Below are 1,153,433 nucleotides of genomic sequence, written 5' to 3'. Positions count from 1 at the left end.
AAATTAACGCTGATGGAGCATTCCTAACCAATGACAGGTTAACAGTTAACAGTTAACGGCTATGAATTAATCCACAGATTTCTTTGGTGCCACACGAATGTCCTTTATCTGCGCTGGTATCTGAGCTACAATCTCGTGCTGCATGTCATCATGGTCCTTCCTGACTGTCCTCCCATGGTGACAGTTTCTCAGCCTTTGTCTTTTGTGCCTTTTTTAAAAAAAGATTTATTTATTTGTTTGAAAGTCAGAGTTAGAGAGAGGAAAGGCAGAGAGAGAGGTCTTCCATCCAATGGTTCACTCCCCAACTGGCCACAATGGCCAGAGCTACTGAGATCCGAAGTCAGGAGCCAGGAGTTTCCTCTGGGTTCTCCCACATGGGTGCAGGGCCCAAGGCCTGGGCCATCTTCTACTGCTTTCCCAGGCCACAGCAGAGAGCTGGATCGGAAGAGGAGCAGCCGGGACTAGAACTGGCGCCCATATGGGATGCCAGCGCTTCAGGCCAGGGCGTGAACCCACTGTGCCACACAGCACCAGCCCTTTTGAAGAGTACTGGCTGCTTATTTGTAGAATATTTTTAAATTGATTTTAGCTTTCTAAATTTGAGCTCGTGTGCTAGTTTGTCTTTTTCAAACCACGTGCACGTTGTTTGTGATTGAAATAAGCAAGACACATAATTGAATTCCATGTTTTCCTCCCGTGGATGTTGCACGAGTGGCCTTTCCTGATGACTGCTGTCCTCTGTCCGGAGTTTATTTTTGCGGATTAAGCCTCGTCTCCAGCTCTGCTGTGGTCTTGCTTCTTCCTGGCTCCCTCTTTGGTGGAGGTGAAGAACAGTCCTATTTCCAGCTGCCTCCTTGGGATTCAAGTTGACAGTGAAGGAGCAGGTCCGATTTCCTCTGCTCTTGGGAGGAGACCAACCACAGAGGCAGGGCCTGGCTTTGGTTCGGGCAGAAGTGCCTGGGGGTGGTGGGGTGATGGTGGTGGATATTGAGACAAGGGCAAACCTCCTCCAAGAAGCGTCCTGGCAGCCCCCCAAGGCACCCCATCTCCCCTCTGTGACCAGGCACTTAGAGCTGACCTCTCCAGGTCTCTGCCTGTCAAATAGTTGCCTTCGGCCTAGTCTCAGCCCCTCATTCCCTTTCAACAAAGGGAGTGGAGACCGTCGGCATCTCCAAATGCGCTCCCTGCCTTTTGAAGCTTTGAGAGATCCTTGCAGGGGCATAAATCAAAGGAGAGGGTGCTTATTCATTTAGCTCGTCAGAAAAAGCCTACTGTCATCATGTCACATACAGGAGTTTATTCTTTAATAGCTTTATTCGTTTCCCGTTAAGAAAAGAATTGTGCCAGGGCACTCATTCCATACTGTATATCAGCCATTTCATTTTTCACAGTGGGGGAAAAAATGTACCTTTGCACATATGATTAATACTGCAGCTGAATACCAGAGGAGCCGATCATGCACTGGTGTTGGGCCATCCATCAGCCATTTAACATCTGTAGCCTAGCCACAGCAATCCCTGCCAACATCAAGAGCAAAGCACGGTTGTGGACCTGGTGTGAGCAGACCAGGCCTTCTCCCCAGGGATTTGAAAGGGAGGATAATGAAGGTCAGGAAAGCCGCATAGGAAGAGAGGACTTCCAGCTTTTTGTCTTTGACACATTCCTGGTCAGTTCTTGCCAGCAAGAGTTAAAAGCCCTGTCCTTTCCTCCCTAAGAGAGAAGATCAAGGATGACACAAGAGTGGGGCTCATGCATTAGAGAAGAGGGGGCAAGTGAGACCAGAACCCCCGGTTCCAATGCAGCAGCAACAGTGGCACTCTGGCTTCTCACTGGTTTCCTCCCCAGGGTCCCAAGTGTGGGCACACAGAATTCTTACTGCATTTCCCAGTGTAAACTTCCCATCAGTTGCTCTAATAGCACATGTGTCTTGGAGCCAGGTAGGCTGGGTTGGAGTCCTCACTCTGTGGCCTATCAGTTGTCTTTAGATGAGTCCTCTTTCCACTGGATTCCACAGTGGCGATGGAGGTCCTAGCAGACAGTGCCAGTGCCTGAGCACAGTAGGTGCTTCTGGAACATTCTGTTTCTGCTCTTCCCCTCCAAGGACAGCGAGGTGTCTCGGCTGGATTAACCATTCGAGACGAGTTTTCTGGAAGTTTAGCTGAAGGGCAGATGCTTTTAGGAGAACACGACCAGCTTTATAAATTGCCTTCAAAAGCAGCGCCGAATCCTTCAGTCACTTTTAAAGGAACTGTTTACCGCTGCATATGGCAGTCATTATTTGGAATAATAAACCCTCTGAGAATCTGAACATTCATGGGCCAACAGATGGGTCAACCTGCTTCGCAATTTAACAAAGTAATTTATTTCAATCACCAGGACAGGGCATGCGAAGATTGCTAATTCAGTTCACAAGCAAAAGCAGCAAATGCCGCTTCACGGCTGAATCGGGCAGCCATTGTGGCAACGCACACCTGCTCGGTTGGTCTGGGGATGCTCTTCATTTCCATTAGTGTTTCCTTTACTTCGAAGCTACAAGTTACATCGCCGTGGATTCTTTTGCTGAATTCGTGTGCTAATTGCTGTCAGGTTGAGCTAAAGCGTATCTGTGTGCACATTTATACCTTAGCTAAAATTTAGGTCATCCAAGTCAGCTTTGAGAAGGAGAACAGGTGTATCAGAAGTACACCCTTATGATAATTGGGCGAGGTGTTGTTCTTGCTCCTCGAAGCAGTCTCCCTGGGGTTTAGTGGGGAAAGGAAAAACATGAGCATCATTTTTCCTTTGTCTTCAAATCTACATAAATCTCCTGCATCTTGACTTTGTCTCTCTCCATTCACACTCAGGAGTCTAAAGGGAGAGAGGAATAGAATGACCATCAGAGTGCTCCCTGTGGACAAGGTCTTATTGCACGCAAATAGTCTCAGATACTAAAAATGATGGGGGTACCATTCCCCTCAGTGTTCCCCACCTCTCCCCACACCCCCATACTGGTTTGCACAGAGCTTTGCTGTCCCACACAAGATGGTGCCTGGTTTGCATTTGTGAACTCATCTACGTTGGCTGCAGTCACTAATTGCTTTGTTGTGTTCTTTGAAAGGAAGACACGTTTCTTCTATCAGGTCTTTCTCTGCTTGGATTCTGTAGTTCTGACTTTGTTGTAGACATATTTCCTCTTCTGCACTGCCCCTCTCATACCACTTAATTTTGATTTGTCTTCTGTCTGCCTGAGGTCACGTTGCCTACCATGGTTTCAACTAAACAGCACACCATGGTGATCCTCAGCTAGGCGCGGGTGAGAGTAGGAAAGAGTGATTATAATTCAGTGGTGAGATGGTCACAGTTGAGGTAAATAGATGCCGGGTATGAAGGGACCCCTAGCCAGAGCTCTTAGAAGGCATATCTATGTTTTAAAAGACTCTCCATGGATATTAGAACAGTGACTATTTATCCCAGTAGAACTGCCAAATTGTAGTGTGTCTCCAGAGTTTGTATTTGTCAAATTTTCAGCATCCACATGAATTTTAGGATTGTGTACATAAGGCCATTGTCTCAGGCTTTTTGTGCTGCTATAACAAAATCCCGGAGACCAGGGTAACTTATAAAGAATGGAGATTTCTTTCTCAAGGTATGGATGTTGGACATCCAAGATCAAGGTGTCAGCAGGCCTGGCATTTGGTGAAGGTCTGCTCTTTCCTTCCAAGATGGCTCCTTGTTGCTGTGTCCTGTGGAGAGAATAAACCCTTGGTCCTCACGTGGTGAGAGAGCAGAAGGGCAGAACGGGCCTCGGACTCACTCATTTTCCCCAGAGCCCCATGTCTTAGAACCACCACAATGGAGACTAGGTTTCCACACAGACCACAGCACCCAGTTAGAGGCCATGCCAAGAGTCTCAGCTTGAGAAATCTCCTGGTGACAAGGCCTGGGCCAAATGGCGCTCTTCCACCCCACCGGACCCATCAGCTCTGCTTGTCCGGCTCCCGGTCAGCGCCATGTGGATGTGCCACCTACCCCTCCCCTTCTCCCACCCCTCCCAAAGCTCCGTCTCTGAAGCCCAAGTTTTCCCCTCTCCTGGGGAACACAGTTCTTCCTCCAAAGTCCCTCTTTTCATGATCGGCAGCGCCGTACATCACTCACCTTGCATTACTCACAGCAGTGGAGAGCTGTGGGCTCTGGGGCTGCCCTCTGCCCTAAGTGCACCTGCTCTGTCCCCCTCGCTGTTGTTTTCCTCCTTTGGGACCACTACATCCCACCCCCTCCCCAGGAGGCAGCTTGATCCTTCCTACCAAGACCTCTCCCAGCTCTCCGTGGCACTGGAATTAAGTGGCAACTTGCCAGTCCGAGAGCCTTCTGGAATAGCCACACCACCCGGCTTCGTTTCTGTCCTGTATCCGTCCTTCATGTGCTCATAGCAGTAGATGCACAAGGGTCCCGAGTCTTCCTAAACGCATCTTTGCTTCTCCACATCTAAGCACTGACATATGCTCTTCCTCTGCCTGCGGTGCCATCCCAGAGCCCTGGCTGTGGAAGCGCTCCGCTTCCTTTAAAGTCCACTTCAAATGCTTCCGGAAGTCTCCCCCCACCCGCCGCCCCCCTTCCAGCCAGATGTGCGGTACTCTCTCTTTTCAAACACGAGTAGCTCTTTGATTCTTTTGATGTCTTCTGGAATTTGTCTGTTCCTAACTTGCATTCAGTTCAATCCCATTCCACAAATATTTAGCCAGCACCTAATTAGAAGCCAGAGACTATGGAATGTGCTGGGGATAAACAAGGTATAGAGGGTCCTTTTCCTCATTGAATTTATAGTCTGAAGGAGAGTTAATAAACAATCACCATAACATAGTGAAGCAGAATCATATCTGATGGTAGCAAGGAAGAGAGACACTCGTGAGCGGGGGCAGAAGGAGGAGTCCAGCGGGGACAGCAGGAACCACAGACGTCCCTCAGTTATTTCCACTTTAACTTACCCTTTCTGGTGGGCCTGTTCCTGAGGGAAACTGGCTCAGATCACTGCAACCTCTTGACATCCGAGTATTATTCTACACATCAACACTTAAATCGCTGTGGGAAGAGGTTTCAGTAAAGCACACCTGAGTCTTAAACTTGCTTGGAGCTCCCTTTTGGAGAAATAAAAGTCATGGGAAAAAAGTAAAATAGAACGAAATGGAAAAAGGGATTTTTGACACTAAATCTCACACTTTTTTTCCAAGGTGGCTCATTTGCTGTCTCCATCATTAGTTCCATTTCCCAACTTTGACAAATAAGGCTTAGGAGTGAGACACAGAGGAGTGTCCAAAGTCAAATGGCTTCACTGCACCTGTTACCCACTGTGTAAATATCCCAATACCTTCAGCTTCACACAGAACCCACAACAGGAGGTGGATCCAGGTGGAATTTGGGAACATTTTTCACTATTGTAAAGTGCCAGCGAGGATCTGAGAACTGGGTCACTGATGGTCAAACCTTTTGTTTTTCCTTCCTGGGGTGAGCAGCCTGAAGTTTCTGCCCCCTTGCACTTGGACCATGGGACCGAGCTCTCGCCGATGCAACGTGAGGGGCTAACGGTCTCCACGTTCTCTCTCCTTGCTCCCAAGCTCCTGATGGAAGGTGACAGGCACAGATTTGGCAGCTATCAGTGTCCCTGCACCTCCATGAAGAAGTTGCCCCCTTCCCTGGCACACCCATGTGGGACTGTTAGACAAGCCAGACTTCCAGGAGGCTAAGTCACTGAAATCCGGCTTTATTTGTTAGAGCAGCTGGCATAACCCTAACTAATACAATCTACTTTACGCCGTGTTCTTCAAAGTGAGGACAAAGATGCAAAACATGCCCCATGGACTCTCGGTAAAGCCAGACTCGCCCTGCGGCTGTTTGTGGCTCGGTTTCGCTGAGTACCTTCCGTGGGCTTCTGGAAGTTGCTGCCTTCTTGGAGCAGATGTAGGTTGATCCAATATGATGTTTGAAGTTGTTCTGTGTTGAATTAAAAAATCAGTAGTCTGAACGTGGATGCAAATTCTTCATAGCTTTAGCAACCTTCGAAAAATTTCCAGATGTTTCACAAAGCACTAAAATACTGTACATTGTTTTCTTTTTCAATGGGAAATTATTCACCAGGCAATAAAAAGTTGTTTTTTCAGTAAACAGATTATGTTTCAGTCTGCGGTGTGAACACTTAAATGGAACGATGCAATATGCCACTTTTTAAAAGAGGGTTTTAAACATGTCAGTACAAACCTTTCAATCCTCAGTCCCATAAATTCAACTTTTTAAAATGAAATCAACCTGAGCCCTGTGAAAGCTCAGACTCCTATATCAAAACCAGGGAAATTTGCCTGTTTATTGCCACCTATGGAATGTGGCAAAGAAACATTCTTCAACTTTACACCAAGTGAAATTTAATTGCTTTTCACTTCCCGAAATTATTGGGCATTTGTTTGACTGGAGGCGGGGCCAAAGAATTGAAAATAAGTCTGTGTTTAATGCAGTTCACCTTGGAATTTCATCCTGCTCTCAGCTTCTGGCTATACAACAAGTTTTGGCCTGAGAGACCACTTAGAACACTTTAGAGTTCCCATCCACCCAGGTGAAGTGACAAGGCAACTACTTATTTATTTGAAAAGCAGAGAGAGAAAGGGAGAGAGAGAGAGGAGAGAGAGAGAGGGAGAGAGAGAGAGAGAGAAGAGAGAGAGGGAGAGAGAGAGAGGGAGAGAAGAGACAGAGAGGGAGAGAAGAGAGAGAGAGGGAGGGCCGGCGCCGCTGCTCACTAGGCTAATCCTCCGCCTTGCAGCGCCGGCACACCAGGTTCTAGTCCCAGTTGGGGCACCGGATTCTGTCCCGGTTGCTCCTCTTCCAGGCCAGCTCTCTGCTGTGGCCAGGGAGTGCAGTGGAGGATGGCCCAAGTGCTTGGGCCCTGCACCCCATGGGAGACCAGGAGAAGCACCTGGCTCCTGCCATCAGATCAGCGCGGTGCGCCAGCCGCAGCACAACGGCCGCGGCGGACATTGGAGGGTGAACCAACAGCAAAGGAAGACCTTTCTCTCTGTCTCTCTCTCTCACTGTCCACTCTGCCTGTCCAAAAAAAAAAAAAGAGAGAGGAGAGAGAGAGAATCTTCCATTCACTGGTTCATTCCCCAAATGACCACAATGGCTGGTGCTGGGCCCAGTTGAAGCCAGGAGCCTAGAGCTTCATCTGGGTCTCCCACGTGGGTGGCAGGGGCCCAAGCACTTGGGCCATCCTCTGCTGCCCTCCCAGGTGCATCAGCTGGGAGCTGGATAAGAAGCAGAGCAGCCAGGACTTGCAATGGTCCCAATATGGAATGCCTGTGTTGCAGGTGGAAGCTTAACTTGCTGGCCCCAATTTTACATATTTTTGTGTTTGAAAGAAACTAAGTGTAATACCAAGTAAGCAAAAGGAATATGGGCAAAGCCTTCTCTGGGCTGTGGTGATTTCACAGAACAAGACCATCAGTGTCATGCAAATCAAGTCCAATGCCTTACTTTTATTCGTGTTACAACAGGTTGCTTCCATTTGCAAAGGGCTTCTTCTGCATTTAATTATGAATCATATATTAAAGTTTCTTACAGAGTATTTGAATGAAGATTATGGTAATGACATGAGAGACAGAAGAAGGGATAAGACTGAAGACCCTGTGAAAGTCATCCCCAGGAGAGGAGAGGGATGATCTCTGTTCAGGCTGGGGAAGGCAAAAGGAGAAGGGGCGCTCACGGGAAGACAGACTTCAGCATCACATGCTTTCTCTGAGTCTGACCTACTTTTGATGGAACTGCAGGTAAAGCATTATGGGTCACGGTGAGGACTGACATAGTTCCTGAGAGCCACGGGAAACTTCTAGAGAGCTTCTAGAAAAGACTGATGGATTTGTCAGGTGCCACCAGCCCCTCTTGTTGGGGTCTTGGATGAGGTTTGGCAAAGAGCAGGATCATGCCTGAGTGTACTTACAAGAAGTCGTGACAATTGATTTTTAGAAACTGAGCCAGTGCTGTGGCACAGCAGGTTACACCAGTGCCTGTAACGCTGGCATCCCATGAGAGCTGGTTCGGCTCCTCCACTTCCAATCCAGCTCCCTGCTAATGCACCTGGGAAAGTAGCAGAGGATGGCCCAGGTGCTTGGGTCCCTGCCACCCATGCGGGAGATGCTGATGGAATTCTGGGCTTATGGCTTCAGCCTAGCCCAGCCGTGGCCATTGTGGCCATTTGGTGAGCGAACCAGTGGATGGGTGATCTTTTCCTATCTCTGTCTCTTTCTCATTGTCACTCTGCCTTTAAAATAAATAAATAAATCTTTAAAAAAATTTTAAAAAAGAAACTGCTTAGAGGAGCAAGGGGCCGGTTAAAGAAAGCATTTGATCTGCCTAATTCTTGTCCCATCTACCAGCATCTGTGGGTTAGTCTCTGACTTGCGGCTGTTTTGAACCAATTAAGTTTTGCAGTAATCTTACTTCTGAAAAACTGTGTTCTCTAAAAACTGTACCCGTGGGAGGAGCAGAAGCCACTGCTGACATACGAGTCTTTGATACAGAGGTTCAGTAGGCAGACGAGAATTTTCCCCGATTAAAAACAAATGTGTAATGGAAGTTGAACCAGGAAGAATTTCTCCATCTATCTTCATGACTAAAGGGGGAAAAGCGTCATCCACATTGTAGATCATTTGGGTTCGGGGCTGATGATTTGAAACATTTTTATAATAATTCAGTGGCTCTTTTTGAATATCCAGATGTTACTAATGGCTCCCTGCTATGTGATTAGAAATGAATCTGCCAAGGAAAAATGAGGCCTTTTCTCTGGGGGGAAGTTGAGTTCCTTCTGTTATTTTCCCAGGCTTCCTGGGGAAGTCCATCCACAGATGAATACATGATGGGAACCGGTCACCATGGAATCAGCAGCCTTGTTTTCAGAGTTCGACCCTTATTATTTACGCACTCAGCTTGAAATGTGACAAATGCAGTAACTTCCCAGCTATAGTATTCCTTGAAATCCAGCGGTCCCTGAAGTCTTCGGAAGTGAGAAAATGATGTTTTCCTAAGTTTCTGTTGTCATGGGTTGTGCGGGACATAACTTTTCCCCAAATTAAGAAAAGATGTAAATAACACCAGGGGATTCCCTCCTTTCTTCTAAAATTTTCTTGGGAGAAAAAAATTTTAAAAATTTAAAGACCACAAGCCCCTCTTCAAAATGACCAGTAACCAGCGTGGGTAATTTTTGTTTTATGTTCCATGCCTGATATGCCACCTGCTTGACTTTTCTCTTTGGTCTGGGAGAAGGTTGTGTGTTACAGTAGTCTAGGCCTGATATCCCCTTCAAAATACAATGTCCAAGCACTGAGATGCTCCAATTTGTCTTTAAGAAGCCCTTCATAGTCTTCAGGAGAACACATTCAGGGCCATAGCCTGTATGAGTAGAGTCATTGGCAAAAGAGCAGACGCCGATGAAAACATTAGTAACAACAACAGGTGGGTTTGAGAATACATGTTTGCTGTGCATGAGGGCACTTCAGAGGTTCATGGGTATAGAAGTAAATGGTAAATTTACTTTGATGCAAACGTCTTCCAAATCCACGCATGGCTTTTTCAGAGCTGTGCATTTTCTGTGAACTTTGTGAAGACGTCTTGCACTGAGGTAAACATGTTCCAGTCTTTGACTTATTTCTTCCCCAAGCCCTCTTTTGATGTAGGGGCTACTGTTAACCCCACGTAGAGATGAGAACTCAGAGGCTCACTACAGTTCAGTCATCTGTCCAACACTATACAGCTAACGACAAAGCCAACACATAGTCCCAGGAAATCTGTCCCTGGAGCCACCTTTTCTGTGGGAACCCTCTAAATCCAGGGCTCTCCAAGGGTGGCTCATGGTCTGCTTCCTGGAAATCCACAAGACCCAAGTGCAGTCAGCTCTCTACACTCTCAGGTTCTCCGTCCCTGCATCCAACCAATTGTGGTTGGAAAACTTTTTGGGAAAAATTTGTGTCTGCACTGAACACACATAGCTTTATATTTCTGATCATTATTCCTCAAACACTACAGTATAATGACTATTTACGTAGTTTTTACATGGGCTTCGGTATTCTAAGAATCCAGAGATTTCAAGAGCATGGAGGATGTATGTAGGTGCTATATGAACACTACACTATTTTATGTAAGGGACTGAGCATGCACAGAGTTTTCTCTCTCCAAGGGTGTGGGGACTGAGTCCCTGCCGATGCAAGGAATGACCGTATTTTTACATTAGTGCCAACTGGTATTTGCATTTTTCATCATGCTCTTTTCATGGATAGTACAAAAGTGATATAGCTACGACAGCTGGCTCCGTAGCACACATGCCAGGAACTGGCATCAAATGGCACTAGTGGCCTTGTGTATTGCATTCCTGGGGAGAAAGCAAAAAGCCAGTCTCAGTTAACAATGTCCTTGAGGAAGAAGTAAAAGAAACTCCTCATTTTCTGAAACCCTGACCCTTCACTAACATGTTCTTAATGTTCTGTGTGACAAAAACAGGGCAGGTACACAAAGGCCTTGTCCTGTACCCTGAAGGATGAAGGTCATCTTGAGGAGAAGAATTTGTGTGATGGTTTGAGTAGGAAGCTTAGTGTTTCCTGGTGACCTGTTTTTATTTAAAAGAAAAGCAGGTAAGTAGATAACTATGGATATTTAGGCTGAGTAGTTTCATGGATCTTTTTATAAGAATAAACACAGCTTATTGTGTCAAGGAAACCACTGAAAATATTTCTGCCTAATTAAAAACTTTGCACTGTCAAGAAAAAATTGGAATTTTAAAAAACTGATCCACCACCATGAGCTGGGTAAGATTTTTTATGATGAGATCAGAAGTGACACTGACATAGGCAATGCTGTGATGCTGTGAAATAAAATGTGCCAACATTTGGATGATTGTGTGTGTCACACAGTGAACCAGTGTTTGCTCAGTTACCATGCTTGGGGTCACAAAATCATTGCATGGATAAAATACTCAGCCAAAGTACAGGATAGACTATGGGTATTAACGTAACAGTTACTCCATAGCACTCAGATTACCTGCTACAAGTAACCTTTAGAAAGGCTGGGGAGCAGCATTGTGGTGCGGTGAGCTGGCTGCTGCCTGGAATGCTGACATCACCTATCGGAGCACGGAATCGAGTCCTGGCTGTTCTGCTTCTGATCCAGCTCCCTGCTAATGCACCTGGGACAGTAGCAAAAAAAGGTGGCTCAAGCACTTGGGCCCCTGACACCCCACGTGGGAGACCAGAATGTAGTTCTGGACCAGCCCCAGCCATTGACGACCATTTGAGGAGTGAACCAGTGATTGGGAGATTCTCTCTCTCTCTCTCTCTCTCTCTCTCTTTCTTTCCCTTAATCCCCCGCCACTCTGCCTTTTTAAATAAATAATCTTTTTTTTTTTTTTTTTTAAAAAAAAGCTACCACAGTGAGTTTGGGTGTAGTATCCAAGAAGAATATCCACAATTGTCTGAAAAATCTACCAAAATGCTCTTCCCTTTTCTAGGCACATAGCTGTGGTTAGAAAAACTGCCCAGGATACCGGCTATTCCTCGTGTGCTTGAATTAAAACAACATGATAATAGTTGGATGTAGGAGTAGATATGAGAACCTGACTGTGTTGTATTACAGTATATTTATGAGATCTGCTAAAAATACAAAACTATGAGGTTATTTTTACTGCAGTCACATTTTTTAAAAAATTGACTGTGGTAAAATACACTTAACATAAAATTTTCCATCTCAACCATTTTTCAGTATATGGTTCTGTGGCGTTAAATGCATTTACACTGTTGTGCAAAACTCTTCTGCCTGCAAAGCTAAAACTCTGCCACACTCAATATTCTCCCTTCAGCCTCAGCCTCTGGCAACCCCGTTCCACTGTGTGTCCATGAACTCTAGGGGCCGCAGATTAGTGGACTCATGTACTATTTGTCTTTTTGTGACTGACTTAGCGTATTTTCACGTAGTAAACTTTTCTGTTTGTTTTGGGAAACACAGTTGTTTTCATAAACACGTTATTTTTGTTAGCAGGTGGTGTGTTTATTATTTTAATGAATGATAACTCATATTTAAGATTTCTCAGTTGTGAAAAACACGCCTTATCGTCTTTCCCCTGGTGGTTATTCTTAGTTGCACTGAAGATATGAGGCCACTGGGGCTGGTGTTGCAGCGCAGTGGGTTAAGCCACTGCCTGTGACATCAGCATTCCATATCGGAATGCACTTGGAGCCCCAGCTTTTCTGCTTCCAATCCAACTCCCTGCTAATGTGCCTGGGAAGGCAGTGGAAGATGACCCAGCTCCTTGGACCCCTAATACCCATGTGGGACCTCCCACAGGGTGGGAGACCAGGATGGAGTTCCTGGCTCCTGACTCAGCCATTTGGAGAGTGAACCAGAGGATAGAAAATTCTTCTTCCTTCTCTCTCTCTCTCTCCTCCCTCTCTCCCTCTCTCTCTCTCTCTTTCAAATAAAGAAATAAAATAAATCTTAATTATAAAAACGTGAGTTCATTGACATTTTGTGAATTTGATTAGAAATTATTTGTGTTGAAATAAAAATAAACACATCTTAAACACTTGCACTTTCTGTGTTTTATTAGTAATGCATCTGGTTAACAAATACAGACCCTGCTGTAGAAAGGAATCTTGGTGCTGTGCATTTTTTGCTGATTTACGATGATTTGGGTAGTTACTGGTCTGGGGCTAGTGTTTGTTTTCTAAATCAGGCGGGAGCACAGAGGATCTTAGGTTTCCAAGGGAAGGAAGTGTGAGAAATGCACCGGTTGTTGGTCTCAGTGGAGCAAATCTTTCCATCTTCTGCATACCTGACTTTGCCCTCCAGAGCCATGTGGAGCACCCTGGCGCAAATGGTCCACCCGGGTCCTTGCGCTAGCGTGACAGCATGAGCTTAAGCGCCTGTTGCATTGAGACGGATGCACAGTCTTGTCTCCACCTCCACACGTGCAGAGTTTGGGAAGAAGAGCTGTGGATAATGTCTTCCTCCTGCGGACCTGAGCCAGGACTCAGAAGGTTTTAGAAGTGACTTAGACTGATCTACTGAACTCTGAAAGTCACACATGCCCTGATACGAATCAAAGACAAAACTCTTCAACACTCTCCCTTCACAGTGGGAGAAACCGAAGGGGAGAGCTGAGTGATAGTCAGCAGTGAACTGGTGGCAGAGCTGGAACCAGACTCCAGGTCTCCCACTGGTAGTCTAGTTGTCTTTCAGCTACTCGTTGATAAAGAACATTTCTGAGACTTCTTTGAACATGACCTTGGAGTACAGAGTGTCCTATAGCTCTGTCTTTGTCCCTTTGTCTCCATCACACACACACACACACACACACACACACACAGTATTCAAGTCTCAACTCCAGCACTCGGCAGCTGAGTGACTTTCTTTGCCCCCTCTGGGGAGCTAAGGCTCAAGACGATCTTGGGCTGCATGAAGATGGTCACGTCTCTGCTGGCTGTTCCAGATTTCACCCCTGTACCTGGATGCCCACTATGGGGTGTGAAACCCGGTACGAGGGTAACACAGTGGTAGTAGCCCTGAAGTCTTGTTCGCTTAGTTCTGTGTACAGGTGAGAGAAGCCTCCTGAGGTTAGAAATCCCCCCCGTCTGCTTCTGTTTGCCCAGTTCCCAGCCCTGCAGTAATACATTGTCATAACCAAATACACGTCTTCCAGTTTGTCCTTCCTGGTAGCCTTTTAAGCACAGAGTTCAATTTCAGGCTTTGCTGAAGGCTCTTTGGTCCCCTGGTTTGTTATTTCTAAGCTAGGATAAAAAGAGTTTGAAGTATGGATATGTTTTAAAAAAATACACTATTGGTGTAAGCCTTCGCTTTCATTCGGTGTTCTCGGGGGTCAGAGCTTGCTGTGCCCTGTGTCCTTTGGATCTGGTTCTTAACCATGGGGGGAATAAGAAGCCTGGATTAAGGGCTGCTAATAACCCTGTCTTGATCAGTTCAGGCTGCCACACACGATGCCATGGACTGGGCGCCTTAAGCAGCAGAATTTTATTTGCCTTTAAATTGGGAAGCTGCCAAGTCTGAGATCGGGGTGTCAGCACGGTTGGATGCTGGTGAGGGCCCCCTTCCCGGCTTTCAGATGGCTGCCTTCTCACCATGGACTCATATGGCGGGGGGGAGGGGGGGTTGCCCTCATGACGTATTCTAAATCTAATTATCTCCCAAAGGTCCTAGCTCATATTAGGAACTTCAACACAAGAATTTGGAGGAAAAAAAGGAGGAGGTGGCACTGTGGTATAGTAGGTTAAGCGGCACCGGCATCCTATATGGGTGCCGGTTTGAGTCCTGGCTGTTCCACTTCTAATGCAGCTCCCTGCTAATGGTCTGGGACAGCAGTGGAGGATGGCCCAAGTACTTGGGCCCCTACACCCACATGAGAGACCCAGAAGAAGCTCCTGGCTCCTGGCTTTGGCCTGGCCCAGCCCTGGCTGTTGTGGCCATTGGGGGAGTGAACCAACAGATAGAAGACTTCTCTCTCTCTCTGTCTTTCCCCTTCTCTATGCAACTCTGCCTTTCAAATAAAAGGGGAAAAAGTTTGGGGAGAGGAGACAAAAACCTTAGTCAATAGCAGGTTCCTGCCCATCTAAAATCTGTGAGTCCACATCACATGTGAAGTATAGTACTAAGTACTGTGAAATATCAGGGAATTCGAGGTCCAGAAAATCCTAAATTCAGCCTATTCAAGAGTACAGCCTGTTTAGAAGGCACCAGTGATGCTAAGCAATGTAAAAAGGGTCAAGAGAAGGCAGGCTGGGAACATAAGGGCCTACGGAAGTTCAGGAGAAAGAGAGAGAATGAGAGAGAGAGAGAGAGCAAGTGCTTCTAGCTGGGAGAATCAGGAAGGTCTTCCTGAAAGAGGTGGTATTGAGTTGGGTTTTGAAAGGTAGCAAGGTGTCAATACATGATGATGGGGGCTGAGTTGGATGCCAGGTAACCAACACAAAGATGGAAAATGCTTTCTCAGAGAATGGATGAATCAACCCACTTGCCTTGAGTTTGGCTGGGATTAGTGCTGGAAATACTGGCTCTCTCCAGACAGTTGTAAAAGCCAAGCTTAGAATTTTGGAACATGTATGATCCCACCCTTTGGCAAATTGATAAACACAGTGGACTTTGGGTGAAATAAACCCAGCTACAGAGAGAAGACTTGCCTGCGGTGGGGATGAGCAGCAAGACCAGTTTGGAGGCTGGTGACGTGGTCCTGAGTGGCTTCTCCATTTCTGTTAAACATCTGGGAAGTCTATACAAAGAAAGAGTCTTGGATATATTCACCACTGAAAACTCACCACCACCCTTCTGGGTTTGGCTCCTGTTCTGAGTAATCACATTGGTTTCCTCTTGTCGAATGTTATATTCTCTTTAGGTAACAGACAGAGGTGCTGGGTATGGCCTGAGAGGCATTTGGAGCCAAGACAAGCTGTTATATCGTAGGAGCAGGTGACAAGAGGGTAGGACTGGCTTTCCTTTGTCCCTACAAACCTCTTTTCTGAGAGGGACAGGACGGGCACTGGGAAGACAGCAAAGCATGGGTGCAGAACGTGCTCTGCTGTTTCGGGGCTGCCCTCCCCCAGCACGCAGAGATGGTCGGTCCAGTTCTCAGTGCCCTCCACTCCTGCAAGCTTGTCACTTTTGTCACCTGGACTCCTCAAGCCCTCTCCTGCCTGGTGTCTGCAGGGGGCCGCCTGGGCGTGAACTATCAGACGTGTCTGCCTGATTGCATCGAGCTGGTTGTGGTTTGAACGTGTCCTTCAGACTTCGTGTATTGGAAACTGAATCCCCAGTGCAAGTAGGCAGAGAAGTAGGGTCTTTAAGAGGTGATCAGCTTAGGAAGGCTCTGCCCTTGCGTCTGGATGAATGCCACTGTTGCCAGAGTGGGCCAGTTCCTGTGGGAGTGGGCTGCTGCTGAAAGGATCACTTCCGCTCCCCCACCCATCAGGCACTCTTCGCCCTTTTACCTTCCACCCTGGGATAAGGCAGCAAGAAGGGCCCTGCCAGATATGAGCTTGACCTTGAACTTCAGCCTTCAGAATTGGAAAAAGTAAATCTCTGTTCATTGCAGATTGTCTAGCCATAGATATTCTGTTTCAGAAGCACAAGCAGACCAAGACAAAGCAACGTAACCGCAGTGCCTGCGCCCTCCCATCCATGTCTCTGATTTTATTTATGGGTGTGTTTTATGTGGGCTCAAGCATGGTTCGTCCTCACAGATTCTTTGCAAAACTGCTTGAGAACGCTCCTTCCAGGGAACTTGGATGCCCGCCTCCTTCAGACCATCCTGGACGCTGATTGTTGGAGTTTCCAACGCTGCCACACCTAACACGCATCATTTTATGCATGGGGAACGTATTGTAAGGGGCAATATATTTCTAGAAGTGGAGTTCTCAAATTGACTCTCGTGTGCATTTGAACTTTAGATAAATATAGGTTAAGCATCCCTAATCTAAAAATCCAAAATCTTAAATGCTCCAAAACACAACACTTTTTGAGCACTGACGTGATACTGTTAAGTGGGAAATTCCACAGCTGGCTTCATGTCATGGGTTGCAGTAAAAACACAGGTGTGCTAAAATGTTGCATGAAATTATCTTCAGGCTATGTGTATCATAGCCTGAAACACCTATAGACTTGGTATGCATTCTCAAGGTGTCTAATGATGTATAGATCATCCCCCCAAATTCTGCCCCATCCCCCACCCCCAGAATCCGAAGTCCCAAGGACCCGTGGTCCCTAGAATTGTGGTTCAGGGTTGCTCAACCCATACTAAATTGCTTTTTGGTAAAGATTGTAGCTCTTGCCACTCTTAGCTGAAATGCGGAAGTTTGCTTTTACCTTACACTCTTACCAACCCATTCTATTTCGAAACTTCTTTGTCTTTGCCAAAGTGATGAAAAAGTGGTTGTAATTGTGCTTCCTGTTATCCGGAGGGAGGGCGAGCATCCTCGGAGTGCCTGGGACAACCCCTGCTGCCTGGGTCCTGGGTGGAGTGGCCGAGGACAGAGGGGAGCAGTGGTTCACAGAGCAGCGAGCACCCGGGAGACAATCGCTGTGAGGTCCCGAGGACAAGCCTGCGTCGCTTTCCTTTCCATCTCCGTTGGCACACAAGACGCGCTCTAAACGTGTGTCAGGTTGAATTTGTGGCAGTCTGGTGTAAGCGGGGGAGCTTTGCCCATAGCTGCCCTTCAAACTTTGATGTTTCCCTCTCAAGGGCCTGAGTGGGCTTCCCCTAAAAATTCAGTTCAAAGAGTTCAGGTTTCATTTCTTGTTATAAGTTGACTGCTTGAAGGCCCCCATTAATCCATTATTTCCATGACTCTCTTGTTGTCTGTCCTAAATCATGGCCTATTTGTGGGGAAAGTGTCAGGGCACCATTGATCACAGAGGATGGAGGGAAAATACGCCGTGACTTGCTTGGACTCCAAAGGCTTCAAGAAGAGCTTCTCTACAGCTTGCATTTGCCACGGAGTTTTTCACATTGCATCATCCAGCATTGAACGTCAGTGTGTTACAGTTCTTCGCTGCATTAACCTTAACTCTAGGCCATGTACCCAAGGAGTTCTGATTGCTGCATCCCAAGAGCAACATAAGTGTTATAATCTATATTACAGCTAGTCTTGAAAAGTAAATGAAAATTCCACCTAATATATCAAGACCTCTAAAAATTTTTGTTTTGCAATTTGACTTTGCAACCATTAAAATTGTCCATTAACATAGATCTGTGCATCCAATAAAGAGCATACAACAGGATGCTTTTGGAACACTCAAATGTTTTCAGTTTTAGGATAAAAGGGTGAGTGGCAATAAATTGGATATCTGTATCTCTTGCCCCGCTCCCATAGGAATGAAAAAAAAAATCTGCTTTTAGTCAACAAGTTTCATGCTGGATGCCATGTATTAAAAAAAGAGAATGGGTTGGATCTCATTTCCTCTCCTTCCCTCTGTCTTCCTTTTATCCTTTCATCATGCATCCAGTGGCTACCACATACCGCCACTGGGATGCAGCCAAAAGTTCATATGATTGTGCTGCCGCTGTCAGATGTGGTTACTCTCCCAGCTTTTGTACTGGCAACTTATTTTTTTCAGACAAGGTTTTGTTGACAACAAGCACCAAAAAAGGAGCAGATTTCACAGCTTGGGGCTAGTGATAAAACATCATTTTCTTGTGCAGAAATCTCTTATTCACCCAGAGCGACTGAAATTCTAACAGTGAGTGTTCTTCTGCATTTGGTTGAAAGCATTATCTGAGAACATCCCAGTTTAAATGCAAATGTGTACAATAAACAGCATAGACTGATGGGTGCTGGTATGTCTGGGATTGTCAAAATAAGACAAGGAGCCATCATCTGGCAGAAAACTGACTCCTGAGGAAACAGAAATACCAAGTTGGGGGGGGGGGGACGCGGCAGGACAGGGGGTCTTGCAGGGGATTCCAGAGGACACAGGGGACAAGGGCCCTGCCGCCTGGTGGGTGAACGCAGCTTCCCCATTGTCTCTCGAGACTAGAAACCTGGTCATTGTGGCATTGCCTGGTCCCTTCTGTGGGCATCTCCGTCCGTCTCTGTTGCATGGTGGCTGACATTTGTTGAGTGAGCTCCTTGTCATTTGTAGGATCAAGACAAAGATCCCTCCCCTTACCTCCAACCCCCCAGCCTGTGCCTCCTTTCCAAGTTAAACCCTCACCCTGGGGGGTGGGAATACTCCCTGTGGCCCCGCAAACCAGCCTGGTGTTGGTCTCCCTCTCCCTTCCCCCTCTGCCACTTGTGCTGAGGACGGGCTGCCAGACCAACACTGACTCATTTTTCAAGCCCCAGCTCAGAACCACTTCTTCCTGAAAGCCTTCTCTGGCTTTCATATTCACATACTTCTCCCCTGCGTGGAACGGACCACCACAGTCTTGGGCACTCTCTGATTCAGTAAGATTTCTAGCGCAGCATCTCTTGCTTCTTGTAACACTTTCTGACTTCTTAAGCACCTTGATCATAAGCACCTTGAGGACAAGGACCATGCCTTGCGTGTCTCAGCACCCCTTGCTTTTCCTCCAGTATTTGGTAAGTAGTGATGTGTTGTACCTTTTGGCTGAATGACTAGCGAATGACTGAATGTCTTCGAGAGAGGGCCTGGTGATGTGTAGGAAAATTCCTGAATCATACAGGGGTCTTGCTTTTTGGAAAACTCTGTTTCTTGAGCTCTTAATCCCTGGGCCACTGTGATTTAATAATAGCTCCCATTTGCTGACAGCGTCACACACTATCTAACTTAATCTGCAGCACAGCCTAGAGCTATTATTGTCTCTTTATTTTTGGTAAGGCGATCGAGACGTGGCAGGATGAAGTCATTCGTTCAGAATTATATGGCTATGCAAGGCCAAGGCCGTCTGGATGCACAGCACTTGCTCTTCCTTTACTGCTGCATTACGCTGGGTGCTCAGGAGATGCAGAAGAATGACAAGGGTCTCCAAGCTTGACGGCAGAGGACAAGCACAGGCCTTGACTTCTATCTGCTTGTAGGTGCTGGATAAGCTACAGGAAGGCATAAAGGGGGCCCTATAACCAAACGCCTGCTATATTCAGAGTTTACCTAGTTTTATACTCATGAGCTGTGAGTAATTAACCTCTATTGTTCATGTGTCTCACACACCGAGATGAAAACATTCAACCTGAAGCACTGACCCTGGGTTGCTCCATCACCACCTTTTGGTTTTTTGCAGTGGACTATATTCTAGCCAATGGTCCTTGGCCTGGGTGTGCCCAGCTCAGAGGGTGTGTGTGTGTGTGAGAGAGAGAGAGAGAGAGAGAGAGGGAGAGAGAGAGGTAGCTGAAGTTTTGCCTGTGTTTGATTACTAGCCTTGGCACCCTAGAGTTAAACGTGCAGTGGACTGGCAGGGTTGTGGTGGTGGAGGGGAATGTCTGTTCACTTAGGAGTTGTGCAAGGTTGAACAGGAACCCGGTCATGCTGAAGCCTTTCAGACAGATGGTGTGTACAGCGAGCCCACCGGGTCGTTCTTATGGGAAAAGCACTCGTAATGAATAGGAACACAGCCAAGTGAACACAAACACCCAAAGTTTGGCCAATTCAGAGACTGGCTATTTGGGGCAAAGGGTGTGAAACCATATGGCCACTCGGACTGGACCCCCCAGCTGGGCATGTGTGTGTGGCCATCACTGTGGTCTGGAGCCTTGCCCAGCCGGCCGCTCTCTCCTGCTTGCCTTGTGAATGACCCTGGGTGGGAGAGGATCCACACAGACAGGAGCGGATGGCCGTGAGCAGAGGCATTCCGGCCGGGTCACCTGATGCTAACTTGTTCCCAGTCAGGATGACTATCGGAGAGGCTGCTCCAGGAATAAGCAGGCATTTCCGTTAGTTCTGGAGAAGTCTGAGGGGGTCAGCGTAAGAGTCAAAGCAGTTAGGATTAGTCTGCCGAGGTGGAAGAAATCCCCACATAATTATGGCTTAAATACTAAAAACATGTATTTCTCTTTCACATACAAGGATTTGAGATGGTTCAGTCTGGAGCGTTGTTTTACTCTACAGTGCCAGGAGCACGATTCTCTTCTACCTTGCCCAGAATGTAGCTTCTACTTCATGAGCCAAGATGGATGCTCAGGCTCCTGCAATCACATCCTTATTCTAGTAGCAGACAGGAGAAGAAAAGCAAAGAACATGTCCCCTCCCTCCTTCATGTGTAGTCCTTAGGAGTTGCACCCAGCTTTTCCTGGAGTTGCATGCCTAGCTGCAAAGGAGGCTGACAATGAGGGTTCCACTCAGAGCAGCATTGCTAGCCAAAAATTAAAAGCCCCCCTTATTTATTTATTTTTATATACATATTTGTATATATGTTTTATTTATTTTTTATTTATTTGAGAGACAGAGATCTTCTATCTACCTACTAATTCACTTCCCAAATGCTCACAACAGCCAGGGCTGGGCCAAGCAGAAACAGGAGCCAGGACCTCAATCCAGGTCTCCCACATGGGTGGCAGGGGCCCAAGTACTTGGGTTATCATCTGCTGGCTGCCAAGGTGCACATTAACAGGGAGCTGGGGTCAGAAGTGGAGGTGGGACTCAGATCAGGCACTCCGATATGGGACGCAGGCATCCCATGCAGTGTCTCCATCACTGCCCCAAAGGCCTGCCCTCAGAGGTTCCTTTAGGATTGGACAGATCACCAGCAGTCTTTGTCATATTCAGGTAGACAGAAGGAACCTTGGGCAGCTCTGGGCCTGGGATCCCAGGGCCGGCTACTCTAGATCTGCATCTTGGGTCTTACCCTGGATTGGGGGCAGAGGCAGAGTAACACACATCACCTTCCCTCTGCTCTCACACTGACCCATCACACCGACCTGGCCACTTAATGTGGCTGCAGAGTGGGAGAGCAAACTCTTCAGCCTCATTTCTACATTCATTGGAATTCAAAGTAGGGAGCAGGGCTGGTGTTTGGCCCAGAGGGTAAGATGCTGCCTCCTTATAGGAGTGCTGGGTTCGAGTCTTGGCTCTCCTTCTGTTTCCAGCTTCTTGCTAATGTGCATCCTGGGAGACAGCTGATGATGGCTCAAGTAGTTGGGTGCCTGCTACCCATGTGGGAGACCTGGATTGAGTTCTGGGCTTCTGGCTTTGGGGAGTGAACCAGCAGGTGGAAGATTCACTCTCTCTCTGTCTCTGTCTCTCTGTCTCTTTGTTTTCAAATAGAACACACACAAATAAATAGAAGGCAGCTATAAGTTCTGAGAGACCTTCTAGCTTCTCTATTTGAAGCTCAGGGTACACCATGCATTTCCAGAATGATTTGATGTGACCCTAATAAACGTTACCAGTGATTCCTCCCCTAGGGATATGATTCTACTCATGAGTATGTTCTCCTTGGTGCAATGATTTGCCCAAAGCTGTGTAGAAAACTAGCAGAAAGGCAAGATGGAGAATTTTCCAATGTGCAGCTTAAGTCAAGGATTCATAGGCTGAATTACTGATTTTCATTTTTTTAAAAATTTATTTGAGATATAGAACCACAGACAGAGAGAGAGTTCTTCCATCCTCTGGTTCACTCCCCCAAATGACGGCAATGGTAGGAGCTTGGCCAATCCCAAGCCAGGAGCCAGGAGCTCCTTCCGGGTCTCCCCCATGGGTACAGGGCTCAAGGACCTGGGCCATCTTCCACTGCTTTTCCAGGCCATTAGCAGGGTGCTGGGTTGGAAGAGGAGCAGCTGGGACACTAACTGGCGCCCATGTGGATGCTGGTGCTGCAGACAGAGGCTTAACCTACTATGCCACAGCGCCAGCCCCTAAATTACGGATAAAGAGAGAATAAGCAGACTTGATATGACATTCATGATGTGTGTCAAAGGATAGAGGTACCCCCAACGGCTGGGGAGGGCGATAGAGAATGTATGTGCACTGGTAAGGTGAACCCCTGAGGTCAGCACGTGAAAGGCAACCCACAGTGGACCCCACACTTGAGAAACCCCCATGGTGCCAATGCGGCTTCTCTGAGCTGGGTTCCCTGTGTGGCCAAGCACTCTAGCACTCCAGATCACATTCTATCCGATTTCAAATTTTTTTCCGAACAAAATGAGTATTAAAGTCCTACATCCTGGATGCTAGAAGACACCTTGTGTAGATGCATCAAGCCAAGCGTTCAGCTGCCTGTGCGTGGGCCTTTCTGACTTTGCCTTCTGGAATCCTGGCTGGGAAGCAGTGGACGGAGCTGCCACAGAGAGCTGCCTGCCTCCCAGCCCCCTGTGCCCACCTCTGCCTCTTTCAAGTATCACAGGTCAACAGAAGCAGAGTCCCTCTTTGCCTCAATGGCAGAAATAGCACCTGCGTTTGCAATTTGAATGGAGTAGGGGGTGTTTAATTATTCATTTGTTGGTATTTACCCTGGTTTACTATTTTGGAATCAGTTGACATTCAGCTCCCCTCCCACTCCTTACTCCCTCCTTAACCACACGTAATTTCAACTCTGGAATAGTTTCAAATTCATGAAGACCAAACCTCTGCCCAGCCACTTAGTTTTCAATCATACATGTCAACATATATAAACAATGCATGTTGCCCTGTCCCACAGAACGCAGTTAAAACCTGTAAATACAGCGTCTTGCAGCAAATCAACTGTGTGGGTAAATATACTATGGAATGTTTTACATGTGTGCATCTCTAACATCATGTACACACAGCCGTTTCAGTCTTGTGTATTTATAGTTTACACTCTAGGAAAAGTTGATGATATTTTCTCTTTGCAAACTGTATATAATGTATTCATAGAAAAATTAGGCACAATCTAAAAGTGATCCATATTTCCATACATATGAGGAAGTCTTCAAAAAAGAAAAAGGTTAATGGAAATGCATATTACGGAAAAAAGCATGCATTTCAAACTCTTTTGGTCCAAAATATCTTTTAATTCTATTTGCCACACTTTTTAAAAAACATTTATTTTATTTATTTAAAAGAGTTACAGAGAGAGAGGTAGAGACAGAGAGAGAGGTCTTCTATCCGCTGGTTCACTCCCCAGTTGGCTGCAATGGCTGGAGCTGTGCCATTCTGAAGCCAGGAGTTAGGAGCTTCCTCTGGGTCTCCCACATGGGTGCAGGGGCCCAAGCACTTGGACCATCTTCTCCTGCTTTCCCAGGCCATAGCAGAGAGCTGTATCGTAAGTGGAGCAGCCGGGACTAGAACCAGTGCCCATATGGGATGCCGGCACTTCAGGCCAGGGCTTTAACCCACTGTGCCACAGTGCCGGCCCAGCCACAAACTTTTTGAAGTAACTGCATTTGTTTTTCTGTAAAATTAAATTACCTATCCTAGTTGGCACTTACATTCTCCCTCTCCATGAGCAATATTTTTACTTTATTTTATTTGGGGGGGGGGCAGCATTGTGGGATAGCAGGTTAAGCTGCCACCTGTGGTGCCGGCATGCCATAAGGATGACAGTTCGAGTCCTGGCTGCTCCACTTCCAATCTAACTCCTTGATAATGCACCAGGGAAAGCAGCAGAGATGGCCCAAGTTCTTGGGTACCTGTACCCATGTGGGAGATTTGGAAAAACTCCTGGCTTCAGACTGGGCCAGCCCTGGCCATTGTGGCCACTTAGGGAGTAAACTAGCAAATGGAATCTCTCTCTCTCTCTCTCTCTGACTCTGCCTTTCAAATAAATAAATAAATGTTTAAAAATTTTTATTTGTTTAATTTATTTTAAAGGCAAAGAGACAAGCAAGAGAGGCAGACAGAGATCTCCTATCCACTGGTTCACTCACCAGATATCCGCAATGGCTGGGCCTGGGCCAGGCCAAAGGTGAGAATCAGGAACTCCCAACTAGTTGAGCCATCATCTGAAGCTTCCAGGGTGCTCATTAGCAGGAAGCTGGAATCAGGAGTGGAGCTGGGACTTGAACCCAGGCACTGATGGGAGGTGGACATCCCAAGTGGCATTTTAAGTACTTCGCCAAATGCTGACCCCATTAAAGAATAATTTAATATTTTTATACTGTGCCCGCTGAAATCCCTAAATACAATTGTGCTTTGCGAGGCATTAATGTCAAGGCTGACCTCTGAGAGAAGCACAAGCCTCACCCTGCTCTGGGCCAGCTCTGGGAGGCAGCGAGGGGAGCAGCACTTGAAGGAGGTGAGGTCCCTGGATCCAGGGACACCGGAGGCTGCCTCTGCTGGCCAATGTGAGTGCCCGCGGGGTGCCCTGCTGAGAGCTGCCACTCACACCGTCATCGCCATGGTGACTGCAGGGCCTGCAAAGGCCAACTTTCTGTCTGGGAGCTCAGCACATGAGCTCAGCAGCTTCTTGTAGAGGGGAAGATGTTTTACTTCTCACATGCACTCCTTTACAGTCAACACATTTTGTGGGTGCCAGTTTCTATCATGCCACAAAATACCCAGCCCTGAAAAACACACATTTGTGAGCATCTGGGAAGTGGTCACTCGTCTAAGCAAGCAAATACCATGACCACAAACATGCTGGCAGTTGGGACCCCTAAGTGGGGAATGAACGCGTGTGCATGGGGGAAGTGGTACTGCCCATCTTCACCTCTTGTTGCAAACACCCAGAGACACTCAGGGGGGTGATATCCATAGGCCTTGAGGTCCAAGGGCCCAGAGCTCTCCTTCAGCCTTCAATGAAGGCAGAAAGTGTGGCAAGTCCTCATTATCCCAGAGTGTCCCCCAGGATGTCCTCTGGTGTGGGCCATGCCTTGATCTCCTGGTCTCTAAGACCCAGAGACGCTGTGATTTGCTCAGAGTTCCAGAGCTGGTTAGTGAGAGCCCATTCTATCTAGATCAGTGGTCTAGTCCACTGATCTCCCGTTTTGTTTTGTCAAGTAATAATTTAATAAGGGGTAGTTTTAGATTTACAGGAAAAAGTTGAATGAGAAGTACAGGAAGTTTCTTTCTTTCTTTTTTTTTTTTTTTTTTTGACAGGCAGAGTGGACAGTGAGAGAGAGAGAGAGACTGAAAGATCTTCCTTTTCTGTTGGTTCCCCCCCCAGTGGCTGCCGCAGCCGGTGCACTATGCTGATCCGAAGCCAGGAGCCAGGTGCTTCTCCTGGTCTCCCATGCGGGTGCAGGGCTCAAGCACGTGGGCCATCCTCCACTGCATTCCCAGGCCACAGCAGAGAGCTGGACTGGAAGAGGAGCAACTGGGACAGAATCTGGCGCCATGACCAGGACTAGAACCCGGTGTGCCGGCGCCGCAGGAAGTTTTCATATGATCCCTCTTCCACTCCCAATTTCCCCACCTTTTGCCGTCTTGCACTGGTTTGGTGCATTTGTTAACAATTATGAGTCAATATTGATGCACTGTTGCTCAAGTCCATAGTTGACATTCAGGTTCACTCGGGGTTGCACATTTTGTGGGTTTTGACAAACAGATACTGACATGTATCCACCATTGCAGAATTGTCTGGAACGGTTCCCCTGTCCTAAAATCCTCTACCTGTTAATCCTTTCCTTCCCCAACCTCTGACAACTATCGCTCTTTTTACTATGCCCTTAGTTTTGCCTTTTCCAGAATGCTGCATAGCTGGGACCCAACAGTATGTAACCTTTCAAATCAAGTCCTTTCCATGAGCAGTGTGCATTTAAGAGTCTTCTGTGTCTTTGGGTGGCTTGATAGCTCATTTCATCGCGGAATACTATTCCCATCAGATGGCTACACCAGTTTTGGATTCATTTATGTAATGCAGGCATCTTGGTTTTTTCCAGCGTTGGCAGTTATAAACAAAGCTGCTGTAACAGTTATCTTCTTGTACATTCCTTCCACATGGACTGGACGTCAAATGTCAAGAGTTTGCAAGATTTAGTCCTAAAAATGGTTGCATCGGACAACCTTCCCAAAGCTTTCCAGTGAAGTCTGCCCTGTGCAACTTCTGTGCTTCCACGACCTCCGCTATAGAACAGCACTGCCCATCCCAGAGTCCGTCCTTCATTCACGAATCTTCATCTTATTTAGAATGGTTTCTCCTCTTGTCAACCTGAATCGTGCTCCTCTAGACCCAGTCACATCTCTTCCATGTTATAGCCTCCTTGACATGGTGAAAAAAGGAATCCCGTGGATGGGGCCTAGCTCGTCTACCTCACTAGCTCTGTGTCCTTAGGGAAGTTACGTTTTGCAAAGCAGCTTTTCCATCTGTAAAATTGGCTGAATATTGTCAACACACGTTGTCAATGAGTATTATTGTTGTGAGGATCTAGGCAATGTGCTCAGAGTTCCTCCTGACACCTCAGTAAACAACGATGCCTTCCTTTCCCTCGCCCCCCCCCCAATTCCTCCCTCTTTTCCTCAACGTGTGCACAGATGGGTTAGTGTGTGTGCGTGCACGCGTGCACCTTAGTTCATGCATGCATGTGTACATGTGTTTTCCTGCATGTATGCATGCATCTCCAGACAGAGCAGTCTTCCCTAGATTTCCACAATTTCAGGAAATCTAGAAAGGGGAGGGGAGGGAGCAGTGAATGTTTTACCTTTTCAATGACAAAAGTACAATGACAAAGGTTGCTTTTCCTGAAGGGGGCACTCCCTCGGGACAGCAGGCCCAATCATTATAGGGTGTTTCTAATCATCAGGTAATCAAGTCAGGCAAACAGAACTCCAGGGTCTTAATAAGACCTTTGTTGCATGATTTCCCTTTGAATGGCAACCACAAGGTCTTTAGTTTTTAGCCTTTCTTTGGGAAAGGCACCTCAGTGGGAACTGAATCACTGTACTTTTGGATCAGAAGGGGAAAAAAAGATGAAAGAAAACAAACAAATTAAAAACCCAAAACCCAGAATCTTCTTTTTAGGAGACCATGGAAGTGTTTGAATTCAAAGGAAAAGTTGTGCTGCACTGACCTGGATTTTCAGAAATCAAAGGTTGAACTGAGCACTGGAGTGGTGTAGGGTCTGCACCTTGCCCAGACTCTGGTCCCTGGCGTATTATCAGGAGCTATCTAGGGCATCTGTCACATCATGATGCTGGATTTAGAACTTGTCATTGAAGCACACACCAAAAAAGCACAGACGGACAGGCATTTGACATGGCTTTTTATCATCCTGTACTGATTCTTTGTAATCTCACACAAAACAGACAGATGTTTGAAAGTATCAGCTTTGCCAGAAAAACCAGGGACTACTTCATTGGCATTACCACTAGCTTTCCATACTGGACCAGATACCTAAGAACGAACATCAAAGTTCAGTTATTTGCCAACAGCCTACCTATCTACGTCCACCCCCCAGAAAGCCAAAATTCCAAACCAAACCGAAACCAAAGCAAGGCAAGCCCTGCCATCCCACGGAGGAAGTTATTGGAATCACCTCTGTGGGTTACAGCTGCTCCCTCACTCATTTGCTGCAAATCAGCTTGTTTTTATTTGCCTCAAAACTCCCAATAAATACAATTTGTCTTGTAGCTCACAGATCATTTCCCATGACCCTCATGCAGATCTGTCTCCCTTTCCTACTAAAGAATTCAAGCTATGTTTCTTTTCAACAAATCCCTATTCCCCGGCCCATATTATACGTTTCACCGTGTTTTGTCTACTCTTCTTCTGATTCCAGCTGGGTCATGTTAGTTATCACGCCTCTGTGTCTCAGGACAAACATGCGAGAGAGGAACGAGGCAATACAACACTAACCCAAACTTGGTGGGACCCTGCCAGTGTTGTAAACAATCCCCTCCACCCACTCGCTCTTGGCGGAGCGTTTTTCTCCTAATGCATATTTCAGTCTTGATTGACCATCAACCATATGGCAGGATTGTCCTGTGGGCAAGCTCACTATTAACAGCTCGCAGCTGGAGTTACAATAACTACACACGGCTGTGACATTGTACTAATTGACCAAGACACGTCTGAGAACAAGACGCAGAGAGTGGCCATTGCAAATTACTTCAAGCACAAATGGACGGTTTTGTGGGAAACACCGGTTTCAGATTAGAAGGTTCTATGTGTTAAGATCAAATTGGTGGTGGCGGCGGCGGTGGTGGTGGTGGTGGGTCAAAAAGAAGGGGAAAGAGGAGGTAGATGAGTTGTACACAGGTATTCTCTTCTAGATTCCTCTAGGTCTTTATTCAAATGAATGATTTTTAAACAGATTTTTCTTCTTGTGATGGAGAAAGAAGCTGCTGCACTTAAAGTGGAATTAATCCTGCATCTTTAAACACTCAGGCAATTAAATCCCTAAATCCACTGGGTGCCTTCCATCCATATATCCCTGCCTAATCCCGTGTCACAGGCAAGGCTTGGCGAGGTTTGAGAGCAGTGTGTGCCGCCTTAGCTCTGTCACTTAGTGTGAGAACCAAAGAAGCCACGTTGGAAGGGGATCCGGGTTTGTCTGTGCTGCTGAGTGGGGTGACAGGGACAGGGACCCCAGCTAGGGACTGCGCCTGAGTAAACTGGCTGCCCTGGGCCCTTGGGGAAGGCTCTTGCAAAGTTATGAAATATGAACAGGCTGTCTGTGCGTCTCTCAGTAAATTTCTTTCTCAGATGTTTCTAGCCTGTGTGCCTCGATTGAGAAATGACCGAAGAACAGAGCATAAAGCCAGCGAGCTCAGTGACTTATAAATCAGTGGCAGCGAGCTGGGCTGGGACTGTCTAACTGTGGAAAACCCTGCTGCTGTGCCGGCGTGCGAGTCTTCTCAAACACAGGACCTAACCCTTGCCTTTTCCCTCTCGATGGGAGAGGGCTTAATTAAAGTTCACGGAGGAGTGGGGAGTGGAAAAAGAAATATGGTTTGCTAACGAAAATGCGAGAGAACCAGCTCAACGTAGTACATATGCAACATGTCTCGGTTCTGATCTTGGCTCAGGCAAAGAATTACAAGTGGGGTCATGAAAAATAGCTAAGTGCTGTCATTGGTAAATCCTGCCTAGTGGTGCAGTAGTGCTCTGTGCTCCAAAGCAAAGCGAAACAAATGACCCTCACTTCTCCCCATATCGTTATCCTGATTTTAGGGAGGAATACATGGAGGTGCAGAGGAGACAAGGACCTTGCTGAAGGGTCCTGTAGAAGCCAGCACTAGAATCCGCGCTCCCACGCCTGTGCCACTGGGCTCTCTTTAGGAACTCATGGACCCTCAGTTAATGGTCCCTGTGCTAGACAGCAGAGCCATAGGCAGCTCAGATTCTGCTCAGCCACCCTGTGCCTCAACTGGATTCAGCTTCTAGGATGGTGCTTATGATAAGTTTATCAAATCCATACCTGTGTAAGCCTGGGGTTCTATTAGTGCCTTTTTCTTCCCAGGTCTTTCTCTACCAAATGCTGTGCGGTGGCTTTAAATTAGGAGGCACAGCATTTAGGAGGATCCAGTCAGGTTTCCTGTTGCAACTGTAATCTGCCCAGTGGCATCCGTGTCCAGCCACATAGAGGAGGCTCGAGAGAAATAAGAAAACAAGGCCTGTGCACTAGGCCTGAGGCTGTGTTACAGGGAAAGCTGTGATGACAGCCTAGAACCCTGATGTAAAATTGACTCCTCTGTCCCTGGATGCTGGGTTTGCTCAGTTCAGGAGAGGAGAGAGGCAGTGTGGAAAAGGGGGCTGTAGACAAGGAGAGGTCGCCGGAAGGAGGCAGAGTGGAAGTTTGGTGACAAGTGGTGGAAGAAGGTTGGGAGGCCATGGCTGAGTTCATCTATGTTATCCACATGCGTGGCTCTGTTATATGTGTGAACAGGAGTGTCAGGGCCACTCTACAATGCAGCAATGCCTAGGGACAGACTGGGCTAGGGGATGGATCGGTTCTCCCCATGACCCTAAATGAGGTTAGCCAACCAGCCAGGACATGAGCTACTTCCGTATAAAGTTCTAGAAGCAAAGAACTGTGGGAATCAGAGGGAGTTGCACTGATGGGCAGGTTGAGAAAAGCTCTCTGACCTAACGAGAGTTAGGAACTTTAAAAGATGTGGAGGATTTTGGTGAGCGATTGGGCTTTTGAACGCAGGGAGTGTAATAAGATGCAGGTAGAGGAGCTGGCGCTGTGGCTCACTTGGTTAATCCTCCACCTGCGGCGCCAGCATCCCATATAGGCGCTGGTTCTAGTCCCGGCTGCTCCTCTTCCAGGCCAGCTCTCTGCTGTGGCCTGGGAAAGCAGTAGAAGATGGCCCAAGTGCTTGGGTCCCTGCACTCACATGGGAGACCAGGAGGAAGCACCTGGCTCCTGGCTTCAGATTGGCACAGCTCCGGCCATTTCGGCCATCTGGAGAGTGAACCAATGGAAGGAAGACCTTTCTCTCTGTCTCTCCCTCTTACTGTCTGTAACTTCTACTGCTCAGATACATAAATAAAATCTTTAAAAAATATTTTCTTCCAAAATAATAGGATGAAGAATAAGTGACTTTTCTGTTTCTAAGCTTTCCGCTGGGAACATTTCAAGCAGTTTTTGACAGCAGAGAGCGCTCGGCCTGTCGAGCCCTCAGGACCCCTATACCCAGCTTTAGCAGCGGGCTGATGCTCCCTAGGGCCCACCATCCCCACCCGCTGGATTGTTCAGAAGCAAATACCAGACATCACATCATTTCGTGCCTACTTCAGTACATATTTTAATAAGGACTCTTTAAAATGTGTCACTACAATGCCACTATTGCCCCTGAAAAGTAACAAGTCCTTCAGAGGATCACATTTCCAGTCCATTTAAACATTCCCCAGTTGGCCCCTAAATGTTTAGTTCCCAATAAACGGGGCACACCGACACGCTGCGTGTGGCTGGGTCTCTCACGTCTGTGGGCCTTGGGGTCTTCCCCTGCGCCCACTGGCAGCTTGTTCCTTGCAGAAGCTGGGTAACTTGGGCTGTAGAGTGGATCGCGCCCTGGAGTTTTCAACTTCTGATGAAACAGTGCATCCAGGCAGGGCAGTGGATGACGGCGAACCCAGCAAGAACAAGGCCAACAGGAAACTTAGATGTTGAGACTGCTGATGCCGGAGGCCAGCCATCATTCATTCACATAATGAATTCTCAACCACAAAAGCTAACAAGAATCCAATTGAGCCTTCAGCTATAACGACTACTTTACAGAAACTATAGGTTCGGAAGAAATGAAAGGCCTCACAATCGCTTCCACTGCCCCTTCCCGCTTTAATGAAGTCAGCTTATACCTGAGATGTGCATGGTTACCCTGCTATCAGGAGTACTGAGGACTAGGGCTGCTATAACCTTTTGGTTCTTGGGCCTGCTTTTTGTAGATTCAGTCCTTCCCAGCGACCCCTAACTGTTCTATAGCAATGTTGTCATGCTTCTGTGGTCTTCCTCCTCCACTGTGCTCACGAGGTTCTTCAAGATTACTTATTTATTTGAAAGGCAAGCAGACAGAAATCAGCCATCTGCTGGTTCACTCCCCAAATGCCCACAATAGCCAGGGCTGGGCCAGGCTGATGCCAGGAGCAGGAGCTCCTCCAGGACTCCCACAAGGGTACCAGGGACCTGACTACTTGAGCCTTCCCCTGCTGCCTCCCAGGATGCACACCAACAGGAAGCTGATCCGAGGCAGAATATCTGGGACTCAGACCCGGCACCCCGCTAGGCGATGCTGTGGCTTAACCACTATGCCAAACGTCTGTCCCTTTCCATTTTCCTGTATATCTGGAAACCAAATATCAACCTTCTCAGAACTTATAAAATGAGGTTAAAGTGGCTCTATGCAAAAACTAAATAAAACCTCCCTAAAAACACACATACTGGTGACCAGATTAACGATAACCATCGGGTTTTTCAGGTTGTGTTGTTTTGTTTTGTTTTGTTTTGTTTTCCTAAGATGCTGGATAGCAGAGTAATCCAATAAGATGTAACCCAAGGTTGCTAGGTGGATTGCAGTGGATACAATGTTTGATTGCAACACACTACAATGCTCCATAAACCATAGATGTGCATAGGAAAGATGGAAAAATTCCAAGTTGGAAAAACTCCGGGCTGCACACAAATCCGAATGTCTGGCAGGAATGCACCCTGGATTAAGTCATTAAGGCTGAGCGGACGTCGCGGGCTCGCGTTCGGCATTCCCTTCCTTCGAGAACACCGGCCTCTTTCGAATTCCCGGACTGGACACTCTCTTAATTCTATTCCACCTCCTGGGACTTTCTGCTGTCTTTTTCCTGGCTCCTTCTCCTCTTGTTGACTGTTAAATGTTGGAGAACTTCAAGGCTTGATCCACTACCCCGTGCTCCTTCACAAACTGCACCCTCCCCTCTCTGTGATCTCGTCCATACTTATGGTTTTAATTATCATCTATATGCTGATGACTCTTAAATTTATATCTTCAGCCTAGACTCTGCTCTGCGCTCCCAACCATAAATCCAATTGCCTATTCAACATCTTGACTTGGCCATCTCACAACACTGCAAACCCTGAATGTCCAAAAGCTGAACTCATACCTTCTCCCTCACGCCCCGAACTCCCCCAGCGGCCCCTCTCAGTAAACAGCACTGCCATCCAAAGACAAGAAGTCAGACCTTGGCAGCCATGCTCGACCCCGCCCTCAGCCTCTCTGCCATGTGCATGGAATCAGTAAGTGCGGCTGAGCCTCGTTTCCCAGTCCATCACCTGTGTCCCCATCTTCACAGCTGCCACCATAGTGGCATCCTGGGTCACCTCTGGTACCTCTGCCCCTCCCCACATTGGCCCTGCATCCAACCCATTCTGTAGCCAGTGTTCTTTTGAAAAACATACAGATCGGTTTATACGTTTATCATCTCCCCTGTGCCATTAGGAGCAACTAAAATCTTTCCCATGGCTGACACAGCCCTGTGTTATCAGCCCTTACCTCCTTACCACCCTTGTCTCCCAGTCTTCCTCCCCTTCTTCTCTGGGATCCCGTCATCCTGGTCCTGATGAAGTTGGACCACAGGACCTTTGCATACACTGCTTCTGGTGGGATTATTTTCTTTTCTTCTCCTCTTTCACCTAGTTAATTCCTATGTGCCTTTCTGATTTTTTTAAAAAAATTAAATTTTTTATTTTTAAAAGATTTATCTTATTTTTTTTTTCAAAGACAAAATTACAGAGACAGGTAGAGACAGAGGGAAAGAGAGAGAAGTCTTCCATCCACTGGTTCACTCCCCTTATGGCCACAATGGCCAGAGCTGGGCCAATCCAAAGCCAGGAGCTAGGAGCTTCTTTCAGGTCTCCCACGTGGGTGTGGGGGCCCAAGGACTCGGGCCATCTTCTACTGCTTTCCCAGGCACATTATCAGGGAGCTGGATTGGAAGTGGAACAGCCGGGACTCAAACTGGCGTCCATATGGGATGCCAGTGCTGCAGGCCAGGGCTTTACCCCACCGGCGCTGGCACCTGAGTTGACTTCTTTTAGGCAGTCTCCGTGGGCTACTGGTGGTCTCCCTAATGCCACACTCACCGTGCTTTTTCCTTCCGATGGAAACACCTTTCTAACTGAGGAGACCAAGGCCTGGAAGTGGCCAGCAACTTGCCTGGGGCCAGGGTAGGGCCGTGTGAAAGCACACGCTGCACTGTTCTCACAGTAAGATTGGCTGGATCTCTCGTCATGTGCTAGAGCTCCATGTGACGTGTAGGTCTCTGAATGATGGGTGGAAGCTGGAATGAGTTGAGTGGAAAGGAACTCACTAATTAAAAGGAAGCCAAGGAGGACCTTGGGAGAAAGGTTACAGGCGATTGTTTAGTCTAGTACGCTAGAGGAGCAAGCGAAACAAGGGAGATTTAACATTTAACATAATGGATATGGCAATGAAAACATTTTTTGATGGCCACAGGGTACACAAGATTATATCAGGCTTGCTGTATCTCTATAAGAGATGGGAGATTAAAGCTGGAGAGAGATTCAATTGACAAAAGAAAAAGGTAATGGAAGATTTGGACAAAATGTAGTGTTAGCTCCTGGAATGTGTTTGCACCAAAATGGGTCAAAACAGGATGACCCCCATCTAGCTCAGCTGCTGATTCCAGGCCCACCTCCTGAGGTTGTTTGAATGAATGAATGAGTGAATGAGTAAAACGTGAGCCCCGCCATCTGTCAGGCGTGCTCACGCTGCCACCCTGCCTGGCGTGGAAAAAGAGACATTGAGTGACGTGCGTCCCCAAGGGCTCCTCAGCTGATCACACCCGGGTGCCCTTATCTGGCTCCCAGGTGTTTCCATTTATCTCAGATAAACTGTCAGCCAAGAGTCAGCTTTGGGGTGGGAGGTGGGGGACTCAGTGGAGGGGAGGGTAGTACTCCAGATGTTTTCCAAGAAGCCGGGGGAAGGTTACTCCTTAGTACTAATAGATTTCGTCATCCTATCCGCCTGCAGATGCTCCGTTCGGAACCCTTCCAGGTTCCCTCTTTGCTCTTAAAACAAGTTGTGTATTTAGAATACCCAGGGCTCAGCCCTCTCCCAGGGATGTATCTCTTTTGCATATGGATGAAACTTTTGGGGCTTAAGATCTTAAAATTTGCTGGCTGGATTTCTTCCAGCCAAACTAGTCCTGTGGGCTCTCTCTGTATTAGAAACCAGGAGAAATGGTACCAGTCAGAGCTGCCACCTACTGAGTTCCTACCACGCGCTGTAGAAAAATCCAGTCATCATGGCAACGCTGCCCGGGCCAGGTTCAGATCCATTCTACAGATGGGAATTTGTCCAAAGCCTGTCATTTTCCCAAACTCATGAAACTATCAAGGAGCAAAACTGGCTTGAAGCTCAGGACTGTATGGCCTCAAATAATAATTGCAACATTTGGAGAGGTTCGCGTGTGCCAGTCACTTATCACGGCCCATGGAGCAGGCACTGTCAGGTCTGTTTTACAGACGAGGAAGCAAAGGCATGGGTCACACAGCACCCAGCTTCAGAGCTTGCGTTCTAACCACGACCCTGTCCTGATTCCCATCTCCTTCCTGTTGGCTGGATTCACATCTTATTCAAAACCAGTTCAAGCGAGCTTTCAGTACTCAGGGTAGAAATCTCTCTTCCATACATTGCCTTCCCTCTCGGTTCTCTCCCGTCCAAGCAGCTGTGGGCTGCAGCCGTTGTATGCTAAGCCATTGGCTAACACACAGGTGGCAAGGTCGTGGCTGTGGTTCCAGTCTCTCCCGCAGAGTTGAATGTTCCAGAAAGGACGCTGTGTTCTGCCGATGCCTCTCTGGCAAGAGGCTCCAGATCCAGGGAAGGACCAGCCTCATGGCAGACGCGAGGCTGTCTCGCTGCTTTGTTTACGTGCGTGTCCTTCCAGGACAGTCTGCTTTTGCGAACGCCCTGCCAAAAGCTGCAGCTCCCCGTGCTGTCTGTGGGGCCTTTCCAACAGCTGCCCTGCCCGGGGTACGGAGCCGCGTCTCCTAACGCTTTAGGCGGGGATTGAAGTTTCCTGGCAGGGGGAATGATGGACTCGGCAGCCTGTTCTTGCCTCTTGGAGCTGCCCTCCAGGTTTTCCAGACTCCATTCTGTAAATCATTTCATCTGTGCAAACACTGGGCTGTGAGCACGGAAGCGTTCCAAGACGAGGAGGGCTTGAAACCCCATTCATTGGAGGATCCATTCTCCTTTCAACAGATCCCGATGGCTTGAGTTTGCAAATAGACCTTTTCTTTGGTGCATGCCCACAGATGGGTGGTTCTAGGGCCTTCCCAAGGAGGCAGAGTGTGCTTCTACCCCAAGAGGCTTTGGGAAAAGTAACGTGCGTGTGTACTCCTAGCTGGGTTGTCACGGAACACATGGAATGAATGCCCACATCCCTGCAAGGGCTCCAGGGTGGCAGGGGGCGGGGGGAGTGAGGGGAAACTGAAACATTTGGAAAGAGACATGCGCCCTCTTGCTTTCTGCCATCCCAACCAGATGGGACTCCTTCACATTTTCAGACAGGTTACGCTTAGCTGCATTACAGGGTCTGCAGGGTGCTGGGGCAAGGGGTGGTGGGGGAAGGGTGGGGAGCATTTCACGGTGTAGTTTGTGCTTCTAAGGAGAGAACTGGTTGAAGGCAGACGGTGACAGAGAAGGCGCAGAGCACCTCTAACATCTGTGCCCCTGCGCCCATGTGGGAGATCAGGATGGAGCTCCAGGCTCCTGGCTTCCACCCAGCCCCACCCTGGCTGTTGCAGCCACTTGGGGAGTGAACCAGCAGATGGAATCTCTCTCTCTCTCTCTCTTTCTCTCTCTCTCTGTAACTCTGCTTCACAAATAAATAAATAATTAAAAAAAAAAAAACACTGTTGAAGAAACTGAGCAATCCTAGAGATGTGATAAAATCGCTGACCAAGTTTGGTTTTCAACCAAATGAGAAATTTAAAATTAAGGTGAAGGCTAGACCAAAGGTGAACTTTAGAGGGACTGCTGTGCTGTGCAGCCACACTGTCCCCAGTAAACAGGAACCGAGAAGGAGCCGAATCAAGGCAAAGCCTCTTTGTTACAGTTGATTCCATTGCTGCTTTATAACCAGCATTTTTATAAAACAGGAATTTAAAAAATGACTCAGTTCTGTTAAAAATTTGGTATCGTATAACCACAAAAGTGAACTATGATCATTACATGTTGTATACATGTGTTGAAATATCACACTGGACCCCATGGTATGTACAATTATTCTTTGTCAGATTTAAAAAACGAGCTATGAAATACTGTCCTAAGCCAGAAAAAACAAGTTCTCCATCTTGCAAGAGTATTCTAATATATGTATATTTAAAAAATAACTGTTTCTTACTAATTATTTGATTTACGTTGAACATTTTGAGTTTTCCATTATGTGAGGGGTCCAAACTCCTTTGCCAAGAGCAATGAAAATATTGGGTGAAAAAAAAAGCCAACAAAACACCCCTTTGTATAAATGCCACTAATTTCGGCACAACTGGGACATGCATTGGTTTTCTTTGCCTCAGTAGGAGTCAGGCTGATGGAGAGATTGCATCCTGGGTATGTCAGAGCCGACCTTCCCCAAACAACGCAGACAATTCAAAAGCTCTCCTTAAAATAAGCAGCTGATTTTTCCTTCTAGATTTTTCTTTATGGGGCTGAGTTTCTGACAGCACTCCCTCTGCAACTCTGCTTTTCAGGGTCGTCATTTTGTTAAATATTTCATCGTCAGGGGTGATATCATCCATCCCGCCACGTTTGGCCATGGGTGAGGTTAATGAAAATGAAGGCTAGCCCTGCCTGGTCTCCACTTGGGGTCACGTTGTCTCGTTTTGATCATTTCCCCCGAATTAAGATTTCTGCATAAAACCCCTGTGTCTGTGTTTGGCTGGCAGTTTTATGGCTGGCCAAATAGTGCCCTGGCTGGTGTTCTGGTTGGCTGCCTGTTTATACAGGTTGTTAATCAGATCGGGGAGGGGCAGTGGACATGGAGACTGTCTGTGAGCTGGAGCAGTCCTGTTTGCTGTCGTGTGCAAGGGTCTGCACTTTGTTACTACAAATTACATAATGACATGTTACATTTCAAAGTGTATTTTTACTTCAGGGAAAATTAAACCAATAAACAAACAACCCTGGTGGAAAAAAAAAAAAAAAAAGAAGAAGGAAAGAAAAAATTAAGATCCCTGGTTTCCACGTCTTCCTCTTCGGAAAGGTTCTAATTAAATTGTAGCTATAAACAAATCTTTGTTTTATTGAAAAGAGAGCCATCATGCATAAAAGCTATTTTTAAAAATTAGGATGTGAACGTTTGCTGGACAAGGGTCTGGTCCGTGCTATGTATTTTATGACCTGTATGAAATGAAAAGGCAAGCTTGTGTGGCGAAGGTAGATTTGCAATTTTTGATTGCTAATCCCTCTCAAATGTTGCTCGGGCCTTGCCGGAATGAATGCTGTAAACACAGGGATGATCTTTGCTTTCCAGGTACAGATGCAACAGCGAATTCACCGAAGCATGAAGTAGTTGATGCTGGGTTTTTGTTCACGTAGAAAATCGGGCTCTCTCCTGTCTACTCTCTGCATTCTGGCAAACTTTCAAACGGTTACAACAAAAACCAGCCTTCCAGATCAACTCCCAAACTCTTGCAGCACACCTATGAATTCAACAGTAATTCTCTTCTGTAGAGGTTAAGTCCATGTTGCAGATCCAAGGTTGTAATGATACCACTTGCGGGCACTGGGCATGCCCATGTATTGGTCAGGCATGAGTGCAGGTACTTGTCCAAAACTTTTTTTTCAGCACAGTTACCAAAAGAGAACGTGGTCTTGCTCATTCTTCCCTGGCTGCGAGGTGGAGGACTGAGGCTATGGATGTATATTCAACGGCTTTTTAAATGAATTCCTTAATCAGATCAATCCCGCCTAAGGTTTGCTCTTATCAGAACCAGGTGGCCTGGAGTGCACAGCGTTCATTTAGGTGCTTGGCTGCATGAGGAAGAACAGCAGTGCAGGACGTGGTGGCGCGGCAGACCGCCTCGACGGTATTCGGTATTCGGAACCATCCTGTGATGCTGACGTTTCTTAGGCAAAATTACAATGCGACTTAAGATCTTTTATCTGTACAACCCACAAAATGAGATAGACTGGCTAAGCCTTCCTGTTCGTTTATTTTTCAATTCACAATGTTTATAAAATAAGCCTCCCCCCTCCAATCTTGGAAAGAAATAGTGGGGTTTTGCACCTCGCAGTTTCAATCTCAGGATTTAAGCAATGACTGGAGAAAAGAAGGAAGGGTAGCAAAATAAAGGATGGATGCCCAGGGCAGAGTTCTGCAGAATAAAAGGCACTGTGTGAGACCATGCTATTTGCTAGCAATAGCCATGCAAATACATGACACCCCTGTTTTATTTTATGGCAAGGAGCACGTTCCCTATCTCCTCTTGGCTTCTTGGCAGTTCTGTTTGAATAACTAATTTCCATCATTACTCATGATGGTGCTCAGCCCTGACTCAAATTGACCAGCCGCTTTCCAAGTGGTTTTATTTTCAACTCCAGGCATCTGAGTTTAAGAACTGCTGTCTGAGACATTCTGCTGGGGCTTGACCTTGACTTCAGAGGGAGCAGAAAAGACCACCAGACTTTCTGTTGATTGAACTTGCTTTCACTGTTGCCAAATAAAGAACAGTCCAAAGTCAAGAGTCAGATATTCCAGGCTTTTATTCTACAAATGAACACGCCAATAAGAAAGAAGATTTTATCCAAGGAATAGGATATTCTAGGATTTGCCTGATACATGAGGATATTCCCATGGAGAGTAAAGAGGTTCTCATTCTAGTTTTATGCTTAACTGGCATTGGAGGCGATAGCCGGGGAGGGAAAGGCGCATCCTAGCTCGTTGAATGAATGCGGGACCACAGCAGTGGGAAATTGAGCCCCTTCCTCTTGTTGCCTCTGATTAGCGTGCTCAATTCACCGGGGTTGACAGCTCCTCTCCTCTGCCCATTTTGCCGCCCATGTCATGGTTTGTGTCAAAGGCTCTACGAGAAGTCCATCGTCAGTGCTGCAGCTCCTTTGGGCAAATCCAGACTGGGAGAGAGAGAGGCTTAAAGGCAGAAGGAAGGGTAAAAGTTCAAGTCTCGGATGGCAATTCAGATTTGGAAGACAGAGAGAGCAGTGGTGGCCATCTCTCCTCCTTTGAGTTGAATTCTTAAAATATATCTGCATTTCTGTCAGTCATATCTACCTGTCTGTCATCCGTCCATCTACATCCATCCATCATTCACCCTCCCCTCTCTCTTCTTCCCTACCGTCTTCTATCTCTTCCTTTTCAGAAAGTTTGCTGCTACTAATGCACTCATGCAGAAATATGAAATCAGACCTTAACAACTATTATTATGGCTATTATTGTTCTTTAGCGGGGTGGAAATTCTCTTCCTCACTTGGCTTTAACTCTGACGATACTTGTCCGCGTCATGACATCTCAGAACTTCCTTGGAAATACTGCTGTTTCCCGGGGCTCAGGGAAATGAAAGTCGACTTTCACAAAGGCAACAGAAAGATTTCTGTTTATGGACTCGCGAGTTAATTTCTATGGAGGTCCATTTTTATATGCATACAAATCTGTTTAAATGCTGTTTTAAATTTTAAATCTTGCACACACATATATAAAACTCATTTATGTGCTTTTAAATGCTGTTTAAAATTTTATGGCACATATAGAGAAAGAGCTGGGGAGCCGGTGAGCACTGGTGCTTTATAATAACGTGCAACCTGGAAAATACAAGTTTACTTGAGAGTGTAACTGACGAATCAAGTCGCATTGTATAGAACATATCTGCACTCGAGTGCCACATGCAAATGTGCTGTTGAGAACATCTTCCAGATTGAACGAACCAGCTCACCGGTTCCCCATTTTATATTTCGTCTCTTAAAAACGTGAGGCTCGTTTGGAAAATGCTGGTTTAAATGGGTGTTATTAAGTCTTTATCAGTTCTGAGCATTTTTGGCCTATTGCATCCAGAAATTTCTCAATCTGACAGAATAAGAAATGCATTTACATGGCCTAAGCTCTTAAATTGTCCCTTTCAATTAATGCCTCATCGTGGAGCAGTCTGGAAACCATTACTCAGTAACTCTTCATTATAATTGCTTGCAGCTGAGTATCCAGCCCTTGGTAATATAAGAATAAAAGAAAACTCAGTTAGTAACAAGTGCAATTGATTCCATTCAGAATTCCCTTGGTGCTTTGCCATGTTTGGCCTGCATAAGAGGAAACACGAGGGTTCCCCCCCTCCCCTCTTTTGGGGCCAGGAAATGAATTGGCAGACACAGGATGGTTTGTGTGGTGTGCGCCTTCATTTTTCAGCTGGTCCTTGTTAAAAATGAGACGGTGGGGCTCCTGCTTGCTCCCACACCGGCCACATTTTTTTTTTCTTTGGAGGGCTTTTCTGGTCATAGATAAAACTACAAAACTTCAATTTGCTGCAGACTAACAGCATCCAGAAACTGTCCCCTTCCATGGCCAACGCCAATCCTGGGGCTCCGCCAAAGAGTGGGTTTGAGACTTTCATTCCCTCCTACCTTGATCTCGCCGTTACGAGAGCACAGCCCCTGGTGCATTGTGTACAGGTGGGGAGTGTTTATGTGTTTGGAGGCTATCAATCACAGCCCCAGAAATGCAGAGATCTAAATTATGATAGATGAAAGTTTGGTATGCTAAGTCCCCTCACCCACCGCCGCAAAAAAAATCAAGAACTTGGCTCTTAGCAATGGGCGATGGAAATGATCTTATCACGCATTCCCCTCAGAGACCTTGTGGCTCCATACTGACCCCTGCAATCCCATGTCCAGTGTCCGAGTCTCTGAAGGCTCTAAGCACTGAGGACTGGACCGTGGGGACACTCGATGCACTGAGGCCAGGCGACAAGGACACTGCACTGCCTACATTTAAGAGGGTGTAAATAAGATAAGGTAATTATTATTTATGTGACAGGCAGGAAGGGGGATAGGGGGAGAGAATATTCCCATTCTACGGTTCACTCCCCAAATGCCCACAACAGCAAGGGAGCCACAGCGGGGAGCCAGGATCCTGGAGCTCAATCAAGTCTCCCACATGGGAGGAAGGAACCCAACTACCTGAGCCAGGATCCTCCCAGGGTCCAAGTTAGCAGGAAGCTGGAATCAGGAGCCAGGGCTGGGCACTGAACCCAGATGCTCCAGAACGGGACAGAGGGGTCTTAGCCGGAAACTCAGCCGCTAGACCAAAGCCCTGACTCTAAAACACATTTGTAACTATTAAAAGAAATGATGTGCAGCGTAGACAAGTTGAACCCAATAAAACTCTAATTGCTGTTAATTAATTTTCAGTCTTTGCTTTTATAATCAGGGAAAAAACATCTCTTTATTAGCTTAAATGACAATTCATTTTGATTTCTTGGTTGTCAAAAGAAGACTAAAATTTCCCATGATTAAGGAAAATTACCATAAATAAGTCAGCGTATTTCTTATATTTTCTACATTTTTTGAGGGAGTTGGCTTTTTTTTTTTTTTTACATTGGTATGATTACTTTGTGTTTCCTACCCTGACTTAAACTTTAAAAATTTTCAGTTGGGGCTGGCATTGTGGCATAGCAAATTAGGCTGCCACCTGTGATGCGGGCATCCCATATGGGTGCCAGTTCATGCCTGGCTGCTCCACTTCTGATCCAGCTCCCTGCCAATGGCCTGGGAAAGCAGTGGAAGATGGCGCAAGTATTTGTGTTCCTGCTACCCATGTAGGAGACCTGGAAGAAGCTCCTGGTTCCTGGCTTCAGCCTAACCTAGCCATGGCTGTTGAGCCATCCAGGGAATGAACCAGTGGATTGAAGACCTCTCTTTTGCTTTCTGTGTCTTTTTGCAAATAAATAAATGAAAAGATTTTCTGTTGCAGTTATTTCTCATTACATAATTAAAAACCCCATATCAGGCTTTGTAAGATTTGTACTCCCGGATCTCTCAAATGAGAAGAGTGAGAGGAGGAGCAAACATCTTGTTGACTTTGCAAGCTCCAGCCTCTTGGTGCCCAGGCGCTGAGATGGCTCCACTCGCAGCCCCCGCTCCACCGGCTCCCAGGAGCTCTGCTTTCCCAGACCCTCAAACTCCATGGCGATCAAAAGGCAAATACAAACAAGGAGTTTTCCATAAATAAATAAATAAATAAAGAGACTCAGAGGCAGATTTCATAAGGGCTGGGAGAACTGGATTGTTTTTGTGTGTGGCTGATTTCACATTTCTCTATCAAAGAGATTCACAGCAATCAATTATCTTGAAATTGTGATGACTAAAAACCGTTCTGGGGCCAGCACTGTGGCACAGCAGGTTAAAACCCTGGCCTGAAGCGCCAGCATCCCACATGGGCACCGGTTCTAGTCCTGGCTGCTCCTCTTCCGATACAGCTCTCTGCTATGGCCTGGGAAAGCAGTGGAAGATGGCCCAACTCCTTGGGCCCTACACCCATGTGGGAGACCCAGAAGAAGCTCCTGGTGCCTGGTTTCGGATCAGCACAGCTCTGGCCGTTGTGGCCAATTGGGGAGTGAACCAGTGGATGGAAGAACTCTCTCTCTCTCTCTCTCTCTCTGTGTGTGTGTCTCTACCTCTTTCTGTAACTCTCTTTCAAAGAAATAAAATAAATCTTAAAAAAAAGTCCATTTCTCTGTTTCTATTTCCCAGCTTTCCGTAGTTTCATTTTTATTGTTTTGATTTGAACAAGGGCAGTCTATTAAAGCCTGAATAAAAAAAAAACCTTTTTTTTTAATGATAATAAAATCAGTTGATGTGCAATAATCTTGTCCAGCGACGGAATTCAGGGTGATTAATTAGGTTAGCGATTCCCAGCCTCGAATGAGCCGACAGGGGGATGAGGGCAACTTTTATTTCCATTGAAGGTGAACGTACCAGCTTGCATTTCTGTGTGTAAAACACTGAATCCCCGAACACTGGAGACGTCTGACTGGGCTTCAGCCAAAGGGACATACAGCTACAGCTCCTTGTGGTCTACCAGTTGTCTCTGTCGACAGCCTGCCCTGTCCCTCATGGGACCCTGTTGTGGACGGGTCGTGTTCCTCTGGAAGCCAGGCAGGCCTGTCTGCTCTGTTCCCTGGGCCATTTGCAGACTTTTGCTTTGTCTCAGGTTTTCAGCACCTTCCTTCCCTCCCTGAGGTCATATTTAAGTGAGTCTCCCTTTCCCAATCATTCAACAGCTCTTTCTGGAGATCTAATTGAGAGGAATTCTCTACCCCTGCCTAATGTCCCTGATGGGGAATGTTTGTGGCCTGGCCTCCTAAGGACCCAATTCTTGGATTTTAATGGCTTTTTAAGGTCTTCTTATTTCCATGAAAATTATATCTCACAATGTGAATAATTAAAAATGCCAAGAAAAGTCTGTCCTTCGATGAGGAGGTGGAGTAGCTTTGCATGTTTCCGTGTTGCATGAATTTGTTTTGGTCACCTGTATTCCCAGTGGTAAGTTCTCAGTGTGGATAGTTTTATTTTACCACTGCACGTGGAATTCTCTGAGCCGGAAATGTGCAAGGGGGCAAGTGGAACGTCCCAGTAAGAGCTGGTCCTCCATCGTTTGCTCAGGGGTAGGCCTGCAGGAGCTGTAGGCTGCAGGCCCCGTGGCCATCCACCATCAGATGTGTTTGGCTGGGCTGTGAAAGGATTTTTGAAAGCATCAATCAGTTCTCATCATTGCAGAACTGGAATGATTCAAACAGAAATATTTCCCCTCAGCTTTTCTTGAAAATCAGTAGATCTGGCAAGATGGGGCTCCCGTTTGGCCTACAACACTGAGCAGGGACGAGAGAATGGTGGTCCCTTCGTTCTGCCCCGGGCTGCAGCCCAGCGGCCTTACCACCCATGGCTGACCTCCGCTTGCCTTTGAGAGGGACTCTCTGCTGTAATTTAGAGCTCCCTGAAATCCCACAGTTGCCCTGCACTCGTCACCAACGACCCAGCTCTCCCTCTCCTCTGTGGGCACACAGGGGTTGACCATGAATCCAGGCTTCCGTGATCCACATGGTGTCTAATGTCTCTTGGGGGGAAGGGGAGCAACTCTGGGGGGAGCTGGAGGAGGCCCCCTTCACTCCTGGAAGGAAGGAGGGAGCTGCTTTGAATCCCCCATCCCACCCACTGGCTGTGAAATAGTAATCAGGAGGGGAACACGAGATGTGAGGCCAGAGAGCAGGAGAGAGGAAGCAGGGTGAGAGGTGCGGGAAATGTTCCGATGGATCTTGAGCAGTTGAGTTGCACAGGACACTGTGATGTTGTCACGCGAAATCTTTCCCAGGGTTTGGACATGAGGCACCCCAATCATGAAAACCACACAGAAGGCCCACGGGGGCTGTCGGCATCAAGACCAAATATTTCTGTGGTGGCAGAAGGCCATTGGCCCCCGGATCTGCAAGAGGGGAGGTGCGTCTGGTTCTTGGTCTCTTTTGGAATCTGGATCATTCTATGATCAGGGATAAGGAGTGAACCTACAAAGGGTGGCCTCTTTTAGGGGAGTAGAATCCAGCGTGGAAACAGTCCTTTGCTTGACCCACGGCCACTCCTGTGGCTTTTGCCGTGTTGTCTGGGAAGTGGCGCTCGTACATTGCTGTATTCTCCCAGCTTCCGCATCCTTATCTCTATGGGATCCCAAAATCCACACTGGACTTGCAAAACCAGGAACTCTTTCCCAGTGCTAAAGATTTCCAGCCCTTCACATCCATAAAAGCAAACAAAATAAAGTTACACTCAAAATAGGAACAGTAGGGGGAAAACGTTCTCCCAGGGTTTACCATAAAAATCAAATTAATCCCAGGACCTCGGTGAGTATTAATTGCTGGGTTTCTTGCATCGTGGTGCTGACTGTAAAGGAGGCCTGCTCACTGCTCCTTGGACGTTTTATCATCTGTTCTCTCTGCACATCTGGGCATGCGTGTGCCACCTGGGGCCAGCCCTGTGTGGTGCAGACATCTCACAGTTGCTAACAAATGAGGTGACACCTGCAGATCGCTTTGTCCAACTCAGCAAAAGTCGAGCTGCTTAGATGGGGCCCAAGGAAAGAGACAGTACAGGCAGGAGTGACTCGGCTGGTCTGTGGCAAAAGGACAGCCCCAGCCGTGGGTTAAGGAGGTGCTAAAAGTTAGGGACTTCCCGTTACTTCTCTGAGCTTCTCAGAGCGCACTCCTCACTTCCCGTCAAGTCTCTATAAGCCTAATTGTTTCAGAAGCACGCACACATGGTAACAAAGGAACTGTGATTTCTCGGTCATTCATTTTGTGCTATATCTTCTTTTCCTCCCCTCGGGAAGACCCTCTCTGTGGGTGAGCCCAGGCTTTCCCCGACCAAGGAAGTCTGCAAAGCAGAAATAGGAGAATCTGCAGGTGTATGAGGGCACTGCCAAAAGTTCATAGGAAAATGGAATTAAAAGATACCGATTTGGGTGCAGAAAAATTCGAAGTCCATGCATGGCTTTCTCCCTAACACTCATTCCCCACGAACTGTTTGAAGGCTCCTCCTATATCTGTCCCTTCTCCATGTCACACCAGTGACCAAAATGACTGCAGAAGCCATTGAGGCAAAGGCTGCTGGACAAGTTCCAAGACCAGCCTCCCCTGCCCGCCCTTGGGCTGACACTGGCCACTGCGTTTCCCAGCCTCCAATGCAATGAAGTGGCCAAGTGACTGGGCTCAGGCCCCGGACCCCTGAGTGGTGCTGAGTGGCACCGCTTCCGGCCCCACCAAACCTGCGAAACCTCTCACTGATGTCCACCATGCTCACTGCCCCGTCCACAGGTGAGGGTGCACACTATTTCTAGGAGGCCTCTGATAGTCCGGGTCCCCACATCCTCACCCAAAGGGGTCCAGGTCCCCACGTTGTGATACTAAGGGGAAGCTTCCAGTTCGGGACAATCTCTCTGCACCATGGCGTGAGTGAGAAAGAAACTTTCCTTCTGTTGAACCATTGAGATTTCGAGGCTCTCTTCCAAAAAAGCAGTTAATATCACTTTGAAGAATAACAAGCATTAGTCTGGGACTTTCAGAAAGGAAAAGATAAGTGCACGCAGCCCAGTGACAACCTGCAGGAGCCAGAGAAAGTGCTTGTGATGGGGGGAGAAGCGTAAAGAACCACAAATCCTCCTCAATCCCTGATCTCACAAAATACCATCTAGAGCAGAATAATGAATGGTGTGGACCCGTCAGGCCCACCACAAATTCCCCCAATGTGAAATGCCGGTGGTAGCTGGGAGAGACAGACATCTCTCCAGGCAGCTAGGCAACAGCGATACTTGTGGATGCTCCCTTGGGAAATGCCAGAGCTCCAGATTGTAAAATTCTTGGAGCACCTTGCAACTGGAATGTGTAATTAGGTCTGTCCCAGAATTATAACCTTTTACCCATACGAAACTGGAACCCATAGAGAGTTTTTGAATGCTGAGCAGTTTTAATTGTGGAATAAGAGCAGAAAATAAACAGTACAGAGAATAGGGTGCTGCGGGGTCTGGAGTGGGGTGGGGTATTCTTGGAAAAGAGGAAGAAGTGACGCTTTTGCAAAGCCTTGAGACAGGTTCCTCATTTTGAAAGGAGGCGGCCATGGCTGTGAAAGTAGAGACCTGAATTACTCTGACAGCATCACTGTGGAGCATTCCTCAAGTCTTTCCTGCTTTTTGTTAAAGATTTATTTTATTTAGTTGAAAGACAAAGAGAGAGAGCGAGAGAGAGAGAGAGAGAAAGAGAGATCTTCCATCAGCTGGTTTGCTCCTCATATAGCTGCAATAGCCAGGGCTGGGACCGGCCGAAGCTAGGAGCCTGGCCCTCTCTCTGAGTCTCCCATGTGGGTGGCAGGGGCCCAAGCACTTGGACCATCATCTGCTGCTTTTCCAGGTGCATTAGCAGGGAGCTGGATTGTATATGGAATAACTAGGACTCAAATCGGCACTTATGGGATGCCGGCACGGAAGACAATGGCTTAACCCTCTATGCCCAAGGCTAGCCCCAGTTTGCTTTTGGGTGTGTCCCTTTGCAACCCAGAAATGGGACTGAATTTGGAAGATGGTTTGCTAGAGGCCACTGCGCTCCTTTGAGATGGTGTTTATGGACCTAGTCACTATGAGTGGTGGCATTAATTTGGTAGCAGGAATCCCTCACTGCCCCCAGCCTCTGATACAGAAAAGGAAGGGCAGACACAAAGGGAAATAATCCAGTATCTTCAGACCCTGTGTGCTGGTTAAACTTCATGTCAGAGACATGTAAGGAGTGCCTGTATGTTATTTTAGAAAACATTCAAACAGCTAAGCACAAAACTCTATTCTCAACCAAAATGTCTTGGATGTATCCAGGTGAAAGCTGAAAATTGGCTGGCTGGCTTCCTAGGTTCAGCAGTTCTGGATTCTGAGAAAGAGGCTCCTCTGGGCCTGAGCGGGTCACAGGTGAAATAAGCTGTTTTTAGTCACTTGTCCATGTAAATTGACATTAACTGGCTCGTTTGGCTGCCTGGGAGAGAATCTTCGAGAAGTCACTTTCTGAAGGCCGGGTACCAGATGTGAGGTTGATGTCCAACTTTCCTCTTTTCCTTACCTTAATCCATTTACCTCTATTTACCTTGCCAATGGGAAAACACACTGAATGAAATTCATCACAGACACAAAAATGTGGTTTCAGTGATCCATTCTTAGTAGGAATTTAATATTAAAGTCTTACCTGTGAAGAGCCTTTGACAGTATTTGTCTCTGAAACACCACACACACACACACACACACACACACTCCTGTGCACTTGGCTATGTGCTCTGAGTCCTGGTGTGGCCCAGTGAATGGTCAGTGTGCCAGCCCGGGAGTGCTTCGACTCTGTCCCAAGTTGAGTACCCCTTGGATACGTGTTATAGACTCTGCTGTGGCTTCCTTTTCTAGAGTAGGTTTTGGCCCATAATGGCCAACAAAACGTGTGCGTGTGAGAATGTCTGACTCCATTCAAAGAAACAGAATATTGTCCTGCATGTGACAATGTTGAGTGTTCTGGCCGATCCAGGCACGGTTGGTGGAATGGAAACTGAAGGCCAATGTCAGCAAGGAATTAACGACTGGTGGAATTCTTTCGGCATTCTGAGGGGCATTGTGCATTCCCCCACAACCTGGGAAAGCAGAGCAATCCCAGAACGAAGCCCAGCTGGTGGGAACTATGGTCATGGACAATGATTTCCTGGAGACTAGAAAAAGTGGAAGTGTGGCTCCAAGCGTACCAGGAATGCAGCGTGGCCACCCAGGGAGGTGCCCAGGGCGGCAGGTGCTTCCCATCATCAGTCCACGGGATGGGATGGCAGCAAACAGGGGTTCTCAAAGCTGGTCACTGGGCCAGCGGGACTGCTAGGGACTCAGACCTGGGTCAGAACTGTGGGGCGGGGGGCTCCCGGGCTTCTGAGAGGGCTGGTGGCTGGAGGATTGCGGGGCTGACGGTCACAGGAGGAGGGAGGCCTGACTCTGCTGTTCCTGCAGATGACGTCACAGCCTCAGTGTCTCTTACAGTCCATGCCACTCTCGTCTTTACAGACACACGTTTTTCACATCGACTGGCCTGAAGACACACTCATCTATTTCAGGGATAGAGAAAATCTGGCACTGAGTTTCCTAAGAGGCAGACGGTCTGCCTCCAGTGAACAGCATCCTAAGTGAGTTTCAAGGATGATTCTGTCGAAATGCTTTGTTGGATCCCCCACTGGCATGAGTGAGGGGACAGAAAACGGATGCAGAAGGGCGTGAGAAAGCTCTAGCTTATAGAGTGTGGAGCCTGGAGCCGGGGTCAGCTGATGCTGCACGCGGATATTACACTTTGTGGCTGCCATCCAGTGCTGGATTTAATAGATGATCCCTACAGGAATCTAACCAAGGCCACCCCTGCAAAGGTTTCGGGCTGGCTCCTTCTTAGTGGCCACCACTAATTAGAAACTGTTTATAAGTTGATGGGGGAAAGAGAAATGATTTCTATCTCTGGATGCTGTTTTTTATAAAAATATTTTTATTTATTCATTTGAGAGATAGAGATGCAGACGGAGAGAGGGAGAGACAGAGAGAGAGGTCTTCCATCTGCTGGTTTACTCCCCAGAGGGCCGCAACGGCTGGAGCAGAGCCGATCCGAAGCCAGGAGCCAGGGGCTTCTTCTGGGCCTCCCATGTGGGTGCAGGGGCCCAGGGGCTTGAGCCACCTTCTACTGCTTTCCCAGGCCACAGCAGAGAGCTGGACACACACTGGTGCCCATATCGGGTGCGGGTGCCCCAGGCAGAGGCCCAGCCCACTGCACCACAGCACCGGCCCCTCTGGATGCTTTAAGAACAAATTTTTGTTCACCCTCTGGTTAGGATTGACTTCTCCGTTGACTTTTGCATGGGACTGGCCCAAACGAAGGATGTTAGGTAATCAGTGAGAAAAGGCTGTGGATGGAGAATGAAAAAGCACAATAATGGATTGCTGGGGCAAAGAGCTCCTGGAAGTGAGAAATAACTGGGGCTGATCACACCCAAGACGCTCTGGGCAGAGTCCGTCACAGAATGGACCCAAGGGCCTGGCTCATGAAGCCAGCCCCACAACAGTTGACGGAGATTTTGATTTCTCTGTGCTGGCATTTCCTGCCTGTCTAATTTGCCTTTTACTTCTAAGAAACGGCTCCCAGGGTGCTGCTCTTTGTTATAATTAGCTCTGACTCTCAGCTCTTCCTGTCTGAGCTGGCTGAGAGGCCCAGGTCTTGGAACGCAGTGGGGAGACCTGAACGTTGCTGACCACACTCTTTCTCTGACTCCTAACAGATGCTTGGGCCACTGGCTTCCCCAGGTAAGTGCTGACCATCCCAGGGCATCTGGAGCCGTGAGACTGCTCCCCGCCCCCTCACTTCCCAGCAGACACGTGCAAAGCAACACAAAGGCATTAAATTAGACCTCATTACCTAGCCAGTTGGGCCATGCAGCTCTGCCGCACATAATAATGAGGTCTGATTTATTGTGATCATTATTCAGGCATTACAGGTCACTAAATAACATGGTCTGCCCACACATGTCTTCTGAGCTAATAAATATCCCAAGGAAGCATTCTTGAAGGCGTGAGTCTCAGGTTTAGATCGGTAACTCCAGGCTCATTACTGGTGTGAAGGCACTTCACCCATTGCTGGAAGGGGGATATGAGAAGTCTCGTGGCCAACCCTGGGGGAATGTGAGAGCTAGAGGGGAGACCGCTGGCTCTTGGACCTCTGAGACACAGGCCAAGGGGGCACACCGCTGGAGGGGTCAGAGCTGAGGCTGAGCCCAGGCCAGCCAACTGTGATGCCAACACCGTGTGGCCTTGCTCATGCCTTTTGGGAACTGGTCTCTGGGTGCCTCTCTCATTGCCTGGCACCCTGTACCCCAGACATGGCACTTGGGTGCTTTCCTCCCTCTCTCATCTCTGGGCCTTTGCACGTGGGCGTCCTCTCCGAAGAATGCTGTGTCCATTCCCACCTCCGCTTTCCCATGTTTGAGATTCAGCTTGGATGTCACCTCCATCACAAAGTCGTCCATGGTCTATTGAACCAAGTACGAGGTATTATGTGGACTGGTTTCATTGACTTGTCTGTATTCTTCTCTGGACTTTAGACCCCTCAAGGGTCCAAGCTGGATCTCACTGATGGCTGTAGTCATCATACCCATAGTAGCACTTGGACCAAAGCAGGTGTTATTATTCGCACAGTGAGCAGACAAATGCCTATGTGAGAGGGAAGAAGGATACTGAACGCAATTCCCTATGTGGGGTGGTGGTAAGAGGGGGTGACCTTTCAATGCCGGCAGTCTCTGCATGTGCAGAAGAGACCCTTGGCCAGCCTAGCCGTCTGTTTCCTGAGCCTGTCATTATTCATGCACACATCAAGTTGGAGACTTCTCGAAGGAAGGAAATGCAATGTAGTTCATCTTATGTCCTCAGGGTCTAGCCTGGGTCTTGGCATATAGTAAGTGTTCACTAAATATGGGGTTAAACTGTGGACACTGGGAGGTGGGCTTGCCCACTCACCAGAGGCTGGGGCTCAAATGTGAGGGGGAGAATGTGGCTGTGGCCGAGAGACTGGTATTTCTTTCTGGCCTGACCTTGGGTAGAGCTTTGCTAGAAATCTGGGAAGAATGGAGCTCTAGCAGGACTAACAGCTCCCTGTAAGTCTGGCTGCAGCGGGTCGATCTTGTAAATGCTTTTCCTCGCATTATCTCAAACGGTAGAGTATTCAGGTTTCTGCTTTGGATGCGCTACAAGAAAATGACAGCATCAAAGGATTGTCACAAAGCCCTATTTTGGTAACATACATATTTATTTTTTAAAATTGCAATTCTTTTAAAGGCCCATTTGCCTGGAGGAAGACACTAGGGATTGGGAAAACAGGATTAAAAAATAATCCTTTTTTTCTAACTCATAATGTAAAGTGTGTAACTGGTAAATACTAAGCAAATCTGACCATATATCTACATTATTTATGGGAGTAATTTAGGATTATTTGCTTTATAGAAAATTTGTTGGAATGCTTTAAAAATTACTGAAATTAAATGAAATCAGACTCCTTGAATTATCCATGAGAGCAGCCTCACATAATCAATACTTTAGCCATTCTGGGATGACATTATATCTCAAGACTATTTTCTAACTTAATAAGATTAGAAATAATAAACTGATATTATTTCTTTGTGAATTGGGGCCTCTGACCCGGTAATTTAATGCCTTCATTATTGCACGAGGAGAATGCTGAGAGATCCACTGAGACCCTCGTACTCACAACCGCATTCTGTCCAAGCGAGAGCCTGATTCCTCTCACTCTCTTTGGATGGTGCAGACCACGGGATTGAGGAATATTCTTGACTCATTTAAGAAACACTTTGAGCGTGATTTTCAGAACAGCCGCATACATATTTAAAATGGAAAACTTTTATCGATGGAACAACGGGGGCCAGTAGAACATGAGATGGTTTATACCCCGATCGTATTGTTCCGGATATTTTCATGCTGCCAAGAGGCGCAGGCCCATAATGCGGCATGAGAGAGGCTCTGTCTGTCCAGCCTGGGCTCCATGAGACGTAGGGGGCCCATGCTACTTTTTACTACTATCTGGGAGAAAACGAAGGCAAGGGTGTTAATATCTGAAAGTGCCGTGGGGCCTGAGGCCTGAATTCCTATCCCATTTTCTCATGAATTCTGCTCCTGCCCCTCTGAGTTAAGGAGTCTCTTGAGCCCGGCCGTACTTAAGCACTTTCTCATGAACCTTTGCCATCGCCTCTGCAGCTCGTAGGGAAGTTGCTGCCCTTCCTAAAATAATGATGGCTCCCGTCTCTGCTCAGGAGACTTGTCAGAGCCCCTGCGTGAGGCTTCTTCCCAGAGAGCCACCTGCGGTGAGAAACCAACGGATGACTCGGTTCCCAAGGCCCTGAACCAGACTCCAAATTGGCAGATGCAGGATGGGAACGTCCCACACGAAGACTGTCCCGGCTGGAAAGACTGAGCTAAAATGAGCCCGAGCCTGTTCTATTTAGGGAGCAGGAGGCCGTTAGGGATTCAGTCAATGGCCAGGACAATAGGAGATTGAAATTTCTGTAGAGGAATGGAAGCGATTTGCCCATTGGCACCTTTAACTGTGGGTGATTCGCAGAGGCAGCTCTGCCCTTGGGAAGCTCTGTTGAGAGGTAAGTGGCAAAGGTGACTTGGGCCCAGTTACTGGTGGACAAGGCAACAGCAGTAGCCATGAGAGCCCGCCGTGCTCCAGATAGGATTGTGAGAACTTGGCGTTCATTGTTTTACTTACTCCCGAACTAAACCACACGCGTGTGAAACGGGCATCATCATTCCACACTTAAACGCTTGGTGAGATGGGCATTTGCCCAAGGTCATCCTGCCTGCAGGGTGGAGCCGGGGAGGCCGTGTGCTCATAGAAGCTCACTCTGTATCTTACAGCCGTGCCAAAAAGATGCAAGAGTGGGCTGTGAATGTACAGCACAGCCCCAGAATCAGTTGTTTTCTAGGGGGAAATATTTTGGGTTTTTTTTCTTACCTCTTTGTCACATAAAATTGGACCAGTGTTCTAGACTGCGGCACAGTGTTTTTGGAATATTGCAAATTAATATTAAATATTGCTCAAAAGCATAGCCCGCTTCCGGCCTGTACTTCCTCGTGTGGCATTTGTGGACGTCCTTAGAAACACCTGGGGAAAGCCGCCTGGGGAGCACTGAGCGCTACCGTCAGCTTTGAGCTGGGACGTGTCTTCCTGAAGCCCTAAGGAGACCTTTGCCCGTGGGAACTGCAGTGTGTCGAGGAGATGCTTGATTAGCTATTCCAGCGAAACATCTCCTCCAAAGGACAATAAGAGATTCCACCAAAGGACAATACACGCCTCTGAAGTAGTAATGAGTCTCGTGATGCCGCACGGCTCTGAGAACAGCGGAAGATTCCTACTGAGTCATGTTGCCATGGGTGCAGACTTGGAGAGCCAAACGGGCGTGATACCTGTGAGTGGCAGTTCTTGAGTGTTTGCTGTTCGTGCACTGCTGCAGATCCGGCACGTGCTATGGCCGCTCATCCCAGTCTTACAGCAGCTCCACGAAGCAAGCGTTATTGTACAAGGGGGTTTCTGCCCATGTCCTGGCTGGAAGGAGTCACGTGTTACGACTAGTTGCAAGGGAGGCTGGAGCCAAGTGCTTGGTGTTCAGATCCAACTCTGAGCCTCATGCCGTTAGGATGGCTGGGAAGAATGAATTCAGGGGGAATGGTGGATGGGTCTGCCCACCCCTGGAACTAGTGATTGTATCCTTGGAGTGGCCCAGGGAAGGAGTCTCTCTTGTCTACCTCTTCAGTGGGACTTCTAGAGAGTGAATGTAGAGAAACCTCATTTTACAGAAAGTCTGAATTTCGCTGAGGTGCTGCGCACTCTGCGTGGGTGGAATACAGGAAAGGCCGAGTGAGTGAGATGAACAAACTTAAGGATCATCCCAGGGTGGGCCTCGTGGCACAGTAGGTGAAGCCATTGCATGGGCGCTGGAGCCCCGCCTTGGAGTGCCTGATTTGAGGTCCATGCTTCCCATCCAACTTCCTGCTAACGTGCCTGGCAGGTAGCAGCTGATGGCCTAAGCACCTGGGTTCCTGCCGCCCAGGTGGAGATGCAGATGGAGTTCCTGGCTCTTGGCTTTGCTCTGGCCCAGTCTGGGCTGTAGTGGGTAGATCTGGGCAGTAAACCAGTGGCTGGATCTCTCTTTTCATCTCTCCCTTTCTCTCTGTCCCTTAGGCTTTCAAATAAATGAACACTTGTTTTAGAGAGAGAATTGGCTGTTCTGTAAATCTTTCTTTGAGCAGAACCAGTGCTTCTGTCCATGAAACTCTCAGAGCTCTTTGCTTGGTTCTAGAAGAGGCTGAAGTTGCTCTTGCATTCATCTGACAAGTATTTATTGGAAGTCCATGATGCACCAGGCCCTGGGTCTACAAGGACACATAAGACAGACCAGAGCATTGCTGTTAGGCAGTTTATACTTGATTTGGAGGAGACGGAAGTAGACAAGTAAGTGAGCAGGTAATTTTAGAAGTTCATTGATGTCATGAGGAAAGACTATAAATGGAACCACCCAAAATCCAGTTGCTTATAATAATAGCAAGCCCATGGTTGTGCTTGCTCACCAGCTAGGTCATTTGGGGGCCCAGAGCAAAGATGACCTTGAGGCATTTTTGTTAAAAAAATAAGATTAAGAATTTCTAAACAATAACAGGAGAGCATGAAAACAAGCGTGAGACCTGCGTGGCTGCCCAGGTTGCACACCCACGAAGCAGTCTGTGGGTGCTCTCCAGGCCCTGAGTTGGGTTCAGATCTGCTCCACATGTCCCAGCACTTTCCTCGGACCAGGATCTACCAGGACATGGCACCACACAGCAGCTCACGGACGAGTACAGGGTGATGCCAAGCTGAGCAAGAACATATCAAGCTTCTGCTAACATCTCACTGATCAAAGAAGTCACAGAGCCAGGTTCAAGGTCACGGAGTGGAGAACTATGTGCTTTCCAACAAGAAGCCATGAAAGAGTGTGGGTGTGAACATTTCTTAAGGGACAGAATGAGGAACTGAGAGCAGTGAGCCTGGTAGCCCTGGAAAGAGTGTGCTGGGGAGCAGCTGGGTTTAAAAATGGAGGTGGCAGGTTCTGGTTTGCACTGTGGAAACATAATTCAGGCTATTACCCTGAGGCTCTGAAAGGCCAAGAGCTGAGTCATGTGTGTGGGGGGTTCCCATACTCACAGGCCGCGGGGCTGACTCTCTGGCCCCTAGCCCAGATGGCCCCTAGCCCAGCTGTAGGCAAGGCTGCTCTCATGGCAGCATCACCAGGCAGCTCTTTGTAACCAGGGAGACAATGCTTTCTCCATTATCACCTCCATGGGGGAAGAAAGAAAAGCCCAGAATGCCTCACTGGGTACCACTTTCACACTCCTGGAGGAGCTCAATGTGCTGCGAGCCCAGAGACAAGCCAGGAAGTGGGAAATGGACAACACATCCAGTGTAGGACAGAAAGACAGACGTGGCAGGGCCATAAGGGGCCAAGAACCACAGGGCTGAACTAACATCAGAAGCAAAACATTCACAGCACAGCCTCGGAAGGAGCGGGACAGGGTGATGACAAGGAGACTGGCAGTGGCCATATCACAGGAGACCCGGAGGGCGCCTTTCCCAGCGTGGGGTGCACCCCCTGGGAGGGAGCACTTCAACATCGACCTGATCTTTAACCCAAGCCTAAGCCAAACTACAAGTGGACTGAAAAGATGAAATTTTCAGATCACTGTGGCGGTTCTTTCCAGATTTCGACGCCCGTCCAGCTTCCGCGAGGCTTTGGCTGTCTTCAGACACAGCTCAGAGGCAAGCGGGCAAGAGTCAACAGTCCACGAGGTCTCTATTCTCTGGAGGTTCTCCCTGCGGTTGGTAGACTGGGAAGGTCTGGAGGGTCTGAGTAAATAGGCAGCCATCACCGGCTGGCTCACCGTGTCCCCTGGAGCCTCCCAGGGCTGGGGTCAGGGGAAGGTTATACACACACCATGCTAAGCCTGGCTCTCCAGGAAGCCCAAGTTGTTTGTTCAAATGTTTCTTTTTTTTTTTTTTTAATCACTCCCCCAACCAGTATGTCTGAAGCGAGGCTGGAGGTGCTGGGGGAGAAGCTATGGACCAAGGAGTCCAGTGGCCCCAACACCAACCCTGCGCATGAATGGATGCCTCTTCTCTGCTGTTGGCTATGGCGCTGAACTGCTCTGACCGTGCAATAATTCATCGCAGTCACTGCCCCCCTAGACAGGTGGTTAACCTCAGTGGATTCGCTCCTTCTTGGTGCAGTGTTGTGATGGGCATCTCCTTCAGCCCGAGAAAGAAGCCGAGGGGTCAGAGGCAGCACGTCCTTGCCCAGACCACTGGCTGCTGTCCCGAGTCTCTCTTTCACAAGTCTAGATGGTATCCCACGGATCATTTAAAAGAACCTCATGCTGAGATAGAGCAAGGCCTGTGGCATGAGCCATAGGAGGATGGCAATGACCGTAAAACCAGCCAGCTATTGAGTGGGACACTGGCTAGTGTGTGGGGCGCTGGGCCCAGGATTCTGTGAATAATGGCCTTTATGATCCCCAGAGAAGCCCGATGAGGAAGGTACTGTTTTCTTGATATTTCGTTGAGAGGGAAAATGAGGGAAAGAGTGATTTACTCCAAGTCACATGGTGTCGGAGCCACTGACCCCAAGCCCTTGCTCGGAGCACTGCAGTCGGCCCACACAGTGTTTACGATTTGCTGACGGCACACAGCGGCCTCTGCAGGACCCAGTCCTGCCTCCTACCCCGGTATCCTTTCCCCTGCCCTCACTTGGCTCGGCTGCATGCCCCGGAATGGGGAGTTGCCAGCTTGTCTCCTCCCATCCACCTGCGCTTCCACCCTGCTCTGCCCAGCTGTGACCAGCTTCCGTTCTGTGCACACTAATGAGGTCTCCAAGCCCCAGCAGGGGCCTGGGGTGCCAGACGTGAGGGCTGCAATGGTGGGGAGTGGGACACACAGCAGCCCCTGCTTGTTTTGGGAAGGCACCGATTCTGGACCACCCAAACTGCTCCCGGGCCAGAGCTCACTTGGGAGCCCTGACACAGGGTTGGCAACTTTCCTGGCCCTCCCAGTAATTCCCCTGGGCCAGATGCCTAAGTATCATAAGCCCCTCAAAGCGCCGAGACCAGAGCATTGTTGGGGTTTGCTTGGAGTATCCAGGTTCCTGCGTTCAGACAGGAGACAGCTGCCCACCCCTGTTCCCACAGCCCTGGCCTCAATGGGGAGTGCCTGTTTCTTTTCTGCTGGGCAATTTTTCTTTAGTCTCAGCCTAGGTGGGTTTTCACCAGGACTGCCAACCTCCCCAGCAAGAGCTCCCCGTCTGGGGCACCTCCGCTCACTGTCCCTGGTGGTGTTACTGATGGACACGGCTTGGGTGCAGAAGCCAGGCTCGCCATGTATCCTTGGAATCAGAGACTTCTGGCTCTGAATCCCACACACGCAACTTGGGAGCTGTAGGACCCTGGGAAAAGCCACATTCCTCAGCCTGTTGGGGTCTCTGTATGCTGGCTAATACCACCTGACTCCTACGGATTAAGGGTGATGCTATAGGCAAGGTGCCCAGGACAGGACCAGGCATGCGACAACCCCCTGTGGATGTGGTTCCTCCCCACCATGCTCACCCTCCCACCTCTGCCTGAAGATCTGTCCTGGCCCTTATGCGCATCTGCCCCGGAAGCTGCAAGGGAATGCAGGTGGCTTGCTTCCAGCGGCCTCCGTGCTCTGGGGTCTGGGGTAACAATCCAGCTACCTGTGGACTCCCCATATGCACGGAGGCCTCAGTAGCACATGCAAGCCCCTTCCCCAGCCCTAATCACTCCATCCACATTCGGAGAGATGGAGAGACATGTTTGCAGCGTGGGAGGGAAAGGATGACCAGGCGACTTCTCTACACGGAAGGTACTAGCACCCGCTCTGCTGCTGAGTCTTGGAGCCTCTTCCCTTGAGACCCATTTTCAGGCTCGTAATGGATTTCTCCCCAGCGTGGCGCCCACTGAATGCGGAATCCTCTCTCCACACCTCGGGTTCTGTTTACAGGCAACATCCTCCTCCCAGTCTTCATCTAAAACCCAGCCCGTGGAATTACTTCCCAGTGAAGACTTTGTAAGTCTTTTTCAGAGGTTAGTGTTGCAAATAGGTAATGAAAGCGCCTGCTTTGGACCAGCCCTCCACAAGGAGTCTGTCTTCTGCCCCACCCCCACCCCCTCCAGGACTGCAGGACCGCAGTGCCGAAGCCAGGAGTCCACCACACCTTAGGACAGCTGTCTGGCTTCTTGTCCTGCGCTCTTTGGAAAACTCAGCTCCGCGAAAGCACTGACTGCTGCATTTTGTCTTGCTAGCAATTCTTTCCTTACAGGCCATAATCTAGGCCAGTCTTGCCACTACTGACATTTGGGGCTGGATCATTCCTTGGGGGCGGAGGCCATGGTGTGCATGTGCGGAGGTGTAACAGCATCCTATGGAGCCAGTACCCCCTACCCCCAGGACCCCACACAGGGACAATGGAAAATGTCAGACTATGCCTAAGGAAGCTGGCGGACGTGGGGGGGGGGGCAAACTCACTCCTGGTTGAGAACCACTGCTTTGTGCTTTTAATCTATACTCACAAATGTCTTATAGAGTGTTTCAGGCATAGATACGAGCAGAAAGGAGAGAAAGGAAGCGCATGTACGCACCCCGCCTCTTCACTAATGATTCATTCTTTGTCAGTCTTGTTTCATCCACCTCCTTCCACTCCTCCTTATTTCATCTGCCTCCCTTGTCTGCTACGTGCACCACTTGCTATTTTTCTGGAATATTTTCAAGCAAATCTCAGACACCACACGTGTCATTCACTCATAAACACCTAAATATTTATCTGTGAAAGATAAGGACTTTAAAGCCATTATCACAATGCCGTCACATTTAACCAGATTACTAATTTCCCAATATTATCGTGTAGCCAGCCCATGTTCATATTTCTGCAGTTATCTCAAATTATAGCTTTTTTTTTCAATGATTGCTTCACTCAAATCAGGATCAAATAAACCCATGGGATACATGTAAGCTTCTTTTAATCTTTTTATGCCATCCGTGTTATGAGTAATTAGTACATATTTCTAATTACCTAAAGTGAGAGCTGTTGAGCCACACTTTGAGACAAAGCAAGAGAGTCTCTGAAAGCTAGTATGCAATGTCCTTCTGTGAAAGTTGTAATTAAAAGCTATTGTGCTCAGCGGCGTTGATTCAGTTCTGCTGTGGGTCACCCCAGACACGCTTGCTGCGTAAGATGCTACTTATTAGTACATACATGCCTTCATTTTATTTTTAACCATATTTACAATATTCCAACGTTACATCCAACACCCTTAATTTACAGAGCTTAATGCTCTGTATAACTTGGAGAGGAAACACGAGCTTCCTCTGTTATTTTCTCTAATTGGTTTTCCAATCCAAAATCAAGGGGTAATGGAAAGCCACCTCAAATTGCATTGTTTGCTTCTCTAATGAACAAGAAGTTCAGATATTTAAAGCAATCGCTTGGCCAATAGTCCTTTTAATCAAAAGCATACTCGTGTTTAAACACATGTTTCCAGATAATGACTTCTCTTTTTGTGTTTACAAAAATTATTTCTATGGAAAAATCAGAGTACAATTTATTTTCTCTGCAAAAGTATAACCTCAGGGTGATAGGAAAAATTATATATCTATCACATTGCATTGTCGTTTGCTTGTAGAAGCTGCAATTTGTTTTCCTCTCTTGAAATGTTTGCTTTCCCTATGACATGGGGAATATTTGGAGATATATTATGTATGCATTGGCTCTATGCATATATTCTTGCCCTTGGGTAGGAACCAATGTCCATGGAAGAATGTGGCATTTGATTGAAAGCCAGCGAGCCTGGGAGTTTTCCAACGGTTACAGTTCGCAGTTCTGCTTGAAGCAAATGCCTCCAACTGTGGACAATGTGCCTTCCTTGAGAACCTGAGACAAGTTGCTGGTTAATGTCTCCGAAACAGCCTGTTAAGACTGTTACTACAAATTAGAGTCTGGATCATTCCGAAACCCAAATAGACCGCTTTCATCTTCCAGATGGCCGTCTGATTGGGAGCTGGGCGGGATCATGTTTCAGGTTGTGACTTAATGATTCAGGACAATATTTATGGTTATTACTTGACAGAGGGCAGTGGGGAAAATTAAAGCACAGCCCATGCTTCATGTATGACAAAAAACAAATTCTTGGCAGGGCTGGAGATTAGAGATGGCACCTTGGAGCTGCAGGCCACGTCCAGGCGCAGTCCTGAGATGACCACTTGACCAGGTCCAGCTGCGTTGGCAAACTGCACTTCAAACTTCAGTCGATGCATTCAGCACCTTTGAAAACAACCAAGTCATTCTCTGATAGGAAATCTGGGGAAAGGTAGAGCCATGAGTGAGAAAGTTCAGAGGAGACAAATAATGCAATTATGCTCTTTGCTGGGGTGATGACTACGCAGCTGAAATATTATGTTGAGGGACACATTTCTTCCTTTATGGTTACAGATGGTAATATCAACAGGAGAAAAAAATAATTATGTCTGCCACTTGTGGGCATTTTGTTTATGTAGTACGTAATTTCTGCATTGACTTTTCCTTCTAAAACATGCTCTCTATGATATTATATTTATCTCTTGCATTACCCAGAATTTTAGGAATTCTGTAACTGGGTGCTACGGGGAAGAAAAAAGCAAGAAGGAGAAGAGGAGACCTAGAAAGGGATCAATAAAGCTCGGGTCAGTTAATAAAAGTGTAGATTGGCTAGAAGAAAAGCCAGGAGAAAGTTTATCTTGCTCCATTAATCCTCGACTCACTCTGTGAATCGAGAATGCACATGTTGTTCTGGGGGAAAAAATGAGAGAAAACTGAACCATATGCCATTAATACATTTGACCAACTGTGACATTTTTTAAATAAGGTTTTAACTGGTTTTATTACACCAACTGTGTAATTTCAAAACGGCTCCGTCATCTATTATATCTATTATAAACAAGCACTTTGTTTAACCAAGCCAGTAATAACGTTCACAGACAGAGACGCTGGAATTGGAGAAAACCAAATCCTCTGATTGTTTAGATAAGGGGAAGGAGATTGCTTGGCTAGAAATAGAAAAAAAGAAAAAAAAGAACATTATCTTGGACAAAAATTTTAATTCATCACACTGTTCCCAATAGTTTGCTGTTCTCTTTGGGTGTGTGTAGGAGTGGCTTCCAGTGCCTGCAGCCCGTTCCTAAGCGGGTACCATCTTGATTCCAGCACTCGGAATCTGGCCTTTGGCTCCCAGCTTCCAAAGGGCCAGCCGAGCACCGTGGTGTGAACAGCACCCAGCATGCCCTGCCCTGAGCAGAGGTGTCCGTTTTTGTTCTCTTCAGCAAGTGGTACTGGGGATGAGTGAGACCGAGAGCTAAAAGCCCTCCCTCAGCTCCTTGAATGCAAACTGGTGTATCTGTGAGCTGATTCCTTGGAGAACCCTGGTGCCAGGCCTGTGCCCGGCTCAGGGATTTCCAAGGATGCCTGCATTGCCAAATCTTTTGCATGGAGATTCCAGGCTTGAGACCTAGGAAAAGCGTTCCAGAATTGAAAGCCTTATTTACCCTGGATCTCTGCCGAAGGAAGGTGATGCCACAGGGAAGAGTGTCGCATCTGAGCCTCAGGCTGCACAGCGGCACCCGGAGCTGTAAGCCTGAGACTGTTGCCTGTTCCCGGTGGCTCCTCTCTGCGTCTGCCAGGACCCCTGATGTCCCCATCATCTGAACCAACCATGTGTTTGCAACTTCATCACACTCGGGCTTGGGATACTCCATGTTATTGTTCTATATTGTTGGAGTCACAGTATATTAAACAGAAATTTACTTAATTTACCGTCTGGGCCAAGGCTACTACTTTACCGGATGGCACTTACGAAGGGCTCTAAGGCTGGCTTATGGTAGATCCAGGTTCCCTGATACCCAGACTTTTCCTCATCTGGTCTTATAGGCTTATTTAATGTCTGTGTATACAAATGTGCATGTGTGACACCTGCCCTACCTCCCACCCCTCCCACACGCACACACACACACACACACCCACCCCTTGAATTTAAAGTTCCCTTGCAGGTGTATGGCTCCCACGCGGCCCAGCATGTGCAGGAGGTGACTGACGAATATTTGCTGCACCGAGTCAGCTAAGGGAAAGAGCGATTTCTGGACCCGTCAGCCAATCAGCATGTCATCAAGCAGCCTCCCCTTCAATTTCACAGACATATTGATCTGAAAAGCAATAGGGATGAAACTGTCCTGTAGCAGCAGGAGTTTCTTCTGGAGCCAAGGGCTGCAGCCTGCCCTACCCGGCGCTCAGCGGTCCTGGGGCAGTGGGAGTTGTCTGAATCACTGCATGCTGAGAAAGGTTCTACGGAGCACAGAGGACGGGGAGCTATTCACAACAGACCAGCTCTGTCCTCAACCTCAGCCATGTAGCAGCCCCTAGCCTGGCTAGCTTTCAGATGTGCAGGTGAGGCCCAAAGAGAGGCCCCGCACACGATACAGGCACAGTGAGGCCGGTGGGCCAGGGAGGGGGAAGGGAACCAGAGGACGCCTGACAGCGGCTGAAGAAGGCAGAAGGTTTTCAAATACAGATTGGATTCCATCTTCTGCAAAGGTCAGCTTTAATCAAGTTCCCAGTGTAAATATTACCCATATACACCAAGTAATGGAGGTTACACGGCTGCTCGCAAGGTCAGCGACTCCGGGTCAAACTGGCAGATTTCACACGAAATGGACCAGTTGGAATTTACCTGGAGGGCCTCTGGGCCCCACGGGAAACTCGAGCCTGCTCTGAGGCTTCTCGCTGTTGGCTGCGGTGCAGACGGATGGGCCACGGCGCAGGCGGCTCTGCTTTCCAGCTCTGTGGTTGGAGACCAGCTACACCGGGGCCCTGGGTCTCCATAAACTGGCTGCAGTTTCTCTGAGGCTGAAGGCACAGGGGACTACATGTATGTTGCATGCTCAGGCTGGTACATTCTGCTTACTGATGCCACCATGGAGGGAAGCCTGCAGGTCCTGGGAGAAGTCCCCTCTCCTCCTTGCTTCCGGAGGCCTAGGTCTCTGCAGAGCCTCAGGCAACCCTTCCCCAGGGTGCTCCAAGGTCTAGCTTTGGAGATAGGGGTGCTAGATCAAACGAGAGGCAAGTCTGACCTGGAAGTCAAGTGACACGTTCCTGGTGGTCTTGGCATTTTTGAAACCGTTCTTCCCTCCTACTGCCCTTTTGCTCTTGTTCAACCAAGTGGAGTCCTTGGTCCACAGCATCATTTGTCTCTGTCGCCTGTTGTGCCTGCTGACCAATTCCTAGAATTATTGTCCTTGTCACCCTCCTACTATCTGCTGGCTTTACCCACAGCCTGAACTTCTTTGATGCCCAATTCTTGAGTTCTATTAAAAGAAAAAATAAACACACACACACACGGTTCCTTTTTGCATTGTAAAGTATGAAAAATGAAATCACTGCTACAGTTTATTTTGTTCTTCCAATGGGACAATCACTACACTCGTGACTTAAGTGCCTTTCATGTTTAATCTTCGTAGCCATCCTCTGAGGTAGATCCCAATTTATAGATGAGGAACTGAGGCAGAGAGAGGTTAAGTAACTTGTCCAAGGTCACACAGCAGTAGAGTCAGGGCTTGAACTTGATCAGGACACACTGTTACTCTCTTCAACACTCTCGTTAAGCTGCTGTCCTCTATGCATGCCTTGTTCTGAGTTCCTGTTTATTTCTGAAAGTTCTCAGTAAATGCAGTTTGACACCTGCACATCTTATCCCTTTCTTCCAAAAGTGGGCTTTTACCCAGAAATATGGAAAGATCATCTTGTCTTTTACCCCCTGGAGATAACAAAGACACAATGGAGATGCTGTGGGTCAGGTTCACTTCCAGGGTGCTCAGTGGACACTTCACCCAAGGGCTCTGGGAGCTCCCAGACTTCCGGGGGTGTGGCCTCAGTGACCCGGGGGTGTGGCCTCACTCCTCACTGAAGCCTACCTCCAGGGGGCAAGCATGGGCCTCATGCCATAGCATTCCCTGTGGTGCCTCATCCGCTCCAGCACGAAACGGCCTGGGGAGGAGAAAGCTGCTGCCTGTGAAATGCACCTCCTGTCATCTTTCCGGCAGGCCACACCACAAAGCCAGGAGAGATACTACCTGCCTTATCTCTTTCAAGGCAAAAGGTGGGGGGGGATACAGAGGTTGATGTCCAAAAGCACCAGCCTAAAAATGCAATCTGCGTAAATTTGCATTTGCGTGGGAGCACTGTTATAAAATGCGGCCTTTATTAAAGACAGGCTGGTGATACACCTTGGGAAGCCCAGCTTGGGGGTGAATTTCTGATCATCTGGCTCCTGGATCTCTTTAAAATCAAATCCTGGAAATAGTTGCCCTGGCTAAAGCATGCCTGGGCGTGGTAAATGAGAGCTGCAGAGGTCTGTTCAAGACAATGCTATATATGTTGGGTACCTAACAGAGATTAAAGATGTACATTCGGCTGGCGCCGTGGCTCAATAGGCTAATCCTCCGCCTGCGGCGCCGGCACACTGGGTTCTAGTCCCGGTCGGGGCGCCAGATTCTATCCCGGTTGCCCCTCTTCCAGGCCAGCTCTCTGCTGTGGCCCGGGAGTGCAGTGGAGGATGGCCCAAGTACCTGGGCCCTGCACCCCATGGGAGACCAGGAGAAGTACCTGGCTCCTGCCTTCGGATCAGCGCGGTGCGCCGGCTGCGGCGGCCACTGGAGGGTGAACCAACGGCAAAGGAAGACCTTCCTCTCTGTCTCTCTCTCCCACTGTCCACTCTGCCTGTCAAAAAATTAAAAAAAAAGAAAAAGAAAAAAAAAAAGATGTACATTCACAGGTGTGTTTCCAGGGGCTTAGACACAGTGTGTCCTGGTGACGTATTCTGGAAACACCCTTTGAATGGGCATCCTGGCTAAGGACTGACTGCAGCTCAGAGGAAAACAAAAGTAGTAAGAGTGGCCTCAGAGAACTCCCTTTGTAAAAGGGAGCCAACAGTGGTTCCTCCTCTCCCTCTCCCCACCGCTGAGGACAGAAAGTGCCATGAAACACCAGCACGAGGGACTCCGTTTGGAAAGTGGTGAGTTTTCTTTTCAGAACACTGTGTTGTACAGTCGTCGTCTGTCCTGGTGTGAGGTGCAGGAAAAGAGAAAGGGAGGATGGCTCGGGGCTCTTTCAGAATGAAAAATAAAGCGAGTTCTCCCCAGCCTTGCTAAGATGCTTGCAAACAGAGCCACAGTGTGCAGTGGGCACTGGAGCTGTCATGAAAGACTGGAATCCCAGACCCTGGTTTTCCGGTATCAGCTGTGTGTCCTTGCGTAAGTTACTTCATGGCACTACCGTTTTTTTTTTTTTTTTTTTAATTCCTCTGTATCTATAATTGGAGCATTGTCTGTGCTTCCATGATAAGGAGATCAGTATGTTATGGTTTTCCCAGGATGGTCCTGATTTACGCCTGGTGTCCTGGCATCATCATTAACAGTGTGCATTTTCACTCTCGAAGTGTCCTGGTTTGGACTACAAACTGTATGGTCGTCCCCAACGAGAGCAGTTAATATAGCAATTTTCACTTGAGATCAGCTTCCATTGTCATAACCAAAAATGGAGCAAAAATATTCAGCCAAACACAATGAGCTCTCTGGCTTCCAGGAAACAAATAACAGTAATAACAATAGCTCTAGTTTCTTAGTTGGCTGCAGGCCTGCTTTCTTGCCTAGTGTTTTCCAAGCGTTAGCTGATGTCAGTCTCATTCCAACTCCAGAAAGGAGATGCCATGCATTTATTTCTCTTTTACATTGGGGAGGCCTGGGGCTTAAGAGGTTAAGGCCCAGCCAGGATTTGAACCTAGGTTCCTCTCTCTTGGGAACAGGCATTTCGGCTTTCGCCATGCTGACTGTGGTATAATAAGCTGATCCCCACCCCACTGATCACCTTGACTGGGTTTAGCAGCCAATTTTCTTGGCTGAGAAAGCAAAGCCTTTGCAAGTTTCAAGCCATTCCATATGACATTAAGATGTATGCATGAAAACCTTCCAAAATCATGATGACTTCAGCAGGGCAACATGTTTCGCTCCCCAGCAGAGACACTGAGCCCCGCGGGGTCACGGCCAAAGAGTCTTCAGAGCTCTCAGCTTTGTGGTATTTACTAAACAAGGCCTGTCCAGAGATTACTGGGAAATTGCGATGTTGATTAAACCATGATGTTCCTGTTACCAGGCAAGGCAAACGGGTGAGTGATAAAAGCAGTCCGGTGTTCTGAAATCATTTTCAAAGCACACGAGGGTTTGAGCAAAATAAATGATTTGAATGCAAGACATAAACAACCAAACAGGCCTGCCAACGAGGCCCGTAATGAGGCATCTGGGACCCTCGTTCTGCTTCTGACGACTTTCAGGGTGAGCCTTGATGCCTTTCAGATTTTCAAGGAAAAATAAGCTGGTGACAAAAGCACAGCAGCTGTGGGCACAATAAGGAAATTAGCTGCAGCAGATTTGTAATTAAGCATTGGAAATGTATCAGGACCATCCCTGCATGCAGACAAACAAGTACCTTTTGCCTCTTCTCAAACTCCCATTCTTTGAACACCGACACGCGCTCCATCCTCCGGCACGCGTGTCCCAGTCTGAGATATTAGCTCAAGACACTCCTCTGGGGTGGGGGGAGGCACAAGCTCACAAGAAGCACAGAGCCCCATGAAATCAAATACCATTAACCATGGCTTCCTGGTCGCTTTTATGTTCATCGTTTTATTGGTCGGAAGGATAGAAGACAGAGCGCTCTCCGTTCCAAAGATTGTATGTTTATAAAATGATGGAAGGGTGAAGGATCCTGGGGCATTGCCAGGCAATTAGTTTTCATTTCCCAATACAAGATGAGGAATAAAATTTTATGATCGTCATGATCGCCCTGTTGTCACACCCGTGGCATCACAGACCAATAAAGCTTAGTCTCTAAGGATAACTGTTCTACGCTGAAGGTTTTTACTTTTTTTACTTTCGCAAGGAATGAACTTTAGAGTTAAGACCATTGAGTATGTCTTCTAGCTTAGCGATGCCCTTCGCCCCCTCTCGTGCCCACCCACCACTTAGCTTCCCCAGACTGACTCTTGGGGGGGCGTCAGATCCAGAACCTCCTCAAACTGGAAATCAGCGTGTCCCTCAGCGGAGCCGGTTCCCACTTTTTGATGCACACTGGGGAGTGCGCCCTGCCTCCTGCTTCCTGGATCCTGTCCGCTCTCCCGTCCTTCCTGTAAATCGCTCTGAGGCTGCAGGAAGGGAGGAGGAGCGAGTCAGACCCAGGTGTCCTGAGCCATTAAGCACACGGGCTCCTCCGGGGCCAAGCAGACTCTCAGAGCTCTGACAGCAAGGAAATGTGACAAGGAAGTAAATATCCTAGTGCCCCACTTAACCAGAGGTCAGACGTCCCCCCACCTCAGCCTTCTGGAATTCAGCTCGGGAAGCAGAAAGGAAGCAAAACAGGCTGGGAGCAGCGGAAACGCCAGTCACAAAGCAAGGCACCTTAACTAGGTCTAATTGCCTCTTAATTAACACGCACTCCTAGCAAGCCCATTTACTGAGTCTCGCAGCCCAGGATGAATTAATAGCAGAAAATTGGAGGGAGGGAGGCGGAAAGAGAGATTAGGAGTGACCACACGGAAGGCAGCAAGCAATGATGGCAAATGAGCTGACATCAAAGCAAGAGATAAAAACAAGGCCCTAGAACGCGGTACCAGAATGCGCACAATCAGCAGTCGTCAGCCGTCGCTAGTGGGTCAGACTGCACTGCACATCTGGAAGTCCTGAGGGCGTCGCTGGGGTCCCAAAGACCACAGTTCCTGCTCTCCATGCAGAGAGGGCACGTGCAAAGGAGAGCCAGCCTGGAGGGGCGGAGACTCGGCCCAATCAGCGGAGTCTAACTCCCACAGCCCTCTGAGCTGCCATGCTTGGGAACCACCGGTGACCTCTGGGAAATGATGGGGGGGGGGGGCGGACCCTCGTGGGGGGGAGGGGCAGACCCTCAGCCTGGGACTCTGCATTTCCACCAGGCCCCACCCACGGTGACGCTGACTCAGAATCCCCCTGTTCACCATCGCTGCTGACGCATTCACCAGGCTGGGAGAGGGCACATTGCTCTGGGCCCCGATCATTCTGCAGAGTAAAGGCTTGGGGTCCAACATCTGCAAATCCGCTGGCAGCTGGACCTGCTGCCGGCAAGCTCTCATTTTCTGATGGATTCCCAGCAGCTGCAATGTTCATGGGATGACTGCCCGGCTCCTCCTTAGCTGACTGTGTCCAGTCAGTGCCTCTAAGTTGCTTTAACTCCCCACTGATCAGCAACATGGGAGCAGGGCCAGGGTTCTCACTCGCAGTAGATGAGTATTTTCACTTATTCATAATTTATGTAGGTGAATGAAAAAGTTGTTGATGTCATAAGACATACATCAAAATCGAGATTAAATTAGAATTTCTAATATTTTCCTCACCTATGCACTTGTAAGATGACTGGGATACAGTTCAGGACAAACTCTATGATAAAATGTCCATTAGAGAGTGGGCTCTTTTAAGGGCCGAGTTTCCTTACTTTGTGACTGTGCTGTATTCTTAGGGCCCAGCACAATCCCTGGTTCATGTTTGGGGAATGTTTTCAAACAAATGAATGATGGGATTTGAAGGGGCTGAGCTTTGCTATCCGGTAGTCAACAAATAACAGTGCGACTGACTATAGATAATAGGGCTGAGGTTGGACATGTTGTGTGCACGTGAGGAAACCACCTGTTAGAATTTAGGGAGTATAATCAATATTTACGAAGTTCAGAAAACCCTCTCTAGAGCACAGGAATGACTCACGGTTCATGCAGAGGTAAGAGCAGGGGTTGTTCCGTCCCAGGGACATATTCAGTACCGTACGTGCCCATGAAGGGTTGTGTGCGTGTAGTGTAGTGAAGACATTGTCAAGGACATGGTGGTGATTTCCTTTCCCAAGGATATGCTGTCAGTTGAAATTTATTCAACTGACTTCTTTTTATTTTTATTTTTATTTTTATTTTTTGGCCTGGGAAGACCAACCAATATTTTGAGGAAGACCAACCAACATTTTAAAAATGTCCTTTCAACATGGATGTATATTGTTTTTTCTTATTCATGCAAAGTTGTTGGAAATTCTGTTAGTTACACACAAGATAGTTTGTGCCTATGTCACTTGGCGAAGCCCTGTAGGTGCATCCCTTGAGTTTTTTGTTTGCCAAAGTAACCAAGGCTACATTGTAGTCATCTACCCTTGGTCACTGGCCATCTCCTTAGCGAACTGGAAGAGTCACACTTGCAATGGCTGGGACTGTGAGAAAGGAGAGGGTGGATTTGTGTTGGAAGAAATGGGAATGGTGACAGGTACCCACTTCACTCGGTCCACACTTCTCAGACTTGCTGCTCATAGGGGTCGTAGGACCCCTCTACATCCTCAAAAGCTACTGATGACCCCAGAGAACTTATGTTTACCTGGGCTGCACGTCTAACATTAGTCACACTAGATCATGAATTGAGAAAACTTCAAAATATAAGAAGACTCATCCCATTAGTCATCAGAATGATGAAATCTTCCTGCCCCGTGGGCTCTAGAAAATGGTGCTGTAAGTCCCAGGAGAATGAGAGTGAAAAAGGCAAATAATATTTCAGTATTGATAGGAAAAGAGTTTCGACTGCATGAACTCACTGGAAGGCTCTCAGGAACCCCCCCCCCCTACCCCGCACCGCCGGGTCCCCGAAACTACACTTAGTCCACTTGGGAGTCAAAAACCCGATCCACACCCACCCCTGGAAGAAAGTGTCAGCCGAGATGGAACAGTACCATGTGGCTGGCGTGCTTGAAGCATCTCATTCGGATGCTGTCTGCCCTGGTGGCAGCTGGTGGCTCACCAAATCGTGACAAAGCACGTACCGTAGCGTGCCGGGGGTGGAGGACACGGTACTTACACGAATGACCTTTCACCTCTGAAATATTTGGAGCTGGTGACCTCCTTTTCCTGACATGATCCTTGACACAACGGCCAGTGTTGCAGTGAATTCTTTGTTGCAGCCACCTCTGGAAATCATTAGCTTCTGGGCGTGGGTGAAGAGTTCTGAAGCGTCGTTCTCCCCGGCTTAGCCGTCAAGTTTCAGTCGCACGATTCTTTTGAATTGAGAGCTACACGTTTTGGCAGGCGTTGTCTGCTGTGTCAGAAACAGTGTAGAATAGGTACCCATTCTCTTGAACAAGTGTGGAACATTACGTTATTTCTATATGAAATTTGTAAAATACATACATCATTTGAATGAATGAATGAATCATGAAACATAACATCAACTCCATGGTCTTTAAAGGACAGGTTTTCTTCTTGGGGCACAATGGTGTTTTCTCATCTTCTTCTGTTGCAAGAAGAGCGTGGAGTGGAGCTACTCCTCATGGAGATGTGTTGGTCCATTGGAGGTGGGTTGGAGGACCAGGAGCAGAGCTGGTTACAGTGAAAATAAAAATGTGCTGTGCCTTATGCATGGAGAAAAAGTACATTAAAAGCACATTACTGCAGTACAAAACTTTCTCCTTTCTTCCATTTTTCTCTCTCTCAACTCATCATGGTCCGTTTTATTTACTATTGGCTGTGATTTTAAGGAATGAAGCATCAAAGTTTTAATTTATTAGCACGGTGTTCTCTACCCATCTTTATGTTGCCGGTTTTAAATGTAAGCATAAGGGGCTGGTGCTGTGGCATAGCAGATAAAGCCACGGCCTGCAGTGCCGGCATCCTATATGGGTGCTGGTTCGAGTCCCGGCTGCTCCACTTCCAATCCTGCTCTCTGCTATAGCCTGGGAAAGCAGTAGAAGATGACTCAAGTCCTTGGGCTCCTGTACCCACATGGAAGACCTGGAAGAAGCTCCTGGCTCCTGGCTTTGGATCAGTGCAGCTCTGGCCATTGTGGCCATCTGGGGAGTAAACCAGTGAACGGAAGACCTCTCTCTCTCTCTCTCTCTGCCTTTCAAATAAATAATAAGTGCATCTTTTAAAAAATGTAAATATAGGAGCACATGTGAAGAATCCCTGAGAGGACAGAATCTGGTTCCTGTAGCTCATACACGCGTAGGTGGTTGTGTTTTACCAGAACAGTGGGAATGCTGCATAAGAACTCATTTTTTAATTTCAGCTTTCGAGGGGCGCACATTCTACCACACTCTGGGAGCAGAGGGCTCCCACAGCAAGCCTACCCACTGCTCACCTGGAGTCTTGCTGAGCTTCTGCACGTGGACCTTTGCCAGAATCACGGAGCTCACGCGACAGCACCAGCGTGACGTGTGCATGGGTGACCAGGGGCAGCGACATACACGCCTCATGAACCCACTGGACTTCCCCACAAAGCATGTGTTCAAGGCTACAGTTATTAAGGGTTTCAAGGTGGTGCTATCTGAGAATCAACCAAGCATGGAGCCCTTCTGAGCACAGGGCTGCGCAGGACCCTGGCCTGGGCGGGTGCTGCCATGCCGGGAATGGAGGCGCATCCTGCAGACGGAGCCCCTCCCGGGTCCTGGTATGTATGGATCTCTCCCAAAGGCGGGGTTGGCCAGGATCCCTCGTGGGAATGCTGTTCCTTTGGGGCCAGGGACATCAGAGATGGCAGGGGGAGCTCAGGGCCACCTGCTGGGTGCAGGAAGAAGATGACCAAGTTTTTTTTTTCTATTGATTTATCTTTTCTCTCTTTCTCTCAGAGAATGAGAGAGAGAGAAAGAGAGAGAGAGAGAATCATCTGCTCACTCTCTTCCCAAATGCCTGCAAAGCCAGCAGGCTGAGCCTGAGAGATGGGAACTCAATCCATATCTCCCATGTGGGTGGCAGGAACCCAATTAGTTGAGCCATCACTGTTGACTCCCAGAGTCTGCAATCAATACCCAATCTCCCATGTGGGCTCTGGTTTGTGACCTGGCTGCTCCACTTCTGATCCAGCTCCCTGCTAATGTGCCTGAAAAAGCAGCAGAACATTGCCCAAGTCTTTGGGCCTTTACTCCCATGTGGGAGGCATGGAAGAAGCTCCTGGCTCCTGGCTTCGTCTGCCCCAGCCCCGGCCATTGTGGCCATCTGGAGAGTGAACCAGCAGATGGAAAATCTCTTGGCCTGGCTCTTTCTCTGTAACTCTGCCATTCAAATAAAATCTTTTTTTTTCTCTTAAATCTGTGTAGTGTGCATGTGCTTTCAGAATGCCCTCAACACATCAGCTGTACACTCTATGTGTACAATTTATAAATATATAAACTAAGTTGGTGCCTGGACCAAAATGGAGGGCTTGCAAACACTAACCAGGGTTGGGGGAGCACCTCCCTGGAAGACAGGATAAGGAATGGGTCAGGAAGGGGGCTCTCAGGCCTGCAGAGAGAAACACCAGCTTTGTTTCACTTCATGACGGCTTCTGAGGCCAGCCCATGTCCCACTGGGCCATCCCCTCATGGGGGTGATCTGGCTCATGTGAGCTCTGGCCAGATGGAGGGGGCCTGAGTTGCTGGGAGCCCCTTGACCTGAGAGGGAGAGAATTTAAATCCTGTCCCTAGAGGAGGGCCAAGGCTACAGCCAAGGGGGTCCCTGGCTCCCACGAGATTTCTATAAACAGGAGGGAGACTACAAAGGAGAGGCAAATCACGAGGAGTCAACACTAATCGGAATTTGTTGAGTTTTGCACCCTTGAGCTCTTCTTACAGCCCTAAAGGGTCAGTCTTACTTCCCCATTTCACAGTCAGGGACGTGGAGACGCAGAAGGTGAGCTTGCTGAGGGTCACAGAGCCAATGTGCCCGGATGTGTGTGCTCACCTACAGGTTGCAGCAGGTTGGACCCACGCAGACACAGAGCAGAATCACCCCCACGAGGCGGTAAATCCCTGCTGACATCCCCGGTCCACAGACCAGGCACCTGAGGCTCGGAGGCTCCTCCTGGGCCGAGGTGGGAATGCTGGGAGTGCGTGGCAAAGTCTCGAGGCTGTTATGGTCCAGGGGACCACCAGCATGCAATGCAGAGTGGGCTCCACTGCCTAGCAGGCGTGGGGAACTTCCGGCCCGCAAGCCATATAAGGCCCACAAAATCATCTGGAGCTGCCTTGTCAAGCTAACTGCAGAGGAGACTCAAAAAAAAAAAAAATTAAAAACTCAATAAATCTATAGCAGGCTCATTTGTAAGTGGATAGTTTTGTAGGGCCCACGAATGATGTTAGAAATAGCCATATGGCCCTTTGCAGAACAAATGGTGGCAGGAACCTAAGGGGTCAAACAGGAGTGGCTGGATATAGACACGAGTAGACATAGCCACCAGCCTGGAAAATACAGATTCAGTTTACCTTGTCTTTCACAGCAAGCTCAAGGGCATGAAGAATCACTTTGCAATGATCCCTTTGGTATTTACAATATCCCTAAAAGGTAAGCAAGCAGCCCCATCTCATATTTATATTTACGTGGAGCTAAGACGCTGGGACAAGGCCTTCCTGCTTACGATCCAGGGAGACGCTGTCCAAACGAGGGGCGCTGCGCTGGCGCCGACACACGCTGCAAATAAGGCGCTTCGCACTGTCTTCCCACTTCTTCGTTTACCTCATTTGGTGAAACTGCACAAGCTCAGGGCTTGGAACTTCCGTCTTCTTATCACGGACATCGTGTACTGTTCCAGCCCTCAGCCAAGTTGTCCAGGAAGGAAGCGTTTTGTTCCTTTTAGACAGAGGGCCTGGCCGGCCATATGGCACGCTGTTGACAAGCTCTGTAAGTAACGTGATCGTTACCACGTTAAAAAAGATCTATTAGAACTGGGGAGTGCACTGTGTGTTGGAGCTTAATACTATCTCAGGTCAACAAATAGGAAAAGAAAAACTGTGGGATGAGGGTGGGGAGAGGGAGAGGGGACAAGGCAGGGGCGGGGAGGGGGGAGAGAGAGAGGAGAGGGAGAAAGAGAGAGAGAGAGAGAGAGAGAGAGAGAGAGAGAGAGAAGGAAGCAGTATGAGCCTCTTTGCCTATCCATTGTGAGTTTTCCTAAATCCAATTATTACTTAAATCAGTGCATCAAGGCTCAACCTATTCGATACCTATTGGGAACCTCAACTGTTAATTCCTTGCTGCTGTCAACTTATTATTCAAATTGGTATTACCTGAGTAATTGATATTACTCGAAATATGTTTTCCTTCTTCTCTCTCTCTTCTCTTTTAAGGTTGATAACTTGGTTAAATATTTTGACATCTACATAAAACATGAAGACATAAAAAAGATGTCTTCGTAAACACATCCTTTCAGCCGGGGGAAACCAGCTAACTGCAGAGCGAGTTTGCTCTCTCGGGTTTCTCTTTCGTGAGGGTTCTCAGAATCTGTGCTTTGAAGGAGCTTTCTCTTTGGATTTCCACTGCAGCGCACCCTGAGAAGTCCTCAGTGATGTGGGTACAAAGTGTACCCAGTGACACAGAACTAGGACTTGAAAGATGCCCCAAGCTCTTCTATTTAAAAGTGGAGTGGAGATTTTTGCATTTATGGTCAACAAGGCCAGGTTAATGAAGCGTAAGAGGCCAGAGGAATTAGATTGAGAACTGAATGGGTAACAAGTCACACCCCTTCCTTTTTCTTGCTAAAAATGAAAAGGTATGCCTCCAGTCCTGGACGATTAGCAGCCAGGGGGAGAAGAAGGCTCACGGGTTATTTGGAAGGGCATTTGTGCCTACGTGTCGTTAGCATGTACATTCGCACACAGATGGAGCCCACATAGGAGGGATGAGAAGATGCATGATGTTGCAGATAGCAGTTGGACACACGTGTCTGTGCCACTGAGAAACTCTCTTGTTTGCGCCTCATCAGCCTGTTGGGCTGGGACAGAATCAAGGCTTGCTTGGAACTGGACAACCTGGCTCTCCCTGGCCTTGCTCCGTTGTCTTTGTATTTTCTTGGTCTTTCTAGAGCAGTCTCTGAGAGTGGGCTGAAGTGGCGCATGTAACAACAGCTGGCGCTCCCTAGGTTTCCTAGCTGTCCTCGTCTTGGGTCTCTACGTGCGTCTTTGCCTTTGATCTTCACTGTGACTCACGAGGTAGGTGCGGTTCCATGAGCATCTCTGAGAAAACTGTCAGAAAACAGAAACGTTCAGCAGCTTGTAGAAGATGCACAGTTTGTAAAGGTGGAGGTGGGACTTCAGCCCAGGCAGTCTGCTGTCAAGGCTTGAACTCAGAACCAAGTATTATGCCAGTGGGAGTGTAATGGCCTGCAGGGGGCGCAAGAGGAGACTTCTGGGTCAAAAATGATCTGGTTCCTGACTTGGGCGCTGGATTATCTGTATCTTGTAGAAAATTCATGGCACTGAACACTTTACAAATGTACATGCCAGGGAGCCTCAAAAGACTCCTGGCAAATGGAGTTAAAAGTAAGTTTATTTTGGTGCCAATTGTGAAATCCATGCATTCACAAAATGCTTAAAAGGTTCATGGAAAATGTGTGTTGGGGAAAAAAAATAACACTTGGATCTCTAAAGTACTGGGCATCCAACTAAACTTACCTTTTAATTTTATTTTCCATGAATTTTCACAAGTACCACCCTACATGTGTTACACTTGAATTATATCAAAATAGAAAAATGTATGTGAAAAATAACTTAAAATAAAGAGGTAAGGCGTATGTATATAACCAATAGTAATTTTTTAAAAGTTATTTATTTATTTGAAAGGGAGAGTAACAGAAAAGCAGAGGCAGAGAGAGAGAGAGAGAGAGAGAGGTCTTTCATATATTGGTTCACATCCCAAATAGCTGCAATGGCTGGAGCTAAGCTGATCTGAAGCCAGGAGTCTGGAGCTTCTTCCAGGTCTCCCATGTGGGTGCAGGGGCCCAAGGACTTGGGCCATCTTCCACTGCTTTCCCAGGCATATTAAAAGGGAGCTGGATTGGAAGTGGAACAGCCAAGACTTGAACCGTCACCAATTAGGATGCTGGCGCTGTGGGCAGTGGCCTTATCTGCTATGCCACAGTGCTGGCCCCACCAATCGTAATTTGAATATCAGTTGAGAATTCATTAATACTCTTCTTGTAGAAAACATCTGTAACTCATGGAACTTACTTGATTTCTATTCATGTCTCAGTTTACGTGTCTGTAAAATGGGAATAGTGGATTCCTAGTTCACAAAGTCAGAATAGTTGACCTAACTTACCTAAGGCTTTAGAAGCATAATGAAGACAATTTGTTCTTCAATGCTATGGAAGCCTTGATAATTTGGGGTCCCAGCTGGAGCAGGGATGGGAACACTGAGATCCCCACATCGTACCCGTGACCCTTCTTCTAAAATAAAGTGTAGTTATTGAAGAGCCATTTTGTTGGCACAATCAAGGTATGTTCCTTCTCCCGGAAAAGGTGCTTTCTTTGAGAACAAATTATATGACCAGACGGAAGGTGAGCCAAGTGACGCCAATAAATCCACCGGCAGGCATTCCCTGGGTCAGAAGGTGCAGACGTTCGAAGGAGTGCCTTTGCCTGTCTACAGTGTAACCCTGGTGCTGTTTAAGGAAAGCGCTGGGGTGAAAATGAATGTGTCTCTCCTGTCCGCTAGAGTGACAAAGGCTGCAATTCAAGGGAGCAAACCGAGGGAGCTGTTGCATCTGCTCCCTGTGTCTACCCATTGGCGTGGTGCATCGTGACCCTGTGACATCTGAAATCTCTTTTCCTTTGGCGTCTTCCATCTACAGATGCCTGCTGCCCAGGGGCAGCCCTGCACCCTCATGGCGCCCTCTGTGCCTGAGATCCTGCGCTTTTCACAAAGGCCCATTCTCATCGTGCCAACGGTCAGCTCCGCTTGCCGAAATTCTGTCAAAGCAGACAAATTAAACATGTCAGGTGACATGGGGGAAGAGACGGCTTTCTGATTTATTATGGAATTTTTTACGGATAAGAGTTATTTCTCTTGGCCTGATACTTGCTCTTAGAGGCTTGATCACATTTCAAGGCATGGCAGCCATTGACTGAAGTATTCTGGGTTCGCAGATATTTGTGTGCACGGGTCTGTCTCCGGGTGTCCATGTGAATAGGTTGGAAAACTGAAGCGAGATTGCTGATTGCAGGGTAAGAAACGAGGGGAAAGTAGCTGGCGCCCTGGCTCAATAGGCTAATCCTCCGCCTTGCGGTGCCGGCACACCGGGTTCTAGTCCCGGTCGGGGCGACAGATTCTGTCCCGGTTGTTCCTCTTCCAGGCCAGCTCTCTGCTGTGGCCCGGGAGTGCAGTGGAGGATGGCCCAAGTGCTTGGGCCCTGCACCCACATGGGAGACCAGGAGAAGCACCTGGCTCCTGCCATCGGATCAGTGCGGTGCGCCGCCTGCAGCGGCCAGTGGGGTGAACCAACGGCAAAAGGAAGACCTTTCTCTCTGTCTCTCTCTCTCTCTCTCACTGTCCACTCTGCCTGTCAAAAAAAAAAAAAAAAAAAAAAAAAAGGAGGGGAAAGTTAAGTCTCCTTGTAACCCTCGTGTTCAGTGATTTTAAGCTTCTCTGTGGCTATCTCAGTTGACAAATGGACTTATGCTTACATGCAATTAAAAAAAAAAAAAGCCTTATTGGGGGCAAGGTTGAAAACATTGTACTGTTACTTGGAGAAGGATATAGAAAGCTTTCTTTTCTCCTGAGGTTGTCTTTGCAAATAGAATGCAGTCGTGTCATTTTCCTACCTGCACGTATATAAAGACCGAGTGGAATGGCAAGGTCAGACTTGGGGTGCCTGTCCTCCCTCTGGCTTTTCAGATGTCACAACCAGATGCGGTATAATTTAAGCAGCAGAGCTGGGGGACAGGTCTGCAGAGTTGCCTGTCTGTTGGACCTGGAGGAGCTTAGCCCAAGCAAGGTAATTTACGACCCGAGGCGAGCTCAGCTCCCTGCAGGCAGCGCAACCTAAGCTCTCCAAAGAACTCCTGGTTTATTGGAGAGAACGGTAAGGCTGGAGACAGGATGAGCTACGGCTTCGCGGTGGCTTTCCCCGCTCTCCTTTTCCTTGTTGTGATATTTATTATTTGTGGGTAGGGATGAGAGGGTTCACTTTGCCAACTTTTGAACCCTGTCTAGATTCATGGCTCTGAGTTTTGAACCGTCCCTGAACCTCGCTGGGTTCGAGTTCCTGTTCACTTTGCCTTCTACAGCTTCCGGTGTCGAACCGCGAAAGACTCTAAAGGTTTATTTCAAAAGGTGGAAACAATTCCTTGAACGTGAAATAGTATTTTTCTTCGCAGCAACATATTTTAATGAGTCAAGTGTAAATGAATTGAAACCATATGGCCCAAATTGCCCCAGTGGAGTCACCAAGTTCATGGCTGAATTATTATTAGGTTTTATTGGATTCAAAGTGGATAAGACATAATGAGACAAAGGGATGGACCAGCACACATTTGTTCTTTGTGGTTCTACGGCTGTGTTCCCTCTTTAATATGAAGTGGGCTGTGGTTGAGATCTGAAAAGAAGAGGAAAGAGTAGGACACCGTTATAAGCAGGGTTTTGCCAAGTAAGAACCCTGTGTTGGGAAACAGGGCATTTTGGCGAAAGATGCAAATTCTTGGTTTAATGGCTATAACATTAGGAGGTAGAAATAACTTTGAAGTGTGGACTGTATCGCTGTCCCCCATGCCGGAGCCCGGCTCAGCACCTCCACACCTGCAGTGCACCCAGCACTGCTTCCCCAGGCTGCGAGTCCTGTCCTTAGAACCCTGAAAGGTTACTTGGTCTAGTGCTTTCTTTCTTTCCTTTTTTTTTTTATTTGACAGGTAGTTATAGACAGTGAGTGAGTTCACTCCCCAAATGGCCGCCATGGCCGGCACTGCACTGATCCAAAGCCAGGAGCCAGATGCTTCTTCCTGGTCTCCCATGCAGGTGCAGGAGCCCAAGCACTTGGGCCATCCTCCACTGCCCTCCCCGGGCCACAGCAGAGAGCTGGACTGGAAGAGGAGCAACCGGGACTAGAACCCGGCACGCATATGGGATGCTGGCACCTCAGGCGGAGGATTAACCAAGTGAGCCATGGTGCCAGCCCTGGGTCTTGTGCTTTCTACAATCAGTTGCCTTAAACATGTCTTTTGAAAAATGCTTGTTTATTTGAAAAGCAGAGCGAGAGCGAGAGAGCGAGAGAGAGAGGACATGCCCATTAGGTAGTTCATTCCTCAAATGCCCACAATAGCTAGGATTGGACCAGGCTGAAGCTGGTCTCCCACATGGTGGCAGGGACCAATCATTTAGCCATTATCTGCTGCCTCCCAGCAGGCAGAAGACGCTGGATTGGAAGCAGAGCAGCCAGGACTTGAACCAGCACTGTTAAAGGGGCTGTGGGTATCTCAAGCAGCAGCTGAACGTGACACGGCACATGTCCAGACAGCTCTACAAAGGCAGCCTGGGTCCTAAGCAGTCTGCTCTCCCGTGCCCCCTGTGAGAAAGGTGTCCAAGGCTGCTGCTGCCTTGGGCAGCGTCTCTGGGGGCCCAGCAGAATTATGGGAGTAGGGTGCATGGTGTGTGGCAGAGGACAAAGAAACACCTGCCTACCCAAGTGGAGGTCCCCAAAGCTGGTCAAGAAATGTCCACCAGATGCCCATGGGGATGCCATTGGGCATGGTGTGGTTGGGAGAGCGTGGCCGCAGGGCCACAAGCCACACAGAGCCACAGAAGGAATGTTTCCTTTTGCTGTGAACGTTCTCCAAAACTCGCTTGGGAAAGCAACTTGCTATGTTGTGTGGGTCTGCCCCATTTCCCTACCTAAGAAACATGGGCTCAGAATGGCCACCCTGGGGCGAGCATTGTGGCTGAGAGGGTTAAGCTGCTGCTTGTAACACTAGCATTCTATTTTGGGGTGCCAGTTTGAGTCCTGGCTCCTCTGCTTCAGATCCAGTTCCCTGCTAATGTGCCTGGGAAGACAGCAGATGGTGACCCAAGTGCTTGGGCCCTGGCCGCTCACGTGGGAGACACCCATGGAGTTCCTGGCTCTTAGCTTAAGCCTGACCCAGAAGTGGCTGTTGCAGCCAGGTGAGGAGTGAACCAGTAGATGGAAGATCTCTCTCTCTCTCTCTGTCTGCTTCTCTCCCTCCCACTGTTCCTTTCAAACAAACCAATAAATCCTTCTGTTTTTGTTGCCAGCCTCCTGGTGAATGTTGGGTGAATGTGACAGACAGCTTGGGGAACCCCTGGTTTCCAGTGGAGCACACAGGCAAGGCACTGAGCACCGTGAAGTCAGAGCCCGACATTGGAGGGGCAAGCAGGTTTCTTCGCAGGCAGTGAGCAAGCCCTGCACACTCTGCTTCGCACTCATTTGCAGGGAGGAAGACACAGTGGCTGCAGCTCGCTCTGTGATGACAGAACGTGCCAAGAAAATCTGCGAGTCCGGGCCAGCCCTGGGGTCCCGTTGCCAGCTGGGATTATCCAAAGTGGGGTCCTTAGAGACAGCGGGCGCTCTCCTCCACCACAGACTGCGGAAACCTCCCACTCGACTGTTTTAAAAGCTGCAGAGAATTAAACATAGAAGCCTTGCGGAGGGAGGAGAGTCCTCTGGGGGCGCTTTGTTTGCTTTGGTTTCTATCTCCCTCCCTGGAATGCAGTAAAATCCTGGAGCAGTCAACTTGCAAAGAGGGGGCCAGGCCGAGAGAGGAAAGCCCCCCGTGCCAAAGTGAAGGGTGAGGAGCCCCTGCTGGGTTCTGGTTTTATAATCATTTCTGTTTATAGTCGGGAGGCAATAGCCCCCTTCTTGAATTCAGCACACGGAGTCTTTTCTTCGCTGTTCCCCTGCTTATCCAAACATTATTGGGCCCCGTCCTTCAATGGGTTATTATTGAACAGCTAATGTCAAATACAGACCAAGGCTGCTGGTTGAATGGGACGCCTGTGTCTCTCAGGTGCTGAACGCACCATTCACGCCGAGGGCGCGGCGCTGGGGAATGGTGGCCACCAGAGGCAGCAGACTTGGCTGGGTGGGTGGGAGCAGCGTGACCTCTGGGTGGGTGGGGGCAGCGTGACTTCCCTGTGCTTTGAAGAGGGCTGTGGAGCAAGGAAGGGGCTGAAACATTGCTCTGTGGACCACTGGCCCTTGGAGCACTGATTTTAGCCACAGGCCTGAGAAAATGACAGAGGGATGTGTCTTGGGTCCAGGGCCAGCCCTCAACACTTGCTCACTCACTCTTACACACACGACGGCCCTAAGGTCTCACTTAAATGATGGAAAACACCAGAAAAATGACAAGAAAGGAAGGATTCCAAGTGCTATCCTGGAACTCTGTGAAATAATTTTTAAGAAGACTTATTTATGGATCTGAAAGGCAGAATTACAGGAGTGGGGGAGAGAGAAAGAGAGAGAGAGAGATTCTCTCTCTGATGCCAATGTCTACAACGGCCATGGCTGGACCAGGCCGAAGCCAGGAGCCAGGAGCTTCATCTGGGTGTCCCATGCAGGTAGCAGTGGCCCAAGCACTTGGGCCATCTCCCACAGCTTTCCAGGGTGCTTTTATAGGGAGTTGGATAGGAAGAGGAGCAGCCAGGACTGGCACTCATATAGGATGTTAGCATTGCAGGCAGCGGCATAACCCACTGCGCCACAGTGCTGGCCCCTGAACTCACTTTGTCTTAGTGACCCCAGTAGGCTGTCTGAAGTTGGGACTTGAATCCTTTTCTGAGAGACTCCCCTGTGAGGAGGAGGCACAATGAGGGGTGGTGAGCAGCCACAGAGATTCGGAGAAGCTGGTTGAAGAAAGAGGATTCCGGAGCTGTCCCAGCCCTGGCCCCTGCAGCTCACCTCTGTCTGCCTCCCACCTCGGCACAGCCAGGGCCACTGCACAGCAGGAGGCTTTGCACGCTGTCTGCCAGTGCCCAGCGGATGACTTCAAAACATGTGGGAAATAGGATCGAAAGAGAAGTCTATATTGATGCAGGATTTTTTAAAAAATTTGTTTACTTATTTAAGAGAGTGAGAGGAAGGGTCTATTTATTTGGCTCCCCAAATGCCCCAAATGGCCCAAGGGGTCAGGGGAAGGGGAAGCCAGGAGTCGGGAACTCAATCCATGTCTCCCACATGGGTGGCAGGAACCCAGTGGCTTGAAACCATTATTACTGCTTCCCAGGGGCTGCATTAGCAGGAAGCTGGCATCAGGAGCTGGAGCTGGCCATCAAACCCAGGCGTTCAGAGTAGGATGTGGGCCTCTAACTGGGTGTCTTAACCCTTAGGCCAAACGCTGCAAACGTTTTTGAAACATGTACATAATTTTTACGTAATACACATTTCCACGAACTTTGTGAAGACCCCGCATGTGCATGGATTTCAAAAATGTTTGCACCCAAATCCTAATTTTTGAACTAAACTTTTCCACATACATTTTGAAGTTCCACCATACCTTAGTGACTCCCTTGCTACGAAGCAAAACGCCTCTCATTCTGCTGTGAAAGAGGATGTAGGAGGACTATCCCTCCTCTGTGTACCCCACAAGGCGGCTATGGAGAGGAGAAGGTAATGTTTACAATGGGCGCTGTCACACCCAGGTGACAGCCACAGCAATATCAAGTTTACGATTATGGTTCTGCTCGTGTCCCTGCGCGTTCATTGCCCCACTCACATCGCAGGAGTAAATACAGGCTCCCTGGGAAAAGACAACAGTACCGACTACTAATGACAGCGCTCACAGCCCACACAGCACAGTCGTCTCAAGTTAGAGCTTCCCTGGGCATCAGTCACGCTTCATTTCCAAGTACCTGGCTACCTTGAAAGGAATGGTAGGTGCAGGAAGGGGCTGGGCTGGACCGAAGATGCTCTCGTCAGTATTTGAGACAGTGCAAATCTTAGGCAGCTCATGAATGCTGTCCGGTAGCCACTGGCCATCTGTGGCTAGTAAAGCCTTTGAAATGTGGCTAGACTGAATTTCAACGTCTCAGACGTGCACAGCATACAGGGGCTTGGGAAAAAGCCCAGTGGAGAAAAGGACGTGAAATATCTTACTGATGGCTCTTTCATACCGATGTTGAGATGATGTTTTGCATATGTATTTAAATATTTCACTGAGTTTAAGTACAGCTAGTTCTCGTTTAATGCGGCTACTAGGACATTTTAAATTACATGTGTGGTTGTGATATACGTCCACTACACAACGCTGGGATGGTCTTTATTAGTAGACGGTGGGGTGCTGGAATTCTGTGTTCCCTGCCTTATTCATATCATCAGGGAAGTGATTGGCCTGAATTGACTCTTTGGTTGAAGGTGTTGCCAAGGGAAATTATGAATCACTTTGAAACAGATAAAAGGAAAGTTACCGAGTGTCCTGGCCAATGCGTTATTGGAGTTATCGCCACCTTTTGTTGTTTTTCAGCTCTTTTATAGTTCTGCAACTGATAATGAGGAAAATCAGTCTTATCTGTTGGAATGTATAATTGTTGTGTCTGGTGCAATATAATTGATTACTGCCCTGTGGACAGAGTCTTTCAAACTTCTTTATAAATTCATTTCAGTATTCATTTTACCCATGTAGATGTGGTTTACTGAATTCTTCTGTGATGTGATGTTAACACTTTACTTGTCCCTCATGAATTAATGAGTTAAATAAAAATCTTTGATATGAGTTCATTTTAATCATTGTACACGAGTCACAATTTTGTCTTTTTGAAAATTATTTGAGAGAGAGAGAAAGAGAGAGAGAGATCCCATCTGCTTGTTCACTCCCCAGATACCTGTAACAACTGGATATGGGCCAGGCTGAAGCTAAGAACTGAGACTTCAATCCAGGTCTCCTACAAGGTGCAGGGACCCAACCACTCGAGCCGTCACCAGTACCTCCTAGGATGTGTGTTAGTAGGAAGCCGGAATGGAGAGCAAGGGTGGGATCTGAATCCAGGCACTCTGATATTGGATGTGGGCGTCTTAACCACTAGACAAAATGCCCTCCTTGATTTTTGCCTTTAAAAAAATAACACTAGAGAATTGAGGAGTTCTTGGACTTGACGGAAGCTGAGCCGGCCTCTTATCCTTCCTCCCAACCCCAGCTGCTCCTCTGACGGCAGTGACCGGGCTGTTTCTGGCCCAGAGATGAAACGCAGAGTGCATTTTTCTATATTTTATCTGATGGCTGATTGCTGCTTAAACACTACTCAGATAGGAAGCAAGTGAAATTATGGGTGATTTTGAATTTTTCAGCCTGTTAGCGTCCCAACCACCCGGAGGAATATCTGACCCTAAGAGCAAATGCACTGAGCTCCATGATAACGAAAGAGAAACTTAGCACGCGAAGGGACTTCCAAAAATTTGTGGAAAACGGAATTAGAAGATAGATTTATTTTGAGGCCAAAGAAATAGAAATCCATGAAACTCAGGGGTTCTCAAAACGTTTATGGAAAATATATTATGGAAAAAATTATGCGTGGACTTAAATTTTTTGTTCCCAAATAGATTTTGCATTTTAGCTCGTTTTCCATGATTTTTCTGAAGTCCCCTCGTAGGACTTATTTGTAAGGTGTACACTGTGGATGTTCAACGAAATACCCACAATTTAAATATAACACATATTTAAAAGAAAGTGAGTAGTTACAGCTTTTTGGTTTTTTTTTCTTTTCTTTTCTTTTGTTCTGTTCTATAAACACTGAAAAACCTTGACTTTCAAAACAAGATAAGGCAAGATGGGATGAGCACACAGGATTTATTTTACATTTTCATTTATTCCTGCAAATATAATTAATTTCAACAAACATGAGCCAATAAAAACATAGAGTTGGTAATGTCACATACTTTCCTTTTTTGAAGTTTGGAAATAATACACTTAGGATTGCTATATGTTTTGTTTCTTTTCCATATTCTTTTTTAAGAAGTTAGTTCTTTCTTTTTTCTTTTTCTTTCTCTCTTTTTTTAGTAGTGAGATCATTAAATTTTGTGAGTATCGGCCTCCGGCGTGTAGGCTTACAGAACACGAGAAAGCTTCCTGATGGTTCACAAGCAAAGATGTATGATTTTTAATACATCTGTAATTTTGAAAATGAAACACTCACTCTACAAATGCAGAAGAGGGTACTTATAAATTATACATTTTATGGGCTTTTTTTATAGAGAGAGGAGCCATCCGAAGTCTCCATTTCAAATATATTTGTACAATGTTTTCACCCCTATAATCTACCTGTATCTAGTTATTTTCTTTCTTATTTCTTTGGGAAATAACTTGAGGAGACTTTGTAGCATAAGTAAGCACCTTGGCTCCCATATTTTTAGTATTCCAATTTACCTGGTGATATCATCAAGGAAACAAAAATATATTTTCATATAAAATGTCAAAAACATCTATAGCCAAGTCAAACTTCAAAAATTAATTTCAAACAACTGAAATGATAAAAAAGTTGAACTTGCCTATGGATGATTATTTTATATTGAATGCTTTTAAAATTATTAACACAGTGTGTTTGTATAATTATTTCAGAATAACAATATTATCTTTTAAAAAGTTGTTTAAGCAAAAACCTCTGGTAAAAGATCTCTGTATTTTTAATGTATTGTATAAAAGAGTTTTGCTGTCTCTCAGTGAAATGGTGTATAAACAGTGCTTATTAAATCTCCCATCATTATCAAAAAATATATGCTACTGTATTAAAAAAAATAAAATCAAGGTTTCATTTGCGTGGAAAATGTATTTCTTACGGAAGCGCTTCAGTCCTGATCCATTTTCCACAAAAAAGAATGACCGCGTTCCTCACCCTTTCTTTCTTTAAGATTTCTTTGACTGGGGTTTTCCTCTGAGTTGACCTATTTGTTTTTGCTCTCAGAGTTCGCTGCCATGAGGACTGATAATTAAATAAGCAGATAGATAAAAAAATGAAGAACCCTGGAATTCAAAGATTGAGGAGATTTTTTTTTTCTAGAAACTACTTTTACTCTTTATTAACCTGACAGTATTTAACGATGGATAAGGAGGCGATGGTCTGTCCTCTGTGCGCTGGCGACTGAAAAGGTTTGGAAACAGAAAGTCGCTGTGGGTCACCACTGTCAGCCAGCGATGCTGCGCGTGGTGGGAGTGGCTGCGCGGTCCCCCGGGGCTCCGGGTGTGGGTGGGTGCGTGCGTGGGTGCGTTCTGGGCGCTGTGCGGGGCGCTGTACGGGGAAGGGGGCTCTGCAGGGGCTCAGAGTCGTCCTTGGCCTCCCCCAAAAACGTCCCAACTGCCTCGCCAGCAGCACGGGGACTGTCTACAACAGCGAGAGGAAAATGAGTGGTTTTATCTATAAAAGCATTTGGCCCATCAGGGTGGCCAACGCCATTCAAGGGCCACACTCTGCAGAGAGAGCCGTGGCGGCTGGGGTGGACTTGAGAAGGCCCGGGGCTGCAGCGACCGCCGACTCAGGCCCGGGTCTTGGGAACTTCCTGCCATCTTGCACCTGCCTGCTCCGAGTCAGCCCAGCGGACCCCGCCATGCGCCCCGGCTCGGAGTGGAGGTCCTCTGGCCCCTGACCACCATCCTAGGGTCAATCCACTGTTACAGGAAACACGCGTGCTCTCGATAGGTGGTTTTATCCATTTGCAATCTTAGGAGCCCGGTATTCCGAACCATTCCCTGTGCGAGACACTGCTGGATCATCGCAGCCACCCGTGGAGGAGATGGTATTACTGAAGCCAGCGTTTGCGCACACGGTTCGTCCACACCCAACTCCATTTGCTCATCCTCCAGAGCGTTCCCTGGACCCTAAAACAAAGGCATAGCTCTGCAGGCCTGCAGAAGTTGAAGGAAATTGCAAAGCGACCCCTGAGTAGGAACATCCTGCCAGGAGAATGTGTGTGACCTCCCGTGGAGGGGGCTTGGGAGAGGCAGGGGACCGCGCGCGATTTTGAGTTCTTTTCACAGAGATGTCTCTCCTAGCAGGAAGCGTAGAGCAGTCGGCCCAGGAAGAGGGCGTTTTGCATGCATAGCTGGAAAGAGAGCATTGCAGGCCAGGAAGTCATTCAAGCTGCCTCACGTCTCATCTTGCTAGTTCCAGATTTTTCTTTCTCCACATCTCACACGAATGACAACCTCCGGACAAGAGACAGACCTTTTCCAGATGTTTTGGTGAATTTACTGTTTTTGGGTTTTGTTGTTGTTGTTCTTGTAGATAATGACTAACTTCCGTCTCTGACTTTCCAAGTTAAAAAGCATTTAATTTTTACAATAATCCTTTAAAGTTGTTGTTATTATTATTATTATTATCATGCTGATTTTTGCAAATAAGAAAAATGAAGTGCAGACTCTTGTTAGTCAGCAGTGCCATACGCAGTGGAGCAGGAATTTTTAAATACAAATCATCAAATTCCAGGTTGCTCCCTTCCTTTCAGAATAAGAAAGACATCTTATAATAAACCATGTATGCTGTTGGGCATAAAAATTTAGAAAAATGTAACATGCCATTTTGTGTATTCTTAAAAATCTTTGCTTGAACGATCCCAAGTAGCCTATGTTTATGGGTTTATACATTATTCACACCATTTTGAAATATTTAGGAAAGGAGAGAATAGAGCCCTTTGCCATGAACATAAACTAACACCGTCAGGCTAGGGTTTGGTGCCAACCACAGCATCCTGGCCGCTCCCTACGCTGCTGCTGGCATCCAGGGAAGCTGGCGACAAAGAAGAGGCTCAGGCACCGGGCGGGGTGTGTCCGGAACCAGTGCTTCCCCTCCGGGTGTGCCGTGGGCCCTTCCTGTTCTCACCTCTTCCATACCCCATTCAGTAGCCTCAGAAATGGACACGAATGCAGCCCAGGCAGTCCAATGATACAGACGTGGGCACTTCCAGTTCACAAGTGAGTCCAGTTCCTGGAACCTTCCCTGGATGCCATGCGTTGGCTTTTTTTTGGAGGTACATTTTAGCTGAATTCAAAGATAAGAAATCAGAAAAAAAGACTTTTCTACCACTTGTTTTTTTTCCCTCAAGCACCAGGCTCCCTTCCAACATTAGAATGGTTTTTCACTCACAACAGATGGGTCTGTAAGTGCAAAGAGACTTTGTCATTTGTCCAGTGGCACGTGGACTTCTACCAAGGCACGCATAGTCGTGCAGGAACACACGACACAAACGCACCACCTTCCCCTGAGCCTTGATGTTCAAGCCTCCAGCAAGATCAGTGTGTGGAGTTTTATGGAGAGCGGCCGAAACAACAGGCTGGCATTTGGGCAAAGGTAGTCATTATGTGATTTCAATTTTGTGCCATCTGTCCCCAGATGTCTTTTACCACCAGGACAGGATGGCCATTGGCGTTGGAGGACCATCAACATGCCAGGGCTCTGGAGGGCTATGCCTGGAGTTCCAAGGAGCAGGCGTCCCTGTGAGCTCCCTGGCAGGTTCTTGCCACGCAGAGTCTGCTGGCTCCCAGCAAGAGACGGTGTTGAAGATCCCTCATGAAAGCGTGTATAGGCTGCGTGTCTGAGAGCCTGGTCAAGAGGTGTCAGCTGTCCCACGGGCAAGGGACGACACGGGCAACTGAGGAAAAGATGTGATGACATTCTCTCCACAGGAACACCCTAAATTCCTGGGAGACGGAACATGCATCCGCCTCACTGGTGACAGAACCGGTACCCCCCACACCCTTTCTCCAAACAAAATGTCACCTTCCTCTCAAGAACCCACACCATAAAGCAAAGACCAGGGGAAAGGCTTCTTTGGTTTTTTTCCAGGGAGAAGTTTCTTTTCTTTTTACCCGGCGGCTTACTTTTCTGCAATGCTTATTTTCTTTGCTCTCAGGCAGTGTGGATTAATTGTAGCCAGGAGCTTCTTCCAGGTCTCCCACGTGGGTGCAGGGGCCCAGGCATGTGGTCCATCTTACGCTGCCATCCCAGGCACATTAGCAGAGAGCTGGAGCAGAAGTGGAACAGCCGGGACATGAACGGGCCCCCATATGGGATGCCGGTGCTGCAGATGGAGGCTTAACCTACTACGCCACTGCGGCAGCCCCCTGTTTTAACTTTCAATGTGGGTTTTGAAAGTGTACATTTTTAAAGTTGGCAGAGAAACAGAAAACTGAAGCTGGGAAAATGCCTCAGACGGGAATCATGACGTCCACTTCTTTCGTCTCTCAAGGAGGAAACGGAGGCCACGAGAGTTGAGTGACCCTCCCACAGCCACGACCACAGGCAAGGTCAGGGCCAGGCTGGGAAGAGAACCCCTGGATTCACCAACACATCTCATGAGCCACCTGGCCTCGCGTACGCCTGCTCTCTCTCCATCGTGGTTTCTGGTGACGCGGGTTTCTCCCGGCTCCAGGTGGGTGATTTGGGGCGACGCGGCCGGGCATGTTCCAATAGAGCTGCCTCCCTGACAGGTACAGCCCTCACCCCTCGATGACAGCCCGGCCGGGCCTCTCCTATCAGTCGCTGAAGCCTTAGAAGGCATGAAAATAAACACAGCCTGACAACTCTGTTCCCAGTGTTATGACCTGCTCACCTCCCCTGCCACTTCCAACTTGCCTTCTCCCTGAGTAGCCTCCATGTTATTTGAGTCAGCAGGACTCCCAGAAAGCAGGCAGCGTGTACCGAGGCTGCCCGAAGGAATATTTGCACGCCAGGCGCGTGTGGGTCTCGGCTCTTTAAACTCTGGCTCTGACTGGTGTGGAAGGGGCTCCGGCTGCCCCTCTCATCTCTCTCTGTTGTGAAAGTTCCTTCCCACTCTTCCCTTTCTTATTCTTAACCACTTCATGCCCTGGAAACACGGAGTTCTCACTCTGATAAATATTATTTCTGAAAGCTCTCAAGAGTCTACTTTATTCTGGAATGTTCCAATAGACAGTTCTAACAAGAGCACGGGTAACATCTTCAAAAAAAATAAAGTAAACCCAACTTAAAATTTAATATGAGTGACAATAGTAATCCTACCTCAAATTCATTTAAAAATATTCGTTTGCACACAAAAGTTCAGAGCAGAATTTTCTATGACAACTGCAAAGCAGAAGCAATCCAGACAAATGTCTATGTGGACAGTGTGTGTATCTGTGTGATGGAATATGACTGGGCTGTGAAAAAAAGTATTGATACAGGCAGAAATAGGAAACAGGGATGAATCTCAAAAAGTTAATGCTTAAGTGAAAAGAAGTCAGAGAAAAAAGATGACATATTGTATGATTCCATGTTTATGAGCTATCCAGAAATGACGTATCTGTTGAGACAGGAAGTAGGTGAGTGATGACCTAGGGCTGGAGTTGGGGATGACGTGTGACTTCCAGTGGGCATGCGGTTGCCTTTGTGAGTGATGGAATTGTTCTGAAATTAGATAACAGTGATGGCTGCATAACTCAAGGTTTACTAAAAAAATCACTACTTCAAAAGAGCAAATTTTGTACTATGTCACTTATACCTCTATAGAACTGTGCAAATGAGCAACCACACCATAACTACCCAGCTCATATCACAGGGAGGGGAGCATCTTTGGAGGGAGCATTGTCCGTGGTGCCTGGGCCATCAGACTGAGCCTTCCAGTCTCTCTCACTCTGTTCCTCACGGAGGGGGAGCGACCCGCACGTCAGGGCCAGAGCCCTTGACATCATGCAACAATTTATAAAGTAGACTGGCTGCTTTGGCAAGGTGAAGGCTGACAAAGCCTTGGTTCAGGGACAAATGCATTCAATGTGAAAAGCCCATGGCAGTGGCAACAATTTGGATCTGCAATTACGACACTTAAAGTGTTTAGGGCTGACAAGGAGTTAAAGTAAATGTTGACTCAACTGTGAAGCCTTCAAAGGTTGCAGCCTTGCAAGGGGCCTTGCACAACCATGGGATTGTATTTATTTATGCATTATTATTGTTGTTCAAATATTCTTCTTTTTCCTCCCCTGGACTTTTCCAACCAGCAGTGGGACCCTTAGCAGGGGAGACTGAAAACAGATCTGAATAATGCATTTGAGATAATTTCAAAAAAATCACCCTTTAACGAGTACCATATTCCCCCTCCCCAATTTTCCTTACGTAGATTCACCATTTTGCAAATACTGATGTATAAAGAATGCACTGAATGTGGCAAAAGTTGAAGATAGCCCCTGTGGATAAGACCTAATGGACACCATCCTGAAATAATACGTATGGCTCAACCCCCAGACATGTGTCTTCAATTTAAAATAATTCAGCAATCATGTTCAACCAGAACCTGATTACACAAAATGGGACTTCTTAACTCCCAGACTTGGATCAAATTTTGAAGCCACAGGAAAAAAAAAAAGCGGGGGGAGATAATATGTGCCATGTTTATATATTCCAGATACCGTGATTAAATGATCCACACACACATTTCACTTTTGCTTTGAGCTTATCAAGGCACCTAGTACCGTTTCCCACCAGTCAGTCCTGGCCTCGGCTTTACGAGAACTTGCATGAAAGTTCTGGCTGAGAGGCAGAGGGAAGAAAGTGGAGAGCAAGCTGGGCCTCTGCTTGTTATTGTGGTTTCCAGAGTGTCCACGCTACGGCCTCAATGTCTACTCTCTCACAGGCTCAGGAGGAAGGGCATGGAAGAGATACAGCTCTCTCTGGGGTGACTCAGCATGGGGGCCCTGCACCTCGTGTCCACTGCCCTCTGGGGAGATGCCCCTGCCCTCTGGATCTTTAGCTTTGTTGCTGGCACTTGTCTTCCTCTCTATGGCTGCACTGATGTCCTTTCTTGAGGCAGGGAGACCCTCTGCCTGCATTGCGATGTTCTGAGATGCTAAGCGCCCCCCCCCCCCCATCCCTCTCTTGGATAGACTGCCCAGAACTTGAACTGCTTCCATCACTGGGTACTTATTTCTTCAAATCCCTTTGATCAGAAGAAGTAGTGGGTATCAAATGTTTGGTGAACCCTAAGCAACAGTCCCCAGGGGGAAGATTGCCGGATAGAATACAAATGTCCTGTTCTGTCTGGATTCCAGAGAGCCCACAAACATGTCCACATCTCTGTATCCAGAAAATGTTATCAAAGTTTGGTCCTCAAGACTGGATGGTGGAAAAATTAGGCAACAGCAACCTGGGGTACTAGAAATAAAGCTTTTTGTTTATATGCTTTGTTTTTAAGTGAATAGAACTATTTAGAATGGGTGATCTTTTAAAAAAGATTTTTTTTTAATTTATTTGAAAGGCAGCGTTACAGAGAGAGAAGTGTAGAGGTAGAGAGATCTTCCATCCTCTGGTTCACTCTCCAGATGGCCGCAAGGTCCAGGACTGGTCCAGGAGCCAGGAGTTCCTTCCAGGTCTTCCACATGGGTGGCAGGAGCCTGAGCAGTTGGGCCATCTTCTGCTTTCCCAGGCACATTAGCTGGGAGCTAGATCAGAAGTGGAGCAGCCAGGACATGAAGCAGCCCCCATATGGAATGCCAGCGTTGCAGGTGGCAGCTTTCCCCGCTGGTCCCAGGTGATGTTTTCCTATGTGGGTAATGCTTTTGCCTTTCCTTACAGGTCTTGTGGGTCGTGGGTGAGTCAGGGCCATTTCTGGTCCTAGATGAAGGGAGAGTTCCTGCCGGTTTGGATTCAGATCCTTAGGTCTGAGTCTGCTGTGGGAGTGGTTAAGTGGCCAGGAAGCTCCCATGAGGGCAAACTGGGGGAGTGGGCATCCACCAACTGATTTGTCCCAAGAACTCTATTACTAAAAATAAACTAGTCAGTTTGCAAAGGACTGACTCTTCCCTCCCATTCCTTACAGCACATTCATGCTCATCTCTTCAATGAGGTTGACTGGTCACCTGGAAACCAGGAGAAGAGGAAGTAGCTTGAAGCTCAAGGCTCTGAAAATTCCAGGTACACTGACCATTCCCATAACAATCTGTCATTCATGGGAATATCAACTATTACATGTACTGGGGAAAAAATCAGATTCAGATTCGTTGCTGTCAGATACTTCCAGGACAGGAGACCCCGGGGAACCAAAGACAGCGGTGGGAGGGAGCTTGGAACCGGCTGTCAGGTGGTCCAAGTGTGCAGACCTTGCTGTGCCCCAGGGCACGGCAGCTGGCCTTCAGAGCAGCCGTGGGAAGGCTGTGTGAAGCCCCTCTCCTGCGTTCTACTCGCAGCCTTCTCCCAGGCAGTCATTTCCAAGGCTAGGGGAGAGCGGCCTTTGTTCTAATATATATTTAAAGATGGTTTTTACATTAAAGGTAGATGCTGCGAAACAACACGGAGCTCAGGCAGATATCCATGGATCCTGATTCTGGACTTAGAAAAGCAGACTTGGTCTACAGGTACACCTGCGTTCTAATTCTAAGTCCCTTGAAGACTCTATCTCCTAATAGCACCAAACAGTGCTATTGGATCCATCGCAAGGACTCAATAAATGTTTGGTTGAAAACAGGGAAACAATGACCTTTCTTTTGCTTAATAAAAATATTTTTAACTAGTTTCTATTGACACATTATAGATATATCCCAAGGAAGAGTCTCCTCAACAATGATCAGAAATCAGTTTCCCAATGAGATTTTTGTGGGAAGCTCTCTCTCACACACCACACATACGCACACATGCATACTCCATATCAGTTAAAGAATGTCATTTGTGGTGAGGATGACCACAGACAATCCACCCAGTTAGGATGTGCTTCTCGGGCAATGAAACACGCAGATCTTCCTCACGCTAGCATAGAAGCTCAAAGACTTGTCCTGCTCCAAATGTTGGTAACGCATGAAAAGCCTGCTGATTTTCAGTTTTATCTCCTCTTCCGTGTGCAGTCCCTCTCTTGGTGGCAGCAGAGGTGTCATTGGAAATGTAGCTTTTTTTTTTTTTTCATTAAATCTAAGAGGACTTTGCAGGACACAGAGTCGTTTTACACGCCACTAGGAAAGAAACAAAATATCGCCATGGAAATATTCCAAATTCAGAGGCATTAAAAGGCAGAAACACGAGTGTTTTAAGATCTATGAAACACAGCTAATTCTCCCTAATGCTGGGCCCTGGGCTTTGCACACCATATATTTTTTGCTGAATGAGTGAGTGCATAAAGATGACAAGCAAGACTCCCTGGTTCCACGGCGAGAGTCAGACCCTGGGAACAGTGGGCCAGATCTCTTCTTGAGGCTGTGGGTCTCCACTAAGCGAAAGGGCAGGGGCTGCTCTCCATTGCTCCAAAGCAAACCAAACACAAACAAACAAAGCAGTAGTTTCCAGTACAGCATCCTGCCAACACACCCCCCAGAGAAGCCAAGCCTGGGGTACTGTTCAGGGAGGAATCGTGAGTTTCTCTGAGCCAACGGGGACGTTTCTCTAGACAAAGAAGCAATAGTTCTGTGCAAGAGTCACGCTGGAGTGTGTGAGTGTGAGTAGGTTAAGGAAGGTGGAATACAGAACAGAGAGTAAAGCAGTCTTTAACACGAAGCTTCCTGAGTTCAACACATGCATCACTCACCATCAGAACACAGCACACTCTTGCCACTCTGTACCCACAGATCTCAGAATCGCAGCTCGCAAGTCTGTCTCGCCTCTCAGTGATAAATATAGGCAATATTAACGTCATCGTCTAAGCCCCCAAAAATATAGCTGACTCTGTTCCACAGAGCTGGGCAGACCACAGCAGGTAAATCAGCCTGCAGATTGGAACTCCGTGTGCATGTCACCTTCACAGCAACGGCAAGGCCCAGGGGCCCAGAGTGACAGAGCTGGAATATTGATGCCACCTCGCAGCCTGTCCTGCCCGAGCTTGCTTCCTTTCGCCATCAACACTCACGAGGGGACTCTGACACTGAGCTCCTTGCAAAATGGCTTCAGCCTCTGTTTTCAGAGGTGGTGTAAGAGAATCCAGGAGTCCTTCCAGCTAAGAGGAGAATTGTAGTTTTGGAACACTGACATCTTTTGAAATATTCTTTTATATTCTTTGCTCATTTCTATTTACTATTTATTTATTTATTTTATTTGAAACAGGGAGAGTCAGAGAGAAAGAGACAAGGACAGAGCTAGAGACAGAGATCTCCCACCTGCTGGTTCACTCTCCAAATGCCCACAACAGCTTGGGTTGGATGTGTCCAAAGCCAAGAGCTGGAGTCTCAAGTTCTTGGGCCATCATCTGCTGCCTCCTAGGGTGTACACTAGCAGGCAGCTGGAATCAGGAGTGGAGCTGGGACAGGACTTCAGGTACTATGATTTGGGATGCAGGCATCCCAAGTGGTATCTTAATTACTGTGCCAAATGCCTGCCCCTCTTAGTACTTTCCAGTGATGGCTGTGCTAGGAGGGCACTGCCATCAACCCATTGCTCCATCCAATCAGACAAAGAATCTGCACAGCTGAGCCACTGGCAGTGGGGAGGGGAGGCAGTAGCAGGTGGAAGCAGGCAGCTGCAGTTGTTGGTCGCCCAGCTGATGGCTGCAGACGTGGGAACCACGGGAGAAGCCTCTCGGTGGCTTCTCTCAGTGTCTCAGCCTGAGACGCTCAGATGCAGAGCAGGACCTCCAGCAGCACCACGAATGATGGCTACTGCCGAGCCCCGGGGAAGTAGGGCAGCACTGCTGAGTGGAGACGCATGAGATGTATCCGGGTGGGCATGGGTTCATCTCCACGGGTCTCCCCCACAGGTTAAGCTCCAGGCGCGCCTGTGTCCTGAATGCACTCCCTCCCACCACAAGCACTGGGTCCCTCAGAGGGAACAGCCCAGACCCAGGAAGCGGAGCACGAAGATGTCCTGAGCTGTGATTGGCCAGGCGTGCCTGCCTCCCTGGGCCCCCTGCAGCAGGCTGTGCATTTCCTTCCTGGCCTCTCTCCATGCAGCCTTCCTCTTCTGCAGCCCTTGTTCGCCACTCATTTGCAAGAGAAGCATCTGGGCCGGCGGGCGCCGTGGCTCACTAGGCTAATCCTCTGCCTTGCGGCGCCAGCACACCGGGTTCTAGTCCCGGTCGGAGTACCGGATTTTGTCCCGGTTGCCCCTCTTCCAGGCCAGCTCTCTGCTGTGGCCCGGAAGTGCAGTGGAGGATGGCCCAGGTCCTTGGGCCCTGCACCCCATGGGAGACCAGGAGAAGTACCTGGCTCCTGCCATCGGATCAGCGCGGTGCGCCAGCCGCAGCATGCCAGCCGTGGCGGTCATTGGAGGGTGAACCAACGGCAAAGGAAGACCTTTCTCTCTGTCTCTCTCTCTCACTGTCCACTCTGCCTGTCAAAAAAAATAAATAAATAAAATTAAAAATTAAAAAAAAGAGAGAAGCATCTGAAGAAGTCTAGTTGAATACCCATCACCCAGTCGCAGGAGCGATCCTATCAAGGTGTGGATGTTTCCCGTGCTTGGATAAAGTGTTTCGTAGCAAGAGAAAGATAAAGAATGAAGACTGGGATGAGACGTGGGTTACAAAGGAAATGAGGGAAAATGAGCGACAGGAGCAATAAGGTGACAGGAAGAGAACGCAGCAGCATCAACTATACTGCACTGGAGCTCACTGGGGAACCAAGAGGGGCTCCTGCATAAGGCCACGGTCATGCAGATTAAACATCTGCATTTGACCTCCTGTGGTTACTTTTCAGGTGTTCCGCGTAACAGCCAGTGCTGCTAATATGAGGGCTACCCGGGGACTGGTAGCTGGCTCCGGCTTTGTGACCTTCCCTCTTGCTGTGATCCACTAAGGAGGCAGGTTCCCGTCTTGACCACAAGGGTGTCGGTTGCGCCCCCGTCCGTCACCTGGATGCTATATGGTGATGACGAATGGCATCAGAGACTGGGATAGGACACACCCCAACCAGGGAGGGAAGTAGGTTGCTGACTTAACTCATTCCCCTATCGACCCTTGCTTAGGGCCCTTACTTTATTCCTGGAACTCAACAAGGCACAGGGAATTCAAAGAGGAAAGATCAGCTCTGTAAGGAATTTCTCATTTCGGAAAGAGAGTATGTGAGCTGGGCAGTGCCAGGCTGTGTGATCAGGAGCAGGGACCTTAGCACGAGGCAGAGATGGGAGAAGGAACCGCGCTGCTTGGCAGAATGAGGGTAGGGTTCCTTTATTTACTTGGCAGCATTTGTTGTTCACCGATGAAGTCCCGCGGCTGATTCAAGGTGCTGAGAATAAGCCGCGTGGGGCCTTTTGCTGACATCCTAGATGAGGGAGAAAGGTACAAGAAACAGGGCGGTTGATGTGTGTCTTCTTCTTGGCACTTCAGCTTGGAAAAGGGAAAGTTCAAGGATCAGACAGCTTGAGACGGCCTTGCACAGGTGGGAGAGTAAGCAGCTGGGTCGGCTGAAGCCCAACACTCAGGAGTTTCCATGGCAAGATACAGAGCCCAAATCAAAGCAGTATAAGCAAAGGAAACGCACATCTCATGATGTTTAGCAACCAAGAGTGTGGTGGCTTCAGGCACAGCTTGACCCAGGAGTTGAGGCGATCGGGTATCCAAAAGACCCCATGTGTCTCACCTCTGGGATCTTGCTCGTGGGGTCCCCAGCTCACGTGACGGCTGGCAACACCTCTCAGCTCCTTCCCTCTGGGTCCTCTCCTGGATAACACAGGGTTTTGCTTTCTCTCTCAATAATAAAGCAAAAGTTTTTATCCAGCTTATGGCTCTAATGGGATTGCATGCCCAGCTCTTAACAGGATATGGCCTGGGAACAGGATATGGCCAATCCCGAGTTGTGTGCCTTCTCCTGGAGCCAAGAGCATCTCCCCAGAAGAAAATCAGCACCATGCCCAAAGGAGAAGGAAGCAGCCGAAGAGACTCCCCAGTACGCCAAGACCGATTTACCATTCACTGGTGATGAGGCTGTGTGGGCAAGGCTAAAAGGAACAGTGCTGCCCAGGCCTGGTTTGAGGCTGCTAAGTCCAACTGCATGCACACCAGGCTGAAGTGCTATAGGGATTCCCTCTAACAACCAAGGAGAGCGTGCACATGGGATCCAGCCTCCGGCAGTGTGTCAGACTCCCCCCCCGCCAAGCGAATGTACTCTGGTATAGACAAAGGCAATGTGGCTGCGCACGCTTCACTTGATAGAACCTGCAGGCCTGGGTTATAGGAAGCCGGGGACTGCCAAGAGGTCACTATCACTTTAGGGTTAGGGTTAGGGTTAGGGTAAGGGTTAGGGTTAGGGAACACTCCCTGAGCCTGGAACAGGGAAAGACCATTCTCGTGCAATGCAACCAGCCCAGCACAGGCTGTGTGTGGCTCCCACCTCTTGGGAAGGCCCAGGACACAGTCCTGTGTGGGTGAGCAAGGGCTGGGAGACTGCTCACAACGACTGTTGGGAAAGAAGCAGAAGTAAAGTTGAGAAAGTCAGGAGGGTGCAAGATCATTAAAGACTTCGAGTTGCAAAACATGGAGCTTGGGCATTGCCCTGTGAGAGTGGGCACCTCTACGAGGCTGTCGAGCAGAGTGGTTAGCTCAGGGACTCTTGAGCCAGACTACCTGGCATTGGATCCCAGCTCTGTTACCTTGGGTCGTGTGACTTGAGGCAAGTTATTCAACCTCTCTTCGAGGTGAAGATGTATCGCTGAGTCTTACGAATGGGTAGTCTATGAGAGTTAAATGAGGTAGTATATGCAAAGAGCTTAGAATAGTGGCCCCTTGTAGACATGTTGTTTCACTGGCTGGAATGGAAGGGCCAGGTAAGACGCTGTGTCCTGTAACCAGCTGCAGGCAGTGCTGTGGCCTGGGGAAGCCACATCTTGTTTCTGAGCCCCGCTGTCTTTCTCTACACAGTGGGGAGATGAAGTCAGACGCTCTCTAACGTCGCCCTGCTCTGATACTCTTCAGCCATAGTTGCAACGTAGCAAAAGGCTTATGAGTGGACTCTGAAATGGACGTTGGCCCCTTGTCCTGTCTTTTGAAGGAATGGGAACAGAAGCTTTGTAGGCAAAAGAACTCGTCATCCAAACAACTCTCAGGAAATGCCTCCCCCCAATGCTGGGAGCAAATGCCCACTTGTTATTTTCTTTAATGTTTATTTTAAATTTATTTCCATCTACTTGAACAGCAGAATGACAAAGAGAGAGAGAGAGACATGGAGAGAAAGAGGTCATCCATCCACTGGTTCACTCCCCAAATGCATGCGACAGCCAGGGCCAGGCCAGGCTGAAGTGAGGCACCAGACTCCTTCTGGCTCTCCCCTGTGAGTGGCAGGGGCCCCAGCATTTGAGCCATCACCTGTTGCCTCTCAGGATGTGCATTGGCGGAAAACTGGATGAGTGACAGCAGTCAGGACACGAATCAAGCATTTGGAGCAGGGGCATCATGGCAGCTGGTGGCTGAACCTGCTGGGCCACAGCGCCGACCCCCTGCACCATTTTTCCTCAGAAACAGATGAGAGCAAATTTGTCTGATGGCTTTTAAATTTACATAAACCAGGCCCCCTTGCCCCCAACTCTTTTGAGCATCCCAAGCCAAATTAATTCTCACTGTCAGCAAAATGTGCATCTGTTATGCAAAAGTGCATCACCAAACACAGAGAGAAAGAGGTAAATGATGCAGCCCCGGCCAGATGAGATGGGGGTGGTGGCTGCAATTAGCTGGTGGCGCCAGACAACCGTCATCTACGGGGCCGGGGAGTGGGGTGGGGGCACGCGGGTTAGACCAGCACATTTGCAAGTTAGAAATACAGTGTTCGATAATGGGAAGGACAAAGAATTGTGTGTGTGCCCCGGGGTGAGAGGGGGGTGGGGGGGGAGGAGGAAACAAGGCTGGAAGAGAAAGAGACCGAGAGACAAGACAGAGAGAGGATGTACACCCAAAAGAACAGCCAGCTTTGATTTCGAGCAAGGGCAGAAAATGGAACTGTTGCCCTTGAAATCCTTGCCATGGTGCCTTGATCAAGCTGTTGATTGTGTGTAAGCCTAAATTACAAAGCACGGTGAATTATACATGGAGAATTGTCCGGGCGCGTCCCCTAGCAGATGGGAAACCAGTGGCGGCAAATGAAATTAGCAGGCTGCTTGGTCCTAGACTCTTCACGGGGTGCAAACAGCAGGGACCCCGTGAACAAAACAGCCGTTTAAAGATAAACCCAAGCAAAACAAAATGCCCCTTTCTCCGCTGCGGGCTGGAGACGCCAGTTCTGCTCTCCGAGAGACTGCCAACTGGGGTGACTTCTGCTGTGGGAGAGGAGACTGGGCGACTTCTCCTGTCCTCGCCAGCTGGCCACAAGCCCCTCCAGAGAGCTCCCTCCTGGGCACGTTTGGAGCTGGGAAAGGAGCAGAGATTCCGCGGTTCCGGGAATGCAGACGGCTCCTCTCCTCCAGGGGGCGCTGCCGTCCAAAAGAGTAGTTCCCGCTGGAAGGCCAATGAAACCCTGGTTCTTGGAGGTTCCACTTGATGGACAGGCCAGGAGCTTGGGGAGCTCCAAGCAGCCAGCATGGAAAACCCCAGAGGACATGACCCTCATCAAACAGTACGGGAAGGCAGATGGGAGCTCACGAAGCTCACCCTGCTTGGATCAGCAGCCCTGTTGCCAGCCACGGAGCATTCTACCATGTCTTCAGTGTGGGAAGCTGTTTCATAGTTGTATCCCAGGGGGAGTCATAACCCAACAGACACACACTCAACATCATCTTAATCATTATGATAAAAATGAGGCTGATGATAGCAATACCAGTTAGGATCATGAATACAAGCATCGTAAAAGCTCATGCCTACTGTGAGGTCTTCAAAAAATCCATGGAAAATATGCCAGGAAAAAGCTATGCATGGATTTCAAATTTTCTGTAGCACCAAGATAATTTTCATTTCAGTTGCCACGCACTTTGGGAAACTCCCTCGTACATAACCTACTCGGTGGGAAATGCTTCACCTGTATTCTCTAATTCTCAAGTAAGACGTCCCCAGGGTCATTGTGGAAATATTAATTAGCCAAGAGGTCTCCCTGGGAGCTATAGCCCACGGTGGGACTTTGCTATTTTCTAATGGCCTGAGGGCTTGCCCTGGGTCAGTGGCGTGAATCTGCCCACCATGTGCTATCCTGAGCCTTAGGGTCCTCCTACACTGTCACTTTTTCATAGAACTGTGCTTGGCTGCCAGGTGGACCAGCCTGGATGAGAGACCACGTGGAGCAGAGAGAAGCTGTGGGCACCAGCCTAGGCCAGCAGCTCCTGCAGACACTGGAAGGCCCAGATGAGCTCAGATGACCTGGCCCAGATTGGTGGCACCGCCTGACTGATCTGCTGACCTACAATGCTGGCATCCCATATTAGAGGGCCAGTGTGAGTCCCAGCTGGCCGGCTTCTGATCCAGCTCCATACTGATGCACCTGGGAAGGTAGCAGATGGTACAGGTGCTTGGCTTCCTGCCACCCATGTGGGAAACCAGGATGGAACTCCTGTCTCCTGGCTGCAGCCTGGGCCAGAACTGGCTGTTCTGGCCATTTGGGCAGTGAACTAGTGGGTAGAAGATCTCTTTCTCCTCTCTGTGTGTGTGTGTGTGTGTGTGTGTGTGTTTCTCTCTGTGTCCCTCTGCCTTTCAAATAAATAAATAAAAATAGGTGATAGTGATTTTAAGATACCAAATTTTCAAACAGCGGTTAGACATTAATAAACAGCTGGCACAAGGTGGGACTAGCATTCTGAACTAGCTTTCCTCACCCCATAGCCCTCTGCCTTTCCATCTCTGGTGGCCAGAGGCACTCACCTCGGTGCCCCGTCTTGCTCTCCATCAACTCGGATGCCACCTTGCTCTGCAGCAGGTTCTGGCGACAGTCACTGCTGCTTGTCCATGACAGTCGCTTGCGGGCAGAACCCTCTGTGACACGAGCGGGATCCCTCACCCAGCACGCGTCGACAGAGAAAGCCAGCTGTGAGGCTGCGGTCCCTTCACTGGCACTACCCAGGGGTGAGCGTGTGGCCCATTTCTGACTCCAAGACCAGTGGGGGAAACCAGGGCAAGATTTCCTCGTTCTAAGGAGAGTATTACCAGCACACAGGGGTTTTCTTTTCTGAGTCTGTATGCTGCTCACTGTCATGCACCAATCAGGGCTGGAGGCAGAAGCTAATGCTGAGGATGGCGCTGCACGGACATGGGAGAAACGCGGGACCTGGGTGACCACTGGGAGTCACACAAGAGGCCTGGACTTTCCTGCCTTTCCCTTTGGTTGAAGTCGGGTTGGATCTTTGTTCTTTTACATGCAGCCAAAAGCATCCCGAAGGGTGGAGTTCCAGATGTCAGTTAAGAGGACTCCAGGTCTCTGCTGTCCTTTATTTCTACAAAAACGAAAGCATACACAGAAGACACGGGAGGTAGCTCCCGACTTCTCGAGCCCCATATTTATGCCCCCCTCAGCTAGCTGACTCCAGTACTAAGTCACAGCCTTGGGGGGGACACTCAGAGCAGGATGGCTGCAGGATCAGGTGCAGGGGTGCAGGGAGAACTCTTTGGGGAAGTGCAGGCAGCACCCAGAGTCCCAGCACTGTGCTTCCCTGAGGCTCTCTCCCGTCTGCGCGTCCAGACTTTCCCTCCCTACTCTCCTAGTTCCGGGGGGTACAAGGGGAGTGCCTTTATTCAGGTGTGACATTCAGACTATCTTACAACTTTAGGGCCTGGATGCAGACCAAGCAGAACAGGTGGCTACTTGGTGCTGGGGCAGGCACGTGGTGGCCCCCGTTCTGGGATCGTGGAGGAGCTGGGGTATCCGTGAGGGAAGAGGCAATTTTTGAGGGTAATTAGAGGACAGAGGGTAGGAGAAGGACACGGGGGGGGGGGCAGGATGGAGGGGTAGCCAGTGTTCATCACGCAGCTGAAACGTAACATTTAACACACATTTTAGCTCCACGTTCAGACATCCCTGGGCAGACCAGACAGGCCTGTACTCGGTATGGAGCTGCCCGCTCTGCCGGCCTGGGTACCAGACCCCAGGGGCACTGTGACACCTGCGCACTGGCACATCCCCAGCACCCAGCATCCCCACAGCGCAGAGGCTGCCCTGCGCGGTTGGTTGAATGGAACAGAATGGAGAATGTAAACGTTGACACCCACTCACGCTGCTTACTCCTGATTCTGACTGCCCACGGCCATTTACCCCTGAAACAATTGCTTTGGAGTAGAGCTGTGGAGGGTGAAGGTGACCTCTGGCGGTCTGGCCTCCTTTGCTCCGAGACATCTCCTGATTAAACTGTGGCATTGAGAAGTGCAGATGGTGGAGGGCGCAGGGGGCAGCGCGTAAGCCTCCACGTCTTGCAGGCCTTGGAGCACGCTCTGCCTGCAGCTGAGGGCCTCCCCCGGCATTAGTGGCTCCACAGTTCTCATCCGACGGAGCAGAGAGTGCAAAGTCCTGCTCCACACAAAGCTGAGGAATTCAGGTCAGCCTGGGACCGCGACGCTGTGCAGTTCCTGAAGTCGTCACTGAGTTTTGTTTGTTTATTTATTTATTTAAGAATTATTTATTTATTTGAAAAGCATTATTACATAGAGGCAGAGGCAGAGAAAGAGAGAGGTCTTCCATCTGCTGGTTCACTCCCTAGTTGGCTGCAGCAGTCAGAGATGCGCCGATCTGCTCCCATCTGCTGGTTCATTCCCTAAATGCCCACCCTGGCTGAAACTGGGAGCCAGAAACTCAATCGAGGTCTCCCACGTAGGTAGCAAGAACCCAACACTGGAGCCATCATCCACCGCCTCTCAGGGTCTGTATCAGCAGGGAGCTGGAGTCAGGCGCTGGATGCAGCTATCTAACCCAGGCACTCTGATGTGCCACATGAATGTCTTAACTTCCAGACCAAATGCCTGCCCGCATTTCATCTTGGCTTTAGTATTATCTTTTTAAACATGATACTCAGAGATACTCTTTGTGTTAAGACAACCGAGCCCAAGTTTTTTCACCTAAATAATGTCCTGATACATCGTCATATAAAAGCTCTCTCTGAACGGAGACTTTTGCAGTCATTGAACTTGCATTCAAGAAGGAGAAACATCTCCTTGAAACCAATCTGTGAAGGAATGTGGCGTCTACAGGTGCCTCCCTCAACTTCTCTGCAATAATGTGCATTGAGTGCTCATCCATGCAGGCCCCTGATTGTCCCGATCTTAGTCCCAATGTCTACAGCAGCGGGGGCGATCGACAGCAAAGGCATCTTCTTTTATGGAGGAGAAAGCTGAGGGTCAGAGCAGGTCAGTGGCCCGGGCGAGGGAATGCAAACAGGAGAGGCAGCGTCACACTGTACCCCTCTTCTCAGCATCCTTCCCTTGTCCCCTCAGGCTTGACACACTTCTGGTTGTAGTGCGGTCAACTTCACCCCAGCTGTGGTGAACGGCTCCTTGGTTTCAAGCAGTCATGGTGACCTTATCCCCTCTGGATGGTGATTGGTTCAGAGAAACGAGAGCTTAGCCAGTCAGCACCTGGCATTCCTCCGACCAGTCATATCGCGGTGAGCGGACTCTCCTGCGCTGGTTGAACGAGAGCAGTTGTCCCTCTCTTTCCCCTACTGCCTCCTAATGAGGAAGAGGACGGCCTTGGAGGGACTCGGGGAATCAGCCTGAGGGTGCAGCTGAAGCAGCAGCCGAGAGAGAAGCGCCCCGGACTTCATTAACCCAGAGAAACAGTCAACCCAGGAGCCTCCTCTGCTCTGGCTCCGGGGGAGCCACTAAACTCCCTCTACTATGAAACCAGTTTGGTTTTCTGTTTCATGTGATCACAAGCATTCTAAGTAATACTGTGAGATTCAGACTCAGATCCGTGTGATCCCAGTGCAAAGTCCCCACGTCATGCCGTCGGCTTCCTTTGCTGGTGGCTTTCAAATGCATCCTTTGTCAGCCTCATTGCGTCTGGCCACTTCGCAGCCCTTCTGGGGCAGCTCATTCTCTGAGTGGGAGGTTGAGGTCCAGCGATGGCTGGGGGGCCTTTAAATGCACTCTTTCAATTTACTGACTGGAGAAGGTCAGGGTCTAGTCAGTTGGTCTAGCCCAACTGCTGGTTGGGGCACCCACACCCTAGTTTTGCTTCCAATTCCAGCTTCCTGCTAATGTGTATTAAGGGAGGCTCTAGGTGATGGTCTAAGTACTTGGATCTCTGTCACTCATGTAGGAGACCTGAACTGAGTTCTAGGCCCCACCTGGCTTTGGCCCCCAACATGAGGCTGCCGCAGACATTTGGGAAGCGGAGCAGAAAATGAGAGATCTGTCTCTGTGTCTCTTCATCTCTCAAGTAAACCAAATAAATGATCAAATGACAGGAGGTCATCAGAAGAGGCTGACTGTCATTTCCTCCCATATCCCTGGGGATACAGCCCAAGACCCCACGGATGTCTGAAACCGCAGGCAGAATCCAACTTTATACAAGTACGTACTATATTTTCTTCTTTATGACAAAATTTAATTTATAGATTAGAGAAGTCAGAGCTAGCACAATTATAACAGTAGACTGTAATAAAAGCTACATGAATGTGGTTTCTCTCAAAATAGCTCATCGTACTGTAGATCTCAGCAACCTTCGCGTACTATATGCCATGTTTCTGTATGAAGTCAAGAACTTCTGCTTTTCACGTAAAGGAAGCACGCTTCCTCTGGCATAGCTGACTGGCTAGAATCTTTATCCTTGTGTTTGTGGCCATTTTTAAAAATTAATTTATTTGTTCATATTTATTTATTTATTTGAAAGGCAGAGTGACAGAGACAGGGGACACACACTGACATGACACAAAGAGGGAAAGAGTGAGATCTTCCACCTGCTCACTCACTCCTGAATACCCACTACAGCCAGGACTGGGCCAGCAGCTCAAAGCCCGGAGCCAGGAACTCCATCCAGGTGTACCATGTGCAAGGTTTTAACTCAAGCAGTTGGGCCATCATCCATTGTCCCCAGGAGCATTCACAGGAAGCTGGGTTGGAAGCAGAGACTGGACTCAGTCCCAGGCACTCTGACGTGGGATGCAGGGGTCCCAAGCAGCGGCTTACCCCTCTGTGCCACCACGCCTGTGCCCGGGCCATTGTTACGTTAACTAAGGGCGGCCTGAACACAAGCACTGTGCTATTCAGACAGTCGATCCAATCACTGAGAAGTCGACTGCATGACTGACGGGTGGGCAGTGTACACAGTGTGGGTACGCTGGCAGAGGGCTGGTTGCCATCCCAGGTGAGATGAGATGGGATTTCATCACACTACTCAGAAGAACTGTGATCCAAAACTTACGAATTATTTACGTATGGAATTTTCTATTTCATAGTTTTAGACCACAGATGACAGCAGGTAAACGAAGCTGCAGGAAACAAAAGCACGGAAAAGGGTGGGAGGGGGGCTACTGCATGCGGCAACGGGATCCTCTTCCCGAGATGTCTCCCTCCAGGAAAAGTTGTGGAAAAGGGCAGACTTCAGCAGGGACCAGAGGAGTAAACAGACAGCAGCGATGGCTGCTTATCAGGCCTTGATGTATTGAACATGGAAAAATGCTAAACTCCTCCGACTGCAATCTAATTTGCACAAGTGCTTAGAAAGAACACGGAATTTATCAGAGCTTGAAGTGCAAAATATTAAAAAATAAATCACCGCTAGTAAACTCGTAGCGCTATCAAGAGATCCATTTGAAGAGACAGTTAGCAAAGTCAATTTGAGGCACATTCATCAAGCTTTGGAATCTTGGAGGAGGCTCCGTTCACATGGGCTTCCTGCCAGCCAGCCCAGGAGGCCCCTACAATGGAAGGCAGGGAACAGCTGAATCTGATAATTAGGAATCAAGTCATTGGGAATTTTCATAAAAATGTTCAAAGCAATCAAAGAAAACGCCAGCCCAAGTGCCTAAGGTCCAGGGAATAATGTGTAGCCTTGCCTTTGCTTAGGCCCCACCTTCTCTCCTGGCCTCCACCTGCGGGTTGAGTCATGCCCAGGCTTCCAAGCCCAGCATTGAGTCAGTTGCCTAGACCTGGGGTTCAGGTGACAGTGGGTAACCTTCTGTGTTGAATGTCTGTTCCCCCTTCACAAAAATCAGGAGTTAATGGTTAATGGTCCTAAGAGAGTGCAAACTTGACCCATTTTTCTGGTGTGTAGAGGTGGGGCTTTTAGGAAGTGATTGCATTGGACTGGGTGGTTGGGGTGGGGCCCCCACCACTAAGTCCTGTTGGATTAATAAGGGAAGGGACAGAGACCAGAGAGATACAGGCAGACATGCCACTCCCTGTCTGTCACCTCATGAAGCTCTAGACTGTCTTGAAACTCTACCAGCACAGAACACCATCATCAGAGGCCAGGCTTAATGGGGCCACCCGACATTGGACTATGAACTTCCAGAATTGTGTGCCCAAATAAAACTTCTGTCTTTGTAAAGTTAGGCTTCCTCAGGCATTTTGTGAAGAGAGGAATGGCAAGCTGCCTCCTCCAGTTTTCAGATCTCTTTGACTGCCCGTAACTGAGAGACCCAGGCTGATGTCACAGGGCAGCCTCTCCAACCCCTGCTGTCCCAGTTTGATCCTCACACAGAATTGGATATCTCAGATTCTGACTGGTCAGTTTCTCCATCCAGTTCTACAACCTCCAAGAAGTCCGAGATCCTTGGACCCCAGGCCTGCCACCCGACCTGTGTGTGGTGTCACACCAAGCCTGGTCTTTGCAGATCTGTCAGTTGCCCATGGGTCTTAGAGGAAAGTGGTGCCTGGTCAAGACCCGGCCCTTTGCATTCTCCCATCTGCCCCACGCTACATGAGAAGGAATGAGCCTCACTATTTGTGTATTGATCTTTTTTTTTTTTTTAAACAATGAGGCAGTACAGCCTGATGGCTTAGCAAACAGGGCCACTCAAGCTCTCTGTGGCTTCTTGTTCTTCCCTTGTCACAGAGCAGGAACAACCAGTTCATATCTGCCGTTGGCACTTTGAGTAGCATATGCAAAGACTGGTGTTTCTCAATGGGTGGTCCCTGGACCAGTAGCACCTGGGAACTTGTTAGTAATGCAGAGCCCCAGGCCCCAGCCAGGACCTGAAGAATCAGAAATCAGGGCTATTTGGACTTTCACCAGGCTTCCAGGGGACTAGGAGGATGGAGACCAAGTTGGGCAGGGGAGAAGCTGACAAGAGCAGGGAGACCACAAGAGTTCTACCAGAGCCTTAAGTCCCAGGGAAGGGAAGTGGGCATCGGTCTCAGTGACTTACTGCATTCCTTTTTTTTTGGTGGTGGAGGCCATTGAAAGTTAGTTGCTTTAAAATCAGTGATTAGAATAGCCAACCACCCGAAGTTAATCTTTAACAAACTGAAGAGTGAGTGATCCCTTGGAGGCTTTGTCTCAGTCACTGCTATCTTTGCCCTATTATTCAGTGGCACACACCGAGATACTCGGAAGGCAGGCCCACCCAAAGGCATAGACGAGGCTCCCTGAAGCTCAAGCCCCTGGTCCCCCATCTCTGTACCTGCAGGGCCAGCATGGGACTTGATGAGCTAGAACATTTTGAGGAAGAACATTCTGAATCGCTGAACTTTCTGGTTCACTGACATGCCCACTTCGCTCTGGTTCTGATTTGTAAAACACTTTCCTGTTTTTCTTCTAGATTGGGTGAATTTCTATTAATGGAGCCCAAGGGTCACCAGACTGAAAGATGGCGCTTGTCCAAGTGTGATGCATCCAAGCCACATCTGTTCCAAAGGAGACAGTGTCCCAGTTTCCGAAGTCCCATAAAAACAGTCAAAGTGAGAATTTCATTTTGAGAATTTTATCATTGAGAATGAATTTTATTAAAAACCTCTTGCAGAGAAAATTGAATGAAAGGATTATAGCTCATGAAACACGGCAAGTAGATGCTACTATTGGGGCAAATCTAATAATTTTATTTTTACTACTTAAATTGCACACACCTGTGGTTAACATTACCATGAACATAATGGTGAAACAGTTCCATAGCAAGCTCAAAGCTGCTCAGGCAGGGTCTGTCAAGGATAAATATGAAAAATAAGCGAAGAAAATCATAAAATGTTCAAAAAATAAGATCTGAAATAAAATCCACCAGTAGGTATATGTATACTGGGCCGTGCAGCTAGGATGGCAGGTCCACAGACATTGGTTGATTGTCTAATACCATCCTGGCACAATGCCAAGACAGGGCGTCCATCTGAACTGCTCAATGTTAAGTTGGCTGGACTGAATGGCCAGTGGGAGATCCTTGGTGATCTGCCTACAACACATTTGTCTTGAATTTGATACCTCACTTATTTAGGAACATCTCTGGATACCCACCGCCCTGACCTACTTCACGGAGAACAGCAGCGTGTGACCATGCATTGGAGAGACACCAAGATAAAGTTCCAAATTCTGGCTTGAAACCCCAACCAGCTCATCCTTACCAGTAGCCTCTTCCTCTGCAGGGAACACATTCCAAGACCCCCACTGGATGCCTGAAGCCTCATGCTGAACCCTATAAATATTCTGATTTTCCCTATTTGTATGAACTGATGATAAGGTTAATTAACAAATTAGGCACAATAAGAGATTAACAATGATAGCTAGTAATAAAATAGAACAATTATAACAATATACTGTGATAAAAGTTATTTAAAATGTATGTATTGTTTATTTCTGGAATTTTCCATTTAGTATTTTTAGAGCATGGATGGCCACGGGGGACCACTGCAAAACTTGGACATTCCTGGATACTTAGAAAACAGGAAACAAGATCTTATGAGAAGAAAAGAGATAGGAAAAATAAATGAATGGTCATATTAAAACAAAATTTTAAAGCATGAATCCAGGGTGATGTGAATTTAGATCCTGCATTTCCCTCTTTAGCCTTAGGCTTGCTCTCTGTAAATTAGGAGCAATAATACAATCGACTTCATAGACATCTTTTTTTGATTATTCTTAAATAATAATAATAATATAATGCACCCAAAGCATATACTGCCATGCCTGGTGTTGAACTAATCGTCACCCTCACTATTAGTTACTCTCCATGGAGCACAGAGCTTTCCTTGGTTGGCCCAGCGGTGTCTCCGTGGTGTTAGATTCGAGTTAACATCCAAAGTCAGAGCAAGTGACGGCCACGGGCACACGCCTGCTTCCAGTGCTGGGACTACAGTGCGCTTTATGAGCTCGTTTTGAAGGAAACGATGTCTTTCCCACCCAAAAATATATCATCCTTGGAAATATTCCAGTTGATGGCCATGAGGCCAAGAGGCAATAATAGTAAAAATAATACCGGGCTCTGTGAAGAGAGACAAACTGGAAAGGATTCCAAGCCCACGCTGCCAAGTTTTCCCTTATTTGGAAGTAGCCTGTATGAAATTCTCCTCTGCCCGGGCCACTCACAGGCTGCCCATTAGTGTTCTCGTTTTCTGTCTTCTTGTCTACTTAGTCAACTCTTCTTAATATTTCAGAACTTTTCAGGAAATTCAGTTGTACAAAGACAGCAAAGCGGCTTTGAATTGGCAAACGCTTCACATTTCAGAAGTGATCCTAATCCAAAGAAACACACTATTATCTTGGTGATTTCCCATTGTTCCTGGAAGCATTTTGCTACAGAGCCCACTGCCAGCTATTAAGGAGAGGAGACTCATTTTGGGTGCCAGAATTAGCTGAAATTAAGATCCTTTGACATCTTCTTACAGAAAAAAGTCAGTTTCAGTACCAACAATTCAGGATTTAATAGATTGTGACAGGTTATAAAATTCTATGCATTTGAAAGAAAAGCTTTGCTGGTGGAATAATGTGTTTCTAATTTACACATAATAGGCCCGTGAAGCTCTGGCTAGAAGGACATTAAAGTGAAATTCCAGTTCTAGACACCTTCGGTAGAGATCTTAACGATTATGATTAGGGCAGTCATTCCCCCAAGCACCTTCTACAGCTAAAGCCAAAGTGAAGGTGCCCAGAACAAAGAGACCAGAAGAGCAAAAGGCTTCAGGTGAGAGGGGGAAAAGACATCTTTGGGATAGTTGCACAAGCTGGAGTTGGGAGGTTTGTTTTTTTTTTTTTTTTTTTTTTTTTAACAGGCAGAGTGGACAGTGAGAGACAGAAAGGTCTTCCTTTTGCCGTTGGTTCACCCTCCAATGGCCGCCGCGGCCACCGCGCTGCAGCCGCGCATCGCGCTGATCCAATGGCAGGAGCCAGGTGCTTTTCCTGGTCTCCCATGCGGGTGCAGGGCCCAAGGACCCGGGCCATCCTCCACTGCACTCTCTGGCCACAGCAGAGGGCTGGCCTGGAAGAGGGGCAACTGGGACAGAATCCGGCGCCCCGACTGGGACTAGAACCCGGTGTGCCGGCGCCACAAGGCGGAGGATTAGTCTAGTGAGCCGCGGCGCCAGCCGGGAGCTTTTATTAAACTTCATAAACCCGGAGTTTCAGGAATACCCTCCAGGGGTCAGCACAGGGAAGTCTGCCCTGAATGAGAAAGAACCACCAATGATAGGAGCCCGAGGAAAGACAATAGTGAAGAAGACAGCTTCCACTTCGCATCCATGCTCTGTCCCCACAGCCGTCCAATCAAGCCATTTTTCTCCACCCCACCATAACTAACACAATACAAAAACGCTGTTTCAAAAGTCTCAATGCCGCTGTATTATGATAAGTGATGACAGAGTGCGTCACTTGGCCTGACTTTGGGTGGCTGTCCTCATACCCCAGATTGATGGAAAGAGAGGAAAAGTGACAGAGAAGACCGGGCTCCTGACCACAGCCGTGTGCCTCGCCCAGCTGCCCAGGGCACTTTCCCATCCTTGCTCTGAGATCCCTTTCGCAACATGCAAGGTGGAAACCTGACTTCTGACTTCAGACTGCTGGGACTCTCGCCCCGTTACTGCCGCTATGCTGGGTGCTGCAGTTAACGGACGGTGGGTAGTCCAGAAGCACTGGCCATGCGGGTCAGTAGACCCAGCAAACGTCCTATTTGGATTAAAGCTTCTCTGGTTCTCTTCGCCTGTCTCCTTTCAGCCCATCTGCGGAGCGCTCTCTACATGCCAGGCTTTGTGTAGGCGCTGGAAAACGAGGCCCCTGGGTTCCCACGGGTCGCATTGGAGCTCAGGTAGCTTCCTTGCCTGCTGGGGTCTCTTCTACACCAGGGGCCTTTCTTGGCCTTGCCCTTAGCTGACAGTGGTAGCTGTAGGTAGGGTGTGTGCGTGGATGTGTGGTGGATTGATGCCACCCCGTCACCGGGCCAGTCAGGGGGAGGAGGTGATTACACTTTAGGGTCACACGTAACTGCAGGGCACTAGGAAGGCCCCAAATGAAGCAAAGCCTGCTCGTGTCAGCAGCTTTGCTCCCCCTGAGCCAGGTCTAACTGACGCGTGAGGTTTAGTCCCCAAGCACACTTCCTCCCCTGACTTCCTTCCATAATGAAGGGTGTCTTGAAGACCCCAAACACCTGGGCAGCCCGGTCAGCTCAGCCAGAGAGCGCGGAGCCTACAAGCAAGCTGCTGGGCGGCCAATGGCAAGATAATCATCACATTTTTTAGGCTTTCAGTAGAGATGTTCTCTTGGGGTGTACTGGATTCTACTGATCTCCCACTTAACTTTCCTCCATGAACGAATGTGATGGGATTCCTCCTCATCCTGCTATGGTCACTGTGCCTTAACCATTAATAGAATTTCCAGAAGTAACATCAAGGGCCCTGGTGGCCTCATTCATTTGGAATGTCCCATGCTCTTTTGTTGTGTTCCATAGAGCTTCTTGCTACTTAGGATCCGATGCTTTGTCAAAAGAATACTCATCTATAAGTCAAAATCCCAGCAGACACACACTGGTCTTCCTTCCTGAGTTGTGAGACACAAAAGATCTTCCCTTTCTCTCCGTCCTTCGCTTTAGAATTTTCCAAACTCTACACCACAAAGATGCATTACATTTCATAATAAAAGCAGCTATGGAAAATAGGTTTACTTTGGTAGGGATGGGAAGATGATGCTCAAAGGATAGACAGCTTCAGGGAGACAGGATAAATGAGTTCCAGAGTCCTTTTGTGCAGCAAGGCTGTAGCTCTTAATAACGTTATCGTATCCTCAGAAATTGCTAAGAGAGCTTAAATATCCTCCCCTGAAAATGAGCTTGATTGCATCATTTTGCAAGCGAGAGCATATGTCAAAACACCACCCTGGACAGAATAGATCTACACAATTTACATTGTCAATCATAGTTTAATAAAGCTGGGAGAAAATAACTTCACCTTACAATAGCCCTCTGCAATAGAAGAATAATGCAAATCACATGCACAATTTTAAATTAAAAATAAAAGGAGCACAGCGACATTCATTTCAATAATGTTTTATCTAACCGAATGTATCCCAAATATTAGCATTCCAGCATGCAACCAACTCATTTTTTTTTTTTTTTTGGACAGGCAGAGTGGACAGTGAGAGAGAGAGAGAGAGAGAGAGAGAGAAAGGTCTTCCTTTGCCGTTGGTTCACCCTCCAATGGCCGCTGCGGCTGGCGCGCTGTGGCCGGCGCGCCCCGCTGATCCGATGGCAGGAGCCAGGTACTTATCCTGGTCTTCCCTGGGGTGCAGGGCCCAAGCACTTGGGCCATCCTCCATTGCACTCCCTGGCCACAGCAGAGAGCTGGCCTGGAAGAGGGGCAACCGGGACAGAATCCGGCGCCCCGACCGGGACTAGAACCCGGTGTGCCGGCGCCGCAAGGCGGAGGATTAGCCTAGTGAGCCACGGCACCGGCCACTCAATTTTTTAAAAAAATTAAAATGTTAAAGTAAAAATTCTGTATGCACTTTTATTGACAGGAAGGTTCTGGAAGCTGGTGCGTTTTGTCCCCGCCCAGGGGCCGCTGTGCCGCACAGTGCAGCCTTGGAGCGTGGCCAGTGCCCCTAGGGACACCGGGCAGCGGTCTGAGTCGGCTCAGGGGAGGAGGGCGGCTCAGATGGGTGGGGGCCCGGGAACATCTTCACGGAGCGGGTGGCTTTGAAGATGGTTAATAAAACCACGGACGGCCATGAGCCCAGGCACGGGTAACGTTAGCTTGCCCCGCGGCCAGGCGGACTCGGATCGGGACTCGCGCCGCAGCCAAAGCAGAGCCTGGAACCAACCTGGCCGCTAAGGACAGTTCCGGGCTGGACTCCAGCGAAGTCGAGGAAAAGGCGGGAGGGCAGGGGAAGCCGAGCTCAGAAGCGCCTCGAACACGAGGCGAGAACAGGCAGTGGCGAGTCGTGGCCGGCGCCACCGTGGCGCTCGGGAACCCCCTGGGAGGTGGGTGCCGACCCCACGGTCCCTTCCATTCCAGGGGGCTGAGATCTGGCGATGGCAGGACGCTCCCCAAGGCCGGCGCGGGCAGAGCCTGGCTTCCGTCCAAACTCTCCCCCGGGGCGTTAGGGACCCGGGGTCTGGATTTGCACTCAGGGCCCCGCACTCGGGGTCTGGGGCAGTGCAGCAGCCTGCGGGAGGCGGGTCTCGGATCCCCAGCCTCCTCCTCCAGGAGCACCCGGCAGTCTCCAGGTGTCATCGCGTGGGTGGAGGGTCGCTGGGGTGGCCGGCGCTGGGCCTTGGAGGCCTGGGGGCCCCGGGACGTGCCGCCGGGGTGGCGGTGGGGGGCTGACGCCTGAGGCAGGTGAGGGTGCACACAGACGGCAGGCTGAGCCTGGAGCTCCGGGGCGGCGGCTGCGTGGGTGGGACCGCATCGCCCAGTACAGGGGCGCGGAGCCGGAGCCGCCCGGGGGGCCCGCCACGTCCTCGCCATCCGCACTCGGCGGAGCGAAGCAGCCCACAGCCGGACGCCAAGGGCCCGCAGTGGGGCCAACGCCGGGCCTTCTCAGTTCCTCCGGCACTGACTTGACCTAAACCCAGCTGCATCTCTGGTTAGCAACGCTCCCACTTCACTATCTTACAAAAAAGAAGCAAATTGTGTGCAAATCATACACTCTCCTTTTAAATTTTTATTTCTTTTTTATCTGAAAGAGAGACACAGAGAGAAGATGGCGATACCTCCCGTCCAGGGGCTCACTCCCCAAACGCTTGCAACATCTGGGGCAACAGCCAGGAACCAGGTCTTCCGGGCCGGTGGCAGCCACCTGCCTCCCAGGGCCCGCGTTAGCAGGAAGCTGGGATCTGCTACAAAATGGGGCTGCAAACATGGTATTCACGGCATCTCCGCTGAGTGGGATTTCATAGGGACAGGGGACGTGGTGGGTAGGGGTCACTTGAAAGCATGGGAAGGCTGTAGCCTGGGTCCACGGGAAACTGTACCTTCGTAGTTGCGTTTTCAAGATGGTGAGTGCAAGTGCATCTTTCTTAGGAAACAGGCCGAGACGCTGTCTCTTTCCATTTCTTTCCGCCCAGAGCCCGGGAAGGAAAGCCCAGCAGCCTTGATTACAGCTTTCTTTTCCTGCCTGGGAGCCAATGCTGGATTCCGCCACAGGAGGGCGCCCGAAACGCCAGCTGCGTTTCCAGAAAATGGACACTAGGTGGCGCCGCTCTGCTAGTTTTCTTCTGGTCCGTTTTTAATTTCTTTTTTATTCCTTTGTTTGTAGCAGGGTGTAAGGGTTTGCTTTGGTTATGTAAAGTGAGTTTTTATATGCCTGAGCCTGTTATCATGCATTTAAGAAAGTATGTTAAGAAAAGCAGAACTATTAACTCATCTTGAGATATCTTCCTTACACTACATGGATTGATTAGTTACATTTTGTTTTTGCAGTATATTTTATGACAATCATGGATGACTCTAGATTGAGTTTTGTTTTTTGGCCTGTCATTGCCTCATATCCTTCAAAGTTTTGTTGTAAATTTCATTTTAGTTTGATTTTTAAAACAGGAGACATAAGTTTGAATCGTATCAGAGCTGCCTAAACAACTTGAATGCTGATTTAAAAAAAAAATTATGTCAGTAAAGGAGCTGGGAATGAATTCACCTGTTTGCATTTGTGGGAAACGTAGTTTCTTCAGCATTATTAATGATTTAGTTTATTAGTCATGTGCCTGTGAGTTATTCCCCTTTCTGGAGTTTGGATTCCTAATTATAAAAATGAGGCGGTTCTTCTGACTACTATCAAAGATCTCTTTCCAGTCTGCCAGTCTATGAGATTATGAGTTTTATAAATAGCTGTGCTCCCCTCCTGCCCCTCACCATACCTGAACATACGTGCCTAAGCTATTTTTTTTTAACCTTGATATTTCTCAGTAGCGCAGCCTATGCAGTTATGAGCTGCTGCTAGCTTTTCAATTTCTGTTATTTAGCTGGAGTTCTCGTGAGAACGAAGGCTGAGCATGGACAATAAGTTGCAGAATCACATGCATGCAGCAGAAATTTCTGGCTCTGTGTTGGGAAACTGACTCTGACTCTGGCTTCATCCCCGCCTGGCTGGACGTGCGGGTCCATTACTCAGGGAAGAGGCACCTGGGTCCGTGCTGGCTCCATGACGGACATGTGCAGAAGCCAAGAGCAGGTGCTGGCGGCTCACGGTCCCCGGGGCGCACAGTCCTCAGCTATGCAGTCAGTGAAGTGGGATGCGCGTGCCCGGTGCGGTCAGAGCTGTGCCTCTGGCCTAACTTCTGCCCAAATGTTTGTCCAGCGATTGTCATCCTGACAGGTGCTGGAGACTGGATGGGTTAGTGTGGAAATCATCCAGGGTGGGGCTGGGAAAAGAAGATGCTAAAGAGATATTATCAATAAAGGTGTTCAACATCCTTTGCCAACAAGTAACATAAGTTAGACATCAGGACCCAAGGTGTTACACTGAGGCCAGTGCTGTGGCGCAGTGGGTTAAGCCACAGTCTGCAGCATCAGCATCCCATATGAGCACCGGTTCAAGTCCCGACTGCTCTACTTCCGATCCATCTCCCTGTTGCTGATCCAGCTCCCTGCTAATGTGCCTGAAAAAGCAGCGGAAGATGGCCCGAGTGCTTGGTCCCCTGCACCCATGTGGGAGACCCACATGGAGGTTCAGGCTCCTGGCTTCAGCCTGGCCCAGCCCCAGCTGTCGCAGCCATTTAGGGAGTGAGCCTGTAGATAGAAGATCTCTTCCCCTCTGTGTCTCTCCCTCTCTGTAACGTTGTCTTTCGCATAATTAAATCTTTAAGAAGAAAAGGTGTTCTAGTGTCTATGAGATGACAGCCCTTGGTGTAGCTTTCAGTGTACTGGATTCAGACAGACATTCACCGGTTTGGAAGCCTCTAGAAGTCTGCAAGGCAGTGAGTGAGAAAGGGAGTCCCAGCCCTTAGGGTGAGTCTTCCTGAATGCTGCCCATGGCATTGATGAAACACCAAGTGTGAGCTCAGGAAGCTGAACCCTGCCCATGCCAGGGCTGGTGACAAGGGGCTCTTGCCTAACCTCTTGTAAGGACAGAAACAGTAGCGCTTTTTTAAAAATTTATTTTATTTATTTGACAAGTAGAGTTACAGACAGTGGGAGGGAGGGACAGAGAAAAAGGTCTTCCTTCTGTTGGTTCGCCCCCCAAATGACCGCAATGTCCAGCTCTGAGTCGATCTGAAGCCAGGAGCCAGGTGCTTCCTCCTGGTCTCCCATGCGGGTGCAGGGCCCAAGCACTTGGGCCATCCTCCACTGCCTTCCCGGGCCACAGCAGAGAGCTGGACTGGAAGAGGAGCAACTGGGACTAGAACCCAGTGCCTATATGGCATGCCGCCGCCGCAGGCGGAGGATTAACCAAGTGAGCCGTGGCGCCGGCCCCAGTAGCGCGTTTTTATGCATACCATGCCAACTGGCCACCAGGCAGAGTGCTGAAATACTTGTGAAAACCAGGCAGTGCAACAGCGCCACAAAACTGGTCCGAGGTTGGAGTCACATTCGCCTAATACGATGTAGGCTGAGCCTAGTAAAATACGGAGACCTCCATGAACCCCAAGGGAGCCTGATGAGTAGCAAGGAGATGGATGGGAAGTGGGGCAGCCGGGACTTGAACTGGAGCTCACATGGGATGCTAGTGTTGCAGACCGTGGCTTAACCCACTGCACCACAGCACTGGCCCCAGTGGGATTGTTCCCCTGGGGATGGGACAAGCGAAGCCCCAGCTCCCTCAGGTCAGGGTGCGGGCTATGGGAAGACCGGATGTGCCTGGGATAGAAAATAGCAAAGGTGTGAACCTGGAAGCTCAGGCAATGAGATTCAGGAGGGCCTGGGGGGTACCACAGCGGCTCGGCAGGTGCAGAAGTTCCTGAACCGAATCTGCAGCCCAAGACCAGTTCCCGGATTCAAGATGGCGGCAACGGCGGCCTCTGAACAAGCTGTGGGATTCCCTAGTGGGGAGCTGGCCTTCCTTCTTCCAGAGTTTGCTTAAACAGATGATTGCTAAAGGGTGGCCCCTGCATGGGGAGATGGGGAGAATAAATGCATATGCATTAAATTAGGTTGGAGAATGCTAGATTAAACACAGTCAGCCAAACTTCTCTGATACCTGGAGCCCTTAAATTATGGCTCCTTAAAAGGAGGGGGTGGGATTTAGGACTTCCTGAACTTTTTGTGTTCAGAACCTTTTATTTATTTACTATTTTAAGCGATGGACTCTCTAAAGACAAATGTTCTGCGGAACATCTCTTGAAAAGCGGTATCTGAGTGCATCCTCATGGAGTCTGGATTCCAGGCTATTGCAGGCATTTTCGGTGTGTAATTTTCAGGCTCAAAGAATTGCCACAAAAGTGAAGGACTCACTGAACCAGCTGAGGCACGGCCCTATTTTTAGGTGACTTTTCTCCCTCTGGGTTCTGCAAAGTCACCTCTGCACGCCACAAGATCCAGCCTTGCCCATGCAGTGTCGCCGCCTTGGCACCTGGCATCAGCCTGGCCATCAGTGTGAGAATAAGAAGAATAAATACAGTTCCCGGTTTCTAAGTCAAAGACAGCCTGAATGGATATTACACAGTAAAATGCAACGAGATTAGATCAATAACATCTGCAATAAGGCATAATGAAGGTAAAATTATATCTCTGGCTTCCTGAACAGCTGCAAATCTATTTTTAATGATCCTCATTTTTGGCAGTCAGCTAACAACTTCTAAAACGTCCTAGAAATTGGATTGTTAAGCAGATGAGCACTGCAGTGGCCCTGAGTGCCATCAATTTCAGCTGCCTGATCCAACTGCATGGGCAAGACACAGGCATCGAGAACTCGCCCCTCGCTCACCCCACTGGGCACCCCACTAACCAGCCTTGGGTGGCCCCAGCAAATGCTGGAAACACAAGGCAGGAGAACTGGGGAGGGGGCAGGGCGGGGAGGGGGGTGCTCTGTCAGGAGGAGCACAAGCTGTTGAATAAAGGGAGAAAGGAAAGGCCTTGCTTGTGCAATTCTGTTCACAGCGCATAATTGGCATTCGCATCTCCATTGCTCTTTGGCACGGCACGCCACCACCACTGCAGAGAGCAAGAATGACCCCTGGTTCAGCAAACGCGACACTGAAGTTCCAGGAGATGGCTCTGCCCAGGACTCGGGCAAGGTCACATTGCCAGCAGGTGCAAGAGCTGGGACTCAACTCAAGCCTCCTCGTCCCAAACGCAGGGCCGTTCCCATGGCCCCGCAGGTCTCGGCTTGTTGGAAGAGCAGCCATGGGAGGTGCACTGGGAGGAACGTGATATCGGGGAAATATGAACACGAGGATTAACCATGCTTTTCCTCACAGCCTGGCCCCTTGGCGTTTTGCGGTGGCTTTCACTTCAAGCTGTGCCTGGGAAACAAGGCATCGATCCTTTCGGTTGATAGTTTGGTGCTCGATTTATTTCCCTGGGCTGGCAGGAACAGCGGGTGGCAGGTGGCATCCCACGCCCTGCTGTGGTTCCTGCACCCACGGAGGGGTTCTCAGATTTCCAAGTGGAGCTCACAGGCGGGGAGGCTCAGGAGGCCCCAGGCTTAAGAATATTCCGGCAGATTCTGCATGAGCATGGAAATTCACCTTGCAGATCCCCTCATTGCCTGGGTGAGCACGGAGAGAGGAGAGTGAGATCCTTATGGTGTTGTGGGGGGGGGGGGGATCCTGCACAGGAGCGGGGGCTGCAGCTGAGACGGCCCGTGTGGTTGATGGGGCCGAGCCCACCTCCTGGTCTGCTCTCAGCCGTGGGGCTTAGTGTTTGCTCCTGAAATGGGGTGGGGGGGGGCAGGGCAAGGCTTTGGACTGCAGAGAAGAGTCTGGTTCCAGGACAGTGGCCCTGCGACCACGGGGACCTTACAAAGCACAAATGCACACTGACCTGGGGGTTAAGATGCACATGTGCTGCACCCCGGTGCCTGTGTCTGAGGCCTGACAGTGGCTCCCGGCTCCAGCCTCCTGCTCCTGCAGACCCTGAGAGGCAGGCGGGATGGCTCAAGCAGTTGGGTTCCTGCCATCCACTGGGAGACCTGGATTGAGTTCCCAGTCCTGGCTTCAGGCTTGGCCCAGTTCTGGCCATTGTAGCCATTTGGGGAGTGAACCAACAGATGGGAGCTTGCTCTCTCTCTCTCTCTCTCTGGCACATAAATAAAATAAATTAACACACACACACACACACACACTGGCCTTAAAGTGCCAGGCCGGGGGTGGGGGGTTGGGATGAGCATGGCTTTTCATTGCCCCAAGAGCTGCTCCTGTTACTGGTGTGCATGGACAAGGGTTTCCTGCAGGTCTGGAAAATGGGTTTTGTCTTTGAATGCCTGTGCGTCCACACGACTCTCGGCTCCCTGTGTTCAGAAGGAATCTGAGGCGAGGTCCAGGAGCATGGGCAAGAGCCTTGCATTCAGGGAGTGGAGTCTGCCCTGGACGAGACAGAAAAGACAGGCAGGCACAGCCCCTGCCACATCCGATGAGCTGCTTCCTGTTAACGAGGGCTGGCCGAGGCTCCGGAAACCCAGGGAAGGGCGGCCTCGCAGTGAGCGGGATGAACTGCGTGGAGCATACATGGAGCGGCTACACCCCCCAGCTCCGAGGAAGCTGCCTGCTCCTTCCCTTCCCGTGTTGAACAGAGAGGGGAGGGCAAGTTCAAGGGGACAGAGCAGCTGAGATCTGTTCGAGTAGGATGCACACAGGTGGGGGACTTCAGGAAAGGTCACGGAAATGTAATTGAAAATGTTTATGTGGACGGTGCGAGGTTTTTAAATCCATGCCTATAGCAGGTCTTCAAAAAGCTCACAGAAAATGCAGATTGTGAGAAAATTATGCATGGGTTTCGAACGTGCTTTGCACCACCAAAGGTTTAGCTTTTCATTTCATTTTTTCCACATTTTTTCAAATGCTTATTTATTTTTATTTATTTGAAAGTTAGAGTGACAGAGAAAGAGGAGGAAGGGGAGAACAGAGAGAGAGAGAGAGAGAGAGAGAATGTTCCATCCACTGGTTCACTCCCCAAATGCCTGCAACAGAACGGGCAGGGCCAGGCCAAAGCCAGGAGCCTGAAACTCCATCTGCTAGCAACCCAAGAACTTGAGCCATCATCTGCTGCCTCCCAGGGAGCACAGTAGCAGGACACTGGGTCAGCAGCTGATGTGAGACTCTCCCCCAGGTGCTCCGATAAGAGGCACAGGTCCCCAGTGGCAGCTTAACTCATTGCCACAATGTCCACCTCCCCGGGAACCTTTTGAAGTAGTCTAGTACACGACACACACCCACATGTATGTAGAGATGCACATCCCATGAGATATACATCACACCCGAGTGTCTACACACACATCAAAGACCCCACACACCACATTCACCCCAGCTGCATCATATACAGAGGTCAACTCAGAGAACGCGCAGCAGAGCCCTTTCCCTTGCTGGTCTGGGCTGGGCAGGTGCTGCCTTTGCTAACTAGTTAACAGCTGGTGACCAAAGGCAGCAGAGCAAACCCTGAGCTGAGAAGGAGCTGCCCTTAGGCTGGATACCCGAAAACTGACTACCCTGGGACCCAGGGTGGGCGCCCCAGCACTGGAGAAGCACTGTTGCCTTGCGGCTCTGGGCACATGCAAACCGAGGACGTCTCTGGTGTCTGGACACTTTCACTGTGAGTTTCAATTAGTTGTGAGCAGAGCTGCAGGGCAGGAGTGAATTAAGAAGCAATGCTGAACGGTGTTTTACACAAGAAGGTATTGCTTTTCAGAGGCAATTCTATGCGTTTCTATCATTTCCCAATAACCTGCATCTCACTGGCAGCGCATTGCCAGGCTGGTCAACAGTGGGCTTTTGTTCAAAGCCTCGCTGAGTGTCGGCATTGCCTGGCTTACCCTATGTGTTCGCATCACACAATCTGTGTGGATTGTTCTCCCCTGGCCTCGCTCACCTGTGCTGAGGCACCTGGTGGAACTATGTGATGGGCTGCCTGTTTGGGAAAAATGTTCAGCATTCAGGCGGCTAAAGTATTTGGAAATGGGAAATTCATGCTAAATTGGCAGGAATTGATAACATCACGTGATCACCAGTTTTCACGGCACCGTGAGCAGCCATCAATGGCCACCCTGCAGAAGTCGCCACACTGCAGAAGTCAACACACTCCCTCCCGGTGGGAAGAAGAATCTCAAAACTGTTCTCAATGCTAGAACCCGACTGCACCCTACACACACACACGGTGGAAGCTGTTTGCATTGAGGGCATCGGTACCCTCTGAGCAGGGGAGCTTCTGTGTGTTCTTCAGAGAAAGACAAGACCTCTGCCTGCTGCCTTTGCTATCTGCAAGTCGTTGAGACTGGGAACCCTCCTTCTACATAATGAATTGAAAGTGATGAGCTCGGCACTTCGAGTCCTTCCCACTTTTCCTGGGCACTCTCCACGGAGGGCTTCTTAACTTGGGATCCAGGAATCCCCAAGTGGTCCATGAATAGAATTTGAGGGTCTTGATCTCACATACAAAACAAAATCACTAATATCTAACTGAAGTTTGGCGTTGCATTTCCTTCAGTCATGATGTCAGCAGTAGCAGCATTTGTAATCTCATCATTAGCAGAAATCAAAGATTTCAGATCACATTACGGTTGTTCACATCAGATTTGCCATTTTAAACTGCATAATTCACTGGGTTTTAGCATATTAACAAGGCTTTATAGCCATCACTGCTATGTAATATCCCCAATAGGAATCCCAGACCTGTTAGCAGGTACTCTCATTCCCCAAAGCCCTGCTCCTGACAACCACCAATGTGGATTTGGGTATCCTAGACATTCCTTACAAGTGGCACCAGGGGGTACTACAAAAGCTGCATGAGAAAGTGTAATTAAAAGATAACTTGATATCGACACACAACATTTTGAAATCCATGCATAGTTGCATCTGAATGCATCTTTCTCGTGAGCTTTTGTGGTGGTAGCTGGTTTTGTTTGGTTTCCTCTCACTGAAGTTTCACCCTTGTCATAGCACCTGCAAGGACCTTTTTGGTCTTAGTTTCCATGCTTTCAAAATAGAGAGTAGGGCAAAGTATGGCGGAAGATTGGCCCAGCTGTCAGCCCTCGATTGCACCCCCTTTTAGCTCTTTGCACCCTGCTTTTAGGTTGCTTTGCATGAAGCTCTGCTTAGACTCGCTTCCCCACAGAGTGGCCCGTCCAACTCCTGAGCGTCTGCTTTTTCAGTTTTATCTGTTTGTCTCTACTAAAAAAGCTGGAGTTGGAGCTTTTATCTGTTTCAAGCTTTGTGGGTAAATGATCTAAAATGGAATAATCCCCTGCGTCTACCACTGTCTGGACAACACTATGGCAACCAACCAGACGCAAACGGGCAGAGGAGACCCCGGCTTTCGCAGACAATCAGCAGACATCTCCTTCTCCCATCCCCTTGGCATTTCCTAAGCCTCGGAGCAATTCGGCATGTTCTCGGTGCTCACTCCGCCGTTCTCAGTGCTTCACTCTGAAACATGTTCATCTCTCACTTCACAATTTCAGCAGATCCCAAGAGCTGCTTTTCCACAAGCCTGTGAAGTTTCCGGAAGACAAAGGAGGAAGGGGCTCGTGCAGATAAGGGACCAGCAATAAATCCTCAAATGGCTGAAGTTCAAAGCGTTGTTAGAGTTCACTTGAGGATCCCAGACCACTTCGCTCATCCACTTTCACTCTTGCCTTGATTAGATCACAACACACGCACACACACGCACACACACACACTGAGCCCGGAATAACATGAAGGTGTTGTAGGCAGTGCGACAAATATGAATTGAATGCGAGAAGAGAAATTGTCAGTCACATCTGCTGTTGTTTACTTGAGGCTGCCCCCCGGCCCTGCCATGCACCCATAAATATTTTATGCCCCCACTTCTCTCTGACGTCGGCGGGGCCCCACTCTTGCTCAGCGGTTCCTTTGCTACAGAACCACGCTCTCCAGCCGCCCTTGCATTTCTGTCCACGTGCATCCCCTTACAGCCTCATTTTTGAAGCTCCCATTCAAGCCGCCTCATTATACCGGCTGGCTCAGGACGGACTTTGCCTGCAAATGCTGGATTCTTTTCCTTGGGAGATAAACCAAGAAATCTGCAGATTCATACCTAATCTGTCACAGCCCTGCCGCCCGATTCTAAACAAAATCCTTCCGCTGAGAGGAAGACAATACCCCTGTTTCATAAATAATTTTTCCCCACCAACCTTAATCTGCTGTCTATGAATATTAATGAGTCTCATCGATTCATGTCTCCATTTTATGTCCTATATTAGACACCTCCCAGAAAGCCGCTGTCAAGGTTGCAGAGGAACCTATTTCACTCTCACATTAAATTAGCAAAATGAAAAAAGGACACTTCGCTGCCTTGTAGGTTTTAAGAGATGCCCTTTTAGCCCTACGCTCCGATTTTTTTCACATTTTTCCTAAATTACAGGCTGATCCTTGCAGGAAGGAGAAAACGGTCACCTTTTTTTTTTTTTTTTTTTGTCTGCCGCAGACAAGAGTGGACTGGTAATTGCCGACCTGACACCGTGGAAAATTCTCAGAGAACCGCTCGATGTGTTTTTTGTCGCAATTGTCACTCTTGCTTGCATCTTATTTTATTTACTTTTGGTGCCTTCCTCATGGGGTCTAGATCTGACCCCCCGTGAGATTCTGCTTCCTTTGGGAATGACTGCCTTGGAAATGTGGCTCCACTGTGTTCACAGAGTAGATTGAAAAGATGTTCTTGCAGACATTAGAGAAATAAAAAAAGGAAGCAAGGAAGGAGGAAGATGGAGGGAGGGAGAGAGAGAGAGGGAAGTGTAGTTACCTTCTTGGGATTGTACCTAGGAAACACATGAAATCTGTTCTCTTTATTTCAATATAAAGCTGTAAACATGTGGCTAGAGAGACTGTAGAGCCCGCAGGGCTGGTTCCAGGGCTGCCCCTGGCTACAGAGGAACCCTTGTGACAATTCGGAGAACGCTCTTCTGATGACCAATTCAGAAGGCGCCCTGCCCCCATGGGGACACGGGGTGGGGGGGTGCCTGTCTGAGCAATGCAGCTGCAGCCCAGCATCCGGGGTTTCCTTCTGTCATTACTCTTCCTGCATGCCTTTAGCTCGTTCCCTGGACTGCGCGTGTTTCTGGGCCCGGAGGCCTGCCCCCTGCGGTCAGGTCCCTCTCCATGGCAGTTCGCCGTTTCCTTCTGGGCTCTGCATCAGGCCTTCCTGTGACACTCCCTGTGGATCTGCAGGGTTGACCTGCGCGCCCTTCAGCCTCTGTGTCCGGCGACTTCTCCGGGTTTGCTCTCGGTCTCCTTGCTTGGTTGATTTTCTGGAGCGTGCTTTCACCTGGTCAAAGACTTGCTTGCCCATGGCCTTCTGCTTAAATGATGAGCCTGTGGCTGGCTGCCAGAGGAGACTGGTGTTTGGGGCTGCCCAGCAAGCCTGCTCCTGGGGCAGGTGCAACCCCCCCGCCCCACCCCGCTGGCCCTCATGCTTGACATTCCACCTTAAGACGTTCTTTCAGATCAAATAAATGTTGCCCTGATGCAGGGTAACACGCCTGGAAAAAACTAACCACATCGTATCCGTCATTGACACTTCACTGAGAATCAACTGATAAAAATCCTATCCCAGGACAGCTTTGTGAGAGGAGGGAAAGGGTTTGGGGCATGTACGATACTAACACTGGAGGCTGGGCCTGGTTAGGTGGGCACAATGTCGTTTGGACACACTGGCATTTGGGGCATCTCTCAGAGGACAGGGGACAAGGAAGGCAAACTTCTCTTGGCTCTGTTTTTGTCTAGACTAATCCCAAAATCAAGCTTGGCACAGACTGTTCAACAGTACTGGCGCTTCCCAAGGTGACCAAGGGTGAGTATCCTGTTGGTAACTTATCAGGACGTCTGAGAACTCGAGTTTCTGCTCGGGATGCAGGTTGCTACCTCTCTGAAAGACAACATTCTCCCCAGCCCAGGGTCGGAGAGGCAGGCAGGACAGGAGGCACCTGGCGAGGAAACTCATGTGAACATGGCTGGCTGTGTGTGGCAGGATCTACTGGAGACAGATCATAGAGGCCAAAATATTGAATATATGAGGCACGGGGCCAGTGTTGCAGTGAGCTGACTGCAGAGGGGCGCACAAACATCGGAGGGCACATGCCTGGGGGCTGTGTACAAATCAAATGTGGTACGTCCTCCTGGAGTGTCACTCTGACTAGACGATAACAGATTTGAAATGTCAGTTTTAAATGAAAATACACACGGCTATGCAATGGAATGGAATGCAGTAGTCTTGGGAATTTTATCAAGCACCATGGGAAAAGGGTGTCTGATCACAGAAAATACATCTAGGCCTGTCCAGGATACTTCAAAAAGTTCATGGGAAATGGAATTAAAAGGTTATATTGGTGCAAAAAACACTGTAAATGCATGTGTAAAAGGGATCTTCAAACATTTGTGGAAAATGTATATTATAAAAAAAACTGGATTTCAAACTTTTTTTACAAGTTATTTATTTATTTATTTATTTATTTGAAAGAGTTACACAGAGAGAGAGGGAGAGGCTTCACCCACTATGCCACAGCACCGGCCCCCCAAAGTTTTTTTAAGATTTATTTTTATTTACTTGTAAGTCACAGTTAGAGAGAGAGAGAGAGAGAGAGAGAGAGAGAAGGAGAGACAAAGAATTGTTTATCCATGGGGTCACTCCTCAAATGGCCGCAATGGCCAGGGTTGAGCCAAAGCCAAGAGCCAGGAGCTTCTTCTGGATCTCCCGTGGGGGTGCAGGGGTCCAAAACTGGTGGCCGCAATGGGACGCTGGCATCTCAGGCAGGGGCTTTACTTGCTACGCCACAATGCCATCCCTTAAAGGTGTTTTTAAAGATGATTTGTATCTATTTATTTTTGTTACTTATGTAAAAGGCAGTGACATGGAGAGAGAGGGAGGGAGGGAGGGAGAGGGAGAGGGAGAGGGAGAGAGAGAGAGAAAGTAGAGACACAGTGAGAGACCTTCCATTCTCTACTTCACTCCCCAAGCTGCTGCAACAGCTGGGGCTGGGCCAGGTTGAAGCCAGGAGTCTGGAACTCCATCTGGATCTCCCAGGTGGGTGGTGGGAGTCAAGTGTTTGAGCCCTTAGCTGCTTCCTCCCAGGTGTGTATCAGCAGGAAGCTGGATGGGACATGGAGGTGGACTCAATGCCAGGCTGTATCTCTACTTTCTCTATCTCCCTCTCCCTCTCCCTCTCCCTCTCCCTCTCCCTCTCCCTCTCCCTCTCCCTCTCCACTACGAAACGTGAACATCTCAAGTTTCAAGCAGCAACTTAATCTACAGAGCCACATCAATGGCTCCAGGATTTCAATTTTTTTTTGCACCAAAATATACATTCTTAAATTCCACTGTCCTAGAAACTTTTTGAAATGCCCTTGAATGTTTCCAACCGGATCGTGCATCAGAATCACCCACAGAGCTTCCTGTACAGTGCTGACGACGCCCAGCACCTGTTGGAATGAGCTTTCCTATGCTGAAATTTCGCCAAAGCTCTACAGGTGACGTGAAATTACAGCCAGAGCTGAGAACTAAGGAATTCTAGCTCACCTGAGACTCAGAGGGGCAATGTCACCGGTCAATGATCACAAGTTCACGTGTACTTGATGTTTTTAGCACCTGTTCTATCTAGGCTGTGCTTCTCCATAGGAAGCTACATAATTTGTGGTTTCTAGCACAAGATGAAAATGAAGAACCCGTGTACATAAATTACTAAGAATTTAAAGACAGCAGTAGCACAGCCTTCAACCGAGCACAGAGCGCCCTTGAATTGTGGGGTCCAGCACGCAGTCAGCCGTATCCCTCAAAAAGCCTCAACAATAGGAGAGCACCTCAAAAAGTTCACGGAAAAATGAAACAAAAGGAGAGTTCATGTTTCCCATGAACTGTTCAACGGTGCATTCAGGCAAAAGTGTTCAGCAGAGGTTATGCAAGCTTTCTCGCCAGCATTTTTGTTTCTTTATCTAAGTGGAGAATGAAAACTGTCATCTTTAGGTTCTAACCTCTGTTATATGGACTTAAAATTCTGGTGTAGATTTTTCTCCAAGCCACAATCCACCTCTTCCACTCCTGGCATGATTGCTCATACTTCCGAATCTTTAGAACCCTCAGATGGGCTGGCCCCGCGGCTCACTAGGCTAATCCTCCGCCTAGCGGCGCCGGCACACCGGGTTCTAGTCCCGGTTGGGGCACTGGATTCTGTCCCGGTTGCCCCTCTTCCAGGCCAGCTCTCTGCTGTGGCCAGGGAGTGCAGTGGAGGATGGCCCAGGTGCTTGGGCCCTGCACCCCATGGGAGACCAGGAAAAGCACCTGGCTCCTGGCTCCTGCCATCGGATCAGCGCGGTGTGCCGGCTGCAGCGCGCCGGCCACGGCGGCCATTGGAGGGTGAACCAGTGGCAAAGGAAGACCTTTCTCTCTGTCTCTCTCTCTCTCACTGTCCACTCTGCCTGTCAAAACAAAAAACAAACAAACAAAAAAAAAACAAACAAACAAACAAAAAAAACCCTCAGATGAAAGAAGAGCATTCTGTTTTTCTTCTTTTTTTTTTTCAAAAAAGGCCCCTTTTGAAATAAATAAGCATGTCTGTTGCACGGGGTGGGGGTGAGAACTTGGGGCACACACATACGCACACACACGTGTACCCACATGCACGCGCACACATATGTGCACACAGAGACATAGGCCAACACACACATCAGATAAAGCAGAGTCTTAGAAGTTAGCCCAGAGTGCAAACTCATACTCAGGCGGCCTCGCTCTCCAGGGACACAGGAAGAGAAGGAGGCACAGAAGTGCGCCTCCGTGAAGATCTCTGGGACCGGCCTGGGTGGTCCCGGGGAAACACGAGAGGCCGGCACTGCAACCCAGGCACTGGGGTCTCAGCCAGCGCATTTGTGCTGATTCCACACCCGGGCAAGGCATGGAGAGCTGGCGAGCCAAGAGGTGGAGGGGGAACCCAAGGATTACAGTCAGGAAATGACATTCTCATTACGTCGCCCCCGGAGTTAACACACAAGCTTTTCCCTTCTCCTTTTTTGGTGCCGGCTGCTTTGAAATAGTTGGGGCCAAAGGTGGAGCAAAGCTCTAGAGAAAAGAAGGTGATTCATGTGCCTGGGAATTTGCATGTAAAACCCCAGGGACCCCGCAGAGAGGGGCCCAGGAGTGCAGGACTGCGGGAGCTTTGTGGGAACCCTGGGAACCTCGGCCACCCGGTCCTGCCAGTGAAGGCAAACTGCTGAGCGGGAGGCAGAACTGGTGTGGCTGCTTCTGTGAGATCCACTGCTTGCCTGCTCTGGTCTTTCAACCCAGAACTTCATAAAAATGACAAAGGATTTACCCAGATTTGCTAGAGTCACATGATGGAGTAGACCACAGTGCGCTATGCTTGCACAATTGTGGATCAGTCACATGTGTGGGCAGCTGGTTATGCAAAAACCAACCACTGGTCCTACAGGAGGTCTCAGTCCAGTGGTCAGGACTGACAGCCAGGAGTGCTGTTCCTACCTCTGTAGGATCATGGACCGAGAACTGGACCTCCCGTACACTGTACACTTGTTTTCCCCACTGCAAAGGAGCTGCCCTGAAACCTGTTCCACAGCCTTGTCTTGAGGGTTCAATGAGGTGACATGGTTAACGGTCTTAGCACATACTCTGGCATAGAGTAGGCATTCAACAATGGTTATTATTAGCCACGGAGCCTTCTCTCTCTCTGTGTTAACGATAACCTTGACCTAAAGGATGTTTCTGCCCAGGTCCAGGTCCTGTGCCAAACTTTCAACACTTGTGTCCTAATTCGGTGTGGCTGGGGTCTTCTATGCCACACAGTTCCTTCACCCACAAAACCCCGAGCATAGGGGCATCTCTGCACATAGGGCAATATATTAGCAGAAGAGAGCGATTTCTTAGCCCAACTCCCACTGTTTGCAGTGTCGCACTTGAACCTGAGTTATGTCTGAATCTGATGAGCCTCCCGGTCAGTGTGGGCAATGCTGGGAGAAAGCACAGCTCCTTCCATCGCTCCTGCGTGTGGCTTGGGGATTGCATCTCTCTGGGCTACCTTTTATCTGCTGCACCGAGGACTCCCCAGTCTGAACTTCTCAGGGGATCCTTGCCCTTTAAGAGCATTTTGTAGCAAGACAGGACAGAGACTGCTTTCAGCTCAGCTTTTACTTGGAAGAATTATGCCTGATGCTGTGAGGATGACTTGCTTATGCTTTTTGTGTACAGTGATGTGTTGTTGGTGTCAAACAACGGCCAGAGTGCAGGGGAGTGATTAGTTTTACTGCCCCAACTTGGAAGAAGCAAGGGTGGGCAAACTTATGGTCTTCCTCCCACCCCCAACCATCACCCAACTTTCAAAAACTTGTATTTTACTGGCTGGCTGATGAAATTAAAAAAGCTGGAAACCGCTGGTATGGACCACCCTGGCTGTCTAAGAAGGCAAATCACTTCCAGATTAGCAGTTACCTGCACTGCCTGCCCCAGACTGCAAGCCCCTGGGTTTTTGCTCTGTGAATTATGTCACGTGTCATACACAGCCAGGATAGCGAATGAGGGTGTAAGGAGCTGCAGGAGACACTGTAGGCACCCTAAAAACCAACCACGGACCAGTCTGGATGGATGCAAAGTTGTATGAGCTGCCCCATGCCTACAGTGGGTACAAAACTTCTTTGTGTGAATCTGTCCAAGGGCACTGCTGTCCACGTAGATGCAGTGTTTCCAAACAGTGTGCTTATTTTTAAATACGAATTCTTAGTGGAGAGCGTCACCTTCAAGATGGTTTTGTTTGGGTTTGAAAAGACCATTTTGTGGGGAATCTAATATAAAATTATCTTTTTTAAAAAATAGAAATCTGTTTATGTATTTGAAAGGCAGATTTACAGAGAGACAGAGAGAGAGAGAGAGAGATCTTCAATCTGCTGGTTCACTCCTCAGATGGCTGCAACAGCTAGGGTTGGGCCATTGAAAGAAGCCAGGACTCAGGTACTCCAATCCAGGTCTCCCATGTGGGTATAAGAGCCCAAGCCACTGGGGTCATCTTCTGCATACATTAGCAGGGAGTTGATTGGAAGTGGAGCAACTGGGACTGGAATCAGCACTCATCTGGGATGCCAGATTTCTAGGTGGTGGCTTAGCCCACTGTGCTACAACACTGGCCCCCAAATCACCATTTTGTCATTGTAATGAGTAGGTCCCAACTTCACTGCTGTTAATTCATCCTGAATGCCCTGGTGTGTTGGCCTCTCCTCCTGTGTCAGCTCAGGGCACCTCAGCAAGCATTTCTGAAGCTCCTTGGGCAGGCCTGCTGTGGTCTGCATGGCTTCCCTGCAGGGGAGGCAGTGGGAAGGTGGGGGCGGGGGCGGGGGCGATGGGATTGGTGCTGCAGGTGGCACTCAGAATTCAGACTGGGTTTTTATGCCATTGCCCAATCCTGGGTCACTCCACTGCTCTATGCTCTTCCCGCAGGCCAATCTCCCCCTCTCCCCCTTTCTCTGACCAAGTTTTGGGATTAATATCTATTTGTTCAAGGCCTTCTGCTCCTCTACTATTCAGCTCTCATTACATTTCCTCTAGGAACTTGGTGATCCCTAAGATAGAAACAGCCTTTCCTTACCCATCCATTGCACTTTGTACCCTCATCACCCAAGGTACCTGTGATGAATTCCAACAATAGCTCTTTATGTGTCTATGCTCCTGCCACTTCCAGCCACTATGAACTTCATGATGCAAGGATTGCATCATATCCATTTGGTTAACTGGCTAAAACACTGTGCGGTTATAATACATAGTAAGTCTGGCATATGTATGGAGGAAAATGGAATTGCCTATAGTTCTCACTATGTTGTAAATGACTGTCACACCTCTGCAGAATGTACAAGCACAAACTTGGTCTCCACGATAGGACGTTTTGTTCCAGGAGTCAGCCCATGGACAGAGAAGGCAACCAGGAAATCCCACAGGATGAACAGCCCGTGTGGTGTGCGGGGAGGTGAAGGGGCACGGGAACACGTTGATCCACGACAAGGAGCCCCCTGCGTCTCCCACCAATCTCTCTGAGCAACATCACTAGCGGGTTTTGCACAATATTAGCCTCACTTAGCCACCCACCGTTTCCTCTTTAAAAAAAAAAAAATGTGAGGGGAAGAGTTAAGGGCGAGTGGAAAAAAAAATGCCTTTGAATTAAAATCTTAGCTTTTCTTTGAACATCCAGATGATTAAATGAGATCCAGACGAAAGCAGGCAATTTCCAAAAAATAAAGCCGAGCCGGGGGTGTCTGCATTCCCTCAGGTTTCTACTGGTAACCCCGTGGTAAAGTCAAGTCGTGATTGATTCGGAGAGAATTATGGCTATTATAAACGGTAATCAGCGGTGGATGAGGATAATTACATGGGGAAAGGGGGAAAGCTGAACCATGGCTGAGCAGTGTTCTGATGGATGGGGAATCATTTCCTGGCCGTTAATGACTGATTTTTCAGCAGTCAGCATACGAGCTTTAATCCCAGAGGGGAGAAGGGGAAGGGAATGGCCACATTATTAAGGATGCTCCCGACTGCCCTCACCAGTTCTCTCTGGATCTAGTTGGTGCCGGGCCCCGCGTCGGCCCTTGCTGCTGTCCCTGTTACTGCAGGCGCACCCTCCAGGGGTGAGAGTGGGATGGATGTGGCCTTTATCCGAGAGACACCAGAGAGAATTCCAGCTGCAGCAAGGCGGTGTGACACAGCCTCAGGGGTCCCAGCTTCGGAGGTTGTTAGAACTGGCACCGACCGCTCAGCCCAATCCGCACGCTGTACAGATGAGCCCAGGGAGGTACAGCGGTTTGCCCAAGTCTCCCCTGCGCCTGGGCTTTCCCTGCAAGGGGGAATTGGGCCCATGGGGCCAGAGGGAGCCTGGCCTTCTAAAACCTTGGTGTCTGAGCTGAACTCAGTTCATAACGGGCACCAGCCTAGTCTCTCACCCTCAGAGCTCAACACTCTCCGTGCATAAGTTTGTGATGGGTGAGAGAGGTGAGGTCAGAGGCCTGGGTCTGGGCACTGATCTGGTTCTGGTTTGAACACCAGTCATGGGACTTCTCAATGGCAACATGGACGGGGACACACACACACACACACACACACACACATGCATGCACACGGCAGGGGGCACTCACACTCAATTTCCCTTATCATTTGCAGCCATAAAGCAGGATAGCTGATAGGAATAGATTGGAGATCATAAAACTGTAAAACGGGACACCCGGGATTCAGCTGGTGACAGGCATTCCTCTTCAGGGCCCCGGTGACTTTGAAGAGCCTTGGGACACTTCTGTGAAGGGCGAGCCTCCCTCTCGCCTCTGCTGTGGAGGCCCCAGGCCTGTACCAGGGTGCCAGGCATGTGACAAATCCCAGCCACCTGCCCCTCGACCCACACCGCTGGAGGACGAGGGCCACCAGAAAGGAAGGCGGGCTCATCTCCTAAGAGAACCCCACTGCCTCTGAGGCTACATCATGTCGAGACACACCGCCAGCAATGTCCAGCTGCTGTTTCTCCAAGCTTAATTAAATTTGGACTCCTTTGTGGGGGGGGGGATCTCAGTTCTAGGAAAAGTTGCTTTGACCCCAAGGCTGTCGGGACTGCTTGTTTTTATGAAAACAAGTGTGTCATCCAGACGACCACAGCAGCAGTGACACAGGCTTGTGGCAAAGGTACTTTCTGGAGCAAAGTCTCTTCTTGATAATATTCAGTTCAGCAGTGTGGAGGCCTCAGCTTTATGTCTTCTGCCATTTTTGGTTTTCTGGAATTATTTTTCCAGGATCAATTCCCTTCCGGGTATATACTACAAGAGCACGTTGACGCGCTGGTTTTCTGGCTGCTGTTGCTTCTCCTTCTTCAGCTCGGCGCACCTCGCTCTTCTCTTAGGGAACCACGTTTCTCCCATGCCGCGGGATCCTGATAAAGCTACAAATCCCAGAGGAGCGGTTACTCTCCCCACCCAGGGTGCAGCGTGGGGATGCAATCCTGGCAGGCCTGTCCAAGTCTGCTTTCTCCAAGCTAGGGTGGCGGCCTTTGAAATGGTCATGACTTACGTGAGGCTAATCAGTGCCTTTCTTGGAATCTGCTGTGTGGATACTGAGAGGCTGTGTGTGCCTTTTCAATTGAGAGCAACAGCTGTAAGGATGTGGCCTGCCCTATCTCTCCAATTGTAATGAGAGAGAGAGAGAGAGAGAGAGAGAGAGACAGATACGAGGCAATGATGATGATAGATAGATAGATAATAGGTAGATATTAAATAGATAGTAGATAGATAGATAGATAGATAGATGATAGATAGATGATAGACAGATGATACATAGATAGATGATAGATAGATAGACGATAGATAGATAGATGATAGATAGATAGACAGATGATAGATGATAGATAGGTGATAGATAGATAGATGATAGATAGATAGATAGACAGATGATAGATGATAGACAGATGATAGATAGATTACCCAAGCCCCTAGATCCAGCAGAACCTGACCTTTCCTCCCCGCCCTCCTTTGCTGTAAGTTGCATGGAACTGGGTCACTGCCACGTACGACCGACCCAAGGAGCCCTGACTGAGATACTTTCCATTCGACTGCTCTGATATCTCTTATCTTTGAGCCAGATAGCGCAGAACCTGCTTTTGAAATGGAAATATTTACATTGTCATGGAGTGCTGCACCAGTAACAAATGGCTACAACACTCTACAGACCAGGCCCATTGTGCATCTCACTGGAACTGGTCTTTGGATCTTTTGTGAAAAAATAGGAGAATGATTGAATGGACAGATGGGTTAAAAGTCTTCCAAATACCACCAAGCACAAACTGGTGGCCTCTACTGTCCATGGGTAGTTTGAATAAATGATTATCTTTCTTACACACACACATCAACCTGCATCGTTCTGCAAGGATTAAACATTCCGGCAGAGGACTCAGCCATGTTTCCCATCAATTCTTCCCTCCCAAGATCCACCCTGCTGAGCATCAGGTTATGCATATGCAGATTATGCATATGAAAGCTTTCTTTCCTGTGGGCTCAGAAAGGGTGCATGAGGTGCTGGTCCTGATAAGTTACATGTGGGGTGGGTTGGGGGGGTGGGGAGGGGGAGAGGTCAGGATGAATGCCTGAGGCTGTTGAGGCAGTTTAAAAACCCTGCCCCTCAGCAGGACACCAGGGGTGCTGGTGACTGGCAGGACAGGCTAGGGGGACACTCATGTCAGCTGGACACACAAAATCACTTGGCTCCAGCATCAGATGTCCGGCACTGGGCTTGCAGTGCTGTATCAAGAGAAAGCATGGGCCCTGCCCTGCTCCATGCTGCCTGGTGCGGTCTCTCAACGGGGAGGAGGTGAAGGGGAGAGCAGCTGCCCCCGGGAGCACTGCCAGGTGAGACCCCCATCGCCGTGGGGGCACAGCGTCTGCTCCAGCCCAGCCCTTCTCGTTTTGTTTGTTCATGACGGCCTTCCTCGGGAAGAGTCGATGGATGATTGTACAGCAGTGGTTTAACCCCGGAAAATGAAGACAAACCATACCCCAGCCAGTTGGCGTCTCTTTGTCTTGTTGACCTGGTATGTACGGTGCATTTTGGTGGGTTGACCAGTAGGCCCGTTCTCTGTAGTGGTGAGTGTCTGAAGTCGGTCATGGTGTGGTGTGTACCTGCAGTCATAGACACACACGGGTGTGTGCATTGATTCACGTGTACTCACGCATGCGCCTGCTGTGTGTATGTACATGAGCACACACCCCCTTGACTCATCCAGACTGTGACTCGCTAAAGGGTGCTCAGCAGATTTTTGAACAAATGGCTTCGTGACCTTTTCTGTTGATAAGACAGACTATTTATGGCCGGCAAATTAAAAGACGCAGACATCTGTGAAAAGAGAAACAAAAACCACTAAATGGAGAAGATGGTTGTGCTTTATCTGTCTCCTTCTGTTTCATGCACATTTTGTGGGTGTGCTTCCTGCACAGCCCAATCCTGGCACCCACGAGTCTGTGCATTGTTGACTTCACTCAGCCCTAGAGGAGGCCTCTCTGCTGTGTGTGCCAAGCATAGTCTAAGATGACCTTATGGTGTTCTGTACAGGGTCTCCAGTTAGTGTGAGTCTAGGGGTCTGTGTGGCCCTGACCTCAGAACCGGGGTGTGCACTGTGCCTCCACACCCTCTTTCTTAGGTTGTTTACAGGTCTGCCTGAGGGAGTAGGAGATACACATGCATTGCTCACAGTTCCGCAGTCCTCCTTCATCACCTCCTCCCTCATCACCTCTCCCTCATTGCCTCCCCCATCACCTACGCCATCGCCTCTCCCTCATCACCTCTGCTATCACCTCCTATCACATCTCCATGATCACCTCTGCCATAACCCACCCCCCGCCTGCTCCATCACCTCCCCTAGCATCGTGAGAAGTCCCTTGCTGTACCCCAGAGGGGTACTTGCTCAGCACTGACCAAGGGCAGACGCCTCTCCTGGGATGTGGCTGGGCAGCCCTGGTTGGAAACTGGGACAGGCAATGTGCCTTGCAGTAGCACAGCGAGGCCAGTGTCCAAGTGAGGGCTGCGGACCCGGACGCAGACCTCGCCTCCTGCCTCCAGGCAGCTCCGCAGGTGCTAGTGGCCGTGTGTGCAAATGATGCTTCTCTGGCTGGTACGGGCGTATTATCCAGAGAGGCACAGGAATGAGCTGCCTGGGCAGAGTCTCAGCAATTGGCTGAGTGGATAAGAGTCGTAGAGGGCCGTAGCCCTTGGCTTAGCCACCCCGTGCTTTGTAGGCCCTCACCCTGTCCCCACTCCAGCCTTAACTGGACCCATGTCCATTTAGTTGGGCCCAGAAGCACAGAATTCAGCAAAGTGAAGTAAAACACGGGAGTGAGAACAAACATCGCAGAGACCATTGTTAGGGGGAAGATTTAGGCACATAGACAGTTTTACATTTCTTTTAAAGCACCAACAAATTCCTTCTCATAAAAATGACAGGAAACCAATTTGGAATAAAGGAGAGAAACTTACAGAAACACCAAGGATGCTTGGCACCAAATGGATAAGAGAGAAAAGAAAAGAGCTTGGAACGGGAGGTGACAGTGTGGGCAGGAGGCTGTGCAGCCCTCGCCGGCCAGGCCAGAGCCCAGGGCTGGGCCGGGCTCCAGCTGCCCTCCCAGAGGCTGTCGGAGTTGAAGGGGAGGCAGATCCAGGCTGGCTGGGAGCTGGGAAAGATCTGCCCAGTGAGGCATCCACTAGATGCAGCCTCCTGCTGCTGGGCCCAAGCAGGTACCTCCAGCCAGTAGGCGGGGCTTCCTGGAGCTGTGGGGCCAGGTAGGATCAGGTGGGGCTCTGTCCCTCTTTTCACAATGAACAGGACACTCCCCTTCCAACAACTGTGAAGCATCAGTGTTTTGCAGAGACTCGTAGGAAGTATTTTCATGTTTGTTCTCAAATCTTAGCTAAATCCTAAATTTGATAAACTTGCTCTAAGATAAATGTCATCTGTTTTTGATTATAGAAGTAATGCATCTGTATTTTCTATGTTCAGCACTACTGCAACAACTATCCACCCATGGATAGCAAACTATCCACCCATGCAAGTGCCCTGGACGTATGTATTTGGATATTCGTGTGTTCTTCTGTTCCCTCTTCCTTCCTTCCCGCTCCGCTGACTGGGATGGTAAACGCTGACCCCTTGGGTCTGTCCTGGCATCAGGGCATCGTGAAATGTCTCAAGAGCTGAGAGAACGCGGGTTACCTGGTTACCTGGCTAATGACCTATCTGGGTTAATGCTGTTGGGGGAGTCCTGCCACCCCCTTGTCAGAGACGTTCAGAGAAACCTGTATGAAAGATCACTGGGCTTGGCTCCCTACATCTCCCCGTCCTAGTTGATCCTGGAACACTTTATGCCACAGAACACACAGTCATCCTGTGCGGTGACTCCGGATACCCAGTCCTGAAGCTGCTGTCATATTATGGGAAATTTTAATAGCCCCTGCCTTTTCCTGTGGCGCTGGTTTATGTGCTACAAGGAGCAGCTGCTTGGCCTGCCCAAGCCCTTAAGTGATAATGCTAATTTAGGGGCTGGCCTTTGAAATACTGTTGAATGCGATTCCAGTTTGATATAGTGGATAATTTTATTATCGGACCTCCCCTTACTGTTCTGTTAAGAACACGTTGGTGTCTTGTTTCCTAGGGATTATCATCTTCATTATCATCCGTGACATTTATTGAACATTTACTGCTCCCAGGCACTGCGCGGAGTCCTTTGCGTGAATTATTGTATTGCACCTCATACCAGCTGAGCCAGGAAGACAGGATTCTTCTTCCCACTTAAGAGTTGACGAAACTGAGATTCCAAGTGGTTACCTAACATGCTCGGGGGGCAGCCAGCTTCTCAGGGGTTCCACTGGGCTTCAGATCACCGGGATGTCTCTGCCCTTGACCATCATGCACTACTCAGTTCAAGGTTTGTAAACACAGCCAGAGATGTGGTGTGCACATCAGAAGACCTTATGGGCATTTCCCTCCATGCATTTATAGTCCTAATCCTTCTAATTACCCATCTGGGTTCCATCTCTTCCAGAGATTTATTAAATTCCTACTAGATGTTAAGTGCTGAGTTAAGTGTTACCATGAAAATTTAGTGTTAAGACATGTGTCCTACCCTTAGGTAGCTGACAGTCCAATGCAGGAGTAACTAGTAAATCAATAACTAAAACACAGTCTGTGTGCCTTTTAGAACCCAGAGGAGCAGCGTCAACATCAACAGGAGCCAGAGAGCACCTGCCCGAGGGGCTGGGAGATTGAGAAGAGAGCTGAGATTACAGGAGAGGTGCCCAGTCACTCAATCGAGAGTGGCAAAGACTGATCTTCCAGGAAGACAGATGGGCATGGAGGCAGGAGACAGCGGAGGAACTGGGGGACCCATGAGGGCTGGAATGGACAGGCAATGGGCCCTCCCAGGAGGAAGGACGGAGGAGGAGGAGGAGGCTTGGCAACCAGCCCCTGTGTGCCATGCGGAGGGATGCTAGGTGCCTGGAGATTGAGATGATTAGGTCTGCATTTTAGTAAAAACCCTCTCGCAGCAGTGGGAGGCAGCCTGAGGGGGAGAGAGTAGGAGTGGAGAGGAATTAGGAAGAAGGAATCCAGCGGGAAATGATAGAGGTCTGTCCTTGGGCAATGAGAGTGTGGGAGGACAGGAAGGGACCCGTCAGAGAGGGACCTGAGAGTCTCTGAGCGCCCGTTTGATGAATAAGCCCCACATTGCACCCAGATCACTGCACGTACCCTGCCCCTGCATGCTCTTTCTTATTCCCTTCCACTCTTCTTCTTCCCCCACCTTCTCTCCCTCTCTTTAATGTGTATTTTATTTATTTATCCTGCAACTCATCTATTTACTCAATTGATAGTCATTGACTCCACACTGTAAGCACAGTTGTAGGCACTGTGGATCCAGAAAGAAATGAAACAGAGCCTTCCATTCTAATGGGAGTGGTCCCAACCACAAACACACGTGTTAAATATATGTTGGGTGAAAATCCTGTCGGGAGGCTCCTGACTGTAAGTCAGCAGATTCATGTACGCAGGGTGGTGGCTGCTGCTATGGAGGAAAACACACAAAATTGGGCAAAGGAGCCACAGACTCCTGGGTGGATATTGGCCATTTTATGGAAGGTGGTCTGGAAAGAAATTCTGGAAACTGGGGGCATTCAGGAGAGACGAGAAAGGAAAAGGGAATGAGCCAGGAAGATTTCAGGGAAAGAATGGCCCCGGCAGAGACCACAGCAAGACCATGAAGGGGAGGACACTGGGCGCGCTCAGGAGCAGCCCACGGCTGGGAGAGAATGCACAGGGCAGAGCAGAGCAGGAGATGCTGTCCCAAAGGCAGCCGGGGCCAGAGCAGGCTGAGCAGGAGGAAGTCCATGGAAAGAATCAGAGACCCGCCTCAGAGGCTGTTCAAGTGCTCTGCACCGGAGATGATACAGAAGAACTGGATCTGGATCTCGGACCTGAACAGGAGTTGGAGGGACGTGTGTGGCAGAGGTCAAAAGTCACACCAGGTTCTTTGACCTGTTCGACAAGAATGGAGCTTTTACACACTGAAATGAATGGCATCTGTTGATTCGCATATTTGCTTATACTTCTCTCTTGCTTCACTTCTTCTCCACCTTCCATTTATTTTCCCTGAAAGCAGAGAATTCAAGGAAGCAGACGGAAGACTGCTTGCCCACTTTTCACTGCTTTAGCTTCAACCCCCTTCTCTCCTTTGACTTGTCTGAAAAGCACAATGTACAGGAATCAAGCCATGCGTTCTGAATTTCGCTTGTGAAAGGACTTGGGCAGAGGCTGCACTTTATTTGAACTTTATGGCCAGTGGCCAAGGGAAATAAAGTTTAATTAATGCTAATTTTTCTAACTCCTTTCTTTGCCTTTTCAGCAAAATAAAACTACCTTTGGGAGAACTGGCAAAAAAAGTTAAAACAGACACTAAACTACTAAATCTAGCCATTGATATCACAAAAATATTTTTCCTCTGTGTTGAGTTTGGTCAAAAAATGTTAAAATATTTTGCCTTGCTCTTCTCCCTGCTCTTCCTTTTTATTATTATTTTTGAGTTTGAACAAGTCAGTTGATTTTATTTGTCTCTATTTCTTTAGAAGATTCAGATCCTCTGGGAGCTTGTTTGGATTGGCTGTGAACGGAGTGCCTGGCTCGGAAAGAGCTAGCATGGTGGGCCACTTGCTGAGTTCCTCAATTAAGGTTCAATTCCTTGGCCTTTCTGGTCTGCAAGATCATTAGCCCAGTGACTTGGGGACCAGCTGTTAGAAGCAATCAGCGTCCATTCCTACAGGTAAGCATTTCTGTTAACTAAGCTTAGATCCAAGGTGTGTCCTCATTGAGCTCCCGGTGAGTCCATCAGCCACTACAGTTTAAGGGGCTGCTTTTTTGACTTTGGTTTATTTGCTGAACACTCTCCAGGTTATGCTGATGAAAAAAAACAGTGGAAGTGTGGGTTAGAAGGGTAGTGGTTGGTCTCTGGGAGCTACAGCACTTCCATAAAGCCTTTTTTTTATTTTTTTATTTTTTTTATTTTTTATTTTTTTGACAGGCAGAGTGGACAGTGAGAGAGAGAGACAGAGAGAAAGGTCTTCCTTTGCCACTGGTTCACCCTCCAATGGCCGCCGCGGCCGGTGCGCTGCGACCGGCGCACCGCGCTGATCCGATGGCAGGAGCCAGGAGCCAGGTGCTTTTCCTGGTCTCCCATGGGGTGCAGGGCCCAAGCACCTGGGCCATCCTCCACTGCACTCCCTGGCCACAGCAGAGGGCTGGCCTGGAAGAGGGGCAACCGGGACAGAATCCGGCGCCCCGACCGGGACTAGAACCCGGTGTGCCGGCGCCGCTAGGCAGAGGATTAGCCTAGTGAGCCGCGGCGCCGGCCTCCATAAAGCCTTAGATCACAATGACTGCATCATCATTTGAGGAAATCCAGTCTGGTTTCCTCCCACCCCTTATTTCCCATAGACAAAAAGCAAAGCCAACAAAACAAGGTGCAATAAACTTCAATCTTTTTTTATGAAAATTCCATACTGAATGGTGACTTGCCTGTTCTTGTGTGGTTCTATATTTTCCCTAAAGTAATCAACTCTGCTGTGTCAGTTGGGATGGGAGGTAGGACAGCTAGGAACTAGGAATTCTCAGGTGCTAAGTACACCTGTTTGGCATCTCAGACATATTATTCTCGGCACACATTTTGGGGAAGTTTTTGGATGGCCTAAATTAGCATTGTTCATTCATCTAAAGACATGTAGGGCTGTAGCTTGGGCTGTAACAAAACCCATCCAATGTGCTACAAACAGTAGCACTCTACTGAAAGCCATTGTCTGGTCCAATTTCCCTGTGCAGCATAAATGTCACTTGCTGTGGAACCAAAGAAAAGCCAACAGCTCCATGTACCTGTTTACTGCTCTGCAATATTTTATCCCCAACCGTAGTGGCTGTAACATACAATAACTACTGATTGCACACAGTTTCTAGGGGTCAGAAATGTGGAGGCAGCTTAGCTGGGAGGGCTGGGTGTGGAGTTTCTCATGAGACTTCAGTCAAGATGTCAGCTGGGGCTGCAGGATCTGCTTCCCAAATGACTCATTTTCATTCCTGGGAACCTGGCGCTGGCTCTGGGCAGGTGATGTTTGGTCCTCCCCACAGGGCTTTCCACGCAGCTGCCTGAGGGCCTGAGGACATGGCAGGTGGCTTCCTTCCTTGGGGCTGACCCAATAGACCAAGGAGTACGCTGCAATAGCTTTTGATAACTAGCCTTGAATGTCATATATTCTTACGCCCACTGGGCTCTATTGTCACACGATCAATGCTGGATCCATGGTGGGAAGAATCTGCACACAGAGGAAGGCACAGGAGGCGAAGATCATGGGGGCCATCCCGGAGGCTTGCATAGCAATTGAGGTGTGAGTGCGCTACAGTGGCCAGAGCAGATGACCCAGTGCCAGAGCAGTGGACCTGTTCAGCATCGTGTGCCATCACCAAGCTCACTGTTCAGTGGAATTTGCTTCAGGGCCTTGGGGAGAGGCCGTAAGGTCAGGAGAAACTCACTTATTCTCAGATGCAGCTTCTTCACCTTTCCTTCGTCTTGTCATTTTGTCACACTCGATGCCAAAATGTAGAAATGCATTCACAGCACACATCTGAGGGTGCAGTATGTCTTCACTGTTGCTACATGAAAGCATCCCTAGATAGCAATTGATTATTTCTCTCTATTTAGTAGCTGGTTTGCAATTGTGACTTACTGAGAGGAGAAAAAAGGCCCCACAAAGACCCAACCGGCCCCTTCAAAGTCTTTATTTTTTTTAAAGATTTATTTTATTTATTTGAAAGAGAGAGGCAGAGAGAGAGAGAGAGAGAGAGGTCTTCCATCTGCTGATTCACTCCCCAAATGATCACAATGGACAGAACCGGGCCAATCTGAAGCCAGGAGCCAGGAGCTTCTTCTGGGTCTCCCAGGCGGGTGCAGGGGCCCAAGCACTTGGGCCATCTTCCACTGCTTTCCCAGGCCATAGCAGAGAGCTGGATTGGAAGTGGAGCAGCTGGGACTTGAACCAGCACCTACATGGGATGCCAGCACTACAGGCCGGGGCTCTAACACACTGTACCATAGTGCCAGACCCTAAAGTCTTTACTTTTATAAACACAGCCCTTTTCATTTTCTTTCTAAAAGTTTTATTTATATGTTTTCACTTTACTTGAAAAGCAGAGAGATGGAGAGAGAGATACAGGGAGATCTTCTACCACTGTTCACTCCTCATATGCTTGCAACAGCCGGGGCTGGGCCAGGCTGAAGCCAGGGGCATGGAACTCAATCCAGGTCTCCCATGCGGGTGGCAGGGAGCCAAGCACTTGAGCCATCACCTGCTGCCTCCTACGATGCACACGATCAGGGAGCTGGATTGTAAGCGGAGTAGCCAGGACTTGAACCTGGCACTCCAATATGGGATGCTGGCAATCTTAGCTGTTGCACCAAACACCTGACCCCCTTCTCATCTTTCTTAACAAAAATCACACAGTGTATACATGTTTACAGGATCTACCATGGTGGACCTGGGACAGACCTTACCAATCACATGTTCCAGTGTCACCCTGTATTAATGTTTTCTGTCATACATCATTTCCTTTTTGTAGGAAGTGATTTTTTAATGCTTTTGAAATCAGAGTCTGTTTTGAATAGTCAATGAAAATTATGCACTCACTTCGACAAGTAATCCTTGGTATACAGATTCCAGGAACTGTGGGCCACCTGAAGGCCCTCCCAGGGGAGTGTGGGAACTCTGTTGAAAAGTTAGTTTATAAACGCGCCTCTGCAGATCAACGTCTTCTGCAGTTCCAAAATTATGCAGCGGAAATATGGTTGATGTGCCCTGGCCTCTCGCTGGCTAGCATTCTGGTCTGGATTAGGTTTCCTCCTTTGGAAGCTGCCTTATCTCCCAGCTGTTTGAGTTGCAGTTGTTCTTCCTCAAGCTCAGGAAATGTTTTTGGTTTTGTTTTTTTTGTTGTTGTTGTTTTGTTTTGTTTGTTTGTTTGTGTTTTTTTTGAGGCATCTTCGAAGGGTTCCAGCATCAGCTTTATCCTTGTGTGGGGAGATTGTCTTTATTTTTTTTAATTGAAAATATTGCTGGGAGCTGGCGCTGTGGCGCAGTAGGTAAAGCCACGACCTGCAGTGCCAGAGTCCCATATGGGTGCCAGTTCTAGTCCCGGCTGCTCCACTTCCGATCCAGCTCTCTGCTATGACCTGGGAAAACAGTAGAAGATGGCCCAAGTCCTTGGGCCCCTGCACCCACGTGGGAGACCCAGAGGTCTAGCCTGCAATTTAAAACTTGTAAATGCTATTTCTGGAATTTTCCATGTAATATTTTTGGACCATGCTTGATGGCCAGTCATGGAAACGGTGAGATGTATAACTGCAGATAAGAAGGGACTAGTGTGTTGGCTGCTCCAGCAGCGACGTGAGCTACATGATCACATGCTCGATCAGTCATCCCGGCTGCCCCTGTATCAGTGTCCAAGCTCCAGCCGTCAGTCCCGATTTCCACGTAATGCAAGCCCTGTGGGGCAGCAGGTCATAGCTCAAGTCTCTGGGTTCCTGCCATCCATGTGGGAGATCTGGATTGAATTCCCTGCTCCTGGCTTCAACCTGACCCAGCCTAGGTCATCTTGGACATTTGGGGAGTGAACCAGTGGATGAGAGTTCTCTGTCTCTGCTTGCCTCTCAAGAAAAAGTTTATGGAAAATGTATATAATGAAAAAACCATGAATTCCAAAAAATGTTTTCACCAAAATAAAGTTATTCCATTTTCTATGAACTAATTTTTTACAGATTTATTCATTTATTTGAAAAGTAGACTTAGAGAGAGAAAGATCATTCATTTGCTGACTCACTCCCTAGATGGTCACAACAGCTAGGGCTGGGCCAGGCCAAAGCCAGAAGCCTGGAGCTCCATCCAGATCTCTTACATGAGGGGCAGGGGCCCAAGCATTTGGGTCATCTACCACTGTTTTCCCAGGCTCATTAGCAGGGAGCTGGATTGGAAGTGGAGCAGCCAGGATTTGAACTGGTACCTATACAGGATGCCAGCATTGCAGGCGGCAGCTTAACATGATGTGTCACAATACGGTGCCTTCCATGAACGTCCTGAAGGACCCTCATCTATAGGATACAGCACTAGTTACAGGGCTCCAGGGGTGGTTTGGGGTGAGATTGCTTATGGATAAGTTGGATCTACTGTACTTACCCAGCAACAACTCTGGAATCTCAGCGCTGACGCCTAAGGGTGTGTCTTCCTCGTCTCCTGCCCCTCTGTTGCTCAGCGGGGCCGCTGTTCTCAGCGCCCACAGCCAGCAGGCTGAGCACTGGTGACCCTGACGGAAGCAAGGTGCTCTGGTGGAGCTTGCCCCAGCAATTAAGTGTTTGATTTTGCTCAAAATTGACCAAAGCAGGCAGGTGCCACAGCCTACCCAATCACAGGGGCCATCACGTTCGATTCTAAGATGTGTCTGGAAGGCAGACAGTGGCAAATGCTGAGTGAGCCACTAATACCTACGCCAGTGAGCTTTGTTCACACTTTATGGGAGCTACCAGTTTTCCACCCAGGAGAACAGGAAGCCCATCCTCTATCCTGACTTAACCAATTCCATATTTTACATTTGCCCTCTGCAGCCCTCCACCACCAGGTCTAAGTATCCACAGTACTCAGGATCATTTTAGTTTTTGGAAATAAGGAATTTTTCTTTATACTATTGATTGTGATTTGGGCACAGCTGGAGCTAGAAGCTCACATGATATCTCTAGGATCATGTCTTCCTCCGTATCTTTTGGCTCTGCTTTCCCCTATGTTGATTTCATTCTCAAGAGATTACCCTTACTGGGAGTAGCAAAAATAGCTCCCTGTAGCCCCAAGCATACATTCTATCAGTTTAGCAGTCCTCATGGAGGTGTATATTGAGTTTCTAGTAGCATTGACAGAAGTCACTGGTTCCACTCAGGACACGTACGCATCACTGATCACTTGGCCAAGTAGCTTGTTTGGTCTGTTTGGGCTGCTATAGCACAAACCCTGAAAAAAATAGAATTTTTCTATTGATTGTCCCAGAGACTGGGAAGTCCAAGAGCAAGGGACCTGCAGACTCAGCACCAAGGAAACGAAGAGCACTTTTTTTTTAAAGGGAGAGAGAGAGGGCTTCCATCTGCTGGTTCATTTTCTTTTTTTAAAAAAAATTTATTTAGGCCTGCACCGCGGCTCACTAAGCTAATCCTCCGCCTTGCGGCGCTTGCACACCGTGTTCTAGTCCCAGTTGGTCGGGGTGCCGGATTCTGTCCCAGTTGCCCCTCTTCCAGGTCAGCTCTCTGCTGTGGCCAGGGAGTGCAGTGGAGGATGGCCCAAGTGCTTGGGCCCTGCACCCCATGGGAGACCAGGAGAAGCACCTGGCTCCTGCCTTCGGATCAGCGTGGTGTGCCAGCCGCGGTGGCCATTGGAGGGTGAACCAACGGCAAAGGAAGACCTTTCTCTCTCTCTCTCTCACTGTCCACTCTGCCTGTCAAAAAAATTAAAAAAATATATTTATTTATTCATTTGAAAGTCAGAGTTACACTGAGAGAAAAGGAGAGGGAGAAAGAGAGAGGTCTTCCATCCAATGGTTCACTCCCCAAATGGCCGCAACAGTTGGAGCTGCACCGATACGAAGCCATGAGCCAGGAGCTTGCTCTGGGTCTCCCACATAGGTGCAGAGGCCCAAGGACTTGGGCCATCTTCTACTGCTATCCCAGGCCATAGCAGAGAGCTGGATCGGAAGTGGAGCAGCTGGGTCTCGAACCGGCGCCCATATAGGATGCCAGCACTGCAGGCGGCAGCTTTACCCACTACGCCACAGAACTGATGAAGGGCACTTTTGAATTGTGTGTTCATTCTGGAGACAGGAAGCAGGTGAGCTCCGCCAGCACTTGATGAGCTGAGAATAGGAGCAGGTGGTTCTTGAGAGAAGAGGAAATGCATGATTGACAGGGAAAATCCATGGAAAGTCACTGCAATCAGATGCCGTTGTGTCCCCATTTTCTGGGTAAAGAAATTATAACTGTGCAGTGGTGGGACTAATATTCAAGCTCAAGTCTGGCCGCCAATGACATTTAATATTTACTGTGCTCAGTTGCCGGGTAGACATTCCTATTACTAATCTAATAATCTGGGAGCTATGACAAAAATGCTGCATGTACTTTTGAATGTTTGAAGAAAAATAATGAGATGTACAGTATTTCTTAAATCATTTTCTAAATGTTGATGAATAAGATGACTGTAAGATAATATGAACCCTCCACATCATCTAAATCTTTCTACAAATAAAAAAATCTACATGAATATTTTTAAGTTCATAATCTCCTTTAGAAAAATTAAATGGTGGAAATGAGCTCATTGATAAATACAAAATCCTCTTAAAAAAGGACACAGATTTAATATAAAATAATTGCCTCTTTATGACTGATTTATCTTAAGCCTGGCTGCATTTAAATTATATCTTGCCCTACTCAGACCTTATCTGGGGAAATAAATGAGTGTCTCATTCTGGAAGGAGATAGAATGAAGAACGCCCACGAGGAGACAAAGAAGAAATGATCTAAGTTCTTGGAAGACGGATTGAAACCCCTTTCTCTCGGCCTGGTTGGTGAGGAAGACGGACACGTGGCGTAGCAATACGTCCTGAGCCCGTTGGAAGCAGTGCATCCCATTAGAGCGCTATTAGCAGCGCCCCCTCCCAGTCTCAGAGCCCACACCCCTGTCGTGTCCATTCAGTGGCTCCTCCAGGTTGTCCTATGTGACGCCTTCTTCCCCAGAGTCCTAGGAGAGAGACATCGTGGTGGTTGTCCGTTAGAACAGGCTGCAGCCTGATCAGTCCTAAGACTCTGCTCTTTTGCTGCACAGTTTCCTTTGAAGTAAAACACGTGACATTCTAGAGTTTCGACAGTGAGACCCTGGGCCCTCCTTCCCAGGTAGAGGGAAAACAAAGACGGAGACGATTGCCCACACCTTTCAAGACCAAACAGCACCAGTGGAAGCCAAAAACAGTGGGTACGGCTGGAGGAGGAGCGGAACGTCTCAGTTTTTCAACTTCTTTGCATCATTGGTCCAGACTTACTGGATCATTACCAGTGTCTCGCATTCTGTGTACAGTCCTAGACACATTTATGTTTTTAATTATAAGGGCTCCATTGTCTCATAAAACTTTATGTTACAAAATAGGACAGACACTGCCGCATTCTCAAATTTGGGGAGCAGCTGGGTAAAATTTTCTTTCCTCCCCTCTGTAATTAGCTTGAGTGTTTTTCCAAATAGGCAGATCAGCAACGGGTCTCAGCGGGCAATAGATGGCATCACCTGGGGCTGGACAAGCAGCAAACCAACATGGAGTTCATTGGTGACCGGGACCAAAGCTGTTTCTACAGAGTGATGGGAGTGCAACCCTGGATGGAGAGAATGCAAAAGAGAACCGGAAGAGCCTAAATGGAGACGGAGGGTAGAGAGAAAAGCAGACGCTTGAGCAGGAAGAGATCATCGCTGAAGCATTCTCTCTCAGCACGAGAACAGGGTTAAGATCTGGTGCACAGCCGGCACCGCGGCTCACTAGGCTAATCCTCCGCCTAGCGGCACCGGCACACCAGGTTCTAGTCCCGGTCAGGGCGCTGGATTCTGCCCCGGTTGCCCCTCTTCCAGGCCAGCTCTCTGCTGTGGCCAGGGAGTGCAGTGGAGGATGGCCCAGGTGCTTGGGCCCTGCACCCCATGGGAGACCAGGAGAAGCACCTGGCTCCTGCCATTGGATCAGCGCGGTGCGCCTGCCGCAGCGCAGCGGCCATTGGAGGGTGAACCAACGGCAAAGGAAGACCTTTCTCTCTGTCTCTCTCTCTCACTGTCCACTCTGCCTGTCAAAAAAAAAAAAAAAAAAAAGAGATCTAGTGCACAAGAGGAGTGCCCTTGGGCAGTTCACTCACCCTAACCACACAGCACGTGCAGAGAGGAGACTCCAAACATTATCTTCAAATTACTTCAATTTTCTTGGTGAAATAGAAAGTAAAGGATTCAGCTGAGATGAGGATGGAGGGAAAATATATGAAATTGTTACCTAATTGACTGGCAGAATGAGTGGCTCAGGGAAACCACCCGGAGAAGTGACCCCACAGGCTCACTCTGCTGTCACTGAAGCTTCAGGTTCTGGTTGGGTTTGTCACGGGGTGTTGAATTGCTGCTGCTGCACGCGGGAGGGAACTCTGCGGGTGCTGGATTTGATCTCACTGTCCTTCAACTGTTAAATAGGCTGTACAACAGCAATATTTTCTTTTTTGTTTTTAAAGATTTATTTTATTTATTTGAAAGACAGAGTTATACAGAGAGGTAGAGACAGACAGAGAGGTCTTCCATCCGCTGGTTTACTCCCCAGATGACCGCAATGGGCCGGAGTTGTGCAATTTAAAACTTGTAAATGCCATTTCTGGAATACATTTATAATACATAATATAAATATATAATATATAAATATCATATATGAGCATATATGATATTTATATATTATACATTTCTGGAATATTATATTGATGGACTCATGTATAGTATCACTGTACCCTGGGATGTGAATCGTTTTCCCCCCGGGGCATTCACACTGTATACACTCCCCACCTGTTAGTCACCCAGTTGCTGTCTCAACTATCAGACTGACTGTTGTGGTGACTAATCAAGTCACCCCAGTGTTACTTAATAGTGGCCTCAAGTGCAAGAATAACAACGCTGGCAACTCAGAAATACCTAGGAGAGGAGATGCTCGCTTTAAGTGAAAAAGTGAGTTCTTGACTTCATAAGAGAAGAAATCCTGCACTGAGGATGTTAAGATCTATGAATCGGCCAGCGCCGTGGCTCAGTAGGCTAATCTTCTGCTTGCGGCGTGGGTACCCCGGGTTCTAGTCCTGGTTGCGGCACCAGATTCTGTCCCGGTTGTTCCTCTTCCAGTCCAGCTCTCTGCTGTGGCCCGGGAAGGAAGTGGAAGATGGCCCAAGTCCTTGGGCCCTGCACCTGCATGGGAGACTGGGAGGAAGCACCTGGCTCCTGGCTTCGGATTGGTGCAGAGTGCTGGCCGTAGCAGCCATTTGGGAGGTGAACCAATGGAAGGAAGACCTTTCTCTCTGTCTCTCTCTCTCTCTCTCACTATCTAACTCTGCCTGTCAAAAAAACCTTTTTTTGAAAAAAAAAAAAAGACCTATGAATCTTCTATTTTATTAATATTGTTTCTAATATTTTGTGACTAATTTATAAATTAAACATGATAGGTAGGTAATTACAGGAGAAAACAAGCTACATATAGGGTTTGGAACTATCTAAAGCTTCAGACATCCATAGGGCTCTTAAAATGGATCCCCAGTGGAGGTGGGGGCTGTGCAGAATTCCATAAGAAAGACCTTGCAAAGCTCCCATCGGCAGACCTATTGATGACCTATGATAGGTCTGAACAGAGAGGGTTCAGAGAGAAATGGGGCTCGTTAGGATGGTGATCAGGAACAAGACCCCAGTCTGCCCTCATGGAGCTACAATCTGGCAGGAGACAGATGGTAGGTAAACAGGCACACCAGGGACTAGTGATGCTGGTGATAACAGTGAGGAAGGGGCGGGTCAGGGCTCTGGGGGTCACTTCCCTGAGACTATCTCAGTTCCTCTGTTCCTCACTCATAAAACAGATCACTCCCCTTCCTGTTGTCCCCTTCATGAGGTCCAGACATGAAACCTGTGGGAAACAGGGCCTGGCTCCCACAACATGGTGCTGAGAGGGAGTAAACAAATCTTACACAGCTGCTTCGTTAATTAGCTGATTCCTGACCCAACCCCTTAAAAGGGGGAGAGAGACAACATGCAGGGCCGCGCCCCCCTGAGAGAGTCGGAGGAGCGGCACCAGCGGGCTCTCCGCCAACTCTCCACCCCCGAACTTTCCACCAGCCCGGAGACAGTAGTTGTCCCAGATAGTGCAGTTGAGTCTCCTTTTATAGTCCTCTTCCACCAATCCGTGCTGCGCTGCCCACGTGCTGAGCACGCCCGTTCTCCTCCAATCAGGGGTTGGATCAGGAATCAGCTAATTGACGAAACAGCTGTGTAAGACTTGTTTACTCCCTCTCGGCGCCATGTTGTGGGAGCCGGGCCCTGCTTCCCACAAAACCGAACCAGAAGGATGTGCTCCACGCCCGCAGGAAAATCACTAGACATGCTGTGTGGTCCTGGCCCTGATCCAGTGGTACTCACTGGGGGGTGGGGGAGGAGGAATACTAAGAATGATTGAGCAAGAGATAATATTTCATGGGAGATTAAATCTGTTGGGGGAAAATGTGCATATTCTTGAATATAGAAGGTTTAGACACTTACTTTTCCAAACTTTGCTTTCAGATGGAGCCAACACTTGTGACTGTTCTCAAATCTGCCAAAGACTCTTTTGTTTCCTTCCCTTTGCAGGAGAGTCCTGAAAACCAGCTTTTGCACCTAGCCAGGGTCGAGTTTTATTCCTAACTCCCCAGTGCCACCTGGGATATCTGCAGACGTGCCCACCAGACACCTGCCCCTGAATAGGAAACTCCTTCCTATGAGCTCTGCTTGATGAGGCAGAAGCTGTGCGCTGTGGTCTGGGTTTGGTTTGTCCCCCAGAGGTTCCTGTGCTGGGCCGCCTCCCCCAGGTGACGATGTTGGAAGATGGTGGAGTCTTTAAGAGGTGGGTCTCCCTGGGAGATAACTAGGTCACTGCCCTGGGGAGGGATTAATGCTGGTCTTGTGGAGTGAGTTGGTTCTCTTGAGTGTGAGCTGGGATAAAAAAAGCAAGCCTGAGCTGGCGCCGCGGCTCACTAGGCTAATCCTCCACCTTGCGGTGCCGGCACACCGGGTTCTAGTCCCGGTCGGGGCACCGGATTCTGTCCCGGTTGCCCCTCTTCCAGGCCAGCTCTCTGCTGTGGCCAGGGAGTGCAGTGGAGGATGGCCCAGGTGCTTGGGCCTTGCACCCCATGGGAGACCAGGAGAAGTACCTGGCTCCTGCCATCGGATCAGTGCAGTGCGCTGGCTGCAGCACGCTGGCCGCGGTGGCCATTGGAGGGTGAACCAGTGGCAAAGGAAGACCTTTCTCTCTGTCTCTCTCTCTCTCACTGTCCACTCTGCCTGTAAAAAAAAAAAAAAAAAAAAAAAAAAAAAAAAAAAAAAAAAAAGGCAAGCAAGCCTGGCTCCTTCAGCTCACCCTGGCTTCCCACCTCATCATGTGCTCTCTCCCTCTCACACACACCCTTGCCACAATGCCATTTGCCATGCTGTGATGCAGCCCGAGGGCCCTCACCGGAGGCCAAACAGATGGGCCTGCCTGAGCTGGGACTTCCAGCCTCCCAAACTGGGAGCTAACTGAACCTGGTTCCCTTATTTAACAAGCTCGGCCTCAGGTGTTCCGTTAGAGTAACAGGAAACAGACGCCATCCCAGCCCTTCCCTCTCCCCACCAGCGCCGGCCCTCCCATGCTTCCCTCTCCCACTCCCACATGGACCGCAGAAGCTGCTCCCTCCCCCACACGGTGGCTCCTCTGTCCCCTTCTGTTGGGTCTGTCTCAGAAATGTCTAGTTTCTCTTCCAAGACCGACCCCAAAGCTAACTCCTGCCTGCTCCCCCTCGCCTGCAGTTTTGTTCCTTCCCTGACCCCTTCAGAGTCTTCCTTTCGCACATGCACAGCAGGTGCCCTGTAGGGCTCTCACCCCCACAGCTTCCTCATTTCTCCTCTCCTGTCCTTGCCACTTCCCTGGTGAGCGCTCCACATGGCCCTCCTCCTCACCATCTGCTCCTTCTCAGCCTGATCCCACCCTTCCCGCTCCGGCAACTGCCCTGCAGAAAGGCGTCTGACTTTCCGACAGCTGACCAAGGGTGTTTCTCAGTCCTTTTCCGTGATGAGAGCAGCATTGCATGAAGGGGAACCCAGGACTCAAGCAATGCCATGAATCCGAAGAAGGCTGAGGGCATTGGATTAAGAGTGCAGGATTTTTCACGGCCCCGCATCCCCTCCTCTTTCTCTCTTCCTAGCAACACTCAACAGTGGACACTTCTGTGCCCTGTCCATGGTTCTCTGTCTTCAGCGCTGGCCTTTCTTTGACCCCCAGGAACCAGCAGAGCTCTGGTTGTGTTAATAATTTATTGTTTAGTTTCTGAGCAGCCTGAACAACTTGCCTGGCTTCCACATGTTCTCCTTCTCTGTCATCAAAACGCTGGGACTTGATTAAATAGGTCACACCAAGTTTGAGGCTCCTCACCCTGTTAAGTCCTACCACTGCGTGGTACTGGGTTTATCACCTGCTGCCTCCAGGTGGTGGGGGGCTTTCCTGCCACACGTGTGGAAAGGAATGGACCCTGCCTTCCTGGAGCCAGTGCCTAGTATCAGTAAACACACGGGTGAGTGGAAACTCCCATCATGGCTTCCAAGAGAATAGAATGCAAGAGGAGATTACTTCCGTGTCTCACCTGCCAGTGATGGGGCTCCCTCTCTCCCTGCCCGTCCTCCAGCTGGGCATTGTGCGATCTGTTTCCTTTGCTTGGCCATCACAATGACAGTGTCAGAAGATGGACTACACTGTCCCCACTAGCACCTAAATCATTCAACTGACACTTTTTCTTATCAACCACCATTTCATCAACATGGGCATGATTTAAGCCTTAAAATTTAATTTGTGTAAATTGTGTGGATTGAGCTACTTGTGTACAAAGAAACATGGGGTTGGAGGGGTGCAGCTTTGTGGCACAGTGGGTTAAGGTGCCACTTGTGACCCCGGCTCAAGTCCTAGATGCTCTGTTTCCAATCCAGCTTCCAGCTTATGTGCCTGGAAAGGCAGTGGGTGATGGCCCAAGTGCTTGTAATCCTGGCCCCCATGTGGAAGACCAGGATGGAATTCCTGGCTCTGGTCTGCTCAGCCCCTTCAAGTAAATAAATAAATTTTAACAAAAAGAATCCCAGGAAGATTGTAATATCCATTTCAATGTTTTCACTGTGAGTAAGCCATTCAAACTTGATCCCTCTCAAAGTAGTGACAAAATATGTTGCTTTTTCTTTTGATCAAGATTCCACTTCACCCTTTAGTCAGCTGGGGAATTCCTCAAGGTGTCAGCACTGGGAGTAGGTCCCCTTCCAGAGTACATCATTCTTTCAATCTTTAGGTACTAGGGACTATACAGACGCCCACATTTCCCTTTGTGCAATGGCCAGTAGGAAGCTCATGATCAAATTTGCAGCCTGATACCAGTAACAATATGTGTGTGTGTTAGGGCAGGGGGGACTAAGGCCTGCATTTTATACCACACCTTGCCCTTGGTGTTGTTTTATTTTTTCTACCTTTTCCCAATCCTTTTTAGTTGGTCATTTCCTCATTTATTTGATTGTGCTTTTAACCTTTATACTAATTGTAATTATATAAGCCACCACAAATCATACTAAGAATACAATCCAGACTCTTCAGTATGGCAAAAAAGCAACCTCTGTCTCGGGTGGTCAGCTTTCTAAATGTGCCTTCCACCCTCCTTCCTCCCGTTCACACGGCTCCTTCTCCCCACCAAGCACATCTCCACCCCACGGCCTTTGCACATGCTGTTCCTCTTGCTGCAATGCTCTCCCGACACAAGCATTCTTCACTCACTCCTTCCACGCACGCCTCCGCTCCAGTCCCAAATACTTCTCAGGCCCTCAAAGTTAAAAATACTTCACAGTGGGCAGCCTGAGGGAGTGGCTCTCAGCATAGACTCGGGGCCCAGGCTGGGCTCATAGTCCAGCTTCACCACTCACCAGTGTGTGGCCTTGGGCAAATTATTACAGCGCTATGTGTTTAGTTTCTTTACCTGTAAGTGAAAAACATGGCAAATGGTACCTGGCGCAAAGTGAGTAAGAGCCACATACTCCATTCATAATGAAGTTAAGTGCTGCTTTCGTCTGTCCCCTGCTTGGCCTGTTTTGTGCAGGGCTGCGTCACCAGCTGCAAGAGTGGTGCTCCCAGTATGGGAGACTCCCAAGGCTCTGTTGACTAAATCGCCTCTCGGAATAAGGTGGGGGCATTAAAAGAGAAATACAGGCGTTTTTTAAACCGGGAATTAGGGAGAAACAGCACTGGAGTATGACTGGTTAGACCGAGATGTCAGTGCCTGTCTTGCCAACCAGGAGTCAGTTACAATCAGCAAAAGGTCATCTACAGAGCTGGAATGGGACAAATACCCTTTGCTCCAGAGGTGTAGGACATATGCATTCAGGATTTCACACGCCTGACACAGGAGAAAGTGAAGCCGTGCTGATGAAATACTTGTAAGTGCTGGACTCTGGGAATATGGAGACGGAAGGCTTGATTCTTTTTTTTTTTTTTTTTTACAGGCAGAGTTAGACAGTGAGAGAGAGAGACAGAGAGAAAGTCTTCCTTCTGTTGGTTCACCCACTAAATGGCCGCTGTAGCCGGCGCACTGCGCTGATCCGCAGCCAGGAGCCAGGTGCTTCCTCCTGGTCTCCCACGCGGGTGCAGGACCCAAGTACTTGAGCCATCCTCCACTGCCTTCCTGGGCTATAGCAGAGAGCTGGACTGGAAGAGGGGCAACTGGGACAGAATCCAGCACCCCAACCGGGACTAGAACCCGGGGTACTGGCGCCACAGGCAGAGGATTAGCCTAGTGAGCTGCAGCGCTGGCCTGAAGGCTTGATTCTCACTCTGAAGTCCCTGACAAAGTCTCAAGGGGGACAGAAAGCAAACAGTGCCGACAGAGTGGTGAGCCTCTGGTGGGGGTCAGTGCAGATGGGAGACCCGGCTGGGGTAAGCCTGCCACTGACACTGGAGGATGCGGTGGACCTGTCTGAGAGTGACAGGGAGATGATGTGGGCATTTCAGGGGGGATGGCGGCAGGTGCACAAGAGGAAACAGCACATGAAGGTGCAGGACAGGCAGGCAGGACAGGCAGGCGAGGTCCTCCAGGGCGATGCCACACTTCCCTCCTCACACTCCCAGTCCTCTGTAAACCTGGCTACATGTGGGCTGCTGCCAGGCCCGAGATAGCCGTTGCTGCCTTCAGAGTGCTGCTGGCCTGCTGGTGTCAACATTGCCTGCTAAGTCCATCGCTGGAGAGCAGACAGCAGCAGCATCCTCAGAGGGAACATGGCCCATCACCCGAGTCAGCGGATGCAGCCAAGCCCCTTCTGGACCAGGGTTCCCTGAAGTCCCCAGTGCCCGTGGAGAGGGCTGAAGAGACGGCACAGGCAGGAGTGAGGAGCAGGCCCACTCTTTGAGACAACTCGAGCCTGTTCCTTTGCTCCAAATTATTTCTCCTCTGCCTTCTCCCATCATGGCTGATAGATGGCACTGATGACCCAAGTCCTCACCCATCTCTGTGACCAGCTGGCCCTTCACCGTGGCATTGGGGGTACGGTTTGTATCCCCATTTCTGGGCTCTGGCTTGACCATGGGGCTAGCTTTGGCCAATAGGGTGTGCTGGAGGTGCTGGCCTGTAGGTTTGAGTCTCTCCCTCCTGGAAACCTCCCTCTCCTGCCAGGCCAAGCCTGGGCCAGCCCCTTGGAGGACAGAAAACCATGTAGGCAACTGCGGAGTCCTTCTTGCTGGACTGCACTAGAGTAGTGTGTCCCAGGCTGAGCATCTCAGCTCAGGGGGCACCAAGTCACAACCACCAACAGGACTACATCCCCAACCTGAGGCTGGGGAGAGATCCTGGGTGGATAGGGATAAAGGACTCAGAATTCAGAGGGTTTGCTACTCAAAATAGTTAATACACATGGCAATGTTCTCTCTTCTTCCCTTTGTCCCTTCTCCTCTATAAAGGGTTAAGGAATCACAAACTTGGTGAACATATTAGGGAGACGGCTTGAGTTACCATTTGGGGGCCTCTTTTGTCTACTCTTTCATCGTAGGATGTAAGATTTCAGTTTATATGAGTACTAACTGGCCCAAGGAGACACCATTTGTGCTGTGAGATGTGTTTTCCATTCGAATAAGCCATTTTCCCTCTTACCCACAGCATGACTCCTCTGCACTCCCAGGGCTCAAGGTCATTGCTAATTGGCATGGCTGCTCACGTCTTGTCTGGGCAGCGCCTCGCAGGCGAGCTTTGCAAAGTGGAGGACCTAGGGGGACTGGCAGAATTCTGATCACGGCTGTAGATAATTTCACTGGCTCGCCACGGGCCTTGTTTGCTGGTGATAAAATCAAGGATGGGAGCTCAGAAACCCAACTGGCTGCAGAGTTGATGTGTGGCCCGATTGCCTTGATGAGAAATCTGGGAGTTGTAAAGTGAGCTTGCTCTTTAACAGGCGCTCTGTGCCTGTCTGGCTCCTCGTCCAGAGATGGGGCAAAATCTATTAGTGAGAGCCACACCGCTCGCGCCTCATAGCATCAGCCGTCCGGGAGAAGACCTGCCCATTGCTTTTCTGATCCTCTAATTGGAACTGCTGACTGACTGTTAGGCACCTGAATGGCTGAAAATGGGGTTTCTGGGAGCTCGGGCACCAAAGCATTTTAGAGGGCAGCGGTGGTGTCAGTCACGCGATGTGCAGCTCAATTCTGATGGCTGTGGGTGGCTGCCAGGAGCAGCTGGCCTGGAAGATGTCTGCACAAAGACTGCTGAATGGCAGCGACTCCTGACTGCACTCACACTGCTGGCTCCCGCGGACTCCAGGGCTGTGTGTGAGGTCAGTTGGTTAAGAGTCAGGGTTGGTTTTCTGGACTTCACCAGCTCAGGGAAACACAGAAAGTCTTCTGGAAGAGTTCTTTGGCTGTAGATTCAAGGGCAGGACATGGGGCTACCCCTACACTTGACACAAAAAACAGCTCAGACACGATTGGTTGGTTCCAGTTCATCACCCTCATGGGTCTCCAGATGACTGCAGGTGTGTGGGCCATCTTTTTGGCTAACGGTTTGGTAGCTGAAGTCCGCACTCTCAACACTTGCTGTTGAATTTAGCCATGTCCTGGTAAGCCTGAGCCTCCTGCTCCTTGTAAGTGACCCTGCTGCTCAGTCGCCACGAGAGACTCTATTTGCGTGAGTAGAGATGGGGAATAGCTTGAGAGGAAGCCAGGTGACCCCGTGCTGTATTTCAAGAAGGCATTCCATTCAACTCATCAGACTTTGCAATGGGTGCCTACCACGTGCGTGGGAATGCAAGAGGGAGTATGGTGGGGCTCCTGCTCTCATGTTGCTCAAGAGGCACCCAGCTCTTCCCTTTCTCCCTGCACAGAACTCAGCGCCTCTCCTCTTCCTGGCTGTACGGCTTCTCCAACTACCTGCAGGCTTGGGGAGGCAGCTCTTCCTTCCTCCAGAAATGAGGTGGGAGACTCTTCTTAGATATCTATGAAAATGAAACTTCTCAGATGTTGTTGGTTTTGTATCCTATCACATTCCAAAATGGATAAAAATTATGAATTATAGCTTATAAATGCAAAGGCTACAAGGGAAAATAAAGGTGGGAAGAAACATCCAATCTGTGCCATGAAGGCTTAAACTAGATAAGGGGAGGAAAAATTGGCTCAGAGCATCTGTAACTCCTAGTGTAAGCAACAAACCTGGACAGGCACTGGGTCCATATTGTTCACAGGGTAAAAGCAGTAAGTTACCCTAAAGAAATAGCTATTCTTGAGTATGGAGAAATTTCTCTCATTGGCCCTTAGAATGAGAACGGTGTGCAATAGTATAACATACTGTATTCTTTGAGTTTCCAGGCTAGTTAAGGGTTTTTAAGCCTGTTGCCTAGTTCATTTGGTTTTTATGCTTGGTTTTCCCAAAGAGAATGCTAATCTGGGACTGCTACAGTTCCAGCATTCTGCATTTCACATTCAAATAAATACCAGACTAAGGGACAACTCCAAGTCTGCATCAGGAAGGAGAAGCAACAGTTACCCCGCCCTCCCAGAACTGGGTATAAGTGGACGCTTTGGTAACACTGTGAGACGGGGGTCCCTTTCAGTTCATTTTATTTCCCCCTCTAGTTCAAGCACAAAGTCAAGGTTTCTGACTCTGAGGAAAGGTGGTGTAGACTCCCACTCTCCTGTTCTTCTTCCCTACCCCGACTCCCACCAACTAAATGCCCTGGGAAGAATTCAACAATCCTGAGAGGATTCTAAAATATGGGAGAAAACAAATGTGGATCCTAGACTTGAACAAGGAAATCACGATGACTTCTCTGGGTTTCTTTTTTTTTTGACAGGCAGAGTGGACAATGAGAGAGAGAGACAGAGAGAAAGGTCTTCCTTTTTCTGTTGGTTCACCCCCCACTGGCCACCACAGCTGGCCAGTATCCGAAGCCAGGAGCCAGGTGCTTCCTCCTGGTCTCCCATGCAGGTGCAGGGCCCAAGCACTTGGGCCATCCTCCACTGCACTCCCGGGCCACAGCACAGAGCTGGACAGGAAGAGGAGCAACCGGGACAGAATCCAGCGCCCTGACCAGGACTAGAACCCGGTGCCAGCGCCACAGGCGGAAGATTAGCCTTTTGAGCCACAGTGCCAGCCTGGGTTTCTTTTTGTCTCCCATGGACCCCAGACTGGTTTCTAGAGAGGATGGCAAGCTGGAACCACTGGCATGCAGAGCAAAACCAAAAAAAAAAAAAAAAAAGAAGAAGAAGAAAATCATAAGCACTGTAGCCAAGCAATGAGAAAGGGGACTAAGAAAAGACTCGTGTCTATTGACAATACTGGGCCACAGCAGCCTGTAGCAGTGGCAAGATGAGAACCCAGGCAGCCCAACCAGTCCCCACACCACCATGCAACAGCAGCATCAAGTCTATCTACCTGCAGGTGACACAACCTCAGAACCCGAGAAGGCCAATACCTCCACCTCCCCACACTGCCCTCTGCCCTCGCACTGGCGGCTCCCAAAGCTCAGTCCCTTTCTCAGTAGCAGACAACAACCCAGGCCTGGTGTCTCTAAGCCCCTTCTCCAACAGCAGAAGGTTAAGCAGGCCCAGGAGCAGTGGCAGAGGGCCAGCTAGACCACCATCACTCTGGCTCTCCATCCAGCAGCAAAAGTGGCCCAGGCAGGTACTTCCCTCCTTCTGCGGAACTGACAGAAACCAAGTGGGAACTTCACTAAAGTCACAGTTCATTCTTTCACCCATTCACTCGCTCACTCACTTAGCACCTATGTGCTGGACACCACTCCAGGCACCGGGGACACAGCAGTGGGTAAAATAAAGAGCCCGGTTTATAGTTCTACACAATGTAGAAAGCATAATATACTGAACAGCATAATGCCTCCCCTTCTCCCCCACCCACTGCAAAGGACTCTGAAATCTAACAGGGGAAAGAGCAGAGCTAGGATATTTCAAAAAGTTCTTGGAAAAATAAATTAAAGCATAATATGAATTTTCATGACCTTTTTGAAGACCCCCTGTATATCCAGCACAACGTGTGACAGAACTGAGGAAAAGACAATGTTTGGGAAACAGGTCAAATGAGTGGCAGAAGGGACCTGTGTTATGGTGCACTAGGTTAAGCCACCGCTTGCAATGCTGGCACCTGCTATCAGAAAGCCAGTTCAAGTCCTGGCTGCACTGCTTCTGATCCAGCTTCCTGCAAACACGCTTGGGAAGGCAGTGGATAATGGCACCTGCCACCCGTGTGGGAGACCTGGATGGGGTTCCCGGCTTCTGGCTTCTGCCTGGCCCAGCCCTGGCTATTGTGGCATTTGGGGAATGAACCAGTGGACTGAAGATCTCTGTCTCTACTTCCCTCTCTCTGACACTCTGCCTTTCAAATCAATCAATCAATCAATCTTTTTTTAAGAAGGAGTGGCAGAAGAACTTTTGTTAATAGGCTGAGTTGGGATTGGGAGGATGGGAATGGGTGGATGATTATGGTAGAGAAAGGAGGTGGCATTAGGGACAAGGGGGAAGGAAGAACAGCAATGACTGGGGCCCCACCCTTGCAAGTGGACTAATGCAAGCCCAGTCACTTGGGAGAAGTTAGTGAGAAATATCCACGGCAGATGCTTGCAGGGTGCCAGGGGCTTTACATGGATGATTGTATTCAATCATTGCAACATCCAGAGAAAAAATATAGAAGTTGCTAGTTCAAGGAGCCGGCGCTGTGGCACAGCAGGTTAATGCCCTGGCCTGAAGTGCCGGCATCCCATATGGGTGCCGGTTCTAGTCCCGGCTGCTCCTCTTCCAATCCAGCTCTCTGCTGTGGCCTGGGAAAGCAGTAGAAGATGCCCCAAGTCCTTGGGCCCCTGCACCCACTTGGGAGACCCAGAAGAAGCTCCTGGCTCCTGGCTTCGGATCAGCGTAAGTCCAGCTGTTGCGGCCATCTGGGGAGTGAACCAGCAGATGGAAGACCTCTCTCTCTGTCTCTACCTCTCTCTGTAACTCTTCTTTCAAATAAAAAAAAAAGAAGTTACTAGTTCACAAAATGGAAATTTAGGCCCAAGAAGTTAAGCAACTTGGACAAGTTTACACAGCAATAAGCAGTAACCCTGAGATCCGAACCCACTTGGCATTCTTTTTCTGGCAAATTTCCTTTTGACTTCACCTCTATTCTCACAGTCCACGCTCGTGCCATCGGTCAGCTGGCTGTTTGCTGGGTGGCTTCCAAGCTCGGAGATTTCCTCCTCGTTTACTTTGGCTTCAGTAACATATGCACATGGCCATGGCCAGACCACATTAGCACCTTTTCCTTGGATATCCCTCCTTAGAAATAAAACCCAGCACACCCAAGGGCTCAGCAAAAGCTTCTGCTTTCTCTTCTACCCTGGAAGCATTAACTGGAGTGTAGGATGGGTGCAGGTGACGAGAGAGTGAGGAATCCAAGATGGTTCTGACACGATTGAAGTGAATGGGCCGGTAGAGTGGTGGGTTTATTGTGGGATACAGGGCCCCTAGGAAGGGGTGATGGTTTGTGGGTGGGTAAGTTAGATGTGAGAGGGTGGTAAGCTGTCCAAGCAGAAACGGACTGGGAGCAGCACTGAGGAGGCTCTGTGCCACTCAAGGTTTTCTGTCACTTTGCCATGGTTGGATCCTGCCAAGCAAACTGAGTGCTGGTCTAAGTGGATCTCTGAGAATGGAGAGTGATATTAGAAGGGAATTTACAAAAAAAGTGTGGGAGAGGCAGGTTATACAGGTGCATGACTTAATCTAGAAGTGTTTTGCATCTGGTTTCTACAAGCTTCTGGCCGGTACTTTTGTGGTGAGCCTTGTATCACACTGCAGAAATGGCTGCCACGATACACCCCTAAAGGGACCCCTGAGTGTTTTCCTACCCTGCATAGGAAGCAGCCCTACAGTATCTCCAGCAAGGAAGAATCCTGGGGATGCTCTCGGAGGCTCCTCCTCGCTGTGTCCTGGGAGCTCTCCTAGCCCTCGTCCCTCTCCCTGCCTGGACGTGACCATAATCCCTTCCATCCCCCAACATAAAGGAAGACTGTAGCTGAACCCACTCCCATCGGATTTGTCACTTAGCTAGCTAACGTGCTGGGTCAGTCATACTTTCTTCCACTCTAACCTGTTATTGGGTGCTATGAAAATTAATGTTTAGGTAGTAAAATTAATTCCTTAGCAACCAGATGAGTGTACATTATCTGTAACACAACCATACCAAGGTATTTCAGAAAATCTACCAAGTGATGATAAAGTATCTACTCATCACAGGTTAATAAACTGATAGTATTGGACATTAATTTATTTTCATATAAATGCAGTGGTTACCAGTTATCAAGATTTATTTCCCAAATTTAGTCTTGTGTGCTTCAGTTGCAAAGTTGCAACATAAAAGTTTTTATCTTTATAGCTATGACTGGTGTCATATTTATATTCATGCTACTGCACCAACACTTTAACAACGGAGTAGCAAAATAAATTACATAACTTTAAAGACCATCTATGTTTCCTTCCAGGACAAGTATACAGTTATATTACAACCTTGTTTCTGTAATAGATTGACTACAGTAGAAAAGAATCCAGTTGTATTCGGCCACTGTCTCCCTTTTTACTTGTAGTACACAAATATTACTTGTTTCCTTTCTTATTGCTTTAAAAATAACCATGATATTAAATAGTAAGGAATGATGGATGAAAGTATGTGTTTCACATATTGTTCACCCAAGAGTTAACATTTTATTCACATTTATTGAAATAGTTTACATTTTAATATCTCCCTCCCCACATTTGCTGAAGAGTGAGGCCTGACATCCTGTAATATAATTATTGGTAGTGATAATATAATACAACCAGAGGGACTCGGATATGAAAGAGCTTTGTGGTCTGCTGAAAGCCACTTAATCTTCTAAGCATTAATTTCTTCATCTATTAATGGAGATATTATATTCCTCTTGTCTATGTCATAAAGGATGAATGAAATAGTTTGTGTAAATCATTAATATTTAGAGTAACTGCAAAAATAGGAAGTACTTAATAAATGTCGATCAGATTTATAATTCTTATTTTAAAAAATTACAAACCAAGCTCTTTTCCCTATAAGCCACCTAAAAAAATTTTTTTTAGTAAGTTCAGCAGTTAGTTTCAAATTTTTTTCTAACACAGAGGTCAACTAAAGGAAAGACTTAGAGCCCCTGCAAGTTGTGTTCATGAGATACACTTGGAGGCAGGCAGGTCTGGAATAGCAATCTTTGGTCACCACATTCATAGATGAGAAATGGAGGCAAAGTCACTGTGGACTTTGTCCAAGATCACAAAGTGAAAGGCAGAGTTAACACTGGAGTTGAGGTCCCTTGACTCCCAGGTCAGTATCTTTCAGTATCAATTAAGCCCTTGCTGCTCGTTTAATTTGAACCCTGATGTTTTCCTTACTTCTTACATAAACTACTAGGATTTATGTTCATGAACATAGAAAACTCTCTGAAAATGGTAGCTGTATTCTGTATGTTAATATATGCTATGTATTGTCAACACTCAATGGCTGTATTTCTATATTAAACGACATTATATATCTTTTTGAAGTTCCAGGAAAAATTATTCTATTTTCTGATAATGCTAAATACTCTTTGCTGCTGCCAAAGGACAGGGGAAACCACACACAAACAAAACAAAACAGATGGATACAGTCAGCTTCTTCATTTCATCCCGCAGGATCTAGATAAAAGCAGTCGCTAATTTCTAATAAATTAAACGTTTTCTCCTTTTATTTTCACAGAGCTCCTGACCCCCCTCGTTGATCCCGAGTTTCCCTTCCAGTGTTATTTACTGCCATCTGTGCATCGAGGCTACTTGGGAAAACTCGGGGAGCCGTGCTGGGAGTGCCGAGGGACACGTAATCTGCTTGCGTGGAGGGCAGGCTGCGCTCTTGGTGTGCCAGTGGTTCCCCTTCTGTGTCCCCTTCGTTTCTGGAAGCCAGTAGAACTCTAACTTTAGACACTGTTTATGTTAGAGTTCTGTTTCTACGTGGCAGAGTGACAGGGTCCTTTTAGCAAAGGTTGAGGAATAGGAGAGGATTCTGAGTAACAAAGATCTCCCGGCCCTTGAATATACCTGCTACCCATCTGCAGATTCAAAGCTGGGCCCCTGTGGTATGATCAAGTCTCATAGCATACAGCATCATTAAAACCTTCAGAGAAACATATGAAAAGTAGGCAATCTCCTTTTGTCTTTCAATATCCGCATCTAGAAAAGGCCACAAGAGGGTATCTATGCTACCTTTGTTATTGAAATAGGATGATATTGGCAAGGTAGCTGTTGCACAGCAGCGGGCTATTGTCAGTGGCATTGTTAATGCTGATCAGTAATAGAATAAAAATCATTGCATATGGGAAAGCTGCCAATGCAGGGGAAGAAATAGGGGTCCAAGAGACCATCAGATCTATGTTCAGTGAGGAGGGGAGGGGAGAGGCAGAATGCTTTGGGACAAAGTGTCAGTCCAAGACATCGTTCAAGGCAAACACTAGAAAGCTCTTGTGGAGAGAAACATGCACATTCTGTCTGCAAGCCTGGATGACGACATAGAAACATCCCACATTTCCACGTTCTCCCAACAAAGATGGAGCCTTGCATCCCTGGGGGTCCCTTTGCATCCATTCAGTAATACGGTAACTGTTAGGTACCACGTGGCCAGCATAGAGCAGCGTGACCGTGTGCCTCCACTCGGGGCGGCCAGGGTCTCAGCTTCAGTGCACACACCCTCAGTGCAGGCCCACAGAGCACGTCTCCATGAGGCAGTGAGCCCGAACTGTGCAGCAGAGAAGGCAGTTCGGCAGCTCCAGAGGAGAGAAGGAACTTCTCTAAGTCTAGTCCGAGTTGCTCCCCACAGACTCTGACCATAACATTGCTGCAATGGAAAATGTTCTGGTAAGAAAGCAAGCTGTAAGGGCATAGGTCTTGGGGCAAAGTAGGTTGTCTGGCATGTCAGAAATGAAGGTGGAGAAATGAGACAGACTAGCGCAGGAGCAGCTCTAGAAATTAGCACCCTTCTCATGGCCAAGCCTTAAGATCCCCCCTACTGCTGGCCAGGGCAGTCGGTCGTGTGACGTGCTACGTCCCGGAGTAGCCACTAGCAGTGGCTGGTGTCACTCTTTCCTTTTTAGACAGCACACAGGAGGGATGGGAAGCAAGATTCCACTACTGTGCTTTATTCAAGTTCCGTGTTTTTGTGCAGCTCATGAGCAGACAGCTCTGTCATCAGAGATTTCCAGAGCCTTCTTCAGGTTCTTCTGTGTAGCCGCATGTGCTGGTAAGGTAGAATCATCCGTATTTGGTAGAAGGTTGATTGGATGTGGGGGCAGGAGGGTAGCAGAAGTGAGGGTGTAAGAGTCAATGAATCTGCTAGTTTAAGAGACCAAGTAGATGGTGACAGTGTTCATGATCCCTTTTGAAAATTATTATTTATTTATTTGCATTTTACTTGAAAGCAAAACAGAAACAGAGACAAAGACAGATGGAAATCTTGCATCTGATGGTTCACTATTTCAGTGCCCACAACAGCCAGGACTGGACCAGGCCAAAACCAGAAGCTGGGAACTCAATCCAGATCTCCCTTGTGGTGGCAGGTGTGGGGAGCAACTCGGACTAGACTAAGTTACTCGAATTAAGACTTACTCTATGCATCTGCTTTCCCACAATATGGCGCTGAGAAGGGAGTAAACAACTTCTACACAGCTGCCTCTCGCCAACTTGAGTGATGACCTGCAGGAGCTGATCCTGCTCCTGATTGGAGGAGAGCAGCGTACTCGGCGTGTGGGTAGCAGAGTTGGGATTGGTGGAAGATGACTATAAAGGAGGAGAGAGACAACATGCACCAGGAACATCTAAGGGGAACACCTGAGGAACATCTGAGCAGCCCCCAAGAGAGCCGGCCGGCGGTGTGCCGCTCCCCCGCGGAAGTGGGGAAAGTGGCAGGGGGAACCGCCCTTCCACGGAGGTGGAAGGGTCGGTAGCCAACCCGGGAAGAACCAGCAGCAAACCCGGGAAGGGCCGAGCAGACAAAAGAACAGCGCAGGGTCCTGTGTCGTTCCTCCGTGAAGAGGGGGAGCGACATAATGGTGCCATGACTCGGATAGGAAACCTAGGCAGTGTTTAGTGTCATTCCTCCACGAAGAGGGGGAGCGACAGCAGGGACCCAAGCTCTTGATCTGTCGCCCATGGCCTCTCAGTGTACGTGAGCAGGAAGCTGGATTGGAAGCAGAGCAGCCAGGATGCTAACCCAGTGATTACAATATGGGATGCAAAACAGCGATTTCCTCTGTGCCAAACACCCACCCGTTATTTCCCTCTCTTTTTTAAAAATTCATTTATTCATTCTGATTAAGAGGCAGAGCAACAGAGAGAGAGAGCGAGCGAGCTAGCTCTTCCATCTGCTGGTTTACACTCCAAATGTTTTCAACTACCAAGGGTGGCCCAGGCCAAAGCCAGGAGCCAGGAACTCCGTCTAGGTCACTCCTGTGGGTACACCTTAGTCGTGATCTGCTTCCTCCCAGGGTGCGTATTAACAGGAAGCTGGATCACAAGTGGAGGTGGAACCTAATGTTAGGCACTCCAATATAATTTGAGAGAACAGTACAATGAACACCTGTATAACTTTCATCTAGATTCAACAACTGTAAATATCTTTAGCCTTTTCTCCCTTACCTTACTGAGCTGTTTAAAATTATTACATTATGATACTTCAACACTAATGAATGTTCTTAGACAAAGGACTTTTTCCTCCATAACCATAGTATCATTATAGATGGATCTGTTAGTTGTTTCCTTATGATTATATCCAGGATGCCAATCAGGATGACTTGGTTTGGTGACATAATTCTCTCCATTATAAATCATAAGTAAACTGATGACAGCTTGACCTTGTAATCTATTATTCAGTAGTTAAAGCATTTGTTGATTATCTTTGCTTGAATCAATTCTTATATTGCTAGGGGCTTACTTTTGACTTAACTGTTCTATAATGATTGCTCCATTGTGGTCCTTAAAGTCAGATATAATTTTTGCTGTTGTTTGTTGTCTGAAAAACTGGAGACAAGGGATATCATCTAATTCTGTGAAAAACATTTCCCATGAAATAGAGCATATGTTAGGAAAATGGCCAAAAAGGCATTGTGCAGCTATTTTTTAGAAATCATCATGTATTTTATAAAATGGATAACTCTTGCACAAGATTTAACATTGTCCATGATGTTCAGCTTTTGTAGTTTGTAGAAGAAACACTGTAATATGTCATTTAACATCATAAAGGAATCTCATGTCTGTCCACTGATAACTCATTGGCAACACACCACAGCTGTTCTGAGGCAGCTCAGAAAAGAAAAAAAATCCACGAGCCAACCAACCATCTGACTTTAATTAGGGAAGAGAACAGTCCCCAAATGTACGAGAATGAGGTCTTTTGCAGGTCAGAGTACTGTACAGAACTTGAAAAGAGGTAATACAAAGACCTGGATGTGAAGGTTAGTTCCTGCTTTGAAGGACTCTGTAACAGGGAGGCTCAGTCCTCAGTGTTCCTGAGACCAAGTCATTCCTTGCTGTGGCTACAGTAAATACTCATCAGGCTCAAAAACGCAGGCTTCGCAATTACTGGAGGCCCTCCAGAAGGAAGGCAGAGACGCCTCTACCTGAGGTGCAGAGGGCTGTGGGCAGAGTACCTTCTCTAGGTGAGGAAGACCCAGATCTCATTTGGGCCATGATGCAGTTAGGACCTTTATTGAGCATCTAAGTAGAGATACGGGGTTGCCAGATACTATATGTGCTCATGTTCAGGGAGGTGCACGGTTGAGAGTTGTTTGCATACAGATGCTGTTTATAGCTGTGACACTGGAAGAGAATCAGCAAGGAGAGGAGAGAACAGAGAAGAGATTAGGGGATCCGCAGATTCAGGCCTGGGGCACTTCAACGCCAGGAGGTTAAGGGACAAAAGAGGACCTGGCAAAGGAAATGGAGAGGCAGCCGTCCATAGGGTGGAAGGCAAGTAAATTGAGCGGTGTCTTGGGGACAAGTGAAGAAATCGTTTTAATGAGAAGGGGGCAATCAACAGTGACAATGTGAGACCTGGTAGGTCAAGTTTGATGGCAATCAAGAACTGGATTTAGCAACATGAAGGTCATCGGGGGTATGGCAAGCGCCGTTTGGTGGGGGCGATGGAGTTTAAATTCCAACCGGATGAAGTTTAAGTGAGGAGAGGAGAGGAACCGGAAGCGGGGACACTGCGTCCTCTTTGCAGGAGTTCTGTGGTCAGGCAGGGGAGGGGAGCAGAGGAAAGACTTGTGTTGGAAGGAAAAGTAAATTTAGTTTTATGTTCTCATTTTTAAAAAGTATTTATTTTATATATTAGAGATAGAGAGAAATTGCCATCTGTTGACCCACTCCCCAAATACCTACAAGAGCTGGGACTGGGCCAGGCTGAAGCCGGGAGCTGGGAACTTAACCCAGATCTGCCCTGTGGGTGGCAGGGACACAGCCTCTTGAGCCCTCACTCCTGCCTCCTGTGCAGTCACAGGAAGTTAGAATCTAGAGCGGAGCCAGGACTCAATCCCACGTACTCCAGTATGGGACTTGGATATCTGAAGCAGTATCTTAGCCACGAGGCCAAAGGCCTAACCTTGTGTCCTCATTTTTAAGAAGAGAGAGAGAACAGGAGGATGGCTGTGTGCTGGTGGTAATTACTGAGGGGAAATGACTGATATAAGCAAGTAGAGAGGATTGCCGGAGAGAAGCCTTTGAGTAAGCAGGTGGGGTGAGAGCTGATGCACATGTGAAAGTCGGTCTCGGATGGGAGGAACATTGAGCCAGGACAGGCAGTGGGGAGAGGGAGCAGTGTACAGGGCCCAGATCCAGAAAGGCCGGCAGATGTTGTGCAGTTCACGAGCTGATCTTTCGAGTGCTTCCCTCCCGTTTCCCTGGGAAGTGGGAAACATCAGCTAAGAGTGAAGGCAGAAAGGGAGACGTCAGAGACGTGAGGGGCCACAAATGAGTGAAATATGGGGAGTGTTTCCAACAGTTTATGAAAGACTGGAAGTAAAAGGTAAATTTATGTTAGTGCAGAATAGACTTTGAAAGCCACATATACCTTTTTTTATTTTTTAAACTTTTTTGACAGGCAGAGTGGACAGTGAGAGAGAGAGAGAGAGAGAGAGACAGAGACAGAGACAGAGACAGAGAAAGGTCTTCCTTTACCGTTGGTTCACCCTCCAATGGCTGCTGCGGCCGGCACACCGCGCTGATCCGAAGCCAGGAGCCAGGTGCTTCTCCTGGTCTCCCATGCGGGTGCAGGGCCCAAGCACTTGGGCCATCCTCCACTGCACTCCCGGGCCACAGCAGAGAGCTGGCCTGGAAGAGGGGCAACCGGGACAGAATCTGGCACCCCGACCGGGACTAGAACCCGGGGTGCCGGCGCCGCAGGTGGAGGATTAGCCTAGAGAGCCGCGGTGCCGGCCCACATATACTTTTTAATAGCATGCATTTTCTATGAGTTTTTTGAAGATTTTGATAGTTGTGTATGGGAGAAGAAAGTCTCAGTAAGTTCCCTAAATGAAAAATAGTAGAGGCTAGTGCTGTGGCATAGCAGGTGAAGCCACCGCCTGCAGTGCCAGCATCCCTTATGGGCTCCAGTTCGAGTCCTGGCTGCTCCACTTCCAATCCAGCTCTCTGCTATGGCCGGGGAAAGCAATAGAAGATGGTCCAAATCCTTGGGCCCCTGCACCCACATGGGAGACCCAGAAAAAGCTCCTGGCTCCTGGCTTTGGATTGGCACAGCTCAGGCCATTGTGGCCACCTGGGGAGTGAACCAGCGGATGGAAGACACACACACTCTCTCTCTGCATCTGCCTCTCTGTAACTCTGCCTTTCAAATAAATAAATCTTTAAAAAATAGTACAAGCAATAGTCTCTAGTCACTATGTAATAATTTAATCACAGAATTGAAAAGCTCTTGTAGCCTGAATACTAAGAAATCACTTTTAAATAACTTTGGAGTAAAACAGAAAAAAAAAAACTAATAAATACCCTGAAAATAAAGATGAAAAAAAACTACCTGCCAAGTCTCCGCAGCATTGACCAGGTGGGATTAGTTCAGGAATGTAAAGTGGGTTCAGTTGTAGCATAGCAATTAATTATTCACCATGTTGATAGATTCCAGGATGAAAACCACAAGATCAATCTCATATTATTGGGCATTATATGAAACTCATATATTGGGCATTATATTGTTGGGCATTATATGAAACTCAACATCCATTCAAGTTCCACTCTTTTCTTTTCTTTTTAAAATATGTATTTACTTTATTTGAAAGAGTTATGAAGAGAGAAACATAGAGAGACAGACAGGGGTCTTCCATCCACTGGTTCACTCCTCAAATGGCATTATTGGGTCAGGATTGTGGCATAGCAGGGTAAGCTTCTGCCTGCAATGCTGGCATCCATGTGGACTCCAGCTCAAGCCCCAGTTATTCCACTTCTTATTTTTATTTTATTTATTTATTTATTTATTATTTGACAGGCAGAGTGGACAGTGAGAGAGAGAGACAGAGAGAAAGGTCTTCCTTTGCCGTTGGTTCACTCTCCAATGGCCGCTGCGGCTGGCGCACCGTGCTGATCCAAAGCCAGGAGCCAGGTGCTTCTCCTGGTCTCCCATGGGGTGCAGGGCCCAAGCACTTGGGCCATCCTCCACTGCACTCCCTGGCCACAGCAGAGAGCTGGCCTGGAAGAGGGGCAACCGGGACAGAATCCAGCACCCCGACCGGGACTAGAACCCGGTGTGCTGGTGCCGCTAGGCGGAGGATTAGCCTGTTGAGCCGCGGCGCTGGCTGTTATTCCACTTCTGATCCAGCTCCCTGCAAACACTTTTGGGAAAGCAGAATTGGATGGCCCAACTTTGTCCCTGCCCCTGTGGGGAAGACCTGGATGAAGTTCCAGGCTCCTGGCTTCAGCCAGGCCCAGGCCTAGCCCCTACAATCACATCCATTTGGGGAGTAAACCAACCAATGAAGATCTCTCTGTTTCTTCCTCTCTGTAACTCTGCTTTTCAAATACATAAAAATAAATCTTTAAAAAATTATTATTTGTGGCTGACAGAATTACATACTTGAAAAACCTAAATATATCCCTTAAAAACCTGTTACATACAATAACAGATGACTAGGTACAGAGTTAACAAATAAAACTTTTAAAAACTCTATACTAAAAATCAACAGAAAGTTAAAAATTGTCACTTAAAAAAGTCCATTTTTAGGAGTTACAACAAGTACAACAAACTTTAAATGATATTTATGAAGAAAAGTTTAAAATGTTGTGGAGAAAAAATATTTCAACAAAGAATCAACTAAGTTAGACTTAGTATCCTTAGTATGTTAATTTTTGCTAAGTTAAATTATAAATTTAGCAAATCACAATGTAAGTACTAATACTAATTTTGACAAGACAAGTTGACTCCAAACTTCATGTGAGAAAACATAAACAATTTATCTAGAAAAATTCTGAAAAGAGGAAGCATTGTAGTAAAAGCAGTCCTATCAGATACTAAAATATATCATAAAACTACAAAAATTAGAACAGTTGACTTACAGATAAATAGTAAATAGTAAATCATTATAACAAGACAGGAAGCCTGATGCCAAATTCCATGTAGAAATCTTAGAATCTGTCCATAAAAATACATATAATCCTAAGAAATTTAGGGTCTGATGGAGGTGGTATTTTAAATCATTGGGAAATAGATTATACAATAAATGACATTTGAATAACTGGGTAGTATTCTGTAAAAATATTAAGGTGGATCCATTCCTTATTTCTCACACCAGAATACTTTCCAAAAGTAAATCAGAGATTTAAATGCTAAAAAAAGATGAAACCATAAAAACCCAGAGATTGGGCTGGCGCCGCGGCTCACTAGGCTAATCCTCCGCCTAGCGGCGCCAGCACACCGGGTTCTAGTCCCGGTCGGGGTGCCGGATTCTGTCCCGGTTGCCCCTCTTCCAGGCCAGCTCTCTGCTGTGGCCAGGGAGTGCAGTGAAGGATGGCCCAAGTGCTTGGGCCCTGCACCCCATGGGAGACCAGGAGAAGCACCTGGCTCCTGGCTCCTGCCATCGGATCAGCGCGGTGCGCCGGCCGCAGCACGCTGGCCGCGGCGGCCATTGGAGGGTGAACCAACGGCAAAGGAAGACCTTTCTCTCTGTCTCTCTCTCTCACTGTCCACTCTGCCTGTCAAAATAAATAAATAAATAAATAAATAAATATAAAAAAATAAAAAAAAAACAGAGATTTACTTTTATGTGCATAACTGATGACACTGATTGTCTCTGGGTAGGGCCCCCAGGCATTTGTGTATGTGCAGGAGGGAGTTTTGAACCTAATGAATGCTGAGAAATACAAAAAACAGGGGCTGGCGTTGTGGCTCAGTGGGTCAAGCTGCTGCCTGTGATGTCAGCATCCCATCCTGGAGTGCCAGTTGGAGACCCAGCTGCTCCATTTCTGATCCACCTCCCTGCTAATGAGTCTGGGAAAGCAACAGAAAGATGGCCCAAGTGCCTGTGTCCCTGCCACCCGCATGGGAGACCTGGATGGAGTTCCAGGTTCATGGCTTTGGCCTGGCCAAGTCCCTCCTGCAGTGGATGAAAGATCTCTCTGTTTCTGTCTCCATCTCTCTCTCTTTGTCACTCGGCTTTTCAAATAAAGTAAATCGCAAACATAAAGAAACTAAAAAAAAAAAAAGCAAATAAGGTGAAATGAATTTGAATGTCTTTACATTAGTGAGGTTATTGTGCACAGCAGGCATTCAATAAACGTTTTCCCTTGGGCATGTTGCAGAAGAAAAGTCTTTGTCTCTGGCAATCACTGGGGTTGAGGGGCAGCACGGGGATGAGGGGAGGATGGGGGCCAGAGACCCCGTCACACACTTTCTGACATCCCATACATACTTAACACAGCCTCGGCTCCAAGTAGGGGCTCATTCCCTATTTGCTGAACCAAAAATAAATGGAAAACCATTTTTTGTTGCCTAAAGGCAACAAACAGAATTTCAGCTTCCACAGCACAGTCTGAGCACAGCCCCATTGATTCCTGGACACTGGGCAAGCTCAGCTCTGGACAAGTGCTCTCCCCTTCTCTCCACTCGGAGACCTCACAGGCCCTGTCCTGGGCACAGGCCATACCCTGGGCATACTTCTCCCTACGATCTTGCTCTGTGTGCACTAAAGCCCTCCCCTCCCCTGTCAGACACAGGCAGAACAACCTGCTGCACTTGGAAGAGACAGGGGCCGAAGGTGTTTTCAAAGACTTGTGTGTGGGAGGGAATGGGGCCCTGGGGTGCCAGGGCCAGGTTCCATCGCTGCTCCGACACACTTTGGCTGTGCATTTCTCCCCTGTAAACAGGAATCAGGAAAACAAATTGTCCTGTGGATGTCAGCTACTGCTGCTGCGTGTGAAGCAAAATGCATTTTTTCCTCCCTGCCTTTCACCTTATTTCCATTTCTGTTCCTGCAACCTTCATGCCTTTACCTTTTCCACGGAACTTTCCTGTTTCCCACAAATTCAGACTTTTGTCCCATTTTCAAAGCTGGAAGATAGCAGGTCTGAGAAATCAAGAAGGGAGCCCAGGGGACCCTTTACTGCTAGTTTGGGCACTTCTTCTGAGGTTCAGCTGCTTAGGGTTTGGACCTTGTAAAAATTCATTCTTATTTGAAAGGAGGGGAGAGAGAGAGAGAGAGAGAGAGAGATCTTTCCTAAGCTAGTTCACTCCCTGAATGCTTTCAACCACCAGGACGGGGCCAGGCCAAAGCCTTGGTCTCCCATGTGGGTCACAGGGACTACCTGAGCCATCACCTCCCAGGGTGAGCATTAATAGGAAGTTAGAATGGAGGAATTTCTTTGCGGAATGCAACTGTCCTAAGCAATAAATTAACTGCAATGCCAAATGCCCACCCCTAGGCCCCAGCCTTTTCACTGGGAAAGGGATTGGATCAAGTTATTTCTGGCTGCCAGTTTGACCGGAGAGAGGAACTGCCGGCTTGTTATGCACCAAAGGAGAAAGAGCTACATTAGGTGGACGGGACCTGAGGCATCATTTCTGAACTTGAGAGTTGGGGTCCACATACGCCCTGGATGAGTGGGGCCCTTGATTCTGGGGGGGGGCATTGAAAGTCTGCGAGTTTCACCCTTACTAGAAATCCAGTCTGCAGCCATGTGACCCATAAGGATAATTTCAAGTCTTTGGAAAATTATTTTCTATGATTCAACAGTTGATGTGGTAGACATGATATTATACCTAACCCACTAATTTTAATACTCAGATTATAGGAGAGCAATTCATTTTATATTTATGCTTGTTTTTATGGGCCTGATTGAAATAAACTGCTGGCTGGAGTTGCATTAGGAGTTCTCCGAACAGAGTCTCCGCAGAATTGGAGGGAATATGAGCTCACTGCTCCGTGCAGAGCCTCGGAACCTAATGGTTGCATTCGATCTTTCAGAGATACTTTTCCGTGGTTTGTTTTTGGTTCTCTTCCAATTTACATGTTTACCAAAATCCCAAAGAAAGAACAAACCATTAAGATTTTTTCCCCCTAAAATCCATTTAAGTCAAAAATGGAGAAGAGAGGAAAAATTGTAGCTTTCAAACACCATTAGTTTGCTAATGATAGCTTTCATCGGATGACAGTTCTGAGAAGGATAAGATGTTCCAAACATCCAGCGTGAGGGAGGAGGGCCATTTAGCGGCCCCCGCTCTGTCTCCGCAGCTTGCACATGTTTTCAAACATAATTTCATGCCTGCTTTCTGACAGCTCATTAAACAAAGGCCTCTGGGTGCCTATATTGCCCGTCTCCCTGCTGAGAGCCGAACATATTTACGGCCTTTGCAGATTGCCGGCTGCTGGCGCCTTCTCTTGCCCGTGGCCTGCCTGCCAACTGCTTATCAGTCTCCCCCAAAGGTGACATCCTCCTCATTTGTTTAGGTAGGGACAGTCCCCAGTGTGACCCCTGGAGGCAAGCAGCACGGTGATCAGAGCAGCTCCTGCACGGGCTAGATAAAGGCAATCAGGGCCGGGAAGACGGCTCCGGGCTGCGCACTCCCATTCAGGAACACGCTGGCACTTCGTTAGCTCGACAGCTGGCACGGCGCAGACCTGGTGGGACTTCTGCCTCGGAGAAAGCAAACAAGGCTTTGGGAGCGTGGAGGCGCTATCTGGGGCTGTGTAGGAGGACAATCACAGCAGCTCGCTCCTAATTACCTGCCTCTCGACTGCCATGAAACCATCATTATGCATCCAAGCCCATAAAAGCGGCTCTGAATGCAGCACCTTAGACTTAATTCCGATCCCTTCCTCTCGCTTTTGCCAAAAGCGTTTTGCCCGGGTCCTCGGAGGACAGATGAAGACGTCGTGGCTGCAACGAGAGGCCGTGGGCTGTAGCCATCTGCCATGCGGGAGCTGACAAAACTGGTAACAGGTTTCCGCCACCGCACTCTCCTGGGGTGCTGCAGCTTTTTCACTAAACAGGAGCCCAGAGAGGAAAGGGAGGGGAAGAGAGAAACAGGCAGGGAGGGCAGCCGGCTGGGGAAAGCGTCTTCGTTTACTTGGCTCTCAGCTGCGGAAGGCGAATGGTCAGGCCCAGGGGCAGGATTTTGCTACAACCTTGGATGACCTTGGCCCCCTTGCAAAAGCTTGTGTTGTCCCTGGGGTCTGACCTGTGCTGTGACTGGGTTTGCCTTCTGGGCAGTGACAACAGTGGCCACTGCTGTAAATGATCACGGCATTTAATGCAACACCACTCTAAGACAGGAAAGATGAAACCCATTGCACAGAGGATAAGACTGAGGCTCAGAGCCTGCAAAGCTCCACCCAAGACTCCTCTACTTGGCAGTTAGTCAGCAAATCTGGGGGTTTCCAAAGTCCCCCCAACCCCCATCAACCGCCAAGCTTTCAAACCCACCACTGACTGCACTGTTCCCACACTTGAGAATTACCTGTTGCTAAGTCCATTCTCCCCTGGGAAAACCTCAAATCCCAGTGTGCATGACCAGCACACAGAGCGGTGGTGACTGCTGGAGATGCCCAGACATTCTGCCTTAGGAGCGAACTCGGGCCTGGAATTAGCAATCTTTTTCTTTAATATTTTTCGTTTTTCAGAAGTGCCCTGGGTGATTCTGTTGAGTATATCTTCAGATCACGCTTTGAGAAACCTTTTCCTAATCTGGGAGCCACTTGGAGAGAGAGCGAGCAGCTTGAATCTTCTTTGACCTCCAGTGCCCAGCAGGATTGTCCAGCACATAGTAGGTGCTCAATGTGGAGCAGTCCAAGACACCGATCGGTTCCATCTGACCCCGCCGTGCCTGACTTATTTTGAATTCCACCAATAGCTGTCTTCTCTCTAGTCCTCTTGAAAGGAAGCAATGAAAATAAAATGTACATTTCTAATATGCCTTAAGTATGGAGAGATGGCATCTCTCACAGTCACACCGCCTCTTCCTTACGCAAAGACAGCTGAGCTCCTCTGACCTCCAGCGCTTCAGCATGGACACGGCTCTGCCCAACCTTCCTGCTGTATTAAATATGTATCACAGAGTTATCGTTGCTAAGAAAGCATCCTAGTATGCACCTTTGGGCGTTGATGTACTCAAGCATTGTTATCTATTACATATAGACATTATTTTCATGGGCTGGTGTTGTGGTGCAGTGGGTTACACTGCTGCTTGTGACACCTGCATTCCACATCCTACACCCCATATGGGTGCAGGTTCGAGTCCCGGCTGCTCTGCTTCTGATTCAGCTCCCTGCTAATGCACCTGGAAAAGCAGGAAAGATGGCCCAAGTATCTGGGCCCCTGCTAACCATGTAGAGACCTGGAAGGGTTCCTGGATCCTGGATATAGCCGGGCCCAGCCCCAGCAATTGCAGCAGATGGAAGATTCTCTCTCTCTCTCTTTCAAATAAGTAAATAAACCTTTTAAAAATTATTTGCTACATTGCTGATAAGGAATTTGAACTCTAGCTTTTTTTCTAGGTACAGCCTGTGGTTTGTAGATATCACAGTTTCTACAAACTAATTCCTGTACACTCACTGTAGGCATGTTATTTTGGATGGATCCTGACTTGGCAAGTAGACATCATGGTATCCATCTTATGGATAAGGAAAGAGAGGCTCAGAGAAACTAAGTAACTGCATCAGGATGGCTTTGCTAGCAAGCTACACAAGTGACATTTTAACAAGGTCTGTGTGACCCCAAAGTAAAATTTTTGCTTCACCATATTGCCCAAAGAACAAAAATGATTTTAGAAACTGAACAGAGAAAAATATTGGAAGGAAGAAATGATATTGATTAATGATTGCTGTTGAGAGATGAGATTTTCTTTCTGTATACTTTTGTATTTTCTAGATTGTACAGGGTACATTGTGGAAAATGGAATGAAAAAGATTTATTTTGCTGCCTTATATCCTTGAAATCCATGCATACAAGCTATCTTCAAAAACTTCATGGAAAATGTGTATTATAAAGAAACAATGCATGGGACTGGTGTTGGGGTGTAGCAGGTAAGGCTGCTGCCAGTGACACCAGCATCCCCTGTAGGCACCGGTTCCTGTCCTGGCTGCTCCACTTCCAATCCAGCTCCTTGCTAATGTGCCTGGGAAAAGCAGTGGAGGATGGCCCAAGTCCTTGTGCCCCTGTACCCTTGTGGGTGACTCAGAAGAAGCTCCTGGCTCCTGGCTTCAGCCTGGCCCAGTCACAGCCATTGATGCCATCTGGGGAGTGAACCAGTGGATGACAGATCTCCCTCTCTCTGTGTAACCCTGTCTTTCAAATAAACAAATAAATCTTTTTAAAAAAAAAAAAAGAAACAATGCGTGGACTGCAAACACTTCCACACCAAAAATAAGTATATCTTTCGATTTTACTTTCTGAAGTAAATGCACAACGTTTATAACTGCAGAAAACCTTAAATTCACCAGCCATACAAGCAGGAAGCACACTATCTGACTAAACGTAATAACTGTTAATACATCAATAGATGTTTTAGTATTCCTCTGAATTTATGAGTTTTTGATTAAAAAACAACAACAGAGCAAATATTAGGTCACAGTAGGACTTTCTCCTAATTAAAAATATCCTTGCCATAAGGAAGCTAGATTATCACTGGTGGAATAAGTTTTGGTTTGATTCTTAGTTAAAGAAAACCCAGAAGAATGCCTGATGTTGAAGCCTGGGCCCAGAATGGGGAGAAGAGGGTTTGTGCTTTCTCGTCCCACTGCAAGCTCACAGAGGGTTCTCTCCCCCACCATCTCCATTATTTCCAGAATCTGATTCCTACATCCCGTGCACCAGGCAGTAGGCACGGGGATTTCCTGGACACTTATGACCGATTTGAACTTGATTCCCAGCAGCTTATAAGGTAGGCTGGGAATGCCCTATAACCCCCAGTTTACCAGTGAGGACACTGAGGGGCAGAGACTAGGGACTTGCTCAGGGCTCCCAGCTGGTGGGTCAGGGCAGGTGAACTCCAGCCCTGTTACCTGCTGGGGCTTCCCTGGGTCAAAGCTGTCCTAGAGCAAGATTGTGGATCTTTGCGGGTCTTTTAATTCAGATCCCATTTTTCACTCTTGCACTTGCTCAGGGCTGAGACGCATGCACCCACCTGCCCATGAAAGCTCAAGCTTATTCTGGGTCTCATTCCTCACCCCCTCCTTGGGTCCCAGTCACAACCTGGAGAACTTGTACCCCATTCGCTCAGGACATAAGTGAATTTGTCTGTGACTATGCATGATGAGGATTCCTAGGTAATGGTCTAGCTTTTTAAAAGGAGACGTATGAATTTCGTGCTTTTGCCTGGAGTATTGCCCAGGGATGGGGTAGTTGGATAATGTGGGAAGCCAGGGCTACAGGGGGAGAAACGTGAATGGGAAAAAGATATCACAGAAATGCATGGAAGAAAGACAAATGAAAGCATCACTTCAATTGAGACAAGCACTTTGCTAGTGGGTGCTCACGTTTTACAGCTCTTGGAGAGCCATTACCACAGCATGCTGAAAACCTTCAGAAAGATCATAATTTCTTTTGCACAGTAGGGTGACTATAGATACCAATAACGCACTGATATTGAAAAACAAAGAGCGAGGGTGGGCATGTGGCCCAACACTGAGGATGCTGATTGGGACCCCCATGTCCCCAATCTGAGTACTGGGGCTCAGTTCCTGGCTCCAGCTCTGGAGTCCAGCTTCTTGCCAATGCAGACCCTGGGAAGCATCAGGTAATGGCTCAAGTGATTGAGCCCCTGCCATGCATGTGGGAGGCCTGGATTGAGTTTCTGGCTCTGGCCCAGTCCCAGAACACTTGGAGAGTGAACTAGCAGATGGGAGCTCTAGCTGTCTCCCTGTCCTTCAAATAAATTGTGAAAAAAAGAAAATTCTTAAAAATCTAGAAGAGAGGATCTTGCAGGATTTGAGCATTACACAATGTGCACTCATCTATGTATTCACATGTCTCGTGGTAGCTCATAAGTAAATGCAGTTTTTGTGTGTCAGCTAAGAAATTTTTAAAAATTTAAAAGCTCACAATGTTTGGCTTAGTGAATGCATTTCTGAGACTCTATCCTAAAAAAGAATTCTAAATCCAGAAAGAGCTTTGCACATGAAGATATTCATGACAGAGTTACTTGTGATATTTAAAATGACAAAAGGAACATTGATGATATAAATTATGCTTCAATAAATTACAGTCATTACACATGTCTGCTGAATGCTTTGAAATAATGTAAATTTTTTTCTGTAAGATGAACTCCCTAAAAAAATATAACCTAAATAGGCAATGTGAGAATCACATCTAAAATATTGGCAAGATGATTGTGTAGAGTTAATTATATTTAGAGACTGCTACCATAGGTCATATTTTCCTTCTTTCCACTCTTTTTTTTTTTGTTTTCTAAGTTTTCCTAGATGAAAGTGTTATTTTACTAATAGCAAAAAATTAAACTTGTTTGAAAAAATACTATTTCATTACCTGGTGTTGATGTTTACATACTGCAGAGTAGGGTGCAAGTAGCCATCTGCAAGAGTGATTTAAGGCGTGAGTGTACCAGGTAACTGTGCAGGGAAGAGTTGACATGGCAGGTCTGTTCCTCGTGGAAAGGTCTGCTTGCAAGCCTGACCCTTGGCTGACGTCTGGGAATTTAGACTTCAGGAGAGCTCCTACCACCATTAATTGGTAAGACTGGTTCACTGTGTTTAAACTGTTCAAGCAATTTGGTCATGCCAAATACCTGCTTTCCTTCTGAGAATCTGCAGCTGGGGTATGTGTCAGGCTGAGACTGCCAACGTGACCATGCCCTTAAAAACCTCAGGCACCTGGGCACTGTCTCTCCCAAGACTCCCAGGCTGCTGTTTCGCACACGTAGTCACAGCTCATTGCTGGGAGAAGCAGGTGCACCTGTGTGACTCCCCCAGGACAGGGCCCAGGAAGCTTTGCCACTGGTTTCCTCTGGATGTTGCCCACATGCCTTCCCCCTTTGCTGATGGGGCCTGGGTTCCTTTCGCCACAGTAAATCCTTGCCACGACTGTGACCACACACTGAGCACCGTGAGTCTTTCCAGTGAATCATGGAGCCTGGGAACGCCCCACAGAGCAATCCTCTTAAAAATCTCTTATTCCTACCTTCATGCCTAAGAATCTAACTATATATGAGCCATCAGCTAGTGTTTCCTATAATATTATATTCAACACACAGAATCTTACTGTTGCTTTGCTGATGAGAAAATAAAGCTGCTAAGAGCCAGTGAGGTGGTTTTGCAGTTCCTCCTCTAGAACACCCTGCCTCTCTCATGGATGAGGGAAGACCAGGGAGCACAGGGGGAAAGGATGAAAGACAGTAACAATCAAATGAGGAGTAAGCCAAGAACAACTGGGGTGTTGACAGGGGTAAGCTAATGGGGGTTAAATGGGCTTCCCGGCATTGTCCATCAGAAGTGTACAAACAGCAGGTGCCAGAACAGGAGGCCCACCCATTGAGGCCCAAGGCTGCAGATTCGGCTACCAAGTAAGAAAATGCTCAGAAAGGGTGAAACCTAGAATCAAAATTGGATGAACTTGCTCTTCAATCTTCTGACTAGTAGTTATTCAAAGCCATTGAAAATGCATCTTGTTAGCATTTTTCCCTTGGAAATACTTGGGTCCCAACCCAGGTTGACTATAATAAAAATGAATTTTTAGAGGCTGATTTCATGATACATTAAATTGGCGTCCCACTAAATGGGTGTCAGGTAGCCCACACTTTCCGACCTGCTTGCTACAGAAGAGAAGAAGGAGAAATCTCCTGAAAACCTAGGAGATTTGAATCAAGCGTATACATCTTACACATAAAAGATTTTATCCATAAAGCCGGGTAGCTGCCAATGAATTCATAGTCATCACTTAAACCCTGATGGCAGGATGTTATTTCTAAGGGTCTGTGTTGCACTTTACCATAACTCTGTTGGTTCACGGGGTAAGATCATGGATCTTCCGATGAAGACCCATTTGTGCTTTTATTGGAAAGCTGAAGAGGAACGCAACGAAAGTCTAGAGGACACACACCTATTTTCCCCACAGGAACCTAGGCCAGCACTTCTCCGTGGGAAGCACTCAGTGTATTTCTCTAAATGGATGGCTGGGAGAATTCTGGTTGAATGCAGCTTGGGAAGTCAGCGCCCACAACTTATCTAGCAATTCTAAGATTCTAAGAGCACAGAAAACTTGTCATGCACTGCCACCTGGAAATCCTAATGACATGGGAAAACTATAAAGGAAGGGGGGGAGAGAGGGGTAGGGGGTTATGGAAGGAAGGGAGGGAGAGGGAAGGAGGAAACACACACACACAGAGTGCAAAATGACCTTCAGAAATGCAACACGTGGTAGGGGGTGACGTTATCCCCATAGCAACTCATCAAGGTCACTCTAGTGATTTGACAAATTCCTGGAATTTATATCCCTTGTCCCTTATCAGTCTGCTCGGGCTGCCAGAACAAAACGCCACAGACTGTGTTCGTGTTGATTACCAGTCTGCCAGTGTTTTCCCCACTGTCAACCCTGGGCTGCTCTTCCTAAAATAGCGTGTCGTTCCAAAGAGCCCCAGGAGCCACCTGAACTGTCTCCACTCACCTCAGTCCCAGTGCAGGCAGACAAAACACACAGCACTGACATCTTGCTCTTTATTGGGGAAAAATATTGTTGTATTGGTCTTTTAGTTAAAAAAGAAAGAAGCGTTTCACACTTTCTCCCTAGATTCGTCCCTATTAAGTCCAGATCTGATTTTGGCATTTGCTATTTTAGAGGTTCATCTATAACTTGAAAATGTAATCATTATCTTGTTAATCTTAGTGAGTGAGGGTTAAATAATACAGTATTTGAGTTTTTATAGCATGCCTATATTATAGAAATTCAGCATAAGAAATGTCCTGTTGGGGCTGGCACTGTGGTGCAGTAGGCCAAGCCCCTGCCTGCAGTGCCTGCATCCCATATGGGCATATGGTCCCTGTCCCAGCTGCCCCTCTTCCGATCCAGCTCTCTGCTATGGCCTGGGAAAGCAGTTAAAAATGGTCTAAGTGCTTGGGCCCCTGCATCCACGTGTGAGACCCAGAAGAAGCTCCTGGCTCCTGGCTTTGGATTGGCTCAGTTTTTTTGGGAAGAGAACCAGTGGAAGGAAGATTTCTCTCTGTATCTCCCTTTCTCTCTCTGTAACTCTATCTCTTAAATAAATAATAATATTAAATGTCCTTTTTTGGACCTTTCTTTAGTCTTAATTTGCAACCTTGGATCTCTGCCCTCAGTAATTACTGACAGCAGTATTCTAGAGAGGAAATCAAACCCGCCCTCCTACCCCCCGCCACGTCCTCAGTCCCAAGTCCTCCCTGTAAGAAGGCAGCTGGGAAAAGAAAGAATAAAATTAACATTCAGCTTCACAGAATCAAAAATAAGCAGCTGATCACTGCCTTCTCTCTTCTTCCACTTTCCTACTTCTTTCCCTAGTAGGTTCTGCAGCAAAGACTGGATTCACATCAGCCTGGGCTAATGGAGCTGGGTTAGCTCCATCCAATTCTCAAAGTGCATCTGATGAAAACATGATCCCTTCTGTTCCATAGGGGGATATAAAAACATTATAAATCAGCATTTTATTAGTGCATTTATGTACTACAATTCTTTGGTGTTTGCCAGTTGCTTTGTCAGTGGAAACTACCATACGTCAAAAATGAGCTTCTGGAATGCAATTCTGGTTTGTGTCCGTCAAGGAAGAAAGTTCTAGAATAGCCTCACACTTCCGTACTTTCCTCTTGATTCTTGATTCTTAAGACACTCCAACAATTCCTTTCATTGAAGAAAAAGTCATTCCCGAATCCACTGCTTTTAAATAATTACAAAACAATACCAGATGTTGGGGCTGGAATTGTGGCACAGCAGGTTAAATCAAAACCCCAGAAGCCAGCATCTTCAAGTCCCAGCTGCTCCACTTCCAATTTAGCTCCCTGCTTATGTGCTGGGAAAGCAATGGAGGACGACCCAAGCATTTGCGTCCCATGTGGAAGATGAGGATGGAATTCCAGGTTCCTGGCATCAGCCTGGCCCAGCCAGAGAAGACAGTGAGAGAGAGAGAGACAGAGAGAAAGGTCTTCCTTTGCCATTGGTTCACCCTCCAATGACCACGACGGCCAGCACGCTGCGGCCAGCACACTGCACTGATCCGATGGCAGGAGCCAGGTGCTTCTCCTGGTCTCCCATGGGGTGCAGGGCCCAAGCACTTGGGCCATCCTCCACTGCACTCCCGGGCCACAGCAGAGAGCTGGACTGGAAGAGGGGCAACCGGGACAGAATCCGGCGCCCCAACCGGGACTAGAACCCGGTGTGCCGGCACCGCAAGGCAGAGGATTAGCCTAGTGAGCCGTGGCGCTGGCCTAAATAAATCTTAAAAAAAAAAAAAAAAAACACCTAGATGTTTGAATGAATGTTAAGTGAAACCAAGATGTTTGGATGAATGCTAAGTGGTACCTATGCTTGGCTGGAATTACAATTCTTGTGTTGGTTTAGTGGGAAAGGTTTGGGGGAGGTTTATTGTCTTGGATGTGGTTTCCTGAAGACACACTCATGTAGTCTGAGCAGAGACTGGCATCAGGGAGGGGGTTGACTGGGGAAGGAATCTGAGAGCAATCATAAGGAAGTGAGGGAACCAAGTAGTGCAGAGGGAGAGGCTGAGTCCAAGTGTGGTTGCCCCCTGGGAGCCCGGGAGCTGAGCCACCCTGCCCAGGGCCACAGCTGAGACCAGGGCAGGGCCAACTTTCCCCGATGCCAATCAGTTATTAGACTCAGGCTACCTCTGGGGCAGGTGCAAGGCTGTTTCTTTGGGCAGAGGGAGTTCCCAGAAGGGACCACAGCTGTGAATTTTCAGAGCCAGGCCCTCCCTGCAGCTGGGGGAGTGGGTGCTCTGTTGCAAGGTGGGGATCTGAGCAGGTACACCACCTTTGTGTTCTTTGATATCTTCAAAAGACATGTGCACCTGTCAAAGAGGAAACCATCGGGTCATTCCTTCACTCCACATTGTACTGGTTTATGACTGTCAGACCTTACGCACAGATGCGCAGGAAAAATCATGTGATTTATGGTGTCACTGAATTTCGACTCAAAGTCCCCGCCCTGCTAGGATATGCTGGAGGTGTAACTTCGGTTATCCTGGGAGTTGCCTTTCCAACACAGGGCTACCTTTAGGCTCTAGAGTCTTGAGCACGGCTCGGGGACTGGGGACAAAAGTAAGGGATGGTCATTTACAGCATGGCCACTCTGGTTGTCCCTAAGAAGACCACTGACTCCCTTTCACTTCTTCCTTTCAAGGCCATGCTTGGGATACACCAGCTGCTGTGATTCCGGGTCCCCCACTCATTCTTTCTCAAGACCTGTCCCCTCCCCAAACACTGCCAAGGACTGACTCGCTGACCTCTGTCTTCCTACCTTCTTAGGGACTGTCTAACTCAGGAGAAGCCCCTGGCCACCTACTGCAGTTACCAGCTGCTCTGCTTTCTCCTGCAAACCCAGATGCCCTTGAATCTCCAGCCACCAAACAGCAAACACTTCTTTTCTACAGGCAAGGAGGGCTTCATCTTCAAACCTTCCTTGAAGGAAATACTTGCAGTCAGGCTTTCTCCGGAATCAGAAAAGATGAAAAACAAAACTGTTAAGGTCCTACATTAAAACAATCTGAAGATTAATTTTTTGCCAAGTCACTTATGGGACTCTCATTTGCTGCAAATTCTGGCTGCCAGAAAAAAGTACCATATTTTTCAATAGTCATGACCAATTGGGTCTTATATACAAGACAATTTCAAGAACAGTTGTCCAAAATGACTCTTAAGTTGAAAGGTTACCTCTTTGAGGCTGAGTTTGAATATAAACACATTGAAACATTTTCTTTTAAATGTATCCAAATTTTAGGCTATTTCCCTCCAGCCTAGCCTGTGTATTGTAATGATTTCTGTTAGCAAGCATTTTGAACTTAAAAACCCTATTTCTGACACACCAGCGATGTAATCAGCTACAGGCAGCCCCATCTTTGAGTGTGTTGCTTGCCAAAAGATTGTTTGCACATCTGTTTTTATTAGACTATATGTTCTAAATGTCACAAAACAATAGCATAAATTGTGTGTGTGATGTTGGTGCATGTGTGTGTGTGTGCGTGTGTGTATGTGTGTGCAAGGATTTAGAGCTCTACAGGAATGACCCCTTCCTCTGTCTGTCTTTTTCCAGGGCTTAGTATCTACATTATAAAACTAATATATGCTCCATGCAGACAAACATGGAAAACCAAGGGTAAAAAATTTAACCACCCATAATCTCACCACTGCTAACATTTGTTGTAGATCCTAGTATTTTTTTTTCAATGCATGGGAATTCGTATTATTTCTTTTTATTTAAAAAAAAGCCTTATTATTCATTATCTTGTAGGGGTCTTTATTTCACGCGGTCATACACTAGAAATACAAAAGATATTTGAAGTAGAGAGCTTCGTTCTGCTGCCCTGCTTTCTTCTCCCGGGTGGCCGCTCTGAAACACCCACTCACACCCACTGTCCCTCTCCCACAGGAACCTCATGCCCCACAGTGACCTGGCTCATGCTCATCCGTGCTGTGCCCTGCAGAAACCACTCTCGTTTGTTTCTCTGTGCTTCTCTTCTGCTGCAGTCTAAGCTGTGCTTTCATTCAGTAGTTGGCATTGTTATCAGTCATCCATGTAAACCACCGAGAATCTGTTGTAACAGCAATGAACCTGTTCACTGTTAAAACTATGGATAGCGGCAGTAATATCAAGATAGTTTGAAAATAGGGAGATACATTTTATTCAACAAAAAGTGCCTGGCTTCAAGATAAGGCTAAGCCATGACTCGGTTTTCAAGATAATATGTACTTTGGTATATTTGTTAAAAATGGGTTTGCTCACACACACAGACGCACACACACACACACAGTGGCTTAAACACAGACAGTTTATTCTCTCTCATAAGACAAATTCAAAAGGAGAAAGTGCAGGCATGATTTCACCTGCGACCCAGGACTCTTCTAAGTTGTTGTTCTTTCATTATGAAGTTGGGACCTTGAACCGCAGAGTCCAAGATGACTTTCTTAAAGGGAAGCCACCTCCTTTAGAAAATTTTCCCTGAAGTTCCAAACAATATCCGTCTCTCGCTAGCCAGTGCCAGAGCCATACTGAGCAGCAAGAGGGGCTGGGAATTGCAGTCTTTTAGTTGGATACATGCTACCCTATTAAAAACCAAGGTCCTGTTACTATGTAAGAAAAGGAATTGGCTACTGAAAAGTGTGGAGAGCAGAACCCAACCCAACCCAACTTCAGCAAGGAAGTGGCCCATCACATTGCTACACCCCCTGTCAAGGACAAATGCAGGAGATCCTGATAGAGAGTTCTGAGGGATGAAATGTCAGGGCAAGACAAACAACAAGTCCTGAACAAACAGGCTCTCAGAGTAAGCACCGTGTAACTACTTCTGCTAATGGAGTATCTTCTGTTTACTCAAAGTAGGATGATATATAACAGCCGCAGCTGTAATTTCATATACATAGAGCTCAAAACCCACCACAGCTTTGTAGTACCTGTGGGCTAGCTGCAGGCATTCAGGGTATTTGCTCTGCTCAAGCACAAATAAGATCAGCAATTCTATCATGAATGGGCGAATTCCTCTCTCCCTCCCTCGCTCCCTACCTTCTGCTTGTCTACCTCCCTCTTTTCTCTTCTCGCTCCCTCTTTTTCTTTCCTGCTATGAGGAAGCTTTATCTTTGTGCCACAACTGGTATTTTAACAGAAATAACTGTCCTCTAGAATGGGGTGGTATATTCAGGCAGGAACATATCAGCTACAGCTTCAAGGTTAACCACTGTCAATGGCTCCACAAGAGAGTATCTGTCCAGCCCCTGCATGAACGTAGGCAACCTTTTGAACATAGTTCTAGGAGCCATAGATCAATATCCAGAATTCCAGGAATATTGTGTTTTGTACATAAGAATTTTTAGCTGTAATTAGTACTTGTTGAAACTTTGCCATTCTCAGTTATTCCATAGTTCAGACCAAGCTGAGACTGTATGCCAAGAGGAGCTGTAGAAATTTAAATATACATAAATCTGTAAGTCATTTCTGAAATTGTGACTATTTTTTAGCAGACAAATAGTAAGAACAGAACAACTCTCTAGTTGCTCAGCACTTAGAGTTGAAGATGCTGGGAAATGAACCCAGGTTTCCACTGTTGACTGAGCGATCCATACATTTGACTTGACTGATAGGTGAACAGAAGGAGGAAGATGCTCATGTTCTTTTAATTTTTTTCGCTTTCAAATCCAAGCTTGTAGATGCCAAGCCACATCAGCAAAAAGCAATCTTAACAATCTCTGGATGTAAAGAAAGAAAATGTCTCAGAATCCTTTCATTCTTTTAATTCCATTATGTGAAGTATTGACAAAATAAAAACATTCAGTAAATTTCTACCATCTGGCTATAGAAGGTTTTTTTTTTTTTTTTTTAGTGTGATACTGTCTTTGTTTCTACTTCTGAAAAACGTGCCATAAATTGTCTATGATTGAAGGCCAAATGGAAAAAGGTCAATGATCTTTATTATCACATTCTCTGTTTTAACATAGAACAATCCCAGCTTGGTGTATTAGTTAGCTGTTTGTTACTAAATCAAAACACAGGAAACAAGTGACTAATGAAGCAAAGATTCATTTTGGCTCACTGTCTTGGAGATTCTAGTCCAAGACCAGGTGGCATGCCCCTAATGACCTAAGGACGTCGCCCTGAGCCCCACCTGCTAAAAGTTTCACCACCTCCCAGCAGTGGCACCCTGGGAACCAAGTCTAACATCCGGGCCTTTGTGGGACATTCAACGTTCAACTCCTAACACTTGCAAACCTCTCAGCTAATGAATGAAGAAATGGAAGATGGTTTACAGATTTTTTCCTTGGATTTCAGAAAGTTATTGAACTATTTTCTCCTCTGTACTAGAAATTACCCTATCCACTGCAAGTAAATTTATTCTTTTCCACGTTTAGAACAAGCTTCTCAGATGTCTTATAAGCCTTGTGAGTACATAGAAGTCTTTTCCTCAAACCTTCTATCAGTTGTGGTGAATTTGACCCCAGGCCATAGTCTGGTGTCCCTGGCCTGTCAGTAAGTCTTTTTTTTTTTTTTTTTTTTTTTTTTGACAGGCAGAGTGGACAGTGAGAGAGAGAGACAGAGAGAAAGGTCTTCCTTTGCCGTTGGTTCACCCTCCAATGGCCGCTGCGGCCAGCGCACCGCGCTGATCCGAAGGCAGGAGCCGGGTGCTTATCCTGGTCTCCCATGGGGTGCAGGGCCCAAGCACCTGCACCTCCACTGCACTCCCGGGCCATAGCAGAGAGCTGGCCTGGAAGAGGGGCAGCCGGGACAGAATCCTGCGCCCCGACTGGGACTAGAACCCAGTGTGCCGGCGCCGCTAGGCAGAGGATTAGCCTAGTGAGCCACGGCGCTGGCAGTAAGTCCTTTCAATCACTGCTGACTTCTCCTCTTTGTTCTGAACCATGTTGCGGCCTCTATTATTTTTGGTAATTTAGCATTATTATTATTATTATTATTAGGCACCAAACAGGAAGCCCTTGATCATACAAGGGTCTAATTTTTTTTAACACACTTTCTTTTAATGCCATGTGTTTAATTTGCTTTTCCCATTTTTTATGGTTCCTCTTTCCATGCGAGTTGCATCAGGTTTGGGTTTGCAGTCAGTGGTGGGGACGTACTGTGTCACATCCATAGCTGTCCCTCTTCATGGGCACTCAGCCAGTGTCCCTGAATGAACCCTAGCGAGCACAGTACTGTTAGCTCCAGTGTGTTTAGTCAGTCTCTGCTATACTCCTGCCCTGGGAATTGCTCCCTGCATTGCCAGCACAGCCAGATATGGGCTGATGGGACCACCAAAAAAAGGCCCCTTTGCACTGTCTCTTCCAGTCTGTGATGCCAGCCTCGCAACGTAGGGGCAGGCTCGATCCTTGCTGCAAGGATAATGAAGGCAGAGCTGCACCAGCAAGCTGGCGCCACATCTGTCCACGAAGACCCTGGTTATAGAAGGAGAAGGCTTGGCTTGCTCAAGATGTTAACTTGGCACTTTTCATCTTCATTCAAATGCCTTTGGCAGAACAAACACTGAGCCAACCCTGAATAATAAAATGGTAATAAAAATGAGAATCATTATCATCAGAGTCTCTGGATTTGATTCTCGGCAAAGAAAACACAGAGGAAGTGCCTTTGAGGAAGAGCCAACATTCCAAGCTCTACCTCTGCCTCCTACCCCTCCCCATGTCCACTCTTTGATGTTCGTGGGGAAATTCTTTATAGAGGCCAGACTCTCTCCCCGTGTAGCCCCCCAAGCCCTTATAATAAGAGCAAGCCCTTCCACTTATATGGTACTCTTGGTTTGCAAACTGCTTCCACATCTTTGGACTCATGTCTGCAGGCTGCTTGAGAAAAAAGAAGGTTGTGTGTTCATAGGGTGGCCATTCCGCTTGAGGCCCTGCCCTGCCCATCTTGCTAAGGTTGAGGAATTCCACAGTATCCCAACCTCAGGTAAAGTTGGAATTTTCTTGGCAGCCATTGGGTCAGAGACTTGTCTCTCATCCACTTCCTCTGAGAGCTTGACTGGCAAGTAGCAAGAGCAGGGAGGGTCCCAAGGGCTAAAGGGGCGGGCCAGGTGTGCTGTGGTAGGGGCCTCTCTGCCATGGCTTCTGTGTTTTGCATCCCTGCTGGCTCAGTGTTCCAAAGGCAATTGACATCTGCTGACCCAAGGCTACCTGAGCCTTCAAGAGAAGAGGGCTAAAGTCTCTCCTTCCTAGTCTTAAGTTTCAACATCTGTAACCCATAAGCAACACAGAGTAGCAGGATTGGGGCCTCATGATCCCAACAGTGTTCGCTGTTCCCCTGTGATCTGCTCCCTCTTGCAGTTCTGTCTATGAATTCTCTTTTATTGAAAAACTGAATCCTATATGTAGAACAAAATGTAAAGACTACAAAATTATATACAAAGGAAAATGTCCATCTCCTTTCCACCCCTGTCTCCCCCCAGGCCTTTTCTCAGGAGCCACAACTGTTCGTGTTTCTTGTATAGCTTTCCGGGACCACTCCCTACACAAGACAACGGTATATACTTGGATATAAACTAGAATTTCTCCTTCACAGAATGAAACAATCAACCTGCATTGATGTATAAACCAAGAAGGGATAGCACAGAACTATCCAGCATCATTCAGAGGTCACCCATATGTCCAATTCATTAAGGCTAAGGCATTCACATGTTAAAGCTTTTAAAACGATAAATTCCATATACATCACACATTTTTCTTGCTAACAGGAAACCAATGTGAGTAATCGTTCCTTATAAATGTAATTCCTTCCCCTCAAAGGGGCTCTGACTCAGGACCAGTCAAGCTCTAAAGCTTTACAAGTAATTTCTGAGAACATACCAGCTCCTTAGCAAATGACTCTCCTTTTAGTTGTATGATACAAGCGCTATAGACAATAACCCCAGTAGCTGCATGCACCTGTTCTAGATCCTTCTATCCAACCAGGCCCTCTAGGAACTTCCTCATCTCAGAAGCCACAGACTCTGTGGGTTCAGTAGTTTTTACTGGAAAAGACGCACGGATCAGGTGAACACTAGAAAACACAGACCTGAGACTGGTGGGCAAAACTGACTCAGAATTTCCACTAGGCAAGTCACCATCTAAAAATTTCACATATGCAGGGGCTGGCAGTGTGGTATAGTGGGTTAAGCCTACGAGCACTGGTTTGCAGCCTGGCTGCTCCACTTCAAATCCAACTCCCTGTTAATGTGTTTGGGAAAGCAGTAAAAGATGACCCAAGTGCTTGGGCCACTACAACCCACAAGGTAGACCCAGATGGAGTTCCAGGGTTCTGTCTTCTACTTGGCCCAGCCCCAGCCATTGTGGCCATTTGAGGAGTGAGCAGCAGATAAAGTCCCCCCCACCTTCTTTCTCTGTAATTATGACCTTCAAATAAATAAATTTTTTTTAATTTCATCCACACACACCTTTGCACCTTTATGATCCATGCTTTAGAGAGAAAGAAGAAGTCTTGCTGAGACTGAGTAACTCATTCAGGGTCAAAGCTCTTCTCTAAAAGTGTCAGTGCAGATCCTGCTGTGACTCCTTGGCTTGGGGGCTTAGCCCCTGTGCTGTCAAGTGAAGCTTTGTTCCCATGCGACCTGGCCAGCAGCCCCTATCTTTGACCTGCAAGGAAGGCTTTCTCTTCCCCTCCATCAAAGCTGATCCTGTCTGGCTCCAGGATGCAAGTTCCTCAGGCCCCTGACACCTGTCCTCGGGTCTAGAAAGACGGTACTGCATGTGAATTCGTACACTTGGCAGTTTTGTGCCAATTACTATTCCTTGCTATTTGTATGAGGTTAAAAGAGGCTAAGGACAGAGCTAGTTTGTTACCTCTATTACTGTTCCCACCGACCAGCCTGGATGCCACACCTATGTCAGTGAATTGGTGCTGACAGAGAGAGGGGTATGCGGCCATGGGAAGGTGAGCCCTGGGGCATGGTGACAGGCTACTCTTCTGCAGCTGCTGAGTGTTTGAGCACTTGGGAAATAAAGTGAAGAACTTTGGAGCCAGCGCTGTGGTGTAGCGGGTAAAGCTGCCGCCTGCAGTGCCAGCATCCCATTTGGGCGCTGGTTTGAGTTCTGGCTGCTCCACTTCCCATCCAGCTCTCTTCTATGGCCTGGGAAAGCAGTAAAAGATGGCCAAAGTCCTTGGGCTCCTGAACCTGGGAGATCCAGAAGAAGCTCCTGGCTCCTGGCTTTAGATTGGGGCGGTCTGGCTGTTGCAGCCACCTGGGGAGTGAACCAGTGGATGGAAGACCTCTCTCTCTCTCTCTCTCTCTCTCTCTCTCTCTCTCCTGCTGCCTCTATGTAACTCTGCCATTCAAATAAGTAAATAAATCTTAAAGAGAGAGAGAGAGAGAACTCTGTCTTGGTTTAGGGAGTGAAACATCAGGATGAAACATCAGGACGGAAGAGAAATTTTGCAGTACGGGAGTGTGGGCTGGACGTGGGCAGCAGATTGTGAACAAATGCTGCATCTGGCCTCTGCACCATTAGTATTCCCAAAGTGGGCCACGCTGTCAGGAATCTGGACTTTACATCCTTACCCAGGGACTGGCTCCAGCCCCTCAGGGACCATTGCCTTCAGGATGGATAGCTCCCATGGTCACTAGACAAGTTCCAGAATTGCTGGGGCTGCCAGGGTGTGCAATCAAACCCCTACCAATTGTATGGGCCGATGGGCAATTGCTTTCGTTTCTCTTATTCCTCTCACTGTTTGATATTCACCATGCTCTTGCTGGAATGAAAGTGCAACAGGCAATGTCTCTTCCTAAACAACAACAACAACAACAAACCCTTCTATGCAAGCTAAAGACTGTTACTTTCTGAAGCATTCCAAGGATCTCAAATGCAGATCACAAACAGCAATCACCGATTTCTGGGTGAACACCATTATCAAGTCAAATACTTTCATCAGCGGCAGGCATTGTGATACAGCAGGTTAAGCTGCCACTTGGGATACCTGCCTCTCGTATCAGAGTGCCTGGTCCTAGTCCCTGGTACTCTGTACTTCCAGCCCCCTGCCAATGCACCTGGGAAGCAGCAGATGATGGCTTAAGCATTTGGGCCCACACCCACATGGGAGACCTGGATGGTGTTCCAGGCTCCTCGCTTCAGCCTGGCCTAGTCCCAACTATTGCAGGCATTTAGGGAGTGAGCTAGGAGATGAAAGATCTTGATCTCTCCATTGAGTGTGTGTGTGTGTGTGTGTGTGTGTGTGTGTGACTTCACTCCTCAAATAAATACTTTCATCAAATAATAAACCAAGTTTTAGTAAATGCATGTGTCCTACAGAAACACAGGAAAGTCAAAGGATTGAGACAGCCTCATTCATTCTTTTGATCCCTTCCTCACCCGTGTCACTAACCCCTTCCTTTTCATCCTGCCCTCCATGGTCCCAGGAGGAGAAGATGGAGAACCCACTTGGCTGAAAACACAGACGAGTTAAAGTCCCCACTGGAGCAGTGCAGTGAACTTGGCTCCACTTTGGAGAAACACCAATGCCAAATCTATTTATCATCCTTTAAACTCTAGAGGAGCAAGAGCATTTGAGGCTAAGAGAGCAGTGATGACGAATGGAAGTTTGGGGCTGTAATCTGCCCCCAGCCAGCTGCTCATTCTCTCCCTCACATGCTCTTCCCCAAAGCTGGGATTGTTTCTCATAGGCTTCTTGGTTTAGCAGACCCATCATTCTTCTAGCAGGGAGAGGAGGTGGAGGTGGCAGTGGGGGTGAAGGTGTAAATGTTAGGGTGAGGGTACAGATGTAGGAGAGAAAGTGGGTGAGTACATGTACAATCTTTCTTGATGCCATCACAAAGGCCATAAGGACAGTCAGCTCTGGCCCGAGTTTCCTGCATACGCCAGTTGGGCAAGACTGGGACTGCCACAGGCAAACCCTTCTTGGAACCGAAGAATCTTTCTCCAACTCATTCTTCCAACCCTCCCTCTGCATCAACCATTGCAAGGCTAGATTTGAATGTTCCCATTTCCTCTGGCTATGGGCTCTTTGTTGCCCTTTAACTGTGGGTTTCTAATGTTTCGAGAGAAAGGTCAGTTGCATGAGTGGAATGTAGCATGAACGCAAATAATTTCAGCTACACAGTATATTTTCCCACCAGCCGAGAAACTGAAGTTCTTGCGGTTTTCAAAAATGAGATGCCACATACTGGGAGTAAGGAGCAAGTGTCTGGTCTTTCTCCAAAGAAGCTGACTTGTAAAGGCTTGTACGGTCATTACACCAGAGGGGTCTGCTTTCCTACAGCTACAGCGAGGGCTTTTGCTCTTTCAGTTGCATTTTCTGCCACATTCATGCTGTTTTGTTTATGTGTAGGGGTCTTTCGTGAGGCAAAAGGAAAATGGGTTAACGGAAGGGTCTTACATTCTTTTCTTATGTACCTCAAGTCTCTTTGGAACAGATGTCATAGTTTCTACAATAAAAGCGGCACTGCCTTTTGGCTTTCCGGTTCAGTTAAATAGCTTTAATCACTTTCAAAGTGAAATAAAAGGAGCAGAGCCATGAGAAACTTGGATGCACTTCGATTCCTAAAAAGAGAACTTGGGGACATGTTACAAATATGTGTAGAAATCATCTCACAAGCTTTGGCAAAAGGCGTTCCTGATTCCATGTTGCCTGCAGGAGCCCCTAATCACAACAGCCCCTACCTGCTGCAGGTGGTATCTGTGTTGCACATATCCCCTGTGCTTGTTTTAGAAGTCAGCTGCTCAACTCTAGCTCTTTCCCCGAGTCCTGTCCTTACAGGCATGTTGTCACTTGCCAGGCTGTATACAGATTCCAAGTAGTAAGTGGGCTGGAGTCCTGTCAAACAGCGGACAAGACCAGGAGTTGACATGAACTGACAAAGACTGAGTCCACATCCAGTGTCCCTTCCGTCTTTCCCACTTGGGGGATAAGGTTGGTGAGGATGAGGAATAGACCCCAGCAGGATGCAGTGGGGATGGTCATGAATACATGAGGATACCTCAAAAGGGTTTGTGGAAAAAATGGAATAAAAGATGTTTATTTTGTAAAAAAAAAAAAAAAAAAAAAAAAAAAAAAACTTGAAAGCAAAGCACACTTTTTCATAATATACAGTTTCTATGAACTTTTAAAATCCCTTTTTTAAAAAGATTTATTTATTTTACTTGAAAGTCACAGTAACACAGAGAGAGGAGATGCAGAGAGAGAGAGGTCTTTCACCTGCTGGTTTTACTCCCCAGATGGCCGCAAAAGCCGGAGCTGCACTGATCCGAAGCCAGGAGCCAGGAGCCAGGAGCTTCTTCTGGGTCTCCCAAGTGGGTGCAGGGGCCTAAGGACTTGGGCCATCCTTTACTGCTTTCCCAGGACATAGCAGAGAGCTGGATCAGAAGTGGAGCAGCTGGGACTCGAACTGGTGCCCATATGGGATGCCAGCACTGCAGGTGGTGGCTTTACCCACAATGCAACAGCGCCGGCCCCCCAAATCCCTTTTATATACCAGCTAGATCTGCAGGTTAAGGGGAAAGGGTTTAGCACGTCAAGCTTCCCCTTGTTCCCTTGGCTCTGCAGCGTGTGAGAATGGCACGTCACACCACGGGTGGGTTCATCCTCCTTTGGCGACAAGAACTGTGTCCCAGTGAAACACATTTTCAGTTCCCAGAGTGGTTGTGTTGTAGATTTTGCCCATTCCCTCTTTCTCTCTCTCTCTCTTTCTCTCTCTCTCTCTCTCTTCCTTCCTCTCAGCCTCCCTCATTGACCCCTCTGGGATCAATGCCAGGCACCAAGAACCCAATTATTTGAGCCATCACCGCAGCCTCCTAGTTTTCATCTTGCATTTCAAAATCCAGTTCTTACGAAGCACAGCTGCAAAATGGCAAGGAAAACCCACCTCTCACCCTCAGCTCTTTCAACTCAACAATGGAGAACCTGGGAAGAAAGTTCTCCACCCTCTACTTTCACAGTCCTTTCAGAGGCAGAGCATGGAGAGTCAGATGTCACTCATAACAGACCCTTATAAAGAATTAGCTATTTTCCCAAACACCACATTGGAGGCAAAGTGTCCAGCAATTGTCATCTTGCTTCTGCTCTGTTTGCTGCCCCTGACTTATTTACTGAGCCCCAAAACCACATCCACAAAGAAACCTGATCCCAAATGACTTTTCTGATACTGGTGTTAAGACTTTACTTCTACTTGTTTTTCTCTTACGATGAAATGATTGGTTTCAGTTTTGTCTTTATTGGTTTATTTTTAAGCTTCTCCTAAAAGCAGTCCTTATTGTATTAGGTTGATGAGGCTACCCATCATCTCTGTGTGTTCTGAGCAATAATCCAGCTCCCTCACTGAGTGAAACCTCTCCTGCATGGTCCTCAGAGTTTATCTAGTTCCATCTAAGATGATTTTTCTCATAAGAGCATTAAACTTCTACAGGGATGCAATTAGGGCTGTCATTTTAGAGGGCTGGGCAATCACCTTCATCATAAATATTGAATCAGTCCCCTTTGAAGATCTCACCTTTTCAAAATATGGGCTATATCCCACATTGATTTCTAGAACATTCCATTGACTCATGGGCTGAAAACAGACATCGATTTTAGAAGATGGGCCTACATTTCCTCAGTAACAGGGTTTTGCTCTCTTCTTGTGATATAATGTGGCCCTCATATTCCTAATACAAATTTATGAACTTTGCACTGCTGAATTGATGCTGTAAAAACAAAATCATTTCAGACCAAAGGGCATGTATGTGTGAATTTGACAGCCCTGTGCATCATATTGCAAGCAACAATTTTTCTTAATATCAGCCACTAAAATAAAGTTATGTGTGAGTGATGCTGCTATTATATGGAGCCACTGATGGCCAAGCCAAATGCAGTGTGATTTCTCTTCTGGAAATTGTTTGCTATCTCAGCCTCGTATGCATCCAGGCACTAAAAAATCATTTTGACTTCAGCCTCAGGGTGCCCTTCCCCCAATTACATGCTCCAAAATTTCCAAAGAAAATCAAGCAATAATAGGGAGAAGTAATTTCTATTTTGGGTCACTAGATAATACATATGACCCAGGTATGATCTGAATTTTTTCTTCTTTTAATTAAGATTATTGGAAGTTCATTTATTGGTCTTTTAATCCATTATGCTGTTTGCCTAAAAATGCAATTTGCAAAATTCCCACCAGCAGTATTTGCTGCAAAGACCAGGTCATTTTCCCAAGAGCTTGTTTATTTTGAAGGTGATGTTTTGTTTTGTTTTATTCACTTAACAGGAAGAAACTTATGATTTGCGCATTTTTCTTTGGGGTGCTACGTCACCAGATCCAGCTTAAGAAAATAAAACAGAACCCAGAGGAATGAGGAATAATTTACAATAACGCCCACGAAGATGAAAGGGAGAGGGCAAATATAGAACTAACGACTTTGCAAGAGTTCAGCCTGACCTGCTCTAGTTCTTGGACTTCCTGACCAAGCTGAATGTCACTTTAACCCACAGCAAGCCACCCTGGAACCAGCACCTGGCTCAATCTCACCACCAGTTTGGGTCTCAACCATTTTTCCCCACTGTGGTAGCTCAGAGAAGTAGAGGAAGAGCACATTTGGGAGCCTGAACTCAGTTTTCCCTACCTGCCTCTTTACATCCTGCTTCCTCCTTTCTTTTTTTTGCCGAGGACTATTGTTTGGATATGGTTTGAGGGTGTCCCCCACGGATTTGTTGGCTGGAAGCTTGGTCTCCAGTGTGGTGGTATTGAGGCCTGGTGGGAGCTGATTAGGTCCACAGGGGGAAGCACTTTCTGAAAGGACTAACGCTGGTCTGGCAGAGGGGAATAATTATTGCAGGAATGAATTTTTATAAAGCAAATTCAGCCATCTAGGCTGCCTGTCTTGAGGGATCCAAGTACTTGGCCCATCATTTGCTACTTTCCCAGGTGCATTAGCAGGAAGCTGGATTGGAAGTGGAGAGCTAGGACTTAAACCAGTACTATGAAATGGAATGCTGGTATCACAAGGAGCAACTTAACCCACTGCGCTGTAACACTGGCTCCAGGCTTGTTTTCTTAGGGGAGCAGACTACAACTAGGACATGTACTTGTGGATGGAGTAAGAGTTAGGGTGGAGCTCTCAGGGGCTCTAGACTAGAAGAGAGGACTCACAGCATGAAGGGATTTTCCTGGCCATCTTACCCTTAAGAGAACTTAACTGCACACATAGAGCTCTTGACAACTTTCTCTCAGCCTACATTTTTTGAAAGGGAGAGAGAGAGAGCGAGTGAGCAAGAGAGCACTCTCCAAACCGCTAGTTTATTCCCCAAATGCCTGCAATGCTGCAATGGCCGAGCCTAGGCTGGGCCCAAGCTGGGAGCCAGGAACTGAATCCAGGTCTCCCATATGAGAAGTAGGAACCCAATCACTTGAATCATCACCCCTGCCTCCCACAGTCTACATTAGCAGGTAAGAGGAGCCAGAGCTGGGCATAGAACAAAGTACTTGGATTTAGGATGTGGGTATCTTCACTGGCATCTTAACCACTGGGCTAAATGGCTGCCCCATTTTTTTGCCTTATGCTTAAGTAGGAATGGATAACCAAGGTACATAAGCTATGGAGCAAAACCAACAACACATCAGAGGATACCGAAGACACACCATGAAGAGGAGAATATGATCCCAGAAGATATACAGACAAGAAACATCACTATTTAGACCTTAAAGATGTAAGCAAATACTTAACTCCCAGTAACTTGTTGCTGTGGTCACTCTAACACTGACACACGTCCAGATGACAGAAAGAATTGTGTTATCCAAAGATGAGATGGCAAGAAAAAGGAAATGCCAGTTTCATTGTATCTACCTAAAAAAAGAATCCAAATATCACAGAATGATTGTGGTTACTTTCTGTCTTGAAAATAAAGCTAAATAGTCCAAGTACGTTTATTGTATTTATCAAAGTGGATTTTTGTTGAGGCGGGGTACAGTTGTCCCATGAAGCTCCATTAGGCACCTGCTGCTTTTTCAGCATGATCATTAAGCAGGCCATTTTTGAAGAAATATTTGGGGAATCCATTCTCCCCAAGATTCCTTCTTAGTCCTTTCGTCTCCAGATAACTTTCTACTACTGTCCTATTCTCTTCAATAACTAAGAACTTCAAAGGAAAACTTTGCAGATCAGCTTTTGTCAAAAGCTTCCAAAGTTGCAGTTCTCTAGCATTCTTTATAAAATTTTCTGTCCGGGATTGACTCAGAGTTCAGCTTCGTAATCTGTTTGTGTTGCACAGCATGTTTGGACTTAGATAATCCTACAATGCACGGGAGGTTCCCCCATCTCTCCTGCTCCAAGAATTATTATCTAGCCCCAAATTCCCACAGAGCCACAAGAGCCACAGAGTGACAAGCCCTGCCTTAGAAACCAAAATCTATGTGAGGTCAGAGTGCTCACTAAGCAGCCCAGTGTTGATGTACACTGAGTTTCCTCATCTATAAAACACTCTCATCCCCATGCTGGTGGATTCAGAGTGGCTGCCAGGACACCACCGTGAGGAAGACTGTAACCAACCAGTGGCCACGTGAGTGGAAGTGGTCCATGGGAGCAGGACCTGCATGCCGAGTATTTGCCATTTAGGGATGTGACAATCAAAAGTTTCCCATTGTCCCTTAATCTCCTAGTGCCTCAGTTTCTCACCTGTACAATGGGGTCAATAATACAACCTAAGTCAAAGTGTGCGAGTAAGAATCTGACCAATAAAAACATTTGAAACAGTACATTGCACATAGTCAGTGCTAAACAAATGCTAGCTATAGACTCGGGCCTCTGTGATACACATAAACACTGGATCGTGTGTTTATGCCCTGGAACTTGGTATCTCCTACTGCCCTGTCTGCTTTACTGACGGGGTTTTGGGTCTGGCCCAAGTTCCCTTTGCATCGCATGCCTGCCCTCTCTAATACTTCCTTTGGTTTTCCAATTCTCGATGACCTGTAATTGCAACCATTCTCACAGAAAATTAGGTCCCTGGGTCCAAAGGTTGGCACTGTCACCCTGATCAACAGAACCTGTCTCAAGAATCTTAGGGCTCAGAATCTCAGAAAATGTGTCATACAGAAAGAAATACAGATTTGCTCCTTGTCTCTGGTTCCAGACACAAGAGCTTCTAGAACCCTTGGAATTTCTTGAGTGATAAGAGTGATAGGATACTCTTCAGGTATTTATAAAAACCCCTTTCAGAGTGTCTGAGGCTGTGCTAATACAGTGACTTTTGGTGGTCCCTAGGTAGCTTTAGGATGGGGACTGGTTGCCAGAGGAAACCACCGTGTGATTAGAAGTCTGGTGATTTTTTTTTTTTTTCAGACAGAGTTAGACAGTGAGAGAGAGAGAGACAGAGAGAAAGGTCTTCTTTTCCATTGGTTCACCACCTAAATGGCCACCACGGCTGGTGCACTGTGGCTGGCACGCTGTGCCGATCCGAAGCCGGGAGCCAGGTGCTTCCTCTTGGTCTCCCATGTGGGTGCAGGGCCCAAGCACTTGGGCCATTCTCCAGTGCCTTCCTGGGCCACAGCAGAGAGCTGGACTGGAAGAGGAGCAACCGGGACAGAATCCGGCACCCCGACCAGGACTAGAACCCGGGGTGCCGGCACCGCAGGTGGAGGATTAGCCAAGTGAGCCGCGGCGTTGGCCAAGAAGTCTGGTGATTTCATCACCTCTACCTCAGACCTCTAGGGAATGCCTGGAGAGTGAATCAGTCTCCAGTGGGTAGTGATTTAATGCCACACCCAGGTAAGAAGCAGCCTTACATGATGGGGTTCAGGGAGCTTCTGGGCTGGTGACTGCATCCAGACGCTGTGTGCAGGGAGGTCACAGAAGCTCCATGCACCACCCCTACCTTAGCTTATCTCTCTCTCCTACTTGACTATCCTGTGTAAGAAAGTAGTCAGATAAGCTCAGTGCTCTCCCAAATTTTGTGAGTTGTTATCATCTGCAAGGGGTCTGTGGAAACCTCCAGAATTTAAGCTGATTAGTCAGAAGGAGGGTGACAAGTGGGACTTGTGACTGGCATCTCAAGTGCAGGCAAGTCTTGTGGGACTGAGCCTCAGCTCCTGGGATACGATGAACTCTAGGTGTTTAGTGTGAGGATCAAATTGAATGCCAGTTTCCTACTTGATGATGTCCAGACAGTTGGAGAGCCAGCTGGTATAAAGGGAAAACAAGCATTTAATGTGGGAAATAAAAACAAGCCAATGTTAGAACTAGAAAGTACCTTGGAGGAAAGGTAGGCAGGAATAAAGAAGACTAATAAGCATTTCTTCTCAATTGACTTGAGAGTGGAAAGAAGTGCTAACTATAACTCCAAGCTGAATTATATGTGTATACGTTTTTATGGCTTACATTGAAAATTAAGCACTTGATAATGACCTATTTCATTTTTATGAATGTGTAAATTAGGATAATAAAATGTGAAATTATTCACAGACCAGCCTCAATTCAGCTGTCTCCACTCTTCCATTGCTTTGTCCTTTCTAGGGCACTCTCTGCCTGGTGTTTTAGTTCAGTATATTTAAAATGCTTCCTGGGTTAGCTCTCTCCCTGTATTAGCCTTTGTGCTGAATACAATGTTCCCTTTAAACATATCTGAACAGCCTAAGGTTAGATAAAATGACTAAAATGTAGTTCCACAAAGGGATGCCTCAAGGAGCCTCTGGTGGTAGAACTTACAATGTTCCCATTCTGAAGCTTTCTCAGGAATTTAATTATAGTTATCTCAAATATAAAGGACACATTAAAAAATGGCATGGGGGCCGGCACCGTGGCTCAATAGGCTAATCCTCTGCCTTGTGGCACCGGCACACCGGGTTCTAGTCCCGGTTGGGGCACCGGATTCTGTCCCGGTTGCCCCTCTTCCAGGCCAGCTCTCTGCTGTGGCCCGGGAGTGCAGTGGAGGATGGCCCAAGTACTTGGGCCCTGCACCCCATGGGAGACCAGGATAAGCACCTGGCTACTGCTATTGGATCAGCACGGTGCGCTGGCCGCAGCGCGCCGGCCACAGCGGTCATTGGAGGGTGAACCAATGGCAAAGGAAGACCTTTCTCTCTGTCTCTCTCTCTCACTGTTCACTCTGCCTGTCACAAAAAAAAAAAAAAAAAAAAAAATGGCATGGGGGTAGGTGTTGTGGCACAGAGAGTTAAGCCACTGGCTACTCCCAACTTTCCATCTGGCATCCTGATAAGGCACCTGGGAAGGCAGTGGGTGATGGCCCAAGTACTTGAGTTCTTATCACCCATATGGAAGACCTGCGTGGAATTCCAGGTCCATGGTTGTAGGCATTTCAGGAGTGAACCTTCAGACGGAAGGAAGGTCTCTCTGCATCTCTTTGTCACTCTACCTTTCAAATAAATAAATCTTTTAAAACAAACAAACAAAAAAGGTAGCATGGGTCTTGGACCTGACCGGTCTTCTAGACTCATTAAGAATTTTCAGGAGGGGCTAGCGTTGTGGCTCAGCGGGTTAATGCCCTGGCCTGAAGTGCCGGCATCCCATATGGGCACCAGTTCGAGACCCATCTGCTCTACTTCCGATCCAGCTCTCTGCTATAGCCTGGGAAAGCAGTAGAAGATGGCCAAGTCCTTGGGCCCCTGCACCCGTGTGGGAGACCTGGAAGAAGCTCCTGGCTTCGGATCAGCACAGCTACGGCCATTGTAGCCAACTGGGGAGTGAACCAGCAGATGGAAGACCTCTCTCTCTCTCTCTCTCTCTTTCTCTCTCTCTGCCTTTCCTTCTCTCTCTGTGTAACTCTGACTTTCAAGTAAATAAATAAATCTTTTTCTAAAAAAAAAAGAATTTTCAGGAAATACAGAGAAATACAGTTTGTCCCCCCAAATGTCAGATGCAGGAAGCTTGGTCCTCAGTGTGACAGTGTTGAGAGGGGCAGTCTTTAAGAGGTGGGGTTCAGTGTGAGAGGATTAGGTCGCAGGGACACCACCCTCAGAAGAGACCAGTGTAGTTCAGGCAGGACTAGGTTAGCTCCTGTGACGGTGGGTTGTTGTAGAAGTATGAGCCTTGCCCTGCTGGGGTCTCATGCCGCTTCTCTCACCATGTGAGTTCTTCCACACTAGCTGATCATCCCCCTTACACATGTTCCTACCATTCTACAGAATAACCATAAAAACATACAAATATCCTCCATCCAGCAAAGCAAAATTCATGATATCTGGCATCCAGCGAACAACTACCAGCAATGGCAAGCATTTGGTGCGGTGGTTAAGTCACTACCTGGATGCCCGTACTCCATGTCAGAGGACCTGGTCTGAGCCCTAGCTTCTCCTCTTCCAACCCAGCTTCCTGCCACGGGGCACCCTGGGAGGCAGCAGTAATTGAGTCTTTGCCACCTACATGGAACTCCTAGATGGAATTCCTGGCCCCTGGCTTCAGCCTGGCACAGCCCTGCAGGATGCTAGCATTTGGGGAATGAACCAGTGGATAAAAGATCTCTCTCTCTCTCTTTCTCTCTCTGTCTCCCTCTCTCTCCCTCTCTCTCTCCCTCTTACTGTCCTCCTCTCTCTCTCTGCCTTTCAAGTAATGTGATAATAAATAAATTTTTAAAAATTTTAAACTACTAAGCAAAGAGTGGAAAAATATTACCTATAATAAAGGGTAACAAATAAATATAGAGAATAAACACTCTTTAGAAACTAAGAACTAGAGCAAATTTTAGAAACAGCAGCCAAGGGCACTAAAAGTTACAATAATTAATTGCATTTCAGATGTTCTAATGTAGTGACTGAAATGGCTATGCTAATATCAGAAAAAATAGATTATTGGACAAAAAATACTCTTCCAAGGGGGGACATCTTATAATGATAAAAAGTTCAAGTTAGCATGGTAATAAAATAATTGTATACACACCTTAACAACAAAAAATACAAGTTATAGTAAGATAAAAGATAAAATAATTGTAGACATACCTTAACAACAAAGCTGCACATAAAGACAGCAAAAAATGGCAGAATTGAAGGTAGAAATAGACAAACAATAGAGAAATCAATATTCAACTCTTGATAATGAGTATAAAAACTAGACAGAGGCCGGCGCCGTGGCTCACTAGGCTAATCCTCCGCCTTGTGGCGCCGGCACACTGGGTTCTAGTCCCGGTCGGGGCGCCGGATTCTGTCCCGGTTGCCCCTCTTCCAGCCCAGCTCTCTGCTGTGGCCAGGGAGTGCAGTGGAGGATGGCCCAAGTGCTTGGGCCCTGCACCCCATGGGAGACCAGGAGAAGCACCTGGCTCCTGCCATCGGATCAGCGCGGTGCGCCAGCCGCGGTGGCCATTGGAGGGTGAACCAACAGCAAAGGAAGACCTTTCTCTCTGTCTCTCTCTCTCACTGTCCACTCTGCCTGTCAAAAAAAAAAAAAAAACTAGACAGAAAATTAACAATTATGCCAAAACATGATCATTTTTAAGTGCATATGCAACAAATGGACCATAATCTGGATCAAAAAATGCGTATTAGTAAATTTAAAAGTCCAAAGTCACATAAAATTTATTCCCTGACAGTAAAATTACATTAGAAATCAATTACAGAAAGATAACAGTAAAATTCCCAAATATTTGTAAATGAAGTAACACACCTCTAAACAATCCATGAATAATAAATTAAATCAAAAGAGAATTTAGAAACTATTTTTGAATGAAAATAAAAGCACACATGAATTTTTGGAAGCAGCTAAAACACACTTATATGAAAATACGTAACAGTAAATGTCTAAATTAGAAAACAATAAAGGTCTTATGTCAGTTACCTTATTTTCTATTTTGAGATATTAGAAAAAAAGAAGAGCATATTAAGCCCAAAATAAACATAACAGAGAAAAAAGTAATACTGAAGTGGAAATCAGTTAATTGGAAAACAGAAAAACCATAGAGATAGTCAAGCCATCAATAAAGCTCAGGAATCACTAGCCAAACTGAGATGGACACAAAAGGAAAAGACACAAATTATCAATCAAGAAAAAGAAAGATGTCAGTATTACAGATTCCACAGACATTAAAATGATAACAAAGGAATATAATAAACAATATCATACATATATACTTCCCAATTTTTCTAAAATAGAAAATTATTTGAAAGATATAGACTATCAAAGCTCACACAAGAAAAAATAGATAACTTGAATAATCCTGTGTCTATTAAAGAAATTAATTTTGTAGTTGAAAATATTTCGACAAAAAGCTTTCCATTTTCAGATGACTTTGCTGGTAAAAATTCTACCAAACACATAGGAGAGAAATAATGTCAATTAGTACCAACTCTTCCCGCAAATTCAAGATGATGGAATATCTCTCAACTTATTCTATGAGGTCAACACTACACTGATACCAAAATTAGACAATGACGTAAGAAAAAAAATAACCACAGGAAATACAATGTTATTGTGGGAATCAAGTAGATACCGGATCTTCAAATCCCCTCTATTTTATCTTCTAATTATCAACTAAGCCACTCTTTTTCATTCCTGTAACCCTGCCCTGTTTTACGTGATGATTACCCATATCTCCTTGTTGTATTTCCTTTGGTATAACCCACAATCCTCCAAATCTAGTCTTTGTGCTGCATAGAGTGAGGTCTTCCTCATGTATAAATCTTAGCCTGAATGGCCCTCCTTTCCCCCAGGTTAGATCTAAAATTCTTGACAAGGGTATTATAGTCCTTCATAATCCAACCTGGTGATCTCCCTCGGCCCATCTCTCATCTCCCCATTCCTCATGCTTTCCTCCACAAGCTGGCCACTTGGACCTACTTGCTGTTCCCTAACACGGAAGCCTTGGGCTTGCTCTGTGCTTTGGGCTCTGTTCCACCTTGTTGGAATACTTTTTCTGCCCTGTCCACCTCCAATTCATCTTCTGGCTGTCTACAACCTATTATTTTAAGATAGACATCAATTCTTCCATGAAAATTTTCCTGACAATCCGGTAGCCTCTTATTGCTCCAACAATCATTTTGCTACCACTGCTGAAGAATTTATTATAATTAATAACAACCATCATTTTCCTTACTAGATTATATCCTCTTTGAAGGCAAGGACCCTGCATTGCACACAGCGGCTCTTCAAACATCACAACAATCTGTGGAATAGAATAAGTGCTCAACAAGAACTTGTGAAATGTGATTTCCACTCACCAAACACTTACAGCATTCCAGGAACCATGCGAGGAAATTTATGGGCATTATCTTTTTCTTATCATGTCCACCCAAGAAGTACTATTTATATATTCATTTTATAAAGGAAACAACAGAGGCACAGAAATGGTGCAACTCATCTGACATCACAACAGATATTTTGTACAGCCGGATGTCAGACTCAGTCACTGGGTCCCTGTGCTTCTAACCACAAGAGTTTACAAATGTATGAATGATTTCAACAGCTACTTACTTTGCACCTGCTGTATGTCAGGGCATGTTCTAGGTGCTGGGGATACTATATTGAATAAAATAGACCAAAATTCACACCTCCAAGGAACTTGCATTCTAGAAGGTAAGACAATCAACAAACAAATTAATTAATCAGTGATAAATTATCAATGGAACAAAGGCAAGAAAGACAGGTGAAGGAAGACCACCCAGTTTTAAATAGAGTGGTCAGGGGAGGTACCACTGAGCAAGTGACATTTGAGGAAAGACCTGAAGGCAAGAAATAAATAAGCAAAAGTTTTGTTAATGCATAATGCTTTGTAAGTGAAAAGTTTCAGATAAATCATAGTTTTCATGTAAGTATATCGTATCCATGGGGTGCACTTAAACTACAAACAGCTTGTATTTTCACAGGGCAATGCTTACGTCTAGGTCATTACTATTGTGAGTTTACAGGGTCTGCTTTTTCCCTGGAAATTCTGAAGGATGAGATTGCAGGGCACTGGAATATTAGCATGCAGCTTTAGCAGTGTTCTCCTTGGCAGGCGCTTGGCGTCACATCGATGTCTCCCATAAGCAGGAAAGATCATTTTGTAGATCTTGACAGATGGGTCTTGCCCATGAGGGAGGACATTTAGGATGATTCATACCAACTGGCATATCAACAGACTTTGAAAGAGAGCTATTAAAATGGGATTGTGTTAGCTCTGATTTATGCTAAATAAAATAAGCAAAACAAGGAGCCTATTAGAAGGGAGATGTGAGACATTTAACATTTGAAGACTTTGAAAGGCAGAAAAAGAGCACATATTAGTTATTGTGCCAGCCTGTAAAATTCTGCTTTTCAAGGAAGGAAGGAAGGAAGGATGCATAGTACAAGGATTTTTGATGGAATCTGAAATGTTAGCTAAATTTTGGAAGAACTAGGCATTTGTTAAAGTGAGCAGGTTTCTCCTTTGGGCTCCAAACCATACAACCTCATGGTAAACTCTAAGTCAAGAACAGTTATAACAATACCGCCCCTAATAATATATTACCCTACTGCCGTTCTTAAAGCCCTGTCTCCAACAAGTATTCTAGCACATCCAGGAGCCCATTTAATCTCCGTGTTATCTGTCCCCTTTCTCAACACTTATCACGCTTGTAATGAGTTGTATAGTCTCCATCTTTCCCACTAGCCTGGAACCATGTATCCATCTTATTCATCTCTCCCTCCCTCTCTCTCTCTCTCTCTCTCTCTCTCTCTCTCTCTCTAGCACCCAGCACAGTTTGGGCAAATAGTTGGTACGCAATCGATATAAATAGAAGGCTCAGCAAGCTGAACCAGATATAGTCTGTTTTAATTCTGAATGAAACCAGAGCCATAGCAGAGTCAAGAATGACAAAGTTCATTCTTTAAATAATACATTTGTGTGGCACTGTTTTTATAAGGGAACAGTTATAAATGCTATTTTGTAAATGTGAATTCTCAACACTGAGCAGTTTATCTTCTAAGAGCAAAGGAACAAAAAGAGCTAATATGCAGTTGTTGCCCCTCAACTCTTCTTTCTTGGCTAAAGAGCTGGGAAGATACTACAGGATAACAAAATAATTATGACCAACAGTGTGTACAAGATGGTCTTACAGGGATAAGCATCCACTTGTTTTGGTAAGCATGTTAGTCTGCTTTCTATCACTATCCCAAACACCTGAGGCTCGGTAACTCTCTTGTGTAAAGAGTCTTATTCTGGTTCACAATTCTGGTGGTCCAAGGCTGAGGGGCTGCATCTGGTAGAGTCCTAAGGAGGCTCAGGGCATCACATAGCAAGACACAGGGAGCACACACACGTCTACACTGGCCTTTCTCCCTCCTCTTACGGTCACCAGTATTTAGTCAAGCGCCCTTCACTCCTAAGGTCTTGTCTAATCCTCATCACTTCCAAACACAATAGTCACATAAGGTGTCTACCCTCTTAACCCCTGGGAATGAGGATTAAATAGTAATACTCAGGGTGCACCCAAACTGCAGCAGTAAAACACTGATCAGTTACGAATAAGATCATGGACTCAACAATTTCTCATCTCTCCATTTCTGGTATTCTCTGTTTCCATGAAGCTAATCCACATGACACAGGAAACATCCCCACAGAAATGATAACACGCTGACAGCTAACTCGGGATTTTTCAAGCTTAGCACAACTGATATTCTGAATGGATAATTCTTCTTTGGTGTGTGTGGAAGAGGGGGTTGGGAGCTGTCCTGGGCATTGTAGGATGTGTAGTAGCATACCTAGAGTCTACGCCCTAGAGGCGAGCAGCAGTCCCCTGCCACTAATGCCCAGCGTGTGACGACCAAACATCATGCACATTCCTAGGGGGTCCCTGGGAGCAGAACTGATTCCAAATGAGCATCTCTGCGCCAATCTTTCCTGAGTGAGTGAAAACATTCCCCCACTCTACTGCTGATGTCCACAGGAGTGGTCTCATACAATTTTTCAAAATAATTGCTTTGAGATAGGAATAATTAGCACACCAGTTTACAGATGGGGAGAAGCTTAAAAGATTGCAGAAGGTCACACTGCTGATAAGTAGAGAAACTCAGTCTTGTCATCACCAAGGGGCTTGTGGGTAGGAAGGGGGGAAGTGAGATTTGATGAGGAAGAACAAAGTCGGTGTTGGGTATTAACTAAAACGAAGCCTTTATGACTGTGTTCAGCCAAGGCCAGCCAGGGACTGCTAGGAATTGCTTCTAGGACTTCATTAAGGAGGTAATTGTGGGGTAATCAAAGCCAGTCTATCTTCATTTTCTGTTTGTGAGCATGCCAGCTGTCAGCAGGCTATGTGCTTAAGTAAACAAGAAAGATAGGAAAGGGAAGATGAAAGCCAAAATTAAATTATTGCTGTTATTCTTTGTTCTCTAACATTTAGAAAGAGTGAACCCACATAAGGTTAGTCTATTGCCTGTGTGCCAGATTTCAGCCCAGAGTGCCAGCCTTAAAATCAAATGCCTGGGGTTGGCACTGTGGCGCAGTAGGTTAATCCTCTGCCTGGGGAGCCGGTATCCCATATGGGTGCCAGTTCTAGTCCCGGCTGCTCCTCTTCCCATCCAGCTCTCTGCTATGGCCTGGGAAAGCAGTGGAAGATGGCCCAAGTTCTTGGGCCCTTGCACGCACCTGGGAGACTCAGGAAAAACTCCTGGCTCCTGGCTTCGGATCGGTGCAGCTTCGGCCGTTGCGGCCATTTGGGGAGTGAACCAGCGAATGGAAGACCTTTCTCTCTGTCTTTCCCTCTCACTATCTGTAACTCTACCTCTCAAATAAATAAATAAAATATTTTTTAAAAAATCAAATGCCAAATTTCTGGTTCCAGAGTCCCTGGCCGACCTCTGACGCTCCGCATCTGAAAGAGCCAGAACTCAGGCAGGGTAAGGCTGAGTGTGGAGGCTCCGTGTGCAGTAAGAATGCTTTAGAAGCAGTGTTCATCCTGCATAAGGAACAGAGAAGCAATCCCAGAGACATTGGTGGAGACTTCCTGAGGGGCCGGGAAGAAGGGCTGAGACTTCACTGGACTCAGCTGATGGAAGGTCCCTCAACTGTCATGCCAGGCTCTCAGCAGGCTGATTAGACAAAAGCCCTTCCTGTGTGCTACAGCCCTGGCTGGAAAGGCTGTAGCAGAGAAGAGCAGAGAAGCTTCCAGAATTTCCACAGGCCAGTTTCTCGGCTCTAACCAGGAAACACGGCTCCAAATCTGTGGCTTTAGTTGGTATTTGACTCAGGGGAAATTCTTTCACATACACAGCAAGAGACTTATAGAGGAATGTCCACAGCAGCACTACCAGCAGCAGCAAAACTTAGACACAAACCTAGACATCTACCAATAGGGGGAGAGGATGACCATCTGTGGGACATTCACAAGCAGAGAATCAAACTCATGCCACGTTCAGAATGAATGTGGAGAGAGGGAAATATACATCTCCAACCCCTGTAGCCATCTGGTCTCACCTAACAGGAGAAGGATAAGATTACTGTTCAAGTTCACAGTACATAGGCACAGGCTCACTAAAAGACTAAGAGCTAATTATGGGACTACTGAACACCCCCCACAACACAAACACATCATGATCCTAAAGGACTATTTATCACAGTTTCTTTTACTTAGTACATCTTATCTATCACAAAGAGTTATAAGGCATACTAGAAGCAAAAATACAATTTAAAAAGCATAGGAAACATCCAAACCAGATTCAGATATGGCAGGAATATTGGAATTACTGGCACAGAAAGTTTTAAAAAATATCTAAATAATATAGTAAGAGTTCTAATGAAAGAAGAAACAGGCAGTGTAAATAGAAAGAAAGAAATTCAAGAAAGAACAAACAATACTCAGAGATAAAGGCAAAAACACTTTAACAGAAACAAGGACCATTTTGATGAGTTTATCATTGGACTGGATATGGCTGAGTAAAAAAATCTCTGAACTTGAATATATCTCCATAAAAACATGCAAAATTGAAAAGCAAAAAAGAGAAAAAAAAACAGTCCAAGAAAAACGTAACAAAATATCCAAGGACTCTGGAACAATTAGAAATAGTATAACATACTTATAATGGGGACACAAGGAGAGAAAAGGAAAGGAAGGAATATTTGAAGCAATGATTGCTGAGGAATTCCTCTAAATCAATGCCATCCACAAAACCACAGAGTCAGGAAGCTCAGAGAACATTAAGCATGATAATGTAAAAAAATAACACTTAGGTACATAATATTCAAAGAAAATAAAAAATAAAAAAATCTTGAAAGAAGCCAGAAGGAACAAACATCTTTTCTACAGAGGAACAAAGATAAGAATTACATTTGACTTCTCCTCAGAAACTATGAAAGCAAGGAGAGAGTGGAGTGAAATATCTAGCATTGAGAGAAAAAAGCCCAGCAACCTAGAATTCTATACACCAAGAGTTATCCTTATAAGTGATGGATAAATAAAGACTTTCTCAGACGTACAAAAATTGAGGGAACCTGTGACCAATTGACTTAGATCTTGCAAGAAGTGTTACAAGAAGTTCTTCAGCTGAATGAAAATCACACAGGTCAGAACTCAGAGCTACATCAAGCAAGGGAAACTACTGGAGAAGAGCAAGTCAAGATAAAATAAAATTGTTATTTCTTCTTATTCCTGGTTGATATAATAGATGACAGTTTATTCAAAATAATGATAGCAGCAACATATTTAAATATGCATGTATATTATCAACACACATATTTTTATTTATAAATGAAATGTGTTACACCAATGATTCAAGGGGCAGGAAGGAGGTGGTGAAGCAGAATAATGTTACTTGAAAGTGGCCTACAGTGCTGTGGCATAGTGGATGGAGCTGCTGCCTGCAGTGCCGGCATCCCATATGGGTGCCAGTTCATGTCCCAGCTGCTCCATTTCCAATCCAGCTCTCTGCTATGGCCTGGGAAGGCAGTGGAGGATGGCCAAATCCTTGGGCCACTGCACCTGTGTGGGAGACCTGGAGGAAGCTCCTGGCTCCTGACTTTGGATTGGCTCAGCTCTGGCTGTTGCGGCCAACTGGGGAGTGAACCAGCGGATGGAAGATGCCTCTTTCTCTCTCTCTCTGCCTCTCCTTCTCTCTGTGTGTAACTCTGACTTTCAAATAAATAAACAGGTCTTTAAAAAATAAATAAAAAAGGTGTGTTTTAAAAAATGGCCTTGTTTAGTTATAAAGAGCATATTGAAAACTCTAGGGCAACCACTAAAAAGAAAACTCATTCAATGGGGCTGGTGCCGTGGCTCACTAGGTTAATCCTCCGCCCACCATGCCGGCATCCCATATGGGCACCAGGGTCTAGTCCCGGTTGCTCCTCTTCCAATCCAGCTCTCTGCTGTGGCCCGGGAGGGCTGTGGAGGATGCCCCTGCACCCTCATGGGAGACCAGGAGGAAGCACCTGGCTCCTGGCTTCGGATCGGCGTAGCACTGGCCGTAGTGGCCATTTGGGGAGTGAACCAACAGAAGGAAGACTTTTCTCTCTGTCTCTCTCTCACTAACTCTATCTGTCAAAAAAAAAAAAAAATACAAAGAAAAAAAGAAAACTCATTCAAAACAAAAAAGTAATATTGCTATGCTGAGAAAGGAAAGAAAATAGAATCATTTAAAATGCTCAATTAAGACCACAAAAAAACATAAAAAGAGTGAAGACAAATATAGCAACAAAGAGCAAAGTAATAAACACGGTATATATTATTCAAACTAAAATATTAATCACTTTCAATGCCAATGCTTTAAAAGATACTGTCAAAGTGGATCAAAAAGCAAGACCTATTATATATAAAAATAAAACAGTTTAAATATACAGACACATGTAGACGAAAAGTGAAGGAATGGAAGAGAGGCATACAAAACTAACACTACTTAAAAGGAAGCAAGAGTAGCTATGTGAATTTCAGGCAAAGCAAACCACAGTGCAAGAAAAGTTATTAAGATAAAGAGGAACATTACACAATGGTCAAAGGACCGATTTTCCAAAAAGACATTGTAGACTAATGTACCTTAACAACAGAGTGCTGTGTTTGTATCTAACAGAAGAGTTGAAATATGTGAGGCAAAAACTCATGAAAGTGAAAGCAGAAATAGGTTAATCACCATTATTGTTGGGTATTTAAACTTCCTTCTATCAGAAATGGAAAGATCCAGCAGACAGAAATAAGTACGGATGGACTTAGTTGAACCCAACAGTACCATCAATCAGCTAAACACAATTGACATCTAGAGACTGCTTCACCCAACATCAGTAGAATGTAGTTTTCTTCTAAGGCTCATGTGGAATATTCACCAAGGTAGACCACATTCTGGGCCATAAAATTCACCCTCACAAATTTAAAAGGATAGAAACAGTGCAATATCTGTTCTCAGATCACAGTAAAATTAAAGTAGAAATCAGTAACAGAAAGATAATTGGAAAACACCAAAATATTTAAATACTAAACAAAACATGTCTAAATAACATGCATGGCCCAGAAGAAGAATCAGGATAAATTTTCAAATATTTTTCATTAAATGAAAATGAAAATACAATATCAACATTTGTGGGATGCAGCAAAAACAGTTCCAAGAGGGACATTCATGGGACCAAATGCGCCTATTAGGAAAGAATTTAAGCAAATTATCTAAGCCCTCACCATGGGAAACTAGACAAAGAAGAGCAAATTAAATTCAAGGTGAGCAGAAGAAAGGAAGTAGAAATTAGAACAGAAATTAATGAAATTGAAAATAGGAGATCAGTAGAGAAAATAAATTAAAACAAAACCTGGTTCTTAGAAAAAAGCAATGACAATTCTAAGCTCCTATTCAGGTAATCAAGAAAAAATAGAGGCTGCAAATAGCCAAGATAAAACAAGGCCGGTGCTGTGGCTCAATAGGCTAAACCTCCACCTAGTGGCGCTGGCACACCGGGTTCTAGTCCAGGTGGAGGCGCCGGATTCTGTCCCGGTTGCCCCTCTTCCAGGCCAGCTCTCTGTTATGGCCCGGGAGTGCAGTAGAGGTTGGCCCAAGTGCTTGGGCCCTGCACCCCATGGGAGACCAGGAGAAGCACCTGGCTCCCAGCTTCGGATCAGCGTGATGCGCCGGCCGCTGCAGCCATTGGAAAGTGAACCAACAGCAAAAGGAATACCTTTCTCTGTCTCTCTCTCTCTCTCTCACTGTCCACTCTGCCTGTAAAATAAAACAAAATTTTTAATTTTTCTTATCCCTGGTTGATATAATGATGAGAGTTGACTTAAAATAATGATAGCAGCAACATATTTAAATATGTGTGTATATTATCAACATGCATATTTTTATTTATAAATGAAATTTATAAAATTTCAGAAAAGATAGGGGATATCTCACTATAGATCCCACAAACATTCAAAGAATAAGATAAGAATATTATGAACAACTCCATGTGCACATGTTTTTATAATAATTAATAATGAAATGATCAAGTTCTTAAAAGACAATCTTCTAAAACTCACTTAGGGCATAATATGAATAGTCCTATATTTATTAAAGAAATTGAATGAATAATTAACCATCTTCCAAGATAGAAAACACCAGCATAGATGGGTTCACAGAGGAATTCTACCAAACATTTAATGAAGACATAATACTAATTCTTTACCATCTACCATCTCTTCTAGAAGATTGAAGCAGAAGGAATGTTTCCTATCAAACTCATTCTGTGAGGCCAGTAATACCCTAGCACTCAAATCAGATAATCACAATACAAGAAAATAAAACTACAGTCCAACATCTTTCATGAACACAGATGTAAAACACTAGCAAAGAGATTCCAACAACATATAAAAAGAGTTACACACCACCACCCAGTGGGATGTATCCCAGTACGCAAGTCTTGTTCAATATTTGCAAATCACTTAATATATTTAATCACATCAACAGGCTAAAGAGGGAAAAAAAATCCCATGATAATATCAATAGGTGCAGAAAAAGCATTTCACATTTCATGAAAACAAAAACCTCAACAAACTGAGAACACGGTGGATCATCCTCAACCTGATACAGAACATCTATGAAAACCTATGGCTGATATCATACCTGAAAACACAGAAGTCTTCCTACTAAGCCCCAAACAAAGTAAGGATGTCCCCTCTTACAGTGTCCATCAACAGTATACTGGGTGTCCTAGTTAATACAATAAGACAAGAAAAGGAAATAAAAGGTGCAGAGATTGAGAAGGAAGGAAGTAAAACTGCTCACTGACAACATAAACGTCCATGCAGGAAGTCTGAAATGAATGAATGAATCGATTATAACAATAGGTTACAGGATACTTGGTTAATATACAAAAGTATATTACTTCAGAACAAGATATTAGAAACATGATGCTATTACATCAAAAACCCTCCAATGGAGATTGTCAAGATGTTGGTTCTCCCAACTCAATAAAGTCAATGCAATCCCATTCAACATTTAACATCCCAGCAAATTATTTGGCATGAATGTTTTAGATAGATAGATAGATAGATAGACAGACCGATCCAGCAAGTTATAAGGCATGAAAAAACTGAATAACCACATGCAAAGAAAAGTTAATCTAGAAACAGACCTTATACTCTTCACAAAAGTGAACTTAAAATGGACCAAGGATGTGTTTTTAAGATGCAAAATCATACAACTCTTTGTAGGTAACAAGAGACTACCTAGATAACCTTGGGTATTGCAACGACTTTTTAGATAAAAGATGCAGGCACAAATCTGTTGAAATCTTTACTTAGTATATACTAAGTTGATCTTCTGTATATAAAGATAATTAAAAATGAATCTTAATGAAGAGTGGAATGGGAGAGGGAGTAGGAGATGGGATGGTTTGTGGGTGGGAGGGAGGTTATGGGGAGAAAAACCACTATAATCCAAAAGCTGTACTTTTGAAATTTATATTTATTAAATAAAAGTTTTCAAAAAAAAGATGCAGGCACAATCCATGAAAGAAATAATTGAGAAACTGGACTTCATAGACATTAAAACTCTGCTCTGTGAAAGACACTTTCAAGAGAATAGTAATGCTAGCCAAAAACTTCAAGAAAACATTTGTAAAGATATAAATGATGGGGACTGTTATCCAAAATGCATAAGAACTCTTAAAACTCAATGGTAAGAAGATGAACAACCCACTTGAAAAATAGGCAAAACATCTGAGCAGCTACCTCACTAAAGAAAACATCATATATCATCAGGGAAATGCAAATTAAGACATTGTTGAGATCCTACTGCATCGTTACTAGAATGGCCAAAATCCAGAACAGTGACATCAGATGCTGACAAAGATGTGGAGCAACAGGAATTCTCATTCATTACCTTTGGCCCAGCCACTTGCCAGTTTCTTACAAATTTGAACACTTCCTTTCCACAGAACCCAGCAATCACACTCCTTGATATTTACTCAAGCGAGCTGAGAACTTAACATCCCTATAAAAACCTGCACACAGATGTTTATACCAACTTTCTTCATGATTGCCAAAACTTGGAAGCAATCAAAAATGATCTTAATAGGTAAGTGGATAAATAGGCTATAGTCCATCTCAACAATGAATATTAATCAGCCCAAACCCATAAAAATACATGGGGGAAGCTTAAATACACATTAGGGAGTGAAGAGTGCTAATCTGGAAAAGCTACATACTAAGTGGTTCCAGCACTGTGACATCTGAAAAAGACAAAAACCATGGAGACAATGAAAAGATCAGTGGTTGCCGGAGCTGTGGGAGAAGAGGATGAACAGGTTGAGTTTAGAGAATCCTTTGGGCATTGAAACTATTCTGTAGGACACTACCCTGGTGGATTAATGTCATGGTCTGTTAACAATACCCAGGGAATACAGACCACAAAGAGTCAACTATGGACTTTGGATGACAATGATGGGTGAAATGCAGGTTCATCAGCTGTGACAAATGCACCGCTCTGGTGCAGGTTGCTCATAGTGGGAGAGACTGTGTATCTATGTGACTAAGGAAATCTACGAGAAATCTCTGTAGCTTCAACTAAATTGTTCTGTGAACCTAAAACTGCTCTTCAAAATAAAGTCTGTATTTTAAAATGTACATATATAAAGTATGTATATACGCATATACACATGAAAGTGCTGACTATATCAATAAGAAATGTTAAGCTTGAAATGCTAAGCATAAAATATTTTGGGGGGGCTGGCACTGTGGCATAGTAGGTTAAGCCTATGCCTGGAATGTTGGCATCCCATACAGTAGGTACCAGTTCTAGTCCCAGTTGCTCCTCTTCTGATCCAGCTCTCTGCTATGGCCTGGGATAGCAGTAGAAGATGGCCCAAGGGCTTGGGTTCCTGCACCCGCATGGGAGACCCAGAAGAAGCTCCTGGCTCCTGGCTTTGGATCAGCTCAGCTCTGGCCATTGTAGTCATTTAGGGAGTGAACCATTGGATAGACCTTTCTCTCCCTCTTTCTGTCTGTAACTCTACCTCTCAAATAAATAAATAAATAAAATCTTAAAATAAAAAATAAAAAATGTTTTGGAAAAAAGCAACCACTTTTTTTTTATAAAAAGAGCATTACAATACACATTATTATGGAAATATAATATTGACTTTAAAGTTAAATATAATTTTTAGGGAAAAGTTCTATATATTTTTATTCAAGGAATTATTAGACATAGAGAAACAACAGACTGAACAATGTGATACTGTAGTAGTTTGTTTTGTAGAATGATATTCTTGGCAAAAGTTTCCAATTGACAAGAATAAAAGTTATGGGGCCGGTGCTGCGGCACAGTGGGTTAATGCCCTGGCCTGAAGTGCCGGCATCCCATATGGGCGCCGGTTCAAGATCTGGCTGTTCCACTTCCTGTCCAGCTCTCTGCTATGGCCCAGGAAAACAATACAAGATGGGCCAAGTCCTTGGGCCCCTGCACCCACATGGGAGACCTGGAAGAAGCTCCTGGCTCCTGGCTTTGGATCAGCACAGCTCAGGCCGTTGCAGCCATCTGGGGAGTGAACATCAGATGGAAGACCTCTCTCTCTCTCTGCCTCTCATCTCTCTGTGTAACTCTTTCAAATAAATAAATAAATCTTTTAAAAAAAGAATAAAAGTTACTTTGACATGCAAAAAAATAACAACAAGGGAGAGTGTAAAATAAACAAAAGCATTATTTAGCAATATACACAGAAATAAACTGCATAACCTAAAATAAATGGATGCTTCTAGACCTAAACACTCTATAAGTACTGAATGATAAATAAATACCAATTCTGAATAGAGAATAGTGAATATAGAAATTGAATCTGTCATCCAAAATATATTACTACTATCATCAACAACAAAAACTCATAACCTGATGGCTTTACTAGTAAATTCTACCAAATATTTAAGGATGAGCATGGCTCAGTGGGGACAGCACATCTATGCTTTCAATAACCTATAGCTGGAATGTCCTCAGTGTTGAGGTCAGGTCAAATTACAGTCTCATAGATCAAATCCTATCTGTTTTTATATGACTCATGAGCTCAGAACAGATCAAACACTTGCTATCTGGCCCTTTAAGGAAATGTTTGCTAACCCTGTCCAGAGGTTCACCCCCTCAAAGAGTCACCATCAACACTGGCAAGCAGTTGGGTTCTTGGCTGGAGATGTTGGCAGGAACACCCAGAACTGCTTCCCTGTGTGGTCTGGGTTTTCTTACAACAAGGTGGTTGGGCTTCAAGGGTGGCATACGGGGGGGGGGGGGGGGGGCAGGGAGATGCTGTGTCACTTTTTCGGACCAGCCTGAAAAGTCAGGCCATCATCTCTACCATGTTCTAGTCATCGCAAAGTGGCAAAGCAGAATCAAGGCAGGGGAGGTCAACTCCCCATCTTGATAGGAAATGACAAAGTTCTGGAAGCATCAGGAATGGAAAATATTTCCATGGGCATTTCTAGAAGATACAGTCAACTATAAAAGGAAACTTCCTCGAAATGTGCACTGACCATGACCATGAAGACACATCGCAGGCAGGCCTGCACGACCAATAAACACATAAGGAAATTCTCAGCAGCCGAGAGAGGCAAATGAGAGTGATGAGCTCTCAAGAAGATCTCAAGATTAGCAAAATACAAACTAGTGTTGGCTAATAGCATGCATTATCAGGGTTGTGGATAAAACAGCACACCTCATGCCCTAATAGTGAATTGTGTAATTTGCTGGCAAGCACTTTAGATAATTTGGTATACCACCACAATCCAGCATCTTCAGTCTTGGTTTATATAACAGAAATATTTTCACAAGGACCCCAAGAAGGATTCTGTTGTAACATTGTCTGTATTAGGAAAAGATGGAAAAGCTAAATGCCCATTGATGAGGAATGAATGAATAAAATGGAACATATGCAATAATAAAATTCTACAGGGGCAACTCAATATAAACAGAACTTAAAAAGATAGTAAGAGAAACAAGAAGTAGAAAGGTCCAGCACTCTCACTTGTAAATTCACCATAACAGGTGAAGGAGACTCACACAGTGGATGGATTATAGTTAGGAATCAGGGAGAAAAATATTCACTTGAGGTGCTTAGTAAGAAATCATTTCCTTGGACCCCACTCCTAGAAATTCTTATTTAGTGAACTGAGGCAGAACTAGGAATCTGCCTTTTACTTAACTCTTCTTTTTTAATTTTTTATTTTTTTAAAGATTTTATTTATTATTTATTTAAGAGGTAGAGTTACAGACAGTGAGAGAAACAGAGAAATGTCTTCCTTCTGTTTGTTCACCCCCAAAAGGGCTGCTACGGCCAGAACTATGCTGATCCGAAGCCAGGAGCCAAGTGGAGCCAGGTGCATCCTCCTGGTCTCCCATGTGGGTGCAGGAGCCCAAGCACTTGGGCCATCCTCCACTGCACTCCTGGGCCACAGCAGAGAGCTGGACTGAACGACAAGCAGCCGGAACTAGAACCCAGTGCCCATACGGGATGCCGGCGCCTCAGGCGGAGGATTAGCCAAGTGAGCCACGGTGCCGGCCCCATACTTAACTCTTCTAGATGAATCTGTAGATCAGGTGAGTTTTCAAAGCACTCAATACTGTGACAGACTCAAAGCAACAAGGAAGGATTCAGTTCAAATTCCTGGTTTGCAAGCAACAGAAATTGACTGAGATTGACAAAAGCAAAGAGATAGGAGTTGAAAGGATGTCCAGGAATGCAGAGGACTGTCGACAAGTCTGCACTGGGGCCTGCACTGGGGTGCAGTTGGTTAAACCCCTGCTTGAGACTCTGGCATCCCACATCGGAGCACTGTTTCAAGTCCCAGCTGCTCTGCTTCCAATCCAGTTCCCTGCTAATGCACTTGGGAAGACAACAGAAGGCAGCCCAAGTGCTTGGGCCAACCCTGCCACCCATGCAGGAACCAAGCAGAGCTCTTGGACCCTGGCTACAGCCTGGCCCAGCTCTGGCATTTGGGCACGTGGAGAGTGAACCAGCATTCTTGTCCACTCTATCACTCTGCCTTTTTCTTTTTAAAGAAGGATATAGTACCTGCCTCAGAAAAAGCAAGAACCCCTAAAATCCAGATGATTCAGAGAGTAATAGCTGGAACAAACAGAGATCGAGCGTTCCTCATTCTTACTATGACTTTGCCCTTAGAGTGATTTAAATTTCAGGGAGGAAGATTGCAGTTCCCTTAGGAAAAGTCAAGTTATCGCCTGAATTGAAAGACCTATCTCTTGTGTTTAGTGGGGACAATTAATTCCCTAAAAGTGACCCAGGGTATTGGGACAAAAATGAAGCTGAAATATGTAATGGCCAGTTACAAAACACCATCTTCCATTTTGTCCAGACACTGAAGAATCAGAAGGACAAAATGGAAAGATGAGAGAGATTCTGGGGTAGGACTAGATTTGGGCTCACATCCTAGTTATGCCTCATTCATTACCTGTATGAGGTTGGACAGGTTCCTAAACCACTAAGATACATAACCCCCTGCCAGGACGATGCTGTCTCATGCAAAGCACCTGGCACAACTCACTTTCTCCTCGCCACCTGGCCCAGCGTAGCAGCAGATGGCTCAGTGTACTCATACCCAGGGGCTGGACACCATGGAGTCGCGCGGGAAAAGCTTGCATGCAAAAGCACTCGCCATCGGGAATTGTAAGGTGTTTCGGAACAGGAGACTCTTTACGCACCACTTATGGAATTAATGTTCTGAGAGGATTATCTCGGTCCCTGCCTCGGGGCAGATGGCCTGCCTCCACAGCTCACACCTCTGGAACTTTCCAGAACCGTCATCGTCCTCTCTGCATTCACCTGTGTCACCACTCTTCTCTTGGGCCAGCATAGGTGGACACAATGCAAACCTTTTACACACGAAGAGCACATACACAGTGTGATTTAACGCCACAGTTTATGATTTCACCCAGCAGTGTGATCATTTGTAAACACAGCTCCCTTATACCTCGTGTTCCATTCCCCTTGCTGCCTCTCTGCTCTCCTCTTCAGGCCTAAGATGTCCATCAGTGAGGCTTGTGATAACAGACAAATGAACTCCGCTCAGGACAGGGGTTAAGTAGTCAGCGAGGTCCCCACAGCCGGCAATGTTCTCAAGAGCTCTGTGGCTGCTGACTATAAATGCAGGTGGCCTCCGATGGTAACAACATGTCAGCTGGTTAATCCCCACGACATCCAGAATCCAGATCCCCCCAGTGTCATCTCATCCCCTTGCCTCAGCCAGGCATTAGCTAAAGCACCCATGTATTATGCTGTCAGTTGTACAGATGATATCCACCCAGAGATACTCAACTGGTGGTGAACAACAATGGTAGGTGACTTTATAAGACAGTGAGATGTCAAGGATAAGAACATTCTGGAAAGACGTTAGGGATGTCATAGGCATAAGATGAAATCCAAAGAGGCATGGAGAACAAGACATAAAAAGTTGGTCACAAATGTGGGGCTAGGGCAAGGAGAGGCAGGAAGGCTTAGAACAAAGGAATTGTCTTGGGATTTTTGGTGTAAATCTATTTGGACTACATTTGATTTTTTGTAACAATAATTTTAATTTCTGTAAAATTTTGCAAAAGTAATATTTCAAACCCAGTTCACCAAGAAATGACCATATACTCTGGCATAACCTATTCATTTTTGGGATTTGTCCAGGAGATACTTAGGATAAAAATGACAACATGAAGAGATTAAACCAACCTGTAAAATCAATTTCATATTTTTTAGGATCTCAAATCCTTTCCCTCATATCATGAAATTCATTCTACTTGTCCATATAGTCTCCAAAATGGAAATTTAAAAAATTGTATAAATTATAAAATATGCATACCTGTTTACCATAGAATACTAGATAGTCACAAAAACCTATGTTGTGGAAACACTTTTCTTAAGATATAATTTGAGAAAGAATAGGATCAGCATCAGGGAGAGAGACCTGTGAGGAATGCACACTCCGGGACCCCATCCAAGATGCACAAGGGCACTTCAAAAAGTCCACGGAAAATAGAATGAAAGGTAAGTTATTTTGGGCACAAAGTTTATTGTTTTCGTCATACACATATTGCTCAGTTTTTGAAGATCTGTCCTCTTGGCTTAGGGTCTCTAAGCAGAAGAATGAAAAACAGGAAACCAAAGATCTAGCATAATAAAGTGATGGAGTTATTGTGGTAGCTAAATGTTTAATAATATGAGAAAATGTTTCTATGTGTTATGTGTATTGTCATTCTAATTTTATAAAACGGAAAAGTACATAAAAATGCTCAGAATATACTTCTACCACCCAATATCTGATACCACACACAAAATAAGTATGGAGATGCTGTGTGAATCATGACTACGCTGTATTGTTTGGAGAACAATGAGAGTCCAAACACAATGCCTTTTCAACTATTTTCAATCCACTGTAGATTGGGCATGTGGATGCAGAACCCACGGACACAGTGGCTGACTGTATTGTGTATTTCAAAATAGCCAGGAGAGATTTTGAATGTTCTCACAACAAAGAACTAATAAATGTTTGAGGTGATGGTTATGTTAATTACCCTGATTTGAACACTGCACAGTGTATGTGTCTATTAAAACATTCATAATGTGCAGAGTTAGAATGTGGCAATTAAAAATAAAATTATAAAAAAATAAAACTAGACCTGAAAGTAGAATGATATGCATCAAATGTTGGCAGCAGTCACCGCTGGGTAACTGGATTATAAGTGAGTTTGATTTTCTTTCTTTTCCTGTTTTCAAAATTTTCTACAATAGAAATGTATTAATGTTATATGAATATTAATATTATATGAAAGGGTCTTCAAAAAGTTCATGGGTTTCAAACATATTTTTGCACAAAAATAAATGCATCTTCATCCCATTTCTCTATAAACTTCTTGAAGATTTGGAAAGATCTTAATTTTTCTGTAAAATGTCAGTCTTTGCATGGTCTCTCAGGAATCCTGCCACTAAGGCAGTGGCTTGTTGCAAAACAAGAATAAACACAGATTCAGGAAGGTAGCAGCTTGAAGATGGAGCAGGGACAAGAAAAATGATCCTCTTGAGACAAGAGACAGGCAGGGGCGGGCAGGGAGCGAAGACTTCAGTTCCGTGAATTACACGTTAGATTTGTACTTGAAACCACACTTCCCAAAGCCTTCCGTGTGTGGGAAAAGATGAAGCCACAAACTACATATCCATTCCTTGCTGTCTTCTTTCTACTAAAGCTGCTCCATCTCACGGTGTTTTACTGACTGAGAAACACTTTTGCCTCGTGAAGGAGGAACGAATCTTCGTAACAGAGCAATCAATGAAGACTCACCCAGAGCCGGCGCCGTGGCTCAATAGGCTAATCCTCCACCTTGCGGCGCCGGCACACCGGGTTCTAGTCCCGGTTGGGGCGCCGGATTCTGTCCCGGTTGCCCCTCTTCCAGGCCAGCTCTCTGCTATGGCCAGGGAGTGCAGTGGAGGATGGCCCAGGTGCTTGGGCCCTGCACCCCATGGGAGACCAGGAAAAGCACCTGGCTCCTGGCTCCTGCCAGGATCAGCGCGGTGCGCCGGCTGCAGCGGCGGCCATTGGAGGGTGAACCAACGGCAAAAGGAAGACCTTTCTCTCTCTGTCTCTCTCTCTCACTGTCCACTCTGCCTGTCAAAAAAAAAAAAAAAAAAAAAAAAAAAAAAGACGACTCACCCAGTGCCTACTGTGTGCCCAGCTCTGTGTAACAGGCTGCATGAAACCAAAGCCAAGTATGGGTCAGATCACATTTTGATGCGCGTTTTGCAGCCTAGACATTGATAGTGGTTGGAGAAATGTGAGTCCACATGCCTTGAGCAGTTTGCACAGTGGTGCTGAAACTTGTGGGTGAGAATGCTGGAGATGAGAGGTGAATCACAATGTGTTGTGATAACTTCTTGGCAAGTTGAGGTCTACATAGGGAGAATATTACCAGTGGCTGCAGCTCAGAAAAAAAAAAATGCTTTCTCTGAATTGTGTTTCTGAAATATAGAATGTACACATAGAACCGTGATGGAATAAATGACAGTATACAGTGCACCAAAACCATTTTGAAAATCTTGCCTTATTTTAATGTTTTATAGCTGGCTAGCACAGATTCTTCAGTGCAATATTTATAATCAATAAATGTACATTTCACTAGACGTTGTGCTTAGTATAGGGGAATCTTTGTTATATCAGAACGTACTAGAAATTAAATGCTTTGCATTTGTCTGGTCTCCTGCCCAGAAAGTTGAATGAACATAAACACTCACACACCAGAAATATCACCCTTCAGATCTTTTCCATACCCAAGATTAAATAGCTCTATCTGTGACTCTCTCTCCCACAAAATACAAAAATGAGCTTCCAGTGTATGTAACACTCTACAGTTCAGTGCATCTGTGGCAGAAGAAAATCAGTAGGACAAATAAGCATTGGGTACCCCTGTTGAACCATACACAAATAACTGTCTATTATAAAGTAATATTGGAAGACTATTTAGGGAAGTGGAGTTATCATTCTAAAATTGCATTACCTATGCCATTAATTTTTCCAACATTATTTTGAAATAGAAAAGTGAAGAAAGGAAGTTTTTTTCCCCTATTTTGCTGATAGAATGCATAAGCTGTTGAGATCCTGATTGTCCATGGCTTCAGAGAGTATGGAAAAAAAACATGATTGTCTGCAAAGCCACTGGCTGATAGAGTTGGCTTCTAGAAAGCTGCTGTCAATCAGCGGAGGGAAATGTGCTAATTCAGGAGGGTTCAGCTTGAGCTGTTGGTTCACTGGTTTGACATCCATGGTTGTGATGGTCAATACCAGGGCCCTGTGGAACTTCCAACTCGGCTTTTTACTCAAGCTATTGAAACAACGGGTTGATTCAGCTAAACAATGGGTCAATTCATTAAGGCCAAGATTACGAAATCATTTGTCTTGTTTAAATAGAAAAAAAAATTAATTGAAGTTTCAAACAAGGGTGAGGAATGATCTGTTATTGAATGTATTTGAGGCCTGTCTAATCATTTATTTACCAAAATGGATATTTCTTGTTAAATAAGCCCAAATATAACATGCAGGCTCTAATAGGCTCTGTGTGATTCTTGAGTATCAGGCTGATTTCCAAGAATCCTCTGTGTTCTGTTTTCTTCAGTGTCCCACTCCTACAGGCACAGAGGCCTGGGCTCATTTTCCACAGGGGCTTTCTATGGAAAGGAGAAGTCATCAGTGACTCAGTGGGCCACTTCCTGCTACTTAGGTGTGTGTGTGGCAGGGGTGGAGGGTGGGAGTTAGTTCTCAACTTTCTGCGACAGCCAGGACAAGGTCAAGACCAAGCCAAGAGCTCAGGACTCCATCCCTGTCTCCCACATGGGTGGCAGGCAAGGGCCCAAGCACTTCAGTCATCCTCACTCCTTCCAGGATGCATTAGCAGAAAGCTAGATTGGAAGCAGAAGAGCTGGGACTCAAACTGGCACTCCATATGGGATACAAGCATTGCAAGTGGCAGCTTAACCTGCTGTACCACTGGCACCCATGGTTTCGAAGGCCAGATATTATCATCTTGAGCAAGTAACCATAACTTTCTATAGCAAGTAAATAGGGAATAATAACACCTACATGGTAGCTCCTTAGACAAAGCTGGCTTGGTCTCCAAGCCTCAGAGAAGTAAGAATACTTACCCTACTGTCTGCTAGGTCAGGTATTGCAGCAAGAGTTTTAAATATGTCATCTCATTTAATTCCTACAATAATCTCATGAGGGGATCATCTGATCCATCTCCATTGTACAGGTGAGGAAACAGAGGAAGAGACGTTTACTAAGGTCACCCACTGAATGACAGGCAGAAGCAAGGATTCAACCTGGGTCCCGCTGATACTCAAGTCTGCACTGTTCACCCACACGTGGCACCTGCGCCTCCTCACACACACACTAAACAGCAACCCAGCTTTCATCATGCTAGGGCGCCCTGAGAGTGGGCCCAATAATCCTCCCAGCTGCCAAGCACACATTTGTGGGGGACACAGCCCAAAGGAGCCTTTGCCCACCTCACTGCTGTCACATACAGCACAGGTTGTTAGGAGGGCTGAACTTGAGGTTGCTGAGCCATGGCCTCTTGCACTGAATACCAGGAAGCAGGCCAGGAGGCCACCATCCATGGCTAGGGCTATGTTCTTTTCAAAAGAAGCAGTCATTCTAATTGGCTGGGTCAGACCTGTCTAAGAAACCATGGCTCAGTAGGCAGGAATCCTGTCTCCAGGGAGCAGCGAGACAGAGCGGCAAAGCCAGGCGCTCCTCTGCCAAGTCTCTCCTGAGGATGCTTAGCCACTTCCCCCTGCCTGGTGACACCGCATCCAAGTCAGAGAAACCTCAGCCCCAGGCAACCAGGGCTCAGAGGAGCAGCCCACAGCTGATCACCTGTCCCCGGGGGAGCAGTCCAGTGACGGTCACGGTCACATTGTAGAGATTTTGCCAAAAGTCATGCAGTCATGTGGGGAAAGACAAAGCCTCTCTTTGAGCCTTCACCACCTTCCCTATCCCCCTGCTCACTTTTCACACTGCCTCCAGCTACAGAACCTCCAAGACATGTACCCTCCTCGGCTGCAGGCCTGTGCCCCTGTCAGTGATTCCCTCCCCACCTCAAATGAGTCAACCCCTTGACCATTCCCAACTAATCTGATGAAGAGAGTTATTCCACTGAAACCTTTCACTTTTGCAATGATGGCCTGAGTGTACCTGAGACCCATACGTAAAAGACGTCAGTCTCAGCTGTTCCCACATCCTAGAAGAGGCCTCCCTAAGCCCTGATTGAAGGCTCCCAGCACTGCTCATGGGGACAGGAATTGATGTCCTGCCTTGAGCTGACACACCCTTGGGAGCCCTGCGCTCTGAGCCCGTGACAAGTTCCACTGAAGAGTTCCTACAAATTGTTTACCACATGCTTAAGTGGAACCCCTAGACCAACTGGAGTTAACGTTGGATTTTTTTTTCCTTTGCGGGAAATTGCCGACCCTGCATGGTTATTTTTGCTCCATATGGAAACCGTATTTTTGTTTTAAAAATTATAAAGCATATTAGAAGTAAAACTTTCCAGGAAGATATGCCTGGGGTGAGAGGTACAATTTAACTTTAGGTCATGTTCACACAGGCAAGGAGAAATGGAGAGTTGAAGTAGTTATGGAGATGAGTTGGGCAAAATAGTTCTATTTCTACCACGAAAGGAACAGCATTATCTTAGGGTTAGAATTTTTCAGATTTGCTGTTAATTTCCCATTCTGTTTGCCTCTGTAGATGATTTTTCAACTTAAGTGGACTTTGTTTTTCTCAAGGAGGTGGGGGCACTGGGGAGGAATGGAGAAAGCAACTGAATTTCACTCACGCAACTGGGACCTCATCCAGTTCAAGCCCAAGGTACACCGCCTTTCTGTGTTTAAACCATTCCAAAGCTTTGCCTTGGTCTGGTAATTAGATAAACTAAGACAAATGAGCCAATCGGCCCTGTGGTGCTTTAATCACAACGGCTCAGAACAAACACTTCCTCTCCCAATAATAATCACATGCCAGATCCCAAAGACATCCATTTCCATGCTGGCTTTGGGCACGACGGGCGGCCCTGGTGATTGAATTCATCTCCCATTTGCAGCATACATGTGCTCTCTGTCACCAACCATTTCCAAGCAGAAATGTTGCTTTGAGTTTGGCACAGCCTGGGCAGAGTCTGCCTCATTCGGGAATGACAGCTCCTTTCGCAAGCTTTATTATTGGCATTGGCATAATCATTCTTTTGAATGGATCCCTGGAGGTCTTCACCTTCCCTCGCTGCTGTGAGTTTTCTCGGATGGGTTTTACAAACAAACAACAAAAAGTTTCTGAAGTTAAGGAACCCTCAGAGTTGGCAGCACTGTCAGGCTGAGTCAAGAATTGGACAGACAGAAGGCAGAATGGTGGCTGCCAAGGGCAGGGGATGCCGGGAAACGGAAAGGCGTTGTTGATGGGTGCAGAGGTTTGGGGGTGGAGGGATGATGAAACACTCTGGGAATGGGTGGTGGTGATGGTTGTACCACAATAGGAATCTGTGGAGTATCACTGAATTGTGCACTTAGTGGCAAATGTTATGTATATAGTATTACAACATTTTAAAGGAAAAAAAATCAAGTCTCCTAACAGCATTGATCAACACACTTTAAAAATGTATTCATTTATTTGAAAGGCAGAGTCACAGAAAGAGAGGGAGAGATAGAGAGAGAGAAAGGAAGAAGAAGAGGAGGAGGGGACAGAGAGAGAGAGAGAGAAATAGAGAGAGAGAGAGAGATCTTCTATCTGCTAGTTCCTCCTCCAGATGCCTGCTCACAATAACCAGGGCCAGGCCAGGCTGAAGTTAGGAGTTAGGAACCCCATCCAGGTCTCCCACATGGGTATCAGGGACCCAAGTACTTGGGCCATCATCTCCTCCCTTCCCAGGCATATTAGCCGAGAGCTGGCCTAGAAGCAGAGTAGCGGGGACTCAAACTGGCACTCTGATTTCGGATGCCAGTGTTGCAAGCAATGGCTCAACCCTCTGGCCACAACACTGGCTCGTGGCCGACATTTCATGAAACAGTCCCTGTGATTATGGAAATGTTTCTTGAGACGTTTTACGGAGGGACTGACTTTTCTGCCCTATTCAGGATCTATCGCTGCCTTTGTATTTCCACTGTTCAAAGAATCAGAGTGGCAGGACCGTGCTCTGGGGGATGACCACGCAGAGTGGCTCCCCTGTTGGGTCCCCTTCCTAAATAAGATGAGAATGATGCCTGGGGGTTTCATAACCCAGGGGGCCCTGGAACTCTGGAGCATCTAAGCTGTTTCGAAATGGGCGTGGAGAACTGGGAATTCCTCCAGCGTCTGAGGGAAGTCTCAGCCAGACCTTCAGACCTTCTTCAGATCTTACCCCTGTGGCACTGCCTTGCCTAGGATATTTTCTCAGACTCTCTAAGGCTCAGTTGGTTTTTGTTTTTTTGTTTTTTTGTTTTTTTTTTGACAGGCAGAGTGGACAGTGAGGGAGAGAGACAGACAGAAAGGTCTTCCTTTGCCACTGGTTCACCCTCCAATGGCCGCCGCGGCCAGCGCGCTGCGGCCAGCACACCGCGCTGATCCAATGGCAGGAGCCAGGTACTTACCCTGGTCTCCCATGGGGTGCAGGGCCCAAGCACTTGGGCCATCCTCCACTGCACTCCCTGGCCACAGCAGAGAGCTGGCCTGGAAGGGGGGCAACCGGGACAGAATCCGGTGCCCCGACTGGGACTAGAACCCGGTGTGCTGGCACCGCAAGGCGGAGGATTAGCCTAGTGAGCCACGGCGCCGGCCTAGATATTGTTCTACATTTCAATAAAGTTTTAAAAAAGGTCTGCCAAAGCAAAGTATTGCTTCCCAGATAACTTGCAGGATTGTGTTTATTCTGTGAGCCTGTGATATTTTAACAAAGAGATGGAACTGACAACAGAGTAAAGAACTGGTCTTTGCAGAGATTTTCGTAAAACCTTAGAATGTTCTTTAAAACAAATTCCTTATTTAAAAAAAATGCAATTACATTTCTTGCAAGCCCTGAGGAATTCGGCTTAAGTGCGGTACATTGTTCCAAATGGAAAACAAAAGGGAAATGGAGTTGAAATGCTAAACACCCAGCAGACACTGTTAATGCTCACTCACACCTTCTGCTCTGCCATCATCTGCATGGAGGAGGAGGAGGCCCAGCAGCGGTGGCTGACACCCGTACCTGTGCTCCTGCATCAAAATCTCACTTAATGAGACCGACTTGCGTGTAGCAACTGCTGTTTTGAATCATTTCTGCAGACAAGATGAAGTCATTATGGATAGGCAGAGCATCCTTTTCAAATTATTAATCTGAAAAGCTGAAAACAGCCCCCAGCTGATGCGAAGCACAAGCACCCAGAAACACAGGGCGTCTGCTGGGGCTTTGGCTGAACCTTCTGCAAATAACACTTCGGCTTCTCTCTGGAAGATGTCGGGTTCTACGGGAGAAATAAAACTTCACTTGTGCTCTGCAAATGGGTTTGTGTGCCTGAAAGAGATACTTGGAACATGAAACAAAAGGTACTTTAGTATTTCATGTTAATATAGTCAGCTCTCCATTTCATGGGTTTGCATCAGTGAATTTAACCAACTGCAGGTCAAAAACAGCTTGGAGAGGCCGGAGTTGTGGTGCAGTGGGTTAAAGCCCTGACCTTCAGTGCCGGCATCCCACATGAGCGCCAGTTCGAGTTCTGGTTGCTTCACTTCTCATCCAGCTCTCTGCTATGGCCTGGGAAAGCAGTAGAAGATGATCCATGTCCTTGGGACCCTGCACCCACGTGGGAGACTCGGAGGAGGCTCCTGGCTTCAGATCGGCTCAGCTCTGGCCGTTGCAGTCATTTGGGGAGTGAACCAACAGATGGAAGACCTCTTTCTCTCTCTGGCTCTACCTCTCTCTAACTCTTTCAAATAAATGAAATAAATCTTTAAAAAGAATGACATTAGAGACTTTTATTCCTTAAACAATACAGTATGACAACTATTTATATAGTGTTTACATTGCATTATGGTATTATGAGTAATCTAGAGATGATTTACTGGTGCATGTACATAGATTACACTACTCATGAGAGACCTGAGTATCCACAGATGATGAAGCTATCAGTGGGGATCTTGGAACCAGTCTTCTGTGGATGTCAAGGGAACAGGGAAACGATTCAAGCCTTTTACCTACTTGTAAATGATCCCCTCAGTCACTGAGGCAAGATTTAAAAGTCTATCTACTCTTGTCTCCCAGAGATACTGCTTTGATTCTATTAACCTCCCCGGGGTCATTTGCATTCTATCCTATGCAGCAGTAAACACAGAGGGGCCTCACAATGTTCATGGAAAGTGTGCTTTTCTATGAGTCTGCAGGAGGCCCCTCCTATAAGCAATTTACAACTCCCCCTGCCTTGAAATTCAGAATTCCAGCTTGGGTCTGTTTCTCCATATCTGAGTCCACAACACTGTTCCTCCTCCATTCATGCCCTCCATTCACCAAATAAAAGTAGGCGAAAGATAAAGAGACCTGGCAATGAAAAGTTGAGAGGAACTTAGTTAACAGTATGTTAACTGGGACTTTAAATGACAGCGATCCCTTTAATAACTAATTCCATCTTCACCTAGAAGCTAAGTCTGACATTCTTGATGAGAAAAAATGTCATCGTGTTCATGAATGGTTTAGTACCGTACCTGCATCTGAAATCCCTATGTGTTCACAGGAAATAGATGGATTCGCTTGACAGAAACGAGATGACAATTTAGATGGTGTCATTGTCTGACCTCTGGAAGAGATCAAGAATTGATTACCAAACATCATTTGATAGGCACAAAATGCATTGCCTGGAAGAAAGAAAAATCAAATGAAATATCCCAATCATGGCCTGGACTGACCAAGAACGGAGCAGGGAAGAGAGGAGAAAGCTCCAGCTGACCTCACACATGGGTCTGTGTAGTCTTCAATTTTAATTAAACTGTCGAGGAAGATAAGGAATATCAAGAGCTCTTTAAAAATATAGATTGTATTTCACTGCTAATAGGAAGAGCCGCTGCTATAGGAGGCCAGTCCAGCACAGGCGAATGACACTTCCTTTGACATTTTTGTCTAATTCCTATCCCTCCCATGTGATCTTTACTCTTATTAACACCTTTTGACTACCATGTGTCTTGGGTCTTGGCTCTTCTACTTTCATATAAGATTCTCAATCTGGCTTCAGACTTAAAATTCATGTAGGCCAGTGCTCCTTTCTTTGTATCTGGTATCTGGAATTTCATGGAAGAAAGCCTTCCGAGTACCCATCAGGGGAAATCAGCTGTTTGCTGAGCTACTTTAAATGGAAAATTGATCCAAAAGCACCATGGCATACTTTTTTAACCTTTTAAGCCATTTTTAGTGGAAAGGAGAAACAAAAGAAAGAAACAAAATGAATGAGAATGTGTGTATGTGGTGTGTCTGTGTGTATTTCTATGTGTGTGAGTAATGAGGACATACTGGTGGACAGGAAATCAGTTTTCCAAATCCCAGACAAGTGTTCAGCATATACAGGGACCTGGTTCTACTACACCTAAATTGTTTCTAAAAGCTATGCAATAGAAATTCTACATAAAACGTTCTAAAAACTGTTGCATCTGAGTCAGACTTGACTTCGGTCATCCAAGGCCTTACAAGATGAACAAGAAAAGGTTACTATTTTTAAGAAGGAAAAATTGCTTTAAATTTAATTTCTTTGAAGGGTAGAGTGACAGAGAGAGGGAGACACAGAGATAGAGGGAGACCTTCCATCTGCTGGTTCACTCCCCAGATATGGACACAACTGTTGGGGCTGGGCCAGGTCAAAGCCAGGAGCCTGGAACTCCAACAGGGTCTCCGAAGTGGGTGACAAGGGCCCAAGAACTTGAGCCACCTTCCCCAGTTTTCCCAGACACATTCACAGAGAGCTAATCGGAGGTGGAGCAACTGGGTCTTGATCCTGCGCTCTGACACAGGATGCGTGCTGCAAAAAGTGGTTTAACTCACTGCTCCATGAAGCCAGCCCTGTAAATTTTAAATAAAGAAGTGTTTAAGTTAAATGTCAACACCTAGGATAAAATACTTTATTAACCTCAAGAACCTTAGATATCAATGATTCTATGTTCTGGTTACAGCCAGCACATAACTTTGGGCCAGCCTGCTGGGCCTCTGCCTCAGTTTCCCAATCTGCAAATTGCTATTTCCAAGCTACAAGTCCGCATTTTCACTTTCCCAAGCTCTCAAAGCAAGAGTACTGATTGGAAGGTAGGAGACAAAGGCTTGAGTTCCAGCTCTGGTGCTTATTAACCAGCTCTGTAATTTTGGCAGATGATTTGAATGCTGTTTGGGGGAGGGTTTTATCTTCAGGAAAATGGAACTGAACATCCCCACTCCTCGGGGTGCTTGTAGGACTGACGTGAGTTAGGCAGAACAGCATGGTGTTACAAGCAGAACAGACCCAAACCCCTGCTCTGCCCGTTCCCAGCGAGGGGACCAAGACTGAGTTCCTGGCTTCTCCCAGTCTCAGTTTCCTCATTTGTTACAGGGAAACCTGCATCCCACAGCAGAGGGTCAGGGTGGGGAGACTGAATGAGCCAATATGTGTGTAGTGCCCAGAATGGAGCCTAGTGCCATGAAGTTCAAAGGACTGGTTAAATTCAAAACAAAATTCTTTGCATGACAATGTTTTGTAAAAGACTAACCAAATGTAAGGAATTAAGGGAAAAAAGATTATTAATAATCCTGCTCAGAAGCATTCAGAAAGCCACGTAACTCTTAACACATCTCTGAACTCACAATAGAGAGTTTAAAATCCATTTTCCAAGTCATCGATTATTCCTTCTGCTGTCATAATTAATTCCTATTGTTATGCTTAATAATGTGGCCAACATCATCATCTTGGGGGTTATTGTTTTATTCTATTAAGCTATTTCATTACACTCAAACAGGCTGAGGGAATGTGTGTAATTGACTTGTGAAAATTATTCAATTTGCCAAAGAAATCCATCCAACATGTAAGAGAACTGGATCAAAGAAAAGCCACATTCACTCAATCATGAGGCCCTCTCTTTGCCTTCCCACTCCCTTAGGAACTGCATAGACAAAAATGTAAGTGAAGAGGCCAGTGCTATGGTGTAGCAGGTAAAGCAGCTGCCTGCAGCCCAGCATCCCACATGGGTGCTGGTTTGAGACCCGGCTGCTCCACTTCCAATCCAACTCTCTGTGATGGCCTGGGAAAGCAGCAGAAGATGGCCCAAGTGCTTGGGTCCCTGCACCCATAAGGGAGACCCAGAAGAAGCTCCTGGCTCCTAGCTTTGGATTGGCTCAGGACATAGAAGAGCTGCTCAAACCTAGGTTCTTTTCTTCTTTGGGGGATGAAGAGTGGCAGAAGCATGTCCTTGACTTCCTATCTTGACAGGGAGCCAAAGCCACTTTGGATTTAATTTTATGGAGGCAGGACAGCTTTGAATAGGTTTTCCCACTTAATCAGTAGCACCAAAATAATTATTTCCTTTTTTAAGGCCCAAGTAATACGTTGCCCTTTTCTTAGGATTCCAAGTCAAACACAGGAGCATTGTGATCACTGTGGAACCCCAGAGAGCAAGGAGCCAGGAGAATCCTAGAATTGGGGATGCTCCATGGTGGGTTTTCCATTTTTATCCAGATTTTTCCTAGTTCTAGGAGACACTTAAATATTTTCTCAGTGGGACATGGTTCTAGCTGATCCCTCCATCAGGGGTATTTATGGCTTTTCTTTGTATTGTCTTGCTTATGTCTTTTATGTCATCACAAGATAAACAAAAATGTGAATCATGCTTTATTATGAACAAAACTCTTTCTTCTTTTGCGTTATGTACAGTTTTTGTTTTCTCTTCTGGGATACTGAAATACAACAGTGCTGAGTACATGCCCTGGGGTCGTGCTCAGAGCTCCTTCCTGGTGCCCATCCCCCTGGCCACAGCTGCACCCTGCCCTGCTCCAGAGGACCACCCAGAGCCAACTGGGTGGCTGTGCTCAACGAGCCTGAGAGGCCTGTTCCACCCCCTCCTGGGACAGCCTACAGCCAAAGCTGGACCGACACAAGAAAAGAAAACACAACCCCCTTTCCTCAACACTAATGAACGTTCCCACAGCAGGCTTCCCGTGGGATCAGGCTGGGGCACTCAAGCCGAGCCTGCACCTCCGTCTGGCTTGTGTTCTGCCCTGTGCTGCATTCCACAGTCCCTTGCTGGTTTCATCTACAAGCCAGTCCCTCAATAAATCTGTTTCAACAACCAGCTTCTCAGGTCTGCTTCTAAGGAACTTAGACCTCGTATTCGTCAGTTTCTCATTACTACAATAAAATACCTGAGGCAATTACTTTTATAAAGAAAGGAGGTTTATTTCCTCTTATGGTCCACTGGGTTCAGAGGTCAAGATCCAGTGGGACCCACAGGCTCAGCCTCTGCCGATGGTGTTCTTGCTGGCTGAGGGAGCATAGAGGGAGCCTACGAGGTCTCTAATAAAGCCACAGGGTCTCAGTCACGGGCGCTCCATCCTAACAGCCCAATCCAATCACACCCCAGAGGCCTCATCTAGAAACTCTGTGACTGGATTAATCACTACTGAGCACTATTTTTATTTTATTTTTTTGTATTTTATTTTATTTTATTTTTTTGACAGGCAGAGTGGACAGTGAGAGAGAGAGACAGAGAGAAAGGTCTTCCTTTGCCGTTGGTTCACCCTCCAGTGGCCACCGCGGCTGGAGCGCTGCGGCCGGTGCACCGCGCTGATGCTGATCCGATGGCAGGAGCCAGGTACTTATCCTGGTCTCCCATGGGGTGCAGGGCCCAAGCACCTGGGCCATCCTCCACTGCACTCCCTGGCCACAGCAGAGAGCTGGCCTGGAAGAGGGGCAACCGGGACAGAATCCGGTGCCCCGACCGGGACTAGAACCCGGTGTGCCGGCGCCACAAGGTGGAGGATTAGCCTAGTGAGCCGCAGCGCCGGCCCTACTGAGCACTATTAAGATTCTGGGGACTAAACCTTCAATACACAGGACTCAGGGGGACATTCAATATTGAAACCACAGCTGGGTCTTAGCCCATTTGCTGTTTCTACAACAAAAATACGGAGGCCAGGTAATTTCTCAAGAAAAGAAATCTACTTCTTACAGTTCTGGAAGCTGGGACATGTCAGGCTGAGTGACTCTGCAGGACACCACACGGAAGGAAGGAAGAACAAGCGTGCCAGGCTGCTCACCTGGGTAACCAACGCACTCCCTCCATCACCCGTTAATCTGCAGTTCCATGACTGGATTAAGCCACTTGTGAGAGCAGAGCCAGGACGGCCCACCCAGCTTCCAAAGGCACTAACACAGGACTTTAAGGATTACACTTCCAAGGCCTGAATTCTGAGGACAAACCTGAACCACAGCAGCAACCTTGGGCTTTTATGCTCTGAGGGGGGAACAGGTTATAAAGTGAGAGGAACAGGCTCCTGGCCACTGATGAGGTGTGGGTTTAGAGGGCACCTTCCTGTTATTCCTCATCAGAATTTAAGACAATTTGAATTTTTAAAAAACCATTTTAATTGAAAGATCTCCGCGAGTGAGATCCCAGTGGAAAGAACAGGTCTTCAAAGAAGGAGGTACCTTTCTCTGAAGGGAGGAGAGAACTTCCACTTTGACTATGACCTTGTCTAAATATGATCAGAGTCAGTGAACTCAAAAGGCTTCCACAGCCTTGGAAACTCATGACTGGTGCATAGGGAGATTACTGATGCCATAAACAGGAGTGTCAATTTGTAAAGTCAACAACAGGAGTCACTGTGCACTTATTCCTCATGTAGGATCTCTGTCCTTAATGTGCGTTACATTGTGATTTAATGCTATAACTAGTACTCAAACAGTATTTTTCACTTTGTGTCTCTATGTGGGTGCAAACTGTTGAAATATTTACTTAATATATGCTAAACTGATCTTCTGTATATAAAGAGAATTGAAAATGAATCTTGATGTGAAGGGAAGGGGGGAGGGAGAGGGAAAAGGGAGGGTTGCAGGTGGGAAGGAAGTTATGGGGAGGGGGAGCCATTGTAATCCATAAGCTGTACTTTGGAAATTTATATTCATTAAATAAAAGTTAAAAAAATTATTTTCAGACCATTTTATTAAAACTTCTTGCCCATGGCCGGCGCCGTGGCTCAATAGGCTAATCCTCCACCTTGCGGCGCCGGCACACCGGGTTCTAGTCCCGGTCGGGGCGCCGGATTCTGTCCCGGTTGCCCCTCTTCCAGGCCAGCTCTCTGCTATGGCCAGGGAGTGCAGTGGAGGATGGCCCAGGTGCTTGGGCCCTGCACCCCATGGGAGACCAGGAAAAGCACCTGGATCCTGGCTCTTGCCATCGGATCAGCGCGGTGCGCCGGCTGCAGCGGCGGCCATTGGAGGGTGAACCAACGGCAAAGGAAGACCTTTCTCTCTGTCTCTCTCTCTCACTGTCCACTCTGCCTGTCAAAAAAAAAAAAAAAAAAAAAAAAAAAAAAAAAAAAAAACTTCTTGCCCTTTCCTAGCAGGAGGCTCAGCCCCCCCCCAACACACCCCAAAAATAAAATCCAGGGGACAGAGCCTTGGAGAACTAGATCCAAGGAGCTATCATCAGTCTACATACAAAGATTGCCTCTCCTCTCCCCTCCTGCTGTGTGGCTGACCACAATGGAAGATGGGAGGTGTGCACTGGAAGGATCCAGAAGAATGGGAGATTTTCAGGTCCTTTTGGAAAAAAAAAAAAGGAAAATTGGGCATCATATTACTTTTCATGCCAAATCATAACCAGCTAAATGAAAGTGCTTGTGACCAGGCCTTGTGGGACTTGGCTTTGGTTCTTGCTCTCCTACATGCTGACTGTGTGATCTCAGACAAGTCCTTGAACTGTTGGCAGTGAGCTTCCCCATCTGTGAAATGGCTGGGTAGAGGACATTGCTTTTTGGGAATGTGAACACAGCACTGATGACGACGAGTGGGTAGATTCTACCCCACCTCATTAATCTCAGAGTACAGGGGACTTTTCAACTGTGTCATGAGAATCAAATGTGAAAACTGCGTGACATCAGCTACATAAACTGTATAACAGTCGCAGTGCCATTTGTTCTGCAGATTTCCCAAGCCATAGAGAAAAATAACCTACTGTTACCACACACAGTGACCCACACCTCTCCACCCATTACACTTTGTCACACTACATCTATGACAAAAGGGCTCATAGTGGTGGAGCTACAGGGGTCTTAGGACCTCCCCTGGAATCCTCGGCAAGTTATTGTTGTCTTTTCACTCCAAAAACATAGATCCTTCAGGAAACATAATCTAGTGTGTCTGCACTTGGCTGAGCCCACTTCTTTTGCAAGGCAAAAAAATTTTCATTCTGGGTGAGAAAGAGGTGTGAAGACAGATTAATGGTCGCCTTGTCTTAGCCACATGTGCATGTGGTCAAGTGAAAGTTCCAGGCACTGTGGTGTCACTGAAGTCATGCCATGAATCATCCCTCCTGGTACCTCGGAGCATCCACTTCTTCAATGCTGAGCAAGCTGGTCAACAATTCATGTTTTAAAACCTTCACCAGGACTCTCTGGCTTTTGCTTTGTAGTGGAAGGTGGTTTCAAAAATTTATTTTTCTCCTGTAGTGTGGGCCATGCAGAATAGTTTGCGTAAGTTGTTAAGAACTGCTGAGTCTCAGAGAAGATTTTAGCGTCTGTGTGATTACTAGCAAGACAGTCAGCATCAAGGAGAGCAAGGCACCGAAGCCAGGCAGCAGGGAAGTCCTTGGAGCTGAATTCAAATCAAGATTCTCTACGAACCAACAGCCCATCTCTATCTCAGGCCTGCCACCCTATGGACATGAGTGAACTTTCAGAAACAGCACTCCATCCACCTAGTAGTCCTCTTGAAGTGTTTCCTCTGTTTTCTCATAGCAGTCTCACAGTTTCAGGTATTATATTTAGATCTTCAATGATTTTGAGCTGATTTTTGTATAGAGGGAAGAAAGGGTGGAGTGGAGTTTTCATCTCAATCTTCTACATACGGATATCCAGCTTCCCCCTTTCTCCAGTGCCTGTGTTTGGCATCTTTGTCAAACATTAGCTGGCTGTCAATGTGCAGATTAATTTCTGGGATTTCTAAGCTATTCTGATAGTCCTTGTGCCCATTTTTATATCAGTCTTAGGCTGTTCTGGTTACAATAGTGCTGTGGTATGTCTGAAAACCTGGTATTGTGATGCCTCCAGTTTTGTAATTTTTGCTCAGGATTGCTTTGCCTATGTGGAATCTTTTGCACTTTCCAATGAGTTTCAGGATTATTTAGTCTAGTTTTGTGAAAAACATCATTAGGATTTTGATGGGGATTACAGTGAATATGTAAATTGCTTTAGATAACATGAGTATTTCACTGATATTAGTTCTTCTAATCCATGAACATGGAACATCTTTCCACCTTTCTATCTTCTTCAATTTCTTTCTTTCTTTGTAATTTTCACTGTAGAAGTCTTTCACATCTTTACCTAAATTTACTCTGAAGTATTTTAGTTTTTAGTAGCTCTTCTGAATGGGATTGTTCTTATAAATTCTTTCTCTGTGGGTTCATTACCAGTGTATAGATGCTACTGACTTTTGTGTATTGATTTTGTATTCTGTTATTGCTTTGGATTCAGTTCTATCAATTGTAATAGTCCTCTGATGGAGTCTTTGGGCTTTACTCCCTCTCTGTCAATCTGTCTTTCAAATAAATAAATAAAATCAGATACCCCAGTATTAGATGCATATATAATTACAATCATCATGTCTTATAGACTGGTCTCTTTATCATTATATACTGACCTTCTTTATCTCCTTTTACAATTGTTGTCTTAAAGTCTTTTTTTACTCATATAACTAATCCCCCCCCTTTTTTTTTTAGAGATTTATTTTATTTATTTGAAAGACAGAGTTACAGAGAGAGGTAGAGACAGAGAGAGAGGTCATCCATCTGCTGGTTCACTCCCCAAATGGCCGCAATGGCCAGAGCTGCGTCTATCTGAAGCCAGGAGCCAGGAGCTTCCGCTGGGTCTCCCACATGGGTGCAGGGGCCCAAGGACTTGGGCCATCTTCCACTGCTATCCCAGGCCATAGCAGAGAGCTGGATGAGAAGAGGAGCAGCCAGGACTGGAACCGGCACCCATATGGGATGCCAGTGCTTCAGGCCAGGGCTTTAACCTGCTGCGCCACAGCGCCACCCCCAACTCCTTGGCTTTTTTTTTTTTTTTTTAAGATTTATTTATTTATTTGAAAGGCAGAGAGACAGAGAGATACAGAGGGAGGAAAAGAGAGCTCTTCCATCTCCTGGTTCACCCCTTCTGCTGCCTCCCCAGGCACATTAGCAAGGAGCTGGATTGCAAGTGGAGCAGCTAGGACTCAAACTGGCACCTGGATAGGGATGCCAGTATCACAAGTGGCAGCTTAATCTCCTGTGCCAGAACTCCAGACTTCCTTGGTCTGTTTTCTGTTTAGAGGAATATCTTTCTGCATCATTCACTCTCCATCTATGTGTGTATTCATTGATGAACGGCAATTTTTTTTACAGTAATGGTAGTATTTAGCCAGTGTGTATCTCAATTGGGAAATCTGGTCCATTCAATCCAAGGCTATTATTATTATTTTTTCTAATTATTAAGATTAATATTGGTAAGTAGTGACTTAGTCCTATCATTTAAAATAAAGTCTTCTGTTTGATATGAATATCCTTTTTTTTTTCTAGTGGGTTTTATACTGTCCCTTGTTTTCATGATGGTTGTTATACTTTTGTTTCTACATCTAGTACTCCCTTAAGTATCATTGGTAAGGTTAATCTAGTGGTGATAAATTCCCTCAGGTTTTTCTTGCCTTGGAAACTATTTCTTCTCCATTTATGTTTTGTGGGAAAAAATATTCTTGGTTGGCATTTACTTTCTTTCAGAACTTGGAATATACCCTTCCATTCCCTCCTGACCTATAAGGTTTCTATTGAAAAATCTGCTGTTAATCTAATGAGGGTTCCTTTCAAATTGACCTGGTGCTTTTATCTTGCAAGTTGTGGAATTTTCTCTTTGTGTTGTACCTTTGAGAGTTTGACTGTAATCTTTTCTAGTCACACGTAGTTGGGGTTCTCTGGGCCTCCATATTTTTCTCCAGATTGGAGATTTTTCAGCTGTTACATCACTGAATGGGTTTTCTAGACCTCTAGTCCTCTTTTTGCCCTCAAGAATCCCCACAGTGCCAGGCAAAGCCTGGAAAGAAGACTCAGGCAGGCAACCATGTCTGCAGCCTGAGGTGAGAGCTCATGTCATGGAGACACCCACGCGCATGACCCTCAACATGCGGGTCTCCTTAACTTTGCTCCTGAGGCCCTTCTCTTACTTTACTCTAATCCCCACCCTACTGAGAAACCTTGATTTAAATGACCAGAAACCTAATGAGACAGATTCATCCAAAACAAAGTATCAAATGTGATCCATGAGATTACAGAGAGAGGTTAAAATCATGAGGGTAGATGAGGCCATCCAGGCAAAGGCTACTAACAGGAGAAAGTAGTTTAAAAGCTCTGGGAACCCCAGTCTCTTCAGGATGGGCAAAGAACCCTCCAGTAAAAGTTTGCCGAGTACCTCTGGGAGACCAGCAAGGACATGGCTACTGGGGAGTGAGGTTGATGAGGCAGTCAAAGCTTGATCCAGACATTTAAGAAAGTGACACCATATCAGATACAGCCAAATATATCTCAAGATCCATTCTCCTTTTTTCCTAGTCATTTAATTTTATCCTGAGCATGTGATCTCCCAGAATAACAGCTACCTTCCCAGACTTTCATGCAGCTTATATGGCCATGTAACTAGTTTCTGTCCAATTAGATATGAATGGAGGTGGTGTGGCCAACTTCCATGCTATTCTCTTAAAGAAAAGGGGCAAGTCCATCCCTCTCCCTGCTCCTTCCTCCTTCATACCTGCTAAAATCGTGAACCTATTGTTAAGCCCTTTGTAAACATGCATATGAGGATGATGGAACAAAACAACAGAAGAGCCAGGATCCCTGCAGACATCACTGGGGTTGCTACCATACCATCTTGAATGGGCATCTTGTGCATTTGTTCAGCATGGAGCTGAGCCTGGGTCCTGAACCAACACAATGCCAAAGATATGCACAGTTCTTAAGCATGAATTATCCCAAGGCATTTGTAAACCCTGGAATGTCTATGGATGCTATCTCCAAAGACCCAAGCTTCATATTTGCTGGTGGGGTTTGTCCCCCCAAATTCTGAGCTAAGTAGAAAGTAAAATAGCATAACAATCACCAATAAAGAAGGTGTTGGAAAATACATAGACTTCCTAACACTAAATTAAACACAATTACCCGGAATTTAACACAATTATAAAGTATTCCTAGGGACAACAGGTCCCCTACAGATTCTTCTAAGGAGCTGACCAGCAGTACTACACCAGCAAAGCCCCTTCACATGGAAGAAAAATTGGGACTAGGAAAGGGGCAATAAATCCTAGCATCTCAGGTCTCACTGAGATAGCAAAAGATGTGATGTGAGGTCCATCTGTCTTGGAAATAAAACCTCAAATAAAGTGAACAAAGGGCCTTCAACCTCAGGGAAATGAATTTAAAATTGACCAATAATCCTGCATCAATTGCCAACTTTAGGACACAGCTTATTCAGATTTGAAAGCCAATATAAAATATATGTTGATGGCAATTCTACATCAACTCCCTTGTTGCTTTTCCATGGGGTTATCACTTTGCAAATGAGAGTAAGAAGTTCCCAATGGAGTGTCTATCCTCACATTGATTAGAGGGCAGTTTTCTGTCAGGTCACTTCCTTGTAATTGTACAAGGAAGGGCTAAAGTTGACACTGAGGCATTTCATATCTCCCATAAATTTTTGTAGTGTTGAAGAGAGGACATGTAGTGATCTCCATCCATAGGCTAAATCGGTGTAGGAGCAGATCAGTGGTTCTTGCAAGGTATCCTGCCTCCTGAGGCCATTCAGAAATGTCTGTGTTGAGGGGGACAATTTTGGGCTGACACAAATGACTGGGGGTTGTATAGATAACAACTGGGCAGGCATGCTAAATGTCTTACATCCTATGGGGGCACTTCCATACAACAGAATTGTCACATAAAATATTAACTGCACTGGACTTGAATTGGATGAAGCCCTTTGTATGTGGCACAAGGCACAAGGCACAAGGTAAAAACAGGTAAAGCAGAGCCAAAATTTTATTTTCCTTATCTGCTTAGTCTGCTTCTATAATTTTGGCATGTTAGGATTAGGATCATTATTAAGCACTATATCACAACTTTTCTACATTCACTCTAAGTGTACTTATCTATCATTTTTATAAGTGAACAAGTGTTTATTGGACAGCTACTATGAGCCCACTATTCCTGGTCCTAGGGATGGAGTAGCGAGGAAAACATCTCTGACCTATTTATTTTGTTGTTTTGAGTGGAGAGGGGTATAAATAACAATGCCAAAATAAACTTTATAGCTAAATAAAGAAGCCAACAATCAAGAGATTTGTAAGCAAGAGAGAGAAAGAGAGAGAGAGAGAGAGATGGAGGTTTTCACTTTCATTTCATCGATGGGGAATCTGAAGCCCAGAGAGACTCAGAGCTGATTCAAGGTCACAGGAAGTACAAAAGCAGGGTCTGAACCCATGAATACCAGTCAACGGTAGTTTCTCCAGGATTTTGTTGCTGTCTAGTTTGTCTCCAGTTTTATGAGGGATGCTACCAAAGATCCAAGAATGATAATCACTCTACTTTTGGTTCATGAAGTTGGCTTGCTACATGGCAATCCTCATGATGAACCTCACCCATTGGAAAGATAAGTGGACAAGTGGAAAGGTATATCATTATAAGACAGTCTTTTTTTAAAAAATTGTATTGGGGCTGGTGCTGTGGCATAGCAGGTAACACCACCACCTTCAGTGCCAGCATCCCATATGGGTGCCAGTTGAATCTGGCTGCTCCTCTTCTGATACAGCTCTCTGCTATTTGGGCCCCTGCACCCACATGGGAGACCCAAAAGAAAGCTCCTGGCTCCTGGCTTTGGATCAGTGCAGATCTGGCCATTGTGGCCATCTGGGGAGTGAACCAGCAGATGGAACCAGCCTCTCCTCTCTCTGTGATTTTCAAAGAAACAAATATTAAAAAAAAAAAAAATTGGATCATTCCAATTCAACAAATGTTCACTGAGCATCTACTGTGTGCCAGGTCTGATGTGTGCTGTGGAGGAGTCCAAGATGAATGGACTATTCTTCCTCCCCTCAGGAAAGTTACCGTGTGGTGAAAGAGACAGATGGTGCATAACTACTACAGTGCAGGATGGAATATGATAAATGCCATAATGAAATTATAAAGACCTGTGGGAACCGAGAGCAAGAGATGAATATGAGGCCCCTTCATAAAATGCTTCCTAATTTCCCCAAATGGAATTTGAAATGGAACTTGAAGATGGATGGAGACTTAATAAAGAGGGAACGAACTGCTTCAGCCTCTCGTACAAGGTGACAAATCTCCTAGAAGTCAAAGAAAAAAATCTGAGATCCAAAAATGACAAAAAGCAAAGCAAGGTAAGTTTTTGATCAGTAGTCTGCTGCAGTTCTGGTAAACTATTGGGAGGAATGTCTACAGCAGATGAATCTTCTCAGGACCATGGTAATAACCCTGAATCACTACAACTACATTTATTAAACATGTATTGCATACTATGAACTAGACTCTTCATGTACCTGTTTTATCTTATTTAAACATCATAAACCCTTTGAAATTAGTGATACTACTGTCCTCATGTTCCTGGAGAAAGTTGTGTGTAGAGAGGAAGAGAAACATGTCTGATCACAGTGCAAATAAATACCAGGGCTAGGATCGAAACCTATGGCTTGCTGTCATTCTTGCTAACGTTGTGATGCCCTAGTACTGGATCATAAGACGGAGTCTTCTCTTGGAGTTGCACAATTGATTCTAGCCATCCTTTCAAAGGCAAATGAAAGTGAGCATTTCTCCAAAGGGTGTGTTTAACCAGCATGGCACAGTAAGATCATGCACTCGCCATGTGTGTATGGTATCCCATGCTATCATTACCATCTCCAAAGAGATGTGTTTGGCAAGACATCCTCATCACCTAACCTGTGAGCTCCATCATCCTAAGAATATAAAACCACCAGGCACTCTCTGGAACAAAGACTCAGAAGATACTCTGGGGAAGACCTCACTTGTTCAGCTCCTGCTTCCTCTTCAAGATCCAAGTCTACTCTTAACCCTCATGAAGCAGCTCCCTGATCATAGCTCTCTTCACAGCTCCAGCACCACAGCTCCTACTTCCAACACCACTGCTACAGCACACATTCACTTCTGCCTGCTGCAGGAAGAAGCCTATCTCCCCATCACTGCGTGTGCTTGACTACATTTCATCCTGCCAGTAAACAAATGATATGAAAACCAATACTTCTAGCCCCTCCCTCAACCCTCAGAATTTCGCTTTCCCAGAGGAGGAAGATAGACTTATGTGACTGGGAGAAGAGGGGAGTGTTGACTGTCAACCACTATGCATGAATCTGGAGAGAATGCAGAGGAATCACTCTTTGAACCAGCCTACACCCAGCATCCAGGCATGGCGGACTCTCCTTGTATTTCCCTTTGTGTACAGCAATTGGATAGATCAGGTTCAGGCCCTGGTAGTCCAGGACTATTCTCTGTTTACTCTGTTTTTCATGCTGTGACTGCCTGGTAAGGTCAAAGATGCCAGGTCTGAGGGCGATGTTCAGGGAAGAGGAGACCCTACTGCCTTCTCTAATGCAGCTCCATCATTATGAAGTGTATAGTGGGTGTGGACACCCATTTGGTTTTCTGAATGTGGTCTTGATTATTAACTTGAAATGTTTCATCTACTGTGCATTTTCTATTTATTTATTTATTTATTTATTTATTTATCTATTTGAGAGGCTGAGTTACAGACAGAGAGAGCGAGAGACACAGAGAGGTCTTCCATCTGCTAGTTCACTCCCCAAATGGCCGCAACGGCCAGAGTTGGGCCAATTCAAAGCCAGGAGACAAGAGCTTCTTCCAGGTCTCCCACGTGGGTGCAAGGGCTCAAGCACTTGGGCCATCTTCTGGTGCTTTCCCAGCCCTGGAATTACTTGCAGAAAGCTGTATTGGAAGAGGAACAGCTGGGACATGAACCAGCACCCACATGGGATGCTGGTGTTGCAGGTGTAGGCTTAATCTGCTACACCACAGCGCTGGCCCATGTGCAGCTTCAATATGCATTTATGAATGGGTCTGTCTTCCCCCACCTGATAGAAGCTCTTGTAACACAGAGGCAGTATTGAGTATTGTGAAGAGCACTGGATTTGGAGTCAGAAGGCCCAGGCTCTAAGCCTTCATCCCCCCAACCCCCATGAGATGAAAGAGACGGTACTCAAGCACTTATATCCCTCTCATGGGAGAATGGTGAAAATTAAAGGAAATGAAGGACATTAGAGTAGACTGTCAAGTGCCTTGGTGTGAAAGAGCTTACTGATGAGTACTGCCATTGTCACTATTATCCTTATCGTCAAACAGCCTTACTAGCAGAAAAGGGAGATGTTACTTATTAAACACCAACACAGGATCAGATGATTTAAGTACATTCACCATAAATCCCTTGGGGAGTATTAAATCCAGTTCAATGAATCCCAATCTTTGTACACACTGGAATCACCTGGGGCTCTGTAAAACGTACCGATGCTTGACTCTTGCACTTAAATGTCTGTCTTAATTAGTACAAGATGTGACCTGGCACTGGGCTTCAGCATTAAGACTGGCAAAGATCCCCAGGGGATAACAATGGGTGGTAATGTTTGGGTGAATCAGATCTGAGGACTTATTTCTCATTCCTAGACTCCCAGCTGTGCTGTCCAAAGTTTGGGTCCTGGCATCTGTCCTTGGCAGTGGGCAAGTCCATCTGAACAGCTGTGGAACCCTACAGCTGGGAGATCATTCAACACAAGAAGAAATTGGGGCCACAGGAAATAGATATTCTCTAAATAAGGAGTCTAGCCCTCCAGGTGAACCTCAGGGTCACTTTGCATCCACCTTAGGGTCCATCAACTGTGGATTCCATAAAAAGGAAGCCCCAGCAATCAATGCAATTATACCAAGCCCTGGCTTCCTTGTCTGGGAGGAACAAACAAAAGCCGAGGCCAAATCCATGTTTCTCTGATTTCTTAGGCCTTTTTTTTTCCCAAGTTCAACTTAATTTCTTAAAAGTCCTGTAGTTGGGGCCAGAGTTGGTGGTATAGCAGGTTAAGCCTCTGCCTGTGATGCCAGCATCATATACGGGCACCAGTTTGAGTCCTGGTTGCTCCACTTTCAATTCAGCTCCTTGCTAATGTGCCTGAGAAAGCAGTGGAAGATGGCCCAAGTGTTTGGGCCCCTGTACCATGGGGGAGACCTGGAAGAAGTTTTTGGCCCTGGCTTCAGCCTGGCCTGGCCCAGCCCAGGCCAGTGGAGCCATTTGGGGAGTGATCCAGCAGATCAAAGATCTCTCTTTCTCTCTCTCTCTCTCTCTCTCTCTCATTCTGCCTTTCAAATAAATAAACAAGTCCTCCAGTATAACTAATTCAGGGGATTTTTTCCACTTAAGAATACAACAAGTATAGATTCTATTTGTTTTAAAAGATTTCTCAGGCAAACTACATGTTTTTGGTTAACAGAAACTTCTTATAAAATTGTAGAACTTTATTACTTAAAACATGCAGGTCTAAATTCACCTGCTTTTCACTTCATTTTCTCAATAATTTTGCAACAGTAGACTCTGTAAGTGTGACAAGCTGGCTTTCAGGCTCTGTGAACTGGCACGCACAGTTTGGATACAGCCTCACCCGTTTCTCACATTTTATAGGCCATGCTAAGGAAAAACAGACAACTATTACCACAGGGACATTCAGACAATCTAGCTTGCCACAGAGCTACACTGGGTTCCCACTGCAGGTAGGAACTGTTTTCCTAGTTTTACAGACAGGGAAACTGAGGCTGAGACTGATTACACGTTCTACAGTAGTGCTGAGATCATATCCAGGTTTATCTGACTCCACAGCTATGCCTAAACATCATACCACCATTTTTTGAGAACAATTTTAACCTCCAAGGGTTTTTTTCTCATTAAATTAGAGGGCACGCGTGGTGTCAGACCACCCACTTTCCTTTTCCTCAGCCAAATCTTTACATTGAATGGCCTGGAACATGACAATCTGACATTTGTCAGTTGTTTATGAAGGTTCTGTGAATGGAAACAGTTGGCAACTGTTCATTCCCCAAAGATTTCACATCATACCAAATGATGAAATATTGTCTCGGTGGCGCATTGGCACCTCAGTAGAGTTTGCATGTGGTTAAGAACTCCATTAGGTGAGATGATGCACTGGGGACATTCCTTCAGGTCCTGTGGGTCCTGGTGGATCCTCCCTATCACACAGAGCCCTGCAGACGGTGTTATCAGAGACAAGAATGCCACTGTGTCCTCAACAGTCACTCACGGGATGCCCCAGATGACAGGGCAGCCTAGACACACTCAAGGGCAACCCACAAGAGGCCTTCCATTGCATTATAACAATTTACTATTTTCTATCATGGGAAGAAAAGATTTAATAAATTTTCCTAGTGTGAAGGAAAAAGCCTGAGGAAGCAAATGAATGCCAAGAGAAAAAACTGAATGTCCCCGGGTATCCGTCTGCCTTGACCACCAATCTTTACTGCCTACCACTCTTTACCCCATAATCTTGGACATTTTCCTTTGAGGATGAACATGGTCAGATCTGATGTAGTGGGAAAGACATCCTTGACACGAAAACTATTCTCAGAGAGCCAGAGCAAAGCTTCTTTGAGGATCTCTTAACAGGACCTGGAGAAGGAGAGAGACAGTGATTAGGTGAGAGGAGGGAAGATTAGAGACAGGAACCAGAGCTCCCACACGAGGAAAGGAAAATCATGCAGAGTCATTTTTTACAAACCACAGGCCCCTTCCCTGTGAAATGTCACAGTTGTGGTAAATGTCCAGCACCTTCTACCACTCTCCTCCCCCGGGTCACTGCCAACCTGAAATTCTGAAGTTTACTGTTTTATCCCTGCCTCTGGACATCCACTTTCATCCCCAAGGTCTGCTAGCCTCCAGCAATGTCCAGGTGTCTTATAGGTATTGTCTCATCCAATTTAACTTAGTACTCCATCTGTGCCAGTCTGTTTTTCATTACTATAATGAAATGCCTGAGGCAGGACACTTGGAAAGGAACAGAGGCTTATTTGGGCTCATAGTTCCAGAGGTGAAGGCCGAGGGATCATGGGTGATGGCTTTCTTTCTAGCAGAGTCCTGAGGAGGTGCAGAGCACTCCTGTCTGCTTACAAAGCCAGATTTCAGCCACTCTGATGATTTTATCTAATCCTGACCACTTCCCAAAGGCTTACCTCCAAATACCATAGCCAGCGTCAATCCCACCCTCTTAACACCTTACAACGGGGATAACATTTCAAAACAGAAAGCACTGAGTATATCTAAGCCACAGCACCACCACAACCCGTTATACAGATGGAGGGACTGAGGCACCCAGAGAGCCTATACAGTTGATCTGACATCACACAGACCAGGAGTGGCAGCTCTGGTAGTCACATTCACTTCAGAACCTGTGCTATTTCATTATTATCAGTATCAATAGTGATTCTACTTTGCTTATTCAAATGTATCAGACTATTCGATAAAATAAGGGCTGGCTTTTCATAGATGAGACTATCTGCCTCCAGAGATTTCATAAGGAGTAAATAAAATGAAGTCAACTCAAAAAGCACCTTTGGTACCAGACCTGTGGAAGGCTGGTGTCCTGCTCTGTAACGCCCTTTGTCAGCCACAGCCAAGGTTACACTTGCAGAACTGTCTTCTGAGACAGCTTCCTAAGCCTGATGACTGTGCCCACACCCTGTCCTGGACCCAAACCACAGCACCCTATTTTGGGTTACCAGATTAATTCTCAAACTTGCTTGGAATGAAATAAAAAGCACATCTTAAAAACAAGTACCTTAGCTGGCGCCACAGCTCACTTGGCTAATCCTCCACCTGCGGCGCTGGCACTCCAGGTTCTAGCCCCAGCTGGGGCGCCGGTTCTGTCCCGGTTGCTCCTCTTCCAGTCCAGCTCTCTGCTGTGGCCCGGGAGTGCAGTGGAGGATGGCCCAAGTGCTTGGGCCCTGCACCCACATGGGAAACCAGGAGGAAGCACCTGGCTCCTGGCTTCAGACTGGCGCAGCGTGCCGGACATAGCAGCCATTTGGGGGGTGAACCAACGGAAGGAAGACCTTTCTATCTCTCTCTCTCTCACTGCCTAACTCTGCCTGTCAAAAACAAAACAAAACAACAACAAAAAAACAAGCACCTGTCACTGATGAAGGTGTTCAAGGAAAAGCTGCAGACCGAATTCCACACTATTTCCAGCAGAGGCAGAATCACTAGGATTACATTGGTCTTCTAAGTAAACTACCTGCAAAAGACCTGCATTCACTTGCATGGATATTTTATTTTGGAAAGACTTATTTTATTTACTTGAAAGGCAGAGCAATAGACAGAGAGGAGGGAGAGACAAAGAAAGAGATTTTCCATCCGATGATCTGCTCTCACAATGGCCGAAGGCAGGAGCCAGGAATTCCATCTGGATCTCCCACGTGGGTGGCAGGAACCCAAGTACTGGCACCATCATCTGCTGATTTCCCAGGTGCATTAGCGGGGAGCCGCACTGGAAGCAGAGCAGCAGGGACTCAAACTGGCCTCCGATAGGGGATGCCAGCATTGCAAGCAGTGGCTTAACCTGCTGTGCCACAATGATAGCCCCACATGGCTATTTTTATGTTTCTGAATATCAGCCTTACTACACTATACTTGTGCCTTTGGGGGGAAATTCCTAGGGGATTATCATCAGGGCGTTTTATTTCGGAGAACAGTGTGTTACTGTATGTTGAACTCATTGCGTTCCTTCAACTGAGCAGTTTTTTCCACTTGGTCTCTGGGTCTGAGTGCTCATTCACTGACCTCAGGGTTGGACCATTGATTGGCAAGGGATTCTTTCCTGATTTCACATTTGTCTCAAAGATGCAAAACTGACCATAGAGTCTCAATACTATCTTTGTCTATAAATTAGATATTAGCTGCTTTCTAACGCCAAAAACTGGGGGAGCCTTCAGCAACAGAGCCATTTGTTAAATATTACCTCCTCTTAAAGGCAAGAAGCAGGGGGCAGTGCAAATCAACAAGAAAAGCCACCAAGGTATCTTTAAGGTCTCCCTCATTAATACCAGCTTGGATTCCCTTGTACCAAGCAAACCAAATTATTTGTCTTGGAGATTCCTACCCTGAAACAAGAAAAATCATAACAATAATCTGCGCCACTAAAAGCTGAAGATCCAAGGGTTGATTAAGATTAATTTGCTAATTTAAACATTCGTTCAGAGGGGTAGGAAAGGGCATTCCAGTCCTGTCACCTCAGCACACAGCCAGGCGCCATGCGCGAGCGGTTAGATGGGAGTCGTGAGCAGTTCAGGGCAGCGTGGGAGTGGCAGGTCGGGAGTGCAGGCGCCCCCACCACCACCACATTACCCTCCAGAGCAAAGAGGTAAATCGTCACTGAGTCTGAGCCCCAACCCCAGCCGGCCACTTCACTCCCTCTTGGAGGTGACCTGCTGGTCTTCTGGCCAACAGAGCAGAAACAAACATCTGCAGTTCAAAAGAAACACATCAACAACCACACTCCCGGGTCAAAGGTCAGCAGACTTCCAGAAATGGGAGATCCGGGCCGGTGCACGGGTGTCCGGTGTCCAGTTGCCTCTGCGTTTGCACTTCTCTGTCGGAAGCTCAGTGTTTTCTCTCTAGCCTCTGCCATTGTGTTCAGCCCCACTTACACAGAGGATGGGCAAGACAGAGAGTGTTCACCCAGAACAGGAGCGGGCTGCCAGGGCCTCCGAGCAGGTTCCTCCCTGGCCTTCCCTTGGCAAAGCCCAAGGGAAAGATGCAGGGGAGGACACCAGCTGCAGTGCTGGCTTATTCTTGACAAATGGGCCTGTCACTCTTCCTATTGATTAGCGATATTATGACATTTCCCTTCAAAAACACAGATGTGGCATGGCCAGTGACAAGGTTTGCCATTGTTCGTGCGTCTTTCTCCACATCTGCTCAGACGTAGAGCACCCAGGATTGAGCTTTTATGATAGCGTTCAAAAGATTTCATTTGAAGAAGTGGAAGTTCTGACACTCTTAAAAAAGACATGGTCAAGGCCATGGCCATGATCACGGAAGAGAGGGCACGTGGAAAATCTGCCCAGGAGGCTGCAGAAAGCAAAGGGCTGTCCAAAGTGCTTAGAAAGTGGGATCCCTCATCCCATCTTGGCCAAGCCACTCTTCAGATCCACTTGAGTTGAGCCATGAAGGCATCTGACATTACTGTCCCATTGCATGGAAGGCAAGAGGGAACCAGGGAGTTAGTGGTTTGCTGCCTCCCCTTTTCCCAAGGGTCTTTGCTCTTCTCCTCCCAGCCCTGTGGGACTGGTGCCACATTAAGCAGAGACCTTCTCCTAATTCCATTGCTTTCCCACACACAGAGCCTTGAGATGATAACACGTGCCTACCTAATTCACCAAGCTTCTATGCAGCATTTCCCCTCATCCTATTTCCAACATCGAGTCCCATGTCAAGGAAAAGAAAAAACAAAACAGAGTTCTGAACAGCAGTCCATTTAGGTTAAAAAAGGCAAAGTGCATCCTGCAGCCCAACAGATGGTACATTTTGAGGTAAATTACAGGTAATTCATGAACACTTCCAGCAGGGAGATTGCCATTGTGGGACTCTTGTATATCCATTACGTTCTAGTCTCATTTTTGTGGTTAAAGGAACCTCTGAGAGCTTTGAAGCAGAAAAGGCAACGCTCTCTCGGCACCGTTCTGCCCTGCTAAGGAAAGTTATTATCCTGCTAACACAGGGGACTGATCCTGCAGCTTGATTTAGGCAAAGCTGATGGAAAGCAGGCTTCGAGGGGGCACGTGGAGCATGGGTTTTACAACGCGAGAGATCTGGGGGTTGCCAAGCACAACAGTTAAAGAGGAAAACGAAATTTGAGCAAAGTAGAAACAGGCGGACACTAGTGGATGAAAGAGAAAAGAGAAGCAGCTGAAGTCACCTGGGGGATGGGGAGAAGAAACAAAAGGAAGAAAAATACTGCCTGTGAGCCCTGGAGGGTAGGTGATGTAAATGAATAGGAGCTCAATGGGATGTGACCAATTTGTAAGGCATCGGTTTCTCTTGTGTGAGTTGAGAAATCTCAGTCCCAGGCGATCGGATCTCGCTCTGCGCTAGCCCACAACTGGTCTTCATAACTGAGTTGACCACTGTCTTCACACACAGACCCCCTTGCAGCTCTGATTACCTCCCAGGCCCAGTTGCCTTGTAAATTTGCACCTGTGACACTAACATCCTCTCCTTGGGACAAAACCTGCATGGTGGGCCCCCTGCCTTGCCCGGCAAGAAGACAGGGTGTAGGGAGTGAGGAGAAAGGAATGACACAACAGGCACTCTGGGTGCATTTGGCCGCTGCAACCTTTGTGTCTGGACCTCCAGCAAGAATCACGCAACTTCCAACGTCTCCATCACATCAAAGAGCTTCTGGAAAAACTCTCCAAGCTCTGAGGCTGAGCTGCCCCGTGCCTCCCCTTCCCCAGCCCTAAATCAAGCTTTTATCTGCCTTCCCATCAAAACTGATGCTAAGTATCCCTGACACACACATCCTCCAAATAATTTGAACTTGATCTGAGGCTTTCGGCCTTCTTGACTCAGAAAGATTGCCTGTGATTTGCTTGGCAGTCATCCACCTCGGCATAGGTGATTGTGGGCAGTGATGCTGATGTGCGCCAAGAGTGGTTGCCGTGGCAACACAGAGTTCAAAGGAAGGGCCTGGAGTGGCGTCAGATGCTGGGAGGGGCAGGGATTGGGGGCGGGGGGGGATGGGGCACCATGTTGGAGGGCAGCATAGGCAGTCCACTGCTGTAGTTACGTCTGCACTAGCCACTTCTCTGGCACTTAGAGCACCTACTGGCTTAATGGGAAGTGTATACCTTGGAGAATTCGAATGTTGTATCCTAGCTCCAGCTCTGTAGTTAAATGGAAGTGTCATTATCCATGTTGTGCATTCATTGCCTCATCTATAAAATTCAATATCTTTTCTTTTATTTTTTTATTTTTTATTTTTGACAGGCAGAGTGGACAGTGAGAGAGAGAGACAGACAGAAAGGTCTTCCTTTGCCGTTGGTTCACCCTCCAACAGCGGCCACGGCCGGCGTGCTGCGGCCGGCGCATCATGCTGAGCTGATGGCAGGAGCCAGGTACTTATCCTGGTCTCCCATGGGGTGCAGGGCCCAAGCACTTGGGACATCCTCCACTGCACTCCCTGGCCACAGCAGAGAGCTGGCCTGGAAGAGGGGCAACCGGGACAGAATCTGGCGCCCCGACTGGGACTAGAACCTGGTGTGCCGGCGCCGCTAGGTGGAGGATTAGCCTAGTGAGCCGCGGCGCCGGCCTCAATATCTTTTCAATTGCTAAAACGTTAGGATTCCCTGATTCCAGAAAAACTGGGAACTTTCTGTCCCTCAAGGAGAAATGGGTAGACATCTACTGACACTGGGACTCAGGCATTTGTGGAACAAACATGTACTGGAGTCCATAATCAACTCTGGTGCTAAGAAGGTAAAAAACAAAACAAACAAAAACCAGATAGACAAAGCCCTTGAGAGTTCTTAAAGAGAAGCCTTTGAGGCAGGAGGACCCAGGTTATAAAATGAACACACGATGGAGTATGTGTCGATGGCTGTGGAGAGGGCTCCAAGCTGAACACAACGTGCAACTTGGGGACCACAGCTAGTCCTGGTGGGCTGGGGGAGGGGACAAGCAGGATGTGATGCCTGGGAGAGAGGAGAAGGCAGAAGACAGGGAGAATGGCAGGTGAAGCTTAGAGAGAGGGACAAGGTTTAGTTCTGCCAGGGCGAGAAGACCCCGTTCAGAGGTTTTGCTTGACCAAGAGCAGCGAGAGGTCACTGAGGGTTTATACGCAAGGCTGGATGCTCGGATTTGTGATTTTAAAAGAGCAGGCTGGCTGCAAGCTGGAGAATGATGGCAACTTACAGGGGCAGGGGGTGAAAGGCTGTGTTTCGGGGATGAGGACGCCTTCCAGACGATTGTAGATCATTCAGGAACCAAATTTCCTTTTGACACCAGGTTACCTATGGCGATAGTTGGAGGCAATTCAGAACGTGATCCACAATCTTTCCTGCTTTGCTCTGCCTGGGTGGACACGGCTGTAATGACTTTCCTGAACCCCAGTGGGTTGAAACTGCCAAGGGGATTCGTGTGACCGGTGGCGAATTGCTATTGATCCGTTATTCTCCCAGCACCTCCACTGGCCTGCAAACATTTCCTCCTCCGCGTGGTCTGGGGCAGGGGGGAAATGTGTGCGAAACAGTCACTTCAGATTCTAAAACAATTCCTCCAAAAATTCAGGAACACTCACATAGCCATCTGTGTAGTGGTAGCCAATAATATACCTATTTTGAAATGGACCTGCTCTCAGCTTAGTAAATGCCAAAATGATGCCAGTTCCTCATTATTTTCACGCCAATGCTTATTAGGGACTTGGGGTATCATTTTGGGGAGAGGTACTAAGCCTCCAGGAGAGCAGGGTAAGAACTCAAGGGTCAGCAAGAGTGGCTGGGAGACGAAGGCAGCGCGGGGAAGGGGTGGCCCCCAAGACTGTGGTCCCTTTAGCTTTGTTAGTGAATATGTATTGCATTGTTGGCTAACTCTACGCGCCATACTGAGTGCTTTATGCTCTTTATCTGGTTTAATGCTCAGAAGAACCTCGTGAGTAGGCACTACTGTCTTCCCCACTTCACGTGGTACAAGGGAGATTCAGGACGCTTACCTCACCTGCCCACAGACGTCAGCTTTCAGGCCCTCCCTGGTACCCCCTCTGCTCCACCGTCTGGCCCCGGGGAGGGAGGTGACGGGGAGAAGTTCACAGCGGGGGCCCTCACCTGTGAACCATCGCTCTCCTCCCGTCCCATGCACCTTCCTCTCTCGTGTCTGCCCCCTTCTTTCCCCACTCCTAGAGGGGAGGCTGCAGGGAAAGATTTATGAACAAGGAAAAGCTCTCTCACCCCCTTTATAAAGTTTATGGGCCATGTGGACATGTACAAATCAGATATGAACACGAGGGCCAGGGCCAGAGCTCTGTAAATAGTGGTATCACTGAGCAAAATCTCCGCGAGAATTTGCTTCCCGGGAGAGGAGAGACGAGGTTCCTGAGAACGGCGTGTGAAGAATGATGAAAGCTGCTTTGAAGTGAGGCCCAGGGCCTGTGGTGCTTCCAGCAGCTCTCCCCCTGCAGCCCTTGGAATTTGCACTGCAATAAAAGGACACCAAAGGAAAACAGCTGGCCATGCTTGTTAAAGTAGGAGCCACGTGTGACCCTGCAGAGGGCCCAGACTGGTGGGAAGGCAGGTGCGATGCAGGAGAAGAAGGAGAGGGGGTCCTGAGAATGAGGGTACTCAGCCCACCAAAGTGTCTCCAGGCTCACGTCCAGCGCTGGGCGGGTTACAAACTGCTTCTCCTAAATCTCCCCCTTGGATCTGTGTCTATCAGAGCTGCTATAATTGGGAAGGATTTGCATGCCCGTTGTATGGACCAGGAAGCTAGACTGTTGACTTTGGACAACGAGAGAGAGCCAAGCAGGAATCCAAGGGGGTCATCTGGTGGCAAAGATGGAGGCCTCAGGACACGAGGGAAGAGAGAAGCCCAGTTCTGCCTCTGCCCAAGAGTTTCCTCATCTGTGTCCACACTCGAGAAGGTTCTGTGGGAGAGCTGGTTGCTGAGAGCCTGACACCCTGATGGATTCCAGCATCATTACTGGGGTCCAGAGACAGGTAAGTGAGAACCGTATTGCAATAGTGCCTTTAAGCTGGACAGTAGCCAAGATCCTTGACTTCTGGCATCTGTACCAATGCAGCCTCTCTCACTCTGCCAGGGCTGGCAGACGGCACAAGGAATGGCAGTAACATAGACTCTGTTAACTGCGTCCTGGGTTCTCTCTCTTGCCCCCCCCCCCACCCTCAACACCCTAAGTAAAACGAGCTTGCATGTTGTGAGGACAGCCAAGGAGCCTATCGAGAGGCCCCTGGGTAATGAACTGACTCCAGCCGACAGCTGGTGAGAGGCAAAGGCCTCCCAACAACCACGTGGATGAACTTGGAAGTGAGCCCTTCCCCAGTCAGATCTTCAGATGCCTGAAGCCCCACTCGACAAGTTGACTGCAACCTCATGGGAGACTGGCCCACAACAGCCCAGCCACACTGCTCCGAACTTCCTGACCCAGAAACTATAAGACCATAAAGTTCTGTCATTTTAGCTTGCTGCATTTTTAGAGTAATTTGCCACATCCTGATACAAATCTAATACATGGTCTTTGCTACAGCTCTTCTGAAAAGTCAGATAAGAACTGTTCAAATTTCCAATACTTTATGGTTGTTCGTCTAAGAAAGACACTTGGAAAAAAGTCAACGTTGCAAAGAATGTCACAAAAGAAACACCTGTCACACAGATATTATGAAATTAACCATGGGACTAGATGGGATTCCGCTAAGAGGTGGGGATATGCACAGAAAAAGTAGGATCACTGTGACAGCTGACAACCAGAGACCCAAGAAGATCTCAGGAGAGGGAGGACAAAGGGGAGAACACAGGGTGGGGAGAAAGCAAAGGTAACAGGGAAAGTAACATCAGAGTACACTCATCTAGGAAGAACAATGAGGGCTTCGAAAGCACCAAGGCAAAGCAGAAAATCATGTATAATGAGGCTGGTTTGTCGGGGTAACGCCAGGGTGGATGAAGCAGCAGTCACCCACCTAAACTAGTCACTGCAACACAAGATGAAAGCGGGCTTCACACGGTCAGTGAAGAGCTGAGCTGCACGAGGGGGTTGTTACCAGCCACCTTGGCCACATAAGTTCACATTCATTAAAACCAAATATAGCCGGCGCCGCGGCTCACTAGACTAATCCTCCGCCTTGCGGCACTGGCACATCGGGTTCTAGTCCCGGTTGGGGCGCCGGATTCTGTCCCGGTTGCCCCTCTTCCAGGCCAGCTCTCTGCTGTGGCCCGGGAGTGCAGTGGAGGATGGCCCAAGTGCTTGGGCCCTGCACCCCATGGGAGACCAGGAGAAGCACCTGGCTCCTGCCTTCGGATCAGCGCGGTGCACCAGCCGCAGCGCGCCGGCGGCAGCCATTGGAAGATGAACCAATGGCAAAAGGAAGACCTTTCTCTCTGTCTCTCTCTCTCTCTCACTGTCCACTCTGCCTGTAAAAAAAAAATATATATATATATATATGTATAACTTAAAATTTAGTTTCTGAGTTGCACAAGCCACATTTCAAGTGTCCAATAGCCACCTGGAGCTGGCGGTTACTGGATTGGACTGTGCAGATATAGAACATCTCCATCACTACAGATGGTTCTGCTGCTCCGCTCTCCTAGGCTGCAGGTACTAGATAATCCCAAGCACATATTTAAGACAAAACATACATCATCTGCAAGCATCCAAGGGATGAAACCCAGTGCACCTTTGAGACAGCAGGCCCTAAGCCATGCCCAAATATTACATCCTTATTAGCTTAATAGTACTTTTGGTTATGGTATTCTGCTCCCCAAAGCCCTGCCTTCAGGAGGGACAGGAAGGCACTCTGTCCTATGGTTTCAGGGTACAGGCCCTGAAGCCAGGTCATGTGGGCCCAGTGCTGGCTCCACCAATTGGCAGCTGTGTAACTTTAACAAGTCACCTGGCCCCTCTGTGCCTCAGCGCCCTCACCTGGAAAACTGAGCTCTGAGTAGAGGTGTCGTGAGGTTGAAGGGGCTGTGCCGCACGACCCAGGAGGACTATGAACGCGTTGTTATGTGTCAGTCATGAACACTTGTAGTGAGAATGGAGGGAGAAAGGCCAGCATTACCCTGTGGTCGCTGTGCTGTGAACTCAATATGTACCTGAGAAAATTTGCTGCAAGTCTGTTGGTATTGTGCCATATCCACTTCTCACCCCTGGGACCTGGAGAAGAACAATCTGTTTGCAGGGCCCTGCCCAGCTACACCCCACATACCGCATGCTAATAATGCAATGGTGAGGGCACTGCCAACCTGAGTTACCAGGGATAATTTGGGAACAGCCAATCCTCATACTGGAAAACTGGCCAACTCCATTTCCTACCCAGGGTAGTTCCAGCAGCCCGCAAACCTGGAGGCTGCCTCTCTCCAAGTCCCCACATAACTTCGCATCTTTCCCTGCTGCATCGGGCTGCCGGCTGGTTGCAGTTTGCCTCAGGCAGTCTGTGGCAATTTTCCATGTCCCAATCTCCTCCTCCATTACAAAAAAAAAAAAAAAAAAAAAAAAAAAGACAGGAAATATAATGGGCTGAAAGAATTCCGATAGCAGATGCAGACATCAAATTATACAGGTAGTAATCACACAGATTAGGAACCGTAATGAATACAATATTCAAGCTGAACGCAGACAATGGATTCTTCAACATGATACACGCTTCTTGTTAATAAAATGAAATAACCATTTTCTCCTTATTAAAGTTAAAGCAATTTCTGTTCTCCGAAGAGGCACATGTCACCCAGGCCTCTGCACGGAAATGACCTGAAACTCAATACACAAAGGACCAGTCGTGTCAGCTTGCACTGTGCATTGCAGAGTGGTGTGGAAGTTCCACTGAAGACACCGGAATTCCTTTTCAGAAACAAATGTTTCATAGTCACAGCTTGTTGCACACAGAGAGGGGCTGATTTGGGAATCAAGGGGCCTGAGCGCTAGTTCCAGTTTCCACGGGTAGATTTTGTGACCTTGGATCTGCAGAACACAAGGATTGGGCAATGGGTGTGGTCTGGCACAGGGATAAACAGTGAAGGGGTGGATTGCTGTAGAGGTCACACAATCATTAAAACAACTGAAATCAGTCTGCTTTTTACTCTGAACTCTGTTCAGCAGTCAGTGATAAAATGTTCCTCCCCTCCAGTCTGTTACTCTAAGTTCTATGCAATTGATTTTAATAAATAAGTAAAAAGAATCATATGTGTTTCAAATTAGCACATTTTTATTCCTTATCTTTAAGTAAATGCTATATTCTAAGCAGAAGTATATCTTTTTTTTTTAAGATTTATTTATTTATTTATTTGAAACGCAGAGTTACAGAGAGGCAGAGGTTGGAGAGACAGAGAGAAGTCTTTCATCCACTCCCCAGATGGCCACAACGGCCGGAGCTGGGCCAATCCAAAGCCAGGAGCCAGGAGCTTCTTCCGGGTCTCCCACGTGGATTCAGGGGCCCAAGGACTTGGGCCATCCTCTACTGCTTTCCCAGGCCATAGCAGAGAGCTAGATCGGAAGTGGAGCAGCCAGGACTAGAACCGGCGCCCATATGGGATGGCAGTAGGCAGTGGCTTTACCCAGTATGCCACAGCACTGGCCCATGAAAGTAAATTTTTAAAACTCCTAATTCCATGGAGGGGTGGGGAGAAGCCCACATGAACTCAATGACACACTACATGCATTTCTTTCTAGAATCAGTTTGCAATTCTAGAGTTAGCTTGGAATCACTCAATCTCACCTTAAGCTTGGCTTATGTCTCCTGCTCCCTGGAACTGATGACTTTAAAACAGCAAATTCAGAATAAACAAGGATAGCAAGGGATTCTAAAGACAGAACACAGCACCTGTGCTACCTCAGATCTGTCACTGTTGTGACCGCTTGGTGTTTGTATTTAAAATGCATAAGAAGGAAACAGTAGGAGTATGAGGTACAAAGTTTTTCTTTTCCGAGTACAAATTTTTGTTCCTTCATGAAATATTTAACTGGATCTGAGTAATATTTTAAAACTGAAATTTATCCTCTTAAATTTTTAATTGCTTTCAAACTAAAGAAGAATCAACAAAATGACAGTGATCACTATTACATGTTTATTCCTGAAACAATTTTGCTACATACAGGAGGGAGATAAGAAAAGGGATCCACTGTGGGTGTCGAACGTGCCAGGTACACACTGGGCAGGTGAACCGACTGGTGCAGCGTCGGGGCCCTGGACCAGGTGCAGAATGTCCCAGGTGTCCTTTGCCCATCCTGAAATTCAGGGTCCAAGGAGCACAGGAAGTGAACCTCCACCACCATCCTGGAGGTTAAAAGTGTACATCGTGTTTAAGGCTCTAAGAAACCTCCAGAAAACAAAATACAATGTGTTGAACCTCGCTGGACTGCAGAACCCTCTTGCTTTTATTTTAGGAGTAGGGGTTGGTGAAGGACAGTGGAAGGGGTCAGGCTGTCAGGGGGAGATCAGGGAAAGGGGGGTGCTTATTCCTACCCTCTGGGACTGCGGGACACACTGTGGGGTGAGCTGAGGGTTCTCAAACGCAGCTCCTGCTGCTGCTCCTGCTGCTGCTCCACATTAGAGTCCTCTGGGAGCCCCTCATGTTCCCACTGCTCACGCTGCACCCCAAACCTATGACACCATAATCTCGGGGAGTAAACCCAGCATCTGTATTCTTAAGATTCTCAGGCTGGGTGGACGTTTTACCCAGCAGTTAAGACTCGGGCTGAGACATCCATATCAAACACTGGGGTGCCTTGAGTTGAGTCCTGGCTCTGGCTCTGGCCTCCACCTCTTTGCTAACACAGCTGAACCCTACCGCCCATGTAGGAGACACACATTCAGTTCCCACTCCCAGTGTTGGCCTGGCCCAGTCCTGGCTGTTGTGGATATGTGGGGAGTGAAGTGGCAGACAGGAGTTCTCTTTCTCCCTGTCTCTCAACTTAGAGAAACATAAAAACACACCCATCTAAAGGCGGGTTGGTGTTGTGGCACAGTGGGTTAAGCTGTCACTTGTAACATCTGTATCCCACATCAGTCCCAGCTGCTCCAAGTCCAATTCAGCTCCCTGCTAATGTGCCTGAGCAAGCAGTGGAAAATTTCCCAATCACTGGGATCCCTGTCACCCATGTGGGAGACCTGGATGAGGTCCTGGCTCCTGGTCTCAACCTGGCCCAGATCTGACTGTGTCAACCATTCGGGGAATAAACCCGCAGATGGGAGATCTCTCTCTGCCACTCTCACTCTTGCTCTGCCTTTCAAATAAAATTTAAAAATATATCTCTTTTAAAAACTTGAATTACTGGAACTCCCAGGTGATTCTGGCATTGGTTTGAGAACTCCTGGGTTTAATCCCCTTGGGGTCTTCTCTGGGTTCCTAGTGTGCGTCTAAGTGCTCGTGCTTCCCAACACATTCTGTTCCTACACAGGGAGGGGTTGGCTGCAGGAAGCAGGGGTGAGGGGCAACACGACCACCAAGTCTCAGCTGGCGCAGCAGTTCCACAGGGAGGGGCCAGGCCAGGACCCCCACCTCCCTGCCCACTTCATCCACCTGAACTGTCTGGAGCCTGTCGAAAAGGAGGATGCTATTAATAATTCACAACAAATGGGTCCTTCAGTCCCAAGCCCCCCAGAAGTTGAAAAGTGGGATGTGTGTGCATGAAGATGGTGCCCAGATGCCTTCAACTGCAAGGAAAGCCAGCCAGCTGGTTGCCCCGTTCCTGGGCGGGTTGGCCCATTAGCCTCCTGGAATTCTGAGCAGCGGTGCGTTGAGCTTCATTCCTGCACAGGCCCTGCCTCTGGGACACAGTGTGCAAGGGTTTTCATTACCAAGTTCCCATTCATCACCAAGTTCAGAGCTTCTCCACTATCTCACTGAAAAGAGGGAAAAACAGCTCAACTTCAGTGAGGCAAATGTCGCCCTAAGATAAATGCTAACATTTTCTTGAAAGCCGCTGTAATTATTCAAAGGGCGACCTGCCATCTCACCCTCCACCCCCAGGTCTCTCTTTGTGTGCCAAGGATCTACTCCTCCGATCCTTCTTCAGCAAGACTGCTGGGGCCGTGTTCTGTTTCCCACCCTCGTGGGCAGCGCCAGCGGCATCCCCGGGGATCTGGGAGCTTTATCGAAGTCAAGATCAAGGTCAGTGTTCTCACGCGCCCGTGCTGGTCAGTACTGACTTGCACAGACTGTTCCCAAGCCGAGATGCTGGATGACCGGAGGTAGGAATGACAGACTTGAACTCAGAGGCCGTGGCGTGGACCCCGAAGACTCTCCTGTCTTTCAACATCCTAGTTCATGGCAAGTGCCATGTTTCCAGGAGAGGCTGTGGCCATGGGCAGCAGGGGGTGAAAGGGAGACCTCCCTGCTGGCTGGGTGGGCCCCTTGCCCAACTGGGGCAGGCCACTCCTGTCTCCTGCGCCCAGCACTGGGCCACCAGCTACATCCCATGGCAAATACCCTCCCTGCTTGGACGGGCACAACTGTTCCTACTTCCTGCCAGCAAATCACATGCACTTGGCCAGTTAGACTTGGTCACCAGCAGTCTTCATGCTGAATACCATCAGGGGTCTGGCTGCCCACCACCTCAACCTTGTCCAGCCGGATGAGTATTTCCCACTGTGCTTTCTGAGGACTGCTCAGAGCAGTTATCATGACAGGGTTCTTGTGATGGTAAATTCAGGTGAAACGAAATGAAAGCGAACTGCTAGCCCAGGACTTCTCAGAACGAATAGCAGGCACGGCCAATACTCAACACGGGGCTGCCACGGAAGGCTGGGATAAGCGCATTCCCAGACTTATTTGACCATGGAATTCTCTTTACTGCAGAATGATCCTTGGAACATCATGCTTTGCACCCACAGAGAGGCAGCACTGCATCCTTCGACGCCTCTATTTCCTTATCTGTGAAAAGGGAATGAAATAGGACCTTGAAGATCCTCATGTCTGAGAGGGGAATGAGATCAATGCATGTACACTACTCGGAACAGCATGTGGCACCCGTGTTACCAGTGCCTGAATTCAAACCCTGGCTCCTGATTAGCTGTGTGTGGTACTGAACCCTGTCACTCAGGCTCTCAGTCTCAGCTTCCTGACCTGCAAAACGGGGCAACTTCCAACATTTTTGAGGATTCCATGCCATATTGCCTGTAGGTTGCTCAGAAGCTAAGTTGCTTTTGACAAAAAAAAAAAAAAAATTGCTTTTGACAGAAGCTAAATGTTCAAAAACCCCTGGCTAACAAAAGCATTGTGGGGTGTGTGGAAGGGGGGCTGGCCCCTGTTTTCAGTGACTTCTCAAACTCCATAGACTGGAGCCCGTGGACTGTGCTCCGGGACTGTGAGCACCCCCACCCACCAGTTCTGGAATTAACTACCATCCTCCCACGCAGCCATTTACACATCTCACATTTAAGTTGGAAAAATAAAATCATAAAATCACCTTCAAAGACCTGATTTCTCAACCACAAAAGGATGCGTTTTCAGAACAGCAAAGCTGATTTCGTTCAGATTAAAATTACAAAAGATCTCTGCAGATTTACCATATGCCATTACTTTTTTTTTTTTTTTAAGATCTGAGCATTTTGGGTAACTAAGGGAAAGGGATCAGGACTTCCGTGAAAGCAGTAAAGCTGTAGCAGACTTCGATGGAACAGGCACCCACCGACAGCCTGTGTGCTGACTTCACTTCTAACCTCATTCCTCTCACCCAGTAACGAAGATGCCAGGAAGGTCTTGATGAATGGAGCAATGTTAAGAGGCCCATGGACTACCGCTTCTACCCCTATATTTTTGGGTGTTGATCCCTCTTCTTAAGTCTGCTCAAATCTAAACAGAGCAATGCCAAAGCTAATTGGAAAAGGGCAACGCTGGGGTAAGCCATTTGAAAATTTCCATAGCCAGCTATTTTTTGCCAGACTTTCCACTCAGTTCAAATGTAAGCAATGACTTGATCACATGTTCCAGAGTTCTTAAAGCATCATTTGAAAGAATCAAGAAGAAAGAAACCTATACGCAGGCTTAGAAGCAGGCCAAGCACCGTGTGTGCAGGGTACCCCTGCAGCCCTGTTTCCTATTTATTTTGAACAAGGTGCAGTCTGGTAACATTTTTTTCTGTTCTATTTTTAATGGCTATAAAGTTTCTATCACATTCAGTAATTATCTTTCATCTCGAAAGGAGAAAGGAAACTCCATAATAAGAACTACACGAAGCCTTGAGTGTACAGGTGCCAGGAAATATTGTTTTGTTTAGTGGAGACGAGATTGTAAAAACATGGCTCTGGAAACGCCTGTTCTCAAGTTTATGCTCAAGTTTATTTATAGACTGCATGACATCCCCTCCTAAGCTCCTTATTTAATCACTAACAGAAACATTATTTCGAAAGGGAATTAGGGTGGTGAAAATCCGTTCTCAGTTGCTCTATTCTCTGGAGCTGTCCCATTTTTTTTTTTTTCTGACTATTATCAGCTACAGCTACCCAGAGCTGGGAGGGAGGGTAGGGTTGGGGAGGGTTGGGGTAGGGTAGGGGGGAAAAGCTGGGAGATAATTTAAGCCACAACAAACAAAAACGTTTTCAATTTCTCCAGGAGCAAGCTGCACTGTATCCAGTAGGGGACTGGAAGGGATATCAAAGAGAATGTATTGTCTGGTGACCACCCCTAGTTATGAAGTGAAAGCTGAGAGAAAGACTTAGCTGCAGTTACAAGATCTGGCGTCAACTTGTTTGAGAGACAGATTGAGATTTCACTCATGTTCTGCGTTGGGACCACTTTGACAATGAGTCGTTGGTTCATTATTGTGTTTTTAGAGAAGTCTTACTGAGCCATTATGCCAGGTTATTGTGATTAGGATCACAATCTCCATCCCATAGAGGTAAGATAAAAGCAGCCACCACACACACCGTTCACGAAGGAGTCACTACACATTACTGTTTCCACTTGGAAAGAATGCCCATCAACCCCACTAAGATGCCCTTCCCCCAAAGGAAATCTAAAACCACAAAATACTGTCTTTGACCTCTATCAAAGTTTCTATAAATAAGTATTCATCAGAGACTCCTTCACCACATGTGGAGAGCTCCTTAAATAAACAAAGGTAGCCATCAATATGAATTGTTCAAATCTCAATGTTCCAAGCCTACATTCTCCCTGAGAAGTAAAGCCAACGAGGGCTTCTCCCAGACAGAACATGGACATCAGTCGGTTTGACACTAGTCGTTAACAGTGGGAAAGAGTCACAGCTCCGCTGGCTAAGTAAAAGGAATCACCTTTCCTGAAAGAGACGGAGCGGGACGGGGAGGAAGAGGTTGGATGCATTTCGCAAAGATCAACTTCCCTGAATAAAGCAGCCGGGCTGGGCATCTCTTTGTTCCCGATACAGGCGAGATTCCAAGATGGCCCACGGTGGCCAGCCCAGGAGCAGACCAGCCCAGCCAGGCTGCACCACTCTGCACACAGGAACCCTGATGGCAAGTCTCTGAGTCTGACTCTGAGTCAACAGACTCAGAGTCTGGCTGGGTGGCGACACCCCACACAAAATCTCTTTGTTATCCGACTCAGTGAGTGGCTTTCTCAGCTTTCTTTCTCATTACCCGTTTAGAGAGGGATTATCCCAAGTTTTGCCTATTTAGTTGTTTTTGTTTTCTGGCTTAACGTGCAATGTGTTACCTAATAAAGCTCACACCGTATTAAAAGTCTGCGTTGAGTGTGGTGCCGTTGGTGTGACTTTATTGGTGTTATTTTAAGTGTCTGTTCTCCGAATTCCCTTGGAATTTATGCTGCAAACTCCCAGGGATGCGAACGGACCTCCCACGCCTGCCGTCACACAGCGTGTGTGTTTTATTAGGAGGCACCCGCGCCCCGAGACGCTGTGCGGGCGGCTGGTTTGCATCCCGAACACTTGGGTCCTTGCACACACTTGTTTGAAAACGCCTCTTAAAATAGATGGCTTAGCCGGGCGGGCGAAAATTTCAGTGTAATCAGAGAGAATGTTTAGAGCACATTGTTTGGGGAGGAAAATGATGCTTTAATGCCACTTCCAAGTGGATAAATAAACACGGCATTTCGCCCTCCCCAGGGTCACGGGCAAGCTGGATTTAGTGCTGTTAATAAAACAAAGGAGAGACCCAGGTCCTCAGTCAGGAGTGAGACGAAAACATCAAATACTTAACCGTTCAGCCAGTGCACAGGGGCCTTTAACTAACAACAGACATTACAACCACCACTTCACAGGCCTGGGAGAGGGGTGATAAGGCTAACATCGATTGGAAAAGTCTCCTAGTGAGGTCTGCACTGTGCCTGTGAAGAGAAAGCTTTCTCTTCGTCAAGAAAAGTTGTCACCCCCATTTCTTAAAAATACAACTTACAGTACCCTCTGGCTGTGCCAGCTTCCTCCCCTCCGTAACTTATGGGCTGTTTGTTTGGTATCGTTGCCATCTTCCTACACCCTAGTTTTGTTCCATGTGCTCTGTTTGCAAAAAAAGAAAACAACAACAACAACAACAACAACAAAAAGGAAATTCACCCTCAAACCTGACAGGTGTGCAACAATCGCCTCCCAGCAGTTCTGAACAAGAAGCTGAACGTCGTTGGAAACGGGGGTGTAATTTGTCCGAGTTTTTTATTTATTCTCCTTTGTTTTTCTTAATCCAGTATTGGAAAATCATGGGTCCTGATGAAATCGCAGATGAGAAAATAGGGGCCGGTTAGGTTTCCCAAACTTGGATTTCTTCAGAAAGCATCAACAGAACAGGGTGCGGATCACTGGTGGGCTGGTGCCACCGTGTGGGCCTCTGCAGAATGGCAGCAGGAGTTCTATACAGGATCACACATTTTCAGCCATGCATTCACCTTCAGAAAAACCCTGTTGTGTCCACTCAAGGCTCCTAAGAACACTCAGTGGTGCGTCACTCTTTCCCAGGAGCAGGCCTCATCCCGAAAAGGAAAGAGTCATCCCACAGTGGAGGCGAGGCTTCTCCAGACGCCTGGGAAATGCATGAGCACACTGGGACACTGAATGCCAGCATTTTAAGTATGGTCTGTGCACACGTGTGTGTCTGAGGACACTAGAATTGCTTGTCTGTAAACCGAGGGTCATGACAGTGTCCATATCACAGGGCGCCTGGAGAGCAGGATGAGATCACACCTGGGGAGGCTTAGCACCGCCTGGCGTGGGGCAGCCATCCATGACGGGAGAGATCGCTACAGCCGGGCCTATTTCACTTGTTTCCCAACACACAAGTTAATATCCACAAGGCTGGCAAAGCCCTCGAGAAGTGTTTGAGACCCCCAGAAAGAATGAAAAAGGAGGATGAGCCATGGTCCCCTCATCTGGTTCCCCACTTCTATGGTCTGCCTTGGTCTTCCCCACTGCCTCATGTCCATCACCTCTGCCCACCGACCCCCACGGGGTCTGCTGCCGTGTTCAGCCCTATTCACCCCCTTAAATCATCCCCTTGGTCCATGTGTTCCACCTCTCTTAGCTTATTTTTGAAAGGTTTATTGATTTATTCACTCAAAAGGCAGAGTGATAGAAAGGGGTGCTACAGAGAGAGGGAGAGATCTTTCATCTGCAAGTTCACTCCCAAACGACCACTACAGCAGCAGGTGCCTGGCCAGGCTGAAACCAGGAGCCAGGAGCTCCATCCAGGTCTCCCACATGGGTGGCAGGGACTCAGGCACTTGGGCCATCTCCTACTGCTTCCCAGGCATGTTAGCAGGGAGCCGGCTCAGAAGCAGAGCAGCAGGGACAAGAACCAGGCACTGTGGGATAGAATGTGGGCATCCCCGGTGGCAGCTTCACCCGCTGCTTCACAATGCCCACCCCTCTCTGTGCTTATCTCAGCCTCACCCTTGTGGGGGCTTAGGTTCTCCATTTCCTGAGTTCATCTCCTTCTCTCTTTCCTGCCCCCATTCACTCACACCTGGAAAGCGTGACCACTGGCAGCCCATCCTTGATGGTAAAACCCCTGGAGAGCAGGCGCAAGGCGCACCTAGAACGGTGGCAAGACATTTGACTTTACGATGTCAGTTTCCACCACGAAGATGCAGGATACCACACACAGCCATGCCAACAAGACGGTCTGCCAATCAGTTGACCCAACTGATGCCTACATCCCTCACCCAAATTAGTAGAGAACAGCTCACCATTCAGCCACACTAAAAGGAAGCTCTGAGCAGGTATGAGGTTTCATTTGCGGCATAACAGAAGGTGGCAGCCTCTGCTCCTTACCCAGAATCCTTTTGCCCCTCAAGTAGCCCCCAAGCTAAGGGCTTACTCATGTTTCCTTCCTTACCATCCCAGCATTTCCGTGTGCTGGGAGAGAAGCCACCTGGAAGCAGGTGGGGAAACCCCAGTGCTGGGCTGTGGTCTGGAGGGCTCTGAGCTGGAATCCTGGCTCTGTGCTTCCAAGCTCTGTGGCCCAGGCAGGGGTTTTAACTTCTCTGAGTTTTTAATCTTTGCTCTTCTGCATGAGTAGTGATCTGCACGGTGCCTCCTCTCTCTCTCTCTCTCTCTCTCCCTCTCTCTCTCTCTCTCTCTCTCTCTCACACACACACAGACACACACACAGGTGCACTAAGGGCCAACAAGAGAGCAGAGATGCTGTCTTCCTCCATTATTTAAGAATCCTACAGTTTAACCCAGATGTGTAAAGGCGCCTTCATCCCAGCTCTACCAGCAGAGGGCGATCAAAGACAGACTGAATCCTTCCTGACCCCAGGCCTGACTTCTCAGGACTCTGTCCTCACTTTCAGCATGGCTACCCTGTATTGTTCATTAAAGCTATGCTGCAGAGATTAGATCGGCATGCTACGGACGCATCTCTCTCACCTAAACTCTTTATGGAGACCCAGTTGTCCACCCTTGGGCTGGGGCAGCAGGAGGGGTGCAGCACACAGGCGAGAGAGTGACACTGACAGTGTGGGTGACAGGAAAAAAACTTCTGAAATGCGATCAGAGGAGGAAGAAAGAAACCAGGCCGACATCCTAGTCTCATCTCATCTCATCCTGGCGGCTCCTGGGGTAGAAGTGATTGGTTCAGAGGGAGGGGCTCTAATGAAGAAAGAGAGGCTTAGAATTTCACCAGGAAGGCCTGGTGAAATCAGGGGAGGGTGAATGGGAGTCCCCAAAGCTGGCCCTTAGTGGTTTGCAGTTATAAAACACATATCAATGGCCTTAAGGCCGTTTGCAATGAAGCAGAAATATCACAAATGCCACATTTTGTGATTTAGACATCCTAACCACAAAGAGATCCAGCCTCCATTTACACAATACCTCATGTGCAAAAAACCACCATAGTTGGTGTTTGGCTTAGTGCTTGAAGTTGCCTGCTGGGTACCTGCATCCTCATATCAGAGTGGCTGGGTTCCAGTTCTGACTCTGCTTCCAATCCAGCCTCCTGCTAATGCACTCTCTGGGAGGTGATGGCCCAGGTCCTGCAACAGAGGTGGGAGACTGGTATGGAGTTCCTAGCTCCTGGCCTCAACCTGGCCCAGTCCTGTTGCATCCATTTGGGGAGTGAACAGAGCAGATGAAAAATCTCTGTCTCTGGTTCTATCTCTGTCTTTCAAATAAAATGAACTTAAAAAAAAAAAAAACCTTCATATCCATTATGTGATCTCATGTTTAAAATACCCCACAAGTACTTGAGGTCACAACTTCCAGGCCTCTATAATGCGGTTGTCGCATCTCATCATGTTTTGAATCTATTCTAGGTCACTGGATATAATAAATATTTATGGAATGATCAAAACAAAACAGATGAAAGCCCCATGAATATGTATAATTATTGTGTTACAATTAAAAATATTTTTAAAAACAAATAAAACCACAACATCCATTATTTATACTGAATTTTATTATTTGTGTATTAAGCTTAGTACACAAACTTATCAGTGCATTTTGCCAACATTCTAAGTTGCAACAACATCTAGATGGGCTTTAGTTTTAGGGATTCATCAAGATTGGCGAAAGCCAGTGCTGGGTCTTGGGGTTGCTCCCTCATCCCTGTAAAGCCTCAGGAAACTCAGAATTTTTCAGTGGCCTTCACAGCCGGGGAGGCTGAAGATCTGAGTCAGCAGATGTCGGGGTTCCTGAAAACTCATCTACACCGGGCCACCTCTCATGTGTTTAGAGGTGGCAGTGGCTAGATTCCTGGGCACTGTGGCACTCAGCAGAGCGACCAGAACCAACCACTAAGTCAACCACATAGCAACAGAGCTGCACTCAGCACTAGATCGAATGTATAGGGCAGTGGCCCAGAAAAATGGAGCAAGCAAATGATTTCAGCCCAGGTTTTAAAGCAGAATCTAAAACTCACGCCAGAAAGGGAACAAAGTCTTTGCTGGTAAAGTAGATGGCAGTGGGCAAAGCCACAATTAAAGTGTCCATGGAGCATCCTGGAAAATGGAGCTGGGGAGTGAAGACGCGGACATGACTCGTCAGATGGGTGGCAATTCTAACATTACCGGGAGAACCACTGAGTTAGGCATCATGGGTCACCAGGGTTTAATTCATTGTGTAGTCTGCGTTCAGTCCCTACTCTGTGAATCGAACTGGACAAGCGGGCAGTGCTAACAGGGAGGAACATCTTCCCTTGAGATGTCTTCAGCTATTGGCTCTTTTCAACATACACTTCCCAGGGGTTACCCAGCGTGATTCTCGTCTGCCCTCTCTGAGACAGGCCTTCAAATGCTTACACACTCTTATGTCTACAGGAATAAATCCCCTCTAGGTCCTCACTGTGGCCACCTGTCATGCCACCAACCTTCACCCCCCGGTCCTTGTCATTTGGCCAATGCCCTCTTTCAACAGACGCCGGACAGGGCCGGCCCCAGCCACGTGGCGTGAGAGCAGCCTGGCCTCACCCAGGAGCTCTTCAGAACCACTGCCCAGTAGCAACACGGACTTGTCTCTCTGGCTCCCTTGTGATGATATCTGAATTTGTAGCCCATTTCCTGCATGGAACTCCAAACACACCGACCCCGTCTGATCTATTTTCACCACATTTTCATAAGGAAGTGATTGCTGCCACCATTTTTCAGGCGTGCCTGGGGATGGGACAGGGCAAAAATTGGAGAAAATGTGAATCGAAATGTGGAAAATAATTTACCCTGCTGACACCGCTTGCCAATGGCCAAGGAAATAATAACATGCAGTCATCCCAACGTCCTACCCAGCAGGCCTCCTGTTTTCTTTAACAGAGACCACACTGCCTATAGAGATGAAGACTGGCATGGGAGATCAGAGGGAGGGAGCCCGCACGTTTCCTAAACCCGAGTGAAGACTTGGCCTCCCTCTTTGTAGAGGATCTCCCCACCCAGCCAGCACCACTCCAGTGCCTGCCGCCCAGCTGGGTCAGGGAGTGAACACTCCCGCAGAGGGGGGGATCTGGCCACCAGGTGTTTGCTTCACTTGCCAACTCCCTTTCAGCAGAGCCCAGGGTGTGAGCTATGGCCTTCCCAGGCAGAAATGGCTACAGCGCATGCGGTTACTCATTAGCAGAGCAGGAGGCAGCTTGCTTCCAGCAAAGTGCTGGGTTTTGCCCAATAGGTGAGGGGCGATGAGAGGGGGCCCGAAGCTTGGGCCAAAGAGAGAGGCTGAGCACCTGCCAGGGTTAGTTCACTGCAAGGCACTTGGTTCCAGCGTGATCTGCATGGCTTACATTAAGCTTAGGAGGTTGGAAAATGGTTGGGTTAAGAATCCCAGCAACATATACATACTGACATCTATTCTCTCTCTCTCTCTCTCTCTCTCTCTCTCTCTCTCTCTCTCTCTCTCTCACACACACACACACACACACACACACAATAAACCTTTCCTTCAAGGAGAAAATTGCACTTTCACTCTCATTTGAGCTTCTGATTCAGAGAACCAGAGCCACCAAGAAAGGACAAACCTCCGCCTACAGCATGGTGCCCCGGTGACTGTGTCTGTGACTCCTGGCCAGGGGACTGGATGAGCCCTGGGCCTGCTAAGCTGCCTTGCCTGGCTAACAATGGATCAGGATGCAAAGCACTGATTCTCCAGCAAAGGATCCGAGGAAGCGGAGGAGGGCTCTCGGCCATGACTTTCCCCCCCCACACACACCCCACCCCGACACTGCCTCCCACCCACCCCATCATTCTCCACTCTCTCGCAGGACAGCCTGTGTTTTAGCTGAATGTAACGAAAGAAAGTTGGCCCCAAAGGTGTCTCCGGGTGTCTCTGCCCAGAGCTAGAGAGAATTTCTTGGCAGTGCTTCCAAGATACAGCCTACTCCTAACGGCTCTTGGCACGTCACAAACAATTAGGGGCTGCACTCCGGAATCAGCCCATAGGGATGGGGAGGCCGTGCGCCTGCCAGATTCCTGGAGCATGAGCATTGCTTTGCTTGGAACTCAGGTCCTTTCCTTCCACGGCCCAGGCCCCGGGTGAGGCTGCAGGGAGTGCCAGGACTTCTTATTTGGGACAAATCTGACTTGTCAGTGTTTACAGAGGAGCTTCAAGCCGGCAGCCATACTCTGTCTCCGAGGTCACAGGATCGCTTCCAGGGTTAGAGGGACATTCATAATGGTCACAAACAGCCCCCTTTCCACTTTGCTCCAAATGGAAGCTGTGGGGGCCCATTGTCTGATCAGCTCTCCCACCACGGAGGAGAAGAGAGCTGGTAACACCAAGTCTCTAAGGATCAAGTCCCTTGTGGGGTGGCTTCTGCTGGCTTGAGGTGACCAGGATGCTGCAAGGCTTCCTCCAGGCTTGGGTGGGCATCTGCCATCTGTGAGGCACCTGGCAGGGCTCAGCTGGGCATCTCCAAGGGCCTCAGAGACAAGAGCCCCCAGGCCCACCTGGCTCCGTTGGGGCCAGGCCTATCCCAGCCACCTAGGCAAATGTGTGCAGCCCAGGTCTGCTCCACTCCTGTATTTGGCAGGACTGGTTTTGTCCAGAAAAACACTGTTCCTCCTCACACTTCCTCGACGTGGGAAAGCTGGGGCTGTGCTGTTTCTTCCTCTGTCATCCCTGCAGGTGGAAAGGCAGGTGGGCTCCTCCCCCCCCCCAGAGGATCTTGGACATGATAGATGACAGTGATGATTTAGCTGATAGGAAAACGCTTCTGAAATAAGCTGCAAGTCAGTGTACAAAAATGGAGGCAGGTGGGAAAAAAAAGTCTATGTAGCTGCAATCTCTGGTTGGGAAACGTGTTTCTAAAGGGGGTCTCCATGCCAGGGACCCGAATCCCCGAAGCCCAGTTTCAGCTTATTAGTGCTAAATTGGCCACGGCAAATGAGCACTGTGATTGTCGGTGACCTGAGGTTTTATGCGCACACTGGGACTGTTGGCAGAGATTTTCCACACACCCTGCAGAGCAGCTACGAGCAGGCAACTCAATCCCCGACCCCGACATCCAGGGCCCAGGACAGCAATAAAGCCAGCCCATTGTGCAGCTCCGAGCAGCCGTCTCTCAGGGCTGGAAGCTTCCTTTGCTCTTACCATTTGGTTTTATTAAAAAGGAAAGAGCAGAAGAAAAGGACACAGTTAGGAAGTTGCTAGCCGGGTGGGGCTTTCATCTGGAACTCTACACAGTGGGCTTGGTACAGCCCCATCCTGGCCAGGCAGTGCTGAGGGTGGCCTATAAAAATCAGTGACGAGGAGGTAGAGAGAGTGCCAGCTCCGGCCCCGCAGGGGAGCAGGTGGGAATGCCCAGCAGAGTGGGCAACACCCTCTGGCCTACAAGTCCACGGCTATGGTGGGGAGCCAGATCCACATCTGCCTCGTGTTATTATTTTGGATCTGCTCCTCTCACGAGGTCTTTGTGGGGTTCGTGTGCTCCAGGCAGACAGATGACAAATAAAATCTAGATCATAAAATCCTGGTGAGTTCTGTGAAGGAAAGGAGCAGGAGGCTGAGAGGGCGAGCAGGGTGGGAGCCTGCGTGGGGAGGAGTGGAGGGAAGGAGACGTTTCCCTGGGAGGCAGCAGGTGATGGCTCAGCTACTTGAGTTCCTGCCCCTCATGTGGGAGATATGGATGGGGCTCCTGGATCCTGGCGTCAGCCTGGCCCAGCCCTGGCTATTGCTGGCATTTGGGGAGTGAACCAGCAGATGGAAGAACTGTGAGTGTGTCTGTCTCTCCCCGCTCCCCTTCAAATAAAATGAAAATAAATAATTTTAAAAATTAAATTTCCCTTTTTGAAATCCTCTCTCTCTGTACCTCTATAAATAACAGCACCTTGGGGTCGGCACTGTGGCCCAGCGGGTTAAAGCCCCAGCCTGCAGTGCTGGCATCCCATATGGGTGCTGGTTTGAGTCCTGGCTGCTCCACTTCTGATCCAGCTCTCTGCTATGGCCTGGGAAAGCAGTAGAAGATGGCCCAGGTCCTTGGGCCCCTGCACCTGCACTCCCGGGGGGGACCTGGAGGATGCTCCTGGTTCCTAGCTTCAGATTGGCACATATCCAGCCATTGCAGCCACTTGGGGAGTGAACCAGTGGATGGAAAACCTCTCTCTATTTCTCTCTCAGGCTCTACCTCTTTCTGTAACTCTTTCAAATAAATAAAATAAATCTTTAAAATAAATAAATACATAAATAACAGCACCTTAGCTCCTCCTCAGCTCTCTGACCAGCCATGGCCCATGCTCCTCCATTAGCAGATGCACAGGGTTTGCTCTTCCTCTCTCTCGCCTCTCTGCTTCCAGGAACCCAGACACAGTGGCATCCTGAGGCATATGTACCTTTCTATGTCAATGACTTCTGAGTCTGACTTTTCTTTCAAATGCCAGGATTTAATTATTCATTCAGCAAACATTTATAGAACATTGATAATGTGCCAAGTACTCTGTTGGCTGCTGGGAATATAAAAAAAATGAGAAAATCCCCTGCCTTGTCCCTCCCCCTGAAACCTGCCCTGGGGGACCAGATGTCAAGGGCACCTGCAAGAGTAGAAAGTGGAAAAATGAGGGCCAGCACTGTGGTGTAGTGGGTTAAGCTACCACCTGCAGTGCTGGCATCCCGTACGGGTGCCAGTTTAAGTCATAGCTGTTCCACTTCTGATCCGACTCCCTGCTAACGTGCCTGAGAAAGCATTGGAAGATGGCCCAAGTCCTTGGGCATCTGCGCCCATGGGGGAGACCCAGAGGAAGCTCCTGACTTCGGCCTGGCCCAGCCCTTGCTGTTGCAGCCATTTGCAGAGTGAACCAGCAGATGGAAGACTTCTCTCTCTCTCTCTCTCTCTCTCTCTCTCTGTGTGTGTGTGTGTCTCCCCTGCCCCCGTAACTCTGCCTTTCAAATAAATAATAAAATAAATATTTAACAACAACAGAAAAGAAAGTGGGAAAGGGAAGCATCGGTCATCACAGGGCTTCCTTTGAGGTGACCTTTGAGCTGGGTATCAAAGGACAAAGATGTTCACTAGAAGAAGAAGAAGGTATTGAAGGACAAAGAGAAGATGTCCACTGAGAAGAAGGGCCTGCAGGGAGAAACCCCAAGACAAAGAAGCAGCATGCACAGGCAGAATGACCTTACAGGACCAAGGGGAGCCGCACATCCTCCTCACTGGGCCCCACAAGGATGGGCCTGTCAAGGGGTTGGGAGGAAGCTGGGGAAGCCCTCCCTGTCCCACAGGACACCTGTGAGTAAAGAAAGTCTGATGGGTGGAAGTCACAGTCCACAGAAGGCAAGGATGTGGGTTTGAACCTGGGGAAGCACCACAAAGTCCATGATAGTGATGAGGATAGATTAAGCACACATGTGTAAAAACTGAGACACCGAGTCATGAACTGGGTGGACATCCTGCTCTTGGTGATCATTAGCACTTCCCTAGAATGTTCTGGTACCAAGCTGAGACCCTCAGTGTGAAGGGGAGTGAAACAGGAGGAGTCTATTTGCAGGAGTGCTTAACAGGTGCTTCTACAGTTGGAAAACAGCACCTATTGGGAAGTACTGAAACAACTGGGATTGCACACCTTGGGAGAGCTGGAAGAGTGGCTACCTGGCCACAATATATAAATAATATCTCCTCTGGAAAAAAAAGTAGTTGATCTTCTTTATGCTTTATTTTCACCAGGGCAAGAACAGAAGGAAAATGGTATACTTGTAACCAGAAAGATTTTGATTGGATATGAGGGCTTTCCAGACAAGGATATCTCTTAAAATGCTTTTCTGTCTGGCATAATTTACAGGTAGATATGCCTGAAGCATGGTGAAACAGACCAGGGGACCTTTCTCAGAGCTTGATTCCTGGGTGGAATGGGCTAAATTATCTATGAACAAACCAGAATTCACCATTTCACTACTTCTCAGCCTTTTCACTAAGATGGAGTGTGGAACTGACCATTTCAGTCCAGAGTGGACACCTCAGATTCTTTTGCCAGAAATTATTTTTTATTTAAACCTTGTTTTCTCTATCCCTGCTCCCATGTCTTTCCTTAATGCTTGACCAGTTAAAGAACAGACCAAACTGCCAAATGCACCCTGCTTTCTTCCACTTTCCAGTGGGAAAGAAAACTTTTCCTGTTTTCCAGACAAGTTGACTGAATGGTTGATATCATCATTTGCTAGTGTTATGAAAGGCTGCCTTAGTTCCTATGAAAAATTCTAATTGTGCCTTAAATACTAGGTCTTATCACCACAGAGAGAATTGCTGTGTAAACTGTGTTCTGTAAACTTGTCCGATAAAGCTCAAACATCACCATGCCTTTCTGATGGAGGGTTGAGGAGAGCCGAGAGCTGATGAAGACAGAGGACAAGAAGCAAATGATTTGCCCAGGGCTGAAGGTAGAAGCTGAAACACGGAATCTGAGGCTTGAATTTGAGACCTTGTCAGAAGCAGCCCAAATAGTCACACAAGGGGTCTTCACAAAGTCCATGGAAAACGCACACTATGGGACAACCACACATGGGTTTCAAAAATTTTTCACACCAACATAAGAATGTTTTGAAATTCCATTTTCCTGTGAGCTTTCTGAAGCCCCTTGTATATAACTAGGCTGAAGACAATGAAGGATCTTTGGATGTCTCTCATTTCATCTAACCACAACTCCCCACATTCATTCTCTCTCATCTCCCTTGTATCTGCAGGGGGCTGCCCTCCAACAGCTGTGTATTGGAGGACGGTGGACTGCTCACCTCCCTCAACCCAAAAGCAGCCCTGATTGTGATCGTACCACATGCTCAGTGGGTCTCAATTGAGACTCCTGCCTGAGTCAGGGCTGTCGGAGTGCCAAGCACTACAGGAAACCACAGACTCTGGGCACCATCCTGTAGGACCCACTAAATAGACCTGCCACCCTAGCTATCAATCAAACTGCAAAGCTGTCCATCTCTGTCGCTCTTTGTGGGAAAGCTATGGTGCTTCACAAACTTCCTTGTCACCAGCCTGAATAAAGCCACCCATTGGTATCTAACTTATTTTCCAAACCTCCTCCAAGCTCTCCAACTTTGATGCTGAACTGTGTTAACAGAGGCTGGCTTAGAAGGTCCCTGTAGGATTTGTAAGAAATTAATGTTAGCCACCTCTCAACAGAAAGCTAGGCGTTTGCAAAATACACCATATGCTTGTCATTTTGCCAATGAATCAAGATGTTTTTGCAGCCTTCTGAGTCTAAATAATTAATGGTAATGTCTAAAGATTACCCCCAAGGTCCAGGGAGTAAGGATAGGGGTTTTGCAGTGTCCAACGTTACTCAACCTTGGCTCAATCCAATATTTCATGTGATAAATGGTCAGCCTTCATGGCCACCCCCATACACACACCCCACTTATCACCATTGTTCATTCCCTCTTCCTCCTACCTTCCTTTTCTTTCTTCTATAATTAGTCTCAGAATTGCTTCAAATAAGTACTGTTGCCTCTCTTACTCCTCACATAGCCCACTTCTAGCCAGGTTTCTCCAGGTCCCCTAAATGAATAAGAATGTAAATAATAAGAGTAGCTACTAGCTGACCCTTTAACGTCAGTATTGTTCTCATCAAGAGATTAATTTCCTTTTAATAAACTCTCATCAGCCAATTAATCCAGACCAATGAGTCAAGCTAAATACATCAACAGTCCATCTAATTTTGATGATTGTAGAGATCTGGGAATTTTCTAAATTTTTAAAGAGTGCAATTCAGTAATTTCCTCTAACTAGCAGAGCCCTTCTTTTGTTTTATGATCCATGGAAGAAAATGAACCTACATAACTTATTTTTTATATCTTGAGACATATAATTTCTTGATTTTTGACACATGTTTAGTTATGATGCACCTCTGCTCTCATTTTAGCTTGTCAAAATGAAGTGCTGTTTAGCCCTTACCTGAATGGGCCATTATACATTTTTTAAGTTCTTGTATACATGTATGTATATGTATATGTAACAGTCTACTTTCAAATAATGTTAAACTCCTTCATTTACATAAGAATATTGCTATAGTTCCAGTCATTCCTCCCCATTGTGATGCTTCAACTAAATAAGCAGAAAGGTCTCATTCACTGTAGAATATAGGAAGAGTTCTTTGTAATGGAATACTTCCTGTGTATCAGGCACATTACAATACCATGTGCTTTACAATCACCATTTCTAGATGAAGAAACTGAGTTTGAAAATTTTTGCAAGTCCTACAACCAGTGCTACAGTTTGAATGTGTCCTCTGAAAGACTGCATGTTTGAAACTTAGCCTCAAAGTCATGTGTTAATGGTACTTGGAGAGGGGACATTTGAGAGGTACCTAGGACTAGATGAGGTCATGGAGGTGTGGCCCCAGTGGTGGCACTGATGGCTTTGTAAGGAGAGGAAGAGAGATCAGAGCAGCACGCTTGCTCCATGTTAGGATGCAGCAGGAAGGCCCTCACTGGATGCTAGTACCATGCTCTTGAACTCCCCAGTCTCCAGAACCCCTTTTCTTTATGAATTACCCAATGTCAACACATTGTGATACGGCAACAGAAAACAGATAAGGACAACCAATAAGTGGAACAGTTAGAGTTCAAACCAGAATGCTACGTAGTTGTCTTCATCTGTTCAGGCTGCCATAGCAAAGTCCCACAGACTGAGTGGCAGAACAACAAAACATTTCTCACACTTCTGGAGGCAGTGAAGCATTAGATTAAAGCCCTGGCAGATTTGGTGTTGGATGAGGATCTGCTTCCTGATCCTTAGATGCAGACTTCTCCACGGGGCTAAGTCCTTATGTGGTAAAAGTGATGAGGGGCTCTGTGGGGTCTCTTTGATAAGGGCACTGATCCCATTCATGGGTGTTCCACCTCCATGATCTGACCAATTCCCAAAGTCCCTAGCTCCCAATACTATCACATTGGTGGTTAGGGTTAAATTAAGGGATTTTTGGGGGGATACAACATTTTATCTACAGACCAGAGCACCATACTCTTGGATTTACTCCTCACTGAAAGCTGAACCCAAACACAGCCCCTCTAGGAAAGAATGCCACAGAATGTGAGGCAAGGAGACTCCTACAGTTAACGGTAATGGTCTTCATGGAGCCTTCTGACTACAACTCAGCAGAAACTGCCTCCTAAAGGACTGTTAATTTACTTCAAATAAATTAGCAAGATGTTTAATATTTTTGGACAAAGATGTCATCATTAATTCCTATAAAAATGAGAAGTATCTTTAAGTCTTGGTTATTTTATTTATCAAATCATCATTCCTTATATATATTTCGTGATAGTTCATACTTCCATATTTTTCTATTAATTGCATGAATTTTCAGAAATATTAACTGGACATCATGGAAATCATCATGACAAAATAAGAGTTCACAGTCTATATTTTGAAGTAATGAAAAGAAAAATAGATGGCATATAGCAAAAGTCACTCTACCAGAAATTCAACAATGTTTCAGGTGCATTTTAGCATTAGTTCAGTGTTTCTATGGATCTATGAATTTAAGCCACACTCATACTTCATAATGGCTTCTTATATGTAGACTGGTCTTGAACAAAAGATAGAGTCATTCTTTCTTCAAAAGTATTGCCATTCCAGGAGAGGTAAGGCTCCTATATTACTCAGCCTTTCACTGCAATTAAATCTGATACAGGATACTTATAAAAGAAAGGAATGTATTCTGGCTGTTTTGGAGGTCCACAGTCCAAGAGTGGGCTGCCCCATTGGTCTAGCATTTGATGAAGGTGGTAGACAACAGATCATGGGGGAGGAAGGATCACATGACAAGTCAAGAAGGATCACAAGAGAGTGAGTGGTTGGGCCCAATTCAGGCTTATGGAACTAGCCTCTCATGAGAATTACTTTCTGAGAACACACTCCCAATGGCTGATGACCTCCAACTAGGCCTACCTCCTGAATACCACACTGGATCAATCCTCTACCCTCCTAGTACCACCAACCCATAATTTTGGGTTTTAAATGTCTACACGGGTTGGGGATCCAAATCCTGTTAAAACCACAACAGCATGCTACTAGTGGTGGATGCAACAACCACTAAAATGGGCAAAAGACTGGTAATTGGGAGTCTAGGATTCTGAGTTCAGTGTCCTTAACCTTACGGGTGATGTTGATGTGGAATCATATAGCATCTCGGAGCCCATATCTGCTCACCTGGACAGAGAAAGTATTACAGGAGATGACCTCTGGGATCTACTATAATCTAGTATTCAAATATTCTGGTGACAGTAACAAAATAATCACATGATCACTGTCAAAATACATTGGTTCTTTGCTGACAGTATGAGCAGAAAATCATAAAAATGTATAAATACATATATGTCAAAGTTGAGTCAAAATTTCCATTGCTTCACACTCATGGGAAAATAAACATCTCATTGTTGACCTACTTGTTTACTAAGTAGAACTGCTAGACCACCAAAGAATTAGATATACAAAAGCCTTGACAAGGGAAAAATGGGCAATACTTTCAGGGGATTTTCTTTTGTACTTCCATTATATTTTGAAGAAAATACAATGGTATTTCAAAAAGTTAACAGAACACCGAACTAAAAGATAAATATTTCAGCACAAAAATTTTGAAACCTGTGCATATGAGAGGTCTTCAAAAAGTTCATGGAAAATATGTATTATAAAAAAAAACCACATGTGGATTTCTAAAATTTTGCACAAAAATTATCTTTTTAGGCTGTTTTGTACCAATTTTTTTGAAGTAGGACAATGATATGCACATTGAGAATTTGAACATTCTTCAAGACAAGTGACTGCTTCTTGAACAGATAAGTAGCCTTGAAAAGAGGGAAAAAGTTGGCTTAGGTTAAAAGAAACCTGTGATACACCATGTGCAGTGCAGAGAACTGTGGAGCTTGCTTAGGACTCTTTGAAGATAGTCAGACATTATAGCTATTAGTATAGGTATATTTTTATTATATGCTAATTAGAATATCACCCTTTGCACATCAAAAATCGTTCAAGCTAACTAGAGTTACTACTGTTTCATATTTACTTACCAATACTCTTCTTTTCTTTAATATATCTTTGTTTAGTTTCCTCATGAAGTAGAGTCTTGTACAAAGGCGTATGTGTGAATACTTAATCCTAGGAGAGTGAAGGTCCACAGGGCAGTAAGGGCAGAAAGAAGGGGGATTAACACAAGAAAACATCATTACACTGGCCCCTGATAGAAGCAACTGATGACTTGATTCTCCGGGACCATTTGAACAGCCCTATGAAATGTGTATCAGAAACATACATTCCAGAGGAAAACAGGAAGAATTTATTCTTTGGTCCCTGCCTTCCATTGGGCAATTTTGCCACAAGGGGCATTGTTTAGTTTGCACTAAATAATGTGTAGGTCACGTGTGTATACACACTGAGATGGTTCCCAAGAGTCCATGGGGCAGGAGAGACAGATACTGTCAAGCTGCACCTGCATGAAGTCCGCTGAATCCCATGCAGGTGAGTTACAGGCTCCGAAGTGATGCATAAGGAAGTTCGATATGCGCTCATATTGAGAATATACAACCAACTATGGGTCCTTAGCTCTATCAGTGAAGAAAAGTAAGTATTTGAGGCATAAAAAGTGAAATAACTAACAACGTATATTAAAGATCCTTAAATTTGGAGCCGAAGAAAACTTTTGGAAGGATGAATTATGCAATTTTTACATTTCTCAACTTGGTCTTGGGTGTATGGTTTTGTTAATATGTATTGCTATTATAGAAATAGTATAGATGGAGAAAGTAGCTAGGAGAATAAAAATTGGGGAATAAGTCATTATTTTCATTTTCCCCCAAATGAAAGATTAGATATAATCCAGTAATTTCTATAATTATTCCAAAACTCACTTTTGTTTTAAAAATTATATTCCTAGTAATATTTTCTTTCCATTTTTCATAATTTCTAACTCATAACTAGAAGAATGTTACTCTTTAAATGTTATAAAATTATTATTAAAACCTATACATTATGAAGTTGAATGACTGGGGAAAAGCCATAGGATTCAACTGAGTATCACTTATCTGGCACTTTGAATACTTGTTTACAAAGATTTCTTTCCACTGCTAAGACGTCTATAATCTGGTGAGGGACAAACACATATAAAACAGTCCTCAATGCCATGAGATGATTCCCTTCCTTACAATCTCAGTCTCAAACGAGGACAGTGACACTTTAGCCATAAGGAATTGTGAACTCATTCAAAGCAGGTTCTGTGATGCTGGGGTTGGTGAGAAGTGAACATGCTTGTGATACTCCATCAACCCTTTCATAACCAGACCTTCTGGATGCTGGGAACCCAGGCTCTAGATCTGGTTTTCCCCAAAATAGAGTCCACCTCCTACCTGATAAAAGTAGAGGCCTCTGGGCTTCAACTCAGAGCCAGTGAATCAGACCTTCTGCAAAGTGAAGCCAGTAGGAAGAGAGGGAGGAAGGAAGGGAGGGAGGGAGGAGAGAGGGAGGGAGAGAGGGAGGAAGGGAGGGAGGGAGGGAGGAAGGAAGGGAAGGAGGGAGGGAGGAAGAAAAGGATACATCGATTGATTTTAAATTGCCCCACACTATTTTTGTACCTGCAGATAGATTGCAAACCTTTGCTCCAGAGAGGAGTTGATCCGAAGGCCTGTGTAGGGAGGCAGCTGTTTCCCATTATCTAATTCGACTCGTTTGCTGATGTCATTCTCCCCAAATTTCCTTGGAAAGGTAACAACAGAGCATGCTGGCTCCTCTCGGGGGGTGGATTTGCCCAGGGAGCCCGGAGTCTGCACAGTGTCTAAGAACTTTGGGGACCGAGGACAGAACCTCCTGACGCAGGACTAGATTTGTATTTAATTTTGGTTGCTTCCCCCTCTTTGTTCCATGTCAGTGATTTAAGACTTGGAAGAGAAAAAATGTAGCTAGTGACTCCAGACAGAGAAATGTGTTTATTTTTTAAATACTGGTAAAGCAAACAACTCCAAACCCTTGGTCTTGTTTTCCTTTCCACCCCCTGGGAACTTGGATTTAGAATATGAAATTTTCTACAAGCTCAACTGGTTAGGATCCTGCACCAGGAATCCATGGTCTTAAAAGCATAAGGGGAGCCTAACCAAGGTTGCCCATGCCTCACACCCTGGGAACCTCACATATAAGAGACAAAAATGTATCTTCAGCCTCTTGGATGGTAGAGAATTTGCTTGTAAAGAAAACTAGAATGGCACACTCATAAGAGGACACAGCTGTTCAGGGCCAGAAGGAACAGAATATACAGCTAGAATGAGGACTCTCCCCACTCCCCTTATACTCCAGCACCCTTTCAGACCCCCAGTGTATTAGTTGATTGCCAGAGTTGCTCATATATATGATAAATGTTTTTTTTATTATTATTAATCCAGTGGCCTTCAGGGTACGGAATAATCATTGACTTCCTCTATCGAAATTTAAGTTTAAAAAGGTAGCGTATTGGGGCTGGCACGGTGGCGCAGCGGGTTAAAGCCCTGGCCTGAGGCGCCGGCATCCCAGATGGGCTCCGGTTCTAGTCCCAGCTGCTCCTCTCCCCATCCAGCTCTCTGCTATGGTCTGGGAAAGCAGTAGAGGATGGCCCAAGTCCCTGGGCTCCTGCACCCATGTGGAATTCCCAGAGGAAGCTCCTGGATCCTGGCTTGGGATCAGCACAGCTCTGGCCATTGTGGCCATCTGGGGAGTGAACCAGCAGATGGAAGCCCTCTCTTTCTGTTTCTACCTCTCTCTGTAACTCTGTCTTTCAAATAAATAAAATAAATCTTTAATAAAATAAAATAAGGTAGCATGTTATAAGAGAATCCAGACTTAGAAGTCTCTTGGAAGCAAGTTTGGGAAGCAAGCTTAGGGATGTGTGCCGAGACAGCCATGTTTCTATCTGCCCTCATGATTAGTCAAAGAAGCAACGCCAGAGTCCCCTGTTCCCTCCCTGGTCCAGGAGCCACCACCATTACCACGGTCTGGGTTGGCAAGAGCTGGAAGGCTTTCTCAAAACCAGGACTTTTAATGTCTCACTGACAGGGAAAGCTCAGGGATTCTGGACTTGTAATCACTCCTCTACCAACCTGGTATCTTTCTTTATGAACAGCATTGAAAAGGTCAGATAAAAATGCAGAACACGAGAATACTTTTCATCAACCAGCCCAGTAGTTCTTTCTAAAATCTGGGAAAAGATAAAAATCCAGAGAAGTCAGTGAGCAGTTGGAGCCTGTCTTCCAGTGTAGGTATTTGCCAATTCTGGACAGACACGACTGGAAAGCTGAGAAGGCAAGTCATGCTTTTGATAGCTTCAGGAGACTGCAGGGAGAAAACCCAGGGTCTAGGGTCCACCACGAGAAACGGTTTGCACACTCACCATACTCTGAATTAGAACACTCCCCCCACAACACACAAATCATACTATAAGAAACCCCCCAATACACTGAAGCCTATCTTCGAATCATCTCAATACTTGAAATTAAACTAAGATGATTCTAGATTGCCAGGGTCCCCAGATACCTGGCAGAAGCAAGAATAGATTCTATGTAGAGGAAGAGAATACAAACTCAGGCCCCCAATTCTCACTACAAGCAATTTTTAAAGTACCATATTTAGCACATAACTGAAAGTAACTAGGCATTCAGAGAAGTAAAGGCACGTGAATAAAAACCAGCAGGTCCAAGGGATGGTAGAGAACACAGAAATCCACGTATTACAGTTATCAGACTAGGATTTTAAAACCTAGATACTCTTACTATATGTAAAAAAGGACAACGGCTAAGAATGGATATTTTAATAGAGAACTGGAAGCTCTTAAAAAAAAAGACACATTTGGTGGCTAATAATATTGAACATAGTTTCATGAACTTCTTGGTCATTCATGTATTTGCCCATTTTTATTGGGTTACACATTCTTTTCCTAAATTAAGTTGTATACAATCTTTTTGTATTTCACATGTCAGTACTTTTCCAGAAATACATTATAATTTCTTGTATAATGTCACATATCTTTTAATTATTTTCTTAATAACATATTTTAAAGAGTAAACATTTTTGAATTTTGATTAAAGTCCAATTTACTGGTATTTTTATGACATAATTTTGTGTTATATTTAAGAAATTAATGCCTGTCCCATGGTTACAAAGATTTTTTTTCCTGATAAGGCTATTTGAAAAAGAACAAAATGGAAATTTTAGAATTGAAAAATGAAGTAAACAACATTAAGACTTCAGTGAATGGATGTGTTAGTTTCCTACTATATGTAACAAATTACCACAGCCAGAGCCTAAAGCAATACCCATATCAACTCACATTTTTGTTGGTCAGAAGTTTGGACATGGCTGGGTTCCTTGATTACGGCCTTAAAGGTGAAAATCAAGGTCAAGTTCACCTGGTTGAGTTCTTGTCCAAAGGATCCTGGTGGGAAATTTTCTTCCAAGATCAGATTGTGGCCAGAATCCAGCTCTTTGCTATTCTAGGAATGAAGTCTCCATTTCCTGGCTAGCTCTGGGCTACATCTGGTTGCCTGGTCTCTCTGCTGCAGTCTGGATTGCCAGGGCCCCCAAATACATGGCAGAAGCAAGAACACATCCTCTGTAGAAGAAAACACTATCCCAGTACCAGAAAAAGCCCAAAGGCTTCTCTCCCCAGGCCATTGCTCCCAGACTAAGGCTCTAGGTCTGCCATGGCATCAGGCAGAGACCTGCTCCCTGGTGGGGTGGACTCATTTTGTCCTGTATCACTGCCAGTACCATGGAAGACCTGTTGTATATACTGAGTCTGTGCAGAACCCGGGGACTGTGATGCTAAGGTGTGTCCCAGCTCAGTGTCAGCCCAGGTAGCCAAGGACTGCTTCTACCACCCCTTCATCAACCTCAGCCAAACAGTGAGGAACAAGACTATAACCACAGATGACTAGGGCAGGAAACTCCACTCAGGTATTTGGCTTGAAGACCAGTATCAGTCTCACCATGGTGAGATCCAAAGACAAATGGGGACCAGACATTCCTGTCTACAATACAGTACTCACATATAGAAATTCTAGATCTGCCCCAACTTCAGATGAAAACCTGAATCATAGTAGGACAAATGAGTGTATCAGCCAAAATCTATAAGACAGCTCAGGGCCCTCTAGCTGTGAGATTCAAGTGCAATCAAGCTTAGTATCCGTTTGAGTAGCCAAGGGACTGCTTTCACTACCCCTGCCCAATCATTGGCAGAAAGCAAGAAGCAACACTACAGCCACTGCAGAGTAGGCCACCAAAGTGAACACAGAATGACATCTAGGATCTGACAGAGCCATCTCTGGGAAGGTTCTAATGATCTCTGTCCCCAAGCCAGTGTCCCTATCCTAAGAGGAAACCCATGGCTCCAATAAATTGGATTTCTACACCAGCCAGCATCACATCTGCTTTGTTGCAGTGGCCTTGGATTGAAAGCTCACTTTAGCAGCAAACAGTCCATAACAAAATGGGCTTTGGCCCCCTCAGTGATGTACTTGTCTTGGTAAGCCATAGCTTCTAGGTATGATCCAGCCTTGCAGCAAAGGTGGCTGCAGGATTGTTCACTCCATTCTTCCCCCAGGCAGCATTTCACAGAAGGAGTAATTGCTTGTGGAAAAAAGGGTAGATGGGTACCAAGGCATTGCATAGACACTTGGAGCGGACGCTGTGGGGACTCATGTGCTCCTGTTGGATATTAGACCTGTGTTACCACAAACCCAATCATGCCCCTGCCAACACAGCTATCCAAGAAACCCCCCAGGTCTCCCAGCTAGCATCCACAGCAGCAACAACATACTTACGGCTGGCACTGAGACCAATGCACTCTTGCTGGCACTGATGCCTCCAAAGGAACACAACAATGCATCACTAATAGACTCCAAAGAAAAGGAGATTAATGAAGTGCCTGACAAAGAATCCAAAAGAATGACAATAAAGATGCTCAAAGAGACACAAGAGAACACAGGCAGTTTGAATAAACTTACGAAAGCACTGAGTGACAGGAATGAGAAATTCAGCAAAAAAGAGATGTTGAGAAACAACTAAACATAAATCTTGGAAATGAAGAACTCAGTAAGTTAAAAAAATAGTAAAAGAAAAAATACAGTTGAAAGGTTTGACAACAGCAGAAGAATATCTAAACTTGAAGACAGTTCTTTCCAAACATCCCAATCAGATAAAAAAGAAAGGAAAAGAAGAAGAAGAAGACAGCCTCTGAGATCTTTGTGACATCAATAAATGAGCAAATATTCTAATTGTGGGGATTCCTCCGAATGAAGAAAGGAAAACCTACTCAGTGACATAATATCTGAAAACTTCCAAATAGGGAAGAACTATGAACATCCAAGAACCAAAGGCTCATAGAACCCTAAATACACATGACCAGAAAAGGTCCTCACTACAAAACACTATAATCATACTCTCAAAAGTACAGCACAAGGACAGAATTCTAATACTTGCAAGAAAAGACCACCAGGTAATTTTTAAGGGAACTCCCATTACATTAACAGCAGAGTTTTCAGTAGAAAACTTAGACCAGAGGGGAATGGAGTGATATATTCCAAGTTCTGACAGAAAATAATTGCCAACCAAAAGATCTCTGTGAGTGAGATCCCAGTGGAAAGAACAGGTCTTCAAAGAGGGAGGTGCCTTTCTCTGAAGGGAGGAGAGAACCTCCACTTTGACTATGACCGTGTCTAAACAAGATAAGAGTCGGAGAACTCAAGGGGCTTCCATAGCCTTGGAAACTCATAACTGGTGCATAGGGAGATTACTGATGCCATAAACAGGAGTGTCAATTGGTAAAGTCAACAACAGGAGTCACTGTGCACTTACTCCTCATGTAGGATCTCTGTCCTTAACGTGCTGTACACTGAGGCTTAATGCTATAACGAGTACTCAAACAGTATATTTCACTTTGTGTTTCTATGGGGGTGCAAACGATTGAAATCTTTACTTAATGTACACTAAACTGATCTTCTGTAAAAAAAAAAAAAAAAAAGAAAAAGAAATTATCAATTCCCAACTTGACTCTCACTGGGATTAAACATGACAATAGGTCTGATCTGATTTCATCATCATTTAAAAAAAATCATCTATTATTTTTCACTTTATGTTTCTGTGTGGGAGCAAACTGTTGAAATACTTACTTAAGGTATACTAAGCTGATCTTCTGTATATTAAGATAATCGAAAATGAATCTTGATGTGAATGGAAGGGGAGAGGGAGTGGGAAAGGGGAGGGTTGTGGGTGGGAGGGACGGTATGGGGGGGGAAGCCATTGTAACACATGAGTCGTACTTTGGAAATTTATATTCATTAAATAAAAGATAAAAAAAAAAAAAGAAAATAATTGCCAACCAAGAACATTTTACCCAGTGAAGATATCTTTCATACATAAAGGAGAACTGAAGATTTTCCAAGAGGAGCAAAAAACCAAGGGAATTCATTACTACCAAACCAGAAAGACAAAAGATGCTTAGAGTCTACAAACCAAATCTAAACAAAACAAAAAAAGAATACAAGTGATCATGAAAACATGCGAAAAATAGAACCTACTAGAAAAAGAGAAAAGCGGCCGGCACCGCAGCTCAATAAGCTAATCCTCCGCCTTGTGGCGCCGGCACACCAGCCCTCTGCTGTGGCCCGGGAGTGCAGTGAAGGATGGCCCAAATGCTTGGGCCCTGCATCCCATGGGAGACCAGGAGAAGCACCTGGCTCCTGCCATCGGATCAGCGCAGCCATTGGAGGGTGAACCAATGGCAAAAAGAAGACCTTTCTCTCTGTCTCTCTCTCTCACTGTCCACTCTGCCTGTCAAAAAAAAAAAAAAAAAAAAAAGAGAGAGAGAAAAGCACATGCAAAATAATTTTCAAACAAGACAGGACTAAGTCACTAATTATCAATAATAACCTTGAAGGTGAATGGACTACATTCCTCAACTAAAAATACAGACTGAATGAATGGACTATGAAACAAGACCTAATTATATACTGTCTATAAGAAATTCACTCACAAGAAAATACATACACATACTGAAAGTGAAAGGATAGGAAAAGAGTCTGTATAAACAGAAAACAAAAGTGAGCAAGAGTAAATAAACATATCACACAAAATAGACTTTACGAAAGCAAGTGTAAGAAGAAACGAAGGTAGGTCACTATATAACGATCAAGGAATCAGTTAAACACATGATGTAACTATATATATAAATACACACACATATATATATTTATATATGTAACTATATAAAAAACATATATATTTATTATATATTAATTATAATATATTATATATTAATTATAATATATCATTATATAATATATTTATTATATGCATTTATATATTTATGTATTTATATATGTAACAATATATACACATGATATAAATATATGTGTATATATACACATGATATAAATATATGTACTTATATATTTATCTAGACAAAAAGAAATCAACACACACCAGAGTTAAACTATGCTACAGACCAAATGAACATAACTATCATCCATAGAACATTCCACCAAACAGCTACATAACTCACATCCATTTCATCAGCACCTGGGAATATCCTCTAGGGTAGACTACATTCCAAGCCACAAAACAAGATTAATCAAATTCAGAAACACTGAAATCATATCATGTATCTTTCCTGACTATACTAGACATCAATAACAAAAGGAACTCTAGAAATTACACAAACACATGGAGACTGAATAATATGCTTCCAAATGAACAGTCACTTGAAGAAGTCAAAAGGAAATTTAAAAATCCCTTGAAACTAATGAAAATGGAAGCACAATGTATCAAAACTTACAAGATACAGAAAATCACCACTAAGAGGGAAGTTTACGGCACTGAGTGCCTACATCAAAAAAAAGGAAAGATCTCAAATAACAACCTAACAGCACATCTCAAGGACCTAATAAAACAAGAACAAATCAAATCCAAAGTTAGTAAGAGGAAAGAATTCATAAAGATCAGCGAACAAATAAATTAAATAGAAACCAAAACAATACAAAAGATCAATGCAATGAAGAACTGGCTTTTTGAAAAGATAAAACAAATCACCAAATCTTTAGCTAGACTAAGAAAAATGGAGAAAACTCAAAAAAGTAAAATCAGAAATGAAAAAGGAAACTTTTTTAACTGAAAAGTGATCCCTGTTAGGAATTTGTAAAACATTATGCTGAGTGAAATAAGCCAATCCCAAAGGGACAAATACCACTTGTTCTCCCTGATAGGTGACAACTAACTGAGCACCAAAAAGGAAACCTGTTAAAGTGAAATGAACACTATGCAAAACGGTGACTTGATCAGCCCTCACCCTGACTGTTGATGAGCAACTTAATATGTTATCCCTCTTAGTATTTTTTTTGTTTGTTCTACTTAATACTTTTGGTTGAATACTGTAATCAATACAAAATTATTCTTAAGTGCTGAAACTTAACTGAAAAGTGATCACTGTTAAACATAAGAGCGGGAATAAGAGAGGGAAGAGATGTGCAATTAGGGACATGCTCAAGCTGACTTACCTCAAATGGTAGAGTTAGAAACATACCAGGGGGATTCCAATTCAATCCCATCAAGGTGGCATGTACCAATGCCATCTCACTAGTCCCAGTGATCAATTTCTGTTCACAATTGATCATAATGATAGGACTAAGAACCAAAGGGATCACATAAACAAGAATAGTGCCTGCAAATACTAGCTGATAGAATAAAAAAGGGAGAGAACGACCCAACATGGGAAGTGAGATACACAGCAGACCCATAGAATGGCAGATGTCCTAAACAGCACTCTGGCCTCAGAATCAGCCCTTAAGGCATTTGGATCTGGCTGAAAAGCCCATGAGAGTATTTCAGGCATGGAAAGCCAAGACACTCTGGGGAAAAAAAAAAAAAAAACTAAATGAAAGATCTCCACGAGTGAGATCCCAGTGGAAAGAACGGGTCATCAAAGAAGGAGGTACCTTTCTCTGAAGGGAGGAGAGAACTTCCACTTTGACCATGGCCTTGTCTAAATATGATCAATCGGTGAACTCAGGGGACTTCCATAGCCTTGGCAGCTCATGACAAGAGCCTAGGGTGATTACTGATGCCATAAACAAGAGTGTCAATTTGTTAAGTCAACAACAGGAGTCACTGTGCACTTACTCCTCATGTAGGATCTTTGTCCTTAGTGTGCTGTACATTGAGATTTAATGCTATAACTGGTACTCAAACAGTATTTTTTACTTTATGTTTCTGTGTGGGAGCAAACTGTTGAAATATTTACTTAATGTATGCTAAACTGATCTTCTGTATATAAAGAGAATCGAAAATGAATCTTGATGTGAATGGAAGGGGAGAGGGAGTGGGAAAGGGGAGGGTAGCGGGTGGGAGGGACGTTATGGGGGGGAAGCCATTGTAATCCATAAAATGTACTTTGGAAATTTATATTCATTAAATAAAAGTTAAAAAACAAACTGATCCCACAAAACTACAAAGAATCATCAGACTACTATAAATAATTATATGCCAACGACTTGAAAAATCCAGAGGAAATGGATAGATTTCAATTATGTATCACTCACCAAAATGGAACCATGAAGACATAGAAAATGTGAAGAAACCAACAAAGAGTAATGAGACTGAATCAGTGATAAAATGTCCCAACAAAGGAAAGCCAAGGATCATATGGCTTCACCAATGAATTCTACTCAATTTTTTTTTAAAAGATGTATTTATTTATTTGAGAGGGAGAGTTACAGAGAGGCAGGGCAGGGGGGTGGGGTGTCTTCCATCTTCTGGTTCACTCCCCAGATAACTGCAATGGCTGGAGCTGCACCGATCCAAAGCCAAGAGCCAGGAGCTTCCTCCACGTTGCCCACACGGGTGCAGAGGGAAAAGGAATTGGGCCACCCTCCACTGCTTTCCTAGGCCACAGCAGAGAGCTGGATCAGAAGTGGAGCAGCCAGGACTCAAACCAGCGCCCATATGGGATACCGGCAACAACAGGTGGTGGCCTCACCTGCTTTGCCACAGAGCTGGCCACTCTACAACTTCTTTTTTAAAAGGCAGAGTTACAGAGAGAGAGAGAGAGAGAGAGAGAGAGAGAAACAGAGACAGAGAGAGAGCATAGCTTAACCTGCTATGCTACAACACTGGTACCCTACTCAACTTTTAAGGAAGAACAAACACTAATTCTCAAAGTATTCCAAATAACTGAAAGGGAGGGAATCCTACCAAGCTCATTATATGTAGCCAGCATTATCTTGATTCCAAAACCAGATAAGAACACAACAAAAAAAAGAAAACCATAAACAATATCCCTAAGGAACACAGACACAAAAAATTTCAACAAAATCTAGCAAAATGAGTACAAAAACATATCAAAAAGATCACTCATCTAGTGGGATTTATTTCAGGCATGTAGAATGGTTCAACACACACAAATCAATAAGCATAATGCATCACACCATCAGAACGAAAAATAAAAATCATGTGATCATCTCAAGATATGTAGAAAAAGTACTTAATAAAATTTAATATTCATTCATGATATTTTAAAAAACCCTGAACAAATTAGGTATAGAAGGACTGAAACTCAACACAATAAAGACTATATACAAAAAAAAAAAAAAAAAAAAAAAACCCACAGCCAACATCACATCAAATGAGGAAAAGCTAAAGGCATTTCTAATAAGATCTGGAACCAGTCAAGGATATCCACTCTCACAACTCTTATTCAATATACTACTAGAATATTGAATTTAGCCAGAGCCATCAGGTAAGAAAAAGAAATAAAAGGTATTCAAGTAGGAAATCAGGAAGTGAATTATTCCTATTTGGAGATGACATGATTCTCTATACAGAGAAAGTGAAAGACTTCATCAAGGAGACTATTAGAACTGATAAATGAATTTGGAACATAAAATCAACACACAAAATCAGGAGCTTTTTAATATAACAATAATAAGCTCACAAAGAACTTATAAAAAGCAATCTCATTTACAATAGGTACCATAGGTACACACACACCTTGAAATAAATTTACCCACAGATGGAAAGACTCCCATAATAGAAGTTATTGTTGACAAAATTGAAGAAGGTGCACACACACAAAACGAAAAGACCTTCCAGGCTAATGGATCAAAAGAATTGATATTATTTAAATATCCACATTACCCAAAAATGATTTATAGATTCAACACAATCCCCATCAAAATATCAATAACTTTCTTCACAGAACTAGATTAAAAGAGTCTAACGTTCATATGGAAGCACAAATGATTCTGAACAGCTAAAGCAATCTTAACTAAACAACAAAGCTGGAGGCATCACAATATTAGATTTTAGGACATACAACAGAGCTAATATGATCAAATCAACCACAGCACTGGCATAAATGGACAGATAGGCCAATGCAACAGAATAGAGATTCCTAGAAATTAATCCACACATCTACAGCTAACTTATCTTTGACAAAGATGCCAGAAATGCACATTGGAGAAAGGACAGACTCTCCGATAAATGGTGCAGAGAAAACTGTGTATCCATAATGCGCAAGATTGAAACAAGATCCTTCCCACACACACCTTATACAAAAATCAAGACAAAATAGAACAAAAATATAAACACAACACATTAAACCATTAGGAGAAAATTTGTGAGAAACACTTCAAGACATTGGCACAGGCAATATTTCTTTGGATAAAATCCCAAAAACACAGGCAAAAAAAATAAAAATAAAAATAGACAAATGGTGCTATATCAAATTACGAAACTTTTGCAGAGTGAAATTAATAATCAACAGATTAAACAAATAATTGACATAATGGGAGAAAATATTTGCAAACTATGTATCTAGGGATCAATATCCATAACTTTCAAGAAACAAAAACTCAGTGCTGGCTTTGTGACATAATGGATTAAGACACTGCCGGCAATGCCAGCATCCCATACGGGTACGAGTTCCAGCTGACCAATCGATTTTTAGATGGTGTAAAAGGGAGGGAGCTTACTGCTCTAGTCTAGGGGAAAATAGTTGAAAAAAAAAAAAAGTGGAGAGAGTACCATCTCAAGGAAGAGTCAGAGAGAAAACTGCAGAGGACACCCCACATAAATTAGAGGGATACTGTGATCTACACAGAGGGTGTGGATGTGCACAACTCAGGACCCCAGCAGCTGAGTCTCAGCACTAGCTTTGGAGAGTGAGGTAAGACCCGTCTGCAGTAGCCCAAGCTTACTGGTGATAAAGTTGCGGGAACAGCCTGGCATGATCCAAATTGGAGCTCAGTGTACCTGCCAACCTAGAGGGAAAAAAAGAGGGGGGGCATGTTTCTCTCACCCTGACCACCAGTGTCCTGTAACTAGCTGAGAGAGGGCAGGTGCCATTTTGGACATACATAACAGCTGTGCCAGCTTGTGTCTGCATATCCAGCAACCAGCTGAGAGGAGATGCCTGAGTCTGGCTGGGAGAATTGACAGGGGGCTGGGAGCTCGTGACTTTGGGAGCCTTATGTGCTAGGACAGACCATAAAAACATTGTGGCTGCATGGAAGGGCACAGGGTATAGCTGGGTCTCTGAGCAGTCACTCTGTGTGGCTCCACACCCTCCCTGATTGCCTGGTAAGCGTCATTGCCACAAGATCCAGGCTCACACCAAGGACTGCACAGATCCTTTGTGTGGTTCTTGTGGCAGAGCAGATGAATATTTCATCCACTGGGGCTAGCACCTGGGCATTGGTCTCCTTGTAGGAGAGGAGGTAAGTGTGAGACTATGCCAACAGAGCTGATCAAACCTTTCCCTCTAATAAAAAAAAAATAAAATAAAAGAGAGAGAGAGATTTACCATGCCCAACTTGAGTGTTTGCTTGGACACTCCCTTCCCCTGGAGCACTGAATAGAGCTCCTGGGCCACACTCAGCACATGCCTCTGAGTATTCACTGAAAGAGCAGACACTCCACTAAGCCACAGAGCAATAGTGCAAAGATAAAAGCCACCACAGGGAAAACAAAATAAAACAATTATTTCCACAAATTCCTAAAAATAAACACAGAAACTCAAGAAACAAGAATAAGGAAGACAATATGACACCCCCAAAGGAACACAACACTTCAATACTAGAATGAAATACTAGATGAAGAAATTGAAGAGATGCCAGAAACGAAATTTAAAAAAATGATCATAGGATTACTTAGAAGTAATCAGAAGCAGATTGATTCCTGGCTGATCTACTTCTGATCCAACTCCTTTAAAATGTGCCTAGGAAAGCAGTGGAGGATGGCCCAAGTGTTTGGACTCCTGTACCCACGTGCACCCAGATGAAGCTCCTGGCTCCTGGCTCCTGGCTTTGGCCTGACCCAGCTTTTTTCATTGTGCCAACTTGGGGAGTGAACCAACAGATGGACGATTTCTCTCTCTATCTCTGTAACTGTGCCTTTCAATAAATTAAATAAATCTTTACAAAAAGGAAACACAAATCTCAATAACAACAAAATAATCCAGTTAAGAAATGGCCTAAGTATTTGAATAGACATTTCTCAAAAGAAAAAATACAAATGGCAAACAAATATTGAAAAAACATTTAATATTACTATCCACTGGGGAAATGCAAACCAAAACCACATATTAGGTAGGAATTGGCTCTAGTTAGAACGGCTATTTTGAAAAAGACACATACAAATAACATGTTTGTAAGGATGTAGAGAAATGAGAACCATTATACTCTGTTGGTAGGAATACAAATTAGTACAATAATTGTAAAGAACAGTAAGGAGGTTCCTAAAAAAAGATAAAATATATTTACTGTATGATACAGCTAGTCCACTGATGGGTATGTATCCGAAAGAAATGATAAGAGGCATCTACAAAAAAATCTACAGCTAACATCAAAATGGATGCTGAAAGATTAAAAGATTCCCCCCTACAAAAGTGAGTAACAAGTGAAAAATGTCCACTTCATCAGCTATATTCAGTATCATAATGGAGGTCACATCTAATGCCGCAAACAAGAAAACAAAAGATAATGCATCATATTGGAAGGAAACCAGCTGTCGTTATTCACAGGTAGCACAATCAGCTATGTATAAAATTTTGTGGACTCTACATAAAAAGCTATAGGATCTAATACACGAGCTGAATTCAAAATCAATATATAAAATACAAGTGTATTTGTTTTAAAGTTTTAATTATTTATTTGAAAAGCAGAGTAACAGAGAAAGATGTCTTCCATCTGCTTGTTTATTCCTCAAAAACCAGCAACAGCCAGGTGTTGGCCGGGCCAAGGCCAGGCACCAGAAATTTCATGAGTCTCTTACATGGGTTCTGGGAATCCAAGAACTTAGGCCAACATCTGCTGCCTTCCAGGTACAATAGCAGGAAGCTAGACAGGAAGCAGAGATGGCATTCCTTCCTGAGCGCTCTAATATGGATGCTGGCATCCCAAGCAGTGGGGTAAACTCAGTGAGCCACAATGCCTGCCCCAATTGTATGTCTTTATACAAGCAATGAACAAGGAGAAATTGAAACTGAAACATTAAAATGAATGCTATTGGGCCGGCGCCGCGGCTCACTAGGCTAATCCTCCGCCTAGCGGCGCCGGCACACCGGGTTCTAGTCCCGGTCAGGGCGCCGGATTCTGTCCCGGTTGCCCCTCTTCCAGGCCAGCTCTCTGCTGTGGCCAGGGAGTGCAGTGGAGGATGGCCCAGGTGCTTGGGCCCTGCACCCCATGGGAGACCAGGAAAAGCACCTGGCTCCTGGCTCCTGCCATCGGATCAGCGTGGTGCGCCGGCCGCGGCGGCCATTGGAGGGTGAACCAACGGCAAAGGAAGACCTTTCTCTCTCTCTCTCTCTCTCTCTCTCACTGTCCACTCTGCCTGTCAAAAAAAAAAATGAATGCTATTTATAAATTCATCTAAAAATATAAAATATTTAGAGATACATATGACAAAAGACATGCAAACTCCATATACTGAAAACCACAAAATGTTGCTGAAGGCAATTTAAGAAGACCTAAATAAATGGAAGAATATACCTAAAGCATGGATAAGATTCCTCAATATTGATGTGATGTCATTTGGATTCAATTCTATCAAAATTCCAGAAGTATTTTTTGGGGGGTAGAAAACAGATTATAAAACTCATATGGATAGCAAAGGCCAGAAGAGCCAAAATGAAGAAGATGACTTTGGGGAAAAAAGATGGAATAGTTACACAATTTCAATTCAATAATTATTACACAGCAATAGTATTCAAAACACGAAGGAACTAGCTGGTACCAAGATTGATAACTAAATTAATGAAACTGGATACAGAATCTAAAATAACTCCAAATATGGGTAACTGATTTTTGACAGTTGTTAGAATGCCTAAAATTCAAAGTCTAATCAAAGTGCTGGTGTGGATGTAGAAGTGGAGCTCTCATATAGTTCTGGTGGGAATGGAAAAATGTTACAATCACTTTGGAAAACAGTTCTACCGTTTTCATCCAGCCATTCCACTCCTAGGTATTCGCCAAAGGAAAAAAAATAATAGCATGTCGTGATGTAAAAACATGCACAGAAATGTATTATAACACTTTAATTTTCAACAGCCCAAATTTTCACCAACAAGTAAAACAATACATATATTTATCAAAAACAATTTTGTGGTATATTCATGCAAAAATTTCAATTAACAATAAAAGGAATAAACTATTGATGCATGCTACAACATGGCAACATTGGTGAGTCTCAAAACTTTTATACTGGGGCCGGTGCTGTGATGTAGTGGTAAGGCAGCCGCCTGCAGTGCTGGCAACCCATATGGGCGCCAGTTTGAGACCCAGCTGCTCCACTTCCAATCCAGCTCTCTACTATAGCCTGGGAAAGCAATGGAACATGGCCCAAGTCCCTAGGCCCCTGCACCTAAGTGGGAGACCTGGAGGAAGCTCCTGGCTCTTGGCTTCGGATTGGCATGGCTCCAGCCAATGAGGCCAACTGGGGATTGAACCAGTGGATGGAAGACCTCTCCCTCTCTCTCTCTCTCTGTGCCTCTCCTTCTCTCTCTGTGTAACTCTGACTTTTAAGTAAAATAATTAAATCTTAAAAAAAAAACTTTTATACTAAGTGAAGGCAGCCAGACTGAATGAATATGTGTGTATGATTCTATATATACAAATTTCTAGAAAATTAAAAATCATTTATACTGACAGAGAGTAGGTCAGTGGTTGCCTAGGGGATGGAAAAGACAGGAAAAAGGAAAAGGTTCCAAGAGAAACTTTCCATATTATGAATATGATCATTATCTTGATTAAAACAGAGATTTCACAAGTGCATAAATATGTCAAAACTTTCCAAATAGTGTATTTTAACTACACGTTTATTCTATGTCAATTATACCTCAATGAAGGTTTTTTTAAAAAATGGTGTATTAGGTTGAGTTTTTGGACTAGTGGATAAGATACTGCATCCCATATTGGAGTGCCTGGGTTCAAGTCCCAGTTCCACTCCTAATTCCAGCACACCCTAGGAAACAACAGGTTATAACTCCATGACACATAAGTGTCTGCCACCCACACAGGAGACGCAAATTGAGTACTTGGCTCCAGGCTTTGGTTTGATCCAACCCAGACTGTGTGGGCATTTGAAGAATAAACCAATGGATCAAAGATTTGTGTGTATGTGTTTGCGTGTACATATGTATCTCTGTCTCTCTGCCTTTAAAATAAAATAAATTAAAAAATTTAAAGGTGTTGTTATTGATCTCATCTTCTTATGAACCTTATACTAGGAGTCCTCTCTCCTATTGCACTAATACACCACCTGGATTGCCAATGGATTCTCCTTTCATTGTCACTTTGGTAATTTTCTTTGCCCCTCCTATGCATATCCTCCTTTATCTTAGGTTATGAGTCCGCTTCTTTCTTGGTTTGTTCCCTCAATAAGGTGAACCACATCATCTGCTGCTTTCCCAGGAAAAGTGCATGTGAGCTCTTCTGAGAGGAAAAGGTAACTTGTTCAAGACTTATATCCTGTAAACTGACCTCTCAGAAAAGGAAATTACTTCTTTTTTTTTTTTTTTTTTTTTTTTTTTTTGACAGGCAGAGTTAGACACTGAGAGAGAGAGAGACAGAGGGAAAGATCTTCCTTTTTCCATTGGTTCACCCCCCAAGTGGCTGCTACGGCAGGCACATTGCAGCTGGCACGCTGCGCCAATCCGAAGCCAGGAGCCAGGTGCTTCCTCCTGGTCTCCCATGTGGGTGAAGAGCCCAAGGACGTGGGCCATCCTCCACTGTACTCCCAGGCCACAGCAGAGAGGTGGCTTGGAAGAGGAGCAACCGGGACAGAATCCGGCGCCCCGACTGGGACTAGAACCTGGGGTGCCGGCACCGCAGGCAGAGGACTGGCCTATTGAGCCGTGGAGCCAGCCAAGAAATGACTTCTTCTAAAGCTCAAATTGATAATGTAAGTCTGATGCTTCAGGCAATCAATCCTGTTGATCAATGTTTGGATGTTAGTTCTCCAGTCATCCAGAAGAGGAACTGATGCTGTACTAAGCACGGATGTTGTTGATACAAGGTCTGCCACTGCTTGCCACTTCATATAGCTGTAACTCAAGGTTTGGATTGCATCCCCCTGATAACTACAGAAGAGTTGATGCCATCTTCAACCCAAATCAGTGTTGTGGTAGAAGGTGGCTGTAGATAAGTTTTTGCCAAGTACTATCGCCATTGTATCTTGGACTCTAACAATACAGAGAGCTTGTTTGTGGCAAAATCCCCAAAGCTCAGGTATCTAAGTACCTCCTCGAAGACTGCTGTCTTGCTCTGTCAGACTGTGCTCTTCCCCAAAGTACAGTAGCTGATGGGAGAACTTCACATCTACTACCCATGTTGTTACCATGCATTTCCCTGGTGAAAACTGCCCCAGCAGTATAGTATGTATGGTGCCTAAACATTTGCCACTGTTTGCAGGTCACCTTTACTATGAATAAGTGCTTACTCTCCTGACCCATCACTCCACACACTCTAACCACTGTCCCATTAATAGTTTTGCTAGGTATAAAATTCCAGGTTAGAAAAAATGTCCCCTTTATAATAAATAAACTCATTGATCCATTGGTACTCAGTTCAAGTGTTACTGTTTGGTAGTCTGATTGCACTACAATTTTCAGTCTTTTATATTTGAACTAGTTTTGGTTTTTTTTCTTTCTTTTCCTTTTTGGAAATTTAGAATCTCTAGGATTCAATCTTCTGCAATTTCATTTTTATATAGCTTGGTAAGGATCTTTCAAAATCTATTCAAAATAGACGAAAGAACACAGTTATTAGGCTCTTTTTACCTAAATTCCACATCCTTTGGTTCTGGAAATTTTCCCTAAATTATTTCTTTGATGGTGTTCTCTTTATTTTACCCAGGTCCCTCTCATTTTTAAATATAAGATCCCCTAGACTGATTGTTACGTTTTTCCTCCCCTATTTTCTTTTTATTTGTCTTCTCTTTCAAGTTTCTAGGAAATTTCTTCGATTTTCATTTTCTAGATTTTCCTGTGAATTTTTCATTTCTGCTACCACGAGCTCTTTTGTCGTCTTTTAAAATGTTCCTATCTATATAGTCTCCAGTTCACTTTTTCATGAAATATGTTCTTAGTTCTCTGAATAATAGGTTGAATTTTGCTATTGTTTTTTGCTTTTGTAAAATATTTTTATGTATTCTCTCTGCATCATTGATTGTATTCTCTCCTGTTGTCATGATTTCTGTCTGTCATGTTAGTCGTTACCCTCACATGTCTATTGATACTTCACAGAATAGTCACATTAATTGCAGGGCCCTATAGGTCCATTTGAAAGCTTTACATGGAAAGGTAGAGCTAGTTAATGCTTTATCATATACAAGAAGCTGTGACTTTAAAACAACAGAGGGAAAAAAAACTTCTAAGGAAATGTGCACATCCACCACAATTTTACATTCAAGTTTAAGGGCTCACAGATTTAAAACTCCTTAATAAAGTAAAATACTCAATGCTGTTTTTATGCCTCAAGACTAGTCATTGAACAAAGAATTCTTTAGCCTTTGCTTGGGTGCATTAAATAAAGGGATGGCCACTATCAGCCAAACCAGTTTATTTCATTGTGGAACCACTCTAACAGCAAACAATAATAATAATAACCCAAAATATGTCTCCATGACTTCCATCTTTTTATCTTAATTACATTTATTGCACACATTAATGTCTAAAAGGGTGTTTTTACTTTCTTCTCAGAGCTTTTTTTTAATATAACTGAGGTTAACCCCACAACAATAATTCAACCTTTCTGAACTAGCGCTAAAGAACTAACATCTCTGTTTCCCCAAAAATATCTAGGAAAAAAATGAGAAAATAATCCACCTCTGCTCAGCCTTCCCACAGTATTCTGGGTTGCTAGCAGCTTAGACTGTGTCCTGTCTGAGATGCAGAAAGCCACACCTGTAATAGACAGCTAAGATTAAGTTATAGCAGGGAGAATTGGGAGAATTGTTAACTACCTGGAGTGAGTGTCAGGTGAAGGCTAATCCTGGTTAGGCTGGGGGTCAGAGAAGAACCTTCATTGACTAAGTATCAGGAGTTTTCAGAGACTAGTTATGCAAACTGTTGACAACCCTAAGCTTCATTTCTCTGATGACACCAGGAAGCCCTTTAGCTGTTAATATTTTATAATAGCTCAATTCACGCTTTATTCCCTGTTGACCTAATGCTAACATGGATAAAGAAGTTAAGGCTATCCTTCACAGCCATGCCACAAAAATCCTGGAGGACAGTCCTCATACCGCAGGGTGGACAAGGATTTTGGTAAATCTTTCACAGGCAGCAAAATCCAGTTGCTTCTCCTAGGTACAGATGAAGAAGAGCCAAGCACAAACCTCCACCAATAACCTGGGTATGCACTGCCTTGGCAGGTGCAGACCATCCCCAGCACTGATAGTCTTTTAGCTACTGCCTTCATCTTCAGTAGAAGTCAGTCCTGGCAAAGCTCACCCTCAAAATGCAACCAAGACCCCTTTCAGCTTCCTACTGCACATATTTTCCCTTCAGTTTTAGTATTACAAAGGTGGATGAACTTGCAGTCTCTAACCTGGCATCTCCCCAGCACCTGGCTCTCCTGTCAGGGAGAAACAGCCAAGAATGGACTCAGTGGGAGAGAATATGCAAGGAGGGCAGAAGCCAGGGGCCAAAGAAGCCCTCCCCTCCTGAGGTGGCAGGAGACAGGCTCCACAGCTGTCCCAGGCTTCAGGACCCTGTGGTGCCAGTGGGGAGGTTGGCTCTGCCATGTCTCCTCCTCCACAGTCTGGCAAGCGTTCTCTTTGTTCCTTCTGATTCCAGCCCAGTGTTTGCTTGTCTTGCAGCCAAAGATAAACTCTAGGCATTCAGAATGCCACACTTTGGATACCAAATAGAGCACTAACTGCAGGAAAGGAGCAATTTGTCTTTGAAATTGCTTTCCCATTTATGTCTCCTTCCTTGCTCGTTTTTGACCCAACAGAGTGCAACAGAGTGCACATGGAGCCATGGAAAATGAGGGTTGCAAAGTATCACCCAATGCATGCATCTAGGCTACCCCTAAATAATCCTTGAACCCATTCACACCATTCCAGACCTTTCTTCTCTCGCCATTGACCTGAGATTTACCATCCTCCCAAGAAGCATGTCTGTATTTGCAACCCGCACTGTTCAAATTCTCTTCTCCCACTAAAGTCACTGAAAGGAAAATAAGGAATGAGTGGGTGCATGTACTATAGACTCTCTCCATTTCTGTTTCTTGTGTTTAAATCAAGAAATCATACAGCTTAAATGGTCTTATCTCCAGCTTCTGATAGATTAAAACATTATAGAAACATTGGATTTGCTTCTTGAGAGGATTAGTGCTGAAAACAAAATGCAAAGGGACACTGTTGTGTTTGAGAGTTGTGTTCACTTGGAAGGAGGCCAGAAGAAGCGGCAGGAGACCACTGCCTTCTGGAGAGGTCAGTCCATCCAGCGGACACCATAGTCCACTCCACCGCAACAAGGAGCTTGGCCTAGTCAGTGATTTTTAAATGCAAAACACACACACACACTGTACTGAATAATAAACAGAAGCAAACAACCCCTGAAGCTGACTATGAAAAGAGGCAGTTGGGACAGTGAACACAGGACTCAATGTGGTGTGAAGCCAGAGTGACTGTTGGAGTCCAAACTGGGGGGTTAAGCCACACATGCAAGATAAGAGAGAAAGCGCAGCTTGTTGTTACCACCTGAGAATAATCTAATCTTTATTAGATTGAAGATGAATGTAAAATAAGGACACTCTGCTGGCTGTGCATTAAGCATGCCAATTAGAAAACCAGGGGCAGGGGGCAACACCAGAATGTCCCCCTGCCTCTGGGAAGGACTCCAGTGAGGATATAATGGATGGTGTCTGAGCCTCACATCATCTCAGCACAGGAGGTATTGCTCATGAAGCCAAGGGCCAGAGGCACAGAGGGGTCTGGAGAATAGGCCTTTTTCCTTCTGTTCTTAGGCCTTTCAGTGAGCAGCTGGATACCAAGAAAATGAGCAGATGATTTCAGATTTACAAAGCTGCATCCGGACCCCCTGGGCAGAGCCTTCGAGAACAGAAGGTAGGAGGCTGACAGAGATAGGTAGATGTGGGCATCTGAACCCAAAACACGAGCTCTGGTTACATATGGACCCTTGCACCAGCTACTAGAAAGGGTTGCCACAGTGCCAGAAAACAGTGCCTCTCTCGGCATGGAAAAGTCAGGTAAGAATCAGCATTTGCTGAAGATTTCTACTGAAAAATTATTGAATTAAGATTTCTGCTGCCAATGCTATCCTAATTTAGACTTATTTCTGTAAACTTCTAGAACTTTCCTTTAGATCCTATTGCCATTTATTGATATTCTATTCATTTCTACTGGCAGTGGGGTCTTTAACTCACCCCCCACTATCCCCTTACTATGGCAAAAAATTCTCCTCTAAGAGAGCAACATCATGTTAGTTTTACAACAATTTCAGTACTTGCAAAGGAGTGTGGGACATTCAGCCAGCTAACTGGTGTAAGTCTTAGTGTTCCGTGGTCTTCACTGCCCCTCCCTGATGGAGAGTTAGGTCGCCTTTCCTCTGAGGTTAGACTTGGTTGTATGACGTGCTTTGTGTTGCTCCCGGGCAGCAGCTTTAGAGCCAAGGTGTGATGTGCTGTATTCCCCTCGCTCTCTGCCAGGAGACGGCCCCAGCAGAGGCTGCCCCTTCACCTTGGGTCCCTGGAATGACATGCATGAGCAGAGTAACTTATTTTTCATGATCCTCTGCCACTAAGAGTTGGGGATCATTTGGTTGGCAGCACAACCTGGGTTATACTAACACAAAGTAGTGTTAGAGGATGGATATCAACCTTGTTTTTGAAACTTAATGTGTGTACCTTATTTTAAAAGATCGATAAGGCCTATAGCAAAATATTAATTATGATCATTTCCTAGGTTGGGGATTATTAAGATTTTCCTCCCAGTTTTTACATTTCTATAGTTCCTTTTTTCCAGTTAACAAATATTGCACTTATTATTAAGGAGAACATAAATGCAATGCTGCTTCGAAGGCAAGGAATCAAATCCATGCCTGGACTGGAGGTTTTATTGGGTCTCCCTTGTCACCATTAACTGTGGGACTTTCTGTGACAAGTGTATCACCTTTAAACGTCTCTCTCAGGTCTGCTGCAGGTTGATTAGCCACAGCTGCATCTTACACCACTTCCTCCTTGCTCCTCTCAACCCACAGTCTCCCATTTATTCCTGCAGGTCTGGAGTGCACTCCTGTGTCCTGTGGTCCTGTTTCAGTGTGTATGTTCTGTGGCAGCTAACACTCAGCACAGAGGAAACTCTATCTATCTCAGGAGCTCTGTGTACACAGCCCTCTCTCGTTTCTCACTTGTAACCATCCAAGGCCTACTCCTTCCTCCATCAGATGTGGAAATGTCTAGAAAATCTGTGGATATGGCAATAGAGCAAATGCCTCCTTCCTGCAGCTGTAGCAGGATACAGAAAGTTCTCCCAGAATTAAAACATCTGGGAAGCCCTGCTTGAAAAGACCGAGACTGAACTAACTGCCTCTGAGACTAGATCCCCAACCCTGAGTCGGCAGAAGTCCCCTAACATGACCTGCTCCTCTAAACTTTGCTCTCCATGGCCTGGCCCTGATTTTGAGGAGACTCCTCTTGGTTTTTCCCTCTCCTACGCCATGTTTTGGGAAAGCCTCCTGAGAATTAAACATTTGAAACTGTCTTATCTATTTGGAAGATAAAGTTAATCAAAAGCTTCGGATAAATCCAAACACGCTTTTGCTTTGCTTTTTTTCCAGGCTAGTGATTTCACTGGCAATACAGTCTCCTGAAAAATATTAGTAAGGTTCTGTTCTCTTTGTCCCTAGTCTGTGTAGGATGCAAAAATGCTACCTAAGTTCTTTCTGACACATGCTTCTGGAACCCGTGTTATTTCTCTGTTTCTTCATTTTAATAGTGTTGACTTTGAGCCTGTCTGGCTTGAATATGAAGCCTGTATTTTTAAGCTGATATTTTCCTTGACTTGCTTTAGTCAACTGATGATTTTTACTGTGTCACTGTTGCTCACAGCCTGTTGTTAAACCCCATCTATTGCTGTCAGGAGTCTAGAAATAGCTGGGACTTTTCCAAATCTGCAAAGCTCTGAATTTCTGGGATTTCTCTTTTCCATGTTTGCTCACCATCTGCCTCGTGTTTTCCTGAGCTCCTCTCTTGCCTGTGGTATTTATTAAGGACAGCCAATGAAAACCAATACACACCATCTCTCCCATGCTGCAGACTGATTAGATGTATTCCCTTATACCTTCCAAGTGTTTAATCCCTGATTCACATGAATGGTCTCTTTCCAGCTTCAGGCATCAATTTCCTTGCCACCCACCTGCTTTCCTTAGATGCCACTTCCCTTGAAGGGAACAGTTTCTGGAACTACAAGGATAACATCCAGAAAGCACAAGTTGCTCTTGGTATTTGGAATAGGATAACATTTACTGCAGGGGATTGGAGGACACATGGAGATTAGAAAGCCAAGGCACATAGACCTTGGGAAAGCCAGACATAAAGGGTCAATGGAAAGCCTTGCCTCTGGTCTCAGCCTCTGCAGCACAGACCTACATCCCTGTCAGAAAGACTCCCAATGCAGGAGTCACTGATGATGATCTCGGTTGCCTATAGCACAGAAGTGGGTTATTCTCAGAAAGATGTTTCAAAATAAGCCACCAATAAAATCCTCCACCACATGTCTGTTGATGCTGATATGAGGAACATAGATAGCTTCTTCCAATTATCTTCCGAATTTCCAGGGAGTCTCCCTTTTGATGGAATCTGACCAAGATTCTCCTGGCAAAGGAGATGTAGTTTCTATCTTACACCACCCCTCCCCTGTAGCAATGATTCTGAAAGTCAAAGAAGGGTGGCAATGATTCTGAAAATGGAAAATTGTATCCTGCACACTGAAGGTCACAGAAGTCACTGGAGGTCACAGTCATTTTAACAATTTTCATTTTCCTGCTCATCTTAGCCTTCTGGGTATATCTTTATTTTCTGAACACTTATTTATTTATTTGAAAGAGAGAGTGACACACACATACACAGAGCGGGGTGGTGGGGAGAGGGAGAGCGAAAGAGAGAAATCTTCCATCTGTTTGTTCACTCCCCACATGGTCACAACAGCCAGGACTGGGCCAAGCTGAAGCCACAAGCCAGGAACACCATCTGGTCTCTCATGTAGGTGGCAGAGGCCCAGGTACTTCCACTGCCTTTCCACGTGCATTAGCAAGAATTTGGATCAGAAGTAGAGCAGCTGGGACTGTACTGTCTTTCTGATATGGGATGCTTGCACAGCAAGTGGCAGCTTAAGCTGCTGTACCCCAACACTGGCTCCTCTCTCTACCTTCAGTATGTTGATGGCACACGTGAGCACAACACAGAGGCCATAATATGTGAAAAGAAAGTTTCCCTCAGGGTCTAAAATTTTGTTGCTGTAAAGTTGGTGATTAGCCTAATGGTTAGGACACCCATGTCCCACATCAGACTGCCCATGTTTGATTCCCAGCTCTGACTCCTAACTCCAGCTCCCTGCCAGCACAGACCCTGGGAGGCAGCAGCAGTCACTCGAGTGATTGGATTCCTGCCATCGATGAGGGAGACTGGACTGTGTTCCCAGTTCCCTTCTCTAGCCCTAGCCCGACCCCAGACATCACGGGAATTTGGGGAGTAAAAAACTGATCAGAAACTTGCTCTGTGTCTCTTTCAAATAAACAAAAGAATTTTTTTAAATTTATTTGACAGGTAGAGTTATAGACAGTGAGAGAGAGAAAGGAAGGTCTTCCTTCCGCTGGTTCATTCCCCAAATGGCCACTATGACCGGTGCTGCACTGATCTGAAGCCAGGATCCAGGTGCTTCTTCCTGGTCTCCCAAGCGGGTGCAGGGTCCAAGCACTTGGGCCATCCTCCACTGCCCTCACGCAGCCACAGCAGAGAGCTGGCCTGGAAGAGGAGCAACCGGGACTAGAACCCAGCACCCATATGGGATGCCGGTGCCGCAGGCAGAGGATTAACCGGAGATTAAGTGAGCCACGGCACCGGCCCCCAAACAAAAGAATTTAAAATCAGTGGTTCTAACTTACATGTTTCAAATGAATCTAAACTTTGATAAACATGATTGTTCATTAGGAAAATTATGTGATAGGAGGTCAGCATAAAGAGGCCCACTCCAGGGTTTGCTAGTAGATTCCACCTTAAACATATAAGGTGCTCTCTAGACTTCATTTTCTTCCTCATCTAGAATAAAGGGATTAAACTAGACATGTGGTTTCTGGAACTTCTTACAGCTACATAGTCATTCTACAAAGGAAACCTTACAAAGAGTTCGAATAAAGGGAGGGGCTCCCCACTTGCATGGGATGGAGACCTGGAGCTCAGCATTCATTCCCTGTGGAAGCCCCAGATAATCCCTTAGGCTCCACAAGGCACAGTTTAAGAACTCCTGGATGAGTCTCTCCATAAAATATCCCATCTACTTCTAAAGTCATATGACTGTAATCACTTTCCAAGCTTCAACTGCAGAGAACGCCAAAGACTCATCTTAAAAATGCACTCAGCCAGCTCTAAGACTGATTTGTATTAGTAGGAACACCCAATCAAAAAAAGGTGAGGTAGAGGTGGGAGAGGGGTCTGTTCAAGTGGAGCAGGGCCAACATTTTGAAAGCATTATGCTCACAACCCAAAACACAGATTCCAAAGGACTTACTTAAAGATGTGAGGTGTCGTTATTCAAATACTCTGACGGCTGGAGAAATGCCCATAAGCACTATAAAAGAAAAACGAACAGGTGCTGCAAGGGGGACAGCAATCAGAGTTAACCAGAACCTGCTGACACTGTCATATGGAAACAGAAAACCAATATTATTTCCAAAGGAAAAGAGAGTTCCATAGCCTTCACCAGACTTTCCCAGCTATATTAAATGGAGGTCAGCCATGGGTAGAGTCCATTTGGGGTAACTGAAAAGACAATTAATGCAAGAAAGCAGAGAGAAGAAAAATGTACAATTTCTAGAACTTTCTTGACAACTGTCTTCTTGCCCATTTTCCAATTAAGCTTCCACATTTTCTTCTTCACTGTGTAATGACCTTATTATTTGAGCCACTACAAAAGCCAGATCATGAAATCTTCCACAGAGAGCTCCAATAGAAGCCCATTGCAGCAACATCAGAGAGGCCAGGAATGGCCGTAATTTTTGCCATGTCCTCAGGACCATGCATTTTCTCAGGCTGTGACATATCCCTCTGAAGCTTTGGAGCCTGGGATGACCCTGTTCTTGGCCTGCACATCTTCTCGCTTCATCCTGAGATCATCTCATGGCCTCAGATCTGTACAGCACCAGAAGTCTCGTGGCTCCTTGGTTAAATCATGAATATAATTGTGCCTTAGGTTCTTCTGATTTCAGCTCAAACCTCACATTCTGTTTGATTCCATCCCTGACTACCCATACCACAAGGCCTTCTCTTCTTACCTTATGGCCTCTGTAGCTTAGCTTTATGTTAAGGGTTGCTATGGGTAAGCCTTTCTAAGTATGTATCCTTGCCTCCATGCTGAATAAAACACATGGCTCACAGACTTGGATGTCAAATATGTCAGGATTTGAATGTTGGTTCTGTCCCTTATGAGTTGTTGACCCTCATATTACCATGAACTTCAGTTTTTCACATGTAAAAGGGAGATAATGATTCTGACACCTCTCAATACCATTGCTACATGCTTAGCATATAGTAGCCCCTCAAAAAAATCCTAGTTACCCATCTTCTCTTCCCCATTCTCCTGACAAACTCCAGATGCTTGTATCCAGAGTACTTTACACAGTATAGACATTCATTCTTATAGTTGTTGATACTGAATTTGGTAACAGTGTATCTGAAGCAGAGCTAGGAAGGTTTTGGCAATAGAAGATCAATATACTACTCTTAATCTTTCTCCTCCTTCTCTGAGAGCCTCATATTGGAAGATCCCATGAGTTTCTACTTATGGGATACTCCCGCTGAGCAAACAGAAGATGCTGCAGAAGGGACATGTCTTCCAAACCTAATTTGGTCTGCACGTCTGCAGAATTTGTAACCTGATCATTATCAGTGAGTGTAGCTATAGACGACCAATAAGCAAGCAGCAGTTTTCTTTTCTGGTTGGTTATCCATAATATTATCTCAATTTTCTAAGTCTCTGCTCTCTTTCTACTGTGATAAAGCCTAATGAGTAAAACAGGAGCTCCTTTTTAAACATAAGATACACCTAATAAGAGCATGGCTCAGAATTTCTAGCACCTTAAGCTTGTGTTCCATTAGAGAAAGAACCACCAGTCCAGGACCCCAGTGTCGCATGGTAGCCAAATAGGTTTGGAAAAAGCAGAATGTTTATCCCTGGGCATTTCCACAGTTGGAATGAGTCCTATCCAGAATTCAGTTGTTGCCAGTGTAATAGTACTAAGATAGCATTAGAACAGTCCTAAGAAGTGTCCCTCCAAAGGTGATTAAAGGGGCCATGAGGACTCCTCTGTTGTGATGGAATTAAGGCCTTTCTCAAAGAGGCCTCTCACAGGCTTCAGCTTGGTTGAGTTTGCACCTACTTACCCTTCTGCTGCCTGCCATGTGTGAGGATGCAGCAAGAAGGTCCTCATCAGACTGGAAGTCAACACTTTGACCCTGAACTTCTCAGGATCCAGGACTGTGAGAAATAAATTTCTGCTCTTTATAAACTGCCCAGTCTCCAGTATTTTATTATAGCAGCACAAATTACTAAACAAGATTCCTCTGACAGGATTCCTGACTGGACAATCATAGAGGACACTGAAGACCAGAAGCTATCCATTTCTTAGACCTCTCAGACTTGGTCTACACCTACTTATGGGACTCCATCTATTTCTGCTTAATTTTGTGGTACATAGAGGCTGTTTTTTAGCTGAGTGTTTCAGAAGAGCTGTTAACACACTGTAAACATTGGTGTCCATTAGAACACAATTTGGAAAAAGCACATTCAGTTCAAAGCCCTCATTACAGAGATGAAGGGTGGGCATCTGGCACAGTGGTTAAGATGCTGCTTATGACACCTGCATTCCATATTAGAGTGCTCAGGTTCAAGTCCTGGCTGTGCCCCTGACTCCAGCTTCCTGCTAATGTGGACCGTGGGAGGCAGTGGTGATGGTTCAAGATTTTGGGTCCCTGACTCTATGTGTGAGACCTGTATTGAATTCTGAGTTCTTTGGGAGAGTGAACTAGTGAATGAAAGCTTTGCTTGTCTCTCAGTCTCTCAAATAAATTAATGACTGAATATAAGAACTGAAAAAGATGTTGCAACCAATTAATGAGAGAAAATTCAAGTTTCCAGATTTTTGTGCTCCTCTTTCTCGCCCACAGTCATCTCCTTATTACTAGATGTGGAGCTTGTCAATCTTCTTTGCTTTGCTACTTGTCCATCATGCTATTTGCCATGTGCATTTCTACAAAATTGAAGAACATCTCCTGGAGAAACATTGACTGGCTCTTACTCTATGTGGACAAAAACATGCATTCACTCCACAGAACAAGAAGTGAATGATACCACATGTGGAGCTCTGTAAGGGCAGCAAATCAGAAGAGGGAGTGCCTGGTTCCCCACAGGAACTGGGACACACCTCAAGCTGGGCTGGTCAACTCACTTTCATTACACATTTATCTGCAAAGGTTTCTCCAAGGCCTGCTGTGCCAGAAACTGTGCTAGGTGCTATAGATACAAAGGATGAGCAAGATGCAATGCCTGCCTTCAAGCTGCTTACACTCTCGTGTGAGAAGCAGGCTTGCAACAGAGGAGTTCAATGAAGTTATGAGAAGAGCTAATTTCTACCTGAATCAGCAAGAAATCAGGAAGGGATAAATTCAGGTGATAATATTTTAAGCACCTCCTAATAGTTCTGCATTGACTTGGTTTCCTAAAGCACTGGGAGTTATTTTCTCAAAGGCCGAAAATATCTAGAGTTTAGTTGTTCAAATTAATCAGTGCAGCAGCACAGATAATGCAAAACAGAGACTAGGAAAAAAGCCAATTCTCAGCTTTCCCATGCATGCTATGAGCAGGCATGCTATGAGTATCCATGCCCAACAGCAGCTTGCCCTCCTAATTGTGTTTTCTTAAAGCGAATGCTAGCATTGGTTTACATCTCTGGAGCATACACCAGCTGGATAGTAGGAGGAAGCCAGTTCAGCATTAAAAATTGACCGCAGATAATTTAGAGGGCAGACGAGCCACAGGCAGATAACGCAGTGGAATATATCATTATTTATAACCAGTGAGGAGTCATCCCAGCCCACCCTGCAGCTCCATCTCCCGTCCCTGCTGAGGCTGTGGTCTTGTTACAAAGTCTTAATAGACCTTTTTTATGAATATATCAGTACAAGCATAAACAAGGTCATGGGAAATTTAGAGTCCATCAGTGAGACCTATGTAAATTCTTTCGCCCTGGAATGCAGTTGTTCCATCATTTTCAAGTGAATAAAACCTGAAATTTGCTTTTCACTTTGCAAATCATCTTCTCACCAGCAACTGCTCACTGCAGATGCTCTCCAAGGCCCATGAAGTGATGAGTCCGTAACGCGTGTTTCACTGAATAACTGAATCGAATTAAACCACTGTTTACTTTTGCCATAGAAGCTCTGACCAATAAAACGGAGGGTGTTGTTGCCGTTTTCATTGACTGAAACAAATTTTTACTGGAGAGAAAAAGAGGAGAAAGATGCGAAAATGTCAGCTGCTGACACTGTCACTCCCTGCCACTCAGTAAATAAACATAACATCTACTGGTTGCCATGGAAACGGCCTGCCCGATTCTGAGCATCAAAGCTCAACAATAAAGAAATCCTGATATTTGAGGCTGTGCACAAAGAAGTCTTCGGGCATTTCTCATGAGCTCACCAGCACAAGAGCTAACATTTTCCATTTGTTTCCTTTCTAAAACATGAATGCATTTTCTTCAGGGGAAAAAAAAAAGATGCGTATCTTAGAAACCTATCAAAAATATTTGAATGCAGCTACCTCGGCAATCTCTCCTCTCTCTGCTCCTTCCCCCCACCTCTCTCTTTTAACCTTTGCCTGAGAAGAATTTAAATGGCACATTTAGCTGCTGCACATTGTGCTTCCTGTACTCAATGCTGCATAAAAGGGATGGATTTAAATCATTTACAGTAACCCTGTGGGGGAGGAGAGTCCACTTTTCTGCTCCTGGGTCCATAATCAGCAGCCACAAACAGACAACAAATGGGTGCTTGTGTTCATCTCTTTTGGAGGAAAGACTCATTGTATACTTTCCGTAGTCAACATGAAGGTAGCTTGGATGCATAAAAATGGATAAAGGATGCTTAACTCTCCATCCCCTGGGGTAGCCAGTCTCAGAAAAAGTCGGAAACTGCTCCTATTATAATTTTTTTAAGTATGGAATTTATAACACCTTGCAAAGCAGGAATAGGCCAAGGATCAAGGTTACCGCTGAGTGCCACTAAAACATTAGAGAAAACCGTTGTTGATAATCAGCCAAAAAGCAAGACACAGCTCACACCTCAGAGCTGCACTAAAATATTCAGCATCTCTAAAGCTCTGGAGCCTTTGAAAATCTCCCCATAAATCAGGAGGAGACTGAAGTTCCTAATTTCCTGGCATTTCTCAAGCTATAAATCCTACACATTTCTAAACTCACACCATCCCATAACCAGAGCTGGAGTGGGTGTGGCTCCTGCTACAGCTCAAAGAATCCACTGGAATGAGGAGCTTCTGCATCCCTTAAACTTAAAACAAGTCTCTCTGAAGGATTTTTTTCAAGTCCTTTAAAATGAGGTGCAGAAAGGATTCCACGTATTCCAACACTTGATCAGGTCTTTCTCACTGTTGACTGTAACTACATCCGGATTTTCCAAGATCTTGTTCATTCATGTTTATCAATTCAGAAGCAACTGAAGAGGAGGAACCAAATGGTCAATAAATGAATAGGTTCAATTCACAGCTTTGTGAAATGAGTTCGAGGACCAGAAATTCAGAATCACATGAGATGCTGAGATTCAACTGCTCCCATCCAAATGAGCCACACTGAACCAGAACTTTCATGGAGGAGGACTTAATCAGCTCAGCACATGTCACCAGGTGGTTAATTTTATCAGGTTAGTCTGCAAAAATCACATACTAAAACATAATTTCTAAGAGTATAGCCCATGAATCCAGCATTTTTTTTTAATCAGAAGGTCAGGCAAAATATGGACCCATAAATGCCTATCATATCGTACTGAATGTATCATCTATTATATTTGCTCACACTTCCATTTTTCCCCGTTTAAAATTTTTTATGTAAGGTTTTTCCCTGATGTCACTGTGTTCTCTCTTCCAGGGAGCCAGTTGGAAGAGGCAGTGCACTTGGAATCTTCAGGCCTATACAGAATGGACTTCGCTTCACCCTCAAAGCAGCTGACATCACGGCAGGAGGATGGGGTGGGGCTCACTAGAACTCTGTGGATTTGACTGTGTCCCCACCTGTCTAAGCACCAGTTTCTTCAGGATTTGAATTCCTGCTGTTTCCAGGGGGTAAACTTTCTAGTTTCACTACATTGGTTAGTGAGAAAGGATGGAAGGAACAAGGGAAGGGAAGGGAAGGGAAGGGAAGGGAAGGGAAGGGAAGGGAAGGGAAGGGAACAATCTTTGCCCATTGATATTGTTTCCCAGCAGTTGCAGAATGTAGGGCGTGGGGAACGGTATGGGAATGTGTTCCCATCCCCAGTGGATGCTTGAAACTGGGTAGTACTAAGCTTTATATGTGCAGGTACTTCAGAAAGTTTATGAAAATAGGCTTAAAAGATAAGATGACTTTGACACAAAAAAATTTTATATCCATGCCTACTTGTATGCTTTTTTTCCCCTATGCATACATACCTTTGATAAAACTTAACTTATAAATTAGGCACAGTAAGACATCAACAACTAATACTAAACTAGTACAATTACAGCAATACGGCATAATAAAAATGTCAGCATCACTACTCTTGTATGTGGTGACCTTGGCTAAGTAAAAATAACAGCCAATTGAACACAAGCACTGTGGTACTACGACAGCCAATCTGATAACCAATACAACTACTAAGTTACCAACAAGCAGGTAGCACACACCACAAGCAAGGACACACTGGACAAAGGCAAGACTCACATCATTTGTGGGATGGAACAGGAGGGTGTGAGATTTCATATGCCACTCAAAACACTACGAGCTCATTTATTTTTGGAATTTTCCATTTATTGTTTTCAGACTGTAGCTGACTGCAGGTAACTAACAGGGTAAAAGGACAAACCTCAAATCTAGGGGGTTAGGAATTCTGTACAGTGCATTTCCTCCCTAACATTCAAAGTTTCCTACTCTTTAAAACATGGCAGAATCTGCCATGAGTATCCACTACTTTCTCAGTGGAATAGCTTGCCGTGGGCAGTGTGGCTCCAGAGGACACTGGAATGAGAGAGGTAGGAATGAGAAGTTGTAACAGCACCTGGGCTGTTGAGAGACTGACTTTTATCCACATTTTTCTCTTGAATATACTCAATCAAATGTATTTGTATAATCTGCTGCCCCTTTGCCACTTTTTATCACTTTGGAAAGAAGGGAATTCAATGGTTTCACATCCCTCACTTCACAGTTCCAAATTCCATGAAGAGGTAGAGCTCTAGCAGAAAGCTTGCTCTACTGGTGCCAAGGAGAGCAATAAAACAGCCAGTGCACACTGGAAGGGTGTGTTGAAGGGGAGGCTAGCCCAGGTGGGACAACAGAGCACCCCTCCTCCCTCTGCTTTCAGCTCTGCCTGGCCTAGAATCCATCACTGGAGCTCCCACTGGTGGCCTCTACCATGCAGACCTCCAGGTAGTCCTCAAGACTCTCCTGGGGCCCAGCAAAATGTGGGGATACTCCTGTTATATCTCAGGTCAAAGAGGCAGGGCAGTGGCTAGTTTTTCCAAGAAGAGTTTCCCCAAGGAAAAACAAAAGCAATTTCCCATTAAAACTTGGAGGCATGAGTGATTCAAAAGTCCAAATCTTCTCAGCTACCTTTTCCCCGACAAAGATATATTTATAGAGTTGAAAGGCAGAGTGACCAGGTTGGGGGTGGGGGGTGGGGGGTGGAAGAAGTTCCATCCACTGGTTCATTCTCCAAAAGGTCACAACAACCAGGGCTGGGCCAGGCTGAATCCAGGAGCCAGGAACTCCATCTAGGTCTTCCATGTGGGTGGCACAGCCCCAAGCATTTGGACCATGCTCCATGGCCTTCCTAGGTGCATTAGCAGGGAGTTGGATTGGGAACAGAGCAGCTGGGACTTAACTCTGAACTCTAATATAGGATTCCAGGATTGCAAGCTGCAGCTTAACCCCCTGTGCCTCAACTCTGGCTCCTCTCAGATACCTTTAACTCACTTCTCACCAAGTTTGTTCTCCCTGGCAAAGATCATGGAGGAACAAGGCTAGAACCTTCTCCTGTCTTAACAGACTGCCAAGTATCTCCATCTGCTAGCTGCGGGTCTATTTGGTTTTCCCCATTTATAGGCTTAGGAACCCTAATACTTTCCTCAGCATCCTTCCCTGTGCTTTCCTGGAGGGAGAAGTGAATAGAAGGCAGCTTTTCAGGCAGGAGAACAGAGTTCAAGTTCCCAGCTGTCACACATGACCTTGAACAAGCTTACTTACTACCTCTGAGTCTCAATTTCCTTCTGCTAAAATGAAGTGACAGTGCTGACTTCATGAAATGACTGGCAAGAAAAAAAAATGCAAACATCTAAGACAGCCCTTATCCCTAGTCACAGGGTTCAAGTCACCCCTCACTGTCCCCCACCCTGACTCATCCATTCTTCTGGTTCCTTAGTATGTACGAAGTGTTTCAGTAAGTTCATAGGAAATACAATTTAAAAAAAATAAGTCTATTTTAGTGCAAAAAAATGAGATACATCCATATTCAGGGTCTTCAAAAAGCTCATGGAAAATATGCAGTTAAAAAATACGCATGGATTTCATTTTTTTTTTTTTTGCACCAAAATAAACAACTGATGATTTTCTACTAACATTTTAAAATACGCATGTAGTTTTACTGATTCTCTCCTCTTTGGGTGTCCGGCCCAATCCATGGCTCTGGCATAAGGAAAGCATTCAGAGTGGATGGAAACAAACACACAAGTTGTATTAGGAGGTGTGCTGGGAGGCGTTCAGTCACAATGTGGCAAGACGCAGACCCAGATTAGAGGATGGCAAAGAAATGAAGAGTGTGGAAAACTTGAGGAAGGTAGAATCTGGAAGTCTTGGCACATATCTCCTAAATGGTTCCAAGTGATGAGAGCTGAGAAGGGAGGCTGAGGCACCGTGTGGAGGAGAAAGCTCAGCTGGAACCAAAAGGCCTGGACGCAAGGTCTTATTCCACCAATTAGCTATTTCATCAACTATGGCCATTGCACCTCTGGTTCTCATTTTTGTCCTTGGTAAAACAAGACTGGAAATGTCTACAGATTCAACAAGAAAATGTACTAAATGACTAAAGTTTGATGGAATGGACCATCATTGCATAATAGTCACTTCAATACTTCTTACAATCTTGAAGTCACTTAGCTTTCCTGTGCCTCCGTTTCCTCATTTGTAAAGCCTAGATCAAAGTGAACCCAGTATGCTTCCTATCCACCATGAGTGTGGTTTGTACATGTTGAGGGCAGGCTAGCAATCCGTGGAGCCTTTCATGGTCAAGCTACAGACAGATCAAGACCTCTGAAGATGCAGTTCTCAAGTAGGCACTCCTGCCCCTAGGGGGCGCTATAGAAACAGCTAGGGAGCATGCGCTACTGACAGGGGCGTTGGAAACAATATATGTACACATGGAGTGCAGTACCCGCCCTTCAGATATTCACAAAGGACACCGGTTCTCAAAGAGGGGTCCAAGAACCCCTGGAAATCCCTGTGACGCTTTCAAGGATGATTCAAGGTCAGAACTATTCTCACAGTAATATCCTGATGTTATCTTCCTTTTTCACTGAGTTGCCATTTGCAAAGAGCCAAAAAAAAAAAAAAAAAAAAAAAAAAGTGGTGGATAAAACTGATACTAAAGGTCTAGCAGAAATCAAAGCAGCAGCACCAAACTGCTAGAGCAATGGCCATTGTATTCTTTACTGCTATTCACATGCAACTAAACACACAACAAAACCTGCTGGTTTCACTTTAAAATGTCCTTGATGAGCAATACAATTACTAACTTCATTATATTTTGACCCTTGGGCACACATCTTTTTAATACTCCCTTTGAATAAATCTTACATATCAAAATACCGTTTTGTCTGAATTGAAAACGGAACTAGTTTCTTTTTTCATGAACTCTCATTTTTATCTGAAAAACAGCCAGAAGGCAAATTATGATTATTTGGATGAGTGTCTTGCAAACCATTTTCCCAAAAAGAACAAATATTTTTTATTTTCAAGAAAACAGCAAAAAGTATTTGTTGCCAATGGTAAAATTTAAGAATTCAAGCTCAAATTAGAATTAGGGAAAATTTTTACCTTCCACCATGAGCTTGGCAGCTTGCTCAACACTAAAAGACCTCTCTGATGAGATCAATAACAGTATTAACAATTGTGATTTATTAATATTGGGTCATGAAATGTGTCAACATTTGGAAGATCTGTATAAATCAGCGAGCCAACACTTTATAAATAACCAATGCATGAAGCTACAAAATCATGCATAGTAAAAGAGCCACTCAAACACCAACACACACCCGTGGATTTTATGTAATAGAAAGCAGAATGTTCACTGAAACTATTTCAGAATCAACATTGCAATTAACATTTAATAAACTATCCTATCTCGAGTTTTGTGTCTTATAAATTAATATCCACAATTTACATGAAACGTCTATTGCAGACTTTTCCAATTATTTGTCTGTGTGAAGCTAGATTTTCTTCAAATAATTCCAGCAAAATACCACACAGGAACAGATTAAATACAAAAGCAGATGTGATATTCTGGTTGTCTTTAACAAAGACACCACAGAGAGTAGAAAAATGTAAGACAACAATGCTCTTCTAATCACGCTATCCTTTATTTGGAAGATAGTTATTTTTAATAAAAATTTTATATTTTAATGAAATTATTTTAAATAGATATTAATATTATTAACATCTATCAGTTTTAATTTCTAATTCATATAAATAAATGCTCTTAAAGGCCCTCATTTTTAAACGCATTAAGGAGTTCGGAGATCAAAAGTTTAACAACTTCTTTCTCCTGATGAAAGAAAACAATAAGTTTAGAAACTATTTCATGAAAAATCACAAGAAACACAAACTTCTTTTGTATGTTTCAAAGAACACCAATTTCCAGGAATGAAACTACTAGGTAAGTCTGTGTGTTGCTTGGTTTAAAACTTGACCAATAATTGTTGATCATTTCATAAAATCACACTGCCAGTGGAAACACCAGCCATGACATTAGAGTTACTGAGACAGTCTGCCTACATTGCCTGCCTTGTATTTGTCTCTTCTAGTATAGTTGTGCCCGTGGGTTTATAAATTGAATTACACATTTTAAAAATAAATATGAGGGTATATCAAAGACTTTATGGAAAATGGAATTGAAAGATTTACTTTGGTGCAAAAAAAAATTTGAAATCCATGCATAGAATGGGGTCACCAAAAAGGTCATGGAAAATGTGTACTGTGAAAAAACTATGCTTGAGTTCCAATTTTTTTGCAACAAAACAAACTTTGATTTTCATTTTTCCATGAACTTTATAAAGTATCCTTGTATAGGTAAGGCATTTCATTTTTAAAATTGTGTTTATAGGTACTTCATATTATGTGTAAATTTCATAATAAAGAGGACATTACAAAATATGTATTATTAATAAGGTGCTGGGTCTGAGAATCACTGCTATAGAAGGAGGCAGAAGGTGATACAAGAGAGCGGAGTTATCTACATAGAGGTGATGGCCGAAGCCACCAGGAAGGGACAGCTTTTAAGATGTCTGGTCTGGAGCCGGCGCCGCGGCTCAACAGGCTAATCCTCCGCCTAGCGGCGCCGGCACACCGGGTTCTAGTCCCGGTCGGGGTGCCGGATTCTGTCCCGGTTGCCCCTCTTCCAGGCCAGCTCTCTGCTGTGGCCAGGGAGTGCAGTGGAGGATGGCCCAGGTGCTTGGGCCCTGCACCCCATGGGAGACCAGGAAAAGCACCTGGCTCCTGGCTCCTGCCATCGGATCAGCGCGGTGCGCCGGCCGCAGCGCGCCGGCCGCGGCGGCCATTGGAGGGTGAACCAACGGCAAAGGAAGACCTTTCTCTCTCTCTCTCTCTCTCTCTCTCTCTCTCTCTCTCACTGTCCACTCTGCCTGTCAAAAAAAAAAAAAAAAAAAAAAAAAGATGTCTGGTCTGGAGACCCATGTCCCTAACAGCGTTGGAGAGATATCCACTGGGTATAGATACAGTCCCAAGAGAACATGGCTCATGGGAGGTTATCCAAGGCCCCCCACATCCTCACTAGAGTCAGACTCCCACTTGCCCACCATCTCTGGCTTGTCTGCTTCTCCTCCTTGGTCTTGTGTAATTTGTCTTTCCTCAATCAGCCAATACATCAGCCCATTTCCAAAACACACTGGATTCACCACACTTTCTCAGGCACCTAATCTCAGCCTGCCCCTGGTATGGGGATCTACTACTGGGGCCTGAGACTTCACATCTCTAGAAACCCATATAGACATCTGACCCCAGAGAGGGCAGTCACCCAAGAAGACAAGTCAGAAAGCAGCAGCGGTAAAATGAACTACCTTGCTAAGACCAGAGGTTAAGCTCTTAACCCACTGGGTCTCCCAACTTCCCTTCTTCCCATAAACTCTGAAATCCATTCAACCTCACATTTTATAAGATGGCAAAACGTCTCACTCTCTTTGCCCATGATTAAAATCTAGTAGCTTATTTATAGGGCCATTTGTTGCTGAAACCTCTCCTTAAAAAAATAATAATTGCTCTTCAAATGGCTTTCTTCTCTCTGCTAAAAGATGTCATTTTGGGATGTGGCCATTCAAACTTGCTCAAATCTGAACGATAACTCAACTAAAATGAGGTCAATGTAAATGACTACCCACAACGGGGGAAAACCTGTTAAATTAAATCCAGAGTAAGTAGCAACATATCATGGAGGGAGAGTTACATGTGTCAGATGAAGGAGTGTTATGAGGATTAATGAGTCTGTTATTAAAAAACGCTTCGGGATGCTTGGATGAATGGCACTGTGGAAAGTGGGGATAGGGCTGGCATTTACAAGATCATAGTTACAGTGAGGACTTGGAACAGACTCTGGGGAAATATAGAGAAAGCAACGGAGAACTTAAAACATTTTTTAAGACTGGTTATTGTATCTTTCACTGCATTTAGCAATCCAAACACTTAATTCAGCAAAATACAGAGGCAGATACCAATCTTTACTTTGCAAAATTCTACAGAGGGTAGAATAAACTCATCAGAGAATTTCAACAGGGGGTTTCAGTCTACAAAATAAAAGCTGGGAAATTGCAAGGACCATTTGAGGACAAATTTATTTTTACTCCTCACAATGGTTTGTATGACAGGCAGATGTCAAAGTCAGAGAACGTTAGGGAATTCTCTGTAGGTCAGTGATGTGATTCCTGGCGGTTTCCCTCCAATGCTTGATGCTGTCATGGATGGTGGAAAACTTCACACTCAAGTGCCTGAATGTCTTTAAGCACTGGCAGGTCTTGAATAGGCTTCCAGATGACTGAATTTTGTTTTGATTTTTTTCGCTTGGAAGTTTGCATATTGTAATATCACAACTGAAGTCATATCCTTTGAAATTTACAGAAAACTGGCAAGGCTCCTATCACCTTTCTTGTACAGTCCAACGATTTCCATAGCTCCCCAAGGCTTGGTGGTGCCCTCTGGCCATGAAGTCACTGTCGCTGCCAGAGCCTCCCACAGTCCTGCTGCCCCCAGCCTTCCCATCCTCCCAGTCCAGCTATGCAGCACAATCCTTTTCTTGTGGATGGCCCCAAAGGTAGCTGACATATGGCATTTGATGTGCAGCAGCATATTTTTACTGAACATTTAGAGCATCAAATGGCATTAATCTCATAGGTATAGAAACTATTTAAATACAGCAATAGATATTCTGTTTATGCAGCTTTTGTTTTGAAGGTTCAGCTTCTTAAAATGCCATGCAGCTGCAGGATCCCTCTGTTCCCTCCTGTGCCTGCTTTCTCTTCTGTTCTTTCCTACTTTCAAATTCCTACACATTCTCTGTGAAGAGCAGTCTAGTTACTTCTTTGTGATCCCCTTCCCATTGTCTCCCATCCCCAGTGCAATTCCTCAAGGCATTTTCCTGAGTACATATGTACTCAGGAAAGGAATAAGAGTAATTCTTTTCCCATGAGGAATTCTAATGCCTCCCATGAAAAAAAAATCTAGCTCACGGCACAAACCACTTGGTTACCTGTATAAAGAGCTCTATGCATCAACTGAATGGTGGAATCACTTTAGCTGCCCTCACTGCCACTTCCTAGTGTCAAAGAATCAACAGAGTTTTAAAGAGCTCACTGGTTTCTATTAAGAATTTATAAACCAGGCAGCATCCTGTGTACAAAATAGACCAGAGAGCCACTGGGTATGGCAGAACAGTCTTCATAAAGTAGCTTGAGCCAGAACAGGAAGCAACTAAATGCAAAAAGTGAGTTGGTTAGCATCAGGCTACATCAGTTACTTTCCTTACATAAGGTACTTCCATATCATGCCAGCTCAGGTGGTCTGGGCCCATTTCTGATTGTCTACTCTGAATTTCTTGTTTTCTTTCAAGAAGCAGTCTGTTTGAGGATTGGGCTTTCATCTCTATCTTGATTTCCCAGGAGATCAGATATAACTAGTAAACAGCTTAGGTTTTGGTTTGGTGGTGGGGAGACTTGGCATGTGTGACTCAATTTGGGGTTGATCTATTGTGATCTAGTGTAGGACCTTAGTCCCCAGCCTTGGCCCCCCATGAATTTTACTTAACACTAGTTAAGTCCTTCCTCTCCCAACATGTCATCCATGGAGGGTCCCGCTAAAGTGACACCATTCATGCTGAACTCTACCCAAACTCTACTGTGTGGAGTTTTTGTTCATGTGAATACCTGATTTTAAATACTTCAACATGATAAAAGATATCTCATGGCAAGACTTGGTAAATGCTAACAGGAGGAAAGTTCAAACTCTCTGTGAAGGTTCCAAATGAGTCTGCTGAAATAAACTGTCCATAGATAAACAGGAGAAAAGGCATGCAAGTATATTCATGTGCCTATGTGCACAGGAGCCACACAAAATGTGAAACTCAAGGAAGGACCAGGTGGTTGAAGGCTAAACACCCTCTTATAAAAGACAGGAAAATGGAGGTGCTCGTTGGCATTGTTAGAAACATTGGCCTAGGATAAATTTCTTCTGGGATCTAGGGGTTAGTGTTTGGTTTGCAATCTCTCCTCAGTGACATGAGTTTAATCTTCCTTGGCTGGTGAAATTTCAGTGAGAAGATTGAAGACACTGTGTTCCTCTCAGCAGATCTGGTCTTAGGTACATAAGAGAACTTGAAGGAAAGCCCTTCCCTGAACTTTGGGAGAGAAAAGGGATTGGGAGATGAGGAGCTGGGGGTCAGAGAGAGCTCGGGGTTGCCACTTTAGTTCAGCAGGTCAAAACTCCATACGATGGAGTTTCATTTGCTGAGCCCCAATACAATATAAATCACCACTATGTCTACTATGAAAGGAAGAGATTCCTAGGGTGACAGTGTCAAAAAGGTTATTTGTTGAGGTCTTCTTGAGTATGAAGTTTTTACAATTAAATAAAGTTTATTATTTTGAGTAAGTAATATATGCGCAAAGTAAAAATGTGAAAGGCCACAGGGGTACAGAGTGAAACATCACGCATCTTCTCTCTCTTCTCCCATAATTGCCCAGCCCCTTCCCTTCCCACCAGCATCAGTTTCCTCCGGAGTTGCCTAGAGACTGTCTACAGTTAACAGACATGGAGGGAGGTAATTTCTTGAAGACAGTGTGGGCCCACTCTGTCTACCCTCCTGTATGACAGAGCAGCCAGCCCTACACATCTAAGTTTCCATCTCCATGCATTCTACCAACTGCGGATCAGAATTATTTAGACAAATAAATTATGGGTATATTGAGCATGCAGACTTTTTTCTTGCCATTTTTCCCTAAATAATAAGATTTACCAAATAATATATAAGATATAATGGATAATAAATATTTACATTATAAGTAATCTAGAGCTGACTTTTAAGTAAATGGGAGTACTGCATGCATTATTTGCATATACTAAGTCATTATATGCAAGGGACTTGCGCATTCACAGATTTTGGTACTCACAGAGTTCCTGGAATAAATCTGTACACATACCAAAGGGTACTTGTTTATCTTCAAGATCATTTCTCATCAGTAAATATAGAGATTTATTGCTCATTATATCATCTCCATGATTTTAAATTCTGTGCACAAGCATAATTTATTCAATGTTGATGGCCATTTAGATTGCTTTTAGTATCTTCCTGTTATGAGAGAAAAAATCCTACAACTAATACCCAAAGAATATGGCATTTTATGCGTACTTCATAAATGTACAGAATAAATACTTCAAAATGAAGCTCAAGTTAAATGTTATATGTATTTAATTTTAATAGGCATTACCTAATTGCCTTCTAGAGATTCATTAGTTAATTCTCCCCAGTAATATGAAGAACCAAGAATTTATCTGTACTTTAATAATTGGATAAGAGTTGAAATGGTCTATAAAGAGGTAAGCAGGATTCTCGTGAGGAGTTACAGCTCACTTCTAGTGTGTAAGCACTGTGAGAACAGTAACAGTCTTGTTTATCATCATATCATCAGCCCCAGGCACAAGGCCTGGAATCCATAAATACACAGATATTTCTTACTAAGAAATGGCACAGTAGCAGGTCAGAGACAGGAACTAAACCCAGGCTGGTAGGGAAGAGAATAGAACCAACCTGGGTATTACGTATGATAGATGTGGGAAAAGAAAGTTGAAAATGTAAATTGCTTTTCTTCTGTCATTACCTAAAAAATAAAGGGGGAGGGGGGCAGTGCTGCAGCATAGCAGGCCAAACTTCCACTTGCAGTGCCAGCAACCCATATGGGCACTGGCTCAAGGCCCAGCTGCTCCACTTCCCATCCAGCTCCCTGCTAATGGCCTGGGAAAGCAGCAGCAGATGGCCCAGGTGCTTGGGCCCCTGCACCCATGTGGGAGGCCCAAAAGAAGCTCCTGGGTTCTGGCTTCAGATTGGTCCAGCTCTGACCATTGAGGCCATTTGGGGGAGTAAACCAGCAGATGGAAGACCTCTTTCTCTGTCTGCCTATCAAAAAATAAAGAAGTAAATAAAATCTTTAAAAAAAATGTGCTCTAGCCATCATCATAGTCACAACAAGGAAAATGTGATAGAATGTTCCTTGGCCATCACCATTTTCCATGAAAATAACTTTGGCTATTCTCCCAAGTACTGGACTTTATTTTTGTCAATATGTAGCCAACTGGATCAGAATGCTGATAGTCCAGGCTAATGATTTTGGCTGCCCTTAGGATCAGGCTCATTGCTGGAGCTGCCCCTCTGGCCAGCAATTCATCTTGATCATCACAATGAGAGGAATGATCAGATAGGCATCTCAGTGGCCAGTTCATTTTGAAAGTATAAAGCCAACCCTAGCTCATAAAAGGGATGGGATATACATATTTAGTTATTTATTAAGCAGTTATTAGGAGGTAAATTAATAACATTAAAAACTGTACTAAGGTCACACTCAATATAGATGTACTTCAACAAATGCTACTACCTGGCAGGCACTGAACCTATGGTTTTACTAGCCTTCGCACCTCTAGGTTTAGGTACTATTGTTCCCATTCTGCAGACAAGGAAACTGAAGTCTAGATGATCATCCGTCCCGTCACTACTCAGATTATAAAGTGATGAAGTCAGAATTCCAACCCATGTACCTAATACTCTAAAACCACATTTCTACTATTGTACAAGGCTTGCATTGCAAGGGTGAACTAGTGCCATGGGTCACTCTCCATTCTTACCATTATCACCTATTTCTTTCTGAGGCTGTCTCCCTAAGTCAGCGGGATAGCAGTGCTTATGATATGCAATTAAATCTCAGTATCGCGTGCAGGCCAACAGCTCTAAATAACATGTTTTACCCTTTCCACAAAGAATGAATTAGGCTTCAGGTCTAGTAATGGCACATTTGTAGAGCATGACTTTCTTCCCAGGACACATCTGATCACCCTGGGCACTGGGGAGATCTCAGCATTTAGACTGAACATTTATCACAGTGTTTGTTGCCTGCAACACTTTTTTTGGTACCTGGCTCATTAGAGAGACCACTAGACATTTTAAAACCAAATTGAGTTTAAATACATTTCCTTGGTGCATCTGTTTTGTTCAACGCATCCCATGAAGCCAACATTAAAAGCAATGCCATTAAGAGGGCATAAGGTAAGCTCATTTAGTTGACCAAATTGTATCACACAATGAATTAATATGGTAATACGCCTTTGGAGACCAGCAGCAGATAATAGAGGTGAACAGAGGAGGTTGGGCCCAGTTTTGGAAAAGCAAAAGCAATTCATCATTATGTTGTAACAATACAGGAGAACATTTCTCATTTCCCTCTCGCCTGCCCCCAGTTCTGAAACCCTTGGGCTGTACTTTTGGAATACCAGCTTTGAGCAGACTGCTGCATTTGTGTACCCAAGGAACTCTCGTCTGTGTTTTGCAGCAATCGATGATAACTAAGTGGTGATTTAAGTTGTCATAGAGAGTTGGTGGGGCAGGCAGTTGCAGAAAAATAGGCAAAACACTCAACTAGGCAACAGGCAAAGGCAAAGAGGGAAGAGCAGTGGGACAGAGATACCATAGAAGATTCTGGCTCTCCTCTCCTCACAGTCAAGCAATACAAATCCTGGGCTTTGTACATTGATAACAATTTGTCAGATTCCATTCTTCACTTAGTGGTGTGAGTTCTGTTTCCATCCTGCCAGAAAGCACTTAATGAAACCTTAATGTGTCTGGTCAACAAGAATTTTTTTAATAAAAATGTTTTTCCACAACTATAAATTAAATATGCTCATTATAGAAAATTTTGGAAAACACAAAAACCTGAAGAAAATGAAAATTCAATTATAACCCCAATCCTCAGAGACGATACTACTATTTCAGTGTATTTAGATCTACTTCGCAATATCATTGAGTGGTTTTCAAAAACAGGCTTTTAGTGGCCATAATAAAATGATCCAGCTTCCTTCTAATTCACACTGGGAGGCAGCAGGTGATGAGTTAAATACCTGGGTCCTTGCCACCCAAAAGGAGACCTGGATTGGATTTGGGGTTGTTGGAGACAGCCTGGCCCAGCCCTGACTGTTGTAGGCATTTGAGGAGTGAATGAGCAGATAGAAATGTTCTCTCCCTCTCTCTCTCTCTCTCTGAATTTCAAATAAAATGAAATTAAAAAAAAAAAAAGCAATGACAAACACTTTTACATAAATCTTTTCCCCTAGCTTTAGTTTCTTTTAAGAAGTACTTCCAGGACCAGGCGTGTGCATAATTTTAGAGTGTTTATGGTAAATACTTTGGACACTTTTCAATTCTCGTTTTTCTTCACTTCTTGGAAACCTGGAACACTGCTGACTGTTACTTCTTTCCTGAAACTATTTCCCTTTCTCTCTGGCACTACGTTTTCCCAGTCCCATGCAACTTCTCTGCCTCTGGTTTCACAGCCCAGTTCTGGGCATTTTGAAGTTCCTTGGGCTTCCATAGTATGCCCTCTTCTCTTGGGGTCTGCATCCCGAATGACCTCACCTCCACCTAGGGTTTCACCTACATTTCTATATCTAAAATTCCCAATCATCATTTCTGTCCTAACTTGCTTTTTTCAGGCTCTTGGAAATATATCCTAGACTTCTTGACTTCTCTCACATCAGTGTCTCACATGCACTACAAACCTATGATCTTACCACACCAGTCTTATGCTTCCTATCCCTGTCTTCTTTTTTAAAAATATTATTTATTTATTTGAGAGGTAGAATTACAGACAGTGAGAGGGAGAGACAAAGACAAAGGTCTTCCTTCCATTGATTCACTCCCCGAATGGCCGCAACGGCTGGAGCTGCACTGATTGGAAGCCAGGAGCCAGGAGCCAGGAGCCAGGAGCCAGGAGCCAGGAGCCAGGAGCCAGGAGCTTCTTCCGGGTCTCCCACACGGGTACAAGGGCCCAAGCAATGGGGCACCTTCCACTGTTCTCCCAGGCCATAGCAGAGAGCTAGATGGGAAGAGGAGCAGCCAGGACTAGAACCGGTGCCCAAACCTCTGCCGGCACCGCAGGCAGAGGATTAACCTACTGCACCACGGCGCCACCCTCCTATCCCTGTTTTAGAAGAAGGAAACAGAGAAGATAGCATGCATGGTTTTTCTTGTTTCTGATTTTAATGGGAATTCCTTCTGTGCAGTGCATGAACAAAGATGTTGTCCGTTGGTCTGAGACGGACATTTTGATCACATAACACCACACACAGGAATACCTTTCCCTCCTGATATGCACATACCTCTGTTTGCAGTATGTTCATCCTCTCATGCCTGACCTTTGACCTCTATCCTAGCAGTGGTCTCTGCTTTGAGTGCTAAAATCACCCAATTCAAAATGAAGACTACTATAATGGGCAAAGGAAAACTACACAGTAAAATAGACAAATATGTTCAATAAAGGATCACAGCTTATTAAAGATATTAAAAACTGATCAACTGAAGAAAAAATGAGTTCATAAAAATATTAAAAACAAAACTAAGCTCCCAAGCAAAAATCACACTGAATGTTGAAGCAATCCTACTTCCGGGTGTATCCAAAAGAATTGAAATCAGAATCTTGAAAGAATATCTGGGGCCGGCGCCGTGGCTCACTTGGTTGATCCTCTGCCTGCGGCACCATCATCACATGTGGGCGTTGGTTCTGGTCCCGGTTGCTCCTCTTCCAGTCCAGCTCTCTGCTGTGGCCCAGGAAGGCAGTGGAGGATGGCCCAAGTGCTTGGGCCCCTGCACCCGCATGGGAGACCGGAAGGAGGCACCTGGCTCCTGGCTTCGGATTGGCTCAGCACCGGCTGCAGCAGCCATTTGGGGAGTGAACCAACAGAAGGAAGACCTTTCTCTCTGTCTCTCTCTCTCACTGTCTATAACTCTGTCAAATAAAATCATAAAAAAGAAAGAATATCTGTACTCTTATGTTTACTGCAGCATTATGCACAATAGCCAAGGTAGGGGGAAAAAAACAATGCAAACATCCAACAGACAAATGGATAAAGAAAAATGTGTTAGTATTGGGCATTTGTCATAGTGGCTAACTCACTGCTTGGGATGCCCACATCCCATATTGGAGTGCCTGAATTTGAGTCCCAGCTCTGATCTCAACTCCAGCTTCCTGCCCATTCCCATCCTGTGAGGCAGCAGTACTTCGGGTCCCCTGACACCCATGTGAGAGACACAGATTGAGCTCCTGGCTCCTAGCTGGACCAGAATTGGCTGTGAAAGCATTTGGGTAGTGAAACAACAAATGGACAATCTCTCTCTCTCTCTCTCTCTCTCTCTCTCTCTCTCCCCCTCCCTCCCTACCCTATCTCTCTCCTTCCTTCTCTCCCTCCCTCTCCCTTTAAAAAGAAAACATGGTATATACTTTAACATACAATGAATATAATTAGACTTCAGCAAAACACATCTTGCCATTTGCAATAACACAGTTGAATCTGAAGGCCACCACGCTAAGTGAAAAAAGCCAGTCATGGAAGAAGAAATACTGCTTAGTTCCAAGAATATGAAGTAACTATAATAATGAAACTCATAGAGACAAGGATACAAGAGTTGTGTGAGAGAGGCTGGTGGAGGAGGAACAGGGAGTTACTGTTCATTGTGTATTAACTTTCAGTTACATTAGCTGAATAAGTTCTACTGTGCTACATGGTGTCTAGAGTTGACAATATGGTATTACATAATTCAAATTGTTTTAAGATTTATTTATTTATTTTAAAGGGAGAGGGAGAGGGAGAGGGAGAGGGAGAGGGAGAGGGAGAGGGAGAGGGAGAGGGAGAGGGAGAGGGAGAGGGAGAGGGAGAGAATCTTCCATCTGCTGGTTCACTCCCCAAATGGTCGCAATGGCCAGAGCTGAGCTGATCCAAAGCCAGGAGCCAGGAACTTCTTCTGGGTCTCCCACATGGATGCAAGGGCACAAGTACAAATAACAAATAAAGGCCATAACATCTAACTCACTAAGGCAAAAATTGTCATCTCTAAGATCTGATATAAACCAAAGGTTCCAGGAGGGATGGAATGATAACAACAACAGTTCAGCAATGAACCCAACCTTTTGTAGAGCTCAGTTAAAGTAATTTCAGGGCAAGCATTTGGCCTAGTGGTTGAGGTGTTAGTTAACACACCTGTGTCCCACATCACAGTACCTGAGTTCAATGCACACAAACTCCTGACTCCAGCTTTCTGCAAATGCAGACCCAGATGGCAGTAGATGATGTCAAAAACAGTGGGGTTCCTTCCACCATTGAGTGTGTATCCATCTCCTGCCCAATCCCAGCCATTGTGGACACTTAGAGAGTAAGCCAGCAGATGGAAGCTCTATCACTCTGCCTCTCAAATAAATAAATAAATATAATCTCAGAAAAAATAATGTGGGAAAAATGGAATAGGTTTAACTGTGCTACAAAAGACTTACAGAGTCAGATCTCAGTGAACTTGTCACTGAACAGAGAGGATGCATGATTTCCTCTAGGAAACAATTCAGAAATTTTTTTAAAAAGATTTATTTATTTATTTATTTAAAAGTCAGAATTACACAGAGAGAAGGAGAGGGGAAGAGAGATAGAGAAGGAGGGAAAAGGAGAGGGAGAGGGAGAGGGGGAGAGAGAGAGGTCTTTCATCTGCTGGTTCACTCCCCAGTTGGCCTCAATGGCTCGAGCTACGCCAATCCAAAGCCAAGCGCCAGGAGCTTCTTCTGGTCTCCCATGTGGGTACAGGGGCCCAAGGGCTTGGGCCATCTTCCACTACTTTCCCAGGCCATAGCAGAGAGCTGGTCCAAAGTGGAGCAGTGGGATGCCAGCACTGCAGGCAGTGGCTTTATCCACTATACCACAGTGCCAGCCCCAATTCAGAAATTGAGTACAATGGTTTCCTTTTTCCCTCTTTCCTATACACTATACAGAATGAAGCAACCAAATATGCTTTAGCTCTTCAGGCCCACACCAATGCTGAGCTGCCAGGCTAGAACTATGTATGAGTTGCCATTTGGGGCTCCAGGGACCAGCGGCAGAGCTGACCCAAAGTCATACATATCTTTTATAAGGACAGGGATTTCCCACTTTCCCTAGCATCATGCCCAAGCACTCTGTGAAGAGGGACTCAAAATTAAACAAGCAAAACATCTTGGAAACCAGTTACTTTGAACCTGAGACACGTACATCCTCACAAACTAGATGCTCAACTAACTTGATCTGTGGAGATAATAAATAAAGAGATGTGTTACTATTTATTTAATGGTGCTGTTGCATTAATTCTAATATTTTCCCACTCTTTGTCTTATCAATCAATGGATTCTAAAATCCCACTGGTTTCATAGGGGAAGGACTGCAGCTTCTTAATATGAAATGAGATCTTTAAAGTCAAAATTGACCCAGGCAAATTCCTCAGATGAGGAGCAGGTAATCAAAGTGACTCACCCAAGGTTACTTACTGGGTTGATAACCAAGCTATTTTTAAATATTCACACTTCTGGGGCTGGCACTGTGGAGCAGTAGGTTAATCCTCTGCCTGTGGCACTGGCATCCCATGTGGGTGCTAGTTCTAGTCTGGCTGCTCCTCTTCCCATGAAGCTCCCTGCTATGGCCTGGGAAAGTAATAGAAGATGGCCCAAGTCCTTGGGCCCCTGCACCCATGTGGGAGACCTAGAGGAAGCTCTTGGCTCCTGGCTTCGGATCGGCGCAGCTTGAGCTGTTGTGGCCATTTGGGGAGTGAACCAGCAAACAGAAGACCTCACTCTCTGTCTCTCCCTCTCACTGTCTGTAACTACCTCTCAAATAAATTTTTAAAAAAATCTTTAAAAAAATATTCACACTCCTGATTGCATACTAAGGGTTCTTTCTGTTAGATTCATTTCTAAGAAAGGTATAACAAACATGACTTTTTGCCTTCAGCTTGCTTCTTTTGAGGTTTGTGTTTTGTTTTTGCTTTTGTTGCTATTATGGCAATTAGTGGTAGCTAAGTCCAAATATCCTAGAGTCCTAGAGAAGCTCGAAAAACAAACGATCACTTTAATCTTCGGAGAATAATTGGAAGACAACCACACCTGAGTTCACTGTAATTTTAGTGCGGCTGTGGAAGAAATGCTTCTTTTCTTCTTAAGTCACCTCCCATTGAGGAGGATGACTGTGAAGTCTCAAGGACTGTGGTCTACTCTGTTCTCTTCCTGAGCACATAGTCCATCTGGCTGAGACTGCATTTCCCAGCCTGCTTTGCACTGCTGTATGTCTAATGAGGCTATATACCCATCAATAAGAAGGTTTATTCTGTGTGCATCTGTTGAAACATTGCTCTGTAGTCCATAAAATGTACAGATATATCATGGTCACTTTGCCTTTACTGTGGCTTTTATCGTGAACAAACATTTCTCTGCCCTTTAGGGGCACTGAGAGAGAAAACTAAGTTCAAGTATATTTAGTTCTAGGTTGGTCTGTCCTGTGTCTAAATGAGCGGCAGAAAATCCCAGCGTTCTAGGGGTAGCATCTAACCTGCATTCTTCTGCCCTCCACCCCCAGGTCACCCTAGTGATCAGTCATCGATGCCAGGTGCCAGGCACATCCAGGCACAGGTGTCTTCAACCATCCTTGGTCAACACTGGGCCACTTTAAAGATCCCCTGTTACTCGGGTTTGGCAGTGACCTGGCTTTGACATTCCTCCCTAATCTGTACCAATAACTCAATCCACACTTATCCCATCTCTCCCAAGCAGCCACCTTCGATACCAGTAGAAAGGCTACTTCCACCCTAGCAGGACAAGAATCATTTCACTGTCTCTCAAGAGTAACAAAGAGAAAAGAACTCCATGTGAGACTGAGGTTCTGAGCCACCGCTGGTTAAGACGCCCAAGTCACGGGCCAGCGCCGCGGCTCACTAGGCTAATTCTCCGCCTTGCGGCGCCGGCACACCGGGTTCTAGTCCTGGTCGGGGTGCCAGATTCTGTCCCGGTTGCCCCTCTTCCAGGCCAGCTCTCTGCTGTGGCCAGGGAGTGCAGTGGAGGATGGCCCAAGTGCTTGGGCCCTGCACCCCATGGGAGACCAGGAAAAGCACCTGGCTCCTGCCATCGGATCAGCATGGTGCGCCGGCCGCCGCAGCAACCATTGGAGGGTGAACCAACGGAAAAGGAAGACCTTTCTCTCTGTCTCTCTGTCTCTCTCTCTCTCACTGTCCACTCTGCCTGTCAAAAAAAAAAAAAAAAAAAAAAAAAAAAAAAAAAAAACACGCCCAAGTCACACATCGGAGTGCCTGGATTCAACACCTGGAGCTGGCTCCTGACTCTAACTTCCTGCTAATGTGGATCCTGGGACACAGCAGGTGATGTTCAAGTGCTTGGATTCCTGCCCCCCATGTGGGAGACCTGGCCCAAGTTTCTAGCTCCTGGCTTCAGCCTGGCCCAGCTCTTCCTGTGGCAGGCATCTGGGGAGTAACCAGCATATGGAAGCTTTATATCTGTCTCTATCTCTGTCTCTCAAAAAAACAACCAAAATTTTTAAGTGAGTCTGGTTCATGTTATAAAAGTAAGCCATGGATGTCTGGTGCATATTTTAGGTGTCTTTACCACCTGAGAAATATATTTTTAAATCCCCCCCCTCTGCTTTCATAATTCCTGGTAAAAGAATTATGTGAACAGGCCAGAGGAAAAAACATGAGAATCAGGCTCTGCATTTCATTGAAAAAATATTCATACCTCTGAAACCACAGTGGTGGACATGAATTTAAATCATATTTGACAGTATTAAAATATTTTTATGTTGATCTTAACTGCTCCTGCCTTTCTCCTCTCTACTAAGGAGGTTCTGTGGTGCATTGACTTTCTGGCTATAAGGGGAGAAAGGGAATTCCAAGTCCCTTGCCCTTTTAACCATATTTTTGTTGAGCTCCTGGTCTTGCATTACATGTAGACTCATAGCAGCTGCAGCTGAATTGGGAGATCAGGACCTACAAGTCTGGGTGCCTTGTTCCTCTCAAGAAATAGGGTGTGTCCTGGGACTCTCGCTTTCTAGGTGCACAAGAACCTGAGGATGGTACCCTACATCCATGTTGGACATTCCTGCCGGAGCCCAAAATGAAGGCACTGCCACCCAACTGCTGTGGCCTGGGAAGGTCTATGGGGCCCACACCCAGACTGAAGAAGGGTAAGATCCCCTGTCTCCTCCCCTTTCTCCCCAGTCAGCTACTCCTGTCATGAAAAGGACCACCCCTCCCCACAGAGCACCCCCAGGAAACAATGGATTAAATGAGGCCTCCTATTCCCTTTTGGTTTAAAAATCTCATAATTCCATTATTTCTAATTAGGTTATTTCCTTCCTTTGATGGGAAAATAAAATACTTTGTTCCTTGTCAGCTCTGTCTGCTCGACTCTTCCTCTGCTGATTTATAACTCCCATTATGTCCTAAACAACGAAAGGTGGCTGACTTCTCCCTTTAACACAGGGTCTGTCTCCTTGTTGTTGTCTGACCAGTTAAGTCAGGTGATGTCCTTTTTTAAAATTAGTGACTCAGAGATCTGAAACCCCTAATCGATGTTGTTTAAAACAAAATCTGTTAGAATAACTATGACATGGGGCCGGCGCAGTGGTGCAGTAGGTTAATCCTCCACCCACATGGGTGCCAGTTCTAGTCCCGGCTGCTCCTCTTCCCATCCAGCTCTCTGCTGCAGCCTGGGAAAGCAGTAGAAGATGGCCCAAGACCTTGGCCCCTGCACCCATATGGGAAATCGGGAAAGAGGCACCTGGCTCCTGGCTTCGGATTGGCGCAGCTCCGGCCATTGCAGCCAATTGGGGAGTGAACCAATGGAAGGAAGACCTTTCTTTCTGTCTCTCCCTCTCATTGTCTGTAACTCTACCTCTCAAATAAATAAATATAAAAATAAATGAATAAAAGTAGAATAACTATGACCCCCTCCACCTCCCCAACATTTAATAAAAAGAGTCAAAGTTTGGTCCACGGCACCCATCCAAGCAAAGAAGTATGCATCGGGGTACCCCCACACCCTATAACCCAGGGAAAGAGTTTCTTGTTCTTTCTCAATTTCTCTACTTTGTTTCAAGGGCAGTCAGAGGCTTTCCAACCACTGCTTAAAGATGTAAAATCTGTCCAGAAACAACCTCGTCCCACCACGACTCCTGGCTCAATGCCCACCAATAATCCCCATGGCATTGAAGAAAACCTTGATTTTTTTAAAGGCTATATTCTTTTATTTAGTAACTTTTATTTAGTAAATATAAATTTCCAAAGTACAGTTTATGGATTACAATGGCTTCCCCCCCCATAACTTCCCTCCCACCCGCAACCCTCCTAACTCCTGCTCCCTCTCCCATTCCATTCACATCAAGATTCATTTTCAATTATCTTTATATACAGAAGATCAATTTAGTATATATTAAGTAAAGATTTCAACAGTGTGCACCCACGCAGAACATAAAGTGTAAAATACTGTTTGAGTACTAGTTATAGCATTACTTCACATTGGACAACACACTAAGGACAAATCCCACATGAGAAGTAAGTACACAGTGACTCCTGTTGTTCACTTAACAAATTGACACTCTTGTTTATGGCGTCAGTAATCTCCCTAGGTTCTAGTCATGAGTTGCCAAGGCTATGGAAGCCTTTGAGTTTGCTGACTTCGATCTTATTTAGACAAGGTCATAGTCAAAGTGGAAGTTCACTCCTCCCTTCAGAGAAAGGTACCTCCTTCTTTGAGAGCCTGTTCTTTCTACTGGGATCTCACTTGCAGAGATCTTTCATTTAGGTCCTCTTTTTTTCTTTTTCTTGCCAGAGTGTCTTGGCTTTCCATGTCTAAAATACTCTCATGGGCTCTTCAGCCAGATCCAAATGCCTTAAGGGCAGGGAATTCCAATTCAATCCCATCAAGGTGGCATGTACCAATGCCATCTCACTAGTCAAAGTGATCAATTTCAGTTCACAATTGATCATACTGATAGGTCTAAGAGTCAAAGGGATCACATAAACAAGATTAGTGTCTGCTAATACTAACTGATAGAATAAAAAAGGGAGAGAATGATCCAACATGGGAAATGGGATACACAGCAGACTCATAGAATGGCAGATGTCCTAAAGGCTATATTCTAATAGAGGATAAATATTTAATAGTTTGAAAGATACTTATTTAAATTTTTCATATTTTAATGTTTATTTAAAATTTTTTTTGACAGAGTGGACAGTGAGAGACAGAGAGAGAGACAGAGAGAAAGGTCTTCCTTTTGCCATTGGTTCACCCTCCAATGGCCGCCGCGGCCGGCGTGCTGCGGCCGGCGCACCCTGCTGATCCGATGGCAGGAGCCAGGTACTTATCCTGGTCTCCCATGGGGTGCAGGGCCCAAGCACTTGGGCCATCCTCCACTGTACTCCCTGGCCACAGCAGAGAGCTGGCCTGGAAGAGGGGCAACCAGGACAGAATCCGGCGCCCCGACCATGACTAGAACCTGGTGTGCCGGCGCCGCAAGGCGGAGGATTAGCCTAGTGAGCCGCGGCGCTGACCAAAATTTATTTTAATCTAATTGAAAGGCAGAGAGAGAGAGAGATAAGCCATTTGCTGTCTCACTCCCCAGGTGTTCACAAAACCAGGCCAGGGCAGGACCAGGTGCCTAGAATTCAATCTGGGACCCAAGCACTGGAACCATCACCTGATGATGCTCCCAGGGACAGCGCTTGCAGGAAGCTGAAAGGGAGAGTGGAGCTAGGACTGGAACCTAGGCACTCATGATGGGATGTACTTATCTCAAGCCATGGCTTAACCACTGCTGCAACAGCCCAACCCCTGTTCACATGAATTTAAGGGCTGGATTGACCCAGTAATATCTTCAAAGGAATAGCAATTAAGGATTCCATTATTTTATTGCTTTGTATTGGTGAACAAGACTATGAGAAACTTTGCCCTCCATCAATTTTGTCTTAAAACTATTTCTCATTTAATTTAGAGACAATATCCTTGACTAACTTTAATCATGAAATTATCCCTCCAGATTTAATTATTGACTCTTACATAATATAAAAAGCTCACACAAAATCTTCTATTACCATAGAGTGGCATTTGAATTTTTGACAGAATATTGGGTTTGTGGTATCAAAAGTCAAGTAAATACAGAGTTCCAGTTAATTTACTAGTAAGATCATCCTTGTCATCCAATCTAAACACCAACTTAGATCACAGAAATCTTTTCTCTCCATTCTGTCAGAGGCAAAAGTCAATGCAGCTTCTCTGTCAGCTATAAAATAGACAGAGACCCCAATATATTTTTGAAGACCATACTCAGTGTATAGTCAACCATTGATTATAAATGGGGTAATAATTCAAGCATCCACCTTCCTCCCATTGTTTGACCCCAAAATGTTAACTATAAATATGTGATGCTCCTTCTGGACAAATGAGATTGCGCAAAGTACAATTGCTTTATGATCAAACTAAAATCTATTTAATAAAAAGCCTTTAATAAAGCTGTGGTTTAGAATCCATCCAAAGCAATGACATATGATGAATGTCCTGCTGCTAACATGAACGTTATAATCAAATCATAAAGATAAGCCAACCTAGCACTCCCAGTGCACTTGTGTTCACCATTTACATGTTGAACTCCATGTTGTAACTTGGAACTGCAAAGGAATTGACACAAAAACAAAGGAGGCAATGTTGCTTTCCTTATGCTATATGGAGAGATGGCTGGCCAACTCCACTAACATCGTGCACAGACATGACTAAATATACACACTTCCCAAGAGACTCTGGGAGCTTATTTTAAATGAAAGCATTAGAAAGCTGTGTTAAATAATTCATCCAATCTCTGGGAGAAAATTCCCAGCCCTCCATTTTTAATGATTAAAAGCTGTGACGATTGTGCACACTTCAGGTAGCTACTCTTAAAGAAAACCACTTGCTCATTCATGATCACAGCATCAAGCATGTTGAGATGCATCTTGGTGATTTAGGATCACTAACCAAGGGTGGCTTCACGGACAGAGGTTGGATCAGGTACAGTTTACAAATTCATGACAGATGCTAATCAGAATTCAGGCTCCAAAATCAGAATTCCTGGAAATTCTGACATTCGCCAAATAATAAACTACTCTAAACATCCTTTTTAAAAAATATTTATTTATTCAAAAAGCAGAGTGACACAGGGTGGGAGTTGGGGGTTGTACAAAAACATAGAAATCTTCCATCTACTGTTTCACTTCCCAAACAGCTGAAATGGCTGGGGCTGGGCCAGGCTGAAGCCAGGAGCCTGGAACTCCATCTGGGTCTCCCACCTGAGTGGCAGTGGTCCAAGTACTTGGGCCATCTTGAGTCGCTTTACCAGGCTATTAGCAGGGAGCTGCAGCAGAGGTGGAACAGCCAGCACTTGAAATGACTTTGAGATATGCGATGTCTACGTTGTAAGTGGAGGCTTAACTTGCTGCACAAAATGACTGACTGCCTCTAAAATACTACAACGTCCTCAAACCCTCAACTCATTATAATGGAGGTCATAAAAATTAACTAATAAAAACACTAACTTTTGCAGATTTCCAAAGGGCTATTATGTATAGAAAATGTCTGCACACTGGAAAGCACCAGCAAACCTAACAGGAGAGGAATCGAATCACGTTCCGATTCCTGAGCAAAGTTAACACTGCATGGAATCAGGATCTAAATGGCCAAGTTAAAATCTTGTTTTGCCTGCAAAATTCATTACTTCTTAGACCACCACTCATCAGGTTTATATAAAGTATCCCATGCACACAAATGTATGAACATTCGCTTTCTTCGCAAGAATGAGTCACAAGTAGCAGCAGATGGACCAGGCACTGGCACTAACAAGGGCCTCAACCATGAGCAAGTCTGACTCATTAGATTGCTCTGCTGATCCGAAGCCAGGAGCCAGGAGCTTTTTCCTGGTCTCCTACATGCGTGCAGGGGCCCAAGGGCTTGGGCCATCTTGTACTGCTTTCCCAGGCCACAGCAGAGAGCTGGATGGGAAGTGGAGAAGCCAAGACTAGAACTGGCACCCATATGGGATGCCAGCACTGAAGGTGGTGGCTTTACCCACTATGCCACAGCACTGGCCCCCATCTTTTCTCTTAAAATCTCACCACTGGCTCTCTACTGCTCAGCCCCATGAACCCCATATGGACAACATCTCCATTCTATGACACCAAATCCTGAAGCTGAGCTTGGATCCAGTGCATACCTGGTCACAAGGCTGATCCAACAAAGGCGGGTCTAGAACAAGGAGCTCAAACCATTCTCCATGGAACCCTCTCGATTCAGAGAACTCCTGAGGGATCAGAATGATGAAGCCCACTTCCGCCTACAACCACAGCAGCTCCCCATCTATCAGCTTACTATGTTGGCTTATTCCAGAAAGAATAGTTTTTTTAAAGAACAAGTACTGCTGCCAAAAAGAACAGAAAAAGTTGGAAAAATTTGCCAACTTAGCCCTGTGAGGCTGTGGTGAACCCCTAGGGTCTGGATCCATTATAAGCCAGGGCCTAAAAGTCCAGTGCAGATAGGACCATGGGAAAGTAGTGTCTGGGCCAAAGAAGGTCAGGGTGATGACCTCACCTCTTCTCAAACCTGGGGGACAAGCACAGCGTGATTCAGCCTTTAGAAGCCCAGTCATGGATGATCCACACGTCCTTGGTCTCACTGGCCATGAGTAACCCGTGTGAACCACTCCAGCAGATAAGGACAGAGTCACTATCAGAGAGGTTCACAGACTCTCAACAGCTTTGCAAGTATTTCTAGGTCTTTGTCCCCCAGAGTGAGTTTTCTGTGATACTGCAAACATCTCATGGTGACTGCAAACTCCACGAGGCTCTTTTCCTCTTTTTGTCCTTCTTTTTCTTCTCTCCTGTCCCCTTTCTTCCTCTCCTCCCTCTCTCCATCTCCCTCCTCCCATCTCCAACTGTTTCTGAATTGGTTTACCTTCTGCTCACAACGTTTGGGTTAGCCCCACTTTGTTCTGGAACAAGCCTCCTCATCATCATGCAGGATGCATTCCCCTTTGCCAGCTGATCAGCCGAGGCTTTTCACCTTCCCCCAGTCCCAGGTGCTCAAAGCTCCAGGCCTGCCACAGCACTACCTGGACACACGGCACTGGCTGTCCCCTGTGCCTTTGCTCCGGCTAAGCCCTCAGAAAGTGTGTGTCCCTCCACACAGCACCTCTGCCTGTTGCTGAGATCAAGGCTCTGCTCAGATGCACTTGAGCTGCCAGTGTTCACAGAAGTCATTGTCAACTCCCTTGAACATGGAATGAGCCATCACAGCACATAATACTCTGCCTTACATGTAATATATTCTCAATAAATATAAGAAAGGAATTAAACTGAGCCCCCTACTCCCCAAACACACATAGCGTTCTTATGCAGTTGGCTTGGAAAATAGGTCATTGGCTAGCTCACCAAATAGGAGAAGTCTAAGGAAACATCTCAGGCTATTTATGTTGCCTTGGGTCTTTAATTTTGAGGCATGCACGTTCTCATCCAGAATAAAAGGAAATAAACAGATCCTGATTTTATTCAAGTGGAAAATGTTTCCAGGTTTTGCCTCATAATTTCACATATGCTCACTTTATTCATTTTTCAGATCTTATGCTTAGCATCGTCAGAACAAATCTCAGCAGATACCCGATAGCCCTCAGAGTAGCAAGTTCATAGAACATGGGCTGGGGAACTCTGAGTGGCTGTCCTCCCTCCTTACATGGCTTGTCATGCTGCCTCAGTGACTCAGAACAGGCTATCTATGGCCAATGATGTGAAAATGGACTTGGACTGAAAAACTGAGACTGTGGAATCACATTTACTGAGAATTCAAGACAAAAACTATATTGTTGAGTAAGCGGCAACTGTGGGGGGTCAAGAAGCACAGAGTAGATCAATGTCTCACATCAAGGCCTTTGGGTGACATAAACCTATCTGAACCTTGGCTCTACCACCAGCTGGCTGTGTCACCACTTAACGACTCAATTCCCTCACCTGTAAAATGGGAACAATACCTTGTAGAGCTGTCACAAAGATTACAAGAGTATCTTGTAGTGTCTGTAGGAGACACAGTAGGCATTTGGCAAATTTCTAGGGACTTGGAAAAACATCATTGTCCCAGTGTAGCAAGAGATGTCAGGGAAAAACTCCAACATGGAAACACCAAGTTTGAAAGGAGAAACAGATCAGCAAATAGCTGATGCATAATAACATTTTATTTATTTTCAGATAACGCTGAGCAAAAGTATTAAGAGGGCAGAAAAATGGATGAATAAGTGAAAACAGGTAGATTATTATGTGCTGTGATGGATCATTCCATGTTCAACCCCTTGATATGATGCTTGATATATGTTAAGAACTTTACAAAGGGAAACTTTAAAAGTATTCTTTTTTTAAGTAGAATAGTCTGTCAATAGCACAGCTGGTACTGCTTTATACATGCTGCACTAGCCAGTTGTAGAAGGCTGACACTTGGATTCGATGTCTTGTGTAAGGTGAAAGGATTTGACTTTATTTTTTATTTTTTAAAAGATTTATTAGAAAGGCAAAATGATGGAGGGTAGGGGAGCAAGAGAGACAGGGAGAGATCTTCCATTCACTGGTTCACTCCCCAAATGAACACAACAGCCAGGTCTGAGCCAATCCAAAGTCAGGAAGTCCATCTTGGTCTCCCATATGGGTGGCAGCGGCCAAGTACTTGGGCCATATTCCACTGCTTTCCCAGGTGCATTAACAAGGAGCTGAATGGGAAGCAGGGCAGCAGGGACTCAAAACAGTACTCCAATAAGGAATGTCAGTGTTGCAAATGCCAGCCCCATGATCAACTTTAAATCTATGTGATGTGTCTGTAGGATATTTCTTTTTTTTTTTTTTTTTTTTTTTAATTTTTTATTTATTTTTTTATTTTTTTTTAACTTTTATATAATGAATATAAATTTCCAAAGTACGATTTATGGATTACAATGGCTTCCCCCCCATACCGTCCCTCCCACCCACAACCCTCCCCTTTCCCACTCCCTCTCCCCTTCCATTCACATCAAGATTCATTTTCGATTATCTTAATATACAGAAGATCAGCTTAGTATACATTAAGTAAGGCTTTCAACAGTTTGCTCCCACACAGAAACATAAAGTGAAAAATAATAGATGATTTTTTTTAATGATGATGAAATCAGATCAGACCTATTGTCATGTTTAATCCCAGTGAGAGTCAAGTTGGGAGTTGATAGTTTCTTTTCTTTTCTTTTTTTTTTTACAGAGGATCAGTTTAGTATGCATTAAGTAAAGATTTCAACAGTTTGCACCCCCATAGAAACACAAAGTGAAATATATTATTTGAGTACTCATTATAGCATTAAATCTCAATACACAGCACATTAAGGACAGAGATCCTACATGAGGAGTAAGTGCACAGTGACTCCTGTTGTTGACTTTACCAATTGACACTCCTGTCTATGGCATCAGTAATCTCCCTATGCTCCAGTCATGAGTTTCCAAGGCTATGGAAGCCCCTTGAGTTCTCCGACTCTTATCTTGTTTAGACAAGGTCATAGTCAGAGTGGAGGTTCTCTCCTCCCTTCAGAGAAAGGTACCTCCTTCTTTGAAGACCTGTTCTTTCCACTGAGATCTCACTCACAGAGATCTTTTGCCAGAGTGTCTTGGCTTTCCATGCCTGAAATACTCTCATGGGCTTTTCAGCCAGATCCGAGTGCCTTTAGGGCTGATTCTGAGGCCAGAGTGCTATTTAGGGCATCTGCCATTCTATGAGTCTGCTGAGTATCTCACTTCCCATGTTGGATCACTCTCCCCTTTATTTATTCTATCGGTTAGTGTTAGCAGGTACTAGACTTGCTTATGTGCTCCCTTTGACTCTTAGTCCTTTCATTATGATCAATTGCGAACTGAAATTGATCACTTGGACTAGTGAGATGGCATTGGTACATGCCACCTTGATGGGATTAAATTGGAATCCCCTGGTATGTTTCTAACTCTACCATTTGGGGCAAGTCAGCTTGAGCATGTCCCAAATTATATATCTCTTCCCTCTCTTATTCCTACTCTTATGTTTAACAGGGATCACAATTCAGTTAAATTTCAACACTTAAGAATAACTGTGTATTAATTACAGAATTAAATCAGTCATATTAAGTAGAACAGACAAAAAAACTACTAAGAGGGATAATGTATTAAGTTGTTCATTAACAGTCAGGGCTATGCTGATCAAGTCACCGTTTCCCATAGTGTCCCTTTCACTTCAACAAGTTTCCTTTTTGGTGTTCAGTCAGTTGTCACCGATCAGGGAGAACATATGGTATTTGTCCCTTTGGGACTGGCTTATTTCACTCAGCATGATGTGTTCCAGATTCCTCCATTTTGTTGCAAATGACTGGATTTCGTTGTTTCTTACTGCAGTATAGTATTCTAAAGAGTACATATCCCATAATTTCTTTATCCAGTCTACCGTTGATGGGCATTTAGGTTGGTTCCAGGTCTTAGCTATTGTGAATTGTGCTGCAATAAACATTAGGCTGCAGACCGCTTTTTTGTTTGCCAATTTAAATTCCTTTGGGTAAATTCCAAGGAGTGGGATGGCTGGGTCGAACGGTAGGGTTATCTTCAGGTTTCTGAGGAATCTCCAGACTGATTTCCATAGTGGCTTGACCAGTTTGCATTCCCACCAACAGTGGGTTAGTGTCCCTTTTTCCCCACATCCTCGCCAGCATCTGTTGTTGGTAGATTTCTGAATGTGAGCCATTCTAACCGGGGTGAGGTGGAACCTCATTGTGGTTTTGATTTGCATTTCCCTGATTGCTAATGACCTTGAACATTTTTTCATGTGTCTGTTGGCCATTTGGATTTCCTCTTTTGAAAAATGTCTATTGAGGTCCTTGGCCCATCTCTTAATTGGGTTGTTGGTTTTGTTTTTGTGGAGTTTCTTGATCTCTTTGTAGATTCTGGTTATTAACCCTTTATCTGTTGCATAGTTTGCAAATATTTTTTCCCATTCTGACGGTTGTCTCTTCACTCTCCTGACTGTTTCTTTTGCAGTACAGAAACTTCTCAATTTGATGCAATCCCAATAGTTAATTTTGGCTTTGACTGCCTGTGCCTCCCGGGTCTTTTCCAGAAACTCTTTGCCTGTGCCAATATCTTGAAGGGTTTCTCCAATGTTCTCTAGTAACTTGATGGTGTCAGGTCGTAGATTTAGGTCTTTAATCCATGTTGAGTGGATTTTTGTGTAAGGTGTAAGGTAGGGGTCTTGCTTCATGATTCTGCACGTGGAAATCCAATTTTCCCAGCACCATTTATTGAATAGACTGTCCTTGCTCAAGGAATTAGTTTTAGATCCTTGATCAAATATAAGTTGGCTGTAGATGTTTGGGTTGATTTCTGGTATTTCAATTCTGTTCCATTGGTCTATCCTTCTGTTTCTGTACCAGTACCATGCTGTTTTGATTACAACTGCCCTGTAGTATGTCCTGAAATCTGGTATTGTGATGCCTCCGGCTTTGTTTTTGTTGTACAAGATTGCTTTAGCTATTCGAGGTCTCTTGTGCCTCCATATAAATTTCAGCACCAATTTTTCCAGATCTGAGAAGAAGGTCTTCGGTATCTTGATTGGTATTGCATTGAATCTATAAATTGCTTTTGGGAGAATGGACATTTTGATGATATTGATTCTTCCAATCCATGAGCATGGAAGATTTTTCCATTTCTTGGTATCCTCTTCTATTTCTTTCTTTAAGGTTTTGTAATTTTCATCGTAGAGATCTTTAACGTCCTTGGTTAAGTTTATTCCAAGGTATTTGATTGTTTTTGTAGCTATTGTGAATGGGATTGATCTTAGAATTTCTTCCTCAGCCATGGCATTGTCTGTGTATACAAAGGCTGTTGATTTTTGTGCATTGATTTTATACCCTGCTACTTTGCCAAACTCTTCTATGAGTTCCAATAGTCTCTTGGTAGAGTTCTTTGGGTCCCCTAAATAAAGAATCATGTCATCTGCAAAGAGGGATAGTTTGAGTTCTTCCTTCCCAATTTGTATCCCTTTAATTTCTTTTTCTTGCCTAATAGCTCTGGCTAGAACCTCCAGAACTATATTGAATAGCAGTGGTGAGAGTGGACATCCCTGTCTGGTCCCAGATCTCAGTGGAAATGCTTCCAACTTTTCCCCATTCAATAGGATGTTGGCTGTGGGTTTTTCATAGATTGCTTTGATTGTATTGAGGAATGTTCCTTCCAAACCCAGTTTGCTTAGAGTTTTCATCATGAACGGGTGTTGTATTTTATCAAATGCTTTCTCGGCGTCTATTGAGAGAATCATATGGTTTTTCTTCTGCAGTCTGTTAATGTGGTGTATCACATTGATTGTCTTGCGCACATTAAACCATCCCTGCATACCAGGGATAAATCCCACTTGGTCTGGGTGGATGATCTTTCTGATGTGTTGTTGCATTCTATTGGCGAGAATTTTATTGAGGATTTTTGCATCTATGTTCATCAGGGATATTGGTCTGTAATTCTCTTTCAGTGCTGCATCTTTTCCCGGCTTAGGAATTAAGGTGATGCTGGCTTCATAGAAAGAATTTGGGAGGATTCCCTCTTCTTCAATTGTTCTGAATAGTTTGAGAAGAATTGGAGTTAGTTCTTCTTTAAATGTCTGGTAGAATTCAGCAGTGAATCCATCTGGTCCTGGGCTTTTCTTTGTTGGGAGGGCCTTTATTACTGTTTCAATTTCTGTCTCAGTTATGGGTCTGTTTAGGTTTTCGATGTCTTCCTGGTTCAATTTAGGTAGGTTGCATGTGTCCAGGAATCTATCCATTTCTGATAGGTTTCCCTGTTTGCTGGCATACAAGTCCTTGTAGTAATTTCTGATGATTCTTTTTATTTCTGTGGTGTCTGTTGTTACATTTCCTTTTTCATCTCTGATTTTATTGATTTGGGTCTTTTCTCTTCTTTTTTTAGTTAGTTGGGCCAATGGGGTGTCAATTTTGTTTATTTTTTCAAAAAACCAGCTCCTCGTTTGGCTGATTTTTTGTAATGTTTTTCTTGATTCAATCCTGTTGATTTCTTCTCTGATTTTAATTATTTCTCTTCTCCTACTAGATTTGGGTCTGGTTTGCTGTAGGTTTTCTAGATCCTTGAGGTGAATAGAAAGCTCATCTATTTGGTGCCTTTCCAATTTCTTGATGTAGGCACCTATTGATATAAACTTTCCTCTTAACACTGCTTTTGCTGCGTCCCATAAGTTTTGGTATGTTGTGCTGTTATCCTCATTTACTTCCAGAAAGTTTTTGATTTCTCTTTTGATTTCTTCTATGACCCATTGTTCATTCAGGAGCATGTTGTTCAATCTCCATGTGTTTGCGTATGCTCTAGGGATTCCTGAGTTGTTCATTTCCAACTTCATTCCTTTATGGTCTGAGAAGCTGCATGGTATGATTCTAATTCTTTTGAATTTGCTGAGACTTGCTTTATGGCCTAGTATGTGGTCAATCCTAGAGAAGGTTCCATGTACTGCTGAGAAGAATGTATAATCTTTAGCTGTAGGATTGAAAGTTCTGTATATATCTGTTAGATCCATTTGGGCTATAGTGTCGTTTAAATCTACTGTATCCTTGTTGATCTTCTGTCCTATTGATCTGTCTATTTCTGAGAGTGGAGTATTGAAGTCCCCCAGTACTATTGTATTGGGGTCTAAGTCTCCCTTTAAGTCCGTTAACAAATCTTTTAGATAAACCGGTGCCCTGTAGTTAGGTGCATATACATTGATAATTGTTATATCTTCCTGTTGAATTGATCCCTTAATCATTATGTAGTGTCCCTCTTTGTCTCTCTTAATGATTTTTGTGGTAAAGTTTATGGTGTCTGATATTAAGATGGCTACGCCTGCTCTTTTTTCATTTCTGTTGGCATGGTATATCTTTTTCCAGCCTTTCACTTTCAGTCTGTATGGATCTTTGTTGGAAAGATGTGTTTCTTGTAGGCAGCAAATAGATGGGTTTTGTTTTTTAACCCAATCAGCCAAACGGTGTCTTTTAACTGGACAGTTCAGGCCATTCACGTTCAATGTGACTAATGATAAGTGGTAACTTTGCCCTGCCATTTGCCAAAGATAAGTTCTAATATATGCTTTGAATTCCCTGTGATCTTTTGCTGTGAGCTTTCCTTCCTTGGTTTCCTTCCTTTACCTTCTTTCATATTGATGACCGTGTTTCTTTGTTTCTGTGTGTAACACATCTTTAAGCATCTTTTGCAGGGCTGGACGAGTGGCAACAAATTCTTTCAATTTCTGTTTGTTATGAAAAGTCTTTATTTCACCTTCATTCACAAATGATAGCTTTGCAGGATATAATATTCTGGGCTGGCAGTTGTTCTCTCTTAGTACCTGGGCTATATCTTGCCATTCCCTCCTAGCTTGTAGAGTTTCTGATGAGAAGTCAGCTGTGAGTCTGATTGGAGATCCTCTGAGAGTAATCTGACGTTTCTCTCTTGCACATTTTAGGATCTTTTCTTTATGTTTCACTGTGGAGAGTTTAATTACAACGTGCCGTGGTGAGGGTCTCTTTTGGTCGTGTTTATTAGGGGTTCTGTGAGCTTCCTGTACTAGGATTTCTCTGTCCTTCTCCAAACCTGGGAAATTTTCTGCTAATATCTCACTAAAAAGGCCTTCTAATCCTTTCTCCCTCTCCATGCCTTCAGGAACTCCTAGAACCCGAATGTTGGGTTTTTTAATAGTATCCTGAAGATTCCCGACAATATGTTTTAGATTCCTAATTTCCTCTTCCTTTCTTTGGTCTGACTGTATCCTTTCCTGTTCTCTGTCTTCTAAGTCCGATATTCTCTCTTCTGCTTCTCCCATTCTGTTTGTAAGGCTCTCTATTGTGTTTTTCATTTGATCTATTGAATTCTTCACTTCAGTCACTATCCCAGTTTCCTGTTGTACTAGTTGTTTCGTTTCATTTTGATTCCTCCTTAATATTTCATTTTCACGAGAGAGATTTTCTATCTTGTCCATTAAGGATTTCTGTAGTTCAAGAATTTGTTTTTGAGAACTTCTTAATGTTCTTATCAATTTTTTGAGATCTGCTTCTTGCATTTCTTCTATGTCATCATCCTCATAATCTTGAATTGGGGTGTCTTTTTCATTTGAGGGCTTCATGGTGACTTCCTTGTTTTTATTACCTTGGTTTTTGCGTTTGTTATTTGTCATATTGGAGATATTTGGTTTCTTCACTGTGGTGCTTTTTCTTGTTATACTATGACTCTAGATTAAGTGGACTATCTGTTTTTGATGGAGCCTTAGGGCTTGAGATGGGTGTGGCCTGAGAGCTCTGTTTGGTGTGCCAAAGGTGACACTCCCAGGTTAGGCGTGGTAAACCTCTCTCTCTCTCTCTCTCTCTTTTTTTTTTGATTCAACAGGGAAGTTATTCTGCACAGCTGAACAAAGTTGGAGGTAGTTAGCAGGCAAATGATATACCCACAGGAGCCAGAGATCAGAAGCTCTTTCCCAAGGACCACACAGGGAATCTGTTCGGCCCTTAGAGTGCGCTCAAATTCTCCTTCAGTCTCCCACTGGGTTGCCAAAGTTACGGAATTGTAGCGTCTCTGGAGAGTGCTCACGTGAATTCCGTGAGTTCTCTCCCCCACCGTCTCTTTTTTCACAGTCTCAGTTCAGTAGCACCATAAATTTACTAAGTCCTAATCTCCTGTTAATTCGCCCCACCCAGAGTCAGGTTTTACTGCTAGGCTCAGGGCCGGTGCAGACCTGAGGTCGCTCTGCTTATGACGTATGTCCAAGATGGCGCCTGCTCTTTGTCTTGCTCGCCCTTGAGAGGTGAGCGGAGAGAGAGAAACCCGTGTCCATACCAGTCACCTTTTTTTTTTTTTTTTTTCCCTCTCTCTCTCTTCCAGTTAGCTTGGTGAAGTCCCCCCCGCCCCGGGGGTCGTTCCCTCTAGTCTCCTCTCTCCGCTTGCCTGCCGGTGTCTCGGGTTATTGAGGTTCGGCTCACCTCGCGTTCCAGCGCTGGTGTGTTGAGTCTGCCGCTGACGTCCCGAACTGTGGGCTCCCACGCTCTCCACGCAGGTCTGCTCCCCTTCCAGCGCCGATGTGTGGACTCGGAGCCCTGGACTTCCCAAGTCTCCCCGCTGTTGCACTCCCCTTCGAGCACTTGCGCGCAGCTCCGTCCCTCGGCTCGGCTTCCGCGGCTCAGTCCCGCGGCTCGGTCCTGTGGTTCGGCTTTCGCGCGCGGTGGGCGACCTTGTTCTCCCAGTAGGTCCTCCGATTCACGCCCACTGGATCCAGAAGAGTTTTGTCTGCAATATTTTCCTGGTTCTTTTTTCTGAGGCTACCGTAACTCCCCTTTTATTAAACTAAATTTTCCCGGACTATCGGTGCGCGCCCTCACTATTCCGCCATCTTCGTGTATGTTCTGTAGGATATTTCATAATGAGATTTCTGCCAAAGCCAGCCAGTGTATCTGAAAAGTATCAAGGACTTTTCCTTGACCCTAGAGAGCTGGAACATTTTAAAGAGTTTCAAGCAATTCACACTTAATTCGAAAATTCCAGAGGACTGTGTTCCAATTCATGCTGTCCTACTACTACCTCCCCTGGAGCTCCTCATGCTTCCTCTAAGGTCCTGCTTCCCCCTGTGCATTATGAAGACAGGAACAGCCTTGTCTTCTGAACAATATTGAGTGATTTACCTTGTTATTTTACTGAATATTTATTGGCCACCTAACTAAGTGATGAGCCCTGTGTGTATTCAGTGATAAACAAGACCCAATTGCTGGCTCAGGCAAAGAGGTGAGGGTCTTACTAAAGTAGGGTATGGGCACAGCTAAGGCAGGAATGAGTGATAGCAAAGGCTCCCACCCTGGTCCTGTTGGAGACAGATTTTGCGGTCAGTCTTTGGCATTGGTAAAGGGAGTAGGTGTCCTCCTGCTCCCAAACACCTCCCTCATGACCCTGATGTCTGAAATATCATCATTTAGGTCAGCAAGCTTGACCGTCTCTCCTTTAACACATGTGGCCCTCAAATCCATAGGGACTAAGTGACTTATTCAACACTGTGAAGCTGGTATGGGACAAGTCCAAAACTAGTAGTTCAGAGTGAGTCCAACACTAGACATAGGCCTTTACGCAATGTTAACTAAAGCAGGAGTCTCCTCTTTGGGTGAGAACAGTCACCCAGTGGGAAGGAACTTGGAAAATCAAAGCCCTTAGCTGTGGCCCTGCTAACACAGCAGTTCCAGTGAGCCAGTTCTCAGGGACATCCATCTGTTCTCAGATGCCTGGGACCCTATCAGCAGCCCCTTACTGCCCCCTGGTGCAGCTGTGTGAGTAAGCTGCCCTCACTGTGGGGGGAAAAAAAGAGTAGCTAACATATGTCCTTAATATGCTCTTTAGCAGGTGCTGTTCAGTGGTCACAGCAACCTGTAAAGTAGTTCTTAGGCCTATTGTTATTCTCATTTTGAAACTAAGGAAACTGAGGTACTTAGAGATTATGTGCACAAGGCCACAAAACAAATTAGTGTTAGAGATGGGGTTCAGGCTCAGAGAGAGAGGCACCATGCTCCAAACAACTACACTCCACCAACCCCTGCCTATCACTTACTAGTACATAAAATCACTCCAAAAATACAAGAGTATCTACTGGCACATAATTTTGCAGGTGAGAAATTGGAGCAACACTAGAGACAGCTCATCTCTGCTCTAAAACATCTGTAGTTCAGCTGCAAGAACTCAATGACTTGACAAGCGCTGTATGTTTGAGGATGCACTTGTCCTTCAGTTGGTCTCTCCATGAGACTAACACACGGGCTTCCCCACAGCATGGTAGCACACAGTTCTAAGAGGGAGTATTCCACCGTGAAAATGTGCCTCAAGCTTCTGCTTACATCTCTCTTGCTACTTGGGACAGCAATGACCTAGATTGAGCCCAGAGTCAATCAGGAAGAGGAATAATGTAGGAGGAACTTGGGCAGCATGGTTCCCCTGGGCCACCAATGGTACCTCTTAGCACAGTAGACAAGTGGGACATAAAAATATAAGAACAGATCTTGACTCATGGTTTGTGTTTCAGTTTCCCATCCTTCCCTTAAAAGGAACACACTCCCTGTAGAAAAAGGGAACTTAAAGCTAATGTACATTATAGGACAAAGAGTGAGAACATGGCTTTCTAGCCTCAGAGAACGTTGTCATTTTGGATACAAAGGATAGCATCAATTGATTCACAAACTGAATTTGTTTTCACTTCATTTGAGGAGACCTGATTTAGATAGATCACAGAATGCTAGGTAAGTTAGTGGAAAGTTTTCTTGAAAATAATACGATTTCAAAACATACTAGATCAGTTGTAATGATTACTGTTAATAAGATAACATACATAAAAACTTGAATCTTTCACAAGTCTGTCACTTAGTAAAGGCTGATTAGAGAACCAATGAGCAAAGAGGAAATAGTAGAAACTAAGAAGTGTATCAAAAATTAGAAATATGAGGTTGTTGAGCCACTATTTTAGAAAAGTAATAAATTAGTGATTTTCTAATATATCAGAATAATAGCTTGGAAAAAACTAACCAAGTATCTTTCTTGACTCAGAAAACAGTGAGTTCCTATTCTATTTCTATTTTCATATGACACTGATGAATTGTTTATTTTTCTAATACTCTATTGCTCAGTTCTAAATGGGTATTGATTAGGGGAAAATCTCAATTTTAATTCTAAAAGCAGTTTAGGGTCCAACTCCTCATCTAAAATCAAACTTAACCATATTAATTATATTAATTATTTATTAATTTTATTAATATTATTAGTTTTTTCTCATAGGTACCACTGCCAGAAGCATTATATTAACCTACACACTTCTGTGTACCTATATATATATTTTTTTTGACAGGCAGAGTTAGACAGTGAGAGATAGAGAGAAAGGTCTTTCTTCCATTGGTTCACCCCCCAAATGGCTGCTACGGCTGGTGCGCTGTGCCAATCCGAAGCCAGGAGCCAGATGCTTCCTCCTGGTCTCCCATACAAGTGCAGGGCCCAAGCACTTGGGCCATCCTCCATTTGCCTTCCCAGGCCACAGCAGAGAGCTAGACTGGAAGAGGAGCAACCTGGACAGAATCCGGCACCCCGACCGGGACTAGAACCTGGGGTGCCGGCGCCGCAGGCAGAGGATTAGCCTAGTGAGCCGTGGCACCAGCCCTGTGTACCTATATTAACACTGTTTATTTGTGACTATAAAGTTGGAGTCTTTCTATACTGAAGTGTAACTGAAGTTGTATGAAGTAACATTAAACAAAGATGCAAACCAGGACACAGAATGGTCTGTTTATGTTTGGAACTCATTCGTCCCTGTCCAATCATGCAGAGATAAAAGGACACCCTCCAAAATGCACAACAGTTGAGTTCAAGTATGTTTACACTCAGCCGGTTAATTACAAAGAATTCATGTGTTGATGTCATTTTGTCATGCTGAGGACTGCATACTTTGAAAACATCAGACAAAACGTGACAGCCAGAGGTTTTGGGACTGAGGAGAGATGTGATAGTCTTTTTCAGAAAGCATTCCCAGAGCAGCAAGGAGAAATCTGCCAAGTCACTGCCAAACACTAGCTCTTCTCATGTGAGAGCCGGTTGACAGCAAGTTCACAAGGGATTGCAAGCTCCCTGCAGAAACTGAGAGATCTGTTGTGATGGGAGACTCTGGAAACACAATAGACATGTGCTTGTGTGACAGCCTTCCATTTGTACTCTTAATAAAAAAAAAAAAAAAAGAAAGAAATTGAGACATGTCTAGGTTAACAATTCTGATGCTCTACAGTTCAATTATGAGGGGCCAAAAGTACACAGAATGAGGAAACCCTTAAGGGTTCTCTAGAGGTCTCACCTAGACCTAGAAACAGCATTGCGGAAAGGTCTAAACCCACTGAAGCGGGGTGGCTGTTTGGACTAATGGTTAAAACACCGGTTAAGATGCCTGAGTCCTACATCAGAGTGCCTGGGTCTGATGCCCACCTCCAGGCCTGAGTCCAGCTTCTTGCTAATGCAGACCTTGGGAGACAGCAGTGATGGCTCAAGTAATTGGCCTACCACCTACATGGGAGACTGATAGAGTTGCCTGTTGCCCACTTTGGCCTGGCCTAGCCTCATCCACTGCAGTCATTTGGGGAGTAACCAGTAGACGGGCTCTCTCTTTATCTGTTTCTCTGCCTCTGAAATAAATAAATGTTTTTCAAAAAGTTTTAATAGAAAAAAATTTTAAACCCACTAGAGAGAGAATTTTAATTAATACCTATTAGGAAAATGTGATAACTTGCTCTACTGGACCAATGCATGCTTTGGTTCAATGAAGATGACTTCATCTCATACTCAGGCCCAGGTCTGAAAGTGGACATTGAATTCCTGCACCCTGAGATCCCAGGGTCCCAGCCTCATGGATAGCAGATGGTAGCCTTTCTAGCACACACAGAGCCTGTCAAAACCGCCTCTTCTGTCTGCCTTTGGTTCTTAGAAGTCTTTCAAAAGATCATCCCTGCTGCTGAAAACATTTTGACTCCCATATTTAGTTAATTCTGTACATCCATGGAGCAGGAATAAATATTTTTGGGAAAATGGTATCTTCTGAAATGGCAATGTTGTAGTAGAGTTTGTTGTATAGAAACATGGAGGCAATTAGTATCACATTGATGACTCAAGAATCCTAAAGCTTGAAGACTCAGAATCCTCAGCCTCTTTTGGCCAAGACTTTCCTATTAGTATCAAAGGTTTCAGCTAGAAGGTCTCTCAGGCCCATTCTGGGCCAAAGATTCCATGGTAATAGCTACAGACTTCCTAAATCTTTGAGTTATAATGACTATAAAGTGCTACCTCGACCCTAGCCAAAAATCAGATGTTAGTAAGATATTTTCCTTCTTGGGAAAATCCACCTAGAAGAAGGCTTCACATAAAGAAAGGAAAGGAAGATGGCAGAGTAGGGAGAGAGCTTGCTGCTCTAGTCTAGGAGAAGTAGTTTTTAAAAAGTGCAAAGAATGAAGTCTCAGGAAGAGTTAGAGAGAAAGAGCAGAGGGAACTACACAAATTGGAGGGACACGCCAGACCTACTTAGAGGGCAAGGACATGCACAACTCAGGACCCCAGAAGCTGAGAGCCCCCACACCAGCATTGGAGAGTGAGGTGAGACCAGACTGCAGCAGCCCAAACCACTGACGAAAAAGTTGCAGGAAGAGCCTAGAGAGAATCTGGCTTGGAGCCCCATGGGGGACAGTGTACCTGTCAAACTAGATAAGAAAAAACAAAGGGAGGCAGCACGTTTTTTCTCTCCCCAATCACCCTGCAACTGTGTCCTGTAACAAGCTGACAAACAGCAGGCACCATTTCGGATATCTGTAACAGCTGTGCCAGCTTGTGTGCATGCCCAGCAATCAGCCAAGCAGAGACTCCTGAGTCTAGTGGGGAGAACAGACAGGGGGCTGGGTCTCGTGACTGTGTGAGGCTTGTGTGCTGGGACTGTGAAAACACTGAGGCAGCATGGCAGGACTCAGGGTGTGGCTGGGACTTTGGGCAGTCACTGTGGGAGGCTCCACACAATCAGGGCTCCTGGTAAACAGCCGAGGGACATTGCTGGGGAATCTGAGCTTACACTGAGGACTGCACAGATCCCTTGTGTGGTCCTTGTGCCAGAGCAAATAATATAACCACTGGGGCTAGTGCCCAGGCACTGATCTCCTTAGAGGAGAGGAGCCCTGCTGAATCTACATCAGCAGACAAAAACAAACCTCCCATCTGGAAAAAAAAAAAAAAAGATTTACCATGCCAAACTTGGGTGTGTCACCTCAAACACACCCTTCATCCTGTAGCACTGAACAGAGGTCCTTGGCTCCTGGCTTCAGATCGGAGCAGCTCCAGCCATTGCAGCCACTTGAGTGAACCGTTGAATGTAAGACCTTTCCCTCTCTCTCTCTCTCTCTCACTCACTCTAACTTTCAAATAAATAAATAAATCTTTAAAAAAATCTCTCCACAGTAAAACATAAAGAAAAGGTTATAAAATATGCATGAGAAAAACACCAGATTACTTTCAGATAAACTCCAATTAGACTCACAGCAGACTTCTCATCAGAAACACTATAGGCTAGGAGAGAATGGTTAGATATATTCCAAGTCTTAAGAGAAAAGAACTGTCAACCCAGATTATTATACCCTGCAAAGCTCTCATTTATGAACGAAGATGAAATAAAGACCTTCCACAACAAACAGAAATTGAATTTGTCACCACCCATTCAGCCCTGCAGAAGATGCTTAAGGATGTGCTGAATACAGAAACAAAAAATATGGTCATCACTACAAAAGAAGGTAAAGGAAGAAAATCTCCCAGTAAAAGTACAAAGGAAATCCAAAGTAAAAAACAGGAATATTTATGAAAAATGGCAAGGCAAAGTCGTTACTTATCAATAGACACCTTGAATATAAATGGCCTTAACTCTCCAGTTAATACCCAGATTGGGTGAATGAATTAAAAAATAAAACCCATCTATTGCTTCCTACAAGAAACACATCTCACCAACAAAGATGCAAACAGACTAAAAATTAAAGGATGAAAAAAGATATTCCATGTCAAAAGAAACCAAAAAAGAGCTGGTGTAGCCATCCTAATATCAGACAAAACAGACTTTAACACAAAAACTGTTAAAAGAGAAAAGAAGGGCACTATATAATGATTAAGGGATCAATTCAACAGGAAGATGTCACCATTATAAATGTACATGCACCTAATTACAGGGCACCTGGCTATTTGAAAGAAATGTTAAGGAATATAAAGGGAGATGTAGACTCAAATACAATAGTAATGGATAGCAATGGATAGATCCACCAGACAGAAAATCAGCAAGGAAACAGCAGTTAATCAACATTATAGACCAAATGACTTTCATACAGAAATCAACAAACAACAAATGCTGGCGAGGATGTGGAGAAAAAGGTACCCCAATCCACCGTTGGTAGAAATGTAAACTGGTAAAACTACCATGGAAGACAGTTTGGAGATACCTCAGAAATCGGAATATAGATCTACCATATGACCCAGCCATTCCACTCCTGGGAATTTACTTGAGGGAAATGAAATCAGCAAATTAAAGAGTTATCTGCACCTCATGCTATTGCAGCTCAATTCAAAATAGTTAAGACATGGAATCAACCTAAATGCCCATTAACTGAAGACTGGATAAAGAAATTATGGGATATGTACTCTATGGAATACTACACAGTGGTAAGAAAAAAATTACGTCTGCTCATTTGCAACAAAATGGATGAATCCGGAAAACATCATACTTAGTGAAATAAGCCAGTCACAAAGGACCATACCATATGTTCTCCATGATCTGCAATAACTAATAGAGCACCTAAAAAAGGGAAATCTGTAGAAGGGAAATTGACACTCTGAGAAGCAATGGCTTGTCTTGACTGTTGAGGAACAGGTTTATTTCTTCTTCTTCATACTATTTGTTGACCTCCTTACTTAACAGAGTTAAAAATATGTGTATAAAGTCAATTGAAAATAGATCTCAGCAAAAAATAAGAGTGAGAATAAGAGAGGAAGACAGAGCTTGTAGCTGTAAAGCTGTATAGTTCTTCACACATTCCTAAGGACTTACTTCTAAGGATACAGTTTAAAAACTTGCCATGGGACCCCAAATTCCATTAAGTCGGGTAGTAAAAATGCCATCTTAAGTGTTAAAGTGACCATCTCAAGTGTTAAAGTGATCATATAGGCTGGCGCCACGGCTCACTAGGCTAATCCTTTGCCTGCAGCGCCGGCACACCAGGTTCTAGTCCCAGTCAGGGAGCTGGATTCTGTCCCGGTTGCTCCTCTTCCTGACTAGCTCTCTGTGTGGCCCAGGAGTGCAGTGGAGGATGGCCCAAGTGCTTGGGCCCTGTACCCACATGGGAGACCAGGAGGAAGCACGTGGCTCCTGGCTTTAGATCAGTGTGGTGCGCCGGCCGCAGCACACCGGCCGCAGCGGCCATTGGGGGGTGAACCAACGGAAAAAGGAAGACCTTCATCTCTGTCTCTCTCTCGCTGTCCACTCTGCCTGTCAAAAAAAAAAAAAAAAAAAAAGTGATCATATAGTTAGGATTAAGTGTTAAAGGGATCATATAAATAAGATCAAATGTCTGGCAATAATAGATAGAACTAAAAAGGAGAGAATGTTCCAACATGGGAAGCAGTCCACACAGCAGACTCATAACATGACAATCACTTTAAACATCACTCTGACCTCAAAATCAGTCCTTAAGGCATTCTGGTCTAGCTGAAAAGCACATGAGAGCATTTCAGGCATGGAAAGCCAGGACACTGTGGTAAAAAAATGTTCTACATGAAGGATCTCTTTGAGAGAAACCCCAATGGAAAGAAGTGGCCATTAAAGAAGGATATACTTTTCTCTGAAGTGAGGAAAGAACTTCCACTTTCCTATGGCCATGTCTAAATACTGATGGAGATTGTGGATTCAAAAGGCTTCCATAGCCTTGGCAGCTCATGTCAGGAGCCTTGGGTGATCACTGATGTCATACATACCCAGTGTTAATTGTTAAATTAACAACAGTGTGCACTTACTTCCCATGCAGGACTTCTCTCCTCAATGAGTTGTATTATGAGAATTAACTGTAAAACTTGTTCTCAAACAAGTTTTTTGTGTGTGTGTGTGCAAATTGTTGAAATATTTACTTAGTATAGAGTTGGTCTTCTGTGTATAAAGTTAATTTTAAATGAATCTTAATGGAGAATGGGACTGGGAATGGGAAAGGTAGGAGGAGGTGGGGTGGGAAGGTGGGTATGGTGGGAAGAATCATTATATTCCTAAAGTTGTACTTATGACATTTGTACTCATTAAATAAAAGATTTACTTGGAGAAAAATTAAAATTTAAACATTTTTTAAGAAGAAAAGGAAAGGGATAACATTTATCACTGCCCAACCTTCTGGTTGCCTTATTTATATCTCTCACTCAAGGTACCCTCACAACCACCCTGTTCTGTTAGAGATGAGGCAAAGGAGGGAGGTTCAGAGAAATCAACGACTTTACAGGAAGTCACGAAGGTTCTTCCCAGCAGAGCTAACAGTCAAACCATTTGCCTTTAAAGCCCCTGTTGTCTCCTGAGCTTTTCTGGCAACAGACAAGATAAAGAACAGAAACCGTCCCTAAATAAAAGATCAGTGTTATGCTGAAGCCCACAGATAATGAGTAGCCATAGGACTGAGAGTCTATATTCTTCCAGTGCAGGGTTTCCCACTCTATCCAAAGGAAATACTGGGAAAGAGCATCAGTTTGGGAGGCCAGTACCAGGATTCTGGTACTGGATCTTTTGATACTTGAGGAAATTTATTTCAGATGCTATGATTTAAATAAGTAGTAGGGCCAGCATTGTGGAGTAGCAGGCAAAGCCATGGCCTGCAATGCCAGCATCCCACATAGGTGCTGGTTCATGTCTCAGCTTCTCTGCTTATGATCCAGCTCCCTGCTAACAGCCTAAGATAAGCAGCGGAGATGGCCCAAGTGCTTATACCCCTGGAAGAATTATAAGCTTATAAGCCTGGAAGAAGCTCCTGGCTCCTGGCTTCAGCCTGGCACAGCCTTGGCCGTTGCAGCTATCTGGGGAGTGAAACAGCAGATAGAAGATCCCTTTCTGTCTCTCCCTTTCTGTCTGTAACTCTGATTTTCAAATAAATAGGTAAATCTTTAAATTAATTAAATAATCTAGTAGTTCTGTGCCCTAGACTAGAAAATAATGATAATAATAACAGCAGCCAACATTCTTGGGTGCTTACATTGTGTTGGGCATCATTTAGAACACTATATCTGGTGTTGCCTCATTTTCATCCTGGTGATAACCCTAATAGGTCAGGATATCATGATCTTTATTTTATAGATGAGAAAACCAAAGAGCATCAATTGATATGTCCTTACCAAGGCTCCCCAAGGTGCAGAGCAGGGCTTGGATACAGTCCAAGAGTCTGATTCCATTTGACCACCATGTTTAAGGTACAAAGCACATATCCTCCATATCTGTGGGTTCCACATCCATGAGTTAACCAGCCATACAATGGAAATATTCAGGGAAAAAGTCATTTCTGGGGTTCCAGCATGGAGATGCAGCAGGTTAAGCCATTACTTGCAACACCAGCACCTCATAATGGAGTGCCAGTTCGAGTCACTGCAGCTCCACTTCCTATCCAGTTCCCTACCAATAATACACTTGGGAAGGCAGTGGGTGATGGCTCAAGTGCTTAAAACCCCTGACACCCATGTGGGAAATCTAGGTGGATCTCTGGATTCCTGAGTTTGGCCTGGCCCAAATCTGGTTGTGGCTATTTGGAGAGTGACACTCTCTCTCTCTCTCTCCAACCCCTCTACTCTGGTCACTCACTATGCCTATAAAATAAACACATATTTAAATGTGTGTGTGAATATATATTAGTGAAACTGAACATGTAATTTTTTATTGTTCTTCAAATTAATTCAACAACTGTTTACTCAGAATTTATGTCATATTAGGCATTGGAAATAATCTAGAGATTATCTGCAATATGCAGGAGGATTGTGTATGTCAGATGCACATGCTACATACTTATCTATAAGGGACTTGAGCATCCATAGATTTTGGCATCCAGGAGGATCTGGAACCAATTCTTCATGCATACTGAGGGACAAATACACACACACACACACACACACATATTTTTAAATGAAAAAAAGAAAAAATACATTAGGGGAGAAAGGCTTCCCCTAGTGAAATGTCAAATTTCCTCCACCAAGGGAAAGCCCTACATCACATTATGACTGAATTATTCAACTTTCTTCAAGAATTGGCTCTGCCAGAGACTCCACCTACGTATCTGAACATTTTAGTGACAGCATCTGGTCTGACCATAAACAACTGCATTTAACAGAAACCCAACAATAGAGGCACAACAGACTCAGAACCTATTTTTCTCCCAAAACAAGCAGCCCAGGTCTACACACCAGCTACAATGAGTCAAGGACCTATTCAATGGGCTTTTTCTACCTCTCCGGGGCTGCTGTCCTTGTTGCTTCTATTCTTTTATTGAAAGCTAAATGTCGGCCGGCGCCACGGCTCACTGGGCTAATCCTCTGCCTACGGCGCTGGCACACCGGGTTCTAGTCCTGGTCGTGGTGCTGGATTCTGTCCCGGTTGCCCCTCTTCCATTCCAGCTCTCTGCTGTGGCCCAGGAGTGCAGTGGAGGATGGCCCAGGTCCTTAGGCCCTGCACCCACATGGGAGACCAGGAGAAGCACCTGGCTCCTGGCTTTGGATCAGCGCAGCATACCGGCTATAGTGGCCACTTGGGGGGTGAACCAATGAAAAAAGAAAAAAAAGGAAGACCTTTCTCTCTGTCTCTCTCTCTCTCTCTCACTGTCTAACTCTTTCTGTCAAAAAAAAAAAAAAAAAAAAAAAGCTAAATGTTATACCTCCCTACACTGTCCAGTATACAACAAATAGCCATGTGTGGGTATTTAAACCTTTTAAACTATATAAATAAAGATTTGAGTTTCTATCGCTCCAGCCTCATCTCACATGCTCAAGAGCCACATGAAGCCAGTGACACCTTTAGTGGTCAGAGCCAGCACAGTACGCTTTCATCACCACGGCAAGTTTTATTGAATGGCACTACTACTATCCATGCCTGTAAATTTGGCAAAAGTATTGGAAAAGAGAGGGGAAAAAACTGAATGCCAACTGTGATGGCTCCTTTTTAACAAAGAAGTAATAGCCTTAATGACATCCTCACGCGGAATTCTGCTTTTACCTCATTGGTCAGAATTACGTCATGTGCTCACTGCTAGATACAACAGAGTTTTGTTTACTGGGTCTTTTGCTGCCCAGATCCAAACGGGGATCTATAGGTAAAGGAGAGAGAAGAATATCCAGGTAAGTAGCTACCCTGGCCCACCTCCCACGTGAGCTGTACTTTAAATTATGGTTCTGTTTCCCTGATCATAATGAAGAAGGTAGATGGTAAACACCTGTCATGGTACAGATATGGGGTCCAGGGCATGCAAAGAAGGTAAGTAAATGATTACTTCTACCTGGAAATGCCTTGCAAGTGTGTTCAGACAATGAAGCAGAAAAACAAATGAGAAAAGAAGATATTAGCATCTAGGCTTGTCCCCAAAGAGTCCTGCTCTGGAGCCCCTGGACCTTCACCAGCTGGAGTTCCAGGACACAGACTACAATGGCCAAAAAGAGGAGCTGTTATGAGGGGGAAAGGCTGCTTGTAGTTGGCGCCACTGAACAAAGAGTATGGGCAGGGCTGCCCAGCAGCAAACCCTGCTAAGAGCCAAGTGGGCAATGGCCAGCATCTCTGAGGTTGCCATGTGGCTTACTCTTACCATGATGAAGAGCTTTCTTAAGGAGTTGGGAGTTTTTACTGGGCGCTGGCTATTTGTGGCTTGGTAGGATTTGCTCAATGAATCCAATAGCAGAGAGAAGGTTGTAGCCTGCTCTCAGGCCCCCAGCTGACAAAGCCCTAACCCTTTATGATAATGAATTCATGAGTGGCATAAACATGGGATGCAACAAACATATGGCAGTCTGTGCAGGCACGAAAGGAGGGCCTTGAGACAACAGGGGTGAGAGGTGGGGACTGTGGTTGGGAAAATTCAAATAAACTTTGCCGCAACATTTGCCTCTGGCCAGTCTTACAGGATCATAAAGATCATTGTATATAAATACACAAAGACAAAGGCAATGCACTTACATCTTCCTGTTTATTGCCAACATGCCTTTGCCTGACTCTAGTGTTTGACAAAATGCTTGTTTTTGCTGTTGCTAGAACAAAGGGACAACTTGGTTTGGGAATGCATCAGTAGACAAGGAGAATGAGTTGCTGGCCCTTAAGTAATTTTCCACAAGGAAAAGTAATGATGACTCTTAGTTACTTCATCTCTAACAGACACAAACCCGTCCCTAAAGAGACATCTGGAGGCTGGGACTCCAAGCTGAGCTACTCTGCAGATGGCTGTGCTGGGGGCTATTTCTAAATGAGGAGATGCCAAAGGGGCATTGGAAAACGAAGGCTGTAGTTATCTAGGGCTTTGAGTAAATATATATTGAGCTCTGAATGTGTGACTCAGTGTGTGGATGAGGGGTAAGAGAAACATAAGGATGTCTGGACCTTGGAGCACAGGAAGCACTGAGCTGTCCTTGAAGATGCAGGGGCTCCATTATCCAGGCTTAGACCCACGGCCAGGGCTCTATTTGCTGAGGAAGGCAGAGACTGTTCCAGTTATCCAGATATGTTAGTCTTCAGGGGCTGCCATGACAAATGCTACAACAGAAATCCGTCATCACACAGTTCTGGAGGCTGGAGTCCAAATAGTGGGCAAATCTGTCAGCCAGGTTGACTGCTCCTGAGGCATGTGAGGCTCTCTCAACATTGATCAACTATAGCAACATCACCCCAAACTTGACATGGCATTTTCCCTGTTTCTCTGTAAATCCAAGTTTCCCCTTTTTATAAGGATGCTAGTCATATTGGATCAGGCTCAATTCTATTGGCTTCATCTTCAGTTAATCTGCAAAGACCCGATTCCCAAACAAGGTCATGTTCATAGGCACTGGGAGCTGGGACTTCAACGTCTTCTTGGAGGACAAAATTCAACCCAAAACATGAGGTAACCTCAGGCAAAGAATTGCTTTATTTCTCCACTATATCACTGTAGTCCAGGCTATGTGAACATCAACTTGACGGCCTCACTTCTGTTCATTAGGGAGCTACTGACACACACATACAAAAAAAACCTAAATGCACTCATTTTCTGGATGTTTGCAAGCTACATTCCTTTCCTTTATAAAGTGGAAAACATTGTTCCAATCAGGACTCTACTAGAAGTTTCCAACAGCTTTCCCTTCCTCCACAACTTCCTAACCTTCTCCTGATGGTCAAGGCCTTTAGTTTAGGATCTGCTCTGGAAAGTACACTGGCTCAAAGTTCAATGCCTCCCTGTCTTTCATTCAGCAACTAGAAAAGTCTTGGGGCAGACATTTGACCTACCCGCTGAGAAACCTGCACCCCATTTCAGAGTGTCTGGATTTGAATCCTGGCTGCTCCCAATTCTGGCTTCCCAGTAATGCACATCCTGGGAGGCAGTGGTGATGGTTCAGTACTTGGGTTCCTGCCACTCATGTGGAACACCAGAATCAGTTACAATCATTACAGGCATGTAGGGAGTGAACCAGTACATTGGAGCTGGGTCTCTCACTCCCTCTACCCTCACATAAACAAAAAGATTTTTTTAAAAGATTTATTTATTTATTTCAAAGAGTTACAGGGAGAGAGAGAGAGAGAGAGAGGTCTTCCATCAACTGGTTTACTCCCTAGTTGGCTGCAACGGCCAGAGCAGCATAGATCTGAAGCCAGGAGCCAGGAGCTTCTTCCAGGTCTCCCACGTGGGTGCAGGGACCCAAAGACTTGGGCCATCTTCTACTGCTTTCCCAGGCTATAGCAGGGAGCCGGATTGTAAGTGGAGCCACTGGGTCTCGAACTGGCACCCATATAGGATGTCGGTGCTTCAGGCCAGGGCGTTAATCTGCTGCGCCACAGCACCAGCCCCAGAATTATTTTTTCTTAAAAAGGGGTGGTATCCTGGTCAGCGCCATGGCTCAATAGGCTAATCCTCCGCCTGTGGCGCCGGCACCCCGGGTTCTGGTCCTAGTCGGGGCGCTGGATTCTGTCCCAGTTGCTCCTCTTCCAGTTCAGCTCTCTGCTGTGGCCCAGGAAGGCAGTGGAGGATGGCCCAGGTCCTTGGGCCCTGCACCCGCATGGGAGACCAGGAGGAAGCACCTGGCTCCTGGCTTTGGATCGGCGCAGTGCACTGACCATAGCGACCACTGAGGGGTGAACCAACGGAAAAGGAAGACCTTTCTCTCTGTCTCTCTCTCTCACTGTCCACTCTGCCTGTAAAAAAAAGGGGGGTGGGGTGGTAAAAAAAATAAAGCTTAGAAAGTCCGGATACTCCACCCAAATCAGTCAACCTTTACTGAGAAGTCTCTCTGCTCCAGGTAGTTTGTGGGGATCTGAATGCAGACTCCATGATTTTGCCACGTGCATGTTGCTAAGAGTCCAGAATGGCTGGTCACTCCTGCCCCAAATATTCTCAGCTCTCAGGAAGGGCATTAGCAGAGAACAAGGTGGGGAGCTCTGCTTTTCAACACGTTGTTGCATTTTTAGGGGAGCAATGAGGGAAATTAGGTGATTTCATTTTGAGGGCCCAGAAATTCAATATGCCCAACCCCAATTAACATACTTTTCCTTTCCTACTTAAGGCTTTCTCCCAAGGGCTCTAGAATAAGGAATGAAACTGCCTTCTCTTTATTTTATTCTGTTTATTTTCTAACCTCCCTAACACAAAATAAACCAATAAATGAGAGAAAAATACTCCAAAGACTTTCCTGTTTAAAAACTTAATAAGAGTTTTAAGAACTGTTGGTTTTTATTTTTTTATAATAATCTCTCAGAAAGCAGCACCTAGAAACTCTATCGAACACTATTAAATCACGTATCTCCTTTCAAAGCTAAATCATCTGCTTCTTCAACCTTTCTCCCTAATTATTTGCGTTGCTCACTTAGACAATAAGTTCTGTGTGTGTGTGTGTGTGTGTGTGTGTGTTGACAGGCAGAGTTATAGACAGTGAGAGAGACAGAGAGAAAGGTCTTCCTTGCGTTGGTTCACTCCCGAAATGGTCGCTATGGCCGGTGCACTGCGCCGATCCAAAGCCAGGAGCCAGGTGCTTCCTCCTGGTCTCCCACGCGGGTGCAGGGCCCAAGCACTTGGGCCATCCTCCACTGCACTCCCCGGCCACAGCAGAGAGCTGGACTGGAAGAGGGGCAACCGGGACAGATTCCGGCGCCCCAACCGGGACTGGAACCCGGAGTGCCGGCGCCGCAGGCGGAGGATCAGCCTAGTAAGCCGCGGTGCCGACCTGGACAATAAGTTCTTTTAAATTATAAAGTCAAAGACCATACACTGTAATTGAATGAGCATCAAACACATGTAAGGAAGGCTTGCACTGATGTATCCCAAGAGATGCTATGGATAGGGGCAAGAAGACAGGAGTGTGCATGTGGAATAAACACAGTACTATAAAACTGCAAAATGCGTGTAAAGTAAAACATGCACCATAAATGCAGATAGCACTGTGCTGACTGGACACACGGTTTCCCAGAATCGCAGCATGACTTACAAGGTGCAGGAAGTGTTATCTGGGCCTGACATGTTCTAAGTTAGAAACAGCCTGATACAGCAGGGCTTGGGTGCTTTCCAAGGATGTCAGCCCTGTGACAGCTTTGCTCATGGGCCTCGAAATACAACACAATCACATTTGCTATGTGACAGCGACTTGACTATAGGGTTCAGGGGGAGATATGTCAGTCTTGTCGAGGGCTCTCCAACAAGCCACTTGGAAATGACTGGCAGACACAAGGTGTCAGCTCAGAGGCTGTCCTGTTGCAGACTTGCAGCTTGGAGACACAATTGCTGCCTTCAGTGCTGCTCCATTTGGTGATTGTCTTTTTTTTTTTTTTTTTAAGACAGAGTTACAGAGAGAGGTAGAGACAGAGAGAGAGGTCTTCCATACACTGGTTCACTACCCAGTTGGCTGTAATGGCTGGAGCTATGCTGATCCGAATCCAGGAGCCATGAGCTTCTTCCAGGTCTCCCATGCAGGTGCAGGGGCCCAAGCACATGGGAAATCTTCCACTGCTATTCCAGGCCATAGCAGAGAGCTGGATCGGAAGAGGAACAGCCAGGACTAGAACCAGTGCCCATATGGGATGCTGGCACTTCAGGTCAGGGCTTTAACCCACTGTGCCACAGCACCAGCCCCTGGTAATGTCTTGCACATCCCTTTATCTGCTGCTTTCCAGGACAAGCAGCACCTCCCAGGCTCACCTTCCCTTTGCACTCTGACCCCATGGAGACCTGTTCTCCTTCCTCCCTGCATCAAGGAAACTAATTCCCCACCTCCCAACCCCCACTCCACCCTGCCACTGCTAGTTCCACCACCCCACGAAACTGCTAAAGACACCACTTACTGTCTTCCCGATCCCAGAGAATTTCCTTCCTTATCTATTTCTCTAAGTGTCTTTTCCTTTAATGAGTCTTGTTCTAATGTCTTCTCAACCTTAAAACAAATGCATTTATGATGAAAATGTCCTCTTCAAAGTCTAATTTTGTAGACTTTAGTTTCTATTCTCCACCTTTCTCCAATTTGGGTCCCAGATAAACAAAATCTACTTTGCTTTTATTCTCCTGTTGCAATCTGTTCAGGTCTTACATCTGAGCATCCAGGATTCATTTTATTCTGTGGTCCAAACACATGCACACACCTCAGCTTCAGTGAATGGGGTGGGCAAGGCAGGTGGAATCTTGGGTGATCATAAAATCCCATGGAAATGCCCAGGCATCGCAGATAGCATGTACTAAAAGTAATCAACTAGAACAATGCACACAGGATTTTCTGGGAGAACAAAGGTTATGAAAGAGGCTGGACTTATTTTTCATGACACACACAATTCGATTGACTCTTTACGTTTTCATTCTGAGACCTTCCAGTGTCATTCAGTGTTTGATGAAGATGAAATGGAACAGTGTCACGTGTCATGTCACTAACAATAACTTGGCATTCTGGTTGGTTGGGAAATAAGAGCAGGCATCCAAGGCTCACAAAGCTGCTTGCTGTAAATTCCTAGCACCTGTTTATTATTCCCCTTTCCTGAGCAAGCAGCTCCCATAACATCGCACTGCCTGGTTTGTGAATGCTATTAACCATTCCTATTGCATGTTACAAATTTGAAAGGTTTTTAAAGACAATCTATAGGTTTATGAATTGAAAGCCACTAAAATAAATCATCCTCGGTAATGAAGAGTGAAAAAAAGAAGAAGAAGAAGAAGGTGGGGGATAACATAATTTCTATTTGTCAAGGTATAATGATGTCACTCTCCATTTATCCCCAGCACTTAAAGGTTGAAGCTACTCAACAAATCTCTTCGCAGCAAATACATGTGGTGCCTAATGGCGGCCATAGCACAGGTCTCTGATTAGTTCACACATCACTCTCCAATCAGAACAGAAAGCAAAACTTGCTTTTTCCTATCCTGAGCAATTCATTAGAACAATAACCTTTAATGCAATAGCTAATGACAGGACTTAAAATTTAAAAATAACCACACTATGGCTTGCAAATGATCTCTTTGAGTAGTTCATAGATTTAACAACTTTGCTTCTGAAGGTGCTACTTTTATCCCAATCACTGTTTTAATTTCTTTCTCTAACCTGTAATTCATTTAATCACTAAAATGACAGGATATGGAATAAGGGTCTCCTGGTCAAGTTTTATCTTAATGACTTCCTTATTTGGTTGCAATGAACAGTTGGAGAGTTGTTCAGTGTTCAAGGAGGCCAAGTTGAGGATGAAAATAAGGCTGGCGCCGTGGCTCACTAGGCTAATCCTCTGCCTTGCGGCGCCAGCACACTGGGTTCTAGTCCCGGTCGGGGCGCCGGATTCTGTCCCGGTTGCCCCTCTTCCAGGCCAGCTCCCTGCTGTAGCCAGGGAGTGCAGTGGAGGATGGCCCAAGTCCTTGGGCCCTGCACCCCATGGGAGACCAGGAGAAGTACCTGGCTCCTGCCATCGGATCGGCGCGGTGCGCTGGCTGCAGTGCTTCGGCTGCAGCGGCCATTGGAGGGTGAACCAACGGCAAAAGGAAGACCTTTCTCTCTGTCTCTCTCTCTCACTGTCCACTCTGCCTGCTAACTTTATTCTGCCTTTCTGCCTAATGACTACAGAATGACTGTCCCATGCTAGGGGCACCAGGCAGCACAGATTCCTCACCAAGGTCTCGATACTGGTCAAATTCTAATCAAACCGAACTAAGGGCTCAAAAAATAGCTGCTGCTCCTCTGCATTCTGTTGGGTGGTGGGGAACATGGATCTGAGCATGCCCCTGGGGAAGTCGCCCACTCTGGCTAGGGAAATACTTACAGAAGCGGTTGGAGTCCAGCTGGAGTACAAGAACTTGAAGCCTCAGAGACAGAGAACTTAAGTGGGGCTGGGACAGGGGCAGGGGAAAACCCAAAAAGGGGAAAGGGGAAAGGTTCAAAAACGGAAGCAATCTTGTCTGTGCATTTCTTCATTTGTTCCCTGTATTTCAAAACCACCTACTAGCCAACCAATCCTTGGTGGGCCATTTATCTTCTCTGGTTCTCAGATTCCCCATCTCTAACTTCTGGTGGAGTAGGGGAAATAAAATGACAGCCTAATCACCAGTGTATGTCTTCTTTCACGCCCTGTTGAGAAAGCTCGAAAAATAGAACTTACTTGGGGAGCTTGGAGAGTCCTAAATAAAATAATATAACTAAGAAGAGAGAATGGAGGAGTATGGTAAATGTTTCATGTCACGAAATGTCAGCTCCTTCTGTAAGTGCCCCCATCATAATCAGGAAGGTCTAGAACAATCACACAATGCTTGGTATGGTTGAGTTTCTTGCAAAAAAATGGAAATGGTAGAATTCATCTTCCAGGTCAAAATAGACCCAGTCAGTGTGGTTTCAGGAGCCAGAAAAAAATCCAAATGTGTACCTTTGATTTCTTCCAGCCACAAAATCTGCCACCTCAAGACAATCTCTCTTAAAGCAGAGGGAAGCCTTGCCCCAACAACTATGTGACACTCTGTTTTATTGAGTGATAAATACTTTTGTAACATAAAAATAGGGGCTGTTGTTGTAGCACAGCAGGTTAAGCTGCCATTTGGAAACCCCAGCATCCCTGCTAAATGTACCTAGGAAGCAGCAGATGATGGTCCAAGTACTTGAGCCTCTGCCACCCATGTGGGAGACCAGGATGGAGTTCCTGGCTCCCTATTTCAGTCTGGCCCAGATCTGACTGTTGAGGCCATTTGGGGAGTGAACCAGCAATTGTAAAATCTCTTCCTCTGTCATTCCCTGTCTCTCTGTTAGACTTACTTTCAAATACATAAATGAATCTTTTAAAAAAAATTATTACTAAGCACTATACATATGTGGGTACTTCAAAAAGTCCATGAAAAATGTGTTACCAAAAAAAAAGCTATGCATGGATTTCAAAAATTTTTGGCATCAAAAGTAACGTCTTTTTCAATTCCATTTTTTCACCAGCTTTTTGAAGTACTTTTGCACACCATTTTACTTAATCTTCACAGCAATTCCACCATGCAGATGCAATCATTCATCCTGTTTTAAAACTGTAGATTTGGAGCAGGCATTTAGGACGGCAGTTAAGACACCACTGGATGCACACACCCCATATCAGAGTACCTAAGTTTGAGTACCAGCTCTGGTTTTGATTCTAACTTCCTGCTAGTGCACATACTAGGAGGCAGCAGATGATGGTTCAAGTACTTGGGTCACTGCTACCTATATGGGAGATCTAGATTAAGTTCCTGGAACCTGGCTTTGACTTGACCCAGCTCTAACTGTTATAGGCATTTAGGGAGTGAATTAGTGGATGAAAGATCTCTGTCTACCTTTAGAATAAATAAATAAAAACCCAAAAACAAAGAACAGAAGCTTTGCCATGATATGTAATTTTCCCAGAGTGATACAGCCCATAGAATGTGCACTTTGGCAGCATTTTGTGTATTCACAGTGTTGTATACCCATCACCACTATCTGCATCCAGAATATTTCCATCATCCCAGAAGGCAACCCAGTGCCCTCTCAAAGTAGCTCCTTTCCTCCCTGTGCTCTCCTGGCCCCGGCCTCCGGTAACCACTCTCTGCTTCCTACCCTATGCGTGTGCAGAGGTTCTATTCTTACACATCAGGCTTCGCTGTACTCTGCACCGCAGTAAAATGTGCTTATGGCAGCCTGAAACAAAATCAGGGGGATTAAGAGCTAGGCAGAAAAATTAGCATGGTAGATGGTAAGAGTCGTGGTTCCTTACCAATAATAATAATAAGCAATTAAATTTAAAACATAAAACAATGGAGTTTCCTTCTAAACTTCATTTTAAGCCAAACCGTGTATTCCCATTATTCCTTTGCTGTAAATAAATGTTTAAATGCTTGAGTGTGGCAAACAATTTAATGTAGATGATTCTTTTTCAGTTTCTGCATCTTATTAACCTTATGCTGAGAATCCAATTCTGTCTTAAATTAGATACTATAAGCAAGGGGAGGAAAAACAGAAACAACATGGAATTTGTGAATTTTAGACACGCATTGGGATGTGTGTATCCATTATGAGGTAAAAGTAGGTGAAAGGCTTAAAAACAACTAAGAGTAATAGGATCACTGCACCAAGATGTTTATACTGCTAAAGAGAACAAACTCTCTGAGCCTTCTGGAAGTGCCTTTTTATACACAATTTGTATGCTAATTATAAATCATTTGAATATATTACATAGAGCACGTTCCCTGAGGACCTGGTGTTTGGAACATTTTGTCCTTAACAGCAATAAAGAGTGAAATATCATAAAAGCTGAAGTTCCCTCCATGGTCTCAGGAGCCTCCACTCTCCACAGTCTGCCCCTGTTTGCCCTGCAATTACCTTCCTCATTGTATGAGGCATGAGCCTGAAAGGGTCCCAGCCACAGAGGCTTCCAGGTTGCTCCTTGACCACACTCACCCAAGAACCTCAGCAGTGGCCATTCCCTCTGCTTGGAAGGTGCCATCCATGGACACCCACAATGCTGACTGCTGCCTTTACCCTCGCTGGCCCCTGCCCTGACATCCCCTTCTCAGCCAGGCCTACCCTGGCCACCTGGGTTGAATTTGCGCTCTGCATCCTATATTCTGTTACTCTGCTCCGTCTTCTCCATGGCGCATATCAGCTTTGACATAACATGCTAAACAAAGGATCTCCAAAAATGCCACGGAAAAGGCTCATTATGAAAAAACTGTGCAGGACTTTCAAAACATTTGGCATCAAAATAAACTCCTCTTTGAATTCCATTTTTCCATGAGCTTTTTGATGTTCCCTGGTACTTCCTGAGTTTATCCCCTCCCTCTCCTGGTAAACTGTAAACTCCACAAAACAGGGATTTCTGTGCCACCTCCTGCTGCGCTCAGCATGACGCCTGGCTTGGGGACACTCTGACTTGTCTGGAATGAGACAGCAACAGCTGCTGGTTGTGTGCAAAGTGGGGCCTGACTTCAGAGATCAAGCTGGAAAGAGGTTTCTGAGGAGCAAATGGAAAACAGTGGAAGAGAAAAACAAAGCAGAAAGACAGCTGTACAGAAAGACATCAAACAGAGAAAAGTGACGACCAGCAGTGGGGAAGAGGGAGTGGAAGCAGGAGGAGGAGGAAATACTGAGTCCCTCTGCCCTTTGTGGAATGGAAGCCTCTTCCACACCACCTGTCCAGACCAGGAGGAGGCTGGTCTCTGGTTTTGCCTCTGTTAGTCTGGTTGGCAAAGAAGTGAGAACAGAGCTAAAAGATCTAAAGGCCTCTGAGGGCCTGGGTACTCCTGGAGGTCAGGGACAGGAGCAAATGGAGCAACAGTCCAGAAGTGTCCCAAGCAGTAGAGATCCAAGCTGGAGGAATGCCTTCATTGCCTCTGGATCAGTCTGCTTTCTGTTGCTGTCACAAAATACCTGGTTGGGTACTTCAAGAAAAAAAAAAGGATTATTTAGTTCACAGTTTGGAGGCTGGAAATCCAGGATCAGGTGACCTGGTCCATTCGATCACTGGTGAGGGCCCCCTTGGCTGTATTACCATAGGTGGTCTTACTTTATAACAACCCACTCTTGGAGCTAGAGTTGTGGCACAGCAGGTTAAGCTGCTGCCTGGGAAGCCGGCATTCCATATGAGCACTGGTTTGAATCCCAGATGCTCCACTTCTATGCAGCTCCCTGCTAATGCACCTGGGAAAACAACAGAAGATGGCCCAAGTGCTTAGGCCCCTGCCATCTCTGTGGGAGATCCAGATGGAGTTTCGGGCTTCTGGTTTCAGCTTGGCCCAGCTCTGGCCATTGTGGCCATTTGGGGAGTGAATCAGAGGACAGAATATATTTCTCTTTCTCTCTCTCAAACTTGTAACACTGCCTTTTGAAGAAAAAACAAACCTTAAAAATAAATAATCTTAAAAGCCCACTCTTGCTAGAACTTTGTGAGACTAGTATTAATCCCTTTTGAGGGCAGCACCCTCATGACCTAAGCACCTCCCACCAGCTCTACCACCTCTCGCCATAGCTACACTGGGGATGCAACTTCCAACACGTGAACCTTTGGGGGACACACTCAAACCACAGCAGTCATTCCTGACCCAAACGTACAAAAGAAACAGAGAGACAGAACTGGCCAGCTCTTCAGCCCAGGCCCTGGGCTTGTGGTAAATGTCTTTTAGTTGAGTAGGCACTTCAACAGGAATCTGATCCCACAGGGCTTGCCAAGGAGATGCATGTTCAGTAAAAGGAAGAAAGGTTGAGAAAAGCGGCTTTAACCTGATAGCCCATTTAGAACTCATTCTGAACAGAACTGGACATCCCTCAAAGTCTTAGCCTGGGCACCTGTGGCCTTCACGAATGGGTACAGAAGTGGTGTTTAACCACTGATGGTGCCCAAGCACAGGTGAGTGCAAACGAGAGAAATTTGAGCATACTTTGTTCTAAAATGCAATCATGGCTTTGGAGAAAAATGAACGAATTAGGTTCCCTTGCTCAAAATTATGTTAGGCTCCTTCTTGGTCACTAGAACATACATTCACTTTTTTCTCCATAGAGCCCTATCCTAGTTCCCAAGGCTTCCTAATAGATTTCTCAAGGGGAGAGAGAGGAGGGAAAAAAATCACTTATTCACTTATTTTCTTACCCTGAAACCCTACTTCCTTTGTCAGCACCCTACTCCACCAACACACACCATGGATATGAAGTCACCTCCATAGCAACCTAGCTGCTGACATACCCCAGGTCAGACAGATGGATCTAGTGGCCTCTGATAGGAAGAGTATACATGAAGGGACTTTAAAAATTCATGGAAAACTGAATTAAAAGATAAGTTTATTTGGGTGCAAAAATATTTGAAATCCATGATACAAGCTTATCAGTTATATATATATGTATATATATATAATTACTATTAAGACAATGACACAAAGACAGCTCCCATCAGCTGGTTTATTTCTTGAGTGACCACAATGGGCAGGGCTTGGCCAGGCTGAAGTCATAGCCAGTAACTCAACCCAGGTCTCTCACATGCATGGCAGGGACCCAGATACTTAATCCATCACTGCTGCCTCCCTGGGTCCACATTAGGAGGAAGCTGGAGTCAGGAGGCAGATTTGGCTATCAAATGCAGGGTCTCCAACATGAGATGCAGGTGCTATCCATGTAACTAGATCAACACTCACCCCATATATTTCTCAAATGAGAATTTAGCAGGATTCACAGACACTGACCTCCACGAGTTACTTAACAATTGCCCTTGGGTCAAAAAGCAAATCTCAAGTAGTTGGGATGTGTAGCTGATATCTTAAAGAACATAGCAAGAGACATGCTGGCTTCTTATTTCTTGTTATTCCCCGGTCTCATCCGCCCCCAACAAGGTAACCTTAATCCTATTACACATTATGGAAGCAGATCTTCAAAAAGGAATTGAGTTAATATTGATTGCCAACCAATGAAATTTTCACTGCACATTGTGGTTCTCTAAGATGTTTCTCACGCCACTGCTTGGGGTGACATCATAGACAACATGTTTGTGCCGGAGAGGGCCACACATTGCTAGTACAGAGGTTGAGGTTTTTATCTTTTCTTATTAGGTAGGAGTTATTTCAACAGGCTCTCCTTTAAAAGAGAACATGAGAAGCTAAATGACAGTCTGTCATATACTATTGGGAGTCCCTGCCACATAGACCAGAGTTTCTTTAAGCACAAGCCTCTCTATAGATTAAAACATATATCTTAAGCACCAATGTTAAAGTTAATGCAAAAGTTCAGAGGTGCAAAATAATTTAAATGTGCCCAAGTGGTAGCAATAACATCTCTAAAATCTTGGCAGTGAATTATGGATATGTGGAATATTAAAAATGCAAAGCTAACTCAATTTGCATTTGCAATGCCCCCTAGCTGTTACTGGGGAGGAGGAAATTGCTTTCCACGGAATTCAAGGGCATACTACTTAGTGCTGTATTTAAGTCAAGGAGGAAAATCACTCATTTTTATTCTACCACTTAACTTGTGCTTATGTAATCTGTCTGGCACTGGAGTCAGTTGTCTGATATTATTTTCAATCATAGAAAGAGAATATATAATTCAATCATTACACCTTTATTTTCACTCACTTGGTGATCTCAAGAAGCCTTATTACCAACAGTAAATCCTGGCCTGTCATCAATCAGCGCTGGGCTCCAGGACTGTCCCTGACAGGCATCATCAGCCACAAGGATTGTTTTGATTTTTGGAAAGGAGTATGAATGGAGGGCAGGGTGACATTTGCCCTGTCAGAGGCGGCCAGAGGATGTGTTCCTCCACTGAAGCCCCCCACTTTCCACTTTCCATCCACACGTCTTTTCTCCCTGGCAGGTAAATTCTGAAAGATAGGCTAGATGTGTATGCAAATCAGTAGCTAACAGATTGCAAAACAGGGAATGACTTTCAAGTGTGTACAATCCCCCACCTCGTTCTTTCTGTGCCAGTTCCTTCTTGCCTTCTCCACCAGCTCATCTGAGTCCAGTTGTGTTTTTCCTGGGAATGTTGCTGGGTTAACACAACAGGCATTACCTATGCTGCCTATGGGACCATGACATTGACATTGTCCACTCTCTCCCTTCAGCAAAGACACCCACAATGAGCAGCTATCTGAAGAAGGGAGACTGCAACTGAAGTTTCTTATGGTGGAGACTCAACAAGAAAGATAGTGCCAAGAACCAGGGTCTGTGGAAAGAAGGCGCAAGTAACGTGGTCCCCCTGGGTGTGGTGAAAGGAGAAAGGACACACTTAGTGGTAAGCACGGCCAGAAACCCCACTTTAGAGAACACCACTCGGCCTGGGGCTGTTGTCCCCAACCTCTGTGATTATGTTTGATGGCCATGCTGGTCATAAGTGGTCATAAGTTGTTCTCCCCAGATCTCACTGCATTCTTTTTCACATATCCTGGATGGATGTGATACAATCTACTGTAATGGATCCTAAACCCTAGTGTCATAAGAACTTCACACCCAGGAATTCTGGCTTGTCAGGTCTGGCAAGGAGGTCTAAGGATCTGCATTTTCACTAAAATCTCCCACTCACTGGGGTGGACATTTGTAGCTGTGAAGGTACCCATGTACTGCATCAGAGCACCTGAGTTTGTGTCCCAGTTCCACTCCTAATTCCAGCTTTCTACTACTGTGGACTCTGACTGGCAACAGGTGATGGCTCAAGTAGTTGAGTCTCTGTGGCCCAAATGGGAGACTTGATTTGAGTTCCTGGCTCCTGACTTTGGCTTGGGCCAGGTCGTTGTGGGAATCTGGGGAGTAAACCAGTGGATATGAACTCTGTATCTGTGGGGTGTGTGTGTGTGTGTGTTCTTCTACCTGTGAAATAAAAATCCAAAACAAAACAAAACTCCGACCCACCTCCCCACTCCCCACAAATTGTTCTAAGGGTAGCTCAGGACCATTCTTGGTCAAATGGCTTTTTTAGAAGCTGTAGAATGAGAATACTGTTGTGGATTCTAGGTTGAATGGGTCTCCCCCTCCCATCCTTCTCCTTTCTTCACACACACACACAACCCAAACTTGCTTTAGTCCATGTGATCAGGTTATCTCTTGGGTTCTGTCTTAGGAAATAAAATACCTTTTTTGGCAGGCTGTCATAAGCTAAAAGCATTACTTGGACTTCTACAAAGAGGCAGAAATTACTCTACAAAATCAAAGATGAGGCACCAGGGATCCCCAGAGTGTGGCATTTATATGGAATTGTAGAGCAAGACCAACTTCATAAACCCAATTCCCCCGTTTTTCTAACAAATGAAACATCTTCAGATATGGCATTTGGGGATTTGATAGTCCTAAATGGAGCACTCAGAAAGATAAATAATTGTAATTTAGAGGGTTATTCAAAAGCCATGGAGTTTCCTTATATATGTATAATGTGTGTGAGCAGCAAACCAGGTGAGACAGACTAATTAGGAGTATCTTTGACAATAGAAAGTCCATTTGGTCCTCGGAATTCTAAGCTCAGTCTCTGGCCAGATAGTATTTTGAAAAAAATCAGAACTCAGGCTATTGTTATGACAATGCCAGAGAGAGAAAGGAGAATGGAAAAAGGAGAGGTTTACGGGTCACACTGCCCTTTTCTCTCTACTGGAGGAGAAATGGGCACATTCAGAAAACCTCAGAAGAGACCTGCAGGCTAAGATGTCCAGGCTAAGACTACAGAGGGAAAGGCCTCCCAGTCACAAGGGAAGCCGCCCCCTGTGACCTGCACGTATCATCATGCCCTGTTTCTTTCCATCCTAGCTGGGTCTCACCAGGTGATTTATTAGTCAGTCTGGCTGCGGCACCGGAAAGAAGGGTGACTCAGAAGTGGCTCTGAGAGTGGACTTCCTGCATTTCACTTTCCTCTCAGATTCCCAGGACAGTTCCCACCATGATCACCATTTCATCCCCAGATAGAAGCAGCTTTCATTCCAGTTACACAAACCAAATATTGACAAAAGCTCCTTATTATAACACAAATGTAACCAAACAAAGTCTGCCCATTTTTTCCAAAAAATAAAAAGTTTATACTAAGGAGTTCAGTTCCAAAACCTCAGGCCCTCTTGAGCATAGGCCAGAGTTCCTTCTTCTCCACCCAGTGTGCCTGTCCCCAGAGCTACTGGCTGCTGTACACAGTGAACAGTCTGATCCTTCAGGTGAGAAGTCACCCTGTGCTGAGAGAAGACTTTCGTCCCTTTAGGTCTAGCAGTATGCTAATTCTGTAACAACGTGATATCATGGCACCCATACAGCAGGAATCATGTACCTACAGCAACAGGATAGTCACTCCACCTCAAAGGAAAAGAAAATGTATAGAAATACGACATACATTGGGCTGATAAATCAAAGAATATTGCTAAAGATAGGGCAGTATAACACAGAAGCAGGCTCGAGGGGAAATTGTCACAACATAGATAACACTGGGTTAAAGCCACGGAAAAATGAAAAGGGGGAAACCAAGCTGTTTAAACATTAAACATTTGTTTAAATATTAAAGTAAAGTTAGCCTGACGGCAAAATCGATATTAAATCAGGCCTGGAAACTGTTTTACGACCTCAAACACTGGGCTTCACTGCCAGTGTCATAAATGATGTCACTTTGCAGCACGGCTGTGGCCGCCAGCAGGCAGGTCAGAAATGCCAGCTTCAATTTTAAAATGTTAATTTGTGATGTAATTTAGAGTTTACTCCCAGGGACAAATGTCACTCTCTGGACTGGAGTCCCACAAAACGCTGAGGTGAGCAAAATGCATCCCCTCTCCGTGTCCTCCTACCCGGGACCCCGCAGCTTGCAGAGGGGCCTGCGAGTTCTCTGCGGTTACAATGAAGCGTTTGGGGACAGTAACAAATGGACTGAGCTTCTCTTCCTGTCAGTGGAGACGGAGTTTGAAGAAACACCTCTGGGATGAAAGGAAACTATAAAAAGCTCTACCTGGTGCAAGTTGCGACTCAATGTCTATAGTGCAGATAGGGTGTGCTTGCAGCTAAGGTAAGAGTCTTGCTGGCAACCAAGCTATGTGACTTGGGAACAAAACATTCTCTTTACTCCCAATCTCAGCCCCTCCTGAATCTGTCCTCCTTCTCCCTGTATACCCACCTTCCCCTACCCCCCACCTGTCACACAGTCAGAATGTCTACATTATTGAGCTGTTTAGCTGGAGACATTGAAGGAACTGCTGCAACACCCATCACGTTCTGCTTTGCGGAGGTTGCTGTTTCCCCAAGGCAGGATCATCTGCAGTGGGGGTAGCTGCCTTCAGTGAGTGGGGTGATGTTCCTCAGGTACAGGTCACAGCAGAATACAGCAGGAGATCCTTCAGCTACAGTAGTCACAGTCCAAAGCTCTGGAGTTTAACTAAACCCTTGTAGGTAAAACCCCTGATACAAAGGAGTACAGGAGAGCTAAAGGTTGGGGGAGATAGAAAAGAAAGGGAAGGGAGAGGGAGAATGGGACCGTCCCTTCTCTGGTATGACTTCTTCTTAAATTAGTTGTGCTACCATGTCCTTATTTCCCAGTAAAGTTACATTTCAAAGTGGGGGTTGGGACTTCAGCATATGGATTTAGGCACACCTCCGTTTGATGAATAACACTGACAAGTTATCGTAGGAGTCAGGAAGGATTCAGGTAATGGAAACACAGTGATAGGCGCTGAGCAAAAAGGGAGCAATGAGTGTCCAACAAGCAGGAGAATCAAAGACATGGCCTAGTTCAGGAGGGTGCACTGCTCAGAACTGAACTCAACCTGTCCATGCTCTTGGCTGGCCAGGAGGCCCCGTGAATACTCATTCCTTCTTCTCAAACCACGCAGCTATTTACATTGGAATTCCATTTCTGCTGAACATGGACTGACTTTCATCTTTCTCTTTTTAAAAACCAAAGGAGGGGCTGGTGCTGTGGCATAACAGGTTAAAAGCCTGAAGCGCCAGCTTCCTATATGGGCGCTGGTTCAGATCCCAGCTGCTCCTCTTCCGATCCATCTCTCTGCTATGGCCTGGGAAAGCAATAGAAGATGGCCCAAGTCTTTGGGCCCCTGCACTCATGTGGTAGACCTAGAGAAAGTTCCTGTCTCCTGGCTTCAGATCGGTGCAGCTCCAGCCATTGCAGCCATCTCTGTCTCTACCTCTCTCTGTAACTGTCTTTCAAATAAATAAAATAAATCTTTAAAAAAAGGGGGAGCATGAAAAAGAAAATACTGTAATGTGCAGAGCAGAAGTGGGGAATGAACTCATATTTCCCTCCGGGGGGTAAAAGAAAGCACCCACAAAAGCCTCTGTGGACCCAGGAAGCTCACAGAACCTGGCAGTGAGTGTTCCTGATCACCCGTGCCTCCCCCAGCAAGGCACCACCTGCACTGGAGGACACGCCCAGGGTAGGAATCAATCAGGGTGAAGGCAGGGACCTCTAACACCATGAAGAAGAACACAGACAAGAACAGCTGTTACCCACTGCAGTCCAGTGATGGAAACTTCACTGATGAAGCCATCTTCTGCTGCCTTCCCAGACACATTAGCAGGGAGCTGGATCAGAAACAGAGCAGCCAAGACTCAAACTGGCACCCTGATATGAGATGTCAACACTGCAAATGGTGGGCTAATTCACTGCAACACAGCACCAGACACATCCATTTTGATTTTCTACACAGTTTAGAAGTAAATCCACCCCTTGACCCCATGCCCTAGTAGATTTTTCTATATCTTTGGTTTTCTAAAAACTTACAGACAAGATCCTTCCTGTAAAAGAGAACAGGTGTTCCTATATATATTGGCTGTGATGAAACTCCTCCCTTTTCTACCTGCCCCAGTTCTGTCAAAGTTGTGTCGACAAACAGGAGTAGATAAGGAAATTATTCAAGAAAGACACTGTTTCTAATTAGAACAACATAAACAAATATAGTGTGGGTTTTTCAGGTAGAGATTAGTGTCTTCAATTCATGCTCTACCTAACCATTTCCCTGGGGAGAATATGCTGCTGGGAGAATCTATGACAATATGCTCATTGTCATATGAAGGTCTGATGTTTTGTTTTGGGGTGAGATTGTACAGAATATTGCAGAGGAATTATGGGAAGGAGTGGTCCCCAAAGACCTTTGGATAAAGATTAGGGATATGCTGTGCTACCAGCTTCTAATACATCAAGGAAGGGCTGGTTTGCAAACAAAAAAGTGATTTTGCATTCAGTCTCACAAACACGATGCTACGGGCAGTTTTAAGAGTAAACTGTTTGGCCACCTTCTAAGTTACATCATAAACAGCTCTTCCTCATGACTCCTGCTCTGTGAAAATACTCCCTTTATGTGAGTGCATGACTTAATCACTTCTGTCAATATTTGCTAGGCCCTATTTTTACTTACATGGAGGTTGAGGCAAAGAAGAATAAGCATTTATCTAGAATTCCAACACATCAGGCTTTGCCTTTGAGGAGACCCAATACTTTGAAGAATAAAGTTTCTAAGGCAAGGAAGTATAAGTGTTTCTTCCCCTAGTAATGCTAACTGAACTTGTCATATTAGTCATGGTAACTCCTAGTACATAAATAAATCAAGGAGCTCAGTGCTCATTGGATGAGCATGGAAAACAACACGCATACAACAAATTGCATATAAAAAACCACCAACAGGCTTGGAATCTAACATATTTTCAATGGACTGTGTTGAGTTGTGCTCTGGATTAACATATTTAAGAAAATAATTGGGGCTGGCAGTGTGGTACAGTAGGTTAAGCTGCCACTCACTTGTGACACAGGCAGCCCATATGCACTCCAGTTCAAGTCCTGGCTGTTCCACTTCCAATTCAGCAATCTGCTAATGCACTCTGAAAATCAGTGGAAGATGGCCCAAGTGCTTGGTCATCCATTTTGGATGGAACTCAAAGTTCCTGTCTTCAGCCTGAAACAGCCCTGGCTGTTGCAGTCACTTGGGAAGTGAACCAATAGATGGAAGATATCTCTCTTTGTCTCTCTCATTTTCTCTCTGTATTTCTGCCTTTCAAATAAATAAATCTTTAAAAAGAAGAAGAAGAATCACCTGCTAACCACAGGGACCTGTGACCTTTCTCATCTCCCAACCCAGGTATATAAATTAACCTGTTACCTCACCTGGTCTATAGTGTGGTGTGCTGTCCATTGATTAGCTGAGTCACTTTTACTTTTGTGTAATCGAAAACTCAACCAAACTTGCTCAAAAAACAAAGAGGGTGCATTGACTTGGATAAGTAGGAAATCCAGAGAAGTAGCACAACTGCAGGTGTGGGTTCCTTTGGGTGTGAAAGCACTCCATGTGAACCTGAAACACCTGTAAAAACAGAGTCTCACTGTAGCACGTGTGACCCTAGGAGCCATTGGGAAATATGCAGCTGTTGTCCAGACCTTGCCCAAAGTCCTCTTTTTAGCTGGAGAAGAGGAGGCCCTTAAATCAATAGCTGGTTCTAATGAACCAACACAGAAACTGCAACACATTCCAGTTGCCTTACCAAACCCTGGTGTGTCACTATTTCATTCAAGAACACTTATCTTCAGCAATCTAGGTTCCCAGTTTTCTAAACATTCCAAGATACATTGGACATCAAATAGTAGCACACACCATGACAATAATGATCTTGCTTGAACTGTGTTGGACTCAGATTGCCTTTGGACTGCTGGAAGGATTCCACCCAATTTCTAGCCAGCCAGTGGATCCTGGGGCCCTTATGAGTGTTCCAGATCACTATTGTGCCCCACCTCAACTGCCCATCAGACTGAACGCAGCCCTCCTGACAACAATGAATAATGAGATGGTTCAACGCCCTTCTGAGAAGCCGCAATGGCTATGTCTTTTGTTATGTCTGCTAATGTTTGCCTCCAACTCCAGACATCACACAGCTCTCATGCAGTTGGAGCTAGAGGTTTCCAAAAAAAGATGGAACCTGCAGTAGGTAACTCTACCTTGGAAGGACATTGAGAAAAAAGGCCAATGCCCCCAGAGTGGCTGAATGTCCTTGACTCTTTAAGGGGAAGAAGACAGGCAATGGCTCCTCTTGAGCTGACAGATGGGGCCTGGAGCTTTTGCTGGACAGAAGGCATTTCTCTCTCTGGGCCACCCACAGCCCAGGTGCCCCCACTCCAGCCCCACAGTTGAATCCAAACAATCCTGCGTGGTATAAAAATCCCCAGTGCCCAGCAGCACCAGGTCTGTAGTGCACACTCATGAAAGGGCACTCCTGCAGCCAGACTGTTGGTTTCTAAAGAAAACTCCTTTTAATTTTAACTGGAGCCCTCGCATCAAAACCAGTGGAGAAGGGGGATTTGTTTACGAGTTTCTATGGCAGATTATGCGTTTTATTTGCTCCTTTCCACCACTTTTCAGTCTGTCATTTTGGTAAGGATAACCCCAGTGTAAAATGTTCCCGTAATGATGCTCCGAAACCCTCCCAGTCTGCCGCATGCCAATAAATGCCTGGAATAACTGTCAGGCTAAATGAATCCCATTTGGACAAAATGATTATTGAAAGTTATTTTAGTTCCCTGTTAAGCAGTTGCGGAACAGAGCTGTAATCAAAATGTTTATTTCAATTAGAATTATTATGGTCAATAAAAACCTCAAGTAGAAAGTAAACTACACTTTATCAAATCAAGTAAAGGCCACAGCTAGTTACACTTCTGCTTTCACACGGCCTCTGTCCTAGACGCTGACAAGAGGCACAATGACCAGGCTTTTCCACAGTGCAGGAGCAGCTTTATAGCCCAGCTTCCACCCAACAGATTCGGAGTCTCTTGCCCTGGGTGCACAAAAACGTCGGTTCTTTCCTGATGGTTGCCATGGCAAGCAAGTGGGCATGAGCCCATCCGTTTCTGCAGTTACAAAGCAAAGTAGCACCACTGCACACCAAATGGCTGAGAAAAGGCCATGGGGGCTGCCACACCAACAGAAGCACTTATTCACCCCAAGCCCCCGTTACCATAGTAGCATTTCTTTTCTGGTGGTCCCAAAAGTGGCCAGGAAAAAAAAATGCTCCTGCTTATTAGGCTAGTGCTGTCACCCTCACCAGAAAACAGTTTTGGAGTTAGGGGGAGAAGGTGGAGAGAATATAAAAGCTATTTCAATCCCTTCTTCCATGGTCTGCCCTTGAGCTAAAATCTTGCATACACACAAGCAAATAACTTTCTCCCACTATATCCTAACAATTTCCATTACAACCCTCTATGCCTAAAAGCATCTGTGTTGTTTTCATAAATCCGAACATCAGGGCCACACCCCAATCAATTAAGTTAGAATCTCCAGGTGTGGGACCCCAGCAGCAGAGTTTGTTCAGTTCCCGCCATGATTTCCATGCACTGTGAACCTGCTACCACGAGGCAGGAGTTCTCAAAGTATGGTCCCCGAACAAGCAGCATCAACAACATCTGAAAACCTGTGGGAGATGCACATTCCCAGGCCCCATCCTTTAAATACTTGGTCAGAAATTAGCCCCAAGGTAAGTCTGGTTCAGACTCAAGGCACCAGATTTCTCTTAAAGAGAAAAATCAAAGATGCTTATAACAAACTCACCTGTTAAGAGAAGGCAACATTAACCCCAGTAGAACAAAAGCAAGATGCTTAAATGAGCAATCTGCACAGACCGACTGAATCTTTAAGACAAAAGGATATAAAGAGAACAAGTGGGAACATTACCTCTTCATTCTTTCTATCTATCTATTTATTTATTCATTTATTTATTATTTGAAAGGCAGAGTTCCAGAGAGGCAGAGAGAGACAAGTCTTCCATCCTTTAGTTCACTCCCCAAATGGCCGAAACGGCTGGAGCTAGGCTGATCCAAAGCCAGGAGCCAGGCACTTCTCTGGATCTCCCCTTTGCGGGTGTAGGGGTTCAAGTACTTAGACCATCTTCTGCTTTCCCAGACCATAGCAGGGAGATGGATTGGAAGCAGAGCAGCCAGGACTTGAACCGGCACCCACATGGGATGCCGGCACTGCAGGTAGTGGCTTCAGCCACTCTACCATAGCTCCGGCCCCTCATTCTTTCTTAGATAAGGAAGATGAGTCTCTATGAGCCATCACCACAAAAGCCAGCACTGGTTGAATAATAAGGGAACTATAAGGAATGAGTGAAGAATCTGCAAACAGAATCTTGAAAGCAGTCAGAATGGATGCAGTAACAAGTAGGGCTGCCTCAAAGCACAATCTTGAATGAAGCAAATATTGTTCCTTGGACTCCTCGTTTTTCTACATTCCCAAGGATCACCTGGTTCCCAGAGCCCCTCAGAATGGACAAAGGAATTCACCCATGCTAAGTTCTAAATGACTGCCAATAATTTTGCGGCCTTAACTTCATTTGAGTTATCAGAATTTAAAACAAAGCTCTAACTTCAGGCACCTGTGCTGAACTTGGAGCCTTGGCACAGCACTTCCCCATGCCCATGTCCTGTTGTAAGCCGTGTAGATATTTTAACTCATTTAACACTCATAACAATACTATGAAATAGATGCTCACTCACACATTTTCACAGGTGAGGGAACAGACATGGAGACACAGTAGTTCCCCCATGGTCACACCACTAAAACATGGCTTTGATCCCAGGCAATCTGGCTCTAAAGTGTGAGCCCTTAACTACTGTGCAAAGCATCCTCTCAAATGAATGGACTTTGAGATGGGGAGCTCTTGTGCTGGGGAGGTTTGGGGAGTAGCTCCAGAGAGCATCTCCCTCCACACCTGGGCAATAACTGCCAACTCCATCTTCACGGAGGGTCAGTTTGGGTCAGGCATCTTCCAAGGTCGCATATTAGAATCCTCTCTTGGAAAATGTGTGCATAGTGTCCATCTTCATGAACTTTTCCTGTTCCTGCTATTGCTGTGAGCTTTTGACTAATACAAACAAGAATCCCGAATACAGGATTTGTGAAGAGTTTGCTTTTCTTATTAAAACGTCAAACCAGGCAATGTAATGTTTCCAAGATGCAGCTCTCCAAACGCAGAAGCATGCCAGAAATAGTAGGTCGCATAAATTGCCCCGAGAACTCCAGCAGCAGGCTCAACCCCTAACTTTTGAAGAGGGGTACCTTGACCCACGTGGGGAGAGATCACAGCAGGGTTGGAACTTTTTTCTCCCCCGACATTCCCCCTGCCCAAAACCATTGTCAAGGCCTTTTGCTATGGGGAGTCTTGGATTTGATGAAGGCATCATTTTCTGGCTTCTGGCAAGTCTGTCAAATATGGACTTTTTGTCTCAGTTTCATTTCATCCACCATAGAGTACAGAGGCTTGGTGTTAACCCATAAAGAACTTGCTAAATAGTGCACATTTCAATCTGCTTGGCAAAAGCCTTCTCCAGCTGGCCAGGGAAGGGTTGGGGTGGCAGCTCTGAGTAATCTTCAATTCTCATCCCTTGACACTTTAATTAAGGTAATTTAACAGCCTGTTAAGCACAATATGAAGAATTTTCCACCTAGAGCCAATGAAGAAAGAGTTTGGGGAAACAGGGAGATAAGTGTAAGAATGGAAATCCGGGCAACCCAGAGTTGGAAGGAGTCCTGGTTATTATTCAGCCCAATGACTACGACTTTCCCAAGGTCACACAGTTAATTAGTGGCCTCCCTGGATCCCATCCTAGATGAAAAGCTGTGGGGTGTTAAATGGGACTATCCAGGCATAACAGATTGTAAACACTTTTCCAGAAAAGCTCAGTGTCTGGGCAACTCGGAAATTCATGGTCAGCTTAAGAGCACGGCTGGGGTCTGGGAAGGCTGGGGATAACTCCAGTGACTCAGGAACCTGTGGTTTTTTTAGAGTGGGAGGGTTGCCAGATACAGTCTGACATCTTCCTCTTCTCATCTCCCAGTGTCACTATGGGGTCCATGCAGCAGCCACATGTGTCATGGCTGCTCTGCAGATGAGGTGAGGGCATCCCATGCCTCTACTTGCTGGGTGAGAAAAGTGCTCCCTCCTCAGCCTTGTGCAACCAAACACCACCCTTGTCATGCACCTATTAACCAAAGGACACTTGTCTGGCTCTGACATTCACAAGGGCTATTCTTTAGCACGACCTTTTTCCAAGGCCCTACGGACATTTTTTTTTATTCCATCTGTTGAAAACAAGGGTTTTCAGCCTGATGGATAATGTGCATTTCATCCTAAAAGTGGTGACATTTACCCAGTTCTCCAGAAATTACACCCACTAGATTGTCCATGACTGCCAAGTGTGCATCAGGATTCAATCTGTCTATTCCCAGATCAACTGGTCAGATGCACACATACATAAATTCTGTGAAGATGCTGGATTTCCAACCCACTGGTAATATCCTGAGAAAGTCATCATGCAAAGTCCCAGGTTCTGGATGCCACCAATCTCTCCTGCCTTGCTGAAGAGTCAGGATAAAGATGAGGTAAAGGGCAGGAGGGAGGTGAGCAAGGAGGCTGGGGGGGGGGGGGGGGAAGGGGAGTGTGCTGGGAAGTGAGAGAGTCACGAGTGCTGGGTAATTTTAGTGGCAAATGACTCACTGTTCAAAAACAGAATTCTGTTATAACTGGGAAAAACAAAGCACAATGAAGGAAGAAGGAAGAGTTTGTGTGCAGAGCGCATAAGGGCCACTGGGAAGTTCAAGTAGATGAGGTCAATGGTTGGAAGAAGGATAGTGAGAAGAGGCAGAATGTTACGAGTAACAGGTAATGTGGGATTGGTCCAGTCTTCCTCCTCCTTCAAGCTTTCCTTGACTACACAGGCACAGAATCACAGCTTCTTATGAAGTCTCCAGTCTGTATATTAGCATCTTAAACTTGAAAGGGACATGAGAAATTATTGATACTCTGGCCTTCAAAAACTGCATGGAAAATGAGTATTATGAAAAAAAAAAAAAAAACAATGCATGGATTTCAAAACTTTTTTGCACCAAAATAAGCTTATCTTTTAATCTATCTTCCCAAGAATACTTGGAAGCACCCTTGTATGTGAATGATGCCATACTGTTAATAAACTGTATATTATGTGTGTGTGTGTGTGTGTGCTTTGACTATCTAAAGTACATTAGCAACAGTTTCAGGGAAGGGACATTTCTTTTGGTAGTTGAAACCACAGCAGAACCAGCATGGGGCCTTACTGAATAAGACAGGGGCTGTTCAGGGATGCCTACAAGCCAAGGGCTTCCTATATCAAATTCTTCAAACAATCCTATGAGACAAGTATTATAATTATTTCTATTTTACAAATAGGTATATTAAGGCAGGAGAGGCTAAACATCACGTCCACGATTACAGAGTTCATTAATGGAGGAGCCAGGATGTGAAACCAGGTTGTCTGATTCTGTAGTTTGTGGTTCTGAACCACAACACCCCACCTACTTCCCTAGCAGGTGCCTAAGTCTTTGTTGAATGAATAGGATGAGTGGATATCCTATGAATTAAAGAAAAATTGAAAGTCTATTAGTTGAAATAACATTATTAGTAAAATAACATTATTTAATTGTACAACAGCTAAAAGACTTCTTTTTCCAAGTCAACAATGGGCTCCATATTTAAATGATTCTCACCAGAGATAGGTGAAGAAACATTTCATCAGCTTGTCAAGCACCAGCTCTGCCCAGGAAACAAGCCTGATTTCTGTAACACAGAGGAGAGCTCAGTAAGTGTTGAAGTTTGCCTCTCTCAGGGTCTTGGACCATCTGACATTATTCTATAACTCAGAAGCAGCTCAACCTTGAAAAGAAGAAATCAATCCTTGCATGATCAGGACAGGAGGGGCTTGGGGATGCTGTAGCACTGACAGTTCATGGTTCTAAGGGATCTGTCACCTCCCAAATTCAGAGAACAGTCTAAGCGGGGGCTGTCTTCTCTGATACCCAGAAACCAACAGAAGCCAAAAGTGAGGGAAGGATTCAGATAAGGTTCCTGTTAGACTCCTCAAGTAGGTGGCTAAATGATGCCCGTTGCTATTTCACAGCCAAGAGCAGGCACTTGGGAATTTTAATCCATTATTACTTCTCCTTGGCCAAGAAAACAGAATGAACAAAGAAATAGAGGCACTGATAGTTCTGTGTTTAGATAAGTGCCAGAGCAAAATCAAAGTCAAGAAAAGAATGGAAAGAATGCAAATAATGTGACATTCCCTCCCCCCTGGGGCCAGCCAGTCAGCCGAGGCAGGCTTCTCTCCCTAGGAAGGAAGGCCCTGGCTCCTGACAAAGGTTCTGCAGAGATGGCAAGTCTTGCCATGTGATCCCCTCTGCAGAGCAGCTGTGCAGGAAAAGCTCCTGGCCCTCATGTGTTTTGACTGATGCTCGCGGAATGGTTTAAACCATTTGAAATGGTTTAAAAGCTTGCAATAGTTGGCCAAACGAAGCTTCAGACAGACATGTCAGATGTCAATAAATCATCGTAGTCCATGTCTCAATTTTAGTTCCACATCTATTTTGGAAGGAAAGCAGATGAGTAAAGCCCACCCTTAATTTTGGATTTACATAAATGCATGTTCAATCACCATGAAAATGACCGATTGCCAGATCGCCAGTTAATAGAGGTTGCAGAAGAAGCATGTGGGAGGGATAATGACAAAGCAGTGAGACTGTAAAAGACAATGACAGGTGTGCCATAGTTTACTATATGAGTGAAAAATGTTGGCCTTCAAGAAACTGGTCACTTATTCAGATACTGCCATTAATAAAAACATAATGACAGTTTGAGAAACACAAAAATGCATTGCATTATAATGCTAGAAAAGTCAAACCTCTCTCTGTCACTCACAGCTATGTGGCCCTGGAGATCATCCATATCTTCATTGATAAAATATGAATATTTAATCCCTTTGATGCCTGAAATCTGCCTGTTGGCAAAACATTTGGGGAGTGTGACACCTAGAAAGTTCCAAATAAAAGGTGGCTGTAATGATTATCATTATCAATGGTGATAATAATTAATCCAGGATCAGCAGTTTAAAAACTGGAATCTTGAGCAAATGCTTTAATCTCTGATTCTCAGTTTATTCATTTTAAAAGTAGTATATGGGCTGGCATGGTGGCACAGCATGTTAAGCCACCACATGCAATGCTGGCATTCTGTATCAGAGTCTCAGATGCTCTGCTTCCAATCCAGCTCCCTGCTAATGCTCCTGGGAAAGCAACAGAAGATGGTCCAAATGCTTGGGCCCCTACCACCCATGTGAGAGACCCAGATGGAGTCCTGGGTTCTGGCTTCTGCTTGGGCCAGCCTTAGCCATTTTGGCAGTGAACCAGGGAATTGGAAGACCTCTTTCTCTATTTCTCCCAATATCTGTCACTCTGCCTTTCAAATAAATAAAAACTAAACTCTTTTAAACAAATGTAGGTATAATGAAATTTCATGAGGTTACTAGAGAGATAAATGTGAACATACAGAAAAGTACCTAGCTTAATCCCAGACATACACTTGGTACTCACCACAAATTCTCCTTTGTACTGACATTGTATATAGCTATGTGAGGTTATTTACTCTACAGATGGAAGAAAAGCCAGCATAAACTACCAAATTGAGTTTCACCCAGAAACTCTTTATCTCGCTGTTTAAAACCCTATTATAATCTGTTTAAAGCTTACAGTGAAAATCAAATCCAAGTATATATTAACTTTGTAATTGGAAATACAACACATAATAAAAACATTCTTGTGTGTTATGTTTATAATGCAAGTTAAATAAAATACCTATGAGTAGTAAGATATTAGAATACAGAAACCATTAAAATTAAAATCATGAGCCTATAAAACTATGTATTCATATCGTATAAATTTCTTCCTTTTTTATTTCCACAATGAGGCTATGAAAAAACACAACAACAACAAAAAACATTCAAGATTTTGGTTAGAAAACAAGATGATCCGGGGCGCCGGATTCTGTCCCGGTTGCCCCTCTTCCAGGCCAGCTCTCTGCTGTGGCCAGGGAGTGCAGTGGAGGATGGCCCAGGTGCTTGGGCCCTGCACCCCATGGGAGACCAGGAAAAGCACCTGGCTCCTGGCTCCTGCCATCGGATCAGCGCGGTGCGCCGGCCGCAGCGCGCCGGCCGCGGCGGCCATTGGAGGGTGAACCAACGGCAAAGGAAGACCTTTCTCTCTCTCTCTCTCTCACTGTCCACTCTGCCTGTCAAAAAAAAAAAAAAAAGAAAGAAAGAAAGAAAAAAAAAAGAAAACAAGATGATCAGAAATGCTTAGAAAGACTAAAAAGCCTGTCTTCTTTTATTGAGTCTAAATAAAATCAAACCCCCTTGTTGCTACAACAAAGATCGAAAGATATTTGGAACTTTTCTTCAAAAGTTTTGACACCAAGCTAGTGTGAAATTCTAAAGAAATGTTAAAGTCTTCCACACTCTAGGATGTTTTACTCCTAGGTTCAACCTATCTATATTTCAGAAAAAAATAAATGAAAAGTTAGAAGTAACTACAGAAATTATGAGACTGCATGTGGATAAAGACTTGGAATAGAGTATGCAGTTGGACCTATTAATCACTGATAATTTAAATGATACTTCTTAGAAGTTCTTCTCTTTTGTGTATCTATACAAAAATACAAAAAAAGTTTTAATATATAATAAATTATTTTTAAATTTTTATATATTCTTTGATAGAGACAGACAAAGATCCCATAAATGATTCATTCCTCAAATGTCCACATGGTCCAGGACTGGACCAGACATAAGCCAAGAACTGGAAACTCAGTTCTCTCTCGTGAGTAGTAAGGACTCAACTACTGCCTTCCAGGACCTGCATTACTAGGAAACTGGTGTTGGGAGCCAGGGCTGCACCTCTAACCCAGGTACTCCTCTACGGGATGCAGGCATCTTAATTGCTAGCCCAAATACCCACCCCTGAATTTTTTATTATAGATTCTAGGACATCCTTGAGAATGCTAGTTTCTTGGTTAACTAAGCCAACTTAGTTACTGAGACTATGTGTTTGGATAATTTGGCAGCTAATCCAAATTATAGAGAGCACATGAGAGGAAAAGCCTCTTGACTGTTGAGTTTATAAATTCAAACATATGAACTGATTGTCCTCAACAAAGGTTAAGTATTAGCATTACGTGCAGGGTTTTTTCAGACTGCACACGCACACACGAGCGTGCACACAAGCACTCTCTCTCTTTCCCACCCCACTCCAATCTACCCATCAGGATTCTGGCCACCTATCTAGCTATTACGTGGCTTTCCCTGGAAAGGAAAGCATGTAGGTTAGGAAGAAAAATACCACGCAGATGATTCTCATAGTTCCTCTTCCCACCAGAGATCGCCTGCTAAAAATTGACATCACATGTCACAATTATTTTTCACACATTTCCAGAGAGTCAACATATTGGCTGCTATTGTAATAGTCTCTCATTCCGGGAAAGACTGTAGAGATGCGATTGAAATGGTGGTAAGTGACTTATTCAATGAACACTGTCATTTCTCCTAGCAGAAAAAGTGCAAAACAAGTATTTCATGTTTTTAAGCAGACGCATCTGCCAAACATGTGTTTGACCAAAAGTCAGTCATTTGAAGAAATACATGAGCGAGTTAAAAGTATAATTTATAGCCTGCTTCTCACTACGCTCAGATCTGCTGTATGGTTTTTCTACCCTATTCCCAAGTTTACAATCTCCAAAATACCACAGAACGCTGCCAGACCACAAGCAACTGAAAGTTTTGAATTTTTTGTAGCAAAAATTTCAACCTAGTTTTTTTTAAGTACAGGAGTCAACCAATGATTTTTCCACACAACTTTTCTTTCAGTTTGATGTGAAAACTATCAGATAAATCTTTGATTTGCTTTTTCCTTCCCCATCTCATTAGCACTGCCTTGCTGTCTGTTCTTTCTGCATTGGTTACCTTCTTCCTGGGCACCTCTCTGCCTGGTCTGGGAAATGACGCTTCTCACTTTGAGCTGTTGGCCTTTTGTAATAATGAATTTTTTTTTAAAAAAAGATTCATTTATTTATTTGAAAGTCAGAGTTACAGGGAGAGAGGGAGAGACAGAGAGAGTGAGTGAGATCTTCCATCCTCTGGTTCACAGATGACCACAACAGTGAGTGCTGGGCCAGGCCAAATCGAGGGGCTTCTTCCAAGTTTCCCACATGGCATACACTTGGGCCATCTTCTACTGATTTTCCCAGAAATTTGTAGGGAGCTGGATCAGAAGTACAGCATCTGTGATACAAACCAATGCCCGTAGGGGAGGACGATATTACAGGTGGCAACTTTACCTGCTATGTCACAATACCAACCCTGTAATAATGAATTTAAATGAGATGTCATAGGACATTACATACCCTGAGAAGAAAATGATGTATACTACTAGAAAGACTGGAGAGAGGGTTGGTGCTGTGGTGTAGTAGGTTAAGCCTCCGCCTGCAGCACCAGCATCCCATATGGGTGCTGGTTCAAGTCCCAGCTGCACCATTTCCAATCCAGCTCCCTGCTAATGGCCTGGGCAATCAGTGGAGAATGACCCAAGTGCTTAGGCCCCTGCACCCATGTGGGAGACCCAGAAGAAGCTCCTGGCTCCTGGCTTTAGATTGGCCCAGCTCCAGCCACTGCAGCCATTTGTGTAGTGAACCAGTGGATGGAAGATCTCTCTCTTTGTCTCTCCTTCTCTCTCTGTAACTCTGCCTCTCAAATAAATAAATAAATCTTAAAAAAAAAAAAAAAAAAAGACTGGAGAGAGAAACTGGTAGTATGCAAGTCTTATTGAGAGCTAGCTTACTGAGATCTCAATAAGATCTCCCATCCACCAGTTCTTCTCCAAAGGCCTGCCAACAGCTAGGGCTGGGCCAGGCCAAAGTCAAGAGTCTGGCATTCAATCTGGGTTTCCCCATGTGGGTGGCAGAGACTGAAGCACTTGAGCACTTCTGTCACCCAGAGTGCTCATGGGCAGGAACGTGGAAGCAGACACAGGGCCCAGACTCCAATCCAAGTACTCCAAAATGGAACGTGGCTGTCCCAAGTGGCATCTTTTTTTTTTTTTAAAGATTTATTTTATTTATTTGAAAGACAGAGTTACAGAGAGAGGTAGAGACAGAGAGAGAGGTCTTCCATCTGCTGGCCCACTTATCAGATGGCCACAACAGCCAGAGCTGAGCCAATCCAAAGCCAGGAGCCAGAAGCTTCCCCTGGGTCTCCCACATGGATGCAGGAGCCCAAAGACTTGGGCCATCCTCTACTGCTTTCCCAGGCCATAGCAGAGAGCTGGATCAGAAGAGGAGCAGCCGAGACAAGAAGCGGTGCCCATGTGGGATGCTGGCACTCCAGTCCAGGGCTTTAACCTGCTGTGCCACAGTGCCAGCCCCCTAAATGGAATCTTAGCCCCTGCACCAAATGTCTACCTTACTCAGCATTTTAATAACACCTCTGACCACTGACTTAATAAGAGCTAAAGTGGCAGTATTTATAGAATATCAAGGCAAATGGTTAAAGAGATACATTTCTGGCCATGATCAACCCTTAAGCGGTCACTACTTTAACCTCTTAATTTGCATGAGTTTTCAGGGCACAGTAATACCTATGGTTCTACCCATTATTTCTTACTTTTTTTTTTTTTTTTTTTTTTTGACAGGCAGAGTAAGACAGTGAAAGAGAGAGAGAGACAGAGAGAAAGGTCTTCCTTTTTCTGTTAGTTCACAGTGCTGGTGCGCTGTACAGATCTGAAGCCAGGAGCCAGGCGCTTCCTCCTGGTCTCCCATGCAGGTGCAGGGCCCAAGCACTTGGGCCATCCTCCACTGCCTTCCTGGGCCACAGCAGAGAGCTGGACTGGAAGAGGAGCAACTGGGACTAGAACCCGGTGCCCATATGGGATGCCAGTGCTGCAGGCGGAGGATTAACCAAGTGAGCCACGGCGCTGGCCACCTACCCATTATTTCAACAGAGTTTGTAGAAATAATTTTTAATTGTTTGCAAGTCCCAATTGCCTGATGGCTAAAAAACTGTCACCAAGTTTTCACCCTTGGCAGAAGGCAGAAGTTGCAGCTGCATATGGGGAAGACGACAGTCAGATAAGAAATGAAGTACAGAATATCGTGCTTCAAAGACATCACAGGCACTCAGAGCTAAAGTTTTCTCGAAAGTTCAAATGCAGTCTGTATGGAGTATAAAATGTGCTTTACACGTGTACTTCAAGTTTTTTTAATGAACCGTTTGCTGTTTGTGGCAAAGGTGTTAAAATCTTGCTGGAACGTAAGAAAAAATGATCAGGCTGGAGTTATGCAGGCAAACATTCTCAGAGCTCATAGTTCCATCACCAAGTTGTGTCCACTGGAATAGCACTAAACCTAGAAAAACAGAGGACAAACAGTGAACTAATTCTTGAGATTTTTTTCCTATAATGCTTTACATTTGTAAATTCTGTTGAGAAGTTTTCATATTTAGAACATTAACACATGTGGTCTGTACAACAAATGTTTTGGCATTGGCAGATAACTCAGGATCATGAATCAAAGATACAAAGTATTCTGTCCCTCTTGCCCATACAATGGTAAACTCCAGAGTCCCTGATGGGTGAAACCTTCCTTCCTGATTCTCCATGTGGTTGCACTTGTGATGGTTGTCATTCCCAGGGGCACAACAGTGACTGGAAATAGCAAAAGATTTCCAAATAAATGCATTTGCAAAGAACTGTACAAGAAGGTGTCATACAAAATGGTTTGACTTCTCAGTGTTGTTAATTATGTTTATTGGAATCTGTCTTGATTATAAAATAATTATAAAGGCTAGCTTTTAGCCTAGAGTTTAAGACACCAGTTAAGCCACCCACATTCCATACTGGAGTGCCTGGTTTCAATTTCAGTTCTGTTTCCTGACTCCAGCTTCCTGCCAGTGTAGACTCTAGGAAGCAGTGGTGATGGCTCATGTAATGGGGTCCCTGGCACCCAATAAGAGACCTGGATTGAACTGCTAGCTCTAGATTTGGCTTGCCCCAGCCATTGTATTTGAGGAGCAAACAAGAGATGGGTTTGTGCTCTTGTGCTCGCTTGCATTTTCTCTCTGCCTTTCAAATAAATAAAATTTTAAAAATAAAATAGACTGTAAAATGTAAAGCAAGTTTTTTTCTAACCTCAGGTACTTTAAAAAAAATACCTCTAGGTTTATTTCCTACCCTACTTACATGCAAAAATTTAGGAACCATCCACTAATGCATCTTCCAGAATGCATATTTAGGTTACCCTTGAGAGATTCCTGTGTAAAATGTTGATTGACATAACTGTGAATCTTCTTTTGTCCTCACTGTTATACTTTCTCTGAACTGTGAATGCTAGCAGAAATAGATCCCTTAAATCCGTCAAGTAGGATGCCTGACAAATGCTAAGTCAGAAAAAAACTAGAGGAAAACATTCCATGTGCTCCAGCAACAGCTTCCGTGACCAATGTCCATAGAAAATTCTAGTAGCTTATGACTGCCAGGGACGGCAGGAAATGTTGCCATTGACCTACAGGTGGATTTGTGCAGGAGGTAGATACTGGCACTCAGCCTTCTGCCCATCACTGCTTTAGTTAACATCACACACAGGAACCTTGTGATCGGTTATATTATCTGATGCTGTCAAAGGACTGTTTTCATCCTAAAACAAAATCTGAAATCTTTGTGACGATTTAAGCATAAAATGAAGACTCCCGTCATAAACCAAACTTGCTTTTTTTGACATTTCTATTATCACTAATTTCCAATAATGTACAGTAGGTCTTGCTAAGCAATAATAAAACCACTCGTGTTCCCAGTTTCGTTTTTATGTAACACTCCATATGGTGGATGCATAATAAATTTCTACTGGGAATACAATCATAAACCACTATTTTCTGCTATAAAAAACCATTAAAGCACAGACATGCACAAACAAGGTAATCTGCAATAAATTTGGAAATGTTAAAATACTACAAATGTAAATGTATTCAGCCCCATTGCAATGCATGTAATTTCCACAGCTTTATTAGAAATCTTGCCTTGGCAGTGGCTTGGCGATGGGTTATAAATATAGTAGGAATGAGTCAGCATGCAAATCCCTTCTGTGAAAAAAAAAAAACAATTTGAAAGGTTTTATAGCCCAAAGCTGTTTATTATTTTATAAGAATAGTACTGCAAGTTTGTGTTTAGGACCTGCTGAGAGGAGAATTCTCAAAACATCCTGTTTATAAAACAGTAAGAGGAAAAAAATCTCATCAAGTTGAAAAAAAATGCTTGATTTATGTAAGGTCACCAAGTCCATATGTCCCAAGTACAGCATTTCATGATGGACTTTCCTCTGCACACATTTGGGTTGAACAACAGATGATCAATATATCGTAGTACAAGAGGGAGCAGTGTTAACCTGGCATATTTGAATCCTGGAGGCAGATAAACACATGCCTGTGGGAGTGAAGAATGAGAAGAGGACTCAGAACAGAACTTCCAGGAACAAATGCAGTAGGGGATACACAAAGAAGAGGTGTCAGCAAAGCACATCACCAGTGACGCACACCTGTGCAAGCACTCTGGCACATGCATGTGCATACACACACACACACACACACACACACAGAGCAGAGACTCAAGCATGTTCCTAAACTAGGTGAACTGCTCAGAGCACCAACTACAGTTTTTCCCCAATGCATCCTTTGCGTTGGAGGCTCTTTCCATTAACCACCTGCCTATCTCAAGCAGAACTGAGCTGAGCACCAGCCATTCGCATAACAGCATGAGCATAAACCCCTTTCTGCCTTATCGGACCGAGAAAAGACCCAGTTAGGGAAAATTAATTGTGGAAATCAGAAAAGTGGAAAGAATTGAGAATGACAACATAAAAAAAGGAGGAAAAACAAGTTTACTTCCCCAAATGAAAGAATTGGCATATCTTCCTGTCTGCTTACATGAAAAGAAGGCATGGAGGTGGCCAGAGGAAATACGTGGATACTATTTCAGGATCCTGCCTTCTACCCTCCCTGCCAAAAAGAGGCAGTCATTCTCCTTTTATATTAAGAGGAAATTGGAGAGGATTGTAAGCGAATAGAGGAGAATAACAAAAGCTCTTTTAAAAGGAAGAGAAAATGAGAAGGAAATGAAATGGTGACATGGTTGGGCACAGAAAATTATATAGGAGAAAGAAGAGCCAGAAGTGTGAGCAAAAAGGCATCCAGAACTCACCGAGCTATTTTGATAGTGAAAACCAAGTGAAAAATGTCGAGTCTAAGATTATTCTTATTTGACATTTTTATACAGCAGCAACTTATAAAAACATCAAACACTGACATAATCCTTCCTCTAGCATTTTAACACATCATTATATTGTTAACAACGTCAAATGGCTGTAGCCATTCATGTGACTTTTTAAATAGATTACTTTTATCATAAAAATGTCATTTTTAGGATAATCTGCATTCTCACATTTTTATGTTCAGCCACGGTCTTAAAATGTCAAGTATGGAAACTATCCATGTCTGCATTTCTTGGAGCCTTACTAAAGATCTTGATAATATCAGTGTAAAATAAACCTTAATCTGATGTGGCTGCTGTACTCGATCCATTTGTGCTACAATTTTTCTCCTTTTAAAAATAATTACAAAGTACATGGATTAGGAAAAGATGAAGATTGTGGGTTAGAGCCAGAATAGGCAGGAAATTAAGCCTGCCTTGACCAGCATGAAAGGCATCTTATAACATGTCCAATCGCCCAGGGTCACATTCCCTTAAGCGCAATTACACATATACAGGCAGCATTTGACCCTCTTGTTAAGTTAGCAATGATGGTAACAGTGTAACATTTCAGTTCCAGGGGCTAACATGTGCCAAATGTCCAACCAAGTTTCCTTGACCATTCCTCTTAAACGTGAGGAAAACAAACCAATTAAATAATGTTAAAAAGATCAGGCAGCAAGTCAGCCACAGAGGGAAATGAGAACCCAACTGGGCCAATCGTCTATTGCAGGGACTGGCAAACGTTTACAGGAAAGGACCCGACAGTCAATATTTTAGGTTTTGCAGACCCCACTTCCTGTCACAGCTACTCAACTTGGCAGCTGCAGTACAGGACAGCATGGACTGAACGGACTGGTCTGTGCTCTAACGAAACTTTATTTCCAAGCATAAGCAATGGGCTACATTTGGTGTACTGGATATAGTTTGCCCAACTCTGGTCTAACAGATGAACAGATACAATCTATCAAAGATTTCAGCTGTAATCCAAGCAAATGCTAATTTCATCTAGATTCAGTACTAATATCTAACATTACTGAGATTTCACCAGTTGCCAAGCACACAGATAGGCACCTGGGACCAATTATCTTGTTTTTAGCTGACTCAGTAGGTATTGTTATTATCCTCATTCTACAGCTGAAAAAAAAAAAAAAAACTCAAGTTCAGGGAGGTTTATGAATTGCAGGTCACTTGGCTTAAGTCATGGAGACAGAATTTGAGATGAGGCAACAGGATCAAAGCCTGATACCTCACCCACCCACTGACCACTGCTCAGTGCATGCAACCTATAGATGAGAGGAAAATGTGAGCCTTTTCCTGAGAAGGGGTTGATCTACCCACTTTGAACCTACAGAGCTAGAAAGGAACCAGTGCTACAGGTAGACTCCCGAGTTGCTGTCATTCTGATCAACTGGGTCCTGACTGCTCTATCAAACCCTCCAATCCCACACTGGAGAATGAGACCTCCCACAAAATGAATTCTTCTGCCAGCTGATGTCTAGGCCATATAACGTGCTCAGTGGTTACTAGAAAAAGACCTTTGACAAAGGCAGCAAGAAGAAACATGATAATGAACCTATCCCAGCACAGCTACTATCAAAAGGGCTTGCTCCCTAGATCCTCAGTTCATCCTCCAGCATGGCACAGCCCCATGGAAAATTAATGGCAACCCAACACTCAAGGCAAAGGATCACCAAAATGTGAGGTGCCTGTGAGCCTACATAGCACGTTCCCAACTCTCGACATCATCTGAAGTAGCCTCATTTGACAGGTGAAATCAAAGAGGCCAGTAAGATTCAGGCCACCTGTTCAGCCAAGACTAAATCCGAGTCTCTTCTCAGTCAGCCACAGGGCCTCTTTCCTCTTCTCCAGGCTACTGTCTAAGCTTCCAAAGTGACCCACAGCGCTAGTCTGAAAGGGTAAACCACATCCATCACCAAACAGCATTCTAGAGACAGGCAATCTTGGTCGTTGCTCTTGAACTGCAGACACCGAAGAGACAGAGTAACCCGAATCTTCAGCAAGGCTCTTTGGATGGTGCATCTCAGGCACAAAGAATGGGGGAGAGTAGAGGGGTCTTTGATAAAACGGAGCCCTCTTTAGCCCAGAACTTGTAAGATCTGCTCTCCACCCCTTTGTCCCAGAAGCATCTCCTCGAAGAGCCAAGGTCATGTCATGTCCAAGTCCATGTGATCTGGGGGTTACCGGGGGTGGGGGAGGGGAAGCACATAGATTCAGTCTCCCCTGTATCCTTTCCCAATCATCATACAACTCTTACTCTTCACCTACCTTCCTCAGAAGCCTGCCGCACTCCCAAATCCAAAACAAGGAACACAAGACATTGAAGTGAGTTGTAAATTTTGTCAACTAGATTTTACTATTCTTCCAAATGTCAGAGGCAAACCTCTAGTCTAAATAAAGTTGTTGGGAGCTGGGTATAAATAAGTTGAGCACAAAGCTTGTCCCTACTTATAAAAGATAAACTTAAGACTTTTTGTCATTTCTCCTTAAAGCAGATGTGAGTGCTGTTTGCACATACACACAGGCATTATTTTTTCTAGTTTCTTTATTGAAGAAGAAAATGTCTAATTTACATGTAGAGCCCACAAATTATAGCCACGCCAGACAAGGAAGCAGATGACGATTGTGATTGATATTCCAAAATTTCCATCCTGATTTCTCCATCCCCAGAATTAGCCACTCTATAAATCAAAGCGACAGACGAACATCTGATGTCAAAACCAATAGGTCACATCTGCAAAAAGCATCAGAAACAAAGAGCTAGATTCTTCTGTTTGCTCCGAGTCCAAAACCCACCCCCTCTACTCTCTACACTGCCATTTCCAACGTTATACCTTCAAACATCCTATCTTTTCTCAGAAAATATGGTTTTTCATATGTGTATGGGTATAAACAATGGCCATTTTCCCTTCCATTTGAGGAGGTGGAAAACTAGGAACTGGCACCATTGTCTTCACAAAACTTTGGTTGTTTCCAGGTAAATACCTACTAATGAAACAAACACATGCATATTGTCAACCTGTTACCTAACAGATGAAAGTTCCTCATTTATTATTTTTTTGCTTTTTTAACATTGCCTATTTACTATTAGAATATAGATTTAACCTTTCAAATCTATAAACTTTGATCACTACTAACTTCAGAAATTCCTTATTTAAAAAGAGCATTTTTGTTGATCTGGGCTGCAAAATAGCTCAGAGTTGAAGGCACAGGCAATCAATCTAGGAGCATCATCTTAGGAGCCTCATTGAGGGCTTCTGAGCCTGGTGTCTTCTCTGTGCACAAAGCTCCAAGCATGCATGTGACTGTTTCTCCTGGGTGAGCTCAACATGGCCAACCTGCCATGCACAGAACATGCGCCATGCATGAGCTCTTTCCAGGAGTGGTAATGAGTTCATAATCATACGTTTCTTATTTTTTTTTTATTTGAGAGGCCGAAAGAGAAAGAGACAGATCTCCCATCTGCTGGTTCACTCCCCCAGTTGCCCACAATAGCCAGGGCTGGATCAGGCCAAAGTAGGGAGACAGTAAGTCAATCCAGGTCTCCCATGTGAATGACAGGAATTCAAGTACTCACCACCTGCTGCCTCCCAGGATTCACATTAGCAAAAACCTTGAACCATGCATGGAGACAGAACATGAGCCCAGGCACTACCACGTGGAGTATGGGCATTCCCAAGTGGTGACTTAACCGATATGTCAAACAGCCCTATAATCATAACATTTTTAATGCTGAAGGAATCTGAAAGACCATCTCCATCAAATGCTTCATTTACAGCTATGCAATCTGAGCAGTGAAGAAGAGTATTTCTTCAAGGTCATACGCCTTGTGGACAAGCTACCAAGGTCTCCTGACACCCAGTTCTGTTCTTTCCCTCTGTGTTGCTCCACTCTCAGCTGAGTCACCTGTATGGTCAGAAAGCCACCTCCTTGACTTTGGCACACATCAGCCAAGTGACTGATGAGGGTAAAAATAGTTTCATTATTTTTGAAGCTGATAAATAAGGTGATCTATGGTTTACCTCACACCATTTGAGTCAAACGGCCATAGCATATTCCAATGGTATGAACTCTACAAAAGTTTGTCCAGTGAACAAAATAATCATCCCAGATGGCAAAGTCACATAGTTTGCTTCATGATTATAAAAAAGCAAAATTTATTGTCTTATAGCGCATTGTTGAAAGGAATATACCTTTCCCCCTACATTGGGAAACAGCCAGCACCAACTTCAAGGCCACAGTGTCCTCTCCCTTTCATTCCAGAGTTGAAGTCTCACGTGTTCTGGGAGAATTTAATAAATCGCCTATTCAGTGGACTCAAAGAACTATACAAAGACACTAGAGAGCCTTTGAGACTGCCCTATTATTTTATATATTTGTAAATCACAGACTTAAGAGAGCTGATGGAATTTTCCCAAGTTGCCTGTGACCTTAGGTCCAGTGTCTATCCCCATTCCAGACTGCCTCCTACACACTGGAAGACTTTTGCCCATAAAATTCAGTCTGTATCATGGGAGCAGTGTCCAGAGTTCGATGCTCCTCCTATATCCCTTTAAACATCTACTGGATAATTAAAGCTTGAAAGTCAATCACTTTAGTTGGACCACACCATGGGTAGGTAATTAATCTCAAGATTTCAGTCTTTGGGTGCTTTTGGGGTGGCTCACTTGGCTAATCCTCTGCCTGCGGCACCAGCATCCCATATGGGTGCTGGGTTCTAGTCCCAGTTGCTCCTCTTCCAGTCCAGGTCTCTGCTGTGGCCCTGGGAGGGCAGTGGAGGATGGCCCACGTGCTTGGGCCCCTGCATCCGCATGGGAGACCAGGAGGAAGCACCTGGCTCCTAGCTTCGGATCGGTGCAGCACCGGCGGTGGCGGCCATTTGGGGAGTGAACCAAGGAAGGAAGACCTTCCTCTCTGTCTCTCTCTCTCACTGTCTACTCTACCTGTCAAATAAAAAAAAAATTTTCACTCTTTATCTAAGCTCTGTAAGTCAGCTCAACCAAGCTGGAGGTGCCTTCCATCTGATTTGGAAAGGGGAGCTGATTCAACACTCCTTGAAGACAAGCTTTGATCCTTGTCTCCAAGCGGGCTGAAATATGACTCTTTGCCTCCATCCTTACACTTTCCTAAGGCTGCAAATGGTACCCACCATGTAAAAGTAGCAACACCCAGTCCCTGATCCCCAGGCTTGTCATCCTGGGCATGTGAGTGGGGCCAGCTCTTCTCTCTACAACCTCCATACCCCTTCCCATGCCACTCTTCACAAGTATCTATAGGAAAGTTTGAGCCTTCTGCTCAACAGCCCAAGGGAATAGGAATTCTTCTCTTGAGCAATAGATGATTAAACAAAGCTTGTTTGTGTGGGAGCATTTCAGAAGAAATGAGGCGAAGATATCCACCCCACCCACTTCTCTTTTTATCCTGGGCAATGGTCAAAGATCTGTGCTCACACTCAAACTCAAATGCCATGAAATATAGACTTCTCCAACATAGCTCCCTAACCAAAGTTGGGATGTACAGATTTTGACTCCTATGAAGGTAGAGGGAGGAAAGGATTTAACTGTGTGCCCATTCAAAGTCCAAGAAACTTTTTCTGCAAACTTCTCAAATGTTCTATCTCCTTCTCTAGTCTCACTGGCGTGCCAGAACCTTCTGCTGATTGGCTCTACTCAACATCAGTCCTCTATCTGAAAAAAAATTTTGTTATATTTGTATTTTATATTGCTCTACAATATAAGAGTTGTCCAGTCAGATCTCCCCAATCAAACTGGTGACTGATAGACTGATGTGTTGCATTCAGGTTGCACTAACAATCTGCTGGTTCTTGTTCATTAGCTTAACTCAAAGAGGAGGATGCAGGAGGGGAGAGAGAGAAGAAAGGAGAACAAAATTCTAAAGAAGTAATGACAAGTAGGAAAGGACACTCTTGTTTTAGAAAAAATTAACAGCGCAGAGTCAGCAAACTGGGCTGCAGTGCCAAGTCTATCAGGTAGTAATTAACAATAAGCAAGATGAAGGCAATGACAAGTGGCTTCATTTATTGGGTACTTATTAAATGCCAGGATACATTCTTGGTGCTTTACAAATATAGCCTTATTTAATCAGGTTTCCAGTATAAGCAGATTGTTCAGATGACTTTCTAAGGCTTTGGTTTTCAGATCTGTCATGCTGTGATAATAGTTACATCACAGAGAAGTGAAAATTAAATGAGATAGTGGGGACAAATGCAATTATTAAACTCTGAGGTGCTTTAGGAATATTCCTAATGTAGCAGGCATTGTGGCACAGCAGGTTAAGCTGCCACTTACAACACCCATATCCCATATGAGAGTACCAGTTCAAGTCCCAGCTACTCTGCTTCCAATCATGCTCCCTGCTAATGTGCCTGTCAAACAGCAGACAGTGGCCCAAGTACTTGAATCCCTACTTCCTACGTTGAAGTCCTGGATAGATTTTCTGGCTTTTTGCTTTGGCATGGTCCAGCTCCAGCCACTGAGGAAGATCTCTCTCCTTCTCTGTCACTCTGCCTTTCAAAACAAATGAATAGATTCTCAAAACAAAGGAGACATTCCTTACTATTATCCTCATAATTATGGAGGTTCTGTGACTCTATCGACATCCCAAGTCCCCAAGCCATAGCTGGGTTCTGACCAAGAATGGAGACCTTTGGGATTAGGGTTCTCAGACAGTGGGCCTGTGCCCTCAAACAAAAACCAAGAAGACCAAGTATCATTTTTGAAAAACTGGCTTGGGGTACATGTTTAACACAGTAGTTAAGTCACTGCTTGGGACACTCACAGCCAATACGGGACTGCTGGCTGCCCTGCTTCTGATTCCAGATTCCTGCTGATGCATACCCTGGAAGGAAGCAAAAGATGGCTTAAGCACTTAGATTCCTACCACCTATGTGGGAGACTGAAATTGAGTTTCAGGCTCCTGGCTTCAGGCTGGCCCAGCCCTGGCTGTTGTGGGCATTTGGAGAGTAAACCAATAGATGGAAAATCTCTTTCTACCCATCTCTGTCTCTCAAAATTTTCAAAAAGAGACATGGGCTCTTGCAAACTTCAACATAAGTTTTTAAACTGCTCATCCTAACAGAAAGGCTGGGATAGTCAACGTCTCCTTCCTTTCCTTCCAACACAGCAGTGACACAGTTAACACAGAGAGAGTCTCCCATGTTTGGGCTTCCAGCGGATGTCTCCGTGACAGCAGGGGAAGGCTGCCACCTCCCTGTGCACCTGTGTCCCCTCGAGCTAGGCAGTGAATCTTGAGGGGCTTCAGAAGGGAGGGTCCTGGTAGGAATATCATTTGTCTATAGAAATGCCTCTCGATGGTTTCCAGCTGGCTACAGCTTTAAGCGTTTTTGCAGGACTGCTTACACAAAGGCACCCCCTGTTCCTCTGAAATGCACTTTCACATTTTCCATTCCTTCTCACAGCAACTGACTTCCCCAGAAGGCACCAAATGGACTCCACAACTCTGCCCAAAGAGCAGAGGCTTTTCACCTCCCCCACACGTCCGCAACTGAGGAAGGGCACAGCTCTCCAACTCAAGTAGCCTGTGGAGGAAAGGGAATCCTCCACCAAGCCCTGGGTCCCACCCTCTTTGGAGTTTAAAGAGGCCCTGTAAACTCCGATCCCCCTCAGCCCAGCTGGAGCAAGAGGTGCCAGAGAACAGAGCACCTGTCTGGCTCCATCACCACCACACACTGACAGGCAGGAGGCACACCTGAGAGGTTAAAACCAACATAATGGGGCCGGCACTGTGGCCCAGCGGGTTAAAGCCGCGGCCTGCAGTGCCAGCATCCCATATGGGCACCAGTTCAAGTCCCAGCTGCTCCACTTCCAATCCAGCTTGCTTCTATGGTCTTGGAAAGCAGTAGAAGATGGCCCAAGTCCTTGGGCCCCTGCACCCATGTGGAAGACCTGGAAGAGGCTCCTGGCTCCTGGCTTCGAATCGGCAAAGCTCTGGCCATTGCAGCCAATTGGGGAGCAAACCAGTGGATGAAAGAACTCTCTCTCTCTTTCTCTCTGTTTCTCTCTCTCTCTCTGCCTCTCCTCTGTCTGTGTAACTCTTGACTTTCAAATAAATAAATAAATCTTAAAAAAAAAAAAAAATAGAAGAAGTACTGGGTTTGGCCCCATAGCACTACCTATTAGCTGTGTGGTCTCAGGCCGGAGCCTTAACCTCTCTGAGCCTGAGTCTGCTAACCAGTAAAATGGAAAGGAGATAGTCCCTGTTTCACAACATAAGGAATGTGAAACTTGTTTAGCACATGCAGTAAATATCAGTGCTGCCGCCATACCCTGAGGATTGGTTCCCTGGGGCTGCTGCAACAGAAAGTATTCTCTGATCACTCTGGAAGTCAGAAATTCAAGATCAAGATGTTGTCGGGGCTGGTGCCTCCTGGAGACACTGAGGGGAACTCCTCCAATACGTCTGTCCGGACTCCTGCTGTGCCAACCCACCTTGGCCTCCCTTGGCTCAGAACTGCCACCCTCCAATCTCTGCCAAGTTTCTCATGTGAGCTTCTCCCTTGAATGCCTTCTCTTTTCTTCTAAAGATGCATGTGATGGGAGTTAGTGTCAGCCTTGAGTGACATCTACAAAACTCATTTCCAGATAAAGCCACATTGACAGATTCAGGTGGACATCCCTTGTGTGTGGGCCACCATTTAACCCTCCAACCTTTTCCCCTGTTGAAGAAGTCAAGTTTAATTTAAGAATGTCTCAAACCTTTACTTCCTGTGAAATAATGCATAGAACATGGGTCAGGTTTTAGTGTTGTTTTTTAAAGATCTGTTTATTTATTTGAAAGGTAGAGTTACAGAGAGGAAGAGGCAGAGAGAGAGAGACTTCCATCCGCAACAGCTGGAGCTGCGCTGATCCGAAGCCAGGAGCCAGGAGCCTCCTCAGGGTCTCCCACGTGGGTGCAGGGACCCAAGGACCTGGACCATCCTCCACTGCTTTCCCAGGCCACAGCAGAGAGCTGGATCAGAGGTGGAGCTTCCAGGACTTGAACCAGCACCCACATGGGATGCCGGCACTGCAAGCGGCAGCTTTACCCACTATGCCACAGTGTCAGTCCTGGGTCAGGTTTTTTTCTCAAACATTTCTCCACTATACCTAGAGGCTTCCTCTGACCAGACTTTAAGCCTCTGATAAATAAATTTTCTTCACTGGTTTCCAGATGGAACCTGAGTTTAAGTGATGGGAAGCTTGCATGAAGGTCTCAGATGGAGCACATGGAGACAGCCCAGCCAACCCCCTCACCCCTTCCCCAATGCAGTAACATCTCTGAGAAGTGAGGCGCCTTGTCTGAGGCCATGCAGACAGAGCTCCCATGCACTTGGGCACCTGCCCCAGGGCACTCCTCACTACCTGTCCTCTTCTGTCACCTCCCTACCATGTCACCATCCCAGCAGGCCCCACACCTATAAGGTTACCCAGCTCTCCACAAGCCACAGGGAAGCCAACGCATCTCACACTCCACTGTGTGCCTTTGATTTTTGTTTTTTTTGTTTTTCCTTTTATTTGGGAGGCAGAGAAAGAGATAAACAGAGATCACCCATCTGCTGCTTTACTTCCTATATGCCTGTAAAAGACAGTGCTGGGCCAGGCCAAAGCCAGGAACCAAGAATTCAATCTGTGTCTCCCTTGGGAGTGGCAGGTGCCCGAATACTTGAACCATCTCTGCCGCTTCCCAGAGTATGCATTCACTGGAAGCTGGAACCAGGAGCCAGAGCCAGTATCAAACCCAGGGGCTCCCACATGGAAGGCAGGCATCCCAAACTTAACCTCTAGGCCAAACACTGGCTCCTTTCCTCCCAACACCTCATTAATTGTTTGTTTGTTTGTTTGTTTTTTTTTTTTTCTTGACAGGCAGAGTGGACAGTGAGAGAGAGACAGAGAGAAAGGTCTTCCTTTGCCGTTGGTTCACCCTCCAATGGCCGCCGCGGCCGGCGCACCACGCTAATCCAAAGGCAGGAGCCAGGTGCTTCTCCTGGTCTCCCATGGGGTGCAGGGCCCAAGCACTTGGGCCATCCTCCACTGCACTCCCTGGCCACAGCAGACAGCTGGCCTGGAAGAGGGGCAACCGGGGCAGAATCCGGCGCCCCGACTGGGACTAGAACCCGGTGTGCGGGTGCTGCTAGGCGGAGGATTAGCCTGTTGAGCCGCGGTGCCAGCCACTCATTAATTGTTAATTAAGGTCACACCAATTTGGTCATGGTGATGTTCAATACCTTAACATTTGAGAAAACTGCAGAAGCCAGAAGATCTCCTACCATTCTCCCAGGAAGCAGACTGTAAAACCTAGTAAAGAATTTCCTGACCTTCTTCTGAAGTGGGTCGCAGACCCTCCTGTGAGACAGCTCATTGTATGTTCAGAGTCAAAGACCACATTTATCTCTGAAAGCACAAAGGAATGTGAACACAGAGGCCTGGCTAAGTTGCCCTTCCCCTAAGTCATCACCATCAGATAATTCTCCTTTTGTCCAATCATACTTCATAAGCATCCACTTCTTCACCTAACTTAGCCTAAAAATGTACTTTTCATTTCCCTGTTTTTCATTTTCTTAGAATTATTTAAAAGGCAGATGGGGCCAGCACCGTGACTCACTTGGTTAATCCTCTGCCTGCGGCGCCAGCATCCCATATGGGCGCCGGATTATAGTCCCGATTGCTCCTCTTCCAGTCCAGCTCTCTGCTGTGGCCCAGGGAGTGCAGTGGAGGATGGCCCAAGTGCTTGGGCCCTGCACCCCAAGGGAGACCAGAAGAAGCACCTGGCTCCTGCCTTCGGATTAGCGCGGTGCGCAGGCCACGGCAGCCATTTGGGGAGTGAACCAACGGAAGGAAGACCTTTCTCTCTGTCTCTCACTGTCTGTAACTCTGTCAAATAAATAAATAAAAATCTTTTAAAAATAAATAAGTAAATAAATAAAAGGCAGAAAGACAGAATGAGTGAACTTCTATCTGCTGGGTTCATTCCCTCAAATGCCCACAACAACCAAGATTGGGCCTGATCAAAGACAGGACCCAGGAACTCAATCCAGGTCTCGCATATGGGTTGCAGGTACCCAACCCAATCCACCTGCAGCCTCCCAGAGTCTGCACAGGGAAACTGGAATCAGGAGCTGGAGTTGAGTATCAAGCCCCAGCACCGTCAGTGGGGCCTGGGCCTCTTAGCTGGCACTGCGACTGCTAGGACTGCTAGGACTGCTAGGCTAAGCACTCACCTTCATTTCTGAAGGCTCCTGAGTCACACAGATAACTTGTGTGCTTCTCTTGTTAATTTGTCTTTTGTTATGGAGGAGAAGAGTAAATTTCTCATCCCCTCTAGTTTCTGGCACCTAATGAGAGGCAGCTGAGGTGTTGCAGATGCACTCCTGTGGCCGCTGACTGAGGCTGGGAAGGCGGGAATTCTCGGAATGCTCGCTGCACTCTTGTCTACTCTACCAGATCTTCCTCTCTGCAGTGCTGTATCAAGAGAGGAAGAGGAAAACCTCTCCTTAACCCTTTCCTTTCCCAATTCAGACTAGTAGGAGAAAATCATTCGTTTGAATTGAGACTTATGTAAATTTGTCTTGGGAAACCATGTGCTAGATCCTCTCTCTCTCGGACAGCCATTATTTCCTGTTTATCATTTTGGGTTCTAAGAACTTGATTATTCCACCTATTGGGGCAGGCAAGTTTGGGGCCATAAAATTAAGATAAACAGCCAGTGTTAAACCAGCCAGCGGGCCATTCAACATTTGCCTTGCTTTTCTACATTTTGGAGTACCTGGAGAAAGCTTGGGAAATGCTCCCATCCTAAATGAGCAACTGCACTTGAATCTTTGGTCATACAATGTCATTTTCTGAAGATTCACCTGATGTACATATTATTGGGAACTCAAACATCTCTCTCTCTCTAATATCAACATTTACCATAATGAGTAAGTTTCCAGGTTAAAGGCCTGGCAAAAGATATCAATATTAGTAATTAAGGACATTCAGTTAGGTCATTCTTTTATTAATTTGACCAGATTTTCCACTTCTAGAGAAATGAGCTTAATACAAGGAAAGTGAGGTAGAAGGGAGCTTTTACTAAAGCTGATGGGGACTTCAGGATATTTTCAAAGATTTGAAAGATCAATTAGATTTAATTCCAATTTTATAGATTTTTTTCTAATGTGGAATTATTTTAAATCTTTCAAACTGCTTTCAATGTAGGCTGAGGATCCCTTACCCAAAATGCTCAGGACCGGATGTGTTTCAGATTTCAGAGGCTTTGGGATTTGGGGAATATTTGCATGGACCATGCAGGTTGAGCCACCCTTAATCCAAAAGCCCAAAGTGCTCCAAAATCCAGAGCTTCCTGAAGTCCCTAATGGGACCTATGCTTGCAGATGAGGATGCTTACCCTGTATGAAGTGTCATCTGTGAGAGTAAGCAGAGGAGTGGAGACTTTCGCAGGAACCGCACAGATAAACTTGCAAGTGGGCAGAGGTTATTGCTGATCTCTCTCAGACCCTCACTGCTCAGAGCGGTCGGGAGCATCAAGATCATCAGTGCCGCCTGGGAACTGGTCCAAAATGCAGAGTCACAGCCCCTGGGCCTATTGGAGTCAGAGTCTGCGCGCGAACAAGCTCCCTGGAACGTTCACATGCACCCAGTTTCAAGGAAACAGCTGTTTCCAGTGAGCCAGAGTGACTCCATGAAATAAAATGGCTAACCAAGTGAAAATGCTCATAAAGAACACATTATACACTTGAGTTTTAGTTCTAGTAACATTGCAAAACAAGCACAGAGCCTCTTGACAAAACAGAGATACTAGATAGACCATAAAAATTATTTTTTTAAAATATAAATTTCTGGTTATCAAAAAAAATCACAAAGAAACTCAGAGCATATGAGCTAATGAGGCAGCTTTCAGGCAGTTATCAGACTTGGCTGCCAGCCCCGAGGGCAAGGGATTAGAATCACGAAAATCTGAGATGAGGCCTTGACTCCATGTGAAGTGTGATGCTAGAAACTAGCCTACATAAATCAGGCCCCTTTGTGTAAGGCGACAGGAGAACTTCCCAAGGGGGCCCAGGGAAGCAATGAAGAAGCCCCAGGTCTGGTAGGCCCCCAACTCCTAGTCTGTGTTACATGGAGACATGGACTCCAGATGAACACCGTCCACACGATGCTGGTAACTCAAACTGATCAATTACTAGGAAAATTCATCTTAGACAAGTAAAACCCTTGAGACACCAAGCCATTGCAATGTAAAAACCTCTCCTTAAAGAAATTCTCCATAAACCAGGGTGCATGACTCACATAGACTGAAAATACCTCCAGCTGCAAATGAACCCACAAACAAAAATTAAAACCACATAAAAATTCATCCTCAGGGAGCATAATCAGGTACCATTAACAGAGGGTTAGATGCCCCAGAACATGAGCTAAATAGAACAATTGGGGACAAAAGACTACAGTTTCAGCCAGTGCTGCAGCTCACTAGGCTAATCCTCCACCTGCGGTGCTGGCACCCCGGGTTCTAGTTCCGGTTGGGGCGCCGGATTCTGTCCCGGTTGTTCCTCTTCCAGTCAAGCTCTCTGCTGTGGCCCTGGGAGGGCAGTGGAGGATGGCCCAAGTGCTTGGGCCCTGCACCCGCATGGGAGACCAGGGGGAGGCTCCTAGCTTCGGATCGGCACAGCGCACCAGCAGTAGCAGCCATTTGGGGGGTGAACCAACGGAAGGAAGACCTTTCTCTCTGTCTCTCTCTCTCTCACTGTCTAACTCTGCCTGTCAAAAAAAAAAAAAAAAAAAAGACTACAGTTTCATATTAGTCTCAAGGCAACTCACTAAGGGGGCAATTTATAGATGAGAAAACAGACTAATGGGTACAGACTAGGAAGCTTAAGTTCAGAGAGCCCAAGTGCTAACAAGGATTGAAGATTTAAATCCAGCCCCAGTCTTTTTTCAAATATACCACATTATCTCTGTTTTTATTAAACATGTGGCTAATTTAATACCTGCTAGTTGGGTCAGTTTTTGGACTGGTGTGAAATGATGTTCTTAGACATGGAAGAGAGAACTCTCATGTGGTCTCAATGGGTCCTATTTCAAACACACACAACAAGAAGGAATTGGATAGGATCTCTGTGGACCCACGAATTCTTGCCGAGAGAAAAAGGAAGTGAAAAGAACTTTAAGGCAGTTGGACAAAATGTGAGGTAAAAGGAAAACAATCTGAGTTTCCAAGAAGCTCAAAAACAAGAATTTACACCTTGCCAGTTATCTTTATTTTTTAAGGCAAGATATTAGGTAATCATTGAACTATAAGCTTTTATTTTTTCTTTACAGAGAGCATCAGCATGGTGTCTCTGGAATCTACTCCGTGTAGCAGCTACAATTCACGAACGCTTATGCAAGGTGCTAAGGCGCTGGTGGAGAGCCAGACATCACTGCACAGCTGTAATTTCTCATTTCTCCCCCTTTCACTAAATTACAATTTAAATTCCATCATTCAAAACTGCCTGATCTCGAGCCAGATGCATATATCACAAAAAGGCATTAAAATCTGACCTTTTATATCCCCCCTAAGAAATGTCATGGGTCCATCACAGAACCATAACTCCCTCTCGAATTGGAGCTGAGAAAGATTTGAACTTCAAAGGGGAGCTCTTCGATTACAGGTAAATCTGAGGACTTTCCTGGTCGCCTCTTGAAATTCTGAATTCTAAGGAAAAAAAAATTGAGCTGACTTTTGTGTTTCAGAACAAAAGCAATACTGAGTAAATATCAGGATGTCGAGGGGTGCTACATGCAAAAAGTGACTGTACGCCTTTGCACTCAGTCCTACGAACGCGAAAAATCAGTAGCATTTCGGGAAAGACTCTCAAACCCAAAGCAGTTTTCCACTGGCTCTCTCGCTGCCTAAGATTTACATCCAGGGGCTTCCTCAGTGTAGCTACCACGGAGACTCTACAAAGAGTACAGTGGGGCGTGTTGGCTTCAGAGTTTGTGTCTGAAATATTTATCATTGCAGCTCAGTAAATAGCTGGTGCTTTGTCAGTGGGGAGATGAGCAGGGAGCATTATTAGTCTTCCAAACGGGTTTCCTTCCCCACAGCACCCTATGGGGCATCCATCTTCCCTGTAATGATCATCTGTGCTTGGGGAGTGGAAAGGAGGTATTCAAATCCTTATAAAGATGATTCATTTAAATAAGAGGCAAAAAACTAAATAGGAAGAGATGAGGACAGGAAACATCCAGAAGGACAGGCAACTCTGGGGCCGGCGCTGTGGTGTAGCGGGTAAAGCGTCCCCTGCAGTACCACCATTCCATACGTGTGCTGGTTCAAGACCTGGCTGCTCCACTTCCGATCCAGCTCTCTGCTATGGCCTGGAAAAGCAGTAGAAGATGGCCCAAGTCCTTGGGCCCCTGCACCCGCATGGGAGATCCAAAAGAAGCTTCTGGCTCCTGTCTTCCAATCAGTGCAGCTCCAGCCGTTGCAGCCAGCTGGGGAGTTAATCAGTGGATGGAAGATATCTCTCTCTCTCTCTCTCTCTCTCTCTCTGCCTCTGTAGCGCCACCATTTCAATAAATAAATCTTTTTTAAAAGTTTAAACTTTATTTTTAAAAAAAGATTTATTTTATTTATTTGAAAGAGTTACAGAGAGTTCTACTGCTATCCAGCAGAGAGCCGGATCGGAAGAGGAGAACTGGGACTAGAAGCGGCGCCCATGTGGGATGCCAGTGCTGCAGGCCAGGGCTTTAACCCGCTGCATCACAGCACCAGCCCTAAAAAGTTTAAACTTTAAAAGATATAATGTTCCGAGCTTAGGTGGGTCAAAAAGTTTGCATTGGGAAGCATGGAGTCTTAAAGATCACATCTTAAAATGGATTACAAAGGCTAAGAGTGGCCTCTTACTATAAATAATGTAACTCATGTTCAGGCTATCAGTTGCTATATAACAATCCATCCAAAAAAGCAGTGGCCTAAAACAAGACAGTCTTCTCTCTCATAGTTCTGTGAGTTGCCTAACTCAACAAGCTTCTTCTCCTTTCATCTCTTACACAGTTGTCAAAATTATGGCTAGAATCATCTGAAGGCTCTAATGGACTGGACACTCAAGAGAGCACATTCACATGGCTGGTTCATACATGCCATCAGCTGGAAACTCAGATAGGACCACCTACTACAGGACCTAAGAAGCCTCCCTATGTGGCTGGATTCCAAGAGACTGGAAGTAGAAGCTGCCAGCCTCTAATATCCTGGGACTAGTAGCTGGCAAATACCACTCCCTCCATATTCTGTTGATCAAAGCAGTAACAGAGCCTGGCCAAATTCACAAGTAAGGACATGCACCCAACATCTTGAGGAAGATGTGTCAAAATATGCACAGCTACCTATCATGGTTTGGATATTGGGTCCACGTATTAAAGGCTTGGTTCCCAGAGTAGCACTATTGGAAGTGGTAGAAAACTTAGTTGGCAGAACTGCAAGGGAAGTCCTTGGATCACTAGAAGCACTTAGATGGTAGTTTTCATGAGGAGTACCACAAAAGCCTGAGTTTGGGCCCTGTCTCTCTCTCTCTCTCTCTCTCTCTCTCTCTCTCTCTGCTTCCTGGCTCACCCATGTATCCTTCTTACACTCACAATTGGGCTTTTGCTAAAACCAAAGATCATGTCATTTGGACCTCGAACCTCCAAAACTATGAGCTGAAAGAAAACTCTTTTCTCGCGACTTATCCGGCCCCGCGCTGTTGGGACCAGGGAACCTCGCCCGGGAGCTTGGAACCCCAATAAAAGCCTGTGAATTAATTGATTCATCTGCCTGGGAAGATCTGTTATGCACCGGACACCTTACAGATGGTGCCGAAACCGGGGAGCTGAGGTTGGCACCTCCCCTTTCTGGGTTTGAGGCCCCCTCGCTCCTTGAACCTGTCTGGTGCCCCAGGCTGACTACGGACCATGCTCGACCAACTGTAAGTAACTCCTCCCTTGCTCTCCCTCCCTGCTCCGGTTGGCCCAGTCTCTGCGATCTCCGGCTAGCTCTCCATCCGGACAGAGACCTCCAAATCGTGCGCACGTGGCCTCTGTTCTCCGCTGTTTAGCCTCCCAGCAGCTGTGGAGACGTACCGCCGCTGGCTTGGCCCCGTAGAGGACTGACCTCTAACGCGTCTGCTGCAGTCTGGGACAGGGACGCCTTGACCGAATTTCAGTAGATCCGAGCTACCGGGGAGACCATGGGATCTGGCTAATCCTGAGGGTGGGACTCAAAATGCCCCCTGGCCTGCCTCCTAAAGAACTTGAAGCAAGTGGGACTGGCCCAGGACCTACGGAGTAATCGCCTAATCTTCTACTCCACCCAGGCATGGCCTAATTACCATGAGAATTTCTGCCACAGGGAGAGAAAATGGTCAGAGGTCCCTATGTCCAGGCTTTCTGAGACCTCCACTCCCGTCCTACCCTCTTCTCCTCTAATTTCCTCTCTGCCTGCTCCACGGCCCAGGTCTTGCTGGCCAAGATCAGGCCCCCACCACCAAAGGATGCCTCTTCTATGAAAAAAAAAGAAAAAAGAAAACTAACTCTTTTCTCTTATAAGTTAACTGCCCCAGATATTTCACTCTAATAATGAAAAGCTGGAGCCAGCGCTGTGGCGCAGTGTGTTAACGCCCTGGCCTGAAGCATCAGTATCCCATATGGGCGCCAGTTCGAGACCCGGTTGCTCCACTTCCAATCCAGCTCTCTGGTATGGCCTGGGAAAGCAGTAGAAGATGGCCCAGGGCCGGCGCCATGGCTTAACAGGCTAATCCTCCGCCTTGCAGCACCAGCACACCAGGTTCTAGTCCCGGTCGGGGTGCTGGATTCTGTCCCAGTTGCTCCTCTTCCAGGCCAGCTCTCTGCTGTGGCCCGGGAAGGCAGTGGAGGATGGCCCAAGTGCTTGGGCCCTGCACCCCCTGGGAGACCAGGAAAAGCACCTGGCTCCTGGCTTCGAATCAGCGCGGTGCGCTGGCCGCAGCGGCCATTGGAGGGTGAACCAACAGCAAAAGGAAGACCTCTCTCTCTCTCTCTCTCTCTCTCTCACTGTCCACTCTGCCTGTCAAAAAAAAAAAAAAAAAAAAAAAAAAGATGGCCCAAGTCGTTGGGCCCCTGCACCCGCATGGGAGACCCGGGGAGACCCGGAAGAAGCTCCTGGCTCCTGGCTTCAGATTGGTGCAGCTCTGGCTGTTACGGCCATCTGGAGGGTGAATCATCGGATGGAAGACACCTCTCTCTCTTTCTCTCTCTCTCTCTCTCTCTCTCTCTCTCTCTCTCCCCCTCTCTCTCTGCCTCTTCTCTCCCTGTGAACTCTGACTTTCAAATAAATAAATAATTCTACAAAAAATAATGAAAAGCTAATACATCAGTTTTAATTCTCCACAACTTGTGAATAGATTTGCCTTTCTTATTCTCAACAGTGTATCTTTGGGGCTGGTGCCGCGGCTCACTAGGCTAATCCTCCACCTGCGGCGCCGGCACCCCGGGTTCTAGTCCCAATCAGGGTGCTGGATTCTGTCCCAGTTGTTCCTCTTCCAGTCCAGCTCTCTGTTGTGGCCCAGGAAGGCAGCGGAGGATGGCCCAAGTGCTTGGGCCCTGCACCCGCATGGGAGACCAGGAGAAGCACCTGGCTCCTGCCTTCGGATCAGCGCGGTGCGCCGGCCACAGCGGCCATTGCGGGGTGAACCAACGGCAAAGGAAGACCTTTCTCTCTGTCTCTCTCTCACTGTCCACTCTGCCTGTCAAAAAAAAAAAAAGTGTATCTTTGAACTCCAAACAGGTATTTTCTTCAAAGTGCACTGATAGCATCTCCCACAGCCAGTATGAAAGGGCAGTAGCTGTACTATTCTTCATGGCAGACACCTTGTTGATACATTTTGAGTTTTTTCTAGTAGTCAGGAAGAGCTTACACTAAACATCTCTTCTCTTTGTCCAGTCCTCTTGGTAACCACAAGCATATGTCTGCAAAGACAAGTGACCAGGGCTACACACAATGGTCAATCCCATAGCCTGCACCTCAAATTCACAGCTAGAATTTTTCCACAAATGGTGGTTGTTGGAATTCTGCCAATGTCAGCCCCACCATCTGTAATGATCCAGTGCCCAACAGCCTCTGCATTGCTAAATGTTTGCGGGGCTCAGAAATCAATATCTAATCACACTTAGCCAGGGCCCAATATTCTGTGCACTCAGCAGTGTACATTTTTGGTTGCTGCGTTATAAAAGTTAACATTAGAAGCACAATGTTCGTTGGAATGAGCTGCATTAAAAATATTACCACTGTGGTGCAAATCACTGTTAATGTCATTTATCGAGTGCTTGCTTGGTGAGGGACTCACTCTACCAGGGATTTTAAAATGACACAAAGGAAATGGAAGACACTTTTTTTGACCTCAGTTGCAACTGTTATTCTTATTTCTCTTTTCTCCTCAGCCCCTCACCAGGAACATAACTGTTAGATTGCTTTTCAAAATCATCTTGTCAGCTTTAAAACCTTGTTCAGAATAATGGGACTATCAGCTACACCTGGTTGCCTGGTAGGCAATTGATAGTCTCTTTTTGGAAGGACCATATTGAGAGACCAAGTAGGCCCTTTTTAAGCTGTTACAGGGCTCCAAGTGTGGCCAAGTCCCTGCTATCTTCTAAGTCTCTAATCAATCCACGCTGACTTCCCACCTATATCCCTGATGAAATGTTACAGAGCCAGCAATGCTGTCCTTTCATTTTTTTGATTGGCTGGCTCTCATATCACCTAATAAGCAGATTTGCATAACACTTCCTGGAGGAGAGCTTCTCAAACATTAATGTGCATATAAATAGCCCAGGGATCCTGTTGAAAAGGCAGGGTCCCATTCAGTAGGTCTCAGGTGGATAATGTTAATATTGTTGGTCCCTGGACCACACTTTGATAACAAAGATAGAGATGGGGGGAACAGTGTTTGGGTGCAGTGGCTTAAGCTGCTACCTGAAAAGCCGGCATCCCATTAGAGCACCCATTCCAGTCCTGGCAGTTCCACTTCTGACCTAGCTCCCTGCTAACACACCTAGGAAGGCAGTGGCAGATGGCCCAACTGCTTGGGACCCTGCCAGTCATGTGGGAGACCTGGATGGAGCTCCTGGCTCCTGGCTTCATTCTGGCCTAGCCTCAGCTGTTGCATCCTTTTGGGTAAAGTGAACCAGTAGATGGATGGTGTCTCTCTCTTTCTCTCTCCCTCTCTCTCCACCCCCACCCTCCCTCCCTGTAACTCTGCCTTTCAAATAAGTAAAATAAAACTTAAAAAAAAGATATAGGTTGTGATGGGGAGAGTCTCGCCTGCTTCATGCTGTTTTCAAAGAAAGAAAGCCAAAAACAATGGTCCCCAAGTTCTCTTTCTGTATCACTCTGTCCCTGTCACTAGAGAATATATACCAATCAAGCCTCAAGAAAGCCTTGACAACCCCAAATTCTCTACCGACCACCAGCATGAACTCGGGTTCTAAAACAGCAGCCCAGTTTATAAACACAGACAAACTGAAAACTGACTTTGAAGGCTTTGGTTCTGTCCCTATAGCCAAGAACAGCAAAGAATCACTTCAAAGTAGTTGTCATTTTGGATACCAAAAAAGGTGTTAATTTTCTTATAGATCCTGAAAAATTGTTTCTTGATTGAGAACATTAAGGCAGAGTTAGAACTAAACATTTTTCTAAATTAGCTGTGTATTAGAAGCAATGGGATGTTTTTAAATGCTTGGTTTGAATTACCTACACATACCCCTAGCTCTTCACGTTATGAGCATATTGTTGTTGCTTTATGCTTTTCTCCCCTAGTCTTTCATATTCTTTACCCACACACCATTTGGGTCATCGTGTCCCTTATGGTCTATGAAACCAGCACTACCTCCCGTTCCTCACTCTGTGGAAGGCCTACCCAACATTGTTGTGTTCCTGGGGGAACTTAAGTTCTTATGGTCATTTCTATTTTGAGTTTTGCCTCTACTGTATTTTTATTATGTTTTTCACTTCAGAGCTGGTTTTTTTTTTCCTCTTAGATGCTCCCCAACCAAGCTTCAGTCCCACATTCATCTCAAGTAAGCTGAATATAAATGTCCTGTGTTTTAAAACTTTTCACTAAGGGTCATAAGTAGAGAATGCACACATTTGAATTACATGTGACATATCACTATTTATCTATCCTAAGAGGTAGAGATAGAGAGAGCACTTTTATCTGTTGGTTCACTCCCCAAATGCCAGCAAAAGCCAGGGCTGGGCCAGGTTGAAATTAGGAGCCAAGAACACAAACTGAGTCTCCCAGTTTGGTGACAAGGACCTAAGTATTTTAGCCATTACTGCTGCCTCCTGGGGTGCACATTAACAGAAAGGAGCCAGAGTTCAAACCCCGGCACTCCAAAAAGGGATGCTGGTTTCCCAAGTGGTATCTTAATCACTTCACCAAACATCCATCCCTACATCGCTATTCTTGAAAATTCTGTGAGGCACTCTCCTCCTGCATAACTGGACTTCTTCTCTTGCCTTCTGGCTGATGGTTCCTTCCTCCCAACCTTCCCATTTCTCTCTCGACATCATTTCTCTCCCTGTGGCCTCCAAACAGCTTACGCAGAGCAGTTGGGCTCTCTACATTCTATTTCAAAATGATGCCAAATGATTTCAACTCACTTTTGTATTTCAAAACCCTCAATTTGCCCTTCTATGTGTGAAAACTGTTAGCAAATTCCCAGCTTTTCTTGAAGGCTCCACTTCCTAGAAGGACTATGTAATTTGAAAGAGCAGCTTTTGTTTCATTCATAAATATGATCTCATTGGACCTAGGAACTCTGAGGTAGGGAAAGCAAACATGTCCATCTTACACTCAACGAAACTGAAACCCAGAAAAGCCATCTAACCTACTCATACTTACCTAGTTATAAGAAGCCCAGGCTTCCCAGTATCTGGTCTAGTCTCTCTACTGAGTCACTTTTCAGCTGAATGAGAACAAGTGACATTTTGCAGAGTCAAAATAGGCACTAATTTTCTGGATCTAAAATGAATAAATTGGGGCTGGCTCTGTGCTGTGGTGGGTAAAGCCACTGCCTGCAGTGCCAGCATCCCATATGGGTGCTGGTTCGAGACCCAGCTGCTCCACTTCTGATCCAGCTTTCTGCTATAGCCTGGGAAAGCAGTAGAAGATGGCCCAGGTCTTTAGGCCCCTGTACCCACATGGGAGACCCGGAGGAAACTCCTGGCTCCTGGCTTCAGATAGGCTTAGCTTCAGCCATTGGGACAAATTGGGGAGTGAACCAGCAGATGGAAGACCTCTCTCTCTCTCTCTCTCTCTCTCTCTGCCTCTGCTTCTCTCTCTGAGTAACGCTGATTTTCAAATAAATAAATAAGTCTTTAAAAATGAATAAATCAAGTTATATCACTTAATCTAAGCTACTTGATGATTTCTTTAAAAGTTTTGTTTGCAGTGATAATAGGCAACTCTGTATAAATTGCTTCTATCTGGAGGCTCTTTCTTCCCCAAATTAGGGAATAATCCAGAACTTCAAAAGGCAGCCCATGAGGGGCTGGTGTTGTGGTGTGGCTGGTTAAGCCACAACTTACAACACCGCATTCCATATCAAAATGCTGCTTCAAGTCCTGACTGCCACACTTCTGATCCAGCTCCCTGATAATGCACCTGGGAAAGCTGCAGATGATGGCCCAAGTACTTGAGCTCTTGCCACCCACTTGGGAAATCTGGACAGAGTTCCAGGCTCCTGACCTTGGCTTCACCCAGCCCTGGTCATTGCAGCCATCTGGGGAGAAAACCAGCGGATGGGATATTTCTCTGTTCCTCCCTCTCTCATCAGTCTGCCTCTCAAACAAAATGAAAATAAATCCTTTTGTAAAAGGCAGCCCATGAGACAGGGAGGAGAAAAATTTTGTTCCCTGTTGCTTTCTACAAGTTTAAGAAAGTCATTATTAGCAAGTGTTGTGAAGAGTAATACCCAATAATAAACAAATTTTAGGTACCACCACAGCAATAGAAAACCATTAGTGTTTTAGAATTATTAAGTCACTTTCTTAACACTGAAACCTTCTTAACTATTTCAGAATCACAGAGACCTGAGAATCTTGATACTACAGAGCAGTCCAGGGCTGGTCAGCAGTTGTTTGAGGCAATATGCTAAAGAGCCAAGTCCAGTCTTCTTGGGCTGATTTGCTTATTCTCCTCCTATAGCTGCTTTACCCTTTACCCCAATATTCCCATAGCAGGTCCTATCGTGAGGACAAAAGAAGAAGGGGGGTCTATGTGAGAGCAGCATGGCTCTACCCAATAGTAAACCACCCAAACCACACACCGGTCAGTTCCATGTATTGGCTTGGAGGCCAGCAGACACACACACACACACACACACACACACACTTGCAATTTTGGAAATTACATTATGCAACTTTGCCTTTTCCCCCTCTAAGTTCATAACTGAGCAAGGGAAAAGCTGCCCATGACCTCACAGTAGCTGACCTGGGATCATTCACTAGGCCTTGACACTCTCCTGTCGACCAATTATACGATCTAACAGAAAATCCACATCAGACAAGACTGCTCTGTGACAACATTGGAAGAAGACAAAACATGGCCACCTGGTAAATGTGTCTGAATACAGGCGAAAACAAGCCTCAAAACACCAAAACTCCTCCTGCCCAGCTAACAGGAGTGACTGGCTTCTTCCTAGTTACAGCTTGAGCTTTGCTGCTGTCACATAGAGAAGACCCAGTAAGATGCCCAACCACAGCATTGTCTCTGCTTTCATGCAGCACCCAATCCAGGCTGAACCCTGGGCATGGGATTCTCCCCACCCAACCAAAGTCCAAGCCCTGTCAATCCTTTCCAACGCCTCTCACTGAACACTGCCATGACTGCCCATGGTATGCCCTCCCCCTTGCTGAGATGAGTAGTAAACACAATTTGTTCAAACACAGCTGGATTCTAGTGATCTCTCAGAGACTTGGCGTGACCATCATAAAAACCACAAACACCTCACTGTTGGCAGATTGGGGCACAGATAAAAGTGTGGCACAGCTGGTGTTTTGGGTGGGGTTCTCCAGAGAGACAGAACCAATGGAATAGTGAGAGAGTCTATGAGAGGAGCTTTCTTAAGGGAAATGGCTCACTTGATTGAGGCTGCCCAGTGGGGCTAGGGAACCACAGGCCCCTCAGATATAGGTAGAATGTCCTGCACAAGCAGGTTGCAAGTTTTGTGCAACAGACCGCCAACTGAAGCTAGAAACCTTGTTTCCAGACCTGCCAGCATCTGCCTCCCTATAGCTTCCTTTGCTGCATGTGTAAAGGTGTGGCTTTAATCACATCTTCAAGTTAGTTGCAATCTTGCACCCAGAACTAGCAGAGGAGGGGGCTGAGCCACTAAGGGGAATCCAGCTGTCTCCAAGAGACCCCCACTATCTCCATGAGCCCCAAGCCAATCAACATACAGTGTGTGAAACCCCCATCCAATGGGCACCCCCATAGAAAACCCAATGGAAAGACAATAATGCCTTAAAAACCCTGGGCACTTCCTGAAAGCCAGCATCCTGTATATAAAATAAAATTTTTTACCTCTCTTGCAAATTATTTCCCAGCTTTTTATTTCTATACTAAGCTAAGAAAAAGAACTCACGAAACTCATTCTGGCAACCGCCCTCCCCTCCATGCCTGGTAACACTGATTATGGAGACTAAGAAGTTCCACAGAACGTCTGCAAGCTGGAGATCCAGAAAGCTGGTAGCCAGGCTCAGTCCAAGTCCCAGGGTTTCAGAACCAGGGAAACCAATGATGTGGTTCTCAGTCCAAGGACAAGCGCCTGTGATGTCACAGGTGCCAGCCCCACAGTTCAAAGGACTGGATAATATGCACAGCAGGAAAAGAAGAACATCCCAGCCCTGAGAGAGAGAAACAGTTCACCCTTCTTCCATCTTTTCATTCCATCGGGGCCCCCAGCTGACTGGATGGTGTACACCTACATTGAGGGAGGAAGGGTTTTCTCCACTCAGCCCACTGACTCACCCACCTCGCAGACGCACCAGGCACAGCCCAGTCATTCTAATCACAAGCAAAATCACCTATTCCACAGGGGAGGACAGGTTCTACCCCTACTGCAGCACTGAGAAGAAATAATACTCTCCCAGGTGTCTGAGTTTCCCTTAATTCAGTCAAGTTGACACCCTCAAGCAACCATCACAATTGGAAAGGTAGTCCTGTGGCCACTTTCTTCCAGGTTGCCAATTTGCAGACATGAGAGCTTCACTCTTGCTACTGATACAATCCCTGCGAGTCTGTGTCCTATTGTCTGTGTGTTGAATTCCACCTCCACCCCTGAAAAAGTAGATGCTCTCTCCAGCCCAAATTGAATTTTTTCATATACTGTCTGAAATTTTGCATGTTGTGATGTATCTTTATTGTCGAAGACATCTACATTTTTTTCAAGTACAAAAATATCATCCAGATTCTCATTTGCAGACTCCCATTTGCAGATTCATAGCATTTTAAAGCACCACCTGTTCTTGGCTTTTATTTTTTTTTTTCAACAAATTTAGCATTTAAATTGTTTTGAGACAAGAGGCAGAGAAGCAGTGGAGCCACCTGGAGATAATCATTCCAGTTATCTCAAGATCCACAGGAGATGGGTTCGATTCCCCTTGCTCTAAAAATAAACAGAACCTGAACTTGGATCAGGTTCACACCAGTTTAGGGGGCAAGGCTGACCTAGATGTACCTGCACAGCTCATTGTACATTCTTTATATACATTAGCATGCCAAAGGACACACCCACCAGCCATCGTGACCAGATACATCAGACCACATAAGGAGTGAAAAGGTGCAGAAGCTAGATTCTGGGAAATCTTCACCTACTTCCCAGAGAAACCAGAATATTCCTGCCCCTTATTAGAAGGCACCTCCCCTCTCACTAAGTGACACCTATTGTGTTCAACACAGCTCAGAGGCAAGGCCATGCCATCCCAGTAGGCCCCACTCTGTCTGCTCTGTCTGTGGAGTGTGTATTTGTTTTCTCCACAGAACACTGACTGCTCACTATTCAGCATTCTCCAGTTTGCGCCTGAATTCCTTCTCAAAGTGAAGCCACGGATCCTCACTGTGCACCTCTCTACTGTCCAGTGCCAGTTTCTCATTTAACTGGCATTTGCGTTTATTTCCTTTTTCTTACCTTTTTACTTTCCCATAGCCTTCAGGCACGTATAAATGAACAATGATTTAATGTGCTAAGGAATCAAAGTGCAATGGGGGTAGGATGGGAGGTTGACTTAAACTCTTTCCTGATCGAAGACCTGGAACGCAGCTGTGGAAGGTGACCTTGGACCAGTCACCACACCTCTCTAGACATCAGGTTCCTCCTCCATAAGACGAGGTTAAGACAAGCAATAAACCCTCAAAGCTAAGACTGTCCCCAGACCCTCCTTGCCTACCTGAATGTCCTCATGTCTCATAAGCAGAGGAGTCTCTTCTACGATCTCGCTTCCTCTTGAGACCGCAAGTTCAGCCTCCCAGCTTCCATCAGGATGCACTTTCTCTTGAGTCAGGCAAAGTGGACAGTGAGAGAGAGAGACAGAGAGAAAGGTCTTCCTTTGCCATTGGTTCACCCTCCAATGGCCGCCGCGGCCGGCGCGCTGCGGCCGGTGCACCGCGCTGATCTGAAGGCAGGAGTCAGGTGCTTCTCCTGGTCTCCCATGGGGTGCAGGGCCCAAGGTCTTGGGCCATCCTCCACTGCACTCCCTGGCCACAGCAGAGAGCTGGCCTGGAAGAGGGGCAACCAGGACAGAATCCGGCGCCCCGACCGGGACTAGGCGGAGGATTAGCCTAGTGAGCCACGGCGCCGGCCTTGAGTCTTTAATCCCTTTTCTTTCCCAGTAACTTCTTCCCTTTTTCTATCAAAAGCCTGACCCTCCATTCTCTCTCAAGAACTACGAGCAATAGACTTCTACAGCTTCTGTCTCCACAGCTCACCTGATGGGCTGCCCACCGACTCCACACCCCTTCGTTTACAGCAGGTCCATTAGAAAGCAGCCCGATTGTCAGGTGATTTGGAAAACACGTGTCCGAGATTCAGCAGGCTCGGCACAGACTCAGGGAACATTGTTTTCAGAGAAGCACATGTTGGAAATGAATTGTTACCACAGCAGCATCACCAGGTAGAGTAATCAATATAGAATTCCATTTAATAGCTTGTCTGAATCAGACTATATTTCTATTTTTCCATGAAATTAATCAGAAGATTTAATGGAAACCTTTTCTGGAATGCATGGTTTACATGAATGTAATTTTTTTTATTTAATTGCCACTTAAGCAAATAGCTTAATTTTCACCAATTTATTTTCCTTGGCCTATGATTGAATGAACTTACAATTTTATCTATCTATTTATTTATTTATTTTGCTTTTTACTGGAAAATAGCTAAGAAGTCAGCTGTCCCCTTAAAGGGCTGGACTGAACTAACAAGTTCTGTGCTGGTGAAAACCAGCTTTTGGAGCTTTGAGATAGAAAGTACAGTTTTGGTTATCTTTGCACCAAACTCCAGGTTGGTTTGCTCTGCTTCCATACTAACCAAGTTCTGAACCTGCCCCTGACAAGCCTCAGGCCTACGGAACAGACATTGTCAGTAAGGCCACAGATGTAGCCGTTTTCACAGTGCACTCTGTAAATATTCTCCTTTTAGCCTCATCACTCCGGGCACTCCGAACGGGAAGGTGAGCAATCCCCTTGATTCTCTCCACAGGCGCCTGGAGTCACTTGGAAGATAATCTTCCTCACATTCATGCATTCCAGAAACATTGCTTGAGCTCTTGCTGTACTAGAGGTCTTCAGAAAGCTTGTGGAATATGTGAATTAGGAGAAAAATTAGGTGTGGATTTCAGAATTTTTTTGTACCCAAACCAACTTTCAATTGCATTTTTATGAACTCTCCTCACAGAGATGACAATCAAGCCTGAAATCAAATACTAAAAATACCTTAAAGGATGAATGAAGAATCTGAACTTGTCCATTTTCCTTGAGGAAAGGCAGTAATCAGTCCTCTGCATGTATCGGAAACGAGAACTGGGAATGCCTTTTGCTTTATTCGATACCAGCTAAACCAACATCTTACCGGGGAAAAATGCCACGACCATTCTTATCATTCTTTTCCTTTGCTTTCAACTTACGTTTTAAAATTTTTTAGATTACCATGTACTGTCCATACATTTTGATGGGGTACAGGACAGTATTTCAACACATATACACAGCATAAACTGATCATACCAGGTTGTTAACCATCCCATTTCCTTGTCTTGTCTTTGTGATTTGTGCCTACTAGTCAGTCTGTTCTGGGTGATTATATATATATATATATATATATATATTGACAGGCAGAGTTAAACAGTAAGAGAGAAAGAGAGAAAGGTCTTCCTTCCGTTGGTTCACATCCCCCCCCCCAAATGGCTGCTATGGCCGATGCGCTGCACCAATCCGAAGCCAGGAGCTAGGTGCTTCCTCCTGGTCTCCCATGCGGGTGCAGGGCCCAAGTGCACTGCCCTCCCAGGGCCACAGCAGAGAGCTGGACTGGAAGAGGAGCAACCGGGCCAGAATCCGGCACCCGGACCAGGACTAGAACCCGGGGTGCCACGCCACAGGCGGAGGATTAGCCTAGTGAGCCGCGGCGCCGGCCCTGGGTGTTTATATATTGTCATGAACTGTGCTACAGAACACCAGAATCAGTTACCTTCACCCAACTGCAGTGGCTGAACATGATCCAACATGTTCCCATTCCTCCTCCTCTACCCTTCCTACCCTTCCTACCCTTCCCACCCTTTGGTAATCACTATTTTTACGCAGACTGACTAATTTTTTTTAACTTCCACAAATGAGAGAGGGCATATGGTATTTGTCTTTGTCTGGCTTGTTTCCTTTAACATAATGACCTCCAGTTTCAACCACTTTGCTACAAATGTCAGGATTTCATTCTTTTTATGGCTGAATAATACTCCATTGTATAAATACACCACATTTTCTTTATCCATTTACCCAGTGATGGACACCTAGTTTGATTTCATATCTTGGCTATTATGAATAGTGCTGCAATGAAAATGGGAGTGCAGGTATCTCTTTCATGTGCTGATGTCATTGCCTTCAGATGCATATACCCAGAAGCAGCATACCCTGGACATACCATAGTTTAAGTTTTCTGAGGAACCTCCGGGTTGTTCTCCATAACAGCTGTATTGATTTGCATTCCCACCAACAGTGTATAAGTGTTCCCTTTGCTTCACATCTTTGACAGCATTTTTTTTGACAGTTATTTTTTTCTTTTTGGTAATAGTCATTCTAACAAGTAAACTGATGACTCATTGTGGTCTTCATTTGCATTTCCCTGATGTCTAACGATATTGAGCATTTTTTCATGTATTTATTGATCATTTGTATTTCTTGTTTTGAGAAATGTCGATTCAGATCCTCCAACAATTTCTTACCTGAACTGCTTTTTTGTTATTGTTGTTGAGGTTTTTGGGTTCCTTATAAATTCTGAATGTTAACCCTTTGACAGATGCATAGTTTGCAAATATATTTGCCCATTCTATTGGTCGTCTTTTCACTCTTTGTTTCTTTTGCTGTCCAGGAGTTTCTTATTTTGATATAATCCCATTCATCTATTTTCACTTTTGTTGCCTGTGCTTTTACAGCCTTATCTAGGAAATCATTGGCATGTGAATGTCTTGAAGTATTTCCCTGTTTTCTTCTAGTGGTTTCACAGTTTTATGTCTTACATTTAGATCGTTGATGCATTTTACAACTTGAGAGAGAGCGAGAGAGCTGTAACCTACTGATTCCCTCCCCAGATACCCACTGGACAGACTGTACAGGCTGACTCCAGGAGACAGAAACTCAATCTGAGACTCCCAGGTAGGTGACAGGGACCCAACTGTGGGGAGCAACTGGGAGCAACTCGGACTACACTAAGTTACTGGAATTAAGACTTATTCTATGCATCTGCTCTCCCACAATATGGCGCTGGGAGAGGAGGAAACAGCTTCTACTCAGCTGCGTCCAGTTCAACCAATAAACTGTAGGACCTGCTCCTGATTGGAGGAGAGCAGCGTACTCGGCGTGTGGGTAGCAGAGTTGGGATTGGTGGAAGAGGACTATAAAGGAGGAGAGAGACAACATGCACCAGGAACATCTATCTGAAGGAACACCTGTGCAGCCCCCGAGAGAGCCAGCCAGCGGTGTGCCGCTCCCCTGCGGAAGTGGGGAAAGTGGCAGGGGGCCCGCCCCTCCACGGAGGTGGAGGGACGGTAGCCAACCCGGGAAGAACCAGCAGCAAACCCGGGGAGGGCCGAGCAGACAAAAGAACAGCGCAGGGTCCTGTGTCATTCCTCCACGAAGACGGGGAGCGACACCCAACAACTTAAGCCATCATCTGCTCCTAGAACATGCCCTACGAGGACACTGGAATCAAGGGCTGAGCCAGGACTCAAAAATAGATTATCCTATATAGAATACAGGAATCCCAAGCAGCGTATTGACTGGCAAGCCAATTGCCTGCCTCTTTGATGCATTTTGAGTTGATTTTTGTAGAGTGAGATGTTGGGGTGAGGGCTGTATCTTGTTTCAGTCTTCTGCATATGGATATCCAGTTTTCCCAGCACCATTTATTGCAGAGACTGTTCTTTCTCCAATGTGTGCTTCTGGCCCCTTTGTCAAAGGTCAGCAGATTGTAGACGTGTGGATTAATTTCCTGGGTCTCTATTCTGTTCCACTGGCCTATGTGTTTTTATTTTTATGCCAGTATCCTACTGTTTTAGTTACAATAGCTCTGTGGTATGTCTGGAAATCTGGTATCATAGTGCCTCCCGCTTTGTTTGCTTTGTTCAATATTGCTTTTGCATTCAGGATCTTCAATATGAATTTTAGGATTGTTTTGTCTAGTCACTGGAATTTTGATAAGGATTGCATTGAATCTGTAAATTGCTTTGGGTAATATGGACATTTTAACATATTAATTCTTTCAACCCATGAACATATGTGGTCTTTCCATCTTTTGCATGCCTTCCTCAATTTTTTTCATCGTTAATTTTCGTTGCCGAGGTCTTTCAAATCCTCGGTTAAATTTACTCCAAAATATTTTTTAAGCCATTGTAAATGAGATTGCTCTGGTAATTTCTTTCTCAGAGAGGATTAACCAACTGCAGAGGATTAATCAACTGTGCCACGGCGCCAGCCCCTAATAATTCTTTATATTTTTGTAATATCAATGGCAATATCTTATTTTTCACTTCTGCTTCTATTTACTTGAATCTTCTCTTTCTTCTTAGTTTAACTAAAAGTTTATTGATTTTGCTTCTCTTTTCAAAAAAAATCACCTCTTCATTGATCTTTCATATTTTTTAAAAGATTTATTTATTTATTTGAAAGTCAGAGTTACACAGAGAGAAGAGAGGCAGAGAGAGAGAGAGAGAGAGAGGTCTTCCATCCCATGGTTCACTCCCCAACTGGCCGCAACAGCCACAGCTGCGCCAATCTGAAGCCAGGAGCCAAGAGCTTCTTCTGGGTCTCCCACATGGGTGCAGGGGCCCAAGGAGTTGGGCCATCTTCTACTGCTTTCCCAGGCCATAGTAGAGAGCTGGATTGGAAGTAGAGCAGCTAGGTCTTGAACCTGCACCCATATGGGATGCCAGCGCTCCAGGCCAGGGTGTTAACCCGCTTTGCCACAGTGCCGGCCCCTGATCTTTTGTATTTTTTATAACTTTCTGCTTTATTTACTTCTGTTCTGAATATTTATTTCTTTCCTTCTACTATCTTTTGGTTTGGCTTGTCCTTGTTTTTCTAGGTCCCTAAGCGTGTTGATTTTGCATCCTGTGACTTTACTAAATTTGTTTTATTAGTCCTAATTGTCTCTTGGTGGAGTCTTTCAGTTTCAGTCGTTTGTGAACATGGGTGACTTAACTTCCTCCTCTCCTGTTTGTGTATGCCTTTTATTATTTTCTCTTGACTAATGACTCTGAGTAAAACTTCCAGTACTATATCAAATAAGAGCAGTGAGAGTGGGCATCCTTGTCTGGTTCCAGATCTTTTAAGAAATGCTTTTAGCTCTTCCCTATTCTATATGATGTTGATTGTGAGTTTGTCATAATAGCCTTTAATGTTGAGGTACAAACTTCTATACCTAATTTCTCATGGTTTTTTATCATGAATGTGGAATTTTAGCAAATGCTTTTTTATTTTTTAAATTATCATATGATTTTATCTTTCATTTTGTGATATATTACACTTATTGACTTGTAAATGTTGAAATATTCCTGAATACTTTGGGTAAATCCAAGTGGGTCAGAGTGAATGATCTTTTTGATATGTTGTTGGATTCAATTTGCTAGTATTATGTTCAGAATGTTTACATCTATGTTCAGCAGGGATATTGGATCCAAGTTTTCTTTTTTTGTGGTGTTCCTGTCTGGTTTTGGAGTTGAGGTAATGCTAGACTTGTAGAATGAATTTGGAAGGATCATTCCCTTTCAATTTTTTGGAATGGTTTAAGTAAAATTGTTGTTAGTCCTTCTTTAAATGAAGACAAAATTCAGCACAGAAGCCATGTGGTCCTAGGATTTTCTTTGTTGGAAAATCTTTCATTATAGATTCAATTTCAATGCAGATTATTGCTCTGTTCAGGCTTTTCTGTATTCATGATTCAATTTTGATAAGTTGTATATGTCCAAAAATTTATCCATTTCTTCTAGGCTTTCCAATTTTTTGGCACATAGTTGTTCATATTAACCTCTAATAATTCTTTTTTTTAAGATTTTTATTTATTTATTCATTTGAGAGATAGAGCTAGAGACAGTGAGAGGTAGAGACAGAGAGAAAGGTCTTCCTTCCGCTGGTTCACTCCCCAAATGGCCACCATGCGCCGATCCGAAGCCAGGAGCCAGGTGATTCTTTCCAGTCTCCCATGAGGGTGCAGGGGCCCAAGCACTTGGGCCATCTTCTACTGCTTTCCCAGACCATAGCAGAGAGCTGGATTGGAAAAGGAGCAGCCGGGACTAGAACCAGCACCCATATGGGATGCTGGCGCCACAGGCAGAGGATTAACCAACTGTGCCATGGCGCCGGCCCCTAACAATTCTTTATATTTTTGTAATATCAGTGGCAATATTTCATTTTTCATTTCTGCTTCTATTTACTTGAATCTTCTCTTTCTTCTTAGTTTAACTAAAAGTTTATCGATTTTGCTTATCTTTTCAAAAAAATCACCTCTTCACTTCATTGATCTTTTGTATTTTTTACAACTTTCTGCTTTATTTACTTTTGCTCTGAATATTTATTTCTTTCCTCTACCATCTCTTGGTTTGGCTTGTCCTTGTTTTTTTAGGTCCCTAAGATGCACTGTTAGTTTGCTTATTTGACAGCTTTTTTTTTTTTTTTTGATGTAGGTATTTATTGCCATAAACTTCCCTCGTGGTACTGTTTTTGATGTGTCCCAGGAGTGTTGGTGTATTGTGTTTCCATATTTGTTAGTTTCCAGAAATTATTATAATTTCCCTTTTTCTTTTTTCAGTGACCCCATTCAGGATCATGTTATTCAGTCTCCATGTATTGGTATAATTTCTAGAGTTCTTTTGTTGTTGATTCCTAGTTTTATTCCGTTGTGCTCAGAAGACATATGATATGATGTTGATATTTTTTAATTTGTTGAGACTTTCTAATGACTTAATATATTCTCTATCCCAAAGATGTTCCATGTGTTGATGAAAAAGGATGTGTATTGTGCAGCTGTCAGATGGAATGTTCCATAAATGCCTGTAAGGTCTGTTTGGTCTATAATGTACTTAAACTGATGAATCTGTGTTGATTTTTTTTGTCAAAATGATCTATGTTCTGATGTGTCCCATTATTTTTGTATTGTGTTTTTTTTTTTTTTTTTTGACAGACAAAGTGGACAGTGAGAGAGAGAGACAGAGAGAAAGGTCTTCCTTTTGCCATTGGTTTACCCTCCAATGGCCGCCGCGCTGCGGCTGGTGCACCGCGCTGATCCGATGGCAGGAGCCAGGTACTTATTCTGGTCTCCCATGGGGTGCAGGGCCCAAGCACTTGGGCCATCCTCCACTACACTCCCTGGCCACAGCAGAGAGCTGGCCTGGAAGAGGGGCAACCGGGACAGAATCCGGCACCCCGACCGGGACTAGAACCCGGTGTGCTGGTGCCGCAAGGCGGAGGATTAGCCTAGTGAGCTGCGGCACTGGCCTGTATTGTGTTTATCTCTCCATTTAGATCTAATAAATTTTTTATAAAAATGGGTACAAAAGCACTGGACACATGTGCATTTATAGTCATCTTGCTGGATTCATTTCTTAATCACGACATAGTGACTTTCTTTGTCTCTTTTACAGTATTTTTCTTAAAGTCTATTTTGTCTGATAGAAGTACAGCTATTCTTGATCAATTTTGGTTTGCATATACATGGAATATCCTTTCACTTTTAGTCTATGTATGTCTTCACTGGTAAAGTAAGTTTCTTGTAGGCAGCATATTATAGAGTCTTTTTTCTTTATATCCATTCAGCCAGTCTGTATCATTTCTTAAAAGATTTATTTATTTATTTGAAAGAACAAGTAACAGAAATAGAGGGAGTGATACAAAGAGAGACTGTCCATTCACTGTTTCACTCCCTAGATGGTCACAGTAGCCTAGGCTGGACTGGGACAAGCCAGCAGCCTAGAACCCCATCCAGGTCTCCTACATGGGTGGCAGGGGCCCAAGTACTTGGGCTAGCATATGTAGCTTTCCCAGGCACATTACCAAGGAACTGGATCAGAAGCAGAGCAGCAGAGACTTGAACAAGCAATCTGACATGGGATGCCAGCACTGGAACCAGCAGCTTAACTTGCTGTGCCACCGATGCCAGCCCCAATCTGTAACACTTAATTGCAGAATTTAGTTCACTTATATTCAAAGTTATTAAGGGTAAGTAATGGATTGGTTCTGTCATTTTTTTCATCAAAATGTCTTCTGCTTATTTTGAATATTCTTATTGTTTTTCTAGTGGGTAGATTTTCACACATGTTCATGATGACAGTTACCTTCTTTTGTGTCCATATTTAACACACACTTAAAATCTTTTGTAACCCAGTGGTGATGAATTCTTTCCGTTTTTACCTGTTTTGGAAAGTCTTTATTTCTCTTTCATTCTAATGGGTAAAATATTATTGGGTTGGAAGCTTTTTTCAAATTTCTTTTATATTCAAAGTTGGATATATCACTGTGTTTCCTCCCGGCATATAAAGTTTCTGTTGAAAATCTTTTGTTAATCTAACGGGGTTCCCTTAAAAGTGACCTGGCATCTTTCTCTTGTAAATTTTAGAATTTTCTCTTTACATCGTACTTTTGGTGAAGGTCTTTTTTGCTTATATCTACTTGCAACTCCATCAGCCTTCTGTACTTGGATGTCTATAGTTCTCTACAGACTGGGAAATTGTCAGCTATAATTTCATTGAATAGGTTTGCTATGCCTCTACCCCTCCCTTCTCCCTCCCAGAATTCAAATATCTGCTCATTTAGAGATGTATTAGTCAGCTTTTTGTTACAACCACTAAAATATCCAAGAAGAACTAACTTATGAAGGAAAATTTACTTTCACTTACAGTTTTGGAGGTTCATAGTCCAAGGTCAGGTGGCTCCATTGGTCTGGCATCTGATGAGGGTTGAGGATGTCAATGGCAGAGCATATTGGAAAAACAATCACATGTTGAACCAGGAAGAAGAGAGAACAGCTGGACCACATTCAGCTCCAATAACCAACACTCTACTGAGAACTCATTCTGAGGGCTGACCTTGTATTACCTAAGGCTCCCCTAGGAGACCCACCTCCAAGACATCATAACTGGATCAAGCCCCCACCTTAAATCCATCAACCATTCACATTCATCATTAACCATAAACATAAGACTTTGAGGCTCAAACATCTGCATGAGTTGGAAAACCAAACTAGGCTCAAATTACAGTAAATGGTGTCCCAAAGGTCTCAGAATATATCTGCATTCTTTCTTTTCCTTTTTTTGTCTGATTACAACATTGCAAAAGATCTTTCAGTTCTGATATTCTTTCTTCTGCCTGATATAGTCTGTTGCTCAGAATATTTTTTTATTTGACTTGTGGACTTCACTTTTGAGCCTTCTGTTTTGTTCTTTTTCTTTTTTTTTTTTTTTTTTTTTTGACAGGCAGAGTGGACAGTGAGAGAGAGAGACAGAGAGAGAAAGGTCTTCCTTTTGCCGCTGGTTCACCCTCCAATGGCCGCCGCTGCAGCCGGCGCACCGCGCTGATCCTGGCAGGAGCCAGGAGCCAGGTGCTTTTCCTGGTCTCCCATGGGGTGCAGGGCCCAAGCACCTGGGCCATCCTCCACTGCACTCCCTGGCCATAGCAGAGAGCTGGCCTGGAAGAGGGGCAACCGGGACAGAATCCGGCGCCCCAACCGGGACTAGAACCCGGTGTGCCGGCGCCGCAAGGTGGAGGATTAGCCTATTGAGCCACGGCGCCGGCTTGTTTTGTTCTTTTTCAAGAACTTTCTCTTCGCTGGATTTCACATTCATATAATGCATTGATTCCCTAATTTTGTTAACTATCTGTCTGGATTCCTCATATCTTTTTTTTTTTTTTATTTGACAGGCAGAGTTAGACAGTGAGAAAGAGAGACAGAGAGAAAGGTCTTCCTTTCATTGGATCACCCCTCAAATGGCCCCTATGGCCGGCGCTGGGCCGATCCGAAGCCAGGAGCCAGGTGCTTCCTCCTGGTCTCCCATGCGGGTGCAGGGCCCAAGCACTTGGGCCATCCTCCACTGCACTCCCAGGCCACAGCAGAGAGCTGGCCTGGAAGAGGGGCAACCGGGACAGAATCCGGCACCCCGACCGGGACTAGAACCTGGTGTGCCAGTGCCGCAAGCGGAGGATTAGCCTAGTGAGCCACGGCACTGGCCTCTTCATGCCTTTTTGATCATCCTTCTAATCATTCTTTTTAACTCTTTATCAAGCACTTCACCGATTTCCCTTTCTTTGCAGTCTGATACTAAAGCATCACTGTGTTCCTTTTGGGGCCTTGCTTTTTCATGTCTTGTTTTGTTCCTGTGTTTATGTTTGTGCATCTGGCAGATCAGTTTTTTTCAATTTTATTTAAAGGGTTTCTTTCGTGAGTTGAAGGCTATTTCCTGAAGATGTATCTTCAGGTGTCATTTTGGTGTTCTGCCTCGACTTCAGTTCCAGATGGACCCCATAGTGTAGTCTTCCTGTATGCTCTTTTGCTGTAGTGGTAGCAGGTGTTTGGGATGTTCCTGGGGCCCAGCAGGGTTACTTAGATCCCTGGCATGTGGTCCCCCTGTCACTGCCCAAGGGAGGGTTAGAGATGCAGGAGTGGCACTGGGGCTTTAAATGACTGATGTGATTACACAAAGAGGGACATTGGGGCTGCACTATGTGAAGATGAAGGCAGACATTGGGGTGATGCTTCTACAACTCAAGGAGCCCCAGTGGTTTCCAAGAAAAACAACAAGTTCTACATGAGAGGATGAAGCAAGTTCTCCCTCACAGCCCTTGAAGAACCAAGTTCACCAACACCCTGATTTCATTCTTGCAGCCCGCAATAGTGTGAGACAACCCATCTCTGTTATTTCAGTCTCCAGTTTATGGTTTTTGGTGACTGCAATCCTAGCAAACAAAAATATACAGATTCACCAAATTTACTGAGAAGCACTGGGCACAAGTCACTTTGGTGACAATCCAGTAGCAAGGAAACAAAAAAGGGTCATTGTCTCCCAACCCTGCCACAGACCACATTAAACTTCAGCATCTCAAGGGCATCCTGTCATTAGCAGTGATGCCCAGGGTGGGACCCAAAGGAAACTGCAGAGCTATCTAGCATACTGCAGTGCTCAGCAGATTCAGGGGCACCCCGGAATGAGGGCATCTCAGTAGAGGAGAAGAGGGAAAGCTGAGGCTGCCATTTGTCGGGAAGACAAGTGACAACCCCTTATCTAACGGGACTCCTGTGAACACATCAGGGCCATTACCTAGCAGGAGGCACAATTCCCCCATCCATAAGAAGAGCAAAAGTCAATGAAACAACAAGTCTAATTTGATCAACATTTTCATTAAGAAAATGACCCGTAACTTGGCGTTCTCTGCTGGGATTGCTGTGTTCATCTTGGGAAAAGCAGTCTGCTCTCACTTCCCATATCATTAAGGTAGAGTTGTCAACTGGACTCACTTGACGTCTGGAGGACACAGAAGTTTGGCAGGATTGCAGAGAGGATGGGAGGAAATGGGTTCTGAAAACATTAACAAGTGTAGTCAGCTATTTTGACCGCCAGTCAAGTACAGCATATACAACTACTTCAAGATGAAAAATGGGAAATAAAATAAGGGAAGGAAGAAAGAGAGAAGATAAAACAAAATGGTGATGGAAAAATATTGAACCAGTCACATCTAATTTTCTATGGACTTTAAATAATTTTAAGTTTCTTTGCAAGACAGGGCTTTGTTTAAAAATGCAAAATCTTATTATTTTAATGAGTCTTTTAGAGTAGAACCATGCAAATGAGTACCAGGAACATACAGAAACATGTTGGATGATATAATTATCAATTTGTGATCAGTTAGTGTCATGGAGAACCTAAAAATGTTGCTATAATATACACAGGAGAATAGAAATCCTGGTGGTTTGAAGATATTGTCTACAAATATTATTAAATATACAAAATTTTGGGATGCATATTAATTACATAGTTTTAAAGGGATGTTTAAAGTATATTAATATAATTATAAAAAATAGAACTAACTGAAAAATAAGTATCATAGATATTGTTATAACTCTAAGTAATAGAAATACCTATGTTATGGGGCCAGTGCTGTGGCGCAGTGGGTTAAAGTCCCGGCCTGAAGCACCAGAATCCCATGTGGGCATTGGTTCTAGTCCCGGCTGCTCCTCTTCCAATCCAGCTCTCTGCTATGGCCTGGGAAAGCAGTAAAAGATGGCTCAAGTCCTTGGGCCCCACACCCCTGTGGGAGACCTGGAAGAAGCTCCTGGCTCCTGGCCCCTGGCTTCAGATGGGTGCAGCTCTGGCCATTGTGGCCAGTTGGAGAGTGAACCAGTGGATAGAAGACCTCTCTCTCTGTCTCTACCTCTCTCTGTAACTCTGACTTTCAAATAATAAAATAAATCTTTTAAAAAATCATTTTTTAAAAAAAGAAATACCTATGTTAGTTATATCATTATTTGCCCTTTTCTATGGTATTTTAAAATATCTGATTTAAAAAAAAACCTCTTATCTTCTTATCCAACATCTAATCTAAAATTGGACATGACAGTTAGCATTGTGAGTTGTATCAAATGTTTTCCTCTTTCTAGACTGTGGTCATAGTAATACAAGGTTGTGATGAGAATGAGAATCTCATATAAGAGGTGATGGTAGAGCACAAGCATTCTCAACACAGTGAAGACACTTATTGCTTAACCCTGTCCCTGCTGTCCCCTGATGTATGATCATCCAGCCCAGCCAAGAATGCTTTGAACTCTGACAAGCAAATCCCACCTCCTTGGCCTGCCAGCTACATTTTAAAATTCTTCATTTTTAGAAAGTCCATTAAATTGTCCTCCTGTAGCTGCCACAAAGTCCTTTGACTCAGCATTCTTTTAGCATTTAAATTCAACTAGGAAGGAGCATGCATTTGGCTTAGGAGTTAAGATGCTTGCTCCCTGCACCCAGTTCCACTCCTGACTCCAGCTTCCTGCTAGTGCAGACTCTGGGAGGCAGTGGTGTTGGCTCAAGTGACTGGGTTTCTGCCACCCATGTGGAAGACCTGGATTTTGCTCCCAGCTCCTGGCTTTGGCCCCAAGTCTGGAGTCACTGTAGAACGTTCAGGGAATGAACCAGCAGATGGGATCTCCATCTGTCTTCCTCTCTGTATCTCTCCTCTCAAATAACTAAGAAGGAAAATTTCTATTCAGATAATTCAGAAATTCTCATCTTCAAAGCTTCTCTTTTCCAGGTTAAAGGTTTCAATCTCTTTATTATGCTGGGTAATGCTTGATTTTGAGGTTCTAAACTACAACCTTCAGTTTCCTGCAAGCATGCCTCCTTTAAATGACAACATCTGGACTCAGAATGGAGTTAGTTTCTCCTCCCACATCCTATGTCCTTGCTCTAGATCATGAATGAGCAAACATTCTCTGTAAAGGGTTAGATAGTAAATATCTTCAGTTTTACCAGGCACACACATTCTGTGCAATTTCTCAACTCTGCCATCGTAGCGCAAAAGCAACCATAGACGATACACTGATGAATGGGCATGTTGAGCTCCAATAAGAGGATAAGACCGTATTTGGCCAACAAGTCATAATTTGCTGACCTCTGTTTTAAATGATACTTTCTTCCTAAAGACAGTCTCCCATTGGCTTTTTTCAATGGTCTTACCACACTGTTGTGTCTTTTGTCAGACTCACCACTGACCTGTCTTAAACAAAATAGCATTCATCTAAATGAGTTCTGGGTGCAAAGAGGAACAAAGACACAAGAACAAGGGTTAAGGGCCAGCATTGTGCTATAGTGGGTAAAGTCACCTCCTGAAGCGCCAGTATCCCATATGGGCGCAGGTTTGAGTTCCGGCTGCTCCACTTCTGATTCAGCTCTCTGCTATGGCCTGGGAAAGCAGTAGGAGATGGCCCAAGGCCTTGGGCCCCTGCACCCATATGGGAGACCTGGAAGAAGCTCCTTGGTCCTGCCTTCAGATGGGTGCAGCTCTGGCCATTGCAGCCATCTGGGGAATGAACCAGCAGATAGAAGAGTCTCTCTTTCTCTCTCTCTCTCTCTCTCTCTCTCTCTCTGCCTCTGCCTCTTTGTAACCCTGCCTTTCAAATAATAAATAAATAAATCTTAAAAAAAAAAGAACAAGGGTTAGCTAACTTCATTCTTGGTACATGCAGCAGAGAGAAGCACATTAGAACACTCAGACTGGATCTTTCTTTTCAGTTTCTGCACAGATACAGCAGCAACCAGCCTTCACATATCAATGATGGGCTACCAAAATTGAGTTTAACACAGAGGAAAATTGATGGAAGTTTTGTCCGGATATGCAGCAGATCTGAATATTTCAAATGGAGAACTTTGCCTTCCTCTATATTACAAATCATCTTCATACATTCAATTCACCTTTCTAAACTGTTGTATGGCTTTTGGATAATTATTTTTATTATCTAATGAGTAGAGTTACATCTATGCTTTGCTTTGTTTATAAATTATTTTCCCCTTTATTCATAAGATGTTTATATCATCAGGGTATTTGCATGGGAGCAATTAATTAGCTACTAACGAGACACAAAATGCCATGCAATTCCTTTCAACAGTAGTTCATAATTCAATCCCATATTTTTCTTTTATTCAGATTCAGGAATGCCCTTAATTAAGATTTGCTATCATTTCCTGCCTTGATGATTCAAATTCTATAACATCACCATCCTTTTATTAGCACATGAGTGAAAAGGACATGAGATTGTGAGTCAAAATGCAAATACTAGTCCCATTTCCTTTACTTTTTAATTTGAGAGTTTAAATAAGCTAGTTAAGTCCTTTTTGCTTCTATCTCTTCATGCATAAAATAGAGAAAATAATACTTTCCCTGCTTATCTCACAAGTTTAATCGTCAGACATGGACATGAATTTATTTTCTCTATGTATCCAATGTGCTTATAATACAGTAAGATATTCAAAATATTCTGCTAACAGAAAAAGTAGGTATCCTGCCAACATTACTATGTAATCTCAATTTTCCTGGAAGAAACCACCCCAAAGAGATAGTATGTGTGATAGAACTATGAGTGAAATCTATTTTGCTCGTTTCTGCCTATTTGTAATTTCTATTTTCTACAGTGAGAAAGTACTACTTGTATAGTAATAAAAGATCAAATTTTAAAATAACTAATTTTTGAATTATAAAGTAACACATTAATTCTATAATGTGAAAACCACAAAAGAGGATTTTTAAAAGTTGCACATGTTAGCATGCACATACTGAGGTGTTACTGCAACCTATGAGAGGAAAGCATTGCAGTGAGCCACCTCAAAGACTGCTTTCTCACATTTCATGCTTTTGGTATTTGGCGAGTTATCCTAAAAGCAAATATACATATCATGCAATATTTGAAATCTAAATCTCTTTGGCAATTTAAATAAGGAATTGAAATCGTCATGGTCATATAGTTGGAGGTGTAATGAAGCTCTATTTTGACTGATCTATAAAATTTTTGAAGTGACATTCTTTAAATGAACAGCAAAGAGGTTTGTTTTGTGGGGAGGACCTAGTTTGTAAATAATTTGAAACAAATACATTTAAATAGTTGAAGAATATAGTGAAAACCAGAGTAAAAAAGAAACATTTAAGTCTTTTAGGGGAGGAGAATTCAGGGTAAACTTTAGAAAAGTCAGATCTGACATTCTGCTCTGGAATTCATTCAAACATCTTTCAAAGCGTAGCTATTACATCTGAGTCACTCTAAATCAACTCCGAAATGTTAAATATGGGCAAAAACACTAAGGCTAGTGGTACAGAACATTAGGAACTTACATATGCTGAGAACACATTTTCTCCCCTTCCCATTACCAAAATGGTAAACAAAATGAAGTTTGTGATTGACTTTTTCACACAGCAGGTACATTTATCATTGTCCCTAACCCTAAAGCCACATATAAAAATCCCCCAGACAGTGGCCATTAAAGTAGATAGAGATCTTCCAACTGCTGGTTCACTCCCCCAGATGCCTGCAACAGCCAGAGCTGGACCAGGACAAAGCCAGGAGCTGAGAATTCCTTCCAGATCTCCCATGTGGGTAGCAGGAGATCAAGTACTTGAGCCATTGTCTACTGCTTCCCAATTGCATGACCTGGAAGCTGGATCAGAAGTACAGAGCACCTGGGACTCAAAACAGCAGTCTAATATGGGATGAGGTGTCCAAGTAGCAGTTTAGCCCATTGTACCACAATGCTGGCCTCTGAATGTTTATTTATTTATTTTTATTTATATCAGAAAGGTGGAGAAAGAGAAACAAAGATCTCCCATCCACCTGTTCATTCCCCAAAAACCAAGCAACAGCCGGAGCCAAGAACTCTGAGTCTCCCATATGGATGGTAGAGATCCAAGTACTTGAGCCATCATCTGCTGTTCCCAGGCACATTAGCAGGAAGCTAGATCAGAAATAGAGTAGAACTTGAATTTAGGCACTCTTATATGAGATGCAGGCATCCCAGGTAGTGGCTTAACCTGCTGCACCACAACACCTGCTCCCTATTGTTCACTTAGTTTCAGGTGGCTTTCTACAGTGGCAAAAGCTATTAAATAAAAAATAAATCTGTAAGGTAAAATATTTGCCCATTGTGTATTTTATAACAAACCTGTGTCTAGGTTATATGAAGAAACTTACAACTCAATAATAAAAAGACAATCCAATTTTTAAATTGGCAAAAGATCTGAATAGCTATTTCTCTAAAGAATATAAATGAATCCCAGTAAGCACGTGAAAAAATGCCATCATTGGCCATCAGGGAGAGTACAAATTAAAGCCAGAATAAGAAAACACTTCACACCTACTAGGATGGCTATAAACAAAACGACAGAAAACTAACATGTTGGCAAAGTTATGAAGAAATTAGAACTCACATTCTTGCCTGCTCAGGTGCAGCCACTTTGAAAACCAGTCTGTGGCCGGCACCGCGGCTCAATAGGCTAATCCTCCACCTAGCGGCGCCGGCACACCAGGTTCTAGTCCCGGTCGGGGCGCCGGATTCTTTCCCGGCTGCCCCTCTTCCAGGCCAGCTCTCTGCTGTGGCCCGGGAAGGCAGTGGAGGATGGCCCAAGTGCTTGGGCCCTGCACCCCATGGGAGACCAGGAGAAGCACCTGGCTCCTGCCTTCGGATCAGCACGGTGCGCCGGCCTCAGCGCGCCGGCCGTGGCGGCCATTGGAGGGTGAACCAACGGCAAAGGAAGACCTTTCTCTCCATCTCTCTCTCTCACTGTCCACTCTGCCTGTCAAAAAAAAAAAAAAAAAAAAAAAAAGTCTGACAGTGCATCAAAAGGTTAAACACAGAATTACCATACAACCTAGCAATTTCATTCCTAGGCATGTACCCTAAAAAAACAAAATCATATGTTCATGTTCACACAAAAATTTGTGCATCATATTTATGGCATCATTACTCACAGGAGCCAAAAGTATAAACAAGCCAACATGCATCAAGTGATGAATAAATAAGATGTATGCCTACATGAAGGAATATCATTAAACCATCAAAATGGAATGACATACTGACATATGGCACAACTGGAAGGGATGTTAGAAATAGTCTTCCAGGGGCCAGTGCTGTGGCTCACTTGGCTAATCCTCCACCTGTGGCGCCGGTATCCCATATGGGCACCGGGTTCTAGTTCCAGTTGTTCCTCTTCCAGTCCAGCTCTCTGCTGTGGCCCAGGAGGGCAGTGGAGGATGGCCCAAGTGCTTGGGCCCCTGCACTCTCATGGGAGACCAGGGGGAGGCACTGGCTCCTGGCTTCAGATGGGTGTGGTTCCAGCCATGGCGGCCATTTGGGGGGTGAACCAACGGAAGGAAGACCTTTCTCTCTGTCTCTCTCTCTCTAACTCTATCTGTCAAATAAATAAATAATAATAATAAAAAGAAATAGTCTTCCAAGTAAAAGGAGCCAGTCACAAAAGACCACATGTTACAAGATCTTATTTAAATACAATGTCTAGGACAGTAAATCTATAGAGACAGAAGGTAGATTAGTGGTTCCCTAGGGCTTGGGAAGAGATGACTGATGGAAAATGGAGGTCACTGTGGAGGATAAAACTTTCTTTGTGGTACAATGGAAATGTCCTAAAATTGATTGTATTGATGTTGGCACAACTCTGAATATACTAAAAATCATTGACTTAGGGGGCTGGTGTTGTGGCAGGGCAGGTTAAGCCTCTGCCAGATGACATCTGGATGCCAATGCTCTTATGTCAACCTGTCAGAACCTGGTCAAGTCCAGCCCTGAGAAACAGTAGACCTGCTCCACTTCCTATCCAGCTCCCACCTAATGAACCTGGGAAAGCAGGGGAAGATGGCTCAAGTGCTTTTGTCCCTGCACCCCCGTGGGAGACCCAGAAGAAGCTTCAGGATCCTAGCTTAGGCTTGGCCCAGATTAGCTGTTGAGGTCATCTGGGAAGTGAACCAGTGAATAGAAGATCTCTCTCTCTCTCTCTCTCTCTCTCTCTCTCTCTGTGTGTGTGTGTGTGTATGTTTCTGTCTCTCCTCCTCTCTCTGTAACTCTGCCTTTCAAATAAATAATAAACAAATCATTGACTTATATGCTCTAGATCAATGAATTATATGATACTACAGCCAGTATTGATAGGTAGCTAGATAGATAGGTAGACAGATGATTGCATGATTGATTGACAGACAGACCAAGAGATCAACCAAGCTAGAGCAGAGGGCCAGCTTCCACAGCTGATCAGGTTTCAGTTAGGGTGGCCAAGCTATTTCTAATTAATGATATGCTTCCCTACCTCTACTTTCAGAAATTACCCAATCAAAGAAAAACAACTTGCTCAGGGGGCCAGCGCTGTGGTGCAGCGGGTTAATGCCCTGGCCTGAAGTGCTGGAATCCCATATGGACGCCGGTTCTAGTCCCTGCTGCTCCTCTTCCGATCCAGCTCTCTGCTATGGCCTGAGATAGCAGAAGAAGATGGCTCAAGTCCTTGGGCCCACCTTGAAGAAGCTCCTGTCTCCTGGCTTCGGATCGGCATAGCTCTGGTCATTGCAGCCAACTGCGGAGTGAACCATCGGATGGAAGACCTCTCTGTCTCTACCTCTCTCTTTGTGTAATTCTGACTTTCAAATAAATGCAATAAATCTTAAAAAAAAAAACTCAGAATTTCTCCTACAAATCACCCCCTGGTACCTCACTGAAGTTGATTCTCTTTAAAAAAAATACATAAAAGTGTTGATTATAACAGATATTTACTACATTTTTTTAAAAATATTTATTTTATTTATTTGAAAGGCAGAGTGACAGACATGGGAGAGACAAACAGAGATCTATCTGCTGGTTCACTCCACAAGTAGCAGCAACAATTGGGGCTGGAACAGACCAAAGCCAGGAGGGTCTCCCACTTGGGTGGCGGTGCCCCAAGTACTTGAGTCATCTTCTATTACTTTCTCAGGAGCATTAGCAGGGAGCTGGATTAGAGGCAAAGCGGCCAGGACTCAAACCAGTGCTGATATGGGATGCCAGTGTCATAGGGGGCAGTTTCATCCACGGTACAACACCAGCCCATGACTGACGACCTACAAGAGGAAGAAACTGTACAGAAATTCTCTAGTTATTTTTATCTACCTTTACTCCAGTTCTCGAAATTTAAAAGTTTCACTTCAAACAGATGCCTAGCCTAGTGGTTAAGATACTCACAACCCATATCAGAGTGCCTGGGTTCAATCTCCATCTCTGGCTGCTGACTTTGGCTTCCTGATTTTTAATTCTGGGAGGCAGCAGGCGATGGCACCAAGTGATGGGTCCCAGGGGCCCATGTGGAAGACTTGTATTGAGTTTCCAGCTCCTGGCTTCACCCTGGCCCAGTCCCAGCTGGTCAGGACATTTGGGCATGTGGTTGGAAGATCTCTATCTGTCTCCAAGGCAACATTTTTCTTGCCAGTAATACTTTGCCTGACATTTTTCCTGTCCCTTTTTCTATTTTCCTATAGCCCATATTTGTGTGGATTCTCACTGTTTGATTAATTAATTATTGGAAGAGATGAGTTTTTCTAGACCAACTACTTCCAGGTGGATGTGTCATGCCCCAGTCTGGCTGGGATTTTTCTCATTACTCAGGTTGTGGGTAACGATGATGAGTGGCAGTGGCTTTCTCTTCTCCCCTGATGCCATAGAGATGATCCACTTCCTCTTTGTATAGCCTTCCTGTGTGAACCCCATTTGACTCATTTCTTCTGTTTCTTACAAACAATGAAGTCCAAGAGCACTTCTGCTCCTTTTGCATGCATGCATCCTATGCAATGATAGTTTAGGGTCTTGCACCTCAAGGAGTAGCCCCTTTACTTTTGTTGGCTCTTTGAGACTTGCAATGTCTACACCTTCACTCCTCATTTTCATAAATACTCTCCTTCTCCATTATCATTGCTGTGGGAATTCACGGTTCCTTAGATTCACCAAAGTGGAAGTGTGCTCACTTTTTGCCTTTGGATGTACTATAGTTGGGATAATTCCATGAGCTAGAAGCTTGGTCCTTAGTGTGTCACTACTGAAAGGCAGTGGAACAATTAAAAGGTGGAGCTAACGCCAGGTAGATCATGGGGGTGCCACTCTCAGGAGGGATTGATGCCGTGCTCACAGGACCCTGGTTCATTCCTGAAAGACTGGGTTGCTATTTAAAAAAAAAGCAGGGGCCTGAGCTTGATCCCTTGCCACCTATGTGAGAGACCTGGCTCCAGGCTCCTGGCTTTAGCCTGGACCAGCCCTGACCAGCCCTGACTGTTGCAACCATTTTTGGAGCAAACCAGCAGGTGCCAGTTCTTTCTCTCCCCTTCTCCCTTTCAAATACATTTAAAAAATATTTCTTTAAAAAACAGTTAAAATTTTAAAGAGTAAAAATTAAAACTCTAAGCTTTATTTATCAATATAAGTGTCGTCAAGTCCAAGACACTTTTGTAAGCAGTGATCCCAACCATTTAGTCCATCCCTGAGAACTGCACCCTGGGAATTTAACCAGGTCAGTGCAATCTTTTTACATTATTATCTGAAGAAAAATGGGTGCCCTTTAAATATTTTTTTAAATTAGAAAGCAAAAGAAGTCAGAGGAGCCAGATCAGCACTAGTGATCTCCCATCAAGTCTCTTGCAAAACTGCCCTTATTTGATGAGAAGAATGAGCAAGAGCATTGTCATAGTGGGGTAAGACTCTCTGGTGAAGCTTTTCTATTCTTTTTTAATGATTTATTTATTTATTTGAAAGGCAGAGTTACACAGAGAGAAAAAGAGAGACAGAAAGAGAGAGAGAGGCCTTCTATCCACTGGTTCATTCCCCAACTGGCCACATGAGCTGCGCCAATCTGAAGCCAGGAGCCAGGAGCTTCTTCCGGGTCTCCCACGTGGGTGCAGGGGCTCAAGGACTTGGGCCATCTTCTACTGCTTTCCCAGGTCATAGCAGAGAGCTGGATCAGAAGTGGAGCAGCCGGGATTCAAACCGGCACACATATGTGAGACCAGCAATGCAGGCGACGGCTTTACCCACTACACCACAGCACCAGCCTCTGGTGAAGCTTTTCTAGATGTTTTTCTGCTTAAGATTCTTAAGCTAACTTTTGAAAACAGTCTCCTAATAAGCAGATGTGATCATTCATTGGCCCTCCAGGAAATAAACAAGCAAAATGCTTTTAGCATCCCAGAGACCTGTTGCCATGATCTTTGCTCTTAACTGGTCTGCTTTTACTCTGACTGGACCATTGCCACCTCTCAGTAGCAACTGCTTTGATTGTGCTTTGTCCTCAGGATGAAACTGGTAAAGCCATGTTTTGCCTCCTGCTACAATTCTCTGTGGAAATGCTTCAGGATCTTGATCCCATTTGCTTTAAGTTTCCACTGAAAACTATTCTTGTCTGCACAAGTTTTGCCACCCATCAAGGAGAAAGTTTGTTCCACTTTAGTTTTTTTTAAGATTTTATTTATTTATTTATTTGAGAGGTAGAGTTAGACAGAGAGAGGGAAAGACAGAGAGAAAGGACTTCCATCCACTGGTTCACTCCCCAAATGCCAGCAAAGTCGGGAGCCAGGAGTTTCTTCCAGGCCACCCTTGTGGGTACAGGGACCCAAACACTTGGACCATCTTCTGCTGCTTTTCCAGGCCATAGCACAGAGCTGTTTTGGAAGAGGAACAGCTGGGACTAGAATCAGCACCCACATGGGATGTTGGTGCCACAGGTGGAGGCTTAGCCCGATAACGCCACAGCACAGGACCCTCCACTTCAGTTTTCCAATCAGAATTGTGTCAGCTAAATCAAGAACATGCCTATGCTGTTGGCTATTTTCTTCTGTTAATGATTGGCCATCTTCAGTTAGGACATGAACAACATTAATGTTTTTCCTCACGAATTGGTATGAAAAGTCTGCTTCTTCAGGTTTCATCTTCAACATTATTTCATCCTTTTTAAGGGGCTGATGCCGTGGCTCACTTTGTTAATCTTCCACCTGCAATGTTGGCATCCCATATGGGTGCTGGGTTCTAGTTGCTCCTCTTCCAGTCCAGCTCTCTGCTGTGGCCCGGGAGGGCAGTGTGGGATGGCCCAGGTGCTTGGGCCCCTGCACCCACATGGGAGACCAGGAAGAATCACCTGGCTCTTGGCTTTGGATTGGTGCAGCACCGGCCATGGCGGCCATCTGGGGAGTGAACTAATGGAAGGAAGACCTTTCGTTCTTTATCTCTCAATCTCTCTCTCTCTCTCTCTCTCTCTCTCTCTGTCTATAACTCTACCTGTCACATAAATATAAAAAAAAAATGAGTTACCAATTTGCAGACTTTGGGTTTCCTTTTTTTCTAAAACATCCATGATTCTACTACTTTTTGCCCCAAACTTCACCATAAATTTGATGTTTGTTCTTACTTCAATTTTAGCAAAACTCACAGGTTTTGTTTTTACTTTTTTGTTAAAGATTTTATTTTATTTATTTGAAAATCAAAGTTACACAGAGAGAGAGGGAGAAACAGAGAGAGAAGTCTTCCATCAGCTGGTTCACTCCCCAAATGGCCACAACAGCCAGGGCTGGGACAGGCCAAAGCCAGGAACCAGGAACTTCGCCTAGATCTCGCATGTCTATGCAGGCACCCAAGCACGTGGGCCATTTTTGGTTGCTTTCCCAGGCACGTTAGCAGGGTACACCTGGTACTCCAGCCGATGTCCACATGGGATGCCAGTGTCGTAGGCGGCAGGCAGCTTTACTCACTGCACTGGCCCAAGCAGAACTCATGTTGCTCTCACAAGGGCCCTTTTCAAACCAATGTCTTCTTATCCTTAGCGTTTACAGTTAGATCTCATTGGTACATGTGAAAATAAGTCAGTATAAGTGAATTTTTGGTGCAAAAAAGTTAAAATCTATGTGTTGTGGTTTTTTCATAATACACATTTTCCATGAACTTTTTGTGTCTCCAACACTATTACTAACCTTACATTCCCTCAGCCTTACATCACCAAAATTTGCAGCCAGGCATGTACCCTACATCCTTGTCACTTTCTGATTTGTCTTGAGGTATTTCAAAACTGCTCCCTGGCCTCCACACCCACCTGCATTGCTCTATTCAAGCTCTCTTCATCCCAGCCTGCAGCACGGTAGTGGCCTCGTAACAGATCTTCCTGCTCCATTCTCACCCCCTTTCCAGGCAATATCTCCATTAGTGTCAGATTGATCTTCCTAAAATTCAAAACTGATCACAATGGCTCCCACATAAAATCCTTTACTGTTTCCCCTTCCCTCTGGATAAAATATGACTCCCTTATGTAATTTTTAAAGCTCTGCATGATCTAGCTTCTGCCTAACACCCCAGGGCTCGACTCTGCAGCTTCTCTCTGTTCCCTGCCCTACGCCCCATGCTCTCCTAATCACTCTCAAACCTACCATGATGGCTCAGCACTCCAACATCCTTCCTGGAATACACGTTCTGGAATGTTACCTTTTCATGGAATACACTTCCTCCAGGTTTCCACCTAAAAACTTCTTGCTCATACTGCAAGAGTCAACTCAGGGGCTCTTTCCCCACTGAAATCTTGCCTGACCTCAGCCCACCCCACAACACTGCGTCCTCTGAGCTCCTGTGTCATGTCCTAGAGGCACCATAGAACATGTGTCCCATTGTATTTGAAGCCAGCCTTTGACTTGGCTGAGAGATCCTCTAAGGAAAAAGCAGGGTCTTATTCATTGTCACATCCCTGGTACCTTCCAAAGATTCTAGCACTCAAATGCTTGCGAGTGCATGAAGGAGTGAGAGAATGAATGAACCGTGATGAGATCCCTATGTGAGAAACAACACACACTCGTCAGTGGGGAAGGAAAAGCGTTTTGTAGCCTTGGTGGTGCTGAAAGATGGAAAGGCAGTCCTTCTCTTGGGCTATTAAGTGTTTTACATCAGAGCTTTGCTTAAGTGTTAAAAGTTAAATCAATTTCCAGGAAAACATGATTGCTCATGTGAAATACGTCATGTAGGGAACATTTCCCCTTAATACTTTCCACACACATGAAGGGGAAAAGTGTACCCTCCACACGTGTGTGATGGTGTCATCTGGAAGCTAATGCTCTTATGTCTCTCCAGGCCCATACTTTGGCCAGGGATCAGTCCCTGCACAAAGCTGGCATGCTGTTTGCAGTTTAACGAGTCATCAACCTGTCAGTACCTGGTCAGACCCAGCCCTGAGACAGAGCAGATGGGGAGGGACCCAGAGGGATAGTGCTCCATCTACACAAGAGGTCACCACTTCAGCAAGGACAGAGCTGGGGCTGCTCTAAAAGATGGACAGTGGATTCTGGGAGTGCCCAGGATAATGCCAAAAGGAGTATCATTCAAGAAATCCATAGGTGTTGAGAAATATTGATGAGATGGACCCCACATGGTGGTAAAGGCAAAAAGCTTAAAGATTATGAGAAGAGGCCAAGGTGCAGGTTCAAACTGGACCAAAGAATCAACAGCAGTCTCAGTTTCCTTAAGGAACAAAACCCACAAGAAAACAGTCATGTAGTATTGATCCCATAACCATGGCATTCATGATAGGAATAGATGGGGGGCCGGCACTGTGGCATAGCAGGTAAAGCCACCGCCTGCAATGCTGGCATCCCATATGGGCACCGGTTTGAGTCCCAGCTGCTCCACTTCCTATCCAGCTCTCTGCTATGGCCCAGGAAAGCAGTAGAAGATGGGCCAAATCCTTGGGCCCCTGCATCCAAGCAGGAGACCCAGAAGAAGCTCCTGGCTCCTGGCTTCGGATCAGCACAGCTCCGGCCGTTGCAGCCATCTGGGGAGTGAACCATTGGATGGAAGACCTCTCTCTCTCTCTCTCTCTCTCTCTCTCTCTCTGCCTCTCCTCTCTCTGTGTAACTCTGCCTTTCAAATAAATAAATAAATCTTTTTTTTTTAAAGGGACTATATAGGAGGTATGGGGGACATTGTTGGGCTCAGGCTACTCAAAATCACTTCCACATATAGTCCTGGAAAATAGGGGCTTTCTCTCCTGTGCAAAGCCTGTTCCTATGGCTTGGGTGAAGCTAAGTTCATCCACCTCTAACTCGAGGGTAGACACATGACCCAGGCATGAGCTTCCAAGGTTGCTTGGATCTCCAATGAGGTGGACTGTACATCCAGGTTGCTTGCCTATCCCAAGAATGAACAGACAGAAACAAACACAAGGGAGAGGTGCAGATGTACTGAGGACAAGTACTTGAAAGCTGACTCGAGGGGGTCCGTGAAATCCCTTTTAAATGAAGCCTGAATTGGGTGTCTATTGCCTATAGTTGAAAAATTCTCCCTCTAGGCGGTCAGTGTGCATGCTCTTGAGAGGAGACAGGACTTGGCAGATGCCTGGGGCTGGGTTTATAGCATGGGACAAAACACTAGATCTTCTGAGCCCCTTTCACAATTCTGTGTGTGATCACTGAAGTTTATGATATTTTTGTTTCCAAAAGAGAAGGTTAGTCTGGATTTTCAGTCCTGGCTATTCTCTTCTTTCCTACTCTTCTTTGTTTCTCATTCTTTTCATATCCACACTCATTCTTCTAGAGAAGGAGAGAGGAGGGACTGGCTGCATGGCAACAGCAAGACTACTTGAAGACAGCTGTGCCTGGGACACTCAGAGCTAGCCTCCGGATGCCCAGCAGCTCCCAGACCAGAAATGCCTGTGACCTGAGAAGTCAGCATAGGCCTGTGTCTCCCTTGGGATTCAGTTTCCCCCGAAACTAAAGCTGGAAATAGAGCTCCACTTGGCCCTACTCCCTGGAGGACCCTAACGGCCCTGGCAAATTAGCATGGAGACATCCCTGCTGTTTGCTTGTCATGAAAAAACGTGGAAAGCACTAGAAAGAAGAGTAGTTATTTAGAGGTAAATGGCACATGCAGGTAGGAAATGTTTGTTCTCATATAGAGATGCAGCCTCTGTGTTCCCTAAGGAATCACTTTTGGTTTACTTTTTCCTAAAAGTGCATTGGGATTTGAAGGTTAGGAAGAATGAACAATAAAATTAGGTACTAAAAACAAACAAGTCTCCCAGGAGATGCATTCAAATACGAGAAAGCTGAAATCTTGAAGCTATTGCTAGTTGCAAAAATCAGACTTTCCCAACTAATGCCAATTAACAGAGAGAAGGAATCTCAAAGCTTGGGTCAAAGCCTTTCATTTCAGGTAAGTGATCACATCACCTTTCAGAGAAAATTCCAGATACCCATCATTTCTTCATCATATCCGACTCCTGGGTCTATATTCCAGACAATTTTGAATCGCATTTCTGCAAAGTACAAGCTAATAGCCCTGATGAAGACTGTCAGACATTGCATTTAAAAACATGAGGAAACCAAGGAGGTGGTGGCCAAATTGGAGAGGATGTTTGATCCTCTCCCAATTTTCCACTGCTGCAAAGCAGAGACCAACAGTAAATCATTCTTTGTAGTCAGTTCCCCTGTTTCTTAAGTACAAGAAATCATTTTGGAAGACATTTCTATTTTTTTTTTCTCTTTCCCTCACAAAGGCTTCATAACTTCGGCACACAGCTTTCGAAATGGAAGGAGAGAATGAGGGAAACCACATCCGGAAATAATCATCTTCCAGTCACCATAATGGATTAGAAATGTTAAAGGGGCAGTCCACTGAATTAATGTGATGGTGTTTCATAAAAAGCCGTGTACATCTGAAAGGGAGTTAATGCTCTTCCCATTACATGTAGGGATAGATGTGGAGATGTGGGCCCCAAAACTTAGCTGCACAACAGTAGTTTTGCTTCATTTCTTCTTGTGCCACCAAATTTAACAAACAATTTGAATAAATCTGTCACCTTGTATTACTCACATAAACCGAGTTTTATTACTAACTGGAGCACATTGAAAACCACGAGACTAATGGAGCCAAACTTCCTGCAATTGTTCAATCAATTTGCTAGCCCTTTATTCTGTGTGTTTTTTTCTTTTTTGGGAGACCAAAGTTGCATTTTTCTCAGCCTTACTCCACCAGTAGACACTAGAAAGTTCTTACGAGTCCTTTGAAATTTGCAAGTGGGATTGTTTATCTCAGAGGCCAATCACCATTTACAATAGTATTTTTATGTTCTAGAAATTCTGGTTTTAATTGGTTACATAGAAAGTGCATCTCAGGGGGCCGGTGCTGTGGTATAGTGGGTAAAGCTGCCACCTGTGGTGCTGACATCTCATATGGGTGCCAGTTCAAGTCCCAGCTGCTCCACTTCTGATCCAGCTCTCTGCTATGGCTTGGGAAAGCAGTAGAGGATGGCCCAAGTCCTTGGGCCCCAGCACACACATGGGAGACCTGGAAGATGCTCCTGGCTCCTGGTTTCTGATTGGCGCAGCTCCAGCCATTGCGACCATCTAGAGAGTGAACCAGCGGATGAAAGACCTCTCCCCACCACACACACTGTCTCTGCCTCTCTGTAACTCTTCCTTTCAAACTAAATCTTAAAAAAAAAAGAAAGAAAGAAAGTACATTTCAGAAAACGCACATTCTTGCTGGAGTTCACTTGCTCTGTAGGGCTCAAAAAAGGGCAAATTCCACCAGAAGAAAAATAGTATGGAGGTTGGAACGCTCTTGGCAGGGATAATAATACTTTTCTTTCTTTCTTTCTTTCTTTCTTTTTTTTTTTTACAAATAGAGTTAGAGAGAGAGACAGAGAGAAAGGTCTTCCTTCTGTTGGTTCACCCCCAAATGGCCGCTATGGTCAGAGCTACGCCAATCTGAAGCCAGGAGCCAGGTGCTTCCTCCTGGTCTCCCATGTGGGTACAGGGACCCAAGCACTTGGGCCATCCTCCACTGCCTTCCCGGGCCACAGCAGAGAGCTGGACTGGAGGAGGAGCAACCAGGACTAGAACCCGGTGCCCATATGGGATGCCAGCGCCGCAGGCGGAAGATTAACCTACTGCGCCACAGTGCCAGCCCCGGCAGGGATAATAATACTTAACAATGTGGGGGAGTGGGGAATGGTTCCCCTTCAACATCTCAGACCAGACTTCCCTCTGTTTTCTCTCTGCATTATCCTCAGATGCAATTAGGATGCTTGCAGTGATGGTTTTTTAAGCACCGCAAAACTCACTGCACCAATCTGGTTTTCAGTTGTTCTCCAAATAAAAATATTCCTTTAGCACAAAGCCTTGGAGTTTATGAATTTTTTCTGAAAACTGATATACACACTCCTGTGCTTTCTATTACCTTCTGCTGAACATATAACAGAAACAAAGACTGGGAAAAACTGAATGCTTTCCATCCTATGGAATGTTCTATAACAATAATGCCAAATAACCCAGTAATAAAGAGAAATACAGAAGAGGGCCCAGCATATAAACTTAGTAATTCTACATTTCAAATATTAAGTTGAGATGAATAAGTATGCTGTTATATGTGGTATTTGTTAAACTGTAATTTCATGCTCCCCATTATGTGAAAATCTAAGTTTGAGCAAAGTTGGCCTTTTTTGTTTGTTTAATCCACCTAGGCATTGCATCCAGATATGGAGCTCTAGGTCCTGAGGGACAGGAAGGGCCAGGGAGTGAGTGATCAGATCACACCCATCGCTTTGACCTTGGAGCCTTTGCAGGCTGTTTCTTTGTTTGTAAGTAGAGTCTGCCCTCATGTGGTGAGAGTGAGAAGCTGTTCTGACATCCCAGGACACCCTCCTCTGCCACCCAAGTCAATGGTTTTTGAAGCAAATGAGGACCCTCTAGCACCCTTAAACTGCTCGTTCCTGTTTCTCTTTTCTCTGTCCCACTTCCCCCTTTGATTCTTCTTCTCCCTTTTGTTTTATTTCTTTTTCTTCCTTTGTATTTCTTCTCCACTCCTTGCCTTCCAGCGCCTTCTACAGTATTATCTAGTGGCTGTGAGATCTGGACGTGATGTGGACCCTCTTTGTGCAGCGGGGATCTGGGCTCTGACTTAAGGAATTCAGACCACACAGTTTCTACAAACAGAATAACCACCTTTAGGGATAAACCACAACACAGACAGCGCCTGGTAGGTACTGAACCAGAAGCCAGGAGACCCAGGTTTCACTGGGCTTGGCTCTGCCCCTGGAATATGAGGACAAGTTTCTCTACAGAGCAAGAAATCTGGACACAATAACAGCTCCATGAGAATGAAGAGGCAAGAAGGCAGAGAAGGCTCCTTGTAAGGTAGCAAGGGCACTCACCTGGGATAGCCCCCAGCTCTTCTCCTAGCTTCCCCAAACTCATATAATCAAAGTAATCAAACACACTCGCACACACACACACACACACACACACACACACACACACACACTTCTCTTTGTGCAGATACAGGCTTCCAGGATTCCATTCCAGCCATCCTGTCTTTCCTAGGGCTGCCCTGCCTAGACACCATTTCCATGCTATCACTTCCCTAACTCAGAGCCCTTTAGTGGTCTGCTTTAGGAAAAAATATCCCTTGGTGGGGCCAGCGCTGTGGCGCAGTGGGTTAATGCCCTGGCCTGCAGCGCCAGCATCCCATATGGGCACCAGTTCTAGTCCTAGCTGCTCCACTTCTGATCCAGCTCTCTGCTATGGCCTGGGAAAGCAGCAAAAGATGGCCCAAGCCCTTGGGCCCCTGCACCCACATGGGAGACCTGGAAGAAGTTCCTGGCTCCTGGCTTCAGATCGGCGCAGTTCTGGCTGTTGCGGCCAACTGGGGAGTAAACCATCGGATGGAAGACCTCTCTCTCTTTCTCTCTCTCTCTCTCTCTCTATCTGCCTCTCCTCTCTCTATGTAACTCTGACTTTCAAATAAATAAATAAATCTTTTTAAAAAATATCCCTTGGGGGACTAGCATTGTCGTGTAGTGGGTAAAGCCATGGCCTGTGATGCCAGCATCCCATATAGGCTCTAGTTCATGTCCCGGCTGCTCCACTTGCAATCCAGCTCCCTGATAACGTGCCTGGGAAAGCAGCAGAAGATGGTCCAAGTGCTTGGGACCCTGCCACCCCCATGGGAGACCTAGAAGAAGCTCCTGGCTCCTGGCTTAAATCTGGCCCAATCCTGGCTATTGCAGGCATCTGGGGAGTGAACCAGTAAATGGAAGAGCTCTCTATCCCTCTCTCTCTGTAGCTCTTTCAAATAAATCAATCAATCTTTAAAAAAAAATCCTTCAAAGGTATATTGACCTCAAAATCCATAAAACTTTGCAATTAATCTCTCTCTCTTTCACACACACACACACACACACTACACATACAAATGCCCAGAGTCTCAACCACATTTCCCTCCTATGCATCCTTCAATGCCATCTTTTTCATGCCTTCTGTGCTCCTGCATTTGCTGTTTTCCAGCCCACAGTAGTCTGAGCCAAAGTCCACAGCCTTTCGTGTGACTCTCTTTATTTTGCAAAACTGAAACTCCACAAAGCAAGTCACCCAGGGAGACATAAGTGGAGGGCATTTTCAGAACCATATGAAAGCCTTGTTTGAGAAATAACACATATATTTTAATACAACTGTGATTTACAGAACCATTAATCTTCCAAGGCAGGGGTAGGGTGAGGGTAGAGAAGGTGAAGTGTTCATAAACTACCAGCGAAGAAGTCAAGTGGCTTGTGCTGTTGCCAGAATGCTGAGATGGAATTATGGCCCCATAATTCAACGTTTGCCAGCTCTTTCCATTCTCTGGTGAACACATTGAAGACTTGGGTTCCTGTTCCAGCTCTCTGTATGCCCTGTAGCTTCTGCCCTCTTCCAGTTGCAAGGAAAAGACCCCCCTCTCAAGACAAAGTTATCTGAGCTGTGTCTATTGTTAGGCAAATGCAGGAGGAGGTCTCCAGAGCCTTCTAGTCCACTTCTGTATCGTGGTGGGGAAAGCTCTCTTCCATAGCAGCAGGTAGACAGGCCAGAAAGCATCCACTAGCAGATCTGACAGCACTGCTCCCAGGAGCAACAACACATCTTGCACAGAATATCCAGAGGAGAGAACTAGATACCACTCAAGTGATTGCATCAAATGCCCATTGTTGATCTTTGTATTGAAAATCTAGAATGGTATAACTCTTAAGTGTAACCCATGAATCCCTGCAACAGAATCCCCTGCATAAGCACTAGAGGATGCGGTTCCTAGGCTGCATTCCAGGCCGATACAATAAGAATGCTGTCAATAGATCCTTGGAATATGGGTGACTAATAAATAACTGAACTCATTCTTATCCATGCTACATTTGTGAACCTGTCTTCTACGTGTTCATTCTATTTTCCTTCATTATTTCAGATGGGCCTACCTTACACAAAATCCTGGAAGAGCTCAATGTGTAAAAAGCTCTGCCTCATGCACCCACTTCTGCCCTTGTACCTACTGTCCCAAACTTCCAACCCACAGCCCTGTGGCTACATGGTGTGATCAGGGTGCTTCTTCTGCTCCTGGGCTACCCTGGAAAATACCCCCTGGACTTGTTTCACCCATGTGACCACTGTGTGAGCTTCTAGACCTTTTCTTCCACCCTTTTTTCCAACAAAATGTATCCAACTTGGACTTGAATTTCTCAGTATTTTGCAATTCATCAGATGACTGTTTACCAATTTAATTTGATGACTAGTCCTTGCTAAAGGATGAATATAGGGTACTTCTTACTCTTTGGCCAAGTTAAGGGACATGCTCTGGAACAGACTGGCAGAGTTTTGACCTCTCTCATTTACACCAATTAGGTTCAGTCTGTCTCTACCATTTGTTAGCAGGTCCCCTATTCTACATTATTTTATTGTAAAATGGGTTAACAGTCTCTCATTTATCCCCCAAAGAGGAAAGCTTAAAGACATTTCAGGAACAAAGAAGTAGCATATAAACAAAGGAATTTGTTCCTATTATGCATCATCTCAAGACCAACTCAGATTCGTGGGCAATGGCATTACTGGCTTTTGCCCTCTTTGTAGCAAGCAAAAAACCCAATCAAGTCCTTCCAGCAAAGTGCACATGGAATGCATATTCCTTTAGCTAGGGTACCCAAGGCTGTGTCCTCTGTATCCTTTTCCATCCTCATGACACTGTGGCCAATACAGCCACACCATCTGCATATGGTCTATTGAGGACAATCTAGGGACTTCTACTCCCTCGTTTTATAGAAAAGAAACAGCTCCAAAGAGGTGACAGTGACACATGGCAGAGATGGAGCTAGGCCTATAGCTTCTGACTCTCAGCCATAGCCCCTTGAGGTCACTGTTTCCCAATATATTTAAGGTATATTTGGGACATTTTTATGGCCCTTTAGGAAGTGCCTACCTTGTCTGCCCTCATCCTTTGATGTCTCCCATTCTCCTTATCTCTGTGCCTATGACCAAATTTCCCTGGATAGCTCTTGCCAGGAGGCTGATTCTTTTCACAATAAAACCATCCCATAGGGTTGGCCTAACACTCCCAGATACTCCATGAGCAAAACCCACACCAGACACTTTGCTGGCTCTCATTCGTGTAGAACCAGGCTCTCTCTAGGGTTTAATGCCATGCTGACTTTCAGCTGCCTACTCCCTGCTGAAACTTACTGATGGATGAATGGTCAGACTAGAATGGGGCCTGCTGCACATCAAACTAGGTTCTCACATAGACGACGGAAGGGAATGGAAGTATGGGAATAAAGCTTAAAGTTGCGACAAACTCCTACAGATTGATGGATAAGAATCCCAACAAGCCACGTTATAACATATTCAAGGAGCTTTCCTAAAACTCGCATTTCAAAAAGATTTGAGTTCAAGCCTCTGCCCTTTAGGCTCCACAAGCACACTTGAAATGGGCCCTCTGAATTGCCCTTGTATGTGAACTCCTGGCGTATGATTCTTTTCAGCCTTAGAATTCCCCTGAATTTTGGAAAAAGCTAATTGAAACACAGTGCATATGTCCCCTGGCCTGAGTCAGTGAAAGACCTCTAAGGGCCAGGCAATGCTGTCAAGTAAAATGATGCACAATAACAACAGTGGCCGTGTGCAACCAGCCTAATGAATTTGAAAACCAAATCTGAGAACATGTGGTGGCTTGATTAATTTGCTTTGCCTATCAGCCATCTGCTGTTGTCTCCAGGAGCCTGGGATGAGGAGCCCTGCTCACTTCTGCTGACTTAGGCCAGCTGGAAACTGCTTCTATAGGGAGTGAAGAGTGGGGTCTGTGACAGAACAAAGGTCCCTGGCCCCTGCTCCTCTGATCCCACTGTGTGGCTGGGAAAGCAGGTTTTGTATGAGCAGCTCCTCCCTTGTGCTTCAAAACTATTCTGCATCCTCTGTTTAAAACTCCTGTAAATTCACAGGCCCACCTGTTTTGTATCTGCCCATGGTGATGACTGCAGAGAAAAGTGAGGTCACCTGGTGACAAGCAGGCAGTTGTTTCTTTGTAGCTGAACTGTAGAGTGTCATGGTTGAATTTTGCCTGTTAGGGGAGAAGGGCTGAATGAGTTCATTCATTTCAAATGCCTTACACCAAGCTGGTGTGCAGGATGCTAGGTGAGCTTGGGTTTGCTCTCTGAACCAAGTAGTAAAAATATCCCTCATCTTGGCCATGTCTTGTTTCCCTCAACACACATAGTTCACTTGGCTCACTCATTCTTCAACAAAGTGTAAGGAGAGCTTCACATATTATAGGCAATAATCTAAATACTGGGAATTCAGAAGGAAAAGCATAGTTCCTAGACCTCAAGGAGTTCACAGGATAGAGGGGAGAAGATAAATAAATAAAACTATGCTACAAATATTATGATAGAGATTTACATGGGGTACTTGTGGCAAAGCATTATAGGTGTCTGCCACCCCAATCCCAGCCTTCCTCTATAGCAATCAAGCTTTAGCTGAGAGTATTGCCAGCTCCACTCTACATCCCCTTCCTGACCACAAACTACCCCCCTGGCACCGAGTGTGGCCATGAGGCTAAATTCTTCCCATGGGGATCATGAATGAGAAGTGACGCGTGCCCTTCCAAGTTCTAGCTGAAACCATTGCACAAGTGCTCTGCCACTCTCCTATTACCCCTTCTCAGGAGCTGCAGTGTGACACCCTGAAAACTAAGTTTCAACCATGTTGAAGAGGACAATTTCCTAAGAGGTGTGGAAAAGCAAGGTAGAAGAAGCCCTGCATGTTGGTAAACAGCACTGGGCCCACCACCCAGTCTGGACTGCTTTGGAAATGAGAATAAACTTCTGTGTTCCCTGAGCCACTGTATTGTCAGATCTCTGTGTTAGGCAGCTTATCTTTCACTCTAACCAATATAACACCATGTGCTACATCCGTGGGATAGAAGCACTGTATGAAATGGGAATATACCCATATACCCTTGATTCAGTGTCACCAAATGTTAATTTTCCCATCTTTGTTTCTCATTCTGTCTGTATGTATTGTGCGTCTGTTTTTGTGTCTGTTTCCCTCAAACTGTTCATGAGAAAGTTATAGATAAATACCTGAGTATGTATTTCTATCAAAAAAATGATCATACACTCTTACATAACTTTGGTACAATTATTAAAACCTGGACACATAATATTGATACCCAGCTATTATGTAATCAGCAGACCTTAGTTAATTCCACCAATTGCTCCAATAATACTTTTTATACCAAAGTGGAAAAGAATTGTCTTGTATTCCTCAAGAATAAAATCAAAAATCAAGTGTCTCCTTCTCTTTCTTTACCTGGAACTAACCCTCAGGATTCTTCTTTGTCTACTGTGACCTTGACATCTGGAAGAATGCAGTCTACTAGTTAACTGTTTGTGTCTCAATTTAGTTTTGTCTTATGTTTCTTAACATGGGAGATTTTTGACAGGAATCTCAGAAGCAAGGCTGTGCTCTTCTCACAGCATCCTATCAGGTAGCACACAATTTCCCTCTGTCCCATTACTGCCAATGTTAACTTTGATTGCATGGTAAAGGTGCCAGGTTTCTTCCTTATGGTTTTCCTGCATAATAAAAAAGAGAAAATGAAAGAAGAAAGAAGCCACTGCTTCCAAGCAATTTTGAAACCCAGGAGGGCAAATCCCATCTAGCTTCCAGGCCTAGTGAGGATAATTCTCTTGGTCCCAGGTTTTGTCCTTGGAGTCGTCCTTTCTCTTTCAGGAAGAGTGTCACATATGTGCAACTAAACACTGTTGTATTCACCTACTTCCTGCCTGGAAGTTCTGGGGAGTCCTAGAGTGCCCCTTTATTTCATCCTGTCTCTCATCCTTTTCAGTGCAAGCTTGCAGTGTTTCTGCTCACAGAAAATTCTCAAAAACCCGTATGGCTCTCCCATGTATGTCACAGGTATTCAAGAAATGAGACAGCAGGGTCTCTCTTGGTTTTCTTGGGCAATTCCATCTCTGTGTCTGGTTTCTGCCTTCTTGGCTTAAGGGATCCATAGGTCACATCTACTCTCTGCAAAGATCCCTCTGTGTGATTTACGACTCCAGCTTTTTGATCATTTGAGGCACTAGCAAAAAATTGTGCAGCTACAACCTGTGTTTCTCTTCTGGTAACATTCTCTTGACAATGAACCTCCTCATTTTATTGGTTTTTGTTGTATAAGAGTACTTCAAAAATTTGTGGAAAATGAAATTAAAAGGTAAGATTATTTTAGTTCAGAAAGATTTGAAATCCACTCATATTTTCTCCATAATATGCATTCCCCATTAATTTTTTAAAAATTATTTATTTGAGGTGCAGACAGAAAGAGAGAGAAAGGGAGACAGAGAGATACAAAGAGAACATTCCTATTGGCTAGTTCACTCCTCCAATCATCCACAATGGCACCTGGTTGAGACCAAAGCTATGAACCTGGAACTCAATCCAGACTCCCAGATGGGTAGTAGGAACCCAACTAGTTGAGCCATCACTGCTGCCTCCCAGGGTCTGCACTAGCAAGAAGCAGGAATGAGGAGCAGAGCCAGGTATTGAAGATACCTGAACCAGTGAATGGGAGCTCTATGTCTCTGTCTCGCTTCCTCTCAAATAAGTAAACAAAAATTTAAACAAAAAGAATAGTTCAGGATCAATCATGTCCTAGGTTCCTTTTGCCCTTGCTGCCACCTGGAAATTGTATTAATAAAGTTGACCTGGGTCTGCTATTAGAGAAAACAAAGACCTATCAGACCCATGAATAGTCAGGATGGAATCCTAAATTTTCAAGGTAATTGTATATGACTCTGTATTCATTTTGTCTGATCATTACCCAAGGTGGCCAAGAGGAATCAACTCTTAGTACGGAGACAGAAATATAAAGCAACCAAACTGCCTTACTAAAATGTGTGAACCAGAAAAAAGGAACAGGACAAAGTTGGAAATCTTTTGAGCTGATATTTGAGAATGTCATTCCAGCACTCCACAAACTGTAGACGGTAAAGAACATGAGATGGACATTAAATTCTGTACCATTTTTTGGATGGTCTCTACAAATGATCCAGAAAGTCTCACACATAACACAGATCTGTTTTAAAGGCCACAATAGTGTGGCTGGAAGCTGCTGATTGGACTGAAGCAGCAATACCATAACCTGAAAAAATGTCAAAGCAGTAAGGCAATTACAGTGGTCTCAAAAGAGGGTCAAAGATTCCCGATTGTCAATTGGCCGGGAACAGACAGAGGTAATGTCCCATGCAACGGGGTCTGTGTCACCAGGGAACAGCCAAATTTGGCAGGAACTGCATGTCTGGTGTGCAATGGAAACTTCTGCACTCAGAAACACCTTGTGCCCAGTCGGTGATGGTGGACACACTGGCATTTCTGAAGAAATGACGAAAGCAGGTGGCAACAGCAGCAGCCTGAACACTGCAGATTTGATCAAAAGCTCCATTCTAGTTGATCTGATTAAAGAATAGGTTGCTATGGTAGGCATCAACACACATGACCTAGGCTGTCTAATGGGAGGATACAACTGGGTTACTCAGTTCATGGCTCAGGAGAGGGATGTTTTTAATATGCCAGTCTTTGTCTTCCACGTGGCCGATCAAAGGGTTAGGCCACTGGTAACAGCCTGAAAGTCAGGAGTCCTTGTGGTTATCATCTGGTAATGGTGGCAGCTTTCAATGCAGTCCCTTCTGCTGTAGTTTTATCTTCCAGTATTGTCACTGAAGTCGGGTGGCAGCTGTCAACATAGCTGAACCATCTGTGAACCAAGCCAGGGTTAGAGGTGAACCTCAGTGAATCAGGGGTTTCACTTAGCCAATGAATTCAGGTGGTGAGTTCGGGGATAAGGAGATGATTCCTACTTCTTCATGGAAAACTCTGCGCTCTCTACTTCCACTGGATAAGAGCACCGTGCTGGACCCTTCCTGCCTTGCTTTGTTGAGTCCAGGTTAACCCTTGCCAAATTGAAAACACCTAGTCCAAAGAGTCACAAGGCCCATAGGTAAAACTTTCAGTTTCAACAAGAGCTTATACCAGATTAATATCCAGTTATATTTTTTACGAGGAAAGTGGAGGAGGAGCATTCTTGATGGTGGCGTGAGAGCGGTGGAGCTACTGTACTGAAAAATGACCTCTCCTCTTACTATGGTAGTCATTATGGCCTTGGCGAAAGCAGAGACTTCCCTTTTTCCCTCTGGGTTTATATTTTGTTTCTCTTGGACCTGCTGGACAGTACAGTTGTCAGCCTTTGAACAGGAAAATTCCCTCTGACACTTATGGGTATTCACAGCACAATCATGTCAAATGCCATGACCAATTATGCTTCCCACAGTGGAAACTACAACAGCAGTGTATTGGATTGGCCCAGAAGCTCCACCATGTTAGCTTCCATTCCCACCACTTCTAACTGTGTCCAGATCCCAAGCGTTGACTTCAGGAACCAAGGAATCTAATCTGAACAAGCATCAGGACTCCAGACCATGCTGTTTCCCAGCTGGGAGGGCAGGGGTTAAATGCTAGCAGGGGAGACCAGGCTATGGTGGGTTGGCAGGGGTGGCAGGAAGGAAATCTAGTCCTCAGTGTTTTTAAGTACCAGCACTACTCCCTGCTCAATACATCCTGGTATCCACTGAGCTCCAAGTCTAGGAGTCCCCTTTTTTCTACTCCTGTACCCATACATCACTGCCCCAGGGGGCCTTCAGAGATCCCTGTACCTAGCACCTGCTCCTCTCACTGACCATGAGCTATGGAAAGGGCCAAACCATGAATGCTGTGGCTCTGCATTACTGGGCAAGGCTTTGTAATCAATTTTTCTTCTGAGCAGCCTCCTGCTCATGATTTAACCCATGTTTTCTGTTCATCTACATCAATGTTTTGGATTCATCTGAAGCTCTAAATAAATATCAATGGCCTTAGTGCTGACACCAATTGTTTGACCTTGGGGACTCTGGCTCAGAAGACACACATGTATGGCCTTCCCACTGGGGCCATGGAAGTGCTGGCCTGTTGTCCTGCCAACATTCCTTCCCCTGCCCACCAGGAGGCGAGAATGAACAACAGTTAGATGCCATTCAGGTGCCCTTTAGTTCTACTTTGTGCAGCTCTACCTGTGAGCAGCAAATCAATTCACTTGTTAACAGGTAGGTTAGTGGGAAACAGTCCCTCCTTCCATACACAGACCCCCTCCATTTTGATGACTTGGGAAAGAACATTCACTACTCTCTCTCCAGGAATTTTCTCATCACTCTGAACCTCGTTTATAGAACCCCACTCTTCCTCTTCCACAAAACCATGGCTCCACCAACATCCCATCCCTGTCACCAGAGCTGTCAAGGCTGCAGTTTGATTTTACCCTGCTGTTATGAGATATTAAGTTAGTCTATCACAGTATCATGGATGCCTTCAGAAAACACAAGACACTTGGGTCAGAGGAAACACACTCCATTACCCACAGCACAGTATGTATACCTGTGTATGCAGGGTGCTACATTCCAGGAGAAAAACACTGAACTTCAAGAATCCACTGCTTCTATGGCAAGCAGTAAAAAAGGCCACTCTGGCTCCGAGGGAGGGAGACATCATCTCATCTTTCAGAGTTGCTCACTGCAAATACAACCCAGAGGAAGAGCCTGGTACAGGGAGGTGATGACACATTCCTGGCATGACCAGCAATACATACAGAAGCATAAGAGACCTATGGAGGAACTTCCCCCAGCTACAACCAACCCTCTAAGGGGAATAAAAATAATTGTCAAAGGTCTGCCTTGTAGCACTCTCTGACCTTTAGTAAAACATTAAACCCATGTTTATAAATTTCTGAGTGTGTGGTCATTTTCTCTATTATCTGCTTTCAATTTTCTTCCTAGTATTTAACACTCTTTTAATGTCCTGGATTTGCTCTTGTGGTTTTTAACTTATTCATTGATGGTCTCAGTGCCTTTAGGATGCAAAAATGAGAATTTTGTCTGTCTGGCTTACCACTTTACCCCAGGACATAGACTAGCACCAAGCATGTAGAAGACACTCAACAGAGAACAAACGAATGAATTCTGGTTTCTGATTTAGTACAGCCCCCACCTCATGTTGCTGCCTTGACATTCAACTACTTTGTGGATGGTGAGCACAGCAGATGGCACTCAACACAGCAAACAGAAACTCTAAGTTTTTCTCTCTTTTTTTTAAGATTTATTTATTCATTCATTCATTCATTTATTCATTTATTTATTTAAGAAGTAGAGTTACAGACAGAGAGAGGGAGAGACAGAGAGAAAGGTCTTCCATCCACTGGTTCACGCCCCAAATGGCTGCAATGGCCGGAGCTGGGCTGATCCAAAGCCAGGAGCCAGGAGCCAGGAGTTTCTCCCACACAGGTACAGAGGCCCAAGCACTCGGGCCATCTTCTACTGCTTTCCCAGGCCATAACCGAGAGGTAGATTGGAAGCAGAGCAGCCGGGACAGGAACCAGTTCCCAGCACAAAGGCAGCAGCTTTGCCCACAATGCTATAGCATTGGCCCCAGTCTTTCCTCCTAAAATTAAAACTTGATTGAATTTTGGATATCTGATATCCAATGCTGCCACTCATTCACTGTGTAAAATTCAGTAAGTTGTTAAAGCACTCCATGCCTCAGTTTCCCCTATCTGAAGTACTCAGGATTCTCTGGAAGAATGGCTCCCATCTCCATCGCTGTCACTGGGACCATGCAGTGGTGGGTGTATACCAGCAAAAGCTTCTGTCTCAGTCTCATGACAGCCTTCGTTCTGGAGGGTCATGGGAGAGTAGAGAGGAACAGCTGGGGTCTTGCATTTTTGGAGAAATTCGGGAATTCTGAAGATTCCCTCTGCAGATTCTTTGCAATTTCTCAGCTTCTCATCAACCAAGACTGAAACTGTTATTCTGACAAGTTTCCCAAACGCATCATTCATCCTAAGAAATGCAGCTAACAGCACAGACACGACCTGCTTGTGGCGATGATTCAATAACCCACACTGGTGATTATAAAGTGGGGCCCCCAGACCCGTAGCACTGGTATCACCTGGCAGCTGGTTGACAATGCAAAATCTTGGGCCACACCCCAGGCCTACTGAAGTAGACTTTGGGGTTGCCCTTTCCCAGTCATGTTTCATCTGACACTTGGTTGGCTCACAAATGTCTGCTTTTCACTGATTCATTCAGACTCATTCCCCTCCCAAACCATCCCGGCTAAGCTGCAGAATTATGTGTCCTCCCTGCACTCAGCGGATATGAACAAAGGCTGGCAAATGGGAGAAGACTCTGATCTAAAACCCAGCTGTAAGTGCTGCCCTTGACAGCTGTTCCTCTTCCCCACAATGTCTACAATTGGACTAAACGTTACCTCCATTTTTATTTTTCTCTTTCCTCTATATTTTGTCAGAGTCATCTCAATTGTTCACATGACGTATAGGTGATTTGCTAGCTGGGGGCCTACACAGCCAGACTCTAAAAAGGCCAGGAACACTTGAAGTTACCAATTTTGGAGTCAATCAGCCTTGGGATAACACTATGGGGTGGGGGGGGGAACACTAGACAAGTTAGTTTTAGAGGAGCCTATGTTTTTCAAATGAAAAATAAAGTTAACCAAAATAAAATCTCCATTTCTTGATTGTCACCAGTATGCTAGGCATCATGTTAGATATACTACACTTATTACACATTGTCTCATTTAGACTGAAACAATGAATTATCTTTTTTTCTTTACCCATATCTTAAGTAAATATTTCTGATATGTTCAACATGATTTTGCAACATTTGAAGTCCATAATAGCTTTCTCATTTGTAATTAAACGATAGTAAAGACAGTTTGTGGAAAACAGAACTTAATAACCAGCTTTTGAGCAAACCCAGAATGCCTCAATTCCATTAAATGAGCAATATAAGTTGGAAAAATGGGGTTAATTTCACAGCAGGTTTAAAGAAAGTGGAAATAACTTTTAAATAGTGGCCTATCTGTGCTAGGAGGTAGAAGGGTCTCAGTTCATACTTAATTGAAAAGGCAAGTCACTGTTGAATTTTGAAACTCCTGGAAGAGTTTTTAAAGTAATTTAATGTAGCGTTTTATGGTTGCTTTTGTAGTTTCAAATTTGCGATGGATATCGAGGGATGTATGTGCCTTCTGATCCCTTAGATTTAATCAGACTTCTCGCTTGCTTGCTTAATGGTTTATGGTACCTTTGATGATTTGCAGCCAACCTAGCACTTTTAATAATTTACTGTAAAAGCATTTAATTTTTAATGGACAAGAATGGGTTAGAGGTAACTTTTGCATTGATAAGTGCTCTCCTAAAGGGTGGGGAAAAGAAACAGTATATTTAAATTCCAAACATTATTGAAAAGCATGGTCTTTTATTGCCAAAATCAAATGCATAATTAAAGAACATACCTAACCCAAAATTATTGTTCATGCTTTATTTAACCATAAGATAGCACGGCTTTCATGATGCTATCATGAGAATGGCTTTTGCAGGTTCTCATTTTTTTTCTTATCTTCGATACTGTTTTTAATATTCTTTCCCACTAGAAAAAGCATATCTTCCCCATTTTCTTGCCTCCTGCTAATCTAGAAAATCCCACCAAAAGAATGATTTGTAATATCTGGTACATAAAAGAGCTATCATTTTATATTCATTTTCCTTCAAAGTTTTTCTAAGATCTCACATAATGTGCATACCTAGGAAAGATTTCACAACTAGTCTTAAAAATATCAGAGTTTCCATGTGCAAAGAAAAATGGGAAGATGCCAGGATAAATGTTTTTTTAAGACTTGATGGAGGACAAAACATGTCTTGCCTTCAGAGGCACATAAAACAAAAAATGTTGCAATCGCCAAATAATCCCTTTTTCAGATACACCATATGTAAAAATAAGAACGCTTCACACAACTACTTTCTCGGGAATCGACTAACCATCTCCAGCCCTGGAAACTTTTCTCCTCGTCTCACATTCCACAGCTGACTGTCCCCAGGCTTACCCTGAAATGGGCTTCAGGGAGCACCAGCACGGTCAAGGGGCCAAGCCTGTGAGCTCTGTTTCTGGAACACCTTTGGAATTCAGACGTCAGAGCAGTTGCTTGAGAATGTGAAACTCGTTCTCTTTGTTTTGGCTTTCAAATAATCTTGGGTCTAAACCCTGCTACAGAAAATTGGCTCCCACGAACTTCTGGTACTTAGCAAGGAATGTTGTACCCTGTGAAGACGGTCCCATCTAAAGAAGAAAGCCAGAGGATGCACTCTCCTTGCCCATGCTTGGTTTCCTGGGGCAACTTGCAGGTGCAAGATTTAACTGATTAACAAGCACTCTACCCACTGCCCACAATCTTTTGACTTCCTGGCAAGGTTATATTTAAAAATTCCTTTTTCTATTAACCAAATTTCCATCTCCACCCAAGCTCAAGAACAGAAACGTCTAGGCCTAGTCAATTGTCCATTGGGTTGAGGAAGCAGGAATTGCTCCGTGGCAAACAAGATCAAGGGCACCAGAGCTGCGTGGCCTTCACTAATCCCATCCACACACATCTTTTCATCTTCTCTAGCTCTCTCTCATTCTTATCTCACATCACCTACATAGACCTTTGGAGGAAGACAGCCCATAGAGATTTTTCAGCAACCCACAGATTTTTGTGCTTAGAGAAACTATGAGCTAGATAACTTGCTGAAGGTTACACAGAAGCTGGGAATTAGAATTTAGACCCCCCCACACACCCGATTCCTAAATCGAGTGCTTTTTCTATTACATCACATGGTCTCACTCTCCTCTTCCCCCCTTGGGCTCTCTGTTCCTCCCCAACTAATGTCATCCCTATTGCTTTGGTTTCACACCTTCCTATGGCACCAAGCATACCCACAAGTGTCACCCGGCTCCACTGGTAGCTTTCATTGTTGTTAAGGCAACTATGTTCCACAACAGAGTGATGAATTTGAAACTTGACTCCAGTCCTGACTCCAGCTTCCTGCTAACGCAGACCCAGGCAAGAAGCAGTGCTGGCTCAAGTAATTGGGTTCCTGCCATCATGTGAGAGACCTGGATGGAATTTTCAGATCCCAGCTTGCGCCCCCGCTGGGTATTTGGGGAGTGAACCAACAGATGGGATAGAAAAAGAAACCTAGGAATAGGAGGGAAGGATAATGGGTATTCCTGATTCCAGGCTAACCACCATTCTGGCTCAAAACTCTCCTTTTCCTTCTGCTCTTTCAGTCAGGTGAAATGGAATCTTTTCTCACATCCTAATAACACTGCAGAAACAGCTGATTTACCCCCTACCTAACTTGCCAGCCCAGTCTCTAAAATAGAAACAAATTAAGATTCTTGGGCATATTAATTCCTCTTCATGTCCTTAGACGGGTGTGGATTTGTGAACCATCTTCAAAACAGAACAGGGAAATGCAGAAACAGATGTGACAAATGCTGCCTTCTGCTTTCTAGCCAAGGACCCCACCTTGGCCTGGGTCCTCACATGTCTTCTAATTTATGCCAATGAAACGCCAAAAAAATGATTTGTATAAAAATGTTTAAGCAGAATCACAAAAAGAGTAATTTATCTTAAAAAAAAATGCTACAAATATAATACAGCCAAACTGCAATCCTGTACATTTATAATGCAAGATTTTGAGTGAAAGGTAAAAAGCTCTATACATTCAATGTTTCCCTTAGGCAGTTAAAAAAAAAGAAAATTATGAGTTATGGACTGATAGTGAACACAGATAAAAAATGTCTTTGTTATAAATGAATGCTAGACTATTTCATACTTACCACCATATTCTTACCAGGAGGGAGAAAGACTAAACAACAGTCAATCTTGTATTGTTGACAGACAAAATGATTAACCATGCCCCATCAAAACCACCTCAAGCCAACCAAATGTATGGAAATTAGTCACTACAGTGGGGAAAGCACTTAACTCAAAGGAGTTCATTCATTAATCGCACATCAACACACCAGAAAGATAATCTTTCCTGCTTAAGTTCTCAGGCTCTACTTATTCATTAATTCCTTCATTCCACAGGTATTTGTTAAGATCTTAAAAATGAGCCAGGCACTCTGTAAGGCACTGATAATAAAAACACACTCGTGAAAATAAGTGAGATGGCAGATTAGAAGGGGAAATGGGAAAGTCGATAAATGAGCTCATGCTCTGAACATTAACATACTTTTACTGCCCCCCTCCACTCCCAAAAATACCATGGGAATAGGAGGCAAAGGGGAAAGTTGCACCTGCAATCTAAGGCAGCAGAGAAGCCCTCGCAGAAGAACCCACAGCTGAGCCAGAACTTGAAAGATGGGTGGAAAGGAGTACACACAAGGTTTCCAAAGAAAACCACACCCTGGAAGTACAAGAGGAGAGGCCAACTTTCTGAATAGCTCCATTAGGCCAGCATTTCCCAATGTATTTATAGGTTTATGTGACAAAAAGAGTCTACGGTCAAAAAAAGAAAGAAAAAAGTTACGAATCACTGGAGTCTACAACGTGAACCCATGTTCTTTATGGCAGGACATCTCAGAACTCTTATACCTGTCAACATTTATTCCAACCAAGTGCATGAAATGAAACATGTGTGAACATGGGTTAATACTGGCTATTCTGGGAGTAGAACCAGTGTGAGTTCTAAATCAAGAGAGAGACACAGTACACAAGGATCTCCAGGCATCAAGAGGGCCCCTCTTTTCCCGAGAGAACTTAAGGATCTGCTTTTCTGTGCATATGCCATATGTCTGTTGGTAGCCTGGATTTGTGGCCTACTTTTCACACATGTTTTACCTGAAAAGAAGAAAAGTTGAGAAGAGGTGACTACATGCTCCACTGATGAACAATGGAGTCCCTCCTGAGAAAATGTAGCAGGCAAATCTTAACAGGTATCATTATTATTTTTTAAAAGATTTATTTATTTGAAAGGCAGAGTTACAGAGAGAAAGAGAGAAAGGAGAAACACAGGGAGAGAGAGAGAGATCTCCCATCTGTTGGTTCACTCCCCAAATGACCACAATGGTCGAGGCTGGGCCCGGCCAAAGCCAGGAGCCTGGAACTCCATCCAGGTCTCCCACTTGGGTGGCAGGGGTCCAAGCACTTGGGCCATCTTCTGCTGCCTTCTGAGGTGCATTAGCCGGGAGCTGGATGGGAAGCAGACTTGCCAGGACTCAAACTGGTGCCCATATGGGATGCTGGCATTGCATGCTGTGGCTTAACCCTCTGTGCCACCTGCCAGTCCCTCAACATATATTATACTGGTGTCAACACTACAGTTGCCTGCATGCCAGCCACTAAGACTACCGTCGTCTTACAGGAGTCCAGAGAGGATTGCCACCCTTTGGTTTGGCTTTCAGTGTTACAAGAAGACTAGAAAACTCAGAATACGATCCTCTTTGTAGTATGATGAGCAAATAGATGAAAAGTCAGTGCTGTCCTTCACGCCCGCTTCATGTATATGAAATTGCAAGTGTTGTGTTGGGCCTTTTCCCTCCTTGTGAAAAAAGCACCATTTCAGTATATTTTAAGGAGCATGAAATAATCCTACAGAACACATGAAGAGATGAATGACCCTGCCAGTCACGATTCCTGGGAACAGAACTGCAGAAGCTACAGCTAAAGAGATGGCTTCAGATCTGCTCCATGACACTACTTAAACCACACACTACCTGTATAATAGGCTGGGGAACACCTATTCCATTGATGGAGGGAGATGTAGATCTATGACTTCCATTATTGGGATGAATCCCTTATTAATATTAAAGTTCTATCCATCACAAGGGGAATTTCCCTAGAGAGTTTTTAACAAGTCCCTGGGGGCTGCCTTAGCGTGTAAATCATTGTCATCCTGACAGGCCAGTGCAGAAATCGCAGCTGATAACCTTCCCTCTGTTCCATCTTTTGCCCATTTGATTTTGGTGCAAATTTTTTTGACTTCCTGCAAACACAAAGTGGCCCTCTCTTCAGATACCCGTGTTCACATCATGCTAACAAAGCTTCACCCTTTTGTTTGATGATAGTAAAATTAGCAGCAACAAGAAGCCTGCTCTCAGAGCTCAGGAAACTTGGCTGGAGTTGTTAGCACAAGCCGTCGACACTGGCCAGCTCCTATTTTGTAAGCTGTAAAATGCTGGAATCTGTAGCTCTGGTTCTTTGGTCAGCAGACACCATCTGTGTTCGTCACATGCCCTCAGAATCACTTCAGCAATGGTTGCTCAGAGGCACATCCAGAGAGGGGAATGGGTGACGTAATAGGATCACAGAGAACAGGAGTTGGTTTCTTGGGACCAATGTACGGTGAAGTGAGAGCAATGTAGGTTCTCTGGCCGGCGCCGCGGCTCACTAGGCTAATCCTCTGCCTGCGGTGCTGGCACCCTGGGTTCTAGTCCCAGTTTTGGGGCACCGGATTCTGTCCCGGTTGCTCCTCTTCCAGTCCAGCTCTCTGCTGTGGCCTGGGAGGGCAGTGGAGGATGGCTCAACTGCTTGGGCCCCTGCACCTGCATGGGAGACCAGGAGGAAGCACCTGGCTCCTGGCTTCAGATGCGTCGACCATAGCAGCCATTTGAGGGGTGAACCAACAGAAGGAAGACCTTTCTGTCTCTCTTGCTCACTGTCTTTCCCAGTGGAAAGAACAGGTTTTCAAAGAAGGAGGTACCTTTCTCTGAAGGGAGGAGAGAACCTCCACTTTGACTATGACCTTGTCTAAACAAGATAAGAATCGGAGAACTCAGAGGGCTTCCATAGCCTTGGAAACTCATGACTGGAGCATAGGGAGACTACTGATGCCATAGACAGGAGTGTCAATTGGTAAAGTCAACAACAGGAGTCACTGTGCACTTACTCCTCATGTAGGATCTCTGTCCTTAATGTGCTGTGTATTGAGATTTAATGCTATAACGAGTACTCAAACAATATATTTCACTTTGTGTTTCTATGGGGGTGCAAACTGTTGAAATCTTTACTTAATGTATACTAAACTGATCCTCTGTAAAAAAAAAAAAAAAAAAAAAGAGAGAGAGAGAGAGAAATTATCAACTCCCAACTTGACTCTCACTGGGATTAAACATGACAATAGGTCTGATCTGATTTCATCATCATTTAAAAAAAAATCATCTATTATTTTTCACTTTATGTTTCTGTGTGAGAGCAAACTGTTGAAATCCTTACTTAATGTATACTAAGCTGATCTTCTGTATATTAAGATAATCGAAAATGAATCTTGATGTGAATGGAAGGGGAGAGGGAGTGGGAAAGGGGAGGGTAGTGGGTGGGAGGGACGGTATGGGGGGGAAGCCATTGTAATGCATAAATCGTACTTTGGAAATTTATGTTCATTAAATAAAAGTTAAAAAAAAAAAAAGTAGGTTCTCAAGTGCAAGAATAACCTGGGAATCTCCAAACTCAAGATTGGATTGGGTTGGGGTGAGGGAAGCAATTCTAGGCCCAGCACTGCTCCTCACTGCCTCTCTCTTCCGTGCCAGAAGGAAACCCAGAATGGAGAGTCCATCCTCTCCAGCCTTCCGAGCCACGCTCCTCTCCCTTGCAGCTGCACCCACTTCCTCCCCCTCCCACCCACAGGCATGCACTTTCACTGACTCTGGAAGATGACAGGGACAATAGCACAGGCTGAGCAGCTGCCAATCACTGACATTCACTTCAGGGAGTTTCCTGGACTGAGGGCTCAGCCAGCCCTGCTGAGCTTGTGCTCAAATTGGCTCCACGGCAGGCACTGGGCCCAACAGTTAAGATACTGTCACTTGGGCATCCCAGACTGGAGAGCCTGGGTTCAAACTCCAGTTCCACTCAGAATTTCAGCTTCCTGCTATTGCACATACTGGCATGCAACAAGTAGTGACGGCTCGAGTGATGTGTCCCTGCCTACCACACAGGAGACCTGACCCAGCCTCAACGGTTGCAGGCATTCGGGGTTTGAAACAGTGAATAGGAGATCTCTCTCCTCTCTCTCTCTCTCTCTCTCCCCTTCCCTCTCTCCCTCCCTTTTTCCCTCTCTCCCTCCCTTTTTCCCTCTCTCTCCCTCTTCTTCTCTTCTCTCCCTCTTCTGCCTTCCAAATAAAATTTTTTTAAAAATTTTAAAATACCAATAGATTTTTTAAAAATTCACCAAATGGACCATTAAGAAACTGGGCCACTGACCAGCAAGCACATGGACACTGGGCATCTGCCTGGCACCCCACACCTTTATCTGTTCCAGAATGTGGCCAACATCACCCAACATCACCCCCGTCTACTCTAACTCCCTTCACAATTTATCCCTCAGGAAGCTTTCCAAGGAGGTCTCTTGTGTCCTCTGCTTGGGTCTCTCCTGAGGGCAAGGGGTCAGCACAACACAGTGCATCCGGAATTTCTTGCTAGAACGCAGTGAGAAGCATGTGGCACAGAACAACCCTGGTCTCTCAGATGGAGAATGCCGCCTTCTCACAATGCAAGGATGAAATTACCTGACAGATTTTTCATTCAAAAAACTTTATAAATTTTTAAATCTCACTCTTTCAAAATGAGCCATAAATGGGTCAAATGATACCGAATAGTACAATGAATGTGGTATGAATTCTTTATAATTATGGAAATGGCAGCTTCCTTATTGGTCACATGAGTCATGTAACATGTAATTCCCTGTCTTGGGTTATTAATAATGGATACACAGTTATCAAATTGTTCTAATGAACACTTCTAAAATACTTTCTGTCACTGGAAGCAAATATTTTATTGTAGACAGATATGCTTCTAGGACTGAACTAGAATGTCCCATTATTGCTACTTGTAATTTAGTATAAACACTGTCAAAAAAATTGGCAGAGAGCAATGAAGCTAATTACCAAAAGAATATACACTTATATTTGGAATGATACACAAGAGTCTTATTTTTAGTAGCTCCAGAATAAACACTCCTTACTGATCTCTGCACAGTTCATTATATAAAGAAAAGACATTTTGGATTGTGTTCCCAAGAAAGATGACCCTAGTATCAGGCAGAGAATGGCAAATCTGCCAACGTAATAGAAAAATGAACTTTCTTGCTCCAAAAGCAATGAACCACTCTACTCTGGGTCAAGGAACTTACCCTTAGTAAGCTCTGCAGGAAGAAATGAGGCAAGCCAGTGTCACCACAGAAAAATAAAGGGTGTGAAACCTTTAGGAAAGAGGCCTAAGTTAAAGAGAGTTTAGGATCCTTTAGGGACTGAGCCATCTGGTCTTTAAATTCTCGAGACAGTGCTTTGTATCTGCTGTGAGCAGAACGCTGGAAGCAGGAGCACCTCCACACGCCAAAGAGAAGCTCTCACCTGCCAGGGGAGAAAGGGAATCTTACAGGCTCCCAGCGTTGGCACTGCTTTTGATGGATACATGGAGAAATAGCTGGGAATTGTGCCTTCCGCTGCCTCTGGGGAAGAAAGATCTAGAATTTGTTTTGTTTTGTTTTGTTTTACCATCAAAGCCCCACATGAGCCACAAAAAAATATCGCACAAGAACACCTGCCTGCAAAAAAAAAAACAAAGACACAGATGGCATCGCTGAAAGCACACTCCACTGGCATCGCCAAGCCCTCCTGGCATCTTTAGAGCCAAAAGGCCTGCACCAACACAGCGTGGCTAAGCTGCCCTCTGGCTGCAGGTCAGAACTTAGATTTTCACCAGCTAGGGAATTAATTTTCTATTGCACAGGGAATCAGAACAAGGGAGGGAAGAGTCCAGATTCTCCAGCAGGCTCCATCTATCCAGCTTTATTGGACTCTTTTGTATTGCCTCCCCAGCAGTGCCACCCACCCTCGACCCTTCTCACGGGTTGACAATAGGGATCTTCTATATTTTGGAGCTACTAAAAATAAGAGTCTTGTGTGTCATTCCAAATATAAGGGTAGTCTTTTGGTAATTAGCTTCATTGCTCTCTGCCAATGTTTTGACAGCATTTACACTAAATTAGAAGTGGCAATAAATGGGACAACCCCTGGCCATCGATGATTGGTTCAGGATTGGGTACCTTCTGTAGACTGAGCCAATCACAACCCTGCCTGGTACTTTAAATCTAGAACTGACAAAGATGGGGCAGATTTTCAAATTGGGGATATGTAACCTCAGAAAATAGTGACAAATGCAAAGAAGAGTAAAAGAAATCAAGACTGTTGTGGGAGAGGACAATGAAACAGACACAGAAGAAACGAGAATCCAAGTGAAAGTCTCGATGGTGATTTGAGTCCTTGGCTCCAGATGTTCTATGGGTCCCCCTGTCCCATTCACAAGACGTCCCAGTGTCCTTATAAGAAATTCTCCGTTTTGCTTAAACACGTTAGAAATTTCAGTAACATGCCACCAAGGAGCCCTGAATGGTATGTCAGGTAAAGAGCCTAGTTTTGCAACTGTGCCGATATAATAACCTCAACTACAGCGAACAGAATACTGCCAGAGAGGCAGGGTGAGCTAACGCAACCCCCAGTGGTCTCTCTCCTGTTCCATCTCTAACAGTGACCTGCTTAGTCTGATGTTAGGACTCCCCAGGATTCTGGAACACCTTGACTTGGAGATTCTTATCCACATAGTATCAGATTGAGATTTACATTAAGGGAAACTTTGAGCCTAAAGTTTATGAAAAATCCAGGAGGGGCTCTCCCACTGCTCTTTATCAAGGCAGACGAGGCATGGACACTGTAAAACACATCACTGTCTTAGCTGGATGCTTCTAGCTCATGGATTCCTGACTCTTCCTATCAATGAACTAGAGGGACAGCTCTGCTAAACTTTATCAGCCAAGGCCTGCCATCCTGCTCCGGATTCTTCTAGTCTGTATGTCTAATGGACTATCGTCCTAGGAGCCAGCAGGCCTGCCTTTCTATCTAACTAACCATGTCTCAAACCCACCATCTTTACCTTGCTTCTTTTTCATTGTAGGTCCTCTGAGGGGAACCTCTTAAATGCACCAATTTAGAATGTGCTAAGTTTTAAAACACAGTATGGAATTAGATCCAATAGATATTTAATGTGGATCATACAAACATTTATTGACTTTGTTTAACCTCAATTAGCACAGAAACTTTTTAGTTTAGATGAGTCTCTTTGAAGAATCAGGAGATTGCCAGAAAATCTCCTTTATTAAATTTATATACAAAGGCCAGCACTGTGGAGTAGCGGGTAAAGCTTCCGCCTGCAGTCCCAGCATCCCATATAGGCACCGGTTCAAGTCCTGGCTGCTCCACTTCCGATCCTGCGCTCTGCTATGGCCTGGGAAAGCAGTGGAAGATGGTCCAAGTCTTTGGGCCCCTGCACCCACGTGGGAGACCCAGAGGAAGCTCCTGGCTCCTGGCTTCGGATCCGCACAGCTCCAGCCATTGCGGCCAATTGGGGAGTGAACCAGCAGATGGAAGACCTCTCTCTCTCTGCATCTCCTTCTCTCTCTGTGTAACTCTGACTTTCAACTAAATAAACAAATCTTTTAAAAAAAATTATACCCAAAGTCAATGTAGTTTTAAAAGTAAGTTTTTTTAAGTGCCCCTCCATAGACAATAGTAACAATCATCTTTGGACAACTGTAGGAAATTGAAACAAATTTCTTCTAGACTGTGATTCCCAGCTAAGTCATGAACACAGCCCTTTTGTGGTCCAATAAGACCAGTGCTGAAGGGAGGTAAATCCCTCCTCAGTGCTAAGGTTCAGCCACTATGCTCAAAGTGACACACTGGGTGTGAGGTACCCATAGGCGCTCACACGTAGAGCTACAGCAGGGACGCTGATGGCACTGACAGTGCCAAGGTGTCAGTGAGTTAACACAGGGATGATCAGAGCAAGGCCAGATGCTGCTCAGAGCTGAGGACGGGACTGCTGCAGACACCCATGAAGTTCCTACCAACAGTGCTTAGAATCACAGCAGCAGGACCCCCTTGACAACAAGAAAGAAATCTACAGTAACCAGTCACTCAGGTGCATGTTTCAACGAGTCTCCTTTTCATCAGACATGGAAGCACCTCTGGGAGGCCCACATTAGTGAGGATGCTCATCCTTTTCATGAATTTTAATTATGCATACTCAGTAGGTGACGATCAAATCAGGATAGTCAGCATTTCCATCTCCTTCAACAATTTCTAAGAAATGTTTTCCAGGAGCCAGTGCTGTGGTGTAGCAGGTAAAGCCACCACCTGCAGTACCAGCATCCCATATGGGCGACGGTTCAAGTCTCCGCTGCTCTACTTCCAATCCAACTCTCTGCTATGGCCGGGGAAAGCAGCATAAGATGGCTCAAGTCCTTGGGCCCCAGCATTCACATGGAAGACCAGGAAGAAACCTCTGACTCCTGGTTTCAGATCAACCCAGCTCCAGCCATTGCAACCACTTGGGGAACAAACCAGCAGATGGAAGACCACTCTCTCTCTCTGCCTCTGCCTCTCTGTAAATCTGCCTTTCAAATAAAAATAAATAAAGCTTTAAAAAAATAAAAAGAAATGTTCTGTATAGGGGGCTGGCATTGTGGCTCAGTGGGTTAAACCATCGTCTGCAATGCCAGCATCCCATGTGAGTGCCAATTCGATTCAGAGCTGTTCCACTTCCAATCCAGCAACCTGATAATATGTCTGAGATGGCCCAAATACTTGGTCCCCTGCCCAACATGGGAGATCCCAATGGAGTTCTGGGCTTCAGGCTTCGGTCCAGCCCAGCCCTGGCCGTTGCAGCCATTTGGGGAGTGAACCAGCAGATGAAAGAATTCTCTCTCTCTCTCCCTATAACTCTTTGACATAAATATATAAATCTTTTTTAAAAAGTTTACATGTTTCACATCCAAGTTCCTGGTTTCAATTCATAGCTCCATCCCCTGACAGCAGCTTTTCTCCAAAGCAGACTGTGGGAGGCGGTGGTATTATCTCAAGTAATTGGGTTCCTGCCACCCATGTGGGGACCTGGATTGAGTTTCCAGCTCCTGGTTTCAACCTGACCCAGCCCTAGCCATTGCAGGCATTTGGGGAGTGAACTGGCAGATGGGAACACTTTCCTCTCTCTCTCTCTCTCTCTCTCTCTCTCTTTCTCTCTCTCTCTCTCTCTCTTTCTCTCTCTCTCTCCTTCTCTCTTCCCCATCTCTATTTCTTTCTCCTCCTCCCTTCTTCCCTCTTTCCCTCTCAAATAAGTAAAAAGATGATAAACTAGTTTTGATTCAATCTAAAAAGTTTCCTTGTGAAAAAAATAAACTGTTCTGCTCAGATTGGAATGACAAAATGGCTTCTTGCTTATTTTAAAAATAGCAAAAGCAAAAGCAAGACTGGCCAAAAAAAGGAAAAGAAAAAGATCCCAGTAAAGGTGTTGGTTTCCATTACCTATATCTGTGTAAAAGCTATGTGTTGTTTTAACTAAACATCTGGTCTTTGTCTCTCATGTACAAAATTCTGAGTTTTCTTGACTTTTTGGCAAGAGGCACCAAAACCTGCTGCCAGGACAGTAAAAATCACACATTTTTCCTGCAAGGGGAAAAAAATGTCAATAAAATGAAACACTAAAAAACATAAAAATTCAAGTTGGAAAGCTGTGCTCTGGAGAGGCTGCTTCCTAATCAACCTTGCCCAATTGGTTTAAACGTTCTAGAAAACATTATCACACGATACTGTGGGGAAAAGCCAAGAGTGATGGTGAATTTCTCCCAATCTAGTGCTCTAAAACACTTCCCTTAGATATAGGGCCTTGCCAGTTAGGCTCTGGAATAAATCACGCAAGTTAATTTTTATAAATATTTAATGCTTACTCTTGTGTTGTACAAATTGATTCTTTAAGTTACTTCTGTTGGAATTGAATTTCGATGACTTTTACTACATGGAGGAATAATCTTTGTCTCCCGTTCACATGGGTACCTTCTGAGGGCCTGGCACGCTATTCTGTCATGGCAGAAAGTGCAGAAATAAGTACAATCCTACCATCGAAGCAGGACAAGCTCATTATAACAAGCAAGGCACAAATTTTGAAACAATAGCAGTCACATGCATTTTTAAATAATACTTTTATATAATTTGCATATGATGTTTTCTTTTTCTTTGCCACACTTTATGCTGGAATGAATATAGAGTCATACCACCATCTACCTTTAAAGAGTGTTGAAATGAGTCAACAAATGGTTGCAAAATGCTTTGCAAACCTGAAATGCAAAATAAGATACTAATATCCATATATCATGCTGCATAACAAAACAATTGGGTTAATCTTATATGGGAAAGAAGAAATAAACATAGACTGCAAAAAGGCAAGCAGCCTAGAAGTAAACGGCTAGTTTGAGTATTATGAGAAGGGCTAGACAACCAAGTCCTCTAAATATCAAAACTCCCTCCCTCTTTGGTAGACCTCACCACGGTCTCAGGGAAGCATAGATCAACATGTGGAATCAGCTGCTCCTTCTACAGAAAGATCTAAATAGAACCTTGCAGCCCACGACCCCAAAACAACCTCATTTTAAATATTTTACTGCAAGTATAATTTTACTGCAGAGAAACTACAGCCTTAAAAAGTCCTTAACCAGGGGCCAGCACTGTTGCATAGTGAGTTAAGCCTGCGCCTGAGGTGCCTGCGTGCCTTACGGGCGCCGGTTTGAGTCCCGAATGCTCCACTTCTGATCCAGCTCCCTGCTGGTGACCTGGAAAGGCAGTGAAGGTTGGCCCAAATGCTTGATTCCCTGCACCCACGTGGGAGACCCGAAAGAAACTCCTGAATCCTGGCTTCAGATCAGGTTGTAGCTTTTTGGTGAGTGAACCAGCGGACAGAAGAACCTCTCTCTCTCTCTCTCTCTGAATCTCCCTCTCTCTCTCTCCTTGTAAATCTGCCTTTCAAATAAATCTTTTAAAAAATAATAAAATAAGTAAAAAATAAAAATAAAGAACATACAGAGAATGTTAAGACACTTTCAGAGTACATTACAAACTTAAGCTCTAACAATATGTGAATGACAGTAAAAAGAAAACTCTGGACAATGGTCACAGCTAGGAAAAATAATCAACGACTTGTGTTGTAACTTCTTTTCCCAATACTAATGAAAAATGTACCCATTTGTTTAGAAACAAAATTTGCTGAGCATCTGCGTGATAGATGATGGAAAGTCACTGTGATCTGCCCAAGCAAGATCCTGGCCTCACACAGGATAGAGAGCAGGGGAGGGGCAAGAACAAGCCAGAGTGACAAAAGCTATTCCTAGTGGAGACTAGGGAGCTTTGCACTGGAGCTTGGGGGAGGGAGCGTCTCACAACATGTGAAACCTCCACTAAGGCTCAAACAATGACGAGGTGTTAAAAAAGAGAGATGCAAGTAGACAAGCAGTCATTGCACAGAAAATCATGGGCAGAGACCTGGAGGCAAAAGAAAGTTCATCCATTTAGAGGAACAGAAAGAAGTTTGTCAGTAATTAGAGTGGTGAGGATTGATGCCAGAGAAATGCAGACAGGTGACGAACGGTGGGCTCTCTGAGTGATTCTGAGGAATGGGAGATCACTGAAAGGCATCAGAGGGTGGTCATACATGTATTGTGTTTTATAAAACTTCTTCTGATTGCACGGAGGAGAAAGAATTAGAAAAGGCCAAGAAAAGGCTCTGTACAAGAGAAAATGGAGTACTGAATAACAGCAATGGCGAGAGAGGTGAACAGGTTTAAGAGCTAGTTAGGGGGCCAGCGCTATGGCATGGTGGGTGAAGCCTCCGCCTGCAGTGCTGGTATCCCATATGGGCGCCAGTTCGAGTCCTACCTGCTCCACTTCAAATCCAGCTTTCTGATGTGGCCTGAGAAAGCAGTAGAAGATGGCCCAAATCCTTGGGTCCCTGCACCCGAGTGGGAGGCCTGAAAGAGGCTTCTGGCTTCAGATTGGCATAGCTCCAGCCATTGCAGCCATCTGGGGAATGAACCAGTGGATAAAGGATAAAGGACCTCTCTCTCTCTCTCTCTCTCTCTCTCTCTCTCTGCCTCTCTGTAACTCTGCCTTACAAATAAATAAATAAATCTTTTTTTTTTTTTTTTAAAGTGTTAGGAGTAGAGATCAGACTTGATCGGGTATACTACCATAGTCACTAGTTGTTCAGACTTCCTTTGTTCAAATCTTGGTTCTGCCACAAATGGCTACAGTGATTCAGTCTCCCTTTCTGGACCCTAGTTTCCCTTTCTGTAGAGTAGGAACAAAAGCATACCTGCTTATTGGATGTGTACGAGAGATCAATGAGTTAATTCACAAAGTACTAAGGACAGTTCCCAGCTATTGGTGAGTGTGACAGCCCAAAACTAGAAACAACCAAATTGTCCATCAGCTACAGAACAGGCTGCAGGAGACAAGGGAAGGAAACAGTCATGGATCTCATGAAGAACTTCTGCTTGGATAAGTGGATGGGTGATAGTAACCATGCCAGTTATCGATTCATTGACTCTCAGCTCCAAAACCCCACTTCAGCCCATGCTTTGAGATAGTGGAGATGGGTAAGCATGTCTCCTTTGCAGCAGGCACAATTTTAAGCTTTGTCATTAGAAGGAAGGCCCTGGAGGGGCCTCTCCTCCTCGGGGTCAAGCGCACTTCCATTCGCCCCTCTCTGTAGTGGTGCTCTCTGCCGGTGAGCTTCAGTGCAAAGTCCTCAGCGGTCTCACAGGAATCTCAGAAGTTGCCTGTCCAGCCTTCCACTGGCACCCAGGAAGGTGCCTTCTGCTTTGACCGTGGACAAGCAATGGCCCAGGGGAACCAAGCCCCCTTCCATCCACACCTTCTCCAAAGTCATCCAGATTGCAGCCAGTTTACACTTTCCTTGGATTCCTTCTACCAACCATAGTGTACTCCTTACTCCTTTAGGGCAAATATCATGTTATAATTGATCATTTCCATTGATCATTCCTTTTAACAACAATTACATTTTCTGATTGGACCCTGACTGATGTAGTGGTATTCATTGAAATGAGAAACCTAGGAGAAGAAACAGATGTTGAAAAGACAAACTACATTTTGGACAGAGAAAGCTTAAGATGCCTGTAGGACATTCAGACTGCACTGTTTTGTAGGAAACAGTATTTGCTGGGGGTGAGATGAAGCTCAAGAGGTGTCTGAGCTGCAGAGGCTCAGCTGTAAGGAGTACAAAGGCCACTAAAATCTTAACAAATATAGTCTGTATTTAGCTGCCATAGGTAAAGAAGATAGATCTTTTTCTTAGTTTTTTGTATGCTCATATATCTCATCAAGAAGCCCTAATAGCCAATCAGTATATGGCTAAGTTGTGATGCATTTCATCAAAAGGTTTCGGGTGATTTCATACTATGTGTGTCAGGTACTGTTGTTCTGTATCTGCTAATGTTTTCAAAACTAAATCAAGACATAGTTGAGAAAGGTCAAGCCCTGTGTTAATAAGATAGCTCTAACTGCACTTTAAACTTGGAAACCTAACTGGCAGAGGCAGGGCAGCAATTAGTCACATCAGCTACTTGAGATGCCAACCAGAATCAGAACTCTTATGAGCCAACACCCCAAATAGCCCTGCTGAAAACTGGTGAACTGTTGAAGTCTCATTTTATTTGAAAATGACAACTTGACACAAAACATATTTTGAAAGAGTCCCAGGCTGACGCCTTCTGCTTTTTCTGGGGTGTGAACTTGGCCAATAAAACTTGCCCCTTGCCCCCATTTCTCAAAAGTTTGGATCTACTGACCACAAAACAAAGGAAGTGCCATCAGCAGTTTGCAAAGTAACAATTTGGAAGAGAATTGTATTCAATCCTTTGGGAAATTAAACCCAAATAATCCAATAACAGCATTACAAAATTAACACTGGACAATGAATTGAATTCATTGCCTCCCACTGTGGGGATTCTTGGCTACCACAAATCAGGACATATAAAGCCAGTGATGTCAAAGGCCTCAGCAGAGTCCCCATGTGATGTGAAGGCACCACCAGACTTGGCACATGGTTGTTTTTCAACTTTCTGGCTCCTTCTGGGGATTTCAGTTCTGCCTTGCCACATCAGGGTACTTCAAAGGGCTGGCATTTGGCACAGTGGTTAAGACACCACTTGGGATGTCCACATCCGTATCAGAGCACCTAGTTCAAGTCCATGCTATACTGCTTCTGATCCAGCTTCCTGCTAATGTTCACCCTAGGGGAGCAGCCAGTGATGGCTCAAGCACTTGGGTCCCTGCCACCTATGTGGGAGACCCAGATAGAGTTCCTGGCTCCTAGCTCGGCCTGGCCCAGCCTAGGCTATTGTGAGCATTTGGGAAATGAGAGATGCAAATGGGAGATCTCTCTCTCTCTCTCTGTGTGTGTGTGTGTGTGTGTGTGTGTGTTTTCCATTCCCTCATCTCTCTGTCTTTCAAATAAATAAATAATTTTTTTTAAAAATCTCCTTCATGTAGAAGTTGGGAAACTTAAAACCAACAACAAAAATAAGTGTTCTTCAAAAAGCTTGTGAGAAATGAACTTGAAAACCTTTATTTTTATGCAAAATATTTTATTGAAATCCATGCATATGAGAGGTCTCCATATAAGTTCATGGAAAATGCATACTATGAGAAAATTGTACATGGATTTAAAAAATGTTTTGCACCAGAAGAAACTTTCTTTATTCCATTTTCCATGAACTTTTTGAAGTACCTGCTATTATACACATAGTAAATTGGTGAGAAAGGCTGGAGGTGGCACAATTCATGACACAAAAGTACAATTTTCTGATTTGCTTTCTAAAAAGTCACTCCAAGTGCTTGTTTATTTGGAGCTGGAGTTCGGGAAATCCAAGTAAAGATCTCTTACTCTTGAAATTGAAGGGAACCAGCCATGGTGTTTCTGGAACCTGGACAATCTAGTGAAAAGACAGGTATTTAAGAATACAAGGGGAGAACAAAAGGTTCATGGAAAATGCCAATTATTAAAAAAAAAAAAAAAAAAAAAAAACCCTGGGCGGCGGGGGACAGTGCTGTGGCATAGCGGGCTGAACCTCTGCCTGCAGTGCCAACATCCAGTATGGGCACCAGTGTTAGTCCTGGCTGCTCCTCTGCTGATCCAGCTCTCTGCTACAGTCTAGGAAAGCAGCAGAAGATGGCCCAAGTGCTTGGACCCTTGCATCCTGGGATTCTCAGAAGAAGCTCCTGGTTCCTGGCTTCGGATCAGCCCAGTTCCAACTGTTTGCAGCCATTTGGGGAGTGAACCAGTAGATGGAAGACCTTTCTCTCTGTCACTCCCTCTCTCTGTAACTCCACCTCTCAAATAAATAAATAAAATCTTTAAAAAAAAATCAAACTAGAGATGAATTTCCAAATCTTTGCAGCAAAATGAATTTACCACCTAATTGCATTTTCCACAGATTTTTTCAGGTACCCTCATACCATTTATCTACTTCAAAAGAGACTCAATTTGGCATTTCAGTATATATGTATTTATTTCTGTAACTTCTTGTTTAATGCCATGATGTCAGTATGCTTGTGGCAACGCAAGATTATCTAAATAATGTCGGCCCTGGGAGCAACACAATGAGCAAGTGTGTGCGCTACCAAGCCTCTGCTACTATACTTAAGGACACGGAGGAAAAGATAGGATGCCTGGTGATTTAATGCAGTTTTGCCAAATGACTCAAATGCAAAAGACCTTGACCGGTTCCAGCCTCTCCACAGAGGGCCAGTTGGTCTACGTACCTGTGGAATATTCATTTTTCTGCCTATCTTTCATATTACAACTGACATTTACTCCTGAAGCTTTCTTTAAAAAAATTTTTATTTATTTATTTTAAAGGCAGAGTTACAGAGAGGCAGAGGCAGAGAGAGAGAGAGAGATTCTTCTATCTACTGGTCTACTCCTTAAATGGCCACAACGGTCAGAGCTGGGCTGATCTGAAGCCAGAAGCCACAGCTTCTTCCGGGTCTCCCACATGGGTGGTGCAGGGACCCAAGCACTTGTGCCATCTTCTACTGCTTTCCCAGACCATAGCAGAGAGCTGGATCGGAAGTGGAGCAGCCAGGTCTTGAACCAGCGCCCATATGGGATGCCAGCACTGCAGATAGCAGCTTTTCCCGCTACACCACAGTGCCGGCCCCTCCTGAAGTTTTCTAATAACCACGCTGCATTTTACCAAAATAAAAAAAATTAATGTGTGGCATTTTATTGGGGTATTACATGATGTATAACACTCTTCTTGTTCCTAATTTTCTTTGACATTTTGAAAATACTATGCCTAATTCTTTTGTGTGAATTAAAAAAAATTAGTTAGCATGAGTCAAATACTTTTTCTCACTTCCCTTAAAAACTGACGCAAACACCAAAAACAAAATAACATTTGTTGAAGCTCAAAGAAATGAGGCCCTCTGTTTGGAATCTTAATTACTGTCACCCCAAACTTCCCTAATTAGAAACGCTTTCATAATGAGGAAAAATTATTTTCATCGTGAATTAATTTGCAAGCAAAAACACTTCTGCCTTTCCAGAATGAATACCTTGCATTCCTTACATGCATATTTTAGTTACACACTCTAATTAATAGTCATACTTAAAACCTGCACAATTGATTTCACTGTTAAAGGAAACATCGCTTTGTTTTTTGACAGTATAAAAACACAACTTTCCTTCTTGTAGACACTGGGCTACACATATAAACTTAATTTTCAAATTGGACAAAATGGAAATTATTTCACCAAAACGATTCATTTTATTGACTTTAGCCACTTCAAGTTTGTGGACCTCAAATATCTTTTGTACAGATGAATTAATGATGTCCAATCTTCACAGCAGAGAAAATTACAGCAGATATTGTAAGGTAAGTTTTTTAAATCTATCTAACATGACCAGCATTAAATATATTTGTCCTCAGTTTAATGATTTTGTAAAAAGTGAGAAAAGTATGTTTCTTTGTGCTTTTTTTGTGAACTTCAGCCTTCCTACAACAGTGTATTGATGCAATTTGCATTAATTAGCACAAAAGCAGATAGCTTGGCCTCTCCAACAATAGTTTAAGTAGAGGCTATGACCCTTAGACGATGATGCTTAGCAAGCATAACGTGCCTTAATAATCTTCAGTTTACTCGGAACTGCACATTCTTAGTTATAGAACTCAGATCCAGATATACTCAGCTGGTCATTTCCGTTGTCTACAAACTACAAACAAAAAATATCTTCACAACTTCTAGTTAGCAATTCCAAGCTGGTAAGTTTGCGGTAAATTCAGCATCTAACTAAAATGTTTAGCGTTAAAGGGAAGAATTTTAAGTTAGTTTTATTTTCTTCTTCATGTTTGTATGTATTTTCCAAACTGGCTGAAATTAGTATGTATTACTCATTTTATTCAAGTTACAATAGAAGAGCAATCATTTAAAAATCTTCCTATAAACTTTCATGATAAAACTAAATCTAATTAAATATTCACTGCTCATATTTTCCATGAGCCCTATAAAGTTGATAGATTTGTGGTATAGTAACTCAAAAACCAATTGGTTCTTTACTAAAAATGTAATTTATGCTTTAATAAAAATACAATTGGTTTCTTGAGAAATGCTTTTAGAGCATGAAAAGGTAAAAAAGAAATTCAATGGGGACTCCTCCAAGTGCACCCTACACCTGGCTGGCACCTGTTTCCAGGTACCACACTCCATGTGCATTTTGGTCTATAAATGGGGGTGCAACAAGAGACCTGGAAAGCGAGTGGGTACTTCCTTTAAAATCAAAATATAAAAATATGTAAAATATTTTACAACATGAATCAAATAACTGAAGGAAAATAATTGTAGTAAAACAAACTTTTTGCTTCATTTCAATACTTCATTATATTCCTGCTGCTTGAACATATTGCTCTGTTCACTATATATATTTTATTAATATTTCATAGTTGTCTTACAATAGTCTAGGGACAGAGAAACTAGATTGCTTTAAGAAGCTTAATACAAATTATTTATTAAAAAATTCTGCACTTAAGAATACAAACTTTGTTTATAGCTCTAACAATTCTGCAAGATTAAATTCTGGATTCAAGTTCATTTGGGGTTTAAATCTATTGCTTATCTCAAGAATAAATTATTTTAATGGTCAATCCTAATTATAGCTTAGAGGACATCCAGAAGAGGAAAAGGAAAGAAGTCTCCATTTTGAAGAATTAAAAGATTGGGGACCAAAAGATGGCAATAAGATGAGTAGCCCTACAGTCAACAAAATGCCACATGCGGCAGCCACCTTGCCTTTGAGATTCGGGAGGACCACGGAAGAAGAAAGAAGCCCTCAGCCAGTGGCCAACCTGCCTCTGAGATTCGGGAGAAATATGGAGGCGAGCATCTTGAGACGCATTCCTAACCTGCCCCAGAGGTTTGGGAGAACAACAACAGCCAAAAGTGTCACCAAGACACTGAGTGACCTGCTGTCACCATCTGCCAATGAGTTGCTGTACTCCATGGCCTGCCAGCACCAAGGAACTCAGAATCCTGACCCCAAACACCCCAGGTAAATATCTGAACACAGGCAGAGTGCAAGGGCCATTATAGAGAGCTGGTCCAGAAACTGGACAATGGACTGCATCTTTTCCAAGTAAATTTCTTAGAAGGAGAAAGACAAAGACACAGGGAAATAAATACCTGTAAATTTAGAACCACAGGAGTGCAGGTTTAATGAACGTGGCTATAAAGTGGGATGGTTTTCCCTAAGCCACATCTGGGCATCAATCCTATAACCCTACAGCCACACACTAGGCCCATGACTGACAGGATGGGGAATTTAAGCCTCAGACATCTGGTCTGACACTGGACCTCTCTCAAGAGTCCCAGATGAGAGCTCTGTCCTCAGGGAAAAAGAACACCATCCCAATAACTCAGGTCTCAAACACAGACACTTGTCCTCCCCAGCTTTTCATCACAGTTGTTTTTCTGTTTGTAAATCAATCCATTTAGAATAATCCTTGGTATTCATGAACAAATATTGTCTACCATGTACAAATCAGAGTGCAGATGACTAAAGAGATTTTAAAATCAATGTAACTTTCTAATAGAGTGTGTGTGTGTGTGTGTGTGTGTGTAGTGATATAAGGTAGGCTACGATGCAGAAGGAATGGTAGTAGCTCCATCAGCTCATGAGAGAGGCCCTCTGAGAATACTCCTGTTTAATTCTTCCCATGGTACTTTATCCCCACCTGACAGATTGTACTCATAGGTCCATCTCCTCCACTAGAGCTTCATTTCCATAAAATCTCATCATTTTTGTCCACTGCCAAACCCTCCATGTCCAGAAATGTGTCTGCCTTCACTAGTGGCCAGAATGAGTGAAATGACCTGAGAGAGGCACCAGACAGCCCTCCCGGGGGTCTGTGTGTGACAATCTGGGGTGCGCCACCACTGCATGTTGAAAGGCAGCTCTACTTTGGATGTTCAGAGGCTGGCGGGAGGAGAGAGGTCATTTTCAGGCAAAGGCAGGACTTTCGGCAAAGGCACGAAAGCAAGATGAGCCAGGAACAACCAGGGTTCAGTTTGCAAGGGTACACAGTATGTGGAGAGGAGAGGAGAGGAGGCCAGAAGGTACAGTGGGCACAGAGTGCAGACGCCGCTGTTGGGACAAGAACGCTGGGTGTCATTCATCGAGAGCGAAAACCCCTGACATGCCTGCTGAGGTCCTCTGATATCATATAGAGGAGGACCGTCCACTCACTGGATGTTAGGAGAGGGAGATCGGAGATTCAGCAGTAAGTTCTCAAGCCTGAGTGCCTATCCAAAAATTAGCATCCCACCCCCATCTCACTCACAGCACATGCAACACCATTCACCTGACATGTAATTAAGCATTTAGGAGTGTGGGTTGTGTTTTACATGCTTTTGCTGACTACTGTTCGGATGCATGAGAACGTTTTGCTTCTTACATTTTAGGGGACTGGAATTCAAGAAAACAGACAATGCTGAGCTGCAGCAAGAAAAATCAGAAAAATCTGGAACCTGTCCCTAAAGATAAAAAAAAAAAAAAAAAAGGTGGCCTGTAACCTACAAACAGCTCTACAGTGACAGCAACAAGGAAGACGGCAGCTCCCATCTGATGCACTATGTATCACTGAGAGCAATTTTCTCTTGTCATTGCAGCTAGTATCTTGAGAGTTATTAAAAACGACTTAGAGAACATTTGTAATGTATAATTGAAATTGCTTTTGTCTGAATAAAAAGAACACTGCAAATACTTAAAAAGTCTCTGGTAATAGAGGGAGACTGAAACCACATCATCACCTTATGTAAAAATCATGGGCACAGTTATACTTACTAAAAAAAAAAACCTAATAGAGTATTACTATTTCATCCAATATGATGAAAATTAAATGAACAGAATAACATGGGTTGACAAATAAATGGACACAGATAATCAATCACTTAGAAACATTTTTGTACTTAGTTTTTACTGTTAGTGAATTTATGATAGAGTATCATTTAAAACTTGGTATCTTTCTGTATAACATTACAAGATAAGGGAAACTCTTAGATTTTAGGGAGATAAAAGAAAAATGCAACCATTAGTTAGTTAACCTTTTTCTAGTGTCTCTTCTGCCTGTGTCCAGAAGTTTGCCCTTGGTGCATCTCTTTTCTCCTCACTTAACATTTCAAGTTTTGGATTTGCAAAAGAAATCTGGCCACTTTTCCACTAACAATGTATAAACTCAAGACCCCAGAACACAAATGCCTGGTGATCTAACTTGAGCTTTTAGAGTATGAAGTCCTTTATCAGACATAAATGGTTCATGTCTCAGGGTAAGCACAGGAAATAGTTTTATTTTTCTCCCATCGCACCTTCCCCCGCTGGGCAGAGATCCCCTAATGATACCTCGGACAGATTCCACAACTTCCCTGGCCACCTCTTGATATTAAAAAACTCCATCAGTGTCCCCTCTCCCATCTCTGGTAGGGTAGGGACTGGAAGGACCTGAACTTGGAAAGGAACAAGAGCCACTCTTCCTCTCCCCCCTTCCCTTCTCGCCCTAGGGGCAGGGTGGTGGGAGGGAAAATGGCAGATGGAAAATTAGTCTCCCCTCCTATCTTCTCCAGGGTATTGGAGTGAACAGGGGAGGGAGGGGGGATTGAATTTCTGGCTTCTGGTTTCCTCACTGGCCCAGTCCTAGCCATTATGAATCTTTGGGAGCATGAACAAGCAAATGGGAGCTCCCTCTCCCTCTCCTCCTCCCCTTCCCCCCCTCTCAAATACACTTTTAAAACTTAAATTTAAGGGTTGGGGACAAGGTGGGGACAGGCTTCCCTGGTGGAAACATGACCAAATGCCATGAATTTCATTGCTGTTCACAGGTAATGTCAGATCTTTGTCCTCCCTAAGTCAAAAATACACCAGATTGATTGCATTCTCATCAACATTTCAACCTGCATTCAGCTATCAGTTCATTCTTCTCCCACTTTTCCTATGCCAAGGCCCGAGTTAGAAGACAGGAGTGTGATCGACTTCTGCCCTCTGTTCCTGCTTCATCTGCCTCCCCTCTCCCTGGCTGCTTTTTTTAGATTCCACTAGAGTGGAAGAGAATTTGGAGTGACAGCCCAGGAAACAGGACATTTCTCCACATGCTGGATGGACTCACTCTTAGGACCCAGAGGATGGCGCTACCCCATATTGCGACACCCTCTCCCTATAACTGTGGTTTCCTATGACATCGTCCACTCCCAGGCTGGCTGTGAGCCTCTGCCATGAGCCATAAGCATCTACTCCATCTGTATGCCCAGCTCTCTTCCAGGGGTCCCCTTGAGTAGGACTTGAAACAGATCCAGCAAATGCCCCTCCCCTGCAGACTACACCTTGCCCTCCACAGCTGGGCACCATCCCAATGTGGCTCCCCTATGCTACTGCCCCTGGCCTCTTTAGCTTTGGCCTTTGCTTCTCCCAACCACACAGAACATGGTTCTTCATCCTGTGGAAGCCCCTCTCTCATGAAGGGTCAGAGACACAGTGACCTCAAAACCTGGACAGGGGTAGAGGCAGTCAATCTGGGTAACATCTCCCCCCAAAGAAGTCTCTGCACAGATCAAATCCTGCCCTTTTATCTCCTCCAAGTGGGTGAGGGAACCAAGAACCAGTAGAATCTTCCCAACCACATCCTTTAAAATGTCTACAATTGGTGATCTGGCTTCGGAATTTTACTCAGATCAGATCTGGGGGGGGTTGGTTAAAACTTCCCTTTGAGGACCTTTGCTAAACAGATGCATCTCATCCCATGAGCAATCACTACAGCTGCTAAAGTGATGTTCCTCTAAACCAGGAAGTCTCAGTGCATTTTTCTTGGAGGAGTTCTAGGGTAGACTCTCAAAGGGTTTTGTGACCCCATGTAGTTAGAGGATCAATACAATTGAAGATTGTTTCTAGAACTGTTCCTGGTTAATATCTAATTCAATTTACAGATGAATATGTCTATCTGTTCAGCCATTTAAGTGATGAGATCATAATGTTAAAACGATCCAAATTACTCAAATTATCGAGCCTGAATTTCCTCCAAACACTGGATTTTCAGGGTAGCCCAAAGCAGAAGCAAGGTAGTTAACTGTGCTCTTCTGCCCATTGTGCTTCCCCAAAGCAAATTCCCCCAAATACTCCACACTCCACCCCTTCCTCTCTTCCAGCACTTCCCTGCCCCCCAGGAAATTCCATTTGGCTTGGTTCTTACCCATATTTCAGCCAGCCCTAGAAGCGGAGCAGAGTGCAAGGGTTGGGGGAAGAGAAGGATCCAGCCCACCTTCTACAGTTACATCTGCATGGAAGACAATGTCCACATCGACGCTAGGTCCACATTTCATACATCGCACTGTGACAGCCACCCTTGGGAAATAGAAAAAGGACCGAAAAATGTACTGACTCTGGGACAACTTTCTTAGGGTGGAAAATGAAAGGTCGGGGGCAGCACTGTGTCGTAGCAGGTAAAGCCGCCGCCTGCCATGCCGGCTTCACATAAGGATGCCAGTTCTAGTCCTGGCTGCTCCACTTCTGATCCAGCTCTTTGCTATGGCCCCGGAAACCAGTAGAAGATGGCCCAAGCCCTCAGGCCCCTGCACCTGCATGGGAGACCCGGAAGAAGCTCCTGGCTCCTTTTTGGGGGAGTGAACAGTGGATGAAAGACCTCTCTCTCTCTCTCTCTCTCCCTCTTCCTCTCTGAAACTCTGCCTTTCAAATAAATAAATAAATCTTAAAAAAAAGAAGAAGAAGAAAGAAAGAAAATAAAAGGTCAGTGTTCATGTAACCATGAGCAACAAAATGAAATAGGCAACAAAGGGGAGCGTAATGGCCTTTTGCATATTTGTTCTTGCTTTTTTCCCTAAAGATCTTCTTGGGAGTATTATATCACCTCTTCCTTTGGAAGTCATCATACTATTTAATGCAAATACCAAATCACATCCAACTTCAGAAAACACAGATTTCATATATCTATGCCTCTGCTTATGCTAATTCCTTCAGCCCAAAGGCCTCTTTTCTACCAACCAAAATTCTCTAAGACACAGGTCAAATTTGGATGTAACTGCATATATAACAGAAACTCCAGATAATAGTTTTCATTGAGACTTTTTTTAACCTCCCTTAAAAATACCTGGAAGGACAGTTCTGAACAGGTGTGCAAATTCCCCAGGCACCAGGGACCCAGTCTCCGGCCTTCCCTCTGCACCACCAACTTGAGCCCAAGGCCCCTTCCAGATCATCACATCCCTTTCCAGGCAAAAAGGAAGGGGGCTTTTGCAAAAGAGCCCCTTGAAAGAGCACCATCCAGCCACTATTTTCTCTTTTGTGTAATTAGCTGCCCCAACCTGCAAATGAGCCTCTCTTAGGCACACTGCTCCAACCACTACTACTATGAAAAACACACTGTGGAGACCAGGTGAACCACCAGATAGGCTGCCCAGCCACTACAAAATCACTTCCCTATTATATAAATTATATATTTGAATTGTTCTCCTTTGCTAGACCTGAGTTACAGTGGCACTATGGACATCTGGGCTGGATCATTCTTTGCTGGGGAGGAGCCGGTACCTGGTGCATAGGAGGATTTTCCGCAGCATTCACAGCCTCCACCCACCAAGTGCTAGGGGGACCACTCCCCAGCTGTGACAACCCAAAATGTCTTCAGACATTGGCAAATGTACTGTAGGGCTAGGACCATCCCTAGTTAGGAAGCACTGACTGCCCGAATCCTCTCTGAGTTCCCTCCTCAGCTGCATCATAATAGGACCTATTGTTATGACAACAATTTCTCCTGTTTAACATTCAACACTTTCAACTACTTCTGCCACACTCATTTTCATACTTTTTTTTTTACAGTTAGAGTTATAGACAATGAGAGAGAGAGAAAGACAGAGAAAGGTCTTCCTTCCGTTGGTTCACTCCCCAAATGGCCACCATGGCTGACACTGCCCTGATCCGAAGCTAGAAGCCAGGTGCCTCCTCCTGGTCTCCCATGTGGGTGCAGGGGCCCAAGCACTTGGACCATCCTCCACTGCCCTCCCAGGCCACAGCAGAGAGCTGGACTGGAAGAGGAGCAACCGGGACTAGAACCCGGCGCCCATATGGGATGCCGGCGCCACAGGCGGAGGATAAACCAAGTGAGCCACGGCGCCGGCCCCCATTTTCATACTTGAGAACTGAGTTCAGGTCTGAAGGAACAGAAGCTAGGAAGTGGGTTCAGCAGGGCTGACATTCAAAGGTTTTTCTCCTCCACCTCCATCTACTGCCCCGCCCACCACAACACAGCCACGTGCCCTCTGGACATATTAAACAGTCAGGAAACAAGACAAATATAACAAAAATAACAAAAAGAGTGCACTGCAGCCCAGGAATAAATCTTCCATGTTTTTTCTTCTTAAGATTTATTTATTTATTTGAAAGACAGACTAACAAAAGAGACAAAGACAGAGAGAGCTATCTTCTGCCAGGGCTGGGCCAGACTAAAGCCAGGAGCCAAGAACTCCATCCAGGTCTCCCACATGGGTGGCAGGGGGCCAAGCACTTGGGTCATATTCTGCTGCTTTCCCAGACACATAAGCAGGGAGCTGAATCAGAAGTGGACAGCTAGTGGTTTAACCTACGGTGCCACAATGCCAGCCCCTAAATCCTCCATATTTTAAAACACTGTTTAGAGATTTTATTAGGAAGGAGTGACAGAAAGAAGGCTGGGAAGGAAGGAGGGAAAGGAGGAAGTAAAGGAAATGGGAAGTGAGAGTGGAAAAGAAAATGAAAGATTCTTGGAGAGCTTGATTCTAGTTGTTCCTTAATTTCCATTTAGAGGTGCCTGTAAGGCGTAGATACATCACAGGACACAAGCAGGACCAAAACTTAATTCTTCAGGATTAACTTGGGATTTTCTCCCTGTATGGCAGACAAATGCCACTGCTGACGATGAAATGCACCTGTCCATGTCTGCTTCAGGGACAGAACCGTGCCGGCCCTGGGAGTCCCTGGGATATGCAGGTGTATGAAGGGAAAGGGAGTGGTGGTGGTGGTAAACTTCTGCCTGGACACTGAATCCTGCACTCCAGAAGAATCTGCAGTCTGTTACAGATCTCAGGATGTGGAACAAAGCAGTAAAGGAATTAAAATAAATCAGAAGTAAGACGTCCTGGGCCACGGGCAGGGATAGCAGTGACCTTTCCTTTTCTTACTCCTCTCAGATGGGTGCTTGGTGGAATATAATCACCTTGCTTCTTGGAGTCAGGCTTGAATTAGTAAAACATTATCAGGTGAGTATTCATTCCTGAACTTAGTATTTAGGAAGTGGCTCTGAGCTCCTGAAATGTTTATTAGATGTTACCTGTTTTATTCACTGTTGTTAAAAGTATTAAAAATGGGGAGGAGGCAGGCATTTGGTGCAGTGGTTCAGACACCCACATACCATATCAGAGTGCCTGGGTTCAAGTCCTGGCTCCGTTCCTGTTTCCAGCTTCCTCTTCCCTTTTTTTTTTTTTTTTTTTTTTGACAGGCAGAGTGAGAGAGGGAGAGAGAGAAACAGAAAGAAAGGTCTTCCTTTTTCCGTTGGTTCACCCCCCAAATGGCTGGTGTGCTGCGGCCAGCACACTGCGCCAATCCAAAGCCAAAAGCCAGGTGATTCTTCCTGGTCTCCCATGTGGGTGCAGGGGCCCAAGCACTTGGGCCATTCTCCACTGCTCCCCCACCCCCGGGCCACAGCAGAGAGCTGGACTGGAAGAGGAAAAACTGGGACTAGAACCTGGTGCCCATATGGGATGCCAGCGCCACAGGCGGAGGATTAATCAAGTGAGTATAACTCAGTGGTATTAAGCACATTTCACTCGCCTTCTTATATACCCTAGCACTGCTCACCAGTTATACCACACTATTTTTTTTTTTTTTTTTTGGACAGGCAGAGTGGACAGTGAGAGAGAGAGAGACAGAGAGAAAGGTCTTCCTTTGCCATTGGTTCACCCTCCAATGGCCGCTGCGGCTGGTGTGCTGCGGCCAGCGCAGCGCGCTGATCCGATGGCAGGAGCCAGGTGCTTCTCCTGGTCTCCCATGGGGTGCAGGGCCCAAGCACTTGGGCCATCCTCCACTGCACTCCCTGGCCACAGCAGAGAGCTGGCCTGGAAGAAGGGCAACCGGGACAGAATCTGGCGCCCCGACCGGGACTAGAACCCGGTGTGCTGGTGCCACAGGAGGAGGATTAGCCTGTTGAGCCGCGGCGCCGGCATATACCACACTATTAATAGCTACATAACCACACTCAAAACTTCAGCATGATTTGTTGCCACCAAAAAAAAAAAAAATCCTATGAGAACAATAACTCTGATGGGGTTTAGAGATACTCTGATTCTTACAGACTCATATTGTTTAGGAATGTCATCTTCTTTCCCTTTGAGCCTCTTTGAAACAGGATAATTGTTGCTAATCCTTTTTCCCCTTGCACTAGGCCATCTCACCAGCTCACAGCATGCCGCATTCACCTGGGGCAAACTTAGTGCTTTTTGGAAATACCTGGGACAGCCAAGGTGTCTGGGAGCAGTCAGATATGGGGAGACAAGATTTCACAGCAGTAATGGAAATGACAGTGGAGTTTTCCTGGAACATGGAGGATGGTCAACACCCATTCCTACTCTATTCTATAGCACCTTCCTTCCAATGTCACTGCTCCACAACATTCTTCCCAATTGCCTATCTTTACTGTGCTTTTCATGGGTTTCCCTGGTCTCTTTATATTACAATCAGCAAAATGTAACATCTTAGAATGCACACTAAGAGTAATTAGTCAAATAGATGTCCAAGGATAACTAAAAAAATAGCGTGGGGTTGGTCTGTGCTGCAGTGGATTAAGCCACCTCCTGTGATGCCAGCACCCCATACTGGCACACCAGTTCAAGACCCAGCTGCTCTGCTTCCAATCCAGCTCCTTGCTAATGCACCTGGGAAGGCAGCAGAAGATGGTCCAGTTACTTGGGCCCCTGTCACCCACATGGGAGACCCAGATGGAGGTTCAGGCTCCTGGTTCTGGTCTGGCTCAGGCCCTGCCTTTGTGGTCATATGAGGAGTGAACCAGCCAATGAAAGATCCCTTTCTCCATTTCTCTCTCTCTCTCTCTGTGTGTCTCTGTCTCTTTCTGCCTTTCAAATAAAATAAATCTTTAAAAGAAAATAGTGACTTATAAGATATATCATGGCATTTTCCTCATAATATTAATGTAACATATTGTTTAGCAAATTGTAAGTAATAACCCATTATTCTCTTCCTAAAAACAGAAACTAAAGTATGAAAAGAACCAAACAGGAAAACTACTATAAGAATTAGGAGTAGAATTAAATTATAACTATATTAGTGTCAAATTAATATTCCCTTTGAAGAAGTAAGGAAATATTAGTTTAATCCTGAAGAAAAATTATCTTAAAATTTATTTATATCTTGCCAGATTTCCAGGCACTGGGACATTGTGGTTAATAAAACATAAAACCATTTTTTCTCTTTCTTAAAATATGCACCAATGGTAATTAACTACAGCCATGCACCAACATAATTTGCAAACCAGTTTTAAAATATCATGTAGCTTTCCCCCTAGTAATTTAAAGCTCAGAATTGTAATCCACATTGCAAAATTACTTTTCACCACTAGAGGGCAGAAAATGCTCCACGTTTGTTGAGAGTGAATTTTTAAATCCTTGGACCAAACAGTAGCCTCCACCAACTACTCCCACAACAAAAAGGCCTCAGGGTCATGTTTTATTCCACGCAACATACTGCACACCTAAGACTCAGTTAATAACCTGAAAAATGTTTTTAAATGTTAAATTAATATGCAACCTCAATGTGACAGTTTATCGAAATTTGAGTCCAGCTCTGAGTTAAAGGTCACTTATCAGCATCAGTAAGCCCTCAAGGAAAGGCAGAGTAAATAAAACAGTGCCCAATTATTTACATTAGGATATCTACTATGAAATGCAAAAGTGGTATTTATGATAGAATCATAAATTTGTGACACCAAAGTCACAAAACTACTACATGTTAAAGAATCTGCATTTGGGGGCCAGTGCTGTGGTGCAGTGAGTTAACGCCCTGGCCTGAAGCACCGGCATCCCATATGGGCACCGGTTTTAGTCCCGGCTGCTCCACTTCCGATCCAGCTCTCTGCTATGACCTGGGAAAGCAGTAGAAGATGGTCCAAGCCCTTGGGCCCCTGCACCCGCGTGGGAGACCCCGAGGAAGCTCCTGGCTCCTGGCTTCGGATCGGAGCAGCTCTGGCCATTGCGGCCAATTGGGAAGTGAACCAGCAGATGGAAGACCTCTTCTCCCTCTCTTTCTGCCTCTCCTCTCTCTGTGTAACTCTGACTTTCAAATAAATAAATAAATCTTAAAAAAAAAAAAAAGAATCTGCATTTGAATCTTTGTGTATGTTCTTGCCTTTGCAACACAAACCAACAGTGGATCTGATAGTGGTGAGGATGTTTTTAGTTTCCTGTTAATTTATCTTTGTGACCTAATTAACTTTTATTTCCCTCCCAATGAAGCCATTTTCATTTCAGTAACTAAAGCATTACTTTCTTTGATTAGAAACCACAACCTCTTCACTTTTCCACTCTCATTAATTAAAACACATCATGGTGAATTAAGCCATTTAGATTTCAGTCTGGGTGGTGACATTTTAACTACTGCCCCTTCAACCTTCTTCCTCTGTCAATCTCGGCCATGTCCTACATCACAGGACAGCGGGAGGGTGGTGGCGACCGGCTGATGGGGGACTGAAGCAGGCAGGGAGCCAGGGACTAATATATCACACCGGCAGATGACTTATCTGATGCAGGAGGCTCTCACTTGCCAATCAGACCTGAGACAGCTTTTACCTTGTAGGGTGTTGAGTGACTCTACCCGAGGTGCTAAATCATTTCTGCAGTCTCGTTTCTTAACCTGAGCAAACCTAAGCAAATCTTCTCCCCTCACTTCTCAGGGCTGTGGGCACTGTTCACTCTGACACTAATAAACAGTGCAGTGGCACAGAAAGCTGGAGGCAAGACAGGCGAGGGTGTCACTGCTGGTGGATTAATGAAAACAATGCACTTCCTCAAGTGAGACGAGTCACAAAAGGAAAAATATCCTGTGTTATTACCTACTGGTGCAAGTTGCAAACTGGCAAATTTGAAAGAAGCTTCTAACAAGGGTAGCTGCCCAGGAGCAGACCTGGCTAACATCAGCCAGAGAAAGGAGTACAAGACTAATTCTATACATCAGGTTTAACACAAAAAAGTAGAGAAGACTCAAAATAAGAAGTGAAAGTGAAAACGGATTATAATGGATGCCTCAGAAATAAAAAGATCGTAATGGACCAGTATGAACAATTACATGACAAGTTGGATAACCTGGAGAAAATGGATAAATTCCTAGAAACACGCACCCTACTGAGATGGAGTCTGAGAAACAGAGGCTGAAGCAGTAATCAAAAAACTCCCAAGCCGGCGCCGCGGCTCACTAGGCTAATCCTCCGCCTTGTGGCACCGGCACACCGGGTTCTAGTCCCGGTCAGGGCGCCGGATTCTGTCCAGGTTGCTCCTCTTCCAGGCCAGCTCTCTGCTGTGGCCCAGGAAGGCAGTGGAGGATGGCCCAAGTGCTTGGGCCCTGCACCCCATGGGAGACCAGGAGAAGCACCTGGCTCCTGGCTTCGGATCAGCGCGGTGCGCCAGCCACAGCGGCCATTGGAGGGTGAACCAACAGCAAAGGAAGACCTTTCTCTCTGTCTCTCTCTCTCACTGTCCACTCTGCCTGTCAAAAAAAAAAAAAAAATCTCCCAGTAAAGAGGAGTTCAGGACCAGATTGTTTCACAGCTGATTTCTACAAAATATTTGAAGAATTATCACCGATATTTCTTAATCTCTCCCTGAAAAAGCTCAAGGGAGTACTTCCAAGCACATTTGATGGGGCCAGCATCACCTTAATTTATAAGCCTGAAAACACATTACAATGAAAGACAACTGCAGGCCAATCTCTCTGATGAGCATTGGTACAAAAATCCTCAATAAAATATTAGCAAGCCAAATTCAAAACAAAACATCAAACTGATTATACAACATGGCTAATTGGGATTTGTCCTTGGCAGGCCAGGCTGGTCTCACACATCCAAATCAGCGTGATACATCACATTCACAGAATGAAAGATGAAAGTCACATGACCATCTCAATGGGCAGAGAAGAAAACATTCAACAATATTCAACATCTTTCTTGGTAAAAATTCTCAACAGTTGAGGTATAGAAGGAACATGCCTCAATATAATAAAGGCAATTTGTAAAAAAAAGTGACATATTATATAATATTATCAGTGGAGCAAAACCAAAAGCTTTTCCACTGTGATCTGGTACAAGGCAAGAATGCCGACATTCACTATTCAATGCAGTACTGGAAAATCCTGGCAAGCACAGATAGGAAAAGGAAAGGCATCAAACTTGGGAAGGAAGAAGGAAAGTTATCTGTAGTTGCAGATGACGTGATCCTATGAGAAAAATTCCAAATGAACACAATAAAGTCAAACTAACAAACAAATGCAATAAAGCTGGAAAGCACAAAACCAATATTCAAACACTAAAAGCATTTTTATCTATCACTAACAACCTAAATAAAAAAGGAATCAAGAAAACAGCCCGATTTACAGTAGTCTCCACCACCACCAAACAATAACAACAACTTGGTTCCTCCTAGGAATAAATTTAACCAAGGAGGTGAAAGATCTGTACATGGAAATCTACAAACATTGATAAAAGAAACTGAATAAGACTGAAGTAAATGGAAAGTTTGCCTATGCTCATGGACTGGTAGAAATACTATTGTTAAAATGTCAACATTACTCAAAGCAATGTAAACATTCAATGAAATCTCAACTGAATTCCCAATGACATTTTCTGCATAGAAGTAGAAAAATCAAACCTAAAATTCATATGAAACCATAGAAGACCCTAATAGACAAAACAATTCTTAGAAAGAAAAAAAGTTGGAGGCATCACATTTCCTGATTCAAGATTATGTTACAGGACCAGTGCCGTGGCACAACAGGTTAAGCCACTGCCTGCAATGCCGGCATCCCATAGGGCGCCGGTTCGATTCCCAGCTGTTCCACTTCCCAGAGGAAGCTTCTGACTCCTGGATTCAGCCTGGCCCAGCCCTGGCCATTGCAACCACTTGGGGAGTGAACCAGCAGATGGAAGACCTTGCTCTCTGTGTCTCCTTCTCTTTCTCTACACTCTGCCTATCAAATAAATAAATAAATCTTAAAAAAAAAAGATTATGTTGCAAAGCTATAGTAGTCAAAGCAGTATGAAACTAATACAAGACTAACTTCTATTTATTAAAGAAGGAGAGAGAGCAAGTACTCTCATCCACTGATTCACTCCTCAAATGCCTATAATGGCTGGGGCTGGACCAGGCCAACACCAGGAGCCAGGAATTCAGTACAGGTCTCCAATGTGGGTAGCGGGGACTCAACTACTTGAGTGAGCAGTCATCTGTTGACTACCAAAGCCTCTATCAGCACAAAGCTGGAATTAGAAGTGGGATCCAGGACTCAAATCCAGGCACTCCATCCAATACAGGATGCAAGCAGCTTGACTTGCATCTCACCCATTAGGCTAACTGCTCGTCTCGCTGGCATAAAAGTAGACACATAAACCAACGGAATGAAAGAGTGAGCTCATGAATAAATCCAAGCATATGCAGTCAAGGCGTTTTTGACAAAGACACCAGGAGGACATAATGGGAAAGGGATAGTTGCTTCAATAAGCTGTGCTGGGAGAACTGGACTTGCAAATGCAAAAAGGACGCTTATCTTACGTTATATAAAAAATAAACTCCTGGCCAGCTCCGCGGCTCAATAGGCTAATCCTCCACCTAGCGGCGCCGGCACACCAGGTTCTAGTCCCTGTCGGGGCGCCGGATCCTGTCCCGGTTGCCCCTCTTCCAGGCCAGCTCTCTGCTGTGGCCAGGGAGTGCAGTGGAGGATGGCCCAAGTGCTTGGGCCCTGCACCCCATGGGAGACCAGGAGAAGCACCTGGCTCCTGCCATCGGATCAGCGCGCTGCACTGGCCGCAGCACGCCAGCCATGGCGGCCATTGGAGGGTGAACCAACGGCAAAAGGAAGACCTTTCTCTCTGTCTCTCTCTCTCACTATTCACTCTGCCTGTCAAAAAAATAAAATAAAATAAAATAAACTCCCAATGGATAAAAGACCTAACTATAAGGCCAGAAACGATAAAACCCCTAGACAAAAATATAAAAGCTCCCGGGCATTGGCCTTAGCAGTGATGTTTTTTCTTTTTTTTTTTTTTTTTTTTCTTTTTTTTTTTTTGATTTCACACCAAGAGCTGAGGTTACAAAAGCAAAAATACACAAATGAATGAGACCAAATCAGACTAAAAAGTTTCTGCACAACAAAGGAAACAATGAAACGAAATGGCAGCCTATAGACTGGGAAAAATATTTGCAAGTGTTAATATTGGGGATGGCACTGTGGTATAGCGGGTTAAGCTACCTGCTGTGATGTCCACCCAAATGAAGCTCCTGGCTCCCAGCTCTGGCCTGGCCCAGTCCCGGCTGTTGCAGCCATTTGGGAAGTGAACCAGTAGATGGAGGATCTCTCTGTCTCTCCCTCTCTCTGTATAACTCTGGATTTCAAATAAAAAAATAAATCTTTTTTTAAAAAAGTCTTAATAGCAAAGATATATAAAGAACTTATACAACACAGCAGTGGAAAAATAAATAACCCAATTTTTAAATGGGCAAAAGACTTAATTGATATTTCTTCAAAGCAGACATAAAATGGCAAACAGGCTATGGAAAGGTGCTCAATATCATTAATTATCAAGAAAACTCAAATCACAACCACGTAAGATACCACCTCATATGTGTTAGAATACTTATCATCAAAAACTTAAAGGGAGGGGCCGGTGCTGTGGCATAGCGGGTAAAGCCGCCGCTTGCGGTGCCAGCATCCCATATGGATGCCTGTTCAAGTCCCAGCTGCTCCATTTCCGATCCAGCTCTCTGCTATGGCCTGGGAAAGCAGTAGAAGATGGCCCAAGTCCTTGGGCCCCTGCACCCATGTGGGAGACCTGGAAGAAGTTCCTGGCTCCTGGCTTTGGATCGGCGCAGCTCCAGCCATTACAGCCATCTGGGGAGTGAAACAACAGATGGAAGACCTCTCTCCCTCTCTCTCTCTCCCTTTCTCTCTCTCTCCCCCTGTCTCTTTCTCTCTCTCTCTGTCTCTGTCTCTCTGACTCTCCTTTTCTCTGTGTAACTCCGACTTTCAAATAAATAAATAAATCTTAAAAAAAAAAAAAAACAACTTAAGGTGACTGGTACTGTGGCGCAGCAGATAAAGACACTACCTGCAGTGTTGGTGTAGGAATCCCATATGGGTACCACCAGTTTGTGTCCCAGCTGCTCCACTTTCCACCCAGCTCTCTGCTATGTCCTGGGAAAGCAGTGGAAGATGGCCCAAGTGCCTGGGCCCCTGCAGCCATATGCAAGATTCAGATGAGGCTCCTGTCTCCTGGCTTTGGCCTGGCCTAGCCCCAGCCATTGAGGCCATATGGGGAGTGAACCAGCAGATGGAAGATAGAGCTCTCTCTCTCATTCTCTCTCTCTCGCTTGCTCTCTTTTTCTCTCTCTCTGCCTCTCCCTCTCTTTCTGAAACTCTACTTTTCAAATAAATAATTTTTTTTTTAAAAGTTACAACAAACGGCAAGGGTATGGAGAAGAGGGAACACTCATATACTGCTGTTAGGAACGCAGTTCTGGAGAGCCATTGTGGAAAACAATACAGAGGTTTCTAAGGAAATTAAAAATAGAATTACCCTGTGACTCAGAAACCACTCTTTTGGGGACATCTCCAAAGGAAATGAAATCACCACCTCAGAGACGTCTGCACTCCCGTGCTCCCTGCCCCGTGGTGCACAATAGCCAAGATAGGGATTCCACTAAGTGTCTGTCAGTGGGGGAATGGATAAAGGAACTAGGACATTTGTATAATGCAAGATTATTCGGCATTAAAATGAATGAAATCTTGGCCTGGCATCATGGCACAGGAAGATGGGCTACTGCTGCGACACCAGCATCCTATATCAGAGGATTGACCTCCAGCTGCGCTGCTTCTGATCCAATTCCCTGCTGATGCACCTGGGAGAGCAGTGGAAGATGTTCTGAGTGCTTGGGCCCCTGCAACCCACATGGGAGACCCAGATGGAGTCCCAGGCTCCTGGCTTCAGCATGGCCTAGGCCCATGGGGCAGTGGACCAACAGATGGAAAATCTCTCTCTCTGTGTCACTCTGCCCTAGGAAGGAAGGGAGGAAGCAGGGAGGGGAGGAAGAGAGGAAAGAAGGAAGGAATATTTAAAAAAAATTTTTCAAGAGAGATACTGCCATTTGCTACAACGTGAATGAGCACGGAGGACTTTATGCTAACTGAAATAAGCTCAATGAAAGGAAAATGTTGCATGACCTCACTTAGATGTGGAATCTAAGAATAAAAGTCGCAATGCAGTCATGCATCACTTAGTGTCTGAAATATATTCTGAGAAAGGCATCATGAGGCAAATTCATCACGTGTGACCATGATGGAACACACACAAAGTCAGAGTGCTATGTCACTCGGTGGTGTAATCTTATGGCATACGGCTGACCAAATGTCACTGTTTGGCACACCACTGTATACAAGACAGAGAAGAAAAGAGTGGTTACCAGGGAAGAGATGGAGCTGGGGGTCGGAGGGCATAAAGTAGCAGGTGCACAGGATGAGGAGTCTAGAGCTCTGCTGGGTAACGCTGTGTCAGAAATTCCATCTCCAAGTCCACACCAGACCAGAGGTGTCCGGAGAAGCCTTGGGAGTGATTAGGATTAGACATGGTCATGAGTGTGGGGGCCCTGGTTGCATTAGTGGCTGGAGGAGGTGGAGAGGCCCTAGCTAGCATGCTGGCCCTGTCTCGCTGTGTAGTACTGTGAGACCTGAGCCTGGATCAAGGTGTAACTATTTTAAATTAGGCCTCCATCTTGTAACTTGGGCCTGACCAGGTCCTGAACCCTAAACCAGAAGTTCCTAAAAGTAAATAAATGAACTCCCCTTGCAATAAACTCTCCTAGCAACAGCCAATTAACAGGTAACAGAGAAATACCTAGAGTTCCTGGTGTCTTCTCAGGGCAGGTAAGGTGATTGATAGCTACCTGAGACCCTGCAGTTCGGCACCTACACCCCAGCAGCTCGGACCCTATGCTTCGGCCAATCAGTTCGAAAGGCATCAACCCCAAAGCCATCCAACCACCTTTAGTAGGTCCGTTCCCGCCACTGGATGCACTAATCAATTCTAAGAGATGTCCTTTGAATTTCCCACGGGATGAGATGATTTGCTAAATGGTACCATGATGTATAGAATGTCTCTGAAAACTCTATAAAAACCCTGTTAACTGAAGGGTCAGAGCTCTCAATTCAGACCCGCTGTGTCGGTGTTGATTGAGAGACCAGGCCCGGACCTGCAATAAAACTCTCGTGTGCTTTACAGCTGTATCGGCTCCTTGGTGGTCTTTGGGGACGACTGAACTGGGCATAACAGTACCCTCTACCGGGCTATGACGCAGCAGGAAGGCTCTCCCAGAGAGCCTTGCATTTTCCAGCCTCTAGAAATCCAAGCCACATAAACCTCTCATTTTTATAAATTACCAAGTCTGTGGTATTTCATTACAGCATAAGAAAACAGACTAAGAGTTCCTCAAGGCAAAAAAGTTGCTATTAAAATGTTGCTTAACTCATTTGCAGTTTAATTTCAAAGCCAGCAGAATACTTTCATGTATTAGTTGCCAGCCTAGTAAGTACAGTGGAACTAACGAGGCTTAAAGCTTTGTGATTTAAGAGAAAAAAAATGAATATTTTAAATCACTAACAGAAGTTTCCAAACACAGCAAAAGTCAAAATTGAATTAAATTAAGTCAAATCTAAAGTTTATTAATTTAAAAAATATTCCTATCTTCCAAGAAAGTACTGAGCCCATCAAAAACCTACCCATTTTCAAATACCACCTTAAGGTCTCTATAACAATGTAAAGGAAAAGGGCGCAACGCGGCTTCTTGCCTTTCCTTTGCGGTGGGGTGGAGTGGGGGCGGGCACGCACAGAGGACTGAGACGGCAGGGCTAGGCCCTCAGGGTAGCAGGTGGAGGACTGCACCTGCAGGCCTGGTCCCCACCTGTCCCATGCATATCACGACTGGTAAGACAGAGCAGAGCGCTGCTGGGTGCTACCCCCAGGCGGCCCCCACGGAATCCAGCCACCCGTGTTGTACCCGAAGTGTCAGATTCCCACCAATTAAGACCACCAGGAGCAGAGGCTGATGCAAGCGCAAGAGTTTTATTTCAAACTCGAGTTTGGACCGATGTCCGCACCAGGCACAACTGGGCTGGATCGGCGACCCCTACAGTAAGGTCATTAAGATTTTTATACAGTTGAGGCCGGCGCCGCGGCTCACTAGGCTAATCCTCCGCCTAGCGGCGCCGGCACACCAGGTTCTAGTCCCGGTCGGGGCGCCGGTTTCTGTCCCGGTTGCCCCTCTTCCAGGCCAGCTCTCTGCTGTGGCCCAGGAGTGCAGTGGAGGATGGCCCAAGTACTTGGGCCCTGCACCCCATGGGAGACCAGGAGAAGCACCTGGCTCCTGGCGCCTGCCATCGGATCAGCGCAGTGCGCCGGCCGCAGCGCGCCGGCCACGGCGGCCATTGGAGGGTGAACCAACGGCAAAGGAAGACCTTTCTCTCTGTCTCTGTCTCTCACTGTCCACTCTGCCTGTCAAAAAAAAAAAAAAAAAAGATTTTTATACAGTTGAACAAACAAGTTCGGCTGTACAGCATCTGATAGGCTTATATTTTAAATTTATACTTGTCGTTTTATGATTGGCTAAAGTTTAAGGTCCGAGCTGCTAGGGGGTGCGTGCCAAACTGCAGGGTTTCAGGTGTCAATCACCTTAACTGTCTGAAAAGAAACCTGGAACTTCGCGTATTTCCCTACTATCTGTTAATTGGCTGTTGCTAGCAGAGTTTATCGCAAGGGGAGTTTTATTTTCTTTTTTAGGAGTTTTTGGCTTAGGGTTCAGGGCCCGATCAGGCCCGAGTTACAAGATGGAGGTCTAGTCTAAAATAGCTGCGCCTTGATCCAGGCTCAGGTTTCTCACCCGATGCAACATCCCCGGCGCAGGCCAAAGACACGACGTTGGAGGCTCAGCCGGTCCGTTACCCCAGCCATCTGCCCCCGCACCTGCGCTCTTCCTCCGCCCAGCGCGGGACAGACAACGCCCTCGCCCGGGGACACGCAGACACCAGCCAGCACCGCGAGCACTACACGGTGCCGCCGCAGCCGCAGCCGCCGCCAGACGGCGCCCTGGGCGCGAGCCTCGGCGGTGGGCGGGGACAGGGGCTGGCGGTGGGCGGGGACAGGGGCTGGCGGTGGGCGGGGACAGGGGCTGGCAAGAGGCAGCGAGGCTTCCGCTCCTTCTCAGGGCTTCCGGCCCGCGTCCGTTCGTCCCAGTCCCGAACTCCTGGGGCGCCGGTCTTCGAGGCCCCCAGAGCCTGTGGCCTCTCCCTGCCGCTCCTCACCCCGCCCCAGGATGTATTACCTAGTGCCACGGTCACCGTCACCGTCACAGGCACCCTCGACCACACCCCCGGCCTGCGCGCGGTCCCTCTCCCTCCCTTTCCCGCACCTGCCCGCAAGCTCCCGGGGGCCGCAGGTGCGGACGACGGTGAAATTCCACGCCTCGCGGAGACCCGCCGGCTCTGGGGAGGAGACGGGGAGGCGCGGTGCGGCGGCGCTTCGAGGTGGATGATCCAGGTGCGTCGCTGGCACAGGAGGCCTGGTCGCCGCCGCTCCTCCGGTCTCCCGCCTGTCCAGGGGGCCGGGACAGGGATACCCACAAGGTCAGGGGTCCGCGGACCGGACCCTGTCCAGACCCGCAGGGGCCTCTGGAAGGACGGCCCCTGATGGCGCTGGGGGGTCCCATCACCCTGAGTCCGCAGACCCGGGGGAACGGCCGGCTCCGCTTTCTAGAACTGGGTAGCTGGGCCGGAGGCGAGGCGGACGCCCCTCATACAAGCCTCCCACTGCGGAGCTGTGTCCGCGGCACGGAGCTGGCGTCCGAGGGGCTTCTGGGGAGGACAGCAGTCCCCGGGCATGTGTGCAGGGCCAGTGGGCGTGAGCATGGCCTCTCCCCATCGGAATGCATCCCTCTTTCCTTTGTAGAGCGTGCCTTGTTAGCCAGCAAGCATGGCGGTGGTCCACGGCGGGCCCTTCTGCTGCCGGGAGCTGGAGGGAGCCGACCTCCTGTCCGACACCTTTTACTCAAATGAGGTGCACACACCCCTGCGAAGGGTCACTCGCGCGACGGCCTCAGACGACAGGTAAAGGTCGCCTGGGGAGAGGGGTCAAATACAGGAGTGTGCTTCTGCGTGTGCTTAGAAACCTGTACCGTTCTGGGGCTCCCCTGCCTGATGAGGGGCAACGGGCCTGTGGCCTCTGTCAACAACTCCGTAACAAGCTCAGGTTCTGTGCACCAGGAAGTCAGAGTCACTGCATTCCCCAATTCCTGAGTGGTCACTCCCTTCATTTGTAAATTAATCTTTTTTTTTTTTTTTTTTTTGGACAGGCAGAGTTAGACAGTGAGAGAGAGAGAGAAACGTCTTCCTTTTTTCCATTTGTTCACCCCCCCCCCAAGTGGACGCTATGGCCGGCGCCCTGCCCCGATCCAAAGCCAGGAGCCAGGTGCTTCCTCCTGGTCTCCCATGGGGTGCAGGGCCCAAGCACTTGGGCCATCCTCCACTGCACTCCTGGGCCACAGCAGAGAGCTGGACTGGAAGAGGAGCAACCGGGACAGAACCGGCACCTCAACCGGGACTAGAACCCGGGGTGCCAGCGCCACAGGTGGAGGATTAGCCTAGTGAGCCGTGGCGGTGGAGGATGGCTCAAGTGCTTGGACCCCTGCACCTGTGTGAGAGACTCGGAAGAAGCTCCGGCCTCCTGGCTTTGGCATGGCGCAGCAGCAGCCATTTGGGGAGTGAACCAGCAGATGGAAGATTCCTTTTCTTTCTCTACTCCCCCACCACCCATTCTCCTCTCACTGTAACTCTTCAAATAAATAAAAAATAAATCTTAAAAAAAATGTGTCAGCACTGTTCCACATGCTATAGTAACTCTTAATCCTCATGCAAGTACTATTATTTGACCCATTTTAAATATGAAGGCACAGGAACAAACAGGAATTTGCCAGGATCTTACTGCCAGCTTTTTCTATATTGCATCTACTGGAATCATTTGGGGGGGGGGCTCAAAACCCACATGGACAGTGGAAACATACCCTGTGTGGTTGTTTTCTTTTGTGTTTTTTAATTTCACTTGCTCAGTTCTCATTTAATAATCCTTTCTTTAGGAAATCAGACAGGGAGTCACCTCACCCCAGTTTAAACATTTAAAATGGGCCATCACTGCCACACAGGCACTCCACTCCCGCTTTTTAATACTCCTGATTATTAGACAGTTGTCTTCCTAATAACAGCATTTTTTCCTTATAATTTCTTTCTGCTAACTCTGGTGCTTTCCTCAGAAACCAGTCCAAATAATAATCCACCATGCTAGCAGCTCTTAAAACATTTGAAGATTTGTTTGGCCTGCGAGTTCTCTTAGCCAGACTAACCACTGGTTCTCCCAGACCCTGCTCTTTCTTTGTACGTCTTAGGCTTTTATCAAATGTAGACATCCATTTGTAGGTTCTTTTCCAGCTTTTTATGTCAAAAAAGGAAAAGAGGAGTGGCCATTTGATGCAGCAGTTAAGATGTTGCTTTGGGGCCTGTACCCGTATCAGAGTGCCTATATTCAAATCCTGGCTCTGCTTCCTAACCGGTTTTCTGCTATTGCACACCATGGGAGGCAGTGGTGATGGGTCCAGTGCTTGGGTCCCTTCCACCCATGTGGGTGACCTGGATTGAGTGCTCAGTTCCTGGCTTTGGCAAAGCGCACCCCTGGCTTGCTGCGGGCATTTGGGGAATGAACCAATAGATGGAAGAGCACTATTTATCTCCCATTCTCTCTCTCCGCCTTTCAAATAAATAAATAAAGCAAATTTTAGAAAGAGTTTTCTACCTAATTGTAAAACACATGTTCCTTATAAATGATTCAGAAATCCATAAATGAAGCAAATTCCATTTTTCCAACAGAAAAATTGAGAAATTAAAGTATAAAGTAGAAAATGTCTGTACTTCATTTATCCAGAAATAACAACCACCATGTTAATATCTCAGTGTATGCCCTCTCCATTTATTTATTTTTACCTGAGGGGTACAAAAAGAGAGAGCTCCCGTCTGTTAGTTTATTCTTCAGACGCCTGTAGCAGTCAGGTCTGGGCTGGGCTGGGCTGGGCTGGGCTGAGAGCCAGAAACTCAGTCCAGGTCTCCCACATGGGTGGCAGGCACCCAGCCACTTGAGCCATCACCGGCTGCCTCCTAGGGTGTGCATGAGCAGGAAACGGATTGGGAACAAAGCCAGGACCTGAACCTGAGCACTTCAGTATGATATGCAGACATCCCAACTGTTGGCTTCACCATTGGCCAAATGCCTGCTCTTCATTAACAGGAATGCTTTTCATATCTGGGGAGAGAGACTCAGGTTGCTTAGACTTCCAAGTCAGTCTTCCCTGCTTCTACTCCAGATTCACTCACAAGCGTGGCTGTCAGCCCTAAATTCCTGTTTGGCTCCAAGGGCCGCAGATTAGGCAGAACTTCTCTTGGGTCCTGGGAAACCCTCAGCAGATCTTGTGTGATATGGGGAAGAGCAGTTGTTCCTGGCTCAAAGGTGGCCAAGTGAGGCTTTGTGTTTGGCCAAAAGGGAGCTGAGGAAGGATCTAGGGCTGCCACATCTGGTTGGGTGCACTGTGCCTTCAGAAAGACTTGTCACAGGCGTGGACCTTTGGGGTAGTCGATGGCAAACATAACCTATGGTCCCTTACAAGAGGGTACTGTCTAAACCTTACAAGAGGGTACCTACAGTATGTAGGTACACCCATGTTCCTGGCTCTAATAACTGAACTTGCTTGCTTCCCTTTGGTTTCATGTGAATTCTTTCACAGTTCCCAGACTGAGAAAGCCAGGATGATCCTGTGTGCTCAGAGCCGCTCCTTTTAACTCCCTCCTAAAAACCAGCCTGTCACCCTAGAGAAGGTTCTCTCTTCTCACAGTCAGATCTCTCTGAGCTGCTCAGGAAAGTGTCCTCAGAGTAGTGTGGGGCCCTCTGCCCTGTCGTGGCTGAGGCTGGCTTCTTCAGCCCGGGCTCAGGGTCCTGGCTCCCCACTTGAACCACAAGGTATCTCAAAAACAAAACAAAATGAAAAGCTCCTAGATTCTAGGGATTTTGCAATGGTAAGGAAGAACATAAGTCCTGACATTCTTTAGCTGTCAGCAGTGTGCTTTCTAAACACTGATGTACTTTCTCACTGTCGTGATGTATCTGGAACTAAGTTAGTGATTTTTAACAGTGACGCAAAATGATCTCCTCACATTAGCCTTCCCTTTTCTGGAAAAAATTCACAATAGGCACTGCAGTCTAGCTCCATGTTTACCCAGGATCAGTGTGCAGATTGGACTCGTCAGAATCATCTGAGATACTCTGGGAAAAAGAGATTCCCAAACTCCTACAGATTCTAGCTCATTATGTCTAAGGTGGGGCAAGGGAATCTGTATCATTTAGAAGTTTTTCAGCCTATTTTGAGAACTGCTGGGCTAACAGAAAGCACTGAAAACAATAAGAAAGCTAGGATTATGGTTCTGGATTACCTACTGAGAACAAGTTTATCTTTATACTTCAATTATCTTATTCCCTTGTACATTGGAACCAATATAATAAGATTCTCACTTGATTTCCCTTAAAAATATTAAGTAGCCAGCAGGCAGAGTATAGCTTTGTATTTCTCCCATTGAAACTATGACAGTGCTGGGACAGCTGTTCAAAATCTGCAGATTCCTATTGCCTGTCTGCACTGGCTGACTTCTTACCTCCAGCAGTTTCCAGCCTGACAGGCAAACACTTGTCAAGAAAGGAAGTGCCTGGAGAACTGGATGTCACTGAGGTCCTCACTGTTTCTGGATCCACTTCTGTGCCCTTTTATTCTTGAACAGTTTTCTTTTAGTGTTAGTCCTCTGCCAACTAAGAAATGAGGGTTATATTTGTTCCGAACTTTACTGGCCAAATTCAGCCCCATGAATGGGGGATTAGATACTCAAAATTCTGTGTAGTGATTACAAAATAAGACATTGGTTTACCCACAGGGAATGTATGTTTCTCAGAAACAAGTAAACCCTTAACTGCCTGTGGCCACAAATTGCAGCACTGATAATTTGATTACTAACCTCCTTGTTAGGGAGATATCCTTTATTTAAGCTCTAAAACTACTGTATCATAAAACTTCTGCATTTATTTTAATTGGTTCCTTTATCATGCCAGGAGCATTGAAGCAGATGGGTGGGGTGAGAGGACACAAGATCCTAAAATAAGAGAGAAACACGATGTATTGATGTGCTGCCTTTTATCTTAAATGATTTCTCACCACTTCTCAGCCTTAGATGGGTGCCAGCCCAAATGATTGATGAACATTTTCTCCTGGCTCATCTTCTGGGACAATGTAATATATGGGGTCAGATGTGGAAAAATTGACTCATTTATGATTTAAATGTAACTTTTACAAATTTAAATATTAAAGCTTAGGTCGTCATTAATCAAATGTGTTTAAATATTTTTCACTTGTCATGTCCCCCAAACCATGCTTGTTGATCATAGTGAGGGAGCTGGTGGGGGCTTGGAGGCCCGAGAGATGGGGCAGCACCCCTTCTGCAGCACCCCAAATCAGTAGTGCAGGGCCAGCAAATGTTCTCTGAAAGAGCTGGACAGTAGACACCAGAGGCTGTCCAGTCTGTTACCACTACTCAGCTCCACGCGATGGTGCACAAGCTGCCACAGACTAGAGAGATGGCTCAGACATGAACAGCTGTGGCTGCGTTCCCAGAAAATGTTATTTACAAAAACAGGTGGTGGGGCCGGCCCCGCGGCTCACTAGGCTAATCCTCCGCCTAGCGGCGCCGGCACACCGGGTTCTAGTCCCGGTCGGGGCGCCGGATTCTGTCCCGGTTGCCCCTCTTCCAGGCCAGCCCTCTGCTGTGGCCAGGGAGTGCAGTGGAGGATGGCCCAGGTGCTTGGGCCCTGCACCCCATGGGAGACCAGGAAAAAGCACCTGGCTCCTGGCTCCTGCCATCGGATCAGCGCGGTGCGCCGGCCGCAGCGCGCCGGCCGCGGCGGCCATTGGAGGGTGAACCAACGGCAAAGGAAGACCTTTCTCTCTGTCTCTCTCTCTCACTGTCCACTCTGCCTGTCAAAAAAAAAAAAAAAAAAAAAAAAAAAAAAAAAAAAAAAAAAAAAAAAACCAGGTGGTGGACCGGGCGCCGCGGCTCACTTGGCTAATCCTCCGCCTGCAGCGCCGGCACCCCGGATTCTGTCCCAATTGCTCCTCTTCCAGTCCAGCTCTCTGCTGTGGCCCGGGAAGGCAGTGGAGGATGGCCCAAGTTCTTGGGCCCTGCACCCGCATGGGAGACCAGGAGAAACACCTGGCTCCTGGCTTCGGATCAACGCAGTGCGCCAGCCGCAGTGGCCATTTAGGGGTGAACCAATGGAAAAGGAAAACCTTTCTCTCTGTCTGTCTCTCTAACTCTGCCTGTCAAAAAAATAAATAAATAAATAAACAGGTGGTAGGTTGGATCTGACCCACGGTCCACAGTTTGCCAGCCCTCCATCTAGTGACTTCACAAGATAATCCATTCCATTTATAAGACAGTCCTTAGTGTTCTTTCTTCATTCTATTCAGTAGTTATTGCAAGCGGATTAGCTTAAGCCAGGCTTGGTACTAGTACAAAGAAACCAGTGATTCCACAATTCCGCCTCCTCCTCCATGTTCCCAGCTGGCTCCCCTTGCTCGCCCTGTGTGGTCCCAAGGGCTGATAAGGCCCCACAGAATGCTGTCCTTGTTTGCCTCTCATGCTTCATGCCTCGCCAGGGCTCATCTCTACTGTGCCCCACTCCCTGACTCTGCACCAGCTCTACTGAGATGGTACAACATTCAACTCTGCTTATGCAGCCCTTAAGATCCGGTAAGATCCACTCCTATCTTTGCTCCATGCCTTATTTAATTGCCCCGATTTTATCTATGTTCTCAGGATGGGGACAGCTGTGGCACTTTAAAGTTCCTACATGTCATCCTCTGTCCCCCAGTATCCCCTCTGTCACACTTAGACTGATGCCTGCTCATCCTTTAGAACTTATCTTGTGATTCCCCCAAGAACCCTTCCTCCTACAGGGATTCCTGTCTTGTCAGCAAGGTGCTCCTTGGGTATATTAACATTCCAGGACCCCTTAAGCCAAGGTCAAACATGGGAGATCATAGAGTACTGGTTTCTCTCTGACTCACCTGCAATGTGAAAGGGTAAGCTCTTCAAGTCCTAGATGTTCTCCTTTGGATTCTTATCTGGCTGGTTTCTGTAGCCTCACCCTTCTAACGAAAACATAAATTTGCCAAACTGGCACCACCCTGAGGGCAAAAGTGGCTTCTGTGATTGTTTCCCTCACTGGCTCCCTATTCTCCCTCTTATGTAGCCTTCATATCCCTCTATGTCTTATCAACAACTTGTTATTTTTAAGAATTTTTTTCTCCCAGCATTTTTAGTTGTTTTCGGTGAGAAGTTTGGTCCAAATAACCTAGCCTGCCATTACTAGAAAATGGAAATTCTTAAATCCTACCTAGGAGACTGTTCTTTCGCTATATATGTTAAGTGTGTGTGTGTGTGTGTGTGTGTGTGCACGTGCACGTGTGTGTGTTATCTCTCTCTCCTTAGGCTGAGGATTTCACTCCTGCATCATGGGCAGCAGTACAGGAAAGAGATCCAGCTCTTTGGCCTTGTTCATTCACTCGTGCGTATATTTACTCAATGGATACTCACTGAGCTCTTTCTGGGGTACAGCATTTTTACAACAGTGAACAAGACAGAGCCCCTGCCTCTCCTGCCTTTGTGAAGAAGGAGCAGAGATAATCATCTCAGCTACCAGTTACAAGATCAGACTAAGCCTGTCTCTAGACCACTCAATGGTACTACTGTAAGGGATGGGATATTATCTCATTACTGTAGAAGGCAACTGTTGAATAGGACGGAGCATTTAAAACCTTAGCATGCATGAGTCACCTACAGTGACCTTGTTAAAAACAGTTGACTGGGCTCTATCCCCACAGACTCTGATCAGTAGGTTCTGGGATCGAGTCTGAGAATGTGCATTTCTAAAGAGCTCTCAGGAAATGCTTATGCTCCTAGTATGGAGACCACATTTTTTTTAAAGATTTATTTATTTATTTATTTATTTGAAAGAGTTACAGAGAGGCAGAGGCAGAGAGAGAGAGCAAGAGGTCTTCCATCTATTGGTTCACTCCCCAGATGAACCATCTTCCACTGCTTTCCCAGGCCATAGCAGAGAGCCTGGATCAGAAGTGGAGCAGCCGGGACTAGAACCGGCGCCCATATGAGATGCTGGCACTGCAGGCAGCAGCTTTACCTGCTACACCACAGCACTGGGGACCACATTTAAGAATTGTTATTATGTTCCATATAGAACTTAGGAACAAGAACCCTTTAGCATACTTTCCATCTTTGAAAATCAAAAGATAAGATACTCTGTAGCCAAGAATATTTAATGAAGAAGTCTTTTCAACAGTTGATGGTAGAAAAACTGGACAGCCACATGCAAAAGAATAAAGCAGTAACATATTAAAAAGTTATTTCATCATAAATCAAAGAAGGTCTAAATGTGAAGACTTGGTCCCGTGTTGTAACATAGTGGGTAAAGACATCACTTGCGATGCTGGCATACATATGACTGCTGCACTTCCAATCCAGCTCCCTGCTAATGGCCTAGGGAAAGCAACAGAAGATGGCCCAAGTGTTTGGGCCCCTGCCACCCTTGTGGGAGACCTGGAATAAAGCTCCTGGCTCCTGGCTTTTGGCTTTGGCCTGGCCTAACTCTGGCTATCAAGGCCCTTTGCGAAGTGAACAAGTAGATGGAAGATCTCTAACTCTCCCTCTCTCTCTTTAATTCTGATTTTCAAATAAATAAATAAGTCTTTTAAAAAAATGTTAAGAGCTAAAAGTATAGAACTCTTTGAAGAAAACATAAGGGTACATCTTCATAGTGCTGGACTTAACAACATGTTTTTAGATATGACACCAAAAGCACAAGCAGCAAAAGGAAAAATAGATAAAAGGGACTTCATCAAGATTAAAAACTTTCATGCTATAAAAGACACTTACTTAATAAGGACAAAGAAAATGCCCAGAACAGGAGAAAATGTTTACATATATCTGAAAAGAGACTTGTAACCAGGATCTATAGAGGACCCTTGTAACCCAAGAGTAAAATAAATAACCCAATTAAAAACTGTAAAGGATTGGAGTGGGTGTTTGATGGTACAATATCAGAGTGCCTGGGTTCAATTTCTAGCTTCCTACCAGTGCAGACCCTGGGAGGCAATGGTGATGGCTGGGTTCTTGCTATCCATGTGGGAGACCTGGATGAGTTCCCGGCTCCAGATCCCAGCCCTAACTGTCATGAGCATTTGAGGAGTGAACTGCTGATAGGCTCTGCATCGCTCAATCTGTCTCCTTGCCTCTCAAATAATTAATTTTTTAAAGGTAATGAAGTACTGGTACATGCTACAAAATGGATGAAATCATGCTGAGAGAAAGAAGTCCATGCCAAAGGATCACATATGATTCCTTTTATACAAAATGTCCTGAATATGCACATCTATAGAGACAGAAAGTAGATTAGTGATTGCTTAGGGCTAGGGTAGGTGATGATGGTATCAGAGTACAGGGTTCCTTTTCAGATGATGAAAATGTTCTCATACTGACTATGGTGATAGATACACATATCTGAATAAACTAAAAGCCACTAACCTTTAAATGGATGAATTAAATAACACGAGAGTTATTTTTTAAGAAGTAACCTGTTTTTAAGAAGTAAACTGTTTAAAAAAAAAGGGGGGGGGAGAAAATTCATAGAAACTTAACTTCTTTCCTTCAGCAGTTCCCTGAAGCCTAAAAAACTATCATAGTCCACCCAACACAGAGGAATCTGTGTCCCTAAAATGTAATCTACAAGTACTTAGGAAGTGATAGGAATGTTAGTTGTTGCTGAAGCAATTTCACAACTCTCTTCTTTTCCCAGGTATCAGGAATTAAGGGATTCACTGCAACAATGCCGGCTGCCATGGGGCGCAGAAAGGGAGTATGGGGGGATAATGCCCATCTCGCTCCCCGAGGATCACAGACCAAAATGTGAACCTCCTCGTGTCATGGGCAAAGGACATCAACACTATGGTTTTGGTGGACAGACCTGGCCAAGGTAACCACAGTGTCTTTATTACTCACTTTATTTCTCTTGTGAGCCTTTTATTCAATTAAATCTGCCTCCAAACTTACTTCTTTTGATATTTATTAAAAAACACAGAAAAACTAATTATATAATTTCTAACTGCGAAGTCAGTAAAAAGCCTGTGTTTATGAACTTTTATCAGAAATTTTGATTGATTCCCTCACTTATCCAAAACTAAATGGGAATATCTGGAGGAGGCAACTGGGGGGTCTTGTGAGAGAGCTGTTAAAGATGTTTTTGCTTAAGGAAACAATTGGCCTTTGTATCAGCCAACCTTTTTTCACCACAACAAAATATCTAAGACAAGCTACTTATGAAGCAGAGATTTATTTTAGCCCAGCTTTTGAAGGTTCATCGTCCAGGACAGGGCAGGCCCCAGTGGTTGGGCATTGCTGAACAGCAGTGGTACAGCACATGCAGAGGAAGCAGGGAGAGGGACGGGTCCCAACCCTGCTTTTACAACCAACCCCCTGCCCCCTGGGGAGAACTGCCTTCCAAGGGATGCCTCCAGGGCCCCAGGACCTCTTGCTAGACCCACCTCCTAAACACCACGTTTGGATTAAGATTTCTCCCTCTTCATGCCATTACTTAAGACTTTGGGGATTGAACGTCTGTGTGAATTTGGGAGCCACAGCCTGTTGCGATGTTCTGGTTGTAGCACTGATGGTTTGTAATGTGTTCATCAGCCTTAAAGCCATTTCAGTCTGCTGAGCATTGTTTTTAAGTTTTAAAATATTTCAATCATGATTTGTAAATCTTGCAACTGTATTCAAAATATAGGTTGAAACTGAAGAAAAGCAAAAAAAAAAAAAAAAAAAGTTAAACACCATACTAAAATTAGGAAATTCAGTCAGCAGAATCCATCAAACCTTGGCATGGAACCTACCTCTCCACTTGGTTCTCTAACAAATTAGTATTATATTGAATTAAGTTTGGCCTACAGCTCTCTCCTCGCATATTTTAAGTTCGGCCTAAGGTTTCTCCATACACTGCTAATCAAAATCTAACTTGATGCGTAACCAGCCTGTAACCTACTCTTATTACAAGTAGCTGTGCCTCAGCCAGTCACAAGGAGCCAGCTGTTCTGATCCTATTCTAAGACAGAAGGGAGCTATACCCTCATTTGTAGCTGTCTCTACATCACTTCTGTCTTTGCTTGTCACTTCTCCCTGGCTCTAAGTAAACCTGCCTGTGTGGGTGGGTGGAGCACTCTGAACCCTCTGTGGTCCACACTGCTGCCTGATGCTGGAATCAGCCAATCAAATCCTACAAAAATAGGATGTTGTGGGGGAATTTTGTAATTTTGTCTTTTAACAGTTTTGTCATTCAGTGTGGACCCTAGTGGAGGAGCTATGTATGGTTGCCTATAATTTTATTTAACAAAATTTGTTAATTAGTTTGTTGTTGTTAGCAGATCAAAGAAATGCATTAGGAATGAGAAGCCACAGCTAAAGAGACATGAGCAGGGACGTGTGTGGCTGATGGCTGCAGCAGGCAGTAAAAAGCCAACAAGTGAGAAAGCCAGTAGGAAAGATTCAGGCATTAACACACATTATACAGAGTGAAGACCTCAACTTCATTCATTCATTGAACATGTTTTAAGGCCCTGCTCTCAAGCAACTTAACTGTTTAAATTGGCAACTGTTTAAAGTGGTTACACTGTGCCAAATTTTTTCTACAAATTCCTTCTTTTTCTACAAACTCTTTGAAGTACACTCATATGCGTCCATTGAAAATATGTGGTATTATTCTATTTATGTGTGGAATATATAACAGTAGGCACCCTGGGGTCTTTTCCTCTCTAGAATCAAGAGTTGCCCCCGTATCAGTAAGTACAGATCTATGTCCTGCTTTTCCATTGCTAACAGTGGTGCACAGTATGGATGCATCATGGATTTAGTGGCCCCTCATGTGCTATCTTCCTCTGTCTGACATTTATACTCTGATCACCCTTGTCCAGGTTGTCCAGGTTGTCCAGGGCTCCTGGAGCTCATGTGCAAGTGCCCTAGGGCAAATCCCAAGAGGAAGTTCTCAGCCATAATATGACTATTTTTAATTTTAGTAGTAGCTACAACCCAAATTATTATATTCTCATGCCATTGTCTTTAATTATCACTTGACACTCTCAACCATCTGTATTATACTATCAAACTCTAATTTTTCTCCATTTAATAGGTATAAAGGGCATCTAAGAATGGGTTTGTTTGTTTACCGGTTAGATTGAGCACTTTGTCTTAAAGTCTGTTTTATGTGCGCATTTCCTTTCTGCTGTTATTCTGTGCCCAATTGTATTGTTTATATACCTATAGATTCTCACTGGCTCTTTATGTTGTGGATATCAATCTTTGTTGTGTTATTGTTGCAAATATTTGTCTTCAAATTGTTGTTTCAAGCTCTTAATGGTAGCTTACAATTTTCAAAATTTTATTTCATCAAATTCCCATTTTGCTTTCAAGTTTTAAAAGAGAAATCTTATTTGATACCTTCCCTACCACCAAAGGAAAAAGCATATTCCAGTATGTTTTATTTTAATGTTCATGTAGGTTTTTTCTCCCAGTTCTTTAGATTTTTCACTATCTTTCTGAATAGTGTGAAATAGAGATGGATTATTTTCCAAATGAGCAGTGAATGTTCCTGTACAGTTTATTGAAATAATATATCCCTTTCTGCTGATTGAAAATGTTACATTTGCATACACAGAATTTCTATGTAATATAAGTGGTTGCATTAATATATTTGTCTTTACTATCTTTCCCATACTTTGTTAATTTAAAAGATGTTCAAATTGATCTTTTCTTTCTTTCCAGGAAGCTTCCTATGGAGCACTTCTGTCATCTGAGACCGAACAGAAGAAGCGACATCTCTGGAAATGACTCTCTGCAAGTCTGCATTATTTTTTTTCCTTATGTGAGATCAAGTAACATTTTTATGTGGAAATGAGTATGTGAGAAATTTAAAAGTCCCACAGTGTGGACTTGTAGAGAAGCAGGTTCAGGTTCATCCTTTTTTAGAAAGAATAGTAATCATGAATCTTGGAAACCAAGACAAAACCAAAGATAAAAGCAAGTAAACTGAAAAACAATGGTTGGAAATATTTAAAGTCAAGAAAAATAGGGGATAATGAATCGCAGTGTTCAAAGGGATTGATACAGGTGATCTTGGTCCATGTCCGTGTCTTTAACCCACTTAATCTAAAAAGAACATGTCACATTTCTTAAAACATTCATAGATGAGCCGGCGCCGTGGCTCAATAGGCTAATCCTCCACCTTGCGGCGCCGGCACACCGGGTTCTAGTCCCGGTTGGGGCGCAGGATTCTGTCCCGGTTGCCCCTCTTCCAGGCCAGCTCTCTGCTATGGCCAGGGAGTGCAGTGGAGGATGGCCCAGGTGCTTGGGCCCTGCACCCCATGGGAGACCAGGAAAAGCACCTGGATCCTGGCTCCTGCCATCGGATCAGCGCGGTGCGCCGGCCGCAGCGCGCCGGCCGCAGCGGCCATTGGAGGGTGAACCAACGGCAAAGGAAGACCTTTCTCTCTCTGTCTCTCTCTCTCACTGTCCACTCTGCCTGTCAAAAAAAAAAAAAAAAAAAAAAAAAAACAACATTCATAGAAAATGTCACCGTAGCCCTCAACAAATTTTCTATCAGAATTTTGAAGAGAGAAGATTTCTGTAATCATCCATAAATAACTTAATAAAATCATCCCCTATGTCTCTTTTGGATAAAGAATACTTATTAATTTACTCTTTGCTTAAGGGGTATTCTTTTCCAGAATACTAAATTGTGTGATACTCATTGAAATAGTTTATCATGCATAATATAAAAGCATACATTTTTATTTTCATATAACAATAAAACACTGACAGCACTGAAGTAACAATAAAAATATCCCTTCTTTGATTAGAAATTGTTTTGGGTAAAACATTAATATAAATTTCAGCCACTAGAGGGAGCCAAAAAGACAAACTTGTGGCTGGCTGGGCTTTACCCCTTTGGGATTAGTGAAGTTTGCAAAGTATTTGTGCAGCTTAGCAGTAAAATCAATGGACTAGTTTGGCTCAAGGACTAGTGTGTCTGAGCATTTGTTACTTTCATTTTATTCTTTCAAATTTTGTATTTCATTAAAGGTGTCCTTTTGTTTTTAAATAAAAACTTTAGATGTTTATACTTTTTTTCATTTTGAATCAACTCAAACATATCAAAATCGAGAACAATTTTTATTCTGACAGATGTTTTATAGATTTAGTAACCAAGCTGAAACTCTAGGATCCTTGGATCCATGTAGTCATCACCCTGCATCTCCCCAGTTCAACAATTAGCCGGAAGATAGGGTATGCTCTCTTAGTGCCAAGCCCACAAACATAGAGTACAGATAAAGAAGGCTATAAAATTTTATAGTTCATATGAATTGTATATTGATAATACATAGTGTGTAATACAATTATATGGCTCACATACCTATCTACTGAATATCCCCAGAATGGAAGAACATCTGAAAATATTAAACAGTATATTTAATTTCAGTTTGATTGCATTCTGTTTACTTTTAATGCCTGAAATCTTTTGAATGTTACTTGCACAGGCTTGAACTAATTATTGAAATCAAATATAAGTGGATGTCTGTCTGTCTCTCAAATAGACTTTGGCCGAGTACTGCACTATTATTTCTTGGCATTTAAGGTTCAGAGTAAACAATAAACACATGACTTTGGAATGAACCGATTCAGGAAAGTGATTGCCTCCAGGGACTTGATCACTTTTATTCTGCCCTCTCTGTTGACTGGGAAACACAGAAGAGATCAACAGTCCTGAGCAGGACAGAGCACACACGTGGTACTTATGCATCCTCTCATCTGAGTCACTCAGGTCATTTTAGGTCATTTGATTGCAGCACATGTATGGTCAGGCTTCATCAGGGCACTGTGGCTACTGCCTGATTATGGGTGAAGGTCGTGAGAACCAGAGACCTCTTATTAGAAATAGCAAGCCCCCACCCCCATACCTTCACTGCAAATGAGATGCAGAATGGTGGTGAGCAGGACTACAGTTAGAATAAACAGAATGGAAAAATCACCAATGACATGAACAGGCCACATCTCTCTGTCTTGTCAATATTCAGGGTTCCAGAAAGTTCAACAAGAACATTATTTCTCATTTTTATTTATTTGAGAGACAGAGAGGGAAAGTGCTCCCATCTGCTGGTTTACATCCTAAATGTCTACAATGGCCAGGACTGGGCTGGGGTGAAAGCCTAGAGCCAAGAACTCAGCCCAGGTCTCCCATTTGGGTAGCAAGAACCCCATTACTTGAGCCATCACCACTGTCTGCATTAGCAGAAGCCAAAGCCAGCACTCAAATCCAGGTCCTCCTTTGTAGGACTCCAGTGTCTTAACCACTAGGCTAAACACCTGCCCCAAAATATTATTGTTATGACATGGTAGTTTGAAATGGAATACATCTTTACTCTTAAGCAAGTTTCTAATAGGATAACCAGCTTTAAAAACTCTAAATATAAATTAGGATTTGTTTCCTGTTTTTATTCTAGGATGCCCAAACCACCTAGTTCAATAGTAAGGTAAGTATACAACTTATACTTTACTTTCCTGTTAAAATCAAGAAATAATCCATTGGCATTCCATATGTCTTAGACAAGTGTGAAGATGAATGGGACTTCGTGGAAGCTATGAACAATTTGGGGAGAGATTGCTGCCAATTTTATTTTATTTATTTATTTATTTGAAAGGCAGAGTTAGAGAAAGAGAGATGTCTCCCATCCTCTGGTTCACTCCCCAATGGCTGAGAGAGAAAGAGATGTCTTCCACCCTCTGGTTCACTCTCCAATGGCTGCAACAGCCAGAGCTGGGCTGATCCAAAACCAGGTGCCAAGAGAGTCTTCCGGGTATCCCGCATGGGTGTAGGGGCCCATGCACTTGGGCCATTTTCCACTGCTTTCCCAGGCACATTAGCAGGGAGCTAGATGGGCAATGAAGCAGCCAGGACCAGAACCAGTGCCTATATGGGACTCAGTGCTGCAGGTGGTGGTTTTATCTGCTACACCACAGCACAGGCCCTGCCAATTTGATATTGATTTCTCTCCAGTCATATCCTCTGTTAATTGTTTTAAAATAAACTTTTCTGGTGTAGCATAAGATTACTGGGAAGACAAGTACAGAGTTCTCATGTACCCCACACCAGCGTTCTCCTTTATTAGCATTATACATGTAATTTGCATATTTTCCACAATTAGTGAACATGGAAGCATTACTATTAACTAATGTCCATCCTCTATTCAGATGTCCTCGGTTCTTCCCTAACATCCTTTCTCTGTTCTGGATTCCATCCGGGACACCAGATTACATGAGTTGTCATTGTCTCCTTAGGTTTCTCTTGGCTCTGACCGTTTGTCAGTCTCTCCTTGGTCAGGTATTTCATAGGATGCTCCCCCCCCCAGCTGGGTTTTGGTGGATTTTTTCCTTATGGCTGCACTGGGGTCATGTTTTCAGGGAGAAAGGCCACAGAGGTAAAGTGGCATTTTCCTCACATGTCACGGCCACCTGCTGTTGACACGACTGTTCTCTACTGATGTTCACCTTGATCACCTGGAGGAAGGTGTTTATCAGCTCCTTTCCCCCTCCTTTCCATGGTGAATTTTTAGAAGAAAGTCACGGTTGCAACCCACACATAAGGCATCTGGAACTCTGGCCCCTTTCCCAGGAATAGCACCTCCCTGAGTTACTGGCCGCTCTTCTGCACAGGCACTTTACACCGTTGTTCACGGACTCAGTCACTGGTTCTATCAGTGTGGACTTGTGGATGTTTACTTGGTGCTGTGTGCTTTGGTGGTAATCCAGAACCGCTTTAAAGGAGCTCTTTCAGGTCATCCCTTACTTTTCCCCTTCGTGGCGGCGGCGGGGAGGGGGGGGTGTCATAGGGTTTTTTCTTTCAGCATTTCCTTGCTTTTTTGGCTCATGCTTTATGTCTCCTGCCCCACCTTTAGAATTGGCCGTACTCCAGGAAACCCTGGCCTTTTATTGGAGACTGCTAATAGAAACCAAGGTCTGCGCACAAGGTGCTCTTGGTACCACTAGCGTCCCATGATTATTATTATTTTTTTTTTTTTTGAAAGATAGAGCTCCCATCCACCAGCCCACTCCCCAAATGCTCACAGTGGTTGGGGCTGGGCCAGACCAAAGCTGGGAGCTGGAAGTTCAATGCATGTCTCCCACATGGGTGGCAGGGACCCAGTAACTGGAGTCATCACCTACTACATCCCAGGATGCACACCAGCAAAAAGCTGGAATCCAGAACAGAGCTGGGATGCAGACACAGCCTAACCACCAGGCCAAATGTAGCCCCCTCCTACCCGTATCAATCTTAACTGAAAATATTACACTGAGACTTTAAAACTGTGTTTTAGTTAAAGCGAAAACCTACTTGAAAGCTAATAAAATTAAAGTTCAAGGGGTTTTTAATTTTTTTTTACTTAGTTTAAAAAATTTTGTGAAGAACCCCCCTTATTTTTTTTTTTTTGACTTCTCAGATTTTCCTTATAGGCATAATTAAAAGTGAAGTCTTTTGTTGTGTGTCCCAGATTCCCCTTTGCTTATGGTGTGGGAGGCTAGACTCAGACCAGAGCGTCGGCAGGGTGTGTTCCTTCTGGGGGCTGGGAGAGAAGCCGTTCCCAACCTGTCCTGAGTGCTGCTGGTTTGCTGGCAGTCTTCAGTGTTCCTTAGCTTGTGTGAGAGACCTCAAAAAGTTCATTGAAAAATGGAGTTAAAAGGTTAAGTTTATTTTGTTGCCAAAAAAAAAAGTGAGAAATCCAAACACAGTTATATTTTCCATGAATGTTTGAAGCATTTTCACCACACAAATGCATTACTATCCTGAGGATTATCTTCATCTTCACATATTGTTCTTGGTATGTGTTCATCTGTTTCCAGATTTCCCTCTTTTAAAACATATTTATTTGTATGTATTTGATGTGCTAAAAGAACCTCCAACTGCCAGTTCACTCCCCAAATGCATGCAACAGCTGAGACTGGGCCTGGCTACAGCCAGAAGCCTGGAACCCCATCTGGGTCTCCTACCTGGGTGGCAAGAACCCAACTACTAGAACCATCAACTGCTGCCTCCCAGGGTGCACATTACCAGGAAGATGGAGTCTGAAGGAGGGTCAGGATTCTAATGAACCCAGGCATTCCAATATGGGATGTGGGTGTTTCAAAAGTTTAATTGCTGTGCCAAATACCTGCCCCCAAATTTCCCTCTTTTTAGGGACACCAGCTCTATTGGATTCAGGACCTACTCTACTCTAGGATGACCCCATCCTAAACAATTGTATCTGCAGTGACCCTACTTCCACATAAGGTCACAATATGGAGTTAAGACTTCAACATCTGTTTAGGAGGGAGACAAAATTCAACCCATGGCCGGTGCCGCGGCTCACTAGGCTAATCCTCCACCTGTGGTGCCCGCACACCGGGTTCTAGTCCCGGTCGGGGTGCCGGATTCTGTCCCGGTTGCTCCTCTTCCAGTCCAGTTCTCTGCTGTGGCCCAGGAGTGCAGTGGAGGATGGCCCAAGTGCTTGGGCCCTGCACCCCATGGGAGACCAGGAGAAGCACCTGGCTCCTGCCTTCGGATCAGCATGGTGCACCGGCCGCAGCAGCCATTGGGGGGTGAACCAACAGAAAAGGAAGACCTTTCTCTCTGTCTCTCTCTCTCTCACTGTCCACTCTGCCTGGCAAAAAAATTTTTAAAAAATTTAAAAAAAAAAAAGAGCCGCCTTTTCCTCAAAGAAGGGTTCCAATAAATATTGTATGATTAATTTTCTCAATCACACTTCTTTCTCTTCTGCTGTGTTTTATTCTGTTTGCCAATCTTAGGGAAATCTGCTCACCATTTCCAGTTGAGCACCCTTACCATACACACATCTCTCGAGGTGCCATGTTCCCAACATTTACATCACCTAAGGACCTTTACACCGGCATCAGAGCTCGCAGCCAACGGCCATTTCCCCCCACTGTGCCAACCAAGACCTATGATACAACTCCTGTTCTGAAGACAAGAGGTAAGGTGTGATTTGTAATCAGAACTGTATTCTTATTGACAGACCTTACTCAATAAAATTAAAGCAAGAAATGCAAGGACTTGTCACAAATGCATGACCCACCAATAGAGAAACATTCTCCACCGTGTCTACACTGTAGGATCAGCTGCAGGCTCACCAGAGAGCAGTCAGATCAGACTCTGGGCCATCACTCCTGAGCTTGCCACCCCTGACACGCAATTTCCCATGTTAGAAACCAAAGCTTTGTAGACCTGGTTTTTTTGTTTGTTTGTTTGTTTGTTTGACAGGCAGAGTTAGAGAGAGAGACAGAGAGAAAGATTTTCCTTTTCCGTTGGTTCACTCCCCAAACAGCTGCTACAGCCAGCACGCTGCACCCATCCGAAGCCAGGAGCCAGGTGCTTCCTCCTGGTCTCCCATGCAGGTGCAGGGCCCAAGCACTTGCGCCATCCTCCACTGGCTTCTTGGGTGGGCCACAGCAGAGAGCTGGACTGGAAGAGGAGCAACCGGAACAGAACCGGCGCCCCAACCGGGACTAGAACCCAGGGTGCCAGCGCCGCAGGTGGAGGATTAGCCTAGTGAGCCACAGCGCCGGCCAACAAATGCATGACCCATCAATAGAGAAACATTCTCCACCGTGTCTGCACTGTAGGATCAGCTGCAGGCTCACCAGAGAGCAGTCAGATCAGACTCTGGGCCATCACTCCTGAGCTTGCCACCCCTGACACGCAGTTTCCCATGTTAGAAACCAAAGCTTTGTAGACCTGTTTTGATTCTACCTGTATTTCTATTTTTCCCTTCCTGTACCATCTTATGGTATAGCTTTTAAACCACTGTCATATGGTTTAGCTTTTAAAAATTCCATCTGGACTCAGGTGATGAGCACAGAGACCACATCCAGCTCAGTCATCAGGGTCTGGATGTGGGTATGGCAGTAGATGTTAGACTGGAAGACCCCCATTGGATTAAACTCGGGAAGTAGTGGAGCAGTTTGCTCAGGGGTCTTACCACCTGCAGCATTCTCTCCCAGTCACACCTCCAAATTCTGGTGGGTATGTGTGACTGGGAGAATGGCGTTTCCCTGACCTAGGCATTCAGTCTCCTCCATTGGACACCTCAGACTTTATGTATGTGTGAGAACAGTAGAGACCTCTGGAGAAAAACTGAAGATCCAACCGAAAGTGACAGGAAGGGCATGTGGTAGGCTGGGAGGTATGTAAGACTCAAGCATTGTCCTAAAATTCACTGCCTCTTTCCATGAATATTTGGACAAAAATCCAAAGAGAGGATAGTGCCATCATCAATATCAACACCCGTACCTTATCAGCGATGGGAATGTTTGGGAGCTGTAGTGGGGTGCTAAGAGCACGAACCTTGGAAGAGACTGCATGTGTAGAATTCTGCCTCTGCCACCTTCTCTGCCTCTGCTTCTCCATCTATAAAAAGAATATTAGCAGGGGTTAATCCTCCACCTGCGGCGCCAGCATCCCAAATGGGTGCCGGTTCTAGTCCCAGCTGCTCCTCTTCTGATCCAGCTCTCTGCTATGGCCTGGGAAAGCAGTAGAAGATGGCCCAGATCCTTGGGCTCCTGCACCCACATGGGAGACCAGGAGAAGCTCCTAGCTCCTGGCTTTAGATCAGTGTAGCTCTGGCCATTTCAGCCATTTGGGGAGTGAAAAAGCGGATGGAAGACCTTTCTCTCTGTCTCTTCTCTCTCTCTCTCTCTCTCTCTCTCTCTCTCTCTCTCTTTCCCTCCCTCCCTCCCTCTGTTTGTCACTCCATCAAATAAATAAAAAAACTTTTAAAAAAAGAATATTAGCACCAAGTTCAATGATAGCAGAAATACATGTTATCAGTCACTGTTATTACTTTGCTTATATATAATGACCCTGCTATCACATAATTCCAGACTTCATGTTACTTCTCAGATAAGTCAGCATAATAAAGGTAGTGAATGCTGGGTCAAGTTTACTCCTCAGGGTTGGCTGCCATATGTGGTTATATGAGGGGAATCGTTGTGGGGAGGGGCGTGGCTGCTGTATAAAAGAACTACAAAATAGGATACCTAAATAGTGAGATTTTGATGATCCTTTTAGGTATATTGTCAAAGTAGTTCTTAAATCTTGAATTAAACAATTTATGAAATTATGCCAGTACATACAGCTAGCAAGAAATCACAGAAATACATGTATTCATGCACTTTTCAGTGCAGTCATAGATGAGGCACCAAAGAAACAAGTGTCCTCCTTCACAAAAGTGGGGATAATCCCCTTTCTCATAGTCATGCTACAGAACACATGTTCAGTACAGTGACTGGCAAGTGTGAAGTGTCAGTAATGCCAGCCTTTGATCTTTCTTCCCGTGATCCTTCCTCAACTTGAAACATGGGGCCAGAGGAAGCCAGGCTAGGTATGGTAAATCTTACCAAACCACAAACCCAAATAGTCCTCGTTCAGTCCCTTTTTGGTAAGTAAGTACTAACTTCATTTTGGAAAACTCTTGATGTTTAGACAGAGAAAAGCCAAAACAGGAATAAAGAAATCACCCAGCCCCAGAGAGCAGAGAGAGGATCCAGGAAGATTTACTATTTATTTGAGAGCTCTCCTAAACAAGCAGGAAGGACTCCCATTGAGGGCTTCTTCTCACTCTGTGTAGCCCTCACCAAACTGCACACACCTGGGGAGGCTCAGGGCTCCAGGTGGGCTGCAGGTCGGACATTGTAACTGGACAGGTAAGGTGGACAGCAGCCTCCACCTCCGCCTTGTGTGTGCTTATTTCTAATGACTGTTGACTGACCATAAACCCCACTAGTGAAAGGACTGCTTCAACATATCCATGATAACAATGCTTTTCCTGAAATTTTCAGGTAACCCTTACAGATACGAACTGCTTGATTATCCCATGGATTCAAAGAAGGCAGCACTAACGTGGCCAGGTCAGGCCGTCTATTATGACGTAAGTACTTTATAAAATGCATGTTTAAAAGAAAGTAGAAAATATTTTTACTCAGTAACTTTATAAAAATCAAAAAAATGGATTTTTATTTTCTATCTTGATGAAAAATTTGAGATTTTTAACCACAATTCACATTTTTCAATTTTCTTAGCTTATTTCATGAAATTTTGGCACTTACAGAACACTTACACAGTTATTTAAAAAACAGGGACCATCCTTGTGGCACAGTGAGCTAAGCTGTCACAGACATCCCATATTGGAGTGCCAGTTTGAGTCCCAGTGGCTCCACTTCCAATTCAGCTCCCTGCTAATGCATCTGGGAAAGAACAGAAGATGGCCCAGATGGGGTTCCAGACTTCTGGCTTAGGCCTGCTCAGTTCTGGCTGTTGCAGCCATTTGGGAAGTGAACCAGCAGATGGAAGATCTCTTTCTCCTCCTCCTTCTTCTCCCTCCTTCAAATACATTACATAATAAAAAAAATGACAATAACAAAAAGGAAACAGCTTCCTCCTTCCCCTAACCCTGAAAGATGATGGAGAAGGACTGTTTCATGCAGTCTGTGTTCCCCTAGTTTTATTCTTAGGATTTATAATACATCAAATAACTCCACATATGCACACAGTAAATGGGAGCTTTTCAGAAAGATTTACAAGCTATTATTGTTCCAATATATATTTGTGTCAACTCTATAATAAAACAACAGCCACCATACTGACCACTATATATATACCACGTCATTCAGCTGTGAGAATAATCTCAGGGTCAGAATCATCATTCCCATCACATAGATAAGGAAACTGAGGCTTGAAGAGTTTGTGATGATGTCATGACCACAGAACTCAGGTTTGTGGAACTAATCTCCAAACTCTGTACCATAACTTGACATGGAAAAAGGGAAATTTTAACATGAAGGAAAGTATCTAGATATTTGAACATAACCATAGTCAACATTTATTAAAGACAGGGAGAGAGATCTTCCATCCACTGATTCACTCTTCAAATGGCTGCAACAGCCAGGGCTGGTCCAGGCTGAAGCTAGGAGCCAGGAGCTTCTTCCAGGTCGCCTACATGGGTGCAGGGGCCCAGTGACTTTGGCCATCTTCTGCTGCCTTCCCAGGCTCATCAGCAGGGACCTGGATCGGAAGTGAGCAGCTAGGACTTGAACTAGTGCCCGCGTGGGATGCTGACATCACAGGTAGCAGCTTAGCTTGTTATACCACAATGCTGGCCCCTCCTGTCTGCGTTTTAAAGCTATACATCACTAGGAATCCTTAAAAGGTCAAATGCTTTACTGGATCTCCGTCATTCTTTTAAGTGAAACGTAAGAGTTTATCCTGGAGATCGTTTCGTCACGACATTTACAGCTTGTATTGTCCTCCTGCTCATTGCAATGCCGCTTTCTCTTGTCTCACAGCCCCTTGCAGCCACCTTGAATAGCTCCCTTTCCCAGGTGTAAATCCCAGTGCCTTAGCTGAGTTATAAACACCTTTCAGCATCAGGCCCTACTTCCTCCCCTGAAGCTCATATGAGAGGTTTGGAAAAGACTAACTTATAAGTGATGAGACTCCAGCAGAAACGGTTTCTCCCTGTTCTGACTTCTACCACACCTACTGTAACAAGTAATTTTTTAGGTATATTTTCAGTCTCATCAACTGAATTATAAGTTTTATGGTTTTTTTAAGATTTGTTATTTGCTTGATAGGGAGAGTATTGGGGAGGGGGGTGGTTAAGAGATCTTTCATTCAGTGGTTCACTCCCCAAGTGGCTGCAAAGATTGGAGCTGGTCCAGGCCAAGGCCAGGAGCCTGGAACTGTACCCTGGTCTCTGAGAGGGGAGGCAAGGGCCCAAACACTTGTGGCATGTGCTGCTGCTTTCCAAGGCACATTAGCAGGGAGCTGGAAAAGAATCATAGCAGCAGAGCCTTGAGCCAGCAATCCAAAGTCAGCACTGCAAACAGTGGCTTGACCTACTCAGTCATAATGCTAGGCCCACAAGCTCTTTGGAGATAGAATATTTTATATATTTATCCCCGCAATGTAAATATTTATTTGATTCTTCCTCTTTTCTCTAATGAGTGATTTCACTTCGTTAATCTGTTCGAACTGGTCTTAATTTTCACTGTCAGTCATTCTGGCTCATCCCTAACCCTAATCAAGTTTCGCATTTTCCGGAACAAAGAAATAAAAAATAACATCGATAGTGAACTTGACAGCACTAACACATGGCTCATCTTTGCTGTCATTTTTTAATCTTTAGGATAAGGTCCTGTCTTGTCCTCCCCACTACTTAATTGGAGGAGGTGGTCAAAGAGCTTCAGCTTTATCTGCAGTGCTCCATTTTTTATATTGTGTTTACCTCCTGCCGGAGCAGGTCCTCAACCTCAGCTACACATCACAACTAGCTGGGGTGCTTTTAGAAACCCCGTCCCAGGCTGCCTCTCACTTCTATGAAATCATTTTCTGAGGGCAGGATCCATGGCAAGGATGCCTTGTTATTTATCTGCCAAGGTCTTCTTACTCTTCTCCCTCCTCTCCAGCCCCAAGAGTGGGGAACATGTGATCTACAGGCCATATAGAGTACATAAATATGTAGGCCACTCCTATTAGTTTAGCCAGTACAAGAGACAAGATTAATCTAGCCCCTTAGAACAATATTTGGGGGCCAGTGCAGTGGTGTAGGGAGTAAAGCCATCACCTGCAGTGCCAGCATCCCATATGGGCACCAGTTCAAGTCCCGGCTGCTCCACTTCCGATCCAGCTCTCTGCTATGGCCTAGAAAAGCAGTAGATGATGGCCCAACTCCTTGGGTCCCTGCACCCACGTGGGAGACCTGGAAGAAGCTCCTGGCTCCTGGCCTCAGATCAGCCCAGCTTCAGCCACTGCCACCATTTGGGTAGTGAACCAACAGATGGAAGACCTCTCTCTCTCTGCATCTGCCTCTCTGTAACTCTGCCTTTCAAATAAATTTTACAAATCTTTAAAAAAAAAGAAAAAAACAGTATTTGGAAGGGAAAAAAAAAAGTCCTTCATATTTCCAAGTCAGCTGGCTCTATAAATAATAAAAAGATAAGGGAACAAAGAAGGCTTTTCTTTACCCTCTGAATAAGTAAGCCACAGATTTAGAAAAAAAAAAAATTTCGGTTAAAGATTTATTTGAAAGGTAGAGTTACAGAGAGAAGAAAGGCCAGAGAACAGTATTTTTCATTTACTTGTTCACTCCCCAAATGCCTACAACAGACAGGGCTGAGTCAGGCCAAAGCCAAGAGCCAAAAACTCCATCTGGATCTCCCACATGGGTGGCAGGAACCCGAGTTCTTAGGCCATCATCCACAACCTTCGAGACACATTAGCAGAAGCTGGATTGGAAGTCCAGAGTAGCCAGGACTCAGATCAGGCACTCCAACAGAGGATTCAGGCATTCCAAGCAGCAGCTCACCTGCTGTGCCACAACACCTGCCCCACAGGACTTCATGTGTCATTTACCATACATGCTCTCGGTGTGTTAGGATGGGGATCTCTCCACCCTCGTGGTTGCTACAAGCAGCAGCATCCATAGGCCTAGGGACTTGAGATGGTCCAACTTTGCCTTCCTCTGGCTGTGGCCTCTCTGTGTGGCCAGGAATTTATGAGGCAAAAGGGTACATGTATCTGGAGCCCATGCTCCCCATCTCCCATTCTGGGCTATGATCTTGGACCTCAGAATCCCCTGAGCAGTTGACTTTGAATCCAGTCCCAGGATGCCATCAATCTAAGAAAAGGTGCACTTTTAAGGAACCAGAAAGATGGCAATGAAATTCAGTCATATTTATCATATTTACCTACACACATAAAACTCCACGGCTGTGTCTCAAGAATGGAAACAACTTTATTTTGAGTGACTTCACCTTCATCATGAAGTCATAAAAGCCACTGAATGGTTTCATTTCAGGCAAGAAAGGAAAAATAGGAGGCGGCATACAATTGTAACTAAACTGAGCCCAAAGAGCGCCTTGGGGCCCTGTGTATCTGAAGTAAAACTCAAGGTGGAGGATTCAGAGCACTTCTCCTATGCACGTTGTCAGAGTCCCTGCTAAGGAAGAGACTTTAGAAAGACCTTCGCATTCCCTTGGTAGGATGTGTTTATATCTGGGACAGATTCAGAATATTTGTAACTAATGAGGGAAAAGGCAGTGTCTGACTCTTCCTGGAGTTTCCTTCTGCCTCTTTCCTGCTGACGTAACGAATCAGCTCTTACTCCACCAGAGGACATTAACAGCAATAATCTTTCTGTTCATATTTTAGTTTCCTAAATGTGTTGATAAAACTAAGCCAGTATTCTACCCAAAACCTCCTAAAACCTTCGCTCCTAACACTTCTTTAAATTCATGGGACCCTATTTATCCTGCAAAAGAAGCCAACATACAAAGAAATCTTGAGAGGAACCACTGGATCACTTCATACACTCACGACTTTACAGGTATGAGTTCACCTGAATACAGGTAGAAATTACAGCAAAACTGGAATAGCTGGCAAAGGCTGCCACACGCTTCCCCCTTCTAATAGTTCTCTGTTTCCCAGTCCAAGTACTACCATCAATTAAGGTGGGTGGTCAGTTTCTGTTGATTGTCAGCTGGGAGACACAGTTGGTTTTCATTTCATTGGCTTTTTATGAGTCTTACAAAGGTAGTGGGTAAGTTTCTTATAAAGGGTAAGGGTAATTCAAGCCCCTTTTTTTTTTCATTTACTCTGACAAAATAATAAGACAATGTTTCCATTAAGGTCTGGGGCCCATGGACCCCCTTGAACTGGATGATTACCATGAAAAGGAGGTAGCAGAGTTAACTGGACAGATAGGATTTGACCCAGAGCCTGTAAGTAGTTACAGTCAACTCTCAGTTACTTAGGGGTTGGGCTCCTGTTTACTGTACTTTTTATTTGTATCATGAATACTGGTGACCACGCTAAAGCTAGCAAAGGGAAACTTTGCAACCCATGTCAGAAGCTAATTCTAAACTGATCTGTCAATTGTCTGGAAAAAATAAGCAAGGTTTCCCTTCCTCTTCATAGTGCTATTTTTTAAATATATATATGTAGAGAGAGATAAAGATTTTTCTACCATGGTACTTGTAGCTATTTCTACCATGCAACTTGTGCAGTTGCTAAAATAACTTACAAGGAAACTGATTTACCAAAGAATAGACCTTAGCTAGTAATTTAATGGGATTCTCAGTAAGTTCTGGGGACCTTTTCCTATCTGTCCATCTTGTGCATTACTGCTGCTTTTGAGACACAGGCTTCCTCACAACTGTCTCAGTAATTGAGGGGTGGCTGAATTGCAATCAGAAGCCCATAAATTCTCTGCAGATAGCAACAGAGACTTCTCACTTGGTTATGGGAAAGAAATGGCCTGAAAGAACTGATCAAGGCCTCCAGGGACAGAAAGTATCATCTGTCAGCTGAATTGTGCAAATGAAATGAAATGACCTAACAGTATACATATGTGTTGTTTTATTTCAGGGCTAAGTTTTGTCCTCTACAACTGTAAATTTTAGAAACAAAATTATTTTCAAACATGTATGAAAGGCACACATAAAATAACTTTAAGAGTCTTTCAATTTAAACATTTTTTAAGATTGAGCTGAACATATTTATTTTGTACAAGCTTCAGCATTTCAGAAGGTGATACAAAATCCTAAGTGCAAAAGCGGTCTTGTAGACTTTGCCTTATCACTTACTGGGTGTTTGTAATTGTTTTTTATTTTTCATCTGTGACAAGCATTCCCTAAGGCTCAGAGAACTACACGTCCTCTGACTCTGTCAGGGGAGGTCAGCAGCGGTCCAGAGTCCCACAGGCATGGCCCCTCAGGAAGCAGCTGTATGATTATTGTGAAAAAACAGATGGGCAGTTATACCAAGGGTGCTTGTCAAGTATGTTACACATAAAATTACTGTGCAAGCAAATCAACAAGTAAATATTAATAACAAAATATATCTAAAATAGTTCAAAGTTTTAAAAAGAAAATTCCAGTGAATCTGGTTTATGACAAGTGTAAATAACAAACTCTGGGAAAGTATATTTTAATGGTAATAAAAATGTGTATGGAACATTTTGTTGTAGAATGAAAGAAAGGTACTAAAACTACTTCTTGCATAAAGGAATACTTCTAAATATGATAGATAATCCCTATTTGTTTTTGTTTGTGACAAATTAAAGAAAATATGTCAAAAGGCTGAGAGCTCTTCCTTTCTTCATAGTATTTACTCAGGGATTATCTAAGTTACAACAATTTTTTAATAACTCAGTATGGAAATTCTTCCAACTATGAACAGATTAGGTTCCAAAAGAATGTCCATTTTTTTAAGTTCCAGCTACAATTAGTTTAGCAACACTTTCATTCTTTGTTGTCAGTTCCATCATAATCATAAATACATCCTTTTTCAATTTATTATTATAAAAATTTTCAGAGATGAAATAATTTTAGTTAACACCCAAATACTCACCTAGATTCTACCTTTAACATTTTACTGTACTTGTTTTAACACATAATTTATTCATCTTATCACCCCTCTAAACCACCCATCAATAATATACTTTAATGTTTTTATGCATTTTAGAGTAGAGTTTTACCTCTAATCACTGATCATACATATTATTAACCAGAGGTTCAGCATTTGCTTGCCGTTTTTTTTTTTTTTTAAGGTGAAATACACATTCAATGAAATTGCACAGATCTTAAGTGTTCATTCACTGAGTTTGACTAATGGATACAACTTTGGAACCTAAACCCCTATCATTCCAGAAAGTTCCTTCATGCCCCTTCACACTCAATCCCTCCCTTTTTCCCCCACCTGACGTATCTATTAATATCACTTTGAATACACAGGACTTTTGCAGTTATCAGACATGACTGAGTTCATAGCATTTACAACACATCTCAAAGAGAAGCACAGACACACATCAGAAAGCAGCATGGGCCTGACACCTGGAGCCAGATAAAAGGCTCACCTCAGACCTCCCTTCCAAATCACAAGTGGAGAAGGTCAGGCTTGGGGATTTCATTCTCTGAAAGTGATCCTGATATATTTCAGAACCCTTGCCTTGGCCCAACACAGAAGGCATCAGCCCAGTCACATAACTGCACATGGCTGCTAATGCCATCTGTTGATGATAGGCAGAAGTTTCATTTCGCGGATCCCTGTCTATCTTTGAAAGCTGAAAAGCACAGTGTTCCTACATAGAAGTTTCCCTATAGCCAAATACAACATGTTCTTCCCATACTATCTGAAACTAGAGAACAGTTATTTGGACCCAGATTTCAGTACTTCAAATACACTGCAATATGTACACCTACACCCATCCCATGTTTGCTCAAACAGTGAAAATGGGTATGAGTTTTGACCTGCCATTGTGCAATATCCTTATAATGCCGTACCTATTGATTGATTTTCTTCTTTTTATTCAACCACTACAGCAAGAAAAATCCCATCCTGTCTTAAAACCTGCCAGGCCTTTGGAAGGACGAATTGCCCGACTGATTCAAAAACAACGTCCTCTGGAGGCTACTGTACAGCAAACACCAACTTCCTGTCCAGATTGTACCCCTAGAGTTCTGTGTACTTTTCACACCTTTGTACCCAGTTCTGCAGAAATGATGGCACTTAGTGATAATGTACTGGCTGGTGTGACCCATAGAAACCAGGATACTGAGGAGAAGATTAAGGAAGAACAAAGCTTGCTGTCTACCTATGCACTGCCACCTTACTATCACACAAAAGATCTGACTAGCATTTATGACATAAAACCATTTCCAAAAATCACTGATACTAAAAAGACAGAGGATTTGTACTGGAGACAGCTATCTTTAAAACCCCAACCCATGCCTTACTATAAATCTAACAATTACATTGACTACCAAGATTTAAAACCTGCCATATATGATAAGTATTCTATGTGTCAAAACCCTTACAGTTTTAGGAAATCTAGTATTCTACAAAATAATCCATCCATGGAAGATTTCTCTTTAGAACATGTTTTAAGTAAGCCAGAAGAATCATGCTTGAACCTGGAAAACAGTGAAGAAACAAGACCTATTCTGGGTTGGATTCCCAGAGCAGGAGTGGCCAAACCTCAGAGCAGCTTGCTGGAGCTTAAGAACTCTTTTTCAAAAACTGGTGCACAAAAGCGTTTCCTTAAATCAATTCTAGAAGACCAAAAAGACCTCAGGGACAGGGAGCATTCAGGGATGAGACATCAATTTTATGGCTATAATTCCCATTATTTCTATAATTGAGATATTCGTTCTTCCCTTCAAAACCCAGCTTCTTACAAGAAAAAAAAAAAAATTTCCTGTATGTTGCTGAATTGTTTGTTGGAATAAGCCAAATGACTTTGTTAATTAGGATTATGTTTTCAGGACTTTACATTAGGATCTGATCAGAAGAACCCAGAAACGTGATGTTCTGATTTCTTGAAAAGTTAACAATTTGGTAACAAAATATTGAGCCAGAAAAATGTAGTATTTAATTTCATCTCCAAATTATACTCCAAGGAAATCTCCCAGAATCATGAAAAGCAATGTGTACAACAAAATTTACATCATCCATTGTTTTACAAAAAAATGAAAATTTGAATTCAAATTTTCAATAATTGACACATGACTATTCAAACTATGGAACCTTAATAAATATGTAAATACTGTCCCTTTGTGTGACTTTTTGTACAAAACAGCAGTAAGTAGAAAAGACAAAACTCAAATGCAGTTACCTGAAGGATGGTCAGCTCTATAATCTCTATTACCTTAATATAGTAAACATTAATAGTCCCTGCTCCTTTCAGGACTGGGGAAGCTTTGTTCTGCCAAGGGCCATTTTAATATTGATAATATCACTTGCGGGCCATATAAAATTATCGGCTTAAAAATTAGCCTGCTGTAGATCTATTGAATTTTGAGTCCCAACAGTGGTTGCCCTGGCACAAACAGATGTTCCCCACCCCTGCTTTATGTAAACATGTAGACAAAATCACAGAAGAAGACATGAACGCCAAAGTGCTTGCATGCACGCATTTCAACTTGGGTATGTTTTCTTCAACTTTCTGAAAGAGAAAGGCGACTATTCCTTTTGTGTAATACAATTATTTTGTCAAGATAGAGCAAAGACTTTCATTAGTAACTGGCAAGTTCTAATTGTGGCAAGAAAGGATTGCTTGAATCAGTTATCCTAGAGCCCCAAAATAGCACTTCTGGAAGGTGTTCACCAAGAGTTTAGCTAACTCCCTCCCATATGCAAGTCAACTCACATAATGTGCCAAAAAGTACATTTTTAAAGCAGTTTATTGGGAGATTTCAGTATTTAAGTGAATTTTTTTTCTTGTTTCATGACAAACCTGTCATTTGATTACACTGTTCTTAAAGCTATTTTGGGCTAAAATTACAGAATTTTGTTTTCTGCTGGATTAGTTACATCAGGTATCGTGGAAGGCAAAAATTTACATGGTCAAATATTAGAGAAAACTGCGGGCAACAAAACCAATCACACGACTTAATCACTGGATTCTCAATTGCCTTTAACAGGCATTGGACTTGGGAATGTCCAACACGAGATGTACACAACTTTTTAATTTGGTTCTTTTATCATAGACTCTTGTCACTGAATTGGAATTCCAAAGAACAAAGATACAACTCTGAAGTACAGGAATTGGAGGTTTTAACTACACATTCTCCCTCGGGTAGGAAGGAGTGGGCCTGCATTCTAATGACACTCGTTCACTCTGCCCACCTCCCTCCAGGGGATGTTCAGCCTTCTCTTTACACAATGTCACTGTCTTTCTTCCCAACTCTTAACTCTGCTGACTGATAGGACTAATGGATCTGGCCATTTTTGGTGATAGAAAATACATACAATCCTTTAAGATGTAATGTAATCAAAAATATCCAGGTATGCTCATTAAAAACTCAGTTCTGGAAAATATTAATGGAGGGAAGCCTGAGGAGGCGTGGCGCAGCGGAAGCCGGGACCGAGCGGCCCTCCCGCCCTCCTGCTGGGGTTTGCTGAGGAAAGCTGCGGACGCCGGCGACTGCGGACAGAGCTTGGACGTCTAGCGGGCGTCCTGTGGGCTCGGTCCCGTCTTCCAGTGCCCCGCCCAGTGGCCACGGGCGAGTCACCCTCTCCTCACGCAGATTGTCTGTCACTGCGGGATTAGTGTAGCCTCGGATGGGCTGACACGTGTTGGCGTTTGTGGGAGGACTCCGCACTTCGTGGGCGACTTAAACTGGTCAACTGACCAGTAAGTAAGAGCCGCGCGGGACGCACGACCGTTGAAAACGTTACTCGGAAAATCGTGTTTGCCAGGCTCAGAGCGAGAGTACCAAGGAGGCCTGCGTACCCGGATATTGAAAAGTTACGAAACTGCGGATGCAATAGGCCAGGCGGCCACTGCTCCGCGACCAGTAAGGCCCGCTAAGAACCTGGGAGGCTAGGCGGACCCCTCCCTCAGCCGGCTGCCTCACCGCCCCCACCCCACAGTCAGCCCTACACAACGGGAAGGCGGCGTGTGCCCGGCCTGCTCTCCTGGCTCACATCCGTTCTCAGCTCCCGCCTGGCGTGAGGCTGAGCAAGGAGGACTGTCTGTCCTTGCAGGAATGACCCAGGAGGGTGATCTCGGACGGCCTGGGAGAGCAGCCTGGGCACCTGGGAGTGGGCAGTGGCCGGGTGCCGGGGGCCTGGACGGAGTGTTCCCAGGCCACGGGACGTCTTCCCGGCCGGAACAGGCCCTTGTAAGACACAGAAATGGGGGAAGGGACCCTCTTCTCCAGATCTAAGGGTGGCACCTAAGTGATGTTTAATTAGTTGGTATATCAATGTACCAAACTGATTCGGTGGTAGTGTACAAAGATTTATTTTATTGATTTCAATGTAACTGACTGTTTGCTACAAACCTGTCAAAAATGCATTATAGTTTTAGGATATTTTAATCGGGCCTACCCCACCTAGATTAGCTTTTTAAGGGGAAGAAAAATACCCAAACAATGACTGTAACTCATTACTGCCAAAAAATAGCAAAGAGCAAGCGGATGAGGCCGTCCTTTAGCAACCCAAATTTTTATTAGGCCATTTTAGGAGAGTCTAAAATTAAATACAATTAAACAGTAAATAGATAATTCAAAATAAAAAAAAAGAAAATATTAATGGAAGCTTCCATTCATACATTGAAGATTAAGATAGATTGGATCCATGCATCTAATTTCTCTTACTATAAAAAAGCATGTTAAAGCTAAAATTTTTATTGTCATTGTATTTTGTTTTTGTTTTATCATATACGTACAAAAGCAAGAATGAAGCAGGTAGGTAAGAGCTATCACTAACATTTTGGAAAGGAAATAAGCGAAAGGTACATCCTAATTGGTTGACGACATTAAAATCCTAAACTGTCATTGGACAGAACTTTCAAAACAGTGCCAGGAGCCTTTAGGTATGAGAACGATGGAAGGGTTGGGGTTGGGGTTGGGGAGGGTGGCGAAATTCAGAAACATCATGGGGGAAGCAGAGACACCTGCCCCCTGGACCTTCTCTACATCTTATACCCTCACCCTACACCTCAGCACTGGGGGCACCTACCCTCCCTCCCCTTGACAGAATTCTGAAGGGTTGTTTTCTGAATACAGGTAAAACAGAACTTCCGGTACAGAGAACACCAAGCATAGCTGGGGCACAGGGGCTGTTGTAAAAATGGTGAATAAGTGATTTACCAGAGTCTCAGCAGGAATCAGATGCTCAAATGATTTCATTGAAGGAGTTCTGGGTAGAGTCTGGGTACAACCATGCAGGCAGGGTTAAGGGAAACTGTAGGGGATGGGGAGGCTCCCAGAAACTAGCAACAGCAAAAAGCTTCACCACTGCCGGCCCCCAGGAGAGATGAAGGCCAGAAACATTTTGTTTCTCTAGTCATCCACTGATGGACACTTGGATTCTTTGACTATTATAAATAATAATTTAATATATTGGTGAGGATAACTGAAGTTGCTGTTCATATGTAGTAGTAATACACTCTCTCTCTCACCTGGAAGAATTTATTGAAGTTATTTGGCTTGTTTATTCCTCAGATGTTTTGTCTAGTTTTCCACTGGAGCCATCTGGATCTAGTCTTCCTTGTGGAAAGGTTTTAAATTATGGCACCAATTTCTTTAACAATTACAGAACTATACAACTTTGCTTTATGATTTTGATATAAATTGCATGTTAAAGAAAGTTTTTATTTAATCTATATTTTCCAAAAGGTAATTATTTTAAAATTGACAAATAAAATTATATATATTTATTGCACAAAAAGTGACATTCTGAAATATATACATTGTGGAATGGCTAACTTGAGCTAATTAACACATGCATTACTTCCCTCAACTATCATTTTTATGGTGAGAACACTTTAAACCTACTCTCTTCACATTAAACACATTTTTTTACTTATTTAGAAGGCAGAGAGTGAGTGAAAGAGTGAGTTCACATTTACTGGTTCACTCCACAAATGCCTGCAATGGTTGGATGATGCCAGGAGCTGGAACTCAATTCTGGTCCCCACATGGGTAGCAGGAAATTACTGGCACCACTGCTTCTGCCTCCTAGGATCTGCATTAGCAGAAAACTAGAAAGATGAGCCAGGGCCTGGCATAAAACCCAGGCACTCAAATGTGGGACACGAGCATATTAACCACGAGGCTAAACGCTTGCTCTCCTTCCCCTCCTCCCCCTCCTCCTCCTTCCACCTTCATCCTCTTCCTCCTCTTTCTCCTCCTCCTCCTCTGCCTCCGCCTGTTCTCCTCCTCTTCTTTTATTTGAAAAGCAGAGACAGCCTTTGAGTAATTTTTAGAATATAGCATGTAAACTATAGTCATCACATTCCACAACAGATCTCTTGAACTTGTTTCTCATAACTGAAATGTTGTATCCTTTGATCAACTGTTCCCAACTCCGCCCTCCAGCTACCACACCAGCCCGTGATAAATATCTACTCTCCATTTCTATGAATTTAACTTTTTTGGATTCCTCATAAAAAGTGAGATCCGTGAGATCATATGATTGTTTTTCTGCACCTGGCTTATTTCACTTACTATAATGGCCTCTGCATCCATCCACATTGTTGCAAATGATTAACTTCTTTTCATGGTTGTATAATATTTCTTTAGGTATAGTTACCACATTTTCCTATGGACACTGTACTAGTCAGTTTTTCTTACTACAATGAAATACCAAAGAAAACTAACTTTAAAAAGAGAAAAGGTTTATTTACCTACAGTTTTAGAAGTTCAAGACAAGGCAGTCCCATTCACTTTCTCTGGTAAGGGTGGCAAATAGCAATGGTGGCAGGTGCGAGGAGGAAGGGTCACGTACAAGCCAAGATGCCATGAGGAGGTGGGCCCAAACACAGCCTTAAACCAACCCTCTTATGAGAATTCAGGCCAAACAAAAACCACCAGTGACCTAACAACCTCCCACTAGGCCTACCTCCTAAACAGTTCCATTATCTCTCAGGGGACCAAAACCTCTAAGACCTGGGTCTTTGGGGAACACCAAGACTAATACTCAAACCTCAGCAGACACTTAGGCTGATTCTATACCCTGGCTATTGTGAATAACACACCAAACAACATGAGAATGCAGACCTATTTCTTTTATTTTTCATATATGCCCATTAATGGGATTGCTGGATCATAATATGATAGTTCTACTTTTAACTGTTTGAGGAACCTCCATTCTGTTTTCCTTTAGGACTGTAGTATATTTACTTTCCTATCCTTGTGTGCAAGGGTTTCCTTTTCTCCACATACATCACCATTTGTTATCTTTCACCTTTCTGCTAATAACCATTCTAACAGGTGTGAGGTGAAACATCACCATGGCTTTAATTTGAATTTCTCAGATGATATTATTACTGATGTTGAGAATTTTCATATAAGCCATTTGTATGTTTACTTTTTTAAGATTTATTTATTTATCTGAAAGAGTTACACAGAGAGGAGAGACAGAGAGAGACAGAGAGAGAGAGGTCTTCCATCCGATGGTTCACTCCCCAATTGGGCACAATGGCTGGAGGTGCGCTGATCCGAAGCCAGGAAACAGGAGCTTCTTCCAGGTCTCCCATGTGGGTGCAGGGGCTCAAGGACTTGGGCCATCTTCTACTGCTTTCCCAGGCCATAGCAGAGAGCTGGATCAGAAGAGGAGCAACTGGGACTAGAACTGGCGCCCATATGGGATGCCGGCACTTCAGGCCAGGGTGTTAACCCACTGACCACAGAACAAGCCCCTGTATGCTTACTTTTTAAGAAATATTTATTCAGGTCTTTATCCATATTTTTAATCAGGTGTTTTCTTGCTCTTGAGTTGTATTTCCTATATATCTTGGGTATAACTCTTCATCAGATTATGGCTTGCAATATTTTCTCCCATTCTATGTCTCTCCACTCTGTGGGTTGTTTTCTTTGCTGTACAAGGGCTTTTTAGTTTGATGTAATCCAACTAGTCTATTTTTACTTTTGCTGCCTGTGCTTTAGAGTCAGTAATGCTACTTTATTATCTTTTCAATGTGCACAAGTTGTGTTATGATGCTCTCTTATTCATTCATCATATGAATTTTTTAAAGATTTATTTATTTGAAAGGTAGAGTTGCAGAGAGAGAGAGAGAGAGAGAGAGAGAGAGATCTTCCATTCACTCATTCACTGGTTCACTTCCCAAATAGCTACAATGGCTAGAGCTGGGCCAATCTGAAGCCAGGAGCTGGATGTTCTTCTGGGTCTCCCATGTGGGGGCAGGGGGCCAAGGAGTTGGGCCATCTTCCACTGCTTTCCCAGGCCATAGCAGAGAGCTGGATCAGAAGTGGAGCAGCCAGGACTCGAACCAGCACCCATATGGGATGCCAGCACTGCAGGCAGCAGCTTTACCCACTACACCACAGCGCAGGCCCCTTCACGTGAATTTTTAGAGACTTTTTTTTCATGATCTTTCTTACCAGATGTTGATCACTTATATAAGCCCATTCTTTTATTTTCAAACTATCTGTATCCTTATATCTTAGATGTGTCTCTTACAAAGATAAAATATTTGTTTTCTAAAATACTTGTTTGGAGCTGGCATTGTGGCACTGTGGGTTAAACTCCTACCTGTGATGTCAGCATCTCATATGTGCATGGGTTTGAGTACCAGCTGTTCTGCTTCCAATCCAGCTAATATGCCTGGGAAGGCAGCAGAAGATGGCCCACGCATGGGAGACTTAGATGAAGTTGCAGCTGTTGTGGTCATTTTGGGAGTGAACCAATGGAGAGAAGATCTCTTTCTGTCTCTTCCTCTAACTCTTCAAGTAAATAAAATACATCTTTAAAAAACTAAATAATTAAATATCTGTTTTATAACTGCAGATGTAGTTCCTTTAATGTAATAATTGGTCAGTTTGGGTTTTAATCTACCATCTTATGACATGCTTTTTTATTTTCCCTCTCATTTTTCTTTGGCTTTTAAAAAAAAATACCATTCCATTTTCCCCTTACTTTGAAAAATACACACAATTTTTCTACTATTTTATTAGTTTTCCCAGGCACTAAAATATACCCTCTTCCTAAATAATGAAAGAACCTAAGAATACTTTATTTTACCTCCCCCTCATATCAATAAAGACCAATTACTGCATCATTAAAGTATCACAAAATATCACAGATCGACCTTATAATTCAGAAGATCAATTTCTGTAGCTGGACATATGTCATATTCATCAGCCAGCTGAACTGTACTTTTTTCAGAAATTTAAATGTAATTCAAAATTTTTTCTGACATATTTCTAACCATTGCAACTTGCTGAATCAAAGCAAGTGAATTTGAAACAAGCTCAATGCAATCTCCTTTAAGGATCAACTCAGCCTTTTTGGCTTCAGATGCTGATCAAGCGATATTTGTTTTCATTAAAGATTTATTTTTTATTTATTTGAAAGGCAGGGTTACAGAGACAGAGGGAGAGGCAGACAGAGAGAGATCTTCCATTCACTAGTTGATGGCCAGGGTTGTGCCAGACCAAAGCCAGGAGCCTAGAGCTTCCTGTAGGTCTCCCACATGGGTGCAGGGACCCAAGAACTGAGACCATCTTCTGCTGCTTTCCCAGGTGCATTAGCAGAAAGCTGGACCAGAAGCAGAGCAGCCAGTTCTCAAACCAGCACCCATATGGGATGCTGGTACTGCAGGCAGTGGCCTAATGAACTATGCTACAACACTGCCTCCCCCAAATAAATAAACCTTAAAAAAAAGTATATGGAAAACTTAAAGCCTTTGATGTTAAAAACACTTACCAAAATAATATTGAAGGGAAACTATCACAACACAATAAAAAATATATGCAAAAAACCTACAACAAACCTCATACTCTCTGGTGAAAGACAGAAATGTTCCTCTAAAATCAGGAACAAGGCAAAGATGCCCAATTAGATATTGCACCAGAAGTTCTAACCAGAGCAATTAAGCATGAAAAATAAATAAAAAGCATCCAAATAAGAAAGGATAAAGAAAAATCATTCTGTTCACAGACAATCTTATATGTTAAAAAAAAAATCCTAAAGATTCCACAAATAAGCAGTTAGAATAAATGAATTCAGAACAGTAGCAAAGTAAAAAATGAACGTGCAAAAATCAGTTACAATTCTATATACTAATGATGAACAATCTGAAAAGAAAATTAAGGGGAGGAAACTACATTTACAATAATGCACACACACACACACACAATGCTTAGCAATTAACCAAGAAGGTGAGAGATTATACAATGAAAACTACAAAGCATTCTGAAACAAATGAAAGGCAAATAAATGTAAAGATATCTCATTTTCACATATTAAAAACTTTTATATTGCTGTCAATATTACACAAAGCAATACAGAGATGTACTACAATTCCTATAAAAATTCCAATGATTTTTTTTTGAAGAAATGGAAAAACGTATCAAAAAACCATATGGAATTTCAAGAGATTCTGAACAGCTAAAGCAATCTAAGAGAGAACAATTCTATAGGAATCATACTTTCTGAAACTAAAACGTACTGCAAAATTACAGTAATCAAAATGGTATTATACTGGCACAAAGTCAGACATACAGACCAATGGACTAGAATGGAGAGTCCAGAAATAGACTCTGACATATACGGACAAGTGACTTTTGTCAAGTGAGCCAAGATCATTCAATGCAGAAAAGGCAGTCTGTTCCACAAATGGTGCTATGAAAACAGCACTATCTGGACTCAGAAGAATAAAGATGGATCTAACCTAATACCATGTGCAAAAATTACATACAAATGAATTGTGAACTAAATTTAAGTCCTAAAACTGTAAAAGTTCCAAGGAAAAAATAGGCCAAAAGTTTCAAGACATTGGGTTTCCCAATTTCTTGGACACGATTCCAAAGCCACAAGCAATAACAGAAAAAGGACAAACTGGATTTCATGAAAATTTTAAAAATTTGTACATCATAAAATACTATCAACAGGCCGGCGCCGCAGCTCACTAGGCTAATCCTCCGCCTTGCGGCGCCGGCACACCAGGTTCTAGTCCCGGTCGGGGCACAGGATTCTGTCCTGGTTGCCCCTCTTCCAGGCCAGCTCTCTGCTGTGGCCAGGGAGTGCAGTGGAGGATGGCCCAAGTGCTTGGGCCCTGCACCCCATGGGAGACCAGGATAAGTACCTGGTTCCTGCCATCGGATCAGCGCGGTGCGCTGGCCGCAGCGCGCTGGCCGCAGCGGCCATTGGAGGGTGAACCAACGGCAATGGAAGACCTTTCTCTCTGTCTCTCTCTCTCACTGTCCACTCTGCCTGTCAAAAAAAAAAAAATACTATCAACAGAGTAACAGAGAATCCTATAGAATGGGAGAAAAAAATATTCAAATCAATATTTGATATGGGATTAGTATCCAGAATGAATTCAGAATTCCTAAAACTCTATAGCAATAAAAAATTCCGATTAAAAAATAGACAAAGGACTTGTTAGGCATTCCTCCAAAGAAGATATACAAATGGACAATAAGGACATGAAAGATGCTCAACATTAATTATCAGGAAAACCAAATCCAGAGCACAAGGTATTAGCTCAAAACATTAAGATGGCTACTACAGGTAAAGCCACCACCTGCAGTGCCCACATCCCATGTGGGTGCCAGTTTGAGTTCCGGCTACTTCATTTTTGATCCAGCTCTCTGCTATGGCCTGGGAAAGCAGTAGAAGATGGCCCCAGTCCTTGGGCTCCTGTACCTGCATGGTAGACACAAAAGAAGCTCCTGGCTCCTGGCTTTGGATCAGCCCAGCTCTGCCTTTTGCAGCCATTTGGTGAGTGAACCAGCAGATTGAAGACCTCTCTCTCTGCCTCTCTGCCTCTGTCTCTCTGTAATTCTGCCTTTCAAATAAATAAATTAATCTTAAAAAAAGATGGCTACTATTTAAGAAAGAAAGGGAAGCAAAGGAAGGAGGGGGGAATGGGTACTGGCAAGGATGCAGAAAAACTGGACCCCATGTGCACTACTGGTAGGAATATAAACAGCACATTTACTGCTGCCATGGAAAAGAGTACATTAAAATAGAACTACCACATAATTCAGCAATTCCACTTCTGGATATATATTTCCAAAGAATGGAAAGCAGAGAAGCCACTTTTGTGGCACAGTGGGTTAAGCTGACACTTGGGATGCCAACATCCCATATCAGAGTGCCAGTTCAAGTCCCAGCTGTCACACTTCTGATCCAGCTCCCGGCTAATGTACCTGGGGAGGTAGCAGAAGATGGTGCAAGTGTTTGGGCCCTTGTCTCCTGAATGGGAGACCCAGATGCAGTTCCTGGCTCCTGGCTTCAGCCAGGCCAAACTCTGACTCCCTCTCTCTCGTTCTCTCCCTTTCTCCCTCTTTCCCTCCCTCCTTTCTCCATATTACTCTGCCTCTAAATAAATCTCTAAAAAAAATAATTGAAAGCAAAGACCTCAAGAAATATTTGTACATCCATGCTCATAGCAGCAGTATTCACAACAGGTAAACATAGAAGCAACCGAAGTGCTCACTGATGAACAGCAAAATGTAGAACTCACATATAATGTAACCCAGCCTTAGAAAGGAAGGAAATTTTGACATATAACATGGATGAACCTTGAAGACATTACTCTAAGAGAAATAAACCAGTCACAAAGACAAATGCCATATGATTCCACTGACATGAAGTACTTAGAGCAGACAGAACTATGGACAGGGGCTGGCATTATGGTACAGCAGGTTAAGCCACCACCTGCAATGCCGGCATCCTGTATAACATCCAGTTTGAGACCCTGCTGCTCTGCTTCCAATCCAAGTCCCTGCAATATGCCTAAAAAGTAGCAGAATGGCCCAGTTTGGAGCTCCTGGCTCCTGGCTTCAGTCTTGCCCATTCCTGGCTGTTGCCACCATTTCAGGAAGTGAGCCAGTAGATACACAGATATCTCTCTCTCTGTCTCTCTCTCTTTCAAATAAATAATTTTTTTAAAAAATAGAAAGTAGAAAGGTGGCTGACAGGGGCTGAGGAAAGAAAATGGAACATTGTTGTTTAATGAGTATATTAGGGTTCTCCAGGGTGACAAAACAAAAGGATATACCTGTATGACATACAAAATATAACACATATAAATATGGGCCATTGTATATATTGTGTATATACATTTATGTATATATTATATATGTATATATATGTGTGTATATATATGTGTGTGTATATATATATATGGAAGAGAAAGGATTTATTAAGAGAATCAGCTCAATTACAGAGGCTGAGAAGTCTTACAATAGGCCATCTACAAGCTGTAAAACCAACAAAGCTGGAAGCATGGAGAAGTCCAAGTTTTAAAGCCTCAGAACCAGGAAAGCCAATGTTTGCTTTTTTAAGATTTATTTTTCAAAAGCTAAAGTGACACAGAGAGAGGGACAGAGAGAAGATATCTTTCATCCGCTGGTTTACTCCCCAAATGGCCACAACAGCCAGAACAGGGCCAGGGAAAAGCCAGGAGCTTAGAACTCCACCCAGGTCTCCATGTGGGTGACAGGGGCCCCAGTGCTTGGGCCACCTCCCACTGTCTTGAGGCTTATTAGCAGGGAGCTGATTTAGAAGCAGAGCAACCCGACCATTATTCCAATATGGGATACAGGTGTCATAAAACCCACATGATGGCCCAGGCCAGTGGTTTAACTCTCAGTCCAAGACTGAAACCGTGAGAACATAGTGGGCTGCTAGTGCAGGTTCCAGCGACCAAAGACTGGAGTTCTGACTTCCAAGGGCAAAAGGAGAGCATGTTTTGGCTCCAGAACAGGGAGAAAGGGCATAAAATTCACATTTCCTGTTTTTTGTTCCATCCAGGCCCTCAAAAGGTTGAGCGGGCCCCTTGGAAGCTGGTAGAGAAGGGATCTTCCTTACATACTCCACTGATTCCAAGCCAGTCCCTTCTGGAAATACCCTCACAGACACAACCAGAAATAACACCTGATCACTGTGTAGGTAGTTCTCAATCAAGTCCACACCTAAAATTAACCATCACAATGGGGAGACACTTTCACAGTTGCAAGATAGAGTCCTGGAAATGAGTGGTAGTGATAGTGGTACCATATGAATGGACTGCATACCACTGAACTGTACTCCTAAGATAGTTAAGATAGCAAATTTTATGTTGTATGTATTTTCCTCCCCATCCCACCCTCCTGCCTGCTCTCAGAATTACAGTATCTTGCTTTTTTTTTAATCATTTCTTTACCTCATATATAGCTATCACATAAACACATACATACACGGGTACTTCAAAAAATTCATAGAAAATGGAATTGGAGGCCGGCGCCACGGCTCACTAGGCTAATCCTCCGCCTGCAGCACCAGCACCATGGGTTCTAGTCCTGGTTGGGGCTCTGGATTCTGTCCCAGTTGCTCTTCTTCCAGTCAAGCTCTCTGCTGTGGCCCAGGAAGGCAGTGGAGGATGGCCCAGGTCCTTGGGCCCTGCACCCGCATGGGAAACCAGCAGGAATCACCTGGCTTCTGGCTTCGGATCGGCGCAGCGCCGGCCACAGCGTGCTGGCCGTAGCAGCCATTTTGGGGGTGAAACAACCGAAAAAAGGAAGACCTTTCTCTCTGTCTCTCTCTCACTGTCTAACTCTGCCTGTCCAAAAAAATGAAGAAAATGGAATTGGAATTGGAAGATAACACAAAATCTCCACAAATTTTTTAAACTATCCATTTAGGTGTGTGTCTTAGTTTTCCTTGAACTTTTAGAAAGTTTATCACACTATATGTAGTTTATTTCAATGATTACAATTTTCATTTCTAGAAGTTACTTTCAACTCTTCCTGAAATTTGCCTGGAAAACTCCTGTTCACTGTAGCTTTCTATTTCCTTCTTTTATCTGAATGGTTAAATGCCATTTCATAGTATACTTTTTAAGATAAATAAAAATCACTTACTCTGTCTACAAAGGTCACAGGCTATTTCCCCCTCTGCCTTCCTTCAAAGAATTTCCTTAGAGAATCTCTAAAGACTGAGTCCTCACTCTAACCTTTTAAAGTAAACCCCTCAGAAGGTCTGGGTCCATTCCTTTGGAAAGTAAACTCCTAGGAAGATGGAGCTCCAGGGTCCCTGTCACCTTGGGAGTTTAATGCTGGCATAGCCATGTATTTCTGGTGTGTACACAGGGTCGGGGGTGTTCATTATACTTTAAAACAACAATAATGCATACATAAATGGTTCCTCCAATTCCCAGGTGAATCTACTGGGAAGGAATGTGATAACAAAACAAAGACTCAACCAAGGAGAGGATCTGGCCAAACTGTGATGGCAAATCTTCCTCAGGAAAACAGATCATAAATCCAAATACCAGTGATCAGTGTGCTGCCAAACAAATAGGGCACTGATGACCCTGAAGCCTCATGTTACACGCTAGCTAAAAACAGCATGACATAAAAAAATCATAACTTGGGGCCAGCTTTGTGGGACAGCAGGTTAAGCCACCACCTGCAACACTGACATCCAGTGTCAGAGCACCAGTTGGAGTCCCAATAGCTCTGCTTCTGCCAGCTTCCTGCTAATGTGCCTAGGAAGGCAATGCAACAGAAGACAGCCTGAGTGCTGGAACTCTTGCCTCCCATGAGGAAGACTCAGATGGACTTCCTGGATACTGGCTTTGACCAGGACCAGCCCCAGCCCCAGCCATGTGTCATTTGGGGAGTGAACCAATGGATCTCTTCCTTTCTAACTACCTTTCAAATAAATAAATCTTTAGAAAATAAAATATAAAGAGATTCTAATTTAGCTCTGTTGTATAATTATGTGAGATTTTTGGTCTGCTTTGGCAGTTTCTTGTGGGTTACCTATATATGCACTTTTTTGTTCCTGCTCAACAATAAAAATGATTGCTTCTTTTTTAAATGGATGTGAAGAAGTCTCTCTGTTGATAAGATTTTCATCTCCAGTAACTACTAATTCCAACACCTGTGACCTTCTGGTGGTAAAATTTTGCTCTTTGTTGCTTTCCATTACAATCTCATGCTTGGGACCTCTCATGACTATGAGAGTACTCAGGGGCCTGGGTCAAGATAGTCCTCAGGAAAAGATTTGTGCTTGTTTTCTGCCAGACAACAAGACAAGCTGCTCAACCACGACTACTTGGTTCATTTTCAGACGTTCCTTAGACCCTGCAGGTAGGGCAAAATCAAATCCCAAGCCTGTATGAGGGTGGCAGACCTGTAGTTATGAATCCTTGGAGAATAACTTTTTCTCCTCATTCAGCACCAAGGCCAAGACAGAGGAGACTAACCTGGTCTACGCCTTTGCCATAAACAGGCAGCATTTTGTCCTTTGGATTCAGGGCACCAACTCCACCTCCGACCTCACCTCACCACCCTGCATGGGCTTCACTTTCATTTTGCTGATGTGCTGTCATAGCACAAGGCTCCTCCCCTGCAGCAAAGGTCCATAGGTTGGCCCTGGAGTCAGTTCATGTCTAGTACATTCACTTTCCTTTTTTCCCCATAATTCACCCTCTGCCTCCAAACAGAGGATTTTCCTTACTTCTTGCGGCCTCGTTATTTATTTTCATGGGGAGGAGGTAGATAACTAGATTTTGTTCATCAGAAGGTTTTTTAAAACTAAGTCATCTACTCTGTTGCTGGAAGGAGAAACCAAAGGCATTGCTTTATAATCTCTCTCTTGGTCTCTCTCTCTCTAACTCTTCCAAATAAATAAATATTTTAAAGAATAAGAATTTCCAGTTTCGTATTTTCTTTCTAATAGGAATAAATGTAAAGGGAAATCTATCCATTCACGAAGCCAGTCAATTTACTGGCACATCTATATGATCTGTGGCATCAGCACTCTGATACCCCATTGATCAACTCCTTAAAGGACAAACACTAATAACTCTTGATACTACAAACATCAGAGACTTGCATAGAACAACTACCTGTTGAAGGACCACATTTTCCTTGGAGGAGTATGGCTGGCAGTATTAGGACTTGGCTTCATAAAGATGCGTTCAACATGTACAATTTTTCCTCTTGTCATTATTCCTTAAATGATACAATGTAACAATGCACTAACACATTGTATTTCATAGTGTAAGGGATTTAGAAGTAATTTAAAGCATACAGGAGGACGTGCATGGTTTGTAAGCAACTCCTGTACCATTTCTGTGAGAGACTTGTGCAGATTTCTGCACTAGCAGAGAGGTACCCAAGGTACTCTAATCTTAGAGGGAGATGGAGAATTTGGGGTAGAAATCACAGGACCAGAGATATGCAAGCCTGGGGTAATGCAGGCGAACTTCCTAGTGTCTACTGCTTCCATTGAGGGTGGGAGAAAGGATACCAGAATCTAACTTCCGCCAAAGAGTGCTTACTGACTCACTCCAGGTACCAGGTAAAGCATGGACATGCGTACATGCATTCCACAACCACTCGACGTTATGAGTGTGGCAGTGCCAGACGGAAAACAGGAATGGAGGAAAGAGTCATCAGAATGTAGGGGCAGAGTCTGGAAGAAAGCTCCCGGGGCCAGAACTGAGTGAGTGGGGTAAGGGGAAGCTGAACAACAACAAAAAATATCTACATTTCTGCTATGGCCTCAACCGCACTGGCTACCTGGGACGTGACCTTTACCTAATTTCCAAGGACTCTCTAATCATCGAAAAACGTGACTTCCTAGACGCCGCCTGCACACCCTCCCGCTGCTCCGCGTTTTGGAGGGTGTCCCCGCCCCAAGGGCATGCCTCCCTGGGTCTCGGGCGTCCACCGGGCACAGCTGGGAGAAAGGTGAGGGCAGAACAAGGGCCCCAGCCCGCAGGGTCAAGGTAAAGGTCGCCAGCTGACTGGGGGACAATCAGGTCACTTCTCGGGGCGTCCAGGTTAGGGCGTGAGTCGAACGTGGTTTGGCTTAAGCTCTTTACACCCTGCGCCCAAGAACTGTTACCTCAGGAAAACAACGCCCAGGATCCAGACGGAGACTTCGCTCCGCGGGCGCCCGGAGGCGGCAGGGTGACGTCATCGCCCCCCGCCCCACCTCGACGCTCTGTGTCGCAGGGCCTGCCGTAAGGGCCCGGTAAGCCAGGCCTCCAGAGGAAGGGCACCCGCGAGGGACACCCTACCCTGCTAGCCGGCATGCGCGCTGGCGCAGGCTCCTGACGCAGGGACCAATGAGGAGCCGCTACGTCACTGCGTATGTCCCGCCTCGGCCGCACGTCGGGCCGCGCGGGGGCGGAGCGAGTGCGGTTGCACCAACGCCGGTACTTAGGCGCGGGCCGGCGTGTCCTTGGGCTTAGAGAGCGGGACGTCCAGCTTCCTGGTGCGGTCCTTTGGGGCGCGAGCTACTAACGAGCGGTGAGCGCGGGAGTGCGGAAGCAGCCGTAGGTGGCGGGCAGAGCTGTGGAATGTGCGCACATGCGTGGGGAGCGCGCGGTGGAGCGCGGGACGTAGCCAGGCACTTCCCAGTGGGGTCCACGCGAGCCGGACGGGGCCGGGCGGGAGAAGCGGGGATTTCCTGGCCAGCTGGCGCCCGGGAGCTCACGGCGCGAAGTGGGGCAGCGTCCTGAGTAGGCAGAGGGGCAGACTCGCTCGCGGACTGGCAGGGACGCGGGCCTCCCGGCCGTGGGTGGTAAGGAACCAATGGGCAGGATTTCCCCCGCGAGGGCCGGCGCGGCCTTTCACGTCCACCTACAGAGAGCAGAGCCTGCCTGCTGCTCGGGTCAGGGAGGGGTCGTCTCCCGATAACCGCGCAGGAGCGAGCTCCACCAAGGGGGGCTTCGTGAGTCCCCGTGAACCCGAAGCCGACCTACATGGTCGCCCGTGGGCGTCTTAGAACTGGAGAGAGCGAATGTGCCTCGCGCGGCCCGCCCGAGTCCTCCCAGCCACCGCCGGCGCCTTGGTGCTGGTGTAATTTAAGCTGCGCGGGTGACCTCCAGGGCCCGAGGGGACCAGGGCCTCGTTTTGTACACAGCGTGCTTCACCTGATCCTCAAGAGAGGTGGCTTTCGGTTGTAGTGTGCGTAAATAATCAGGGCTTGTAAAAAGTGGGGATTTGGGTGGTTTGGGTGTACGGTAATCCCAGGTCAGGTTTGTGACTTCGTGACCTTGACCTGTGCTTTTGAAACTGGGTTATGAAGTAGATCTCCACTTTGCCCAGGCTTCCAACACTTGTACACACAAGAAATGAGATTTTCAGGAGGTTCCCTTAAGTAGTGTTTCAGTATTAAAGTATTGGGAATGTGCGGAGCGAAACAAAATTTGTCCTGGCTCTGAATGCTGTAGAGCAGCAGTGATGTGGTAGCTCCAATGTATTTGTTTCTTAAGGGAAAAAAAAAGTTACTAAGCTGGATCTTTTTTTTTTTTTTTTAGAGTTAAAAATGGGTGATGTTGAGAAAGGCAAGAAGATTTTTGTTCAGAAATGTGCCCAGTGCCACACTGTGGAAAAGGGAGGCAAGCACAAGACTGGACCAAATCTCCATGGTCTGTTCGGGCGGAAGACAGGTCAGGCCGTTGGATTCTCCTACACAGACGCCAACAAGAACAAAGGTAAGAGGAAGGCAGTTGCCCGGTAATACAGCACCAGTTGAGTGAACGTGCCCTGTAGCCAGCTCTTCTGTCGGGAGTGTGAGATTCTTAACCAGTGCATCTCTTCCTTAGGCATCACCTGGGGAGAGGACACGCTGATGGAGTATTTGGAGAATCCCAAGAAATACATCCCTGGAACCAAAATGATCTTCGCTGGCATTAAGAAGAAGAATGAAAGGGCAGACTTGATAGCTTATCTCAAAAAAGCTACGAATGAGTAATAGCTGGCCACTGCCTTATTTATTACAAAACAGCAATGTCCCGTGACTTTTTTTATGTGCACCATAATTTAATTCTCATACACCAGAATTCAGATCATGAATGGCTGACAAAATATTTTTGTCCAACAGTCTAATATTGCCTTGTGTGGTTAAATAGGAAATTTTGGTAGTAATTCCAGTTCAGTGAATGCCCTCACTGTTTTCCCCTTCTAAGGATATGATTGGACTTAACTAACAAAACTTGTCAATGCCATCCCAAAACCTGTTGGGAGATTGGATTTAGATTTAAATGCTGGGGAAATTGCCTCACTGTCTCAGAACTGAACGAGATTCCCTTGTTCTTTACCTACCTAAGGCAAGAGCTGAAGACATTTGGAAACGTCTACTTCGTATTTTTGGTCTTAGCTGTGGCAATCTCATTAGAATTTCCTGTATCTAAACTTCTGCCTTTTACTTACTGAAAGGCATTTTAGTGTGGTTTATGCATATCAAATAAAGAATATTTAACACTTCTCACATTTTATAGATGATCTGTAAGGTCAGGTGCTTTGAACGTCAGCATGACCAGGTGAAGTAACAAGTTACACTTGCTGTTGAATTCTGTACTACCTTAGACTGAGTTAGAATTCAGGATTGTCTATAAGCAGCCATTTGGAAACACATAACACTGAGGAGCTACTGTGTATTTGTGTTTAGTAATGGTGCTTTTGCCAGCTCAATGGAAGGACTAAGGTAGAGGAGATACCATCAGCACAAAACCTCTAAAATATGTGATCACAAGACTTAAGAGAATTAAAAACAGAATTATAGATCATGATTTTTTGACTGTGTCTGCTTTAATGATTCATGCTGAAATTTTAATGGTTAAAGAGTGTAATTGCCCTAAGTATTGGTGCATCAGTGTTCCTAGTTGTAGAATTAGGTTGTGTTGGCTTGGTCATGTAGGGCAGCCTGGACTATAGCACTTCACTAATTCATCCCTAAAATTTCTTTGGCCAGAATGAAAACTGCAGCATTTTTGCCAAATGTTGCCGCTCAGTTTTGTGGTGTGTATCAGTGTATGATGAAATAGTGAGTTATTTTGGACAATCTTTGCCATACCCTTTTTTTTTTTTTTTTTTTTTGACAGGTAGAGTTATAGACAGTGAGAGAGAGGGATACAGAAAGGTCTTCCTTGCGTTAGTTCACTCCCCTAATGGCTGCTATGGCCAGCGCTGCGCCAATCCGAAGCCAGGAGCCAGGTGCTTCTTCCTGGTCTCCCATGCAGGTGCAGGGTCCCAAGCACTTGGGCCATTCTCCACTGCCCTCAGGCCACAGCAGAGAGCTGGACTGGAAGAGGAGCAACCGGGACTAGAACCCGGCGATGCAGGCAGAGGATTAACCAAGTGAGCCACGGTGCTGGCCCCTGCCATACCCATTTAGAGTAGTTTCTGAAATTTTATGGAGATGGTGGACCTGAACAAAGCTGTAACGTGTATTAAGGGACATCTGTGCTAGTGGAGGTAAGAGCCATGTTATCAATAGGCCTTGAAAACCTGGCAAAGTACTTAGTGACATGCGAATCATTCATAGAAGAAATGTGAAAAACAAGGAAGTCAGTGTGGAAGCACATGCTGAAAGTTAAATAGCCACTTAGGGTACCCTCATCCCACATCAATTCATGTCTCTGGTTTCCACTTTTCATTCCAGCTTCCTCCTGTGCATCCTGGGAAACAGGGTGGTGGCCTAGATACTTAGGTCCTTGCCACCACATGGCAGACCTGGATTGGTTTCCAAGTTCCTGGCACAGCCTCAGCTGTTGCAAGCATTTGGAAGTGATCCAGCAGACAAAAGATATCTCTCCCTGCCTTCCGAATGGAAAGCAAAAATATATGAAAATTTTTCCTAAAATATTCAGAAATTGAGCTTTAATAGAACTTAATGACTGCATTTAGCAGTACCCAGAGATGATGTAGTGCTGAGCCCATGAGGGACAAGTTTGGACTAATGTGGGGAAGCCCTGGAGGTCAAAGTTCCACTTTGCACCCTGGGAATGATGCAGAAAGTGAACATCATTTAACCCAGAAGTGATCAAGTTGTGGCACAGCCATCAAAACTGAGAATTGCTGGTTAATTCACATGAAAGCCACTTGGGCTTGGTGTTTTTTTTTTTTTTTTCGTTTCCTTATTTCTGTTCCTCCTACAGCAGCCAAGGCCTGCATGGGCACTGATGGGAGCCTGCAGTGTTGTACGTCAGACCTTAAGCAAGTACCTCTGATGCTTATATATAGTATAAGGTAACCTGTAAGAGCAGAGGCAGAGGTGTTTCCTTAGTTTGCAGTATATGCTCTTAAAGGAAAAGGGGATGGATAGGCTAGCACTGTGACTCACGTCTTTGTTCCTAGTGCTTCATTGTAAGTGACTAGGTTAGTGATATCCAAAGTGAGGACCAGGTGTACTTAAGGAGGATTTCTTCCAACTGACGTCCACATTCTGGGTTTTGTCTAGAGCAGCACTCTCCAGTACATCCTTCTGTGATGATAGAACTCATCTTACAGACCAAGTGTGCCCTTGAAATATGCCCATATATATAGAGCTAAATTTTTAATTTTGTTAAATGATTAATGTGAATTTACATAACCACAAATGGCAAGGAGCTGTTGGATCACATGAGTGGAGTCATGGGTCTAAGAACAGTGCTGCTCCTGGACTCACTTTCTCGACCTAGCCCCTCAGAACTCCGATTCTCATTCCTTTTTCTAAACCTAATTGCTTAGCGCTAGAATTTCACTGTATGTTTGATCCCATTTACACGTGGGCAATTTACAGATAGGTGGTACTCAGATATAGCTAGGGATGCTCCTTTGTGATTTTGCTGGTGGTCCCCCTATGTATCACTGATGTAAAATATAGCCCTCTGTACATAGAAACACCAGAGAGGACCAAAGGGTGGCAACTGATTTGAAGGTTACAGTTTGTTAGAAATGGCCTGGCAAAGATGACAGAATATGGATTGGTTTGCTACAACTGTGGTAAGAGCCCCCATTTTAATCACATTTCAATGAGCCCCTAGAGATTGTTTACAGTCCAGCTGTGCCAGTTTATAGATAGGAGGTAAAGTTCACCAGAGCTGGATTTAAGACATTTATTTATTTTTTTTTTCTTTTTTGACAGGCAGAGTGGACAGTGAGAGAGAGAGACAGAGAGAAAGGTCTTCCTTTGCCGTTGGTTCACCCTCCAATGGCCACCGCGGCCGGCGCACCGCGCTGATCCGATGGTAGGAGCCAGGTGCTTCTGGTCTCCCATGGGGTGCAGGGCACAAGCTCTTGGGCCATCCTCCACAGCAGAGAGCTGGCCTGGAAGAGGGGCAACCGGGACAGAATCCGGCGCCCCGACCGGGACTAGAACCCGCTGTGCCGGCGCCACAAGGCGGAGGATTAGCCTAGTAAGCCACAGAGAATACTGGGCCTACGATTAGAAAATGTGTTCAGTGTGTATCATCATATGACACGCTGTGGGCTCAATCCCACTAGACAGCTGCTTTTGCAAATAAAACACAGTCACATTCATTCTTGTATGTATTGTGTAGGGTTGCTTTTGTGCTACATTAGGAATTTAATAGTTCCCATAGAGACTCTGGCCCACAGAGCCTAAATGTTTACTCTCTGGTACTTTACCAGGTTTCTCAGCCCCTGGCTTAGAACATTGCATTGCCAATCTAACACCTCATTTTTTGCCATTTGGACAATAGGAATAATAGCTACCTCAGAAGAATCATTGAGTTATGTGGGAAAGCCGTTATTTGTGGTAAGCTCTGAAAAATGTGATTTGTCTAATTTTGTATCTGCATCAAACTCCTTGGAAGTCACATAGTGAAAATTTTCTGCTTCCAAGGTTACAGAAACCTCACTGTCAAGTCTGGTGTTCTTGCCTCTCTGTGTTGTCCCTGATACCCTAGGCTGCTCTTACCATCTCACCCCCCTTGCGTTTCATTTCACATTAACATAAGCATCATAAAAATGTAGTTGTTGTGATCTGTTTTTGAACATGACATTCGGCCCAGAGTCTAGCCCCATAGTGCAAACTGCTTTATAACAGGTACATTCACATTTGAATTCATCCTCATTACTTCATGAAGTATATGGGACAGTAATCCCTGTGTTACAGGCTCAAGGGGAGGTTCCACCTAAGGTCACATGGATGCAATACCTTGTTAGTAGTAGCACGTGTACTGACACCTGGCTTTCCAGGGTGCCTTCTAGAACTCCATGTAACTTCTGTCAGCCTCTTTACAGAACACACACCTTTCATTTCCTTACTACAAAGTGGGCTTTTCTCCAGGCACACGCATCCCTGCAGCCCTCCCAAGTAGAGTCTGCTTGTCCTGCACTTGTGATCTTGCCATCCTCCCGGTCCTCACTAATCCTCTCACAGGTAGGGCTGTCATCCCTGCACTTTGGGGCCTTTATCTCCTGTTCACTGAGCACCTCCCTTGGCATAAGATTTCTATGCAACCCCCTTTTAACTACAAACAAGTGGGTGAATGACCCATCCTTAGTGTTGTTGTAGCTCTTCCAAGTACTTTCCTATTGTTCACAGTTTACAATTCCACAACTGCTACTCTGAAATTAGAAATTTCATACACCAATCTTTGATCACAACCCCATATTATTCCACATCTCATTCTTTTTTGTATCTCCTTGAACTCATGAACGTCCCCAGCCCTACTCATTGCCTGTGGCCCCTGTTACCCAACCTCTTAGTGTATCTTTAGATCACTGCATTGCCTGCACCCTGTATCTTCATCATCTCTGTTTCCCCTCTTGTGGCATCTGCTCTGCAAACACCCACCCTCGGAGCAGCTCAGCTGTCTGTTTTGTCCACTTGGGGGAAAATCTCCCACTTCTGCCCATCGGCACCACGGGAAACTTAGCTCTGATTCCGCAGAACCAGCAGAAACCCTGTGCAGCCAGCTGTCCTCTCTCCCTTCTTTCGCAGTCGTGTGGTTATTTGACTTGTTCCTCATGCTCCTGTAGCTTCTTCCCTCACCTCTACCCCATCTCAGGACAGATGGCCTTGCCTCCCATTAATTCTCCACTTCCTGGCTAGAAGGAAAGCTGTTGTCCCCCACCCTCCACTTTGAACGTAGTTCTTAATTCAGATATGGCTCAGAATATTTAATTACATCAACAGTGGCTGCCAGCTGTCAGACGCTCTGGCACAATCAATCCTACACCCATTCCTGCTGACCTCTTCCTCACCCAGAGAAACTGGAAGAGCTACATGCCTACTTTCTTTTTGGTAAAGAAACTTCCAAGGGGAACCACACTTCAACAATATGAATATGCCATCTGCATGAGTTCTGGAAATTGTGGTTTTGCTTATTCTGTTTAAGTGACAAGTCAGGCATTCATGGTGCATCCAGACCAAGAAGGTGTCAGATCTTCACATTTGGGGTGGGTAGGGGAAATCTAGGTTTTCTGGCTCACCTGTACTGAAGTGGCACATCCCATATTGTCAGTAAGATGACAATCTTCCATACTCTTTACCGATGAAAGATGGAGGAAGACAGCACAAGGTTCTGAGTCCTCTACTGACACAGCTCAACAGACTCAGGCACATTAGCCTTTCTGTAGTTTCCTTATCTGTAAACTGACAGTAATCTTATTAGTTCTTGGGGTAGTTGTGAGCATTAAACAAGAGAATGTGCTTGGCACATCACCTGGTGCTCAGTTCACACTCAGGTGTTACTGTTCTTGACCTAGATGGACAGGACAATTCAACAAATCACTTAACATTGGGACAGACTGCACGGAAGGAGGGGATTTCACTGAGATGCTGCTTCCAAGTGAAGTGAGCAGGTTTAGTGGGAGAGAAGTGCCTGGAATTAGTCATGTCGATGACTCAGACCCATAAGTCTGACAACTCACCTGTCAAGTGATGTCTCATTCCCTTCAGTGAAGTAGCCCAAGAGACAAGGAAGTCCCATCTACACCAACTCTATTTCCCTTAACAGCTTTTCTAAGGGGATTGGGGGCCAGTGTTGTGACACAAGGGAGTTAAGCCAAAGCCGGCATCCCATATCAGAGAGCCACTTTGAGTTCTGGCTGCTTGTTAAATGCACCTGGGAAGGCAGCAGAGCATGGCCCAAGTGCTTGGGTTCCAGTAGTACATGGGAGACCGGGATGGAGTTCCTGGCTCCTGGCTTTTTCCTGCTGGTGTTGTCGTTTGGGGAGTAAAGCAATGGACAGAATCTCTCCCTCCCTCATTCACTCTCTGTCACTCTGCCTTTCAAATAAATACATAAATACTTTTTTAACAAAAAGGTAAATGCACACCTAATTTCCATACACTGTCATCCCTAAGAGTTTCCTTTTTCCAGTAACAACAGCACAGTTTCTAGTTTTCTGTTTACTGAGATACTGCCAGCCATAGCCAACTTCTGAAACTTAAAAGTAATTTCAGCAAGGAGGGAGACAGATCGAGACAGAACTCTGTGCACTTGAGGCATCTTAGAGTGGGTGATGTTTGGGCGCATGGCTGTAGCCCTCTCCCTCCCTCTCCCAGGAGGATTTATCAGGAGGTTCAATCCAGGTGATTGCAGGCTGCCACCTGCAGGCCCTTACCTGGGAAAAACTAGTGTGCTGCTCTGTCCTGTGCTGTCATGGCAAACTGCTAACGTCGTGAGCAATATTCAGCAGTTATATTGATAAAAATGATTGATTCTGGAACATGAGCACCTCACATAATTCCTGAATGGGGCACATATGATAGAACCAAAAAGTATCACTGTGATAACCACACATAAACACTATATGTTGAATGCATGGGTCAGAGATGGGAAGAGGGCTGCAGGAGAGACTTTTAACTGTGAATCTCCCAAATCAGCCTTGGTTAAGAAATTAAGAGAACTAGTGCTTAGTGGAAAATGACAGGCAGGACCTGCCCATTTCCCTCCCTCCAAACCTGATAGCTCCCAAGATTAGGTCATGAAGGAGGGTCAAGGTCAGGCAATGATTCAGATACTTTTACTATAATAAAATGTAGGCTGTATACACCGAGGTCTTCCTGTAATATCCTGCGAGCCATGTTTGAACAGGATTTGGCTCCTGAATCACATAGACATTCGTTCATTTATTTATTTATTTATTTATAGTAATATTGATTGACTTGAAAGAGTTACAGAGAGGGAGGGAGAGACAGATCTTCCATTGGCTGGTTCACTCTCCCAGATGGCCACACTGGCCAGCTGTGGGCCTGGCTGAAGCCAGCAGCCAGGAGCTTCATTTGGGTCTCTAGTGTGACTTGGGCTATCTTCTGCTGCATTCCCAGGCCATTAGCAAGTAGCTGGATCAGAAGTGGAGCATGGCAGCTCTACCTACTATGCCACAATGCGAGCCCCTCACGTAGACATTTAAACCCAAGTAGTAAGTTAATGGTATGAGGAGGGTGGACACTTAATCCAATTGTATTTAGGAGGTGGGCCTGGGGGAGGTCATCCTTGAGAGAGGGTTGGTCACAAAAGCGACGTTAGGGCTAGTCACCCTTTCTGCTCCCTGGCTCACTGTGGAATCCTTCCTTGGCACACACTCACCCATCGACATCCTCTGGCCTCCTCAGAAACCAAGCCAATGGGGTCCACCCACTCTGGGACTGAATTGCTAAATCCATGAGTCAAAATAAACCACCTCCTTTCATGCGTAACGCATTTTGCTGTAGTGATGAAACGCTAATAGACTGCCTGGAGATTCTGACTGTTTGCTTTCTATTCCCTATCCCAAAACTGACCAAGCAGTTTAGCATCAAGGCCTGTGTTAGATACAAAAGAATACAAGTGTGTACTTGTCTAATGGATCCTGTCAGCTGAAGCAATTGTTCCTCCATCCAGGCTGGTCCTCCAGCAGAGTCCCTTGGAAAGCTAACATCCTTGGCCTTCTACACAGCAGGTGCCATAGCCAAATCCATGTTTGAGTTCACAGGAAGGCAGGGAACTACCCTTCAGGAATCAGCCGCTACCTGCCCACCACTGGCTCCTTTCCTGCTTCACTGACCCGTCCTACTCAGCCTCCTCTGTCAGATTCTTTATGTCTACTCTTGCAGCCTGCTGTGTGCCTACTAGATATTCATTTTTAGTGAAATAACCTTTTTTTTTTCAAAGAAGTAATGTATCAGAAAAAGACTACATTGTCCAACTTTCCTAGACTGCCCAGTGGGTCAAGTGGAAGTTAGTTGAATGGAATATCAGCAAAATCCTTTAAAAAAAAAGATTTAATTATTTGAAAGTCAGAGTTACACAGAGAGAGGAGAGCCAGAGAGAGAGAGAGAGAGAGAGAGGTCTTCCATCTGATGGTTCACTCCTCAACTGGCTGCAACGGCTGGAGCTGTGCTGATCCAAAGCCAGGAGCCAGGAGCTTCCTCCGGGTCTCCCACATGGGTGCAGGGGCCCAAAGACTTGGGCCATCCTCCACTGCTTTCCCAGGCCACAGCAGAGAACTAGATCAGAAGTGGAGCAGCCGGGTCTTGAACCAGTGCCCACATGGGATGCCAGCACATCAGGCCAGGGCGTTAACCCACTGCACCACAGCGCCAGCCCCAGCAAAATCCTTTTTAAAAGCTCTTGTTGTGTCTGAATTTTCCAATCAATGCACAAGGCATACATAGTCGCGGATGCAAAAGCAGAGGTTTATTTGTTACTAGCCACCCCCTACCCACACACAGCCCTTTAGCAGTGCACAGGCAAAAGGCCCGCTTGTATGCATAAGAGAGGTTTTTATAGCCTCACACTTACAAGGATCTCCTAGTAGGTTACCTTCTTATTCTCTATATGGCAAGGTATTGGGACCTAACACGTTCATTCGTTCATTTAAACGTATAGGCTATATAAGTTATATGGCAGGAAGGCCACACAAAGGGGATGGCATGGGGAGGCACTGGCAGGAAGCATTGGGCCATAAATTCCAGGGGAGCTGGTGAGGAGCAGAAGGTCATAAATTCCAGGACAGCTTACTTTCTTTGTTCTCAAGGACCCAGCCTGCCTCCTTCCCAGTTCAGAATGAGGCCTGTCATAGTCATAGCCAGAGTGAGAAACCGATATTTAGTAAGCTACAGACTCTCCCTACACTCTGACTTTGGGGCAGATGTTTGGCCTAGTTAAGACACCCAAGTCCCACATCAGCTCTGGGTTGAATGCCCACTTCTAGTTCCTGACTCCAGCTTCTTACTAATGCAGACCCTGGGAGGCAGTGTGATGACTCAAGTGGTTGGGTTCCTGCCAACCATGTGGGAGACCTGGATTGAGTTCCTGGATTCCAATCTCAGCCTTGGACCACCTCCAGCCATGTCAGGCATTTGGGGAGTAAACCAGTGGATGGGAGCTCTCCACATCTATCATCCATCCATCTGTCTATCTATCTATCCCTCCATCTCCCTCGCAAATGATTTTTTAAAAGAAAGCTCTAACTCAGCCAGGAGATCTGCCCTTTTGCCCCTTGCTCTTCCTTTTCTTCGAGCCTGGAGCCTGGTGGGATGGCCCAGCTTCTCTGTCAGCCACCTTGCACAGGTGGCACTGCTGGGCAGGGAAGCCCTGCACCTGTGGATTGCAGAGCAGAAAGATGGAAGGACTTGACACCTTAAAGAAGTGGTGAAGTTGCCATGTTAGCCCAGACTTTGATAAATTTCCTTCTTATTTAAAATATTGTTATTTCAGTTTACATGCAGCTGATTCTAATCCTAACTGGTAACACCCACCTCTTGGGAATAGTGCTCCCTAAAGTTATGCCCTCCATATTTCCTTCATATTTTTCCCTTGGCAATATCTACACCCATGGAAAGCAAACACAAGCAGTGACTTCATATCTTTTTTTTTCTTTGAATTTGAATTTATTTATTTATTTGAGAGAGAGAGTTACTGACAGTGAGAGGGAGAGACAGAGAGAAAGGTCTTCCGTCCATTGGTTCACTCCTCAGGTGGCTGTGCCGATCCGAAGCCAGGAGCCAGGAGCTTCTTTCCCAGTCTCCCACGCGGGTGCAGGGGCCCAAGGACTTGGGCCATCCTCTACTGCTTTCCCAGGCCACAGCAGAGAGCTGGATTGGAAGAGGAGCAGTCAGGACTAGAACCTGACGCCCATATGGGATGCTGGCACCACAAGTGGAGGATTAACCTACTGTGCCACGGCACTGGCCCCATGACTTCATACCAACACTCATTCCTTTTATTTGTGAGACATATGTTCCAAGACCATTAGTGGACATCTGAGACTCAGCCCATACTGAACTCTGAATACAAGCCCTGCAACCTCATGGCAATCAGTCAGAGACGACTGCGACTGAGTAAGCAGTCGGCACCAGATACTGTGTGCATGTGCTAGACAAGGGGATGACTCATCCTGGGTGAATCAGAGCAGAGTGGCACACTATTTCATCATGCAGTGTGAGCGGCCAGAGTCACGCCATGACAAGCTTCTCACAAGACAGAGGACAGGCTAGGACCAGGAAGCACCTGGTAGGAGAAGATGAAACCTGACACCGGGCAGTCCTTGGTCTGGCAGGGCTGGGGGGGGGCGGGCAACTAATAGGGAGGCTCAATGTATGGCCATATGAGGGAAAAGGAATGCAGACGTAATACTTGTTTGCCCGGGAACTATAAAAACCCCAAGAACAAAGAGAAGGGGGTCTTGGTCTCCCAGCACTGCGTTGCACGGGAGGCTGGGGCCCCAGCATGCTGGACCTACTAATAAAGTCCCTTTGTTCTTTGCATTACGGTGAGTCTCACTGGTTCTTTCTATCCGGGTGATCTGGAACACAACAGCAGAATGGTGCACAATGTAAAGCTAACAACTTATTTCTGAAATTTTCCACTTAAATATATTCAGATCATGGTTGATTGAACATCACTGAAATTGCAGAGAACAAAACCATGGATAAGGTATATCTACAGACTAAACCTCTCTGAAGCTCCATATATTCAAATGCATTTTAGGCCGGCGCTGCGGCTCACTAGGCTAATCCTCAGCCTGCGGCACTGGCACACCAGGTTCTAGTCCCGGTCGAGGCGCCGGATTCTGTCCCAGTTGCCCCTCTTCCAGGCCAGCTCTCTGCTGTGGCCGGGAGTGCAGTGGAGGATGGCCCAGGTGCTTGGGCCCTGCACCCCATGGGAGACCGGAGAAGCACCTGGCTCTTGCCTTCGGATCAGCACGGTGCGCCGGCCACGGCGGCCATTGGAGGGTGAACCAATGGCAAAAGGAAGACCTTTCTCTCTGTCTCTCTCACTGTCCACTCTGCCTGTCAAAAAAAAAAATGCATTTTAGACATTTTTCTGTGGTTCCCACCCCATAGACACCCATAGACTGAACTATGTTCACGGCCAAACACCTGGAACCTGAGAATGGGACCTTGTATGGAAAAGGGACTTAGTAATATGATCTGGTTAAGAATCTGAAATAGGAATTTACCCTGGATTATTCAAGTGGCCCTGATAGATTGACAGTGGTTCTAATAAATGAGACGGGCACAAAGGGCAGAGTCCAAGAAGGCCGTGTGACAAAGAGGCAGAGACGAAGTGAGACAGCCACAGCCAAGGACTGTGAGCAGCCTCTGGACCCTGGAAGAGGCAAGAAGTAGATTCCCCTTTTGTTTCATTTTTTAAATTTTATTTATTTGAAAGAGTTACAGAGAGAGATCTTCCATCTGCTGGTTCACTCCCCAAATGGCCATAACAGCCAGCCCTGGGCCAAGCAGAAGCCAGGAGCCAGAAGTTTCTTCCAGGTCTCCCACATGGGTGGAGGTGCAGGGGCCCAAGGACTTGTGCCATCTTCTACTGCTTTCCCAGGAGCATTATCAGGGAGCTGGATTGGAAGTGGACAACTGGGACTCAAACCAGCGCCCATATGAGATGCCAGTGCTGCAGATGGTGGTTTTGTTACCAGAGAACTGCAAGGGTTCTTGTCTTTGTGCAAGAAAGAATTCAGGCATGAGACAGAGAGTAAGTGGAAAGCAAATAGCAAGGTTTATCAGGGCAGGGACATCCGTAAGAATGGATGGGCACCTCTCCAGACAGAACCTGAAAGAGAGTGCCCAGTTGCTCAGATTGGGGGAAGAGCAAGGTTACATGGTTGAGTGAAGAGAATACACCTGGCCAGGCCAGGTGGGCAGCTCAGCAGAGAGGCAGAGGGCTGATGGCACAGTCTGGTTGAGGTGGGGGGAGGGGACTGTTTAAGGGGATGGGCCTTGCCTTCAGCCTCTGCTCCTCCTGGAACAAAGGACTTTTTGGATGTAAATAGAAAAAGTTCCTTTCTGAGTTTTCCCCTGAAGTTATCAGACAGGGGGAAGCCTGGCTGGCATCGCCCTGCCCTAGAGGAGCATTAGAGGTAGGATGGTTATCAGGTAGAAGGGGCAGGGCGTTTGAAGTGCAGATATTGGGCTGCACCTGGAAGGTTATCAGGATGACTTTGAGATGAGGATGCTGTACCTAGATGTCAACTCCTTTGTCACACACATATAAGCTCATTTCTGACTTCCTACCTAACAGTTTAACCTGCTGTGCCACAGTGCCAGTCCCTAGATTCCCCTTTTGAATATCTGGAAAGAACCAGCTCTACCAACACCTTGATTTTAGCCTGTGGAGACTCATTTTAGACTTCTGATCTCCAGAACTGTAAGGGAATCAACTTTACTAAATTGCGCTACAGTGGCAATGGGAGCGTTGTTTCTGCAGCTGGAAATTAAAACAGCCGCAAAAACTTAACACATTCAAAAATGAATTCACTTTCTCTCAAAACCTGATTCTGCCATATTCTCTATCTTATCCAAATCAGAAATTGGCCATCTGTTCTAGATTATCCCATTCCACCTTCCTTCAGTCGTCACTGGGAATTTTCAGTGCATTAACTGCCTTTCCAGTCTGCGCCTAACTCAAGCCTGCATTGTCTCCCATCTGTAGCCCAGTGGTTCTCAGCTGGGAGTGAATCAGCTTCCCAGGGCACATTTGGAAATGTCTGGAGACAGTATGGGTTGCCACCTCGGTGAGGGAGTGCTACTGGACGCCACTGTAAAGGGTAGAAGCCAAGGTTGCTTCTCTACAGTGCACAGGACACCCCCACAAGAGAGACTTATCTGTCCCCAAAGGTCAACAGTGCCAACACTGAAAACCGTGCTCTCATCTCCTAAGCAGTCTCCCTATTTTCTGTGTTAAGCCAGACTAGTCACGATTGTTATAAATTCTAAATCTCTGGTGAAATCCATTTTGTTATCCATCAAACATCAGAGTCTTTGTCCAGCAGTGCCAATACCAAGGTCATTTATGGAACTATTGTTTTTTTTCTGGTTTTTTTTTTTTTTTTTTTTTGACAGGCAGAGTGGACAGTGAGAGAGAGAGACAGAGAAAGGTCTTCCTTTGCCGTTGGTTCACCCTCCAATGGCCGTCGCGGCTGGTGCGTTGCGGCCAGCACACCACACTGATCCGCAGGCAGGAGCCAGGTGCTTCTCCTGGTCTCCCATGGGGTGCAGGGCCCAAGCACTTGGGCCATCCTCCACTGCACTCCCTGGCCACAGCAGAGAACTGGCCTGGAAGAGGGACAACCGGGACAGAATCCAGCGCCCCGACCGGGACTAGAACCTGGTGTGCCGGCACCGCAAAGAGGAGGATTAGCCTATTGAGCCGCGGCGCCGGCCTTTTCTCAGTTTTCAATCATTTCCTTTGTCTTGGTGCATTCTGTGATGCGAACAATTTAGAGCCCTTCTGTGTGATATCTTTCTCCAGAAAAGGTTCTAGCTTTTTTCTGCTAGATAGGTAGACGGGGTTCATCACCTTCATCCACTTAGAGACTGAGCTGCCTGAAATTTTGGAAAGGCTTTTTCAATCTCTGGTTTAACACCATTTTTTTTTTTTTTTTTTAAAAAGGCTGCAAGACACACAGAGAGATCTTCCAGCTACTGGTTCACTCCTCAAATAGTTGCAGCAGCCAGAGCTGGACCAAGCAGAAGCCAGGAACCAGGAATCCCATCCAGGCGTCTCCCAGGTGGGTGGCAGGGGCCTGAGCACTTGGGCAGAGGGCCAATCAACAATGGAGTGGCCAGGACTCCAATATGGGATGCAGCTTCTCCAGCTTAGTGTAACCTGCTGGACCACAACACTGGCCTCTGACATCACTCTTAAAAGGTAGCCTTTTGGGGTTCCAGCAGAGCCAGGGGTGTTGACCGGGCTTGTTCAAGGTGATTCTTGATCTCTATCCTTGTCTGTTCAGCACAGAACTGACAAAAACTGTTCTGCTGGGATTCCTCGCCTCCTGCTCTGAAGATCTGGCAGTGTCCCAAGGGCAGGCTGTAGGGCAGCTATTTAGCCCCTTCCTTATCACTGAGTCATTCATCCTCAAGCCTCTGATCTTTGCTCCTTTGTCCCCTAGGTTCTGCAGAAGACCTGTGATTTCTCTGCCTTTCAGTAGAGGTCGTTGGACCACACCAATTCTCTGGATTCCTACACTGACCCAGAGGCAGAATTGGTAATTAACTGAGGAAGAATGCAGAGACTGAATATTGCTATACTTCTTTTTGCAAGCCTCACCTCTCCAGGATTTTGTCTTTTCAAGTCCTGGTTGCTTCTCCCTTATCCTCAAATAGATAAGAAAATTCTGGGGCAGGCATTTGGCCCAGCAGCTAAGATGCCAGTTGGGATGCCTGCATTCCTTATCAGAGTGCCTGGATTGGAGTCCTAGCTCCACTGCCAGTTCTGTTCCTGCTCACGTGCACCCTGGGAGCCAGCAGGTAATGGCTTCAGTGGTTGGTTTCCTCCCACCCACATGGGAGACCTGGACTGAGTTCCTGGATCCTGGCTTCAGCCTTGCCTGATCCCTGAGCACCATCTTAGTGACCCTCCCCGAATCTGACAGCATCCCCATCCTTTTGTTTCCAGAAACTCAAATTAGCTTCGCTCTTTATCCAAGACCAAATAAATAATACTTGGGCTGTCTTTGTTTTTCTTAAAGGTAGGGTTGCTTGCTTTCTAAATCCTGTGATTTTATTTTGTACTGCTCTGACTCTTCTTGCCTTTTAAAAATTCTGGGCTCAATGCTGTGCCAGCTCCAAATCAATCATGAAAGACAGCTCAATTGGACATTCATAGACATGTTGCAATCCGCCCACCTGTTCCCCACAGAAAAGCCTTGATGGCCCTATTGTAGGTTGAATTCTCTTCCATGAATTGTAAATTAGTCAATTTGTGACTGTTCTGTAGAGTCAAAGATCCTTATGGAAACAATGATGGTAGCTATTTTACAGCTCTGATGTTTTCTACCAAGTGCCAGGTCTCATTTAATATTCAACAATCTTCCGGGTCAACGTTTGGAGCAGTGGTTAAAACACCACTGGACATTTGCCTCCCATATCAGGTGCCTGGGTTCAAGTCCTGGATCCACTTCTAACTCCAGTTTCCTACTAACACATATCCTGGCAGGCAGCAAGTGATGACCCAAATAATTTGGTCCCTGCCACCCACGCGGGAATCCTGTATTGAATTCCCAGCTTCTAGATATTTGGGAAGTGAACCAGCAGATGGGAGAGCTCTCTCTCTCTCAAAATAAAATAAAATATTCAAACTGGTTTTAAAAAGTCATTCACCAATTTTGCGCATATGGGAGGTTCGGGGCAGGTGATAATTGTTGACTGTACTTTCTTAGCAAACTGAGAGAGATGTTAAATTGATCATTAGAAGCTGTAGAATTTAGGCAGGAGTCAGATCTGGGAGACAATGCATAAAAAGAATTAGGATTCTTTTACAAATCTGTACACAATTTTTTCCTCTAGTGCTGGAAATGATACAAAGATGAAACGCATAGAATAATGAACTGGAAAAAATAATGCTGCTAATTTCAAATAGTGGTAATAAAACTAAGAAGAGAAACATTTTTCTTTTTTTTAAGATTTATTTATTTATTTATTTGAAAGTCAGATTTACACAGAGAGAGAGAGAGAGAGGTCTTCCATCTGCTGGTTCACTCCCCAAATGGCCACAAGTGCCAGAGCTGCATAGATCCGAAGCCAGGAGCCAGGAGCTTCTTCCGGGCTGGGACTGGAACCGGTGCCCATATGGGATGCCGGCACTGCAGGCAGTGGCTTTACCTGCTACGCCACAGCACCAGCCCCAAGAAACATTTTTCAACATAGGAATCAGCGTGTTACAGGGTAGACTGTGGGCAGTTGCTTGGAAGCACTGACCGTCAAGATCATTACCTGCATCGTGAAGTCGCGCATTGCAGGAACAGCTGCTTTTCGTTTCTCTGGGGCATGGGTCTCCTTGGAGAATACATTCTCCATGTGACTCTGCTCTTTTTGAAAGTTTCCTGTGATTTGATGTACACCAACATGTGCATTCTCTATTAAAATCTCCCCTCTTCCGTACCACGGTTCTCTTCTGGAGGCACAAAAATCCATTCCACATGCACTCAGCTACAGCCACAAATTTGGTAGAAACAAATTTGCATGCCTTCTCTTTTTTCATTAAGATTTATTTAATTATTGAAAAGCAGCATGACAGAGAGGGAGAGAGAGAAGGATCTTGCATCTGCTAGTTTTCTCCTCAACTGGCCACAACAGCCAAGGATGGGCCAGCCTGAAGCCAGGAGCCAGGAACTCCAACAAGGTCTTGTTGGGAGCCACTGTGCTGGTTTCCCTGTATAGGCCTTTGTTTAAACTAACCTTCAGCTGTGTTCCTGTAAGGAGGATTCACTAGAAAATTCCATTTGTACAACTCACTGATATGGTTAGCACTTGGCCTTCTGGCTTCAGTGCTCGCTTTCTTATACCTTGATAAGCACATCTGGTAGCTGCAAGACCTCGCTGTAACTCCCTTTGTCAAATTGATACTGGATCCTGTGAAATTATTCCTTTGATCTATGTTGTGAGATGACCCCTGCTTACCCTCGACTGTACATTTCTTGCCTTATACTATATAAGCCACTTCCTTCTCCAATAAAGTTGAGACCTTGATCAGAGTACTGTCTTGGTCTCCCTTCTCGTGTCTGGTTTGTCTCCATTCAGGTCTGCCCTCCTCATGTTCTAGTTGATTACCCCGCGGGCCGGGGCAAGGTCTCCCTTGTGAGTGACAGGGGCCCAAGTACTTGAGCCCATATCTGTTACTTCCCGGGTGCATCAGCAGGGAGCTGGATTGGAAGTGGAGGAGCCTGGAATGGAACCAGGCACTCCAATATGGGATGCAGGGTCCCAAGTGGCAGCTTAACCCACTGTGCCACAACCTGGTCCTTGCATAAGTATCATCTTATCTTACCAGGCAAGTAATTATTTTAAAACCAGCAGTAACCTTCCTGGCTTTCAGACAAATATAGTTTTTAATTCCTTTTTTTAAAAAATATTTTATTTTTTTTCTTTGAGAAGTAGAGTTACAGACAGAGAGAGGGAGAGACAGAGAGAAAGGGCTCCCATCCACTGGTTCACTCCCCAGATGGCTGCAACAGCCAGAGCTGGGCTGATCCAAAGCCAGGAGCCAGGAGCTTCTTCAGGGTCTCCCCTGTAGATGCAGAGGCCCAAGCACCAAGGCCATAAGCAGAGAACTGGATTGGAAGAGTAGCAGCCGGAACACGGACCTATGCCCATACAGACGCTGGTGCTGCAAGAGGAAACTTAACCTACTGCACCACAGCACCAGCCCAGTTTTTAATTCATTAAAAGTATCTGGCCGGCACCGCGGCTCACTAGGCTAATCCTCCGCCTTGCGGCGCCAGCACACCGGGTTCTAGTCCCGGTCGGGGCACCGGATTCTGTCCCAGTTCCCCCTCTTCCAGGCCAGCTCTCTGCTGTGGCCAGGGAGTGCAGTGGAGGATGGCCCAAGTGCTTGGGCCCTGCACCGGATGGGAGACCAGGAAAAGCACCTGGCTCCTGCCATTGGATCAGTGCGGTGCGCTGGCCGCAGCGCGCTGGCTGCGGCAGCCATTGGAGGGTGAACCAACGGCAAAGGAAGACCTTTCTCTCTGTCTCTCTCTCTCACTGTCCACTCTGCCTGTCAAAAAAAAAAAAAAAAAAAAAAGTATCTGGAATTTTGCTGCTAGAAATAATGCCAATTCAGACAAATAATTTCAGTGATGAAATTTCATCATTGTCCTATGTGACCTTCCCCAGAATTCAGCTTTCTGTCCCTCCATTTCAAGAGTACTTCAAAAACTTTGTGGGCCAGGGCCAGCACTGTGGTGTAGCAGGTAAAGACATTGCCTGCAGTGTCGGCATCCCATATGGGCACAGATTTGAGTCCTGGCTGCTCCACTTCCGATCAAGGTCTCTGCTATGGCCTGGGAAAGCAGTAGAAGATGGCCCAAGCCCTTGGGCCCCTGCACCTGTGTGGGAGACCCGGAAGACGCTCCTGGCTCCTGGCTTCAGATCAGCCCTGCTCCAGCCATTGCAGCCATTTGGGGAGTGAACTAGCAGATGGAAGATCTCTTTCTCTCTCTCTCTCTCTCTCTCTCTCTCTCTCTCTCTCTGCCTCTGCCTCTCTCTAACTCTGCCTTTCACATAAATAAATAAATCTTTCTAAAAAGCTTTGTGGGAAATGAGATAAAAAGATCTTTATTTTGGCGCAAACAATTTTTGAAGTCCGTTCATACATGGGGTCTTCAAAAAAGCTCATGAAAATGTGATATGTATTATGAAAAAATCATGTATCAATTACAAAAATTTTATGCACCAAAATAAACTTTTCCTTTCATACCATTTTTCCATATACATTTTGAAGTACCCTTGAAGAACCGTTTTTTCCCCAAGGGAATTATGGTTTTCGGGATTTGGGTTTTTAGGATTTCCATAATTGAGACTTTATGCCTTCTGGATTGTGACTTTCTTTAGGGATTGTTGTCTTTCAAGGCTTCAGCATTCAGGATTACGGCATCTGGGGCCTTTCAGGATCATTGTAGGGCCTGCTAATGTGCCGTCAGATTCCCAATGCACTTAACTTTTATGCTGCTCCTTGAGTTGGAACTGCCTGCTTTCCCAGAATGATTTTCTTTAAATGTTCTAGTTAGGGATTCTAGCAAAGAAAAGAGATTCTATGAAGATATCTCACGTAAAGAAAAGTTCTGTAGACTATCCACAGTTGAATCTGGGATTTTACCCTCCTTGCAAGCTAACAAATAGCCACAGTGCTGTGGTGCAGCAGGTTAAGCCACTGTTTGTGATACTGGCATACTGTACTGAAGTGCCAATTCCAGGCCCACCCCTGCTTCCAATCCAGCTTCCTGCTAATGCCTCTGGGAAACTTCTGATCCAGCTCCTTGTGAAAGTGCCTAGGAAGGCAGTGGAAGACGGCCCCATCTTAGCTTCGGCCCCTGCCACCTAGGTGGGAGACCCAGATGGAGTTCCTGGCTCCTGGCTTCACCCTGGCCCAGACCTGGCAGTTGCAGCCATTTGAGAAGTGAACCAGCAGGTGGTCTCTCCCCTCTCTCTGTCACTCTGCCTTTCAAATTAATTAATTAATTAATTAATTTTTTTTTTTGACAGGCAGAGTGGACAGTGAGAGAGAGGCACAGAGAGAAAGGTCTTCCTTTTGCCATTGGTTCACCTTCCAATGGCCGTCGCTGCCAGTGCGCTGCGGCCGGTACATCACGCTGATCCGAAGGAAGGAACCTGGTGCTTCTCCTGGTCTCCCATGGGGTGCAGGACCCAAGCACTTGGGCCATCCTCCACTGCACTCCTGGGCCACAGCAGAGAGCTGGCCTGGAAGAGGGGCAACTGGGACAGAATCCAGTGCCCCGACCGGGACTAGAACCCGGTGTGCCGATGCTGCAAGGTGGAAGATTAGCCTATTCAGCCACGGCGCTGGCTGAATGAATTAATTTTTTAAAAAGATAGCTGGCCACAGTTTATGGATGCTGGCAAAAGACATAGGATTCCTGGTTAGAGACAATCTCTTGGGATTGGCATTTGTGGTGCAGTGGGCTAAGCTATTGCTTGCAACATTGGTTCCCAGTGACTCTGCTTCTGACCCAGCTTCCTGTTAATGAACCTCAAAAGGCAACGGATAATGGCCCAGTTGCTTGAGCCTCTGCCACACACGTGGGAGACCCAATGGAGTTCCAGGCTCCTGTCTGACCTTTCAATAAAGGCATAGTCAGAGAGACCTTCCTTTTGTGGGTTCACTCCACAAATGGCTACAACATCCAGAGTTGGACCAGGCTGAAGCCAGGAGCCAGGAACTTCATCTGGGTCTCCCATATGTGTGGCAGGGGCCCAGGCACTCAGGCCATTTTCCACTGCTGCGTCCAGCATGACAGAGTGTCAGGTTAACCCAAAAGAGGGACAGCATCACAGAGACTAAGGAAGCAGACTCAGACTAGAGATTTTAATGTGGAGAACCAGGGGACACTCTGTCTGCTGCCAAAGGTGGAGGCAGAATCAGAGGCCCAGATGTCTGGTTACTCCAAGTATTTATTAGCAACAGTGATGTGAGTGATTTATCATAAAAAATGTGCAGTTACGTGAAAACAGGATTTCATGATGAAGGAGTTTAAACATAGTGAGACAGGGAACAATGGGGAGTTTCAGTGTTTCCAGGAAGGACGTGTTTGCTTGAAGCTGGGATTAAGAGAACAACCGCAGGAGCTTGAGGGGGACTAATTATTAACAGGGGTGACCGTCCCACTTGCTGTTTACCAGAGCCCACAGCATTTCCTTAGCTGCTTCAGCATCGTGTCAAATAACCTTTGCCATTGTTAACATAACTTGACCCAATCACCTTTGCAACCTGGCCAAGCATGCCTTCAGCAGAATTCAGGCCGTGCAGTGGTCCCTGACAGTCCACTGCTTTCCCAAGTGCATCAGCAGGGAGCAGGGTCAAAAGATTAGTGGGGGGAAGGGGGGGAGGGCGGCACTGTGGCGTGGTGGGTAAAGCTGCCACCTGTGGTGCCAGCATCCCATATGGGCGCCAGTTCGAGACCCGGCTGCTCCACTTCCAATCCAGCTCTCTGCTATGGCCTGGGAAAGCAGCGGAAGGTGGCCCAAGTCCTTGGGCCCCTGCACCCACATGGGAGACCCAGAAGAAGCTCCTGACTCTTAGCTTCAGATCGGTGCAGCTCTGGCCTTTGCGGCCAATTGGGGAGTGAACCAGCGGATGGAAGACCTCTCTCTTTCTGTCTGTCTGTCTGTCTCTCTCTCTCTCTCTGCCTCTCTTCTCTCTGTTTAACTCTTTCAAGTAAATAAATCAATCTAGGCCGGCGCCGTTGTTCACTTAGCTAATCCTCCACCTGCAGCACCGGCACCTCGGGTTCTAGTCCTGGTTGGGGCGCCAGGTACTAGTCCCGGTTGCTCCTCTTCCAGTCCAGCTCTCTGCTGTGGCCCGGGAAGGCAGTGGAGGATGGCCCAAGTGCTTGGGCCCCTGCACCCGCATGGGAGACCAGGAGGAAGTACCCGACTCCTGGCTTCGGATCAGCGCGGCGCCAGCCATAGTGGCCATTAGGGGAGTGAACCAACGGAAGGAAGACCTTTCTCTCTGTCTCTCTCTCTCTCTCTGTCTCTCTCACTGTCTTACTCTGCCTGGAATAAATAAATAAATAAACAAACAAAAAAAAAGATTCGCTAGGACTTAACCCCATGCTCACTGGGGATGCCAGCGTTGCAGGCAGTGGTTTAATCCACTGTACCACAGCATCAGCCCCCAAAAGAACATTTTCTTAACTGCCACAATAGCAGAAGCCAGAGTACTAGCATTTTCGTGCCTGTTCCCCAGACCCCAATCCCATACATAACGTGACTTAAGAGGGCCAAATAATGCCCACACACCCACACAGAGGGTCACATTACGTGAGGAGCCCAGAGCACAGGAACCCAGATGTTTTATGATGGACCAAAGCCTGAGTGATCTTTGCACCACTTAAGAGACATTATCTATATTTTTATTGTATTAGCTACTGGACGATAAACAGTGCTATCCTCTGTTCTAGAGGAACACATGATCACTGTCTTCCAGGATGTTCACCACGCAAACATCCTTGAAAAAAATCACCCACGACAAAGACTGTGCACAAGATGAGTGGGCACGTGGGAGTCCAGGGATGATTGTCTCCCAGCATGCCTTGGAATAGCATGAAAATCCAAGCCTGAGGCTGGGCCTCGCTGGGTCTGGAGCTGGAGGATGCAGCAGTTTTAAGTCTTCACTCTAGAGCGTGACCAATACTGGGACTCAGCCAGCACCCGCACACCGCTCTGCCCTGTTTCAGTTGGAAAATTCTTTTTTGGTTTCAGTGCAAAATATAATTGGTGCAGCTTGTTTTCTCATCCCAGGACTTAGGTCGTTTGTAGCCCATCAGTCTGTGTTTTGAATCTGTTTCCACTGGTGGTATAGACAACAGCAATTGGAGGAGTTCCTATGGTCTTAAAACCTACACGTGGATCACATGTTGGTATCTCCAGGGGATCCAAAAATTTTTCTTTCCCACTCATGTTCTGAGCAAAATGAAAAAGAAAAAGGGATATTAGGGACCACCTAAGTTAATGATGAAGAGGAAGATGGAAAGCTTACGGCAGGAGCCAAGTACGCCTGCTAACTGAAACCCAGACTTAGACAGACTTAAGCACTCACTTGCAGGCCATGCTGGGCAGAGTGACAATGTCTGCTTTTGGGAGCTACTAGTTTCCAAAAGGAAGAAGAGAAGATATGTTCCACACCTGCCCATTTTAATTCTTCCTAAATTTACAGAGGAAGGGGTAAGGGATGACAGGCCTCTCCCACATGGATGGCCACCTTGGGCAGTTGTGAGCAGTAACTGTTCATGTTAGAAGCATCTTCGGTGGGGCAGGCATTGTGGCACAGCAGGTTAAAGCCCTGGCCTGCAGTGCCGGCTTCCCATACAGGCGCTGGCTCAAGTCCCGGCTGCTCCACTTCAGATCCAGCTCCCTGAAAATGTGCCTGGGAAGGCAGCAGAGGATGGCCCAAGTCCTTGGGCCCCTGCACGCAAGTGGGAGACTTGGAAGAAGCTTCTGACTGTTGGCTTTGGATCAGCTCAGCTCTGGCCATCTTCCCAGCTGAGCTGGATCAGAAGTGGAGCAGCAGGGATTCAAACTGGCACCTATATGTGATGCTGGCGCTGCAGGCAGTGGCTTAACCTGCCACCATAATGATGGCCCCTAAAGATGCTGTTTTTTTTTTTTAAGATTATTTTATTTTATTTATTTGAAAGGAAGAGTTACAGAGAGAGATAGAGACAGAGAGAGAGAGGTCTTCCATCCACTGGTTCACTCCCCAATTGGCCACAATGGCCGGAGCTACCGATCCGAAGCCAGGAGCCAGGAACTTCTTCTGGGTCTCCCACATGGGTACAGGGGCCCAAGGACTTGGGCCATCTTCTACTGCTTTCCTAGACCATATTGAGAGCTGGATCAGAAGTGGAGCAGCCAGGACTAGAACCAGTGCCCATTTGGGATGCTGGCGTTTCAGACCAGGGCTTTAACCTGCTGCGCCACAGCGCCGGCCCCATAAAATAATTTTTTTTTTTAAATAGCACCTTCAGGGGCCGGTGCCATGGCTCACTTGGTTAGTCCTCCACCTGTGGTGCCAGTATCCCCTATGGGCGCCAGGTTCTGTCCCGGATGCTCCTCTTCCAGTCCAGCTCTCTGCTGTGGCCCGGGAAGGCAGTGGAAGATGGCCCAAGAGCTTGGGCCCCTGTACCCGCATTGAAGACCAGGAGGAAGCACCTGGCTCCTGGCTTCAGATCAGCGTAGCTCCGGCTGTAGCGGCCATTTGAGGGGTGAACCAATGGAAGGAAGACCTTTCTCTCTGTCTCTCTCTCTCACTGTCTAACTCTATCTGTCAAATAAAAAAAAAAAAAGCACCTTCATCCTCTAACTCCACCTACCCCTCGTGCATACTGGGAGTCACCTTCACACTGTCCATTTCCCATTAAGTCTCTGAGCTCCTGGACAACCCGGTCTATGTCCTATTTATCTTTGTAGCCCTAACACTTAATATTCTACTTGGCAGTGGGAAACTAATAAATGTTCCATGAGTTAATATGCGTCATCTTCCCAACTGCGATGTAAGCTCTGTGGTGGTAGAGACCGCCTCCTTTAATTGTCATTCCCCAGACTGCTGTTAGTTAATCTTGCTTGGTTGCATGAACCAGAGATCCTAGACTCCCTTGAAATGGGAGTTTATTGGAAAAAACTCTATCACATGGGAAGCTGGTGTCCCATAGGCTTCTAAGAATAACTCCATTCACAGTCTAGGGCAGCTTCAGGGACCAGAATAACGGTGTTGCCCCGTCAGCAGGAGCTGCTGAATCTTCAGTCCACTCTGTTGCCATTGACGTGACGCATCTGTCAGGCTTGGTTCTCTGTGTCTTCTCCACACCTGTGGTCAGTGAATCGACCCTTCCTTCCTTCAGCTGCCTGAGTCATCGGTAGTTCAGACTATCATGTGGAGCTTTTTGAACTGAGCCACTTCGAGGTGCCCAGGTGCCCATCTCTCTCCTAAGGAATGGCCTCCTCTTCCTTGAAAAACAGCCAAGGACCCACATCAGTTATTCAGGGGCTCCCAGGTGGCTTTCCCAGGGAAGCAGTTGGTGGGCCTGTAACACTTGTGATTGACATGTCAAACACGGGCCCCGGGTGCGGGTTTGGCCTAGTGGTTCAGACACCAGTAGGATGTCCATGTCCCATCCTGGGGTACCTGGGTTTGATGCACGGCTCTGCTCCTGACAGTGGAGACCCTAGGAGCCAGGAGTGAGGACTGCAGTAATCAGGTTTCTGTCACTCACAGGGGAGACCTGGACTGAGTTCCTGGCTCTGGCTGCAGCCTACTATCTGGCCACTATGGCCATTTCAGGGGTGGACCTGTAGATGGGATCTCTCCCTCTCCTCCCTTCTCACTCTCAGATAAATAAGTAAATATTTAAAAAACAGTGAATGAGTTTTTTTAAATAAAAACATTAACAAGGCCTTATACGCAGAGTTCAAAGTCAATGTTTACTTATGTTATCTGAAGGGATAGTCAGAAGAATTTCTTTCATATTAATTTTCTTTCTAAATCATTTCTGTTAAATACAGATGTTTATGTCTTTTTAAAAATATATTTTATTTATTTATTTGAGAGGGAGGACCACAGACACAGAGAGGGAAAGACAGAGAGAAAGGTCTTCCATCTGCTGGTTCACTCCTCAAATGACCACAACGGCCAGAGCTGGGCAGATCTGAAGCCAGGAGCCAGGAGCTTCCTGAGGGTCTCCCATCTTCCATCTTGGGCCATCTTCCACTGCTTTCCCAGGCCACAGCAGAGAGCTGGATGAGAAGAGGAGCAGTCGGGACCAGAACTGGAGCCCATATGGAATGCCAGTGCTTCTGGCTGAGGCCTAGCCCACTACTTAACCGGCCCCTTGTCTGGGTCTTAAGTTGAGGCAGGGCATAAATCTAATCTTTGATTAGCAGCTGTCATCACCATTTTAAAATTCTGCACAAGTTTGTGAATCTATCCTCCTCTTTACAGTCAGCCTTCCACCTTTCACTAAAAAGTCAATTTGTTCCTGGGGTCAAAATTTCCCCCAAAGCGTGCAGAGGGATGGCATGTGTTTTTAAGTGACCATTCACCAGAACAATACATCCTTTCCCCTCCCAGAGCCATTGGGGGAGGGGGGGCGCCATTACAAGCAAACAATTTCCCCTGACCCTGATTTGACCTTTCAGTATTCTATTTGCTTCTGGTTTTTTTTTTTTTTTTTTTTTTTTTTTTTTTTTTTTTAAGCACTTAAGGTGAATCTGAAATACACACCTGGTACCTGGTATGACTGTGAATACTCCACATACATCATCTTCTTGACCCCTCCTGATGACCCTATGAAGTAGACTGGGTTACTGTTCTACAGTACCTCTAGGGAAGACCAACTCACTTCTCCAGGTTTGCACAACTGGAGCGTAGGAGTGGCAGTGGCAGCCCAGAGGTCACATCCGTGGTCTCTCCACCCATGACGCTGAGGGATTTTCCCTGCTCAGTCAGGCACATGCAGTTATTTAGGGGATCTCAAAAAAGGCTTCCTCCCGGCTCCTGTCTCTTGCTCACCACCCCTGTGTCTCCAGGGCCTGCCTCATCCGATGCAAGTCATTATTCTCTCTTTGGCTCCACTCATCCACCAATATCCACAGCGTATTTTAACACCATATATATGAAAATATTTCTCAGAAGCCTAAAAATCTTGCAATTCAAGTATTTTTGATTTAATAACACGTGAAAGGACCACATACGCTCTGGGAGCTTTAGAAGGAATCATTGGGGGAAAGGAAGGTGTTGAAGGGAGTGGGATGGGAGAGAAAATAAAGGATCTAAAGAAATCTAAAAATTTTTTCTCAGTTTTTCCTAGAGCCGGATCTTTGTACACCTGTTTCTGAGAGTGAGGGCAGCTTTTTAAACCTCATAGCCAAATTCTGACACTTTCCATAACATAAGAGATGCATTTAAATATAGCCCTTGGGGTTGGTGTCACAGCATAGAGGGTTAAGCCACCACTTGCAAAACCTGCATCCCATATCGGAGTCCCAGTTCCAGTCCTGGCTAATGTACCTTGGAAAGCAGCAAAACATGGCCCAAGTGCTTGGGCACCTGCTACACCCATTGGAGACCAGGATGGAGTTCCTGGCTCCTGGCTTCTGGCTGGCCGAGCCCCAGATGTTGCAGCCATTTAGGGAGTGAGTCAGTTTGTGGAAGCTCTCTTTCCCGCTCTCTGTCACTTTCAAATAAATATATCTTTAAAAGAAAAAAAAAAAAAGCCCTTAGCAAATGCTGGACAGTCAGCAGTGCTTGGCCTATCAATGGACACAAGAGGGCGCTAGATTCCACTAAGCCCCTCACGGAGCTCTGCCGCTCATCCCTACAGCAATAGTCACGTACGTGTTAAGGACAGGATCCCTTCTGAGAAATGCCTGGTTAGTCCGTTTCCACGCAGTGCGAACATCATGGCGTGGAGTTACACAATCCTGGATCGTTCATTCTGTTCTAGGCCACACGTCTGTACAGCAGGTTACTGCCCGGAATGCTTCAGGCAACTGGAGCACAATGGTATGTGCATATCCAAACATATCTAGAGAAAGGAACCGTAAAAAAAAAAAAAAGAAAGAAAGAAAGAAAGAAAGCATTTATTTTTTATTATTTTTATTTATTTGAAAGGTAGAGTTACAGAGAGAGAAGGGGAGAGACAAGGAGAGAGGTCTTCCAACTGCTGGTTCACACCCCAAATGGCTGTAATAGCCAGGCCTGGGCCGGGCTAAAGCCAGAAGCCAACATCCAGGAGCTTCTTCCAGGTTGCTCATGTGGGTGCAGGGGCTCAAAGACTTGGGCCATCTTCCACTGTTTTCCCAGGCACATTTGCAAGGAGTTAGATCAGAAATGGAGCAGCCAGGACTCGAACTGGTGCCCACAGGGATGCTAGTGCTGCAGGCAGCAGCTTAACCCGTTACTCCACGATGTTGGCTGGAAGATTTTCTTTTTAATGGTCACCTGTGTAGGGCAGTTACTGTGAATGGAGTCTGTGAGACTGGAAGTTTCTCTGTGTGAGACAGGGAATGAGTGCCAAGGCCAGACCATGGGCCCTATCCACACTGCACACTGAGGCAGCTCTGAGTTTATAGAACATGTTGTTCTTCCTTCAATCATAAGTGTCGCTCCCCGTCTTCGTGGAGGAACGACACAGGACCCTGCGCTGTTCTTTCGTCTGCTCGGCCCTCCCCGGGTTTGCTGCTGGTTCTTCCCGGGTTGGCTACCGTCCCTTCCACCTCCGTGGAGGGGCAGGTCCCCCTGCCACTTTCCCCACTTCCGCGGGGGAGCGGCACACCGCCGGCCGGCTCTCTGGGGGCTGCACAGGTGTTCCTTCAGATAGATGTTCCTGGTGCATGTTGTCTCTCTCCTCCTTCATAGTCCTCTTCCACCAGTCCCAACTTTGCTACCCACACGCCGAGTACGCTGCTCTCCTCCAATCAGGAGCAGGTCCTACAGTTTATTGGTTGAACTGGAGGCAGCTGTGTAGAAGCTGTTTCCTCCTCTCCCAGCGCCATATTGTGGGAGAGCAGATGCATAGAATAAGTCTTAATTCCAGTAACTTAGTCTAGTCCAAGTTGCTCCCAGTTGCTCCCCACACATAAGTTAAACTTTGCTTACTGTGACTTTTTAAATGTGTAAACATTTCAAGTTTTAAAACTTTCTGATCCTTTTGTAAGAGCCCTCAGCTTAAAATGCAAATATTGTAGAACTGGACAAAAATATGTTCTTATTTATATCCTTATTCTATAAACTCTTTTTTTTTTTAAGCTTTATCCTATTCATTTTGAAAGGCGGAGTTATGGGGAGAGAGAGAAAGAGAGAGAGAGGGAGATTCAGAGAGAGAGAGGTCTTTCATCTATTGGTTCACTCCCCAAACAGCCACAAAACCGGGTCTGGGCCAGGCTGAAGCCAGGAGCCAGGAGCCAGGAGCTTCTTCACGGGTGCAGGGGTCCAAGGACTTGGGCCATCCTCCACTGCTTTCCCAGGCTCACCAGAAGAAAGCTGGATGGGAAGTGGAGCAGCCAGGACTCCAACCAGCACCCATATGAGATGCCAGCACTGCAGGCCGCAGCTCAGCCTGCTACACCACAACGCTGGCCTCAACTCTTGTTTATTTAGTGCAGTGGAGGATGGCCCAAGTGCTTGGGCCCTGCACCCCATGGGAGACCAGGAGAAGCACCTGGCTCCTGGCTTCGGATCAGCACGGTGCATCGGCCGCAGCGCGCCAGCCACGGTGGCCATTGGAGGGTGAACCAACGGCAAAGGAAGACCTTTCTCTCTGTCTCTGTCTCTGTCTCTGTCTCTGTCTCTGTCTCTCTCTCTCTCTCTCACTGTCCACTCTGCCTGTCAAAAACAAAAACAAAAACAAACAAACAAAAAACCGAAGACACAAACACACACGTTAGGCCAGGCATGCACCGTGTCAGGATCACCAGTATCGCTGTCTACACCTCTGCGAGCTGTTCAGGGCAGTGACGGGTGGAGCTGACCTCTTAGAGCAAGTCCTTCTGAAGGACCTGCCTGGGCTGTTTGTGCAGTTGAACTCTTCTCCAGCTACTCAGAGGGAGTGTGCTACAAAATAACAATAAAAAGCAGAGTACATGGGGTGATGCTGTCTTCTGTAGTGGAGCCTGGTGGAGCCCAGGGGAGACCCTGGCTACTCAGGTTCCCACCCTCTCGCCGCAGGCTGAGCTGCACGGCGCGATTCGAGTGTGCACTACATCCTGAGTCCAGCAGGTGGCGAGAGCAGCACCTGCTCCCGCCACTCGGGTCCTCAGGCTCCCAGACTCACAGACACCCTGGTTTATCAAAGATGCTTAGAAATGCAGGCAGTTGGTAGCTGTCTTCCCTTCCGCAAAATTTATCAGGGTATGCCACCTTTGCCTTCGCTCACCACCGATACTCCCAAAGCTCCTGGTTTCAGTAACTCTCCTGTCAGCCTGGAAACCCGCGGGTCCTGCCTCTGCAGATTCAATGAACGGCAGACAGACAATACTGGAAAAATGAAACTACATCTGTGCTGAGCACGTGCAGCCTTTTTCCATGTCATTATTCCCTGGACAATGCAGTCCAACGGCCACGCACATAGCACTTACGTTGTCTGCACTTCTGTGAGTAATCTGGAGATGATAAAGCATGTGGGAGGGGCTGGCGCCGCGGCTCACTAGGCTAATCCTCTGCCTGCGGCGCTGGCACACCAGGTTCTAGTCCCGGTCGGGGTGCCGGATTCTGTCCCGGTTGCCCCTCTTCCAGGCCAGCTCTCTGCTGTGGCCAGGGAGTGCAGTGGAGGATGGCCCAAGTGCTTGGGCCCTGCACCCCATGGGAGACCAGGAGAAGTACCTGGCCGGCAGCGCGCCGGCCGCGGCGGCCATTGGAGGGTGAACTAACGGGAAAAGGAAGACCTTTCTCTCTCTCTCTCACTGTCCACTCTGCCTGTCAAAAAATAAATATATATATATTAAAAAAAAAAACAAATAAAGCATGTGGGAGGATTCCCCGGGTTAGATGCAAACACTCTGGCTTTTCTGCAGGGGCCTGAAGCATCCGTGGGTTTTGGTACCCATGGGGGTGGTCCTGGACCCAATGCCCCGCATATATTCTAGAGTGACTGCAATGATGAATGGGGTTTGCATGAAGACAGAAAAGACTTCCAGGGACGAAGCACATTTTCTCAGACTCTTTGTCCTTTTCTCATTTTCATTCTCTCATAAGTGCTTTTGCCCGGCCTCTCAGGAGCTAGAAATTTACAACCCGGTAGAAAAAGTAACACCCACTGCCAGATTAACAAGGCACAACAGCCCGCGGAGCAAATCACAGCTTCCAGCAGTACCCAGAATACCCGATGGAGCCAGTACCCCTCTGGCTGGTGCCGGCTGCAGATCTCAAGTCCGGGAACAGAGCTAGGAAAGGGAAGGAAGCTTGCCAATGCATCCTTAAAGTTTTGCATCAAAAATGATTCCCATTTTTTTCAAAAGCAGCATATTACCCTTCCCCTCCTAGTTCTAAGATTTTCTGTTGTTGTGTTTCCTTCTTCTTTTAGATCTATAATGCGCTACGTATGTGTGCGGAGAAGCCTGGGAACTGGGTGGCCTTCTTGTGGTGGGCTTCAGGGATGTGAAGCCTCAAGCCCACAGGCAGCAGCTGCACCTGTTGCTTGAGCTGGAGCCTCCTCTGAGTAAGGACTGCCCCAGGGCATGTGAGAGTTACCCACTTTTCAGGTCCCATTTCTGATCACACCGGAATGTCTCAGACAAGCACAGGCCCTGATGCCAGTCACATGGCTTCTAGACTCAAGAACACTCACATTTTTTAAAAAAAGATACTCATTTAGGGGCCAGCACTGTGGTGTATAGGGTAAAGCCGCCGTCTGCAGTGTCGGCATCCCATATGGACTCCGGTTCTAGTCCTGGCTGCTCTACTTCCAGTCCAGCTCTCTACTATGGCCTGGAAAAGCAGTGGAAGATGGCCCAAGTCTTTGGGCCCCTGCACCTGCTTGGGATACCCTGAAGAAGCTCCTGGCTCCTGGCTTCAGATCAGCTCATCTCCAGCCATTGTGGCACTCTGGGGAGTGAACCTGCAGTTGGAAGACCTTTCTCTCTCTCTCTCTCTCTCTCTCTCTCTCTCTCTCTCTGCCTCTGCTTTTCTGTAGCTCTCCCTTTAAAATAAATGAATATTTTTTAAATCAGAGTTACAGAGAGGTGGGGAGAGACGGAGATGCCAGCATTGCAGGAGGCAGCTTTACCCACTAGCCACAATGTCGGCCTCCTCAAAGACACTCTTAAAAATGGGCCACGATGGTGCCAGGGATACAGGCACTCATGAAAATGGATCTTGATACTTAACAGCCCAGTTCTGCGTATTGCAAGAGGTTGAGGGCAAGGAGGACGCATAACTAAGCGCATTGATATGCATCGGGTGTGACCCCATGGGAGTCAAGTTTCAGTCTTCAACGGCTACACCGCACACGTGTGTAGTTGCCGTTAGAAGTGACCAGAGGCCTGTGACCGTGAGAAAATAAAGTCCCCTCTGCCTGTGGCTGTTGGTGACAGGGATGGGTGACAACTGTCAGAGCCTGGTGTGCAGAAGAGGGAAGGGCTGGCTGCTGTGCCCACAGCTCTCAGCAGGGTTGGAATCGCTGCTCCTCCTGTTGCTGCCATTTAGTTAGTGAGTTAGTTACTGCCATTTAGTTAGTGAGTTAGTTACATGCCTGGCTCTGCAGTTAGATTATGTGTTACATTAAGGTTTCACAAGGAAAGCCCTTCTTTCTCTGAGACTGGAACAATCCTGCTCCTTCTCGTTCACCAGGACGATGCATTATTCGCACTTGTTCAAGGCTGATCCAGTGAGTGGAGCTTGTTAGCTGTCCTCCAGGAAATGCACACAAATGTCTCATTCACCTTGATGCGGTTATCAGGTTCATCAAAATGACACAAAGTTCTGTGACCTTGACCAGTCTTTGCCAAGTATTTATGAAGAACTTCTTGCTTTAAATATGAACCCATCTAACCTTGATAACGACCCACATTACAGAATGCAGTAAAATCACTCACTTACGGTCACACGGCCCAGGCTCTGAGTGCAGCGTCTGCACTGCCATATCCCATATCAGCCGTATCCCAGCCATCTTCCAGGTCAGGAGGAGCCTGGACCATAGCAGGCACTCAGACAGTGATCCAGCCTGGCTGCCTGGCCCCGGGCTAAGCCACTCTGGAGCACCTGGGTTTGATGCCTGGCTCTGGCTGCTATTTCAGACCCTGAGGGAAGCAGTGATGGCTCAAGTCATTGGGTCCCTGCCACCCATATGGGAGACCCAGATCGAGTTCCTGGCTCCCAGCTCCCAGCTCCAGCTGTTGCAGGAATTTGTGTAGAGAACCAGTGGATAGGCTCGCTCACTTGCTCTCCAATAAACAAGTTTTTCTTTTTCTTTTCTTTTGAAAGATTTATTTATTTGAGAGGCAGGATTACAGAGAAAAAGAGAAGGAGAGACAGAGAGAGAGGTCTTCCACATGCTGGTTCACTCCCTAAATGGCTGCAACAGGCGGAGCTGTGCCAATCCAAAGCCAGGAGCCAGGAGCTTCTTCTGGGTCTCCCATGTGGTTGCAGGGACCCAAGCACTTGGGCCAACTTCCACTGCTTTCCCAGGCCATAGCAGAGAGCTGGATCGGAAGTGGAGCAGCTGAGTCTCGAACCGGTGCCCATATGGGATGCTGGCGCCACAGGTGGAGGCTTAACCTACTACACTACAGTGCCTGCCCCCTCTAATAAACAGGTTTTTAAAAAGATTTACTTCCTCCGCCTTGAGGCGCCGGCACACCAGGTTCTAGTCCCGGTCGGGGCCCCAGATTCTGTCCCGGTTGCCCCTCTTCCAGGCCAGCTCTCTGCTGTGGCCCGGGAGTGCAGTGGAGGATGGCCCAAGTGCTTGGGCCCTGCACCCCATGGGAGACCAGGAGAAGTGCCTGGCTCCTGCCATTGGATCAGCGCGATGCTCAGGCTGCAGCGCGCTGGCCGCGGTGGCCATTGGAGGGTGAACCAACGGCAAAAGGAAGACCTTTCTCTCTGTCTCTCTCTCTCACTGTCCATTCTGCCTGTAAAAAAAAAAAAAAGATTTACTTATTTGAAAGGCAGAGAGAGAGAGAGATCTTCTATTTGAAGTAACACCTTGACATTTGGAGCACTTGAGACTCCATCTTGAGAAAGCACCCCACCACCCTCCACCCCTGTGAGACTCTGGTCTGAAACTATGATCTAAAACTCTCGGACAATAGCAGTCCCCTACATCACACTTGGCAAAGCATAGCGTGATCACTCATGGTTAAAAACAGGCTGCAGCCGGGTTAATGATAAAATTGTAATATGTCTATGTCCCATATATGATATAGGCCAATACTTGGATTAATGTCTAAATTACAACTGGTATTGTTAAGATTATAATTGATATTAGTTTCCCATAGGTTTTAGGTCAGCTTGACCCCAGTAACCATGTATTCCTCCCTGATCCTAACAACCACGTATTTGCCTCCTGATTTTGTGGTTTTTGCCTTTATAAACCCTGTTGCTTTGAGCTTTGGGGTCGAGAGTTCTTTAGTGCATGAGCCCACTCTCCACCATGGGCAATAAAGGACCATCAGATTTTACCAGTGTGCGGTGTTCCTCTGTTTGCACTCGCTCAGGTACAATATATTCAAAAATTCACTCCCCAAATGGCTGCAACAGGTGGGTCAGGGCCAGGCTGAAACCAGGAGCCGGGAACTCCAGGTCTCCCACATGGGTACAAGGCCCAAGCACTTGGGCCATTTTCCACTGCTTTCTCAGGTACATTACCAGGGAGCCGGATCAGAATTGGAGCAGCCAGGACTCAAATTGCACTTATACGGGATGCTGGTGTTCCAGGCAGTAGCTTAACCTGCTGTGCCATGACACCAGCCCCAGTAAACCAATATTTATTTATTTTTAAAGAATTATTTATTTTATTTGAAAGAGTTACATAGAGAGAGAAGGAGAGGCAGAGAGAAAGAGAGAGAGAGAAAGGTCTTCCTGGTTCACTCCCCAATTGGCTGCAATGGCCAGAGCTGTGCGGATCCAAAGTCAGGAGCCAGGAGCTTCTTCAAGGTCTCCCACATGGGTGCAGGGGCCCAAGGACTTGGGCCATCTTCTACTACTTTCCCAGGCCATAGCAGAGAGCTGGATCAGAAGTGGAGCAGCTGGGACTCAAACCGGCACCCATATGGGATGCTAGCACTGCAGGCAGTGGCTTTACCTGCTACACCACAGTGCCGGCCCAATAAACCAATAATTAAAAATCAAAAAGAAATAAAGCACTCTGTACACAGATAGTTCAATCCTTTCAACAACCCTACAAGTGTGTATATATATATATAATTACAATATATAGCATATAATGTATATACTATATATAATATATATAACTATTATATATTATATATTAATATATAAATTTTATGTATTATATATTGCTGTTATTAGAGTGAGCATCTAATTTGTCATGCAAACCAGGATACTATTAAGAATCTTAGTAGTGGGCTGGCATTGTGGCTGAGTGGGTTAAGCTGCCGCCTACAGTGCTGGCATCCCATATGAGCACTGGTTGAGTCCTGACTGCTCTGCTTCTGATCCAGCCCTCTGCTATTGCACCTGGGAAAGCAGCAGAAGATGGCCCATGTGGGAGACCCAGATGGTGTTCCAGGCTCCTAGCTTCAGCCTGGTCCAGTCCCAGCCCTTGTAGCCATTTAGGGAGTGAACCAGCAGACGGAAAATCCATCTCTCTCTCTAACTCTTCCTTTTGAATAAATAATTTTCTTTTAAAGAATCGTAGTAGAAAAATCAGCACAAGCCAGGACTGTCACAGGCTCAGCAGGACAATGCGGTGACCGGTTTTATTATCGCTGTTATTGTAACAGAGGTGAGGCAAGTGAAGCACAGGCAGTCTGATGAATGAATACGTCCAAGGCCTCCTATTAGCAAGTGAGGACAGTGGCACCGGAAGCTGGAGAGACCGCAAAGCATTCACTGGGACTCTCAGGCAAGAGAGTGGAACGTGGTGAGGTGCACACAACCGGTGGAGCCTGCATCCCACGCCGCTCCTATCAAACATACTTCCATGTCGCAAGCATTTGTTCCGAAGGCATCATCCACGGACCTCGTCTGTCCTCCAGGCCACCTGGAAGAAGGGGGCTTTCTGCAGAAATCAGGTGTCAGCACTCAGCTAAAGCCCTCGCAGAAACATCCAGGCAATATGTATTCAATAAGAACACACAAACATCTGGGATTTCCAATTAGCTCTCTGACATTGACTTAAGATCCGAGACCATGACTTTGTAGGATTCTGATTCTTTTAAATGTGGTCAGCTTGTTTTATGGCCCAGAACAAGGCTTATCTTTGGTGAATGTTTGTTGTGTACTTGAAAAAAAGGTAGACTCTGCCAAGGCTGAGTGGGGAGCTCTGTGCTCGGCAGTTGGGTTCACTTGACAGCGTTGTCGAGGTCTTCTCCTAGTCTGCTTATTCTAAGACTTGTAGAAGTTGCTTACAATTGTGAGTTTGTCTCCTCTCTTTGCAGTTCCATTGGTTTCTGCTTCATGCAATTCAGAACCCTGAGATTAGGTGCATACACAATTATGATTGTCACGTTGTCTTGGTGAGTTAAACCTTTTGTGATCATGTAAAATCATTTTATCCCCAGTATTATCTTTGTTCCTAAATCTGCCTAATATAAATTCTCCAGGGTTCTTTTGATTAGCATTTGCCTAGTGTATCCTTACCCATCCTTTATTAAAAAAAAAAGATTTATTTATTTTACTTGAAAGTCAGAGTTACAGCGAGGCAGAGGGAGAGATAGAGAGAGAGAGGTCTTCCATCCACTGTTTCACTTCCCAAATGGCCACAATGGTTGGAGCTGGGTCGATCCAAAGCCAGGAGCCAGGAGCTTCTTCCAGGTCTCCCATGCAGGTGCAGGGGCCCAAGCACTTGGACCATCTTCCACTGCTTTCCTAGGCCATAGTAGAGAGCTGGATCAGAAGTGGAGCAGCCAGGACTTGAACCATCCCATATGGGATGCCAGCACTGCAGGCACTGGCTTTACCTGCTACGCAACAGTGCCCGTCCCTCTGATTGTTTTTAAAGGCATCCTTCAGTCCTGGCTTCTACTTCAAAGAAAGGAAACTAGAAATCACAAATGATGGTGGTGGAGGTGATTTATGTAAGACAGATGCTGGTGCACAAATCACTGGATGGCAATCCCAGGAAAATGTTGGTTCCACATCAAACTATTGGCAAAGTAAATATGCAGTTTTTCTTTTTTTTTTTTCTAAAGATGTATTTATTTATTTGAAAGAGTTACACAGAGAGGAGAGGCAGAAAGAGTGAGAGAAAGAGAGAGAGAGAGAGATAAAGTCCTCCGTCTGCTGGTTCACTCCCCAATTGGCCACAATGGCTGGAACTGCACTGATCCAAAGCCAGGAGCCAGGAGCCTCCTCCGAGTCTCCCACGTGGGTGCAGGGGCCCAAGGACTTGGGCCATCTTCTACTGCTTTCCCAGGCCATAGCAGAGAGCTGGAAAGGAAGTGGAGCAGCCGGGACTAGAACCAGCACCCTTTTGGGATACCGGCACCACGGGCAGTGGCTTCACTTGCTACACCACAGCTCCAGCCTCAATATATGCATTTTTATTACACATTTCAATAAAATGTTGAAGCTATGGTATGTGTATTTTAATGATTCTCCTTTTTTACTGGAATTTTTGATCAGCTGATGAATCCTAGGTCCTTTTTTCACATTAATATAGTCTTAAGATCTTAATATAATTATTTAATTACACGATACATAAAAAATGGTTGTGTCAAATATAGAAATATATTGGTATAGTAAATATAATCAATTAATAGAAACTATTATGTAACACACTTATAACATAGAAATCAGATGAGGCTGTTTCTTAGTATGATTAGATTTCCTCAGAAGGAGTATTTCCAGGATCTGTGTGTGCCTTCCCAGAACAGACCATGGGATCGTTGCACCAACAAGTGTACGTGGTATTGGCAATTTTCCCATGCATAATTTCTTGTAAAATACCATGCTCTGGGGCCAATGCTGTGGTGTAGCAGTTAAGTTAAGCCTCTTCTTATCGGTGCTGGTTCATGTCCTGGCTGCTTGTCTTCCAACCCAGCTCTCTTCTTTGGCCTGGGAAAGCAGTGGAAGATGGCCCACGTCCTTGGGCCCCTGAACCCATATGGGAGACCTGAAGAAGCTCCTGGCTTCAGATGTGCCCAGTTCTGGCTGTTGCAGCCATTTGAGGAGTGAACCAGCGGATAGAAGACCTTTCTCTCTCTCTTTCCCTCTTTCTGTCTGTAACTCTACTTCTCAAATAAATAAAATACATTTGTAAAAAAGCATGCAGCTAGCCGGCGCCTCGGCTCACTAGGCTAATCCTCCGCCTTGCAGCACTGGCACACCGGGTTCTAGTCCCGGTCGGTGCGCCGGATTCTGTCCCGGTTGCCCCTCTTCCAGGCCAGCTCTCTGCTGTGGCCAGGGAGTACAGTGGAGGATGGCCCAAGTCCTTGGGCCCTGCACCCCATGGGAGACCAGGAGAAGCACCTGACTCCTGCCATCGGATCAGTGCGGTGCGCCGGCCAAGCGCGCCAGCCGCGGCGGCCATTGGAGGGTGAACCAACGGGAAAGGAAGACCTTTCTCTCTGTCTCTCTCTCTCACTGTCCACTCTGCCTGTCAAAAAATAAAATAAAAAAATAAAAAGCATGCAGCTTATTTTTTTAATATTTCTATGGGAGAAAGAAATCTGGCCCATCCTTGTCTCCAAGAGTTATGACTGGGTCTCCTACCTGTGTCACGTGTTCTGCCCAGAGGAAAGCAGTAACATGGCCAGAATCCTCTCCCTTGGGTGGAGCACACTGGCAGCGTGGCATGGCGACAGACCCACCTGCTTGTCACTCACCAGACAGGCCCCAGCCCTGGTGCCCTGGGCTGCGTGGGTGATTGAGATTCGCACCTGCAGGCAGAGGCGGGAGTGGCAGAGACGACAGCGGCAGAGACGACAGCAGAGTCAGACCTTATCCCTCATGTTGTGTCGGCAAGAACACAATAATAGCATCCTTCCGGCCAGTCTGCCCCGGGAGTCCAGAAACTTCCGTCTCATCTCATAAATAACAGCAGTGATGACATCGGCAGTGAAAGGTCGGCCCCGGAGAGCAGGATCTTTTCCAATTTTGACAGATCTTAGAACAGAGGCGCAGGGGATGTGGCAGGTCCTGTTTCCCACTTCATTAATTTTATTTGCCACAGCTGTGCTTGCCCCTAAGGAACGCCTGTCATCAAAAATAAAAACAGAAACCTCGTAGCAGTCGGCTCTTGACAAGTCAGGTTTTCTGTTGCTAGCAGATTTGAACTGAGGCAAATTTTGGTGGACAACTTCACTTTGGGAGAACTCGTCCCCTTCTTAAGTATTCAAGGGTTCCTCTTCCAGGGAAGATACGTGGCGCTCTATATTACAGTCTCTCGGAATGTTTTGTTCTCACAAACCATCATGTCTTGTATGAAACGTTATGAGAAACTAGCAGAGGGAGTTCAAGTCTGCCTGGAAAATGGTGCCTCCTGCTGGCATTGTGGTGTGGTGAGTTAAGCCATCACCTGGACTCTGACACCCCATAGGAGCACCGGTTTGAGTCCTGGCTGCTCCATTTCCCATCCAGCTCCCTGCTGATGCACCTGGGAAGGCACTGGAAGATGGCCTGACCTCCCATTGGGAGACCCAGATGGAGCTCCAGGCTCCTGACTTCAGCCTGGCCCAGCCCTCACTGTTGCTGCCATTTGGGGAGTGAACTAACAAATGGAAGATCTCTCTCTCTCTCTCTCTCTCTCTCTCTCTCTCTGTGTGTGTGTGTGTGTCTGCCTTTCATATAAATAAAATAAGCACATCCTTCTTAAATGTCTCCTCCCCTCCCCTCCCCCCGCCCTGGCTCTCTGATCACTCCGAGGTTTTCTCTACTGATCCCTCTTCCTCATCCCCATCTCTGGCTTTAGGAAATCCCTAAAATCCACCCCCCCTTCCTCTATCACGCCCAAACTAACCCTTCTGCTCCCCTACCCCTCCCGTCTGACTCACTCCCAGTGACCTCGCACTCACCTGACTGAGGAATTCCTCTCCTCCAGGCCCAAGCCCCAAGCCCTCTGCTGCTTCACCCTCAAACACACGAGGCTTCAGCTTGAAGCTTGGGCAGCAGGAGGGGAGAACACAGCCTGCCAGACATCCGGACACTCTGAGGACTGCACCCTGGTCCACCACACCGAGTTGCTGGGAGCCGACTTCCTGAGGCACCTGCTGTGAGCAGTTACAGGTGCACACACAGCTCCCTGTCCTCTGCCCTCCCAGGTGTGCAGGGCCCAGGGTGGGCCCCCAGCCTTGTTCTTAACACCAGTGGCTCAATTACAAACTGAAATAAGAGGAGAGGAAGCATTCTTCTCATTCCTTTGGATGGTAAAAGAAAGCGACTTATCTGAGCTCTTAGGAAACCAGGTTTGTCTGCCTTGAGCTACACACAGGACCAAAAGCTCTGCCCCATTTCCGATGAGAGTCCTGGCCTTCCTCCTCTTGTTTCTGACTTTCTAAAGCATAGGCCATCAAAAGCAGCGTGCACCCCAGGGCTCCTGGGTTATGTTGATCACTCTGCCATTCTTCTTTGCTGAATTCATAGTCACAGGCCGGATGGGAATTACAAGGAATTTCCTTACTGAAATTTCCCTTTCCAAAATATATTTCAATCAAGGATTGTGGTTTCCAACAGAGACAATAGGAAGGAGGCACCCCATGCCCTCTAACCAAAGGGAGCGTGTTCTTTTTTTTTTTATTTTTTTTTTTTTTTTTTTTTTTTTTTGACAGGCAGAGTGGACAGTGAGAGAGAGAGACAGAGAGAAAGGTCTTCCTTTGCCGTTGGCGGCTGGAGCACCGTGCTGATCCGATGGCAGGAGCCAGGTGCTTCTCCTGGTCTCCCATGGGGTGCAGGGCCCAAGCACTTGGGCCATCCTCCACTGCACTCCTGGGCCACAGCAGAGAGCTGGCCTGGAAGAGGGGGAACTGGGACAGAATCCGGCGCCCCGACCGGGACTAGAATCCGGTGTGCCAGCGCCACAAGGCGGAGGATTAGCCTAGTGAGCCACGGCGCTGGCTGGGAGCGTGTTTTTAATGAGCCGTGTTTCAGACTCTGGAAACCATTGGCTGATGGACGACCCAGTCGCAAACCCAGGCCCAGGCAGGCCCAACTCTGAGTTTGGGACATGGCTAAAACCCAGGATTTCCCTAGATCAGTTGTATTTTCTCAAGGATACCTCATACCATACTTTTTAAAACAGTCTATGCCTTAAGAAAATTTAAATGGCATATTTTATGTGATGTTCATTTTAGTGCAATTTTTAAAAAAGTATATGAGACAGGAAGTTTTACTTCTGATCTTCCTATTCCCATATTCATAGAATATTATGGAATGTCAGCCTAGGAAAGAGCCTGAGGGACTGCCTAGACATTTTTGACTATTCAGCACTTGCTATTATTTGTTTTTACCCCAACCTATAAAGTGTAAGGCACCTGGAAAGTTATATAGAACATAGTGAGGTGTGGGGCAAGGGTGTGGTCTAGTGGTTAGGATGCCCGTGTCCCACACTGGAGTGCCTGGGTTCGATCCCTCCCTCAGGCTCCTGATTTCATCATTTTTGCTAATGCTGATCCTGGGAGGCAGCAGTCGTGCTCAGGTAGTTGGGTTCCTGCCACCTACATGGGAGACCTGAGTTGAGCTCCGTGGGTCCCAGCTTTGGCTGCCCAGCTCTTACAGGCATTTGGGGGAGTGAACCAGAGAATGAGTGCTCTCCTGGTGTGCCTATCTATCCCTCTGTCTCTCAAATAAATAAATTAAAAATTTCAAAAGCATAGTAAAGCAATATAAAGTAGTAGTAGGTAAGAACTGTTTAAAATACCAAAACTGATAATTTTCAAAAACATTCAAAATAATTTTTTTGTGGAGCCGGCACTGTGGCGTAGCAGGTAAAGCCGCCACCTGCAGTACCAGCATCCCACATGGGCGCCGGTTCAAGACCCGGCTGTTCCACTTCTGATCCAGCTCTCTGCTATGGCCTGGGAAAGCAGTGGAAAATGGTCCAAGTGCTTGGGCCCCTGCACCCACGTGGGAGACCTGGAAGAAGCTTCTGGCTCCTGGCTTCGGATCAGCACAGCTTTGGCTGTTGAGGCCATCTGGAGAGTGAACCAGTTGATGGAAGACCTCTCTCTCTCTCTGCTTCTCCTTCTCTCTCTGTGTAACTCTGACTTTCAAGTAAAATAAATAAATCTTTAAAAATATATAAATAAATAAATATTTATTTTGCTAATTTCAAAAAAAAAGGTCCATTTCCAAAAGATAATTTTCAAAATAGTGTAGAATCTAGCATAAATATAGATGTATCCATGAGAACACATTAAAGATGTTATGGGGGGCTGGCACTGTGGTTAGTAGGCTAAGCCTCCACCTGCAGCACCAGCGTCCCATATGGGCGCTGGTTCAAGTCCCAGCTATTCTTCCGATCCAGCTCTCTGCTCATGGTCTGGGAAAGCAGTAAAAGACAGTACAAGTACTTGGGTCCCTGCACTCATGTGGGCGACCCAAAGGAAACTCCCAGTTCCTGGGTTTGGATAGGCTCAGCTCCAGCCATTACATCATCCATTTGGGGAGTGAACCAGTGGACGGAAGACCTGTCTCTCCCTCTCTCTGTCTGTAACTCTACCTGTCAAATAAATAAATAGAATCTTTTTAAAAAATGCTATGAATACTGTCTCTCACTGTCTATAACTCTCTCTCTCTCTCTCTGTCTAACTTTGCCTGGCAAAAAAATAAAGTAAAATAAAATAAAAAATGCTATGAATAAGGGAGCTGGGAAGGATCTTGGAACCAATTTAAGTGAGAAGTTGGAAATCAGACACACAAACCAGAAATAGTTATTTTTAAAGATTCATTTATTTATTTGAGAGGCAGATTTACAGAGAGAGAGGGGAAGAGACAGAGAGAGAGAGGTCTTCCATCAGCTGGTTCAAATGGCTGTAATTGCTGGAGCTGGGGTGATCCAAAGCCAAGAGCCAAGAGCTTCTTCCAGGTCTCCTATGTGGATGCAGGGGCCCAAGCACTTGGGTCATCTTCTACTTCCTCCCCAGGCCATAGCCTGGGAAACTGGATGGGAATGGGATTAGAAGCAGAGCAGCCAGGACTGGAACTGGCACCCGTATGGGATGCTGGCACCACAGGTAGAAGACGCTCAGCCTACTACACTACAGCACCAGCCCCACCAACCAGAAATATTGACATGAGTGTGAAAACGGGAACACACTGGTGCCTTAGTCCGCTCCTGCCACTAAAACAAACCACGTGAGAGCAGGTTACTTATAGAAATGAGGAATGCATTTACGCAGTTCTGGAGCCTGGGACCAGCACCTGCCTGGCACTGGCGAGGGCCTCTTGCTGCATCCCAACGCATGGTGAAACAGAGCCAGCATGCTGGAGAAAGCTCCCTTTTATAATAAAGCTACCTCCTTTAATAACCCATTAGCCCATTAATACACAAATGGATCCATTCCCTCACCAGGGCACAGCCCTCTGGACCCAATCACCCACAAAGGCCTCACCTCCAAATACCATTAACACATGAGTTTGGAGATTAAGATTCCAACACATGAAACCATAGCAATGACCTCCTATGCTTTGGAAGGAGGAAGTCCATTGACTGCTAGACAGAGTTTGCCTGTCTACAGAGTGGAATTATTTTGCATTGTTATCAGCAATCTACAATTTACAGAGCTACAAGTCAGCGTCCATGTGCTTGGACTCAGATACCCCCGGGAGGTGTCCTGTAGAGACAGGCGATGCAGTCACTGATGAAGCACAGGTTTCTCCTGTACATTAAACCAAGGGGAGAGTGAGGAGAATGTAAAACACATGCCACATTCGCGTAAGCAGGAAAAGAATTCTGCTTTCACAAAGAACTTGAAAAATGTAAACTGCTGCAAACCTAGACCCTTATTGGCATTTTTAGAATCCAACTGGGAAACTGATGTTCAATTCAACCCATGAATTGTATTTATCTTCTCTTTCTTTAAAAAAAAAAAAAGATTTGTTTATTTGAAAGTGGGGCGGGGAGAGAGAGAGAGAAATCTTCTATCTGTTGGTTCATTCCCCAGATGCGAGGGCTGGGCTGTGCCAAAGTCCCATAGAGAAGCTGGAATTCCATCTGGCTCTACCAAGTGGATGGCAGGAACCCGAGTTCTTGGGCCATCTTCTGCTGCCTCCCAGGTGAATTTCAGGAAGCAAGCACTCTGAGACATGATGTGGGCATCCTAAGTCCCACAAAATTGCCCCTATTTGCCTTCTAATCTCTGTAGTGCTCCCACGTGTATGAGAGAGAGCGAGAGAGAGAGAATCTTCCATCCGCTGGTTCACTCCCCAGATGGCCGCAACAGCCAGAGCTGTGCCAATCTGAAGCCAGGAGTTTCTTCCAGGTCTCCCACATGGGTGCAGGGGCCCAAGGACTTGGGCCATCTTCTACTGCTTTCCCAGGCCATAGCAGAGAGCTGGATCAGAAGTGGAGCAGCCTGGACTCGAACTGGCGCCCATATGGGATGCTGGCACTGCAGGCGGCAGCCTTACTCACTATGCCACAGCGCTGGCCCCTTAAATCTGTTTTAAAAACAGAAATTTGCTAGGGCAGGCATTTGGCATGGTGGTTAAGACTCCAGCAACTCACAGCAGAGTGCCCAGGGTTCCACATGCAGCTCTGGCTCAGGAATCCAGCTTTCTGCAAGTGTCCAGCCTGGGGGGCAGCGAGGACTTACATGGTTGAGTCCCTGCCACTCACATGGAGAGGCCAGGATTGCATTCCCAGCCCTGGTGGTTTCAGGCATTTCGGGAGTGAATCACTGGATGGGAGCTCTCTCTGCCTCTCAAAAATAAAATAAAAAAATTTAAAACTCTTTTTTTTTAATTTTTATTTATTTACTTATTTATTTTTTATTTTTTGACAGGCAGAGTGGACAGTGAGAGAGAGAGACAGAGAGAAAGGTCTTCCTTGGCCGTTGGTTCACCCTCCAATGGCTGCCGCGGCTGGTGCGCTGCGGCCGGCGCACCACGCTGATCCGATGGTAGGAGCCAGGAGCCAGGCGCTTTTCCTGGTCTCCCATGGGGTGCAGGGCCCAAGCACCTGGGCCATCCTCCACTTCACTCCCTGGCCACAGCAGAGAGCTGGCCTGGAAGAGGGGCAACTGGGACAGAATCCGGCGCCCCAACCGGGACTAGAACTCGGTGTGCCGGCGCCGCTAGGCGGAAGATTAGCCTAGCGAGCTGCGGCGCCGGCCTTAAAACTCTTTCTTAAAAGAAATTTTCCATACAAAATCACAGCTGAAGAGATGTCTGGAACATTTTGGGAAACACGGACCTACTTGTTATATCAGAGTGGGGACACACCCAGAGCGAGAGGATCAGCTCCCTGGCCTCTGCAGGCACCATGATGCCGCTGTCAGGTGCTGCATCTGTAGCAGACACCTCGCATCTGGTACCGCAGCGCCAGCAGGGCACGTCCCAGGGTGCTTTCCTCTAAGCAAAAGGAAGGGCAGCTAAAGCTTCTCCAGGAGAAATGAGACGTCAAACACAGGTCCCTGAGGATAAAGAGTGTTTTCTGCATTTTCACTTTTTAGTCATTTGCTGAACGCAGTTATTTCTTATCTGAGATTGAGAATGACCTGCTTGAAACTTTGATACATATTAAAGTATATGACGCTAGTTAACCTGCAGCTTTTTGTAGGACCAAAAAACAAACAAAAATAACAGCTGAGCACCTGCTGTGTCCCTGACACTAACGGGATTGGGGGTTGTCACAGTTGGGGAGCTGTAGCTTCTCCAGGACCTTTTTTTTTTTTTTTAAATTTATTTATTTGCAAGTCAGAGTTACACAGAGAGAGAAGGAGAGGCAGAGAGAAAGATCTTCCACCTGCTGTTTCACTCACCAGTTGGCCAGAGCTGCGCTGATCTGAAGCCAGGAGCCAGGAGCTTCCTTTGGTTCTCCCACGGGGGGGTAGGGGCCCAAGCACTTGGGCCACCTTCTACTCCTTTCCCAGGCCACAGCAGAGAGCTGGACTGGAAGAGGAGCCGCTGGGACTCGAATCCACACCCATATGGGATGCTGACACTGCAGGCGGCAGTTTTACCTGCCACAGTGTCAGCACCATAAAATTCATAATAATAATGAAATAGTTGTACATAACAGCAGAAGTTGCTTCTTAGAAAATTCAGGTTAGAGGTGACCCCAGTCCTGGACACCATGGAAGAGAAATTAACCTCTGAAGATGAATGGACCGTAAATCCTATCACTCAGTTACGCTGTGGCTCTGGACCCCCGTTCTCTTCTGCGCAAAACAGCCTTCTCTGGGGACCGCCCTCTTCCGATGATTCCAGAAACCTGTAGGGATGTTTTCTCGGGAAAAGGGGGTCAGCTCTGGAGGTGTTGGTGCCACTGTCATCCAACAGGGCGAAAATGGAATTATTAGCTCAGGGTCGCAGTACTTTTCAGCTAGGCCTATTTTCTACCACAAGGTGGCGCTATTGAAACCCGAGTCACTCTACCGGGCTGAAATGCAGTTCTTTGCCCGTTTCAGTTTTTAAAAAACATTTATTCGTTCATTCATTCAGTTGAAAGGCAGAGTAGCAGAGAGAGAGAGAGAGAGAGAGAAAATCTTTCACCCATTTCACTCCCCAAATGCTTGCAATAGCTGGGGCTGGGCCAGGCCAAAGTGAGGATCCAGGAACTTCATCCGGGTCTCCCATGCAGGTGGCAGGGACCCAAGTTATTGGACCATGATCCGCAGCCTCCTAGGGTGCACATGAGCAGGAGGCTGGCTCAGAAGTGAAGACGGGACTCAATCCCAAGCACTCTGTGATGTAGGCTTTCCCCACAGCAGCTAAACCCAGCATGTCACCACCTCTGCCTGCTGGATTGATGGGCTGAAGAATGGAAACAAAGATTAACTCTTAAACCCTGTTGCTAGGTGCTGTGAGAAAACAAGGTAGTCATTTACCTGGGGGCATCTCAGACATCTGACTGCAAGTACTGACCCTTGGGCCACTGCTTGCTCTGACCTCTAACCCTTATCCACAATTCTTCACACATGGGGAAGAATTCGAAGCACGCGTCCTAGGACCAGGGAGCTTTGACACGCCCAGTTTGTTTTGGGATCCTGGGTGCGGGCTGTTTTCTGTCCTGCTGAACCTCTCCCAACAGCTCCTGCATGCAGCCCAGCCCTCCGCTGGCCCGGTGCCACCTCCAGGTGGGGCCTCATTTCCCTGCTGCCACTCACAGGAAGGTCCAAGAGCCGACTACACTTATGGTCTCCACTTGCTGTCCTATCATTCTTTCCTAGCAGACTTTTGGCACCGCTGTGTCCCCTGAAAAAATACCCGTGGCCAGACCCCATGTCCAATGTGTCCCTGTCATCACCGTCACAGTGATGGCCTTGCTGGGCCACACCCTCCTCCCTGCTGAGTGCCCTGGGTGCACCTGCCACCTCCTTGGCCTCTGCTTACCTTTGCCTGACCCCTCCCCACCTTCATGCTCTCGGCACACCCTGACCTCATAAAACCGTGTGGCTTTCTGTACTGTAAACATACCGTGCTCCCAAACCCATTCTCACCCCTGACCTCCGCCCTCTGCCCCAGTCCCTGTGTCAGCCACCTGTGTGACATCTCTACCTGGTCACCTAACAGGTGTCCCAAATGCCACAAAGTAACCCAACTCTCTCTTTGGCCCCAAAACCGTGTTCCTGTGGTATCTGGTCAGCACCTGGGGTTTCTGCTGACCCCGCCTCCCAGGCAGCTCATCCCCAACTTCGCCCTCAGTCTCCACCCCCACGTCCAACCCAACAGCAACACCCACTGGCCCCAGCTTCAGAATGCACAGCCCCTCTCGCCCCCCTCCAGGGTCACACTTCCACAGTGCGGCTGCCCACTTCTGCCCCTGGTGCTGACCCCCTGGCCCCAACCCTTGCCTGCCACTCACCCTCCATTCTTACACGGCAAACACAGCAGGCTCCGAGGGAAGCGAGACCGAGTCACCCCCCTGCCTCAAACATCCCACTGACTTCCACTGCCCAGCGATGAAACTGACATCCCCATGTCTCACCATGGTCTGCCCGGGCCCCACCTGACCCTGTTCCCTCTGCAGTGGCTCCCCAGGTGGTCCATGGACCACCACTGGGCCTTCCACTGCCCAGAATCCTCCTCTCCTGCAGGGCCTGGCTCACGTAGGGCGGCACGAGGTGGGGCATGCTGCCGACGGCGACATCTGCTCCTCTCTTTCTCTGCTTTCTGCCGCTACAGTGCCCGCCACAGCCTGATGTTAGCTTAGACATCAACACACCTCTTTGTGGTTTGCTTGTTTCTGCTACAAATACGTGTGTCAGGAGGATCAGGCTTTGGTGAGGGCTGTGCTCCCAGCACCTAGACCCACAGCTGAGAGATAAAGCACACTCATTAGGTATGAAGGGGCTGGCAGTGTCGTGTGGGGGCAGCTGGCTATGACCCCAGGTCACTGGAGCTGGAATCAAAGCGTTGTCGGGGCACTTTGATCTGCTTTCAGTGTTGTAGGTGTTACAGACAGCATTCGCAGCCATAGCACTGACATTCCTGGGTCTTTCAAACCAGCCGATCACGTTCTGTATTTCCCACAATACTCTCTTAGCACCAACACAAAATGCTTCTAAAATTTCAGTCTTCATTCAGACTGACTTTGCCAGCAACAAACCAGCACCAGTGGTTGTGATGTCATCGGACAAAAGCATTCTCCAGAGCCGGCGCCGTGGCTCAATAGGCTAATCCTCCACCTTGCGGCGCCGGCACACCGGGTTCTAGTCCCGGTCGGGGCGCCGGATTCTGTCCCGGTTGCCCCTCTTCCAGGCCAGCTCTCTGCTATGGCCAGGGAGTGCAGTGGAGGATGGCCCAGGTGCTTGGGCCCTGCACCCCATGGGAGACCAGGAAAAGCACCTGGATCCTGGCTCCTGCCATCGGATCAGCGCGGTGCGCCGGCTGCAGCGGCGGCCATTGGAGGGTGAACCAACGGCAAAGGAAGACCTTTCTCTCTGTCTCTCTCTCTCACTGTCCACTCTGCCTGTCAAAAAAATTAAAAAAAAAAAAAAAAAAAAAAGCATTCTCCAAAAAAAATCAATTAGGAGCCAGCATGCATTGTGGCTCTGGGAGTTAAGCTGCCGCCTGTGATGGCAGCATACCATATGAGCGCCGGTTCAAGTCCAGGCTGCTCCACTTCCAATACAGCTCCCTGCTAATACGCCAGAAAAAGCAGTCGAAGATGGCTCAAGTATTTGGGCCTTTAGCATTCATGTAGGAGACCGGGATGGAGTCCAGGCTCCTGCCTCTGGCCTTTTTGGCCTGGCCCAGCCCTGGACGTGGTCGTCTGGGTAGTGAAGCAGCAGATGGAGGATCTCTCTCTCTCTCTCTCTCTTTAAAAGTCCATTAAAGTCTCTACATCTTTTTAAAAGTCCATTAAACTTATTGCATTAGATATTTTGTTCTTACTAATAATCAATTGAAAACAATTCAAAATTACTTTTTAGGAATTCACAACGGTGTCCTTATCATTCCCAAGCTCATTAGTAATTTCTCTGAACTTTCACTCTAACCATTTCTCTTTGTATTTTTATTTATTTATTTTTTTATTCATTTGAAAGGCAGAGTCACAGAGAAAGGAGGAAAGACAGAGTGAGAGGGAGATCTTCCATCTGCTGGTTCACTCCCCAAATGTACCCAACAGCCAGGATTGGGCCAGGCCAAAGCCAGGAGCCCAGAATTCAATCCAGGTCTCCCCCAAGGTGGCATGAACCCAAATACTTGGGCCATCGTCTTCTGTCTTCCCAGGTGCATTAGCAGGAAGTAGGATCAGAACTGGAGCTGTGAAGGAACCAGGCAGTCTTGATATTCGATGCAGGTGACTTAACCCTTATGCCAAACCCTCACCCCTGCCTCTATTTAAAGAGATGGATTCACCTACTAACCACACGTTTGTAACTGTAAGGCAAGGTAGTCTTTTCTCCTAGGCAGAAGGCAAGCAGCAAAAATTAACTACTGGGGCTGACATCATGGTGTAGCAGGTTGGACCATTGCCTGTGCTACCGGCATCCCATATGGGCACCGGTTTGAGTCCTGGCTACTCCACTTCTGACCCAACTCCCTGCTAATGGCCTGGGAAAAGCAGCCAAAGATGACCCAAGTCTTTGGGCCTCTGCCACCCATGTGAAAGAGCTGAAAGAAGATCCTGGCTCCTGGCTTCGGACTGGGCCAGTGAGGCCATTTGGGGAGTGAACCAGCAGATGGAAGACCTCCCTCTCTGTCTCTTCCTTTCTCTGTGTAACTCTTTCAAATAAATAAAAAAATCTTTTAAAAAAATTACTGAATTTGGCTTGTTCTTTTTAGAAAACAGAAAAGCCAAAATGTAGGTGATTTGCAATCTCTTAGATTATATGCTAATTCTCACAGTTGTAAAAGAATAGGGGAAATGTGTCTTGAGTTTCCTCCCAAGGGGTGAGATAATATGAGGTATGGGGGGGTCTCCCCAGGAGAAGCATGAGTCTGTGCATTGGCTAAAAGGTCAAGAAAAAACACCAAATTCACAAAATGACTTTGTCACGGAGTTGGTGCCATGAGGCATGTACCTGTGACCAGCCCTGTCCACCCACGTCTTCGAAATCTTTACCCTGCTCCTTCCAGTTGAACAAGGTAGCATTTAAAGAGGTAGAACAACAATTTAAAGGTGGAGGTGGGACTGATATTAACAGATTTATGGCAGCTCATTTATGGTGCAAGCACTTAAAACCACCTAACACTGTTTTCCCTTGGAATCCCCCTACTGGGATGAATGCCTGGTCTTTAATTATTTACAAAGCACCTTGCCATCCCTCCTTGTTTGTCTTCATAGTCCCCTAATCTGATAGCTTTGCATGGGATCATATATGGAAAAGAATATTTTATATTTGAGAGGCAGAAACAGAGTTTCCATCCACTGGTTCACTCCCCAAATGCTCACAACAGCGCAGGCTCAGCTCAGCCAAAGCCAGAAGCCTGAAACTCAATACAGGTCTCACTTGGATGGCCGAGACCTGAGCACTTGGGCTATCCTCTGCTGCTTTCCCAGGCTCGTTAACAGGGAGCTGGATCGGAAGTGGAGCAGCTGGGACTGGAACCGGTGCTCTGATGTGGGATGCTGGCATGGCGAGCAGCACGTTAAACCCCTGTCCACCACACCAGTCCTCCTGTCCCTCCTGCTCATCTCAGCATCTTCCCTGGAGAAAAGGTCTCTCCCACTGGGGCATGTGACGCAGGAGTCGGGAGCCTGAGCTGAGAACTGAACCTAGGCTCTCCAGTGCAGGCAACTTGACCGGTGGACTGAATTCCTGTCCCAGAAAAGATCTCAAAGCACACCAAGCCAGCTGCTAGCGTGTCACTAGGCTGCTCTGCTTTACTTCTTCTTCTTCTTTTTTTTTTTTTTTTTTGACAGGCAGAGTGGACAGTGAGAGAGAGACAGAGAGAAAGGTCTTCCTTTGCCGTTGGTTCACCCTCCAATGGCCGCTGCGGCCAGCACGCTGCGGCCGGCGCACCGCGCTGATCCGATGGCAGGAGCCAGGTACTTATCCTGGTCTCCCATCGGGTGCAGGGCCCAAGCACTTGGGCCATCCTCCACTGCACTCCCTGGCCACAGCAGAGAGCTGGCCTGGAAGGGGGGCAACCGGGACAGAATCCGGCGCCCCGACCGGGACTAGAACCCGGTGTGCCGGCACCGCAAGGCGGAGGATTAGCCTAGTGAGCCGCGGCGCTGGCCCTTTACTTCTTTTCTATATCCCTGGCAGAGCTACTCATCTTTCCAGAAAACACTGGTCGGAAGCCAAACCGTCATGAGGGTGCGCCGCCCTTTCCAGGAAAGACCCGGAAGTGGAGCACACAGGCACCTCTGCAGGCTGCTCTCTGACTCCACGCCTACGGCACAGGGAGACAAAGGACTCGTGCGGGATCCTTGCTTTCATGGAGCACGCGTGCATCTGTGCCTGTGTGTGCACACCATACCTCGCTCAGCTCGCGGTGTGGGAGAAGAGAGGCAGAGGGCCTGGGAGTTTGCACCATCCCAGGAATCTGCTGCTGGTGGCCAAGTTGTCACTCATGGGTTGGCAACTTCATCACTCATTTTTTTGGGAGTTACTACTACTAGCTGATGTCCTACAGCTTGAGATCTTCATAGAAATCATCTCTCTCTCTCTCTCTCTCTCTCTCTCTCTGCCTTTCAAGCAGGTAAATAAGTTTTATTTTAAAAGGCAACTCTGAAAGAAAAAAGAAGAGGGACCGTGCCTTGGGTACCTGCTGGCTGGATACGTTAGCCTGGGTGGGAGCCCACGCTGGGCAGCTCATCCCCAGCGCAGCACTTTCTCTCTGGATCCTTGGTGCCTGGGAAGATTTCTGGGGTGGAGAGCACAGGGCCCTCAGGGCTGAATCTGCTAGCACCTTTCTGTGGATTGCAAAGGCGCCCTCAGGACTCCCAACTGCCCTCTTGTGGAAAGTTGTTGTAATGCAATGCCCCCGTGCAGCAACCAGCTCCTGGGTGTGCCCTTGAGAGGATGCAGTGTGTCGGCAGGAGGCGAGGACTACGGTGAGGAAGGCTTTGGTGACTTCAGTGGAGACCAGGCCTGCAGGGGTCTCAGAATCTTGTGGATCTGGCATGTAGGCGGTGGTAGGAAAGGTGTTGACTGGGGTCCAGAGCAGACATCAGAAGTGGTGGCCCCAGAGAAGACTTGGCCCCCAGTGTCCCATGCATCTCTGAAGTGGCCAGTGTACTGGCTGAGGAGGGGGAAGAGTACCAGGGGCCGGGGAGCTTACTGCCTTATGAGCAGTGTGCAGTCTGCAGCAGGAGCAGCTGGTAGGGTGCCCTGGGACCCCACAGGAACCAGAAGACTCTGGTGGGAGTGGGGGAAGGGTGAGGGGTCCCACAGTTCTGCAGATGGAGGCCTAAGCCAGAGAAATAGTGCTTGGTTGTCCACCTTGTGCCAATGAGAACCTGTGCCAATGTTGCCTTACATGGCAAAGGGGACTTTGTCAGTGTGGGTAGGTTAAGGACCTTGAGATGGGAAGAGTTTGAGCTTGGGTTCAAGTCCTGGCTCTGCTTATGAGTTGTTTCCTGCTAATGTGCACCCTGGAAGGCAGCAGTTTTTCCTTGGATCCTTGGCATCCATGGGGGAGACCCAGATGGGGTTCCTGGCGCCTGGCTTCAGCTTGGCTCAGTGCTGGCTGTTGCAGGCAATTTGGGGAGTGAATCAGCAGATGAAAGGGGCCCCTGCCATTGCTGGCTCTGAAGATGGAAGGAGGCCCCCAGCCGAGGCATGCGGGAGTTCCTAGCATAGGAGAGGGCAAGGACGCACAGGACCTACTGCCATGGCTGACCCGGCCCAGGGGTGTGGGGGGCATCTCGGACTAGACTAAGTTACTGGAATTAGGACTTATTCTGTGCATCTGCTTTCCCACAATATGGCGCTGAGAAGGGAAACAGCTTCTACACAGCTGCCTCCAGTTCAACCAATAGACTGTGGGACTTGCTCCTGATTGGAGGAGAGCAGCGTACTCGGCGTGTGGGTAGCAGAGTTGGGATTGGTGGAAGAGGACTATAAAGGAGGAGAGAGACAACATGCACCAGGAACATCTAAGGGGAACATCTGAGGGAACACCTGTGCAGCCCCCGAGAGAGCCGGCCGGCGGTGTGCCGCTCCCCCGCGGAAGTGGGGAATGTGGCAGGGGGAACCGCCTTTCCACGGAGGTGGAAGGGACGGTAGCCAACCCGGGAAGAACCAGCAGCAAATCCGGGGAGGGCCGAGCAGACGAAAGAACAGCGCAGGGTCCTGTGTCGTTCCTCCATGAAGAGGGGGAGCGACAAGGGGGACCCCGGGAGAGGTACGGAGCTGCTGCCCTCATGGACCTGGCCCATGGGGGCCCCCGATTGACTTGTGGCCTTGAGAATTGCAAAAATAGCAAGTGCACTGCAGTTCATTTGTTAGAGCACCAACGGGAATGTATTCAACTTGTCTCCCTTTGACAGGCAAGAAAACTGAAGGTTGTAAGTTTTTTCTAAGCCAGGATTCCAGTGTCATTCCCTGTGACTTCCAAGGCCTTACTTTCCTCTATAGTCTATTTATACCTCTTTTAAATTTTAATAACTGATGTCCTTACTGAAACCATCACACATCTAATTGCCACAACAATTGCTTTAAAGGGATACCTCTGAGTATCTGCTGCATGTATCTTGCTGACAGGAAAGACAGCATCGGTTGAACCTTGCCTGGAGAGCTATGAAAGGAAAACCATTCCCAATCAGAAGCACTTTAATTTAAAAGCCAAAATGCCCATCGCTGTTTACCTTGTGTGCTCATTTGGTCCAATTTATCCCTTGTACACTTAACAGAACATAGGTCATAGAAAGATGACAACTTCAGAAAACATGAGAGAAATATAAAATAAGACCACAAGGAAACAGGATTTCGTGCCCACAAGAAGAGTTATGATTTATTCATTTATTTTATTTATTTGAAAGACAAAGTTACAGAGAGAGAGGAGAGATGGAGAGAGAGAGAAAGAGAGAGAGGAGAGATGGAGAGAGAGAGATCTTCCATCTACTCTTTCACTCCCCAAATGGCCTCAATGACTGGGAATGGGCCAGGCCAAAGCCAGGAGCCTGGAACTCCAGCCAGGGTTCTCGTGTGGGTGGCAGGGCCCAAAGACTTGGGCCATCCTCTGCTGCTTTCCCAGGTGCATTAGCAGGGAGCCGGATTGGAATTGGAGCAGCTGGGACTCGAACCGGCGCCCATATGAAATACTGGTGCCACAGGCTGGAGTTTAACCTGTTACACCTCAACGCTGGCCCCAAAATTATTTTTTTTAAAAAGGAATTGATATGGTGTAACTAGGCAGTGAGCCGAAATTCTTGTACCCCTGCAATGTAACCCTTGGGCCCTTGCACCCCTGTAACCCTCTTTAACTGCCTGACACGCCCACTTTCCCAGTCACATTCGGGACCAGGGAGCATGCGCAAACCCCATCCCCTTCCTTATAAAAGGAGCTGGAAGGCGGGAGAGGGGATTTTGCACCACAGGATCAGCCGTTGGCAGCGCCGTACCGGTTAACTTAGCGGTACTGCTCCCCTTTTTTTTCTCTCGTTCATGGGCAACCCTTGGGCCAGTCATGTTGGGTGTTTGCGTGCGGGCTCGCCCACACTCTCACGTGAATATATGATTACTCGTTCAGTGTTAAATAACTCCTGTTCCTATCTGTGCACGACACGGGTCTCTGAGTCGTATTTCTGTGTCTGCGGGAGACAGCAACCCGAATTAAAAATTCATGTGTCCTTGCCCACATCAGGATGAACCAGCGGTAGCTGGAGCTACAGGGGTGAATCTCGAATCACTGTACCGAATGTCAGAAGGAGCGGCGGTGGGCTTCATAAAGACGAATAGTTAGTGATGGAAAGCAGGTCAGCGCTGCCTTTGGCTGGGTCAGGGGAGAAGGAATGGCCGGGTAGGAAGCCTCCAAAGAAGCCCTGTGTGCTGAACTGGGACTTGGGTAAGGCAGGCGCGTGGTGTCCCCAGGGGGAAGCAGAGACCGCCCTCTGGTCGCAGTGCCCTTGCTGGCTTGAGACCTGCAGGGCCCCACAGGATTCTCTTCGCCTCTCTGGGTCTCTGGTCTGCTCCCGCGGAATGACTGCGCTGTTTCGGTGACTGCCCCCCCCCCCCCGCCCCGGAAGTGGTAACACAATGACTGTAGAAGCTTCTGGCGGAGGCAGCGCAGGTGCATGGAATCTATGACGCGGTTGGCCCTGGGCCCGTGGTTAGCAAGGTGGTGCTCAGCTATTTTCCCATGGGAAGCCTGGATCCACGTGACCAGATGGGTTCCAGGAATACGTCTCAGGGCCTTGGCCCTCTTCAGGGGAAACAGATGTATGCATATTCACAGAGACACTGGTGGCACCAAGAACACTCCCGCGTAAAAAGCTTTGAGCAGCGATACTGCAACATTGTACACGTCACACACAACATTGTACTCCCTCACACAGCCCACTCCTAGGAGTAGAAAACTGCTGCTCACGCACTGTCTGCTTCCCCAGGGTCGTTCAAAGACGAACCGAGATCTTGTCAAATAGGTGAAAGCGCTTTCTTAACTTTCTTTCTTAAAAATGATCTATTTTTCTTTTTGTTTGAAAGACATAGGAATAGAGAGAGACAAAGATCTCACAACCATGGGTTCAATCCCTAAATGCCTTTGGGTCAGGCCAAAGCCTGGAGCTAGGACCTCAAGCCAAGTCTCCTAAGCCTGTGCCAAACGCCTGCTCCCAAAGCACGAGTCCACCTGTGAAACGTTATACACATAATAAAGTGGTTCTTCATTGAGACTGGGGTGGGGAAGGGACGAGTGTCAGGGAGGGGACCATTCTACAGTCGAGTTAAAGTCAGGTCAATACCAATTCCAGGGGCTGAGAGTCGTCCCCTCTTGGACCCTGGCATCTCAGAAGCAGGGGAGAAGAGAGGGAGACCGGATCCAGAGGTGATGATAAGACCGTCCTGGGAGGCCTGCTGTGTGGCGTAGTGGGTTAAAACCCCAGCCTGCAGTGCCGGCTTCCCATGTAGGTGCCGGTTTGAGACCCGGCTTCTCCACTTCCAATACAGCTCTCAGCTATGGCCTGGGAAAGCAGTGGAAGATGGCCCAAGTCCTTGGGCCCCTGCACCTGTGTGGGAGACCTAGAGGAAGCTCCTGGCTCCTGACTTCGGATTGGCCCAGCTCCGGCAGTCGTGGCTACTTGGGGAGTGAACCAGGAAGACCTCTCCCTCTGCCTCTGCCTCTGCCTCTGCCTTTGCCTTTCAAATAAATAAATCTCTGGGGGGTGGGTGGGAATGTCCTGGGTCACACTGAAGTTACCCAGATCTCTGCTGCTCCCTGCCAGCCTCTCAGCTGGTCCTGGACGTTTTCTCCAGAAAGCCCGGTCACACCTGAACTCCAAGTGCACTGGGCTTTGGTTTACCAGACCGGCTGGGGAACACCTCAGGGCAGCCACATGTCCCAGTGTGGCTGGGGACGGAACCACAGAGAGACTGCCAAAGACAAGGAGGCTGCACACTGGGGAGCCTGGGCGTCGGTGGTGGATTTGGAGAGGGGACTCAGTGGGAGCGGTAAGTGGAGGAGGTAGGGGGACTGGCTCTTCCACAGAGCACAGACCTTCCCAAAGAACCGCCAACACGTGACGGTGCTGCTTCCTCAGTCAGCTGTGCAGCCAGCCATTAATAAATACCGCTGGAGGGGCCGGTGTTGTAGTGAAGTGGTTTAAGCTGCTGCCTGGGATACCAGCATCCCATGCGAGCGCCGATTCAGTCCTGACTGCTCCATTTCCTCCAGCTCCCCGCTCGTGTGCCTGGGATGGCAGTGGAAAATGGTCCAAGTGCTTGGGCCCTTGCACCCACATGGGAGACCCAGACAGGGACCCAGTCCTGGCTGCTGAGGCCAATTGGGGAGTGAACCAGCAGATGGAAGATCTCTTTCTTTGTCTCTCCCTCTCTCTCCTTCTCTCTGCCTTTTAGCTTTGATTTAATAAATACATACGTGCTAGCTGCGTGGACTGAACGCATGCATGAGGAACCACAAGGGTAGCATTAGCAGTGCCCACCCCTTGCTGTGCTCAGAGGAGAGGAATCCTGGCCCAGCTGTCAGCATTAAAGGCTGGGACAGGGAAGGATTTGGCAGCTGCCCACCACCCACAGACCTAAGCTTCAAACCCGGCAATGCCCCTTTCCCGACAGTCCCAACCCTGGAACATATCCTTGCCTTTCCTCCACACTCAGTCACGGAGCGCTGTCAGCCGTGCCTTCAGAAGGGTTTGTCTTTCTGTGGTCACTGTGACCCTTACTCCAACCCTCGTCACCTCCCATCTAGATCACTGGGAAAGCCCCCCAGCCTTCCCCTTTATAGTACATAGCGATGTATTTATTTAATATGTATATTTAATTTGGGTAGCTCATGTTTTTATATGAGATTTTAATATTTATGAAGTAGTTATATAACTTTCCCATTATATACTATCAAATCCTTTTATGTCAGTCACGTGTATAATGTAATTTGCATGTATATTCATATATATATACTCTTTATTTCTTTTAAAGATTTATTTATTTTATTTGAAAGGCAGAGTTACAGAAAGAGGGAGGGAGGGATAGAGAGATCCATCCTCTGGTTCATGTCCCAAATGGCCACAATGGCCAAGGCTGGCCCAGGCTAAATCCAGGAGCCAGGTACTCCATCCAGGTCTCCATATGGATGGCAGGAGCCCAAGGACTTGGGCCGTCTTCTGTTGCTTTGCCAGGTGTATTAGCAGGGTGCTAGATTAGAAGTGGAACAGCCAGGAGTTGAACTGGTGGCCAGTGTCGCAGGTGGTGGCTTAACTCACTGTGCCACGGCTTGGGCCCATATTTATCATTGCTATAACCCCTTCTCTGTCTGACTTCATCCAGTTGTTTCTAATTATATGTAGGACATTGTCCTGACTCTGAATTATATTAACCCTTGACGTCCCAATGTGGGGAGCAACCCGGACTAGACTGAGTTACTGGAATTAAGACTTATTCTATGCATCTGCTCTCCCACAATATGGCGCTGGGAGAGAAGAAAACAGCTTCTACACAGGTGCCTCCAGTTCAGCCAATAAACTGTAGGACTCGCTCCTGATTGGAGGAGAGCAGCGTACTCGGCGTGTGGGCAGCCGAGTTGGGATTGGCGGAGGAGGACTATAAAGGAGGAGAGAGATGGCATGCACCAGGAACATCTAAGGGGAACACCTGTGCAGCCCCCGAGAGAGCCGGCCGGCGGTGTGCCGCTCCCCTGCGGAAGTGGGGAAAGCGGCCAGGTGGAACCGCCCTTCCACGGAGGTGGAAGGGACAGTAGCCAACCCGGGAAGAACCAGCAGCAAACCCGGGGAGGGCCGAGCAGATGAAAGAACAGTGCAGGGTCCTGTGTCGTTCCTCCACGAAGAGGGGGAGCGACATCCCAAGATTTTTTTTAATTTTATTTAAGGTATACAAATTTCATGTATACAGATTTAGGAACATAGTGACACTTCCCACCCTACCCTCCCTCCCTTCCACACTCCCACCCTTCCTCTTCCTTCCTCTCTTATTCCCTCTCTCAGTTTTTACAATGACCTACTTCTAGTTTACTTTATACTTCTAAGATTAACCCTGCACTAAGTAAAGACTGCAACAAAGAGTAAAAAGAAAAAAAAAAAAAACAAAGCACTGTTCAGGACTATAAACAATCATCAAAGCTTAAAATGTCAATTTTTTCACTCCTATAGATTATATTTTTGGTCCTTTATTAGTTTCTACAGATCAGGGAAAACATGTAGTATTTGTCTTTCTGGGACTGACTGATTTCGCTAAGTATAATGGTTTCCAGTTGCATCCATTTTGTTGTGAAAGACAAGATTTCATTTTTTTTTTACAGCTGAGTAGTATTCCATAGTGTATACATAGTACATTTTCTTTATCAGTTGATAGGCGTCTGGGTTGATTCCATGTCTTAGCTATTGTGAACTGAGCAGCAATAAACATGGGGGTACAGATAACTCATTCATATGCTGATTTCATTTCCCCTGGGAAAATTGCCAGGGTGGGATGGCTGGGCCATGGGTGGATCTGTTCCCAGCTTGCCGAGGTGTCTCTGGGATCTTTTCTACTTTGTCACCCTTGCTCATTCCCCAGTGCAACTCTGGCCCTCTCGCTCCAGTCTTGCCAGCCCCTGTGTGCCTCAAGACCTCTACGCCCACTGTTTCCCCAGCCCCAGCTCATGTCACTGGCTTTTTCTTGTCATCTGGCGAGAGCTTCCTAGCTAAGGTGCCTTCCCCAGTCACCCAGTGCTGCTGTCTCTTCATTTTCACAGGACTCAGCTCTGCCTGAAGACAGTTCTGATTGTGTGCTGTTTCTCCACTCTGTCTCCTCAGGAATGTGATCCTTCCATCAGCAGGGGCAGGGATTAGTAAACGCTGTTTGTCTGTTACACAGTAGGCGCTAAGTAACAACGCTCAGTGAGAGCCTGCTCACCAAGTGACCTGATTCTGAGTCACTTTTCCAAACAGATTGTCTAGAGAGTGCACCATCAGGAACAGGTGTCCTGCCTCCTGACCAGCTCCATTTCTCCTAGAAATAAACACACAGATGCCTGTGGCTGTACACTTGAGTACCTGTGCCTTTGGTTAGTGCGGGTCTGTCCCCAAGAGGTGGGTTCGCTGTTGGCACTACCAGGTCAGGTGTCAGCAGGCGCACCCTAGAGCCCTGCTCCACACCCTGGGGACAGTGACCGCAGAAAGCATTTTCCAGTGTCTTCCCGGGAAAGATCATCACCTTCACAGCCTTCCCAGGAATGTCCTCTGCCTCCTTTTTGGAGCTTTTAAAGGAATAATTGGAGAAATCCCGATAGGAATATCTCCGGGAAGTGAGGGAAAGCTGTGTAGACACAGCACAGCTCTTTCATCCTGAGCTCTTGTGCTGTGTGAAATCTTTCTGTTCCAAACACAGTCACCACATGGTGGCCTCCTTTTTCTTATTTTCTCTTCACAACCGAGCCAAGTTCACATTTCTGACAGACAAGAGAAAGAATAAACTCATAACCACTGAGGGCTTGACTGTGTATCAAGCACTAGGAACGTCACTGTTATCAACTCACTAAAGCAGTATCTCGAAGGGCAGTCAAGAAACTGAACCACCCATCAGAGTCCAGGATTCAGCAGTGAAAGCTCGAAGCAGGAATCGGAGCTCTTACCCGGCGTCCGAGGCCCTGTGGTGCTGCTGTAACGGGATAACTGAGGCTGCGCACTTTGTGACTAACGGAAGCCCGTGGCTCCCAGTCCCAGAGGCTGGGAAGTCCAGGCTCGAGGGGCCAGCACCTGCATGGGCCTTCTTGCTCCGCCCTCCCAGAGCAGCAGGGGAAAGAGGAGGGCAGGGAGCGAGGCAGGGCAGAGCTCACTCCTGTGATGGCGAACCCCTTCCCGCAAACAACCATGGCAAAGCATCGCTGGCCGTTGGTGAGGCACAGGTGACCCCTGGACACCCGGGTCCACCAGGGCTGCTCCCTGGGTCCCTTTCCGTGTCTCATCAGGGTGCATTCTGGCCAAACTATAACTTGTAAAACCACAAAGCATGCGGTCATTGCCAAAGTGAGAAGACAATTAAAACACGCCAATCTCATGCTCATATATAGTTATGTCATTTATGTGACATCTTTCAGGAGCCGTGTGCTATATATAAGTGCATGGATTCCAGGTGTGTGGATCGTGGGCCCTCCTACGTGGACCTGGTGGATCCTGCTACAAGGGTGTTTTCAGTAGATATCGTCTCTCTTCCTAGGAAATACAAGTTTTCCCTTCCAGGAGGTCTGTGTTAATAAGTATACAAGGAGATTTGACCAGGACAACTAGCATCCTCCCTCCTCCTCTTCCTCCTCCTCCTTCTCCTCCCCTTCCTCCTTCTTCCTCTCCGTCAACTTGTCTTCTCTCTTTCCTGTGGCTTACCAGGGAAGGAGAGACAGACCAGCTGCTAACCTTGTCCATCCTCCAGGGAACAGGGTTCCAACCCTGAGACTTCTACTGAGTGCAGTGCCTTGATTCTTCCCGGTGCCTCCCGTAGGCTTTCACCTCCCAGGACCCTGCCTCTGGCCAGGGAGAGCGAGCACAGCCGACACAGCCTCTCAGGCAGCCTCTTGTCTCCCACACCTGTCTGTGCTATCCTGTTTTGCTGCTGCAGGCGTGGTGTGATATATCTCACTGTTCAATAGATTTCCAAGGCTAGGTTGACAAGGGGTTATCCTTCCGTGTGGTCCTTGATTTTTCTAACAGCGTTCATCTCTCAAGCAGCTCTCAATAGCGATGTCTGTTTCTTCTGTTCCATTGATGAGTGTTTACCAACCAGTGGAGTTAGAGTGACGGACAGTGGGAACCTGCCAGTCCAGACTGTATTTGAATGTTACTGAAAGCCCACCACCTGCTGGGTACTGAGAATGGAAAAGGGGTCTCACAGTCCATTGCGGGGAGAAAAATGTGATTATCCCCGAAATCCCCACTGCTATGGAGTCACCTTGCCTTTCCAAGCTAAATAAAAATGGCTCATAAAAAGGGACATAAAAACAGTTCTCTTCCTAATGGTGTTCTGGAACAAATTTAAAACAAACACTCTGTCCTCCTCGGCACATCAATAAATAAGTAATAGCAATAGACCGTGTTTGCTGCAATATATGCATTTATATAGAGCAGAGGGAGGAAGCAAATGGTACATTCTCATTAGCATTGTGCAAGAGTCTCAGAGGGGAGGAGGTGGAGGAGCTGGGTCAGAAGAATGCGTAGGGCTTTGTCCACTGGGGGAAGGGCATCCAAGCAGTGGACTTGCACAGGCACACGGCCGAGGGACGGGAAGCAAGGATGTGTAGGCCCCGCCTATGGCATGATAGGACTAGAGTAAAGACACAGATAAACAGGATAAAATCGACAGTGGTTGGTGGTTGATGAGAAATGGAGAAGAGTCAAGAATTCATCTAGTGGGGGCTGGCGCTGTGGTGTACTGGGCTAAGCCTCTACCTGCAGTGCTGGCGTCCCATATGGGTGCCATTTCATGTCCCAGCTGCTCCACTTCTGATCCCGCACCCTTCTGTGGCCTGGGAAAGCAGCAGAGGATGGCCTGGGTGCTTAAGCCCCTGCACCCACATGGGAGACCCGGAAGAAGCTCCTGGCTTCTGATCAGCCCAGCTCCAGCAGTTGCAGCCATTTAGGGAGTGAACCAGTGGATGGAAGAACTTTCTGTGTCTGCAACTCAAATAAGTTAAAAAAGAAAAAGTAATACCTTAAAACAATGAAGAATTCATCTGGGAAAACTGTGGTAGCTCCTCTAAAAGGGGGGAGGCTGTAATAATCCAGCAATCCCACTTCTGAATTATATACAAAAGAATGAAAAGGAAGGTCTCAGGGTGGTCAGTTAGCCTAGTGGTTAAGACACTGGTTAAGACACTTATGGCTCACAGAGAGGACCTAGGTTTGATACTTGTCTCTGGCTCCTGACTCCAGCTTCCTGCCAGTGTAGACCCTAGGAAGCAGCAGTGATGGCTCAAGTCACTGGGCTCCGGCCACCCATGTGGGAGAGCAGCACTGGGTTCAGAGCTCCTGGCTTCAACTCCACCCAGTCCCGCCATTGGGAGCATCTGGGGAGTAACCCAGTGGAGGGGAGAGCACTTTTACTCTGTCTCTGCTCCTCAAATAAATAAATAAAAACAAAAGACCATAACTGACTGCCTGCACTCCCAAGTGCCTGAAAAATTATATCAAAATTCTTTTTAATTTTTTTTTAAGCAGAATCTGAAATAGATATTTCTCCATGGTGTTCATTGAAGCCTATTCACAACAGCCAAGAGGTGGGAGCAGCACTGCTCTCTGTCAGTGGGTGGATGCATAAACAGAACATAAAGCACACATGCAGTGGAAGTGTTAGCCTTAAAAAGGGAGGAGATTCTGCCACACACCACACACAAATGAACCTGGGGTATGGTATGCTAAGTGAAATACGCCAGTCACCGAAGTGGGAACACGGCCTGATGCCACTTGTATGAGGTACTTAGAGAAGTCAAAATCACAGAGACAGAGAGCCGAGTGGGGGCCGCCAGGGGCTGAGAAGAGGAGAAATGGGGAGTCGGCATTCATGGGTACAGAGTTTCAGATTTGGAAGATGAAAAAGCTCTGGAGATCCGTCTCAAACAGCCTGACTGTCCTTAGCCCTGCTGAGCTGTGTACTTGGACAAGGTTAAGGTGGTAAACTCCATGTCATGTGCATTTCACATAATAAAATCATCCATCATAGGGGTCTGGGAGACCAGATAGGGTGTCCTGGAGGAACTCTGCTGTGTCCAGGAGGAAGACTGGCGAAACTGTGTGGGTGTGCACGTATGCCCAAGTAACAGGTGGAGTACGCAGGATGCACAAGAAAGGGGTGGGGGGGGCAGGATGCCCAAGAAAGAGGTTGGGGGTGCAGGACGCCCAAGTAAAGGGTCAGAGGTGCAGGGATGCGCCAAGAGCACAGCTCAAGCCAGCCTGCCAGGCTCTGGTCTGCTTCAGTCCCTCCCTGTCTAACCTGGGTCTATTTCCTCTTTTTTTTTTTTTTTTAAGATTTGTTTTATTTATTTGAAAGACAGAGTTACAGAGAGAGGGAGAGACAGAGAGAGAGGTCTTCCATCCGCTGGTTCACTCCCCAGATGGCCGCAACGGCTAGAGCTGCGCTGATCTGAAGCCAGGAGCCAGGAGCGTCTTCTGAGTCTCCCATGCAGGTGCAGCGGCCCAAGGACTTGGGCCATCTTCTACTGGTTTCCTAGGCCATAGCAAAGAGCTGGATCACAAGAGGAGCAGCTGGGACTAGAACCGGTGCCCATATGGGAATGCCAGCACTTCAGACCAGGGCATTAACCTGCTGCGCCACAGCACCAGCCCCTGTTTCCTCTTTAAAGTGGGGACTGTAAAAGCACCCACTTCATAAGATGCCATGAGGATCAACAAGACGTCCTTGTGGTCCACAGTAAGTGCCTGGTGGCTTTAGCTGTCATTACAGTTCTGCGTCTACCAGGCAATGGGCTCTGGAGCTCAGGAACCAGGCAGGGGTTGGGAAACAATTATAGATGTGGTTGTTAGCAAATGCATCAAGATTAGCCAATCAGAATCAGTTTTGAAATCTGACATTGTCATCAGCTCACTTGTCCTTGTCATGGGTAAATACAGAGTTTGCTTTTGGGCTTTGAGAAATACTGAAAAACAGCTGGAGGACACCCTCATCTGCCTTCATGGATCCTCCAATATCCACAATCGCTCTCCCCGACCACGACTCTCATTAGACAGGCAAATGGCAGCTGCCCTGGAATAGCCTACTCTCCTATGTCTTCCCTCTGAGTCTGGTTTCCAGGGAGACTGACCCTGAGTTATAATGAAGTCTGGCTCATACTGTTTGATGTCCATTGGCTCCTTTGAAGGAAACAAGACTGTCTTACCTAAGGTTATTAATTTCCCCATTTCTGACATAGCCTTGGAAGGTTCACAGGCTTTCAAAAAGCTTGTAGGTCAAAACTCATGGAAATAATTTTAGAATAGCCTCTTAACTGTTCATCGACAATAATCCAATACATCATTCAGCAAATAGCCTAATATCCTCATAAACAACGTAGCGGGATGGGCATTTAGTCTAGTGGTTAAGCTGCTGATGAGGACTCCCACATCCTATCAGAGAACCAGGCTTTGAGGCCTGGGTCTCCTCGCAATTCCAGCTTCCTACTGATGCAGACCCTGGGAGGCAGCAGGTGATGGCTGAAGGCCTTGGGTCCCCACCACCCATGTGGGAGACCTGAACTGAGTTCCTGACTCCTGGCTTAAGCTTTGCTCAGTCCTGGCATTCCATGCATTTGAGGAACTATCCAGCAGATGGGAGATTCTTTTCTCTCTTTCTCTCTCTCTAATAAATAACATATAAATAATGTTACAGCCACGAGAGACAAGAGAACACTAAGGAATTGTCACAGATTGAAAAAGATTAAGGAGACATGACATAATACAATGTGAAATCCTGCACTGGTTCCTGGGACAGGAAATAGGCCTTAGGGAATAGACAAGAAGAATTCAAATACTGAGTTTAAATTAACAGCATTGGCCGGCGCTGTGGCTCAATAGGCTAATCCTCCACCTTGCGGCGCCGGCACACTGGGTTCTAGTCCTGGTTGGGGTGCCGGATTCTGTCCTGGTTGCCCCTCTTCCAGGCCAGCTCTCTGCTGTGGCCAGGGAGTGCAGTGGAGGATGGCCTAGGTCCTTGGGCCCTGCACCCCGTGGGAGACGAGGAGAAGCACCTGGCTCCTGCCTTCGGATCAGTGCGGTGCGCCGGCCGCAGCGGCCATTGGAGGGTGAACCAACGGCAAAAGGAAGACCTTTCTCTCTGTCTCTCTCTCACACTGTCCACGCTGCCTGTCCAAAAAAAAAAAAAAAAAAAATTAACAGCATTATGCCTCGTTAACTTCCTTGGTTTTTAAATTTTAAATTTTGTTTTTTAAAATACCCACCCTTATTTGTATTGCTTAGTGAACAATGATGTCTAAGTCTCTTTTCTTTTTTAAAAATTTTTATTTATTTTCCTTTTTACTTTAAAGAGAGAGAAAGATTGATTTTCCTTCTGCTGGTTCACTCCCCAGTACCCACAACAGCTAAGGCTAGGCCAGGCTGAAGCCAGGAGCCTGGAACTCAATCTGAGACTCCCACATGGGTGATAGGGACACATCTACTTGAGGCATCACCGCCACTTCCCAGTGTGTGCACCACCAAGAAGCTGGCTTGGAAGCAGAAGAGTCAGAACTTGAACTAGGAACTCTGATGTGAGATCCAGGAGTCACAAGCAGCACCTTAACCACTATGCCAAACACCTGCCCATTCTATTTTTTTTTTAATGACATTACTATAGTTATTTAAGATGTTAACATTTGTGGAAACAGGTTGAGTGCTATTGGTGAACATCTCTGTACTGTTTTCGCAGCTCTTCTGTATGCCTCAAAATCATTTCAAAACAAAATTTATGGGCCAGCATTGTGATAGAGAGGGTAAGGTACCTCTTGCCACATGGACATCCCATATCGAAGTGCCAGTTCATGTCCTAGGTGTTCTACTTCCTATCCAGCTCCCTGCTAATACACTTGGGGAAGCAGTGGAAGATGACCCAAGTACTTGGACCCCTGCCACACACAAGGGGCACTCTGATGGCATTCCTGGCTGCTGGCTTCAGCCTGGCACGGACCTGATTGTTGTAGCCATGTTGTGGTCATTTGGGGAGTGAACCAGCAGATGCAGGATCTCTCTTTCTCATTCTCCCCTCTCCTGCCTTTATAAACAAACAAATAAATAAAATTCCTATTGACCACAACTTCATTAGGAAAAAACCCACAACATATTCCATTCTTTATGAATTAGCTTCAAATGCTTTTTGACATTTTGTTCAACATTTATGAATGTCTGGTTATAACCACAGTGTGTATTAACCCAGTGACCTTGTTTTTTTCCTCTTGGGTAATTTCATTGATCCTTTGAATAATGTGATAAAGCTTCAGTAGCACCAGCTATGAGCAGTCCCGTGTTAGGCACAGGGAATATGAATAGTATTTAGTTTCTGCTTTTGAAAACTTCACTGAAATGTGGAGACAATAAACATGAAAAAAGAAATCAGTATGAAAATATCATAACAGGTCAGCAAAGGGATATGGGATGTAGAGAAGCTACTGTTTTCCCCCTTTAAAAGAATTTAAAGTCTGATGTACTAGCAATTTGCATAATTGTGTATAAAGAGCATACAATTTTCCAAAGCAAAGGACACTGCATTTAGCAGAGCTGTTCTCTAACAAGAACAGAAGTGCTGGGTTTTTTTTTTTTAGCTCTTCTTAATTTTTAAAAAATTATCATTATCAAGTATTGTATACTGTACCTAGTTGGGTATGCTGTACTTAAATTTCTTTAAATTGTCATTGTATTTGAAAGAGAGCTTCTGTCTGCTGGTTCACTCCCCTAGATGCCTTCAACAACCAGGGCAAAGTCAGGAGTCTGGAGCTCCATCCAGGTCTCCCAGGTGGGTGGTAGCCTCCCAAGCACTTGAGCCATCACCTGCTCCCTCCCAGGGTGCTCTTTAGCAGAAAGCTGGGTTGGAAGAGAAGCCAGGACTGAAACCAGGCACTCTTACCTGAGATGCTGGTGTCCAACGGGTGACTTAACCACAGTGCCAAATGCCCCCCAGCCTCTCACTTTTTATTTTTTATTTGAGAGACAGAGAGAGAGAGAGAGAGAGAGAGAGAGAGAGAGAGAAAGTTCTCCCATCCATTAGTTAACTCCCCCAAAATGTGCATCATATTGGGCTGTCAGGCCAAAGCCAGCAGCCAGGAACTCAATCCAGGTCTCCCAAGAGTGCAAGTACTTGAGCCATCACTGCCACCTCCCAGGATGCACTTTAACAGGAATTACAGTCAGGAGCAGAGTCAAGACTTGAACCTAGGTACTCTGATGTGGGTTGTGGGCTTCGTAACCAGTAGGTTAAACACCTGCTACCTCCTTTCATCTTAGAAGGAAGAGAACATCCCCACAAGTTGTCCTTTGGGTCAGCGAGCAAGAGCAGGGAGAGGAGGCAGGAAGACTTTGCTTTGCAGACAGAAGATGAGTCCGCGCCACCTGCCTCTGCAGTTGCAGCCTGCACATCTACTGGAGTCCAGCATTTGCAACCAGGATCAATTCTCCTGCAAGAAGGAGCCTTGTGGGATGACCTGAGCAATTAATGATGGGAGAGGTCGATCCACTGCTCGTCAGAGAGCCCAGCTCATTTGTCCCATTTGTGAGACACAGGCTCCCCTGAGTACTGACTGTCATGCCACTTTTATAATCGCAGGTAGTTGAATAATAGGCACAATTCATTCACACACCAAGATGTCCCTCCCAATGCTGCCCCTAGGTAACAATGGAGGACAGAAGACCCTACTGACGGTGGCTGCTTAACTCCCTGCTTGCACACATCCGCCACTGATGTCCCTGTCAACAGCCCAGGTTTCTGTTCTGAGTTTCCCAGCATCCTTGTGGAATTAACTCTGATCTCTTGAACAACAGGCAGATGGCTGGGGGCAGTACAGAAAACATTTTGCTATGCCCAAACAAAGGCAGTAAATAAATGATTAAATAAAAATAACTCCTCCCCCAGCCACTCCCCTCTCCATCTCCTTCCCTTCCCCAGTCTTTGGTGTCTCAAAGTCATTGGGACAAACACTGAGGCCATTATTTGTCTCCACACTTGTGAGCGAACAGCCCACCCTCCCAAACCACAGTTTCTTTCTTTCTTTTTTAAAAAAGATTATTTATTTGAAAGAGCAGCAGAGAGAGGGCAGGAGGAGAGGAGAGGGAAAGAGATCTTCCATCTGCTTGGTTTACTCCCCAGATGGCTGCAACAGCCAGGTTTAGGCCTGCCACATGGGTGGAAGAGTCCCAAGCACGTGGGTCATCTTCTGTTGTCTTTCCAGGTGCATTAGAAGGAAGCTGGATTGGAAGCAGAGTAGCTGGGACTTGACCCGGCACTCCAATGTGGATGCCGGCATTGCAAGTGGCGGCTTAACCTGCTGAGCCATCGCACCAGCACCTCCTTCTACTTCATGATATTGGTGGGTGGCTCTTCAGTCAACCAAGTTGCCCAAGCCAGATCCTGTTATGTGGTCTCAGCTGCTTGCCCATCTCTTTCTCCTCACATCTAGGTGGCCAGCAGTTTCTATCAATTTTACCCTCTTAAATTCATTGTTTCCCATCAGCCACCATCCCCACCACTGCTGCCTACCCCAGGGCTTCCTGTCTCCCCGGGGCTATTGAAGCAGGTACCCATGTTCCCTCTGCTACTCTCGCACTCCGATTTCCTTCCATCCCCCACGAGGCTCTCTGGGTGCAGAGCTGCCTCTGCAAGCCCTGAGTGAAACACCTCAGCGTTTCCCTCAGTGAGGTTTACATGGCTTTTCTTGATTAAGCCCTTGTCAACCTCAAGTCCTCATAAGAATATGTAGTAAAAGTTTTCTTATGCTAGAAGGTAATTTAATGTTCAAAGTCCTTTGGTGGAGGTATTACTTTGTGTCTCTCCCACTCCTGACAGATAATAAAAGTGAGGTCAAGAATTGTGTTCGGGGGCTGGCGCTGTGGCGCAGCTGGGTTAACACCCTGGCCTGAAGCGCCGGCATCCCATATGGGCGCTGGTTCAAAACCTGGCTGCTCCACTTCCAAACCAGCTTTCTGCTGTGGCCTGGGAAAGCAGCAAAAGATGGCCCAAGTCCTTAGACCCCTGTACCCGCGTGGGAGACCTGGAGGAGGCTCCTGACTCCTGGCTTCAGATCAGCACAGCTCCGACCATCCTGGCCAATTGGGGAGTGAAGCATTGGATGGAAGACTCTCTCTCTCTCTCTCTCTCTCTCTCTCTCTCTCTCTCTCTCTGCCTCTCCTCTCTCTCTGTAACTCTGACTTACAAATAAATAAATATAAAAAAGAACAAAAAAAGAATTGCGTTCTATGCCTTCTGGTCGACATGGTTTATAAGAGGTAAAGCCGGAACTTGAACCCAGATGATCTGGCATCAAGGTCTACTTTTGACCATCCTAGATGTGCAGAGAGCAGTGAACTTGAATGGCGCTGTTTGCATACACACTGAATACTGTTTCGTGACTTGGCATGGATAAGTGCATCTTCTCTTGGAGTACACAGCTTCCCTTATTTGCCTAATGGGCCTATTTAGCTTACAAAACCCTGTGCTAAATCACTGTTCCTCTGAACATTTCTATCTCCTGTCCTCTCTCCACAGATCATTATCCATGTTTGCTATTGTCTGGTTCCCTACATAGAGAGATAACACGCAGTGCTAAAATCATTTAATTTTCTCTGTCATCTTTGGTTTGGGACAAGTTAACTCTCTCATTTATCCTATTTCCCAGCAATTGGAAAAGACACAACAGCCAAAAGGTGTGAGCAGTCCTCAAGTCCAACAGCAGATAAGCAACAAAATGAGATATACACAAGCAATAGGACAGTATTCAGTCTTAAGAAGAACAGAATCTGCTCACAGCTCCGGCATCTCATATGGGTAGAAGCTCTACTTCCTATCCAGCTCTCTGCTAATGGCCTAGGAAAAGCACTGGACAATAGCCCAAGTGTTTGGGCCTCTGCCATCCTCATGGGAGACCTGGATGAAGCTCCTGGCTTCAGCCCAGTCCAGGGCTGGCGGTGGCAGCCACCAGGGAGACTGAACCAGCAGATGGAAGGTGTCTCTCTAACTCTGTCTTTCAAAATAGATAGATAAATCTTGATCCGTGTGACAACATGGATGAACCTTGAAGAAATTACATTAAGGGAAATATATTGGACACAAAGGGACAAATCCTGTCTGATGCATTTATGCAAAGTACCTAGAAGAGAATAATTCATGGAGATTGAGAAATGGAGCCATGGCTACCAGAGCTGAGCAGGGGACACTGTGGCGTGTGTGTTTAACAGGTAGAGTTTGGGAGGAGGGAAAGTTCTGGGGTTGGGTGGTGGTAGTCATTGCACAATCATGCAAATGGATTTAATTCCATAAGGTGGTTAAAATGGGAAGTTTCATGTTAAATGCATTTTAAATCTTATTTTTTATAAGAACAACAAAACAAGCAAAAAAAAATGATCAAGGTATTCAAAACCAAGGAAAATTGCCACAGCTAAGAGGAGCTTAAGGAGACACAAGGACTGGACACAATGTGTCATCCTGTCGGGACCCTGGCACAGAAAAAAGAATATCAGGCAAAAACTGTGAATAACGTATCAAGACTTGTTAGTGGTAACAAATCCACTGCACAAATGTGAGAATAGTGCTACTAATTAGTGCTCATTGTAGGGAAAACTCGGTAAGGGCTATGTGAGAACTCTTTATACTATCTTCATAATTTTTCTGTAAATCTGGAACTATTCTAAACTCAAAAGTTTATTTGCAGTGGTTAAAATGCTGCTTGAAGCACCCACCCTACCACCCCACCCCCGCCAAGGTCATATTGGAATGCCTGGGTTTGAGTCTGGCTCCACCTCTGATACACACCCTGCGGGGAGGTGGCAGGTGATGGCCGAAGTACTTGGGTGCCTGCCACACATGTGGTTTGAGTTCCTGGCTCCTGGCCCAGCTCTGGATATTGCTGACATTTGTAGGAGTAGACCAGTAGATGGGAGAGCTCTCTGTCTTTCTCTGTGTGTTTGTCTCTCTCTGTCAAATGAAAATAAATAAACATTTGAAATCTACTAAAAAAAATGAGCCCTCACCTAGAGCCGGCTGCCCTGTGTTCATCAGTGGTAGTGGCTTCCTGAGCAAAACTGCCTTTGGCCTTGCTCCCCTCCGCCTTTGGGTGCCCAGGTACTGTGGTGTGATGGCAGGCAAAAGAATTTCACATGGAGATGGGGCCCAGAACAGGCTCAGCATGGTCACCTACTGGGACATCTTGGAGAAGATCTGGCACCACACTTTCTTCAGCGAGATGCATGAGGCCCCAAGAGGACCATGGTGCTGACGAAGGCCCTTGAGCCTCCTGGACGTGAGAGATGACTCAGATCACATGAGACACCTGCTGTGCCCCAGCCACGCAGATCAAGCTATCTCTGGACGTATTGCACCAGTGACATCAACAGGGACTCTAGTGAGGGGGTCGTCCCCTGGGGGACCCATCTACAGGGTCTTCACCTTCCTGTTTGCCTTTCTGAATTGGTCCTGGTGGATTCCAGAAGATCCTGGAGAACCAGCATGGCTGTGCTGCACCACCATGACCACGCCACATCAAGGAGCTGTGGCATGCTGCACCAGACCTGGAGTGGCAGCGGCCATGGCCACGTCCTCCCTGGAGAGGGACTATCAGCTGCCCATGGCCAGCTGGGCAGTGCCTGGTTCACCTGTCTAGTGCTGCTTTTCCAGCCCTCCTTCCTGGTGTGGGATCCTGTGCCTCCAGCTCCATCAGGGTCACATTGACTTTTAGTGGCACCGTTCTGGCACCTAGCACCATGAAGATAAAGATTATCGCTCCCCAGGGTGCAGGTGCGCGGTGTCCTGGCCTCCCTGGCTGCCTTCCAGCAAGTGCGCATCCACAAGCAGGAGTTAAGACCAGATGGGCCCTCCAACTCCACTGCCAGTGTTGCTGTGTAGGCTGAGCTGACGCTAGCACTCATTGCCAAAGTCCAATCATTTGCAGGGGTCTTCAAAAGGTTCATGGAAAGTATAGATTACAGGAAAACTCTGTGGCTTTCAGGTTTTTTTTATACTTAAATAAAAATGTTAATTCCACTTTTCCAGGAACTTTCTAAAGTCCCCTTGTAGATACCACATGTCAGTCTCACTAATCTGGAAAAGTCTTTGAAAAGAAATTTGTCCTTGAAGTTCATATCTGATAAACCGCCCTAGACTGTAGACCTTATTGCTGATTATGACCTTGTAATCAAGTTAAATGTTCTGTTGGCCTATGTTTAATACCTTTTACATATCTTTGGTTAAACTGCTGGTATATTGTCCCTGTCACTTGGAGGCTGGGGCCAGAACATGCTTGCACAGCAGTCCAGGGCTTGGTCACTCTGTGTGACCACAGTTATATAACCTGTGCAGGGCTTAATGTGTCAGAGGTGACACTCCAGGATATCTCAGCGTGAGTTCCTAAACCAGTTGTCATCTCAGTCTTGCCTGTCTAATAGACTTGGGAAAATCTGAGCCTAGGAGCCAACGCTATAGTGTAGCAGGTAAAGCCACTGCCTGCAGTGCCAGCATCCCTTATGGGTGCCGGTTTGAGTCCCGGCTGCTCCACTTCCAATCCAGCTCTCTACTATGGACTGGGAAAGCAGTGGAAGATGGTCTAAGTCCTTGGGCCCCTGCGCCCACACAGGAGACCTGGAAGAAACTCTTGGCTCCTGGCTTCGGTTTGGCCCAGCTCTGGCCATTGTGACCATTTCAGGATTGAAGCGGCAGATGGAAGACTCACTCTCTCTCTCTCTCTCTCTTTCTCTCTCTCTCAGTGTGTGTGTGTAATTTGTCCTATCAAATAAATAAATAAATCTCAAAAAAAAAAAAAAATCTGAGCCTAAGGATCCAGTTTCCTTTCTTGACTGGTGTTTTCCCGCGGGAACACTGTGAATTGTAACTTGCTTTGAGTTGCAAATGATTTGCATTGCCACTTGTCAGTGCATTCATTATAATTTATGTAAGGTTTTGTATGCAATTCTCCTTCTTTAAGAGATAATGACAGCTTTTTTTTTTTACTGTTAAGTTAGAACATTAGGCCCCAACAAGACATCCTTGTGAAAGAAACAATTTTTTTTAAAGATTTATTTATTTGAAAGTCAGAGTTAAACAGACAGAGAAGGAGAGAGAGAGAGAGAGAAAGTCTTCCATCTGCTGGTTTACACCCCAACCGCAACAGCTGGAGCTGCACCGATCCAAAGCCAGGAGCCAGGAGCTTGGAGCTTCTTCTGGGTCTCCCACATGGGTGCAGGGGCCCAAAGACTTGGGCCATCTTCTGCTGCTTTCCCAGGCTATAGCAGAGAGCTGGATTGAAAGTATAGCATCTGGGACTCAAACCAGTGCCCATATGGGATACTGGCACTAGAGGTGATGGCGGCTTTACCGGTTATGCCAATTAAAGTGCTGTTGTATACCAGAGAGAGAGAGAGAGAGAGAGAGAATGAATGAATGAATTAAATTGCCCCTTTATTAAAGGAATCCAGGGAATTAAGGGAATCAAGAGCATGTAGTCCTTTCGGCTGCCCTTGTGGAAAGATGCGCTGCCATGGGCCGTGTGATCCGTGGGCAGAGGAAGGGAGTGGGTTCCGTGTCCCGCGCACACGTGAAGCACCACAACGGCGCTGCTCGCCTTCCTGGACTTTGCCAAGTGGCTCGACTACATCAAAGATATCGTGAAGGACATCATCCACGCCCTGAGACATGGCACGCCCCTCGCTAAGGTGGTCTTCCGGGATCCATACTGAAACGGACAGAGCTGTTTATCACCACCGAGGGCCTCCACACGGGCCGGTTTGTATCCTGTAACAAGAAGGCGCAGCTCAGCCTTGCCAGTGTTCTTCCTGTGGGCACCAAGCCTAAGAGGGGACGATCGTGTGCTGCCTGGAGGAGACGCCTGGGCACTGGGGCACGTTGGCCTGGCGTCTGGGAACTACGCCACCGTCATCTCCCACAACCCCGAGACGAGACGGTACAGACACATGTGAAGCTGCCCCTGGGCTACAAGAAGGCCATCTCTTCTGCCAACAGAGCTGTGGTCGGTGTGGTGGCTGGAGTTGGCTGGATTGACAAGCCCATTCTGAAGGCCGGCCGTGCCTACACGTATAAGGCAAAAAGGAGCCGCTGGCTGCATGTGCAGGCTGTGACGACCACCAGCATATTGGCAAACCCTCTACTATCCACAGGGATGCCCCTGCTGGCCGCAAAGCGGGTCTCATCGCTGCCTGCAGAACTGAGCGTCTCCGTGGAACCAAGGCTGCACAGGAGAAAGAGAACTAGGGGTGATGGGCTTAGTAATCTTTGCCCTTCAACCACCCGGGCAGTGCACATCTGTGCTTGGGGAGGGAGGTCTTCTGCTGGAGCCTCTTGGGTACAAGGCTGAGAAAATGGTGTGGACCTCTGGTAAGCTGCAGAAGCTCTGAAGGGAGAGTGCTCTGGGCCAGAGGCTTCCTTCGGAGAGAAGGGACATGGCATCCTGGACTTGGTAGTTCAATGGGCATCCCGGCCCTGAGATCTATTGTGTTTCCAGTTAGGAAACAGGTTCGTACCCAATCCTGAGTCTGGTGCCTTGGTGTAGAATTCAGACGTGTGGCAGGTTAAAAAAAAAAAAAAAAAAAAAAAAAGAGCATGTAGTTAAAAACCCAAATCCCAAATTAAATTTATGCACTATGATCAAAAAAGAAATTTAGAAAGATACCTACCCTGCAACTTTTTTTTTTTTTTTTTTGACAGGCAGAGTGGACAGTGAGAGAGAGAGACAGAGAGAAAGGTCTTCCTTTGCCGTTGGTTCACCCTCCAATGGCTGCCGCAGCCTGCACGCTGCAGCCGGCGCACCGCGCTGATCCTGGTCTCCCATGGGGTGCAGGGTCCAAGTACTTGGGCCATCCTCCACTGCACTCCCGGGCCACAGCAGAGAGCTGGCCTGGAAGAGGGGCAACCGGGACAGAATCCGGCACCCCGACCAGGACTAGAACCTGGTGTGCTGGCGCCGCAAGGCGGAGGATTAGCCTAGTGAGCTGCGGCGCCGGCCATGGAACAGTGATTTCAAAGAGCATTGGTGCTCAACGTTCTGTCTGGTTTTGGTTAAAAGCACAACACCAAGCTCAAAAGTTTCAAAGTGTGATATCCTTGAGGATTTTTTTCATGTCATAAATAGCTTTTGGTACTCTCTTGTATCAGAGGACACTTTAATAGTTAGGACAAACAAGCGACTAATTACTCAAAATGCAACTTGGAATGATCTGAAATATTTACTGGTATACATGTAAACATAATCATTTCCACCCATTTCCTCCTCTTTCCACCTCCTCACTCTGATCTAAGAAAATCAGGGTAGGTAATGGAGTTCGGGTAAAAAGCAAACATTAAGTAGAAGGGGGAAAAAATGAACAAAAGGTGGTGTCATTTCTTTCTGCAATCACAATTAAGCGACCACAAATGAGCCTCTTAGGAACTTCTAGGAACGCACCCCGCAAATCCCTAAGAGTTGTGTCTCCGGATCTTCCCTGTGTCTTGTCAACACAGCAACAGGGTGCAAAGGTGCTACTTCTGATCAGCAGGGTGAAGTCTTGCCATAGACACGAGGTGTTGAAGCATCGCTCTTGTTTCCAGTCTGGTTGGTTGTGGGAATAAATTTCTGTTTTCTGGTGGTTACCACCCAGTGCTTTTTTTTTTTTTTTTAACTGCCTCTGGTGTGAGAGAGATGGAGATAAAGAGCATTGGGCGGGACACTGATGCATTCAACAGGTATCTACTGAGCACCTGTTATGTGCCAGGCCACCCAAAGCTGATGATGATGACATGGTCCCTGCTGTGAAGGAGCTCCCGATCTGTCAGGATTGACAGACAAACATTCGTGCCGGTTGTGATGAGATCAGGGAGAGAGTAGAGAAGGGAAGGACTTCATCCTCCAGGCAATGCCAGGACGGATCCCCAGAAGAGAGGACTTTTTTGCTGGCTCATGAGGGAGGACTGGAATTCTACTGGAAGGGGAAGGGGGGCTTCCAGAGAAAGGGAACAGTTCATGGGCAGGTTTAGATGTGCGGAAGACTGTGGCTGGCTCTGGGAGTTGGGGGCTGTTCTCTGTGCCTGGCGCACAATGCATGTGGACTTTCTGTTGGGAAGCATGGGTTTGGGCCCGTGGGTCCAGGCCTTGGAGGCCATGCTAAGGAAATGGATCTGTCCTAAAAGTTCTCTGGTGTGTTTGTTGTATGTTCCCATCCCTTCTACCCCCGTGTGAGCATCACAATGTGGATCCTGCCTAGGTTACTACTGATGCCTGCCCAGGGCTCTCGCCCAGCCCTTCATGCTCCCCTCCAACCTTTTCCTCACCTGCAGCATGCGGGAGTGCCAAGACCCCTTCCCGTGACTCTAGAACAGGCCAGTCTACTCTGTAGTGAAGGGAGAAGCAGAGCAGTGGCTGCCAGGGATCGGGGGCGGGGGACATGGGGGTGGGTGTGCTGCCCAGCATCGTACAGTGTGCTGTCTTGACTGTGGCGGTGGCTTCTCACTGACCTGCACACTCAACACGGGGCATTTTATTTTTTAAATGATAGCAAGAACATTTGCCTGCCCTGTGGCTTTCTCCTGCCTCGTTCCACACCCCACCCTCCTCACCACTCTGCCCCAGCCTGGCCAGGTTTCTGCAGTTGCAGAACTCAGGGTGCCCCTCTCATCAGGAACTGTGACCAGAACGCATGTCCATTCCCTCCTTCAGGCTGCAGTTTAAACCTTTGACCTGTCAAGGAGCCTCTACGACACCGCAGGCTCCTTGTCAGCCCTGCCTGCACTTCTCCTGCTTGACCTCTGATGCATCCATGGGTAGCTGTCCAACATCCCCCACCCGCACTGGACAGAGTGCTTCAGAGGGCTGAGGCTCTGTCTGGCCCGTTCACCACTCTTCCCCACTGCCTGACACAGGGCCAGACACAGTGAGGAATAAACATCTGTGGAACGAATAAACCCATCCAAGGGTTTTAAGCAGGCTTGAGGAAGAGGACCATTTGAGTGTGTGTGTATTGTGCTTTACACAGAGGTTCTCAGCTACGGCACTTGAGAATGTGTGGGGCATTTTTGTTGCTCATGGTGTTTCTCATGCTGCTGTTTGTAGCAGCCTAAGGCGGGACACACTAGATGCTGCTTAAGGCTCAGTGCAGTTGCCTTGAGAAGCAAACATTTCACAAAGATCACCTGCATGGAGTTCCATCTCTGAAGTGAGGAGGAAGAGGAAGGAGAGGTTGAAAGCAGAATGACCAGTTGGTCCAAAACCAGGGGAGCCCAGTGGTTGGGAGGGAGCCTGTACGGAACAAACTAGAAGGAAAAGAGCAAAGGGGAGACACCCACAGGAAATCCCAGAGGAGATGAAGCCAAAAAACTTGGTGATCAATGTGATGAGAGAGAAGAGAGAAGGGCTGTGAACACCAAGATGGGTAGTCATCGATACAAGGTGTGTGACCTTGGATCTCTCTTCTAATTTCCTCATCTGTAAAAGGGAGATAAAAATAGCACCCAGATCACAGGGCTGTGGTGGGGACTACATTAACTGAGCTAATGATGAAAGCACGTGGGGCCCTGTCTAACTCATGGTAAGCACTAGAAAAGTATTCAATATTATAGTGATGGATAAAGGAGTAAATAGGTACAGAGCATGTCAATAAATTAAAGCAGGAATGGAGGGGGAAAAAAAGGATAGATGGATGGTGAGGAGATGGATAAATGGATATTGAATGTGGGAGATTAAGGAGAGAATGTTATTCCTGGACATTTTTTATAGCAAACACAGATTTGAACAAATCTACTCACATTCTTTCCCTTCTTCTTCTTTTATGTCCAGTGCTCAGGGTGCCAGGTGCTCTTGGGTTTATAAGACAGATCCAGGAGACGGCTAACTCACACAGGACCCCCGCCAGCACTGGCAGGCAAAGGGTGATACGGCAGGAATGTGCCACGGGTGTCCCTGCAGAGGCCCACAGGGGCTTCCAAACAACTTCAGATTTGTTAACTTTCTTGTTTACTTTGAAACATTTTGTTAACCCACTTTATCTGTTCGCCACCACAGGGTAAATCTAAGAGTCCAGGAATAGGACCTAGAAGGACACTGAAGACTTGTGCTGCTGTGTGGGCTCTGAAGCTCCTTGTTGGCCTTGAACTGCTCTTCTCTCCTCTTCAGTATTTGCACATGTGACCAACGCAGGCAACCCAAGGTCACATCAGAAGCACCTTGCAGCTCTGGGGTGCATGGTCTTTATTAAACACCTGCAACCTGTTCAGCAGCTCCTCTCTTACTTTTCTTACCTCTCAACCCAACTCTTTTCTCTCTCAGCATCTGTGCCTTTTTACGGTTTCCTTGGCCTGTGTGACCTCCTCTCCTTGTTTTTCTGCTAATCTCCTACACGGCCATCAGGTTTCACTGTGATTCATTGCTTTGCTCCCTCCGGTCGGGTCAGGTGCTGGCTCCTCCATGTCCCCAGTGCATTCTGTACACACCTGAATCATAGCATTATCCCCATGAATTTGTTTACACACCTATGTCCACTTTAATGTAGGATTTACTGTGTATCAGGGGTCAGTTTCAGAGAATAGAAGGCACTCTAACCTGTTTCAGCAGGAAATGATTCATCACAGACTTTAAATGGCTGATAGGGTCATTGGGAAGAAAAAAAGAAAGGATCAAGAGTAAGCTTCCAGAAACCACTGGCAGAGCCACACTGCAGAACTGAGCCAACCAGGGAGTTGCTAACTCAGGAAGTCTCCACTTGGACAACATACACTACTGCCATTAGCACAGTGAAGAGCTAAGTTCTCTCCACATGTGTCCATGGCCAACCTTCCAAAAAGAGCAAGAGTCCATTTAGCTATCATCATCCCTATTTGGATGATGTTTCATGCACTGGGCTACCCCCGCACTTTCTGAGCAATGTTGAGACGGATTACTCTTAGGCCAGGTGCTGAGCAAGGTCCCAAGAGCTTCAGTCAATGGAAGTTAAGTTCATGTGGTATGAACATGAGGGTGTGGCCAATACTTTTCCTTTCCTTCGTCAGAGATTAACTTTACCCCATCAGTAGAGTTCTCTGATGGCAGGTCAGTGGCCTGGCTGGATGTCAGTTACATTTACACCTGCGCTTAGCCCTAATGAATCTCTTTGGCTCATACCCAACACACAATAAAATAGACCAGCATAATAGAATATAGAGACTAGGAAGAATTCATGAATCATAAAATCTAGTGAAAGGAGGAAACTAGGGCATTGTGATGAGTTTTATCTAAATGAACTCAATTTAAAGATTTAGCCTTATTCTGATATTTCCCCCCCTTTTGGTCCTCCTCTTTCTTTAGTGATACATGGTATTTGTAGTTTATGGCTTTTGTTTGTTTAGGTTTTCTTGGCAAAATAAGAATTAGGTTATTCTTTGTTGGTCTTCCCTTCAAGTTGCCTGTTGATTTTTAATTTTATTCTGATCCTGCTCCCAGAAGTCAATGCTGTAGCCTCACTCTGACCTCTTGTGTTGCTGTTTCTTTGTCCTTTTCAGCCTTCATTACCTGTCATCATTGGCTGGATTATTGACTCTCAGCTCTCAAAACTTGAACTTGTGCCTGGACAGGTAGTGACCCTCAAGACAAATGGGGTATTACTTATGTCTCTTTGTCTCTGCTGCCATCACTTTTCACATCAAAGGAATTGTTATGTCATAGTATTCTGTTACAGATGAGGCTCAGCTCATTTGTGAGAAAAAAGAGGTGTAATTTGTAGTTTGTCTTGGTATACTTTATTTACTTATTTTTATTTTAATCTACTTAAGAGGCAGAGAGACGAAGGAGGCAGAGATAAAGAGAGATATCGTCTATCTGCTGATTCACTCCCCAAAGGCCTGCAACAATGAGGGTTGCTCCAGGCAGGAGCCAAGAGCCGGGAACTCCACCTGAGTCTCCCATGTGGTTGGCCTTGAACTGCTCTTCAGCAGCCATCATCTGCTGCCTCCCAGGTGCATCAGGAAGCTGAATTGGAAGCAGAGCAGCCAGGTTTAGAACTGGTACTTCTTGGCATGTTTTGTAACAAGCGTTATTTCCCTCTTTTTTTTTTAAGATTTATTTTATTCGTTTGAAATACAGAGTTACAGAGAGAAGTAGAGACAGCACAATGTCTTGCATCCACTGGTTCACTCCCCAAATGGCCGCAATAGCCAGAGCTGAGCCAATCCGAAGCCAAGAGTCAGGAGTCAGGAGACTTCCGGGTCTCCCATGTGGATGTGGAAACCCAAGGACTTGGGTCATCCTCCGCTGCTTTCCCAGGTGCTTTAGCAGAATTGGAAGTGGAGTCGCTGAGACTCGAACTAACACCCATACAGGATGCCAGCGCTGCAAGCCAGGGCTTTAACCCACCATGCCACAATGCCAGCCCTGCCCTCTTTGTCTTCTCATTCATTTATATGTGGTCTATTTTTTTTTTTTTTGACAGGCAGAGTGGACAGTGAGAGAGAGAGACAGAGAGAAAGGTCTTCCTTTGCCATTGGTTCACCCTCCAATGGCCGCCGTGTCCAGCGCGCTGTGGCTAGTGCACCGCGCTGATCTGATGGCAGGAGCCAGGTGCTTCCTCCTGGTCTCCCATGCGGGTGCAGGGCCCAAGCACTTGGGCCATCCTCCACTGCACTCCCGGGCCACAGCAGAGAGCTGGCCTGGAAGAGGGGCAACTGGGACAGAATCCGGCGCCCTGACCGGGACTAGAACCCAGTGTGCCGGCGCCGCAGGCGGAGGATTAGCCTAGTGAGCCGTGGCGCCGGCCCTGTGGTCTATTCTTAATTATCCTAATTCTGGCTTTATTCCACCCATCTTTCTCCAGTTTTATCTTCCAGGACTTCTTTTTCTGGAATGCCTTCTGATGATCTGACGCTCTTAAACCCAAACTTTATAATTAAGTATAAGAATATGATTTCATATACCCATTTGCAAACACTTACTTACTGAAAAATAAATTGTTTCACTGTAGGTTGCTTCCCTGGGCCAGTGAGTGTTCTGACTCACTTCTTGGCCTCCTCCAATCCTACTTTCTCTCCCAGGGCTCAATGGATTTTTGCAGGCTGAGGATCAAGATGAATTCTTTAATTTGAGGGAGAGAGAGAGAGAGAGAGAGAGAGAGAGAGAATGCCCCATCTGTCCCATCTACTGGTTTATCTCCAAATACCCACAATGGCCAGAGCTGGGCCAGAGTCGAAGGTGAGAGCTGGGAACTCAGTTCATCCCATGACCCTGCCTCCCAGGATCTGCAGTAACAGGAAGTTGAAGTCAGAAGCCAGAACCAGGAATCCAATCTGGGCACTCCAATGTGGAATGCTTGCATATTTACTGGCATCTTAACCATTAAGTCAAATGCTTGTTTGTTTGTTTTTTAATTCATTTGAGAAGCAGAGACAGAAAGATACGCAGAGGGCTCCCAAATGATTCACTTCCCAAATGCCCACAAAAGATGGGGCTGGGCCAGGCTGAAGCCAGGAGGCATGAGTGGTGGCGACTCAACCACTTGGACCATTGCCTGCTGCCTGCCAGGGAATCAGAGTGAACCCAGGACTCAAACCCAGCCACTCTATATGGGAAGCTGGTGTCCCAGGTGACACCTTAGCTGCCACTCCAAATGGCCCCCCAAAAGACTTCTTGACAGTGATCAGCTCTGGGCTCTGCTAGAAATACTCAGATGGCTTTCACTTTTCCAGGTCAGTCTTGAGCTGACGTAAAGATAAGCTCGCAGAAGAGGAACTGCTGCATCATGCACTTAGGGACTCTTGAGCCGAAGCACTGAGAGACATCTTCCTGTTTTTCTCTCCCTTGAGGTCCACCTTGCACCTGTATCTCTGTGTGCTGTCAGGCCTTCCCCAACCCCCTTCTGCCATCCCGGCCTCTGGGCATTAGACTGTTCCTTTGGTCACGTTGCCTTTTTTTTTTTTTTAATGATAAACAGATAAGGGGAAAGCCACCATTTCCTGTGAAAATTGATATCTAGGCTTTTAGAACATGCCCAGGCCAGTGGAAAGAATAAGCAATTATCTGGGTGGTTCAAGCAAACATTGACTCCCTTGTCTGCCATTAGGAGAACTGGAATTAATTATTAACATCTTAGAATTTGCTGAAGAGTTACTGAACTCCCCACTTCATTTTCTATCTGGAATTTGGTGAAGTAGTGTATGGGCAGCCATTTCAACTGGGCCACCAGGTCTCGAATCTGGGTAGAGCAAGGCCAGGGTAAAGAAGTGGCATCTGCCATTCCTGGAGTTGAACGTGCTAATGACTTTGACTCTGCACGCTGAATAGGAAGGCTGCAGGTGCTGCCTCCCTGGGCAGCAGAGAGGGTTGGCTATAAATCTTCCTGCATCTTTCCATTGCATCAGACATGGCTCTTGTTATAAGCAAGGCCATCCTCAAACACAGGTAGATGTCTGCCTTTGTGTTGCATTTATCAGACAAAAACTACTGACTGTCTTTCTTCAGTCTACCAATGTATCATTAGCAGTTTCTGAGTTTGTGATCCTTAAAAACTGCTTATTTAGCAGTGTCATACACGCATGAAAGATCATTTGTCTAGCAAGGCATTCTCTGAGTGCAGAGATTGGGAGTCACTTGCAAATGGGGAGAGAGAGCCGCAATCTTGCAGTCAAGGCCTCCTGAGTTTGAGTTCTGGCCTTGCCACTCACTAGCTTCACACACAAACTCAGTGACTCCATCATGTTGAGTTTCCTGTCAGTTAAAACTACGTGCTGTGCATGGCCAGCATTGTGGCGTAGTGGGTTAAGCCATTGCCTGAGATGCTGGCATCCCATATGGGTGCTGGGTCAAGACCTGGTTTCTCCACTTCTGATCCAGCTCCCTGCTAATGTGCATGGGAAAGCAGCCATGCCTCCCACATGGGAGATCTGGTTGGAGCTCTTGGCTTCAGTTTGGCCCAACTCTGGCCATTGCGGTCATTTGGTGGAGTGAACCAGTGGATGGAAGATCAATCGATCTCTCTCTCTCTCTCTCTCACTCTGCCTTTCAAAATAAATAAATAAATCTTTAAGAAGAGAAAGCCTGCGCCAGCCCCATTGTGAAACTGAATTTAACATGAAAGAGTAACATACAAGTTTGTGGGGAGCAATCCGGACTGGACTAAGTTACTGGAATTAAGACTTATTCTATGCATCTGCTCTCCCACAATATGGCGCTGGGAGAGAAGTAAACAGCTTCCGCACAGCTGCCTCCAGTTCAACTAATAAACTGTAGGACTTGCTCCTGATTGGAGGAGAGCAGCGTACTCGGCGTGTGGGCAGCCGAGTTAGGATTGGCGGAGGAGGACTATAAAGGAGGAGAGAGACGGCATGCACCAGGAACATCTATGGGGAACATCTAAGGGAACCCGTGCAGCCCCCGAGAGAACCGGCCGGCGGTGTGCCGCTCCCCTGCGGAAGTGGGGAATGCGGCCAGGGGGAACTGCCCTTCCACGGAGGTGGAAGGGATAGTAGCCAACCCGGGAAGAACCAGCAGCAAACCCGGGGAGGGCCGAGCAGACGAAAGAACAGCGCAGGGTTCAGTGTTGCTCCTCCATGAAGAGGGGGAGCGACACAAGTTCAATATTATTATTGGATTTTTCCAATATTGATGGTGAATTTGTGCTGAATCTCAGGTGTTTGCATCCTTTCATTAGTCTACTGTTAAGAGCAATGAGTTCAACAATACATGTGTTAGGCTAACTGGGCAGGTGTTACTGTCCACATGGCTGCATGGAAGAACAGCAAAGCTATGGCCTCTTGGTTTGCTAGTCTGGTTTCCAAATAACACACTGACAGAGTCAGGCCTGGATGGAAGCCTTTCCCCATCTCTTCCCTCAGTCTGTCCTTCCTGACCTCCCATAGTGCCACTCTGGTCATTCTGGGTCCCCGTCAGCTTTTCTACTGTTGTGCAGACAGGGTCCCTACTTGGGTTTACTATAAATTCTTTCCTCTTCATGAGAGAAGAATTCAAAGCAGATACCTAGATAAGGTGCAAGAAGGAGAGCAGAACTTATTTAAAGGGAGAGTACACATTCAGATGTGACTGCAGGCAGCCACCATCCACTAGGAAAGAGTAGTTACTTCTGCCCCTACCAGTTGAGGTATTCCTTTTATGGGAAAAGGGGGTAGTGCCTTAACTGAATATGCAAATAGGACAGACTTTGGGTGGGGCTTCAATTCAAGGAAGGGATCGTGGTATCTCCACGCGGAGCTGCAGCGCACACCTGGTCATTGTGGTGTCTTCCACATGATGAAAAGTGAGGCTCAGGTGCACAGTTGGGGAGTGGCCATGCAGCCACGTTGGATTGGCAAGGGAGGGGGCAGGACCATGGTGCAGAGACTCCTGGCAGTCTCTCAGCTCCTTTGCTCACCAACTCCTTATCTTACCCGTATCGTGGGGACAGGGTACCCTCTGCAAGCCAGAGCTTGTCTCAGGCTACTGGAGGTCAGTGAACATGAGAAAAGTCAACAACCTTCTGCAACAGACCTAAGCGACAACATTAAGCCAGGTACAAAGTGGATGTCATTTGTGATCTTGCATGTGGTATCGAGGGAGCAAAAGCACTCTGACGGTCACTGCAGCTTTATTGCCCCCAACCTAGGAAAACTAATAATGAGCGAATTGCTAGGAATGCACTTACACGTTTTCCAGTCTGCTCTCATAAACACAGGTTGAGAGCACGTTGCTCCCATTGCCTCCATCCCTTCAGTCCCCAAGAACATCCCGTGGTCACTCGTCTTCCCAGAGTGGTAAGGAGCCCAGTTTCACAGGTGTCCTCGAGAGATTTTCCTCCTTAATCCAGGAGGGTTTTCTGAGTGCTCCTACGATCCTTTCGTACCACGAGGGCCACAGAAAGAGCACAGACTTTGGAACCGGTTCTGAGCTTCATGAACTGATTAAAGCAAACATTTTCTTGGGTGCTTTCTTTTTAAAACATCTTATTTATTTATTTGAAAGATTTATTTATTTATTTGAAACTCAGAGCTGCACAGAAAAAGAAGGAGTGGTAGAGAGAGAGAAAAAGAGAGAGAGAGAGGTCTTTCATCCACTAGTTCACTCCCCAATTGGCCTCAATGGCCGTAGCTACACCGGTCCAAAGCCGGAAGTCAGGAGCTTCTTCCAGGTCTCCCATGCGGGTACAAAGGCCCAAGGACTTGGGCCATCTTCCACTGCTTTCCCAGGCCATCGTAGAGAGCTGGATTGGAAGTAGAGCAGCCAGGACTCGAACCAGCACCTATATGGGATGCTGGCACTGCAGGTGGTGGCTTTACCCCCTATGCCACAGTGCTGGCCCCCAAAACATCTTTTTTATTTATTTGAAAGACAAAGAGACAGACTGAGGTCCTCCATCTGCTGGTTTGCTTCCCAAATGCCCACAACAGCCAGGGCTGGGCCAGGCTGAAGCCAGGAGCCAGAACTCAATCTGGGTCTCCTACGTGCGTACTTGGCAGAGACCTAAGGACTTGGGCGATCAGGTGCTGCTTCCCATGATGTGCATTAGCAGGAAGCTGGAATCAGAAGTAGAGCCAGCGCTCAGACTGAGGCACTGCAGTACGGGATGTGGGTGTCCCCAGCAGCCTCTTAACCACTGCTGCGAAGCCTGACTCTCTCTACAGGGCGCTTTCCATGTGCCAAGGACAGCTCTACAGTCGGTGCCCTGAATATACAACAAATAAGAGAAGTGATCTCAGCCCTCTAGGAGTTTATGTCCTGGTGGAGGGAGATAGATAAACATACAAATAAACGTGTAGTATAAATTCAGGTAGGGATAAGTGTTAAAATAAATAAACAAAGCCTAGAAAAGAGTTTGTGACCATTTTAGTTGAGGTCTTCAGGGTTGGTATCTCTGAATGCCATTTGCATTGAGGCCTGACGAGGTGTGGGAGGGATCTTAAAGGCTGTTGCTGCAGGGGAGACAGGCGCCAATAGGACGGGCATGAGCTGGGTGTGTCTGAGCAGAGTAGGGCGAGGGAGCCTGAGGAGTTGGATTTGGACTCCAGCTCCCACCACTCAGTACTCGCAGGCCTTTACTCAACATATTTAACCAGCAGAAGCTTCCCGTTCCTTGCATGACAGTCGTCCCTTGGTATCCACAGGGAACTGGCCCCAGGACCTCTCAGGGTACTGTGGATGCTCAAGTCCCTTTTATAAAATGGTGCATTATGGGGCCGGTGCTGTGGTGCAGCAGGTAAAGCTGTCCAGAGCTGGCATCCCATATGGGTGCCTGTTTGAGTCCTGGCTGTTCCTCTTCCAGTCCACCTCTCTGCTGTGGCCTGGGAAAGCAGTAGAAGATGGCCCAAGTCCTTGGGCCCCTGCACGCACATGGGAAGCCTGGAAGAATCTCTAGGCTCCTAGCTTTGGATTGGCCTAGCTCTGCCTGTTGCAGCCATTTGGGGAGTGAACCAGCAGATGGAAGACCTCTCTCTGCTTCTGCAACTCTTTAAAATAAATAAGTAAATCCATTAAAAAAAAATGGTACATTATTTGCATAAATCCTGTGACACCCTCCTGCATACTCTGAGCCATCTCTGGGTTGCTAATTACTAACAACCTAGATAGCTGTTAGACTGCATCACTTAGGGAAATTTGGCAAGAAGCAAAGCGCACGCCTGTGCAGTACTGCACACTTCAGGAAATGCTCTAAGTCTGCAGTGTGGACTCCATAGTGCACACTCTGCAGGGGGCGATGCTGATGGCACTAAAGATTTTGGGTGGCTGTGAATAAAGCCCAATGTTGAGCAAGGCTGAATTGAAAAAGAGGATGTACACTAAGCACAAAAATGGCTTGCAGAAAATAAGGGCAGGGAAGAAGCTTGACCTCACGCGAGAGCTAAAACCAGGACATCACCCCTCCAAATACCCCAACAAAGCATGCACACTCACTCTCTCTCTTTCTCTCTTCTCTCTTTCTGAATGCCATTTGCATTGAGGCCTGACAAGGCCTTTATTTCTGTCTTCAACCAGAATTTTTCTTTCCTTGCTACAATCCAGCTTTGCACCCCTGCACACAGAGCCCTCCCATAGGCCCTGAGCTCACCCATTCAGCCCAGATCCCAGCAGTCTGCATGTTCAGCCTCCCTTCCTGTCCCACACCAGTGTTGACACAGGGCTAAGCACTGTTGCACCAACAGCCTGCACTTCCCCAAGTCAGAGCCTTGTCTGAGTTCTCCGAGAATGTCCTAGGACAGTGCAGGGTATGACTGCACACGGCCAGAAAATTCTGCAAGCCCCTTCTCCGCTTCCAGATCCCCCCAGCAGCACCCCTTCTGCACACCCACCACCCAACTTGCTCCTGGTGTCCCCTCCCCACTTCCATGTGGTTTCTCAGTCTCTCAGCTCTGCCATGTTGGGGGCATTCCTTCCCCCCACCCCCCAGCCACACCTGTCCACCAAGGTAGCCAGCAAAGACCCTCCTGACACCAGGCCACTTTCTGACAGGCTTACTCCACTTGCAAGTAACAGGTTCAGCCACCATAGCACGGCACCACCCTTCCAAATTTTCCCCCAAGTATAATATCTGACTGGCTCACCTGTGACCTACGCACACCTCTGATCCAGTCAGCATGGGCCGGAGAGGAAGGGGGCACTTGTGGGCAGCGCTTCTGTGAGCTGGACAGATGGGCATTCCTCACACGTGAGACAGAGGCAGAGATGCACCCCCTGAGAGCTATCGTGCTGGCTAACGAGGGCACTGCCCAGCGTGGTCACTCAGCAGATGCTGCGTCCCTCCTGTCTCCAAAACACAAAGCCACAAACTGCAGACCATCTTCACCCTTGATTTTCAAGTCATCCCAACTTTAATAGGCTGCCCCTGCCCCGTTCTGGAGCTTGTCAATAGTAAGTAGGGTAGGCCGGCGCCGCACACCGGGTTCTAGTCCCGGTCGGGGTGCTGGATTCTGTCCTGGTTTCCCCTCTTCCAGGCCAGCTCTCTGCTGTGGCCAGAGAGTGCAGTGGAGGATGGCCCAAGTGCTTGGGCCCTGCACCCCATGGGAGACCAGGAGAAGCATCTGGCTCCTGCCATCGGATCAACGCGGTGCACCGGCCGCGACGGCCATTGGAGGGTGAACCAACGGCAAAGGAAGACCTTTCTCTCTGTCTCTCTCTCTCACTGTCCACTCTGCCTGTCAAAAAAAAAAAATAGCAAGTAGGGTCAGTCGGAGCCACGGCTCACTAGGCTAATCCTCTGCCTGCGGTGCTGGTACCCCAGGTTCTAGTCCCGATTGGGGCGCTGGATTCTGTCTCGGTTGCTCCTCTTCCAATCCAGCTCTCTGCTGTGGCCCAGGAAGGCAGTGGAGGATGGCCCAAGTCCTTGGGCCCTGCACCTGCATGGGAGACCAGGAGGAGGCACCTGGCTCCTGGCTTCAGATTGGTGCAGCGTGCCAGCCATAGTGGCCATTTGGGGGGTGAACCAATGGAAGGAAGACCTTCCTCTCTGTCTCTCTCTCTCTCACTGTCTGTAACTCTACCTGTCAAAAAAAAAAAAATAGTAAGTATGGTCTCGAGGTCAGCAGAACAAGTACAAGAAATTCAGAAGGGGCCAGTGTGTGGTGCAGTGGGTTAAGCTATCTTCTGCATGCCAGCATCCCATATCCAATTGCCAGTTGATGCTCCTGCTGCTCTGCTTCTGAGCCAGCTCCCTGCTAATGGGCCTAGGAAAGCAGCTGAAGATGGCCTAGGTACTTGGACCCCTGCTACCTACATGGGAGATCCAGATGGAGTTCCAGGCTCCTAGCCTTGACCTGGACCAGCCCCAACCATTGTGGCCATTTGGGGAGTGAACCAGTGGATAGAAGATTCTCTCTCTCTCTCTCTCTGCCCCCACCCCTATCTCCCCTCTCCCTCTCTATTGCTCTGCCTTTCAAATAAATAAATCTTAAAAAAATAAAAGAAAGAAATTATGAATCAGAAGTATCCAGATCTTGTTTTCATGTCTGGTGCATTTTCCCCTGGTGCCAGGTGTTGTCTTATGGGACTGTCCTCTCTCACATCCTACTCCAACTTCACTTGAGCCTCATCTCCAGGATGCGAACTACAGGTTTGGGACAATCCATTGGGAGAAGAAGAGAGAAGCAGGGATGTTAACTGGCTTTGAAGTGGGGGAGGGCAGTGCTGTGGCATAAAAGGCTAAGCTTCCACCTGCAGTGCCAGCATCCCATATGGGCGCCAGCTCAAGTCCCAGCTGTTCCACTTCCGATCCAGCTCCCTGCTAACACTCCTGGAAAGCAGTGGAAAATGGTCCCTGCACCCACGTGGGAGACCTTGATGAAGCTCTTGACTGCTGGCTTCAGCTTGGCCCAGCCCTGGCCATTACAGCCATCTGGGCAGCAGATGGAAGATCTCTCTCTCTCTCTCTCTTTCTCTCTCTGTATATCTGCCTTTCAAATAAATAAATCTTAGGGGGAAGAAAAGGGGAGAGAGGAGAGCAAGGAACAGGGAAAGAGGTTTGAGGGAAGGAGCCAAGAGGAAGGAGGCAAGTGTGTTTGGAGAACTTGCTGCGGGCTTTGCATCGGATCCTCTTTAACTGTATCTGAGAGCTGCCGGAATGATTGGAGTCCTGCTAATTACCCTTGACTGCTAGAGTCAGTGTGCAGCACCCTGCTGAGGGAGCAGGTGGGTGCCTGGAAATCTGGGAGATGCAAGTTTTAAATACTTAAACTAATGAGGCATGAAATGATCGGAACAGAAGATAAAACATATTTAGGAATGTACAGAAATGAGTATCATCAAGGATTCGAGCTATAGCTAAGATAAGAGAGGCAAATGGGATTTACAAAATCTCCCCCAAACCACTGTTTTCTGGGCATGAAGGATATCTACAAAAATTATGGAGATTCCTTTGACATTTGGACAAATCATCCATTCTATGTGAAAAGCAAGCTTCCTCAGGGGAGTCTCTAGATAATCATTTTTCTTTTCCACTCTGCAAACAGGAGTCTTTGTTGATGTAGGCTCCAGTATAAGAATGCCTTCCAGATCACCAATGCGTCCTTTCACAAGCCATCTTTGATGAAAAATTAAACAGAGGCTGAAAGACTTCCTGCTTCATAGCTAATGAGCAGATAGGAACACATTCAGGAGACGGATCCAACTGAAAAACGTGAATCTAAATGCCTTTAAAATGAAATAATATTTGCTTTTCAAAAATTCTGATTATAAAAGTCATGTGTACTATCAAATACCATGTAGAGAAGAAAGAAGTATAGACGTACTGACATGGAAATATATCTATTATTTGCTGTGTATGTGTGTGTTGTGTGTATTTAGCATTTTACAATATGTTAAAGAGACACAGACTGAAAAAATGAAAGCATGGGGTCTAAGAAGGTATTGAAAATGTGCAATGCAGGAATATGACCTTAGATGCTAAGCTGATTATGTGGTAGGAAATTACTGCTCGTGTAGCTATGCAGCCTTTCAAATCAACGTGTCGGTCAAACAAAACTCTAAACAGGGAGTAGCCAGCTTCCCCGTGTTTTTTTTTTGTTTGTTTGTTTGTTTTGTTTTGTTTTTGTAAACAATGCTTTTTAATTTTTTTATTTAGAGAAGTATTCTTAAAATTTCTTTTAAAAATTTATTAACTTGAGAATCAGAGACAGAGAGAGAAAATGCCCATTTCCTGTTCACTCCCCAAATGCCTACAAGCTGTCCTATGAAGCCGTGTGCTGGAAAGTCAGTCCTGGTCTCCCACATGAGTGGCAGGAACTCAGCTGCTTGAGCCTTCACTACTGCCTCCCAGGGTCTACATCACCGGGATGCTGGAATCAGGAGTCAGAAACAGGCGTGGAAAATGTGGGATGTAGGCATCTAAACTGCTGGGCTGAATACCTGCTCCAGCAATAATTTTTTTTTAAGACTTATTTATTTATTTGAAAGTCAGAGTTACACAGAGAGAGAAGGAGAGGTAGAGAGAGAGAGAGAGAGAGAGAGGTCTTCCATCCGCTGGTTCACTCCCCAGTTGGCCACAACGGTGGAGCTGCTCCAATCTGAAGCCAGAAGCCAGGAGCTTCTTCTAGTTCTCCCATGTGGGTGCAGGGGTTCAAGGACTTGGGCCATCTTCTACTGCTTTCTCATGTCATAGCAGAGAGCTGGATCAGAAGTTGAGCATCTGGGCCTCGAACAGGCGCCCATATGGGATGCTGGTACTGCAGGTGGTGGCTTTACCCACTACCCCACAGTGCTGGCCCCCATCCAGAAATAATTTTTTAAAAAGTCATACTCTGACTATGCCTGTTTCCTTCCATAGATTTGCATGTTTGTGTAGACAAAGTAGGAAACCTGGAAAAATATATGTGTGTATGTGTAACAGTTATTGGCGCTTATCTTTGAGAAACCAAACCCACTGAGAAGAACTGTCAGGAGAATATGTTAAAAGAGAATTTTTATGTTCTATTCTATATTTCTGTTTTGTTTTTACAATGGGGAGGTAGTTACACAGTAACTAGTAATTAGGTCTTATAAAAATTAAAGTGAAAATCACAAAGTTTGTGAGAAATGGTGGAAAATTATGAACAGAACAAATAAAAGTTGCCCATAACCTCACAAACTCAGATGTGACTACTGTTCATTGTCACCGTCTGCTTGAGCTGCTGTAGCAAAATACCGCAACAAGCATTGATTTCTCACAGCTCTGGAATCAGGGAGGCAGATCAGGGAGCCAGCATTGGTCTGGTTCTAGTTCTGGTGAGGGTCCCTCCTGGGTTTCTACAGGGCCTCCTTCTTCCTGCAGCCCCACAGGGTGGAGAGGGCTCTAATGTCTAATGGACACTAATCTCATCATAAGGGGATTAGTGTCCCTCATGACCTCATTGAAACCTAAAGCCCCCACTCCCTGATATCAACACACCAGGGATAGGGCTCCAACTCATGAATTTGGGCCGGAGGTGGGGGACCCTTGCCAATCCTTTTTGGTATATTTTGTTCAAGCTTTTTTTTTTTTTTCTAAATGTACTTAAAATAGCTTGCCTTAAGCTACATATGTGCATGGCTTTATCCATAGTTTTTATCCTGCCATATTTTTTCCTTTTGTCATTTCATTGAGTGGATTATTACCTTAAGATAGATTCATGGCTGGCGCCATGGCTCACTAGGCTAATCCTCCACCTTGCGGCGCCGGCATACCGGGTTCTAGTCCCGGTCGGGGTGCCAGATTCTGTCCCGGTTGCCCCTCTTCCAGGCCAGCTTTCTGCTATGGCCCGGGAGTGCAGTGGAGGATGGCCCAAGTGCTTGGGCCCTGCACCCCATGGGAGACCAGGAAAAGCACCTGGCTCCTGGCTCCTGCCATCGGATCAGCGCGGTGCGCCGGCCGCAGCGCGCCAGCTGCGGTGGCCATTGGAGGGTGAACCAACGGCAAAGGAAGACCTTTCTCTCTGTCTCTCTCTTTCACTGTCCACTCTGCCTGTCAAAAAATAAAAATAAATAAATAAATAAAAAGATAGATTCATGTAGGCAGAATTAGACAGCACAGACTTTGAAATATTTTTTGTGTACATTGCTAATTAGCTTTCCAGGAAGGCTGAATCCAAAAGAGTTCTGCCAATGCTGGGTAGAAGGACTTGCTATCCTGCACCCTTCCCAGCACCGATAATTTAGAGCACAAACCCACAGACACAGAGACATGGGGTGAGACAGACACAAGCATTCACGCCTGATTGTTCTCACCTTGGCTGATTCCTTGCTCTGCAGAAATTACTTGGAGACTTGTGTGGCCCATGAGAGTACTAGCATGGCACCAGTCCCTTGAGCTGATGGAGGAGCAGCCTCTGGCCTTTCAGCTGCACACAGGGCCCAGCCCAGCTCTGCTGTACGCCTCACGCAGCCATGTGCGTGCACGTTATCCACTCGAACGTTCCAGATACACAGCTGGGATCCCCACAGCTATGCAGTGTCAGTGACTGCTCTGTAAGGAGACGGCAAGGACAGAAGAGGCAAGTAGTCAACTCCTGTGCCCAGTTTCACAGGTCTCAGAAAGACCCTTTCTCCAGATAATTCCTTCTATTCAGGGCTCTAGTTCTAAACATTCACTGTTAGAAATTGATTATATGTTTAAAATATTTATTTATTTATTTAGAGAGAGTGCTCCCATCCACCGGCTCCCTCCTCAAATATCTACAATGGTTGCAGTTGCACCAGCCCAACTCCAGGACCCTGGAACTCAATCTGGGTTTCCCATATGGGTGGTGGGGACCCAGGTACTTGAGCCATCACCTGCTGCCTCTTCAGGTGCACAGGAACAGGAAACTGGAATCAAGAGGAGAGCTAGGACCGCAACCCCGACACTGGGATGTAAGATGCAAGTATCCTAACCGGGGTCTTAACTGTCAGGCCAAACACCTGGCCAAGAAATTAATTACTTCTGGGCTAAGCAATATTATTGCTCTGCAGATGTTCTTTAATATGGAGATTGTCTCTGGAGGTGTAAAGTCATTAACACCCTGCTAGGAAATAGTTTCTCAAAATTGAAGAAACTGAGAAAATCCAAATGCTCAAGCCCTGGGGGATGAGGTCCTCTGAAAAGTGTGGCGGGGGTGGGGGGTGTGGAGGAGCAGGGAGAGACACGGAGCAGACAGACGGACAGCTTTGTGCCTTTGCCAGGCACAGGCCTGAGCTGTGGAACCCTGACTTCATAGAAACCAGAGAGATGTTTCGCAGTGTTATTTCAAGGTGCTTTAAACTTGTAGTCCAGATTATGAATAGAACCCTTAAAATACTTCTTCTCCCCTTGTTTTAAATCCCTCCTACTGCAAGGATCCATTGGCTGCTATTGTAAATCCTGTAAGCTTGAGAAGATTAATGTGTCAGTGAGGGTTTTCCCGAGACACAGAACCTTCTGGGGATGTGTATGTATTTGGAGAAAGAGATTTATTTTAAGACTCACATGATTGTGGAGGCTGACAAATCCAGAATCTGTAGAGTGGGTGGGCAGCCTGGAGACGCAGGAAATGCTGGTGATTCAGATCCTGTCTGAAGACCACCTGCAGGCAGAACTTCTCCACGTTGGGGTCAGTCTTTGTTCTATTAGGACTTCCAATGAATTGGACACTATGGAGTATAATAGGCCCACTAACTTGTTAATCTCATCCACATTAAACACTCTTACAGAAATATCCAGAATAACAATTGACCAAATATCTTGGCACGTTGGCCCAGCCAAATTGATGCACAGAAATGAACCCATATACTCAAATTTCCTTCCCATATACTCAAATTTGATATAATGCAAACATAATTCAATAAAATGTCCAAAACTTTCCCCAGTGAGGGTTGCTGGTAAGGGCCATGCTCATTCACTAACTAAAATGAACTGTTTACTCTAAGTTCAGAATCACTTGTCTCTTTAATATTAGACTAACAGTTTGCAAAGTTTTTAATCCCAGGGCCTCTTTGCAGTCTAAAAATGATTGAGAACCCCAAAAGCTTTTGTTGATGTGGGTTAAATTGAATATGACCTTTATCACATTGGACAATAAAACTGATAGATTTATATATTTTTTGTCTTTATTTAATTTATCTGGGAGGCAGAGAGACAAAGAGAGAAATCTTCCATCCATTGATTGACTCCACAAATGGCTGCAATAGCTGAGGCTGGGTCAGGCTGAAGCCGGGTGCCAGGAACTCAAGCCTGGTTTCCCACGTGGGTAGCAGAGAATATGAGCCATCACATGGTGCCTTCCAGGGTGCACATTAGCAGGAAGCTAGAATCAAAATTGGAGCCTGATCTCCCACTGAGGCACTCAGGTATGGCATGTGGGTGTCTTAACTGCTGTGCCAAATGCTCACCCATGATACATTTTTAAATACTTACCAATTCATGTAAAAATGACAACACATTCAATAAACACTAACATAAGCATTTAATGTTAAACAATTGTATTTTCTAACACACACAGACAAGCACACCAAGCAGAGGAGCATTGTTTTGCATTTTTGGAGATTTGATTTTACAAAAGGCAACTGGATTCTCCAATCTGTTTCTACATTCAATTTACTATCTGTTGCTTTGTTTGAAATTTATGAAAACAATCTGGTCTTGAACAGATACATAGCTGGGAGAGAAGTGTTTTGTTAGCTGTTTTTGATAATTGGATATCCTTGAGTATATAGTATGTGCTGCCAAGCAACCATTGTCCATCTGCCAGTCGTGCTTTTAAGTAAAAATAATGTGCCACAGAACAAGAGGATACTGAGCCCACAACTCAGCTGTCTGTAGTCAGGAGACTATGCTTGGACAACCAGTGATGTGTCCTGGCCCAAAGCAGGATGCAAAACTGCGGGGAGCAGCTCTGAGGAGGCAAGGGCGTGCATGGCTCCAGCACACCGTGGGTAGAGGTCCCAGAGCTGGAGGATCAATAGGATGGGTGCGCACGAGGTTGTCCTGCTGCAGGTGATCAGTCTCAGTCAGTGTCTCCTCTCCTTGACTTTGGCCCCAGAGGACTCTTTGACTCCTCTCTTGACCTTTTGGGTTCCACCAGCTGCTTTGCTTAGATTCCAAGACGTGTTTACCGGGAGTCTGTCTTTGAACTTAGCCTCATTGTCTGGGTATGGGGTTCTAAGCTCAGAGTTCTAATGTGCTGGTCTCAGGCTTGCCCAGCTTCTAACCCTCAAAATGCCTTCCTTGTGACATACTATGTTTGGGTCTAGAATTTTTTTTCTTACAGAATTTATGACTCAGTAATTTGAAGCCATATTATTTTTTTAAAAGATTTATTTATTTATTTGAAAGTCAGAGTTACACAGTAAGAGAAGGAGAGGCAGAGAGAGAGAGAGAGAGAGAGAGAGAGAGAAAGAGAGAGAGTCTTTTATCTGCTGCTTCACTCCCCAATTGGCCACAATGGCTGGAGCTGGGCCGATCTGAAACCAGGAGCAGTGGGGACTCAAACTGGCGCCCATGTGAGATTCTGGCACTGCAGGTGGTGGCTTTACCTGCTATGCCACAGTGCTGGCCCCAGTGTCTTGTGTTTTAATGGAAATCATGCACATCAGTGTCATATCCTTACATGTGACCAGACCCCAGCTCTGTTACATCATCTTTGAGCCCTGTTCACTGGTTCATAGGTAACTGACAGATACATAAATTCTGTCTTGTAAAGGGGTAATTTTAATTAGCTTCCTCCACTTGTGGGAAACCCAGTTTTGTCTTTATTTGTAGTCATTCTCATAATTTAAAGTTCTGCTACTCTCAGCCCAAAGCTTCCTCAATGCCCTACACCCTGTGAATCAGATCAGTAATCTTGTCCTGCCTACCCGCAGCGCTGTTGGATGACAAGTGTTGGAAGAAACCTATTCTGAACCACACATACAGTAGCTGCAGGTGTGACACAAGGGCCCTTAGCGGGTGGAATGCTTCATATCCACCTGAGTGCAAAAGTCAGACATTAGTTCATGTACTCGCACGCTAGATTTAGCATAGCTGCAGGTGTTGGTTTTGATACTAACCTACAAAATCAGGTCTTCCTCACATGTCTGCCTTTAACTTGAAAGTGGCTGTTAGAAAAAAATGGTTGAGTAGGACGGCCTGGAGTGGTGGGATGCTAAGGACACAGTGACCAATATGACAAGGTTTATTTACTGTTGCGTTTCATCACCAGCAGGTCCTCGTGTCCGATTGTCTCTGCTGCAGGAGCTCAAAGTGTGGAACTGAGTGCTGGTTTCTAGCAAAATATCTAGGACCTGCCTAGCCTCTCTATGGAATGCCTCTTAGCTACACTTTGCGCAAGCTCTTTGTAATATACAATAGACCAGTCATTAAACCCCCTTTGGAGATCACAGTTACAATGGAACCCCTCTCCGAGGTCTCCCTCCCAAATGCAGGCATTTGGAAATGAGAGTCTAAACTTCTGTTTGTTAAGCATGTTCTGAAAATTGGGTTTCCTTTTAGGGTAATAAGAATAATTCTGGAATTACATAGTTGTAATGATTAGAGAAAATTGTGAGCATATTAAATATCACAGAATTGTAAATTTAAAGTTGTTATAATTACAACTAAAAAAAAAAAAAGATGTATTTATTTATTTATGTGAAAGGCAGAGTTACAGAGAGGCTGAGGCAGAGAGAGAGAGAGGTCTTCTATCCGTTGGTTCACTCCCCAGGTGGTCACAAGGGCCAGAGCTGCACTGATCCAAAGCCAGGATCCAGGAGCTTCCTCCAGGTCTCCCATGTGGGTACAGGGGCCCAAGGACCTGGCCATCTCCCACTGCTTTCCCAGGCCATAGCAGAGAGCTGGATTGGAAGTGGAGCAGCCGGGTCTCAAACTGGCGTCCATATGGGATGTTTGTGCTTCAGGCCAGGGCATTAACCCACTGCACCACAGCGCCGGCCCCTAAATTTATTTTTTTTAAGATTATTTATTTATTTATTTATTTGAGAGGTAGAGTTTATAGACAGTGAGAGGGAGAGACAGAGAGAAAGGTCTTCTATCTGCTGGTTCACTCCCCAAATGGCTGGAACGGCAGGAGCTGAGCCGATCCAAAGCCAGGAGACAGGAGCTTCTTTTGGGTCTCCCACATGTGTACAGGGGTGCAGGTGCTTGGGCCATCTTCTGCTTTCCCAGGCCATAGCAGAGAGCTGGATCAGAAAAAGGGACTCGAACCTGCACTCATATGGGATGCTGGCACCGCAGGCGGAGGATTAACCTACTTTGTCACAGTGCCAGCCCCTTAAATTTATTTTTGAAAGCTTATTATTATTATTATTATTACTCCCTTGAAAGGCAGATAGAGAGAGAGAGATCTTCTATCTACTGGTTCAATTTCCAAATGCTAGCAACAGCCAGGGCTAGAACAGGTCAAAGCCAGGAGCCTTGAACTCTGAGTCTCCCATGAGCGTGGTAGGGACCCACATACTGATGTGGGCTGTGGGCGCCCTCAGCCATGGCCTTCCCCACTGCGCCATGATGCCCGCCCCCCTCCCTTATACTTTAAATTTCATCTCTAGATTACTTATAATACCCAGTATAATGCCAATGCTATTCAAGTAGTTGTGTAGGGAATAATGACAAGAAAAATTCATGTTCAAACAAAAGGGAATTTTATTTTTTTAAATGATTTTCTACCATAGATGCAGAGGGCTGAATGCACTCCTAAGAGAAGAGATGAGAGGTACACAAGCCTGAGGCAAGAACAATCCTCCAGTTCAGAGAGGAGGGTAAGCTACAGGCACACCATGCTTTCTGCCTCCAGACCATTCTCTACCAAGCCCTGTGGGTACGAATCCTAAAGAAAGGGGCCTTCAAATAAAGAGCAAGCATAAACGGAGGGTACAATTCAAGCAGAAGCCCGAGCAGGCGGGGAATGACCTTTCTCTCCCCTGTGAGGTGACAGCCAGAGACCAAACCCACCAACAAAAGCCAGTCAGCTGCAGGAGGGCCGAATGGGCTCAGCTAGAGGTCAAGTCGGAGGGGGAGCGAGCCCAGTGTTCTCCCAGGTAACCAGAAGCCAGAGAGAGAAGAGTCACAGAGGCTGGACCTAAAGCTTATTATGCACCATCTGGATAGGGAAAAGGTAAAAACAGCCCATCAAAAGTTGAAAATCTAATAGCTGAGAACATTGATCTTCAGTTTCAGTAGAGCCCATTGAACACCAAGCAGAATTAGTAAAAAAATTAAGCCTATTGAAAATTCAGAACTGCGGCCGGCGCCGCGGCTCACTAGGCTAATCCTCCGCCTAGCGGTGCTGGCACCCTGGGTTCTAGTCCTGGTCGGGGCGCTGGATTCTGTCCCGGTTGCCCCTCTTCCAGGCCAGCTGTCTGCTGTGGCCCGGGAGTGCAGTGGAGGATGGCCCAAGTGCTTGGGCCCTGCACCCCATGGGAGACCAGGAGAAGCACCTGGCTCCTGCCTTTGGATCAGCGCAATGTGCCGGCCGCAGCGCGCCAGCCGTGGCGGCCATTGGAGGGTGAACCAACGGCAAAAGGAAGACCTTTCTCTCTGTCTCTCTCTCTCACTATCCACTCTGCCTGTCAAAAAAAAAAAAAAAATAATAATTCAGAACTGCAAGAATAAATTTTGGTCGGCGCCACGGCTCCTCCTGCACCCACATGGGAGACCAGGAGAAGCACCTGGCTTCCGGCTTCAGATAGGTGCAGCGCGACAGCCGTAGCGGTCACTTGGTGGGGTGAACCAAGGTGAGGAAGACCTTTCTGTCTGTCTCTCTCTCACTGCCTAACTCTGACTGTCAAAAATAAATAAATAAATAAATAAATTTCCCAGGTGCTCATAGTGGGGGAAAGATTTCCTAGACTGACAATAGATTGTCAAAGAAAATAGAGCTATTCTCTATTAGTCAAACTATAAATCAAGATGAGAAAAAAACAGATATTTTCAGATATGCAAGAACTTGGAAAGCTTTATATGAATAATTACTCAAGGTTCAAGTTACCAAAACAAAAATAAATTCAAGAAAGAAAGTCTTAGGACATGAGAAAAGTGAATAGTGACAATAGTAAAACTTCTAAGTCCAAACAATTTTTGATAATGTAGATGAAAATCTTAAGACAATTGTTAATAAGCTATTCTTAAGAAATAAAAGGATTATGTTAAAAATAGAAACTATTACAGTGGGCTAGCACTGCAGCATAGCAGGTAAAGCCACCGCCTGCAGTGCTGGCATCCCATATGGGTGCTGGTTCGAGTCCCGGCTGCTCCACTTCCAATCCAGCTCTCTGCTATGGCCTGGAAAAGCAGTAGAAGATGGCCCAAGTCCTTGGGTCTCTGCACCTGCATAGGAGACCCAGAAGAAGCTCCCTGGCTCCTGGCTTCAGATCGGCACAGCTCCAGCCATTGCAGCCATATGGGGAGTGAACCAGCAAATGGAAGACCTCTCCTTGTCTGTGTAGCTCTGACTTTCAAAATAAATATATCTTAAAAAAAAAACCTATTACAGTAACCCACTACAGCAGTGTCCAATAGAAATAATGAAAGAAATAATTAAAAATATTATTTGACGGGGGCTGGCGCTGTGGCGTAGTAGGTTAATCCTCCACCTGTAGCACTGGCATTCCATATGGGTGCTGGTTCTAGTCCCGGCTGCTCCTCTTCCCATCCAGCTCTCTGCTGTGACCTGGGAAAACAGTGGAAGATTACCCAAGTGCTTGGGCCTCTGCACCCACGTGGCAGACCAAGATGGAGTTTCATACTCCTGACTTTGGCCTGGCCCAGCACCAGCTGCTGCACTCATTTGGGGAGTGAACCAGTGAGTGGAGGATATCTCTGTCTCTTTCACATCACTCTGCCTTTCAAATAAATAAATAAATAAATCTTTAAAACGACAATAGCATCCCCGCATGCACCCATGCTATATTGGAGTACCAGGGTTCGAGTCCTTCTTCTGGCTCCTGATTCTAACTTCCTGCTACTGCAGGCCCTGAGAGGCAGTGGTGATGGCTCCAGTAATTGGGTTCCCTCTACAGACTTGAATTCACCACTCCCAGCTTCAGCCCTGGCCATTGTGGACATTTAAAAAAGGAAGCAGCAGATGGGAGCTCTCTTTGTCCAAAAAACAAATAAAGAAATAGTTGAGACGTGCTTGAAAGTCAGGGGGATGTAGTGAGGCCCAGGCTGGTGTACACAGCAGTGAGCTGCAGATTCAGGAGCAATGGGAGCAAAACAGGCAGAAACAGGGGCTTGTGACGGGGTCTGTGATTCTGCACCTGAGCCCATCAGAGCAGCTGAACGTGCAGTGTGTGGGCTGAACTGGGGCTTCCTTAAGGGTTCTCAAGAGATGGGTAACTGTGGGGAGCAACTGGGAGCAACTCGGACTAGACTAAGTTACTGGAATTAAGACTTATTCTATGCATCTGCTTTCCCACAATATGGTGCTGAGAAGGGAAACAGCTTCTACACAGCTGCCTCCAGTTCAACCAATAAACTGTGGGACCTGCTCCTGATTGGAGGAGAGCAGCGTACTCGGCGTGTGGGTAGCAGAGTTGGGATTGGCGGAGGAGGACTATAAAGGAGGAGAGAGACGGCATGCACCAGGAACATCTAAGGGGAACACCTGTGCAGCCCCCGAGAGAGCCAGCCAGCGGTGTGCCGCTCCCCCGCGGAAGTGGGGAAGCTGGCAGGGGCAACCGCCCTTCCATGGAGGTGGAAGGGACGGTAGCCAACCCGGGAAGAACCAGCAGCAAACCCAGGGAGGGCCGAGCAGACAAAAGAACAGCGCAGGGTCCTGTGTCGTTCCTCCACGAAGAGGGGGAGCGACAGGTAACAGGATCAGACATGTTTTTATATGCATATTTGTGGATGGGCTGCGTTTCTTTGAATAAAACTTTTTTTTTTTTCGGAGACTACATTATGTGAATATTGAATTATTAAGGTATAATGTATATAGGTGAACACTGCTAGGTGGATACCTGGGGAGGAAACCCTGGAGGACTTCTTTCTATTCTCTGTCCTCCCGTGTTGGAAACGTCAGTGGTAAGTCTGTGCTGATTAAAACCTGAAGGGCAGGACTGGATGGACAGAGATGACAGAATCTGCACTGATAGTGAAGACACAAGCAGAGACAGAGCAAGAGAAGACAATGGGGGTACCACAGGTAACGGAGGGGCAGCTGCCAGCAATGCAGGCGAGACCCCCAGAACTCACTAGCAGCAGCTTCGAGGGGTGTGAATACCCGGCGGCTGCACATGGTGGGACAGCCAGAGCCGTCCTGTTTCCTGATTGACTTCTGGCCCAGTTTGAACCCCAGGATTGTGGACCCGGGAAAATAAGAATGGCCCTTTCCTAAGACTGCTGACAACTCTAATCCTCCCACAATGCTCCCAGAACCATCAGTAACTGGGTCAGCTCCAGGGTGCACCGAAATGGAAACTCTCAGATACTGCCGATGCAGTACGCACTGGCGAAACCAGAACAACTTTGTGGAGGGTGGTTTGGCTGTTAAAACACTGAAAGGAAAATAATTCTCATTCTGTCACCCTTTGCCTATGAGAGGCGCCCAACTTCCGGCCCACTCCCCCAGGAATTTACTTGCTCTGATGTAATAGCTACCTGGTGAATGTCTCCCTGTGCCTACCACTGTGGCAGAAGCATGGGATTTGAATGGCCTACAGTACATGTCCCTGCCCGCCAGGCTTTACAGTCTGGCCAAGGAGAGAAAACACATCATCCAGTGAGCTGGCAGGGACAGTGCTGGATATGCCGACACTACCGGCCATCAGCGGACAAGGCTGCGGTCCAGGGAAACCTCCCTTTCCCCCTCCTCTTTCCATCTATCTATTCTTTTACCACATGGTTACTGAGTACTCACTACATGCCAAGCTCTGTAAGTTCTCAGGACAAACAGGTTAGCAAAACTCAGATGTCTTGAAGTAGGTAGGGGAGATAGAGCAAAGAAATAAAAGATGATCAGTTTCCAAAGTTAGGAAGGAAGACAACATTATGCTATGAGACTGTATAATTTGACCATGGGATTCAAGTCCACTTCATCTCCAAATTCCTTGCTAATCACCTTTTCCACTGGCAAACTCATCTTAAAAATAATATAGTGGCCGACGCCACGGCTCACTAGGCTAATCCTCTACCTTGCGGCGCCGGCACACCGGGTTCTAGTACTGGTCGGGGCGCCGGATTCTGTCCTGGTTGCCCCTCTTCCAGGCCAGCTCTCTGCTGTGGCCAGGGAGTGCAGTGGAGGATGGCCCAAGTACTTGGGCCCTGCACCCCATGGGAGACCAGGATAAGTACCTGGCTCCTGCCATCGGATCAGTGCGGTGCGCTGGCTGCAGCGCGCTGGCCGCGGCGGCCATTGGAGGGTAAACCAACGGGAAAGGAAGACCTTTCTCTCTCTCTCTCTCTCACTGTCCACTCTGCCTGTCAAAATAAATAAATAAATAAATAAACAAACAAACCAAAAAAATAATATAGCTAATTCCACTCCTAAAATTTCCTTTTTCCTCTTTAAAGTTGTCAGGACAGGTCCCTGGACTTGGCACGCAGCTGTCATTCCCGTGGCTTCTTAGCAACCATGTCAGCTTCAGATCTGTACAGCCCCAGTTGCAAACTTACTTAGTCACTTTCCATCTCTGTGACGTTGGGCAAGCTGTTAGTTAGACTGTTGTGAACCTCAGTTTCCTCAACTGTGAAATGGGAATAACAGTACAGGTCAAGCGTGTAGGACATAACACACATGCAACCCATGGCTGCTGTTACTGAGAATAGCATTGCCTGTAAACATAGACTCAGCCTAAATCCAGAGAATCAGGGTAGTCTGTCCAGATTTAGAGCCATATCTGAGTTAGATTTTTGTGCCTTATGTTTATGAAAGCTTTCTTGAGTGTTTTAAGTTTGGAGAGAGAAGAACAATGAAAAATTATATCGATGAAAGAAGAAGGACCTTTGGTGCTTGTCCTCATGGAGCATTTTCTAAATTAAAGATATCTTTGTAAGAGCTTCCAGCGAGCGCACTTTAGCTGTGTTTTGGCAGCACTTCGGGGAGTGGTGCTGGGGCGCTCACACACCCTGTGTTTCTGGAAAGCTGCAGTCAGAGCTCTTGTTCCTGGAAGAGTGACGTTAGAGTGGCCGTTTGCTTCCAGAGAGTCTATTACGCCCTGATTGCAGGGTATCACGGCATCAGCTCTATTACATTCTCGGCTCCTGGCTGCCACTTTGCCTTGACACCTCAGTTGTTTCCAGTTCTGACCAGTTCTCTGGAAGGCGGCTATGGGAGTGTGAGGGGCCCATCCACCTGAACGTTCAAGGATATTCTGTACCCCTCAGGCTGGAGGCCTGGCGGCACACAAGGGATGGTATTTTGATTGGGTCCTAATCCAAATACCAATGCTCACCAACCTCTCCGAACATAGCTTCTGTGTCTTGGATTCCTGCTCTCCAAGTGCTTTATTTTATTTTTTGACAGGCAGAATTAGTGAGAGAGAGAGAGACAGAGAAAGAAAGGTCCTCCCTCCATTGGTTCACCCCCCAAATGGCTGCTTCAGCCGGCATGCTGCGCTGATCAGAAGCCAGGAGCCAGGTGCTTCTCCTGGTCTCCCATGGGGTGCAGGGCCCAAGCACTTGGGCCATCCTCCACTGCACTCCCTGGCCACAGCAGAGAGCTGGCCTGGAAGAGGAGCAACTGGGACAGAATCCGGCGCCCCAATCAGGACTAGAACCCGGAGTGCCGGCGCCGCAAGGCGGAGGATTAGCCTAGTGAGCCGCGATGCCGGCCTCTCCAAGTGTTTTAGGTGTTACTACCCTGGCATGGGTAGTGTTCTCCCTATTTTCTTACAGGAAGATTGAGTGACATTCCGAAGGGTTAAGCTCAAGACTGACAACTAACGAGGGTTTCTCAGCCGTGGCACTATTGACATTTTGCCTTAGATATTGCTGGATGCTTAGCAGCATCCCTGGCCTTTGCCAGTCGAGGTCAGAAGCATCTCCCCTCTTCATTGCTCCCGCTGTGCCAACCAAAAATATGTCCAGACATTGCTCGGTGTCCCAAGGGGCAACATTGGTCCTCAGCCCTGGCTAGAGAATCTTTCTGGCTACAATGTCCCATGTTGAAATGGCAACATTTTGAATATACTGTATTGTGTTATTAAAAATTTTTAGAAAATGAATGCATGGACACACTAATACTTGATTTGAGCAAGACCTTACTGGCATGTCTTTGGCATATTTGAGCAACCCTAGGAAGGTTCCCACGGCTAACTACACACATTTCCTCAATACATTGCTTCATTGCCCTTGAAGAGGCCATGGGAGCAATCAAGACTGTAAGGAGATCCTTGAAAGTGCACCTGCTCAGCTCACTCTTTTTTTTCTTTTCTTAATTTATTTTAGAGGTAGAGTTACAGACAAATGGAGAGACAGAGACAAAGGTCTTCTGTCTGCTAGTTCACTACCCATATGGCTGCAACAGCTGGAGCTGGACCAATCTGAAGCCAGGAGCCAGGTCTCCCATGTGGGTGCAGGGGCCCAAGCACTTGGGCCATCTTCTACTGCTTTCTCAGGCCACAGCAGAGAGCGGGATCAGAGGAAGAGCTGCTGGGAGTCGAAACAGCACCCATATGGGGTGCCAGTGCTGCAGGTGGAAGCTTTGTCTACTATACCACAGCTCCAGCCCCCTCAGCCCACTCTAGGAAATGAAAGAATGAAGTTCCTTATTTCAAAGGAGTTAGTGTGTCTACGAGGCAATCTTTGAATGTAGAGAAGGTATGCAGAATAGAGTTGTGGTGAACCCAGAACTGCTTTTCTTAGAAAGATCTGCTTGCAAGGTTGGTTGTTGGCTGGTGTCTGGGAACTTAGATCTAGGGATCTTTTCTAAGAGAGGCCTTAAGTATTGTGCAAAGAGTGTGGTTTAGACTGTACACCTGCCTTCCTTCTGCATTTTCCAATTGAAGTTCGGTTTTTCTGTCATTGATATGAACCCTGTGATCTGACTCAGCATGAAGAGGCACATGCCCCGATTCTGAGCAGTGAATCTTGATGATAACTCGGCTAGCCACTTCTGGGGGAGTCTTCCTTAGTTATAGAGGGTGGCTTGAGGAAGGGGTATTCTTTTCTGTCTCTGGACATGGCTGTTTTCTGGGCATAATATTGTTAAGTGCTGCATCTGTGTCAGATAAAGGAGCCCTCATGGTGAACTTAGCAGAGCAGGAAGACGAAGATTCTGGGTTTCTGTGTTTGAGCTACTCAGTAAGTCAATGCTAAAGTCTCTGTATCTCGAGACTTCTTGTTTGAGTGGTTTAAACTTTCTTTAATTTGAAAAGCGGGGAGAGAGAAAGAGAAATCCTCTCAGCTGGTTCATTCTCCAACAGCTGGGACTTGGCCTGGCTGAAGCCAGCAGCCTATTACTCAATCCAAGTCTCTCATGTGGGTGGCAGGGACCCAGCTTGGGCCCCTGCCACCCACATGGGAGACCCAGATGGAACTCCAGGCTCCTGGCTTCAGCCTGGTTCAGCTTATTGGAGAGTGAACCAGTGTACAGATCGTTCTCTGTCACTCTGCTTCTCAAATAAATAACGATATCTCAGAAAAAGAACATTATATCTCCCTGCTAGCTAGACTGGCAGATGTGCCTTGATTGTACCAGTTGGGTGCATTTGTGTAAGATTTGAGTTCAGGTTTGAGTTCATGTGGGAGAGAAGCAGGGTTTGGGGCTTAGGTGTTGCTGGTGTGGCTTGTAGCAGCAGGGGGTCCTTCCAGTGGTTCTGCTAAATCTTTTCAATTTGTTGGGAGGCTTCCTCATGATGGCAGGAGGGGCAGCAATCTTGGCAGCTCAGTTTGGCTGTGCCTGGCACACTGATGCTTACTGCCTGTGGTCTGCTGCTATATTAAATATTTACAGCAGATAACAGTCGAGGGTGTCCCGGCTCTCTACAGAGAGTGCTTAAAGGGTAATGCAAGGCTCAGCCTGGCTTTGGAGGTTGTTTAGTCCTGAAGGAGAAGCCCTCTCCTGGTTTAATGTACGTGACATTGGTGTCCTTACACCCTTATTATGTTCCTTTTCCAAGGATGCTCCTACAGAGTAACAGCTGTATCTCAAAGGCTTCAAAGAAAGCCAGAATGTGCTCCCTAGAGGTGAACAATCTAAAACATCCCAGAAATCTTAAATATCTGATTAAAAAAAAAAAAAAAACCACCAGTGACTCAGAAGTAGGCTGAGGATCCACTGTGACCTTCAGGATCCACTGAAACTGAGCAGGGCCTGTGTGAGAGATGGGAAACTGGGCAGTGTGGCTGCTTCCTCTGCAAGGGTAGCTTTCCTGTAAGAAACATGGATTTTTGATCAAAAGTTAGAGATGGCAATAAAGACATGCAGGAAGTGACCGTCTGCTTCTAATTCCCCAAATATCGCTCCCTTCTCCAAGTACAGTGTTGGTGCCTCCCTCAGGACATCCTGCATCTCTCAGCTCCTCTTGCAGTCTGATGAAGCTGTAGAAAGCAGGGCAGGGACGCCCGCTGATTCTCTTAACGTGCCTGTTAAGAGCAGCCAAGCAGCCGTTTTTTTCAAAGGAGACAGCTGTTCTATATTTAATGAACCGTGAATTCTTGAGCAGTCCCTGTCTTGAATGCTTTTGAAAGGATGCTTCTGAGGTGTTTGCAACCAAGAACTTTGATTCAATTTCCAGACAAAAGTGGAGGAGGAGGAAGACGAGTGGGCGGTTACAGACCTCTGAGGGCACGCAGGTGTTCAATCTGCCCCCCCACCCCGTGATGCATTTGGCCAACAGGATGGGAGACCCAGCCTCTGGCCGCTCACAGCGGTATGCTTATGGTCAAGGTGCTGGAGTTTTCTGAGCTTTGGTTCACCCCACTCCCCCATGCTATTAAAGGGATTGATAGGGCCAGTGCTGTGGCACAGCGGGTTAACGCCCTGGCCTGAAGTGCTGGCATCCCATATGGTCATTGGTTCAAGACCCAGCTGCTTCACTTCTGATCCAGCTCTCTGCTATGGCCTGGGAAAGCAGAAAATGGCCCAAGTCCTTGGGCCCCTCCACCCACGTTGGAGACCTGGAAGAAGCTCCTGACCCCTGGCTTTGGATCAGCACAGCTCCGGCCGTTTCAGCCAACCAGAGAGTGAACCATTGGATGGAAGACCTCTCTCTCTCTCTCTCTGCCTCTCCTCTCTCTGTGTAACTCTGATTTTCAAATAAATAAATCTAAAAAATAAAGCGATTGATAAAGTGACGAACTATCCCGCACAGAAATCACCATACTAGAAGACAGGTACACCCACCCCCCTGACAGAGTTACCTCGGAGAGAGTCAGGCCACCTGGCCCTTCTTCTCCCACAGATGGTCAGACTCTGCCTATTGCCCGACAGGTACAACTACTGTCTGGTTGTACAGGTAAGGAAGGGTGAGCTCGGGAAGGCCCCCACACCACCCTCAAAGCCAGGCAGCACCCGCTCACCTCCCAGGCATGTCCGAAGCTGAGGACGCCCAGAGCCAGCCGGGACGTGGCCGGAGGTGAAGGTACTTCTTCACTCTTGGAGTGAAACTCCCTCCACAGCCCCGCTGAGCTGCTCTCACAGACATTCAGATGGTGGCTTTAAAATAAAACTCTCAGGAGGAAGCTAATTTTAGGGCATTGACAAGCTTCTTTCAAGAATAATTAGCTCTGTGTGGGCTTCAACTTTGATTACCCACCCCCACCACCACTCTGTCCGCTTCCGATTGTAGGAGCTGGGAAGCCTGGGCGCTTCTTTCGGAACAGAAGGGGAAATGAGACTACGAGAAGGCGCGGCGCGGTCCCCCTGCTCCCGGAGGCGTGGCACCGCCCCAATACGCACAGCTCCCACCGAGGAAGAAAACGCCAAGGCGGGGCTGCCGGGTGGGACCACCAACCCCCGCCTGTAGTGTGCGTTCGGATTTCAGGCTCTGGTTTCGGAGAACTGCCTAGGAGAATCTAAGGAGGAAGAAATCAGACCGCGGGAGCGCACGCAAAGCCGGGAACGTCGGCCGGTAGCTGGGGTCCGCCTGACAGCTACTCCCGCGCGGTTCTCCGCGAGCCCACGCCGCGTGAGAACCCCACCGCCCCTCGGATGCTTCCAAAAAGCCAGAGCTGCGTGCATGGCACAGCTAGGCCGACAGCTCCCGGAACCTTAGTCAGGGGTCACTCTGCAGGCTGGATATGCGTCTCGTGCCGCGCAGAGGGGCGGTTGGCCCCGGGGCCGGTGCTCGGGGCGCCACAGGGGCCTCCAGGGCCGTGGACACCTGGCATTGCCGTTCCCAGGCTCAGGAATGCGGCAGGACGCCACCTCCGCCGAGAAGCCCTCAACACCCTTGTCTCGGGGGCTCCTCGCTCCCGCCTACTCCGAGCGCAGGGAGCCGGCTAGCTCTGGAAGCCGCGGCGCTCGCCCAGCGAGCGCTCCGTTCCGCTGGGGACCTCGGGCCGTCAGCTGCTGGCGCTGGCAGCGGAGACCCCAGGCGGCCGGGGAGCGAGCGGGCGTAGCCCTGCCCGACCACCAGGGGGCGCCGGCGGCCCCAGGCCCCGAGAGCGAACCGCGCCTCCCTCCTCTCCCCAGCCCCAGGTTCTAATCCGTTGATAGCTCTCGAGGGCCCGCGGCCTCCGTGCCCCGGTCAGCTCCTCTCCGGTGCCGACCCTTGGTCGCCGTCCGACTTCCTCACGAAGGTCGCGTGCCCCTGCTCGCGGGGAGACACGTGCGCCCCGACACCGCCTCCGTCCACCAGCCCCTCCCGCGGCCCGGAAACGCACACGTCGCTTAAGGCCGCCCCGGGCCCCCTCCCCAGCCCCGCAGCGGCTGTCGGCTCCCGCCACCCCTCCAACCGGTCCCAAATCCCGGGCTCCCAGCTCCCGGGATGCGTCACTGACTCTGGCGGCCTCTTCCCTGCGCATCGCCCCACCTCCTTCCCCGGGGACGACTCCTGATTGGTAAGAGTTGGGTCTCCCCGCCCCCATGCGGCCCCGCCCCCATGCGGCCCCGCCCCCTCGCTGGGCCCCTCCCGTACTCGCCCCGCGGCGCGCGCCGAGAAGTTCTGTGCAAAGTCCTAGGAGCCCGGCTGCGCGGCGGCAGCTCCCGCGAGCCGGCCGGGGCCAGGGCACCCGAGCGCAAGGCTCCGGTCCCGCCGTCGGTGCCCGAGAGGTCGTCCGCGCCGCCGATTCTTGAGGCCGATGCAGGAAGTGTCGGCAGGAGGAGTCGGGTTTGCCTCCTCCTCCCGGGTGTGTGCGTGGAGCCCGGAACGGAGCGCCTGGGCGCTGGGCGGCGTCCCCGGCTGCGGAGCGCGCAGGTACGCGGCGGGGCGTCCGCCCCGGCGGCGCGGGCTGGGAGGGGCTGCACTTTCGGGGGGCGCCGGCAGGCTCCGCGGGCTCTGTCTGCCTGCTGTCGCCCGGGAGGAGCCGGCCAGCGGGAGACCGCCCTCGTGGTCACCTCCAGGGTCTTGGGAGCCGGACCCGGAGTGCCGCCTGGTGCCTCGAGGAGGAGCGGGCGCGGGGACCTGGGTGCCGCGGGAGTCTGGTTTCGCTGGGCGCGGCGCGGGGCTTCACCGCGTCGGCAGGATGGGACGCTCGCTCCCGCACCCGCCCCTGCGGGCTCCCCGGCGCCCCGAAGTCGCTGCTGGCCGTGGGAGCGGGAGGCGGCTGCCAAGCGGCGGCCCTCCGGTGTGCGGGATCCGCGCGGGAGCGCCGGGATGGGGCGTTTGCGGATGCCCTATTTTACACTGCAGCCCAGAGATGATGCTCCCAAAGGCGGGACTGGCTTCCGTCTCCCAGCCTGTGTCCTTTGCGGTCGGGAGAGAGAGCCGCGGAGCAGGCCTGGGCTGGGCTGCTCCCCGCAGAAAGCGCTGCTTCCGAAGTAGTATCCTGGGGCCCTTCGCCGCCCACCGCCTGTTAGCACAGAAGCCGGGGGTTGGGGGTGGGGGGGGGGCAGGGCTGGATCCGTGCTGCTGCCAGCTGAGCCCAGGGTCCACGCGGAGCCTGACACGCGGAGGTTCCCGTTTATGGGGCGGATGCGTGGAAACACTGCTGGTTTCCCAGCTGCTGCTGATTTCCACCTTCCTCTTCCTTTTATTTATTTTTTGCCTTCCCTTCCTGGGAAAATTCACAAGTAACAGTAACCACTACTGACTGAGCACCCGAGTCCCACAGTGTACACTAGATGCTCTGGGTAGCTTGTCTCATTAAGCATCTCCGTAGCCTCGTTAGCTGAATATTTTTAACCGGATGGGAGATGGAGGCGCTAGCAGGTTCACCAGGTTTCCCAAGGTTCTGGAGCGCTAGGATTGCAGCCCGTTTTGTCTCTCTTGTGTTGAGCCACTTCCAAGAATCTAAATGCTTTCCCACTGTTGCAGCTGATACACATTTAGCTTTATTGGTAACAAAAGCTCTGGCTTAGCCAGAACCAGATTTGTTGCTTTATGATGAGACACAGTTTCAGCAATGGCAACGATGTTGCAGGCCGCACAGTACCAGGCTGCTTCGGGGCGTGTTCTGTCCTTTAATCTTCGCAGTCTGGGACCGGCAGCCCTGTGAGGTTGTTTGCAGATTTCAGATGAAGAAACTGAAGCCTACTTCAGCTCCTTGGCCAGACTTAGTACATTGCTGAGTTGGATTTTGAAAATGGTCTTTCTGGCTGCAGACATGGAGGTCCTTCTGCTCTGTAAAGTCTCTTGCTCTACTGTTTAATGAGTGGTTAACTAATTATGCAGGTGTCTGTGATACAGTATATATTAAAACCATCTGAGGCTGGCCTGTAAACTTCCCCGTGCCAATGCTGAGCATCTGTGCTGAGTTGCTGAGGCTCTTACTGGCATTGATTTTTGTGGTTGAGTTTGTGGTTTGTGGGCCTGGTAGACTGGGGTAGGGTTGGGGGCTGGTAATAGAGGACGGAAGGAAATCCTTTCACTTAAATCTAAGGAGAAATCTCTTTGGTTTTAGCTGTGGTGGCAGATGAGCTCTGAACAGTGCTTCCTGTCTCTCTAGGGCAGTCTGGAAGTCTGTGTTCCCCTACACACAAGGGAGAGTTGGAAACGCCAATTCCAAAAGCATCTTTTAGGAAAATAACCGCTTTTCTACTCTTTCTGCCCTTGCATTGCAGCTGGGGGGTGAGGACAAGCCAGGGAAGCGTTGCCTGGTCACCCACAGGGGGCACTGGTAACCTGGGGCTGGGGAAAGGAGCTGGAGACCCCTGTTTCTGCCGCTTCATTCCAGTTTGGAGGGTGTTGCCGTGTTTTTCCCCACAGGAGGCTGTGGGCAAATCACAGTGTTGGTTATAATGTGCTTCTTGGCAGCAGTGTGTTTTCTCAGTCGCTAATTCCATTTCAAGAGTGCTCCAGGGAGTGCCCGTGCAAGTGGAGGGGGCGTGGTACTCCAGGGAAGGTGGAGGCTGTTAGCTGGAAGAACCTTCCATGCATCATGGAAAGTTGTTTACGGGCGCCCTGCAAATTCCTTCCCTATCTAAATCTCCTCGTTCATCAGTTTTCCGACTCTCTCGTCTGGAAACTTTCTAATTGACTTTCCAGTTACTGCTTTGCAGACCACGTTCATACTCACCCCAATGCTTGTCTCAGTGTCTTTCACACTGGGTGCTTCCCATTGCCCCTGTAGCATCTTGGGGGCGTCTCTGAATTCTGCGCCAACATTGCCTACAGGGGGTTTCTGAACACCATGTCCTAACACAGCACACCATGCTCAGGTGCTTTCCTGAAGTACTGTCATATTGCTGAAAAGCCTCTGGTGGCTCATATCATTCATAAGTCATAATATTACCAACAGCAGCAGTAGCTGCTCCACTTTTATGTGCTGGATGCTGTTATAAGTGCATTTGATTCTCAGAACAACATCAAAGCAGACACTGTTATTATACCCCCACCCCCCTCTCCAGATGAGGCTGGGCAACGTTCACAACTGCTTTGCAGCTAGTATCTGGTGGGGCTCAGACTCAGACCCCAAATTCTTTTCCCAGCTCATTTAAGCATAGATTCCTTCATCTAAAGTCAGGCTTCGTCTGCCTGGACTCAGCCTTGACCATCACTCTGTCACCCTCTGACCCGCATGCTGCTTGTCTGAACTTCATTGATAAAGCATTTTGCCTTTGTCCATGCACTTCTGTAACCTAGAAAACTTCTTCACTGTCTCTCCCTGTGAAAACCTAAGTCTTTGAAGAGGACCTCGAACTATGCCTGGTAGCATCATCTCTAAACCAAATCCCAGAGCTGTTTTTTTTTTTTTTAAAGAGTGTGTCTCCAGTTTATTTTTTTCTGTTTTTTTTTTTCTTTCTTTCTTAATATTTATTTATTTGAAAGGAAGAAACACATCCACTGTTTCACCCTTCAATAGCTTGGGCTGGACCAGGCCAAAGCCAGGAACTCGATTGGGGTTTCAGTGTGGATGGCAGGGACCCAACTACTTGCTTGGGCTATAGCCTGCTGCCTCTGAGGGTGTACAGCAGCAGGAAGCTGGGATTGGGAGCAGAGCCAGGCTTGAACCCCGGCACTCCATGGGGGTACCTTAACTGTGACATCAAATGGTCCCCCCTCTAGTTAAGTTCTGATCCCTGAGAATGCTACTGATTCCTCCCCTTCCCTTGGCACTTTGTACCTCTTATTTCCCCCACCCCCCATCCCATTACCTCCCAGCCTTGTTACTTACTCAGTGTATTGCCTCCCTTCTTAGATTTTTGGTACCTCGATGGCAAGACCAGTGTGTGTGCCTCGTGTTTCTGTCCCTCCCTTTGCTAAGCATGGGGTCCTTCCTGCAGTGGGTGCTCAGTGAGTAAAGGGATACCGAATCTCTGTTGTGTTCGCTTACATTCTGTGAAAAATTGGAACGTGGCATTTTGTGGCCTGGGTTTTGGTCTGTAATGCTTTGATGCGTTCCTCAGCGTCTACTGAAGCAGTGGGGTCTTCAGTGCACGGAAAACCCCTGTTTGGGTTGCCCTCCTCTTTGGATGCTAGAGCTACTATTGCGAGGATATCTCAAAGTCATTCATGCAGTCAACAGTATCTGCAGGATAAATGCCTTGCATATGAAATGCACGGCTTTTACATATCTGTGGTAGTGTTATTATTAACATGTGTTAAAACTTACAGAATTCAAACCCAGTCTTTGGGAATAGTTTATTGATCAGTAGATATTTCACAGTTTTTGAGCAGATCTGTGAGATCCTGAATCAGCTCCTGCTTCCAGAGTGCTGCGTCAGCAGCTCATTCCTTTTTTTTTATTGCTTAATAATATCCTTTTATATATCTATATACCATATTTTATTTATCCATTTGCCAGTGGATGGAACGATTGTTATTTTTTCTTTTTTTTAAAGCTTCGCCAGGTGGTCCTAATGTGTAGGTAGGAACCAAAGTAACTGGAAGTTCCTTTGAGTCTTGTTCACTGTTGAGTCTTGGGGCACAATTTGTGCCTGGCACATGATAGATGTCTAATAAGCCTTTGAGCAAATGAAGCATTTTACTAAAAATCTAGCTCCTATAATGCTGAGGTTATCAAAAAATCCTGGCATTAGAAAGAAGTCATCAAAGTTGATTGTTTAAGGTGCCAGCGCCATGGCTCACTTGGCTAATCCTCTGCCTGCGGCGCCGGCATCACATATAGGTGCTGGGTTCTAGTCCCAGTTGCTCCTCTTCCAGTCCAGCTCTTTGTTGTGGGAAGGCAGTGGAGGATGGCCCAAGTTCTTAGGTGCCTGCACCTGTGTGGAAGACCAGGAGGAAGCACCTGGCTTCTGGCTTCGGATTGGCACAGCGCCGGCCATAGCAGCCATCTGGGGGGTGAACCAGCAGAAGGAAGACCTCTCTCTCTGTCTCTCTCTCTCTCACTGTCTAACTCTGTCAAATAAAAAAAAAATAGTTGATTGTTTAGATCCTGATATGAACAAATCACTGTAAAAAAAATCAAGGAAATTTGAATGTGGATGGGATGCTATGATAGTTAGAATTTGTTTCAAAATGATCTGGGGTTGGGAGAAGCACAGAGGAGACTGGGATGTCTGTGAGTTCATGACTGCTGGAGCTGGGTGAGGAGTTCTGGGGTTTTTAATGCTCTTCTCTGTATCTGGGCAGTTACTGGGCTGCCTCTGGCCACATGCGGCTGTTGAGTGCTTGAAATGTGGCCACTCCCTATCGAGATGTGCTGTTCGTGTAAAATAGAAACTGAGATTTGAAGGTTTGGTTTGAAAAAAGAAGATAAAAGGGGCCAGCATTGCGCTGTAGCCAGTAAAGCTCTGCCTGTGACACCAGCATTCCATATGCACACCGGTTTGAGTCTCAGCTACTCCATTTCTGATCCAACTCGCTAATGGCCTGGGAATACAGCGGAAGATGGCAGAAGCTCTGGGCCCCAGGCTTCTGCCAGGGTGGTTGTGGCCATATGGGGAGTGAGCCAGCAGATGGAAGATAAATTCTCTCTGCTTCTGTCTTTCCCTCTAACTCTGTAACTGACATTCAAATAAATCTTTTATTTTAAAAAGGTAAAAAATGCCTCAATAAACTTTTATGAGTTTATATAGGTAATATTTTTGTATATATTAAGATATTAGATAATAAATAATGAAAACTAATTGCACCTATTTCTTTTTACTCTAAAATTGACTACTTAGAAACAAATTTTTCTGCATATGACTCATAATACATTTCTTGAATGGTGTTGTGCTACACTGTATATACATGAGCATTTTCATAACAAAATATTTTTAAAAATTAAAGATGTCTCAGTTTATTTTTTAAATATTTATTTATTTTAAAGGCAGAGAGAGAGATCTACTTTTCTTCTATCTGCTGGTTCACTCCCCAGATGGCCACAACAGCTGGGGCTGCACCAGGTTGAAACAAGGAGCCAGGGACTCTGGGTCTCCCATTTAGATGGCAGGGGCCTAAGTACTTGGTCTGTCTTCGGCTGCCTCCCCAGGTGCATTAACAGAAAGCTGGATCAGAAGTAGAGGCTGCCGGGACCAGAACTGGTGCTCCGATACAGGATGCTGGGTCTGTAGGTGGCAGCCTAACCTGCTGGGCCACAGTGCCAGCCCCGTCTGAAGTTTGTAAAATTCTGGAGTAAGGTATGTTTTCTTAGAGAGTTCCTTGAGAAGATGAGGAAATAGTGACTGACTAAAAAATGCTCCTTTTCAGAAGTGATAGGTAGGATGTAGCCTTTCATTCTCATTCCTGGACTTATTTCATCTACATAAAAAAATTTTTAAAAGGTTTATTTATTTATTTATTTGAAAGAGTTACAGAGAGAGAAAGGAAGAGACACGCAGAGACAGAAATCTTCATCTGCTGCTTCATTCTCCAGATGGCCAGGGCTGGGCCAAGCCAAAGCCAGGAGCCAAGAATTCCACGTGGGTCTCCCACATGGGTGCAGGGTCCCAAGCACTTGGGGTATCTTTGCTGCTTTCCCAGGCACATCAGCAGGGAGCTGGATCAGAAGTGGAGCAGCTGGGACATGAACCAGCGCCTGTATGGGATGCTGACATCCCAGGCCACGGCTTTACCCGCTACGCCACTGTGCTGGCCCCATCTATATGAAAATTTTTTTCCAATAACTGAAATGGCAGCAGAGGGGGTAGAAGAATTGCTCCTGTAGTGATTTTTTATCTGCTTCTTTTGTTCTGAGGTTGATGAAATCATTCCCACACTTTGGAAGAATCTAGAAAACTCAGTGGTAATTCCATTGTTCTTAGTCACATTGTTCACACCCATGAAATTGAATCTGCCCTAGGCTTGCTTTCTAACTGCCTCTGCCTAATTCTGTTGCTTGGGAGCAGGGATATGATTGTTTCCCGGCTCCCTCAGAGCCCTGGGATACGAGTGTGACTCTTCAATAAGAAGAATGTGTGGACTAACGCCTGAGACGCAGATGGCCTTTGTAGAGTTTCTTTAGATGGGAACGCTGTTGCTGTCTGATGTTTTTGTTTACCCACAAAACAGCAGTAAACCCAGTTCCCCGGGGCCGTGGGTGCTGGGTGACCAGGAGACAGGTGCCATGGTTTCTGAGGCTGTGGAGGCTGCGCCTGAATTGACAAATGGCCGGGTTTAGGGCAGAAGCACGCTGCCCGGAGCAGTGCCGCCGGCGAGCCTCAGCAGAGGCTTACCGACTGTCAGCATCCAGTGTGCTGTGTCGTGGGCTCTGTGGCTGAAACACTAAAATCTATTCTTTTCCCCAGTGGTGTGTGGATCAAATACTTTTCTCAACATAGGCATTTCTCCACTGTGTACTAAAATGTATCAGGGCCTGGCGTTGTGGTGCAGTGGGTTAAGCTACCAAACTGGAGTGCTGGAGTCCTGGCTGCCCTGCGTCTGGTTCATCTCCCTGCTAACGTCCCCAGGAAGTTAATGGAGGTGACCCAAGTGCTTGGGTCCCTGACATCCACGTGGAAGACCCACGTGCAATTCCTGGCTCCTGGCTTTAGCCTGGCCCAGCCTCCTCTGTTGCTGCCACTGAGGGGAGTGAACCAATGGATGAAAGATCCTCTCCCCTCTTCCTTCCTCTCTCTGTCACTCTGCCTTTCAAATACATAAATAAATTCTTTAAAAAAAAAGTAGTAGGAGTGAAGATTCCCATACACGTTCCTTGTTTTATAGCAAAATTGTAATATTTACAAGAAATTGAAAATTACAGTTTAAGTCTCATAAAACAAAATATTCTTCCAGAAATGATTTGTAGTGGGTCATGATCTGAAAAGTTTAGGGAGCAAAAGCTAAATTTTACACACACACACACACGCATATGTAATTTTCATCTCACAAGCGTTCTTGAGGTAAATGCCTCCTTCAAATTAAAACTTGCAGTAAGATTTCTGTTGCTACATTTGCTAGGAGCTCATGGAGCACATGCTGGGTGCCAGGCCCCGGCTGGTCTGGGGGACACGGGGATGAGTTAGGCAATGTTCTTTCCAGGCTTCTAGCCCGGGAGGGGGAACAGACACAAGACAGGTGCAGAACACTCATTAATGACAACCAGGACACCTGGCTCAATGGGAGTGAGTCTGGGTTTTGATTGGGACCCCGGAGAGAAAAGTTGCATTCTGCCCAGTGTGGTTCAGGATGCTGGGGCTCTGAAGGAGGCAGAGAGAAGAGAGTGTGGCTGGGAAGTCCTCAGGGCAGGAGGAGGTGAACAAGGCCCTGCCTTTCTGTATTTTGCTCCCAGTTGCAGGAAGCCAGGTAGACCTGAGCCAGGGAGGAAGGTGCTGCCTTCTCTTCCCAGCGTTTGAGATCCTCACTGTGGTGCTGCATGGGGCTTTATTTATTTGCTGATGCAAAGTGAATCCAAAGTTGAGTTTTGACCTCCTCAGCTGAAGCCGAGTGCAACCCCCAACAACCTGTCCTGCAGCCCAGAGCTTCCACGTGGCGCTGCTGCCTCCGAGATGCAGTGAGTGAGGGTGGTTGAGGTCCTCAGAGAATCCAGGGAAAGCCCCCTTGGGTTTGTCTCACAGGTGCGGAGCTACTCCAAGCACAATTCTGGAGTGTCTACAGAAACTCCCTGGGGCACGGGGAGTGGGCCTGCTTTTCTGGGATGTGCTGCTATTTTAGAACAGTAGTGGTAGCAAAGGCTTGAGCGCTTTCCCTACACCACCTCGTGAGACCTTCTCCTAGCTGGAGAAGAGCCCGTGGTCCTCGTGCCGGCATACCAGCCACCAAGCTGAAGCCGGGAGCAGTTCCTTGTTCTTTGGTTGTCCAGCATCCGTTTCCCCTTCCTGATTTCCATTTGCGACATCACTTGCATTTGGAGCCAAAATGAAGGGCCCCGTTTTGCTCAGCCTCAGGTGGTCCCGTGAGCTGGGACAGTGAGATGCCTCTTCCTGAACTCTGGGTCCAGTGCCAAGGTTACAAGGACTGCGTGGGGAGGGTGCACCCTGTTCTTGCCAGAACATCATTGTCATGGTGTGGCTTTTGGTCGCAAGGAGATGGCCCAGGCCTGCCTCTCCAGCTTCCTCGAACTGCTGTTTTTCTTTTTCTTTTTTTATTTTTTCTTTTTATTTTTTTTTGACAGGCAGAGTGGACAGTGAGAGAGAGAGACAGAGAGAAAGGTCTTCCTTTGCCGTTGGTTCACCCTCCAATGGCTGCCGCGGCCGGCGCGCTGCGGCCGGCGCACCACGCTGATCCGATGGCAGGAGCCAGGAGCCAGGAGCCAGGTGCTTTTCCTGGTCTCCCATGGGGTGCAGGGCCCAAGCACCTGGGCCATCCTCCACTGCACTCCCTGGCCACAGCAGAGGGCTGGCCTGGAAGAGGGGCAACCGGGACAGAATTCGGTGCCCCGACCGGGACTAGAACCCGGTGTACCGGCGCCGCTAGGCGGAGGATTAGCCTAGTGAGCCGTGGCGCCGGCTGAACTGCTGTTTTTCTAAAATGCGGACCTTGGTTTCATTTGCCAGGTTGGTTTCTGTTGCTTCCACTCAAAAACCCTGGACTATCGCAGACCTAGAGAGAGTTGAGTGGTTTACCGGGGGCACAGAGACAGGGGTAGCCAGCTCATGCTGTCTCCTGCCTAGCCCTGGACCAGGGAGCTCTGTGTGTGCGTGGAGGGCACTAGATGAAGATTCTGAGGGTCAGAGCATAGGTCTGGGTCCCACAGTGCCTCTACCTGGGGGTCTGGGGCCACTGCCTCATCGGGCTGGACTGGGTGGGTGGAGTGAAATCTACACATATCTCAATGGCACACAGTGTGATGGGACTCCTCCTCTATGCAATTTTTGGGTTTCCTGTGCTATAGGTTTCTAAACGCTTTCAGTTTGAGCTCGGAGGTATGGTTTCGGGCCGTGATTTTCAAAGTGTGATTCCAGCAGAGATTGTCCCAGCACCCCTGGGGACTTGAACTCTAGGGGTGGGGCCAGCAGTCTGCTGCTGTGTGAGGCCTGCAGGTGACTCTGATGCACAGCAGAGCCTGAGCCTTTGCATCTTCATTTTGTCAAAAACAGTATATTATGTATGAGGGTGCCTGGGTTTCAAAACTTTTTAAAAAAGGTTTATTTGGAAGTCAGTTATAGAGAGAGGGAGAGACACAGAGAGAGATCCTCCATCTTCTGGTCCGCTCACCAATTGGCTGTTGTCAGCTGGGACTGAGCCAGGCCAAAGCCAGGAGCTTCATCCAGGTTTCCTATGTGGGTGGCAGGGACCCAAGCACTCAGGCCCTCTGCTGCTGCCTCTCCCAGGCCATTAGCAGGGAAGCTGGATCATAACTGGAGCAGCTGGGACACCAATTGGTGCCCATATGGGATGCTGGTGTCATAGGTGGTGGCTTTACCTGCTGTGCCACAATGCCATCCCTCAAAACTTTTTAAAACTTATTTTAAAAATCCCACTTTTCCTGTACTTTTTGATGTACCTTTGCACATAGCCTGTTTCAAAGCAGGGAGCAGGCAAAAGTTAATTAACCACAGCCTCTGTCCTCAGCAAACATGCAGTCTAACTGGGGAGATGAATACAAAAACACATTGTCACAGAGGTGCTTATAGACAAGTGTGTATATACACACAGGCACACATGAGCACAGGTGCACACACAAACACATACATGATATCAAGGTCCTGTAGAAGCACAGAAGGAGGGAGGGGAGTTGCTTTTGCAGGGAAGTAGGCATTGGAACCAAGCCTAGAAGGACACACGTGAGTGAGATGAAGGGAGGGGTGGAAGGCTTGATAGAACATTCTAGGCAGAGAATGTAGGGTGAGGCATAAGATTTTAAGGATGTACTGTTTTAATGGGAAAGGGGACAGGCTATATATTGGCCTGGAGAGGTATGTTGGGGACTGGCTGGGATGAGTTCTGAATCTCAAAGTAAGCGCCCTAGAGGTGACTGTTGACAATGAAGGGAACTCTGAGAACGTATCCTCGTGTCGGAAGAGGGCTCAGAGGCTGGGAGTACAGGCACAAGGTAATGACCCCTGAACTAGGATGTCCCCAGTGGGAGAAGACAGGAAAGAGACATGGGAATATTGGAAAGTAATACAGTCCCTAGGAATCTGGGCTCAGGGTGGGGGATTAAAGGGAAGGTAGAGAGGACCCCGTGAGAGACCTAAATAGTGTTGGTACTATAAGGACAGAAATAGAGTTTGAATTTTATATTGCATCTGCCCCCCAAGGAAATTCCACAGAGGTCAAACATTTCACATTAAGACAACTAGGAAAAAATAGAATGCCATTTTAGTAATAACAGAGATGGAAAATGATGGCACACAAAATCCAGAAGCTATAAAAGATGAAGTCGTTTTATTACATATAATTTTTGCAGAGCCAAGGTTTATTTTGAAAAGCTATGTGAAGGGGCTGGCGCCATGGCTTACTTGGTTAATCCTCCGCCTGCGGTGCCGGCATCCCATATGGGCACTGGGTTGTAGTCCCAGTTGTTCCTCTTCTAGTCCAGCTCTCTGCTGTGGCCTGGGAAGGCAGTGGAGGATGGCCCAAGTGCTTGGGCTCCTGCACCCGCATGGGAGACCAGGAGGAAGCACCTGGCTCCTGGCTTCAGATTGGTGCAGCGCCGGCCATAGTGGCCATTTGGGGAGTGAGCCAACGGAAGGAAGACCCTTCTCTCTCTCTCACTGTCTATAACTCTACCTGTCAAAAAAAAAAAAAAAAAGCTATGTGAAAAAGCAACCAATAAATTGAGGGGGAGAATTGCAATTCATGTCACAAGAATCTACTTTTATCAATATATAAAAAACTCCAACAAATTAGTAAGAGGAAGACCACTGATGCTTGAGGGCAAGGCTATGAACATGGAGTTCACCAAATGGAATACAAATGGCTCTTAGACATGCAAACACTAACCTGACTCATAAAAAGAGAAACACAAATGAAAAATTCAGTGAGTCCTAGTTTCTGCCTATCAGATTGGCAAGTATCACAAAATTAACTATTGTTAAAAGTTTGAAGAGATAGGTGTCTGTGCATTGGGAATGGAAGTATACATTGGTCCAAGCTCTGTGGAGAGTCATTGGCAGTATTTGTCAAAACTGCATATGCATGCACTCTTTAAATCAACACTAACAATTTCTTGGAATATTATCATAGTGATATGCAGATACACAAGATGATGTATGTGCAGTTATTTATTGCAGTGTTTGAATAACTAAAAGATTGCAAGTAACAATTTTTATCAGTAGGTACTGGTTAATAAATAATGGAGGCAGCTTGCATCTGCTGATAGGGAGTGATCTGTGAGATTTATGAAGTTTAAAAAAGCAAAGTGAAGGATGCATAGGTATGCAGAATACATACCGCAGGTGCAAGGGTATGTGTGGTATGCTTCCAGTTGAGCAAAACTAAGTCTATATATGGTTTACACCTTATAAGCATTCACACACATCTGTTTATGCACATGTGGACTAAAGCCAGCTCACACTGGTTTGTGAGAACAATTGTTTGTCTCTCTTCCCATATTCTTGGTCGGGAAGTTGGACTTGGTGGGCTGAGATCAGCAAGCACAACACATCAGGGTGGCTTTGGCATATGACTGGTTGGTAAACATTTGCTGGTACTCTCTGTGTATATATGGACAAGACAAACTATCTCTTGATGGATACAGAAGAGGTTGGTGACAGAGTCTCTTTGGAAGGGGTAGTGGGAGGCAGAAGGCAGATGTGAGAGTGACATTGACATTGTACCTTACAGATGTTGTTCTGAGCAAATTGCATTGTTCTGAGATATATATCTGTATATAACATAAACCCAAAGTACTGCAAAGTTCTAGGCCTATGTGACTGCATTATTTGTGGTGCCACTAGTACTACTGGGGAATATAGAAAGCAGAGTTGATCTTTGGGGAAAAAAACGCTTTCTCTCCCTCCCTCCCTCCCTCCCTTTTTTAAAAATATGCTTAGAGCATCATGGCTCTGTGAGTGAGGATTTTAAGACCCAGCTACTCCGCTTCTTATCCAGCTCCCTGCTAATGTGCCTGGGAAGCAGCAAATGATGGCCCAAGTGCTTGGGTCCCTGCCACTTATATGGGAGACCTGGATGGAATCCGTGCCTCCTGGTTTCAATGTGGCACAGCCCTGGGTACTGCAAGTGTTTGGAGGATGAACCAGAGGATGGGAGACCCCTTCTTCTTCTGTCTCTCCATTTCTGTGTCATTCTGCCTTTCAAATAAAATAAATCCATGCGGTTTTTTTTAATAATATGCATATTCATGAAATTTTTAAAAAATATTTTGAGAGGTAGAATTACAGAGGGAGAGACAGAAAGAAAGGTCTTCCATGTGCTGGTTCACTCCCCAAATGGCCACAACAGCCAGAGCTGGGCTGACCTGAAGCCAGGAGCCAGGAGCTTCTGCCAGGTCTCCCATGCAGGTGCAGGGACCCAAGCACTTGGGCCATTTTCTACTGTATTTCCAGGCCATAGCTGAGAGCTGGATTGGAAGAAGAGCAACCAGGACAGGAACCGATTCCCATATGGGATGCCGGCACCATAGGTGCAGACTTAGCCTACTGTGCTACAGTATCAGCTCCTCATGAACCTTTTGATGATCCCTTATATGCATAGATTGCAAACATTTTTTGCGATTTTCAATTCAATTTTTCACAAACTTTCTGAAGTCCGCTTGTACGGGCATTCAGAGTATCTGCAAATAGGTGCTGTGATGGTGCAAATTGGGTTTCTAAGTAGGTTGCTGATTTAAGCTGAATTTACCTATGTGGGGTATATCATTTGTCTTCTCACCTGTTGGCAGGTTGTGGGATGGAAATGGAAAATAAGCAAGGTGGATACGTAACTGATCGTTTGTTGACATATATTTGTAGGTTTATGATTTATGTATGTTGTGTCTGAGAACTAGTGCTCTGGCCTTAGAACGCACACCAGGTCCTGCTCCGTTCTTTAGAGAGACTCTGTCTTTATACCAGCAGTTGTTTTACCTTGTAAACCTGCAGGTGCACAGGGCATAGTTTCACCCTAGTGAGGTTTTTCAGCTCAGGCTTTCTCCAGCCCTTTACTGTCTGAAGATGTTGTCTGTGTGCCATTAGCGAATGACACCCACTGTAAGGTATCAGAGGAAACAGACGAAGGCTGTGGCCTTCCCAGGCATGGTTCCAGAAAAGGACTCTGCTTGCCAACCTGGGCATGCCTCCCCCTACTGAGCTGTAATTCCTGTTTTTCTAGTCTTTGATCTTACAGGCCCAAATCACATTCCAAGTAGTTTGTGACTTTGCATTCTGCACCATTTGTTCTTGTTTAAGGGCCTGGAAGCCTCTTTGGTTCCCTGGCACCTGCAGGTCTCATGTTCCCAGGTGTAAGTAGTGGGTGTGCATAGTTGCTTGCGTAAGATCACATAGTTTTTCTGACCCGCAGGTTAAGACACCTTTGTGTGATGAATGCCAGGGAACAGAAGGACAGGATCTGAGAGTTTGGGTTTTCTGTGTAAGGTGTGAGCTGTGAGGTCCCAGCAGGTACCCTGGTTTTCCTTCATTGCTAAGAACTTCAGAGACTAGTTGGGCAAAATAACCATGTTCTAGGAAGCTAGCTTCGTGGGTTTTGCACAGCTGGTTACTACTTCAGGTAGGCAGTCGTGGACTTGTCTATACTCTGTGGGCAGTGCTGTTGCTCCTTAGCCACATGTTTATTGTTGGCGCGGGGAGTCTGGAGGAAGCGAGGGCCAGCTGCAGGGGTGACTGCATGAACAAGGTGCATGGTGATAATGTGCCTGGGAAAGCAGCAGAAGATGACTCAAGGGCTTGGGCCCCTCCCACCCATGTGGGAGACCTGGATGGAGTTCCAGGCTCCTTGCTTTGGCTTGGCCCGGCCCTAGCCACTGAGGCCATCTGGGGAGAGAACCAGCAGGTGGAAGATCTCTCTCTAACTCTGCTTTTCAAATAAATGCATAAATCTTTAAATACACATGCACACACACACACACACACACGATTGGACCTTACCCCCAGAGTTTCTGATTGAATGGATCTCTGTTGGGACCTCAGCTTCTACATTCTCAACAGTTCTCAGGGTAACAGTATTGATGTGGCTAGTCCTGGGAGCACTTTGCAAATCCAAGCATTGGTTCAATAGGCAAAAAATGGATTCTTCCTCAAGTCTGTCCTGAATTATTGATTCTCATTAGGATGTCATAACCTCCTTATTTTGTATAGTGTTTCTATGTCTATGAATCACTTTACCATGCTTTGCTTACCTTTGTTGGACTACTGAGAAAGGTCAGTCTGAGGACAGGTGAGTGACTTCCCTCAGGGCAAATGGTTGTACTGAGACATATCTGGTGGGTATTGAGACATATCTGGTGGGTATTGACATATCTGGTAGGTACTGAGACATATATGGCAGATACTGAGACATATTTGGATGTACTGAGACATATCTGGTAGTACTGAGACATATCTGGCAGTACTGAGACATACCTAGTGGGTACTGAGACATATCTGGCAGTACTGAGACATATCTGGATGTACTGAGACATATTTGGCAGTACTGAGACATATCTGGTGGATATCTAGTGTACACCTCGTGCTCCCTATCTTTGCCTTTAAAGCTGGTGGAAGCTGGAGGTTAAGGCACCCGTGTCCCACATCTGAGCCCTGGGCTTCATGCCCAGCCTCTGGCTCCTGACATCAGCTTCCTGCTAAGTACTTGGGTCCCTGCCACCTACTTGGGAGACCCAGATTGAGGTTCCTGGCTCCTGATTTCAGCCTGGCCTACCCATGGCTGTTGTGGGCATCTGGGGAGTGAACCAGCAGATGGGAGATTCTCTCTCTCTCTTACTCTTTCAAGTAAATAAAATCAATAAATCTTTAAAAATTTACTAGTTTTTTTTTTTTAAATAATATCATCCCAACATAAAAACACCTTTTTATTTTAGAATAGTTTTAGAGTTCCACACATAGAAAGCTTCCGTATGCCCTGAACCCTGAACCCTATTAGTAACATCCTACATCAATGTGGTGCACTTGTAACCATTAATGAGCCAGTGATGATACACTTTTTTTTTTTTTTTTTTTAATAGGCAGAGTGGATAGTGAAAGAGAAAGAGAGAGTTTAGAAAGGTCTTCCTTCACTGTTGGTTCACCCTCCAATGGCCGCTGTGGCTGGCGTGCTGTAGCCGGCACACCGTGCTGATCCGAAGCCAGGAGCCAGGTGCTTCTCCTGGTCTCCCATGCAGGTGCAGGACCCAAGGACTTGGGCCATCCTCCACTGCACTCCCGGGCCACAGCAGAGAGCTGGACAGGAAGAGGGGCAACTGGGACTAGAACCCGGTGTGCCGGCGCCACAGGCAGAGGATTAGCCTATTGAGCTGTGGCGCCGGCCAATACAGTATTATTAACTGAAGCCCATACTTCATTTGGATTTCCTTAGTTCTTCCCTAATGCCTTTTTAAAAATTATTATTATTTGAAAGGTATAGTTAACAGAAAGGGATAGACAGAGAGAGAGAGAGAGAGAGAGAATCTATTTGCTGGGTCATTCCCCAATGGCCACAATGACCACGGGTGGCCCAGACCGAAGCCAGGAGCCAGGAGCTTCTTCCTCCCATGTGGGTGCAGGGGCCCAGGTACTTGTGCCACCTGCAGCTGCCCTCCCAGCCACATTAGCAGGGGGGTGGATTGGATGAGGAACAGCCAGCACTCAAACTGGCACCCATGTTGGGATGTGGATGTCACAGGTGGCAGCTTTACGCACCCACCCCTCCCCTTCCACCCCAGTTTCTTTTTGCCACGCCACCGTCTCCTCCAGCACTCCACGTCATGTTTAGTTGCCATGTCCCCTTGGGTCCTGCTGGGCTGTGAGTTTTCCAGATGTCTGAGTCTGCTTTGTGCTGCTGTAGCTGAATACCGGAGAGTGGGTGATTTATAAAGAACAGACCGATCCTTCCCTGGAGGCACCGGGTATCTGGTGTGGCCTTCACGCTATAGCCTCTCGTAGCAGAAGGCAGAGGGGCAAAAGCGGGTGAGCTAGGAGTCCTCACATGGAAGAGCAGAGGAGCAGGCCAGAGAACCTGCCCCCACAAGCCCTTACACTATTTTTTTAATTTGCAAAAATTTATCCTTTGCAGAGGCAGAGAGTGAGAACGTGCACAAACAACTCTCATCCATTGATTCACTCCCCAGATGCTTACAACAGTGCCAGGCTGGGGGACAGGAACTCAGTCCAGGTGTCCTACATGGGTGGCAGGCACCCCATTACTTGAGCCGGCACTGATGCCTCCTTGGGTCTGCGTTAGTAGGAAACTGGAGCTGGAACTTGAACCTAGACCCTGTGATGTGGGTTGCAGGCATCCTAAGTGGTGTCTTCTTAAACTGCTAGGCCAAACGTCCAACCTTCTGCCAGCCCCGTCCCCCCACTTTATTTTAGAGAGATTGATTTTCTTTTCTTTTCTTTTTCCTTTTTTGAAAGGAAAAGTTACAGAGAGGCAGAGTCAGAGAGAGAGGTCTTCCATCCACTGCCTCACTCCCCAGATGGCCGCAACAGCCCGGAGCTGTGCCGCTCTGAAGCCAGGAGCTTCCTCTGGGTCTTGCACATGGGTACAGAAGTCCAAGGACTTGGGCCATCCTCTACTGCTTTTCCCAGGCCAGAGCAGAGAGCTGGATTGGAAGTGGAGCAGCCAGGACTCGAACTGGCATCTATATGGGATGCTGGCACAGCAGGCAGAGGATTAACCCACTGCGCTACAGTGCCAGCCCCACAAGCCCTTTTTTATAACAAAATTAACCCCTTGATGAGGCAGAATGCTCATGCCATAAATACCTCCTCAGATGCCCCGCCTCCCAACACTGTTGCCCTGGGAATGAAGTTTCTAGTCCTTGAGTTCTGGTGCTGCATTGGGACCATAGTATCATTGCTTTTGATGACCCTGACAGTTCTGAGGATTGGTGGTCAGAGCTTTTGTAGGATGTCTCTCCCTTGGGATTTGTCTGATGTTTTTGTCAAGATTCAAATGGGCTGCTGGCGCCGTGGCTTAATAGGCTAATCCTCTGCCTTGCGGCACTGGCACACCGGGTTCTAGTCCTGGTCGGGGTGCCGGATTCTGTCCCGGTTGCTCCTCTTCCTGTCCAGCTCTCTGCTGTGGCCCAGGAGTGCAGTGGAGGATGGCCCGAGTGCTTGGGCCCTGCACCCGCATGGGAGACCAGAAGTACCTGGCTCCTGCCATTGGAACAGCGCAGTGCACTGGCCGCGGCAGCCATTGGAGGGTGAACCAACGGCAAAGGAAGACCTTTCTCTCTATCTCTCTCTCTCACTGTCCACTCTGCCTGTAAAAAAAAAAAAAAAAAAAAGATTCAAATGGGCTACGGGTTTTGGGAAGAAGATCACAGAGCTAAAGTGACATCACATCACATCATGGGGATATGCTGATCACATTTTTCTTTATGTTCATGTTGAATTTAACAATCTGGATGAAGTAGTGTTTGTCAGGTTTCTGCAGCGAGAAGTTACCCTTTTTTCTGTAATGTATTCTTTGGGAGTAAGTCACCATACACACCACGTACCATCCCCCATCCTTGAGGGTGGAGCGTCTGTACGTAAATTACGTGGCATCCTTCCATGTGGCAGATTGGTCCCCTCTTCCTATTTGTTCATTCAGTCAGTGTTGTCTCAGTCTGGGTTCATGGATGCTCTCTGCTTGCGCTTATAGCCCGGTAGTACTTTGTCATTCACATGCTTCCAGCCTCGGCTACTAGGAGCTCTTTCTGTGGACTCCTGTGTCCCTTTGATGTTGCGCATCAGTGTGGCTTTTCAGGAGCCTGTCCCTTCCTTTCTGGCTCTCTGAGGTGCTCCAGGCTCACCTTGTGTGAGGGTACTTCAGAAAGACCGTGGAGAAATGGAGTTGAAAGTACAAGTTTATTCTGATGCAAAAAAATGCCAGTGATGCAAAAGCTGTGCACAGATCTCAAAATAGGCTCGTGTGTCTTCTCCCAGCGCCAGAGTCACTGTGTTGTTAGTGCTGCGCTTGATCCCTGAACTGATTCTGCCACATTCTATGTGGTTCACCATCCACAGTGGGGAACCCGGATCTGTTGCCACCCTTCCCAGTTAAAGATGATAAAATTGGCACCCTGAAGGGTGAACAGGCTCATCTGGAGCCACTCCTAGTTGGTGGCAAAGCTGGGTCCAGGACCAGGTCCACTGGTCTTATCCTTTTATTACGGCACATTCTACCACTTAGACCTGGGGCAACCATTCCTACCTCTGCCAGGTCCTTGTGCCCAGGCTGTTAGTGAGCTGAGTTTCAGATGCAGACATCAGCAAACAAGGCACGGGCTGCTGGCCGTGTCTCTGTGCCGGCCAGGGCATGGCAGGTGTTAGCCGGCAGAGGGGGGTTTGTGGTGGCGACCTGGTGACTCAGTGGCTGTGATTGCTGACATCAGAGCCATGCAGCTCTGGTTTGACCACGGGCTGGCTGGCCTGTCTTTTGTTGGGGAAGTGGGCAGAAGAGCAGTGTGCAGAACCCAACATGCCCTTGTTTTGGGTTCTACTCCTTTCCACAGGGCAGGCTGAATTTAAGAAATAGGTGACTCCAGGCAGCAAAACCTTCAAATGTCTTCATCTTGGGAACTCTGGGAACCCCTAAGACAGAATCCAACAGACAAGAGTTTTGGTGTTCAGAAATCTGCAATTAGGCATTAGGATTAGGTATTAAGTAATCATTTATACCAAGAAGCACATTTTCTTTGATGAGAAGAAATAAGTTCAAAAAGGTTTCTAAGATGCAGGGAATAAGAAAGACCAAGCTTATTTCATATTCATTTCTGGGTGTTCCATTGCTTAGATAATTTATTTCCATCATTGAGGCTGGGTACTCTGGCTGCAGAATGATTCCTGTAAAGGGTTCAGGTAAGAAGGCAGAGTGGGAGGGCATTTGTTTGCAAGTGGCAGAAATTCAGCAGAGTGAGATCAGTTGGAAAGAACATGCATTGTCTCATGTTGCTAAAGCACTCAGGGTAGATCCAGCTTCAGGCACGGCTGGACCTAGAGGCTGAAGTTGGGTCATCCATCGCTCTATTTTTTGCCATTTCCTAGCTTAGCTGCTGCTGCTGCTGCTGCTCTTTTTTTTTTTTTTTTCCCAACTCTTGAATTGTCTTTCATTTCATTTAAAATTTTTTATTAATGTAAAGAGAATCAGGTTTCATCTATTTCGTGGGTACAATTCTAAGAAGATAACCGTACTTCCCTCCCTCAATCCCCCCCTCCTTCCTTTTTGTTTTTTAAAAAAAATTTTTGCAAAAACATAATTTTAGTCCACTTAATACCTACAGGCTTACTGCACTACTAACCATTATATTCAGCAAGTGAGAAATAGAAAGAGCCCAGTTCCACGGGAGTATAAACAAGGGCTAAGACCAACAACCGGATCACAAGATGTCTGTTTCGTTCCTGTACGTTCTTGGATTCTATACTGACTGCTGCATAGCAGAGCAAACGCGTTCCGTTCATCTGTTTCCATTCCCAGGCAGGTTTTCGTCCCCCGAGGACCTCGTAGAGTGCAGGCTATTTCCTGTGTGCTAAGCAGATGCTTTTTTGATTCTGACTGTTCCTGCCTGGGTTGTGCACCTGCCCCTGAACCAGTGACCGGGGCCAGAGTTCTCAGGGCTGTCACCCGCCTGGTAGGGTCACGTGTTCCCTGTGGAACCACAGAGAGACTCAAATGTGGATACCAAGAGGAGGAGTTTGCCGGGCAGGCAAACACTCGGGTGGCCTCTACAGCCTCGTGGATGCTCTGGGTAAGTGTTGGTAACTCCTGGTCATTCCTTGGCTAAGGAATTGCCAGTTTCTGTTAGGCCTGTGTTGCATGTTTTTGTCCACGGTTCCAGGCCTCTCCTAGCTCCCTGCCAATACAGGCCATGCATGCTCAAGAGATGAGGTCACCAGTCTCTCCTCATGGCACCCTAGAGGAGGGAAGCTGGGTCTCCCTGCTCGGCCTGGTGAGCAGCCATCCCGGTGCAGAGCAGTCTCCATAAAGACGCACCAGGACCCGCTTCCCTTTGGGAGCTGCCAGACAGCACGTGGAAGCGCTGGCGGGTGGTGTGCGGGGGAGGGCCTGGCCGCTCCGCCCCACTCTGCTCTTGCCACACCATGTCTGATACTCTGTCTTAGCCTGTGCTGGCAACCAGACGCTGGGTTTCCCTGCGGGTTCCTATGTGGGCTGTGGTCAAGATTCACAGACCATTTGGATGAGCTTTCTCATTCACTTGGATACTGCACAAGCAGGGCAGCCTTTGTAGTCCGAGAGTATTTTTAGACGACTAATGAGGTGCAAGGATGCGTGTTTCATTGCCCTTGGTTTTCCTCTATCCGGACACCTGCATCTGCCGTTAATCACTGCTCCCAGGCGCTCACTCTCCCTCTCCCCGGCCCTCCCTCTCCCCCCACCCCTTGGTGGTCTGCTGCTTTGGTTAGGGAAGCTGGATGCTGAGGCTTGGATCTGCATTGGAATAAATAGTTCTTTTCTTTCTCATTAGCTTTAAGAGTAATAGCTATTTTGGTACCATTTTAAGAAAATTGCTTTTCATTTTTTCCCCACAATCTTTGCTTATTCTCAATAGCTGATCTTCTCTGGTCATCTTGTTGGTTTTTCCCCCCTTAATTAGAAGTTTGAGTACCGTTTATGATTCCTGCATCATTTCAGAAATAGGAAATTGCTTCCTCTGAGTTCTCTTTTCAGTAGGAGCCCCTCAGGTCAAGTAGGGAAAGTCCATCGTGTTTTGCAAGTGGCTGATGATCACTGCAGCATTTTAAGAACTTGTATTCATGAACGACATTTTTTTTAATGTTTATTTTCATCTGCTTGGACGGCATTTTAAAAGGAATATGTTCTTTGGGAGGTTTAACCTGTTGCTTCTCTTTTACTTTAGGTAAGCTTTTAACTGAGGTGTAACATCCATGCAGAAAGTATACAAAGCGCAAGTGTGCTTTAATGAGTTTTCCTAGGATCAGCACATCTGTGTGACCAGCATCCAGATTAAGACCCTGGAGGTGGTCAGCTCCTCAGAAGCACCCTCCCCCCAGGGTGTAATGCCTGTGTCGACGTTGAATACCGCGAGGTTAGCTTTGTTTGTTTTTATGATTTATACACATGGAGTTGCATGGACTCCCTCGGACTTTGGCATGGCGTCATACTTGTTCATTCTCATTGCTCTTAGAATTCCCTTGTCGGCCCTCTCCGTGCTGTATTTATGCAGTCTACCACTGAGAAACTGTTGGGTTATTCCCGTTCTGGGCTGTTAGAATTAGTGCGTTTGTGAATCTCTCGGATGCACGTTCTGGTGAGCATACGTGTGTTTAAGTGTATATGTGAGGTGGAATTGCTGCGTCACTGGTAGTCCTAGGTTGAGCTCTAGTTGAATCCTGAGTTAATATTTTCCAAGATGGTTCTGTCAGTTGGCATTTCCTGCAGGAGGATATGAGAGTACTACCTGCCCTGCCTCCATACTTGGCTCCTCTGTCTTTCTCATTTTATCCATTCTAAATGTCTCATGGTATCTTGTGATTTTTAAATTGCATTTCCTTGGTTAGTAAAGAAGGCAGGCAGGCATCCAGCCTAGCAGTGAAGATGTCTATGTCTCCGTATTGCAGTATCTGGGATTGTACCAGCTCTGACTCTGGGCTCTGGTTTCTTGCTAACGAAGACCCTGGGAGACAGCAGTGGCTCCAAGTAGCTGGATCCCTGTCTCTCCAGATTTGGAGACTGACTTCCGGCTTGGACCTTGGCTCGGCCCCCTTTGTTGTGAGCTCTCTTTCCTTCTCAAATAAATGAATGAAAAAATTAGATCATCTTTTTATAGGTCTATTGGACATTAATATTTAATAAAATACTTCGATGTTTATTATGTTCTTCAGTTATTTAAGTTGTAGCCAGGATTTCAGTTAAACAAACATTAAACCAAAAACTAAGGAGCAAAGATTTGTAAGCATTAAGTCGTGATAGGAACCTCTAGGCCAAAGTCTCTAGATTTTCTCTTTATCTTGTAACTGTCTCTCCCCCACCCCCCAGCTTTAGAATGTTAACCTGCAAGTTCAGGGGCACATATGCAGTTAGAAATTCAGTCTTGGGGCCTGCACTGTGGCCCAGCAGGTTAAAGCCCCAGCCTGCAGTGCCGGCATCCCATATGGGCGCCGGTTCTAGTCCCAGCTGCTCCTCTTCTGACCCAGCTCTCTGCTATGGCCTGGGAAAGCCATAGAAGATGGCCCAACACCTTGGACCCCTGCACCTGCGTTTGAGACCCAAAAGAAGCTCCTGGCTTCAGATCAGCTCAGCTCTGGCCATTGTGGTCATTTGGGGAGTGAACCAGCAGAATGGAAGACCTCTCTCTCTGGCTCTCTCTCTCTCTCTGTAACTCTGTGTTTCAAATAAATAAAATAAATCTTTAAAAAAATGAAATTCAGTCTTTCTCATTCAGTCTTGTGTCCACATTCATTGGGGGAATGTTCTGGGTGTCTCAGGAGATGCTCAAATGAAGCCTGTAGTGTCAGCCTTCCAGAGACTCCCACTTGTGCGTCACTTGTAGCAGAATGACATCATGCTGTTCTGAAGTTTTAAAATTGTGCCCTGGGAGGGCAGGGCTTAAGTCTCCAGAGAGGAATGGAGCAATATGTTATCAACCTTGAAATGCCTTTGAACTTGACCATCAAACATTCTGTAAGTGATGCCGTGAGAATGGCCATTTCCTAAACTGTAGCCCATTTGGGATTAGCTTGAAGCTTGGGGTGGCTGGATCATAGGATGTACAGAGTGATTTAGAGGAAGAAGGTTAGAGGTGGTGAAATATGTTTTCTTAACTTTCAAGGCCATCAATTAAAAAACACCCAGTAACTCGTTAGAAAAAGCAAACTAAAACACACGGAGATGCTACTATATTGGCTGAGAGTTAACAGTGTTTGGTAATAGATTCTATTAGCAAGCATGGAAAGCATGCATACTTTTTGACCCTGTCATTCTCCTTTGAGAGATGCTCTATACAAATAGGCTTGTATGTGAGCAGAAGAAAATGTGGGATATATACATGATGGAGTACTACTCAGCCATGAAAAAGAATGAAGTCCTATGTTTTGCAACAAAATGAATGCAATTGGAGACCATTATGCTTAGTGAAATAAGCTAGTCCCAAAGACAAATATTATCTTTTCCTGATTTGTGGTAGCTAATATACAGAGTATAAAAAAAGTATATGAGGAAAATTAACCTTTTGAAATTTTAGTGTGTAGAGCTCTTGTCTGTACTCTTGAGGAACACTTGTTTTTCTGCTTACTACTTGTTGAATTATTTCTTTAGTGGATGGCTAAACTTGTGATTATGAAGTAAACTGAAAGTATGTCATTGTAGGTACCAGTGTTGGGCGTAGTGGGCTGGGTCTCTGCCTGCTGTCCTGGTGTCTGATATGGACTCCAATTCGAGTCCTGGATGCTCCACTTCCAATCCAGCTCTCTCTTTGTGGCCCAGGAAAGCAGTGGAGGATGGTCCAGGTGCTTGGGCCCCTGCACCCTTGTGGGAGACCCAGAGGAAGCTCCTGGCTTCAGATAGGCTCAGCTTTGGCCGTTGCGGCCATTTGGGGAGTGGACCAGCAGATGGAAGACCTTTCTCTGTCTCTCCCTCTCTCCATAGCTCTGCCTCTCAAACAAAGAAATGTTTTTTAAAAAGTATGTCATTGTAAAAATTAAAAATGGAGGAGGAAGGAGAGTGGGAGTGAGGAAGGGAGGGTAGGGTAGGAAACATTATTATGTTCTTGAAACTGTATGTATGAAATGCATGAAATTTGTTCCCTTTACATAAATAAAAAAATTTTTTTAAAAGGCTCTAACAGTAAACATTTGGAAATAACCCCAGTGTGGGAGATGGCTAAATGAACTGAGATCCAGCCATTCAGTGGCTTCCCATGCAGACAATAAAAGGAGTGGGAGAGCTTCCCCTGCACTGATATGTGGGTACAGCGCACTTTCTGAGATGTGTTCAGTGGGAAAGCACACACAAGGCAGTGTTTCATGTGACAGCATTTATGGAAAAACTGGAGAGAGATGCACGTGAATCTGAAAAAAAAATCTAAGTATGAAATTGACGATCCTAAGCGCTTCCTGAGAGAAGCTGGTGGCTGGAGGGCAGGAATGGGAGGGGGACTTTACTGCACCCTGTTGGGCAACTTCAGGATTTTGGATGTCACTGTTCTGCCTGTTCACAATGAAGCTGGGCCCTGCTGCCCAGAAAGGAAGGAGCTCACGGAGACTTCGAGTTGTAGTCTAACAATGACGTTTCTTTTCAGGTTTATAAAATCCACTCAAGTGCGTCCCTTCTCTAACCCCACAGTGGCCAAGGGACGAAGCAGTTTGTGTTTTACAAATGGGAAAGCTGAGACTCAAGTATTTTAGCAATTTGCATTCAGGGCTGACGCTGGATTTGTTGCTTAAGAAGTAACTTCTATTGCTCTAGTTTTGTCATTAAAAGAAACAAAGGTAAAATACTAGAATATTTTTTAGCAAAATAGATATATTTGGATAATTGTAGTTAAAGCGTTGTGATTTTGGAGGTATTTATCAGCAATTTTGATCTGTATCTTTGTGAACCCAACTATGGCTCAGATCAAGTCTCAGCTGTTCTACACCAGAGCCTGATTTCAGATTCTCTATCACTGGGTGGAAAAGGTGGGAAAGAGGTGGTCGAAGACTTGCTGAGTTTTTATGTAATGCAATCTGTGGCTTTGTTTGTTTTGAATTTCAGAATTGTAATCCTGTCTTTGGATTGATGAGAAGGTAGGCATTGGATTCGTTTCTGACATTTTAGACTGGTGATGGCAGTGTTTTCTTTTCGGTCTGTTCGGCCACGGCTCAGCAAAGACCACGTGTGGATTAGTGTGGCTTCAATAGGACTGAGCCGCCTCTTTCGGAGCACTGAACTCCTGTTTTATCGCAAGCAGTGGACCTGTTCAAGTCTAGAGACTGGAACTTCGTAGAATCCTTTAAATAGCAGTTCTGCCTGCTTACTCTTATTTGACCCTTATAGCGCCGGGTGACGCAGGTGGAACATGGCTTACTCCAGTGACACTGACGATCAGCAGAACTCAGGGATGAGACAGGGTGTTCCCTGGAACTTCCTCTTGAGTTGGAACAGGCCGTGAATCCAGGCATCAGGAACTGAGTGGGACAAAGAGAACCTATTTCAAAAAGACATTTCAGCTGCCCAAAGAGTCCATGAGAAGAAAGGTTTGCTTGAAGGGCAGAAGAGAGAAAACAAAGCTAGATTTCCCCACAAAGAAACAAAACAGTATCTTTACGTTGAAAGATAAAATGTTAATATCGAAATAAAATTGTTCAAGTAGTTGAAAGACAGCTGAGCAAACCACACAATGTAGAAAGGGACCAGATTCTCCTGGGAAGATATGAAGACTTCCTAAGGTTTTGAGTCTTAACAGTGGGATCGAGTTGATAATCACAGTGAGTGCACCTTGCATACAAGGCAGTGGAAGGTGCTTGTGTAGAGCTCGCGTGGGAAAGGGCAGCAGCTGTTCTCAAGCTGCTTTGTCAGCTCCTCTCAACAACAAATACAGGGAATGGGAAGGTGGGAAATGAAATCAGAGTGGAGAAAATGAATGAAGGGTTTAAAAAAAAGTCTAGGGGCCGGAGCCGCGGCTCACTAGGCTAATCCTCCGCCTGCGGTGCCGGCACCCCAGGTTCTAGTCCCAGTTGGGGCGCCGGATTCTGTCCCAGTTGCTCCTCTTCCAGGCCCACTCTCTGCTGTGGCCCGGGAGTGCAGTGGAGGATGGCCCAAGTGCTTGGGCCCTGCACCTGCATGGGAGACCAGGAGGAAGCACCTGGCTCCTGGCTTCAGATCGGCGCAGCGTGCCAGCCGTAGCAGCCATTTGAGGGGTGAACCAACAAACGGAAGACCTCTCACCTCTCTCTGTGTCTCTCTCTCTCTCACTGTCTAACTCTGCCTGTCAAAAAAAAAAAAAAAAAAAAAAAAGCCTAGGGCATAGTGGTGCCAGTGCATTTGGGATGACCAGCTCCACTGCTGATTCCAGTTCCCTGCTAATGAGCTCCCTGGAAGGCAGCAGGTGACAACTTAAGTAGTTGGGATCCTGCTAGCCCATGTAGGAGAGCTCAATTGAGTTCCTGGCTTCTGGCTTTGTCCTGGCCCTGCCCTGGCCATTGCAAACATTTGCAGTCAAAGAATAAACCAGTAGATGGGAGCTATGGGTCTCTCTCTGCTTTTCAAATACCTAAATAAATTTAAAACAGAATAACAGTTATTTGTATTGTTATCTAAGTGGCCTGCGCCTTTGGTGAGTGAAGCCGTTCTATTCTCCGGCATCTTGTGCAGATGTGAAAGTATCTCAGAAGGTCAGAAATGAATTTGCTCACTGGGAGCCAGTTTGCAGCCTGGGACAGGCCTTGCCAAACGTCAGCGACAGTGGTTTTTCTGAAGCCTTCCTGACCAAGTGGGTTCACGGATGGTGGGAGTCAGTGCTGGGTTCTTCTCCAGTTGTTAGCTGTGGGTCCCTGTCCCCCTGGAAGGAGTCAGCCAGAATTTTCCATGGAGACTGGCCGAGGACCTGGTGGAAATGAGCATTTGCATTCGTGATCTGGAATAGGAAGTGGGAATTGTGCTCTTCTGGGTTGCAGGTGGTATATCCAGTGGCTAAGCTGGAGGCTGTCGGGAAATAGCCAGACCTCAGAGCTACAGACGCAGGGTTTTCTCAGCAGGACCGAGAACTAGTTGAAGATGGTCTGTAAGTCACAGTGATAAAGCAGCATGGCTGTGGCTGTGCTGAAGGAGCTGACGGTGAGACGTTTCTAAACACACTCATTCTGCAGATACTTGTTCAGTGAACATCTGCTGTGTCAGGCTCCCTTGTGGGTCCTGGGCATACAACAGTGAACAAAGTCCCTGCCCTCGTGGAGAGCTACATACATCCGTGGTAGTGTCGTGGAGACCATCGAGGACGGGATAAGGTTAGAGTGTACCAGTCGCTGTTGCTTACATAGAGTGGTCCAAGGCTTCGCAAAGGTGACATCTGCACAGAGACCTAAAGAAAGCAAGGAAGCAGACGACACAAAGGTGGGGAAAGAGGGATCCAAGCAGGGAAAACAGGATGTGCAAAGGCCCAGGGGCCATCCTGATGATCCATCCTCCACCAGCAGCAAGAGTCGCTCAGTGGCAATTTTGGAGGACAGGAACTCCACCCAGCTCGTCCACCACTGATTCCTCAGCACCAGAAACATCCCCCACACACCGTGGGCGCTTAGGATGTCTTTGCTGGTGGAATGAATGAATCCCTTAATGACACAGCCACACCCACTATCGTTGTAGACAGATTTGTTTTTTGCCTCATCGGAGGAGAATTAACTGCTGAATTAATCTGGTGTCCAATAATTCACAAGTGATGGAGCCATAACAATTTATTGATTAAAAATGAGTTATGGAAAGCCCCTTAGGCTCTAGATGCAGTTTGGGTGCTGCAGTGTGTATAGCAGGGAACCAAAAGAAATCCCTGCTCCCAGGAAGCATCTGGTGGCCAAGGTCCATGAAGGGTCCTCGAGGCCCTGGTTATGGGGGGTGTGATCCCACGTCCTTGTGCGCCCCGCTGCCTCCCCTCCATCCCATCCTCAGGTCCATCCATTAGTGCTGGCGGCAAGGGCCCTGGGCTGGATGGACCACTTATCAGACCCTGCATGGTGCCTGCTTCAAGTGTCTTCCTTATCATTTCTAGGTAACACGGTGTGGTCATCATGTTCCTGCCAAAAGCGTCCAGGCTTGAGGTGAAAAGCAGAGTGGCAGTGCAGGATGATTTTGCGGTTGTTTGCGGAGGGTGTGTCTTCGCCCCTTGTCTGCGGCTGGGCTATGCATAAAGGTTAGAAGCTTACTTGGCCCAGTTGTGGAGGCTGGGAAGTGGAAGAGCAGGGAGAAGGCATCACACGGGGAGATGGGGCGAGGGTGCGCAAGTCTGCTTCCTCTCTTTTTGGGGCCATTCAGGTTGCCTGCAGACCCCACCCTCACGAGCTCCTCTGATCCCAGTCACACTACTAGCACATAAATTTCTTCTTACTGTTAGCATATAACTGCACTGTCGTGTCCAGCACCAGAAAAATCCCCAGCACACTGAAGGTGCTCAGGATGTCTTTGTTGGAATGAATGGATCCCATAATGACACAGCAGCACCCTGCCTCAGTCATTGTGATTGTGGTGGTTTTTTTTTTTTTTTTTTTTTTTGCCTCAAGATACGATTAGCATACAAATGTCAGTTTTCAGCACATCCAAAGGGTGGCAGGATCAGAGTCTTTAATTCTCTGTGCTGTGTTCTTGGCCAGAATCCATGGTTCTTTGCAGGCAGGAGGGTAAGGAAGATTGCAGGCTTTGCTTTTCGCATTCCTCTCCTCTTCCCCGTTTTTCTTCTGATCTGTGTGGAATTGGCCAGGTAGTGCTGAATAATATGATTGGAATGGAAAGAGGACCATTTGTCAAGCTGCTTTCTTTGGAAGAGACATGCCCAGGTTAAGTGGGTTTCTACTGGATGTGTTTATAGAATTCAAGTAGTATAAATGATCCCTGGCCCGAGTAGCTGTAATGGCAGTCAAAATCACAGAGAACTTTTAAAGCTGTTTTGGCTTTATGCCTTACCTTGGAACTAAAGGATTTTGATTTCTTATGGAGAAAGGATTAAAAAAAAAAATAGACGCTCTGGGTGCAGAGAATAAACAATAACTTCAAGTCTGAAGTTGTCTTAATTTGCAAAATCAAATTAATCCAAAATGTTTGACGAGGCAGAATTCTCAGTGGTTAGAAAGCGGCCCGATGGTTTTGGTCGAGTGGCCGTGTATTTAGACATTGTGGCTGCTGTGTTTGCCTCCATGAAGACCGTAGCTCTTGTAGACAGTGGAAGAATGGAGTTCCATGGAGGTGGGTAGAGAAGCGCTTCACGTGGCCTGTTGGGGGCCACTGCCTCCTGGTCCCCAGACTCACTCTCAGGAGTGGCTAATGAACTGGGGATGGGCTTCAGGTTTTAGCACTGTGGCCACGTTGATTAGTGTCCAGATGATTTTCTTCTAGAACACCTTTGTCTTGCAGCCGATAGCAGCAGCCAGCCGTCCAGATCGCACCACTGAGCACTTAATGAAGTGTGAGATGGCATTGATTCTTTATTAAGGAGGCCTCAGTTGTGCCTTCATCTAAAGGGACCTGAAGTTTTGTTGTCGTCCATTCATTTAGTGAGCGCCTACTCTGCTGGGGACGGAGATAGGCAGCGGGTACAGATTCTGTGTAACGTGCGCTTGCGTCCTTGGCTGTGGACCGCTGGATCAGTGATGCAGCCTGACCGCTTCCTCACGTGCCTAACTCTGTGTGAGCATCTGTTTGGTTTTCAGACTCAGAATCATGACAGGGGTTCAGCTGAATAAACTTTTGTTTTAGACGGATACTGGAAGTTTGGTCGTAATTCAGCAGACATGCAATATTTTAATAAGAGATGTTTAAAGCCAACTTCCGAGCAGGCTTTCCTGCAGGGATGGGAAACTAGAGTCTGTTGGTATAATTTCCTCTGGAAGAAGCCGCAGGGGAGAGTTGCTTGGTTTGGAAGAATCTGGGCTAACTCCCTGGCACAGTTGGCAAAAGTTTGGCTGTCGATGGGCTGCCGGAGCATCCAGGCTGATGTAAGAAAGTACTCAAGTGAAGGCTTCAAGACCCCTTTTTCAAAAAAAATTTTTTTTGTTTGAAAGGCAGAGTTACAGAGAGAGGGAGAGACAGAGAAGTCTTCCATCTGCTGGTTCACTTCCCCAAATAGCCTCAGTGGCAAGAGCTGGGCCAGGCTGAAGCCAGGAGCCAGGAGCTTCTTCCAGGTCTCCCACATGCATGCAGGGGCCCAAGCGCTTGGGCCATCCTCTGCCACTTTCCCAGGTGCATTAGCAGGGAGATGGGTTGGAAGTGGAGCAGCTGGGACTAGAACCAGCGCCCATATGGGATGCCAGGACTGCAGGCAAAGCCTTTACCTGCTATGCCACAGTGCTTACCCTACTTTAATCCTTTCCTTTTTTAAGGTAGTAATGGATTTGAAAAGGCCCAGTTACTTTGGGTGAGGTGGAGGCACAGAAGTGTTGGTAGGGGACTTGGGGGGTATTTTAATATGGGATCCCTGATCTTATTTATAGATTCAGCTTATGGTTTGCCTAGGTTAGGGCTTGGAGTATCCTGGCTCTAATCTCCATAGTGTTACTGCTATGTGCAGAATTGGGAATGTTGTAGGATTTGCCTGTGTATACACCATACAGATATGCCTGGCATGAAGTACGTAGAACTACATGAAAACTTTGAGTACCTGGCTTCCTCAGGTGGTTCACGAAGTATCTTTCCTTAAGGGTAGAGCAACACATAAAATTTCATTCAGCATCGGGTATTTGGCAGAGGTTAAGATGTTGCGTGGGAGGCTTGCATCCCATTTCAGAGTGCCTGGCTCTGCTCCCAATTCTAGCTTCCTGCTCATTCATACCTTGGGAGGGAGCAGAAAATGGGCCAAGTGGTTGGGCCCCTGCCACCTACGTGGGAGACCCAAATTAAGTTCCTGGCTTGTGGCTTTGGTCCGGCCCAGCTCAAGCTGTTGCAGGCATTTGTGAAGTGAACCAGCAGATGGGAGATCTCCATACGGCTTATCTCTCTTCCTCTTTCTGGTTCCTTACCTTTCAGATAAATAGAGTTACATTTAAAAAATAAAAAATATCATCCAGTTTTGGGTTATACGTCAAGGATGTTAGAACCATCTTTTAGAAAACATGAAGTTTTTAGACATGGAAGATTAGATCATGCCTTGTGGTGTTTGAGCGGTTTCGGTCTCCAGTGCGCCCTGTGAGGATCGAGATGCCCAGATGACCAGGTGCATGGTTAGTGATCTCAGGACACCTGGCAGATGCTGGGTGCTGCGAGTCTTGTTTCCCAGTCCGTAGAAGCTTGGACTTACCTACATCTGGCTGAGCTTCTTCAATTTCTCCTTAATCCCCTTTATATTGCAGATCCTAATCCACGTCAAGTAGCAGCCTTGTAGAACAGAATTTTGCACAGTTCCAGAATCTGAGAAGTTCAAGTCCCTCCTGACTGCCACACTCGTGTCTGAGCCCCTTGCCTGAGGACTGCAAGGCTGGCCACAGGAGGCCCCTCCACCTGCACTCCGGCTCTTCCTTGTATTGTTCAGGGATACAGTCCAGTTGCTTCTGTTAGCACTAAAGCCCTCTACAGTCTCATTGATGCTTGAAGAAAATGATGCCTTTTTATGCTTGGGGAAAAAAAAAAAAAAAAAGAAAAGAAAACATTCGAGGGAGGTCTCACGGCAAGTGTTTATTCATTCAAACTGAAAGATGTCCTGTGGGTGTTCTGTCGGATTTGGGTGCACTTCTGCAGCAGGTTTATGTCTAGAGTGCTTTGTCCCTGTGTATTTGTGTTTGTTTAGACTGAAATTAATACAGAGATTTTCTTGCAAACCGTGGGGATCATTAAAACATGTTTCTCCCCCGTGGTGCTTTTTGTCAGCTCTCATGTGGAAGAAGAATGAAAAGTGTAAGCGCTAAGCTTATTATCTTCATCAGGAGGCTGGGAAACTTAGGGGAATAGAATTGGACAGACATCCTGAGTATGGGAGTGTGTGTGTGTGTGTGTATGTATGCATAGGTTCGTATGAGCACAGTCTTAAAGTTTGAGTTGTAAACACTGATAATCTTCAGGCGATTATAAACCAGATTTCTTCTCTGGCCTTCCAAGTAGTTTTATCTTTTGTCCCAGCATTCGTAGTCATGAACTTGAACTTGATGTCTATATATTTAACAATACTCAGTGACCTTTTGGTTTGCCTTTGCTTTAAATTCTCTCCCCTTGCTGCCCCTCCCCACCTTCTTGCTAAATAACTTGGGGGGAAAAAGACCATATAGGGACCCACTTGTGTTAGGCCATTTAGAACTATTTCAACCGATGTCTGTCACAGTCTTATTTCCACATCCCAGATTGCTTCATTTCTCCCCCTTTCTGCTTGCCATTTCCTGGTGCTGCAGTCACAAATACTTGGAGTTGGGAAAGTCTTTGTTGTTAGCGGGGTTTCCAGTGGAGAGAGTGTTGACTTGTGGCTTTGGTACACTTTCAAATAAATGCAACTTTAATCTGTTCATTATGATTTAAGGCTTAGCCTTATGTAAATGTGAAAATTAGACTTTGCTCCAACCCAGGTTCAGTCTCCTGTGATTTTGTAGCTTGGCTTCCAGCTGTGGGCGTAACTTACACCTTCTTTTGTGGTGGCCTGAGTCCCCGGGCAGCACCACTGGCAGTTCTGCACAGATGCATTCCAAATGTCCTTCTGTCTTTCCCTTCATCCTTTGCATCTTTGGCCCAGAAGCTTTACGTGTTTTGTGTATTGAACGAGATTATCTGCTTTTCCCCTTTAGGGAGTTTTGATGAGTTTAACCTTTTTCATCTTGGATTTCAAATTGTAGGTACCAGTTGTAAAGATGAGTATTGATGTAAACATTTTGATTCTCTAGAAATCTTACACTGATGTGTGTATTTTAAATATTTATTGATTTATAGTTAAAGTTTTTAACATTTTTCCATGTTTACATCACATGTAAATATTCTATATGTATGCATACTATTTTTCTTGAAATCTCCTTACACTGATGTGTATATTTTAAATATTTATTGATTTGCATTTAAAGTTTTAGCATTTTTATGTATTTACATCATGTAAATATTATATATGTATGCATACTCTTTTTCTTGAAAGATACTAATATACTTGTGGGATTTATGATCTCCAATTCTATCCATTTTGTTGCACATGTCAGGATTTCATTCTTTTTTATGCCTCAGTATATTCCACCATGTATATATAACTGATTGTGTCTACTTTGGGTTTTGATTATTTGCATTTCCCTGAAGGCCAGGGATACAGAGCATTTTCTTTTAATCCAGTCATTAATTGATGGGCATCTAAGTTGATTCCTTATCTTTTTTTTTTTAAAGGTTTATGTATTTGAAAGTCAGAGTTACAGAGAGACAGAGGCAGAGAGCGAGCGAGCGAGGTCTTCCATCTGCTAGTTCACTCCCCAAATGGCTGCAATGGTGGAGTTGGGCCAGTCTGAAGCCAGGAGCTTCTTCTGGGTCTCCCATGTGAGTGCAGGGTCCCAAGAACTTGGGCCATCTTTTACTGCTTTCCACGCCATAGCAGAGAGATGGATCAGAAGTGGAGCAGCTGGGACTCAAACTGGTGCCCATATAGAGTGTTGGCATTACAGGTGGCTGCTTTACCCACTACACTACAACGCCGGCCCCTGAATCCTTATCTTGCTGTAATAAATTGAGCTGCAGGAAACTTGGGAGTGTAGGTATCTTTTTCATATGCTGACTTCATTTCCTTGGGATATATTCCCAAAAGTGGGAAAGATGGACATATGGTAGATATATTTTTACTTTATTGAGGAATCTATTATTTTGATACTGATTGTGTTAATTTGCATTCCCATCAACAGTGTGTTGGGGTTCCTTTTTGCTCTGCATCCTTGCCAGTATTTGTTATTTTTTGACTTTTGGATAATGGCCATTCTAACTTGGATGAAATAATAGATTCTTGTGGCTTTTATTTGCAATTCCCTGATGGCTAGCGATTCTGTGCATTTTTTCATATGTTTGTTGACCACTTGTATATCTTGTTCCACAAAACATCTATTCATATCCTTTGCCCACTTCTTTACTGAATTGTTTGTTGTGGTTGAGTTACTGAGCTCCCTATGTTTTCTGGATGTTAATCCTTTATTAAATGCATAATTTGCAGATGCTTTGTCCCATTCTGTCTGTTACCTCATCACTATGTTCTTTACTTTGTTTGCCGTGCAAAAACTTCTTTGCTTGATGTAATGTCCTTTGTCTATTTTTTCTTTTATTGCCTGTGCTTTTGGGGCCTTATCCAAAAAGTCATTGCTCGTGCCAGTGTCTTGGAGTGTTTCCATTGTGCTTTCCTCTAGTAGTTTGATAGTTTCAAATCTTATGTTTAGTTCCTTGATCCAGTTTGAATTGATTTTTGTATAGGGTGTAAGGTAGGGATCTCGTTTCAGACTTTTGTATCTGGAAACCCAGTTTTCCCACTGCATGTGTGTGTGTGCATGCGTGTGTGTGTCAGGATGGGTGTTGATTGAATTACTTGTGTTTTTTTTATGGTGAAGAAGTGCGGTGTGGCAGATGTAGGTGTTTCCTTGGGAGCTTCTGTACTGGTGCTGCACGCTGCTACAGTGAACACTTTCTGTGGCCTGGCTTAGGAACCTAATTATTTGATAGCTTTCCTGTGGGGAAAATGGATTGTAAATTCCAACCAGTTGAATTACCCACTTATTTCTAAAGCATGTAGCGTCGCGGAATCAGAGAGTGTTTGAATAGCATGCAAAGGCTGAGGTTTAGTTTCAGTTCCCATGAACACAGAGCCCAAAAGAAGGAATTGGATGCAGTTGATTTGTTTGGGAAGTGGCTCCTGGAGGCAGGGGTGAGGGAGCAGGGGGCAAGGCAGGGAAGCAGGAGTCTGCTTATGGAGGTTGGTGGTGCAGGCAGTCCAGGCTTGTTTCTACCCTCAGATGCGCACTTCTGAAAGATAGCTGGAGTGGCTACACAGCCGCCTTTGTAGTGCCTTGCAGAGACTGTGCCCCGGGGAGTCCTGCTCCACACTTCTGGGCTGCTCTTGCCTTTAGGCTGAGCTGAGGCCCAGCTTCTAAGAAGGCCCTGGGGAACAGCCAGTGCAGCACGCTCTCAGCTCAAGCCCCCTTCCCCCCCAACCTGGAACCCCACCATGGCCATGGCTGAAATCAGATCTGGGACATCCAGGGTGTCGGCTGCCCACACTCAAGTGGTTGATTGTATGCAGTGCAGCCATCCTATTTCACTGAACCAGACTGTTGATTCTAAGATCCATGAGTTTATATACAACAAGAAAAGTGTACCACTGAGGTAGAAACATGTGCTAAGTAAACTATCATGGCCATTAAGTGTGGGTCACAGCCAATGTCAGAGATAGGAAGAATCAGGAAAAAGGGTCCTAGCGTTGATGAACCCTAACATGTGATGAGCACCATGAAGCTATGCAGAGATGGCCAGAATCCACAGTTAAGTAAAAGCTGCAGGTTGTACAACAAGCAGTAAAGCTTCATCCCAATCGTGTGGGTGAGCAGATCCACAAATTCTAGGTGGATTTATACCAAACCACTGATGTTAGTCCTCCCCCTCTCCTAGTGAGAAAGTACGTTGTGCCATGAACTTGAGCAGAAAGAAGAAAGTAGAATAGGAAAGAGAAGAAGAAGCAGGAAAGGCCCGATTTGCTGTGAGGGTTTGCAGTCTTGGGTCGGTCATCGTCAGATCATAGAGGCCAGATCTGGGATCTTTGCCTGATTTTGTCCCTTTAGCTACTCTTTCTGTTGACAGGGGAGTAGCACTGTCGTTAGGCGCAGATGAGCCGTGTGCAGCCACACCCTAGCAACACTGCTTCCCAGGGATCTCTCCCGTTTCCCTGTCCCCACCCCGAGACACAGCACTGAGGGAGACCAGCGACCTCCAGCGTTAGCCGAGATGGACGGAAGGACAGATGGACCCCAGGTGGAGATGCGGCATTGAGGATCCCATGATCTGCAGCCGACGACTCGGGGACCAGCTACACGGAGGAAAGATGGAGACCTCCTCCTCTGGGGGGAGCGGAGAGTAGAGTCTCAGGGTTCCAAGGAAGGATCCTCAGTGCCACCCCCCAGCGCAGCCCACCCTCGACTCTGCGGTCTCAGAACCCACCTTGCTGACGTATCGTTACCCACTCCGACTAGGAGCCCTCCCGTTGTTCGGAGGGACTTTGTTTACTCATGAGTGAACTCTGCCTACTTTGCCTTCTACCCATAAGCCTTGAGCCTACCTTCTGGAATAGAATAAATCTGATGTCTTCTGTACCTGGTCCTCTAAGAGTTTCTTTTTTTAGGGTGACATTCTCGGGCTGAAACCACCAGAGTTTCCTGTCTCTCTGCGTTCGCAGCTGAGGGAGACTGTGATGTGAGACTGTGATGTGAGCCTTGTTAGCATCAGCCCAGAGGAGTTTTTGACAGGTCTGTGGGTTTGCTCTGTGGTATTTGATAGGTTTTTAAAAAGTTTTTATTTCCAGTAAAAGATTCAGAAGTGAACACTGGGTTTTTATTTTTTTTAAGTATTCTTTTAAAAATTACTTATTTATTTCAGAGGCAGAGAGAAAGAGAAGAAAAAAGAACTCCCATTTACTGGCTCATTCCCCAGATACCCCCAGCGGCCCCAAGTACAGCTAAAACAGGAACCCAAGATCTCAATTCAGGTCTCTCGTGTGGGTGGCAGGAGCCGTCACCTGAGCCATCCCCCCTGTCCTCCAGGGTGTGCATTAGCAGGAGGCCGCAGGCTCAGCAGAGCTGGGTGTTGAGTCAGGCAGTCTGATACTACGTTGTTACTCTTAAAGTTGCATCTTAAAGCCGCACAGTACATGGGTGGAGCTCTTGGGGGCTGTTGCAGTATCTGCCTCTCTACTGTCAAATCACCCACACCCATCACAGAATCTGGCACGCGGATGTCACACAGTGTCTATATAAAAGTCAATTTAATATGTATATATATTCACACACATATTTAATTCTTGTGTTTAGACCACAGTTTAGTTTATAGCTTATTTCTGACATTCAGATCTCAAGAAACAGTGCTCTGTTACTCAGAATAGTATCTCCTAGATATTCTTGGCACTACTGGCTCCTTCCCCTCCTCTGTAATTGTGCTGTCAATACGGTAAACACGTGACCAAGAGATTGACTTCTGGTAAGGGGCTGCGGAACGGGATGTGTGACTGTCAGGGGCAGCATCTGGGGGAGTGAAAGCCGCACGGGAAGTGCTGCTCTGGGCTTCCTGGTGCCGTGGGAAGCCAGCTTGTGTAGCCACGCGGTCTGATTCCTCCTGTGGACCACGGGTTGTACCTGGAAGAGCTGTACTCGGAGGACTTCCTAGCTGCAGTTCCCTCTGTTTTAATTCAGGAAGGAAGGAAATAGTGAACAGTCACATCCCACACATTTATAGAAATTCAGTTTTGTTTTGATTTGCTAAATCCTGTTTTAAAGAATACTGGAAGTTTTTCTTAGAGGGGACCTTAGAATCTTCGAGTCTAACTTCCACCAGATTTTTTTTTAAAAAAACTTATTTATTTTTATTTATTTTAAAGGCAGAGAGAGAACAGAGATTGATTGATCTTGCATCTGCTGGTTCACGCCCCAGTCCAGGTTGGGGTATCTAGGCCAAAGCCAGGAGCCTGAAACTCCATCTGGGTCTCTCACCCAGAATGCCTGGGACTCGAGTAGTTGAACCATCATTTGCCGCCTCCCAGCATGACCATTAGCAGGAAGCTGGACCGGAGGCAGAGCAACCAGGACTGAAACTAGGCATCCTGGATGTGGGATGTGGGCATCCCATTGTGCCACAACACCTGTACCTCACCTGATGTGTCAATCCTTGCTGCAACACTTCACCTTGACTATCATCAGGGATGGGAAACGAATTTTTTTAATAAAGATTTATTTATTTATTTGGAAGTCAGAATTAGAGAGAGGGAGAGACAGAAAGATCTTCCATCTGCTAGTTCACTCCCCAAATGGCCACAATGGCCAGAGCTAGCCCAGGCCAAAGCCAAGAGTTTCTTCCCAGTCTTCCACCTGGGTGCAGGGGCCCAAGGACTTGAGCCAGATTTGCTGCTTTATCAGGTGCATTAGTGGGGAGCGCGTTCAGAAGCGGACCAGCCGGGATTTGAACCTGCACCCATGTGGGATGCCAGTGCTGCAGTCAGTCAGTGGCTTAACCCATTGTGCCACAGCTCCCGTCCTAATTGAATGTTTTTAAATGGCTCTCAGCCTTCCTAGAATTCAGCAGTCTGGCTTGCCGTGGCCTAGCTTGTTCTCTTTGTTTTTAGCAAATTAAAGATAGGAAAGGGGTAAGACGAATGAACAGTAACACTCATCCTTTTACTTTGAGCACAAGCTAAACAACAACCTTCATTGGATACCTGCTGGGGACTATGAAAAATAAAAAGAATAAAGCAGTTTTTATCCTCATATAGCTAATAATGTAGACAGTCTCTCTCTGTCATATAGCTAATGATATAGATGGAGTGAGTCTCTCTCTCTGTGACACACACACTGTTACAACTCTAATGAATCTAATGAAGTGAAGTGTGCAGAGTAGGGGAGAAACCTTTGCCACCTGGAATGGGTAAGGGAGGCCTGAGCTTGCCCTTGAAAGTGGCCAGGACCCCATCATTGTGTGGCCTTTTGTTACTTAAGAGTCCAAAGTCCAAAAACTGTCCTATAATCAAATCTCTTGCTGGCGCTGCGGCTCACTAGGCTAATCCTCCACCTGCGGGGCCGGCACCCCAGGTTCCAGTCCTGGTTGGGACGTCGGTTCTGTCCCGGTTGCTCCTCTTGCGGTCCAGCTCTCTGCTGTGGCCCGGGAAGGCAGTGGAGGATGGCCCAAGTGCTTGGGCCCTGCACCCGCACATGGGAGACCAGGAGGAGGTACCTGGCTCCTGGCTTTGGATCGGCACAGCACGCCGGCAGTAGTGGCCATTTAGGGGGTGAAGCAATGGAAAAGGAAGACCTTTCTCTCTGTCTCTCTCTCACTGTCTAACTCTGCCTGTCAAAAACAAAACAAACAAGCAAGCAAACAACAACAAAAAACACAAACCCTCTTGCTAAGCTAATCAATTGAACTTAGCTTATTTATTAAGATATTTTTATTCAGTATAATAATAGAAAACATTTCCCTCGTAGTGACTCATGGAATGCAGTATTTTACCCAACCCCATTTTTTAACTAACTGAAACTTAACCCTTGTTAAGTATCATGTCTGTTGCATAAACTGGTCAGAACTTCTCCGGTTGGTAAGTGGGGTTTGTGTACCTGCTCTCAAATATGAGTTGGTTTATGACGTGTCAACCACTAGGACTTCGAATGCGAGGTTGTAAACACCCTGCCTGCTCCTCTGGATCTGGGAGCTGACAGCCATGTGGACATACAGCTGCTCCGAGATCTCTCTGCAAGAGAGGCCAGGAATCGGTGCTGCAGCCAGCAACCCCAGCCAGCACCAGCTGGTACCCTGGTGAGGGAGGAGTCCTAGATGCCCACCCAGTGGTGCCTTTAGGCAAATCCAGCCCCACCCGGTGTCTGATCACAGCCATGTGGGAGACCCTGAGCCAGACCCTGAGCTCAGCTTTTGCTGAATTCAAGTATGAGCCAAATGAAGCAGGTATTTCTTTTTTGCATTTTCTTTAAAAGGCAAAGAAACAGAGAGATCCCCAAATGCCTGCAACAGCCAGACCTGGGCCAGGTCAAAGTCTGGAATCCAGACTTCAATCCAGGTCTCCTAGGTGGGTGACAGGGACACGAGTACTTGAGCCGTCACCCGCTGCCTCCCATGGTGCACGTTAGCAGGAAGCTGGAACAGAAGTGGAGAAGCTAGGCACCCCAGTATGAGATGTGGGCATCCAAATGGATGGAAGATAGCTCCATCTTCCATCTTAACCACTGTGCTAAATCCTTCCCTCAAACAATTATTTAAAACTACCAGGTTTGGAGGTACATTGTCACTTAGCAATAGTAATTGGAACAAATACTAAGAAATGAAAGTACTTAAAAGCAACTTAAAAATCCATCCCTCTATATTGTATTCTTTGCTATGTTTCCTTTGGGCAGAGCCTAAATGTGGTTTGACCTCTTATGAATCAGCATTTTGCATCTTGTGATTAATGTAGTTATGCCTTCAGGCTGTAAAATGAGTTGGAAAGAGACTGTAGATTCTGGTTTTTTCTCTTTTCTTTTTAAAGATTTGTTTAATTGAAAGGCAGAGCAACAGAAGGAGAGGGAGAGGTGCGGAGAGAGAGATCTTCCATCCACTGGTCAACTCCCCACATGGCTGCAACAGCCAGGAAAAGCCAGACTGAAGCCAGGAGGTAGGGGCTCCATCCTGGTCTCCCACATGGGTAGCAGGAGCCCAAGTATGTAGGCCATCTTTTGCTACCTTCCCCGAATGTTAGCAGGAAGCTAGGTTGGAAGTAGAGCGGCTGGGACTTGAGCTGGCATTCTGATACGGCATGGAAGCATTGTGGACACTTCTCATTGAGCCACACCATCGACCCCTAGTTCTTTCTCTTCCCTTGCTGCCAGTAATCATTTCACCCTATTTGTATGTGTCACTTTCAACACGTTGACCCACTTTTTTACTCTGAGTTCAAATCCAGGTACAGCAAAGTTTCTTCAAAAGTTCATAAAAATGTATAGTATGAGGAAACTATCCCTGAATGTCAGGGTTTTTTGTTGTTGTTGTTGTTTATTTTTTGTTTGTTTGTTTGCACCAAAATAATCTTTTAGTTACATTTTACCTTGAACTTTTTGACATACTCTTGTATGTTTCGTGCAGGATGTTTTCAACAAGTGTTAGCCGGCGCCGTGGCTCAATAGGTTAATCCCCTGCCTAGCGGCGCCGGCACACCGGGTTCTAGTCCCGGTCGGGGTGCCGGATTCTGTCCTGGTTGTTCCTCTTCCAGCCCAGCTCTCTGCTGTGGCCCAGGAGTGCAGTGGAGGATGGCCCAAGTGCTTGGGCCCTGCACCCCATGGGAGACCAGGAGAAGCACCTGGCTCCTGCCTTCGGATCAGTGCAGTGCGCTGGCCACAGCGCGCCGGTCGTGGTGGCCATTGGAGGGTGAACCAACGGCAAAGGAAGACCTTTCTTTCTCTCTCTTTCTCTCTCTCACTGTCCATGCTGCCTGTAAAAAAATAAAAAAATAAAAAATAAAAAAAAAGTCTCTTGCCCCTTCTCTCCTGCTCTCTCTCAGTTCCTCTCTCTAGCCTCCTCCTCGGGGCTCTTGGCTCTGCTCTCCTCTCTCCTCTTCTCTGCTCTCTCTTCTCTCCTTGCTAGCTCCTCTCCTCTCTGTTTCTCTCATATTCTCTTTCTCTCTTTTTCCTTCGCCGCCCCTTCACTCCGGTCTGTAGGGTGTTCCCCAATAAACCCTTTCCCTTAAAAAAACAAAACAAAACAAGTGTTTAGTGAGTGCTTGCTTTGTGCTTTGCCTTGTTTTGGGTACTAGATAAAATGCTAAACATGAAGAAAGCAGTGATTTTTCTCACCGAAGTATCCCCATTGTTCACTAAGTGTTTGTTGAATGAATAAACACAGGACACTGCTTTTGGGTGTTCAGAACACATGAGTATTAAGTAGGGGATTCTATCCCTGGAGGAGTGAAGGGGACGGAAGAGGGGCTGGGAGCCAGGTTGTATGAGAAGTGAATTTGGTGATGTTTACCCTGGACGCAAGATGAGTCACTTGTAAGAGGGGAAGAGAAAGGCGCTGGGTTTGAGATAAAGTGTTTCTTCTTTTCCCTCTCCTCTCTTCTCCTCTCTCCTCTTCTCTCTCCTCTTCTCTCTCCTCTTCTCTCTCCTCTTCTCTCTCCTCTTCTCTCTCCTCTTCTCTCTCCTCTTCTCTCTCCTCTCCTCTCCTCTCCTCTCCTCTCCTCTCCTCTTCTCTTCCTTCCATCTCTTTATTGTTGAGTGCTAAAGAGCAGGCAAGTCTTGGGTGGGGTTTACCATCGGGTAACCTGATAGTGGTGGTTTGGGGCTTCCTCCAATACAAAAAAGAAACCTTGGGCTTCATCAGGAAAAACTCATCCACCAGACTCTACCGGGCCAGAACCACTGCCTCGTGTTTTGTGGCTTCTGAAACATTTTTGGACGGCACTGCGGTAGATGTGGGCTGTTCAGCCATGTGCAGTGTCGCCCCTGAAGGAGTCAGGAAGGCAGCTGTTTGGTTTGGTGGTGAAGTCTCTGCTCGGAACGCCTGCACCTCATATCAGAGTGCGTGGTTCAAGTCCTGGCTCCTCTGCCTCCAACACAGCTCCCTGCTGATGCGGATTCCAGGAGGCAGCAGGTCACGGCTCAGTTCTGTGGGTCCCTGCCACCCGTGTGGGAGACTCAGACTGAATTCCTGACCCTTGGTGTCAGCCTGGCCTCGTTCTTCTTGTTGTAGCCCTTTGGGGAGGAAACTAGCACATTGAAATTCTCTTTCTCTGCCTTTCAAATAAAGTGAAAATTATTATTATTATCATTTATTTATTTATTTTACAGGTAGAGTTATAGGCAGTGAGAGAGAGAGACAGAGAGAAAGATCTTCCTTCCATTGGTTCACTCCGTAAATGGCCACTATGTCCGGCACTGTGCCGATCTGAAGCCAGGAGCCAGGTGCTTCTCCTGGTCTCCCATGTGGGTGCAGGGCCCAAGGACTTGGGCCATCCTCCACTGCCCTCCTGGGCCACAGCAGAGAGCTGGACTGGAAGAGGAGCAGCCGGGACTAGAACTGGCGCCCATATGGGATGCTGGTGCTGCAGGCAGAGGATTAACCTAGTGAGCCATGGTGCCAGCCTGAAAATAATAGTTTAAAAAAAAAGAAATGCTTCATGCATGAGTGCTAGATGAGAAAAATAGGAACACAGATACCATTTTGTGGTACTCACCTTTGAAGAGAATAGTATATATAGAAGTCTCTGTGACATTTCTTCTTTTCAGGGAGAGAAGAAGTCAGGTTTCTTGAGTTTTACATTCTTAAATATTGGGGTTGACATTGTGGCATAGCTGGTGAAGCTGCCACCTGCAGTGCTGGCATCCCAGATGGGCACCGGTTTGAGTCCTGGCTGCTCCACTTCTGATCCGGCTCCCTACTGATGTGCCTGGGAAATCAGCAGATGATGTTCCAAGTGCTTGGGCCTCTGCACCCCATGGGAGACCCGAAGAAGCCCTGGCTCCTGGCCTCCGTCTGGCTGTGTCCCTGCTGTTGCAAACATTTGGGTAGTGAACTAGCAGATAGGAGATCTCTCTCTCTCTCTCTCTGTAACTCTGCCTTTCAAATAAATTAATTAAATATTTAACAAAATAAATAAATTCTTAAACATTGTCATGGCATATGTAACACCTAGAGTTTCTTTTTATTAGCATCACCATTGTACTTTCAGTAATTGTTAAGGTAAGTTTAATGCAAATGAGAAGCAAAAAGTGGTTGATCAAAATCTTATAGGAAATTTAGGGAGAAGTAATGTTGATTTTTTTTTAACAATTTTTTCTTCTTAAAAGATTTATTTTTAAGAAGAGTTCTTCCGTCGCTGATTTACTTCCCAAATGGCTGCAGCAGCCGAATCTGGGCAAGACCAAAGCCAGGAGCCAGGAACTTCTTCTGGGTCTCCTACCTGGGTGACAGGGACCTAAGCACTCGGGACATTCTCTGCTGCTGTCCCAGATGCGTTAGTGGGGAGCGATATCACAGGTGGAGCAGCTGGGAATCAAACTGGTGCCCATGCCAGCCCCTACAGCTGCTTTGGTAACCAGACTGTGATAGCTTGGGATATAAAGAATTCAGTCATCCCTCAAAATCAAGATTGGTATTTTGATTTTTTTTTTATTTTCCCTAATATAATTCTTTATTATTAAATTTTTCTCCACTTTAGAATTGGCAAGTTTTTTATTTCTTCCTTGGTTTTCTTTGTCTATTAAAGGAAATTATTAGGATGAGCATTTGGCCTAATGGTTACAATGCCAGCCACTTGGGACACCCGCATCCCTTATCAGAGTGCCTGGGTTCAAGTCCCAGCTCTGCTCCCAACTCCAGCTTCCTGCCGATGTGCACCTCGGGAGGCAAGAGTGAAGGCTCAGGTGGTGGAGTCCCTGCCACTCATGTGGGCAACCAGGATGGAGTTCCTAGCTCCGGGCTTTAGCCCGGCCCAGTCCTAGCTGTGCAGGTATCTGGGGAGTGAAACAGCAAATGGGAGCTCTGTCCCTCAAGTAAGCAAGCAAAAAAATTTAAAGGAAGTTATTGACTACCTACAGCCTTGCATACGTACTGGCAAGACTACAGGATTCTTAATTCATCTGTTTTCTAGCCTATATTTAAGCTGAAACCCCAGGTAAGCATCAGAAACTGCCTTCTTTACTGATAATCACCCAGGAGGATTCAGAACGGAGCAGCCAGGACCACGTGTGTTGAAGACTTCTATTGTAGGCGTGTGGGCAGGGACATCCTGAGTCCACACTTAGTGGTCCCACAGTGGGGAGCCACAAAGCGTTTCTTAGAGCCCCGTTTCCGTTGTATTAAATTCTACTTGTCTGATTTGTTTGAATGTGTTTCTTAATAGGACTCTAATATCACGTGGGTTACCTTGGAGATTTTACACACACACACACACACATAGAGTGAGTGGCAGTCGTAGTGCTAACTCTGATCTTGCACGTCTGGAGATTCTTCCTGGAAAGGTGTGTTCGTGTTTAGGTCACGAAAATACTCCACACGAGCTCAGGTAGGAGCTATGCAGGTAGGACTTGAGATGTGTTTCTGGTTGTGGATGTGGTGCTTTGTGGTGGGGGTGTTGTGGGGGGTAGAATGGCGATTGGGGGACATGATGGTATTTTTCAGGAGTCATTCCAGATGTATTTTCCAAAAGCAAAGACTGACGCAGAGCCCCATCCCAATGCCAGCAATTGGAGGAATTCATGTCACCGCTGAGAGAGAGCCAGCATGTTACTGACATTTTGTGTTTATTAATAAGAGAAAAAGGATTCTGCTTTCTCACCCGCAATGCTTTGAAGACTTTAGAGAAGTGCAGAGAGAGCCTGGAGGGAATTTGTGACATCTTGTTCAGAGACGAATTGAGCCTATTTCTTTTTAAAATATTGTGCCTCATTTCCTTTTAACTGTGTCCAACACGGGTGCGCCTCGTTACACTGCAACCCAGTCTGTGCAAATGAGAACCAACATTCCTTATACATAAATCATGGGAAAATCTGACATGAACACTTGCTAACTATTTTTGTAATCTTCGGGCTGTTTTCTTTTGTCGTGCATTTCAGCAAACGTGCCCTCAGCCTGCAGCCTTCAAGTCAGTGGGGATGGGTTCTTCCTTGTTTTTGTTCACTTCCTTTGTGGATTTTCAGTGTCATGGCCATGAACTTGTTAAGACAGGAGCTGGACAGACAATGGCTTCCGTCAGCCCTGGTTGCAGGTAGATTACGTGCTGTGGTCAGGAGCTGTGGATCCTAATGTATTTAGAATTGCATGTCTGGTATATCAGTCATATAAAAAAATATTTAGACTTAGATCAACTTTTTAGTAAGGTGATCCAGCTCAGGCCATATCGCATGAGTTTCATTCTTCTCCAGGATTCCCACATTTTCATTATGAAGTTCCAAGGTTAAAAAAGAAACCCTCTTGAGGTGCCACTTGGGTCGGTCGGGCCCAACACACGTTTCTCGTGGTGCCCACGATACGAGAGCAGATAGGCAGCAGTCCCAGGGAACAAAGCTTATTCCCCTCTGCTGTGTTCCCTGTGACATTAGAGAAATGGGATCTAGATACAGCCCAGTGAATTTAGAAAGACAGATAGGAATAATGGTGAAGCCAGCCAGCTTGCCTTGCATTTAGGATAAGTGGAGTGAAATGCGAGAGAGAGAAAGTTGGAATGAAAGATTGGGTCAGAATTTGGGAGGGCCCTGAATTTCTCCCCTGCATAGTTGGACTTTATTTTGTACATCATTTGTTCAAAAGTTTTGCATATAGAATTCCATGTAGTGATGTGTTCACTTCAAATAGCTAAATGTATTATTTCTGGCCGGATCTGATGCCTCTTCTATGGGCTGCAATTATGGACAAGTGGGAGTAGGTGCCAAAAGTTAGGAGAATTTAAAGAGAGAATCTTAAAATGGAGAAAAAGTATCATTTACAGCCATTCTTTTTTCTTTCTGCAACTGGAGAACAGATTGTCCTGACTTGCATTTTGTGGGGGGAACACTGTGGCCCACCCCTTGGGATGCAGAGGCTGAAAGAGCTCGGCTGGAAAGCCATGCTGCAGGCCTGGATGAGTCACTGCAGGTCCTTGCACAGAGGGGAGTGCTGTGAGCAGAGAGATGCTCTAAGAAGACTAATTTGGTAACCATGGGGGTGGGGGGCCCAGAGGTCAGCAAGCTGGGTGGGAGCTCCTGCAGCCATCTCTGGTAGAAACAGTGATTGCCACCTGGACTTAGCAGGTGGTGGTGAGAATCACAGGGAAAATGCTGGAAGCGGAGGCTTCAAGGGATACCTTAGGGGGATCCGCCTTATTTCCACTTTTCTCATTTCAGTCCTCAAGGGCATTTTGAAATTGGTTTACTGGAAAGATCCAACTAGAAGAAGTTGTCTGATACTATAGTGAATTTCCTAGAATTTTCCCAGGGCTTGGGGCTATGTTTTGTATATGAGTGCACTTGAAAATGTTTGTGGAAAAAGGAAACTAAAAGATAAACTTATTTTGGTGCAAAAAGTCTTGAAATCCAGGCATAATTTTTCATAACACACACTTTTTGTGAACTTGAAGATCTTTTTTTTTTTTTTTTTTGACAGGCAGAGTGGACAGTGAGAGAGAGAGACAGAGAGAAAGGTCTTCCTTTGCCATTGGTTCACCCTCCAGTGGCTGCCACATCCGGCATGCTGTGGCTAGCGCACCGCGCTGATCCGATGGCAGGAGCCAGGTGCTTCTCCTGGTCTCCCATGGGGTGCAGGGCCCAAGGACTTGGGCCATCCTCCACTGCACTCCCTGGCCATAGCAGAGAGCTGGCCTGGAAGAGGGGCAACCGGGACAGAATCCGGCACCCCGACCGGGACTAGAACCTGGTGTGCCGGCGCTGCAAGGCGGAGGATTAGCCTATTGAGCCACGGTGCCGGCTTGAAGCTCTCTTTCTTCAACTCCAGTTCAAGGCAACAGCCTACTGCCCTCCTGTCTCTGGTCTGTTCCTCTCACGATTGCTTCCCTTACAAACTTAGGGTTTTTATATGAATACAACCTCATGATATTACCTTTGGCAGATTCAAATTATATACCTTTTCCATTTCTAAAGATGCTGTTCTGAATCTTTATTCTTTTTTAAAGATGTAACTTTCTCTACAAGCTTGTGCTCATTGTTTGCATTTGTTTCCATTGCATCTAAAAAGAGAGACCTGTAAGAAGAAACTTTCCCAACTTTATTTTCAGTCCTCAGGGTTCTTGACTGGTTTTTGTTTGTTTGTTTGTTTGAACTTCCCTGTGTTGGAACTAGGCCATTCCGTTCCAGTTCCTGTCGCTCAAGGCCTCCTGATGACATGCTGGCCCTGAGAGACCTTGGCTGCCCCATCAGAACGTTCCAGCTACAGCAAATGAAAACCCAAGCAGAAGAGGTCACATAAAGAAATCTGCAAGTGGGGTGTTCCAGAGATGTCTACCTCAGTGGTTTGACAGTGTCTCCAGGGAGCCAGTTTCCTGTCTTTTCTCCCTGCCATCCACAGCTAGTTACCCACTCCTACTCCCGCCTCCATCTCCACCCCCTACCCCCCATCCCCAAACTTTCTATGGAGTCTTATTGGCCAGGCTTGTATTCTACAACTTTGTCTAAGCCAATCAATAGCAAGGGGAATGGAACTGCCTGTGGGCTTAGAACTGTCCAGATTGAGTGCCTAGGGCAGGGAGGTGCCCAGGCTCCTCTCAGGCACTTAGCTCCAGTAGCTGCACCAAATTGGAATTCTGTTAGCAAGGAGCTAGCACAGGGAGCGAGGCAACTGGACAGACAACTTCCAGAAGCTTCCATAGCTGCTGCCCCTGTCCTGAAAGACTTGATTATCTTGAATGACCAACTTTCTTCTTTGCATGTTCTCTGTGTCTTGGTTTCCTCCATTGGCTTTTCTTCAGTCTTCTGTACCCTGGCTGTCCAGATGTGCTCACCCCTCTCATCCCGCACCTGGCTGTCTGGGTGTGCGCACCCCTCTCATCCCGCACCTGGCTGTCCGGGTGTGCTCACCCCTCTCATCCCACACCTGGCTGTCTGGGTGTACTCACCCCTCTCATCCCGCTCCTGGCTGTCCGGGTGTGCGCACCCCTCTCATCCTGCACCTGGCTGTCCGGGTGTGCTCACTCCTCTCATTTCACCTTCTCTTGCTGAATGGCATGTCCTTAGCTTTCTTTATCATCTGGTCCCTCTGTGTTGAAAATTCTTAAATCTCTGTTTCCACCTTGCAAGCTCCATTTCCTTTCTTCTCATTTATTCTTGTGGTCTGCATCTTGCTTAACCACATCATTTACTATGGCAAATAATGTGGCTTCCCATGATGCACTTTTTCTCTAGTAACAGAATCCACCCTCCTCCCCCTTGCCGGGGCACATTAACTTCAAAACACAACACAACACAACGCAGCAGCAGCAAAGCCTCATTGCCCAGTTTCCCTTACATGCAGGTAACGGCTGTGTGGCTAAGATCTGGCCTGTGTGTGCTGTTAGGCGTGTTGTATGGGACTTCCAAGAAGACTAGTAGAAAATAAAGCTGTTCACTGGGGAGGCATAACCTTACAATTAAAAAAAAATTATTTTAATTGAGACATGTATCGGTTCATTCCCCAAATGCTTTCAGTGGCCAGGGCCAGAGCCAGGAAGCCCATGTGGGTGGCAGGGACCCACGTGGTGGAGCCTCTCCTGGTCTGCATGAGCAGGAAGCTGGAGTCGGGAGCTGGAGCTGGGATTCAACCCAGGCCCTCCGATGTGGGATGGGGCTGTCTTAACTGCCAGGCTCAATGACTCTTCCAAGGGGCTGTCCTTTTCCCCATCAGTGTTTCCTTCTTCTGGCCTTCAACTTGGAATGATGAGTAGAATTTAGAATCTGGTTTGGGCCCTGTGGTGATTCAGAAGATGGAAGCTAGGGTGGGAGAATGCTGGATCCTTTGCAACCATGGAATGCCTACCTCTGGAGTTTTACAGGGCCAGTGGCTTGGGTAGTTCAGGGTGCCCTAACAAAACGCCCTGAACTAGATAATTTGTACTCCCCTTCTGATCCAGCCTCCTGCCAACACACCTGGGAAGGCAGCAGGTGATGGCCCAAGTACTTGGGCCTCTGCCACCCAGACCAGGATGGAGTTCCTGGCTCCCAGAAGTGGCTGTTGTGGCCATGAACCGGTGGGAAGTGAACCAGTGGATGGAAAGCTCTTTCTGCTGCTCTGCTATTGAGCAGGTAAATATTAAAACAGTAGAAAGGTATTTCTTTCAGTCCTGGAGGCTGAGAAGTATGAGATCAAGGCACCAGCAGATTTGATGCCTGGTGAGGGCTCTCTGCTCCATAGATGCCCACTCCATGTGTCCTCATGTGGCAGGAGGGCAAGACACATCTCTGGGGCCTCTCTCACATGGGATCAATCCCCTGCATGATGGGGTAGGGACCCCTCATGACCTAATCACCGCTCAAAGGCCCTTCCTTCTAATGCCGTTACCTTGGAGATGAGATTTCAACATAAGAATTTTAGGGGGTGACAGACATTGAGACTATCAAGTTAGCCTTCGTCCATTCATCACAGCTAACTGTAGTTCTAACATCAATTTCTGCTCTCATTATACAAGCTGCACCTGCCAGTTTTCCACTCTCTTCCTCACTGTCCTCAGCCAAGTTCATGGCTTGTACTTTGGAGATCTCTCCTGATCCTGGAAACGTAAGGTAAAACCAAAGCGGGAAAACAGCTTTGTTCACCTGAAATAGGTTGACCCTACCAAGAACATGGGCAAGGACATGTGAAATGTAAACTCCTGCCTCATTAATGGGGGGATGTAATTGAGAATAATCAGCTTAGAGAGTGATTAGGCCATAAGCAGATTGTTTTACGATGTTTCCTACATTACACCATGAGCCTGAAGTTCAATTTCGAGAAATATAGAAGTCCTGTGCACGTGTGTTGGGAGGTGTGTGTGCTTTGTCCTGCACCATGTTTGCCAGGGCAAAAAAATTGTAGACAACCTAAATGCCCATGAACAAGGTGAGTGATAATCGTGGTGTTCAATGAGCTGAATTCTCTAGGGTAACGAAAGAAGGAGGACTCCATGTATCCGGATGAGTAAATCCTGAGAGGGATGTTGTGGGTGGTATCTAGTGTGACGCCATTTGTATAGTTAACCATCCGAATAAAAATTGATTCATTGGTACCCTTCTCTGTTACTTCTGCTGCTACAGCCCCTGCCCACTGTCTTGTCTTTCACCTGTCTGCTAACAGCTCAGTCATCCATCCTCCTGTTCTGTTCTGTCCATTTCAGCTCACTTGTGACACTGCTGCCCGTCTAGTTCTCTGCTTAACCCTCTGGGTTTCCTACTACATGTAAGACACTGCAAGGCAGACTTGCTCCACAGGATCCAAGGTGTTGCAGCATCACTCCGGAAGCATTTTAACCTGTCCGTACCTGTTCTCCAGGAAGCTTTCAGAGTCCCTGGGCCTGTGGGCAGTGTCTGTGCCCCCCCGGGACTCTCTCCTTCATGCCCACTCTCTCTTTTTCAACTGGCAAAAGCCCAAATAAATGCTTTCCAGGTCCAGAGACAGGTCTTCCTTTCTCCAGAATCTGTCCCCTCTCCCGTTCCTGGCCACGATTGGTCACAACCTCCTTAGACTCCAGAGCTTTATTTTCAGTGGTGGTTTATGAATTTGACTCATTGCATTAGTTTTCTAAGAAGCAGAGGGGTGTGAGAGAGAGACAGACAGACACATTGCATCTGCTGGTTCACTCCCCAGATGCCCATAGTGGCCGGGATTGGATCAGGGCTAAAGCCATGGGGTGGGAACTCAATCCAGGTCTCCCACGTAAGTGAGGGAAACCCAGCCACGTGAGCCATCACTGCTGCCTCCCAGGGGCTGCGTTAGCAGGAAGCTGCAGTCAGAAGTTGGAGGTGGTGTTGAATGCAGCGACTCCACTTTGGTACATCCGCGCCTTCACTTCCAAATACCCACCCCTGCATTGCGGCTGGGCCTTGTTCAGCACAGGGTCTGTGTCTCATGAGTTTCCTAAGTCCTGGAGGAGCTTTCCTGACTGTAGCACAGCATGGTTAGTAAAGGTTGTATTGGAAGCTACCCCGATCCGAAGCCAGGAGCCAGGAGCTTCCTCCGGGTCTCCCACGCGGGTGCAGGGGCCCAAGGACTTGGGCCATCTTCTACTGCTTTCCCAGGCCATAGCAGAGAGCTGGATGATAAGTGGAGCAGCCGGGACTTGAACCGGTGCCCATATGGGATGCTGGCACTGCAGGCAGTGGCTTTACCCACTGCACCACAGGGCTGGCCCCTGATGCTGTGTCTTTGAGTCAAGGACCTGCATCGTCATTAATGCTCATCACTGCGGCACGTGAAAGATGATAGCTTCTCCAGCCTCCGTCAATGGAGTCTTGCCTCTGTGAAGATCTGTGTTGCGTGTGCTGTGTTTGTGTAATATGTGAATAGAGACGTGTTGCCATGACCCATCCTGGAGTTTCTCAAATGAGGCCTGTACTCACTGGTGCGGGTTGGCTTTGCACATAAAGAACTGCTGTCCTTTGACCTTTTCCCCCATCACTTCCAGACTTTGACTCTTGGCTCCAGCCGAGAAAATGAACTCTGATTCCTGTTTTAGATATAGCACACATGCGTTCTCCAGAAGCTCCAAGTCCATGCCTTCCTTCTTTCAGACTTTGCTCTCCTCGTTTTATCTGCGGAGCTATTTACAGAACAAATGGATGTAAGGCTGACAAATCGCAGTATTTTCTACCCTTTCTATTTGTGGCACATGTAACACTGTGTGTATCCTGTATAGGCCTGTTTTACTCTATGCTTGCTTGAAATCCCAACACTTGATGGCAAAAATAGCGATGAACTCTTTGAGTTGCCCGTTGGTTTTCTCGTCTCATAACTGTACTCTTTAAACATCTGCAGCAAATACTTGCCTCAACTGGAATATAAGACAAATTGTGGAAAAGCAAAATTTCTTTCTTACATAACAAGCACAAAATTCTGCTCACATATAAGTCTTCTGGGGTTGGAAGACTGATCAGAAATAGTGTGAATCACCTGTGCCCTGCAGTCTGAGGTCAGCCTAGTTCGGGTTTCACGCTGGCCCGTGACTGTCACATTGTGTCATTTTCTGGGTGGTGGTGTTCTCGTGTTTTGCTTCCTTTTATTCATAAATGCCAGATCCTGTTATGCACATGGGATTATTGCATACATTTTGGGAGAGCACGTGTGGTGGGTATTGTGGGGAGCAAACCGGACTAGACTGTTACTGGAATTAAGACTTATTCTATGCATCTGCTCTCCCACAATATGGCGCTGGGAGAGAAGTAAACAGCTTCCACACAGCTGCCTCCAGTTCAACTAATAAATTGTAGGACTTGCTCCTGATTGGAGAGCAGCGTACTCGGTGTGTGGGCGGCCGAGTTGGGATTGGCGGAGGAGGACTATAAAGGAGGAGAGAGACGGCATGCACCAGGAACATCTATGGGGAACATCTAAAGGGAACCCGTGCAGCCCCCGAGAAAGCCGGCCGGCGGTGTGCCGCTCCCCTGCGGAAGTGGGGAATGCGGCCAGGGGGAACTGCCCTTCCACGGAGGTGGAAGGGATAGTAGCCAACCCGGGAAGAACCAGCAGCAAACCCGGGGAGGGCCGAGCAGACAAAAGAACAGCGCAGGGTCCTGTGTCGTTCCTCCACGAAGAGGGGGAGCGACAGGTATGGCTTTTTTCCCTTCAGGAATCTCTTTTTTGGTTGTTCTTTCTCCTCTAGGACAGTGGTATGAGTGGTGAGGCCTCCTCACGGCTCTCCTACCTGACTGTGTTTCGGGGAGTGTCCGTGTGGTCTGGATGACCTGCCCCCGTGTGCACGTGTGTGGTTGGATGTCCCCGGCCTCTGTCTTCTCCACTCTAACCTTGAGCAGTCAAAGCCCCAGTCAGCGGAGCCCCACGTCTGCAGCGCCTGCTGGCTCGGCCGTGACTGCTCCGTGAATCATCGCTGCCCTTATTAAACTATTTTGGGTGGCAGCCTTTCCATTCTCCTGCCACGAACCGTGAACCGTGAAGCTGAAAGCAGCCGCAGCTGCCGTAGCCTCAGGTCCAGGGTGGAATCGGAGAAAGGAGCTGCGATGCTTCAGTGGTTTGTAGCAGGGCAGCCTGCCTCACAGACCCAGACGGGTGCCTCCTGGGGCCACTTTGAGGCTTGAAGGTTTTCTTTTGTTTTAAAAAGTGAGCTCAGAAATACCGTCCTTGACTGTAGCATTTCCGGTGCTTGACTGTAAGGCACATTGATGATCCCCCACGTCTTGTCCATTCTGCCTGCTGTAACAAAATGCCGTGCATGGTGTGGCTGGCTTTATTAGCGGAAATGTCTCTCTCATAGTTCTCAAGGCTGCAAAGTTGAAGATCAAGGCCCTGGCAAATTTGGCTTCGACAGAGAGAGCTCGCCTTCCCACTGTGACCTACCAGAGGAAGGTCAAGGGCACCTGTCTTGCTTGTGAACTGTGCCTTCATAGCCCAGTTGCAGCTCAGTGCCATTGGATCGGTGATGAAGTTTCGACACCTGGATTTGGGGTTCACCTTTAGACCATAGCACCTCCCCCCTTTCCCTGCATATGCAGGGTCCCCGCCTGTGTTGGTGGTGGTCTCCCAGCCAGAGTCCCACCATCTGTGAGTCTTGACCAGGAGAGATAGCACAGTGCAGTGGATCAGTGGCCTGGGCTCAAACAGGCCTGTGTGCAAATCCCAACGATGGTGGGCAAATGACATAACTTCTGTAAGCCTCAGCTGCCAAAGCTTTAATTGATTGATTTGAGAGAGAAAGGTTGAGAAGGAGCCTCTTTCTACTGGCCCTCCAGGAGGCCCAGGCCAGGAGCCAAGAGCTCAATGCAGGTCTCCCTTGTGATTGACAAGGACCAAGTGACCTAAGCCGTCACCACTACCTCCCAGGGTCTGCATTGACAGGAAGCTGGAGTCAGGAACTGGAGGCAGGCATTGAACTTAGATGCTCTGATGTAGGACACCTGCTCCTGCCATAGCTGCCTGAGCTGGGAGACGTCCAGCTCACAGGCCGGATAAGGCCAGCGGAATCATTTGGTCAAGGCAACCGCAGGTGGGACGTGAAATTCAGTAGGTCTACAGCAGGCTAGTGGTTTTTTTTTTTTTTTTTTTTTTTTTTTTTTTTAAGATTTTATTTATTTACTTATTTGAGAGGTAGAGTTATGGACAGAGAGAGGGAGAAACAGAGAAATGTCTTCTACCTACTGGTTCATTCCCTAGATGGCCACAATGCCTGGAGTTGGGCCAATCCGAAGCCAAGAGCCAGGAGCTTTTTCCAGGTCTCCCACACGGCTGCAGGAGCCCAAGCACATAGGCCATCTTACAGTGCCTTCCCAGGCCATAAGCAGAGAGCTGGATCGGAAGTGGAGCAGCCAGGACTTGAACCTGCGCTGATAGGGGATGCTGGTGCTACAGGCAGAGGCTTAATTCACTACACCACCACTACAGCCCCAGTAGGCTAGTTTTTAAATCAATTGTTTTTACGATGTGCAAATGACGTTACAAATATCCAAGTGGCCCTTGGCAGAAAACAATTTGCCATCACTGCAAGTTTAAACTGAAATCTGTGCCTGACCTCCCAGAGGGTGCAAAGGTTAATCATGACTAATGGGAACTCACCTGCTGGTCAGAACTAGGCTGCAGAGCGAGTCCTCTGGCCTGTGCCCAGCAGGTGATGGTTGCAGTTCACCTGGTCTAGATGTTTTGTTTCACAAATCAGTCCCTGAGCCGCAGTGAGGCTGTGCCTCCCCAAGGACACATCGCAGCCTGTGGAGGAGTAAGGACGAGAGCCAGAGTTTCTGACCCGCTGTGATTTTGCACCAGGCCACACAGCTTGCCCATTTGTCGCTGGCTCAGGCCACGCTGAGCCATTTTCTGTCTTGTTGGTCAGAAAGTGCTTTTTCCTTTTGCTCTTTCACACTTCTCTTCCTGTACTTTCTTCCCTCCCTTCCTTGAAAGACAAGATAAGCCATGAATTAGCTTCCTGTCGCTGCTATCTGAATTAAGTTGTTTTAGCCACTAACACCGAAGCTTGAAACAAGGCAGCTTTGTTCCCTTGGGGTGGGGTGGAGTGGAGGTGGGGGACGTCCAGCCCACAGGCTGTATAAGACCCAGGAAATCTTTGCTGCGGCCCTGCCAAGGTAACCACAGGCGGGACCTGAAATTCAGAGAACCTGTTGCAGGCTGAGAATTGTGTATGACTTGCAAATGACGTTATAAATATCCAATTGGCTCTTGGCAGAAAACAGGTTTCCCACCCACTTCTGCCTTGGGCTTTTGGGGACCAGAAGTCCAAGGTCAGATGTCAACAGGGCTTTGCTCTTCCTGGAAGTTCATGGAGAATCCATTTGCCTGCTTATCCATCTTGGAAAAGCTGCTCCCTTCCTTGGTCCCCGGCCTCCTGTCCATCCTCGCTTCCATCATCATGTGTTTGTCTGCTAAGGCGCATCCCCTGCCTCCCTTGGGAACCCTTGTGATTGGGCCCAGCCTAGAGTATCCCGGATAATCTTCCCATTTCCAGGGCCTTTGCTTTAATTGTATCTGCAAAGTCCATTTTGCCACTTGACAGTTCTTGGGACTAGGACATGGGCATATTTGGGAGCCATTATTCTGCTTATCACACATAGGCACCTGCCAATCACCCAGGAGTCCCCAGATGATCTTTGTTTCACTTTCTTACAGTTCTGAATTTTCCCAAATTAGGTCACATTTATCAGGTTGCTTGTAGAAGTGCGAGCTGCTTACTCTGCTGCCCTTGGTGCCCGCAGTGAATGCCTCCTGTTAGCAGTGCCTTGTGTTAGGGGTGGAGGGCACTGAACCTGCACGCCTCAGAAGCCTTTGGGCTTGTCCGTCCACACACCCTCATGCTGGGGAATGGCCATCTGGGACCCTTCTGTCTTCCCATAGCCTGTTTTCTGCCTCTGAACATGAACTTCCTGTGCCAGTGCTAATTAATTCTTGGAATTAAAAATAAACTCTATATTCTACCTTGTATATATTTGATATTTGGATTGGGGAGAGGTTTGCTTTCTTTTTTTTCCACCCTTAATTTTTATTTCTTTTAATTTGAAAGGGAGAGACAGACAGACTTGCAGAAATATCTTTGATCAGTAGGTTCACTCTGCAAATGCTCATAATAAGGATTGGGCCAGACCAGAGTTAGGAGCCCAGAACTCATTCCAAGTCTCCCATGTACATAGGTGGCAGGAACCCAAGCGATAGCAAAGATGAGTGGAATAATTTTTTATCTTTGTGCAATAAAGAATTCAGTCATGAGATAGCAGTGGTTAAGCAAGGTAGCAAGGGTTAATGGGGTCAGGCACCTGTCAGAGCCGACGGGCGCTTCTCCAGACAGAACCTGAGAGTGAGCGCCCAGTTGCTCAGACTGAGGAAAGCAAGGTTACATGGTTTAATGGAGAGAATGCGGCAGGCCAGGCGGGCAACTCAGGAGGGACCTGGGAGCTGAGCGCGCAGTCTGTATCCAGACTGGGGCTTATAAGGGAAAGGGGTCCCGGTCTCCCCACAGTTCCCCTTTCCCCTTCTCTCTCCTACAAGACAAAGGGTTTGCTGAGTGTGAATTAGGTGAAAATCATCCCAGGGGTTCACTACTCTGTTACCAGACTGGGGAGCCCGCCTGGTACTAGGGTAGAGGCGATTGCCCTGGGGTGCCTGCCCTGGAGGAAGGCTGGGAAGGTTTCATTTTCCCTGTTACCAGGCTGGGTAACCCATGTGGTGCTGAGCAGAGAGGATTCTCCTTGGAGCTTTCTTGGGGGGAAGGCTGAGACCACCTGTGAAGTCACCAGGGTCTGGGCACAACTTGGTAGTGTGAAATCCTGGGGAGCCCCACGGGGTGCTTCCGAGGCTTTCCCTTCCACAGCAGCTTTGCTTTCCTTAGGCCCCTCCCCCACACAGGCTGCTTTCTCACTAACTTCCTACCTAACACAAGCATCTGAGCCATGGTCTGCTGCCTCTCAGGCTGTACACTGGCAGGAAGCTGGATGAGAAATTGAACAGCTGGGCACTTGAACCAGGGACGCGGGCATCTCAAACAGCGACTTAACTGCTGCACGAGCACCTGTCCCTGCCTCCGTGTTCTTGATTACAGTTCATATCTGAAGTCTTGACAGCAGAAATCTCTGGAGAATTCATTTAATCAGAGGACCTTCATCTCAACTAACACCCCAAACCCTTAGAGGATCCATGAAGGGGCTGTCAGTGAGCTGGGGCCCTTGGGGCTCTGCAGAGCCATCTGGGTCAATGCACGGGAAGGCTGGACCAGAACCTTGGTTTGATTTTCAAGCAGTTAAGGTTAAGGGTCAGCTGAATTGATGGCAGGTGGATTCTTTCCAACAACCCCCCCCCCCGCAAGGTAAAATGTCCTTGGAAGTGCATACTGCACATATGAAATCGGTCATATTTTATGTCCCTCCGTGGTTGCCATATGAAATCGGACAAGACCCCCTAAAATTTACCCTGAAATGTGGCCCCTTAAAGTTCCCTAGAAATGCTATCCGGGGTGCCACATGTGCTACCGGAATTTGGGGTGCCTTACGATTTCACTATGGGTTTATTACTAAATCCCCGATATTAATAAGCCCAAGAGGGTTCTTGCCTAATATTTAGAGAAGAATTCTAAATACCGGCACAGATAAACGAGGCAGCATGGTACGTTTTAAGCTTTTATTTAGTAAGTAAGGTGCATAAGAGAGTGAGAGCTTTATTTAGGAGAGAGAAGTGAATGGGGGTTCATACCGAGCACCAGGAACCAGCCACATGGATGAGCATCTAGGCCAGGAAGCCTAGAGCACATGGCCCGAAGGCCATGCGTCCTGGAGGTGCAGGGCTACAGCAAGCCCTGTCCTGGCGAGAGGCCAGGGAAGAAGAGCAGGCACCGGGCACACTGTGCCCTAGGCTTTTAACTAACCATTCCAAAGGGGAGTGGTTAATTAACCTGATTGGCTGGTGGGCACCCCGGTGTGGCCAGGTAGGGGAATGAGGCCACTCAGGGGCATGGCAAAGGCATCAGGTGGGGGCATGAGGTCACACAGGGGCGTGGCAAAGGCGTGGTCTTCACAAATTTAACAATTTTAACCTGTATGCCTGCCTACTTCACATAGACATTTTTGTAATGTGGTCTTTCTTTAGCTGCCACTCCTGCCTCCCCATTCATATTTAAACAGACCTTCCCAGAGTCTTTTTTTGCTGTCAGCCATCAAAGGTTGATTCTGTTTCTGCTGGCATATTGTGCGATATCTTTAGAAGGAGATACTGGGAACCTTTGTTAAGTGTAATCTGAATCCTGGATAGGCGGTATGTAATTTGTTTGCTTAGACAGGAATCGGAAGACAGAAAGTGTTGGATGCTCCCCTCCCCACCGCCCGACAAGCACCAGATGTTTTATTTGCCATTTTTCCCTTTCAGTACATATTTCTGTGGCACTGAAGAAAGCCATTGTAAGGAAAAGAGTGCAGATTGGTGCCTCCTCACACGGGGCACCAAAAAGCAAGGAAAAGAAGCCCAGAACAGAGAGGCAGCAGGATACAAATTTACAGCCAGAGCAAATTGACCCAGAGAAAATAAATCCGCGGAGGTGGGTGAGCAACCAACGGTGTGCACACAGACAGAACCCAGAACCCACGGGCAGAGGCCCCGCCCGACCCCAGCAGGCTGGGCCCTTTTATCTCTGGGGTGGGCTGGGGGTCGGGGCAGTAGGCTGAGATGAGCTTCCCCATACAGGTTCTCGGTGTTTGGGCCACGGGCTTCCAAACCTGAGCAAGAATGCAGGGGGTGGGGTGGGAAACAGTACAGGGCGTTAGACTGAACTGGTCTCTTGAAAGAAGGCAGGGGTAGCAAGGGCCTAAAATGGCTGAGGCTTGTGTCCATGTTCCGTCAACCATCAGCCATCCCACAGCGTATGGTAGTGCACCTCTCCCTCGCCTGAGATTCCCGTGTACTCCTCCTCCCATGTCTTCAGGTTTCCTGTGCCCTGGCCTTGCCCTGTGGGCATCCGGGGAGATGAGGCCTGGCCTTCGGGGTTTGCTTATTCCCCTGCATTGCTGGATGCCTTAACAAGACTCAGGAAATACCCTGAACCATAAGGGAACACAGACGTGTTCATGGAGTCCTCCACACAATTTAAAGCTCAGTGAGTGACCAGGTGTGTTTCGATGTGCTTCTTGGTTAGAAAGGTTTATCTTTATTCTTAAAAAATATTTATTCATTTGAAAGGCAGAGTTACAGAAAGAGAGTGAGATCTTCCACCTGCTGGTTCACTCCCCAAATGGCCACAACAGCCAGGGTTAGGCCAGGCTGGAGCCAGGAGCCAGGAACTCCATCTGGGTCCCCCACATGGGTGTAGGGACCCAAGCACTTGGGCCATCATCTGCTGCCTTCCCAGGTGCATTAGCAGGGAGCTGGATCGGTAGTGAAGCAGCTGGGACTTGAACCAGTGCCTGTATGGAATGCTGACATCGCAGGCAGTGGCTTAACCCACTATGCCAATTCGCCAGCCCAGAAAGGTTTTTCAAAGCACGTATAATTTGGAATGAGGCTCAGAGGGCTGTGAAAGGGAATCTCATTAAAGCTCTGTGATTTGGCAAAGCAGCTCGGAAGCACCAAGCTGAGGGAGCCTTCCATTCAATGAACCTGCTGCTTGGCACAGAGACAGCGGATACACACAGAGCTGCCATCCAAATGCCTGCATCGGCTGGGGCTGAGCCAGGCCAACACCTAGAGCTGGGAACTCCATGCAGCTCTCCGTGTGGGTGACAGGAGCCCGATTGCGTGAGCCATCACTGCTGCTTCTCAGGGTTCACATTAGCAGGAAACCAGGACCCAGAACTAGAAATCCACCCCAGGTACTCCAGTGTGGGGTGTGCGTGTCTTACACTGGGCTGTTACTGGAAATCAGCCTCCTTGATGATTCTTGTACTTTCTCTGATGTGTGTGTGTTATTTTGGCATTATGTAGAGCGTATACAGATTCTCTTTGAAAACTGTGGGACATTATGCAATAGAATTCTTTTTTTTTTTTTTTTTAATTTTTGACCGGCAGAGTTAGATAGAAAAACAGAGAGAAAGGTCTTCCTTCTGTTGGTTCACCCCTCAAATGGCCGCTACGGCTGGCGAGCTGCGCCGATCTGAAGCCAGGAGCCAGGTGCTTCTCCTGGTCTCCCATGGGGTGCAGGGCCCAAGCACTTGGGCCATCCTCCACTGCACTCCCTGGCCACAGCAGAGAGCTGGCCTGGAAGAGGGGCAACCGGGACAGAATCCGGCGCCCCGACCGGGACTAGAAACCGGGGTGCTGGCGCTGCAGGCGGAGGATTAGCCTAGTGAGTCGCAGTGCCGGCCCACAATAAAATTCTTAACTGATATATTTTTGTTACAAAACTTATTTCTGTTCATTTTTATTTAGAGCAATAATTTAAACCTCATTTGACCCGATTTAGTCATTTTACTGGTAGGGAAAAATAAAAAAAAGGGCAGGAAAATTATCTTTCTAACATTATACAGCTGTTTTGTGGCAGAATTGGTGATAAGATTCAAGACTCCAGACCCTGCTCTGGTGGTCTTTTCTTATACCTTTTTGTCTGCCGTAAAAGAGGAAAAGCTTGAACATTGATGAAAGCACATTTCATCCCTTATAAACTGAATTACAGTGAGGTACACATTTCTGTGTACCCACTAGCATGCCTGGTATTTATTTTTTAAAAAAAGATTTATTTATTTGAAAGAGTTACAGAGTGAGGTAGAGAGAAAGAAAGATCTTCCATCCGCTGGTTCACTCCCCAAATGGCCACAACAGCTGGAGCTGTACCAGTCTGAAGCCAGGAGCCACAGGCTTCCTTGGGCCATCCTCGGGCCATCCTCAGCTGCCTTCCCAGGCACATTAACAGGGAGCTGGATTGGAAGTGGAGCAGCTGGGACTTAAATAGGTGTCCACATAGAATGCCAGTGCTGTAGGCCAGGACTTTAACCCACTGTGCCACAGTACCAACCCCAACATGCCTGGCATTTATAAGACTGGCAGTGCCAAATGTTGGCTAGATATAGAGCAACCAGGGCTGTCAGGCATGGCTGATGGGGGTTTTAAATATTTAGCCACTTGGGAGAGCAGTTTGACAATTTTGTAAAAAACAGATTGATTTACTTATTTGAAAGGCAGAATTGCATAGAGGGAGGGAGGGAGGGAGAGAGAGAGAGAAATGAGATTATTTCTCCATTTGCTGGTTCACTCCCAGGCATGGAAACAGGGAGCTGGAGCAGCTGAGACTCAAACTGGCACTCACATGGGATGCAAGCAGTGGCGGCTGCTCAATGCACTGCGCCACAATGACAGACCCAATGTTTAAAGTTAAATGTAAGTTATGGAACAGCAGTTATGCTCTTTCACATTTACCCTAGAAAAAGACCTGCAAACAAGTGTTCACAGTAGTTTTATTACAAAGGTTAAAACGTAGAAATGGAACCAGCATTGTGGCGTCGTGGCTTAAGCCTCAGCCTGCAATGCTGGCATCCCATATGGGTGCCATTTCATGTCCCAGTTGTTCCACTTCCAGTCTAGCTCCCTGCTAACAGCCTGGGAAAAGCAGCGGAAGATGATCCAAGTCCTTGGGCCTCTATCACCCATGTGGGAGATCTGGAAGAAACTCCTGGCCCCTGGCTTAGGCCTGGCTGTTGTGGCTATTTGGGGAGTGAGCTAGCAGATGGAAAGATCTCTGACTCTCTCTCTCTCTGACTTTCAGAAAAGTAGATAAGTTAAAAAAAAATCTGAAAACAGATGATATGTTCATCAGCTGGTGAACAGTTCAGTTGTGTGTTTATTCCAGGGAATACTACTCAGCAGTAAAAAGGAAGAGACTGCTTATACAAGAACAGTGTGATCGAAACCACAAACATTATGTTGAGAGAGTGAACATTATGTTGACTTGAAAAGAGTATACACGGCATGATCCCATTTATGGGATATCCTAGAGTAGGTTCTAATCAGTCATGGTAGGAGTCAGAAGGGGGAGAGCACAAGGGAGCTTTGGGAATGAGGAAACATTGCTGATTGAGGTGGTGCTCACAGAGGAATAGATATTTTTCCAAACCCATCAGACTCTAGGATAACAAGAAAGGAAGGTGTTGAACAGCCAAGCCAAGTTGGTATAAAGCATAAAATACGTTGACTATGCCATTGAATTTTCTTCTGTTCCATTTTGTCCTGGGCAGGTGGTTAGCCTAACATCCCATATCAGAGTATCTGAGTTTGAGTCCCGGATGTGTTCCTGATTCCAGCTTCCTGCTAACCCACATTCTGTGAGGCAACAGGAAATGGCTCAAGTACTTGGGTTCCTGCCACCCAAATGGGAGACTTGGATTGATCTCCTGGCTCTCTGCATTGGCCTGGCCCAGCCTTGGCTATTGTGGGCATGAACCAGTGGATGGGAGTCTCCATGTCTGTCTGTTTCTGTTCCTGTCCAGTAAAATAGATAAATATAAATCACCCCCCTAACTGGTCCTTCTGTTACTGTTCCCTTGCAACTCCTCTGTGAACACAGATATGACTACACGCAAGCACACCACTGTGGAGAAAAACTGAACAATCCAACATTTCCATGAGCAAGTTTCTTCCGTGCCTGAGGATATTTTGCCAACTTGAACAGTAATCATGCGAATTATGTAAAGCTTCAGTTATTAGTGATTCTTTAGTTACCAAAATTTTACTAGCATAACTATGTATGCAAATCATATAATACCCCCAAGAAATGCCAAGTGCTTTTCTATCTCCATGAGGAAGTTGAAAGGATTTGTAGACTGAGTAGGTTGGATTTATTGCCATATCCTCTTCTACAAAGCCTAAAAATAAAAAACGTTGGCACCCCAGTTGGTATTCTGAGTCATATTTTAAATCCTGTAAGCCAGGAGCTTAGAAAAATGCTATTCAGAAAACTTGAAACTGCACATAAAATAGATCTTCGTTTTTGCCAATTCCCCCGCTGGCTCCTTTCTTCCAAGTCTTCTTTCAGCAAAATGCAGGACTAGCGCTGATGCCCCCGGAGTCCCCTGAAGGGAGTTCTAGATGAGTTGAAAACAGCTTTGCCTCTAACCAAGTCAGCGATTCCCAAGAGCTTTCTCTTACAGCTTGCTTGGGAATGATGAACTAACTCAAGGAACCCAAGACTCCCTACTAAAGTCTCATGGAATAAAAATTAGTAATTGTATCCATTCTAGTTTTCTTTTGCCTAAGTACATCAGAATAATGCCTGCAGTGTTCTTTGCTACAGTGTTGATAGCATTGCCCTCACACAGGTGCATCTGTTAGTTCGTGCATCAAAAATTGATGGGGCACCATTGTCACAGGGCAGGTGTTTTGTAAGGCAGGATGTGAAGAGGAGGCAGCTCTGTCCTCCTGCAGCTTGCAATGGAATAAAGAGAAAGACATGCAAAGATCTTTATGGTAGTGGCATTGTCACTTTATTGCTAGTAGAAGGGCCACGTGAGGCCAGTGTGGTGTGTATCAGCTTGGGAACATTAGGGAGAAATGGATAAACCTCCTCTGAGAGCTGGTGGGGCAATTGAGAGAGCCCAGGGGGCGCGGTGAGTGGACTGGAATTACTGGAAGGTGAAATGTGAGATGACTACTGTAGTTATGGGAACCAAGGCTTGTTGTAACACAAGCTTCCTTTTGTAAGTTGATAGTCTGGGGTCCTGAATGTTTACATGATTTGGAAACCTTTGCTTACAAAACATCCATAGCTAGATTCCAGGACTGTTGAACTAGTCTCGATTCTGATTTGCAGCCTATTGTTTGTAGGTAAGAAATATCCACCGAAGAAAGGAGAGGAGAGACGTGACTGGACATGTCCAAGCTGAAGACTGGAAAGCTTGTTGCGAAAGTGTGTCCGTCTTGTAAATACTGCTGCTCTTGGCACAAACATGTCACTTGTTTTCTTCAGTTCAGAACACCTAGGGGGTGATCGTTCTAGACATAAATTAATACCTGGGATCTTCAGAAAGCTCATGGAAAATACATATTATGAAAAAAGCTATGCATAGATTTCAAAGATTTTTGCATCAAAATAAACCTAGGTTTTAATTCCATTTCCCTGCATGCTTTTTTAAGTCCCCTCATGGCTTCCCGCGTTCACAGCATTCCAGGCCCATTGCAGAAGCCCCCAGAAATCCTGTCTGTGTCTTCATCACACCACTGCAGAGCTGAAAGCTGATAAGATTTCTCTCTCCAGCTATTTTAACAGTCATTTAAATTTTAAAAATTTATTTATTTTCATTGACTTGGAAGCCGGGGAGACAGAGATCTCTCACCTGCTGGTTCACTTCGCTGCACCTGCAGGAAGGCTTTCTCCCTGTGTGTCCTTTACAAGGAAAACCTTTCAACTCATCTATGCCTGCCCACGGGCCGCTTGGAAGGAAGGCAGATTTTGTTATTAAGTGAGAGATTCGGCACAGAAAGATGGGGAAACTGTGCTGGGTCTTTGGCATTGGGATGTTTCTTCTATTCTCGAAAAGGCACCCAGCCACGTATTTAACATAGGTAGGCGTCATGCGCCCAAGAGAAGTAAGTGGGGGAGAGGAACACACCCACGTCGGCCCAGCAGGCTTGCCCCCTCCCTCTGAGCATGCTTCCGGGTTCCTCTCAAAAGGGCCAGCTTGTGGGGGTGGGGGGGAGTGCCGTGGCTGCAGGTCAGGAAGGAGTCTTCCCAGGATAATTTCGCTTTCCATTGGGGACTTCTTTGAATCCAATACTACTCAAACAATGCAGTACTTAACACACCCAACCCTGTGGTCGTGTGTTTAGTCATCTCTAATAACAGGTTTTGCATGCTCCTTCTCTGTGTAGTTCCAGGGTGATGCTAAAAGCCAGAAGACATACATGAAAATGATGCATTGCTGGGCCTCTTCGGTGCCATCCCTAAATGGGGGGGACAGCAGGCCCCACCCCCCCGACCAGGACAGGTCTGATTCGTGGGCAGAGCCAGCAACAGCTGTGGGTTTCCGTGTCCCAGGAGAAGGGGAACCTGGTGGCTGTCACACTGCCTTCCCCTGCCACTGTCAGACTGGGGAGCTGCTCCCACAGGCTCTGGACTAGCTCATGAACTTGGAGGTCATTGATGTCACTAAAATACATAACGAAATTGGCTGCCTCAGAAAATAGTGAGTGTCCCTCAGAGAGGGACAGCAGCAGTTGAACTTTGCACTTTGTGCACTTGGCACAGGCACTGTGGAAATGTGTACTACGTACCTGTCCCATGCAGCGTTGGGAAGGAGTTTGCCCAGGTGTCTACGGCTCTGTGTGGGGATCCATGTGGGTTCTGTAGCACTGGGGACGTCACGATTGCAGAAAAGCAAGTAGAAACGTGTGTAGGAGATAGACTCTTGCTACTTTTTGCATTTATATTTTATTTGTTTTTAAGCACCTAAGTATTATCATCCTGACTCTATTCTCTTTATTAAAATGTTGAAAGTACAGAAAATCAGTGAGGGAGAAAGAAATCCCAAATGTAGCTTCTAGTCATCTCTTGAATACTTTATTTTCTTTATTTTTTGTGTATATTCTTTACCTACTTTATGCATTTTTATATTTTCTTAGATGTTTTCTGTTAATCAAATATTTTTAGAGGCACTGCTATTCACTGGGTGGAATATGTACACTGATCTGAAATTGCTTAACTTTTTTCCTACTGTTGAGCATTGAGTCAAAATTTATAAAATGTTAATGGTGGCTAAACAGGTTTTTCAAATACTTTTACCACTTCATACAGCTCTCCACAATATGTATCAGCATGATCAACCATTTGCCTCATTGGGTATTAATATTTAAAATTGTTTTTCTTAACTTCATTACTGAAACCTAGTCCCTGAGCCTGGATGAGGTAAGAGATAGTTTTCTTAGGATGATGTGGGCATGGCTCCTGTAGCCACAGGCAGACAAGAGGAAGCACAGCTTTGATTTGGGAGAGGCTAGGACATGGCCAGCAGGAGGTCCCACAGGGCTCCCTCCTCCCCACCAGGCTGCCCACCCCCAGGGGCCTGCCCCCTTTGCATGTCTGTTGTTTGCTTGTCTCTGTCTCATGTGTGTTGTCTGTCTCTGTTCAGCTGGGTCAGCGCAGAGGCTGCCTTAGGTTTGGAGTCACTCCAGGGTCCAGGGAGGCACAGGGCACACCTGCATACTGGCCCACCTTGAGAGAGGCTGCTCCTGGGAGCTGGGTGCAGAGGAGAGGAGCTGCTCACCCAGGAGCCGGTGATAAGGGCGGACCTGCTGAACCCCGCTCTGCCAAGACAACCTGCAAACCCGTGTTCCTGGAAAGGCCCGGTGCCACCCTCTCTAGAGAGCTAATCCATCACAGTTAATCAGTTGATAGAAACCATCTTCTAGAGTTAGATCTTTTTTTTTTTTTTTTTTAATATTTATTTATTTGAAAGGCAGAGTTACAGAGAGGCAGAGAAAGAGAAAGAGAACCATCCGCTGGTTTACTCCCCAGATGGCCACAACTGCCAGAGCTGGGCTGATCCGAAGCCAGGAGCCAGGAGCTTCTTCCGGGTCTCCCAAGGACTTGGGGCTCAAGGTCTTGGACCATCTTCTACTGCCTTCCCAGGCCACAGCAGAGAGCTGGATTGAAAATGGAGCAGCTGGGACTCAAACTGGCGCCCATATGGGATGCTGGCACTGCAGGTGGCGGCTTTACCTGATGTGCCACAGCACCAGCTCCAGATCTACTGTTCTTACAGTGAGATGGGAGTGGATGATGTGACACAGCAGGGTAAGCCGCCTCTCAGCACATCTGCGTCTCCTATCGGAGTGCCCCTTGGAGTCCTAGCTACTCCACTTCCAGTCCAACTTCCTGTTCATGTAGCTGGGAGTCAGCAGTTGATGGCTCTAGTGCTTGGGCCCCTGTCACCCACATAGGAGACCTGGATGGAGTTCCTGGTCCCCTGGCTGTGCCTGGCCCAGCGCCAGCTGATGTAGACATTTGAAGAATAAATCAGTGGAAGGAAGATCTCTCTCTGTTGTTCTGCCTTTCAAGTAGATAGAAATAAAGAAGCACTTTGCAGTGAGGTGGGTTTTCTCACCTGGTGCATCTCTGATCTCGTGGGTGTTGGGGGTGGGGAGAGGTTGTCCTAGCAGCCATGCTTATGGCAGGTTTAGTTTTTTACTTAAATCAAACTTGCTTTTCGTTATACATGTTGCATTGGCTCTGAGGTCAGAGGCTTGCTTTGCGTTCTGAACTGACCCCTGCAGTATCCCCAAGAAATGGGATCCATCACTTTGCCTTGGGTGCTGGGGGTTGCAGGGACCAGGGGTGGGCAGCGATCCTTGACCTGAAGACCAGAAGCTTTGCTAGGGGGTTCAACACAGTGAAGGGAGTTGGTTGCAAGGCCGTGTGGGTCAGAAGCAGGGGGTCGGGCCAGAAGGAGGCCAGAGGGGGCAGGGCAGAGAGATGGGGCAGAGGGCCCCGGGAGGGTGGCCTGGCGTTGTGTACTCGTAAGCACTGCTCTGCTCCCACGTGGGGTTTCGTGTCATGATGGACCGCATGATGTATTTTCTCTCTAATTGGCTTCATGAGAGACCCGTGTTTGTGGAAACACACTCTACAAGCATCAGGGATGGACTGCCAAGGTGATTTCCCTCCCGCCCTGGTCACCCAACCACTTAACTCCCTGGGAGGGACCTGGTTCCCGTTGAGGGAATGAAGAGGCAGATTGCTGTGCTCAGGTCACACCGCTGGCAAGGACACGCCTGCCTCACCGGCTCTGGAGTCTGAGCTCTGAAGATGTGAGCAGTATGGAGACTCCACGAGTACTCGGAGGCGGCGGCCGTGGGCTGGGCTCTTTGCTGGGTGTAGGACAAGATAGGGGTGAAAGAGGAGACTTCCCCAGCCGGAGGAGATGCTAAGAAGTTTGGGAAGTCACTGACATCCCCTAAGCTACTTGTTGCACTTCTTTCCTCTGAAAAACCCAGCAACGTGGCTTTCTCTTGAAAATCCCAGCCTGGAAACTCTTTTGTTTGCCTTCATTGCCACATAGGCAGAAATGTACCCAAAGTAGAACGTTGAGAGAATAGTAGAAGGCCTCAGTCCCTCCCAGGCTTCCGAGACCCCTGTGAAGGGTCTGTGTGTCCTGATGGGAGCAGGCGCGATGCCCCGTGAGGGCCAGGCCCTGTGCTTGCCCACCCGTGTTGGACTCCTGGGGCAGGATGGTACCGGGCAAGGCCCTGATGCTGCAGCTGGAGTGGAACTCTGAAGCCATCTCCGCTAGAAGATGTGTGGCCTGCACTTTCCTTTGAGGGCGCTCATGGCTGGCCACGCGCTCACACACACACACTCCTGTGACAAAGTGGGTGTTGCGTAGGGTCAGACAGCTGGTTTACAATGACCGTTTGGAACACAGTCTCCCAAAAGTAGAAGTTACGTGTGTTTGCTCTCCTTACCTTGCTCTTTGGACAGCAGGCAATAGAGTTCAGGCTTTTTATTAGCTTGTTTTTTTTTTTGATGAGTGATGTTTGATGAGTGTGTGTGATTATGGGCGTACATGCGTGTGAATATTTTATCCTACCTAGTGGTATTTCTGAGAATTAGAAGTGTAACTTAAAAAGATAAGGGCTGAGTCACTGCTCCGTGTAACACAGACATACAGATCAGAGACCAACCGCTGTTCTTGGAGTGTGAAGGTGGCTTTAACATCACATTCAGAATTGGCTTTTTCTGTATGGATTTTAATTAGACCCGCTGATTCCATGGATAGCCCTCAGAGAGCTAAGCTAGTGCTGCCTCCCCGGGTAGCGAAATGTCTCTGAGACTTTAAAAGACTCCAGATTTCATTTCTGGATGTGATTGTCTCAGCAGCCACTCACATGAGGCGTCCCCATGATGCGTGAGAGATCTGGAGACGGAATGTGGAGGCCAGGGCCGGCAAGTCTGGTCGTCTTGGTATGGGTTTGCCACGTGGTAGAGTTGACTTTGACCTCTGACTTTGGCTGTTTCACTCTTTGCTTTGCATGAGCTCAGTGGATGATGCAGATTCGGAAGCATTAAGTGCTGATCTGGGCTGACTGGCTCCTGTGCTGGGGTTCCTTTGCTCATTTACTTGCAATTGAACGTACTATTTTAAAGCAGTCCTGATGGGGTGTTTTGAAACTTTCCTGTTGGCATTTTCAAGGGATTTTTAAAAAGTGAGATCTAATTCATACACCACATGATTTACTCTTTTAGAATGTGTACGTCAGTGATTTTTTAATATATTCACAAGATTATGCAACCATTACCACTGTCTAATTTCTATAACCCTAAAAAGAAATCCATAGCTTCCTCCATTTCCTCCTGTTTCCAGGCCCTGGCAAATGCTAATCTACTTTCTGTCTCTATAGATTTGCTAATTCTGGATGCTTGGTGTAAATGGAATTCCATAACCTTTTAAACTCTGGCTTCCTTTGCTTCTCTGTGTGTTTTCAAGAGTTATTTTGTCACGTGACTCAGTACTTGATTACTCTTTGTAGCTGAGTAGTATTCCATTGTCTTTATATTTTACTTTTTATTTATCCATTCACCAGTCGATTTGAATTTTTTCACTTTTTGGCTATTGGTGTATGTCTAGGGTCAGAATTACTGGGTCACATGATAACTCCAAGTTTACATTTTGAGTAACTGCTATCCTGTTTTCCAAAGTATACATTCCCACTAAAATGTGGGAAGGTTCTGGTCTCTCCACAAGCTCAGTCACACTTGGCTATTGTCTGCTAATTAATAAATGACTCACTAAATAATTTTTTATTGTAGCCATCCTCAAGTATGAGGTAGTATCTCACTGTGGTTTTGATTTGCATTCCTGCTGGTTTATGCTGTTGAGCATTTTGTTTTTCATGTAATTATTGACCATTTGTATGTCTTCTTTAGAAATACAACTGTTGTAGTTATTTGGTCATTTTAAAAATAGGGTTTGTTTTTGATGTTGAGTTATGAGAGTTCCTTATATATTCTAGATACTAGATCCTTCGCAAAATGTACGATCTGCAAATATTTTCTCCTGTAGGTTGTCTTTTCCTATTTTCAGTATTGTCCATTGAAACATAAAAGTTTTTGATACTGATGAAGCCTGTTTAGCTTTTCCCTTTGTGGCTTATAGTTTGGGGGTCATATCTAAGAAACCATTACTTAACCCAAGTTCAGGTAACATTAGCCCTATTTTCTTCTAAGAGTTTTACAGTTTTAGCTCTCATTCAGATTTTCAGTCCTTCTTGGATTGGCTTTTTTTTTTTTTTTAAGATTATTTATTTGAAAGGCAGAGTTACAGAGAGACAGAAGCAGAGAAAGAGAGAGGTCTTCCATCTGCCATTTCATTCTACAGATGGCTGCAATGGCCAGAGTTGTGATGATGTTAAGCCAAGAGCCAGGAGCTTCTTCCAGGTCTCCCATATGGGTGCAGGGGCCCAAGGACTTGGGCCATCTTCCACTACTTTCCTAGGCCATAGCAGAGAGCTGGATCAGAAGTGGAGCAGCCGAGACTCGAACCGGCACCATATGGGATGCCGGCACTGTAGGCAGCAGCTTTACCTGCCATGCCACAGTGCTGGCTCCTTGAGTTAGTTTTTTTTTTTTTTTTTTTTTAAAGATTTATTTATTTATTTATTTGAGAGGTAGAGTTGCAGATAGAGAGAGAGACAGAGAAAGTCTTCCGTTGGTTCACTCCCCAGATGGTCGCAATGGCCGGAGGAGCTGTGTTCACTCCCCAGATGGTCGCAATGGCCGGAGGAGCTGTGCCGAGCCAAAGCCAAGAGCCAGGTGCTTCTTCCTGGTCTCCCATGTGGGTTCAGGGATCCAAGCATTTGGGCCATCTTCTACTGCTTTCCCAGGCCATAGCAGAGATCTGGATTGGAAGAGGGGCAGCCGGGACTCGAACTGGCACCCGTTTGGGATGCCGGCGCCACAGGCTGAGGATTAACCTGCTGCGCCACGGAGCTGGCCCCTTGAGTTAGTTTTTATATATGGTGTGAGGTAGGCAGGCCCACCTTCACCCTGTTGCATGCAGATACCAAGTTGTCCTTGTTGGGATGACTGTTCTTTTCCCCGCTGAGTTGTCTTGGCACTGTTGTCAAAAATGAGTTGACTGTACTTGTGAGGGGTTAGTTCCTGTGTTCTACTTGTGAGGGGTTAGTTCCTGTATTCGTCTACTTGTGAGGGATTGATTTCCGTATTCTCATTCCTATTTTGATACCCACGCACATTGTCTTGCTTCCTACAGCTGTGTTACAACTTTTGAAATCAGCAAATTTGACAGGATTGTTTTTGGATCTGATGTTTCTGTCCACCATTCTGGCCTGTGTGCTTTGTGGTCCCTTTTCTCTGTCCCAGTGAGGTCGTGTTAGGAATGCTTCAGGTCTGGCATCACTGTTTGTGTGAAAGGGGATGGACTTGGGTGCAATCAGCTGTATTCCGAAAGTCTGATCGCTGGCTCTGTCACCAAGTCCAAGGATAAACCTGTGAATTAGGTAGGATTTGAGCATCCAGGCTGGTGCCTGGGAAGTATATGACTTTCTTGTTGATGCAGGGGCTTTCCTTGTGCCTTGTGCTATACCTCGGATTCCCTAGAGTCAGCCTGTGTGCATTTAGAAACCATTGTAAGGTTGGCACGCAGACTGGTATTGCTGAGTTTTCCAGTATGTTCTGAGCAAAGGTTTGTGGTGTATTGTTGCAGATGTAGTTCACTGCTCTGTCTCCAGTGTGAACTTCGCAAGCACAGGCCCTGCCTGGACCAACAGGAAGAGCTCAGTGAGCAACTGTTAAATGGATACTAAATTTTTATCCCATTGTCTTGTATTCTTGGGTAAATGTAATGCTAGTTGCCTGTACTTACGTTTCTGAGTAATGCCACATTAACAACTGTGTGAATATTTAATTACCAAGGTCTTTTCCATAAGATTTTTGGGGGTACTTTAGCTAACTTAGTTTAAAATCAATTCATGCGCTCTCGCTCGCTTGCTCTCGTTCTCTCCCCTCTTCTCTCTCTCTCGGCATGTTTTTTCACCCAGATGTTTCCTCCTGACGATAATTACAGACTGAAATAGAAAGGATCGAGTCAGAGTAGTCAACTCCAGAGAGCACGTGGAGAGGGGACTGTGGGGAGTGGAGGAAGGCGTGACCACAGTGGGGGGGGGGTGGCCCTCTGGGCGAGGGTGGGGTCCAACAGGAAGCAGATCCTAGTCAGTGGACTTGGCTGTGGTATTGGTGCATGGTCGTGGTTTCTCACGGCTCTGCAGACCTCTCGGGCGTGAAGCTGTCAACAGAGAGTGCCCAGGTGTTATTACTGGCGACTGCCGCAAGGCTGATTCATGGCCCGGAAATGGGGACTGTGCTTGCGAAGTTCACGAGGCACATCACAGATCAAGCAACCTCTGAGTGGAAGAGAGGAAGTCATTTCATGGGCTCCTAACATGGCTGAGTGTGGAAGCTGGGCGGGACAGGCTGAACGGATGTTTTCAGTGGGTTAGACTTGCCTCAGAAATTGGCGTCTGGTGTGGCATGGCTTTGGAACGGGTTCAACAAAGCCTGCAGGTCTGGATTTTGCTGCTGCTGCTGCTGCTGTTTAACTGCAGGATTTCTCAGCGCATTCAATGTGCTACAGGGTGTTGCACAGTGTTTTCCAGTGTACCCAGAGATGACAGCTCTCAGGGTCCGGTCCCCTCCCCCCAAGCTCCTCCTGGAGCCCTGCGCCACTGGTGTTGAGCAGGATACATCTTGAGTAAGTCTGCTGCAGGGCAGCACCTTTAATTTCCAGGTGTGAGATCTGGTACCTTGGACTTTCTGAGCTGCTGTTTGCAGGAAGGGCCATGTCTGCAGGTGCACAATGTGGGAGCTGACTGTGTCTCTTGTCTTACTAAGCACTATCACAGAAGTCAGAACTTAAATGAGGAGTTACCCCAAACGGATGGAACTCTATGTGTGTATATGCTCACAAGCTCGGTCTGTAGGATGCCTGATAATCCTTGATCTCATGAACTTGCAAATCAAATTTCTGAAGGCTTTGCTTTGATGTACACCCCTTACCATGGAGGACAGGAGGGGCCAGGAGGAGGACCCATATAAATCAAGACCACTGGCTGCTGCTGTGGGATACACAGACTGTGGATAACTGGTTCTTGTGTGTAATAGGTGGAATGTGTTTCTGGCTTCAATGGTCAAGCAAAGGCATCCAGTTACAATTGTGGGTGCAGCCACTCTACCCCTCAGAACTGTTCCTTCTTCCCTCCCTTCCTCCAAGTCATCTAACCAGAGTTGCTTATCTGGTTTTCTCAAAAAAGAGAAAGCGAGGTGGGGAGAAACCGGAGGGCATCTTCATGGTACAACCACCATCATTTCCAGCCAGTCCGATTTGTGTGGGTTGGTGCACGTCACTGTGGTGGGGGAACCACAGCACAGCTGGGATGCCCAGTGTGGGTGGGTTCCCTGTACTCCTGTAGATACTGCTGCTTTCTTATCTGCATTGGTGGGCAGTTTCCACGCCACCCTACTGATGAGCCTGTGGGTGAGGGAAGTGAGGCAGATTCCCTTGTCCCGGAGCACAGGCTGTAATGATGTTCCTCCGACACTCGAGCCACAGCTGGAGAAAGGGGGACCACTTAAAATCCAGTTCCTTAGTAGCAACAGCCACACCTGGGCACACATGACTAGACGCTGTGGTGTCAGATGGCACCCTGGGTCCTTTCGAATAGCTGTGGTCTCCATGCTGATCTTTCATTTCTGTGATCATTCAGGGCTCATTATGCCCTGATGAGTTAGTCTCTGTTTTTCCTTGTCATTCCCTCTGATTTCACTCGTTCTTCTGCTCCAATTCAGCCGCTGGAGCGCTGCTCTCTCTGCTGCCCTGCTGGCATCCTCTGTGGTTTCTGGGCACTGGGAGCCCCTAGGGAATCCTGCCTGTGTTTAGGACTCGATCAATGCAGGATTAAGACTGGACTCCCTGGGCAAGGCCCAAGAGTTCGCACGTTCTCTCCGAAGAACTGAGAGGTGCTTGGGATGGTCACTCTTTCATTAACAATAAATCTGCTCTTGTAGAAATATTTCAGAAGACATGTGGGATGGGTGATAACTGGTGTGGTCATCTTTGAAAAACAAATCTTCCACACCTGGGAATGATGCCTCAGGATCGGCGTCAGCTCACTCTTAGCCACAGACAAACCTTGAGGCCCGCCACGGGTCGGAGACCGGGCACCTCTCATTTCAGGAGGTGGGGCTGCCATTGCTCTGCGCTGAGCCTGCTGCCTGTGGGGTGAGGACGGCTGAGTTGCCTTCCCATAGCACTTGGGATCCTTTGATGAAAGACTCTCCATGTGCCAAGCGCCCTACTCTGGCTGCAGAGAATGCATAATGAGAGGGACTTCACAATGAGGGTCAAGGTTCTGGTTGTGAATTAAAAAAAAAAAATATATATATATATATATATATATTTTTACTGGGTCGGTGCTATGGTATAGCAGGTAAAGCCACCACCTATGATGCCAGCATCCCATATGGGTGCCTGTTCCAGTCCTGGCTGCTCCACTTCTGATCCAGCGTCTGGCTAATGGCCTGGAAAGCAGCAGATGATGGCCCAAGTGCTTGGGCCCCTGCACCCGCATGGGAGACCCGGATGAAGCTCCTGGCTCCCAACTTCAGGCTGGCTCAGCCCTGGCCATTGTGGCCATTTGGGAAATGAGCCAGCAGATGGAAGATCTCACTCTTTCTCTCTCTGTAAACTCTGCCTTTCAAATAAGTTAATAAATCTTTACAAAATATTTGTATTTATTTGAGAGAAAGACACAGGCAGATATCTTCCATCTGCTGATTCACTCCCCAGATGCCTGCAACAGCCAGGGGCTGAGTCAGGCTGAAGCCAGGAGCGCAGGACTCTGAGTCTCCCACACTGGTGGCTGGGTTCGAAGCCCTTGAGGCATCATCTGCCATGTTCTAGAACGTTACTAGCAGGAAGCTGGCTTGGAAGCAGAGCAGCCAAAGCTCAAACCCGCACTCTGATGTGGGATGCAGGCTTCCGGAGCAGCGGCTTAGGTTTGAGCTTAGACCCTCAGTTCCAGGGTTATTTTTAGTTTGGCGGGCCAGTCCACATGAAGTGTGTCTACCTGATACACTGGCCACTGGGGTATTTAGTTTCTTGTCATTTGAGCATGTACAGTTAATGTGCTATGGAGCATGATTTATTGTAGGTGAATGTTTGCATTTCTGAACATAGGATAAGTCGGTTTCTTTAGGAGAGAGAAGCTTTAAACATTCACACCCATGCTTACATTTCAGTGTTTCCATTGGTAGTCTTTTTAGGCAGCAATGAAGTGCTGTCTGTGGTCGCCAATTGTTGAAACTCTACCCTGCTTCCGCCAGCAGCTGTCGGTTAAGGGCAGGTAGCAAAACCCACTGAGAAAATTCAAACCATTAGATGTTATTTTAAGTTCTTGCGTGATGCTCTCTCTTCTTACCCTTTAAACTGCTAAGTCACATCCTGCTTTGCATTTTAATTTGGTATAAATTAGAGGCAGCAGACAGAGGTCTGGCATTCTGTACTCAAATGAAATTATAGAACACAACAAAAGAGGGCAGTTGTGTGGAATTAATCTATCAGGTCTGGATGCAGGATCATGTTAGAGCCGGGCCTGGCATTGTGGCGTAGTGGGTAAAGCTGCTGTCTGCAATGCTGGGTTCTCATGTGGGCGCTCATTTGATCCTGGCTGCACCACTTCTGATCCGGCTCCCTGCTAATGGCCTGGGAAAAGCAGCAGAAGATGGCCCGAGTTCTTGGGCCCTTGCTACCCATGTGGGAGATCCAGAGGAAGCTCCTGGCTTCAGCCTGACTCAGCCTTGGCCATTGTGACCATCTAGGAGTGAACCAGCAGATGGAAGATATCTCTTTCTCCATCTCTCCACCTCTCTGTGTTAACCCTGACTTTCAAATAAATAACATTTTAAAAAATAAAATTATGGACTGGTGCCGCGGCTCACTAGGCTAATCCTCCACCTAGCGGCGCCGGCACACCGGGTTCTAGTCCCGGTCAGGGCACCGGATTCTGTCCCAGTTGCCCCTCTTCCAGGCCAGCTCTCTGCTGTGGCCAGGGAGTGCAGTGGAGGATGGCCCAAGCGCTTGGGCCCTGCACCCCATGGGAGACCAGGATAAGTACCTGGCGCAGCGCGCCAGCTGTGGCGGCCATTGGAGGGTGAACCAACGGCAAAGGAAGACCTTTCTCTCTCTCTCTCTCTCTCTCACTGTCCACTTTACCTGTCAAAAAATAAATGAAAATAAAATTATGTTAGAGCCGTGGCTGAACCCCCACTGTGCATTAGGGTCACCTAGGGAGCTTCCTAAGCTGTCCTTGGCCCTGGCCTCATTCCCAGAAGGGCTGGAAGAGTTGCAGCCAAGTAAGCTGAAGCTGCCCAGGGTTGAGCAGTGCTGCAGGAGGTACCCCTCCCTGCCCAGCCCGCACCTTTGCCCTCCACATTCTACTCTTTCTTTGGGTCCTACCACATCTTCAAGACTGCAGCCCCTTGGGCCGGCACTGTGGCTCACTAGGCTAATCCTCCGCCTGTGGCACTGGCACACCGGGTTCTAGTCCTGGTTGGGGCGCCGGATTCTGTCCTGGTTGCTCCTCTTCCAGGCCAGCTCTCTGCTGTGGCCAGGGAGTGCAGTGGAGGATGGCCCAGGTCCTTGGGCCCTGCACCCCATGGGAGACCAGGAGGAAGCACCTTGCTCCTGGCTTTGGATCAGCGTAGCTCCGGCCGCCATAGTGGCCACTTGGGACGGTGGGGAACCAACAGAAGGAAGACCTTTCTGTCTCTCTCTGTCTATCTAAACTCTACCTGTCAAAAAAAAAAAAAAAAAAAAGGAAAGAAAAGACTGCAGCCCCACAGAGCTCTCCCTGGATTGTGTTCTAGCTGGTTGCATTTACCCACGTCTTAGCTCCTGGCTTGGAGCGGTTTCCTCCTGGATTTGAGTTTCTCCACTTAGTTTCTGTTGCTGAGTGTTTAGCTTGCCAGGAGACACGTGGTAGGTACCTTACAGATAGAGAGACTCCTGTTTTGGCTTGGATGCTCATCCGTGTGGCCACTCGCCTTTACTGTCCTTCTCATTGTCACTTTCTGTATCAGCCCTCCTTTACCTGTAAGTCTTTCTTTCTTTCCAGACATGGGCACACAAGTAAGAATAGCTCAACTGCTGGAGGAAGAGGAGAACAACCCCTTTCTGATATTTCCACTCGGGAGTGCAGGGACTGTCATCCAACCTGTAGACACATCCCGCTCCCATCAGAGAGTTCAGCCATCCTGATCTGTCATGGCCCTTAGGGTCACGTGGGTGACGGAGGCAGCAAGCGGGGCACTGTCCTTTTGGAGAAGGTGAACATGTTTGGGGCATGGCTGTCTTCCACCTGTTCTGTTTAGAGAATATGGGGTGACTTCTGAGGATGAGGTACTCCTAGAACTTGAACATATGAAAATATTTGGCTTCCCAGGTTCTGTCCATCGATGAAACAGTTCTCATTGCCTGGGATTCCTGCTTCTGGCTCTGGAAGCCAATCAGGAAAGAAACGCTTGGCCATTTCCCATTGAGGGGTTCAGAGGCAATGCAAGATTCCCAAGTTTAAGACATACTGCTTTCTTAGGCCTACAGTTCTGCATTCAGTCTCTGTAACAGAGAGATGCAGGGGTTCAGTGGCTTCAGCAAGATGGAAGCTTGCTTCTCTCTCCTGTAAGTGTTCATATGTGGTTATTCCTGGGTTGGTGGCACTGCCATCTTCAACTCCTGGCTTTCGTTTCTGCATCCAGTTGTCACCATCTCCCCGCTCTCAGGAGTGGGGGAAGGACGGGGAACACATGCTCATCCCTAGTTAGGATCTCGATCGCAGGGAAGCTCAGCCCCCACTCCCATCTCAGCAACAGCAAGGCCCCCACCACATTGCAGAGGAGGCTGGAAGTGACCATGCACCCAACAGGAACCCCAGCGTTTGTTATTAACCTAGCAGAGAATGGATATTGGTGAGCATATCCACCAAGGCATGCACGATAACCTTCCAGTGCATCAAGTCTGTTCATTGTTATGCCTGTTCAGTGGTTTGGAAAAATACGCTAAATAGCCAAAGAAGCCCCACATCTGTCCTGAATCCTGTGAAGTTGTGGTGGGAAACTGTAGGACTTGGGGGGAGTGTGTGTGTGTCTACCGTTCAAGGGAAGGTAGGGCATGCCGGAGCAGGATATGGGAGGTGTGCAAGTCCTTGTGGTACCTGTGGAACGTGCATGCGGGCTTGGATTGATGGGAAGGAAAAAACATTAAAACTTGATTGGATGGAGAACATGCAACAGACATAGCTAAGAAGCCCAGTACCAAAGGAGTTGTCTTCAGTAAGTCATTGAAAAGATATGTGGAAGCAGGTTGGTTCCAGCACCTGTAGCCACTTGCCATTGCACAACCTATGAGGACTAAGCAAAGTAAACTTCGAACATTAAAACCTGGAGCCAGCATTGTGGTGCAGTGAGTTAAGTTGCCTCTTGGGATGCCGATATCCCATATTGAGCTGCCAGTTTGAGTGCTGGCTTCTCCACTTTGCACCTGGGAAGGCAGCGAAAGATGGCTCAAGTGCTTGGGCCCCATGACTCATGTGGCCAACCCAGCTGGAACTCCTGGCTCCTGGATATGGTCTAGCCCAGCTCTGGCTGCTGCGATCATCTAGGGAAGTGAACCAGTGGAAAGAAGTTCCATCTCTCTGTCTGCCCTCGTGTCCCTCTCTCTCTCTCTTCTCTCTCGCTTTCTCTCACCCTCCACTACCTCTGTTGCTTAGACTTCCAAATAAATATATAATCAAAGAAACTGGAACATTTGGTTGTCTCCCCAAGAAGGTTAGGTTGGTTCTTGTGACTAGATATGATTCTAGAAGGGAGTGTTTGCCTTTATTTAATTTTTTAAAAAGATTTCTATTTATTTATTTGAAAGTCAGAGTTATACAGAGAGAGAAGTAGAGGCAGAGAGAGAGAGATCTTCCATCTGCTGGTTCACTCCCCAGCTGGCTGCAACAGCCAGAGCTGCGCCGATTTGAAGCCAGGAGCCTCTTCCGGGTCTCCCATGTGGGTGCAGGGGCCCAAAGACTTGGGCCATCTTCTACTGCTTTCCCAGGCCATAGCAGAGAGCTGGATCGGAAGTGGAGCAGCTGAGACTTGAACCGGCACCCAGATAGAATGCCAGCACTGCAGGCGGTAGCTTTACCTGCTATGCCACAGCACTGGCCGGGAGTGTTTGCCTTTAAAGAAGCTGTCTTGTGGAAGTCTAGACTCTTAAGAATGAATCCAAGAGTGAGGGGTTAGGGGCCAAGGGTAGGAAAGAAAGACTGTAGAATCCATATTGTGAGTGGTCAGACAGAGGCTGTGGGTGGTACTTTCTTCTGAGAGATTCTGAGTCCAGAATGCAGCCACTTGTGCTGAAAAAAAGGCTACTCAACCAGTCACCCCCTGAAGGCTTCATCCTGCTGGAGTCTGATAAACTCTGGGCTTACTGTGTCGACCATTTAATTTTTTAAGAAGACTAGGGAACAAGACAGGGAATGTTCTCTCTGGCTTTCCTTCTGACCCAACAAAGAAGCACTGGCCAGGATGTAAAGTGACAGGAGCCAGGAGATAAATCCCCCAAAGAAAGATACTTCAGGCATAGCCGTGTCCTCTGGAAACATTTCAAACAAGCAGAGAAAAGCAAGGAAGGCTGTCTCTTGTGACCCAGGACTGAAAATGGCAAGGAGGCCTCCAAAGGGAGGGAGAGCTAAACTATTCTGAAATACCTAGATAATCCTAAATGGTTTCAGGCCACAGGAAAGGAGGAAGACTCCCACGGAGATAAATGCATGGGCTCACACAGAGGACTTTTCCTGGCTCCCCAGTGCTTGCTGCCAGCCCGCCAGTGACTTCTCGGCAGGGCATAAAGGCGAGCACAGTGCAGTCCCTGAAGGGGATGTAGCCCCAGCACCTCGCGGTCAGGGTCAGAAGAGTGAGTCAATGTGACTCAGACTTTCAGGCAGCGCAGAAGTGAAGCGGAGTCCGAACGAGAAGCAAAACCATTGGGGGGGGGCCTGGAAGGGGGTGGGGAGGGTTGAGAAAAGGTTTTGTGGGAAAGGTGGTGCTTGCTTCTCTGGAGAGTGGAAGAAACTCCCACAGTGGTAGAGGTCAAGTGGGTGGGGGTGGGGGAGCTCTGTGTGCAGGACCAGCTGGGATGAAGGCAGAGTGGTGTGATGGCTGGAGGGTGCAGAAGGTAGGGGTGCGGATGTGAGGTTTTGAAATGACGTTTGAGTAGTTTCAGCTACCATGCAGTTGAATGAAGTCTGTGGAGGACTGCGCTGAGAGCTTCACTTGCATTATTTCAATCCATCGTCACAAAACCCTGCAAAGTTCATGCTGTAACCTGTGCTTATGTAACAACTCAGGAGCTGAATAGCATGTGGTAAAAGACAGATGAAGCCAGAGTTGGACACCAGTTGACTGTGAGTGTAACCATACTGTGGAGGGTTTTTCATGCCAGGCCTTGCAGTTTTTTTCTTGGTTCTGTAGGCATTGGAAACACGGAGCAAGGGAGAGGGCCTGGAGATGGGTTGTGCTAGGGCAGCACATGGTGGGTGAAGTGGTGGGAGAGGAAATGTGTAGTCAGTTGCAAGACCTAATGAGGCTCTAAGTGCAGAGAAAAATAGAAAATAAGTTGGAGAGTGATGAGTTGAGTGTCAGAGCTGGAATCTACAGTTGTAGGGGTGTCAGGGGTTGGAAGTTTGGTTAGATTAGGAGAGGGTGGATCTGTTAGGGAAGTCAGCAGCAGGTGCCGGCATGAAGGAGTGATGATGAGCTTGCCCTTGGAGTTGCCAGTAGCCTGGTGTCCCAGCGAGAGATCCAGGGGGCTGCCCTCCAGCTCCATCCAGTCTGTGGAGGCCAGCTGCCTCCCTGTGGTCATGGGTGTGGGTGAAACGGCCAGGAGCTGAAGCCGTAGGAAGGCATACATGAGGGACAAACCTTGGTGAAGCCCCCAGTACCTGGGGGAGAAAATGAGGAGCCAGTAAATAACACCTTCAAGTTCAGAGGATATGAACACCCCGTGTCCTTCACTGTACTGCCCACAGCAGCCACACTGTGGAAACCACCTGCATGGCCATCAGTGGGTGGTTGCATGAGGACAATACAGTGCACGCCTGCGAAAGCCTGATGTCCAGCCTTCAAACAAGGACATCCTGCAACAGGTGTCATTGTGTATGACCCTGAGGGCATTAGGCTGAGTGCTGTAAGCCTGTCCCAGGGGGACAAATACTGCATGGTCCACCTCCATGAGGAATCTCAAATAGTTAAGCTCATAAAAGCAGAGAGGATAATGGTGGTGGCCAGGATCCAAGGGGAGGGGGCAATGGGGAGTTAGTGTTTAATGGGTACAGAGTCTCAGCTTTTCCAAGATGAGTAACTTGTTGAGATCAATGTGCAGCATTGTGCCGCTAGCTAACAAATACAGGGTTGCGTGCTGAAACTGTAAACTTCCTGCTAGGTGTTCTGACCACAGGGAAAATTTTTATAAGTGGGTATACACACAGTTAAGAGGAACTAGAACGTCTGCGTCAGGCTCATAGCTGAGCGTGAATGCAAGCATGTCACCCAGGTGCGCTAGAAGCATATCTCCAGAACTAGCATCAGCAATGAGCTGAGGCTTGCAAAAAGCAGTTAGAAGCTGGAAGACGGCCGGTGCCGCGGCTCAATAGGCTAATTAATCCTCCACCTAGCGGCCCCGGCACACCGGGTTCTAGTCCGTCGGGGTGCCGGATTCTGTCCCGGTTGCCCCTCTTCCAGGCCAGTTCTCTGCTGTGGCCCGGGAGTGCAGTGGAGGATGGCCCAAGTGCTTGGGCCCTGCACCCCAAGGGAGACCAGGAGAAGCACCTGGCTCCTGGCTTTGGATCAGCGCGGTGCGCCGGCTGCAGCGCGCCAGCCGTGGCGGCCATTGGAGGGTGAACCAACGACGCAAGGAAGACCTTTTTCTCTGTCTCTCTCTCTCACTATCCACTCTGCCTGTCAAAAATAAAAATAAAATAAAAAAAATAAATAGAAGCTGGAAGACCACTTTGCACACATGTATCCAGAGCCAGATGCCCAAATCAAAGAGAAGCTTCTGGCTGTGGAGACCTCTGTTCGCAAATTGCCAGGAGTGAAAGGAAGGTTCTGAGCCCGGTTGTGGTCTGTCTTGCTCCTAAAGGCAGGGCAGTGCCTGGCAAGCATTGAGGAAACCTAGAGAAGGGGGCTTGAAGTCCCTGGCAGCACAGGGGTGGGAAACGCGCACCTGGCTTTGTTACCTGGGTCGTGGGGACTGAACTGCTTCAGAGTCCACGGAAGCTCCCCTGGTAACCGTGTCAGGCAAAGGAGATGGAGTATTAGGAGCCTAAAAATGGGTAGATCCAGCAGGGTTTATTAGAAAGAGAAAGGACATTTTAAGCACTGGAAACCAATTATTCGCAAAATGCTGCTACCCAGGTCAGCCCCCCGTCCCAGAGCTTGTGATGAGAGTGGAGTAAGTTCCTGAGGACTGTCTTCCAGCGGTCGGAGTGACAGCTCAGTACTGAGGAGTTCTGTCGCCTACCACGGCGTTTCTGGTTGCATTATGACCAAACGGGCACAGCTCACACTTAGGATTCACTTGAGATAAGCTGTGCTGAGTTATCCCAGTTCCCTTTTGTGCATAGGTTCCTGGGTCATAAAAACACTGCAGACGGTAGATCTTATTTCTTCGAGTTTGTTCCTGAGGAATGGGGGAGGGTCACCTCCCAGTGACCCTTTAGAGCTAGGATGGGACGATGAGTGAAGCCTACCACACGGAGAATGATGGATGAAGCTTGTTTGGTGAGAATGTGGTTCTGAAGCAGAGGACACAGCCTGATGAAGCCCCTCACTGCAACAGCAGATCCACTGGCCCAAAGGAAGTCTGGTCGGGGGTCGGGGTGAGTGCCAGGAGTCAGTGCTGTGACCTGGAGCAAGGGTTCCTCACAGCAGCCAAGCCCAAGGCCTCTCGTTAGCCTGCCAGTACTGCCATAAATGCAGGTGTATGTGTAGCAAGCTCCTTCCCAATTTTTTTTTTTAAAGATTTTTATTTATGTATTTGACAGGTAGAGTTACAGAGAGAGAGAGAGAGAGAGAGAGACAGAGAGAAAGGTCTTCCTTCCGTTGGTTCACTCCCCAAATGGCCACAACGGCCAGAGCTGTGCTGATCCAAAGTCAGGAGCCAGGTGCTTCTTCCTGGTCTCCCATGTGGGTGTAGGGGCCCAAGCACTTGGGCCATCTTCTGTTGCTATCCCAGGCCATCACAGAGAGCTGGACTGAAAGAGGAGCAACCGGGACTAGAACCGGCGCCCATATGCTTCCCAATTTTTTGAAAGATTTATTTATTTGAAAGGCATAGTGACAGAAAGGGAGAGACAGCAACAGCCGGGGGGTAGGCTAGGCTAGGCCAGGCCGAGGCCAGGAGCCTGGAACTCCATCTGAGCCTCCCCTGTGGTTGCCTGGGATTCAAGTGTTTGAGCTGTCACCGGCTGACTCCCAGGAACATTAGCAGGAAGCTGCAGCAGAGTAGCCGGAACTCGAACCCGGCCCTCTGACGTGGGGTGTTGGCAACCCAAGAGCCAGCTGGCTGCACAACTCCCACCCCTCCCTCCCATATTTACGAGAAGTCGAACTCTGGAAATACCTATTTGAGGTGTGCACCAACGAACCTGTGCTGTGATCTCCTTGTGAACAGGGTGCAAATCCATGGTCTGAGCTCACAGCTCTCCTGGTGGAAGCCAGGATTCATCCAGGCGTCTGATAGAGTTTTCACAGTCATCACAGGAAATGACCTTTCCTTCTTCCCCCATGCCTGCCTGCCTGCCTGCCTGCCTGCAAGTGCGCTCTCCCAGGATTCCTGCCAGCTTCGAATTTCTCTGAATCTCCCTTTTCATGACCAAGTGCCTTGGGTATGTTGCTTTCAGGCTCAGTTAATCATTTGTGTGTCTGTCTCCCTTATTTCTCTCTTGGTCTGAGGATGTCTGAGGCCATTGGAACCGTCAGGCTGAGGCTAGGAGTCTTAGGACTCTCCCAAGAAGGTGGAAGGCATCCCAGGGGTCCAAGCCAAGTAGAAAATTCCTAGTTCCAGGACAACCTGCAGACAACCCCATAGCAGGTTGTCTTACTTTCTAAGTAAGAACAAAAAGGCGATTTGTGTAAGTGTTGTCTTATTTCACAAAGCATTTGAAGTAGTTTCCAAGAATGCATGTGCTATACAAGGCAGTAGTTGGTATTTGGGAGAATTGGAGCCTAGTGACAATAAGGGAAGCCCGTGCCTCCACAGCTGTGCCTCTTCTGCCACTGAAGCTTGTCAGCAGGGAGCCCCGAATCCGACCTTGTCTGTCCTGGACCCTGGACACGAAGGAGCAGAAGGAGAGGCTCTCCAGTACATGTTCTCAGGTCTGAAAACAGAGAACAAGGCAATCATTTAGGAGGGGCCCGGATGCTGGTACTGTATGCATTGATTCCTTGGTGCTGTCTGAATCATTGTGACCGTGTTGAGGAGCAGTTTAGGAACTCACCAGCACAGCCTCACAAGCAGCTGACATGGGATGTTCACTACAGCATCATTTTTCTTTAAAGATTTATTCAAGATTTGAAAGAGTTACACAGAGAGAGAAGCAGAGTCAGAGAGAGAGAGAGAGAGAGAGAGAGAGAGAGAGAGAGAGAGAGAGGTCTTCCATCCACTGGTTCACTTCCCAATAGGCCACAATGGCCAGAGCTGTGCTGATCTGAAGCCAGGAGCCAGGAGCTTCTTGCGGGTCTCCCATGCAGATGCAGGGGCCCAAGGACTTGGGCCATCTTCCACTGCTTTCCCAGGCCATAGCTGAGAGCTGGATCAGAAATGGAACAGCTGGGACTCAAACCAGTGACCATATGGGATGCCGGCACTGCAGGTGGTGGCTTTACCCGCTACGCCACAGCACCGGCCCCACAGCATCATTTTTAATTGCAAGGAATCAGAAACAAGCTATGTAAATTCAGGCATGTTGTACCATGGGCTAGTGCCGCAGGGAGGAACTGGAGTGCATGTGTTTTTGTGTGTGTAATAGTTCTGAGTGATAATAAGCCAGCTATAGATAGAAAATGTATGGTCTGATACCATTTATTATACAACATTACAAGGAAGCCGTGTGTGTGTGTGTGTGTGTGTGTGTGTAAGGAGGGAGACCCACTTGTTTTGGGTGGTGGGCACTTGGATATCTGCACGTACCGTCTGTCTTTTCCTGATTGCAAGTGTGAAGCAGCCTTGCGGTGGTGCACAGGACAGTGACCTGTGGACCCTGCCACTGCCTGACTTGCTGTGGCGACAGCCTCTGCTGAAGGCTTATAGACAGGTTAGCTCATCAAATCACATTCCCAGCTCCCTCCGGGAGATCCTCAAATGATTCCCATTTAACAAACACAGAACTGAGGCTTACAGAGGCTAAACGTTTACCTAAAGCCGCTGAGTAAGGCTGCTTTGAATCCGGGGCAGGTGAATCCAGAGCTTAGAGTCTTAATGATTACGCTAATCTACAGAGTTTCCCAGTATTTTAAGATGGCTTGGTTAGTTATTTATAATAACTTCTCTCATTGTAGGCCAAGAGCATAAACCCAGAAGCATGTATAGTTTAGAGATCAGCTCAACCAGTGGTCTGGCTTAAGCTAAGTGCGCTCATCATTTGACATTTGTAGACCATTTAACAGTGACTCTTAATCCTGATTCCGCAGTGGAATCACCTCTGGAAGCTTAGGAATACCAAAGCCTGTCCCTACCACAGATTCCAGTGTGGTAGATCTGGGCTGGAGCTGGACCAGCAACATTTTTTTTTTTTACAGTTCCCCTTGTAATTCCAGGATGCAGTCAGAGTTGTGACCCATTGCTCAATAAAGTCTGGGCAATTCAAAGGTCAAGGTTATAGTATTTGGTGAGAGTCTAAAGGACAGATATTATTTTTTATTGAGGAGCAAGGTCAGATCTGTCTGTGTTGACTCTCAAGACCAGATTGCACTTCGTGTCCTAGAAGTTCAGATGCCTAATCAGGCTAGGGGAGTGCATGGATCTCCCTCCACCCCCACGCCAGTGTGGACCTCTGCAGGACTGGATGTGTCTTGCTGGCTCAGTCTTAGTTTTCTGGAAGGCTATTCAGGGAAGGTTGCTGTGGTGGTTGTGCATGGGAATGGGGACTGGAAGCACAGGGGTTTGATATGTGCCACTCCCACGTACAGAGTCTCCGAGCAGCAGCAGAGAATCTTCCTCAGGAAGGAGTTCAGCGTCTACTCCATTCCCTTGACAAATGTATGCTACAGGCCTCCAGATTCCATGCCGTTGATAAAGTATGAACCTGTGTAAGTGGTGGTTCCAAGACTTGTGATCAGAACCACCCGCGGAGCCTGTTAAAAACACATCTCTGGAGTAGGCTAGGTGTTTGGCCCAGCTGTTAAGTGGTCGGTTCAGACACCCACATCCCACAAGTGCTTGGATTTGCGTTCCTGTTCTGGCTGCTGATTCTGTCTTCCCACTAATGCAGACCCTGGGAGGCAGCGGTGATGGTTCAAGGCTGGGTTCCTGATATCCGCGTGGGAGACCTGGATTGCATTCTTAGCCACAGCCATTGCAGGCTTTGGGGAAGTAAACCAGTAGATGGGAGATCTCTCTGTCCCTTAAATAAATAAATATTAAATAATTAAAACAGAAAGCAGCTTGCTGGGCTCTACCCTCAGTTCCTGATTCTGTGGGTCTGTTGTGGGGTCCTAGTACTGCTGGTCTGAGGACCACTCTTTGAAAAACACAAATGAAAAAGAGTTTGGCTTCCTACCCGCTACCATCTTACACCTGCACAGATACTCCTGGAAGGATGGGATCTGGGTAGAGAAGATTTGAAGACTACTGGCCTCATCAGGTGATCTCAAACCGAAATGTGCACAAAAATCATCCAGGCTTATCCCTATACATTCTGCTCCAGTTCATCTGAAGTGTAATAAAATCTGCATTTCTAACAAGGATCTTGGAGACACTGAAGAAGGTGGATCTAGACACTTTGAGAAGCTGGTCATGGCAGCTCCAATGACGGGGATTTGTGGTGGGTTGGGCAGTACGTACCCAGCAATGCTAATTAATGACCAAATTAATGTCGGGCTGTGGAGAAGACTTCAGCGCCCTTGGCGTTCTTCTCCAAATATGCCAAGAACACTTGGAGATAAAATTCTCTAAGGACAGAATCACAGGCCTGTGCAGTCGAGGGACGCCACAGCCAAGGACATCCGCCCCAGAAATGTCTTGACAGGGGTCAACATCAACACGAGGATGTTTAGGACTCATTGTCATAAAGAACAGCCAAGTCCAGGATTTCAGTTCGAGGAGGCAAAGGAGCCTCGCTCAGGAGAAGCGAGCCTGGCTTCTCTGCAGCCCCTGTGACCTGACAGTCCCAGTGAGCCCAAGGACGTTGAGTGCGGGAAGGAGACATGAGGGTCCCCAGTGCTCAGTGTCAGCAGGTGCAGGGTGTTCAAGGCCAGGGAGGTGACTGCTGTCCTCTCTCCTGCCTGGGCACCATTGTGAGGGAAGCACAGACACAGGTTGGCACAGTTGGACACCTGGGATCCTAAGGGCTCCAGGCTGATGCAAATGTGGCTGGGGGTGGGGTCAGGGCAGGTGGGCGTGGCAGTGGCTGCAGTGTGAATTATGGTGAAAAAATGGCGAATCTTGTTCTCTACACTTACAGAGGGCAAATCTAGGGTCGATGCTAGGAAATGAGAATGAGACAAATGTCAACTCTCAGTAAGAAGAAGCTGTCGGATAGACCATTTCTAAATAAACAAAACCTGCAATGGCGTTTCATTCCCATTTCTGTCATGGGAAGTGGTCGAGCGATTAGGACCTGGCAATACTATGGAAGGAATTCTTGATTTGAGTAAGAAGTTGGGCTTGAATTCGCTCTTGGATCCTGTGATTGTGGTATGACTGGGTTTTTGCGTTTTATGTTCTTTACTCAACGGTGGCAACTAAATGGCTCGAGTGCCAACCCGCCGTCTGGTGCCACCAGGAAGCTTCAGCTCTGCATCTGGGTGCATTTCTGTTGCGGGGCTGGGCTCTGAGGGATCACTGTCATCTTCCCTGAAGAAGTGGCTTGTGCAGGGCGTGGTTGGGGCAGCAGCCAGCTGTGGATATTGTCGTTGTGGTGAGAGCAAACACCTCTGTCTTCAGGCCTCTTGACTTCTATCTTCCTAGAGAGAGAAGTTACAATACGATGTGTTGTGTCAGGGGGTCATCTGCCCTGGGAGGTGTGGGCATGGAAGTTCTTCGGACCCCGAGCCTCAGTATCTGTCCTCCAGGGGCGGTCAGATTTGGTTCTCTTGGAGCAGACCAGGGGTCCAGATCGTCCAGGCAGATCACCCAAGGCTTCATACAGAGAGAAGTCTGGGGCCACTCACCAGTGTCTAGGGCTGTCATGGCTACAATCTGCTTCCAGCAGCTCCTGCTCTTCACTCTCTGGTCTGGGGCACTTAATGCCAAATAACCAAAGCCCTACTTTTGATCATATAACATTCTTTAAATTCCAGAAGGTACCATTTTTAAAAAGACATTTATTTATTTATTTTGAAAGTATTAGGGAAAGATGAGAGAGAGAGAGAGGGAGAAAAAGGGAGAGACTGATTTTCCATCCTCTGATTCACTCTGCAGATGGCCTCAATGGCCAGTGCTGGGCCAGGCTGAGGCCAGAAGCCAGGAGCTTCTCCAAGTCTCCCAGAAGGGTGGCAGGGGCCCAAACACTTGGGCCGTCTTCTGCTGCTTTGCCCAGACCATTAGCAGGGGCTGAATTGGAAGTGGAGCAGCCAGGCCATGAATTGTTGCTCATACGGCATGCCAGCATGGCACGCAATGGTTCTACCTGCTACACCACAACGCCAGCCCCTAGGGTACCATTTTTTAAAAGATGCATTTCTAGAATTTAAATAATTTGGCTTTTACCAAAGTCCAGAAAGGGATATCTCATTATACCTTGTATGTGTGTGTGTGTGTGTGTGTGTATGTGTGTGTGAATTCAGGGCTTTGTGTGCTTATCTGTTGCTGGGATGTTGCAGATGAACCATATGCCGTCTGGTCTTCTTGAGAGCTGTTTCCAAGTATGGGAGCAAAGCCTGCTTCTGGTCTGAGAGTGCAGCTCCTGCGCCTAATGGATTAATCAGTAGCCGTGTTGCAGGCCCCCGTTTCCAATCTACTAAGTTAACACTCAGTTGCTATTTTTGGACAGCCAAGGGTGATGAATTATGTGGCTTTTATCTTTCTGGGTTTATGTTTTCTTCCAAAGTAAGCATGCTGCTTTCATAATTGAAAAATGGTCGGTTCACACTTAGTTAGGGATTTGGGGAAAGAGTAATGTGTTGAAAAGGCATCGTGTTATAAAGTTCTGTAGACTGCTTTTCTGGCTTTGGTTGGAAGAGGCATCTAGGTTCATCTCTGGTACTGTAGTGACCACTCTGAGGGAGCCAGGAGAGGACGTGATGGGAACTGGTATGTGTCAGGTGTCCACTCCCTTCAAGCCAAGTGCTCTCTGTTCTCCCCTTCTCGCACTTCATCCTCACAATGTCCTGAGAAGTGGATATAATTATTCCCCTTTAAAAAAAAAAAAAAAAACTTGTTTACTTATTTTGAACGTCAGAGTTACAGAGAGAAAGGGAGAGACAGATAGAGAGATCTTCCATCCATTGGTTCACTCCCCAAATGACCGCAACAACCAGGGCTGGGCCAGGCTGAAGCCAGGAGCTTCATCTGGTCTCCCATGTGGGTGGCAGGGGCCCATACACTTGGGCCATCTTCTGCTGCTTTTCCCAGGTGCATTAGCAGGGAACCGGATCCGAAGTGGAACAGCTAAGACCCAGCACAGATACGGATGCCAGCGACACAGGAAGCGGCTTTACCTGCTACGCCACAACGCCAGCCCCTATTATTCCTCATTTTATACAGAAAAAAAAAAAAAAAAAAACAACAAAAAAAACCCTACAGATCAGAGATGTTAATACATTTGTCAGCATGCATAGGATATGTAGTGAGGTCTGACTCCTCCCAGGGCACATCCTTGGGTGTCCATGTGCCCTTTGCATTATTCCCTCAAATTGTGTCTTCTTTTAAATGAAATTTTCTAAGATAAATCTTAACACCAGCCTTGGCACTCCATCAGTTATTTATTCTTCCTGTTCTTCATTGAAATCTGTTCTCTGTTACTGACGGAAGCGCCAAGTCGGTATTGGTTTGCGCGTCTTACGCCCTTCTCACTTTTAACCCAAACGCTGCGTTTTCACATGGGTGTGGCCATCCGCTTCTCAAAGGTGGGTGGCAGTGGGAGAGAGGAGCCTGCTCCGGGGCTCGAGCCAGGGCGTCTTTGCATTGGCCTCAGTACACTGACCCTTCACTCCTCTTAGATGTTGTGGCCTCCACGACTTTGAGGAAGTACAGAGTTCCAGGGCCTCCACCTGCTGGTTTATTGGCCTGAAGCAGGTACCCAACCGAATCCCACCACACATCCCCAACGAGTTGTGTCGTTAGATAGAATGCACCAAAGCCGTAAAACCTATAGGGTCCCTCCTGCGTGTTGACAAGGATTTGTGGGAGTGATTGGCTGGGGACAGCTCCCTGCAGGGGGACCAGCCCCCCAGGGACCAAGTTAGCACCCTGCTGGGAGGCTGGTTCTGGATGGGAGGTAGGGGGGCGAGCTGTTTCCTTACTCGCAGTGTAGGAGAGGGAGATGATTAGATTTGTTCAAGCCAATGGGCCTACTGAGTCAGCAGTTTTTCATGGATGGGTCTCTGGGCAGGATGAGCACCCTGGGCGCTTGTCAAGTGCACAGCTGGGTCAGCAGCCAGCTCCCTGGCCCTGTGGTCATCAGGGGTTTGTAGTCAGTGTCGTGCTGCAGTCCAGTGACGCTGGCTGTTGGTGTAGACAGTACCCTTTCATCGAGTTCCCCCGTCTCGGGACTCCGGCCAAGGCCTCTTCCCTCTGGTGACTGGGCTGAGCCCTGCAGAGCGCCCTAGAGCGGGACAGTGGCTGCCGCCTCTGATCAGAGGACTCCTTGGCACCTGGACCACCTCCCTGGTGCATTGCTGCAGCTTCCATTCTTTCTCTCCCTGTTATAGGCATAATCTTCTCCTGCCATTCGACGGCTTTGGCCGTGTAAGCCACCTGTGGTGACTTCCACCGTATTTCTGCGGAGACGAGGCAGGGGGGTGCTGGGGAGGAGGAGGTGTGTTTCCCAGGCAGCAGTCCCAGGCTCCGCCCCCGGAGGTGGGTGTGGGAGGGGCGCGGCAGTCCCCCCTGCTTCTCTGAAGGGAGCAGTGACCCGGGTTGGGGGGCTGCTGGGGGTGGTGCTGGCAGAGGCCACGCAGCGAGCACAGGTCTGGCCCCTGTGGTGCTGCCCTCTGATGAGGAATTTGGCCCACAGAGCCACAGAGAGCACCTTTGAGTGGCAGGGCTGTGATGTCTCTGACTTGGCACCGCTTCAGAATTCCCGGGTCTCTCGTTTTATGGCCCAGATGTTGCCGCCTCCTGCATGTTTCACACAGGCCTCTTGTCCCATACTCTTGCTTATCAGCACCTTGGTGTTAGAACAAATAAATCACACACACGCACGCACGCACGCTTGCACAACACACATGCATGTACGCTCGTGTGCACACACAGCCCATTGTTGCTATTCCCAACCCACTGTGGATCAGTTGCCATAGCAACAGCTGTCCCCCACCCCATTTCCTCATTTGGGGTTCCCATCGGGCTGTTTTTCTGTCCTTTCTCAAACACTGTTATTCAACACACTATTAATACGCCTTTATAGCTTCTCTTGGCAGCTGTGAGCTAGATTACATCCGCTCTGACTTCAGGTACATGCCCCTAGAAGTAAAGCTAACTTTCCTTGACTTGTTTTCTTAGTCCTATTTATTGTAGGGTCCAATATAAATACAGAGATTCAGGGGGTTTATAGGAGGGTCACGTGGAAATTGAGTTCTATTGCCACAGAGGCCTTAGTTTTATTTTCAGAGATGTGGATAGTTCCCTTCATTGTTTTGATTTTAGTTTATGGCTTTGGCATTCATTTAAGCATTAAGAGTTAGGGAAGACATAGGAGATTTTATCGGTTTGGTAATTAACTAAAAGTTTGATGCCATATCTATCTTGCTGTTTCCTGGGCAGTTAAATAACATCCTTGCTAGTAAATTAGACCATGTGAACACCACCAGCTGGGTGGATTAGAGATGATTTTTATCATCGTTGTTAACATGCCTGGGAAAGTTGTGGAATTTACTCGGACTTAGTGTTCCAAATGAAGTCCTGGCCTTCTGAAACCCAAACCAAACACAGGACTCACCCTTCACCCAGGGCTGTGAGTCAGACAGTGAATCCAGGGCCACGTTTGTCCTCTCCGAAGACTGGGGAGCTTCCATCAGGACAAGAGTCCCAGAGAGATGCCGGGTGGCCAGGGACAGCCCAGCTGGCTCCTGGCAGGGTCTCTGCCCTGGTCACCCCCCGCCCCACCCCAGGTCCTTTGCTGTCTTGCAGACTGGAATTGTGCTACAGAAAGGAACGGCGGTTATCTCTTCAAAGCGGGCCTGGCCTGTTTTCCCTCCCACCTTCCCAGTCAGCTCCTCACTTAGGTCTCCAAGGTGGGGCAATTGCTGCTGTTACCAGACGCAGCCACTAGGGGTGGTGCTGGTTTAGAGCACCGCAGCTGTGGGGCTGGGGTCGGGCCCTAAGGGGCCCCTGGCAGCCCTGTGGTTGGCAAGCTTCCAGACTTCTCAGAGACTCACTTGTCTTCTTCATAAAATAGAGATAATACTTTCCTGTCAGACCATGGATTAAATGAGACGCTTGGAGTAACCCTTAATATAGTGCTTGGCAATAAGTGGTATACACACAGTAAATGATTCTTGTTTTAATTATTAATATGCTAATAGATGATATGGGAAACTGCTCTCCCTGCAGTTTTGGCCATATTATATTATAGAGGTTTTGAAAGATGTTTTCAAGAGTCTTTGGGTGAACAAATCTCTCACTCTATTCCCCAAAAACCAGAAAGGAAATTTTTTAAATTGTGGTAAAGTACACATAACAATATGTTCACCTTTTAGACCATTGTCAGTGTATAGTTCAGTGATATTTAGTACTCCCTCAGCACTGCCTGCTTCCATAACATTTTCATCACCCCAGAAGGAAGCCTCGAAGCCATTCAGCACTCACACCCCATGCTTCCCTCCTCACAGCCCCTGGAGGCCACTAATTGGCCTCCTGTCTCTGGGTAGTTCATCTAAATCACACCATGTAATATGTGGTCTTTTGTGTCTGGCCTCTCACTTAGCATACTGTTTTCAGGATTTTTCCACCCTGTGGTACATAACAGTACTTCATTCATTTTAATATCTGCATAGTATTCTATTGTATGGCTGTATCATATTTAGTCTGTCCATTAGTCTATGGACATTTGGGTTCTTTCCACCTCTGGCTATTGCGAATAGCATTGCTATGAATATTGGTCTACAAGTTTTTGTTTGCATGCAGGTGTTTGATTCTTTTGGCTAAATGAGCCTACCTAGCAGTGGGATTGCTGGATCGTATGATAGTGCTATGTTTACATTTTTTGGAAACTGCCAAACTTTTCCACAATGGCTGTTCCATTTTTTGTTCCCACCAGCAATGTCTGAAGGTTTTCATTTCTCTGTACCCTTCTGACACTATTTCTTTTCTTTCTTTATGAAAATCTTGGCTATCATAGTGCATGCAGAGAGGTGTGGGTTTTTTTTTTTTTTATAGTACTGATTGGTCTATGTCTGGACTCAGATTTCCATAATAATGTTCATAAGTTGGTCAGATCACAAAGCAATGTGAGAAACTATGTACACAAATTTCCCAACAACACAAAGGTGTGAAGCATTTCTTCCTTCACAGCCCCTTGTGTGGCTGCGCGTTGTGGCTCTATGGTCTGTAGTGGACTGCACATTGTGGCTCTGCAGTCTGTAGTGGGCTGCACCTCGTGGCTCTGTAATGTGTAGTGTAGATGAGAATCGTGGCTCTGTGGTGTGTAGAGTGGATGAGAGTCATGGCTCTGTGGTCTAGGGTGGATGAGAGTCGTGGCTCTGTGGTCTGTAGTGTGGATGAGAGTCATGGCTCTGTGGTGTGTAGAGTGGATGAGAGTCATGGCTCTGTGGTGTGTAGAGTGGATGAGAGTCGTGGCTCTGTGGTCTAGGGTAGATGAGAGTCATGGCTCTGTGGTCTAGGGTGGATGAGAGTCATGGCTCTGTGGTGTGTAGAGTGGATGAGAGTCATGGCTCTGTGGTCTAGGGTGGATGAGAGTCATGGCTCTGTGGTCTAGGGTGGATGAGAGTCATGGCTCTGTGGTCTGTAGAGTGGATGAGAATCGTGGCTCTGTGGTCTGTAGTGTGGATGAGAGTCATGGCTCTGTGGTGTGTAGAATGGATGAGAGTCGTAGCTCTGTGGTCTAGGGTGGATGAGAGTCATGGCTCTGTGGTCTGTAGTGTGGATGAGAGTCATGGCTCTATGGTGTGTAGAGTGGGTGAGAGTCATGGCTCTGTGGTCTGTAGAGTGGATGAGAATCGTGGCTCCGGTCTGTAGTGTGGATGAGTGCCTCCCAGACAATTCACAGCTAATTACAGATGATGGCCACTGCCTCTGACCCTCTCTCTCTCTTTGTTTTTCTTTTGGTTGCAGGGCTTTCCCATGGGTTGTCCAGACTGCATTTTAACGATGTTGGGTAAGAGCTGAGCTACCTGCCTGTGTGGAACTTCCGCACCCTTGGATCCACCTCTTCTGATGGCATTTTGACGGTGTTAAGGCCACGTGACCAGCCGCTCATGATGAATGAGGAGAAGAGTCTTGGTGTGTCCCAGAAATTGGTCTCACCCTCAAGAAGCACCAGCAGCTGCTCCTCCAAGCAGGGGAGCCGACAGGTAACGGATTACTCACGCAGGTGTAGAGATGCAAATGTCTAAGTCTCCAGGAAGTTAAAATGTGTACAGTCACAGAAGACTTCCTCCTTCCAGGCTAGGCGTTTCCAGCCACGTGTTAATTATGGGAAGTGAGTAAATTACAGGTGTTTTAATGCAGCTTGCATGTGTGACAGGTGGGAAGAGCTATTTTTGGCCCTTTGTATTATTTCATTCAGCCTTTGCTTTTCAGTGTAGATGGTAATAGTCCTGTTGTCCTCACGGTCAACAGCAGACCCAGAGGCCAGAGCTAAACTTTGCTTTATACCCAGCTAACCCAAGTAGAAAAGCAATCGCATGTCCGGTAATTATCGTATCCACTCCTCCCTCCCTTTCTTCACCAAGCCTTTCCTGCAGCCTGTGACCACCATTGCCCTGCTGGGCACTGAGCGTCTCCCCTGCTGTATTTCTCTGATGGATGTGGGAACCGAGTCAACAGAGAAATGGTCAAAGGAATGAAGGAGGAGCAAGAAAATCGTGAAACAAAGGACTGAGTAATTAACTCCCTAGTAACTGTCAGTTAATGATAGGTTGTTTCTCGGCTTCCTTTCTGGTAAATCTCTGTTGGCAGAATTTGCTGGTTTGAGATCAGTGGCAGTAAATCCACATGAATCATTATACTTCTTCCTCCTTAAGTTAGGTGGGGAGGCGGAGGAGAGAGGGAGAGAGAGGGGGGAGAGGGAGAGAGACAGGGGGAGAGGGAGAGAGAGAGGGGGAGAGGGAGAGAGAGAAAACAAACACGCGAGCTGTCCAGAAGCTGGGCTTACAACCCATGGGGTTTGGGAGCCGAGGTGGCACCTGCTGGCTCTGCTGGCATCGCCTGAGCCCCACGTGGTGCTGGCCTGAGAACTTGCCCAGACTCCATGGTTCCAGATTTGGAAGCAACAGTTAAGCACCCTCCCCGCTCAGGCACGCGCTCACATTCATGATGCAGCGTCACAGCTCTCTGCGTTTGAACTTGTCTGACACCCATGAATCAATGATCTTAGGCAAGGCTGACATCTGGGGTCCCTCCGAGATCCCGCCCGAGGGGTTGAGAAGGAGAGTTTTGTCTTCACTTCCTTCTGGGACCTTTAAAAAAAAAAAAAACAACTGAATTAGTCATTGAGCAATGCGTCATGGTCCCTTGGAGTTCAGTTTTCAGAGAGGTAACTGCTTGCCTCTGTCACCTCTCCAAAGAGGTGCTTTTCTCCTTAAGCCGACATTCCGGCCAGGGTTAGGGCGGAGTCTGAGATTTCTCCCACCCACCTGTCTCTCCTTGGCACCTGGTAGCATCTGTGGCTCCATCCTCCAGTGATGCATGGCAACACCTGACTCAGCCAAGGAGCAGGTACTGATGACACCAGAGGAACAGGAGCTGTGCAGGACATTCTCACCTTAACACTACCAGAGCCTTTCCCATGTGTTGGCTGAGATTAATTAGTTTGGTTTACACAGAGCTTTTTTCCTTTGAGTTTCCGTCACAAAGGGTAGGAGGAGTGTACTCGGTGCCTCCACTTGTCTCCTGGCTTCCAACGCTTGCTCGGGTGTTCCTTCATCCAGTGGTCATCTGTCTGTGTAGGAGCTGCCTCTTTCATATGCATGTCATGCTGCTTTATAAATGTAAACACCTGTTTTGTCTGCAACAGAGAAGGTGGAGAATTTCATACGCTTCTTTCACCTTCAGCCTGGGTTTAGCCGTAAAGCCCGTGTTTAATTTCTGGGAGACATTTGCTTAGTCCACCTGCTCTCCCACCATTGTCAAAGAAAGCTGCTGTCTCCTATGTTGGCTGAGCTCTTCCATCCGTCGCTTCCACCTTGGCTGTCCCGGGCCATTCTGCCTTCACAAACCGTCCCAAGATTGCCCTCAGTCTGTCAGTGCACATAGACCTCAGAAGCCCTTGCCTAACGGTGCTCAGGGGACACAGCCATCCCCAGTGGTCTCCTGGTTGCTAAGTTTAGGGGGGTGCCACCGTGCTTCCAGCCAGTCACTGGGAAGCACTAGGTCACCCTCTCAAACCTTGACAGGCATCAGCAGGGGCACACTCCTGCAGGGACGCAGTGCAGCCTGTGCCATGCTGTGTGGACTTGGAGCTCCAGAACCCCGAGCCAACATAAATCACTGGAAACTTCACCATGTACATAGTGAGAAGTTTGAGGGGGACTGGTGCTATGGTGCAGGAGTCTTGACTGCTCCACTTCCTGTCCAGCTCCCTGCTAATGCACCTGGGAAACAGTGGAGGATGACCCAAGTCCTTGGGCCCCTGCACCCACGTGGGAGACCCGGAGGAAGCTCTTGGCTCCTGGCTTCAGCCTGGCCCAGCCTCGGCCATTGTAGCCATTTGGGGAGTAACCCAGCAGATAGAAGATCTCTCTCTGTCTCTCCTATCTCTCTGTAACTCTTTCAAACAAATAAATAAATCTTTTGGTTTTTTTTTTAAGAAGTCTGAGGAATGTTAGAACAGAAACGGTGGCCGGCGCCGTGGCTCAATAGGCTAATCCTCCACCTTGCGGCACTGGCACACCGGGTTCTAGTCCCGGTCGGGGTGCTGGATTCTGTCCCGGTTGCCCCTCTTCCAGGCCAACTCTCTGCTGTGGCCCGGGAAGGCTGTGGAGGATGGCCCAAGTGCTTGGGCCCTGCACCCCATGGGAGACCAGGAGAAGCACCTGGCTCCTGCCATCTGATGAGCGCGGTGCGCCGGCTGCAGCACGCCAGCTGCGGCAGCCATTGGAGGGTGAACCAACGGCAAAAGGAAGACCTTTCTCTCTGTCTCTCTCTCTCACTGTCCACTCTGCCTGTCCAAAAAAAAAAAAAAAAAAAAAAAGGAACAGAAACAGTCTGTGCAGCTTGTTCTCCAAGTCAGCTTCAGATCGCTCTGTTCTGTTCCTTTCCCCTGGAGCGGACACATCGGTGTTGATTTGTCGGTCACCTTTTCAGTGCTAATTGTTCTCGTGTGCTTTGGGAATATGCTTTGGAGCCTCCTCTCGAGCTGTTCCCTTGTGTTCTCCCCCTGCACCCACCGTAACCCATCAAGGGGCTGTCCCTTACTTCCTACCTCCGTGGACGCTGGCCAGAGTCACGTCTCTGCAGCCAGAGTCTTCGGTCCCTGGCGGTGATGGGATATCCAAGATCTACCACCGGGCCACACCCCGCAGGACCCCAGGCCTGGGTGAGAGGCTGTGTTTCTTCCTCCCCAGGCAGGCAAGTTTTTAAAGCCCCCTTCTAATGCACTGCAGGGGTCTCCCCTCCACATTCCCTGATGCCCAGCAGTCAGCCCGGCTCCAGCCTCACAGAAGCAGGCTAACGGATGCCCGTGTCTACAGTATACTTTCATTTTTATTTTGTTTCTCATCCTCTTTTCTTTTTTTTGGTGAAAGACCCCCCCCCCAATTTTATTGACATATAAGTCACAAATAAAATTATATGTATTTATAATTATGATGTTTTGCTAGTTTGGTGTTTGATACCTTGTGTAATAATCACCACAATTAAACTAATTAATGTGTCCAACACCTTACCTGGCTATCTTTTTGAGTGTGTGTGGTGAAACCATGTAAGGTCCCCTGGTACAGCAACGTTCAAGGGCAATTGTGCCTTGGTTAGGAGATTGGTTCCAGGACCCTCCATGGATGCCAAAATCCACACTGTTCATCTTCCTTAAATAGCAAGGTGTAGGATCTTTACATAACACGTGCACGTCCCCTGTAGATTACAATATGTTAGACAGTGTAAATGCTAAGCAGATAGCTGTTATATATTATCAGTGTTTAGAAAATAATAACAAGAAAAAAAGTCTATACATGGACAGTACAGATGGGATTTCCCCCCAAACCATTTTCATTCTGTGGTTGGTCCACTCCGTGGATGTGGAACCACTGGACACAGAGGCCCAACTGCATCCAACGCGGTCTTGTGGGCTGCAGTCCCCACCTGTGGGTTAGGTCTCCTACCCGACTGGAACTTCGTGTTCCTGGGCCAGTTTCTCCCCGTTTCCCTGCCCTTCAGCCTGGTAACCATCATTCTGCTCTCTGCCTCTGCATGTCCGGCCTTTGCAGACCCCACATGTAAGTGAGATTCTGCAGAATTAGTCTTTGTGGGCCAGGCTTATTTCACTTGGCATGATATCCTCTGGGGTCATCCATGTTCTCACAAATGACAGGATTTCCTTTTTCAAGGCTGAGTAGTATTCCTGTGTGTGGATATGTACATGTGTGTGCATATCACATTCTGTTTAGAATATTTAATCTTGGTTTTGTTTTATCATACAGACACAGAAGAACCCTTATTTGTGACTGTATATTTTTGCTGGGTTTGGAGTGGGAGTGATGGTGGGGATGGGCACTAAATGCCTAAACCTGCAACACCACCTTGCTGGAAGGATTGGGTCTTCCAAAGTCATTTTCACCTAAATTTTCATCCACTGTTGCCAGGTGACATTGGGAGTCTCTGTAGTCCCGCACCAACTTTCTCCAAGTTCCTTGAACTGGTTTGGTGCTTACTCTTGTTTCATGAACTGAACTTGAATTTGTTCTTCCTATCCCAGACCTACTCATATAAAATACCTAGGAACTGTGCATTTTTGTGTGGATGCACCCCTCTCCATGTGTATTCATAGAGCTTGCTTTCTTGGAGGACAAAATGAGAAGCAAATGAAATAGTGGGTAGGGTGCAGCCAAGATAGCACAGTCAGTAAGTGTGGGTTGAATTAGTGAATGGACCAGCGTGCATGCATTTGTTAGATGGAAAGATTATTATTCAGAGTTCTACAGATAACATTAAGTGGGTTGGCGTATGTCTAAGTGGAGGGAAGGATGTTATTTAAAAGCCTATAAAATATGAGTAATTTTAATTTCCTCTTTTTCTCACTGCCCCATTACACTTTCTTCCTGGAACTTTCAAAATAACACATCTCAGAGCCAATGGAGCTAGAAAAAGCTGAACGACTATGTTTTGTCTTTATTGAAAGAGTCCTCTAGCCCTGAGTCTGATTTATTCCACCACTATCTAGAGAGAACCAATTGCTGCAAAGCCTGGGTAGGGAGATGTGAAGCTGAGGACAGGGTAGGTGCACAGACCATCACCAGGAAGAAGGCAGCTCTGGTGGGAAAGTTGGGGTTGGAAGGAGAGCATAGCCTGCAGTCTTTTTTTTTTTTTTTTTAAAGATTTATTTTTTTTTATCTGAAAAGCAGAGTTACAGAGAGGCAGAGAGAAAGAGAGAGGTCTTTCATCCACTGATTCACTCCCCAGATGGCTGCAATGGCCGGAGCTGTGCCGATCCAAAGCCAGGAGCCAGCTGCTTCTTCCGAATCTCCTATGCAGGTGCAGAGGCCTAAGGACTTGAGCCATCTTCTGCTGCTATTCTAGGCCATAGCAAGGAGCTGGATCAGAAATGGAGCAGCTGGGACTTGAACCGGTACCCATATGGGATGCTGGCACTGCAGGCAGTGGCTTTACTCGCTGTGCCACAGTGCTGGCCCCCAGCCTGCATTCTATTATGTGTCATTAGTGTTTGGCATGAGTCAGAAATCAGAAAGTGAATCCTGCCAAAAGGAGTGACAGGTGCTTCGCTCACCATTGCAGGGAATCTGAGATGGAAAGATTTAGAACTAGGTAAGTTTCCATGCAGTTCTATTTCTCACTCTCATCACCCTGCTGTCTCCAGGCTAAGCAAAGGCAGTGTCTGTCCTCTCCCAGGGTCACCTGAAGAGAGTTTATTTGAGCAGGTGATTAGATGCTGTTGTACCCCAGAGAGCCCAGCCTGGCTGGGCCTGGTGCCAGAACCCATGGAGGGGGAGAATTTGCTGAGAGGGAAAAGTGAATCAAAGGTGTAATGTGCAGGTGTTTGTAATTTGCTTAATCCTATTTATTTCTCTCAATTCATCATGTTTTTAATCTTTTTTACATTTTGTTTATTTGAAAGGCAAAGTGGCAGAGAGATGGGGGGAGGGGGATAACAGAGATGTCTTCCATCTGCTGGTTCACCACACACACACACACACACACACACACACACACACACACAATACCCACAATAGCCAGAGCTGGGCCAGGAGCCAGAAACTTCATCCTGGTCTCCCACGTGCATGGCCAAGACCCAAGGAATTGGGAAAATTCTGCTGCCCTTTTAGGCATATTACCAGGAAGCTGGATCAGGAGCAGAAGCACTGTGGCATAGTGGGTAAAGCTGCCGCCTGCAGTGCTGACATCCCATATGGGTGCCGGTTCGAGTCCCAGCTGCTCCACTTCTGATCCAGCTCTTTGCTATGGCCTGGGAAAGCAGTAGAGGATGGCCCAAGTCCATGGGGCCCTGCACCCGTGTCGGAGATGTGGAGGAAGCTCCAGCTCCTGGCTTTGGATTGGCCTAGCTCTGGCTGTTGCAGTGAATTGGAGAGTGAACCATTGGATGGAAGATCTTTCTTTCTGTCTGCCTCTGCCTCTTTGTAAGTCTGCCTTTCAAATAAATAAATGAATCTTAAAAAAAAAAAAAAAAAAAAAAGGGGCAGAGGAGCTGGAATTCAAACTGACCCTGGTTTGGGATGTGGATGTTCCAAGCAGCGGCTTACTCTGCTGTACCCTAATACCCACCCTGTTGTACCTTTTTTTTTTTTTTTTTTTTTTTTTTTTTGAGATTTATTTATTTATTTGAAAGATGGAGTTGCAGAGACAGAGAGAAAGAAGTCTTCCGGCTACTGGTTCACTCCCTAAGTGGCCACAATGGCTAGAGCTGGGATGATCCAAAGCCAGGAGCCTGGAGCTTCCTCCACATCTCCCACATGGTGCAGGGCCCAAGGACTTGGGCCATCCTCTACTGCTTTCCCAGGCCATAGCAGAGAGCTGGATCGGAAGTGGAGCAGCCGGGACTTGAACCGGCACCCAAATGGGATGCCAGCACTTCAGACGGTGGCTTTACCCACTACACCACAGCACTGGCCCCAGGCGGTGTCTCTAACCAGCTGCACCACAGCACCTGCCCCCAAGTCATGTCTTTACAGACACTTGTGAGTATGGGCTGAGGCAGCATCGTAAGATGAACCCATCAAAGGGGAGGGACTCAGAACATCATGGTTGTGTCACATTGTTGTATGATGGTGTTTTCTGTTGCTATAACAAAAAACCTGAGACTGGGTAAAGAAAATCTTAGCCCTTGACATTGAGGCTGGGAGTCCGAGAGCATGGGGCTGGCACCTGCTCAGCTGACGGTGGGAGCCCCGTGCTGCTTCAGCTCATGGTGGGGGCTGATGGGAAGGAGGCACAGGCAGAAGAGTAGCACGAGGAGCAGCCTCGCTCTTGCAGGGACTCATCCTGTCCCACGCCCATGAGAATAACTCCTGCACGGAAGGCTTTGGCCCTCTTGGCCCTCTCATCACCCCTTAAAAGTCCCCTCTCCATGGCCAGCGCCGCGGCTCACTAGGCTAATCCTCCGCCTGTGGCACTGGCACTCCGGGTTCTAGTCCCGGTTGGGGCGCCAGATTCTGTCCCGGTTGCTCCTCTTCCAGGCCAGCTCTCTGCTGTGGCCCAGGAGTGCAGTGGAGGATGGCCTAAGTCCTTGGGCCCTGCACCCGCATGGGAGACCAGGAGGAGGCACCTGGCTCCTGGCTTCAGATGGGCGCAGCGCATTGGCTGTGGCGGCCATTTGCGGGGTGAACCAATGGAAGGAAGCCCTTTCTCTCTCTCTCTCTTTCTCTCTCTCTCTCTCTCTCTCACTCTCTCACTGTCTAACTCTGCCTGGCCAAAAAAAAAAAAAAAAAAAAAAAAAAAAAAAAAAAAATCCCCTCTCCCACCACCGCAGCGGCAGTGGAAATGTTTCAGCATGCGTTTCAGAGGGGACAAGCCGTGTTCGAGCCAGCAGCTGTCACAGGAGATGAGAGGCAACGAGCATCAGCTCTGGAGACAGACAGCCTGGATTTCAATCTCGGGCTTCTTATCCACCCTTGGGCTTTAGGCAGGTCCGGTCTGAGCCTTGATGTCTTACGATGTTGTGTGAATTGCTTGCCTAGCTGCTTGTAGGACATGCTCTGTGTTTGATAAATGAACCGCTCACCTCCCACGAGCAGTGGTTCACCTCCTCACGCAGTGCCGCAAGTGACGGCTTGCCTATGCCATCCATTCAGCTGCGTGTGTTTAGGGGGCTGGGAGCACAAGGCAGAGGTAGACCGCTGGCTTCTGGGACCCCGGGAGTTAAAGCCATCCCATTGTGTCTCTACAGCTCCTAATACCCTGTGCACGGTCCTTTGGAGTCTTGAAACAAACCCGTGAGGTCTGTGTTAATCTGCTACACCGCAGAAAGAAAAGATCACCTGGAGGTTTTCTCCAGCTCGCTGAGAGGGGCCAGGTCACTGTCTGTTTGGAGAGTCCTCAGAAGTTAGTTCATGCTCTGGGTGCCTTGTGTCCAAATGAGTGTGAAACAAGCCTCCATCGGCCAGCAAACACCTCTGAGTTCAAGGTCAAGAGCACATGGATGATTGAGGCCACTCAGGGGAGGCTATTTGCCGGCAGCTGATTTTTTTTCTAGTGGAGCCAACAGAGAAAAATAATTAGCAATACATTTCTGTCTTATTTATCTGGAGTCCCGATCTCCTAATAGCCGACCTTTTGGCGGTGCGCTGGTTGTGATGTTACATCCTGAAGGCAGGAAGAGTGGAGGAAGAGGACTCGATTCGCAGCATTTTTCTCGTCTGAGGAAGTTGGAGGGAGGCAGGGAGGAAAAAAAGGGAAGAAAGGGAGATTTGATGTTGGAAGAGTCAGCTAAAGAGGCACATTCGGGGTGTCAGGGCTTCTCAGGTCTAAGCAAGGAAGGAAGGTGTGGGATGGAAGGAGGTTGAGGAGGGTGGCTTTGTCCTTCTCCGTGGCCGCAGGTGACAGACTGCCGGCTCCGTCTCACGTGCTGAACTCACAGACGCTGGAAGTCACTGGAGCAGCTGCTCTGCAGCTGCCGCCCGAGAAGCAGAGCAGACACATCAGGGTGCGCCTGAGAAATCCCACCTGGATGAAAGCTAGCGAGGGGCCTTAAGCAAACAGGGTATTTTTTCATGGTGGGCGGTGGCCCCTGTGTAGGACCCAGGGAGACTGTGCCCTGACCCAGAGGCTTTGGTTGGCAGCGTGACTTAGCTGTTGTGCAGTTGCTGGAATGTTCTTGAGAAGCTCTGGAGGCCAAGATGAACTGAACTCAGAACCTGTTTCCTGGAGGGGAGAAAGTCTACTTCCGTCACTTGCTGAAGTTCAAGTACTGAAGGCTCAGGCAGGACAGTGTGAGAGTAGGACAGAGGTGAACGGGAGGCTTCCCTGAAATGAGTAGGGTAGGGTGATCCTACCCCTGTAGGATCTGTCACCCCTGGCCCACCGTCGGGTCCAGTCATGCGTCTCCTGCACCTGCTCACAAGCCCGTGTCCCAGCTAAAAGCACCTGCTCTCTGTTCCTCCCCCTGGGGAACCCACACTCCTGGCTCGTTCCAGCCCGGTGGTCTCACTTGCCCCGTGTGGTGGGCTGCATGGTGGCTCACTGCAACATACATCTGCCTGCTGACCCTCAGAACTGCGTCACCTTATTTAGGAAAAGGGCCTTGGCAGGTGTCATTCATTTAATTATCCTGGGATGAGGAGACCATCCCGGATTATCCTGGGGCCCCCAAATTCACTGTCCTTAGTCCTTATAAGAAATACACGGCGGGGGGAGGGGCTGTGAAGGGGGAGGCAGAGACGGCAGTGATGCAGCTGCAGTGATGCAAGGCAGGGAAGGCCCCACGGCGCCGACAGCCCCAGAAACTGGCAGAGGCATCGCAGGTCTCCCCGGGAGCCTCTGCAGAGGGCAGGCCCTGCCAGTGCCTCCAAGGTTGATTCTGGCTTTCGGAACTGTTTGAGAATCCATTTCAGTGGTGTTGAGTCACGAAGTTGGTGATAATTTATCAGGATAGCCTTGGGAAATGAACGCACTCTGCTTCCTGCCCTGCATCAATTTTCCTCTGAGTCCCAGCTGCGGCCCCTAGTCCTGGCTAAGGCAGATGGAGCCATTGGTGGCGTGTCTGCCTGAGCTCCTGCCCCAGGTTTCTTTGAATAGTGCCCCCCCTTTCTATTTCTATTTCTTTTTCTTTTCTTTTCTTTTTTTTTCTTTTTTTGCCAGGCAGAGTTAGAGAGAGACACAGAGTTATAGACAGTGAGAGAGACAGAGAGAAAGGTCTTCCTTCCATTGGTTCACTCCCCAAATGGCCGCCATGGCCGATGCGCTGCGCCGATCAGAAGCCAGGAGCCAGGTGCCTCCTCCTGGTCTCCCATGGGGTGCAGGGCCCAAGGACCTGGGCCATCCTCCACTGCACTCCCGGGCCACAGCAGAGAGCTGGCCTGGAAGAGGGGCAACCGGGACAGAATCCGGCGCCCCAACCGGGACTAGAACCCGGAGTGCCGGCGCCACAGGCGGAGGATTAGCCAAGTGAGCCACAGCACCGGCCAAAGAGATACCTTGAATAGTGCCCCCCACATTTTTTTAAAGATTTATTTATTTATTTGAAAGTCAGAGTTAGAGAGAGGAGAGGCAGAGGGAGGGAGGGAGGGAGGAGTCTTCCCTCTGCTGATTCACTCCCCAATTGACCACAACAGCTGGAGCTGTCCCCATCCAAAGCCAGAAGCCAGGAGCTTCCTCTGGGTCTCCCACATGGGTGCAATGGCACCCCCTTTTAAAAAGGTTTACTTGTTTGATAGAGTGAGAGAGAGATCTTCTATCCACTGGTTCATTCCCCAAATGGCTGCAGCAACCAGGGCCAGACCAGGCTAAAGCCAAGAGCCAGTAGCTCCATCTGGGGCTCCCACGTGAGTGGCAGGGGCCCAAGTACCTGGGTCATCATCTGCTGCCTTCCGAGGTGCATTTGGCAGGAAGCTAGATCAGAAGTGGAGCAGCCACTCCAACTGGCACTCTGATATGAGATGCCCTTGTTGTAAGCAGTGGCCTAACCCATTGCACCACAATGCCAGCCCCTAAATCTTCCATTTGGGCATTTAGAAATATCTGACCTGGTGATGTCTCTTTCTTTTCAATGCATATCAACACCTTGAGGCCAGCCAATGGGCTGATACTGCCCTTCGAACGCTGAGTAAGGACAACCCCATTAAGGAGAAGTCAATCATGACCTGGGCTGCAACGGATCCAACCCCGAGGTTATTTATTCTTTGACGTTGGACTGAGACCCTGGGCAACTCTCCAGCCTTAGTCCACCCTTGGGTTCCACTGCATGGCAGTTTGATCTGGTCCAACTGCTTTGGAGCTCCCATGTCCTAGCTGCAGAGTAGGTATACTAGGACTTCGAGTATGGAATCACTTCGAGGGTCATCTGCTGTTCAGTAAGTGCCAATGGTTACTTTCACCACTGTCATCGCTACCATGATTGAAACATGCAAATGGCCTGGACTGGGTGGGTGACATCTGTGGTTGGGGGTCACCCTGGTGGTCACACCTGCAGAGCGGAGCATTGTGTGCAGAGAACAGTGCCAAAAGAATGCTGCTCATGGCCTGCAGTTGCCTGATAGAACTGCAGGGGTGGGGACATTCTTATTTGAAAGAGCTATGCAGAGAGGCAAAGACAGAGAGGGAGAGACAGAGAGAGGTCTTCTATCTGCTGGTTCACTCCCCAGTTGGCTGCAACAGCCGGAGATGTGCCGATCCAAAGCCAGGAACCAGGAGCTTCTTCTGGGCCCCTGTAGCCTTGTGGGAGACCCAAAGGACTTGGGCCATCTGCCACCGCTTTCCCAGGCCGTAGCAGAGAGCTGGATCGGAAGTGGAGCAGTTGGGACTTGAACCAGCACCCATATGGAATGCTGGCAATGCAGACGGCGGCTTTACCCGCTACACCACAGCGCCAGCCCCATCTGGATATCTATAACATCCTTTGCGGGCCATACAAAATGATTGACTTGAAAATAAGCCTGCTTTAGATTTATTGGATTTGGAGTGCTGCCTGTGATTGCCTTGACAGGGTTAGACCTGATGATTCTGTGGGCTTTATACAGCCCGAGGGTTGGGCATTCCCCATCCCTGAATTAGGAGAATATGAAGGACCTTCAAAAGCTTGGTGGAAAATGCATGATAAAATTATGTGAGAGATGCCAAATTTTTTGCATCTGCATTGAGTATCTTTTAATACTGTTTTCCATGAAGTTTTTGAAATAACCTTCATCTTCAACAAATATTAATGACCTCTAAATATGTATGAGGACCTTAAACCGTGCCACAGATGCTGCATGAGCCACCAACACTCCTGTGCGTTAAAGGTTTTTATTAAAATGGTTCTAATTATGAATCCATCCACGGTCAGTGCACTTGGAAAGCCACGATGGGTGTGACCTCAGGTGCAGCCGCCAACAGCTCCCATGGGGGTCATCCCCCCAACACACACACTTACCTCGTCAGTGTTAGCTGAGACTGGGTGTGCATTCTACCATCGTCTTGAGCTCCACTTGGCTGGGCTCCAGCAGTTTTGGTGTGTGTGGCCTGGCCAGCTAGGCAGACCTGACGAATGCAGGGGCCTGGACACCTAGGTGCTCGCTTCCCCAGCCCTGGCCCAGGATTGGCAAGGCACACTTCTGTGTGTGCAGGGCGGGAAAGGACAGAGACCACTGGCAGGCGATGGCTCCTCTCCACGTGGCTTCTTTTTCTCTAATCTGCTCAGGCAGATCTGCAAGTCAGTGGCTCCTACACTGAAGGTAATGCTCCTGTTTGAACCTGTGTTGGAAGATGTTGGGTCCGCTCTTGCACAGAGCAGCCATACCATTTTTGTCATTCTTCACTGAGCTAATCATTGATCCGGCGTGGGTCCTTTGTGCAGAACTGGTTCTGCCCTTGGATCTGTCAAATCAGATCTCGGTTCTTCCAAACAGCCCAGTCTTCTTGAACATGGCTACTCTCAGTGGACTGTGGTCCAGCAGTAGCAGGTGCAGAGTCTCGGGCCTTCCCGCCAAGGTCTCCACCTGGTTGGTATGAACGTTACAGTTTAAGAAGTTTCGAATTTGACCTTCTACGTCACTGCTCCCCAACTCACTTTTTTTTTTTTTTTTGTAAATTGCTATTGCTATCAGACCTGCAGGGGCTCAACAAATCTTAGCTGAGAAAGAAACGTTTAACCCAAAGCTACGGCTACCACCCTCAGTGACTGAAATAAAGTGCAGAATTGCTCCGACCCCAAGGTTGTCATTCTACTACCTGGGAATCTGGTGATAAATATTCCCGTGTATCTGTAGTATAATCAGGACAGGTAACAGTGAGGATCCTTTAGGAGGTCATGGATGCCTTTGAAATCACTAACAACAGCTTGAGTTATGCTCAGCTAAATTTCATGCTGGGTGTTGCCTGGTGATTTTTACAAGACTGTCATGAGAACGGCTCACTGCAGCCGTCCAGTTGGGGTGGCCACAGCGCTTCCTTCTGCAGGAAGAGTGAAAGCTTCAATCATTTCCCATGTCCAGCATCACTGCCAGGACAGGGACTGAAATTCTGCGTGTGAGAGACGTGCGCGGTGCAGACAGCTGTGCTGGAGGGAAGCGCTTTCAATGCGTGCACTCAGCAATATGGAAATGCGCTTGGCCAGCCCACGAGGAGGAAGGGAAGAAACGCTTAGTTGCCTTTCCAACCACAAAGCAGCTTTCTATTTTGGGTACTTTTGAGACATTCAGAAAAAACAGACCAAATTTAATGCCAGATGCCAGTGCCAGACGGTCTTCAATTAAACTCAAGCAAAAACCCCAGGAAGCCACTTTCCCGAGCCCCGTCGTCTTTTTCTCCCCATCTCTTCCTCTCGGTGACCTTTGGTCCCATCGTGTGGGCTGAGTTGGCTCTTCAGGAGCCCAAGTCCACCTCTGCTGTGTCGGTCAGGGTCTTCAGCTCAAAGGGCTCGCCCTGCTCCCCTGTCTCCAGGTATGTGGATGACAGCAGGGACCACTCCCTCAGACCTGGTCTTTTGTGCCAAAAGAAACCAGCGTTCCTATTTTCTTTTCTGTCCTGAGTGCCATTTCATTCTCATCAAGGACACAGTGTTAAAGTTCTGCCCCACAGGGCCAGTGTCATGCAGCCGCTTGACATGCAATGCTGGCATCCCATATTGGAGTGTTGATTTGAGCTCTGGTTGTACCACTTCTGATCCAGCTCCCTGCTAATGCACCTGGGAAGCCAGTGGGACATGGTCCAAATGCCTGAGCCCTTGCCACTCATGTGGGAGACCCGGATGGATTTCCTGGCTCCCAACTTCAGCCTGGCCTAGCCCTAGCTCATGAAGCCATTTGGGGAGCAAATCAATGGAAGGAATACCTCTCTCTTTCTCTCTCTGTGTGTGTGTGTCTGCTGCTGCTCTGCCTTTTAAATAAATAAATAAAACTTAAAAAAAAAATTCTAACCCCTGAGGGTTCTGTAAAGCCCTTTATAAAATTTATTTATTTATTTATTTATTTATTTTGGCAGGCAGAGTGGATAGTGAGAGAGAGAGACAGAGAGAAAGGTCCTCCTTTGCCGTTGGTTCACCCTCCAATGGCTGCTGCGGCCGGTGCGCTGCAGCCGGTGCACCGCGCTGATCCGAAGGCAGGAGCCAGGTGCTTCTCCTGGTCTCCCATGGGGTGCAGGGCCCAAGCACCTGGGCCATCCTCCACTGCCTTCCCGGGCCACAGCAGAGAGCTGGCCTGGAAGAGGGGCAACCCGGACAGAATCTGGCGCCCCGACTGGGACTAGAACCCGGTGTGCCGGCGCCGCAAGGCAGAGGATTAGCCTGTTGAGCCACGGCGCCGGCCTCATGCTATTTCATTATATGTATATATTATGCAACATCCACTCAGGTTAATATATTTATCCTTTCAAGCATTCACTGCTTCTCCTTGGTGAGAACATCTAAAGATCCCATCTTCTAATTTTTTAAAATAGGGAAGTACACAGTACCTTATGGTTATCTACCTCCACCCTACTGAGCAAGAGAATCCTACAGAAAGCCCTGTTATACCCCTTGCTCCTCTGGCTCATTGAGTAGGTTTAAGGGTGCTTCAAAAAGTTTGTGGAAAGTGAAACTAAAAGATAGTTGATTCTGTACAAAAATGTCTTGAAATTCATGCATACAAGGGATATTCACAAAGTTCATGAAAAATGCATGTTATAAAAACTCAGAGGGGCCAACACTGTGGCACAGCCACACTGTAAGCCACCACTTAGGATGCCAGGATCCCATGTTGGAGCACTGGTTGAGTCTGCTGCTCCACTTCCCATCCAGCTCCCTGCTCCTGAGACTGGGAAGGCGACAGAAAACAGTCTGAGTGCTTGGGTCCCTGCCACCCACGTGGGAGACCCGGATCGAGCTTTGGCCTGGCCACGTCCTGGCTGGTGTGGGCATTTGGGGAGTGAACCAGCAAATGGGAGCTCCATGTGTCTGGTTCTTTGTCTCTGTCTCTGTCTCTCTCTCTCTCTCTCTCCTCTCTGTCACAAATAAGAAAACATTGTATATAATTTCTACTGTCAGGTGGCCTTGCCAACCAGTAGAATCATAACATTGGGAAGATGTGTAATTCTTTTTTAAAAAAAGATTGATTGATTTATTTGAAAGTCAGAGTTACACAGAGAGGAGAGGCAGAGAGAGAGAGAAAGAAGTCTTCCCTCTGCTGGTTCACTCCCCAGATGCCTGCAATGGCTGGAGCTGCACCAATCCGGAGGCAGGAGCCAGGAGCTTCTTCCAGGTCTTTCACATGGGTGCAGGAGCCCAAGGACTTGGGCCATCTTCTACTGCTTTCCCAGGCCATAGCAGAGAGCTGGATCAGAAGTGGAGCAGCCAGGTTTTGAATCAGCACCCATATGGGATGCCGGTGCTTCAGGCCAGGGTGTTAACCCGCTGCGCCACAGCATTGGCCCCGTTATGTAATTCTGTCTTCTACTTCTGCATTCATGAAGTAAGACTACTAACAAGTCCAACCATGTAGGCTTGTGCAAGGAGCAAGTGTGATAATGTAAGCATAGTGTTTAGCACACTGACAGATTATCATCCCAAATGCTGCAGACAAGAAGTGTTTCAGGGTTCCGAATTTTTTTTTTTTTTTTTTTTTGGTTTTGGAATATCTGTTGTACATGTAACTTAAGATATATCAGGGATGAGACCCAACTCTGAACACGTTTCATATAGACCTTATGTGCATAGCCTGGAGGTAATTTTCAACAATATTTTTAGTGCCCCTCTGTTTTGACTGAGACCTCTTACCTATTCCAAGTGTGTGGAATTTTCCACTCGTGGCCTCATGTTGGCACTCAAAATGTTTGAATTTTGGAGCATTTCAGATCTACAGTTTCTAGACTCGCTCCACTCAGCCTGGTTCAGGTGCTGACTGGAGAGTCGGGAAGAGCCATGGCTCACAGACGTGTTGAAGGTGGAACCACGAAAGCCTACCTGTAGGAAGATACCAAAGCCCTTGCAATTTTCAGAGTGACTTCACACGCGCCAGGCCCTGGGCACGTTTTCTTTCTCCCAGTGATACACAGCATCTGTGCCAGGTTCCTCCCTTCTTAACCTCATCCTCCCCTTAACCAGCATCCCTTACTCTCAGCGATATTTGAAGACCCCTTTTACTGTGTCTGAATGAAAGTTGCTAAATTTATGTGTTTGCATACATAATTTTGAAAATATCAAACTTTAAAGGAAAATTCAAAGAATGTGGTTAACATTAAAATGTGCTAGGGGCAGGCTTTCAGTGCAGTGGTTAAAATGCAGCTTACGATGCCCGCCTCCCCTCTGGAGAGCCTGGGTTTTAGTCCTGGTTTTGCCCCCTTTCCCAGCTTCTTGCTAATGTGCATCCTGCAAGGCAGCAGTGATGGCCCAAGTACCTGAGTCCCTGCCATCCGCACAGGAGACCTGGGCGGAGTTTCAGGCTCCTGATTCTGTGCTAGTCCTTCTCCCGGCTGTTGTAAACACTTGGGGAGTGAGCCAGAGGGTGGAAGAACTCTCTGTATCTGTCTGTCTGTCTCTCTCTCCCCTCCCCCTGAATTTCTTTGCCTTTCAAATAAAAATAAGTAAATAAATATTTTAAATACACATTTTATTATGTAAATGCCCAGACATGACTACACCAGAAGACATAGTGGAGTAGTTGGGCAGAATGTGAGTGACAGTTACTGACCAGATGATGTAGGCACGTTGTGTTAATAACTCAAGTGGCAAGGCCATTTGTGATGTTCTCTCCAGGGGTGGGTGACATTGGTGAAGTTCAAAAAAGAACAGGGTGCATAGTCTTCTCTTAGTTATTAAGTTACTTTCATTCCTGAGAACTGACAGTGTATACAAACCATGCAGACATCCTCATTATACGTGTGACACCGAGGTCAGTGCCACCTTCAAGTCATTTTAAGCAGATTTTCACTTACAAAAATGTCTGATGGCACTTTGCAAAGCCTCTCGGGGATGTGGGACACCTGGCATTCCTGCCTCCTGTCCGTGCGATGCCAGAGGACCCCCCCCCACACACACACTGTGACGGCCAGAGGCATCCCTGTACCCCCAGCTCTGAGGGAGCAGCCCCATCCCAGCGGGAACCAGCGGCCTGGGTGACGTTGGCTGTTAGGTTTGAGTCACATAACTCGCGGCTGGTGGCAGACGTGGGAGGACCTGGATGCCGTGCCCAGGAGAGGAGCTGGCTGTATAGCTTTCTTCCATCCAGGGGAGCCGTCGTTCTCCCAAATGGTTAGCTCTCACTTTTCCAACCTGCTCACCATTTCAAATCGTGAGCCCTGGTAGGGGATAAAATGAGAAAGACAGATAATTTATAGGGGGCAAAGAATGCAAACCCTTTTTGGCTTATTATGTTAGGGGCCAACAGATCCAGTCTACCTTGGCTCATTGATAGGCGTCCACGTTCTGGGTCTGCGATGGTTGGGAGCCATCTCGTTCTAACATGAAACAGTTTTGAAGTTTAATTCTTGTCTCCCTTTAAACTCTTGGTCTGCTCGCAGCCCAGCCTTTCTCCTTTCCCGGTTGGTGAAGTGCACAGTCGCAGCTAATCCCTCCTGGCATTTGCCTTGCACACAGTGGAGCGGGCCCAGCCGATGTGCCTGATTGTTCAGTATTAGCACGCTGCAGGCTGCCTTCTGCTGGGGAGTCTTTAAGCAAATAAACCCAAAGGGCAAGCTCCCAAACCCAAGCATCTCGAGCCTTGGACTTTTCCTTTAGTGACACCCACACACATCCCGTGATTCACAAATAGGGTGTGCTGTAGCTAATTTGTCAACAGCGATTTGTCCTAAAGATACCAGGCGCACTTCAAAGGCATGCTAGATTATAATGTCCCAAGGCCATAATTCTGTGCGCAGCCTTATCCTAAGACAAAGCGTCTTTGTTGGCCAGTCAGGTGCACACTGTTATCAGGGCAGCAGCTGGGGGCTTGTGAGAAAATCAGAAGTAAAGCAGACCCTATGAATGCTCAGGGAACCTGTTGCAGGGCTGGGAATACTCATCTATGTTACAAGTGCTGAGCACAGAAAAGAGAGGGTGGGATGCTGATGGAGTCTTCGGGCGGCTGGCAGTTTGCTCTGGGGGAGGTGGATTGGACTTTCAGACTTGAGGACCTTGAAGATGCATTAACGCTTAGACAGGTAAACCACTTTAACTGTTGAGGACTGATTTTCTGAGGGAAGTGTCCTTCCCATCTCTTAATCATGTGCCCTCTCCAGTTTCTGCAGAGCTGACTTTGCATAGTTGTGATAATTGACATAAAGAGATAGCCTTCAACATCGCGACCTTTCTGGAAAAGAGCTCTCTCATTTAAAACCTGATCCTTTCTTCTAAGCTTTCCTTCTGTCCATGGAGGAAGTCCTTTCACGTCACCATGATGTTTCAAAACTCTGGGGTGCCTTTGACTCAAGTTAAGGTGCAGTCACCCAGAAGGCAGGTCTGTGAGGACCTGTGTAACGAGTTCAGTTGTACAGTGGGAAAGGGTTCCTGTTACCAGGTGAGTCCCAGGTGTTAACTTGAGGACAGCATAGGAGCTGTCAGGGCCTCCCAAGGCTCCCTGTGTGGTCTGTGCTGGCCTCATTAGACTGTGTGTGGGGACTTAGGGCTCCCTGCTGCTGGCCTGGACTAAGTATCTCCTAGCACTTCAGATCTCTGCTCTGCCTGCCTAGAGGCTGGAGCCTTTTGGTAGAACATCTTAGTCAACGTGGAATTTTGGACAGAATGACACATTTGCAAAATTTAATGACCACGTGTTGGAAATATATCTGATCTGGATGAAGGTTTCTGGGTGCATATGTGTATATGTGTGTATATAGTCATTGAGTTGTAGTTTTAAGGTGTGTACATGTCATATATGTTATATCTCAATTAAAAATGTAAAAATAATTGGGGTTGGCATTGTGGTGTAGCAGGTGAAGCCTCTGTGATGCTGGCATCCCATATGGGTGCCAGTTCAAGTCCTGGCTGCTCCACTTCTGATCCAGCTCCTTGCTAATGGGCCAGGGAAAAGCAATGAAAGATGGCCCAAATACTTGGGCCCCTGTACCCATGTGGGAGACCTGGAGGAAGCTCCTGGCTCCTGGCTTCAGTCTGGCCCAGCCCTGGCTGTTGCAGCCATATGGAAACTGAACCAGTGGATAGAAGATCTCTCTGTCTCTCCTTCTCTCTCTCTGTAACTCTGAGTTTCAAATAAATAAATAAATTTTTATTAAAAATATAAAAATAATAACAGTAAAACTCAACTATCCCAATCATGGGAGGATTGTCAATTTTGATTCATCCTGGAGGTAGTTTAGCAAGGGTTTATGCATTTTTGGACACTCTGAAATAACTTTTCAGAAATTTAATGTTTTTCTTTTAAAATTCTTTAGCAGTTGAAATGACCAAAATGGCCAATAAGGGAAGATTAATTGTAATAACTGTTTTTTTCTTTTCAAAACTGGGCACAGTTTAGTAGAATAATAGCTGGCCAAAGGAGAAAAATTTTTGAAACCCAAAAAAGGGATGGAGGAATGGAATTTTCTGGACAAAGAGGATGAAAATACTTGCTATACAACCATTCTCTGATGCTTCAAGATTTCTGAAGTTTAAATACCTAAAATGTGAAGATATTAATCTTTAGCTAACTCACTATTTTGATCTAGCTGTCATGTTTCGTGTTTATTCCCTTGTATCCACTCTCATATTTTTCAGCTAATTCTTTTTTTTTTTAAAGATTTATTTATTTATTTGAAAAGCAGACTTACAGAGAGGGAGAGGCAGAGGCAGAGAAAGAGAGAGAGATCTTCCATCTGATGTTTCACTTCCCAAATGACTACAACAGCCAAGGCTGGGCCAGATCGAAGCCAAGAGCCAGAATCTTCATCCCGGTCTCCCAAGTGGGTGCAGGGACCCAAGCACTTGAGCCATCTCTGCTGCTTTCCCTAGGCATCAGCAGGGAGCCGGATCAGAAGTGGAGCAGCCGGGACTTGAACCGGCACCTGTATGGATGGGGTGGTGGCGCTGCAGGCAGCTGCTTGACATGCTGCACTACAGCACCAGCCCCTCAGCTAATTCTTAAACCAACCCTCACCCGCGCACACACACACACACACACAACTTCTGACCTGAAATTGGTAGTGTTCGGTTAGCCTTCGGATGAAGCCCAGCAGTGCGTGAACAATGACTGCATGATGGCAAAGTGAACAAAAGCAGAACTTGCAGTAGAATCTTCCCTTTCGGCCGTGGTTGCGGGAGTTCAGACACTAAGGAGAGCGAAGTGCCGGTCCAGGGAGAGCTTTCAAGAAAATCCAATTTGATGTCACTCCATGATCACATTACATCTAGAAAGTGCAGGGGCTGAACGGCAATTAAATTTGCATTTCCTAGCCGGCGCCGTGGCTCAATAGGCTAATCCTCCACCTTGCGGCGCCGGCACACCGGGTTCTAGTCCCGGTTGGGGCGCCGGATTCTGTCCCGGTTGCCCCTCTTTCTGGCCAGCTCTCTGCTATGGCCAGGGAGTGCAGTGGAGGATGGCCCAGGTGCTTGGGCCCTGCACCCCATGGGAGACCAGGAAAAGCACCTGGCTCCTGGCTCCTGCCAGGATCAGCGCGGTGCGCCGGCTGCAGCGGCGGCCATTGGAGGGTGAACCAGCGGCAAAAGGAAGACCTTTCTCTCTGTCTCTCTCTCTCACTGTCCACTCTGCCTGTCAAAAAAAAAAAAATAAAATAAAAAAATAAAAAAAGACCTTTCTCTCTGTCTCTCGCTCTCACTGTCCACTCTGCCTGTCAAAAAAAAAAAAAAAAAAAAAAAAAAATTTGCATTTCCTCTCCCCAGCCAAGCCAGCCAGGCTGGCCACCTCCCAGGCAGTTGCAGATAGCGTGGAGTGCTTCGTAACGTCATTATGTTTTCTGAAAGAGTGACGTTGAACATGAACTCTTGTGTTGGAACAGGACAGCTGGGAAGTGGTGGAAGGCCTGAGGGGGGAGATGACCTACACCCAGGAGCCGCCCATCCAGAAAGGATTTTTGCTGAAAAAGAGGAAATGGCCCTTAAAAGGCTGGCACAAGGTAAGACATGGACCCCGGCCTCCCTTTGGCTCCTATCTACCTGCAAGACCCTTTTGTGTACCCGGCTCTGAGACTCTGACCTGTCATTTGGTGCCGACACTTGAGATGAGAGGGACAGCATTTCAGTGCAGTGTCTTAATGAGCCATCCTCTCTTCCCCAGAGGTTCTTCTATCTGGACAAAGGAATCTTGAAATACGCCAAGAGCCAAACTGACGTAAGTGTCCCTGTTGGTGCAAAGTACTACGAGGAATTGTAAAGGCTGGTGTCCATCTGAGCCCTTCTGTTCACTGAACTGAAACCTTGGTGGCTCCTGTCTTCTCTGGGGGGAACAGCAGGGCTGGCTCCCCAGTGTCTTGGTGCCGAGTGCTAGAAGGACTCAGCTCACCTGCCAGGTGGAGCGCCAGGGGCTCCTCCACTACCCCACTGAGTATCCAAAGAATGTTTTGGTCCCAAGGTTGTGCTCAGGGGTTCACTGGCTGGGAGAAGATACCTTTGCTGGTGGCGTGACCTGCTTTCTCCTTGATGCCCCCGATCCTCAGTCTTCTCATCTGTAGCATGGGGAGAGTGCTTCCTATCCCACGGATTGAGAAAGAGGGTGCAGTGTACCGGCACACACCAGGGACGTGACAAGCAGCAGCGTTTGTGTTTACTGCTGGTGGATGTGGAAGGAGAGGGGAGAGGACGGGATCGCCTGGGATATCACTTTAACCCCGTGGTTCTCAAGCGGCCGCTTGGCGCCCTGCAGGTGGAGAGGGAGAAGCTGCACGGCTGCATTGATGTGGGTCTGTCAGTGATGTCTGTGAAGAAGTCGTCCAAATGCATCGACCTGGACACCGAGGAGCACATCTACCACCTGAAGGTGAGGCTGCGCCCGGGCCTCGGGGCTGCCGGGAGGGGTTGTCAGCGGCTGCCCGTGGACCGCTGCCCGTGGGTGTTCCGCCAGCGTGAACGTGTGAAGATCTTCATGGCCATCGTGTTTCTGATGGACACCACTGCTGTTTGGCCACAATAGTTCTGCATGTGCAGGATGTCCCATGCACTGCTGAAAAGCTTAGCATCCTGCTGCCTCGTCCCTTCTCCCCCAGCGCCCTTTGTGTGTCCATCCCTGCCCTCTTCAGGCAGATGTACCATCTGTGGTGAAGAACCATTTACCCTAGCATAGAACGTGTGTCCTGAAATGCAGTGTAATGGTTAGTCTGTGGGAACCTAACTGTATGGGATTCCATTAAAGTTTCCATCTTCTAGTGAAAGGTTTTCCCCTAGGAAGTTTTCCCCGAAAGTGTGGGTCTCCAGAGAGTACATCTCACAGCTGTTTACTGTCTTGTGCATACTTGTGCAATCCCTCCTACAGGTGGTCTAGATCATTAGAAGCAGGAAGAATGAGATCCAGATCTGGTTCACATCTTTTTTTTTTTTTTAAAGATTGTTATTATTCATTTTAGAGATAGAGTTACAGACAGAGGGGGAGTCAGAGAATGGTCTTTCATTCACTGGTTCACTTCCCAAATGGCCGGAGCTGGGCTGATCCAAAGCCATGAGGTTCTGCTGGGTCTCCCATGTGGGTGCAAGGGCTCAAGCACGTGGGCCATCTTCTACTGCTTTGCTTTGTCTCAGGCCATAGCAGAGAGCTGGGAAGAGGAGCAGCTGGGATATGAACCAACACCCATATGGGATGTCGGCACTGTAGGTGGAGGCTTGGCCCACTATGCCACAGCGCCGGCCCCTGGTTCACATCTTGACATGGCTACCTGCTCATTTGAACTCTGGCAAATTATTTAATCACTGAAAGTCTCATTTTTTTTGCCTAAAAAAATGAAAAGTAATGAGCATGCTAGTCTTGTCAGACTGCATGTGGAGACTTGACATAATGGCTGGCCCATAATACACTTGGTAAGTTTACTTATTGTACATAAACAGTGCCTGAGCGATGAGGTGGTACCCAAGTGATAGAAATTCATTGAAAAAATGCTCAAACTCTTTTCTTCCATGAGCAGACTACATGGGATATTGAGAATGAGGGCTGACGGTTAGGGAAAGGAAGGCACAAGGTCGAGCTCTGTGTCATAACCTACCCCGTCCCGTCCATGGTGTGTGTGTGTGTGTGTGTGTGTGTGTGGACCCAGCAGCACGGACTTGACACATGCGTGTGTGGTTGGTGGCATGGACGAGACGGACAAATCCACACCCTCTGCCCGACTAACCCTGCCCCTCTGGGTGTGCTCAGTGGTGCAGAAGCCGGATTTCTCAGTCTGGGTGCTGCCAATCGTGGGCTCGGTAATGCCTTGTTGTGGGGACTGCCCTGGGCATCGTAGGATGGTGGGGCAGTGGCCCTGGCCTCTCCCACTAGACCCTAGAGCATCCTTCCCCAGTGGTGACAACCAGAAATATCTCCAGACCATCCCCCAGAGTCCCCTGGGGGGCAAAATCATCCCTGATTGTGAACAGTCTGTGGGAAGCAAAGGAGGGAAAAGCCTGTGGTCGTTAAGAGGAGGAATTAGGAAGCCGTACTAGCCCCGCCTCCCCTCCCCTCCCCCACCCCCCATCTCAAAGGTCAGTCTCCCCCAGAATTTAGATTATTTCCTGCCTGTACTTCCAGTGGCTCTTAGTTCTGTGTTTTGACAGAGTCAGGAAATAATAGGTTCTTATCTATCCACTATTCTAGTTAACGGAATAAAAGCAATTTTGAATTCCTAGCTTTTAAAGAATTAGAATGCCTTAACATAGGTGGCGTACTTAAGATCATGATTAGCAGAGTTTCTTGTCTGTGGGGTTCCCTTCGTGTGCTGTTTGGTGTCCTGCTCCTTTTCCTGACCGTCAGCCGTGACAGCCACTGTGGGCGAGTACGGGTGCTCGGGGCTTCCAGTTCAGAGCCTCAGGGTCAGGCAGTGTCAGTGTAAGATGCGGGCCATCCACGGCCATTCTCTTCTAGAAATGAGTGGTCTCGGCCGTAGAGGAGAAAGTGGCTGTCCACCCACCATGGCAGAGCGGCCCGAGGGGCTGGGACCGCACCCTGGTCAGTTATTCAACAAGCCCTTCCATGCTTCCACTTTGTTTAACCAGCAGAGGACGAGTCGGGATATATTCTTGGGCACTGATCTTTAAGGGCTTCTGGAAATAGATCAGTGCCGAGAAGATTCCTGTAAAATTCCTCTCCAGCACAGCTGGGAAATGCAGTGCGTTCCAGGAACGTAATTGAGGGGAGGCGAATAGAAGTGAGTCTTTTCTTCCTGTAAGTGACACATGCAGTGGCACCTGTCTTCTTGGTGTTTACCCGGTCAACACAAGGGCCCACCTAACAGTTTCTCAGTGCACGCCGCTGCTGCCATTTGCTGGCACGTCACTGTTCCGAGCTGTGTCCTTAGTAAAGCTTGACCTGGATTTCGTCTTGGAAGTCAGTCGTACATGCATCTTTGGGGTTATTTTAAATTGCAGCTTCCTAGGTCTTTGTGGCCTAATATACAGAGATCTGTCATTTTCTCTGTGAAAATATTAGTACCGTAGTTCCCCCACGTATCCTTTTCCATGGTGTTAGTTGCCCCGGCCCATGGGGTAATCAACTAGGACACGAGGAGGGCAGACCTGAATGGAGAGACAAACCAGACACGAGAAGGGAGACCAAGACAGTACTCTGATCAAGGTCTCACTTTATTGGAGAAGGAGGTAGCTTATATAGTACAAGGCAAGGATTTTAAAAGTCGAGGGTAAGCAGGGGTCATCTTACAACATAGTTCAAAGGAATAATTTCACAGGAATCAGCATCAGTTTGACAAAGGGAGTTACAGCGAGGTCTTGCAGCTACCAGACGTGCTTATCAAGGTACAAGAGAGAGAGCACTGAAGCCAGATGGCCAAGCACTAACCATATCAGTGAGCTATACAAATGGAATTTTCTAGTGAATCCTCCTTACTGGAACACAGTTGAAGGTTAATCTAAACAAAGGCCTATACAGGGAACCCAGCACAGTGGCTCCCAACAGTTAGTCAGTATTGAATGCAAATATTAAAGGAAAATCCCAGAAGTAAACAGATCATCAGTTTTAAATTGCATGCTGTTCTTAGTAGAGTGGTGAAATCTCAGGCCATGGTGACCTGTCTCACCGGGGGTGTGGATAGCCCTTTGTCCTGTGTGCCTACACAGTATATGGTATTCACCTGTTAGGTACTTCGTAGCCATCTCGTTTGTCAGACCTGCTGTAGGGGTATCAGAGTGCCTGTGTTTCAGTCAACCTCATTTTACTTTAATTTAAAATGGACTCAAAATGTAAGAGGAGTGATGGTAGCACTTTGTACAAGAATATTTCAAAAAATTCATGGAAAATGAAATCAAGTGATAAGGTTATCTTGATGCAAAAGAAATAAATCCATGAGTACAAACGGTGTTTAGAAAGTTTATGGAAACAGGTATTAAGAAAAAAAAAAGGGCATGAGGCATGAATTAAGTTATTTTGCACCAAAATAAACTTATCTTTTAGCTCCACTTTTCCAAACTTTTTGATGCACCTTGTATATGTCAAAGGGAAGCCCTTAAGTGAGGAGATGAAAGTGCAGTAATTTGAGAGAGAGAGAGAGAGAGAGAGAGAGAGAGAGAGAACACGCTCATTCAGCTTTTATTAAGGCATATTGTTACCATTGTCTATTTTATTAACAAGAAGGGTTGTTATCCCTTACTGTGCCTGACTTACCAACTTTATCCTAAGTATACACGCATAGAAAGAAACTGAGTACCTTGTGAGTCCAGTATTCTCCACGCTGATGGGGGTTAGTTGAGGGTCGTCCTGGGATGTAGCCTCCTTTGCATGAAAGAGGACCCTCATACACTCTGATACACAAAAATACTGACTTTTAAGAAAAATATGTGGGGGGCTGGCATTGTAGTATAGTAAGTTAAACCTCCACCTGTGGTGCTGGCATCCCATGTGGGAGCTGGTTTGAGTCCCAGCTGCTCCTCTTCCAATCCAGCTCCCTGCTAATGGCCTAGGAAAACAGCAGAAGATGGCCCAAATGCTTGGGCCCCTGCACCCATATAGGGGACCTGGAGGAAGCTCCTGGCTCCTGGCTTCAGATTAGCCCAGCTCTGGCTGTTGCTGTCATTTGGGGAGTGAACCAGCAAATGGAAGACCTCTCCCTCTCTCTCTAATTCTACCTTTCAAATAAAAAAATAAATAAATCTTAAAAAAATAAGAAAAATATGTGATATGTTTTATGCACTTGTTACATTTTTATTTTTATGAACATTTAAAATATTTTCTAATAAAAGTTACTCCTGATGGAAATTAACAATTGCTAGGTACTCTCTGTGCAGAGAATGGCCAAGTGTTTGTGAGCGTAAAAACGAAGATGTAAAACCCTGCAATGCTTGATCAGGCTTCTTTGTTCTGAGAGTGGGAGCAATGTTCTTTTACAAAACCCTCACGTTCGTTAACCTACACTCCTTGGCAGGATATTCTTTGTCAGACAAGGTAGGCAAGGTTAAATGTTTTAGGAAGAATTTACTAATCCATTCCAGTTCAGAGAAGATGGATCTGAAAAGGCAGAATTGTAAAAGAATTGAGAAAGAAACATGATGCTAATCTTTTCAGAATGGGTAGCAGAGACTGGGGTTGGAGAACCTGGAAATGCTCTAAGATTCAGAGAGAAAGGGAGCAGGCGTTTGGTGCAGTGGTTGACTCCACTTGAGATGCCTGCGTCCCACGGAGTGCCTGGTTGAAGTCCTGTGTGCACTTGCATTTCCCCTTCTGTTCATGCATGCGCTGGGAGAGACAGCAGTGGTGACCCAAGTGCTTGGGTCCCTGCCACCCAAGTGGGAGACCTGGATGGAATTCTAGGCTCCTAGCTTTGGTCTGGCCCAGCCCTACCTGTTGCAGGCATTTGGGGGAGTAGACCACTGGACGGAAGATTTCTTTCTATTTGTCTCCCTTTCTGTCTGTGTGCCTTTGCAACAAAAGTGAGAATAAAATAAATAGGGGCCGGCGTTGTGGTGCAGAGCGTTAAAGCCCTGGCCTGAAGTGCTGGCATCCCATATGGGCGCCGGTTCAAGACCCGGCTGCTCCACTTCAAATCCAACTCTCTGCTATGGCCTGAGATAGCAGTAGAAGATGGCCCAAGTCCTTGGGCCCCTGCACCCCCATGGGAGACCCAGAAGAAGCTCCTGGCTCCTGGCTTCGGATTGGCACAACTCCAGCCGTTGCGGCCTTCTGGAGAGTGAACCAGCAAATGGAAGACCTCTCTCTCTCTTTCTGTCTCTGCCTCTCTCTGTAACTCTGCCTTTCAAATAAATAAAATACATCTTTTTTTAAAAATAAAATAAATAAAAAATTTAAAAAGGAGATAGAATTGTAAATTTCAGTTTATTTAATGTGATGTTTTGCTTTCTAAAAATAGCCTAAAATTGGCCTCTTTCATAGAAATCCTGAATATATACTTAGTGAAAGCTGTTTTTTGTCTGCATTTCCTCCTGCAGCTGGTTTCAGCAGGCCATAGAGGGGCTGGTGCAGTGGCACAGCCAGTAAAGCCACTGCCTCCAATACCAGCATTTCATTTGGGCGCTAGTTCCATTCCTGGCTGCCTCTCTTCCGATCCAGCTCCCTGCTAACGTGAGTGGGAAAGCAGTAGAAGATGGCCCCGGTGCTTGGGTCTCTGCACCCAGATGGGAGACCTGGCTTCTTTCTGGCCCAGTCCTAGCCCTTGTGGCCATTTGGGAGTGAACCAGCAGGTGGAAGAACCCTTTCTCTCTCTGTAACTCTGCCTTTCAAATAACATAAATAAATACAAATAAAATAAAAAAGACTGAGTTAAAAAGAGAGAGAGGTCAAGAGTGAGCTCAGCTGGACAAGTACTTTCTCATTTCCGTGGGTGACCCTCTTGTTCCCTGGTGTGGACATCATGCTCTGTAGGTCAAGTCCGAGGACGTCTTCGATGAGTGGGTGTCCAGGCTGCGGCACCACCGCATGTACCGCCAGAACGAAATCGCCATGTTCCCCCGGGAAGTGAGCCACTTCCTCCCATCGTCCGCAGCGACAGACCCTCCTCCTGGCGTGTTTGATCCTGTTTCCAGTAGGAAGGTAATGAGCATTCTGCCAATCAGGAGTCGAAAAGAAGGGGGTGGCATTGTCCCAGGGGGAGACCCATCTCGGGAGCTAGTCTGAGGGCAGAGGTTTGTAGGGAGAAGCAGGGCAGTGGGGCTGGGGTTTTATTAGTCCCTGCCCAGTGAGGCTGAGCCAGGCCCAGACGGGCACCGTGAACAGAGGTACAGGGGCTGGAGAACAGCAGAAGGAGGACTTTGGTGTCTCTGAACACTCCAGCTCGCTCTTGACTGGCTTGGCGTAGATCTCTCATCTGATTACTACGTGCAGCCAGAACGTGTGCAGCCATAGTGGGTTGCAGACCATCTCTATACATTTATATCATTGTTTTGATGTTTTACCATTGGACACAGCATGGGAGGAAATAAGGTCTGTCCTCCAAGGCCAGATAGCCCGGGTTACCAAGCTGGGCTGACTGCCAAAGTGTTAGGGGCTCCCACGGAGAACGTTGCTAGAAGCTTCTCCAGTTCCTGGTACATGGTGTCCGTTAGCGCCTGGCCCAGCCTGTGACCCCTGCCCTACCTGAAGTGTCCCCGCTGCATTGTCTTTCATCCTCTCCTGTGCTTTTGTCTTTGCGGAACAGCGCAGCAGTATATCGAGGCAGAGCTCATTTCAAATCGGAAGCAACTTATCATTTTCTTGTGGTGAGACGCGGCTTCCCCTCTGGTTGCAGTCTTCCGAGGACATGGAGAAATGCTCAAAAGGTAGAGGGACCGGGAGCCCCTGCTCCTCCCTGCCCCGGGGGCCCTTCTGTGATCCGGGATGGAGCTCGCCCCGGGGGCCGTTCCTGTCCTTCCCCTTCGCCCATCTGCACTCTTACCCGCGCTTAGCTTATTAGGGCTGCGTGCACTGTCAGCAGCAAGTGTTTCCCATGTGACCTCACCTGGGTGTGCGTGCAGGCAGTTTCCTCTTCATCGGTGAGCACTGATGCTTCTTTTCCACATGGGCTCGTGAAGCACAGCCTGGGGTGGGGGCTTCCCAGCTCGCGCTCTCTCTCTCTCTCGCTCTCTGTGTCTCTCTCTCTCTCTCTCTCTCTCTCCCCAAGTGCCCCAAGTGATTCCGATGCACATCCAAGACGGAGAGTAAGGATCCTGAATGTGAGTGGGTGGCCACTTGGAACTCCCCACCTTGTAGGTGTTCTTTCCCCAGGCTGCACGTTAGAGGCATCAGTCGAGCTTTTATGTACTTGTTTATTTGTAAAGATTTATTTATTTATTTGAAAGGCAGAATTACAGAGACAGGCAGAGAAAGAGAAGTCTTCCATCCATTGGTTCACTCCCCAAATGGCCACAAAGGCCATGGCTGGGCCAGACAGAAGCCAAGAGCCAGGAGCTTCTTCCGGGTCTCCCATATGGGTGCAGGGGCCCAAGGACTTAGGCCATCTTTTACTGCTATCCCAGGCCATAGCAGAGAGCTGGATCGGAAGAGGAGCAGCCAGGACTCAAACCAGTGCCCAGATATGATGCTGGCACTGTAGACGGGGGCTTAACCTTCTAGGCCACAGCACCGGCCCCCAGGAGAGCTTGCTTCTAAAATGTAGGGATGCCTGTGTCCAGGCCTTGCTGCCAGAGACTCTCTTTAAATTCGTCTGGGGTGGGGCCCTGGTAGCACTGACTTTCCTGGGTGATTCTGAGCCATGGCTGGGACCCCCTTCCATAAGGAAAGTTGGCATTCTCCATTTTGATTAGCAGGGAACTAAAAGACAAAAAAATCAACAGTGGGACTGGCAGCATTCTGATTCAGTTGATGGCAGGTGGGTCTTGGGCAGAGGCAATTATCAAAATTTCTCCAGTTGATCTTTAATTTTATTATTTTGGAGGTAGGAGTGGAGAGGAGAGAGAACTTTCATGTGCGAGGAGCTCTCAAATGGCCTGCAGTGGCCAGGGCTGGGCCAGGCCAAAGTCAGGAGCAGGAAACGCAATCCTGGCCTTTTACCTGGGTGTCAGGAACCTGGTTACTTGAGCCGCCGTCGCTGCCTCCCAGGTTCTGCATTAGCAGGAAGCTGGAGTCAGGAACCAGATCCAGGGATTCAACCCATTCCAGTGCAGAACGCAGGTGACTCAACCACTAGGCAGAATCGCCTGCCCTGCAGTTGAGTTCTAGAAAGCGGAACCACAGTGGAGAGCCACTCTTGGAGAGGATGCCAGCTCCAGCCTTGAAGAAGGCAGGTGTTATTGCTGTCCAGTCACTGACACTTGGTCATGGGGTCCCTGAAGCTTGTCTCTGGGCCAGCAGCCTTGGCCTGGGACTGTACCAGAAACGCAGATTCTCAGGCCTAACCCAGATGTCCTGAATCAGAAAGCGGAAGTGGCTCCAGTGAGCTATGGTTTTTTTTTTTTTTTTTTGGACAGGCAGAGTGGACAGAGAGAGAAAGACAGAGAGAAAGGTCTTCCTTTGCCGTTGGTTCACCCTCCAATGGCCGCTGCGGCCGGTGCACTGCAGCTGGCGCACTGCGCTGATTCGAAGGCAGGAGCCAGGTGCTTCTCCTGGTCTCCCATGGGGTGCAGGGCCCAAGCACTTGGGCCATCCTCCACTGCACTCCCAGGCCACAGTAGAGAGCTGGCCTGGAAGAGGGGCAACCGGGACAGAATCTGGCACCCCGACTGGGACTAGAACCCGGTGTGCCGGCGCCGCAAGGCGGAGGATTAGCCTAGTGAGCCATGGCACCGGCCGAGCTATGTTTTCATGAGTGCTGCACTTAACACTGGTGACACCAAGGTTTGAGAGCCTCTAGGCTCAGGCACTGGCCTCGGTCCTCACCAGAGACATCCATCCACCTCCACCGCTCCTGAGTCCGTGACACGGATGTGGCTGAGACCACGCAGGCGGCCTTGAGCTCCTTCTGCTCAGGCTCCTCCGGTCCTCGTTCAGGTCCAAGTTCAACACAGTCGTTCTCAGAGACTGCTACAGCCCTCAGTTGAGTCTCATCCATTGAGTGTATCATGTCCTTACTAAAGATAGCAGCAGCCTGTTATCACAGGATTAGGAATGATGGTGATGATGGTGATGATGATGATGATGGGTGATGGTGATGGTGATGGGCACTAATTTATCCTTGTCACGTAGCAGACACTGTTCCCAGCACCCTGCATATAGCAGCTCCCTTACCTCTCACAGTTGTATAATTATCCCCGCTGACCAGATGAGGCATGGAGAAGTCATTTCATCTGCCCAAGAGTCTCCATTAAGTGGATTCCAACTGGGACAGAGTGGTTCTGCAGATCCACGTCCTTAGCCGCTGCTGTCCACGGTCTTTTTTCTAGAAAAGGAAGGCAACATTTCCTACCACTCTAGATGAGAAGCAGTCACATAGAGGCGAATAAGGGAAGTAGCTTGGGGGCTGGCGTCGTGCTGAGTGGGTTAAGTCAGTACCTGCAATGCCTGCATCCCATAACAGAGCACTGGTTCAAGTCCTGGCTGCTCCACTTCCAATCCGGCTCCCCGTTAACATGCCTGAGAAAGCAATAGAAGATGGCCCAAGTGCTTTTACCTCTGCCTCCCCTGTGGGAAACCAGGATGGAGTTCCTGGCCCCTGGCTTCAACCTGGCCCAACCCTGACCGTTGTAACCATTTGGGGAAGGAACCAGTGGATAGAAGATCTGTGTGTGTGTGTGTGTGTGTGTGTGTGTGTGTTCATACCTCTCCGTCTCTTCTCTCTCTCTCTAAGTCTGCCTTTCAAATAAATAAAATAAATCTTCAAAAAAAGAAAGAAAAGAAGAGTAGTTTGCACCAGCCCACAGTCCCCCTTGCGGCTGGAGAATCCCAAGCTGTCTCCTCTTCTGCCCACAGACCTGGCACACTGCCATGCTTCTCTGGTGGAGATGAGTCAGTTGCTACAAAGCATGGACGTCCTGCATCGGACCTACTCGGCGCCAGCCATCAACGCCATCCAGGTTAGCGAGACCCCTCTCCTGCAAGCGCCCTGCCTGTCCACTCTCTCTTCTCCTCCCCAGTCTTTGACTAACAGTGGGGTGCTGTCTGGTCAGTTGCTTTAGTCAAACTTAAGGGGATGGAGGTGGCCACTTTGCTCTGTGTTTATCCCTGCTGGTTTGGTGGACCTTACTGTCTCTGCTCTCTTTCCCATTTTGAAACAAAGGGTGGCGCTTTTGAAAGTCCCAAAAAGGAAAAGAGATCGCACAGGAGGTGGCGGTCCCGAGCTCTTGGCAAAGATGCTAAAGGAATGCTGCAGGTAACCGCTGCTTCTGCCGACAGACCGCTTGGCGCTTTGTCACCGTGTCCCGGGGCTGTTTGACTCAACTTGGAGCACACAGAAGTGAGGACTCAGTAGTTGTTCTCCCTGGTCCCCCGGGCGGAGACATGGATTCAATCCCTTCCTCTCTCTGGGGACTGGAATATGTGTGTTAGCAAGCCCTGGACAGGAGAGAAGATTTTCTAAGGGAAACGTGGCAGGAGGTTGGAGGAACTGCTTGGTTTCTCTGTATGTTTCACCTGCCTGCCCTCTTCCCGGGTTGGGTGGTGTGTGCCTTGTTTGGTGGCTGCTGTGGCCGTGTGCTGTGACCCACCTCTCCTGGGGACGCTATGTGGCCTTGCCATCCCTCAGAGCCCCCAGAACAGAGTCTCTGGGCTCAGGACCTTGTGTAGACTCTCCTTTGCCTCTTACCACCAGTCCATCCCCCGTCCGAGCATCGCTGTGTCATGCTGGGGTCTGTCTTTCCCAATGTGTCTGCTTGGCCTTTGCAAATTACATTGCAGCATCATCAGAATCACAGTCAATTTCAAGGATTTAAGTGAATCATCGAATGTGCTCTTGGATATGTACTCTTTGGTTCAAGGCACTTTATGGGTTGAGGTTAAGTGCTTCTAAAGTACTGAGTATCCCAAGTGCAAATGCCGGGAGTCTCAGGTGCAAATAAAGGAACCGCTCCCAAACTTAGCCGCTACTAACAGCCGGGTACTGGAGGGTGCTTGCCACAGGGAAGGAATTGAGTGCAATTGAGAAAACCCATCAGCTTTAGCTGTCAGTTTCAACCCGCAGTTTTAATGCTTCATCACTTCTGAAAGCATATGAGATTCCTCACGCATTTTCATTTCACAAGAAGCAAGTGGCTGCAGAAAGGATCTCCCTGAGTTTTTGTTTATTTTTCTTCTTACGAGTCATGACTCGGGAGAAAGATTTACCTGTTCAGGGTTCTGGCTCAGTGCCCCAGTCCCAGAACCAAAGAAGCACTCGAAGCATTCGGGGACTGAAACGCCGTCTCTTGCTTTGGCATCGCTTTAGGTCCCTAAACCCTTTCCTGGCCCCGTAAGGCTGCATTCCTCCAATCCGAATTTGTCAACGCTGGATTTTGGAGAAGAGAAGAATTATTCTGATGGCTCGGAAACCTCATCAGAGTTTTCTAAGATGCAAGAAGATCTGTGTCATATTGCACATAAAGGTGAGTGGGCCCTGTTTCTTCCCGTTGTGTCTGATGACACTGGTCCACGCACGTCTGGACCTGGGGTGGCTGCACAGAGCATAGTGTGGTGGCTCCTTTTCCGCTCTGTAACATTTTGACCACCTGATTTCTATGTATTTCTTTGGTAGTGGAGACTATGTTGGCAAGAGGATTCTTTTTCATTTCTAAAGGAAGGCAGAATGTTAGAGATACAGTCAGCTCTCTGAATCTGTAGGATCTGCATTCACTGATTGAAAATACCAAAAACATACGGCCGGCGCCGCGGCTCACTAGGCTAATCCTCCACCTAGCGGCGCCGGCACACCGGGTTCTAGTCCCGGTTGGGGCGCCAGATTCTGTCCCGGTTGCCCCTCTTCCAGGCCAGCTCTCTGCTGTGGCCAGGGAGTGCAGTGGAGGATCGCCCAAGTACTTGGGTCCTGCACCCCATGGGAGACCAGGAGAAGCACCTGGCTCCTGCTTTCGGATCAGCGCGGTGCGCCGGCCACAGCGGCCATTGGGGGGTGAACCAACGGAAAAGGAAGACCTTTCTCTCTGTCTGTCTCTCTCTCACTGTCCACTCTGCCTGTCAAAAAAAAAAAAAAAAAAACAAAACCAAAAACATTGTGCTGGAAGTGCACAGACTGTTTTGCCTGTCCATGCTCCCCAGGCAGTGCAGTAACAATAAAGATTTACATAGCATTCACATTGTATTAGGTATTAAGAGTGATCTAGAGATGGTTTAAAGTGTATGGAGGATATCAGGGCCAGTGTTGTGGCACGGTCAGTTAAACTACTGTTTGTGATACTGGCATCCCATACCAGAGTGCCAGGTTGAAGCCCTGGCTACTCCACTTCTGATGCAGCTCCTGGTTGATGCACGTGGGAAAGTAGCAGATGATGGCCTCAGTGCTTTGGCCCTGCCACCCATTTGGGAAACCAGATAGAGTTCATGGCTCCTGTCTGTGAACTGGCCCAGACCTGGCTGTTGCAGCCATTTGAGGAGTGAACCAGCAGATGGAAGATCTCTCTCTCCCTCTCTCTCTCTCTCTCTCTGTCAGTCTGCCTTTCAAATAACCAACTAGATAATTAAAAAAAAAAAAAAGTATGTGGAGGGTATGATACCAAGGATGACTGTAGTTCAAGTGCTACCCAATTCCTATGATGCTAACGAGGCATCTGGTGATACTATCTAGAGGGCAGTATGACTTTATGTTCCAGCTAGTTTGTTTTTTAATTTCCCTGTCTAGTAATTACAGTTTGAAGAATCCATTTGCAGACATTAACTTAAAATGTATCAAATAAATATGTTCACTGTAGTATTGTTTATCATACAAAAAACTAGAAATAGCACTGTGGTTTAAGCCACTGCATGGGATGACTGCATCCCATATCAGGGTGCTGGCTTGAGTCCCAGTGGCTCTGCTTCCAATCCAGCTCCCTGCTAATATGCCTGGGAAGCAATGGATGATGGCTCAGCCATTGCTTGAGTTCCTGTCACTCACATGGCAGATCCAAATGGAGTTCCTGGCTCCTGGTGCAGCTCTGGCTGTTGTGGGCATTTGGGGAGTGAACCTGTGGATAATTGACCTCTTTCTCCCTCTCCCTTGTGTGTGTGTGTGTGTATGTGTGTGCACGCACACACGTGTATCACTCTGCCTTTCAAATAAATAATCTTTTTTTAAAAATTAGAAACAAGTGTTCAACATCATTAGCCTTTAGGGAAATGCAAATAAAAACTGGATCTCTTAGACCTTGCTTCTGGCCACATAACGTGGTATAGTCACTCTGGAAGGAGTTTGGCATTGTGTAAAACTGCTCATGTATTTACTGTACAACCTAGTGGTTACATTTCTGGACATTTATCCCACCTGAAAAAATGATAAGCAAATGTTAAGAGCAGGTTTATTTGCATTGGCCACAGATGGGAAGCAGCTCCAGTTCCCCTCAGCAGATGAATGGTTAAATCCATACAATAGAATACTACTCAGCAGTACACAGGAATGAACTGTTGATGCCTGGATGAATCTCCAGGACATTACTCTGAGTGAAAATAGCCCGTCTCAGAGGGCTGCGTAGCAGATGGCTCCATTACCAAAGCACATTCAGCTTGACACAGGTACAGGGGTAGAGAAGAGACGGATGTCCACTGCCTGAGTTAGGAGCAGGGAAGAAGGAAAGGGCAGGAGTTAGGGCGTGATTATAAGGAGGGATCTTTGTGGTGCTGGGAAGCTCTGTGTGCTGACTGTGTGTTTACATGTCCACACGTGTGGCCAAATACACGTACACAGGTTAGTGTATTAGCATGTAAATCTGGCAGAATCTGAACAAGATCTATAATGTGAGTTTCCTAGTTTTTCAATTGTACCATTTTTAGGTGAAAGTGTCCCACTGGGAGACACTGGCTGTAGGGTACACAGGACTTCTTTATTCTGATTTTGCAACTTCCTATGAGCTCATGATAATTTCAAAGTAAAAAGTTTTTTAAAAAATTAGAAGGTCTGGCCCTGTGGCACAGCAGATTAAGGCCCTAGTCTGCAGTGTTGGCATCCCATGTGGGCACCCGTTCGAGTCCCGGCTGCTCCTCTTCCAGTCCAGCTCTCTGCTATGGCATGGGAAAGCAGTAGAAGATGGTCCAAGTGCTTGGGCCCCTGCACCCACGTGGGAGACCCGGAAGAAGCTCCTGGCTGCTGGCTTCAGCCTGGCCCCTGTGGCTATCTGGAAAGTGAACCAATGGATGGAAGACCTCTCTCTACCTCTCTGTAATTCTGTCTTTCAAAATAAAGAAAATAAACCTTTTTTAAAAAGTTAGAAATAATCTAAATACCCAGTAATAGGGGATTGGGTTGTGTTAAATGCAATATAATCGTATAGTAGAATACTCAGTCCAAATAATGGTAGTAGCTGCCCTATATTGAGCAGGCAACTGTGTTGGGTGTGTGCTAAATTCATTAAATGCATTGTTTGCTTTACTTCTGGCAGCCATGCGTGGAGTCGATATTGTTGTTATCTCCGTGGCATAGGTGAGAACTGAGGCCTGGGAAGCTAAGAACTCCCTGAGAGTCAGATGGTTTCAAGGCAGCCAGCCTGAGGCTTGAGTCCTACCCTGCTTGATCGCGAGTCTGTACTCCTCGCTTGGCTCCACTGCCCTTGGAGGTGGGATGGCCAGGGGATGCCATTTCCACATATTCATATATATATTTATAAAAATGTAAGGTTATAAAATAATGGGATAGACCCGATCCCATTTTGTGGGAAAAATAAAATACTTTTGGCATGTGTAGGCATACTGCAATGTCGGGAGGACCTGCACCAGTGCGTCGGTGATGGAGGCTGGGTGATGAGGACTTTCCGTCTCTCCACTACCCTTTTTTTCTATTCTGTGTTCATATACTGGTTGTTTCCCTTAACGAGAAAGTGGATTAAAAGGTGTTCAGTGGGACGGAAGTGTTTGCGGCCAAGGAGGAGATGCCTTCCTCTCTCTGGCCCACGTTTTTCTTCCCTCTCGTTACCGATCCCTTCAGCTCTCTCTTCCCTCAGCCTGCAGAGTCGGGGCCTGTTGGTTAGGAGGGTGGTTAGAAGGAAACCTTGTCGCACTTCTCACATGTTCCACCTGAGCCTCTTGTCCTCGCTGCCCATGGCTTTCCTGCAATGTCGCTGTGAGATGAGGGGTGCGCCCTGGCCCACGCTCCGCATGTGCGCCCTTGGGCCTGCTCTGGCGTGGAGTCGGGTGCAATGAGGACTCTCTAGCTTTTGTGGGAGGAAGTTTCTGTGCAGCACCGTGACTTTTAATAGCACGAGCTGGCTTGTTTGGCAATGAGAAGCCATGCCTTCCTGCCAACACGAGTGTGCTGGATGCAGGTGCCTCAGCAGGACACAGGTTGCTCTGTTGAGTGGATCCGTGGATCCTGCCCCAGAGGAGCTCTCCGGCTTCTTGGAAGTCTAGAAGGGGCCCAGCCGGCTGTTCTGTCTTTCGGGCCTTGTGTGTGTAAAACAGCTGGCGGCAGAGCTGCCACCTCCCTAGACTCGGTCAAGGTTTGTGCTCTGAGAAATATCCAAGTGCAGACAGTGACTTCCACATGGAGGCCAACAATTCAGGCCTGTGGTTGTAGAAGGCGATGTGCAGAGAGGGGCACGTCTTCCCTCGACGGTCAGGGAGTGTCTTCTACAGCTGTCACTCAGGGCCACAGCTGGGCCCCGGGACCGTGACCTTGGCGTGCTTTCTCACTTTGATATGTTCGGATTCGTTCCGATTCAGACCCTCTCCTCCTGTGTAAGCCTTGTTTGGTCACAGACAGTGTCTGTTGTGCTTCCCCCACTGCGTCACTGTTCCATTGCTGGAACATTCCAGAACTGCTGGATGCGAGGCGAGAGTGCCACAGGTGTAACGTGTTCTGTGCAACCTTCGGCTTGCTAATGGCAGCTGAATTCTCCTGGTTTTGTAGATCAGGTGGTGGCCGACGATCAACACCTCCCCTAGTTTTTAGAGTCCTCAGTAGGGTGGGCATCGTGGTGCAGTGGGATCATCTGCCACCACCAATGCCTACATGTCATATTGGAGTCCTGGCTTGGCTCTGTTTCCGATCCAGCTCCCTGCGAATGCACCCGGGAAGCAGCAGAACATGGCTCAACTTGAGCCCCCAGCACCCATGTGAGAAACCCATTCCAGGCTTTAGCCTGGCCCAGTCCCGGCTGCTACAGCCAAGTGGGGAGTAAACCAACGGATGCAAAAAGATACCGCTGTCTCTCTTCTCTCTCCTCACCCTCTCTGTTCCCTCCCTCTCTGTCACTCTGCCTTTCAAATACATAAATACATTTTTAAACAATAGTAAAATTCCTTGTTAATATAGACTGTAGATTCGATTTTAATGGCAAAGCATTGAACTAATTCTTGTGGATTCGTGTTTCTGGCTTTGTGTGGAACTGACTCCCACAAAAGCAAGCAATGAATGAAGTTGTAAATCCTGGAAGTTGTCAGGCATTTTCGTTGTATATATCAACTTTTACGTTTCCCGAAACGTATCTTGCAGAACACTTTACCCACAAAATGCTTTAAAAAGGAACAAAGCAAGAATGTAATGCTATGACATGTTTGGAAGACACTGCTTCTGGTTCCCTTTGGATTTCCACAGGAAGCAGCAAATAGTAGAGGCTCTGAGAAGTCCTAGAGCAAAGAAACTGGGTAGTGTTGCCTCAGTGATTTCCGGGGTTACTTGGGAAACCTTCCGCCCTGACAGTTAACATCCTGGACGGCAGTCACTGAGAAGCACCCTAAAGACCTGGGGAGCTGGCCGTCCACACCGGCGGGGTAACCATGCCTGCTGCTGCCCGGCTGTGGAACTCTGACTTCACTGCTTAGCCCCTCTGGTCCTCCCTGGCCTCCAGTGTCCAGTGTCCTGACGGTCGCCCCGACTTCTGGCTCTCACGTCCTGCAGTTAGCTCCCATGGCTGAGCGGTCCTGCACAGAACAGAGACTCCCTCCTGTGGCTTGTTGCTGCCAGAGCTTTCGTGGGAATGTTCTGTCAGCGGCAGAGGCAGCAGTGACCGGAGCTGGTGAGCAGGGTGAGGGTAGCAAAGGCAGGCAAGGGTAGGGCCAGGGTCAGAGCCCAGCTGGGACTTGAAATCAGGCACTGCAGTTGTCCCAACTGATGTCTTAACTCTGTGCCAAATACCCTCCCCTGGGCTGGTGAATCTCTAAAGGCTGGGATTGAGCAGAGCCTGATCAGCTCCAGTGCAGGCCTGTGGTTGGTCCGCAGTGCTCATGGCCTTTGGCCTTTGTTGTTGTTGTTGTTGTTGTTTAAATATTTATTTATTTATTTATCTGAAAGAGTTACACAGAGAGAGGGAGATCTTCCATCCGATGGTTCACTTCCCAAATGGCCGCGGTGGCTGGAACGAGGCCTCTCTGAAGCCAGGAGCCAGGAACTTCTTCCAGGGCTCCCATGTGGGTGCAGGGGCCCAAGTGCTTTCCCAGGCCACAGCAGAGAACTGGATCAGAAGTGGAGCAGCTGGGACTAGAACTGGAGCCCATATGGGATGCTGGCGCTGCAGGTGAAAGGCTTAGCCTACTACGCCACAGCGCTGGCCCTGGCCGCTGTGTTCGTTTCAAGGTGCTGTGATGGCAAAGTGGGCTGTGCCCCATGTGGGTTCCAGGGATAGATGGGGGGTTGCTTTGTTTGATCAGGAAGCTTCTGTGAAGAGTCTCCAGATAGAGTCTAGAGTTAGGATGTTAATTCTGAAGTCACCACTGAATTCTGAATCTTGAAGAACAGGCTCATCTTGTAGGGTTGGTTAATCTTCAGTAAGGAGCTGACTTCAGTAAGGAGAGGACAGAGGAACTGCAAGCTGGGGGAGGGGGCTGGGGCCTGATAAAGTCTACACCAGAGACATGAGGGGTGGGGGCTCGGCCTCACGCTGAGCACTTGGGTACATGTGCAGTGCCGGCAGGTAAGGAGGAGCACTTGGTGAAATTACCTAATGCACCTCAGTCAGTCTGGATGGAATCGGGGTTAGAAGGATTTCAAGATCAGACATCCTGTGAGGTTCGAAACTGGGGCAGATTCTGGAAGATCAGATCATTCCAGGCAGTTTAGAAATGTTCAAGGGCCAGCGCTGTGGCATAGCAGGTAAAGCTGCTGCCTGTAGTGCCTGCATCCCATATGGGCCCTGGTTCGAGTTCCAGCTGCTCCACTTCCGATCCAGCTCTCTGCTATGGCAGTAGAAGATGACCCAAGTCCTTGGTCCTCTGTGCCCATGTGGGAGACCCAGAAGAAGTTCCTGGTTCCTGGCTTTGGATTGGCACAGCTCCAGCCATTGTGGCCAATTGGGGAGTGAACCAGTGGATGGAAGACACTCACACACTCTTTCTCTCTCTCTATCTGCCTCTCCTCCTTCTCTGTGCAACTCTAACTTTCAAATAAAATAAATAAATCTTTAAAATGAGTCAGCATTATAAAAATGCACAGAAAATGTGGTTTCCATGAAAAAGGAAAGAAAAATGAGTCCTACTGTGTGTTTAGTACCGTATGATAGTACACAGGGACTTCACAAAGCTCGTGGGAGATGAGATGACAAGATAAGTTCAGGGCAGGCATTTGGTGCAGCAGTTAGACATCACTTGGGATGCCCATCTCCCATAGCAGAGCCCAGCTCTGCTTGCAATTATAGCTTCCTGCTGATGTGCACCCGGGGTGGCAGCAGCTTGGGTCCCTGCCACCCATGTGGGAGACCCGGATTGAGTTCTGGTCTCCTGGCTTTAGCCTGGTTCATACTTGGCTGTTGCAGACAGAAGATTCTCTTGCTCTCCCTCTCCCCCTCTCTCTCTAGTATTTCAATAAAATACATACATACATATGTTTTTGGAAAGAGATAAATTTGGACAACAAACAAAATTGAACCCCACGCATAGTTTGTGCATTAAAATGTTCAAAGAAAATGTGTATTTTGCTTCAAAATTTTTGGAACCAAAATAAAATTTTACTCCATTTTCCATGAGCTTTTTGAAGTAGCCATGGATGTTTTCTCATTGTTTCCTGTCGACTTTATCTGTATATGCAGATACGGAAGCAGATTTATTCCAAATCTGAATGGCAGGTCGGTGCCGTGGCTCACTAGGCTAATCCTCCGCCTGTGGCGCCGGCACCCCGGGTTCTAGTCCCGATCGGGGCGCCAGATTCTGTCCCGGTTGCCCCTCTTTCTGTCCAGCTCTCTGCTGTGCCCCGGGAGTGCAGTGGAGGATGGCCCAAGTCCTTGGGCCCTGCACCCACATGGGAGACCAGGAGAAGCACCTGGCTCCAGGCTTCAAATCAGTGGGGTGCGCCAGCCACAGCGGCCATTGGGGGGTGAACCAACGGAAAAAGGAAGACCTTTCTCTCTATATCTCTCTCTTTCATTGTCCACTCTGCCTGTCAAAACAAAGTTTCCAATCTGAATGGCAATGAAGTGTAGCAGTGGTAGCAGCAGGACTCCCCCTGCAGCTCTGCATCCCCGAAGGGGCAGTCCCGTGGCATTCATGGCCACGTCCTTCGAGGCCTTGACTTTGTAGATGCTGAGGAGCTGCTGAAGCCAGAGCTCAGGTCAGTTAAGAGTCCAGTGGTCCTTCAGGCTTCACTGTTGCCACCCTCCCAGTGGGTCCCCGTGACACCCTCACTGTCCCAACTCAGCAACGGTGCATTACAGAGACTGTAGAAAGGGGAAAGGTCGAGACCACCGAGAGTCAATTGTTTGAGGCTTGTGGTGTTCCATTCTGTGGATGCAAATTAAGGGTTTGTTTGTGGTTTGTTTTTTTTTTTTTTTTTTTTTTTTTTGGTAGTCAGCCCATGTCCCGCACTCACAGTGCAGCAAGAGGGTCTGTGGAGGGGCTGAGGACAGTGTGGGCGCGAGAGGAGTAAGCGGAGGAGCCCTCATTGCCTTCCGATGAACATCTCATGAGAGAGGAGATGATTCTGGTTGGCCTTGAGGGGACAGGGAGGCAGCTGATGTCTTGGCAACAGGAAGGACCGAGTACGTCCCAGGCAGAGCGTCCTGCCATGGGAGCAGGCGTGTATTGTGGGAAGGCTGTGCTGGGAGCCTGGTGAGGGAGCCGGCCATGCTGTAGGGCAGGTGCGGCGGTGCCTCTGAGGCTCTCTCTGGCTCTGAGTGTAGAAGCTCATCAGACATCCACAAGCCTGATACACTCATCTGGATCTTGTACTTTTTTTAAAAGTTTTATTTATTTGGAAGAGAGGGAGAGAGACAGGTAGACAGGCAGAGACAGACAGATCTTCCATCGGCTGGTTCACTCTCCAAATGCCTTCAACAGCCAGAGTGGGCCAGGCCAAAGCTGGGAGCCAGGAACTCCATCCAGGCCTCCTGTGTGGATGGCAGGCACCCAACTACTTGAGTCATTAACTGGTACCTCCCAGGGTATGCATTAGAAGAAAGCCTGAATCAGAAACAAAACAAGGACCCAAACCCAGAATCTCTGATGTGGCATGCTGGCATCCCAGGCAACATTGTAACTACTAACACCAGGTGCCCGCCCCACTGTAACTTTTGTGTTTGTCTCTGATGAACTTAGAATCATGTTAGAAAAAAAGTAACACTGCTGTCACAGAGCTTACGCCTAACTTCTGGAGAGCCCTGTGCCTTTAACAATTCCTGTCTCCCCTGAGCAGCCTCTGACAGTGGCTCTGTGGGCGCTGGATCACTAGGTGGCTGGGAGTGACAGTCGTAGTGCCTGTCCTCTGTGGTCGTCGGAGAAACGTAGTGCCTGGGGAACTGGTTCTGTGACCTGTCAGCCAGGTGCACCGTGGAGGGGGAGTGTCACCCCTTCCAATGAAGCGTCCCTGTGCAGGCATTTCGTTCTGCTGATTTCATGCCCGCCTCAGTCTGCTCAGCTATGCATTTTGAAACAAACTGTGTATTTCCAGCCAGTTTTAAAATTTCAGTAGAAATCTTCAGTGTGGTTGAAAGCCAGCGGAATTCATCTGGGGCAACGGCGGCCAGCTGAGCACTGTGTGTATTTTGTTTGGAGCAATAAACAGACAGGGAAGTAGCCGCCCCCGGAGCCCGCAGAGGTGGCTGTGGTGAGCCTGTGCTGGGGGCTGGGTTTGGCCGCTGGTGCTTGTCTAAACAGCGAGTTCACTGCACACCTCGCTGCTCTCCCCGAGTCTGTTCTGCTCAACAGATTCTGGCCAGTCCCTCGTTCACGGACCCTCTGTCCCATGTGCACCTAATTACAAGTGCAGTCCTAAAGCGTTGACTCAGAGCTGGCATCCAGATCTCAACAGACCACAGTCCCCATTGCTCTCGTCCTCATGTAGCTCTCACCACCCTCGTCATGAATGTGGGAACGTTCATTATGTGGTACACGCCGCACACTGGGTTCAGGGCTTTCCCTGCAGCATCTTCTTGAATCCTCGTCCCCATTGTGCATGAACCCTATAGATCAAATAGCTCAGAAGTACGTGCTCTCATTATCCTCACCTGTGAACAAGGTGCTGGGCTTTAAGCAGCCACATACTTGTTCAAGGTCATGGTGTGCATAACTGATGGAGCAGGCAAACCTGGTGCTGATGGTGGAGCCCCGAGTATTGGTCCCTTTGCTGCGCTCCTCTTTGTCTTCTGTTGATTGAATCAGCACTGTGTGTGTGAGAGAGAGAGAGAGAGAGAGTGTGAGAGAGAGAGAGAGAGATGAGGGCTGTGACTTTGTGAGGATGCTCTAGGGCCATCACTAAATGCCACAACCTCAGACAAGTGCAGTGACAGCGTAGAGAGGTCCAGCCATCTTCCTGGCTGTTAAGTGAAGGAAATAAGTCAATAACACGCATTTAGTTTCTGTGCTACTCCCTAGGCCACCCTGAGATGCTAATGCTTCTAAAAAGGAGAGCCTGTGGAATTCAGTCACACGCCAGGTCATTTGAGAAGAGGTCTGTCTCAGGCTCTTCCTTCTCCCTGTCCTTCTGAAACAAATACCATACAGGAGACTGGAAAGATGATACTCACACGGGATAATCCACACTCAGTCATTTAGATGGCAGTGTTCTCCTTTCTAGCAGGTAACACATAATGCAATCAAACCCCGATGAGTTTTTGGCTTTATGTGTTAATGTGTGTGTGTGTGGTGTTTTGTTTTTTTTTTTTTTTTTTTTTTTTTTTTTTTTTTTTTTTTTTGACAGGCAGAGTGGGCAGTGAGAGAGAGAGACAAAGAGAAAGGTCTTTCTTTGCCATTGGTTCACCCTCCAATGGCCACCGCGGCCGGTGCACCGCGCTGATCCGATGGCAGGAGCCAGGTACTTATCCTGGTCTCCCATGGGGTGCAGGGCCCAAGTACTTGGGCCATCCTCCACTGCACTCCGGGGCCACAGCAGAGAGCTGGCCTGGAAGAGGGGCAACTGGGACAGAATCCAGTGCCCCGACTGGGACTAGAACCCGGTGTGCCGGCACCGCTAGGCTGAGGATTAGCCTAGTGAGCCGTGGCACCGGCCGTGTTAATTTGTTTTAGAATTTCCGGTTAGGCACTTGGATACCTGACAGTACTAAACTCTGATTACCCCTGAATGCTCGCTCAAGGTCAGGGCAGCTGAATGCCGGGATGAAGTAGGGGATTCTGGTTCTGCAGTTGGACGAGCTAACAAAGAGGGCAGGCAGCACCTTCTTTTGAAATAATTTCAAACTTAGAGAAAAGTTGGAGGAATAATATCAAAATTTATTATTTTTAATATTTTGCCACATTTATTTATTTGAAATGCAGAGTTACAGAGGGAGAGAGAAAGACCTTACATCTGGCGGTTTACTTCCCAAATGGCAGCAGCAACCAGGTCTGGGCCTGGCCAAAGCCAGGAGCCCGGAGCTTCTTCCAGATCTCCCATATGGGTGCAAGCACTTGGGCCATCCTCCACTGCTTTCCTGGGAGCATTAGCAGGGAGCTGGATCAGAAGTGGAGCAGCTGGGTCTTGAACTGGTGCCCGTGGGATGCCAGCACTGCAAACAGCAGCTTTATCTGCTACATCACAACACTGGCCCCATATTTTATTTTTTAAGATTTATTTATTTATTTGAAAGTCAGAGTTTCGTGGGGGGGGGGGGGCTTCCATCTGCTGGTTCACTCCCCAGTTGGCTGCAATGGCCAGAACTGTGCCAGGAACCAGGATCTTCTTCTGGGTCTTCCACATGGGTACAGGGGCCCAAGGACTTGGGCCATCTTCTACTGCTTTCCCAGGCCACAGCAGAGAGCTGGGTCAGAAGTAGAGCAGCCAGGACTTGAACCAGCACCCATATGGGATGCCGGCACTACAGGTGGCAGCTTTACCCACTATGCCACAGTACTGGCCCTGATGCCATTCTTTTTTAAAGATTTCTTTTATTTAGTTGAAAGGCAAAGTTACAGAGAAAGAGGGAGAGACATGGCAAAGAAAGATATCTCCTATCCACTGGTTCACTCCTAAAATGGCCACATCGGCCATGGCTGGGCCCGGCTGAAGTTAGGAGTCAGGAACTCCATCTGGGTCTCTCCCATGGTTTGCAGGGAAACACGTACTCAGGCCATCTTCCCCTGCTTTCCCAGGTGCATTAGCAGGGAGCTGGATAGCAAGCAGGTAGGGATGCCATCATTGCAGGCGGCTGCTTAACCTTCTGGGCTACAACACTGGCCCCCGTCATGTCATTTTTTATGGCTTAATTCTTTATTTCTAACAAGGGATATTCTTTTATATAACACAGTATGGTTATCCAGTTCAGGAAATAATTGAAGCAATACTCTCATCTCTCCTACTTTCCACATTCCAATGTTGCCAATGGTGCTAATAATGTCTTTAATACCCTTTCCCCTTGAATATGGGATCTGGTCCATGACCACACCCTGCAGTGGCCGGTTATGCTTTTTAGCTGCCTTTCATTGGGACCAATTCCTCAGCTGATGCTTTTGAAGAATACAGGCCAATATAAAAAACAAAAAACAAACAAAAAACAAAACAGAAGGCTCCTCATCTTGGCTTGTCTGCGTATCCCAGGGCAGATGTGCAGAGAAGCGACTGTGCCTTTTCCAGGGCATCACACCCGAGAGCACACAGAGTCCATCTGACTCTCACTTGTAATTAATTCTGAGCCCCTGGTTAAGGTGCTGTGTAGGTTTCTGGCTGCATTACTATTATCATTTTTCAGCTAATAGCCAATAATTTTATTCTTAATCATTTCCAGTCTCTGGGTACATAAAGCAAACTAAATGCTGATCATTGAGAGTGCAGAGCATATTCCAAGTATCAAACCATCTTGATGACAGGTTGTAAAATCGTGGGCTGTCAGAGTGCATGGGGGCCTTAGAATTGCCACATGCATGTGCATACGTTTGTTAACTTTAGTAGACTTTATTTTTTGAGCAGTTTTGGGTCCACAGCAGAATTGAGCAGGCAATCCAGAGGGTTCTCATCAATCCCTCAACTCCTTGCAGGTGCAGCCTCCACTACCAAGCACCTCACACCAGGGAGGTGCATCTGGTACAGTACATGAAGCTACAGGGACACATCTGTCCCACCCCAAGCCCATAGTTTATGTCAGGGTGAACTCTGGGTGCTGTGCCTTGCAGTGTCTTTTTGTAAGTCAATGTGGAGCGTACATTTGCTGCATTCAGAATATTCAGGGCTGTCACTTTGCTAAATGCCATGAGAAGTGCAGTTTTCTGTGTTCTGTTATAAATTATGCCTCTTATTGCTTTGTGTAATGATTGTATCTTTATAGTTTACTTCACTTTAAGGTCAGCTTTTAATACCATATCAGCGGAGAGAGAGAAACTGAGGCAGCTGATGGAGCATGATGCCTCGCCCTCCCCTTCCGCTCAGGTCCTCGGTCTGAAGCACGCCCTGTCATCCGTAAGTTACATGTCTGTGTCATGCAAATGCCTGGAAATGTATCCAGCACATGAAGCTTTTATATTTTCCATATCAGCAGTTGTGTTAGAAATGCATGAGAAACCAAACAAATGACCCAAAGAATATTCCAGTCTTTCATAGGATCTGGTTACCAAAAGCACCAAAACCCAGCCTACTCCGAATCTCAGTACCTAGTATTTTGTCAACTGTTAAATTCTATCAGTTTGGTTTTCTCTGATTCATCTCAATTTTTCCATTCCTATCAGACTTGTGTGGGGTGTTTGTGTGTTTGTCTTACAGGCTTTTGTTTGTTAACATTCACAAAATCTGACAGTTGGGAAGCAGTTTTGTGTCCCTGAGACCCCACACGCCATAGACCGACCTAACAGATGCCAGGTGGCCCAGCAAAGCTCCCATTCATACTCTTAGCTGCTCTCCTGCAAAGCAGTGAGCCAGCTGAGGGCTCCTTCAAGGGCAGGGACATTATTCCATCTGTTAAGACAGTGCAAAGCGTCTAGAGCAGAGTCATAGGCAGGGGTCTGTCAGGTTAGCCTTGTGTCTGCAACAGCAGGAAAGCCTTCATGATCTGCACTTAGCCTTTCTCTCGCACGCTCTGTCTCCCCTCCTCATCAGCTTCGATTCATTCATCAGAATAGTCGGGCTCCATTAAGGAGATTGTCCTTCTGCTGTTGAAATAGCTGAAGTTATCTGATTATTCACTCTGTTGAGAAGCTAGAAAAGTTTAGAAGCACCATACTTCCTGTGTGTAGTCTTTGTTTATACTTTGGAATTCATATTTTAAAAAAAGAAAGAGTGTTTGTGCATGCGAAATTGCCACCAGAAGCAAAACTGAAATTTCTATTTCAGATCAGGTAGGAGATGAGTTGTAGAATCTTGTTCCCAGAAACAAAGACAGACATGGGAGATCTAGAAAAAAATGTCCATGTATTTTTTCTATTCATTATGTCACTGAGACAAGTAATTCTCTTGGTATAAAGTTAGTGGTAACTCTTTTACCAGTGGCACATATGATTGTTGTACAATATTTAAGGACTGCTCACTCAGTGAACTATTCTAAGCATGCTACCTTTGAAAGAAAAATTAAAAACAATGTTAAGAATTGAACAAGAGGGGCCGGTGCCATGGTACAGTAGGGTAATCCTCCACCTGGAGCACCAGCATCCTTCGTGGGTGCAGTTCTAGTCCCAGCAGCTCCACTTCCGGTCCAGCTCTCTGCTGTGGCCTGGGAAGACAGTGGAAGATGGCCCAAGTCCTTAGGCCCCTGCACCCATGTGGGAGACCAGGAGGAAGCACCTGGCTCCTGGCTTCGGATTGGTGCAGCTCCAGCCATTGCGGCCATTTGGAGAGTGAACCAACTGAGGGAAGACCTTTCTCTCTGTTTCTCCCTCTCTCCCTCTCACTGTCTATAACTCTAACTCTCAAATAAAATAAATAAAATCTTTAAAAAAAAAAAAAGAATTGAACAAGATAGAGTCTTAATGTTGTCTCCTGGTCTGAGATAGAGAAACCCCTTTGGATTGTGGTGGACCATAGGCTACACACCAGGCACTACTTTGGTTCGAGAACAGCAAAGTGTTTGGGTTTCTAAGCTTATTTCTGGGTGGTCCAGTGCACGTCTTACTGTTCCCATTAGGCTGGCTTTCAGTGCACTTGGGAGATGCCTCCACTGGGCTTCCCAAAGACATTCGTTTCTCCATGACCGACCGTCCCCTCCCTGCCCTCTTCCCAGGGAGGTGTGCGCTCACCTGTTGATCTGCTCGTGTGCCCATTGAAGTATCTTGGGCCAGCGTTGTTCTCACCTTTGCTGAAGAACTCATTCTCACCCAGGTTGATAATTTTGGATTTGTATGATGGAACAGAAGGGTTTTTCCCACCCCTCCTCTTTTGGGGGGTGGGTCTTGGATTCCTAGTTAGATTCAACTTTGCTTTTTAAAAATAAAATGTTTAGAGTCCTCTGAGAATGATATATTGATGCTGTATAGATATAGTGACATCTTGGTGTAACACACACACGCACACCAATGATACATAGATGACATATTGATATAGTGACATCTTGGTATATTTCTTTCTTCTGCCTGTGCTTTACAAAGGAAAGAGAAGCTACTAACATAGTGCAGTTTTCAAGCTCTGCCAAGATTCCAGCCCCTGTACCCGTGGCGTCCTGGCCGAGAGAAAGTGAATGTCCCAGAGAGGTTGTCATGTGTGGGCTCCGTGGTCACTGTTTCCTAAGCAATCCTTGCAGGCTTTCACATAACCCCTCCTCTTTCTGTGGGCACCCAAACCAAAGCTTCCACCACTGCTGGAGATGCGGGCGGTGGACGAAGCAAGACCCAGTCCTTTGATGGCAAAGCCTGACTTTTAGGACGTCAGGAAGACAGACAGGGTGGACCTCCATGCAGGCCCCTGGGGAGCTCACTCTGGGAGTGTCTGGGGGACCCCTCAGGGTACCTTGTCCCCTGAGAAGACAGACCACTGGGGGCCTGTGGGCTGCGAAGGAAACCTTTGACCTTTGGCCAGGCCTTTCCTTGTCGAAGGGGCTGAGGAACGGGCCCTGTGCAGGGGAACACGAAGCAGGCCTGGGGTGGCACTGTGGATGCTCACATCTCACGTCCGACCATTGCCATTGCCAGGGCTATGGTCCTTAAGTCCTTGTACAGGTAAGTGAAGTGCCATTTGTAATCTGGTTTTAAAAAGCAGTAGCCTTAATCCTAAAGAATGAGTGAAATAACCCACCTCTATTGGAACAAAGCAAAGCTGGTCTCCCACAAGGTTTTGTTTCTCAGCAGTTTTCCAAGGGTCTGATTCCACTGGTGTGACCATTAAATCACATTGAAGTTGGCCCAGTTGTAGGAGCAGGGGCCATTGTTCTCAAGGAGGAGGGAACAGAGAGTGGAAGTCTCAGAGGAGGAGGAGACGCTGGGAGACCCTGTGCAGGGGCCGGTGTGGCCCATGCCTGCCTGCCCTGTCTGGAGGGAGGACCCCTCTCCCTGCCCTCCACCACAAAGTTTCGTGTTGGTTCCCTCACGGGCAGCTCAACTCCCAACCCCTGTGCCTGCATTCAAGGGGGCGCCACTGCATCCCCGGGAGGTTTCCTGGGCTCTCAGGGACCTCCTGGCTGGGCCCACTGCTGTGCATCTCTGCAGCATCCACTCATTAATGGAGCCCACTATTTTTTTTTTTTTTAACATGTTCCAGGCCCTAGCACAAAACACAGAACTTAAAGAACGCTTACGCAGAATCCATGCCGAGTCTCTGCTCCTCGAGCCCCCCGCCGGTGCCACATCCGGTGACAGCCTGGCAGAGGTGGGTAGGTTTCCCCGGGCTGGTGACATCTCTGCCGCGGCCACCCCTGCCTCATGCCTGGCTCTCGGGATTCCAAAGCCTTCTTGAGCCCCTGCCGCCAATCGCACTTGACAGCTGCTCTTGTCTTGCTTTGGCCTGCTTTTACCTCATGGCGTCCTAAACATCACCCCTTGCAGAGGGGCCTCCAGGGGGTGACAGGTGCTTTCAACCCCCACCCTCCCTGCCCTGTTCTCCGTGGCTTTTCCCTTCCCACTGGTGCCTCTCTCTGTACATTCTCAGGGCAAGCACTGCCTTGTGGCTATAGCAGCTCTGCTGGTTCTTCTGAAGGTCGGGGGTGCGTTTCGAATGAGAAAGAGAGAGACGCAGGTGCATGCCGCCACAAATAAGTCAGAAGGGCACATGTGTATCTCTGGCTGCCTCCAATGCGCCAGATGTTTCAGGAACCAATTTATTAGACTGAGTGCATTAAAAAACAAGGCAAGGGAGGTAAGAAACACAGCACATATGTGTATGGAAATTTTTTTAGAGAAGCTTCCGATGTTTCGATATTTTCTTATAATCCTCCTTCCTTTCCAGGAAAACGAGCCCCTCCCAGCCTCCTTCCCACTTTGGGAAGCTGTTGAGTGGGGGCACTGAAGTCAGTAGAGACCCCAGGTGGCTGCTCCAGATGAAGTACAGACAGTGCCACCTGCTGATGGCCCCTCTGCCTGGCAGGGGGTGGGAGGGGGGATGGGGTGGGTTGCCCTGTCTCTGCAGGGAGTCTCTGGTTTAGTATACTTATACGGCCGTGGCAGTGATGGACTAGGGAATTCTACAGACCCATTGTCCCCAGAGACAATAGAACCCAGACCCAAACAGCCACCGTGCAGGATTGAGCGCCCTAATGTGACAGGTGGCCTCTGCTTTAGACCTAGGCAAAGACAAGTGCTCACCAGGCGAGCCCCGCTTTGAACGTGCACCTCATGGGCCAGCACCGGGCTGGTCTTGGCCACGAGTGGCCTCCCTCAGGGCTGTTAGCTGCCAGGCCTTTCTCTGGTTTCATGCGTGTTTCCTGAGAGTGCTTGCCTTTTCAATGCCATGGCCACAAGAATCGCATTTATCCACAGAGCAAAGAGTTAGATAAGCTTTACTTGAGGCTTGTTGAATTCATGCTCAGCGTGTATATTTGGGGCTTTGTGTATCTTGGGAAGAAGTCCAGAATCACAGCCCTTTTAAAATGCATATGTTTAACCTGATCTCAAAAGAGACAGTGTCCTTGAGGGGTGGCAGCCACACCCCTCAAACTCCCACCTCCCAAAGCGGCCTCCTGGAGACTTGAACCAGGGATGCCCTTGTCTCGTTCCCTCTCTGGGAGACTCTGCATCCCGTGTTTTATCCTTGTTGCCACCGAGTGACTCACGCTGACTTTCCCGGCAGAGGAAAAGCTGTTGGTATCTCCAGGAAATGGTACCGGAGTCGGTGGAAATGGCTGCCCACACGGAAAACTCCTGTCCGTGTTTGTGGTGACTCCCAGGCACTTTGAATAGTACTCTGCTGGGTAGTGCCAGCCCCTGCCCTGTGGTCAGGGTGAGGTCCCCGTTTCGAGGACCTCTTGCTGTCTTTGCTTACTTCCTGTTACCTCTTTTTAGCTGCACAAATGACCCACCTTTGGTGTCAGGCCTGACCACTTGAATTTTTTACAAAATGTTTTTTATTATTATTTATTTATTTGAAAGACAGAGTTCAGAGAATCAGAAGCAGCGAGAGAGAGAGAGAGAGAGAGAGAGAGAGAGCGCGCGCTGCAATGGCCGGAGCTGGGCTGATCCAAAGCTAGGAACCAGGAGCTTCTTCTGGGTCTCCCACATGGGTACAGGGGCCCAAGCACTTGGTCCATCTTCTGCTGCTTTCCCAGGCCGTAACAGAGAGCTGGATCAGAAGTGGAGCAGCCGAGACTCAAGCCAGTGCCCATACGGGGATGCTGGTGTTGTAGTTGGCGGCTTTACCCGCTATGCCACAGCGTCGGCCTCCACGTAAATTCCTAAACATCCCCCTTCCAGGGTGGGCATTTGACTCGGTGAATGTAACACTGGTCGAGATGCCTGCATCCATTTTGGAGTACTTGGGTTCCAGTTCAGACTCCACTCCTGTTTCCAGCTTCCTGCTACCATGCACCCTTGGAGACAACCAGTGATGGCTCAAGTACTCAGGCCCCTGCTGTTCACATTGGAGACCAGAACTGAGTTCCCAGGTCCCAGTTTTGGCCTAGTGTGGACTTGGTCATGGCAGTCATCTGTGGGAGGGAACCAGTGAATGAGAGATCTCTCTCTGCCTGGCTCTGTCTCTGTGCCTCTCAGATAATAAAAAATAATTTTTATTAAAAAATAAAATACCCCCTTTCCTATTAGAAATTACCCCCATAACCTGTCAAGTCCTATTTTTATTTTCCTGAATGTGAAGATTTACTATTATCACATTTTCAGTGCTTAGATTATTCTGTATTATTTCAGATTTCAAATAAAGGCCAATTGATTTTCAGAAGTAGCATCCCATAACATTTAAAGTTCATCTTTTAAAAATACATTTTTCTGACCACTAGGAAAAGAAAAGAAAGTTCATTTAAGATACGAAAACAGAAAGAACCTTAAAGAAAAATCTGAAAGAGAAAAAAAGGATCTAGTTCTTTTCTTTGCCAACTGTTTCCTATATTTCTAGATTCCACCAGCATTTGAATGTATTAACTCACAACCCTAACTACTACTTTATGTAGTAGATGGTGATAGATTCATTTAAGAGACAAGGAAATTAAAGCCTAGAGGGTTTAAGTAGTTTGCCCAGACACGTAGCATGGGAGAGAGAGAGCTGGAACTGAAATCCATGTGTAGTGAGGCCAAAGCACCGGTTTTCTCAATAGCATCACTTTGCTACACAATGAAGAAAGCCACACCACGCTGGAAGACTTCCTGAAGCTCCAGGTGAGAGTCAGAGGGTAATGGTGTGAGAGAATGGGGCACTGGAGCATTTTATATATGAAAGAATTAAGTATAGGAATACAAAAGGCATCAAAAACCAATGAGAAAGAGATGGATAAATTAGGTCAGTGCAGCCCAAAGCAATTTGAAAGGAAATTTAGATCTTTTAATTGCATGCTAAAATGAATCACCAGCCAATTTGAGTTAAACATAAAAATTGACACAGAAGGAGATTGATTTAAATATTTACCAAACTTGGAGGAGAATTTCCTGAATTATGGAAAAGAAGATTGCAAAAGAATTGTTAACTAAATCTGAGAAAAAAAATGATTGTCAAAAAATTAAGGCAAATAGTACATTAGGAAAAATATTTTCAGAGAAATATGTCCGCAGTGAACAAATAATATCAGAAACTTATGACCTTAATAAGTAAATGGAAAATGCCCATGGCACTGGCATCTCATATGGGCTCTGGTTCCGTTCGAGTCCCGGCTGTTCCTCTTCTGGTCCAGCTCTCTGCTATGACCTGGGAAAGGAGTGGAAGATGACCTAAGTGCTTGGGCCCCTGCACCCACATGGGAGACCTGGAGGAGGCTCCTGTCTCCTGGCTTTGGACTGGCCCAGCTCCAGCCATTGCAGCCATTTGAGGAGTGAACCAGCAGATGGAAGTGCTCTCTCTCTCTAATTTCTCAAATAAATATTTTTAAAAATTATTTATTTTAAAGGCAGAGTTAAGGGACAGGGGTCTTCCATCTGCTGGTTCACTCCCCAAATGGCCAGGGCTGGGCCTGATCAAAGCCCAGAGCCAGGAGCTTCTCCCACGCCTCCCATGTGGGTGCAGTGTTCCAAGGACTTGGGCCATCTTCCGCTGCTTTCCCAGGGACAATAGCAGGGAGCTGGATCCAAAGTAGAGCAGCCAGGACTTGAACTGGTGCCCATATGGGATACCAGCATTGCAGGCAGAGGCTTTAACCACTTTAGCACAACAATGCTCCCAAAGGTCATAATTTTTTTTGAAAGATTTATTTATTTATTTGAAAGAATTACAGAGGGAGTCACAGGGAGAGAGTTTCCATCCACTGATTCACTCCTCAAATGACCACAATGACCAGGGCTGGGCCAGGCCAAATCAGGGATCCAGGAGCTTCATCTGGGCCTCCCACTTGGGTGCAGGGGACCAAGCACTTAGACCATCCTCCACTACTTTCCCAGGTGGTTTAGCAGGGCTCTAGATTGGAAGAGGAGCAGCTGGGGCTTGAACCGGAGCCCACATGGGATACCAGCATTGCAGGCAGTGGCTTTACACACTACACCATAGCACCAGCCCTGGCATAATTTTCAACAAATTCCCAAATGTAGATGGTTGTGGGATTTTTTTTTTTTTTAATTCTTGCTCTTTATAAATTCACAGGAAGGTGCAAAGAAAAGCAGTAGAAGGTCCCATTCACCCTTCTGCCCACATTCACGTATCCAAGAATCATTCATTCATCAGCACCATGAAAGTTGAAACAATTAGATTAATTTAAAAGTTTTTCTGCATTATAATGTTCGATGCCCTTAATGTAGAGTTGTAGAGAAAGTAGGGGTTTTCTTCCTTATGAGTGTAATTAAGCATGTGTTGCTTATAGTATAGGTTTTGCCTTAAACATTTTTAATAATTCACCTGAAGATTGATTCTAAGAACTAAAATAGAAGCAAAGACAATGCTTGCAAATAGACTCCCCATCTTTGTAAATCCGAAATTGCCCTTAATTTCCAAGAAAGAGAATTGTTATTCTATGACCCACACATCTAAAGAAATATTAAAGTTCCTTGTCTCCAAGAATCTTTAGTAGCCCAAGAAATGTTCACAGTTTAAAGGTAATTAAACATAGCAGATGATATACAGGCTATGAACACTTTCATCCTAGTTTAATAAAAAGTAAAAACAAACCTAGGGGCAAGTATTAAGGTACTGCTTGGATTGCCCAAATTCCATATCAGAGTGCTGGTTTGAGTACTCACTACTCCATTTGTGATCCAGCTTCCTGCTAAGGTGTAGCCTGGGAGGGAGGTGATGCCTCCAGTGCTTATATTGTGTGATTACAGTGATTTCCAAAGGAAGAAAAACGATATGCATAACAAGGATTGGACTTGTATCACAATGCTGGGCATCTGATGGTATTACAGGATGTGCCTTTCTGTTGATTTTGTTTGCAATATGAACAATAGCTTAGTAACCCCTCATGCAGTACAAACACAAGGGACAATTACTGAATTGAACTGACTTTGTTAAGGTTGTAATAAATGAGACCCGGAGCTGTTACAGCCCTGCTGAGCTTCCTATTGGAGTTCATTTGAAGTCACTGGAGTAGGGGGACACCAGATAGGGCTAGGGGCCAGGAGTACAGAGTGAGCATCCCTCATCCAAAAACCCCAAGTACTCCAAAGTCAAGCTGAGCACTGACAACACCACAAGTGGAAAGTTCCAGTCCTGACCTCACATGATGAGTCACAGTCAAAATTCAAGTGCACTAAAAATATTGCATAAAATTTATGTTCAGGCCCTATGTATAAGGTGCACATCGAACATGAGTGAGTTTTGTGTTTACGCTTGGGTCACATCCCCAAGATACTATGTTTTATTTATTTTTTATTTTTGGACAGAGTGGACAGTGAGAGAGAGAAATGTCTTCCTTTTCCATTGGTCCCCCCCCCCCCCCAATGGCTGCTGCGGCTGGCGCACAGTGATGATCCGAAGCCAGGAGCCAGGTGCTTCTCCTGGTCTCCCATGTGGGTGCAGGGCCCAAGCACTTGGGCCATCCTCCACTGCAGTCTCAGGCCACAGCAGAGAGCTGGACAGAAAGAGGGGCAACCGGGACAGAATCCAGCGCCCCGACCGGGACTAGAACCCGGGGTGCCGGTGCCACAGGCGGAGGATTAGCCTAGTGAGCTGCGGCGCTGGCAATACTATGTTTTGTACATGCACCTATTCCAAAATCCAAAACATCTCTGCTCCCAAGCTTTCGGGGTAAGGGAAACCTGTAATGCTTTAATCAGCCAGGAAATCCTTCTGAGCCTTCAGGGTAGGAAGAAGAAGACAGGAGAGCGCAGAGTGACTGGTGATCAATTATTGAGTAGAACGAGTGAATAAATCATTGGCCTCTCACGCAGCCGGCACATGAAGATTCCATTGCTTAAGTGAGCCTTAGAGAACTCGGCTAATCACTGGGGTGTCTTCCAGCTCCTCGCTCGGGGCCAGTCTCCCTCCCCCGGAAGAGGACAGTGGTCCTTATTTACAGAGTCTAAAGTGACCTCCTGGGGAGGGCAGAGGCACAACTGCTTTTCAGAGGGCTGCTTGGATGTGACATGGGTCGGATCTTTGGGCTGTTGGCTTAGGCAGATGTCTTATTTAGGAAGAACGGGGGAGAAAGGGATAGACATTTCCCTGTTTCCTGAATAGACACTTCATAAAGGGACCCCTTGTGCTTTGTTGATTAGGAAAACCCACAGTGGCCCTCCTGGGTTGATGACACTGAGGGGTGTATTCATAAATCTCCTGGGCAAGACCTTGCCTTTTGTTCCCCAAATTATCCTGGGACTTCCTCGTGGGATGCGTCACACTTTGGAATCAGCCCCGAGGGAAACAGGAGCTCTCCGGGAGTGGCCTTTTCCTCTGACTCAAAGGCCTTGAATCCTCCTGTCCCCAGTCTTTTTCCTCAAGGGCGTGGTCAGGTGTCACCCCTGTGAAGCCTTCCCCAAACCGGAGCCCCCTGATCAGAGGCCAGTCTCACTTCAGTGGCCCTGTCCCCTGCGCAGCTTTGTTCTGATGGGTGTTGAGGTGCGTCCCCTGCTCCAGGTACTGAGGCCAGAACCGTTCTCTGGCACCTCGTTCAATCCCTCCATGGCCAGCTCCGCTCAGTTGGTTGAGTTGAATTTTCACTTGCAAACAGGATGAAAGCTTAGTCTGAGTATTTAGGTTCTTTCCAGGGGACAGGTCCAGACCCAGAGGAGTGGAGATGGGGGCCCAGGCGAGATGAGGAAGCCACTCCGTTCTCTGGTGGTGGTTGTGTAGAGCTTTCCCAGAGAGCTGGTGATCTCCTTCCCTCAATGAGATGATGTGGGCGGAGAGAGACAGACAAAGAGAACCCAGCTCATCCGTCATGAATAATGAGTGATCTGCCCTCAAGGGCTCTTCTGGAACCAAACACACTGTTTCTTTGTGGAGGGACACCTCAAAGGCAGCCTGGTGGCTTCTGAGTTCACCAGGGGCACAAGAAAGCTCTGCCACTCTCAACCAGCCGGGCAAGGACATGCATTCAGTGTCATTCAGAGGAAATCTTAGGATAAAAATAAGCATCCTGTAGCAGGAGAGAATAAGAGGATGTGATTCAGGGCACACAGGAATTCCCCCCTCCCCCTTAGATGGAACAGAGACTGACCTGCTTGGAGATTGGTGGCATGCCTGACAGTGCCTGCAAGTGACGTGCTCTGCTGGGGGGACCTTCGTTTTTCATTTTCATTTTCCTCCTCTTTGGAGCTGACATCTGCTTTTAGTGGCTTGTTTGCATGGGCCCGTGACCTTGAGAGTGATGCAGCTGAATCATGTGTTTCTTTGCCTGTGCTGAATTCTTCCTAACTACGTGCGGTTTTGTTTGGGCTCTTCTGATAGGAGAACTCCGGAGACGAAAACCGCGCCCTGGTCCACCAGCTGTCCAACGAGAGCCGGCTCTCCATCACCGACTCCCTGTCGGAGTTCTTTGACGCCCAGGAAGTCCTGTTGTCTCCAAGCTCTTCAGAAAATGAGGTCTGAGTGCTGTTCTCACTGAGGGGTCTCAACAGTCTTTTTGTTGCTGTGTTCATTAACCTGCTCAGTAAATAGTCCCATTTAGCCACGCTAAATTCCATGGCCCCTTTCCTCCACTGCATCCTGACGCCCCCAGACACAAAATGATACGATATACTAGAAAAATGCTGTAGAAATTGAGTGTGTTGGGTTACTCTTCAATTCTGTTACTTAATTTTTACTTTTCTTCTCAATTAAGGGTCAATAATTCTGACTTCTACCTATTTCATTATGAAGTATTTCCATGACAGGGAAAGCAATTACCCATTCTATGCATTCTTTAAACCATGGAATCTGTCTTATATTAATTTATAATATGCAGTTATATTAATCTTTGTAATCTGGCCATTGTTATGTTAATTAATAGTAAATAGTACTATCAGATTGATGCTAGAGATCATCCTTTCCTAGTTAGCATTGCTCTGTGTGTACTGATAATTTCACCCCTTAATAGAGGTAGTGATCTAGTTTCTGTGTTAATTCTCATAGAAGATCTGTTTGCAAATAGCTCAAGAACAAATTGTAACTCCTTCTACCCAAACACTAGTAACTTCTGAAAATGCAGTGTGAATTGATAAGGATTTTTTAATAATCACAGGAATCCTGAGTTTACTTGCAGTTTTCCTCTGGAGAACTAATCAAGAATGTATAAGAATTTTAATAACAGGTGTTTGCAGTGAACACCTCCTGGGTAAACTGAGGTATGAGCCTCTGAATACGGCAGCCAAATTATGTTTGCAGATTGGAAATGTGGGACTCAAAATATAGGATCATTTGGAGTAAGGGTTTTATGAAAAGCTGCCTCTTCTTAACTCTTATCCTAACGTGCGAATTTCTTCCTTCTCGTAGATTTCAGATGACGATTCCTACGTCAGTGACATAAGTGATAATCTTTCCTTGGACAATCTCAGTAATGATTTAGATAATGAGAGGCAGACCTTGGGTAAGATTTCCATTATCTGATCTCTGAAAGTTTGCATCATTGTAGAATACTAATAAAATGTGTACCCAGTGCCTGCCTGCTGCATGCCGAGAACGGCAGCATTCTTCCTACGGAAGAAAATTAAAACGTGGTCCTCACCCTGCAGGATCTGATACCCTGGGTCAGAAGACAGCACCTACATTTGGAAGATGTATTCATTCAACTAACATGTCTGCTTGTGCACATTTTTATTTTATAAACTGTGGATAAGCCAATTATTATGTGAATATACTAACAATGCACCCGCATCCCTTATGCCATCACTCTGCAAATCTATTAGTAAATAGCTTTTTGCCTTTAGGTATCTGGGGGGTGGGGGTTTATAATGAAAGAATTTGGTAGAGTATATATGATAAAAATCTGATCTAAGTGGTGCATTAAGAGAACACATTGGAAACTAACTTCCAAATTTCTGTCTCCTCTCAAGGCACCTTTAGATGTCCTCTTGCTAACTGATTGATCCCAAAAGGGAAAGTGATGGCCAGACAAGGCATTTCATACTGCTGGTTTGAACCGTGGGGTATTTGAAGTGCCTACCTATTCCCGAAGTGCTCTGATTAGGACTTCAGCAAACAGGCTGAACCTGTTTAGGAAGATGCCCTGAAAAATACTTTTCCCTGCGTGGAGGTTTATAACATCCAACTCTCCCAGTCTGGGCACTCAGTGTGCCTTGGGGCCTCTAGTCTGTTTGCTGTGTGCACTAGATACTCAAAGCATGGCCCATTTTATGTCACTGGAGGGCAGGGAGCATATTATGACCTTTGTGATATTGCAGGGTTTCCCAGCTCAGGGGTTAGGTGTGAGCCATGATAATGAATTGTTGTCTGGACACTGAAGAGCCACCTCTTGGGGGACCACAGTATAGACAACAGGCAGGTAGTTCTCTCGCCCACTGGAGGAGCGGCCTTTCAGCATCGCATCTGCTATAAGTGAGACGCTCATCATGCACGGTGTTTTGCTTGCATTGTTTCCGAAGAGATGACCCTGAACCCCTTGGTGGAAAGTGTAAAAAAAAAAAAAAAAAGGGTTCTTAGGAGAAGGCCAAGTTCATGTGCTGCTTGTGTTTTTTAGAGAAGCAGGGAGGCAGAATGAAAGAGAAAGGAAGAAACATCACTTCCTCCCCTGGCAAATCACCCTCCGAGCTCCCCCTGTGTGTGAGGAAGGCCACACTGTCTCCTTGAGGACATAGGGAGGGAGCCAAAAGGGCAGAGAGTGAATGGAGGGTTCAGGGGTCAGAATTGGGAAGAGTGGACATGGTCCAGACCCGAGACCGTGGCTGTGCTGATGCCAGCCAGGAAAAGCCCCCAAGACTCTCAGGCCCAGTTTCTCTTCCTCCACCGCTGTTTTGCTGGGATGCTGACCAGCGTTGCACAGCTTGAGCAAACCCCCGCCCTCACCTGGCTTTCTGTTTGTGTTTGGATCCTGGGAACACATGTTGTCCAGTGTTTTGTAGACACTGAGGAGGAACAGATTTTTTTTTTTAAAGATTTATTTATTTATTTTAAAGTCAGAGTTGCACAGAGAGAGAAGGAAAGGCAGAGAGAGAGAGAGAGGTCTTCCATCCACTGGTTCACTCCCCAGTTGGCCTCAATGGCTGCAGCTGTGCTGATCCGAAGCCAGGAGCCAGAAGCTTCTTCTGGATCTCCCATATGGTGCAGGAGCCCAAGGACTTGGGCCATTCTCCACTGCTTTCCCAGGCCATAGCAGAGAGCTGGATCAGAAGTGGAGCAGCTGGGACTTGAACCGGTGTCCATATGGGATGCCAGCACTGCAGGTGGTGGCTTTACCCATTATGCCACAGTGTTGGCCCGGAATGGATTTCTAAACATCAGTACTCTGCTGAAGATAAGGGGAGTGGGAACACCTGTATGCCCTGTAGCACAGTTTTGCTTACCAAGGAACTAGGATGGGATCAAGGTCTTGATCCATTGTTACACTAGAATTTCTCTGAGGTCATCGTAAATGCGTAAATAATAAGTTTATAATGTTTCCTGCCAACTCCCCAGTCCCACCCCGACCCCCCAAAACAGTCACTGCACACACTGAAGCTCCATCACTGTTCTGGGAGCTGTGGGAGTTAAGTAGTTAAAGATGTTGATTCAGGACCACACTTCTCCATTCACCCCAGCTTTGCCTCTCGCTGGCTTTGTTCTAAAGCAAGTTACTTAATGTCTCTGGGCCCCATTTCCTTTCTGTAAAATGGGGATGATAATGCTGCTTCCTCAGGAGGTTGTTAGAATAATTAGGAATAATATATGGAAATTGCTTAGAAGGCTGCCTGCCGGGGACGGCGCTATGGTGCAGTGGGTAAAGCTGTTGCCTGTGGTGCCAGCATCCCATATGGGTGCTGGTTCGAGTCCCAGGTGCTCCACTTCCAATCCAGCTCTCTGCTATGGCCTGGGAAGGCAGTGGAAGATGGCCCAAGTCCTTGGTCCCCTGCATCCACATGGGAGACCCAGAAGAAGCTCCTGGTTTCAGACTGGCATAGCTCCGGCTGTTGCAGCTAATTGGGGAGTGAACCAGCAGATGGAAGATTCTCTCTCTTTCCGCCTCTCTTTCTCTCTCTGGGTAACTCTGACTTCCAAATAAATAAATTAATTTAAAAAATAAAAAGAAGGCTGCCTGCCACGATGTAAAAGGCAAAATGTGTGTATATGTAATATTTGTTGATGGTGGTAGAATAACATTCTGTGATAATTTAGATTAGTGTAATCAAAGAATATTTTCATTCTCCACAGAAAGCTATTTTTAAAAATTACTATCATATGCACCCACTTATGTGTCAGGTTTTGCCTATGTTAAGCAATTAAAACAAATTCAAAAATTAATTGGATGCTTAGATGAAAATGAGACTGCACAGTTTGACCTCAATTTCATTTTTTTTCTGTTCATCAAAGCAGCCTCTTTATTCAGAGTGATTAGCTCCATAATGAGTATATGTTAAATATTTATGGTTAATAAATAAGTGCACACGAATGAACTATGTTGGTATAATGCAGAAGACTTTATTTGGAAATAGGCACGGTTAGGATGGGAAAGGAACTTCAGAGTGTTAAGTAAAGGGAAGCTTAATAATAAATTTACACGCCCAACACGCAAATGTTTCACTCACCAAAAAAATCCATGCACCAGATTTACAAATACAATCCAGGTGAGGATTACGATGTAAGACGGACATAAAAACCAAAGATTCTGCTCCTCTACTTAAATAGAAGGCATACAGTTCAGCAAGGAAGAAATGCTGAAATGAAAGGAGAGTATTCCAAGCCACACTGGAAGCTTTTTAAATGTGAGTTACAATGAGGAGACCACGCTGTCTGCCTAACAACTTGACAGGAATTTAAACCAAACAATGAGAGGCCTGGGAGGCCCTGGGAAATGAAACTCATGATAAAATAAAAATTATGAAATTATGAAAATTATGATGAAATTAAAATGAAATAGATGCTGCCCTTAAATGGGAAAATCGGTCCAGCCTTGTTGAGCAGTCGTCTGATTATGTGCATTGAAAGTCTAAAGACATCCACAGTCTTGGACAGAGTGGTCCCACTTCTGCGTATCTCAAGATCATCAGAGCTGCAGGCAGGCGTTTAAGTGGGTGAAGATTCACTGTTGGTTTTTGTTGTTGGTTTTTGTCATTGTGTCATAACAGAACACTAGCTCTGAGAGTCTGGCAGCAGATGAATGAGTCAGTAAATTGTGGCATATCTATAACATGGAGGTATTTTTGCAGTCATTAAAAATGATGCTTCCATAGTATTTTAGGTAACATGGAAGTGACATTTCTGTTAAGTTGGACAGAAAACCGCATAGCGTAGGAGAGCTCTGTGGATGGAGCATACTAAGAGATACTCCAGGATGTGAATGGTGGCCATTTTGGGGTGAAGGACTAATGGATGACTGTGATTGCCTTTTAAAGTGTTCTGTAATCAACACAATTGTTTACCAGAATTTGAAGTGATTTCTCTGAAAGTTTATAAAGCTTTATAAACAGTCCCCTTCTGTAGGCATAGAAATCCACTCTCCAGTTTTATCCTTAGCGTATATGAGCTATGAGAAACTAGCTTCGGAGTAAGGACTTAAGGGCCCCTGTGAACACACTCGTGAGTTTCCATGCATGTGACATTCGGTATTTAATTGCTCAGAATTCTTTTACTCCCTTCCTGACCTCTCATCATATTGTGGACAACTCACTCGGACAGCCAGACTGCGTCCCTGCTGGGTAAAGTTTTGGCTGTGGATTGAAAAGAGAACCACAGAATGAAACAGCTGTGTAGACAACCAGGCCTCTCCCCCTTTCAGATCCCATTCTCGACAATGGTGCTGGGGCAGTGAAGTCCACGCGGAGAACCTGCCTGCCCGCGCCGTGCCCCAGCTCCAGCAACGTCAGCCTGTGGAACATTCTGAGGAACAACATAGGCAAGGACCTGTCCAAGGTGGCCATGCCCGTGGAGCTGAACGAGCCCCTGAACACACTGCAGCGCCTGTGCGAGGAGCTGGAGTACAGCGAGCTCCTGGACAAGGCCGCGCGGCTTCCCAGCGCCCTGGAAAGGATGGTGAGGGGTCAGCGCGCCGCCCACCTGCTGCCCAGCCCGCCGCCTGGCCCGCTCTCGTCCCCTGGGGCTCCGTGCGGATGGCGCCGTAGATAGGTTCACTCCCCAGAGATGCCTGGTTCTGCGTGGTCACCCTGGGCCTGCCTGGCTCCAGGCACCTGGTCAGGATTTGTCCCAGGGAGGGGGAGAGGGGAGGGACACTCCTCCCTGGCCCCAGTGCCTGGGGGCGTCCCGCTGGGTGGACCTGGCCGCCTCCTTTCTCCCAGGTCTTCCAGCTGACAGCTCTGCCACACCTGGCCGGAATTAGGGCTGCCTGCCTGTTTATTTCTACTACCTCTAGGTGGACAGAAGTTAACTTTTCGAGCTGGTTTTTCCATCCTAGGTAGATTTCCCTTGAGAATGTTTTTGTTTCTTTTTGGAATTGTCCCAGGCATTCCTAGGTTTTTGGACAGTAGCATTCCCAGAAGGGATTTCCACATCAGAAAGATTCCTTTTTTTATTTTACTTTTTAAAGTAAATTAAAAAAAAAAAGTTCAGCCTAGAAAAATTCCACCTTCTGTTCTCCACCTTCTGTGCTGTTCTTGGTGTCACACAGCTCCACTCACAGATTCTCCGCTTTCAAAGGGGGCTGCAGATGTCCCTCATCCTCCCTGGTTTCGGACATTACCGGGTAGACAGCCAAATGGCTGCGTGCATGTGGTGCTGGGGTCATCCGTGTCTCTGAAAGGCTGAGTGTCCCCTGGGCCTTTGCCCGCTGGCTGAGTTGGCCTTGGGGTGCCCTCTGGGTTTCCCAGAGCTGCCCTTTTCTCAATGCTGGGTGTTTGCACCACAGGGGGTTTTTACCTCCTGCTCTTGCCCTAGATGTTCCACTGGCTCCCCAGGCCTCTCCGCATCACACTCTTTCTTCAAACCAGCCATAATATGGGGCAGAGAGAAAACAAACTGTGTTTTCTTTTTTAAAAGATTTATTCATTTGAAAGTCATAGAGAGACAGAGAGATCTTCCATCCATCCGCTGATTCACTCCTTAGATGACTGCAGCAGTCAGGGCTGGACCAGGCTGAAGCCAGAAGCCAGAAGCTGCATCCGGGTCTCCCACGTGGGCCATCTTCTGCTGCTTTCCCAGGCGCTTTAGCAGGGAGCTGGCTAGAAATGCAGCAGCTGGGACTTGAACTGGTGTGCATGGGCCATTTTACCCCCTAACTCACAATGCCTGGCCCCAAACTGTGTATTTTTTAAATCTTTGTTATTTTTTCCCTGCAAAAGAAAAAAAGAAAAGCCACTGTTAAGGCAAGTGTTACAAGTCCGTACTCCTGATGGCTGTGTTTTTAAAGAAAATGATTGACTTGGAAGATCCAAGAAGTCTTTCAGGTGTTCCATGCTTGGCGCGATGTGGGGACCCTTAGGTGTTCAGATGCCTGATCCCTCTGATAGGCCTTGAGCAGGTGGCTGGGGAGGACCTTGCTTCTCAGCGCTAACCTTACCCTTCATGGATTCGGTTTGCTTCCCTGTGGGTCAGTGTATACTTGTCACCAAGCCCAGCACAAAGGTGCTTCTCCTGCCTACCCTGGGGCTCCCTTCTGCACTCAGGGTGCTAAGTGACACTAGGTTGTTTTACCAGTCGTTAATATTTTAACCCACGAGGCTGATTGAGGGTTGATTCAGCCTCGCACACAGACCTGGAACCTTGGCGCCTCACAGGTCTCCAGCCCTAGGAGGCACGGACAGGAGCAGATACCTGGGTCTCAGTGGCACAGGTAGCATGGCTGCAACTGATGCCGTGTACAGTGGGCCGGCATCTGCACTTGGACTTAGCCAAAAGGCCAAGAAGCGATGGGTGGGCTGGCGTCTGTACGCGACCCAGCAACTCCACAGCCATCTGCAGCGGGCCCTAGCAAGGTGGATTTTGCTGTGAGCAGCACCCAAAACCTTCGCAAAAGACTCATGGAGAAGGTTGTGTGAGCAGCATACATTTCCAAAAGAGACTCAACTTGTTCTCAGCATAAAATGTCACGAAGCGTGCTAGGAAGAAAAATGTTGAGATGGCTGCAATTCGATTTTAGAAAGGGAAATCTGCCGTCACCACCTAGCTTTAACTTTTTTGGCTTGAAAAAGAAAAGAAAAAGTGGGAGTGTGCTCACATGTCTTCGCTGCCTTGCAAGGGGGCTGATGGAGATCCGGAGGATGGCCGGGGCTGCTGTGTGGTGCAGGCGGTGGGGCTGGTCCTGGGACTCTGGCATCCCACGTGGGAGGCCTCTTTGAGTCCTGGCTGCTCCCCTTCTGATCCAGCTCCCTCTCCCATGCCTGGGAAGGCAGCAGAGGATGGCCTGAGCGTGTAGGCCCCTGTATCCACATGGGAGCTCCGGATGGAGTTTCTGGCTCCCAGCTTCTGCCTGGCCCAGCCTCTGCTGTTGCAGCCACTTGGGGAGTGAACTAGCAGATAGAAGATCTCTCGTCCTCTCTCTCTCTGTCACTCTGCCTTGCAAATAAATAAATCTTTGGAAGAATACGGAGGTCCACACAGTGAGGGCTGTGAAATGGTTTTGCCCATTGTCATTTCCTGTTTTGCCTTTTTGGGTTTTGTTGTTGTTTTTGTTTTCCCCTCCAGAAGAGGAGAGAGTCAAGGCCCCTGTGTCCTGTGACTGCATGCCAGGCATGGGAAGTGACTCTGACCCATTTTCTTTGGTCAGAAGGAGCTTTTAGGTTTCTAGGGTATCAAATTGTGAAGGGTTACACTTCAGCCCTTCAGTCCTGAATTCCAGGGCAGAATTTGGCTATTAGAACAAAAGAAATGCTCTTGCTCTTCCTTGTCCCCAAAAGCGACGCCAGCAAGATGCTCAGATAACATCAGCCTCTGAAATACTGGCGTCGTCGGCTTACCAGTTCATAAAACAGCACGGTTCGTCTTGCAGCTGTCTTCGTGTTAATAGCATCTTCCGATTTGGGCAGTTTGGTTCATTTGTTTGTGGACCCAAATGAACACTGTTTGCACGACAACTTTAGGCCTGTGTGGGTTGGGTTTTCTGTAAACCAAAGACAAGCCTTTGACTGAAATAAAACGACTCAGGGAGAACTCAAGTTTTGTTCTTTGGTTTCTTTGTGAAAATGGATTTCTCGGGGGCAGAAGTCACAGGCGCTTTTCTTCCCGTGCTCAGGTGTACGTGGCTGCCTTTGCCGTGTCCGCGTACGCGTCCAGCTACTTCCGGGCCGGCAGCAAGCCCTTCAACCCGGTTCTCGGAGAAACCTACGAGTGCATCCGTGAGGACAAGGGCTTCCAGTTTTTTTCAGAGCAGGTGAGTGTGCACCCTTTTGCTTGTTGGGAGAAGTTGCCCACCCCCTCCCCCCCCATTAAATATTTATTTTCTGCTGTTCCCTGGCTTCGGAGCAGCCGCAATCATGACATTGCAGCCAGAGATCCGTTTCCTTTCCCCTGAAACCCAGCTGCCGCCTTGGGCACAGGAGCACTGGTGATTCTGCACTGGTACTTGGCCGTGCGCACCTGCCATGTTGTTCCTCTTTGTGATCTTTGGTGCAAGCATCGTCACACATCAAGGGTTTGCCCACGCTGCTGTGTCAGCTCCCGTGCTCCCTCCCATCATCCTCCGGGAGCTTCACTGTCCCATCAGAATGGGCCCTAGAAAGTAAATGCATTATTCTCTATTTGAAAGGGAATCATTCGGGCATGTATTTATTCAAGCCAATAACGTTATTAGTTGGAGAGCTGCCATGTACTCGGTGTTGTTCCAGATGTGAAAATACCAGGGTGGGAGTTGAGAGGGGAGTTGAGCCAAGAATCGACTCTCCCTCTGAGGGGGTGGAGGTGTGTCGTGCTGAAGCACTTGAAGGCCCTCAACTCCACAGAAGACGGTCAGCACAGAACAGTATTCAGGAGCCGGACGGGAGAAGCAGGTGTCTGGTGTGATGTTTAAGATGTGGGTTAAGGTGCCTGCATCCCGGATCAGAGCATCTGGGTTCAGTGCCCACCTCCACTCGTGATTCCAGCCTCCTGCTACTACAAAGCCCTGGGAGGCAGCCTCCGGGGGTCAAGTCATTGAGCCTCTGCCACCTGCGTAGGAAACCAGCAGAGTAGGAAACCAGCATTGTGTTCTTGGCTCCTGGCTTCAGTCCCTGCCCTGCCACCAACCACTGCAGACATTTGGCAAATCAATCAGTACATGGGAACTCTTCCTCTTTGTCCGACTCTCGTATAAATAAATAAATAAATAATCTCAAAAGGAGAGAGGCAGCCTAGGTTGAAATCTCAGCTCCCCCTCCTGCCAGCCGTGTAACCCAGGGCCAGTTGCCTGACATGGGTGTGCTTTGGTTTCTCTCTAAACGGACAGCAACAGCCGTTGTAGGCACCCTGGGTCGCTCTGTGACGATTACATGAGGTCCACAGTGCACCCACTCCGTGTCTGCTACAGGAATCTAAACGTTAGGTGTGTGTCTGATGCCTGACAGCCGGGTTTGCTGCCAAAATGTCGGAAACATCCAAAAACATCTGTTGATAAGGAGCTGTTTTGCTCAACTGGAGTGCGCATGGACTGGAAATAAACCTGTCTCCCCTAAAGGCGGCCACTGAGCCTGCCCACCCCTCTGTGTACGCCCTCGTGCCAGCCCGGGGACCCTGACCATCCTTGCCATGACGCATTGCTCTTCTCCCCGTTCTTAGGAAGCCAAGGGAAAGGGCAGTGGATGGCCGACACTCCTCTCCGTCCTGTTGTCCTGCTGCCCACTTTATCAATGGGATTGCCTTGTGGGGATGGTGGGGAAGGAGGGGTGTGGCTGACAGCGTGAGAAAAGGGTGATGGTCTTAACTGTACATGACAGGCACTATTCTCTGGGACTCAAAAATGAGGATGAATAATCCCTGTTGGAAGCTAACATGAGAAACACCACGCCTGGGGAGACTGGGGGTGAAGCCTGCAGCTACCAAGGGAAGATAATCTGATTCAAATTCTGCCGGGTTATTTAAATACCAAACCGAAAATGGAATGGGAATAAATGAAAATATAATTTGGTTACCATGGTATTATATGCACTCTCATAGAAAAAAAATATACAAGCCCAAAATAGCCCCACACTACAGCAGACTATCAGAGCAAGATGAGCAGCTGTAAGAAATGAGTGGTCCCAGGAGCCTGTGTGCAGTTAGGCGTCAGTGCTGGGGCTCTCCCCAGCAAGGCCAAATGCAGGCTCTGCTGTTTGTCTCCTGTGGGGCCCGGGGGGACATCAGCGCTGGGGGCGTGTGCACAGGTGCACAGCGACAGGAAGAACTTCACGTGTTGTGTGTGAACTGGAGCCCACAGAGACGAACAAGAAAGGGGTCTGGTCCTTGTTGGTAGCATAGGATGGGCAGGGAGTGGGGTTTGTGGACCTGCCTGGTTCAGACCCTGACCTTTCCATCTGTGAGGCTCTGTGTGTGGCCTCGTCTGAGCTTCTTACGCACACTCAGCGTCAACTGTTTCTTTATGAAACAGGACTGATACCGCTTGGTTCCTAAAGGAAGTAATGTGACGATATGAAGGTTCAGTAGGTCACGATTGCTGATTTAGAGGGGACTTTTAGGAGTGGCTTTAACTTCCTGCTGCTGCACACCCTGGGAGGCTGCAGATGATGGCTCAAGTGGTTGGGTTCTTGCCACCTACGAGGAAGACCTACAGTAAGTTCTCAGCTCTCAGCTTTGACCCCAGCCCAGCCCCAGCCATTGTGGGCATTTGAGGAGTGCAGATGGGTGCTCTCCTTCTCTCTCTCTGCCTGTCTCTCAAATAAATAAGTAAATAAATCTTTAAAAAGTAAAAGTACTCTGTTTTTTCATTTTTTCTTATTTTTGTTTTTTATTTTTTTTTAAAGTAATTCTTGTAAAGAAGCCAGGAACTTCCTCTGGGTCTCCCACATGGGTGGCAGGAACCCAAGTACTTGAGCCATCATCATCATCACAGTCACATTAGCAGGATCAGAAGCCAGAGTAGCTGGGACTCAAACCAGTCACTCTGATACGGGATGCAGGTGTCGCAAGCAGTGGCTCAACCCCCGGTGCCACAGTGCCCACCCAGAAGTAATTATTTATATTAAAAAAAAAAAAAAACAGTAAGAGAGGTGTTGAAAAGGCAGAGAGGAGCTTCAGGAACTCCTTGACCTGAAGAAACTAGAACGGTCCGCATGCGTTCTAACGCGTGCCTTGGCCTATGATAACACAGGGCACGAGGCCCGCTCTCAGGCAATCTGAAGGCGGCGTGCTGCTGCTGGTGAGACCAAAAGCTGGCTGCAGGGCTACCAGGGGCCCTTGGGGCTGGCTGCATGCGGGGGTCCCGCCAGTGTGGCTCGCAGCTGTCTGAAGGTCACATGATTGAATCTTTTTTTTTTTAAAGCCTGACCAATGTTGTTATTTTACTCTTATTTTTTGATGGTTTCAGAGCCACACTCTTTTTTAAAAAAAATATTTATTTATTTATTTATTTATTTATTTGAAAGGCAGAGTTACAGAGAGGCAGGGAGAGAGAGAGAGAGAGAGATATCTTCCATCTGCTGGTTCACTCCCCAGATGGCCACAACTGCCAGAGCTGTGCTGATCCAAAGCCAGGATCCAGGAGCTTCTTCTGGGTCTCCCGCATGGGTGCAGCAGCCCAAGGACTTGGGCCATCTTCTACTGCTTTCCCAGGCCATAGCAGAGAGCTGGATCAGAAGTGGAGCAGCCGGGATTCAATCTGGTGCCGATGTGGGGTGCCGGCACTACAGGTGGCGGCTTTACCTGCTACACAGCTGTGCTGGCCTCGGTTGATTCTTTCCACGCCCCTCAGCCTGGATAAGTCTCTCTGGGGCTTATTCACTCCAGCTCAGGTTACCAGACTACTGTATAAACTAGAATGCTGATCCACAGTAGCATTTGTTGTGAAAAGTGGACTTGCCGTGGCAACCAGCGGGCTTTGGCTGGCGTGGCCAGGGGTGATTTGGACTTGGGCAGCTAGATTAGGATCAGGGGTGAGTATTCGATGGGAGGAGGATGAGGCTGGGTGATTGTGATGCCAGACTGCCCTGTGCCCTAGGCTGGGAGTGGCTCTGGGCCAGGCCCTCTCTTCTTCGGCCTGCAGGAGATACAGCAGTTCGGTCCCCGCCCCCATCCCTCTGTTGACCCTGTAGTTTGTGCCAGCTCACCCGTGACCTCCTGCTCAGTGAGCACATCTGGAGAGGATGCCAGGCCTTCCGCTCTGGTTCATACCAGTGCCTGCCGGCACCTTCCAGGTAGCTCCTTGTACTTCTGCCCAGGCAACCGTCTGCCTGCATGGAGACAGCCCGACCGTGCCCCACCCACTGTGTGCACAAGACCCTGAGCTCTCGCCGCCTGGGGGATCCTCGGACCTCTCTACAAGTGCCCTTTCTGATCACCTGGGCAGGGCTCCCAAAGCACAATTTTTGGGTGGAATTTTACGCACATCGATGGGAAAACTCCTATCTCCAATTTATAGGACCTGGAAAAAAACAGCAACTTGACTTTTCTAGATGACGGTCCGTGATTTGAAAAGGAACAGTTGTCTCTTCCTTCTGAGGCTTCGTCATTTTCCTGGGGACGTGGCCATTCGAAGAGAGAGTACGTGGGGCAGCTGGAATCTTTGCTGGCCCCAGAGAGGTCAGCCACATCAGAGCCCGCCTCTCTTTGCCATCTCTCATGTAGAAGGCCCCAAAATATGGCCTCCGAGGGACTCCTGCCGTCCCTAGCCGGAGGAAGCATTTCTTTCCAGCTCTTCCCAGCGACAGTGATGCATTAGGTCTGTGGTGGGCTTTATTCCCACAACCGAGGATGGCAAGAATCAGCTGCAGGCAGGAAACCGAGGCCAAGGCCAGGAGAGCTCTCCGGAGCCCCACAGCCTCTGCGGGACCCAGGCCCCCTCTTCCCTTCCCAGTGTGTTTTCTGGGCGCTGTGAGGAAGGCGCAGGAGCTGGAGTTGCTGGCTGTGCGTCTGAGAGTCTTTTCATGCGTGGATCCCTGGGTGGGATTTTCCTGAGTCGTTGTCCCTTGAACCTTTCATCCCACTAACTCACCTACCCGAGTTCTTGAAAAAGTTCCTGGGAGCGGGAATGAAAGCATAACCTTATTCTGATGCAGGAAGAATTCCAAAATCCATGCACATGGGGGATCTTCAGCCATTTGTGGCACATGCATACTGTGGACAAACTTCATGTGGATTCCAAAACTTTCTGTGCCAAAACGTGCATGTTTTCAGTAACTTTTGGGAAGTGCCCCGGGCAGGCCTTTGGGAAAGCGGAGCCCACATTCCTGGCCCGCATCCTCCCCTTGGGGCTGTTCCAGCTTCCCCAGGGCTGCCTTTGTGCCAAGAAATCTGATTCAGCTGCGGCTTGCTAACTCAGCCAGGAGAAGGGGAATTCAGGAAGAAAAGACTTCCTGTCCTCGCCTCTGCCTCCTGCTGCCCGGCAGAGCGGAAACACGGGGTCTCCGCTTAATCTCAGGAATGTGTGGTTCTGCGGCCAAACGCTGGTTTCAGTGGGCTGTGCTTCCTCCCTTAGACCCTGAGGGAAGGTTTGGTGTCCTGAGTGACCACCTGGTGGTTACTTTCCCAGGCCGGTGTTTGGCACAGAGAAGCCGGGTTTGGTTCCTGGCTCCTGGCTCCCGCCATTGCAGACCCTGGGAAGCCCCGGGCAATGGCTCAGGTGATCGAGTTCCCACCACCCATGTGGGAGACCTGGCTTGAATCCCCAGCTCCTGGCTTTGGCCTGGCCCAGTCCCCGCCATTGCAGGCGTCTGGGGGAGTGAACCAGGAGATGGAAGTGCGCTTTCTCGCTCTCGTCTCTCCCTTGCTGTCTGTCCGTCTCTTTCTCTGTCATTGTCAAATGATCTGTAAAAGATAGTTCCCCTAGTTACATGAGATTTCAGTTGTGCAGAGTATTGTCCAAGTAATTTTAACTGTTTATCCCCCCAACACCAGACTGTGGAGTATGTCAGAAAAGTTAAAAGTGGTTATTTAAAAAGTTACTAAAATGTAGAAGATTAAAATGAAGTCTTTGTTCAGACTCAGCACTTCTTCCTGCTTGGTTACTCATTAGGGGAACTCAGGACGAACATTCCTGGACAGACTTAGAAATGCCACACCCATCAGCACACTCACCTCTCTGGACAGTTCTTTTACCTGCTGGTGGGCGGGGCTGTTTACTGCTAAGATGGCAGCTTTTTAAAAGGGACTGTCACAGGGCAAATTCCAGCTGTTCAAATAAAACTAGCACTTCACCTTCCAAAAAAATCCCAATAAATCTAAAAATAAATCAATCAAATGTAAGTCAACTAAACCATTGTCTTATGGTTGTCTGCATCATCACGAAAAGTATTTTATTTGTTTTTGCAAGGAGCCCCTGTGTTTGTGAGATCAGTGATTAACTCTGAACATGGGGAAGACAAAACTTAGGGCCGGTGCTGTGGTGTAGTGGGTTAACGCCCTGGCCTGGCATCCTATATGGGCGCTGGTTCAAGTCCCGGCTGCTCCACTTCCAATCCAGCTCTCTGTTGTGGCCTGGGAAAGCAGTAGAAGGTGGCCCAAGTGCTTGGGCCCCTGCACCCATGTGGGAGACCTGGAAGAAGCTCCTGGCTCCTAGCTTTGGATTAGCACAGCTCCGGCCATTGCAGCCAGTTGGGGAATGAACTGGCAAATGGCAGATCTCTCTCTCTCTCTCTTTCTCTCTGCCTCTCTCTGCCTCTCCCTCTCTCTGTGTAACCTGACTTTCAAATAAATAAATAAATCTTAAAAAATAAAACTTCATTGTCAACTGCATTCTTCCGAAAGTCAGGCTGGTGATCTTGGCATTGTCCTGCGATGCTCCATGTCCTGTTTATCAGCAAATCTCGGATCTCCCTCCAGGGACCTTCCTTCCAAAGCCAGTCAGTTTCATTGCCACCTGACGTGCTGGCCTGCTGGCCTGTGCCACTGTGAGCAATGGCTGGGGCTATGGCAGCAGACTCCTTGGCTGCTCTCTCGTCCCCGAAGCCAGCTCCCCGTCCACCCGCCGGAGTGATTGTTTTAAACAGAAACAGCATCTGCTCTGCAGCCTCCAGCAGCTTCCCGTGGCACTTGGGACAAAATGCACAGCCCCAGCCATGGCCTGCACAGCCACCGAGACCCTGTCCCCAACCCCAGGCTTCTAACCACTTCCCCTCCCTCCTTTAGCTTCAGCCACAGTGGCCTTTGCTTCTCCAGATTCAGCCGCTGGTAGACGGCTGCCTTGGCCTCTGCCTACCCTGTGCTTCTCCCAGACCCCTGTGTGGTCACTTCCTTCCTGCTCATGGCCTCAGAGCTTTCCGGTGTTAGAGTGCGCCCCCCGCCAGTCTGTATGGAGTCGCACCCGTGCACCCCTACACCCTACCCTCCCATCTGTGGGCCCTGCTTAGTTTTCCCTAACATACGCCACTGCTGACAAATCAAGTGCCCCTGTGTGTGTGGTGCGTCTCATCATCTCCACACTCCACATCTCCACTCCAGCAGGGCCACGGCTTCGTCTCTTTGGCTTGTCCTTATAGCACCAGTGGCTGGGACAGGCCTGGCCCTGCTCTGGCAATGGACAGATGTTGGATGAGTGGCGTGGGAAGGGGCACTGCTCTGGAGGGCCAGGAGCTGGGGAGATGCTGTACTTACAGTTCTGGGCACTTGCAGGGGAAAAGTGATGTGTTTGAGGGATGTTTATCTATACCTGGAAAAGAAAAGCTTAGAAAATGCATGAATATTGGAACATGTTCTTCCCCCATCTGCATCTCCATGGACCACATGCCCCCTATATAAAATGCAAAGTCTAAACCCAAAATGGTGAGGTCGGGTGAAGAACAGCCTCTCTAGACAGATACACGGTCATTGGCAAGAACGTTTGCTCCCAGGGGAACTGACCTGTGCTTTCAGACAGGACGGCACTTGTCTCACCAGGAGAAAAGTCATGTGAGCTGAGGTATTGGCTGCTCGGGACTCCCTACCACCAGGGCAGCGCTCCCCTTTGCAAAGGAGGTGAAGGAGCAAGACGCTAAACACCAGTCTAAGCCAGATGGATCCAACAGGCGAGCCCAGCAGCCTCCAGGGCTGGATCGTGCGCACTCAAGCGCGTCTGCGGCCCCTTCTCTGCCGGGGTTAGGACGTGAGGAGGACAGCCCAGGTTAGGCTGCCAGAGGACACATTGCTCTCAGCAGAGGCTCGGCCTCTAACCACGAAGGGGAATCGTCCCTTCCTGTGGGATTCAAGCTACTCGAAGCCTCAGTGTAAGACGTTCAGATGTGTGGGCATCCACCGCCCTCTTTGATGCCACGGTTTGGGGAAGACGTTGCGAGCAGACGTCGGGATCACTTCATTTCAAAGCCTGGATGGGTCACCTTACAAAGCAATAAATAAGACTGAGGAGAGGTTGGACCGTCAGATTTCAAGGTTCTTTGTCTGAATGCCCGTGAGAAGGGACCTTTGGGGTGCTCTGGGGACGGACAGAGGCCCAACCTTGAAAGCAGTCATGGAAAAGCTGCTGGGCAGACAGCGGGGGCTGTGGGAGCCTGGTTTCACTGCTGCCTGGTCACTCATTAACGGTGCAGTGTTAGGTTTATCGCTGGGCAGAAACACTATTTCTGAGTTTATAAAACAAGGCAGGGGGCTGGCGCTGTGGTGTAGCGGGTAAAGCTGCCACCTGCAGTGCTGGCATCCCATATGAGTGACAGTTCAAATCCCAGCTGCTCCACTTCTGATCCAGCTCTCTGCTATGGCCTGGGAAAGCAGTAGAAGGTGGCCCAACTCCTTGGGCCCCTGCACCTGCATGGGAGACCTGGAAGAAGCTCCTGGCTCCTGGCTTCAGATCAGTGCAGCTCTGGCCATTGTGGCCATTTGGGGAGTGAACCAGCAGATGGAAGACCTCTCTCTCTCTCTCTCTCTCTCTCTCTCTCTCTCTCTGGCTCTCTGGCTCTCTGCCTCTACCTCTCTAACTCTGCCTTCCAAATAAATAAATAAATAATTTTTAAAATGGGTAAAGATACATGGTTACCATGAGAACTAAATGGAAATATATTAAAAAAAAATTCAGTCTCTGACTAACTCATACCTTGATCCTGGATGCTTTACAAGTGTTCTGTTTTCTGGTTAGCCACGGCAGAGCCATTGTGCCCTTTTCATAGATGAGATAACTGAAGCCAAGAGGGCTTAAGAAACTTGCGCCAGGTCAGAAGCCAACAGGTGACATTGTGCAGTTGGGAGCTGGGTCTGTGGGACAGCAAACGGTCACGCTCCTTCCCTGACACCAGTGCGGCCATGGCAGGTGCTCCAGGAATGTGTCCCAAATGAGCAGCTGTGGTGAGGAAATAATTGTGCAAGGCGGACAAGGCCTCTGGGTAGAGTCCCCTGCCCCGGGCAGCTGTGCAAACCTGGTAACAGCAATGGGAAGTAAATGAGCCGTCCTCTCAGGCCACTGAGCCATAAGGAAATAAGCAAAGTCGTTGGTATTTGAATGCTGAGCTTTGTTCCTTCAGAAAGCATCATCGGGCCCATGTCAAGGCGCTGTACTGAACACCGATCCACCAGTCTGGTGCTGTAGTTTTATAAAGGGCAGATGTGCATTTTTATGGGATGTGTGCATACTTCATGGTGTAAGAAGGCTGCTTTTATGACTCAGGTGGACAGTGCATCCGGTTTTCTGTTCTAAAATGGTTTCAGAACAGGTGCATAGTTGTTCTGGGCCTTATTTTGCTTGGATGTTTGTATTCAGCTACACTCATACAGAAGCCAAGTTCTTGATCAGGCTCTGATGCTCCCTTTCCCCCGACCCTGCACTGTTTCTTTGACATCATTGTAATCTGCTGTATAATAATCTGCTGGAAAGTCTTCCTACATTGTGGGGGAGGGGAGCATTGCATAGCACTGTGGGCGGGGTCTTGCCCTGATTTAGTTTCCTGTGATCCCATGGCGCAAACATTAGCTCCATTGATTTCATTGAGAGCTGGTGGTGTGTGGAAACTGGGGGTGGGGGGAGGTGGTTGTCAGCATTTTGAGATAGGAAATCTCTCCAAGTAGTTGGGTCTTTAACAAAATAATAAATGAAGACAAAGCAAAGCGTGGCATTGTAGGAGTCAGGTTTCCAAGTCAGGGCATGAATACTGCCCTTGTGATTCCCACAGGAGAGCGCGAGGCCCCCATTCTAAGGATGCACGTGGTTCACTCAGACCATACAAGCTTCAGCTTGCACCTGGGCTTATGTTCACAGAGCCACATGAAAGATACCCATTCGATTGAAATCTTTGTCTCCACGTGTCCAAGCTGGTGTGGTTTATTTGAAAAGCAGAGTGACAGGACACATACACACATTTCCATCTGCACTCTCTCACCACAACAGCTGGATCTGGACCAGGCCAAAGCTGGGAGCCAGAAACTGCATCCCATTCTCCCATGTGGGTGGCAGGGACCCAAGTGCTCGGACCATCATCTGCTGCCTTCCCAGGAGCTTTAGCAAGAAGCTGGTTTGGAAACAGAGCAGCTGGGGCCCTGACGTGGGATGCTGGCATCACAGGCAGTGGCTTAACCTGCTGTGCCACAGTGCCAGCCCCCAGGATTATCTTGGCGTGATCTCCTTGTAGGTGATGTGAAGAGACTGGACTTCATGAGGCAGAGTTTTCTAGTTAGCTGTGCTGAGCCGGAGGGAGAGAGTATCTGTGTTGCTTACAGGTAGTCTGATAAATACTTGCTCTTGCCTCTTAATCGGGATATTTGCAAGGGGTGGGCAGGTTAAGCTGCTGCTTTTGGGACACCCGCATCCCAGTTCTGAGCCTGGGGTCCCCTGCTTCGGATCCCACTCTGCTCTGCACCTGGGAAGCAACCGATGTGCTGGAGTTCCTGCCACCCATGCGGGAGGCCTGGATGATGCTCTTGGCTCTTGGCTTTGTCCTGACTCAGCCCTGGCTATTGTGGGCATTTGGAGGAGTGAACCAATGGATGGATGATTTCTCTCTGTCACTCTGCCTTTCAAATGAATTAAAGATTTATTTTTTAAAAAAGATTTATTTTTTATTTATTTGAAAGAGAGAGAGAGAGAGAGAGGTCTTCCATCCGCTGGTCACTCCCTAGATGGCCGTAACGGCCGGAGCTGCACTGATCCGAAGCCAGGAGCCAGGAGCTTCTCTGGGTCTCCCACGTGGGTGCAGGGGCCCAAGCACTTGGGCCATCTTCTGTTGCTTTCCCAGGCCATAACAGAGAGCTGGATCGGAAGAGGAGCAGCGGGGACTAGAACCGGTGTCCATATGGGATGACAGCCTTTCAGGCCAGGGCTTTAACCCGATATGCCACAGCGCCTTGGCAAGTACTTTCAGAACAGCCGATAGCGATCGTGACATTGGTGGTCAGCGTCAACTTACCTTGTTTGTTTCTGTGTCGGTAGACCTCAAATATCCCTGTTTTTACTTTTACATCTTTCAAGACAGATCTCTGTCCTCAGCACCCACCACCCAGCCTCCCTCACGCTCTCAGAGACCATCACGCACCTGTCTTCCTCTCACCCCATGCAACCTGAGCAAGTCTAGCTGACTGTGTCAGGAGCGCCCTCTTGAGGACAGGCTTGCTGAAGGCAGCTGGGGAAGTTTTCCTTCAGTTAATGCATCGAGCATTGGAGGAAGCCCCAGGGACAAGGTACAGATTTCGAAGACATGGAAGTGCATTCATTTTTTGCTTTCTTGCCCTTTTTCTCCCATCAGGTCAGCCACCATCCACCTATCTCTGCGTGTCATGCTGAGTCTGAGAATTTTGTTTTCTGGCAAGGTAATATGCTAATATATTAGAACTGTGTCTTATGTCATGTTGTGGATTTATTTTATTCAGGACTTGCTCTAAATCTTGCTAAGATCAGACGTGGTCCCAGGACTTGGTCCTCATCCATTTGATGTTCTTGCTTCTCATCGATCAACAGTGATTGATACTTGTCAATGATGAATTGGTATTAAGCATTTGATTTTAATTGGTTACTAATTGATATTACATATCCTGGGGGGATCATCCAGCTTTTCCCACTTTTAAAAAATCCTCAGTCTTTACTGACCCACTAGCATTTACTGCTGTGACTTTTTCCCCGTCTCATTCCACAGCCCCTTGAAAGACCTCACATACTTCAGGAGACTGGTATCACAGGGTGGACAGCAAAGGGGATTTGGCTTTGGAAAAGCAAGTCTGTTTTATTTCTGAAATCACATTTGACATTGCTGACTTGTTTTCAGTTTGAGGTTGTTATTCCTGAAGTTTTTTTCTATTTATATTTTGGATTTGGACAGGGAGGAAATTATTCTCAAGATTATGGGTGGGGGTTTAGCCTAGCAGTTAAGACACTGGTTAAGATACCACATGCACCAGCATCCCATATGGGTGCCGGTTCGAGTCCTGGCTGCTCCACTTCTGATCCAGCTCTCTGCTATGGCCTGGGAAAGCAGTAAAACATAGCCCAATTGCTTGTGCTCCTGCACCCACGTGGGAGAACCAGAAGAAGCTCCTGGATCCTGGCTTCGGATCAGCGCAGCTCTGGCCGTTGCAGCCATCTGGGGAGTGGACCAGTGGATGGAAGACCTCGCTCTCGCTCTCGCTCTACCTCTGCTGCTCTAATTCTGCCTTTCAAATAAATAAATATTTAAAAAAAATAAAAAGTGCCACATCCCACATTGGAGAGTTCCATGCCAGATCTGGTTTCCAAGCTTCCTACCGTGCAAATCCTGGGAAGGCAGAGGTGGAGATGGTCTCAGGTACTGGGCTCCTGTCACCCCCGTGGGAGGCCTGGACTGCGCTCCCAGCCTCTGGCTTTGGCATGGCCCAGTCCCCACCATTACAGGCATTCAGGAAGTGAACTAGCAGAGAGAATTCTCTGTCTCTCTCTGTTTCCCTCTTTCATAAATCAACACATAAGTAAATGAATAAACAAGGCTATAAATAATTCCTATGTAGATTAATTTTGTTAATGTCTTTGCTCAGAAAAAGAGTACTCAATAGAAACCGTGTAATATAGAAATGTAAATAGATAGATATAAAGTTTTCATTTTTTAAAAAAAGATTGCGTTATTTAAAGGCAGAATAACAGAGAGAGAGGGACAGACAGAGAGCTCTGCCACCCACTGGTCCTCTCCCCAAATGTCTGCAGCAGCTGGGCCTGCGCCAAGCCAAAGCCAGGATGCTGGAACTGCATCTGCATCTCCCATGTGAGCCATCTTCTGCTTCTTTCCCAGGCGCATTAGCAGGGAGCTGGATTGAAAGCAGAGCAGCCAGGACTTGAGCCACCTCGGAAATGGGATGCTGCTGTGTCAGCTCAACCCACTGCACCACAACACTGGCCCCCAGATACGTGGAATTTTTAAAGTATGGAAGAGTGAGCTGTAATAGTGTCCCCCATTTCCATCCATGTACCCAGTACCCAGTTCTTCTCTCTGGCGGTAATCAATATTACTAATTTGAAGTCGCAAACATCATGATTTTCTTTCTTAATCTTTGCCATTGAAGCTTCATTGGAAACATCACTAACTTTCTCCAAACTCTTAGAAGAGATTTCTTCTAAGTTTCCTAACCCAGGGCTCGTGTTGTGGCGTAGCAGGTTAAGCCACTGTCTGCAATGCCGGCATCCTAAAAGGGCACCGGTTTGAGTCCCCACTGTTCCACTTCTGATCTGGCTCCCTGCTGATGCACCTGGGAAAGCAGCGGAAGATGGCCCAAGTGCTTGGACCCTTACAATCACATGAGAGAAATGGAAGAAGCTCCTGGCTTCAGCCTGGCCCAGCTCTGGCTATTGTGGCCATTTGGGGAGTGAACCAGTGAATGGAAGATCCCCCCACCTCCCCCTAACTCTGCCTTTCAGATAAATAAATAAATCTTTGAAAAGGCAAAGGTAGAGAGAGAGTGAGAGGTCCTCCATCCACTGGTTCACTCCCCAACTGGCCACAACGGCTGGGGCTGCGCCGATCCAAAGCCAGGAGCCAGGAGCTTCCTCCAGGTCTCCCACACAGGTGCAGGGGCCCAAGCACTTGGGCCATCCTCCACTGCTTTCCCAGGCCATAGCAGAGAGCTGGATCAGAAGTGGAGCAGCCAAGACTCGAACCAGTGCCCATATAGAATGCTGGCACTGCAGTCAGCGGCCTTACCCGTTATGCCACAGCGCTGGCCCCATAATTGAATACTTTCTATAATCCCATTTTATATCCTCTGCTGGATTCTGAGTTATGCCTTTTTTGTTTCTTAGTTGTTACTTTAGATTCATTCTATCTTTCATTTACTATAATCTGTCATCCAGTAATGCTATGCCACTTCACATTGGGAGTAGGAAACCTGTCACTGTGTTTTTCTACTTCTCTGCCACCTTTGTGCTATTTTTGACATTTTGCTTGTGTATGTTATAAATCCCACAACAACATTGTTGTTATTTTTGCTTTAAGCAGCCAGATTTTTTTTTTACTTTTGATGACAATTTTATTGAGCTATATATAATTCTCACGCCATATAATTCACCCTGTAAGGCATACAGGTGGATGGATTTTTTAACATTGTATTCACAGAGCTGTAGTACAGTTATCAGTACAACTGATTTTGCTTTATTTTCATCACTCCAAAAAGAAATGCCCTTAACACATATCCTCCACCCCTCATTTTACTCAACACTCTGCAGCCCGAGACGATTACCAATCAACTTTCTATCTCTAAATTTTCCCTTTTGGGGGGTATTTCATATTAATAGGATCATAAAATATGCAGCCAGGTGCGCCTTGGTCCCAGCCCCACCTCACCCAGACCACGGCTAGGCCTCCTGCTGGTCCCCTGCCTCCCTCTTCTGTTGGTCCTCAGTGCCGTCGCCACAGAGGGACCCTCCCCAGTTGTTCTTTGCCCTGTGTTCTCACTGTCGTTGGTGCCACCGTTCACGCTGGTTAGAGAGATCTGACGTCGTTGGTAAATGCGCCCGTTCTTTCACAACCTGTGTCTGATTTGTCACCGAGTCTGCCTCTGTGGGATCGCTGCACACCCCCGCCTCACCCCAGCTGTTGGCTTTGTTCCCGCTGATCCCTTTGCCTGGCTCTTCTCTCTCCTGCCCCAGCCCCAGTCGCCCGGCGCCCTCCAGTTGTCCCTGCAAGGTCTGTGTCTGACCACGTCAGTCCCTGCTTGCCTTCCCCGCAGCACGCAAACCAGGCTGCTCAGCAGGCCTTGCAGAGTCCACTGTTTCCTGGTTTACTTTGTTTGTTTGTTTGCTTAATGTATGTATGTATGTATGTGTTTGAAAGACAGAGTGACAAAGAGAGATCTTCCATTGGGCCAGGACAAAGACAGGAGCCTGGAACTTCATCTGATCTCCCACATGGGTGCAGGGGCCCAAGTACATGGGCCGTCCTCTGCTGCTTTCCCAGGCCACAGCAGAGAGCTGGATCGGAAGTAGAGCAGCTGGGACTGGAACCAGCGCCCATATGGGATGCTGGCATCACAGGCGGCGGCTTAACCCGCTGCACCACAGTGCCAGCCCATTTCCTGTTCTCTCTAGCCAGCCTCAGACCTGTAGGACAAAACCCTGCTGTGCTCTCTTAGGTCCCCGTACCTTTGAACAAGCTGTTTTTTCTGCCTGACGAACTCCTGTGCATTCCTCAAAGCCCTGTGTAAATGCCCCTTCTGAGGAGCCTCTTCTGATGCCTTCCCCAAGCATGCCGGTCATTCCTTGTTCTGCAGTCTTGCTCCTGCTGTAACACACTCGGCCACAGCCCGTGGCCGTCCACGTGGCCACTGTGCTTACCCCTCTGTCCGCCTCTGTTGCATTAACTTTACCCAGTGAAGGACATTTTTGGGTTTGGTGCTCTGTTCCAGGTCCCCAGCTGCATGAAGAGTGATCCTACACAGTACTTAGGAGGCAACTGTGCTGTGGAATCGTGTATTTAGCCTAGGGACTCGGACCCACCTGGCTGCTCTGCTAAACGCATCATATTTGCTATTCCATTTCAGACGTGAGATGGAAAAACAAGTTCTGGGGCAAATCCATGGAAATCGTTCCGATTGGCACAACGCACGTGACTCTGCCTGCGTAAGTGCTTCCTCTGTGGTCGGGGACTCCGCGGAGTGTAGGGCCTGGGTTCTCGCCACGCCGTGGCATCGAGTGCCTGTGCTTCCTCTGTGTGACGGTGGCTTTACATGGCCCTCAGCTTGAAAATACCATGCTTTCTCCCCTTCAGCCGGGTATGCCCCCGCTCTGCCTCAGGACAACACTCGTTTTTTCAAAAAATATTTTTAATTTTTTGATTATATTTATCTGAAAGCAAGAGAGAGAGAGAGAGATCTTCCATCTTCTGGTTCACTCCTTAAATACTGAGTGAACAAAAACTGAGGCTGGGCCAGGTGAAAGCTGGGAGCCCAGGACTCCATCTGAGTCTCCCACGCAGGTGGCAGGGACACGAGTCCGTGAGCCAGCGCCTGCCGCCTCCCAGGTGCGTGTTAGCAGGGAGCCAGAAGGGGGGGCTGAGCGGGCACTCCAGGATCAAATGTGGGCGCCCTCAGCCGCGGCTTCACCGCTGCACCACCCCAAAAGGTGCCCTTCACAAAGACGTGGCTTCTATCTGGGAAGGACGGGCGTTTGTAAAGCAACAAGGGTATAAGCGAGAACTCCAGGGCCAGCTGCTAAGATCTATGCCCCGCTGTGGGTAGAGGGAAGGGGCTGCCCCACCTTTTGATCCACAGCTGTCTCATGTGTCACACGGGGATAATAAGCACCCGCTTCATAAGGTTGTGCTCAAGACAGACGGTCTACACCGAGAGCTTGCTTCAAAGAGTGCTTGGCGCATGTTCGCACCATGCCAGGGTTGGTCTTACACGCTGTAGCACATAGTCCTACCTGAATGCTTTCTCCTTATAAAGCTTGCAAGGCGGGCCGACACCGTGGCACAGTGGCCCACACCCCACTTGGGACACCCACGTCTCATGTCGGTGCCTGAGTTCCATTCCCTTCTCCACTTTCCCAGCTTCCTGCTGTGCGCACCGCGGGAGGCAGCAGTGGTGGCTCAATTACTTGGGACCCTGCTACCACAGGGGAGCCGTTGATTATGTTCTGGCTTGGCCCTGGACCCGCCCCACTGTTCAGGCCCCTTTGGCTCTCAGCGGCCGCCTGTCAGAGGAGCCGTGGGTTCCCAAGCACCTGCCTCTGGTGGGGGCCGGTGGGCGTCCCCTGTGGTGCACAGGGCCACCGAGAGGGGGCGCTCGCGGACCGCCCAGCACGGGTGCCCTGGCTTCTCCTGCGAAGGAGGCACCGAGGAACGCCCCCGGGGGTCAGTGCCTGCCGGCGTCTGCTTCGGGGCGGCTTCACGTCCATGCTCTCGTCCTGTAGCTTTGGAGATCACTTCGAGTGGAACAAAGTGACCTCCTGCATCCACAACATCCTGAGCGGCCAGAGGTGGATCGAGCACTACGGCGAGATCGTCATCAAGAACCTGAGCGACGCCTCCTGCCACTGCAAAGTGACCTTTATTAAGGTAACGCGGAGGGCGGAGGGCTGCGGGCTCCGGGTTGCAGGCTGTGGGCTCCGGGCTCCGGCGCCGCAGGGATCTCGGGGAGAGGACGGAGGATGGAGAGTCATCGTTTCCTGGGTGGAGTTTCTGACGATGAGAATGTTCCAGAATAGACGGCTGTGATGGCTGCGCCGCGTTCTGCCTGCATTTCATGCTGCTGAATCGACACCTGGGGGGTGGCGAAAGCGGCCGTCCTGTGGGTGTTAGCAGAGTTAACAAAAGGAACAGTCGTGCACTGTGGGTCCCTGAGCCCTGCTCCCCTTTCTCAGCTGGAGTGCACAGCGCACGCACAGGACACACCCACACTCTACATGCACACAGTACACACAGTCACACACCCATGCTGTACATGCACACATACACACACTACATGCACACGTACACATACATACACATGCACACACAGTTCACTCATGCACAGACACACACATGCACACACACAGTCACACACCCACACAGTACACACATGCACACAATACACATGTACATATACATGTGCATTCGTGCACACACACATATACACATGCCGTACATACATGCACTCATACATGCTCACATATACACGTACATATGTGTGCACACATACATACATGTGCTTGCGTACATATTCACACATGTACACACATATACAGGCATACACGTGCTATACACACACTTGCACACGTACACATGTACACATATATATACACATGCCCACTCACACGTTTACACACACTCGTGCTCACAGCCCCCACCCCGACTGCTCCTTCCTCACTGTCTGAGACCCCTGCCCCCATTCTCTCCCTTTACCTCTCCTCCTGGGCCGCGGGCCCAGATCCTCGAGTCACCGCGCGTCCCGTCGTTGGCCGTCTGAACCTGCCTTCTCAGGGTGGCTCTGACACTGAAGGCGCTCGCTCTCCTCACTGCGCCACCCGTGGCCACTCTGTGCCTGCTGCGCCCCAGCCCTGCGGCTGGGCTGAGCACACCCCTGGTCTGCCTTGCTCTTGCTGCGGTCCTGGGCCCTGATGGCAATGGTGCCTGGTGCATCAGAGGCTCAGAACCATCCGGGGAATAAATGCAAGGATTGGCCAGGGGCAGAAGTACGGAGGGCTCTCCATCTTCCCGCCTGCCTTGATTGGAGGCCCCATGCACCTGCTCGCCCTCCTGGATGCCTTCCAGCCCGGAAATGCTCATGTACCGGGACCGGCTTTGCGGTGCTGCCCTCCCTCCTAGCATCAGAATCACAGACTGGGAGATTGGCTCTGATGGTTGAATCCCACGCCTCCCTCTCTGCCTCTCTGTCACCCCTAGAGGATGATAGCCAAGAGGTGGGTGGGGTCTTTATGATACCCTGTAGATCGGACTGGGTGATGGACAGACATAACGCTAGCAGTGACCTCACACGTGGAGCCGAGTAGAAGTGACCTTATCCTGAAAACTTCCTCTAAGCTCTCTGTAAAAAGAGCAGCCCGGGAGGTGGGGGTGGGGCGCACAGCACGGTGCCTGGGTCTCAGTGATAGCTTCACGTCCAATTCCTGCTTCCTGCTAATGTGCACCCTGCTAGGTATCGGGTCATAGTTCAAGTACTTGGTTCCTGCCGTCCACGTGGGAGACCTGGATTGACTTCCCGGCTCTTGGGTTTGCCCTGTTGCAGCCATTTGGGGAATGAACCAGCAGACAGAAGGTCTGTGTGTGTGTGTCTGATCCTCTCCCTGTGACTCTGCCTTTCAAATAGTAATTTATTTATTTATTTAAAAGATTTATTTATTTTATTTTGAAAGGCAGAGTTACAGAGAGGCAGAGAGTGAGAGAGAGAGGAGAGAGAGAAAGGTCCTCGAACCACTGGTTCACTCTCCAGATGGCCACAACGGCCAGAGCTGTGTTGATCTGAAGCCAGAAGCCAAAGCCAGGAGCTTCTTCTGGGTCTTCCATGAGGATACAGGGGCCCAAGAACTCAGGCCATCCTCCACTGCACTCCCAGGCCATAGCAGAGAGCTGGATCGGAAGTGGAGCAGCCAGGACTTGAACCAGCACCCATGTGGGATGCTGGCACTGCAGGTGGCAGCTTTACCCACCATGCCACAGCGCTGCCCCCAATAAAATATTAAAAAAAAAAAAAAAGCAAAAGGCACCCTGCCACAGGGCTGTGTAGATCTGGGTGAAGGCCGCCTGTTCCTCTGCATTGTGCCCCAGAAGTGTGCACTGCTCGTCTGTCTGCCCCCGGCTCTCCTCCACTTAGGCCCAGGGGAGGGGCTGTTGTAGCTGGAGGAGGGGATTGGCAGCCACACCTCTGGTGTGATGGGGACCGGGAACAGAGGTCCCGCTGTGGTTCCCATGGGGCTGTCAGCACCGGACTTGCAAACAGTCATCTCTGAAAAAGTCTGACTCCTGCTTCAGAACAGACTCACGAGCCTGGGTGGTCTTTATTTTTTTGTCCCGCATTCTTATGTGGTGGAGGAGCTCAACTTTAATGGATGGCTTTGCTGGTGAGGCACCCCACGCCCTGCCCACCCTTCCTGCTTATACCAGCCTAGGGATGCAGATGTTGAACCATCAGAATGTGGCCTGAAAATGCCACTCTGCCCTGTTGGTTTCCAAATATAGGTCTGTTTCAGCTAAAAAAAAATAGTGCTAGGATTTTTGATTTATGGAGAAATGCCTTCTGAACTTTCATAGAATTTTAGGGCAGCCAGGTAGGTCGTTGGATTTGAAGAAAAACCATCTCCGGAGGTTAGTGCTCCCTCTGGTGGATGGAGTGTGGTCCTGCATACAGCCAACAGCTTGGGCTGAGCTGAGCTGAGCCTTGCACACTGAGACCAACACACATTGAGAATGAGTTGCACAAGGCTCTCCTGGGCCGGGTGAACATTCCCATTTTGGGGGAAAAAATAATAAACTGAAAATTCAAACTGCCTCCTTGATTGTTTTTTAAAGGACCATCTAGTACATTTAGAGAAAAAAATTATGTGTTGCTTCTTTTTTTATTTTTTAAGATTTATTTATTTATGTGAAAGGCAGAGTTACACAGAGGCATAGAGACAGGGGGAGAGTCTTACGTCTGCTGGATAACTCCCCAAATGGCTACAATGGCTGGAGCTGGGCCGATCAGGAGCCAAGAGCTTCTTCCGGGTCTCCCACATGGGTGCAGGGGCCCAAGGACTTGGGCCATCTTCTACCACTTTCTCAGGCCATAGCAGAGAGCTGGATTGGAAATGGAGCAGCCAGGACATGAACTGGTACCCACGGGGGCTGCTGGCCCTGCAGGCAGTGGCTCTACCTGCTACGCCACAGCGCTGGCCCTGAGTTAAGTTTCTTCTAAATTGCAATTGTCAGGGGCAGGAATTGTGGCTCAGAGGGTTTTGCCATTGCTTGGGACCCACAGTCCGTACCAGGGTGCCTGGTTCAAGTCCCAGCTACTGCACGCTGCCAGTCCAGCTCCCTGCTAGTGCACCTGGGAAAGAACAGAAGATGGCCCAAGTGCTTGGATGCCTGTCACCCACGTGGAAGACCCAGATGGAGTTCCAGGCTCCTTCCTGGCTTCAGCCTGACCCAACCCCAGTTGTTGCAGGCATTTGGGGGTATAAACTAGCATCTGGAAGATCTGTCTCTGCCTCTCCCTCACTTTCTCTGACCCTATGTCTTTCAAATAAATAAATACATACATACATCTTTAAACCACTGATGAATTATCTGCCATCATCACGCCACAGTGGCAGCCATGAGACAGCTGTTGCACAGGAAGGGCTGACCCAGCAGCCTGCGATGTCGGAGACCAGACCTGAGGTTGCTTTTTTTTAAAAAATATTTCTTTCTTTATTTGAAAATCAGAGTTACACAGAAAGAGGAGAAGCAGAGAGAGAGAGGTCTTCCATCCAATGGTTTACTCCTAAGATGGCCGCAACGGCCGGAGTTGCGCCAGTCCGAAGCCAGGAGCCAGGAGCTTCTTCCAGGTCTCCCACATGGGTGCAGGGGCCCAAGGACTTGGGCCATCTTCTACTGCTTTCCCAGGCCACAGCAGAGAGCTGGATCGGAAGAGGAGCAGCCGGGTCTCGAACTGGCGCCCATATGGGATACCGGTACTTCAGGCCAGGGCGTTAACCTGCTGTGCCACAGGGCCAGCCCAAGCTTGCTTTCTTATGTCAGAGGTAGTGAAAATAGGGAAAAAGGTGTGTCTTATGCAAATGTTGATTATCAAGTTATGCACTGCAAACAGAGTTAACTTTAATTTTTGTTAACTAGCCAAAGAGCTGTTTTTCTTTAAAAAGCCAGAAACCACACATGAAAACAGGCAGATAGACCAAGAGGACAAAATAAAGAGCCCAGAAACAAATCCATGTGTTTACAATTAATTGATTTTTGACAGTGGTGCCAAGAACACCCAATGGGAAAGGACAGTGTCTTGAATCACCAACAGTGAGGAGACTGGGTATCCACATGCAAAAGAACAGACCCCCGAAAGTAGACATCCACCCGAAGCGGATCAAAGACGCAGACCCGAGCCCTGAGCCTCACAAGCAGGGGCAGGACAGGAAAGCTCCATGTGCTTGCTCTGAGCACTGGTTTTGTGGCTCAGACCTCAAAAGCTCAGGCAAATTAGCAAAAGCAAATTAGACAAATGGGACTACATCAGACAGAGTGAAAAGACAACCTATAGAATGGGGGAAAATATGAGCCAAATGCAGATCTAGTAAGGAATGCGTATGTAAAATACATGAGGAACTCAGCTCCATAGCAAGGAAACTAACTGAGGGGCTGGTGCTGTGGCTCAGCGGCGTAAGCTGCCACCTGCCACGCTGGCATCCCATATGGATGCCGGTTCAGTCTCTGCTGCTCCACTTCCGATCCAACTCCCTGCTAATGCACCTCGGAAAGCAATGGATGATGGCCCAAGTACTTGGGACCCTGCACCCATGTGGGAGACATGGTGGAGTTCCAGGCTCCTGGCTTTGGCCTGGTCATTGTGACCATTTGGGGAGTGAACCAGCAGATGGAAGATCTCTCTCTCTCTCTCTCTCTCTCTCTCTGTCTCCCCTGTGTCTCTATAACTGCGTTTTAAATAAATAAATATTTTTTTTAAAAAATGAACATATTAAAAATGGACAAACGACTGAACAGACATTTATCAAAAGGCGACATACAAGAGGCAAGTGGGTGTAGGAGAAACGCTCCACATCACAGATCGCCAGGGGAACGCCAGCCAAGGTCAGGATGAGACACCACCACGCACCTGTTACGATGGCCAAGGTTGAAAAGTGGAAAGATGAGAAGCATTGGCAAGTTTGCAAAGAAAAAGCCATCCTGGTACACCGCTGGTGAAAATGCCCGTTAGTACAGACATTGCACCAAACGGTAGGGAGGCTCCGCCAGACATTAAAAATAGAGCTCCCGTGTGATCCAGCAACACTGCTACTAGGGATGTGGCCAAAGGAAAGGAAGCCGGCGTGTTGAAGACCCTGCACGCCCACGTTTATCGCAGCTATTTATGATGACCGAGGCATGACGTCACCCCGAGGGCCTGTCAGTGGGTAAACAGGAACGGAGAATGTGCTGTGATCCTGTCGTTGGCAACAACACGGAGGATGTTACATTAGGTGAAGTCAGCCAGGCACAGAGAGACGAGTACCGCATGATGTTGCTTACATGTGCAGTCTGAAGAAGTTGAACTCCCAGAGGCAGAAAGTAGAACGGGGCTTACCAGGGATAGCGTGTGCAGAGGAGGGTCAGGATGCAAAATCTCCGTTAGGGGAAGGCAGTCGGCCTAGCAGCCTGGAGACGAAGATGCCCGTTAAGATTCCCACGCCACCCATCGGAGTGCCAGGGTTCAGGGCTCGGCTCTGGCTCCTGGTTCCAGCTTCCTACAAACGTGCACCCTGGGAGGGAGCAGGTGGGGACTTGAATACCTGGGTTCCTGCCACCCATGTCGGAGACCTGGGCTGAGTTCCCAGCTCCTGGCTTCTGCCTGGCCCTGGCCTACCTGTGGAGGGCATTGGGGGAGTGGATGGGAACTCTGTCGGTCTGGTTCTCTCCGTGTGTCTGTCTGTCTCTCTCAAATAAATAAATAAAAATTTATTTAAAAAGAACACTCCAGTTAGGAGAGTTAAGTTCAAAAGCTCTGTTGTACATTATGGTGACTATAGTTAGTAACAATGCATCATATCTTTGAAATTTGCCAAGAGCAGATTTTTAGGTGTTCTTACCACAAATCCGTGATAAGTATGTGAGGTAACATGCATGTTAATTAGCTCGATTTAGCTACTTGAAAGTGTATACATATGTCAAAGCAACATGCTGTATGTGATATACATACACATTTTATTTGTCAATTAAAAAAGCCCAGAACCCAGACCCAGCAAGCTTTACAAGCTTTATATAGTCTAGAATCACTCTTAATGATTCTTTAAAAAAAAAAAAAATTATTTACTTGAAAGACAGAGTTAGAGAGGCAGAGACAGAGAGAGAGGTCTTCCATCCACTGGTTCACTCCCCAGATGGCCGCAACAGCCAGAGCTGCACCAATCCAAAGCCAGGAGCCAGGAGCTTCTTCCAGGTCTCCTATATGGGCACAGGGGCCTAAGGACTTGGGCCATCTTCCACTGCTTTCCCAGGCCACAGAAGAGAGCTGGATTGGAAGAGGAGCAGCCAGGACTAGAACCAGTGACCATATGGGATGCCGGTGCTTCAGGCCAGGGCTTTAACCTGCTGTGCCACAGTGCCAACCCTGATGATTTTTTTTTCATATGAGATGCTAGTGCTGCAGGCAGTGGTTTAACCACTTGCACCATGGTGCTAAACCCTCCTTTTTAATTTTTTATATTTATTTGAAAGAGTTACAGAGAGAAAAGGAGAGACAGAGAGATCTACCATCTGCTGGTTCACTCCCCAGATGGCCTCAACAGCCAGGGCTGGGCCAGGCTGAAGCCAGGAGCCAGGAACCAGGAGCTTCTTCCAGGTCTCCCAGCAGGTGCAGGGGCCCAAGCACTTGGGCCATCTTCTGCGCATTAGCAGGGAGCTGGATTGGAAGTGGAGCGTCCTGTATGGAACGCCGGTGCTGCAGATGGTGGCTTTAGCCGCTGCACTACAGCACCGGCCCCTCCTAACGATTCTTTCACAAGCTTTTCTCTTGGCTTCCCTTCTTGTCTCCTGTCTTCCTCTGTAATAAACTTCCTCTGTAATAAGTACTAAGCAGACCGCTGTCGTTTGAACCTAGGCCAAATACTGGAGCACGAACGCCCATGAGATTGAAGGCACGGTGTTTGACCACAGCGGGAACGCGGTGCATCGGCTGTTTGGGAAGTGGCACGAGAGCATCTACGTCGGTGGCGGCTCCTCCTCCTCCACGTGCGTGTGGAGAGCAAGTGAGTGTCCAGAGCCCTGCATCCCAGGGCGGGGCCGGGCGGTGCACACGGCAGGAGGAAACACGGATCCGCCAGTGCCTGTGAGCTAGGTTGGAGGTAGTGGCTCCTCCTCCTTTCCATCTGATTGGCTCTCGAACACCGCCCACGTGACTGCGCTGGGCCCGAGGACAGAACCTCAGTGACATACACGGAGCCACTCCAGAGCCCAGCCAACTGCGGGCGTTGCTGCCCGAAAAGCAGAGTGAGCTCAGTTTCTACAGGAGTTAGGGATCCCCTGGCTGAGCCAACGTGATGGGTCATCCTGACGCCTGCTGTGATTCCAGAAGCTCACTGGGCCCTTGGAGCAGCTGTGGGAAGTGGGGCTTGGGAAGCCCCAGCCCTCCTGGGCACGTCTCCCCAGCACTTTCACGCCTGGCTCACCTCCCTGAAAAACAGGCTGTTTGCAAGTCCCAGACGTATCGGGAAGCCCTTGTTCTGAGATACAGCACTTAAGATGCTTTACCTGATCCAAGCCAAGCAACAGAGCAGCCACACTGGTGGTGGCTTCAGCCATGGGGACACGTGCTATTGCTTAACAGTGAGCAAGGGTGTGGATGGCCCCAGGCTCATTACCTGTGCAAGGACACAGGCCGTGCTCCTGCTGTGCCGTGTCCCCTTTCATAGATACCACTTGACTCTCACAACTCAACAGCTCCTCTGCCTGGGAGCCAGTAGTGCACCTAGCGGGGAGGAAGTGGGGATGGAAGAACCTGCTTGCCCGCATCTCCTGCAGTTCCTTAGTGAATTTATCTTTGCATCCTGTCAGCCTGGAGTGGGTCCAGACCCAGCCCTGTAGGCAGGAGGGAGTAGGATGGGCGGGTGGGAGCTGGGAGGGATGCGGGGCCACCTGAACAGAACCAGTGTTCCATTAGCAAGTGCAAGAGAGGGGGACTGGAGCAGGCAGCCAGCGACGCCTCCTTCAGTGGGTACAGCCAAAGCCGCCTTGCCCACAGAGCTGTCTGGGAAGCGAGAATGAACTGGCCCAGCGGATACCTTCCTAGCCTCGGAGGTGTGCGTGAGATTTTGTGAACGGGGCAGTCTTGCCTCTGCTTAAAGTGTGTGTCACAGTAAGAAATACCCGTCATGCCGGATGTTTAAGTAGCATTGTGGGACCAGTGTTTGGCATAGTGGTGAAGATGCCACTTGGGGTACCTGCACCCCGTATCCAGGAGCCTGTATTCATGGTCCTGCTCTGCTTCCACTCCAGCTTCCTGCGAATGTGTAGGAGGCAGCTGATGATGGCTCAAGTACCCAGGCCCTGCCACCCACAGGGGGGGCCCCCGGTGAGCTCTGGACTCCTGGCTTTGGCTTGGCCCAGTCATGACTGGGCATTTGGGGAGAGAACCACCAGATGGAAGATCTCGTTCTGTCTCTCTTTCTAACTCTCTCTCACTCTGTCACTCTGTCTCTTTTGAATACAAATGAAAATAAATAAAAATATTTTCTTCAGGTAGCACCATGACAAAGGGATGTCTTTTTTTTTCTGAAATAAATGTTTTTATTGGGATTATTGTAGATACAACCATTTCTATTAGAATTGGCATCTTACGTTGACATTTTTTGGACGTGGTATGACTTACCACTTAACTGTTTTCTTCATACAAAACATAACTACAGTTGCTGCTTAACTCATGACGAGGTTACATCCCTGGGTTTGGTTTGGAGAGTGAAGCAATGAATGGGCGCCTGTTGTCTGTCTCTCAAAATAAAGATTTGCACCTTCTTTTCACACTGCTGTAAAACTTAGAAAATTTGCCTCTTCCTATGGTACAGGCCTGGAACTTGAAACTTGGCTGGTGCAATTAGGAGGGGCGCTTGTGTTTATTAACTACTACCTGTAGCAGTTGGCAGCTTTGATATTTACAGACCAGTAATCCTGAAAAGGGACATCATTCAAGTTAATTTTGTTTCCTGATTTCATGTCTCTGCACTGGTCAGGAGCATCCTTGGTCCACCTTTAAGAAAAGCCACCATCAGGGCCAGTGCTGTGGCATAGTAAGTTAAGCCACTGCCTATAGCACCAGCATCCCATATGGGCACCGGTTCAAATCCCAGCTGCTCTTCTTCTTCTTCTTTTTTTTTTTTTTTAAGATTTGTTATTTATTTATTTATTTGAAAGGCAGAGTCACAGAGAGGCAGAGGCAGAAAGAGAGAGAGAAAGGTCTTCCATCCACTGGTTCACACCCCAGATGGCCACAACGGCCAGAGCTACCCCCATCCGAAGCCAGGAGCCAGGAGCTTCCTCCAGATCTTCTGCATGTGTGCCATGGCCCAAGGACTTGGGCCATCCTCTGCTGCTTTCCCAGGCCATAGCAGAGAGCTGGATCTGAAGTGAAGCAGCCGGGACTTGAACCAGCATCCATATGAGATCCTAGCACTGCAGGCTTTAACCTGCTGTACCACAGCGTCGGCCCCTGCTGCACTTCTGATCTAGCTCCTTGCTGATGGGACTTGGAGGGCAGCATAGGATGGCCCAAGTTCTTGGGTCCCTGCACTCACGTGGGAGACCTGGAAGAAGCTACTGGTTTGGGCTTGACCCAGCCTCAACCCCAGCTGTTGCAGCTATTTCGGGAGTGAACCAATGAATGGAAGACCTCTCTCTGTCTTCGTAACTCTGCCTTACAAATAAATAAGTTGTTAGAAAAGAAAAGCTGCGGCTAGCGCCGTGGCTCACTAAGCTAATCCTCCGCCTGTGGCGCCAGTACTCCGGGTTCTAGTCCTTGTTGCTCCTCTTCCAGTCCAGCTCTCTGCTGTGGCCAGGGAGTGCAGTGGAGGATGGCCCAAGTGCTTGGGCCCTGCACCCGCATGGGAGACCTGGGGGAAGCACCTGGCTCCTGGCTTTGGATCGGTGCAGCGCACTGGCTGTAGCAGCCATTTGGGGGGTGAACCAACAAAAGGAAGACCTTTCTCTCTCTCTCTCTCTCTCTCTCTCACTCTCACTCTCACTCTCACTCTCATTCCCACTCTCACTAATTCTGCCTGTCAAAAAAGAAAAAAAAAAAGCTGCTATCTTTGCAGTCAGTTGGGGGGCCGGGGTGGGTATTTGAAGGCAGAGTAGGAAGCTTTGCTCTCCTCTTCAAGCTCAAGATACACAGAGAAGTAGCCTGGCTACAAAGGGGTCCTGGAACTGGAGCACCTGGGTGTGCAGCCAAGTTCATGGACAGCATTTATATGTGTACTTAGGAGCGCGGGGCCAGGGCTGGGTGGACTTTACTGGTCTGCCCTTGTGTATTAGCTTTTCATTACTTACACCAAGAGGAGATTCTTAGGAAGGAGAAGGTTTCTGTGGGCTCACAGCCAAGACCTGGTGGCCTTGCTGGCCAGGCATCCGAGCAGGGTTAAGCGTGAGCCGGGAGGCGCGACTCAGGGACCACCGCCATTGTCTACCCTGGTGTGAGTTTGCCCATCAAGCCCTCTGACTTGATCACGAGATCCCACCCTCGCGACCCAGTTCAGACCAATCCCTTCCCAAGGCCCCACCTTCAGACGTTCTGATTGGACGAGGCCCCGAGTCTATCAACCAGAAATCCATTAGCTGTTCACATGATGAGACCTTGGGGTTTAAAAGTCTGCATGTGGCTGGGCAGCCAAACCCTGTTCAGACCGTAACAATCTGATTTACCCAACATGGTTTGGGGTTTTTTATCGGCTGGAATTCAACTGAGGGTAATACTCCTAAAGGTTTCATAGTTAAAATCTAAGGTCATCAGAGGCGAGAGCGTAGGAATGGAAGAAAAGAATTACACTCATTGACTGCCTGCTATGGAGTCAGCATTGTTCTAGGTACCAGGTGGAGTTCCGGGGAATTGAACATGCCTTCAATGAAAAATGGGTGAGAGAGAGAGAAGGGGTTATTTTTAACGTATTTGCTTGAACAACAAATTACCTTAGAGCTTAAACACTACAGGAACTTCACAGCATTCTATAAATTTGTTACATAACCACACAAAGGAGGCCGTTTTGCTGTAGGTAGAAAAATACTTACAGAGAAGGCAATTTATAGAGAAATATTCAGTACCTATTTGTTAGTCAGAATATTTTAATAGAAATTGAGCAGTTCAAAGCCCAGAGAGAGGAGAGAAACATTGTATCGGATATGAGATGAAAAAGTGAAGGAATTAAAATGAATCGGGCGCCAATGGTTTATTTTCCTTCCAGATCCCATGCCAAAAGGCTACGAGCAGTACTACGGCTTCACACAGTTTGCACTGGAATTGAATGAGATGGACCCATTGTTGAGGCCTTTATTACCACCCACTGACACTCGATTCAGACCAGACCAGAGGTAAGAACTCTCTTTTTTTTTAATTTTTAATTTTTATTTTTAACAGGCAGAGTGGACAGTGAGAGAGAGACAGAGAGAAAGGTCTTCCTTTGCCGTTGGTTCACCATCCAATGGCCGCTGCAGCCAGTGCACTGCGGCCAGCACACCGCGCTGATCCGAAGCCAGGAGCCAGGTGCTTCTCCTGGTCTCCCATGGGGTGCAGGGCCCAAGCACTTGGGCCATCCTCCACTGCACTCCCGGGCCATAGCAGAGAGCTGGCCTGGAAGAGGGGCAACCGGGACAGAATCCAGTGCCCCGACCGGGACTAGAACCTGGTGTGCCGGCGCCGCAAGGTGGAGGATTAGCCTAGTGAGCCGCGGCGCCAGCAGTAAGAATTCTTTAAAGAGCTTTCTCTCCGGAGATGTGAAATGCTTTATGGAGCCCCAGGCCACCGGAGAAAAGCAAAAATACATAATCAAAGTCAAGTAAGGTCACACAAGGCCACCCGTCAGGACAGATGACAGGTGCAGGTATTGCTTCTTGGCAGGGGATGACCTGGGGTGACCACATCCTCAACAGAGGGCCAGTTCAAGTTCCAGCCACAGTGTCCAGTCCAGCTCCCTGCTGATGCACGCTAGGAGGCAGCAGCTGACGGCACAAGTACTTGGGTCCCAGCTGTCCACATTGGAGACCCAGTTAGAGTTCTGGGCTCCTGGCTTTCGCCTGGCAAAATCTTGGCTGTTGCAGGCATTTGGGAAGTGAGCCAGCAGTTGGAAGATCGATCCGATCTCTCTCTGTCCCTGTTGCTCTGCCTGTGAAGTAAATTAAATAAGCATTAAAACAAAAAAGGATAAATAACAAACTGAGAAATCTATATTTGCAGCTCATGTCGTGAATTAGTTCTAGAAACCAGGTGATCGATCCACCCTTTAGAAAAAATGAACACGGGAAAAGGAACCATTCATAAATCAGGAACACAGAAGCCCCTTAAACACAGGAAAAGATGTTAAGCCTCCCTCAGCATCTGGATCCATTAGTGGTCTTGCTTATATCGTGTAAAATATAGTGATTTATTATAAAAGTACCTCCATTTGCGTTTTTTCTATAGGAGTAAAGATTTGCCTTTGAAATGAACTTGATGTGATCTTGGCTTTTCTTTAATATGACAAACACTACACTGAATACTGGGGAAATCAAAAACAGCACACTTTGTATTCCATAGTGGCACACTTCAGATCGGCAGAGGCGGAGTCGGAGTGGTGGGAGGAAGGGGTGCTTGTCGCACAGTGGCTGTGGACAAGTGTAGATTAATCCCCACAGAGAGCGGCTGGGTCACACACAAAGAACCAACTCATCCTTTAACCTTCAATTCCACTTCCAGAAATTTCTCCTATGGATACACTTATCCATGTGCAAAGGGTGGTAATACAAGGTCATTTGTTACAGCATTAATTATAATACTACAAAATTGGGTACGGGGTGCTGAGGTCTGCATCAGACAGAGTAGCTGGATTCCATACCTGGGTCCAGCTCCCAACTCTTGCTTCTTGATAATGCAAACCCTAGGATACAGCTGTGCTGACTCAGATAATTGGGTTTTTGTCACCCATGTGAGAGACTTAGATTGAGTTCTCAGCTCGCAGCTTCCACCTAGCCTGGCCTTAGTCATTGCAGGCATTTGAGGAGTGAATGAGTAGATGGGAACCCTCCCTTTCTGTCTGTCTCTGTACCCCCTTTTCCCCCCAAAAAAAAGAGGAACATGGCCAGTGCTGTGGCACAGCAGGTTAAGCTGCTGTCTGCAGTGCCGGCATCCCATATGGGTGCTGGTTCGAGTCCTGACTGCTCCACGTTGGATCCAGCTCCCTGCCAAGGTCCCTGGGAAAGCAGCGGAATATGGCCCAAATCCTTGGGCCTCTGCCACCCACATGGAAGACCTAGCTCCTGGCTTTGGCCTGTCCCAGTCTCTGCCTTTGTGGCCATTTGGGGAGTGAACCAGTAGATGAAAGATATCTCTACAACCCCCTCCCCATAATTCTGACTTATAAACAAATACAATAAATGTCTAAAAAAAGGAACAACTCAAATGTCTATCACTAGGGAACAAAATTAAGGTATATCCACATTGGAAATTATACAGCTACTGAGAAATGAAGATGTGTGTATACAGAATGGAAAAGTCTCCAGTCATATTGTTAGGTAAAAAGTCAAACGAGAAATCAAGGTGTATCCATACGTGTAGTGTGCTACCTTTTATGTTCTTGAAAGGGAGAGAGGGTAAGAATGCTTGCATGTATTTGCATAGACAGCCTCTGGTTGGATACACAAGACACTGGGAATGACGGTTCAGTGGGGAGGGGGTATTAGGGGTGGGGGGAGACAGGTGGAATTAGAGACCAGGAGGAAAGGGAGGCTCTCCCCCGACTCCTTTCCATAGCTGTGATGTCTGAATGCGGGACCGTCCTCAGCCCATGAGATGACGTCTGGCTTAACTCCCTCAAATGTTGTGTTGGGGCGGGGAGGGGGGAGGGTCCCACCGGGAGAGGATTTTGAGTGCGCGGTCTTGGAGACGTGCGGGTTTAGTGGTCATGATTGTGACCTCGTCTTGGAATTAGCCTTCCTTCATTTCCCTCCCTCCACGCCTCAGGTTCCTAGAAGAAGGGAACATAGAGGAAGCTGAGTCGCAAAAGCAGAGGATCGAGCAGCTCCAGAGAGAGCGGCGGCGGGCGCTGGAGGAGAGTCACGTGGAGCACCAGCCTCGGTTTTTCAGGTCGGTGCCGGGATGGGGCGGGGTGCGTTGGTCGGTCCCCTGCACAGGTCTTGCATGTGACATGGCGAGAGGGCAGCAGAGCGGCCTCCCGGAGTGAGAGCCTCGCTCATAGCCCCTCCTCTGCGCCAGGCCCTGGCACCCTCTCGCTTGTCCCTGGGCAGTCCTGGAGCAGCGGCTTCGTCCATGCATCCTTGCACATGCGCAGCTGTGGCGCCATGCCCGGGTGGGATTGCGGGGCAGGCTGTGGGTGGAGGCCTGGGGAAGTGTTCTTTGTCTCACCAACCATGAAGGGTTATGATGCGGACAATAGAGGGTGGTGCGTGGGCAAAGCAAGTGAACGTAGATTTTACTGAGAAACAGAGACTCCTGCTTGCCGGGAGGGGTCCCCAGGTCTGGGCACTGGGGAGTGCGGATCAATTGCTCAATTCTTCCATGTAGCTTCTACACTGCAAGGGTCTGCCTTGTTTCTGTGTCTCGTGTAGCAGTCATGGCTCCTGACCAGTTCAAAAACATTGCCATGTCCACCACTTGGGACATGTGACGGCTGAGAAATCTTGTTGAGCTGACCAATTAAGGCAGGTTCTAAGCACTTGGGAGGTGCTGCTTTGTGGAGTGCTCTGGAGTTGATGCAGAGCCTGGTTTCTCCTAGGGTGACTGTGGGTGTGGGACCCACTGTTTTCCTAACTACCAGTCTTTTCCTTGCCTGGGGCGATGTCTGCGGGCTGTCTGATCAGCAGGTTTCCCTATCGGTAGGGACCGCCTGATTCCTTATTCCCACAGAGGCCTGTCCTAAATGCCTGTTCATCCTCCCCAGTCCTCACAGAAGGAGCAGGGGGCACTGTCGGAGCTGGGGCCCAATACCAGGCCAGCATATGAAATTCGTGGGTAAAGTTGGTCAACCCCTTTACCTGTGTTGTACGTGACAGAGATAATTAGTGATCATCCAGTGGCTACCGGAATAGAAATTCCAAGTGGTCTCATTCAGAATCGTAGAGGTTCTGGTGTACTTGGGCTTGGATTTGGAACACTTGCTACTATTTAATTTTTTAAAAGGATGTAAGAGTTCATCAGCCTCCTCACCTCCTATGCCCTCTTTAATTTTAACAGAGATGAAATAATGGCCCAGGGAATGTGGGGGATTGGATGAAGGACCTAGAGCAACAGTGCACACTGGAGCTGGGCTCTGAAGATTTTTAGCCTTTGCCTTGGTTCTTTTTAAACTTTTTCAGTCGAAGTTAAAATAGGCACATGGTAGCGAGTGTTTGGCATAGCCTAAGACTCGCATCTCCTGTCTGAGTCTTTGGGTTTGAGCCCCAGCTCTGCTCCTGATTCCAGCTTCCTGCTAATGCTCGCCCTCAGAGGCAGCAGGCGATGGCTCAAGTACCTGGGTCCCTGCCACCCCTGTGGGAGACCTGGGCTGCATTCCTCACTCCTGGCTTTGGGCCTAACCCAGCCTGGGCTGTTGCTGGCATTTGGGGAAAGGAACAGTTGATGGGAGATCTCTCTCTCTCTGTCTCTTTCTGCCTTTCAAATTTAAAAAGAAAAAAAAAAGTGGGCTTATATAGAAAAAGCAGAAAGCACCTGCCCTAATTCTTATTTCAAGGAAACCAATATTACAGGATGCTGGCTCACAGGTGGAGGCACAACAGTGCCGACCCATGGTTGTTCTTAATGGACAATAGAAATACTTTCAGGAAGATTTAGCTACCAGTGTAGCAACAGCAATAACAGATGTATTCAAAAACTCACAGTAGCAGCAAGTAATGTTTAATCTCCAGCAGAGAATCTGCCAAATCCCTTCTGATCATTCCTACAAACTCAGAATTTGTGATCACAGATCAGCTGGCCAGAGTTTCACCCTGAACTATTTGTAACTTTGTTTAGTCATTGTAAAACTGAATTTAAAAAAAGAAAGAAAGAAAAAAGAAGCGAAGCACCTTAAATTTTCTTTTGAAAAAGGCAAGGATGGGTTAAAGGACTTGTCTATTGATTGATCAGTTGGTTGATAGATACACACATACACACTTAAGAAAGTCAGTTCTTATTTTCATAATCATGTAGTTCCATTAAAAAGGATAATTTACATTTTTATAGGTGTTCGTTACAATATATTTTAGAATCGTCTAAACTTGTGGTTAATCAAACTGCCTCAAGCACTAGTTAAGGGAGTTCATCAGCTTGAGCCAGTGTGAAAACCTCAACAGTGACTTCACAAAGTCTATGAGGCTGATTGGGAAATGAATTAACAGTGAAATGCTGAATAATAGGCTGTTATTTATGCGGCCATTGTAATTACATAAGAACTGTGTCTGGACCGGTGCGGGACTCAAACCTCAGCAGCCAGGTGCTCATCACTGCATTTCCTTTGGCTTGTCCGTAAAATGACCCGAGTATTTGATGGGAAACAAACACTGGAGAAAAGGCAAGAGTGACCTAGCAGCCGCAGCAGCCCTCCCCGGGGCTATTTGGATCGGAAGACTGGCAAAGAGATTGCAGAGAGAGCTGTGGGCTTTGGGCAAGACTGCTGACCCTTCTGAGGAACTGGGAGATTGTTCTGGAAATTCCAGGAGGAAACTGCCTCTCTGGCCACACCAGTGAACCCTGGGATAGGCAGTGTGGCTCGTTAGAGACACATCCCTCTCTTGGAACTGGGAAATAGGTGTGACCAAATACCTGTGTTTCTGAGGGCACGGGGACACAAGCGTTTAAGGCCTGATTGAAAAGCGTATGGCAGGGTGGGCGTTGAACCTGGTGGTTAAGACGTCAGTTCAGATATCTGCAGTCGGTATTGGAGTACCCGAGTTTGATTTCTGGCTCCAGCTCCTGGTTCCAGCTTCCTGCCGGCGCAGATGCTGGGAGGCAACAGTGATGGCTCGAGTAATGGGGTCCCTGCCATCCACATGGGAGACCTGGATTGAGCTCCCAGCCCCAGCCTTTGCAGGCATTTGGGGTGTCAGCCAGAGGATGGAACCACACATGTACTCGCTCGCTCTCTCTCAGTTATTTCTATCTCTTTTACCTTTCAAATAAATTTTTAACAAATTTTTAATATGGCAATACCATTCAAAATCACAAACACACATATTGTTTGACCCAGCAGCATGGGTTGTAGTGGTTTTTAAAGGAGCTATATTCACACACACATGCAAAGTAGCATATGCTTAATTTACAACAGCTGTAGCTTCAAAACAACCCAAGTGCCCACCAGTAGGACACCTGTTAGGTAAAAGTGTGGCCCATCCGTGCAATGAAATATCATGCTACTGTTTATAAAGAAAATGCAGAATCCCTTTTCCCCCCAAACTTGTGCTATAAAGAGCAGCTGATAGACTTGGTAGAACGAGAGTGCAGAAGACATGGGAGGCGAGGCGGCAGGCACTGAGAGAGTGGGTGTGACCGTGTTTTCAGGAATCTACCAGAACTTGTTTCATCTCCCACAGGAAATCCAGTGACGACTCCTGGGTAAGCAACGGCACCTATTTGGAACTGAGAAAAGATCTTGGCTTTTCCAAACTGGACCATCCCGTCTTGTGGTGACAAAGGGCAGAAGAAGGAGGTGTGCTTCTCTTGTGTTTGCTTCCAGAAGCAGCACACAGCCGTCTACATATCTAAAAGATATTATCCAGAATGGCCACTCGTGCTTAGCTTAGCATTGTATTTAAGTACATACTTCTTCAGTGGGTTTCTTTGTAATTTTAAATGTTATCATGGTTTGTTGATATGAATGTAGGACACCTTGACATTTCTTTTTTATATACAAACTATTTAATAAAAATGAAAGATTGAATGTTACTGTGTGGGTTAAAAAGAAGCTTTAACACTAATTTTCCAAAGGATAGGGAAAATTCAAATTAAATTGATGCCTTATAAGATTATGTTGGAGGGGAAAGAAAGTCAACTTCTCCCAGGTGCATTAAGAACTAAGAATACCAGGATGCGCACCCATGCCTAAGCTGCCCGCGTGTAATTTGGTAGCTGAGATACCTGTTTGCTTCAGCTGGCTCTTGGATTGCACAGAACAGTTCTAATGGTTCTGGAGTCTGGAGAAGATGTCAATGGTTGGGGGAAGGCATGAACCTAGTGGAGTGTACCTTTTTCTATAGGGTAGACACGGTACCTTCTCCAAGGGGAAGCATTTGAACGTGTTCTTCACAATAGTTCTGCCGCCTTGTGTATAGAGCTGTGCCCTCCTGCTCAGCGCGATTGTCGTTAACCAGAGAAATCTCTGTGCATTCAGTGTCGTAACGACGTCCCAGGGAGGCAGGAGGAAGTTCCTCCTAAGAGCTGAATTTCTGATAAACTTTCCTGCTTCCCTGCACTCCCTAGCTTTCTGCCCCCTCCTGGTTGGCTGTATCCATCTCTGCAGAGGATAGAATGTCCCAGTTTAGGATAAAACACACCACACATTCCAACACAGCAGTTTGACTTTCAAAAAGTTTAGCAAAATAACTAGCTGTTCTGAACAACCCACCATGTTTTTCTGAAATACTGTTTGGATATTTTCTACCTCTTAATAAACACTGTATTTTAGATCTTGTATAAAAAGTTTGACCATCTGCCTTATAGACAAATGTCGAGACTTGATGATATCTGTGTTGTATTCTGATAAAACTGTGTCTTATCCCTTTCCTATACTTCTTATTCTTATACTCTTTTGTGAGCTTTGCAGCGGTCTCAAATAACACAGATTATAACTACTACAAGGGGAAACTTTAAATGATAATAATATGAATTGTGCAGTAGCTGAATTGTGTTATCACAGCAGTTCCAACTACTGCCCAGATGACATTAAAACCAAAGTCTACTTGTTAAGCCTTTAATTCCCACGACAATCCTATGGAATATCACGTGTGTGGCAAAGTGATTTCTCCAGGAAACATTTTTATGCGTGGCAAAGAATTTCAGAACAGGCAGAATGGATGGACGAGGAATAAACAAACACCAAGGCAAGGATGCATGTCCAGCGTCACACCAAATGATGAGTTGAGCCGCGTTGCATTTTCAAAATGGAGAGTTGTTTCTGGTGGATCAGGAGCGTGTTGGCATCTGCAAGTGACTGGCATTTTAAGACAACTCATTAAATATTGGATTCGCTTATTCTATTTTATGGCGACATCAAGAGGAACACAGTATGCATATCATTTCCATCTCTAAGCAGCAAGATGACACACTCTTCGGGATGTGCTTTGTTCTTTGCTTCTCAAGCATTGATCCAAATTCTGCTCACAGATCAGAGGAAGCGAGCTGTGGATTTAAGGGTACTCCAGGGGAAGACAAATCTGGTTTCCCAATGTGAGGGGAAGTGTAGAATTTTAGTAATATTGGCCGTTAAATAGGCCTGCTTCAGCGGCTGGCTCAAAAGAGAAAACCATGACGATATATAACCAAAACACACCGCCCGAATGGAAGCTTCATCACGCAGTATTTGGAAACTCCTTAATTGTCCTGAGGCTGTTATTTCAATTGATCGTGTTTTTTTTTACTTTGGAATCACAAGGATGACGGGACCAAAGGCCACCTTTGTATGTCACCTTCTTTGAGATGGGGCTGAAGGGCATTAAAAGAGGATGTAGAACTACATGAATTTAAGCCTACCATTCAACCCCGGGGCTTTTCTGAAGGTAAACAGCATGGTGATACTTCCTGATATTTGAATTTTAAATCTGCACTGAAGGGGAAATGGCTTCCTTTTCCTTGAGTCCCTTTTCTCACTCAAAAGCACTTTTCTACCAAATGTGTGCTCCCAGGGTGTTAGATCATTTTCAAATGAAAAAAGCAGAAACATGGCATTGTTTGGGAAGACTTGAGGTAGAATTTAATTTTCTGGACTTTGAACCTACGAAGTAAGCAATGCCAATCACCACTGCATCCGAGATACGTGTCTGAACCTAGATTTGATTCCTGCTAATCTCATCCCAAATGAATGGTGAATTTCACAGATACTCCTGGAAATGGGACTTGGTGCAGGCCACCAAGCTGCTGCATTTCTCCCGGACTGACTGCGCCCAAATGCAGGGAGTGTGATGGGCTTGAGCCCACAGGCTCCAGTGCAGCCGGGAGCAGACCAGCGCCCTCCCAGGCCCCGAAGCACCTGCTGCTTTCCAGGTCCGAGATAACACTGAGAGTCCCATGCTGCTTCTCCATGCACCTGCGCTCCCGGAAGCCAGGCTGACTCTGGGACTAGCTAAACAGGTGGGAGTCCGCTTCAGGACAGCAGACCAGATACCTTCCAAGTATCCCCAGGGCCCCAAGAGCCCCCCACCCCACTCTTCACTGACTCCTGGGGGACTCCCTGGGGGAGAAAGCCACAAACTGGATTTTTTCAAATATTTGCTTCCTCTGGCTGCTGCTTTTCTCCTGTTCTCCTTTTCTTGACTTCCAACCAATCTTTCGCTTGGGCTTCAAGCACTGTTCTTCATCTGTATTTTCCAGATTCATGACTATCTTGTTCTGTTCAAAACAACAAGCCTAAAAGAAAAATAATAATGATGTTTTTATTTGGCTATTGGATCTTGATGTAGGCCTACTATGTGTCCAGCAAGTTGTGTTGTGCCTTCTGGTTATTGTAGAATTTCTGCAGACCTGTAGGTTAAGAGTTGGAGCAATAAGTTGTTCTTAGGATCTTAGGAATGATAGTTCCAGTGTATGGGCATAATTTATTTGAAGGTCTTTAATTTTGATATTAACCACGCATAAATCTATTTTTGCTACCAAATGATAGCTATTTTCATGTGCTCTATTTTCCTTGGCATTGTATTAATCTGGTACTCAGTGTTAGCCTTTGTTTTTCTGTGTTGGAAATGTGTAGCACATAAGTATCTGCGAATCACGACCATCTACAATGCAAACCATTTCTGAAGACTTTGGTTCGGGGGCGTGCAATGATCAGAAGTGGCTGTTTTACTTGTGGCGATTTTACCTTCTCCTCTGCCTCTTGGGGGAAGCTTCTTTTTTTCATGGATCTTTGTATGTGTTCCATGGCACCATTTGTACAGTTATGTTCTGTTTAAATCCCATCCTTCTACCCATGCCCCTCCAGCTCCCCACAAGCTCTTGTTACTTGTGTCTTCCCCTCATGTACTAGTTGAATAAACAACATTGGAAAAAGGCCACCTTTGTTTTTCAGGGTTGATGAGTACATGTGGTTGTACAAGGGGACAAGAACAAGACTCTTACCCAGGCTTATTTAAGCAAGAAACACGCCGGGGATGGGGATTGGAGATAGACACTGAGACACAAAGGAACTTAGAAGGCAAATAGTCGCTATAGTCTTGGTCCCAACATTTCTGTGTCCTACCAGCGAAAAGGAAAATGCTAAGTACCATTACCAGTAGGGGGCACAGTTCTTAAAGTGTAGTCCCCAGGGTAAGAGAGGGGCCCAGGAAAACCCCAAAACAAGCACCTGGACTTTAGAGTCACCAAAATAGTTCATGGCTGAGCTTTCGGAGGCTTTTCCAGGAAGCCTTGGCCGGGATAGGACTTGTGAAATGATTTAAGTGCCTGTGTGTTTTACCAAGGGTGAATCATGATTAACAATGCCCTTTAAAAACTCTTCGGTCCTTTGTGGTATCACTACTGTTGTAAAGGTTTTCATGAGCTAAGAGCAAGCTCTCTTTCTTATTAACTGCCATAATTTAAACAGATATCAGACCGGGGAAGATAAATCAACATAAGCAGTGATTATCAAATTTGGCTAATGTCCTGAGGGTAATTGGCACCACACATACACACACATAATCCAGGGAGGAAGAAGCCCAGACAATCTGAGATAGGTCCTCTCTCCAAAAGTGCCTGAGCGTGACCAGAACAGACTAAGTGATCAGATTAGACTACATCGAAAAAAATAGACATTGATTTGTGCCACTGTCGCCATTCCCAGGTGCACAGGTTGGTGGTATTATGCATATTCAGGCTGCTGTACAACCATCACCACTGTCTACTGCCAGCACTCTGCTGTCATCCCACACTCCCAACACTACTTTCTAACTAAATCTTAAAACCAAACCTTTATTTATTGATTTATTTATGTATTTATTTATTTTGCTAACCAATAAGTGAAGGGCACATGAAGCCACTCAGATCAGTTTTTGGCAAGATGACAGAGCTGTGTTTTTCTCACTTCTGAGTTATAGTGTGAAGTTGCATTAGGCAGCCTCCATTCGCCGGAAAAGTTCACTGACAGCCAGAGGTTAAGCCACTCCACCCAGCTGGCATAACTCATCAGTGACTGTGCGGGTGCTGCTGTGTGTCCGCCGTGTTTCCAAACCCAGCTCCTAATGCTGCACAGTGACATGCAGCATGGCCCCAGTGGCCTTTTCTAGCCCCAGTGTAAGTGCGAGTTTTCTCATCTTTTTAAAATCTATTTACAGGGTCAGCGCTGCGGCATACTGGGTAAAGCTGCCACCTGCAGTGCAAGCATCCCATATGGGCACTGGTTTGAGTCCCAGCTGCTCTACTTCTGATCCCTCTCTCTGCTGTGGCCTGGGAAAGCAGTGGAAGATGACCCAAGTTCTTGGGCCCCTGCACCCGTGTGGGAGACCCAAAAGAAGCTCCTGGCTCCTGGCTTCAGATTGGCACAGCTTTGGTTGTTGTGGCCAACTGGGGAGTGAACAAGTGGATGGAAGACTCTCTCTCTCTCTCTCTCTCTCTCTCTCTCCCCCCCTCCCTCTCCCCCTCCCTCTCCCTCTCTCCCTCTCCCTCCCTCCCTCTCTCCCTCCCTCCCTCTCTGCCTCTCCTTCTCTCTCTGTGTAACTCTGACTTTCAAATAAATACATAAATATTTTTTAAAATTTTATTTACTTATTTGAAAAGCAAAGAGAGGAGAGAGGGCTTCCATCTGCTAACTCACTCTCTAGTGGCCACAACAGCCAGGGCTGATCAGGCAGAAGGCAGGAACCAGTAACTCCATCTGGGTCTCCTACATGGATGGCAGGGGCCAGTATCTGCTGTTGTCCCAGGCACATTAGCAGAAAACTGTATGGGAACTAAAGCAGCCGGGACTCAAACCAGCACTCTGATATGGGATGTTAGTGTGGCAAGCGACAGCTTAACCCACTATGCCACAATGCTGGCCTCGTGTTATCTTAATTCCAAAGGCCTCCTCTTATCTTTGAAGCAGACACAGGCAGCTCCATGCACAGAAAATCCCCCTTGGCTGGACTTGGGAAACCTGATTCCAGTTGGTGGTGAGAGCTTGGCTGGACCACGCCCCTCCTGCCAATGTCATCACCAGAGTGAATGGACAGATTATCCTAAAAGTTCTCTCAATGCTACCACTCTGGCACTTGAAGAATGGGCAGATATATTCTTCAGGCAGCGAATGCTCGTGCGCACCAAACATGTGCCGGTCTGTGCTAGTGTGGAGCTTGCCTTCAGATTGCAGAACCTGCCCTAAGTGCCTCTTCGGTGGAAGTGACTTGGCCGTTTGCAAGAATTCCATGGCATGTGAACAATGAGGCGGCGGGAGATGTGATTTCCAATCAGTTGTAGACAGCAGTGGGGTAGAGGAGTTATGGGATACCAGAAGGAAGGAGCTGACAATACAGGAAGTGGGAGCCCAAGGCTGGGGTGCTGCAATGCTTAAAACCAGTTGACCATGGGCCAAATGAATCTTGAAAGCCCTTTATGGTAAAAGGAGGAATGCAATCATTTCTCTTTTTTTTAAAGATTTATTTTATTTATTTGAAAGGCAGAGTTACAGGGAGAGGTAGAGACAGAAAGAGAGGTCTTCCATCCTCTGGTTCACTCCCCAGATGGCCACAATGGCCGGAGCTGCGCCGATCCGAAGCCAGGAGCCAGGAGCTTCTTCTGGGTCTCCCACGTGGGTGCAGGGGCCCAAGTATGTGGGCCATCTTCTACTGCTTTCCCAGGCCATAGCAGAGAGCTGGATCAGAAGAGGAGCAGCCTTGAACTGGCACCCATATGGGATGCCAGCGCTTCAGGCCAGGGCTTTAACCCTCTGTGCCACAGCACTGGCCCCAACAATCATTTCTTAATATTATTTCAGTCTTTTCTAGGTCAGGATCTATGCTTTCTAGCACCTTGTAAATGGTGAGACTTTAACACACGAGACAAAGCATTGTCCCAGGGAACTGCAAAGAAGGTATGTGTGCAACTGCAAGATCATTCAGGATCTCCTATTAATAAGATGATCTTTTCTCTCTCAAAGAATCAATAAGATGATCAATAATCTACCAACACGATTATCTTTCCCTTCTCAAGGACAGGTTACTCCCCACACAGGGCCTTGCTTCTGTACTTGCTAACAACTTTCTTATCTGAATTTCCTTTCTCCACCTCCTGGCTTCTCTTTGTAGTTTCTCTGTGGTTACCTCTCAGCTTCTGCATCTGACCAGCTTAACATATCTGTTGTGTCAGGCCATCCCATTGGCTGCTGATGTCACTATGAGTTGACTACACTTGGGTTACAGGGACAGTGCTGGTCCACCAGCTGAGGCTTAGGGGAGAGGCACATGGTTCCAGTATGGCCACTGATGCAGAAATAACCACTTCGAAGGGAGATGGTAGAGTGCAGAGGCCCTGGGACGTGCTGTCTGTTCCGCACCCTGGCAGCTTCCCACAGGTCTCCCCATGGCTAGTCCTCCCTTAATCCGATCTAACAGGAGCGTGGCCTGGGTACACGGTTATCCAGCTAACAGCAACACTCCCCAGACTCCGCTCAGCCTGGCCATGAAACTGGATTATAATGAAGGAGAAGCGGTCTGTGCAGCTTCAGGATTGAGTCTTCATTTTCATTTTACTTGAAAAGCAGAAAGAGACAGATCTGCCAGTTCATTCCCCAAATGCCTGCAATGACCAGAGCTGGACCAACCAAAGGCAAGAGCCCAGAGCTCCATCTGGTCTCCTGCATGAATGGCAGGGACCCAAGTCCCTGGTCATCACCTGCTGCCTCCCAGGGTGTGCACCCCCTGGAAGCTGCAGCTGGGAGTGGAGCTGGGGCTCCAGACCAGGCTCTTTGACATGGAATGTAGACCTCCCAAGGGGCACCTTAACCGCTGAGCTAAAAGCCCACTGCTGGGCTGAGATTTTAAATGCAAAGTGCTGAGACTTCCAGTCCCCTCCTCCCTTCCCTACTGGCTGCTCAGGGGCAGAATGATGGAAGCAGCACACTGCCAAGCCAACAACCTAAACAGAACCCTAGGAACCAGTACCTAGGGCAACCAACTTGTCCCATTTTGCCCAGGACTCTCCTACTTCCTGCATTAAAGGTCGTGTGAACCGAGAACCTCCCCATGTTGGACAAACTGAGACAGGTGATGTGCCCATGGCATCCAGCTGCCACACTGGCCCCAGAACACCTTTTGAACTCTTGTTGGAGTGAAACCAGAACAAAACTATACAAAGAACTTCTCTGTTGATTAAGACACTCTATCGGGGGGGCCTCTTTGTTTACATCCCATCCTGTTTCTTGGTGAACACAAACACATTTGGTCGTCCACTTTGCTGTTGCCATGGCCCAGCCTGAGGACTGCCCTTGAAGACTGAAGAACCTCAGACAGGCTTTCAGACCCACTGCCTCATCAGAGTCAGAGTTACATTACCAAGAAAGAAAGAGATCTTCCATCTGCTGGTTAACTCCCCTGATGGTCCAACTACCTGGGACCAGGAGCCTCTTGTGTATCTCCCACATGGATGGGAGGGGCCCAGGTAGTTGGGCCGTCTTCCACTGCTTTCCCAGGCCATGAGCAGGGAGCTGGATTGGGAGTGGAGCAGCCAGGACCAGGCTGGCACCCATATGGATGATGGCTGCAGGCGGCAGCCTTCCCCACTCTACTGCAATGCTGGCCCCACGATCAGTCTATTCTAACTCCCCTGCCTCCCCTGCCCTAATCTCATGCCCAGCCTTTTTTCCTTAGGACCTATTTATTTATTTGAAAGGCAGAGCTAAACAGAGTGAGATCAAGAAAGAGAGAGAGAGAGACCTCCCATCTGCTGCCTCACTCCCCAAATGGCCACAAATAGCAAAGTCTCAGCCAGGCTGAAGCCAGGAGCCTGGAATTCCATCTGCGATTCGCACAGAGGTGGCAGGGACCCAGGTACTTGGGCCATCTTCTGCTGCCTTCGCAGGTGCGTTAGCAGGGAGCTGGATGGGAAGCAGAGCAGCCAGGACTCAAACTGGTGCTCCAACAAGGGATGCCGGCTTTGCATGTGGTGGCATCACCTGCTGTGCCAGGGCACCAGCCCCTGCCCAGGCTTTTACAGGGAGATTTTGTGAGTGGCAGATGGGGGGATGGAGTGGTTTCAAGGCCCAATAGATTTTTCTTTTCTTTTCTAAACTACATAAAATATGTTTTTCGCAGAAAAATTAGAAAATGGAGTTTTATTTCACACACATTATAAATAAATAAATGAGAACATCACAACTCATTAGAACGTAATCCTCTGTCACAATGAGAGACCCCCCACGTCGGAGCATGTAGGACTCCTGAGCGGGGCTGGTTGTTGGGGCCAAGGGTGGGCGCTCAGAGAAGTCGGTGCGTGGGCTGGGGTGGCCTTGCTGCGCGGTGAGGTCTCCTTTCTGGAGCCATTGGCCCTCTATGTGTCTGGATTTCTCCCGAGGAGCTCTGGTTTCAGATACCTCACCCTTTGCCCCCAAGAGCTACAAAACCACAAACTTGCAGTGGTTCCGTTCCTAAGCTCCATTTCAGCATGGCTTCTTGCTCTCCAAAGCAACCCTGAGAAGCCCGGGTCACACCTTGGATGTGGTTTCTGGCTCCCTTAGCACACAAGGCCAGACGCTGATGCATCGTGGGATTCTAGAGAATCACCTCTGTGGGCAGCTTCAAGGGCTCCAAATTTTAATTTATGTCTTTCATTTTTTTTCTTTTTAAATGACATGTAGCAATCATACACATTTATGGAGTACAGTGTGATAGCTCATTGCATGTGTATAATATGTAAAGGCCAAATCACGATATTTAGCATATTCATGTCATACATGTGTCATTTATTAGTGCTTTGTGTTGCTTAATTAAAACACCTCCCCCCCACCCAGAAAAATAAATACAGGAGCCAACATTGCAGCTCAGCGGGTTAAGCCACCATCTGTGACACCTGTAGTCCATATGAGCACCAGTTCAAGTCCCAGCTGCTCCACTTCCAATTCAGCTCCCTGCTAATGTGCCTGGGAAGGCAGTAGGGGATGACCCAAGTGTTTGGGCCCCTGCCATTCTATGAGAGACTCAGATTGAGTTCTAGGCTCCTGACTATAGCATGGCCCAATCCCAGCTGTCGCAGTCATTTGGGAAGTGCAACCAGCAGATAGAAGATCTGTCTCTCATCTTTCCCTTTCTCTGTGTCACTCTGCCTTTCAAATAAATATTTTTAAAATATAAAAAGAAATTTCCCATTCCATATTTCTTCTGACAAGTTCAGCCTGTATAAGGAACTCAATATGTTATTTTCCATAAAAGCTTCCTTGTGATTCATATTTTTTTGGGAAAAGATTTTATTTATTTGAGAAGTAGAGTTACAAACAGAGAGAAAAGTCTTCCATCCTCTGGTTCACTCCCCAAATGGCCACAACCACCAGAGCTAAGCCAGTCTGAAGCCAGGAGCCTGGAGCTTCTTTTGGGTTTTCCACATGGGTACAGGGGCCCAAAGACTTGGGCCATCTTCTACTGCTTTCCCAGGCCATAGCAGAGAGCTGGATCAGAAGTGGAACAGCCAGGACTCGAACCGGCACCCATATGGGATGCTGGCACTGCAGGCAGTGGCTTTACCCACTTCGCCACAGCGCCGGCCATGATTTGTATATTTTTCATGATGAAATTTCTGTTCATTTACTTAATAAAAGTAATTAATTACTTTTTGAAAAATCTTTAATCATTATAACTTAATGGGAAAGAATAAACTGAAAATTTCCCATGTTTGCACAGCCCCAAGAAAACACTGGTAATGTTTTGGCTCATAACATTTTATATTTTAGCACTATTTCAATTCCTGTGTATATGCACACATATAAATGCATCTCTAGTCTTTTAAGAAATAAAAGGACATGACTCATACCAGATTGGCTCAAAAATGAATCACCTCTGGAGGAAGTGGGAGCAGTGACCTAAAGGAGAAAAGTGGAAGGCTGACGGAATGTGCTTTTGGTTCCTGTGTCACTCGCTCATTTGCTTAGGAGAGCTTGTACCTGCTGCAGCAGGTTTTGATGAAGGTGATTCATTAAGACCTTAAATTTTTTTTTTAAGATTTATTTAGGGTCCAACACTGTGGCACAGTGGGTAAAGCCGCCTCCTGTAGTGCCGGCATCCCATATGGGCACCAGTTCAAGTCTCGGCTACTCCTCTTTCCATCCAGTTCTCTGCTATGGCCTGGGAAAGCAGTAGAGGATGGCCCAAGTCTTTGGGCCCCTGCACCCATGTGGGAGACCCAGAAGAAGCTCCTGGCTCCTGGCTTCGGATCAGCGCAGCTCCTGCCGCTGCGGCCATTTGGGGAGTGAACCAGCGGATGGAGGACCTCTCTCTGCCTCTCCTTCTCTCTGTGTAACTCTGCCTTTCAAATAAATAAATATTTTTTTAAAAAAAGATTTATTTATTCATTAGAAAGGCAGAGATACAGAGAGGCAGAGGCAGAGAGAGAGAGAGGTCTTCCATCCACTGGTTCACTCCCTAGATGGCTGCAACGGCTGGAGTTGCGCCAATCCAAAGCCAGGAGCCAGGAGTTTCCTCTGGGTCTCCCACATGGGTGCAGGGGCCCAAGGACTTGGGCCATTTCTGCTTTCCCAGGCCATAGCAGAGAGCTGGATGGAAAGAGGAGTAGCCGGGACTTGAACCGGTGTCCATATGGGATGCCGGCACTACAGGCGGCGGCTTTACCTGCTACACAACAGCATCAGCCCCCAAGACCTTAATTTTAATTGTACTTTTAAGTGACACGGTGCAATATTGAAGACCTGGTTGGAAAATGGAATCTCAGATTTACTTCAGAACAGAATGGTGTGTAGGGTAGATGTAGATAAAATAAGACTTTGTGTACATTGATAATTATTGAAGCAGGGTGATGGGTAGAGGGGAGTTTATTGCACTACTCCATTTCTGTGGTCCAGCCTTGACATTTTTCATAATATAAAGTTAGCAAAGGGGGGTGGGCCTCTGGCCTGGCAGTGAAGATGCCATCAAAGGGCTTGGGTTCGAGACCTGATTCCAGATTGCTAACAATGCACACCCTGGGAGGCAGCAGCTGAAGGAATGCTCAAGGACTTGGTTCCTGCCACCCACATAGGTGATCGGGATGGAGTTCCTGGCTCCTGGCTTCAGCCTGGCCCAGACCCAGCTGGTGCAGGGCATTTGGGAATGAACCAGTAGCAAGAGCGTTCTCATTTACACACATACTCTCTCTCTGCCTCTTAAATAAATAGATTATATAAGTAGGTAGATAGATGGATAGATAGATAGATATAGATAAAACAGCAATTAAAACCAGGAACCGGCTCACAGTGAAAGGTAAAATCAGACTGAGGTCCCACCACCTTCTCAATTCTAAGACTTCTCTTTCTCAGCAGATGGATCTGGATCCCATCCACCAGGGTCACTGCCCAGGTTCTCCGCCTCACCATACTCATCCTCAGCAGAGAGTCTAAGAGTTTGGTTTGGGGGGGGGGGCAAGAAGGGAAGACAGCAACCTCAAGGAGTCCCGCAGCCTTTACAAGCTTTAAGGATTATGGAATTCTAGTCATCTTACCCTGTATTATGTTTGTATTCTAAACAACATGAATTTTTGAAAATTTATATTTTTTTGAGAGGTACAGAGAGTGATAAAGAGCAAACTTCCATCTGCTAGCTTACTCCCCAAATGTCCACAGTGGCCTAGGCTGAGCAGGAGATAAAACCAGGAGCTGGAAGTTCAAGCCAGGTCTCCCACGTGAAGGACAGGAACCCAACTACTTGAGCTACACCAGTGGCAGGAAGCTTTAGTCCAGAGCCAGAGTCAGATATCCAACCCAGATGTCAATCACAGGCATCCTGCCTGGCACCAATCACTAGGCTCAACAATTGCCCCAAAGCAAATCATTTAATTCCTCTGAGCCTCGATTTCCAAACTAGTTACCTGGAGATAATCACTCTGATTTCACGTACAGAAATTAATGAAATGATTGTATAAAAAGTATTTAGCAGCGTGCTGGACCCATAGCTGGTGGTCAGTATTCATTCTGTCCCCTTCTTGACACAAGGGTTATAGGTTATTTGAATACAATGGTTTTGTCTTCCTAGACTTAAGATAGAGACAGGAATATAATGTGTCCACATAGTATTTTGTAACAGGATGAGAAAAAGAATTAACGTAAAACCTGGTATTGGAGTTCCTCTTAGGAAAAGAACTGTCTTCATTGGGAAACTGAATTGATGGAGGACGAAGAAACCAACCGCAGAGATGACAAAACCTCAAGACCACCTATTGTGCAACATTTGGTTGCTTGCTTTGCTTTCTTGTAAGTTCTGTTTCCCCAAGTTCTCATAACATCTTCCACATACATATGCCTGGTGTGGGTGGGATTTCTGTAAATGAAAGACGAGGCTGGATTCCATATTTGGATCAGTTCCAAAGAAACTGGGTAAGCACAGTGAGATTGCTGGAATCTTTTTTAAAAAACTTTTTAAAATAATTTATTTGAAATGCAGAGTCACAGAGAAACAAAGAGAAAGAGACATCCTCCAACCGTTGGTTCACTCCCCAAATTCCTAAAACAACTAAGTCTGGGCCAGACTGAAGCCAGGAGCCAGGAACTCCATCCAGGTCTCCCAAGTGGGTGTCAGGAAATCAAGTACTTGAGCCATCATCTGCCACCTGCCAGGCACATTAGCAGGAAGCTGGATCCAAAGCACAGGAGCCAGGACTCAAACTGGCCCTCCAGTGGGGGACGTGGGTGTCCCAAGGGTAGCTTAACCTCTGTGCCACTACACTGTTCCCAGACCTAGGATCTTAAAAGTCGGAAGTGATCATGAGACTGAAGTTCTGGGAAAAGCATGAGATCTTTTGGGAGATCCTGGCTCTTTATCGAGGGTTCAGGATGAAAGATGGGCTGGGGGTTGGATTGGGGGAAGCAAAGCAAGTGATTCAAGTGACGCCAATGGGAAATGACTTTATGCTGCTCGTCACCGGGCAGCAGGTCCGATAGAGCTCCTCAGGGCCAGCCTGGGGAGCTCAGGGGCCGAGCGGCAAAGGAACCACACCAGAGCCGGGAGATCAGTCAACGCCCAGGCCGCAGCCAGATTCTCGACTTTATTGGGAGGGGAAGAGCTTTTATAGACACAGAAAGGGGCCTGTCCAGGGCACAAGGGAACTGAGCCAACCAGCTGAAAGGTAAGGCAGGACACGAGCCGGGCACACCCTCAAGGACCTATCACAGCCGAGGACACATACTGTCCATGAATACAGAAGTCTCCTGTCAGGCTAGGTACCACCCCCGGGGTCCATCTTGGATTGTTGGAAACACTGAGTCACTGGGATGCAGAAATGCGGCAAACTCGAGCGAAGGCTTAGCGGTCTTGTCAAGCGAAGGCTTAGCAACTAGCGGTCTTGTCAAGCGAAGGCTTAGCAACTTTGTTTCCTTTTCAATTGGAGCCCCCCACAACTTTAAGAGCCATCACTTCTTGGACGCAGCCATGATGGAGTTGTTGTAGAGGAGATCAAGGGTGAGCAAGGCCTGGAAGCCCTTAAAACCAGGACTGGCACTGATACCGGGATCTCTCAGAAAGACCAAGTTTTCCTTTCCCAAAGAAAGCAGGATAATTTGTTTATGACCCAAGCCTCACATACTTTCAACAGAGGTTTGTGCATCCAAGACACAGCCATCCATGTGAGTGTAGGACATTGGAGGTAAAAGGAGAGGAGAAACAAGGTGATCTTTGTGCTGGGACCAGGGGCACAGGCAGTTATGGCCTTCCCATAACCCCAGTAACTAGAGCTTTCCATAACTGACCAAGGAGTTAGAACAACTTTGAAGGCGAGCTCTTCCAGAGAACATGTTCATTTGTATACTGTCGTCCTCTGCATCCACTGGGAATTGGCTCCAGGATCCCCCTCCCTTCCATACCCCCCGCCCCAGCCACCATGGGCATCCAGACCTGAGAATGCTCAAGTTCCTTAAATAAAACAGTGTCGTATTTCATATAGCCTAGGCACATCCTACTGTGTATTTTAAATCATTTCAAGATTACTAGAGATGTACCTAACCCAACATAAATGCTATGGAAATAGGTGGTTGTTTATATAGTTGAAGAAATGATGAGATGGAAAAAAATCTCTTAGCGTTCAGTACAGATGCAGGGTCTTTATCCACATATTTTCAGACTATGGTTGGTTGAATCCATGAGCGTATACCCTGCAGACACTAAAGACCAGTTGTGTACGTGAGCTCCCTTGTCTTGGCAGAACCGAGGGGCCTTGCCTTCGGAAAGGCCCTCATACAGGTAGGGGAGAGAGGGAGCTATGCCGGAAGATCACAACGTGACTGTGACTGTTAACTAGCCCTAAACATGCCTTAGGGCTGCCTACCATATCTGAAGCTGAGATTCTCCATCAAACATACCAAACTGAGCCCTGACTACAAATCAGTAAGTAGAAGAACAATGTGAATTTTCATCAAATATGAGCAAAATTAAAATGAATTAGTCGTAAACCATAGTAAATGAAGGCCATGGATATGTGGATTTATGATTTGCAGTAAAATGGGGAAGAATAATAATGGTACTTTATCTTAAGCTATCAAAATTAATTTTTTTCAATGTGCTTCAGGTACCAGCTGTATAACTTGAGATAAATCATAAAACAGAATTATAGCCCTAATGATTTAAACAGTGATGTGAGACTAAACACTGAATTAGTTTATACCCAAGAGCTTATAAGTGTCTGAGCACAATGGAGTTTATAAAAAGGATAAAATAAAAAGAATTTCTTTTTTATTACCACTAATGGGTTTCCAGGAGACTAGGGACAGAGTTTTATTTTATTTTTTTAGAAAGCTTTTATTTAATGAATACAAATTTCATAGGTATAGCTTTAAGAATATAGAGGTTCTTCCCCACATACCCGCCCTCCCACCCCCACTCCCGTCCCACCTCTTACTCCCTCTCCCATCCCATTCTTCATTAAGATTCATTTTTAATTATCTTTATATACAGAAGACCAACTCTATACTAAGTAAAGATTTCAACAGTTTGCACCCCACACAGACACACAAAGTATAAAGGACTGTTTAAAGACTAGTTTTACAGTTAATTCTCATAGTACAACACATTAAGGACAGAGGTCCCACATGGGGAGCAAGTGCACAGTGACTCCTATTGTTGATTTAACAATTGACACTCTTATTTATGACATCAGTGATCATCCGAGGCTCTTGTCATGAGCTGCTAAGGCTATGGAAGCCTCTTGAGTCCACAGACTCCATCAGTATTTAGACAGGACCATAAGCAAAATGAAAGTCTTCTCCTTCCTTCAGAGGAAAATATATCCTTCTTTGACGGCCCCTCTGGGATCTCACTCACAGAGACCCTTCACATAGATTATTATTATTTTTTTTTTTGCCACAGTATCTAGGCTTTCCATGGGGTTCTCAGCCAGATCTAAATGCCTTAAGGGCTGATTCTGAGGCCAGAGTGCTGTTTGGGGTATTTGTCATTCTATGAGTTTGCTGTGTGGCTGCTTTAAGGATAGAGTTTTGAGGGATGATGCTGGGAAAAAGAACAAGCTTGCTCTGTCTTTGAGTGCTGACTTGCACATGCCCTCAGGCCTGGCGCCTCCTGGACCAGAAAGGCAGCCCAGGGGTCAAGGACTGGTGTCTCTCAGCAGTGCAATCCCCATCATCTATGACCAGCACCTGCTGTCTGTGTCACCCCATCACCATAGGTCATCAGATGCTATTGGGTGTTTCATCCTTTGGAATAATTCATATCCCTAGCAATTGGAGTCTTCATCTTTCAAACTCAAGTCTCATCTTAGCCTCTTTTATATAAAAAGATGCATTAGCACATTGAAGAAGCAATGAGTCAGGAAAAAATTGCCTAAGTTCCAGCAACTTTGATTTCTTTTTTTTATTTATTTATTTTTTTGACAGGCAGAGTGGACAGTGAGAGAGAGAGAGAGACAGAGAGAAAGGTCTTCCTTTGCCGTTGGTTCACCCTCCAATGGCTGCCACAGCCGGCGCACCATGCTGATCCAAAGCCAGGAGCCAGGTGCTTCTCCTGGTCTCCCATGTGGGTGCAGGGCCCAAGCACTTGGGCCATCCTCCACTGCACTCCTGGGCCACAGCAGAGAGCTCACCTGGAAGACAGGCAACCGGGACAGAATCTGGTGCCCCAACCGGGACTAGAACCCGTGTGCCAGTGCTGCAGGCGGAGGACTAGCCTATTGAGCTGCAGCGCCAGCTCAAAGCAACTTTGATTTCTAAAAGAATGACTGAACTACATGGAGATCATCCATACAATCCCGACAGCTTTTACAAAGACAGCAACATCAGTTGTGGAAGCTACTAGAATCTGGTGAGGACTATGCCTATAAAATTTGGTGCATACATTAGGCACCAAATAGATGCCAGGCATGGTGCCAATTATTGAACCTAGAATGATCTCCAATCCACAGCCAAGTTGCTTGTCATTCATTCATTTTTCGTTCAGCAAATATTTGCGGGTTGCTGACTTTGTGCTAGACATTGTGTGAGATGCTGGGGCTACAGCAGGGAGCAGGGACAGGCAAGGCTCTCCCATTTGTGGAGCCTACATAAGATAGGCATTGAGCAGACGGTTACACAGTTAACTACAACTATGAAGAATACAAGAGTAAATAAGAAAGACAGTAAGCCTGGGGGTCAGAATGCTGCCCAGAGAAAGGTAAGTTTAAGCTGAGATGTGAAGATCATCGAGAGGCAGCCACAGGCAGAGCTGGGACAAACTAGGCCCTGTGATCAGAATCCTGGGGGAAGCAGCTCAGTACTTTCAAGAAATTCAAAGTGACAGATACCAGGGTCCACCAGAATGTCAAGCTGGGACAGACCCAGTAACCATGTTTCTTAATCAGTAATAATAAAATTTTTTTTCATACTAAAAGAAAAGGTGGACCCTAACTAATTTTTTTTTTTTTTTGACAGGCAGAGTTAGACAGTGAGAGAGAGAGACCGAGAGAAAGGTCTTCCTTCCATTGGTTCACCCCACCAAATGGCTGCTACGGCTGGCGCACAGCGCCAATCCGAAGCCAGGAGCCAGGTGCTTCCTCCTGGTCTCCCACGCAGGTGCAGGGCCCAAGCACCTGGGCCATCCTCCACTGCACTCCCGGGCCACAGCAGAGAGCTGGCCTGGAAGAGGAGCAACCGGTTCAGAATCCGGCGCCCCAACTGGGACTAGAACCCGGGGTGCCGGTGCCGCAGGCGGAGGATTAGCCTAGTGAGCTGCAGCGCCGGCCGGCCCCTAATTATCAATGGAGAATTACCATCGTGGGCGGGGGATACCCCAAGCCCATGTGCCCAGCTCGTTCTGCCTCAACAGCCCTCTAACTAAGGGACTCTAGTGTGTGAACTCAGGACAAGGGGACAGCCTCAAGTGAAGTGGCAGCCAGTTCCAGCTATTTCTCAGTAGAGCTCCCTTGCAAATAGGACAAAGATGGTTCACATCTTCATGACAAGGATGCTCTCAGGCTCTCTCAGAGCTGGAGGAGGGTTGATTGAGTCTTGGAGATGCTCCTTGGAAGTTCCCTGTCTCCCCTCTCCTTGGTCTTTCCTTTCTTTAAAATGCACATACAGCCAGGCAGGCACGGGAGTGGCTCAACATCCATCTGGAGCCTTCTTGTGTGTCCCCACTCCGACAGACTGCATACTGGCTAAGCTGCCTGAGGTGCCCTGTGTGACCTGCAGATACTGAGTAGGGGTACAATCTGGACAGGCAGCGGGGGCCCCCTTGCCTAAGGTCACATACTAGTGAGTGCAGAACCAGGATGCACACTCAGTGACATGCCCTCTGATGCCCCAAGGGACCTATTAGAGACTCCAAATCAATGAAGACATCATTAATGTGTGCACTGAGAATTCAGGGTCCCATTTTCCAGGGAGATTTTCCTGGCCACTCCATCAAAGTTCTCCTCCCCAGCCACACAGCTCATTAGCTCTTCCCGCGTTGCTCTCCCTAGCACTTACCATTATCCAACACATTATCCTTTTTTGTCAAGATTTTTTCCTGAAATTTGCATATGATATGCCTGGGTGTTGTTTGTTTTTTGTTTGTTTGTTTGTTTGTTTTTTTGGGCATTTGCCCTGCATGGTGTTCTCTGAGATCTGTGGATCTGTAATTTGGTGTCTGACATTAATTTAGGAGAATTGACTTTCTCTCCTTCTTCTTCTGGTATTTTCATTGTGTGCATGTTACACCTGTTTTAGTTGTCTCACAGTTTTTGGATACTTGATTTTTTTTTTTTCTTGAGCCTTTCTCCTTGCATTTGGTTTTGGAAGTTTGTGTTGACATATCCTCGAGGTCAGAGAATTTCTTCCTTACTCGGCTGTGTCCATTCCACTAATGAGCCCATCAAAGGCATTCTTCATTCTGTTACAGGGTTTTTGATCTCTAGCATTTTCTTTGAATTCTCATCTCTCTGTGTTTTTTACTCTCAGGTTCTTTCGAGGGTATTTTCAAAAGCCAACCAATTTCGACACCAAGTATTCAGTCTTTTCAGTCTGGATACCAACTCCTGGAGTTAGCACAGACCCCACAGGTGACGGACTCAGCTCTACAAGACAGCTCCCACTTCAGATATCTGGCCGCCCAGGTAACCCATGCTTAGGTATGACTTGGCTAGACACGTGGGGGTTCTCACAATGCCCTCCTCAACTTCAGCAATTCACTAGAGTGATTCACATAGGACTCGGGGAGGTGCTTTACTTATAACTGCCAGTTGATTATGAAGGGTGTAGCTCAGGAAAGCCAAACAGCAGAGATGCAAGGGGCCAGGAACAGAGGAGGGGCACAGAGCTTCCATGCTCTCTCCAGGCTCCCCCAGCACCTGCCAGAGCTCTTTGCACCTCGCTGTTTAAGAGTTTTTGTGGGTGTTCCATTGTGTATGTGTGATGGATTACGTCATTGGCCATTGGTGACTGACCTGTCTCCAGCCCCTGCTCTCTCTGTTGTGTCTGGGGGTTGTCCTGAAAGTTCCCACCCTCTAATCACAATCTTTCTGGCGACAGTCCCCCTCCTGAAGTTATCAAAGACCCACCCCTCCAAGAGACAACTCATTAGCATACCAAAAACAATCCTATCACTCAGGATTCCCAAGTGTTTTAAGAGTCCTGTGCTGGGAACCAGGGTCAGAGACCAAGTATTTATCATTATTGTCCAATTACCCATCGGTTCTTGCATGTTGTCTACTTTTCATGAGAACTTATAGAATATTAATCATAGTCCTTTTAAATCCCCAGTTGGATCATTCCAGCACCCCTGACATTTGAGTGCCTGCTTCTAACGCTTGCTCTGTCTTTTCAAACTGTGATTTTGCCTTTTTGTATGCCTTGTAATTTTTGGCTAAAAGTTGGACGTGATGTACTTGGGAAAAGAAAGTGGTGAGCAGCGAGTGATGTCCTTGTGGGGGTGGGGGAAGAGGCCGTGTTCTGTGCTCCTACTCCATAGTGCTTCTGCAAGCCAGGCTCTGAATGGCCAGAGGGGGCTGGAGTTGTTAAGGCTCTGAGAAGACCCGAAAGTTTAGGTTTTGGTAAAACAGTCTCTTTTGAAGACAGGGCTACTTGAGAGGCACTGGATGCTCTGGGGTATTTCTGCTGGACATATGAGGGGCTTTGCTCTGATGTTTACTCTGAGAACCTGGTTAGAGCTCTTGGAAGTGAAATTCTCAGAAGTGTGCAAGATTTGTCCCCTTGGAACCTGCAGCAATTCTCCCGAGGTGGTTCAACTTTTCCTGCCCTACACTGGCTCCTGGGAATGTCTATGCTGTAAGTTGTGATTCTCTGTCTGTCTGTCCTTCTAGGACGGGGCTTGCCCCGGGACCCTGTCTCTCTATGTTGTGTCGGAATTTCCCAATCAATGCACAAGGCACAGTCTCAGATGCAAAAGCAGAGGTTTATTTATTACCAGCTGGCTAGGACCTCCTACCCACACACAGCCCTTTAGCAGTGCACAGGCAAGAAGCCCCCTCGTTTATATAAGAGATTTTTATAGCCTTACATTAACAAGGATGCATGTCATCTCATACATAGGTTACCTTCTTATTCTCTATATGGCAAGGTATTAGGATCTAGCATGTTTATCGGTTCATTTAAAAGTAAAGGTTATATGCTATGTGGTGGGAACGCCACACAAAGGAGATGACATGGGGAGGAACTGGCGGGAAGCATTGGGTCATAAATTCCTGGTGGGGAGCAGAAGGTCATAAATTCCAGGAGAACTTACTCTCTTTGTTCTCAAGGACCCGGCCTGCCTCCTTCCCTGTCCAGGTTGAGGCCTGTCATGGCGTTACAGCTGGAAAGCAAGCAAGCCAGAGTACAGAAGAGAAACTGGCATTTAGCAAGCTGGGGACTCCAGTTCCCACATCTAGCCCATGTAGGAAGTCACTGAGTTTCGTGTTTGCTCACCGTTAGGACGGCATGACGCCTGGCTTACAGGCCATTCCAGAAACCAGAGCATGTTTGCTTTGTGCTGCTTGCCGTCACTGCACCTGTTGGGATATGAGCACTGTGAGAGCAGTAGTTTGAGTCTGTTTTTGCCTGCTGTTCACAGTTCATCCCCGGTGCCTAGGACAGAGCATGGCACATACCAGGGGCTCCATGAATACGTTCAGTGTATGTTCTCTATTGTCATTCATTCATTTAACTAACATAATTTAGTCCAACACAAGTTAATCTAAGTGCTGTTTATGTTTGAGAGCCACTTTATACACAATTTAATTTGGTGGACCAGAGTGCTCCCAATTTTTTCATATCGTGGCCTACAGAGGATACCCTTAGTCACACACCGACAGCCAATCCTCACCCCTCAGGGCCAGGGGTCCTCAGTGTTGAGGCCGACTCATTACCTGGGTCTGCTCCACCTGGGAGACTGCTGTAAGGACATGGTTTAACAGCGAGCAGACTGATCCATCTGGCTAGTTCCCAAGGACTGCAGAGAGCCAAGAGCAAGAAGAGGGGACGTGGTATAGGGAAAAGAGGTGAGTGATACTCCCTCCTTGTCGAGCCAAGCTGCTCAGGTTTCAATATTTGACCCCCAAACTCATGCAGCAGTCTAAGCCCCAAAGTCCTAAGTTAACGTCACTAAGAGGGTGACTGTGTATCTTCCCTCTGTGTAAAGTGAGTTGTCTCAGGTATTTCTGTTACAAGGAAAAGCTCACTAATGCATAAGCCCTGCCCTGTGTGTTTCAGCTTCCTCTAAGTCTCTCTCCAACTCACACAATGCTCTCTCAGGAAGCAACAAGTTGAGGGTAGTCACCATAGATGGTAAGATAACTCACCAGAGCCGATAATGAGCAGAGATGGAGTATTGAACACACAATGGGCAAAGAGGGCCATAGGGAACTGACTAGTGTTGTAGCAGGAGTGGTATCTGAGGAGGACACTTGTAGCAGCAGTGCCCTCCTAGTTAGGGTGACGTTGCCACATGCTTGCAGGGGAGCAGTGGGCAGAGACTGTCTGGCACAATGTGGATTATAATCAAGAATCATGCTTGTAACAGCAGTGTTTTCTCAGGGTGGGCTTCCTATATGCCACCAGGTTTTCTCAGGTGATTTGCATCTCTGGGCGGAGCTGGGGAGCCTGCGCCTCCTTTCATTTAGGGACTCCATTAAACACGCTGGGGTCACCTTCCACAGCCTGGTCCCCTGTGCCATTCCCTCTCCCTCTCCATCCAGTTCTTTGTCTGCTGGGTCCCAGACAGAGCCTAGCAGGTGCTTCCCAACCCTCCCACGGAGAATGCTGTCCCCTGAGCTCCTGGGGCCTTGCTCTGCAGCCCTGCGTCTGCCTTTCTGAGTTTCAAAGCTGGAAGCAGTTTCAGGGACTGGGTTCAATCTACACATGGAGGGTGGGGGCATGACCAGAGAAGTAGAGGGACTGTGCCAGCCATGAGACCAGCTGGGGGCAGCCTTGGGACATGGGTACTCTGGTGTTCAGCTTTTCCACAACTCAGTGTAACTCCTTTTGCTAACGCTGAAACTTGATGATTTATTGATGGGTGGGGACTGACTCATTGAAGAGTCTATAGGATCTGTAGCAACAACCAGATGGTCCTTAATGAAACATTAATAGAGAGAAAGCAGATGGCACTTAATAGAGCATTGTAAAAACATGCCCGAGAGCCACCAAAAGCATTTTGTCTGGACTCCCTGATACTGCAGAATTAGACAAGACATAAATGAGGAAATTGGACTCCAAGTTGGGATCTAAGAAGGTGCATTATGTTCTTGCAGGTATTTTTTTTTAAGATTTATTTATTTATTTGCAAGTCAGAGTTACACAGAGAGAGGAGAGGCAGAGAGAGAGAGAGAGAGAGAGAGAGAGAGAGGTCTTCTATCCGATGGTTCACTCCCCAGTTGTCTGCAACCGCCAGAGCTGCGCTGATCCAAAGCCAGGAGCCAGGATCTTCTTCCGGGTCTCCCATGTGGGTGCAGGGGCCCAAGGACTTGGGCCATCTTCTACTGCTTTCCCAGGCCACAGCAGAGAGCTGGATAGGAAGTGGAGCAGCCGGGTCTCAAACAAGTGCCTATATGGGATACCGGCACTTCAGGCTAGGGCATTAACCCACTGTGCCACAGTGCCGGCCCCTGCAAGTATTTTTAATAATAGAAGACTTAAAATTTAATCTTAGCCCAGGTTTCATAGCCCAACAATGATAAAACCTTGAAAATCCAGCCAAAGCAAGGCTACTGAATTCTTCCTACATTTGTGGAAAAATGATGGTTTTTAATATAAGGGTATCAGAAATCACTGGACTGGGTTTCAGTGGTTAATTTAGGAGCTACTGTTCCAAATAGTTTTTATTTATTTTCTTTTAAAGATTTTTATTTACTTACTTGAAAGGCAGAGAGGGAGAAGGGAGGGGGAGGGGAGAAGGAGGGAGAGGGAGAATCTTCTATCCACTGCTTCACTCCACAGGTGGCTGCAATGGCTGGGGCTGGGCCAGACTGAAGCTAAAAGCCAGAAGCCTGGAACTGCATCCAGGTCTCCCCGGTGGGTGCAGCGGCCCAAGCCCTCGGGCTATCCTCAGCTGCTTTCCCAGGTGCATTAGCAGGGAGCTGGGTCAGAAGTGGAATAGCCAGGATGCAAACTGGTGCTCATTTGGGATTCTGGCATCAAGGCAGTAGCTTAATTTGCTGTGCCACAATGCCGGCCCCCAACAGAAAACATTTAAAATTAGAAAAAAAAAAAGCCTGTTTTAAGCAGAATATTAATATTAATAAATTAACTGAAGGCAAAAAGTTGGACTTTCAGACTTATATTTAAATGTCTGACTTTATTCCAAAATTCACCTGTTAGGCAGTAGTCAAAAAGCAAGGGTATAGGGGCTGGTGCTGTGGCTGGTGTAGTAGGTAAAGCTGCTTCCTGTGATGCTGGCATCCCATATGGCGCAGGTTCGAGTCCTAACTGCTCTACTTTCAATCCAGCTTCCTGCTCATGCACCTGGGAAAGCAGTGGAAAATGGCCCCTGCACCCACGTGGGAGACCCAGAAGAAGCTCCTGGCTCTAGGCTTCGGCCATTGCGAAGGTGGCCATTGCGGCTGTTTGGGGAGTGAATCAGCAGATGGAAGCACGCACTCTCTCTCTCTCTCTCTGCCTCTGCCTCCCCCTCTCTGTAACTCTGCCTTTCAAATAAATAAATAAGTCTTTTAAAAAAATTAAGGGTGCCCACTCAGACCAGAGTTTAACCCCTGGATCCATTGTGACAGATCTGTAGGTTGCCTCTTTAGGATTTGGTTTTTTCCTCTTATAGAATATGGATAAGAATGTTTCATGGAGTTGTGCAAAGAGCCAAGAACATGAAGGAGCCTGCTGAACACAACGAAAGCTTCCCAATGCATCTGTTACAGACCCCTCATCTGGTGCCATTGAAACCAGAAGTACTGATGTCGGGAAACAGTTTTTGTTAGCTTCCTTTTGATAACCCTTCCACGCGTTCTCCCCCTTCCCGAGCAAGCCCTGACCTGGAAAGTGTGCCGGTGACTCCCAAGGGCCTGGCTGCATCTTGAGTCTATTTCCTGTTCAGGAATGTAAAGGCTGGCCATTCCTGGTGTTGGCCTTACCCTTGAGAGCGCAATGCTTTTTGGTGAGAAAGGGGAGATGAGAACTGGAATGCAGACGGCTTGCAAGTGTGCTTGCTCGGCGTATCTGGAACTTTCTCTGCAAGGTTCTGGTCAAAGGCTGGTCTTCACAGGACACATTTCCCTACGAATTCCCCTCCCCAGGCAGAACTGCTGGGTTCTTTCTGAGCCTTTTCAGCAGGCCACACTTCTAGTTATTCTAAGATTTATTTATTAGAAAGGTAAGAGAGAGGCAGAAGGAGAGAGAAGTGGGGGGAGAGAGAGAGAGAAACCCCCTCCCCAAATGCCCGCAACAACTTGGGCTAGGCCAGGAGCCTGGAACTCAACTCAGGTCTCCCACACGGGTGGCAGGGACCCAAGTACTTGGGCCATCATTGTTCCTTCCTGCACTGCAGCAGGAAGCTGGAAAGGAGAATGGAGCCAGGACTTGAACACAGGCACTGGGTGTCCCAGGCAGCAGCTTAACCACTGTGACAGATGCCCACCCTGCTAAGCATCTTAAGGGCAGTAATCTGGCTTTGTTCAGGTACACAGTAGGCACCCAGTGATGTGAATAGGATAGAATGGAATCCCAGGGACTCAGAAGCTAATAATCCTAGCTGCCATTTTTCAAGTATGTACCGGGTGCCTGACAGCAAGCCACAGCGGCCCCCTGAGTCAGCAGCTGTCTTCTCCTCTCCACAGAAGAGGCACCAGGCTCAGAGGAGGAGGAGCAACAGCAGTGGGAGGTGCACGCGGGACTCGCACCTGTACCCAGGCCAGGATCACGAAGCAGCTGCCCCCAGTGACGCTCGGTTTGCTCAGCTTTGGGTGGTGGTGATGTTTTCGTTATTTGTGGCGTGAGGAAGTTAGCAAACGAACCTGCGGAAAGTGCGTCTACCTGAATTTCGAAGTCCCTGTGTGCCTACTTCCTGTTGGCTGTCTGGCCTCCCAGGGGAGATTGGGCCTCACAGTGAGATGACAGAGATGACAGGGACAGATCGCTGGGGAGAGTGACAAAAGCTGGAAGATTTCAAAGTAGACTTTGAGAGAAAAAATAAAATTCACCTCTACCAACATTTTGAAACAAAATCAAACCATGGTATCAAACTAGGACTGAAACAGATGTCCAGCTGGACTGGCTGTCCAGGTTGACAGCGACTCTGCTTCCAGAACTGTCTTCTGTCCCATCTACTAACAGATTTATTGCACTGGTGCTAAAAAAGCAATCAGAATAGAGTCAGATGCCAGGATGACTTTTCCTTGCCAAATTGCTTTTTCCATTGCAATTAGCCTTTTTAAGGACCTTACCAAACAACAGATGTGGATACAATGCCCACTCTCCCCCTCCAGTGGTCACTGGGCTAAGAAGTTTTATCAGTAATCAATTGCTACAGATGAAAACACCACCCTCACCCACTCCATCTTGCCCCCCCCCCATTCTTGGATATCCTTTAAACCAGCCGGCAGAATGTGTTATTTGACCCAAAAATATATTATTTAAGCTGCGTCAGTCCAGCAGTGTGGGTCGCCCTTGTGGGATTCTTTACAAAAGCTCTGTGCTTGATCAGCACCTTTTGTTCTCTTTTTTTAAAAGATTTATTTAACTTTATTTGAAAGAGTTACAGAGAGAGGTCTATCCATCTGCTAGTTCACTCCCCAGATGGCTACAATGGCTGGAGGCTGGAGCTGCACTGATCCAAAGCCAGGAGCTTCTTCAGGGTCTTCCATGTGGTGCAGGAGCCCAAGGACTTGGGCCATCTTCTACTGCTTTCCCAGGCCATAGCAGAAAGCTGGATTGGAAGAGGAGCAGCCAGGACTTGAACCTGCGCCCATATGAGATGCAACCCGCTGCGCCACAGCGCCGGCCCTACCTTTTGTTCTCTACAAGTATTCTGTAGATGAGGCTGCTGTTTGGCTCAGCGCAAAAAGAAGCAAACCCTCCTTTTGGAGGCACAAACACTACATTTCCCAGCCTCCTTTGCAGCTGGACCATAGGATTGACTTCTGGCCAAAGGATGCACCCTACACCAAGCGCTGGCCCTCTGAACACTTCCCATGAGGGAGTCTCTGGGTTCTTCTCTGAACCTACTGCCTACCGGGGACATCCATGCCCAGGGGGAGGTTGGCAGCCTGCCGATGGAATGGCAGAGACTGCACCAGCCTGGTTCCTAAAGGAGCAGAGACCACCCCCTCCTCCAGGCCTGCCCACCCCAACCTGGAACTACCGCAGATTCCTTATGAGTAACGGCTGGGCTGCTCTTGTCTGCGAGTCCTTGTCTTTGTTTTAGCACTTGCCTTACCTGAACTCCTGTTCTTTCCTTGAGCCAGCTCGTCCCTGACACCTGCTCACACCCTCCGTGCCCTTTGTCCTCCCTGCTTATCTGTCTGCCTTCCCTGGGGAAGGCTGTAGTCCCAGGGGCACGGAGAGCCAGGCCCACATGGCCTTTAGAGCGTCACTACCCAATATAGTGCTTGGCACTGAGGAAAAGTGGTGTGTCACCCTCAGATATGCCTCTTGGGCATAGTTGGTTTTTAAAATTATTTTTTAATTTTTTAAAGGTACACAGATTTCATGTATTTTATAGATACAGATTTAGGAACATAGTGACACTTTCCACCCTCCCTCCTGCCCACACTTCCTCCTCCTTCCTCTCTTATTCCCTTGCTTAATTTTTACAGAGATCTACTTTTAGTTCACTTTATACTCGTAAGATTAGCCCTACACTAAGTAAAGACTGCAACAAAGAGTAAGAAGAAAAAAACACCGCTCCTCAACACTAGAGACAAGGGATGTAAGCAACCACTGGGGCATAATTATTTTTTTGAAGATTTATTTATTTATTTATTTGAAAGAGTTACACAGAAAGAAGGAGAGGCAGAGAGAGAGAGAGAGAGAGAGAGAGAGAGAGAGGGAGAGGAATCCTCATCCACTGGTTCACTCCCCAGTTGGCAGCAATGGCTAGAACTGAGCCAGTCCAAAACCAGGAGCCAGGAGCTTCTTCCAGGTCTCCCATGCAGGTGCAGAGGCCCAAGGACTTGGGCCATCCTCCACTGCTTTCCCAGGCCATAGCAGAGAGTTGGTTAGGAAGTGGAGAAGCTAGGACTCAAACCAGCACCCATATGGGATGCTGGCACGTCAGATGGCAGCTTTCCCACTACACCACAGCGCCAGCCCCATTATTTTTGAGCTAAGACAATTAGAAGCAGCAAACAAAGGAAAAGCTGCCCCTGACCTCCCTCTTGTATGCCTGAAAACGGGGTACAAATCAGCGTTTGCTGAGACAGTTCTGGGCTCTCCTCAGTCTCTCCTGGGCACCAGAGAACTGCAAACCCATCTTTCTCCATTCATGTCTCCATACATGGACCTTCCCACTGTGTTCCACCCATGGGATCCTGAACTGCTGTCCTCTGGCCATTTCTCTACAAATATACCGTTCTTTGTTGAAGACAATCTATGAGCCAGAGTTGTAAGTCACTGCTTTCTTTAAAGTTAATTTATTTATTTGAAGAAGAGAATCTTCTATCTGCAGGTTCACTCCCCAAATGCCTGCAACAGCCATGGCTGAGCCAGGCCAAAACCAGGAGCCAGGAGCTCCATTTAGATCTCCCATGTGGGTGGCAGGGGCCCAGTACTTGAGCCATTATCTGCTGCCCTCCAGGACACATATTAACAGGAAGCCAGATTGGAATCAAAGGTGGGGCTTGATCCTAGGCACTCTGATATGGAAAATCAAAAACCTCTCTCTTTCTCTTTCTCTTTCTCTCCCTCCCCCACCCTCCCTCCCTCTCTCTCTGTCACTCTGCCTTCCAAATAAGCAAACAAATATTTTTTTAAAGAGTTCTAAGCAATGGATAAACAGGTTGTAGCACAATGCCAACCCCTAAGCCTCTGTTTTTTGAGTTACTTTTCAGTGTGGTTTCTCCCGTGTGATGTGCACTGCACATGCTAACCTACTTGTTTGTTTTTCTCTAGTTAGTCCGCCTTTTTTTATTGGGTCCTAAGTAAGAACCAAGATGGGAAGAGGTGGTCTTTAGCTTCCCTGCAGCCTGTGGCCAGCCCCTTGATAAACAGTTGCTGAATTAGCAGAGTGCTGGATGCATGACACTGATGTCGCTCTGTCCTCCCTGGATAGAGCAACATTGATGCCAGACAATATGTAGGCATAGTGACAACAGGGAGAGAAAAGCTCGTGTGGTTCTTAATTGTATTGATCTGGATATCTCTGTAAATCTGACAGCTATGGGTGAATACCAGTCTTCACTCCGAGCTTCTTTAATGCTGACAATGATACGTTTGGACATGAACAATGGATTCAAAATGTGGGAGATTTTACTAACGTGATGGAATGCCATTCTTGTGCAGAAGATTTGGCGGCTGGAAGAGGTCTGGGAATTCTTTGATGTTTCTGCCACTGAGAAGGAGAGGATTCTTTCTCTGTCTTGGAATCGGATCAAATGCTGTGGACGGTACATCCTGGGTCTTTAGAGGCTGTCCTAGGACTCTGTGGCTTTAGCCAGGATTATTGTGGGACACTGAGCCTCCTGATAAGATCCTGACTTCCCCAAATCCACCACGAAGGAGAGGCCACATGGCAGGGCTGTGGGCGATAGCTCTGCTGGAGCCCCACCCTGAAGTCTGAATACCTGTGAGCCCCCAGAATTGGATGCTGACACTCCATCACCAACGTGATGGGATGGGGAGGTGATGCCATCACAGGGCTGGAGTCCTCGTCAGTGGGACTTGTGTCCTATGCCAGAGACCTGAGAGCACCCGTCTCTGCCTTCCTCCCACCTTGTGAGGACGCATTGAGAAGGCCTCACCCATCGGCCTCCAGTGCTGTGAACCTCCCAGCCTGTGTTTCTCAGAGCAGCCTGACCAGGCCCGGACATTGGAAGAGCCATCCCAGGCCCTGCAGACCAGGCCAGTCACCTTCAGCAGCTATCTGGGTCAATGCCACGTGGAGCTGGAGAGCCATGCTACGTCCAGTCCTAACCTGCAGTACCACGAGATAGAATAAAATGGTTGTTGTTTTGAGACAGGAAGTTTTAGGGTACTTGGTTATGCAACAGTTGGTCATTGGGACAGCTAAGTACCTCATATTCCTTTATTTCTGCAATAATATTGACCATTTGTTGGCTACCCCCAGTAAATTTCAGTTCTCCTGTCTCCTCCCTGTGCCTTGTAACTGAATAGGAGATGAAGATGGTTGGCACACTGAAGGAAACACTGAAGTCTGGATCGTATTAATTATCCATAAAGCTTTTTATTTTTTAAATCTGTAATTGATAATATGCATTGGCAGTATAGCTTCTGATTTAAAGAGCACTTCTGGGATTCAAAGAGGTAAATTAAATCAGTTGAAAATATATATCAATGCATGCCAAATTTTATTTTAATTTATGTTAGTAGCTGTGTTCTTCTGGGAAGCAGTCAATATGGTAAAAGAAAATTATGCACAGGTGAAATAGTTTAGGCTTATTTAAAGGCATCTTTAAAGCAATAAATAAAATTAGGAAACTTTTTGAGTCCTACTCTGTGCTTAGTACTTTACATAATCTCATGTCAATGCAGTTAGCAATTTTTAGACAGGAAGGTACTCCGTTTGCCTAATGAGGTCACTCAGCTGTTAAGCAGTGGCCTGGATTCAACCCAAATCCAACTGATGCAGAGCCTGTGTTTTTTCTCTTCTGTTTTTTTTTTTTTTTTTTCCAAATTATATATTTAGTTATTTGAAAGGTAGAGCAACAGAGAGAGAGGGAGAGACAGAGAGATCTTCTACTCCCCAAATACCCCTAAGAGCTAGCCCTGGGCCAGGTCTAAGCCAGGAACTCGATCTAGGTGTCCCACATGGGTAGCAGGAGGCTGCGTTCTTGGGCCATCTTCTGCTGCCTTCCCAGGTGCATTAGCAGGGAGCTGGATGGGAAGCAGAGCAGCCGGGACTTGAACTGGTGGTGCTCTGATATAGGGTGCTGGCTCAACTGTGGGGCACCAGCAGGTTTTTCTCTTCTGTAGAGGCTGCTCAGCAAGAAGGGGCCAGGTCTCCAAACACGGTCCCCAAGGGACTGGGAAGCAGCGATGGCAGCCGCATGGAGCTGACTTAGTAGCAGGTTGATTTCTGAAATACACCCCACTAATGAGTTTCCCTGAGTGCTGCCCTGCACACTTCCTCAGTCACAGCCTGGGAGAGAGTGGGGGGATACACAAACGCATGTGGACGTGTTCCAGAAGTTCTGTGACTTAAGCATAGTTTACATAATGAATCTTTGTTTATTTTTTTTAAAAGATTAATCTATTTATTTGAAAGAGTTATAGAGAGAGGTAGAGACAGAGACAGAGACAGAGAGAGAGAGAGGTCTTCCATCCACTGGTTCACTCCCCCAGATAGCTGCAATGGCTGGAGCTGCGCCAATCTGAAGCCAGGAGCCAAGAGCCAGGAGCTTCTTCTGGGTCTCCCACGTGGGTGCAGGGGCCCAAGGACCTGGGCCATCTTATACTGCTTTCCCAGGCCATAGCAGAGAGCTAGATTGGAAGTGGAGCAGCCAGGACTCAAACCAGCGCCCCTATGGGATGCCAGCACTGCAGGCGGTGGCTTTACCAGCTAGGCCACAGTGCTGGCCCCCATAACGACTCTTTTATAAAGAAAATATTAAGGGTGTAAGATGGTTGCAGCAGCTAAACTGTCACATCAGATGCTCGCATCTGTACCAGAGTGCCCTGGCCCCTCCCAGTTCCAGCTTCCTGCTAATGTGCACCCTGGGAGGCAGCAGGTGGCGGCTCACCTGGGAGACTTCCACTGAGTTCCTAGCTCCTAGACATTTGGAGAGTGACCCACCCAGTGAATGGGAGGTGTGGAAAAAAGCAATGCTTCTTGCCTTCATTATGACTACCCCAATTTAATTCCTGCAAAATTCTATTTCTGGGAGCTGTTGTTATGGTATAGTGAGCTAGGCCTCTGCCTGCAGCACCAGCATCCTGTCCTGGTTGCTCCTCTTCCGATCCAGCTCTCTGCTGTGGCCTGGGAAAGCAGTGGAGGATGGCCCGAGTGCTTGGGCCCCTGCACCCATGTGGGAGACCCCAAGGAGTTTCCAGTCTCCTGCCTTCGGATTGGCTCAGATCTAGCTGCTGTGGCCATTTGGGGAGTGAGCCAGTGGATGGAGGACCTTTCTCTCTGTCTCTCCCTGTCTCTGTCTTTGACTCTGCCTCTCAAATAAACAAATAAAATCTTTGCTACAAAAAAATAAAAAAAAATTCTATTTCCTCAGAACTCCATCTTCATCTTTAAAAATTTTTTATTTTTTGTTTTTATTTTCTTTGAAAAGCAGAGACAGAGATCTTCCACCTACTGGCTCATTCCTCCAGTGCCTGCAAAAGCCAAGGCTGGGCTGGGCTGCAGCCAGGAGCAAGGGAATCCATCCAGGTCTCTCACGTGTGTGCCAGGGACCCAAGCACTTGAGCCATCACCTGCTGCCTCCCAGGTGGGCATTAGCAGGCAGCTGGAATTGGGAGCAGGGCCAGGACTCAACCCAGGCACTCTGATATGGAATGCAGGCATCACTGGTGGGGTCTCAACAGCCGGGTCAAATCCCTGCCCCTTGCTTCATTTTCTTACAAGGAATACACCTGCCATGGAATGAGAAGATTGGAGGTTGAGGTTTTGTTTCTCGCCACTTTCTTTCTAACTGGGCTGAAGGTCCCCTTCTCATATGGTCTACCTAAAATCTTTAAATACTTGATTTAATAATAAACACAACTGCAGAGGCTGCCGCTGTTGTGTAGAGGACAAAGCCACTGCCTGCAATGCCAGCATCCCATATGGGTGCTGGTTCGAGTCCCGGCTGCTCCACTTCCTATCCAGCTCTCTGCTTGTGAGAGGCCAGAGCCACACCATGAAAGGCTTCTCACGAGACAAAGGAACTGGCTAGGCCTAGGACGCTTCAGCTGTGAAACTTGACACCAGACAGTCCTTGGTCGGGCAGGGCCAGGTGGGGACTACCAATAAGGTGGGCCGTCCTTGGTCCAGCAGGGCCAGGGGAAAGAAGGAATGCGGACATAATGCTTGTTTGCCCTGGGACTATAAAAACCTCCGGGAACAAGGAGAAGGGGGTCCTGGTCTCCTAGCACTGTGTTGCACAGGAGGCCAGGCCCCAGCATGTCCCTTTGTGCTTTCCATTTTGGTGAGTCTTGCTGGTTCTTTCTATCTGGGCGATCCGGAACACAACATGCTATGCCCTGGGAAAGCAGTAGAAGGCGGCCCAAGTCCTTGGGCCCCTGCACCCACGAGGGAGACATGGAAGAAGCTCCTGGCTTCGGATGGGCACAGCTCCGGCCGTTGCGGCCATCTAGGGAGTGAACCACTGGATGGAAGATCTTTCTCTGTCTCTCTGCCTCTGTCTCTCTGTAACTCCACTTTTCAAACAAATAAAAAATCTTTTAAAAATACAGAAAAATAAACACAACTGCAAAAACAGTTTATGGCCGTACCAGAATCCTCCTTATCTGCCTCCCAGGACAGGGATAGTAGCTGGGTGGAGTGGCCGTGCTCTTCTTAAACACAATCCTGCCTCTAGCCCTCCCAGCACACAGGGTGGGTTCAAATGCTGCTGCTGGGTGGCATGAGCCCTGGTGTCCTCCTGCTGTGTGTTCTGGAAAGTCTGTACCCAAGGTGGGTTACAAACTCAGATGGTGTCCACGAGCCCCGGTTAGAGTCTTGGCTGCCTCTTTCCAATTGAGTGGGCTTCCCAGTCTTTGCCTCAACTCCTTCCTTTTCTGGAACTCCCGCTTGCTTGTGGGGTTAAGCGAGTCAGTCACTGTGTGTGATGGACTCAGAACCACGCTTGGTGACAACGGACAGAAAGTCCTACAAAGTGTTAACTACTGATACTTAGACGAATTTCCTCAGGCATTGAAGAAAAGGCATTGAACAGGACAAAAGGACGGAAAGAACCTGAGGAACTGTTGCACCAAAAACTCGCACTGCCTCGGTTTCAAGGGGAAACGCATCCAGGCAGGGGACAGGATCTGGGATGGGGACGCAATGACCGGCTGTAGCTGAGGGTGTTCTCAAGGCCACCGTTCTGGCAGGAGCCCACAGTTTCTGTAACGAGCCACAGTCCTTGCTTGTCCCAGCCCACTGAGTGCTTCTGTAATAGAATGCCTGACACTGGTCATTTGTGTGGAGGTGAGATTCTCTTTCTTTCTTTCTATCTCTTTCTTTCTTTCTTTCTTTCTTTCTTTCTTTCTTTCTTTCTTTCTTTCTTTCTTTCTCTTTCTTTCTTTCTTTCTTTCTTTCTCTTTCTTTCTTTCTTTCTTTCTTTCTTTCTTTCTTTCTTTCTTTCTTTCTTTCTTTCTTTCTTTCTCTCTTTCTGATTTATTTATTTATTTATTTGAAAGTCAGAGTTACCACAGAGAGAGGAGAGGCAGACAGAGAGGTCTTCCATCTGCTGGTTCACTCCCCCAGATGGCCACAATGGCCGGAGCTGCGCCAATCCGAAGTCAGGAACCAGGAGCTTCCCCCAGGTCTGCCACGCGGGTGCAGGGGCCCAAGGACTTGGGCCATCCTCTACTGCCTTCTCAAGCCATAATAGAGAGCTGGATTGGAAGAGGAGCAGCCAGTACTAGAACTGGTGCCCACATGGGATGCCGGCACTTCAGGCCAGGGTTAACCCACTGCGCCACAGCGCCGGCCCCACAAGATTCTATTTCTTACAGTTCTAGACACCAGGAAGGCCAAAGTCAAGGGGCTGCACCAGTGAGGGCCTTGCTGTGTCATTCCAAGACAGAGGAGAAAGGGCTGCGGTGTGGGAGGAGGAGGAGAGGGGCTGCACTCACCTTTTGGCCAGACCTGATTCTAGTGATGACTCCCTCCCCAACAGTGCTGGTAGCATCGGTGGCATCGATCCACATGTGGGGCGGGCTCTGTCGCACTGGGGATTAAATTTCCAGCACTAGAACTTGGCGGGGGGGGGGGGATATTCCCACCACTGCATCATAATATGATTTTATGATGACAGGAAACCAGTAACACAGGTGACAGTGCTAGGATAGTGATTCTTTCTTTCCATTACTTTAAAAAAAATGATTTATTTATTTATTTGAAAGGCAGAGATAAATGGAAAAGAGGAAGAGAGAGAGAGAGAGAGAGAGATCATCCATCTGCTGGTTCATTCTCCAATGGACCAATCCAAAACAGGAGCCGGTAGCTTCTTCTGGGTTTCCCATGTGGGTGCAGGGGCCCAAGTATTTGTGCCATCTTCCAGTGCTTTTTTGTGGGCACATTAGAAGAGAGTTGGATCAGAAGTGCAGCAATCAATCACTTCTCAGCCTTTTGGCTAAGATCAAGTGTAGAAGTGGAGCAGCTGGAACTTGGACTGGCGCCCATTCGGGATGCCTGCGGCCACCGCAGACAGAGGCTTAACCTTCCAAGCCACAGCACCAGCTTCTCTTTGTTTCTTTCCGCGCCTTATCACATTGGCGGATCAGGAGGCCCAAACTAGTTGGAGGATTTGCAGTGGAACCCCCAAAACTGAGTCTGGTCACCCGAGGCACAGCAACCCAATTACACCTGGGTGTAATTACACCGGCACGGAGTGGCGGGCGCGCAGGTAAGTGCGCGGCGCGCTCTTGTCGGGTCACCCCTCCCTCGAAGGGAGGCGGCCCGATTGGCTGCCCGGCGGCCGGAACAGCGGCTCCCTGCGGCCCGGCCCCGGTCTGTGGGTGTCCGCGGTCCTTGGCCCACGCTTGTGCCACCTCCTTCCTTGCACGAAGATCTTCCTTGCAGAAGATCCAGGCAGCTATCGCTCAAATTCCCAAACAACCCCACAGGATTAAAGCCAGTGAATAATTTAAAGATTTAATTATTTATTTGCTAAGCATAGTTAACAGGGGTGGGAGAGAGAGCTTCCATCTGCTAGTTCACTCGCCAGATGGCTGCAACAGCCAGGGCTGGGTCAGGCAGAAGCCAGGAGCCAGGAGCTCCATCCAGGTCTCCCACGTTGGTGGCAGGAGCCCAAACACTTGGGCCAACTTCTGATGCTTTTCCCAGACCATTAACAGGGAGCTGGATTGGAAGTGGAGCAGCCTGCTACTCAAGTCAACCTCAAGCCACCTCTGAGCACCTGTTCTCTCACACCCTCCTTCAGTATGGCCTGACACCTGCTGTGTGAGAGCAGCTTGGTCAAGTCCAGGTTCCAGGAATTACCAATTAACACGGGGCCTGAGTGTGGGCATGTTATAGAACATTCCCAAAACTGGTGGGAGGAATCGCCATAGAACCCCAAGCTGGGTCCAGGGGCCCAGGGCGCGGCCAGCCAATCGCTGAGGGTGGGGAGGTGGAAGAAGGTAGGAGCTGATTTGTGATTGGCAAAGTAAGGAGTCAGGGGGCTCTGACTCAGTTTCAGGATGTCCCAGGGATCAAAGGCGGTGAATCTTATAAAGCGGGGGCTGATCAGCGCGTGATCAGCTCATGTGGGGGCTTCTGGGTGGTCCACGGTGCCCAAGGTCTTCCATGGAGTGGTCAGCGGTAGGCGCCCTCGTGTTGGGCTCCGCTCTGCTCAGGGGCTCCGGGGGTGGGGTGGGGGGCTGCGCGTTCTTCCGTATGAGGAGGGCCTGTGAGCTCCTGGAAGCGCTAGGCAGAGACTGGCATTGAGGTAGTCACCTGCGGGCCCTCACTCAGTCTTTGTGATTCAGGGTCTTGGTTTTCCTGGGGCTTTAAAGTCTGCATCTCAAACAGGAGGGGCAGGGGTAGGCTTCAGGCGGTAGTTGCATCAGTAATCCGGATCCTCCCAGGCCTAAGCATGGTGGAGGGGGGGGTCCCCTGGGGCTCTCCCAGCTGGGCCACGAGGCCACAGCGCCAGACTACACCCCACTGTTACTGGCGCCTGCCGCCCAGACGGAGCGCGGCGAGGTGAGGTCTCTGCGGGCCGAGCTCACTTTTGTCCCCGTGCGCCCCAGCACTTGGATACCGACGGCAGCGCGGGCCCGGGAGTCACTCGAGGGCAGCCCCGCCTCCACCAGGCGCGCCCGGCCCGCGGCTTCCGGGGGGCGGGGACGGACCCAAGTCCGGGCGGGTGCTGTCTCCGCCCTCCCGGAGCCCCCGGTGCGGGCCCAGCCCTCGGCTCGCTGCTCGTGCGACTTGGCCAGCGCTGGGCGCCAGGCGCGGGGCCTCGGAGCGCGTGGCTGCCCGGCACGGAGCGGCGGGCGCGCGGGTAAGTGCGCGGCGCGCTCTTGTCGGGTCACCCCTCCCTCGAAGGGAGGCGGCTCGATTGGCTGCCCGGCGGCCGGAACAGCGGCTCCCTGCGGCCCGGCCCGGCCCCGGCCCATCCCGTCAGTCTGTGTCCGCGGTCCTCGGCCCACACCTGTGCCACCTCCTTCCTAGCACGTCTCTGCGCGCCTGGCACCTTCTAGTCCCCATCCCTTCGCCACCCTGGCTCCCTTGGCCACCGTTTGTCTTCCGGTGTCTCCCCTCGGGGTTGGGGACGTGTGCGTGGGAAGGTCTGGGCGCGAGCCCACGTGGGGTCCACCTTTCTGCGACGCCGGGGCCGGGACTCTGGGGTGCCCCCAGCTTGGGAAGGGGCGAGGCGCTCCTCTGCGTTTCGGGCCGGGCTGGGTGACTTCCTCGGCTGTCCCTTAAGCTTCCTTTAGCCGCGACGTGAGGACCCCCGTGCCTTTGGGTAGCAGCTCCGCACCTGCTCCCGAGGGACTGGGTGCGGCCAGAAACAACTGGCAGAGCTGGCGGATTCCCCACCGAGAGTCCCCCGTGCTAGGGATGGGGTCGCCGAGTCGGGGTGAGGGGGGAGTGCCGTGGGGCTGGAATCAGGGAGAGTGGAGGCGATCCCCTGGGGAATCCAGTTCCGCCTCCGGGCTCCTATGAGGGAGGATGGTGGGGAGTGATGGAGAGAGCCGGCCCTGCCCCTCCGCTCGCCTGCTGCGGGAGGCCTCATAGGTTTTCTGTGCTTTTTGTTCGCTTTGAACCCGAGCTGCACACCGTGGGTTCTGCATTCCCAGTGGGGCTCCATCTTCCAGTGCCCACCCAGCTTCCCAGAGCCTCTGCCGCAGGCCTCATCCGAGCCCATTCCAAACTTGCATTTATGTTTATTTTCACATATTAATTTTTTTAAAGATTTATTTATTTGAGAGGTAGAATTACAGAGAGGGAGAGACTGAGAGAGAGAGAGAGAGATCGATCTTCCATCCTCTGGTTCACTCCCCAAATGGCCACAATGGCTGGAGCTAGGCTGATCCAAAACCAGGAGCCAGCAGCTTCCTCTGGGTCTCCCAGGCGCGTGCAGGGGCCCAAGCACTTGGGTCATCTTCTACTGCTTTCCAAGGCCATAGGAGAGAGCTGGAAGAGGAGCAGCCGGGACTCGAACCGGTGCCCATATGGGATTCCTGTGCCACAGGCAGAGGCTTAGCCTAATGCGCCACAGTGCGGGGCCCCTTCAAATTTTTATTTTAGAAAGAAATTATGGAGTATCTTTGTAATTTGTCTTCTCACTAAAAATGGGCTCAGGTATTGGTCTTTGAGTGCCAGAAGGTAGGAACGAAGACACGTCTTTTAACTTAACAGACTGGGTTTCACTTTGTTTGGAAAACTGAAAATTGGAAAGGTGCTGAAGTTGTTCACAGGAGGCCAGCAGGAAAGTTTAGCCACGTCTCATTTCCCCAGGTAGCAAGGACACAACAGACGGTCCCTGGCAATGACTTCTGTGTCTACCGTAACAACTTGAACCTCTTTTTTTTTTAATTTTAATTTTTTATTTATTTGACAAGTAGAGTTATAGACAGTGAGAGAGACAGAAAGAAAGGTCTTCCTTCCGTTGGTTCACTCCCCAAATGGCCACTACGGCTGGCGCTGCGCCAATCCAAAGCCAGGAGCCAGGTGCTCTGGCATGGTCTTCTGTTTGTCCTGATTCCTCGCGGTCCCAGAGCAGCTTTGCCTGGGGTTGATGTTCTGTGACGTTGTCCGCATTTGGCAGCACCAGGGCCAGGCTGGCAGTACCGAGCGGCCTCCTGGGTACCAGGGCTGCTCCCTTCTCCTTAGTATCTTGGAACTTCCGTTTCCACGCCTGTAGAACGTGGTCGAGGCCTGTTCTCAAGATGGCTGTGCAGGTTGAATGAAGAAATGTGTATACGGCGTTAAGCCTTGCGCCTGGCACACAGCAGGTGCTGAAACACTGCCCCTCTCTTTCTCCACTGCATTTTGATGTTGAGGTTTCCTCCCCAGAACTGTTCAGGCACAGACCCGGTGGTCAAACCGGAGAATCCTGAATGGAGTAGGAGAGTCAGGTCCAGGGGCGGGTCCATGGCACAGTGGGTTGTTGCCCCTTGGGGCACCCTCACCCCATTTTGGAGCACCTCGTGCATGTCCTGGTTACTCTGCTTCTGGTCCAGCTTCCTCCTGTTATGCCTGGCAGGCAGCAGATGGTGAACCAAGTACTTGGGTTATCGCCACCCACAGAGGAGAGCCAGGTTGAGTTCTGGGCTCTTCACTTTGGCCTGCCCCAGCCCCAGCCATTGTGGACATCTCAGGAGTGAACCAGCAGAAGGCAGATGGCTTTCTCTCTCTCTCTCACTCTACCTTTCAAGTAAAACTTTGAAGAAACAGAAGATGATGACTAGGTCTCTTCTGGTTCAAAGTCTACATGATTCCTTGGCCGTGACTCAGCCTTGTCAGGTAGTAGAGATTATAGTATCACCTCCTGCAGTAGTTACCCTAGTGGCTATTGCTTAAGTTTATTTTATTTTATTTTATTTCTCTCTGTTGGTTCACTCTCCAAATGCCCTCAGCAACTAGGGCTGGGCCGGGTTGAAGCCCGGAGCCAATTCACTCTCCCAATGCCTGCAGCAGCCAGGAATGGGCCAGGCCCAAACCAGGAGGCTGGAACTCCCTCCAGGTCTCCAGTGTGAGTGGCGGGGACCCAAGTACTCAAGTCATCATCTGCTGCCTCCCAGGTGCACGTTGGCAGGGAGCTGGATCCAAAGTGGAGGTTGACTCAAACCAGGCACTGTTACATGGGATGCAGGCATCCTAAGCAGCAGCTTAACCCGCTGTACCACCATGTCTGCCCCAACACTTCAGATTTTGGAGCCGTGTCAATGTATTATGTATTCAAACATAATAATAAAAAAGAAACCTCTAACTCTATAAGAAAAATACTCCCAGAGTCCCACGACTGAATTAGCTGATTTCAGTATAAACCTACAAAGCAGCAGCCACCTCCGGTGACTTTCCCCAAAGCAGTCTACCCTATGAAGAAGGCAGACTGGCTGTGTTTGATGTTAGATGAAAAAAAATCCATTAAAAATTAATTTAGGGGCTCCTTTTCTTCAGCCTCCCATCCCTCTGGGGGGGACAAGTGTCACGACCAAGGCACTGCTGCCCAGAGCATCTGGGGTTTATTTTGCTTTGGTTGGGTTTTCAAGGGCAAACTTCACTTGTTTCCTACAAAAATCTGACGATCTTATCTGCAGGTGAGTTAGTGAGCTCTCTTTCAGCTTGTTCCGGAAGAGAATACAAAAACCGTGAACGCAGAGATCTTGGGACCAGTGGCAAACCGAGGCAGAGCCTGCTGTGGCTTTTCTCTTGTACCGCCAGAATGCATTCCCACAGGCCAGGAGAGACCCGTTTCATTTTATTCATTCATTCATTCATTCATTCATTCATTCATTTGACAGATAGAGTTAGACAGTGAGAGAGAAAGGTCTTCCTTCCATTGGTTCACCCCTCAAATGACCGCTGTGGCCGGCGCTGTGCCAATCCGAAGCCAGGAGCCAGGTGCTTCTCCTGGTCTCCCATGGGGTGCAGGGGCCCAAGCACTTGGGCCATCCTCCACTGCCTTCCTGGGCCACAGCAGAGAGCTGGACTGGAAGAGGAGCAGCCGGGACTAGAACCCAGTGCCCATATGGGATGCTGGCACCGCAGACGGAGGATTAACTAAGTGAGCCATGGCGCTGGCTGAGACCCGTTTCGTTAAAGATTCTTTCCCTTGCCATGTCCCGGATGCAGTCTCGGCTGATGCTGCCTTAATGCTCCCCACAAATCTGTTTCCTCCTGAGTTTCCTGTGCTGCTGACTGGCTTCTCCACTCATTGCCCACTCTGCACCTCAGATGCCTGGAGGGCATCCCAGGGAGTCCCCTGTCTAATGTCAACATCTCTCATCCAACTGGAATTCTGGAAAAGCCACCAAACCGGCAACTTGCCTGTCCTACGCCACTGACATAGTGCAGGCGCAGTCATTTCTTGTCCATCTCTTACATGTTCCCCTCCAGTCCATTTCCTGTTTTGCTTCCAGAAGGTCTTTCTCAGGGACCATTCTGGTCCTACTGCTCCCAGTGGCTCCTGCTACCCCGCAGGGGAGGAATGGACCTCCACATCCGTGGGCCAGCGGCCACCTCCGCCTCGCCCTGGCTTTTCCCTATTCTGGAACCCCGCATTCCAGTGTAGGAGCTTGGTGAGGCGTCCCGGGGCTCTGAAGGAAGTGGGTTTCCCAGCACGACCTGGTGTGTCCTGGGCCATCTGCTGCTCGCTGGTAGCTCATCTTGCCTTGCAGCGTCTCAGCATCCGTCTGCCACCTCCTCCACTTCTGCACCTCTGTAATGGCTGCTCCCCTCAGTGAGCCCCTCGCAGTGACCTGCTTCTGCTTGCTTAGCTTGTGCAGTGCAGCTGGGATGCCACACTCTGCAGGAGCACTGCTGTGACCCTGTGCCCCTCTCTGCTGGGATTTAGGTGCCCTGGCTTTTGGTTCATTCCCTGTAGCTAGAATTACCAAGAAAATCACCTATTTCTCTGTTCAGCAAACTGGGAACTCATCAAGGGATGGGATTATTTTTTATTTCTGTAACCTAAGTATTTCTTTGCTTTCAATTTTTATTTATTTGTTTTTATTTATTTGAAAGGCAGAGAGACAAAGAGTGCCAGAAATCTTCTGTCTGCTCATTTACCCTCCAAATTCATCTGCAATAGCTGCGGCTGAGCCAATCTAAAGCCAGGAACCAGGAACCAGGAACTCCATCAGAGTCTCCCACAGGGGTGGAAGGGACCCAAGTACTTGAGCCATCGCCTGCTGCCTCCCAGGGTGAGCACTAGCAGGAAGCTGGAGTAAGAGCAGAGCTGGGGCTCAAATGCAGGCACTCTGATGTGGAATGTGGGTATCCCAGGGGGGTGCTAACCGTGTGTCAAATGCCTGCCCCTGTTTCTAAGTCCTTAAACTCAGGACCTGGAGTAGCAGGAACTCAAGAAGAGTTACTGAATGATTCAGTTACTGATACGGTGAATGGGTGAGTGCTTAGCGTAGTGAGGGATGAGTTCCAGATGAGAGCCTTAGCATACGTGGCTGGCTTTGCGGTTCACTGTGGCAGAGGGATTCCTCCTTCAACGTTGCTTCGTGCTGCTGCCGCCCAGGAACAGTCGGGGAGCACACGCTTCTGCAGGCCCTAAGGAGGGTCCTTTACCGAGGGGCTGGTGACAAGCACGGCAGATGCCTTCCGATGGCCTGGAAGAGAACTGTGCTGAACCACGTACGTTGAACGAGTTAAGGTCAGGGATTACCCTCAGGTCTTAAATTCTGTGAGAGCCATATGGCTGTGATGGTGGCACGCACCAGGATGTGAATACAAACAGAATGTGGTTCTTGTCTGCTAGGCATTTTATTTTTGACTATGGAGAGATTAAGATTATGTTATTTCAATTATGCTTTTTTTGTAATACATTTTTGTATTATATATGATGGTACTTCCAAAAGTTTGTGGAATAATAAATGGAATTAAAAAGTAAGTTTATTGGGGTGGCATGGTGCCCACATCCCATGCTGGACTGCCTGGGTTCAGGTCCTGGCTCCACTTCTGATCTAGTTTCCTGCTGACGAGCACCCTGGGTGGAGGCAGGTGATGGCCCAAGTAATTGGGTCCTTGCCACCCATGGAGCAGTAGGACCAGAATGGTCCCTGAGGAAGACCTTCTGGATGGAGTTCTGGGCTCCTGGCTTCATTTGAACCAGAATGGGAGATCTTTCTCTCTGTCCACTTGTCAAAACAATCAATCAAATAAATAAATAGATGGTTTTTTACAAGGCTCACCCTGATGCAAACAAAGGCTGACCTCCGTGCCCAGCTTTTCCCCAGTGCTGACTTTCAGAAACCCCTCATCTGTGTGTGTTCTTAGCTCTGTGCAATTAACATGTTGTCAGCTGTCTTGCTCCTGTTTCTAATGAGGTATTTAAAAACCTGATTTTTAAAAGTTTTTAAAGTACTTGGCATTCTCATTTTCTATCATGAATATTATCAGTATTTTTCATTTATCTTTTTAAGGCCCATTTCCTCCTACAGTTGTGCAGATATTTGTGTTTGTTTTTTCCAGCTTTTTTTTTTTTTTTTAAGATTTTATTTATTTATTTGAGAGGTAGAGTTACAGAGAGAGAGAGAGACAGAGAGAAAGGTCTTCCATCTGCTGGTTCACTTCACAAATGGCCCAAATGGAGCTGGGCGCATCTGAAGTCAGGAGCCAGGAGCTTCCTCTGGGTCTCCCATGAGGAGTGCAGGGGAAAAGCACTTGGGCCATCTTCTACTGCTTTCCCAGGCCACAGCAGAGACCTAGATCAGAACAGGAGCAGCGGGACATGAACTGTTGCCCATATGGGATGCCAGTGCTGCAGGTGGAGGCTTAGCCTACTCCACCAAAGTCCCTTTTTCTAGTATTTTTATGGTTTTGTCTTTCCCCAAGCAGCCTCTAATCCATTGGGAATGTGCTCTTCTGTATGCTGTGGGCGAGGAGTCAGGCTTTATGTTTTTCCAAGGGGCTAGCCCCTCGTTCTAACTCTGTTTATTAAATAGTCTCCGCTTCTTTCACTGAGTATGGCACTTTTATTTTATATCTTCCAATATGTCTCCTCATTTTACCTCTAGCTAAAGTGTGGTCGTGCCTTCATTTCTGGGTTAAAAAGTAAAAAAACTAGCTGTTCTCCATTTCTGAGTAGGAGAGATTGCATCACATAGACAGCAAGGCCTCTGACCCAGGTACTGTGGGAGGAGCCATCAGCAAGCCACGCATTAGGGTAGTCAGATTCTTGGTGGGATTCCATTTCTTGACCCTTGTCATTGAGGACATGACGAGTTCTGACAAGTGGCAGGTGAACGTGCCACGTGGTCACTTTTGGACCAGAGCGTTTAAGTGTTGGGGTGAGACCTCTTTTCCCTATTGGAGAATGACTGACGTGGTTCAAGATGGTGACTTCGCCTTCGGCCTGGATCCCTGACTGCGATGGACAGAGCTCTCTCCCGCATCCCTGCGTCGGGTGTGCAGCGTGGGCAGCGCTGTGTTGCTGCAAAGCATTAAGGTTCAGGGGTTGGTTGTTTCTGCACTTCCTAGCCTGTGCTGGCTGATCCGCGAGTTCTCCTTCAAAATTTCCATTTGGGCTCTTTGTCCCCAACTGAACTGGGACCGGGTGGTTTCCTAGGGAGAAGGTGCTCTTTCACGGGAGCTGCTGAGATTAGAAGGACACGTGATCATTTTAGGTAAGAAAAAAAAAAAAACACAAAATGACAACTTCGTATTTGATTTTAGAGTAATATTCCTCCCTCCCCAGGTAATCTGCAGCTCCCAAGATGTTTGCCAAAGCAACAAGGAATTTTCTTAAAGAAGTCGACGCTGGTGGTAACTTGATCGCGGTGTCAAACTTAAACGACTCGGATAACTTACAACTCCTCAGTCTGGTGACCAAGAGGAAGAGATACTGGTGCTGGCAGAAGCCCAAGTACCAGCTGTTGTCTGTCACCCTGGGAGACGTGCTCTCCGCAGCCGACTTTCCCAGTCCAGGTAGGTTTCCTTGGGGGCGGAGTCCTGGAAGATTCGACTTGCGTCGTCTCGAATTGAGAGCATACCTTGCAAGGAATCCTTCTTTGTCTTGGTCCACTGTCTTGAAAACTGACCCTTTTCTGAAATGCACAGAATTCTGCAGGCCTGACGTGCAGCGGTTTAAAAAGCACAGTTCGGTTTTGGTGTAAAAGGAAGACTTGCCCATTGTAGATGTTGTGGCCACGCAGCCTGCGTGGGGAATCTGGCTCAGTATTGAGTCTGACGATGCCCCAGGCCCGTGGAGAGGTGTGCAAGTTCTGTTACTCACACGAGGATGCTTTCCTGGGAGTGCAGGGCAGGCTCCCAAGTTGCTCCAAAAACAGCCAGAGACAGGCTCGGCTTTTACTGGGGTTGGTGATGGGAGACGAGGGTGGGGTGGGGTTTGAGCTTCACTGGCACAAATGCAGGGAGCACCTGGGCTTCCTCACCTGCTTGTCCAGTGTGCAACAGAAAGGGAAAGGGAGTGGCTTGAAAGTTGCCTGCAGGTAGACATCAAAAGTGGATTTGGGGAGGGGGCATTGTTGTGCCACAGGGACACTGGAATCCCAGATCCCAGTGTTGGTTCGAGTCTCAGCTGCTCCTCTTCCCATCCAGCTCCCTAATAATGTGCCTGGGAAGGCAGCAGAAGATGGCCCAAGTGCTTGGGCCCCTGCACCCGTGTGGATAGATTTCTTGGCTCCTGGTTGCAGATTGGCCCAGACCTGGCTGTTGTAGTCACTTGGGGAGTGAGCCATCAGATAGATAGATCTCTTTCTCACTCTGCCTTTCAACTGAATAAAGCTTTAAAAAAATGGATTAGGGTACATTATTCTAAAACAGTATATGAAATATAGAAAGAGTTGCAGAGGAAAATAAAAAATCTGGGCTGGTGTTGTGGCACTGTGGGTTAAGCCAGCATCCCATATGAGCAGAGGTTCAAATCCTGGCTGCTCTACTTCTGATCTAACTCCCCACTAATGTGCCTGGGAAAGCAAGGGAAGATAGCCCAAGTACTTGGGTCCCTGCCATCCATATGGAAGACCCAGATGGCATTCCTGGCTCCTGTGTTTGGCCTGGGCTAGCCCTGACCATTGTGGCCATTTGGGGAGTAAATCAGTAGATGGAAGATTTGTCTCTCTCTGTCTAACTCTACCATTCAAATAAAAAAAAAACCCTTAAAAAAAAAAAGGAGCTTTAAAAAATCAACAAAGGCCAGCGCTGCAGCTCACTTGGCTAATCCTCTGCCTGCGGCACTGGCACCCCAGGTTCTAGTCCCGGTTGGGGCACCAGTTCTGTCCCGGTTGCTCCTCTTCCAGTCCAGCTCTCTGCTGTGGCCCAGGAAGGCAGTGGAGGATGGCCCAAGTGCTTGGGCCCTGTGCCCACATGGGAGACCAGGAAGAAGCACCTGGCTCCTGGCTTCGGAGATCTGTCTGTCTTGATGGCTGGTGGTGCAGACATGACATCACCTGTTACTTATCTTGTGGGTTGAAATGAAAAGGGCAGATCTTGAAGGCACCCTCATAGCAACCACCTGGGTGTGGGCAGCTGAGGAGTGTGGTAATTCCCAGTTGAATTGACTGCACCTGGGGCCCCCAGGGGGTGGGCTTATTCCATGTTTCCGGGGAGCCAGGAGGGAAGAGTGGAGAGTCTGGGAGCTGCTGTGCCCCCCGGTGTGGTTGAGGAAGGATGGGCATGCCTGCCGGCTCTCAGAAGGGCAGACGAGGATTTACGTGGTAAGGAAGTGATTGATGCAATAGAGGCTAGTTCTAAGGGAATTAATCTGGCTGGAGACGGTGAGCAGGGCCAGGGTTTTTGGCTCCAAGGCTGCTTGGTGGCAAGGGGAGATGTGCAAGGCAGGGCCCAGTGGTCCCCGGCCAGTGAGGACAGCAGCCCTGCCCAATGTGAGTCGGGGCGGGTGGGACGGCTACTCTCTCTCTCTCTCTCTCTCTCTTTTTTTTTTTTTGACAGGCAGAGTAGACAGTGAGAGGGAGAGACAGAGAGAAAGGTCTTCCTTTTCTGTTCACCCCCCAATGGCTGCTGCGGCCGGTGCACCATGCTGATCTGAAGCCAGGAACCAGGTGCTTCTCCTGGTCTCCCATGGGGTGCAGGGCCCAAGCACTTGGGCCATCCTCCACTGCACTCCCTGGCCACAGCAGAGAGCTGGCCTGGAAGAGGGGCAACCGGGACAGAATCTGGCATCTCTCTTGTGGTGCCACCTTATCTAGTCATGTCTAGGCCTCACCCTGGGAAGCACACTGTGCAGGGTTCTCTTTCTGCACCTGGAAGGTGGTTCAACAATCCCTTTGAAATGATCTGTTAAACATTCAGGCACTTCCGTGCAGTTTGCTGTACAAGTTGCAGCTGGAGAAAGACAACACGAAAAGTCACCCCTGGTGGCCCTGCCGCCAGGTCACTGCACAGAGCGTTGGCGCACAGGTGTGCCGGCTTGGTTTCCTCGGCCCTGACGCACACAGCCCAGCTGCCGGCTGCTGTTCGCTTGCAGGCCAGCCGTGTGTTTGCTTTGGGATTTGGCAGGCCAGGTGACCTAAGACACAGAGTGGCCCTCCTGTCTTCTGACGCCTCTGCCTGTCTCGTTCATTCCAGTGGTGGTGGAGTCAGACTTTGTGAAATACGAGGGCAAGTTTGAGAACCACGTGAGCGGGTCTGTGGAGACGGCGCTGGGCAGGATCAAGCTGAACGTGGGCGGCAAAGGCCTGGTGGAGAGCCAGTCTTCCTTTGGGACCCTCCGGAAGCAGGAGGTGGACTTGCAGCAGCTCATCAGAAACTCCGTGGACAGGTGAGGAGGGTGCTGGCACTGGACCTTGTTAAAGGGTGGCAGGTGCGAACGCCGCCAATCGCCACACGTTTGTTGATGGCCTGTTGTGATGAGCATGCTCTTTAGTCGGGGAGTTTTGACTGTTCTTGGCTGGAGCAGGGTGACCTGGGAAGCGCTCTCAAAGGATGTTGGTGGGTGGGGAGGTTTGAGCCTAGCAGCGAAAGTGCCTGCTCTCCGTATTGGAGTACCTGAGTTCGATACCTGGCTCCGGCTTCCTGGGAGGCACAGGTGACGGCTGAAGTACTTGCATCCCTGCTCCCCAAGTGGGACACCGGCATGGAGTTCCCCGCTCCTCGTTGGAGCCTGGCTCAGCCCCGATCATGGTGAGTGAACCAGTGGATAGAGTGCTCTCTCTGTTTCTCTCTCTCTCTCTCTTTTTTTTTTTTTTTTAAGATTTATTTATTTATTTATTTGAAAGAGTTACACAGAGAAGGAGAGGCAGAGAGAGAGAGAGGTCTTCCATCTGCTGGTTCACTCCCCAGTAGGCCACAATGGCCAGAGCTGCGCCAATGCGAACCCAGGAGCCATGAGTCTCTTTCAGGTCTCCCACTTGGGTGCAGGAGCCCAAGGACCTGGGCCATCTTCTACTGCTCTCCCAGACCACAGCAGAGAGCTGGATCGGAAGTAGAGCAGCCGGGACTCGAACCAGTGCCCATGTGGGATACTGGCACCACAGGCGGCGACTTTACCTGCTACGCCACAATGCAGGCCCCTTTTCTCTCCTTCTCAGATAAATACCAAATTTATTTTTTTAAAAAGAATGTCACTTTTGGCAAATCTGTTCTGTCCACATGTTATACAGTGCCAGTGGTGGACGTGCTGTGTGCTGCGTGTGTGAGTATTGGTATCAGAAATGGAGAAATCCCACACCCTGCCTGGTTCTTTGTAGTTTTCTGATGAGGAGAACAAGAAAGCAGGTGTCTGGCTTCAGGCATCTCCGAGAAGATGCCGTGTTTGCTCATAGTTTGGCTCTCAGTGAGTGTCGGGGTGACTGGGCATTTGACCCTTGACCCTATGTCTCCACTCAGCATTCAGGAAGTAGTTGTGCTGGGGATGGGACCAGTACCTCTGCCCTGCGCTGCAGTGGGGGGAGGCACACACGTAGGATTCCTGTCAAGAGCACGCACGGTGGGTTGATTGGGATGGATGGCGCCCCCTGCGGGGAGGTGGGGAGGATGCACTGGGGGGGGGACTGAGTGGACAGAGTGCCGCCAGAGCAATGGCTCCCCAGGGGGCCCGAGAGCCAGGCCCCGAAGGAGGGGAGGGAAGGACACTGCAGGGACGGGCAAGGAGGTGTGGCAGCGGCTGGAGTGGCTGGAGCCGAGTCAGCCGGGGCAAGGCATCAGAAGAGCGGGGTGCCCACTGCCGCAGGACAGCAAAGGCCATTGGAAACACTTGAAACCTGGCGGGCATCTGAGTGTGGAAGTGACCTGGTCCAACTGGTCTTTTGGAGGGGTCATGGGTAGAGAAGGCCCCGGATGGGCAGAAGCAGGGAGTCTGAATCAGTCGGCTTGCTGTAACTTTAACTGCGACCCCTGAGAGGAGCCGCGTGGGAGGGGAGAAGGTTCATTTTTGCTGTCAGCTTGGCGGTTCACAGCGCAAGGCCAGCAGGCCCCATTGGTTCAGGCATCTGGCGAGGCTGGTGAATGGCAGCGGGAGATCACATGGGGAGTGGGGATGCCGGGAGGAAAGCTTAAATACAAGCCCCTGTGACATGACTGCCTCCCACTGCTGGCCATAATCAGATCAAGGCTCTGCCCTTCGTTAACCATTAGCACAGGACTTTGGGGTTTAAACGTCTGTGCATCTGGGGAGCAGAATCCTGTTGGCACTGGGACAGAGTTCAGCAGAGAAGCTGCTGCTGTCATCCGACCGAGGTGACACCTGAGCATCTGTGCGTCCTCACGAGTCCTTTTATCCCCTTTGCTCTTTAAGAAAGAAATTGCAAATCCAAATGCACTAAGAGCCAGGATACCCTATCTCTTCTGCCGACATCCTTAAGGTTCTATGAAATGTAAAATGTACGCTCGTCAAATGACACTGTGCTTATAAACCATCAAGGACAAAGCACCACGAAAATACCGTACAGTTACTGAGGCTGCCCCGGCCCCGTGCAGTGATGACCATGCTTAGTGGAGATGGTGTGACCATGTAGGTGACTGCCGCCTCGTGCCCCTCGCTGGGACTCCGCGACCTCATGGAGTTTCTTCCCATGGAGTTGCCTTTGGGTGTGAGAACCGGTGGCACTGGGCGGGTGGGACAGTTGCCTGTGTGTCTGGTGGTTGTGACTTTATTTTCCTTTCCCTGTGGCTTTTTTTTTTTTTTTCCTAGAAAGGCATTGTCCTTCTCCTACCTGAATACTTGGGACACACTAGCAATTACTTGCCTGTGGAATTATAATAGTACTGGGCATCCTCCATTTTCATTTGCTAAATCTGGGAAAGGGGACCAGGGAGGCTGGGCTGGGGGAGAGGGGAGCCCTGGGCCTCTTCTCTGCTCCCTCTGTCTTCACACAGCTCATGTAGCTGAGCCGTATCTTGCAGTCTCGTTACTTCTATTTCAAGAGCCTGCAGCTTGGCAATGCTGTGCAATCACATTCCCCGATAGAGGTTTTTTAAAAACGCTTTCATGGTTTAGGTGTAGAAACCATGGCCAACCGAAGCATCTGGGAGGGATAGAGTGGAGATGGGAGAGAAGCAAGAGCCAGCACTCAGAGGTGGGGGATGGGGTGGGGGTGGAGGAGCGCCCCCCGGAGCGCGTACCCTGCGCCTGACTCTTGAGCGACATCATCTCGTGTTCTCTGTGCGGCCAGCTCCTCCGGGAGAAGAAAGAACTTGTTCCCAGACACATGGCTGAATGTGGGAGCTAGAACGTGGAGTCAGCCCAGGATTTTCTGGCTGCAAAGCTCCCGTTCTTTTCTCTCAATCATGCTTGAAGTGGCTGTGAAGAGGGAAACATAGTTGCAAGGACAGCACTGTGTGATGGCGGAGGCGGGAAGGTGAGATCCCCGTGAGGACGCCTGATGGGTGCCCAGTGCGGGATGCCCTGCAGGCTCGGCTGAAGGCCGGTGCCCCGACACGGGGTCGAAATCCTGGGAAGACTTCAGGAATCCTACTAGCTGTGACCACGGCACGGGGTCATGGTCCAGGGAGCCGCGACATCACTAGTATGAAAAAGAAACCTGGTCCCTGTTGTGTTGCTGTGGGATCCAGGTGAGAGGCAGGGCAGGGGAGGGAAGAAAGGTACAGGTTTCCCAGTCCCGCGATGGACATCAGTCAACCCAGGCTTCTTTTGTTGTGAGTCTTCTCCGCAGGGTCCTCCGGTCTTTGGACTCCTGCTGTGTCCTGGGGATTGATAAGGTGCCGTTGATAAGCGCCGGCCTTGGGTGTGGTGATGAGGCATGCTTGAGTACTGGATGTGCTTGAGAACGGATTTGCACTCATTTTATCTCAGGTCAGTTGGACAAGTTGTCATCTGGGTACAGGTGAAATTAGAAGTCAGGGGTATCGGCTTTCTTATCTGTGGGATTTGTGAACCTCTCAAAGTCATCTTTGTATAAACAAGCGTGTGTGCCTGTGCCGTTGGTCTAACGTTGGGCACTGACGTCCCATGGGACTTGGTCTTCCAGATACCTGCAGCTGACCCTTTGGAAAATTTTATTTGTTATACTAGTTTCATGTATTTCATATATGCAGATTTAGGAACATAGTGATACTTCCCTCCCTCCCCCCCTCCCCCGACTCCCGCCCTTCCTCCTCCTCCCTCTCTCATTCTCAGTCTCAACTTTTACAAAGATCTATTTTCAGCTTACTTAATGATCAAAGGGTTAAAAGAGTCCAACAAATCGTATGAAAAAACCCTGTTCCTGCCGGCGCCGTGGCTCAATAGGCTAATCCTCCACCTTGCGGCGCCGGCACACCGGGTTCTAGTCCCGGTTGGGGCGCCGGATTCTGTCCCGGTTGCCCCTCTTCCAGGCCAGCTCTCTGCTATGGCCAGGGAGTGCAGTGGAGGATGGCCCAGGTGCTTGGGCCCTGCACCCCATGGGAGACCAGGAAAAGCACCTGGATCCTGGCTCCTGCCAACGGATCAGCGCGGTGCGCCGGCTGCAGCGGCGGCCATTGGAGGGTGAACCAACGGCAAAGGAAGACCTTTCTCTCTCTGTCTCTCTCACTGTCCACTCTGCCTGTCAAAAAAAAAAAAAAAAAAAAAAAAAAAAAAAAAAAAAAAAAAAAAAACCCTGTTCCTCAGCAGTGGAGACAAGGGCTGTAGACATTCAGAGAATCTCAAAATGTCCATTGCTCTCCAACACATTACATTTTCAGTAAATGTTCTGGATGCATCCATTCTAAATGTATCACGTACTTCTCTCTCTCTCTCTTTAATGGAGAATAACAAGTTTGTTGAGACCTTCCCATGATGCCTCAGGTTGACGTTTGCCTTCACATGTGGGGTTTTTCTGTACAAAACTCCAGCTTTCCTGTGCTGTCTTCCATTGCTGCCTGCCGTTTGTCGCTGGCTTGGGTAAAGCGGCCATGCCCACTCCGCCTCTGCCACTGATTGACTGCCACTGATCAGTTATTGCTGGCAAAGAACATATGTGGACTTGATAAGAGTATTGGTCAATTTTTCATCACTCCAACAAAATAATTGAGACAATGCAGTTTGTAAGGAGAAAAGCTTTGGCTCACAGTTTGGAGGTGCAGGTCCAAGAGTCTCTGGCCATGGTGGAACAGGGAGCCCCCGCCCCCGGGGGTGTGTGTGTGTGGATCAAGTGACCAGTCAGGAAGCAGAGAGAGCCCAGGCCCCTCAGGCTTCTGTCACAACTCTGTCACCAGAATTGTCTCCCGCGGGGACGCCCCCAGTGACCCAAGGACTTCCCGCCAGGGGAACCTCCCAGACTGTAACTACAGTAGAGTTACACTGACTTAGCCACAATTGTGTCCACTGTCCTACTACCATCAGTTTATGGCTTTGGGGTTTAAATATCTCCCTGAATTTGGGAGCCATTTTTTTTTTTAAAGCAGTGTCTTATTACTCTTAAACTTACTCATAAACTTCAATTAGCATCATTTCTATATATATATATATATTTTAAATATTTGTTTGAAAGGTAGAACAACAGAGAGAGATGGAAAGAGAGCGAGCTTCCATCTGCTGCATCACCCTCCAAATGGTTGCAATGGCCGAGGCTGGGCTAGGTTAAAGCCAGGAGCTTCATCCCAGTCTCCCACCTGGGTGACCAGGATCCCAAGAACTTGGGCCATCTCCCACTGCTTTCCTTGGAGCATTCACAGGGAAGCAGGATTGGAAGTGGAACAGCTGGGACTTGAACTGGCGTCCACATGAGATGTCAGCATCGCAGGCAATGCCTTACCTGCTACGCCACAATGCCAGTTCCTGGTAGTCAAATCTTGTTCAAAACACAGCAGTGAGCCACTTCTGCCCTTGGCCTCGGCCTCCACAGCTGTAGTAGAAAAACTAGACTTGATCTTTGAGTGCTTTCTCCTGGTTAAAAAAAAAACTAGAAGTGAGTGGGGTCCCAAGTGCCCCCCCCAACCCCTGCCCCTTGGGTCCCAGGCCTTGCTTCTAGCTGTCGCCCAGCTCGCGGTTTCCTGGCTGTTGGGAGATTGAGGTGGGTGTTACCATAAGGCACAATGACTTTTATGCCCTATTGTGTTGAAAGGCAAATTTCTGTAAAGCAGATTACTGCGATGTAACTAGAAGTTTGGCTCTTCCTTAAGAAGAGAGCAAGGGTGTGGCTATGAAGAACCTTCCTAATTACTTGTAGTATTTTAAACTCAAAATCCTGTTATATCCAAATACTGCAAATTTCTACAAATTTTGCACAGAAAACATTAAAAAAATGCTATTCTTTATGATGGCCCTTAGTTGATGTGTTTAAAAATGTTGCAATAACTCTTGGGAAGAGTACAGTTTGAGTATGCCATGGACTCCAGTTTTATTTAGGAGGTTTTCAAAGGGGGTACTTGAGGGCCTATGTTTTTCTGGAAAAAACCAAATTTTTCTGGGTTTTCTACTTGATTGGTTTCCTGACGGCCATCAGGGGTTTGGAAACATCCCATTTGTGTCCATGTGTTGACATTGTGTCCTTTTTTGGTGCTGGCATCTTTATTTTTAATGGAGTTTGTGCCTAATGATTTAAAGACTTCTGTCCTCATGCACTTGGAAAGCAAGACTCCTGGGGACAGGCACTGTGGCCTAGAGGGTTAAACCACTGCCTACAGCATCAGCATCCCATATGGGTGCCAGTTTGAGTACTGGCTACTCCACTTCTCTTCCAGCTCCCTGCTACTGGCCTGGGAAAACAGCAGGGGAAGGCTCAAACGCTTGGGCCCCTGCACCCATATGGAAGACCCTGAAGTTCCTGGCTTTGGTCTAGCCCAGCCCTGGCCATTGTGGCCATTTGGGGAGTGAGCCAGCAGGTGGATGATCAATCTCCCCCCTTCTACCCCTCTTTCCCCTCTCCCCCCTCTCCATGTCTGGTACCAGACCTCAGTGGAGATGCTTCCAACTTTTCCCCATTCAATATGATGCTGGCTGTGGATTTGTCATGAATTGCCTTCTATACCCAGTCTGCTTAGAGTTTTCATCATGAAAGGGTGTTGTATTTTATCAAATGCTTCCTCTGCATCTATTGAACTAAGCATATGGTTTTTCTTCTGCAGTTTGTTAATGTGGTGTATCACCTTGATTGATTTGCGAACATTGAACCATCCCTGCATACCAGGAATAAATCCCACTTGGTCTGGGAGGATGATCTTTCTGATGTGCTGTTGGATTCTATTGGCTAGAATTTTATTGAGGATTTTTGTGTCTATGTTCATCAGGGATGTTGGTCTGTCATTCTCTTTGCTGCATCTTTGTCAGGTTAGGAATTAAGGTGATGCTGGCTTTGTAGAACGAATTTGGGAGGATTCCCTCTTTTTCAATTGTTTTGAATGGCTTGAGAAGAATTAGAGTTAGTTGTTCTTTAAATGTCTGGTAGAATTCAGCGTGAATCCCTCCAGTCCTGGGCTTTTCTTTGTAGGAAGGGCCTTTATTACTGATTCAATTTCTTAGTTATGGGTCTGTTTAGGTTTTCTGTGTCTTCATGGTTCAGTTTAAGCAGTTGTACATGCCCAGGAATCTATCCGTTTCTGATAGATTTCCCAGTTTGTTGGCATACAATTCTTTTTTTTTTTCTTTGACAGGCAGAGTTAGAGAGACAGAGACAGAGAGAAAGGTCTTCCTTTCCATTGGTTCACCCCCCACCCCCAAATGGCCGCCACGGCCAGCACACTGCAGCTGGTTCGCTAAGCTGATCCAAAGCCAGGAGCCAGGTGCTTCCTCCTGGTCTCCCATGGGGTGCAGGGCCCAAGCACTTGGGCCATCCTCCACTGCCCACCTGGGCCACAGCAGAGAGCTGGACTGGAAGAGGAGCACCTGAGACAGAATCTGGCGCCCCAACCGGGACTAGAACCCGGGTGGCTGGTGCCGCAGGCGGAGGATTAGCCAAGTGAGCATACAATTCTTTGTAGTAATTTCTGATGACTTTTTTTTTTTCCTGTGGCGTTTGTTGTTATATCTCCTTTTTCATGTCTAATTTATTGATTTGGGTTTTCTCTCCTTTTTTGGTTAGTTGGGCCAATAGTGTGTCAATTTTGTTTATTTTTTCAAAAAAAAGCTCATCGTTTTGCTGATCTTTCATTTTTTTTGGATTCAATTTTGATTTCTGTTTTAAATCTTTTCTCCTACTAGTTTTGGGTTTTGTTTGCTGTAGTTTTTTAGATCCTTGAGATGCATTGATATCTCATTTATTTGGTGCCTTTCCAATTTCTTGATGTAGGCACCAATTGCTATAAACTTTCCTCTTAACACTGCTTTTGCTGTATCCCATATGTTTTGATAGTTGTGTTGCTATCTTCATTTGCTTCCAGAAAGTTTTTGATTTCTCTTTTGGTTTCTTCTATGACCCACTGTTCATTCAGGAGCACATTGTTCAGTCTCCATGTGTTTGCATATGCTCTAGACATTCCTGAGTTGCTGATTTCCAGCTTCATTCCATTGTGGACCGAGCAGATGCATGCTATGATTTCGATTCTTTTGAAATTGTTGAGGCTTGCTTTATGGCCTAGTATGTGGTCAATCCTAGAAAAAGTTCCATGCACTGCTGAGAAGAATATGTATTCTGCAACTGTAGAATGAAAAGTTCTGTAGATATGTTAGGTCCATTTTGTCTATCGTATTGATTAAATCTGCTGATTTTCTGTCTGGTTGATTTGTCCATTGTTAAAAGTGGAGTATTGAAGTCCCCAGTACTATTGTATTGGAATCTAAGTCTCCCTTTATACCCATTAGCATTTCTTTTAAATAGCCAGGTGCCCTGTAATTAGGTGCATATACATTTATAATAGCTACATCTTCCTGTTGAATTGATCCCTTAATCTCCCTTTGTCTCTCTTAACAGTTTTTGTGTTAAAGTTTATTTTGTCTGATATTAAGATGGCTATGCCAGCTCTTTTTTGGTTTCTGTTGGCATGGAATATCTTTTTCCAACCTTTCACTTTCGGTCTGCATGCACTTTGTTGGAGAGATGTGTTTCTTGTAAGCAGCAAATAGATGGGTTTTGTTTTTCAATCCATTCAGCCAGTCTTTTTTTTTTTTTAAAGGTTTATTTTATTTATTTGAAAGAGTTACAGAGCGACATAGAGACAGAGAGGAGTCTTCCATCCACTGGTTCACTCCCCAGATGGCTGCAATGGCCAGAGCTATGCTGATCTGAAGCCAGGAGCTTCTTCTGGATCTCCCACATGGGTACAGGGGCCCAAGGACTTAGGCCATCTTCTACTGCTTTCCCAGGCCATAGCAGAGAGCTGGATCGAAAATGGAGCAGCTGGGACTAGAACAGGCGCCCATGTAGGATGCCGCGCTTTGGCAGGGCTTTAACCTGCTGTGCCACAGCACTGCCCCCAAGCTGGCCTCCAGTCTTTTAATTGGAGAGTTGAGGCCATTTACATTCAATGTGATTATTGATAAGTAGTGACTTTGTCCTGCCGTGTTTCCAAAGATATTTCTAATTTAGACTTTGAACTTCCTGTGATCGTTTACTGAGAGATTTTCTTCCTTTACTTTATTTAGTATTGATGACTGTGTTTCTGTGTGTAACACATCTTTAAGCATCTTTTGCAGGGCTGGATGAGTGGTGACAAATTCAATTTCTGTTTGTTATGTAAGGTCTTTATTTTACGCTCATTCACAAATGAGAACATTGCAGAGTATAATATTCTGGGATGACAGTTTTTTTTTTTTTTTTCCTCTTAAGACTTGGGCTATATCTTGCCATTCTCTCCTAGCCTGCAGGGTTTCTGATGAGAAGTCTGCTATGAGTCTAATTGGAGATCCTCTGAAAGTAATCTGGTGTTTCTTTCTTACACTTTTTAGAATCTTTTCTTTGTTTCACTGTGGTGAGTTTGATTACAACGTGTCATGGCGAGGATCTTTTCTGGTCATGTCTGTTGATAGTTTTTTGTGCTTCCTGTACTTGGAGGTCTCTTTCTTTCTCCAAACCTGGGAAGTTTTCTGCTAGTATCTCACTAAAAAGGCCTTCTAATCCTTTCTCTCTCTCCATGCCTTCATTAACTTCTAGAACCTGAATTTTTTTTATAGTGTCCTGTATTTTCCCAACAATGTTTTTTAGATTTCTGATTTCCTCTTCTTGTATTTGGTTTGACTGTATGCTTTCCTGTGCTGTCTTCTAAGTCCGATATTCTCTCTTCTGCCTCACTGATTTCTGTTTTTAAGGCTCTCCACTGCATTTTTTATTCTATTAAATTCTTCATTTCATTTTTATTCCTCCTTAAGATTTCAATTTCATGAGAGATTATCTTTCATGTCCTGCATGGATTTCAGTAGTTTGTGTGTTGCTTTTGATTTACTTCTATGTAATCCTATCATCAATTTTTTGAGTTCCATTTCTTGCATTTCTTCTATCTCATCATCTTCATAATCTTGTATTGAAGTGTCGTGTTCTTTTGTGAGCGTCATGTTGTCTTCATTATTCTTGTTTCTTGGATTGTTGTATTTGTTGTTCAGCATTTGTGAGATACTCATTGGTTTCTTCTATTTTTTTTTTTCCTCCACCAGGTGGCTTTTATCATTGTACTATGATTCTGTAGATAAGTAGACTTTCTACTCTCAGTGAATCTTTAGAGGCTTGTAGTGGGTGTGGCCACAGAGCTCTGTTCAGTTCTCCAGGGTTAAGGGCATGCCTAAGGTGACACACCCAGGTCTGGCGTGGTGAATCTTCTCTTTTTTTCAGGGAAGTAATCCTGCTCAGCTGAGCTCTCCTCAGTAGAGACCAGTGCCTGAGCACTAGCCCCAGTGGGTATAATATTCGTTTGCTCTGTCCCAAGGACCACACACAAAGGATCTGTGCAGTCCTCAGTGTAAGTTCCGATTCCCCAGCAATGTCTCTCACCGGGTAACCAGGACTGCCCAGGCTTGTGGTGTCTCCCACTGAGGCTGCTCAAAGTATCAGCCACACTGTGAGTTTTCCTACACAATCTCTGTTTTTTTTTTTTTTTCCCCACAGTCCTGGTTCAGAAGCTTCACACAGTCACAGCTCCTAGCCCCTTGTTATTTCTCCCCACCAGAGTCAGGAGTCTCCACTCGCCTGATTGCCATGTGCAGACACAAGCTGCCCAGCTGTTAGGTCTGTCCAAAAGGGCACCTGCTCTGTTGGCTTGTATGCCTTGGTGAGGTGACTGGAGAGAGAGAAACGTGTCCGTACTGTTCTGTATTTTTTCTTCTCTCCTCTAGTTAGGCTTGTGTACTTTCCTCCACGGGGCTTCAAGCTTCGTTCCTTCTAGGCTCTTCCTGCCAATTTTTCATCAGTGTCTCGGGCTACTGCTGTCTCGTCTTGCCCCGCCTCACTTTCCAGCGCTGGTGTGTAAGCTCTCAGCTGTTGGAGTCCCAAGCCGGGGGCGCCCACGCCCTCCTCGTAGGTCCACCGTGTCCCTCTAATTTCGGTAGAGTTTCCTTTGTGTTTTCCCTCACTCTTCCCTGAGACTACACTAGCTCCACTTTTTTTTTTTTTAGCATTCTTCTCCTGGGCTAGAGCAATAAGCTCCTTCCCTACTCTGCCAAGACGGTTTTGGAACCATCCCTACCCATTTTTCGAAGATCTGCATTTTTCTTTGAAAGGGAGAGAGAGACAGAAACACAGAGATTGTCCATCCGCTAGTTCACTACCCAGATGTCTGCAGCAGACAGGGTATGGCCAGGCCAAATCCAGGCACCTAGAACTGCATCAGGGTCTCCCGTGTGGGTGTCGGGGACCCAACTGCTATGGCCATCACCTGCTCTCTTCCAGGGGGTGTATTAGCAGGAAGCTGGAATGGGACATAGAGCTGACGCTTGAACCTGGGCACTCTAATGTAGGATGTGTGCATCTTAACCACTGTACCACTCACCAGCCTTTGGGCTCATTTTTCAGCTTAAAAAGTAGATTGTGGAAACACTGAAGATACGTATAAGGAGTAATACCATAAACACTTAAATACCACCTCCTCCTTGCTTAGCTAAAGATCTTTTCCTGCCTCCACTGCCCAGGATGTCACCAGCTAAAAGGGATGCACGTTTCTCTGAGTATCAGCAGAGCCGCCAGGGATGAGTTCTCCTTATCACAGCCATTAGCGCTGACACTTTGCTTCTGCCAGTGCAGAGTCCACGTATCGCACCTGGACAAGGCCAGTGCCCCAGGAGTGCAAGGTGTGGCTTGTCCAGACTGGGGGGGGACGGGCTCAGGAGGGAGAGGACTCGATGCCCTAGGAGTGTCTGATGCTCTCCTCTTCCTGCTGGTTTCCCCTGCTCCAAGGAGTTAGTGCACCACCTGTGGTCTCCCAGTTGACCTCTGCCGGGGGGTGGCCCGTGCCTGCTGTGCAGGTCAGAGGGGCACTGGTCTCTGCCTGTAGCACTGCCAGTATTCTCCCAAGCAGAGCTCTGGCCCAGGTGTGTGGTGGGCCCCAGCAGAGTGTGCAGGGGACATGGTCATTTTCTGTGCATCGTGTGTTTGTAGCAGGAGGTGCTTGTTGGCTCCCTCTGTGAAGATGCACCGTGCCCTCTGACAGAGGGCATCCAAGGCTCACAAATCTACCTTTTAATTTTCATGTTTTGTTTTTAAAATTTTTACTCAAGAGGTAGAGATAGAGAAAGAGCAACAAGCAAGTCCTCATCTGCTAGCTCACTCCCCAAATTCCCACAGGGGTCTCAGACCAGGGGCCATAGCTGGAGGCTGAGAGGTGGGAACTCCAAGGGGGTCTCCCCGATGCGTGGCAGGGACCCAACAACTTGAGCCGTCACCTGCTGTCTCCAGGGTGCACGTTAGCGGGACGCTGGGATTCCAAGCCTGGCACTCCGATGTGGGATGCAGGTGTTCCAAGTGGCCTCTTTATTTATTTATTTGACAGGCAGAGTTAGACAGTGAGAGAGAGACAGAGAAAGGTCTTCCTTCCGTTGGTTCACCCCACAAATGGCTGCCACGGCTGGCGCGCTGTGCCGATCTGAAGCCAGGAGCCAGGTGCTTCCTCCTGGTCTCCCATGCAGGTGCAGGGCCCAAGCACTTGGGCCATCCTCCACTGCACTCCCGGGCCACAGCAGAGAGCTGGACTGGAAGAGGAGCAACCGGGACAGAATCCAGTGCCCCAACTGGGACTAGAACCCTGGGTGCCGGCGCCGCAGGCGGAGGATTAGCCTAGTGAGCTGCGGTGCCACCAAGTGGCCTCTTAACCAACCTCCAGGCCAAATGCACACCCCAGGTCTTTTTTTAAAAGTTGTCTTCCTGAGACCTCCAGGCCATACCTGAAATTCAGTTTGTTGATTGCCGTTTCTTCCTAAATTATTCTGGGTCCTGCTCTAGCTATGAGGACAGTGGGCCCTGGAAGTTTGTCTGACGCTGTTGACCTCTGTGGGTTCCTTCTGCATGCAAACCCCAACAGCCTGTGGGCAGCCCCCTCCTCAGTGCCCCCACTCTGCATGCTGGAGAGAAAGGTGTTCCAGGGACCCTCTGCAACCCATGTTCCCAAGATTGTCTTTCTGTAGATTGTCCTGTACTTTTAAATGCTACTTCAGGTGTTTTTGGAACTATGTAGGATTTAAGTCCTAAGAAGAAAACATTCTTGTATGATTCTCAGGTTGATTGACATTGTTGTTCGTGATGAAATCCAGGATATCATCTATTATAAGTTGCACCATTATTTTAAGTACCACAAAGAAAGAACACTGCCAATTAAACTATAGCACCTGTCAGTTTTCAAAATCTCCTGATTTCATTTGGGTGAGTGAGTGGTGTAGCAGTTAAGACACCGCTTGGGATACCCACAGCGCATGTCCGTGCCAGGACTTGGAGTTCCCATCTCTGCTTCTCATCCTAGCTTCCTGCGAATGCACACTCCGGAGGCCGGGGAAAGCTCAAGTACTTGGTCTCTGCCATCCGTTTGGGAGACCAGGATGGAGTTCCTGGCTCCTGGCTCCACCTTGGCTGTTGTGGGCATTTGGGGAGTGAACCAGTGGATGATCTCTGTTCTCTATGCCTTTCAAACAAAATGAACAAATAGAAATGTAAGAAAATCCTAATTTTAGAAGTTTTTAAAAAATTATTTATTGGAAAGGTAGCAAGAAATTTGATCCACTAGTTCCCTCCACAAATGGCCAGAGTGGCCACAGCTGGGCTGACCTGAATCCAGGAGCTGCTTCTGGATGTCCCACATAGGTGCAGGGGCCCAAACACTAGGACCATCCTCTGCTGCTGTCCCAGGCCATTAGCAGGGAGCTGGATTGGAAGCAGAGCCACTGGGACTGGAATCTGCATCCATATGGGATGCTAGCACTGCAGGCCATGGCTTTACCCACTACGCCAAGGCTCCGGCCCCCTTAGAGACATTTAAGCACGAAGAAAAGGTATGTGACCCAGATGTGTCCACAGCTGGGTTGGCTGGGCTGTCAGGAGGTGGCAGGTGAGCAGGTTCCTGCCTGGGTCTTACACACTGTGTGTGGCTCAGGGACTCAAGCCCTGCCTGCTTCCTGTCTTCCGGTCCTAACCCTCTGAGGGGCTCCAGCCCAAATCTACCACCCCAGCCAGAGTGCTGAGCGTCAGCCGCAGCTGCCTCCCTCTCTCTCTCTGTCTTTGTCTCTCTCCTGATTTTTCCCCATTCGGTTCTGTCTCTTCAGTGCGTGTCTCCCTGGTGCAGGGCCCCCTTCCCCCTTGCCCCCCAGCCATCCAGACTGCATCCGTCTGGCCCCCTCCAGTGCGTGCCCCACACAGCTGCCAGGCAGGTGCCGCCCGGCTGCGTCCCCTCCTGTGTCCTGGGAGGAAGCCTGTACCCTCCTCAGCTTCCATTCCCCACCCCCCTTGCAGGCCCTGAGCTTCCTGCCATTCCTGGGCTTAATCCTCCAGGCTCTTCCTCGCCTCGGTAAGGCTCCTTCACCCCTGTGTGCACACATGGCCCCCTCTGCTCCACCTGGCCAGCAGCGCCCTCATCGTACAGGGGCCTCCTGCCCCTGCTTCCCCTGGGGGGATGCTCACTCCACGGTGGGGTTCTCTGCTGTAACTGCCTAATTGTGCCTCGTGGGCCAGCAGGAACCTGCCTCTCGCTCGCCATGAGGCTGGCACGGGGCCTGCCTGCATGCCACGTACTGCTGGCTTGAAAGAATGGGCTGATTTGCATTTCACACCTGAGGAGCCAGAAATGCAGAAATGGGCTAGTCTGCCTGGACTTGGGGGGGTTCAAGGCCAGGTCCAGAAAGCACCCAGCTTTTCCAGGCCACTGGCTGGGCACAGAGCTTAGCAAGAGAAAGCCTTCCCAAGGGCTCCTGTGTGAATCGCCGTCTCCGTGGAGTTTGGCATTTCTCAGGCTTGCTGGGTCTCTCCACCTGGTAGCAGGTGGCTTTCCTGTCCAAGAGGCTGAACAACTATCATTGCTTTGCCTTTTTCCCTCTCTGGATCTTTGTGTGCGAGGGAGATAAAGTAGTGGAGGCTGTGATGTGTACAGAGACGGAGCTCTCCATGGTAGGGAGGCCTAATCACTTCCGAAATAATGTGCAGTTAGCATGACGCCTTGTGATTTTCCAGTAGTGTGCACTCCTGAAGTTACTGTCGTCAAGCTGAGAGAGAGAGAGAGAGAGAGAGAGAGAGGCACTTTCCTCTCTATAGCAGTCTCCCCTTTTTTGTCTGAGACCTCCCCATTGATGTCTGAAACCACAGATAGACAGCACACTATGGGTGTTGCCTTTTCTTACACGTACACACGTAGGATAATGCTTCATTTATGTATCTTTCTTGTAAAGATGTATGTATTTATTTTGAAAGGCAGAGAAACAGATGGGGAGAGACAGAGGTCTTCCATCTGCTGGTTTACTCCCCAAATGGCCCCAGTGGCCAGGGCTGGACCAGGCTAAGGCTATGAGCCTAGATCGCCATCTGATCTCCCACATAGGTGGCAGGGGCCCAGGCACTTGGGCCATCCTCTGCTTCTTTCCCACGCATGTTAGCAAGGATTTGGACCAGAAATAGAGCTGCCGGGACTTGAACCAGCACACATGTCGGGGAGGTAGTGGCTTAACCTGTCATACCACAATGCCGGCACCAAAGCTTTGTTTACAAATTAGCTATAGTAAGAGACTAGTAATAACCAATAATAAAATAGAACAGAGTGGTGACTACTAATAAAATAGAACAGTTAGGACAGTACGCTGTCATGTGAGTTACGTGACCATGGCCTGTCTCAGAATCTTCTGGGGTGGGTGTGGGCTGCTGTGGTACTGCCCCCCGGAGGTGGTGAGTGACAAGGTGCCTACCTGCTCTGTGGCTGCAGCTTCTGCAGTTGGCGGTGGGACAGCAAAGCCTAGCACAGACTCTTTGCTTCTTTGCAGCTTGTGGGTAGAAGATGCGTTTTCCCACAGAGCTTAGGAACCTCTGCGTACAAGGTCTAAGTTGAGCCTTTGAGCTTTTCACGTGCAGTATGCTATGGCTTCCCTCGGGCATATATGCTGTGCGGGTATTCCCCCTCTCTACCTAGCACTGTCACCAAGTAGAAGGAGCTTGTGGTGGTGGAACCACAGTGGACCTGGGTGCCCAAGAGGCTACTTGGGGAGTGGTGGACATGGCTTGGTTGTTCTGGACAGAGGAATGATTCGCATCTCGGAGGGACAGAGCGAGAGCTTGTTAAAGATTTATTTAGTTAATTTATTTGGAAGAATGATGGAGAGAGAAAGAGAGGGGTCTTTCATCAGCTTGTTTGCTCCCCAAGTGGCCACAGCAGCTGGGGATGGGGCAGGCTGAAGCCAGGAGCCAAGGACTCCATTTATGTCTCCCACCCAAGTACTTGAGCCATCACCTGCTGCCTCCCAGGGTGCACGCTAGCAGGAAGCTGGATTGGAAGTAAAGCAGCAGGGACTCAACCCAGCGCCCCAGCATAGGATGGGGGTGTCCCAAGTGGTGACTTACAGGTGAGATTTCTAAATGCTACTCAGAATGGTCTGCAATTTAAAAATCTGTGGATTATTTCTAGAATTTTCCATTTGATTTAGTCTGTGGCAGACTGTGGATGACTGAAGCTGTGGACCATGAAATGGCAGAGAAGCGGGGACTACTGTTTACGGGAAGTCAAGGCCCAGGGCTCAGTAATGAGGTTTCTGGAGACTTCTGGTCACTTGCTCCAGCATGGGCATCTCTGATGGTGTGAAGTCTCATCTGTGGTTGAACCGACACTGTGGTTGGTCAGTTTCCAGGAGGATCCCATGCTGGTGTCTGGGAAGCGTGCAGCAGGGATGAGAGCATGCATTGAGTGCCATCTGTATGCAGGGCCTGGGGAGGCTGAGGAGGAGGGGGGTGGGCACAGGGCTTTGGGGCTGGCTACTGCTGAGCTTTCACCCAGTCTCACTGGCCGTGTCCCTGTGGTCATGCTTGTGAGCTCTGTGTCCCTCGTTGCTCTGGGAGTTAAGGGTGGCGATGATTCCCCATACCAGGTAGGATGGGTTTAGTTGCAAGGATCATTTGTCACGTCACATAAGAGAGCATGTGGTTTGTTCAACAGCTCTGTCAGTCCCATGCAGCCTCTGCCTGCCCCTGCAGCCCTCTGTCTGTCTGTCTGTCTCTTTTTTTAAAGACTTATTTATTTGAAAGGCAAAGTTGGTGGGGTGGAAGGATGGGAGAGGTCTTCCATCTGCTGGTTCACTCCCCAGATGGCCGCCAGGGTTGGGCCAGGCCAAAGCCAGGAGCTTCTTCTGGGTCTCCCACGGAGGTTCAGGGGCCCAAGCACTTGGGCCATCACCTGCTGCTTTCCCAGGCACATGTGCAGGGAGCTGGATTGAAAGTGGAGCAGCTGGGGGATTCAAACTGGCATTCTTTGATGTAGGATGCTGGTGTCCCAGGCAGCAGCTTATCCTGCTGTACCACAAGGCTGGCCCCACTTGTACCTCTTTTTAGAGGAAGAAAACTCTTTGAAGGTCCCCTGACAGATGCTTTCCTTTGATCTCAAGGGCCAGAGTTGCCCCAAGATGCCTGATAAGAATGAAGGGGGAAGGAATGGGAACAGCTGTTGAGATTCTACTGTCATGTCCACATCCCGTATCAGAGTGCATGGCTCAAGTGCCAGCTCTGCTTCTGATTCCAGCTTCTTGCTCATGTGCACCCTGGGAAGCAGCAGTGATGGTGCTTAAGTTGTTGGGTCCCTACTGCCCCCATGGGAGACACAGTTTGAATTCCAGGCTCCTGGCTTTGGCCTGGCCCAGCACAGGCTGTTTTGAGTATCAGATACTGAACCAGCAAATGGGAATTCTTTCTCTGCCTTTCAAACAAATGAAAAGAAATAAAATAATAAAAAGAAAAATGGAGTGACCACCAGGATTGGCTGAGAGAGGAATCAAGAGCCCACTGCCATTTCCGGCATGGAAAGCCAAGACACTGTGGCAAAAAATGATCTACATGAAGGATCTCTGTGAGTGAGACCCCAGCAGAAAGAAGTGGCCATCAAAAAAGGATGTGCTTTTCTCTAAAGGGAGGAGAGAGCTTCTGCTTTGCTTTTGGCCTTGTCTAAATACTGATGGAGTTTGTGGCTTCAACAGGCTTCCATGGCCTTGGCTGCTCATGTCAAGAGCCTTGGGTGATCACTGACATCATACATAAGAGTGTTAATCATTCAATTAACAGCAGGAGTCACTGTACACTAACTCCCCATGCAGGACCTCTATCCTCAATGAGTTGTATTATGAGAGTTAACTGTAAAACTTGTTCTCAAATAATTTTTTCATGTGTGTGTGTGTGCGTGTGTGCCAATTGTTGAAATCTTTACTTAGTGTAGAGTTGGTCTTCTGTGTACAAAGTTAATTGAAAATCTTAATGGAGAATGGGACTGGGAAGGGGAGAGGGAGGAGGAATAGAAGTGGGGGTAGGGGTGTGGGTGGGAGGGCAGGTATGGTGGGAAGAATCACTATATTCCTAAAGTTGTACTTATGAAATTTGTATTCCTTAAAAGATGTGGAAAAAAAATCACACTGCCCCTTAGAGGGCTCCCTGGCACCTGCACAGGGCTGCGAGGAGGCTGTGTGAGTGCCCAGACTCCTGGTAGGAAGGTGCCAGATCCTTCTACGTCTCTGCCCTGAGTGCTGTAGGGAACAGCAGCGGAGGGTCTGAGTGGGGGGTGCCTTCCTCGCACTCAATTGCCAAGGCACTTCCAGATGTTAAAGGGGGCAAAAGAACTCCTCTTGGGGGTGCAGACAGGCAGATGAAAGGCAGCAGCACCTGCATTCCAGCATTTTCCGGGGCTCTCCCCAGGTGAACCTCGGTCATGGCCTGCTTAGCCACCCCTGGGACTGGACGAGGCCGAGTGTCTGAAGGGAGCGTCGTGAGATGTCCACAGGGCAGGGTTGGGGAGTTCACACGGTGACATCCGTGGCCCTCGTTTCTCTCTCGTTCAACTGGTCTGCAAACACCTCTTTTCTTCCCTTCCAGCTGTAGTTGTAGCAAATAAATCAAAGCCCCTTGGAAGAAATTGCCAGAAGACTAAAGCCTTAGTTTTCACTCCGGATCTGCTTTTCTGCGGGTCGGCAATTCTTTTAAGATTTATTTTGTTTGTTTGAAAGACAGAGTTACAGAGCGAGGTAGAGCCAGAGAGAGAGGGGTCTTCCATCCGCTGGTTCACTCCCCAGATGGCCGCAATGGCTGGAGCTGCACCGATCCGAAACCAGAAGCCGGGAGCTTCTTCCGGGTCTCTCACAAGGTTGCAAGGTCCCAAGGACTTGGGCCATCCTCTACTGCCTTCCTAGGCCATAGCAGAGAGCTGGATCGGAAGTGGAGCTCCCAGAACTCAAACTGAGGTCCATATGGGATGCTGGCGCTTCAGGCTGGGGCTTTAACCCCCCACACCACAGTGCTGGCCTACCCGGGTTGGCAATTCTTGCTCCACACTCTTGTCACAGCGGGCTGGCCTCCTCCTTTTCAGCTTTTTTCAACGTCTCAGCTCCTGCTCCCGGGGAGACTGGGAGACCATGAAGCCAACTCTGCCAGTTGCAGGGCTCCCTCTGCCTCTGGTTGCTTTGTAGGATGCGGGAGTGGGGAAGGCACTGGGCTGAGAGTGAGAAGAGGTGCGTGCTGACTTTGGCTCTGCCACTGCTGTGCCACGTGATGCAGGCGGGTATGGACCCTCTCCAGGGTGCATTCTCCCCGTGTGAGCCAAGATGCTGGAGCCCCTCCCCTGAAGCCCTGGCCTACATTGCCAACCAGTCCCAGCCTTCTCGGCCCTGGCTGCCCCCAGCTCAGACTCGGCATGCTTCTCCTGGTTTTCCACAGGGATCGTCCTCTGGTCCCTTCTGCATTTGGGATTTCTCCATGGCAGACTGCATACAGACGCCATCCTCTTGCTCTGTCCTGACAGACCCTCGCTTGGGGAGCATCTGATCAGGACTCGGTGGAAAAGCTTCCTCCAGGATATGTGGTTGTCAAGGATGGTTGCCTAGGAGACGAGGGGGCCAGCAACCGCCTTGGTCTTGTTCACCGAGAACCTAGCATCTGGAGCGAGTCAGGGCTGTTAGCCGTGGTGCTGCAGGAGCGAGAGGTGGGGCTTGGTGGTCTGCTGGAGAAGGCGACCCCCCACCCCGTCGTGTCTCTGTGGGAGGGACCCCGGGACTGCCTTCCTACTCTGGGGAGGAAAGCCCCTGCCCTCCTTTTGGATATTGTCAGTTTTTTTTTTTCTTGTGCAGGCTTGAATTTTGGCTTTTTTTTTTCTTTTTTGACAGGCAGAGTGGACAGTGAGAGAGACAGAGAGAAAGGTCTTCCTTTGCTGTTGGTTCACCCTCCAATGGCTGCCGGTGCACCGCGCTGATCCAAAGGCAGGAGCCAGGTGCTTCTCCTGGTCTCCCATGGGGTGCAGGGCCCAAGTACTTGGGCCATCCTCCACTGCCTTCCCAGGCCACAGCAGAGAGCTGGCCTGGAAGAGGGGCAACCGGGACAGAATCCAGAGCCCCGACCGGGACTAGAACCCAGTGTGCTGGCACCGCAAGGTGGAGGATTAGCCCAGTGAGCCACGGCGCTGGCCGCATTTTGGCTTTTGAAAGTCTTAGAAAAAATGGACATGAAAGGTTGAGCCTGGAAAGGCAGCAGCTTCCTTAGGGCTGGGCCTGGTTGGCTAACAGGGGTGGGGCCTCCTTCCTGCGGGTCCCCAGCAGCCAAGCCCCTCACCCTCCACCACTGCCTCCTGCTTCCCCTCTGCTCTTGTCCTGCTTCCAGGTAGCTGGTGGCTTAATTGCCTGGGGTGGGGGTAAGGGACCTGCTCCCTGGGCTGCTATCTTACTCAGGAAGCTTCCTGAAGGTGTGGCAGTGTCTGACCAGCTAGGAGGAAGATCTTGACTTGGTTTCCCTGCTGGAATGGAAGGAAAGAAGGCTTACGGAGCACCTGCCACGTGCTGGGGACCCTGGAACTTCATCCCCACTGCACGTTCGCATTTTACAGATGCACAGACCAAGGCTCGGGGGCCGCTGGGGAGGGGGTGGTGACCGCAGCTGCTGGCTGTGTGGGAGCACCGGAAGCTGGATGACCTCCTGGGAGGACGGGCGAGGTGGTCGCTGCAGGTCCACAGGTGAGGAAGGGGAGCTCTTCTCCCGACTCTGTGTGTCCTCCTCAGGCCTCCAGCCATCTTCCCTTGGGTCCGGCCCTTTGCCTGGTCTCTGTGGCCTGCTGTCTTTGCTTCCTGTTGCTGTCCCCTGGGTGGGGGTAGGGCACCTAGGGCCATCAGAGGCTGTCTTTAGGAAGAGTGTGACCAGGATTGCTCCCGACTGCTTGTTTGCATGGGAGAGCTTCTGCCTGGTCCCTGCATCTCAGCGGGCAGATCCCAGCCATGTTGAGAGAAAAGTCCCAGGCCAGCTCTGCCTTTCAGGATTGCTGCTAAGAGGTTATTCATTTATCCAACAGCACGATTTACTTATTTGAAAGGCAAAGTGACAAGGAGGTGGGGAGACACAGAGACCTTCCCTCTACTGCGGTCACTCCCGCAGGGCAGGGCCAGGCTTAAGCCAGGAGCCAGGATCTGCATCTGGATCTCCCATGTGGGTGGCAAGGACCCAAGTATTTGAGCCATCATCTGCTGCCTCCCAAGACACATTAGCAGGCAGCTGGGTTCTGAGCTTGGTAGCCAGGTCTTGAACCAGGGTCTCTGGTATGGAATGTGGGTGTCTCAAGTGGCTGCTTGACCCTGTGTGTCACAGCACATCTGCTACCCCACTGGGAGGCCTTTTTTTAATTGGAAAAAAAAAAAAAAGTTTTGGGGCTGGCTCTGTGGCACAGTGAATAAAGCCACCACCTGCAGTGCCGGCATCTCATATGGGCGCTGGTTCCTGTCCCAGCTGCTCCTCTTCTGATCCAGCTCTCTGCTATGGCCTGGGAAAGTAGTGGAAGATGGCCCAAGGCCTTGGATCTCTCGCCCACATGGGAGACCCAGAGGAAGCTCCTGGCTGGCTCCTGGCTTCAGATTGGTGCAGCTCCGGCCGTTGTGGCCATTTGGGGAGTGAACCAGTGGGTAGAAGACCTCTCTCTCTGTCTCTCCCTCTCTGTAACTCTGCCTTTCAAATAAATATTTTAAAAAAAATGAGGTAGTTACTATATTCTCATGATGTAAGTGTCAAAAGGTCGAAAGAGAAAAGGTGAGAAATCTGTCCCAGCGTCCGGTTCTGGCGGCGTCCAACACTGGTGGTGTTTCCTGGGTCTCTGTTTAGCTCCTGCCCCTGTTGCTCGGAGGTTCTTATGGGACTGGGGAGGGCAGGGGCAGGGAGGACAGTGCTGGGCGGAGCTGCCCCGGGGCTGGTGGAGGGAGCTGTGCGGCACGGCAGGCAGGCAGGCAGGCATGGGTGCTCTGGGGAAGGTCCCCAGAAGGGGCAGGATCTTTTCCCGGAGAAAGGTGTAGCAACCCTGAGAGTTCACAGAGGAGGGAGACGGCTGGCGAGGACTCTGTGGAAGACCCACTTGGGTGTCTTTGCTTGCTGTCTGCAGCCCCTCTGAGCCTCTTCTCTTATCTCTGAAACTCCAAATTCAGTGGTTTTGTTCCTTGAACTTTTTTTTTTAAAGATTTGTTTATTTGAAATGCAGAGTTACAGAGAGAGAGAGAAGTCTTCCATCCACTGATTCACTCCCCAAATGGCTGCAATGCCAGAGCTGAGCCAATCAGGAGCTTCTTCCGGGTCTCCCATGTGGTTGCTGGGGCCCAAGCACCTGGGCCATCTTCCGCTGCTTTCCCAGGCCATAGCAGAGAGCTGGATCAGAAGTGGAGCAGCCAGGACTTGAACCGGTGCCCATATGGGATGTAGGCATTGAAGGTGGCAGCCTTACCTGCTACACCACAGCGCCGGCCCCTCCTTGAACTTATTAAGAGAACGAAGAAACCTACAGATCTCTGTGGATGCATACAGTAAAATACATACAATGAAGCCAACAAATTGGCTGTTGCCCCATTTGGAGGGCCCAGGGGACCCCGTTGGGTGGTGATGCCTGCTCTGAGCAGGGCCAGAGCTGGGGTCCAGCTCCCTCACCCTATTCTAGTTCTTCACCAAGGCTCCCGCACATCCCTGGGGGCCTGAGTAGGGAGAAGATGGGGAGCATGCCCCCTGGATACTGCCTTGCAAAAGCAGTCAAGAGAACAGCCCGTTGTCCCTTGTCATCTTCACGTTGTCCCTGTGAGGCCTCTTGGGACTGAAGGTTAGGTTTGTCCAGCATTCGCTTTCCAAAAGGTGGCAGCACAGCCCTGGAAGCAGAAGCCATCAGTGTGGCTGGCTTTGCAGGTGGCAAGTGTCTTGGGGCCGCCTGCCCCTGCCTTCACAGCCCTGCAAAAGATGTTGCAGGCTCTGTGGAACTCCTCCTCCCCTGTCACCCAGGTCACAGCCTGGGCGCGGGGCCCTGTCCCTGCGTGACTGTGTTCCCTGCCCAGAGGACCAACCACAGGGACCTCCACAGGTGCTGGGCTGTGTCAGCCCACAGAGGCGGACGGAAGTCACAGGGCTGCCACAAATGGCCGCACTCTCTTTTGGTGTTTGGGGTATGAGCCCTAGTGGGTGGTGGGGGTTTTTGGGATGGTCCAGACTGTTTTTTCAGAGAACGAATGGGCCAGGAACAGGGTCGGGTATTTCAGTAGATTCCTCTGATGGCATGGGGCATGGGACAGGGCAGCACTTTGCACGCAGCGGCCACGTCAGACTTCTGCAGGCGGCCGAGAGAGGAGCCGCACATCCTCTGCCCCGAGCTGTGGGGTGGTAGCCGGCAGTGCTGCTTCCGGTGTGTGTGTGCACGCGGGTGTGAGTCAGGGAGACCTTCAGTGTGGTGGTCAGATTGGCGCTCAAGATCCCGCTGGAAGGTGGAATTCTGTACACCAGCAGGTAGAGGGCGTCAGAGCTGGGGCAGGTGTGCCTTCTGGCTGGGGATGGGTGTGCTGGCGTGATCTTTGAGGACGATGCCTGGGGGACTGGAAGGGCGTCTCCGGGGAAGCGCTCCATCAGCTGGCCATCTGTTAAACCCAGCCACAGACTGACGCTAGCACGTTCTTTAAGGCTAACAGACAAAGAAGAACTCACGCGTTTTATCCTAAAGTTGGTTTTTCTTAAATTTAATTTTGAAAAGTTTTTATCAACAGTTTTTATCAAGCACTCATGCATTTTTGTGTGCGGTGTTTCAACACACAGACACGGCGTAAACCAATCAGATGAGGCTACCAACCTTTTTATTTCTTTATCTTTTCTTTGTGTTTGGAGCCTACCAGCTCCTGTCTTCTGGTTCCTTCTGTAGCCCTGAAACACTATTGGGAATGGAAGTTGCCCCCACTGTGCGGCGGAGCACCAGACTTGTTAATTCTGGCTGTGTGTTGGTGCCCACACTCCGAGCTCCCCCTGCCCCTCCCCCAGCCCTTCCCACCCTCTAGCGATCATCATTCTAAGATCAAATAGATGGCAATGACTTTGTCAGTTCCGTGTATCAGAGACAACATACAGCATTTGTCTGTCTTCATCTGACTTATTTTACTTAACACAGTGGTCTCCAGTTCTGTCAGTTTTGCTGCAAAAGTCAGGAATTCATCCTTTTGCATGGCTATTATCCCATTCTGTACACACGTGCCATGTTTTTGTTATGCCCAGTCCGATTGTCCTCAAAGACCACTCAGGAGCTGATACCACTGTAAAACACACGAGAGTTTTATTGCAAGCTCGAGCCTGGACTTCCAACATCACCAACGCATTGGATCTGAACTGAGAGTCCCGACTCTTCAGTAAATGGGGTTTTTATAGGGTTTTCCAGAGAGAGATTCTATACATTACATCACCATTCAGCAAATCATCTCATTCCATGGAAGATTCAAAAAACACCTCTTAAAATTGATTAGTGCATCCAGCAGTGGGAACGGACCCAGTAAAGGTGGTTGGATGGCTGTGGGGTTGATGCTTTTTCAAAATGATTGGCTAAGGTATATGGTCTGAACCGCTAGGGTGTACGGGCCAGACTGCAGGGTTGTTGAGTTATCAATCACCTTATCTGCCTGACGAGACATCTGGAACTTTAGATATTTTCCTGCTATCTGCTGATTGGCTGTTGCTAGAGGAATTCACCATAAGGGGAGTTGTTGGCACAATTTTTTTCTTTTTCAGGAACTTTCAACTTAGGGTACAGGGCCCAGGCAGGCCCGAGTTACAAGATGGAGGCGTAGTCTAAAATAGCTGTGCCATGATCCAGGCTCCGGTTCCTCATTTGCGTTATCCATTCATCCATCAATAGACACCAAGGTTGATTGCATGCCCTGGCTATTGTGAATAACGCAGCAATGGACATGGGAATGCAGGTATCTTTTTTTGTGTGCTGATTTCATTTCCTTTGCATATATACCAGATATGGGACAACTTGGTCACGTGGCAGGTCTATTTTTAGCTTTTTGGGGTGCCTCCACTCTTCACCATAATGGCTTCAGTAATTTGCATTCCCAACACTGCCTAAGGGTTCCCTTTCTTCCGTGCTGTCTCCAGTATTTGTTATTTTTGTCCTTTTGATAATAGCCACTCTGACTATGATGATGATACTGATCTGACTATGGGATGATACCCCATTGTCATTTTGATCACCATTTCCCTGAGGGCTAGTGGTAGCATCTTTTTATGTATTTGTTGGCCACTTACATTTTTTCGTGGAGGAATATCTGAGCTGAGCCTTGACCTGGCTGGTGGTGTTGTGTTCTGGAGTTCTGTGTGTGTGCTGGATATCACTGCTTTGGTAGATGCAGAGTTCACAGATCTTCTGCCACTCTGTTGGTTGCGTTTTCACTGTTGATTATTTCCCTTGCTGTGCAGAAGCTTCTTAGTTTGATATAATCCTGTAGTGATTGTTTACTCTTGTTGTCTGTGTTTTGGGGGACTTATCCAAAAAATAATTGCCTACGAAAATGTCTTAAAGCATTTCTCCTATGTTTTCCAGGGGTTTCATGTCTTACATTTAGATCTTTGATCCATGTTGAGATGATTTTTATATAAGGTGAGAGTGGTTGTAAGGGTGCTGGCTTGATCTCCATACACATGGCCAATTTCCCCAGCACCACTTATTGAAGAGACTTCCCTTACTCTATTGTGTTTATGGTGCCTTTGTCAAAGATCAATTGACTGTAATGTGTGAATTAATTCCTGGAATCTCTATTCCATTCCATTGGTCTGTGTGTCTGGCTGTTTCTGTGATCTGCCATGCTATTTTGATCACAGTAGCTCTATAGTAGGTCTTGAAATATGGTATTGTGATATCTTCAGCTTTAGTCCTGTTGTTTAAGATTGCTTTGGCTATTTGGGGTCTTTTGTGCTTCCATTTGAATTTTAGAAGGATTTTTTCTTAATTTATTATGAATGTCATACTTTTTTAAAAAATTTTATTTATGTGGGAGGTAGACTTACAGAGAGGGAGAGACAGAAAGGTTTTCCATCCACTGGTTCACCCCTCAAATGGCTACAATGGCTGGAGCTGAGCTGATTGGAAGCCAAGAGCCAGGATCTGCTGCTAGGTTTCCCACACAGGTGCAGGGGTCCAAGTACTGCTTTCACAGGCCATAACAGAGAGCTGAATAGGAAGAGGAGCACTGGGACTAGAACCAGCATCCATATGGGATGCTGGTGCTGCAGGCAAAGGCTTAACCTATTACACCACAGTGCTTGCCCCTGTCATTGTACTTGGATGGAGGCTGCATTGAGTCTGTGAATAATTTTGGATAATAAGGACATTTTAATAAAATCAATTCATTTAATCCATGAATATGGGAGGTGTTTTTGTGTGTCTTCAATTTCTTTCATTGGTGTTCTGTAGTTCTATTTTAGAGATCTTTCACATCCTGTATTCAATTTACCCCAAGGTATTTTACCTTTTTAAAAATATTTATTTATTTGAGGGGCTGGTGCTGTGGTGTGGATATCCATATGGGCACCGGTTCAAGTTCTGGCTGCTCCACTTCAGATCCAGCTCTCTGCAATGGCCTGGGAAATCAATGGAAGATGGCCCAAGTCCTTAGGCCCCTGCACCCACGTGGGAGACCTAGTAGAAGCTCCTGGCTTCAGATCAGTGTAGCTCTGGCCGTTGAGTCCAATTGAGGAGTGAACCAGCAGATGGAAGACCTCTTTCTCCCTCTCTCTGCCTCTGATTCTTTCTGTTTAACTCTGATTTTCAAATAAATAAATCTTTAAATTTTTTTTTTCAAATAAATTTGAAAGGCAGAGTGACAGGGAGGGAGGGGTCTCCCTCCTCCCCCTTCCTTCTCTTACACACACACACACACACACACACACACACACACACAGAGTCTTTGACATGCTGGTTCTTTCCCCAAATGGCTTGGACAGCCAGGGCTGGGCCAGGCTGAAGTCAGGAGCCAAGAACTCCATCCTGGTCTCCCGTAAGAGAGGCAGGGCTCAAGCATTTGGTGCATTAGCAGAAAGCTTCATCGAAAGTGGAGTACCTGGGTCTCATTGGCACTCCAGTAAGTGATGCTGGCATCGCACACCATAGCTTAACCCATTATGCCATGACGCTCGCCCCAGGTATTTTAGTTTGGTAGCTATAGTGAATGGGATTATTCTTATAATTTTTTTCTCAGAGATTCATTATTGATGCATAAAAATGCTACTGATTTTTGTGTATTGATTTTGTACCCTGCAGTTCTACAGAATTCATTTATGAATTTCAGTCGTGTCTTGGTTTCTCTTTATACCAAACAATGTCATATACAAACAGGGATCATTTTGGCTTCCTCCTCTTATTTATGTCTGTTGTTTCTTCCTCTTGCCTCATAGCTCTGGCTGAAAGTTCCAGTACTGTACTTTAAGAGCAGTGGGAGTGGGCATTACTGTCTGGTTCAGATCTTAGTGGAAATGCTCAGCTTTCCCCCATTCAGTGTGCTATCAGCTGTGGGTTTGCCATAGCTAGCTTTCATTATGATGAAGTGCATTCCTTTCATACCTTACTTGTTAAAGTTGTTACTATGAATGAATGTTGCATTTTATTGAATGCTTTTTGTACATCTGTTGTAATGATCAAATGATTTTTCTTTTTCAATCTGTTGATACATTATGTTTACTAATTTGCCAATGTTGAACCATCCCTGCATCCCTAGGACAAATCTCACTTGATCAAAATGTGTGATTTTTTTTTATATGGTGTTCGATTGGATTTGCCAGCATTTTAATTTTTGCATCTATTTTCAGGGATATTGATCTACGGTTTTCTTTTTTTGTTGTACCCTTGTCTGGTTTTGGAATCCAGGTAATGCTGACCTCGTGGAATGGATTGTAAGGTTCCTGCCTTTCAGGGTTGGGAAGAACTGTGTTGCTTCTCCTTGAGAAATTTTGTAGAATCCAGCAGTGAGGCCATCTGGCCGTTGGCTTTTCTTAGCTGGAAGACTTTTGAGTATTAATCTGATCTCATTCCTCCTCATTGGTCTGTTCAGGTTTTTTATGTCTTCGTGGTTCAGTTTTGCTACGTGGGATATGTATATAAATTTATCCATTTATTCTAGGTTTTCCAATTTGTTGGCATATACTTGTATTCATAATAGTCCCTGATGGCCCTTTGTATTTCTGAGGTATCAGTTGTAACATCTCTTTTTTTTTTCAGATCTGATTTAATTTGTCTTCACTTTTTTCTGAATTAGTCTAAGGGTTTTTTGATATTGTTTCTCCTTCCAAGAAACTAAACCTTCATTTATTGACCTTTTGTATTGTTTTTGTTTTTATTTAATTTATTTCTGCTGCTGTGATCTTTCTTTTTTTGGAGAAAGCTTTTATTTAATGAATACAAATTTCATAGGCACAGCTTTAGGAATAGCGCTTCTTCCCCCCATACCCGCCCTCCCACCCCTACTCCCGTCCCATCTCCTCCCTCTCCCATCCCATTCTTCTTTAACATTCATTTTTAATTGACTTTATGTACAGAAGATCAACTCTATGCTAAGTAAAGATTTCAACAGATTGCACGCACACAGACACACAAAGTATGAAGTACTGTTTGAAGACAAGTTTTACTGTTAATTCACATGGTACAACTCATTAAGGACAGAGGTCCTACATGGGGAGCAAGTACACAGTGACTCCTGTTGTTGATTTAACAATTGACACCCTTATTTATGATGTCAGTGATCACCCAAGGCTCTTTTTTTTTTTTTTGATAGGCAGATTTAGACAGTGAGAGAGAGACAGAGAAAGGTCTTCCTTCCGTTGGTTCGCCCCCCAAATGGCTGTCATGGCTGGTGCACTGCGCCAATATGAAGCCAGGAGCCAGGTGCTTCCTCCTGGTCTCCCATGTGGGTGCAGGGCCCAAGCACTTGGGCCATCCTCCACTGCACTCCCTGGCCACAGCAGAGAGCTAGACTGGAAGAGGAGCAACCAGGACTAGAACCCGGCACCCTAACCAGCACTAGAACCCGGGGTACCGGCACCGCAGGTGGAGGATTAGCCAAGTGAACCGTGGCGCCGGATCCACCCAAGGCTCTTGACATGAGCTGCTAAGGCTATGGAAGCTTTTTGAATCCACACACTCTCAGTATTTAGACAGGGCCATAAGCAAAGAGAAAGTTCTCTCCACCCTTCAGAGAAAAGTACAACCTTCTTTGACAGCCCCTCCTTTCACTGGGGTCTCACAGAGATCCTTCATGTAGATCATTTTTTGCCACAGTGTCTAGGGTTTCCATGCCAGAAATGCTCTCATGGGCTTTTCAGCCAGATCAAAATGTTTTAAGGGCTGATTTTGAGGTCAGAGTGCTGTTTAGGGCGTTTGTCATTCTATAAGTCTGCTATGTGGACTGCTTCACATGTTGGAACACTCTATCCTTTTAAATTCTATTGTTATTATCAGACATTTGGTCTTACTTATGTGATCACTTTGACACTTAGATGATCAATTACATACTTAATATGATCACTTTAACATGTAAGATGGAATTAGTACCACCCAGCTTAATGGGATTTGGAGTCCCATGGGAAGTTTTTAGCTTTACTCTTAGGGGTAAGTCCGTGGGAATGTGTGCTGAATGGAACAGTTCCGCCCTCTCTTATTTTTTACTGGGATCTATTTTCAATTGGATTTATACACCTATGAATAATTTTATGTTAAGTAAAGAGTCTGACCAATAATATTAAGTAGAAATAAAAAATAATAAAAAAGATAATAAACTGTTCCTTGACAGTCAAGACAAGGGCTGTTCAAATCATTGCTTCTCATAGTGTCAATTTCACTTCTTCAAGTTTCCTTTTAGATACTCTATTAGTTGTCACGGATCAGGGAGAACACATGATATTCGTCCCTTTGGGACTGGTTTATTTTACTAAGCGTGATGTTTTCCAGATTCCTCCATTTTGTTGTAAATGACTGGATTTTTCATGTTTTTTTTCACTCCTGTATAGTATTCCATAGAGTATATATCCCATAATTTCTTTATCCAGTCTTCCGTTGACTCAATTTAGGTTGATTCAGTTAGCTTTTGACTAATTCAAGGAGGCATTTTTTTTAAAAAAATATTTATTTGAAAGGTAGAGTTTTATTTATAGAGAGAAGGGAGAGAGGCAGAGAGAGAGAAAGAGAGAGAGATCTTCTGTCTGCTGGTTCACTCTCCAAATGACCACAATGGCCAGGTCTGGGCCAGGCTGAGACCAGGAGTCGGGAACTCCATTTGGGTCTCTCATGTGGATGGAAGGGCCCCAAGTACTTGGGCCATCCTCCACCGCTTTTCCAGGTGCATTAGTAGGGAGCTGGGTCAGAAGTAGAGCAGCCGGGACTTGAACCAGCACCCTGTTATGGGATGCTGGCATCACATGGTAGCTCAACGTGCTGTACCATAGCACCAGCCCCTCTTACATGGCCCATTGTTTATTCAGGAACCTGTTGCTCTGCCTCCACATATATGTGTAATTTCTAGAGTTTCTTTTGTTGTCGACTTCTAATTTTATTCCATTGTGGTGAGAAACAATCCATGATATGGTTTCAACTTGTATGAATTTATTGATTTGTTTTATGGCCTAATGCATGGTCTGTCCTAGAGAATATTCTGTGTGCTGATGAAAAAGATGTGTACTGTGCAGCTGTTAGGACCATATGGTCTACAGTGTGCTGTCATGCTAAAAATATTGATTGAGCTCTTCTTATGTGCTGGGTGCTGATCCAGCCCTGAACTGTGAAATAAACAAGTCCGCACAGTCCCTACTGTGTGGGATTTATGTCCTGGATGGAAGCAGCAGCAATGTAAGAGCAGATGAAGGACTGAGCTGGAGGAAATCCTCTGGGAATATTCCCTGACGAGAAGCGGTCTCGCAATGTGACGGCCGCTCGGTGCAGTGTGTGTGCAGGGAGTGCTTCTCCAGGGAGGTGACGGATGCAAAACAGGTTGTGACAGGGGATGTGGCACCAAGGTCGTGGCATGGGCCTGCGTGTGTTGGAGGCACAGAGAGAAGCTTGGAAGGTGAGGTGGGCGGGGAGCAGGGGCAGATGGCATTGGACTCCCAGCCTGGTGAGCAGCTGAGATGGGATGCAGTGGTCACGAAGGTTTTTCAGCGAGGCAATGAAGGGAGAAATCAGCTCCCACACAAGCAAGTGGCCCACAGTCCCCGGGAAGCCGGGCACGGGAAGATGCCTGGAGCCGGCCAGCGTTGCTGTAGCACCTAACCCTGCTTGGCACGCTGCCTGGCACCCAGCTAACACGGAAGCAGCTGCGTGCAGCAGGCATTGCTTCCATCGGTTCATTTGTGCCCTCATTCCTTCCTGGACGTGGAGTCCCTGGGCAGCCTTTTTAAGTTGTGGCAAAATAGATATAACATAGCATTTACTTTTTTAACCAAAAGATATTTTTAATTTATTTGAAAGAGAGAGAGAGATCGATCTTCAATCCACTAGTTCACTCCCCAAATGGTCTCAGTGACCGGAGCTGGGCCTGGCCTATGCCAGGAGCCTGGAGCTCCATTTGGAACTCCCAGGTAAGTGGCAGGAGCCCAGGTGCTTGGGCTGTCTTCTGCTGCTTTCCCAGGTGCATTAGCAGGGAGCTGGCCTCAGTTTCTCCATCTGTGAAATGGATGAGGCCCTTTCTAAGAGTTTGCACACCCCCCTGCACAGGCAGGTGAAGAAGGTCCTGTGTGGTTCGGATCTCATCTCCTCCTCCGTGCGTGTAGCTCCAGCCTGGCCCCCCGTCTTCTGTGAGAAGCTGCTGGCCTCCATCCCCCGCAACAATCCTGTAGTCCCTGGGCCAGGGCTGTGCTGTGCTCTGGTTAGATGGTCCAGCCCAGTGCCCAGGGCTGCAGCCGACGACTGTGGTTCCCACCTCCTTGGCTGACCTGCTCCCCGGCCCTGGCAGCTGTGAGGAGACCCCGGGAAAGGCTGGCTTCTGCCTCTCCGGGTGACTTGCGCGGCATCTGCTTGTCCCCTGTTGCTGGAGGAGGAACTGCACCCCGGGTCCATCCACCCCCTCCCACCCCCAAAGGCTCCGGGACCCTCAAGGGTACCTCCCTTTTCCAGGACGATAAAGCGGAGCCACCCTCTGCTCCGGTACCTGCTGGAGAGGCGGGGCGAGGTCCTGTGCGTGCTGACGCAGAAGATTGTGACGACACAGAAATGCGTGATCTCCGAGCACGTGCAGATGGAGGAGTCGTGCGGTGGCGCCCTGGGGATCCACACCAAGACGGTGCAGGTGCGCGCGCGGCTGCCGCCACCGGGGCAGGGCCGCCTGGGAGTGGGGGGCGGCGGCTTCAACCCTGACTCCAAGGCCGGCTCAGACCGGCTGCGGTGAGCGGGAGTTTATGGGTCGCGTTACTGAAGTGCGGGGGGCGCCGGCTGCCAGCGCTGTCCTGGCTTGTCTCTCTCCTCCCGTTGCCGCCGGCTGTGGGCTTCCATCTGATTTGCTGCAGCCTCGGAGGTGAGAGTGCTGGGGTGGGGGCCGACAGCGCTTGTCCCTACCTGGCCAAGGCAGGGACCACCAGGACACTTGGACTGGCCAGGCCCTCCTGGCTCACGCCATTCCCTACCGGAATACATGAGCACAAGGGAACCTAGAGGGCCTTAGCTCTCTGCATGGTTGCTTTGGGATTGGGCCTTCGGATCCTTTGTGGATTGGGTTGGGGCAGCTGAAGAGCTCTATGAATAAGAAAATTCTTCCAGATTCAGCCTTAGCCAGTCTTAGCAGCCTGATGCCGGGGCCAGCGGAATCGGCCATCACCCTCCCAATGTGTGTGCTGGTCTGGCTCGCCGTGGTGGCCTCATCTGTTCTGAGATCAACTCTTTGGGGTTCTCCGGGGTGTCCAGCCCCCTGGATGGATGTTTGCGTCCGGAGAGAGTTAGAGGTGGTGTCCGATGGGAGGTGACTCAGGCTGGCCTTGCCCACGGTCACCGCCCACTGGGGTCAGGAGGCCGGCTGTCACTTCTTGGACCAGGATCAAGTTGATAAAGCAAAATTCTCATCGTGCTCTCCCGTGGGCTCGTGTTTGTGAGTGGAGACAGACTGGGTACCTGGCTCCCAACATTCCCCATGCACCCTTATCGGGGCCTGCTTCCCCTCCCGTGGGCCTCTTCCCCACCCCCCTGGCTGTCCCTGTGTGGATGAGCACTGGGTGCTGTCTGAGCAGCATGGGTCCTGTCTCCCAGCCGCATTCTCCCGGCCAGGCCTCTTTCTCCTATTTTTAGACTTGTTTTTATTTTATTTGAAAGGCGGAGTGACAGAGAGAAGGCGGTCTTCCACCCACTGGTGCACTCCCCAGATGGCTGCAGTGGCCCAGGGCAGGGCCAGGCTGAAGCCGGGTCTCCCAGAGCTCAGTGGAGCTCGGGTGCAGTTTTGGATTCCTAGCAGGCTCTCAGTGTGATTCTCGAAGCCCCTCTCTGGGTTATGGTCTTTATTCGGTTGTGTAGTTCCACTGTATCCTGTCCTCTGCCTTCTTGCCTTTGCGCCACCAGCTTGGCCGTTTGCCAGGGAACCTGGGCGACTGACTCCCCACGATGCCACTCAGCAGCACTAAACACTCCCGGCTATGCTGGCTTCGCCTTCTTACTCGGCGCCAAGGATGTTTGCGCAGCCTCTGTGTGTCCAGGTGGGAGCCATGTGCTCTCGCCCGCAGGTGTCGGCCTCGGAGGACGGGAACGTTGTCAAGGACAGCAACGTGGTGCTGGAGATCCCCACTGCCACCACCATCGCCTACGGCGTCATCGAGCTCTACGTGAGACTGGATGGCCAGTTTGGTGAGTGCCTGCTCCGGGGCCCGACGTGTTCCCCTGTGGCACCCCCTTGGGAGGGTCCCCTACTCCTGCTGGGCGTCATGGGGGAGAGAGGCCCGAGGTGTCAGAGAGCTGGGGACCTGGCCCCCTGGACAAGTGGCTTTGGCGGGGGCTGCCCAGGAGTGGGGTGAGCTTCTTGTAGCATGGGCTCTATGGTCAGAGACCCCCCCACCCCAGCCCACCGCGGCCCCCATGAGGTCATCATGCAGAGCTGTAGCTTAGGACAAGGATGGAATCGGAGGCAGCGTGCGGGGCTCCTGGCACCGCATCAGCTCTGCATCAGCTCTGCATGACTCTGCCTTAGCTGTTAATGGTGGTGTCATCGCTGTGGCTTCCTCCCTTCCCTCTCCACGCCCACGCCAGAAATGCTGACCATGACCTCCCTCTGCTAGTCACAAGTGTGTGGTCCTTAAGGTCCTGGGGAAACAAGGGTGTTAGTTGAGCAAACGTCCGCTCGCCTCGGATGCTCTCGGGGTGCTGGCCTGGGAGCGGGATGTGGCTGCTTCCTGCGTGGGTGTGCTCACCACGTTACGGTTGTGTTGATGAGAAGAACCACTTCATCTCGTAGAGACGTATAGTAAGATTTCACGGGTGAAGGGAAAATGTGTCTGGGGTTCGCATCCGAATGATGAGCGGTGTGTGAGGTGGGGGTGTGCCTTGGGGGCGGAGGGGCAGGGCAGGGGGTGGCCGGGCCCAGGACGGTCCTGGAGCTGGCAAGGAGGGTACTGTGCTGTTTATCCTGCAGCAGTGGGACACTGCCGGTCTAAAAACCCGCCATGCCCTTGTGCGTGGCTGTCTTGGTCCTTCTCCCGTTTGTGTCTGGGCAAGCTGGGTAAAGATGAGCAAGTCGCCCAGAAGGAGCTTCTGTGCTCACTGAGCCCAGTGCGGGGCGCCCTGATGAGGCCCCTTCTCCAGCTCAGCAAGGCAGCGAGGCAGCGAGGCACAGGCAGTCAGCCGCCCAGCCCCCTGCGTCTCCAGGGGAGAAACGACTGAGCCGAGCCACGTAAGCAGGAGCTGTCAGTTTTAAGGAACTGGCGCAGGGAGGTGGGTTAGGTATGCTGAAACACCAAGGGTACCAAATCCGCGTCATCTTGGACACTTTGGTGACGATGATTTTCTGATGATGATCCCTGTAGTCTCTGGGATCGGCTGTGGTGAACGCTGTTATCGAAGGCCCTGTGTGGCTGCGGCCCTGCCCTTGGCCATCCCCTGCGGCCTGGCCAAGGTTATTGTGTCCCTTCCCCCATGCTCCAGTCTTACTGAGGCATCGTTGACAAAAATTAGACGTGTTCAAGGTGTACAACCTGATATACGTAGACATTGTGAAACAAGTACCACATCAAGCCAGTTAGCACGCCTGTCCTCCCACATTCCAGTGTGTGTGTGTGTGTGGGGGTGGGTGGGTGTGAGGATGCTTGAGATCTATGCGCATAGCAAATTTCAAGTAAACGTTATTTCCTATTGAAACTTCAAAGTTATACACACTTATTTATCCACACACATATATATATTACATGCTGACCAAATCAAGGTAATTAGCATGTCTGTCACCTCGTGTGCTTATGGTGTCTATATGCTGAGAACATTCCAAAACCTCTCTTGTAGCTGTCTGGAAATACATGATGCCTTTTTGTTCACGGTCATCCCTGTAGTGTACCGGGAACAGCAGAACTGACTGCTCCTGTCGCATCGGAACTCTGCCCAGCCAGGGCTCGCGCCTCTCCTCCTGTGACACCATGCGTGGTATTCCGCCCTCCAGATGTGTCTGTTGTCTGAAGCCGCAGGATTCCCTCCCCCTTCACAGCCGAGTAGTATTCCATCGTGTGGCCGCGCCATGTTTGCTTTGTCTGTTCCTCTGCTGCTGGGTGCTTGGGTTGACCCAAACCTTGGCTTAGCACACAGCGTTCTGAACAGTCGCCCCCGCTCTGTTGGTCAGGCTCCTGGCGCTCACTCAGAACAGAAACTTCTTCCCAGCCCCGCTGTTCTGGATGCTTCCTTGTTTGCGATCACACCTGTGCGTGAGGCTGTACTGTGCGTGGCTGTTTCTCTTGGGGTCATGTCCTCCCGATTGTCCCACGTTGTCCCAAGTGACAGGGTTTCCTTCCTTTTTTAGGAGCTGACTTGTGCTCCAGTGTGAATGTTTGTCACGTTTGCTTGATCTGTCAACATCTTTTTTTTTTTTTTGCCAGGCAGAGTTAGAAAGGTCTTCCTTCCGTTGGTTCACTCCCCTAATGGCTGCTACGGCCAGCGCTGCGCTGATCCAAAGGCAGGAGTCGGGTACTTCCTCCCGGTCTCCCAGGTAGGTACAGGGCCCAAGCACTTGGGCCATCCTCCACTGCCCTCCTGGGCCACAGCAGAGAGCTGGACTGGAAGAGGAGCAACTGGGACTAGTACCCAGCACCCCAATCGGACTAGAACCTGTGGTGCTGGCGCCGCAGGCAGAGGATTAGCCAAGTGAGCCATGGCGCCGGCCTGTCAACACCTGTTTTTAAGATTTATTTTATTTTAAAGGCAGTTACAGAGAAGCAGAGGCAGAGAGAGGTCTTCCATCCGATGGTTCTCTCCCCAGGTGGCTTCAATAGCTGGAGCTGCACTGATCCGAAGCCAGGAGCTTCTTCCTGGTCTCCCACGCGGGTGCAGGGACCCAAGGACTTGGGCCATCTCCTGCTATCCCAGGCCATAGCAGAGAGCTGGATCAGAAATGGAGCAGCTGGGACTTGAACTGGTGCCCATATGGGATGCTGGTACTACAGGTGGTGGCTCTACCCACTATGCCACAGCCCCACACCTATTGTGTCTTGCCACTGTGAGTAGTGGTGTGTCATGGCCCTAAACCTTTGGAGAAGGTGCCTGGTGCTTGAGGGTGCCAAGAGCACTCTGAGGCCCCTTGGGGTGACTGGGGGGGGGTGCTGGGCGCTGGCTGCCCTCTGAGCTCCTGGCTGTTGGTTCCAGCCAGCAGGCAACCCTACCCCACCCTACCCTGCCTTGCCCTGCCCTCCCTGCCCTACTGGGGTGGCCTGTGGCTCCTAGGGGGCCACTCTCTTCTCAGAAGGATGCATTGCCTTTCTGGCTCAGCTCCCTGTTCGCATTTCAATTCCAAGCCTTTTATCTCCCCTGCCTGCCGCTGTCTTTGAAAATAAACTCCTCTCCTCGCTGCAGACAAGAGGTGCCCTGGGAATCCTTTCCCCCAACCCCGCCCCCACCTGGCCCAGGCTCCTGCCTGTCACCCACCGCCTGGTTCGGAAGCCAGTTCTGCTTTCTCTTCCTCCTTTGTCTATCTATGTTTCTGTGGGTCAGCTTCATAAACAGACCCCTGTGGGGCCCCCAGAAGAGGCTGCCGCTCCCTCTCTGCTCTCCTGGGTGGGGCTCCTGCTTATCTTTTGAAACATAGGCAGGAGTCTGACCCTCATGCCTCCCCCATGGTGGGGGGGCTCCTAGCCATCCCAGCTGTGGTCCCTGGCCAACAGCCCCCATCTGGCTAAGCTGAGGGCCAATTGGAAGCATCCTTTGGGTACCTTGAACTTTGCCATGCACTTCTGTATGCTGAGCCTTGGCCCCATCCCTTTCACTGTGAGCTGCCCATGCAGTGCCCCTTGGCTGGGGCTTCCCATCATGCTCCTGGAGCCTGCACGCCTCTCTCCAGGCAGCTGACCCTGCTCAAGTGCTGTCTGGGGCTCCCTTTGTCTCAAGGACAAAGCCAGCCCCTGGAAGCACGTTTTGGGCCACCCTGGTGTGTGTCCCCAGCCTTCCCTCTCATTTCCGACCCAGTGAGGTCCCCTCAGTTACCCCCTGTCTGGGGCTGCGCCTCCCTCTCTTGTGCCCGAGGCCCCAGCCAGCCCTCCTCTCTGGAGTGCTCTCTGCCCAGCTGACTGACAGCAGCTGCTCACATGCTGCTTGACTAACAAGGCTCTTCTGGTTCTCCTTCACCAGCGTGGGCTGTAGCACGCACAACCCCAAAATGTGTGTTTAAGAGCTTTAGTTTTTTTTTTTTTTAAGATTTATTTCTTGAAAGAGTTATACAGAGAAAGAAGGAGAGGCAGAGAGAGGTTTTCCATCCGTTGGCTCCCTCCCCAGTTTGCCGCAGCGGCCAAAGCTAGGCTGATCTGAAGCCAGGAGCCAGGAGCTTCTTCCGGGTCTCCCAGGCGGGTGCAGGGGCCCAAGGACTTGGTTCATCTTCTGCTGCTTTCCCAGGTCATAGCAGAGAGCTGGATCAGAAGAGGGGCAGCTGGGACTTGAACCGGTGCCCATATGGGATGCCAGCACTCCAGGCGGCGGCTTTAGCTGCTATACCACAGCACCAGCGCCTTAATCTTTTAAAAAATTGTATTTATATGAGAGATGGAGAAGGCACCCATGTGCTTATTCACTCCCCAAATGGCCACAATAGCCAGGGCTGGGCCAGGCTGAAGCCAGAAGCTCCATCTTTCTCTCTCTCTCTCTCTCTCTCTCTCTCTCTCTCTTCCCCTCTCCCTCTCCCTCTCTCTCCCCCTCTCCCTGTCTCTCTGTGTGTGTTTGGGAATGCAAGAACTTTACTGAAGGAAAGAGAAGTGCAGTGGAATTTGTTGAAAGCTTGAGAGAGGGAACTTGGACATCTCTCCCTCTCCTCAGGCACAGGACCAAGTGCAGAGTGGACTCTTTCTGGATGCTGTAGTCAGACAGGGTGCGTCCATCTTCCAGCTGCTTGCCTGCAAAGCTCAATCTCTCTGGTCTTGGGGGGAGAGGGGGGATCTTCGCCTTGACATTCTCAGTGGTGTCACTGGGCTCGCCCTCCAGGGTGGTGGTCTTGCCATCACCCAGGGACTTGAGCCATCACTGCTGCCTCCCAGGGTGTGCATTAACAGGAAGCTGGAGCTGGCATCAGAGCTGGGGCTTGAACGCAGGCCCTGCCGTGCGGGACGTGGGCATCCCACCCAACGTCTTGACCTCTGCCCGAAGCCTGCCTGTCTTAAAGGCATTGGAAACAACGGTAGAAGCAGGGCTCAGACGCTCCTGGGAGAGAGGAGCCCCTGTGGGTGGAGGAAAGGAGTGTCCTTCTTTCCGGAGACCAAGGCTACAGAGCTGCGTCTCTACCAGGAGGCCTTGTGGGGCCCCTGCTGCTGATCGCTGGCTCCCGCCCTCTGTCCCCTCTGTGCAGTGCCACACTCGTCACCAAACCTGGCCTGGATGTTCTCAAGTTCAGCCATGCCTTCGCATCATCATTTTCTTCTGGCTCCCTTGTCATATCCCATAAAAGTGTATGCTTTTCTCGTGTCTGACTTTGGCCATGAACCCTGGAGGGGCAGCAAGAAAGCTATTCCCGCTCCCCTCTCCTGGCCATTCTGACTTCAGTAACTCTTCCCCCTCCCCCCACCCCCCAGTTCCACCCTGGGTTCGCTGCCGTCCCTGCTCACGCCTTCCCGTGGCCACGGTCTGGGTTGTGTTCCTGTTAGGTGTAGGCTGCTAGCACAGGGCCTGGGACAGGGCAGGGGTCACTGTGTGTTTGCTGGGTGATCGGGGATGGAGAGAGAAGAACAAAGAAGTGTCTGAGCCCATCTAGGGTGTGTCTCAGGAGTGATGTTGGTGCTAGGGACTCCAGGGATACCAGTGGGTTCCACGTGGTTTTGGGAGCCCACAGTGCTCCTGGCAGGACTGGAGGCTGTGGGCGTGGTCACGACCTCTGTGCTTGGGGAGCTGAGTGACCACCTGGGTGCTGTGTCCACTCTGTCAGAGTGCCAGGTGCACAGGGCGGAGGAGCTGGGGTGCCCTGGCTCTAAGTGAGCTGGGCTGCATGCGTGGGCCAGTGAAGGCGGCTCTCCTTGGCCTCAGACAGCTGTTCCCTCTCCACGGCTGGCATCAGTGCCCAAGCACACGAAGACAGCTGCTGGTGCTGGGCCTCCACGTTTCACGCAGGTACGAGGCTTAGCCACGATAGCGTTCAATTACCAAATGGAAGCAGAGAGAGAACCCTGGTTCTTGAGTTTGTTGCTTCTGCTTAGCCCAGGACACAAGAAAATTTAGATTTCTGGCCTTTAGCTGGGCTCTCAAAGTGTTTAAGGAAACTTCCTATGAAGAATATCCTGTTTATCATAGAAAATCTCACACATGTTCAGAAGTATGGGAGGGTCCTTCGGAAGGTCCATGGAAAATGAGAATAAAAAATAAGGCTAGAGTCCGGAGCTGTGGCTCACTTGGCTAATCCTCCACCTGCAGCGCCGGCATTCCATATGGGTGCTGAGTTCTAGTCCAGGTTGCTCCTCTTCCAGTCCAGCTCTCTGCTGTGGCCCAGGAGGGCAGTGGAGGATGGCCCAGGTGCTTGGGCCCTGCACCTGCATGGGAGACCAGGAGGAAGCTCCTGGCTTTGGATCGGCTCAGCGCCAGCTGTAGCAACCATTTGGGGAGTGAACCAACGGAAGGAAAACCTTTCTCTTTTTCTCTCTCACTGTGTATAACTCTACCTGTCAAATAAAAAAAAGGCTATTCTGGTTCAAGAAATGTTGGAATCCATGCATTTTTTTTGAAATACACATTTCCCATGAACTCTGGAGCCGCAGCCTTGCTAACAAGCGAGTGGCTCATGTTTCCGTGATTTCACTCCACCCTCCATTCCCACTGCAGAATTTTGAAGCAAATCTTAGACATCAGATAGTTTAATCTATAAATACAAAACAGCATTCCAATGAAGGCCTTCTGACGAGTAGCTTTGCCTCCGTATTAATAGATCCTTACAGAATGTATTCTTTTGTGTCTGCCTTTTCTCACTCAATGTAATGTTTGTGAAATTCATTTGTGTAACTGTGGAAATCAACAGTTTCTATTAAAAATGTACTTTGAGAAGCAGAGGGAGAAAGCTCCTATCATCTGGTAACCTTCTCCAAGCACCCAGAGGCTGGGAGCTCGGGCTCCATCTCCCATGAGAAGGCAGGGACTCAGCTACTGCCAGGACGCACACTAGCAGGGAGCTGGACTTGGGAGTGGAGCTGGGGCTTGAACGAGGTGCTCTGATAGGGAAGGCAGGTGTCCCAAGCCGTGTCTTCAGCACATGCCAGATGCCCAACCCGAGCGGCTTCTTTTTCATGGTGTGTATTATTCTGCTGATAAATAAAGACCCCTTCAACAGACAGCAGTATTACTACTTGTGTACCTAAATACATCGACCACAGTTCCTTAATACTACCGCTGGACCTGTTTCCCAGTTGTTCCGTCCACAGCAGGTTTTGTCTGTCTAGAGCTGGTTTGTTTGAGTAGGAGAAGCGAGTAGTTCTGGTTTGTGGGAGACTGCTTCCCGCCTGCTCAGAGGCTGCGCACTGGGACCCTTAGGTGGAGAAGAGCCGTTTCTTCTGCACTTGGAGGATGCGGCTGGGTGTGTGCTGCAGCAGCACAGCACACGTGGGAAGCGGGTTATGGGGAACAAGGTGGCTGGTCTTCCGCCCCGCCCCGAGTTGGGGGAAGCTGCCGGCTGAGCCCGGGCCTGGCTTGTCCTTTTCTCCTGCTCTGCAGAGTTCTGCCTCCTGCGCGGGAAGCATGGTGGCTTCGAGCACGAGAGCCGCGTGGACCCTGTCTACCTGGACCTCCCGGCCTTCCGAGAGTCTGCCTCCGTGGACGTACCGGATGCCGGCCATGGCGCGTCTCCCCAGGGCGGGCCTTTACATGTTCTGCAACAAGGTACTGCGGCCGGGCGAGGCACGGCCAGCCGATGGCTCATTGAACCCTATACCCCAAGAGGTGACGTGGCCGCTGGGTGACACCACGGGGAGAGGATGTGCCTCCAAGTCCCGTCTACTCCTCCGAACTCTCCTTAGTTGGCTCCTAGGGAACCCCAGACCCTTGGGCGCCATGCTTTGAGCACAGCGTCAAGAGAAAGACCCTTGGCAGGGCAGGGGTGGGAGATGGAGGAGTGGAGCAGTTGGGGGCTTGTAGCCGTACAAGCCCCCTTGGCTTTACTGCTGAGGACAGCCCAGCAGCAGTGAGGATGCTGAGCCCGAGCTTGGCACCGGGTCCATTCCATGCCAGGCTTCACTGCCAGGACCAGCAGTGCTTCGTCAGCACCGCCAGGTGCTCCCTGGAGGCTGTGTGCCCCGCGTGGGCTGCGGCAAAGGGGGCAGCGCCCGTGGCAGGCCTGTAACCTCTCCTTTTGCTGCCCTCCATGTGCTGTGTCTAGAAAGCTGGGTCGGGTCTCAGGCGGAGAAGGAGGTGAGCCAGGAAGACAAGAAGCGAGCACTAGGTAAAAGTGTAAGGAAAAGAGCTGGGAACAGCTGGCGTCAGCCGTGGCTCGGAGGTCAGAAGGAGGCAGAGTCGGGCATTGGTGGTCATCAGCAGTTCTGATGTTCTTGCACCCGCCCTGTTGTGAACAGTCGGCATTGCAAGAAATGGCAGTGAAGACCCAACATGAAGACAAGGCTTTCCCAGCCTCACCTCCTTGCGTCCCAGGCTGCAGGTTACTCGATGTTGCGGTGGGTTTCAGTCTCTGCAGCTGAGGCCCCGCAGCCTGGAGCCACACACAGGGAGGTAAAGATGCAGGCTTCGTACCGCCATGTCCTTTCTCATGGGTGCCCCCAGCAGGAGGTAGCCGCTGGCCTGGGCTTTGCGCCCTGGGGGCCCAGCCTCCCCCGGCTGGCTCCTGTCTTCAGACCCAGCAGTTTCTAGGGTGGTTCTGAGCATGTTGGTTCCTGGGTGCTGTGTTCCAGCGGGGCCTCCTGCAACCACTCGCTGGGCTCGCCGCACACACAGACATCCTGCTCACGTGTAGGTGTGCAGCCTGTCTGGGGGTGGTGCTGCGTCACATCACGTCTTTAGACAAAACCTCCCCTGGGCTGTGTCCTAGAGGCTTTTGGCCGATCTTCAGAGGGCCCCAGGCCCCCTGCCCAGGATGTGAGTGACACCTCTGAGGATGCCGGGAGAGGGTGAGAGTGGGAGAGAGCTGTGCATGCTGGGAAGGTTGGGGGCCAGCCCCCTGAATATGAGCGCAGAAAAAGTCTGTGACGCGTTACAGGAAAAGGCCGGAGGACTGACGCAGCGTGGAGGCTGTGAGGCTGCCAGCCCCGTCAAAGTACCGGCCTGGGTCTGGTCATTCAGCCTTGCTGTGCCTCTGCAGAATCCTGCTAAAGGGGAATCCAAGTGCCTTTTCCAGATAATAACTGGGCTTTATTACTGTTGGGTGAGTCATCAGAAAAGAGGAAGCCTGAGACACAAACCAGGCTCGCTTCCCTCATTTCACTCCCTCCCCCTCTCCTCCCAGTCACGGTTTGGTTTCTGAAACCCATGCAAGTGGTGTCTGAAACCCGAGTGCACTGCTGGAACCATCGAAGACGGCGAGCAGGGCTGTCACCCTGTGCCGCCGCGAGCCGTGCACAGCAGCCACCAGCCTGGGCGTGCTCTCTCCACAGCCACTCTGCTCCTGGAGAGGAATTTCCACCCCTTCGTGGCGCTGCCAGCACAGCGACGGACGGCCTTGTGCGGCCTGCTGCACACGGTGCTACTGGACGAAGAGCTGCTGGTTGCCCTGGAACAAGTGGTGAGGCCAGAGCCGAGGCTCGCCCGGGTTTCCTGGATGCGTGAACGCGCTCGACCCCCTAGGACGTGGCTTGGAGCTGCAGGAAGTTGTCCCACATCCCGCAGACTCAAAATCTTGTCTGTTTCTTACTCATGGGGGCGGGCTCTCCTAAGTGCAGAAGGTAGCTGCCATCAAAGGTAGCATCAGGAGCAGAGCGTGGTATGTGTGTCCCGGGGCTGCTGTGCCAAGTTAGTTCCACTGACCTCACAACAGAGATGGGGTCTCTTGAGGCTCTGCGGGCTAGGGGTCTGCAGTCTAGTGCTTGCAGCACTGGGGTCCCTCCGGGGAGGACCCTCGCTCGTCTCCTCCAGCCTCTGCAGCCCCAGCACTCCAATCTCTCTGTGCCCCTAGGCCTTCTCCTTCACCATCTCTTACCAGGGTGCCAAGCACTGGAGTTGGGGCAGGGGTGGGTGTCGGAGGAGTAAAGCCGCCAGGGGCTTGTAGCCCACTCACTCTACGACGATCACCTCTTACTCCAAATAAAGGCCTATTTTCAGGTTGCGGTTGGACATGGATTTTGCTGGGCCAAGGGACGGTGTGGCTGAGTCCAAGTCTAGAACAGAGAGATACACAGGCTCTCCTGTTTTGCTTTTCATCTTTAAAAACATTTTACTTTTTTTTTGAAAGGCAGAGATAGAGACACAGACAAAGCTCTCCCACCAGCTGGCTCACTCCCCAGATACCTGTGGTGGCCAGGACTGGGCCAGTCTGAAGCCAGGAGCCCTTAACTCAGCCCAAGGTTTCCCGTAAAGGTGACAAGGACTCAGGTACTTGAGCCATCCACGCTGCCCTGCAGGGTGCACGTTAGGAGGAAGCTGCTGTCAGGAGAGAGAATGCAGGACCTCTGATATGGGATTCCGATGTTCTAGGTGATGTCTTGACCCCTATGCCGGATGCCCAGACCCCGCCTTTCATGTTTTCTGTTTTGGCAGGGTGTGAATCATTGAGCTACTGCTTTATAGTGTCTCAGGAAGGTGTTGGTATTACGTTGGCCTCCTGAAATTAGACAGCGCTAAGACAGCTTAGCCGGCAGGGCTGGCCCCTGCAGCGGCTCACGTCCACCACCCCAGGAACCCAGATGCTGACGTTACTTCCTAGAATAGCTCCTTCCTGGAGGCAAATGTCAGGCCAGCACCCTGCAGGGAGGGCCTGTCAGATGTGGAGGACAGGGCCAGCAGGCTGCCCGTCCCTCAGCAGGCCCCAGGGGCCCCACCGGGGCTGTTTTCAAAGCTTGAGGAGCCACAAAAGGGTGATGATTTATGTCCCCTCTTGGGTTCTCTGTCTAACCACTTGTTCCTGGTCGCTGGTGACCCAGCATTCCCTGCTGTCCTGTGACAGAGCAGTGTGCATGGTCGGGGCTCGGCTCACCATCTCCTTGAGTGGAAAGGAGTGTGGCGTGGCGGCAGGTGCTTGCCTGATGGGACGTGGCCTCTGCCCTCACCGCCTCCTGTCCCCGCCCCGCAGTGCGACGGTGTGATCGGCAGCCTCTGGCCCCCACTGGGGACGCAGTCGCTGGTGGCGGAGCTGAAGCCCCCGCAGCAGCAGCACCTGGAGGCCTTCCTGAGCCTGGTGGGGTGCAGGATCCAGGGCGGGAGTCCCGGCGCCGGCGGTGAGGTCAGCGACCCGCAGCTCTTTGCCACAGCCCACTTCTTGGTCAGCGCGCTGGCAGGTATGGAAGCAGGGGGGCGAGGCTGTGGGCATCGCTGCTGGAGCTTTGATATCCTGCTGGTGTTGAGTACACAGCCCTGGGGGGCAGGAGTGACAGTCCCAGAGGGTCTGCTGCCTGCAGGCCCCTCCTTCCCAGTGCAGGGAGGCCAGGGCCTTGAACCTGCAGCAGGCTCGCTGGTGCCAGCCTGCCACCTGCACTGGGAACCTTCTTCCTCCTGCCCCAGGGGGCCACCTCGAGCCTTCACCTCACAGGAGTCATCGGCAGCCATGCTCTGCCATGACCCTTCCAGATGGCATCCTCTCCTCCTGTAGGCAGCCCAGGCTGGGAGGCAGGGCTGTGGCTCCACAGCTTCCACCCAGGTCCCGAAAGTCTGTGGTCCCAGGAGGTGGCCGTCCTCCATGAGGAAGCTGGGTTTCCTGTTCTTCTCAGGAGGGACGAGGCACACCAGTGTACCCTCAGTCCCCATGACTTCCCTTCAAGGGGCCCCAGTCGGGCTGAGCTTCTGACACAAAGGAGCTTCAGAAAGGGCATGGAGAAATGGAATTATAAGGTAAGTTTATTTTTATGTAAGAAAATTGAAATCCAGATAGTTTTTTCAAGATCCTTTGTATGCATGGATTTCAAAATGTTTTGCACTAAAATAAACTTAATTCCATTTCTCCATGTACTTTTCCAAGTACCCTCATACCTTCAGGGTTCCTCCCAGCATCACAGAAGCCCAAGAGTATCTGAAGAATCTGGATGCATCTCCCAGCTCTGTGCTGACGACTGCGTGCTCTGTGGCCCTCCCTCCCAGGGTCAGCGTCACTGTTAGGCAGTCTCAGTCTGCCAGGGGCTCATGCTCAGGCCCGCGTTCTTGAGCTCGTGAGAGGCCTTTTCTTTATGACCTTGGGACTTCTGGGGACGTTTCTGTCTATAGGCTGGGTCAGTGGTATGGAGATGTTGCGCACTCACACGGCTCACTGGGAATGCATCTCCGTCCCTTTCTCCCCAAGCCCAGACCCAGTTCATGTCCTCTGCGTCCTGCCCCCAGGGAGCTGAGTTGGCACAAGACATGAGGCTCCTGTGAACCCTGGGCCCTTCTGGACACCTTTTTCTCCTAGGCAGCATAGCACTTCCCTCCTAGGCTCCAGGGAAAGCGCTGGAACAGAAAACAGGCATTGCTGGGCCCCAAAGCTAGTTTTTGGCTTTCTGGTGCCTTTAGCTATAGTCAGCTCCAACTCCCCACTCTAAAGCATCTCCTGGAATGTGTCCCCCACCATGGTTGAGACGTCAAGCCCGGCAGCAGGCATGTGTGCAGGTGCCTGGACCAATCCTCTGCAGCGCACTGCCTTTATAAACAGTGTTGCTGATGGACAGGCGGTCAGATGTATTCCCAAGTGGTCCCACAGCCAGATGATTCCCCAGGCGGCTCTACTTCTCTAAGGCTTCTTTAAGCTCAGAGTTTGTATCCCAAGGGATTGGGCTTCTTTTAGGAACTGTATCTGGGACCTAATTTGAGCCATCATCATTGCTTCCCAAGAGACTGCATTAGCAGGAAGCTGGAGTCAGGAGCTACAGCTGGGTATGGAACCTCCACATGGGTCTTAACTGGTGTTTCAACCACTAGGCTAACATTCACCCCTAATACTCATTTTTAAAAATTTTATTTGAAAGGCAGAGTGACAAAGAAAAGGAGATCTTCCATCTGCAGGCTCTCTCCCCATATGGTTGCAACAGCCAGGGCTGGGCCAGGCCAAAGGCAGGAGCCCAGAACTCCATCCTGGTAGAGCAGGTACCCAGGCATTTGAGCCATTTCCTGCGGCCTTCTTAGGTGCGTTACCAAGGAGCTGGCTCAGAAGCAGAGCGGCGAAGTGAATGTCAAGGGATATCTTCTAGTGAAACACAGAGCCTGGGGACCCGGTTCCCACACAAAGGCCACTGCCTGGCTGGGGGGAAGGACTCAAACATAAGCTCCTGGGGCCTTTGGTTGGTTTCTTGGTCTGACAGTGACTTGCCTCCTGCAGAAATGCCAGATGCAGCTGCTCTGCTGGGCACCTGCTGTGAGCTGCAGATTGTTCCTGTGCTGTGCCGCCTGGTAAGGAGCCTCCTGGAGGGACCCTGGGGTGGACAGCGGGAGCTTTCTCAGCCACGGCAGCACCTCAGGATGGGCCAGACAGGGCGTCTCACACACGTTCTGACACACAGCCCCCCCAACAGCCAGGGAGGACTGAGGGCCAGGACTCCCAGCCCCATTGCCTGGAGAACGGAGCCTGCCACCATCCTCCTGGCTGGTGCAGTTTTGGGCTTAGACAGCTTTGATTCAGCTCCACACCCCACTCCCCAGGGAGGCGGGGTGCCCTCTGGAAATGTCATTATACTAAGGTAGGTAATGATAAGCTTAGCCCCAGAGGTAAGGTTAAGCTGTTGGTTTTTAAATTACAAATCAGGCTACTACTACAAGGATCCTTCCAAAAGTGTATGCAAACTGCATATTACACATCCAAAACATGAATTTGTTTTTTTGTGCCAAATAAACATCTTTGGATTTCATTTCCTCATGAACTTTTGGAAGCACCCTTATAGAAAGAAGAGCCCCTAGGCTGCTCTCCTGTAGCCTCAGTAGGTGATCCTGAGCCTGGGGAAGAGAACAGAGCATACACGGGCCAAGGCCAGCCTGCACTGTGGCCAGAGAACAGAGGTCAGGTCTCTGCTCTGAGACATGGGGAGTAGGAATCGGCGTGGACTGCCTGGGCAGGACCATGGGGGTGGTGCTTCTGTGTGTAGCAACAGCGCCAGGAGACTGCAGCCTGGTGACTTGCTAAGGAGTGGGATTAATGTCCTTCACCAGTGAAGGCACCTTTCCCCAGGGGTGCTGTGTTCTTCGTGCAGCCACTGCACAAAGTCAGAGCTGCTTGAAAGCGAGCCAGCACGCCTGTCCAGGCTGCTGTAGTGTGGGGACGGGAACAATGCAAGTCACTGTCTGACCCGTGTGCAGTGATGAGCGAGACAACGGCTCTGCTTTCAGAGCTCAGCTCATTGACCGCACTCAGGAAGTAGTGAGAAGGAAAACCCTGCCAAGGCCCCAGGAGCCAGCTCCTCCCGCGGCAAGCTCACACTGTGTTGTCACCTTCTTTCTGGATTGGCCAGGGGTGCTGGTGTCCTTGCCCCGAGTTCTGCTCTGTTGGCACACACTGAGTCCCAGAATGGGAGGCGTCCTCCTTCCACACAAAACAATGGCATTCATTTGCCTTTTGGGGGGCTGCTAAACATAGACAAGAAAACTATGGCTTGTAGATTTGCACTACCTCTTTTTAACATAGTGAGGCTCCTGCCTCCCATAGGGATTTAAGTGTCAAGGGTTTTTCTTTCTTTTTAAGGAGAGAGAGAACGAGATCTTCCATTTCCTGGTTCCTTCCCCAGGTGGCCACCATGTCCAAGGCTTTGCTAGGCCAAAGCAAGTTGTTCATCCAGGTCTCATGTAGGTAGCAGGGAGCTGGATTGGAAGCAGAACAGCCAGGACGTGGGCTGGCACCCGTAGGAGATGCGGGCATTGCAGGCGGCTTTATCTGCTATGCCATAACCCTGGCCCCTCATCGCAGGTTTTTTAAAGGGACTTACTTAGAACAGGGCACAGTCTACTGCATTCCTGTCTCTCCTAGTCTGGTGGCCAGATTGAGAACAGCATCAGATACACAAACATGCCTGGTAAGACTGAATAGCAGTCAGTAGGGACATTCACTGCAGTACACCAAGCATTTTTCCAGAGGGAAGCTGGATAGCGCTCAGTACTTGGCCATGGAGCTGGGGGCAGTCTCTAGGGGATGAGGCCCCTGCTATTAGGAGCAGTTGAGGGTAGTGAGGGGAAACGCAGAAGGCAGTACTGTGGCTGGGACATGGGGGAGGGAGGATTGGGTGGGACCCCCTGCTGTGGCGGGTCAGCTGACAGGGGTGCAGTGACGGACAGTCCCTATGGAAACCACAGAGGGGGAAGAGTAACCTAGCGGAAGGAATGGACAATGCCACTGCCTTTGAGGAGTGCATGCCGTGATCTTTAAGTCTGATGAGTTCTCGAAAGCCAGACAGACCCTGCGTGGTGTGTGACCTTTCAGAGTGGGTAAACTGGGTAACAGGCTTAGGCAAATCAGATAAAATCATGCCTGGCTCAGGTGTTACCTTATTGCATTGTAAGGGTTTTCCTGCTATGGGGGAGTTGGGGGGGCGGCATATTTAAAGAGCAGCCACTTTTTTTTCCCATAACATACCTGGAAGTTCACTGTTATCCACCATTCTGAAAGAAGATCCGTTTGACTGCCATTTCAGCTTCGCACTCTGTCTGACGGTGGGGTCTCCGACCTTGGAGACCCGGCCCTGGCCCCTCTGACGGACACGGACACGTTTGAGGTTGCACAGCGCCTGTTCGCCTTGGCCGACATCAGCCTGCAGAGGCTGCAATCATCCGTGCACGGCGCCATCCTCAAGGACCCTCACGTCTTCCCACTGATCCTGTACATAAGTCTGAGCGGACTCTGTGCCCTCGGGGGACAGTGTTTGTGAATTACAGGTATAGGTGTGTGGCCGAGGCTGGGTGCTTTCACAGTTGTTAAGGTGCTACCTTGGGGTTTAGGTTTGCTGGTGCACGGTAAATGCTGAAAAGGAAACATTGCACTCTGGGTACCCTTCAAACTGTTCTTCACAAGCAAGGCCCTCCTCTGCTGCGGCCTGGCGTCCACGTAGATTGGAGCACTGGGCGGGGGAGGGTGCGGCATCCGCTCAGACCTCTCTCCTGCAGAACACTGGGTCCGTCTGCCGTTTTCTTCCATTTTCCACTTTGTTACACAAAAGCGGAGGAGGCCTGACACTTGGATCTGAAAGTTCATTTTCAATTGTGAATGCTGTGGGAAGCCAATTTCTCCTCACAGAAGAGGCAAAGTTTTGGATGTGCTCCATGTTATTTGGTGATTGAAAGCTGAGCGGCAAATGCCACTGGGGAATATATATTGCTCTGCTAAACAGAATTGTACTTTACCAAGAAAAATTAAATAACAACCCTGCCCCCTGCTCGGGGAGGTTTAGCTACACACGTTTTATGTGATCTTTCCACATTTCGGGGAATATAGTAATTCCCAGTCCATAACAATGTTTTGATTTTCTAGGCATTTTGAATACATGCATTTCTATGTAAAATACTGCATATTCTGTCACAGAAAACTGTATATTGTGCTTGTTGTTGGTCTTGATGCCTTTCTACTATAAATAGCCGGGGATGTCTCACTGGTGCCCCTGGCTCCAGGCTCTGTATTATCCCCTGGGCACCAGAAGCAGCAGTTGAAGATGCACGTCACTCAGCACCACCCATTTACCCCCCTTCTTCTCTTCAGATTGTAATGAATGTTAGCAAGGAAGAAATAAAGCAAATAAACCTTTCATCACTTCTATTAAAAAGGAGACTCAACCTTATGCAAATGCACATCATAGTTGTGTACTGTAGCAGCTGTGGGAGAGTAAGTACTTACCTTGTCCACAAATTGGAAAAAAATATGCAAAAGTTAAGGAGATGTACTAAGACAATACATGCTGTTTTTGGTTTCATGAAATAAAGGACAAACTGCTACTGTAATGTGCAATATGAATCTACTTGAGTCAAAAATAGATAATATACACATGCATGGGAAATTTTTAGGTGTTCACAAGAAAGCTTAGCTGTTTTTAGAAGAATTAAGAGGCTGGGGAATGAGGAAGAGGGAAATTTTCATCTACTCCTGTTAGAATTTAATATGTATTATCTTGCAAATTAAATTTAGGTTATAAGGAATTTGGCCATTTCCACAACTGCCCTGAGACTGACCAGTTCCTGTGTTGGATTGTGCTCTAAAAACTAGCGGTGGAGGGGCAGGCATGTAGGGCAGCTTGGGGTGCCTGGTTCCAATCCCAACTGCTCTGTTTTCCATCCACCTTCCTGCTCATGCACCCTCTGTGAGCAAGCAGGTGATGGCTCAACCACAACCATATGGGAGACTGGGATTGAGTTACCGGCGCCGGCATTTTAATGGCGCAGTTGTCTCCCTGCCTTGTTACAGAAAGCTACCCTGCGGGGCTTTGGGTGTTCCCAGCCTCTACTTGCTGCTGGGCCACACAGGGACGTGGTGAGCAAGGCAGCACTGGCTGTGCCCGCGCCTCCAAAACGTTTCATCACCACATTTTTAAAATACTTCTTCATTTACATAAGAAACTGCACCTTTACTTAGTATAACCAAAGGCCGGAGTGACCTTTGCTGCCCGTGGATGCTGTCTGGCCACACCGCAGCCCTCAGACTTCTCTAAACCTGTCCTCCATCTGAGGGCTGCTCAATATGGCAAATAAAAGCCAATTAAGAACATTAAACTTGTAGTTTCGTCTAGTAAAAGATCAAGACAATACCTGTTTCCACAGTTAGGTTTGAAAAGTTGCAGTAGCTCAGGTCACCTGGAAACAGTAAATAAAAGGACATCCCCAGAGTAGCACCCCTCTTTTCATACCTGGTGCAGACAGGACCACTGACATTAGGTAGTGCTTGGGCCATTTATAGCCCCTCAGGGGTGGCCACGACCTAGTCCTGGGAACCACGACAGTGGCCCTCTAAGGCAGAAAGGGCCTTTGCCCATGTTTTAAGGTCATGGACCTTGGACGGGCAGATTACCCTGGATTATCTGGGTGGTCCCTTGAAGAAGACAGAAGGGCCAGTGAGGGGAGAGACTTGGGCAAACAAAATGCAGGAGAGGATGACGACAGAGCGGCCAGTGCCAGGAGAGGAGCAGTCCGTGGGTTCTCCTCTAGCCCTCAAGACAAGGCAGGCCTTGGCCGACACCGCGGTTTTGGCCTGGTACCACGTGCTACACTTTCTCCCAAGCTTCTGGGTGTGTGATTGCTGTGATAGAAACACAGTGGGCCAGCAAGCCAAGCGGGAGGCATGGCCCCCTGGAAGCTTGCTTGGGAAAAAGCTGCCAAGGACCCCTTCTGCAGAGAGGCTTCCTGCTGCCACGCACAGCCACGGCCCCCTCCCCCTACCTGCAGGCTCAGGGCTGACCTGTGCTCCACGGAGGCTCTGTGCACCGTCCTGCCCACCCACACGGCTGTCCCCATGTCTGGGAGCATGCATGGTGTCCCGTGTCATCCAGGCACACGGGTCTTGCTTTCTAAATTCTTCCCTTGAGAACTGCCAGCTTTGAGGCCACCGAATCCCTTGGGCTGGGACAGAGGAAACAATGGCTAGTGTTTCCTTGCAGAAAGAGAGGCAAGTGACAGTTGTATTTAGGTGGTAAAAGCTGAGTGACATTAGGAACTTTTTACAAAGTATTAATTAGCACTTAATAGAAATTACCAAAGCTAATCTGATGTCCTCTGTAAAATCTCTCTAAACCTTAAAGTTCTACCTGTAAATGAAGCAGTACATTTTTCCCAGTAGTAAATATTTATTTCCTTATCGATACAAAAATATTTTACCAGGAATATATAATCTCACAGATGGAACGTTTTAGTTTTTTTGGACAGCATATGGAAATATGTGAAGAGATTTATGTGTGAAAAGTCAATACTAATTGTACTGCAGGAAAATTCTATTTATACAAGAACAGCAGTGACATTTCTTTTATACAGGAACTAGTGACAGAATTACTTGGAAAGCAGTGGCAATTAATTTTTATTTTTAAACCTTTCCACCAGAAACTTAAGTGGCTTCATCAGCTTTCTTTTTAGATTGCTGACAAGTATTTTCCCTCCGTTAGGAAAAAAAAAAATTCTTTTCTACAATCACTTCAAAGACTAGAGGTTAAAAAGAGCATGCGTTTGTGTTGAAAGGGAAAAATACAGGGAAATGAAGTGGGGGGAAAAGGAAGAACCAGGAGCTCCCACAGCAGGATTTTCAGGTTGGAGCCTCAGCCTGGCCAGGTGCTCCCAGAGCGCAGGGTAGTAAACAGCACTTGTTGCTTTTCCCTGCTGCTCATTCCACCAACAGAGTCCAACACACAGCTTAAAAAAAAAAAAAAATGCAGCGATACCTCAGGAACAGGAGTCGGCCAGCGGTTCTTTGCAAGAGAGGATTCCCGGCTGGAAAGCAGCGTCTGCTTGTGTTTCAAGTAGAGGTGCGGAGGAGCTGTGCATCCAGCATGGTTCTTCCTGGACACCAAGACTTTCCTCATGTGGACCGCGTTTACCGGAACCAGCTTGAGGTCTGCAATGCCGCAGATACCATGATACCATGGCCCACCCTCTCCCCTCTAAGATGGGAAACTGTACACTAGTGAGAAAGGACTCTGGCTTCAGGTTGGTCATTTGTGGCTAATGAGTTTTAATGCTAAGCTTTTTATCTCCTTACGTCAGTTCATTAGGCTTCCTTCAAGTGCCCAAGCCACCTTGAGTGAGCTGAAGAAAGTCAATACTTAGGTGCGGCCTATCCTATTTATATGTTGCCATCCCTGGCTTGCTAGTGGCTGAAGTGCAGTAGAGGCAACTATTGCCAAGGTATCAAATCAGACCTTTCCACTTTTTTTTTTTTTTTTTTTTTTTGACAGGCAGAGTGGACAGTGAGAGAGAGAGACAGAGAGCTAGGGCTTCCTTTTGCCGTTGGTTCACCCTCCAATGGCCGCCATGGCTGGTGCGCTGCGGCAGGCGCCAGGTGCTTCTCCTGGTCTTCCATGGGGTGCAGGGCCCAAGGACTTGGGCCATCCTCCACTGCACTCCCTGGCCACAGCAGAGAGCTGGCCTGGAAGAGGGGCAACCAGGACAGAATCCGGCGCCCCGACCGGGACTAGAACCCGGTGTGCCGGCGCCGCAAGGCGGAGGATTAGCCTAGTGAGCCGTGGCGCCGGCAGACCTTTCCACTTCTGTACTACTTCCGGGGATTTTCATGGTGAGGGGAGGAGGAGAGAAGCCATTTTACAAGCAATAAATCATTTGATACTCTACCTCTTGCTAAAGCAGCATTTCTCTTAAATTTAGATACGCTCAGTTTGTGCTGTTAGAAAAGAGTAAAAGCTAGCGGAGGAAAAAATTCTCCTTTGAACAACTTTCCATGTGGAGACAATTCAGATGCATGACACCGCTGCACTATTGGCCGGTGACTGAGAAGCGGTCAGAATAAACTGTGGGCCACTGTTTGGTCCACACTGTAGAAGTACCTGGGTTAGATCCCTGGGGCTCCAGTTCCTGACTCCAGCTTCCCATTAATGCGCACTCTGGAAGGCACAAAATGATGGCTCAAGTAGTCGGGCCCTTGCCGCCCAGGGGGGAGACCTGGACTGAGTTCAGCTCCATCCTGCCCTGGCTGCTGTGGGCATTTGGGGAGTGAACCGGCAGATAGGAGCTCTGTGTCTCCCTCTCTCGAATAAATAAGTAATAACTAAAATGGATTTTGAGGTTCGCTGGATTTCACGGTGAATGTTTCTTCCTATGAAGGAACAGATGCCTGTTACACAATACTACGGGATAAATAATAGTGCTGCAGTGGTGAATTTCAAGCATAGGCGTAACGCCGGGCAAAGTTCAGAGTCTGTTAAACACAGATTTGCTAAGGGTCCCGACTTCAAAGTGGGATTCCGAGAAACCAGGGTCTCCCTGACTGGGCCGCTAAGCACAGGACAGACCCTCCTCCAGGCTACTAACTGCATCAGGGTCCTGGAGTGGTACTCCCCATTCGCACTGCATTACCTCACAAAGAGCTACCTCAGGAAGATGCAAAAGAACTAAAAGATAAACAACCTCCATATAAACACACACATTTAATGAACAGATAAAGTAGCTTCATAAGGATTTTCCAGTTTGGCATTTATCACATCACAGTAACAAATTACTTCTTATATTTAAGGTGAAGACAAAGATTAACTGAGCCCTATTAAGTGGAATATTAAAGGTAAAGGGAAATATAAACTTTTATCAAAAAATCACATGGTCAGAAGTCAGAATTAGGATCTTAGCCGGCAGAAGTTTACCATTTTACTTTCATCATGACAGAGTGTCTTTAAGAAAGTACTGCAGGATATTGCCGAAGTGGTGCAAAACATGCTTCTTACCTTAGACACGAGCTATCGTCACTCTTTCACTTTTCAGTGTATATATAAAGGACTTATGTTTGCTTCTTTGCACTTTTCAAAAACCATTCCAGGAACACAGAAGGTAACATGACTAATTATGAGAAATATTTTTAAAATGAACACAATTTTGAAAAAAAGCTAGAATAAAGATGCAACTTAAAATTAACCTTACAAAATTATAGAATTGTCATCTTTCTCAAGTATATCACATATACTTATATAAAAACTGATGTGATGCTGAATTAATTGAATGTATTAAGATTTGTGAATATTTACCTGTACTATATACAGTTATCCCATTATTTGATATATTACAATTTTCCCAATAATTCTAAATATATTACATATGTTACCACATGAATTCTCACAGCAAACTCCTTATAGCAAGAGGAGGGCAGGTATTGTGGTCTCTAAGCCTGCATCACAAATTCTTTCCAAGTTTTAAGTAAGTATTTCCCAACAGGCTTCCATCTAGAACATGATCCTTTTTTGTAAGGAGATTAAGTTACAATACTGAGTGAGGATTTTCCGAGTTTAACTCCTCGGATACTTTTCAGAAAGGAGATCAGCATTAGCTTCAAGGTGGAACCTAGGACTTTTTAAAGCCATCTAACAACACTGCTTCAGAATGTCTAGGGATTTGGGCATAATTAAAAATTTAAAATACCTGTTATGAGCACATTTAGTTTTATGTATTTTGGGAGAATTTTACATATTATACACAGAGCTATATATATATATATGTCACATGTAGTGACTCAAACATTTAAAAGAATGCTTTTTATATACATAAAACCTCAGGACTGCCATATTTAGTATAAAGGTTTATTCCTACAAAAATCATTGGCTCTCTAGCCTGTGATTAATGGAATAATGGAGCACTATTTCAGAAATCATAAAAACAAAATATAAGTTGATTATATTTTGACAAGTTTTCAAGACTTATCAGTGTTTGCTGACTCAAAATAATTACACTTAAGTGGATACGGCTATCCATCTTAAAAATTAACTCATCACCAGATCAATGACATTTGTTACTATAACTAAGAATAAGTAGCATTTTCCTGGTTCTTTTAAAACAAGGATTGTTTTTAACTGTCACTGGGACATTATGGTCAAAGTGGCTAGGACCTGACCCTTAACCCACTGTGTCTTGCAGTTCCACTACTGGTGATGTAGGTTATTTTCTACATCTCTTTTACTAACTGGCCAGCTCAAAGGAAACTTTTCTTATAGGCTCTTGAAAATTGACTTGAGGCATCGCCGCGGCTCACTTGGCTAATCCTTCGCCTGCGGCGCCAGCACCCCGGGTTCTAGCCCCGGTTGGGGAGCCAGATTCTGTCCCGGTTGCTCCTCTTCCAGGCCAGCTCTCTGCTGTGGCCAGGGAATGCAGTGGAGGATGGCCCAAGTGCTTGGGGCCTGCATCCGCATGAAAGACCAGGAGGAAGCACCTGGCTCCTGGCTTCGGATCAGCACAGTGTGCTGGCCGTAGCGGCCATTTGAGGGGTGAACCAACAGAAGGAAGACCTTTCTAACTCTGCCTGTCCAAAAAAAAAAAAAAAAAGTTGACATGAGTCAAATCTAGAGTTTAAGGATGCTATTGCTGTAATCACAGTGAATTTCTGATATAATTCCTACTTGAGGAAGCTGTGTTCACCTGTTGTGTAGTCAGGATTGAACAAAACGAAGTCCTGATGTGTTTGACTGACATTATCCAAATATCAATAAGAAATGCAGCTATACAAAGGCATGACTGCAATGAAGGCAACAATTCTACTTGAAGGGCATGTCAGTGCACTAGTTACAGACAAATGACGCATCCAGGGATATCACTTCTACAGGTATTTTGTACATTTAAAAATGAGAACAATACTCGTACACCTTCAGTCACGTGTAAGCAAGCAGCCCTGCCCTAGGTGCTGAGGCGAGCACCTCTGTCCACGAGGACCTCAGATGCACGCATGCTCTGGCACAACATGTCCCCTAAAGCACCCACACCTGTGTCTGTCCTTAGCTGTCACCACGGGTCAGCAGCCCTGTGGACCACGTTCTCTTCGGGAAGGCGGATTGTCTTAGATCTTTCTCCAGACTTCGCATTTCCTAGGTCACAGCCATGCTCCCGTTCCCTAGGAAGAACCCTGGGGCCTCTGGGCCTACTCTCCCCAGCAGAACACTGCTGGTTCCTTCAGAATCAGGCAGGACCTGGGTTTCAAGTCAGGTGACTCTTCACTGAAATACAAGGAACTTTTCTAAATTTATGTTTTTCAGCTAGACTGAAAGGAACTAAACTGCATCATTTCCATTTATATTAGGACTCTAATATCCACTAATTAAATAGTAAATCATGGGGGCTGGTGCTGCGGCACAGCGGGTTAACGCCTTGGCCTGAAGCACTGGCATCCCACATGGGTGCTGGTTTGAGACTCGGCTGCTCCACTTCCAATCCAGCTTTCTGCTATGGCCTGGGAAAGCAGTGGAAGATGGCCCAAGTGCTTGGGCCCTTGCACCCATGTGGGAGACCCAGATGAAACTCCTGGCTCCTGGCTTCAGATCAGCAGCTCCAGCCGTTGTGGCTAATTGGGGAGTGAACCATTGGATGGAAGACCCCCCCCCCCCGTTTCTGCCTCTCCTCTGTGTAACTCTTTCAAATAAATAAATAAATCTTTAAAAAAAATAGTAATTCATGAACACCATTTATAGAAAAAACTCCTTTAAGTGGCTATTTTCTAAACAATATGCATTTCTATATTACATGATAAGGCTAAAATATTTATGAGGCAGAAGTCATCTCTACTGCACCAACATGGTTGAAATATTTTGCAGATCAACTTCTTGCACTGCTACAATTATGCCAAAGCTATTTAAACAAGCTCCACGCGGCAGTGCCAGGGTGCACCAGGGAATACCGCACATTTCCTGAGAGTGCAGAACTGAAATGTTTATAGTGTTTTGAAACATTAAGTCATAGGATATCACCTCCATACTGTGTGCTTTGATGCGTGTTGCTTTGAGAAGCCAAGAATTTGGTAGAAATATATATGGTTTAAAAGCTTCCAGAGTTGACAAGAAACTGTCAACAAATTCCTGTCTCAGCACAAGGAACATGAATTTGTGTTCTTGGCTATGAAATTCTAGAATTAAAAAAATAACAAGAACCCTACAGATTTCTAATTTCAACAATACAGCAACTTGAGTATCATGAAGCGCTGTTTCTAAAACAGCCTGTGAGTACGGCTTGTATATTCTCTTCCCTTAAAATCCTCCTAACTGGCATGCCCCGTGACAGCTTTGGTGAAGGAGAAAAACTCAGCCGCTGGGCACCTGGTGCTTGTCACCAAACGCTAGTATCTGAGCACCTAGTGCTTTTAAGAGTGAAGATTGTGTGAGAAGCCAGCAGCAGTAGAAAATATAGTTAACTTAGTTTAATGATGAGCTGCATCTCTGAATGTGTTTCTGAATTTATGGCATCCAAAAATGCTAAAGGAAGATACTAAATGAGGTGAATGTGACAATTTGTACATTATATAAAGCCATCTAAAGAATTTTTTTCCTAATCATTAAACCAAAAGTATATTCCCTAACAGAAATGTTAAAAATGTTCATATATACTATATAATATATAATACATATTATATAGTGTATATATTATGTGTGTGCGTGCGTATGTATACAACAGCTTACAGTTATTTCCAAATCGTGTAAATTGTTGAACTGATTTGGTTTTCAACACAACAAGGATATATACCCTAATTATCAAATCACATTTCAAAACACATACTGATCATTCACGAAAACCCCCAGTTGCAACCTCAGAGGAATACCTCAGATATGTGCGGAGGCACGAGACTTTGGCGGACCACAACCTAATACACAACATATAAGAAAATCAAAACCTGTCCAAATTAGTAGGTTCACCTCTGTCCATTAAATTTGCGTGTGAAAATAAACTTTCTTCAAGTGTCACTTTGCTGCAAGGTTTTACAGGATAAGGCACTCTCAAGTCTCTGTGACCTTGTTTCCAACCCCAGAGCGTACCATGTGCATGTTAAATTAGTGAGTGTTCAGCATGTAACTACCAACAAATGAAAATAATAACCTCGTAAGAGAGGGCAAGGTATTGCTCATTTTCTAATGACATAAATGAAGGGAAGAACTGGTATCTGTATAAATTAGAGTGGATAGCCATACATGGCTGAAATAACAGAAATATGTGGCACTGGACAGACTTCTGATGTCAGATTTAGATGGTAGTAGACTGGCTGTAACACTGCCATTAAAATTCTGCTTCTGTAGGATATTTAATTAAGAAGGAAGATCAATAACTACTACTTTCTCCTAAGAAGAGTAACGAACCCTTCACTGGTTAAATACTGAACTAAATGACAGCTTTACAAAACTATTTCAAGTATTCATTATCACAGTGAAAATGTGAGACCAATGTCAGAGTGAATGATTTGAAAATTCCTTTGATGAAAAAGGCAAGGGTACTAAATCAAAACATATACAAAATGCTTCAACGCATTTCTTTATGTGATATGAATAGAAAGATTATCCATAAAAAGTTAGAAAAATTAAGATAAATTATATATTAGTACACCTTCCCAACCACATTTTATATAAAAATTCAGAATAGTGTACAGTTATTTCATTCTACACAATAAAAATGCCTGGGCTTAGCAGGTATCTTCTATCTGTACATGTGTTTTTCTCAGCAGAAGGTTTATTTGTTCAGTCACTTTTCAAGTTTTAACTGTTGACCTTACTGAACTGTCAGTAAACCCAGCTGATTGGGACCCACTGGGGCTCCATCCTCAGTTTCTCTATGGCAGTCTGTAGCTTCTCAAAGGCTTTGTCTAGATTGTCATTCACGATGATCAAATCAAAATAGTGGTTGTAGGCTCTCTGAATCCGGGCACTTTCATCCACTGTTTTCTTCAAGTCAGAGTCCTGTTAAAAGCAAATGCTCGTATTGTAATACAGATTTGCTTGCTCAGATTCCAACAAAAAGTGCTTAAGAAATAAGTATGTTGGATGTGTGTGTATCATAATTCTGATATTAACCCTCAAAAACTACACAGAATGTTAAAAGACATTGCTGGGGCTGGCGCTGGGGCGTAGCAGCTACTGCCTACAGCGCTGGCATCCCACATGGGCACTGGTTCGAGTCCCAGCTGCTCTACTTCTGATCCAGCTCTCTGCTATGGCCTGGGGAAGCAGAAGAAGATGGCCTAAGCTTGGGCCTCTGCACCCACGTGGGAGACCTTAAGAAGCTCCTGGCTCCTGGCTTCGGATCAGCGCAGCTCCGGCCATTGCAGCCATCTGGGGAGTGAACCAGTGGACATAAGACCTCTGTCTCTGCCTCCCTGTAATTCTGCCTTTCAAATAAATAAATATTAAAAAAGACATTGCTGCCTGTTCACATCCTAGTCTCATTTGCATTCATGTTTGCATTTCTAAGTATCTTCTATTTTCTGTTTCACTGATTTGAGGGTAAGATTCCTAATTAAAAGTCTACTGACAATAATCTTAGGGTGAACTGAAGGTAATAAAAGAATTATTGCAGATGACTGCTTTCTAGTTCAATGGTATCATCCTTTTAAGAAAGATTTTCATCTTATGGCCTATGTTGATCATGGAACCCAACTTGCAATGGCTGTTAAAAAGCTCAAAGCCAATTTGTTGCTTGTCTCCAAGAAAGGCAATCATCTTAAATGTGCATTTTGGAATTCCTGGACACATACAATCTACCAAAATTGAGTCCAATAACCAAACAGACCAATAACCAAGACAGAGATTGAATCAGTAATAAAGACCCTCCTCAACAAAGAAAAGCTCAGGACCAGATGGCTTCACTGCTGAATTCTACTAGACTTTTAAAGAAGAACTAATTCCGGGCCGGCACCATGGCTCACTAGGCTAATCCTCTGCCTTGTGGCGCCGGCACACTGGGTTCTAGTCCTGGTTGGGGCACCGGATTCTGTCCCGGTTGCCCCTCTTCCAGGCCAGCTCTCTGCTGTGGCCAGGGAGTGCAGTGGAGGATGGCCCAAGTCCTTGGGCCCTGCACCCCATGGGAGACCAGGATAAGTACCTGGCTCCTGCCTTCAGATCAGTGCGGTGCGCCGGCCGCGGCGGCCATTGGAGGGTGAACCAACGGCAAAGGAAGACCTTTCTCTCTGTCTCTCTCTCTCATGGTCCACTCTGCCTGTCAAAAAAAACAAAAAAAACAAAAAAAAACAAAACAAACAAAAAAAAAACACACAACTAATTCCAATTCTTCTCAAGCTATTCAAAACAATTTAAAGGGAGGGAATCCTCTCAAACACCTCCTATGAGTCCAGCATCACCTTAATTTCAAAACCAGAAAGAGATACAACAAAGAAAGAACTACAGAACAATATTCCTGATGCACATAGATGCAAAAATCTTCAACAAAATACTAGCTAATCGAATCTAACAACACATCAGAAAGATCACTCACTGACTACGAGGGATTTACTCCTGGTATGCAGGCATAGTTCAACATATGCAAATCAATCAATGTGGGACATCATATTAACAAATTGAAGAATTAAAAACCATCTGATTATCTCAGATGTAGAGGAAGCATTTGATAAGATACAACATCCTTTCATGATGGAATTCCTATTAAAGTATCCACCATGTTTCAGAACCAGTGGTGTAAGGACCCTCCTCTTTAGTGAAGGAGACAAGTAAATGGCAAATTAAGCACAAACAACTTGCAAGCTGTAATGAATTTTATAAAAGAAATAACCCAGGCACAGAGAATTGTAAGAGCTTTACTTTAGATAGAGTGATTGGAAAGACACTGTGCAAATGACATTTAAGCTGAGAACTGAAGGAAAATAAGAAAGTCGTCATGTGTATAGTAGGAGAAAGAACATTTCAGGCAGAGGAAACAGAACCGTGAAATGCAGGGGAGGAAAAGGGCCCTGGTACATTTGAGAAGACCATGATGGGTGGGAGACCCCACACGAGGCAGACATCTATGGGCCTGGAGAGGCATATGACACAACTGGAGCAGAAGTGGGAAGACAGCCAGCCATGATTCAGGTCAGAGTGAAGGTTGCCTGGATTATGAGGGCAGCATAGGAGATGGAAACAGCACTAACTCGGAAATTTATGTTGCTGATAAAGTCATTATGATAAATGGATGGGCTGCATGTGAAAAAGAGAGAAAAGTAAATTAATCAAGAAGAGTTGAGTCTAGCTTGAGTAAGTGGGTGGCTGTAGAAGAGGCAGCGTTGAGGGTGGGGCTTGGATGGGAAAATATGATTTTCTTGGGAAAACAAAATGTTCTAATTTGTGCGTAGTAAGATGAAGATGACATGAAACACCAAGAGGAGAGGGAAAGCAGCCAACACGTCAGGGCTCCAAGGTCTAGGCCAGCTACATACAAACCATCAGAATAATAATGGTACACACGTGGAGGACTTGGGTGAAAACACCTAAGTATAGACAGACAAGTGGGCTCACCACCAGATCCAAAGAACTCCAATACTTCAATTCAATTAATACCTTCTCTGAGATTCCTAAGTAATTCTGTTCTCTAATCTTTCATCATACTTGTACAAATAGGTCACAATTTAACCTGAATGCAGTTCTTAGCTATTATGGTCATTAGCAGTCAGATTTGTTCAAACCAAACCAAACCAAAACAAATGGAAAGAGATGACGAATCCATATGATCTCCAAGATTAAGTGAAACTTCAGGCAGATTAATACTGTTAGAAACCCAGACTTTCAGCATCAGATGAAAAAAGGCATACTCAGAGACAAAACATCAGAACACCTAACTCCACCACTAACAAACCACACGATGACATGCCTGTTAATGGACTTGGAGCTCAGTGTCCTTATTAGTAAGTGAGGATTTGTTTAATGTATACTTTAATACTTGTCTTGTTCATTTTATGAAGAACTAAGCTTTTGTCTTAGTAAACAATGATTTTTGTGTATCAGTAATACTGTTCCAAACCCTAACTTCACCTGGCAAATTAATTTTTACTCTATAATACTTTATGCAATAGCTTATTTCATAAGTATGTTTAAATAGAATTAAGCAAAAGAATAGGCTGAACTTTAGGAGGAAAATCACACTGTTGGCCTGTAAAGAACTGCTCACCGTCAAAAGCTTGGTGGTAATTCCTGCATCCACCACGGCCTTGTGCATGGCGCGTAAAGTCTCCAGCTCGGGGGCAGCAATGAACACCACATAGGGCATGAACTCCGAGGTCCGCAACACTTTCAGTGCCTGGGTAGAAGAATGATCATAAACCGATCTGTGTGTTACCAGAATATGAATTATGCCACCCTTTAGTGTAAGTCAAAGTCTATCTGCCATCATTTTTTAAGATTTATTTGAAAGGCAGGCAGAGGGAGAGAGAAAAAGAAGGAAAGGGAGAGGGAGGCGGAGGAGGAGGAGAAAGGAGGGAAGGACGGGGAGAGAGAGAGAGAGAAAGAGATCTTCCATCCTTGGGTTCACTCCCTAAATGGCTGCAATACCCTGGACTGGGACAGGCCAAAACCAGGAGCCTAGAACTCCGTCTGGGTCTCCCACATGGGTGGCAGTGGCCCAAGCGCTCGGGCCATGCTCTGCTGCCTTCCAAGGTGCATTAGCTATGAGCTGGATCACAAGTTGGGCAACCAGGACTTGAACAGGCACCCATAAGCAAAAACTGTGTGACTGGATCTGTTGAAGAAATTTGGTATTTGCTCAATTGCACTTCTATGTCATCTTCCTAATATTAAGGACATGATTTTTGTCCTGATTCCACACAGTATTCTCCTAAAATGATTCACTCATTTTGTTCTGAAGTCAGTTTCAGTCCTCTCAAACAAAAGAAAATATAAAACTCCATTATAAAAATCATCAAGGGTTGCTTAAACTCTCTGATAATCTTAGAATTGTGTTCCTATTGAAAAAGTAGGAACGAACCTCAGTGTTGACTCACTGGAAAGTGGCTAAATGAAGGGTAGATCTGTACTGTGAAACACCATGCAGCAACGATGAAGAACCAAAACAGCTCTATGGTAACAGATACAGAAAGAGCTTCAAGAAACGCTAATAGGAAAAGCCACAGAATCTGCCCAGCATTCTTCCATTTATATAAAAAGAAAAAAATAAAAACAGAAAGCTAATTACATACATTTGCATTAAAGGCACATTAAAATGACTATAAAGATACACACCAAAACAGCAGTAACAGTTATCTCTGAGTAAGGATGGGAAGCAGGACTGAGTGTGGAGGTCTAAGGGTGGGTTAGAGGGCTATGGAATGAGAATGAAATGAATGGGGTCTGTGTGTCAGGTTGGGGGGAGCAACTTCAATTTTTTTTAAAAAATGTATTTGTTTGAAAGGCAGAACAAGAGAGAGACAGAGACGGGGAGACAGAGATGGGGAGAGAGAGAGAGAGACGGGGAGAGAGAGAGAGAGACGGGGAGAGAGAGAGAGGGAGGGAGGGAGGGAGGGAGAGAGGGAGGGAGAGAGAGAGAGAGAGAGAGGGAGGGAGGGAGGGAGGGAGGGAGAGAGAGAGGGAGGGAGAGAGAGAGGGAGGGAGAGAGAGAGGGAGGGAGAGAGAGATCTTCCATCTGCTGATTGATTCCCCAAATGGCTGCAATAGCTGGGTCTGGGCCAGGCCAAAGCCAGGAGTCAGGAACTCGATCTGGGTCTCCCACATGGTGTTCAGTGTCCTGAGTACTTGGGCTGTCATCCATTGCTTTCCCAGGGAGTTGGATCGGAAGTGGAGCAGCCGGGACTCAACTGGCGTTCTGATACGGGATGCTCGCCATGTCACAACGCAGGTCCCTTCAGTTTCTTATTCTTTATATTGCAGCCTAACTTTTTTTTTAAAATTTAACATTTCCTAACAATTGAGCAAGTAAACACCAAATTTCTTCAACAGATCCAATCACAGTTTCTGCTGGCTAACAGGCCAGAGGTTATCTAACTCGCTATGGATTCCTGATAAGATTCTCTAGCACTGAGAGATGACACAGGAAAAGAGCCACTTTCCCACCTAGACAAACTAACCCACCACCACTCCGGACCCCTGACAGAGAGATACAGGAACAAAACCTGCTCAGAAGCCAACACGTGAAGAACAGCTTTGGAACCTATGCAGCTTACTTGTGGGTTGACGTCCAAAATACAAGTCCGTCCAGTTTGGACAACCTCGAGAATAGAATCAATCTTGGTTCCATAGAGATTTCCTTCATATTCCCCATGCTCCAGGTACTTCCCAGCTTTCACGTCTGCTTCCATCTCAGACCGCGACACAAATTTATATGCCTGGCCATCTTTTTCATCTTCCCTTGGTTTTCTTGAAGTAACTAAACAGAATAATGTTGAGAATTTGTACACACAGACTGTTGAGGCATGACAAATAAGACCAAAATTCACAGGGGTAGCTTAACATCTTTCCATTTAGGGCAGGGCTGGCAAACTGCAGCCCGTGGGCAGCTCTGACCTGATTCCTGTTCTTGTGGAAGTCTCACCAGACCACCGCCAAGCTTGTTCACTTAAGTGCTGCCTCTGGTTTCTTTCTTGTAAAAATGGTGGAGAGACCATATGACCTGTGAAGCCTTCACCACGGACAGCATGACCCTCGTTGACTCTCAATTTCGAGCAATGGTTTATTTTTCTTTTTAAAGATTATTTATTTGAAAGTCAGAGTTACAGAGAGAAGGAGAGGCAGAGAGAGAGAGAGAGGGAGGGAGGGAGGGAGGCAGGCAGGGAGGATTGGAAGGAGGGAAGTAGGTGCTGGCCCACCCCTCGCTCCCAGAAGGCCACAACAGCTGGAGCTGCACCTATCTGAAGCCAGGAGCCTCCTCTGGGTCTCCCACGCGTGTGCAGGGGCCCAAAGACTCAGGCCATCCTCCACCGCTTTCCCAGGCCACAGCAGAGAGCCAGATCGGGAGTGCAGCAGCCGAGACTCGAACTGGCGCCTACATGGGTCGCTGGCACTGCATGCCACAGCTGCCGGACCCATAAACTATTTTTTTTTTTTTAAAGATTTGTTTGTTTGAAAGGCAGAGTTACAGAGAGAAGGGGACAGAGATCTTCCTTCTGCTGGTTCACTCCCCAAATGGAAACAATGGCCTGGGCTAGGTCAGGCCGAAGCCAAGAGCCAGTTTCATCCAGGTGTCCCATATGGGTGGCAGGGGCCCAGCCACTTGGGCCATCCTCCGCTGCTTTCCCAGGCACACTAGCAGGGAGCTGGTTAAGACATGAAGCAGGGGGCTGACACTGTGGCAAGGTGGGTAAGGCTACCGCCCACAGTGCCAGCATCCCACATGGGCACCGTTTCAAGTCTCAGCTGCTCCATCTCTGATAAGGCTCTCTGCCATGGCCTGGGAAAGTGGCGGAAGATGGCCTGAGTTATCAGGCCCCTGCACCCGCCTGGGAGACCCAGAGGAGGCTCCTGGCTCCTGCCCCCAGATCTACACAGCTCTGGCCATTGCGGCCAGTCAGGGAGTGAGCCAGTGGATGGAAGACCTCTCTCCCTCTCTGCCTCTGCCTCTCTCTATAACTCTGCCCTTCAAATAAACAAATAAATATTTCAAAAAAGAAAGAAAGAAATGGAACAGCTGGTACACAAACCAGCACCCAGATGGATGCCAGCATCGCAGGCAGAGGCTTAACTTGCTCCATCACAATGCTGGTCCCCTTTGTAAACATTTTTAAGAAACTCTAGGACACCCCCACTCCCCACCCTTTGAGGCTGGCTATCCAAAAAATTATATATTTTCTTGAAAGGCAGAGATATCTTCCGTGTGCTGATTGGCTCCCCAAATGTCCCCAACTGCAGGGACTGGGCCTGGTTGAAGCCAGGAGCCAGGACTCCATCTGGGTCTCCCACATGGGTGGCAGGGGACTAAGTATTTGGGTCATCTGCCACTGCCTTCCCAGGTGCATTAGGAGGGAGTTTCATAGGAACTGGAGCAGTCAGAACTTGAACTGGCACTCTGATATGGGATGCCGGTGACACAAGCAGTGGCTTAATCCACGGTGCCAGAACAACAGCCCCTACCCTGCCTTAGATGGGCTCCCAAGGAGCTACCAATGCTATTCCCAACGACAGCCCCTATTTTGCCTCTGGGAGGTTATTTTGTCAGGTTGTCATTTTTTTTAATCTATAGACTATTTTTCTTTTAAGATTTATTTATTTGAAAGTCATCAAGCAATGGTTTAACTGGTCCTCAGCATTACATCTCTATACAAAATATGTGCTTTTAAAAGCCATTTTGAAACTCAAAATATATTTACCTAGAAGCAGAGCCCTGAATTAAGTTCTTAATGTGAGACATGTTGCAAGCCAATACCTCCTCCAACTGAGCAACACTGCCCTTTGTCCTCATATGACATCCTTTCTCTCCACACTTGCCGAGTGCTCCAAAGGTAAGCTCAGTTCACCTATTTGTAATTGGCAATACCATCTGTCTCCAATGTAGTTTTGATCCACAACTATCCTTTATCTTGCCTCAGCACCAAGCCTTTTTGGTAGCTTTCTGTTTTACCAATATTCCCTAACATCAGTTGTCTTCCTTCACCCTTCAGGGGAGGAACTAGCCATGATCTTTTAAAGAGTGACAGTGAATAGCCCAAACCAAACCAAAATTTACAAGTGGAGGATCTTTTTGTCTGATATTTTAGTTTTGAATGTCCCTCTACAACCGATCTGATGTAGGAATGAAACATTATCATCTACCACAGGGCTCCTAGAAAGAGTAACTACAGCTCCTAGAAAGAGTAACTCTGGCAACTTTGTTAACACCAGCTTTGAAGAAGGGAATTCATTTTCTTTTTTAAAGATTTATTTGAGAGGGAGGGAGACAAGATATCTTCCCTCTACTGGTTCACTCCCCAAATGGCCACAACAGTTGGAGCTTGGTCAGGCTGAAGCTAAGAGTCTAGAACTCCATCTGGGTCGCCTACAGCAGTGGCAAGGGCCCAAATACTTGGGCCATTATCTGCTACCTTCCCAGGCACACTAGCAGGAAACAGAGGAGCTAGGACTTGAACCAACTGCATGGGATGCAGTGTCCCAAGTGGTGGCTTAACCAGCCGAGACACAATGCCTGCCAAGAAGTAGTTTTCTGTTTATTATTTCAAGTTTAACTTAAGTTGGGCTTGCCTGGATCAGATATAAAAACAGAATCTTGGGAGTTGGTGTTGTGCCACAACAGGTTAAGCTAACACCAGCAAGGCAATCATCCCAACTGCTCCACTTCTGATCCAGCTCCCTGCTAATGCACCTGGGAAAGCAGCAGCAGATGGCTCAAGTACTTGGGAGACCAGGACAAAGTTCCTGGCTCCTGGTTGTGACCATTTTGGGAGTGAACAAGCAGATGGAAGATCTCTCTCCGTGCCTTTCAAATAATACATCTTTTTTAAAAAATTTAATTTTTCTAAGTACTTACAAATGCAGAATATCTAACCAAATCATCTAAATACATGAAATTAAAATGAGAAAGTAATCCAGACAAAATGCTGACAGAATTTTGGTTATTTGTAATAAGCATAAAACATCAAGAAACTTTTATAAGCGCAGAAAGAATTTCAAACTCAAGCTCAAAAATAAGGGCCTAAGTGAAAGACGAGATCATTCTGTGCAACAAAGACTTCCTTCTCCCTGTTTCCAGTTCAGCTATGGCAGATGTCGCGGCCAGGCTGGAGAACATTTATGAAGTCAGGCTGCTGTGATGGCTTTTCACAGCTGAACTGTGGGGTCTCTGTTTCTGAGTTTACACAGCAAAGGTCGTTATGATAAAGCTTCCAGGGTAATGTTAATTCCCCACATACATACATACTAGGACTTGGCTCAGCCTCTGGGAACCTAATTTTAGAAGAGCACAGCTTTTTGGTGAAGTTCCACAGGGAAATCGCATGTGGGAATGTGCTGCTTGCACTAACTGCGTATATGACATGGATTAACTCCACCACTGCCTCCCTACACACGGAAGGGATCCTACTTCTTGGAGAAATGTTCTTTAATTTACAAGTGTATTTTAACTGCAATCCCATTCTCTGCTAAACATCCCCTCTTTCAGAAATCTGTATTGCAATATTCAAACCCCTTTCCAGTCCTAGAACCAAGAAATTAGAATTGAATAATAAGCTGATTCCTCAGGCTTATATGCTGACCTGCTAAGTAATATGACTTCTTAGAGGCAAATTTTTGTGACAGCACATAACAAAGGAACAGTTTATTTACTAAGCTCACGATGTTACTGTTAAAGAGAAAACAAGTTCAGAATTAGCTTGTTAAAAATAAAAATATAGCACCAGCATTTACCTCCTTTCCTATAAAAACGAGGATACTTCAAAAAGTTTATGGAAAGAGAATGTCTTAAGAAGTACAAGTAAATTTTGTACAAAAGCAATTTTGAAATCCACATATAGATTTTTCATAGTACACATTTTTTCCCATGTACTATGAAAAATTCTTTGGAACCAAAATAAATGTGTATTTTAAATTCAAGTTTTCAACAAACTTTTCTGAACTACCTTTGTACTTCCCCATCTACATCACCTGACAATACTGTACACAATTTGGCAATATCCTGCAAACCCACCAAAATGGAATTAACATCAGAATGCCAAACAGATGTCTACACTCCCCTGTTCCCTACACCATTACTTACAACCCAGTGCCCATCAATGGATGAATGGAAAAAAATTGTGGCATATATGCATAATGAGATCTATGCAGCCCCAAAAAGACCCAGGCAAGTCTATTATTTACAACCTGGACCATTCTAGGGGCCCTTATCCTACCTGAAACAAGCCACACACAGACATATACCATATGATCTTGCTTATATGTGTAAGCTAGAAAGGTCACACTCAAGGAGTACAGAAGAGACTGATGTTAGCACAGGCTGTGGGGGAAGAGGGATGGAAAGGGGAGACTCTGGTCAATGGGCACACGTTAAAGTCAGATAGTAATAAATCTGGGTGTACCACTGCATGGCAAGATAACAATAGTAATTAATAATGTGCTGCATACTTCAAAACAGGTACAAGAGGATTTTAGTTGTTTTCACCACAAAGAAATAACTTTGTAATATAATGGATATATTAATTACCCTGATTTGATCATTCTACAGTATACATTTACATACCTGGAAATATCACACTGTACCCTTTATAAACAATCACTCTTTTTCAATTGAAAATTAAAAAACAAAATCCATATGCTGCCAAAAAAATTCGGCAAACCTGTAACACTGAATCAATGTTTGCTTTTTTTCTTTTCTTTTCTTTTCTTTCTTTTTTTTTTTTTTGACAGGGAGAGTTAGTGAGAGAGAGAAACAGAGAGAAAGGTCTTCCTTATTGTTGTCTCACCACCCAAATGGCTGCTATGGCTGGTGTGCTGCACTGATCCGAAGCCAGGAGCCAGGTGCCTCCTCCTGGTCTCCCATGTGGGTGCAGGGCCCAAGCTCTTGGGCCATCCTCCACTGCCTTCCTGGGCAGAGAGCTGGACTGGAAGAGGAGTAGCTGGGACAGAATCTGGTGCCCCGACCGGGACTAGAACCCAGTGTGCTGGCGCCACAGGCAGAGGATCAGCCAAGTGAGCCATGGCGCCTGCCCAATATTTGTGTGTTGATGCTGAGGCTTTAAACAATACAGATGCTTATATAAATGTAAATGATTTAAATAAAACACATCTACATTACACTTATTTAAATAGGTGAGAGGTGATGTATGGATATATACATTTTTCTTCTTGATATATACATTTGTCTACGTAAACATTCAGATTTCCATCTTCAAAGATCTGCTCAAAACTAAAATATTACATCCCTTTGATTAAATAATTTTACATCTGAAATTTACAAATTTATACTTTATTTGCAACAAAAATGTCACCTCAAACTCACAGAGACAATCGTGGGGGCAGGAGTCTGTTGCCGTGAAGATGCACCACTTCAGAGTGCCTGACTCTGATGCTTCCAACCCTGCTTCCAACTGATGCACATTCTGGGAGGCAGGGTGGATGGCTCAAGTACTTGGGCCCCTGCCACCCATGGGGGAGACCTGGATTGAGTTCTGGGCTCCTTGCCTCAGTCTTGCCCTGCCCCAGCAGTTGCAGGGATTTGAGGAGTAAACCAGTGTTTTCTTTCTTTCTTGCAAATAAAATGAAAACAAACAAAAATAAAAAAAAATCTGTTCTTTGAATAAATGACAGTAGTAGTGGTGGTCAAATAAACTGTAGCATACTTATATGCTGAAACACTAAGAAGCTATTACATTAAGTTTTTTAAACTACTATACATAAAAGTTACCATTTAAACTATTTTTAAGTGCACAATCCAGTGGCATTAACCTTGTTTTCAGTGTTGTACAATTACCAGCTTTACCCATCTCCAGAATTTCGTCATCATCCCAAACTGAAACTCTGTATCCATTAAATAATTAACTTCTTATTATGCCTTCCCACAGCCCCTGGTAGCCCCCACTCCTTTCTTGTCTCTTTGACATATTCCAGGCACCTCATATAAAATATAATTGGGACCATACAATATTTGTCCTTTTGTATCTGGCTTATTTCACTCAGCCTATGTTCAAGGTGCATTTATATCACACCCTGTGTCAGAATTCCATTCCTTTTTAAGGCTGAGTAATATTCCACCATATGTAAGATGACAGTTTATCCATTTATCCATCAATGGACATTTGGGTTGTCTGTATTTTTTGACTACTGCAAATGCTACTAATAGCTGCTTGAATTCTAGCTTTCAGTTCTTTGGGGGGTATTTATTTAGAAGCTGAATTGCTGGATCACAAGATAAGTCTATGTTTAAATTTCTAAGGAACTACTACACTGTTTTCTGCAATGGATATATCATTGCACATTTTTACCAGTAGCTCACAAGGGTTCCCTATTACCCCATCCTTGTGCCAACACTTGTTATTATTCTAAAAAACACGAAAGCCATCCTAATGGGCATAAAATAGGGATCCCCATGGTTTTGATTTGCATTTCCCTTTTCCTGTGCTTACTGAGCATATTTGTATCTTCTGAAGAAATGAGTAAGTCCTTCTGCCCATTCTTGAATTGGTTTGTATGTATGTATGCATTTATTTATTTTTAAGATTGAGCTTACACAGACATTTTAATGACTTGTAAGAATAAGGTCATGAGGTTCATCAACTATTTACTGGGCATATACTATGTGCCAGATCCTGGTCTGGGTGCTAGGGCTACAGAAATGCAAAAAATAAATTCTCTGTTCACCTGGGACATATTCAGTACATGCAGACATCAGAGCAATCAGGTAACAAACAAGAACTTCGGTATTAAACACAGTTACCAGGTCCTCGATGGGACCACGGGAAGAGAAGGAGGAAAGGAGCTCTGACGGAGCCTGTATGAAGTCAGTGCCCTGACAAGCATTGAGCTCTTTCCTGGTTTGTGTCCCAAAGATCTCACACAACAATCCAACCAGCCACTGAATGGAAGAGAAAACTCAAAGGACACTGTGCTTAAATGAGAGATGAGATCAGATTCTGGTGGTTGTTTTCCCAAGTTTAGGAAAAGATTTTAGAGTACTTGATTATTGATAGGATTTTCGCTGGGTGAAAGTTTACTCAAATTTGTTGAGGTTATTTACACAGTTTCAAAGTATCTTTGAACGGATTACTTATTAATTACAAGTGTAAGGAAAGTTATCTTTTACAGAGAAGAAAATCCAGCAGATATCACACCTAAATCAATAACCAAAACTAACTCCATCAGGAAGGGGCCAAAACTGACAAGTTTGCAGCTACAGATTTAATTTTTGGAGAAGGATAAAATATGATTTATGTGTTTCCAATAATGTATCACCTGAACCTAATCATGAAGAAGCAATTAGGTCTTTATCAGTAATTACACTACAAGGTAGAGATTGGCAGACTGCCTTTACAGAAACATGATTCAACTACATTCTCTCTGCAAACGGCACTTGAGATGGATAGATACAACTAGGCTGGAAAAGATATCACAAAACAAGAACCCAAAAAGAGCTGCAGTGAATACATTCCTATCAGACAAATCAGACTTTGACCAAAAAAATGTCCACAGAGGAACACTTTTCAAGGAGAAAGAGTCAGTCCATCCAGAAGACAAGACAATTATAATCATACGCAGGTACTTCAGAAAAGTTGAAAGAAAAATGGAATTAAAAGCTATGTTTATTTTGGTGTGAATCAAAACTTGAAAACCATGCACAGGTAGCATAATATGCACTTTCATGAATTTTTTGAAGGCCCTTCATATATGTACCTAATCTCACTCCCAAAATATATGAAGAAGCAAAATGTGACAGAACTGAAGGGAGAAATATGGACAAGTCACCAACTAGAGGCTCCAATACCACACTTTCAATAATGGCAGTAGGTCAACAAGGAAACAGAAAACTTAAACAGCATTACAAACCAACTAGACCTGACAGTATCTATGGAACAAACCACACAACCTTTTTTTTTTTTGATAAAAAACAACCTAATCATAGAAGCAAACTGGGGCCAGCGCTGTGGTGCAGCAGGTAAAGCTGCCACCTGCATATGGGCGCTGGTTCTAGTCCCAGCTGCTCCACTTCTGACCCAGCTCTTTACTATGGCCTGGGAAAGCAGTGGAAGATGGCTCAAATCTTTGGGCCCCTGAACCCGCATGGGAGACCTGGAAGAAGCTCCTGGCTTCGGATCGGCACAGCTCCGGCCGTTGCAACCAACTGGGGAGTAAACTATCAGATGGAAGACCCCTCTATTTGCCTCGCCTTCTCTCTCTGTGTAATTCTGCTTCCAAATAAACAAATAAATCTTTAAAATAAAAAATAGAAGCAAACTTTTCCAACCTGAGAAAGGCTATCCACAAAACATGCAGAGATAACACTACACTGAATAACCAAAGTTCACATCTTTCTCTTATGATCATGAGCAAGACAGGATGTCAACTTTCACCCCCCGTATTCAGTATTGCACAGCAGGTTCTATGCAGGGCAATCAGACAAGAAAACAACATAAATGGTATCCAGATTAGAAAGGATTAAGTAAAACTGTATCTGCAAACATGATTTGGTATATAGAAAATCCTGAGGAATCAACACACACACACACACACACACACTCACAAATCATTAGCACTAATGAGATCAGCAAAGGCCCTAAGTCAACACACAAAACATCAGTTGCATTTCTATACACTAGCAAGGAAAAAAAAATAATACTTTTTACTAGAACAATAAAAAGATGTTTAATGCTTGATTTCGTCAAAATACTTGGGAACAAATTTGACAAAAGTGTAAGATTTGTCCACTGGAAACTACAAATGTCACTGAAAGAAATTAAAGATCTAAATATACAGAAACACATTCCATGCTCACAGATTGGAGGCCTTAATACTGTTGGGATGGCAATACTCCCCAAATTGATTTACTAATATCCCTCTCAAAATTCTGGCTGCCTTTTTCTGTAGAAATTAAGTTTACATTATAATTTATATAGAGGACCTAGAAAGCTAAAACAGTCTTGAAAAAAAATGGGAGAATCTTCAATTCTGTACTTTGAGATCGACTACAAAAACGCATTAATCAAAGCAATGTGGGGCTGGCATGAGGACTGACATACAGGTTAATGGAAAAGAACTGAGTCCACAAATACATCTTCACATTCACAGTTGACTGACTTTTAAGGAGGACAGCAAGATTATTCAAGGAAGGAAAAAAAGTTTTTTGCATAAAATTGTTCTGAGATAATGAAATATCTGCAAGCAAACCAATGAGACTGGATACCCCTCCCTACCATATTTTACATAAAAATGAACTCAAAATTGATAATAGATCTAACTGTAAGAGCTAGTACTATAAAACTCTTGGAAGAAAATACTGGAGTAAATGTTGTGGACTTGAGTTATGCAAAGTCTTATACCATATTTGATGTGATACCAAAAGACTGAAATTTGAAAGAAATATGTAAAATTTTTACATATTAAAGGTTACCAGTGAAACATGAAAAGTCATGACACAATATGAGAAAATATTTCTAAATCATATCTTATAAAGAAAGGACTCATGCACACACTATAAAAATTCTTCTTACAATTTAAGAAAAAAATCATATAACATAATTAAAAAAGATGAGCTATCAATCGGAACAGACATTTCTCCAAAGAAGATAGGTAAATGGAAAATATGTACATGGAAAGCTGCTCAACATTATCAAACTGCAGGGAAATAAAAAATTAGAATCACAATGAACTATAAACTTCATATCCACTAGGATGACTATAATCAAAAAGCCAGCTGACAAATGTTGGTGAGGACGTAGAGTAATTGGAAAAACTTCCCACACTGCTCAGTTGTCAAAGGGTTCAGACATCCTCTGTGGAAAAAGACTGTGACGGTTCCTCAAGGCGTGAACATACAGTGACCATATGACATAAATTCCAGTCCTGGGCAGCTAATCCAAGAGAAATGAAGCCTATTTCTCCACTAACAACAGTATACAAATATTCATAGCAGCACCGTTCACAGTAACTAAAGTACAATCCAATGTCTGTCTACTGAGTGAACACCATAAAATAGAATCTGATTTAGCAATGCAAAGAAACTAAGTACTGATAAATGCTATAACCTGGATGATTCGAAGGCATTCTGTTAAAAAACTAGTCACAAAATACTACATAAAGAAATCTATTATGACCGAGGATTAATAATTGCCCAAGGCTAATTATTAAGGGGGAGAGGGAACTGATGGCAAGGGGGTCAGAGTGTCTTTTTGGGATGATAAAAACATCCTGAAATTGTGATGATGCCTATATAACTGTGAGTATACTAAAATATTGAAAACCACTGAAGTATACACTTTAAATATATGAATTGTCTGGTATGTGAATTATATCTCAACAAAGCTGTAAAAAAAGAAAATCAACTGAGGCCCAAGTGCTTGGGCGCCTGCACCCGCATGGGAGACCAGGAGGAACCACCTGGCTCCTGGCTTCAGATGGGCGCAGTGCTGGCTGTAGCGGCCATTTTTGGGGGTGAACCAATGGAAGGAAGACCTTTCTCTCTAACTCTACCTGTCAAATAAAAAAAATCAACTGAAAAATTGGAAAATCAACAGAAAAAAACAAAAAAGATAAACATGGGATAAAGGAGCGAAGAAAAGGCAAAAGTGTAATTAACATTCAGTGCTATGTGGGTACCACCTGTGTGTGCAATTGAAAGTATTTAAGTAGACACTTTGGGTTCTGAGAACATATGTATTATTATTATTATTGCTACTGCTACCATTATTCTTAAACTAGTTTTGTTATATATGACATTGAAATTTTAAAAAGATGAAAAAAATTTGAAGAAAAAAAATCTTTTAAAACTGAAATGAAACCAATACCAATGAAAAAGTAAAACCTAAGATGCTACAGCCATAAGATGTCAACACTGACTTCTGGTAACTGGGTTTCATGACAGAAGATGCTGCAGCCAAAGGGATGAAGAGGGAGTTGTGGAAGGAGACAGACTTACCCTGCACAAGAACCTGGAAGGAACTTGGGACTCTGAGGCTAGAAGCTAAACACTGGGGAGGATACGGGGCAGGCTGATTTCTATCTCCCTCTCTTTAATCTTGATTAGAGAATATTCTCAGCACGAACATATGTAAGGGCTTTTTTTTTTTTTGGACAGGCAGAGTGGACAGTGAGAGAGAGACACAGAGAGAAAGGTCTTCTATTGGTTCAGCCCCCAATGGCTGCTGCAGCCAGCGCACCGTGCTGATCCAAAGCCAGGAGCCAGGTGCTTCTCCTGGTCTCCCATGCGGGTGCAGGGCCCAAGGATTTGGGCCATCCTCCACTGCACTCCCGGGCCACAGCAGAGAGCTGGATTGGGAGGGGCAACTGGGACAGAATCCGGCGCCCCGACCGGGACTAGAACCCGGGGTGCTGGCACCACAGGCGGAGGATTAGCCTAGTGAGCTGCGGCGCCGGCTGAGAGCTTTTCTAAATATCTTTGAAAGAAAAGTAAGGTCATGTGTAAAAGAGTTAGAATGGCACTGCTCCTCTGAGAAATGACAAGTAACATCTTTTGGATTTTACAATCCAGAATTTCTATCCTTCAACAAATAATGAATCAAATATAGGACAGAAAATACACATCTTAAACACAAACATACAGACATGATATTCCATACATCATTTTCTGTGAGATTACAGGAGGATGTGCCCAGTAAAATGAGGCGCTAGACCAAGAAAGAACAAGAATGAGATCCAGAACACTGCTCCCAGCCAGGACCACCACAAAGGACAATGCTCTAGTGTTGATGGTCATGCAGGCAGAACACAGAACGTGCAGCCCTCACTGAAGCCTGGAGAGTTCAGTGACACAGGAAGATCTTCAGGAAAAACACAACTTACTCGATGAGTGAATCTGGTTTAAACAACAACCAAAAAAACCATGTACAGATATGTATACAATCAGGTAAGGAGCAGCAGAAAGAAAGAACTCTAGTGATTGCTGCCTTGGATACAGGGGAGGCTGCTCAGGGATGTAAAACTGAGTTAACCAAAAACAGATCTATCCCTGGGGCTGGCGCTGTGGTGCAGCGGGTTAACGTCCTGGCCTGAAGTGCCGGCATCCCATATGGGCGCCGGTTCTAGTCCTGGCTGCTTCACTTCTGATCCAGCTCTCTGCTATGGCCAGGGAAAGCAGTACAAGATGGTTCAAATCTCTGGGACCCTGCACCCGCGTGGGAGACCCGGAAGAAGCTCCTGGCTCCTGGCTTTGGATTGGCGCAGCTCGGTCATTGTGGCCAACTGGGGAGTGAACCATGGGATGGAAGACCTCTCTTTCTGTGTCTCCTCTCTCTGTGTAACTCTGACTTTCAAATAAATAAATCTTTAAAAAAATTGATCTTTTATATTGAGAGATTAATTAGGAAGTCAACTGATAAACCCTAAACTGGATAAAGCAGGAAACAACAAAGTAAAAACATTATTAAGAAATACTGAACACTACCAAGAGAACAGCAAAGAAGAATGAAATTGACTACTTCTGGTAAGTGGGCCAAAGGTGGGGCAGGGAAGAAAGCAAGTTATTTTATTCCATTGTATGTCTTTAGAACTACTTGAATAATACACTGTGCATATATTAATTTGATAAAAATAGAAAACCTTTTACTTCACAATTATAGCCTTAAAATACATGACAACAGTGAAGTTTTTATTCTAGCAACTACTTAGGATTTGTCTAATTTATAGATTTACAGTGCCTACCCTGGAACCACAGCATTCCCCTGAAGGGATTATAAGGAGAACATGAGGGCAGTGACAGAGTTACTCTCCCGACCTCTTAGAATTTTAGCAATAAGATTATTCACCAAGCATTAGATCTCAAAACCTACAGGATCAAACAAGAGAAACTCTAAAATTTATTTAAAAGAGATGGGGCAGCTTTAGACTAAGATTTGACTCAAAACAGTTTAAAGGCATTCATATACCTAGAGGTGAACTGTGTTAAAAGGGGACAGAGTCCATAACACAAGTACAGAAAGGGAGTCATTACGGCATTCGAGCTTATCTGCTGCTCTGTTTGGGGGAGAGCATACAAGTCCCCACAGAGGCTCATGTACCTCCAAAACAAAGACAGAAGTAGATTAGTCATTATAATACAGCCAGTGATATCACCTAATGCCTTGATTGAATGCCATTCTCAACACTTATGATATCATGATCTAACTTTCCATGTAAATATGGCAAGAGGAAGAGTATGCAAAGATCACAAATCAATGTCTGGTTCACTTAATGGCCATAATTCTCACCAGTATTATTTTATAGGATACAGCATCTTGTGACCTTAATTAATGCTACCCATGTGGAAGATGAATCACTCTTGATGTGCCATCAAAAATTAGTTTATGACCTCCCAGGCTACAAGCCAGACCACAACAGTGCACAAAGGTTTTGTCATCCTGGATGTGACAAAGCAGGCTTCCCTCCTTTCTTTACATTAACATGGGTGAAAAATACAACTTTCCTGATAGACATCAGTTGTAAATTAATGCCAATTTTGTCACAGTTCTTAAATACTTGCATTGAACTCTAATATTTCTGGACTGAGTACTCTGAAGAAGCAACTGTCATCAACAGGCAGAAAGCCAACACTGCTTTAGCAGCATCGCAAGATAGTTACAGAATTACTGAGTCTTTCAGTATCTTCTACTTCTTCATTTGCACTGTCATAGCAAAAAACTATTTGGGCAAAATAATTAGTAATATCTCCCCTTTCCATATGCCCATACTCTTTCCAGCTAATTAAATAGCAAAGAAAACACAGAAAACTTACATGGCACTGTTGTTCCAAATCTGGTAGGATTCAATACTATGAACCTGTTTTTCAAGCTTCTTCGGCCCACACCTTGAGCCCCTATCAACACTAACGTTTTTCTCTGGAAGGGAGGCATTTTGGCTACCTCCTCATATATCTGGATTTCATGACGATCAAATTCTAAATGCAAAAATAAACAGGAAAATCTTATATTCAGTTATCTTGCCTCTACATAAAAAATAAATCCCTCTGTTATTCTTTCCATAATGGTTTAGTTGTCAAATATCACTTGACTTGTACCCCCTTAAAATAGAGCCGTTTTCACAAATTTGGCAAAGTATGAGTTATTTTACATCTTGATTTTAAACATTTGCTTCCAGTCATTTACCCTATAAATCTGCCTATGCAAATTAGAAAGATTCCTGTGTTATCTTTATTATCACTCTATATGTTGAAATCTATTATCAATGCCAGCAGAAATAATTCCTTTAATATAAACAAATTACAGTGGGTTTACATAATTCACACTAACAAGTGTACATCATGTACAGAAGATGGGAGTGTATTTAGTGCAGCTGCTGGAATGAGTGTGCCTTCCAGTGAGGACAATGGGTACACGCTGAAAGGTCAATCTGCAAATGCCAGTTTGATTAACATGATGCATACAGACAACACACTGATGTTTAAATATTAAGATCCTGAAATTTGCAGTTCAGTCAAAATATTGGATCCGAACTCTTTTCAGTAGAAACACATCCCAAAATTACAATCTTAGTCAATGGGAAAATTACACATTTTCTATTTTGCAAAAAAGCCTTAAGGGTGTATGTTAATGAATAAAGAAGGCCAAAAGTAGATCTGAAATACTCTATTTCCCATTGTAATTTGTATAGCTCTCAATCAGTAATAACACTTCCTCCTTAGGTTATTCTATTAACAGTCATTCTTTCATCCCACAGCAGGTGAAGCCAATGTTAGGAGACAAGAAGCTGCCTCCTTCCTTCCATATTACTTCCTTTACAGTATGCTATTTACCAGTACAGAGGTAGATCTGAAGTCAAGAATCCATGTTCAAAATTGTCAACTATTTCGAGGAAACCCCCAAAGCCAGTTCTGACTCAAAGAGCTGCATCTTGCACCTATTACTCTCTATGGCTGAGGACTAAAAATATGGCAGTTTCCATATTTACCTTCCCTTCTCCTCTTTCTCTCCCTTTCTTACAATGAAGGGTACCTAATCCAGAGCTGAGTTTTTTTTTTTTTCAGTTTTTTTTTTTTTTTTAAATTTCAGTTTCACTGAGGTATAACTGACAGAGGAATTGTATATATTTAAGGTATACAAGTTGATGTTTTAATTAATGTACACATCATGAAATGACTACCACAATCAAACTAGCTAATATTTCAAAGCCCTCATGCTGTTAACATGTCTTTCTTTTAATATGTACCTCTTTTAAAGAACACTACCAGAGTCTGGGGTTGTGGTGCATGGGATAAGCCACTGGTTTGAGTCTCAGCTACTCTGCTTCAGATCCAGCTCCTGCTAATGCACCTGGGAAAGCAACAGAAGATAGCGAAGTGCTTGGGTCCCTGCCACCCAGGTGGGAGCTTAGATGGAGTTCCTGGGTCCTAGTTTCAGGCTGGCTCAGCCCCAGCCATTGTGGCCATTTGGTGAGTAACCAGCAGATGGAAGACCTTCCCTTTCCCTATGTAACTGCCTGTCAAATAAATAAAAATCTTAAAGGAAAAAAAAGATCAGACTAAGATTCATTTAGTCCAGTGCTATTCTTGCATGGATATATATTATAGCACAACACAGTTGCCCTTGATGAGAACTTAGTATCCTCTGTCCTTTAGTAACAATAAATTACTATTTTACAACTCTCTGAACAATTATAACACACTCCTTCATTTAAACAAGCAAAAATCCTAATTCATTTTGTTGCAAATTACAATCACAAAACCAAGTGCACTGATCCCATACACACTCTCAGGATTTAAATAGTGTCTTTAGATTATACTCATAGCCTGTCACCTGTTCACAGGCCAGCCCCTTCAAGTTGTGGACTAGTCTGATTCAAAATTTATGCCACAAAAAAAAAATAAAAATCTGCTCCACTTAGATGTCTCAAGACAAGTATTTAAAACCTACCTGCATTTCTGGTCGTAAGATACATCATCTTTTTCTTCTTTTTGCTACTTATAGTTCCACAGAAAGGTCCTGAAGGAGGACAAGACAAACAGAACTTAGAGTGCGTCACAGTACCGAGACCTGCCAGTCCTGCTCTGTGGGGCAGAACTACCTTCCCAAGGTGCATCCTAGCAGGCAGAGGGGATGGAGGTGGTGGCTGGGGTCAGAGGAGCCACTGAGTTTTGATGCTTTACCAGCAGGTGGCAGAAAGGGATCGAAAAAATTACTTTCGAGAGCCACTCAAGTGGACTAGAGGGATTCAATCTAGATGTATGTTGAATAAATTCATTTGTTTTTCCAGTCAAAAGAGGCCAAGAAAGGTGGCCACAAAGGACTACTTGTTGTGTATCCTGTCCAGCTCATCACCTGAATTGTCCCAGTCTCTTCTGACAAATGCCTTCCTCTTCTCTTCCAGGAACTGGCTTGGAATGAGACCGGCGCTTCCTCCCTCTTTTACATGGCTGGCCTGGAATCAAATTAATGAATGTACATCTCAGTGACTAGAATTAGACACCATATTCTAGTGAGTAAGATCAGCAGTTAAACAAAAAGATATATTTTCTTTTATGACTTTTTAAAAGCTATTTTATTTATTTGAAAGAGTTACAGAGAGAGGTTAGAAACAGAGGTCTTCCCTCCACTGTTCACTCCCCAAATGGCCGCAGTGGCCAGAGCTGAGTCAATCTGAAGACAGGAGCTTCTTCTGGGTCTCCTACATGGGTGGAGGGTCCCAAGAACTTGGGTCATCTTCCTCTGCTTTCCCAAGCACATTAGCAGGGACCTGGATCACAAGAGGAGCAACAAAGACTCAAACCAGCGCCCATATGGGATGCCAGAACTGCAGGCCAGGGCTTTAACCTACTGGACCACAGCACTGGCCCTGAAAAATATTTTTTTTTTTTTTTTTTTTTGGTGAGCAAAGCAAGATTTACCTAAGTCAGAAAACTCCTGCCACAGCAGACAGGAGAGGGGCTCCGAGAGATGAAGACCCCCCCAAAAATCTTGAGATTAAATCCATGGTACGTGAGTTGAAACATTTTAGTACCGGCACCTAAAATCCTTCCTATCTTTCATTGGGTGAGGAAACTTTAAGACCAAAATACAATGAAATACAGGGTCTTCACATTTTCAAAACATTTGGGGTCAGTGTTGTGGTGCAGCAGGTTAAGCCACCACCTGTGGTGCTGGCATCCCCTAGGAGTGCCAATTTGAGGACTGGCTGCTCCATTTCCAATCCAGTTCCCTGGTAATGCACCTGGGAAGGCACTAGAAGATGGCCCAAATCTATGGGTCCCTGCCACCCACATCAGAGACCTGGATAGAGTTCCTGGCTCCTGGTTTCAGTCTGGCCCAACCCTGGCTGTTGTGGTTATTTGGGTGGGGGGTGGGAGCGAACCAGCAGATGGAAGACCTCTCTTTCCCCTTCTGTAACTCTGCCTTTCAAATAAATAAATAAACCTTAAAAAAATTAGCAGAATTATTTATAACACTAAATTAGTCGAAGAAGGGGAAATACTATAAAAGGACTTCAAAAAGTTTGTGTAGAAGTGAAGTGAAAAGATAGCATTTTCCGTGAACTTTTAGAGCCTCCATGCGCCTGTCACTGCACAGTGTGACGTGTTGAGAAGACGCTGCACCCAGCACCCCTACAGTTGGCGTTTTCTCAGGCCACATCAGTGAAAAGTAGGCAACAATGGGAATAATGAGTATAAATTTTCATTCATTATACCAGGAACTTGAATATTCTGAGAGGCAGCAAATTCAATTTTTCAAAAGATGTTTTTTACTTATTTGAAAGGCAACTTACAGAGAAAGAAAGAGAGGGAGAGAGGGAGAGAGGGAGAGGGGGAGAGGGGGAGAGGGGGAGAGGAGGAGAGAATCTTCCATCTGCTCCCCAAATGGCCACGGCTGGGCCAGGCTGAAGCCAGGAGCCAGGAGCTTCACCCAGGTCTCTCACGTGGATGCAGGTGCCCAAGCAGCTGGGTCATCTGCTGCTGCTTTTCCAGGGTCACTAGCAGGGAGCTGGATCAGAATAGGATCAGCTGGGACTTGCAGAGCCCCCATGGGATGCCAGCTTCACAGTCATTGACTTAGCCTGCTATGGCACAATGCTGATGCAAGACAGGCAGCAAATTTAAATAAAAACTCTAATGCCAAAAAACACTAACTTTTAAAACAAAATGCGAATTGGTAATATATTTAAATAGTTAGAAAATTGGCTTTTATCACAAGGTTAGTGTCTGTTCTTGTAACTAGCATGGAAAATCTGGTACCTTTGCTAGCAATTACAATCATGAAAAACAGAATTCAAGCAAAGGACTGTCACAATACAGGAAGAGACTGAAATAATGGCGACAGGGTTAGAAGAGAACTATGCGACAGTGTTCTTAGAAAAGAGAAAGGAGAGGGAAATTTAGAAAAATTCATAAAGGAAACAGCCACAGAAAGCAGATTTTTAAAATGAGGGGTCTAAGAAATTCAGTAAAAACCTGTTGACACCATGGATTCTTTCTAATTTATCCACTTCTTAGTTTCCTCACCACGCAGTGCACTTACACCTAACAGCACCTTACTTTAAATGCAGGGGCACATTAGTGAGGTTGTTCTCATTCTGTGAATCATTTCCTTTGGAAGGCCATAAAATTTGCTGCTATGATTTACCTACTTTTCAGTTGATTTTACAGTCTGGTGCTCGGTCTGGGTCCTTTCCTTTTACATTCTGTTCTTAATGAGACTTCACTTGCTCTGATAGCTTAAAAGATCTCAAGTTTTCTGATTTGTCAGTTTCCCTAGTTCTAAATACTGTAGTTGCTAGCTGATTAAGACAAAAACAGACTTATTACTGCTGCTAGAGGACTCTGAACAGCGTGTTAGGGAAGACGCAAAAGAACATCATCACCCAGATCTTCTGGCAAATGGAGCAAGGGAAAAATACAGGAAAAATATTTATCTCCCTTGCACACTCACATTCTAACCCAAGAACAAACAGAAGTGATAGAGCAAGGCTTCGTTTCTCAAGAACTGACATGTGGGTGAGTGGATTTAGGACCTGAAGAAATTATGCTTTACTCTCTAGGACCACAGGGAGAGGAGGTGAGAGAGGGACTATCCCAAGTGAGTTCTTTCTGCCCAGCAGCACAGAGGCAGCCGATCTCACCCCCTGATCAGGGCACCGGCACCACAGGCAGGTTAGCACTGTTTATTTACAGCTGCTCACAACTGGGCCGTCTGTCCATAAAATCAGTAGTTGTGAAGCAGGAGCTGGCTGTGTAGGAAAAATCATTGGAGCAAATGCTAATACCTTCCTCCCGAATATTCAGACACTGGCCAGATCGAAGACTGGAACTGGAAAAGCAGCTGAAGAATCTCTGAGAAGCATACTAACCTGCCACCAGTTTGGATCTTCTCTGTTTACAATCTGAAGAATTTCTCCTTTGGAAAACTTCAGTCCTGCTTCTTTGCAGGGTATCAGGTTATCATTGTATGGATTATAATCAAAATGACACTTCACAAACACCTAAAACACACAGCACAATGAAAAATACCATAGATCTATCATTTGTCACTGATCTTTTCACATCCTTTTCAAACCACTGATTTGAATGTAACTGACAGTGTACTGAGTATTTGGGGTTAAGGAAGTTGTCTCTGACAAATAAGAATCAAGCTATTAGAATATTAATAAGATGATTTGGTACCTGAGAGAAACAAAACATTAATATATGTTGAAATTTTAATATATTAATGTTTATGTCTTATTTCTCTTTATTTCTTCAACTCTAGTAGAGCATTAAGCCTTTGATCATAAAGTAAATAAAAATGTTATCTCAAAAAACAGAAAATTGTATCTATGAATCATGTTAAATCTGTTCTCTTTATATTAAGAAAAATAAAAATATTTTTCAATTCCATTTTAATCTATCCAATCCTAAATCAACAAAGAGCTTGACTATCATTTTATGCCACTATTCTTATCCCAATTTTTCACTTGATTTTCCAACACTGCATAATTTTAATGCAAGTAAATGCTACTTTCCAATTATCCTGAAATAATACTTGCAGTTGACTTAAAGCATTTATCTAAGATGTGTTAACTGACTGTGAAGGAACCCCCAAAACAAAATTAAACAAAAAATTTCATGCTGATGTCAGACCTGCAATAATACATTTGGTAACTTTAACAGAGATTTAACTGACCAAAACTAGGGCAAAAAATACTTTCCTGGAATTGTCTTGATCTGATTTATAAAATCACTTAAATTTAAATGATCAGCATTAAATTAGTTTTAAGACAAATACTGAAAACGCCTTGAGATCATCTTCAATTTAAATTCATTTAAGTACTCATTTCTCTTATATTTGCTTTATTAATAAAAATATGCACGTTACCACCATTATGAGCTCCAGTTATTTGGAATAACTTATTCATTTGTTTAAAACTGAATTTTTTTGAAATTCTATTTTCATTTTATTTTAAAGGGAGAGAGGGAAAGAGGAAGGGAGGGAGATCTATCCACTGGTTTCATTCCTCAAATCCTGTCAACAGTCAGCTCGGCCAGGCAGAACCCAGGAGCCTGGAACTCAGTCAGACTCTTCCACATGGGCAGCAAGGACCCAAATACTTGACCCATCACACACTGCCTCCAAGGGTGGATTAGTAAGAAGCTGGATCAGAATTGGAGTAGCTGGGACTTGAACCAGGCACTCCAATATGGGAATGCAGGTGTCCCAAGTGGCAACTTAGATTTAATCACTGCTCCAAATGCCCAAGCCTGAATTCTAATTAAATTAGGCACTTTCAGTATTTGATAGCAAGTTCACACCAACAGCTTTCTTAAAACAGGCTTGTTTTATACATATTTATTGAATATGTATAAACCGTCCACTCATTAAGAAGTTACAAATTTTATCATCTAAAGAACAGCCTTAGCGATAATCAGCAAGAAAACTTTAATAAGCAGAAAAGCACACAATTAGTCAGAACAATAATGCTGTTTTCCTATCTGTTCATCATACTTCCAAAAATACAACTACATAAGATATTTAAATAATAAGTAGATATATTAGTGTGGTAAAAACCAATGTGACTGATGCATCCTGAAATAATTTAAAAATAACTAAATTTGGTTACATGAAATAAAAGTTTGGTTACTTGCAATTGTATGGTTTTTTTGTAGAAAGCAGTGAAAATATCTTCAATAGCTTTGAAAAGGCTAAAAATTCATGCTAAAAAAATCAGTAAGCCAATTTTTTTTCCTGATAGACAATTTATAAGTATCTAAAAAGCAAGCAAACAATATTCAAGATTGCTAAAGTGTGAGAGTTTGCCTTGACAATGGCATGCAGCTCAACGTTTTGGCAACAACAACAAAAAACCAAAATGACTTAAATTTAATCAAGGTGATTTTAATTCTGATAAAACAGAAAAACCAAGTACCAGCGAATGTTCTCAAATAACATCATACCTGATGGACATGTGCTGGATGCCTCTCCATATTGATGCAACTCTAAAAATATATTTTTCAATTGCATAAGTAAAGCCAGACTTTCAACTTATAATAAACAAAATATAAACAAATTACTGGTCCATTTCATTACTTCACTCTTTCGGTAGAGCACTTCCCTCCCTAATCAATTGTCACAAGGGAAAATCCATGCAAATTATAAGTGACAGAAGCAAAAAGTTAGAGGTCCTGGAGATGAGGCTGAGAAAAAGGATTGCTATGTTAAAGCTATAAAAATATCTGCATATCCTGTATCTCAAGAAGGGTGTGTGAGTTAAGACCTATGCCCTGTCATCTAACATTGAGTGTGGTCATCAAGCTTACATGTAAGACACAACATACTTTGCAACCATAAAGCTCAGACTTTACAAAATAGTCCAAAATCCAAATATTCACACTTCTACTCCTTTTGAATTGCTCCCTAAATGCAGTTATTTGTAGAATACAAACTATATCTCTCAAAAAGATTTCTAGAGGAACAATACTTATTTTTTACATATTAATTGTGAGATATAACTTAGGTGTTCAAAAACTCAGATTAACCTGGCTTTATTTTGAACTTTAAGCTTTAAAAAACCTTTGATCTAGATATTTGGCAATGGCCTTAAAACCATAAGGATTTAACTAGATTATATTTCATTAAATGCATTTTAAAGTGCTTCACTAATAGGTTATGCATGTTAACTGTTCATTCATTATTAAAATATTTCAATTCCATATTCTTATTACTAAAAGAATAGTAAAAAATTTTTAGGATAGAATACAGAAAAGAAAGCACAGATGGCTTTCAAACTAAGGAAGGGCAGTATTTTGGCAGAGCGGGTGTTAAGCCACCCGCTTGGAATGCCTGCATCCCACATGAGAGTGCCAGTTCAAGTTCCGGCTACTCTACTTCTATTCTAGCTTCCTGCTAATGTGTCCTAGTAGGCTACAGATGATGGTTCAAGTGCACGGGCCCCTGCTACCCATGTGGGAAACATGGATGGAGTTCTAGACTCCACTTCAGCCTGGTCCAACCTGACTGTTGCAGGCATTTGGGGCATGAATTAGCAGATGGGGTAACTGTGTATGTTGCTCTGCCTTTCAAGTAGATGAAAATTAACATAAAACAACCCCAAAACATAAACGTTCAACCTTAGAGTAAAAAAATGTACAACTTACAACTATATCATGAATACATTTTCTTCCTACCTCATCAGAAATCCAAATATTTGATAACATTGTGTTGAAAGTACTGGGGGCTAATAGGCCTATGGAACAATGCTTAAACTTGTCAGGAGCACAATATGGTAATAGCTATCAAGATTACAAATGTATAAACCTTCTGACCCAGTAATCTATTTCTGGGAATGTATTCAACAGTTATCAATATGATAGACACAAAATGACTTGTGTATAGGAATTTTTTAAAAAGATTTATTAGAAAGGCAGAGTTACAGAGCGGCAGAGGCAGAATGAGAGAGGTCTTCCATCTGATGGTTCACTCCCCAGATGGCCGCAACAGCTGGAACTGGGCCAATCCAAAGCCAGGAGCTTCTTCCGGGCCTCCCACACAGGTGCAGCGGTACAAGGACTTGGGTCATCTTTTACTGTTTTCCCGGGCCATAGCAGAGAGCTGGATGGGAAATGGAGCAGCTGGGAGTTGAATCGGTGCCCATATGGGATGCTAGCACTGCAGGGTGCAGCTTTACCTGCTATGCCACAGCACCAGCCCCCGTGTATAGGACTATTAACTACTGACTTACTTCTAAGAGGAAAATATTAAAAGCAATATATATAGTAGTAGAGAACGGGTTAAAATGACAAGTTTATGGAATATAACACTATTGTGCTGTTTAAAAAAGGTGTGTGTTTAAGTGTCAAAGGGATCACATAAACAAGATTAGTGTCTGCTAATACTAACTGATAGAATTAAAAAGAACAATCTAACATGGGAAGCCGGATACACAGCAGACTCATAGAATGGCAGATGCCCTACACAGCACTCTGGCCTCAGAATCAGCCTTGAAGGCATTTGGATGTGGCTAAAAAGTCCATGAGTATTCCAGGCGTGGAAAGCCAAGACACTCTGGCAAAAAAACAAACAAACAAACAAAAAAACACCTAAATGAAAGATCTCTGTGAGTGAGATCCCAGTGGAAAGAATGGGCCATCAAAGAGGGTATCTTTCTCTGAAGGGAAAAGAGAACTTCCACTTTTACTATGGCCTTGTTTAAATAAGATCGGAGTTGGAAAACTCAAGAGGCTTCCAGAGCCTTGGAAGCTCATGACTAGAGCCTCGGGTGATTACTGACATCATAAATAAGAGTGTCAATTGTTAAATCAACAACAGGAGTCACTGTGCACTTACTCCCCAGGTAGGATCTCTGTCCTTAATGTGTTGTACTATGTGAATTAATGGTATAACTAGTACTCAAACAGTACTTTATACTTTGTGTTTCTGTGTGGGTGCAAACTGTTGAAATCTTTACTTAGTATATACTAAATTGATCTTCTGTATATAAACATAATTGAAAATGAATCTTAATGAAGAATGGAATGGGAGATGGAGTGGGAGATGGGATAGTTGCGGGTGGGAGGGAGATTATGGGGCAGGGGAAGCTGCTATAATCTAAAAGCTGTACTTTGGAAATTTATATTTATTAAATAAAAATTTTTTAAAAAGGTGTGTGTTTATCAACAGGCTATCCAGGTACCAAGGAGGAAAGATCCTTAAGATGCATGGTTTGGTGGAAAAAATACAAGGTACAAAATACCATGTTTGCTATGCAACAAATGAAAAAGGAGGTGGAAGGAGAATAAAAATAGGTAACTACCATTTACTAGCATATGAATAAAGACACTCTGGGAAGATAAACTAATAGCATAGTTTCTTATTGGGATGGTGAGAACTATGCAGTAGAAAGGAATCAGAGTAGAAGATAGCTGGATATATCTATATCTATATTTATATATAAAGTTTTTTCTACCATGGGAATGATTCACTTATTCAAATGACTCCTATTCTGACTTAGATGAAGTAACATAACCCTTCAATCTGAGACTATTAAAAAACTGGACATATTATATGAAAGTGTTTTTCAAGACATCAGAGATCAGATAATGGAAACAGGATGAACCCTGCAAATGCCCCAGCTAACTACACAGTTACATCCCAGATTTCCTTTGTCTTGGTCACACCTGGCAAAGCTGAAAAACCAAGAGCTGAAAGAATCAAACTACTGACAAGGAACTGTATCCTAGAACAAAGTTTAAGAATATACATTTTTAAGACTTATTTAATGGAGCTGGCACTGTGGCGTAGTGGGTAAAGCTGCTGCCTGCACTGCCAGCATCCCATATGGGCGCCGATTTGAGTCCCGGCTGCTCCACTTCTGACCCAGCTCTCTACTATGGCCTGGGAAAGCAGCAGAGGATGGCCCAAGCCCTAGGGCCCCTGCACCCATGTGGGAGACTCGGAGGATGATCCTGGCTTCAGATCGGTGAAGCTCTGGCCACTGTGGCCAACTGGGCAGTGAACCAGCGGATAGAAGACCTCTCTGCCTAACTCTGACTTTCAAATAAATCAATTTATTTACATGAAAGGTAGAGAGAGAATGAATGAAATGATCTTCCATCTGCTAGTTCACCTCCCAAATGGCTGCATCACTGAGACTGGGCCAGGGCAAAGCCAGGAGCCTGAAACTCCATCCAGGTCTCCCACTTGGGCCATCTGCTGCTGCTTTCCCAGGCAGGGTAGCAGGGAGGTAGATGGGAGGTGAAGCAAGTGGGACTTGACCCAGAGCCCATGTGGGATGCCAGCCTCGCAGGCGGCAGCTTAACCCACTGTACAATTCCTGCCCCTACTTAAGAATATTTCTAATACTGAAATATCCATCACCCAACAAAGTAAAATTCATAATTCCTGGAAGCCAATCAAAAATTACCAGCACACTAGGAAGCAGGAAATATGCCTTAGAATGAGGAGAAAACAGAGTGGTCCACTCAAACACAACTGTGATAGAATTAATAGACAAGGACATTACAGTGATTAATTCAACTTTACATATTGGGTTTCTATGCTAAGAAGCTAGAGAAAGAACCTGGTATGTTAAGTAGACACACAACAGATACAAAAGAAGATCCAATGTGAACTTAGAGATGACAAGCAAAATGTCTAAGACACAAACTCTGTCAGGGATGACTAACAGCAGAATGCAGAAGGGCATACTTGCAGAAGAGCAAGCTTGACAGAGTGATAAAAACTATTCAAAATGGAGTACATGGAGGAAAAAAGGCTGAAATAAATGAAAAGAGCATCAGTGAGCTATGGACATCATCAAGGAGCCTAATATACAGAGCACCTCAAAAAGTTCATGGAAAAATATAATTAAAAGTGTAAGTTTATTTTGATGCAAATTTTACAAAAGTATTATGTGGAAAATATGTGAAATGAGAAAACTATGCATGGGTTTCAAAAAATATTTGGCAGCTAGATTTAAGACACAGAGCTATAAAACTTCTGGAGGAACTATAGGAGAAAATTCTGCTAATCTTGGGTTATGCATAGATTTCTTACAAAAGAACAAAGGTATGATTTACAAAAGTAAAAAAAAAATAAATTGAGCTTAATCAAAATTAAGAACTTTTGCTCTTTGAATGAGACACCGTTAAGAGAAGGGAAAACAAGCCAGACCAGAAGAAAATGTTTGCAAATCACAATTCTTATGAAGCACTTATATCCAGAAAATACAAAGAATGCTCAAAACTAAATAAGAAACCAACTCAAAAAATGGACAAAAGATATGAAGATACTTCTCGGGGGCAGGTGTAAGCACTGTACATGCGCAAAAGAAGGTTAATATTGTTTAATCACCAACGAAATGTAAATTAAAACTATAATGAGACTACTACACATCTATAAGAATGGCTAAAATTATGGGCTAGTACTGTGGTATAGTGGGTAAAACCGCCACCTGCAGTGCCAACATTCCATATGGGCAACGGTTCAAGTACCAGCTGCTCCACTTCTGATCCAGCTCTCTGCTATTGCCTGAGAAAGCAGTGGAAGATGGCCCAAGTTCTTGGATCCCTGTACTCACATGGGAAACATGGAAGAAGCTCCAGGCTCCTGGCTTTGGAATAGCCCATCTCTGGCCGTTGTGGCCATTTGGGAAGTGAATCAGCAGATGGAACACCTCTCTCTGTCTCTGCCTCTGCCTCTCTGCTTTCAAATAAATTTTTTTTTTTTAAAAGAACTGCTAAATTTCAAAAGATGGACCATAACACATATGCTTAAGATGTGGAGTAATAATGTGAATTGGACAATCATTCTTTAAAACAGTTTATTTCTTTAAAAGTTCAACATCCACCTACTATATCACCAAATTCTTCCAACTCCCATGTATTTACCTGAGACTAATGTACAAATGTTGACGGCAGGTTTATTTGTAATAGTCCCCAAATGTTAACAATGAAAATGTTTATCAGTCAGTTAATGGGTAAACAAACTGTGCTACAACCATCCAATAGAATAGGCTTTGTGAATAAAAAGGAATGAACTATCAATAAATATAACACAGGTGAATCCCAAAATAATTAGCTGAAAGAAGGCAGATCAACAAAGCTTTTTTTAAAAAGTCTACATGTATGATTCCACTTCCATTAAAAAAAAAAAGGCGGGGGGGTGGGATAAAAAACTTATGTAAATGGACAGAAAGCAGAGCAGCAGCTGCCTGAAGTGAGGGGGAGGCCAAGGCCTCCCAAGGGAGAGGGATGGACCCAAGTGGATTTAAGGAAACTGCTGGGGGCCGGAGCCGCGGCTCACTAGGCTAATCCTCCGCCTAGCGGCGCCGGCACACCGGGTTCTAGTCCCGGTCGGGGTGCCGGATTCTGTCCTGGTTGCCCCTCTTCCAGGCCAGCCCTCTGCTGTGGCCAGGGAGTGCAGTGGAGGATGGCCCAGGTGCTTGGGCCCTGCACCCCATGGGAGACCAGGAAAAGCACCTGGCTCCTGCCATCGGATCAGCGCGGTGTGCCGGCCGCAGCGCGCCGGCCGCGGCGGCCATTGGAGGGTGAACCAACGGCAAAAGGAAGACCTTTCTCTCTGTCTCTCTCACTGTCCACTCTGCCTGTCAAAAAAATAAAAAAAAAAAAAAAAAAGGAAACTGCTGGGGGGGGTGACATATGTTCATGACCTTGACTGTGCTGATAGTTTCAAAGGTACATATGGATATCCAGATTTATCAAGCTGTACATTTTAACTAGATGTTATTTGCAGAGACTATCTCAAACATGCTTTGAAAAGTCAAATCAAAATCAGTAAAGTACAAAAAAAAAATTCTTCAGAAATATTGCTGTGCCAATGCAGCTGACAATAATTAGCAGGACAAAATAAATAAGATGGATAAAATGGCTGAAGAAACAGCTCCACTGTGACTGATGTTAAATTACAGTGTGGCTACTAATTTCGTTGGAATGTGTTGGCTAAACATGCTGCTAGTGTTGCTAATAGAACCTGGGTCCCTAGTCATAGTTCCACACTCAAGCCAGTCTGTATCAGAGTGAGTCCATATCAGAGTGAGTGACAAGAGGTAAACACAGTGATCACGGTTGCTAAGTGCTCCATGACGAGAGCTGAGATAACCAAGGAAGGATATTTTTTTTTTCCTGTAGATATTCAAAGTGTCTGAACTTGGCTTGCTTGATTAAATTACACACACCACTTTGAAATTAGCAAGGAGATCAGAATATATATATTTTAAAAAAGGCTTGCAGGGGATTTCACACTTTTGTATGGCATATATCCATCTGGAGACCACAAATGTAAGCTTCAGTTAGTCAAATAAAAATCCTTACCAAAAAAAAAAAAAAAAAAAAATCTGTTAACCCAGGCTGCTGAGAATTATACTAACCATAATTCTTTTTTTGAGGACATACTTGTTTTATTCTGATATAAGGGGACTAACCATAATTCTTAAATCCATAGCACACTTCAATCACCAGTCCACACATTGTTTTTGTTCAGTTTTAATAGTATAATAAAGAGCCACCCAAAACAAAGAGTAGAATTGTGAGTGGTCTTCCTGCCTCCATTCCATTTCGTCCCATCATCCTGGCCTCCCCAGTCAAGGTAACCCTCACCCTGACTCTTGTGTTCACAAGCTCTTGCTTTTCCTTTTGTACACAGTTCTAATTTTATCTATATGTATTCTTTAATTGCAGTTATTTTAAATAAAAAACAATCACGTTACATGCATGTCATATTTTAGGATTTACATGCTTCCAGCTGTACATATGTAAGAACTGCTCTAGGAAGCAACTGCATCATGATATATGTTAACAGTCTACTCTGAGAGATAGTAAACTATGTCTTTCCCCAATGTGGCTATACTGACTTACATTGCTCCCAGCAATGTAGATGAAGTACTATAGATTCACATCTACAATTTCTGGCAATTGAATAGGATAAAATGGTATCTTACAGTTAACTTTTTAAGCATATCTTCATATATTTACTGACCAAGTATTCCCTTCTGCTTGATTTTTGTATGTAGAGTCAAACAGGAACACAACTTCAAACACTGTCTTTATGAATAACCGATTTCCTCCATTCATTCAATAGCTCCTTTTCTCACTGCAATTTTACATCTATCATTTATTGAAGCAATATACATGTGCAGGTATTTCTCTGAGCTAATCCACTGATCATGCTGTCAATCTCAGTGCCCAGGCCAATAATATCTTGATTCCTACACATTAATGATAAACCCTGTTCTGCCTCAAAATTTTCTTGGTTATTCATCTTCTTAAATTCCATGAAAAACTTTTGGAATACTGATCAGAATTCCATTGAATCTACAAGTCAATCTGAGGAAAACTGACATCTTCAGAATACTGTCTTCCTGCCCAAGAACATGATTTTTTGATTGTCTTAACCATTTTTTGTGTGTTGAGGTCTTCAATTTTTTTTTTCAACTTTTATTTAATGAATATAAATTTCCAAAGTACGGCTTATGGATTACAATGGCTTCCCCCCCATATCGTCTCTCCCACCCGCATCCCTCCCCTTTCCCACTCCCTCTCCCCTTCCATTCACATGAGGATTCATTTTCGATTCTCTTTATATACAGAAGATCAGTTTAGCATACATTAAGTAAAGATTTCAACAGTTTGCTCCTGCACAGAAACATAAAGTGAAAAATAATAGATGATTTTTAAAATGATGATGAAATCAGATCAGACCTATTGTCATGTTTAATCCCAGTGAGAGTCAAGTTGGGAATTGATAATTTCTTTTTTTTTTTTTTTTACAGAAGATCAGTTTAGCATACATTAAGTAAAGTTTTCAACAGTTTGCACCCCCATAGAAACACAAAGCGAAATATACTGTTTGAGTACTCATTATAGCATTAAGTCTCAATGTACAGCACATTAAGGACAGAGATCCTACATGAGGAGTAAGTGCACAGTGACTCCTGTTGTTGACTTTACAAATTGACACTCCTGTTTATGGCATCAGTAATCTCCCTATGCACCAGTCATGAGTTTCCAAGGCTATGGAAGCCTTTTGAGTTCACTGACTCTTATCTTGTTTAGACAAGGTCATAGTCAAAGTGGAGGTTCTCTCCTCCCTTCAGAGAAAGGTACCTCCTTCTTTGAAGACCTGTTCTTTCCACTGGGATCTCACTCACAGAGATCTTTCATTTAGGGTTTTGTTTTGTTTTGTTTTGTTTTTGCCAGAGTGTCTTGGCTTTCCATGCCTGAAATACTCTCATGGGCTTTTCAGCCAGATCCGAATGCCTTTAGGGCTGATTCTGAGGCCAGAGTGCTGTTTAGGACATCCGCCATTCTATGAGTCTGCTGAGTACCTCGCTTCCCATGTTGGATCACTCTCCCCTTTATTTATTCTATCGGTTAGTATTAGCAGGTACTAGACTTGTTTATGTGCTTCCTTTGACTCTTAGTCCTTTCATTATGATCAATTGTGAACTGAAATTGATCACTTGGACTGGTGAGATGGCATTGGTACATGCCACCTTGATGGGATTAAATTGGAGTTACCTGGTATGTTTCTAACTCTACCATTGAGGTCTTCAATTTTTTTTTTTTAATTTGACAGGCAGAGTGGACAGTGAGAGAGAGAGACAGAGAGAAAGGTCTTCCTTTGCCGTTGGTTCACCCTCCAATGGCCGCTGCGGCCGGCGCGCTGCGATGATCCGGTGGCAGGAGCCAGGAGCCAGGTGCTTTTCCTGGTCTCCCATGGGGTGCAGGGCCCAAGCACTTGGGCCATCCTCCACTGCACTCCCTGGCCACAGCAGAGAGCTGGCCTGGAAGAGGGGCGACCGGGACAGAATCCGGCGCCCCAACCGGGACTAGAACCCGGTGTGCAGGCGCCGCTAGGCGGAGGATTAGCCTAGTGAGCCGCGGCGCCGGCCCGAGGTCTTCAATTTTTTGATAGACTTATTCCTAGACATAAACGTGACATTCTCTGGTTCTATTGTAAATGATGTCATAGTTACTACGTATGTTGATGACATAAAAATGCAAATGACTTTTGTATATTAATTTATTTTCAAGAACTTTGCTAAATTCTTATTTCTAAGTTTATAGTTGTTTGGGCATTTTCTATGCCAATCATCCTATAATTTGAAACTAAAACTTCTTCCTCCCCAGACTTCCACATCAGAACCTCGGTGGCCACACTGAACGCAAGTGCTGCTAGCAAAGGCCCTTTCCCAGCTCCTTTTTTTTTTTTTTTAAAGTAACTGAAGACTTCATTTACTTTTGTTTTAAACTTCATTTCTCACTTCTTTGGCTTATAAATAACTGCATAAATTAAAGACAGCAGTGTCCCAAGAGTCTTGGAATTTTAAATACTATGGATCTACATTTCATTAGATCCTAAAAATTTTTAAAAAGCAGTCAAAATTCTTGAACTTGTTTTAAGCAGCTGAATCTATTCAGTTTGCCTCACTGTCGGAAGCTTCATCAAAATTCTGAACAAGGTCACCCTCCTCAAGAGCAATGGTGGCTTCCTGTCCAGCTTCCGCCCCTGTCCTGAAGCTTCTCAACACCAAGCTGGTTTCAGATGCTGGTGGCATTTCCACCAGCAGCTGCTTTGTCTTAGCATGGCTGCGAATGGCCAGAGTGTTTGCTGCCAGAGATGCTGAACACTGGGACTGTTGAACAGGATCTCTACTCCCTGGTTTGCAAACATATTACCTCTTCCGTATCAGAGATACTACTTATTTCTAATTTCTTTGAGGAGAACTGAAGATTGCATTATCAGCTATGACAGACAGTGTTGGTTGTATCACTGGAAGGCAGCTCCTTTTCATTAATGCATACTTTTCCCAGAGGCTGGCAAGTTCCCCTGGTTTATGATGGGCTGGGTTCTTTTTATTTTGTTGGAAATAGGGCTTCATGGGGCACTAGGGTTGGCACTCAAGAGGTGTCAGGCAGACTAGCCGAGAGTTCAGTTTCTGATAAAGGGAAAACTTAACATTCAACAATTCAGAATGTTTAAAGTCTTTTTTTTTTTAAGGAAATGAAGGCAATTCCCTCTTTCTCCTAATTTACTAATCTTTAGTGAAAAATATGAAAAGCTATTCTATTTTAATCAAATTGTTGGTTTTTTCCTTTATTTTTTTATTTTAATTATTAAAGGTTATTTTCTTTTAATCTGTTAATATATTTAGTTACATATACAGATTTTCTAATATAAAACTGTGCCAGCATACCTAGGACAAACCCAGCTCAGACACACCGTATTACCTCTTTCTACACACAATTAAATTTGATTTAGTAATATTTTCTGGGGAATTTTAACATGTTTATCCTTGAGTCAAACAGCACTACAATTTATTTTTTTATTAATGCTTTTGGAAACCAGGTCATATTGACCTGAAAGAAGGAGTAAGAATTCCCATCAGTTGGCCTCAGTGAAAAAACGGAATTAGGAGCTGTCTCTGGAAACCTAAATTATATGTAAGTTGAAGAACCTCAGAATTGGCTACAGTTTCTAACTCACCCTAATCCTCAGATTTAGAAATGCAAACCTTTATGTCTCATAGAAGAATTTGGACTTTCGGCCAGCGCTGCCCACACTTGGAAAACCACCACCCTGGTAGGGAGAGCTCCTGTCTTCCAGCTGCTATCCCAGCAGTCGCAAGGAAGCACGGAGATGGGCTCCACGGCACCACACGTGACTCTCCCTGATCCATGGCCACATTCTAGACTCCCAGTGGATGAGTGAAACTGCAGATAGCACCAAATCCCACAATTTAATGCCTTTTCCATCTTCACTAAACATTTGTCACGCAATATGGCCATAACGTTTGCAGTTTGAGGTGTGACAGTAAAACCAGCGTGGATTTTTCTCCTGCTCCACAATTTCACAGATAGGAGATTCATTCCTATGCAGATTGCAGCAATCTCAGGATATGACTGCTTTTCTTAATCAAGTTGACAATTTTCACCTATTCACTTAAAGGCAGCACCATATGACTTCTCTGACACTGATAATTCTCTGAATTGCTAGCATCACTCTCTTGTATTCTGGGGCATCATTAAGTAAACAGTAAGAGATAACTGAACACAGGCACTGTGATAGAGCGACAGTGACCCTGATAGCTCAGGTTAAGTGACTAATGGGCATGTGCTGGACACAGGAACGCTTCAGGTCTGGGGAGGGGCAGGGGAAGATTTCTTCATGTTATCAGGTGGTATACAATTTAAAACCTATGGGTTATTTCTGGAATATTCCATTGAATATTTTCAGACCACGGTTGAACTGAAACTGCAGCAGGAGTGACTACCGTGCTACACGGTGGAACCTGGAGTGAGAGTCACAGAGGCGAACTGCCCTTGCTTGCCCACAGCTTTCTCTGCAGAGGGGGCCCACAGTTTGCCCAGCACAGTCCTGGCCTGTGCCTACTGCTCCAGCAGAAGCAGCAACACTCCTAGTTCTCGTTTTCATTGGATCTTTGTCCTTAGTGTGCTGTACATTAAGATTTAATGCTATAACTAGTACTCAAACAGTATTTTTCACTTTATGTTTCTGTGTGGGAGCAAATTGTTGAAATCTTTACTTAATGTATGCTAAACTGATCTTCTGTATATAAAGAGAATCGAAAATGAATCTTGATGTGAATGGAAGGGGAGAGGGAGTGGGAAAGGGGCGGGTTGCGGGTGGGAAGGACGTTATGGGGGGAAGCCATTGTAATCCATAAGCTGTACTTTGGAAATTTATATTCATTAAATAAAATAAAATAAAAAAAATAAATAAGAGTGCCAATTGTTAAATCAACAATGGGAGTCACTGGGTACATGCTCCCCATGTAGGATCTCTGTCCTTAATGTGTTCTACTATGAAACTTAAAAACAACATTACTAGTCGAACAATACCCTATACCTTGTGCGGTTGTGTGAGTGCAGCCTGTTGAAAGCCTTGCTTAGTATATATTAAGTTGATCTTCAGTATATGAAGGTAATTGAAAATGAAACTCGATGAAGGGCGGGATGGGAGAGGGAGTGGGAGAGGGAAGGGCCACGGGAGGGAGGGAGGTTGGGGGGGGGGAAGCCACAACAATACAAAAGTTGCACTTTGTAAACTCACATTTATTAAATAAACTATATAACAAAAAAAAGAAAAAAAAGAACTTAATACTTTACCCTTTTAGTATTTTTTATGTTCTACTTAAAACTATTGGTTGAACTCTGTAATTAATACACAATTACTCTTAGGTGTTTAATTAATGCTATAACTAGTACTCAAATAGTATTTTACACTTTGTGTTTCTGCGTGGGTGCAAACTGTTGAAATCTTTACTTAATATATGCTAAATTGATCTTCTGTATATAAAGATAATTGAAAATTAATCTTGATGTGAATTGAAGGGGAGAGGGAGTGGGAGAGGGGAGTGTTGTGGGTGGGAGGGAAGTTATGGGGGGGGGAGCTATTGTAATCCATAAGCTGTACTTTGGAAATTTATGTTCATTAAATAAAAATAAAAAAAAAAAGTCCCAATTTGAAGAAGTCTCAGCCCTCCTTGAAAGCTTTCATGCCATAGCCTCTTTTCTTCTTTATGGTAGGATAGACCCAGTATTTCCAGATGCTTATATGCTCTCCTCTTCCCCATTTAAAACATCTCTCACCAAAATGTTAATTGAAACCAGGGTTTGAAACACTATGGGTGGAGAAAAAATTTATGTGCATGTCATGAAATTCACTTCACCAGGTATAAAACTTTTAATGGAATTTGGGCCAAAATTCAAGCTATTACTAACATGAAAATCTGTTTTCTCTGAAAAAGTCCATTATAGTCATGGTGAGTTGGAAGAATTCTGGAGCTTGGAACACAGTGGAGGTGGAGGGAACACAAACAGCATTCTATCAACTTACACATAACAAACAAGTATATATAAATCTTAAGTTTTACTTTCCCAATTATTCACGTCCAAGATAGGACTCATGTTATCACAAACAGAAATGTGTCAGTTGAGGAATGAAGGTGGTCTGAATGGCACTAATGATATGGAATGTCTAAGTCCTCATATTTTTTTCATGGTTTCTTCTCTTGAAGGTCTCTATGCTCATTTTAACTAAGTTCATTCCAAGTCTTTCATTTTTCAGAAGTCTAATTTACACACCAAAACTCATGATTAAGTATCTTAGCCTATGTTCCAAAGAACTGTTAGAAACAGGCACTCTGCCAATGTTATTTCAAAGAATTGAATGGAAATATGAAAACTAAACTTTTACACTCTCATATCAACATGAAATAAGATACAGTGGCAATATCTTATATAAGAAAACATGATTTCACTCATGTATCATAAAATAAATTTCTGAAACAAACTTGCACAGGAGAGCTGTCAATCTAAAAACCAATAGGTATTTTCTGTATTTCTTCATTATCTAGGCTTAAAAACCCTCTCTTCAATTCCAACGCTCTGACCATAATTTTCAGTTGTCTCTGCACTTATCTTACTTTTGTTTCTTTACACTTCCTTACAGCCCAGCTACTTTATACCACCATGACCACAGCCATGGAGCTGCTATGTGAGAATTACATAAATTAACTTATTTATTCCTCTCAACAATCTTTTGAGGAAAAAGTGTTAGTTATCCCTAAGTACACAGGTGGGGAAAACGAAGCACAGAGAAGATAAGTAAACGGCATATCTGATACCCACGTAGTTATAACCATTTCGTAGAACTTCCCTTCAAAAATCACCTCATGCTTTCAAATATATACCACCTGATGACCTCATCTCCTCCCTCTTAAAATTCATCCAATATAACAAGGCTGATATCATTACAACATTCCCATGGTCAATCCTCTATTATTTCTAAATACAGATCACATGTGTGCAAACCAAGTGTCCAAGGTCTTCTTCCAGCTATGCCCATCCTCTCTGGCCTCCTTCCTCACTTAGCCCATCACGTCAACGCTAAGCGAGAGGCGGTCTGGACTTCGTACTTAGCCTCGTACAGCACCTAACACAATGCCGGGAACATCACAGACGCCAGAAATGTCTGCCGGGTTAATAGAGGAAGGCTGTGGGGCTTCTCTGATACCCAGCTGTAAGCCACTGTAATACCAGGACTTACGGTGTTCACCAAGAAATTTCTTTACTATTTCCTTTAGAATAGTAAGGTACTATTGTTTAAAAATTCAAAAATTCACCCACGATAAAAATAAGGCAATTCAGAATTATTAAATCAGAGAGTTGGTTTTTCCTTTTCCTTTGCAAAATAATAGCAACTGATGGTTTTATCCAACTGTGTGCTTAAAGAAATACAATTAACATTACCAAAAATTTTATTACGAACCTGTTGAGGAGTAATAGTGTCTCTATAACTTGGTAAAATTTTTAAAGTGACACTTCCACTAATATTTTTCAGTAATTCTTGTAACTCCTTTGGATTGTTTCCAACCTCATGGCCGTTGACTTCTTTAATGATATCTCCCACGTGAAGCAGACCTTGTCGGTCTATCATTCCTCCATGAAGGATTCTGGCAATCACCAAGTCATTGTTCTCAACTCTAAACGTTACACCCTATAGGATACAAGGAATTGAATTCTAATTTACTTTATTAAGTAGAAATACATAAATACTCATGAATATATATATATATAAGGAAATTGTAACACTAGGTAAATGAGTCACGTTTATTTTTTCCATCACTGCTCTCGCCTATCAATATTTCAATCCCATTAAACCATGTGCAACTGTGACTATTTACCACTCCATGAGAAAAGCATGTGCATAGAAAGGTTAACTCTACAAATTAAACATTTACTACAAAGTAGGCTGTGTCCCATGGGGTAAAGGAAGCTCAAGGGAGCAAGAAAAAGTATTTATGCATTCAGACGGACTTATTTGATAAAACAGGAATACAGTTTTCATAATACACTGTGAAAAAGAAAAAAAGGGTAGTGACTGAGCCGCACATTATGTCCTGTTTCAGATTCAAGAAGGCACTCATTCGTCTACTCACCAATGGCTCCCCAGCTCTTTTGTGAATACCAAGAATACGAATGGCATCCACAGGTAACAACTGATTATTGATAGAAGAGTTATTCATTTCTGGGCTTGATGGAGGGGACTCATAACACTTTGATGCCACAATGTCATGGGCTTCCAAGAGTGACTGTAAGGAGTCAAAACAGCCTGTGGTTATTAGCCACTGACAGAATAAGTCACTAAAAATAAAATATATAGAGAACACTTTTAAGAAATAGAAAAACATATAGCTTTACTTATTAACATTCTTGTTTTAGGATTGAAGAGGTTGATAAAATTCGGTCACTTTTTATTTTTTTGAGAGGCAGAGACAGAGGGAGAGGGGAGGAAACAAATGCTACCCCATCTGCTGGTTCACTCCCCAAATGCCTGCAACAAACCCTGCCAGAATAGGAGCAATTAACTCATTCTAGGTCTCCCAGATAGGAGGCAGGAAACCAATTACTTAGCTGTGCCTGCTTCCTCTCAGGGTCTGCATTAGCAGGAAGCTGTAGTCAGGAGCTGGGTCTTGAACCCGGGAACGGGACTCTGATGTGGGACATGGTGTTCTTAACTGGCACATTAACTGTTAAGCTAAATGCTGACCCCAGACACGGTGTTTTAAAGCAGCATGTTCACTGGAGACTGAACCTAGGTTTCCAAGTCTGGTGCAGTGATTTCACTGCCACAACTGTCATCATCATCATTCAATAGTTACCATCAATCCCCATTTATTAGGTATCATAAGAAATAATGATGGCTCTGATTTTTACATTAGTAATTAGTAACTACACTGCTACTTTAGTAATATAATTTTACATGTATAACATGTGTGTTAAAAAAGATGTCCAGAAGAAAATAAGTATTGGCATTTTTCATCAGTAACAGGAAACTTTATATACTAATAAAGGTTTTAGTCTATGAAAGATGCACTTTTGGGAAAGAAAAAAAGAGCCAATAATGGTCCTGAAAACAATGTATTTTTATTTTTGGTATTTACTATATATGTAGCATTATCATGGATGATTTAGATTTAGCTTTCTAGAAATTTCTTGACATTCTTTTGCTATTTAAAAAAATTCATTCCATATTCTAAACAAATAATTTGTACTGCAATTGTGCATACCTGTCATAAAGCTACATTAAAACTTTTTTGACTGGATAGACAAGTTCAAGAACAGTAAAACAAAAATAAAAGGGAACAAATAACAAATTCAGAACACAATCAGGATGTTGGTTTGTTAATTTCTCAGCATTTCATGATGTCACTTATAAGAAACTGTAGAAAAATTTTCAAAAAAAAAAAAAAAGAAAAATTCACAAATCCACATGTAAAGGTTCGTCCTATACATATTGGAAGGTATTCAAAGCTCTACCCTGGACTGCTTGGATTTCCATCCTATGTTCTCAGGCAGGAGCAGTCACTCTTGTGAGAACTACTTCTCACAGGTAACTCCTAGTTTTATATCTGTGAACCAGAACTCTCAAAACTTTGGATTCAGATGTTAAACTCTGCCCACAACTAACCAGTCATGACATCCTGAAAACCAAAGAGTAAGGAGTCTAGAGATTTAAAACATCTCCTTAACAAAATACCCATAGGTTTACAATGGTATTATAAAGACAAAAGGAGCAACAAAACTCATTTACTATAATTTGAAACTCCCATTTTAAACTATTTATACTGAAAATTAGTAAAGGAAAGAATCCAGCACTTCCCTGCTTTTTCAAGTAGGAAATGCACTACAGGATAATTAAACAGGTGAACTGAGGAGAAATGCTACATTATAGAAAAATACCAGATAATAAATAAGAGAATGCAAAAAATTCATGTGTAACTTCTAATAAAAATATTGATTTAGGTAAGAATTATTTGTGCTCATCAGTAGGTAAACAGTTAATAAGAAGTGGTATTTGCATAAATGTTAGAATAGTAACACATTAGAATATTTCTTAGTGGAGACCTCAGAGAAAGATTATCATCACTCTTAGTAGAGACCAATCTCGGCATCAATAGAGTTGGGCCAATCAGGTATTATATATCTTCCGAAGTAATTTAAAATTTTATTTGTTTAGTTTGAGAGAGAGAGAACCCCATCTCCTGATTAATTCCCCAAATGCCTAGGAGCTGGGAACTCAATCCAGTTGTCCCATGTGGGTGGCAGAGCCCCAATTGTTTGAGCCATCACTGCTGCCTCCCAGAGTCTGCATTAGCAGGAAGGTAGAAGTGGGAGCAGAGTCAGAGAAGCCAGGACTTGAACTCAGGCATTGAGAACTGGGATGTGAATCCCAACAAGCATCTTCATCACTGTGCAAATGCCCACCTCTGATGTAGTTTAATTCACACTGTGTATCTTCATTTACAATACAGTCTGGCTCCAACTAATGAACTTAAAGAATCAGCCTTTTAGCCAGACTCTCTGTTTACAGGAAATAGAAGGGATAACTAAACTAAGCAGTGGAGAAGCAAGCATTCAAACTGAGGAGGGGGACATTCTACAAGGTCAGCATCATGATCAGAAGGGAAAGGGGAGGCTCCAGCCAGATGCCACAGATAGACCTAGGCTGGAAATGAGCGCGTACCACACTCTCCCTCCAAGGTTTCCTGCTGTCCTCAGGATAAAGTCCAAGGTACTTTATAAGGATCTGATCAACTGGCACTGTGTAAGGTGTCTGTGACATGTGTCATTTTTCTTTTTCATCTAATATACTGACTTGTGTAGGAACTATCACACTTTTAAATCTTCATTTTTTGCAGTAACATTGCTGGAAAGTCACATAAAGTCTTTGGCTCAGACAGAACAAAAGGGTGCTTCCATTTGATTTTCGATGCTAAGATTTCCAAGGGAAAGAAGGTGAGCCTTCCTTCTTCTATCCCGTTCTTTCACCACTACAATGCACTGTCTGTCATAAATCTAGTTGCTGTGTATGGATGGATGTATTTTTATTCTCTTCAATTACTCTATTTTCCTAGCATTGCCCCAACACCAAATTATCCTAATTATTCTGGGTTTAAAAGAAATAGTCCCTGCCCTTTCTCTTCTGAAATGGATCCTTCTTTGTGAAACTGATAAACTCTTAATTGGGATAGGCCAATGCTTAAATTGCATTTATTTTTTTACTTAGTATGTTATGTAATAGAAGTTTCTAGCCTTACACAGCTTTCTTCTGCCCCACAGTAATCAGTTGCGTCCCAGTCTTGAGAAACACATGCAAAATGTGCATTATTGGGCCCCAGAAGGACTTAGCATCAGAGAAGCAGCAAACAAGAAAAAAATCCATCATCACAGTGAGGAAAATATCTCTTGCATGTGTCCTGATGGTGAATTAGAGCTGTTTTCTTTAACCACACAAAGGAAAACCCATTGTGATATATTTCTGTTACAGACATTGTATGTACATTTAGCCACATACATCCAATCTTGTACGCTGACACAGCAAGATATTAAAATACCTAAGTTGGAATTTACATACTTACAAAATATAGTCCTAAATAATCCTAGAAATCCACCATCATAAAGTTGAACTTAACCACTCCTGGAGAGGAGGAGGACAGGGAAAGGTTACCTGGAAGTGTGGTTCTTTGAGTATGCCAACCAGTTCTGCTGCATTTTCATCCACGTTTATGAGAGGAGTGATATCCTCCAGAATTTCATTGACTAATTCCAAGTTATTGTCACTGACAGCTTCTAGTTTTGAGTCTTCAAGTTTCTCATGAGCCTGGAAAAATGACAGTGGCTTCAAGTAATCGCATCTGTTTTGCTCCCGATCATGGCTTACTTCTGGATTTTTTCTGTAACTTTGAAAGATAATACTTGGAGGATTGATTCATTGAAAGCAAATTTAGTATTTTATTTATTTATTTATTTTTTATTTTTGACAGGCAGAGTGGACAGTGAGAGAGACAGAGAGAAAGGTCTTCCTTTGCCATTGGTTCACCCTCCAATGGGCGCCATGGGTGGCGCGCTACGGCTGGTGCACCATGCTGATCCGATGGCAGGAGGCAGGTACTTATCCTGGTCTCCCATGGGGTGCAGGGCCCAAGCACTTGGGCCATCCTCCACTGCACTCCCGGGCCATAGCAGAGAGCTGGCCTGGAAGAGGGGCAACCAGGACAGAATTCGCCGCCCCGACCGGGACTAGAACCCAGTGTGCTGGCGCCGCAAGGCGGAGGATTAGCCTAGTGAGCCGTGGCGCTGGCCTACGAATTTAGTATTTTAATCAGAGACAATATGCATACTGTACAGTAATTATGCAATATAGTCAACCTTGGCCTCTATTCTTACACTGAAAGTCATGGAACGTGACTCATTTTTCTAACAATTCATGAAAAATCTGAACAGAGTAGATGACTGTTTAAAAAACACATACTCCTTGCCCACTGACAGATTTCTTATTACTTTCTACTTGAGGCTTAAACTCTAGATGCTATTTATGTTTTACTAAAATAACAAAAACAAGAATAGGAACAGAACCACTATGTCAGTATTTTAAAATATGATAGAAAGCATTCTGGAAGTCCCAAAACGCTAAAACTACAACTTTTCAATTCTTAAAATCAGCAGAAGAGTCCATTCACGGCAGGTGATTGTTGCATTGTTCTCTGAAAGACCTGATGACTTCATTACAGGAATGACACCCTCCTGTTTCTGTGTCTTAGGTTGCTTTGTTGTTTGAATTCTCACAATCTTTCCCACAGAAAATGAGCCACAAATCACAGCGTTACAGAAAATACATAATGTCAATTATCCTTTAATAAGAGCAAAGCATAGTTTAAATTCAAACTGAGAATAAAAACAAGGTAGGTTTGCTTTCCTGATAAATGGCTGCTCTCTGATTTTGAGATGGGAAAAGCATGACTATTAAGGTTTAACATAAATAAAACCACATAAGATGATAAATCCAAACATATATTTTAAGATTCATTTCTATAAATGCATAACAAATCTAAATTTAAAGTGGTAACTGCAGGAACTTTATCAGACACCTGTAATAATGTCAATGCCATTTCCACCACATATGGTAGATTCTTCAGAGTACACATATACCATTCTAATGCTGACAAGAATCTTTTTGTTTAAATGTACTTTTTTCCTAGGTGATTCACAAGAGTGAAGTTTTTAGTTGGAAGACAGAGCTACATATTAAGCAACATTTTAAAGAACAACCTCAAAACAAACAAAATTTAAAGATATATCAGATAAATTGATAAAGGAGAAAGAGCTACTGAACAAAAATAAAAATATCAAAAACAGCAAATGTAATTTTTTTTTTTTTTTTTGACAGGCAGAGTGGATAGTGAGAGAGAGAGAGAGAAAGGTCTTCCTTTTGCCGTTGGTTCACCCTCCAATGACCGCCGCGGCCGGCGCACCGTGCTGATCCGAAAGCAGGAGCCAGGTGCTTTTCCTGGTCTCCTATGCGGGTGCAGGGCCCAAGCACTTGGGCCATCCTCCACTGCACTCCCGGGCCACAGCAGAGAGCTGGCCTGGAAGAGGGGCAACCGGGAAAGAATCCGGCGCCCCGACCGGGACTAGAACCCGGTGTGCCGGCACCGCTAGGTGGAGGATTAGCCTAGTGAGCCGCGGTGCCAGCCAGCAAATGTAATTTAAACAAAGGAAGAAGCTTCCGTTAGATGTCGATGAGAAAAAATTACGAAGTCTAAAAAATGCCACAGTGGATGAGAATGGTAACTATCTTTCTGAAAGAATGACACAAGCTAGACAAGGACAGGGAGACAGGGCTCTAAACACGTACCATGGCATGATCATCATCACTGGAAGACACTGAAGCGATCTACATAACTTGGTAATTATAAACAATCTAAAATTTCTGACAGTTTCAATAGAAATATTGCAAGTTAAAAACCAAACGAACAAAAACACGAGGGGCAGGTGCTTGGTGCAGTGGTTAACCTGCCACTTGGGATGCTTGCATCTCTTATCAGTGTCTGGGCTTGATGTCAAGCTCTGCTTCAGATCCCAGCTTCCTGCTAATGTGTAACCTGGGGGGCGGTAGGGGACTGCCTGAGTACTTGGATCCTTTCACCCATGTGGGATATCCATGTTCAGTTTCTGACTCCTGACTTCGGTTTGGCTCAGCTCTGGCTGCTGTAGGCATCTGAAAGTGGGCCAGCAGCTGTCTCTCACTGTCACTCTGCATTTTAAATGAATTTTCCAAAAATATTTATTTATTTGAAAGGCAGAGTTATATAGACAGAGGGAGAAGACACAAAGACGGAGACATCTTCCATCTTATTTCAAGAAAGAGAATTGTTAGAAGCTAGCCTAACTCAAGAAAGATAGGTTTCACTAGCCACAAACGGACAGGATTCTGCCATGACTGACAGACACACATTTAGACCTGACAGAGATACGGCTTAGCCTTCCTGTATGGCCAGTTCTAAGAATCCCATTCGCCACTGCACTTAAGAAAAACGACCCGCAGAGAAGAAAAGGTTCTTTCAGAACTTCTGGGTATTTCTCCCAAGCACAGTCCAAGCACACTTGCAAAACAAAAACATTTTTATGGGGAAGGCATTTGGCCTAGTGGATGGGGACACCAATTAAGTTGCTCCCAATTCCAGCTTCCTGATAGCACAGAACCTAGGAGACAGCAGGTTCATGTAGTTGGTTCTCTACTACCCATCTGGGAGACCTGGATGGAGCTCTCAGCTCTTGGCTCTGGCCACAGTGGGGATTTGGGAAGTGAAGCAGTGGATGGAAGCTTTCTGTCTGGTCTCTATCTTGTGAATAATAGTTCAGGAATACTATTTTAGGAATATTACTATAGTATTATAATAATAGCTTAGGAATTTTATTCCTAAAAGTTGTGTGCTATATCTAAAGTGAGAAATGTTTTTTTTTTTTTTTTTTTTTTTTTTTTTTGGACAGGCAAGAGTGGACAGTGAGAGAGAGAGACAGAGAAAGGTCTTCCTTTGCCATTGGTTCACCCTCCAATGGCCGCCGCGGCCGGCGCACCACGCTGATCCAATGGCAGGAGCCAGGTACTTATCCTGGTCTCCCATGGGGTGCAGGGCCCAAGCACTTGGGCCATCCTCCACTGCATTCCCTGGCCACAGCAGAGAGCTGGCCTGGAAGAGGGGCAACCGGGACAGAATCCGGCACCCCGACCGGGATTAGAACCCGGTGTGCCGGCACTGCAAGGCGGAGGATTAGCCTAGTGAGCTGCGGCGCCGGCCGAGAAATGTATTTTCTAATAATAATAATAGCATTATTATGTGTAGCTTTGCCTTTCTCCCTTAAATCCAAGAACCAAACCATAAATTTTCTATCTTCTCACAACAGGGCTAAGTAAATGGTCACTACTTACTATATATTGAAAAGTAAAGAGGAACTAAGCTTGGCTGTAGTCAAGAGTCATTCTCTTCTATTCTAGAGATCTAAAATACAAAACAGTCACAAATACCCAAACATAAATAAGAATTCAAGCAGAAATGAGATGGAGAGAACAGAGAATTCAATTTCTAATTTGCTTCTGCATACCAGAAAGTTTATCAGGATGAGCTTTGCTGTGAAAAATAAAGGATGAAGTAAGCATAGGTAAATTAGAATGAATTATCTAACAAGTAAAGAACTTTTCAGGAGGCCGGTGCTGTGGTGTGGAAGGTTAAGCCTTCACCTGCAGTGCTGGCATCCCATATGGGTGCTTGGTTTGAGTCCTGGCTGCTCTGGTTCCAATTTAGTTCCCTGCTCATGCACCTGGGAAAGCAGAAGATGGCCCAAGTTCTTGGACTCCTGCACCTTGGGAGACCTGGAAAAAGCTCCTGGCTTCCGCCTGGCCTAGCCCCAGCTATTGCTGCCATTTGGAGAGTGAACCAAGGGATGACAGATTCTCTCTCTCTCTCTCTGCCTTTCAAATAGATAAATAAATCTTAAAAAAAAAAAAAAAAAAAAAAAGAAAAGAAAAAGAACTTTTCAGAAATTACCTAGTTATAGCTCAGCACTGTGGCACAGAGGTTTGTGATGGTGGACATCCCTTATTGGAATGCTAGTCCTAGTCCGGTTCAGACTCAGCTTCCTCATAATGTGGATGGTAGCTCTAGGATGTGGGTCCCTGTCATCCACATGGGGAACCTGACAGTGTTCCAGGCTCTTGGCTTTGGCTGGACCAGACCTGGTTGTTGCAGCCATCTGGGACGTGCACTAGTGGATGGAAGATTCTCTCCCTCCCTCTCTTTGTCATTCTGTGTTTCAAGTAAGTAAATTATGTAAGAAGAAGAAAGAAATCACCTACTTAGTGTTGCTCCCCCACTCACGGAGGAACGACACCGGATGCTGTTTTCTTTCCCCGGTCCTCCGCAGAGGAGCGGCACCCCCGCCGCTCCCCCGCTTTCGTGGAGGAGCAGCACCAACGAGCTCTCGGACCGACTCTCTCAGGGGGCCCCGCGTGTTGCCTCTCTCCCCCTTTTATAGTCCTCTCCCACCAATCTGTGCTCCGCTGCCCGCGTACTGAGCACCCCGCTTTCCTCCAATCAGAAGTTGGATCAGGAATCAGCTAATTCACGAAGCAGCTGTGTAAGATTTGTTTACTCCCTCTCAGCACCATATGGTGGGAGATCAGACGCATAGAGTTAGTTTCAGTCCACAGTCTCGTACTTATTTGTCTCCCAGGCGCCCCGCCATGTTGCGGGAGACGGACCCTGTTCCCCACACTTAGCAAAAAAAAAAAAAAAAAAAAGTTGAAATTCCTAGATAACTCACATATCAAGGTATTCAGGGAGCTTCTAAATAACACTGGTGAGCCATAGAGACTTGTGTAGAATGAGACTCACACAGATATCAAAACACTAGAAAAGGGAATCTGTTATTCCTAACAGGAAAAAGAACTTTGCTTTAATAGTATTCAGATAAAATATTTTATTCTATTCTTTGAAAGACTTCTATGATGCAAAGTGCTATAAATTCATTATAAAACATTTAAAATCTCTTTAAAAATCAGCAAATTCAAAATATAAATAACAAATAGTGTCAAAATAAATCATTAGACAAAAGGCAAATTAATTTCCCTTTAAAGGCATTCTACAAACCAACAAAAGACCAAATTCGTTAACAGAAACGGGCGAAGAATATCAACAAAAGATTCATAGAAAGGGGAATTCAGATAGCTCTGTAATATATAAAAAGATACCCAATTTTACTCATGTTAAGAGAAGTAAAACGAAAATCATAATGAAATATCCTTTTTCTTATCAGACTGCCAAGGATAAAAGTTCTGGTAACATACCACGTTGGTGAGATTGTGGTAGAAGGCAGGCATTTTCATACTTTTTTTCCCTACTGGGAACTTATATTGGAGAGCAATTTGACCAAATCTACCAAAATACAGTGATTCTTCTAAGAATTTATTCTAAGGGTATGTATGACAAGTTCAAAATAACAAGTAGCAAGATCACATATTATACCATGTTTAATAAAGACTGACTTCAACTGTGCTGTACCCATACAAGGGAAAACCACAACAGCTTCCCAAAGAGTAAATGTATTCTCTAGGTTCTGATGTGGAATCTGCTCCCAAAAGTGAAGGTTTAAAACAGGCAGTACAAATCTACAGCTCCAATTATATTTATTAATGAAAGACTAAAATCTTCCCTCTGGAATCAGGAACAAGACAAAGATGATCATTCTCACCAATTCTATACAACATCTACACTGGAGGTTCCAACCAAGGCAATCAGGCAAGGGGAGAAAAAAAGACATCCAGATCAGAAAACAAGAGACAAAGGTATCTTCACCCATGTATGACATGAGCAGTATTTAGAAAACCCTAAAGAATCTACTAAAGCACAACCAGAACAGGTAAATAAGTCCAGCAGGGTAACAGGGTACCAGAGTGATATATAATAGATGTTTTTTTAAGCACTAGCAATGAGGGGCTGGTGCTGTGGGGTAGTGGGCTAAGCCTCTGCCTGTGGCATTAGCATCCTATATGGCTCCAGTTCAATTCCTGTGGGCTCCTCTTCTGATCCAACTCTCTGCTATGGCCTGGGAAAGCACTGGAAGATGGCCCAAGTGCTTGGGCCCTTGCACCCATGTGGGAGACTGGAAGGAAGCACCTGGCTGCTGGCTTTGGATCTGCCCAGCTCTGGCCATTGTGGCCATTTGGGGAGTGAACCAGTGATGGAAAACCTTTCTCCCTGTTGCTCCCTCTCTCTGCCTGTAACTCTACCTTTCAAATAAATAAATAAATATTTAAAAAATGAGCACTAGTGATGGAAAATCTGGAAATAAAATTAAGAAAACAATTTCATTCACAATAACACCAAAAGGAACAAAATACTTAGGAATAAATCTAACAGAAGTGTACAACTTATACCCTGAAAAAAACTTCAAAACACCATTCAAAGAAAATGAAGATGTAAATAAATGGAAAACATCCCCCGTTCATGGATCAGAGACACCATTCAGGCAGTGATACCTCCCACGTGAGCTACAGATTCAGCCTAACACCCACTGGCCTTGCAGGTGACTTCCTAGTGGAAGCTGACAAACTGATTCTAAAATTCTTGAGGAATGATAAGGGATCGGTAACAGCTGAAATGATACTGAAAGAGTCACACTTCTGATTTCAAACATACTAAAAGCAACGGTTATCAACACTGTGTGGTACTGCCACAAGGACAAATAGATTAACAGCATTCTATTAATCTGGAATTTACAGGCCAGAAATAATCCCAGACATTAATAATCACCACTGTGTTACGTGTTTGGCTGGGGTGTCAAACCTATTCAATGAAAAAAGAATAGGACAGCAACTGAAAGAACAATATTTTTCTGATGGAGTTTGTGGTCACGAAAGGCTTCCATATCCTTGGCAGTTCTTGACAAGAGCCTCGGCTGATCACTGACGTCATAAATAAGAGTGTCAATTGTAAAATCAACAACAGGAGTCACTGTGCACTTACTCCCCAGGTAGGATCTCTGTCCTTAATGAGTTGTACTATGAGAATTAACTACAAAACTCATTCCCAAACAATACTTTTTACATTGCGTGTGTGTGTGTGTGTGTGTGTGTGTGTATGCCAACTGTTGAAATCTTTACTTAGTATAGAGTTGGTCTTCTGTATATAAACTTAATTTAAAATGAATCTTAATGAAAAATGGGATGGGAGAGGGAGCAGGTGGTAGGATGGGAGTCGGGGTGGGAAGGTGGATATGGGGGGAAGAACTGCTATATTCCTAAAGCTGTACCTATGAAAAATGTACTCATTAGATAAAAACTTAAAACAGTATTTTTAACAAATGGACTGGATGTGAAAGAAAATCAGGACTCTTTCCTCATATCATAAATCAACAATTAACTCAAAATGGATCCAAGATCTAAATGTAACATCTGAAACTACAATGCTCACAGCAAACATAGGGGTAAACTTTCATTCACCTTAGATTTGGCAAAAGATTCTTACATATGACTTCAAAATCACAAGCAATAAAATAACAAAATTCAGGGCAGGTATTGTGTACTGTGGGTTAAGCCAATGCTTAGGTTTCCTGTATCCCAGAGTGTCTGGTTCTAATCCCTTTTCCTGCAAATGTGCCTGGGAGGCAGCAGATGGTGGCCCAAATACTTGGGTTCCTGCCATCCAGGTAGGAGACCATGGATGGAGTCTCTGACTCCTAGCCTTGGCCTGACTCAGTCCTGTTATTGTGGGCATTCGGAGAATGAACCAGCATTTTTTTTTTTTTTAATTTATTTTGACTGAGTTAGACAGTGAGAGAGAGACAGAGAGAAAGGTCTTCCTTTCACTGGTTCACCCCCTAAAGGGGCTCTATGGCCACGGCTACACCGATCCGAAGCCAGGAGCCAGGTGCTTCTTTCTGGTCTCCCACATGAGTGCAGGCGCCCAAACACTTGGGCCATCCTCCACTAACCTCCCGGGCCACAGCAGAGAGCTGGACTGCAAGACGAGCAGCTGGGACTAGAACCTGGCGCCCATATGGATGCCAGCGCCGCAGGCGGAGGATTAACCAAGTGAGCCATGGCTCCGGCAGCATTAAGTTTTTTTGTACTTCAAAAACACCATAAAAAATGGAAAGATTACCTATAAATGGGAGAAAATTTAGCAAAATTTTATATATACACACATATTTCTATAGGATATATATATATACACACACACACGCTTGTTTGCTATCTAAAATGTTAAAAAAAAAAAAGTTTACAACACCATAACAAAAAGAATCCCCCAAATTAAAAGTGGGAAAGGAATACAAACAGATGTTATTGTCAATAAGCACCAGGAGGCCGGCGCCGCGGCTCACTAGGCTAATCCTCCGCCTAGCGGCGCCGGCACACCGGGTTCTAGTCCCGGTCGGGGCGCCGGATTCTGTCCCGGTTGCCCCTCTTCCAGGCCAGCTCTCTGCTGTGGCCAGGGAGTGCAGTGGAGGATGGCCCAGGTGCTTGGGCCCTGCACCCCATGGGAGACCAGGAAAAGCACCTGGCTCCTGCCATCGGATCAGCGCGGTGCGCCGACTGCGGCGGCCATTGGAGGGTGAACCAACGGCAAAGGAAGACCTTTCTCTCTGTCTCTCTCTCTCACTGTCCACTCTGCCTGTCAAAAAAAAAAAAAAAAAAAAATAAGCACCAGGAAATATGCTCAATACCAGGGAAATACAAATCAAAACCACATATCTACTAGGATGGTTAGAATCAAAAAGTTAGATATCAAGTGTTAGAGAGCATATACCAGTATCAGAACTCTTACACACTGCTGGTGGGAGTATAAACGGTACAGGCACTTTGCACAATGCTCTGAAAGCTCCCATATGGCATAATAATTCCACTGCTAGACATACACTCAGAAAAAATGAAAAACATGTCCACACAGAAATTTGTACACTAATGTCTTCTTAAAACTTTATTTGAGGCCGGCGCCGCGGCTCAATAGGTTAATCCTCCACCTAGCGGCGCCGGCACACCGGGTTCTAGTCCCGGTCGGGGCGCCGGATTCTTCCCTGGTTGCCCTCTTCCAGGCCAGCTCTCTGCTGTGGCCCGGGAGTGCAGTGGAGGATGGCCCAAGTGCTTGGGCCCTGCACCCCATGGGAGACCAGGAGAAGCACCTGGCTCCTGCCTTCGGATCAGCGCGGTGCGCCGGCTGCAGTGCGCCAGCCGTGGCGGTCATTGGAGGGTGAACCAATGGCAAAAGGAAGACCTTTCTCTCTCTCTCTCTCTCACTATCCACTCTGCCCAAAAAAAAAAAAAAAAAAAAAAAAAATTTTGAGAGGCAGAGGTAGAGAGAGACAGAGACAAAGATCTTCCACTCACTGGTTCATTCCCAAAATGGCCACCAATGGCTGGAGCTGGGCCAATCCAAAGCCAGGATCCAGGATCTTCTTCCAGGTCTTCTGTGTGGGTGTAGGGGCCCAAGCACTTGAGCCATCTTCTACTGCTTTCCCAGGCTATAACAGAGAGCTCAACCAGAAGTGGAGCAGCTGGGTCTCGAACTGGCACCCATATGGGATGCTGGCACTGTAGGTGGCAGCTTTACCTGCTACTCCACATCGCTGGCCCCCACTAATATTTATAACACCATTTGCAAAATCAGTGGAAACAACCCAACTGTCCATCAGCACAAGAATAAACATATCCATGTAAATGGAATATTCAGCCATAGAAAGAAACTGCAGGGACCAGCACAGTGGGTTAACGCCCTTGCATGAAGCATCGATATCCCATATAGGCACCGGTTCAAGTCCCAGCTGCTCATCTTCCGATCCAGCTCTCTGCTGTGGCCTGGGATGACAGTAGAAGATGGCCCAAGTTCTTGGGCCCCTGCACCCACGTGGGAGACCTGGAGGAGGCTCCTGGCTTCACATCAGCACAGCTCTGGCTATAGCAGTCAAGTTGGGAGTGAACCGTCAGATAGAAGACCTCTCTCTCTCTCTCTGCCTCTCCTCTGTGTAATTCTGACCTTTAAATAAATAAATAAATAAATAAATCTTTAAAAAAACAAAACTGCAGTCTAGTATGTTGGGAGTTAGAAAATCATCCCTTCTATTCTCACAAGGAAAAAAAAAAGCTGAACAAAGAAAATCAACAATTCTTAGATTCATTGGACAACTGAGGTCAAGGGGAAAACTGCTACCCCCTAAAACTGGACAAATAGGTCAATACAGAGAATCACAGCTTGGTTGGACAGAAAGCCAGAAGTAGAAACTTCTACCAGAATCAGCACCAGAATACAAAAATTTGTAACAATTGATGAATACTAGAGGCTCAGTGTAGACAAGGTAGGGAATTAAAAAAAAAAAATCTAGGGATCAGGGGTACTCACTCTTCTGAGTTTTAAATACGGGAGACTTGAAGCTGACATTGTAGTGTAGTGGGTTAAGTCACTGCTTACAATGCCAGGATTGCATACTGGAGTGCTGGTTCAAGTCTCAGGTGTTTCACTTCCAATCCAGATCCCTGCTAATGTGCCTGGGAGAGCAGACGATTGCCCAAGTGCTTGGTCCCTGCCACCCATATGGGATGTGGGAAATGCATCTGGGGAGTGAACCAGAGGATGGAAGGTCGGTTGGTCGGTCTCTCTCTCTCTCTCTGCCTTTTAAATAAGTAAATAAATATATAATCTTAAAAATAAAGGAGACCTATCAAGTTCTAATAGTGAAAACTGGAGGGGAAAACACTTCAAATTTCCAGCAAAGGGAAGGGGGAATTTGCTATTTTGAGATACACGTGGATATATGGTTTTTCTTAACAAGACTTTTCTTTAATGAAGCTATTAGAATCTAACTAGCCAGGGAGAAAGGAGATACCCAACTCCAGCCCCATCCAGCCTACCTGATTCACTTATGTGGGGCAAAAAGAATTCAGACATAATCATAGCACTACAGAACACTTCCCCTCGCCCTCACAACCACAGCAATAGCGCTCTCATATAAAAATGGGAATGCAACTTTAAGAACTGCACATGTTAGAAACTACTTAACTAGAAATCTCTGGGGGAAGACTCAAAGCCAACAGGAGAAACAAAGACAAGGACATCAGAGGAAAGTTAGCTTCTAACACCTACAGCTACAGCAGTGGTAAATCCCGCCCCCCCAAAGATTTATTTTATTTAATTGAAAGGCAGAGTTGGATACAGAGAGGGAGAGACAGAGAGAGAGAGAGAGAGAGAAGTTTCATCTGCTGGTTCACTCCCCAAATGGCCACAACAGCCAGGACTGGGCCAGGCGGAAGCCAGGGACCAGGAGCATCTGCCAGGTCTCCCACGTGGGTGCAAGGGCCCAAGTACTTGGATCATTTTCCATTGCTTTTCCAGGCACGTTGGCAGGGAGCTGGATTGGAAATGGGAGAAGCTGAGGCTCAAACCAGTTCCTGAATGGGATGCCAGTGCTGCAGGCAGCGGCTTATCCTCCTATGTCACAGTGCTGGTCCCTAATGGTAAAGTCTTAACACCTAGCCAGATAAACATAAACTTCACAGTGAAAGCTATTTACTTCAAGTTCCTCAACAAAAATTACGAAAGAACATAATTCGAAGACACATAGCAAGCAAGCATCAGAACCAAACTCAGACATGGCAGAAGGCTGTCATCCTCGGGCTGGGAATGTGAAATACCTGTGACTAACATACTAAGGGCTCTCATGAGAAAAGTAGACATCACGTAAGAACAGACATGAAAGGTGAGCTGGGAAATGGAAACTCTAAGAAAGAACCAAAAGGATGTGATATAAATAAAAAACACTAACAAATGAAATATACTTTCAACAGAGTCACAATGAATAGAGCTGAAGAATCAGTGAGCTTGAAGACATGTCAAAGCAAATTCCTAAAGCTGAAATGCAAAGGAAAAAAGAAAGAATGCAAAAGACAGAACAGCATATTTAAGAACTGTGTGACAATTACAGAAAGTATAACATATGAGTAATGGGAATACTTGAAGGAAAAAAAAGGAAAAGAAATATTTGCAGCTATAATGACAGAATCTTCCAAGATCAATGATAGACACCAAACTATAGATGGAGGAAGCTCAGGTCTAAACCTATACCTATAATAATATTCGAGGTAGAAAAAAATCAAACATAAAGAAAAAATCTTGGGGCTGGTGCTGTGGCGTAGCAGGTAAAGCTACCGCCTGCAGTGCCGGCATTCCAAATGGGTGCCAGTTCAAGTCCCGGCTGCTCCACTTCAAATCCAGCTCTCTGCTATAGCCTGGGAAAGCAGTAGAAGACGATCCAAGTCCTTGGGCCCCTGCACCCACGTGTGAGACACAGAGGAAGCTCCTGGCTCCCGATCAGCCCAGCTTTGGCCGCTGCGGCCAATTAGGGAGTGAACTAGTGGATGGAAGATCTCTCCTTCTCTTCTCTCCCTCCTCTCTCTCCTCACTTCTCCTTCTCTTTGTGTAACTCTTGACTTTCAAATAAATAAATAAAAAAGAAAAAATCTTAAAAGAAGCCAGAAGGAATTAAAACAAAGAAAAACCACCTTACCTATAGGAGAACAAGGATAAGAATTGCATAGGCCTTCTTTTAAAAACTTTGAAATCAAGAAGAGAACGGAGTGAAATATTTATCACTAGAATACCTGTCTCACAGTAAATGTCAGAAAGAAGGACCACGATTTTGGTCTAAAACTCATAAGTGCAATAAGATGTACACTGAAGAAAGGAATGATGGTAACATAAATCTTGTTCTTATTTAATGGATAACAGTTTGTTCAAATAATAGTAGCAACAATGTATTTGGTGAGTATAGCTAAGGAATGACAATAATGTTATAAGAGGCTGAAGGGATAAACTGAAAATTTGTTTAAAGGTAGTTTAGTTGCACTACTCATGAAGTGGTACAGTATTATCTGAAACTGAGCTTAGTTATAAATGTATATTGCAAAATCAAGGGAACCATTAACAAAATTTTTTAAAGCAAGTATTTTTGGTATGCCAAAGAGCAGAAAAAAAAATGAAATGATACAGAATGCTCATTTAAAATAGAGAAAGAAGTAAATGAGTTGCAGCTCTAAGAAATAACGAAAGTAGGGTCTAGTGTTGTGGAAAGTGGCTTAAGCTGCTACCTGTGACACTGGCCTGCCAGTTCCAGCCCCGGCTGCTCCACTTCCTATCCAGCTCCCTGCTAATGTGCCTGGGAAAGTAGCACAAGGGAGATCCAGATGGAGTTCTAGGTTCCTGGTTTTGGCCTGGCCCAGACCTGGCCTTTGCAGTCATTTGAGGAGTGAACCAGTCGATGAAAGCTCGCTCTCTGTCTCTGTAACTCTGGCTTTCATAAATAAATAAATCTTTAAAAATAACAGTAATAAACAGAAAACAGTGACAGCATTTAAATATTAATCTAGTTACATCAATAATCCCTGATCAAGCAGACCAATTTAAAGAGAGTACATAAGCAAACAAGATCTGGCCGACGCCGTGGCTCACTTGGTTAATCCTCCGCCTGTGGTGCTGGCATCCCATATGGGCGCCGGATTCTGTCCTGGTTGCTCCTCTTCCAGTCCAGCTCTCTGCTGTGGCCCGGGAAGGCAGTGGAGGATGGCCCAAGTGTTTGGGCTCCTGCACTCGTGTGGGAGACCAGGAAGAAGCACCTGGCTCCTGGTTTCGGATTGGCATAGTTCCGGCCATAGCGGCCATTTTGGGGGTGAACCAATGGAAGGAAGACCTTTCTCTCTGTCTCTCTCTGTAACGCTACCTGTCAAATAAATTTTTTAAAAATAAAGAGTACATAAGCAAACAAGATCTAACTATATGATGTCTACAAGAAACCACTTTACAAATAAAAATTTAGGTAGACTAAAAAAGATACAGGGGCTGGTGTCACGGCATAGTGGGTTAAGTCACTGCCTGCAACACCAACATCTCATATGGGTGTAGGTTCATGACTCTGCTGCTCTGCTCCTTATCCAGCTCCCTGCTAATGTGCCTGGGAAAGCAGCTGAGGATGACCCTGTGCTTGGGTCCCTGAACCCACATGGGAGACCTGGAAGAAGCTCCTGGCTCCTGGCTTTGTTCTAGCCCAGCCTGAACAAATGTGGCCATTTGGGGAGTGCAACAGTAGATGGATAGATGGATTTCTCTCTTTCTGTCTAACTCTGTCTTTAACAAATAAGTAAACCGCCCCCCCCCTTTTTAATAAAAAGGTACACAGAGAGATACCATGCTAGTATTAATTTTTAAAAAGTCCAGAATAGTCATTAATTTCAGACAGGACAGATTTCAGAAACAGAAAAATTACTGGGAACAAAGAGGGGCATTACATAATGATAAAAGGATCAATTCTCTAAGAAGATAACATTATATATGTGTGCCTAACAACAGTACATCAAAATACATGAGGCAAAATATGACAACTGCAAGGATAACCAGTTTAAGTCTCCTTCAATCCCTCTTTCATAACTAACAGGCCTAGCGGGCAGAAAATAAGCAAGGATAAAGTTGAACTGAACGCCACCCATCAACTGGATCTCAGTGAAATGTTTAAGACATTTCATCCCACAAGAGTAGAATGCACCTTCTTCTCAAACTCCCACAAAACATTCATCAGGAGACCACCACAAAGGCTGTAAAACACACCTTAACAAATCTAAGAATGAAAATCATAAAAAGTATGCTCTCAGAGACTCCTGGCACTAAACTAGAAATCAGTAACATAAAAATAGATGGAAAACTCCAAAACACTCAGAGACTACACAACACACTTTTAACTAATACATAGGTTAAAGAGGTCTGAAGAGAAATTATAAAAATATTTTGAACAAAATGAAAGTAGAAATACAACTTATCAAATTTTGTAGGATACACAAGTAGTGGTTAAAGGAAAATTAACAGCTTTGAATGTATACATCAGAAAAGATGAGAGATCTACAATCTAATGTCAGTAATCTGACCTTCAGGAAATTCAAGAAAGGAGAAAGTCCAAAGTAGTAGAAAACAAATTTTAAAATTTTGACCAGAAACAAACAAAACTGAAAATAGGAAGAAAATTGATGAAAACAAAATTGGGTTCTTTGAAAAGACCAATAAAATTGAAAAACCCCTTGCTACCTTAACTTAGAAAAAAAAAAGGAACAAAGATAAGATATAAATAAACTAATATTGATCGCACACAAAAGAGAGACCACCACTGGTGCTAGACACAATTCTATGCCCATAAGCTTGATAATGGAGATAAAATGGACCAGCTCCTTGAAAGATACAGGAGATACAGATATGATGAATAGTCCTGTCAATGAAATTAAATCAATCATCAATCTTCCAAAACCAGAAAGTACCAGAACCAGATGGGTTCTCTGGTAAATTAAAGCAGTCATGGAAAAATTATACAAATTCTCTACAATCTCTTTGATAAGGAAGAAGCAGAAGAAATACTGCCTAAATGTATTCTATTAGGTCTGCATTACTCTAAATATCAAAACCAAATAAAGACACTCTACGAATGCACAACACAGAGAGTGAACCCTGATATCAATGATGAGCTTTAGCTGATAAGCTTTTAGGTTACAGAATGCTGAACAATAGAAAGTCCCTATATATCCCTTCCTCCACCCCAAGTACAATTGTTAACATCTGATATTAGTGTGGTACACATCTGTGACAACTGATGAACAAATACTGATAATTATGAACTAAAACCCATAGCTGATATTAGGGTTCATTCTGTGTATTGTATAACTCCACGGGCATTGACAAACACATGTCATCTATCAACCTTTGAGCATCATATTGTCTCACTGCCTGAAAAACCTACCCCACTCCAGGTATTCACCCCTCTTTCTCACCACTCTCCCCTTCAAAACCCTAGCAACTACTAATTTTTGAAACTGTCTATAAAGATTTCACTTAGCAATACAAATTAAGGTTCCTCCCTCTCCTTTCATAGTTTTACAGCACATTCCCTGTTATCATTGAATAACATTTCATCATGTAGAAGAGCCACACTTTATCTATTAACCTGCTGAAGGACTTCCCAGTTGCTTAAAGTTTTAGCAGTTATGAATCAAGCTGCTATTAACTTTTGTGAGCAGGTTTCTGTGTGGACATGAATTATCAATTCATGTGGATAAATACCAAGGAGCAGAATTTCTGGGACATATGGTAAGACTATGTTTAGCTTTATAAGAAACTGCTAGATTGCCTTTCAAAGAAGTTGTACCATTTTGCATTACTACCAGCAATGCACCAGCAGCTTCCTTCTTAGGATATATGTATGTTGTGAATATTTCCTCCCAGATGGTAGCTTGCCTCTTTTCCCTTTTTTTTTAGAATAAACTTTACAGGACATTTAAAGAATTTTTTTTTCTCATTTATTTAAAAGGCAGAGAGACAAAAAGAGACAGAGAAAATCTTTCATCTGCTGGTTCACTCCCCCAAAGTCTCACAACTGCTAGAGCTACACGAGGCTGCACCCAGGAGCCTGGAATTCAATCCAGCTTTCCCACATAGGTGGCAGGGACACAAGTACTTGAGCTATCACCTGTTGCCTTCCAAGTACACTTCAGCAAGAAACTGCAATTGGAAGCCGAGCTGACCCTGAACCCAGGCACGCTACAGGATGAGGTAAGTCTCAAGTGGGATCTTAACCGCACTCCTGCGGCCTGCCTCTTCATGTAGGTGTCTTTTTAAGAGGAAGTCTGTATTTTCACAATATCTCATTTGTTAAGATTTCATAATGCTTCATTTCTCCAAATTTTTATTTGAAATGCAAAGTGACAGGAAGAAGAGAAGGAAGGCAGGGAAAGCTAGATAGTAAGCAGAGGTACCAGGACTTGAACTGGCATGCCGATAGGAGACACAGGTGTGTCCTAAGCAATGGTTAAAACTACTGCACCACAATGCCTGCCCCATTATTTTCTTCCCATGATTTTTGTCCTATGTAAGAAGTGTTAAGTGAGGTACTACATGTTAACTGGCTCAAACTAGCCATTCCACAAAGCACACACCTTTCAAAACAACATGTACATGTAACTTTTGTAAATTAAAAAACAAAGTCTTTAACCCTAAGTCACAAAGTTTTTTCCTTATATGTCCTTTTAGGAATTTTCATTAGTCTTAGTTTTTATTTCTAGGTCTACAATATATTCTGAGCTAATCATTACATATACCATTCATTTGTTTATGTATGAATATTCAATTATTCCAGCAACATTTACTGAAAACAGTAACATCTTTCCATCACATTACCAAGGCATTCATTAGTAATGGGAATCAGTTGAGCCTGTTTGGTTGTCCCTTGGTAATAATGAGGGATTGGTTCCAGGACCCCTACATATACACAACTCTGCAGATACTAAAGTCCCCTATGTGATTATATTTGCATACAACCTATACACATAGTCCTTTATACTTTCAGTAGATTACTTACAGTATCTACTACAACGCAATGTGATAAACAGCTGTTACACTTCACTGTTTAGGGAATGACAAGAAAACACATCTATCTGTACATGTTCAGTACAGCTTTTTTTTGCTTCTTTGTGAATATTTTCAACTTCCAGTTGACTGAATCCATGGATGTGGAATCCACAGACAGAGGTCGACTGGGCCTGCTGGCCTCCTCCTGGCCTCGACTCTGCGCCACTCATCCAAGTAATTCTACATTGTCTTCATTTCAAAGGCTCACAGGAATCCTCGAGCATAAACTGTAGAACTCATTTTTCTTTTTCAAAAATTATTTTGGCTAATCTAGGTTCTTTATCAATTTTAGTCACAATAATTTAATGAAACTGTGACTGATATTAAGGTCACTCAATGAATTAGTATGGGGATGCGGTGTCCCAGAGGTGAACAACCACTGTGCCATGTCTGCCCCTAATGCACACTTCTACATTTATTTTTTAGTTCTTCATGCTAGTATAGGTTTCGCTTGCTCTTCTGTTTCTATTTCCTTAAGGCTGATGCTTAAGTCACTGCTTGAGACATTGCTCTTTTCTTTTTCTTTTCTTTTTTTTTTTGACAGCCAGAGTGGACAGTGAGAGAGAGACACTGAGAGAAAGGTCTTCCTTTTGCCGTTAGTTCACCCTCCAATGGCTGGCCGCGCTGCGGCCAGCGCACCGCGCTGATCCAATGGCAGGAGCCAGGTACTTCTCCTGGTCTCCCATGGGGTGCAGGGCCCAAGCACTTGGGCCATCCTCCACTGCACTCCCTGGCCACAGCAGAGAGCTGGCCTGGAAGAGGGGCAACGGGGACAGAATGCGGCGCCCCGACCAGGACTAGAACCCAGTGTGCCGGCGCCGCAAGGCGGAGGATTAGCCTAGTGAGCCACGGCGCTGGCCCATTGCTCTTTTCTAATACAGGCACTTTTCCATGGATTGTTTTCCTGCACCTCTGCATTATTATTTTAATTCAGTGAAAAAATACTGTATATATTCTTTGGTGATATCTTCTCTGACCCACGGTTATGTGTAAGCATATCTTTTTTTTTCTTTTTGTGAGCATATCATTTAATTTCCAATTTTTTTTTTTTTCAGATAACATGTCATTGATTTTCAGTTTATTTCTGCTACCATCTGTGTTAGTTTGAGTTTTACTAGTGTGAATTCTGGCCAATTTCCTGGGTACTATGAAGACTCTATACTTAGGCTAGAAGGAATACACCTGATTACCCATCATTTGTGAGCTCTGGAAACTGGTTTACTAATTTCTAGTAGGTATTTCCTTGGACTCTAAAGGGTTTAGCCTCCCACACATACAGGTCAGGATGTACCCAAAAATTTAATGCAGCCCTCTACACATCTCCAGAGCTCTTCCTGCATTCACACTCCTTCTCTGATATTCTGCCCTACAAATTCCAGGCACCTTCTTCTCCCAGAATTTCAAGCTCTATTATGACTACCAGACTCTGTTTTTCTTCTCATCCACACTGAAACACAAAAGCTATCCCCAGGGGCTGGCGCTGTGGTGCAATGAGTTAAAGCCCTGGCCATGAAGCGCCGGCATCCCATATGGGCGCCAGTTCTAGTCCCGGCTACTCCTCTTCTAATACAGCTCTCTGCTATGGCCTGGGATAGCAGTAGAAGATGGCCCAAGTCCTGGGCCCCTGCACCCGAGTGGGAGACCTGGAGGAAGCTCCTGGCTCCTGGCTTCAGATTGGCACAGCTCTGGCTGTTGTGGCCATCTGGCGAGTGAACCATCGGATGGAAGACCTCTCTCTGTCTCTACCTCTCTAATTCTTTCAAATAAATAAAATAAACCTTTAAAAAAAACTATCCCCAGATAGTTTCTTTATACATATATATATACTTAAATATGTATGTATGTATGTATTTAAATATTCATTTGGAAGGCGGGGGGCGGGGGGTTGGATTGTGAATTCCTATCCAGAATTGTCCAAACAACTACAATGGCCTGGGCTGGACTCAGGTGGGAGCCAGGAGCCAGAAACACAATCCAGGTCTCCTATGTGGGTGGCAAGAACCCAGTCACTCGAACTATTGCTGCCTTCCAGGGTTGCATTAGTAGGAAACTGAAGTCAGGAGCCAGAGTGAGGAATTGAACCCAAGCACTCCCATGTGAGAAGCAGGCATCTTAACTGCTATGTTAAACAGTCACTCCCTGCAGAGTAATCATAATGTAGTTTCTTTGTCGACACTACAGGAGTTTGAATTACCACTGCTTTTGCTGTATTGGCAATCTTCTTGACATTGGGATATGATTAGGTGACTTTATTTCATTCTTATTCAACAAAAGAGTACAGATACACCTGATCTGCTCAAAAGCCATTCACCCATTTCAACTGTTAATAATGAACAAGATGATCCTCTGAATGATTATATCAATGGCACAAAACCAGTTAATTTTTACCCACAAAAGTAAAGTTCTTAAGAATAAACACACACACACACACACTCTGCAACACTGTGTTGTAGTCAATAGAACAAAGAGTTCAAAGACAAAATATCCATCTAAACCTTACCATCATTTAGTAGCAAACTGACCTCAGGCAAATCATTGACCTACTTTGAGCCTTACTTTTTAATTCATAAAATTGTTGCACAGACAAAACACTATAATCTATTTTAAAGATCTTTGTAAACTCAAGGATATTTTAAATTGCCTTATATAATATTATCTCAGTTTCTAAATCTATAGATCAAAATCCATAAATTAAATAAATATGGGGGCACAGGCCTAACAGACACATGGGCAATAAACGCTAAAAATCATTACGAGAAAGAGTATGAAACTATTTTAAAAGCACTGACACACACCTAGAGGAAGTATTGAATATAGGCCTTACAGCTCAACAGGTCCTAAAAACTTTAATTCACCCCAGCACAATAGTGATTAACGTTTATGACAAGAAGTTTGCTAATCAAGCCTGAGGTATATCGACCAAGTTCTAAAATAGTAACATCTGAAAAGACTTCTATAATAATAATTTTCAAAATAATTCAGTAATTTTAGAAATGAACCATTATACCTTAGCAAGTGATTTTACAATCGGATTCTCCATAATCCCCTTCAGGAAAATGAGGTCTATTTCTTCTGCTCCTGTAGATGAGGGCAGCTCCGTAAGGTTTTCCAAGACTTGCTGCATTGCTGCTGAGATACAAGCAATACAAAAAAAGAACAAAAACAAAGCTTACATTCCAAATCACTGAGGAAGATCATAAAATAATGCAAACGGATATGGACAACACTTTTGAAAAAATAACATCTTTAAAAACTGAACTGTTAAACAGTATGACTTTCAAGTTTAATTCCCATGAATCAGTAGCAGGATGGATTTTTACATGCAATCTGGGATTTATCAGCTACCTTACACATCCTTAAAACTCACACTTGGTTTATATTTTTCAAATGAAAAAATGTTACTTAGCTGTAAAAAAGAATGAAATTGTCTTTCAAAAAATGGATGCAACTAGAAATCACTATACTTAGTGAAAGAAGCCAGTCCCCAAAAAGACAAATGACTGCCCTGAACTGTGGTAACAAAATAGAATACAAAAACAATGTAATGTTTATGAGCAAAATTGACATTTTGAGATGTGCTGTGATTATTGTTTGCAGTCCTTGTCTCTACTGTTCAGGAACAGTGTTTTTTTGTTTTTCTTCTTACTATTTGTTGAATTATTCATTTAGTGGAGGGTTAAGCTTACGATTATAAAATAAGTTTAAAGTATGTCATTGTAAAAATTAAAAGAAAAAGGAGGGAGGGTAGGGTGGAAAGTATCACTATGCTCCTAAATCTGTACATATGAAATACCTGAAATTTGTTCACCTTATATAGATAAAATTTAAAAAGGGGAAAAAATCCCCACAACCTCTCCAAAACATTACTCAAAAGAAATTATAAAATCTGACTAAACTTCTGAAAAATAAAAACATTGAGTTAGTAATCAAAATCTTCCCACAAGCTCAGAACCAGGCTTCACTGGTGAATTATGAACATTTAAAGAATTAAAGTCAATACTTCACAAACTATTCCAAAAAATGTGAAAGCACTTCCCAAGTCATTATATGGGAACAATTACCCCTATACGAAACTCAGAAACACAAGACAGTTTCAAATAATAACCCTTATAAACATAGATGCAAAAGTCTTTACCAAGACACTAGCAAACTGAATCCAGCAACGTACAAAAAGGATGACACATGATGGCCAAGTATAATTTACCTAAGGAATACAAGAGTGGTTCCACTTGTGAAAATCAACCAATATGTTAATAGAACAATGAAAAAGTCAGTGATATTTCATTAGACACAAAATAAAGCATATGACAAAGTTAAAAATACTTCCATGATATGTAAGCCAAACTAGGAATAAGAAGGAAAATCCCTTATCTTGATAAACAGCATCTAAGAAAATCCACAAGCAACATTATACTTAGTGGTAAAAGACTAGATACTTCGCCCTCAAAGATGAGGAGTAAGACAAGGGCGTCCATTCTTGCCATTTCTATTCATCTTTATGTTGCAGATTCTAGCCAGGGATCAATACACAAAAATAAAATATATTTCTATACACTAGCAAACAACCCAAAAATGAAATTAAGAAAACCATTTAGTAACCATTTAGTCAGATTTTCTTATAGTAGCAACAGTAACAATACCACTGAGGAATAAACGTAATAAAACAAGTACAAAATTTGTAAAATGAAACATCATTTAATGAAATATCATTGAAAGAATAGGGGCTGGCTCTGTGGCACAGTGGGTAAAGCCACTGCCTATGGTTCCAATATCCCATATGGGTGCCAGTTCAAGTCCCAGCAGCTCCACTTCTGAGCCAGCTTCCTGCTAATGCACTTGGGAAAGCAGCGGAAGATGACGCAAGTCCTTGGGCACCTGCACTAACCTGAGAGATCTAAATGAACCTCCTGGCTCCTGATCGACCCAGCTCTGGCCATTCTGGGAGTGAACCAAAAGATGGAAGATTCCTCTACAGTCAAGACAAGGACTGTTCCTACTTTTTACTTTGGATTTTGTTTGTACTTCTTTTACTGGGAACTTTCCTTTCTTTACCATCTTCCGTAGTGATGACCATGTTTCTATGTGCAACACATCCTTAAGCATCTTCTGCAGGGCTGGACGGGTGGTGACAAATTCTTTCCGTTTGTTATGGAAGGTCTTTATTTTACTTTCATTTATATACGAGAGCTTTGCAGAGTATAGTAATCTGGGTTAACAGGTTTTTTTTTTTTTTTTCCTGTTTAGACTTGGAGTATATGTTGCCATTCTCTCTTAGCCTTTAGGATTTCTGATAAGTCTGCTGTGAGTCTAATTGGAGATCCTTTGAATATTTATGGAAAAATGGCAGGGCAAAGTCATTACTTATCAACATTCACGTTGAATGTAAGTGGCCCTAACTCTCCAGTTAAAAGACAGAGAATGGCTGAATGGATTAAAAAAAACCAAAACCCATCTATTTGCTGCTTACAAGGAACATATCTCACCAACAAAGATGCACAGAGACAGAAAGTGAAAGGATGGAAAAAGATGTTCCACGCTATCAGAAACCAAAAAAGAGCTGGTGTAGGAAATGTGACACCAGACATTGCAGAAATAAAAAGCATCATCAGAAATTATAAGAGCTGTATGCCAACAAACTGGGAAACCTAGAAGAAATGGATAGATTCCTGGACACATACAACCTTACCTTAATTGAGCCATGAAGGCATGTAAAACCTAAACAGACCCATTATTAAGACAGAAATTGAATCAGTAATAAAGATCCTTCCAACAAAGAAATGCCTAGGACTAGATGGCTTCACTGATGAATTCTACCAGACATTTAAAGATGAACTAACTCTAATTCTTCTCAAGTTACTCAAAACAATTGAAAGACAGGGAATCCTCCCAAATTCTTTCTATGAAGCCAGCATCATAATTCCCAAAAAACCTGAAAGAGACACAACAGAGAAAGACAACTATAGACCAATTCCCCTGATGAACACAGATGCAAAAATCCTCAACAAAATTCTGGCCAATCAAATCCAACAATCCAACAATCATTCACCAGGACCAAGTGGGATTTATCCCTGGTATGCAAGAATGGTTCAACATTTGCAAGTCAATCAATATGACTTATCACATTAACAAACTGCAAAATCATATGGTTATCTCAATAGATTCAGAGAAAGCATTTGACAAAATGCAATACCCTTTCATGATGAAAACTCTAAGCAAACTGGGTATAGAAGGAAAATTCCTCAATGCAAGGCAATTTATGACAAATCCACAGCCAGTGTCCTATTGAATGCGGAAAAGTTGGAAGCATTCCCACTGAGATCCGGGCCCAGACAAGGATGCCTGCTCTATCCATTGCTATTCAATATAATCCTGGAAGTTTTAGCCCAGAGCCATTAGAAAAGGAAAAGAAATCAAAGAGATTCAAATTGAGAATGAGGAAGTCAAACTATCCCTATTTGCAGAATTTACAGATGACATGATTCTATCTATAGGGGATCCAAAAGACTCCAACAAGAGACTATTGAAACTCATAGAAGAGTTTGGTAAAGTAGCAGGATATAAAATCAATACACAAAAATCAATAACCTTTGTATACACAGACAATGCCATGGCTGAGAAAGAACTTCTAAGATCAATCCCACTCACAATAGCTACAAAAGAAATCAAATACCTTGAATAAACTTAACCAAGGATGTCAAAGATCTCTAGAATGAGAATTACAAAACATTAAAGAAACAAATAGAAGATATAAAAAATGGAAAAATCTTCCACATTCATGGAAGAATCAATATCATCAAAATGTTCATTCTTCTGAAAGCAATTTATAGATTCAATGCAATATCAAAGTATCAAAGACATTCTTCTCAAATCTAGAAAAAGTGATGCTGAAATTCATATGGAAACACAGGAGACCTCGAATAGCTAAAGTAATCTTACACAACAAAAACAAAGCTGGAGGCATCACAATACCAGATTTCAAGACATACTACAGGGTAGTTATAATCAAAACAGCCTGGTACTGTACAAAAACAGATGGATAGACCAATGGAATAGAACAGAAACACCAGAAATCAATCCAAGCATCTACAACCAACTAATATGTGACCAAGGAGCTACAACCAATCCCTGGAACAAGGACAGTCTCTTCAACAAATGGTGCTGGGAAATCTGGATTTCCAAATACAGGAGTATTAAGCAGGACCTCTACCTTACACCTTACAAAACAATCCATTCAAAAAGGATTAAAGACCTAAATCTACGACCTGATACCACAAGTTACTAAGGAACATTGGAGAAACTCTGCAAGACATTGGCACAAAGAGTTCTCGGAAGAACCCAAGAGGCACAGGCAATCAAAATCAAAATCAATAGATGGGATTACATCAAATTGAGAAGCTTCTGAACTACAAAAGAAATACTCAGAAAAGTGAAGAGGCAACCAACAGAATGGGAGAAATTATTTGCAAACAATGCAACTGATAAAGGATTAATAACCAAAATATATAAAGAGATCAAGAAACTCCACAATAACAAAATGAGCCAGTTAAGAAATGGGCCGAGGACTTAAACAGACATTTTTCAAAAGAAGAAATCCAAATGCCTAACAGACACATGAAAAAATATTCAGGATCACTAGCTGTCAGGGAAATGCAAATCAAATCCACAATGAGGTGTCATCTCACACCATTTAGAATGGCTTTCATACAGAAATCAACAAACAACAAATGCTGGCAAGGATGTGGGGGAAAAGGTACCCTAGTCCATTGTTGGTGGGAATGTAAACTGGTAGTACTACTATGGAAGACAGTATGGAAATATCTCAGAAATCTGAATATAGACCTATCATATGACCCAGCCATCCTACTCCTGAGAACTTACAGAGGGAAAATGAAGTCAGCAAATAAAAGAATGATCTGCACCCCATGTTTATTGCAGCTCAATTCACAATAGCTAAGACATGGAATCAACCTAAATGCCTGCCAACTTTTCTGAATAAAGAAATTATGGGATATGTACTCTATGGAATACTACACAGCAGTAAAAATAAATGAAATCCAGTCATTTGCAACAAAATGGATGAATCTGGAAAATATCATATTTCGTGAAATAAGACAATCCCAAAGGGACAAATACCATATGTTCTCCCTGATCTGTGATAACTAATGGGGCACCCAAAATGAAATCTGTAGAAGGGAAATTGACACTTTGATAAGCAATGACTTGAACAGCTCATTGTCTTTAATGCTGAGGAACAGGTTTATTTTATTTTTTTGTTTTTCTTAATGGAGAATGGGACTGGGAATGGGAGAGAGAGGAGGAAGTGGGGTGGGAGGGTATGATGGGAAGAATCACTATATTCCTAAAGTTGTACTTATAAAATTTGTACTAACTAAATAAATGGTTTCTTTGGGAAAAAGAATACACATTGATCACTTTTCACATGATATATTCTACACTGTGAGAAAATAAATAAATGTATATTATTCAGGGAATATTTTCTAAAAAGAAATTGGTAAAGATGTTCTACTGTTGCTGATATTAGAAATATTGTAAGACAACAATCCAGGGTGTGATAATGATTGTGTATAAGTACTAGATTTGCTTTACCCAATCATTCATGGTCTCTTTAAAATCATTGTCATATCAACCATCTAAGTAATCCTTTCAAACATGCTGATGTCATGTTTGAAAGGGGGCTGGCACTGTGGCGAAGTAGGCTAGACCTCCACCTGTGGTGCCAGCATCTCACATGGGCGCCTATCCATGTCCCAGCTGCTCCTCATCAGATCTAGCTCCCTGCTAATGGCTTGGGAAAGCAGTGGAAGATGGCCCAAGTGCTTGGGCCCCTGCCCCCACATGGGAGACCTGAAGAAGCTCTTGGTTCCTGGCTTGGGATCAGCCAGCTCTAGCCACGGTGGCTATCTGCAGAGTGAACCAGCATATGGAAGACCCTTCTGTCTGTCCCTCTCTCTGTAACTCTACCTCTAAAACAAATAAATAAAATGTTAAAAAAAAAATTACTAAAAAGCCACAGCAGTCAAGACTGTGTGGTACTAGCATATAGACAGACACACAATCAAAAATAATCCAGAAATAAACTCATAAATTTGTGGTGAGTTGATTTTTGATAAGAGTGCAAGACATTTCAATAAAGGAACGAATATTCAACAACTGGTGCTGGGACATTGGATGTGCACATGCACATGTAAGACAGTGAGGCTAAACTGCCAGGCACCCCTCTCCATTCAATACCATAGTCTTATTTTATTAAGGCTAATTTTATTAGTTTTATCTCATTTTGATGTTTCTTTCGAATAAATCTGCTAATACTGAAGTTGTTTTTCAATTAACATTTTTATTAAAATAAAACACAAACATTGTTAAAGTCCAGTGTATTATTATATGGCTTATAGTGAAACACAGCAGTTCCCTGTTTCATGTGTCTATTCTTTTCCCAACTTATCCTATTTCCCAGGACTAAAAACTGCAAATTTTTAAATCATCTCTTTTAGTCGCATCCATTGGTAGTTTCTTTTCTTTCTGAATAATGCTATTGCTATGTTTTGACTGACTTGTTTTGGATAATATCTATTCTCTGTTAGGATACTACAAGTTTAAGGTTTTATGTTCACTATCCCCATACTCAATGTTTTATTAACTCAATAGTGTTGGGAGGCTGGCACTATGTCAAAGCAAGTAAAGCTGCCACTTACAGTGCCAGCATCCCATATAGTCGCTGGTTCAAGTTCCAGCTGCTCCACTTCCAATCCAGCTCCCTGCTAATGCTAATCACTACAGGGAAGGCCCTTTAAACAGAACAGATTCAATGACACATGGATGGGATTCTTATTTGATACAAAATTAATATATTTAAATTAGACCTTTCAGTTACAAATACAAACAAATCAAGAATCACCAGGTTCTGAGATAAGAATACCGAATATTTCAAACATGCTAACTTTCTCCATTTAAAAAAAAAAGGGAATAAATCATAATAGAAATCCCAACAGGATTCTTTGATAAAGTTATAACTTTTGCCTCAAGGAGAAAATATGAAAAAATAGCCAATACATTATTTGAAGAGACATAAATTTAAAGGGGTATCTGTGCTATCAACTATAAAAACACCACAAGTTGAAATGATTTTGTACTGTCATATTAACAGACAAATCTTGAAGCCCAGTAGCTAAATGGAATTTATTATGTGATAACAGTGACATTTCAAGTCAGCAGGGTAGGTTTTGGTAAAATATGCTAGATAATACATGAGTTTATATAAGGATACTTCTAAAAGTTTGTGGAAAAATGAAATTTTAAGTTTCTTTGATGAAAACCTTTAAAATAAAACCTATGCATGCTTTTTCATTATAAGTATTTTCCATGAATTGTTTGAAGACTTCTTATATTCCTTCCCAAAACAGCAGCAATGTATTAATAAAACACCACATAAACAAAAGCAAATAGATGAAGAAAACACTAGACAAAAAAATAAAAAATATTTCAAAGCTTAAAAGTAACAGGAGTAGAAACCAAGTTAGTGCAAAAGAAGCAACAGGTCTTACCTGCTAAATATTTCTAGAATTCATCAATACCTTTCCATCATCCCTTCATGAGTACTAGCTATCATCTTTTCATACTACTATATCAACCTCCTTTCTGTATTTAACTCATAATGAGTCAATTAAAATGTAATTTTCATGCCTGTAAGCCTTTAATGCATTGCTAGATTCCATCTGCATTACCTTTTGCAGGTTTAGCCACACTAACCTTCCCCACTTAACACCACACCTGCACAACCACTCTCCCATTGCCCAATTCACTCTCACTCTTCAGGAGCAGAATTTCAATACCCCTTTAGGATAAACCTCCTAAGAGAATTTCATAGTATTCTGTAGTTTAAAATTCTCATAATCTCACAGAATTAAATATTGACCTTTAAGGCATACTTTCTAAACTCTAAGTCTGACAAGCACACAAATCCTGTCTGCCTTATTCACACCTGTACTCCAACAAGAGCACAGTCTGATATCATTAGTTCTCAATAACAGAGTCACAAAAACTAAGATTTTTCTGCTACCAGAGTCAAGAACATTTTAAAATTATATATTTATAATCTGTAAATAATTGTTTACAAACAAATCTGTGTAATATTTGGGAGCAGAAAAGCATGGTATAGTTTATAGGGATAGTATTAAAGCTATCACTTCCTGTGATAAACAGAAAAAGAACAGTGGTGTCTTTAAATGCTTACTCTATTAATATGGCACAATTTATGGTAATTTCCTCTCTTATGTATTTCTAACTTTATATAATATTATATAAAGCAAATCAATTAAACAATTGTTACTTACCAACCTATATTTTGTTCTAAAAGCTTTCTGTTCAGGTTTATTTTACAGAAGCATTTCTACTCAGTTTTAGAAATATAGTGAAATGAGTTAACCTTAATAAGTTATAAATTAAAACCAGAGCTTATCTTAGTATTAAAGAATCATTTTGTAACCCATTTGGGGGTATGTTCACACTCATTTAACTCAACGAACTGAATTTCGCATTGAAAACAGAATAAGTGTTCACAAAATGTTAAAAATTATTTCTGAACTTGTATTTTACAGATAAAATAACAATTACTTAACCAGATCCACATTGCACAATTTACAGAATCCATGAAATGGAAAGTAAAATCTCATTCTATGTACTTGGGAAGATTTAAGGATAATTTTTTAAAAGTACCTGGATTATTTATAATGCACTTGCAAAAGAAAAATTCCTTTTTAAAATAATTTCCAAAAATGATGTGAAAACAAGAAAAGACAGGAAAATTTAGATCAAATTCCCTTAAAATTAAATTTTGACACAATTATTTTTACACACAGTACTGATAACAGCTGCGTTCATCCACAACATTAGTTAGGTGAATAAAATTATCTATAAAATGACAACATGTTGTTAATATCTCAGGTCTCAAATCAATTTCCTGAAATTTTAGTTTAACTATATGAAATCAAAGAAGAAAAATAGGACTTTGAACGTGCACAGCTAGTTCCATCATTATTTACTCAGAGCGCATTAGATGTCAGGCATGGGTCAGATGGTGAAAATGCAGACACACACCATCTGTCCTCCAAAATCTCAAAGAGAGTAGACCAAAACGTGTAAACATACACATGAGGCAATCCCAGAGTAAAGGGATACAGCACACTGGTTAAGAACCTGGCCTCTACCATTACCTAGTCCTGGAAAGCTAGGTAAATGGCTTAACCCCCTACGAAGCTAGTTTCTTTTGTCTGTTAAGTGGGGAAGGACTATCTCACAGGGTTACTGTTGCTATATAATACATGAGCTCCTAGTGTATTATTAACATGGGGGGAAACACAGCAAAGGATTTAAATGCTAGCTCTTTGCTTGACGGCATGGCCAGGTGATGAGAGGATGCAGAATCAGGGGTACACCAGTGTAAGACATCCTAGTGGAAATAAACAAGTTCATCCTACTGAAAATATTGAACTTACAGTCAACATTAAAACAAAACGTAGAGCTGAATTTCCCAATGCGTTTCTAGAGGAAATCCAAACTGGGAGTTAGCCACAAAGAAGGGCAGACCTAGTGCAGGGCAGTGAGTCAGGGGAACTTAAGACCCTGCATGCAACAGCCCACTTTTCAAACTACCAGAAGACGGGGATGCTGGAGGTGGGAAGCAGGAGAGCAGAGGCTGAGGCAACCCTGGCTCTTGGTGACAGACATTGCAGCGGAGCGGGCCGGGGGAAGGAGAGGGCTTAGCAGTGGATGCTCCGGAGCAGTGCTTCTCAGACAGGCCGCCCCGGTAACAGGGACGCAGGACATCCTTTGTACGCTGGGCTGCTCGTCACCAAATCAATGCCTGCAGTGTTCCACAGTTGTCTTGACAACCACCAACTCCCCTTACAACATTTCTCATCACTGCTGGGCAATGTCTGCCTACAAACTCAAGGGACCACTTCCAGATCTGCTCCTGTGCTTCCGTGCCGGAGGGGGCTAGAGGGAGGGGGGAGGAGGACACAAGAGCAAAGGAAATCCTCATCAGGTTCATCAGCTGCCATTCATGCATAAACCAGCAATTACAGATCCTCCAGATGTTTGAAGAACACACCAGTGATAGTGGACAAGGCTAAGTAGAACAGAACAGAAGAGAACTTTCAAATTTTTCATTCTGAGCTCCTGGCTCCTGGCTTCAGATTGGTGCAGCTCTGGCCCTTGTGGCCAATTGGGAAGTGAACCAGCAGATGGAAGATTCTCTGTTAGTATTTTCAGATATTAGAGAGAGGCTACTGCATTCATAAAACTACAAGCCATTAAGGGGTGGGGGTGGGGGAAGCAGAGCAACCCAAAAATAAGAGTTCTTGGCAATTAAGATTTTTATCAAATTAAAATATAACAGTAGATTGAATGACAGAATAAGGCTGAAACTGCTAATCCAGAAACTCAAGTCAACGCAATCTGCCAAATGCAGAACAAAGAAGGAAAGAATGAAGCACAACTGTATCTATTAAGAATTTTATAAAACCAGACCAGAGACACAGGGTAGGGAGGAAATAACTGAAGCAGTATTAAAAGAAAATGTCCCAGAACTTAAATAATGTAACAATATAGAATGAAAAGTCTTCCAAAGACACAGAAGACAATGAAAAAAGAACCAAATCCACAAATATCTCAGTGAAACTTCCAGATGCTGAGGATTACGAGATGGCAGGTGGGGAAAGTGAGTGATGTGAAAGGAACAATCATCAAACTTCTCCAACATTTATTATCGGTAATAATGACTATTGGACAATAATGGAGTTGGAGTAACTTCAAATTTTGATAAAAATAAGCAAATTTACATATACAGTTTTTCAAAAGCCTAATTATACATTCACACACATGACATATATTGAAACACAAAAAAAACAAAAATTGATCATCTCCCCCAAAGAAATTTCTTTCCCAGCCTTTCAGACAAAATGTAAGCCTGTGTTAGATCATATCTACTATGATTTAGATATTTTTGTGTTAAAGGCTTCATTCCCCAGGATGGTGCTATTGGAAAGTGCTAGAACTTGTAGGACGTGGGAGGTCCCTAGGCTACAGGGGCAAACCCTTAAGGACTGTTGTGAAGCCCGAGTGTGAGCCCAGTGACTCTCTGCTTCCAGGGTCACCATGAGAACAGTCCATGCCCCACCCTCTACCATCTGCTGTCCTCACCACACGCCTAACCAGTGGGTTGCCTGAACCTCCAAATCTGAGCCAAATTATTCTCTTCTCTTCATCAAGGCAGCTGCCTCAGGAATTCTGCAATAGTAATGCAAACCTGGCTAACACAATATCCTTCTTTATTTACATGAATGTAATTATTTTATTTAATAAACAATCTTAGTGAACTTTCCATATTGGAGCTTATTCTTTTCAAGACACCTAGTACCTCACTATATGGATGCATCAAAACATATTTAGCAGGGGCCAGCACTGTGGTGTAGGGGGTAAAGCCACCACCTGCAGTGCCAGCATCCCATATGGGCGCTGGTTCCAGTCCTGGATGCCGCACTTCTGATCTAGCTCTCTGCTGTGGCCTGGGAAAGCAGAAGATGGACCAGGTCCTTGGGCCCCTGCACCTGCATGGGAAGACCTGGAGGAAGCTCCTGGCTCCTGGCTTCAGATTGGTGCAGCTCTGGCCCTTGTGGCCAATTGGGAAGTGAACCAGCAGATGGAAGACTCTCTCTCTGCCTCTCCTCTATGTAACTCTTTCAAATAAATAAATAGATCTTTAAAATATATATGTACTTAGCCTGTCCTCTACTGGGAGACATATAGGTTGTTTCCATCTTTTGCAGCTATAATCAGTGTTACAATCAGCATTCAAAAAAATAAAACTTTTGTCTAGATATAGATATATATTAGAAAGTAAATACTAAGAGTAAAATTGCTACGCCAAAGGATATATGATTGTTCAATTGTCAGATGCTGTCACACTGTCCTTTAAACAGGATGTAGCAGTGATATTTCCATCAAGAGGCTCTTGTTCATTATTATTTTGCTTAAGGTTTAATTTTATTTGAGAAGGGAGGAGGGAGGGGGAGGAGAAAGGGGAGGGGGAGAGCATGAAAGAGATATTTTCCATCTGCTGGTTCACCTCCCAAAAGGCCACAATAGCCAGGGCCAGGGCTGGGGGCTAGCCTGAAGCTGACCAATAACTCTACTGTGATTTCCCACGTGAGTGGCAGGAGCCCAAAGACTTAGGTCATCTTCTATGGCTTTCCCAGGCACATTAGCAGGGAGCTGGATTGGAAGCAGAGCAGTTAGGACTTGAACCCATACAGGATGCTGGTGTTGCAGGCAGCGGCTTAACTCACCTACACCACAACACTAGCCCCTCATTATTATAATAATGAACTGCTGGGGTGGCGCTATGGCATAGCAGGTAAAGCATGGCCTGCCGTGCTGGCATTCTTTATTGGTGCCAGTTCGAGACCCTGCTGCTCCTCTTCCAATCCAGCTCTCTACTGTGGCCTGGGAAAGCAGTAGAAGATGGTCCACGTGTTGGGCCCCTGACCAGGGTGGGTATCTCAGAAGCAGCTCTTTGCTCCTGGCTTCAGATTGGCCGAGCTCTGGCCACTGCGACCATCTGGGAGTGAACCAGCAGATGGAAGATCTTTCTCTCTGCCTCTGCCTCTCTAACTCTGCCTTCCAAATAAATAAATAAATCTTTAAAAAAAAAAATGAATTGCTTCACAAAATATTCTAATGCAGACTCTGAGGACACATACAACACAAGGAGTGACTGAAGTAGGGCAAGAATTAAATCTGAATTTTAATCTAATTTTCCCCAATAAATTTTTTAAAATTCAACTTCATATTTATTTCCTTGCCTAAAAAACATGACACTGGTGCTGGCACCGTAACGCAGTGGGTTAAGACAGCAACTGTAATGCAGGTATTCCATATGGGCACTGGTTCAAGTCTTAGATGTTTCAACACCAATTCAGCTCCCTGCTAATGCAGCTGGGGAACCTGGATGGAGTTCCTGACTCCCAGCTTCAGCCCAGTCCAGCCTCATACATTGCTGCCATTTGGGGAGTGATCCAGTAGGTAGATCTCTCTCGAAGTCCGCCTTCCCTTTAAATAAACAAACCTTTATAAAAAGATACATAAATGAAAAGAAATCAAGGGGATACAAATTGGGAAGGAGGAAGTCAAACTATTCCTATTTGCAGATGACATGATTCTATCTATAGGGGATCCAAAAGACTCCAACAAGAGACTATTGAAACTCATAGAAGAGTTTGGTAAAGTAGCAGGATATAAAATCAATACACAAAAATCCATAGCCTTTGTATACACAGACAATGCCACGGCTGAGAATGAACTTCTAAGAACAATCCCATTCATAATATCAACAACAACAAAAAAAATCAAATACCTTGGAATAAACTTAACCAAGGAAGTCAAAGATCTCTACAATGAGAATTACAAAATATTAAAGAAACAAATAGAAGATACAAAAAATGGAAAAATACTGCACGTTCATCAAAATGTCCATACTTCCAAAAGCAATTTACAGATTCAGTGTGATATCAATCAAAATATCAAAGACATTCTTCTCAGATCTAGAAAAAGTGATGCTGAAATTCATATGGAAATACAGGAAACCTTGAACAGCTAAAGCAATCTTACACAACAAAAACAAAGCTGAAGGCATCACAACACCAGATTTCAAGACATACTACAGGGTAGTTATAATCAAAACAGCCTGGTACTGTACAAAAACAGATGGATAGGCCAATGGAACAGAAATGCTAGAAATCAATCCAAGAATCTACAACCAACGTATATTTGACAAAGGAACTAAAACCAATCCCTGGAACAAGGACAGTCTCTTCAACAAATGGTGCTGGGAAAACTGGAATTCCACAGGCAGAAGTGTGAAGCAAGACCTCTACCTTTTAACTTATACAAAAATCCACTCAACATGGATTAAAGACACAGAGGAACATGCTCCATCTACTAGTTCTTTCCCCAAATGTCTATAACAAGCAAGACTGAGCCTTGGGTCTCCCACGTGAGTGGCAAGGATTCAAATACTTGAGCCATCATCTGCTGCCTCCCAGAACATGCATTAGCAGAAATTGTATCAGAAGTGGAGGAGTCAGGTCCCAAACCTTGTACTTCCATACCAAACGCAGGCACCCCAAGCAGCATCTCAACTGCTGCACCAAACACCTGGCCCAATCACGGCCTTCTAAAAGATATCCGTTAACATCAGCTACTATTTATTAATAAGCTCCTCCCATTTGCAACCTCTTCTCTACATTCTCACTTTTGAAGCTGCATTATTTCTAACTTTTTGCTATGTAAAAACATTTGTTAGTCTTCCATGTTTGCCCCCTCCTTTGTGAACTTTTTGCTTCTCTTAGATAAGGACTGAGGAGAGTTAGTTCTGAGTCATTAAGTGTGCACTTATGTATTGGTTGAGAGTCAGAGACAGAGACCTTTCCATCTGCTGCTTCACTCCCCAAAAACCTGCAACTCCTGAGCTGAGCCAGGCCAAACGCAGGAGGCAGGAACTCGATCCACATCTGCCATGTGGGTGGCAGGGACCCAACTATTTAAACCATCGCCTTGTTAGAGTCCGCATCAGCAGGAAGCTGGAATCAGGTCTGCAGTCAAGATCTGAACCCAAGCACTCTGATATGGGATGTGGGCATCTTAACTGCTAGGCCATACACCTGCCCCTGCCTCCATAACCATTTTCCAGAATAACTGTACAATACAAAGTTAGCTTTTTATGGTCTAATTAGAACCAATATTTCATCACTTCAGGTAGAATACAGAAGCCTATCAGCATATAGGTGACTCTACTTTCCCCACTTTATGTTGGAATTGTCTGAATATTACATCTACACTCACTGAAAACCCCATCAGACATTACAGCTTTTGCCTCCAACCATCAGATGTATTTTAAAGAACAAGACGAGAACAGTCTATTACATTTGCCTTAATCTGCTATTCCTCCTTCACTGCTGATGGTCCCAGTTTCCTTCTGGTATCATTTCCTTCCCAAAGCACTTACTCTAGCAGTTTTTTCAAATTTTATTTTTAGAACACATATGCTGGCAACAGATTCTCTAAGTGATTATCTGTGAAAGTCTTCATTTTACTCTCATTCTTGGAGAGTATTTCCACCGGATAAAGAATTCTGGGTTGGCTGCTTCTCCTTCTGCCCAATGCTTATAACATTGCTTTACCTCCTTCTGGCCTGTTGGTCTCGAATGAAAAGTCCACGTTCATTCAAAGAGTACCCCTCAGTTAGTAGTGAAATATATATTTTGGTTTTGCTTTCACTATTTTTCTCTTTTGCTTTCAGCAGTTTGACTATGGTAGGTCTGGACACAGATTTCACTGGACTTACCTTCTTTGAGCTTCATTGAACTTTTGAGTCTACAGGTTTATGTTTGCCCCAAAAGTGAAGAGTTTTCAGCCTTTATTTCTTCACATATTCCTTCTGCATCACATTCTCCCCTGCTGCTCGTCTCCCCTCCTCATATCATACCACAGCTCCCAAGACTCTGTTCACTTTCTCCCATCTTTTTTCTCTGTGCTCAATTTGGAAATATTTGTATTGCTCCATCTTCATAGATGGCTTCTCTTTTCCATTCTCCTATTGTGTCTGTCCAGGGAAATTTGTTACTGATTTGTTTGGGTTCAAATTCTTCATTCAGTTCTTTTTCTATTTCTTTTCGAAGACATTATAAATTCATTTCAACAGTTACACTCTTATTTCTGGTAGCATATTTATAATAGCTACTTTAAATCTTTGTCAAATAATTCCCACATCTGTGTCATCTTGGTGTTGGCATCTGTTGATTGTTTTTGTCCATGTGAGTTTTTACTGTTTGTTCATACCTCCACATAATTTTGAGATTCTATGGGGAATACTGGTATTTTCATTTGAGCTGGCACTGATGGACTCAGCTGAACCTAGGGCTTAAATTCTGACCAGCATTCTGAGGCACCAATTCCATTTTAGTTCCATGTTTATATTTGTAATCTAGTTTGCAAACCCAAGTTTTTTATTTCTCCTGGGTAAATATTGAGGAGCAGGACTGCTAAGTATGAGTATGCTTCATTTCACAGAACTTTTCAAAACTTCCACAGTGCTATTCAGAGCTAAATCAACACATATACCACCCGCTGGCCAGTCTGAGACTCAAGTGGTAGCTCACTGGTATGTATTTCAGTACTCACCATTTGAGTACGCTGTTCAGGCTCTGATCCATACATGCACAGCTCAGAAGGGAGCCCATGAGCACATAAAAACTCTAAGGGGTCTCTTTCCAGACTTCTCCCCTCCCTGTAATCTGCCTGGTACTTCTGGTTCTTTGGGGTGTTATTTATGTCACATATTTCCTACAACTACACTCAAGTCGAAGTTCAAGCAGAATACTGACAGAAGGAAAAAACCCTTGGGGACGACGACACCTCCGACTAAAGAGGAAGGTTTGCTTCCCTGGTGTTTTAGCTCCTCTTAGCTTTAGCCATACCCACACTGCTGCCTAAGGATTTCTTAGGGACCAGCGTGCAAGAGAACACAAAGACAAAAAGGGAAAGATTGGGGGGAGGGGAGAGAATTTCTGTACTGTTTCTGGGAATTAGGAAACCTTTTTCCTGCTCTTCACAACAGTCCTGTCGATTCCAATCCCCATTTCTAGGTTTTGAGTTCAGGTCAGGGGACACCAAAGCAAAAAAAAAAAAAAAATTAATTCACCACTGAATCAGTGATACTTAATTACTGGTTATTTTCTCCAACGTGTCTGCTACTATTTACTTTTCAGTCTGCAAACTTACCCTACATTTTCTGCCCAGTATTTATTAGCTGCAGCCAGAGACAGACAAGGTATAGTGTGCTTATTTCACCTTACTGGAACTCTTTGCAAGTTACAATTTTCATCAAAACTTGGTGAAAATTTGGGGTGGTTAGGTATCATTATTTCTTCAAATAATTTTTTCCTGTCCCTTTTTGTCTGCAACTTTCATTATATGTGCAGACGCCGCTTGACTTATAATGGAGTTCCATCCCAGACCATCTATCATAAGCTAAAGATATTATACATAAAAAATGCATTTACTGCACCTAATCTATCAGACATCCTTTCTTAGCAACACAGCACACTAGAGTGCTGGCTGTTTCCCACTGCGATCACACGGCTGACAAAGCCACCATTTGTGGCCACTGATGAACATCACAATAAAGGATGAAGTACCTGGCACCAGCCTGGGAAAAGATCAAAGTTCAAAATCGGAAGTACAGTTTCTGCTGGATGCATGTTGCCTTTGCAACATGTAAAGTCGAAAAACTCTCCACTGAGCCACGGTAAACCGGAAACTGTATGCATGTTAAATGTTTGACACTGTCCCAGAGGCCTACAAAGCTTGTTCACTATTCTTACAAATCCTTTTACTCTCTCTTCTATGGAGTAAAGGCTTTTTTGATTCTCATTTTTTCTCTGACACCACAAATCTACTGTGGAATCTATACAGTGCATACTTCATTTCTAATCATATTCTTTTCAAATACAAAATTTCTGTTGGTTCTACTCTAATTTGTTCCTCTATTGAGATTTGAGTCTCAGCCTAATTTCCTTTAATTCTTTCAATATATTTAAAATAGCTAACATCTTTGTTAAATCCAACACTGAATTGAGGTAGTCAGTTCGCATTGAGATTTTTTTTCTTAACTCTGGTCGTATTCTTGTTTTTCTTTGCTTTCCCTGTTTTGCCTGTATAGCAGGTTTGGTTGAACACTGAACTTTTAATATATTAACTCTGGATTGATTTTTCAAAGTTACGGGAATTTTGCCGTAACTGGTCTGGACTTACACTGCAGAATCTGTTTCCTTCCTTGTATGTGGTCAGGGCATTTCTGCTCAGGTTTTTATTTCTTATTTTTATACTTTTAGCCTGGCTTCCTTAGGGCTTTGCCAATATCCATATAGCTTAATGATCAGCCAGTGACCTGGGCAAAGGTTGTGCTCAAGGCTGTAACATTCCCATCCTCAGTCAGTTTACCAAGTATGGATTGGGACATATGTTCAAAGTGGAGGCCAGTTCTCAAGCGTCCCTCGCTTTCATTTTTGCTGTGGGTTCTCGTCTTCCTGTATGGAGAGAGGGCTCATGTCTTTCCATGGCTCTCTCATGTCAAGGGTTTCCCTATCAAATTCCTGCAGGTCCACTGCTCACACCAAACCAAGTCTACAGACTCACATAAGCAAAGCAGCACATTTTCTCCATCTATTTCCAACCAAATCCAGCGTTTCTCACTGGTCAAGTCACACTTTTTTTTTTTTTCCTCCCCAGTGCTAGCCTGAATCAAGTTATTGCTCAACTCTTGGGCAGCAAAACTGCTAGTTTTCTTTGCTGGTCCAAGTTGTCTTAGTTCAGACTGCTGTAACAGAAATATCAGAAACTGGTGGCTTATGTGCCAGAAACCTATTTCTGACAGTTGTGAGGGCTGGGAGGTCCAGGATCAAGGTGGTGACTGATTCAGTCCTTGATTTCCAGAAGGATCCCCTATTGCTGTCTCCTCACACGGCAGAGAGGTATGGAAGCAGAACACAAGCCACCTCCAGTCCGTTCATTTTTCTTTTATAAGGACATTAACACCATGATGTCGCCTCCACCCTCATGACCCAATCCTAACCTTTTCCTCTCCCAAAGACCCCCACCACCACCGCCAGATACCATCCCATGGGATTATGGTTTCACACTATGCATTGGTGGGAGACACATTCAGTCTGCAGCACTGTTCAGGTTTCAGTTTTCACTGGCTGAGAGAGGCCTGCAGAGGTTCACAGGAGCAGCCCCAGGCAAGGCCTCAGACTTACACTGCTCTTACCTCAGGCTCCCATAGTTGCAAGAATTAAATGCTTCAGGGCTGGCATGGTGATGTGACAGGTAAAGCCACTGCCTGAAATGCTGGTATCCCATGTGGGTGCTGGTTCAGGTTCAAGTCCCAGCTGCTCCACTTCCAATCAGCTCCTTGTTGATGGCCAGGGAAAAGTAGCAGAAGAGGGCCCAAGTGCTTGGGCCCCTGTTATCCACGTGGGAGACCCAGATGAAGCTCCTGGCTTCGGCCTGACCCAGCCCTAGCTGTTGTGGCCATCTGAGGAGTAAGTCAGCAGATGGAAGATCTCGATCTCCCCCCATCTCTCTCTAACTTTTTCAAATAAATAAAACTTCAAAAAGAAGAAATGCTTCACAATTTTTTCAACTGCCTTTGGTCAATTTAGCCTTAGAAGATTGTTTTTCAGTTCTGACTGGTTTTATATTTGCTTTCTACAGAGCAGAAGAACCAATTTCTCCATAATATTACCAGAATTTGTTTAATTTTCATTAAAGATTTCCCAAGTCTTAACTTTATGAAATCTCTGTAGTCACAACTTTATCGTCAAATGAATGAGGCCATCATGAAATTACGTGATATTACTACCAAGTATATTGATGAGTGGTCACGGTGACATTACTCAGAAACAGGAGGGAAACAAAAAACTTCACTGTCCCTCAGCAGGAGAACAGCTAAATAAACTACACTCAGCCTATGAAAAATTCAACAGTTAAAGAATAACATGGCTTTAAGCATATTGCCATGAAAATCTCTCCAAAACACATTTTTCTGTGGTAAAACTAGCAAGTTTCATAAGTATTATAGACATGTAAGATTTTGTGTATTTATATTTATAGAAATGAAACATACAAAACGGTATATTCCCCTACAGGAATGGGTCTGGAAAGATAGAAAACAGAGCAAGACATGTAGTACGAGCCCTGAGGAAGGGCCAGAGGTTGAAGGCTGTTGTTTACAAAGTTCTTTGTCTCTCTGGTCACATCTTAAAATTTTTATAAAGTTACTATGTTCCTGCATGCCTGTTTAACAAAACAGTAGTTTAACAAATGGACTGCCCAAGCTGTGAACCACATATTTAGACAATCAATAACAGGAGTACTCCTAAAGGTTTTTATTCAGGTTCACAAGGATTAAAAAAAATAAAGTTAAGCACTCAGAAAATTTTACTAGGCAAAAAAATACTTGGCATTATTTTTCAAGTCATGGATTTGTCTCTCCAGAGAGAATTTCTTTATACTGACCATTTCATCACTTAAATAACCCATGCCATATTTATTAGTTTGTATTTTTTTAAAAGATTTATTTATTTATTTGAAAGGCAGAGTTAGAGAGAAGAGGAGAGAGGGAGAGGGGAGGGGGGAGGGGAGGGGGGGAGAGGGTCTTCCACCCACTGGTTCACTCTCCAGATGGCTGCCACCACCAGAGCTGCACCAATCCGAAGCCAGAAGCCAGAGGACTTTTTCTGGGTCTCCCATGCGGGTACAGGAGCCCAAGGACCTGGGCCATCTTCTGCTTTCCAGGCCACAGCAGAGAGCTGGATTGGAAGTGGATGAGCAAGGACTAGAACTGGTGCCATACATATGGGATACCGGCACTGCAGGCGGCAGCTTTACTTGCTAAGCACAGCACCAGCCCCTTAGTTTGTACTTTGTATCACAGGTTTCTTTCCTAGCAAGCCATTTTAGTCTATGTCATATTAAATAATATCTTTTAATAACTTCAACAGGTACACTGCAAGTTATAAAACTGCTTTAACGCTTAGAGTTAAGCACTACCATGAGTCAAAACCACTAACAATTACTCTTAAATTTTTACATTTTCATTCTGCAAATTGGATACTTTTGCCAAAAATATTTTATAATCACAACCAAAAGAAATGTCAAGACACTCCGGAAATAAATGAAAATAATTCATCTTCCACTCTAAGACACACACACAATGAAAACTATCATTCCTATAGGTACCTCTAGGCATCTGATCTGATATTACCAATAATTAAGTTCAATATCAATTCTCAATAGAGATGTATCAGGCCGGGGAGTTTCCTCGCTCCCTTGTAATACATTGCTCTCTCTCAATCATAAAGGAAGAATTTCTCACTATTGCTGCTTTAAAGAGTTCCTTGAGCTTTTAGATTTCTCTAATATAAATACACACCTACACCTGCTAACTGAATCAACCATTTCAAATACAATCAGTAGCTGAAGTCTTCACAGCCCCTATTCTTTACAATTCCTCCACCACAGAATCACGCCTGCCTACCACTGTAGACACCCAGACAACCTCACCACAATTTCACTTCTAGGTCAGTTGTCTGTTAATTCCCACTCTGGATTAGTTCAATACTCATCATGGTGTTGTCCCTAAAACTTAGTAAATCCCAAGCACTCCTCTAAGTCATTACTTGAGTTCAAATAACAACCACCTTGTATGTAGTTTATTATCTTTTCCTACATTTCATACTGCATCTTAGGCTAAAAAAATGCTCATACATTGCATGGGAATTAGCTCCACTTAACTGAGGAGAAAAACAAGGCTCAAGGAGGTTAAGAGACAGAGATGAGTCGACAGGAGAAACAAAAAAAATCAGCAATTTAGTTTCACTGGCCCCAAATCATGCTCCTGTTTTAAAGCTGCACTCATATACTACAAGCTGGGTGTCTCCCTTATGTGACCTCTCCCAAAATAATTTCAGTATTTTTCCTAAACAGAATGAAGGAAAATTTCCAACAGGCTGGGTGGATAACAAATATAGGCATTTTGCAAGGGACTGGCCAAGAACACGGGGAGATATATGACGAATTAAGTTCTGTCCCTGAGAGCTTGCTCTGCAACAAATGGCAGAAAAATTATGAAATATTCAGAAAGTCAACAAATATTCAGAAAAATCACGAAACGACCTAGTTTGGTTAGTAGAGACAGCACTGGGAATGAAAAAACACAGTTTCTAGTCCTAGACTTGCCACAAAGTGGCATGGCTTTATCCTAATTTTAGCCCTGAAGTAGAGGGGCAGATTTCAATGGGTCAGTCTTAACCACTTCTCTTCATTCCTGCCCATCCCTCTCATCACATCGACTACCTGGACACTACGGTTGTGGGATCAGAAATACCCTTCAGGATCGTGGGAGCAGGTGAAAAGTTCAGTGAGATGTTAGAGTCTGAGCTGCCAGTATAACTGTCTGAAGCAGCAGACGACCAAAGCCAGCTCATAACTGAAACACAAGCAAGGCAAATAGTCAGAAACGGCCATCAGAAACTCCGCAGACAGGAGGGTGCAGACAGACAGGGGGCTACCAAGTAACAGGGGGTTAAGACACGGTTCCCTACACGGTTTCATTATTTCTGGCTCCCTGGACTGTGAAAGGTAAACAGAAACAACTGTAGCTAGGTCCTGTTTCTTTTCCACTGAATCAAATACATTTATTGAAATCTGAAAGGAAAGAAAAGAATGAATTAAACATAAAATTTTCCTTTCTTTGAAATTACCTATCTTCTTTTTTATCTCATCTTCCCTGCTTAATCTTTTAAAGTAAAAAGTACTATCCAGAATGGTGAGAAATGTTAAAGGAACAGTAAGTAAAGATTTTCATTTTGTCACTCTACATTATGTCACAGCATCCAAAATGACTATTACGATAGTTGTCTCAGTTTGGGCTGCTCTTACAAAACACCATAGATTGGATGGCTTATAAAGAAAAGATGGGGGATGGTGCTGTGACATAGCGGGTAAAGCAACTGCCTGCAGTGCCAGCATACTGTGTGGGCACTGGTTCGAGTCCCGGCTGCTGCATTTCCGACAAGCTCTCCACTATTGACTGAGAAAGCAGTGGAAGATGGCCCAAGTCTGAGAAAGCAGTGGAAGATGGCCCAAGTCCTTGGGCCCCTGCACCTGCATGGGAGACTGGGAGGAAGCTCCTGGCTTCAGATCGGCACAGCTCCAGCTGTTGCGGCCATCTGGGGAGTGAACCAGTGGATGGGAGACCTCTCTTACACTCTCTCTGCCTCTAACTCTGCCTTTCAAATAAGTAAATCTTAAACAAAACAAAACAAAACCAGGTGACCACAACAACAAAACAAAAACCCAGTTAAAAAATGGGTCAAGGACTTACATTGGCATTTTTCAAAAGAGGAAATCCAAATGGCCAACAGACACATGAAAAAATGTTCAGGATCAGTAGCCGTCAGAGAAATGCAAATCAAAACCACAATGAAGTTTCACCTCACCCCAGTTAGAATGGTGTTCATACAGAAATCAACAAACAAATGCTGGCAAGGATGTGGGGAAAAAGGTATCCTAATCCACTTTGGTAGGAATGTAAACTGGTAAAACCACTATGGAAGACAGTTTGTAGATACCTCAGAAATCTGAATATAGACCTACCATTTGATCCAGCCATCCCACTCCTGGGAATTTATCCAAGGGAAATGAAATCAGCAAATAAAAGAGTGATCTGCATCCCCATGCTTATTACAGCTCAATTCACAATAGCTAAGACATGGAATCAACCTAAATGCCTGTTTACTGAAGACTGGATAAAGAAATAATGGGATATGTACTCTATAGAATACTACACAGAAGTTAAAAAAAAATGAAATCCAGTCATTTGCAACGATATGGATGAATCTGGAAAACTTAGTGAAATAAGTTTTGTCAAAAGGGACAAAACCACATGTTCTCCCTGATTTGTGATAATAGAGCACCTAAAAGGAAATCTGTAGAAGGGAAATTGACACTGAGAAGCAATGACTTGAATAGCCCTCCTCTTGACGGTCAGGGAACACTGTTTTTCTTTTCTTTCTCCATACTATTTGTTTAACTCTTTACTTAACATGGAGTTAATCATATGTGAATAAAGTCAACTGAAAATAGATCTCAATAAAAAAAAAAAAAAATAAGAGCGGGAATGAGAGAGGGAGGAGATGCAGTTCCCGGGGCCTGGCTTCTGCCTGGCCCAGCCCTGGCTGTCAGGGGCATTTGGAGGAGTGAACCAGTGGACACAATATCTTGCTCTGTATCTGTCCCTCTATCATTCTGCCTTTTCACATAAATAAACCATAAAAAAAAAGTCTTCTAGGAGTGGGCACTTGGAGCAGCAGTTAAGACAATGCTTAGGACACCTGTATCTCATATCTGAGCAGCTGGGTTCAAATCCCAGCCTCGCTCCAGATTCCAACTTCCTGCTAATACACACCATGGAAGACAGCAGGTTGATGGCTAAGTATTTGGACTGCGCACACACAAACGAGACCTGGACTGAGTCCCAGCTTCCAGCAATTGCCAGCATTTGGAAAGTAAATTAGCTGATGGAAGATATCTCTGTGCATGTGTGCATCTGTCACTCTGCCTTTCAAATATGTAAAAATGTTTAACAAAATGGCTTTCTAGCAGATACTCCTTTCCTGATAGGCCCCATAATTTTTCTGTACTTGGATTTGACAAAGTCAACTGTGAAGCTTGAAAGAAAAGTAAACAAATAGAAATGCAAAATATATATTTTTATTTAAGAGGAAAAAAATAGCAGTATATCTAAGTAAAGATTAATTGAGCTCATTTAACTTTGTCTTTCCCTAAAAGCCTTCTAAAATGCGATAAAGACATTTGTGTCTATCATTTTATCAGGCATAAGTTTGCAAAGATGCAGATGAGAGAAAAGCTGACTTTGGATTGTAAAGCACGTGAACAAAGGAATGACTGACTGAGCAGATCCAAAGAGGGCAAGCTCTAGACCAGCCCTGGGGAAAGTCGGAACCCACAGCATTCACCCCACGGGAACTCGCAGGGGCTCTGGCACTACAAGGTGTAAGAGGAGAGGGAGCTGCAATAAGGAGAACAGGACAGAAACTCTTCCAAAAGCACTGGCATCTCTAACTCCCACTCCCGCCCTCCTTGTCTGCCCCTCACCAGCCACCACTCGGGGCTGAAAACAAGAGCTGTATTTTCTAGAAAGAGCAAGATAAGGGTGCCTGTGGACCAAGGACAACAAAGTCAAATGGAAAACAGGATTATTAAACGCTGAGGCGAGCCCCTCCCATCTCACTCTCCTGGACTCATCCGAAGCCTTCAGACACGAAGTCTTCTGCAGAGAACAAGGTCACCAACAGCAAAGACAGTGGTGAAGACCAGACACTGCCCCCACGCAGCCCAGCTACAAGGTGGCTACCGTGAAGCTCCACACGCCAGAGCTTCAGGTTTCTGTCCCCAACTCTTAACAAAGGGCCAATATCCTCGGGGTGTAAGACGCCTGGAAAAGCCTGTAACATGAAAGAGACTAAAATAAATAGATAAAATCAACCTATTCAAGATGGAAAAAAAGTCATGAAAATTTAGAGAAACAAGAATACTGTATTCATGAAACTAGAAGAGGACTGTGATACCAGATGAACATTCTAGGTTTTGAAAACAAAAGAGCTCCAAAACATAAAAAAACATAAAAGCGGAAATTAAAAGATCAATATAGAGGCAGGCATTGTGCTGCAACAGGTTAAACCCTTACTTGGGATGCCCACATCCCATACTGGAGTGCCAGTATGACAGATCTTCCTGCTAACGCACCCTGGGAGGCAGCAGAAGATGGCACAAGTGCTTAGGTCCATGCCACTGTACAGGAGACTCACCAGCCCGAGGCCCTGGCTCCTGGCTTTTATCTGGCTCACTGCCGGCTATTGGTAGAATCTGGGAAGTGAACAAGCAGATGGATGCTAGAGCTCTCTCTCTCCCCCTCCCTCTCCCTATCTCTCTTTGTTGCTCTGCCTTTCTAGTAGATGAAAAGTTTTTTTTTAATTCAATACAAACCATGAAGATAAACAAATACCATGAAAAGTAGAAAAGCACGTGGTGGGTAAAACAGAAAAAATTAGAGGGCCTGATTAGAGGACATCTAAATAAGAATCTCTGGAAATGAGGCGGCCAGCGCTGTGGTATAATGAGCTAAGCCTCCACCTGAAGTGCTGGCATCCCATATGGGAGCTGGGTTCAAGTCCCGGCTGCTCCATCTCTAATCCAGCTCTCTGCTATGGCCTGGGATAGCAGTAGAAGATGGCCCAGGTCCTTGGGCCTCTGCACCCATGTGTAAGACCTGGAAGAAGCTCCAGGCTCCTGGCTTCGGATCCGCACAGTTCCAGCCATTGCAGCTAATTGGGGAGTGAAAGAGCTGATTGAAGACCCCTCTCTCCCTCCCTCCTTCACCCTAACCCTAACCCCTAACCTCTAGCCCCTAGCCCTCCCTCTTTCCCTCCGCCCCTCTGGCCCTCTGCCCCTCTCTCTGCCTCTCCTCTCTGTGTAACTCTTTCAAATAAATAAATACATAAAAAAGAAAAAGGAAATGAGGAAAAGGTTAAATGGAGAAGGAGAAATAATGAAATATGCAACACTTTCCAGACTGAAAGCCAAAGTAGCTGGACTCAGTGGGGCACTGAGCTTTTAGCAGAAGCTAACATACTCACACTAAGACCCTTCACTGTGAAGCTCCAGAACACAGTGAAATAAAGGCAAACTTGTCTCAGGTCCAGAAACAGGGGTCCGAGTGGTCCTGAACCACTTGGACACAATGACACCTAATGACAGGATGATCCATGAGGCCTTTAAATATTTTCTGGTCAAACCATCACATGAGAATGGTTATAAGTAACTTTCAGACTTGCTTATAAGGCTTCACAAAATTAATCAACCACCAGCACTTTTTCTTAAAAAGGTAATAAAAAAGAAAAACTGCTTTCCGAGCATGAAACAAACAGGCAAATAAAAAAAGGGAAGACACAGGAACTAGAAGCCACCAGGGACAGAATGACAGGTTCACACTGGACAGGTCAGAGGCCCCAGGAGGCACAGCCCTAAGAAAATAAAGCTGATAAATCTGAATAAATGCACTGAAAGCTCGCTTAGAAAACCAGAGATCTGGGGGTTGACTATAGAAAGCTAACAAATAAACAACCACTAACTCCAAGAAAATAAAAATACAGAAACGGAGATAAATACAACTCACTAATGGGTCAGCTAATACATACGGGTCTGATCAAAATTACCCACACGGTTAAGTGGAGAGGACTGAGGGACTGGAAGTAAGTATTACATGTGTTGGGGCAGGCTGGGAAAAAATAAATTATTGTCTTTCAAAATAGAAAAATCAGCCACATAGGCACGCCATTCACTGACAAGGAATTCAATGTCAAAAGAATTAGCTCCTTTCTCTCTCTCTCACTGTCCACTCTGCCTGTCAATAAAAAAATAAATAAAAAATAAAAGAATTAGCTGAGATTTTCTAAAAGTAACACCCTGCTGGGAGGAAGAAGCACAGATAGAGTCAGGGAGTACTGCTGGTCTTTCTGCTGCATGTGCATTCAGTTTTAATTAAGAAACAAGAATGTAAAAGAAAAAAGAATACATTTATTATGCATAAACAGCATCCAGTTTGAATACAGAAAAATCATGGAATTATACTGAGTCTTCTGAAGTTAAAAAGAAGCATCTTCTCTTAGAAGATGAAAATTGGGAGAGGACAAGTTATCCTTAGAAGATATGCTTCATTCAATTCTTCTTTATATCATGAATGGTATTTTTAAAAAAAGTTTATTTTGGGGCTAGCACTGTGGTGTAGCGGGTAAAGCCACTGCCTGGAGTGCCGGCATCCCAAATGGGCGCCGGTTCGAGTCCTGGCTGCTCCACTTCTGATCCAGCTCTCTACTATAGCCTGGGAAAGCAGTAGAAGATGGCCCAAGTCCTTGGGCTCCTGCACCCACATTGGACACCCAGAGGAAGCTCTTGGCTCCTGGCTCTGGATCTGCATAGCTCCAGCCATTGCGGCCAACTGGGGAGCGAATCAGCAGATGGAAGACCTCTCTCTCTCTCTCAGCCTCTCCTTCTCTGTGTAACTCTGACCTTCAAATAAATAAATCTTTTAAAAAGTGTATTTTGTTTTGAAAAATATTTATTTGAAAGGCAAAAAGAGAGAGAGCTCCCATCCACCGGCTCACTGTCCAGTTTCCCACTAAGGCCTATAAAGCTGAGGCCAGGACCAGGACCTCAATCCAGGTCTCCCAAGTGAGTGGCAGGCCCTAAGTACTGCTGCCTCCCCAGGTGTTCGTCACCCAGGAGCCGGGACTCCAACTCAGGTACTCGGGCATCCCAAACCACTATCCTAACCGACAAACCAAATGCCCACCTTGTGAAATGTATTTTAGTAAAGCATTCAATTAAAATGCAACATATGCAGAAATATTCTGAAAACTATGACCATTTCCTACATTTATAAATGTAAAGATTTAACTTACATAAAAGGAAAGTTTTCAGCCTTATTTAATTCATCATAAAACTGTTTTTACTTGCTCCCATGTTTATCTGCTGTCAATCCTAAACCACTTCCGTTGCCTGGCACAGTACACAGTACCAAATCCATTCTAACAAGGAATTGGAACTCAAAAACCAGTGACCTGTAATCAAATACAATTTAGATTATTCTGGTATGCTAAAAGGACATAGATCTTGCTATATAAAATATTTTATAAGCTACTACAATTAGCTCACAAGAATATTTTATTCTCACCTCACTCAACACTCAGGCTGCTGTTTACTTTTGCTTTATACCACTCTATAAAGCACTAAGCAAAACAATACATAAAAGTAAGTATAAAGCACTGCATTAAAAGTAAGCACAACAAAGTATTTCCGATGGTGAGAAAGAAAGGGGGAAACAAATTCTCTTCAGAGCTGCAACGCCACCGAGTCATCCCTTCCGAGGGTGAACGCTCAGGTAACAGGACTGATGCACACACAACACAGGGTCCTCTCACGCAATGCTAAAACACAGCACAAATATTAGAAAACTCTGGTTCTGTGTGTAAAGATGAAAAGCTTGAACACATTTAGCTTTATTATTTAACAACATTTTAGGAATTTAAAAAGTCCAAAGAAGTTCTATCCTGGTGGGAACACAGAACTATATTCTACCCCAAATGAACAGACTATTTTTGATTTTACCTCACATTTCTTATCTGAAAGACTTTGTAGTTGTAAAAAAGTTAAGCAACATAAAATCTGCCCAAAGTGGTGAAAGAGTATCCAAATTAGATGAAATCAACTTGAATCCCAATCCCATTTTCATCTTTTTTGATTGCAAATTACCCTACAGCACGCATCGGCTGGACATCTTTGCCCACCCTTCATTTCTAGCAGGTAAAGGCTGAACTGGGTGCCAAGCTGCTAAAACACTAGTAACAAAATGAACTAAACATACAGTAATTTGTATCCTTCACAAATTTCCAAAAGGCTACATTAAAAAAAAATTGCTTCAAATACTATAAAATGTCTTACAAGTCCTAATCTATAATGATTAGGTATAATAATAATGTGGTAGCCAAACTCCTTTTACAGTCTTTGGTTTGATAAGTCATTAATGAAATCGTTTGCGTTTAGACTCAGTGAAATGATTTGCCCAGCAGCCTGCCATGGCTTGCCCACACACATTTCAGTATAGGTAGCCCTGGAAAAAAGCATGCAAAACCTCCACTCACCTCTTAATGCTACAGCTCTTTTCTCCACATCAGTACCTTCCTTCCTAATTTTTAATACTTTCAAATTTTTACTTTTTTTTTATAAACTTTTTTATTTGACAGGTAGAGTTATAGACAGTGAGAGAGACAGAGAGAAAGGTCTTCCTTCCATTGGTTCACTCCCCAAATGACCGCAATGTCCAGCTCTGAGTCGATTTGAAGCCAGGAGCCAGGTGCTTCCTCCTGGTCTCCCATGTGGGTGCAGGGCCCAAGCACTTGGGCCATCCTCCACTGCACTCCCGGGCCACAGCAGAGAGCTGGATCAGAAGAGGAGCATCCGGGACTAGAACCGGCGCCCATATGGGATGCTGGTGCTGCTGGTGGAAGATTAACCAAGTTTACTTACTTTTTATTGAGGGGAGTGAACCAGTAGATGGAAGATTTTTCTTTGGTTCTCTTTGTAACTCTTACAAATAAATGTTTAAAAAAAGGAAATAGCAGCCCATGCTGTGCCTTTGCAGTGCCCCATGCCCACCAGCCCGGTGGTCACTCTCCTCAGGCCTCCTGAATGAGGTTAAGAATCCCAAAGGGCAAGTCTCCAGCACAGCCAGTCCCTCTCCTGCTTGAGGACAGACGACTACTGCTGTTGGCACTGCTCGGGCTTCCGTGTTTCCTTGCGCGACCTCACTCACTTCCAGGGCTTGAGTACTTTCCACTTGACGATGGTTCCCATGTCTTAGTGACAGCACTCACCTTTCTCCACTGCCTCCTTGATACATTTCCCCTGGGAGTCCCAAAGATGGCGCCTTGGACTCACCACGTGCAGGACTGCTCACTGGTCCTGACCAAGCCTTCTCCTTCTACTGTAGATTCTGCCGCTCACCTGTATTATGACATCACCACTGCCACCCACCATTCTCCACAGCTTATAACATCACCACTACCACCCACCATTCTCCACAATTATAACTTCAGAGTCAACTGTGGTTTTCTTTCCCCTAACCTCCAGACATCTAATTCTTCTTCAAATCTCACTGCAAGTCTGAAAGTTATCCACAGCACAATGTCCACTCTCTGCCCATTGGTGTAGAGCTTTGGTCTTCTCTTTCCTAGACTATTTAAAAATCCCCTTAGCTGGCTTGCTAATTCCCAGTTTTTCACCACCATGGTCCATGTTCACTGCTATGTCTATAGACATCCTTGTTAAAGCATAGTACAAAGACAGAAAAAAGTGGGGCCTACAGATTCTTTAAAAACTGAACAAAACAAAACAAAACAAAAAAAAACCCACAGAGCTCAAATAAATGGCTATTCCTAATCTGCTTTCACAATGTAGTAGCCCTGCTTTGCATAAATTTTTATCGACCTAATCACTAATTAACAAAGCAGGTCAAAGCTTTCTTTATTATAAGAAAACATACAGGATTATAATTGAATTAGTAGCATTATTGGAAAGCATTTTCGCACACTTAATAAGCACCAATAAAGATGAAATATGACTATAGGATCACTGCCACATTTCACTAAATATGCAAGTTAGAATCTTTTTTTAAATGAGTATCTCAAAACAATATAATCTTAGAGTATTGAACTTTATTGGTGATTTCTGCTTTTAAGACATCTCGTGTTTCACATACCACTTACAATAATATCTGGAATTCATAACAGATCAGTGATTATTCAGTCATGACAGAGGTGACTGAAGAAAAGCCAACTGGGTCCCTCACTCAGTTGCAGCTATCACACGACAGACCCATCATCACCCTTGCCAGCCACTGCAGGGGTCACTTGGCTGGTTCCTGTACTCTCACTCTAGTTCTCAACAATGTTCTCCATAGAGTAGCAAAAGCCATCCTTTCAAAACATAAAACCGATTCTGTTACTCTTCTGCTAAAGCTGCCCAAAGGTTTCCCCCTGTACTTAGAAAAATACGCAGACCCCTGACCAGAGCCTTCAAGATGCAGCACCCTGTGTACCTCTGCCCTCCCTCAAACACACCCAGCTCCTTTTCTGTTCCCTCTGCTGGAAATGACCTTCCCAGAGAGCCACGTATGCATCCCTATTGTCTTCATTTAGTCTCCAGGCAAACATCACCTCCTCAGAGAATGGGCCCAACACCCAATCTAAGCTCACCCCAACCTGAGCCACTCTCATCCTGCTAGTTTCACTTTCATCACAGCACTCACCTGAAATTACCTTCATGTGGTGCCTGCCTCCCCTAGCTGGAAATTTACACCCTGCTCTAACTCCTCTGCACTCACTCTGTGGCATCACACACAGCAGGCATTCAGCTATTTATCAGTGCCTAACCTCAAATCTCTATCTCCAAAGCATCACCAGACTCATTCCGTCTTCATCTCCATAAAGATATCCCATGGGCACCACAAACTTGACATCTCCAGAACTTATCCCATTCCTCCCTGTGGTTATCCTCCTATGTTCCCCATCTTAATTAAAGGCACCCTTGTATGGCTGTTCAGTCTCCCTTATTCTGTCACCAAGACTATTCAGTTTGATATCTTGCATACTTCTCGAATAATAACCATTTTTTCCCTCGATCTCCATCATCACTGCCTTAGCTCTCATTCTCAACATTGTTCACTTTCATATCTAAACCTTCTTTTATTCTTCTTACTTCATCTGTCCCCAGTACCACTATCAGAGTGAGCTCTGCAAAATACAAATATGATTGTGTTTCTCTTCTGGTTAAAATCATTCACTAGGGGTGGGCACTTGGCCTGTTAAGACATGGATCAGGATGCTGGCATCCCTTCTGGGAGCACCTCGGTTTGACCTCTGCCTCTGGCTCCCGATTCGAGCTTCCTGCTAATGCAGACTGTGGACAAACAATTGGGATCCTCCCGCCTAGATGGGAGACTTGGATTGAGTTCTGGGCTCCCGACCAAGACTTTTGTGGACATTTAGGGAATGAACTAGCAGATGGGGACACATGTTCTCTATCTGCTTTTCTGCCTCTCAAATATACAGTTCACTAGTTCCCCATTATCTATAAACCCAAATTCCTTAATACAGCGTAGGAGCCTTCACAGCCTCCCTGTTAACTGTCCAGTCCAAACATCCCTTCTTGTGCCTTGTTACAGGGCTCCTGCTAATTCCAGCCACAGTGAATCACTTTCTCTTCCCCAATTCCACTGCTTCATGCTGCTGTAACTTCAACCTGTCTGGGGTGAGGCCTTCCCTGACCCACCCTAGCCATCTCTGATATATACAGCTCTTTACAGTTTAGTTAGAACAAATACAAGCAATTTGCATTATTCATGGATTCTGCATTTACAAATTCTCTTCCAAGTAATATTTATTTTTAACCCCAAAATCAACACTCAGGAGTTTTATGGTCATTTGTAGATACTCAGTGACAAACATCTGAGTTGCCCAACACTGCACAGTCCTGGCTGCGGTCTGACAATGTTACCCTCTGCTTTCCATGTTTCCACTGTCATGCTGAAAACACGTGTCCTTTCTGTGCTATAGTGTTTTTGCTTTATGTTTTATGTTCTTTTTAAAATTTTTTAGTTTTTAACAGATTCAATACAAATTGTACATACAATTCCAGGGATATAATGATATTTCTCCCCTTCACTCCTCTCCACGCTCCTCCATTCTTTGTTTTTTAGTCTTTGAGATAGCATTTTAAATTTACATTACAGTAAAAAGGCTTAATCCTCCATCAAATCAGAAGTTTTAAAAGCAAAAATTTTTTGTGCTTTTTGTTTATGATTCTGCTGTGAAAAATAACCCCAAGGCATGGTACTGAAGTCCTGCCTGGTGTTTCCAACACAAGACAGCTGGGGTGTGCCATACAGAGAAAATAAGAGAGAGAAGCTTCATTCAAATGGGAGCTGGCTGTGCGGCCAATATAAAAATCAATAATACGTATTTTATATGCTGTGTTTAAGCACAAGCACATGTAAAACAAGGTTATGTACTGATCAGCTGAACACAGTGTCAACCACAGCTGTGTTTCCTGTACTTCCCCTGCAAACAGCATAGCACTCAGGGACCCAGAGCTTGCTCGGGCTCTGAAGATCAGAACCGGTATGAGTAAGAACTGACTGTGCTTGAACTTATCCAGCTGCCTCCAACACAGTCAGCGGGCTCTGAGGACAGACATGGCATCTTAGTTATTTCTGTACTCCTAGTAGTTTGTCAGATACACTGCAGTCAATACTTATTGAATGAAATTTAAAAATTCTGGTTTCTCATCACTGGGACGAGCTGTGCCCTATGTATTTAGGCTCCATGGTAAGACTGCCACATTGGTCAACTGTTGCACACTGGGCTCCTTCACCTAAGGGGGAGCCTGGCCTCACTGCACAGTCAGTGGTCTGTTACCCTTCAAATGGCCCCTTTCCTATTTACAAAGATGGCTGTTTAAGTTCAAATTGAAAATCATAGTAAATGTAAAGACACGTGCTTTTCCTCAGCCCAAATGGGATTGGGCAGAAGACTGTCCAAGCACTTGGACACCCCATCTCCCACGTGGGAGATCTGGATGGAGTTCCAAACTCCTGGCTTCGGCCTGGCCCAACCCCATTTCAGCCATTTGGGGAGTGAACCAACAGATGGAAAATCTCTCCCTCACTCCCACCCCTTCTCTGTAATTCTGCCTTTCAAATAAATAAAAGCATGGATCTTTGTTAAAAAGAAATAAAACTCCAACAATAGAGGATATGAGGTGGGAAATAAATGAAAAATCAAAAGAACAGCAAACAAGTAGTTTTAGGAAACCTGAAAGAAGTCAGAATCAGATGAGTGAAGGTCACGTGTCAGAATTTTGAAAGGTAGGCTGGGTAATCTGAAAATAATTCTCCCATTTACAAAACATCAAAAAATGATAAATAAAATATCTTAATTAAATAAAAAGTCTCTGAAGAAATTCCCACGGGCAAAGCTGAATGTGGGGGACCCTGGAGCAGGTGGTGAAGTCATCGCCGCCCTGGGGCGCTTGCTCATTTCAGCACCAGTGTAGGTCCTGCCTGTGGAAGATGGAGAACGCAACCAAGGCTCTCCACACTGAGCAGGGACCTCAAAGGACTGACATTCACCTTGTGAAAGGCTAGTTTTACTGAAAATGTGCTAGTCGGTTGAGGAAGAAAACAAGGAAATCAGCCCCATTCAGTCCTTTCTCCACACTGAGGGCTGGGAGTGGGTATTGGCTGAGGATCTCTAGGATTCAGGGTTCAAATACACCTACCAGGCTCAGAGACATCACAAGTGTCCTGTGTTGGAAGCTCTGACAGGCACCAAAGAAAAGCCTCAGTAATTCTCTGAGGAAGACACCCTCGAACCAGCTGCATCAAATCCGCTCAAATAAAACCCAGCCAAGCAAGAGCCCCCAATGTGAAATTCACAAAATACTCAAGCAAGAGAAGTGAAAACCAAAGAAAGCAACACTATTATACTGGAAAGCAGGTACAACTGAATAATCCATAATCTAAGGCTGCAGAGGCAAACACGGTTCTTCCCCAGCACTCTCTGGGCCTCCCCTGAGAGGAGCGTGTGTGCTCAAGTATTCTTTCTTCATGGCAGAGCAACAGCCACTGTGTGATGCTGATTACAAAGACATGTTTCCTAAGATATACGGTGCATTTTTTTTTAAATGGCAGCATCACCTCTCTCCCCGGTGAACATTGGGAAAAGTGTGAGGGCATCTCTGATTGTGCCAGTGACTCCGGTAGGGAACAGGGATATTAAATGTCATGTCACATTCAGGACAATCCAGCACAGCAGAGCAAGACACCATTGGTCCCAAACCTTGGAGGAACGATATACCAACACAACTAAACCCGATTTACTAAACAAAACTAAACGGCGCTGTGGTATAGTGGGTAAAGCTGCCGCCTTGCAGTGAAGGCATCCCATATGGGCGCCAGTTCAAGTCCTGGCTGCTCATCTTCCGACCCAGCTCTCTGCTATGGCCTGAGAAAGCAGAAGATGGCCCAAGCCCTTGGGGCCATGCACCCATATGGGAGATCTGGAAGAAGCTCCTGGTTCTTGGTTTCAGATTGGCCTGACTCCTGCTGTTGTGGCCATTTGGGGAGTGAAACAGTGGATGGAGGATCGATTTCTCTCACTCCCTGTCTCTATAACTCTGCCTTTCAAATAAATAATCTTTTTTTAAAAAATCATTCCTTTATCCACTAAGGATTTATTCCTTCAACTGTTTTATCACAATGAATTATTTTTCTGTGTTTAACAAAATCGATAAAGCTGAACAAAAATTCTTGCACATCTTGTTTCATCCTAGTATTTCACTGTTTTCCATTTACCACTATAAATCCATCACAAAACCTTCCTAAATATAGCTGTTATGTGTAGGGCAACCTTTATTTGTACGAAGGAATAATATTATTCTAACAGAAATAACTCCTAGATAGCTTTTCCTTTAAGTATCTTGCTGCCTAAACTTTTAACCTATCCAAAAATTACCACAGATATCAATGCTGTTAAGAAAAAAAAAACAAACACCCTGGACTCAAGACCTAGCTCAACTTTGACCTGGGACATGCAGCATCTAAAGCACAGGAAAAGCAGGGCTGCTAAAGAGAATACCATCCTTAAAGAAGCCACCACAAGAGGCCCTAAGAATCTGAATATAGAGTGACCCCTCAAGAACTGAATTAGTGAAAGTAAATACAAGATAAATTAACTTACCAGAAAAATGCCACCCCAAGGAAAAATGTGTAAAAATTTAGAAATATTTGCCTAACAAAGTATCTAGGTTACCCTTAGGATGGGGGTGGAGGGAGCGGTTGGGGGATGGGGCAATGGGCCTGCAGGCCAAGTAAGGTAGGGGAAATCATTTGGTCTGGCCCTGCCAAAATAACTGCAGGTAAGAGTCAAAATTCAATAAATCTGCAACAGGCTAATTTTTAAGTGGATAACTTTGTACACACTTGCAAATAATGTTATAGATGTCCAGATGGCCTCTGGTAAAACAAAGTGTCCCCATCACCACCTTAGGATAAGAACACAATACAGGAAACAGTAAGCATCAATTGTATTGTGCACTGTTGGAAGAACAGTACCTGATCAAGCCTAGGAAAAAGATAGCAAGAAACTGACCTAGGTCTCCAAAAACACCCAGGGAAAAACTTACCTACTCCATATTCCAGAGGTTTTCAATCATGGCAGTGCTGACATTTGGGCCAGATAACTGTCCTATGAATGCCTCTGCCCACTAGATGTCAGCAGCAACCTCATCCCCAGGTGTGACACCAGAAATGTCTTCAGATATCACCAAGGTTCCGGCCGGTGGGATCTAAAACACCACCTTCCTAGAGAATGACTGGCATATTTCAAATAAGGCAAATGGATGCATCGAGCTAATACAGTTCTATGTTTCTTGCATTAGATTCATTCCACTTTCTTTGCTCTCACAAGCTGGCTTTCTACAGAGACATTATGGTCATGGTTACGAGATTTATTTGCTGCACTGTTCTTTTATAAAAATTTCTAAAAATACAGACAGGAAGACCCATGTCCAAAGTAAAGCCTTCTGATAATAATGAAGCCACATCTTGCATTTCTCCACCATACCTAACTCTATAATGCATATACGTCAGATATTTGAACAACTTCTAAAATTTTGTACTCCTAGTTTAATATTATATTTCTTACTTTACTGCTTTTAGTCCCTTGATTTTCCAATTTTCTCCTTTAAAAAAAATTTTACGGTTCCTCTGCCCTTTCTCTTCCCCCAAATGAGAGCACATAGCTAATCCATCATTATCACCATTAGTGTCCTTCCATTGAAAGTTAACAATATGTAGATCATGCAGGGATAAATGAAACTTGACTAATTAACTGGTGGTCTCCGAAGAACTTTTCCATCCATTAATTATAAAAGGGTCAAATACAGTTGAGAACAACCTATGAAAATCTAGAGAATATAACCTATTTAAAACAAAAATAACCTAAGAGATCCTTTAAAACAAGACCAGGGCTTATCTTGAAGAAAATCTTAGCATTATGGGGAAGATTCTCAAACCCTGAAAATCCAGGGACCATCCTGGCCTACGATTCAAAGTACATCTAAGCCATCTGATCTGCCCGGGTGAATGGCGAACTCAAAGTTGTCACACTTCTCTCTCATTCTTCATCCTTTCTACAACCCATTTCTTTAATTCATCTTTAAATGTCACTGCAAGCCTCTTCCTGCCTTTTGCTTCTTCAGCGCAATCCACTCAACATGAGGCTGTCACACAGACCACCTTCAAAGAACACGTTAATGACCAATGCTGCATTAAAAAAAACTTTTGTTGGGGTTGGTGCTGTGGCATAGTGGGTAAAGCCATTGCCTGCTGTGCCAGCATCCCATATGGGTGCCAGTCCCAGTCTTGCTGTTTCACTTCAAATCCAGCTCTCTGCTGTGGCCTGGGAAAGCAGAAGATGGCCCAAGTTCTTGGGCCCCTGCACCCACATGGGAGACCTGGAATTAGCTCTTGGCTTCAAACTGGTGCAGCTCCGGCCGTTGCAGTCAATTAGGGAGTGAACCAGCAGATGGAAGACCTCTGCCTCTCTTTCTCTGTGTAACTCTTTCAAACAAATAAATCTTTAAAGAAAAAAAAACTTTGTCTTCTTAAAATCTAGCTTACACCTATTTAACCCAGTTCACTTTTATTCCTTAATATAAACTTTCAGTTCTAATCACCTTTTTTTTTTTTTTTTTTAAGATTTGGGAGGCAGTGTCATAGACAGTGAAAGGGAGAGACAGAGAGAAAGATCTTCCATCCACTGGTTCACTCCCCAGAGGGCCACTACGGCCAGAGCTGGGCCGATCCGAAGCCAGGAGCCAGAAGTCAAGATCCCCCCAGCCCCATGTCTCCCGCACCAGTGCAAGGGCCCAACCACTTGCACTGCTTTCCCAGCCACAGTAGAGAGATGGGTCAGAAAAGGAGCAGCCAGGACATGAACTGGCACCCATATGGGATGCTGGTGCCACAGGCGGAGGATTAACCTACTGTGCCACAGTGCCAGCCCGTCCCATTGATCTTTACAGTTCCCAAATGCACAACTACACATCTCATTTCCCCCTAATCGTCTCCACTCATGCTCACATCCCATCTGAAAACACAGTTTTGGGGCTGTGCATTGTGATACAGTAAGTGAAACCACTGCTTTGGAAGCCAGCATTCCTTATCTGAGTGCCTAGGACAGACACCTGTCTCTGCTTCCAATCCAATCCAATGCTGCTACTGTACCTGGGAGGGAGCAGAAGATGCCCAAAGTACTTGACCTCCTGCCACCCATGTGGGCAACCAGGATCAAATTCCCAGCTCTTGGCTTCAGCCTGGTCCAGCCCTGCCTGTTGTGGGCATCTGGGGAGTAAATCAGCATACGGAAGATCAATCAATCTCTGTCTCTCTCCCTCCCTCCCTCTTTCCTTCTCTGCTGCTCTGCCTTTCAAATAAATAAAACTTTAAAAAATAAAAATAAAAACCTCTGTTTTACCTTGGCTGTTAAATCTAACCAATTCATGGTCGACCTCTTGCTATTGAAGAATCAAAGCTTTAAAATTAAAATAGGTGGCCGGCGCCGCGGCTCACTAGGCTAATCCTCCGCCTTGCGGCGCCGGCACACCGGGTTCTAGTCCCGGTTGGGGCGCCGGATTCTGTCCCGGTTGCCCCTCTTCCAGGCCAGCTCTCTGCTGTGGCCAGGGAGTGCAGTGGAGGATGGCCCAAGTGCTTGGGCCCTGCACCCCATGGGAGACCAGGAAAAGCACCTGGCTCCTGGCTCCTGCCATCGGATCAGCGCGGTGCGCCAGCCGCAGCGCGCCAGCCGCGGCGGCCATTGGAGGGTGAACCAACGGCAAAGGAAGACCTTTCTCTCTGTCTCTCTCTCTCACTGTCCACTCTGCCTGTCAAAAAAAAAAAAAATTAAAATAGGTGTCTGAATTCATCTTAAAACTAATTCATACAAATGAGTAGCAAGTTTCCCCATGGGTGAGAATTGTTTTTAATTTTTCACAACTTAGTCTTCTGTATATGATAAACTATGTACATTTTTAAATAACAAAAATATACATTAAGCATAATCTATGTTCCTGGGACGATGCTTAGCTGGGGGGGTGGAGTGGAAGGGAGATACAAAGACAGGGTTTTTCCTAAGGTAAATTACATAAAGTAATCCCTTTATTATGCGAGATCCCAGTTTGCACTTACATACACAGATTGACTGACACGGAACATTTCCACTGAGTAAGAAATCCTAAGTTGCTCTTTTTGAAGCTATTTTCGGAAGGAGGGAGTTCTAGGTTTGGATAATAAAAGAGAAGGAAATAGAGAGATGGCAGAGTAAAAGTACAAACTCTTAGGAGAGATGAAATAAATTTACAGCTTCCATCTAGAACTGCAGAGGCTGTTAGGAAGGAGAGAATGGAGGTGGGAGTGACAAGGACTGACAGAGCCAAGTGTTCCATTGCCATGTCCTCATGAGTACTGGCGTGAAATTATCATGAGTAGAAACAAACTATAAATATCTGTGTGGACACAGCCAGCGAGGCGAGTTCAATAAAGGTTACTAAAAGCTTCTGTTTTATCTGAAACATCCAAGTTATGCTGGGACAGCAGCTGGAACCAGAAGCTGAAGTCCATAACTGAGTGAAAATAAGAAAGGCTCTGAATGAGACACCTTTGGAAATGCCTCTGAGGACTAAGGTCCACATTGAAAATCTTGTAAAGTTTCTTTCAAGCAAGTAGTTGTGAATGGAAACTCACTGTGTACTTTCTGGCTTTGGCAAACTGAACAGTACAAAGCACTGATAACATTTGAGATATTCTATTTAATGTTTTAATTGGGTGTGAGTTAACAGTATGAAGGATTTTTATAAGTTCATTCATAATCTGTCTCCCTGTTTACACCATGAGGTCTTAAACTGCTTCATGGAAAATTTCTCTGCCTGAGGTTTTCCAAGAACTTGGTGCTTCAATGAGGGCATACTGTGACTACCTGGTCTCATAAGATATTCCAACTGGGGACTGGCACTGTGGTGTGGTAGGCTAAGCCTCCAGCTGTGGGGCCAGCATCCCACATGGGTGTCAGTTCATGTCTTGGCTGCTCTTTTCCAATCCAGCTCTCTGCTATGGCCTGGGAAAGCAGTGCAAGATGGCCCAAATGCTTGGGCCCCTGCACCCACATGGGAGACCAAAAGAAGCTCCTCACTTCGGATCAGCCCTGGCCATTGCGGCCATTTGGGGAGTAAATCAACAGATGGAAGACCTCTCTCTAACTCTGCTTCTCAAATGAATAAATGCATCTTTAAAAAAAAATTCCAACCTTCTTAAAGATGTGGTTCCAAAATATGTTTTCCCCTTCCAAAAGATTTCTAGCTTTAAAAAATGAAGAACATTTGAATTAATTTGTATAAAAATATAACCATTTCACTTCTGAAATATGTGATAACCTCAATGAATTAAATTTCTTTACCCAGTTAAAGTTTTAAAGGCCCAGCTAAAAAGATATTAAAAAGATTAAAAAGGCAAATAATTATGTAACAAAAGTTAAAGTTTCCATATAAATTTTAAAAACTTTTATTTGAGAGGCATACAGAATCTCCCATCTCTTATTTCATTCCCCAGTTGTCCACAACAGCCAGGACAGGGCTGGGCCAAAGCTAGGAACTCAATCCATTTCTCCCACATGGGTGGCAGGAACCCAGCTACTTGAGTCATCATCACTGCCTTACAGGGTCTACACTGGCAGGACGTTTGAGTTAGGGGTCACAGGCAGGAATTCAACACAGTTCTCCGACATAGGACACAGGCATCTTAACTGTTAGGACCAAAAGCCCACTCAACAACACTTCCTTTATGTATATGGGCATAAATATTCTAGTAAAATACAAAGGAAGACAAATGTATTTGAAGACAGTCACATTCATTCAAATACTATGGATATCCTATTGTGGGATAATAAATCATTATGGTGATTTTAAAAGTATGTCTTTATTCAAAACAAGATGCTATGCTATCAAATGTGACTCAGTTTCTGCAGACCTTTAGGTGGAAGGCATGAGGAAAAAAATCAGGATGTGTCAATTTTATAAAATCTTTAGAGTTGGAAATGTCATGTAAAACATAACTTTACTCAGCAGTGCATAACTTATTAGAGAACTTTAAAAGCAAAACTCCTTAAAAATATTCACAAAATGAGATTTTTAACTCTCATAGTCTAGGAAAACAAAAACTATGGACCAGGAAAAGCCAACTGAAAGCATTTACTCAATTCATCTTATCCTCTGTACTTAGAACATTGTCCAAGGAGTAAGAGAAGGAAAGACACTGACATTTACTGAACATGCCCATGCCCCAGACTCTGTGCTACCATTCTTCTGTATTAGCCGAGTGAAATCTTACACTAGCCCTATACAAGTGGGTATCAGAATCCCCGCCCTAGAGATGAGTTACACCGAGCTCAGCAGGAACTCCAAACACCTCACCAGGAAACTGTACTAACGGAGCTGCATGTCCTCAACACCATACAAGCTAGAAAAACTGGGGTTCCAACCATGTCTTCAACTCCTCTGCCATGCCAAGAGAAAGGAATTAAGTATGGTTCCTAATTTCAACGGTTCTATGATTTAACTATTCAAGAAGCAGCGAGGAGGGGCCAGTGTTGTGGCGTAGATGGTAAGGCTGCCGCCTGTGATGCCGGCATCCCATAGGGGCAGTAGTTCGCATGTCTTGGCTGCTCACTTCCAATCAAGCTCCCTGAACGGCCTGGGAAAAGCAGTGGTAGATGGCCCAAATGTGTGGGCCCCTGACACATGGTAGAAGCTCCTGGCTTTGGCCTGGCCCAACCCTGGCCATTACAGCCCTTTGGGGGAGTGAAACAGAACATGGATAATCTATCTTTCTCTGACTTTCAAATAAAAAAATAAATCTTAAGAAAAAAAAAGACACATTGAGGATAGTATTTTGCTTATAAACAAGATTTTAAGTAATATTTATTACAGTTAATGAAAAATCAATGTTTCTGTTAGCAGAAAAGCAACTCAAGCATTAAGCTAGTAATATTAATACAGTATTTATAGTAATATTTTATAGATAATTGAAAAACTCTAGAATGATAGCACCTAAAATGAAAATTTCTGAAACATCCAGGAATTTATAAACAACTATGATATTAGCTGTCACCATATCACCAAGTCAGAAGCTATAAAAATGAGCTACAACTGGAAGTAGCACTTTCAATTCCTTGGAGTGCTATTTTTTTGTATAAAATAGAATTTCTGTGCCTTCATATATATCATATATTACTTGATACAAGACTGTGGGAGTTATAGTGTTCTTTGTATGAAAACCAAGTTGAATGCTTTGGAAAAACCCAAGAAAAGCAAGTGACAAAACAGAAAGCTAAACTGCTGTAAAATTAACAGTGAGCAAAACAAGTATAAACAAATGAGTCGTCAAACACTAGAAATACACGTGTCACACTGGGATTGCTTCACAAACTTTGTAAGTTCTCAATCCCTAGCTGGTAATGGGTGACAGCATAACCAGTTTATATATAAACAACGACCCAGAGCTCCTAGGGAAAGGTACCTACCCAAAGAACAGACCACCACATGAGCATATAGTTATGTTTTTGAGTAATAATCTTATTTAAGATACATGTGAATTATTTCTTGTGACTCTTCACTTAAATCAAATTTTAAATTTATTTTCCCCCCTCAAAGAAACCTTTTATTTAAGGAATACAGACTTGATGCATTTTGTAAGTACAACTTTAGGAATATAATGATTCTTTCCACCATACCTCCCCTCCCACCCACTCTCCCTATCCTCCACCTCTTTCTTCTCCCATTCCCAGTCCCATTCTCCACTAAGATCCATTTTCTATTAACTTTATACACAGAAGACCAACCCTATACTAAGTGGATTTCAACAATTTGCAAGGTAAAAAAAAAAACTTTCTCAACAGTCAAGACAAGTGTTGTTGAAAGTCATTGCACCTTGAATTTAATTTCACTTTTTTTTAGAAACTTAATTAACTTTAAGGAAGCACCCAAGAATGATAAATCTTTGGGAACACTTAGACATAGTTATAATACAACTCTCTGAAGACAGAGGTCCTGCATGGGGAGCTAGTGCACAGTGACTCTTGCTAATTTAACAATTAACATTCTTATGTATGACGTCAGTGATCACCTGAGGCTCCTGACATGAACTGCCTAGGCTATGGAAGCCTTTGAATCCACAAACTCCATCAGTATTAAATCAACCTTCAGTCAGTCAAAAACAACTACCAGTCCTTTTCAAGTCAGGTCAGCGTTCATCGAGCTCTGCACCACTGACACGTGGGATGGGTGATTCCTTTGTGGTGTGCAATGGGTCTGGGCATTATTTGCAGAACTCCTGGCCTCTACCCCACAGATACTAGTAGCAGCCCCCTCCCAGCAGTGACAGCCAAATGTCCCTAGGGAGAGAGGACTGGCAAAATCACCCTTGGTTGAGAAACACTGACTTACAGAGGGACGAGGATTGGGTGGGTGGGTGGGTGGCTGGAGGGCACTTTCGCTAGTCCCTCCCACCCTTTTCTAAACCCACTTGAGTATCATTGTGGTGGGCTAAGTAACAGTCCTCCCCCCAAAAATCTGAATCCCTGGACCCTGTCAGTGTTACCTTATCTGGGAAAAGGGTCTGGCAGATGTGATTAAGTTAACATTCTTGTGCTGGGGGCTCTCAGCAGGAGATCTCATGTGGGGCCGGGGGAACTGGGCTGACGAAGAGTTAAAATGCGGTCCTTGAAGACTGGAGAGGGGCTGCCACAAGCCAAGGGATGCCAGCAGCCAACAGAAACTGCACGATGCAACCAAAGGATCCTCCTCTAAATCCTGCAGAGGAAGGCAGACCCTGCTGGCCCTTGGCTTTGTTGCACCTGGTCTGAAATGCCTGTCCTCCAGACCTATGAGTGAATAAGTCTCTATTTTTACTCGTAGGCCCCCAAGTCTACCTGTTTGTTACAGCAGCCACAGGAAACTGATAATCACATCAGGAATTTACTTGGATTTTAAAACTAATATGAGCAAATAAGACAATATGTAGACAGAGCATTTAGTATAGCTCCCAAAATGGAGTAAGCACAAAGGAAAAACACGGGCGTTCAAGCAGAACCAGGCATATATGTTCAAGGCTCATTTGAACAAAAAGACATAAATCATCTACTCAGATAAGTGCACTTGCCACTTACATAAGTGCTGTGTTATAATTTGTGCTGTACTGAAAAGATAAATTGTGGAGGTGGCCAGCCAATGACAGTTTCTTCAGAGAAGCAAACCTCAATATTCATGAGGAGGGAAGCAGCAGGCAGGCAAAGGAGGGGGGAGAATGCGAGTGAGCTAAGCAATGGGCATCAATGAGATGTCTGTAGAGCTGCAGACCCGCATGAAGTAAAGACTCGGCAAAACAGCCTCAGTTCTGGGGTCAGTTACCTAAGTACGCAGGATCCCACAGGCCACGGTGAATGACTGGTGGTCAAACAGGCTGCTCCACAGGCTGTGTTATTTTACACTTTAACTACAGAAAGGTACTGCTGCCCCATACTACACCTAAGGAATCCCCTATTAGGGTAGGATAACCCCAGAGGACTCAACACCCATAAGGATCTCCTGTACCTGTCAGTTCATAGTAAAAGGACCCCACAACAAAACGGCAAAGAATGCATTTAACTCTGTCGGCTTAACCTTATCAGGAGTTGAAACGCCTCCCAGGATGAAGCCACCATAGAATTTCCCCAACCTAGCCGGCGCCGTGGCTCAATAGGCTAATCCTCCACCTTGCGGCGCCAGCACACCGGGTTCTAGTCCCGGTTGGGGCGCCGGATTCTGTCCCGGTTGCCCCTCTTCCAGGCCAGCTCTCTGCTATGGCCAGGGAGTGCAGTGGAGGATGGCCCAGGTGCTTGGGCCCTGCACCCCATGGGAGACCAGGAAAAGCACCTGGCTCCTGGCTCCTGCCAGGATCAGCGCGGTGCGCCGGCTGCAGCGGCGGCCATTGGAGGGTGAACCAGCGGCAAAGGAAGACCTTTCTCTCTCTGTCTCTCTCTCTCACTGTCCACTCTGCCTGTCAAAAAAAAAAAAAAAAAAAAAAAAAAAGAATTTCCCCAACCTGATGTCTCACTCTTCATTTCCCCCTCCTAAGCACATGCCCCACCTTCAGTCTGCTCAGCCATTATTTTCACATTTTCTCAAACTTCTCTAAAAAGGTTCCACACACCTGCAGCTGCTCATTCCACCTCTAACAACATTTATCCCACCCAAGTAAGATCAAACACTATCCTTCCGAACAAAGGAACATGGAAAAAAATCCCATTCACATATAATAAACCAAAATTTAGAAAATCTGAGAAAAAATATTGCTCATTTACCCTAATAAATATTTTAAGCACGTTTATAAATAGACTAAGTGAAATTCTAAATCACCTTTCAATAAAGATTTCTTCCAAAAGCAAAAAATTATGGACTGGGTCCATAAAAAGGTAATAAGCTAAACTCCATCAGTTCAATCTTCACTAGGTGATACTAAGTAGCTAACAAAGTGCTAGGCTCTGGGAAAGATACAAAGTATATGGAAGTCCCAGGGATTCAACAACTTCACCAGGACCAGGGAAAGGAAAAGGGTTTCTGGGAAGGCAGCTCCCTCAACAGGAGGGAAGGGAGAGGCCTGCTGGCCGTGTTGTTTTTGAAACTAAAGCCAGAAACAAAACAATACAAGCTGGTGTTCATCTAAGTTGTATATTAACTCTTAACTCTCCCACAAACATCTGCATCAATTTATGCTTGTTTTATTTATTTTCTATTTCCATTTCTTAATCCTCTTCAAAAATTTCAACATAAAATTCTATTGATTGGGGCTGGTGTTGTGGCCTAGTGGGTAAAGCCACTGCCTGCAGTGCTGGCATCCCATATGGACACAGGTTTGAGTCCCAGCTGCTTCACTTACAACCCAGGTCTCTGCAGTGGCCTGGGAAAGCAGTGGAAGATGGCCCAAGTGTTTGGGTCCCTGCACCTGCATGGGAAGACGTGAAAGAAGATGCTCCTGGCTCCGGATGGGCTCAGCTCCAGCCATTGTAGCCATTTGGGGAGTGAACCATCTGATGGAAGACCTCTCTCTCCCCCTCTCTGCTGCCTTTCAAATAAATAATTTTTTTTTTTTTTTTTTGACAAGCAGAGTGGACAGTGAGAGAGATAGAAAGGCCTTCCTTTGCCATTGGTTCACCCTCCAATGGCTGACGCGGCTGGCGCGCTGCGCTGATCCAAGGCAGGAGCCAGGTGCTTCTCCTGGTCTCCCATGCGGGTGCAGGGCCCAAGCACTTGGGCCATCCTCCACTGCACTCCCGGGCCACAGCAGAGAGCTGGCCTGGAAGAGGGGCAACCGGGACAGAATCCAGCGCCCTGACCAGGACTGGAACCCGGTGTGCTGGCGCCGCAAGGCGGAGGATTATCCTAGTGAGCCGCGGCGCCAGCCATCAAATAAATTTTTTAAAAATTCTATTTATATTTCCATCAGCAACATACATGCCTGTTAATTGCAATTCTCTTTAAAAGTATTATCAAACTTTTTGACCCACCATCTAATAGATGTAAATAATACCTCAGTTTCAACTTATATTTTATATTATATGTAGGAACCATTCGGATTTCCTTTTTCTGAGAATTATCTGTTCATGATCTTTGCCCACTTGATGGTTAGCCTTTTTCTTATTGTTTTGCAGGTACGCTTTATATACTCAGGCAATTAGTCTTCTGTGTGCAATACCAATAGTATTTTCACCAGTTCTTCCACTATCAACTCAATATATTATTTCTTTCCTCCATGAATATATTTTATCTTTCTTAACCAAACTGTACATTTCTCCCTTGAAAGAAAGGTCATTTCCTTTGTATATCGAAGGCAGTGCTTTTTGGATCTTCAGATTTGAAGATCAAATGGGGGGGGGGGTGACCCAATATGAACATTATCACAGGAACACCCACTTGGATTGTCTGCCCAATTGCAGTACACATGGTGACAGCAGGCTCTAACAAAGTTTGTTCAACAGGGAAAAACAGAAACTTTAATGAATCTATCTCTAGTCATCTAGGGTGGAAACACAAAAATGCAGAGGCTGCTAGCAGCCATTTTTTTCCATTAGAGCAACCGGGGGTGGGGGGTGCAGGGGGGAGGAGTCCTCTGCAGCCAGAGAAGGAATGAGGCAAATGCATGGTGAGGAATGAGATGAGAGGGAGTGAGTGTGTCCTGCTGCCACTGCAGTTCTCAAGTCCTTACCCTCGGATTCCGATGCATCGTAACAATAAATTCCACCTCTTATTCATACGGTTACAGCAGGCTCTTCCTAACTACCCACTCCTCTTATTTTCTAAAGGTGTGTTTTAACAACATCATCTTAGGAAGGACGCAACCACAGACCTTTAAGAAGGATTGCTTATTTAATGACAGCTATGTGCCAGGAAACAGAGTGTTGAACAAAAGAGGTAAGTAGAATGGGGCATTCTAATCAGAGTATGCCGATTACAAAACACAGAAATCCAGAGAATGAAAAAGGTTTGCAGAAAATTTAAACAAAAAGAGCAGCAGGACAGAGTGGGGGATGAAGGTATCATCTGGAAGGGCGGTTAGACAGTAATGCTTGTCCGTAAAAGTGGTATTTGAACCGAAAAGTGAGCCACAGAGGGATGTGGGAACAGAGTTCCACAGAGTGGACAGAGAAGGCGACAGCCTGAAGGCAGGACAAAGAAATGGGATTCATGAGGAACAGGACGACTGGCAGTGTAGATGGAATACAGTAAAAAGGGGGTGGTAAAGACTGCCAAAGAATGACGGATCTCAGAGCAAAAGAAGCAAGTGGGTGACGCAAGCTGCCATCAGGTTGTGCACAGGGGCTGGTAGGCAGTAGAAAGGATTTGAAAATAACTGAGTTTGATGAAAAATTCATTGTATGACCTTTCATTCTCATTTCACCTTAAATCAGTAACAACCCTAATACACAGGCCTTTGGAAAAGACCATCCCCAGGTGTTGAACACAACCCTGAAGTTGGACAAGAATGAACATTTTCCTAAGCAGAAAATATCTCTTTTGGTACATTTAACCCCCCACCCCAAACTCTTTAGGACAAAAGCGAAATCTTAAAAGATGACTTAAAAAAAAAAAAAAAAAAAAAAAACAAGGAACCAGACTTCTGACTTCATTGTACCTAGTAAGAGTACCTGCATCTTAACAAGTGTGAGCTTCCACTTTACCTCAATTACGAGGAGAAAGGAAGAACTTCCTCTCCCCAGTGAACTGAACATGAAAACTAGCTACAGGGGATGCTTCAACATCTCCCTGAAAGCTTTGGAAAAGAGGAGCCCAATCTGCTTAAAGGTTTGCATATAGTATCCCTCAGGGAAGAGTGGGGGATGCTCCAGACCCTTACAGACAGCTACTATCTGTGTACACTAAGCCAGCCATAAAGCCTGCGCTGTTTCTAGGATTAATGTCAGGCAAGTCAGATATTTGAAAGCTACAACGTATTCACGGAGCTCATCTCCTGTCCACATAACTGGGGACCAGAAAGCAGACTGTTAATAACAGTTTACAAAGAGAGGTACTTTGTGAGGTAAAGAAAAAGTCACTCAACATCTTGATCAAGACTTGATTCTGAGTGCATTGCGCATTTTTTTTTTTTTTTTTGGATAGGCAGAGTGAGAGTGAGAGAGAGAGAGAGAGAGAAAGGTCTTCCTTCTGTTGGGTCATCCCCAAAATGGCCGCTACAGCCAGCGGGCTGGGCCAATCGGAAGCCAGGAGCCAGGTGCTTCCTCCTGGTCTCCCACGCAGGTGCAGGGCCCAAGCACTTGGGCTATCCTCCACTGCCTTCCCAGGCCACAGCAGAGAGCTGGACTGGAAGAGGGGCAACCGGGACAGAATCCGGTGCCCCGACCGGGACTAGAACCTGGGGTGCCGGCGTTGCAGGGGAGGCTTAGCCTAGTGAGCTGCAGCGCCGGCCGGGTGCATCGTCCTTAGCACACGTTTCAGCACTTTGGCAAATTGCTCAGGATGATTAGCAGCCAGTGTAGGGGAGGATGGATTTGTGGTCAAGCTGAAAAGTCAAGTCTCCCCCCAGTGGTCACACAAATAACGGCAAAGCAGGAATCACTGCAGCTTCTGCGAGACCGACCAAAATACTCTAAGAAAAACTGGTCCCCACAACACCAAATTAAAATCTTTAATTCAGTACTAACACCAGAGCAGTAGAGATCTCCTGTGATTCTCTGCTTCGCGACACAGTATTTATCAACGTGAAGACTACTTTCAGAAGGAAAGAACCTACAGCCGAAACAAAACCAGCCTGACTTTCCTCGGTATAATCCTCAACAAGTAACTGACAATATCCCCAAGTGGGCAGGTGTTCCTTCTCCTGAGATAAAGAGCAGCCGGTCCCTTGCAAGTCGACTACACTTAGCTGGAGTGGAGCTCTGACACAGCTTTAGTCATTGATCGAAGTGAGTAACTCTGGGAAGGAAGATTATCAGTGTCTCATAGCTCACGTATAACTGACAAAATGCTCTTTTTCAAAAGCCACCTAGAACCCAGTAATTTACAGTGCAGCAAGTTATGTCAAAAGAACAAATGGATTTTCTGGATTCTCTGAATACTCATTTTCCTGGCATTTTTGTAACTAGATAGCCTTTGCCCAGCACTAACCCTACAATTTTTTTGCAACTCAGCAATAATTTGCTGATTATACCCCTACTTAAAGCTTGGATGTCAAATATGCAAAAGGGCATTGAATTCAAACAGCTGCCATTTTCTTCTGACCATCTATTATTAAATGGCAAAGGACACAGAGGGTCAAACGCACAACTTAAATTTTAAATTTTTAAAAAGGTACCACGTGCAGAGTGGTACAATTACGATTTTCTCGGTTATCCCAAGCTAAAAGGAGGAGAAGCAGAGAGGCAGAAAACAGGCTGGGTAGTCTTTTGGAACAATTTCAGACTCAAATGAGTCTTTTGAAAAAAGCAAAATGCTCCCTCAGTTGTTTAAGAAAAATGAGATTCATTTTTAAAAATCCAACAGTTGGCCTAAAGCAAAACCAGTGTGCCCCCCCCCCCAAAATCTGCCTTGTGCAGAGCTACTAGACTTAAACATCTTGATTTGTCCAGTGTTGCTTTAACCTGGACTGCAAAATAACTCAGGTTGCCATCCGGGTGGAAAAAGGTCTCAGAGGCATAAGGAAAGGACACACGAATAGACACCATCACCCCCCTCCCCGCAACAGTGTGCAATCTCTACGGACAAAATAGAGCAATTCCAAATGTTACCATTTGTGCATTATGTAACCCTAGTCTAGAATCAAAGACACACGGGCCTTAAAAAGCAGCACATTGTGCCAACATGGACTTAAATGCGCACTGAAGTGTATGACACACTGAAGATACCAATGACCTCAAAATGACACAATTCCCCAAAGTTGCCTGCTTCCACTAATAAGGCCTCAGAAAGCGTAACGGTAGCCAGGCCTGGTGGCATCTTGTCGCCTAACAGCCACCTAGTGTTCGCCCAGGTCTGGGGCTGACTCCTAAGGCGCTGAAACTCTTTCTGCGTTAGTAACAGTTACCTCTCGCGGTGTGTTCCCCCGATGCAAGTTTCCGAACGAGCGCTTCCAAGATTCCACGCGAAGAAATGGCTGCAAAAATCACTTCACTGGAGAGCGCCTGAACGCATCCCAAATGTTCTCGGCTATATTACAACAAGGAGACCAATTCACCAAGCATAAAGTCAAATTCCAACAATCCCCACAAGGCGTAGGAAAAGAGCGAAACGTGGTTGGTTAGCCTGACCTTAACCGGCTGCTTGCAAGTAATGCGGAGAATTTTCTGAGCCTCCCCCGTCAGTCTCCCATTCTCCTCCCCGCCTCGCCCACCCTCCCACCCACCTCCACCGACACAAATGCACGCTCCAACTGACGGAAGTTTAATGGCTGTGATCTCCAGCTGTAATTCCCGTAGCTGGCAGGGTTGAGCAGAAACTCCCAATTAAGTGTTCCAAAGTCCTTCCGAAAAAAAAAAAAAAAAAAAAAAACAACCACCCACCCACCGATCCACGTCCAGGCACCACACGGCAAGACCCCCTCCATCGGCTCCTTCCTGGCCCTCCAGCCCACCCCACTCCCCCCCAAAAGCCCCGGCCACCTTTCCGGTTCCAGCTCGGTGCAGCCCGGCTCGGAGAGCGGATCTCCGCGGTGCACGCCCCCGGAGCAGCAGCGTGTGCTCGGCCCACGAGCACTTGGCCCAACAACTCGAGTCCCGTGCCTCGGGAAGTAGCGGCCGGAGTTGCCGAAAAGCCTCCCGCCTCGGGAATTCCGTGCCGGGGAGCGAGCCAGAAAAGCCGGCGGAGTCGCCCCCTCTCGGGGCTTACCCCTGAAGGTGTCAGCTCGGCCACGCCGCCCCTCGGAGCCGCTCCCCTCCTCCATTCCTGCTCTAAAGGCCGCCCGCGCCGCAGAGGTGCGGGCACCCGAGCCCTGCGCCGGGAGGGGCCCCGCGCCCGCAGCCCCAGCCCCGGGCCGGGGCCGCGCCGGGGAGCGCGTGGGGGAGCGCAGGGCGCGGCGGCCAGCAGCATGGGCCGGACACGTTGCCGCGCTCCGGCCCGCCCGTAGCCCGGGAGTCGGGGACCCGGCCGAGCGCGCCCCTCTGGCGCGGACCGGGCCCGGCTGGGACCAGCGAGCTGCCTACCCCGCCGCGCCGCGCCGCCTCCGCCTGCCCGGCGCCCTGCCTCTGGTCCCCGGGGCCCCTGGGCCCCCCGGGCGCCCAGGTGCCAAGGGGCGGGGCGGGCCAGGGTCCCCGCGTGGCGCGCGCGAGGAGCAACAGGGGGCCCCCCGGCCGGCCCGGCGCACGGCGAGACCGTTACCCGAGCGGCGTGGGGGCCCCGGCAACTCACCGGCTCGCACCTCGGCCGCCTCCGCCTCCGCCGCTGCTCTCCCTCAGCCGCAGGCGCCGCCGAGCAGCCCCATGGACAAACTCGGGCTGGTAGTTGGGAACGGGAAACGGCGGCTCTCACTGCCCCCGCCTCCCTCGGCCGCCGCCCCCTCCCTCGCTCCCCTCGGCTGCTCCGGCTCGGGTCGCCGCCACCACCACCGCGCGCGCCGCCAGCCTCCACTCAGCCGCGCTGCCCCTCCTCCTCCTCCCGCCGCTGCCGCCGCCGCCGCCGCCGCCGGGGCGCGCTCCCTCCCGGCCCCGCGCGTGCGCCGGAGGCCGGGACGCGCGCGCTTGGGCGCGAGGGGGCGCCGCCGCCTCCGGGAAGCCGGGCCCCGCCCCTGGGCCCCGCGCGGCAGCCAGGTGGAGCCCCCCCCACCCCGCGAGCGCCCGGCGCGCCAGAGCCGCCTGCGCCGGCCGCCTGGTCGTGGCGCTGCGGGGCCCGGCACGGAGGCCCGCGCCGAGGAGGGGGCGGACCAGCTCCGGTCCACGCCGGGGCTTCCAGAGCGAGCCCGCGGCTGTCCCTCAGCGTTTACCGGCTGCCGGCCGCTACTCGGGGGCGTAAAGGCGGTGCCTCTCCTTGCCTTGGGGGAGCGTTTACGTTCGCGGAGCCCAGCCTCGAGGCACAAAGGAATCCCAGAGCTGGAGGCAGAGGCGCCCCCGGCCGCCCCATATGTACTTGGCAGGGTGCGGCGCTGGCTGCCCTTGGTGCAGTTTCTCTCAGAGGCCCAGCCAGGGGGGTTGGGGTTCGCCCCTCGGACACGGACGCACGCAGGCTGCGTGGAGCTGCGGGGCGCGGCCGCTCGGTCCCTCCCGGAGACCTAGCGTTCCTGGAGCGCGACCGCGGAGGATGCGCCGCGGTCGGGGAACCGCGGAGGGCGCCTTCTGACAGGAGTGCGGGAGTCGCCCGAGGGTTGACAGGAACCTAGCACTGCGGTGCGGCAGAGGCTGCCGCCCAGAAAACCGTGGCCCGGCGGGCGGACAACTTCCCGTCCCCTTGGAAGACGCCTGGGAAGCCCCAGGCCTGACGCGGGGGCCTTGGCGGGGGAAAGCCGCTGAGATGTCACGGAAGGGGAAGGGCTCCTGCAGACTTTTCAAACCATGAACGCAGAAGGCGCAGGTGGCACTGCACTCCTGACGGAGGGCCCAGGTGGTCTCCACGTGGCCTTGCCCGGCGTCTCCCCCCGCGCGCGTGACCCGCGTCTGCAAAGTGAGCGCTTGCAGGTGGAGTGCTGGCTTGCGAGGTCTCCTCTCCTCGTGGAAGGCAGGGAGCAGAGACGACGGCTGAGCTGTATGAAGAAGGCCCGGTGCCCCCGAAACAGTGATTTCTGTCTTTAGCGTCAGCCAAGCACCAGAGATTAATTTGCTTTTCCATCAGCATCATTAATTTTGCAAACCGACACACGTAGGGGGACTGGGCCGAGTGTTAATTGAGAACCTGCTTTCCTGGAACAGCAAACCTGTGCCAGTGAAATTGGCAGCGTTTAGGGGACCTGACTGTGCCTGTGCGTGTGGCTTGCACGCACCCTCGCTCGGGGCTGCTGGATGAAGGGAGGCCCAGCGGGCCCGGGCAAAGCGGAAGCAGAGCAGAAGGCTGAGGTTTTGTTTCTCAGGTTTTGCATAGATCTTTCCAGAAACCCCTGACAGTGAACTTGGGTCTCTTCTCCCTTCTGACTCCCACCCGGCTGCAGCTCCTCCTACCTTCCTGGTGTATTTGCCCCCGGAGCTCCTCTGGGGTGGAGTGGGGTGAACCCCATTTCCGAGCAGGTTACTGATCGCTTACGGTTCACTCTGATTTTCTCAAGAAGCTTCGGGAAACAATGGCCTGGCCTGCCACTCCACCCCACTCCCTGCAAGTAGGATCAAGTTTGCTGAGAGAGTATGGGGGAAGGAGGAGTTGAGGAGTCCCTGCCCCTCAAATCACAACATGGAGACTTACCTGATTTTCGGGAACCAGCCCTGGCCAACTCCCTTGTCTGGTGTGTACCACAGAACCAGACACTGAGGCAAGCAGGTAGGAATAAGTATTCATTTAAGTCTGTTCTCTAAATCATGGTAGTAGGGCAGGTGTTTGGTGCAGTGGTTAAAACACGGCCTGGGACACCCACATCCCATATGGGAGTGGCTGGGTTCAAGTCCTGGCTCCACTCCCAATTCCAGGTTCCTGCTAGTGAACACCCCAGGAAGCAGCAGATGATGGTCCAACACGTGGGTTCCTGCCACCCACGTGGGAGACTTGGATTGAGTTCCTGGCTCCTGGCTTGGGCCTGGCCCACCCCAGGCTGTTGGTGTTGCAGGCATTTGGGGAGTGAATCAGCAGATGGAATCTCTCTCTCTCTCTTCCCCCCTTCCTCTCCCCCTCCCCTTCCCCCTCCCCCTCTGGGTTTCAAGTACATAAATACAAACTTTAAAAATAAATCATAGGCCGGCGCCGCGGCTCACTAGGCTAATCCTCCACCTAGCGGCGCCAGCACACGGGGCTCTAGTCCCGGTCGGGGCGCCGAATTCTGTCCCGGTTGCCCCTCTTTCAGGCCAGCTCTCTGCTGTGGTCCTGGAAGGCAGTGGAGGATGGCCCAAGTCCTTGGGCCCTGCACCCCATGGGAGACCAGGAGAAGCACCTGGCTCCTGGCTTCGGATCAGTGCGGTGTGCCGGCCGCAGCGCTCCAGCCGTGGCGGCCATTGGAGGGTGAACCAATGGCAAAAGGAAGACCTTTCTCTCTGTCTCTCTCTCACTATCCACTCTGCCTGTCAAAATAAATAAATAAATAAAATAAATCATGACATCAACTGTTAGATAAAGGCATATGACTGTTGTGAGACCCAGCGTCATCCTTGGAGTCAGAACATGATTTTGCTCCAATAAATATCTTCAATCACCTCCTTGCAGGAAGCTCTTGCCAGTGAAGTTTCTCTTTTCCTATCTATATTTTATCAAGTACTCATATATAGGTTATATTATAAAGCACCACTTTACATAAATAATAGCCCCACCTTATGACATCTTGCCCTGCCTCTAAACTTCAAAGGTGGAACTTGCCAGAATAAATTTCATGGTGTCTAGTTTGCACACTGCAGCTCCCACCATTGCTCACCAGACCGCCTTCTGAGAGGCCATCATTTCTGAGACACCGCCCATCCATTTCCCATGCTGGTTACAAACTCTTCACTTCCGAGGAGGAGAATGTTATGATGAAAATGATGGTGAGGCTTTCTCTTCCGTGTTCCGAATGGTCTGACTTTTCATTTCCTTCAAGGTTACTTTAAAGGGATCATAATTTTACCACAGTCTGATAGCTCCTAACCAGAACTCAGCTTGAAATCTGAATTTTCATTCTGAATTCAGGAGCAGCCGTGACTGGCTTTTATTTCCTTTTTCAAATATAAATAAGAGGGGTGAGAATTTGACATAGGAGCTATGGCATCACTTGGGATGCCCATATCCCATATTGGAATGCCGGAGTAGTCCCAGCTCTGATCCTGATTCCAGATTCCTGCTAATGCAGACCCTGGCTCCTGGCTTTGGCCTGGCCCAGCCCTGGATGTTGCTGGCATTTGGAGACTGGATCAGCAAATGGGAGATCTTTCACTCTCTCTGCCTCGGTCTCCATCTCTCTGCCTTTCAAATGAAAATAAATAAAAATTAGAATACATGTAAAGAAGAGTTTGCATACTTTTAATATTATTGTATTTTCTCTTCTGACCTGCTTTTCTGCTACAGAAATGGAGAATTTTGCTGATATAGGTTGAGCATCCCCAACCCAAAAATCCAAAATCTGAAATGTTCCAAAATCCAAAATTCATTGACCCCTGACATGATACCACAAATGGAAAATTATATACCTGTCCTCACATAACAGATCCCCATCAAAACACAGGTACACCAGAAATGTTATACAACATGGCCTTCAGGCTATGTGTATAAGATAAATAGGAAGCATACATGCATTTTGCTTTTAGACTTGGGCCCCATCCCCAAGATACCTCCTTATGTATTTGCAAATACTAAAAAATCCAAATTTGGAAGCCCTCTTGTTCCAAGCATTTTGGATAAGGGATCCTAATGTAGAGCCCCTCACTTGTAGCAGTAGCATCCTCTCTGCTCATTTTCTTAATAAGGGCGGCAACACTGGTAGGGGAGAGCTTCATGAAAAATTGCACCTGACATGCAGCATGAAGTCCAACCAACTTTTCCTCCAGAATACTTTATTTAGCTTCACCCCTTTCATCTCCATTTATAAAGCTAGGTCAGACTCCATTTTCCAGCCTCTTTGCTAACCTTTCTAATTCTAGCCACTCTTTTGCCTGCTTGCAATTTACCCTTCACTCAGGGCAGTATTTCTCAATTTAGGCTGTTGATAGGAATCCTCCAGAGAACTAAAAGAAAAAAAAAAAACTACTGATACTTGGGTCCCCTTCATATATTTAATTGGTTCTGAGCACAGCCTGGGCGCCAGGATCTGTCAGAGCTTTCCAGGTAATTCTAATATGCTGATAGGCAGCCAGGGTTAAGAAGTCCGGAAATGAATCATCTTCCAGACAACATTTATACCAAGTCTTTTCAGAATACTGGGGCAGCTCCAAATTATCTTGAGTAGTCAAATTAAAATACCTAATCCTGTGCCTTAAGACTCTTTGCCAATTGACTAGAATAGTCCCCTTTCAAAACAGCTTAAATTTATCTCCTTCCTAAAGCTTTTCCAGATAAGTCTCACCTGGCTGCCTGAAGATCACTGTACCAAAATCTCCGAGCCTTCCAACTGGCACTGGTTTACAAACCTTGGGGCACAGTTTGCGGTGTATAATATTGTTTTAATCTAGCTTGCATAGATAACTGTCAGAGGCTTTTCTTGTAATCTAAATCTCCCCAAAGTCCCATTGGGTCAACAGACAATCTCAAAATAAACAGCAATGTGATTCTTAGCAGAACTTTCTCCTCTAGACCAGCTCTCTGAAAGAATAGTCCCCAACACAATGGCAGGTGATGTTTTTCTTCCTGGCAATTAAATCCAACAATTGTAAGAATTTAAGTATTTGTGGTTACACAGTGTTTTCTTAGAAAAGCTGCATCTCAGTGTGTGCCCCTGACTCTCCTAACCGTTCATTTATGGTAGAAATTTGGCTTCCACCACCACCTGTCTCCTAAAGTCACTCCACATCATTGCAATTGACATTTTCACTTATGTGTTTATGCATGCACCCATTCATTGCTGGGAATAAGCTATATCAATGTCAGAGAGCCCCCACCTAATAGTGGATAATACCAAGCAATCAAAATAACTCATCAATGTTTAGACAGGCATCTCCAAATTATCTTGAGCAATCATTGAGTGGAACACAAGGAATTATGGGAGAAGGGTCTTTGCTTAATGTTCATGCAATTCAAACTTTCTACAGTGTTTGTGAAAGTCGACACTCCCAACACCCCCACTTTTTAAACCTCTCCTTTCCTTCAGCCTCCCTGATACCCTACAACCTGAGCGATCCTACTTTTCTGGCTGTTCCATCCCTGACTTCTGGCCTTACTGTGAAATCTCCCACTTCCTAGACAAAAATGTTCAACTAACAACCCAACAGGATTTTGAGGAGCAAGAACAGAAAGAGCAGGGGCCACTGCTTCAGTCCAGAATCTCATGGGCCCTTAGCACTGTGGCACCGATGCTTCCACATCTGTATCTAGTCTCCCTTGAGGCATGCTTGCAACTCCCTGCTGAATATCTCCGTCTAGATAAGCCACTCGCAGCTTCAGTTCACATGCTTAAGTTCATGGCTCTGGCTACCCTAATCCATGCCACCTGCTGCTTTCCTGGGCGATGGATTTGGTGTCCATCTCCTCTGGCCCTACAGAGTCTCCTAGCTCATCTTCCCACTGTGGGGCCCCCATCTGCTCCTGACTACCTGATGTCAGCCATGTCATCCCTGTCTCCTCACTGCCTGTGGAACTTCATTCTCCAGGTCATTCACAATGACACTCAAGGCTTTTCTATTTGGATATCTCAGTCAGTCGTATCTTAAAGCTTTATATTTCTATCCCTTGATTTTTTTCAGGAATGCCTTACCCCATCCCTGCTGGTCAAAATCCAAGTTATGATGCCTATCCACACTCTCCATTTCTATGAAACCTTTTCTGCCCCATCCCAGACAGAGGGAATTGCTCTCCGTTGGGTTTTTGCAAAGCTGACCACTTCCTTGTTCTGCTTCATCTTGCTTGCAGGAAAGAGCCCAGAATGCTGTGTACAGGAACACCTGCAGTGCATGACCTAGGACTGCACATAGTAGGTGTTCGTTATTGAAACAGATAAAGTTATTAGTTGATGAGCTTCTAGAATCAAGACAAATTAATAAAAACATGTTGCTAATAATAATTGAAGGCTTAATAATAATTGAAGGCTTATTGCTAATAATAATTGAAGGCTTATGCAAGTTATAGTTGAAAATCTTTTTTTTCTTTAAAAAAAGAGATGCATTTATTTATTTGAAAAGTAGAGTTAGAGAAGGAGAAAGAGAGAGAGGGGAGAGAGAGAGAGAGAGAGAGAGAGAGAGAGATCTGCTGGTTCACTCCCCAAATGACTGCAACAGTCAGGGCTGGGCCGGGCCAGGCCAAAGCCAGGAGCCAGGGAGCTTCATCTAGGTCTCTGGGTGCAGGGGCCCAAGCACCAGGACATCTTCCGCTGATCTCCCGGTTGTAGCTGCAGAGCAGCTGGGACTTGAATTGGCTGCCAAATGCGATGCTGGCATTGCTAGTGTGGCTTGATTCGCTGGATTGCAACGCCAGCCTCGAGGACAATCAGACATGAGTCAGAGACTTAGGGACTTAGCAAGACTGCTTGAGTTCATATTGCTAGCAACCAGTGTGTCATCGTTTGGGAGGCTCATTTGAAATTGGCTCATTTGAAATAGGAGGAGCCATTAAGCCTGGTGATTAAGAAACCTGAATACCCTATCAGATTACTTGTGTTCTATTCCTGGCTCTGGCCCCTGACTTCAACTTCCTGTCAATGCAGACCCTAGGTGGCAGTGGCGATGGCTCAAGTCATTGGGTCCCTGCCACCAGCATGAGAGAGTTGGACTGAGTTCTCAGCTCCCAAGTTTGGCCAGGCCCAACCCTGACCATTGTGGTTATTTGGAGTATGAAGCATTGAATGAAAGAATGGAAGACCTCTCTTTTTGTCTCTTTCTCTCTTTCTCTCTGTTTGCCTTTCAAGCAGGTGAAAAATAAGCAAACATTTAAAGAGAGATGAAAACATTTGTTTTAAAAGTTGTAAGCATACCTGATGTCAGTTTAGTGTCCCGCCCCCGTGGGTAAGGTAGGGAGGTGTGAGTTCCTGGAGGGCCGAGGTCTTTGTGAAGGCTCTGAGCACGTGAGTAAAGTTGGATCATGAAAGCAAAGGGTGGCACTGGGGAGCTGAGACTCCTCCGGAGAACTGGGGGGAAGGCACAAGGGTGGACACAAGTCATGGTGGGGCACAGGAGGCGCGGGAGAAATAAAGGTGGGAGGAGGGGAATGCGTGTGGGGTTTGCTTGTGTGTGTGTGTACCAAACAGTGGGCGGCCAGGGCAAGCTGTTGTGGCTATTAAATATATAGCAAGTTAATGGCCCATTTTAAATTGATGCCATCTTCATGCTAGGAAGATAGGCACTTCGTTTCTACTTAAAGTATCTGCTGTTCCTAAGAAAGACTGGTACTTTTAGAAATCCTGCTTTGGTAGTGAATAACAACTCTCTATTGAGCTCCTGTGGATGTGGCCGACACTGGTGGATGAGGGTACTTCTTATAGAGTATCCCATTGGGATCATTACTATTATTTGAGTTTTATAAATGAGGACAAACAGATAAAGAGCGGTTAAGTTCATCTGCCCAGGTTCCACCATGAAGTGATGTTTAAGGCAGCCCTAGTGCAAAGCTGGCGTTCACTCTCAGATTTCCTACACAGAGCACTTTGTAATCCTCACGTCAGTCCAACCAGATGAATGACAGCACTAGTCCCCACAATGACGGGTTCTCTGTAACATGCTATTTCACTCAGATTCGTCACCACAGTCTGAAAACAGTAGTGTGTCTGTATCTTAGGCTATCTATTTCTGTCGTCATTGTGACAGCAGACTGATGTGATAGACAGGTACAAATTTTCTCAACTATTCCTTTCAAGAAATAAGAATAATAAATAAGATAAATAAGTAATATGTGAAAAAGAGTAAGCACAGATTTTCTTTTACTCGTTGAAGAGTCAACAACATTGAAGATGGTTTGGTGAAGTGTGAACTTGCCAAGTAAGAAGGGAATGGAGGCCGGTGCCACGGCTCACTAGGCTAATCCTCTGCCTTGTGGCGCCAGCACACCGGGTTCTAGTCCTGGTCGGGGCGCTGGATTCTGTCCCGGTTGCCCCTCTTCCAGGCCAGCTCTCTGCTGTGGCTAGGGAGTGCAGTGGAGGATGGCCCAGGTCCTTGGGCCCTGCACCCCATGGGAGACCAGGATAAGCACCTGGCTCCTGCCTTCGGCTCAGCACGGTGCCCCGGTCGCAGCGCGCCAGCCGCGGTGGCCATTGGAGGGTGAACCAACGGCAAAGGAAGACCTTTCTCTCTGTCTCTCTCTCACTGTCCACTCTGCCTGTCCAAAAAAAAAAAAAAAAAGAAAAAGAAAGAAAAGGGAATGGAGAGCTGGAGAGCATCAGTATCAGTTTAGCTCCACTCTTCTGGTAAGAAAGAAGGGTATCTCTGTATCCAAGACATTCTCTAAGGAAGTTGAAGCAGTGGGCACAGAGGGGGAACCATGGAAAACAGTGTTTGCAGTGTTCTGCTGTAGATGACTCAAATGGGTTGTGTTTTCAAAGTATTTCATTTAATACAAGTTCCCTGTGAGCCAGCTGACACTGTTATCCAGGCTTGCATCACACACTGAGCTCTCCTTCTGCACAGTCCACTTCCTTCTGCTGCTGTTAGTCCAAGGCCACCTACCAAGCTGCACACTGAAGTCTGTCCCAGAGTCCGCCTCTCAGAGAACATCTCAAGTGACACTGAGAAGGGGTTCAGGGTCATTCACTCATCACACATCTCACCTTAGGGAGAAAACATAACTGAGTCATACAAGCTAATTCATTTGTTTGAAGGTGGTTCATGGCAGACAAGCTATTTGTACGCATATACTATATGTTTATATTTATGAATGTTTGAGTATCTTCTATCCACAATGATAACCATCTTGCTAGTCCACTGAGGGGACACAACTTAGAAAAAGAAACTTGGGTGACTTAGAAGAACCGACACTATGAAGGACATCTGTAAACTTTATCTAACCAGAATTCCTTCTTCTATCTTCCCATAATTTTAGACTGTCTCTTCCTTTGGAAAAATGTTTCTCACTACTCAATTGTGTTACATTCTACTGGGACTGCAAATCACTGTACTTCCCCATACCCTCAAAACACAGGAGTTACCACATAACCCAGGCCTGACCAATCATAGTATACCATCCCATAAGTGGCAGCAGTAGGCCCAAGAAGTAGACATGTTATATGAATCAAGAAAACGTGGAGGGTCAGCATAGTTGTATAGTGGGTAAAGCCACCTCCTGAAATCCCATATAGGCACCAGTCTGAGTCCTGGTGCTTCACTTCTGATCCAGCTCCCTGCTTATGGCCTGGGAAAAGCAGTGGAAAATGGCTCAAGTATTTGGGCCCCTGCACCCACATGAGAGACCTGGATGAAACTCTTGGCTTCATCCTGGCACAGTCATGGCTATTGTTGCTGTTTAGTGAGCCAGTGGATGGAAGATCTATCTCTCCCTCTCTCTCTGTAACTCTTTCAAAATAAATAAATAAATCGTTTAAGAGATAAAATTTTGGAGTTTTGTAGATTACAGGAGAGAGAAACATCATTTTTTTTTCTTTCCTCAAAACAACACTTGGAGAAATTCAGATAAGGGAAGATTTAACCATGCTGGAGACCAGCCTTGCTTCTGGACTTTCCTATTTACACAAATTCAAAAGACCCTTTTAAAAGCTAGTTTATGTTGGATTTTTTTAAAAAGATATATTCATTTATTTGAAAGGCAGAGTTATAGAAAGAGAGGGAGAGACAGAAAGAGTTTTCCATCCATTGGAAGAGCTTCAAATGGCTGCAACAGCCAGGAGCCTGTAACTCCATCTGGGTTACCCACATGGGTGCAGGGGCCCAAGTACTTGGGCCATCTTCTACTGCTTTCCCAGATGCATTAGTAGGGAGGTGGATCAAAAGTGGAGCAGCTGGGACTCACCAGTGCCCATGTGGGATGCCCATGTCACAGGCAGTGACACAACCCACTGTATCACAACACCAGTCCCGGGTTGAGTTTTTAGCATTTGTCACCAGTAAAGTTCTGATTTATAGGTAATCTATCTGGGGGAGAAGTTATGGATCTACAAAGTGTAAAGTCACAATATAATCAATGTATGATTGTATGCTGTAGTTATGTAAATAATTATGAAGACACTGATATATTGTAGGTACTTAACATTTCTTTGATTCATTCCAATTTTTTAAGATTAAGAATTGATGATTGTAATTCATTTCATTCTAAGTCAGTATATAATTCTCACAAGTTGAATACTTAAGATGTATTAAAGTATTTCACTGCAACCCTACACTAATTGTACAATTAGTTACCCATTTACATATATCAGTCATTATGGTATTTATATAATGCTGGTAATATGGTACAAGAGAAGAGTTTAAAATCAGAGCACGCAGGTTCTATTTCTGGATTTATCACTTATAAGCTGAGTAATCTTGGGTATTTTTTTCCATAGAGAAGAAACTTTCTGCCAACATCTGTGAAATGGGTATAATAAACCTACCTTGCAGAATGTTTTGAGGGTTATGCATCAAACTTATACAATGCCTGATAGAGAAGAGTAAAACTATTAGCCATTATTACTTTCACAATAGTTATAAAATGGCAAATAGTCATTTGCTTATTATCTTTGGAGCATAATTATAAGCTAAGAATGGCCTTAAGTAGATTATCTTTTCTCCTGGAGAGGACAAAGTTTCCATTTCACATACTGTTATACATTGATATGGAAGTTCTAGAAGTAAGGCAAGAAATTGTAGCGATCTATAAGAAATATGGTCTTAATATCAGAAGGGAAAGACAGTTATAATTATTTACTGATGTTGAAATTATTCCTCAATGATTCAAGATCTGACTAAAAGAGCTTAACAATAAAAGTAAAGATTTGAAACACAGTCAAATCTGATCAAAAGTTATAAAATTCAATGTGTTTTCCATATATGAGGGGTCTTCAAAAAGTTAGAGGAGATGAATATTATGAAAGAATCTTTGCGTGGATTTCAAGTGTTTTTTGTACCAAAATAGACTTATCTGTTAATTCTATTTTCCATGAGTTTCTGAAGTATATTTGTCCATACTAACCATGTAATAAACCAGAATAACCAATAATAGAAATGAGGCTGAAAATGAAAATATCCATTCAAAATTGCTACAAAATGTGCCTTACCAGAAGTTGAAATATAATGCCTAAGTAACTTACCCATATAGTGCTAGGGAAAGAATAGATAGGTTAAGGGGCCGGCGCTGTGGCATTGCAAATAAAGCCACCACTTATGGTGCTAGTGTCCCATATAAACACTGGTTCTTGTCTCGGCTACTCCACCTCTGATTCAGCTCCCTGCTTATGGCCTGGAAAAGCAGCGAAAGATGGATGGCCCAAGTCCTTCGGCTCCTGTACCCACAGAGGATATCAGGAAGAAACTCCTGGCTCCTTGCTTCTGATCGGCCCAGCTCCACCATTAAGGCCAATTGGGGAGTGAACCAGCAGATGAGAGATCTCACTCTCTGTCTCTTCCTCTCTCTCTCTGTAACTCTGCCTTTTATTTTTGTTTATTTATTTTTGATTTATTTGAAAGTCAGAGTTACACACAGAAAGAAGGAGAGGAAGAGAGGCAGAGAGGAGAGAGAGAAAGAGAGAGGGTTTTCTGAAGCCAGGAGCCAGGAGCTTCTTCAGGTATCCTACACGGGTGCAGGGGCCCAAGGACTTGAGCCATCTTTCACTGCTTTCCCAGGCCATAGAAGAGAGTGGGATTGGAAGTGGAGCATTTGGAACTCGAACTGGCACCCATATGGGATGCCAGCACTGCAGGTGATGGCTTTACCCACTATACCAAAGCGCCGGCCCCAACTCTGCCTTTTAAAAAACAAACAAACAAAAAAGAATGGACAGATTAATGGAACAAAATAGTTGAGAAACAGATCCATGCACACAGGGAAATTTGAGAATGCGAAACATTTCTATTGGTAGAGAAACTTTTGAACATTTAATAAATGGTGTGAAGATAATTTTGAAATTTAATATTTATTTCTTTTATTTGAAAGAGTAGCAGAGAGAGAAAAACTCCCCAAATATCTGCAACAACCAGGGTTGGGCTATGCTGAAGCCAGGAGCCAGGAACTCCACCCAGGTCTCCCATATGAGTGGCAGGTGCTCAAATACTAGGGCCTGCACCTGCTGCCTCCCAGGCACATTTGCAGGAATCTGATCAGCACAGAGTAGCCAGGACTGGAACCAGGCTCTCCTCTATAGGATGTAGATGTCCCAAGCAGCAGTTTAACCTGCTGTGCCACAAGGTCTATCCTTGGCAAAAATGTTTTAAAATTGCCATACAAAAAATAAATTCCAGATGAACTGAAGATTTAAATGTAAGCGATAAACTATATAAGGAACTAAAAGCAAATACATCCTCACATCAAGAGAAAAATTGTAATAAAAAATAAAAGTAGTGGCTGCATGAAATTTTTCTGGAAAAAAAGGTACTACAAACAAACTTGAAAGCCAAATGATAAATTTATCAAGAAAGTTGAAAGCCATGAAAAATGTTAAGAGTCATTATTATAAAGAATACATAAAATAAGTGTAAATATCATTCTTCTTGAATTTTAAAACTTAAAGGGAACTTCAATTTTTGAGCAGAGAGGATTATTTGAGTTAATATGACTGCCAAAGTATAGGGATTGAACTTGTTTTAATTAAAGTCTTGCATGGTACCTAGCAGGGTGCCTTCCACAGATGGGTGTTTAATGATAATGTCACACACTATAATAATGTTCACACAATATGTGAGATATTTAACAATCTTGTGGACTTCTTTATGACAGCAAACATGACTGATTAGATCAACACCATTTGCATATCATCATGGATTTGATGCTTTTCATTCTCCTGACATCTTAATCATGTGTTAAGATCTAAAAGAATATTGCAATTAGGGCATTTTTTTCATATTATATTTATTATGGTATCCTGCAGATAGAAAAGACCTTGTAAGCTACTGGTGCATAATCGATTTAACAACATATTACTTTGGAAATACTGTCCTAGAACTTTTTTATCCCAAGTAAAATGTAGGCTACTTACTGTCAAAAGATTTGATTTCTGTTCCTCTCCTGATAGTCATTTGCAGCAGGTAGGGCTTACTAAATGAGTCAATTCAACTAGTACTTATTTCAAGTACCTAATATATATGTTAGATTATAGGCCAGGAAGTAGAGTCCAAGGGTGACTAAGTCAGAAATGACTGTTGACCTCATGGAGCTCATAGCCTAGATAGGGAGGCATAGGAACAATCAAGTGTATTAAAATCATTACAGGTGCTCCAACAGGGAAAGTTCAGGCTGTTAAGGGAGTGCATAGCAGGAGTGCCAAGCTCACCTAGTATTATCCCAGAAGGGGAATTATTTTCAACCCCAAATTTCTATGGTTTGAACAAGATTTAGCTCCCAAGTAATGCAGACATTTAAACCCCAGAATCGTAAGTTAATAACACAAAGAAGGTGGAAACGTAATCCAATTATGGCATCTAGGAGGTGGGCCTAATGGGAGGTCCTTAGATCACTGGGGATGTGACCTCTGAAGTCAGTTCTCTGGAAAGGATTGGCTATAAAGGCCTGAGAAGGACCCAATTGTTCTCTCTCTCTCTCTCTCTCTCTCTCTCTCTCTGCTTCCTGGCTCAACATGTGATTCTTCTTCCACCTCCACTCGTTCTTGCCCTGTATGCTCTGGGCTACCTCAGGACTCTGCAAGCAAGAGGCTAAACCAACCCAACTCACACTGCGAACCTGTAGGACTGTGAGGGACTGGCATGGTGGTGCAGTGGGATTAAGCCACCCCTTGCGACTCCAGCATCCCGTGTTGGAGTGCCAGTTCAAGTCCCACCTGCTCTGCTTCTAATCCAGCTCCCTGATAATGTGCCTAGAAAATCATCCGAAGATGCCTCTGGTATCTGGACTCCTGCTGTCCTCGTGGGAAACTCAGATGGAGTTTCTGGCTCCTTTCTTCGGCTAGGCCCAGCACTGGCTGGCCATCTGGGGAGCGAACCAGCAGTTGGAAGAACTCTCTTTCTCTCTCACTCTCTTCCTGCTCCCCCGGTCACTCTGCCTTTCAAAGAAATAAATAAATCTTAAGAGACAATAACACATTCACATAAAACTCATTTAAGTTATTTATTGAATACCAACTACGTTCCCAAGCATTGTGGTAGACACTTACTTTTCATTTATAGTTCAAAATACATGTAGTTTGAGAAATATATAATTATGTCCAGTTCATGAATGAAGAAGCTGTATGTGGGATTGTTTAACAGACATTGAAGACTATACAGTGTAGTGGCCAAGACATGAACTTGGATTCTGACAGCTTGGTAGATCTTGCTTCTAGGATCAATTTATTGGTGGACAAAAATCTGTAATTCCTTGAGCATTAGGCTTCTATTTATAAAAATGGAAATCATGGTGACCATTAATCAAGTTACATATATAAAAATAAACTAGCCCAATGCCAGACACCTGGCAAAGGCTAAATAAATGGTAGCAAAAAAATTAAAAATACAAAAGGGCCACACAGCTATGCAATTAATTTATTAACAGTTCATTATGTATTTGGTGCTTAGGTTGTGTCAGCAGAGCCATTGTTGTGGTGAATTACACACTACAAGAATGGTCCTGATGGCCCAAGCTTGTCAGTTGCATGAAGATATTTGAGACTTGAAAAATTTCATTATCATTCCCCCCAAATTAAAAAAAAAAGAAAAAAAGAAGTATTTTATTAAATACCTGCAAAATATTATTTGTAATGTTTCATTATATTTAAAAATAATTTCTAGGTCAAGTTTCCTACTTTGGGAGAATCGTGATTCTTAATGATTGCCTAGAAATCATAGCCTTTTGAGAATTAAGCCACTTAGTTCTAAGTACTTTTTATTATTATTATTTCTTTGACGGAGTTAGTGAGAGAGAGAGACAGAGAGAAAGGTCTTCCTTCCATTGGTCCACCCCCCAAATGGCTGCTACAGCTGGAGCTACGCCGATCCGAAGCCAGGAGCCAGGTGTTTCTTCCTGGTCTCCCATGCGGGTGCAGGGGCCCAAGCACTTGGGCCATCCTCCACTGCCTTCCCAAGCCACATCAGAGAGTTGGACTGGAAGAGGAGCAACTGGAACTAGAACCTGGCGCCCATATGGGATGCTGGTGCCACAGGCAGAGGATTAACCAAGTGAGCCACGGTGCCAGCCCCAGTTCTAAGTATTTTTAAAAGTAAAATCATAAACTCCTTCGAATATACAACAAAAAAGTTATATTAACTATGGAATATGAGTTCATTTTACTGTATTTGCATAAATGGTGTTGAGGTTCAGATAAGTTGGGGTCAAAATGGTTTTAATTGTGAGGTGTTGGCTATGTAAGGCTATTTTTTTTTAAGATTTATTTATTTATTTGAAAGTCAGAGTCACAGAGAGAGGAGAGGCAGAGAGAGAGAGAGAGAGAGAGAGAGAGAGAGGTCTTCCATCCACTGGTTCACTCTCCAATTGGCTGCAATGGCTGGAGCTACACTGATCTGAAGCCAGGAGCAAGGAGTTTCTTCCGGGCCTCCCACATGGTGCAGATGCCCAAGGACTTGGGCCATCTTCTACTGCTTTCCCAGGCCATAGCAGAGCTGGATCGGAAGAGGAGGAGCCGGGTCTGGAACTGGCGCCCATATGGAATGCCAGCACTTCAGGCCAGGGCGTTAACCCACTGCGCCACAGTGCCAGCCCTATGTAAGGCTATTTAACCTGTGAAGTTAATCCTTACCGAACTCAAGTCTGGTAGGGAAATGGGCACATACATAATTAGTATATTGCAATGTTGTTAAGGATGTAACTACTATACACAAAGTATAGTAGCAGTAAAATAGGAGATAAATTCAATTATATAAATAATTCAGAGGAAAATTCTTAGAGTTGGAGACACTTGCAATGGGACTTAAAGAGGTGGGTGTTGGCCGGCGCCGCGGCTCACTAGGCTAATCCTCCGCCTTGCGGCGCCAGCACACCGGGTTCTAGTCCCGGTCGGGGCGCCGGATTCTGTCCCGGTTGCCCCTCTTCCAGGCCAGCTCTCTGCTGTGGCCAGGGAGTGCAGTGGAGGATGGCCCAAGTGCTTGGGCCCTGCACCCCATGGGAGACCAGGAGAAACACCTGGCTCCTGGCTTCGGATCAGTGTATTTCAGGCTGTAGCAGCCATTTGGGGAGTGAACCAACAGAAGGAAGACCTTTCTCTCTGTCTCTCTCTCTCACTGTCTATAACTCTACCTGTCAAAATTAAAAAAAAAAAAAAGACACTGGTTGAGACACCTGCATCCCATTTCAGGGTGCCTGGGATTAAGTCTTGGCCCAAGTGCTTGAGTCCCTATCACCCATGTGGTAGACCTGGATTGGGTTCCTGCCTGTTGGCTTCAACCTGGTCTCACCCCTGCTGTAGTGGCCATTTTGGGTGTGAACCAGTAGACAGGAGATCTCTGTTTCTCTCTCTATTTCTCTCTCTCTTCCTGTCTTCCTCTACATCGTCTTCCTCTACATCTCTGCCTTTCATACAAATAACTTAATTTTAGACAAAGATGGGATTTACAGAATGAATAGGAATTAGTTGATAGTTGGACAAGGTTGAGGAAAAGGAAGATGTTGGAGACAGGGTTGAGAACTGGGAGGTCAGGAGGTACCGGCCATTTGGTGCGTGCAGTTCAGGGCATATCTAGAAGGGCCATCATATAAGACAAAAGGCAGGTGAAGAACAGAGCATACAGGGAACACCTGTGGAGTGCCTTTGTCCTAAGCACAGTGATGAGATCTAATTGCTTTTGTGAATATCAAATTTGGGCTTTAGAAAGGTTGTGGTGGTGGTAGTGGGGATTTTCTCTTAGATACCTGTTAAGAAACTTTGATCAAAGCCAAAGAATGAAAAAAAATGGGTAGGGGAGAAAACCAATATTTCCTGAAGACCCACGCTGGGAAGGCAGCATGCGGAGTGTGTTCAGCTCTCACAGCGTGCCTGTGAGCAGATATGACTCGGCCAAGAAACACCAAGTTTTGGTTCCTGATGGCAGGGAGTTAACAAGCGTGGATATGGTACTCAAGCACAGTGACTTTGGAGCCAATTCTGTTACTCAGCTTCTCATTACTTTAAAGAACATACCTGAGAGGAGCTTCTAAGGAAGCAAGGTTTGTTTATTTCTTATTGGACAAGGATGATAAGGCTCAGAGGCAGGGTGGGGGTACAGCCTTTGAGGGCTGACTTGCCATCATTGCTGATTTTGAAAACAAATCTAAATCTCAGACATGGGAATTTGGTTTGCTACTTAAAAAGCAAAGAACCACTTGCTACCGCAGAGCAGAGTTTGAATCCACAGGCACCACAGAGATTGTCTATAAACTGGTTATTGAGGCTGGAAAGATTGGACCCTCTCCCAGTGCTCAGCTAGGACCAGGCCTCACAGCTGATCTCAGGAGTACCTCATTGTGAGTATTCAGGGATCTATGAAGTCCTTCTGAAAACCTAGTGTGGACAAGGTTTTCCTTGGCCAGCCCTTGAGTGGTCACTGTTGAGTGGGGTCAGGTATACCAGAGACTGTAGACCCTGAGCATACTTTAGTGTATCCAGTGAGAGAAAGCCATTAGTTTAGAAAAGGACAAGGGGACCGGCACTGTGGCGTAGTGGGTAAAGCTGCCGCCTGCAGTGCCGGCATTCCCATATGGGCACCAGTTCAAGTCCCGGCTGCTCCACTTCCAATCCAGCTCTCTGCTATGGCCTGGGAAAGCAGTAGAAGATGGCCCAAGTCCTTGGGCCCCTGCACCCATGTGGGATACCCAGAAGAAGCTCCTGGCTCTTGGCTTTGGATCAGCACAGCTCTGGCGTTGCAGCCAATTGGGGAGTGAAGCAGTTGATGGAAGACCTCTCATTCTCTCTCTCTCTCTCTTTCTCTCTCTCTCTCTCTGCCTCTGTGTAACTCTGACTTTCAATTATATAAATAAATCTTAAAAGAAAGACAAAACAATTCAAATTGGTTGTTACATTAAGGCATTCCAGTGTTTTCACTTACTGTTACAGTTTAGATCTGCTTCAAGCCTTAACATCAGATTTACTGAAATGCCCACTGCTGGGATGCTAGCATCCCATATGGGTGCTGGTTGGAGTCCTGGGTACTCCGATCCAGCTCCCTACGAATGCACCGGAGAAAGCAGTGGAAAATGGCCCACCTCATTGGACTCCTGTACCCCCATGGGAGACCATGTTGAAGCTCCTGTTCCCTGGCTTTGGCCTGGCCCAGCCCTGGCTGTTGCAGCCATTCGGGGAGTGAACCAGCAGATGGAATCTCTCTCTCTCTCTCTGACTTTCAAATAAACAAATCTTAAAAAAAAAAAAAAAAAAAAAAAAAGGCAAGGGCCGGCGCTGTGGCACAGTGGGTTAAAGCCCTGGCCTGAAGTGCCAGCATCCCATATAGGCACCGGTTCTAGTCCCGGCTGCTCCTCTTCCCATCCAGTTCTCTGCTGTGGCCTGAGATGGCAGGGGGAGGATGGCCCAGGTCCTTGGGCCCTGCACCTGTGTGGGAAGACCCGGAGGAAGCTCCTGGCTCCTGGCTTTGCATTGGCATAGCTCTGGCTGTTGTAGCCATCTGGGGAGTAAACCAGCGGATGGAGGACCTCTCTCTCTGTCTCTATCTCTCTCTGTATCTCTGTTTCAAATAAATAAATCTTTTAAAAAATGCAAATAGTGGGTCATACCTCAGACCACTTAATTAGAGTTTTGACCCTTTCTGGGGTGAAAATCCAGTAATATTCATGCTTCAAAGCACCATTTAGTGGTGGACATTTGCCTAGTGTTTAAGATGCCAGTCAAGGTGCTCACATTGCATAGGGGGGTACCTAAGGTTGGGTCCCGGCTCTGGCTCCTGTCTCCAGGTTACTACTGATACAGACCCTGGGAGGGGCAGCTGACTGCTCAAGTTGTTGGGTCCCCACCACCCTGTGGGAGTCATGGGTTGAGTTCTCAGCTCCTGGCCATTACAGGCATTTGGGGAGTTAACCCCCAGGGTAGAGGTCTGTCTGACACTGGAATTAAAAGATATAAAATAAAATACACAATGTATCCTCACTCTCTTTCCTGTCTCCATCTCTCTCTGTCCTCAGATACTACCTGCCCACCTCCAGCCCCCATTTCTTCTTCTGAAAGCTAAAGGCTCATATTGCTTCTCTCTAACTTGAGAGATACTCAGAATGTGTCTGATACATTTTGTGATATTGTTCATCTGCATTAGAAAGAATCAAAAGTAATAGATGCTGTGGTGAGAGAGGACCTTCTAGGTCACACACCAGAGCAGGAGTTATAAAATGAAATTATCAATAAATGTGACCATTTTAAACACTACCAAGTTAAAACAAGCAGTAAATAAATTTAAAAGTGAGTTATAAACTGAAAAATAGCTGTGTCAGAGGATGTGGCAGACCAAGTGTTATTATATACTTTTATTAAAAATGTAAGTAGGAGGAAAAAAAGAAAACCAGCCCAACAGAAAAATGGCCCTGGAGAAGACAGGGAAAGGGAATTCATGAACAATGACCTGCAGAGGCCAAGGGATGTTTGGCCTCATAAGAGATGGAAAACTATATGGAAACAAGAAGCTGATTTTCACCTACAAATTAGTTTTTAAATTTTCATAATAAATGCCTAATGTGGTTGAGACAATGGAAAAATAGAAATTGTTGTAAACTGTCTTGGGAATATAAGCTGGTATAAATCTACCCAGGAAACGATCAACAATGTGTCACAGGTCTTAAGAGGATCCTGTTGATCTGAAAAGAGTTCATGCAAAGGCAAAAAAACACAACAACAACATAGATATATGAAAAAATTTGTCAATAAAGCATTCATCATAGTATGTTTTTGAGAATTAGAAATTAAAGAAAACTCAAACCTCCAACAATAAATTTGGAAGTTAGGTAGATAATATATATCATATCCCTAAAGTAAATTACTAAGTTTTAAACAACTATGGTGTAGGTGAAAATGTAGTTAAAATAAATTAAAAAGTCATCTAATAAAAGAATATTTGTACGGGCCAGCACTGTGGTATAGCAGGTAAAGCTGCCACCTGCAGTGCCGGCATCCCATATGGGTGCCGGTTCAAATCCCGGCTGCTCCACTTCTGATCCAGATCTCTGCTATGGCCTGGGAAGGCAGTAGAAGATGGCCCAAGTCCTTGGGCCCCTGCATCCATGTGGGAAGACTTGGAGGAAGCTCCTGGCTCCTGGTTTTGGATCAGCACAGCTCTGGCTGTTGCAGCCAGTTAGGGGAGTGAACCAGTGGATGGAAGACCTCTCTCTCTCTCTCTGCCTCTCCTTCTCTCTTTGTGTAACTCTGGCCTTCAAATAAATAAACAAATCTTTAAAAAAAGAATATATGTAGAAATATCTCATACTTATAAAAATATACATATATGTATTTGTGTGTCTAAATCTATAAGAATAAAGAAGTAAGATATCTTTTTTATAAGGGTTATTTATTTATTTGAAAGGCAGAGTGAAATAGAGACAGAGATGGAGAGGGAGAAAGACAGAGAGAAAGACATCTGTGGGCTCCCTCCCCAAATGACCACAACAAGCAGGTCTGGGCCAAGCAGAAATCAGAAGCCTTGAACTCCATCCAGGTCTCCCACATGGGAAGCAGGGCCCAGGTACTTGGGACATCACCCACTGCCTTCTCAGATGCAAGAGCAGGAGGCTGGACCAGAAGTGGAGTAGCCAGGTGCTCTGAGGTGGGATGTCAGAGTAGCAAGTGGTAGCTTAATCTGCTGTGCCACTATCATGGCCCCAGTAGAACATCTTTGAGGGCAAAAGCCTTGACTGTCTGGTTCACATTGTAGCCTCAGAGCTGAGACTAATTGCCAGGCACATCAGTGCTTATTATTTATTATTTTTTTTTGACAGGCAGAGTGGACAGTGAGAGAGAGACACACAGAGAAAGGTCTTCCTTTTTCCGCTGGTTCAACCTCCAATGGCCGCTGCGGCCGGCACGCTGCAACCGGTGCACCGTGCTGATCTAAAGCCAGGAGCCAGGTGCTTCTCCTGGTCTCCCATGCAGGTGCAGGGCCCAAGGACTTGGGCCATCCTCTGATGCACTCCTGGGCCACAGCAGAGAGCTGGCCTGGAAGAGGGGCAACTGGGACAGAATCCAGCGCTCTGACCGGGACTAGAACCCGGAGTGCCGACGCCGTAGGCAGAGGATTAGCCTATCGAGCCGCGGCACCAGCCTGTGCTTATTATTTCATTGGTGAGTTTAAGGCACTTAAAATGTCTTTTTTATTTTCTCTAGATTTTCAAAACTTTTTACAATAAATTTGTATTCCTTTCTTAGTCATAAAGGAGAAATTCTAATTTTGAAATAAAAATGCTAATGGATAAATTAACTATAAGCAGAACCTAATAGCTAACTGGCCACATGGGACTCATGAAATTTAACACACTATATTCAGCCAAGGTGGGCCCTGCAGTATTGTGAGGAAGTTGGGATTATAATTAATGAAACTCAGGCCTCTCGAGCTACTTTGTGCTTTGCCCTTGTGTGATAGCTTGATTCTCTAAAATCTTTTCCATGGGCTCCAGCATTGTGGCACAGGAGTTAAACCCTCACTTTTGATACCAACATCCCATATCAGAGTGCTGCTGGTTGGAGTTCCAGCTGCTCTGCTTCTGATCCAGCTTCCTGCTAGTGTGCCTGGGAAAACAGTGGAGGGTGGTCCACGTTCTTGGGCCACTGCCACTCATATGGATAGCCCAGATAGAGTTCCTAGCTCCTGGCCTCAGCCTTGCCCAGCCCTGGTTATTGTGGCCATTTGGGGAGTGAACCAGCAGATAGAAGATCTCTCTATCTCTCCCTATCTCTGTCACTCTGCCTTTCAAATAAATAGATAAGTGAATAAGTCTTAAAAATAAGTAAATAAATCCCTAAAAAAGAGATCTCGAGATTTTTATTTCAAGTGTGAAGTTTCTTTGAGGTTTATGCTTAGCAGTCATTCAAATTTGCATTGGACTTAATAATACATCCAGTGTATTTTATTATTTAGATTTTTAAGATTTATTGTCATTTTATTTGAAAGTGAAGGAGAGAGAGAGAAAGAGAAAGAGAAAGAAAGTGAGAGAGAGAAAGAGAGAGGTTGGTCTTTCATCCACTGGTTCATTCCCCAAATGCCTGCAGTAGCAGGGGCCAGGCCAGGCTAAAGGTTCTGCCATGTGGGTGGCAAGGACCCATCCATCTGGGTCATCATGAGCTGCCTCCCAGGAAGCTAGAATCAGAAGCGGAGCCGGGACTCAAACCCAGGCACTATGATATGAGGTGCAGGTGTCCCAACTGGTGTATTAAGTGCTGTGCCAAACGCCCCCACCCCCATTTATTTTATATGAAAAAATTGAGATTGTTTACCTTCATGTAAGATAGAGTCCCCAGAACCTTTTCCAGGTTATCACACAGTGTGGGTGCCCACTGTCACTCCTGGAGCACCCTGGGAGCATGCTCAGCAGGGAAGCAAACGCAGCGCCACTCTGCAGGACTAGGAAAACTGGAACACAGAGTCAAAGTGAGAAGAGGGTTGTTGACTGATTTATGCGAATATGCCATCTGTTGGCAAATCGATCTGTGCAGTGAAAAACCTTGTAGGGTGAGGATTAAATGAGATATAAAGAGCTGCCTACAACCCTGACACTAAGTCAACTTTCAATAAATGTTAGCTGCTATTACTATTACTGTAGAGTTTTCATACCCAGATGTCACTACCACTTGTATCATCGAAGTAATTACTGTTACTCTGATTCAATGAGCACCAAGGCGCATTCTCACATATTTCCCAGGCAGGTTTTTCCTGTAGAAAGCAAGTGGTTGAAATTAACTTTGGGCAACCATATTCTTACATGAAAATTAATGAATGAGTCAGTCCTAAAATCCTGAGCATCTCTCTATAGACTCTATAATCAAATTTTCTGTAAAATTGACCTGGAAATACAGTGATTTTGCCACCCCTTGAAGCACATTTGGGCCACAAGTCTTTCCTAATCAACAAGCGTAGTTCATTTCCCTAACTACCACTGACAAGGGTGTAATTTTTTAGTAGATTCTATATTCCCTAAGGCAGAAAGATTCCAAAATATTTTGGGCTATGTCTCATAGTTAGAAAGTGAGACTTTTACAATGTGATCCAGAACACACTTCGAAAGTTTCATGAAACGACACTTACCCTTACTACATTATTTAAAATCATACTAGAGGGCAAATGCCAGTGTCCTGGGGTCCACAGATGAAAGCTGGCGGTGCCTCCCTGCTCAGTCTATACTTTTTCTCTCTCTTTGTATTCTGCTGGGCAGCCTGAAGTGCGCTGGTCCTTCCTCACACACATGTGCTTCTCTACTCATGACCCCTAGTCGGCCCTGAGCTCTGAGCTTCAGTAGGAGCCCACCTGTTCCCCATGTTCACAATTCATCTTTGCTGTTTTTTTCAGGACAATTTTATTTTTTTGTTCTCAGACGGCTGGTTGTAGAATGTATTTTACTCTAGCCTAAGTCCTCTTGTTTACCTGGCTCCCCTAAATTCTTAGTCCAGCTTCACCCAGGGACTGATAGGGGATCCCCTTTTTCTATATTAAATGTGTGCTCACTAGGCTAATCCTCCGCCTGTGGCGCCGGCACCTGGGGTTCTAGTCCCGGTCGGGGCGCCGGATTCTGTCCCGGTTGCCCCTCTTCCAGTCTAGCTCTCTGCTGTGGCCCAGGAGTGCATCAGAGGATGGCCCAAGTCCTTGGGCCCTGCACCCGCATGGGAGACCAGGAGGAGGCACCTGGCTTCTGGCTTCGGATTAGCGCAGCACACCAGCCGTGGTGGCCATTTTGGAGGTGAAACAGGGAAAGGAAGACCTTTCTCTCTGTCTCTGTTTCTCACTGTCTAACTCTGCCTGTCCAAAAAAAAAAAAAAAAAATGTTCTCCTTCACTCAACAGATGCTCCTTGTTCCAGGCACTATTCCCCCGGCCACAATATCCAGCTTACCCACACTTTGTCCATTACAGCCTACCTCCATCTCCCAAAGAGATCTGTGCCTCTGTCCATTCGGAGTGGGAGTCAGCCCTTTGCTTAGTTATCAGAGTGTATGTGTGGGAGCTAATTATCAATGACTGATGAATGCTTTCTTTGAAATCTTAGCTACCACCCTGTTGTGGTTCTTTGTTCATCCTGATGATTGCTTTCTTGTAGACAAAGAGAAATAATTTTCAGAGACAGAGAGCCTGAGGTCAGATCTTTGCTCTGCCACTTCTTTGTTCTGTGACACTGAACATAATTTCATTTGTAACTTCATAAGAGTTTTGCAAAGATTAGGTATAATATAAGGGTTTTTTTTTTTTTTTTTGACATGCAGAGTGGATGATGAGAGAAAGAGACAGAGAGAAAGGTCTTCCTTTGCCGTTGGTTCACCCTCCAATGGCCGCTGCAGCTGGCGCACCGTGCTGATCTGAAGCCAGGAGCCAGGTGCTCCTCCTGGTCTCCCATGGGGTGCAGGGACCCAAGCACTTGGGCCATCCTCCACTGCACTCCCTGGCCACAGCAGAGAGCTGGCCTGGAAGAGGGGCAACAGGGACAGGATCCGGCGCCCCTACTGGGACTAGAACCTGGTGTGCCAGCGCCGCAAGGCGGAGGATTAGCCTGTTGAGCTGTGGCGCCGGCCCAGCAAAATATGTTTTAAAAAGCTCCTAACATTAGCAATAACAGGTGAATAAATGCTGAGCTCTCCTCTTTGCTTTGTTCTGCTTAATAATGCATTCGGATAAGCTGCAGTGTGGGAACGTGGCAATGTTGACACATCTTGAACACAGACTGCGCTTGATACTTCATGTGCCACATCTGATCTAATCTTAGAGTAAGCAGCAGGGTTCCTTATCATTTCACAGATGAGGAGAACTGAGGCCAAGGAGACATGGCCAAAGTCACAAAATTAGTGAGCTGCAGAGTGGGATTTGAACCCTCAAACTGCAGGAGTGTTCAAGCTTCTGATCCCATTTATGGTCTAAGGATCCACTGGGGAGCCAGAATTCCCCACAGATGAGGTTCAGGTTGCTGACAATATACACCTGTATTGTTCCAGTTCTTGCCTCTCTCAAAGACGAAGATTCCAGTCTTCTTCCCATTGACCTGCACCCTCTGTTACCTTAGGGCCATTTGTGAAAGTCTTGGGCATCAAGTATTTGCAAGAAATTCAAGTTCACAGTAAAAACCATCTGTGAACCATTTGACTATTTTTTCTTACCATTTTGTGCAGTTCTACAATAGTCTGCACTGAATATTCTGACTAACTGACTCAGCCCAATGTCAAATGAGTGGGGGCTCCAGGCATTTAGTTTTCTTAGTTCCCAGAGCCAGCTGCCTTGATGTTGTAGCTTCTCAGACACGTGGCTGTCAATTGCAAAAGGCCATTAGGTGAGTACGTGCCTAACCAGTGTGTCCGTTTGTTCTGGATAATAATGAGTGCATTTCCAGCTGTTCATTTTTCTACCTTACTTCTTTGCTTCCCTAAGGCTTAAGCTTTCAGCATTCACGATTTTTGCCAAGCTGTTAGACCAAATCCAAAATTATCATGCTAGCATTTTGAGGATTTGGTCTTGCCCATTTTCAGGCTTATGTTAAAACCCTAACACACACACACTATCCTTGAAATTTAGCACTGGGGAAAAAATATCAGCTTTAATTTCCTCCATTTAATATGTGCATCTATATGTTTTTCTTTTTATTGAATTTATTTTTTGATTGTTTGTAGAAACTGGTGTTTGTTTTCCATCAGCCTCAGTTCTGTTTTGCTTTAGAAAATGTGAAGAGGGGCTGGCCTTGTGGCATAGCAGGTTAAGCCGCTGTCTGCAGTGCTGGCATCCCACATGGACACTGGTTTGAGTCCCAGCTGCTCCACTTCCAATGCAGATCCCTGCATTGGAAAGCATTGGCTTGGGAAAGCATCAGAAGACGCCCCAAGTCCTTGAGCCCCTACATCCATGTAGGAAACCTAGAAGAAGCTCCAGGTTCCTGGCTTCAGCCTGGCATTGCCCTAGCTATTGCGGCCATTTGGGGAGTGAAGCAGCAGATGGAAGATCTCTTTCTCTGTCTCTCCTTGTCTCTCTGTAACTCTGCCTTTCAAATGAATAAATCTTAAAAAAAAAAAAAAAAGAAAAGAAAGGAAAAGAAACTGTGACAAGCAGCTGAAGACGATTCAGTGGTTATTCCTGTGCATTCAGTGGCCTGAGAAGTGGGAGCTGCAGACCAGACTTCTGTAGGGAACGGCTGAGTAGACACAGAGGGCCCCTGTGTGCCTTCAGCCCAGTCTGTGACTCGGAATCCAAAACCATGTAAAAAGATTGATTTGGAGAAGGCTTGCTTTCCAGCCCAAACCCCCATTTGCTCCCACCTTCCTTCATCCCCCTCTTATGTGTACAGCTTGATGAGAATTCATACATATCCATGTATCTGCCACGCAGGTACAGAAATAGAGAACGACCAGCACTCCAGAAACCGTCCTGGTGCCCTTTCTAGTCACGGCTCTCTCTTTTCATCAGAAACAGAAGCTTGTCTGATTTCAAACACCGTGAATCAGTTTTTTCCAGATGTTGAACTACAAGTGGAATAACACAGTATGTGTTCTGTGTCTTATGCTTTTGTCAATGAACTTATTTATGAGATCTGTCTATGCTGTGTGTAGAAATGTTCGCTCTTTCATTGCTGTTAGCATGATCTGCTGCATTGTAAATACAGGATACCATAATTTTGCTGCTGGTGGAGATACAGGTTTCTAGTTTTTGGCTTTAACCGACAGACCTTCTCAAAACATTCTTCTACATGTCTTTTGAGGCACACATGCATTGCTGGGGAGTATATTCCCAAGAGCACAAGACTACTTCCTGTGGTTTGTGTATGTTCTACTCTGCAGTAGATATTACCAGAGTTTCTAAAGCACATGTTCCAATGTACACTTCTTATGGCAGTGTATAAGAATTCTGTTTGTTTCTCCTGTGTGTCAACACTTGATACTTTCTGTACTGTTAACTTCATACATTTTGGTAGATTCTCACTGTGTTTTAATTTCCTTTTCCCTTATGACTAATTATTTATACTAATTTTTGATTTATTCTTCCACTATTGTGTTTATGTGTGTGTGTCCTTTTATTACACCAATGATAACACTATAGATACTGTTTTCTGTTTAGGACATTTTTTTTTTTTTTTTTTGACAGGCAGAGTGGACAGTGAGAGAGAGAGACAGAGAGGGAAAGGTCTTCCTTTGCCGTTGGTTCACCCTCCAATGGCTGCCGCTGCAGCCGGCGCACCGCGCTGATCCGATGGCAGGAGCCAGGAGCCAGGTGCTTTTCCTGGTCTCCCATGGGGTGCAGGGCCCAAGCACCTGGGCCATCCTCCACTGCACTCCCTGGCCATAGCAGAGAGCTGGCCTGGAAGAGGGGCAACCGGGACAGAATCCGGCGCCCCAACCGGGACTAGAACCCGGTGTGCCGGCGCCGCAAGGTGGAGGATTAGCCTAGTGAGCCACGGCGCCGGCAGGACATTGTTTTTTAACTTAAACAATGTACCTTAGAGATTTCTGCATAATATACTGTGTGGAGTGCTTACTCATTTGTTTTTACAGCTACATTATTCAATTGTGTGGCTATACTTGAGTATATTCAATCAGTCCCTTATTGATGGATATTAGATTATTTCCAAATATTTCCTATTAAAATATACTGAATTGTTTTGGAGATTTTATTTATTTATTTGAGAGGTAGCATTACAAACAGAGGGAGGGAGAGACAGAGAGAAAGGTCTTCCATCTGCTGGTTCACTCCCCAAATGGTCACAATGGCTGGAGCTGAACCGATCCAAAGCTAGGAACAGGAGCTTCACCCAGATCTTCCATGTGAGTGCAGGGGCCCAGGCAATTGGGCCATCTTACACTGCTTTCCCAGGCCCTAAGTGGAGAGCTTGGTCATAAAGGGAGCAGCCGGGACATGAATCGGCGCCCCTGTGGGGTTCCAGCTCCCCAGGTGGAGGCTTAGCTTACTATACCACAGTGCTGTCCCCTAAAATATACTGAATTTAATAGGCTTGGGCGTATGTCCTTTCATATTTTTGCTCCTATTTCTTTGTCATATATTCTTGAACTGATATTGTTGGGTCAAAGATAAAATGCATTTGTGATTTTGTTAGATATGCCAAATTTTCCTCCATAGAGATTGTTTTTTTCTACTCTCACTAGTGACTTATGAAACATGCCCCTATCTTTTATGCAATAAAGCTTTTCTCTTAAAATATTCAACAATCAGAGAATTAAAATACTGGTTAAAAAACTTTAAGAAACTTCAAAAGTTAAATATTTGGACATATACAACACTATAACCTCATAATGCATTTCAATGTTCCTTAACTGTGTATATATTTAATTTGAGTTAATAATGTAATTTATATTCTTATATATTCATATAAATTATGTTTTTAAAAAATATTTATTGGGCTGGTGCTGTGGCATAGCAGGTTAAAACTGCCACCTGCAGCACCAGCATTCAATATGACCACTAGTTTGAGTCCTGGCTGTTCCATTTCTGATCCAGCTCCCTGCTAATCTACTAATGGGAAAGCAGCAGAGGATGAGCCAACTATTTGGGCCCCTGTACCCACTTGGGAGACCTGGAAGAGGCTCATGGCTCCTGGCATCGGATAGACCCAGCTCCAGCCGTTGCAGCCATCTTGGGGGTGAACCAGTGGATGGAAGACCTCTCTCTCTCTGTCTTTCCTGCTCTATGTGTCTCTCTGCTTTTAAATAAGTTATCCCCAGTTGGCCATAAAGCTGTGGCTGAGACAGTCCAAAACCAGGAGCCTGGAACTCCATCCAGGTCTCTCATGTGGGTGGCAGGGGCTTCCATATATGGGATGTGGGTGTCACAGGTGGTAGCTTAGCTCATTGTCACAACACACCAGCCCCAAGATACAGTTTTTAATTACAGCATATTGGTGAAGAATCTTTTATTAATAAGTTTAAGAAAAAAAAAAGATGTATTCATTGATTCATAGAACTGGGAAGTCAGATGCCGTCTGATTTTAGGTACAGTGAGATCCATGAATTCAAAGAATATCCAAAAGAATTCTTCTCTCTTCAGCTCCGATGGCAGGAGCCAGGTGCTTCTCCTGGTCTCCCATGGGGTGCAGGGCCCAAGCACTTGGGCCAACCTCCACTGCACTCCCGGGCCACAGCAGAGAGCTGGCCTGGAAGAGGGGCAACCGGGACAGAATCCAGTGCCCCGACCGGGACTAGAACCTGGTGTGCCGGCGCCGCAAGGCGGAGGATTAGCCTACTGAGCCGCAGCACAGGCCACCATGACAATCATTTTTAAGTGTACATATAGAACAGCAGTGTTTGATAATTTACCTTGTTGCACAACCAACCTCCAGAAATCTTTTCATCTTGAAAAACCGAAAATCTGTTCCCACTAAACAATTCTCCATTCTCTACTCCGCTCATCCCTCGACACTCACCGTTCTATTTTCTGCTTCTGTGAGTTGACTGGCCCAGCATTTGTCCCTTTTTGTGTCTGGTTTTGTTCACTCAACATAGTGTCCAGAGGTTCATCTTTACTGTAGCTGTGTCAGAATTCACTTTTTAAAGGCTGAATAACAATCCCATGTATGGATACATCCGTTTGTTGATCTATTCATCCACTGACAATCACTAGGTTGCTTCTACCAGGCAATCTGTGCTTTAACAAGCCCTCTGCATGGTTCTCATGCACACTTAAGCTTGAGAACCACCGAGGAACAGGAAATAAAGCTGTAGTGATTGCCATCCTGACAGATCTAGAATTCTGTTTAGAATGTCTTAAACTATATTTGATCCAGCAAGTTAATCTGTATGATTTGTGTGATGCATTCAACTCAAGGTGAAGCATAACACTTGGACGGCGTTGCTTGCAGTAATCTCACCAGAGTGCAGGTTGAAACGCTACAGTGCCAGATCAAAAAGTATTTAGTAATGTTCGGAAAAAAAAAATACAAGCTGTGTTCAATCAAGCAAGAAAATGTACAATGATAGAGTACTAGAATAGCCTAATCTGATCTTTGCAAGGTGGCCCCTGGACTGGGATGAAAATTTACCAAGTTAAAAAGGTGAGGTGGATAACAGAAAATATGATGAAGTCAAAGGGCACAGGCCATAAACGACATACATATAGCCAGAAGCATTCTTCATTGTGCTCCCCATGGAATGCAGTGAGCTGCTCCTGGAGTTGACAGTTCTGGCTATTTTGAATGAGCCGGATTCTTTTGCAGCTACCAGGGAACATTTGAGGTATGTAAATTACCTTAACAAGGGTAGTCAAGTCCCATGAAACGGCATTCGCTGACAGCCTGAGGTAGCAGTCAGTTGAGAAGCCTGTGATGATGTGCAACATTGCAGCACGGGCTAAATGGGCTTCAGGATAGGGAGGTGTGACTTTGCCGCAAGAATCCCAGCGAGAGAATTCTGCTGGAGGCAGAATGTAGTACTGGGTGGGCTAATGATACAACTTGATACAGGGAAAGCCATGCTGGCTTAAGAGAGAAACAAATGTGTTCGATTCGAAATCACTTTATTTGGAAGGAGAAAATGATCCAAATAATGATATATTTGATGCCTAGCACAAGTTTTGAGACACTTTGATCTGCATGAATGAATGAATGAGTGAGTGAAAAAATGACATACTCATTTATTGAATGTTGGTAAAAGGAGATCTGGTGAAAGAGAAGCCCTAGCACACAGCCATGTACTGCATAGAATAGCATTTCTGCCATTAATGGCCCACATGATAACGGTGGCACTGAAAGATTATAATGGAGCTAGAAAGCTCCTGTCTCCCTGTGATGTTATCACCATCATCACACATTACTCACATGTTTGTAACAATGGTGGTTTAAACACACCTACTGTGTTGCCTGTCAACATATAATGATACTATGTACAACACATAATACTTCATAATGACAATAAGTGACCTTTATATTGGTTTGTGTATTACCACACCACACTTTTTTTAATCACTGTTTTAGAGTGTACTGTTTCTATTTATAAAATAAGTTTACTGGAAAACACTGACGCTGGCATCAGCCTCCTTTGTCTTGTGTTCACTGCATCTCCCAATTGTATCACTTTCTCTTCTGCTTGATTTACTCTGTTTTGTTCGCTGTGGTCCTAGAAGCAAAGGGTTGTACCACATACCCCAGGTGTGCAGTAGGGTGGACCATCTGGGTTTGTGTAAGTGCACTCTATGATGTTTGCCAAAGTCACCTAACGACACAATTCTCAAAATGTATCCCTATGTTGAGTGACCCATGACTGAATAAAAACAGGTAGATAAATCAGCACACTCTTTATTTGGCTGAGAAAATAAATGAGTAATATCATCTCATGTCTTGTCACTATTAAGTTAATGCTATTGCCTTGGGCAAATAACCTAACCTCTCAAGTCTTTGTTTACTTATCTTTAAAATTGGGTGTGTGGGTGCCATGAGATACCAGTGTGGGTGATCTTTAAGGCTTCTCACAGTTCCCAAGTTCTGTTTCTTATGCTTTATTTTTGGGGGAGAGGTGCATTCACTCATTAATTCATTCATCAATACTTGTTTGAGGATGTGTTAGGCCTTGTGCTATATTTCCCATAATATTAAAATCCCTGTCCTTTCTCATTAGTATAAAACAGCACTGTTAAATGTCGGGGAGAAAACATCTTCATCACAGATCACTGTAAAACTCATTTGTAGTAAGCACCCTTTGGTTCCTGGCACAGCCCCTGCCAGGAGTTGGGTTCCCTTTTCCCTTCCTGGAGTTTCCAAGTTGCCAGAAGTGATCACTGGAACACTTGTGGTGGGTGCTGCCTTATCCAATGCCTTTGCAAAACACGCCCTGGCAACAGCCCCATTAGGATATCCAGGTCTGTCCACCAATCAGCAACACTGTGTAAAAAGATTAAAAAAAAAAAAAACTGCTTCAGAGGTGTTTGGTTATTTAAAGATTTGGGTCCTTAAAAACACATTCATCCCATGTGACAGAGAAATAAGGCTGGCAGATGTTGCTTGGTTTTACTTTTCACCTAGGGATTTCGTGGTATCTGTTTTTCAATTTCCAACTGAGTATTAAATGCTTTTATAATTTAAGTGTTTCATTTAATTAAGCTTAAAAAAGGTATTTAAACTTTAGATCAGCCTAGATAACTTCAAAATAGAAACAACAGGAGCCATTCTGCCAGTTCAGGCTTGATCCAGTGCATTCTACTTGAAATAATTCAGGCAATGACAAGTACAGCTCCAGCGGTTTCTAGGCAAGCCATCTCCAAATTCTTGAGGTTTCCTGGGCTGTATTTAGATAGGCAAGTCTATCGGAGTCTATCTCTGCCGCCTATCATTTTAAAATTAGTCCCATTTGATGGCAAAGTAAGGAATGTCTTTGTTAAAATTACAAACCAGTGCCAAGCCAGCAGCATGACAAATCTAAACAACATTTATATTATAGCAGAAGAGCACCTTGACATCCACCATAAATATAGGCCTGAGACGTTGTGCTGAAGCATCTCCTTTGGGCATCTTGCCACTCTCTGTGTTCATGGGCTATTGCTCTGCCACTTGAAATATAATTGAATCCAGCGGTTTCTGCTCAGCATAAATGTGAAAAATAGATTATCTATTGCTTGCTGTACTGAGTGACATCTACAGACTAGGCTTAAAGAGAAAAAGCAAAGTGTAGTTTATGTGCACATCTACATGGGTGATATTCCTTGGCCGTATTTGTACATAGCGTACAAATTGACTTTGTAATGTAGAATATGTGCTCCAAAGAACATCTTCTCTTATGGGACTAGTAAATTTATGCTCTAAATATTAAAGCCATTACATAAGACATTTAGGGGTGAGTTCTGGGGCTGTATTTCCTCCCTGCAGAACCCAAGTAGGTGAACTATTTCTGCTTTTCATCTCTTCCAAAGATGCAGCCTCTAAAGATCTTCTGTGGTCCATTCATGTCTGAATGGTGCCTTGAGTGGGACTCAGAGCACAGTTTAGCTCAACCCATCCTGTCCTATTCCCTGGAAAGACAGGTCTATCTGAAAAAGAACTCACTCCCCCTTTTCCTATTGCTTCCCCAGACCCAGTCCTGAGGAAGTAAAAAATTGCTCCCATCCTTGGTCCTCTCTTCGCCTCCCTCACTTTGATGCATTTGCACATCTTGTACCTTGGCCTCCTGGCAGTCCTCCAGCCTCAGGATTTGTCTGGGTTTGGTCCATGGAGCCTGCAGAGGTCAGCTCCTCTGGAAATGCAGTCGATCACATTCCAGCCCTGCAGGAAATCTGGAGTGGTTCCTGGCACCTGCAGGCTGTAGTCATAATTTGTGAGCATATCATAGGAGGCATCATCACCAGCATCACCTGGCCCCTGCTGTGGCCAGCATCATTTTCTACCACTAGGATACTCCTGGTCTCTCCTTCAGTCTTACCTGCACCACAGCTCTGTCATTCTGTGTGCTTGGAGCACACTTCTCCAGCTTTCTGACTTGACAGATGTAAATGAATCCTTCACTTCTGGTGGGAAGTGTCACGGTCTCTACAGTGATTGCAGTGGCTCCTCTCACTGGTGCCCTGGGCCTAACATTCTCACAGTGCTCCCCACACCTATTTATCCGTGTCTTCTTCCATCTCTCCCAGTAGACAATGAGCCTGTCATGTCTGAAATCCTTACTGTTACATCTTTCCCTAGCAGCAGCAGCAGTGCCTGCTGTGTGGTAGTTTCTCAATAAAGACTGTTTGCAAGAACAAATCCATTCACCCATTTCTTCATATTCTGGCTGACTTTATTTAAAAAGAGCTCTGTTGCCAGAGGACTTGTTATGCCAGTAGCACTATATCTAGGGCCATCTGTTTCAAAACAATTCTGTGCTTAATTGGTGTCACTAACAGGATTGGCATTAATATCCCATATCACCTGAGCCACAATACTTTATGCAGCATGGTAGCATATGCCAAAATATAATGAGGAGATCAAATTCTGGAACCCCATGCAAATATTTCAGAAAGACCCTCTGTATACTTGGTTGTTTGCAAAGAAACTCCAGGGTCTATCTTTTCTGGATATCTTTTCTGGATTCTCTTACAGAATTAGAGCTGTTTGAACAGGACTTACATCAACACTGGGTTATAAAATGGTTGAATCCAATGCTTCTACACATATTGTTAAAAATATAGCTTTTTTTTTTCCAAACAAGTTGTATCTCTCTTGTGTTTCTATGACCATTATCAGCTGGCGAGCAAAGTGATAAAGCCGTTGGACCTTGGGCAGCAACCACTAGCTCTGAAATTTAGGGGTGTATAATTAGATAATAGATTTTCTAGTGTGCAAAATTAACTGTCCTCAAGGTGTACCTTTCCCATTTGTATATGTTTCATAGTTACATAGAACTTAGTGCTGCATTCTGCTGTTCTAGAATAGTGGTTCTCAACCAGAGCAATTTTAACCCCGACATACATTTGACAGTATCTGGAGACAGTTTTAGTTGTCACAACTGGGGGAGAGCAGTGAGAGTAATGAGAGTATTTAGTTAAAAGAAGCCAGGAATTCTACGGAACCCCCTATAATACATGGGCTAGCCCCACACCAAAAATTATCTGACTCACGAGGCTAATAGTGCTGAGGCTGAAAAACCCTGTACTTGGGTGAAACAAGCTATGGGTGTAATTAGAAGCTGAGAGTGAGAATCCATGACACCTATGATTGGTTTTTCTGTCTTAGAATGTGGGTCCTTCTGTCCTTCTGTTGTGGGTCCACAACAAGGCATTTGCTTCTTCAGGTCAGCAGAAGAGTCTTGCCAGCTCCAATCTGCACACACCAAGTCTCATAAAAGGCAGCCTACTTATAGGAGTGATTCGTATCTCCTCTGTTGTATTTTATCAAAGGGAAGCAAGTTACAGTTCCCATCTGCAAGCAGGTGGAGACTATGATACAAGGACGTGAACACCAGGAGGCAGGAATCACGAGGACGCCCCACCCCCACCCCAGGGTCTGTCTGTACAATAGATTATTGTTTGGATGGCAGGTGTGTACTATATCAGCCTGGTTAAGCTGGGGAAACCTTGTCCCTTGTAGAGCATCCATGAGACTTGAAGACACAAGGAGTGCCCATTCCCCTAATGGTCATCACAGTCCAATCAGTGATGGGGCAGATTCAGACACCCAGCCAGGTCCAGTTGGTCCAGCTTCTCTCCCTGGTTGCTGACCAGCAGCTTTCCCAGGCCCTCCCCGGGGCTGGCTGAGGATCTGTGGATGCAATGGCTTCTCCTCACTCTTCCTGCAGCTCCCACTGTGGCCAGGTGCCTTGCTTTTTTCAGGTTGACCAGTTAGTGATTCCACCATCATCACCAGACTATTCCCCAGCTATTCCCACAACCATGTGAGGTCAATGTCTATAGCAAGTGCTTTCTTCCCTATCTCTCTGGGGACTATGCCCCCATGACCAAACCCCGACAGATGCACATGATGTTCCACTTGATAACCAGGGAATATAAGCAAACTCTGTGTACTTCTCACGTGCTAGGTGCGGTGGTCAATAAATCTCAATATAACATAGCACCCTCCCTGGGACATAACATCTGTGCTTTAGTGACTGCTGCACCCCAGGGTTGAGGATGTAGACACTCCATAGACACTGTACTCATGAATGATGAGTGCTGCGTATTTTCAGTGATGTGCGTGTGCATATCTGTATGTGTATGTATGTATATGTACTTGTACATGCATATATACCCTTACATGTGTATATAACTCATAAGTATATATGTACCTATTATATACATCATATATGTAAGAGTTTCTTATTTTAACATTTAAATACTTCAGAGTCTAACTTGGTCCCTGACTGTATTCCTACTCGGAACATCCTATGGGGAAGACAGGGTAGACCACAGCTGGGGTAGTAAAGCATAATTTCTAGGGCCAAAGGAATGAACTCTGTAATTTCTACTGTCATCCAAATTAGACTGCATATAATGTATAATATATAATTTGTCATTTTGCCTAGGAGATTCTTTCTCTTTTTCTCTCCCTGCTAAGAAAATTGCTGTCTTACTCAAAGATTATCTTCAAGATCCCTGTAGTATGAACCATACCCTGAAGAATATGGAGAATATCTTATGCCTCCTCTCAGCCCCATCTCAGAGGTGTGTAGTCCATCCTCCTCTTAACTGTTTTCACCACTTCCATGTCAGATGCTCGGTGCATCTATCTTTATTGTTTTAAAAATACAGCTTTTAAATTATATTTAAAGTTGTAAAGGATTTAATAGAAATACATTTTGGAAGAATTATTTTATTTATTCAAAAAGCAGAGTTACAGAGAGAGAGAGAGAGGGAGCTTCCATCCACTTGTTCACTTCTCAAATGACTACAATGGCTGGGGCTGGGCAATGCTAAAGCCAGGAGTCAGGAGCTTCTTCTGGGTCTCCCACGTGGGTGTAGGAGCAAAAGCACTTGGGTCATCCTCCACTGCTTTCCCAGGTGCATTAGCAAGGAGCTGGATTGGAAGTGGAGCAGCTAGAACTCTTGGTCATATAGAAGGCCAATGTTGCAGGCAGCAGCTTAACATGCAATGCTACAACATCAGTCCAATTGTATAAATATACTTTTAAAAAATAAGTTGGATCACTTCTCGCCTTTTGACTAAGATCAAGTGTAAAAAAATAAGTTGGTTTATTGCAAGGCTAAATTCAATCATGTCTCCCGTTTATATTCAGGGTTACCACATTTCTTTATAATGAATTTATAATTAACATGTCACTAAAGGACATTAGGGACTATGGGGACTATCTCCAGGCACTAAAAATTACAGTACACTGCTTGGACAGTGGTTTGCCCTGCTTTCCTCAAAAGGAAACAACCAGGGACCAAGATTGACACCAAAGGAAATTAAATGCTAAAATGAGCAATAAGAAAAAGAGGGAGTAATATTAGTGCTCAAAATAAATACATAAAGATTGTAGAAAATGTAGAGAAAATGAAAATGTAAGGTCACAGTTTAGCTATGGAGTTTTGGCCATATACATCATGTGTAATGGAAAAGCATTAGCACAAAACCATTTGTGCACAATGCCTTCTTACAGGAAGAGTATGCGTTATTCTTTGGGGGAGGATTATCTTTTGCTATTATTTTTGTGGTTATAGCACTTAATAAAATAATAATCAGAGAATATTATTGCAAAGGTTCCTAACCATCACTTGGTCCAATCCTCTTATTTTGCAGATTGAGTAACAGAGGTCCCGAGAAAAGAAGTACTTGTTTAGGTCACGCAGCTAATAAATAGGGTAAAATCTGGAAGTTGAAAAAGACTTACTGTTTCTAAATGTTCCCACCAAGTTACCATTCCGGAGGTGACCCAGTCCACTTTCAAAACATTAATCCATCATCTGTGGGCTAATCCTCCACCTTGTGGCACCGGCACACCGGGTTCTAGTCCTGGTCGGGGCGCCGGATCCTGTCTCGGTTGCCCCTCTTCCAGGCCAGCTCTCTGCTGTGGCCAGGGAGTGCAGTGGAGGATGGCCCAAGTGCTTGGGCCCTGCACCCGCATGGGAGACCAGGAGAAGCATCTGGCTCCTGCCTTCGGATCAGCGCGTTGCGCCAGCCACGGCGGCCATTGGAGGGTGAACCAACGGCAAAGGAAGACCTTTCTCTCTGTCTCTCTCTCTCACTGTCCATTCTGCCTGTAAAAAAAAAAAAAAAAAAAAAAAAGACTGGTCTTTTCTGGTAGTTATATGCTTCTCATTGAATAATATATTTAGTTTCAGAGCATTTTACCTTTAATTTTTTTGTGGGGGTGTACATTTTTGGAGACTAAGAGACCCTATACCATTTTATAAGAACTCTATAAACACCATTCCATTCTTGGTTATATAAATAATTTTTGTCGCCGGTGCTCGGGTCACTAGGATAATCATCCGCCTGCGGCGCTGGTACCCCAGGTTCTAGTTCTGGTCGGGGTGCTGGATTCTGTCCCGGTTGCTCCTCTTCCAGTCCAGCTCTCTGCTGTGGCCTGGGAAGGCAGTGGAGGATGGCCCAAGTGCTTGGGCCCTGCACCCACATGAGACCAGGAGAAGCACCTGGCTCCTGGCTTTGGATCAGCGCTGTGCCGGCCGTAGCAGCCATTTGTGGGGTGATCCAATGGAAGGAAGACCTTTCTCTCTGTCTCTCCCTCTCACTGTCTAACTCTGACTGTCAAAATAATAAAAAAATAATAATTTTTGTCCTAGACAATGATTGAAAAATGTAAGAAAACTATTGCATTTATGATAGCATTTTAAAATTACTTAAGAATAAATTAAATAAAAGTTGTATACAGCTTATGTCCTGAAAACTGTAACATATTTTTTATAAAAATATCTATTTATTTATTTGAAAGTCACAGTTACACAGAGAGAAGGAGAGGCAGAGAGAGAGGTTTCCATTCGCTGGTTCACTCCCCAACTGGCCCCAATGTCCAGAGTTGCGCTGATCCAAAGCCAGGAGCCAGGAGCTTCTTCTGGGTCTCCCAAGGGGGTGCAGGGGCCCAAGGACTTAGGCTATCTTCTGCTGCTTTCCTAGGCCATAGCAGAGAGCTGGATCAGAAGTAGAGCAGCCGGGACTCAAACTGGCACCCATATGGGATGCTGGCACTGCAGGTGGTGGTCTTACCCGCTACGCCACAGAACTGGCCCCTGTAACATATTATTAAAAGGAACTGAAGAAGACCTAAATAAAAAGAAATATGCTTTGTTTTTATAGGCCAGAAGACAATATTGCTAGGATGTCAATATTCCCGAGTTTATCTATAAATTTCGTGGAATTCCTCCTAAAATTGTAGATGATATTTCGTAGAAATTGACAAGCTGATCCTAAAATTTACATGAAAACACAACATACCCAAAATAACAAAATCAATCTTGGAAAAGGTGAACAAAACTGAAGGACTCATACTTCCCAAAATCAAAACTTACAGCGAAGCTTTAGTAATCAAAACAGTATGGGACTGTCATGAGGATTGAAATATATACTAATAGAATAAAACTGAGAGAGCAGAAATAAACCTTCATATTCTACAGTAAATTCATTTTCACCAAGTTTGCAAAAACAACTCAATTTTGAAAAACAGTTTTTTCAACAAATGAAGCTGAAAAAACTGGACAACTATATGTAAAAGAATGAAGTTGTATTCCTTTCTTATACAATATACAAAAAATTAACTCAAATGGATCAAAGAACCTACATGTAAGGCTAAAACTAGGGAACTCTTAGAATATCTAGCAATAAAATATTATGACTTTGGGTAAGGCAAAGTCTTCTCAGATATAATCAACAAAAAATTAGGTACATTGAACTTCATCAAATTTAAATATTTGTGCATCAAAGGACACCATCAAGAAAGTGAAAAGAATGCAAGAAGATATTTGCGAATAATACAGCTCTTAGGCTCATATATCTCAATAATAGCAAGGTCACCATTTCAAGGACTAGGCTGTAGATCTGAAAGACACTTCTCCAGAGAAGATATAAAAATGTTCAAGAAGCACATTACAAGATGCTCAACATTATTAGTCACCAGGATGGCTATGATCAAAGAGACAAGCAATACAAAGTGTTGGTGAGAATCTGGAAAAACTGGAACCTCACACACTACTGGTGGAAATGTACAATGATGCAGTCAGTTTGGAAATGCCTAGCAGTTGCTCCAAATAGTAAGCATAGAATTACCATATTACCCAGCAATTCCATTCCTAGGGTATATACCTAAGCTGCACATGAATGCTAATAGTAGCATTGTTTTTATTTATTTATTTTAATTGAGAAGTAGAGTTACAGACAGTGAGAGGGAGAGACAGAGAGAGAGAGATCTTCCTTCCGTTAGTTCACTCCCCAAATGGCTGCAATGGCTGGAGCTGTGCCAATCCAAAGCCAGGAGCCAGGTGCTTCTTCTCAGTCTCCCATGTGGGTGCAGGGGCCCAAAGGCTTGGGCCATCTTCTACTGTCCTCCCAGGCCATAGCAGAGAGCTGGATTGGAAGTGGAGCAGCCGGGACTAGAACCGGCATCCATGTGGAATGCTGGTGCTGCAGGAGGAGGATTAACCTACTGCGCCACGGCACCAGCCCCAGCAGCATTATTGATAAAAGTCAAGGAGTGGAAAAATCCATACATCTATAAACCAGCATGTAGATAAACAGAATATGGAATGTGCATATAGTGGAATATTATTTGGTAATAAACAGAATAAAAATTAATTTTAATTTTGTCTATGCTATGACATTGATGGATCTTGAAATATTATGCTAATGAAAGCAGCTAGTGACAAAAGACCATAAATTGTATGATTCCATTGATCTGAAATGTCCAGAATGGGCAAATCTGTAGAGATAGAAAGTTGATTAATGGGTGCCTAGGGCTAGGAGATAGAGGTTAATGGGTAGTGTGCAGTATTTCTTTCTGGGGTGATGAAAACCTTCTATAACTAATTGCAATGATGGTTGCACAACTCTGTCAACATGTTAAAAACTTTTGAAGTATATACTGTGGATGGAAAATTTATATGGTGTGTAAATTATATCTCAATAAGCACAATATTTACATTCATTTATTTATATTTATTTATATAAGGTAAATGTACTTATATAAATGCATACTTTATGTATACTTATATAAAGTAGATATGCATTTTATTATTGAAAAAATGGTTACAGAAGTACAGTAAAAATGTTCCCCTAACATTTTCAATGTGTTCAGTGTGTGAGTTCATGGATTTCAAGACCAAAAGAACCCTACCTTTCCTGGCCCTGGGAGTTCCCAGTTGCGTGGGTAGATTCTTGTCTTTCTAGGGGTGCTGTAAACAAATTGTACCCAACATAGACACCTCTGTTATAGGTCTCTGGTTAAACATGAGTCAGGTAAGACATTCACACTGACCTGTGTTATTTCCCTTCATCCCTAAAATGTTGACACTTTTAAGATGTCTACACTCATCATAAACTTAAAAAAAAATAGCCAACAATTAAAAAGCAAGGCTGCAATCCCTGTGTTCTCAGCAGGGAGACTGTGGGGAAAATCTTTGAGAAAGAAAGATTTTATTCTGGCTTGTTTTTTTCACTGCTGAAGAACTTCAGCCCCTTTCAGCTAATTATGGCTTAAAGTGTTGAACTGTAGGCAGTAGAAAACAATTATTTAGTGTTTGCCCATCATTTTGATGTAGATTTAAAAATAGACATGCCATATTTGAACCCTAATCATTTTGACCATTTCCTGCTCAATAATATTGCATGATTCATTGCCATGCACTATGTGCTAGGCATTGTGTTTGAGTTACAGATACACTAGTCCAAATTTGGATGCGATTCCCACTCAGAGAATATCCAATTCACAGAGGATGACAGATGTAGAAATAATTGTGAGGGGAAAATGCTGGATGCCAGGGAATCTGTTAGCCTGTGCAAACAAAAGCCTTTAGGAGAGGAACTGGTTTTTACCCTGAAACCTGAAGGTTGAGGTGAAGGTGTGAAGGTGGGTGGAGGTGGAGGTCCAGGCAGCAGTGGCTGGGAAAAGAGTTCTGGATGAGGAAGAACCTGTGAGAAGACCTGGGGGGAAGTTACCAGAAAGCAACTCAGATGGCTGGGTGTGCGGCTGAAGGAAAACGTGCACCTGTGTTTGTTGGGGATGGGACACACAAGGCCTTAACAGCTGGGTGAGAAGTTCAGATGGTGTCAGTGGTCAGTGTCAAGTTTCAAGCCATGGAGAACTGTGGCCATATTTTTAAAGAGATCCCCATGGCTGCTGTGTGAAACTTTTCAGGTTTGCATATAGTAACAGAATATTTCTATTATTATTTATTTGAGAGGCAGACAGATGGAGACAGAGTTCTCACCTGCTGGCTCATTCCTCAAATGCTTGCAAGGCATTGGGGCTGGGCTGGGCTGAAGCTGCAGGCCAGGAACTCAATCCAGGTCTCCCATGCAGATGGCAGGGACTGAACCACTTGAGCCATCACTGCTGTCTCTCAGGACCTGCATTAGCAAGAACCTGAAGTCAAGAGCCAGAACAAGGAATCAAACCTAGGTGTTCTTCTTTTTTTAAGATTTTATTTATTTGAGAGGTAGGGTTACAGACAGTGAGAGGGAGAGACAGAGAAAGGTCTTCCATCCACTAGTTCACTCCCCAAATGGCCACAACACCTGGAGCTGTACCGATCTGAAGCCAGGAGCCAGGAGCCTCCTCCGGGTCTCCCACGCGGGTGCAGGTGCCCAAGGACTTGAGCCATCTTCTACTGCTTTCCCAGGCCATAGCAGAGAGCTGGATGGGAAGAGGAGCAGCAGGGACTAGAACCGGCGCCCATATGGGATGCCGGCGCCACAGGCGGAAGATTAACCTACTGTGCCACTGCACCGCCCCCCAAACCTAGGTATTCTAATATAGGTCACAGGCATGTCAATACCTGCTTCCAGAAATATTTTTAAAAATTAAATTAAATTACATAATTCAATCCCAACTTTTTTTAATTTCTAAAACCTAGATGATGCTTAACACTTCTTTATTTAAAATGAGAAGTAAAACACCACAGTCAACAGGTCTTATTTAGTCACAGGGTTACTTAGGGACAAAGTATAGAAAGTTTATTTTTCGGCAATATTTTTTCTCATTCCAAACATTCAGGTTTTGAAATTCAATGAAAACATGAACAAAGACACTTTTTAATTTCTAGGACAAATGCTGCAGAAGCAAACCAATGGAGCATCAAAGAAATTATCAGAGGCCCAGTGAGTAGAGTGGGTGGTGTCTGGGAGAGTTTGTGGGTGTTAGAATGCTGAGAATCTAAGCACTTCCCTGTTGACTTTCAAAGGGGCTGGGCAGGATCTAAATCCCAAGCACTGGAGGATGGATGACAACACTCCAAAAACCACCGGTTCTAAGCAAATACAAAATGAGATTAGTATTAGAAAAAGAGAAAATGAATTTCCCCGAGTGGCCTAAAGACATTTTTATCTTAATTCTAATCTTTAATTAATCCAACAAATACTTATTGACATTCTATTTCGTGTGAGGAATGATCCAGTTACCGAGACAAACATTCATTCCTCTGTATCTGTAGGTTCCTCACTTGCAGATTCAACTGAAGATTAAAAATATCCAGAAAAAGAGTTGTGTTTGTATTGAACATCTCCAGGCTTTTTTCCCTGTAATTATTTCCTAAACAATACAGTATAACAACTATTTACATCAGATATTGTGAGTAAGCTGGAGATGGTATAAAGTATACAGGATGGTGTGCATAGGTTACAAATTGAACATCTGAAACCTGGCTCAAATCCTGCAGGGTGAACGTGTGTACGTACTGGCAAGGAGCAACAATCCCTTGTAGACAGCCCAGTTTTTTCACACAAATCATTTTTAATTACAGACGAGTCCTGTGATTTACTTCAAGCACTTAATAGAACAGATCTATAATCCCCTTCTCCCAAACAAAATAATATTGTTGATAAGTTATTTGTATTGTAATTCATCTGTAACTCCCGCAGCCTTGTTTTCTGAAATACAAGCTGGAACATATGGCATGAGAAAAGTGTGTTCATGAGACAATAGAACAAAAGGTTTAAAATCACAACTGTCTGGAAATTTTAGGATGCGTTGTCATTTATCTGTATCATTGCATTCCACATTGTTAGTATTACAAAAGGGTTCCATTGTGATTCGCTAAAGGCAGAGGTGGCTTTAAGACACATCACTTTGATCCACACAACACGATATCCATCAATCACCCGGACGCTTCCTGCATTCACGAAATCCTGCGGCACGTGCCATATGTGGAAACACTGATCTTCATTTTCTATTATGATTTATGTCATTATTCACATTCTGCTCTAGCCTCTTTGGGGAAGGTTGGTTACTGTTAGTGTTTGCTGCCAATCAATTTTGCCACTTTCTTTACCCCCCTTTTCATGTCTGAACTACAGTAGAACAATAGGACAAGAATAGAAGTTTCAATAGAAAAAAAAGGATCACAGAATATATGACCTTTAACCAACGTCATGGTGATGTGCTTCTTTCTTAAAATAAGATCTGTTATTAGAACTGACAAATGCCAATAAAACCCAGCCATTTGTATCTTTTCTTCATTAAATAAAAGCTGGGAAATTCATTGAAATGGAAAATGATTCTTCAGTTTTAATGCAGAATAATTTCTTTAAAGTAAGGGCTCAGATTGGACATTTACTCAAGATATTCACTCACTTGAAAGCATCCATCTGAAAAGTGCAATCTTATTTTAATAATACATTTATAAATTTTAAGATGCTGATGCCAGTATCTTTTTTCTAGAAAGTTATACTTTTATATTTAGAAAGGTCATTTAGTCATTTATTTTTCCTGTGGCAAACACTTAGAAGGTATTTATTAGTTGTCAGGCATGGCTTTAGGTTCTGAAGTACAAAATCAAGTTATGGTTTTTCTGTTTGGATATGTTTGCCTTTCAATGAGAAGAAGCAGGTAGGCATACAGCTGAGATATGCTTAGAGTTGGTAGACAGAGCTGGGAGATTCCACTCCAAATTCCTGGTACCTGTGTAGCTCGGATGCACGGGAACTACAGAAATTTCTAGGGAAGTAATTCAGTGTTTTTGCAAGTGGTATTCGTAGTTATCTCGTATGACAGACTCTGAAACAAACCAAATGAAAATGAGTGACAGAAGGTCCCCAGAGAGTAAGCCACCTGGTGGAGTACAGGATCTGGCATAAGCGTCTAGACTGTGGAGGTGCGAGGTATCAGAGGGCAGTAACAGGTGCACAATGGCAGTTGTTGCTTGAAGCTTTCCTAATCCAGCTTGTCTGGTGGGGAGTGCTTCCCAGAGACAAAATGATCAGGTGTGCAAACAAATATGAGGGCGTGTCAAAAGGTTCATGAAAAGGGGGAATAAAAAGACAAAACTTTAATATAAAGCTTTGTTTTTCAATGTAAACTCCTGCAAGCTCAAGACACTTTTGTAAGTGATGATACCAACCATTTAGTTCATTCCTAAAAGAACAGAGGATCCTGATAATTTAACCAGGTTAATGCACTTGTTTTGCATCATTTACTGAAGGAAAATTAGTGCCCTTTAATGGTCTATTAAGATTAGGAAACAAAACAAAGTCAGAGAAAGCCAAATCAGGGCTCTAAGGTGGGTGCCAAATGATTTCCCACCAAAACTCACAAAATTGCCTTTGAGAGGAGAAGTGAGCAGGAGCATTGTTGTGGTGGGGAGGCAGTCTCATTGAAGCTTTCCTGGACATTTCTCTGCAAAAGCTTTGGCTAACTTTCTCAAAACACTTTCGTAATAAGCAGATATTATCTTTCTTTGGATATCCAGAAAAATCAATAAGGAAAATGGCTTAAGCATCTTCCACAAAACTACCACTATAACCTTTGCTCTTGACTGGTCCACTTCGGGTTTGGTTGGACTTCTTCCATCTCTTGGCAGCCATTGCTTTGAGCGTGCTTTGTCTTCACTATCATACTGGTAAAGCTGTGCTTCATCTGCCGTTCCAATTCTTCAAAGAAGTGCTTCAAGATCTTGTTGAAAACTTCCATTGAAAGCTCTGCTCTTGTCTATAGCTGACTTGGGTCCAACAGTTTTGGCATCCATCATGCAGAAATTTTGCTCAGCTTAAAATTTCCAGTGAGAATTGTGTACACTGAGACAATTTATACCTCTTCAGTGTTAACTTCTGTTTCTGCTGTTAATTGTCAGTTCTCTTCAATTAGGACATGGGCAAGGTTAATTTTTCCTTGAAAATTCATATGGATGATCTGCTGCTTCATCTTCAACATCATGTCATCCCTTCTTAAGATGAGTTATCTTAAAATGAGTAAACTGATGATTTTTTAAAAAATATTTATTTTATTTGAAAGGCAGAGTTACACACACAGAGAGAAGGAGAGAGAGAGAGAGAGAGATCTTTGATCTATTAGTTCATTCCCCAAATGGCTTCAACAGCCAGGTCTGGGCCAAGCTGAAACCAGGAGCCTGGAGCTTTATCCAGGTCTCCATTGCAGGGGCCCAAGGACATGAGTCATCCTCCACTGTTTTCCGAGGTGCATCAGTAGGGAACTGAATCAGAAGTGGAGCAGCTGGAACTGGAACCATCCGGGATGCCACAGGGCAAGTGGTGGCTTAATCAACTGCACCACAGTACCAGCCCCATCTACTGATTTCTGTGGGGATTGTCCTCATACAATTTTCATGAAGTATCAATGACTTCACTGTTCTTTCACATCAGCCGCACCATCAATTTGATCTTTTTGTTTTTGCTTCAATTTTAGTAGAATTCATGTTGCTCTGATAGGGGCTCTTTTCAAACTGATATTTTTACCTTCTTAGTCCCCCAAATTAAATCTTGGTCACAGATGTTATATTAAGTGAGTAAAAGTTCATTTTGGTGCAAAACAATTTTTTTCACAGGCTTTTTTCCCCCATAATAACCATTTTCCATTAACTTTTGAAGACCCCTTATAGGGCAGTCTTACCATGAGTTTGATGGTAGCACTGACCAGGTTGCCTTTCTGAAGAACACTTTTCTCTCTCACAGAAGGGAGAATTTGTCCCCCCTACTGCACAATAGGCTGACTGGCAGAAGAGATACTATAAGGGTTGTACTAGCATGATTAAGAAGAGAAACTGATGGGCTCAATGTCACTTCCCCTTTCCAACTTTGGAGTCATATTTTTGTGATTTTTAACACTTTGATAGGCCGGCGCTGTGGCTCACTAGGCTAATACTCTGCCTGTGACGCCGGCACCCAGGTTCTAGTCCTGGTTGGGGCGCCGGATTCTGTCCCGGTTGCTCCTCTTCCAGTCCAGCTCTCTGCTGTGGCCCTGGGGAAAGCAATGGAGGATGGCCCAAGTCCTTGGGCCCTGCACCCCATGGGAGACCAGGGGGAAGCACCTGGCTCCTGGCTTCACAGCGCACTGGCCGTGGCGGCCATTTGAGGGGTGAACCAACGGAAGGAAGACCTTTCTCTCTGTCTCTCCCTCACTTTCTTTTTTTTTTTTTTTTTTTTATTTTTATTTTTTTTTTTTTTTTTTTTTTTTTTTTTTTATTTTTTGACAGGCAGAGTGGACAGTGAGAGAGAGAGACAGAGAGAGAAAGGTCTTCCTTTGCCGTTGGATCACCCTCCAATGGCCGCCGCTGCAGCCTGCGCACCGCGCTGATCCGATGGCAGGAGCCAGGATCCAGGTGCTTTTCCTGGTCTCCCATGGGGTGCAGGGCCCAAGCACCTGGGCCATCCTCCACTGCACTCCCTGGCCATAGCAGAGAGCTGGGACTAGAACCCGGTGTGCCGGCGCCGCAAGGTGGAGGATTAGCCTATTGAGCCACGGCGCCGGCTTTCTCCCTCACTTTCTAAATCTGCCTGTCAAAAAATAAAAAACCACTTTGATAGAAAAATGGCACTCTGGTGTTTAGATTTGCTCATAATTAAGGTAGACATCTATGTATATTTATTGATTATAGCTCTGTAGATCTATTTTATCTCCTTGCTTACTTCCTGTGGTAGGACCAATGCTTCTTATTATCAGTGATAACTATTTATGTATATATTAACTTTTACATATTTGTTATACAAGTTTTCTCTACTTTTATTCTTTTTTAAAAGATTTATTTATTTATTTATTTGAAAGTCAGAGTTACACAGAGAGAGAAGGAGAGGCAGAAAGAGAGAGAGAGAGAGAGGTCTTCCATCCACTGGTTCGCTCTCCAGTTGGCCGCAATGGCTGGAGCTGCGCAGATCCAAAGCCAGGAGCCAGGAGCTTCTTCCCGGTCTTTCCATGTGAGTGCAGGAGCCCAAGGACTTGGGCCATCTTCTACTGCTTTCCCAGGCCATAGCAGAGAGCTGGATCGGAAGTGGAACAGCCAGGTCTCGAACCGGTGCTCATATGGGATTCCGGTACTGCAGGTGGCGGCTTTTCCCACTACGCCACAGTGCTGGCCTAGTATTAGTCTTTAAGCTTCTAAGTTTCTTCCCACTTGGAGAATATAAACTGGGATTAAAAAGTAGGGTTTTTAATTAGAGCTTGGGAAAGGAAGTAGCTGTTTGAAGGCTATGAAATGGGAAACTCTGTTACAAATGGGTCACTATCCAATCATAAGATAATAAAGTATAGGGCAGTTAAAATTTGCCTTGTTTAGGGAAACAGTTGTTCTACAGATTACAGTGTTAGGAGCAATGGTAACATAAGGTGAATACTAGAAACATGTTCTACCATTTTTTTTTAAAAAGAATGTTTATTTTAATTTATAAAAGTAATATATGCTTACTGTGAAAATATGGAGACATGAAAATATAAAATCATCTTTCTGAAAAAAATCATTTTTTTTACTTGGATATGTTTCCATATTTTTCTACCCACATTAAAATTATACATTTATAGTATAAAACTTAGTATAGATAGATAGATATTATAATTAAGTTCTATACCCTAGTTTTCAAATTCATTTTAATTTCAAAATTTATTAAAATCCTTCCTACCTAGCATAATTTCACATTTGAGGAATGGCCCCTGAATGGCTTTTGTGATAATTTATTTTTCATCCTTATTTTAAGAATTTTTCTTAATATAAATAGCAATATGACAAGTATCATTTTACTTATGTTTTATCCATATTTTCAAAGATTTCTAAAAAATGGTACTACTGAATTACAGAATGTGAACTCTTTTATAATTTATACTTGTGTTGTTAAATTCCATAAAGAAAGGTAATACCAATTTGTACTTATCTAAAAGTATGCTCTTGTCAATGCACACTTACCTGCAATGAGTATAATCATTTTAGTAATTGTTATTACCATAGACAAAATATATTGATGTATAATAATAAATGTAAAACATTTTTATTACTTGATAAACAGAGAAAGAGATAGAGGGCAGGCAGGCAGTGAGAGTTCCCAGCTGCTTGCTCACACTCATGCTTCCTGCAATGGCCAGGCTGAAGCTGGCGGCTGGAAACTCCATCCAGGTCTCCTATGTGGGCGGCAGGAACCCAAAAACTTGAGCCATCACTGCGTTTCCCAGGGTCTGCATTAGCAGGAAGTTGAATCCAGAGCCAGAGCTGGAACTTGAACCCAGTCACTCTGATGGGGGCTAAAGGCATCCCAAGTGGCATCCTTAACTGCAAGGTCAAGCACCCATCCCCGCTGTACATGTTTAAAGGATTCAATCTGATACGTTTAATGACATGCATCCCCCGTGAAACCATCACCACAATTATGATAGTGACCTTATCCACCATCCCCAAGCGTTTCCTGGTACTCCTTTGTAACTTCTCCCTCCCACCTCTCCTTGCTATGCACCTCTTCACCATTCTCCGACAGCTGCTGATCTGCTTCTGTCATTGTATTTTATTTTGCATCTCCTAGAAGTGTAATTGTATGAAATAATGGGTACATACTCTATTGTGTAATTACATTGAGTTTCTTTTGTGTTACAGAGTATCTCAGTAGTTCTTCATTTTGTTTTGCTGAATAGGTCTTCCATTGTGGGGATATACCACTCTTGTATATCCATTCACCTTTTGATGGACATCTGGGTTCTTTCCAGATTTCGGCTATTACAAATAAAACTACTGTGAATATTTGCATCCAGCTGTGTACTTTCATTTTCTTTAGTCAAATGTCTGGATGTGAAATGGCTGAATCATTGGGTAGGTGTAAATTTAACTTTTTAAGAAACTGCCAAACATTTCCTAAAGTGGTTGTAGGGGCTGGCATTATGGCACAGCCCATAAAGCTGCCACCTGTGACATCGGCATCCCTTGTGGGTGCTGGTTTGTGTCCTGGGTGCTCACTTTTGATCCTTGCTAATGGCCTGGGGAAGCAGCAGAAGATGGCCCAAATACTTGGGACCCTGCACCCATGTGGGAGACCCAGATGAAGCTCCTAGCTCCTGGTTTGGCCAAGCCCAGCCCTGGTCATTGAAGCTATGGAAGATCTCTCTCTCTCTGTCTCTGTCTCTCTGTCTCTCTCTCTCTGTAACTCTGCCTTTCACATAAATAAATGTCTTTTTTTAAAACAACAAAAAATGAAGTGGCTGTAACAGTTCATATTCTTCCTAGCAGTGGGTGACAATCTTAGTTTCTCCACATCCTTGTTGTTGCTCCCCTTCTTCGTGGAGGAACGACACTAAACCCTGCGCTGTTCTTTTGTCTGCTCGGCCCTCCCCGAGTTTGCTGCTGGTTCTTCCCGGGTTGGCTACCAACCCTTCCACCTCCGTGGAAGGGCGGTTCCCCCTGCCACTTTCCCCACTTCCGCGGGGGAGTGGCACACCGCCAGCCGGCTCTCTCGGGGGCTGCACAGGTGTTCCCTTTAGATGTTCCTCGTGCATGTTGTCTCTCTCCTCCTTTATAGTCCTCTTCCACCAATCCCAACTCTGCTACCCACATGCCGAGTATGCTGCTCTCCTCCAATCAGGAGCAGCTCCTGCAGCTTGTCAAGTTGGTGAAAGGCAGCTGTGTAGAAGCTGTTTCCTCCTCTCCCAGAGCCATATTGTGGGAGAGCAGATGCATAGAATAAGTCTTAATTCGAGTAACAGTCTAGTCCGAGTTGCTCCCCACACTTGTCAACACCTGGCAGGCTCCATTGTCATAGTTTTAGGTATCCTAATAGGTACATAGTGGTAACTCATTGTGGTTTTAATTTTCATTTTCCCAAAGATCAATGATATAAAACATTTTTTCATATATTTCCTTGTCATTAGTCTATTTTCTTTGATGAAGAGTCTGTTAAAATCATGTTAAAATTAATTTTTTGGACTTTTTTTCTTTTAAGATTTATTTAAAATTTTTTATTTGAAAGGCAGAGTTACAGAGAGGCAGAGAGAGAGTGAGAGAGAGTGCAAGAGGTCTTCCATCCACTGGTTCACTTCCCAAATGGCCGCAATGGCTGGAGTTGTGCCATTCTGAAGCCAGGAGCCAGGAGCTTCTTCCAGGTCTCCCACGTGGGCCATCTTCTACTGCTTTCCCAGGCCATAGCAGAGAGCAGGATCAAAAGTGGAGCAGCTGGGACTCAAACCAGCGGCCATATGGGATGCCAGCACTGCAGACTGTGGCTTTACCTGCTATGCCACAGCGCTGGCCCCAGACTATTTATTTTTAATTACTGCATTTTGAGTTTTATTTATATTTGGGGTCCAAGTCCTATATCAGACAGATGCTTTGCAAAGATATTCTCCCAGTCCATGGCTTGTCTTTTCATTCTCTGAACAGTATTTTTTGAAGTACGAGTCTAGTTTTCTAATTCATTTCATTTATATATTGAACAAGCCCAGCTTTTTGGTTTGTTCATTTATGGATTGACTTTTGACATTGTATTTTTAAAAATCTTTGTATAATCCAAAGTTAGAAAACTTTGCTCCTGTGTGTTCTTCATAAAGTTTTATATTTTTACAGGATTTAGATTTGGGTCTATGATTCATTTTGAGTTAATTGTTGTAAGTCGTTAATTACTGTGTATGGACTGAAGTTCTTTTTCTGTAGTTAGGTATCCAGTTGTTCCAATACCATTTGTCAAAAAGACTATCCCTTTTCCACCTGTGGTGCTTTTGAACCTTTATCAAAAATGAGTTTTCAAATACGTTCAGTTCTATTTCTAGACCCTCTACATCATTTCTTTTGCTCCTTTCTCTACCATCTATCTTGCCTCTGCACCCATATCACACTGCCTTGCTTAGCGAAGCTTTCAAACAAGTCCTAAACAAGGCCATGGTGGCCCTCAATTTTCCTCTTCTTTAAAGCTGTTTGCCTGTTCTGAATCCTCTGCATGTTCATATGATTTTAGAATCGATTTCTTCAACTTATGGAGAAAAAATTCCTACTGAGATTTTTTACTGAATTCTGTTGAATTTATAGACTAATTTAGAGCTAACCATTAGTACCAATATTGAGTATTCTGATCAAGCACTAGGTATAGATCTACACTTATTTAGGGCTTTTACATTTCCCACAGGAATATTTGGAGTCCAAATCTTGAAAATCTAAGTATTTCATGCTTTTTTGATGCTACTATACATGATATTTTAAAAATATTTTGGTTTCTGGGGTGGGCATTGTGGCACAGTGGGCTAAGCCACCACTTAGGACGTCTAGGGAAGGTTATTATTCTACCTTCCAGCATGGTATTTATCTGTAGTTTCTTTTGTATGTGCCCTTTATTGGGCTGAAGAAGTTTTCTTCTCCTCCTAATTTGCTGAGACTTTGTGGTAGAAATTAGTTTTGAGGGCCCTGTGCTGTGCCATAACTGCCTGCAGTGCCAGCACCCCATATGGGCGCCTGTTTGAGTTCCAGCTGCTCTACTTCTGATGCAGCTCTCTGCTGTGGCCTGGGAAAGCAGTGGAGGATGGCCCAAGTCTTTGGGCCTCTGCACCCACTTGGGAGACCCAGAGGAAGCTCCTGGCTCCTGACTGTGGATCGGCACAGCTCCAGCCGTTGCGGCCAGTTGGAGAGTAAGCCAGCAGATGGAAGACCTCTCTCTCTCTCTTTCTCTCTCTCTTTCTCTCTCTCTCTCTCTGCCTCTCCTTCTCTCTCTGTGTACCTCTGACTTTGAAATAAATAAATCAATCTTAAAAAAAAAAGAAATGAGTTTTGAAATTTGTCCGCCTGTTTGTTCTGCATCTATTGAGGTCATCAATGGATGTTGGTTTTTAAACTTTAAACATTATAAAATATTTGAATGAATATTAAGCTAAACTTGCATACGTGGGTTAAACCCCATATTGTCAGGATGCCTTATCCTTTTTAAAAAGTTCTGCTGTACTCAATTTGCTAAACTTTTCCATTGGTCTATAGCTTTCTTATCTTGTAATGTCTTTGGTTTTGGTGTGAGTGTAGTGTTTTCTAGCAGAGTTTGTACAGAGGTAGTATTACTTCTTTCTTACATGTCTGATAGATTTCATCAGGTAGAGAAACCATCTGCACCTGGATTTTTTCTTTGAGGAAATGTATTTTAACTACAATTTAAATTTCTTTAATAGATACAGAGCAATTGAGGTTAACTTTTCTTGAATAAGTTTCAATAGTTACTCTGTATCAAAGAATTTGCCTATTTTATCTAAGTTGTTGAGTTTATTTGCATAATGTTATTCATAATATTCTCCTTTAGTGTCTGTAGAATTTTTAGTGATGCCAACTCCCACATTCTAAATATTGGTAATTGGTAACTTTATATTTTGGCTAATCGGTCTGACTAGAGTTTGGTTAATCAATTTTATTGATCTCAAATAATTAGCTCTGGGTTTTATTGCTTTTCTTCCTTTATCTTTTTATTTTCTGTTTTATGAATTTAAGCTCTGATCTTCATTATTTCCTTTCTTTTATTTACCTTATTTTAATTTAATTTTTTTTTCTTGTTACTTAAGGTTGAAATTGAGGTCATTGATTTGAGACATTTTTTCTTTCCTAATAAAAGCATAAACTGCCCTCTCAATACTGCTGTAAATGCTGCAAATTCCTCCCACCCTTACACACTATTTTATCAGTATCCCGCAAATTCTGGTAGTTTGCATTTTCATTTTAATTCATTCAGAAATGTTCTACAGTTTTCACTTTTATTTGTTTCTTGATCCATGTGTTGTTTAGAATTGTGTTAGTATCCATACATATGGAGGTTTTCCAAGGATGGTTTTGTCTTTCAGATTAACTCTAGTGTGGCCAGAGAACACACCTAGGATGACATAAGTCCTCCTGAATTTATTGAGATTTGTTGCATGGCCCAGAAAATTTGCCTAACAGGGTAAATATTCTGCAAGTACTTGAGAAGAATACATATTCTGCTCTTGTTGAATGGAGTATCCTATAAATGTCAGATTAAGTTGGTTGATAATATTCAAGTGTTCCATATTTTTACTGACTTTTAAACATTTATCAGAGTTTATATTCAAGTGATATTTTACCACTTCAAATAGAAAAGTGGAAACATTATTATAGTTCATTTCTCCCTTCCTGGATTTTATGCTGTTGTCATACATTTTACTTGTACTAGCGGTATAAACACCACACTCGATTGTTACCATTTTTGATAAACAGTCTGTATCTTTGAAAGAGAATTAAGTTATGAAAAAATTACATTTGCCCATATGTTTCCAGTTTTTATCTCATCATTTATTTGTAGTTCAATCTGGTGTCACTTTGCCTGAGTACTTAACATTTCTGATAATGTGGACCTGCTGACAATGAATTCTTTCAGCTTTTATATCTTTTGCGTATCCAAAGCCATTTTCTTTTAAGATGTTTTTATTTTTGAAAGGCAGAGAGCCATAGAGGGAGTAGAGGAGAGATAGACTCAGAGAAAGAGAGAGAGAGAAAGAGATCTTTCACCCACTGGGTGACTCCCCAAGTGGCCACAACACCCAGGTCTGAGCTGGGCCAAAGGCAGGAGCCAGGAACTACATCCAGGTCTCCTACGTAGGTGGCAGAGATCCAGGTACTTGGGCTACTTTCTGTCGCTCCCCCTCTTCATGGAGGAACGACACAGGACCCTGCGCTGTTCTTTCTGTCTGCTCGGCCCTCCCCGGGTTTGCTGCTGGTTCTTCCCGGGTTGGCTACTATCCCTTCCACCTCCGTGGAAGGGCAGTTCCCCCTGGCCACATTCCCCACTTCCGCAGGGGAGCGGCACACCGCCGGCCGGCTCTCTGGGGGCTGCACGGGTTCCCTTAGATGTTCCCCATAGATGTTCCTGGTGCATGCCGTCTCTCTCCTCCTTTATAGTCCTCCTCCGCCAATCCCAACTCGGCTGAGTACGCTGCTCTCCAATCAGGAGCAAGTCCTACAGTTAATTGGTTGAACTGGAGGCAGCTGTGCGGAAGCTGTTTACTTCTCTCCCAGCGCCATATTGTGGGAGAGCAGATGCATAGAATAAGTCCTAATTCGAGTAACTTAGTCTAGTCCGGATTGCTCCCCACAGATCCCCCTTTCTTTTTATTTTTTGGCGTTGATACGCGCCTGTCTTCGGTGTCCCGCGGCACACACTCTGCTGCACTTGCTAGAGTTGCCACAGGCTCTTACAAGTCCTATCAATCAGGAAAACCGAATCCGGGTCCTCTCTTCGCCGTGTTGTGAGGAGGTTTTTAGGCGCTGATGCGTGCCTGTGTTCGGTGCCCTGCAGCGCATGCTCTGCTCTGCCTGCAGGGGACTTACAAGGCCTATCAGGCAAACCGAATCCAAGCCTTCTCGTTGCCTTATTGTGGGGGAGACTTATTAGTGTTGGTTCGTGCCTATCTTCGGTGACCTGCAGCTCATACTCTGGTCGAGCTTTGCTGGCGCTTACCGCCTTAAATCAGGCAGACCGAATCCAAGCCTTCTAATTGGCATGTTGAGGGGAGGCCTTATTTCTCTCTATTTCTCTATCTCCAGGCATTCCTATTTCTCTTTTACTTCACTTCCAAACTTCTGTTTCTCTTATCCCTGTGGCTTTCCGGCACCTCGCCCCGCCGGCGGGTTCCCGGCTCTGCGCCGCTTCAGCCCGCGCGCCTCTCTCATCTGCGCAGCTTCCCGGCTTTGCGCGGCTCGGCTTTGCGCGCTCCGCGGTCTCCACGCTTAACCCTTTCGCGTCTGAACCACGGCCTACGCCAGCGTTCCCTATCTATTCACGCCCCGTGCTCTCTCTGCACGCGGCGGCTTCCGCGAGTAACACAGCGTAGCTTGCGTCTCCGCCACTAGGATTCAATCTAAGTTCCCCGGGCTAGCCTGGCGAATTCAACCCAGCGTACGTCTCCGCCCCACGATTTGGCTTCCCGTCCTTTGCTCCCCGGGCTAATCAGACGGATCCCAATCTGGCTTGCGTCTCAGCTTCTGGTTTTAACTTTTCGCCCCCTATTCCCGGGCTAACTTGAGAATCCCAAAGTGGCTTTCGTCTCCGCCTCGGCCTGCCCCCCGCGGCTTCAATTTCCCTAACATTTTTCTCTACCCGGTATGTTTCCCCAAGCTTTCCTCCAACGATATTCCTCCCTCATTTCTCCTGGCCTCTCTCCACAGTCCGCGTCCGAGTCTGTTTGTTCTAGCTTTCACTTTCGCTTTCGACCTTAGAGATTTTTCCCAGCTTCCCCCCGTAGTCCGTATCCGAGTCTATGCCTAGGCTTTCAACAGCTTCCTCCGGCACCTCTTTCGTCCGGCTTTTCCCTAGGCTATTTGCTAGTCTCTCTCTCCGGTATTTTCCCAGTTCTTCCCGTTTCTTCCCTCCTAAGTTTTTTATCCGTCCTAAGTTTCCTATCCGAGCTAGGTTTCCTATCCGAGTCACGGCACCATTATGTCGCTCCCCCTCTTCGTGGAGGAACGACACAGGACCCTGCCTAGGCTTCATATCCGAGTCACGGCACCATTATGTCGCTCCCCCTCTTCGTGGAGGAACGACACAGGACCCTGCCTAGGCTTCATATCCGAGTCACGGCACCATTATGTCGCTCCCCCTCTTCATGGAGGAACGACACAGGACCCTGCGCTGTTCTTTCTGTCTGCTCGGCCCTCCCCGGGTTTGCTGCTGGTTCTTCCCGGGTTGGCTACTATCCCTTCCACCTCCGTGGAAGGGCAGTTCCCCCTGGCCACATTCCCCACTTCCGCAGGGGAGCGGCACACCGCCGGCCGGCTCTCTGGGGGCTGCACGGGTTCCCTTAGATGTTCCCCATAGATGTTCCTGGTGCATGCCGTCTCTCTCCTCCTTTATAGTCCTCCTCCGCCAATCCCAACTCGGCTGAGTACGCTGCTCTCCAATCAGGAGCAAGTCCTACAGTTAATTGGTTGAACTGGAGGCAGCTGTGCGGAAGCTGTTTACTTCTCTCCCAGCGCCATATTGTGGGAGAGCAGATGCATAGAATAAGTCCTAATTCGAGTAACTTAGTCTAGTCCGGATTGCTCCCCACACTTTCCACTGCCTTCCCAGGCACATTAGCAGGAAGCTGGATCAGAAGTGAAGCAGCCAGGCCTCAAACCCATGCTCCAACATGGGATGCCAGTATTGCAGAAGAGGCATGAGCCTCTGCCGCACAATACTGGTCCCTAAGACAGTTCTTAATTTGTCTTCAGTTTTGAAACATTTTCTTTGTTGATAAAATTCTAAGTTAGTAGTGTTTTTCTTTAAATATTTTACTTTATTTTTAAAATCTGAACCTTAAAAAAAAAAGGGGGCGGTGGCCGGTGCCATGGAGCAGTAGGTTAATCCTCCACCTGTGGCACCAGCATCCCATATGGGCGTTGATTCTAGTCCCAGCTGCCCCTCTTCCAATCCAGCTCTCTGCTATGGCCTGGGAAAGCAGTAGAAGACGGCCCAGGTTATTGGGCCCTGCACCCACGTGGGAGACCCGGAAGAAGCACCTGGCTCCTGGTTTCAGATTGGTGCAGCTCCAGGCGTTGCAGCCATCTGGGGCATGAACCAGCAGATGGAAGAACTTTCTCTCTGTTTCTGCCTCTCACTTTCTATAATTCTACCTCTCAAATAAATAAAAAAAAATCTTTAAAAACAGAACCGGGGGCCGGCGCCATGGCTCACTAAGCTAATCCTCCGCCTGCAGTGCAGGCACCCCGGGTTCTAGTCCCGGTTGGGGCTCCAGATTCTGTCCCGGTTGCTCCTCTTCCAGTCCAGCTCTCTGCTGTGGCCCAGGAGGGCAGTGGAGGATGGCCCAGGTCTTTGGGCCCTGCACCCGCGTGGGAGACCAGGAGGAAGCACCTGGCTCCTGGCTTCGGATCGGCAATGCGCTAGCCATAGTGGCCACTTCAGGGGTGAACCAATGGAAAAGGAAGACCTTTCTCTCTGTCTCTCTCTCACTGTCTAACTCTGCCTGTCAACAAACAAACAAACAAACACAGATCTGAACCTTGAAACATTTGTTTGAGAGGCAGACATACACACTCACAGAAAGAGAGACAAAGAGAGTGCTCCCATCCATCTTTCACTCCAAAATGCCCTCAGTGACTGAGACTAGGCTGAGCCAAAGTTGGGAACCAGGAACTCATTTCTGGTTTCCCACGTGGGTGGCAGGAACCCAAGTACTTGAGCCACCACTTGGAATGGAGAGCAGAGCCAGGACTCGAACAAACTGGGGCATTCTTATACGGGATGTGAGCATCCCAACCAGCAGCTTAGCCACTAGGAAAAGTGCTGACCCATATTCCCAGCTATTTTAAAGATGTCATTTGTTCTCTTTTCCCACTTGAAAATTTTTCCTGGAGATGTAGCTTCTGTCATCTGTACTTCTCTTCCTCTGCGTGAAGCATATTTTTCCCCAGCTGATTTTAAGATTTTTTTTTGCTTTATTGTTGGCTTTTCAACAATTTCATTATGATATGTCTTGTTGTACTTCCCTCATATTTCTTATGCTTGGGGTTGGCCTGTAGTCTTAGATCTGTGGAATATAATTTTCATCAAATTTAGAAAAATTCTGGTCATTCTTCCAATAAAAAATATTTTTCCACCAACTTAGTGACTCAAATTTCCTGTCTATTCAGCTGCTTCTTGTTGCCCTAGAGCTCTCTCAGGCTTCATTTATTTTTCTGACTTTCTTTTCCCTCCTGTTGTATTTGGGTAGTTTCCCTTGCTGTGTCTTCATGTCTGCTAGTATTCTTTTTCTGCAATATCTACTGTGATGTTAATCGATTGCCCTCCAACTCCCCCATCTATTTTTTTTTAATTTATTTGACAGGTAGAGTTATAGTCAGTGAGAGAGAGAGACTGAGAAAAACATCTTCCCTCCGTTGGTTCACTCCCCAAATGGCTGCCACAGCCGGCGTGCTGCGCTGATCTGAGGCCAGGAGCCAGGTGCTTCCTCCTGGTCTCCCACGCGGGTGCAGGGCCCAAGCACTTGGGCCATCCTCCACTGCCCTCCCAGGGCCACAGCAGAGAGCTAGACTGGAAGAGGAGCAACCGGGACCAGAACTCGGTGCCCATATGAGATGCCGGCGCCACAGGCAGAGGATTAACCAAGTGAGCCACGGCGCCAGCCCCTCCCCCATCTATTTTTGTCTAATACATTATAGTTTCATCTCTATAAGTTTGATACTGGATCTTTTTAAATATCTTCTATGTCTCTATGTAATTTTAAAAATGTATGCAACATAGTAATTTTTTATTAGTTTAGTTGTTAATTCTACACCTATCTCCTCATTATAGGTCTGATTTTTTTCATACTTGTTTAATTTTTTTATTATATTCTAGACATTGTGAGTTTTACATTGTTGGAGGATGACTGTTTTTATATTCATATGATAGTCTTAGCTTTTTTTCTGGAATGCAGTTAAATTATTTAAAAACAGTTCCATGCATTGGACCTTGCTTTTACGATTTGTTGGTTGGGGGCCAGCATTGTGGCATAGTGGGTGAAAGTGCCCACCTGAGATGCCAGCTTCCCACAGGGGCACTGGTTCATGTCCTAGCTGCTTCACTTCTGATCCAGGCCTGGATGAAGCTCCTGGCTCCTGACTCAGCCCTGGCCATTGTGACCACTTGGAGAGTGAACCAGCAGATGGGAGATATCTCTCTGTAACTCTGACTTTCAAGTCAATCAATCAAACTTTTTTTTTTTTTTTTAAATAAGATTTGTTGGTTGGGATCAGAGCAGTGCTTTAGTCAATGGATAACCCCCAAGACCCAAATGGTTACACAACACCACATCCTACGAATCAGGTTTCCCAGTCCAACTGGGGCAACAGGCTGTATGTGAGTGACAGACACTGTCTACCCCCCTCCTTCCAGGAAAGTCTTCCCCTGTCCTCTGGTGACTTCCTCGTGTGCACCTGCTGATCAACCTCAGCTACACGTCAGACTGGGACCTCTCTGCAGATTTCTTATCCTCACTGCTCTGTAATTCTTAGCTGCCTTGGCCTCCTTGGATTTTCTGTTGCATCTTTTCCACTCAGGGAGCTGACCAGGCTTTGCCAGGATCCCCCTGCCTGTGCTGTGGCCTGGACAAGCTCTGAAGGCAGTCAACTGGACAAGATGTGGCTCACCTCATTTGTTCCCGTCTGCTGGGAACCACTCTCCTTCATTGATGGGTGGGCAGAATCTTGCAGTTATTGTTTCTGAGAGTGCGTCCGTTTACCACTGGCTTCAGGCAGGGAGAGGAATCCTTGTCACTGTTACTCCAACTTGGTCAGAACAGAAGACAACATAAACCCACAGCGCAGTTTGTTCTGTGCCTTTATCAGTGCCTGGTGAGGTTAAATCAGTTCTCCCTCCCCACCCTTTGTCTGTTTCCCTTCTATTGTTGCTCATTTGTATCAGAAATTAACTTTTTTTTTTGTCTGCTTGAGAGAGCATTTCCTGCTCTGTGGCTTGGCCCACACAGCGAGACAGAGATTTGCTACTGTGCTATGCTAGGCTGGCATTATGGCGCAGTGGGTTAAGTCACCATCTGCAATGCCAGCACTGCATGTGAGCATATGAGCAGTTTGAGTCTCAGCTGCTCCATTTCCAATCCAGCTCCCTGCTGATGCACCTGGGAGAGCAGCAGAAGATGGCCCAAGGGCATGGGTCCCTGCCAAGCACTTTTCAGGCTCTTGGCTTCAGCCTGGTCCAGCCCTGGCTGCTGCAGCCATTTGAGAAGTGAACAAACAGATGGAAGGTTTCTTTCTCTGTCTCTCCCTTTCTCTGTGTCATGCTGTCTTTAAATAAATAAAATAAACCTTAAGACAAAAAGGAATGTGTTGTGCAGTGGAAGCTTCCCACAGAGACTTACAGAAATCACTGTTGAGGCTAATCCTCCGCCTTGCGGCGCCGGCACACCGAGTTCTAGTCCCGGTTGGGGCACCGGATTCTGTCCCGGTTGCCCCTCTTCCAGGCCAGCTCTCTGCTATGGCCCGGGAGTGCAGTGGAGGATGGCCCAAGTGCTTGGGCCCTGCACCCCATGGGAGACCAGGAGAAGTACCTG

At 46.2% G+C, this 1,153,433-nt stretch overlaps 7 protein-coding genes, 5 long non-coding RNA genes and 1 pseudogene across 61 annotated transcripts; 11 read left to right on the top strand and 2 right to left on the bottom strand.

The window, feature by feature from the left end:
* The first annotated feature begins 18,795 nt into the window (after positions 1-18,795).
* On the top strand, positions 18,796-26,687 carry LOC149121751 (uncharacterized). Of its 2 annotated transcripts, none has more exons than XR_016222563.1 (3): positions 18,796-19,085; positions 24,229-24,322; positions 25,523-26,687. It is a non-coding gene; the product is annotated as an uncharacterized LOC149121751 (long non-coding RNA). The 2 variants fall into 2 exon arrangements; XR_016222562.1 differs by lacking the exon at positions 18,796-19,085 and adding an exon at positions 19,355-19,635.
* Positions 26,688-65,223: 38,536 nt separating this feature from the next.
* LOC108177215 (uncharacterized) lies at positions 65,224-86,535 on the top strand. Of its 2 annotated transcripts, XR_007922110.3 has the most exons (4): positions 65,224-74,701; positions 75,879-76,005; positions 77,941-78,018; positions 81,056-86,535. It is a non-coding gene; the product is annotated as an uncharacterized LOC108177215 (long non-coding RNA). The 2 variants fall into 2 exon arrangements; XR_016222560.1 differs by lacking the exon at positions 77,941-78,018.
* Positions 86,536-89,507: 2,972 nt separating this feature from the next.
* On the top strand, positions 89,508-94,198 carry LOC149121750 (uncharacterized). The gene is made up of 3 exons (XR_016222559.1): positions 89,508-90,152; positions 93,546-93,640; positions 93,997-94,198. It is a non-coding gene; the product is annotated as an uncharacterized LOC149121750 (long non-coding RNA).
* Positions 94,199-152,111: 57,913 nt separating this feature from the next.
* LOC127492601 (uncharacterized) lies at positions 152,112-170,101 on the top strand. The gene is made up of 4 exons (XR_016223221.1): positions 152,112-152,262; positions 152,478-152,730; positions 159,249-159,337; positions 165,149-170,101. It is a non-coding gene; the product is annotated as an uncharacterized LOC127492601 (long non-coding RNA).
* Positions 170,102-340,947: 170,846 nt separating this feature from the next.
* LOC138845860 (uncharacterized) lies at positions 340,948-555,764 on the bottom strand. 5 transcript variants are annotated; one of them, XM_089315429.1, is made up of 5 exons: positions 555,554-555,764; positions 529,469-529,585; positions 460,152-460,264; positions 435,245-435,294; positions 396,516-396,677 (listed from the first exon to the last, which is right to left on the bottom strand). In XM_089315429.1, exons 1-4 carry the CDS (start codon positions 555,626-555,628, stop codon positions 435,270-435,272), a joined length of 330 nt encoding a protein of 109 aa, XP_089171555.1. In that variant the 5' UTR covers positions 555,629-555,764; the 3' UTR covers positions 396,516-396,677; positions 435,245-435,269. The 5 variants fall into 5 exon arrangements, 2 of the variants coding, with proteins under 2 accessions (XP_089171555.1, XP_089171556.1); XM_089315430.1 differs by having other exon boundaries at positions 529,523-529,585; XR_016222558.1 differs by lacking the exon at positions 460,152-460,264 and having other exon boundaries at positions 529,523-529,585; positions 555,554-555,691.
* Positions 487,737-491,291, top strand: NPVF (neuropeptide VF precursor). The gene is made up of 3 exons (XM_002713827.5): positions 487,737-487,909; positions 489,188-489,579; positions 490,989-491,291. Exons 1-3 carry the CDS (start codon positions 487,772-487,774, stop codon positions 491,062-491,064), a joined length of 606 nt encoding a protein of 201 aa, XP_002713873.4. The 5' UTR covers positions 487,737-487,771; the 3' UTR covers positions 491,065-491,291.
* On the top strand, positions 509,072-539,780 carry SPMIP4 (sperm microtubule inner protein 4). 5 transcript variants are annotated; one of them, XM_008261548.5, is made up of 10 exons: positions 509,072-509,413; positions 509,822-509,979; positions 518,882-519,058; positions 521,896-521,967; positions 524,631-524,660; positions 527,968-528,152; positions 531,016-531,104; positions 535,385-535,559; positions 535,862-535,953; positions 538,555-539,780. In XM_008261548.5, exons 2-10 carry the CDS (start codon positions 509,846-509,848, stop codon positions 539,371-539,373), a joined length of 1,773 nt encoding a protein of 590 aa, XP_008259770.4. In that variant the 5' UTR covers positions 509,072-509,413; positions 509,822-509,845; the 3' UTR covers positions 539,374-539,780. The 5 variants fall into 5 exon arrangements, with proteins under 5 accessions (XP_008259770.4, XP_089171554.1, XP_089171552.1 ...); XM_089315425.1 differs by having other exon boundaries at positions 509,080-509,312; XM_089315427.1 differs by having other exon boundaries at positions 509,080-509,413; positions 521,896-521,971.
* Positions 555,765-555,900: 136 nt separating the features above from the next.
* CYCS (cytochrome c, somatic) lies at positions 555,901-558,227 on the top strand. 3 transcript variants are annotated; one of them, XM_002713723.6, is made up of 3 exons: positions 555,901-555,960; positions 556,974-557,150; positions 557,262-558,227. In XM_002713723.6, the coding sequence occupies exons 2-3, from the start codon at positions 556,982-556,984 to the stop codon at positions 557,408-557,410; spliced, it is 318 nt and encodes a 105-aa protein (XP_002713769.1). In that variant the 5' UTR covers positions 555,901-555,960; positions 556,974-556,981; the 3' UTR covers positions 557,411-558,227. The 3 variants fall into 3 exon arrangements, with proteins under 3 accessions (XP_002713769.1, XP_002713768.1, XP_069915777.1); XM_002713722.6 differs by having other exon boundaries at positions 555,901-555,986; XM_070059676.2 differs by having other exon boundaries at positions 555,901-556,012.
* Positions 558,228-571,262: 13,035 nt separating this feature from the next.
* On the top strand, positions 571,263-572,976 carry LOC138845859 (uncharacterized). The gene is made up of 2 exons (XR_011383078.2): positions 571,263-571,404; positions 571,789-572,976. It is a non-coding gene; the product is annotated as an uncharacterized LOC138845859 (long non-coding RNA).
* A 13,507-nt stretch (positions 572,977-586,483) lies between these two features.
* On the top strand, positions 586,484-868,549 carry OSBPL3 (oxysterol binding protein like 3). 10 transcript variants are annotated; one of them, XM_089315399.1, is made up of 24 exons: positions 586,484-586,500; positions 720,007-720,243; positions 762,335-762,573; positions 783,962-784,078; positions 784,240-784,293; positions 784,825-784,938; positions 790,972-791,139; positions 791,744-791,864; positions 794,950-795,053; positions 795,257-795,349; positions 796,400-796,556; positions 809,769-809,899; positions 813,119-813,226; positions 820,826-820,960; positions 821,849-821,942; positions 826,284-826,537; positions 829,689-829,826; positions 841,234-841,297; positions 845,483-845,561; positions 846,855-846,999; positions 854,222-854,369; positions 858,567-858,693; positions 861,317-861,439; positions 864,880-868,549. In XM_089315399.1, the coding sequence occupies exons 3-24, from the start codon at positions 762,478-762,480 to the stop codon at positions 864,974-864,976; spliced, it is 2,667 nt and encodes an 888-aa protein (XP_089171525.1). In that variant the 5' UTR covers positions 586,484-586,500; positions 720,007-720,243; positions 762,335-762,477; the 3' UTR covers positions 864,977-868,549. The 10 variants fall into 10 exon arrangements, with proteins under 10 accessions (XP_089171525.1, XP_051708798.3, XP_069915770.2 ...); XM_070059669.2 differs by lacking the exons at positions 586,484-586,500; positions 720,007-720,243 and adding exons at positions 666,791-667,049; positions 707,539-707,664; XM_051852838.3 differs by lacking the exons at positions 586,484-586,500; positions 720,007-720,243 and adding an exon at positions 666,555-666,693.
* Positions 586,488-963,423, top strand: GSDME (gasdermin E). Of its 7 annotated transcripts, none has more exons than XM_002713826.6 (11): positions 901,703-901,882; positions 909,257-909,486; positions 912,109-912,301; positions 944,881-945,052; positions 946,470-946,590; positions 954,103-954,267; positions 955,989-956,116; positions 957,620-957,824; positions 959,831-959,901; positions 962,127-962,367; positions 963,185-963,423. In XM_002713826.6, the coding sequence occupies exons 2-10, from the start codon at positions 909,276-909,278 to the stop codon at positions 962,358-962,360; spliced, it is 1,500 nt and encodes a 499-aa protein (XP_002713872.4). In that variant the 5' UTR covers positions 901,703-901,882; positions 909,257-909,275; the 3' UTR covers positions 962,361-962,367; positions 963,185-963,423. The 7 variants fall into 7 exon arrangements, with proteins under 7 accessions (XP_089171549.1, XP_089171548.1, XP_089171547.1 ...); XM_089315420.1 differs by adding an exon at positions 906,578-906,752 and having other exon boundaries at positions 962,127-963,423; XM_089315419.1 differs by adding an exon at positions 906,574-906,752 and having other exon boundaries at positions 962,127-963,423.
* Positions 630,563-631,636, top strand: LOC100340918 (large ribosomal subunit protein uL2 pseudogene; annotated as a pseudogene).
* Positions 963,424-967,540: 4,117 nt separating the features above from the next.
* Positions 967,541-1,092,368, bottom strand: PALS2 (protein associated with LIN7 2, MAGUK p55 family member). Of its 23 annotated transcripts, none has more exons than XM_051852828.3 (14): positions 1,092,096-1,092,368; positions 1,090,777-1,090,898; positions 1,039,765-1,039,886; positions 1,018,946-1,019,098; positions 1,015,374-1,015,526; positions 1,014,704-1,014,931; positions 999,850-999,891; positions 997,770-997,901; positions 994,751-994,850; positions 994,346-994,414; positions 992,212-992,373; positions 978,020-978,222; positions 976,015-976,143; positions 967,541-972,818 (listed from the first exon to the last, which is right to left on the bottom strand). In XM_051852828.3, the coding sequence occupies exons 3-14, from the start codon at positions 1,039,879-1,039,881 to the stop codon at positions 972,642-972,644; spliced, it is 1,665 nt and encodes a 554-aa protein (XP_051708788.1). In that variant the 5' UTR covers positions 1,039,882-1,039,886; positions 1,090,777-1,090,898; positions 1,092,096-1,092,368; the 3' UTR covers positions 967,541-972,641. The 23 variants fall into 23 exon arrangements, with proteins under 23 accessions (XP_051708788.1, XP_051708789.1, XP_069915761.1 ...); XM_051852829.3 differs by having other exon boundaries at positions 1,039,765-1,039,883; positions 1,092,096-1,092,356; XM_070059660.2 differs by having other exon boundaries at positions 1,039,765-1,039,883; positions 1,092,106-1,092,338.
* Between the last annotated feature and the right edge of the window lie 61,065 nt (positions 1,092,369-1,153,433).

This window comes from Oryctolagus cuniculus, chromosome 16 (genome assembly GCF_051225735.1).
Source record: "Oryctolagus cuniculus isolate XC-2025 breed Fujian yellow rabbit chromosome 16, ASM5122573v1, whole genome shotgun sequence".
In the NCBI taxonomy this organism is placed as follows: Eukaryota; Metazoa; Chordata; class Mammalia; order Lagomorpha; family Leporidae; genus Oryctolagus; species Oryctolagus cuniculus.
Note: the sequence above shows the minus strand (reverse complement) of the source record. Positions and strands in the feature narration are given on the sequence as shown.

What these genes read in the sequence shown, in the direction of transcription:
- NPVF (XM_002713827.5), top strand. Translation starts at nt 487,772, where the DNA reads ATGGAAATTATTTCACCAAAACGATTCATTTTATTGACTTTAGCCACT. An exon ending in ATTACAGCAGATATTGTAAG is followed by an intron (nt 487,910 to 489,187) that starts GTAAGTTTTTTA and finishes TCCTAATTATAG; the next exon opens with CTTAGAGGACATCCAGAAGA. An exon ending in CCTGACCCCAAACACCCCAG is followed by an intron (nt 489,580 to 490,988) that starts GTAAATATCTGA and finishes CTTACATTTTAG; the next exon opens with GGGACTGGAATTCAAGAAAA.
- SPMIP4 (XM_008261548.5), top strand. Translation starts at nt 509,846, where the DNA reads ATGGCGGTGGTCCACGGCGGGCCCTTCTGCTGCCGGGAGCTGGAGGGA. An exon ending in ATACACTCACGACTTTACAG is followed by an intron (nt 535,560 to 535,861) that starts GTATGAGTTCAC and finishes GTTTCCATTAAG; the next exon opens with GTCTGGGGCCCATGGACCCC. An exon ending in TAGGATTTGACCCAGAGCCT is followed by an intron (nt 535,954 to 538,554) that starts GTAAGTAGTTAC and finishes CAACCACTACAG; the next exon opens with CAAGAAAAATCCCATCCTGT.
- LOC138845860 (XM_089315429.1), bottom strand. Translation starts at nt 555,628, where the DNA reads ATGACGTCACCCTGCCGCCTCCGGGCGCCCGCGGAGCGAAGTCTCCGT. An exon ending in ACATTCCCATCGCTGATAAG is followed by an intron (nt 460,265 to 529,468) that starts GTACGGGTGTTG and finishes CTCCCCTAACAG; the next exon opens with GCAAAATTCAACCATGACAC. An exon ending in CATGGGCAGATACAAAACAG is followed by an intron (nt 435,295 to 460,151) that starts GTGGGCCTGTGA and finishes AACCCTCATCAG; the next exon opens with ATGCCAGACCAATGGAGCCA.
- CYCS (XM_002713723.6), top strand. Translation starts at nt 556,982, where the DNA reads ATGGGTGATGTTGAGAAAGGCAAGAAGATTTTTGTTCAGAAATGTGCC. An exon ending in AGACGCCAACAAGAACAAAG is followed by an intron (nt 557,151 to 557,261) that starts GTAAGAGGAAGG and finishes TCTCTTCCTTAG; the next exon opens with GCATCACCTGGGGAGAGGAC.
- OSBPL3 (XM_089315399.1), top strand. Translation starts at nt 762,478, where the DNA reads ATGATGAATGAGGAGAAGAGTCTTGGTGTGTCCCAGAAATTGGTCTCA. An exon ending in CCAGCGCCCTGGAAAGGATG is followed by an intron (nt 826,538 to 829,688) that starts GTGAGGGGTCAG and finishes TCCCGTGCTCAG; the next exon opens with GTGTACGTGGCTGCCTTTGC. An exon ending in CGATTCAGACCAGACCAGAG is followed by an intron (nt 858,694 to 861,316) that starts GTAAGAACTCTC and finishes TCCACGCCTCAG; the next exon opens with GTTCCTAGAAGAAGGGAACA.
- GSDME (XM_089315422.1), top strand. Translation starts at nt 909,276, where the DNA reads ATGTTTGCCAAAGCAACAAGGAATTTTCTTAAAGAAGTCGACGCTGGT. An exon ending in TTTACATGTTCTGCAACAAG is followed by an intron (nt 954,268 to 955,988) that starts GTACTGCGGCCG and finishes CTCTCTCCACAG; the next exon opens with CCACTCTGCTCCTGGAGAGG. An exon ending in TGGTTGCCCTGGAACAAGTG is followed by an intron (nt 956,117 to 957,619) that starts GTGAGGCCAGAG and finishes CCCGCCCCGCAG; the next exon opens with TGCGACGGTGTGATCGGCAG.
- PALS2 (XM_051852828.3), bottom strand. Translation starts at nt 1,039,881, where the DNA reads ATGCAGCAAGTCTTGGAAAACCTTACGGAGCTGCCCTCATCTACAGGA. An exon ending in ATCCAGCACATGTCCATCAG is followed by an intron (nt 997,902 to 999,849) that starts GTATGATGTTAT and finishes TGTGTGTTTTAG; the next exon opens with GTGTTTGTGAAGTGTCATTT. An exon ending in TTACCACCAAGCTTTTGACG is followed by an intron (nt 972,819 to 976,014) that starts GTGAGCAGTTCT and finishes TGCTTTTAACAG; the next exon opens with GACTCTGACTTGAAGAAAAC.